The 1,153,433-nt window shown below is 47.4% G+C and overlaps 2 protein-coding genes across 7 annotated transcripts in view; both read right to left on the reverse strand.

The window, feature by feature from the left end:
- Nucleotides 1–256,347: 256,347 nt before the first annotated feature.
- LOC138581028 (mitogen-activated protein kinase 1-like) lies at nt 256,348–851,012 on the reverse strand. The gene is made up of 9 exons (XM_069652044.1): nt 850,814–851,012; nt 646,782–646,964; nt 629,469–629,658; nt 587,170–587,286; nt 523,061–523,175; nt 522,725–522,856; nt 451,179–451,288; nt 383,701–383,852; nt 256,348–261,722 (listed from the first exon to the last, which is right to left on the reverse strand). The coding sequence occupies exons 1-8, from the start codon at nt 850,954–850,956 to the stop codon at nt 383,733–383,735; spliced, it is 1,110 nt and encodes a 369-aa protein (XP_069508145.1). The 5' UTR covers nt 850,957–851,012; the 3' UTR covers nt 256,348–261,722; nt 383,701–383,732.
- A 286,967-nt stretch (nt 851,013–1,137,979) lies between these two features.
- Nucleotides 1,137,980–1,153,433, reverse strand: part of NUDT9 (nudix hydrolase 9) — a 255,056-nt gene continuing 239,602 nt past the window's right edge. For all 6 annotated transcript variants that reach the window (XM_069652050.1, XM_069652045.1, XM_069652046.1 and 3 more), the window contains one exon: nt 1,137,980–1,138,705. In XM_069652050.1, coding sequence (XP_069508151.1) covers nt 1,138,557–1,138,705 — 149 coding nt within the window. In that variant the 3' untranslated portion in view covers nt 1,137,980–1,138,556. The remainder of the gene's footprint in view (nt 1,138,706–1,153,433) is intronic.

Genomic DNA, 1,153,433 nt, shown 5'->3' on the forward strand with positions numbered 1-1,153,433 from the left:
CAGTCCATTTATCTGCCAAAGCCCGAGGCTTGGTAGGCTCCATCACAAGGACCTCCTGTCCCGGAGTCCAATCCACTTGCGATGCTTTAAGGTCATGCCAGTATTTGTTCAATTCCTGGCTGGCCTTGAGATTCGCTGTTGTTTGACCCATCATCTGTGTCATCCTCCGTCTGAGGCCTAACACATAGTCCCCCACTTGCTTGGCGGGACCGGGAGGGGTGGCTTCCAAGCCTTCTCTGATCAAGGCGAGGGGCCCCCTCACAGGATGTCCAAAGAGCATCTCAAAGGGGCTGAAACCAACACCCTCTTGAGGTACCTCTCTGTAAGCAAACAGCAGGCATGGCAGAAGGAGATCCCATTTCCTCCTTAGGGGCTCTTCCAAAGCACCTAGCATGCCCTTGAGAGTTTTATTAAATCTCTCAAACAGACCATTGGTCTGGGGGTGGTAAGAAGTGGAGAACTTGTATGTTACCCCGCACTCTTTCCACATGGTTTTCATGTAACTAGAAATGAAGTTGGACCCTCGGTCAGAGACAACCTCCTTGGGGAATCCAACACGGGTGAAAATGCTCAGAAGGGCCCGGGCAACTACCTTGGCAGTAACAGTCCGAAGGGGTATAGCCTCAGGGTACCTGGTGGCATGATCTACCAAAACCAGGATGAACCGATGTCCACCTGACGTGGGAGGGTCAAGGGGACCGACGATGTCGATGCCCACCCTCTTAAACAGTGTGCCAACCACTGGCAATGGCTGCAGTGGGGCAATGACACTGCCTCCAGTCTTGCCGGACAACTGACAAGTTGGGCAGGTCCTGCAGTGGGACTCCACTTCTATTCCCATCCGAGGCCAGTAGAAATGGGCAGAGAGCCTCTGCTTAGTCTTCTTGGTACCAAGATGAACAGCCAAGGGCACCTCATGAGCCAACTGCAGTAGGAAGGGCCGGTAAACCTGGGGTACCTTCAACCTCTTGAGGGCACCAGGTTCAGGCTTAGTGGGCTCACTAACAAGGAGCTCACCCTCCCAATAAATCCGGAAAGTCCTAGGCACTTCTCCTCGTGCCTGGGACAGGGCCTGATTCCTCAGACCCTCGAGAGAGAGGGACACTCTCTCTGTCCTTTACAGAAGTCCGCCCGGGAGGGTCCCTCTTCAGCTAACAAGCATTGAAGATCGGGATGATCCTCCGGGTTGAGAACCTCTCCCACAGGAGAGTCGTCTGGCTCTTCTCCCACAGGAGTTGAGACGGGGTTTACCACTGCACCCAGCCCGTCCGGAGCATGGATTCCAATGGGTGCTGTAGGAACAGCAGGAAGAGAAGGAGCTCCCTCCACAGAGGTGGCCTTCTTGCTCTTCCTTCGTCGTGCCTTAGGCCGCGCCTTCGGCTCGGGTACCTGACTCACAGCCAGACCCGGTGTCACCTGTGACCTAGTGACCGCAGCAGCAGTCATGGGAAGACCATCCGCGATCAATCCCAACTCGACTAGATCGTTACCTAACAGAATGTTAGCAGGGACGATGTCCTGAACCAGGACAGGAAGCTTTGCTGTCTTGTCTCCAATTACGAGTGTGACTCGGGCTACAGGCGATAATTTGGGAGGCCCACCAGCTAACCTGGTGGTTCTTAGAGGAGCATCTACATAGTCCTCTGGCTTGAGCAGGGTCCTGTCTACCACTGTCATGCTTGCCCCAGTGTCTCTCAAACTAGTAGAAGGCTGGCCATTCAGGAGGACACTTCTCAAAAATCTACGGGTGTTCTGTGGGATAGTCGCCAGTACTTCCGCGTACTGGTCCCAGGCCCCAAGGGACACTAAGGAAATCTCTACGGGAGCACCAAAAGTGATTCCGGTAGAGGAGGGGAGGACAGTGTAATGCTTATCTTTGGCTCCACGGGAATACCTCTACTACTCTTCTCGGGGTGCGTGGTTCTCTCACTACTTCCCTGTTTGGAATTCTATGAGTTGAGAATCTGTGGAATTAAACAACCAGTCAACAATGGAATCTAAGATAACTGAGAATTGTCTCCTCACCAACCAACACTTCTTTCCACTGAGTTCGCCCTGCTCACCCCTTATTATGTTTGAATGAGCTATCCATCCTGCATCTGTGCAGGGGCGCAAGTCCTGAAGAGTTGATTGAATGACAGCGGGGAAAAGAAACCAACTCGAATGGAAGGTCTACAGGAGTACTAATGCCTCAGGAGATAAGTTGTATGCTGGAAAAGGTTCAATGACTGAGAGACGCTGGGTGCCAAGAACATGAGGAGAAAATCACTCCTAAACTGAAAGGAATGTCACTGAAACATTTACTAGAGAGTGCGTTGCTCATACACACAATGTTAACCAGACTCCTCTGTCAGACAATGCACCAAACCTATTATTTTCCTCCAATACACCAGAGGGACCTCAGGGAACCAACAAGGTGGACTCTACATGTACTGTATGTTCCTACGTGTGTGTGTGAACAAACCATGTAAAACAAAAGCTGCTGTGATTAGACTGCCCAACTACGGAATAAACAATTAATGTGCTATACCACAGCCACAGTAAATTCCTAGTGACACAAGCGACTAAAGCTCGCTTACTAACCAAACAGGCTAACGAGAAAACTAGATGCCAAAATAATGTTTCACAAGAAACCTTACTTGCGGTGAGAAGAAACAACACGGAAGCTTCTCCTGTTAATTCCTGACAGAAGAACGCTCCTCCTCACCGGACACTCGGAAACTGTGAACTGACGGAATTCAAGTGGGAACTAGGAAATCTACAACGAATGTGAACTGAGAGTGATAAGGCACAGGAATTTTCGATAACAAAAGGGAAAACTAAGGGCAAGAATTTCCTGTCAGAAACGAGCTAAGGTAAGCGTCCGCTAACAGCAAGAGGACGCGAAGCGCAGCTCCACCGAGGGGAGGGGCTTAAATACTCGCGGAACCTGTACTACTGGAATGCTCCGCAGGATTCAGGGACGGCCGCCTGGCGGCCATGTTGAGTAAAGCGGGATAGTCTGAATCACAATTGGCCACTGGGTTCTCCCTACTCATAGCCCAGGAATGATACACAGCAGCCCAAGACCTTTTGGGGGAAGTTCTATGGAACGGTCCTGTGATCATGACAGACAGTGGCCTCCAGCCCAGACATGGGGAAAGGGTAGGTCAGGCTGACAGCCTGTACTCCGAGTGCCTTACCTTTACACTTGGAGCCACGCCTTTTGTGATCCAGAGCCCCACAGTCCCAACAAGTGCGGGGAGTGCGGGGTACGGTACTGGAACCACCGGGAGCCTGCTTTGCAGCAGCTGGACCACTACTCTTATTCCCACCCACAGATGACTTATCCCCACTAGAGGTTTGGGTCTTAGGAGAGGAGGGTTTAGGTTTATTTGACTGTGACTGCTTTTGGGACTCCTCAGCTTTCTGAGAGGCCCCCTTTTCTTTTTCCTTGTCCTTCTCACTGGAGTCCTTAGGGGACACCCAGTGGGAGACCCACTTGTCAGCCAACCTAGCCAGCTTAAAGGGATCCAAAATGTTCTGGTCAGCAACATACTGACACAGCTCTGGTGAACAGGCTTCAGAAAAATGCTCAAAAAACAACAGGTGGGACAATTCAACAAAAGTTTTCACCTTGTAACCATCAATCCACCCCATCATATTCATGTGCGCAGCACTCACCCAGTCAACCCAAGACACATTCTCTCTTTTCTTAAAATCCCTAAACCTTTTAAGGTATTGGGCAGGCGTCTTGCCAAACTTGGCAATCAAAGCAGATTTCATACACTCATACTGACCCCTTTCTTCCACACTCAGCTTCAGAATACAGTCATATCCCGTTTGAGGCACTCTGCTTAGCAAACACTTAGCCCAATCTCTTTTGTCAACATCATGAATTGCACAAGCCATTTCAAACGCTTCAATCCATTGGAGGATATCAGAACCCTTCGAAAACACACCAACCAAATCCTTCATAAATTTAGTTGCTGGGGACCTGACACTCTCACTGGGTTTCGCTGAAGTCTCCACTCGAGCTTTCTCTAGCTGGATTCTCTGACATTCAGTGTCCTTGGGCCTCATTACACGGTAGGCGCTAAAAAATGTGATTTACCGTCATGGCGCTATTAGCGTGTCCGCCATCGTAGGAGACCGCTAATAGCGTACCATTACGAGTTAGCGGACACGCGCATAGGGCCATGACGGTAAATGACCCCACCGCCATGGCGGAAAAGCACCTTACCGGCTCCGACCAAAGTGCTGATAGCACCTCCGCCCTCATGCTGCACGCTATTAGCGGCCACCGCTGTTAGCGGTCACTGCTATTAGCGGTCACTGCTATTAGCGGTCACCGTAAAACACCGGAACCGGAAATAGCGTCATCGCACCGGAACGGGAAAGAGCCCGGCGGCCATCTTTAAAAACACAATCCATTGCCATCCCCTGCACTCAGGACCTGCAGCAACACCACGACTGGCAAAACCACATCCCAGAAGAACAAACAATGCCCAAGGCCCTAAAGAAAGCCGATGCGCGCCAGCGCAAAGAACGCTTCTCAAACGAGGAATTGAAAATGCTGGCAGACACCCTGGCTGCAAATGCAGACGTAGTGTTCGCTAGCGACATGCGGCGCCCGGCACTCCTGAGAAAAAAGGAAATCTGGGCTGAGGTGGCGCAGAAAGTCAGTGCGGTGGGCTCCACCCCCCGCACCGTAAAGGACGTGCGCAAGCGGTGGGATGATCTGCGCCTCCGTGTACGCAGCATTTTATCGGCCAACAGGAATCTGGCCATGGGCACAGGAGGCGGAGGTGGATCCCCGATGAAGATGCAGGAGTGGGAGGAGACATGTGCCAGCACCATTGGCATAGAATCCATCGAGGGAGTGGGCAAAATGGAGTGTGGTGTGGCAACAACGTCAGACGGAGGTGAGTGACCACGCAAGACACAGCAATGCCAAGCATGAGTCCCTCCCCCAAATGTGAATTGGGAATCAGCTAATGGATGGGGTCATCACACACACATGTACACAACCCTGCATATATGCCCTGCACATCCCCACACAACCACATGCATGCAGCACCTCACACACGTGTCACCCTGACACATGTCCGGATGACCCACCCATCTGGCCAACAACCTGCAGGCCCAAAGTAGATGTCCAAATCCAAAGAACTGCAGCAACAACAACATATGCATGATGCACGTTGACCCATCACTGATGTTATCCCTGTCTTGCTCCCCCACAGGGTCACAATCTGACAGTGAGGAGCTGGACTCTGCAACGCAGGCCCCACCACCCAAAAAGCAGGCCAAGGGAAAGGATGCAGGCACCAGGCCCAGTACATCGAGGGGCACTGGGATATCTGGAGTGGCCCAGCGTTCAAAAGCCACCCACGCAACGACCACACCAAGGGTTGAAATGCCATCCGACACTGTGGCAGCACCCCCACCACCCACCCCCACCACTCAGGAGCCAGTGCCAGAAGGCACGCCGTCCGCAGCCAATAGCTCCGTTGGGGAAGCAGCAGCCACGGCACCTATGAGTGATGTGGACGACCCATGTCCGACACCGGAAGGGCAGCGTACACCCAGCCCCCAGCTGTCCCCACTCCACAGCCCATGCAACACATCCAATGGCAGCATCCATGAGGTGCATGCCGGAGATGCAATGGATGGGTCATTCAGTCCCGTGGCGAGCTCACCTGATGTCGGCCACATGCAGCAAGCTGCGCCGAGGAGTAACAGGGGCAGGGCCGCAGATGACACCATGAGCCTGATACGCCAGCGCCAGGAGGAGCTCAATGCCCTGGTTGCCCGGCAAGTGAGCGAGGCTGCCTCGACCAGGGAGGAGATCCGGGTGTTGTCAAGGGACATGAAAGCTGCCATGGACAGCAACACGACGCGCCTATGTGACGAGATGGCCGCTGTGAGGCAGGTCCTAACGCGCATTGCTGAGGCGATGGAGAGCATGCGTCACTCACAGGGAGCAGATCAACCAGCCACGCCCTCGTCTACTAGCTCCGACCAGACAACCATCCTGCGCAGGTCCAGCCGGTCCTTGCGGCGGTCAGACTCACAACCCCCCAATGGTGGTAGTGGAGGAGGGAAGTAGGGCCAGCCTGTCCCTGTTGACACTTGGGAACTAATGCAGCACTGATGTGCACACCATGTTCGGTGGAGTTGTGGGGGGAGGGGGGTGAGGGTGTTCGGTGGAGTTGTGGGGGGAGGGGGGTGAGGGTGTTTGGGGGAGTTGTGGGGGGAGGGGGGTGAGGGTGTTTGGGGGAGTTGTGGGGGGAGGGGGGTGAGGGTGTTTGGGGGAGTTGTGGGGGGAGGGGGGTGAGGGTTGTTGGGGTGGAGGGTACATGCACGTTTGAATGTCATAATGCTCAATACACACGTAATGGCATGGATAATCACATGACTGGACATTGATAATTGTGTATGTGTGCTTTATTGTTGAAGGGTGCACTGTGATTATGTCCTCCATACACTCCGTGCCCTGAGCTGAACACCAATTGCACCCTCCTAATCCATGTGCATCAGAAACAATGGTCTATCAGGTGCTGTCGCACAGCACGTCCCTCATGGGCATCGCCACCTGCATGACCTGCAGCCCCCTCTCCTCCATCCTCATCCCCGTCATCATCCTCAGACGGTGGTCGCAGTTCTATGTCAGGGGGCATTGGCACATTCCGTCTGATACACATATTGTGAAGCATGACACTTGCCATGGTGATCTTGGCCACCTTCTCATGCCCGTACAGGAGTGCCCCGCCCGACCTGCTGAGGCACCGGAAGCGTTCCTTCAATAGGCCGAATGTCTGCTCGATCACCACGCGGGTACGGGTGTGTGCATGATTGTAGTCCTCTTCGTGCCTGTTCTGTGGGTTCCGCACAGGGGTAAGGAGCCACCTCTTCAGGGGATAACCTGCATCACCTGCATGGGTGCAACAATGGGTATGTGTAAGTGTCTACATAATGTGGAGCGTGCACATATCACACAAACAAACATTGCATATTCAACGACATCCACTGATCCAAGCACGCATGGCAATCAGGGTAACTGCAATGTGGGAAGGTGAGGTGGTCCTTGCAAGTGGACATGCACCATGCATGCATACAGCAGGGATTGCCATGTCCCGCCAGAGTTTAAGTGATTTGTGTTTCCTGGCCCTGGCAACGTTAGTGCCACACTGCTAGTACACTGCCATTCCTTAGTTGATGTCCCCATACTGTTTGATGGCAATTCTGTGGTGGGGTACGGGTGTGCCTCACCACAATGGCTACAGGGGATCCATTTGTATGCACTCATGTGCGCGGACCATTTCTGATGTTGTTCAGCGTACATTTCAGTTGTGATTTTGATATGCATGTTGCTGATTTGTGTAATGGGGGAATGATGTGTTGTGCGGTGTGCATGTTGTTTGGAATGGCCTGTTTGGCGTAATGGATTGATATGTTTGCCGTGGCACTCACTTCCGGCATGTGGTTTTGTCTCTGGTCCATTGTGGGCTACCTCACTGTACAGTGATGCAAATATGTATGTCCATTCTTCTCATGACACAAGTTCACGCCCAGTTGGAGTATGCATCTCCCCCCCCCCATTCACGGCCAGTTGGAGTATGCATCTCCCCCCCCCCATTCACGGCCAGTTGGAGTATGCATCTCCCCCCCCCCATTCACGCCCAGTTGGAGTATGCATCTCCCCCCCCCCCCATTCACGGCCAGTTGGAGTATGCATCTCCCCCCCCCCCATTCACGGCCAGTTGGAGTATGCATCTCCCCCCCCCCATTCACGCCCAGTTGGAGTATGCATCTCCCCCCCCACTCACAATCCACATCACACTGACATGTGGTCGGCCTGCTACTCACCAAGTAGCCACGAACGTTGTCCAGCATGTCGCTCCATGTATCGTGGTATTGTCGAGTTCCGCAGGACCATTGCATCATGGGTTGAACCGGGATATCGGGCACAGCAATGTGTGATGATCTTATTGGAGTCACATACCATTTGGACGTTGATGGAGTGGTATTGCTTTCTGTTACGGTACACTACCTCATTGGCATGTGGGACCAGCAGTTCTACATGGGTACAGTCGATGGCCCCGATGCAACTTGGGATGCCTGCCAGTGAATGGAAGCCAACTTTGGTGTTGGAGATCTCCTGGGCAGTCCGTGGCATGTATATGTGTTGACTTGTGTGCTGCAGGAGGGCATCGAGCACCTGGTTCAGTGTGTGTGAGAATACTGGTTGTGATATGCCATGCATCTGACCTACCGTATGCTGGTAGGTGCCTGTGGCCAAGAAGTGGAGCACTGTTACTACCTTCAGTAGAGGGGGGATGGCAGTACGGATGTCAATGAGACTCACAATGTCGTTGTATATCATGTCTACTATGGTGGTGATGGTATCCCAGTCCAGACGGTACAGGGTGTGTATCTGCTCAGGGGTTAGGTTGACTGGACTGGCTCTGATCCTGGGAATTGGTGGCTGCCTCTGTGGTATCACTAGGTGCACTGGTGGTGCTTGCTGCGCCTGTCTTGCCCTCCTCCTCCTCCTCCTGCGTCTCCTCTGTGCTGCCTGTTGTTGTAGCTGCTGCACAGCAATCATGTCCTCTAGCCCATGTAATGCTGCTAGTATTGCATCCATCTTGGTGTGGGAATGGGTGTGGGGAGGGGTGTGGTGTGCTCTTATGTGCTGCCAGTCTCCATTGCCTCCACCTGTGCAGATTTTGTCCACCTGTGGCAGGTGGGAACTCTGCTGTGCTCTTTTAACGTGTGGTTCGCGATGCCGGTATTAGCGCCTTGCCGGTAAGGGTTCTTTGGGTCTACTACATGCCGGTATTGCCATGTACGCATGGCTCGTGATGCCGTGATATTAGCGCTATGCCGCTATTTCCGGTCTGAGGGGCCGCGCGCTCACGGACTTGCCGCTAATAGTGCCACCGTACTTTGCGGTGCCGCTAATAGCGGTATGTCTGGGTCGTGATTGGGGAGGGGATTTACCGATACCAGTAATCCCTTACCGGTAACGGTATGTCCCTACCGCCTACCGTGTAATGAGGCCCCTTGTCTTTGAGTTCAAGATCCCTATTCTTGAGTTCAACTTGTTGAGCCAGCTCCTCTTTCTTAAGCTCAGCATCTATTTCCAACTTGCGATATTCAAAGGCCAATTTCATCCTTAATAACTCAAGTTCCAAAGAATTGCTGGGGTTCGGAACAGAGGCAGCAGGAATGGTGGCATTCCCAGAAACAGATTGAGTAGAAACCCCAGGGGCAGAGTCCTCCTTGGTTGCATTCCCCTCCTCATCAAGAGTTTCACCATCGGTCTGGTAGTCCACCAGGGCAGCTATCAGCTCAGCCCTAGACTTATCCACAAAGTCTAACTCCCTGGCTTCACAAGCACTCTGGAGAGCCTCTTAGCTCATCCGAGTCAATTTACCATTCGCTATAGACTCCATTGCTTGTAATGCAGTTATTTTGTACACTCCCAAACCTTAATCGAATAAAGTGCAGATATTTTGTAAGTGGCACGGTTATACACTGATTCTTAAAACCATAAGCATCCCACCGCTGCCACCAGTGTAAAGACTGGTAGGAGGTGTCTGTACTTCCGCTCTCTATATGGTAGAGGAGAGGCACAGCGGACCCCAGCCAAGATTCTCTATAAGGTAGCAATGGACGAGCAATCAAGGCCTAGCTTCTCAGGAGGTGATGCAGGCTGGTTCTTAAGTACAGTGTAGTCCCCGATCCCCCACAAAGGAATGTCCGGACACTGTATTACTGAAAACACAGTCTTTATATCATTAATATTCAAAGGTATGTACACGATCACAATAACGCACTTTGTACTCGGAAGTCAATAATGATAAATATATACAAGTCTAAAGTGGTACCACTAATGTTATCGAATCTCATTAAAGTGCATCAACTGTACGGTTAAAATGTCGCACAGATTAATAACGAGGAAACCAGCAATAGAGATAGGCAGGAACGTAAAATGGTTGGAACAATAGGCAGAACACTGACCCCTACCGCTAGGCGCAGTTCTGAGTGGAGATCGCCTCACCTGGGCAACCTGTCAATAAAGATATATAGCACAAGCCCAGTCCATATAATGCTCGATAGTCTTACTTCTTTCTATTAAGGTTTTACCCCCCCAATGTACCTGGTGGAGTAGAGTTCTCCGACGATGCGCCGACCGGTCCTTCTTGAGTGCCTCCCTTTCAGGCTGGAGCCACGGATTGTCGAGAGGTGTCGGGGAATCGACGGCCCTTCTTGAGTGCCCTCCCTTTAAGGCAGGAGTCACGGGTCGTCGAACGTCCGACGGTGAACAGGGTGAACTAGGGCAGGGAAGTGGCAGCTTTGTTCCTAGCGGTGCTCGTCGACGACAGAGCGTTGGCGTCCTGCAAGGAAGAGGCGTGCGGGGCACCTCGGTGACGATAGTTCTGGACCGCAAAGAGATGATGAAGAACTGTGGCTCAGCAAGGGCGTCGAGTCGTCTGCTTCTCTGTGGTCTTTAGGTGGCGGGAAACCCACCGGTGGATGCTCCTCGGCGCGTCGACGGTCGGGCCTTCTCCAGCGGGAGACAAGCGGATGACGATGCAGACGAGAGCGTCCGATGATCAATTGAAGTTCTTAGGCAAACGGAAGCACGGCGGCTCCGGTCGGCGACGGCGATCGTCGACAGTGGCAGACAACAGTCCGGGTGCTTCTCCTTGGAGTTCCACAGTAGTCCCCGTATCGGGTCGGCAGCCTGTCGAAGGTCTGTCTACCAGAGAGCGTTGGTAAAGATGAGCTGTGCACGATGGTCACTCGTAGCTCGGGAAGAGGGCGCCTTAGCAGGTTCTCTCTGAGTCAGTCCTTGGAAACACAGCGGCCTTCAGATGGCGAGGGAGAGCCACAGCACTCCTTCTCGTCCAGCAGGGGTTTCAAGCGGGGGTTTCAAGGTCAAGCCTCCAGTTACTCGTCGTAGTGGGCTTCTGAACACGATTCCTAGCAGTGAGAGGTCCCCAGATATACTGTTGATCTCCCATTTATTCCGCTTGGTCACACTCAAGCATCCAATCACGACTACGGGCATTCATGCAGGCAGGCAGCCAATCAGGCACACGAGGTATTCAGGCCATTCACCTCTCTCCAGACACTCACAACAAGTTATGTGTATTGGGACAAGTACCGAGTCATTCAACACTCCAAGCCGCATTCGTACCGGTTTCAGGCAGGGCTGGCTCAGTCATTGTGTCAACCACCAGATACTAGACACCCACAACACAGAATGCATATTCGTCACACACTCTACTCACCCAGGTCCCACCCACAGGAGGTACCCACAACATACATCACCGGGAAGGTTCCAGCTAGTCTGGCCGGGCCTTCACAACAACACCATACATGGCATTTCCACCCAACAGCCAGTCAGGGGGAAGGGACAGAGTCAGGGCTTCCCAGGACTTTGAGAAAACAAGGTAAAGGGTAATAGAAAGCAAGAGGCCACCGGGGCCATCTTGTTTTCCATCAGGAATCAACTGATCCCAATGGCAGGGCCGGGGTATCCCAAAATGGAGGATACTCTGCGCACCTGTCAAATTTAGCATGGAGCTGCCACCAGCCCATACCCTGCTCTGTGGGCCACCCACAGGCGCCCAAAAACATACACTAGGGGCACAGGGTTGTACCCCCACCCATGGGTGCCATAAGGGTATCCCACGGGTCCGTTCTCCAAACCAAAAAGAAAGAGAGCTGCACCGCCAGGAGTCCCACATGAACTCATGCGCGGAAAACACGACAGAACACATGATAAAGAGCAGTAAAGGACAAGGATACGGAGGCCCTGTCCCTCCGATGCGTTTCCAGCATCACAACATGCTGCTCTCCTTAACGGCAGTGCGTCAGTCGATTCCAGCCCTGATGGTTGAACTGCAGGGCTTTTGGCAGGCCACTGGGTTTGCAGTTAACTATGTAAAATCCTTTAGCCTGGCGATCGCGTTAGCACCCGAGGACACTGACATGCTGGCGGGCATTTACCCAATTAAATGGAGGTGAGACCACATTCAGAGTTAATATCCCCAGCTCCATCAAAGCAGTATACTCGGCCAATTTGCCCTCTTTATTCGCTGGGGTGGAATCAGACTTGAAAAGGTGGCATAAGCAAACGACGTTGGGGCTTGGGCGCGTCATTGCGGTTAAAATGACTGTCATTCCAGGCTTCTTTACCACTTTGTAGAGGAGGGGCCAAATGCCTCTACTGGAGGTCCTGCCCCCATTCTTCCTATATGTTGGAAACCGAAATTTCGACATGCACAACGCCAATAATGGTCACTACACCGTGAAAGAATCCTCGAAACAAGGTGTCCATTGAGAAAACCCTATATGATATACCTACAGAGAAATGACAGTCTTTTAAAGGAAGTTCTGGAAGAAGTGTGAAGATGAATAAAAGAGAAGACTGGTGACGTAACATGAAGCAGAAATGACGTACCCATAGGAGATGCCAATTAAGAGGGTATATAGACCTTATAGAATCTGATGGCGAAGTGAAGAATTGAATAACATCTCATGTGTGGAATGAAGATTACACGTGCGGAGAGCACTGAAGAAAATGCAAGCCATTTTATGATTGTACAGATGCTGAAACTCAAGTAGACTAAGTAATCATAAGGCTGGCTACACCTAGTGAATAGACTGCAGGGGGTGCCGCCAATATATATATATATATAGAATCTGTATGTTCCACAACCTGTTTTAGCAAACTAGGACCCCATGAACAGCAGGGCTGAAAGTGTGGCGCTGTAGAAGAAAACAGCTGACGATGAGCGAAGATTCGAGAAAAGTTGTCTGGCTCAGTGTCAAGGGTTGGGGCAGCCAAGAAACTGGTTATCTATTCCACAAGATACAATGAACTTGAGAAGCGAGGCGAGCTCCTATTGAGGTGTAATGGAAAAACACTAGAGGTGCCAGGTTTTATTCATTTAATAGTATTAAATACGAAAGGCAGAGCTCAAAACAGTCTCCTGTCACATGGTCTAGATGAAAATAGACTTTGGGTAAGCTACACCGAGACTTGAAGATAAGACCATGCTCGCACTCCCTTTTATTCTCAGGAGTAGTGATACTTTGCAAGGCCGAGTTCAAAGACAATTGGCAGACAGCAGGAGTGATGATGGATAATGGGCTAATTGGGTGGGGAGGTATGGCCAAGTCCAACCCACAAGCACCTGGGGTCCCAGCTTGCGTGCTGCTGGCAAGTGGAATATTCCAGAAGGGTACAAGCGTGGCAACCAATCGTAGAGGTCCACATAGTAAAGAGCCCTATAGTTTGAAAGCCAATGAAACATGTATTTCATGACGGCGAAGATGACTTGCACTAGGGGTGGGCATAGCTGTTCACCTGACCTTAGAGACCCAATCATAATCATGTCCCACATAGACAGTATGCCTAGATGTTCCCCTTAAGCCTATCACAACCCCAAGTAGGTTCTACTATTTTGCCATGTAGTATGACGTCAATAATGACACACTTTTGCTATATAAATGTAATTTTTTATGAAATGCTTTGAGATAACTCTTGGAAGAGATTTGAGCGAACATCCGTTGATGTCTGATGTACTCCCTGTTTTAAGACAATTGCAATTAAAACAGTTATGTTTTTGCCAACTTCCTGAGTCAGTCTTATTATTGGTGTAAGAGTAAAATCTGCATCCCCATCCATCCCATAGAGCGCTACCTCGCTTAAAGGGCCTACGGGTTCATGTGGTAGCAGAGGATGGTTCACACCCATCGACCAGTAGGTCTCTAGGGTTTTTCGGTCGATTGGACACACTCTGACATCTATCCGGAGGATTGCAAAGTTTTCTGTGGAGGCCGGCCGATATAGAATTCTTGCAAGAAGATCCATACAGGTGGGACGGGTCCCTCTCACGAAATTCCTCCTGGTTTGCACAGGCGCTGAGCGGACTGAAGGCGACGGTGGCCGATTGGAGGAGGGGGACGATACCGAATGTCTTGAGCTGGAAAGTGAATGGTGAGTAGATAGAGGGGACTGGCAAAATAAGGGAATGGGATTGTGGTAATGTAGAAAAGTAACAGGGGTTTGTCTAGCATATAACGAGGAGCGCTTGAACGAGGAGTGTTTTATAAAGCTCGGTTTCCTACCCCAAAGCAGGTCTAGAAGCAGTCATTTCAAAACCCCAAAGGGGTAAATAGGCAGCACATAAACAGGTTTATGATAGGGAATGACTCACACTCCAATGGGGTAGTTTAGAGGCTAGGAGAAAAGGAGTACCATGGTGAATATGTGAAAAGACGACTAGTCTGTCTGTTTGTGTATTTTGTCATTGAAAAGTGGTGTCAAAGAGCGACGAGAGTAAACTGTGAGGTTAAACAAGAGACAAAAAGTTGTTAACTATTTTGTTGTCATTGTCGGCGCCGACTGAAAAGATAGATTGATATAATTGAGAAATAGAGTCTTTGAGTGGCGAAGGTTGGTGCATGCTCACATTTGTTGTTTTTCTGAAAAGTATCTGTGTAACTGATGGTAAGTATTGATATTCAATTGAGACTTGTCACAGAGGGGGATGGTACTCCACTGACGCATCTGTGAGAGACGCTGCCAAAACATGCACCTAAGCTCAGACAGTATAGTGCAGAGTGGTTAAAGGGCACAGCAGACAAGATGTTCATGCCATGGCCCCAAGGGTGGTCGCTGTCAAAAGCGGTTTTGCAACACATGACCACATACTTGCACGCTGCGCACACAGGGAAGAAATTGGAGAAGAGGCTAGCTATTTTAGAGCTCTGGAAAATGTACCAGGAGGAGCGGGAGGATCCGCCTCCTGAGGACTGGATGCTTAATCAGTGTGGGGAGGAAGGTGTTGAGCCTTCTGCTCCCCTTACCTCGCCCGAAGTAAACCGTGATAGTACAGAAGATGTAGGATTGTATCCGTTAAAGGAACTAAAAGCGGCACAGGATATAGTAATCCGATATATGAACTGCCTGCCTACAGCAGTGACAATAGTCCAGAAGAGACTAAAAGAAAGGAGGAGATCTTTAAGATCTTACAGGGCAAGGAGCAGAAAAGTGAAAGATTGAATATATCAGCGGGCATAGAACGAGAGATTAAGAGATGGAAAGGAGAAAAGGATAAAGCTGATGAGGTAACACTCGTACAGAACGAATGGATGGGTGGACAGATATTGCTCAAGCTCAATGGAAAAAGTATCAAGGAAGTTAGGCAAAGGGAAGTTTAAGACAAACAGGATGAAAAAGATAGGGAACGAGAGAAAAGATTGAAAGAAGGTGAGCACAAGAGAAAGAATAGGCAGAAACGAGAGCAGATGTATCAGGAAGAACAGCAAAGAAAGGAAGAAAGGGCAGAGAAGAAAGGTAATATGACAACAGGCAGAGAGCAATAGAAGAACAAGGTAGGCAAGAAAAGAAGAGAGAAGAGGAAGAAGCACAGAAATTACAGGATAAAAAAATACAAAGACGAAGGGAAGAAGAAAAGTGTAGAGCGAATGAAAGAAGGGAAGAGAAAGGACAAGAAGAGGAAAGTGTTAGACAGGAAGCGAGAAAGTGAATGGAATTAGATGAATAGAGCGAAAAAGAAGACAAAGGGAACGCAATATTGATCGCATTCAGAAAGAGTTATTGGAACCGAGTCCAGTAATACCATCGGGAAATATAGAGGAGTTCCTCCCGTCACAGGGAGCAATGTCAGGACCATCTAGGATAACCCCAAAGGAGAATGTTGACATAAGGAGCATCGAGGAGAGGATCGATAAAGCCTATCAACGCTTTAGGGAAAGTAGCAAATTGGGAAGCCGAGGGAAGGGAGAAAAATCCCTAGTCCTCCAATCACGAAGCGAGGAAAGAAACCCATTCAGTCTCGAGCATAGAGCCTTGTCTTAGACAGGCTGACTTTAAAAAAGGGTGATGGGGACGAAAGCCATACTATTTGGGGACTAGATATGTCAGATGAAGAGAAAGAAATCTTCTGTGGGGAGGAGGGAGGAAGTGCATGCAGTGCCGAGGGATGTCTGCAGACAGACAAGGAAGTGAGATAAGTGAGATGGTCTGATCTAGAGCAGCCTAAGGATAGAACGCCAGATCCTATAGCACAAGGTTGTCCAAAGTACGGGCCGCGGGCCACAATGCAGCCCTCTGAGCCATTTCATGTGGCCCACGAGGCCATAGCCTGGTTAATTTATTTATTTGCATGATGTTTGTCGGGTCCGTGGACACGATTAATTGATGTATTTCTGCAATGCTGGGTCCGACCCCCCTCCTGGGAGGGGGCACCAGAGGCAGTACAGGCCAAGGCCTGGTTTATTTATTTATTTGCTCGATTTTTGTCGGGTCTGTGGACCCGATTAATTAATTTATTTCCGCAATGCTGGTCGGACCCAGCATTGTAGAAATAAATTAATCGGGTCCACAGACCCGACAAACATTGAGCAAATAAATAAATAAACCAGGCCGTGGCAGAGCACTGTTACTGCCTGTGGTGCCCTCTGAAAGGGGACACCAGAGGCAGTAACAGGCCATGGCCTGGTTTATTTATTTATTTTTTCAATTTTGTATCGGGTCTGTGGACCCGAATTCTGGGCCATAGTGGAGCACTGTTACTGCCTCTGGTGCTCCCTGGGAGGGGGCGCCAGAGGAAGTAACAGGCCATGGCCTGGTTTTATTTTTTCAATGTTGTCAGGTCCATGGACCCGAATTCTGGGCCTTGGCGGAGGACTATTACTGCCTCTGGTGCCCCAGGGGCACCAGAGGCAGTCACAGGCCATGGCCTGGTTTATTTATTAATTTGTATGGGTGTGGATATCCTGTGAGTGCGCTGCTTTCCCTATGTTGCCAACCTCTGAACCCTGAAAAGTAGATGTATGCATGCTTGACATGCGGCCAACTTTGCACCAGACCTGCAGATGAACTTAACTGGTTTGCTGTTAAATCTCAGTTACCAGTTTAATGGTATCCACTACCGAATAATTGCTCATTTTACTATAGCCATAGGGATAGCTTAGTGGGTTGAGCGCTCACTGCTGCGATGTGTGTGCTTTCAGCTTTCAGCATTACATTTTACTTCTCTATGCTGTGGAATGCTTTGTGCTCCTTCAGGATATTTGGCACACGCTGATGCCTCTTCAGGCAGAGTATGTGGAAAGGTGCTTTCTCTGAAATCATCCTGAGATACACAAGGTGTATTGTTCAATACAAGATTCTTTTCAGCCGAAAGATGGATTTTGATTCTCCTCTTCTGACCCTGTTCTGCTATTCCTTCCTCTTCTTGTCACACATCCTACGAGAATAAGGGCCAGCATTCTTCTCTTGCTATCTGAATTGGTTCTGTTTGCTTCAAATGTTTTCCATTAATTTAGTTTGGTTTTTGATGGAAAATTGAAAGCTTGCATTGCTAAGCACATTTTTCCCATCGCTGCGTCTTTCTACTTAATTTATATGACAAAATCCTTGCTAACAAAGTGGCGTGTTGTGTAGGGCAGGCATGGTATTACAAGTATAACACGTACAATATGAAAAACCTTTATTGAAGTTTTCTGGGTTTGGACAAACTCCTACTTTGCCCTATGACTAAGATGGGAGTAGTCTTCAATTGAGTTCACCCTTGGGTGATCAATTTTCCACATTTTATCTTTTGAATGGGATTATGCTTCTTTCATTACCACAGAAGTAATGAATGTGTATTACAGAGATAAGCTGCCATATGTATTGGGCACACTGCACAGGCAGCATCAATCATTAACAAAGAAGTAATTAATGTGTATTACAGAGATAAGTTGGCATATGTATTGGGCACACTGCACATGCTCGGGCAGCATCAATCATGCTTTGTACAGGACAATGCTGGCCTAAATTGGGAACAACCGGCATAGACATGTTGCTACAGAGGCATATTTTGGGCACAACCAGCATGGCAATGTGTTACATCAGTGACAGTGCTGTCTTACACTGTGGACACATTGATCATTAAAATGTGTTTTGCTCTACAATGTTCTTGTCTGCTGTTGGTGACATGGAATGTACATGTTCCCCTTTAGAACTGATTGCATACTTATGGCTTTTTGGACACTTTTCCTGCTGTGAAATGCACCATTTCAGCTCTATATTTGAAAAAGAAAATCTTGTGGGGGGGGGGGGGTCCCCCCAAACCCCCACTAGATCGTTATAGCTCCCTCGCTACGCTCGGTCTCCCCCACTATTTCAGAAAAATATGAACGCATACACGCTGGAAGAAATCACAAGAAACTAACCTTTGATCACTGTCCCTGGCGCCAAAAGCTATCTTTGGGACTGCATGGCTATCATTGCTTGTGATGCTATTGTGTCAAAGGTCACACACCATCGATTTTGAATATACTGCTTTTGGTGAGGGCGTTGACTTTTGGCTCGCCGGCCCACCGTGAGACAAAAAGTTAATGCTTCGGCCCCACATTCAAAAAGGTTGGACAAGCCTGCTATAGCATATCCAGAGCGACTTAAAGTACGATTGCATAGCGAGAAGGGAGAGTCACCACCATATGTGAGCAGGCTGAGGGCATTGCCAGGTAGAAGGTGATCAGGAACCATTGTCCCCACTATGAATAGGCAGACAATGGGATCCAGTTGCGGATTTGGGTTCACGCAGTTCCCTTTATTGGAGAAAGGAGGGGCCAGACCGCAGTGTATTCCCTGGCCACAAATGGATAAGGATAATTTAAGATGCAAACTTCCCAGTTTAACGGCTGGTGCAGGGAAATAGATTCATGAGCTAGAAAAGATGACAGGAGCAAATACTGTGGCAATAGGGGACATTAAGGCTCTCCTAGCAGCCGTTCTTGGGGAAAGGGCTGATGACATTTGGACGAGAGCAGGTTACGGCAAAGAACACAGCACATGATGGAGCACCATTTAATAGTTGTAGGGCAGATGTCTGGAGAGCACTCATGGTACAATTTCCTGATACATCAGATATGGGTGCAATTATGGCACATAAGATGAAAGATGACGAAGATCTGCTTGCTTATATTCAAAATATTCAGGAACGGTGGACTCTTGAAATGAGGGAGCTGTGGGGGGAATCAGTGGCAGTATTTCGCCGCATTCTATGTCAGGGATTACCGGAGAAAGTACAGAGACAGCTCAAGAAATTTGTGGGGATGGAAGCGAAGCCATGGGCAGAAATGTTACAAAAGAAAAATAAGAAGAAGGAAGATGCTAAAAAACTTGAGGAAGCCAAGTTAGTTCTAAAGAAATTGTCGAAGTACGTCATAGAAGGGGCGGTACTGACAAGCGGAGAAGAATTGGGAATGCAGCAAGCAGTGGGTACATCACATGCAAATAATCAACTCCAGATGGATCAAGGAGGGAATGGGTTAATGCCACCAGGCAGAGGAATGGGCTACAGAGGAAGGGAGGTTTTCAGAATAGTCAAGGCGGTTTTCAGAATATGCAGAATAATAATCAGAATGTGCAAGGAGGATTCAACCAAGGGGGGGCTGGTCAGAAGAGCTCCTCCAATAAGTTGGATATGTGGAATGACAGGGCACCTCGCGCATATATGTGGAAACTAAGGGTATGTACAGAATGGCCAATTCTCAAGAGGGGGGACAGCTTATCCTCCAGCATATAGCTCATAAGATAGGGATGGGTTAGCCCAAGATCAAACAGTGTATCAAGCACAAGCGCCATTGAATCCGCCACAAGTTCAGACACAGCACGCACCCATGCAGATACAGCAGAATGCAAACACGGGACAGTTATTGACACCTAGAGTAGGAGGTGTCACTGTGGTAGGAGGAAGTCCTTTTACAGGTACAGGGATAAGCATGTACGCACAATAGGACAGCTCACAGGGCGACTTGATGTGTTCAGTACTATCGGAACCAAGGGTTGATGTGATGATAGGAGGCAAAAAATGTTCTTTTTAGTAGACAGTGGGGCTACTTGTTCATGTATACGAGAGGGAAAATATCCAATTTCGAGAAATGCCATGAATGTGCAAGGTTTCTCTGGAGCTACGAGTCGAGTTCCTTTTACTGATGAATTACCTTTCTCCATAGGAGAGTGTGACATGTGTGTTCCATTACTGTATTCAAGGGAGACACCGGTTAACATTCTAGGATGAGATTTGATAACAGAGCTTAATATGACAATTTCTTTTACTGATGAAGGCATAGTGTGTTCTACTCCAGGGATACACTATATGAATGTGGGCAAATTTATATTGGCGTTTACAGGGCAAATGTCTCTGCGTGGGCTGCCATTAGAGCCAGAAGTTTTTCTTTATGGGGTATGCATTTTGTTGACATAGCTACCCGGCTTAGTGGGAAAGATTATGATAATAGCTGATTAGTTTTTGGTCAGGCCACAGATACCTATGGACGAAGAGGGGGGACAGACTATTTCCCTAGAGTTCAATGCAGCCATAGTGCAAAGGGAATTGACCATGCTTGAAGGAACAGATGACGAGGGCAGGCCATGGAGAACAGTGATGACCATTGGGGAAGGGTATAGATTGACTGACGTCACTGACAAGGATATGTTTAAAGATGATCCATCAGATGATGAAGTCATATTCGAGATGAGTATTACATATTGGATCAGAATATAGAAAAGAAAAATCCCACAGCGAATGGTGATAGTGCAGCAGGGCACAGCATTGTTTGATGAAGATTTGGAAAAAGTGCCAAATTCTTTATGGACTACAGATCCCTATGACGTAGGCCTATTGAAGGGGATAGGGGAGGTTAAGATTAAGCTGAAGCCAGGAGCAATTTTACCTCGAGCAAGACAGTACCCAATGTCTCAAGAGGCGGATGAGGGTATGTTTAAGACTATATCAGCCCTGATGGAACAAGTTATTTTAATGAGGTCAGAGTCACCGTGTAATACCGCAGAGTATCCAATAAAAAAATTGAAGGGAGGGTCATTGAGATTCATCCAAGATATGAGACCAATTAACCAGATTGTAGAGGAAGAGTTTCCTTTAGTTCCAAATCCAGCGATGATATGGTGTAGTATCCCAGCAGAAGCACGATATTTCAATGTGATTTACTTGAAAAATTTGTTTTTCTCAATCCCGTTGCATAAGGACTCCCAGGACCTTAAGTCATTTAAGTTTCGTCAAACTTAACTGAAGAGCACTTGTTTGCCCCAAGGGAATCCTGAATCTCCATCGATCTTTGATAGGGTCTTGCAAATGGACCTAAGCAACGTTGATTTGCAAAGTGTTGTGCTGCAGTACATAGATGACATTTTGGTTTTTAGCACAACAGAAGATTAATGCAGACAATATTTGATTCAGTTAACGACTATTTTAGCAGACAAGGGATACAAAGTGGATAAGGAGAAGTTGCAATATTGTCAAAAAGAGGTGTTGTTTATAGGTCAGCTAATATACATGAATGGAAGAGAGTCACACCTGAAAGAGCTGAGGCGATTATGAAAACAGCAAAACCGCACATGGTAAAACAAATGCAGCAGTTTTGGGGATTATGCAACTATGTTAGAGCATGGGTATTTGATTATAGTTCGTACACAAGACCCCTTTTGCAGGCTCTGAAGACAGCACAAGTGAACAAGGAAAGAATAGAATCGACTGAGGAAATGGAGGGAGGGTTTGAAGAACTGAAGAAGGCAATTTGTACAGCTCCAGTTTTAGGAATTCCCAACTATAATGAGGAATTCATTTTGTTTTCACATACAACAATTATGACAGCAGTACTTACAGAGAGGACTACATTGGGGTACAAACCCCAGGCATATTTACAGTGGGATTTTAGATCCAGTTATGAGAGGGAACTTTCCTTGCGAACAGTCGCTGACAGGAGCCGCATTTGCAACAGAGAAGTTTACTAGTATTGTGATGCGGTGTTCTATGACATTGTTTGTTGAACATGCTTTGTTTGCCATTTTGGAAAAACCTAAGGGTACGTTGACATCTCAGAGGGCTTCCGCATATGAGGTAGTCATATCGAATCCAGCATTCAAAATAGTCAAGTTTAAAATAGTGAACCCTGCCACGTTTGTAGCTGAGCCTGTGGCAGAGGGTGAACATGTGCATGATTGCACTAACTACGAGGAATTCTATGATGACATCCCATGAGTAAAGGAAAATGCGCTAGCGGGGGCGAGATTCTCTTTATTGAAGGGTCTTCAAAAATGTATCTAACTGATGGGGAAAGGCATTCCGGTTCAGCTGTGGTAAGACACAGAGCCAATGGTGAATTTGAAGTTGTAGCAAGTGCAAGACTACTGTCTCACTTTTCAGCACAAGCAGCAGAATTGGTGGTGCTTATTGTCACGCTTGAGACACATGTACGGCAGGAAGTGACGGTGTACAGTGACTATGCTACGTCAACCGTGCACGCAGGGCAAGCACATTGGAAAAGGAGGGGCTACTTCCGAGTGAACGGCACTCCAGTGCAACACGCAGCTTTATTGGACAAGCTTATTAAGGCACTACAACTCCCAGTAGCCATTGCAATAGTTAAATGTGCAGCACATACTAAGCTAACTGACTTTATCTCTCACGGGAATGAAGCCGCAGATGGAGAGGCCAAAAGGGTTGCATATTCACCAGATATTTCAAGTTTTGATACTCCAGATGTAAAGGAAAAAGTAGTCACAATTATGATTGTAAAGGAAGGGTTTAATCATTTATCAAGAACACAGTTGATGGAGGTTCAAGGCAGTGCACCACAGGAAGAGCAAGAATTGTGGAAATGAAGGGGGTGTTTTTTTATCCCCCTCTGAAGCATTGTGGCGACAGGACAGCACTGGAAAGCCGGTGATGCCTGTAGCCTTGTTAAGGGTAGCACTTGAACAGCTGTACTACCCTGCGCATGTAACTAGGGAAAGCATTGTAGCAGCTATCGCAGAGGACTGGTTCATACCAAACCAGTTAGAACACGTTGCATTTTATGTAGTAAATTGAATCATATGTCAAAAGTTTACCGATGGGCAGACACTGCGAATGATCAGAGGAGTGACTCCTCGACCGAACAGTCCTTTGCAGCATTAACATATTCACTATGTTGATATGCTGCAAGTATACAGGTATATTATAGTGGTGGTGTGTTCCTTTTCTAGGTGGATCAAAGCAGGTCCTTGTACACACCCTGATGCCACTTGTGCAGCAACGTTTTTAGTCTGAGAAGTCTTTCCCAGATGGGGTGTATGTGAGGTACTGAGATCAGACAATGGGGCCCATTTTGTTAATGAAGTATTTGAACAGATTAGCCTATTGATTAGTATAAAACACAAGTTTTCTTCTGCTTATCACCCGTAAACGAACAAGATATATGTGAGACTCAACGGTCTCCTCAAAGAGATAATTTTAAAACTAAAATTGACATTGAAGAAGGGATGGCTGTATTGCCTGCCCCTTCCACTATATGCATTAAGGAATCCGTCTGGGTCGGACCACCACCTCACACCCCACAAGCTAGTGACAGGGAGGCGAATGAGAACACCTTTGTCTCCTCTATCGAGGAGCGGAAGGGATGCCCAGAAGGCTGCAGAAATGCTAGGAAATGAGTTATGTGATTATTTGACATGTATGACCGATATTATCTCTTTCATTTCAGATCAACTCAAGCGCAAGGGGGGTCGGTCTCAGGACACAGATGAAGACCATTCAGCAACCAGACTTCAAGAACTACTACCTGTAACAAGATTATTTGTGGGAGATTCAGTCCTAGTGCGTAACTTCATAAGGAAGTAGGACGAGCCCTGTTTTAGTGGTCCCTATAATGTTGAGAACATTACTTCCTCAGCAGTAAAAGTCCAAGAGAGACGCGCATTGATCCACTTAAGTGATGTAAAGCCTTACACTGGTGAGACCGACGCTCCCCCGACTGTTGATTCGGATGCAAGACAAGAAGAAGAAGTTCAGCATGTGCAGACTCAATCGATTACAAGGAAGAAGGACACCAAGGTTGGCGATTAAATAAATGCAAGTGTGCATTTGGACTGTGTATCACCCAGGACACTCTTTGTAGATATTATAGCAGGAGTGCAAAGCAAAGTTCTTGAGTCACAGGAATCTTTGAATTGGACTTTAGAAAGTGTTGATGTATCAAATATGCCAAATCTGAGTTCGAGTTTGACAACTGGAAACGTGAGCAGTTTCCAGATTCATTCTTCACTGAGTTTCTCTTTAGTTAATCCCATGGCCCTATCAGATGCAGATGCCCATAGACTACCTCTTTCTGTCTTTGTTTACATACTTCTAGCTTATGCTGCTCTTGTTGGACATAGTACTAATATACATGTTTCTCTGCAAGATCCTAAAAATGGCCCTCCAATTAGGAGGTTGCGTGTGGCAATAGTTCAATAGATCCTGCACTTACCTGATCATTTGACAAGGCTGCCTGATTAAAACATTTTTGTTCCCTTCCTTAAAGCAGTACACAGACACAATGAGGACTGTCCAGAATGTTAGAGTTTTGGAAAGTGAACAAACTCAACAATGTGTGGAGAATCGTAAATGGCGGGGACTGATGTATTGGTGCATAATATATGTGTGCTCAACATTTATTATTGTTTTTCTGATTTTGCTAATCCATACTGTCTACTTTATTGGTCCAAGTAAGGGAGAAGTCCCTTCGATTCTTCCCACTACAGTGACTTATGCAGAATTATCTGTTAGAGAAAGACCAAGGCCATTTGTGATTATCCCTACACCAGTGACACATGTATGGTCACCCATCTCTCTGACAAGTGTTCCTATGATTCCCCCTGTAGGAAGGGCCCTTATTGATGTACTTCATGAGCATTATGCATGCACCCTCCCTGCAAGAGGGAGACACAGGAGAAGCACAAGGGAAGGTGATTTTGAGTAAAATAATTATCTAGACAGTACAGCACATTTGGGGAAACACATGTGGTATCAGCACGTGAAAGAGGTGGGAGAAAAGACATCCAAGGAGAGTTGCTATATTTGTGCACTCCTACCTTATGCTATGGGGAATTCCAAGATATTCATAGCTATAGAAGTAGCAGCCCAGAAAGCTCACTGCCTGATGCACCTTTCACTCTGCCATACAAGAGGTCAGTTCCAGGGTCGAAAGCCTCCTTGGTATGGGTGACAGAGTGGACAGTTCCAGGAGAAGATGATTGTGTGCAAAACTTGAAGACAAGAGTGAGAGCACACACCAGAGACCATGTGATAAGATATGAACAGCCTGGAATGAAGGGAGCAGGAATCAGATGTGAAATAAACAAAAAACTCAATTGTCAAGGAAATGACTTTGAAGAAATACAAAGATGCAAGGAGAGAGGTCAGCTGCAAATCAAGGGAACAGTACTTTCTCCAGATGGATGGGAGGAAGGCCTGATTGTGTGTAAGGCACCAGCACTTACAGGATATTATGAGCCAGTTATAAATACTGTAGAGAAAGAATGCAAACATCAGTGGCCAAAGATTGCAAAGTTGCTGACATGGGTTGAGGATAAAGGAGGCCTGCTGCAGGTAGTGCCATTTTTTACAACGGCACATCCAATCAGGCTTTGAGCACTCACTCGCCTCATTGGATGTTGTACTCACACCCTCCATGAAATATGGTCGCGGCAGACGGACTGCTGCAGACCCCTTTCTCCACTGCGGCCCGCCCCCATTACGGGACAAGCACCAGAACAAGTGTTGCCCGATGATCACACTCAGATGAGCACATGAGCACGCCGTCTGGTGGCTCCTTTTTGGACTAAAGCACGGACAACATACGATCCGACTCCGCAACACAGGATTTAACCTTTTTAGAACGCTGGCAGCCATATTAAGGTATTCACTTGGCGCCACATAAGCCTTTTTCCTTTAGAAATACCAGACCCACGCTGTTGGTTGGGAACTAGGAATGTACTGAATATTAACCATAATGGTTATCTATAGGCACTCATTACACTACATTATATCTGCCTCTGTCTTCTGCTGTTTTTTATTCAACACAGGGACAGACGGATGGCTGGTCCCTGAATAGATGTTCCCCACGCTAAAGATGCACAATGCAACAATGTAGTGATGAATAACGGTTGGGGCATGAGGGTAGTACACATGCAGGTAACCCCTAATGTCAGCACTACACCAGATAGAACCCATAAGCCAGATACAGTTGCTATATCTACATAATGGACATGATCATTACCTGACTTGTTTCACTTTTTTTGCAGGGAATCGAAATTACCCGACTTCACATGCTTCCCACTCCACCAATTGTTTCCAGCTGGCCCCACTAGCACTAAGCCTCTTATTACAGAGGCAACCCGAGATGAGAGCAGTTCCATGGGGGCACTGTCTTTTGAAGAACACTCATAGGATTTCCCTGGTGAGTTGATTTAGTTACTTTTCTCTCACCATGGCTAGTCTGGGATAGTACGTCTTTTTTTCCCACTTTTCCCTTTGCCCTTGAAGAAATTGCAATTTATCATGTCTCAAATTTTTTAAAGAAAGTATTATTTTCTGCTCTCTAGTACCTGTGAAGGAAACACACAGTATTAAAGGGGGATCCCTTTCTCCCCCCTCCCTCTTTTTCTTTCTTATACAGGGGTCATTCACTTTGCCCTGAAGAAGGCGGCTATTACGAACACTCAGAAGTTACGCTTGTTTAATTGAAACTGCTAGATATTTGCCGCCGAAACGCACTTTGGACAAGGGGGAACCCATGCAACAATACTAAAGTTGACAAACTTGGACTCTTGGAGACACTGTCAACCTTTATGCATTGGACTTATTTAGCTTTACCCCTATAGCGTCGGCAAAGAATGTCCTTTTTTTAAATAACCAGAGCTCAGTTAACAGCGGACCTACCTTCCTGGTGAATACCGAAGGGTAGAACCAGGGTGATTTATCACCAAACAAGTCGAATTGGAGACCTGGTTTGTTTTTATGGCTCTTCACAACCTTTCTATATTCACTTATTTCAATGTCTATGTATTGTGAACAATTAACCCAAATCAGGCAAAGTGTATCTTTTTGTGTAAATAACTATTAGATACTATTGCTCAGGTAACAGTGGACCTTACTTCCTGGTAAAAAGCGAATGGTTAAACCAGGGTAATTTATAATTTAATGTTTACAAGATACAATTGTTTTTTTTTGCAAACAAGTCTAATTAGAGACCTATTTTGTTTGTTTATTTCTCACAACTTTTTTACATTCACTTATTTTTGATGTCAGTGTATTGTGAAAAATTAACTCGAATTAAGAGTAGTTTCACCTCTAGGGTGTCAGCATAGATCTGTTTTAGTACACACTGCTAAAAAATTGTACTAAAACCAATTTCATTTTCAAATATAATCACTTGAATCTTATTTTTTTCTTCCTTTTCGGACTAACTTTAAGGGTTTTTTTGTTTTTTTGTTTGATTCATTCAATCTGGAACACTGTGGGACCCCAAATGAATTTGTTCGAACATAATCATTGTGGCTAGGACCCTCTGGTAGCAGTGCTTCTCCTCTTTTGCTTGGCAGATAGTGCCTATGGCAAGTGCAGAACTATTTTTCAGAAACAATGGCACAAGAAAGGTTGGAATGAATCAGCTGTGCGGTCGAATTTTCGATTTACCAGGAATGAAGGATGGAACAGTAGTGATAATGGACCACTACTGGGCCTGTGGATCGAGAGCTTACATGAAGTTGCCCAAGGACTAGGGAGGGCTGTGTTCTACAGTGATTGTCCATGCTCCAGCATTGGTGATTCCAAAGAATGACTTGAACATTGGAGAGTTTCCAAAAGCAGATGCTCACCTGAGAAAGAGGAGGTCAGTTGAATTTCTCAATCGAACAAAGAGAGTTAGAGATTAACAGATGGGAGCTCCTGCAGATGATCAACAAAACCATAAACGGATTAAATGCTATCAAAGAAGAATTGAGAGCAATAAGACTGATGACCCCGCAGCATAGATATGTCTTGGATATATATGATTACAGCCATGGATGGAGGTGTTTCTGCCAAAATCGGAGAATCATGTTGCACATTCTTACCTTCTGACGATGATGATAATGGGACCTTGACTGAGGCCATAACGATGCTGACAAACTTACACATCAAGATGGAAGACTAGGTAGAAGCTATTACAGATGACAGTTGGTTTGCATCAATCTTCTCATGGGTTCAACAATGGATGGCGAACATCTTCAAGTTCCTTGCAGAATTGCTGGTGATGATCATGTTTGGATTCTGTGTGATCAGAATAATAATCACACAGTGTAAGAAGACAGCAAGGAAAGCAGTAGGAATGAAGATCATGATCGATGTCGAGTCAGGGTTTGTACCCAAAGAGCTGACAGATGAAGAAATCAGAAAGTATATAGAAGCAAGTATTCTAGCACTTGAAGGAACAAAGTTCCTGTATCCAAGAAACCACAAGAGTATGTGGGAAGAGGGATCTACTGCAGCTCGAAAGGACAATGTAGTTACATGACCTGGAGTATTGATGACCATGTGAAATCAGCACGATCTCTGAAAGGAGTAATGAAGATATTGACTCCAAAGAAGCACTTTTTCAGATGAGGATGTCTAGATGTGAAGACTGATGGGAGAGTGGTCGATGAATCAACTAGAGGGGGAGTGTAAAGGAGGAGCCAAATGCCTCTATCGGAAGTCCCGCCCCCCTTCTTCCTATATGTTGGAAACTGTGACATGCACAATGCCAATAGCGGTCTGTATACCGCAAAGAATCCTCATAATAAGGTATCCATTGAGAAAGCCCTATATGATGTACCCGCAGAGAAATGACAGTCTTTTAAAGGAAGTTCTGGAAGAAGTGTGAAGATGAATAAAAGAGAAGACTGGTGACATCACATGAAGCAGAAATGGCGCACCCAGAGGAGATGCCAATGAAGAGGGTATATAGACCTTATAGAATCTGATGGCGAAGTGAAGAATTGAACATTTCATGTGCAGAAAGAAGATTGCACGTGCAGAGAGCACTAAAGAAAATGCAAGCCGCTTTACAATTGTACCGATGCTGAAACGCAAGTAGACTATGGGCCTCATTACACGGGAGGCGGTAAGGGTTTACCGGTACTGGTATTTTACCGGTACCGGTAAATCCTTACCGCCTTACTACGAGGTCCCTTTGCGGGTTGGGGAATTTAACGCCTGCTTTTTGCAGGCGTTAAAAATCCAACCCGCAAAGGGACCAGGGACTAATTACGGTACCGCAATTTGCGGTACCATAATTAGCGCCTTCCCCATTCCCATTATGCCCTATGGGGCAAAAATGGGAATGGGGAAGGGCAATGGAGGAAGGAGGAATTACCGCCTTACCAACCTTGGAATAGGGCGGTAATTCCCCTTTCCTCCAAGGCGGTACCGGTAAATTACCGGCATGAACCATGGCACTAATAGCACCATGGTTTACCGCCTACCGTGTAATGAGGCCCTAAGTAATCATAAGGCTGGCTATTCGTGGTGAATAGACTGCTGGTGGTGCCACCAATATATATATATATGTATATAGAATCTGGATGTTCCACAACGTGTTTTAGCAAACTAGGAATCCATGAACAGAAGGGCTCAAAGTGTGGCGCAGTAGAAGAAAACAGCTGACAGTGAGGGAAGATTCGAGAAAGGTTGTCTGGCCCAGTGTCAAGGGTTAAGGGCAGCCAAGAAACTGGTTATCTATTCAAGAAGATACAATGAACGTGAGAAGCGAGGCAAGCTCCTGTTGAGGTGTGTGACAATGTGGATAGGTGTGTACCTAGGGAATGCGGACTTCATGCCTGGGATTACAGATACAGGAAGTCCTGAATGTCTGAACTTTCCTCTAGTGATATTTTTCTTCTGTTGTTGCCTAGGAGACAAGCGGCGTGCCGACGGAGCCGGAGAACGACAGTTGGAGCTGGGCTTATTGAGGTGAAGCGAAGAAATGAGGAGCTGAGTGACAGGAGAGGAAATGATGAATCTAAAAGTCTTTGGGCAGCCTCCGTCGACGGGCTGCTGAGACGGAAGCGTCGCAGAAAATGAAGAAGCTTCGGACCAATTGTAACGGCCGCGGACGTTCAGACCCGGCTGCATTAGCAAGCTGCGTTGCTGGGCTGGCGTCGCATGAAGAGCCTTTAGGTAAGGCGAAGATAGTAAAACGAGGTGGCGGTCGTTGTCAGTTACGATCGTATGAAACGCCATCCCTCATTTAAAGACCGGGCGTTGAGTGACTTTATAGCGAATGCCTGTAATACGAACGAGAAGGGAGAAAACTTGATTAAGTGTGACATGACAGTTCCCAGGCGAACACTGTCATCCTGAAGAGAGTAAATGGGTTCAGCGCCGTTGCGCGTATTTACTGATTAGTTATACGAAGAAGGCGAACGTTGTCGCTGTGAAGAGTTAATGAGTTCAGCGCCGTTGCGCTTTTGCATATAGAAGTTACAAGGATAAGGCAAACGTTGTCCACAGACAAGAAGGAAGTTAAACGCTGTTACGCCTAAAAATGAACAATAAAGTCACCGTAGTATCAATGAAGAACTTCCAACCCTGCTTCCCTATGGAGTTGAGAGAGTGGGGAAAATAGGCTTTTCCTCAGTCTGTAAAGAGGGGGAACTGTCCCTCCGTTGAAGGAATAAGGAATACGAGGCCTTAGAAGCAAAACAAAAGGGAAAACCCTTGGCAAGTACTTATATAATGGACAAAAGGTGTCTAGAGTTTATAAGTGTTTTTGAAGCAGTTAACCAGGAAGTGAAAGAGAGTATCAGTCTGTCACAATCTCAGTGGTTATGTACAATAGTTAAGAAGCAAGAAGATATAAAAACAAAAGAAGAGACCCAAAGTTCTAAAGATTAGACTTACAAGAAGAAGGAAGAGAAAGAAAGACTCAGGAACAGATGAGACAATTTTGAGTCATGCCAAAGAGATAGTACAGGAAAGAAATTGAAGACCCTTTAGTGCATGAAAAGAACCACCAAAGATCTATATTGACTCTTACCTGAACTTACCTTCGACTGGCATCCTGGTACAGAAGCTGCAGAACTTGAGAAAGACGGATCCTTTTTGCTAAAAGCCTAAAGAAAGAAAAAAAAAACGTTTAAGTTAATAAAAGAAGTGGGTTCTCTTTGTAATCCATACCAACTACTTACTGGCTCAGACTCATTCTTTTGTGCAATTTTAAGTTGACAATTACCACAAGGTGTAATGGAAAAACACTGGAAGTGCCAGGTTGTGTTCATTTAATAGTGTTAAATACAAAAGAAAGAGCTCAAAAGCGGTCTCTTGTCACATGGTCTAGATGTAAATAGACTTTGGGCAAGCTACACGAGACTTGAAGATAAGACCATGCTCACACTCCCTTTTATTCTCAGGTGTAGTGATACTTTGCAAGGCCGAGTTCATAGACAATTTGAATGGCAGACAGCAGGAGGGATGATGGATGATGGGCTAATTGGGTAGGGAGGTATGGTCAAATCCAACCCACAAGCACCTAGGTACCAGCTTGCGTGCTGCTGGCGAGTGGAATATTCCAGAAGGGTACAAGCGTGCCAACCAATGGTAGAGGGCCACATAGTAAAGAGCCCTACAGTTTGAAAGCCAATGAAATGTTGTGTATTTCATGGAGGCAAAGATGATTTGCTCTAGGGGTGGGCATAGCTGTCCATCTGACGTTAGAGACCCAATCACAATCCTGTCCCCCATAGAAAATATACCTATATGTTCCCTTTAAGCCTATCACAACCCCAAGTAGGTTTTCTTATTTTGCGACGTAGTATGATGTCAACAATGATTAATTTTTGCTATATAAATGTAATTTTTTATAAAATGCTTTGAGAGAACTCTTGATAGAGATTTGAGCGAACGTCTTTTGATGTCCGTTGTACTCCCCATTTTAAGACAATTGCAAGTAAAACAGTTATGTTTTTGCCAACTTCCTGAGTCAGTCTTATTATTGGTCTAAGAGTAAAATGTTCATCCCGATCCATCCCATAGAGCGCTACCTCGATTAAAGGGCCTACCGGTTCAACTTCCTGGCCCTTTTCCACTGCTGTTCCACTCCCAAAGCTATATGGGCTACAGGGCAAGATACTGTCCTACATATGGCATGATCATAGACCAAAGGTTGCTTAAAGGTTCTGATGCGTAGGGAACATCTGGGAGGGTTGGGGGTCCCTGACATCTATCGCTATTATCTTGCCTCTCACATATTTTCACATGGGGTCAGTCTGGGGAAATTGCAAAGTAGGCGCAACTGGAACAGGCAGCCACCCTGATCCCACTGAAACAGCTGCCATTTGTCAAAGTGAGTGGCAGCCCGATCAAACCCACACTCCTGAATTCGACACTTCACACACTTAGATGCTGTAAAACTATGGAACACTCACTCCTAAACTGTTGGGCCCACTGTCACCCGGGGGCAGCAATCCTTCATTTTCTTCAGGCAAACATGAGGCAGCATTTGCAGCCTGGACAGCTGGAGGCCTGAGGGAACTTCGACAGCTTTACAACGACTGGTTCCCACTTAATTTTTTTTCTTCACATTTTCTTTATTATAAGTTTAATGGAATACAATAAACAACGTTCACGAGGCGGTTCAAATAACAGAGTCAGCTCATCGTATACCCCTCCCCTTTATCTTCCATAACTTCCCCAACTGTATCCACCCTCCCTCCTCAATGCCACCCCCCTCCCCCCTTGGTACTAATTTCTCGCTGCTATAGCCACATCTTTAGTCCTTTCGGTAACAAAAAAAAAAACAACTACATTTTTAGCATTGGTACCTAGCCTCCACACAGGTGTACTGCCCATATTTGTCCAACATTGGTCCATGCCCTACCCATATTCATTTCCTGCACAGGGTCAAGGCACTCCCCTTCTCATTCGTCATCGTTGGTCACTGCTGGGTTTGCCCCAGGCCTCACATGTTTATCAACACATTCTACCCACTCCATTTCATGAGGGCCTGCATGACCATGGAGCACTGCTGTTCTTCTTTCCATAGTGTATATATTCACAGCCACATTGGTCCATTCCTTCTTGCCTGGGAGGAGAGCACTTTTCCACTTCTTGGTTAAACAAGATCTTGCTGCTAGGAGCAGGGAAGAGGACATTTTCAGCGGCCTGATGGAATCTGCCTCTTCCCCCAAACAGGATCAGCATTGGCAACTTAGCCTGGGCAATCCTGTCAATCTCCTTAATCCAACCTCAGACTTCCTCCCAATAGAATTGCAGTCTGGGGCATCCCCACCACATATGCCAGTAATCGGCCATAGCCCTGCATCCTCGCCAACACAGAGGGCTGATATTCTGAAACATTTTCAAGAGTCTAACCGGGTCGTAGTGCCACATGTGAAGGATCTTGATGGCATGCAACTTATATTGACTGGAGGTTGAAGTCTGTGAAACTCCCATACAAAGTCTGTCCCACAGTAGTGGATCTATATCCATGTTTTGCTCCCACTTAGTTCCAAGCTTCTCCGTGGACAGCTTCACCGATCCCACCAGAGCCCCGCACATTGCTGAGATTAGTCCTTTAATTTCAGGACCTTTGTCTAAGATTTTTTCGAAGGGGGGGTGAGGTCTCTCTGTATCTGTCCTCTCCACCGAGCTCCTGTTAACCCCCCTACAATTGAAGGTACAAGAGAACTGAGAGTTTACCAATGCCCAGGGCCTCCTCCAGGTCGAGTATATTTATGAAGCTACCCTCCCTCCACAGTTGGCCAATCCGCTCCAGTCCTGCCTCAAACCATTTCTGGAAGCGTTCGGGGTCCGGTATAGCCTCCCTAACACCAGGCACCCAGAGATGACCTAGTGGCGAGGGCCATGTTGTAACACCTCTCATGTCTGTGCTTTCTCACCAAATGTCCCATAAAGCTCCCACAATAGGATGCTCCCGAATTCTGCAAGGAAGCTTACTTCTCGGTACCCACAGCCATTCACTGACTGTGGCCGGGCGCAACTGTAAGTTATCCAACGAAACCCATGTAAGATACCTTTAGGCCCTTAGATGAGGTATAGGAACCGTAAACTGGCCAGCTTTGTAATAGAGTTTAATGTCAGGTAGACCTACTCCCCCTTTTTCTTTGGGCAGGACCAGTACTTCCCAGGAAATCCTAGGTCTCTTCCCCTGCCAGCGAAACCTAGATTGGGAGCCCTTTATTTCCTTGAAGAATTAGTATGGGATCTGAATGGGGAGCATCTGGAACAAATAAAGGATCCTCGGGAGAGCAACCAGTTTAACAGCATTGAGGCATCCCAACCATGATATTGTTAATTTGCTCAATTTTTCCACATCAATCTTAATTGTGGCCATCAGAGGGGGTACATTTGCCCCGAATAATTCCCTTACGTCCCTCGATACATTAATTCCCAGGTATCTAAGCGTGCCCATGTTGACCTGCAGACCCAGGGATGCAAATCTCCCAGCTTCTCCATCCATCTTCCTATTTAAAGGAAAAAGGACCGATTTCAACCTATTAATCTTAAATCCCGCCAAGGACCCGTATTGTTCAATCAATTGATATTGGAAGTCAGGGGATTCCTTATGTGTAGGAGTATATCGTCCGCATAAAGGGCAACTGCATAGATCTCATCTCCAACCAGGAATCCCTCTACACAGGGCTCGGCTCTGATCTTCTGGGAGAGAGGTTCAACCGAGAGGGCAAATAATGTCAGGGCAAGTGGGCAGACCTGCCTAGTACCCCTTCCCAAACCAAACCACCGGGAGAACCCCCCACATACTGCCACACATGCCTTGGAGGAGGAGTACACTGCCATAACTCTCCTTAGAAACCTTTCCCCAATACGCACTTAATGAGCACTGCTCTGAGAAACCCCCACTCTACCCTATCAAATGCCTTTTCAGCATATACCGAGAGGAGGGAGGGGTCCCCAGAGAGCCCCTGGGCTTCATGCATCAAGTGTAAAGTTTTCCTCATTGTGTCAGCCACGTGACGTCCCTTAATGAGACCCACTTGGTCTGTGTGAATCATTCTTGACATATACCCCTCTAACCTGGCCACTAGCACCCAGGTGTAGATTTTGGTATCTATGTTAAGAAGGGAGATTGAGCGATACGAGCCCACATGTCTGGTGGTCAGTCTCCTCCTTGTGTATTACCGAGATAAGCGCTAGGGCAAAGGACTCCAGACAGAGCCTTACCAGTATTCAATATATCATTGAATAGTTCAGTCATAAATGGGAGTAGTACAGTGAGGAACGATTTGTAAAACCCTGCTGAGAGACCATCTTCCCCCAAGACCTTTCCCAGCGGTAACCTCTAGAATACCGTTTCGACCTCAGACATTTTAGGTAGATGGATGTCTGCTATATATGTGTTTGCATCGCCCTCCTCCGATTTAGACTCTGATTCGTACAGCTTCTCATAAAAGGAAGCAAACGCCTCCTGAATCCCTTCTGATGAGGATTCATATACTTTCATACTTGCCAACCCTACAGATTTAGGCAGTAGGCTACTGCTTTTTAAGCCCTCCTACCACCTATAGATTTGGGTGGCAGATCCTACTGCTTTTTACAGTGGCAGGTCATTTATGTGACTCTAAGGCAATTAATGTCTGTGCAGTGGGTGCGTAAGTGATAAATGTGAGTTATGGGCTCAGATCAATTCACTGACCTGACAGTTCCATGACTCTGCCCTGCACTCTTGCCAAGGCAGACCTTAGGTGAACCACCAGTGAAGGCAAGTGGCAGAGCATAAAACCATCACACAGCATCTGCCTATCAGACTGAGTGGGTATCAGTCTCCATGTCATTCAGTGTTCAACTTGCACTGCAGGAATACATATGTATTGCACAGGCTGCAGCTAGAGCCGTGGCAAATGTTCCCTACCAGCTCTGTGTGATTAACTTCTGTTTAATTGAATTTTGTGTTAACTTACCATTCAGAATTATACATTTTTAACATTTGAACATCTTTCCATGTTGTGCTGTTTGATGGGTTGTGTATTTTAGAATGCTTCAATGATGCTAACAATGTATTTTTTGTATTTTCCTATGATGTAGTTGTTATGCGAATTATTATTTTTGAAACTTGAAAAATCCTACATCTTTTTGGTCACAGAATGTTGGCATGTATGTACTTTATCCCTCCCTTCAATTTCAGTTACCCATCTTTCAGCTCTCTAGCCTCTTAGTTTAGCTGCCAGGAGTGCATCTGCCTTCTCCTCTTTTGCATAACATTTCTGCTTCAGAAATTGCAGGTTGCAAGTTATTTTGCCTCAGTTCCTCTTTTCCCCCTTGTCTCCAAAATCCGGTATTCCCGCCCCTCCGAGGACTCATGCACCCGCTTCTCGAGTAGTGTTATCTTCTCCCACAGCCTATTCTCAATTAGTCCCCGCTCCCTCTTTTTCTTAGCCCCCTCCCTTATCAGAATCTCCCTCCAAGTGGCCTCCCCCACTTCCCATACAATTGTTTTCTCCACCTCAACTGTGTGAATAGTGTTAAAATACTCCTCAATTTCCTTTAGAAATATGGGATCCCTCCATAGGGATTCATTACACCTCCACCTCGAGGAGGACACATTCCCACTCAATCCAAATCGGCAGTCACCATATTGTGGTCCGACCAGGACACAGGGCGAATCTCTGAGCTCTGTGCATCCTCCCACATCTCCCTCGAGATATACATGTAATCACTCCTAGTAAAGGTTCCATAGGGTGGGGGCGGCGGGTAGAAGGTGTAACCCCTTTCTTGCTGTTGGGAATGCTGCCATATGTCCTGCCACCCATATACTTCCATTGTATCTTTGATCTCCCCGTATCCAGGCCTTGGCACTTCTTCTTCGTTGGAAAGCAACACCTGCCTATCTAAATCGACATCAGCCCAGATATTAAAGTCCCCTCCCAGAATAAGGTGTCCTGAGCTCTCGAGCATTATTTTTGAAAGGGTGCACTTCAGAATTCTTAGCTGTGCCTGGTTTGGGGCGTAGATCACAGCAAGTGTAAAGTACACTTCCATAATGGTTCGAGAGACCAGGAAGGCCCTCCCCTCCACGTCAGACCAGATCTTAGAGACCTCCATTTTAAGTGCTCGTCGTATTAGGATACACACACCCGCTTTCTTTAGAGGACCAGATCCCCAATATTCTTGGCCAACCAATCTACACGGGATCCTCCGTTCTTCTCCCTTTATAAATCTAGCCTCCTGTAGAACAGGACCTCCAATCCCGATCTCCGGAGTTCCCTTGATACCAGTGATAGTTTTGTTGGGGGGTTCAGCCCTTTAACATTGAGGGTGCCAATCCTCAGGCGGTCAGCCCCTGCCCCTCCCGTTGCTACTGCCATCATACCACCCCACTACGGGAGCACCCTCCTTGCCACCTGCCGAACCTCAATGTGCCAATTCGGACATCTTCAAAGAAGGATAACCCAAAAGGAGCAAACCTGTACCAAGGCCCCCATTCCCTCCTCCCTTTCCCCCACGCATGAACCCCTTCCCAATTCCCCAAAGGCTCTCTGCTCTCCCCAGTTAGCTTCACTAGATTTACACCGGACCACCAGCTGGACCTGTTCAAACAGATCCCATCCAAACAAAGCACATACTCTACAGCCCCACTGCTTCTATCCCCCCCATAAAAATCCCTTATAAAACATTACCTCAAAGATCCACAGACCATCCACCCCATCCCACCATCTTCCAAAACAAAAGGAGACAAATGGGTATTCAGCAGACCCCATCCGGCCCCCCACCTTGAGTCCCCTCAATTTGTGTGACACTCAACTGGCGTGTCCACTGCCGATTTTACACAAGTGTCATTTCAGGTCTCTGCTGCAGGGGAATGCATTTAACTTTCTAAACCCCCAGGATCCAGGCATTCTCCGTCTCCTTGGGTCCTTGACACTCCATTGTCCATCACCTGACCCCTTTTCTGTTGTACCACGGGGAATTACGGCTTCTCTGGCCTCTCCCAGGTGCTCCCTCGTGACTATGAATTTCCTCCTCGGTAGAAAGCTTGTGTCAACCTCAAACGCGATGAAGAACGAGAACTCCAACCTCTACCGGGACCCTTTCTCATTCAGCCACTTCGTGAGGGTAAGCACATTCTGCTTTTTGCCAGGGTCAAGGAGGACAGGTCTTGAAAGATTGTTACTCTAGCCGTACCGTGCATTACCAGATCTTTCTTCCTTGCTTTCTCCAGAATCTTGATCTTGTCCGCATAGTTGTGGAAGCGGACTAGCACTAACTTTGGTCCCCTTACTGAACCTCCAGCTCTATGGATCTTCTCAAATTTTGCTTCATCAACGGAGTCGTTATCAAAGATCAGTTTCGTGAATTCATGTAAGATTCTTCTCAAGTCTAACTCTGACCACCCGTCTCTCTCTCTCTCTCTCTCTGGGATTCCAAAAGGTCTCAGATTATTACATCTTTCACGGTTTTCAAGGTCGTCTATTTTCAATATGACCTGGACCTCCCTTCTTTACATTTCAGACATTTGCACATCCATTTGGGTTTCCAAGGTGTCCACGGAGGATTGATTGTGCTCCACTTCCTCCAATCTCTCTTCCATTTTGTCGATTCTATAGGTAATTCTATCCACTATTCCTCCAATGTTGGCCTTCATTTTTCTGACCTCCTCCATAAGTGCTGCAATGTCTTTTTTGGTTGCTGCGGTCTCGTCTCCCCTGGAAAACATATCACACTGTGGGGCAGACCCTGTACCGGTCTTCCTTGCTACATATTCACATCTGGCTAACTTCAACCTCCCATCCATGTGCTAACAGGAATTGCCATTCGTACCTGGGTCTATGTGTGGTGGTCCAACCACGGACTAGCACAACCTCCCCTTTGTGTTGGAGCGACCGTCACATCCCTTTCCCACCTCCAGTGCAGATAACTATTGCAAGTCTCTGGGTTATCTCTGTGTTATGCTTACTCCTTTGTGTCTATTGAGCTCCAGGAGAAACAGCTTCTTGTCCGGCAGGCCCACTTATAGTGCAAGGTCGACTCATGGCTGTTGTGGAGCTGCCCAGGAACCAATACCACACTCAGTGGCAAACCGCCCCGCTCGTTCCCTTTTTCAACAGGCAAGAGGCCTCTCAGCCCTGCCGATGGGGCTCCCCCGCCGCCAATACGGCTCCAACCTGTCCTGAAAATGCTTCTCCCCCAGGATCCTCTGGGGCCTTAGCTTCCTCCTTTCCAAAGGGGGCAGGGAGGCGGGCACACGCCCCTGGGTAGGAGTCCACACCTCCTCGGCCCACTGGTGTCACCACTGCCCTTCATCTCTCTCTCCGGTAATGAGGAGGACCAAACTATGTGCTGCCACCTCCGCCCTCAGGGGTCTCCTCATCAGCGTTTGCTGCTATGGGCTGGTGCCCCGGTCTCCATCCACAGCCCGGGGGACTGTATCAGGCATGCAGTACCCACCGGGGTGCGTGCAGGAGTGAAGCCAGCCTCTCTCCTTTGCCTCGCTCCCCTTCGCCCTCCTCAACTCCCCAGGGAAGCCACAGGCTGCACCAGGGAAGATCAATTGAGGCCTGGTGTCGGCCTGGCACCACCGTAAAAGTTGACTGTGCTGCCTGCATCAGCTGCTCCTATGGGGGGTCCTCACCACCCTCCCTCAAGTGGAAGGTCCTGGGGGAGCGTCGGGGGGTCGGGGCAACACTCACCTCCAGACACTGCTTCCCCGCTGAGGCCCGACCTTGCAGCAGGGTCCTTTGCACGGCAGAAAGGTTGCTGACCATTTCTTCTTCATGTCCCTCAAGCGGGAAGAATCACTTTCACTTTCTCCCTCCGACGTCGCAGGGTCGAATTCCGTCCTCCATTGACCAATTTAGACTGTTGTTGGATCGGGAGGATTAGGGGACCTTCACCAGTCCAGTGTCCCAGAGCCGCTTGCACGGGTGGAGGGTGAAAAGTGGGGGCTTTCAACTCTTTTCGGGACCATCACAAGAAAGCGGAGCGCTCAGAGGACCTTCATCCGCACGCCCCCTGGTGGTCATCCGTCCCCACTTACTTTTGAGGAGTGCAAACAGGGCGTTTGTGCTGCAGGAGGGGGAAAGGTTTTGGTACCTTCAAATGCGACACTGGGGGTCCCACCTGATGGTTCAACAGAGGGACACAAGAACCCCGAACGCTTTTGAACTCAGATGCTTAGCAGGCAGATCCAAGGGCATAGTCTCACGACTTTACAATATGCTAGACTGCTTTGACCCACAAGAATGCATGCCTTATATGGTGGAATGGGAGAGAGACCTGGGGAGGGAGATTAGAGAGGACCTGTGGCCTCACATCTGGGAACGGAACCACAGGGTTTCCATGTGTACCACTGACAAGGAGTGCCAACTTGAACTTTGTTACCAATGGTATGACTCCCTGGATAGACTACATCGCATCGCTCTCTCGTACCCTGAGGACTGCTGGAGGAGCTGCTACGGAGAAGAACTTACTTCCACATGTGGTGGTGAATGCCCTAAAGCCCAATCCTACTGGAAGGAGATACTTTCACACATCAGCACCCTGTTGGCTATTGACTTACCTCTGGACCAGCTGATCGTCGTACTGGGGGACAGCAGAGATGGGCTTTACCCTTTGAGGGGTCGCAGAGCCAGGTTGCTTGCTCATCTCCTTCTCTCTGCCAAAATAGCCTTGTCCTGGAACTGGAAAAATGCAGATGGGCCGGTGCTGGGCATGTGGTGGGGGAAGCTATTCGAGATGCTGCCATCAGAGAAGATTACGGGCCCTGGCGGAAGGGAGATACTCTTCCTACATGGCTAACTGACTTCCCTTTATAGAATACACGCAAGATGTCTATCATGGCGCGTATAGGCCCATGCTACATAAACATCTAGCACTGCTCTAGGCTGGGGCAAGGACTTGGGCGCCGCCAGCCCACAGGTTCAAACAGTGTACAATAATCCTGTGTGTGTATGCTTATTTATCATATTTTATCGCCTATGACTGATGATATCCATTTATGTTACTGTGCTGTCTCCCCTATCCTTCAAAACATTCAAATAAAGATGTTTTTTAAAAAAAAAGTGTAGAAATTGTAGGCAACCCTATGCACCTCACGGGGGAGGGCCACTGCATGACATTGTCTGTCCTGATCTTGTCATGCAATTTATTTTTAAGTATGATAGCAGAGATATGATCTGCTGCAGTCTCACTTGCATTTCTGTTCCTCAAATAGGATAGAAAGGCATTTTTTTGGGTCGCAATTTACAGTGGCTGGCCCCATAAGGGTCCGTCACTGTGGAATGCGCTGGGAGCTGTTGCCTCTTTCAAGGCCTGAAAGGAGGACGCGCACACGGAGGGGTTTCTCAACACGTCTTTATTTCCTTTTCACAAACAGTAACTGGCGCTTCTTGCGCCTTACCCAGAACTCCCTTCGTTCCGCAACTCCCCATTCTAAACTCCGCCTCTCCAAAGGCGGTGGCTAAACAAGTTAACCCATTGGTGACAGGCAACACCACCCCCGAACAATATGTCCAAACATGAACTTAACATTGTTCAACAAGCCTCATAGGTCTCTTGATGGTTCGCTGTGGTCTCTCGTCTTTGGCAACTGGCCCTGACGTTCCCTGAGATCCTGGTTCATGGCTTGTCCCTCCAGGATTTCCTACTGGAGGGGTCCACAGATTGTCTCGTGGCTATCGCGGATCTGGGGAGCACGGTCTCTGAGGTAGCTCCGTTCCCTCTCGTCTGACATAGTGTCTGAATTGCTGACAGTTCCTGGTGACAGCTCTGTTTTGATCTTCGGCTGTCACCATTGTACCTTTCACTGCGGTTACCCTCATGGGACTTGGGGCAAACCGCGGATCTGTCTTTCTGGGCGTTGGCTGTTGGACGAGAACTTCCTCTCCTATGTGGAAATCTTTTGTCGCTGCGTGGCGACGAGTGTCGGTGTCTTGTCTTGCTCTGTCTTTGGCTTCTGCATCCCTTTGGAGTATGTCCATGTCCGGCGGTTCATCGCTTGACGGGTTGCGTGGTATGCGGGTTTGCACTTCGTAGCGGAGCATTAACTCGGCAGGTGTCTTGTTCGTGGCTTCATGGGGTGTGTTTCTATAGTCTCGTAGGAGTCGACACAGTGCCTGGTGTGGATTGACTGCTTCGACTCTGGCCCTCTGTATCGTCTTTTTAATTGACGCCATGAAGCGTTCCGCCATTCCGTTCGCTTGCGGGTGGCAGGGGGTTATCTTCATGTGTGTGAAGCCCAGATGCTTCGCCAGTGCCCTGAAGTCGTGGCCACAGAATGGTGGTCCATTGTCAGACTTGACTGTTTTGGGGATTCCCCACTCGCTGAATACATCCTCCAATGCCGCTGCTACCTGGGGAAACGCTGTGGTGGTAACCAGTTTGACTATCAGGAATCTGGAATGTTCGTCTATTAGCAGCAGGAGATAGTCACCCGCTTCCGTGGGCCATAAAAGTCCATGGCTACTCGCTCCCACGGGCGATCGGGTATCTGCGTGTGCTGTAGTGGTTGTGGGTTTTCAGCCGGGGCTGTGCACTGGCAGGCATGGCAGTTCTTCACCCATTCCTCTACTGCTGCATTTAAGAAAGGGAACCAGACGTGGCACCTCAGCTGTTTTTTGGTGTTTTCGGCCCCTCTGTGCCCCTCATGGGCCGTTCGGACAACCTCGCTCCTTAGTGGGGCAGGGATGACAATCCTGCACCCTCTGAGAAGAATGTTGTTGTCCTTGACAGCCAGTTCCTTGTGCACCCTAGCCAGTCTTTCGATCTCCTGCCTGCTCACTCCCGGGTGTGCCAGCATTGCTCTGTGATGGTCTTTCCACTTGTTGGTCAGCGTGAGGCTTATAGCGAGGGCTGTCGGAGGGTCAGCAGCTGATGCAGTAGCGACCATCTCAAGGGATAGGGCCAGAGGTAGCGAGTTGGATGCTACGTACTGCACATAGGCGACATCGCCTTTCCGGGTCAATGGAGATCCGACTGGATGTCGCGACAGATAGTCAGCGGGGTTGAGGTCACCCCCGGGACGATGTCTAATGTCATAGTTGTATTCCTGTAGACGGATGCCCCACCGCTCAATCCTCGGGGGCATCTTGGTGTGCGGGTTCCCGAACAACGACAACAACGCCTGGTGGTCAGTGATCAACGTGAACCGTTTCCCAATGAGGAAGTTGTGAAAATGCTCACATGCCCAGACCGCTGCCAAACTCTCCTTCTCCGCCTGGGAATAGGCCAGTTCTGGGGTTGACAATGCCCTGCTTGCATAAGGAACCACGTGACTGGGGTTGATGTCTTCGCCGCTGGTTTGGGCTAAAATGGCGCCAAGGCCAACCGGGCTTGCGTCAACCACCACTTCTGTGTGCCATGAGGGATTGAAGTAGGCAAGGCGGTGGGCTTCTGTTAGGGCGTGTTTGATGCTGGTAAAAGCCTGGCGGCATGCGGGGGTCCACTCAAAGGTTGAGTCTTTTTGCAGTAGCTTCCTCAATGGGTCAGTGAGAGAGGCGTAATGGGGTATGTACCTCGCACAGTATCCCGCCATGCCGAGGAAGGAGCGGACATCCGCAACATGCTGTGGTTCGCCGAGGTTGGTGATTGTGTCGACCTTGTTGGGATCCGGCATCATCCCTTCACTGGAGAAGATGTGTCCAAAGAATTTTAGTTTTGTCTTGCTGAATCGGCATTTGGTGATGTTGAGTGTGAGGCCCGCCTCCTGGAGCGCTGCACACGTGGCGTGTAGTGCCTTGTCGTGGGACTCTTTTGAAGACCCAAAAATGAGGATGTCGTCGCTGTAGTTCAGCGTGCCTCTTATGGGCCTGATGACCTGGCTTATGGCTTCCTGGAAAATCTCAGCGGCGGACGAGATGCCAAAATTCAGTCTCCGGTATCTTAAAAGTCCGTCGTGCGTCACAAACGTTGTGATGGGCCTGGAGTCAGGATGCAGCTCCAGCTGGTGGTAGCCTTGAATTAGGTCGAGCTTGGAGAACATCCGGGCATTGTTTAGTTGCACAATCATGTCCTCAATGCACAGGCCCGGATGCCTCTCCCGTTGGATGGCGGTATTTGCTACCCTCATGTCCACACACAACCAGATCTTGCCTCCTTCCTTGGGCACGACCACAAGAGGGGATACCCATGGCGTTGGCCCCCTTGCTGGTTCGATGATACCATCGGAAAGCAGTTGTTGGAGGGCTTCTGTCACAGCGGCTTGCATGTGGAACCCAACTCTTCTGGGGTGTTGTGGCACCGGTCTCACCGAGGGGTCCATGTGGAGTCTGATGGGAGGGGCCTTGAGTTTACCCAGCCCTGTGCATAGGTTGGGGAATGTTCTAGCAATGTCGCCTTGTGTGATGAGGTTCTGGGATTGGTGGCATGCTATAGTACCGACAGAGTCTCTCGGATTCAGTCTGTTCGAGGTTGCGGTAATGGTGTCTCCCGCCTTCACGTGTATCTCAATAAGCCTGAGGCGGGATGCCGTATGATAGCTGAGTAGGCATCGGCTTCTGGCAAGTGAGCGGATGATGTGAATGGTTGTGTCCACTTGCCGACTATTCAAGAGGAGCCGTTGTGTGAAACGCCCCACTGTCTGCAGGGGGGTGGCAGCTCCCCATTGAAAAATTCTCGAGTGTGATGGTTCGAGCGTCAGCGGGTTTGGTATTTTAGCGTAGTCCTGTTCGCCCATGATATTAACAGTAGCGCCTGAGTCGACCATGAATTGGAATTGGCAGTTCCCCATTTTGATCGGGATTTTGGGGGCTTCCCTGGCCTCTTCATTGTCAAGTATAAGATTGACGTATTCGTCCTGGTCGAATTGATCATATGGCGTGTTGTATGCTACTTCCGGCTCGTCGTGGTAGAATGTTTCAGGCCTGTATTCTGCTGGTGGGTAGTTATACTCATCCGTGAAATATCTGGTTTGGTCTGCCTGGTCTAACTGTGGTGGGTACCCCTGTGCTTGGTACTCGTCAATGGCTCTGACGTATCGCCTCTGTCCTTGCCCTTGCTGGTAGTATCTGGGTTGATTGTATTGTGGGGACGGCGAACGGAGAGGCGTCCTGGCAGGCGCTTGGGGGCGCATTGGAGGAAATGGTATGCCTTCTTTACATACAGAGTGAAAATGTCCCTCTCTTCCACAGTTTGTGCATCGTTGGGATAGAGCTGGGCATGACCCGGAGTGTGGGAAGGACATCCCACAGCGGTAGCATTGTCTCTGTTGGCGTGGAACCTGCGTAGCTTGTGCTCTGTATGGTTGCGACCCTCTGTCGCCTTGACGAGGGGGCTGTATGGCTGCGACGAGTTCATTGGTGCCTTGTTTGGGGTTGCCTGTGTTGCTCATGGATGAGGCTTGGGCATCAACCCTCTCATGTATGCGAGCAAGCTCGCTGACTTCTGGGATAGTGAGGGGTTTTTTTTAGTAGCTGTTTCTTGAGTGCGGGGGACAGGCACCCTTCTATGACCCTCAGCCTTATCGCTTCTTCTAGGGAAAATGCGTCAAACTGACAGTTTGCTCCCTTCACTCTCAAGCGGGTAATGAATTCATCGACTGTCTCTTGTGCAAGGAGGATTCAACCAAGGGGGGGCTGGTCAGAAGAGCTTGTCCAATATGTTGGACATGCGGAATGACAGGGCGCCTCGCGCATACATGTGGAAGCTAAGGGTATGTACAGAATGGGCAATTCTCAAGAGGGGGGATAGCTTATCCTCCAGCATATAGCTCATAAGATAGGGATGGGTTAGCCCAAGATCAAACAGTGTATCAAGCACAAGCGCCATTGAATCCGACACAAGTGCAGACACAGCATGCACCCATGCAGAATGCAAACACGGGACAGTTATTGACACCTAGAGTAGGAGGTGTCACTGTGGTAGGAGGAAGTCCTTTTACAGGTACAGGGATAAGCATGTACGCACAATAGGACAGCTCACAGGGCGACTTGATGTGTTCAGTACTATCGGAACCAAGGGTTGATGTGATGATAGGAGGCAAATCTTTTTCTTTTTAGTAGACAGTGGGGCTACTTGTTCATGTATACGAGAGGGAAAATATCCAATGTCGAGAAATGCCATGAATGCGCAAGGTTTCTCTGGAGCTACTCGAGTTCCTTTTACTGATGAATTACCTTTCTCCATAGGAGAGTGTGACATGTGTGTTCCATTACTGTATTCAAGGCAGACACCGGTTAACATTCTAGGATGAGATTTGATAACAGACCTTAATATGACAATTTCTTTTACTGGTGAAGGCATAGTGTGTTCTACTCCAGGGATACACTATATGAATGTGGGCAAATTTATATTGGCGTTTACAGGGCAAATGTCTCTGCGTGGGCTGCCATTAGAGCCAGAAGTTTTTCTTTATGGGGTATGCATTTTGTTGACATAGCTACCCGGCTTAGTGGGAAAGATTATGATAGTAGCTGATTAGTTTTTGGTCAGGCCACAGATACCTATGGACAAAGAGGGGGGACAGACTATTTCCCTAAAGTTCAATGCAGCCATAGTGCAAAGGGAATTGGCCATGCTCGAAGGAACAGATGACGAGGGCAGGCCATGGAGAACAGTGATGACCATTGGGGAAGGGTATAGATTGACTGACGTCACTGACAAGGATATGTTTAAAGATGATCCATCAGACGATGAAGTCATATTCGAGATGAGTATTACAGATTGGATCAGAATAGAGAAAAGAAAAATCCCACAGCGAATGGTGATAGTGCAGCAGGGCACAGCATTGTTTGATGAAGATTTGGAAAAAGTGCGAAATTCTTTATGGACTACAGATCCCTATGACGTAGGCCTATTGAAGGGGATAGGGGAGGTTAAGATTAAGCTGAAGCCAGGAGCAATTTTACCTCGAGCAAGACAGTACCCAATGTCTCAAGAGGCGGATGAGGGTATGTTTAAGACTATATCAGCCCTGATAGAACAAGTTATTTTAATTAGGTCAGAGTCACCGTGTAATACCGCAGAGTATCCAATAAAAAAATTGAAGGGAGGGTCATTGAGATTCATCCAAGATATGAGACCAATTAACCAGATTGTAGAGGCAGAGTTTCCTTTAGTTCCAAATCCAGCGATGATATGGTGTAGTATCCCAGCAGAAGCACGATATTTCAATGTGATTTACTTGAAAAATTTGTTTTTCTCAATCCTGTTGCATAAGGAGTCCCAGGACCTTACGTCATTTACGTTTCGTCAAACTTAACTGAAGAGCACTTGTTTGCCCCAAGGGTACGTTGAATCTCCATCGATCTTTAATAGGGTCCTGCAGATGGACCTAAGCAACATTGATTTGCAAAGTGTTGTGCTGCAGTACATAGATGACATTTTGGTTTTTAGCACAACATAATATTAATGCAGACAATATTTGATTCAGTTAACGACTATTTTAGCAGACAAGGGATTTAAAGTGGATAAGGAGAAGTTGCAATATTGTCAAAAAGAGGTGTTGTTTATAGGTCAGCTAATCTACATGAAGGGAAGAGAGTCACACCTGAAAGAGCAGAGGCGATTATGAAAACAGCAAAACCGCACATGGTAAAACAAATGCAGCAGTTTTGGGGATTATGCAACTATGTTAGAGCATGGGTATTTGATTATAGTTCGTACACAAGACCCCTTTTGCAGGCTCTGAAGACAGCACAAGTGAACAAGGAAAGAATAGAATCGACTGAGGAAATGGAGGGAGGGTTTGAAGAACTGAAGAAGGCAATTTGTACAGCTCCAGTTTTAGGAATTCCCAACTATAATGAGGAATTCATTTTGTTTTCACATTCAACAATTATGACAGCAGTACTTACAGAGAGGACTACATTGGGGTCCAAACCCCAGGCATATTTACAGTGGGATTTTAGATCCAGTTATGAGAGGGCACTTTCCTTGCGAACAGTCGCTGACAGGAGCCGTGTTTGCAACAGAGAGGTTTACTAGTATTGTGATGCGGTGTTCTATGACATTGTTTGTTGAACATGCTTTGTTTGCCATTTTGGAAAAACCTAAGGGTACGTTGACATCTCAGAGGGCTTCCGCATATGAGGTAGTCATATCGAATCCAGCATTCAAAATAGTCAAGTGTAAAATAGTGAACCCTGCCACGTTTGTAGCTGAGCCTGTGGCAGAGGGTGAACATGTGCATGATTGCACTAACTACGAGGAATTCTATGATGACATCCCATGAGTAAAGGAAAATGCGCTAGCGGGGGGGAGATTCTCTTTATTGAAGGGTCTTCAAAAATGTATCAAACTGATGGGGAAAGGCATTCCAGTTCAGCTGTGGTAAGACACAGAGCCAATGGTGAATTTGAAGTTGTAGCAAGTGCAAGACTACTGTCTCACTTTTCAGCACAAGCATCAGAATTGGTGGCGCTTATTGTCACGCTCGAGACACATGCACGGCAGGAAGTGACGGTGTACAGTGACTGTCTATGCTACGTCAACCGCGCACGCAGGGCTAGCACGTTGGAAAAGGAGGGGCTACCTCCGAGTGAACGGCACTCCAGTGCAACACGCAGCATTATTGGACAGGCTTATTAAGGAACTACAACTCCCAGTAGCCATTGCAATAGTTAAATGTGCAGCACATACTAAGCTAACTGACTTTATCTCTTGCGGGAATGAAGCCGCAGATGGAGAGGCCAAAAGGGTTGCATATTTACCAGATTTTTCAAGTTTTGATACTCCAGATGTAAAGGAAAAAGTAGTCACAATTATGATTGTAAAGGAAGGGTTTAATCATTTATCAAGAACACAGTTGATGGAGGTTCAAGGCAGTGCATCACAGGAAGAGCAAGAATTGTGGAAATGAAGGGGGTGTTTTTTATCCCCCTCTGAAGCATTGTGGCGACAGGACAGCACTGGAAAGCCAGTGATGCCTGTAGCCTTGTTAAGGGTAGCACTTGAACAGCTGTACTACCCTGCGCATGTAACTAGGGAAAGCATTGTAGCAGCTATCGCAGAGGACTGGTTCATACCAAACCGGTTAGAACACGTTGCATTTTATGTAGTAAATTGACTCATATGTCAAAAGTTTACTGATGGGCAGACACTGTGAATGATCAGAGGAGTGACTCCTTGACCGAACAGTCCTTTTCAGCATTAACATATTCACTATGTTGATATGCTGTAAGTATACAGGTATATGATAGTGGTGGTGTGTCCCTTTTCTAGGTGGATCAAAGCAGGTCCTTGTACACACCCTGATGCCACTTGTGCAGCAACATTTTTAGTCTGAGAAGTCTTTCCCAGATGGGGTGTATGTGAGGTACTGAGATCAGACAATGGAGCCCATTTTGTTAATGAAGTATTTGAACAGATTAGCCTATTGATTAGTATAAAACACAAGTTTTCTTCTGCTTATCACCCGTAAACGAACAAGATATGTGTGAGACTCAACGGTCTCCTCAAAGAGATAATTTTAAAACTAAAATTGACATTGAAGAAGGGATGGCTGTATTGCCTGCCCCTTGCACTATATGCATTAAGGAATCCGTCTAGGTCGGACCACCACCTTACACCCCACAAGCTAGTGACAGGGAGGCGAATGAGAACACCTTTGTCTCCTCTATCGAGGAGCAGAAGTGATGCCCAGAAGGCTGCAGAAATGCTAGGAAATGAGTTATGTGATTATTTGACATGTATGACCGATAGTATCTCTTTCATTTCAGATCAACTCAAGCGCAAAGGGGGTCGGTCTCAGGACACAGATGAAGACCATTCAGCAACCAGACTTCAAGAACTACTACCTGTAACAAGATTATTTGTGGGAGATTCAGTCCTAGTGCGTAACTTCATAAGGAAGTAGGATGAGCCCTGTTTTAGTGGTCCCTATAATGTTGAGAACATTACTTCCTCAGCAGTAAAAGTCCAAGAGAGACACGCATGGATCCGCTTAAGTGATGTAAAGTCTTACACTGGTGAGACCGACGCTCCCCCAACCGTTGATTCGGATGCAAGACAAGAAGAAGAAGTTCAGCATGTGCGGACTCGATCGATTACAAGGAAGAAGGACACCAAGGTTGGCGATTAAATAAATGCAAGTGTGCATTTGGACTGTGTATCACCCAGGACACTCTTTGTAGATATTATAGCAGGAGTGCAAAGCAAAGTTCTTGAGTCACAGGAATCTTTGAATTGGACTTTAGAAAGTGTTGATGTATCAAATATGCCAAATCTGAGTTCGAGTTTGACGACTGGAAACGTGAGCAGTTTCCAGATTCATTCTTCACTGAGTTTCTCTTTAGTTAATCCCATGGCCCTATCAGATGCAGATGTCCATAGACTATCTCTTTCTGTCTTTGTTAACATACTTCTAGTTATTGCTGCTCTTGTTGGACATAGTACTAATATACATGTTTCTCTGCAAGATCCTAAAAATGGCCCTCCAATTAGGAGGTTGCGTGTGGCAATAGTTCAATAGATCCTGCACTTACCTGATCATTTGACAAGGCTGCCTGATTAAAACATTTTTTTCCCTTCCTTAAAGCAGTACACAGGCACCATGAGGACTGTCCAGAATGATAGAGTTTTGGAAAGTGAACAAACTCAACGATGTGTGGAGAATCGTAAATGGTGGGGACTGATGTTTTGGTGCATAATATATGTGTGCTCAACATTTATTATTGTTTTTCTGATTTTGCTAATCCATACTGTCTACTTTATTGGTCCAAGTAAGGGAGAAGTCCCTTTGATTCTTCCCACTACAGTGACTTATGCAGAATTGTCTGTTAGAGAAAGACCAAGGCCATTTGTGATTATCCCTACACCAGTGACACATGTATGGTCACCCATCTCTCTGACAAGTGTTCCTATGATTCCCCCTGTAGGAAGGGCCCTTATTGATGTACTTCATGAGCATTATGCATGCACCCTCCCTGCAAGAGGGAGACACAGGAGAAGCACAAGGGAAGATGATTTTGAGTAAAATAATTATCTAGACAGTACAGCACATTTGGGGAAACACATGTGGTATCAGCACGTGAAAGAGGTGGGAGAAAAGACATACAAGGAGAGTTGCTATATTTGTGCACTCCTACCTTATGCTATGTGGAATTCCAAAATATTCATAGCTATAGAAGTAGCAGTCCAGAAAGCTCACTGCCTGATGCACCTTTCACTCTGCCATACAATAGGTCAGTTCCAGGGTCGAAAGCCTCCTTGGTATGGGTGACAGAGTGGACAGCTCCAGAAGAAGATGATCGTGTGCAAAATTTGAAGGCAAGAGTGAGAGCACACACCAGAGACCATGTGATAAGATATGAACAGCCTGGAATGAAGGGAGCAGGAATCAGATGTGAAATAAACAAAAAGCTCAATTGTCAAGGAAATGACTTTGAAGAAATACAAAGATGCAAGGAGAGAGGTCAGCTGCAAATCAAGGGAACAGTACTTTCTCCAGATGGATGGGAGGAAGGCCTGTTTGTGTGTAAGGCACCAGCACTTACAGGATATTATGAGCCAGTTATAAATACTGCAGAGAAAGAATGCAAACATCAGTGGCCAAAGATTGCAAAGTTGCTGACATGGGTTGAGGATAAAGGAGGCCTGCTGCAGATAGTGCCATTTTTTACAACGGCACATCCAATCAGGCTTTGAGCACTCACTCGCCTCATTGGATGTTGTACTCACACCCTCCATGAAATATGGTCGCGGCAGACGGACTGCTGCAGACCCCTTTCCCCACTGCGGACCGCCCCCATTACGGGACAAGCACCAGAACAAGCGTTGCCCGATGATCATACTCAGATGAGCACGCCGTCTGGTGGCTTCTTTTTGGACTAAAGCACGGACAACATACGATCCGACTCCGCAACACAGGATTTAACCTTTTTAGAACGCTGGCAGCCATATTAAGGTATTCACTTGGCGCCACATATCCCTTTTTCCTTTAGAAATACCAGACCCACGCTGTTGGTTGGGAACTAGGAATGTACTGAATATTAACCATAATGGTTATCTATAGGCACTCATTACACTACATTATATCTGCCTCTGTCTTCTGCTGTTTTTTATTCAACACAGGGACAGACGGATGGCTGGTCCCTGAATAGATGTTCCCCACGCTAAAGATGCACAATGCAGGAATGTAGTGATGAATAACGGTTGGGGCATGAGGGTAGTACACATGCAGGTAACCCCTAATGTCAGCACTATACCAGATAGCACCCATAACCCAGATACAGTTGCTATATCTACATAATGGACATGATCATTACCTGACTTGTTTCACTTTCATTTGCAGGGAATCTAAATTACCCGACTTCACATGCTTCCCACTCCACCAATTGTTTCCATCTGGCCCCACTAGCACTAAGCCCCTTATTACAAAGGCAACCCGAGATGAGAGCAGTTCCATGGGGGCACTGTTTTTTGAAGAACACTCATAGGATGTCCCTGGTGAGTTGATTTAGTTACTTTTCTCTCACCATGGCTAGTCTGGGATAGTACGTCGTTTTTTCCCACTTTTCCCTTTGCCCTTGAAGAAATTGCAATTTATGATGTCTCAAATTTTTTAAAGAAAGTATTATTTTCTGCTCTCTAGTACCCGTGAAGGAAACACACAGTATTAAAGGGGGATCCCTTTCTCCCCCCTCCCTCTTTTTCTTTCTTATATAGGGGTCATTCACTTCGCCCTGAAGAAGGCGGCTATTACGAACACTCAGAAGTTACGCTTGTTTAATTGAAACTGCTAGATATTTGCCTGCTGTCGAAACGCACTTTGGACAAGGGGGAACCCATGCAACAATACTAAAGTTGACAAACTTGGACTCTTGGAGACACTGTCAACCTTTATGCATTGGACTTATTTAGCTTTACCCCTATAGCGTCGGCAGAGAATGTCCTTTTTTTAAATAACCAGAGCTCAGTTAACAGCGGACCTACCTTCCTGGTGAATACCGAAGGGTAGAACCAGGCTGATTTATCACTTTTTGTTTGAGAGATCCAACTGTCGTTTTTTGCAAACAAGTCGAATTGGAGACCTGGTTTGTTTGTTTGGCTCTTCTCAACCTTTCTATATTCACTTATTTCAATGTCTATGTATTTTGAACAATTATCCCAAATCAGGCAAAGAGTATCTTTTTGTGTAAATAACTATTAGATACTATTGCTCAGGTAACAGTGGACCTTACTTCCTGGTAAAAAGCGAATGGTTAAACCAGGGTAATTTATAATTTAATGTTTACAAGATACAATTGTTTTTTTTTGCAAACAAGTCTAATTAGAGACCTATTTTGTTTGTTTATTTCTCACAACTTTTTTACATTCACTTATTTTTGATGTCAGTGTATTGTGAAAAATTAACTCGAATTAAGAGTAGTTTCACCTTTAGGGTGTCAGCATAGTTCTGTTTTAGTACACACTGCTAAAAAATTGTACTAAAACCAATTTCATTTTCAAATATAATCACTTGAATCTTATTTTTTCTTTCTTTTTGGACTAACTTTAAGGGTTTTTTTGTTTTTTTATTTGATTCATTCAATCTGGAACACTGTGGGACCCCAAATGAATTTGTTCGAACACGATCATTGTGGCTAGGACCCTCTGGTAGCAGTGCTTCTCCTCTTTTGCTTGGCAGATAGTGCCTATGGCAAGTGCAGAACTATTTTTCAGAAACAATGGCACAAGAAAGGTTGGAATGAATCAGCTGTGCGGTCGAATTTTCGATTTACCAGGAATGAAGGATGGAACAGTAGTGATAATGGACCACTACTGGGCCTGTGGATCGAGAGCTTACATGAAGTTGCCCAAGGACTACGGAGGGCTGTGTTCTACAGTGATTGTCCATGTTCCAGCATTGGTGATTCCAAAGAATGACTTGAACATTGGAGAGTTTCCAAAAGCAGATGCTCACCTGAGAAAGAGGAGGTCAGTTGAATTTCTCAATCGAACAAAGAGAGTTAGAGATTAACAGATGGGAGCTCCTGCAGATGACCAACAAAACCATAAACGGATTAAATTCTATCAAAGAAGAATTGAGAGCAATAAGACTGATGACCCCGCAGCATAGATATGTCTTGGATGTGATTACAGCGATGGATGGAGGTGTTTCTGTCAAAATCGGAGAATCATGTTGCACATTCTTACCTTCTCACGATGATGATAATGGGACCTTGACTGAGGCCATAACGATGCTGATAAACTTACACATCAAGATGGAAGACGAGGTAGAAGCTATTACAGATGACAGTTGGTTTGCATTGATCTTCTCATGGGTTCCACAATGGATGGCGAACATCTTCAAGTTCCTTGCAGCATTGCTGGTGATGATCATGTTTGGATTCTGTGTGATCAGAATAATAATCACACAGTGTAAGAAGACAGCAAGGAAAGCAGTAGGAATGAAGATCATGATCGATGTCGAGTCAGGGTTTGTACCCAAAGAGCTGACAGATGAAGAAATCAGAAAGTATATAGAAGCAAGTATTCTAGCACTTGAAGGAACGAAGTTCCTGTATCCAAGAAACCACAAGAGTATGTGGGAAGAGGGATCTACTGCAGCTCGAAAGGACAATGTAGCTACATGACCTGGAGTATTGATGACCATGTGAAATCAGCAGGATCTCTGAAAGGAGTAATGAAGATATGGGGCCTCATTACAAGTACTCCGGTCCGGAATTAACACTGCCGGTAAAACCATACCGGCACCGTTTGCATGTCCGCGCAATCATGACCCGCGGCCCCGGTAATAGCACCACCCTAAACCGCCACCGCGGAAATAGTGTTCCCCTTAATTCCGCCTGCACGGAAACCCCTCCGTTACCGGCAACACGAAACACCGTGAGCATCACAACTAGCGCGGACACGGAAATACCGGGAAAAAAATTGCGGAAATACCGTGATCACGGTGGCGGAACCGCCGCCACCGCGAACATGGCGTTATACACTCCCGGCTGAACTGAATCAGGGCACAGGTGCACCAAATCAGCCCAGCTGGACCTAGCAGGCCACTGGGAGCCTACAAAAGGGCCACACCCAGCCCAACACAACACAGAACCATGCAGGCAGCAGGGCTAGTAGCACTGGGACTGGGCCTACTCAACCAACAGGCAGTACTGCACATGGTGGCAGCAATGGCGCAGAGGAGGAGGCGTAGGCGGAGGAGGCGCAGGCGGCAACCAGCCAACCCTGCAGCTATGGCAAACCCCATTGCCCAGCCAGCCCGACCCCCCCGCCAGCCACCAATACCACGCATCAGGGCCTCACCCTGGAACCTCACCCCAGGACAGATCCACACCCTATACCGGCTGGACCGTGCAACAATCATGCACATCACCGCCATGATTGAGGACGACATCAGCAGCCTAATTGACACCCCCACCGCCATCCCCCCCCTCTTGAAGGTTGTCTCAGTTCTGCATTTCCTTGGCACTGGCACCTATCAACACACGGTTGGTGAGCTGCACGGCATATCACAACCGTGTTTCTCAAAAGTCCTGGTACAGGTACTGGATGCCCTGTTGCGCCATGTGTCGGAACACATAGCCCTACCCTGCACCCTCCCCGAGGTCATTGCCACCAAGTTGGCCTTCCATGCCATAGCAGGCATGCCAAATTGCATAGGCGCAGTTGACTGCACCCACGTCGAGCTGACAGTACCACATGCAATTGAGGCGGTGTTCCGCAATAGGAAACAGTATCACTCTTTGAATGTCCAGATGGTTTGTGATGCCATGCAACTGATTACACACTGCTGCGCACGTTTCCCAGGCTCATCACATGACTCAATGGTACTGCGGAATTCCACGTTGCCACGGTACATGGAACGCTATGCCGGACAAAGCACATGGCTATTGGGTGAGTACAGCTGACGATGCTACAACCCTGTCGGAGTGGTGTGTGTGTGTCCAGGCAATGAGCATTGTGAGTGTGCCGCTGTGACCGCACATGCATCACCCCCCTTCCATCTACCAAATACACAGCGGATGCAAAACATCATGAAGGAAGACATGACAGGGCACCACAATGTGCCCGTGCACACGCTGCCACAGCCAATCCCGTCACTGTCCCATGAACCCTGTGCCACTGCAGACACCCACCCTCAATTGAAATACTGCCCCAAAAAGCACGAGAGGCGTCCAAATCATACGACGAGTATTTACTACTTCCGTACAGTGGAGTCACTCTGCCATGTGTGGACAGCACTGCACCATGACATGCACACAATCAAATGTCACCCGCAGGGCACAGCAAACATGCAAGTTAATGTGTAGGCCCATATGCAGTCAGCGACATTCCTCGTGATGGCCAAAACATACCTCCAGACACTGCATGGTTCATATGCATGAATGAATGATGATACAAGAATGCACAGCAGCAGATGAGGACATGATGCCACAAACACTGACATGTTCCCCCATCTACATCCCATGTAGGTGATGCGGGATATGCACTCACGCCATGGTTGATGACACCTGTACGGAGACCAAGGAACAGGCATGAAGAGGCATACAATAGGGCACATATCCGCACACGTGGAATGATTGAGAGGACATTTGGACTGCTGAAGGCCCGTTTCCGGTGTCTGAGCAGATCTGGCGGATCACTGCTGTACAGCCCAGTGAAGACGGGCAAAATCACGCTGGTATGTGCCTGCGCAGGAACATCCCAATGCCACCAGACGCAGATGAGGAAGATGGGGATGGGCATGGGGATGGGGATGGAGATGGGGATGGGGATGGGGATGGAGGTGGGGATGGAGATGGAGATGGGGATGGGATGGCACCGCCTCCCCCTGGGGGTGCACATGATGGCCAGAGAGCACGGGATGCCCTGATTCGCATTTACTTTTGAGTCACAGCACATTCACAGTAATGCACAGACATGGTGACGACAATGAATTAATAGTTGCACTGCAAAATAAATGATCAATGTCCACACATGTATATCTTGATTTGAAATGGTGATGTATTGATGTAATCACAACAGGGAAGAAGGTGCATTGGTTAGGGAAGCTGTACACCCGGGGCCACCCACCACCCAAACGTGCCCACCCCCACCCAGAGCCCATTGTCCAAACCCCCAAAACTACCTACCCCACCACCCAAACGTGACCACCCCTCTCACACCCTTGTAGTCCACATGTGTCCTGCACTGCCCCACACACATGCCATCACTTCCGTGTGCGCTTCTGTGCAACCTTGCCCAAGGGACCCGTTAGCCTACTCGAGCGCCTCCTTGGACTGGCAGTAGTGGAGCTGGATGGGGTGGTAGTGTTTGATTGGCCAGAATCAGGGATTGAGGGCATCCGTGCCAGATTTGCCTGTTGGCCAACCAACATGGCCTCCACAAGCCTGGAGGTGTGGTCATTGCCCTCCCGCACATGGCGTGCAAGGGTCACTATGGTGCTCGCAAAGCGTCCTATGGACCTCGACAGGCGACGCACTGAGGCGCTGTAGCTCTCCCTCTGCAGCCTGGATTCCTCTAGCTGCCTCTCCACCAGCTGGGTGAGGGTAGCCTGCTGGTCCTCCATCCGCTGCATGCGGGCATTCAGTTCGGCCATGGATGGGGTGGGCGACCTCATGGGACTCCCCAGTGAAGTGGGGCTGAACCCCAGCTCATGGAAGGAGCCCAGGTCTTCCAATGTGGGCATCTCCCCCTGTGGCCCCGTTTCCGAGTGCTCTTGCGGGGCACTGTTATCACTGCAGGCCGCCCCCTCTGCAGTGCTGCTGCCTTCGGTGTTGTGTTGGGTGGCCATGATAGGTTCCTGTGGCACCTGTCTGGACTCAGCCAGTGTGGAGATGGTGGGGATGTTGGTGGTGGTGTGCTGCACATCTGTAGTGGCTGGTAATGTGGCCAGAGGTGCAGAACTGGCCGCAGCATCCTCCTGTGTGGTGGCGGTGGCTAGTGTACTTGCCGATGCTGATTGGCTGGCCTGTTGTGCAGTATCACTGTCACTTGAAACGGCTGTGGGGACACAAAGGGCATGCAATTAGTGTTGTTGTGGTGGCAGATGGGTGCATCACATGCGTCATTGAGATTGTACATTGAATAGTGTTAGTCACATGCATCTGATTGCTGGTGTCTGCATTCAGTGATATTGGTTGCCATACGGATCATAATGGGTCCTTTGGCCCACACATGCACTGCCTGGGGGGGGGGGGGTTGTTAATGGGTCCTTTGGCCCACACATGCACTGGCTGGGGAGGGGGGATTGTTAATGGGTCCTTTGGCCCACACATGCACTGCCTGGGGGGGGGGGATTGTTAATGGGTCCTTTGGCCCACACATGCACTGCCTGGGGGGGGGGGATTGTTAATGGGTCCTTTGGCCCACACATGCACTGCCTGGGGGGGGGGGATTGTTAATGGGTCCTTTGGCCCACACATGCACTGCCTGGGGGGGGGGGGTTGTTAATGGGTCCTTTGGCCCACACATGCACTGCCTGGGGGGGGGGGATTGTTAATGGGTCCTTTGGCCCACACATGCACTGCCTGGGGGGGGGGGATTGTTAATGGGTCCTTTGGCCCACACATGCACTGCCTGGGGGGGGGGTTGTTAATGGGTCCTTTGGCCCACACATGCACTGCCTGGGGGGGGGGGATTGTTAATGGGTCCTTTGGCCCACACATGCACTGCCTGGGGGGGGGATTGTTAATGGGTCATTTGGCCCAGTACTCACAACTGCATATTTACATGTGGCATTCATGTTTGGGCACTTACCGGCATCTGCAGGTGGGCTCACTCCTGCCTCAGCCTGCCCAATCCCATGGATTCCCTCTAGGTGGAGGACGCTGCTGCAACGCTCCTCCCATGCTTGCAGCCTCAGTGGGGAAGGGGGTCCTCCGCCTGTCCCACTGCTGCGTTGGCGGTGCGTGGAAATGAGGTTGCGTACCCTCAGCCTCAGGTCGTCCCACCGCTTGTGGCAGTCCTTCACGCTCCTCACTGCCACGCCCACAGCGGTGCACTTGCGTGCAGCTTCGGCCCACACCTCCTTCCTCCGCTGCTGTGTGGCACGCCGTTGGTCGGCGCTGAACAGCATCTCAGCATTGTCCACAATGTGCTCCACCAAGACGGTTAGCTCCGCCTCGCTGAAGCGCTGTTTGCGCTGCCTCTGAGCAGGAATCCTGGCAGACATGCTTGTGGTCCCTTTTGGCTTCTCAGAGTCAGGATTGTGCTTGTGCTGGCTCTGGATGGCAATGGATTGTGCTTTTATGTGATGGCCGCCTCTCTGTTTCCTGTTTTGGCGATCATGGTATTTCCGGTTCCGTGTCCGTGGCGGCGGAGGCGGAAACGGGTTTTGCGCCACTTGTGGCTTTGTTATTTCCATTTCCGTGGGGTATTCCGTGACGGCGGTAACAACGTTTCCGAGTCCGTGTGGTGCGCGCGACCGACAGCGTGTAATCGGGCGGTTTTTCCGCACCCTTGCGGACACGGAAACGTTTTTACCGCCATCACGGATTTTGCACGGTCCCGGACTGGCAGGTTGTAATGAGGCCCATGGACTCCAAAGAAGCACTTTTTCAGATGAGGATGTCTAGATGTGAAGACTGATGGGAGAGTGGTCGATGAATCAACTAGAGGGGGAGTGTAAAGGAGGAGCCAAATGCCTCTATCGGAAGTCCCGCCCCCTTCTTCCTATATGTTGGAAACTGCGACATGCACAATGCCAATAGCGGTCTGTATACCGCGAAGAATCCTCAAAATAAGGTATCCATTGAGAAAGCCCTATATGATGTACCCACAGAGAAATGACAGTCTTTTAAAGGAAGTTCTGGAAGAAGTGTGAAGTTGAATAAAAGAGAAGACTGGTGACGTCACATGAAGCAGAAATGACGCACCCAGAGGAGATGCCAATGAAGAGGGTATATAGACCTTATAGAATCTGATGGCGAAGTGAAGAATTGAACAACATTTCATGTGCGGAAAGAAGATTGCACGTGCAGAGAGCACTAAAGAAAATGCAAGCCGCTTTACAATTGTACCGATGCTGAAACGCAAGTAGACTATGGGCCTCATTACACGGTAGGTGGTAAGGGTTTACCAGTACCGGTATTTTACCGGTACTGGTAAATCCTTACCGCCTTACTACGAGGTCCCTTTGCGGGTTGGGGAATTTAACGCCTGCCTTTTGCAGGTGTTAAAAATCCAACCCGCAAAGGGACCAGGGAGTTAATTACGGTACCACAATTTGCGGTACAGTAATTAGCGCCTTCCCCATTCCCATTATGCCCTATGGGGCAAAAATGGGAATTGGGAGGGGCAATGGAGGAAGGAGGAATTACCGCCTTCCCAACCTTGGAATAGGGCGGTAATTCCCCTTTCCTCCAAGGCGGTACCGGTAAATTACCGGCATGAACCATGGCGCTAACAGCGCCATGGTTTACCGCCTAGCGTGTAATGAGGCCCTAAGTAATCATAAGGCTGGCTATTCGTAGTGAATAGACTGCTGGTGGTGCCACCAATATATATATATATGTATATAGAAAATGGATGTTCCACAACGTGTTTTAGCACACTAGGAATCCATGAACAGAAGGGCTCAAAGTGTGGCGCAGTAGAAGAAAACAGCTGACAGTGAGGGAAGATTCGAGAAAGGTTGTCTGGCCCAGTGTCAAGGGTTAAGGGCAGCCAAGAAACTGGTTATATATTCAAGAAGATACAATGAACGTGAGAAGCGAGGCAAGCTCCTGTTGAGGTGTGTGACAATGTGGATAGGTGTGTACCTAGGCAATGCGGACTTCATGCCTGGGATTACAGATACAGGAAGTCCTACATGTATGAACTTTCCTCTAGTGATATTTTTCTTCTGTTGTTGCCTAGGAGACAAGCGTTGTGCGGACGGAGCCGGAGAACGACAGTTGGAGCTGGGCTTATTGAGGTGAAGCGAAGAAATGAGGAGCTGACTGACAGGAGAGGAAATGATTAATCTAAAAGTCTTTGGGCAGCCTCCGTCTTCGGGCTGCTGAGACGGAAGCGTCGCAGAGAACGAAGAAGCTTCAGACCAATTGTAACAGCCGCGGACGTTCAGACCCGGCTGCATTAGCAAGCTCTGTTGCTGGGCTGGCGTCGCATGAAGAGCCTGAAGGTAAGGCGAAGATAGTAAAACGAGGCGGCGGCCGTTGTCAGTTACGATCGTATGAAACGCCATCCCTCATTTAAAGACCGGGCGTTGAGTGACTTTATAGCGAATGCCTGTAATACGAACGAAAAGGGAGAAAACCTGATTAAGTGTGAAATGACGGTTCCAAGGCGAACGCTATCATCCTGAAGAGAGTAAATGGGTTCAGCACCGTTGCGTGTATTTACTGATTAGTTATACGAAGAAGGCGAACGTTGTCGCTGTGAAGAGTTAATGAGTTCAGTGCCGTTGTGCTTTTGCATATAGAAGTTACAAGGATAAGGCAAACGTTGTTGACAGACAAGAAGGAAGTTAAACGCCGTTACGCCTAAAAATGAACAATAAAGTCACTGTAGTATCAATGAAGAACTTCCAACCCTGCTTCCCTACGGAGTTGAGAGAGTGGGGAAAATAGGCCTTTTCCTCAGTCTGTAAAGAGGGGGAACTGTCCCTCAGTTGAAGGAATAAGGAATACGAGGCCTTAGAAGCAAAACAAAAGGGAAAACCCTTGGCAAGTATTTATATAACGGACAAAAGGTGTCTAGAGGTTATAAGTGTTTTTGAAGCAGTTAACCAGGAAGTGAAAGAGGGTATCAGTCTGTCACAATCTCAGTGGTTATGTACAATAGTTAAGAAGCAAGAAGATATAAAAACAAAAGAAGAGACCCAAAGTTCTAAAGATTAGACTTACAAGAAGAAGGAAGAGAAAGAAAGACTCAGGAACAGATGAGACAATTTTGAGTCATGCCAAAGAGATAGTACAGTAAAGAAATTTAAGAACCTTTAGTGCACGAAAAGAACCACCAAAGAACTATATTGACTCTTACCTGAACTTACCTTCGACTGGCATCCTGGTACAAAAGCTGCAGAACTCGAGAAAGACGTATCCTTTTTGCTAAAAGCCTAAAGAAAGAAACAAAAACGTTTAAGTTAATAAAAGAAGTGGGTTCTCTTTGTAATCCATACCAACTACTTACTGGCTCAGACTCATTCTTTTGTGCAATTTTAAGTTGACAATTACCACATTCGGTGTCAGGAGTGGGATACTTAGAGCGCCATGGAGGACCTTATTAAGACCCTGAGTGAGGGACAACAACTACTACAGCAAGCCCTCCAAATGCAGAATCAACAAGCTCAAGTTGATAGACTAGCATTCCAGCAAGCATTACAGATGCAGCAGGCCCAGCTTCTTGAAGTTACGAATGTCCGAAACAACCCTCAAATTCCCACCTCAGTGTTGCAAAAATACTCGGCTGGTGATGACCCGGCTCATTTTTTTGTAAATTTCAAAAGGGTGGCTCGAAATGCACAATGGCCCGCCGAGAGATGGTGTCATTACATCGCACCATTGATGACCGGTGAAATGCAGTGTGCATACCAGGCTGCAAACCCCGCTGGTGATACCAATTACGGGGACATGAAGAAAGTAGTATTGGAACAAATGGGACACGATGAGGAGACGTATCAAATTAAATTCAGAGATATCAAGTTACTTGGAGAAGAGACGCCAAGAGAGTTATTTTACAGAGTAAAAGAATTGGCTGAGAAGTGGCTACAACCTAATATGTCTTCCCCTGCGGAAATAACTGAAAAAGTGATCCTAGAACCGTTTATCGAAGCACTTCCCGGTCCCGTACAAAGATGGGTTAAACAACACCATCGCCTATCACTGTCTGAAGCTGTGGATGTGGCCCCTGCTTATCAGAAGGAAGGACAATGAAAAACATTGTCCTATACAACAAATACTAAACCTCATACCTATGTGAGTAAAGCCATGAAACATCCAAGGTGGCCACACTCAATGCTGAGAAAACCAGAAGGAGAAATTATACGCTCCAGGCCCAACAGTGAGGGTCCTATCAACTATCGTCAGACTCCGACAGCTGTTCGAGGACCCCAGTGCTTTGATTGCGGGGAATGGGGCCACCTTGCCAGGTTTTGCCCGAAGAAACCAAAGACGGAGCCAATGGATGTGGGTGTTCTTGAATCTGTAAAAGAAAGTGAGTCCATGAAATTGAGAAGAGCTGGTTGGAAACGGCCCCTTTTCATGAAGAGGAAATACCTACACCACCTCTTAAAACACAAAAGAGTAAAAAGATAAGAAGGGAGCGGAAAACCACAAATGCTTACCCTATCGCAGTTGACTGGAGGTTAGATGAGGACGGGGATAGTTTTAGGTCAGCCCAGAGTCTAGACCCGTTATTACAATATGCCAAAGAGCGGGCATTGGAAGACCCACCCGGGCAAGGTCCACACTTTGTAAACGAAAATGGTTTGTTATACAGAGTGACCAAATCTAGAAACGGAGAAGAGCTGAAGCAATTGTTAATTCCTAAGAAATTCTACAATACCTTTCTAGAAGTCGCCCACGTACAAGTTGGAGAGGGTCATCTAGGATCGGAAAAGACTACTAAAAAAATCCTTGACAGGTTCTATTGGCCAGGAGTCTACAATCAAGTGGTTACATTTTGTCAGTCATGTGAGGAGTGCCAAAAGAAGAATAGAGCAAATGTGAAGAAGGCACCGCTACAACCAATTCCAATTGTTCTAGAGCCCTTCAGTCGGATAGGGATCGATATCATGGGACCAATGGAACCAACAAGGAGAGGCCATAGATATATCCTTGTGGTAGTAGACTATGCGACCAGATATCCAGAGGCCTTTCCTTTAAAAACTACAAATACTCAGCAGATATGTGATGTACTGATTCCTTTTATTGGAAGAGTCGGAATTCCTCGAGAGAATGATACCGACCGTGGTTCAAACTTCATGTCCAATATCCTTGAGCAAGTCTGTGAAACGCTAAAAATTGAACACCTAAAGACAGCGGTTTATCACCCGCAAACAGATGGGTTAGTAGAACGCTATAATCAAACCATCAAGCAAATGTTAAAGAAAACTACCATTCCCGAAAATAAAGACTGGGATAGAATCTTGCCATGGATATTGATGACTTTAAGGAACACCCCACAATCATCAACATGCTTTTCACCATTTGAATTACTGTTCGGAAGATGGGTTCGGACTCTGCTAGACATACTGAAGGAAAAGTGGGAGGAGCAGCCAGAACGTGAGATAACCCTGACAGAGTATGCGTCTCAGCTACAGGAATGAATTGAGAAATTACAGGCCGTAGCTAGGGATAATCTTCTTCAAGCTCAAATAACCCAGGAGAGGTATTACAATCAGAAAGCACAATTACGAACTTTCAAAGTGGGAGACCAAGTATTAGTGCTATTACCCACGTCGGAGAACAAAATGCTGGCAGCTTGGAAGGGGCCATATGAAATACAAGAGGACCTAGGGCCCTTGACATATAGTTAAGAAGCAAGAAGATATAAAAACAAAAGAAGAGACCCAAAGTTCTAAAGATTAGACTTACAAGAAGAAGGAAGAGAAGAAAGACTCAGGAACAGATGAGACAATTTTGAGTCATGCCAAAGAGATAGTACAGGAAAGAAATTGAAGACCCTTTAGTGCATGAAAAGAACCACCAAAGAACTATATTGACTCTTACCTGAACTTACCTTCGAGTGGCATCCTGGTACAGAAGCTGCAGAACTTGAGAAAGACGTATCCTTTTTGATAAAAGCCTAAAGAAAGAAAAAAAAAACGTTTAAGTTAATAAAAGAAGTGGGTTCTCTTTGTAATCCATACCAACTACTTACTGGCTCAGACTCATTCTTTTGTGCAATTTTAAGTTGACAATTACCACAAGCTGTAATGGAAAAACACTGGAAGTGCCAGGTTGTGTTCATTTAATAGTGTTAAATACAAAAGAAAGAGCTCAAAAGCGGTCTCCTGTCACATGGTCTAGATGGAAATAGACTTTGGGCAAGCTACACGAGACTTGAAGATAAGACCATGCTCACACTCCCTTTTATTCTCAGGTGTAGTGATACTTTGCAAGGCCGAGTTCATAGACAATTTGAATGGCAGACAGAGGAGGGATGATGGATGATGGGCTAATTGGGTAGGGAGGTATGGTCAAATCCAACCCACAAGCACCTGGGTACCAGCTTGCGTGCTGCTGGCGAGTGGAATATTCCAGAAGGGTACAAGCGTGCCAACCAATGGTAGAGGGCCACATAGTAAAGAGCCCTATAGTTTGAAAGCCAATGAAATGTTGTGTATTTCATGGCGGCAAAGATGATTTGCTCTAGGGGTGGGTATAGCTGTCCATCTGACGTTAGAGACCCAATCACAATCCTCTCCCCCATAGAAAATATACCTATATGTTCCCTTTAAGCCTATCACAACCCCAAGTAGGTTTTCTTATTTTGCCACGTAGTATGATGTCAATAATGATTAATTTTTGCTATATAAATGTAATTTTTTATAAAATGCTTTCAGAGAACTCTTGATAGAGATTTGAGCGAACGTCTCTTGATGTCTGTTGTACTCCCCATTTTAAGACAATTGCAAGCAAAACAGTTATGTTTTTGCCAACTTCCTGAGTCAGTCTTATTATTGGTCTAAGAGTAAAATGTTCATCCCGATCCATCCCATAGAGCGCTACCTCGATTAAAGGGCCTACCGGTTCAACTTCCTGGCCCTTTTCCACTGCTGTTCCACTCCCAAAGCTATATGGGCTACAGGGCAAGATACTGTCCTACATATGGCATGATCGTAGACCATGGGTGGCTTAAAAGTTCTGATGCGTAGGGAACATCTGGGAGGGTTGGGGGTCCCTGACATCTATCGCTATTATCTTGCCTCTCACACATTTTCACATGGGGTCAGTCTGGGGAAATTGCAAGGTAGGCGCAACTGGAACAGGCAGCCACCCTGATCCCACTGAAACAGCTGCCATTTGTGAAAGTGAGTGGCAGCCCGATCAAACCCACACTCCTGAATTCGACACTTCACACACTTAGATGCTGTAAAACTATGGAACACTCACTCCCAAACTGTTGGGCCCACTGTCACCCGGGGGCAGCAATCCTACATTTTCTTCAGGCAAACATGCCGCAGCATTTGCAGCCTGGACAGCTGGAGGCCTGAGGGAACTTCGACAGCTTTACAACGACTGGTTCCCACTTAATTTTTTTTCTTCACATTTTCTTTATTATAAGTTTAATGGAATACAATAAACAACTTTCACGAGGCGGTTCAAATAACAGAGTCAGCTCATCGTATCCCCCTTCCCTTTATCTTCCATAACTTCCCCAACTGTATCCACCCCTCCCTCCCCAATGCCACCCCCTCCCCTCTTGGTACTAATTTCTCGCTGCTATAGCCACATCTTTAGTCCTTTCGGTAACAAAAAAAAAAACAACTAAACTTTTAGCATTGGTACCTAGCCTCGACACAGGTGTACTGCCCATATTTGTCCAACATTGGTCCATGCCCTACCCATATTCATTTCCTGCACAGGGTCAAGGCACTCCCCTTCTCATTCCCCATCGTTGGTCACTGCTGGGTTTGCCCCAGGCCTCGTATGTTTATCAGTACATTCTACCCACTCCATTTCATGAGGGCCTGCATGACCATGGAGCACTGCTGTTATTTTTTCCATAGTGTATATATTCACAGCCACATTGGTCCATTCCTTCTTGCCTGGGAGGAGAGCACTTTTCCACTTCTTGGTTAAACAAGATCTTGCTGCTAGGAGCAGGGAAGAGGACATTTTCAGCGGCCTGATGGAATCTGCCTCTTCCCCCTCCAGGCCAAACAGGAGCAGCATTGGCGACTTAGCCTGGGCAATCCTGTCAATCTCCTTAATCCAACCTCAGACTTCCTCCCAATAGAATTGCAGTCTGGGGCATCCCCACCACATATGCCAGTAATCGGCCATAGCCCTGCATCCTCGCCAACACAGAGGGCTGATATTCTGAAACATTTTCAAGAGTCTAACCGGGTCGTAGTGCCACATGTGAAGGATCTTGATGGCATGCAACTTATATTGACTGGAGGTTGAAGTCTATGAAACTCCCATACAAAGTCTGTCCCACAGTAGTGGATCTATATCCATGTTTTGCTCCCACTTAGTTCCAAGCTTCTCCGTGGACAGCTTCCCCGATCCTACCAGAGCCCTGCACATTGCTGAGATTAGTCCTTTAATTTCAGTACCTTTGTCTAAGATTTTTTCGAAGGGGGGTTGAGGTCTCTCTGTATCTGTCCTCTCCACCGAGCTCCTTTTAACCCCCCTACAATTGAAGGTACAAGAGAACTGAGAGTTTACCAATGCCCAGGGCCTCCTCCAGGTCGAGTATATTTATGAAGCTACCCTCCCTCCACAGTTGGCCAATCCGCTCCAGTCCTGCCTCAAACCATTTCTGGAAGCGGTTCGGGGTCCGGTATAGCCTCCCTAACACCTGGCACCCATAGATGACCTAGTGGGGAGGGCCATGTTGTAACACCTCTCATGTCTGTGCCTTCTCACCAAATGTCCCATAAAGCTCCCACAATAGGATGCTCCCGAATTCTGCAAGGAAGCTTACTTCTCGGTACCCACAGCCATTCACTGACTGTGGCCGGGCGCAACTGTAAGTTATCCAACGAAACCCATGTAAGATACCTTTAGGCCCTTAGATGAGGTATAGGAACCGTAAACTGGCCAGCTTTGTAATAGAGTTTAATGTCAGGTAGACCTACTCCCCCTTTTTCTTTGGGCAGGACCAGTACTTCCCAGGAAATCCTAGGTCTCTTCCCCTGCCAGCGAAACCTAGATTGGGAGCCCTTTATTTCCTTGAAGAATTAGTATGGGATCTGAATGGGGAGCATCTGGAACAAATAAAGGATCCTCGGGAGAGCAACCAGTTTAACAGCATTGAGGCATCCCAACCATGATATTGTTAATTTGCTCAATTTTTCCACATCAATCTTAATTGTGGCCATCAGAGGGGGTACATTTGCCCCGAATAATTCCCTTACGTCCCTCGATACATTAATTCCCAGGTATCTAAGCGTGCCCATGTTGACCTGCAGACCCAGGGATGCAAATCTCCCAGCTTCTCCATCCATCTTCCTATTTAAAGGAAAAAGGACCGATTTCAACCTATTAATCTTAAATCCCGCCAAGGACCCGTATTGTTCAATCAATTGATATTGGAAGTCAGGGGATTCCTTATGTGTAGGAGTATATCGTCCGCATAAAGGGCAACTGCATAGATCTCATCTCCAACCAGGAATCCCTCTACACAGGGCTCGGCTCTGATCTTCTGGGAGAGAGGTTCAACCGAGAGGGCAAATAATGTCAGGGCAAGTGGGCAGACCTGCCTAGTACCCCTTCCCAAACCAAACCACCGGGAGAACCCCCCACATACTGCCACACATGCCTTGGAGGAGGAGTACACTGCCATAACTCTCCTTAGAAACCTTTCCCCAATACGCACTTAATGAGCACTGCTCTGAGAAACCCCCACTCTACCCTATCAAATGCCTTTTCAGCATATACCGAGAGGAGGGAGGGGTCCCCAGAGAGCCCCTGGGCTTCATGCATCAAGTGTAAAGTTTTCCTCATTGTGTCAGCCACGTGACGTCCCTTAATGAGACCCACTTGGTCTGTGTGAATCATTCTTGACATATACCCCTCTAACCTGGCCACTAGCACCCAGGTGTAGATTTTGGTATCTATGTTAAGAAGGGAGATTGAGCGATACGAGCCCACATGTCTGGTGGTCAGTCTCCTCCTTGTGTATTACCGAGATAAGCGCTAGGGCAAAGGACTCCAGACAGAGCCTTACCAGTATTCAATATATCATTGAATAGTTCAGTCATAAATGGGAGTAGTACAGTGAGGAACGATTTGTAAAACCCTGCTGAGAGACCATCTTCCCCCAAGACCTTTCCCAGCGGTAACCTCTAGAATACCGTTTCGACCTCAGACATTTTAGGTAGATGGATGTCTGCTATATATGTGTTTGCATCGCCCTCCTCCGATTTAGACTCTGATTCGTACAGCTTCTCATAAAAGGAAGCAAACGCCTCCTGAATCCCTTCTGATGAGGATTCATATACTTTCATACTTGCCAACCCTACAGATTTAGGCAGTAGGCTACTGCTTTTTAAGCCCTCCTACCACCTATAGATTTGGGTGGCAGATCCTACTGCTTTTTACAGTGGCAGGTCATTTATGTGACTCTAAGGCAATTAATGTCTGTGCAGTGGGTGCGTAAGTGATAAATGTGAGTTATGGGCTCAGATCAATTCACTGACCTGACAGTTCCATGACTCTGCCCTGCACTCTTGCCAAGGCAGACCTTAGGTGAACCACCAGTGAAGGCAAGTGGCAGAGCATAAAACCATCACACAGCATCTGCCTATCAGACTGAGTGGGTATCAGTCTCCATGTCATTCAGTGTTCAACTTGCACTGCAGGAATACATATGTATTGCACAGGCTGCAGCTAGAGCCGTGGCAAATGTTCCCTACCAGCTCTGTGTGATTAACTTCTGTTTAATTGAATTTTGTGTTAACTTACCATTCAGAATTATACATTTTTAACATTTGAACATCTTTCCATGTTGTGCTGTTTGATGGGTTGTGTATTTTAGAATGCTTCAATGATGCTAACAATGTATTTTTTGTATTTTCCTATGATGTAGTTGTTATGCGAATTATTATTTTTGAAACTTGAAAAATCCTACATCTTTTTGGTCACAGAATGTTGGCAAGTATGTACTTTATCCCTCCCTTCAATTTCAGTTACCCATCTTTCAGCTCTCTAGCCTCTTAGTTTAGCTGCCAGGAGTGCATCTGCCTTCTCCTCTTTTGCATAACATTTCTGCTTCAGAAATTGCAGGTTGCAAGTTATTTTGCCTCAGTTCCTCTTTTCCCCCTTGTCTCCAAAATCCGGTATTCCCGCCCCTCCGAGGACTCATGCACCCGCTTCTCGAGTAGTGTTATCTTCTCCCACAGCCTATTCTCAATTAGTCCCCGCTCCCTCTTTTTCTTAGCCCCCTCCCTTATCAGAATCTCCCTCCAAGTGGCCTCCCCCACTTCCCATACAATTGTTTTCTCCACCTCAACTGTGTGAATAGTGTTAAAATACTCCTCAATTTCCTTTAGAAATATGGGATCCCTCCATAGGGATTCATTACACCTCCACCTCGAGGAGGACACATTCCCACTCAATCCAAATCGGCAGTCACCATATTGTGGTCCGACCAGGACACAGGGCGAATCTCTGAGCTCTGTGCATCCTCCCACATCTCCCTCGAGATATACATGTAATCACTCCTAGTAAAGGTTCCATAGGGTGGGGGCGGCGGGTAGAAGGTGTAACCCCTTTCTTGCTGTTGGGAATGCTGCCATATGTCCTGCCACCCATATACTTCCATTGTATCTTTGATCTCCCCGTATCCAGGCCTTGGCACTTCTTCTTCGTTGGAAAGCAACACCTGCCTATCTAAATCGACATCAGCCCAGATATTAAAGTCCCCTCCCAGAATAAGGTGTCCTGAGCTCTCGAGCATTATTTTTGAAAGGGTGCACTTCAGAATTCTTAGCTGTGCCTGGTTTGGGGCGTAGATCACAGCAAGTGTAAAGTACACTTCCATAATGGTTCGAGAGACCAGGAAGGCCCTCCCCTCCACGTCAGACCAGATCTTAGAGACCTCCATTTTAAGTGCTCGTCGTATTAGGATACACACACCCGCTTTCTTTAGAGGACCAGATCCCCAATATTCTGGGCCAACCAATCTACACGGGATCCTCCGTTCTTCTCCCTTTATAAATCTAGCCTCCTGTAGAACAGGACCTCCAATCCCGATCTCCGGAGTTCCCTTGATACCAGTGATAGTTTTGTTGGGGGGTTCAGCCCTTTAACATTGAGGGTGCCAATCCTCAGGCGGTCAGCCCCTGCCCCTCCCGTTGCTACTGCCATCATACCACCCCACTACGGGAGCACCCTCCTTGCCACCTGCCGAACCTCAATGTGCCAATTCGGACATCTTCAAAGAAGGATAACCCAAAAGGAGCAAACCTGTACCAAGGCCCCCATTCCCTCCTCCCTTTCCCCCACGCATGAACCCCTTCCCAATTCCCCAAAGGCTCTCTGCTCTCCCCAGTTAGCTTCACTAGATTTACACCGGACCACCAGCTGGACCTGTTCAAACAGATCCCATCCAAACAAAGCACATACTCTACAGCCCCACTGCTTCTATCCCCCCCATAAAAATCCCTTATAAAACATTACCTCAAAGATCCACAGACCATCCACCCCATCCCACCATCTTCCAAAACAAAAGGAGACAAATGGGTATTCAGCAGACCCCATCCGGCCCCCCACCTTGAGTCCCCTCAATTTGTGTGACACTCAACTGGCGTGTCCACTGCCGATTTTACACAAGTGTCATTTCATGTCTCTGCTGCAGGGGAATGCATTTAACTTTCTAAACCCCCAGGATCCAGGCATTCTCCGTCTCCTTGGGTCCTTGACACTCCATTGTCCATCACCTGACCCCTTTTCTGTTGTACCACGGGGAATTACGGCTTCTCTGGCCTCTCCCAGGTGCTCCCTCGTGACTATGAATTTCCTCCTCGGTAGAAAGCTTGTGTCAACCTCAAACGCGATGAAGAACGAGAACTCCAACCTCTACCGGGACCCTTTCTCATTCAGCCACTTCGTGAGGGTAAGCACATTCTGCTTTTTGCCAGGGTCAAGGAGGACAGGTCTTGAAAGATTGTTACTCTAGCCGTACCGTGCATTACCAGATCTTTCTTCCTTGCTTTCTCCAGAATCTTGATCTTGTCCGCATAGTTGTGGAAGCGGACTAGCACTAACTTTGGTCCCCTTACTGAACCTCCAGCTCTATGGATCTTCTCAAATTTTGCTTCATCAACGGAGTCGTTATCAAAGATCAGTTTCGTGAATTCATGTAAGATTCTTCTCAAGTCTAACTCTGACCACCCGTCTCTCTCTCTCTCTCTCTCTGGGATTCCAAAAGGTCTCAGATTATTACATCTTTCACGGTTTTCAAGGTCGTCTATTTTCAATATGACCTGGACCTCCCTTCTTTACATTTCAGACATTTGCACATCCATTTGGGTTTCCAAGGTGTCCACGGAGGATTGATTGTGCTCCACTTCCTCCAATCTCTCTTCCATTTTGTCGATTCTATAGGTAATTCTATCCACTATTCCTCCAATGTTGGCCTTCATTTTTCTGACCTCCTCCATAAGTGCTGCAATGTCTTTTTTGGTTGCTGCGGTCTCGTCTCCCCTGGAAAACATATCACACTGTGGGGCAGACCCTGTACCGGTCTTCCTTGCTACATATTCACATCTGGCTAACTTCAACCTCCCATCCATGTGCTAACAGGAATTGCCATTCGTACCTGGGTCTATGTGTGGTGGTCCAACCACGGACTAGCACAACCTCCCCTTTGTGTTGGAGCGACCGTCACATCCCTTTCCCACCTCCAGTGCAGATAACTATTGCAAGTCTCTGGGTTATCTCTGTGTTATGCTTACTCCTTTGTGTCTATTGAGCTCCAGGAGAAACAGCTTCTTGTCCGGCAGGCCCACTTATAGTGCAAGGTCGACTCATGGCTGTTGTGGAGCTGCCCAGGAACCAATACCACACTCAGTGGCAAACCGCCCCGCTCGTTCCCTTTTTCAACAGGCAAGAGGCCTCTCAGCCCTGCCGATGGGGCTCCCCCGCCGCCAATACGGCTCCAACCTGTCCTGAAAATGCTTCTCCCCCAGGATCCTCTGGGGCCTTAGCTTCCTCCTTTCCAAAGGGGGCAGGGAGGCGGGCACACGCCCCTGGGTAGGAGTCCACACCTCCTCGGCCCACTGGTGTCACCACTGCCCTTCATCTCTCTCTCCGGTAATGAGGAGGACCAAACTATGTGCTGCCACCTCCGCCCTCAGGGGTCTCCTCATCAGCGTTTGCTGCTATGGGCTGGTGCCCCGGTCTCCATCCACAGCCCGGGGGACTGTATCAGGCATGCAGTACCCACCGGGGTGCGTGCAGGAGTGAAGCCAGCCTCTCTCCTTTGCCTCGCTCCCCTTCGCCCTCCTCAACTCCCCAGGGAAGCCACAGGCTGCACCAGGGAAGATCAATTGAGGCCTGGTGTCGGCCTGGCACCACCGTAAAAGTTGACTGTGCTGCCTGCATCAGCTGCTCCTATGGGGGGTCCTCACCACCCTCCCTCAAGTGGAAGGTCCTGGGGGAGCGTCGGGGGGTCGGGGCAACACTCACCTCCAGACACTGCTTCCCCGCTGAGGCCCGACCTTGCAGCAGGGTCCTTTGCACGGCAGAAAGGTTGCTGACCATTTCTTCTTCATGTCCCTCAAGCGGGAAGAATCACTTTCACTTTCTCCCTCCGACGTCGCAGGGTCGAATTCCGTCCTCCATTGACCAATTTAGACTGTTGTTGGATCGGGAGGATTAGGGGACCTTCACCAGTCCAGTGTCCCAGAGGGTGAAAAGTGGGGGCTTTCAACTCTTTTCGGGACCATCACAAGAAAGCGGAGCGCTCAGAGGACCTTCATCCGCACGCCCCCTGGTGGTCATCCGTCCCCACTTACTTTTGAGGAGTGCAAACAGGGCGTTTGTGCTGCAGGAGGGGGAAAGGTTTTGGTACCTTCAAATGCGACACTGGGGGTCCCACCTGATGGTTCAACAGAGGGACACAAGAACCCCGAACGCTTTTGAACTCAGATGCTTAGCAGGCAGATCCAAGGGCATAGTCTCACGACTTTACAATATGCTAGACTGCTTTGACCCACAAGAATGCATGCCTTATATGGTGGAATGGGAGAGAGACCTGGGGAGGGAGATTAGAGAGGACCTGTGGCCTCACATCTGGGAACGGAACCACAGGGTTTCCAGGTGTACCACTGACAAGGAGTGCCAACTTGAACTTTGTTACCAATGGTATGACTCCCTGGATAGACTACATCGCATCGCTCTCTCGTACCCTGAGGACTGCTGGAGGAGCTGCTACGGAGAAGAACTTACTTCCACATGTGGTGGTGAATGCCCTAAAGCCCAATCCTACTGGAAGGAGATACTTTCACACATCAGCACCCTGTTGGCTATTGACTTACCTCTGGACCAGCTGATCGTCGTACTGGGGGACAGCAGAGATGGGCTTTACCCTTTGAGGGGTCGCAGAGCCAGGTTGCTTGCTCATCTCCTTCTCTCTGCCAAAATAGCCTTGTCCTGGAACTGGAAAAATGCAGATGGGCCGGTGCTGGGCATGTGGTGGGGGAAGCTATTCGAGATGCTGCCATCAGAGAAGATTACGGGCCCTGGCGGAAGGGAGATACTCTTCCTACATGGCTAACTGACTTCCCTTTATAGAATACACGCAAGATGTCTATCATGGCGCGTATAGGCCCACGCTACATAAACATCTAGCACTGCTCTAGGCTGGGGCAAGGACTTGGGCGCCGCCAGCCCACAGGTTCAAACAGTGTACAATAATCCTGTGTGTGTATGCTTATTTATCATATTTTATCGCCTATGACTGATGATATCCGTTTATGTTACTGTGCTGTCTCCCCTATCCTTCAAAACATTCAAATAAAGATGTTTTTTTAAAAAAAAAGTGTAGAAATTGTAGGCAACCCTATGCACCTCACGGGGGAGGGCCACTGCATGACATTGTCTGTCCTGATCTTGTCATGCAATTTATTTTTAAGTATGATAGCAGAGATATGATCTGCTGCAGTCTCACTTGCATTTCTGTTCCTCAAATAGGATAGAAAGGCATTTTTTTGGGTCGCAATTTACAGTGGCTGGCCCCATAAGTGTCCGTCACTGTGGAATGCGCTGGGAGCTGTTGCCTCTTTCAAGGCCTGAAAGGAGGACGCGCACACGGAGGAGTTTCTCAACACGTCTTTATTTCCTTTTCACAAACAGTAACTGGCGCTTCTCGCGCCTTACCCAGAACTCCCTTCGTTCCGCAACTCCCCATTCTAAACTCCGCCTCTCCAAAGGCGGTGGCTAAACAAGTTAACCCATTGGTGACAGGCAACACCACCCCCGAACAATATGTCCAAACATGAACTTAACATTGTTCAACAAGCCTCATAGGTCTCTTGATGGTTCGCTGTGGTCTCTCGTCTTTGGCAACTGGCCCTGACGTTCCCTGAGATCCTGCTTCATGGCTTGTCCCTCCAGGATTTCCTACTGGAGGGGTCCACAGATTGTCTCGTGGCTATCGCGGATCTGGGGAGCACGGTCTCTGAGGTAGCTCCGTTCCCTCTCGTCTGACATAGTGTCTGAATTGCTGACAGTTCCTGGTGACAGCTCTGTTTTGATCTTCGGCTGTCACCATTGTACCTTTCACTGCGGTTACCCTCATGGGACTTGGGGCAAACCGCGGATCTGTCTTTCTGGGCGTTGGCTGTTGGACGAGAACTTCCTCTCCTATGTGGAAATCTTTTGTCGCTGCGTGGCGACGAGTGTCGGTGTCTTGTCTTGCTCTGTCTTTGGCTTCTGCATCCCTTTGGAGTATGTCCATGTCCGGCGGTTCATCGCTTGACGGGTTGCGTGGTATGCGGGTTTGCACTTCGTAGCGGAGCATTAACTCGGCAGGTGTCTTGTTCGTGGCTTCATGGGGTGTGTTTCTATAGTCTCGTAGGAGTCGACACAGTGCCTGGTGTGGATTGACTGCTTCGACTCTGGCCCTCTGTATCGTCTTTTTAATTGACGCCATGAAGCGTTCCGCCATTCCGTTCGCTTGCGGGTGGCGGGGGGTTATCTTCATGTGTGTGAAGCCCAGATGCTTCGCCAGTGCCCTGAAGTCGTGGCCACAGAATGGTGGTCCATTGTCAGACTTGACTGTTTTGGGGATTCCCCACTCGCTGAATACATCCTCCAATGCCGCTGCTACCTGGGGAAACGCTGTGGTGGTAACCAGTTTGACTATCAGGAATCTGGAATGTTCGTCTATTAGCAGCAGGAGATAGTCACCCGCTTCCGTGGGCCATAAAAGTCCATGGCTACTCGCTCCCACGGGCGATCGGGTATCTGCGTGTGCTGTAGTGGTTGTGGGTTTTCAGCCGGGGCTGTGCACTGGCAGGCATGGCAGTTCTTCACCCATTCCTCTACTGCTGCATTTAAGAAAGGGAACCAGACGTGGCACCTCAGCTGTTTTTTGGTGTTTTCGGCCCCTCTGTGCCCCTCATGGGCCGTTCGGACAACCTCGCTCCTTAGTGGGGCAGGGATGACAATCCTGCACCCTCTGAGAAGAATGTTGTTGTCCTTGACAGCCAGTTCCTTGTGCACCCTAGCCAGTCTTTCGATCTCCTGCCTGCTCACTCCCGGGTGTGCCAGCATTGCTCTGTGATGGTCTTTCCACTTGTTGGTCAGCGTGAGGCTTATAGCGAGGGCTGTCGTAGGGTCAGCAGCTGATGCAGTAGCGACCATCTCAAGGGATAGGGCCAGAGGTAGCGAGTTGGATGCTACGTACTGCACATAGGCGACATCGCCTTTCCGGGTCAATGGAGATCCGACTGGATGTCGCGACAGATAGTCAGCGGGGTTGAGGTCACCCCCGGGACGATGTCTAATGTCATAGTTGTATTCCTGTAGACGGATGCCCCACCGCTCAATCCTCGGGGGCATCTTGGTGTGCGGGTTCCCGAACAACGACAACAACGCCTGGTGGTCAGTGATCAACGTGAACCGTTTCCCAATGAGGAAGTTGTGAAAATGCTCACATGCCCAGACCGCTGCCAAACTCTCCTTCTCCGCCTGGGAATAGGCCAGTTCTGGGGTTGACAATGCCCTGCTTGCATAAGGAACCACGTGACTGGGGTTGATGTCTTCGCCGCTGGTTTGGGCTAAAATGGCGCCAAGGCCAACCGGGCTTGCGTCAACCACCACTTCTGTGTGCCATGAGGGATTGAAGTAGGCAAGGCGGTGGGCTTCTGTTAGGGCGTGTTTGATGCTGGTAAAAGCCTGGCGGCATGCGGGGGTCCACTCAAAGGTTGAGTCTTTTTGCAGTAGCTTCCTCAATGGGTCAGTGAGAGAGGCGTAATGGGGTATGTACCTCGCACAGTATCCCGCCATGCCGAGGAAGGAGCGGACATCCGCAACATGCTGTGGTTCGCCGAGGTTGGTGATTGTGTCGACCTTGTTGGGATCCGGCATCATCCCTTCACTGGAGAAGATGTGTCCAAAGAATTTTAGTTTTGTCTTGCTGAATCGGCATTTGGTGATGTTGAGTGTGAGGCCCGCCTCCTGGAGCGCTGCACACGTGGCGTGTAGTGCCTTGTCGTGGGACTCTTTTGAAGACCCAAAAATGAGGATGTCGTCGCTGTAGTTCAGCGTGCCTCTTATGGGCCTGATGACCTGGCGTATGGCTTCCTGGAAAATCTCAGCGGCGGACGAGATGCCAAAATTCAGTCTCCGGTATCTTAAAAGTCCGTCGTGCGTCACAAACGTTGTGATGGGCCTGGAGTCAGGATGCAGCTCCAGCTGGTGGTAGCCTTGAATTAGGTCGAGCTTGGAGAACATCCGGGCATTGTTTAGTTGCACAATCATGTCCTCAATGCACAGGCCCGGATGCCTCTCCCGTTGGATGGCGGTATTTGCTACCCTCATGTCCACACACAACCAGATCTTGCCTCCTTCCTTGGGCACGACCACAAGAGGGGATACCCATGGCGTTGGCCCCCTTGCTGGTTCGATGATACCATCGGAAAGCAGTTGTTGGAGGGCTTCTGTCACAGCGGCTTGCATGTGGAACCCAACTCTTCTGGGGTGTTGTGGCACCGGTCTCACCGAGGGGTCCATGTGGAGTCTGATGGGAGGGGCCTTGAGTTTACCCAGCCCTGTGCATAGGTTGGGGAATGTTCTAGCAATGTCGCCTTGTGTGATGAGGTTCTGGGATTGGTGGCATGCTATAGTACCGACAGAGTCTCTCGGATTCAGTCTGTTCGAGGTTGCGGTAATGGTGTCTCCCGCCTTCACGTGTATCTCAATAAGCCTGAGGCGGGATGCCGTATGATAGCTGAGTAGGCATCGGCTTCTGGCAAGTGAGCGGATGATGTGAATGGTTGTGTCCACTTGCCGACTATTCAAGAGGAGCCGTTGTGTGAAACGCCCCACTGTCTGCAGGGGGGTGGCAGCTCCCCATTGAAAAATTCTCGAGTGTGATGGTTCGAGCGTCAGCGGGTTTGGTATTTTAGCGTAGTCCTGTTCGCCCATGATATTAACAGTAGCGCCTGAGTCGACCATGAATTGGAATTGGCAGTTCCCCATTTTGATCGGGATTTTGGGGGCTTCCCTGGCCTCTTCATTGTCAAGTATAAGATTGACGTATTCGTCCTGGTCGAATTGATCATATGGCGTGTTGTATGCTACTTCCGGCTCGTCGTGGTAGAATGTTTCAGGCCTGTATTCTGCTGGTGGGTAGTTATACTCATCCGTGAAATATCTGGTTTGGTCTGCCTGGTCTAACTGTGGTGGGTACCCCTGTGCTTGGTACTCGTCAATGGCTCTGACGTATCGCCTCTGTCCTTGCCCTTGCTGGTAGTATCTGGGTTGATTGTATTGTGGGGACGGCGAACGGAGAGGCGTCCTGGCAGGCGCTTGGGGGCGCATTGGAGGAAATGGTATGCCTTCTTTACATACAGAGTGAAAATGTCCCTCTCTTACACAGTTTGTGCATCGTTGGGATAGAGCTGGGCATGACCCGGAGTGTGGGAAGGACATCCCACAGCGGTAGCATTGTCTCTGTTGGCGTGGAACCTGCGTAGCTTGTGCTCTGTATGGTTGCGACCCTCTGTCGCCTTGACGAGGGGGCTGTATGGCTGCGACGAGTTCATTGGTGCCTTGTTTGGGGTTGCCTGTGTTGCTCATGGATGAGGCTTGGGCATCAACCCTCTCATGTATGCGAGCAAGCTCGCTGACTTCTGGGATAGTGAGGGTTTTTTTTTAGTAGCTGTTTCTTGAGTGCGGGGGACAGGCACCCTTCTATGACCCTCAGCCTTATCGCTTCTTCTAGGGAAAATGCGTCAAACTGACAGTTTGCTCCCTTCACTCTCAAGCGGGTAATGAATTCATCGACTGTCTCTTGTGCAAGGAGGATTCAACCAAGGGGGGGCTGGTCAGAAGAGCTTGTCCAATATGTTGGACATGCGGAATGACAGGGCGCCTCGCACATACATGTGGAAGCTAAGGGTATGTACAGAATGGGCAATTCTCAAGAGGGGGGACAGCTTATCCTCCAGCATATAGCTCATAAGATAGGGATGGGTTAGCCCAAGATCAAACAGTGTATCAAGCACAAGCGCCATTGAATCCGACACAAGTGCAGACACAGCATGCACCCATGCAGAATGCAAACACGGGACAGTTATTGACACCTAGAGTAGGAGGTGTCACTGTGGTAGGAGGAAGTCCTTTTACAGGTACAGGGATAAGCATGTACGCACAATAGGACAGCTCACAGGGCGACTTGATGTGTTCAGTACTATCGGAACCAAGGGTTGATGTGATGATAGGAGGCAAATCTTTTTCTTTTTAGTAGACAGTGGGGCTACTTGTTCATGTATACGAGAGGGAAAATATCCAATGTCGAGAAATGCCATGAATGCGCAAGGTTTCTCTGGAGCTACTCGAGTTCCTTTTACTGATGAATTACCTTTCTCCATAGGAGAGTGTGACATGTGTGTTCCATTACTGTATTCAAGGCAGACACCGGTTAACATTCTAGGATGAGATTTGATAACAGACCTTAATATGACAATTTCTTTTACTGGTGAAGGCATAGTGTGTTCTACTCCAGGGATACATTATATGAATGTGGGCAAATTTATATTGGCGTTTACAGGGCAAATGTCTCTGCGTGGGCTGCCATTAGAGCCAGAAGTTTTTCTTTATGGGGTATGCATTTTGTTGACATAGCTACCCGGCTTAGTGGGAAAGATTATGATAGTAGCTGATTAGTTTTTGGTCAGGCCACAGATACCTATGGACAAAGAGGGGGGACAGACTATTTCCCTAAAGTTCAATGCAGCCATAGTGCAAAGGGAATTGGCCATGCTCGAAGGAACAGATGACGAGGGCAGGCCATGGAGAACAGTGATGACCATTGGGGAAGGGTATAGATTGACTGACGTCACTGACAAGGATATGTTTAAAGATGATCCATCAGACGATGAAGTCATATTCGAGATGAGTATTACAGATTGGATCAGAATAGAGAAAAGAAAAATCCCACAGCGAATGGTGATAGTGCAGCAGGGCACAGCATTGTTTGATGAAGATTTGGAAAAAGTGCGAAATTCTTTATGGACTACAGATCCCTATGACGTAGGCCTATTGAAGGGGGTAGGGGAGGTTAAGATTAAGCTGAAGCCAGGAGCAATTTTACCTCGAGCAAGACAGTACCCAATGTCTCAAGAGGCGGATGAGGGTATGTTTAAGACTATATCAGCCCTGATAGAACAAGTTATTTTAATTAGGTCAGAGTCACCGTGTAATACCGCAGAGTATCCAATAAAAAAATTGAAGGGAGGGTCATTGAGATTCATCCAAGATATGAGACCAATTAACCAGATTGTAGAGGCAGAGTTTCCTTTAGTTCCAAATCCAGCGATGATATGGTGTAGTATCCCAGCAGAAGCACGATATTTCAATGTGATTTACTTGAAAAATTTGTTTTTCTCAATCCTGTTGCATAAGGAGTCCCAGGACCTTACGTCATTTACGTTTCGTCAAACTTAACTGAAGAGCACTTGTTTGCCCCAAGGGTACGTTGAATCTCCATCGATCTTTAATAGGGTCCTGCAGATGGACCTAAGCAACATTGATTTGCAAAGTGTTGTGCTGCAGTACATAGATGACATTTTGGTTTTTAGCACAACAGAATATTAATGCAGACAATATTTGATTCAGTTAACGACTATTTTAGCAGACAAGGGATTTAAAGTGGATAAGGAGAAGTTGCAATATTGTCAAAAAGAGGTGTTGTTTATAGGTCAGCTAATCTACATGAAGGGAAGAGAGTCACACCTGAAAGAGCAGAGGCGATTATGAAAACAGCAAAACCGCACATGGTAAAACAAATGCAGCAGTTTTGGGGATTATGCAACTATGTTAGAGCATGGGTATTTGATTATAGTTCGTACACAAGACCCCTTTTGCAGGCTCTGAAGACAGCACAAGTGAACAAGGAAAGAATAGAATCGACTGAGGAAATGGAGGGAGGGTTTGAAGAACTGAAGAAGGCAATTTGTACAGCTCCAGTTTTAGGAATTCCCAACTATAATGAGGAATTCATTTTGTTTTCACATTCAACAATTATGACAGCAGTACTTACAGAGAGGACTACATTGGGGTCCAAACCCCAGGCATATTTACAGTGGGATTTTAGATCCAGTTATGAGAGGGCACTTTCCTTGCGAACAGTCGCTGACAGGAGCCGTGTTTGCAACAGAGAGGTTTACTAGTATTGTGATGCGGTGTTCTATGACATTGTTTGTTGAACATGCTTTGTTTGCCATTTTGGAAAAACCTAAGGGTACGTTGACATCTCAGAGGGCTTCCGCATATGAGGTAGTCATATCGAATCCAGCATTCAAAATAGTCAAGTGTAAAATAGTGAACCCTGCCACGTTTGTAGCTGAGCCTGTGGCAGAGGGTGAACATGTGCATGATTGCACTAACTACGAGGAATTCTATGATGACATCCCATGAGTAAAGGAAAATGCGCTAGCGGGGGGGAGATTCTCTTTATTGAAGGGTCTTCAAAAATGTATCAAACTGATGGGGAAAGGCATTCCGGTTCAGCTGTGGTAAGACACAGAGCCAATGGTGAATTTGAAGTTGTAGCAAGTGCAAGACTACTGTCTCACTTTTCAGCACAAGCATCAGAATTGGTGGCGCTTATTGTCACGCTCGAGACACATGCACGGCAGGAAGTGACGGTGTACAGTGACTGTCTATGCTACGTCAACCGCGCACGCAGGGCTAGCACGTTGGAAAAGGAGGGGCTACCTCCGAGTGAACGGCACTCCAGTGCAACACGCAGCATTATTGGACAGGCTTATTAAGGAACTACAACTCCCAGTAGCCATTGCAATAGTTAAATGTGCAGCACATACTAAGCTAACTGACTTTATCTCTTGCGGGAATGAAGCCGCAGATGGAGAGGCCAAAAGGGTTGCATATTTACCAGATATTTCAAGTTTTGATACTCCAGATGTAAAGGAAAAAGTAGTCACAATTATGATTGTAAAGGAAGGGTTTAATCATTTATCAAGAACACAGTTGATGGAGGTTCAAGGCAGTGCATCACAGGAAGAGCAAGAATTGTGGAAATGAAGGGGGTGTTTTTTATCCCCCTCTGAAGCATTGTGGCGACAGGACAGCACTGGAAAGCCAGTGATGCCTGTAGCCTTGTTAAGGGTAGCACTTGAACAGCTGTACTACCCTGCGCATGTAACTAGGGAAAGCATTGTAGCAGCTATCGCAGAGGACTGGTTCATACCAAACCGGTTAGAACACGTTGCATTTTATGTAGTAAATTGACTCATATGTCAAAAGTTTACTGATGGGCAGACACTGTGAATGATCAGAGGAGTGACTCCTTGACCGAACAGTCCTTTTCAGCATTAACATATTCACTATGTTGATATGCTGTAAGTATACAGGTATATGATAGTGGTGGTGTGTCCCTTTTCTAGGTGGATCAAAGCAGGTCCTTGTACACACCCTGATGCCACTTGTGCAGCAACATTTTTAGTCTGAGAAGTCTTTCCCAGATGGGGTGTATGTGAGGTACTGAGATCAGACAATGGAGCCCATTTTGTTAATGAAGTATTTGAACAGATTAGCCTATTGATTAGTATAAAACACAAGTTTTCTTCTGCTTATCACCCGTAAACGAACAAGATATGTGTGAGACTCAACGGTCTCCTCAAAGAGATAATTTTAAAACTAAAATTGACATTGAAGAAGGGATGGCTGTATTGCCTGCCCCTTGCACTATATGCATTAAGGAATCTGTCTAGGTCGGACCACCACCTTACACCCCACAAGCTAGTGACAGGGAGGCGAATGAGAACACCTTTGTCTCCTCTATCGAGGAGCAGAAGTGATGCCCAGAAGGCTGCAGAAATGCTAGGAAATGAGTTATGTGATTATTTGACATGTATGACCGATAGTATCTCTTTCATTTCAGATCAACTCAAGCGCAAAGGGGGTCGGTCTCAGGACACAGATGAAGACCATTCAGCAACCAGACTTCAAGAACTACTACCTGTAACAAGATTATTTGTGGGAGATTCAGTCCTAGTGCGTAACTTCATAAGGAAGTAGGATGAGCCCTGTTTTAGTGGTCCCTATAATGTTGAGAACATTACTTCCTCAGCAGTAAAAGTCCAAGAGAGACACGCATGGATCCGCTTAAGTGATGTAAAGTCTTACACTGGTGAGACCGACGCTCCCCCAACCGTTGATTCGGATGCAAGACAAGAAGAAGAAGTTCAGCATGTGCGGACTCGATCGATTACAAGGAAGAAGGACACCAAGGTTGGCGATTAAATAAATGCAAGTGTGCATTTGGACTGTGTATCACCCAGGACACTCTTTGTAGATATTATAGCAGGAGTGCAAAGCAAAGTTCTTGAGTCACAGGAATCTTTGAATTGGACTTTAGAAAGTGTTGATGTATCAAATATGCCAAATCTGAGTTCGAGTTTGACGACTGGAAACGTGAGCAGTTTCCAGATTCATTCTTCACTGAGTTTCTCTTTAGTTAATCCCATGGCCCTATCAGATGCAGATGTCCATAGACTATCTCTTTCTGTCTTTGTTAACATACTTCTAGTTATTGCTGCTCTTGTTGGACATAGTACTAATATACATGTTTCTCTGCAAGATCCTAAAAATGGCCCTCCAATTAGGAGGTTGCGTGTGGCAATAGTTCAATAGATCCTGCACTTACCTGATCATTTGACAAGGCTGCCTGATTAAAACATTTTTTTCCCTTCCTTAAAGCAGTACACAGGCACCATGAGGACTGACCAGAATGATAGAGTTTTGGAAAGTGAACAAACTCAACGATGTGTGGAGAATCGTAAATGGTGGGGACTGATGTTTTGGTGCATAATATATGTGTGCTCAACATTTATTATTGTTTTTCTGATTTTGCTAATCCATACTGTCTACTTTATTGGTCCAAGTAAGGGAGAAGTCCCTTTGATTCTTCCCACTACAGTGACTTATGCAGAATTGTCTGTTAGAGAAAGACCAAGGCCATTTGTGATTATCCCTACACCAGTGACACATGTATGGTCACCCATCTCTCTGACAAGTGTTCCTATGATTCCCCCTGTAGGAAGGGCCCTTATTGATGTACTTCATGAGCATTATGCATGCACCCTCCCTGCAAGAGGGAGACACAGGAGAAGCACAAGGGAAGATGATTTTGAGTAAAATAATTATCTAGACAGTACAGCACATTTGGGGAAACACATGTGGTATCAGCACGTGAAAGAGGTGGGAGAAAAGACATACAAGGAGAGTTGCTATATTTGTGCACTCCTACCTTATGCTATGTGGAATTCCAAAATATTCATAGCTATAGAAGTAGCAGTCCAGAAAGCTCACTGCCTGATGCACCTTTCACTCTGCCATACAATAGGTCAGTTCCAGGGTCGAAAGCCTCCTTGGTATGGGTGACAGAGTGGACAGCTCCAGAAGAAGATGATCGTGTGCAAAATTTGAAGGCAAGAGTGAGAGCACACACCAGAGACCATGTGATAAGATATGAACAGCCTGGAATGAAGGGAGCAGGAATCAGATGTGAAATAAACAAAAAGCTCAATTGTCAAGGAAATGACTTTGAAGAAATACAAAGATGCAAGGAGAGAGGTCAGCTGCAAATCAAGGGAACAGTACTTTCTCCAGATGGATGGGAGGAAGGCCTGTTTGTGTGTAAGGCACCAGCACTTACAGGATATTATGAGCCAGTTATAAATACTGCAGAGAAAGAATGCAAACATCAGTGGCCAAAGATTGCAAAGTTGCTGACATGGGTTGAGGATAAAGGAGGCCTGCTGCAGATAGTGCCATTTTTTACAACGGCACATCCAATCAGGCTTTGAGCACTCACTCGCCTCATTGGATGTTGTACTCACACCCCCCATGAAATATGGTCGCGGCAGACGGACTGCTGCAGACCCCTTTCCCCACTGCGGACCGCCCCCATTACGGGACAAGCACCAGAACAAGCGTTGCCCGATGATCATACTCAGATGAGCACGCCGTCTGGTGGCTTCTTTTTGGACTAAAGCACGGACAACATACGATCCGACTCCGCAACACAGGATTTAACCTTTTTAGAACGCTGGCAGCCATATTAAGGTATTCACTTGGCGCCACATATCCCTTTTTCCTTTAGAAATACCAGACCCACGCTGTTGGTTGGGAACTAGGAATGTACTGAATATTAACCATAATGGTTATCTATAGGCACTCATTACACTACATTATATCTGCCTCTGTCTTCTGCTGTTTTTTATTCAACACAGGGACAGACGGATGGCTGGTCCCTGAATAGATGTTCCCCACGCTAAAGATGCACAATGCAGCAATGTAGTGATGAATAACGGTTGGGGCATGAGGGTAGTACACATGCAGGTAACCCCTAATGTCAGCACTATACCAGATAGCACCCATAACCCAGATACAGTTGCTATATCTACATAATGGACATGATCATTACCTGACTTGTTTCACTTTCATTTGCAGGGAATCTAAATTACCCGACTTCACATGCTTCCCACTCCACCAATTGTTTCCATCTGGCCCCACTAGCACTAAGCCCCTTATTACAAAGGCAACCCGAGATGAGAGCAGTTCCATGGGGGCACTGTTTTTTGAAGAACACTCATAGGATGTCCCTGGTGAGTTGATTTAGTTACTTTTCTCTCACCATGGCTAGTCTGGGATAGTACGTCGTTTTTTCCCACTTTTCCCTTTGCCCTTGAAGAAATTGCAATTTATGATGTCTCAAATTTTTTAAAGAAAGTATTATTTTCTGCTCTCTAGTACCCGTGAAGGAAACACACAGTATTAAAGGGGGATCCCTTTCTCCCCCCTCCCTCTTTTTCTTTCTTATATAGGGGTCATTCACTTCGCCCTGAAGAAGGCGGCTATTACGAACACTCAGAAGTTACGCTTGTTTAATTGAAACTGCTAGATATTTGCCTGCTGTCGAAACGCACTTTGGACAAGGGGGAACCCATGCAACAATACTAAAGTTGACAAACTTGGACTCTTGGAGACACTGTCAACCTTTATGCATTGGACTTATTTAGCTTTACCCCTATAGCGTCGGCAAAGAATGTCCTTTTTTTAAATAACCAGAGCTCAGTTAACAGCGGACCTACCTTCCTGGTGAATACCGAAGGGTAGAACCAGGCTGATTTATCACTTTTTGTTTGAGAGATCCAACTGTCGTTTTTTGCAAACAAGTCGAATTGGAGACCTGGTTTGTTTGTTTGGCTCTTCTCAACCTTTCTATATTCACTTATTTCAATGTCTATGTATTTTGAACAATTATCCCAAATCAGGCAAAGAGTATCTTTTTGTGTAAATAACTATTAGATACTATTGCTCAGGTAACAGTGGACCTTACTTCCTGGTAAAAAGCGAATGGTTAAACCAGGGTAATTTATAATTTAATGTTTACAAGATACAATTGTTTTTTTTTGCAAACAAGTCTAATTAGAGACCTATTTTGTTTGTTTATTTCTCACAACTTTTTTACATTCACTTATTTTTGATGTCAGTGTATTGTGAAAAATTAACTCGAATTAAGAGTAGTTTCACCTTTAGGGTGTCAGCATAGTTCTGTTTTAGTACACACTGCTAAAAAATTGTACTAAAACCAATTTCATTTTCAAATATAATCACTTGAATCTTATTTTTTCTTTCTTTTTGGACTAACTTTAAGGGTTTTTTTGTTTTTTTATTTGATTCATTCAATCTGGAACACTGTGGGACCCCAAATGAATTTGTTCGAACACGATCATTGTGGCTAGGACCCTCTGGTAGCAGTGCTTCTCCTCTTTTGCTTGGCAGATAGTGCCTATGGCAAGTGCAGAACTATTTTTCAGAAACAATGGCACAAGAAAGGTTGGAATGAATCAGCTGTGCGGTCGAATTTTCGATTTACCAGGAATGAAGGATGGAACAGTAGTGATAATGGACCACTACTGGGCCTGTGGATCGAGAGCTTACATGAAGTTGCCCAAGGACTAGGGAGGGCTGTGTTCTACAGTGATTGTCCATGTTCCAGCATTGGTGATTCCAAAGAATGACTTGAACATTGGAGAGTTTCCAAAAGCAGATGCTCACCTGAGAAAGAGGAGGTCAGTTGAATTTCTCAATCGAACAACGAGAGTTAGAGATTAACAGATGGGAGCTCCTGCAGATGACCAACAAAACCATAAACGGATTAAATTCTATCAAAGAAGAATTGAGAGCAATAAGACTGATGACCCCGCAGCATAGATATGTCTTGGATATGATTACAGCGATGGATGGAGGTGTTTCTGTCAAAATCGGAGAATCATGTTGCACATTCTTACCTTCTCACGATGATGATAATGGGACCTTGACTGAGGCCATAACGATGCTGATAAACTTACACATCAAGATGGAAGACGAGGTAGAAGCTATTACAGATGACAGTTGGTTTGCATTGATCTTCTCATGGGTTCCACAATGGATGGCGAACATCTTCAAGTTCCTTGCAGCATTGCTGGTGATGATCATGTTTGGATTCTGTGTGATCAGAATAATAATCACACAGTGTAAGAAGACAGCAAGGAAAGCAGTAGGAATGAAGATCATGATCGATGTCGAGTCAGGGTTTGTACCCAAAGAGCTGACAGATGAAGAAATCAGAAAGTATATAGAAGCAAGTATTCTAGCACTTGAAGGAACGAAGTTCCTGTATCCAAGAAACCACAAGAGTATGTGGGAAGAGGGATCTACTGCAGCTCGAAAGGACAATGTAGCTACATGACCTGGAGTATTGATGACCATGTGAAATCAGCAGGATCTCTGAAAGGAGTAATGAAGATATGGACTCCAAAGAAGCACTTTTTCAGATGAGGATGTCTAGATGTGAAGACTGATGGGAGAGTGGTCGATGAATCAACTAGAGGGGGAGTGTAAAGGAGGAGCCAAATGCCTCTATCGGAAGTCCCGCCCCCTTCTTCCTATATGTTGGAAACTGCGACATGCACAATGCCAATAGCGGTCTGTATACCGCGAAGAATCCTCAAAATAAGGTATCCATTGAGAAAGCCCTATATGATGTACCCGCAGAGAAATGACAGTCTTTTAAAGGAAGTTCTGGAAGAAGTGTGAAGTTGAATAAAAGAGAAGACTGGTGACGTCACATGAAGCAGAAATGACGCACCCAGAGGAGATGCCAATGAAGAGGGTATATAGACCTTATAGAATCTGATGGCGAAGTGAAGAATTGAACAACATTTCATGTGCGGAAAGAAGATTGCACGTGCAGAGAGCACTAAAGAAAATGCAAGCCGCTTTACAATTGTACCGATGCTGAAACGCAAGTAGACTATGGGCCTCATTACACGGTAGGTGGTAAGGGTTTACCAGTACCGGTATTTTACCGGTACTGGTAAATCCTTACCGCCTTACTACGAGGTCCCTTTGCGGGTTGGGGAATTTAACGCCTGCCTTTTGCAGGTGTTAAAAATCCAACCCGCAAAGGGACCAGGGAGCTAATTACGGTACCACAATTTGCGGTACAGTAATTAGCGCCTTCCCCATTCCCATTATGCCCTATGGGGCAAAAATGGGAATTGGGAGGGGCAATGGAGGAAGGAGGAATTACCGCCTTCCCAACCTTGGAATAGGGCGGTAATTCCCCTTTCCTCCAAGGCGGTACCGGTAAATTACCGGCATGAACCATGGCGCTAATAGCGCCATGGTTTACCGCCTAGCGTGTAATGAGGCCCTAAGTAATCATAAGGCTGGCTATTCGTAGTGAATAGACTGCTGGTGGTGCCACCAATATATATATATATGTATATAGAATCTGGATGTTCCACAACGTGTTTTAGCACACTAGGAATCCATGAACAGAAGGGCTCAAAGTGTGGCGCAGTAGAAGAAAACAGCTGACAGTGAGGGAAGATTCGAGAAAGGTTGTCTGGCCCAGTGTCAAGGGTTAAGGGCAGCCAAGAAACTGGTTATATATTCAAGAAGATACAATGAACGTGAGAAGCGAGGCAAGCTCCTGTTGAGGTGTGTGACAATGTGGATAGGTGTGTACCTAGGCAATGCGGACTTCATGCCTGGGATTACAGATACAGGAAGTCCTACATGTATGAACTTTCCTCTAGTGATATTTTTCTTCTGTTGTTGCCTAGGAGACAAGCGTTGTGCGGACGGAGCCGGAGAACGACAGTTGGAGCTGGGCTTATTGAGGTGAAGCGAAGAAATGAGGAGCTGACTGACAGGAGAGGAAATGATTAATCTAAAAGTCTTTGGGCAGCCTCCGTCTTCGGGCTGCTGAGACGGAAGCGTTGCAGAGAACGAAGAAGCTTCAGACCAATTGTAACAGCCGCGGACGTTCAGACCCGGCTGCATTAGCAAGCTCTGTTGCTGGGCTGGCGTCGCATGAAGAGCCTGAAGGTAAGGCGAAGATAGTAAAACGAGGCGGCGGCCGTTGTCAGTTACGATCGTATGAAACGCCATCCCTCATTTAAAGACCGGGCGTTGAGTGACTTTATAGCGAATGCCTGTAATACGAACGAAAAGGGAGAAAACCTGATTAAGTGTGAAATGACGGTTCCAAGGCGAACGCTATCATCCTGAAGAGAGTAAATGGGTTCAGCACCGTTGCGTGTATTTACTGATTAGTTATACGAAGAAGGCGAACGTTGTCGCTGTGAAGAGTTAATGAGTTCAGTGCCGTTGTGCTTTTGCATATAGAAGTTACAAGGATAAGGCAAACGTTGTTGACAGACAAGAAGGAAGTTAAACGCCGTTACGCCTAAAAATGAACAATAAAGTCACTGTAGTATCAATGAAGAACTTCCAACCCTGCTTCCCTACGGAGTTGAGAGAGTGGGGAAAATAGGCCTTTTCCTCAGTCTGTAAAGAGGGGGAACTGTCCCTCAGTTGAAGGAATAAGGAATACGAGGCCTTAGAAGCAAAACAAAAGGGAAAACCCTTGGCAAGTATTTATATAACGGACAAAAGGTGTCTAGAGGTTATAAGTGTTTTTGAAGCAGTTAACCAGGAAGTGAAAGAGGGTATCAGTCTGTCACAATCTCAGTGGTTATGTACAATAGTTAAGAAGCAAGAAGATATAAAAACAAAAGAAGAGACCCAAAGTTCTAAAGATTAGACTTACAAGAAGAAGGAAGAGAAAGAAAGACTCAGGAACAGATGAGACAATTTTGAGTCATGCCAAAGAGATAGTACAGTAAAGAAATTTAAGAACCTTTAGTGCACGAAAAGAACCACCAAAGAACTATATTGACTCTTACCTGAACTTACCTTCGACTGGCATCCTGGTACAAAAGCTGCAGAACTCGAGAAAGACGTATCCTTTTTGCTAAAAGCCTAAAGAAAGAAACAAAAACGTTTAAGTTAATAAAAGAAGTGGGTTCTCTTTGTAATCCATACCAACTACTTACTGGCTCAGACTCATTCTTTTGTGCAATTTTAAGTTGACAATTACCACATTCGGTGTCAGGAGTGGGATACTTAGAGCGCCATGGAGGACCTTATTAAGACCCTGAGTGAGGGACAACAACTACTACAGCAAGCCCTCCAAATGCAGAATCAACAAGCTCAAGTTGATAGACTAGCATTCCAGCAAGCATTACAGATGCAGCAGGCCCAGCTTCTTGAAGTTACGAATGTCCGAAACAACCCTCAAATTCCCACCTCAGTGTTGCAAAAATACTCGGCTGGTGATGACCCGGCTCATTTTTTTGTAAATTTCAAAAGGGTGGCTCGAAATGCACAATGGCCCGCCGAGAGATGGTGTCATTACATCGCACCATTGATGACCGGTGAAATGCAGTGTGCATACCAGGCTGCAAACCCCGCTGGTGATACCAATTACGGGGACATGAAGAAAGTAGTATTGGAACAAATGGGACACGATGAGGAGACGTATCAAATTAAATTCAGAGATATCAAGTTACTTGGAGAAGAGACGCCAAGAGAGTTATTTTACAGAGTAAAAGAATTGGCTGAGAAGTGGCTACAACCTAATATGTCTTCCCCTGCGGAAATAACTGAAAAAGTGATCCTAGAACCGTTTATCGAAGCACTTCCCGGTCCCGTACAAAGATGGGTTAAACAACACCATCGCCTATCACTGTCTGAAGCTGTGGATGTGGCCTCCGCTTATCAGAAGGAAGGACAATGAAAAACATTGTCCTATACAACAAATACTAAACCTCATACCTATGTGAGTAAAGCCATGAAACATCCAAGGTGGCCACACTCAATGCTGAGAAAACCAGAAGGAGAAATTATACGCTCCAGGCCCAACAGTGAGGGTCCTATCAACTATCGTCAGACTCCGACAGCTGTTCGAGGACCCCAGTGCTTTGATTGCGGGGAATGGGGCCACCTTGCCAGGTTTTGCCCGAAGAAACCAAAGACGGAGCCAATGGATGTGGGTGTTCTTGAGTCTGTAAAAGAAAGTGAGTCCATGAAATTGAGAAGAGCTGGTTGGAAACGGCCCCTTTTCATGAAGAGGAAATACCTACACCACCTCTTAAAACACAAAAGAGTAAAAAGATAAGAAGATTGCTAAAAAGGGAGCGGAAAACCACAAATGCTTACCCTATCGCAGTTGACTGGAGGTTAGATGAGGACGGGGATAGTTTTAGGTCAGCCCAGAGTCTAGACCCGTTATTACAATATGCCAAAGAGCGGGCATTGGAAGACCCACCCGGGCAAGGTCCACACTTTGTAAACGAAAATGGTTTGTTATACAGAGTGACCAAATCTAGAAACGGAGAAGAGCTGAAGCAATTGTTAATTCCTAAGAAATTCTACAATACCTTTCTAGAAGTCGCCCACGTACAAGTTGGAGAGGGTCATCTAGGATCGGAAAAGACTACTAAAAAAATCCTTGACAGGTTCTATTGGCCAGGAGTCTACAATCAAGTGGTTACATTTTGTCAGTCATGTGAGGAGTGCCAAAAGAAGAATAGAGCAAATGTGAAGAAGGCACCGCTACAACCAATTCCAATTGTTCTAGAGCCCTTCAGTCGGATAGGGATCGATATCATGGGACCAATGGAACCAACAAGGAGAGGCCATAGATATATCCTTGTGGTAGTAGACTATGCGACCAGATATCCAGAGGCCTTTCCTTTAAAAACTACAAATACTCAGCAGATATGTGATGTACTGATTCCTTTTATTGGAAGAGTCGGAATTCCTCGAGAGAATGATACCGACCGTGGTTCAAACTTCATGTCCAATATCCTTGAGCAAGTCTGTGAAACGCTAAAAATTGAACACCTAAAGACAGCGGTTTATCACCCGCAAACAGATGGGTTAGTAGAACGCTATAATCAAACCATCAAGCAAATGTTAAAGAAAACTACCATTCCCGAAAATAAAGACTGGGATAGAATCTTGCCATGGATATTGATGACTTTAAGGAACACCCCACAATCATCAACATGCTTTTCACCATTTGAATTACTGTTCGGAAGATGGGTTCGGACTCTGCTAGACATACTGAAGGAAAAGTGGGAGGAGCAGCCAGAACGTGAGATAACCCTGACAGAGTATGCGTCTCAGCTACAGGAACGAATTGAGAAATTACAGGCCGTAGCTAGGGATAATCTTCTTCAAGCTCAAATAACCCAGGAGAGGTATTACAATCAGAAAGCACAATTACGAACTTTCAAAGTGGGAGACCAAGTATTAGTGCTATTACCCACGTCGGAGAACAAAATGCTGGCAGCTTGGAAGGGGCCATATGAAATACAAGAGGTCCTAGGGCCCTTGACATATAGTTAAGAAGCAAGAAGATATAAAAACAAAAGAAGAGACCCAAAGTTCTAAAGATTAGACTTACAAGAAGAAGGAAGAGAAGAAAGACTCAGGAACAGATGAGACAATTTTGAGTCATGCCAAAGAGATAGTACAGGAAAGAAATTGAAGACCCTTTAGTGCATGAAAAGAACCACCAAAGAACTATATTGACTCTTACCTGAACTTACCTTCGAGTGGCATCCTGGTACAGAAGCTGCAGAACTTGAGAAAGACGTATCCTTTTTGATAAAAGCCTAAAGAAAGAAAAAAAAAACGTTTAAGTTAATAAAAGAAGTGGGTTCTCTTTGTAATCCATACCAACTACTTACTGGCTCAGACTCATTCTTTTGTGCAATTTTAAGTTGACAATTACCACAAGCTGTAATGGAAAAACACTGGAAGTGCCAGGTTGTGTTCATTTAATAGTGTTAAATACAAAAGAAAGAGCTCAAAAGCGGTCTCCTGTCACATGGTCTAGATGGAAATAGACTTTGGGCAAGCTACACGAGACTTGAAGATAAGACCATGCTCACACTCCCTTTTATTCTCAGGTGTAGTGATACTTTGCAAGGCCGAGTTCATAGACAATTTGAATGGCAGACAGCAGGAGGGATGATGGATGATGGGCTAATTGGGTAGGGAGGTATGGTCAAATCCAACCCACAAGCACCTGGGTACCAGCTTGCGTGCTGCTGGCGAGTGGAATATTCCAGAAGGGTACAAGCGTGCCAACCAATGGTAGAGGGCCACATAGTAAAGAGCCCTATAGTTTGAAAGCCAATGAAATGTTGTGTATTTCATGGCGGCAAAGATGATTTGCTCTAGGGGTGGGCATAGCTGTCCATCTGACGTTAGAGACCCAATCACAATCCTCTCCCCCATAGAAAATATACCTATATGTTCCCTTTAAGCCTATCACAACCCCAAGTAGGTTTTCTTATTTTGCCACGTAGTATGATGTCAATAATGATTAATTTTTGCTATATAAATGTAATTTTTTATAAAATGCTTTCAGAGAACTCTTGATAGAGATTTGAGCGAACGTCTCTTGATGTCTGTTGTACTCCCCATTTTAAGACAATTGCAAGCAAAACAGTTATGTTTTTGCCAACTTCCTGAGTCAGTCTTATTATTGGTCTAAGAGTAAAATGTTCATCCCGATCCATCCCATAGAGCGCTACCTCGATTAAAGGGCCTACCGGTTCAACTTCCTGGCCCTTTTCCACTGCTGTTCCACTCCCAAAGCTATATGGGCTACAGGGCAAGATACTGTCCTACATATGGCATGATCATAGACCATGGGTGGCTTAAAAGTTCTGATGCGTAGGGAACATCTGGGAGGGTTGGGGGTCCCTGACATCTATCGCTATTATCTTGCCTCTCACACATTTTCACATGGGGTCAGTCTGGGGAAATTGCAAGGTAGGCGCAACTGGAACAGGCAGCCACCCTGATCCCACTGAAACAGCTGCCATTTGTGAAAGTGAGTGGCAGCCCGATCAAACCCACACTCCTGAATTCGACACTTCACACACTTAGATGCTGTAAAACTATGGAACACTCACTCCCAAACTGTTGGGCCCACTGTCACCCGGGGGCAGCAATCCTACATTTTCTTCAGGCAAACATGCCGCAGCATTTGCAGCCTGGACAGCTGGAGGCCTGAGGGAACTTCGACAGCTTTACAACGACTGGTTCCCACTTAATTTTTTTTCTTCACATTTTCTTTATTATAAGTTTAATGGAATACAATAAACAACTTTCACGAGGCGGTTCAAATAACAGAGTCAGCTCATCGTATCCCCCTTCCCTTTATCTTCCATAACTTCCCCAACTGTATCCACCCCTCCCTCCCCAATGCCACCCCCTCCCCTCTTGGTACTAATTTCTCGCTGCTATAGCCACATCTTTAGTCCTTTCGGTAACAAAAAAAAAAAACAACTAAACTTTTAGCATTGGTACCTAGCCTCGACACAGGTGTACTGCCCATATTTGTCCAACATTGGTCCATGCCCTACCCATATTCATTTCCTGCACAGGGTCAAGGCACTCCCCTTCTCATTCCCCATCGTTGGTCACTGCTGAGTTTGCCCCAGGCCTCGTATGTTTATCAGTACATTCTACCCACTCCATTTCATGAGGGCCTGCATGACCATGGAGCACTGCTGTTATTTTTTCCATAGTGTATATATTCACAGCCACATTGGTCCATTCCTTCTTGCCTGGGAGGAGAGCACTTTTCCACTTCTTGGTTAAACAAGATCTTGCTGCTAGGAGCAGGGAAGAGGACATTTTCAGCGGCCTGATGGAATCTGCCTCTTCCCCCTCCAGGCCAAACAGGAGCAGCATTGGCGACTTAGCCTGGGCAATCCTGTCAATCTCCTTAATCCAACCTCAGACTTCCTCCCAATAGAATTGCAGTCTGGGGCATCCCCACCACATATGCCAGTAATCGGCCATAGCCCTGCATCCTCGCCAACACAGAGGGCTGATATTCTGAAACATTTTCAAGAGTCTAACCGGGTCGTAGTGCCACATGTGAAGGATCTTGATGGCATGCAACTTATATTGACTGGAGGTTGAAGTCTATGAAACTCCCATACAAAGTCTGTCCCACAGTAGTGGATCTATATCCATGTTTTGCTCCCACTTAGTTCCAAGCTTCTCCGTGGACAGCTTCCCCGATCCCACCAGAGCCCTGCACATTGCTGAGATTAGTCCTTTAATTTCAGTACCTTTGTCTAAGATTTTTTCGAAGGGGGGTTGAGGTCTCTCTGTATCTGTCCTCTCCACCGAGCTCCTTTTAACCCCCCTACAATTGAAGGTACAAGAGAACTGAGAGTTTACCAATGCCCAGGGCCTCCTCCAGGTCGAGTATATTTATGAAGCTACCCTCCCTCCACAGTTGGCCAATCCGCTCCAGTCCTGCCTCAAACCATTTCTGGAAGCGGTTCGGGGTCCGGTATAGCCTCCCTAACACCTGGCACCCAGAGATGACCTAGTGGGGAGGGCCATGTTGTAACACCTCTCATGTCTGTGCCTTCTCACCAAATGTCCCATAAAGCTCCCACAATAGGATGCTCCCGAATTCTGCAAGGAAGCTTACTTCTCGGTACCCACAGCCATTCACTGACTGTGGCCGGGCGCAACTGTAAGTTATCCAACAAAACCCATGCAAGATAACTTTGGGCCCTTAGATGAGGTATAGGAACCCTAAACTGGCCAGCTTTATAATAGAGTTTAATGTCAGGTAGACCTACTCCCCCTTTTTCTTTGGGCAGGACCAGTACTTCCCAAGAAATCCTAGGTCTCTTCCCCTGCCAGCGAAACCTAGATTGGGAGCCCTTTATTTTCTTGAAGAATTAGTATGGGATCTGAATGGGGAGCATCTGTAACAAATAAAGGATCCTCGGGAGAGCAACCAGTTTAACAGCATTGAGGCGTCCCAACCATGATATTGTTAATTTGCTCAATTTTTCCACATCAATCTTAATTTTGGCCATCAGAGGGGGTACATTTGCCCCGAATAATTCCCTTACGTCCCTCGATACATTAATTCCCATGTATCTAAGCGTGCCCATGTTGACCTGCAGACCCAGGGATGGAAATCTCCCAGCTTCTCCATCCATCTTCCTATTTAAAGGAAAAAGGACTGATTTCACCCTATTAATCTTAAATCCCGCCAAGGAGCCGTATTGCTCAATCAATTGATATTGGAAGTCAGGGGATTCCTTATGTGTAGGAGTATATCGTCCGCATAAAGGGCAACTGTATAGATCTCATCTCCAACCAGGAATCCCTCTACACAGGGCTCGGCTCTGATCTTCTGGGAGAGAGGTTCAACCAGGGGAGTTTCTAGGTCTGGAAAAGACCCGGGGCTAAGCTGATGTCAGAACTGTTGGGACTGGGGGCTAGCTAGTCTTTTGGCTGTAGCTCCTGAGATTCTATCCGGGGCTACAACCAAAAGATCAGGGGCTATAGCCCCCTTAGCCCCCCCCTAGCAACGCCCCTGGGTTCAACCGAGAGGGCAAATAATGTCAGGGCAAGTGGGCAGACCTGCTTAGTACCCCTTCCCAAACCAAACCACTGGGAGAACCCCCCATATATCGCCACACATGCCTTGGAGGAGGAGTACACGGCCATAACTCTCCTTAGAAACCTTTCCCCAATACCGCACTTAATGAGCACTGCTCTGAGAAACCCCTACTCTACCCTATCAAATGCCTTTTCAGCATATACCGAGAGGAGGGAGGGGTCCCCAGAGAGCCCCTGGGCTTCATGCATCAAGTGTAAAGTTTTCCTCATTGTGTCAGCCACGTGACGTCCCTTAATGAGACCCACTTGGTCTGTGTGAATCATTCTTGACATATACCCCTCTAACCTGGCCACTAGCACCCAGGTGTAGATTTTGGTATCTATGTTAAGAAGGGAGATTGAGCGATACGAGCCACATGTCTGGTGGTCAGACTCCTCCTTGTGTATTACCGAGATAAGCGCTAGGGCAAAGGACTACAGACAGAGCCTTACCAGTATTCAATATATCATTGAATAGTTCAGTCATAAATGGGAGTAGTACAGTGAGGAACGATTTGTAAAACCCTGCTGAGAGACCATCTTCCCCCAAGACCTTTCCAAGCTGTAACCTCTAGAATACCGTTTCGACCTCAGACATTTTAGGTAGATGGATGTCTGCTATATATGTGTTTGCATCGCCCTCCTCCGATTTAGACTCTGATTCGTACAGCTTCTCATAAAAGGAAGCAAACGCCTCCTGAATCCCTTCTGATGAGGATTCATATCCCTCCCTTCAATTTCAGTTAGCCATCTTTCAGCTCTCTGGCCTCTTAGTTTAGCTTCCAGGAGTGCATCTGCCTTCTCCTCTTTTGCATAACATTTCTGCTTCAGAAATTGCAGGTTGCAAGTTATTTTCCCTTCCTCCAGGAGCCTCAGTTCCTCTTTTCCCCCTTGTCTCCAAAATCCGGTATTCCCGCCCCTCCGAGGACTCATGCACCCGCTTCTCGAGTAGTGTTATCTTCTCCCACAGCCTATTTTCAATTAGTGCCTGCTCCCTCTTTTTCTTAGCCCCCTCCCTTATCAGAATCTCCCTCCAAGTGGCCTCCCCCACTTCCCATACAATTGTTTTCTCCACCTCAACTGTGTGAATAGTGTTAAAATATTCCTCAATTTCCTTTAGAAATATGGGATCCTCCATAGGGATTCATTACACCTCCACCTCGAGGAGGTCACATTCCCACTCAATCCAAATCGGCAGTCACCATATTGTGGTCCGACCAGGACATAGGGCGAATCTCTGAGCTCTGTGCATCCTCCCACATTTCCCTCGAGATATACATGTAATCACTCCTAGTAAAGGTTCCATAGGGTGGGGGCGGCGAGTAGAAGATGTAACCTCTTGCTTGCTGGTGGAAATGCTGCCATATGTCCCGCCACCCATATACTTCCATTGTATCTTTGATCTCCCCGTATCCAGGCCTTGGCACTTCTTCTTCGTTGGAAAGCAACGCCTGCCTATCTAAATCGACATCAGCCCAGATATTAAGGTCCCCTCCCAGAATAAGGTGTCCTGAGCTCTCGAGCATTATTCTTGAAAGGGTGCACTTCAGAATTCCTAGCTGTGCCTGGTTTGGGGCGTAGATCACTTCCCCAAACCAGGCACAGCTAAGAGTGTAAAGTGCACTTCCTTAATGGTTCCAGAGGCCAGGAAGGCCCTCCCCTCCACGTCAGACCAGATCGTAGAGACCTCAATCTTAAGTGCTCGTCGGATACACACACCCGCTTTCTTTAGAGGACCAGATCCCCAATATTCTTGGCCAACCAATCTACACGGGATCCTCCGTTCTTCTCCCTTAATAAATCTAGCCTCCTGTAGAACAGGACCTCCAATCCCGATCTCCGGAGTTCCCTTGACACCAGTGATAGTTTTGTTGGGGGGTTCAGCCCTTTAACATTGAGGGTGCCAATCCTCAGGCGGTCAGCCCCTGCCCCTCCCGTTGCTACTACCATCATACCACCCCACTATGGGAGCACCCTCCTTGCCACCTGCTGAGCCTCAATGTGCCCATTCGGACATCTTCAAAGAAGGATAACCCAAAAGGAGCAAACCTGTACCAAGGCCCCCATTCCCTCCCCCCTTGCCCCCACCCATGAACCCCTTCCCAATTCCCCAAAGGCGCTCTGCTCTCCCCAGTTAGCTTCACTAGATTTACACCGGACCACCAGCTGGACCTGTTCAAATGGATCCCATCCAAACAAAGCACATACTCTACAGTCCCACTGCTTCTATCCCCCCCATAAAAATCCCTTATAAAACATTAACTCCAAGACCCTCAGAGCATCCACCCCATCCCACCATCTTCCAAAACAAAAGGAGACAAATGGCTATTCAGCAGACCCCATCCGGACCCCCCACCTTGAGTCCCCTCAATTTGTGTGACACTCAACTGGCGTGTCCACTGCCGATTTTACACAAGGGTCATTTCAGGTCTCTGCTGCAGGGGAATGCATTGGACTTTCTAAACCCCCAGGATCCAGGCATTCTCCGTCTCCTTGGGCCCTTGACACTCCATTGTCCATCACCTGACCCCTTTTCTGTTGTACCACGGGGAATTACGGCTTTACTGGCCTCTCCCAGGTGCTCCCTCGTGACTATGAATTTCCTCCTCGGTAGAAAGCTTGTGTCAACCTCGAACGCGATGAAGAACGAGAACTCCAACCTCTACCGGGACCCTTTCTCATTCAGCCACTTCGTGAGGGGTAAGCACATTCTGCTTTTTGCCAGGGTCAAGGAGGACAGGTCTTGAAAGATTGTTACTCTAGCCGTACCGTGCATTACCAGATCTTTCTTCCAGAATCTTGATCTTGTCCGCGTAGTTGTGGAAGCGGACTAGCACTAACTTTGGTCCCCTTACTGAACCTCCAGCTCTATGGATCCTCTCAAATTTCGCTTCATCAAAGGAGTCGTTATCAAAGATCAGTTTTGTGAATTCATGTAAGATTCTTCTCAAGTCTAACTCTGACCACCCGTCTCTCTCTCTCTCTGGGATTCCAAAAGGTCTCAGATTATTACATCTTTCAGGGTTTTCAAGGTCGTCTATTTTCAATATGACCTGCGCCTCCCTTCTTTACATTTCAGACATTTGCACATCCATTTGGGTTTCCAAGGTGTCCACGGAGGATTGATTGTGCTCCACTTCCTCCAATCTCTCTTCCATTTTGTCGATTCTATAGGTAATTCTATCCACTATTCCTCCAATGTTGGCCTTCATTTTTCTGACCTCCTCCATAAGTGCTGCAATGTCTTTTTTGGTTGCTGCGGTCTCGTCTCCCCTGGAAAACATATCACACTGTGGGGCAGACCCTGTACCGGTCTTCCTTGCTACATATTCACATCTGGCTAACTTCAACCTCCCATCCATGTGCTAATAGGAATTGCCATTCGTACCTGGGTCTATGTGTGGTGGTCCGACCACAGACTAGCACAACCTCCCCTTTGTGTTGGAGCGACCTTCACATCCCTTTCCCACCTCCAGGGCAGATAACTATTGCAAGTCTCTGGGTTATCTCTGTGTTATGCTTACTCCTTTGTGTCTATTGAGCTCCAGGAGAAACAGCTTCTTGTCCGGCAGGCCCACTTATAGTGCAAGGTCGACTTGTGGCTGTTGTGGAGCTGCCCAGGAACCAATACCACACTCAGTGACAAACCGCCCCGCTCGTTCCCTTTTTCAACAGGCAAGAGGCCTCTCAGCCCCGCCGATGGGGCTCCCCCGCCGCCAATACGGCTCCAACCTGTCCTGAAAATGCTTCTCCCCCAGGATCCTCTGGGGCCTTAGCTTCCTCCTTTCCAAAGGGGGCAGGGAGGCGGGCACACGCCCCTGGGTAGGAGTCCACACCTCCTCGGCCCACTGGTGTCACCACTGCCCTTCATCTCTCTCTCCGGTAATGAGGAGGACCAAACTATGTGCTGCCACCTCCGCCCTCAGGGGTCTCCTCATCAGCGTTTGCTGCTATGGGCTGGTGCCCCGGTCTCCATCCACAGCCCGGGGGACTGTATCAGGCATGCAGTACCCACTGGGGTGCGTGCAGGAGTGAAGCCAGCCTCTCTCCTTTACCTCGCTCCCCTTCGCCCTCCTCAACTCCCCGGGGAAGCCACAGGCCGCACCAGTGAAGATCAATTGAGGCCGGGTGTCGGCCTGGCACCACCGTAAAAGTTGACTGTGCTGCCTGCATCAGCTGCTCCTATGGGGGGTCCTCACCACCCTCCCTCAAGTGGAAGGGCCCGGGGGAGAATCAGGGGGTCGGGGCAAGACTCACCTCCAGACACAGCAGGGAGGGAGATTAGAGAGGACCTGTGGCCTCACATCTGGGAACGGAACCACAGGGTTTCCAGGTGTACCACTGACAAGGAGTGCCAACTTGAACTTTGTTACCAATGGTATGACTCCCTGGATAGACTACATCGCATCGCTCTCTCGTGCCCTGAGGACTGCTGGAGGGGCTGCTATGGAGAAGAACTTACTTCCACATGTGGTGGTGAATGCCCTAAAGCCCAATCCTATTGAAAGGAGATTCTTTCACACATCAGGACCCTGTTGGCTATTGACTTACCTCTGGACCAGCTGATCGTCTTACTGGGGGACAGCAGAGATGGGCTTTACCCTTTGAGGGGTCGCAGAGCCAGGTTGCTTGCTCATCTCCTTCTCTCTGCCAAAATAGCCTTGTCCTGGAACTGGAAAAATGCAGATGGGCCGGTGCTGGGCATGTGGTGGGGGAAGCTATGGGAGATGCTGCCATCAGAGAAGATTACGGGCCCAGGCGGAAGGGAGATACTCTTCCTACATGGCTACCTGACTTCCCTTTATAGAATACACGCAAGAAGTCTATCATGGCGCGTATAGGCCCACGCTACATAAACATCTAGCACTGCTCTAGGCTGGGGCAAGGACTTGGGCGCCGCCAGCCCACAGGTTCAAACAGTGTACAATAATCCTGTGTGTGTATGCTTATTTATCATATTTTATCGCCTATGACTGATGATATCCGTTTATGTTACTGTGCTGTCTCCCCTATCCCTCAAAACATTCAAATAAAGATGTTTTAAAAAAAAAAAGTGTAGAAATTGTAGGCAACCCTATGCACCTCACGGGGGAGGGCCACTGCATGACATTGTCTGTCCTGATCGTGTCATGCAATTTATTTTTAAGTGTGATAGCAGAGATATGATCTGCTGCAGTCTCACTTGCATTTCTGTTCCTCAAATAGGATAGAAAGGCATTTTTTTGGGTCGCAATTTACAGTGGCTGGCCCCATAAGGGTCCGTCACTGTGGAATGCGCTGGGAGCTGTTGCCTCTTTCAAGGCCTGAAAGGAGGACGCGCACACGGAGGGGTTTCTCAACACGTCTTTATTTCCTTTTCACAAACAGTAACTGGCGCTTCTCGCGCCTTACCCAGAACTCCCTTCGTTCCCCAACTCCCCATTCTAAACTCCGCCTCTCCAACGGCGGTGGCTAAACAAGTTAACCCATTGGTGACAGGCAACTCCACCCCCGAACAATATGTCCAAACATGAACTTAACATTGTTCAACAAGCCTCATAGGTCTCTTGATGGTTCGGTGTGGTCTCTCGTCTTGGGCAACTGGCCCTGACGTTCCCTGAGATCCTGCTTCATGGCTTGTCCCTCCAGGATCTCCTACCGGAAGGTGTCCACAGATCGTCTCGCGGCTCTCGCAGATCTGGGGAACAGGGTCTCTGAGGTAGCTCCGTTCCCTCTCGCTGACATAGTGTCTGAATTGCTGACAGTTCCTGGTGACAGCTCTGTTTTGATCTTCGGCTGTCACCATTGTACCTTTCACTGCGGTTACCCTCATGGGACTTGGGGCAAACCGCGAATCTGTCTTTCTGGGTGTTGGCTGTTGGACGAGAACTTCATCTCCTATGTGGAAATCTTTTGTCGCTGCGTGGCGGCGAGTGTCTGTGTCTTGTCTTGCTCTGTCTTTGGCTTCTGCATCCCTTTGGAGTATGTCCATGTCCGGCGGTTCATCGCTTGACGGGTTGCGTGGTATGCGGGTTCGCACTTCGTAGCGGAGCATTAACTCGGCAGGTGTCTTGTTCGTGGCTTCATTGGGTGTGTTTCTATAGTCTCGTAGGAGTCGACACAGTGCCTGGTGGGGATTGACTGCTTTGACTGTGGCCCTCTGTATCATCTTTTTAATTGACGCCATGAAGCGTTCCGCCATTCCGTTCGCTTGCGGGTGGCGGGGGGTTATCTTCATGTGTGTGAAGCCCAGATGCTTCGCCAGTGCCCCGAAGTCGTGACCACAGAACGGTGGTCCATTGTCAGACTTGACTGTTTTGGGGATTCCCCACTCGCTGAATACTTCCTCCAATGCCGCTGCTACCTGGGGAAACGCTGTGGTGGTAACCAGTTTGACTATCGGGAATCTGGAATGTTTGTCTATTAGCAGCAGGAGATAGTCACCCGCTTCCGTGGGCCATAAAAGTCCATGGCTACTCGCTCCCACGGGCGATCGGGTATCTGCGTTTGCTGTAGTGGTGGTGGGTTTTCAGCCGGGGCTGTGCACTGGCAGGCATGGCAGGTCTTCACCCATTCCTCTACTGCTGCATCTAAGAAAGGGAACCAGACGTGGCACCTCAGCTGTTTTTTGGTGTTTTCGGCCCCTCTGTGCCCCTCATGCGCGGTTCGGACAACCTCGCTCCTTAGTGTGGCAGGGATGACAATCCTGCACCCTCTGAGAAGAATGTTGTTGTCCTTGACAGCCAGTTCCTTGTGCACCCTAGCCAGTCTTTCGATCTCCTGCCTGCTCACTCCCGGGTGTGCCAGCATTGCTCTGTGATGGTCTTTCCACTTGTTGGTCAACGTGAGGCTTATAGCGAGGGCTGTCGTAGGGTCAGCAGCTGATGCGGTGGCGACCATCTCAAGGGATAGGGCGGGAGGTAGCGAGTTGGATGCTACGTACTGCACATAGGCGACATCGCCTTTCCGGGTCAATGGAGATTCGACTGGATGTCGCGACAGATAGTCAGCGGGGTTGAGGTCACCCCCGGGACGATGTATAATGTCATAGTTGTATTCCTGTAGACGGATACCCCACCGCTCAATCCTCGGGGGCATCTTGGTGTGCGGGTTCCCGAACAACGACAACAATGCCTGGCGGTCACTGATCAACGTGAACCGTTTCCCAATGAGGAAGTTGTGAAAATGCTCACATGCCCAGACCGCTGCCAAACTCTCCTTCTCCGCCTGGGAATAGGCCAGTTCTGGGGTTGACAATGCCCTGCTTGCATAAGCAACCACGTGACCGGGGTTGATGTCTTCGCCGCTGGTTTGGGCTTAAATGGCGCCAAGGCCAACCGGGCTTGCGTCAACCACCACTTCTGTGTGCCATGAGGGATTGAAGTAGGCAAGGCGGTGGGCTTCTGTTAGGGCGTGTTTGATGCTGGTAAAAGCCTGGCGGCATGCAGGGGTCCACTCAAAGGTTGAGTCTTTTTGCAGTAGCTTCCTCAACGGGTCAGTGAGAGAGGCGTAATGGGGTATGTACCTCGCACAGTATCCCGCCATGCCGAGGAAGGAGCAGACATCCGCAACATGCTGTGGTTCGCCGAGGTTGGTGATTGTGTCGACCTTGTTGGGATCCGGCATCATCCCTTCACTGGAGAAGATGTGTCTAAAGAATTTTAGTTTTGTCTTGCTGAATCAGCATTTGGTGATGTTGAGTGTGAGGCGCGCCTCCTGTAGCGCTGCACACGTGGCGTGTAGTGCCTTGTTGTGGGACTCTTTTGAAGACCCAAAAATGAGGATGTCGTCGCTGTAGTTCAGCGTGCCTCTTATGGGCCTGATGACCTGGCGTATGGCTTCCTGAAAAATCTCATCTGCGGACAAGATGCCAAAATTCAGTCTCCAGTATCTGAAGAGTCGGTCGTGCGTCGCGAACGTTGTGATGGGCCTGGAGTCAGGATGCAGCTCCAGCTGGTGGTAGCCTTGGATTAGGTCGAGCTTGGAGAACATCCGGGCATTGTTTAGTTGCACAATCATGTCCTCAATGCACGGGCCCAGATGCCTCTCCCGTTGGATGGCGGTATTTGCTACCCTCATGTCCACACACAACTGGATCTTGCCTCCTTCCTTGGGCACGACCAAAAGAGGGGATACCCATGGCGTTGGCCCAGTTGCTGGTTCGATGATACCATCGGAAAGCAGTTGTTGGAGGGCTTCTGTCACAGCCGCTTGCATGTGGAACCCAACTCTTCTGGGGTGTTGTGGCACCGGTCTCACCGAGGGGTCGATGTGGAGTCTGATGGAAGGGGCCTTGAGTTTACCCAGCCCTGTGCATAGGTTGGGGAATGTTCTAGTGATGTCGCCTTGCGTGATGAGGTTATGGGATTGGTGGCATGCTATAGTGCCGACAGAGTCTCTCGGATTCAGTCTGTTCGAGGTTGCGGTAATGGTGTCTCCCGCCTTTACGTGTATCTCAATAAGCCCGAGGCGGGATGCCTTATGATAGCTGAGTAGGCATCGGCTTCTGGTAAGTGAGCGGATGATGTGAATGGTTGTGTCCACTTGCCGACTATTCAAGAGGAGCCGTCGTGTGAAACGCCCCACTGTCTGCAGGGGGGTGGCAGCTCCCCATTGAAAAATTCTCGAGTGTGATGGTTCGAGCGTCGGCGGGTTTGGTATTTTAGCGTAGTCCTGTTCGCCCATGATATTAACAGTAGTGCCTGAGTCGACCATGAATTGGAATTGGCAGTTCCCCATTTTGATCGGGATTTTGGGGGCTTCCCTGGCCTCTTCATTGTCAAGTAGAAGATTGACGTATTCGTCCTGGTCGAATTGATCATATGGCGTGTTGTATGCTACTTCCGGCTCGTCGTGGTAGAATGTTTCAGGCCTATATTCTGCTGGTGGGTAGTCATACTCATCCGTGAAATATCTGGTTTGGTCTGCCTGGTCTAACTGTGGTGGGTACCCCTGTGCTTGGTACTCGTCAATGGCTCTGACGTATCGCCTCTGTCCTTGCCCTTGCTGGTAGTATCTGGGTTGATTGTATTGTGGGGACGCCGAGCGGAGAGGCGTCCTGGCAGACGCTTGGGGGCGCATTGGAGGAAATGGTATGCCTTCTCTACATACAGAGTGAAAATGTCCCTCTCTTGCGCAGTTTGTGCATCGTTGGGATAGAGCTGGGCATGACCCGGAGTGTGGGAAGGACATCCCACAGCGGTAGCATTGTCTCTGTTGGCGTGGAACCTGCGTAGCTTGTGCTCTGTATGGTTGCGACCCTCTGTCGCCTTGACGAGGGTGCTGTATGGCTGCGACGAGTTCATTGGTGTCTTGTTTGGGGTTGCCTGTGTTGCTCATGGATGAGGCTTGGGCATCAACCCCCTCATGTATGCGAGCAAGCTCGCTGACTTCTGGGATAGTGAGGGTTTTTTTTAGTAGCTGTTTCTTGAGTGCGGGTGACAGGCACCCTTCTATGACCCTCAGCCTTATCGCTTCTTCTAGGGAAAATGCGTCAAACTGACAGTTTGCTCCCTTCACTCAAGCAGGTAATGAATTCATCGACTGTCTCTTGTGGCAATTGAGTGCATTTGTTAAATAGATACCGCTCATAGTCGCGGTTGACTTTGATGAAGAGGAGTTTGTCTAGCGCCCCAATCAGGTTTGTAAATGTGGTTTGTTGAGCTGCGGGGATCGTTTTCACAACTGTCTTTATCTCCCCCCCCCACCAGATTGAGGAAGATGTCCCTGATGTTGGGGAAGTCGCCATCACCAGACCCCCGCACGTAGTGCTGAAAGTCTTCCATCCAGTCAGTCCATCTCAGCCCCTTGGTGGCTTGGGGCGCCATGGTGAATGGCGGGGGTAACCGCAGCTGTATTGGTTTCGTCTCGCGGGCCAGTTGGGGGGATCCAGGATTGGACACAGGGTTGCTCATGTTGCTGGGCAGTGGGAGCCCGCAGGTGTACAGTCAGTCCAGATGCTGCCTCAAATTCTCTGGGCCGGAGTGGCGACCGCGCCGCAGACGATGGCGTACGCTGGTGTAGGCCTAGCACGCCGGTGAGCGTGGACTTGCACTCACTTGAGAGTCCGGTGACAAGGATGGGCCCTTAGGAGAAAAGAGGGCTGGAGGTGCAGCCGGAGGGCGTGGTGGGATCACCAGCACGCGTCGCTGGAGCGGACCTGGCGGACTGCCAGGAACAAATGCGCACTTCCCAGTGCTCGCACAGCTGTCTGGCACGCCGTCCCAGGGGTGACAATGGAGGAGGAGAGGAATTCGGCGTGTAAGCAAACGCCCACGCGCACGCGGCGGATTGCCGTTACTCGTACTGGAGGAGGAGGGGTAGGAGGAGACTCGTTGGACATCCGAGAGAGGATATGGCGGATTGCCAAAGGAGGACTCCGTTATGCGCACGGACAGCCTTCGTCACCAGTGTTGCCTCTTTCAAGGCCTGAAAGGAGGACGCGCACACGGAGGGGTTTCTCAACACGTCTTTATTTCCTTTTCACAAACAGTAACTGGTGCTTCTCGCGCCTTATCCAGAACTCCCTTCGTTCCCCAACTCCCCATTCTAAACTCCGCCTCTCCAACGGCGGGGGCTAAACAAGTTAGCCCATTGGCGACCGGCAACAGGAGCCTGTAGAACATTGTTGGAAGAGCTTCTGACACTGGCGTATTCAAAGCGGCTGGCCATCGCACCATTTGTGCTACAGCTCAACCCCGTGGAAATGCGCAGGTCACCGTTGAGAATAAGGTTACCTGCTCATTTTCAAAAATGGGTTATCTAAAAATAGCATATCCTCTACTTTATTATTAGACGCCCAATTTTTTGAGGATCCGGGCTAAAATCTATATTTAAAAAAAATCTAAAAATGGTCACAATATAAAGGAGAGAGAGAGGGGGAGTGATGGGTGAAATTTGGAGTGATAGGCAAGAAAGCAGAGGAAGAGGAGCGGGTCAGAGGGGGAAGTGGTTGGCAAGTGAGCAGAGAAGAAACAGTGGGGTGGTGGACCAGAAATCAGAGAGGGACAGGCCAGGGACATAATTTGGGGGTTGCCAGGGGTAGCAGCTGCTACCCCTGACTCCCCCTCTGCTACCCTTGACCTGTCCTTGCTACCCCTGGGCCACTGGAAAAAGAGGTAGTGCCAAGAGTAGATATTTGTGATGCACCTGAAAAGAGTGATTGTAAATGCAGCTAAATGTGCCACAGCTTTTTTCACCTGGAATCTAGATCTCGTGAGCTGGAGAAATAACAGGGATGCAGGAAAAACCATGAAGCCACCATCACTAACAGGTTGGCAGTCCATTAGTGAATATGATATGATTGCTTATTTGTAACGCGCTTATTACCCAGAGGTTTCCAAGCTCGGACCTGGGCATCGAACCAGTGCTGCTACTTGTCGTCTTGCTTCCAAGGCAAGCACGTTGCCCATGAGTTATACTCCCGAGAGCAAGCTCTACTAATAATGCCTGAATGGTTGGGTTCAGAGACGGGGCTGTCTGTGCAGCTCATACCCAGTACTGTAGCAACAGGAAGGGGATGGGGGCTAGGTCTAGCTAGCTGGGAATGGATGAGAGCAATCTGCAGTACTCAGTGACAGCACAGCACGAACACAAATCTCATCAGTGTTTCTCGTTGTCTGTGTTGACCATCCAGTGAGCCACTGATGTCATGGAGCTACTGCTGCTGTTTACATTTTAAAATAAAAACACATGCAATTACTGTGACCTGCAGCACATCTTCCCCTCCATCTCCCAGCTAACAAAATAAACTGTGGGTTACTTCTCAAATAAGCAAAACAGAAAGGTGATGACTGGAAGGTTTCAAATCATTCATACGCACTGGCATAGCTCTAGGCCTAAGGTGTGCGCTTGAGGCTCAATATTATGGAGGCTGGTACTGAAGAATTAAGATTGCATACTAGTGATTTACAGATGTTGGGAGAGAGTGTTTGAGACGTACTGTGTTGTAAGAGAGTTGAAATGCATTGAATGCAGATATAAGATGTTTGAGCAGGGTAACTGAAACTCACACTGCTGGGATGTTGAAGGAGGATGCTGTAGACTTAAGTTGGTAAGTTTGCTTGAGGTTGATGGTGTTGGAGAATGCTGAAGACTTAAATTGCTGGAGGGTGGCATTGTGTAAACATGAAGGTGTTGGAGCATGACTTTTAAGGTGTGGGATGCCGGGAGTGGCTGCCTAAGTAATCATATTCCCTAACCTGTTCTATTGCCATTCCATACATTGTTATTAGGTTGCTTCAAATCGGGCAGTTATTTTGAGGTGTATGGAAATCAGAGATTTCGTTTTTTGAGAAATGTATGTCAAAATTACAAATGGCAGCACAAAAAGTAATATTGGGATCCTACCTGTAGCATCGTGCGCGGCCACCGCACCCGGTGACAGGGGCAACACACGAGGCAAAGGGGTCAGGTGACCTAAATTGCTGTAAGCGCGCACAACGTGCAAATAAAGCAGTTTCTGTTTGACACTGAACACCGGCAGTGGTGTCCTTATTTAAGCACCTTTCTGGTCGTGCGCCACAGGCCAGTTAGAACCTGACATTGATGACGAGGCGGAAGACCCGCGCCGGCACACCAACCAGCGACCGCCCTGGCAGTGCCAACATGCTCCGGTCACTGGTGGACCATTTGTGACTGTTCAAAACAAACTGCTGTTGACGCAGCACTTCAAGTCTCTCGCCAGGGCTAGCTCTCAGTCTCTCAGCCTGGCCGAACGTAGACGCCATTGAGGATTTAGCCTTTCAACCTCGTCGATGGCACTGGTTACTTTCGGAGTGCATACCGCTCGCTCCTCTCTTGGTGGGGAGTATGGGGTGTGTCTCTGCTTCTTTCTTCTTCATGGCGGACAGGAGGCTCCGGGGTTGCCTCCTCCACCAGACCTTCTCGTGGGTTGTCTGTCTGTTTGCTGGTCTTCTCCAGGACTACTGTCTGCTTTGCTTTCCTCCCACAGGGTCGGCGGGACTTTCTGGAAGTGCGAGACGTTTCTCGACACCGACTTGTGCCCTCGGGTGGCTGACACGAGGCCATGCTCTCGACGGGATACCGTCCATGGTTCTGATTTGTACGGGAGTGACATCTTTCCCTTTCGATTTCGGGTTCTTACCAGCACCGTGTCCCCAACCTGGAGGTCACTGGCTACAGCCCTTCTGGCCAAATACTCCTTGCCGTTGTGTAACCGCCTCCTTGTTTCTATGTTCTCCAAGTCGGCCGGGGCTGGTTTCCAGGAGTGGTGTAGGGGCAGGCCCCCTTGGATTGCGACACCGAACATCATGTCCGCTGGGCTGACGTGAGTTGAGGAGTGTGGCGTCAGCCGGTACGTGCGTAGGAATCTATAGAGCTCTGGGAGCCACCTGCGGCCTTTGTTCTTTGCAATTCGTATGGTCTTGTTGATGGACGTCATAACCGTTCAGCGTCCCCGTTGGCTTGTGGCCAGTACAGTGTTATGTAATGGTAACGTATCCCCAGATCGTCCATGAAGCGTTGGATGCTTGTGAACGGCGGGCCGTTGTCACTTCGGATCGCCGACAGAATGCCATGCGTTGCTAACATTATCTCTAGTGCAGTGGTGACTGCTGCTACCTCTGTGGAGTGTGGAGCGGACGGGCTCAACCTCGGGGTACCTCGTGTGCTCATCAATCGCCACCAGCAGCTAGGTCTTATTGGCAATGGTGCAAAAGTCGATGCTGCTGGAGTCCCACCTGCGGTTGCTGCATGGCAGGCATTCCATAGGTTCTGGCGGTCCGGGACGGCGTGGGGACCGGCAGGTGCTGCAGGTTTCTACGAGGGCCATCACTCTACGATGCATGTGGGGAAGCCAGATGCGTGACTTGAGGTATGCAAGTGTTTTGATGACTCCCTGATGCCCCGCATGCGCCAGTTGGATTGCTCTCTCGTGCAGGAACAACGGCAGTACAATCCTGTGTCCCTTCAGGATCAGTCCGTCCACTGACATGTACAGCTCATGGCGTATCCCGAACAATGCATGTAACAGTTCTTGGGCTGGTTGTGTCCTCCGGGTAACTGCTGACAGGAACGTCTTCCATTCTCCCGTCAGAACAGCCGTCTTCGCTAGCTGCAGGCAAGGATCATTGTCCGTTTCAGTTTGTATTTGATCTAGCGTCATGGCCTTTGGTCTGGCGTGCTCGACAATTTGGTAAACATGATCTTCTGCGACTATCGCCGCCTCTCGTTCCGACGCAGTGGCTGGCCGTGGGTGGCGCGACAAGTAGTATGCAGGGTTGTCAGCACCCGCACGGTACTGCACATTCAGGTCGAACTGTTGCACCTGCAGCAGCCAGCGCTCGATTCTTGCAGGTGGGTGTAGCGCTGAGCCTCCAAAAATGGGGATGAGTGGTTTGTGGTCAGTAAGTACTGTCACCGGGTGCCCCAGGATGTACACATGAAAATGCTTGCACCCCCAGATAATGGCCAGCTCCTCTTTCTCGATGTGAGCATAATTTTTCTCAGTCGGCGTGAGCGCTCTGATTGCGAACGCGATGGTGTAGACTGTTCTATTCTTGTCTCTCTGTGTCAGCACCGCTCCTAGCCCAACTGGGCTGGCGTCGACAAGTAGTTCCGTGGTGCGGTGAATGTCAAAGAACGCCATGGTGGCATCACTGGAGAGGGAGTCTTTTATCTTTTGGAACGCTTGTTCTTGACTGGTGCCCCACTGCCATGGGGCCTTGGCTTTCGTGAGCCCACGTAGCGGGGCAGCGGTCGTGGCAAGGTCAGGGATGAAGCGACCGCAGTATGTGGCCATTCCTAAGAAGCTCCTCACTTCCGACGCTGTGGACGGTGCTTTTGCATTTTTGATGTCGCTAACCTTGCCGGGTTCCGGGGAGACACCCTGTTCGTTGAATACGTAGCCGAAAAAGCTAAGTGACCTTTTTGCGGACTCACATATTTCTCTTCTAGCCGTTGCAGTGTCACCGCTAGCCGGGCCGTGTGTTCAGCCTCTGTTCTTCCGTAGACCAGAATGTTATCGCTGACATTGGTGACACCTGGTAGATCCTGGAGCACTCTCCGAATCTCGTTCTGGAAGACCTCCGCCGCCGAGGAAATTCCGAAGTTGAGGCGACGGTATCGCCGAAGCCCTAAGTGTGACGAAAAGGTGGTGATGTAGTGGGATTCCTTGGCCAGGCGGATCTGATGATAGCCAGATCGGAAATCGAGCTTGCTGAAGACAGTTGCGCCTGTGAGGTCTATGATCAGCTCGTCAATCGTTGGCGTGATGTGCCTCTCTCGGCCGATGGCTGCATTGGGAAGGCGCATGTCAATGCAGATGCGCATGGCATTAGGTTATTTGGGTTTCGCCGTGACTACCATGGGGGAGATGCACAGGGTGGCTCACGACGTCTTTTCAATGATTTTCAAGTCTTCCAATTTCTTTAGTTCGGCTTCTACGGCGGCCCTCATATGGAAGGGAACTCTCCTGTGTCTCACTGCCCTGGGTTTAATGGTTGGGTCGATGTGGAGCTTCACTGATCGACCTTTGAGTCACCCGATGCCGGTGAAGAGTTTCTTGTGCTTTTTGAGAAGGAGCTCGATGTTCTCGGGTTGGATGGCGTGGTTAAACTGTATGACTTCTAGGCGTTCGGCCGTGGTGCAGCTAAGCAGAGTTTCGATGCCGGCATCCACAACATGGATCCAGGTCTTGCAGCTGATTCCGCGATGTGAGAGCGTCGTTTTGAAATACCCCGCCACTGGAGGGGCTTCTTGCACCCATAGGCGTAGAGCAGAACTGAGTGCCGTTGGAGCGTCGGCTTGGGCTCAAGTTTGTCGAACCTGGAGACTGGTATGACATTCACGGTGTCCCCTGTGTCTATCATCATGGTGACTGGGATGTCGCCTACCAGCACCGTGCATCGGCGGGATCTGGCACCACTGCGGTTGTCGCTGTCTCCTGGTTTCACTGCTGAAATCATGTGCGCCTTCTGCTTTCTCTGATTGTAGGTCTTTTTGTTGTGGCTGGGGGATGGCTCCCTGCTAGACTGGTCTCCCTCGCTGCGGCTGGGGCTGTCTGGCCCCTCACCGCCGATGGCGCGGGCGCACCAGCTTCTGCTGTACCTCTCCATTGGTTTTCTTTGGCGGTGCGGTTGTCTTTCTAGGTGCTTGGTAGATCCTCAGGCTCCTGTGTCGTCTCTGTGTCGTGGAGTGTTTTCCCTGCGGGTAGTGTCCCTGGGCGACCTAGAGCTTAGGCATACCGATGCGTAATGATTTTCTTTCCCGCATTTGTGGCACGTGGTGCCATACGCTGGGCATGGTTCGTTCCTGCCGTGTTGTCCCCCGCACCATATGCAGTCTTTCGGTCTCGTGCTGGGTGGTCCCCCTCGTGGCCTCTGTTGCCTCAGGGCGTTGATTGTCGGGGTGTTGTTCTTTGACAAGTCAGTGTCTAAGGGCAGGCAACTTATAATCTGCTCCATCTCTGCCGCATACTCATCCGTCCTTTCGCGTAGGCGTCCCATGGCCAGGATGGTGTCGAGCGGGAGATGTTCTTCAGCTAGGACTGCACGCCTTAGCTTCTCTGAGGAAAGCCCATGTATGACTTGTTGTCTGACTGCAAACTCCTTGTTTGGGAAGTCATACGACAGTGCCATTTCTCTCAGCCAGCTGTGGAAGTCGTCTATACTCTCCTGCGAGCGTTGTCTGGCCTGACTCATTTTAAATCTTTCAAAGTCGCGGCTGGCCTTTGGCTTGAATTTCTTCGTGAGGACGTCCTTGGCGGTCGCGTAGTCGTCATCCGTACCTCGGTTTGGCAGGGCATTGAAAATTCAAAGGGCCATCGTGCCTAGGTTGAGCATGAGAAACGGCCTCTTCATCTCTTCATCTTCGATCTTTTGGGTGTGGAGGGAGAGTTCGAACTGCTGTAGCCACAGTTCCCACCGGAGGCCGGTGCGTGCGCCAAATGGCTGAAATGGTTGCATGAACGTGCCCTGCGTGGTGTCCAGCCACATGCTGGTGTCTGGGTTCCGGCTCTGGCTCAGAAATCTTTGCGGCGTTGTGATGTCATCTGCCATGTTCTCACTTCTCCTGCCACACCACCTCCTGATGGGTGCAGCCTGGCTGTAGAGGGGTCTGTTGATTCAGCTTGTGAGTGAGAGTCCCAGCGTGCTCCCTATGTGAGCTTGGTGTGCTCCGGATGCTATGTTGGTGCTTCAGTTCAATTGCGGCACGGGATTTATGTGGAGCGCGTGCAGGGGCGCATGTGGGGGCATACTGGGTGCCAGCGGGTGGAGCGTGTTGATTTGTGTTTCCCTGTCCTTAGCTGGAGCAGCAGTTCTGGGCAGTGGCCTCTGACACTGCTTTCAATGGGGGTGAATGTCCTTTGCTCCCCCACCTTGGTCCATGCATTGGAGAAGAGTAAAAGAAATGTTCTTATGCACCCACAATGCGCTGTCTTTAATATTGGTGCACGTCGGCTTCCCGCGCTTTCATTAGAGTGGGTGCAACTATGAGGAGAAGATCCTTGCAGTCTCTGTTGTGCTTTTCCACGCTCTGCTTTAATTAAAGGGTTTTTTTGGGGGTTTTTTCGGTGTGCCCCGTGTTGCGGGGGCATGCGAGGGTCACAGCTGAGGCCCCCCCCACTATGTCTGGCCGTTGGGGTAGGGGAAGCGTCCATTCGCGGGGGCACGGAAGCGCCGCACTTACTTTTTCCTTGTTGCGCTCCCCGGCTTTGCTGCCCGGCACGAGTAGCTCAGCGGGCCTGGGCTGCCAGGGGAGCACGAACACCTGCTGCCTCTTTCACCGGAGGGTCTGCAAGTGATCCCCGCCTCAACGCCAGTGTGGTGTGTCGGAGGTCAGGCCTACCCACATGGAGCGTGTGCGCAGCGCGGACAGAGACACGGACACTGTGTGTGAGGGTACCTTATGGCGGGCTCCACACTCTCTTTTATTTACTCGCCCACGTGACCGCAGTCATGTGGACAACACAGAAGCCAGAGCCTCAATTGGGGCTTGCAAGTGAGAAGAGGTAAGAAGAGGTGCTCCCCGCTGCCTGGCCCAACTGAGGCCCGAGCATTTGCTTGCTGGCTCCTCATACGAGCTGGAGGTAAGGACCCCAGCCATATACAAGGATTGAATGGTGCAAGGACATAACCACGCGGTACCCCACAGGGAACACATAAAGTGGCTACCGCCGTACACAACTATGCAGGGCGAATTCCCATGACGACGTCCAATGGGAGGTCAAATCTCACGCACCCACGCAGAACCACTGGCCTATGTATCACAAGGCCATCTTCACCCGCCCCACATGATAAAAGCCTGGCACCCTGCTCTATATCCTCAGGATAAGCGCCCCAGTGCAAGACCAGGAGCTTGCCACGCCTACCCCACAGCGTAATATACATTCCCGCTACCATCATTACTGCTGTTCGACACGACAAATACCACCAACATGGGTCCCAGATAGTCCAGGTGGATGAAAAAATTCAACGCTTACTTGAATCCCGTAGGCCCACAAGAGGACAAGCGCATTATAGGACTACTCACCTTGACAACAGGCCCGGATGTGTGGGACATTGTGCATCTTTACAAGTTTGCCAGTCCGGTAACAACAGTGTCGGTAAGCTACTGGCACTGTTGTGACCGGACCGGCAAACTACGAGGTCTGCGAGCAGGTGCCTTTCCGCCCGCCAGGTCTGACCTGGCGTGTGGAACAGCACCCTGTTGCAGACTTTGACGGATGCACCGGCACCGTTATTAACGATGCTGGTGCATTCGTCCTCCCATTCCCATTGAGCCCTATGGGGCTCAAATGGGAATGGGCACTAATAATTACCAGCACCCAGCAATGGGCAATTACCGGGTCTGCCGGGGCTGGAATGCCCGGTAATTGCCCATTGCCGGATGCCGGTAAATTCATGACTCCGGCGGCAGCCATGCTGGTAATTATCGGCACGGCTACTGCCATGGTCAGAATGAGGCCCATTATCTTTGAATTACCAGAAGACGCTGAATATACATGCCCAGATCTCAGACGCATACTAGGGGAACACTTCACTATCCATAAGAATGTGGATTATGAACAACACATGTTCCACAGTACTACGCAAGTCCCAGGTGAGAGCATGGATACGTTTGTAACACGCCTCAGGTCCAAACTGAAACACTGCGAATTTCACCTCTACAACAATGAAGAAGCCATTAAATCCCAAGTCATCACGGGTTGTGAGTCAATGCCCCTTAAGAGGAAACTATTACAGATACCTCACACCCTGGTGGAGATCCTCCTTCTAGTAAGGACGACCTCAGCGCTGGACCTCAAGATTTCCTTCATGAGAAAAATTCACGTATCACCAGTGAGTGCCATAAAAGAGGAATCAATGAATAAACTCTCAACCCAACCAACCACAAAACATGACATAAAGAACAAAAAGCAGCTGTGCTTCCAATCTGGCAATGATCTCCCACATGAAGGAACATGCCCGGCCATTGGCCAAATATCCTCAGCTTGCGGTGGTAAAGACCACTTTAGACTAATGTGCTGCAACCCCAGGACATCCAGATCATATCAGTCAGACCAACGGTCGCAAAGATACAAGACTCCCCGGCGACCCTCAGAAGAGGATAAGAACAGGTACTCAGAGAGGAGATCCAACCAAGAGAGGCGCAACACCAGGGCAAAGCACTCCCCCCTCCCATGACAACCAACAAAAAGGCAGACGGCGAGTTCACCACCTGTGCAAAGCCACACCGTAAACAAGCAAATCAAAATCTCAATCATGCACAGAACGAAGGAGACAAGGATACCTGTATGCCCTGGGAAACCCTGTCACCTCGGAACAAAGCCCAATACTGCCCATCAACGTACAAGGGCAAACATTCAACTTCCTCATCGACTCAGGAGCGACTGTCAATCTGGTGCCAGAATGCGAATATTGTACGCTGGCACAATCCCCAAGACTGAAAGAAGCCCTGGTAGACATTTATGCCTACAGTGTAAAACGACCGCTCCCATGTCTAGGGGCCTTCACAACAACCTGCCGGCACAAGGACAAACGAGACTGCATTCTCATCAAAGTCCTTGCCACCGATGCGTCCTGTGGGTGCATACTAAACTTAAGAGCAGCGATCCAGGTGGGGCTCATTCACATACTATAACAGAGCACGGCTGGCAAAAATGTCTCAACACCCCCGCCGAGTGGAAAACAACTTCCCAAATCTCTTCAAAGGGATCAGGAAACTAAAAGGACACCAGATTCAACTACACATAGACAAAACAGTGAAACCCGTCGCTCAACACTTTTGAGGAATACCTTTCAACAGTCAACATCAAGTTGATAAGGAACTCCTGGCCCTCATTAAGGCAGACATAATCGAACCAACATTTGGCCCTACCCCTTGGGTTTCACTAGTCGTGCCTGTGCCGAAAAGGGTCAGGAAGGACACATACGACTGTGCATTGATATGCACACACCGAATCATTCTATATTGAGGGAGAACCACCAATCCCCACATATCACAGATATGATACACTTGCTGTATGGGGCCAAAGTCTTCTCCAGGTTGGACTTAAACAAGGGTTACCGTCAGATAGAACTGAACGAAGACTCCCGATACATCACAACCTTCACTACGCATCTGGGACTCTTTTGTTACAAAAGATTGAACTTCGGAGTATATTGTCAGCCGCAGAGATTTTTCAGGAGGATATCCAGAAAATAATCTGCCATATACCACACTGTATTAATTGCAGTGACGACAATCTCATTTTCGGCAAGTCGCAGGAAGCCCACGACACAACACTCCTGAAAGTATGCAGAGCCCTCAGTGACGCAAATCTGAAGCTCAACAAGGAGAAGTGCACATTTAACAAACCAACACTCAAATTCTTCGGCCACATAATTTCTGAGAAAGGAATCCAACCAGATCCAGATAAAATTTAGGCTCTAACTGAAGACCCTGACCAACCAACATTGCACAAATAAGGTTCTTCCTACGATTAGCAAACTATATTTCCCGGACTTCACCTCCACTAGCGCCCCACTACGGTCGCTGACCAAGTAGGACCACCAATTCCAGTTGGAAGCTCTGCATCAACAAGCATTCGCCAAAATCAAGAAAGACATTGCCGTTGCTGTCTGTATGTTATACTTTGACGCCAACCTTCACATAGAAGTGATGGTGGACGCGACCCCCGTAGGGCTAGGCGCTATTGTAGCACAACTTTCAGGCAGTGAACATGCAAAGAGGAAAATCATGTCCTATGGCAGCAAGAGCCTCACGAAAGCAGAACAACGATACTCGCAGGCTGAAAAAAAGGCACTCACAGTCACAGTGGTATGAGCCTGCAAACACTTTCATTTGTTCTTATATGGCAAGTCGTTCACTGTCATCAAGGACCACCAGGCCCTCGTCACCATATACGGGAAGTCATCATCACAAATGCCTCCCAGAATAGCGAGATGTGGGCTTTGCCTGCAGGAATACCGATTTGACATCCTACATAAGCCAGGGGAAGAAGAGAACCCTGCTCATTTCCTATCCCACCATCCACTAGCAGACTCAGGGCATCATTACGAGTTGGGCGATAGCCCTTCAAATGCAGCAGTACCGGTATTACCGCCGCATTTAAGGGCTGGCCCTATCACAAGTCTGGTGTGTTTACCCCCAGCTCAGAGCTGGGGGTAAACACGCCAACAAAATGCCCATTTTTGGTGCAATTACAGCTGGCGGTATTACCATGCGGTAATTTTGCCAAAAATGGTCCAATGGACCCAATGAGGACTTACAGTTAGCGCCCAACCCGTGATCCGGCGGTAATACCGCCGGACTGGTTGGCACTAACGCTAATAAAAGTGGGTGGTATTACAGCCCAGATACCGCCCAACACGTGATGAGGCCCACACACTCTTCGAGGAACAGAGCTGATGGATACATTAACTACGTTATCCACCACGTTATACCACAAGCAATTCCCATGGAGGAAATAATACAGTGCACCGATGACGACGTGACCCTAGACCTCGTGGCCACCTGCATTCCGAATGGCAGATGCAAAGCTGCAGAAGGGACACTGCCGAACAACAAGGCGTTAGATGCGATATTGTTCAAAACACTGCCCCGGTCGAAAGAAGAGATGTCTGTGTCATCTTTGGCTATGATCTTCAAAGGGGACCGAGTAGCACTGCCATCATCCCTACACCAGAGAGTGGTAGACATAGAACACGAGAGTCACAGAGGAATAGTGTCTACCAAATGCATTCTCCAAAGGAAAGTGTGGTTCCCCGGCATGGACAAGACCATCGAGAGAACACTCAAAATATGCCAGATATGCCTCAGCCTACAACCACCATCGTTCCCGGACCCCCTACAAATTATGCCGCTGCCTGAAGGAGTATGGGAGGAGATTGCAATTGACTTTTCTGGCCCCTTAAGATCAGGGAAATGTATAGTAGTGGCCCTCGATGAGCACTTGAGATACGTAGATGCTGAAATCATGCCAACCACGGCTGCTACAACAGTGATCCCTGGATTAGATTGCAAAACCTACATTTGGAACACTCAGGGTGCTAAAAGCAAGCAGTGGAAACCGTGGTGAGATGAGGCAGCAAAACCTACATTTGGTACACCCTGGGGGCCAAATGCAACTGGTGGCAAAATACAAAGAGTGGCGAGATAACAAAGCAGTCAAACCTACATTTAGAACACTCTAGGGTGCAGAATGCAAGGGTTGTATACTATTTGACCTTTTCACAATTGACCTGGGGAGAATTGACCTCGGGAGAATTGACCTCATTTAGAAAGTCAATTAGGACAAATATGCAGGGGGGAAACCCCCCGCAACCCCCCACGCAATCCAAAACCCCCTGCAACCCCACACCCAATCCCCTTATATCATTTATGATCCAAAACCAACCCAATGCATATATAAAATAACTAAAATAATATAAAGGTCAATTGTGCAGAAGGTCAATTAGGACCACTATAATTAGGTAAATTGTGCAAAAGGTCAATTGTAAAAAGTCAATTTGAGTAATACCGAATGCAAGTGTAGGAAAAACAAATAGTGCGTGGTAACAAAGCAGCAAAATCTACCCTAGGAACACTCTGGAGGTGAAATGCAAGTAGTGGCAAAATACATAGAGTGGCGAGATAACAAAGAAGTCAAACCTACATTTGGAACACTCTGGGGGCGAAATATAAGTAGTGGCAAAATACAAACAGTGGTGAGATACATAATAGGTGTCCTTACCTGATATGATATGACATTTATAACGCGCCTGGTCAGCTGAACCGTTGGATGCACCAATCACAGGTCTAGAGGGCAGGCGGAGGGTGGGTTTGTGGGAGGGCTAAGGGGAGGGGATGGAAGGCCTGGAGAAGAATGCTGAAAACGTTGTGGGTTTCAGGTTGCATGACTGAGGGATTGGGTCCCTGAACTCACTGCTGTTTCTTGTGTTGATGATGCTTCCTCTACGGAGCCGCTGTAGTGCAGAAAGAGAGGAATCCCCCAGCGTAGAGCTATGGAATGTTTGCCTGGGTCAGCTGATCAACGAGATGTACCAATTACGGTTGTGCAAAGCAATCAAAATGAGAAAACAGTGGAATTAGAAGAAACACACTGCTTCAGCAGAGACATGTTCAGGGATCTTCACACAGAGTTTGGAAAAAAGAACAGACTCACTACAACTCTGCTGCATTATGGGAGCTGCAATCTGACCTTAAATGTACAATCTCCCTTTTTTTTAATAGCTTCTGCTGTTAAAGCTACCTGTCATATGTCCATTTTGTTTTTCCATGGAAAGGGCTGTAGAAAGGCAGCCTATGCTCTTATGAAGCTGAGGGTGTTCTCCCAAGTAGGATACCCCTTATTCAGATGGCCACAAAAGGACTAGCCCTCTCTTACCCCAACCCTGAAGGCAAACAAGCAGGGAAAGATCACCTGGGTAGGGGAACCCGGGATTATGCTCGGGAAAATGCCCCAGGTGAGATGTGGTATTGTGCCAGAGAAGGAGAGGAGGGAGAGATATCTGAGGCTTTCATGGGCTGTATTGCATCTGCCTTCCTTCCTCCCATTGGATCTCTCCGGCCCAGATCCAACAAACCCTCCATTCGTAATCAATCCTCTAAGGTCCCAAACCTGGTTACACCCAAAAAGCACATCTCCCAGAATCCCACTCATTCGTCTTCCCGTCCCTATGATTATTATTATTTTCCACACTCCCAACCTGATCAGACAAAACACTATGATTCCCACAATCCCCTTTGTTTATGTCACGATACCAGCTATTCCCGCTTACCCTGCAAACCCTACCAATCCCATCCCTCTGATTATCATTTTCCGAATTCACACAAACCCTCCTGCTAATTTCACAAAACCTACTCTCCCGAGGGCATCAAAAACCCCTATCCTAGGGTTATAATTCCATTTATTACCTCTTTCCCTTCCAACCCTGTAGGATATTTAAATTCTTTAACTTTCCCCCTTTCTGACACGAACACCTTTGTACAAGGGACTTGTAGTGAAACTGTTCACCTGACATGTCCCAAACCTACAGTCAGGCAAAATCAGGCAATTAACCTAAATCACACACACCTGACAGCCCTTCCTTTTCCTGACAGGGATAAAAGGTGGAGCAGGAGAGTGCAGTACGAGCAAAGCGAGCATGGCAGACAGCACAACGAGATGGCTAATCAAGCGCGGCAGTTCAAGAGAAGGAGAAAGGCAGCAGGAATCAAGAGAGTGGCAAGGAGAGAAGTGACCTTGCCCTTTTCGTACCAGAGCCACAGAACCTTCGTGGACGAGAGCCTAAGACTTCGAACAATAACACAAATGTCCTGCAGCAGAGGTCAACAGTTCATGGGGAAAGCCTATGCCGATAAGGAGGATCGAAGGAAGCTCTGGCGCCCATTGTACCGGCCTTGACTCCAGAAAAGCCAAAAGCCAAGCGGGTTATTACAGGCGGTGAGTCGAGGACTGTGTTGAGTGGGAAAATCGCAAAGTGGCAAGATTGAACTGATAAGTTTTAGGAATTTTGAAAGAACTGTAAAAGGGGAGACCAGCTGCAGAGGAAAACTGACACCACGTGGGTGCTAACTCGAGAGACTCTGGTCTAGCCCCATATGAGAGAAACTACAGATACCAGCAGGCCATAGGAGAGCCAGCGGAATAGGTAAAAGTGGTCATACTAAGAGTCGCGCAAAATCACCCTACAATCAAAAGACTTTGATCTACAAACTGTTGAAAAGCAAGGGAAGTGAAACCGCAAACATTGATCTGTGTAAAAGAGAAAATTGAAAGTAAAGAGGGGTCCGCGCCCAGAAGAGGGGAACCCTGGGGTGAGCTACTGTCACCGTGATCGAGAGCCATAGTAAACCTGGTGAAGGGAGGCTAAGAATCAAGAAGGGTCAGAGCCCGGCAGATGGGGACCCAGGGGTGAAAAGTTGTCACCCCAAGATTATAGTGAAAATGAAGCCATCACCCAAGTACTAGCAGTCAAGAGAGGTCCGAGCGTGGAAGAGGGAGTTCCAGGAGTGAAGTCATCACCCGAGTATTGGCAGTCAAGAGGGGTTTGAGCCCGGCAGAGGGAGATCCAGAGGTGAAGCTATCATCCAAATTTTTGAGACATAAATTGAGGAATACGATACGTGAAGGGTAAGTGCCCAGAAGAAGGGGGCCCAGCGGTGAAACCATCACCCTATCTGAACTGTGGATACAAATTGAGAAGGGTCAGCGCCCAGAAGAGGGGGACCAAGGGGTGAAGCATTATCCCCCTAAAGGAACTTTCATTTGGTTAAAGGAACTTTCATTTGGTTAAAGGATCTTTCATTTGGCTAGAGGAAATTTTGCTTTTGTTAGTTGAACACATCAGGCTCTGAAGGCAAGAGACTTTTAAAGGAAATGAGATTTGGCCATCGACAGTCCTGAGAACTGCCATTGGAATTATCGTCTCGTGCTGGAGAAGCCCAAGACTGTGCTGTGCTCCAAGCTCCCATCCTACCCTGTGTCCAAAACGTGGGAAAGGGGACTCAGGCTACCACATCCTGACATATTATTTGAGAACACTTCTTTTTTTTCTTGAGAACTATCCCACATCCTTTTTTGTATTAGTAGTAAGGTTTGTCAATAGGTTTCTTAGTGTAGGCCCTTTTTATTTTTGACAAGACGCCACTAGGACTGCCTTATTTTTCATTTGATGGTCGACTCTGGTTCCCTTCTTAGATGTAGGTTTAGATTAGGCGTTTTTCCAACCTGCATACAGATTTCATTGTTCAATAAATACGTTGAGCTGTGATCACTTGTTTCTGTCCGGCTTGTGCCACCATGAGTTTCTCACAATGGTCCAAAACAAAAGCTTTTTTGCCAGATAGGGAATGCGCTATATATTTTTAATGAGAGCTTACTTAGTAGTACATGCAAGGAAGGTTTCCTCTCCTATGTTGAAAAAGTGTGGTGGGATCTTGCACATGGGCATGGGTATTCAGTGTTTATGTTTATCATGTAAGATGACAGGATAAATAACTGTTAGCGCAGGTCTGGAAATTGTTTAAATATGCATACAGAAACAATATGTAATGAAGCAGCCTTAAGCAATTGAACATTTGAATTTGAAGTAGGGAGCTTAAACCCTTTTAATATGAGTAGCAGGATGAACAAGCGGGGTACAAACCAAGCAAATGAGCAATGATGGAAGAACAAAGCTGTTGAGAAGTACTGGGACAAGGCCAACTCCAGCCGCACCAAGGCTCCCCCTAGGTGAAGGCATGTAGTTGAACATTGTGTCCCACTGGCTTGCGTGATACTGTTCCTATCTCATGCTGCAATCTGGCAGTGACTTATGTATGATTAAGATCTTTCCTCCAACATGATATGTAGATAAGCAGAGTGCTCCTTGTTGTAAGAGTGAGAATTGGAAGAGAACAGTCAATAGAATGTTCAACTCCTGACATAGGCCCTCGTTACAGGGTGGATGGTAAAACCTGCCGGTAGGCGGCAGTTTTCCGGCAACCCCATAACACTATTTCCGTCGCCTGACTTGCCGGTGCCACTGGGATATCATGGCAGGAAGCAGAAACGGTAAATTCCCATTCCTGTGGAGTCCCATAGGATTCCTTGGGAATGGGGTCACTGAAGCACTGGCACTGCTGCTAGTGGTGCTGGTGCTTCATTGAAAACACTGTCAGTAGGGGCCTGAACTCTTAGTTTGGCAGTCGAGAAAGGGTGTGTGAGAAACCTGAAGGTGTCTCACCCTCTAGTACCCAGAGATCTGTCTTCCAGGTGGCCAGGACACAGCCATTGCTATTGGATCAGTTCCTGGGGGTGAACTAGTGGGGGAGGATCACCTGGGCGAAGAGTGTTCGGTGAGTAGAAGTGGGACACCGATGGTAGAGATGCGGTATCCCCTTCCCTGTAACACCTTTTCCCCATTCTACCCTTTAGGTTTTAGAAGCTCTATGCGCCTCACCCCCTTTTCTCCCACAATCACTTTCTTACATGGTAACAGACAACGGACTAACACCAGAGCCGTTTATCTGACATGTCTCACTACTTGGTCAGACAGAGTCAGGCAATTGACAATCACGCACACCTGATGGCCCTTTATCTTCCCAACAGGGATAAAAGGCGGAGCACGAAAGCACACTTCAAGCAAGGCCGAACGCACGAGGAGACAGCTACACTAAACCAGCAGTTCAAAAGGAGAAGGAAGGTGGTGAGACCTGGAAGGACCACGGAGGTGGAATTGCTCTTGCCCTTTTCACCTCAGACCCGCAAAGCCTCCGAAAGGGAAAGCATGAGACTGGGACCTCCAGCTGGCGTGCGAAGCAGCAGACGTCAGTGGTACACAAGGGCCTCACGCTTAGATAACCCAGGCGGGGGACAAGCTGGCTACTGTGGTACTATCCTTGACTCCACAGAACAAAAACGGGTTCAGCACAGCCGGTGAGTCGGTGGAAGCTGATAATAAACCGAAATGTGTTGAGCTCAAGGTTGCAAGTGGCAAAAAAGAAGTAAAGCAAGGAATCCGAAATACAAAGAACTTGTGTATGTGGTTGAACTTTAGAGAAAGCCCATTTGAGGTCCAGGTTCCGAGGGGTCCGGCGCCATGTGGGTGCTCATTCGAAAGACTATGACCGGGACCTATTCTTTGAAACTACAAGAACCAGAAACCCTAGGAAGGGGTGGCGTGAGGCGTCAGAGTGGTCCTATAAGGGTTATGTCAAATCCCTTATACAATTGAAAGTCTCTGACCCGTGGCTGGAGGAAAGCTAGGAAAAGGGAACCCTGCTTTCCAATATGATTATGAACTGTGGAATAAGACAAGTATGAACCCAACAGAGGGATACCGAAATAAATCTAGGAGAAGGAAATCCCTGCTTTCTGATGAAAATGAGCAATACATGAACTGTGTTAGAAGTACATGAACTGTGTAAAAGAAAGGCTGTAGTGAACCCGATGGAGGGAGGCCCAAACTGCAAGGAGGATCTGAGCCCAGCGGAAGTAGATCCTGGGGCGAAAAGCAATCGCCCAAGGTGAAAGATCACCCAGATAACTTTTATTTACCTGTTTGTTTCTTTCAATCAGCCAGCCATCTAAGGCAAAAGACTTTTGCAAGAATGAGACTTATCCTCTGAATGTTTTTGACATAGTTGAACTGAACTGTGAACCTCGTGCTGACGAGGCCAAGGAGTGTGTTGTGCTCAAGATTCCCGCCTTGTCCCATGCTTCAAACGTGCGACGGGAGACCCAGCCATTTCATCCTGACTTTTCATTTTTGTGAACACTTCTTTCTTTTCTGGTGAACATTATCCCACACCCACTTTTTACTTTAGTATTAAGGATTGGCAATAGATTTTTTTTTTAGTATAGGCCCTTTGTATTTGATAAGACACCACTAGGATTACCTTATTATTATTTGATGGTTGTATCTTGCTCCCATCTTAGATTTAGGTTTAGATTAGGCATTTATCTCACCCATTACAAAGTTCAATAAACACCTTTGAACTGTGATTACTTGTCTGTCTTTCCTATTGCCATCATGAGTTCCTTACAGGTGTCAGTATGTTGCTACTGGCCCCCTTATTTCTGGACCGCCAAACTTGTAATGAGGCCCTAAGGTATTATGGAAGGCTTCAAACAAGTTAGTGAGTCCTGAGTTAGAAAGTTAAAAGATGCTCATGAGAAATTGAACACAGAAGTTCAGAAAACTGAACGCCAAACAGAAAAAGAGCTAATCCTCCTGCACTGCCGGCAGCTGAATCACATTATCCACAGTTGGCCAAAGAAAATAGGGAGTAGGAAACAGCCGAAGATGATGTTTTTCTCATTACCATAGCTCCTGCTCACCTACAACCACAACAGCACACTGCATTAGCCTGCACAACTCTCGAATCACAGTTACCTCAGCATGTTGCCCTACAGAAACACATACCTGCGCTCCCCTCAGCATAATCCCCAAATGGGGTGTGCAGGTGCACCTGTTTCCCTCCACACACTAGGCTAGGAGTTGCACATGGTACCTCCCTGACACCCTCAACTACAAACCCCTTTAATAGAGCTACCTGGGGTCATAGCAGACAGCACTGGTAATTTAGTGACAGTACATGCTCCTTGGACACTGGGAGAATTTAGAAGTCAGGTGAACGAACAATGCTCTGAAGGCTACAGAAGAACCGGAAATGTTTATAGAAGAACAGTAGATAGTTACCCAGTGCTAATCCATCTTGGACAGCAATGAATCAAAAAATTGGTGTATTTTTGCTGGCATAGGTGCACCAGAACCACACTGTAGTAATGGCCAGCACAAGACACATCATCTCAGCCCTCGTTCCATGGAACCTGAAGGCTGTCCCCCCCCGCCGTGCAGCGCCATCTCTCCCCCCCCTATATCTTTACTTTTTCATCTTCCTCCAAAAGACTTCAGTCATCCTTGGCATGAACCTGCCCAACAGAAGTGGGGCTTTGACTTGAGGAGCTACGGCACCACTGGTGAAGAGGAGAGAGAAGCCAGTGCTGCAGGTTCGACGCACAAAGACAGTCTCTTGGCACCATTTTGTATCTCAATCATTTTAAGCCAGGGCAGAGCCCAGTAGGTGTGCAGTCATCGTCTTTACAGGGATCCGTGCCTGCTCGTCTGAGTGTGGTGGGTCCAAGCAGAGGGGTGGAGGATTGTCTGGGAAACAGTACCTGCTTGGCAGAATGCTCTAAGGAGTCCCTGGATTGGTGGATCCTCTTTGAAATCAAAGAAGAATGGTGATTCAAAGTACCAGTCGGGATCTCTTGAAGTGCTTCTTTGATTTCCGGGCCATGGACCGGTCCTCCTCTCTTTTCCATGCCACATCCAGAGACTTCAAACAGGTCCTGACGTCCTTGTGTTAAAAGGTGAAAAGATTTGCGGCATGCTCCTGCAAGGCATTGGAATGCATGGATAGGCACGATCAACAATCCTTTGATCGTTTTGGATTGTTTTTCTTTCCCAGGCAATAAAGACAACGGGGGTAATTACGAGGTTGGAGGTAATGGAAAAACGATGCGGGTAAAGGATTACTGGCATTGCATACCGCTCCGGGCTATTCCGACCTAAGACCCCGGTATTAGAGGCACTGCTAATAACGGTGCCTCTAATAGCGGCAAGAGCACGGGCACGTGGCCCTTCAGGCCGGCAATACCGGGATGCCACTAATGGGAGGACATCACAAGTCAGTAATGAAGGTGCTAATAGGGGATAACGACATGCCGGTAATACCGGTATCGCGAACCACCCGGAAAATGCTATGTGCAGTGTTCCCAACTGCCACAGGTGCACACAATCAGCACAGGTGGAGGCAACGGAGTCTGGACCAGCACAAAAGGAGCACGCCCACACACCAGACCCCTTCCCACACCAAAATGATTCCACTTGTAGTAGCAATACTGGGGCTGGAGGACATGCTTGCATGGCTACACCAGCAACAACAACAAAAACAGCAGGCACCACAGAGGAGACGCAGGAGGAGAAGGAGGGTGAGACAGGCCCAGCATGCCCCAGAAGTGCAGCCAGTGGTACCACGCAGGCAGCCCCCAATCCCTCGCATCAGAGCAAGTCCATTCAACCTAACCCCTGAGCAGATCCACACCCTGTACCGTTTGGACCAGGACACTATCACCACTATTGTGGACATGATACACGACGACATTGTCAGCCTCATCAAAATACGCACCGCCATCCCCCCTCTACTCAAGGTAGTGTTGGTGCTCCACTTCCTTGCCACAGGCACCTACCAGCACACAGTGGGGCACATGCATGGCATATCACAACCCTTATTTTCTCGAATGCTGAACCAAGTACTGAATGCCCTCCTGAAGCACGCAAGGGGCCACATATCCCTACCACCGTCTCTCCAGGAGATTTTTGATACAAAAGTTGGCTTCCATGCACGGGCAGGCATGCCAAATTGTATAGGTGCCCTCGACTGCACCCAGGTGGAGTTGGTGGTCCCGCATGCCATGGAGGCGGTGTACCGCAACCACAAGCAATACCACTCCATCAATGTGCAGATGGTATGTAACGCCAGCAAGATCATCACAGATTGTTGTGCCCGATATCCCGGATCAACTCATGACTCAATGGTCCTGTGGAACTCACGCTACCACGCTACATGGAGCGACATGCAGGACGACGTGCCTGGCTGCTTGGTAAATTGCAGGACAGGCACATGGCAGTGAAATGGGGGGATAGATGCACACACCACCATGGTGTCATTGCTGATGTGACAGCACGATGTGCACATCACAAAACACTTTGCCCCAAAGCATCCCTAACTGAACATGACAACCAGTAATGAAGTTAGCTGGACACCTATCACAACATGGCAAAATTAAAAACACCCCACAACACGTCCATCACCCATCATCGTACCTCACCCTCCGTAACACAATCCAGCAACATGCTGCGAATAATCACTATGTAAATGTATTCAGCAAATCACTACACAGGACATGCATCCACGGGAGTGCACTGAACAAAATCATCAAGGGAATCCACAGCTTGTCACAGGGCCACCACCACCACAGAAGTGCAGCATGTCACCATCATAATAATCTGCGCTGAATGCCTAATATTGCAGAGCCCACTGCCAACACTGCCAGTTAGAAAATCATACAGAACACAACACATCACTAATTTCACACAAACACAGCGGTATGCATCCACAATGCATGAGCAACATGAAGGGAGTGTACACTGTGTATCATCTTGCAGATGCAACCCACACCATAAGTCCATGGCATAGAACACATTGAGGACATTAAAATTGTGTGCATACAGGACAAATAGGATGAGGATTCAACATGGGAACCCTCCAGTCCCCTGCACACTTTCAGGTGTTTGGACTAAGTCCACTACTGTAATTTAATATTAATGCAAAGAACATATAAACCAGGAAATCCAGTTTTATGTTTTTATAGTAAGATTTATGTCTTGGGTATCAAGACATAAATCAAATACATATTATCAAAAGAAGAAACATTTACATTTTACCTTTACACAATTCCACTTCTTTACACATTGTAGTCAACCATTGTTGGTTCACCCAATGGTCACATAGTCCATTCTAAGATGGCCGACCTTTGAGGTGACTTTATCATTCCCTCTTTTTTATCTTCACACCCGTAAACTAGATCCTTTAGAACTCGCGCCGTTTCCATAGCTGCTAGGATGCGTTGACCGGTGGCAGCAGTTGTTCTAAACTGTCTCCCCGCGTGCAGGTAAGCGCGTACAGCTGTCTATACTCTTTCCAACTGAGATATCTATCTGAACTATTCACTCACCCTTGAGCCGGGCTAACTCCCCGCCTCACTTTCCACAGATTTCCACTAGTATACTTGGACCTGCAGTCTACAAGTACATCAAGCCATTTAGCCCGAACATCTTCTCATTCAGATCAAGATTTTTTCGAGCCGCATGGCCTAGAAACCGCATCACCAGCCCGTTGTGCCTGGCAGCCTGCACATTGTAACTTCAAAGCTAATACTTAAAGGTATTCCACTTACCAGCGTTTATCCTAGTTTCGGATAGTACTGAATAAGCACATGCCTTTCAATTATTTTTCCGATGTCTGTTATTATATTTTCTAGAGTATTCTACCGACCTATGTCAATCGTTGAACAGAAGTTACATAGTGGTACACGTGAATCACCCTGAGTCTATTTGACTTTCACGTCGTTTGAATATTTGGTGTTTTCCGCATTTGTTACCTTTTTCCTGCACACTTCACAGGTACAATATTTTAACAAGTTCCTATTGTTGAATTTTCTCCTAAATACAGTTTTCTTTAGACTTACATGCTCTCTTATTTTTCGTCTGTGTTCTCTTTGACTACAGTGGCTTAACTTACCTGTGGAGGATCTACATATTGTCTGATTCACTACCTATGATCAAAATCTGTACCCGGTGTTCCTGAATACATTTCTCACCGGTAATTCATTTTTACTCAAGATTTACCTCTCTATATTGTGTCTTATATGTTTTTCTTTCAAACTTTATTCTTCTTAAACTCCTTGAGTGACTACCTTTCCCGCACTGGTCTAGAATCGTCGTTCTGAACCTTCCCCCCTCCCCTCACCCTGAATTGAAACAGGAATGAATGTGCCCTAGGGGTACAGGGTGGATTACATCTACTCTAACAATAATGTTTGTTCTGCCAAACAAATGACATTAAAATGTATAGCATGAGTAACATGAACTGCCTTAAGGTAAAAAACTTTAACAAATGTTTTTCCTTCTTTTTCCCTTTTGTATTAAGAATTCAATTTTGGCCATATGAAGAAGAGGAAAGTATCCTCGAACTGCGTCGCCACATGAATTGGATTCCACTGTCTCCTTAAATTTGTGACCTATTCTTGCACTGTTTTTGCTTCTTGAATTGTAAATGTTTCTTCTTTTGATAATATGTATTTGATACCCAAGACATAAATCTTACTATAAAAACATAAAACTGGATTTCCTGATTTATATGTTCTTTGTATTAATATTAATTTACAGTAGTGGACTTAGTCCAAACACCTGAAAGTGTGCAGGGGACGGGAGAGTTCCCATGTTGTATCCTCATCCTATTTGTCTCTTATTTGTTGGGGTCTTGTGCCAGGGCCCCAGTTCCTCCCCCGCACCTAAAATTAACTTCTAACATTTATTGAATGTACTTTTTATTGCCATTAATTTCGAGGTGTGCATCAATAATCAACCCTTCTAATTGTGTGCATACAACCAGGGACATGTGCATGTGACCAACGATAATCTGCAGGCATGTGTGACTAGTACAGCTGTCCATCATGATTCGACTGACATATACCTTTTATTGCCTCTCATGCAGGTGATAGTGGCTATCTGTCATGATGCCTACCCCCGGGGACCCAGACCAAGTCCAGCAACCCTGGAAGCAGGCATCAAGTTATTCTAAGCAAGCCCAACAACCACTGCTAGGGGCTATTTGGGTGCAGTCCTGGCGCCTATGGGGCCAGGCTCATATAGACTGTCAGTCCTGGCACCATAGGCGCCAGGCTCATAGATTAAAACTTACCTGATGCAGACCATGCTGCAAACTCACCTGATGCAGACCATGCTGCAAGAGCTCCAAGCCAAAAGAGGTTTGGAAGGGACTACTTTACCTAGGGACTATTTTTTTACTCGGGTGGGGCTGGGGAGGAATACTTACCTGGGACTACTTTGGAGGCTATTTAAACCACGCCCGAAGAGCAGCACACGCTTCGCGTTATTCTGCATCCAGCAGCGTAACTCTCACCGTGCCTGCAAGTCTGCATCCAGTCTTCTGCCACGCCTGCCTCGAGTCTGGAGCTCCTAGAAAAAGGGAGAAAGAAGGAGACTTGTTTAGAACAAGAGCAATACCTTTGATCCTTACCTGAATTTCCGATCCATCGCGCCTTCGAGCTGGAAGAAATAAGTTATTTTATGCGCGTCGCCTCGCCTGCTGCAGCGCCGCGCTGAACTCACCGGCCTCGCAGCATCTTCACATTCCACCGCATCCTTCTGCATGTTCCCGCTGCACTCCGGCACCTAAGGGGAAGACAAGAACAGCAAGGTGAGCCAAGGGAATACACAGAGGAAATATTAGTTACCCCCCATAGACTTACCTGATTTTACCTCCGGGGGTACTATTCCTCTTCACGGGTCGGCGCAGCTTCCACTTCATCCTCACCGAACCCCGACCCCTAAGGGGAAACAAAAGGACAGCAAGGTGAAACAAAAGGACAAACAAGGGGAAACCTCCTCACCACAATAGACTTGCCTGATTTTACCGCCAGAGGCATTATTCCCCGAGACTTCATACTTTCTCTCAGCGCCTGAATAAGGGAGAAAGCAACAGCTTACATATTGACATTATTTTATCGAACTGTGTTGGATAATACAAATACTTGAATATTACCGGTTGCCACGAGGAACTCTTCGCTAGGGTCAAGCTGCAACCTGCAAGGAATCGGACAAGAGTGAAAGTCAGACATTTGAACTCTTACGAACTACATACTTACGGCGTCTTGCCGGGAATCTCAGAGTCAATATTGTTCTGGAACTCACCAATTCCTTCGAGCCAGTGAAGCAACTGGTTATCTACGCGCCCCTGCGCTCAATGCAGGATGGAGAGCTCATCTTTCCAAACCATCAGGTGGGACTATAAGAGGGGACATCAAAGGTGATCAGTGGGGCGAACAGCGGGAGTGGGGGGGGTTAACGCTCAACTCCACGGGTGGTTAATTCCCTTTCTCCATTTGCAGAACAATATTCCTACGGGACAAGCAAACGAAGCTAAGTGGGCCAATCCAGTCCGTCATCTCGGCACTACGCGTCACATTGGTGGAGACCGCAGCTGTCCAGTTCAGATCGACGCCCCTGTGGGAGCCAGGTGAGCGTAACACTATCCCTTGAAGCCGTGGATCCTCACCCCTGTCCGAAACCCACAGAACAGGCATGAGGAGGACTACAATCATTTCCATACCCGTACCCGTGTGGTCATCGAGCAGACCTTTGGCCTGTTGAAGGCACGGTTTCACTGCCTTAGCCAGTCAGCTGGGGCACTCCAGTACAGGCATGAAAAGGTGGCCAAGATCATCATGGCATGTGTCATGCTGCACAACATGTGTATCCGACGGAACGTGCCCCTGCTCCCTGACATTGAACTGCAACCACCTGTGGATGATGAAGGGATGAAGAAGATGGGGGTGCACATCATCGCAGTGCTGATGCACAGGAGGGACGTGCTGTTCATTAGTCAGTGATTGCACAATATTTCTGACACACATGGGTGCAGAGGCTGACATGAAAGTTGGACAGAGGGCACTTGGTGTGGGAGTACATGTACAATATGCACTGTATATCAATAAATGACACATATGCAATAAGGAATGTCCACTCAAGAATGTCTTTTCACACAACGGGTGTATTTAACTGTCCAAAAAATATTAAAGTGCTGAAACTCACGCACCCTCCCCCCTCTCCCCTCCCCCTCTCCCCACAACCACCCCACACACCCTCACCCTCACCCCCGTCTCTCTCTCCCCCCACAATGCCCCCGCACACCCTCACTCCCCTTCCCCTCTCCCCACAACTCCCCCACACATGGTGTCCAAGCAAATGCTTCATGTGTCAGTTGCCTTCGTCAGGCTACCCCGTCTACATCCTTCCACTTGGTGGTGGCATGTCCAAGTGGCGCAGGGCTGACCGACGTAGGGGGCTGGTTTGGGTGGAGCTTGACGAAGAAGGGGTGGCCGCTTGCTCCATTCTGGGGGTTGGAGTCAGACGCTCAGCCTCCATGGAATCTGCAATGCGGGTGAGCACCTGCCTCAGGGCAGACACCTCCTCGCATAACCTGTTGGTGCTTTCTACAATGACCTGTCTCAGGGATGCAGTGTTTTCGCGTCCCTCCTGCCTTGCTTGGTCACTGTCTGCCACAAACTGTCTCACTTGGGCAGTGAGTTCCTCCTGGCGCTGTGCTGCGTGTTCTGCCTGCTGCACCCCCGCCTGTACACCAGTGGAGGTGGAGGGTGCATGTGTGACATGGGCAAATCCAGTTGGGTCCTCCGTGGGACTCATGCTCCCTTGTACAGACTCCCACCCAGACTGCTCCAGGGTGCTGTCGTGGTCGGAGTAGACAGGTGTGAACAGGGGGGATGGGGCGGGACTTGGTGTAGCAGGTAGGACTGAGGAGTCGTCCTCGACAGGCACACACCTGGCCCTGCACATCATTATCTGCCAGGGGTGCCGTAGCTGCCGCCTCTCCAACAGAGCTGTTTTCTGCTGATTGTGCCCCATCGACTGTCTCCTGTGCAGCTGTCACAGGTGTTGTGGGGACTGTGATGATGGGCCTGACCGGCACCAGTGCCGTGGCATCCTGGGCAGTATTGGTTTTCATTGCCTGTCGCGGCTTGTCTGGCACTTTGGAAATGGAAGGCCTGTTGCCTTCATCCCTGGCCCTCTTCCGGTGTGTAGTCGCCTGTGGGGGTGAGTGCTGGGCCTCACTGTCAGGATCTGAGCCTGTGGGGGACCAAGAGAGGGACGGCATGATTGATGGTTTGACAAGCATCATGCATACATTTGTATCATTGCTCTTCTACACATTCGAGGGAATTAGGCAGTGGAGTTTTGATGATGACGTTGCTTGCTATATGGGTGGAGCATGCAGACATCCGTCGGGGTCACTCATGTTGGGGCGGCCATATGTTATGTGACATGCATTTCTGTTGTGGCCTGCGTGCAGTGTGACTTATGCCATTTTCATATATGTATGGTGTGTGTCAGGTATGGCATTGCCATGCTGCATGCATGTGCATGTGTCTGTGCTGCGGACGACATCTAGGCAGGGAATGTGTATGTATTGAGCCATGTATTGCCTGTTTAGACAGACAAATTGGTGGACTATCATCATACTTTGCATTACAGTGTTTTCTTAGGACACTCAGCTCCTTCTGCCGATGAGGTGGCGCCACGCTCCATCTCGCCAACACCTTTGATGGCCTCTATGCCAATCGTGCTGGCGCAGATCTCCTCTCTCTGGCTTAGTTCTATTGGTGAACTTGGTCCTCCACCAGTAGCCATGGCCTGGGTCCTGTTTGCGGACAGAATGTTCCTGATCCGCAGGCGCAGGTCATCCCATCTCTTCCTTTGTTGTGCGGGCGGTGTTGCCCACCGCGCTGACTCTTTGTGTAACGAGTTCCCAGATTTCTTTTTTCTTCAACACTGCCTCTCTCTTGAGGCTGGTTGCGAATACAACCTCGGCATTGTCAGCCAGGGTCTCAGCCAGCACTAAGTTCATCTTCATTAAAGCGCTCTTTGCGCTGGTGGGAGGCACCTTTTTTACTGCCTTGGGCATGTTTGTCTCGTGGGAGGTAGATATGTGTGGTCAGCAATGTGCTACAGGTCCTGAGTGCTGAGGATGCCAATGAATTGTGTTTTCCAAGATGGCCGCCGTGTTCTTTCCCGTTCCTGTGCGATGACGCTACTTCCAGTTCCGCTTATTTACGGTGACCACTATTGCCGTTTCCATTGATGCCGGTCGTGCTGTCTGCGTTTTCTAAGGTCAATTTTTGGGACTTTAACAGCATGCCGGGAATGTCGTTATCGGCATGGTGCAAAGCTTGTGCCCGCGAACTCATAATAGCCCTCTATTAGCGGGCTCTTTACTACACGGACACAGTATTTGCTCCATGCCGGTAAGGACTGTTACTTACCTCCAACCTCGTAATGACCCCCAACGTTTTCTGGGCGTCATTGAACGACATTTGTCTCTCAAAATATGCAAAAGTCTTCAAGCCAAAGGTCTTACCAATATGCGGCATGATTCAGTAGAAATGTTTTAGAAATGGTGTTCCCAAAGTTTACAGAAAAAAGGAACCACGGTCATGGGACACTGTGCCTCAATTTATACTGGCCTCAACGTCCTGTCTAGCGTGGTACACATAGAAGTAGCAAACAGATCCGCGCTATGCCCCCTGTTGGCAAACAAATTTTGAATGACAGCTGCGCTGGACACAAAATATCACAGATGCGGAAAATGTTGCATGAAATAATCTATTAGATATTGCCCTATCCTTCCAGTAAAAAAGCTAGGTAAATATACATATCCTGAGCACTCAGATTTTCTCCAGGATTGTCATGTGATCACATCATGTTACCGGAATCTCATTTGAAAGTTGCTCTGTTGTCCACATCCTTTATTTCCAGAGTATTTTGAGCACAACCTGGGGGTCCTTCCTCGATGCCTCAGGGCTGCTGTGTGCTATATAAATGCTAATAAATAAATAACAAAGCATGCTGGACCTACAACACCAAGGATATTGCCTGGATCCTGTTAGGAAGACAGAAAGCCATCTTGAGCACTTTGATTAGCTCCCATAGTGTCATGTGACATGCGGCCTCCCTCAATGAGTCTCTCCTGGGCATCCAACTGGGGCAGCTGCCACTAAGGATCAAAAGCAGCAAAGGGCAACTCCTTGTTTGGCCAGAACTTTGGTATGTATTCCCTTCGCCTGACTCCTTATTACTGTAAGGAACTCATGGTGGCAACAGTAAAGGCAGACACAAGTTATCACATTTCAAGGGTGTTTATTGAACTTTATAATGGGTGGAATAAAAACCTAATCTAAACCTAATTCTAAGATGGAAGCAAGCTACGACCATCTAATAATAATAAGGCAGTCCTAGTGGCGTCTTGTCAAATAAAAAGGGCCTATACTAAAAAACCTATTGTCAATCCTTACTACTAAATTACAAAAAGAGTGTGGGATAATGTTCACCAGAAAAGAAAGAAGTGTTCACAAAATTATAAGTCAGGATGGGATGGCTGGGTCTCCCTTCCCCACGTTTGGAGCATGGGACAAGGCGGGACTCCCAAGCAGATACGAATGGTTCTGGGGAAACAAGTGACCCTGTGAATGTAATATACTGTACTAATTTGTAGAGGGCTGTTCACAAGTGGTCTAGAGCAATATTTCCTCTCGTCTTTCTGGTGTTTGTAAAGGGACTCTCGAGCACAGCACACTCCTGGGCCTCGTCCACACAAGGTTCACAGTTCGGGTTCAACGATATCCAAACCTTCAGAGGCTAAGTCTCTTTCTTGACAAAGTCTCTTGCCTTAGAAGGCCTGCTGCTTCACAATGACAAACAAACAAAAGGTTTCTTCGGTACTCTTGTACCTTGGGCGATTGCTCTTCGCCCCTGGCATCTCCCTCCCCGGGCTCGAATCCTTCTTGCAACTTGGACCTCTCTCCGTCGGGTCCACTAAAGCCTTTCAAATATTGCTTATATGATTCAAATGTCTTTTTAAACAATTCCCCACTGAGGACAACCCTCAACCGGGTTTACTCTTGTTGACACAATGTTCACTTGCGTATTAATCTTGTTACAAAAATAATCAAATAAACAAAAGTTCTCTCAGTGGTTTTGCGCCTTGGCCGATTGGCTCTCACCCCTAGGATCTCCCTCGGTCAGGCTCGGATCCTTCTTCACTTTTCCCTTAGGATCTCCCACTGTCGGGCTTGCATACTCCTCGCAGTTTGTGCCTCCCTCCGTCGTGTTCAGTACGGCCTTTCTTTAACACAGTACATGTATTTCGATCACAATTCATTTGTTGATCATTTTCATCAGAAAGCATGGTTTTCCTTCTCCTAGCTTTCTGTCGGCATCCCTCTGTCGGGTTCACACTTGCCTTATTACATAGTTTATAATCTTCTCGGAAAGCAGAGTTCCCTTCCCCTAGCTTTCCTCGGGCCATGGGTCAGAGACTTTCGATTGTATAAGGGATTTGACCTAACCCTTATAGGAACACTCTGACGTGTCACGCCACTCTTTCCTGGGATCTTCTGGTTCTTGTAGTTTATAAACAGGTCCCGGTCAGAGTCTTTCGAATGAGCACCCACTTGGCGACAGACTCTTCTGCACCTGGACCTCAACTGGGATTTCTTTAAAGTTCAAACATGTACACAAGTTCTTTCTCTTTCGAATTCCTCACTTTCAAAATGTTGCTACTTACAACCTTAGGATCATCACGTTTCAGTTTTATTATGAACTTCCTCCCACTCACCGGCTGCGCTGAACTCGTTGAATTCTTTGTTCTCTGGAGTCAAGGATAGTACCACGGTAGCCAGCTTGCCTCTCCGCCTGCGTTATCAAAGTGGGAGGCCCCCATGTACCATCAACTGCTTCTGCTCTGCACGCCAGCTCCCAGTCTTATGCTTTCCCTTTCGGAGGCTTCGCTGGTCTGAGTTGAAAAGGGTAAGGGCAATTCCCCCTTCTTCGTCCTTCCAGGTCTCACTGACTTTCTTCTCCTTTTGAACTACTGATTTGGTGTAGTTGTCTCCTCGTGCATTCAGCCTTGCTCAAAATGTGCTTTCATGCTCTGCCTTTTATCCCTGTGGGGAAGGTAAAAGGCTGTCAGGTGTGCGTGGTTATTATCAATGACCTGACTCTTCTTGCCCTGTGTATTGGGACATGTCAGGTAAATGGCACTGGTGTTTGACCATTGTCTGTTACTGTGTATGAATGTGTTTGTGTGGGGAAAGGTGGGGGGCGGTGTGGAGCTTCTAAATTTCCTACAGGGTTGGATGGGGAAAAGGTGTTATATCTCAACCCTCGTTGTCCCACTTTCACTCCCCGACGAACCCTTGTCCAGGTGATCCTCCCCCACTGGTCCACCCACAAGAACTGGATCCAATAGCAATGGCCATGTCCTGGCCACCTGGATGACAGATCGCTGGGGACCAGCGGGTGAGACACTTTCAGGTTTTTCACATTACACACAGGGATCCTTCTACTAAGTGACTTTGCATTAACTGCAAAGCTGCTGTTACCTCAAAGAGGCAAGGAACATCTCTGTTTTGCATCTGCTGCCTTTTGGTTGCCTGCAGCCCCATTGTACCCCAACTTCCAATTTACATGCAACCTTTCCACCCCCTTCCAGTCGCCCATATACCCTCTACATCCCGCTTGGCTGCACCCTCCCTCTCCTTTACTTGCCTACTTCTTTTACCCTCGATCATGAATCTTTACTTCACTCTTTCTCCTTGTACCCCCTCTTCAGCCACAACTTGATCCAACTTCTACCTCACACTTACCCCTCTCCAACACTATGCGCTTTCCCTGCACCTGTACTCTTCAAACCAGATGCTACCGTTCTCCCAGGGTTTCCATCCTCATCTGTCCCTACTGCACAATACCTGCCCCTCTGCCCACCTCCTATCACTTTTTCCCTTGGCCCCTAGAAAGCACACATTCTCTGCATCACTTCTTCCTAAATCACTGAATACTTTGTTCCTGATCACCCTTAACTTTCACTTATTTCTATCACAGAAACCTAGATCAGCCAGCAGGACTCTGCTACACAAGTTGCTTTCAACACTGAATATCCTTCTCTCAATCTCATACACCTGATGGGCAGGTCAGGGCAGTGGCGTGGGGGGGTTCACCTATAAGGCCCTTAGCACTGCTCCCAGGGCTATCACTGCCTCCTCATTTGAATATGCCTCTATTTAACTTCTTGTTCTCACAGTACTAGCTCTCTATTAACCCCCTGATCTTTTTAAATCCTTCCCTGACCAGGAACTTCTCCTTCAGTCACTTCCACGACATCCCCATTGTCATGCTGGTGGACTTCAACCATCACAAGCCCTCCACAGCCAACCACATTGAACTGTATTCCCCTCCTATCTGACACTCCCTCCATAACCATCCTACCCCACTTTGTCTATTTCACTCTCTTCTTCCGACTTCTCCAAGGGCACTCTCTTCCCCTGATCAATGTAACCTCTAGTTCCCTCCACCCTCATCCTCCTCTGCTCTTCAGTAAACAAGAGGAAATTCAAACAGGAGTTTTGCCTGTTACCGTGACATAAGGACCTCTTTCCTCCCCTGTGGCACATTTTCAATTAACCATGCTTTTTCTAATATTGCTATGCATTTCTGACTCGCTTTGACCAACACTATCCTGCATGCACATTCACACCTTCCTGCCCCAGACTCCTCAACTCTGGATCGCCCTGAGATGCAGACCCTCAAAACATGCTGCCATGACCTATGAAGCTGATGAAATTTCAGGGCGCTATCCCTACTCTTACCCTACAAAACGTGCTTGCTACCCTCTTGTCTGCATTGTACTCTTTCAAATCCTAATTCAAAAAACCTAATCTCCTCCCTCTGCAGTCACCCCATAAACCTTCTAGGTTTTCTCGAACCTCCCAAGCCAATAACCATTGCCTCTTGCCTTTAATAACTCTCCTTACTACTTTTACTCTTAAATGTGACTCATAGCTCTCCTCCCTCCCCCTCCTCTACTACTCTTGACTACTTCCCCCAAACAAATAAGTAGCCATCCTTTGCAGCACCAACCCATCTTTTGCTCCTTCAATGGTCAAAGACTTAATCCCAATCACCTGCCCTCATTTCTCTGGGTCTTCATCCTCTCCCCCATGTCTGCTTTTCTCCGCAACTGTCCTACCCCTTTTGAAAAAAACCTATGCTGACCCAGATGTCCTGGCAAACTATTTCTCTCCTACCTCATTATTCAAGGGTACTTGAACAAGTGATCTTCAACTAAGTTACTAATAACCCTGAGGACAATCACCTAGGAGATTCACTTCAAACTGACATTGTGATAAACACTCAGACTGCACTCACGCATGTCTCTAACTTTCTCTCTGATGCTCACTAATCCAAACTCTCTTCTATAGACATCCTTTTAAGCCTTTCTGCCGCTTTCAACACTGGTGACCATTTCTCGCTCCTAACTCTTCAGGACCTTGGGTTTCAGAAATCTACAGTAGCCTGTTTTGCATCCTACCTGAATGGTCACTACTTTAAAATCTCCTGGAACTAGCAAACCTCCAACTACACCACTCTCCTTGTAAGCATTCCCCAAGCATCAGTGCTTGAATGTCTGCTGTTAACTTTCTATACGTCTGCTCTAGGAAGACTTATCTTGTCCTTTGGCTTTCACAATCATCTCTTTGCTAACACAAATCTGTTTCTCCTTTTCCTCCTTTAGCCCGGTCAACATGGAACAGATTACTAACTGTCGAATGCAATCAGTCACTCGATGGCTGTATGATGCCTCACGCTGAACTTCTATCTCCTGACTAGATTGCTCCCTCACCAAAGGATCGCAACATTGGTGTCCCCTTTGATAAAAGACCTTGGACTGCAACAATTCATTACTAACACCACCTCTGGCGGTCATGTTAACCTTCTCGACATTGTGTCAATTTCTTACTCACCATTGTATGACTACTCTAATCTTCACCCTCAAAATCAACAGACTAGACTACTGCTTGGCCTTCCTCTCCACTCTATCCTCCCTGTAGGCAAAGGTCCTAAACTTCACTAGCACACACGCTACAACGTACCCAGATCCTCCCTCACTTCTACCAATCAACACCATGCTGGTCGGCTTTCCAGATACATTAACTCCTTTTCAAGTTCCTTCTTCTAGTCTACAAAGCTATCACTGGTCTTGGATCTTCAGTATCTGGCTGTCTACTCACCATCTTGTTCCTACTACTCCTCTTCTCCTCTTCTAGACTCGCCCTACTGTCTCATGCCGCCTGTGCCTCACCACTCTTTCTCACTACGCAGCACACTCCATTGGAACCTGCTGCCCATCATAATCAAAGCCAACCCAAATGTGGATCCCTTTAAATGCTTGAAAAGCTTGGATTTAGCTTTACTTACTTGCCAAAAGAGGGAGCTTCCCATACCCGTCCCTCCAGTGGCACGTAATTATGTAATTTTGTATATGTGTACAGTACTCTTTAGTTTGAAGCACTTGGCCCCCACACCCATAGGTTATTGTTACCTTTCTAAATTACCGGTTCTATTGTTGTTTTTATTTTGTCCCTGGTCTATGTCCCACTTTGTTCATACTCTTATAAACTGGCTCACTACTTGTTCTCTTCTTGGCTACAGGTGTCAACTGTACAGGCACCCATCTGGGAATGTCTAGGTCTATAAATGTGTTACTTTAAATCATAAGTATTTGTTCAGGACCTCCGAGCCATGAATTCTGTATTGTTGCCTACTTACCCACTGGTATCTAATCCAATTTCATTGATATAGCCATTGCAGATTACAGTAGACATGGATACACTTGTCACGGGACTACCCTGAAAGCCCCATACCACTTTCCCAGATTTAAAATAAAGATTTGGATGATACTGTGTTTTCTGGGAATTCAACCCTTGCACAATGTGTGGATAACCACCTTTTAGCATGAACCCCTTATGAAGCATGTAACAGGGTACCTTGAACTATATTAGACAAGAAGCAGCACAACGTTTCCAAACAGAAATGTGTTGCACTAGGTGTTCCGGATTATAAGAAACCCTTAATCCTCTACTGTCTTAAAGACAATGGGCCTCATTATACTGTTGGCGGATACAGTATGAACGGTGCCGGTAAGGCACCGGCACCGTTCATACCGTGCTGCCGAATTATGAGTTCTGCTCGCGGGTGCATGACAGCCTGCCAGGTCTGACCTGGCGGGCTGTGTGGCACCCGCGAGCATAACTCGTAATTGCACCGGCACCGTTATCAACGGTGCCGGTGCAATCATGCTCCCCACCCCCATTCTGCCCTATAGGGCAGAATGGGGATCGGGAGCCCGGCTATACCGCCACCCGCAAATGGGCAATTACCGGCCTATTCAACTCGTAATGGGCCGGTTATTGCCCAATCACAGGTGGCGGTACCGGTAGCGAGTTTGGCGAGTAAAACAGGCACGGCTACCGCCAAACTCGTAATGAGGCCCAATGAGTTTACTCTATCAGCACTTACACAGAAACACAGTCACAAACACTGCCAGTTAGCTTATGCTAGCACTGCGTTTGATCCTGTTGCTGTTGAATTACCTCACTGCTTACGGTCTCTAGCTGCTGCATTAGTAGTTCGGCTATTAAAGTGCTTGGTTCAGAGTTCCCCTCTTTTTCTTTCAGTTCCTCATGCTGTAAAAGCTTTATTACTAAAAGCAACACTCAATATTACTCCACTTTCCACCTCGCAAAATTATGTTATTAAATAGTACGCACATCACACTAACATGGTGCCCTTTTCTTCACCCAGACTCATTACAGCCAAGAATGGAAGATGAACCACAAGATTGCATTACTGTAACTGCTGCCTCACCTGTGCTAGAAAAGACCTTCTGGATATTTCTTTGCAAAAACCTGATCATATCATTTTTTTGTTGTTGATGGGTCCAGGCTAAGAGACAATGGTGAAAGGCTTGATGGATATGCAGTGCGTTCTTCCGAAGACGTTGATAGTGCACAACTCTCGGATCTATATCCTGCACAAATTGCAGAGCTAGTTGCTCTGACTAGAGCTTGTGTATTGCCTAAAGATGGAGCAGTAACCGCATATACACATTTCAGATACGCCTTTGGTGTTGTCCAAGATTGTGGAAACAGACTTTCAAAAACTGTAGGTTTAAAAATGCAATCTATGTTGATGCCCATTTACTCACTCTGATGTTATCAGAGTTACAAATGCTGCCCTCCAGCTCCTCTGAGACAGGTAATCAGGGGGAAATGCCCATAGCAGTGCATCAGCAAAGGAAGCTGCCCTTTTTCCAAGATCAGTCTGCACATCTATTACTCCAAATTGAAGAGATGCAACCTCCCTTTACTCTCCTCCAAGAATAATACCTCTGTTATATCCAAGTGTGCATGGATTATGGTAGGCTGTTGCCTAAAATAACTTTTTGCACCGTGTCCAGTTACAATACTTTAGCTGCATTTCGCGATTCGTGCCACACTGTGGAAAGGATGCAATGATTTCTGAGGTGAAAACACGACTGGTACACACCAGGATTTTCTTCTGGGGTGCAACAACACTGCCAACAATGTACTGTATGTCAAAAGCCCAACATTGATAAGGCTATCAAAGCAGGTCAAGGGGCACACCCACCATCATGCTGCCCCTTTGTGACTATGCAGGTTGATTTCATCCAGAAGCTGAAATGTCAGAGATATTAGTATGTTCTAGTTTTGGTGCACAGGTTTTCAAGTTGGGTTGAAAGTTATAGCTATAGGAAGGATGCTACTGTACAAAGACCACGCTTAAGGCACTCACACATACTGTCCCAAGATATGGCACACCTGTTACACTGAACTGTGCCAGGGGTACACGTCACAGGACATTTTGTAAACACTTTGCTACATAAACAGCAAAACCGCCACTGCCCATATTACCCACAATCAGGAGGGGCAGTTGAAAGCCAAAGCTGGGTCTTGAATAAACAAAAAAGAAAACAGACTAGACTAAAATGGCCTGATCGTTTTCCCTGGCTTTGAGCTGGGTTGGGCGCACATGAGATCCTGATTGGCCAGCCAATGCGCCTGCCCGAGTCAGCTCCGCTGGCCGCGGGCTCTAGCTAGCGTGAATTGACATTTGACAGATGTCGTTTTACGGGATTACAATACACTGCAGGTGCTACCACCTAAAGGTATTTCAGCACTCAACAAAAAAGAATGTAGCCTGAAGCATGCCTTTAAAAGAGGAAGGTTTTCACTTTCAGTTTAAAACGCAAAAAGGTCCTTACTACGGGAGGGCGGGGGGCGGGGGGGGGCGGCACTAAAAGAGTTTGGCAGAAAGGACAATGTAAGATTTTCCACAAGCCCTGGATCTTTTCAATCAACTGACGAGTAAAGTGTTTCTGGCAGCCGATCTTTGGGAACAGCTGGAAATAGGCTTAGATCTCTGTTTGAGATAACCTGGTGCACTAATATACATAGAATGATCTGTGATAGAGGTTTGAACGATCCTGGCTCTAACTGGCAGCCAGTGACGTTTGCACAGAATGTGGGCATCTCTGAGGGGGGGGGGGCTAGTGGCTATGTGTACCGCTACATTTTGAAGTACCTATCAGCATTGCAGGGTGTATTGTGTGGTGCCAGCATGTAGCACATTGCAATAGTCAAGTTTAGCTTCTATTATAGAGCGGGCGATATGAGCCAAGTATTCTGTTGGTAAGAGTGGTTTAAATCGTCGCAATATCATAAGATGGCAATGGTATGAGGAATCATGGCGGGGGAAGAATATATCATCCAAAGGTTTTATTTTTTTCTGGGTAGTAATGGTTCCCCTAGATAAAGGGATGTTTGCAAGTGAGCTGGAGTGGAAACTACCAGAATCGGTTCTTACAATTTTCGATCTGTGAGAACAAGACTTGTTTGCAGGCGCTGTTTAAAGGATAGTCTGCAGTAAGCCTATAAATGGTTTGGATGCTGTCCGCATAGTTTTGAAACACAGCAACCAGATTAATTAAGAGATCATGAAAAACTGTTTGATGTCGAAAATAAAGAGGATATACGTACCTGTGGGACTCCCCATTTCACAGATGAAGGTGTTGAGACAGTCACCTAGTTCAACTCTAGATATATACGATTGGTAAAGAATTCTTTAAATCAGTCCATGCTAGCTTTGGATGCTTTTAGGCAGTGGTTGAAGTGTACGAAAAGAAGTAGTGGAACTATGTTCCCTGCAAGCCCTACCACACTCCCCACAAACCTACCGCCACGCAAGTTTCAACTTCTTCCTACACTTATTTTAAAACGAAACCATTCTAGAACGGTTTCTTTGTAAAAGAAAAGTATAGCTACGATAACACTTTTTAAAAAGTAGAGGAGCTCAGCTCCCAACCGCTCTCACCCACTGCTTTTAGGGTTTCTTCAATATGTCGTAAGAGGATGGAATGACCAAGGGTACCCAAAGCTGGAGTCGCAGAGTCAACAGCACGAACATGGCAGCATCACCTTATGATTACAAGGGCTCCTGTGAAGTCGAAAGCCTGAATGGGGATAACCCAGCATCAGGTGTTCTTAGATATGTGAGTGAATCTGTGTGGTGGTAATTTTGTCAAGGATTTTCAGCAAAAAAGAACAGTTTGTGATCAGCCTGTAGTGTGAGGGAACAGCAGGGTCAAGTGTAGGTTTCTTCAGGCGGTTGTGACCCAACCCGGTTTTAGTGCTGACTGTATAGCACTTTCTATCATTGTTGTTTCATGGATGAGGAGATTATGACCTTGCCTAGAACACTGAAGAAGTTAGCCCTGTCCAGAGATAAAGCCTGGTTGTGCCTCTGGGATATACATAAAATTAATGGTGTCCTGGTGGGTGATACTTCCCCCGAACCTACCTGGAGGAGTGGCCCATATTCATCGTTTGCAGACTATATTTTTGTTTTGAATGCCACTGCGGCTAAGAGTGTCTCGCTCCAGGTAAAATAAGTGGATGTTAGTGATCATGCATGGCTATGGTGAAAACTCGGGATTACTTGTGTGGACCCAGTTAGAGAAGCCTTCCAGATTTCGGTGCAATGTAACCAGGCTGGTAATCGATTGATTTGGAAGGGATTTTTTTGGGAAAATTTGACAAACTATTGAGTATGTATCTGTTAGGACAGGAATGGAGAAATGATTTTATGACTCGGCTATATTCAGAGAAGTTGGAGGAGCTGTATAAAGTTCTGGCTTTCCCATTAAGGAAAAGGGCTAGACATACTCATGCTTTTGATGTAGAAATTACAACCCATTAAGGGGGGGAGCGCGAGAGCCCGAGTAAGATAGCGGCAGGGTGACTGACCTCCGGTGTAGCAAGTTTTTACACCAAAATATACCCGCACAGACACAATATGATGCCAAAATACCCAGGCTACCCCTGTGGAACGGCAAGACAGCTGCCTGCATACCTCGAACCAGTCCGTTGGTCAAACTAAACGGTGCAGCTGAAGAAGCCCGGACAAACTAGAATCTGCAACCACCTGGCATGCTACGGTCAGCCCCTGGCCCCATCTCCAAAAGCGTCACAGATACTGACACAACTGTCACACCGCTACGCCGCTCTGCCCAGACACAGCCCACGATGGAGAACTAAATCTAAAACCAACTGCAGGCAATTCTCTTAGAGATGAAGAGTATTGGGCAGAGGATCCAAGAAACAAACAACACCGTCCAGGACATTAAATGCGACTTGCAGGATGTCCATACTCGACTCAGCGCACAGGCAGACCGGACAACAGATAACTAACAGCTCATCAGCTCACTAGAGGACAATGTCGACATGGCCGCCACTGATATTGATGGTCCAATTAAGGAGGTGCAACGCCTGGACGCAATAATGGAGGACCAGGAAAACAGGTCCCGATGAATCAACCTGCCTGGTGGGTCGCCCTGAACACAGCAAGGGTACAGATACGGAGGCCTACATTTATGGCTTTCTCCATGAAAAACTGCAGATTCAGAACCAGAGGAACCTTATAATAGAACGGGGGCACAGGGCCCCCGTCCCCAATCCCGCTCCTGGTGAGCGTCCATGTGTCATTACCATGCGCCTATGATATGATATAGCATTTATAACGCGTCTATACACAGGTGTTTCAAGGTGCGACGAGGGAAGGGAGGGAGAACAAAAGGGAGGACAGACAGCGATCCTACTAGGCCAGGTGTCATTCAGATCGCGCAAGAGCATGGGAATGGGGAAGGGGAAAGTGCGGGGGGAAATGGGAAGGGATAGTGCAGTACATAAGCATGGAATAATAACAATAAGTGAAGTAAGGGCCAGCTGGTGGCAAGTGCGAAGGTAAGTGCAGACAATAGGTGTCAAGTGCTGGTAGTGGTACTGTAGGGATACAGAAACAGTCACCAAGTGCAGGGACTGCCAGGCAGGCAGTGCAGGTATGTGCGACTGGCGGGGGAGGCACCTGGGCCTGAGAAACAGAGGATGGCCAGGTAACCAGTGCAGATTCAGATGGGAGGTCAGCAGGGAAGAGGAGGAGAAAAGGCAGAAGCAAAGAGAAAGGTTTTGAGGTGCTTCCGGAACCAGAGATGGTTCTCCTCAAGTTTTCAGCAGGCAGGGAGACTGTTCTAGAGGGAGGCCCCAGCCGAGGAAAGCGATCTACCACCCACTTGTTGCTTGGAGAAGCGACTGACCCTAAGAGAGTTGGAGGTGGATGAGCAAAGAGATTGAGATGGCAGATATTTAGGAAGAGAGAGTTGAAGGTATTGAGGCCCCAGGCCCCAGTAGGCCTTGTGGACAATGCAGAGGGTTTTGCACTTGATCCTCGCAGCCACTGGGAGCCAGTGCAGAGATTTCAATCCTGGAGAGATACAATCCCTGGGCTTGAGGCCGAGGACAAGTCACGCAGTCCTGTTCTGGATGAGTTGCAGAGGGCGGAGAGTAGAGGCAGGCATATTTAGAAAGAGGCTGTTGCAGCAGTCAAGCCTAGAGAGGACCAGCACTTTGGAGACAGTGAGCTTCTGGGGGAAGGAGAGGAAAGGGAAAGGGAGAATACCTCTGAGGAGGTGCAGCTGGAAGTTTGACTTCTTAGAGACGTCAGAGATGTGAGGAAAGAAGGAGAGTGTGGAATCGAAGATGACGCCAAGGTCTTTAGCCTTACAGGTAGGAGTAGGAGGAGGGCCAAGAGAGGCCGGCCAGAGAGTGACAGGAAAGGAGGGAGTGGGTGTGCCGATGAGGAGAATCTCAGTGTTACTGGCATTAAGGCAGAGGTCATTGGCAGCACACCACTCCTGGATAGCAGATAGACAGTCGGAGATTGAGAGACTAGAGAAGAGATGGTCGAGGGTGGCCTGAGTATGAGCCGAGTGTCATCCGCATAGCACTGAAAGTTGGGGCAGAGAGTGGCAATGCGGTGGGCATGAAGTGCAAGGTAAAGGTTGAACAACCAGGGAGAGAGGTTAGACCCCTGGGGGACACCACAGGTAGAAAAAAAAGATAGCAGAGAGGAAGGACCCAAGTTGGACCTTGGAGGGTCGGTCAGAGAGGAAAGAAGTCAGCCATGCCAGGGCCTGACCGGTGATACCCAGGTTATCACTAAGACATTTGAGCAGGATGGCATGGTTTGGTTGACAGTGTCAAAGGCGGAAGAGAGGTCAAGCAAGATGAGGACACAGGGGTTGTTAGAATCAAGGTTGGAGAGCAGGTCTTCACGGATGTTCAGGAGAGCAGTTTCCTTGCTTCTGGCAGCTCTGAAGCCAGACTGATGGTCATGAAGATAGCCAACAGATTCAGTGTGCAGATTAAGTTCTTGGGTGGATGGCCCCTGGGAGAGTCTCAACCAAGTCTTTAGCTCACTTTCCCTTTCACAGAGAAGAAATATCCCTGCATCTTTGTCCTGCCCAGGTGCAGTCCAGCACCGAAATGCTAGGCAATTCTCCTCTGAACAAGAGTACCAACAGCAACCCCATACACATGTTTCAGCCTTGTTGGGCATCATCAGTGAGGTGACGCTGTGCCTCTCTGAGAACTCCCAGATTCCCCTTTGTTTTTGAATATTAAGTAACTTCGGGTCTCACCCTAAGTTACCAGGGGAATCCAGACATGGACCCCTTGCTCACTGTTCTCAGGTTCGGGGCAGCGGTGCATTCTCCATGTCAAAAGAGGTTTATCGATTTTAATTCATAAGCGGGTTGCCTTCTGGGTTCTCAATACACTTGCAGACGGGGAAGGCAGATATATCCTGGTGCAGGGCCGCATACAACACCAACTCATTACCTTCCTTAATATATATGGGCCTACGACCGACACACCGTCCTTCTTCACACATGTCTTCACAGAGTGCGTGCAATACATGTGAGCTATGACTTTAGTCGGGGGGGACTTAAATGTAGCCTTGATTCCGCCATTGGACCGGCAGAGTACATCCACAACCACACAATTCAACCCGTACAAGCTGGCCGCCCTTTAATCCCTCTTGATACAGCTTAGACTTAGAGAGGCCTGGAGAGTCACACATGAACAACAAAGAGATTAAACTTTCTATTCCAATAGGTATGGCAGCTACTCCAGGATAGATTACTGGTTGCTTTCTTCGAACGCTACCTATTTGATTCATAGGTGCAACATACTGGCCTCAACCCTCTCGGACCACGCGCCGGCGCTACTGCGTATCGACCTGCCAGATGTCCCTCGCAGGAGACCGATGTGGCGTCTTAACTCAAGAGCCCTGGGATACCCAGACTTCCTTCATTATTTGGAGGGTGATACTGATATGTTTTGGCAAACCAATGTGTCCTTGGACTACCATGCACTGGGCTGTTGGGACGCATATAAGGCATTCATACGAGGGCAATGCTTTTCAAGATGGTCCCATAAGCTAAAAACATGGGGGGGAGCGGGAAGAACAACTGAGAGCTGACATACTGACCATTGAGAAGCAACAAATGCACAGGCGACCACCGGTATACATGAAACTCGTTAGGCTCTGATTAGACCTAAAGAGGGTGGCCTCCTCCAGTGCTCAGAAATCTTTCACCAGCTGGTCGCAAACGTACTATTGGGACGGAGATAGGCCTCTACACCTTATGGTACTCGCCCTGCGCAACACACAATCAGCACAAATGATTGACTCCATTCTGGATCAGGATGGCAAACTACTTACAAGAGATGAGAATATTAATGACCGGTTTGCTCAATTTTATGGCACGCTATACGCGAAACCGGACCCAATTGATCCTTACCATATTAGCAAATTTGTGGCGACGGTCATGCTGCCTAAGTTGGGAATATCTCAAGCAACGGGTCTTTCTGCTGCACTCACCGATTCAGAGGTGATTTGGGCAATCAAATCCCTGCCGGCGGGCAAAGCAGAAGACCCAGATGGACTTCCCACTGGCTTTTATAAAGCACTAGCAGACCGCCTATCACCTACTCTTAAGTCTGTGTTTGCAGGCGCTGGGGCTAGTAGCCACCTACACGCTCTATGGTGGCGGCCAACATTGTAGTATTCCACAAGAAAGGGCGTGACCAGGGGACTATGGGTCCTACCGACCCATCTCTTTGATGAACACTGAGGCGAAAATCCAGGCAAAATGCGTGACGCAGCGCATTGAGGAACTAATCCCGTTCCTCATCCATAGAGACCAAACAGGCTACAATCACGGCAGGCATTCTTCCGACAATGTCAGCCGGCTGCTGCATGTTATTGCATAGGGGACAGACCCAGAGGAGGGAAATCTAACACTCAATGTTGAGAAGGCATTTGATAAGGTCCAAAGGGATCTTCTGATTCGAGTGCTAGACACCTATGGTTTCCTGGCTGAGTACACCAAACTGGTAAGACTTTTGTACACTGACCCGATGACCTCAGTGGTCACTAATGGCGTTACATCTGCCCCCTTCTCCCTGTATTCAGGGACATGGTAAGACTTTTGTACACTGACCCCATGGCCTCGGTGGTCACTAATGGCGTTACATCTGCCACCTTCCCCCTGTATTCAGGGACATGGCAAGGATGCCCACTGTGCCCACTTCTATAAGCCCTCACCATTGAGCCCCTGGCGACGAAATTGCGGGCTGACCCCCGGGTGGTCAGGCATACTGCGGAGCGCTGAAGAACACCGGGTATCCCTCTATTTGGATGATCTTCTAGCGTACATAAGTAATTATAAGACCTCACTCCCAAGACTGTGCCAGGTGTTACAGGATTTCAGTTCCATGCCCGGCTATGTCATTAATTAGGTGAAGTCAGAGGTTCTCCCACTGAGACCTGACATCCCTTGGGATGCTGGATGGGTTGCCCCCTTCAAGCTCCAACTTTTCTATATCACGTATCTGGGTGTGAAAATCTGTCCTGTCCTGGATGAGATATTAGGACTGAACTATCCCGCTGTTTTACAGATAATGAACCAGGACCTTCTTCGGTGGGACTCTTTACCGCTGTCCGTCTCCGGAAGGTTAAACACCTTCAAAATGAACTCTCTACCGAAACTGACCTATCTGGCCATGATGCTCCCCTTTGCCCCGACGAGACAAATGTTTAAGGAACTAGACGCCTACATGTCCACATTTGTCTGGAGTAGTAAGAAAGTGCAGCTCAAGCTCGAGGTCCTTCAGGCCTCTATGACAGATAGTGGACTGGCATTACCGGAATGGAAAACAGTATCTGGACGCACAAGTGTGCTGGGCCAAGGGGTGGCTTAACACAGAAGATATGACCAGCTGAAAGAATACGGAACTGGCCATGCTGGCGCCATTCACGCTGTCTGAGGCTCTGGCTATTCCTCCAAATAAGACTACCTAGCGAGATTAAGAAACGCCCAATAGTAGAGCCGACGCTTTTGCAGTGGCACAGACTACAGGCGGTGCTGGGCTCACCCATTCGGGCGACACCAGCCTGGATCAGCTTGAGAGCGGTCTTGTCGTACGGGCTGTATTATGAACTACATCCTAACCAGGACAGAGCATGGCCGCACATTAAAGTGATGGATCTGTATGAGGAGGATTCCCCCATTAAGCTTCCCAGAGTCTAGGTTGCTACTTGAACTTGGGGAGACAGACTGGCTCCAGTATATGACCCTATTGTCAGTAATTCGCAAGCATACAGACGGCGGGTGAAATCGAAATGGAGCAGAACACAGCAGCTTATTCGCAGCTACGTCATTTCTATACAATCTGTGCCCCCAATAATGTTGGGCGCAACCATATTTTAGTGACCCAATGGTCCGGTGACCTTGGAACTGTGTTCGATCCAGGTGATCGATAGGACTTTTTTGAGGCCATACCGGCGGTCTCGTTCAGTATCCAAAATAGAGATATCCTATATGCCAAGCAATTTATTTAGGATGGGTCTCACACTGATCGGGGCATATTGGACTCATGGTACGCGGACAGGTCACATGCATGGACGGTGCATTCTAGCCTCTTCACGTTACGGTCCGCACAGGATTGAGCAGGAGCTCTCCTGGTCCTGTCCCGCTCAGCTGACCTCCTGCAGTCCCAGCTTCATTCATTGGTAAGCATCAGGGCTCATTTGAAAGATAACCTCCCTAGCAGAGTATTTTCACTTGAATACTGGTATACTCGACTGGAGCTAGCGGTGCCTCATTCTGTAACCGCCACATCGCGCTACATTGCCGCCTAAACCACCATCTGCTCTGCAGTTTTGCAGAGCTACCTGTTTGTTTCCTGGTCCGAAGAACACAGAGATTTGAATTTCCAAGATGGCCACCAGATTCTAGCCTGCTGGCTGCAGCCATCAACCGGCCAGTGAATGGTTCAACTTACCTTTATTCCACCAATCACTGAACTGGAAGGTGTTAAGCCGGCCCATTTGTCTAAGGCCCGTGTGTAAGGCTCCTGTCTCGAGCCTGTCAGAGCCGGGAGGAACGTGGAATGTGAGCCACGTTTCTAAACCTCCCTGCCCGCTCCCCCCTCTTTGACCCTTCTCGTGTCGCACAAGTCTCCATCATCGACTCCTCCAGACTGTGCCACACCTTGCTCTCGTTGTTTGTTTGCAACAGCCTGTTGGGCTCACCACCCACCATACCCCGTCACTCTTGTGAACATCCGAATTCAGCCTCTGATATTGCCACTGCCCTTTCCCCCTGTGCCTGCTGGCATCAAGGACTTACTGTGCTCTACAGCTGGTACTGCACATTCTCTCTACATGCCTTTGCCCAGCAGCAAGGTAATATATGCAGCAGGTAACATTGCCCCTTTGAATGCTATAAGATTGCGTCACTATGGGCCTCATTACGCAGAAGGCGGTAACCATGGCGCTATTAGCGCCATGGTTGCCGCTGGTATTTTACCGTGTCCGCCTTGGTGGATGGCGGAATTACCGCCCTACTCCAAGGTGAGCGGGGGCGGTAATTCCCCATTCACCAAGGCTCTTCCCCATTTCCATTTTTGCCCCCATAGGGCATAATGGGAATGGGGAAGGTGCTAATTATGGTACCGCAAATTGCGGTACCGTAATTAGCTCTGAGGTCCCTTTGCGGCACCCTACTTTAACGGCTGGTAAAACCAGCCGTTAAAGTCGGGTCCCGCAAAGGGAATTCGTAGTAAGGCGGTAGGGGTTTACCAGTACCGGTGCCCTTACCAGTACGGGTAAACCCCTACCGCCCACCGTGTAATGAGGCCCTATGTGTCTGTTCCCTCTGCTGCCCACGCCACTTACTCTCTGTTGTCACAGAATTAGTGCCATCTACCCCACAGCAGCTATGTATCACCACACCACTCGTAGGCATTGCTTCTGGACCTTTCATAGCCTGTTATAGTAACTTCAATGAATGTTTGCATAGTTTATAGTGCCTATACCTGTCTTACTTAGTCAATGCTACGGCGCATAACCAAAGATCCATACAGCTCTTAGCTCGTCCATCCTGTCAGTTTTTACTGTGCTACTTCACAGCTTTTGTTACATTGTCTACACCCACTCAACTGTCTATTGCCGTTGCCGAGCACTCTGTTCCGCTCTATATCTCTGACATTGTCTAATGTATTCACTGCCATAGCCTAGCATTTTTGCCTGCCTGCTGCAGTTCCTGAGCAGCGTGTTCAACACTGTATCTCTGCCTTTGTATAACTGTTACTGCCATAGCCTAGCATTTTGTCTGCCTACTGCCGTTCCCGAGCAGCGTGTACAACATTGTATCTCTGCTACCGTATAACTGTTACTGCCATAGCCCAGCACATTTTGCTCTACTGCCTTCTGCTATTTTCTATTACCTATACAGGACTAGCCCCACATGTGTCTTTGCTGCTGTAGCTCAGCACCCTGCCTTACAATCTATTGCTGCCACTGCATATCTACAACTGGGCCTCCCTGCATGCTTGTCTACAACCAGAGTTGAGCAGCCTGCCTCTTCAAATGTACTCCCCCATTGCTCCCTCACGGCGTACAGAACCTCACCAAGCCTGCTCGCCCCACCCTGTCCTGCGTGAGATGGCCTCCTCTCTCCCCAACTCTGATGACATCCCTATTGCCCCTTCCTACTTTCCCATTCCTGCCAAAAAAATGCACACACCCAGCCTCTCTGACTTCCTTGTTCGCAGATTTCACATGCTAAGGCACGGCACTAAACCCTCACATCATCAACGTCGCCCTAGGCCAACGGCTCTCGGAAACCTTATGCTGGGCATCTATTCATCACGCTTCCTTGCCACCGTGCGCACAGATGCCACCTACCTCACGTTCAGTACATCTACAAAAGCTTCAACTAAAATACGCCCGTTGAGGCCCATGCGACTCCTTGTCAATACCCACGCCCAAGGTCCTCTCAAATCTCTCCATGAATGTCTCAACCACACCCTGCCCACCAGGAGTTCTCTACCCTGTTCCCACAGCAACCATAGTCACTCCATCTAGCAATAAGAGCACCCCCTTCCCTCTCTCAAATGCGCCCTCATAAACGCACTGTCGCTCCCTGCCCATGCTACTGAGATTCGCGACCCTCTCACCAACCTTGATCTCGACATCCTAGCCATTGCAGAGTCCTGGATTCATCAAGCAGCCGGACCTGCTATCTCTGTAGCTCTTCCATCAGGCTACACCATTCACCGGCAAGACAGACAGCATATGAAAGGGGTGTAGTAGCTATCATAGTGAAAGAACCTCTGTCCCTCAGAATAGTCCACTCCCCACTGGAAGGTTACGCTGATACCATCTCTGCCAAACTCTCCATCTCCCCCAACTGCACAATTACCATGCATATTGTCTACCGGCCCCCAGGCCTGGTTGCAGACTTTCAGGGTAACTTACTCCATCTCCTAGGAGATAACCATAAAATCTCTATCAAAACTATTCTTCTTGGTGACTTAAACCTGGACCTCAACGACCCTAAAGACAAACCAGCCAAAGCGCTTGCAAAGGAACTCAAGGACATGGGTTTTGAGCAAAGAATCACCAGCCACACACACCAAAGGCTGCACCTTAGACTGGGTGGCTGACCATAACTGCTCCACCACCATCAGTTACAACAACCCATGCCCTTGGACTGACCACCACCTCATCCAATTCACTATCCCCAGAGCCACTGCCACTAATACACACACCTCTGCACTGCCAGCATTAACGAGAATTTCACGTAAACTCTCCAAAGACAACCTCCTACCATTTTCTGAGGCTCCTGATTTCAAGCCCCAATTCTCAAAAAACCCCGGCTTGTTAGTGGAACTGTAAAATGACACCCTCAAAATGGCAGTTGACACATTTGCCCCAGTAGAATCAAAAAAGCCAAAAACTCTATGCACATTAACTCTTCGTACACAGCAGAACTTCAAGTGCTACGCGCCATGAAACGTAACACTTTGCCCCAATGGCAAACTAAACTCAGTTATTCCTCTAAGGATGAATTCAAAAAGTTGTCTGCTCAATATGAAAAAGCCATCATCCAAGCTAAGGCCAACTCCTTCAACATGAGAATAAGAAATGCAGAGTGTCACAATCCCAGTAAGGACACAAAGCATATGCACTAGGACACAAGGCACACCCTCCTATGACAGAGTAGGGAGAAGCTGGACATGCAGGGTGGCTGGCTGGCGCAGGGCGTTTAGTAGGAGCTGCCTTGACCCACATCAAAATGGCCACCAAGAACGAACCTGTTATGAAACTCAAGATGGCCCCGGCAGACCCTAAGATCTGACATCCCTGGTGGTCTAGTGTTAACAAGGTGCGGCCCGAGGCTATAAAACCACGCCCAGCCCACACCTTCTGCTTAGTGTTTCTTCTGCTACCTACCAGAGCAGTGTAATGCTTACTGCTCCTGTTTACACGTGCACAGAGACCTGCAGCTGTACTTATTCCGCTTCAGCCTCCGTCTTTATACTCACTTGGAATTGTAGCCGATCGAGGTCCACAGCAATCGCAGCTCCTGTCAATTCCCACCCGAGTTTCCCATTTAGAACAAACTTACCTGAACAAGCAATCAGCCGCTTCACTCATTCTTCGTGCAGAGGCTAACCCGAGCAAAAGGCATTCCGCAAGACCCGCACCTGTGGAAAGGAAGAAAAAGAGACTTGTTAACGCACACCACGCCACCCCACAAGAACGAACAGCACGAAAAAAGCTGTGCCCCTCAAGCTGCTGAAGCCTCCAGGAAGACAAAGCAGCGTTGTACAAAGGCTTACTTCCATACCTTCAGCATCCAGTGCGTCGCAGCTGGCCTGGACCACTACTCACAGTGAAGCAACTGGAGTCAGATGCTTACCTGACATCTCCAACCCGCCTTCTTCAGCCAAATACAGTGAGCACAATCGCCTGCGCGCCAGCCAGCCTATCTAAGGGGTATACAATGGGGAGGTGGGGAGAGAGCTGGGGGACACATATTGAATATCTGCACTTACTTATCCCTAGGTCTTCACCCAGACCCCCTTGCACATCTTACTAGAGGCTCCGAGTTCTACCGTGTCCCTCCGAACCTCAGTGTTCACTGGACTTTGGTTCTTCAGCGGACCAGTGGGGGAAGGAGTGGCTTGGGCATTCACCATAGCAGAGTTATCCAGTGGGGGCAACGCTTCGGAACAGTGCAGACCAGGAACTCCTGCAGGGCACCAGAGGTAAGTGTTACAGAACGCTAAGCCCACGTTTTAAGCCCTGCCCGAGTGTCATTGAGTGGGAAGTAGATCAGTTGGCAGCCCTTTTGGGGGATTTGCGAGCAGAGGTGCACACAGCCCGTTCTGAGACTAATGCCATGAGAAAAGAGGTAGTGGTGAACAGGGAAAGGACAGAGGATCTTGCAAAATGCCTAACCATAACACAAGCAGGTCAGGTTCCAATGCCTGGCCCACCAGATGGGGCTGTAGCAGGGCCGCCCCATATCCAGGTAACCACCCCTATCACAGTTCCCTTGGCTCCTCCTGAGTGGTTTCTAGGGGACCCACAGAGTTATGCCATCTTCATGAACCAGTGCATATTACACTTCTTGTGTCGGCCTGGGGCCTTACTTACGAATCAAGGTCGCCTTTGTGCTATCATACTTGGGGGGTCATGCAGCCAGTTGGTCAGTACCGTTAGTTAATCGGGACAACCACATCCTGTATAATTTTGCTGGTTTTCAATGACAACTAGATAAGCTCTTTGCACACCGGACTCAGGGATAGGCTTTGGATGGGGAGTTATTGGCTCTACGGCAGGGGCCACAAGACTTGCTGGTGTACATCACTGCCTTTAATCGACTTGCTGCTGAGACAAACTGGCCGGGGGAGAAGAAAACTACCCTATTCTACCAAGGTCTTCGCAGCAAACTCAAGGATGTCCTAGCCCAAGTGGTCAACCCGCCTGAACGCTGCTAGGAATATATAGACCTGGTGGTGCAACTAAACCACTGATTACAGGAAACAAAGATGGACCGGTCCCGCTCAGAAGGGCGGCCCTTGTACATATGCCCACGCAAGCTACCGTCACGCTCCCTAGAGATTCCGTCGGAACACATGCGGCTGGGTAGTGTGAGCGGGCCACTGACCAAGGAGGAGAGGGAGAGGCGCCGACAACAACAGCTGTGCCTGTCTTGCGGCAAAGCAGGCTATATCTTGAAGGATTATCCCAGTAAACCATGTAGAAGGCCGTTAGGAGCAGTCGATGTGAACTCAGCAAACTCAACGGATTCCAAGCAGACGTCAGAAAAGTCCATGACTCGACAAGAGTAGGGATCGGCTTGTCGAGAGGAGAAAAAACATCAACGGTCTCACACCTTACAATACCCGTAATCCTCATCAATCCAGGGCATCCTCAGAAGATGTACGCCATGGAAGCCTATATTGACTTTGGGGCAATCGGATATGACATGGACCTGAAGGTGGCCCAATGGATTGGCGTACCTGGACAATGCAAGGAGAAGGTAGACAACATAGTCTCGGTGGATGGTTCACAACTATCGTCTGGGCCTGTAACTCAGTGTACTGAAGAGGTTGAGCTGTTGTGCTGGGACGGTTACCGGGAGTGCATAGTATTCGATCTGATAAATGCGCCCCAGTTCCCGCTTATACTTGACATGCCCTGGTTGGAGTGCCACAACCAGGTCATCAACTGGAGGACACACGCAGTGGTCTTCCCTTCGGACCTACCATGGCCAAGTTATCAGCGTCTAATACTCCAAAGCGGGGAGAAGTGGTGCTGCTTGGCTTGACTGGACAATTGCCCGCCATGTACGAAGACTACCAAGATGTATTCCAAAAAGAGCAGGCCAATACCCTATCCCCTCATAGGCCATACGACTGCCAAATAGACTTAATGCCAGGATCTCAGGTTCAATGCAGCCGCATTTGCGCTCTCACCGGGAAAATCAATACTTCTGTGAATACCTGGACCAATACTTAGCAAATGGATTCATATGACCTTCAAAATCCCCAGCCTCCTCAGCTCTCTACTTCATACACAAGAAGGAATGGGACCTCAGGACCTGCATCGATTATAGAGGGCTTAACAAAATCACCACAAAGAACAGGTACCCCCTACCTTTGATTCTGGTGCTTTTGGACCAAGTGAAGAATGCGAAAATATACACCAAATTATATCCCGCGTGGCATACCATTTAGTCCGTGTAAAAGAAGGCGACGCGTGGAAGACAGCCTTTCGCACCAAGTTCGGGTTATTCGAGTATACTGTTATGCCCTTTGGCCAGTGTAACGCCCCAGCGGCCTTCCAGTTCTTTATGAATGACGCCCTGCGAGAACTGCTGGACGTCTGCGCTATGGTCTACATTGATGACATCTTGATCTATTCAACCACCTTGGAAGAACATGTATGCCACGTAAGGGCTGGCTTGGACAAGCTATGACAACACCAGATGTATGCAAAATTGGAGAAATGTTACTTTCATGTGACCAAAACGCAATTCTTGGGCTTTATCCTGACCCAGCAAGGCATCAAATGGACAACCGGAAAGTGGAAGCAATCCTGCAATGGCCCTGACCTACATCCGTTAAAGCAGTACAGAGCTTCTTGGGGTTCGCTAATTTTTACAGACGATTCATACCCAAATTCTCGAATATTGTACATCCAATTACCTCTTTGCTCAGGAAAAACAAGACCGCAGAAGCTGAACAGGATTTCAACCAACTCAAGATGCAGTTTACCTCTGCGCCAATACTAAAGCACCCGGATCCCGAGGTCCCGTTCCTGGTTGAAACAGACACATCAACTGTGACAATGGGGCCTGTGCTATCTCAACGGGATCCTGTAACCAATCAATTGCATCCAGTGGCGTTCTGGTCAAAGAAATTCTCGCCGGCCGAGCTGAACTACGCAATAACCGATAAGGAGTTACTTGCCACAGGAGGCCATGTCTTCTTTCACCTGCAAAAAAAATCCAAAGTGTGCAAGTTCTTCATGCTACAGGACAAAGAACAGTGATGATTTTTCATTACTAATTGTAATCCCTGAGAGTGTTGCAAAATGTGCCAATGCCTCTAGTATGAGCTCTAAGTTGTCTTATGGGTTTTGTACATAAAACAATCTATCGTCTGCATACCTGGATATTAGGTGGCGCGTCCCTTTAAAGGCTATGGCTGCTTCAATATATTCTGCTCTCATGTACACTGCGACCTGTTCCATAGCTAGGATATAGAGCAATCGGGATAATGGGCAATCATATCTAGTTCCCTTGTCTAATACCCAGGACTATGAGAAGTATTTGCCTGTCTTAACCCTTGTTACTGGGTTGGTGCGTAGTAATCTTACTCATCTTCTAAATGTCCGGCCAAATCCAAATCGGCTCAGCGTAGCATAGAGTCAGTCCCACCTGATGGAGTAGAATGCCTTTATGCCATCCAGTGTAGCTATCACTCATCAAGCATCCCAAGATTCTGTACTGTCCATAATGTGATGCAAGCGCTGTAGGTTCCATGCCATATTCCTGCCTGGCATGTAGCCCGTTTGATCCGGGTGTAATAGGGTATGAATTTTATTTTTTAGCCTATTGGCAAGCAGTGGCGACAGTATATTGCTATTCTGGTTGAACATGGACAGAGGTCTATAAGAGCCACATTCCATTGGCAGCTTGTTTGGTTTGAGGAGGGGTATAAGGGAGTAGTTTCTTACCTGTAACTCCATTTCTCCAGAGTTGGTATCTTTCATAGATTCACATGCTGTGAATATTCCCCGTCGTCAGGCTGGTCACTCGGTCACTTTAACCTAGCGTTTTCCTATGGAACACTTTGACACTTTAGTGTCCTATCAACATCCTTTTTAGGTGCTTTAGTCCCCATCAATAGGACGTAGGATATAAATAGCCCCGCCCCGTGCCTTCCCTTCAGATTTTAACCTCCAAAGTAGAAGGAACCCGAACCAGGTTTGCCTACAGGGGCAGCCGGTGGGCGCATGTGAATCCATGAAAGATACCATCGCTGTAGAAATGGAGTTACAGGTAAGAAACTACTCCCTTCTCCAGCATTGGATCTTTCATGGATTTGCATGCAGTGAACAGATTACATAGCAGTACCAATCATGCATGGCGGAGTGTAAAGGCAGACCAAAGAACACAACTTAATCACATATATGAAACAACAAATCCATCAAGTGACAAAGTTCAAAAAACACCCCAAAGCTGCGGGGCTTACCTTATTGGAACAGGCGCTGTAGGACTGCACGTCCCACATGCTGCCCCAGACAGTAATGCTGGGTAAAGGTATGCAGCACCGTCCAGGAGGCTGCCTGGCAAAAGTCCACCAGTGGAATCCCCGACCATAACGCCGCAGACGAAGCCGTGGACCTCGCCGAGTGAGCCTTAGGGGCCGTCCTCAAAGGCTTCCCAGCTTTAGAGTGGCACAATGAAATAGTAGAAGACACCCCAAGGGAGAGTCCTTGTTTAGCGATAGCATGTCCCTTGCTGGACGGCCCATTCGCCACAAACAGGCGCCTCGACTTCCTGAAGTCCTGAGTTTGATTCAAATAAAACTTTAACGCCCTCTTAACGTCCACAGAATGCAGGGCCCGTTGTGCAGGCGTGGATGCCGAAGCAAAAAACGAGGGCAAAACAATAGAAGAGAGTTTGTGGAATACCGATGGCACTTTGGGGATTAAGTGCAGGTTAGTGGCCAGAACAACCTAATCCTTCAGAAACCTCAATTATGGAGGATCAACGGCCAATGCATGCAACTCCGATATCCGCCTGGCCGAACTAATAGCCACCAAAAACACGGTCATCGGCTCAAAGGGCAATTTCATCAGAACCAAAAGTACCACATTAAGGCTCCATACCAGTGTAAACTTCTTCATAGGAGGAAAGGTTTGAAATAACCCCTTCAAAAAATGCTTCACTAACCGGTCACTGAACAGAGGAGTCGCATGAACCTCGATATCGCCGCCAAATGTACCTTAATGGAAGACAATGCGAGGCCCACTTCCACCAAATGCAACAGGTACGGGAGAACCTGCTCCGGGGAAATGTTCACAGGGTCCACCCCAGGCTGGGCCTTACACCACACGCAAAACCTTTTCCATTTCGGTCTGTATGAGATATTCGTGGACGGTGCCCTTGCTGCCTCCAAAATTCGTCGACAGTTCCAGGAAATACCTAAATGGCCGAACTCGGAGAAGTCAGGAGCCAAGCCGTCACTCTGCCCTCGTCCTGTGACAGGAGACCCGGAGCCGCCCCCAACCGAATCAGCTCTGCCATCGACAATTGTAGGAGATCGGAGAACCATGTCTGCCTGGGCCAAAACAGAACCACCAGAATCACCCAGCATAGGTATCTCCGAATCCACTGGAGGGTGCGCCAAAAGAGCGGAAATGGGGGAAATGCATACACGAACCGGCCCGTCCACGGGAACGAGAACGCATCCCCCAGAGACTCTGGGTGAGCTCTTCTGCTGGCGAACCCCTGACACTGCTTCTTTTTGATGGTTGCAAACAGATCCAACGGGGGATGCCCCCATCTCCGGAAGATCAGAGAAACCTGCTGCTCCTTCAGCTTCCACTCGTGCAGCTGCCGAGCGTCCCTGCTGAGCACGTCTGCCTGAACATTCAACACTCCTGGCAGATCATAGGCCACAATGCTGATCTCGTGAGCCAGTGCCCAATGCCAAACGTCCTGCGCCTCCTTCGACAGGACCCTGGAATGTGTGCCCCCCCTGTTTCCTTAGATAAAACATTGTGGTGGAATTGTCCATCAACACCCTCACCACCGAACTGCGTATGCGTGGTAGAAATGACTTGAGGGCCCAGTGTACCGCTCTCAACTCGAGCACATTGATGTGAAACAGAGATTCCTCCCGAGACCACAGGCCTTGCACCTGTGAATTGCCAAGATGAGCACCCCATCCCGTCTGAGAGGCGTCTGTCACAATCGTACATTGGAACTCTGGCTCCAGCAATGGTTTACCCTGTACCAGACTGGGCGTGCAAGTCCACCAGCGAAGAGCCTCCACCATACTTCCGTTGATCACCAATTTGTCGGACCAAGATCCGCGACTCTGTGCCCACCGGTCCGCTAGGAACTCTTGCATCGGTCTCATGAAGAGATGACAGTTTGGTAGCAGCGGAAGACACAAAGCCGTGGCCCCCAGCAGCGACATGTAGCTTCGGACCAACACCCTTGACAGGCCCTGAAGACCCTCGCGTATGGAAACAAGGCACAATCACCATACACCCAGTGATACGACAGACACGAGGATCGATTTCCAAGTACTAGGGTTTATTGCAAAGCAAATATTGTCAGTCGGCCGACTGGGTCTAACGTCTCGCAACGTGTGATCACCCAGACCTCGTGAGACGCAAGAGAGCAAACATTCTACAACAGTATCATATATACGCAAAGACAATCATACAATCTTTTTGTGACACATCAAAACCGCCCATAATGTATCTTTTTGAGCTAGGGTTCGGTAATTGACAAATATGACACGTTTATTTCTTAATCTACATTAATTGGTTTAGCAACAGTTGCAATTTGCAGTACGCAGACATGGTTCTTTGTTATGGAGAACACAAAGCACTTGTGTAGCGAGCAAACTGTGTTCGTAGGGGAGACACATTCCAAAGCATGCTATCTTCTAGTTTCTATTCGTGAACTAGGCGTCAGCCTGATCTAAGAGGGCCCAGAAAGGGGGGCCACTGGGAAAGTATAATTCATTTCTTTAACAGCCTGTTTCTACAGTTTCAGCGAGACCGGCTGGTACCGGGCTTGGTGATTAAATGCCCCTCTGCTCGCCTTCAAGGACTTGTGAGGGAGAAAAACAATGTATTCCTGTCCTGTTTGGCATTTCTGTCTGGGCCGGTCTCTCAACATGTAACTTGTGGCCTTGCTTCGTGCATGAGCAGAACGAAATGAAATACATTTTGCAAAGCATTTGATCAGAAAAGCAAAGAAAGCAAATGGCGGATTTAGGGAACAAAATGGATGCTCTATGGTTATGCTGACGATTCTGTATTCGCAATGTAGGGCATATGATGCGATTGGCCTTCGGCCAACATACTATACCATCTATGCTATGGTAGGGTAATTTCTGGACTCACAAACCCTCCTTTTGGCCATAAGCCAAGAGCATCATCCATACATTGCATCTTCCTCTGACCATGTATCTAGTTCTGAACTATACATACTGCTGTAATCGTCATCATCAATATTTATCGACATGAACTCTTTCATATTTATTTTTATCTGATTTGGAATTTCCTTTTTCTGTTACCATGTGTATACATTCATTCATTACTTCAGAGCAAATAATTGGCAGGCAGTGTATGCAACAACAACATATCATGAGGATTCCGAGTAATGTTACTAGGATTGCAATTAGTTTCCATCCCTATGAGCGTAGTAACTCCCAAAACCAGGAACTTATATTCAGTTCCAAACCACCTGTTGGGGCACGAAGGTCAGAGCTTAGAAGGTGTAATTTCTTAATTGCATCAAAAATCGTAGGGCAGGAGTCACTTACAAATACGCAGCACGCTGACCCCACGATTTTGCAAACACCTCCACGGTTGGCCAAAATTATGCCAAGAGCCATTCTATTTTGAAGTGTCATTAATCTAACTGCCTTCCTTTCAGAGGGTCATATTATACAATATGTCGGTCGTTCCATTTATCGTTTTTTCTAAAATTCTAGACAATCTCCATATATTCCAGGAGTTTATTGCTTGGCCCCAAAATGGTATAAATGATTTTGCTATGTCTTCCGCAATTAATCCAGTTTCATCCCACCAGGGCCTGGATCTAGATAATCTCGATATGTCTGACGTTCTGTAAAGGAATACACCTGGGAAAAGGATCCCTAAGTAACACGTCCCTCCCCAATTTCTAGGCAACCAGGGATAAGCTTTTTCTCCACATATAAAATAGACGGGATCACCTACATATATTGGTTCTTCTTCTTTTTCAAGTACTGCAATATTCATGCATCTATTGAATGTCCCTACTGAATACGAACCTTTCTTCCGTAGGCAAAATGGGACAGTGTGAGGATTGTAATTTATTGTATACGAGGGGGGCACTATGTCCTTGTTCCCCACTGGGTCCATGTGAAACGTTATTACAGATGATTTACAAGGCACATACAGTCTATCTACTGGCCTTACCAATGGTTTTATTACTCTTGCTCTGTTAAATATGGAATAACCTACAGGTTGCATAACCACTTTTTCAAACTCGTCTATGTTTGTTCCGTCTAACTGACCCGTATCACTTATTCCACGTCCCAGAAAACAGTGCACTTAATGATGCATAGCATGCTGTATTGAGGGGCAATGGCTGTACATACCAACCCCTTCCTTTCCCACCATGTTGGGGTACATGGGAGCAGACCCAGCAGTTTGTTCTGTTCAGGATAGAGTGACTCATATTCATTATCAAAAGCAACGTGTTATTACCATAACCTTCCCTGTGTCTTTCTTCTAATGGAGGGAGAGTATATGAGAGTACATGGACTGGACTGTCTGTGACAGGTGCTTTGGTGGCAAGCAAAAGAGAATTCAATGGATGCACACTTTCAAGATACCATAACACTGGGATCAGTGTACTCAGAATGCAAAGTAGTATCATAATCATTAGCATGAACTTTCTACAGCAAATTCTTCTAGACGTCTTTATAGTCTCTTATATCTACTACATCATCAGCCTTGGTGCAGGAGGGAACAGAAGCAAGTATGGGCATTGTGTGCAATTCTTCTTCTCCAACAATGTTCGTCGTGAATAGTTCTTTTACAGCAGGGCCTGTTAAATCAATAAAATGTTCGAAGAGATCAGCAAAGTGTCTAGGCCAGTTCTCGGCAGCCTCGATTACTAAACATGTGGCAAAATTATGGTGCCTCTGCACAGTGCTCAAAAGACTTCCAGAGCAGACATCAATTGCCTTTGTACCATATGCGCCCCATTCGTCCCCATGGCATGATCAACATATGTAATTCATTTTTTTTCAAAGATAGCACCGGGAAGCGCGTTCCAGAGCTCCCAATATGATGCAGATTGGTACAGCCCACACGCTCCACTTCCCTAGGCCTCCGATTCCCAATTCATCCGTGATGGGAATAGAGGCAGAAACAGAACACGTAGATCAGATCACTTCCGATTTTGAGAATGTAGGTTATACCTTATCTCTCCAGGTACTGTGTGATCAATGAACAGTGCAGATGTACTTCCAGATGCAGGCTCAGTGTCAGCCTGTGATGAAACAAGTGATGAAGCAGGCTTTATGTCAGCCTGTCATGATGCAGGTTCAGCTGGGCAAAGTTGGGGCACATTTAGCCCTTTCTCCTCTTTGGCAATCTTTTCAGGCTTTTTCTCAGGCTCAGGCAGTATTTGTGGCAGAGAACTGGCGATGGTGTCTTTCGAAGTCAAGGGCAGCTGTTTTTTCTTTTTGTCTGGATCAGGCAGTTTTTTCAACGGAACTGGAATTCTTTTTGTGTGGGTGTCATGGATCCATGCCTTACGGCCATCCACACGGACTGCAGTCTGTGTTGCCAGGAGAACTTGATATGGGCCCCTCCACCTGGGTGCGAGCGAAGACTTTCTCTCAAAGTTCTTGATCAGCACCCAGTCTCCCGGCTGCAGACAATGCCCCGGGCCTGTGTATCTGACAGGAAGAGCCTCCTGCACATGCTGATGAATCAGAGTTTCTGTGTTAACACGTCACAATAAGTGCTGAGCAAAGGATATTCTACTTCACTCAGGCACCTAGGCTGTGGTGCGCACCAAACATTCGCAGGTCTCCCCATTACAATCTCATATGGGGAGAGTCCAGTCCTTGCTTGCACAACAAAACTAAGGGCAGCACATCAGGCCACCTCAATTGACTCCCTGAACAAATTTTACTTATTTTATATTTTAAGATGCTGTTCTGGCGCTCAACAAGACCGGCACTCATCGGGTGTCTGGCGGAATGGAATCATTTATCAATCTGAAGGCCTGCACAAATCTGTAATATCACGGCAGCAACAAAATGTGGGCCGTTGTCTGACCATATGACCTGTGGCAGGCTGAATCTAGAGAAGTATTCCTTTAGCATCACTTTTGCTGTGCTCATTGCTGTGCAGTCCTTAAGCGGGTATGCTTCCACCCATTTACTGAATGCACAGACTACCACCAGGATGTATTTAAGGTTCTGACATCTTTCCATTTCTATGAAATCAAAATGGATCACTTCAAAGGGCATACGGGGGGGGGGGCAAAACTACCTATTGGCGTAGTTGTTCCTTTTCCAATGTTATGTTGCAAACAAGTCATACAATTCTGGACTAGCCTCTCAGCAGTTTTTCTAATGCGTGGGTTCTGCCATATCGGGGCCAAATGCTGAATCATTTTTTTAGCACATATGTGTGTGGGACTGTGAGCCATGCGGTTACATAGGAATTGGGCAGCATCCACTTTCTACTCTCTTTGTCTACCCAGCAACCCTCTACGTCTAATTCTGCTGAACCCTCAGCCCACCCTTTTATTTCGTCTGCAGTGGCTTCCGCCTGCATCTCTTTGACTGTGGCAATCCCATTTTCTATCATGTAGGGCACTTCTGATTGTGCTATGAACATTTTTGTATGTGGGTCAGTGGCAGTTTGTTTAGCAATTTTGTCTGCAAATGCGTTTCCTTTTCCAATGTTACATGTTACTTTCTTATGCACCTCGCATTTCATTATTGCTAGACGCTTTGGACACGTCAGTGCAGACAACAATCTTGCAATTAAAGCACCACGTTGAATCTTGGTTCCATGTGATGTTAGGAAACCCCTCTCAGCCCAGAGTCGACCAAAATTGTGTACCACCCCAAATGCATACTGACTGTCAGTATATATGTTTACATTCAAATTTTCAGAAATTTCACATGCTCTTGTCAATGCTATTATCTCTGCAGCCTGTGCTGAATTATACAGATCCTTTTGCTCTCTACAATACTTTTCAGTGTCGTGATGGCATATCCAGCAGTTGATGTGCCATCGGGCAATTTAAAACAGGAACCGTCACAAAACAGTTCTCCGTCTGGCTCTTTCTGTGGGGTGTCTGTTAGGTCAATCCTTCCTTTAGTTTCTTGTTCAGTAAACATTATACAATCATGGGGTGGTGATCTCTTCTCACCCGTACTTTCATTGGGAGGGGGCATTAACTCTGCAGGATTCAAAGCGCAACATCTCAAAATTTGAATATGTGGTGCAAAGAGAACAATTTCGTATCTCGTCAGTATACCTGATGTAAGATGTTGCATCTGCGTTCTATTTAAAAGAACGTCTACAGTGAGGGGAACCATCAAAGTTATGGCGTGACCCAAAACCATTCCCTCGGTTTGTTTTACTGCTGCAGCAGCCGCAGCAACAGCTCGCACACAATGCGGCAAAGTGCATGCAACAGGATCCAGCGCGGAAGAAAAATAACTGCATGGTCTATTTCTTCCTCCTTGTTCCTGAGTCAAAACAGCCAGCGCACAGCCATTATTTTCATGCACAAATAACTTTAAATCCTTTTCATAATTTGGTGTGCCCAAAACTGGGGCGGAGCACAACACAACTTTGAGCAGATCAAATGCATTCCGACATTCCTCGCTCCATGGTAAAGGCAAAGCAACATCTTTCTTTGTCAATGCCACCATAGGTTTTACAATCATCGCGAAATTGGCAATCCGCTGCCTGCAATATGAACCCATGCCTATTATGGCTCTGACTTCCTTCTGTGTCTTTGGAATAGGCATACCAGAGATGCTTTCTATCCTTTCTGGTGTCAGTCTCCTTCCCTCTTTCGAAAGGAGGTAGCCCAAATAGGCCACTTCCTTTTCACAATACTGGAATTTTTTTTAATGAAGCTTTACGTCCACGTGCTGCCAAATGTGTCACCAATTTAACAGTACTCTCTTTGCAAATGTCTTCTGTGTCGGCAGCAATCAATAGGTCATCAATGTACTATAATAGTACACAACCCGTTGGCAATTCTAACATGTCTAGCTGTTCTTTTAGTGCTCTGCTATAAATACTTGGGCTCTCAGTGTAACCTTGTGGAATTCGTGTAAATGTGAAAGAACGTCCTCCTAGTGTGAAAGCAAATATATATCTGCTATCTGGATGTACTGGGATGCTAAAAAATGCATTCTTAAGGTCTACGACACTAAAATGTGAAGCAGAGGCTGGAATCATTGTCAAAATGGTAGTGACATCTGGGACCAATGGAAATTGGGGATCAACTACTTTATTCAATCTGCGCAAATCAAGTATAAAACGATATGGTACCTCATTACCTCCTTTCTTATAGACTGGAAGAATGGGACTGATACAAGTGCTACCAGTAATCTCTTCTATCACGCTTCGTTTAATCAAATCAGAAACAATAAATTTCAATGCTTTTTCACCTTCCATCGAAATTTTATACTGTGGGATACGTGGCAATGTGACTCCCTCCTTCAAAACAATCTTTACTGGCTCTATTTTCAAACAACCAACGTCATTGTCATTCATCGCCCATATACACGTTGGTACGTTACTTAATTCAGTTGGTAATGGTTTAGACAAAAATTGGGATACCAGCATTTTTTGTGGTGATATTGTCAAATACACTCCGTCAGGAGAACAACAAATAACCGCGCTTAATTTTTTCAACAAATTTAAACCCAATACATTTTCACCGCAATTTTGGGTCAAAAGGAACAGGCAAGACTCAGTGAACAGACCTAGTGTTATAGGTACTGGTTGTGACACTGGACTGATTGCTGGGGTACCTGCGAACCCTACTGAAACGTTCTTTTGCCCTGACAGTGGTATCTCTGGAACCAAGTGATGGTCTATCGAGCACTTCTGCGCACCTGTGTCCACTAGAAAAGTGTGCTCTTTATTCCCAACCTTCATTTCTACGTAGGGTCTTTTCTGATCAATGGGAATAGATACTGGTTCCGACCCCTGTCTTGGGCTGTCCTAGTTGAACAATACATCATCCGATGTAAAGTCACCTGAATAGTATAAATTAGACTGAGTATCAAAAACATTTCCTTCTCCTGTACTATTCTGCTGCTGTTGGTTTTGGTTCTGACTCGGGTTGTTATTTCCTTGGCTATTCTGATTTTATGGCATTGTAGTGTTTCTATTTTGTCTTTGCATTCCCGGGCGACCTCTATTTTGTCTTCTTGGGGCATTTCCATTCCTATTCTGCAAATGTGGGCACTGTGCTCGCCAATGGCCTTCTTCCTTACAATATGCACATTGATTCAGTCCAATTGGACCTCTGTGCATGTTGGAGAAATTCTCTCTCGTTTGTGCATTTCCTCTGCCCCTATTATTATTCGCTACCTGTTGCAGTAACACTCTCGTTTTTAGATTCACCCTATCCCTCACCTCTTTCTCTTTCTCTGTATTTACTCTATTCTCATAGTATTGTGCCATGTGCAATACTTCACTCTGTGATTTCGCTTGCCACGCACTTTCAGACGTCATTATACAATTTTGAATTTTCGGTAGCAACCCTCTCACATATTTGTCAACAAATAATCTCTTACCGGGTTGAGTGCTTAAATCTTGGCCACTAAAATCTGCAAATACTTCTTCAAAACTGTTAAAATAGTCAGTAGCCAATTCATCTTTGCCTTGCACGCATGCAGTTAATTTGTCCCAGATAATTCTCCTTTCATGTACCAAATCTTTAATTTTTGTACTATTCGTGCTGGCAATGCTGACAGAGCTGGCAATGGCTTCTTGCCAGCTTTTCTGTCTGTATCCTCTTTTATCAAATAATCCCATGTATCACCCAAAATTTCAATGTCATCTACATTCCTAATTTATTTCCATATATCTACTGGGAGAATCACAGGAAATAATAGATCAATATCACTCATTGTAAAAATGGATGATTTCAAATAGGACTCAATCTCTTTATAGAATCCTGCCGGATTCTTTCTCAAATCAGGGATTGTTTGTTTTATATTATTTACCTCTTGTCTAGAAAAAGGGACATGCACATACTGGGCTGTATAATGAGCTTCTGTTACCTGTGCTGGAGCTCCATCAACACCAGGAATATCTACTTTTGGCACAAAAGTAGGAGGGACTTCTCTCATGGGAAATATCAAACTGGCCCTGTCTTCGTCCCCCCTTTTATTAAGTACTATAGCTAGATCGAGGGAAAGGGCAGTCTTTCCGGTTTCAGGTGTAAATGCTCTCTTGTATATTGTCATTAATTCAGAGGGACAACAATCATTTTTCTCAACACATTTATCTTGAAAATACTCAACCATTACCTGCAATACTTTCCTTTGCATTTCTACGCTATACTGATCAAACGTATCACGCACCTCCATTGTAGGAATACTAGCATCCGTAATCCATCTAATCGCTTCTCGTGTACATATTTTTATTTCCTCACTAACAGGTTTTGACGGCGGAAAAAATCGCAGCACGACATATGGTACCACCTCTTGTTTCCCTCTTTTCATCTCTGCATGCAATTCATCAAGTTCATCTTTAAACTCAAATAGCCGGTCTATGTGCTCTTTTATTTCTGCCGAACTTTCCCTCATACGCAAAAAAGCATTCAGATCCCGCAACTTCTGCGGTGCTACCATACCAGTTAATTTCCTCCCCCATGCATTCTAACAATACCTGTTTTTCATTGAGCTTCTTATAGTCATACATTTCACTCAGCGTGGATCCCTCGTAATTTCCTTCAATGTACGTTTCTGCCCATTCTTTAAGTTCCTCTCTCCTTGCTCTGCTAACCGTACTACGCATTACTCTAGTGCTTCCTCTCTGTGCAGCTGCTATTTCCTGCTCTGTCGGCGGTGGGGGAAATTGTATCACGTGCGCAGGGGGAGATAGTGCAGTTGGAACAACAGGAATGGGGGGTGGCAACTGTTGTGGAGCAATGGGTACTGGTGCAATTATGTCAATCTTACTTTGAGGGCGTTCTTGTCTTTTTTCATTCAAAATCTTATTTATTAGTTCATCTGATGTATGTAACTCGTTGTGGATATATTTTTTGTATGTCTAATTGGATACTCCTGTCCCCTCTCCTCATATCCTCATCCCATTTTCTTTCTTCTAGTACTATTGCTTTCTCCGTGTCTGATTTATGGCTGCGCGCATGTTTCTCCCTACTTTTTAAACAGAGGTTAGCTTCTTTCCTCCAATCTCTTATGACGTTAAAGGTCGCAGGGCGAGCTTTCTTGCGCAACAGTACTGATTCTAGGTGTTCTATCCGGGCCGTCTCAAAAGTAGCATCTTTCGGCCATTGCAAATCTACTACATGTCTGGTCTGCCTATGCCAAATTTCATTAAACATTATTGCTCCTATTCCATATTTCACATACATCTCAAACGCGACCCTATGAGCGGCACAGCCTGGCCAGTTTCCAAAGATGGTCTACCGCAGTGGAAAAATCCCACTAGACAGGAAGACAATTTCCCAGGCATGTTGATCTTATTCGTACCTTAGCCTGGGCGTTTGATCTTGCAAGAGCAACTCTTAACCAATATCAGGGCTGCTAAGAATCGGGGCACGACTCACCTGATCAATCAATTCGTCTCTCAAGACGCAATTCGTCCCTCAAGACGCAATTCGTCCCTCAAGACGCAATTCGTCCGTATACAGACGCAACCAAGAATCATCGTGACTGCCTATCTGGCTCAATCTGCCTCGTTTCAGGACCCTCGCCTTCTTTGCTCTCTGGCCGCTGCTCGTCGATCAGGGACCGGCTGTGTACAGATCTGCAAAGGAGTCTCTCATCACGTTCACAGGGGTGCCCCGAACACCTTTCAATCCCAATTCGACGGCCTCGTCCTCGATTAGTTTTCGCCTTCTTCAAATTCAACGTACACGATGGAGCAAATGGGGGAGGGTGCCTATTCGGGTGCCATTTTTGACAGGCCCTGAAGACCCTTGCGTATGGAAACAAGGCACAATCACCATACACCCAGTGATACGACAGACATGAGGATCGATTTCCAAGTACTAGGGTTTATTACAAAGCAAATATTCTCAGTCGGACGACTGGGTCTAACGTCTCGCAACGTGTGATCACCCAGACCTTGTTAGACGCAAGAGAGCAAACATTCTACAATAGTATCATATATACAATAAGTCAATCGTACAATCTTTTTGTGACACATCAAAACTGCCCATAATGTATCTTCTTGAGCTAGGGTTCGGTAATTGACAATTATGACAAATATGACACGCTTCTTTCTTAATCCACATTACTTGGTTTAGCAACAGTTGCAATTTGCAGTATGCAGACTTGGTTCTTTGTTATGGAGAACACAAAGCCCTTGTGTAGCGAGCAAACTGTGTTCGTAGGAGAGACACTTCCAAAGCATGCTATCTTCTAGTTTCTATTTGTGAACTAGCGGTCAGCCTGATCTAAAAGGGCCCAGAAAGGGGGGCGACTAGGAAAGTATAATTCATGCCTTTAACAGCCTGTTTCTACCGTTTCAGCGAGACCGGCTGGCACCTGGCTTGGTGATTAAATGCCTCTCTGCTCGCCTTCAAGGACTTGTGATGGAGGAAAACAATGTATTCCTGTCCTGTTTGGCATTTCTGTCTGGGCCCGTCTCTCAACATGTAACTTGTGGCCTTGCTTCGTGCATGAGCAGAACGAAATGAAATACATTTTGCAAAGCGTTTCAACAGAAAGGCAAAGAAAGCAAATGGCGGATTTAGGGAACAAAATGGACGCTCTATGGTTATGCTGACAATTCTGTATTCGCAATGTGGGGCATATAATGCGATTGGCCTTCGGCCAACATGCTATACCATCTATGCTATGGAAGGGTAATTTGAAACGCACACCCTTGTGCTTTCCTTCCATTCTCCTGCCCTCTGCAGCAACTTCTTGACACGCTCGCTAGCGGTTTTCACCAGATTGTGCTGTGTGAAAAAATCTTGTCCCCATAAACACCAACTCATTGGACGGCATCTGAAACGATTTTCCGAAGATGATTGCGAATCCCAGTCGTTGCAAAAGCTGCATGGTAGCCCTGAGACTGTCTTGAGCCCTCCCTGGTGATGAACCCTTCACCAACCAATCGTCCAGGTTGGGGTAAACATGATGACCTTCTCGTCGGAGAAACACTGCCACTGGTGCCAGACACTTTGTGAACGTCCTGGGAGATGACTTTAAGCCAAACGGAAGGGCCGAAACTGCTAGTGCTCCTCACCGACTACAAACCACAGAAACTTGCTGTGCCGTCGATGCATAGGAAAATGAAAATATGTGTCCTGTAGGTCCAATGACGCCAGAAACTCATCCAGCTGCACTGACCGGATGACCCCCTGAAGCGTGAGCATCTTGAACTTCAGGCGTTGCAGAGTCTTGTTCAACGGCTCAAGATCCAGAATGGGCCGCCACTTACAGTTGGGCTTCTTCAGCACGAAGTAGCGGGAATAAACCCCTTGGCCCCTCTCTGCCACCGGCACCAGTTCTATAGCCCCTTTCTCCAGCATAAGAACCACTTCCTGCTGCAAGACTTGAAGATGCGGCTGTACGACAAACACTAGTGGAATGGGAACCAGGGAACACTTGAACTCCAATGAGTGGCCTAGACGCATCGTGTCCAACACCCAACAATCCGATGTTGTTATTCTCCACTCGTCCACGTGCATAGCCACCCTGACCCCCAGTACATTGTCCTTAGGGCAGTCATTGTTGCGGCTTAGCTTGCCTCCCTTTAGAAGCTAAGGACTGCGAACCCTGCTTCCGCTGAGCCTTTAAGTCCTTACTCTTCTGCGCCGACTGGGCTGACCGTCGATATCCTTGCGAGGAATAACTGGACCGACTGAAACCACGGTCCGTGGTGGAAGCAAACCGGGCATTACCTGAAGCACCATGGAATGGGCGAAAGGAACGAAAAGAGCAGCCACTCTGTAAGGAACCTAAGGACTTAGCTGTTCCCGTGTCCTCCTTCATCCCTTCCAGGGCCTCATCAATCTTTTCCCCAAACAAGTGCTCCCCTTCACAGGGCATGTCAATGACTTTGTATTGTTCTTCCGGCCGAAAGTCAGTGCATTTGAGCCATGCCCGTCATCGAAGCACCACCCCATTGTTAATCTGCTTAAACCCAGACTCCGCCAGGTCCACCGCAATATTTATGCTGTGGTGGAGGCCTCTTCCCCCTCACACACCAACAGCATGGCATCCTTGCGTTGCTGCTACGGCAGATGTTCCAGAATAGGCGCCATCCTATGCCACATTTCGCAATCATATCGGGCCATGGTTGCCAAAGAATTTGCTGCCTTAACCGTCATCGCCCCAACAGTCAAAACCTTCTTCCCAAAGGCATCCTGTCTCCTGGCCTCACTGTCCGGAGGAGTAACACACTTGTGTTGACTTCTGGCCTTCCGGCTGGCCGCTGCCGACACCACAGACTCCGGCGTAGGCTGCAACATCAAGCATTTTGGGGTAGACTTCCGGATCCGAAAATGGATGGCGCATCATGCGTAGGACCTCCTGCCACACATGGTCAAGAATAGGCACTGCGAAGACAGCCTTCCTTCTTTTGCCCATATGATCGAACAGGAAGCAATCCTTCCGTTCCTCCTCTGGTGGCAATCCAAACTCCACACATGCCTTAGACATCGTAGCGTGGAATGCACCAATATCATCTGGTGGGGAGGGTTGTGCTGGACTCCGAGGCTGTTCCACCTCCACATCCGTATCCCACGCGTTGTCCCTCGTTGGCGAAGATAAAGCTGTACACACAGTGTCCCGTGGCCCACTCTCTGGCTCAGACTCAGGCAGCTCGCCCTCTTCTGGATACGACTGTGGACGACCTTCCCTCACCGGCAATGGCATTGGCAACCGTGCCGGAGGCGACTTCTTCGGAGGAACCTCAGGAACCTCGACCACTGGGACCACCGGATTCACATTCGGAGGAGGCAACCTCGCATCCAGCGGACTCAACAGCGACTGCAGCATGGACAGTACTTGGTGGGACAAAAGAGACTGTGGGTTAACCAGCGGATATCCTGCTGGAACAGCCCCCATTCCACTGGACATCGACGGAAACACAATTTGAAGGCCCAAAGCAGACGGCCCCAGCACAGGATCCTGGTCGTCGTCAACCTCCGATGACACTGAAAAAGTAGCCGGATCTTGATGCAGAATGTTGTCAGGCAGAAGTGAATCAAAGGCGGAAGACTGCCACACCCCACTCGTCAACAACAATCCTTCCGTTTCCACTTGTGTGGACGAGAACAGCATCGGCCTACTGGTAACTACTGTCGTCGCTGGAGCCGACGACACCACTGTCGAAGACGGAAGTGTAGCCTGCAGTCCAATCGTCAACGACTGGTCCACTGTCGACTAAGTCGTCGTCGGCAACGTCTCCCTCGGCGTTAACTTCACCGGAAAGCTGGGCTTCTTGGCATCACTTGCCCAGTGTTTAGAAGACTCCCGGCTGGAGGACGACCTGTGATGGTCCCCGGAAGACGAGCGCTTCGATGACGATTCCTTCGGCTTGGACAAGCCCTTCTGCGCCATCGACTTCTCTGGCCTACTACCAGACCCCCGGGAATGGTCCGACCGACCATGCTTGGACGAAGATGTACCCTTCGACAGCTGCTTACTGGAAGAATATCTACTAGTCTTCCCCACCTCTGACGCTGGCAAAGCAGGAGAATGTTTCTTGGCCGGAGGTTCGGACGACACCGCACAGCGATGTTCCGTAGACTTCACAGCCTGCTCCGAGGACAGGCTCCGGACCGACCCCACCTCCGAGGCCAGATACGTGCCCTCATTGAGCCAACAGACAAGCTGCTGATTGCGGTCTTAAGAGTCTTCTGCGAGAATCCCTTACAAATCTCGCAAGAGTCTGCCGAGTGATGGGGGTAAAGGCAGTAGAGGCAAGCCATATGGCCGTTACCTTCATACACCTTCTTCAACCCACAAGTAGCACAGAGCCAGAAAAGAGACTTCATCGGAGCCGCTGAAGCCATCTAAATTCTCAAGTAGCAAGACACACGTGCAAAAAACATGAAGAACACAAGATGATCCCAACAGTTTGGAGATGGTTGAAATCTGAAGGGAAGCCATGGGGCAGGGGCTATTTATATCCTACATCCCATTGGTGGGGACTAAAGCACCTAAAAAGAACATTGATAGGACACTAAAGTGTCAAAGTTTCCATAGGAAAACGCTAGGTTAAAGTGACCGAGGTTTCCTAGCCTGACGACGGGGAATATTTACAGCATGTGAATCCATGAAAGATCCAATGCTGGAGAATTATTGATTCTCTTAGGCTATGGGGAAGGGTGCCTGAGTTAGGTGCCTCAGTAAACATGTTCAGGAGGTGTGGGGCTAGGTCCGTAGTAAACTCCTTATAAAACTTGCTGGGTAGGCTGTCCGAGCATGGGGTTTTACCCGTTGGCAATTGCAGTATAACACATGTTAGTTCTTCTAGCGTAAGCTATCTATGGCCATATCGTTGAGTCTGGGGAGGTTTACCTCACTTAAGACTTCTTTTATGATTACTTGTGAGGACGGAACTCGTTCCTGGTATAAGGTTCGATAGAATTCTTGAAAGGTTGCATTAATCTCTTTTTGTGTGTTGCATGTTGTGCCCTGTTTAGTATATATTGTATATATTGGTGTCCTTTTCTCGTCGCTCTTGTATAGCCAGCTAACAGCCTGCCCGGTTTGTCCCTCTCTGCATGTTGTCTCTCAATGTATTTGGAGTATTCGTGCATGCCTCTTCTTTACCAGCATCCCAGGCATTTCTGCCTAGTGCAGTCTCCCTTACTTCAGTATTACGTTGATCTGTGTAAGACTGTGCTAATTTCTGTAGTTCCTCTTTGGTTGAGGCTAATTCTCTACAGATCGCCGCCTGGATGCCACCTGATTTGGCTATTGCTGTGCCCCTAACAACCACCTTTATTGCTTCCCATAAGGTTCCCGCACTGGGTACACTTCCGGTATTTTGTGTAAAATATTCCTTGATGCTGTCTCTAATGTGATCTTGGAAAAGAATGTCTTGTAGTGATTCGCTTCTCAGTCTCCAGGTTGGGATTGGGGGTATTGCGACTTGACCAGAAGTGGGGCGTGGTCTGATAAGATCCTACTCTTGTACTCTGCGGTTATTAATGTATCTGTCAATTCCTTGCCTACAAAGAAGTAGTCTAGTCTAGTGTGGACCACATGCGGTGCTGAGTAGTGCGAGTAGTGACGGGTGGAGTGTTCTCCAGTGCTGAGTAGTGCGAGTAGTGACGGGTGGAGTGTTCTCCAGATATCTATTAGATCAAACAAGTTAAGTAGTGTTTCTTGCAGGCGGGGAGTCCATTATCAGACCTATCCGACTGCAGGTTAATGGTACAATTGAAGTCTCCACCCCTTATAATAGCGCCATTTCTGTGGTGATTGAGTCTGGGATATAGTGTCTGAAAGTGCTACCAGCGGGTTGCCGCCAGACCCGTACAAATTTACCAGCGACTGACTTCCCGGTTCCACCGGCACATTACGAGTCTGGCGGCCGGGAATTCATGCGCCAGTAACTTTGTTGATGCCCATTCCCATAGAGTCCAGTTGGACTCTACGGGAGTGGGTACACGAAAGCACCGGCACTATTGCTAGCGGTGCCAGTGCTTCTGTGACGGCTTTGCTTACCGTGACCGCTGCGCCCGGCAGGGTCATACCTGTCCGGCGCAGAGCCACGGCAGGCAAAACACGTAGGCACCCTTGTTTCTGGACCGGCAAACTTGTCATGAGGCCCATTGTTTTTTTCAGGCAAATGTTTCGCCCTTACTTCTGTGTTTGAGGGACCAACTCCATAGTTTTTGTGCTTCTGCTGTTAGGATTGCAGACCTTGTGCATCCCTGCTTTTTGGTGTAGTGCATGGAGTTTGTATTGTCTGTCTGGACTGGAAAGATGTCAGCGCCCAACATATAGCCCTGAGTACTGGGGTGTTGATATGGAGGTGTGAGTCATTTGGCAACCATACACCCTTTGCTTACAGCTCCCCCAGATGTGCTTGCAACTTGACAGGGATGCATCCATTCTGAGGAGTAGTGTTGATGTGGGTCCTTGAAATGGCATGCCTTGAATTAGATTGCTTCCCTCGGCCCGCCACTGCAGTGCCTCATGGAAGGTTGGTATGAGGTTTACAAAGTCTTCCAATGAGCTGTAGGCTTGTGTCCATGGGTGGTCCTGTGCTTCTTGGATGGGCCTCATTCATAACCTGCAGTTGGGAATTAGGTATATACAGGAGGACATCATGTCCAGAATGGATTTGAACCAATGTATAGTGGAAGAGGCATTGTCGGGGAACTAAACAACTAGCCCTAGCATTGCGGTTATCCTTTCTGATGATGGGCGTACCCTTGGAATGAGAGTGTCCAACTTCGCTCCGAGGAAGAGGTCAGTTTGAGCCGGTATCTGTGATGATTTTGGCTTGTTAATGGGAAAACCTAGACTTTCAACCATTGATGTTGTCTGTGCCACTGCCGTGGCTGCAGCCCTTGGAGAGTTTCCCTTTAATAGCCAGTCATTAAAATAAGGAAACACCTGTCGCCTGAGATGTGCTGCTACTGGCGCCAGGCACTTCATAAATACCCTTGGGCCAGTTTGAGGATGAAAGGGAACACTAGTTGAAGGGACAATGAGCTTGTTTAAGGCCCCCAAGTCTAATATTGGGCACCACTGACTGGTTCTCTTCTTGATTGTGGAAGAAACAAGAATAGAAACCTTTTCCTTTTTGATTTTCCGGGACACGTTCTATGGCCGCCTTCCGTGGAATCTTCTCAACCACTACCTTTAGATGTTCCAGAAGATGGACCCTTCGAAGTTGTGGAGGTAGACAGGGAGCATGAGCCGGAAATTAGATTGTGTGTCCTGTTTGCAACACTTGCAACACCCACCTGTCGGATGTTATCTCTTGACCACGGTGTAAGTGTTGGCTTATTTGCCCTCCCACAGGGGCACGATGTAGGCGGCACATCGTTATTGTCAATTCTTCTTAGCCTGGCCCAACCCCCCCCAGCCTCTTTGTGTGTAGTATCTAGCTGTCGACTGTTGGTATCTGTTGCCAGTTTGGTACGTAGTGGAGGATGATCCATGAACGTTGAAGGATCTATTTTACCTTTGTATCTTGTGGTGGAACTGTGAAGGGAACGATATGTATGGCATCCCTTATCCGAATCTCTGAGCGAGCTTATAGCCCTTGCTGTATCCGTATCAGATTTGATACCTTAAAGGTGGTTGTCTATCATTTTGCTGAAACGGTCTTGCCCATCAAAAGGAATGTCCAGATGTTGGGCCCTAAATTGGTTGCCTTCTTCAAGACCTGCCTTCTGAGCACTGTACCGTGGGCCATTTCCCTGAATCCATATTTGGCCACATCTACTGCTGTGCTAATCATATGGTCGGATGTGGCTTCCCCATCCATCACAATGGCCTTTACCTCCTCTTGGAACTCTGTTGGCAGATGTTTGGCCAGCTTAGACCTCCTTAGCAGTAGCTCCCTGTCGAATCTAGTTGTCATTGTCAGCGCATTACCCGCTCTTGTGGTGAGTGACGCTACTGAGGACACTTTCCTGATCATAGTTTCTAGCTTTCGACCTTCTTTTTCTGCTATAGCAGCTAATGATGAGGCTGGGTTAGGTACATCTTCTCTTGCTGCTACTGTGATTACAGAGTCGGCTTAGGGTGTCCCCTTAGGCCAAAGGGAGCCGTATCAGGAGCTTTACATTTTTTCTCTGGATGAGCAACTACAGCCGGGTTAGATAAAGGAGTTGCTTATATGTTCTCCCCGGCTTCCCATATCTTGATGAGGATTGGGATGGTTGTTCCTGTCTGCCTGCACTTGTTCCTATGCTCATAGAGGACAGACTTCTTTTCTTCACATGAAACCTGAATTTGAAACAGCTCAGTTGATTTGGAACATACAACGTTGTCCGTTGGTGAAGTACCTCCAGGTGAGTCATGCTTTGATTGCTTTTCAATTATGGGAGTCCCACTCATCGTCGTCTTGATCTGGCATATTCCTGGGAAGTTCCCCTTTCTCTGGCTCATCGTCGTGTGTATCTTGATCTGAGAAGTCCCTAAAGGGCTCATCCCTAGGGTCAGGGTCATACGTATCCTCTTGCCAGTCTGATACTGACACTAGACTGTCCCAGGTCCTCGGCAGGGGCAACCGCCTTGGTGATGCTCCTCCAGGTAGCGACCCCCCTCAGGAGCCTGTTCATGCTGTAGAGGACCGCTTCGGCTTATGAGGTTTACCAGTTGGTTACCTGTCTCAGGGTATTGGCAGTGATGTGCTGTGAGCCGATCTGTGTTTTTGGCTGCCTCCTATCTATGTGGACAGCTGGAGGTGACCTGCTCCGATGAGATTGGTGAGGAGAGGCATAATGAGTGCTTTGGCGAGATCGGCCTCGCTGTGGAGAATCTGCCCCTACTCTAGTAGGTGATCTACTCCTATGTCCTGGAGAGAAACGTCAGTGCTTTGATGCTGGCAGTGCTGTTAATCGAGCACTTTGGCGTCTCTAAAATTCTTCCATGATTCTTTGCATTGACAGCATGAGTGTAGGATCAAAAGGATCTGAAGTGTCCTCCATGGTGGGTTGCCAAGGTGGGCTTTGTTCCTTTGGCAAAGGTGTATCCACTCCTTCCTCAGTATCGGAATACTCTTCCTGGAGAATGACATCTGGGAGTTGTGCCATTTCCCTGATTTGGGGACAGGCTTCTAGCTGTTCACGTATTGGCCAGAATTGCTGTGCTCTTCTCTGGTCTACCTGCCGTGGACAGGGGAAGATGTCTCGTCATCGACCGTGGACGATTGACCTCTTGTTGCAGATCTGCTCTCTACCATGGACAGTGATGTCCCAATCAATGCAACGTCCTTGGGCATTTTCGTTGACTGAGTGTCCATCGCTAATGCCTCCGTCAACGGTGTTCCGGCAGACGGTTGCACCATGGACAACTCAGTGGTTGTGCGATGTTTTGTGGACGATGACTGTTTTGCCATTGATGAAGCAGTCGACGAGCCCTTCAAGGACAAAGCTTTGGTCGTGGAAAAAGAGGTTTTACTTGTCGTGGACGAACAACCTTCCGTTGATGTACTTTGTCCCACCCACAAGGCAGTCCAGTACCGAAATGCTAGGCAATTCCCATCTAACCAAGAGTACCATCAGCAACCCCAGACACGTGTTTCGGCCTTGTTGGGCCTCCTCAGTGAGGTGAAGCTAAGCCTCTCTAAGGCACAGTGAGAAAGGGTTCCACGTCTGGATTATCCCGGGTTACTTAGGGTAAAACCCCAAGTTTTACAATATTATAAAGTGGGAGCCCCTCTACTGAAGATAGTTGTCTCCTTTCCAGGTGAAGCAGGAGCCTCCTGTGTCTGTCCTGTAAAGTCTTTTGTGACAAAGACTTGCAGATATGACAGGCCTAGATATCATGAGGGTAGAGCAGTAGATGCAGTATTAAAAGTGATCCCTCACAAATATGACCTTTTTATAGCACTTACTTCAGTTTTTGAATAAAGAGGTTTTCTCCTTTGCTGGTTCCATGACTACCTCTGCCATGAGGTGCCTTGAGGAAACATTTCGCTGGACAATTGAAAGGTGAATAAAGTGTCTCCTGAGCCCAGGAAACTTTGAGAAGGAAAAATACCTCCTTCTGAATTAAATAGCCCACAAGGTGACTGGAATTTGAAAGATTTAGGCCAAAAACAGATGAAAGTCCAGCAAGCTAAAAAGGATTCCCTTGTTTAACTGACTGCAGTGCAAAATCTGAAGACGGCTGCCAGGGTGGAGCTTATGCCCTGCCACCTCATTGGTTAGTTTCATAAGGACCAAAGTGAGGTGGCGGGATTACACAAGTTAAAGCATTTTCAGGCTTAATGGGCACTCTGTATTTCTTTTTCCTATGGAAAATGTGTATATATAATTAATTTTAAATTACAGAGGATTCCCAGTCTGACGATGGGGAATATTCAATAAATTGAATCTATGAGAGATCCAATGCTGGAGTAATTTTGATTCAATATTAATATGGAGAAAACCAACGTTTTAAATCTAACCCTACTGTAAGCGGAGCTTTGATAAATCGAACAGTCAATTCCATTTCCCTGGACAAAGTCTATCATAAAATATCTGCCCTTGTTTCTCATATAAGTGAGGAATTAAATCATAACCACAATCAAAAATGACACTCACTCTTGGAGTAATTACTATATCCTAGAAGATCAACAAATAAAATAAATATCATTGACCCACTTTCTCTTATTTCAATCACTCTTGATGAAGTTACCCAAAACCACACACACGTTGACCGCTTATGTCCTTCATTTGGTGAGCCTTATTAAATAAAGACATTCCACAATCACTCATTGCAGAGCTAGAGGGGAGGCTGGATTTGCCCATCGAGGTCTACTGAGGTATTAACAAGCAGCGTAATTACAGGCCAATGATCCGGTCAACCCACATTCACCAAAAACCTGGAAACAAATTGAGGATGGAGGTTGCGTGACACCCCCTTCATGTACACGTTATGGCTTCCTATAGCAATGCATGAGAATCCATTGATTTGCACCATTTCTTTTGCTTAATGTGCCTTCAATTTAACAGAGTAAATAATTTAAACAAAAATAGGGTCCATAATGAATATACATACACAGTTGTCGCCAACTAAAAAAAGAACCAAACTAGCTCAAGTAATCAATACATACCAAATCAGGAATTGTAGTTTGTAACATTACCACATTAATATCCCACATAATCTCACCTGATAGAGTAAGGCTAAATAGACAAATGCTTAAGAAATCATGGCAGGGAAAAATATTTCAAGAGGGAGGGTCTATGAGTATTTGTGAACAAGGTTTGACAACAATGCAACATTTTGGTACCGTTTCATTTACAATGCCAGTTCGCTTCAACGGTCCAAGTATCCCGCATTCCACTCCACCATAAAGATATTTGCAGACCTTGCAGCTTTTTCCAGACTTGCTCCAGTTTGCCTAGAGAAGGTGATTGATAAGGGTGGAAGAATTACCAGAAAACCCAAATTGTCTGTGATCTAGATCTCCAAATACCAGCATCATTGGGTTCATAGAAAGTTGCAGCTTGATGACTTCCCTAATTCTTGAAAGAATCTTCTTACAGTAAAATTGTGTTTGTGGGTAGAGCGTTCACATATGTCGTTCACATATGTCCTAGTGTACCCAATGCCCCACATCCCCTTCAACACAACGGTGAGTGGCGGAATAAAACTGTTAATGCCCAAGGGGTTTAGTACCAAGTCAAGATGACACTGTAAGAGCATTCTTTTATCATTAGCAACTGCAGCCTTTCTGTGCCCCATACCATATACAGACCCAGGAGTCAGGGGCTATCTCCATTGCTAAATCCCTATCCCATTTAGCCATGTGGGGTCGTTTTTCACCTAAATGTAGCTTTTCAAGTAGTTTATAGAGCCTTGAGATTTACCCCTTGTCCACTGTGGAACTTTAATTAAATGATTTGGGTAATTCCATCTCACAAAGGGTAGAATACTAAGAATACTAACCCTTTCAAGCTCCAATGCCAAAAGCATATTGTACACCTGTCACCTTCAAAACAGTCAATTTTGATCAACCATCACCTGGTGGCCGGATAATCTGTAAAAAAAAATAAGCCATACCAAGGTTTTGATATGGGGTTTGAAGGTACACAATTATTAAAAGCCAAATCCGATTTGTGGAGGTAATGTGGATTACAGGCACTTGCCTCTGCATTTCAGTGTATTTAACCAAGGATAGGATGCTCACCTCGGTTGACACTCTTGTGAGGTTAGGTAACTCCTCCCTGCTGGCCCAGTGACTCACAACAGATCTCCTGGGAGCCAGGTTTCAAAGAGGTACTTCCATAACAAGGGACTGCCTCACAATGCAGGGATAGAGAAGGGGGCGGGTTTAGCTAGACAGGCAGAGTGGTACCCAAGGAAGGAAGGATTCTTTCATCTTGGTTTTCAGTGGGCTTCTCTTTCCTTCCTGTCTCATGCACTTCCTGCACAAGCAAGGCACTTTGGGTATAATGCAAAAAGGCACACTTCACTGGTTATCTTAACAAGAATTGGATCCATTAATGCAGGCTTGCCTTTAATGAATTCCCTGTGGCTTGCTGTTTTTAAAAGGAGGTGAACTCTCCTCTTTGTTTGATTTGGGCCTTCAAGAAGAATTCACTTGGACCTCTATTGGGAGAGAGTCAATGCCAGAGTCCTCCGCCAGTGACGTGAAGTGTTCCAAGGCTCAAGCCAGCTCTGATCCATAACAAGCCACAGTCCCCATTGGGGGTAGAACTGCCAGCAACACTGGTATCGAGGATCTCATTGGAGGTGAAGGACTCCTGAAGGTGATCAGCCTTCCTCGGGTTGGGAGAAAAAGGACAAATCTTGTACCTGAGCCCCTGGATTGGGACTCCCCACCAGACGCACAGCAGCTGGGTTCCTGCATTTGACACCATTGAACCTTAACTAACCGTGTTCGAACATCTTCAAACCACTAGGATTCCAGGTGCTGCTTTTGGCACTTCTTTGAACCGCTGTGACTGCTCCTGAAACCAGTACGCCACCGCATCAGCTGAACAAATGGAAGTACCCCCTTTAACAAAAAGGTTGCCGCTGCTGAAGTAATCAAACTGATAAATCTTGAACAGCATCTTGTACCACTAGCATCTTTGCAACAGTTCGACCCTCAAACCGACACTGGTGGCCTCATGTACCTGCATTCTTGAAACACTGCATCGCACGACAGCGAGCTTCACCTTGAACCCTACTTGACGCCTGCTGCTCCTGAGTTGCTGCATCCAAAACTGTATTCAATCCACTTGCACAACGTTAAGAGGCCTAGTTCGACATAGTCGAACAGCAAAGAACTGATAAAGTACTGTCCACTCTTTGAACCCTAGGGACTGTTAATCCAGCCATTGAGAACCTAGTCAACTGAAGTCCTCCTTTCTGACAACAGTGTACTGATGTATAGCCTTTTCCTCCCTGCTAAGTATCCAGAGCGCTTGCATTATTACATTCTGCATTTTTTACTTTTTACTTTAATCAATTTGTATCGCGCTGCCTTGAACCCTGAGGCGTGAGGGCGCAGACAAAGACAGAGACAAAATAAGTACAACATCAGCAACATAAAACATAAGATTATAAAATTAGTGAGAATGGGGATAAACATGGTTACAAGAAGTCCAATTAGCCAATGATAACCACGATCAGGATAGCCGTGAGCCAAGGAGGGTGCTAACAAGATAGCCGATGAACAGTAAGAAGAAGCAAAGTGGAATAAAACACCTTACAGTATTAAATTACAGTACGAGGCTCCTCTAAGGATGTATTTACAGCGTCTTAAAAAGCCAGCAAAGAGCTACCCCCACAGCCGACTATGACACAGTCAGAGTTAGGTTGACTACACCAGTCACTAAGTTCCAGTCTGTGCAGAATCAACAGATCAGCCATTCTGACTACCCCCGGTCCGGTTCTCTGTCGTAGCCAAGCAAGGACTTTAAAACATAGGGCTTGTTTGGATTCTTTTCCTTCCAGCTTCGGGATGTTAGTAATAACAATGTTCCTATGGTCCATAATGAAATCAAAAGTACTAGAGTCAGTTAAATTAGCCATCTGTGATTCTTTCTGTTGAAGACACCGTTGGGGTAACTTCTTGGATTTAACAGTAGCCACTGCAAGTTGTTTAACTGCATGTTGGCTAGGTGTAGGTGCCAATGGAGAGAATTCCAGTAATGGGTTTATGAGGTCACCTTGAGGCAATTGACTCTCTCTTCAGTGACTATTATTGGACCCGTAGCCCCTAAGGAGTACTCGCTGGGAGGACCAGTTTGCGTATCCTGATCTATTGTAACCCTTTGCAGATTGACTTGGCAAGCATTGTCTGCTTTAGAAGGCAATGACGATGCAGCCAAACTAGAGGGCACAACTGTCATAGGGACCAGGAATGCTTTAGATTGCCGTAGATCGAGAACCCAGTCTTTCAAAGCGTCCACCAGAATACCCAGATCAAAAGGACTGGAACATAGAAGGAGTTTTTTGGCGATACTAGCCATGAGAAGGGGCCATTGTTCAAGTTGGGTAGATGCATCAGTGGAAGAGGATAACTCTCCAGAAACCTCCACCTCGGTTCCCCCCATGCCCTCTTGCAAACCAGTGTCACCCAAGTACCCAAACCATGGGTCCGACACTGCACTCCCTCCATGCTTTTCACTTAATGCCATGACAACCAGCAGTGACTCGTGTGAGGAACTTACAATGGGCACTGTACACGAATTACGGGTGATCACCGGGTAGTGGGTTGCATCCGCCATGCAGGAGCTTTCATGGGGGCTTACTGTAGGCCAACACAGATTTGGGCAGGAAGAGCTTACCCGACTATGTTCCGTCCGCTACCTGGTTCCCAGGCTTTATAAATGGAGTTGTCTGAGAGTTGCAGGGGAGCGCCACCCGAAAGCTGTGGGGCAGTTGGTGACCTCCAATGAACATATAGAACCAGCGCGGAGTGCCGTGGAGAGCCGTAGCAGGCCCCGCTAGAGCCGTAGGAGCTGAATCTGCTCAAAGCTGTAGCCGACGGCTCGCAAATGCCGGAGAGATTAGAAGAAAGAACCTAACCCGGGCGTCAGGCCGCACAGCAACAGAGGGTTGCCGCCGCCTCAGACATCCTACGGCCTTTCCTGCCCATTTCAGTCTTCCTTTACAGGGCTGCCTTTTTGTTAGTGTTTTCTAGTATAGTTTATATTTCAGATAGTGTGTTTAATTAAAGTATACATATTTTTATAGAACCTTGATTGCACATTATTTTATTTTGGATTGTTGTCCAATTGCTCCTTGGGTTGCAATTGTCTCGCCTTCACAACCACTTTAATAGTACAGCCGGCTCTCGGCGCCCACATTGCCACAAAGTATGGAAGAGGTTTATCTATTGACCGTATCTTAGGAAGTGTGAGGACTGAGTAGGCGGTTTAGCCACTACTCATCCTAGTATGCTCGTCCTTGCACTTAAGGGGTTAAACCTGCAGGGCCGTATTCATTGCATCACATTATCTTGTATGAATAATCTCACTGGATGGGTTGCCTTCCTCCAATGTTGCAGGTCATTGGGTACAATAATCCAGTCAAGGATTTGGTCATATATAAATCTTTCCCATTCATATAGCAAAGGTTTTATTCTTCGAACGCATAAGGGGCATCCCTTAGCAGTCAGCTATCTTTCCTAAACCTCCCCAAGAACATTGGTGAAATGATTTGTGGTCTAGCACTGGAGTGAACTCTAGATTAGGTATCAGAGAAAATGGTCAAAGACCTGGGCCCAAACCTCATTTTTTCTGTGTCACTTCCCAAAAGAACAAACAACTTAGAGTGGCCCTTAACTGTGTGCCCAATGCAGCAAGAGGAGTTCTCTGCAGCAAAGGTAAATGTGACATGGGATAGGAGAAGCTTCCTGTTCAATCCTCATCCACCCCCATCCACCAGGAGGGAAGTTCTATCTGCAAAGTTTCCAAGTACCTAGCAGTGCAAGGAATTCTAAGCACGCCCTCTGCCTCCATCCACTCCCCCACCCGCCATACTGTTACAAAGCTAAGGAAGATCTTTAAAGGAGATTTTGGAGTGTTCCCTTCCCATATACAATGTATTTCCTTTGCAAATTGTGACGATGATTCAGTATTAGAATGGGGAGACTACTGAAAACATAGGAGCCTCTGGATTATATTCATTTTCAGTGTGTGGATTCTACCAATCCAAGCAATTTCTTGGGAAATCCACCCAAGTCTCGTGATAGTTCCTTAATCATGGGTGGAATGCGGTGTTATACAAGTTGCTAACCCGTGGTATGAGAGTGATAGAGTTATTTGAAGAAGGCAGTCTACCGGTGAAGGGGATACTTCTTTTGAAGAGTTTCCTTAGTCGCAACTGATTCGGTAATGTTAAATCTGGGAAACGTATTATAAGGTGTCCAGTTAAAGGATCGAAAATAAAGGATCAAATGACCTTTTGCTCGAATACAAAAGGATCGGAAAAAAGGGTCGATTTTTTAAAATGTATTCATTTAGATATTTATTTAGTTTGGGTTGGTAAAAAAAGTGTTTTTAATAAAGAAAACGGGGGGTTAGGGGGAGAACCCCCCATAAAAAAAAATTCAACCCTTTTTTTCGACCCTTTGACTGACGAACAAAAGGCATTCGATCCTTTTGTTTTCGAAACTATAACCTACAACCGTATTATAATTTATCAGGAACTCAGTCCCCTTCTCAAAATCCATCAAGGCTTTCATAACAAAGGCGAGGGACACTGCTTGAGAATCCGGAGGAAGCTGCCCTCAGACAAAGCAATATAATGCATTGATTTTCCCCAAGAAAAACCTGCCAGTCATACCATGGATAGTGCAAAAAATGAAGGCGATAAGGGACTTGTTGACACATTTCCCTTGTGAGAAACATGGGGCCAGTGTAAAAACCATCAGTCTGTATTCTATTGAACGGGCGGCAAAGATTGCAGATACCCAGGTGTTAAAGTTAGGAGCAGAGACTGACATTGTTCTATTGATGAACCCCCAGTTCATCGTGACAAATGTCTTTCTGGCCAAGATGAAAAATATATCCTTGTTTGGGGACTGAATTTAAATGAAGCCTAAGCTCTGCAGACGTTGTCATGCATGGGCCTGTTCATGACTAAACCCAAGTGATTTGCATTAATTATTGAAAGAAGGACCACCATCAGTCTTGTGGCTAAGATCTTTCCATAATTCTTTAATTTCAATGTTCAACAGAGCAATTGGGGTGAATTAACTGCAGTCTGCAGCATTATTCTCCTAATTTAGGGATTAAAGTGGTGGTGAATTCTGTCAGGAGCTTTACTAAGTGGTTGAGATGCGAGAGCAGACTCAACCGCCTCCTTTGAAATGGGCATCTTGATCTGTGCTTAATATATTGATTATCCAGTTGATGTATTTTCTCTGGGACACCAGGGCAAGAGGTGCCCCAGTCACCAAGCAGGAAAAGTTCATGCTCCTCTTCTCCTTTTTCCTGTAATGAAATTTGCCCCCATCATCCATCAGACCTGATACAAATGTCTTGTTTTGCAATGTTTAAGCTTGTAGGCCAAAAATAAATGAATAAAATGATTACCCTTAGAGTAGTATTTCTTTTATAGTTTGCATCAGGGAGAGGGCCCTTCATTTGATTAAGTGAGCTTCTAATTTTGTCTAGCTATGTGCAAATTCCTTCTGCTTGAAGAAAGCCTGGTCATGTTTGTGCTTGTTCAGTGTGGCAAGTTTAATCTTCCAATTGAATTGTCTCCACCATCTTTACAAATGGAGCTGTCTGGGAGATAGTTTCTCCCTTAAGAACTGTTTTTAGAGGCATCCCAAATTGTGCTTCAACTTATTCCCATGGTAACATGAACTATTTGAAAGTATTCTCCAATAGCTTATATTTTCCTGCGATGAATGGGAACTCCAGGCACAGCTTCGTTCTCTAAGCCAGCATGGGGTGAGGGGCTCACAAGCTGATCAGTAATGAGGCGACCTGTAATTCGACCAATACTGTTGAAAGGTCAGTGGGTGTCTTTTTAACCATGTCTACCATGGATCGAAATGAGAGTGGGCTTGGAGAAAACAGCAGCATAACCATGCATGAATGTAATCTATGAACATGGTAGAAGTTTAAGTCCATCTCTTCCATCTGGGGGATCTTCCAATCGTCCATCACATCCAACTCCCTCAGCAATGCTGCCGGAGCCTTAGCATTCTGGATATCTGTTGGCGAGTGAAGGATATTTTTCTTCAACGCAGTCCAATGTGGTGTTAACATTTCTCCCACAAATGATAAAACCAACAGCAAATGTTGCAACTATGGGAATCGGCCGCTGAAATAAATTGTCCTGAGTGTCATTGTGGGTATATGTTGCTTCTAGTGTCACCGGATGCCCATATAAAAGTCCCTTGAACAGTGGAAAGTGACCACTATGGTCCTTCAAAAGTGATTATTTCAGACAAGGAAGGTTTATGGTGAGAAGTACCGCCTCCCCAGAATTCATTCCAATCGAGCCAGAGAATTGCAGGGAGAAGCTTTCACTAGAAAGGTGGTGCTTATCACGTCTGAGTAAGTAAGCCGCCCGAAGCAATATCCGCTTTGCAGAAATAGTTTGTTAATTGGTGCGCTTCATTGGGGAGTTCAACCCTTGGACATTCGGTGTCACAAAGGTAACATGAATCATCGGGTCAGAAATGAAAGGCTGTAAAGTATTACTTTATGGGTAATTTCCCTGCATACTCCCTAGCAGGAGTAAAGATTGATATGTCATGTTCCATCAAAGAAAGTAGAAATACAAAGTTAATGGGCGAACTGTAATCTCCCCTGAATAACAATCCAAAAGAAAAACCACCAATTACTGTTGATCTCATCACAGCACATTCACATGGGCAATCGTTTTGAAACTGCCTATCTCAGTGGAACCCGCCTAAGACACCTCCCACCACCTGGCCTTCTACAAGGATTACTGGCCGACATACTACTCTAAAAACCAACTGAGTGGTGGTTCGTGTGGGCTTAATCTCATTGGATGCTAATCACCTGGCCCCCTCATACGGGTGGGAGAGGCAACCCCTTGGAGCTCTTCTGCCCCCAATGTCAACATCTTAGAGGCTCTCTGGAAACTGCATGGACAAGAGTCTATCTTGGGGGAAAAGTTGGAAGAGCCTTGCTCATTCTGGGTTCATTAATCCTCCTGCTTTACGGGTGAAGTGATGGACCAGTTCTAGACTCCCTATGAAAAGGAGTGAACCTGGGAATCCCAAAAATATTTAATTTCCTTGTGTTGGGGACAAGAGAGGACCTCTCTGAGAGATCAGTGTTATCATTAAGTAGGGAAAATTGGTGAGCACATCTGGAGTTAGTCCATTATTGTGCCGGAAGGAGGAATACAAACAGTTTGATCAAAAATTAGATGTTCTTCCAGAAGTGATACAATCTTCTTGAAGATCTCAAATAGGGCTTTCAAGGTCCTTATCCAGGATATGTTCTGGGACACCTAATTGAGATATTGCTTCTGTGTATCCGGTTTTACATGTCTTCTTGCGTCAGCTCTAGTTTTCTCTGCGATTCCAAGGCATTAACCCTAGTTGTTAGTTCAGCCTGGTCACGTGGACATTCACGAGAAATATTGTACACGTCATTCACATTTCTCCAGAGAAAGCACACATTTGTCTAGTATCAAGACCTTTTATGCAAGTTCTACAATGCTCCTGTAGATTTCCTTTTTCAGAACCAGCAGTACATTTTGCAGGTCGAACTTCGCTGCTGGAGCATCCAAGGGTGTATTTAGTCTTGACTGCAGCACATGAACATGTACAGTGGCTGTGACGTCCTGTTTGCTGGACTTCTCGTTGTTACATGACAAAATGTCTGCGGTCTTAATACATTTGCTTTGTTTCACCATTTTGTTAGAGGAGTGGTTGCTCGCCATATTTATTAGGGGAGAGAGATTAGATAGTGGAGTTCAAACTGTTATGATTTCTACCTGTCACGTAGCACAAGACGACCCATGCCCCAGCCAGGGATATTTCGATAGGCAGTGACACAGCCAAGGCAGAGGGGTGCACTACAGTTTGCCACACAGGTGGCGCCATAAAGTAAAGTATTAACACCAGGAGAGGTGCCCAAAAGAACACCACTGTCTGCAATCTCCACAGGGCCCGAAGTCACAGATACAGCAGAAGCAGCCATTGGAACAAAGACCCCTCTGGCCAGGACGGAAGTAGGTAGCAGTGTCAGATTGTAGGCTGCCTCCCACCCAGCCAGCCATGATTAGACTAACTCCATCATGGCCTTTTCTGGGGATTCAGTCATGTGGCAAGCTCTTCCCGTCTCCAGCCTACTCCATATTGCTCTGGGGACAAGTACTGTGCCCCCCTGCTCGCCCGCTTCCCTCAACATTGAGCTTCACACACCAGCAGCAGCAGCTCCAATTTTTCTTACCATGGTGGTTGGACTTTGCCGCCCTGACCAAATGGCCACCCATTTCCACCGCCACGTGTGGCATAGTGACTGCTCTTCCCTCCAGTGTGCACCAGCCCAGCACCTCCGCTTGGGAAGAAGTAGGGCAGACCATTATCTTGAAATAATGCCCAGGTTCCAAGGGCATTTCTACGCCCTTCTGCCTGCTAATGTCTACAGCGAACACCTTAGCCATGGGGGGTACACATTTTCTGCAAAGAAGCTGGTTCACCCCAGTGGCAGCAGAGCCCACTGAACTTTTTTTTAGGAAAAAGCAAACGGAACAAAAACAAACAATAGGGGACTTTGGCACAAGTGGGAACCCCCTCCCTCCGTGTACCGTTCTCTTATATCCAAAGGAACACATGCATTTCAATGGAAGGGGTGCTCCAGACAGGGCAAGGAATCATACTGAAACAATGTTGCTGTAACGCTTACCTGGTGTTCTGCGGGATTGGACAGAGAACTATCTGATTTCTTTGGGTGGTGTAGTTGTGTAGTGCAGAGCGTGGATAATATCCACACCTCTAGAGGAGCAAGCATTCATGCTTTCTATACTGCCCCCTCCTTGAGTTCCTGTGACACTCACAGGCTAAGTCCAAGATAATCCTAATAAATCAAGGATTAGTCATACCACAATTTGATCAATTATAAAAAACTATTTCATTTATTTATATGAATATTATGCAAAAATATAAAAAGGACTAATATAAGGTCCTACACAACAATAACTAAAATGATCAAGTCTGTGCTAACCACTTACACTCTAAATGGTGTGGTAACACCAAACCTTTCATGACGAATACAAGGAAAGTGAACAGAAAAATTCATACACACGGGAAATAAGTGAACAACAAATAACACAGGTATGTTGATGACCAATTGGGAAAAGATTCCCTCTTGTATACATATATGTCTCTCAGTATTCTTGGGGCGGTGATGGATTGTTAATGTTAATATACCTCTCACAACCCCTCGTAATTTCTTCTAAACACCAATCAAAGGTATCAAAGGGTGTAATCTACACCCTGCCTTTTGTTGAAAGCTGATTGTGGAATTGAGAGAAAGGAAACAAAAAATACAGATTCCCTAATGTAAAGTCGACATATGTTTCGGCCTTTTAACTCATACGATGCACTCTCTCGGTGCTGTTGATTATGTTGGTACTGGCTGTCTTCAGGACAGGATAACACTGTTATTAAAAAAAAAAGGTAACAAAAATGAATGTCTTGCGCATAGGGGCCTCGTAGCGAATGATAGCACAGCACTCCGTAAGGTAAGCAGGATACAAACAATGGTCTGTATTTTGTTGACAAGTGATAACGCTGTGCTTTTGCCGGCTGCACGGGGCTTTGTAGGTACTTTGTAAAAGGTAAATAATGAATTAATGCCATTTTTGCCGTTGCAGTTGGGCTGTGAACGGCGCGTCAGTGCTTTTGAGCAGTGATTTAACACAATGCGGTTCCAGGTGCATGCAACTTGAAACGCATATAGATGTACATATGTAGAGGCTCAGATTGCCTCTAAGGCCAATGGCAGCACACAAGATAAATAAGGAAAAAAAAGAAAATAACAGCAGCCAGGGCTAATGGACATTTCTAAACGGCTCAAATGCGTTGGTTTAACCTATAACTAACTTTTGCCAGTGGCAGAGAGATGTTGAGAGGCACTAGCGAACAGACCTCGAGAGTAATGTATCCGTACTTTTTCCACAGTAGTTGGTGGATTCTGACACTATGAGCTTAAATTTCAGACGTGCCTATCTAATTCAAGCCTATTAATTGAAAGGCCGGATGTGGAGACAGCAGAAGAATTACTGCCCTCCGATAGCTCTCTGAGGTATTTATGTATTCTGAACACTTTGGCACATGATATATTGCATAATGTCTTTGTGATTGCACAATGAATTTGACCATGACGCAAGCATGTATATTTATAGGCATGGTGAAAGAATAAACCTGATCAAGTGAGCATCCGTCAAGGAGCCAGAGGTGTTTGGAATAACCTTACTGACATCACTCCTACAACGTCCCGAAGTAATTTGCGATGCCCGCAGGTTAGTCCATGTAATGGCAAAATTAGAATAGCCAATTACCACAATTTTTAGCTAAGCTTCTTTAAGGAGCGGTTTTTAAAACACTTTCTGTTTTATTTTTATAGATTACAATAGAAGTACCGGAGAAAGTATTTGTTACACTTTTTGTTTTTAATAACAGTGTTATCCTGTCCTGAAGACAGCCAGTACCAACATAATCAACAGCACCGAGAGAGTGCACCATATGAGTAAAAAGGCCGAAACATATGTCGACTTTACATTAGGGAATCTGTCTTTTTTGTTTCCTTTCTCTCAATTCTACAATCAGCTTTCAACAAAAGGGAGGGTGTAGATTACACCCTTTGATTGGTGTTTACAAGAAATTAGGAGGGGTTGTGAAAGAGGTATATTAAGATTAACAATCCATCACCGCCCCAAGAATACTGAGAGACATGTGTATACAAGAGGCAATTTGTTCCCAATTGGTCCTCAACATACCTGTGTTATTAGTTTTTCACTTATTTCCCGTGTGTATGAATTTTTTCTGTTCACTTGGCTTGTATTCGTCATGAAAGGTTTGGTGTCACCACACCATTTAGAGTGTAAGTGGTTAGCACAGACTTGATAATTTTAGTTATTGTTATGTAGGACCTTACCTTAGTCCTTTTTATATTTCTGCATAAGATGCATATAAATAAATGAAATAGTTTTTTCTAATTGATCAAATTGTAGTATGACTAATCCTTGATTTATTAGGATTATCTTGGACTTAGCCTCTGAGTGTCACAGGGACTCAAGGAGGGGGTAGTTGACCTATCATCTTTTTTGTTACTATATTAGTCTCCCACCTCGATAGTGTTAACCCCTTGATATAAACAAAACTGGGAGTACCTATTCTTTTGAATATTTGCTTTCTATACTGTACACTCACCCTTGCCTCTAAAGAGATAGGATATGTGATGATGGTGATGGAGCTGCTATGGGGAGGCGTCTGCAATTTCTACTGCTTTAATGCCTTCTGCTGGCTGTTTCTCTGTGGACGATAGAATGAGTAATGAGGTCTTGCCTAAGTAGCGTACCAGTTACCTCTAACAACTACACTTATGTTAACTGTTCATAATATTAGCAACTGGCTTACCACTGGTAGCTCACTAGAGGTAACCTCAGTAAGTTGTTGTGGATTAATGGAGGCTTTCTGGTACCTGCAAAACACAGAGTTCATAAGAAGACTTTGAAGGCTTCCTTTTCCTTAAACACTCTCTCTATGCAATAGCGTACTTACTGCTCCAATCTTATCTCTTCTTGAAGTAATTGTTTTTTCTCTTGCAGATACATGGTGATGAAATATGCAGATAAGTGGTTCTAGAGTCTTTATGTGATCTTGTTTGTTCAGGCACGGCAGGATGTAATAGTCTTTTCAGCGTGCGGTATGACAAATGTCTTAGTCCTTATAGTGATTATAGGGCTCCTCAGTAGGGAACCAGGAACTAGCCTGTTCTCTCCCTGGGACCTAGTACCTGTACTCCGGTGGCGAAAGTGCTGTGAAAGCACAGTGGGAACTTGTTAACCTCACAGACGTTGGCTTTAGCAATGGGGCGTAGCACAGCCTTATGTGTGCACAGTTGCTCGATCCAGAAAACAACAGAGAGAAGGTCATTAACATGCCCCTTTGGGAACCATTACGTCACAGCTGCTCGTCCGGGGCTTACTTCTGTTTTCTATTCTTCCTTTGAAACATGGTACACCGGTGGCTCGTTATCCAGGAATAATACGCGCTCGTCCAGGTGAATTAAATGAGCGTAGCCAGACCAAGGATAACTGGTTTCCTATCAGGGAGATGGTTTTCAAAGAATATATGTTTTTCTAATAGAACTCAGGGGGGTCTGGACTCAGTAAGTGTTAAGACAAGTTCCCATAACTTGTAACAAACGCTAAGCACGGGTTACCCAAAGGGTGGGGTTTATATAGTCTGAATCAATGAACCACTGCACAGCTCCCTGGTGCTTTCTCTTGAAGGACCAACTGGGGGCCATTTTGGTGCTATTCTCACTGGGAGTTAACGGGAGGCCATCTTGAAACGATGTTGGTGTACCAGATTTGTCCAGGTAGTCAGTGGTTTAAGTGGTTATTTGCTACTAGGTGAGGTAAACATGATATTTGGTGATGCATTCCTGCCAGCTGCAAGCAGGGAACAAAGCCCCACTACACAAGTCTTTGATACCAGCTACTTTGTAACATGTTAGTCAGTGTTATCAGGCAGGACAGAATAGCGTGATACATTTAATGAAGGTGAATATATTCCTCAAAGATTCACATACGCTCTAAGGCAGGCAAGAACACTTACAAGCATGACTTCAGTCTAACAATGCTGCATTTCCTAGGGAAACAGAAGCCTAAAACACACTCACATATGCCAAAAGGAAAACATGTCAGTAGAGATATGTGAAGGTGAGCATAGTTACACTCTAGGCAAAGAGCCTTCTTTGCAAAGGCACGTGCAGTAAAGCCTAATAGGGCTCAAAATTCAGATTAGATAAGCAGGAGCTAAAAGCAGCTCTTGGGAAGCCAGAATTAACCAGCAACCAGGAGCTACCACTGTGGAACAAGGAATACATTCATAGCGTTCCACAAATCTAATTTACACATAACATGGAAACATCAACCTTTTATGCTTTAACTGCTATGTATTTGTTCAAAGGTTTATTTATAGATTGTCCCAAATGCACCTAGTTAAATTCACATACGTGTGTATGTTCAGCGTCAGTTTGCCTTGGAAGCCAAAAGTAGATCCTCGTAGCTGTTGGTGTGAAGGTAACCAGACTCTTCTAGACAACCAAGAGGAGCTAAATAGCCCCCCTCAATTTCGAACCCTGCCCTTGCACAAGCAAGAAACAGTTGTTTAAACATGGCAGTCTGTATCTGCTCAATCTTATAATGCAGTAATTTGCAAGAGGAGTACATACAATTCACAATTCAAAGCTTTCCCCTAGAAGGGTCTAATTTCAGACAGATCCAAATGCCTAACCTTAAACCTTGGAAAAGGCCACCTTCAGCATACACCTTCCAATGGCATAAAGAAATACATAAGGTTTTAGGGGAAAGAAATCTGAGGTATGACATGGAAGAGGGCCAGTAGAAGCTCTACTAGAACCCAATATGAAAGCCTGTTGTACAATTGTATCTCTTGAACACAGAGGTTAGAGACCACATTTGCCTGAGGTATATGATAGCATTAGGTCTACTGAACTGTGGATAGTTAGTATGTTGTAAAAACTAGCTTACTGTCTCTAGATTCCAGCTCCTGTACAGAACGCTTCTATGGAATACTTACCACTGCTTACCCGGGAAGGTCCTCAAGAGCTTTGTGTAATGGTTAGTGCATGAGATTAGGGAATGGAGAACAAAGTTCCTGTGGCAAATGAAGTTATTTTGATTTTAAAAAATATGAAACGTGTTTGTGTAGTACTGCGTTGATATCAGTTAATTGCTTTTAACCCCTTCATTCAAGTTGTTACCACCGGTGCTCTCCGCCATGCAATCGTGTTGTGATGTGTAATGTGCAACTAACACATGTGGACAGAATAGCAATTTTGTTTCAGCACAGTATAATAGTGATAGTTTGGTTCAATCACACAAACAATCTTAATAATGATTCCTATTATTGCTTGGATACCATAGGTCTCATTAATTAGTCCATTCAAATAAATTGGCAAGAAGGATTGATTTCCTGGAACGTTCTATAACAGTAGGAACATGTGTTTGAGTGCCCATTTCCAAATGCTCCGACAGTTTGGGCATCCCGGGAGTGTGAGTACAACCCTGTTTGTTTAGGTAAAACATGGCTTTGAGGCTGTCTATACGATCTAGAACAGTCTTCCTTTGCAGTTGTGTCTTCTGAAAGGCTTTCAGGACTTTGAACACTGTTAGTAGCCCTAACAGGTTGATGTGTTTGGTCGCTACTGACTGAACACATGCCGAGCGCTGCTTGCTGTAGAAGGTGAGCTCTCCACCTTGACAGCGATGCGTCCGTGTTGAGAGTGGTCTCCACTGCGGCGGTGGTGAATGATTTTCCCTTCAGAAGGTTATCCTCTCGCCACCACTGCAGGGACAGAACGAGAGCTTTCGAGACAACCACTATATCGTCCCACTGACTGCTTGCTTGACACCATTGGCTCGAGGCACTCTTGCATAGGATTCATGCACAGACGGGCGGGGGGAACCAGGAAAACACAGGGCGACTGGCTACATACTGATGGATCTGGAACAACATGCTTTGGACCCTCTCGTTGGAGGGGAAGACAGTCCCCCATGTCCGGATAAGGGCCTGCAGGAATTGTTTTATTTGGCTGGGGACAATACTTGATTTCTTCTCACTGATGGAGAACCCCAGTTGAAAATGTTAGTCTATAGTTTTGTGGGTGTTCTCCAGACATGCCTGATTGCGTGTCTCCAGTTATGAGCCAGTATAGATAAAGGTACACCAGAACGGACTGTGTGTGCATGCGAGCTGCTGCCACTACCAGTACCTTGGTAAAAATCCTCAGGGCTGAGGCAATGCCGAAGAGGAGTACTTTGAACTGATAGTACGTGTTCTCCATCTTAAACTTTAGGTACTTTTTGTGCGCTGGCAACATTGAAATATGAAAGCATACATCTTTCCTATCCAAGGAAGAAATGTACCTTAATTGTACACCAATTCCCTTCCATGTGCTCCCATTGACATGCAGAACAGAGGTGACAAAACTATGCATGCTGCTAAATATGCTACTATGCAAATGACTCTGTAGTTAATTTTATTCTAGTGATGCCAATCTTAGTGCCATTGTAGATAAAAATGGATAGTCCCGATTCTAAGGAGAGAAGGTATTAGACACATCTGTATACCCCATATTTGTCACCGTCTGCTGCTAATTTAGATTGTATACCATCCCTTTGGTGTAGATCTATGAAATTGATTGCTATTTAAAAAAGGTACCAATTGTAGGATTTTGTACACCATGAAATTTCATTTACGTTTTAAACTGAATTTTGTGACCTTATGTTTGTTATACTATATTTCATGCACTTTAGAGAAGAACAAGTTACTCTCTTACCTGGTAACGTTCTTTCAATGGGATGGTCCGACGACGTATTCCATATCTATGACATGTAATCACCACAACTGTGCTGCTTTGGAAAATCTTCCGCGTCTGTGTCCTGCGTCGATGACGTCGATACGCCGCCCTCGAGGACATCCTCCGACGGCCGGCGTCACTGGATGTTATAAGTAGGACGCACGACGCCCGTAGCCTCAGTTGTAGTTTTTTTCCCAGAACATGTGGCACAAGTCTTCTGCCAGTCTGACACACAAAGCCTTGCGGAAACGTAAGCTGCAATCGCATAAGACATAAGAAATTCTGTAGCGTGGAAGGCAGGGAGGGAGCGATATGGACTACGTCGTCGGACCATCCCATCGAAAGAATGTTACCAGGTAAGAGAGAAACTTATTCTTCGAGGGGATTGGGTCCTCCGACGTTTTCCATATCTATGACAGACTCCCAAAGCAGTACCAATGCAAGGAGGTGGGAAAAGCCCAATCAAATTATGGAGTAAAGGACCGCCTTGCCAAAGGCCAGATCCTGCCCACAGATGGAATCGAGGGAGTAGTGACGTACAAAAGTATGTATCGAAGCCAGGTGGCTGCATCAAAGATGTTACGAATAGTAACACCCCTCTGTAGGGAAGTAGAGGCAGCCATACCCCTGGTAGAATAAGCCCGCAAGCCGACCGGCGGTAACACTCAGAGATAGCCAAAATAATTCAGCAAGACAAAGTCTGTTTCGTCACAGCTTGTCCCAAATGCTTTCCAGCGTAACCAATGAAGAGTTGATCGTCCACTCTGACCCGGGACATGCGTGAAATATGAAAGCTCACCGCTCTCCTAGGATCAAGCCTATGGAGCCTCTCCTCTTCCTTACTTGGATATGGAGGAGGATAAAACGCCGGAAGAACAACCTTCTGGCCTAAATGAAATTCCGACACCACCTTCGGAAGAAAGGAAGGACAAACTCGAAGGACAACCCTGTCCTTATGAAACACAGTGAGGGGTGGCTTAACTGAAAGTGCCTGTAACTCACTCACTCTGCGAGCGGAAGTGACAGCAACCAAAAATACAGTTTTTAGAGTTAACAGTATCAAAGGGCATGAATGCAAAGGCTCAAACGGAGCACCCATCAGAAACTTGAAAACAAGGTTCAAATCCCAACCAGGCACCTGGAAAGGTGACGGAGAGAACAGATTAGTGAGCCCTTTCAGAAAGTGAGAAATTAAAGGAATTTTAAAATAGGAACACTCTTCAGACTAGCGCTTAAATATGGACAGCGCCGCCAGGTAACCTTCAACGGTACCCACTTGCAAGCCCCTGTGGGCCAAAGAAAGCAAAAAAAGACAGAACCATGGGAATGTCACATGCAAAAGGATCCACATTCTTAACCCTGCACCAGTCACAGAACTTACGCCAACGGTACAGGGACTTTGTTGCGGGTCGTCTGGCCGAGAGCAACACCTCCATCACATCCTCAGGGTGGTCCCAATCCTTATAACTCAACCTTTCAGAAACCAAGCGTGAAGGTTGAGGCATCTGACCTCTGGATGGAGAACCCGACCCCCCCCCTCCCGTGAGAGCAGATCGTCTCGGTAGGGAAGACGACGTGGAGGGCAGATGGACAAGTCGAGAAGGTCCGGGTACGTCCTCCGGGCCCACGCCGGAGCAATGAGGATCATCCGGGAACCAAACCTCCGTAACCTCCGCAGTACTTGCGGGATGAAGGGGACTGGAGGAAACATGTACAGCAGTGGGAATGACCACTCCACCACGAACGAGTCTCCTAAGGCTCCTCTTGGAGGAAATTCCCGCGAGCAGAACCTCTCGCACTTCCGGTTGACACTGGAGGCGAAGAGATCCACTTGAGGGGTCCCCAAAGGGCGAAGATCTCCAGGAGAATCTCCTGAGCCAACTCCCACTCGTGAGAGATTGCGCTCTGCCTGCTCAGAGCGTCCGCCATCTCGTTTTCGTCTCTGGCCAGATGAACTGCCAAGATCGAAACTTCCTGCTGGATTGCCCAGAACCAGAGCTGCATCGCCTCCCTGCACAGAGGAAGTGACCCTGCCCCCCCCTTTTTGTTGAGGTAGTGCATGGCCACCGTGTTGTCCGTCAGGATTAGGAGATTCTTCCCTCGCACAGTCGGCAGAAAAGACTTCAGGGCTAGCCTGACGACCCTCAGCTCCAACAGATTGATATGGAGTCTGGACTCCGACGGAGACCAACGACCGCTGACTGTCAACTCGTTGGCATGAGCTCCCCATCCCGTGAGGGATGCGTCCGCCACGATCGTCACCTCCGGCCAGGGTAGCCAAAATGGAGCCCCCTTCATCAGATTGTCTTCGACGGCCCACCACAGAAGGTCCTGGGCGACCGAGGACGGCACCTGAACAGGGTCCGACAACTTGCCGCAGGACTGAGACCACTGGAGCTTGAGTGCCCATTGCAAAGATCTCATCCGCAACCTGGCCTCTGGGACCAGAAGAATGCAGGATGCCATGAGGCCGAGCAACCTCAAGAACTCGAATGCTGGGAGACTCTGGGCAAGCTGAAACTTGTGCACCATCTGCTGAATGTGATGAGCCCTCACCTGGGGAGGAAAACACTGCCTCAGGGACGTGTCAAGCACAGCTCCGATGTACTGGAGCCTCTGAGTTGGTGTCAAATGAGACTTTAAGTTGAGGGAGAAGCCCGGCTTGTGGAGTGAGTGGCAGGTGACTGACAGATGATCCAGGACTTGCTCGGGAGAGCGCCCCCTGATCAACCAATCGTCCAGGTAGGGGTAGACGTGAATCCCCCCTTTCCTGAGGTGCGTTGCCACCACAACCATGAGCTTGGTGAAGACCCTCGGGGGCGGAGGTCAATCGGAATGGCAAGACCCGAAACTGAAAGTGCGAGTCGCCAACCGCGAACCTCAGGTACTTCTTGTGCTTTGGATGTATCGGCACATGAAAATAAACGTCCTTGGGGTCGAGAGACACCAACCAGTCCTGAAGTTGAAGGGCCTGGAGGACTTGAGAGTAACCATCTTGAACTTGTCCTTCCTGAGGAGTTTGTTCAAACCGCGCAAGTCCACGATGGGTCTCAATCCCCTGTCTTTCTTGGAAATCAAAAAATAAGGGGAATACCATTCCTTGTTCCTCTCCGCTACAGGCACCAGTTCTATGGCGCCTTTCTCCAGCAGGGATTGAATTTCCTGCGCAAGGAGCGGATCCGGACTCTTCAAAGAGAGATTCCCCGGTGGATTGTCTTGAGGCCTCTGCCGGAAAGGAAGACAGTAGCCGTGGGTTATGATCTCCAGAACCCACACATCTGAAGTAATGGCGCGCCACTCTGCAAGATGCTGCGCCAGCCTTCCCCCAACCGGCGATCCATGGGACATGGCCTCATGACTGGGCTGAAGCGGCGTTGCCTGATGGCAAAGAGGCAACAGCCCGAGCGGCCTTGGCACCTCCAGTACCTTGTTTTCCACCTCTGGCCCTCCTAGGGTGGCCCCTTTGACTGGCAGCTCCTCTCGCTTTACCAAAGGATGAGTAATAACAAAAGGAACCTCCCCTCCATTGCTGTCCTCTAGGACGAAAAGGCGGAGGTTGGCGAACTGCAGCGCCCAACGACTTTGCTGCAGCTTTGGAGGTCTGCAACCTCTCAAGGCTCTCATCAGCCTTGCTGACAAAAAGATGTTCCCCGTCAAAGGGCATGTTGAGGAGCCGGGCCTGCACATCAGGAGCAAACCCTGACTTCCGCAACCACGCAAACCTGCGTATCACGGTGCTCGCCGCCATGGACCGGCTGACACAATCTGCGATGTCCAAACCCGACTGAACTGCCTCACACATGGTATCCTTGCAATCCTGAACCATGGCAAGGAAACCATCCCATTCGTCCCCTTCGGGAATATGTTCAGCCACTAAGGAAACACAGTTCCACAGAGTGTGCGTGAAACGCGACAAGGCACATATGGAGTTGGCCGCCTGAAGCGCCATACCCCCTGAAGAAAACACTTTCTTCGCCCAGCCGTCAAATCTGTTGTCGTCCCTATCAGGAGGGATGGTAGGATACAAAGCCTGCTTTCCGGAGTGGGGTGCTTGGTCAAGTAGCAGGGGTCCCTACTGGCTGGGCGGTAATTTCGCAGCAAAGATTTGCCCACTGCCGGGAGACTCTCCGGAGCAGTCCAAGCTGCTGCCACCCTCCTCTGTAGAGCCATATGGAATGGCAGTACCGGGTCAGTTGGTGGACCTTTGATCGAAGATATCCATAAGGTCATCCGGAAGAAAATCCCCTGGGGGAGCAGACCATCCCAAGTTCTCAGTGACCCTGGACATAAGGCGCCGGTATGAGGAGACGGCATGAGTGCCAGGCTCAGGACTACAAAACTCCACCTCCGGAGAGGTGTCCAGCCCACTGGCATCGTGCAGGGACTGCCGCAGGTCCTCAATTTGGCTATGGCCCGATAAATCTCATCCGGCACCGTATCCGGAACCATGCCATCATCAGAGCCCTCATTCACCTATGAAATAAACTCAAGATGGCGGTAAGAAGGCACAGAATGTGGAACAAAGCCATGCTTGACCTTTGCCAGAGCCTTTCTAGGTGGTTCCAACGAGCCCCGGGGAACCCCCGTCGAAACAGCCTCAAAAGGCGTCGACTGAATCGGCGTCGAACGTGGCGCCAACAGCATCGATGGCGTTGACACAGTTCTCGAGGCCGGAGCCCCGAGCGTATCCCTCAACAGCCTGGGCGCCGATGGCGTTGACGACTTCTTCGGAGGTGGGGCCTCGAAAGAGTCCGTCGACGACCTCGGCGCCACTGGCGTCGACGTCTTCCTCGAAGACACCACAGGTGCACACTGTCTCGAGCGTGTCGAGGACTGGGACCTGGACCGGGCATGACAAGAACGATTCCCCTTGTCCGAGCGGGACCTCTCCCGCGAATCGTGCCGACCATCCGAGCCCAAAGGCATGCGAGCGGTGTCTCTCGCCGATCACGACGGACCCCACTCTGAGGCGCAGACAGAACAGTGCCCTCCGATTCGCGAATCGCTAGCATCTTCTTCCCGAAGGAAGCCCATTCCTCCGGCATCGCATGCTTGGTGGGGTAAGCGACCCGCCGACGGGCGGAGTCCTCGGATGAGGACGGGGAAGGCAACCGATGACGGCGCTTCCGGGAGTGCCTCGAGTGGTGGGACCGACTCCGGGACCGAGACACACTGGACTTCCAACGACGACGCAGAGAGTCGCCCCTCAAATCGTCTGTCGAAAGCCCCACAGACCTCGACTTCCGTGGCTTGGACACCTTACCTACCGATAACTTTTTCTTGCGCTCCCACAAGGCTTTGGACGTGAGCGACTGGCAGTCGACACAGTCATCTGTGTCATGGGCCTCCCCGAGGCACCAGAGGCAGGCGTCGTGCGAGTCCGTTACCGACATCTTGGACCCACAGTCCCCGCACTTCTTAAAGCCCGGGCGCGGTGTGGAAGACGAGGTAGACATCTTCACAAAGAAATACTTCACAATACGAACAGGTTCGAAGAACCGAGAAAGAACAGAAACTCCAAAGAGTCGAGGCGCGCCGAGATCTCCGAAGCGAACACGTTCGCTGAAAAAACGGAAGTGAGGCTATGGGCGTTGTGCTTCCTACTTATAACATCCAGTGACGTCAGCCGTCGGAGGAGGTCCTCGAGGGCGGCGCATCGACGTCATCGACGCAGGACGCCGAAGATTTTCCGAAGCAGCACAGCTGTGGTGATTACATGTCATAGATATGGAATACGTCGGAAGACCCAATCCCCTCGAAATGTCCGATTTCTGAATAAAACACACGATTCCTTTTTAGAATTGTGACAACTCATCTACAGAAAGAAACACGCACATGCTTTCTTTCTGAGAGTGGCATTAGATACCAAGAAAAATAGTTTGTGCCTCCATTATGAAATCCGAGTTTTAGGAAATGCTTTCAACCTTATCTGCATTTGATGAAAGTTAGCAATCCCTGGACCTGTTAGTGTCTAACATTTTGTTGTTAGATATATAGAAGAACAAGATTGCAGATTAGTCAGGATGGTCTATTTTTCACATGTATTTTATTTGTATGTTTGCTACAATTCATTTTCATCACACATCGTCAGGAGTACAACGAAGTGCACAGGAATTTGGTAAGAGTTGGTGCTACTTAACTTTCCTACATTCATTGTAAATAATAAGTAATGTTGGCAGTGCACTGTGGCATCTGATCTGTGTGCACCGAGAGGCTGTGTTTCCTGTTTTTGGGGTGGTGTGTGTGTGTTTATTTTTTTTTGGGGTGGGCTTGAGAGGGGAGGGAGGCGGCAGGGGGTGATGAGAGGTGCACTAGGGGGGTAAAACCCCCCAATTGACAAAAAACAGGAAGAGAGGGTGGCGGTGTGGGAGGGGTGGAAGATGTCATTATTTCCTTTTTTGTTGGCCACCTAAAATCGGACAGAAAAAAAACAGTCTTTTGGTTAGGCGGCCTACAAAAATCGAGATAATGACGTAGAACCGACATGACCAATGCTCATTTACACATTTCTGTGTATCCCAAGAACATTCAAGGTGGGAGTTTGTAAACCCTCTTACTGTTGATGGTATGCCAATCTGTAGGATACAAAACATCTGGGGAGATCCCAAAATCCACTCCTACAGCGGAGTGGGATCCTACCTTGGTCTTGGGATTAAGAGAATTCTAAATACAGAGGAAGGTAGGAGGATGGTAGGATGGTAGATGTCTACAGTTACTCCCTATCAAGGAAACTTCATACGTTCTTCACAAAAAATATATATTTATTTTTGAATAGTTTCTGAATAAAATATCTCAGAAAATTGAGGAAAAAATACATATTAAATATATTCATCAAAACACTCTAAGAACACAATCAATTATAATAATGACAAAAAGACACATATACAATGTTTCTTAAAAATAACAGATGTTAACATTCATCACTGGATGGATCAGCCTATAGGAAAAGATCCTATTAGGTCAGGGTTTTGATCATTCACAATCTCTAAAAACTTTTATACAGTCTAGGATAGCTCCTGGACTGTGAACTCAACATGTTTGAAATAAAGAATTATTTACCATGGTAACAAATTAAGACTCCCCTTGTGATGGCGGGTTCCCAAAACATAAGTTAATAATGATGACATTTGAGTATCAACTAGACGAAACGCCTAGAAAGGATATACCATATAGAGACAACTGGTGGCCTTTTGCCTGTACACAGGGGAGAGATGTGTTTGTACTCATAGGAATAATAAGGTAGACACAAAAAATGATAATACTCTTTCCGTCCAACTAATGGACTAAAGACTCTACACCTATTCATACCCTCCGGGGTTGCCTCTTCCTTCACAGACAGTACCCGAAATATCCAGTCATATCTACTGGACGCATCTTTAACAAGCTGCACCTACTCTAAAAACCTAAAACTGATCCTAAAGACTCCACCTCGCCTAATAGAGGTAAGATGTCTTCCCTATTTACACGTTCACAAGTGACTGCTTGGTTTTGAATATTTACCCAATACTTTTAGAGTATGAACAGGCTTATTGATTATATTGAGAATACTACTCGATCTCAAATCACATTTCTAGTCTTTACTTAACTAAATTGACAAGCTTTTATTTATCTAAATCTTTCAGATGGATTGCGCCCAATCAATTTGAATCATCGTCCAAGGTTGAAAGGCCAATCTAATGATCCCTTCTTTTCTCCAATCTGATTGTAGGAGTCTGTGGAAGAAACCCTCTTCCCACTGATAAAATTGCCCAATTAAAGTGGCCTTCTTTCCTCCTGCGAGGGATCAACTACACTCGGGAGTTGAGGTAATCCATTTAACCATGAACTTTTTCCCCAACACCTTAATTGTGTTTAAATAATATGAGCCTAAGTGCTGATTCTTTTGCCTTTTGGTTTTTGTCAACAGTTGCTCCTTTCATAGTGAATAAAGCTTCAATAAAAGAAGATTTTACAACTCTAATACTGTTAATGACCACTCCTGAAGAAAGTCCCACCATCATCAAGAGGACTGAAACATGTTGAGTTCACAGTCCAGGAGTTACCCTAGACTGTATAAAAGTATTTAGAGATCGTGAATGATCAAAACCCTGACCTAATAGGATCTTTTCCTATAGGCTGATCCATCCATTGACGAATGTTAACATCTGGTATTTTTAAGAAACATTGTATATGTGTCTTTTTGTCATTATTATAATTGATTGTATTCCTAGAGTGTTTTGATGAATATATTTAATATGTATTTTTTCCTCAATTTTATGAGATATTTTATTCAGAAACTATTAAAAATAAATATATATTTTTGTGAAGAACGTATGAAGTTTCCTTGAGAGGGAGTAACTGTAGACTTCTACCATCCTCCTACCTTCCTCTGTATTTAGAATGCCAATCTGTAGAACTGAATGACAAACTCGCACCTTGAAGGTACTTGGGATACACTGAAATATGTAAATAAGCATCGGTCATGTCTATTGTGGTCCACCTGGTACATGGTATGACCTCGTAGTGTAATTCAGATTTTTTGACACCTCACAATCTGTTTATTGGCAGAAGGATCATAAATGGTTGCAATGTTCCACCAGTCTTTGAAATAAGGAAGTGTGTTGAGTATGTACCTAGATGCCATTTCTATGCTGGAACTTCCTCTAAGAATCCTTTCTCCAAGAGGGCATAGACCTCTGCAGCAGCAGAGCGAGATGTTCAAACTCTGTTCCATCTGGCCTTGGTATCTGCCATTTCTTTGCTGTGTAGGAGGGCACCATTTCACAATCCATATTTTAGTGAAGGGGCTGCCCTGGGCCAGCCTCTATGTACTTGGCCTCTGGACCTATTTGTGAGATGTTATTTCAGTGTGTACTGCAGAAGATATTGTTGCCATGTTGGCGCAGGCACCAGATAGGACCGTTGCTAGCCAGAGGATGGCCGTCCTGTAACTAATGGCAGAATTACTACTTCTGTGAAAGCTTTAATAGAGATGGCTCATTGATATTTTACCATCTCAGTTTCCTTCTTTGAGCTCTCCAATGCTCAATCTTGTTTTCTAAGCAAATCTACTCCATCAAACGGCATGTTCATATTTGCCTGTGTGTCAGGTAGAAACCCTGCTACATCTAAACAGATCTTTATCATGGTTGGATGCAAAGCTTCCCTCTGGTAGAAAAGCTACTCTGAACACACTTTAGTTAAGTGTATGGGCTTGAAATAAACCTTCCCACTTCATGGCATACATTACGTACTGTAATCCTATTTCTGTGGCTTGTATCTGCTTAGATTTACATGTTTTGCATAGGCAGACAGCTAGCGCTAGCTGCAGAGTATTGCACATGAAGTGTTCGAAGTTCGAAAAGGGACGTCGACCTGGCGTGTTTGTAATTCTATTCATAGTGAGACGTCAACTGTACCCATGATCCCTCATGTATCAAGGTCCCTCAGATTGTTTCTGACAAGAGGGAGTGTAAAGCTTAAGCGTTGAGTGCAGGTAGAGATCATGAGGTGTACAAAATCGGTTTTCCCAAGAACCTTCAACTCCAAGAGGGGGCTGAAGGGTGGGCGCATTTGAATCTAGGTAGATACAAGCATCAGAAATACGATTACAGTAAGTAATGTATGCCTTCCGATCTGCTTAGAATCGCATGCTTTGCACAGATATCAAGCAGTACTTGGAGGAGATGGGTTGTTGGACGGTAGCACTGCAAATTGATGTTTTAACACTGCTTGCCCCACCTGTGTAGGACCCTTGAAATGTGTGTCTAGACAGTAATGTTGGGTGACAGTGTGCTCTGAACTCCAAGTGGCAGCTTTGCAAATGGCTTCTAAGTGTACATTTGCTTTGAAAGCTAGAGTTGCCCCTGTGCCTCGAGTTGAGTGTGCTATAGGCTTGATTAGCAACGTTCTCTCAGCAAGAGAATAGCAAAGTTGGATGCAGTTGACAATCCATTTTGAAACTGCTTTTAGAGATTGGATCACATTCTCTTCCTGTGGCTTTGGATAAGGGTCTGTTTTTCAGATAGTTTTAATCATTTGTAGGAAGAACTTGACAATCTTTCGTACATGCAGTCTATGAAGGCTTCCTTTTGTGTTTGTGGGGTGTTGGAAAAACGCAGGAAGCTCTATGGACTGGTTTACATGAAACTTCGATATACATTTCAGTGAAAATCGTGGGTATTGTCTCTGGGGATAACAACAAAGGTGGTCCTGTACTGATAGTGCGTGCAGTTCACTGACCCTTCAGTTAGATGTTATAGCTATAAGAAAAGCTGTATTATACGTGAGGTGTTTAAGACTAGCTTTGTGCATAGTCTCGAAGGGGCCACCCATGAGCATTGTAAGTACAATATTTAGGTCCAAGCCGGGAGTAGAATTAGAAATTGGAGGGGATAATTTCTTAACATTTTCCGTGAAAGATTTAACTACTGGTACTTCCACCACAAAACGTTGCTTTGTGAAGTGGTGTATGCTACTAGCAGCAAGTAGGTAAACTTTAAGTGAGCTAAAATACTAAGCCTCAGTCTATTAGATGTAGTAGATGGTGAACTATATTTGACGGTGAGCATTCAATTGGATTGATGGAATGTGTCTTGCACCATAACACAAAACACTTCCATTTGTTAAAATAACAATGTTGTGCGTTTGGTTCCCGTGCCTCTTTAAGAACCATGTTCGTCATGCCCATATGGGCGCGATAAGGGTTACTTGTTCACATGGGAGCTAACAGTATAAGGGTTACTTGTTCCCAGTGTAGCTTGTGGACTATCTTGTTGAGAAGCAGTGCTCGCGGGGGAGGTGAGCAGAAGGGGGGGGGGCTACGCACATTTCCCTGACCAATTCATTAGTATTCAGTTTCCTTTGGAGCCTTTCTGGTGAAACCTGGATGCGTAATCTAGGCATTTTGCGTTATTCTGAGTAGCGAAGATTTCTGGGAATCCCCAGTCTGAGAAGACATTGTGCAATATGTCTGTGTTTAGTTGCCACTTGTGTTCTGAGGGTAGGACCAGACTTCTGCTTTAATGGAGTTCCCCAGGAACATGTTGTGCTAAGAGAAACATGTCATGTTTTAGCACCCACAGCCATATGTTCTATGCTTGTTTGGACAGCCTTGGAGAATATGTGTCCCCACTCTTCTGCTTATCTAAAGCATGGCTGTGGTGCTGTCTGTTAGGATGCAGACTGTCTTGTGTACCAAGTCCTGAATGCTTGAAGTACTTTGAAGACGGCGAGTAGTCCCAGGAGGTTTATCTGCAGCTTGGTTAATGCATGTGTCCACATCCTTTGTGCAGTGTGATGGAGAAAATGAGCTCCCCACCCTGTCAGGGATAAGTCTGTTGTAAGAGTGGCTTCGATTGCTGGTGAATTGAAAGGCTTTCCCTTTAACAGGTCGTCTTTGGACCACCGCTGTAGAGATTGAACCAGAGGTTGCGAAACCACCACTAGATCGGCCCACACACCGCTTGCTTGCGACCATTTCTTCGCTAACCACTCTTGCAAATGGTAGCACCTTGAATTGGTAGTGCTTGTCCCCCACTTTGAATCCAACCTATTTTTTGTGCACTGCAACATTGAAATATGAAAGTATGCATCTTTCATGTGCAATTTAGCCATGTGATCCCCTTGTTTTAGCAGGGGATTACCTGCTGTAATGTAGTCATCCAGAATCTTTGAGGCGTGACATAAATGTTTGCAGGGTGCAAGTCCAGCACCCGGCGCATTGTTAGATCTTTCTTTGGAAAAAGGAAATACCCTGAATAAATACCTTGATCTTCCTCTAGAGGTGGCTTCCTCTAGAGGTGGCATCAGCTCTATTGCTCCTTTTTCCAGTAATGTCTGCATCTCCTCTTGTAGGATGATAATGGACGAGTTCTACCAACTGTTGTGCAATTTATTACAGCAGACTATATCGACAGTCTCGGTTGTGCACAATAGGGTCACCTATGTACTAACATGGTGGCTTCTTTCTTCTTTTTTTTGCCATTTCTAGTGTGGTTGTTCTCTCTTAGCCCTTCTTCTACCAACCTGGGAGGGGAGGTCTATGTGTGTTTTGCTTTTGGTGGTAAACCCTTGGGTGTCCCTACCTAGGCTCCATTGTGTCTGGGCAGGCAGGAAGTGGGGGAGGGGTTTTTCACTCCCCTGCCCTTTGCCCGAGTGCCTGAATGGAACCAGTGCTACTGGGGGCCTGGCTGTCCTGATTGGACAGCCACCTGCCCCTTTTGGTAAACTGTTGAGAGATTGCAGAGTAATGTGTGCTGAAACTGAATAAAAGGCGAGGTTCCTGAGGTGAAAGGCAAGTCGTCCATTGGAACTTGAAGTAACCGAAGAAGACAACCAGAGGCGCCTGTAGACCCTTCGCAACATTGTGAAGCGAACAATGCTATCCGGACCCCGTTTTGTACGTGACAGGGGAGCTCTGAAGAGGACTCCTTCCCTTTGGCTGTTGGGACCAACCAGTCCTGTGATGAACTACAATCTGAGCCATCTCCCAAGGTGCTGTGCCTTTCCAGAGCTACAGATCGCAAATACCAGGGGACCTCTGACCCAATCGTAGTGCATCATCTTGCTGAGGCCGAATCCAGCCTAAGTCTTTGCTGAGCTCCAGGTCACGCTCCAGAGACACAATCTCATCCAAGTCCCCTCACCACAGTGCAGGACTCCAGGAATCAAAAAAGATCGACCGGGCGAATCATGTCCTTTGTTGGTACTGCAGAAAAGGCAACAAAACCACAGACTGACCAGGGAAGCTGAAGAAATCCATGCCAGAGGTCCTCCTTCTCTAGACTGCTGCTGTGACATGCCGTTCATTGTCCTGGTTTTCGTAACCAGACCAAGAAATCCGGAGACCTGGTCTGTCGCTGCTGCGCAGCGGCAAATCCAGCGTCAAACATTTCTTCTAACCTAAGGTACTGTGGGGTGAAAAGGAATTGCTTACCTTTAACCAAGTAGTTGCTCCAGAGTGTTGGCGTGCACGTAGAGGTGTCCAGGGTGTGCAGTCTTACCTCAGACCCAAGCTGTCGGCTTGTGTCCTTTTGCGAGTCCTTTAATGGGGTCTCCAACGTTGTGTTAATTCTTCTAGAATTCTCAACTAGAGACTGAAATTATCCACAGGAACTTTTGCTGTTCTGTTGCTTGGTAACACTTTGAGCCCTCTCACAAACTGACTTTTGTATAGAGTTAGGGATCAGACTTTTCCAGCTTCTGTTTGCAGAAAAAACACCCCTGGAAACATAAGCTCTGCCACTGTTTGGCTAACCAACCTTTTTCCTTCCTAAAAGACTTTATCTTATGTGGTTTTGTTAACTAAACACAGTTACTGTATATCTTTGTCTATGTGAGAGTGCAAGTCCATACCGAAAATACGGTAGGACCGTCATTAGTGTCAAACTCTGTAAGAATTGTACTGTGAGCAACTACCAACTAAGCAGTGGCCTTTGAAAAGCATGTATAAATAATCCTGTGTGTGTTGGTTAAGTATTTTAAACCATTCCCAGTGTAAATAATTAATTAATTTAGGTCTACTGTACTAACTGGGTTCAGTGTACTTACCTACAGCTCACATCTTCCTCTTATGATAAGCTTGACTGCTCTGCCACTCTACCAAGGTTCCATGAGTAGAACAGATTGATACTAAGTGTTGGGGACATGTATGCCATTGGGATAGTTTTATGGAGTCTTACCTCAAGTGGACTTTTGGAAAACGCCCCCAAGAAAGTGTGTTGTGTGTTAAAGATGCCTCTCTGGGACAAATTACAAACAAGCCATTTGTCTAGAGTCTATATGGTTTTGTGCTCCTTCTTGGCAGTTTAAAATTGTTCGACGGCTTTCCCAAAGAGAACTGCATCTTCAATTGGCATGTTGATTAGTGCTGTTTGAGTCTCTGGTTTAAACCTGCCATCACAGAGCCACGAATGTCTCTCTAGAAGGGTACCTTAAGCACTGACTCTAGCCAAGTTTAGTACATTTTTAAGGATGTTCTGTGCCACTTGCTTGCCATCTGTAGAGGTTTTAAGCAGGTGAGACCTAGCAGGTTCTGGCACTGAGTCTAGGATCTTGAGCACTTCATCCCATTGGGGGGTGTTGTAGCTCACCAGCAGTGTTGCGTTTGCAATCCTGGTCATGTAGGCACCTGCAGTGCGGATGCACTTGCCTAGAGTGTATAAGCACTTGCACTCCTTGTTAGGGGGTGCCTCCAAGTTAGAGCGTGAAACCCCAGCTCTTTCTGGTATTGGTGACTCAAGGGAGTCTGGTTTCACATGTCTCCTGATGTATAAAGGGTCAGGAGGATTTTCTCAACTCTTGGGATTAGTGCTCTTGCTAGCGAATGGTGTGGAAAGAGAGAGTAATTCTCTTTTAAATGGACTGGAGCAAGAGAATTGCTTGGCTGACTGGCTTTTTCTCATTAAGAATGTTCACCACAAAATATGTATCATCAGGCACTGTCTCCTCAGTATGGATGTTGAAATGGGGAGCACTTTTAAGCAGGTAGTTCCACAACAACTGGTCATCAACCGGTGATGTATGACCACTATCTGCCGCCGTAACATCTGGGACTTCAATGATCGTGACATCTGGGTCATCCTGATCATCTAAATACAATTTGACCTGATCTTGACTAGGGTCATTTGGGTCTATGTACCAGATGTCTTGATCTGCCTGGTCAGGCGGATTGTCCCAGTGTTGAGAGGCATGTGAGGCATTCAAGGATGTAAGGGTGGGAAGTAGGAGTGGGCGAAGTACGTGGCAGTTGACCTCACTCAAGGGGTGAGACATTGAGGTCTAAAGTCTTCTGACGAATAGGATACTTATTCATACAGTCAACAAAAGGAGGAAACCTTGTCCATAGTCTCTTCAAAGCGCTCCTTTTTCTGTGTCCCTGGTTTTGGTGTCTCAGCCAATGGGAACACAACTGCTTCTAGATCTGCATCTTTTCTTTTGAAGAGATTGGGACAGAGGGAATGAGCTTCTTCAGAGGCAGCAGGAGTGTGTGGGGTATGGCTATGGGCCTTTTTTATTGTGCTGTTCTGTCAAAAAGTGAGTTTTGCGTTTCAACAGATGTTTCAGCATCTCTGGTTCATCCGGATTTAGGCACGTCTATAGCTGCCAAGGTCTATCACAATATGGTAAGCGCTGATGCAGAACCACAGTTGCATTTTTCAATGGTGGGTTCCGATTCGATGGTTCAGTCGAGGAACAGCTTTGGGGTATGTGCTTGTGCATCTTTGTCGTAAGGTGTTTTCCCAATAGCAGACAGCTGCAACTGCCTTTCGTGGCTGGCGACTGACGCGCGGGAGCTGGTGGTTCCCTTGTGGTATCTTCGGGCTCCGAATTGGGACCTTCGCTTCCCTGGCCTTCATGTTCAAACTAAGAGACCCCCACAGGCGGTTTCTCACTCGGCCATCATGCCCTGACCCGCCCACCATTTTGTTCTACACACTTAAAAGTTTTGGGCCTAAACATCTTACAGGATGTGCAATGGGCCTCCTGGTGATCATGGGGAAGGCAGTGGTTACACACCCTGTGTGTGTCGATCCACAGACATTTTCTGTTACACTTTGTACAGAGTTTAAATTGAGTGCGCTCCATGTTGAAAAGTGAATTTAAGAGCAGCAAGATGGGAGCAGTAAAAAACAAAAAAGGGAAGGGATGATCAGCCCCCCTTACCGCATTCTCCCTACTGCTAGGCTGAAGCCAGGTGTAGGCAGAAGCTTGTTGATGTAACGATCGTCTGCTTCGTTCGTCGAAAGGTCTTTAGTAGAGATGTAGAGTTGAGCCGTAACCGTCGAAATATTAATAAAGTGATTAAATCAAAAGTAGACCAACTACAGGACTCAGTGAGAAACACATCTAGCCGCAGTGGTGGTAAGAAATAATCTGAGGAACCTCGATGCATGAGGGGTCATGGGTACAGTCGACGTCACACTAGGGATAGAATTACAAACACGCCCATTTGACGTCCCTTTCCAAACTTCATTTGCAATACTCTGCAGCTACCACTAGATGTCGGCCTATGGAAAACATGTGATTCTAAGCATACCCACAAGTCTCAGAAACAACATTACATAAAACACAATTATATTAAACACATAAGATATACAAAAGTAATAATACCATTCATTACATGCTGAACAAGAAATACTCCTAATAATTCAATGAAAACTATTAGGTATAAAATGCGTCTGGTTAGGAGCAATTCAATATATATATTAGACCGCATTTATAAAACCGCAGACTTCCCCATTAAAATAGAAGACCAAAACTGGTCAGTAGTGGCCCCCTGGACCATTTTCACTGTTTTGTTGTAGTACAAACAATAGTTGGGCAGCCGTTCAGAGCATAGCATCAACAAATGGTGCATGGATTCGAATTCCATATGACATATCCAAGAGTCTCTGTTCATAGGATATTTTTAACTTAGAACCAGTTACCATTACAGATGAGGTTAAAACAAAGCAGCATGTTGTTTCTTCTGAAGCATACATCCACCATGTGCATGAAATAATTAACCTGTTAACTGCCATGAGATCCCCACAGCCAGCCCCACCCGTGCCAAGGCCTTTTTTGGCGATTTTGGTATTTCGCCATTCAATGCCTCTAATGTTTTCTGTTTCATTAACCCCTTAAGTGCCAAGGACGAGATACCTTGCCCTTGGCACTTAAGGGGTTAAGCAGCGATAAATGAGGGGAAACCTTGTTTGTTGTATTCAAGCAAAGTTTTCGTATTAGCGAGATGATTGATGCTCTCGCATTTGTCCCATATGAAGGCTTTCTTGGTCAACTCCTTCACAATAGTTCAATGTTTAGCAGCATCCATGGTCCAATCAATGGACTCATGGAATTCAGTACAAGATACAAAAAAACTCATTCAGATGACTATCTGAGCCATTAACAAAATAACTAACATCATAGCATGACAACAGAGCAGAAGGCTCTGCATTCCTTATCTATATGGGATACATTACTCACTGTAATCGTATTTCTGAACCTTGTATCTGCTTAGATTCACATGCTTTGTATAGGCCAACATCTAGTGGAAGTAGCAGAGTATTGGAAGTAGCAGAGTATTGCAATGACGTTTTCAAAGTTCAAAAAGGGGCGTGGCTAATACTATCCCTAGTGTGACATACCCTGTGCCCATGATCCCTCACGCATCGTGGTCCCTCAGATTATTTGCTTCTGACCAGAGGGAGTGTAAATTGTAAGCATGGAGTGTAGGCAGAGACTATGAGGTGTGAAAGACCTATACATTTTCCCCCAGGCACTCTATTCCAAGAGGGGAGGAAGGGCTGATGTGTGTGAATCTAAGCAGATACAAGCTTCAGAAATACAATTATGGTGAGTAATGTATCCCTTCTGAGGCTTGTGAATCTGCTTAGAATCACATGCTTTGCATAGATTAGTGAGCAGTAATAGTAGAAGCAAATGGATTGTTAGAAGGTAGCGCTGCAAAGAGATGTTTCAGCACTGCTTATCCCACCTGTGTATCACCTCCGGAATGTGTGTCCAGACAGTGATGTTGGGTGAAGGCATGTACTGAACTCCAGTGGCAGCCTTGCAAACGGCATCTAGAGGCACATTTGCTTTGAAGGCTAGAGTTGCCCCAGTGCCTCAAGTGGAGTGTGCTCGGGGCTTAAAAAGCAATGTTCTCTTGGCAAGAGAGTACCTCTGTATGTAGACTTCTGTCTGCTGCATTGGTTATGTTCTGGAAAAATGCAGGAAGCTCTATAGTTTGATTGACATGGAATTTAGATATGAATTTGGGTGAGAAGCAAGGATGTGTGCATAGCACCAACATGTCTGTGTATTACTACAAAGGGGTTTTGTATTGACCGAGCTTGTTGTTCACAAACCCTTCCGATGGATGTGACGGCTATTAGGAAGGGTGCCAGGTATAGATGTTTAAGGCTGGCTTTGTGCATAGGCTCGAAGGGGGCCCCCATGAGCCTTAGGAGTATGACATTTAGGTACCAGCCAGGAGTAAGATTAGAGATTGGAGGGTACATTTTTTTGACACGTGCCAGGAAAGCCTTAACTACAGGCACCTTCCACCATAAAATCTTACTCCGAGACATGGTATTAGCATAGAGGGCAGATAAGTGTACTTGAGTTAAAGACCAATCCTGAGTCAAGTAGTTAGAGTAGGCAGTTAACTATGTTGGAAGGTGAACAGTCTGTTGGATTAAGGGAGCGTGTTCTGCACCATAGCACAAAACGTTTTCACTTCTTAAAATAGCAGTGCCTTGTGTTAGGCTTGCGTGCCTCCTTGAGTATTTCCATTCACCTCTGGTCTAGGTTTAGGTGACCAAATTCTATGACCTCAGGAGCCAAGCTGCTGAGTTCAGCTTCTGAGGGCATGGGTGCAGCGTTGTCACCTGATCCTGGGTCAACAGGTTGTCTCTGCAGGGTAGTTTCATGGGAGGACATATGGCCATCATTTGTAAGTGTGAGAACCACACTGGAGCTATTAGTATCAGTGTTACTTGTTCCCGGTGTAGCTTCAAGAGGTATCAGGGGAAGCGCATCAAATTTCCCTGACCAGTTCATCAGAGTGCACGGATTGATTTGTTATTTATAATGCGCCTATACACAAGTGTTTCAAGGCACAACCGGGTGGGGTGGGCAAGAGAAACAAGACAAACGATTTTACTAGGCCTAGTATCATTTAGATCATGCACGTGCAAAGACAGGAGTGCAAGGGAAGGGGGTGGGAGGTGCACACAGAGCAACATGGCCCCAAGTTAAGTGCACACCCAGGTAGTGCAAGGTAGGCCAGGGGGTGGCGTTATATTAATTTATTTTATAAAGCGCAAGCTCGCCTAAGCATCTTGGCACTAGCAAAACCGGAGGAGAGGAAAATCAGCTGAAAATAGAAGGAAGCTATTTAGAACCAATATGTTTTTAACAGTCAACAGAAAGCAAGAAGATTGTCTGTGGATCTTAGTGAAGCTGGCAAGGAGTTCCACAATTTAGCAGCAGCCACCGAGAATGAGCGGCCCCCAACTCACTCAAAATGGTAGCGAGGAACAGCAAGGAGACAAGAGCCCTTGGACCGTAGTTCACGAAGGGGCACATAAGGACAAAACTTTTCCTGGAGATACTCTGCACCTGACCCATAGAAGGCCTGATGCACTATCACCAGTGATTAAAATTGCACACACTGAAGGACTGGGAGCAAGTGCAAAGATCGAAGAACGAGGTGATGTGAGCCCCGCAAGGAGTGCCAGTACAAATATGTGCAACGTAATTTTGGAGAAGTTGTAACCGGTGCAGCGGGTACAAAGGTCGTGCCAACAGCAAGGAGTTGCAATAATCTAATCGACTTAGGCATCTAGTTACAGCTTTGGTGGTACGAAGTCAAACAGGGAAGCACCCTGCGAAGAATACAAAGTTGGAAAAAGCCAGCCTTGCAAATGGCCCCGACCTGGGCATTCATTGACAAGGAGGCAGAGAGGATTACTCCCAGATATTTTACCTCCATGACCGGAGACGGGAACATCCCCAGTTCAGTGGGCCAAAAGGAAGGCAACCAGGTCAGAGCAGGCCCAGTGATAGCCCTTTGGGAACCACAAGGGGGGGTGTGCCACGAGGACCTTGGTCTTGTCCCCGTTCAATTTCAGCTAATTGCTGCCCATACACTCACTCACGACCACCAGGCAACTCCGAAGCTGAGACGCGAGGTCCAGCTGGGAAGAGTCCAGCCAGACAATCTGCGTATCATCAGTATAGGAGTAACAACTGAAGCCGAAGGAGCAGATGAGCAAAACAAGAGGCTGAATGTAGATGTTAAAAAGGGCCGTGGCAAGGCCGATACCTGGGGAACCCCACATAACAGCATCACAGCAGCTGAAACAAAGGAGGCAAGTGTCAGTACTTTGGCTGTGGCCGGTCTGTCTGGTCAGGTCTCGGCTTGCCTTGCCTCTTTCTTGGCTGACCGTAGCAAACGATCCAGTAGAACCTGTTGGTCCACTGTATCGAACGCAGCCGATGGGTCTAATAAAATAAGGGCTCCTGTTCCACCCTCATCGGCCAGCCAACACAGGTCATCATAGACAGAGACCAGAACGCTCTCTGTCCCACGACCTGGGCGAAACCCAGACTGGAACGGATTAAGAAAAGAAGACTAGAGAAAAGACGTTAGCAGAGGGGAGACAAGAGACTCCACGGATTTCATACAGAAACGAAGTAAGGAAAAAGGTCGAAACTGTGCAGGTGATGTGGGATCTAATGAGGGCTTTTTTCAGAAGTGGAATGACAACGACCTGCTTACGCTCTAGTGAGATGGCCACAGATTGGCAAGAATTGTTCACCGCTTCTGTCAGCCAGATGGAGACTGAGGTCCTGTGTACTCAGAGGAACACCAAGCAGGCAGTCAGCATAACATAGAAGGAGGAAGGGACAGGTTAGCAGAGAGAAGGAAGAGAAGATAAAGGTCTTGAGGAGCTTCTGGAACTTGAGGAGATCCGGCTCAAGGCGGAGAGAGGCAGGGAGGCCGGTCTAGAGGGAGGCACCTGCCAAAGAAAGATCTACCAACCATCTCTGCTTGGATAAGTAGATGAACAGAGGACTCTTGTAGGAAGGTATTTATTAAGCAAGCGTCTCAGATTGCAAGGGCCCCAGAAACCCTTGTGGACAATGCAGAGGGTCTTTAACTTGATCCTTGCAGCCACTGGAGGGATTTCAGAGCCACAGCGATGCAGTCCCTGGGCTTGAGGCCAAGGATAAGTCTCACAGTCCTGTTCTGGATGAGTTATAGTGGGCGAATGGTAGAGTTAGGTAGATTGAGAAAGAGGCTGTTACAGTAATCCAGGACTAGAGAGAATCAGGGCTCTGGAGACTACGATCATCCGCGGTAAGGTGAGAAAAGAAAAATACCCCTAAGGAGGTGCAGCTGGAAGTGGGACTTTCTGGCAATGTCTGTGATGTGTGGAGAGAAAAGAGTGGCGTTGAAGATGACGCCAAGGTTTTTTTTGCCTCACAAGAGGGTGAGGGCAGAGGGCCTAGGAAGTCCAGCCAGAGTGAAAGGGGAACAGCGGGCACAGGGGTCCCAATGAGAAGGATCTCCATATTACTGGCATTCAGGCAGAGATCATCAGAGGCACACATGCCTGAATATCAGGTAGACAGTCGGGATAAGCAAGGAGGAGGCAGCTGAGTGTAGCCTGAAAGAGTGCTGCGTGTCATCCGCATAACAAAATTAGAAGAAAAGGTAAGAGATCAGGAGGGCCAAAGGGGCCATATAGACACAAAAAACCAGGGGGAGAGGATACAGCCCTGGGGAACACCATATGTGGAGAGTGTGGTGGAGGAATGGAAAGACGCCAGTTGAACCAGGGAAGGATGGTCCAAGGGGAAAGAGCACTGCTATGCCATAGCCTGATCCGTGATGCCCAGGGTATCGCAGAGACGAGTGGTCAGGCTGTTGTGGTTCGGTGTCAAAGCAGAGGAAAGGTGAAGGAGAATGAGGACAGAGGGAGAGTTAGAGTCAAGGTTAGAGTGCAGATCTTCACAGATGTTCAGGAGAGCAGTTTCCATGCCTCTGGCTGATCTGAAGCCAGACTGATAGTCATGGAGACAACCATTTGTTGTGGAGGGTAAGCTGATAGAACTTCTCCAGGAGTTTGCTCAGGAAAGGAGTGATAGAAATATGGCAATAGTTTGCTGGAATAAAGGGTTCAGCGGAAGGCTTTTTTTATTTTTAGAAGGGGGTGCACAAGAGAGTACTTGAGAAGATAGGGGAAAGCTCCAGTGGTGAAAGAGTGGTAGCAGGGATCGCCCAAGGCTGAAGCGAGTGTACCAATGTTGTCCTTAATGTTTCTGGAGGTGCAGGGGATCACCTGTTTGGATGACTTTCATAGACCGGACTAGTCTGGAAACCTCATCAGGAGAGAAGAGGATGCCAAGGAAGGCCTGAGAGTTAAGAGGGTTGGAGGGGAGAAAAGGAGAGCGAGGACAGGATGTCCTGGGCTTTTGTAGTAAAATGCAATGCCAGGGCCGTGCAGAGGGCCTGAGTAGGTGTAGAAGAGGCCGATACTGCAGTAGGATTGACCAGCTCCTTGTAGATTTTGAATAGTTCAGCTGTGTTGTTAGAGCCTGCAGAGATGCAGGCTTGAATGTAGACCCTCTTTTTAGAGAGGATGGAGAGTTTGTATTGCCTTTGGAGTAGGCGGTAGGCCAATTTGTCACAGGGTGTACCTGAAGCTCCCCATTTCCGTTCAGCTGTTCTGCAGTTGTGTTTCAGAGCAGCTAGATCGGAGTCATGCCAATCATTGCATTTTTTGGCAGGCTTCATGCAGCTCCTCATGACAGGGGCAAGGCTGTCCAGTGTGTTAGAGATAGGAAGGTGAAGGTTGAAAAGGGCTGTGTCAGGATGGGAGCAAGCCACAGGAGGAGGAAGTGGAGGCAAAGGCGGCCACTGACACTCGCTTTGTAGGTCGAATGACCGTGAAAGAAGGTGGCAGTTATGGGTGGGCCTTTGCCAAGGGGACAGGAAAAGTGAGAAGAAAGTTGTCAGTCCAGGAGAGAGAAGTAGTGATCAAATTAGAGAGGGGGATATCTGAAGAGATGAGCATCCAAGGTGTGCCTGGCAGAGTGGGCCAGGCCAGCGGGAAGAATGGAGAGGGAGTCACAGAGGTTGCAGAAAAGCCCCGAGGAGTCAGGAGTGTCAAGGTGGATGTTGAGATCCCCAAGGAGCAGAAGCTGTTATGTAATGGAAAGGAGAGAATAAGTGAGGTCAGCCCATTCAGAAAGGAATAGGGTGGCCTATAGAAGGTGACCAAGGTCAGGGAGAAGCCAGGGGAGATAGTCTGCAGACCAGGCTTTCAAAAGGAGGAGTAGGTTTGAGTGGGAATGATGGAGGCCAGAATCCACTTAGGCAAGATCAGGGCCACTCCACCTCCGGCCCGGGCTTGGCCAGGATCTTGTAGCCCTCAGGGTGGAGTGTGTAAAAACTCTTGACTAGTCGTGTATGATAATTTGGCTAAGAGTAAGCATTCGGCCAAATTGTGGCTGAAAATTAGATTTTCGGTTTTGGCTGAATACTTACTCAATTATCACTCAAAGCTGAATAGTTTCCCCTAAAAATGATGACTCCGGCAACAAGCTGCCTCCTGCTTCTATCCTTCCCACCCCCCATGCCTCCCTCTCACATCCTCTCTCTTTCTGCCCCTCAACTGCTCACTTTATCTCTCGTATTCTTCTCCCCCACGCTCAGCAACAATCCTGGGCATTTCAAGTCACTCTGATTTGAATCTTGAGCCATTCATCACCCCTCCATAAAACAGAACGATTGATTGGTCTTGCTGGCACCTGGACCAAGTACAGCAGTATGCCCCACAGGAAGCAGAGTTAATCACGGCAGATCAAAATTTAGATCCACTGGAGATATGCATTAAGGGGCATGGGAGGGGGGTCAGCTAGAACATCAGAAGTCAATGGGATCACCCGACAAAAACTTGACAAGCAGAAAAACAATGCAGCATTTAAATTTGAATGCAGGCCTATTGTTTGCCAATTTCAAGCCTTGCTTGATCATATGCTAGGGAGAATTCTCAGAAATGTGTTAATTCCCCTTCTATCCTAGAGACCCCCAGCTCTTTTGCTGAACTTCAGATCTCGAATGTAAATTTAGTGTGATTTAATGTGTGTTCTTTTTGACTTTGGAGTCTGACAAACTCCATTAGGCATCATCTCTACATTGTGTCACACAGCACCTTCAGTGCAGTGGCACAGGGAAGCCTCTTAGATTTCCCAAAGGTTTAAATACCTTCTCTTGGTGAAACTACGGTTTCCATGAGCAGTGAAGTGAAATTGACTTTACTTACATTGTGTAACTTTCTAGACCCAGCACACACCATCTTACAATAGGGTGCTGGAGGGGTTACTTAGTATCCCCTTTGTCTAGTTTCTCATGTAACCCTTTCTACAGTTAATGGCTGGTGACAGTGGTTTACTTTTTACTACCATTGTGTGTTTTTATAGCAGGCTGTATTCGTAGCCACGGTAAGGCACCCATGGGTGCCCATTTCGTCAAAATAGCCCCGGTCTTCTATTTTCGCCATTTTCCGTTGGAAAGGTCCTTCTTGAAATTTACTCTGTGCGCCAAACCAGGTTTGGTCTCTTTGTTCATTTTGTCTTTGGCGCAATTCACGAGTGAAGCCCACCTCTGGCTCCAGTATGTCTGGCAAGGGCAGGAAGTGAGGGAGGTGCCTGTGCTTAATCCCCTTGGTTACAGGAATGCACCCAAAGGTGATTGGCCGGCTGGCTGTCCGGCAAGGACAGCCAGTCTGCTGTGTGATTGACAGCTAGGCTGGAATGAATGGGAGAAACCTGCATAAAAGGCAAGGCTTTGTGGCTTGGAAGGCAGAGTCGACCACTGGACGAAGGAATCCAAAGAAGAACTTGGAAGAGACGCCTGCTGCAACTCCTGGATCGTTGGTTTGCCCGGTGAAGCCCTGCTGATGTGCTGAAGCTCTGAATTTGCCTCGACTAGAGAATCCCTGCAAGGACGACTTCTCCCTTTGAGTTGGTGGGACCAAACAACTCCAAAGTAAGACCGTCTTGACATCCTCTCGAAGCTGGTTGCATTTCCACTGCAGTTGCTGCTGGAACCAAAGAGCCAGGGAGAGGAACACCAGATTGTGTGCGTTGCTTTTAAGTCAGACCCGAGCACTAGGAAGATCCTCTGATCTTCCCTATTGCAGGACTAACCAGGTCTGAGCCACCTCAACAGAGTGCTGGACCCCAGAAGCAAGGAAGGTCTGAAGTTGTATCCGGGAACCGCCTTGTTGCTATTTGCCGTCAGACGCGAGGAGCTGAAACACCGAAGGATCACTGAATTGAAGTTTGCCCATTGCTGCCGCTGACTGTCCCATTGCAGAGCAGGAGTCCCCAGACACCCTCCCTTTTGTCCCCACAACTGAGGCTCAAGAACAGGATCTGCATAGCTGTACAGGAACAGAAGCCAGTTGGAAGCATTTCTTCTAACCAGAGGTACTGTACAGTCTAGGAGAACTTAACTCTTGTTGTGAAGCCTTACTTGCTCTCAGTTGAGACCTGTCATGGTTATCTTGCAGAGTTGCAAAAGCTTTGCCCTTCACAAGCCTCCCAGCTTGTGGCCCTACAAGTGTTCTATTTTCTTCTAACATTTAAACAAATATTGTACAAGACTTTCTTACCTACCTGCAAAGAATATCTTCAGCTCCCCTTGACATTGTGCAATTAACATTGGCTGTCCTGGCTCCCTGAGAGATTCCTCTTTACCTCAGACTTTATGCTTTGCAAGGTTGTTTAAAAGTACTTACCAGTTTATGAGTTATTTGTTAACCTTTGTTTTATTCCTCTCTTCTATCTTTTTCACCTAACTCAGTATTGCTCTAAATGTATCAGTGACACATCAATGCCCACAGTGTCCTAGCTATTTAAGTCACCCGAGGGTGTAGGAAGTGCCTGTGTGACATCCCCAATGGGTGTCCTCTGATTTAAAGAAACAGTGTGTTTTGAAGTATATTTAAGTGTTACATGTTTTGCTCCCTTTCTGAAGAAGGCTTATTTAACAGACTGAAATAAATGAATAATTGTTTTATCAAGAAACAAGTGTTTATTTGGATAACTGTATTATCAAACTCTGTGTCACAACATTACTGCTGACATTGACCCCTCTTGAAATAAGCCTGGCTGCTCGACCACACTACCAACCTGTGTAGTTCAGACTTATACCAAAGGTTGGGTCCCTATTGCCAGGCAGTCAAGGTTATTGTAGTGCACCCAAAGTGTACTGCATATAATCTTGCCTAACACGTGTTCTGTTTTTTCACTGTTTTTTTGCGTTGTTCAATGCATGCTGTTGGAGTATATGAAAGAAATGGCACATTTGTTTCCATAACTTTGGCTAACAACTAACAAGTGCCATGCGTCACAGGATTTCAATGGAGCATGCAGAGAATTGATTGTGGACCCTTTTAACTACCTCTGTGTAGTCACTGTGAGGTGCCCACAATTCCCATTCTCATTGAATGCAAACACTTGGGGGGGAGGGGGTCATCAGTTTTCATAGTACTTTCATTATATTAAAAGGGGGCTGATCGGGATGCCTATTGCCCAACATGGTTATCTAGTGCCAGTGCCCCCACTGCATGCCACATTTGCCAATCCAAACATTGGACTGCAACAAAACCCAGATGAGAATGGGATCAATGGGCTGAGCTCTTCCTCCCTGGACTCCTCTGATCTGATTTCACAAAGAAGCGCTCAGGGCTGCTGGGAGTGCAGATTCAGAGATACACTCTTATATCAAATTGTGCTGTTCCAAGTGACCCATCACTCAAGGTATTTTTGTATTTGATTATTTTGGACTAAGATGGTGTGTTGTTAACAAGCTAGTACAGGCTAAGCTGTATCTGCATGAAACAGCGTGTAAATCAGAGCCATCTTCCAAGCTGCCCATCCCGTGCTGCTAGGTATCTGCAGTGGCATCGCCAGGAATCAAATTTAGGAAGGGCACAAGGGGGGGCCTATAAAAGGGCAATGTGAGAAGCACTCCTGACAAGAATCTTTTGTGCACACTAATTATCACACCTCCACTCCCATCAGAATGTAGGCACTAAACCATGAAGTCACTAATGACCCATCATTAACGGTTTCGCAAACTACATTCTGATTGCAGGGTTCTGCTTGTGGCGGTGGTGGTGTCTCTCTCTCTCTCTCTCGACGGAATCAGCAGTGCAGAGAAAGTAGCCCAGCTGAGGTTAAGGGGGGGGGCAGGATTTCAGAGGAGGGGGAGCCAGAGGCCACCCCTGCCGCCCCCTAGCAACGCACTGGGTATTAGACGGTGGAACCCTTATGTCAGCCAATCGTGGCCAACTAAGGCATTCACGTGCACACTGGGGCCTTCTGTACGTAAACAAGGTATATCGAATGCTATTTCGGTGTGCACGGTCTGTGTGTTTAGTTATGCTGCATCACATTTCTATTGCCCCTATCTGACATTCCTACGGGCTCAAAGCACTGTGAGCGTGAAAGCATACTAGCCAGTTGCTATCTGAATGGCATTCTAAGTGGCGGATGAAAGCAGTTACGGATCTGTCCAGGATTTCAGCATATCTACCAATTTGCATTGGCCTCGATTGTTTACTGGGCATGTGAACTTTAACATTGTATGAGCACAACAGGTGAAATCAAGCATTTTTCCTATTTGTTCGCATGACCAGAGTTCTCAAAACGAAATGGTGTTCTGTTCCTATGAATATTAGGAGTGAGTGTGGAATATTAGGAGTGAGTGAGTGTGCGTGCATGGGCCAACTGTCAGCCCCAGATAGACAATTGACTTTCAATGACACCTTGTTGAGAGACTCACATTTTCGGGAGAGGGACCATTTTTAAACCAACAACAGTGGACGCTCCAGGGTACATAGTCTGGGAGGCAGCTAAAGCCACCCTCAGATGCATACTGATTTCCGAGGGTAATGCGAGAAAAAAAAAAGAAGAGACTGAGCTTTGGTAAGCTAGACAGGCTCAGGAGGGAAGACCAGACCAACATGGAGGATAAAGAGGGTAGTGGCCAACTTGAGACAAAAATTCAAAAACCTTTAAAAAAAAATAATAAAAAAGAAAAAAGGTACAGCTATGTACTTTTTTTATTGCGATATAACCAATTAGGTATTTTTTACACATTTTATCCACATTACTAAAGTATATAAAAAGGAGAAAAAGAAACAAAAACAATATTATCATATCTCAAACAAACGACAATTCCCATTAAAATTAACCATATTATGATATTAAAACAGAATATAACCTGAAAAAAGAACAAAAAAAATCTTTTCCACAATTCCTTCAGTAACAAGAAAGTAAACCTCAATAAACAAAAACAAGAAAACATGCCTAATCGGAGCATTGTAGTACAAAAACCACATTAAAAAGGGAGGAAGGATGGAATTCACAGTCCTCACAATAGAAAGGTTACCAGAATTCATGTGGAATAGCCCCAGTCTGCTGTAAAACTCGTACCACATTCATTGTTAGCTTTGTCTCTCGTCCTGAGATCATCCTTTCCAAAAACGAGTTTGACGAAAGCCTGTCAGTGGACTTAACAAAGGGGGTCAAATATTGTGCCCTACTGTCCCAACTCCTCCTACAAAATCTCAATATGTGTGCAATGGTCTGAACACGAGGGTCGATACATTCAGGACAAGAATTATGTTTATCGACTGCTACGCCCCATTTGATCAGAACCAAACCCGTCCTTACCAAGTTAAGGCGTAGTCTTAGAAAGTTCTGCCTAGTTTTGACATCCGGGAACTTTGTAAAATATCTAGCCAGATATCCCTGTTTTTTGTCATATTTGGAGAATGAAATAGGAACGGAAGATGCCCTCACATTATCACCTGGCGTGATCCAATCCCTTAACGAAAAAGCTTTTTTAACCTTCATGGGATTAGTGAGCAATGTATGTTCATCAAGCTTACAGTAAAGTAAGACCTTCTTTACTTTTATCCTAAAAATCACTCAGGATATAGGAGGATTCAAGATTCAAATGGATCAAAAGATCTTCATAAAGTGTGTTGTCAATTGGGTCAATAATTGACCTGTAAAGTGAGAGTAGTTTCCAATCCATTTGCATCTTTAAAGATCTTAGGCCCAAGTCGTACCTCAGGCCTGCCGAGAGTAGACTTTTAGGCAGACCAAGCACCTGCTTCCAAATCACAGCTTACATTTTCTTCCAGTCAATTGACCATAATAAAGGTTTAGCCTCTATACCGTAAAGTACAATAGGTATCACCTTTGCCACATAGAATCTAATTAACGGCAAAATTGAGAATTTACAATATAGACCCAGAATCATTTTCATCTGTGCTGTTAATTGTGTACTCTTGGCAAGTGTTTCGGCTAACCTCAACCCAATGGTTGTAAAGTGTATCCCGGGTAGGTTATTTGATTTACCACAGCGATAAATTGGCCACATATTGACCACGGAAATCTAACTCCTCGAGTTCCCCTGTCTCCAAAAATTAGAACCCTAGATTTCTCTGGGTTAACGACGAGGTTGTTAGCTTTCATGTAGTGGTCTAATGTTCTAAGGAGTCTTTGCAGACTGAAAGGTGTTCTGTCTAAGACAATGTCATCCGCATACATGAGCCACTTTATAGTCAGCAAACCCAGCTTAACAGTGGCCAGAGCCGAGGAGTATATTTCCTGTCCAAATTCTGCAAGATAGAAAGTAAAGAGAAAGGGAGCCACCATACAGCCCTGTCTGACCCCTCTATTAACCGTGATATGTTCTGACAGGTGGCCCTCCAGGTTGAGTCTAACTCTTACTGTATGTGCGTCATGGAGACTGGCAAGAATGTTCACAAGTCCCTTCGGCGCACCCCTCTTCACCAGAGCCGATCTCGATTAACAAGATTGAAAGCGCTTGAGAGATCTATGAAAGCCGCATATAGATTGCCTACACTAGTTCTGTCATTATTTGTTAAAGATGCAAGTATTATGCCATTTAATGATGTTGAATGGCCCCATCTGAAGCCTGTCTGTTTAGCTAGTATATTATTATCCTTCGTCCAGTTCTCTCAGCACAAGCCCCGTAAATAGCTTGCTCTCAGCGTCTAATAGCGCTATGGGTCGATAGCTGGATGGGTTTTTCCTGTCCCCCTTTTTGAAGATTGGTACTATAATGGCCGTCTTCCATGATTGGGGGTGGGTGGTGGTTTGTGGTTGTTTTACTTTCAATAATCCCTCCAAAAAATGAAGAATATGTACCCATAAATCGGAATTACTCTTGAAAACTTGATAAGTAAGACCAATAGGTCCAGCAGATCTCGATAATGAGGATTTTCTGATCAGATCCAAAGTATCTTCTTTAGTGAATCGTAGTGCCCACTTCCCTTCTGCTATAAAAGTAGGCTCACCTTGCGGTTTGTGATATTTCTCTTCAAAATATGTAATCCACTTGCACTCTGTCAAGACAACCCTTTGATTATTATTGATATTATTAATTAGTGACCAGAAATTAGAACCCAAGGAACGTAGCATAGTTTCTCCATCATTTGCAGAAGGGACACTTTATGATTTCTGGACCAACTTCGGAAATTATTTAGAATAATTTTTGTCTCAGCAGCCAGAATAAATTTATTTGATTCCTTCTTCCTTAATGCACTACATTTTTCTTGGACCAAGTTGCCTCGTCAAACACGCGTTTGTGTGCGCATTGTTTACCTTGTGGCAAATTCTGCAGATAATCAATGGACCACAGAAAATTATGGAAGGTAGGAGGTGTAAAATTATTTTCCAGATCATACAAGGACATCGTAGCCCAAAGTTGGCCCAAACCATTATTAAGGCGATCACCATCTCTACGATATTTTACTAGCCTATTTCTATGAGGATTTACAGTGACAGAGTTTTGCCATGAAGCCACAGTCCTATTAAAGTTCCAAGTTATAAGGGCTTCAAGGCGCGGCCACTCGTGCCACCATCTTTTATCGAGAGCATACTTTTCAAATAGATTCCTAGATAAGAAGATATAATCTTATGTTGACTCTGTGGATCCCCGACACCATGTGGTAACAGGTGGAAGATCCCCCTCTATTGACCCATTCCTCAAAAAAGCTCAACCATCTTCTTCCATTCGCTGTTATTTCTTTCTTAAATCCATTAGGATTTGAATTCTTAATTCAGACACATTGGGAGTTGAAGTCCGCCCCACCACAAGTGCATCAGGATAGACTAGCTTAATATCAGTGAGAATAAATGAGACAGAGTTTAGAAAATCCGACAGTGGTTCCAGTACTAATTTACAGCCATTACCATGAGAAGACCATTACCCGGGGATGTGACCGTCTTCACAACAAGAATACCTTGTTTGCAATGAATAATTGTTATATCTCATCAAATAAAATCTGTCTACAAGCTATTAAGAGGCCTCCCATCGGTCCACCCTTAGCTTTCGACAATGCTGGTTGGATTGTTATATTAAAAGCTTCTATTTCAGGTATGTTCACTAACCAGGTCTCTTGCAGTATTATCAGGCCACCTCCCCCGAATAGCAGCGTTCTCATCTCGTTATTCCTAAATGAACTGGAACCCCATGTATTCAAACTGATAATTTTTATAGTCTCGTTACTAAAGAGAGCATTGACCTACTCCCAGTTTGACACACTTGCATGATTTTCTCAGGTTACAATGGCCATGGCAACGCGTCAGCTGCCCCCTTACATGCCACATCTGGACTCTTATGCCATTTGTTTTGCTCAGGCCCATGTTTGAGAGGAACCACGTCCTTACCACCCGTACTCACAAAACCTACTTCATTGGCTGGTCTAGTTTCCAGTACTTCTAAACCTAGAAGACGCAGCTTATCAGCAGCATTTACTACTGCTTTAGCGCCCATCTGGGACGCAAATCCTACTTCTAGCAAGCTCGTCAAGCTAGATTCTGGAAATAGAACATACTCAATGTCCTTAGTGGAAAACAGGTTAAGGTCACGAGTCCTTTTAAATGCAGAGTAAAGCCCCTCTGTTGAGTGATTTTTTGATTTGTCCACTAGAATCACATGTAAACCAAAGTCTAGGGACTGTGTAGGGTGCAAAAGACTCTTGGCGACACCCCCCGTTAATCGTACTCCAGTCCCCCACCAACGTCTGATTTCCCTGACTTCCCATCGTTGTTGAAATGGCCAGGAGACTTTCTTCCTGGCTTACGAAAGGTTTCTCAGTGTTCAGATCCAACTTGCAGTCTTGATTTCTCATTTTTATCATCCTGAGATTCAGATTGAACAGCAGGTGTACCTAATGTCAGGAGCAACTTTTTACATGTTGAATATGGAACAAGTTACTTACCTGTAACTGTTGTTCTCCAGCATGGGTCTGGCATGGATTTACATGCTCATACATATAAAAATATTCCCCGTCATCAGGCCGGGAATCCTCGGTAAAGAAAAAATCAGTATCAGTTTTGTTTCTGATCTGTCTTTCTCAGTAGTAACCAATCACTGGTCTCTGGGTCACTGGGTCATACTGCCACCAGCCAATGACAGCTCTCTCCCTAAGCCCCGCCTCTGGCAGCCATCCTCAGATTTGGTAGCCCGCAAAGTGGCAGTATGACCAAGTGAAGAGCCGCAGAGGGGTAGGAGGGAGGGTTCACATGTGAATCCATGCCAGACCCATGCTGGAGAACAACAGTTACAGGTAAGTAACTTGTTCCTTCTCCAGCATGGGGTCTGGCATAGATTCACATGCTCATGAATATAAGAATACATAGCAGTACCCACATGCACAACCAACGGGAGGTGGCAAAGGCTCAACATTAAGCATTACATCAACAACTCAACATTAAGCAATTCTTACCTCCTCACCAGGCTCACCACCTTAGGCAAACAGGTTGCGCAGCACTGCTTGGCCGACCCTGGACTCCTCCCTGGAATCCCGGTCGACGCAGTAGAATCTCGTGAAGGTGTGCGTCGACCTCCATGTAGCAGCCTTGCAGATGTCCAGCAGGGGCACACCAGACAATAACGCTGTGGTAGCATCGATAGCTATGGTCGAATGGGCTCTCGGACGGCCAGGCAACGGCCGGTTTGCCAACCGATGACAGTGCATGATGCAGCCGGAGAGCCATCTGGAAATAGAAGCCTTCGAGAGAGCCTTCCCTTGGTTCACAGGTCCAAAATTCACAAATAGCTGTGATGTCTTCCGAAAACTCTTCGTGCGTCCACATAGAATTTCAGCGCTCTAGCCACATCCAGAGAGTGCAAAGTCCTCTTGGCCGGCGACGAAGGTGCCGGGAAGAAAACAGGTAACACCAAGGGCTCGTTGAGGTGGAAGTCCGACGGCACCTTGGGCACATAGGAGGGGTGCGTCCTCAGCACCACCCTTGTGTAGTGAAAAGTCAAGTATGGAGGCTTGCAGGATAGGGCCTGGATCTCTCCCACTCGTCGTGCGGAGGTGATGGCCACAAGAAACGCAGTCTTCCACGACAGGAACTCCAACGGTGCCGAATGAAGGGGCTCGAATGGCGCCCCCATGAGCATGGTCAGCACCACGTTGAGCTCCCACGCCGGGGCAGGGGCCTTCACCGGCGGGAACGATCGGAACAGTCCCTTCATAAATTCCTTCACGCCCGTCCTGTGGTTCTGGTGTATCGGGAGATCGCAGCCAGATGTATCTTGATGGAGGTGTGAGCCAGTCCAGCCTTGGCCAGCAACAGTAGGTACGGCAGCACTTGAGGGGCCGGGATCCGTAGAGGGTTAATCTTCTGTGCACGGCACCAGCCAGAGAACATCTTCCACTTATGCCCGTAACACTTGAGAGTTGAGGATTCCCTGGCTTTTGCAAGGACCTCTCTGCAGTCAGCCGGGATATCGTACCCTCCAAACTCTAGTGCTGCAGGAGCCAGGCCTGCAAGTTCAGCGACTCCGGGTCGTGATGAAGTATGGCACCTCCTTCTCTGGAGAGAAGATCTGCGTGCGTCGGCAGCCTGACTGGTGGGGACGCTGTCAAGTCCATAAGGTGCGGGAACCAGATCTGCCTCGGCCACGCCAGTGAAACTAGGATCATCCTGCACCGGGACCTCTTGAGCTGGTTGACGAGTCGGAGCAGCAACGGCAACAGAGGGAACGCGTATAGGAACAGCCCATCCCAGGGGAACGAGAAAGCATCGCCCATGCTCCTCGGCTGGGGAAACCCGATGGCGAACCTCTGGCACTTGGAGTTTGTCGCCGTCGCAAACAGGTCAATCTGCGGTTTTCCCCATTGTCGGAAGAGTCGATCCACTTGATCTTGACGTAGTTCCCACTTGTGGCACGAGCGCAGCTCCCTGCTGAGTGAGTCGGCGATGGTGTTCTTTATCCCTGCCAGATGAAAGGGCACCAGAAACATCCCTTGGGCGACAGCCCAATGCCACAGATCCTGGGCTTCCTTGGAGAGGGCTGGGGATCTGGTTCCTCCCTGCTTCTGGATGTAGAACATTGTGGTGGTGTTGTCGGTGAAGATTCTCACCACCTTGCCCTTGAGGGACAGGAGAAAGGACCCGAGGGCCCAGAACACTGCACAGAGCTCCAGGATGTTGATGTGGAGCGTCTTCTCCTCTGGGAGCCAAAGGCCTCTCGCGTGAAGTTCTCCGGTGTGCGCTACCCACCCTTCCAGGGAGGCATCCGTTGTCACCGTTATCTGGTGGGATGGGGTCTGAAAGTCTGTGCCCACCGTCAGATGAGCGCGGGTGCCCCACCACCGGATCGCTCGTCGGAAGGTCTCGTCGAGCGGGATCCTGTCCTCGAAGCTGCCAGTCGCTTGGATCCAGCATGAGTCGAGGAACTCTTGCAGGCTGCACAGGCGCACGAGATATATGCAGGAGGACATCATCCGTGGCCAGCAGACGCAGCACCTTGCCCAGGATGGCCTTCGTCCTTTCCTCCGACGGCGAGGCCAGACGCGCCACTGTGTCGAGCTTGGCTCCCAGAAACAGTGCGACTTGCGACGGGACCAGGTGGGATTTGGGAAAGTTGATGGAGAATCCCAGGTCCGTGAGCAGCTGGACGGTCTTTGCTGTGTGATCCACGGCGAGCTCCCTTGTCCTTGCTCGGATGAGCCAGTCGTCCAGGTAGGGGTAGACGTGGATCCCCTGCAGGCGCAGCCGCGCCACTACCGGTTCGAGGCACTTGGTAAACACCCTGGGTGCCGACTTCAATCCGAACGGGAGGGCCTTGAACTGGTAGTGTCGTCCTTGGACCACGAACCTGAGGAACTTTCGGTGTCCTTTCAGAATGGGGATGTGGAAGTATGCATCCTCCAAATCCAACAACGACAGGAAATTGCCCTCCTCCAGCTGTCCCAGCACGTGCTGGAGGGTGACCATCCGGAACTTCTGTGCCTTGATGTACTTGTTCAGTCGTCGCAGGTACAGGATGGGGCGCCATCCTCCAGTCTTCTTTTTCACTAGGAAGTACCTGGAGTATACTCCAGAGCCCTGAAGCCTCTTCGGGACGTGCTCGATGGCACATTTTTTGAGCAACGCCCTTACCTCCAATAGCAGTTGAGGGACGTGATTTTCCTTCCTGACCACGGTTGGAATGCAGGGGCACTTTTTTAAAAATTCAAGGGCGCGCCCCTGGGCCAGGGCGTACAGCACCCAATGGTCCATGGAGATGGACTCCCACACGCTGACAAACTTTGTCAGCCGGCCTCCCACCGGGGTGCTTCGATGGGGGCCTGACCCCGCTGTCAGTTCAATCTTGCTTGGAGGACACCTTGCCGCCTTGGCCTCCCTGGCGATGACAGCGGGGCCCACCTGACTTGCCTCGTCCTCTATAGGCTTCCTGTGACAAGGAGCGGGCCGCTTGGCGGTACGTAGAGGAGCCACCACCGAATTCCTTCGAGGCACCCTGCTTGCCTCCGGTGCTCCGAAAGGACGGCCTTCGTTGCCGGAGAACGCCTAGGGCCCTAGCTGTCTCTGCCTTGATGGCTTGGAGGGACTCGTCCACCGTTTTCCCAAGCAGGTTGTTCCCGTCGAACGGCATGTCCAACACCCTGGCTTGTACATCCTGCCGGAAATCCGTTGCCTTGAGCCAACCTCATCGTCTAAGGCAAACGCCGTTGCCTAGCTGGCAGAAACCGGTGTCGGCAATGTCTGTTGCCACCGTAATGGCGCGGTCCGATGCCACTTCGCCTTCTTGCAAGATCTCCAGGGCCTCGGCCCTCTTGTCATCCAGTAGGAAGTCCAACAGGGGGGCGATCTTGTACCATAACTCCCTGTCGTAGCGGGCAACGATCGCAAGGGGGTTGGCTGCCTTAATCATTGTTGCCGCCGATGAGATAACTAGTCGTCCCATTGCATCCAGCTTCTTCCCTTCGCCGTCAGGCGGGGAAGTTGACGTTGAGGCCGACGCCGCCCGCCTTCTTGGCCGCCGCTGAGATGACCGAGTCTGGGGTCAGTTGTGCCCTAAGGCACAAAGGGGCCGCGCCGGGGACCCGGTACTTCTCATACCGATCCCTCTTGGCAGGCGTCATAGACGGGTTCTTGAGAAGGGTGAGACCCTCGTCCCAGATGTCATCCAGCAGAGGCACGGCGAGGACTGCCTTCCTCTTGGCCTCGCGCCGTTGGTAAAGGAAGCCTTCCTTCCTTCTCTTCGGGGCAGAGCTGAAAAAGCTTGGATGCCCTGGCGATCATTGCATGGAACGATCCGATCTCGTCGGACGGGGAGGCCCGGGTTGGCGATGGGAGCTCCGTCCCGTCGTCACCGCTGTCGTCGGTACCTGTCGTGGCCGTGTCCGTTCCCGTGTCATCCCCAGGGACAGGGGACGCGGGTAAAGGCCGAGCAGGCCGCGAGGGCTGAGAAGGTGGGGCTGGATGGATCTGTCTGCTCTTGTTCAGGGGGCTTCCCGCCAGGCCCGGCTCTGGTTCCTCCGTCGAGCCTGGTTCCGGATCCTCCGTCGGTGGTAAGGGCAATCTCGTCCTTATCTCCGAACATAAGGATTGTATTGCCAACAAAATGGCCGCCAAGTTATCCTGCGGCTCTGGAAGCGACTAGGACCCTCGCCGGTGCCCCCGTCACCCTCGTCAGGATCCCTCCCGTGGGGACGGGCCTCTTCGACGCCCTCGTCGAGGCCCTCAGACTTCTACCAGCTCCTCCTCGGATGTTGTGCCGTGTCCACAATGGCCACCGCCCCTCCCCCTCTTTTTCCGCTGGGGTCTTTTCGATGGGTCTGAAAGAGGCTTCCCTCGGGCCCCGAGTTCGCCTCTACTGGTGTAGCCTCCACAGGCTGCGCCAGGGCCGCCGCAACTCACTCCATAGAGGCCTTGGCCGGGTGAATCAAGGCCTTCACCGCCTTAGGCGTGCTTGAGGCCTTCACCTTGGGGGGAGGGTCACCGCCTCTTTCCCCCTCAGCCGAATCCTTCGAGATCAACCGGGCCTCTCCAGAAGCTTACCCGGGTTCTTGGATTTCCTCTTCCCCGAACCAGAGCATTGGCTCGTGGTTGATGGTGCCGGGGAAGGCGCGCCCTGCCTGGCAGCCGAAGAGCTCAACCGTTCGGCGCTCCCGGTGCCCACGGACTCGCAGTGCTTTGCCTTCTGTTGGGACCCCGTCGCCGGGGCGCCCTCACAGGACTTAGAAGACCGCTCGGACTTCTTCTCACCTTATGGAGTCCTTCCTTCCAGCCAGTTGGAGAGACGAAGGTGTCTGTCCCTGATGGTGCGTTCCGACATGTTCCTGCAAAACGCACAGTCCTTCGCCACATGCGTTTTATCCTCATGAAGGCAGTAGAGACATTTTGAATGCTCGTCCTCTTTGAACACATTCTGTAGCTGGCATCCAGGGCAAACCCTGAACAGCTTTCCGGGCGGCCGAGCTTCCTTTGTCCTGGGTCATGTTCGGTAGGCCGCAGAAACTTCTGGAATCCCCCAAGAAGCGTAACTCAACGAAATCTTCACCCTCGAGGGGCGTAAAAAAAAATCCGACACGGATATCCATTAATCGGATGTAGAGACGGTGGAGCTCGAGGCTCTATTTGACCGAACAATGAGAAATTCTCTTTGAAAAAGCGCAAAAACGCAGCAAAAGCTCGAGAGCTAAACACGAGGACTCCCAACACTTGAGCGTGCGGTAAAAATCTGAAGATGGCTGCCAGAGGCAGGGCTTAGGGAGAGGGCAGTCATTGGCTGGGGGCAGTATGACCCAGAGACCAGTGATTGGTTACTACTGAGAAAGACAGATCAGAAACAAAAACTGATACTGATTTTTTCTTTACCGAGGATTCCCGGCCTGACGACAGGGAATATTTTTATATTCATGAGCAAGTGAATTCATGCCAGACCCCATGCTGGAGAAAGGAGCTATTTAATTTTTTAAACATGTTTTTATTGGTTTTACAACATTGTATATATAACATTTCCAACATTCACTACTTCCCCTCCCTCCCCCATCTTTTCCAAACATGTATTTATTGGTTTTAAATGATAATACATCAACAACGAAGAAATGTATTCCCCCCACCTCCCCTTTTGGGCGCTTATGTCAAATTATCCGGGGACCTTTTTATACGTTGAAGAGGTCCGATACCTTGATGTTATGGGGACACCATTGCTCCATAAAGTCCGACTGAAGATATTCCAGAATCCCTTCCCATTCCATTGCGAATTAGTCTCTCGTGCCCTGGATTGTGTGGGTGACCTTTTCCATGGTTATTTGGGCCCACACCTTTTGTAACCATGTGAAAGTGGGGTGTCTTTATTTTCCAATTCTGGGTGATGGTTGACCATGCTGCTATGAGGAGCCCCATGAAGCCTCTCCACTGAGTTTTTTTTATATTTTTTTGCTGTTTGGTCTCTTATTCCGCATAGCCAAACCCCTTCTCCTAACATCCTCACATCAGGAAACATCTTCCCCATCTCTCCCTTTACTTCTTCCCAGAATGGCTTTATCACTTTACAATCTCACCATATGTGCCTCCAAGATCCCACTTCCTCACATCCTCTCCAGCATTTATTTGACGTTTTGGGAAACACGGTTTGCAGCTTTTCTGGAGTGTAGTGCCACCGAGTCACTATTTTGGTCCACATTTCTCTGGTCTGTGCGGAGCGCGTCAACTTGGGGGTTAGTGTTTCCATAGGTCCTCCGATTGGGCTTTAGTAGGTTCCACCCCCAATGTTCTGCCCCACTTAATCATATATGACCACTTGATTTCCTCCTCTTGTGTGTTTATGAAAGAATAAAGCGTCGACACCCACCTTTTCACCCCCGTGTTGGAGATGACATAGCTCTCAAATGGAGTTAGGCTCCTCGTTGCCGCTTTGGTAATGTCCGGGGTTTTCAACCAGTGTTTAAGTTATTCTTATCTGTATTTATCTCATTGGGAACTTGATGCAGTTGGGTAGCATGTGTCATGTGGCCCGATTTCATTGTCTATGAACATTTCCCCAATTTTCATTATTCCCGCCTCTTCCCATTTCTCATATGCATCTTGTTCCATGCCTGGTGGGAATTGGGGGTTTCGACAGATGGGTGTGAAGGGGCCAAGCACCGTGGTCATTAAGCCCTTCCGTGTTTGGGAGTCCCATGCCTCCAATGTGGTCTTCATAATTTTGCTTATCCCTAGATTTGGGTGTCTTTGTTGTTTCTGTTTCCAGAGTAATTCCACCGAAGGTGTCCTTGCCACTGCCCAGTCTTTTTCCGCCCATATCAGTTGAGGGTCATCCCCATCCATTCCCTCAGGACCTTTAATTGCACCGCCTGGAAGTACTTTTTGAAGTGGGGGGAGCACCACCCCCCCCCCCTCCCTAATTGGTGCTGTGAGGGTGGTCCTAGCTAGTCTCTGGGTCTTTCCTCTCCATATAAAGGCGGATATAGCTTTAGAGAGCGTTTTAAAGGTGTGGGGGACGCCCACCAGAAGAGCCTGGAAGGAATATAAGATCTTTGGAAGAATGGTCATCTTTCTAGATCCCTACCTATGTCTGCTAGGAGTTGCGGATCATTTTCCCCATAAAGCTGCTCAATCTTTTGGGTTATTCTTATTCCCAGGTATTTTATGCCCTTCCCGCCAATTTTTAGATCCAGTAGGTTAGCTTCCCTTTCTATCTTTCCCCTATCTCCCGCCAGGATTAGGATTTCTGACTTTTTCCTATTAATTTTTAGTCCTGGTATGGTCCCAAATTCTTCTAATTCTTTCACCACTGCCGGTAGAGTTGTCTCCGGATCTTCTAAGGCTATCAGCATGTCGTCTTCGTACGCTATTACTTTGTGCTGTGTTCCTGCCATTTAGATTCCTTTTATGTGAGAAGTCTCTCTTAATTTTATTAAGAAGTGTTCCAGAAAAATAACGTACAAAAGTGGGGATAGCGGGCAGCCCTGTTTCGTACCTCTAGATTTTAGTATCCTATCCATGACCTCTCCATTGATTGCCCCCCTGCTAGATGGGGAGTTATAGTTTGCCCTTACCCTGGCAATATACTGTTCCCCCAAATCCCATGTAGGTTAGGACTCTAAATAGCATTGACCATTCTACCCGGTCGAACGCCTTCTCGGCATCCACTGAGAGTAATAGCGCTGGGGAGCGTGTTATGCAAATATTTTCCACTAAGTGGATTAGCCTCCTAAGATTATCATGGGTTTGTCTTCCCGGGATGAAGCCCGATTGATCCAAGTTTATTAGTTTTGGGAGGAGCAGGGATAATCTTGCTGCTAGGATCTTTGTATATATTTTGGCGTCCAAATTGATTAGGGATATTGGCCTATATGCCTCGGGGAGTGTCTGGTCTTTCCCAGATTTATGGAAGACTAACACCTTCGCCTCATTCATTTTGGGAGTCACGTTGGCGCTATCTTTGAATGAGTTTAGGAGCCGATTGGTGATCTACATACTTTTTATAGAAAGGGGCAGAGAAGCCATCTGGGCCAAGAGCTTTATTTACCGGGAGTTCTGCTATCGCTTTCTTAACTTCCTCTTCCCCGATTGGATGCTCTAGGGCTGGTCTATCCTCTGAGATTTTCAGGATGGGGAGGGCTTTCAGATGTGTCCCTGCATCTGGGAGGTCCAAGGAGTAGAGTTTTTGATAGTATTCTCTAAATGACTCTCCTATATCATGCATGCGTATAGGAGCTATTTTTAAGGCCAGATTTTGGCCCTCATTATGACCCTTGCGTCCAGGGGTTAACCGCGCCGTAAAATGTGTCTGGATCAGCCGTTAAAGTAGGGACCCGCAAAGGGACTTTCGAGGTAATTACGGTACCGCAATTTGCGGTACCGTAATGACCACCTTCCCCAGTCCCATTGAGCCATATGGGGCAAGAATGGGGAAGGGCCAATGGTAAATGGGGAATTACCGCCCCGCCAACCTCGGAATGGAGTGGTAATTCCCCATTTACCAATGGCGGAATCAGTAAGTTACCGGCGTTAACCATGGCGCTACTAGCGCCATTGGTTAACGCCGGAGTCGTAATGAGGGCCTTTTGAGTCAAAATTGCTTTTGGAACCGTGTTATGCTGAGGTAGAAAAATCAGAGCCCATTTAAGCAATTTCTCCATCGTTGCTGATCTCTAACCTTTTTGTAGGTGCAAAAGTTCATGATTCGGTTCCTTGCCCCATCCAACTTCAGTCTGAATACCTATGGTTACTTTTGGCACAAAATCTTTGTCTGGTGTCAAAAGCTATTTTTTCTTTCAATTTTTCTTGGGCACACATGCAGCCGGAGCAATGGGGTTAGGAAGTACAGCTTGTTGCTTCTCTGTCTGAGCACCAACATTACCCTCAGATAGTTTTAGCTGACCTCCAAGCCCCTTAACAAAGCTGTTGATTTTTGATTTTTTTTACTTTCTTTCCCTTCATATTTTTAGACTTCTTCGCCTGTGGTTCCATTAACTTAGATGCCAGGAAGGTAGACCCTGGTTTCCTACGTCTTGCCCTTCTCGGTCTCTTAAAAGACTGCTGTGAACTTTCTCTCCAAGGTATTGCATTATCTGTAGTTTTCTGTGTAGGTGTATCACTTATCTCCTCTAGGGATATTGTAGGGTGAGCAATTATGAATTCAGCAACCTGTGCCAAGCAACAAAACTCCTCCATAACAGACTTGGAGAGTGGAGTATCGTCAGCTATGTCAATTGCTGTAGACAAGGTCATTTTCTTTAGGGAGCCCAAATCTTGATCCTTGGTTTTGTCCAATGTCTGGCACTGTATAATTTGTGCTATTAACTGCTTGGTCTCTTTGTCTTCCTTTAGCGTGTACTCAAGGTCTCATTTATCACCTTCTAGTCACTACTTTGTTTTAAGAATCCTTCAACCAACTTCTTTAAAGTGGGAACCACCACACAGTTAATCACATTGCTCAGACCCACCACTGAAAATTCAAACTGCTCAATGTCTTTCGACATTTCCATAAGATATCAGTGTGGGTATGCACACCTCCTTTCATTTGTTCAAATACTTTAACCAAGGAGTTAAGAACGAAATTCAAAGCAGGAAGGGTGAAGTCTCCTCCCCTTAGCGCCTTATTAGGACTCCAGTGGACAGCGGTGTCTGTAGTCATAGGAGGATTCAAGTTAGATTCCACCGGAGCCATAGATTCCCTCCTGGACTCCTCTGTTGAAGTGAGATTACCTTGATATAAGGGATTTTGCATCAGGGTAGGAGAGTCATTCAATGTACGTGAAAATTCCAAGCCAGACCCCAGCCGATGAGATTGCTTAATCTCAACACGGTTATTTGAGTCGTGGGTCTGAGACAGTTGGGTGTTTCCTTGCACTGCACTCTTACGACGACACCTCTGAAAAAACGTATCAATCGTTCCTTTTATGTTAGTCACAGACCGAGCAAGTCATGTGCACGTGTAGCTAATTCGAGTGCAGGACTCTCGGCCATAAGAACTGTATGGGCAGCGGTATCTTGATGACTTTTGCAATAACTTGGGCCAGTCCCCCACTGCCTACATTAAGACTGGACAGCAGCAGGTGGCCCGCACATGGGCTGACGACTTGGTCAATATAAGAGCCGTCCCAATGTTGCACTTCCAAGTCCTCAGGGAGGGGTCTGCTTCTTAAATTATAGCGGGACGACATTTTGTTATTTGCTTTCTTTCTGCCAATCCTTATACGAGCCCAAGCAACGTCTCAGTGCAGAGGCCACCTAACAGTGCCTTTATTTCAGCAATTAAATTCAGTGATTTATATTTGTGCAAATGATCAGAAAAACAGGAGGTATTTACACAAGGATCACAATCAAATAGTTAGAGTTACTGAAGCCCAGAGAGAGAAGTTTGGCAAAGGAGATGGGGTTTGGCCCCTTTGATCCCTCCCCTAACAGTCTCCCACCCCTCCGGCAACCGTTTTCACTTACTGGCGTGTTTTGTATGCCGAACGAGGTGCAGTAAACAGTCCGTGAAAACATGAAACGTAAAGCAAAGTAGTACTTGTACCAGCTCCAAAAATAGGGCTGACTCCTTCACTCTGCCCACAACAGACCACAAATGACCACGTGTCGCCCACTTCTCTGTGCACAAAATGAATTTAAGTAAGGTTTCACAGGATCCCAGCACACATGCTCCTCCTCTGCTTCATGAAACACTGTAAACAGACTCAGAGCAGCGCGCCACAAATGACCACTTGTCTGCCCACTTCTCCGCTATGTACTAACTCTGCTGTCTGAAACAGAAGTTCTTCGAAAAAGGGGATAAAGCGCACTTATTATTGTCAGACTGGCACAAAGGACAGAGCAGTGAGTGATATATATGATATATATGGCATTTGTAACGCACCTATACACAAGTGTTTCAAGGCGCGACGAGGCAAGGGAGGGAAAACAAGGGGAGACAGACAACGATCCTACTAGGCCAGGTGTCATTCAGATCGTGCAAGGGTAGAGGGGAAAGGGAGAAGTGCAGGGGGGGAAGGGAGAGGGGAAAGTGCATTACAGGGTTAATAGCATACAGGAAGAAAGAAACAAGGGCCAACTAGTGGCAGTGCGAGTAAGTTCAGATAAGTGCTGGGAGGGGGGGGGCTGTGGGATACAGACACAGTCCCGTAGTGCAGGGGGTGCCAGGGAGGCAGTGCAGGGGAGAGTGGCTGGGCCAAGGACCGAGAACGGCGAGTGGCCCAGTTGCAGATTCAGTGCAGTTTCAATAACTTTAGCAGGGGAAAGGGGGAGAGAAAGCAGAGGCGAAGAGGAAGGTTTTGAGGTGCTTCCGGGACCGGAGATGGTTCTCCTCAAGTTTCAGGGAGGCAGGAAGGCTGTTCCAGAGGGAGGCCCCTGCAACGGAGAGAGATCTGCCACCAACTCGTTGTTTGGAGAAGCGGCTGACCCTGAGAGCGTTGGAGGCGGATGAGCGAAGAGCTCGAGAAGGAAGATATTTAGGAAGAGAGAGAGTTGAAGGTATTTTGGCCCAAGGCCCCAAAAGGCCTTGTGGACAATGCAGAAGGTTTTGAACTTGATCCTTGCAGTCACTGGTAGCCAGTGTAGCGATTTCAGTCCTGGAGCGATACGGTCCCTGGGCTTGAGGCCAAGGACAAGTCTCCTGTTCTGGATGAGTTGCAAAGGGCGGAGAGTAGAGGCAGGCAGATTTAGATAGAGGCTGTTACAGTAGTCAAGCTTCGAGAGAACCAGGGCTCTAGAGACAGTGAGCTTCTGGGGGAAGGAAAGGAAGGAAGGATACCTCTGAGGAGGTGTAGCTGGTAGTGTGACTTCTTAGAGACGTCAGATATGTGAGGAGAGAAGGAGTGTGGAGTCGAAGATGACCCCGAGGTTTTTTGCCTTGCAGGTAGGAGCAGGAAGAGGGCCAAGAGAGGCCGGCCAGAGAGCTGCAGGGAAGGAGGGAGTGGGTGTGCCGATGAGTAGAATCTCAGTCTTACTGGCATTAAGGCGAGGTCATTGGCGACGCACCAGTCCGGGATAGCAGAAAGACAGTCAGATGAGGGAAGGAGAAGAAGAGGCCGAGGGTAGCCTGAAAATGAGCTGGGTATCATCCGCATAGCACTGAAAGTAGGGGCAGAGAGCGGTGATGCGGTGGGCGAGAAGTGCCAGATACTGGTTTAAAAGCCAGGGGGAGAAGTTAGAACCCTGGGGGACACCACAGGTAGAGAAAAAGATGTCAGAAAGGAAAGACCCAAGTTGGACCTGGGAGGGTCGATTGGAGAGGAAAGAGGTCAGCCACGTCAGAGCCTGACCAGTGATACCCAGGTTATCACGGAGGTGGTTGAGCAGGATGGTATGGTTGACAGTATCAAAGGCAGAAGAGAGATCAAGCAAAATGAGAACACAAGGAATGTTAGAATCAAGGTTCGAGAGCAGGTCCTCACGGATGTTCAGGAGAGCAGTTTGTGTGCTTCTGGTAGCTCTGAAGCCAGACTGATGGTCATGAAGACTGCCAACAGATTCACCATGGAGATTAAGCTGGGAGATGGCCAGTTTCTCCAGGAAGGGAGTGATAGAGATTGTGAGCCGAGGGATACATTTGGTGAAATACTGACACCCTTGGAGGACAGAGCCCAAAAGGTTCGGGCAGCTTCTATGCTGCCCTATATTCCAGTGAAGGGAATGCTAATGACCAAGAGATATCTGCTTTTCTCAATGACATTCAGCTTTGTAGGCTATGCAGTGAGGATCTAATTCAAATGGATGCACTGATCAAACTCCTGGAGATGCTCCAAGCAATTGCCCAGTTGGAATCAGCTCTGTGGCAGGCCCAGATGGGTAACACATTGGCACCCTATAAAAGGCACAGGGATATACTGAGACCGTTTGAGTGAACTTTTTAATGAGATCTTAGATGGGAGTCAAGCTCCCGACTCTTTCACAAAGGCTCAGATCATTATGATCCTTAAGGAGGGGAGGGACACATTGGAGTGTGGTTCTTACCACACCATATCGCTCTTTAACATAGACACTAAAATCTATACCAGTGTTTTAGCAGAGAAACAGGTAAGGCCAATGCCCTGGTTTGTACACCTACACCAGGTGGGTTTTGCAAGAGGCAGGCATGGGCCGGACAACATCCAGAAGACCCTGGACCAAATGGCCACCATAGATCCTGCAAACAGGGACCCATTATTGGTCTCATTGGATGCAGACAATGCCTTTTACAAAGTAGAATGGCCCTTTCTCAACGTGGTCCTCCACAGAACAGGGCTGGTATCCCGTTGGTTTGAAGGAGTTGTAGCCATGTACAGAAATCCAAGTGCACTAGTTACGGCAAACTGAATCTCCTCTGAGAAGTATGCCCTTCACAGTAGCACCAAACAGGGTTGTCACCTTTCCCTCTTACTTTTTGTTTTCACCCTAGGGCCACTGGTCAAAGGTATCTGTAAGGAGGGAACGATCCAGGGGCTCACAAGCCAAGGAAGGAAATATACATAGGTTCTCTTCACAGACATCTTGACGTGCGTAACCTCCTCTTCCTTCCTCAAGCTGACAGCGTACCATATGTTTCAACCAACTATCGTGATTTCAAATTAACTTCACCAAATCAGAAGTGCTCCTTTTGACAGACTGTACACCCAAAGTGACACAGCACATAAAGAGACTCCCAAGTACCTCAAGCCTCTAACAAGGAATCTGGCTGTCCTATACAACTCAAACTATTCACTACTGTGGGATCAGATCAAAACAGATTTAATGAAGTGGGCTGGATTGGTGCAGTTTTCGGCAGGCTGCATGACCTCCTGGAAAATGCATTTTACCAAGGCTCCTATTCTTGTTCCAAGTATTGCCAGTGTAGATTCCCCTAATGTTCTTAGAAGACACAAAAATAATATTTATATGGTTTCTTTGGGAGAAGAAACGTTGTATAGCCTACTCAGCCTTCACATTATCGAAGGAAAACGGCAGAGCTGGTCTCCCAGATCTGAAGGAGTACAATAGAGCAGCACAACTGAGAACACTTCTTGGCCACCTAAGGGGCAAAAAGGAAAAACAATGGGTTGACCTAGAAAATTACTTGTTAGCCCCCAGTCCCGATTGGGGAATGGCGATGGGTGCCGTACAGGCAGCTACCATATAGTTAGGACACTCGGTATAGGCGACCTTATGGGCACTGTGGAGGAAATCAAGGATGAGTTATAACCACCAGGCCCTCACTACGTAGCTGCCTGTGGGCTCCCCCTATAAGAGACAGAATTCACAAGCTACTCCGGTTCCAACCTCATTACAAAAGGGGTCCGATTCGGGCCAGCCAGCTTGGGAGGGAAGGGAAATTCCTGAGCAAACAGATACTAGACCAAAAATTGAGGGGGGGGGGGGGGGGGGGGGGAACCTACGTCAGCTTTCAGACCATTCCTTGGGAAATATACCTGAACTGACAATTGATGTCAAACAGGTACTAAATACACACTAAGGGCATCATTTCAAGACTACACCTCATTGGTTGAAGTAGGGGACCCGGGCATACAAAAGGCCAGATTGCAGTGGCCACGGGATCCTGAAATTCCTGATAGGGATCCTTGGCCAGCCATCTATTGACGGGCGAGGTCAGCGTCTATTGCAATTGAATACAAGATGCAAAACTATAGATTACTACAACGCTGGCAGCTGACCCCTCACAAACTGGCCATAATGTATCCAGTAACAAGACCACAATGTTGGAGGCGATATGGAGAAGTGGGCCCCTATTGGAATATCTCAGAGTGGGCAGTTGTACTGGAAGTAAGTTTTAGCTTGGATGAAGGATGCAGATGAAATGGAGAAATCAAGGTCTCCACTTTTGGTGCTCTTTGGTTTGAAGGATGACGGGGAACACCATTTATTTAATGTTCGCTTGTTAGGCACTTATACAGCAAGTGCATACTGTTTCAAAACGCCCACAGGGCCAAGTGAGGTGAACAAGGGGGTGAAACATACAAAATATAAAAAACACAGCAGCAGGATAAAGGAAAAAAGGACCAACCTACTGTGCCTTGTGAGTATTCAAAACGTGCACCAAGGAAGAGGGCAGAGGGGGTAGGTGCTCGAGTATCCGTGCTCATGGGTGAGCAACAGATTAAGTGCTACACGGTCTGGAGCCATGTTGGGTGTAAGTGCGAGCCTCCAGGGTAGAGGGTGTGCCGGGGCAGGTGCTAGAGACTACACACACACATACACAACATGAAACTGGCTATTGGCGGCAGGGGCATGTATAACGATTTACTAGAAGCAGTCCCTCCTCCCCACACGGCAAGAATGGCTAAAAAAAAGTCCGATATCTATGATATGGAGCGTCTGACGGCAATACCATCCAATTCATGTTAAACCAAAGAATGTACACTATTAATTTCAACTGATTATTGGCCAAAGGGCTAAAAAAAAAATAAAAAAAAAAAGAGAAAGGTCATCTTAATATCAACATTCATACATAGAAAAACAGCTCCTAAATTTCATAATAAAAAACACACGATTTTAAAAATCTCACACTCAAAAATCATAGAAAGAGGCTTACAACTTAGCATCTGTAACTATACATGCTCCACATCAACTCATTCAAGTTAATGAACACATTTACCAAAATGAACTATCCGCAATGATAGTAATTCCAGGCAGAATAGAAGCACATGTTTTAGATTTTTCACAACTCCTGGTGCCTAACTAAATCTACACAGCCAATTCGCCCGGCAGCCGGTTCGTAACATTCCTGATTTCATTTGTGGGCTAAACATTCAAGCCGAGTCTCATGAAATTAGTGCGAGTCTGGCAATCTGGTAATCTACTTGCATAAGATTCTTCACTCCCCACACGTTCACCAGTGGCAATCCTAACACCAATTCGAATTTTCCACTTAACCTTCCCCGTATTGGACATCTGCATCTCAATTTTTATATCTAAATCAGCAATCTGCTTCCGATAATACTCAAATAACTCTCACAACTGTGCGCCCTCTTTGTTGACATGCTTGGCCCAAATAAGTAAGTGAGTCGGGACCAGAAACACATTTTCCGGTAAAGAGTTAGTTGCTTCCATAAAACTCTTTCATGACTGGAGTCCCATCTCCCAACGAATGGCTACAAGGGGTACACACATGCCTTTAGTTTTAGGTACCCTGTTCGGATTAATCCCACCTATGCATGATGGAATATTCTCAGAAATACTATTAGGCTTTCAGTTTAAACAGGATTAGTTCCCCATGGCCTGAAACAGGAAGAGCTGGGAGAGAGCCCTAGAACTTGCAAAGGATCATATGCTATTGGAGAAATATAGACAATGTTGAACACCCTTTCAGGTATAGTGTGTGGGAGAGAGAGTGCATAACTGGAGCACATCCGAGTTGGCAGATGCTCTATTCTGTCTCTTTATTGATGCATGTAAGAACACCAAATCAGTATAACATCATTTTGAACATATTCTTGCTTTGTAAGTCTAATGTCAACACATGCTTTGATTTGGTTTATGGTGCTCCTCCGAAACACCTAATAAAAAGTGCACTTGCCTTCTATATACATGAGCACACACAATATTCACAATTAATAGCAGCATTAAATTCATTTAAAAATGGGATTCGACTCCAATCACAAGGCCACCACAAGGTCTCCCGGCATTCCCTTTACATGCACACCTTTAAACTAAAGGATATCCATCAATTATAATGTTACCATTTAACCATGTCTCCTGTAGGGCAAACAGATCATAACATATAACCAGATTGTTCCTTAATAGTTATGTCTGCATGCATTCAAGGAGACTATGAGGAGGACTAGCTCTGAAGTCATAAGTAACTTGCAGCTAGGTAGAAGCACCCTGGGCAAACATGCACAATCATCAGTGGGTTTACCAGGGTCAGAGCGACTCATGTTAACCACAGGCATGTGGACTTTTCTTCCTCGGCCATCAACAGTGATCCTCAATTGGTTACTGGTGGTTCAATCATTCAGGGGTATTGGATAAACCATATATAAAATCAATCAACTTTACAAATTGTGGGAAAATGACAATTATTCCTGGAATCTGTGCCGAGTTAAAATGTACACTTGTTCTATTAATATCAGTGAAATCTGGCACCATGACGAATTCCATATCTTTAGTTGTGCTACCGTTAATTGAGGGACATCAACAAGAAAGGTCTAATCATGAAAGGACTTTCATCTTTCGTAAATGGCAAAAAGATCAGCGACAATGAGTAGCCCAAGATTTGCCTTGCCCCTTTTAAATCACTTTGAGGAAAAACCCATAGTGATATTTGTGGATGTATGCCTAACAGCAAGCACTGGCACTTGCCCTTGAGGAGCAATCTGCAAGAATGTTTCTAAGTCAGAAAGACTATCACCCCTTGAATAACATCGTCAGATTGATACTGGCCTTCTGATATCTAGTTGTCTGCAATTCTCTCTTCAGGCTGATTAGGCTCAACAAGCCAATTCTCCAGCATTCCCACTTAAGCATTTGATTTGGCACAACTTTTCTTCTTTTTCCTAGTCGGTCGGTTGTCTTTCACCAGCTCATACTTCGGGCCAATTGCTAAGCACACAGTGCGAGTCTGATGAAGTTGCCAAGGACTGAGTATTTGTACCGGTTTAATTCTTCGTCCTTTTCCAATGATTTCTTCTATGCAGGTTAGTACCTGTTGGTAGACTGGCAGTCAGGGCTTCTTCCTTGTCATTAAAAGCTGAAGGCTGTTGTGGGACATCACTAATTGCTTGAGCAACTGCACATCTATAGGTGATGCAGATGGTAAACTAGTTATTTCCATTGCCACTACATCATTGTCTGGTTCCTTACCTCTGGAAGTGGAGGAATATCAGCAACATTCAAAGACTAAAATATTGTCATGCAAAGAACGCTGTGTAGAGAAAGCAACTTCTTGATGCTTTTTGTACATTAGCAAACATTTTTGTTCTTTTGGGAAGAGATGCAGATTGACATAATGGCTTTAAGCAGAGAGATCAGGGCGCTAAGACTGGCAGATGGATAATCAGAACGGTTTGCACTTTTTGATGAAGTTTGAGAAATGGCTCTCATTGATATCAGCTAAAGCTTACATGTCGGGTGCGATTGAAAAATGTGTACCAATAATATTAGAGGACAAAGACTGATATGCGGGGAAATGTCTTCTCTGTGAAAAGAACAGTTAGCTAAAGACTTGGTTGAGACTCTCCCAGGGGCCATCCACCCAAGAACAAGTCAATGGGCTGTGTTCGTGCTGGTAGAGAGTTTCCAAGACCCCCCTCTGTTTTGCATACCAAGTAACTTTGGGTCTCACCCCAAGTTACCAGGAGAATCCAAACGTGGACCCCTTGCTCACTGCTCTTAGAGAGGCACAGCTTCACCTCACGGATGCCCAACTAGGCTGAAACAAGTGTATGTGGTTGCTGTGGTACTCTTGTTCGGAGAATTGCCTAGCATTTCAGTGCTGGACTGCCCCTGGGCAGGACAAAGACTGATATGCGGGGAAATTTCTTCTCTGTGAAAAGAACAGTGAGCTAAAGACTTGGTTGAGACTCTCCCAGGGGCCATCCACCAAAGAACAAGTCAATGGGATGTGTTTGTGCTGGTAGAGAGTTTCCCAGACCCCCCTGTTTTGCAATATTAGACATTGGCCTTTCTCCGATAGTTTTTACACAAAGTTAGATTCAGAAACATCCCTCTGTAGATTATACCATAAATCCAAGAGGGATTTATCAATTGGGTGTAGCAGGGAGGTAGAGTTACTTGTGTGGTGCTAACTTGCGGGACAACATTATCACTGTTCAATACATTCTTTTCACTATGATCTTGCTTAGAGACAAAGGCTGTAACTGTTCTTCGCTTGTCTTGGCGTGCACCGTCTCAATTATAATGCTACAATTCTTCTGAGCTTTGCTAGCGATACTTGCGGGTTGGATAATACTAGATGCTCCATGCACAATTTTGGACAGTAAAAAGACAGTCAGCGCTACTTAGATTATACGGTTTCGATGGCCTTTCAGTAATCTATATGTAGCAGACCGCAGATGTGCTGAAGGCCTCCGTCAATCCAGCCTGCTCTTTTCCCACAGCTAGGTTTTCACTTGGGCACCCCCCAAGGTTTCTACCAGTGCTCGTGGACAAGCAGGGAAACAGTGGCAGCATTTCAAACAAGACAGGGACAAGCATTTGGGAACTGTGTAGCATGAACGAGCAGTACGCTGTGAGCACCGCTCTTCACTCTCTTGGGCAGGCTCACCTCCCGGTTCGCCTCACAGCAGTCACCAGGTCTTTGCAGTAAAGAAACCGCTGCTCACAGACACCAGACGGATATCAGATATCGTCAGTTCTCATCAACCCCCTGTGGCGCCGAGCTCCGTACCACCTGCTCGATGGCACAACACATCACACTCAGTGGAGAGAAAGATTTTGAGGAAAGGACCCACAGATGTCAGGCAGTTAAGCTGCGCCCTTCAAGGGCTGCTTCCGACAACCACCACAATTCCCTGATTAAAAATCACTCAGTGACCGAAAACAATACTCCATTTAAAGAAAGGGTTGCATTTTGTCCGACTTGAAACCAATATAACATTCTAGTAATGTGACAATCAAGGTGGCTATCTTTCTAGCCAGCTCACAAGCTGATCTGAACTTTATCGGGCGCTTCCCATCTGGATCCCAGCAGGCCACATTTCCTTCTGGCAACAATGATGCTACAGTCCTCTCTCGAGTACCCTTTGATAAGGTCTTGCTGTTCTTGACCTGCTTCATTATAGGTATAGTGGATGTTTCAAAGAGAACAAAATAACCATCCTCTTTCTTGCACACAACTTTAAGCACTACTGGGGTGGAGTTGGGCGAGGGGCCGTGGGGACATAACGAAATGCAGTCATGTGGGAATTCCATAGTGCAGTAATCTCAGACACTTTCTGCCTAATCCTGCAAATGATGCACCTATAGGTAGTCCCTCTCTTCCTCCTTTTATAAAGCTTACATGTACTCAGGAATTTGTATGTTATGAGGGGCTGATGACCGATCATCCACTGCTCATCTTTCCCTTACAAAACCTTTCCTTCTAAAGCAGATTTTCATTTGTCAAGGTCACCTTTAAAGCATGTCCTGCATCCCCAAGGTGCTCTCCCATTTTTGTGAACTGTCCATACAAATTAAGGTGCTTAATCCATATGCACAAAGGACGCATGCACCTCTTCTTTAGAGGCTTGTTCTTCCATTAAGAGTGGCTATGTCCAATTCTGAATATGTATTTTTGTATTCCCAACGCAAATCCCTTGGTGCCATGCTCAGTTTCAGTACTGTACCTTGTGACACCATGTGTGGCTGTTCCGTTTTGCACTCCGAATCTTGCAACCTTTTGTCTTTTATTGCCTTGCTTTGCTCCCCTTTACGTGTTTAAGATTTTTTTTTCGTTATTTTTACATTTTTTAAAGTTTGACCATGGCAAGTTTCTCATCACTGATCTTTTGGGGGGAATGCACAAGAGCACCCGAGACCTTGGACCTTGTGTGTGGGACCAGTGACCTGTTACTAAATGTCCCCTATTGGGGGTCTTAAATCGTCTCTCAGGCATCTACTTTTGGTTCTGACAAAATTTGAGCCTCTAGTACCTCCACCTAGGTGAGGTATTCTGACAACACAGGCTGTAGATGGAGGCAGCTCATCACTTCTCCATGCATCTTGTCTGTGTCTTTGGCGTAAAACGTACATGAACTTGATATTTGCTTTCAGTGGAAAGCACCGGCTGAGGTAACCAGTTTTGTCTAGCCAATGTAAACTACAATAACTGGACAGGCAACATTTACATTTTTCCCCCTCTGGCCAACAGAAAAAAAACTGCTTAAAATGTCAACATTTTAATTAGTTATCGCCACTCTATTACACAAATTGTGCTGTCATTGAAAAGCCAGGATCGCTGCGATGAAGACAAATAGTATTTTCCTCTGCTCTGCACTCTGATGAAAACCAAGGGGGGGAAAAAACAACTCTGTGGTGGGCATCAACTAAGTATTGTGGATAGCTTGTACACATCATAGATGTGCACCTGTTGACACGCCTCCGTATTCTTTTGAATTTATTTATAAGATTTTTACTACTCGTCATGCTGTTTTTTCTCGTCATCGCCCACCCGACCCTCTTGGATCATTTTGTGATGATATCGACCATCTTCTTTGCCATATTCTTCCTAGTCCTACCTCACTGGTTTTATTAGGTGAGTAATCTCAATCTCTCTTCTATTCACTCCACGTCTCCCTTTCTTTCTATTCTTTCCATTCTGGATTCTCACTTACTATCCCCACTTTTTACTCCTTCCACTCAACTCTGGCTCTTCACTGGATTTCATTTTTCTTTCATCTTTTACTGCTTCTTCTAACAGCTCTGTCTACTTATCAGATCACTAGTTTCTGTATCACTTCTCTCTCCTATTTCTCCCTTTTCCGCAATGCCTCTTTTTCCTAAAACATTCTACCGATGCGACTTACGCAATTTTAATTTTTCTCTCTATGGTGACATCTGTACTAATATTCTCCCTTCTCTTGCACACTTTAGCTCACTTTCTGCTGAGGCTTCATCTGCTCTTTCTTCAGGTCTATATCAACTATATCCCCTGTTTTTCAGCCCTCCAGTAAACCTGCCCAACCATGGTTCTCTTCTCTGTTGCATGCAGCAACTTTTACGTTGCTTGGAAAGACGTTGGCTCAAACTTCGTTCTCCATCTAATCACACTGCTTATTTTTCTTACCACGCTCTTCATGACAATTGCTTAAATTCTGCTAAACGTACTTATTTTTCTGACCTTCATACAATCGGCTCATCGAGACGCTTGTTCTGAACATCAACTCTTCTTCTCTCTCCTGCTTTTCCTGATCTCTCTATTCTACTTTCTCTGCTCTTGATTTAGCTTCTCTTTTCCTCTAGGGTACATTCTCTACACCAGGATATTGTTAATTAATTCCCCTCTAATACTCTATTTTCCCCTCCACCTAAACCTCTAACCTTCTTTTCTGACTTTGCTCCCGTGTCCATCTCTGATTTACCAATAATGTTGGCCAAAGTCCATCCTACAACAGCCCCTATGGATCCTATTCCATCTGCTCTATAATATTCTATCCTTCCATCATTTGTCTAATAAGTTATTATTTGCCTCTCTACATCTATTTTTCCAACAACTTTCAAACACGCTATTATAATTCCAATTCTAAAAAAACAAAAACCTTCAGATAATCCTCTTGTGGTCTCTAACTACTGCCCCATTTCTCTTCTACCTTACTTATCTAAGCTTCTGGAGCGCCTTGTCCATTCTCAAATGTATTCCTTTGTTAATGACCCAACTCTCAGAAGATTTCAATCTGGGTTTTGTCGTCTGAGACCGCTTTAATGCGCAACTCTCTTCTGTCAGCTCGTCTCTCTAAACACTCTTTTCTTCTTGATCTATCAGCTGGTTTCGACACCGTTAACCACTCTCTGCTCTTGGATTCTCTTCTTTTGGCTTTAGGGGTTCTGTTCTTTCTTGGTTTTCCCCTTATCTAATAGAAACTTTTCTGTCTCATGGGGTGGAAAGACTTCCTCACCTTTCCCTCTCGAGCACAGTGTTCCCCAAGGCTGAGTCCTGGGTCCGTTTCTTTTTTCACTATACTTCTCTACTTGCTCCTGGGATTTCCTCCTTTGGAATCGCTCATCACTTATGCTGATGACAACTTTTTCTATCCTATTCTTCTTTCACCCCTGAAATTCACCACACTCTTACTTGTCTTTCAGCCATTAAATCTTGGATGGCATTGCACTTCCTTACTCTGAATGTTGGCAAAACTGAGGAACTGAGGTCCTATTTTTTCTTTGGCAACATACTTTATCCATCACTGTCTATCTTCTTTCCACCGTCAACGCTTTCCATTTCTCCCACTGCTCATAATCTCGGTCTCAATTTCGACTCTAATCTTTCCTTTACCCATCACATTTCCCTTACATCCTGTTCTTGTCGCTTGCATAATATTAGCAAAGTTCGTCGTTCTCTCACTTTTCATGCGACTTAAACTGCTTATTTCTCGTCTTATTTTTTCTCGACTCTTCTATTTTGTTATGCTCTGGTCTCCCTTCTCGTCTTGCGCCTCTGAAATATATTTACCATTCTTCTATTTGCGTACTTTGCCTTCTCTCCTACCGGGATTCCATTTCGGCTTCGCTTGCATCTCTTGGATGGTTACCTTTTCATTCCCAACTTAAATGTTATTTTCTGTGTCTAGTCTTTAAATCCCTTGGGGCTAGCTCCAGACTATCTTGCTACTCGGCTGTCCTATATTCCTTGTCGTTCTCTTCGCTCTTCCTCTCTTTTTAAGTGGACGGTCCCCTGTGCACCCTGTGCCCAGTCTCTTTTGTTCTTTCCAGCTTCTAGCCCCTCTCCATTGGAACATCCTTCCTCTATCTCTTCGATCTATCACCGTCTATTCCCTCTTTCGGGTCGCTTTGAAAAATCACCTACTTCACTGTTCATGATTGTTTGCTCTCTGACGTGATCTCAATTACTTCATACTTCATTTTGTACTGTTGCTTTCAACTTTTGTACAGTGCTTGGGACAAAAGTGCTAAATAAGACTCAATAAAATACAAAATAGAGAGTTATTTAGCAAACAAAGCAATACACTGCGCCTGCTACTAGATGGACTAAACATAGCATTTGAATCTAAAACAGACTCACAAGCCCCACAAACGATTGTAGAAGCTGGCAAATGGTGATATGACAATTACAGAAATACAAGTATAATGCTTACACCACAACCATAACCATAACTGCTGGCTGTTTTTACAAGTAATGGGTTCGTTTCTGGTGTGCAACAAAATAGTAACTTTGTAAACAGGCAAATCAGAGGGAAGGAAAAACTCTGCATCAGCAAAACACAAACAAGAAACAGGAGTTATCATTGGGAATACTTTATTTTATATATTTTTGTACAGTTAAGAAACAAACACCGGTCTCACGCAGAGGCCAAATAAAGTACACATATAAAGTTTCTGGTTTTGCCGATCACAGATGTATAAAGAAGAGTTTGCTTCCTTTCTGGGTACTATTCACTGGTTATTTCATTTTAAAAATCTGACAGTGTGCCAAAGATGCAACACCTTTTGGCAGAGTGGGAGAACAAGGTGCGCATTCGAAAGAAGCACAGCCTCTAAAAAGGCACAATTACAAATGTTTCTCCCCCCCCCCACACACCCCAACAGGTCTAAGAAGAGTCTACGATGGTGGCCTGATGCCTGCTGTAAGTGATGTTGGGTAGTTTCACACAACTATCTCTACCTCCACAAAACAGAAACGCCTCACTATTTTTTTTTAGACTGCTACTTTCCTTAACCAGTCGTCCAAATTACAACTTTCTATTAAAACCATCAGGTAACAGCACAGGAAAAAATGCAGAATCCACAGGAATAGAGAGCAATGCATCTGGGAGGTAGGCCGAAAGTCCCATGAATGAATCCTGCCTCTGCTCGAATCATTTTGGATGCACGATCTAGATGTGCTCACATGGCAGTCAGCCTCTGGGTTCAACCTGCATCTATGCCTCCCGATCTCCATTTGAGATGACGAACTGACTTCCAAAGCTAAAAAGGCCGCCACTTAAAGGGGCTGAACAACTCACCTATGCGCCTCTTGAACCCTGTAAAGAAAGAGGAAGCAAACTGCATCTGCGGCGTTAATGCCCATGTACGGTCCCTAAAGCAAGTCCCATGCTAGTGTCAAGAGATGAACACAAAGAAAATCATATCGACAGCTATTATCCCAAAGGAAGTGTTATAACCAACAGCAAGCCATGGGAATAAATCAAGAAATTGGTACAGCTGTTGACAACGGCACAACCCAAGCAAGTCTGAAAGAGGTCAAGCAAGGCAGGAAGCCAAGGCATTGAGCAATCACGCAGGCATGTCTCCTAGGTTTTGTCTCAACATGGCTTGTATGATGCTTAAAAGTCCTCGTCTCAGCCAGGGAAGGAATTTGTTCCATGGCTTCGGACAAGGGGCCTTTTATCCAAACTCTTCCCCAGTCACACATCTTAGATTTGAATCTAGCCTTCCCGGGCAATACTCTTAGAAGTTTAGACACCAGAAAACAGACTAGTAAGGATGAGACCGTATGCCATACCAGATGAGCCAGGTGCTACAGCAGCCAGCAATGGAGACCTTCACACCCAATCTCAACATGCCAATTGCACCCCCTGTGTTGGCTGGGGTCAATCAGTAGCTCAAAATGTCCACATCATGGTAGAAGCAACCTTCAGACAACTCGAATTTATGGTCTATTCATCATTACTTCATCTGGTTTTCTTGCTGTCTGGGACGCATCATCCGATTGCGCTACACCATCTGCCATCCTGCATCTAGACAGAATTTTAAGACCAGCATTTAAAGACATCCACTCATCTTCAACCAACCACCTGCCACGTACGAACTACAAATATTACAAATAAACGGTTAAAAAAAAAAAGAATAGATTAAAAAACAAGAATCACCTTCGGCCTCCAGGTCACGCTGAAAAACACAAATACAAATCTCAAAAACTCATTAGAATGCATTCTTTTTTTCTGCCGTTTTTAAATTCTTTAGCTTTCTTTAAAAAAGATCCCTTTTTAGGTCAGGAATTCTTGCATTTGGCATTCCTTTTAACATTCAGGCAATATAATATATTTTTCTATCTATATATATATATTATATCTTTAATATATAGGCTTCTTTCCTTGGCCACCAACCCACACCCGCAGTAAGAAACATACATTACAGAAGCAGCACAACAATGTCAATTCAACTCACCCTTCTGCAAAAATACACACGCACACAGAAGGAATGAATGAAGCAAGCTAATAAACATGGAAAGACTTTTAAAGTGGAATGGGGTGTCTGGAGAAAGAGGGCAGCTGCAGACCAAAGAACCACAGGATATGTTCAAGAGTTGATTTTAGACAATAGATTGCTCAGATGCCAAATTTACATTTCCAAGAAAAGGGTCAGACTAAAATGGACCGGGAGTTGCTGCAATCAATAAATTAGGTGTTGACAAATCAGGGCATTGTTTATACTCAAAAAATTTGTCTAGCTGGAAACCCAAATGTCTGCTGTCCAATAGTTCTGGTGGGATGTGGCTCATCTCCCTAAGTTGCCCACCAGGTAACATGACTGCCAATGGCAGTGGTCAGCTAGGAACACATGACATGGGGGTTATAATGCAGTGACTGCAATATAAACGCCTGACAGAGGAAGGACACAATGAGTTCTGGATCCCTCTGCTCCCCTGCAAAAACACCTAGTAAAACGCACAAACCTGGCTAGTTACCGAAGTTGGCCACTAATGTGCAGTCCTGTTTTGGATCAGACATGTAAAAAAAACGTTCCTCACTCACCATGCATAAACTGACAAACCATGTTATGGCCATGGCCTACAGGTCAAAGTGCTACCTAACTGAAGGTGGAAGAAAGACACCGAGCTGTGTGGCCAGATCTTGAAGTGGCAGCCTAAGGACAAAAGAGGAGTGTAGATATGGCCAGGAAAGAATAAAGAGTAGTGTATCAAAGTCAACTAAAGTTGCTTAACAGAAGCCAATAGACCAGGGATGTGCAGCGGGGACAGCAGAAAAAGGGTAATGGGGTTGCACCAGGCACATGAGGCCAGCAGAGCAGGCCCCAGTTTTTCAGAGATGTGGAACATGCATCACAAAGACAGATGGCAGTAAGCACATTCATGTGAAAGATGTTTTGGTAAAAATAAATTAAGAACATCTTCCAAAAGCAAACCTCATTAAGACTGATGCATCACTGCACTGAACACCATCAGTGCCAAGAATCTTATTACACTGATTTAAAGGAACAGGGCATTTTGAAGGCCCATCTTGATCATCCCTTTTTACCTCACGAGTAAGACATCAGCTGGTTACAAACCCCTTCCCTAGACGTGCACAAATGACTTCCTATTGGAAAGACCAAGTAGCATGCCTGGTCTCCCTTAACTCAATAGTAGTGGTGGTGGCATGTCGATGGGAAATATCCATGCGTCTATGTGATGACCACAATTAGAAACAGACTAAGTGCATAGGTTACTGTTCGTTTAAGTGGCTAAACTGCTATAAGAGATCATAACAAAAAGGTTGGATAGATTGTTCAAGCCTTCATAGGCAGTCCGTTTGTAGAAACTTTGCTTTCATAGATTGGAAGAGCGGGCTGGGTGAGATCTTTCCACTACTGTGCCTCAGTTCTCACCATCACTTTCCACAACCTCAAGCACGTGCAAGACTAATACCAACTCTCTACCTCTTCCTCACCTCTGCCAATCACCAATCATCCTTCTAATTAATTGTCCATTTGGCTCCAATTATGAAAGTTATTATAAAACTGGCACTGAAACCAAATAATGTTAAGGCCAACTTGGAGGCAATCACTGCCTCAAGCACCAAGAGTATCCTAGATCAAAGGCCTTATGATATTTTTAACAGGTGCATGCAGAGCCACTGCTGTCCCACCACAAGAGCTTTCATGTAAGTCACAAAGCATTTTGGTCTGTCACCATTATAGACCATGACAAAATCATGTTTGCCACACCCATGATCTTTCTGGCTGTACTGGAAATGTTTCAACAATGTTTGATTGAAAAGTCTTCAATCTTAAATAGGAGGCCCAGCATTGTATAGCATCATGCAGATTATCAGCATTTCCTCCACATGCCAGAGTACAAAGAACTAAAAAACATTCAGTGGCAAAAAAAGCTTTGCCAAAGTCTGGTCCTTTTCTGAAGAACGCCTATGCATTAGCATTAGGGCTTGGCACACAACAGAACCAACTGCGTGCATGTCAAGAATCTAGGCACACTCCACAGGTACCTATCTTTCTGGACCAATCAGCAGGCACAGCTAAGACTATGCGAAGCAGCGCGTATAGTTATGTACACAAAGCTAAAAGGCACAAACTAGGGTGATCTGAAACAAAATGTTAATCAGCAGCCTAAAAAACACCAAGGAGACTACAACAGGACAGCATCACTACCAGTAGGAAGAAGTTCGTTTTCTGTGGAGACGCCCTGAAATAAAGCCTGCAGTATTTCTCCTCGGCCCACTACATAGTTGCTCAACAGGACCGTTGCATTGAACTCCCAGCAAACTTAATGCTGGAGGCCAGTTGGGACATTGATGAATATGGGGTTGAAATGTTTTACCAATAACTGAGGTTTGTACTTGGAGTGCTTGCTGTGTAACTTGGGAGCTTCACCTACAGAGATCTTTGCTAGAACAAAAGCACACTAGCAAGCATCCACCCTGCCATATCACAGTGCAGAAGGAAAAAAACATCCTGAGAAACAGAAGGCCCAACCAACCCCAATCTGTAGTCGAACGGGGTACCCACATTTCTAATCACAAAGTGCACGGTCAGCAAAGCTACTTAAACAAGGCCCCCCACCACAAAACAATTTGTACAAAAAAAGCCTACCCAACGGTTGCTTCTCATGCAATCTTCTCCTTATACCTTCACATCGGAACAAGTGTAGTCACACAGGACACACAATTCACTTTTTCCAGGGCACTGAAGGCAGAACCAGAGACATTTAAAGAGTTCCCACCCATAATCCCCAAAAAGTACAAATCTGACCCCCAAAACACCACTAGCCATAACATTCAATAGGGATCTCTTCAGTAAAGCACTGCAAAGGCTAGATGGGGAGAGGTCCAGTTCATCACAAAATCTAAAACAAAATATCAGAATAGTTTCTCCAGCGCCAGAAGATTAAACCCCCCCCCCCGCGCCCTCCCCAGTGATATAACTCCCCAAACACTGATACATTCTGAGCAGTCACAAAGCCAAAAACAGAAAATACAGTTCCACCCCAACTGAGCTGAGACCGGGAGCTGGAAAATGAGCAGGTAAAAGGGCAGGGAAACAACAAAAAGAAAAGTGTATAAAAAAATGAAATCTCAGTATGGCTGCCTGCAGGTTCGTTGTTCCAAAATCCCTGAACTTGTAACACTGCTGCAACCACAAAGGTGAGAATACCTGCTCAATTTTTTGGGTTAAAAAGCAGGGTAACTGGGAGAGGGGCAGGAACAGAGGGGGCAGACATGTCCAGAAGTCAAGCCAGCTTGGCTTACAGTTCAGCAAGCAAAAAGGTCTCCCTGTTGACACTGCATTCTGCGGCAGAAGTGTCTCGGTCTCCCTTGACCAACATTTTATTTCGGTCTAGTTTGAAGGTCCCAGCTGCCACCGAGAGGACTGGAAAGGAGAGGCCATCCCCCGGCCCACTGCACTGCATTTGGTCCCTCTGAAAGACAAATGCAAGCAAAGTTATTGGTGGTGTCGATTGATCATTCCTTACCCAAGACACTCTTCATTTAATGTTCTGAACCGACAATTGCACATTAAAACAAGGGGCAGGACAGTTATACAACTTCTATTACAGGACCAGTCTATTTGTAAAATAAAGCACGAGGTAAAGATAAAAACACACATTGTAGCTTACCTGTAAATAAAACTTCCAGTTGGAATGCTCTACTGCTCAAAATTGACAATTATAAAAAGAAAAATGGGAGCCAGCCACACTTCAGTGGACAATTAACAAAATTGAATGCAGACTTTACGGATTGCAACTTAATCTTAGTATTTGACGTACACTTGAACGGCAGCCTTAGAGTGTGGCAAAAGAGCTACCCCTTTTCCCTGCACTGTGGCAGCATCCTATACCATTGCTCCCAAGAACTAAATCCACAAGGAAGGGTTTGGGCTCTAGGTAATTGACTGGAAACTCCAATGCATAGATCAGCATCGTGTCCTTAACCATGTCAAATGTTGCTCTTATGTAAGCAAATAGTAAAAATGAACCACTATAACTTAACTTTGTGGGACAATGCTTTAAGACAATGATAGAATTATAAGGCAAATACCATTGTTGAACAATACATACAATAGACATGGATTTGGAACTTTTACATATCCTTAACTGACAGTTATCAGTCTTCCCATTGAAGGGAGGTCAAACATCACCATGACTCGATACTCTTTACACTGTATTGTCACAGATTTTGAGAGCAAAGACAAAAATGTGTTAGGGAGATTTTTCCATGTCCCACTCTTGAGATATTTAAAACTATCTGACCGAATTGCAAAACAGGGTTTCAAACAAAACAGACCAGACCTCCAGTGCTGGGTATGGAAGAGCAGTCAGGAAGGATGCATGTATAGTAGTTATTCCCAATTCATACCCCAGAAAATACATCACACTGATACTGCAAAATATCAATAAGAAAAGTACACATAGTAAATAAGTACTTTGGCGTACACACATCACATGGAACCAGTGCATTGGCCATAGAGTCCCTACCCACTCCTAAACTATGTGTAGACCGCCATCTGGCGGTAGTCACCATACATATGGAACTGAGGCGTTGGGGGATTTTCTTTTTTATTAGAGCGTTCAGGACTCAAAATACCATACAGGAAAAAAGTAATCCCTACACCGCAAGATCATAGTAGCATGCATAGTACAAATGTATGTCATGTTATAGGTTCTTACACCGTTGCCACCTGAATGGTCTCTTGGCGCTCTGGAGGAGCTGTAATGCAAAGCTGGAGGCGGATATGTTAGTAGGACTGAGCAGGAGAAAGAGCAAGAGAGCTGTGATGACCAACTGGCAGCTTCAGTTCGAAGAAACCAGTGACTGAGCGTAGTTTTTTTCAGGTTGGTAGTCGCCATGTGGTGTAGGGTGAGATTGTGTGTGGTTTGTTTCTGAAAATTCATGGAAGCCATTACCTTACAAGTGCAAACGTGTCCAGCACATACTTGTCATTTTTACAATTTTCTGGCAAATTACAGGAATTATGGGCAAATAGCTCTTGCCGGAACTGAACAAACAGCCCCTTCCTGAACTTGGAATTGTATCTACTTTTTAGAAATGTATGCCTTTGCGTGTTCCCATTCAGCTTTGCTACCTTCTTCAAATATTCCGTGCAAGCATTTCCTATTTAAAAAAAAAATAGGGAGGCATCGTCTACCACTCACAAAACTGAAGGCACACTTATGAAAAAATAATGTTTTTCCACTCAACCGGTTCTTGAAAGCTTGCAAAATGGCGCATTCGGAACTGCACATCCTTTTGTTCCTAGCTCTTAAAATAAAACCAGAGGCTTTGTACACAGTTTTATTGGCAATATCTGAAAAACAACTACATGGTAACTATTTTCTCACACCCCCCTACAGCAAACCACAAATCCCTGGTGATGTTAGGACCGCCTACTTGTGGGAAGAAACTGGTGCAAATTTGGCCAGGTTACAAGGGATTGAATGTCAACATAACGAAATGTCAGAAAAAGGGCACAGCACTGGAGGAAAAACCTTCTGCAGTTAAGGGGTCAATTATGTCTATGTTTGTACCTCATGGGTTATATCTATAATTGTTACAAGATGATTAAGTTGGGTCTATGAGCTGCTATATTAATTGATCCTTTTTCTACTTGATTTTATCTGAGGCAAAGCCAATTTTAAAATGTTTCATTGATGTTTAGTATTGTATATTGGAATAAAGCTGTGATGAACAAATTCATGAATATATTATAGAATTATTAGACAACCTTCATTATTTTTGAGAAATTGTACTGACACTACATCCGGTATATTCTACCTTAACGTGTTCCCAGCAACAAAGATATCAAGAGATTAACACAGCATTTGGCAAGGTAGAGGATCCAAAACAGCGGATACCTAGTGGCCTAAGAGTTAGTGACCCTAGGAGAGGTAGTCACCAGAGGAGCATCAATTTAGATTATGGGATACATTTGGCCCAGGACAAAGGAAAATCAGTGAGCCTCTATGGGCCTAAAAAGTGCTGAACCCCGGAAACACACAGTTGGCCGACATAGGCCTAAAAAGTGCAATATCTAGAAAACATTCTATGAGTTAACAGACAAAAAGACAGCATTTCATTTTAAACTTCCACATCAAAATGCTGTTCCTAGAGACTAAAATCAAAGGGCCCTGCGTGAATGGCAAATAACTAAAAATAACTTCAAAAACAAGTGCTACTCTGCATTGCCTTAAGAAAAATGAGAGGCAGTATTTAATTCGCTGCTGCCACATTAAAAATACTGTTTTAAATAAAGAGAAATCCACTTACCGATTGCCTTGCATGTGATTGATAAACCAAGAAAAATTAAAGGCTTATTCTACGTGAAAAGCATGCAATTTGCAAACACAGAAACTGCGATCATGGAAGTGGGTTCATCGTGCAGCTGAAATACTTACACACCCAGTTAGAATTTCCCCTGCCAAAATGAACATATCATGAGAAAATGTAATTTCCACAAATACTAGTGTCTGTTTCTAGAGGTATGACTACGTTTCTTTCTCCTGAGAAGGGCCAGTTTCTATTCAGAACGCTCAAGTGACGAAGGGATTTTATGGGGGCCTGTTCGCAGAGATAAGCATCAGATCATCCATTAGCTTTGGGAGAAGAAAGGCTGATTATTTTACACCAGGATAAAATCAACAACGGACAGCTGAATGGAATAGATGCTCCGAGGAAATTAAACCTCGAACAAGAACGGAAACGTAGGGGCCTGTTTAATGGTCAGAATCTTATGTATTTTATGTTTCATAGGTTGATATAAGGAATCACGTTTTTTTACCATTAACCTTGGAACCGTGACACTTCCAGAACTGGGACATGTATAATTTTAAAGCTTATCCCGAGGCTGTTTTGTTGCCTCAACTTCTATCATTTGACTTTAGGAACCCCTGTAACAATCTAAAATGTATTTCTAGCTCCTCAGAAAATGCCACAAGATAACGTTGGGGAGGTAGTAGCATTAGGAATCATAACTGGATGTAAAGTTTGGAAACTTATTTTTGAGTAAACTACAAAAAATTGCTGTTAACAACTGCAACCTCCTGTCAAGACGGGAGTCATCTCAAGTCCGAGATGATTAGAGGAACCCCAAAATGTATAGGTTACATTTATTTGTAAAAGAAAAGTTTCTCATCTAGTCATATCAGGTGAAACATTTTAGTGTCATATGAAAACTCTGGTGGGTGGGTTCAACTACCCAACTCTGAAGGCCTATCTAGAGAGGGGTTGGGCTTTGGGGGTGCAGTGGACCGTTGGGATCCAATTGGGGTAAAATTGAGGGCTAATAAGTTAAAATATCCTGATTTTAATATTTTGGAGGTGTGGCTTTGAGGTTATAAAGTGGCTGCACAAGCCAGAGGGAGAACTGCCCAAAAATCCCCTGGGTGAATGCTGAAAGAGGGTGGCAGAATGTAACCTTGGCAGGACAGCTGCCTAATCCACCTGGGTGCAGAATACCATGGGTGTGCCAAAATCAATGCGCTTGTAACAATGTTAATTTCCCCAAAAAATATTGTTACAAGATGAATGCCAAATGCTCCATTTATTCCTTGTGCATATCAATAGCATCGGTGAAACCGTACAACCGTCTTGCCAACACGTGTTTTGACCGTTGTGGGCATAACATAAAAATATTGGAGAATGCGGTCTTTTCTTGAGCGCCGAACCCAGCAATCCAAGGTTAGTAGTTTGTCCAACAGAACCAAGTATGGGAATTTGATTGAATACCTTTCCATTAGTTAATGGGTGCAGGTATGCAAGTAGATGCTTAGTATCTTTTGATAAATATAAGTCAATCAATTCCCCTATTGCCAAATAACAGTGGGGGATTATGTAGACATTCGAAATCAAACTGCTTCCCAGTGTAAATAATAAATACAGTTTGTTAATGTAATTGGGTACACCTATTCTTTCTAGTCAACCCTGGACTTCCCTAAAAGAGGGGTGTCCTTGTCTAAAAACCAAATTCCGAACTGTCGTCATTGCACAGACTTGGCCTTTAAGCAGATGGGTGCTGCATGTCCTGATTTCGGGTGCTGGATAGAGAAGTGCCTTGCGAAGTGAAGCCAACTGTAATTCCTAATGGAAAAATGCATACTCTCCTTAGAGTGAAAAGAGTGTGTATTGCTTCAGGGTGACAAAGGAGGAAGGGTTTGGTGAATCCAAAATATTATCAAATGTCTTGTGTTTTCAAAAATGCTAGCATTTAAGTATGCAGGGAAATTATACAAAGCGCTGCATGTGTGAAATTGCTTTTGAAGATAGACGGTTGCTATTGGTTTGAATTGAAATCTTAGCATTCCTTGATAAAGTTCATGATCTGATAATGTTCCAAGATCTGGTTTAATTTGACATTCAGGGTTTTTTTTTTAGAACAGGAAGGTTGAACTGTTCATTTGGCCTGTGTTCCATGTAGAAGAGACTCAAAAGGGAAATCCCAAAAATTGAGTTTTTTGTATTGAAGGTTTATTTTGTGCCACAGAGAAAGTGGCGCGTGCAATTATTGTAAATATTCATTGAACCTATTATTTAATATATATTCTCTGTACCCCAGCCCAGTTCTTGGCTTATTGGTGGCACAGTGGGAGGGATCTACGTGGCTCTATAAGAGTGACAGGGCTAAACAATCAAATGATCTATACTGGGTATCCCTTTGACTTGGGTTTGAGGGAAGTCTGTAAATGGGACATTACTCACCGTACTAGTATTTGACGATTGTGGAATCTGCTTAGATTCACATGCTGTGCATAGGCCTACATCTAGTGGAAGCTGCGGAGATTTCCAGTTGGTTTCGAAATTCTAAAAGGGACGTCCCAAGAAGGCAGTCTTGTAAGTCAGGTGTTCAAGACTTGACTTATGCATCTGCTCAAAAGGGGGTGCCATGAGCTTAGCGAGTACTACATTGAGATCCCATCCTGGCGGCGGGTTTGAAATTGGAGGGAGGAGTCTCTACTCCCTTCATGAATGCCCCGATGACCAGCACATTCCACCAAGATATCTTATCGTGGGAGGTGGTGTAGGCTGACAAGGCTGCCAGGAGGACCTTCAAAGAGTTAAATACTAACCCTGAGTCTAACAAGTGGAGCATGTAATTTCGAATGCGCGGAGTCGGGTTGCAGTGTCTTTTTGGTGGCTGCAGACTCACTGGAGAGAATCGAGTGCTGCCAGGATCCCAGTCCTCTTTTGCCATCTAGTGTCCCTGCCTTTCAAAAACCTTAGAAGAGCCGCCGAGTCGGGTTGCAGAGTCTTTTGGTCTTCGGGTTCTGCAGGCTCCGCGGCCACGGGACATCTGACTCGCTTGAAAATCCAAACTCCAAATCCTAACCCCCCCGCTGATAGAGCATCAAGGAAATGGAAGCCGATCCAGACATCAAGAGAGACCTGAGCACTCCCACCGTCTCTTCCTCTACATCTCGGGTAAGCTGAGGGAGCAAACTTATTCCTGTGCGATACTTGCAAGAACTGTTTTACCTGCGCTTCTAGCGGCTGTGCGAGCGGGAGACTGCAGGGGTCCCTCCTTTGATCCCACCCCCCCTAGCAACACAAAACCCAGATTTTGTCCCCCGGCTCTATTGCGAGCCGTAGTACCGTGAACCTCCAGATCTAAAGCCTGTGCGGAACACTGCAATCGAACGCTGAATCTCCTGAGCCCTTGAACTTGCTGGATCTACGTGCCCAAGCCTCTCGGGGGGGGGGAGGGGGGAAATGAACTCTACCCCCCCCCCCCTAGCGACAGTGACAAAGATGCCTAATACATCTGACCCGAGAAATAGGCTACGCGGAAAAGCTGGCCTTACCATGATGCTCACCCAACCTCCCCCCGTAGCACAACTCACCATCGAACAGGCGTTCTCTAAACGAAAACGGAGGAGGCCATAAAACTCAATCAATCTCTGAATCCGGAACCGCTTGCGCCTATGCCGAGAGAGGAAACTGCAGATGTTAAAATGACAACTGCTTTTACGTCGATTATGAAAACTGCTAATCCCGACCAGCCAGAAAAAACGAGCATGACACCCACACCATCAGACACCTCTGCAGACATGGGAATTACGGCTGCGCCGGAGAAACATCAGGACGACACATTGGCACCAGACCACATAAGAGCCTGTCACCAGTGCCAGACCTCATCTTTCAACAACAAAAATGACATACACCGAAGTGAAAACACAAAGTACCTGTATCTCTTTAGACGGTGGAAAATAACTCCATGTCTCATATAGATGCTGAACCAGAGTCTGTTGTCCACCGGCCACAGCAGCAAGAAACTCTCTCGTATAACTCACACAAAGATTGTTAACACTCAATTGAATTACAAAGCTGATCTAACCATTCTACATGACCTAGATACCCTTGCTAGATCTTAACCTCCCAACAATTTGAAAAAAAGATACACATACCCGCTAGTTATACGACAGGAAACTATGAAAGAAAAAGAGCGACTGGCGAAACAATGGCAACAAATACATATTAGACAACGCGAAACTTAAGAAAATCCACTACGACCACAACACTCACACAATACAAGAGCTGCCAGACTATCTCTGGACATTACAGAAATAAACACTCTTCACCAACAGCATAGAGCATCTACAATCACCTTTAGCAGGCTATCGAGAGAATTTAGACGAAGCAAACATATTTCAGAAGCGTACATCTGAAAATAAAGAAAATAGATGCTAATGCAAAGAAACATGTCAAAGTATCCGGACCAACATGATAGACCTTCAAAATATGCTGCTTGCGATCACCTCTCAGTCAATGATCCACTTCATAAAATTACAAGAAACCAACAACGACACAATCAAAGATCAAGCCACCCTCCTTGCCCTGATCCATACCAAACAAATACATTTTGAAAACTTCATCTCTAACGTACAGAAGAGACTAGATATGGAAGCAGAGGAAAGCCGGATGTGGCAATCAAGGTTGATATGGCAAGGGCAGATTGTGCTGACAAAACCCAATTGACAGCAACCATGATGGCGATGCTGAACGACCTACTACAGAAACAGACAAACTCAACAAATGACAAAACAAGCACAAATGACACTAAAACCTTTTAGCGCCCATCCAACTAGACACACTGGATACCAAGACAGTAATGTGGAAGGACATGGCCAAATGACCCCACTTATGAAACGATCTACGAAAAATCCAACAATTCCCGATCAACCAGATAAATCCCCATCGAAACAGGCCGAGATTTCAAATATTTGCCCAACCAAAGAACAATATGACCAATAAAACGACAAAAGGAGAAAGTCTAACAAAAGAGACGGGATCCCGAGCTTTAAGGAACATATCCATTCCTCAGAAGATGGCAGAAAAACCACCTAACAAAAAAGAATCTCACAGGTGGTATGATTGAAGCGAAAACAGAATGACAGCTCCAATCATCCAATTCAGCATTCTCCCCCAGACAGTATATCTACTCGATGAAACAATACAGCAGGAAAATCTATTAAATTTAACGACACATGGATGAACCAGTAGTACCAATGATCGACTTAACCACAGACCTCAACTATTTGCCAATGATAATTATAGACCAATCTGACGAAGACCTGTCCCTACAATCAGTATCAACAGCTTTTTCTTGCGAAGATATATCCGACTACTCGACAAAGAGCCAAGGATCAGTAATCAACCTTTCTTCGGAAGAAGACACCGTCTCCTTTCACCAACTTCCAAACCAACGTGAAACCAGACAACTCAGAACGATCAACCCAATATGCATCACAACTTTAAAACCCAAAATCGAGAAATCTCCTCGAAGGAATAAGTGGAACTGCCAACTACCAACATTCATGGATCCACGGCACACAAGGGCCCAATATGAGTTTGAGTTTATTATTTATAGCGCGCGCCAGACCCGAGGGTAACCGGGCGCGTTGTTCAAGGATACTTTAAACTTTACAGGTTACACATGATTACAAGTAGTGGTTATACATAGTAGAGATTACATAATGCAGGCCATGGTATATACATATAACATAGTATAAACAGGAAATATGCAGTAGGGAGATAAAGGGTATATAATTATGTACATAGTACGTTTGTAGAACAGTGGTTATGGACTATCGGTCATTTTCTTTGATCCAATTGATACAGTTGGATCTGAAGAGAGCGTAGGATTGGGGAGATCTCAGGCCGGGCGGGAGGGAGTTCCAAAGCTGGGCAGCTTTGACCGGGAAGCTGTTTCCTCCGGCCGTACTTAGTTTGAATGGGGGTATCATTAACTGGTTAGAGTATGCTTCTCTGGTGGGTCTAGTGGAGATTTTTCTGTTGAATCTAGCAGCTAGGTATTTAGGTGCTAGATGGTTGATACTTTTGAAGGTTAGAGAAGCTGTCTTAAGTTTGATTTTGTCCGCTGTGGAGAGCCAATTGGATTGTCTTCTAGCTTCTGAAATATGCTCCCTTTTTGGAATTCCTAAGGCAGCTCTAAGAGCATTGTTCTGTAGTGTTTGAATCTTTTGCAACGTGTGTTTGTTGGCCCCTATATATAGAGCGTTACAATAGTCCAATTTCGACAGCACTAATGCTCGGGCAAGGGTTAGGCAGTTGGCAGTGGATAGGTATGGTTTTGCGGCTCTGATCAGCTTGCAGGTATATGCGGTGCTGGATGCCATTGCGCTCACCTGTTTGGTTAGGGAGAGGTGGGAATCAAGGTAGAACCCTAGTGTTTTTACCACTTTTGCCACCTTGATAGTGTTACCGTCTATGACGAAGGAGGAGTATTCTTCTTTTAATCTTTTGATGTTTTGTGTGTTCCCCAGTATGATGAGTTCCGTTTTGTCATCATTCAGGCATAGCCCGTGGGTGGCCATCCATGCCTGTATGATGAGATAAATCTTGTTCACCAAGGCCAAATCTTGTTCATAATCCCCTGAGAGTGGTATGAGAATCTGAGTGTCATCCGCATAGTTAGTGTAGGTGACACCCAGATTATCTAGATCATCGAACAAGGGCTTCGTGAAGATGTTGTACATAGTGGGGGAGACAAGAACCTTGTGGGACTCCACATGTGATGGATACTGGGTCTGCAGCAGCAGAAGTAGGGAAGACTCTCATAGTTCTACCGGTTAGGAAAGATTTGATCCATGTGATGGCATGCGTGGAGAAGTGGGCAGCTGTTTCTAGGTGGGTGCATAGCACATCATGATCCACTAGGTCGAAGGCTGCAGAGAGGTCCAGTAAGAGGAGTAAGGCCATCTTTCCGGAGTCTCTCAGCTCGTCGACCTGAGTTTTAAGATCGATGAGTGCGGTTTCAGTTCCGTGCTGAGGTCTAAAACCTGATTGTCTTGTGCCTAAAAGGTGGTGCAGCTCCAGATGTTTTTGGATCTGCAGGTAGGCTACCCTGTCTAGGATTTTTAACAGGAAGGGTACCGTTGTGATAGGCCTGTAGTTAGTCGGGATGGACGGGTCCAATGTTTGTTTTTTTAGAAGGGGGAGGACCCAAGATTGCTTGAGGTTATCTGGAATAGTGCCTGAAGCAAAGGAGGCATTAATAAGCTTAGAAATGAATGGGGAGAGGTCTCTGGCCATGTCTTTTATTAGTTGGGCTGGGCATAGGTCACCTCGGCAATTGGATGGCTTGAGTGAAAGTATTATCTTTTCAGTTTCAAGTATGGTTACTTTCGAGAAGTTAAATTTATGGTCTAGTTTAGTGCTAGTTGGTAGTTTGCCTCTTAGGTTAGTTGAGGGTGGAATATTCTGTTTCTTTATCTCAATTTTTGTTTGGAGTGTGGCAATTTTGTCATTTAGTGCTTTTTGGATGTTCGAGCACCATATTTTATTTTTATCACAGTTATCCTGGACAGGAATAGGGTTTTCTAGTTCCTTTAGTATAAGGAATAGTTCTTTCGTACCAGATTTGGCCTGCAGTATTCTGTTGTTGAAGTTCTCTCTTTTTGCTTTCTTTATTTCATTTTTGTAGATCTTGGAGGCATTGATGAGTGTAATTTTATTTGTCTCTGTTGGGGCTAGTCGCCAAGCAGATTCACATTTACGTTTTTCAAGTCTTAGAGATTTGAGGTGAGGAGTAAACCAGGTGTTTAGGTGGGCTCTGGGCTTACTCTTTCTCAGTTTCAGTGGGGCAATAGTATCTAGAGCTGTAGCCATAGAAGAGTTGAATTCATTTACTAGTGATGAGGTGTCCGATGAGTCAGGTAGAGAGTTTAGTCTGGGGAGAATGAGTGGTAGCAGTTTTTCTGTAGTTATAAGTTTTTTGTTTCTGGTTGGCAGGGGGGGAGCCAGAGCAATTTCAATAGGTATGGTCAAGTTAACATTTAGGAGGAAGGTTATCAGTGCATGATCTGTCCAAATCTGTGGTTTGATGTCGACAATCGTAGTATTGCAGTTATAGTCAGCAACCCAGTCAACTATACAGCCTTTTTCGTGTGTGGGTTGTAGGATTTTTTGGGAGAAGCCTAGTTCTGAGATGATATTAGTGACATTGGTTGCTTGCAGGTCTTTAGGGTCGTTGTAGCCTAGGTTTAGGTCTCCCAGAAGGATAGCTTGGGATGAAGTTTTTAGGTTGTTTGAGAGGATCGTGGAGATGTCCTCAAACGTGCCAATAGGGCCAGGTGGTCTATAGATAAGGTGGATAGTAATAGATTGAGAGGGAGATGCGAGGAGTTTAGCAGTTAATGATTCGCAGGAGTTAGTCGTTGAACTTGATTCAATTTTTAGGGTGAGATTATTTTTAGCAATAATAGCTAGGCCACCTCCTCGAGAGTTGACTCTCTTCTCTAAGTATGGTGTAGTTATGTGGTAGGGCTAGCATTATGGCAGGTCCTGCAGCTTGGTGCAGCCAAGTTTCTGTTATGGCGAGGATGTCATAGTCTCCTATTTGAATGAGATCAGCAATTTCGGTAGCGTGTGCTATTAGTGACCTGGCATTAATAAGGGCGCACTTCAGTTGGAGGTTCGGCTTTGCTGTGGCCTGGGTGGCATTACTTTTCTTTTTAGGTAGGCTATTATTAGCATTGGCCTGCTTATTTGGGCGGTTATTGCGATGGGGTCAATTTTTATAGGAGGAGTGTTTCGGATGTTAGTGTTACTTCTATTGCAAGAGGTATTGAGTCTAGCTAGTGGTTCGTAAATTTTAGGTAATCTTGAACGTAGTTTTGCGTTTCTACTTGCAATGTCACAGGGGAGGTATGTTAGCAATTGGTGGGTAATAAGTGAGTGTGAAGGTTGATGGCTGGGCTCTAGGGGGGGGGGGGGAGTTAAGAGTCCTTCATCCACGGGCGGTATGCCCTGTGGTGTAGGCCTCGGTTGGTGGTTTATTTTTGGCATTGTGGTCCAAAAAGCTGATAGGTAAATAAGAGTTAGTATCATTCTAACTTAGTTTTAGGCGCGAGCAGTTGGTTTGCAGGAGTCAGGTACCTCTAGGTTAGACAGCGCAATCATATGTGGGCTAAGTGCAATCAGAGACAGGCTAAATGCAATCAGGGACAGGCTAAATGCAATCAGGGACAGGCTAAATGCAATCAGGGACAGGCTAAATGCAATCAGGGACAGGCTAAATGCAATCAGGGACAGGCTAAATGCAGTTATAGACAGGCTAAATGCAGTCAGAGACAGGCTAAATGCAGTCAGAGACAGGCTAAATGCAGTCAGAGACAGGCTAAATGCAATCAGGGACAGGCTAAATGCAATCAGGGACAGGCTAAATGCAATCAGGGACAGGCTAAATGCAATCAGGCTAAATGCAATCAGGGACAGGCTAAATGCAATCAGGGACAGGCTAAATGCAGTTATAGACCGGCTAAATGCAGTCAGAGACAGGCTAAATGCAGTCAGAGACAGGCTAGATGCGGTTATAGACAGGCTAGATGCAAGTCTGGGTGCAGGGTGCCTCTGGGCTAGTCAGAGCAATCATATGTAGGCTAAATACGATTATAGATCGGCAAAAGCAGTCAAAGGATAGGCTAACTGCAAAACTTGCACTACGGGTGGCTCTGTAAAGGCATGGTTGTGGTGGTCAGGCTGTGTGGGCATATGCAGAACCATGATGTATGTGGAAAGGGCTTTGGTCGCACATTAATGCATATGGGCAGGATCAGACTGCTGAGGCTGTCAATAGGAGTAAAAGTACCTTTGTGGAAAGAGCCAGGGGGTCTGGCAGACGGCAGCCACGGCACCGAACAGGCACAAAACAGGTGCTGGAGTTGTCCTCTCATGAGCCCCGGAGTGAGGGGGCCGGCTTCGCCTGCCGGCGGCCAATGGGCCAAGAGGTAGGCCCGGCAGCCAATCAGCTGGCTGCTGGAGGCCTGGGTCAGTCGGCTATGGATGCTGCTTTTAGGGGGCGGCCATCTTGGAGTGGGGGAGAGCCTCGTGTGCTGCAATGGCGGCGATTGGGTTCATAGTAACCTTCTGGTGTGGGGCAGTGTGGGCAAAGCCTCCACGATCGAGATTGCATTAATATTAATTAATGCTGGAGCGCGAGCGAAATGCGCATTTTACAGGCGGATTTCGGCGTCGATCGAGCGCTTACCAAAAATGCTGCGCTTGGGCTTGGGGACAGCTGATGCCCTCGTTCGTCCTCTGCTCCTGCAGGGACATGGTCCGGAGCTCCTGTTTCTCTGGTGGGTGGTGGGAACTGCTATGTATCATCAAACTATTTGAAACAAAGAAAGATTGCCTGATACTCAACCGAACGAACGTCTTGAGGCTGTTCTACGCGATACCGCACCTGAAGACAGTATGAACGGAAGATATAAAGATTGTGCAATTCCTTGATGAACACACTGGATAGTGTACAGATCGAGCTCAAAAACAAGCAAACAATGAACATAATCACAACAATGAAACAAACTCTACATCGACTGGGATTTCATTGTACAGAAGTTCCTAACCTGGCACTGAACGATACAGAAAGACATGGATACCTAAAGAAAGAACCCGAAGACAGATGACAAATGGAGCACAAAAGAAAATCTAAGAAGATCAGAAGATGCCTATATATCGCCACGACAACCACAGAAAAACTGGAGCATAACGAACAGAGCAAGCTCCAACATAACTAAACACTTCATATGGAGAGAAATAGGTGATAACTCTGAGAAATGGACAAATCTAGAACACAGCCACTTATAACCACTAGCTACTCAACACGCTACTTTATGGACACCATGCTCTTGGAACACCACAGGCCTCAGTCACCTATATGAAAAAGCTACCCCAGATTGATGAATTTCATATAATATGCTTGCAGGAAACCTGGATTAGCCAAATCCCGTGATGGATACATCACCCACATGAATCCGGCTATCCAACCAAAACAAGGCAGACCATCTGGCACGCTGATATGGATAAAAGTCGAATTGAAGTGGTCTACAGTCCACACGAATCTGAATCCTTGGGTCCACTGTTTGATTGTACAAGTACCAAAGGACAATCACCAGATTGACCAAGAGCAAGCGAGCGCACCACAACATAAATTCTTGGCGATATTAAATTTATATTGGAACCATATGGCCATCAACAACGAAACCTTAATCTATGCTGTATTCACGGCTATAGATGAAGCAACAGGTAAATATCACAATATTGAATTTATCATCTGTGGAGATCTAAACATTCACCTGACACAAAAGGACGCCTCCTTGAACAAAAACTAAATGATAGGGCGCGCAGATGGCAAAGATATTATGATCAGAAAACTGAATCTAACAGGATCAGCCCTAAACTTTCAAACAACTTATGCCAACCTGGACGCAAGGGACTTCCAAAGCCATAATAGACTACATTTATGTTTTTACTGGAATCATTTTCTACTGGAATAATGGACTCAATCTACAAAACGGACAATATTCCAGCGCCCAATAGCGACCATCATAAACTCACAATTACGTGGTTGGGATCCTGCCAAATGAGAAAGAAATTACAGCTCCCCATCTTAGAACTAAACGCTGCCAAGACAAGATTAAGGTCATCACAGGCACAAATGAATGCTCTGCCGAAACGCTTCAAACATACACACATGGAAGAAAATGTAAAATTGAACTATGAATAGCTCCTTCTACCGTTCCAACAAAAAGTGAAACACAAAGAAGTGAACACAAAGAATCAAACATCAGTATAATCGCAAAATCGTACAAAAAAAAGAAAGATGCAGAAACAGACTGCTACAAAAACAGAATGAAGAAAACATCAAAAACATTAAACTCGTTAAACAGAAGTACTATAATTGGCTGAAAATAAAAATAATTTCACTACAAGAAACAGATGCAGAGAGCATCTTAGCTATTTTTAAAAACAGAAATTTACCAGACCTGTGGAACCTGCTAAATTCAAACACACAAAAACAAGACCAATTAACAACGAATGTATCAGAAGCAAAATGGATACAGAATTTTACAAGCCTATACAAAACAGTGCTTTGATACTGTATCCTCGAGAAAGCGAACTTCAGAGAAATGGAACTTTAGATGGGATAAAGAATACATTCTGATGATGATCAATAAGCTTGACCAGTCCTGTGCACCAGGCCCAGATGGGCTATCAAATGCAATTATTTAAAAAAAGCACTGGAGCAGTGGTCAGAAATCAACGAGCAAATATTCTGCCTAATTGCCAAACTTAATCAGATTCCAACTACATGGAAGAAAGCAACTTTAATTTCGATCTTCAAGCAAGAAGATGGGAGGACCCGGTCAATTATAGACCAATTGCCCTAGTAGACCCCCTCGGGAAACTCTTTGCCTCCTTTCTCCTGAAAAAATTTACCACCTGGGCAAAAACAGAAAATAGGATTTGAGATTCGACAAACTGGCTTTACTCCAAATGTGGGTACAAATGTAAACCTGATACTAAATCTTATCAAACAAGCAGCGATCATGAACAAAACGCAAGTAATTGTAGCTTTTGTAGACCTACATATGGCATTCGACGCTATAAACAGACAAATGCTTTGGGACAAATTAGTGTCTTGGAACTGTCCAACAGAGATCATCCAACCAATAAAGCTTCTATACTCAAACACAACTATCACAATCAGGCTATCAAATCACCCATAAAGACATGGAATGATCTAAAGCAGGGGTACCTCCTTGCGGCGACCCTATTCAACCTTTTCACAGCTGATTTTAAAGATCACATGAGATCAACCTGCCTAAATAATCCAAAGATCAACTCAGTGCCAATTGCCACCATGATGTACGCTGCTGATATTGTCTTGGACAAAATGACCAGTGGGCTCCAAGAAAGCCTTAAAATGGACATACATGAGGAAAAACAAACTACAAATAACAGTGAAAACTAAAATTATGTACCTGACCAAAAAAAAAAGAAAAAAGAAAACTACTGACCTTAACCCTAGACGACAAAGACCTCATAACAGTGACTACTTTTAAACATCTAGGTCTTCTTGTAAATCAATCAAGAACAGACAAAGAATGGTTGGATTCCCTGAAAGCTAAAGCACAATCGTTATCCAGACAAGACAGATTCCCACATTGCAAATTCTGAAAATTCTCCCTCAAACCCATCATCGCTTTCTATAGACAAAATGTCGTCCCGATTCTGACTTATGGGAGTGAAACCCCGATTAATTTTCGCCACACCATCTGGCAAAAATAGAAAGCGATGTTCAGGAGAAAAATTCTAACATCACCTCCAACTTATCCCATGCCCATAATCACATTCGAAATAGCTACTCAGTCCCTTGCATCAATTGTCTTGTGGAAAATACTAGATTATTTTGTAAAATGAGGAATAATGACAACATTCTGGCAATGCAAATTCTGCAAACTAACTTAACTGGAATGAATAACAAAGTTCTGAACACTTGGAAACGTGATATGGAAATGAAACTGACAAAAGAGGAAATATCATTTGAAACGCTATTTCTCCGTCCACAGAATGCGGAAAATCAAGATACAGCATAATGACTGGATCCAAACCATTAGAGAAAAAACAGCGTATCACATGAACCTACACAGTGAGTTCGACATAAGGGCCATCAACGAACTCCCGAGTTATCTAAATCTATTCCCAGACCAGGCAATACGATACGCATACATGGAACTGCGACTCAACCTATTTCCAACAAGACATTAACTTGCAAAAATGAGAATAATTCCCACCACAGATCAATAGTAGATTCTGCCTTAACAACGATGTGCAATAGACAATTGAACATATTATGGAATGTCCTGCCCAAGCAGAAAAGAAACATCTTTAGAGAACACTTCAAGATCGCAACTCAGCATATGGATCGAGAAACCAGATGGGCCCAGATTCTCCTGAGAAATGACAAAAAAAAATGATATATACCATCATTCAATTTTTAAACAGCATCACAGAATTATCTCAGAATCACTGATGAAAAAGCATTGAAGACAAACATTCCTACTTGTCAGGTTCTTCTCGAATGATGTTTTACTAGATCCATTATGTGATATGCTGTAAATGAAAAGTTTAACATGTAAACTATATTTTACAATAAAAAAAAGAACATTTAGAATGTGGTATGGGGTACATTCTATGGGGTTAATTTGTTTAGACTGGCACCAAATTACAAATCTCCTCCACTTGTCGAAATAACAGTGCCTAGTGTTAGGCTTTCATGCTTCCTTCAGGATATCCATACACCTCAGAGGTAGGGTAAGATGTACGAACTCTATGACTTCAGCAGCCATGCTGCCAAGTTCAATGAGTGAGGTTCAGGGTGCACTGTTAATCCCCATGCTGAGCGAGTAGATTGGTCAGGCACGGGAGCTTGATGGGATTGCACATCGACAGTTTGCGCAGATGTGGATACCAAGGTTGTCTTGCCCACATAGGTGCAACTAGGATGAGCGTCACTTGTTCCTTGTGGATCATGTTCACCACCATGTTCATGAGAGTTGGGAGGGGAGTGCGGGGGGGGGGGGGGGGGGGGGGGGAGCGTAAGCACGTTTCCCTGACCAGTTCATCCATAGCATGTTCCCCATGGAACCTGGACGCAACGTCTGGGCATTGACTGTTTTCACTTGTAGCAAACAAGTGTATTGTGGGGAAACCCCATAGAGAGAAGAGGCAGGCTAGTCTCTAAATATATTATTACATGATGCCAGCTGACAGTCTGCGAGTGAAACTATTAAGAGCTTCTTCATTGCTGCTTTTAACGTCCTTTTTGGCACACCGCCTATATGCAAGCTTTTGGCAAGTGGTGCTTTTTTCACCCCACTCTATACAAATTCACTTCTTGAGACAAATAGTGTTCAGTCCTCAACACCGACCAAGCAGGTGGACCCTTTTTCACCTTTTTATGTACCACTACATTGCTTATGGCTAGTAGTGCATGTGACCCCATAATCAATTTCTAGTGTATTTCGATTTTACATTGTGCTCCCGACACACTGGTGGCAGAGTTCAACACATTTTTCACAACATTAACTGGTGCACTACCGTTCGCCTTTATTTCCCCCCGCAAAAGGTGCCTTTTGGCTACAATGGCCAAACTGTCTACCTGGTTTAAGCCCTGTCCCCGTAGCTCCCTCCAGAACCTGGAAAAAGCAGCTGCATGCTTCAAACTGGCCTTAATTGGGTCAGCAGTCTCAGCCACCCAAGACTGGACAATTACTAGCTTTTTAAATGGTGCAGATTCTTCCCATTGGTGGGCTTGGACTTGCTTCCACCTCCGATTTTGGATAAGAGGACCTCTGCAGCCAATTCTTAAGGTTACTACTGAAGGCAAGAATCCCTCAAAGAGCCGCCTGCTCAAGATCAAAAGAGCCAGATTGGTCTTGCAAATGATCAACCCCTTTTCAGCTAATAGTCTGTCCCAAAGACTACTCAATTTCTAGAACCATGCACACTATTCGTGCCCTGTTCCCTTAAAATCTTTTATACCACCCTGTGTAATAACAGTTTCAATGGCGGGGTGGGGGGGGGGGGGGAGGGAAGAGGGGAGAAACTTAGCAAATATCCCTGACCAAGGAATTCATGGAGCATTCCCCAGAGGCCACAGTTGTGGTTATCTGGAGGAGAAGGCATTAATTGTATTAGTCTATATCTTGTGTTGCCCACTTCCAGAAAGTGTGTTTGAGAACCTGTTCCCACTTATGTTTCTGGTTGACTTTCTTTCTGAGGGTGTCCGACAGGATATTCCAGGCTCGCAGATGCACCATTGCCAAATCTGCAGAGCCACCTGCTGCAGAGTTACTGAATGTGTACCGCCATCCGTGTTGTACCAGCAGACTTGTAGTAATTAGCAGTGACTGGAAAGCAAGAAGTGCCTGTTGTACTGCCATGAGTTGCAGAAAATGACAATTGGGTCGCACCTTCCTTTGGGCTGCAAGGTCCTGTATGTGCCGCTCCTTCCAACCCAGTATGGATGTGTCCGATGTGATGGTCATTTGCACTGGGGGACTTAAAGGTGGGCCCATGAAAAATGTTTGGGTTGCACCACTGCAATGTCCACAAACTTGCTTGAAACTATCACTAGATCTGCTCAGTGCTCCGTCACCTAGGACCACTGTGCACGGAGCCATTCTTGTACTACTCTGTCGTCATGCATGTCAACTCAGGTAAATTAGGAATGCCATAATTCCCCTTTAACTGCATACCGGAACCAATGCCTGGAAAACCCAGATTCTCTTTGGTGGGTTATGCTTTAGTGTATGTAATTGTCCCCAAGAACTGTTTTATCTAGGAGCGTATTAGGCTGGACTTGGAGGAGCCGATTGAGAGGCCCAATTGATGCAGTAGCAGAATGGTCTTTTGAGTGCACTTTAAACCCAGTTTGGTACCGTTCTGCTTTATTATTCATGCTTCTGCATAGGGATACATATGCACACCCCATCTGTGTAGACTGGCTACCATCATGGCAAATACATGTTGCTGATGTTATTCAAAAAGTTTGAACTGGTAACGCTTTTAGGACACCTTGAACCTGAGAAACTTGCGATGCTTTGGGTACATGGAAATATGAAATCCAGCCTCTAAATCTGCACTCACCATTAGCTGGTTATAATTGACTAGAATATGAAATGGTGTGCAGTCTCTTATGTGGAGGATTGAACTGACTAATTACCTTAATGCATCGCTAATAGCTTGCAACTTGTTATTCTTACCAATAAAAGTATGCATAGGTCCAATTTGGTCACGTAATCTCCCCTTTGTAAGAGTGGAATTACCTCTTGTAAAGTTGTCATCTTGAATTATTGTGCATTGACTAACTGGTTTGTAGCTCGTAGGGCAAACAATAGCCGCACCTTTGTCCTTTATGGGTACAAGGCAATGCATAGAATAGATGTGCATGTTGCGTTCTCTCACAGATGTTTTGGTGCATTACACCTATTGACCAGTGGTTATTTTCTCATAATGGGGAAACCTTTATTCCACTCACCCCCTGCACTGGAGTTGCATGGTAAAGCATAAAATAAGGAAAGCCATTGTTTTGCAGCCGGTCCACCTCTGGCTTGACATCCGCTCTTCTGACCCCCCTCCCCGAAATGTGCTTGGAAACCCCAAGATTGTTGTGGGTTTTGCTGGTATTAAGACCAAAAGACTGCTTCGGGTAGTGGGGCAGCTTGGTGCCTATAACCACTCTTTGAATGCCACAGGTCACTGGGCATGAATGTTCTCCCAGAAATGCGTCAGTCTTTAAGGACTGGGTTACTAAATATTTTCATTTGCACCTTTCCTTTCACAGATTCTATGAAACATCCTTTATTTTTTACTGGTTTTTAACCCTTCCACTTCCCTTGCATGGTTTGCTCATTCTTACGGGGAGACCGAGTAGTCCCTAAGACTGTCAATACGGATAGACTATGTTTCACTTTATGACTACTTGTATTTTAACAATTGCATACATCGCCTTACAGTGAAATGCAGTTAGGATACTTTGTACCCTTATAACGGTTTATATAATGGCTTTTTGGTTACATGCTCAAAACAGACTAGGCTGGTGGCAGCTGTGATTTTTTCCTTTGTGTTATTTTACTCATGCACTTTTGCATTTACCACGAACGGTTACTAAAAGGTAGCTGGCACACCTAGATTGCCATTCCAAAATATTTTGAGTTCTCAGCTGCCAGCCTGAACCTTGGATAAAAGGTGAACTCCTACAACGTTTGGCAGATCATTGGAAACAAGACTTCTACAAAGAGCAGTCTGCCGACTACCCCAACACAGCTGACCGGCAGACTCCAATGTTGACACAATGAAGCCCTGCTCCTCTGTCCACATCCAAAGAATGTCTTCATTGGTCCTGCAACCAATGCACCGGTGGGAACAACCAGTTTTGACCCCTGCTTGAGGGTCTGTGCCTTCTGATGAACTGACCAGATCTCTCTCCTGGGCAACCTCGCTGCAACTGTTGCCCTTGGCAGAGCCTTGGAACTCTGCAGATATCCCGCTTGTGTCAAAGTGCTCCTACATCTCACTCCAAGGGAAGCTGTGCTGGGCCAGCTCTGTTGCTCACTGCCTGAAGATCTGTCGCCACTTGACAGGGGTAACTCCTGTTGCAACACTCCTTCAAACCCGTGCGGTGTCCCGAGGTGGTCTATCCTGCAGAAGTCTTAATTTTTCCTCTTTTGGGTCTTCTACTGAAAGCCTGTCTGAAAAAGATTCCTGTGCACCTCGACCGACAATCTAAATTCCAATGCTTAAAGTGACATCTGCACCCCACGACCCCCGGGCCTTCCTCGACCAGACCAAGCACAGAAGATTGTGTCCCCAACAGATTCCAGAACACCTGCAGTAGTCTTTGAAAGAATCAAAGTCAGTGGGGTAAGTGTACTCATCAGTTTCGGCCCCCATCCCTATGGTTACAATGGGCGTAAATTACAGGCACCATAACTCTTACCTAACCTTTAGTGGTGGAACCTGGGTTAAGGATCCCTAGCCTCGAGGGTTGGATTACGTGAGAACTTACCTGAACTGTTGATCCAACGTTGGAACTCTTATAATCACTGGCACTGCTATCCTATAAGAACTTATGTGAAGACGTATATTTATTTATTTGTATTCAGTATTAAAACTTTTACAAATATTTTGAATTTCAGTAAATTAAATAACATCTAATAAGACCAACTAAAATCACATTATCTGATAACAAAATATGTCCAATGCATATCATACCTTATCCCGAACCGACCAATTAATACTTCATTCTTAAAATTCATTCATAGTCATCACATCAGAAAGAATTCATATATCGATTTCATTTCATTGTGCATATGATTAATATAATAAATAGTAAAAAATAGGACTGTAAACTAAAACGCTAAAACAGATATATCAACATACATGTTCTCTGGGTTTGACAAGGACAAAACATCAGACCATTTTCTCATGATCAGTTTCCATAGTATATATAGTGCAAACTGCAACTTTTGACTTTCCGAGCTCAAACAGTATGTCCAGAAATGGTCAGTTTGTACATGCTCAAGATTATTAACAAAAACCCTAAGAATCTCGATGATAGCTGGTGCTAATACTCGGTAAACAAATATCTCACTGATTCAAGGACATTTGTTATTACGTATACGACATGTACATTCTTCACGCAGGATTTTAAATTTTGGTCCCAACTTCAGCAATGTGTGCAGTTGATTAGTCCTGAAGCATAACAAAAACATCTTCAACGCCGGACTAGGGCAGCACTTAATATATTTTTGCGCCTTAAGATACGTATATGTAACACTTGCCACTTCAACATGGGATCTTAGACTATATAGAGGTTCACTATTATTAGTCCAATCCCAGATGCACAACTTTTTTAAATATCCACTTTAGGATGTCATAGCTAGTTCCACGGCTGAAGTCTGGGTTCCATGCAATCATTTCCAGACATTTTCCGAGCCAACTATCAAAGTCCTTCCTAGATACCTTTACAGTAGTAGCAAGAGCATTCCCCAAAAGATAAAGCAATTCACAGATATAGAGATCCTTGCCTTGCTACTGCCTGTTCCCTTATTGATGTCAAGCCTAATTCCAACCTTATATATTCAATAGGCATCGACCGGGGCAGTCCTAGGACCGGTTTCCAGAAATAACTCTAATCTTTCAAGCCACAGCATATTATGCATTGCTAATGCATCTAATCCGTAAAGTATCAAGGGAACATAACATTGCTTATATAATATCAAAATCCCCTTCAGGGAATACCCTGCAGTTTGATTTGCAAATTTACGGATTAGATTAGCCAACTGTACCGCCTTAAGTCTTTTGGCCTCTATAATATAACTATAAGCTCTAGAAGAGCTCATCTCAAGTCCCAGGTAGGGGTATTTATCAACCTTGGTTATTATTCCAATCGTAGTGGATAGAAGAGGGCATTTAATAGATTTAACGCCCACTAACATCAGCTTTGTTTTATCCAAGTTTATAAGTAAGTCATTGTTAATCGTGTATTCGACTAATTTCTCAAACCTACTCTTGACCCCACTAAATGTGTAATTAAACAAAACAAGATCATTCGCATATAACATACATGGCAGAAGTCGTCCCACTACTTTAGGGCAACAGCTCAGAGTTTGAGAAAAAATAAGCAGGTGGTCTGCTGTGTATATACACAATAAAGCAGGGGTGCCAACGTACATCCCCGCTTTATCCCCATACTAGTATAAATGGGCTCTGAGAGACCACCCTTATCGTCCAACCGAACCCTTACAATTGTATCATAATGCAAATCCTTGAGTATATTTAGCAGCCACCCAGGGCAGCCGCATCTTTTCATCTTAGCCCAGAGTTTTTGTCCATTTACTTTATCAAAGGTAGCCCAGAAGTCCACAAATATGGAATATATAGTCTTTCCACCCTTACTCGTCGCATCTCTACAAAGGTTTTCCCATACCAGAATATTATGAGATGTGCTACTTCCTGGTCGAAATCCTGCTTGGGCAAAATTTAGAATACCTAGGTCATCCACCAATTTTTGCAGGGCTGCTAATACAAATGACCCAAATATTTTCCATGCAGAGTCTAACAAGGATTAGAGCCTGTAGTTCTCGGGAGCTGTACGCACCCCCCTTTTACACCGGCACTAAAATTGCTTCCTTCCATACATGTGGGATACTTTGTGTAATACATACTCTATTGAAGAGTAGACAACATTTTTGCCCAAATTTCCAGATTAAGTTTAAGCACAATATTGGCCAACCCATTGGGCCCTGGTGCCTTAGAATTACTTAGGCTTAAAATCATTTCCTCTATTGCCCTCTCACTTATCTTCAAGTTACACCCCTGCATAGAAAAACTTGCACAGTACATAACATTCCTGTTGCCATTAACCTGCTTAAGATAGTCCACCCAAACTATTTCCTGTATCGGGTTAAATGGTCCTAGTTTCATTAGCAATTTTAGCTGTATTCAATTGCCGCCATATATCTTTATAATTTCTCTTACCCAGAATTCCCACCATTTCTTGCCAACACTTATTGCTAAGGGAATGGTTCCATCGTTTACTCCACCCCCTAAATTAGTTTCGAAAAAAAAAAACCCCTAATACTCCGCAGCTTCCACTAGGTCTGCCTATGCGGGAGAAAAAAAAAAAAAAAAAAAAAAAAAAAATCACAGCTGCCACCAGCCTAGTTTGTTTTGAGCATAGATTCTCCCCCCCCCCCCCCCGCAGCTTCCACTAGATGTCTGCCTATGCACAGCATGTGATCTAAACAGATTCCACAAGCCTCAGAAGGGATACATTACTCACCGTAATCGTATTTCTGATGCTTGTATCTGCTTAGATTCACATAGGCCGACATCTAGTGGAAGCTGCGGAGTATTACAGTTTGTTTTTCGAAACTCGAAAATGGGCGTCGACACAGGGCGTGCCAGTAATACTATCCCTAGTGCGACGTCAACTGTACCCATGATCCCTCACGTGTAGGATCCTCAGATTGTATTTTTTCTGACATGCGGTACATGAGGAGTAGCGCAAGTACAGATTATCCAAGCAGATAGAAAGATAAGACTACACGCATCCATGCGCCTTCTCTCAGAGTGGAGGATGGGCGGGCGCATGTGAATCTAAGCACATACAAGCATCAGAAATACGATTACGGTGAGTAATGTATCCCTTCTGAGGCTTGTGGAATCTGCTTAGATCATATGCTGTGCATAGATTAGCGAGCAGTGTTAGAAGGAGGTGGGATGTGAGAAGGGTCATGAGCAAATAAATGTCTTAGAACCGCTTGTCCCACTTGAGTATCTGTCTTGGAATGAGTGTCAATGCAGTAGTGCTGAGTAAAAGTGTGAATGGTGCTCCATGTAGCTGCTTTGCAAATGGTCTCAAGGGGTACGTTTGCAATGAAAGACAGAGTGGCCCCAATGCCTCTTGTAGAGTGGGCTCTTGGCATAAAAGGCATAGTCTTCGCAGAAAGGGAGTAATATAGCTGGATACAATTGACTATCCACTTGGAGATGGCACCCGTAGAGACGCGATATCCCTCTCTGCCTGTAGCTAAGGAGACAAGCAGTTGGTCTGTTTTTCTTAGCGGCCTGGTCTTGTCTACATAGTAGAGGACTGCTCTTTGCACATCTAGAGTGTGTAGTTTGACCTCAGCAGAGCTTTTGGGTTCTTGGAAGAAGGCCGGAAGCTCAATGGACTGGTTAACGTGGAATTTAGAAATGATTTTAGGCGAGAACCTAGGGTGTGTTCGTAGAACCAGTTTATCCTTATGAACCGTAAAGAAAGGATCCTGCACTGACAGAGCCTGAATTTCACTGACCCTTCTTATGGATGTAATGGCTACTAAGAAGGCAGTCTTATAGGTCAGGTGTTTGAGACTGGCTTTATGCATGGGTTCAAAGGGAGCACCAATGAGCTTAGCAAGCACCACATTAAGGTCCCATCCTGGTGGTGGGTTTGAAATTGGAGGGTGGAGTCTCTTTACCCCTTCCATGAAGGCTTTAACCGCTGGTACTTTCCACCACGAAACCTTGTTATGGGAGGTGGTGTAGGCTGACGGCGCCGCCAGGATACCTTGAGTGAGTTAAATACCAACCCTGCATCCAGCAGGTGGAGCATGTATGTGACAATATTGGAATGAGTGCAATCAACCGGTTTGATTTGCTTAACCTGGCACCAGATAACCAATCTTTTCCATTTGTCAAAGTAACAGTGCCTCGTGTTAGGGTTCCTGGATTCTTTTAGGGGTATACATGCATTTCGTCGAATGATTTTACATCATGGGACTTTTCATCGCCAACCCTTTCATCACCAAAAACTTTTTTTAAAAACTTTTCTATGGGGGGGGGGGGGGCGGGGGATGGTGTTTGGTGCGGTTTGGGGTATGATTATTTATATAACCATAAATAACAAAAAAAAAGGAGTTTTTGGCGATGAAGTCCCACGATGTAAAATCATTCGGCGAAATAACATAGAACCCTTTTAGGATGTCCATACATCTCTGTGGTAAGTTGAGATGTCCAAACTCTGACTTCAGGAGCCATGCTGCCAAGTTCATTGAGCTGGGATGAGGATGCACTGTTTGGCCTTGGTGCTGGGACAGTAGGTTGTACCAGCACGGGAGTCTGATGGGTTCGGACACCGCTAGTCTCCGCAAGTGTGGGAACCACGGTTGCCTCACCCACATAGGAGCAATTAGGATGAGCGTCATCGATTCCCTGTGCATCTTGTTGACCACCTTCCTCATGAGAGGGGTTGGTGGAAAAGCGTAGGCAAACATCCCTGACCAGTTCATCCACAGGGCGTTCCCCTTGGAGTCTGGCTGAGGGAACCTGGATGCGAATCCTGGGCATTGCCCGTTTTCGCTTGTGGCGAATAGGTCTGTAGTGGGGAAACCCCACTGTGAGAAGTTGTCTTCTACGACTTCTCTGTGTAGACACCATTTCGTGTTCTTCTAGGAGGGGATCTCTGCTTAACGCGTCTGCTAGTGAATTGAGATCCGCTGGGACATGTTGAGATGACAGGTAAATGTTCCGTCCGAGTGCCCATGTCCAAGTTTTCTGGGCAAGCCTGGACAGATTTGGAGAACGAGTACCTCCCTGTTTGTTTATGTAAAACATCGCTGTCGTACTGTCTGTTAGGATCTGTACTGACAGGTTCAACAGGTGGGGTTCGAATGCTCGAAGCGCTCTGAAGCCTGCCAGAAACTCTAGCAGATTGATATGATTCTTGGCCACTGAGTGAGACCAGAGACCCTGAGCTGTGTGGTGGAGGAGGTGTGCTCCCCACCCTGACATGGACGCTTCTGTAGTTACTACACTACTACAGCTTGTATCTCTCTGGATCGTAAAAGGGTTTCCCCTTTGACAGGTTCTCTCTTGTCCACCAGTGACCACTTGCCTGAGACCACTGTTTCGCCAACCATTCCTGCATGGGTCGCATGGGCAGGCACGCGTGGGGGACCAGTTAAGGAACAAGTTACTTAACTGTAACTGTTCTCCAGCATGGGTCTGGCATGGATTCACATGCTCATGAATATTCCCCGTCAGGCCGGGAATCCTCTGTAAAGAAAAAAAACAGTCTCAGTTTTGTTTCTGATCTGTCTTTCTCAGTAGTAACCAATCACTGGTCTCTGGGTCATACTGCCCCCAGCCAATGACTGCCCTCTCCCTAAGCCCCGCCTCTGGCAGCCATCCTCAGATTTGGTAACACGCAAAGTGGCAGTATGACCAAGTGAAGAGCCGCAGAGGGGTAGGAGGGAGGGTTCGCATGTGAATCGTTGCCAGACCCATTCTGGAGAACAACAGTTACAGGTAAGTGACTTGTTCCTTCTCCAGCATGGGGTCTGGCATGGATTCACATGCTCATAAATATAAGAATACATAGCAGTACCCACATGCACAACCAACGGGAGGTGGCAAAGGCTCAACATTAAGCATTACATCAACAACTCAACATTAAGCAATTCTTCCCTCCTCACCAGGCTCACCTTAGGCGAACAGGTTGCGCAGCACTGCTTGGCTGACCCTGGACTCCTCCTTGGAATCCCGGTCGACGCAGTATAATCTCGTGAAGGTGTGCGTCGACTTCCACGTAGCAGCCCTGCAGATGTCCAGCAGGGGCACATCAGACAAGAATGCCGTAGTAGCAGCGATAGCTCTGGTCGAATGAGCTCTCGGACGGCCAGGCAACGGCCAGTTTTCCAACCGATGACAGTGACAGTGCATGATGCAGCCGGAGAGCTATCTGGAAATGGAAGCCTTCGAGAGAGCCTTCCCTTGGTTCACAGGACCAAAGTCCACAAATAGCTGTGTTGTCTTCCGAAAACTCTGTGCGGTCCACGTAGAACTTCAGCACTCTAGCCACATCCAGCGAGTGCAAAGTCCTCTCGGCCGGCGGCGAAGGACACGGGAAGAAAACCGATAACACCAAGGGCTCGTTGAGGTGGAAGTCCGACGGCACCTTGGGCATAAAGGAGGGGTGTGTCCTCAGCACCACCCTCGTGTCGTGAAAAGTCAAGTATGGAGGCTTGCAGGATAGGGCCTGGATCTCTCCCACTCGTCGTGTGGAGGTGATGGCCACAAGAAGCCCAGTCTTCCACGACAGGAACTCCAACGGTGCCGAATGCAGGGGCTCGAATGGCACCCCCATGAGCCTGGTCAGCACCACGTTGAGCTCCCACACCGCGGCAGGGGCCCTCACAGGCGAGAACAATCTGAACAGTCCCTTCATAAATTCCTTCACCAGGCGATGGGACCACAAGGACGCCCGTCCTGTGGTTCTGGTGTATCGGGAGATCGCGGCCAGATGTATCTTGATGGAGGCGTGAGCCAGTCCAGCCTTGGCCAGCGACAGTAGGTACGGCAGCACTTGAGGGGCCGTGATCCGTAGAGGGTTAATCTTCTATGCACGGCACCAGACAGAGAACCTCTTCAACTTATGTCCGTAGCACTTGAGAGTTGAGGACGCCCTGACTTTTGCAAGGACCTCTCTCTGCAGTCAGCCGGGATATCGTACCCTCCAAACTCTAGCGCTGCAGGAGCCAGGCCTGCAAGTTCAGCGACTCCGGGTCGTGATGAAGTATGGCGCCTCCTTCTCTGGAGAGAAGATCCGCGTACATCGGCAGCTTGACTGGTGGGGACGCTGACAAGTCCAGAAGGTCCGGGAACCAGATCTGCCTCGGCCACGCCGGTGCGACTAGGATCATCCTGCACCGGGACCTCTTGAGCTGGTTGACGAGTCGGAGCAGCAACGGCAACAGAGGGAACGCGTATAGGAACAGGCAGTCCCAGGGGAACGAGAAAGCATCGCCCATGCTCCTCGGCTGGGGAAACCTGCTGGCGAACCTCTGGCACTTGGAGTTTGTCGCTGTCGCAAACGGGTCGATCTGCGAGTGAGTCGGCGATGGTGTTCTTTATCCCTGCCAGATGAAAGAGCACCAGAAACATCCCTTGGGCGACGGCCCAATGCCACAGATCCTGGGCTTCCTTGGAGAGGGCTGGGGATCTGGTTCCTACCTGCTTCCGGATGTAGAACATCGTGGTGGTGTTGTCGGTGAAGATTCTCACCACCTTGCCCTTGAGGGACGGGAGAAAGGACCTGAGGGCCCAGAACACTGCACGGAGCTCCAGGATGTTGATGTGGAGCGTCTTCTCCTCCGGGAGCCAAAGGCTTCTCGCGTGAAGTTCTCCGGTGTGCGCTTCCTACCCTTCCAGGGAGGCATCTGTCGTCACCGTTATCTGGTGGGATGGGGTCCGAAAGTCTGTGCCCGCCATCAGATGTGTGCCCCACCACCGGGTCGTTGAGCGGGATCTTGTCCTCTAAGCTGCCCGTCGCTTGGATCCAGCGGGAGTCGAGGAACTCTTGCAGAGGGCGCATCCAAAGCCTGCACAGGCGCACGAGATATATGCAGGAGGACATCATCCCGAGGAGGGACTTGATGGACCGCACCCTGGCCATGTCCGTGGCCAGCAGACGCTGCACCTTGCCCAGGATGGCCTTCGTCTTTTCCTCCGACGGCGAGGCCAGACGCGCCACTGTGTCGAGCTTGGCTCCCAGAAACAGTGCGACTTGCGACGGGACCAGGTGGGATTTGGGAAAGATGGAGAATCCCAGGTCCTTCAGCTGCTGGACGGTCTTTGCTGTGTGATCCACGACAAGCTCCCTGGTCCTTGCTCGGATGAGCCAGTCGTCCAGGTAGGGGTAGACGTGGATCCCCTGCAGGGGCAGCCGCGCCGCCACCAGTGCGAGGCACTTGGTGAACACCCTGGGTGCCGACTTCAATCCGAACGGGAGGGCCTTCAACTGGTAGTGCCGTCCTTGGACCACGAACATTAGGAACTTTTGGTGTCCTTTCAGAATGGGGATGTGGAAGTATGCATCCTCCAAATCCAACGACGACAGGAAATCGCCCTCCTCCAGCTGTCCCAGTACGTGCTGGAGGGTGACCATCCGGAACTTCTGTGCCTTGATGTACTTGTCAATCGTCGCAGGTCCAGGATGGGGCGCCATCCTCCGGTCTTCTTTTTCATTAGGAAGTACCTTGAGTATACTCTGGAGCCCCGGAGCCTCTTCAGGACGAGCTTGATGGCACCTTTTTTGAGCAACGCCCTTACCTCCAATATCAGTTGAGGGACGTGATTTTCCTTCCTGACCACAGGGGGAATGCGGGGGCACTTTTTTAGAAATTCGAGGGTGTGCCCCTGGGCCAGGGCGTCCAGCACCCAACGGTCGGTGGAGATGGACTCCCACACGCTGATGAACCTCGCCACCCGGCCTCCCACCGGGGTGCTTCGGTGGGTGCCCGACCCCACTGTCGGTTCAATCTTGCTTGGAGGACGCCTTGGCCTCCCTGGAGACGACGGCGGGGTCCACCTGACTTGCCTCGTCCTCTATAGGCTTCCTGTGACGAGGCGCGGGTCGCTTGGTGGTACGTAGAGGAGCCACCGCCGAATCCCTTGGAGGCACCCTGCTTGCCTCCGGTGCTCCGAAAGGACAGCCTTCGTTGCCGGAGAAAGCCTAGGGCCCTAGCTGTCTCCGTGTCCGCTTTGATGGCTTGGAGGGACTCATTCACCGTTTTCCCAAACAGGTTGTTCCCGTCGAACCGCATGTCCAACACCTTGGCTTGTACATCCTGGCAGAAATCCGTCGCCTTGTGCCAACCTCGTCTAAGGCAAACGCCGTTGCCTAGCTGGCGGAAACCGGTGTCAGCAATGTCTGTTGCCACCGTAATGGCATGGTCCGACACCACTTCGCCTTCTTGCAAGATCTCCAGGGCCTCGGCCCTCTTGTCATCCGGTCATCGTCGTCCCATTGCGTCCAGCTTCTTCCCTTTGCCGTCAGGCGGAGAAATTGACGTTGAGTCGCCCCCTCCCTCCCCCGCTTTCTTCTTGGCCACCGCTGAGACGACCGAGTCTGGGGTCGGTTGTGCCCTAAGGCAGAAAGGGCCGCGTCGGGGACCCGGTACTACTTCTCGTACCGATCCCTCTTGGCAGGCGTCGTAGACGGGTTGAGAAGGGTGAGACCCTCGTCCCAGATGTCATCCAGCAGAGGCACGGCGAGGACTGCCTTCCTCTTGGCCTCGCGCCGTTGGTAAAGGAAACCTTCCTTCTCTTCGGGGCAGAGCTGAAAAAGCTCAGATGCCCTGGCGATCATTGCATGGAAAGATCAGATCTTGTCGGACGGGGAGGCCAGGGCTGGCGATGGGAGCTCCGTCCCGTCACCGCCGTCATCGGTACCTGTCGTGGCTGTGTCCGTTCCCGTGTCATGCCCAGGGACGGGGGGACACTGGTAAATGCTGAGCAGGCCGCGAGGGCTGAGAAGGCGGGGCTGGATGGATCAGTCTTCTCTTGTTCGGGGGGCTTCCCGCTGGGCCTGGCTCTGGTTCCTCTGTCGAGCCTGGTTCTGGATCCTCCATCGGTGGTAAGGGCAATCTCGTCCTTATCTCCGAACATAAGGATTGTATTGCCAACAAAATGGCCGCCGAGTTATCCTGGGGCTCCGGAAGCGACGGGCGACTAGGACCCTCGCCGGTGCCGCCGTTACTCGTCATCACCCTCGTCGGGATCCCTCCCGTGGAGACGGGCCTCTTCAACGCCCTCGTCGAGGCCCTCTAAGACTTCTACCAGCTCCTCCTCGGATGTTGTGTCCGTGTCCACAATGGCCACCGCCCCTCCCTCTTTTTCCACCGGGGTCTTCACGGGGGTCTTTTCAATGGGGCTGAAAGAGGCTTCCCTCCGCGGAGGCAGGGAGACTCTGGGCCCCGAGGTCGCTTCCAATGAAGTGTAGCCTCCACAGGCGGCGCCAGGGCTGCTGCGACTCCCTTGATAGAGGCCTTGGCCGGGTGAACCAAGGCCTTCACCTTGGGGAGGTGGGGGGAGGTCACCGCCTCGCTCCCCCTCGGCCGAATCCTTCGAGATCGACCGGGTCCTCTCCAGAAGCTTACCCGGGTTCTCGAATTTCCTCTTCCCCAAACCAGAGCGTTGGCTCGTGGTTGATGGTGCCGGGGAAGGCGCACCCTGCCTGGCAGCCAAAGAGCCCGACCGTTCGGCGCTCCCGTTGCCCGCGGACTTGTGGTGCTTTGCCTTCTGTTGGGCGCCTGTCGCCGGGGCGCCCTCACAGGACTTAGAAGACCGCTCGGACGACTTCTCACCTGATGGACTCCTTCCTTCCAGCAAGTTGGAGTGACGAAGGTGTTGGTCCCTGATGGTCCGTTCCGACATATTCCGGAAAATGCACAGTCCTTCTATACGTGAGTTTTGTCCTCATGAAGGCAGTAGAGACATTTCAAATGCTCGTCCTCCTTGAACACATTTTGTAGCTGGCATCCAGGGCAAACCCCGAACAGCTTTCCTGGCGTCGAGCTTCCTTTCTCCTGGGCCATGTTTGGGTAGGCCGCAGAAACTTCTGGAATCCCCCCAAGAAGTGTAACTCGATCCCCCCCAAGAAGCGTAACTCGACGAAATCTTCACCCTTGAGGGGCGTAGAAATAAATCTGACATGGATACCCGTTAATCGGATGTAGAGATGGTGGAGCTTGAGGCTCTATTTGACCGAAAAATGAGAAATTCTCTTTGAAAAAGCGTGAAAACGCAGCAAAAGCTCGAGAGCTAAACACGAGGACTCCCAACAATTGAGCGTGCAGTAAAAATCTGAGGATGGCTGCCAGAGGCGGGGCTTAGGGAGAGGGCAGTCATTGGCTGGGGGCAGTATGACCCAGAGACCAGGGATTGGTTACTACTGAGAAAGACAGACCAGAAACGAAACTGATACTGATTTTTTCTTTACCGAAGATTCCCGGCCTGACGACGGGGAATATTCATGAGCATGCGAATCCATGCCAGACCCCATGCTGGAGAAATACATGACACCATCATGCCTAGCAAACGCATCGCTTTGCGCACTGTTATCTGGCGACCGGGCTGATAGAGGAATTTGCAGTAGATGCCGAATTCTTTCCTCTGATAGAAAGGCCAACCCCTCTTGAGTGTTTAGGACAGCTCCTAGGAACTGTTTGGAGGTGCTTGGCACCAGGCTTGATTTTTTCTCGTTGGTAGAGAAACCCAATTGGAAGAGGAGGTTGATCGTTCTTTGAATGTTTGATCTGCAAATTACTGGGGTCTCCCCCGTGATGAGCCAGTCGTCCAGGTAAGGGTACACTGGGATTGCCTCCCTGCATAGGTGTGCCTTCACCACCGCCGCCCGTACCTTGGTGAATACCCTTGGAGCCGAGGCTATACCAAAGGGCAGCACCTTGAACTGGTAGTGCTGACTGTCCACCTAGAAGCGCAAGAATCTTCTGTGTGCTGGGAACATGGAAATATGAAAATAGGCATCTTTCATGTCCAATGTTGCCATGTAATCCCTCTTTTTAGGAGGGGGATTACCTCTTGGAGAGTAGTCATGCGAAATTTTTGGGGCTTGACATACTTCTTTGCAGGGCGTAAGTCTAATACTGGGCGCATTGTCAAATCTTTCTTTGGCACAAGGAAGTAAGTTGAATAAATACCCTGGTTTACCTGGTTGCCCGGGACGAGTTCTATTGCATCCTTTGCTAGAAGAGGATATTTTGGTGGTCCAGGGAATGTATTTTTTGATGTGGAGGATGGTTTCCGGGGCGCTTGAGCAGTTCGATGCAGTATCCTGCGGACACTGTGGACAGCACCCATCTGTCTGATGTGATCCCTTCCCATGCTTGCGTGAAGTTTGAAATGTGCCCCCCTACTGGGTATGCGCGAGAAGGGACCCTGAATGGAACGTCACTGCTTTGCGGGAGGCGTACCACCTCTGCTGGGGCTGCCTCTACCTCTACCAAGGCTCCTTTTGTTTCCTCTGCCGTAACTCTGGGTAGTCTGCTGGTTGTTACCCCATGATGTACCCTGTCCCTGTGTATAACTGGAGCCCCTTTGAGAATTTTGGACGCGTGGGCGACAAAAATTACTATTCCCTCTTTGATTAGGAGGCTCATTTGTCAATTGTTCCAGGGACTTCAGAGTATCATACTCGTCTTTGGCAGTCTTTAATGCGTCCTCTACCGCTTTGCCAAACAGAAGATTAGGTTCCACCGGCATGTCATTTAGGGATGCCTATGTTTCGGGTTTAAACCCTGACTGTCTTAACCACGCATGCCTCTTAATGACAGTGCTCTCTGCTATGAGCCGGCCAGCGTTGTCTGCGCTGCGGCGTCAAAGGTTGTCTTAAGGATGCAACCAACACAGCTCTTCCCCTCCGACGCAATCTGGGCCAACTGACCCTTTATTGGTTCCGGTGCAGAGTCAATAAGGGCAGCTACCTGCTCCCACTGGTGGCAATTGTAACTTGCCAGCAGAGTGGTGGTGTTGGTAATCCTTGCTTGGTAAGCTGAAGTGGAGGCTACCTTCCTTCCCAACCCATAAATTCTCTTGCTCTCCTTGTCTGGGGGGCGGGGCCTCAGATGATCGAGGACTCCCCGCTCTCTTTCTGGTGTTTGTAATAAGGAGTCGAGCTTCAGTTGACCCCTTATGTAAAGTGGGTCTGACTGGGCGGCCCTGAACTATTTCTCGATTCTGGGGTTTACGGCCCTGGTGAGATTAGGAGTGAGAAGGGAAGGATCAATTCTCCTTTTGATGGACTTGAGAATTGGGATGGCTTGAGCAATAGGTCTCTGTTCTCCTACTAGTTCTTCTGCAAAGTCCCTCTCTTCCTGCGCCCCTTGAGTGTCTATGCGGAAGTGCTCTGCAGCTCTAGACAAGACCTCATTTAGGAGGGGCTGGTTATCTACTGGAGAGTCGGTAACCTGAGGTTCTTTGCTAACAGGAGAGTCTATCCTGTAGACTTCTGCGACGTCTTCCTCCTCCCCATCTTGGCCCTTGTCATCTCCATAATAATCAACCCCCGTTTGGTCGCCCAACATTACTTAATCTGTATCCTCATCATACTGTTGAGGATCTTCACCATACTGTTGGTAGGGTTATATGTAGAAAGGGTCTGAACCCATGCCCTGAGTTGGAGTCCCAAACCGAGGTTTTCTACTAGGGGGCTGAGGGTCTCTGGATCCTGAGGACTAGCGTTATTTGGGGTATAGCTGAGGACATGTTCTAGGTTTTTGGAGTAGAAAATAGCCAGGGAAGACATTCTCCTCATAACCCAGTCTATTTCTTCACTGCTCCATTCTTTGGAGTTGGGAAGGACTACTTCCTGAGAAGTGTTTTCTTCTAGAATGGTTTTGGACTTAGGGGGAGGAACAGGGGTCTTGGATTTTTGTTTATCTGAAGACATCTGTTTTTCCCTATGTGTCTGTGGTGCAGAAAGAGGTTGATGAGGCTTTTTCTGCTGTTTTCCCCCATCCCCTTGAGAAGTGTTTCCCTGAAGTTTTCACCTTTGCTGAGCTTTTCGACGCCTAGCGTCGAGATTCGGGGTACTCCCTCTGTCTTTCGATTGTGCATGTCGGGACTCAGAGGCAGACGCCGAGCCGGCTGCTGGAGCCGACTCCTGGTGTGCGGCCTGGGGGGTGGAGGTCAAATGCGTCTTCTGACAAACGTACCTCCGTGACTTGGGGAAGCGAGGCACTCTTGGCAACTGTGGATGGTTGCCTTGTGTCGTGCGGCGATCTCGACCTGGAACGCCCAGAGGACACCGATTCTGTGGACTGCTCTCTGTGCCTCTTTCCGAGAACTCGGTTGGACTTCGAGTGTTTATGTGTAGTAGTGGTGTGGGTAGCACTCGTGTCGCCGGGTGTGTTCCCCATAACTGCCCTGCCGGACAATCTTCCGAGGTCGGGGATTTGCGCTTGGGCGTCTTTCGACACCTCTGTGCCCTCGCCGTCTGAAAGTATGGCGTCGCTGCCATCACTGAAGGCACCCTCCGCTTCCATGGCCTCGAGTTGCCTGGCGTGGTGGGCCCAACGTTTGGTCGAGCGGTCCTTTAATGTTTTCGCCTTGAACAGGCTACACGCTCTGCAGTTCGCCTCGGGGTCATCCCTCGCAAGCAGAGGTTACAGGTGGCGTGTTTGTCAACCCAAGGATACTTGCGGTTGCACTTGGGGCAAAATTTAAATGGAGTGCCCTCCATACGCACCTATGGCAGCGGGCTGGTGTGTGTAGGAAATAATAAGGGTGTAGAGTATGTTTCCAACCCCCACTCTCCCTACTTGCGGGGGCCGAGACCAGAGGCCTTCCAAGGCCCGGGCCGAGGCCAGAGGCCTTCTGAGGCCCAAAGTCCATCGTGCAGCTCTCGACAGTTGTTTGTTCTTCGGACAGGCGCCGAACTTCGATGTCTCGACGTGGAGTGAAAGAACGGGTAAGTTAATATTGAAAACAATCTGAGGGTCCTACACGCGTGAGAGATCATGGGTATAGTGGACGTCACACTACGGATAGTATTACTGGCACGCCCTGTGTCGACGCTCATTTTCGAGTTTCAAAAAACATACTGTAATACTCTGCAGTTTTCACTAGATGTCGGCCTATGCACAACATGTGATCTAAGCAGATTCCACAACCCTCAGAAATATATATCAGTCTTTCCAAAATTGATTTATACTGCAAATTGTTAGGAACAAGTTACTTACCTGTAACTGTTGTTCTCCAGCATGGGTCTGGCATGGATTCACATGCTCATGAATATTCCCCGTCGTCAGGCTGGGAATCCTCGGTAAAGAAAAAACCAGTATCAGTTTCGTTTCTGATCTGTCTTTCATAGTAATAACCAATCACTGGTCTCTGCGTCATACTGACCACAGCCAATGACTGCCCTCTACCTAAGCACCGCCTCTGGCAGCCATCTTCAGATTTGGAAGCACGTGAAGTGGCAGTATGACCAAGTGAAGAGCCGCAGAGGGGTAGGCGGGAGGGTTCGCATGTGAATCCATGCCAGACCCATGCTGGAGAACAACAGTTACAGGTAAGTAACTTGTTCCTTCTCCAGCATGGGGTCTGGCATGGATTCACATGCTCATGAATAAAGAATACATAGCAGTACACACATGCACAACCACGGGAGGTGGCAAAGGCTCAACATTAAGCATCACATCAACTCAACATTAAGCATCTTACCTCCTCACCAGGCTCACCTCAGGCGAACAGGTTGCGCAGCACTGCTTGGCCGACCCTGGACTCCTCCCTGGAATCCCGGTCGACGCAGTAGAATTTCGTGAAGGTGTGCGTCGACCTCCACGTAGCAGCCCTGCATATGTCCAGCAGGGGCACACCAGATAGGAACGCCGTGGTAGCTGCGATCGCTCTGGTGGAATGGGCTCTCGGACGGCCAGGCAGCAGTCGGTTTGCCAACCGGTGACAGCACATGATACAGCCGGAGAGCCATCTGGAGATGGAAGCCTTCGAGAGAGCCTTCCCCTGATTGACAGGTCCAAAGTTCACAAAGAGTTGTGACGTCTTTCGAAAACCCTTCGTGCGGTCCACGTAGAACTTCAGCGCTCTAGCTACATCCAGCGAGTGCAAAGTCCTCTCAGCCGGCGACGAAGGCGACGGGAAGAACACAGGTAACACCAAGGGTTCGTTGAGATGGAAGTCCGACGGTACCTTGGGCATGAAGGAGGGGTGCGTCCTGAGCACTACCCTCGTGTCGTGGAAAGTCAAGTACGGGGCCTTGCAGGAAAGGGCCTGGATCTCTCCCACTCGTCGTGCGGAGGTGATGGCCACAAGAAAAGCTGTTTTCCACGATAGAAACTTCAACGGGGCCGAGTGCAGAGGCTCGAACGGAGGCCCCATGAGCTTGGTCAGCACCACGTTGAGCTCCCACGCCGGGGCCGGAGCCTTCACCGGCGGGAACGATCTGAACAGTCCCTTCATGAACTCTTTCACCAGACGATGAGACCACAAGGACCCCGCCCCGTGGTTCTGGTGTATCGGGAGATCGCAGCAAGATGAATCTTGATGGACGCGTGTGCCAGACCAGCTTTGGCCAGCGTCAGCAGGTACGGCAGTACTTGGGGAGCCGTAATCCGTAGAGGGTTAATCTTCTGTGCGTGGCACCAGACAGAGAACCTCTTCCATTTGTGTCCATAGCATTTAAGAGTCGAGGACGCCCTGGCCTTTGCAAGAACCTCTCTGCAATCGGCCGGTATGTCGTATCCTCCAAACTCTAGCGCTGCAGGAGCCAGGCCTGCAAGTTCAGCGACTTCGGGTCGTGGTGGAGGATGGCGCCTCCTTCCCTGGAGAGTAGATCCGCGTCCGCCGGCAGCTTGATCGGCGGGGACGCTGACAAGTCCAGGAGGTCCGGGAACCATATCTGCCTCGGCCACGCAGGTGCGACGAGGATCATCCTGCACCGTGACCTCTTGAGCTGGTTGACGAGCCGGATTAGCAGAGGCAAGGGAGGGAACGCGTAGAGGAACAGGCCCTCCCAGGGGAACGAGAAAGCATCGCCCATGCTCCTCGTCTGGGGAAACCTGCTGGCGAACCTCCGGCACTTGGTGTTCGTCGCTGTCGCGAACAGGTCGATCTGGGGTGTGCCCCACCGTCGGAAGAGGCGATCCACCAGATCCTGCCGTAGTTCCCACTCGTGGCACGAGCGCAGCTCCCTGCTGAGTGAGTCGGCGATGGTGTTTTTTATCCCTGCCAGATGAAACGGCACCAGAAAAATCCCTTGGGCGACGGCCCAATGCCACAGGTCCTGCGCCTCCTTGGACAGCGCTGGGGACCTGGTTCCGCCCTGTTTCCTGATGTAAAACATGGTGGTGGTGTTGTCGGTGAAGATCCTCACCACCTTGCCCTTGAGGGACGGAAGGAAGGACCTGAGGGCCCAAAACACTGCACGGAGCTCCAGGACGTTGATATGCAGGGACTTCTCCGTCGGGAGCCAGAGTCCCCTTGCGTGCAGATTTTCAGTGTGCGCTCCCCACCCTTCCAGGGAGGCATCCGTGGTCACAGTCTCCTGGTGGGCTGGGGTCTGGAAGTCCATGCCCGCCGTCAGATGCGCGCGGGTGCCCCACCACCGTATCGCTCGTCGGAAACTCTCGTCGAGCTTGATCCTTTCCTCGAAGCTGCCCGTCGTCTGGATCCAGCGCGCATCCAGGAATTCTTGCAACGGGCGCATCCGGAGCCTGCACATGGGAATGAGGTAGATGCAGGAAGACATCATCCCGAGGAGGGACTTGATGGACCTCACTTTGGCCGCGTCGGCCACCAACATCCGTTGCACCTTGCCCAAGATGGTCCTGGTCCTCTCCTCCGACGGGGAGGCCAGAAGGGACACTGTCGAGCCTGGCTCCCAGAAACAGTGCGACTTGCGCGGGCACCAGGTGGGATTTGGCGTAGTTCACGGAGAATCCCAGGTCCGTGAGGAGTTGGACGGTCCTTGCCGTGTGGACCACGGCGAGCTCCCTCGTCTTGGCGCGGATGAGCCAGTCGTCCAGGTAGGGGTAGACGTGAATCCCCTCGCGGCGCAGCTGCGCCGCCACCGGTGCGAGGCACTTGGTGAATACCCTGGGTGCCGACCGTAGTCCGAAGGGAAGGGCTTTGAACTGGTAATGACGCCCTTGGACCACGAATCTGAGGAATTTTCGGTGCCCCTTTAGGATGGGAATGTGGAAGTAGGCATCCTCCAAATCCAACGACGATAGGAAGTCTCCTTCCTCCAGCTGACCCAGGACGTGCTGGAGGGTGACCATCCGGAACTTCTGCGCCTTGATGAACTTGTTCAGACGTCGCAGGTCTAGGATGGGGCGCCATCCTCCCGTCTTCTTCTTCACGAGGAAGTATCTCGAGTAGACTCCGGAGCCCCGAAGCCTCTTTGGGACGAGTTCGATGGCGCCCTTTCTGAGCATCGCCTTTACCTCCAGGAGAAGTTGAGGGACGTGAAGTTCTTTCCTGGCCACGGGGGGGACGCGCGGGCACCTTCTTTGAAACTCGAGCGCGTGGCCCCGGGCCAGGGCGTCCAGCACCCAACGGTCGGTGGAGATGGACTCCCACACGCTGACGAAGCCCGCCAGCCGGCCTCCCACCGGGGTGCTTCGGTGGGGGGCCCGACCCCACGGCCGGTTCAATCCTGCTTGGACACGGCCTTGCCGCCTTGACCTCCTTGGCGACGACGGCGGGGTCCGCTAGACTTGCCTCGTCCTCTGTAGGCCTCTTGCGACGACGAGCGGGCCGTTTGACGGTAGGAAGCGAAACCGCCGCCGGAACCTTTGGAGGCGCCCTTGCCTCCGCCGCTCTGAAAGGGCGTCCGTCGTTGCTGCAGGACTCCAAGGGCCCGGGCCGTCTCAGTATCCGCCTTGATGGCCTGAAGGGAATCGTCCACTGTCTTCCCAAACAGGTTGTTCCCGTCGAAGGGCATGTCCAGGACTCTGGTCTGGACGTCCTGCCGGAAGTCCGTAGCTTTGAGCCATCCACGACGTCGAAGGCAAACGCCGTTGCCCAGCTGGCGGAACCCAGTGTCGGCGACGTCCGTCGCCACGGTGATGGCGTGGTCCGAGGCCACCTCACCTTCCTGCAGGATCTCCAGGGCCTCCGCCCTCTTGTCGTCCGGCAGAAAATCCAGCAGGGGAGCTATCTTGTACCAGAGCTCCCTGTCGTAGCGGGCCACGATAGCCAAGGCGTTGGCCGCTTTAATCGTCGTCGCTGCCGACGAGATGACTCTACGTCCCATAGCATCCAATTTCTTTCCCTCGCCGTCCGGCGGGGAAGTCGATGTGGAGGCCGCACCCCCCCCGCTTTCTTCCTGGCTGCCGCGGAGACGACGGAATCCGGGGTAGGCTGCGCCCGGAGGCATAGGGGGGCCGTGTCTGGGACCCGGTACTTTTTCTCGTACCGGTCTCTTCTAGCTGGCGTCGTGGAAGGGTTCTTGAGGAGGGAAAGGCCCTCATCCCAAATGTCGTCCAACAGAGGCACTGCGAGGACCGTCTTCCTCTTGGCCTCGCGCCGCTGATAAAGGAAGCCTTCCTTTTTCTTCTCCTCAGGGCAGAGTTGGAAAAGCTCGGAAGCCCTGGAGATCATGGAGTGGAAAGATCCGATCTCGTCGGGCGGAGAAGCCCTGGTGGGAGGCGACGACGGAATATCCTCGTCGTATGCCTCGTCGTCCGTACCCGTCGCTGCCGTGTCAGTCCCCGTATCATCCCCTCGGGTGGACGGGGAGGAGGGCTGGACGGGGCGCGACGGTTGAAAAGGAGGTGGTGGATGGATCCTTCTTTTCTTGGTAGGGGGAACACCAGAAGGTCCCGGTTCTGGATCCCCCGACGGGAGAGGTTCCTCCGTCGGTAACGGTAGCCTCGTCCTTATCTCGGAGCATAAGGACTGTATGGCCAACAAAATGGCCGCCGAGTTGTCTTGCGGCGCTGGCAGAGGGGAATCCGACGGGCGAGCAGGGGCCCCGTCGGTATCCTCGACGATGTCGTCGTCGTCACCTGCGTCGGGGTCCATTCCGACGGGCTGGCCTTCTTCCACGCCTAGGCCGTGGCTTAAGACCTCGATCAGCTCCTCTTCTGAGGTTGAGGCCGAATCTACGACGACGCCCTGCCCCCCCTTCTTCCCCACGGAGGGTTTCACGGGGGTCCTATCGATGGGCACAAAAGAAGACTCCCTCCGAGGAGGCAGGGAGATTCTGGGCCCTGAGGTCGCCACCACTGGTGCAGCCTCCACAGGCTGAGCCAGGGCCGCCGCGACCGTTTCGATAGAGGGCTTGGTCGGATGGATCAAGGCCTTCACCACCTTAGGTGCGCTCACCGCCTTATCCTTGAGGGAGGGGGCACTGCCACGCTCCTCCTCTGCCTTAGAGCTCGACCGGGGCCTCTCCAGGAGCTTCGCCGGGTGCTCGGCCTTCCTCTTACCCGACCCAGAGCGTTGGCTCGTTGATGGTGCCGGGGAGGGTGCGCCCTGCCTGTCGCCCGTAGAGCCCGACCGTTCGGCGCTCCCGGTGCCAGCGGACTCGCGGTGCTTGGCCTTATGTTGGGCCCCCGTCGCCGGGGCGCCCTCAAAGGTCTTAGAAGACCGCTCGGATTTCTTCTTCTTCTCGCCAGACGGGCTCTTACCCTCCAGCCAGTTGGCGAGACGTTGATGGCGGTCCTTCATGGTCCGTTCCGACATGTTGCCGCAAAACGCACAGTCCTTCTCCACGTGCGTCTTGTCCTCATGAAGGCAGTAAAGGCAGAAAGAGTGTTCGTCCTCCTTAAAGACGTTCTGCAGCTGGCATCCAGGGCAGACCCTGAACAGCTTTCCGGGCGTCGAGCTTCCCTTCTCCTGGGCCATCTCCGAGACCGGGCCTGAGAAGCTTCTGGAGTCCTCCGAAGTGTAGCTCGACGAAATCTTCACCCTTGAGGGGCACAGACGAATCCGACACGGGTCCCCGTTGATCGGATGTAGGATCGGTGGAGCTCGAGGCTCTTTTGACCGAAAGAATCGAAGTTTTTTGTGAAAAAGCGCGAAAAATAGCACTAACGCTCGAGAGCAATAGCACGAGGATCCCAACACATGAACGTGCGGTAAAAATCTGAAGATGGCTGCCAGAGGCGGTGCTTAGGTAGAGGGCAGTCATTGGCTGTGGTCAGTATGACGCAGAGACCAGTGATTGGTTATTACTACGAAAGACAGATCAGAAACGAAACTGATACTGGTTTTTTCTTTACCGAGGATTCCCAGCCTGACGACGGGGAATATTCATGAGCATGTGAATCCATGCCAGACCCCATGCTGGAGAATGGTTAGTTACCAGAGGGAGAGGGACTTCCCATCAATTTTCTTCCACACCCTGGAGTTCGGCCCCTGCACAATAGCATTCCATATCAGGGGTTAGAGAAAGATTTCCTATTTTTTTTCCCTCATTCTCTTGGGAAATTATGCTCATTGGCTTTCGTTGCAAGGATTTGCATAAATGTAATAAGGATCCGTTATCAATTGAATGCACCGAAGAGGAGCAGTCTATTATGGCATCCCTATTAATATCCGAAAAAATCTCTTCAGCTCCCACCTCTGAAATGGTAATATTCTCTGATATGTTCTCTAAGTCCATCTCAGAATTCTGTCCCGAGGGTAGGCCAGACATAGCAAGAACAGGCAGTTTTAACCCCCTAGCCTTAGTTTCCTCTTTATCATGTCCACCGAAGTGCCCCGGTATCGTGGTTTGAGCCGCCATGTTATCCATCTTCCCCTGTTTTTTTTAATGTTAGGCATTCGATCTCCGTTACACCCCAGGGCTTCGTGGCCTTTTACCTTTAGGCAGTATGTCACTCCTGAGACTCACCCTTTTGGTGTTCCTTGTCTTCATTTTAGTCCGTAATATATACACCAATTTGTGGTACCAGTCACTATCAGAGTACCCTCACTTATCTCCTTCACCGCCGACTAATATTAGGATGCAAATCCGCATTTATTAAAATGCACTGGTCTCAGTTTTAATTCTAAAACAACGCCCTATGTAAAAAACATTTGAACATGTATCACATATGCACAATGCACCCTGTTCTGCAGAAGTGGCATCAACAATCCATATGTTCCATCTATTCAGGTTAGTTCATGTTAAAGAATAGCCTCTATGTAACACTAAACGGGCTCACACGTCAGTGAATTGCACAGCCAATGTTCTCATGTTTCTATTCGGCCAGTTAATCAGAACTCTTCAACAAGGCAGGGTTCATCAATTGTTACCTAAACTTCCCAATTGGAAGAATAGTAAGGCCGTTTCCCCGCTGATCACTGCGCACTTTCGCCCACTTCCGCCAACTGCAGATGATTTGTAGCGAAGGCGGCTGCATGGGCGTGTGCTTCCCAAAGACAGGTCATTCTGCAATTAACAGAGCAGACTCTCCGATCAGCTTCCTCCTCCCAGCCACAAAGCAGCCTGTCACTGGGTAGTCCGTTGGCTCGTTTCCTCAAACGCTCTGAACGAGATGCAGGAGTTGACATGTAGAAAACCACATACCGCCAAACACTGTGCACTTTGAAGTATATGCTTTGGTACTAGTAACATTTGGGCACAAGGCCCCAAACTATCTTATAGGTTTAGACTTTATATATGTATATAGGTTTTATAAGGATTTGCATGACAAGGCATAATTGTATTTTGATACACTTACTAACTGGAATCAATGGTGTTGCTCTGTGTGGGCTCATTGTAGCTCTAGACCACGCTTATAGACTGAGATAAAGCCTGAACTGCTCTGCTGCCTCCCCTTCATTGGGGTTTGGTTAACCTCACAGTGTCTTACCAGTTTACTGTTAGAATGGATTTCTAGAATCTGGCATGGTGGACAGATTTTAGGAGGCCACCCTTGATACAGTGAACAGGGAATTTCAAGGTTAGCCAAAACCCAATTAAGGTAGCAATGGATAGCAGATGAGGCTTATTCTCAGGAGAAAATGAGTGGGGTCAGGGACCCTCAACTAGTTCCCACAATATGGCATACGATCTCATTTTCCTTAGGACAGTATTTTTCGACGATTGTAAAAAGACAAACTCTGGTCCATTGTGCCAGGACCACAGTGAACACCTGCCTGGAGAGTACTCCATCTCATTTGCTATAATCCAGGTCTGGATATGCTTTAAAACCACCTTTGTGAAAACTTTTCCCAAGCTATCCAGCAAAGATATAGGCTGGATGCTCCTTCCCTCCCTTTTTGTAAATTGGCACTATTTCCACTAGGTGCCATGAATCGGGAACAGAGTTGGTTTTACCACATGCTTTATAATGTTTCCAAATGACCGGAGCCCAGATTGATGGATCATCTTTATAGAAGACAATCAGGACCTTCTGTGATGCCTGCCTTCTGTGAGTTAATGGCAATTGTCACTTTAATACTGAATGGTAACCGTCGCACCAGACACCAATTTCCAAATGGTAATCTAATCCCCAAGGTCCAGGGCAGATGCGAGACATTCCCTTTTTGGCTCAAGGAAAATTTCTATTTTTGGCTTGATTATTTCTTGTATTTGGACCGTTTTGGACGTAATAGTTCATCAACAAGCGGTCCTTGTGGAAGAACTCCCGCCCGTTCTTGCGCCACATGTATACATTCTTGGTTGTACCATTCAACCTTGGACATTGCCATAGGTTTAACTTTACATATAGTGTAGGTTACAAAAGGACGAATTTTCTTCAACCGCTTTCCCAAAATGTGAGGCAGAATAGCCTCAAAGATGGAGTCTAAAGTCGCTCTGGTCTAGTTTTGCCCATTTAATGTCACCACGACCATGGCCGGTTTGATAAATTACTTTCTTGGGTCCGCGTAGATAGGAACTCTAACTCCAACTTGAGAGCAGCTATTTATGGTCTTTGGTCACCATCGTGGTTATTTAAAGCCTTGTATTGTGCAATTTTCGCCCAAGCCCCAGTTGATATAGAATTGTAATTAACGATGAGCCCCTAGACCCCAAGCATGTTGTGCCAGCAGGATGATCGCTAGTGAAGCAGGCTCTTAACGGTTACATGTGATTTCACAGAATGAAGAAAAAAATTAAATTTTGAATAAAAAACTACCAATAAAAAATATTTTTTGTTGTTTTTGGGCCTCTCTGCCCCCGCCCTGCCAAAGACCTCCCCCTTTTTTAGTAATACTTTCCCCGACCCCCAAAACCACTATTCCCAATCCTAGCCCCTTTATTAGTTTTTACGAAAATTCAAATTTTTTGAAAAATGTGTTAAAATTTAATTCGCTATAACTGCATACCCTCTTAACTCCATCGCATGTAGGGTCCCGACTTATGTGCTTTCTTAAGCCGAGAAGCTCTTCGTGGCAGAATATCCCAAGCCTCATCTTGGTCGTCCCAGATCTCTTCAAGTTCCAACAATGGATTCAGCTGCATCTTAAAATCCGCGGCAACGACTGAATCCATTATTCGGCTAGATAAAGCCAGTTCATGTATTTTGGTGAGAACTGATCTAGAATTAGGCTGGTTATGAACATTAAATATTGATATGCTTGATCCATTTTGGGTAGTAACTACTTGGTGTTGTAGGTCTGTGGACTTCATTACACTATTTTCCACCCTACAATGTATTTATTGTGCATTTGTAAGGCGCTTATACATCAAGTAAATTGTGTTTCAAAGCGCCCAAAAGGCAACTGGGATGGAACACGGGACAAAGGCAAATATAACAATGAAAAAAGAAAGGTGGTCCTACTAAGCCTTGTGAGCATTCAAACGTTCAAGTGCAGTGAGAGACGAGGGAGGGGGTATGTGCTAAGAGATCCATGGAGGGAAGTGCTAGGGGGTAAGTTGCAAGCAGATATTAAGTGCCTGGCAGGGATCACTTGGTAAGAGTGGTCAACTGCCAATACGATAAGTGCAGGCCTGTGATATAGCACAGGCCAGTGGGTGCCCACAGGAAAGTGCTGGGAGTGGGCGGAGGCTAAAGTCGATTGGGGGGGGGAGGGGTTCAGAGCCCAGAAGGACACATAAGGGCCCTGATCACCAATCTCTGACTGTGGGGTTTAGCAAGGGAGGGAGAGGGGGGAAGGAGGAGGTGAAGAGGAAAGCCTTGAGGAGCTTCTGGAAATTGAGGAGCTCCGGCTCAAGACAGAAGTGGGAGACTGTTCCAGAGAAGGGAGCCAGCCGTGGAATGAGATTGGCCACCAACTCACTGTTTAGAGAAGCGCTTGACACGAGTTGGCGCCGGAGGAGCGTAGAGATCTGGAGGGAGTGTATCTGGTGAGAGCCAGTTGTAGATCGCGTGGTCCCCGGCCCCAGACAGCCTTATAGATGATGCAGAGGGATTTGAATTGGATCCTTGCAGCAACCGGGTGCCAGTGTACAGATTTTAGGGCTGGAGAGATGGTCCCTGGGCTTGAGGCCAAGGATAAGACTTGCAGCCCTATTCTGGATAAGCTGGAGGGAACGTAGAAAGGAAAAGGGTAGATATAGGAAGAGGCTGTTGCAGTAGTCCAGCCGAGAGAACCCCAGAAGCTCTAGAGACCTTGAGCTTCTGGGGTAAAGTGAGGAAAGGAAGGATTCCTTTGAGGAGGTGGAGTTGAAAGTGAGCCTTCTTGGCAAGGTCCTGGCTCTGAGGGAGGAAGGAAAGAAAAGTCAAAGAGGACACCAAGGTTTCTGGCTTCAGATGAAGGAGAAGGGGGAGAGCCCATAGAGGGTGGCCAGAGTGAAGGGAAGAAAAAAGGGAGCGGGAGCCCCAATGGCAAGGATCTCAGTCTTGCTGTCGTTGAGGCAGAGATCATTGGAGGGCAGGACTGGATGGCAGATAGGCCGTCAGGAATGATGCAGGAAGTAAGGAGAGGATCAGAGGGAAGTTTTAAGGGGAGAAGTGGAAATGAGGTGTGCAAGCGGAGCAAGATAGATGTTAAAGAGCAAGGGAGAACGGTTGAAGCCCTGCGGGACGCCACAGGTAGAGATAAGAGGTGAGAGGAGAAAGAACCCAGGATAACCTGGGAGGGACCATCAGTGAGGAAGGTGGTCAGCCAGTCCAGTGCCTGTTCACATATACCAAGGGTATCATGGAGCCATTTTAAGAGGATGGTGTGGTTGACCATATGAAAGGCAGAGTAGAGATCAAGTAGAATGAGAACAGCTAGAGCGTTGTTAAGAGATGCAAGCAGTTCAAGGGTCTTAAGGTTAAGGAGAGCAGTTTTCGTGCCTCTGGAAGCTCAGAATCCAGACTGATGGTCGTGTAAGCAGCAGACAAGCTCAGTATGCCTAGTCAGTTGGGGGGGAAGGAGTGCTTCTTCCCCCAAGTTTCGCCAAGGAGAGGGGGTGATCGAGATGGTGCAGTAGTTTGCCGGAAGGTTTTTGCAGGAGGGGGTGCACAAGAGTGCTTGAGGGAAAAGACCCAGTAGCAAGAGTGTGATTGAATGTTGATTAATCTAATTGAGTAGCCCACCACTTTGGCAGGCAACCTTTTTGGAGAGGGATTTTAAATATCTGGTAGCCCTGTAGGCCCACCAAATCCAGAGCCAAAGTTTCTTGTAATAATACAAGCTGGAACTGCCTGATCAAGGTAATCAAATTTGGTGTGGACATATGATTAAGGAGGTCAGCCATGTTCCAGGAGAGCATTTTAAACAGGAGGTGGGCTCGAGTCCTCCAACATACTGTCCAGTGGTTGTCAGTCGACTCTTTTACGCTCACCTGGTATCCACAGGGACGCCACCCAGCCGGGTTACTCGTTGGTATGCTTCTCAGCTTTGCCCTGATGTGGTCTGCAGGGAAGGTTCTGCCTTGTGGTAGAATTAGGTGTGCTCTCCGTCCTGCTTTCTTTGCAGGGGCGCGTTGTCTTTCATGGGCGAGTGCGGACCAGTTACTTCACTGACGCCAGCCCGTTTGATATTGTTCAGGTAGGTCTTATTGCTGTTCTTTAGTTTTGTTGCTATCCTGCATGCCTTTCTTTGTTTAAAATGTCTCTTTTTCTCCCTTAGGTATGCAGTGTTTCAGCGCAGTGAACTGGCTTGTTTGAGCCCCGCTGGTAAAAGATGGCGCATTAAGAGCGCTATGATGCGGTAAGTAAGCGCTATGTGCAGCGCTGCGAGGTCTTGCCTTTGCTAACCTGTGTTTTCCTTCCTTGTAGGTCGCGGTGTTCTTCAGCGCAAGTGGAATGTCCAGAGTGGTGCCAGCCGAGAGGCGACCAGCCAGGTAAGCCTTTTGAGCAGTTCGTAATTTGTAAATGTCTCTACTGCTTTCTTTAATGTTGCCTCGATCTTCCTTTTTCAGGTTGTTCTGTCCGGGAGGCGTGCAGATTCGAGGAAGCTGTTCTCAGTAGCTGCGAGTGTTTAAAGATGAAGACTGCAGGTAAAATGCTGCTGCTAATGATGTTCCTTTTGTCTCCTTGCAGGTTCTGCTTCTCCGAGGGTACAGCTGGACATGGCGAGAGTCACGTTGCAAGCTGCAAAGTAACGCAAAGCGTGTTGTCTTGCTCGGGTGTGGTTTAAGTAGCCCCAACAAAATAGTCCAGGTAAAGTAGTCCCTAGGCTACCACACCCAAAACACTAGACCGCATAGCTTGGTTCCTAGGAACCAAGCTATGTGGATGCCTCCATGTTGGATGACAATACAATTAAGTAGTTCCCAAGCACATTGTTTTTCATTGTGTAGGACTGGCCCCAGGAGGGCTTTTGAAGAGGATGCCAGGCTCTAGAGGCCTGAGTCCTGACTCCACCTGGCCAATGGGTTTGCCAGAGGGGGTTTTGGGCGAGGGTCGTGACAACTCCCTCTAACCCTTCTCCCCCAGGGGTAAAACTAGGTTTACTTGAAACAGCGCCTCCCCTCCCCCCCCCCATGGTCATGCTGGTTTTGGAATGAGTCCCACCAGAGGTCCGCCCCACCCCAAGCTCTCCTGTATTGCCCTGTGGCCGCTCACATTCCACCAGCTAGGCCCTCAACATGATTGCTATTCCCTTGGGTGGATATGTTCTAAAATCAATGGACAAAAGTCTGTCAGTTAAGTTAGTCAGAAATATTTGGATACAGTCAAGCCGACCGGCAACCCCCCCTCTTCCATACACACCTGACAATGCCTTCATAGATTGAAGCACACCCTTTTACAATCCTGATGCAGTGAATACATTTGTCAGGGATTCCTGGTTTTCAACTGAATCTGGGGCAACCTAGGTACATTATGCCTCACCACAATTGTCAAATCATCCCCAGAATGTCTCATACCTAAAGAATTTGACCACCTCCCCCCACCCCAGGAGTCTTTCCCCTTGTTGTACCACAGATGTTCTGTGGCCTCTCTGTTTTGGGATACCTGAGAGCATGGCTTCAATAACAGGTCTCTCAGTTGATTGTTCACAGATCTCTAGAGATTGTAGTTGAGTGATGCATCCCGCCCTTTTACCCTATATACCGGTTTTGGAACAGCAGTGGTATGATGGGCACAGTTTTGCTTGAGTAGCAACTGGATTAGGCACCTGCTCGCTTCATTGCTCGATCCTCTTATGCTACCCTTCATTGATGGCTGTTCACTAAAGCCAAGTTCGGCTGTTCACTAAAGCCAAGTACACTGGCACCCGGTTGCTGCAAGGATCAAACTCAAATCCCTCTGCATCATCTATAAGGCTGTCTGTATCACAGACCTGCATATTGGCAGTTGACCACTCTTACCAAGTGATCTCTGCCAGGCACTTAATATCTGCTTGCAACTTACCCCCTAGCACTTCTCTCCATGGATCTCCTAGCACATACCCCCTCCCCGTCTCCCTCACTGCACTTTCTTTCTTCATTGTTACATTGTGAATCAATCTTCCTTCCCAAATCATGGATGCTGCTATCCAAAGATCTAATCCGTGCCACCAATTCTTTAAGAAGACCTACCATCTTCCCCATATTTAAATTTCCTATATATTCCCGTGCTGCACCCAAATGGATGTGGGTGCTAGAGGCACCAGTGGATGGGTCTACATTTGACAGGCAAGAGTTTGGCTATCTCACAGCACAAATATCCAAATTGATTTGCTTGATCTTTTGGTTAGTGCACTTGGGATTCCTATCACACTTTAACCTGCGCTTCTTGAGGGCTATACAAGAGGTAGGTTTCCAACTTTTTATTTGTTTGCTCTGATGGTTCCCACCCTCACTCAGCAGAGATACCCTGGGGGTCAAGTGGACACCATGCAGAGAACCTATTGGACAGTTGAACACTAGAATCGATGACAATGGTTTCCTGTCATTTGGTCCTGCGGCCCATTATTCACATTATCATCTCCCTCAATGTCATCTCCCACAAACTCGGAGTCAATATTATGAATCCTAATTTTGGAAGGCACCCCCTGGTTATCTTGCTGGGCATACACTTCAATAATGTGATGCAAGACTTCTCCGACGGTACCCCCCTTCCCCAAACACACTACCAGTTCCTCTCGCACTCTTAACTCTCCCTGTTCCCTTTTTTCTACTTAAGTGGATCCTCAATGTATTTGGTAATTCTACTTCTTCTGGGCATCTTGGTTGCAGAACTGCTCAATGGGGGTACTTGAACAGCCAGGGGACACATACAATGACATCACCATTGCGCCCCCCCCCCCCCCCAACACTTCTGGAGGCAGAATTAGTTAAGCGTCCCCATGCCTCTTGCCCCCCTCCTCCCACTAGTATCTAGACAATCAATATCTAGGATTACATGTTTAATTTCAGTAATCAAGAAGTTAACGTCTTTTACAGGTCCAAAGATTTTAGAGATCTTGTTCTGTCAATCCTCGGGTGAGATGCAGGAGATGCCTTTCATCTTAGCCATGGTGAAAGGTTTTGCAAATTGTTGCGCAATGTTGTAATATTAGGAATATAAAAACTTCACTTACAAATAAACCATACAACCATAAAAACAAACAAAATACCAAAAATCCAGAAAATAAAATAGGTCTATCTGCTGAAGAAATTAACTGAACAGGGGTTGAGGGCACGCATCAAGATGCTGCCAGAGTCTGTATCCTCCGCACTGTACCCCCCTTTAAGCCCAACAGTAACTATCAGCTGGAGTATATATCAGGCTCAATACAGTTTTATAGCTGAAAATGAGGTCAACCGGGCATCACATAAGGGCATGGGGAAACAGTCATCAACTAGAAGGGAATTAAATAAAAAAAAGCCTTCTGCGCTCACCCTTATTTGATCAAGTAAAGAGTCAATCTGTCCGCAGTTGATAACCTCTGGTCCCAAGTCCCAGTAGTTAGAAGGCATCAACACCAAACAACCCAAGCTCCTCCAGGGAACAGCCCCACGACACCTAGGGACAATTTTGATGTTATGGGGTCAAGAACTTGGCCAGAAAAAGATTCTGTAACAGGATATAATCTCCAGGAGCGCCTGCAGGGCCACTAATACCATGCAGGCAGCAAACTCCTGTGCCCTTGTCTCCCGTGGGGAAAAGCATGTGATTCTAAAGGGCTTGTAGGTAGGGCTTAGCGGTGGCGAGCAGCAGCAGCACGTTCTCTCTCCTCGGACATCTGCGGGCAGCAAACACCTGCACCCTTGTCCCAGATGGGCTTCCTGTAATCTGATTCTTCTTGCTGCAAACTCCTTCCTATTGTTTTTAATTTTTATTGACTCAAAATGTTTACACATTCTTTTACAATCTTTATACAAGCATTTTCTGTCCAAATTTTCCCAAGGTCTTCCCAATATGCCTCCTCGTGGTCCGGTTGGTTTGGAGAAAAACTAAAAAGCAAACCACATAGTTCCACATGACACAGGGTCTATTGACAGATTTGGTCGGTTTACCTGGTCCTTATACGTCAAACCTGTCCACCCAGAGGGAGGCAAAGTCCGGCTAGGGGGAAGAGTGTGGGGGGCGCTTCCTGCCCAACCTCCAAGGGCTTTCACAGAGGGTTTATCCACTTGTAATCCTACAGGGATCAAGTGTAAACCTATTTCTGTGGTTTTGAAAAGTCAATGTGATGTAGAAATTGAACTACTGCAATGGTTTCGCTGGTGTTGTCGCCCTCCATTAGACGATTCCACGAACTCTCTTCTTCATAGTGGTAAAGATCCTTAAAGATGTGGATCATTTGAATGTTTTTCTTTCGTGAGACCAATACAGTTCAATAGAAGATGTCTCAGGGATTCCTTAAGGTCAACTCTCCTACAAAACCGACATCCGTCTGAATCTGATGTGCCTCCAATTGCTCGTATTTCATTCATTGTCAGAATGTTGAGGCGGGTTCTCATGAAGGTTTGACGATATTGCTTGTTTGGGGGAAGTCTCTAAGTATTTCCATGTGTAGTTTATTTTTCTGCTAGCTGAAGTCATATGAGCAGCCAGTTTGGACTGGATAAAGACTCAAGACTTGGCAGGATCCTACAAAGTTTCCAACTTTGTCGCCACTTTTGTTGGGTTAAGCACTAGTTCGTCTTCTGAGGATCCCATTTCTTGTAGAGTCAAACTAGCGCTCTCTCGCCAGTTCTTTAGCGCTTTAGAGTTTGCCCCAAAAATACCCTTGTGAATTGTGTTAAAGATTGATGGACGATCAGGCATAATCACCTTTCTGAAGCGCATCAGTTTGTTCCTCTCAACCACAGCTTGCAAAGATACAATGCATAATTCCCTTCTTATAACAGGCATTGGGTTAGAGGGAGGTAGAGTTAATAGCTCTCTTCAGAAATGGCTTTCTAATATTCAACCCAAGTCTTTCTGGTAGATTTAGGTATGCCTCCACTCCGTAGGTTAATGATGGAATCAACTTAACTCGGTAGTATTGAGAATTGGCCTCATGGAAAACCGACATAAATTTCTCTCAATTACCTTGGCTTGTGATGTCAATTTTCTGACCTTGTCCCAGAGATGTTCTTGCATCGTTTGTTCCGTTTGATCGTTACTCAAGATCACTCCTAGATATTTGAAATCAGAAACAGTCTGAATTTCATCTCCTTCCAAATGCCAGGTGAAGTTGATGTTCAGTCTATTTACTTTTTGGATAGACATTAGCTTGGTTTTGGTGGTGTTCATTTCCAAGTTGTTCTGTCCAATATATCTGCTCAGGTTATCCAACTGTCTTTGCAGGCCTATGGGTGTTTGATCTAATAGGATTAAATCGTCTGCGTATAGCAGGTGGGAGATCACTTCTCTTCCCATTTTAGGTGGGTAGGATCTAACTAAGTTCTCTGAATCCTTAAAATCCCATAGGTATGCATTAAACAGGGGAGGTGCCAAAGGGCACCCCTGTTTAACTCCTCTAGATGTTTGTACAGGTTTGTAGAGGGTGCCCAGCTGATTTAGACACACTGACTTCTCCATTTGCAAGGCTTGTATTTATTCTAGAATTGTTCTTAGGCATTCTTTAGCTTATAGTTTCTCCCAGAGCAATTCCCGATTGACCTGGTCAAAAGCTTGAACCAGGTCAATGAAAGCCATATACGGACCCGGTATTCCTTCCTTGGTCCTTACTTTTAAGATGTTAATTAGGAATATGTTAGCCACCGTTCCCACTTTTTTAATGAAGCCAGATTGGAACGGGTCTCATTTTCTTTTCTGTTGCCCATTTGGAGAACATATCCAACAAAGTAGAGTCATAAACTTTGCCAATAACGTCTAGTAACGCTATTGGCCTATATCTCCTTGGATGGTCTCTGGGTCCATGTTCATATATAGGAACTATGATGGCTTTTTTCCAAGAAAGGGCAATCGTTTTGGTTTGCATAATGATGGTAAACACTTGGGGATGAAGCTGGCCCATTCTTCAGGCGCTTCTTTTAAATGGACATTCGTCAGGCCGTCTGGCCCGGGGGCTCTAGAGCCGTTCAATTTTTTAATTTTCATCATAATTGATGTTGTGTCAATTGGTAAACTCCACTGAGACTTACTCACATTGGCTGGTCTTAGATTTTCTGGATTTGGATTTTTGAAGAGAGTTGTGAAGTGGTAATTCCATTTGTCCTCTCCCACATAATTATGGATTGTGTTTGCGGGGCTACTCGCTGAAGATTTGATCACCAACCAGAATTATCTTGAGTTTCTCCCCCTTATTAGTCTCAACATGGTTTCTGAGTCTTCCTGAATCATAATGGCCTTGTGTGAACTTAGCCAGGTTTTGTACACCTTTTTAATCCAGAGTGCTTCTTCCCAATCCTTTTCGTCACATGATTTATTTGCTACATGCATTGCCCTTTTCACTTTCTTCGACTAGGTTTTTGTTAAAAGGTGTTTGTTTCCATTTGGGTTTCTCACTGGGGTGGAAGTCTTGTGTCTATAAACATTTAAACACTGATCAAAATCCACTTTCCTCACAGTTGATTACTGCTCTTTTGGTGTATGCCAGAGTTAAGTTTCACACCTCCTCTTTGTTGACTTTGAGTCTTATTCTTCAACCTGCTTCTTCGATGTCCGTTCTCATCGTTTTACGTAGTTCATGGTGGGTTTTCCAATCGAAAACAAGGTGGTTATGGTCACTGTTCTCAGTGCGTACAACCTGGAAATTAGTGACGTACATTAAAAATTCGAGAAACAAAAATTTGGTCAGGTGTTGCGAAGTGATTGCCCCCCGCCCCCCTCAAGTTGGAATGTGGTTTTCAAACTCTACTTATAGGAGATGGAGATTATGTAGATCCCATGTTTTCATCACTTTCGCCCATTTTGTCCCTCTTTGTATCTTTAAGGACTTTGAGGGATCCTTGATGTTTCGGTTTATTTTAGGGTATTCCAGGTTGAGATCTCCACAAACAATCAAGTGACAAAGATGGTACTCACTCTATTGTGTTCAGAATTTTGTTGGTATGTTTTAAAAACTGTTCGTCACTTTGCATTAGAGGATTCCAGTAAGCGTTTATTATTATCAAATCTTCTGCTTTAGTTGACGTTATAGCTTGCTGGGATCCTTCCCACTTTAGGTGTAGCACTTGAAGATATAGTGATGATTCTATTGTCTTGATTACTCAAAGTTCTTTGACCAAAATCAGAAGACCTGAGAAAGGACGGCCAAAGACACCCTTTAGCTGCAGGGGGCACGGTAGGTCTCGTATCCATCCAAAGCCGGTTGGTCTCTCAGCCATGTCTCTTGGAGACAAAGTACATCATAGTCGTCTAGACACACATCACTAGGTTTTAGAAGATGATCAAAACCTCTTGTTATATGATCCAAATTTCAGGGAGGTTATGAATCCTGTTGTCTCTTTAGAGGAGACATCCTTCTCTTCCACCTTCCTGGTTTGCTAACTTCGGTTGGTCTGATTCAAAGCTTTTGAGATCCATCTCCATTTATGTCCATCTTGCGATGGTGTTTTTACTGAGACGACCTCTACTGATTTAGGGTCGTCCAACTCACTTACTTCCGGGGTAAAGGTTATCTTTAATTTGGATAGTGGACCTTTAGGGTAGCGACCCACCCCTAATGGGTCTTTGAGTATTGGGGTTCCTTCCTTCTGTCCCACAGGACGCATTTGGTCTTTTGTTTTGATTTTCCTTTGATGGGGATGCTCCGACTCCCCTGCTGGACTTGCTAGTGGTGTTTGGTTTCACAGACTTTTCCTTTTGGCAAGTTCACGATCGTCATACCTTTTCTGAACTTGATGTTTATCGCCTAATGATTCCATAATTGTTCACCAGTTTTTTGTGCTTTTGATCTATCGCTCTGTTTCGTCTCTACCTTCCCTTTTGATCCTCGATAGATGGATAATTCATATCCCACCATTAGGAAGTTTTCCGCTGCTTGTGAAATCATCGCTCTAACTACTGGTGAAGGAATGTGGAGGTAGACGCCGTCAAGTTTCCCACTCACTCCAAATTCAACAATTTTAATGTCTTTTGTAGAGATTGATCTTAGAGTGGGTATAGATTGGAATAGGATCAAAACGTTCTTCCTATTGAGGATTGTCCCATCAGTGTTTCCTATTGTTTCGAGTCGAAAGTTTCTTTCACTCTTAATTTTGTTCTTATAGGTTACCCTCGTCTGTTCTTTTTAAAGGTTTTTTTCCGATTTTCGATGTTTGAGCCTTTCTCGGGTTTTCTTTCTCCTTCTGTAGCTTATTATCCCATGTTACTCGTCCACCACTCTTTTCTCTCGAGTCAGCCCTTATAGTTTTGTCGGCCTGCTTTATTGGGTGACTGCTGGGAGTACTCTTGTTTCGTGTCCCTCTTTGATTTTTCTTGTTGTTTGTTCAAGTCGTCTCGTCCACCTTTCCATTTCAATTTTCTCTGGTCTATCAGCCAATGAGAGAAACGGGGGTGATGTAGTTTTGAGGCTGGCATTTGTGTTACTTATCAATGATGTATGTAGTAGATCTTTTTCTTCTAGACAATAAACCTCAGAGTCCCACTCTGATGAGTATTGTGACAGATCCAGCAGGTCGGTTGATTCTTCTGAGTCTATAGTCACAATACGCTTGATATTCGTTGGGGTTTGCGAGGAATCTCCCTTCAATTTCTGCAGCGGTTCTTTAAGGGAGGAATTAGAGTTCACCCTTTGCGCCAGCACAGAGAGGGCAGCTTCCTCTGATTCTTCTGGCAACCCTTCCTTTGCATTGAGTTGCGATTCTTCTTCAATTACAAACCTCATTTTCTCTACAGGGTTTTTGCCCATTGCATGAGAGAACACCGGGTACAACTCTTGCGCAGAGTTTATGGAGGATTGAGGTTTTGAGGCGTGTCGATCATGGGGGCTTTTGGTTAGATTTCCATAGATGGTTCCCTCATAACGCAGCCATTCACAGGCTTTGTTGTTGGCACCTGCTGCAGTACCGGTTTAACCATTCCCATCCCTCTGTTTTTGACTTGAGCCTGGCTATCTGCCCCACTGGGATGGTGTTGGTTCTGCGGTATTGAGCTTTTATTCAGGTCTAGTTTTCCTTTCTTCTTTACAGTGATTTAATCTGTCACTGATCTGTTATTAACCCTTAGGATCGCCCCGTCGTCCTTTCAGCAAATACGTTTGCAAACTGTTTTCAGTTTTGTGGTTTCCGTGCATCGGTTTTTTAGGAGTACTTTATGCTCAGTTTTTTGTAGGCAGGGGGTACGACCCTGGGGCTCGCCTGCTACTGGAGCAGCAGTGACAAAGCCCTCCAAAAAAGTTAATTTGGTGTACATCATAGCCAACAGGGATGTATGGTCCTTTAAAGGTATCATTCAGTGCCTAATGCAATTTTGAAAATGGGGCTAGGGCTATTGTTATGGTAGACATAATTGCCATCAGATCAGGTTTTTTTTTCGGCGTTTCATTGGATAAGGGTTCCACAAATCTTGATGATCGCCTTCTTAGAGGCTAAAGGGAAGAAGACTGTCTCGGTTCCGTTGGACCGAGTTCCTTCAGACTTCCGTTGATTAACCCATTAGCTTTTGGTAAAATCTACTTGCTTAGTGCCGATGTTTTTTGGTTGTGTTCACTAGGTGTGATAGCCGTCTTTTGGTTCTTTTCTATGCATTGACGTTCGAGGCCTGGGTACAATCGGGCAAGGTATTTCTGTTTGAGCTTCTCTAACCTTGTCCGGTGGGGGTTCAGGTCCCGCTTCCTGATGTTCTTTAAGTATGGTGTTAATTTTCACAGAGGATTCTTCACCACCGTCCTGGGGGGACATCTTGGACATTGGGTGTTTCACTTCTTAATGGAGTGGTTCCCGTCGCTCGAGTCGGGGATATGATCGCCAACTCCGGAGCTGGCATCGTCTGCTTATTACCGTCTAGCCTGCCCGGTACACGCGCATCCATTTTTTCTTGGTGGGGGTCGTAATGTTCATTTGCTTCTGATAATAAACCAGCCCAAGCGAAAGCTTCTAACCCTGGCAGCTGGATCGCGGGGATTGCATCCACCCCTTGCAGAATTTCCGCATCAGATAGCTCTCCCAAAAGGAGGGTTCTTTTCATAACACTTTTTTGAAAAGAAGTGCGAAACTATTGATTGATTTACAATGTCTGGTTTGAGTGTTGGATTTATCTTGATGCATTTCGGAGGCTCCCTATCACTCCATTTTGCCAAGGATCCTTTTTTCTTTGGGAGTGTTAGAAGTTGTGTCGAGCCATTCTTTTTCATCAGTTTCGCCGTCTTATTTTCTCTTGGTTTCACTTTCTTATGAATGGGTGTTTTGAATTTAGTCTTTCTATTGTCTTTTAGAACTTCCAGGTCTGTTGAGTTGAGCGGGTTTTCCGCATCTTTCAATCGATCCGTTTCGTCGCCGGGGCTCAGAGTATAATCAATCCCATTTGAGACTGCCCTACGGGATTGGGGTGTCCCGGGACTCTCTTCGGTATGGAAGCTGTTCATGTTGGGCCGCGAAGGCAGGTTTTGAAGATTTTCCAGGTTAGGTCTTGGGTGGATGTCGATCTCTATTGTCATGTTGTTACCTTTGGGCAAACGTGTTCTAAATCCAGTCCCGAAGTTATGGGGCTTTTCTTGTTTAGCATTTTTTGGGGATGGGCTTGGTCAATGTTTGATAGGGGGGGGCGTTTTAATTTAACAGCTTGTCCTTCATCCCCCACCCCAGGTGAGCTTTGATGGGACTGTGATTTAGGGCGCTGCAGCTCAAAGTCTGCCCCACACAGATCCCGGCACTTCATGGACCCTCTTGAAGCCAAGAGCCCCAGGCCATCGCTCGCCCCCCCCCCTCCTCTTTCTCTCCAAAAACAGAATCCTGCTCCTGATCAGTAGGGGCTGCTAATAATGCTGCCGTCAGCGCTCGATTTTCCAACCTTGCGTTAGGATTGGGGGGCGGGAGCAATCTCAACCGATCCCTCATTCAAAGCTGTAATGAGTCGAGATGGGGAAGAATAGGAGTCTGCAAGCCTCTGCTTTGCTCCTTCACGGGGAACAGGCTCATCTGACGGGGTATTACCTTTTTTCATTGGACTCAGATTGTCTAGTCCATTATCCTCCATGCGGTGTTTGACTGCGTAGTCGCCTTCCTTCTTCGTCGTGGGGTTTACCAGGCACCATCTCCCGCCGTGGACTGCCGTAGACAGCCAAGTCGGCTGAACTCCGCTGGATCGCCACGGCAGGAAACAGGTTTAGTGCGCTAGCTCCTCCTTGCACGTTGCCCTGGGGAGGATTGCGGTGGGCGTTCCGTTATGAGGGCCGTAGATCAATCCAATTTGTGGATTTTGTCTTGGCACCACCTCCTCCTCGCACTCCCAGCACAAACAGCAGAAACAGTACTGCCAGACAAGCTGCCCTTGCCCTAGGACTTACTGGTTTCCGTCATCCGGCAGCCGCCCAAGCCAAACAGTACCAGCCCTTTTCACTCCAGGGTTTATCGCCGCAAGGACTATGGGCTGACTGCTTTATAGTAACACGCTAGGAGCGTGATCCGTCAGCTGATTCCATCTCCGTTAAATGGATTAAAGGCACCGCTCCTGCAGCGCCTGCCGTGGTTCTCGTATGCACAGTTCAAAGGAAAAATAAATAAATAATGCCACTCGAAATCCAGCCAGCACGTGTAAATGCAGTGTGCAGCCAAACAGCACCAGCCCTTTTCACTCCAGGGCTTATCCTCCTCCTTCCTATTCAAATACTTCGAGATTGCTACCAATATTCTTCATAGATCTTGAATGCCGGTAAGCAAGAGTCATGTTACTGCACCGAAAAGCCTGTGAACACTGAATCATCTCAACTGCTCCTATGATCTGGAGAAGTCCATTATAATGACCTTAAGAAGAAATGTGTGACTAATCAATATTTACACTGCCAAACGCATGTTAACGCATGGCAATCACGGCTGCTCCTGATATCTGCAACAACCGGACACTCACAGACTAAGTGAATATCTTTGCCACCCCACCTTCTCCCGAAGGTTGCATGGGCTGGCAGGAACCGCAGTCCTGGGTGTCTTGGTGCTTGCCAAACAGTATAAACCGATCTGGTGTGGATCCGAGACATCCATCCATCCATCGCAATCCGCACATAGCTTAAATCTCGAAGGACTTGACCAAGTAGGCATGGCGTTGGGAGAAAAATATTAAGCTTGACAAGCGTTTCCAGATTAGTGAACAGAGTGCATGGAAAAAAGGAACTGAGGTCAAAGGGCACTGCAGATATATATATATATATATATATATATACAGCCCCCCACCGTCATATTCAGCATAGGGCGTTTAGAGGCATCTGACAGAGCTGGCGTAAGGCCGCGCTGCACCAACTGGAGGTGGAAATGATGGGGCCCGGGAGATCCCAGATGAGTAATCTGTGCGAGGAAGAAACCCATTAGAACCATCTCAGCCAGGCAGGGGCCACTAAGATCAGTTTGCACAGATAGTGTCTGAACACATTTTAACAACAGAGCCACCAGAGGGTTTGGGAAGATGCGTATAGGTACTTGCCCTCCTTGGGGAGTGTAAAGGCATCTCCCAGACTCTCCGGATGAGGAACCAGTTTGTAAAAGCCACACACCTTGTTGCCATAGGTGGCAAAGAGGTCGACGTCTGAAGATCCGGCAGTTGTGTGAGGGGTCTGAAATGCGAGGCGGACAAGTAGATAGAATTTTAACATAAGTAGCCATCTTTATTTAGATAAGGGTGCGAAAAACACCTCACTTTCCCTACCCTAACAAGAATTTCCCTACAAAACATAGGTATTACATGGCAATTTACACAGTATAATTATTTGCAAACAACTTTATAACCAATGTTCCTTTTAACCTGGGTCAGCAGTTACCCTTGCCACAGTATTAAATCAGGACTCTTAGATCAAAGTTCCAGTCAAGAATGTTCTTTTCAAAAGAAAAATGCCAAAAAAAGTTCAGGGGTGTCATTACCTGCATGCCTGCCCCAGCCCTCCAGTGAGCTGCCCGTCATGACGGTGACTTGATGTCGAAAGGGAGAGCTTTGATTGAGATGAGCTTGGACTGAATCAGCGCAGAGAATCCTTTAATTGCTGCATTACGGGATCTTTTCCTCCCAGGAACCAGAGACCTGCTGCCAGCGTGCATTTAGGAACTCCAGGACAAGCCACATGTGGGGCTTGCAATGCTGAAGGAGAGGAATGCACAAGGACATCGCCTCTAAAAGGAACTTCAAGAGACAGATTGAGACCTTCGACATCAGGGAGAGGAAGGACTTCAGCAAGAAGGGACCGCACCCTGTCCTCCGAGCCAGTGGCCACGCAAGCACGTGTGTCCAGGTGAGCCCCCAAACAGAGCGCTTGCTGAGAATGGGTCAAACAGGATTTCGTAAGGTTTACTGAAAATCCTTGAGACTGTAGGCATTGGATTGTCCTTGCTGTATGGTGGGTAGCCAGGGGAAGGGAATGTGCCCACACTAGCCTGTTGTACAGGTAGATGTGAGCACCCAAGCGATTAATGAGTGCAACTACCTGGGTGGACCAAAGGGCAATGCCTTGAACTGGAAATGGTGACCTGCCACTGAAGTGCAGGTAGCAACAGTGTTTCCGATGAATGGGGATGTTGAAATGCACATCCTCTAGGTCCAAGGATGCCAGAAAATCATCATCTTGCAGCTGATAAGACGTGCACCACCCTGAACGTTGGGGCCTTAAGACATTTGTCGAGGACCCAGAGGTCAAGGATGGGCCTCAAACTAGACTTTCCGGCTAGAAAACACCTGGAGTACACTCACTGTCCCTGTTAAAATGATGGCATGAGTTCAATGGTTCACTTTGCCAGAAGCAGGTGCACATTCTTCTCTACCTTTTGCAAGGGAGGATTGTGGGTGGTTTGACAAATTCCAGCATGTTGCCCTGTGGGATGAGGGACAACACTCATCTGTCTATGGTGATAGTATCCCATTGGTCGACGAATTGGGAAAGCCTCCTGCCCACTGGGGCGTGAAAGTGGGGGGCTGGTCCAGAGACTGGTCCGGTTTGTTTGGTTGTTGGCTGGTTCCCAGAGTGCGTGGAGCCGTGGCGGCGTTGGTTTGCCCAGAAGGACTGGGCCAGACTTAAAGGTGTCCGGCACAGAGTAGGCCTGGGTCCTGAATGACGGGGAATGGTAGGAGGGCCAGTAGTATCTTGATGTTGGAGAGAAATGGGACTTTCCAGAACTATAAAGCAGGTGGTGTTGTTGGTGTGCCTAGAGGATGTGCAGTTTCGGTGTCCGCTTTAATGGTTTGCAAGGTTTCCTCCACCTTCTTGCCAACTAAGTCTACACCATTAAATGTTGACAGAATGAAATTGCATGGTCAAAAGACATTTCACTCTCGCGAAGCGAGGAGACAAAACATTTGTATTGTGCGATAGGAATTTGAGAATGGGACCCAACTTGAACCTAAGTTCTCAGTCATATCTTGAGAGGATGGCCATAACATTGGCCGCCTTGATGGTGGTAGCCGCTGCCATGGTTATACAGTTGAAAAGGCATCTAGGTGTTTGTCCTCCATCAGGGGGAACACAGCACAGTGAGAAGGGGTTGGACGATACAAAAAGTCATAATCACGACTGGGTTGTGACCTGAGGAACTTGGGTGAGAAATCCAGAACCCTGTATTGTTTGTCGAACACCTTTTTCTTTGGAGGTGTAGAGGAAGGGCTGGTCATTGTCAACATACCATCCTCCCATAGGTCTTTCAGTACAGGAATTAGAATAAACCTACTTTCTGGGCTGCTTGCGCTGCTGGTAGTTGAAACCCTCCTGCTGCTGCTCAGGAACCAAGCCAAACATCTTTGTAGCTCTTGACAGGGCATGAAAAGGTCAGCTTTCATTCCTGCTAGAATCGGAAACATCTGGTTCATCATCACCTGGCACTAGGTTGTCAAACTCATCCGTGCCAGTGGTGTGCGTGGAAGCATCTCTTTGGGACAATCTTCAGATTCAGTGTCCGTAAAATATGCAAAAGGGAAAGCAGCAGCTGGTCCTTTGGAGGACATGGCAGTGCATTGTATGATCCACATGGGTCCTAAGTTAGAAGAAATAAATGTAGCTGGATTCTCCTCTGTGCAGCAGCGACGGACCCAGTCTCGCGATTCCTCGGTCTGGTGATGAAAGAAATGACTCTGAATTGGATGTCTCAGAAGCAGTCTCGACAGAGGACCCTTGGCAATGATTTCTTCGGTCTCCTTGGTCGGTTTGCGGTTTTGGCAACTTTTTATCAGCTCCAAACAAACGACGATTTTCACCCAGTCGTTCTTCGATTCTGAAATCCTGCACACAGGTGAAGGGAGCTAGAAGAGTGGGATTGTGCCTCTGCAGGTCCAACTGGAGCTCACTAAAGTTCTAGATGGATTTGGCCTCACAAAGACGTTTGCACTGCAAAAGGGTTGCAGTTCTCCTGGTATTTGCTGTCTGCAGCACCTCGGGTGATGGCTCGATTTGTAGTTTGTCTCAGGGCTGGTTGGTCCCACCAGTCAATGGGAAGAAGTTACCCCTCTTCGGAGCTCCTCTGTCAATAAGAAAACTGGTTCAGGACAGCAGTGGTCACTTCATGGTTACTGGACGTCTGCAGGCATCTCTGGATCTTCTGTTCCAGTGAGCGACTTGCCTTTCACCTTTTATTCGGTTTTCCCACAAACTCCTCTGCAAACTCAGCATTGTACAGAAAGGGGTGGGAACTGCTTCCATTCAGGCACTCTGGCAGAAAAAGTGGAGTGAATAACTCCTCCCCAACTTCCCGCCTAGGCTCCAGTGTGTCTTATGCAGGTAGGAAAACCAGAGGGGTCCTGACAAAAGCCACACACACCTCCCCACTACCAGAATGGTAGAAGGGCTAACAAAAGACAACACACGAGAAATGGCAATAAAAGAAAGGAGCCACCATGTTAGAACATAGGCGACCCTATTGTGCACAACAGACTGAATACAGTCTGCAGTAGAAAATAGCAGAATAGTTGGTAGAACACATCCACCAGCCATTTATTTTTAAATGTCTTTATTGGCATTTGTATAGTTACAATTGTGCACTTCAGTTTCCATATTACATGCCTGCATTTAGTCGTCAACAACAACAAACAACCTTTAAACAAACAACTTCCGACACATGCATGTGTTACTTATGGACACCGTTGGAGCAAGTGCTACGATGACTGGGGCTGTAGCTTCTGCCCCTCACTGCTCAGGTTGGGGAGCGTCTTGTTGTCGGGGGAGGATTAGTTGACCACTACTCAGGTGTTTCCTTGTTTTAGTTGGTGCATTCATGGGGGCTCGTCATTGGCTGGGTGGAACATGTCCCAGATCAGCGCTTTCCATGCCGTACATTTGTCCGTACCATCTGCTTCAGACCTGTTCGCTCCCTCCACCCACACCTTGGTCTCCGCATCTGCCCACCTTTCAAATTCCTTGTGCCATTTTTCATATTGTGGTCTGACAGTGGCCTTCCAGGACATGGCGATGGATCTTTTGGCTAGTATGCATGCCAGGTCAATGAACCTGACCACATGTTTATGTTTGCTAATCCTGGGATAGGCACCAAGCAGACATTTCTTCAGCGACCACTCATACCTGCTTACTCCAGCCTCCCTACATACTCGCTCTATGCGCGCCCAGAAACTTCGCACACGCACACCCCCACACTCCCAGAACAGGAGTAGCATGTCGGCATCCTCGCCCTTCCACCACAGGCATTGGGAACTCGCTTCCTTTTTAAACATAGCTATTCTGTGTGGGGTCATGCATGTGCGGAACAGCACATTCAATTGTAATAGTTTGAAGTGTTGGTTCCTTGATACAGCCTTAGGGAAGCCCAGTATTCTCTCCCATTCTTTCTCCGTTATGTTTGCCCCTAGGTCTCTCTCCCATTGTTCCTTTAGTGCCGTGCCCTTGGGGTTGGGTGTGTATCAGCATGCTGTACAGCCTGGAAGTCTGCCTCCAGCCGTCATTCAAATTATATATCAGGGTCAACAGTGGACACGCCTGTGGCTCCTCTGTCCAGTCCTCCCATCTTTTTTTGCTGTTTCCCGGACTCTGCGGTACCAGAGGAATTGTCCGCTCGGCAGCTCCTCTCTTTCTTGTAATGAGAGGACTTCCCGGAAGACCCCATCCTCATATGTCAGCCCAGGTGTATATCCCCATTCCTTCCCATTTTCTTACTACCGCCATGTCTGTGCTGTCTCTGCATGTATCAGCCGCTATCAGCACCTCCGGTGAGTAGGGGTTTGCTAGCTTCAATAGCCTGTGTGCTCTTGTCCATACCTTCCTGCCCAGTGTTATTAGTGGAGTGTGTTTCGGGCCCTCTTGTTTTACCCACAGTCTTCAGTTTGATGGGAGCCACTAAGTGTAGTAGGTCCGTTTCCGAAGTGGACTCATCCGCTAGCCATTTAGTTACGTGACTAAGCTGCGCTGCCAGGTAGTACCTTTCAAGATCAGGCAGTTTCACCCCGCCCTTGTCATATGGTATATCTAAAATTGTAAGTGGAAGTCTGTGGCGGTTGGTGCCCCATAAGAATTCTCAGAGCAGCCCTTCCAAGGATTGGAAAAAGGATGCACCTATATAGCAGTGCACGTTGTTGAAGTACAGGAACCTCAGGAGGATAATCATTTTGGTGATGGCTACCCTACCTAACAGTGATTGTGGCAGCTTCAACCAAAACTTCATGGACTTCCTCAAACCCTGCACCACTTTTGCCATGTTATATTCGTGCGTTTGTTCCGGTGTGTGTCTAATGTTCAACCCCAGGTACTTAAACGTGTCCACTTCCCAGTTGAGTCCCACCGCAGGTAGTTCATCAACATTCTTCCCCCTCAGACCTGCCAACAGGAATATGCAGGATTTGGTTTTGCTGAAGTGGATCCCCGACACCTTCGTGTAGTTATCGTGTATGTCGAGGATCACCGGTACATTCAGGTGCAGATCTCTCACGTACAGCAGCACATCGCCTGCGTAGAGTGACAGCAGGTGTCCTGTCTCTCCCCCCCCCCACCCCACCAAGATGCCAGCATCCAGGTGTTGCTTCCTGAGGTATATTGCTACGGGCTCGAGTTCTAGCACGTACAACATTGGGGATAGTGGGCATCCCTGCCTCGCCCCAATGTCCCAGATTGCCGATACCAACCTCCCTGTTTTGACCCTGGCCTTTGGGTTTGTGTACAATATTTGCACACATCAGATGAATCCTTCCCCAAATTCAAATTCTCTCAGTGTTGCCACAAGCCATTCCCAAAATATCGAGTTGAATGCATTTGTGGCGTCTAGGGAGAGTATTGCCTATTGTTCTTGAGATGTTGCTGTTTGCTCGAGTATATGTTGCAGTCTGCGTAAATTTAGCGCAGTGCTGCGCCCTGGTATAAAACCATTTTGATTGCCATGTATCAAGCCCCCCATTATCCTGTTCAGGCGCTTCGCTGCTATGGTGGTTAACATTTTTACATCATAGTTCAGCATCGCCAGTGGGCGTTACGAATCACATTCATCCATTGGTTTCCCGGGTTTAGGTATTGGTATAACTAGGGTTTCCCTCATGGATTCCAGCAATTCCCCTTTGGTGCATGCCACCCGGGAAAACTTCAAGCAGCACTGGTGTGAGGGTTGCTTCGTATGTTTTAGAGAACCCGAGTGTGTCGCTTCCCTGTGTTTTACTGGAGGTGAGTGACTATTGCCTCTGCGATATCGTCCCCTGTTATTTCGGCCCCTAAGGATTCCTGTTGCGACGTATCTATTTTGGGAAGGTCCCATTTCGTCCATTGTGTTTAGTGTGTCTATTTGTGGCACCTGGTGGTCATGACTGTGGCGGTGGGAGTAGAAATCTCGCAAAGTGTTGTGCCTGTTGTGTCTTTGATCTCCGTGGTCTGAGATTGTGGGTGTTCTCTCCTACATAGCCACGCTAACAGTCTGCCTGGCTTGTCACCCTCTGCATGTGCTTTGGCGGTTTTCACCGAGTAGTCGAACTTGGCGAGCCTTCCCCATGCTTCTTGGCAATCCCCTCGTATCTTTGTTAGTTCCACCTCCTCCTCCCTTGTCCCCCTTGTGCTTGACTCTGTTTTATCTCCTCCTCCAGTTCGGCTCTGTGTTTTCCGTATGCCCCCCCCCCCCACGCTCCCGCAATGGCCTCGCCCCTCACCACTAACTTGATTGCTTCCCAGACTCTGCACCATTGTGCAACGCTGCTTATGTTCTTTTCCATACATTCCTCTATTTTCTCTCGCAGCCCTTCCGTGAAGGGTGGATCCGTTAGGGCGTCTGGTGCCATATGCCACAGTGGTATGGGCGGTCTGGGACCCCGTGTCTTCCAGCTCATCAGTGGCGAGTGGTAAGGCATGGACCTGCCTAGGTTTTGTGCCGATTCGATCTGTGTTTGAAGTCCCTTGGCCACAAATAAGTAATCAATTCTTGTGTGTAGGGAGTGCGATGATTAGTACGAGTACCCTCTGTCTGTGGGATGTAGCTCCCTCCATACATCTACCAGATCTAGTGCTTCTACTAGTGTGTTTAGCGCCCCTGTTGCAGTGTCATTTCTGGTTGTCATCGTTTTAGACCTGTCCAGCTCCCAGTCCCTAACACAGTTGAGGTCCCCTCCCCATATGAAGAAGCGCATAGGGCTAGTTTTGCCTTGAGTGTGTGTAGGTGCTTTGGGATACTGTGGTTGGGGAAGTAGGAGTTTATTATAGAGATTTCAGTCAGCTCAATGCACCCTCTCACAATTGGGTACCTGCCTTCGGGGTCTGCCTCCCAGTTCAATAGTTTAAATGGGATTGCCGGGCTTATCCATGTAAGTACCCCTCTGGCATATCTGGAGTATAGGGCCCCATAGCACTGTCCATCCCAGTGCTTCGTTACTGTGGTCATGGTTTCCTTGGTTAGGTGGGTCTCTTGCAACAGTGCAATTGCTACCCTCTTCCTGTTCATGAAGGATTTCACCAGATTCCTGCGCATTTATGTTCCCAGGCCCCAGACATTCCAGGTCAGTACTCCGATTTCATTAGCCATTTCTGTATGTGGGTGTCGTCTCCAAAGCCCTCCCGCTCCCACAGTCTCCAGTTGCTTCCCCAAGCCTCACAGTTCCATTCCCCAGGTAGCCCCCCACACCCGTTCCATTGTGTAAAACCTCATTCACACACTTGACACATACCTTGTTCCGTGTAGGACTCCAACCATTCCAAACTTCAAACCAAACTAAAACTACCAAACTGTACTCAGCTGCCACTTCCCAACTGTGTCGCTCGAGTGCCCCAGCATCTGCTTGTCCCATCAGGGTTTCAGCATGCGGGCTGTGCTGCGTCATCAACTGGCCGACGCCTGTGTTCGTAGGGTGTGTGTCCACTCCGTTCGAGAGTTCGGCTTGGCTCCTGCCATTTGGTAATACAAAGTGTTTCATAGGTCTGTGTCGCTAACCTTCGAGTTTGTTGCTGACGCGTCCCTCCTGCGTTCCCTTCTCGTGAGTCAGCCATTTTTCACTCTTGCGTCTTTTGACCATTGTCCAGGTTGTTGTGTTCCAGCCACATCATGGGCGCCGCCGGCGTTTCCAGGAAAACAGCTCATCCTTTATGCATCACATTAGTCTGGACGGGTACATTAGCATGTACTTGAGGTTCAGTTTCCTGAGTTTAAGCTTGATCGGCACAAATGAGTTCCTTGCCCTTTGCACTGCTGGTGTGTAGTCCGGTTATATAGCCATGCTGGCATTTTCTCTGCAGATGTCCCCTCCCTCTCTGGAGAATTTCAAGATAGTTTCTCTGTCGTGAAAGTTGAGTATCTTTGCTATCATGGGGCGAGGGTGCGAGCCCGATGGCGGTCTTTTCTGCAAGGATCTGTGTGCCCTTTCTACCACAAACCCTTGTGAAAATGTTTCAGCCCCAATTTCTTGTAAGATCAAGTTCTCCACAAAGTCAGTTGGGTTGGGTCCTTCCAGAATCCCCAGTAGGCGTATATTGTTGCGCCGAGCACGCCCTTCTGCGTCCTCCGCCCGGGCTTCTAGTGCCGCATTTTTCCTTTCTAACTATGTCAGCTGTTTTTCAAGTTCTTTGGTGGTTCCCGTTTCGGCCGTTGAGACCTCAGTGAGGTTGCGGACATCTTGCCTCATCAACTGTACATCAGACTTAACCACCTCCATCTTGGGGTCTATGAAGGCTCTGAGCGCGCCAACTGCTTCCAGCACTTGTCCATTGTTCGTAGCAGCTTCCTTATTAGACTGTGCCGTTGGCGAGTCTTGGTTGCTTTGCGACTGCCCTCTGTTTGGCGGCATGAAATGAGTCCATGATCGCAGTGTCTTTCTTATTCTTTGTTGAGGACATTTCTTCACTTACACCCAGTTATATGCAGAATGTATTGCTGGCGGTGGGCGCATCTCTGGTCCCAACCGTGCCCCCCCCCCCCCTTGCAGGTTTCCACGTGTCTGTCCCATGGCTGTTTTAGAGAAATTATGGTTGTGCGTTCTAATGTTTCTGTTCTTGGCAACTGATCCCGGGCGTCATGGCTTTCGTCCTGCTATGTGTGGTGTCGCTGTTCGCTCTATCGTGCTTCGCGAGTTTTTCGCTGCACCAGATTGATTCGTTGCAGGTGCCGTGCAGCTGTGAGCTCCGCGTCCTTTCCATCATCCCCTGGTCGGCAGTACTGTGAACTCCCAAACCTCGCTAGATCAGTCCGTCTTACAGCGCGCCTTCAGTTCCTGTTGCTGTCCCTCCCGTGTAGGGGTCCCTCAGACTTGTTTAAGTGGTTCCTCTCTGAGGTTGCAACTCTAGCGTCCCAGGACATGTGTCCGTCATGTTTGGGCGCCAACTATGGTTTTCTCCATTTTGTTGGGTGCCGTGGTGCGTATTGCCATCGGAATTTCTGCCCTGCGTGTTGCTTTGCTGTTATTGCGCTGCAGGTGGTGGCGCGCCATGGGCCCTTGTTTGCCTCTTTTTCCCCGCCCTGACCGGTGTGTTGTAGGCAGGTGTCTCTCCACCTTCCAAGGTTCTGGCTACCTTGCGCAATATGTTGGTGCTGTTTCCCCAGCGCACAGTTACCTTAGGTCAGTTTGCACGTTGTTGCCGGGTTGCTTGCCCAGGCTCCTCTGTGTTTGTTTCTCCTAATTCTGGTTATTACCACCGGGGCCTCAGCCTTTCGTTTCTGGGTCGCACCGTATTGTCGATGGCGTGTGCTGTGTTCAGTTGTGCGCTGATGTCAGTGCTGTGAGCCCCAGTGCCCTTCTGCGGCCAAATTTGCTTCCTCAGGGCCTAGCCTCCCTCTGGTCCAGGCTGCAACCCTGTTTTGGGGGACCCAGTGTACTGCGGTTGCTGTCCTGGCATCCGTCGGTGCAGTATGTGTAAGGCTTCTATCCGGTCCCCCCTCTGCGCCTGGGCTCCTCCACTGCCGTACCTTGAGGTGGTCTCGGGTGGACTGCCCTTTTGCTGTTGTCCCGTTCTTTCTCTTTTTACTCTGGTTCTGTGTATGCTGCAGGCAGCTGTCTCCCTTTCTCGCGGCTCCTGGATGTCTCTGGTTCACCACACCACGACCTGTGTGCTTCGTCGCCGTCTGCCAGCCGGCCCGCACCGCTTTCTCGCATCCTGCTGTGTCACTAACAGGCTCCGGCTAGTCTGTTGCAGTGGTCGCACAACCAAGTTAGCGGGTCCCTTGTCCCACTTACTCTTGGCTCCTTGCCTCCTTATCGGCCTCGTTTTGCCCTTGCCAATCTTCCAGCGCCGACGCGCATTGGCTGGTCCCCACACCCTCCACCGACTTCTTGGGCTGGGTCTTCCTCCAGGCGTGGGGCGTCTCAACCGTCTCCTCACTGGGTCCTATGTATGCCGACCCGTTTGTGTCCTCGCCCTCAGCCACCGATGTGCTGTTGTGGCTGGGCTTCCCGCTCTGCTCCATGCCTCAGTTCTTCCTCACCGCGGGGACGCTGTGGCCGCAGGGGGGGGTCCTTTTCAATGTCACCTCATACAGTTGTCCGATGCAGATTTGTGGCGTTTCTTGGCTCCGAAGAATCGGTTTCCGCGTCCAACTATGTTCTTTTTATGGTTTTATGTCCGCTTTTGATGTTGGTAATACAGGATCTTGCAGGTCTCGGCAGGAGCTCAGAGCGTACCCAGCCTCCCGCCATGAGCTCAGACCCCCCCCACCCCCCTGCCACTAGCCATAATAGTAGTCTCATTGCTGTACCTAAAAAGTCACAGGAGCAGAGAGAAGGTGGATACTAGGTATCCCCTTAGCACTCCACATAAGGTGATGTGTGTTAATATCTCATAGTATAAAGTTTTAGGAAGGATATAAAGTATCCTTAAGAACAGTCGTTACGGATAAGGACAAACTGATAAGGACAGACTCTCACAGGAGAACCCAAAGGGTTCCCAGCAACACTGCACAATTAAACACAGGTGCCTTTAAAGAGATATGGCAGAAATCAGACTCCATAGTTAAGATAAAACACAGAACAGAGTATGAAAAGTCAGAAAATAAGGATGAATGGGGGGGGGGGGGGGGGGGAGGGGAGGGAGACTGCCCTTATTCAGGATAGAAAGAAAAATGCCCAGAAGTCCAGCAGAAGGTGCTGGGAGTCTCACTAGGAGAAGGGATGTAGCATAAAAATGATAAATCTCCCTAACACGGGCTGTCTTGGTAGCGGGCCAGCCAGAGTGAAAGGAGGAAACACCACATATGATAGCACACCTTACGGGTGGCATGGCTGACTTAGGACCAGACTGTACAGTCTCCAACACAGTGTCTGCTTCTTAATCAGAAAACCCCTACTGGCTCATCGGGTCGGTATCCAGAATCTGCTCAGGCAGGGTCGCTGACTAGCTTGGCGATGCCAGGGTAATACTTAGGGCCAGTGGAAACATGCTGAGGCCTGGGTAGAGCAGCCAGGGCTGACTGTGGTTGCAGAGTGCCATCTGTAAACAGGTGAATAGTATTCAAGGCCTGCGACGGCCAATATGGAACCTTACAAGCAGATGAAGTCGATGATCAAGTTGTCGTCTTCGCTTTATGTATTGTTGACAGGGTTGTGGTGAAGGATTTACTGAGGGCCATCGACAAAGACCTTTTACGTGCAAGTCAAGGACATGCCCCGACTCATCGATAGAGTGGTGGTTGAAGACTTGCTGACTTGAATAGTAGACTATCTGCCCTGGGCAGTCGACAGAGGTGTAGACTAGGAAGAATGCTTCTTGGACCTCAAAGCAGATGTTGGCACTGTTGTGGAAGTCGACGCGGAGGCCACTTTGGCAGAGGTTGACTGGACCATTTTACTCTGACCTATCCTTGTGTGATCTTTCTCTGGAAGAGGAAGCACGCTGGACTGGTCTGCTCTGAGGGAGGCAGGACTCCAGGCAGTATAAGCAGTCCTTCGAGTTCTGTAGACATTTTCTTGAGGCCGAAGCTGGCAAAGGTCATGAAAAGACTGGCATGATATGACAATGCATTACTTACCGTAAAAGCATTTCTGATGGTTGTATCTGCATAGTCCAACATCCAGTGGTCACTGCGGATTATTGCATTTTGTTTTTCGTAGTCGAAAAGGGGACGTCGACAAGGCATGTCTGTAACACTATCCCTATAGTGGCGTGCAGTGTACCCACAACCCCTCATGCGTCAAGGTCCCTCTATTTTTTCTGCCCTGAGGGAGCCTTCTATACGCGAGTGAGTACAGAAAAGAGAGATATGTAGAAAGATGTCTATGTTCCTTCCCTCCGAGCGGGGAGGAAGGGTGGGCGCATATGAATCTAAGCAGATACCGTAAAAGTATTTCTAATGGTTGTAAGTAAGGCATTGTCTTCTGATGTTTGTTAATCTGCTTAGAATCACATGCTGTGCATAGACTAGCGAGCAGTACCCAGAGTTGGAGGTGGGTTGTGAGAAGGAACAGTAGAGAAAAGATGTCTTAATACTGCTTATCCCAACTGGGAATCAGATCTAGAGTGAGCATCTAGACAGTAGTGTTTTGTAAAGGTGTGTACAGAACTCCAGGTTGCCGCTTTGCAAATGGACACAAGGGGAACGTTTGCAATGAATGCTATGGATGCCCCAATGCCTCGAGGAGTGTGCTCTTGGCTTGAAGGGTAGTTCTCTTAGCAAGAGTGAAATAGAGAGTGATGCATTGAACAATCCATCTAGCTATAGTGGACTTTGAGACTGCATCTCCTTCTCTTCCTGCTGCCACCGAGACAAAGAACTGATTAGTCTTTCTCAGTGGCCTAGTTCTTTCCATATAAAACATGACAGCTCTGCGCACATCGAGTGTATGTAGGCTCTTTTCTCCCAAATTGGAAGGGTTTTGAAAGAACGTTGGTAGTTCTATTGACTGGTTGACATGGAATTTCGATATGAATTTCGGTGCAAACCTTGGGTGTGTGCGTAGAACCACCTTATCTTTGTGAACTGTTACGAAGGGGTCTAGAATAGAAAGAGCCTGTAGTTCACTTACTCTCCTAATGGAGGTGATAGCTATTAGGAAAGCAGTCTTAAGAGTGAGGTCCTTAAGAGTTGCCTTGTGCATGGGTTCAAAGTGTGAGCCCATGAGCCTGGTAAGTATCACATTAAGGTCCCAGCCGGGAGCTGGGTTTGCTATTGGAGGGTGTATTCTCTTTACCCCCTCCATGAAGGCTTTGATAACTGGGACTTTCCACCATGACACCTTAAGTTGAGAGGTGGTGTATGCAGAAAGTGCTGCTAGATGGACTTTAATAGAATTGAACACTAGACCCGAGTCCAGTAAATGGGTCAGGTAAAGGGACAAATCTCTTCCACTTGCTAGAATAGCAGTGGCGAGTGTTGGGTTTTCTTGCTTCTCTGAGAATGTCCATGCATCTCTGAGGGAGTTGTAAATGGCCAAATTCTATGACCTCAGGAGCCAGGCTGCTAAGTTCATGTTCTGTGGGCATGGGTGTAGTGTCTTGCCCTTGTCCTGTGACAGCAAGTTGTACGGGCAGGGCAGTTTCACTGGTGGGGACAGGGACATCTCCATCAGGTGCGCAAACCATGGTTGGCGGGCCCACATCGGGGCTATCAGTATCATGGTGACTGGTTCCTGGTGCATCTTGTGCACTATCTTGTTCAGCAGAGGAGTCGGGAGGGGGGGGGAGGGGTTTCAGGGGGATGGGGGAGGGAGCGCAAACATATTTCCCTGGCCATGGTATCCAGAGACCGTTCCCTTTGGAGCGGTTCTGTGGGTATCTGGAGGCGTAATCTAGGCATTGTGAGTTCTCCAGAGTTGCGAACAGGTCTATTTCTGGGAAGCCCCATTGTGTGAAGACGTCGAAGACGATGTCTTCGTGTAACCGCCATTCGTACTCTGAGGGAAGTCTCTGCTGAGTTCGTCTGCTAGCAGATTGAGTTGCCCTGGTACATGTTGTGACAATAGGAACATGTGTCTGAGAGCCCACTTCCAGATGTTCTGGGACAACTTGGAGAGTCCTGGAGAGTGAGTGCCCCTTGCTTGTTGAGGTAGTACATGGCTGTGGTGCTGTCCGTGAGGACCATCATTGTCTTCCATTGTAGGTGTGTCTGGAAGGCTTTTAGTGCCTTGAACACCACAAGTAGCTCTAATAAGTTTATGTGCTTGGAAGCTACGCTCGGAGTACAAACTCTGTGAGCAGTCTGATGGGATAGGTGAGCCCCCCATCCTGTGAGGGATATGTCTGTGGTTAGAGTGGCTTCCACTGCAGGGGTGGCGAATGGTTTCCCTATTACCAGGTTTTCCTTCGACCACCACCGTAGCGAGAGAACCAAGGCCTGCGAGAACCACCACTAGATCGTCCCATTGTCCGCTGGCCTGACACCACTGGCTGTTGAGCCACTCTTGCATTGGGCGCAGGCGCGCATGAGGTACCAAATAAATACATGACGCCATCATTCCTAGCAAGCGCATTGCTTTGCGTACCGTCACCTCTCGACCGGCCACATATTGATGGATCTGAAACAGCATATTTTGGACCCTCTCGTTGGAGGGGAAGACAAGGCCGTCCTTTGTTCGAATTAGAGCCCCTAGGAATTGTTTGATTTGGCTGGGGTCTAAGCTGGACTTCTTCTCGTTGATGGAGAAGCCCAGTTGGAACAAAAGGTCTACTGTCTTCTGGGTGTTTGAGAAGCATGTCTCGTAGGACTCCCCTGTTATGAGCCAGTCGTCGAGGTAAGGATATACCGGTATGGACAACCTGCGCAGGTGGGCCGCTGCCACTGCCAGTACCTTTGCGAATACCCTCGGTGCAGATGCTATGCCGAAGGGTAGCACTCTGAACTGGTAGTGTTTGCCCTCTATCATGAACCCGAGGTATTTTCTGTGCGCTGGCAACATCAAAATATGAAAGTAGGCATCTTTCATGTCTAGTGTTGTCACGTAGTCCCCCTGAGATAGCAGGGCAATTACCTCCTGTAATGTTAACATACGAAACTTTTGTGGTTTTACAAATTTGTTCGCTGGGCGCAGATCTAGTACAGAGCGCATGGTTAGGGCCTTTTTGGGTACAAGGAAGTACACTGAATAAATACCTTCCATTACCTGAGATAGGGGCACGACCTCTATTGCTCCTTTCTGTAGCAGCCGTTCTACTCCTTGCAGGAGGATGACGAGGTGTTCTGGTGACAGGCGTCGTCCCCTTGGAGGTCTGTAGGTGGGGGACCGATTGAACTCTATACAGTACCCGTGGGCTACGGTTGACAATACCAACCGGTCTGATGTTATTCCCTCCCATGCTGATAGGAACAATGTTATCCGGCCCCCAACCGGAGAGGCATGGGAGGGCACCCGAACCTTCAGGTCATTTGGTGTTACTTGCCAGGGTGCCTCTGGGGCTGGAGCCCCGGCCTCTGCCCTTGCCACGGCGTTGTCCTCTTTGGTTATACTGGTTACCGGAACCCTGATTAGAGGGCCAGTTGCCCGCAGTGTAATGCTGTTGCTGCTGCTGCTGCTGTTGGCGTTGGCGTTGGCCACGAAAAAAGCGCTTGTTCCCAAATCCCCGCCTGTTTGGAGGCTTTGAGATTTGGTCGAAGGTCTTTATGGTGTTGAATTCTTTCTTCGCATTTTCCAGTGCGTCGTCCACTGCCCTTCCAAAGAGATTTGATTCTTCTATTGGCTTATTAATGAATGACGCCTGCGTTTCTGCCTTGAAACCGGAATTGCGAAGCCAGACGTGACGCTTCAGCAGAATTCCCTGCACCAAAGAACGGCCAGCAGTTTCTCTTGCATCAAGAGTGTTCTTAATGATGCTCTGGTTGACCAGAGCTCCTTCTGTAACTGTAGCCAATAAGCAAGTTCTTAGAGGTTCAGGGGCTTCTTCGATGTCCTGCTTAAGCTTTCCCCATTGAGCATCAGCATAGCTTGCCAACAATGTATTATTGGCAATCCTAATTGAAAACGCTGCCGAGGCAGAAATTCTTTTGCCCAAGGCATAAAGCTTTTTCCCTTCTTTATCTGGGGGTGCCTCGCTGGATGACAGTGGAACCCCAGCCCTCTTCCTTGTGTTAGTCACCACTAAGGACTCCGGGACTCAGTGACCCCCTGATATAGAATGGGTCTGACAGAGGGTGATCATTTCTCGATTCTTGGATTGACCCCTCATACCAGCGCAGGGGTGGACAGCGATGGGGTGAGTTGTCTCTTAACAGAGGCGAGGATAGGAATAGTTTGACTAGTGGGAGGTTTTTCTTTAATAATCCTTTCGACGAAATCAGTATCTGGGGTGACCTCCTCAGTTTCAACTTCAAAATGCGCTGCTGCCTTCCTCAGTAGCGCATTGAAGGTGGGCTGATCATCTACTGGAGATGGATTCCTGACCGGTGTGGTCTGAGGAGAAGAAATGTCTATAATGTCGGGGTCTGTAGACCCCGATGGCGACTGCCAGGGCTGTGAGCCACCTTCACCTGGGTCCCCCTCGTAGCCCTCCTCACCTATGTTAGTGTCATCATGAAAACCTTCTTCCTTTTGTTGGTCTTCATTATTCACAAACTCATTCTCTTCCTGGAAGTGAGAGTCCTCTTCAGTGAGGTCGTAAGAGTTCATGTCTTCCTGTAGGGGGTTAAAGAGCTTCGGGTATTTAGCCCATGGCCCCCTCCTGCAGTACCTCCCTTGGTCTCTTGGGTGTCCTATTTTCTGGGATGGCCATGAACCTGTCTAGCTTGTCCATACATGACTGGAACCTCTCTACAGTCCAGTAAGGTAGGCCAGAGCGGTCTGGGAGTGAAAAGGGAATTTCCTCTCCCTGTAGTGGCTTAGTTCTGTCCCATAGCATCGAAGATAAGAGTCCCTTCGCCTTCTGAGAAACCTTTTCGCTGGCTAGGGTCTTATGTCGACGGTGGGAGCTGTCCCAGCCTACCCTCCGGCGTCCTCTGCGTTTCTTTGGCCTTGTGAGCGGTTTTCGACGTGTCACCCGCCGTCCGTCTCTGGCCGTCTTTAGAAGCTATACGCGCGAGGCTTTCAGCAATCAGCTTCTCCGTCGAGGGATCGCTCGCCGTTGCGCTAGGCAGTGCCGAGTCTTTACTGGCAACGAATGCACTCTTGCGAGGCGTGTTGCCTGAGAATTTGGGGTTAGCGCCCTTATTTACAGAAAGCCCAGTCACGGAAGTGGTGGCGGGGAGGGCTTGCGACCCTTACGGTGGGCGGACGCCGCCGGTGGACCCGACGCCTCCGTTGATGCTATGGCTGCCTTCGTCTTCGACGAATGCATGCCATGGGGTATGTGCTTATGTGTTTTTCTGTGTTTGTCCTTGTCGCCGGGGTGTTCATCCCCATAAGAGGGGCGTGAGCCGGGCTCGTCGGGGCTGGGGACGGACGAGGAGCGGGAACGCTCCTTCGAGAGGTCTACAACCTCCGTTGCGGAGGCCGTGTAATCCCTGTCCTCATCACATTCGGCGGCGGCAGCTGGCGAGGAGTCAGACCTAGACATCGCATAGGCTGCCCACCTTTTGACCCTGCGGTACTTTAAAGTTTTGGGTTTAAGTAACTTACAGGCCGCACAGCCGTCCTCTTTGTGATCGAGGGGCAAGCAACGGTTACACCGTTTATGCTTGTCCTTCCAGGTAAACTTGCCCTTGCAACGCGGGCAAAACCTAAAGGGCGTCCTCTCCATAGCTGAGGGCATGAAATGTGATTACGACCTCGAAAGAGAGAGAGGGGAAAGAGAAAGGCATTCTCAGAGTGAAACAAAGAAATGACCAACAACCCCACTCTCCCTACTGTGTTAGGCCGGCGAGACCAGGCCACGTGTTCGGCAGCGCCGAAGGATCTCCTCCGCTTGTCCCTCCGTCGAAGATCTTGCTCGGTGGAGAACAGCTTGGCAGCTACGTCGAGGGAGGGATCTATGTGATAGTTAATAATAAACGACCAAGGGTCGAGGAAATGATTTTGCAATGTCTCTCGAGGAGCTCAATACCCAGAGGTTTCTAAGCACGGACCTGGGGATCAAACCTGTTTTGCTCCTTGTCATCTTGCTTCCAAGGCGAGCACGTTAACCTAGAGCTTTGCTCCCGAGCCTTCTTCTATGGCCGCAGGAACCGGAGCAACCCAGTCTATGCTGGAGACAGTGATTCAGGAAATCGTTGAGAAAAGAAAAGTTGTATGAAAACTATACAAAACGTCAAAGAATTATAAGAGATTCCTGAGTAATCCCAACACAGAACATGCAGTAAATACAATCTGAAGATTGTCTTCTGGTGTGGAGGCCAATGGATCCATTTCTATTGGCTGTGGGGAAAAAATAACCCAAAACGACTACTAGAGCACTAAAGTGACTGCAGTTTTTAATTTTTAGAAAAAACCTATTCTATGTTATCAAGGATACCCGGCCAGACAGGGAGTATTCATACAGCATGCTATGCAAGATCGGATGCTGGAACTACCAACTTACTTTATAAAAATACAACACACTGGGTGACAACACCCACCCATTTCTCACACCTTTATTGGGGGTTGTGGCATCTCCCCCCTAACCCCCATACTCCAGCTTCATATCCACAATAGAGGCTCTGAATTCCTTTCAATAGAGCAGTTGGGATATTTGCGTCATTCAAAACCTCCCATAATTTGACTCTAGGGATCCCATCAAATGCAGCCATCAAGTCAATGAAGGTAGTATAGAGATTTATTCACTTCAGGAGCAGAAATTTTTAGCAATTATATAAAACAAAAAAAGCAGAAGCTTTGATCCATTGTACTCCGTCCTCCATGGAACCCAGCTTGAAGAGGGCTTACTATCCCCTGCTCGGATATCCATTTAGTCGAATGGAGTGTTACAATCTTAGCAAATAGCTTTCCTACAGTATCTAAAAGGGAGATCGGTCTATAGTTAGCCAGGTCTTCCCAACCCCCCTTCTTGTAGAATGACACTATTTCTGCCAATGTCCAGGATGATGCAATTGAGGGATTTAACACAGCCTTAAATAAATGGAAAGGATAGTGATCCAGACCCCCTGGTGCAGGTTTGAACAGATCACAAGGGATCCTAACTGATCCAGGTGCTTTACCTCTCTGGCAGTTTAGTGCCATTCTCACTTCAATAGTGAATCGTAGCAGGCTTCTTGATCTTAATTTATAGAAATCTGTGCCAGTTGGTGAATATCTGCCCTCAGAGTAAAGTCAGTGAAATGGCTCCTCCATAGTCAATTCCTGATGTTCCCCTGAATGACATTACTCCCATCAGTATGACAAGATTCCAGAATATACCATCACCTTTAATTATTGCATCCTGCAGTTTATTCAATTTTTCGACTGCATGGAATTTTTTGCTTTTCTATTCTAAGCGCGATTTTGGATCATCATGCTGGCTGACAGGAGGAGACTGCTGGTTTATTCGTTTTGGCAAACCCACAAGAGGCACCAGAAGATTTGACTTTAGCAGATGACCTTGCTTTGAATGCACTGAAGGCAGCAGAGGGTTGGAAACTAATCTGCAGGATACAGAAATGGTGCTCAATGACTTTGCAGTAACCACAACTGTGTTTCAAGTTTGCAGTGCTTCATCAACAGAAGCAGAAAAAAAGGGTGTGCCCATCAAATCCATCACTTTATCCTGGATATCGGAATGCAGCAATGACATCTTCAAATAGGTATGCCTTCTCAACAAACTGAACATATAGCCCTTTATTAGGAAAGATTTTTGCTGCTTGCCCACTATAGATATATGGAAAGGCACGAAATGACGTGGCTTTGAACCTATAGTAACTTAAAGTTAAGTGAAGCATTGATCAGTCTATGTGCATCAGTGAAGGGAGAATGTCCCCCCATTACGAAATACCTTTGTTTTACAATGCACATATCACTTTACAGTTCCCTTTGCATCCTTTACTCTTATTTCCAGTAACATTTGTTATTTGCATGTATCCGGGACGGGATGATATTTTTCTACCACGTTTACTTTTCTCATATGCTCTTTAATAGTATAATGCCTTTGAGAGTACCATATTCTCTAAAATGGCCGCACGCTGAGATTTCATCTTGCCCTTTAGCCAACTTGTATTTTGATAATCTTCCCACCCTCTCACGGCCTGATATGCCGCATAGGCTAAGCTCTTTCTTGTCAAAAGCAGTGGCATGAGCTTGTGGCCGGATGTGGTGGCTGGGACTGTCTGGTCACAGTCCACATCCTGGCCCAAATGTCTGTTGCTGGGCAGATTTAGTGGCCGGAGTCCTCCGTGACTACAGAGTCCCTGAGAGTTTGAATGGTGCAGAACATTGCTATTGGTGGGGTCACAAGAGGCTGCAGCTCGATTTTCGCATACGAGGACTACTGCAGCCATTCATTAGGTCATTGTTGGAGCCAAAGCCCCTTCGAAGAGGAGCATCCTGCTTAAGACCTGTGGATCGTCATTGCACCCAGCAGGCATTGCCTTCAACCAAGGCCCAGAGAAGCCCTGCTCCCTTGTCTGATCTCCTGAAGGCCTTCATCAGTGCTTCAAACCATGGACCTGTGGAACAACCAGTCTTTAAGAAGACAGAAGTGAGTGGGCACCACCCAAGAGCAGTAGAGAGTTCTTCAGTCCAAAACCTTTGCCAAAGACCTGCAATGTTACTGCAGTAACCCCAGTGGTGATCTGGGTTGAACGAGAATACAAAGAATTATAGCAAGCTAGCTATAATGCTGTGTGATCATACAGAGTCCACGTTCAAGGCTTGGTAACTAAAATATTTTACATATTGATAAACAGAGAAAAGCAGAACAAAACAGCCAATGCATTTCGGATACTCGGCTATCGATCAGGACTTGTCTGAAATAGAGAAGACTCAATCAGAATACCAAAGTAATGAAAAAGGTGTCACACCACCCTTTAACACAAACAAAGCATATGTCTTGTCAGTATCAAACAAAAGAAAGGACCATTTAAAGACAATCGGTCAGCAATCCCACCTTAACAAAAAAAATTAGTTTAAGGCAATTCAAGAACAAATAGTACATTAAAGCACAACAGGAAGAACAGAAACTAAATGATCTGTGCTAAAATGCCAGAATCCTAACAACCAAACTCGTTGCTGTAGGATATAATCTAGTCAACCTCTTTAGAAACAAAGTTGAGTAAGGAACACATTACTTACCTGTAACTCTTGTTCTCCAGCCTGGGTCTGGCATGGATTCACATGCTCATGAATATTCCCCGTCAAGCCGGGAATCCTCGGTAAAAGAAAAATCAGTTTCAATTCCACTTACAAACTGTATTTGTCCTCTAAACCAATCACTGAGCTCTGGGTCATACTGCCCCCAGCCAATGACTGCCCTCTCCCTAAGCCCCTCCTCTGGCAGCCATCTTCAGATTTGGTAAGCACGTACAGTGGCAGTATAACCAAGAAGAGCCGCATAGGGGACGGCAGGAGGGTTCGTATGTGAATTCATGAAGGACCCAGGCTGGAGAACAATAGTTACAGGTAAGTAACTTGTTCCTTCTCAAGCATGGTGTCGGTCATGGATTCACATGCTCATGAATAAGGAATACATAGCAGTACAACATTAAACAACCAAGGGAGGTGGCAAAGCTCAACAGAAGCAAACACTTACCTCCGGAACAGGCTCACCTTCAAATCGAACAGGTTGCATAGCATGGCTTGGCCGACCTTGGACACCTCTCTGGAATCCCTGTCGACACAGTAGAATCTTGTGAAGGTGTGCGAGGACTTCCACTTAACAGCCATGCAGATGTCCAGCAGGGGCACACAAGACAAGAAGGCCATCGTTGAAGCAATTACTCAGGTGGAAGGGGCTCTCGGATGGCCAGGCAGCGGTCTGTTTGCCAACAAGTGACAGTGTGTGATACAGCCAGAGAGCCACCTGGAGATGGAAGCCTTGGACAAGGCCCATCTTCAAAGGATCAAAGTTCACGAATAATTGAGACGCCCTCCAGAAACGTTCTGCATGCCACATAGAATTTCAGAGCACAAGCTACATCCAGCGAGTGCAGGGCCCCATCAGCCGGCGACCAACATTTCGGAAAGAACACAGGCAACACCAAAGGCTTGTTGAGGTGGAATTCAGACAACATTCGGCATGAAAAAGGGTTGCATCCGCAGCACCACCCTCGTGTCATGAAAGGTCAAATAGGTTGTCTGCAGGTTAGGGCCTGGCGGTCACCTACCGTCCTAGCAGAGTTGATGGCCACAAGAAAAGCTGTTTTCCACGAAAGGAACTTGAGAGGCATGATGCATAGGCATGAAGGGAGCCCCCATGAGCCTAGTCAGCACCACGTTGAGTTCCCATGCTGGTGCCGGCACCTTCACCAGCAGGAACGATCGAAGCAGTCCTTCGAGGAACTCCTTGACGAGACGGTGGGACCAAAGAGAAGACCGTCCTGGAGACCTGGTGTAGCGGGACATAGCCGCCAGATGCACCTTGATAGTGGTGTACGCCAGCCCCGCCTTGGCCAAGGACAACAAGTAAGGAAGAATCGGAGGGGTCGTGACCCTCAGAGGGTTGATCTTCTGCATCCGGCACCATGTTTAGAAACGTTTCCACTTGTGACCCTAGCACTTCAGAGTCAACAATGCTCTGGCACAGGCAAGGACCTACCTGCAGTCCGCTGGTAGCTCGTACCTTCCGAAGTCCAAGGCTGCAGAGGCAAAGTATTCAAGTTTAGCGATCCTGGGATGCGATGTAGGATTGCGCCTCCTTCTCTTGCGAGCAGATCCACCATCACCGGCAGCTTCACCAGGAGAGACGTTGACAGGCTGAGAATGTCCGGGTACCAAATCTGCCTCGGCCATGCCGGGGCGACGAGGATCATGCATTGGCACCGTTTGAGTCTATTGATGACTCGCAGCAGGAGAAGCAATTGGGGGAACGCGTACAGGAACAGACCTTCCCATTGGAAGGAAAACGCACCTCCCCTCCCCCCATGCTCCTCAACTAGTGGAACCTGCTGGCGAATCTCTAGCATTTGGAATTTGTCACCATCACAGACAGATCGATCTGGGGTCTGCCCCACTTGCAGAAGAGGTGGTCCGTATGATTTTGTCGAAGTTCCCACTCGTGGCAAGAACGCAGCTCCCTGCTGAGGGAGTCTGCGATGGGGTTCTCTACTCCCGCCAGGTGAAAAGGGATGAGGAACATGTCTTGGGCGACGGCCCAGTGCAACAAGTCATGCGCCTCTCTGGAGAGCGCTGGGGACCTGGATCCCCCCCCTGCTTCCTGATGTAGATCATCATAGTGGCATTGTCCGTGAAAACCTTCACAACCATGCCCTTGAGGGACAAGGAAGGACTAGAGCCCTTAACACTGCCCGTAGCTCTAGGAAACTGATGTGGAGAACCCTCTCCTCCAGCAGCCACAGGCCTCTGCCGCAGAGACGTATGGTGTGGTCTCCCAGCCCTACATGGAAGCGTCTGCGGTGACAGTCTCTTGGTACGGGGGCTCTGGAAATCAGTGCACCCAGCAATGTTGGAGCGCATGCCCCAGCACCTCATCGCTCAATGGAAATCCTCATTGAGAGGAATCTTGTCTGCAAAACTTCGACACCTGGATCCACTGAGCGTCCAGGAATTCCTGAAGGGGTTGCATCCTCAACCTGAAAAGCCGGATCATATAAATGCACGACAACATCATTCCGATGAGCGATTTGATGGTCTGCACTGTGGCGGTCTTCAGTGCCAACAGCCGTTGCACCTTGTCCAGCACAGCTGCTATCCTCTTTTGAGGGGGTTGCCAGGCAGGAGACCCTATTGAGCCTAGCCCACAGGAACAATGCATTCTGCGATGATCAAGCAGGACTTTGAATAGGAGAGAACCCCAGATCAGTCAGTAGCCGGACTGTCCTCTCCATGTGTTCAACGGCTACTTCCTTTGACTTGGCCCAGATGAGCCAGTCGGCGATGTACGGGTACACATGTATCCCTTGTAGACGCAGGCAGGCCGTCACTTGTGCCAGGCACTTCGTAAATACCCTGGGCGCCAACTTTAATTTGAAGGAGAGGGCCATGAATTGATAGTGCCTTCCCTGTACTACGAAGAGCAGGAACTTCCAATGCTTCTTGTGAATGGGGACGTGGAAGTATGCGTCCTCGAGATCCAGCGACATCAAGAAGTCTCTTTCCTCCAGTTCGCAGAGCGTGTGCTGCAACGTGACCATCCTGAATTTTTGGGACTTGAGGTATTCGTTGAGATGCTGCAAGGTCTTCTTCCTTAAGCATGAAGTATCTTGAGAAGACTCTGGAGCCTTGGCACCAGCTCCATCCCTGCTCTTTTTATCATGGCTCGTACTTCCTGCAGGAGGTGAAGGATGTGCTGCTCCTACCGGGTTAACGGAGGTATCCATGGACACTTCTGTTGTAACTCTACGGTGCGTCTGTGGGCGAGAGCGTCTAGCACCCATCTGTCAGTGGAGATCTTCTCCCACTCGCTGACAAAGCCTGCTAGCCGGCCTCCCACCAGGGTGCATGGGTGGGGGCCCCCGACGTCCTGGCCGGTTCAATCTTGCTTTGGGGCCTGCGTGCCACCTTGAGAGCTACAACGTCGGCCACCTCCACTGAATGCCTTTGAATGGCCTTTGTAGGCCTCCTGGGTCAGACTGGGAGGGTTGACTGTTTGAAAAGGACCCTCCGCCGAAACCCTCCAATGATCTGCCAGATTTTCCGCAGGAGGCACGAATGAACGGGCAGTGTTGAAGAGTGCCCAAGGCACGGGCCGTCTTGGTGTCTGTCTTAATGGCCCGAAACAACTAGTCGACAGCCTTCTCAAAAAGTTTGGCCCTGAAGGGCATGTCCAGTACCTTTGTCTGGACCTCCTGACAAAAGTTGGTGGCTTTCAGCCAGCCACGACAATGGAGGCAGACAGTTCCCCATCTGTCGGAACCCAGTGCACGCAATGTCCAGGGCCACCGTGATAGCATAGTCCGATGCTACATCCCCATCCTGGAGGACGGAAAGTGCTTTGAACCGCTTGTTGTCGGATAGAAACTCCAGAAGTGGGGCCATCTTATACCACAGCTCCCGGTCGTATCTGGCTAGCATAGCAAGGGCGTTGGCCGCCTTGACTGTGGATGCTGCCAAGTAGATTACTCTCCTTCCCATGGCATCCAACCTCTACCCCTCGCTATACGGAAGGACGGAGGATGAAGAGGAGGGGTTGGACAACTTCTTCCCCTCGCTGCCACCACTGAGTCCAGGGAAGGCTGCGAGCTATGGACTCAGGCACCCAGTATTTCTGCTCCAGCCAATCCTTCTTGGCCGGGGCTGGATTCCTCATCAAAGCCAGGCCTTCCTCCCAAACAACGTCCAGGAAAGTCCCCACCAAGATGGTCTTCCTCTTGGCCTCGCGTCGTTATAGGAACCCTTCCTTCCTGGTATCCTGCAGTGTCAGTTGGAAGAGTTCCAACGCCCTGGCGACCATGGCATGGAACCACCCCACCTCATCTGGGGGAAGAGGCCCTCAACTGCAGGCGAACCGCCCGCCGTGCCCATGTCATCTGTGTCTCTGGGGGAGGTGAAGACACACAAGGGGGGGAGGGGTTGAGGCGGCAGCGTAGGGTAGCACTCTTTCTTCTTCGCCAGAGGTTGGTTTGGCGCCTCCGGGGCTGGCAGTGTTATCGCCATCAGTTTCTGAATCTCCGACACCAGGGTGTGCCGGGTCGAAAGGATGTCTAGCGATGCAGCCCTCTGAGGGATCGGTGCAGTAGGCCTACTGGGCCCCGCTCAGTCAGCAGGTCCGCCCTTGTCATTTCAGTCGTCCCCATCAGGGATTTCGCCGACGGCGTCCGCCGCAGCCTCCTGGATCGTGTGGACGGATGCCTGGTCCTCCTCGTACGAGGAAGAAATATCTGTGCCCTGGAGTACGGTTGAGGCCTCTCCCCCCTTTCTTGCATCCCCGGGAGTCTGGTTCGGGCTCAGGGATGGCATCCTCTTCTCCAGTGTCCTCTCTACAGGCTTGTCCTGGATGAGGCATGCCACTGCCTCCCGCACACTGCCAGCCTACTGTGACAATCCTTCACGGTTCGATTGGAGAACCAGAGGCAGATTTCACAATCCGCTTCCTTGTGATCCAGATGGAGACAGAGCCATTGAAGGGGTTTGTCCTCCACAAACAGGTTCTGCAGTCTGCAGCAGGAGCAAAGCTTGAAAAGCGAGCTTCCCTCCTTCTCCGACATGGTCCAGAATGGGCCAGATGGCCTTCTGGAATGTTCGATGAAACTTTGATGACTTTGCCCTTGAGGGGCGTTGAAATTCACCAACGGATCCCCACTTGTCGGCCGATATCTGAAAGAGCACACAGGCTCTATTTGAGGAAAACAAACAAAAAATTCTGCACTTTTTTTACCGAAAAAGCAAGAAAAGAGATCACCTCACAGAGCAAAACACGAGGACTGCCAACACTTGAACGTGCGGTAAAAATCTGAAGACGGCTGCCAGAGGAGGGGCTTAGGGAGAGGCCATTCATTGGCTGGGGCATTATGACCCAGAGATCAGGTGATTGGTTTATAGGAGAACAAGTACCAACTGTTAACTTTCTTTCGACTGGATGTTCCTCCAACGTAGTCCTCATCTTTGACATGCAATGTCCAGCTTTGGAAAATTTTCTTGGCAGAGGGCGCCCTGCATCAAGTCGATTTCCCTCGAAGGCCTCCGTCCAGGGCGACGTCATCGGATGCTGTAAGTAGCACGCATGGCGCCTGTTGGCCTCCATTCTATTTTTCCCCCTCCTCGTGTTAGCAAAAATGCCCATAACCACGGGCAGGACAGTACTCAGCCGATGGTTGGAACGAAAGCTGTATTAACAGGGGAAATTCTACAGAGGGGTAGGTTAGGAGGGAGATGAGCAATACATTGGATTAACATCCAGTTGAAAGTAACTTGTTCTTTGAAAGGATTGTGTCCTCATCGTTGACAGACTCCCAAAGCAGTATCCATGTCTGTAGGAGGGTGAAGAATTTAGATGTGCAAAGAGTTGAAAGGGCAGAGTAAAGCACTGCCTTACCACAAAGCGACATCCGGAGCATGGCCAGTATCCAGAGAATCATGCTTAGTTATAAGCATAACCCCATTGCAGGGCTGTCGAAGAGGCCATGCCCCTGGTGGAAATGTGCATGCAAACCCTCAGGAGGGTACTTGCTTGCCAGTCAGTAGCATAGTGATGATGATAAACCTTGACAAGGTCTGTTTGGAAACAGTCTGTCCTAATTTACGGCAGTATACCCTACAAGGAGCTGGTTGTCCACTCAAATTGGACATCCCTGAAATACAAAAAGGTAATGCTCTCCTAGGGTCCAACCTATGGAGCCTTTCCTCTTCCTTACTGGGATGCGGAGGCGGGTAAAAGGTCAGCAGCACAATTTTCTGACTTAAGTGAAAGTCAGAAACCACCTTAGGTAGGACGGAGGGTCTAACCCTCAACACAACCCTGTCCTTGTGGAAAATAGTAAAGGGTGGCTTGGAAGAAAGTGCCTGCAACTCGCTCACTCTACCTGCAAATGTTAGAGCAACCAATAGTATTGTCTTAAAGGTTAACCTCAACGGACATGTGTGCAAGGGTTCAAATGGTGCACACAGAAATGTTAACACCAGGTTGAGGTCCCAAACCGGAACCTGAAAAGCAGAATGTGGAAACACATTTGTGAGCCCTTTTAGAAATGGAGTCACCAGTGGGATTTTGAAATAGGAGCATTGCTCAGATAAGCGCTTGAAGATGGAAAGCACTGCCAGGTAACATTTAATGGTTCCAACCTGAAGACCTTTGTTGTGTGCTAATGAAAGTAGAAAGGATAGAACATCCGGAGTTGCACATTGAAAAGGATCAACATTCCTGTCCCTGCATTAGTCGTAAAACTTATTCCAACGGCACAGGTACAGAGACTTTGTTGCTGGCCTTCTGGGCAAAAGCAACATCTTCATTACGTCATCCGGGAGGTCCCAATCCTTGTATCTCAACCTTTCAGAAACCAAGCGTGAAGGTTGAGAGTGTTGACCTCTGGATGGAGAACCAGACCCTCCTCTTGCGGGAGAAGATCTTCTCTTTGGGGAAGATGTATCGGAGGACAGATGGACATGTCCAGAAGGTCAGGGTACCGTGTTCTGCTGGCCCAATCTGGGGCAATGAGGATCATGTGGCCCCGAACCGTCTCAACCTCCTGATTACTCAAGGAATGACGGGGACTGGAGGAAACTCTTACAGCAGTGGGAATTCCCAATGCACCACAAATGCGTCTCCTAGAGCTCTTCTGGAGGGAAATTCCCTTGAGCAGTACCGCTCGCACTTCGGTTGACCCCGGTCGCGAACAGATCCACTTGAGGGGTTCCTCAAAGGGTGAAGATCTCTTGGCCTTCCTGAGCTAACTCCCACTTGTGAGAGACCGTGCTCTGCCTGCTCAGAGCATCCACCATTGTGTTCCCCTCACCGGCAAGGTTAACTGCAGACAGGGAGATTCCTTCTTAAATAGCCCAATACCCGAGCTGCATTGCCTCTATGCACAGTGGTAGTGACCCTACGCCTCCTCATGGTGAGGTAGTGCATGGCCACCGTATTGTCTGTCATAAGAACATGCCTTCCCCAGAAGCCTTCAGCGCTAGTCCGATTGCTTTCACCTCCAAAAGATTGATGTGTAGTTTGGACTCTGATAGAGACCAATGACTGCTGACCGTCAAATCAGTGGCGTGAGCACCCCACCCTGTGAATTAGGCGTCCATCACTACTGTTATCTCGGGCAATGGTTGCCAAAAACATTCTCCCTTCAGAATATTTTACCCGCAGGCCCACCACAGACGATCCTGTGAGACTCTGGTCAGGGGATCTGAAGTTGGTCCGACATCCGTCCCGAGAACTGGGACCATTGTGTTCTGGGAGCCCACTGAAGGGACCTCATCCTCAGGCGGGCCTCTGGCACCAGAAAAATGCAGGATGACATGAGGCAGGGCAACCTCAAGAATTTGAAACCTGGGAGACTGGGCATTCTGGAATTTTACCACCATCCAGAGAATGTCTTGACACCTCACCTTGGGTGGCTAGCACCCCCAAGGGCATGTCTAAGACAGCCCCAATGTACTGGAGCGGTTGGGAAGGTGTCATCTGGGACTTCTTGAAATTGATGGAGAAGCCCGGCCTGTGAAGGAAGTGGCAGGTAACGTTGAGATGATACAAGGCTCGTTTGGGAGAACGCACTGATCAGCCAATCCTCCAGGTAGGGGTAGACGTGAATCCCCCTCTCCCGAGATATGCTAACACCTCCACCAGTTTGGTGAACAGCATTGGGGTAGAGGTCAACCTCGACGGATCGGTGGAGCAGCTGCATTTAGTCCTGCAAAGACGAAAATTAAGGTAAGATAAACAGACTGCCTTACATCCCGTAGCAGTATCTAACCTAGCCCTTTGGTAAAAACGGTCCGTGAACCTTTAGGCAAATGCCGGATTGAACATGCTACTGTTCCACAGCCGAAACGTTAAGAATACTCTAGGGTATTTCTAAAATAAACTTACAAATGCAATCCGTTATATATGAAACTTAAAACAAGCAGTAATTGAATATTTTGTGGCATTAAGATTCACAATGAAGGGCCTATAATACCCTCATCTCTTGACAGATATTACCTCGGAAAAATTAACGGACTGACATTTCTGGCCCCAATACGGTCAACACGCCAATAAATACACGGCGCTACAGGTGAACCAATTTAAGTTTCCTTTTTCTTTTCTTTGAGCAAAGACACTATTACAGTATTTATCAATGATGGAATCCCGACTAGTTCCCATTATTCACAGATAATACTCCAGAATCATCTCTGAAGTGCCGCATTAAATCATTGGATTGCCATCTCTGTATCCAGTATTTACTGAGCCGCTATGATAGAACACATGGCCTGATAAAGAAACCTTGTAAGTTTTTTCTAAAAAAGAAGAAAAGGATTAATCCGGAGCAAAAAAATAAATCAATGCGGGAACATTTACAAGTTCTTTTTCAATTTTTCTTTTCTTTCAGAAATCTACATACTGATTGAAAAATTCCAAGTATATAAACTCAGAAGTCCTAAAGTACATTATATGGCCAACAGGTGGGCCAAGTGGGCGATTCTTTCAGTAATTTATGAGTCATCACCTTTGAAACCAGCCGGGTAGTAGTAACTTTGTTTTAAAACTATTTCTTGTTTTATGTATTTCTGTAGATCACTAAATTTCCAATTGTTGAATGAAACTGACCTTCCAGCAAAAATGTTCTATGTCCTGAAGATGACCCTATATTCGCAAAAGTGATCACCCCAGACAAGGGTGGTATACATCTAAGGGCCGAAACATATGTCGACTGTGAAAGGGAATTCAAAGCAATTTTCCTATATCTCAATGCATAATTTACTGACTGTTATGCTCCAGTAATAATGAAGTTGTAACACCCCATGATCATATTAGTTTATGTTGAATGTAAGCAATGAATGATGAAAGGATCACATGTTAAATGTTTATTAATGTTTTTATGATAAACAATTAAAGAAGAATTGTTTTGTAATAAATGTTATTGGCTTGAAACACCAACCTACTCAGGTGACCCTTCTACTCATTAATAAGGTACACCACTCTTTCCCACCCTGATGTCCATTAAGGACTTCTAGAGAGGGGTAGTCAGTGTCTTTTCGTCCTATTACAGGTCTCAAAACTGATAGCGCGAGCCGCCAACTGCACACCTCAGGTATTTCCTGTGCTCGAAATTGAGCGGCACATGAAAATAAGCATCCTGAAGGTCCAATGACACCAAACAATCCTACAATTGGAGAGGCTAAAGGATCGGAGACAGAGTGACCATCTTGACTTTGTCCTTCCTGAGGAACTTCAAGTATCTCAACTCTAAGATGGTTTGCAGTCCTCTGTCTTTCTTGGGGAATACCAACCCTTGTTCCTCTCCGCTACAGGCACTGGTTCTATAGCACCTTTCTCTAGCAGGGTTACGATTTCCTGCACAAAGACCGGATCTGGAATCCTCAAAGTGCGTTTCCCCGGTGGATTAGTCTGAGGCTTCTTTATAAAGGGAAGACAGTAACCGTGGGCTATTGTTTCCATAGCCCAAGCATCTGAAGTAATGGCTCGCTATTCGTCGAGATGCTGAGACAGTCTGCCTCCCACTGGTGAATCGTGACAGGCCTTCAGATCTGTTTTGAAGCTGCTGCTGCAGACGCCGATGGCAAGGAGGCTGCAGCTTGAGCTGGCTTGGCACATCTACCTCATCCACCACAAGGACATTTTCAGTGGCCTCACTGACTGGCCATTCCTCTTGCCCTTCCAAATGAGGCATAGTAACGAAAAGAACGACCCCTCCAAGGTTGTCCGCTATGACAAAAAGGCTTCGGTTGCCTAACAGCAGCATCTAAAGACTTGGCTGCTGCCTTAGAGGTCTGCAACTTCTCAAAGCACTCGTCAGCCTTGCTGCCAAAAAGAGGAGACCCGTCAAATGGCATGTTGAGAAGACTAGCCTGCAAATCAGGTGCAAAACCAGACTTCCACAAACCTGCACATCACAGTGCTGAGCAGCCATGGACCTGCTGTATCCAACCCAGACTGAAGGGACTCTCACATGGCTTCCTTGCCGTCCTTAAGAGACAGGAAGCTGTTCCTTTCGTCCCCTTCTGAAATATGTTCTGCCGCCATGGATATGCACTCCCACAGAGTGTATGAAAATGTTGCTAAGGCACAGGTGGAGTTGGCCGACTTCAGCGCCATACTCCCTGCTGAAAATAATTTACGCACCCATCCATCCAAGCATCAATTGTCCCATCAGGAGGAATGGTAGGGTATGCAGCCTTGTTAGCTGCCTGGATCACCAGACTCTCGGGAGAGGGGTGTTGGGACAGGTAGCCGGGGTCGCTACTTGAAGGGCAATATTTTCTTTTAAGAGATTTGTCCACCGCAGGATTAGTCTCCTGGGTCTCCCAATTCCTGGCCACCCTTTAAGAGCCACATGGAAAGGTAACAGGATCTGTAGGCAGACCTTGGTCCAAAATTTCGGTGAGATCATCCTAATCAAAACAAACTGGAGGTCTAGACCAGCCCAAATATTCAACAACTTTAGATATTGCCAGTAGAAGGAGTCAGCATGCTCCCCTGGCTCTGGCTTGCCGAACTGCAGCTCAGGAGAGCTTTCAATACCACTAGCATTATGCAAAGTGTCACAAAGATCTTGCATCCTACTCTCCCCTGAAATGAGACATTCAAGCACATTAGGGGTCCCATACTGGAGACCAAAAGGGGAATCTTCCTCATCCGAATGCTCCTCCTCAAAAATGTAAAGGAGCGAATTAAAAAAAATCCCTTTTCGGGAGAGGGGCAAAAATGTTCTCTGGTGCGGAACCCAGAGACTTAGAAACAGTCGAAGGTGTCGACTTTGACTTAGCCAGTGCCTTTTTTGGAGGCTCCACAGGCCCTGTGGGCTGAACTGACAAAAATCGGTCCAGCCGGCGTCAACAGTTTCGGCGTCAATGTCGATAATGGTGTGGAAGTCCTGACAGGGGTCAAGGACCCGATGGGTTTCATCGACAGCTTTGGCGCTGAGGGCTTCGAACGCGTCGACGACCTTGACCGTTCACCATGTCTCGAGTGATCCTTGGACACAGTCTGATCAAGGGCTCTCGATGGGGATCACGCGCTTACTTGGGCTCAAGGGCGCGCGAGTTTCCAGCCGAGACCACTCCTTGCCGGCTTCCACTGACGGCGCGGACGGAGCCCTGCTCCGTTTGTCAAAGATCTTAAGCATCTCTGCCCAGAAAGCTTCCCACTCTGCCGGTGTTGACTTCTTGGATGGGCAAGTCACCCTCTCTGGGGTGCGCCTGATGAGGAAGGCAACCGGCGGTGCCTTCTCAAGTGCTTCAACGAGGATGAGGAGGGGGGGGGGGAACCACTACGAGACATTGAACGCTCGGCCTTCTTCCACTGAGGAAAGTCACCTTTCAATTTGTCGGTCGAAGGCCTAGCAGGTCGGAACTATGAGGCATGACTGGACGCCATCAACGCAGGACGCCCTCTGCCGAGAGTTTTCCGAAGCTGGACATTACATGTCAAAGATGAGGAATACGTTGGAGGACACAATCCATTCTAAATACAGTTTTTAGGTGAAACTGTTTTAATTTTATCAAGGATTCCCGGCCTGACGGGGAATATTCATGAGCTTGTGAATCCATGCTAGACCCAATGCTGGAGAACAAATGGATTAAGTCAAAAGAGTTTAACAACCGAAAACATGTCAGAAAGTCTCAAATACGTAGGAGTGCTGCAGTAACTGTACCTAGTCTATGCAGTATCTGGACACTAAAGAGAATTAAACAAAACGAAAAAGGGAAGAAAAAGAATAGTCAAAGAAATGGCTAGTAGCAGTGTAAAGCAGTGACGCTTACCAGCAGAGGTTAGAGCAGCAAGGCCAACAGGCTGCATGAGAGACAGACAGAAGTGGGTCATGGCAGAATATACAACAATGCAGAAGGGAAGAAGAGGAAACGTGTTGACGTCAAGACTTCATGTGGCTAGATTAGTAAGGGGTAATGAAAACAAATGATCACAGAGATCCGAGGTCACAGGGAAACTATCTAAACCCAGCCAATGGTAAAAATGTCTAATTAGTGTCAAATGACCAATGAGTAAGAAAAAAAATAAAGATCTGGCAGACCACCAGGGGTTAACACAAGCTGGCTGTAAAAAAATAAAAATAAACCTATATATTTATTACACCCAACTTGTGTTAACTGGAACACCCTGTCGATGTCCCTCTGAGTTCCGAAAACAATAAATGTAATACTCTGCAGCAACCACTAGATGTCGGCCTATGCATAGCATGCAAATCTACGCAGATGCAAGCATCAGAAATACGATGACCTTAATCGTATTTCTGATGCTTATATCGGATTAGAGTCACACTGGGACCCCTAGTTTTGAGACATGGTGTACGCGGATAGAGCCGCTAGGTCTAGAGTCTAGTAAGTGGAGCATGTAACGAGGAATGTGTGATGGAGTACATGCAATAGGGTTTACATTTTTTGACTGGCACCAAATTACAAATCTTTTCGATTTGTTAAAGTAAGTGTCTGGCATTAGGTTTATGTGCCCCTTTGAGGTTTTCCATACACATTTGAGGTAATTTTAAATTACCAAACTATGTAGTTCCCCTGTTTTAGCAGTGGGATTACTTCTTGTAGCGTTGTCATGGGCAATTTTTGTGGCTTGACTTAAGTGTTCGCAGGGCAAGGTCTAGGACAGGGTGCATTGTTAGATCTTTCTTTGGCACAAGAAGTAAATTGAATAGATACCCTTGTTTACCATGGCGTCCTTTGGTAGCAGTGCCTGGACCTCTTCTAGCAGGATTCGCTGTTCTTCCTGCATAGTTTGTCTTTGTCTTGGTGGGTGCTTGTATTAGCTCTATGCAATAGCCTCCCGCCACGGTGGAAAGTAGTCACCTTTCCGACGTGATCCCTTCCGCAAGAACTGGGGCAACCTTTTTGTTGTAGAAAGTCACCACTGGTTGAATGGAGAATTCCCAAATCTGATGCATCATCATTCCCTGAGAGTTCAGGCATCCAACTTTCCTCTTCAGATAGCACTCCAGGCTCATGCTCCCACCCCCCCCCCCCAACCCCCATTTGTGGTACTAAGCATTGTCCTGAGGTGCTTCATCTCATTTGTTGGGGTCAGACCTTTCCCGTTTAAGGTCCAGCTTTCTTTTCTTTTGAAGCCCCAAATATCATTTCAGATTTGGACAGATTTATCCTCAAGCGGTTATTTACATACTTCTATAGGATAATTTTTAACTGCATTGAATTGAGAGATCTAAAAACAAACTATCTCAGCCAAGAGTTGGGAAAAGCCACGACCCATAGCAGCAAGGAGTGGTGGATAGGAATGCACAGCAGTGAATGTAAACATCAAACAATAGCTCTATCACTGTACCTTGAACAGCTGTACAAGAGGCTACTGGAGTTTAGTTAATGAACTTGGAGGATTAAATAGAATGAAAGGAATGGGATAAGTAAAGTATGTGTAGTAATGTGTATTTTTTAATTGACTTTTTTAAAGTTTGTAATAAACTAAATAAAAAAAAGGATAATTTTCTTTGCAGCCAAATTTGGGTCTGCTCCACTAGCACCAGATCGTCTGCATAGAGCAGCCAAACCAAATCGGATTCATTTATCTTGAGTGGGTTAGTAGTTGTAGCCGCCAGATCGAGCTTCAAGTCTTCAACAAAGACATTGAATAGTATAGGTGCTAGAGGACATCCTTACTGCAGGACTTTTGAGAGGTTAATTTCTCTAGTCAGGTCTCCCTGATTATCTAGTTTGATCTGCATGCTAGTCCCTGTGTATAGATCTTTAATGGCAGTTAACAGGTCCTTTGGGCATCCTTTAGATTGTAGCTTTTGCCCAAGTAGATATCGTCTATACCATCAAATGCCTGTTCCAAGTCTATACAAGCTAGATAGACCTTTCCTTTGGTCTTTGTTACTTGGAGTTTCAATAGGTTGATTAGCAGCAGATTTAAACTGCATCCTACCGCCTCGTCTGCTATCCCAACTCTTTGTTGCTAGTACCCACACATTCAGCCGTCTCAGGAGTATAGTTGCAAAGATCTTTCCACAACATCTAAGAGTGCAATTGTCCTATAATTTCCTGGTAGGGTTCGATCTCCCTTTTTGAATATAGAGGCTACTATTGCCTCTTTCCAGGATTTTGGAGTCTTTCCCTTTTCGATTATTCTGCTGAATAAGACTTGGCAAAATTCAGCCCATGATTCTGGAGCAGCTCTCAGTATGGCATTTGAGAGACCGTCCAGGAGCTTGGGACCCATTTGCCTTTTTATTCAGTAGGATTTCCCCCCTGTCAATTTCGATGGCCACCTGGCTCCACTTGTTCTGTTTATTTTTAATTTTAATTTTTTTTTAGATTTTTCATTTCAAACAGCTTCCCAAAATGTTTTAACCATAAGTCTACTGGTATGGGGTTTAGCTGGAAGGGGAACATTGATTTTCCCCTTCCCTTTTTATTCAGAAGCTGCCATATGGTCTTACTATTGTTATTAAGAGCCTTAGTCATCGCTTCTGCGTCAATTTGGAGGATCAATGCTTTGTTGCTTAATCCAATTTCTGTATTTTTGTCTCCTTTTTCATAATTGATCTTTTATATTTATAACATTCGAGATATGGATCTTTCGTAGGTCCTTCCCGAGGAGTTTTTCTGCGCAACTATCGCCTTATCATAGCCATGTAATGGTTTAGAGGCAGGCCTCACATCTCTATGGCTTTTTTTTCAAGGCTATCAGAACCCTGTCCAATTAGACATCTATATCTTATTTTTGCCACAAAGCTAGGCCCTTTGTTAATACAGGGATATCTTTAGGTCACAAGCGTAATCTATTTCTCCTCCTAGTTCAACCCGTACCTTCCAGTTGGATGTTGCCTGTATCATTCATGTACATGAGATAATTGGGTCATGATCACTATGCTGTACTGGATGTACAATTAAGGAGCTTATTTCTTGGAGATTTTCTGAGACAAAGAAATAGTCAATTTCTTCAAGCCATTCCCGTCAGTCTCTTAGGAAGGCAATCCAAGTTAAGGTCTCCACATAACACCGTTCTTACGAGTTGAGTACATTTCATCAATCCAATCGGTCACTAGGTCCACAAATGTCTCCCCCTCCTTGACATCCGGAATCCAGTCCAGGTTGAATAGGAGCCACAAATCCTAGTCCGTCTCTTTTCTCCAAGCTAATAAGTAAAATCTGTATGTAGGGGTTCGGATTGATGGACTATAGAACTCATTTGGAGGCCATTTATTTTATCATCACCAAGAGTCCCAACGATGGTCTACCAGTTGGACCCTTTTTGTTGGATTTAAGAACACTGATTAGCCATCAAAAGTCGCACCCTCCGTCAGCCAAGCTTCTGGAATACAGATTATATCCAATTTGGATATCACTGAGTCCATATCATTAACTAGATGGGCATGACCTCTGGTATTCCAGGAACCGAATTCCAGGGTTCTTGGCCCTCCTGTCTTCTGGCTCCAATCATGATCTTTCGCTGCTAGAGACCCTGCAAGCCAACTTCATGATTGAAGAACTTGTTTCCGAGGGGTAATAGTTTGTTCTTGGGTCACTATTCTTTGTTTTTCAGCTAACACCTTCCCCAGTATGGTGATCTTTATCAGGGACGGGCCAGATTTTACAGTACCTTGAGACAAGTGAGGCAATATATCCGTTCTATTTTCTGGATCAAGTCTGTCGGCACCCTACTAAGGGCCCATCAATTTCTTCCTCCGGTTTTGTTAAGGTCTTTCTCTTCCACTCTCAGGGACACTCCCTTCGGTTTTCATCTCTTCTCAGATCAAAGCCAAGAAATCACAATTCGTCACTTGCATCGAGTAACGTAGTCAGGGAGGCTGAGACTGAGTCATTTTACTGTAGTTTACTCTTTCGTTCGGGAAGTCAACTATTTTGATGTCATCTATGTTAACCACTCTCAGCTTTGGGATAGGAGTCAAAAACCCATTTAATTTAAAGCATTCAAAGCTCTTAATAGTCTCTCCAGAGTAATTGTATATTTAGGATCTCACTCAAGGTTGGAACTACCCACTCTACTTGGGATCCCTCTTCTTTGAGCTGCTTGTTCTTTACACATTTTTTCCTGCCAAGTCTTCTTTTGAGGTATAGGGAGGCTGTCTAAATTGGACTTGAGTAATTTGCTCATTAATGGTTCCAGATTCAAAAGACTGCGGTCTTGGTCTTTAGAGGTCATTCATTTCGGTCTTCTTTCTTCCATAGTAAGGAAAGGGGATATTGGACTTTTGTTGCATGGCAGGGGAGAGCTCCTTTCCGGTATCCTTTGACCAAATCAGGGTTGGAGATTCCCTGCAGCCTCCTCCCTTTCCATGTGTTCATCTTCTTCATAAACCGCCAGGTCCATGAGATCCATCTCATGATCGACCAGCTCCTGTGCATCTGAGCAAGACGTTAAGTGCTCGCAGCTAATTTGACGTTGCAGGCCAATATATTTTTGTTACAAGGGACCAGCTTTCACTTTTCCTGTCTCCATTTTAGACACAGTTTGGATTGTCTGGTTTTTCAAATTTCTCAAGAAGCTTTGCAAGCCATTTGGATTTGAAAAGCTGCATTTCTACACGTTTTTTGATTTTTTATTTTGTAAAACAGGTTTACCTGTAGGTTTGTCAACGCATTTAGTTTTTGCTGGCTCAAAGATGGAGAAAGGATTTTGTTAAGGTTTTTTGGGTCACATGCTTCTCTTTGCTCCTTAGGATTTATTTCAGCCATCCAGTCGATAGTTCCTTGGATGGTGTCCAGGGGCCCTGATGTTCTTTCAGTCTCCACGGTCACTGAAATCTCAGACTATGTTTTCCAATGCACATGGCACTTGTCCCAATTCCTGTGCTTTCCCATTCTGGACATGTGTTTTTTATCCTCGATAGATTAAGCAGTGTTTTAGCGCGTGAGGGAGGTATTCTGATATCTACAGCATTGTTCTCTTCCTCTTCCACTGGTTCATCTTCTGTAGAGTCTGGATCTTTGTTTTTCTGGGTCATGTAGCTGGAGGTGATTTCTCCAACCCCCTCCAGAAAGATGCATTTGTCTGTTTTAGTAACTTGTAAAAGGTTGATCAGTGATTTTAATATGACCCCCTCCATCTCTTTATCTTCCTTTTTCCCCCTTTACAGAAGGACTCAACATAGATTAGCTTTGAATTCATCAGGGCTATCAGTGTTTGGTCCCTGTAGTTTTCGTTCAAGTTCTCAATTTTAGATAAGGAGCCAGGGTTATAGTCACTGCTGAGTGTATTGAGGTATGCAGGTTGAAGGCCCAAGGAAGCAGCGTGCTTTCATTCTCCCTTGACCGCTTCTTTACTTTTGTCCTTAGCGCTTTTTTTCTTTTTATAAGGTCCTATAGGCTCCAGCTCTGACTACGATTCCTCAGAGGATTCTGTTTCAGTAGCAGATTCATCACTTGAGGATTTTGATCTAAATAAGATCTCGGTGGCTTGGGTTGGCCTTGAGATGGTTTGCTTTCTTTTGTATGGTGGGCCTTTGGAGGGCTCAGCGACTCCAGATTTCGACCCACATTCAGATTCTTGTTTTTTTTACTGGGATGGAATCAATCCCGTCAAGCTCTTCTCTACTAGTTTGATTGTTATGCTTTGCTCTTTTGGGTCTTCGTTCTTTGCGTAGGTGCAATGTCAGCTGAACAATGTCTTTTGTGAAGCAGGCAGCCTATGGTGGGTCATCCCCAACATCTTTCTCTAAGCACTTCTCCTTAGTTCCTCCAGACACCTAACTTGGCATCCCTGGCCAAGCTGGCTTTCTTACTGTCCTGTTGGAGGCGATCTTCACTCAATGGAAGTCTTATCCAGGGTTCCATTCCCAGTCCTTTATTCAGGATGGGACTTGCTCTTTCCTTTTGCAATGCTTTGGGGAAAGGAAGTTCCATATGCTACAGACATGCTTTTATTTCACTGAAGGGAGATTCTGTCCTTAGAGGAGGACATGCATTACTCACCGTAATAGCATTTCTGATGATTGTATCTCACATGCTGTGCATATAGTCAGACATCCAGTGGGAACCACAGAGTATTGCATCCTGTCTTTCGAGAATCGAAAGGTGATGTCAACACAGGCGTGCCTGTAACACAATCCCTAACGCGACATGTAGTTTATCCAAAATCGCTAACGCGTCAAGGTCCCTCTGATTGTATTTTTCCTGCCATGAGGGAGCCCAATGACTATTGTGAGTGAGTACATAAAAGAGACAGTAGTAAGATGTCTATGTTCCTTCCACTGAGCGGGGAGGAAGGGTGGGCACATGTGAATCTAAGCAGATACAATCATCAGAAATGCTATTACGGTGAGTAAAGCATGTATTCGGATGCTCGTTAACCTGCTTAGAATCACATGGTGTGCATAGACTAATGAGCAGTACCGGGAGTTGGGGTGGGTTGTGAGAAGGAACAGTAGTCAAAGATGTCTCAATACTGCTTGTCCCACCAGAGAATGACATCTAGAATAAGTGTCTAGGTAATAGTGTTTTGTAAAGGTGTGTACAGAACTCCAGGTTGGCGCTTTGCAAATGGACTCTAGGGGAACATTTGCAACAAAAGCTATGGAACCCCCAGTGCCTCGAGTAGAATGTGCTCTAGGCTTGAAGGGCAGTTCTCTTAGCAAGAGAAACAGTGCGATGCATTTGACAATGCACCTTGGAATGGCCGATTTAGAGACAGGATCCCCTTCTCTACCAGCTGCCACTGAAATGAAAAAATGGTTTGTTTTTCTCAGTGGTCTAGTTCTTTCCAGGTAAAACAGAATTGCCCTGCGCACATCTAGTGTGTGTAGGCTTCTTTTGGCCATGTTAGTGGGATTCTGGAAGAAAGTTGGCAGTTCTATTTATTGGTTCACAAGGAACATGGAAATAAATGTATGCGGAAATCTAGGGCGAGTGCACAGAACACCTCATCTCTGAACTGTAACTAAAGGGTCTAGAACTGAAAGGACCTGTAGTTCACCATCTCTCCTTATAGACGTTATAGCCACTAAAAAGGCTGTCTTACAGGTAAGATCTTGAGACTTGCCTTATGCATAGGCTCAAAAGGAGACCCCATAAGTCTAGTCAAAACCAGATTTAGGTCCCATCCGGGAGCTGGGTTAGAAATGGGGGGATGAATCCTTTTATTAAGGCTTTCATGGAAGGGGTTAACTTATATTTTCCAGCATGACTCCTTCTGTTGCGATGTAGTTTAGGCTGAGAGAGCAGCTAAGTGAACCTTTGGGGAATTGAAAATCAGGCCCGAGTCTAGCAGGTGAGTCAGGTACAATACAATGTAAGTAGGAATTGCACCAGATAAACCGCTTCCTTTTACTGGAGTAGCAGTATCTGGTGTTCGTTTTTCTCGCCTCCTTAAGTCAGTCCATGCATCTGAGGGAGCTGTAGGTGCCCGAACTCTGACCTCAAGAGCCAAGTCACTACGTTCATGCGGGCATGGTTGAAGAGTCTCCCCCTCGTCTTGATATAACATCTTGTACGGGCAAGGCAGTTTATTTGGCGGAGATAGGGACAGCTCCATCAGATGGTAGAACCAGGGTTGGCGGGCCCACCAGTATCATGGTGACTGGTACATGGTGCATTTTGTGCACCATCTTGTTGAGTGGGGGAGTGGGTGGGGGAGTAGGGAAATCTCCCTGACCATGTTCTTCAGAGACCGTTCCCCTTGGATCGATTCTGGGGGGTACCTGGAGGCGTAACCTTGGCATTCAGCATTCTCCAGAGTTGCAAACAGGTCGATCTCAGGGAAACCCCATTGTGCTAAAACGTTGGACTGTCTTCGTGTAGTCGCCATTCATACTCTACGGGCAGTGGGAAGTCTCTGCTGAGCACGTCCGCTAGATGATTGAGTTCCCCTGGAAAGTGTTGAGACAACAGGAAAATCTTGTGTTTGAGAGCCCATATCCAAATGTTTCGGGAGAGCTTGGATAGCCCTGGAGAGTGTGTGTGTGTGTGTGTGTGCCCCCTTGCTTGTTTAAGTAATACATGGCCGTGTTGCTGTCTGTGAGAACCAGGACTGTCTTAGATGGTAACTGTGTTTGAAAGGCTTTCAGTGCTTTGAATATGGCTAAAAGCGCCAACATATTTATGTGGTTGGATGTTACTTCTGGGAACCACACGCTGTGCGCCGTCTGCTGAAGCATGTGAGCTCCCCCACCCCCGTGAGAGATGTGTCTGTCATGAGAGTGGCTTCTACTGCGGGGGTGGTGAAGGTCTTCCCCTTCAAGAGGTCACCACTGCAGAGAGAACGAGGGCTGGCGAGACAACTACCAGATCTTCCCATTGTCCGCTGGCCTGACACCACTGGCTGTTGAGCCACTCTTGCATAGAACGCAGACGCGCGTGAGGAACTAAATAAATGCAGGACGCTATCATGCCTAACAGTCATATGGCTTTGCGTACCGTCACCTCTCCACCGGCTACATATTGATGGATCTAAAACAGCATGTTTTCAACCCTCTCTTTGGAGGGGAAGACGAGGCAGTTTTCTGTCCGAATTAGAGGCCCTAGGAACTGTTTGACTTGACTGAGGTCTAGGCTGGACTTCACGTTGATGGAGAATCCCAGACTGAATAAGAGGTCTATCGTCTTTTGGGTATTCAACAGCCATGTACCGTAGGAATCCCCCGTTATGAGCCAGTCGTCGAGGTAAGGGTAAACCGGGACAGATTCTCTGCGCAGGTGCGCTGCTGCCAGTACCTTCGTAAACCCTTGGCGCTGAGGCAATGCCGAAGGGGAGTACTTTGAATTGATAGTGCTTGTCCTCTATCATGAACCTTAGGTATTTTCTGTGTGCTGGCAACATTGAAATATGAAAGTATGCATCTTTCATATCTCGTGTTGCCCTGTAATCCCCGTTTCAGCAGAGGGATTACCTTCTGCAACGTGACCATGCGAAATTTGAGGTTTGACAAATGTGGAACAAGTCTAGCACAGGGCGCATGGTGAGATCCTCTTTGGGTACAAGGAAGTACACTGAATAAATACCTTTGTTTACCCGTAGAAGAGGGACGACTTCTATGGCGCCCTTTTCCTGCAGGATCTCGACCTCTTGCAAAGGGATGCGTAGGTGTTCAGCCTTTGGCGGTCTGAATTGAGCTGGTGGGCAAAATTCTATGTAGTACCCGTGGGCGACGGTCTTGAACACTCACTGGTCTGTTAACCCCTCCCATGCATGAAGTAAAGATGTCATACGTCCCCCAACCCGGGAGGCATCAGAGGGGACATGGATCTGATGGTCATTTCTAACCCGAGGTTGAGGAGCCTCTGGGAGTGGAATTCCGGCCTCTATCCTTTCCACTGCATTGTCCTCTAGGTGGATATGTGGTGGTGTTGGATCCTTGTCCTGAAGACCAGTTTCCTAAACCATACTGGTTTTGAGGAGAGCAAGATTGCCTGCGAAAGGAGCAACGAGAACACCCCACCCCCCCCTTGTTGTGAAGGCCTTTGGGTAATCTGATTTAAGGTTTTGAGAGTCTCATGCTCCTTCTTAGCCGTCTCAAGTGCTTAGTCCACGGCCTTGCCAAACAAGTTGGCCTCCTCAACTGGCTTGTTTATTAAGGCCGCTTGGGTTTCAGGCTTAAAACCAGAGTTCCTTAACCAGGCGTGCCGTTTGAGTAGTGTACCCTGGGCCAAGGTTCTTCCCGTTGTTTAAGCGGCATCCAGAGTGTTTTTCAGAATGTTGTGGTTGATTTGCTTGCCTTCCAATACAATTGCGAGCAGTTTAGCCCACATTGGTTCTGGGACCTCTTGAAGGAACAAATTCCACTGCACATCCGAGTAGCTAACCAACAGAGTGGTGTTGTTGGCTATTCGGGTGGGGAATGCAGCAGCAGTCGTGACCTTTTCCCCTCCTCGTCAGGTAGTGCCTCCCCTGTAGACAGGGACACCTGCTCTCTTCCTTGTAGTCATAACTACCAGGGAATCTGGAGTGGTGTGCCCTTTAATGTAAAGGGGGTCGGTAGGAGAAGGGCGAAACAACTTTACCCTGGGATTAACCGCCGTGGTTTGGGCTGGAGTTGATAATGAAGGCGCTAGACGTTTTGTAATAGAGTTCAGTAAGGAAATGGCCTGAGCAGCAGGCGGCTTATCCTTCAGTATGTCCTCTACAAAAGTCTGAATCCTGCACAGCCCCTTGTGTGGTGATTTGAAAATGTTCAGCTGCCTTCTTTAAGATGGTGTTAAACGTCATTTGACCATCCACAGGTGAGGCCTGAAGGGCTGGGGTGGTAGGAGGTGAATCCATACACAGTGTCAGGGTCCGGGGTAGGAGTAGGGAATGCCCAAGGTTGATCATCAACTGGATGGCTGTCTTCCCAATTGTCCATGGGATCAGCAGGATCATCCATAGGGTCCCCAAAGGTCTCATCATCCTGTATATAGATATTGATGGGCACCTCATCATATGCAAGGTAAAAAGGATTATGTTCACGAGGATCCTCAAAGGTCCTCTGAAATGTAGCCATAGGCTTCAAAGGAAGATCCTCATGGGGCCTCTTGGGAGCAAACCTCTGGGAATTCAACAAACATCTCCAGTCTGTCCATACACCCCCCAAACCTCTTTCTGGTCAATGAAGATGAACCAGAGGAGGAAAGGGATCTTGACGAATTTCCTCTGTAGAACGTCGAGATTTTGCTTCTGAAGTCTTGGATAAAGATACAGGACTTTCAGAGTACTCTTTTCAAGGCTCCGGGCGTAGTGGCGATACTATCACTGATGCTCAGGGCTTCAGGGAGTTGTGGCGGTAGAGCCGGTGGCTGTGCGGTGGATTTTGGCGCCACTGGGGCCTTCAGCGGTGTCAGAGCCTTCTTCTGAAGTTTCTCGATGGGCATGTGTGATTTGGTGCTAGCGCCCTTATTTTTGGATTGCGTTGATGCGGTTGCAGGGAGAGCTACCAATCATGAGGATCAGCGAACAACGACAAAATATCAGACTTGTCCATTGGCGCTTTGGAGGGTATGCAGTGATAAAATTGAGGCAAAAATGTCGCCTGAACAAAAAAAATTGCGGCAAATATGCAGTGGTTTGACCCCGTTAAAGGTGTACGCCATAACACCATTTAAGGGGGGAGCAGGGGTTGTGGGGGTGTCCCCCGGATCCTTTACATGGATTGCAGAAGCAAAACCACAGCCTTTTCACCGAAATATTTTTTGTTCACTGCCATTTTTGCCACAATTTTAACACAGGGAACCCTTTGGAGCGCTTCGACTCAACTGCCGAAGCAGAACCGTGGGTTGTGTGTTTAGTATGGGATACTGGTGCTTCCCTGTCGCCGGGATGTATCGTCCCAATAGCAGGACTCACGCCGTGCCTATCAGGGTCAGGGACGGACGCTGCGGAATGAGAACTTTCCGCGCTAAGATCAATGGCCTCCGAAACTGAGCCTTGGTCATCGCTAATCCCTTAGTAACACTCGGCGGCTGTGGCGATTGGGGGGAGGGAGGGGAATTACTTTCGGCCTTCGACATACCGTAGGCCACCCACCGCTTCAAACGGCGCTTCCTAAAGAGTTTTAGGCCATATGAGTTTACAGGCCTTGTTGCACTGACGGTGCTAGTCTTTCCACAGGTATTTCGCCTTTCAGTAAGGGCAAAATCTAAATTGAGTCCTGTCCATAGCGCAGGATATAGCTAGCAATGACAAACCCAAGGGAACAAAGAGGGGGAAAAGGAAAGGCATTCTTAAAAAGAACATGACCACCCCAACCCCAATCACCCTACTGTAAAGGCCGTCCAGAAGGCCTGGCCACGTGGTCGGCAGCGCCGACTGGATCAACCACCGTCAAAATTTCAACACCAGCAGTGGCACAGGAGTAATCAGCCGTCTAAGGGAATGCCCATAAGAACAAACAACCAAAAGGTCGAGAGATACAACAACGCAATTTTTATGAAGCGCTCCGCATTAGGGCGACCAAGGCCGCGGTCGGTCCTGTTGCTGTTAATTTATCTGGTATGGTGTCTAATTCATCCAGATGGTTTAGGCCTTCAATATCAGGGAGTATTGCAGTGGACCCTTGCTGGTCCAGGGGTGTTTTCAGTTTCCATCAACCAGGGGGGAGCAAGACTCTGGTTTACCAGGACTTGCAAAAATTCTACTGCTTATAAGGGCTTCATCTGTGGGTTCTTCCCAGATTTTCCCAGGGTTCCCAATCCCTTCCTGGTATGGGGACTGCACCCCGCTAAGGCCCGAGAGCAGGAGGTTATTCCTTCCTTGTGTTCTTATTGTCAGAGGAGTATGCCGTGGATAAACGGGCCTTTTAAAATGCCACTTTAATTTCCCCATCTCAGAGGCAGAATTGCATCTTTTTTAAAAAATGGGGGTGCCACTTTTTGGTCCTTATTCGGATTTAAACTCTTGAGCAGTACATTCCTAGCTAAGGTGCTCTTTTCATTAGAGGGTTTGTGCTTAGTGTGGGTTATGCCCCCTCCCTTTGTTTGAGTCACTGGCACCTTTTCTGTCAAGTCATCCGACGTGTCGTTCTTCATTTGCAATGGAGTTGCATTTTCTCGCTGCAGACGCAGGGTGTCGACTCCATCCCCAGTTTTTGCATACTGGGTTACAGGGTGCTTTATCCCTCCTTCAGTGACTCCATTCACTATCTGTAACAAAGTTGCTCGGTGTCAGGCACCTTACACGAATCTAGTCCCTCCTGCGATGTCCCCAGAGGGGTTAATGTTTCTTACTCCCCAGCGATCCCCCAGAGATCCATTATATTGCCGGCACCTGATGTTTGGTCTGCCGTCTATGTAGGAGTCGAGTCCTTCCCGTGTTGTACCCAGAACAGGTTTTTTTTTTTAATAAACACTGCTGTCCCCCCACCCAGGGATCTGTTACCGGCACATGATGGAAGTTTAGCCATGTCTGTGGGGGTGTTTAGGAAATTAGGTTTGTGTGCTGTGGGGCTGTGTAGAACAGGCCATGCACTCTCAGGGCATGAGAGGGATCTGGGAGTGGGGTCTTAAGGTTTAGACGTACCTGTCGCCAGCTCAGTTGTGGGCATCTGTGATCAGAGTCCGGCTCCATAGGACTCAGATTCCCGACCCCTCTGCGAACACTCTGCGACGCGTCAGAATGTTTAATGGAGTTAGTCTGCAGTAAAGAGCAAACAGACTTGCAGCGTCTTCAGCCAAACGGGGGTCTCCAGCAGCTTTCCTTTCCACAATGTGCAACACACTGCCAGGATAAACTATGCCTGCCCTGGTTGTAGTTTGAGGACAACTGGGAGATTTTTCCTCTAAACCCGCGTGTATTGGAACCTCCTTTCTACACAAAGGGCTTGTTTGTGAGTTGTCCCAAGAGTTTGAGGGGGTCATATTTCTTCTTAGCACTTTTCAGTGGGTCCTCGACCAATTTGCCAAATAATGCGCTGAGCTCAATAGGCATGTTCAAAAGGATGGCTTGGGTCTCAGACTTCAAACCCAATTGACGTAGCCATGTATGGCGTTTGATGGTACCTTCCGCCACAATCCGCCATGCACTGTCTGCTGCGTCTAAATTGTTTTTAAGGATGCAGTTTGCTACTTGTCTCGCTTCAGCAACTGTTTGTAGGAGCTGTCTCTTTCAGGGTTCTGCGACCAAGTCCATCTGCTATGAAATCTCGTGCCACTTATGGCAATTATAACTGGACAGTAGTGTAGTGTTGTGGGCTATCCTCACTTGGTAGGCAGCTGAGGAAGCCACTTTCCTGCGAATGGTATAAATCTTTTTGCTCTTTCTCAGGAGGGGCTTCGGCAGAGGGTAAAGGTGTACCCGCTCTCCTCCTTGTGGTGGTCACTAGTAGAGAGTCAGGCTTTAACTGCCCCCTAATGTACAATGGGTCTGGCTTAAATATGGGTTGACTGCTGTTGTCAGATTGGGGGTAAGTAAAGAAGGCTGAATGCACCTTTGGACAGATGCAGCAGCAGTTGGATGAACTGTGCTGCAGATCTCTTATCCCGAAGGATGTCCTCTAAAAAGTATCGACTTGAGCTTCCTGGGTATCAATTTCTAAAGTAGCTACACTACAGCTGGTTGTCCACCGGGGAATCAGCACTGGTTGGTCAGTATGGTATGGGGATTGGACGATAGTATCCTCCATGTCCCCTGGGGTCTGCGAATGAGCCAGGGTCTTGGGAACCTTGAGTGTCGTAATAGTATAGGTCATCAGACGTACTAGGTTGTTTTAGGTCCAGGCAGGCTTTTTTGGTGTCGGGCTGCTGGTTAGCTGCTTCACCTTGAGGGAGGGGCCCCTGGAGGTTGGTAAGTTGTTCTGGGTATGGATTCAGAAAGTCAACAAAACTAGACATTCTTCTCATAGCCCCATGAAACTGTTCTGGGTTTCATTGGGAGGATGGTAACACTATGGGAGCAGGCGCAGGCAAAAGCTCTAGAGCAGGGGGCTGTTTGTGGTTAATTGCCCCTGAAAGGAGGGTGTCGACTTATTTTTGAGTGCACAATTTTTTGTGGGAACCGTTGACAGGTCTTTAAATGCATGTTCGCCGGAACCCAAGGACTTTCCGGATTTGCTTGCGGTGTCGGAAACTGACTTTGGCGCCTGTTTCTGTGGACTGTCGTGTGGTGATCGAGAACGCGATGGCCCAGAGGACAGGGATTTTTCTGGATTATCGGTCGACGACACGATCGACGGTCGGCCCTGGGGGTGTGTGTTTAGTGTGGCGTGCAGTGGAAGGGCCTGAGCTGCCGGGTGTCGTTTGCGTAGCAGAACCGCCGGCCTACCTGTTGAGTCGGGGGCTCGCACGTGGAAAATGATCGTGTCCCGATTGCCCTCAGCGTCACTTAGGACACAGACGCTGTCATCTCTGGAGGCTCCCTCGACGTCCGTGGTGGCCTCGGCCTGCATGGTGTGGTGGGCCCAGCGTTTAGTTTTCCAAACCTTTTAAGTTTTTGGCCTAAACAGTTTTCTGGACGCACAGTTTTTCTGAGTGGTCCCTAGGGAAGCAAAGGTTACACACTGTGAATCCTTCCAGGGAAACTCTGTTACAGGTAGGACCGAATTTAAAAAGGTGTATTTTCTATAGTAAAATGAAGGATGGCAGCCTGGCAGAATAAAAGGAAGTATAGGTGAATATGCATTCTCTAAGTGAGATGGAGTAGGACCTCCCCCAACTCACTACTGTACAGGGCCGAGTAGGCTGCAGACAAAGTTAAATCGAGACATGAGTCCTGGTCGACGAACGGTCTTGTCCTCGAAAGCCGTAGGAGATCGTAGGTGTACGGTCGTTGAAAGGACAGAAAGAAAGTTTAACTTTATTATAAGTAATACATCAGCCAAAAGAAGGAACTCTGCGATACGCGTGCGACTATGATGGTGGAAAAAACAATGAGGGACCTTGACGCATGAAGGACCATGTACAGTGGACGTCCCACTAGGGATAGTATTATTGGCACACCTGGTCGGCGCCCCTTTGGGTTTCGGAAACTAAAAAGGTTATAGTCTGCACTTACCATAAGATGTCAGCCTATGCATAGCATGTGATCTAAGCAGATCCACAAAAGCGTCAGAAATATATTTGATACATTACTCACTGTAATCCTATTTCTGATGCTTGTATCTGCTTAGATTCACATGCTATGCATAGACCGACATGTAGTGGAAGCTGTAGAATGTTTTAGTTACTTACCTGTAACTATTTCTCCAGCATTGGTATTTTTCATAGGATTCACATGCTTGAATATACCCCGTCAGACTGGGAATCCTCAGTGATGAAAATTATTATTAAAAAATGTCCAATATACACACATAGCTATGCATGTACATAGCCCATTATGGCCTATGAGCCATTCTACTGTGTAGACCCTCCACTTCATTTTGGTCCTTTATAGCCCCAACCAATGAGGTGGCAGGGCTTAAGCTCTGCCCCCGGCAGCCATCTTCAGATTTTGAACCGTAGACACTACAGTACGAGGGATGCTGAGCATAGGAGCAGCCTCTCGGGGGAGGAGGGTGGGCGCATGTGAATCTATGAAAGATACCAATGTTGGAGAAATACAGTAACAGGTAAGTAACTAAAACCACTCCAGCATTGGATCTTTCATAGATTCAGATGCTTGAATAGAATACCAAGCAGTTAAAACATGCCACCATCATATACATATATGCATAATTACAGAAAACATTTCGGATCAAACCTTTACCATGGAGCAACACAACGGTTACATACTCCGGGAAAGGTGGGAAAAAAAGGAGGCTGGTCCTACCTTATGCAAAGAGATGGCGGAGGGAGCACTGCCTGCCCAACTGCAGTTTCTTTGTTGGTATCTTCAGCCAGGCAGTAGTGTTTAGCGAACGTGTGGAGAGTGCTCCACGTGGCTGCTCTGCATATGTCCTTCAAGGCCACCCGTGCGTGGAATGCTGTTGATGCCGCCATCCCTCTGGTGGAGTGCGCTGATGGCAGTCTAGTTAGAGGGTCGCCTTTCATCTGAAGGCAGTGGGTGATGCAGGACAAAATCCAGAGTGGCAGACTTTGTTTAGAGATATGCTGTCCTTTGGTAAAACCACAGAAAGAAGGCAATGAACAGCCGGTTTGAGGATCAGAACACCTTGGTTCTCTCCAGGTAAAACTTCAAAACTCTCTCAACGTCCAGAGAGTGTAATGCTCTTTCTGCTTCAGATGTGGGATTCTGGAAAAAGGATGGCAAAACGATGCGCTCAGTGAGTAATTTCCGACAGTTCCTTGGGAAGGAATTTAGGATGTGGCCTTAAGATGACGCGGTCCCTCTGGAACAAGATAAACAGAGGCTCAGACGATAAAGCTTGCAACTCACTGATCCTTCTGGCTGATGTAATGGCTATCAAAAAGGCTGTTTTCCAAGACAAGAACTTTACGTTGCATCTGTGTATAGGTTCGAAGGGAGTTTCCACGAGGGCTGTCAAGACTGTATTCAGGCTCCAGTTCGGGACTGGCGTGGGCTTAGGTGGATAAGCACGCATCAGCCCTTTCTGAAAGACTAACCGCTGGCAAAGAGCGAGGATTGCATCTCCGGAGTTGTTGTGTACGCCGCTATGGCTGACAGATGGACCTTGGAGGACAATGAAAGCCCTGTCTTAGCTAGGTACAATAAGTAGGGTAGAACTTGGTGAACCGAAACAGTGAGGATTGAGGGCGGATCTCTCGCACCACTTGGAAAATCGAGTCCACTTTGTGGTGTAGGTGACTCGTGTCGACAAGGCTCTAGCGGCCCTGATATCCCAACATTCTGATGGTAGCTTAAGATTCATCAGTTTACGCTGCTCAGGACCCATGCCTTGAGATATAGGCTCCTCAGGTCGTGGTGGAGGACTTTGCGGTTCTGTTGAGTCAACAAATATTGATGTGCCTTGAGGCGAATCGGGGGCCGCGGGGATAGATGCTTCAGAGTCGAGTACCAGACTTGTCGCGCCCAATCCGGCGCAATTAGGATCATTGAACAATTCTGTTCCTTCACTCTGCGCAGTATCCTCACAATGAGGGGAATGGGGGGAAAGGCATAGAGGAACCTTCCTGTCCAAGCCACTGAGAATGCGTCTCCCAGTGATTGATACTCCGGGTACCTCGAGGCAAACCTTCGGCACTTCTTGTTGTTCTTGGTGGCAAAGAGGTCGATCTATGAATGGCCCCACAAGGTAAAAATCAGTTGGATTTCCTTTTTGTCCAGCTCCCACTCATGAAATGATGTGTATTCTCTGCTTAGCTTGTTCCGCTAGGACATTGTCCACTCCCGGAAGATGCTCTGCTTTGATCTGCACCCAGTGGTGCAAGGCCCATGCCCGTAGCCTTTGGGCTTCTTGCAACAGGATCTCACCTTGTGCCTTCCTGCTTGTTTGTGTAATGCATGGAGGTTGTGTTGTCTGTCCACCTTATGGCCCTGAGCTCTAACACATTGATGTGGAGTTGGGACTCTTGCGCCGACCAAGTGCCCTTGGTTTGGAGGTCCACAAGATGAGCGCCCCAGCCGGATAGTGACGCGTCTGTCCTCAGCAGAAGGGTTGATGTCGGTGCTTGAAACAGCATCCCCCGTTGAAGATTCTAAACATTCCACCATCAAAGAGCCTTGTGCAACGTCGATGGAATCTGGACGACGTCCTCCCAACATCCGAGTGCTTGTTTCCATTGGTGGTCCATGGCCTCCTGAACCGGTCTCATGCAAAGCCTGCAATTTGGTATGAGGAATATGCACAAGGACATCATGCGCAGAAGGGATTTGTACGAACGTACCAATGTTGTCTGTTTCTCCAGGAAGCACGAAGTTGAGCGCAGAATCTGCTACCCTTTCTGCCAATGGTCTCATCCTGGGAATGCTGGTATCGAACTCGGCGCCCAGGAAAAGAGCTGTACTGCTGGGAACGGGGCAGGACTTCTGTTTATGGAGAAACCTAACCCTTTTAGGAGATTGATCATCCTTAAAACTGCTGAGCAAGCCCTTGCGGCAGACCATGCTTTTTTATCAACCAGTCGTCCAAGTATGGGAAGACTTCTGTTCCTGTCCTCCTGAGCTTTCCAGCCACTGGTGCCAAGCATTTTCTGAAAACTCTTGGTGCCGATTTTAGCCTGAATGGGAGCACTCGGAACTGAAAATGAAGCTCTCCCACCGTGAACCTGAGGAACTGTCTGTGAGCTGGATGGATTGGTATATGGAAGTAAGCGCCCTCCAAGTCTAAAGTTTCCAAGAAGTCGTTCTTGTTTAACCAAGGGAGCACTCCTTGCAATGCTACCATCTTTAATGTTATGCGTTTGATATATTTGTTGAGCGCCCTCAGGTCCAGGATGGGTCTCCATTGACTTTTTCCTTCTGATGAGGAAGAAACAGGAGTAGAAACCCTTTCCCCTCTGGAGGTATGGCACCGACTCTACTACTTTCTGGAGCAATTTTTGAACTTCCGACATGGCCTGTTTTAACATGTGCACCCTGCGCGAAGATGGAGGCAGGGAAGGGGGTTGGTCTAGAAATTCGAAGATGTGACCCTCTCTGATCACCTGTAACACCCATTTGTCCGATGTAATTGACTGCCAGTTTTGGAAGAACTGGCTTACCCTTGCCCCCACCGGGGTGTGACGTTGAAGGGACGGGATCGGATAGTCAGTTTTGTTTGCCTCGTAACTTCCCCTGGGCGGAGCCACGCTTGCCTCTATGGGAGTATCTGTTGGAGGATTGATGCTTGTTCTCTTGGTACGTGCTACCATGCGCCTTCTGACCATAAGAGGCGCGGCCGTAGCCTCTGTATTTAGAAGATGAGCCCCTAAAGGGGACGAAAAGACAGCCTGTCCTTATCTTGGTCCTTTAAATAACTGGTGTCCGATTTGATTCCATTCAGGTGGTCGTTTATTTTCTTCCCGAAGAGCTCTTGTCCATCAAAGGGCATGTCCAATATCTGCACTTGGACTTCAGGCCTGAAATGAGTAGCCTTCATCCAGGCCTGCCTTCTGAGTACTGTGCCATGGACCATTTGTCTGAAGTTTGATTCGGCCACATCAACCGCTGCGTCGATCATATGATCAGAGGTTGCTTCACCAGCGATTATCGATCTAGCCTCTTCCTGAAGCTCTGGTGGTAACTGCTTAGCCAATTTGGACATGCGTAGCCAAAGCTCGCAATCATATCTCGCAGTCAAGGCCATCGCATTACCCGCTCTGATGGTGAGTGACGCCAAAGCCGATACCTTCCTGCCCATGGCTTCTAGCTTACGCCGGTCCTTGTCCGGTAATGTCGACAGCGGCGAAGCCGGATTGGCAAGCTTTTTCCTAGTCGCAACTGTGATAAGAGTCCGTTTTTGTATGACCTCTCAAGCAAAGCGGCGCCGACTCGGGTGCTTTATTTCTTCTCTGGTCTGGACACCAGAGCCGGGGTAGACAAGGGCGTAGATCAGATCTTGGATCCGGACTCCCAGATGGTTTCGAGGAGAGAAATGGTCGTAATTGTCCTCCTGCGTTTGTCCCTGTGCTCATAAAGCACCGATTTCTTTTCCTCTGATGTAACCTGAATTTTGAACAATTCTGCAGTCTATTATGTTGTGGAAAGAAATCAGATCATCCGGAGGTGAAGCCTCCCCTGGGGAATCTCTCCTCCTGGGCTTCTCGCCAATGTACTCGTCCCACTCACTGGCTATGTCAGACTCCTGTATAATTTCGCCTTCTTCTGGGCCAGAGAATTCTCTAAAAGGATCCTCCTGCCAATCTGAGACTGAAATGGAGGACGGCACCATTGTGGGATCCCTATCCGGAGATCAAGGTCTATGCTATGATGGTTTCTTCCTAAACAGGGGAACAAAGTGGAATATATTTAAAAAATGTATTCCACACAAACAGTAGAAAGAAAATTGAAGAGCACAGAGAGCTTGAGGATTCCCTATGTCTGTTAGATTGCGGTGAAAAATCCGAAGATGGCTGCCGGGGGCGGAGCTTAAGCCCTGCCACCTCATTGGTTGGGGCAATAAAGGACAAAAAGGAGGTGGCGGGTCTACACAATAGAATGCTACATAGCTCATTATGGCCTATGAGCCAATGTGTGTATATTGGAAATGTTTAATTATTTTTATCACCGAGGATTCCCAGTCTGACGACGGGGAATATTTAAGCATGTGAATCTATGAAAGATCCAATGCTGGAGAAATTACAGTTTTCGAAACTCGAAAAGGAACATCGACAGGGCGTGCCAATAATACTATCCCTCGTTTGACATCCACTGTACATGGTCATTCACGCGTCGAGGTCCCTTAGATTTTTTTGTTTCTGACATGAGGTAGCATGAAGTGTAGCGTGTGTACAGGTGTATTAAAACCAATATGATCAGATTAAGCTCATAAAAACATCCATGCACCTTCTGTCCAAGGGGAGGAAGGGAGGGCACATGTGAATCTAAGCAGATACAAACATCAGAAATACAATTACAGTGAGTAATGTATCCCTTCTGAGGCTTGTGGAATCTGCTTAGATCACATGCTATGCATAGATTAGCAAGCAGTGTTAGAAAGAGGCAGGTTGTGAGCAGGTTCAGCAGCAAATGGACGTTTTAGAACCGCTTGTCCCACTTGTGTATCTGCTTTGGAATGAGTGTCAATGCAGTAGTGCTGAGTGAAAGTGTGTCCTGAGCTCCATGAAGCTGCTTTGCAAATGGTGTCTGGGGGGACATTTGAGATAAAAGCCAAAGTAGCTCCTGTACCCCTTGTGGAGTGAGCTCTTGGTGTGAAAGGCAGTGTTTTGCTTGATAATGTTTTGCATAGTTGTATGCATCTGACTATCCATCTGGAAATGCATTTTTGGAAATGCGGTCTCCATCTCTGCCTGGTGCTACAGAGACAAAGAGTCGGTCTGTTTTCCTAAGCAGTCTGTTTTTTTTTTTTTACATAGGAAAGGACTGCTCTCCTTACATCTAGTGTATGGAGTTTTTTTCTCAGCGGAGCTTGTGGAGTTCTGTAAGAAGGACGGTGGCTCAATGGATTGGTTCACATGGTATTTTGAAATTAATTTCAGTGAAACCCTAGGGTGTGTATGTAAAACCAATTTGTCCTTGTGAATGACAAAGAAAGGATCCTTCACCGACCATGCTTGCAGTTCACCAACTCTTATGGAAGTAATAGCTACCAAGAAGGGAGTATTGTATGTCAGGTGTTTAAGACTGGACTTCTGCATAGGCTCAAAGGGGGGGGGGTCCCATGAGTTCTGCGAGTACTACATTGAGATCACAGCCTGGCGGTGTATTTGAAATTGGAGGGTGGAGTCTCTTTACTCGAGTCAAACAAGTGGAGTACATAATTAAGAATGTGGGATGGAGTACATTCTTTGGGGTTTATTTGCTTAGACTGGCACCACTTGTCGAAATAACAGTGTCTGGTGTTTGGTTTACGTGCCTCCCTGAGGATATCCATACACCTCTGTGGTAATTTAGATGTCTAAACTCTATGACCTCAAGAGCCATGCTGTCAAGTTCATTGAGTGAGGTTGAGGGTGAACGGTTATTCCCCTGTGTTGGGTCTGCAGATTGTTCTGGCACAGGAGTTTGATGGGATTGCATATCCCCAGTTTGCGCAGATGTGGATAACATGGTTGTCTTGCCCACATAGGAACAACTAGGATGAGCGTCATATGTTCTCTGTGAATGTTGTTCACCACCCTGCTCATTAGAGGAGTTGGTTGAAAAGCGAAAGCAAATTTCCCTGACCAGCTCATATATAGAGCGTTCTCCTTTGAGTCTGGTTGGGGAAACCTGGAAGCCAAGTCTGGGCATTGCTTTTTTTCTCCTCTAGCGAAAAAGTCTAGTGTGTTGGGTAACCTCACTGGGAAAAGAGGTGGTGTACGACATTTCAGTCTAGTCGTCAATCATGATCTCTGCTCAGAATCTGCTAGAGTGTCTAGTACCCCTGGAACATGTTGGGAAAATAGGAACATCCCCCGTCTTAGTGCCCATTTCCATACTTTCTGTGCTAGCCTGGACAGAGTTGGAGAGTGTGCCCCCTGGCTTGTTGATAAAGAACATTGCAGAGGAGCTGTCAGTTGGGATTTGTAAGCTGAGATTCGAATGCTTCGAGCGCTTTGAATACTGCCAGAAGTTCTAGCAGGTTGATGTGGTTCTGCGCTATGAGAGTCCACAGGCCATGTGCTGTGTGGTGAAGGTGATGTGCTCCCAAACCCGGAGAGTGATGCGTCTGTTGTAGCACTCGCTTGCACCGCCGGATTGTGTAAGGGTTTTCCCTTTAACAGGTTTTCTTTTGTCAACCAGTGTAGATTTACTACTAGTGTTGGTGAAACGTCTACTAGATCGTCCAACTGACCGCTTGCCGGAGACCATTGTTTCGCCAACCACTCCTGCATGGGGCACAAACGTGCGTGTGGGACCAGGTAAATGCACGATGCCATCATGCCTAACGCATTGCTTTGCGTAAGCTTATCTCGCAACCGGCTTGATCGTGAGGTATTTGCCGTGGCACGTTTTGAAATCTTTTCATTCATGGAAAGACTAACCCCGCTTCCATGTTTATGACAGCTCCTATTGGGCGCATAGTTTGATCTTTTTTTGGCACAAAGTAGTAAGTTGAATACCCTTGTTTACCTTCGCTGGGACGATTTCTATGGCGTCCCTGAATAACAGCGCTGCAATCTCCTCGAGAAGGATGTGTTTTTCTTCCATCGTGGTGGTTCTTTTTCACGGGTGATGGTTGGAAGGTTGTTGGATGAGCTCCACGCAATAACCGCCCCCCGCTACCGTAGATAGCACCCACTGGTCTGTGGCGATTCCTTCCCATGCGTGGGTGAAGTGTGAGATACGCCCTCCTACTGGAGGGGCATGGGAGGGGACCTGAAGCAGATGGTCCTTGATTTGGAGGCGTATCTCCACCTCTGGAAGTCGAGGACCTCCCAGGGCCACGAGATAGACGTTGGCCCCTCTGGAAACTTTACAAGGCTTGACCCTTGCTTGTTTCCCCAGGATGACCCCTGACTTTTTCCAAAGCACTGAACCCCTTTGTGAGCTTTGACCACGAAACTGCCGAAAATTGCTTCCGCCTCTTTGGCCTGGTGGCTTATTTGTTAGCTGGCCTAGAGATTTTAAAGTATTGTACTCCTGCTTGGCAGATTTTAATGCATCCTGCACAGCCTTACCAAACAAGACGTAGGGTTCCATCGACATGTTAAGGAGTGTTGCCTGTGTTTCATACTTGAAACCAGAGTAGCGTAGCCATGCATGGCGTTTAATGATTGTACCTTCTGCAGTGATCCTGCCCGCATTGTCTGGGGCATCTAGGTTGTTTTTCAAGATGAAGCTGGATACTCCCTTGCCCTCTGCTGCTACTAGGGCCAGTTGCGATTTGGGGGGTTCAGGAGCTGAAGCTATTAGTGTTGCCACCTCGTCCCACTTGTGGCAGTTGTAGCTTGCCAGTAGTGTGGTGTTATCCACAATCCTCGTTTGAAAGCTGCTGAAGTGGCCACCTTTCTGGCCAGATTGTATCATTTTTTATTTTCCTCATCAGGGAGCGCTTCCGATGAGGCTAAAGGGGTTCTGGCCCTCTTCAGAGTTGTGGTTACCACAAGAGAATCCGGTTTCAGCTGGCCCCCGATATGAAAGTGGGTCCGTGGGTACAGCACGGAAGAGTTTTTCAATTCATGGACTGACTGCCCGCATTTGGTTCGGGGTCTCCAGAGAAGGTTGTTTCCTCCTTTGGATGGACTGAAGGATAGGAATAAATTGGGTGGCAGCTTTCATGTACCCAAATATATCTTCCACAAAATCTTTATCCAGCCGAGTTTGAAAGTGCTCAGCTGCCATCATTAGCATATCATTACACAGTGGTTGATTGTCAACCGGTGAATCAGCCACTGGTGCATTCTGGTTAACTGGAGAGGGTAGGTTGTATATACCCCCTTCCTCATCATCATAGTATTGGTCTTCTTCCTGTATTGCATCATTGTCCTCAATGTCTGTATTTAAATCAAATAAATCAATATGGACTGGGTCCACCTGAGATGAAATAGGAAGGGTGTCAGGACGTGGTCTCTTAACTGGGGGCTATGAGGACAATGCATAAGTAGTTGGTGGTGTGTTTTGGACATTTTGGATAGCTTGAGGGTTCTTGAAGAAGTTAGCCATAAATGTAATTCTTATCATAACCGTGTCAATGTCTTCAGTGGTTCACGTTTCTGAACTTGGAATGATTCCAGAGTATTGAGGTGTAACTTGTTTCTGAGGTGTAAACTGAGGTGTAGGCTGGCCCTTGTTTTTCAAGGTCTCTTTTAAGGTCCCTTCCTCTTGGGGAACTGAGCGTTTCTCCCTGTAAGGTGTGCTAGATTTCTACTTGTGAGAGTGACTCTTGGAGGAGTGTTTATTTGAACTTTTTGCCTTAAGGAGGCTTTCAGGGGCATGCCTTTGTACCAAGTGGGCTAATCCCGTGCTCTTGGTGCTTTTGGCCGTTTTCGACATGGAGGGACTAATTTCAGCAGTGGAGCGGACCAAAGCCTCGTCTTGCGGCGTTCAGCAGAGGGTTTGGACACAGCGTCTGTTTTGTCTTTCGATTTACAAGTCCCATCATGAGGCGATCGGGACTTACCCCTTGACGCCGTGTGTGGGCGTTTGGTCGACGTTGCCGTCGATTCTTGGCCTCTGGCTAACACGCATAATGGGAGTAGTATGAGTGCTACCGCCGCCGGGTGTCGTCCGTAACAGCCGCCGGCCTGCTTATTGGGGTCGGGGGCTTGCACTTGTGAATCTAACAGTTTCCCCTAGCCTTCGCTGTCCGTGAAGGCTGCAACACTGCCATCACTGCAGGCTCCCTCCACGTCCATGGCGGACTCGGCCTGCATAGCGTGATGGGCCCATCGCTTTGTCTTTCGGTCTCGGAGCGAGTTTACCTAGATGTGCTTGCAGGCTCAACAATGGCCCTCCTCGTGGTCTCGCGCTAGACGAAGATTGCACACCCGGTGCTCATCTACCCAGGGGAACTTTTTATTACAACTAAGGCAGAATTTAAATGGAGTATTTTCCATAGTTAAACGAAATGGCAGCCAGGCGTGAAAAGAGTGTAAAGGGGAAAATGCATTTGCTTATGTCCACCCCCCACTCTCCCTACTGTTAGGGCCCGGGCCCGGTGTGGCCTTCCAAGGTCAAAGGGGTCAGTCGAAACAAGGACTTTGTTCGACATATGTCCTTTCCACCGCCGAAGATGTTGTCGAAGTTTGTGTAGAGAAACGAACTCTAATTTAATGATAATAAATGGCATCCACCGAAAGGAACTCCACAATTAAGCGCCCATCACGATGGCAGAAAAAAACAATCTGAGGGATCTCGATGCGTGAAGGCCCATGGGTACAGTGGACGTCACACTAGGGATAGTATTACTGCCACGCCCTGTCGACGTCCCTTTGAGTTTCGAAAACAAATGTAATACTCTGCAGCATCCACTAGATGTCGGCCTATGCATAGGATGTGATTTAAGCAGATTCCACATGCCTCAGAAATATATATTATAAGATGTCCTATTTCCATATATTTATAGCTTGGAATGGGTTGAAGGAAACTTGGTTGAATGATGTCAATATGGTTATTTCTGAAAATGATTGGAGAGATATACTAAGGGTGAGTAGGAATTTGGGGAAAGATATGAACTTGCGTCTAATCAGACAGAAAATTATTGGAAGAATATAAAGGACACCAGCTAAAATGTTCAAATTGCAACTGAGATTAGATGATATGCTGGAGTTGTGGTGCTGATAGAGGTACTCTTATACATCTATTGTGGGACTGTCCAAGAGTACAAGTCTTTTGGAAGGATGTAGTTGATAGAATTGATTTAATTTTTGGAATCAGTTTGCAAAGATCTGCGGCAAGCATAATCTTGCTTTTACATAAAGATAGATGTGTGAACACTAGAAAACTATTTCTGGATTGACAGGGCTGTGATGGTAGCGATTAAGATAATCCTTAGGATTTGGAAGAAGAGGGTAAACCTAATATTGAAGATTGGTTGGTGGAATTACAGGTTCGATCAAAGTATGATAAGGTATCAATGAAGAATAAGGGTAAAGAGGAAGACTACTTCAAGTTATGGGGATCGTTTGAAGCCCTTTATGATTGATATAGTAGTGAGACTGAGAGGTGGGTAAGATAGATGTGAGAAAATTTAAGTTTACTCCCCCCCCCTTTTTTCTTTTTTTTCTCTTATTCGTTCATTTTGTCTTTTGTGATGTTTAGTGTGGGTTAGTGAGTACCTTTGGTAATGCTTTATTATTTTACGTTTCAAATAGAGTGGTTATGTTAATGAAGTATACGATGTGAAATGTTCAGAAACTTTGGTTATTGAATGCGTATTGCAATATTTTATTGGATCTATGTGACGTTATTATGAATTGCTGAAAATCTAATAGAGTTTAAAAAAAGAAAAAAAAAGAGAAATATATATTATATTGACTCCTGTGAGAAGATAGAGAAGCATTTGATTCAAAACCAGTGCAATACTGGTCGGTACTCTGATGTAGAAAACACTAGAAATCTAGAGTAACAATGGAATAATTCCCAAATAGAGGGTGCAGCCCCGAGATGGATTGGTCCCTACTGACCCTATCTGATCAGATTCAAAAGATATACTTTAAGTAGATTTACTATGTTACTGGATGATGCCAGTGGTTGAGCTTCAGAGTTCCAAAAATAAAAAAAAAGGCCCAGTCTCACTACACTAAGGAAAGCTTAGAAGGGTATCCTAGACAAGATCACCACTGATGAGCAAGGAAAAAAGTCAGGGCCACGACTTTAAGTCTATATAACCCTATGCAAGATAGGGAGGTGTGGGGGGGGGGGGGGGGGTGGGAGAAGGTATGTTACCTAACCCCACCCCTCCTACAGGGTAAATTATGGGTTGTTTAGGGACGAGGCTCCCCGAGCAGCTTAGTCTGTAGGTATATGTAATATTTGCACACCTACAGAGGCATTAGTGCACTAATCAGTAGGGGGAAAGGGTTGGTGAACCAGTTCAGAAAAGCAAATGGTTCAGATGGATTGTGCCAAAGCTACGGCTTTCTGCCCAGATGTAAACCAATTAAGTAAAACAAAATGTTCTGGGCATATGCTAGATGTACAGTTTAGGGCTTTCATCCTTGACATCTGGCTATATAAAACAAATTAGGAAGGCTCAATGAACAAAGTAAACAGAAAATGCAGTGAGTAATGCAACAAAGCCAGGACATTGCAGAAATACAATTTCGGACCTATGAGGCCCCATTTGTACCTATGCCTTTACAACATTAACCAACTGCAGACTAACAGTCACATGCCTGAAAGAGTAATCGCATGCATAAAAACCTTTAACTTCGTTGCTCAAGAACGCTTTTCTGACTGAAAAGGGAACTGCAAGTAATGTATTCGTAATGGTTAGACAGCTCAGAAGATATTGCAATTGGTACACCTTGGTAACGGAGGGGAGACGCTGGAACAATCATCTAAAAAGGTTGTGTATTGAGGTAAACAGATTAACTAATTAGAGCTAACAGAAGTATACAAATGGGGGGTGATAAAAAGTAAAAACTAGCACTGTGATAGACTTTTTGCCATTCAAACAACACTTACCAAGCAGCAGCTGAGGCTGTTTGGTTGGCATTTCAGGGCACCTGGTAACCAGGCTGAAAGCGGGCAGTCTCCTCATAAATTAGCTCCTTCAGCTTCTCCTTGGGCAGATCATCAAGCTCCATATCAAATGTAAAGGGTTCCTCAGCAATAGGCTACAGATGGGAAGAAGCAAGTCATGAGTGGAACAGTCACTAATCTAAGCACAGCCCACATCTAAGACAAAACGGCAAAGCCACCTAAATTGACAACCTATCAAAACAAGGACATCTGATAAACTTGCCCCCCCCCTCCACCAATCATCCCTTATATGTAAATAAAAAGTAATTTATATGGTGCTAGTGTTAGGTTAGATGTTCATGTATATGCCAAGTCACCTTCACATGTGAGACCTGCCCCCCCAGCACTTTCTGCTTGACTGGAGTTCTTTTTCTATGTTCCTGAGTAAGTGGGAACCTTTTACCCCCACCCACCCTTTCTTTTACTATTCATGGGTGTTATTTCTTTTCTCCATAGTTTATTTTTGAATCTATCTTTTCCTATAACTTTGAGCATCTACATTTTGCAGCACACAGCACTCTGTGCAGTGTTGCTGGGTTGCACCATGGGCTTCCCTTTTTATTTTCTCTTTATTTACATTGCAGAACACATGTTCTTAAGGGCAGAGAGGGATTTTCATCACTTAAACAGGTTATAGTGTGAGCCCAGCACACCCCACCTTATGCAGAGTGCTACGGAGATAAATGGTATCCCCTTTCTCACTGCTCCTGTAACATTTCTGTTGGAGTGACCCTCATTACAGGGCTGCTAGCAAAACCCGCCGGTAGGCGTTGGGTTACCAGCAACTCCGTAACACTGTTGTTGCCGTCTGACTTCCAGGTGCAACCGGGATATTATGTCAGGTAGCAGAAACGGTAAATCCCCATTCCTGTGGAGTCACAGGACTCCACAGGAATGGGGTCACTGAAGCAACGGCACTGTTGCTAACTGTGCCTCCATGAAAACACTGCTAGTAGGGGCCTGAACTCCCAGCAGATCAGGCTTCTGGTTGTTCTGTGCCCTTACCGGCAAACTTAGTTTGGCGGTCTGGAAAGGGTGCCAGTAAATTACTACCAGCACCCTTATTTCCGGACCGCCAAACTTGTAATGGGCCCAGTGACAAGCTTACTATTATGGCTGGTTGCAGTGGACATACTTTACTGACTTGTGTGATTTGCACTCACAGACTGTCAAACCAGCCGGGGTAATGCCAAGAAGGTTATCCATTCTGCTAGAATTGGGGCTGCTTTCCTTTTTTGCGCCATTTTTAGTGTGCTTGTCCTTTCTTTGTCCTTCTGCCGTCTTGGGTGGGGAAAGTCCTGGTTGTACTTTTTTCTTCAGCTGGAACCCTTTGTGTAGCCCGCCGAGGCTCCAGAGTGTGAAGGCAAGAAGAGAGTCAGAAGTGTGAAACTCCACTCACCTTTGTCTTCTGGTGTGCCCAAGAGAATCCAGTCCCCACCAAGGTGGGGATTAGGGGGGTGGGGGGTTGGCTGTCCCGATTGGACAGCCACCAGCCCCTTTCTGGAAACTGCAGGGAGAGTTGTATATCTGGCCTGGATCTGGAAGCTGAAGACAAGACAACCACTGGACCACTGCCTGCTGTGTAACCGTTGCCTGTGCTGACCCCTCCTTTGATGCGACAGGGGAGTCCTGAACACGACTCTCACCCATAGCCTGTTGGGACCCATTAGTCTTAAGAAGACCTGCATTTCAAGCCATTCGATGAGTTAACCTTCCTGGGCTGCAAACCGCCAATACCCTGGGAGCTTGGGCCTGAGTGCTGTTCAACGTCTTCCAAAGAACAAATCTTGCTGAAACTTTGGTGGACTCCTGCTGGACCACCAGAAGCAAGATTCCACTCCTTGCTGTCGGCCTCACCAGACCGCTGGACCGAGATAGCGAGGAGGTCCTGTTCAGCGATGCCAGTTCGTCATCTGGCATCTTGAAAAGGAGGCCAAAATCACAGAGCCACGAGAAGCACCAAATCTTTTGTTGGGAGACTTGTCTCACGACAGCTGTGGCAAGTTCCCACCCAGTGGCGATTCTTTCGTCACCACTACCAATAATCAAGAGACAGGGTCCGGTGCTGCTGCATCGTGAAGCCATATATCTGCAAGCTCTTCTTCACTGCTGAGGTACCTAGCGGCTGAGGGTAATAATTACTTAAAAATCACTATTGCGTGGCTAGGGTGGTGATTCTTGTAGTTGGGAGCTTGCCCATACTGTTCATCCATGCCCAACGCATCTAGGGAGCCTTCTATGAAGCCAATGAACACTACTCTAAGTCAGCACTTACTTGTTTGCCGAGAAATCTTCAGGAAACTGGCTTTCCTGCATCTCTGCATATCCTGACCTGCCTACTGTTGGCCACCGGGACCACCAGCGTCGCCTTTCTGCCTCTGAGATCACTCATACCATAGAAAAGAGAGACTTCAAAAGTAGAAGGTCTCTGCCTAGAAAATAGTACTTAATTGCTACAGTGTTAGTGCTCTAAACGATCATCTCTGAAATAGATTAAGTTGCAAATACTACAAAGTGGTATCTGGTCATTGCATCAAATGCCATTCCATTTAAATTTTTCCATCTAAAAATGTTCCATCAAATGCATATTTTTGTGGGATAAAGGGTTCATTTTTGCTCAGGTGCATTTTAAAGGGTAAAAAAAAAACAGGGGTTCCATCGAATGCAAAAAAATGCATTTGATGGATTTTTTTTTTAGATGGAAACATTTCGATGGAATGGCATTAGATGCAATTTCATTAGATGCAATGGCATTCGATGCAAAGACCACAAACCCTACAAAGGTCTTACCAGTGAATTGCTGACTGCCATTCTGGGAAGTCTACAACGTTATCAACTTACCTTTTTAAAAAACAATTTATAAACCGGTTCACATACCGTACAATAGTTTTAGAGTACACAGAATGAACAAGTTGCTTACCTGTAACTATTGTTCTCCAGCATGCGTCTGGCATGGATTCACATGCTCATGAATATTCCCAGTCAGGCTGGGAATCCTTGGCAAAAGAATAAACAGTTTCACTTTAACTTACAAACTGTATTTCTCCTTTAAACCCATCACTGTCCTCTGGGTCATATTGCCCCCAGCCAATGACAGTCCCCTCCCTAAGCCCCTCCTCCACTGCCAGTCATCTTCAGATTTGGTAAGCATGTAAAGCAGCAGTATGACCAAGAAGAGCTGCAGAGGGGTAGCAGGGAGGGTTTGCATGTGAATCCATGCCAGACCCAAAAAAATAGTTACAGGTAAGTAACTTGTTCCTTCACCAGCATGGGGTTTGGCATGGATTCACATGCTCATGAATAAAGAATACATAGCAGTACACACATGCACAACCGCGGGAGGTGGCAAGGCTCAACAGAAGCAATACTCTTACCCCTGGAACAGGCTCACCTCAATCGAACAGGTTATGTAGCACTGCCTGGCCGACTCTGGATTTCTCCCTGGAATTCCTGTCGACGCAGTAGAACTTCGTGAAGGTATGCGTGGACCTCCACCCCCTGCAGATGTCCAGCAGGAGCACACGAGACAGGAACACAGTCGTTGCAGCAATCTCTCTGGTGGAGTGGGCTCTCGGACGGCTTGCCAGCGGTCGACGCGCCAGCCGGAGAGCCACCTCGAGATGGAAGTCCTTCCCATAGTTCACAGGACCAAAGTTCACAAAAGGTTGAGAAGACTTCTGAAAACTGCACGCCACGTAGAACTTCAGGACATGCGCAACGGCCGGCGTGTGCAAGGCCCTTTCAGCGAATGACAAAGGCTTTGGGAAAAACACAGGCAACACAAAAGGTTGAGGGGGAATTCCATGAGAGGAACTTCAGCAGGGCCTGAGGCATAGGCTTGAAGGCCCACCCCCACCTTCCCCCCTCCCCCCTCCCATGAGCTTCGCGAGCACCACGTTGAGTTGCCACGCCGGGGTAGTAGCATTCACCAGCGGGAAAGATCGAAACCGTCCTTTGAGGAAATCCTTGACAACAGAGAAGATAGTCCTGGAGACCTGGTGTAGCAGGAGATAGCTGCCAGATGCACCTTGATAGAGGCATGCACCAGTCCAGCCTTGGCCAAGGGTAACAAGTATGGAAGAATCTGCGGGCCGAGAGCCTGAGAAGGGTGATCTTCTGAGACCGGAGCCACGTAGTGAAAGGCTTCCACTTGCGACTGTAGCACTTCAAAGTGGACGACGCTCTGGCCTTGGCAAGGGCCTCCCTGCAGTCCGCTTGCAACTCTTATCCTCCAAGCTCTAGGGCTGCAGGAGCCAAGTCCTGAGGTTCATCGATCCTGGGTCGTGATGCAGGATGGCACCTCCTTCCCTGGTGAGAAGACCCAGGACCACTGGCAGTTTGACCTGGGGCAATGCTGACCGGCTGAGAAGGTCCAGGTAGGAGTTGATTGAGGATTCAAAGGAGGAGAGCCAACGGCAGGAACACGTACAGAAACAGGCCTTCCCACGGGAAGTAGAACATATCCCCCATGCTCCTCGGTTGGTGGAACCTGCTGGCAAATGTCTGGCATTTGGAGTTCACTACCGTCGCAAACAGATCAATCTTGTGCCTGCCCCACTTGAAGAAGCGGTTCACCTGGTCCTGCCGAAGTTCCCAATTGTGGCAGGAGCGCAACTCCCTCCTGAGGAGTCGGCGAGGTGTTCTTGACTCCTGCCAGGTGAAGGGGGACGAGGAACATGTCTTGTCCGACAGCACAGTGCCACAAGTTTGGCACCTCTTTGGAGAGTGCTGGGCATCGAGTAAACCCCTGCTTCCTGATTTAGAACATTGTGGTGATGTCTGAAGATCCTCACCACCTTGCCCTTCAGAGACGGAAGGAATGATTTGAGGGCCCAGAAAACTGCAGTAGCTCCAGGATATTCATGTGAAGATCCTTCACCACCTGCCACAGGCCTCTGGCGTGCAGACGTCGGTGTGGGCTTCTAAGCCTTCCAGGGAAGCGAGATGTTATGTAATTGTATTCCATGAGGAAAGGGGGTGCTGCTAACCCCATTTCTGTAAAAAAAATGTAGAGCCCGTCCTGAAGTAGGAAGTCAAGTCCGAAATGCATCGGAATGGACCTCTGCTTATACATTTTTTTAATAAAGACTAAGTGTATACAAAATTGAAACTTGGATTTAAAAAGAGTGAATTATTCTGTCAGTCTATTGATGAATGACAATGTTGATGATGGCGAATAGCTTAGCAACTAAAACTGGGTACATAAAGGCTGGCAACCTAAATGTGAAGGGTCTCAACTCCCACCACTAAAAGATCTCTGGTCTCTCGCGAATTTAAGAGAGCCAATCTAGATATACTCTTTTTACAGGAGACCAGGTACACATGCGGAGAAGAGCGAAAGGTAATATGCACTAGAGCAGGATGTGAATATTGGGGGTCTGGCCCCTTACGAAAATCAGGAGTTGGTATCCTGATCAAGAAAGCTCTCAGATTCTAAGTCATGAAAACCTGGTCTGACGTTGGGGGAAGAGCCATTGTCCTGGTGAGAAGCATATGTAACAACCCTCACTCTTGCATCCCTTTATGCTCCCATCACGGGACAATCCCGCTTTTTCCAGCACATGATCCCAAAGGTTATGCTGGAGGCCGAAGGCGAGGTCATCCTAGGTGATTTTAATATGTGGGCGGACCCCTCACTTGATAGGCAAGCCGGCAATCCAGCATCCCACGAACAAGTTGGCGGAGGTTGCCCAAATGATGTCCCTATATGGATTACATGACATATGGCGTCTCCTACACCCCCACCAACCAGGGTACACTTTATTCAGCACCACACACGATATGACATGCATTACTTACCATAAAAGCATTTCTGATGGTTGTCATAGTCCGACATCCAGTGGTCATTGCAGAGTATTGCATCTTGTTTTTCGAAAGTTGAAAAGGGGGACGTCGACATAGGCATGTCTAATACTATCCCTATAGTGATGTGTAGTGTACCCAAAATCCCTCATGCGTCGAGGTCCCTCCGTTTGTATTTTTTCTGCCATGAGGGAGTTTTTGACTAACGTGAGTGATTACAGAAAAGAGAAAGTAGTAAGAGGTCTATGTTCCTTTCATCCGAGCAGGGAGGAAGGGTGGTAGCATGTGAATCTAAGCAGATACAACCATCAGAAATGCTTTTACGGTAATGCATGTCTTCTGATATTTGTTAATCTGCTCAGAATCACATGCTGTGCATAGACTAGCGAGCAGTACCCAGAGTTGGAGGTGGGTTGTGAGAAGGAACAGTAGAGAAAAGATGTCTTAGTACTGCTTGTCCCACCTGGGAATCGGATCTAGAATGGGCATCTAGACAATAGTGTTTTGTAAAGGTGTATACAAAACTCCAGGTTGCCGCTTTGCAAATGGACTCAAGGGGAACATTTGCAATGAATGCTATGGATGCCCCCGTGCCTCGAGTAGAATGTGCTCTAGGCTTGAAGGGCAGTTCTCTTAGCAAGAGAGAAACAAGAGTGTTGCATTGGACAATCCATCTAGATATAGTGGATTTGAAACTACATCTCCCTCTCTTCCTGCCGCCACCGAGACAAAGAATTGATTAGTCTTTCTCAGTGGTCTAGTTCTTTCCATATAAAACATGACCGCTCTGACCACATCAAGTGTGTGTGTAGGCTCTTTTCTCCCAAGTTTGATGGGTTTTGAAAGAACGTTGGTAGTTCTATAGACTGGTTGACATGGAATTTAGGAATTAATTTCGGGGCAAACCTCGGGTGTGTGCATAGAACCACCTTATCTTTGTGAATTGTTACAAAGGGATCGAGTATTGAGAGCGCTTTTAGTTCACTCACTCTCCTAATGGAGGTGATAGCTATTAAGAAAGCAGTCTTAGGAGTGAGGTACTTAAGGGTTGCTTTATGCATGGGTTCGAATGGGGGGCCCATTAGTCTAGTAAGTACAACATTCAGGTCCCATCCGGGAGCTGGGTTAGATATAGGAGGATGAATCCTTTTCACTCCCTCCATGAAGGCTTTAATAACTGGAACTTTCCACCATGACACCTTATGTTGAGACGTAGTGTAGGTGGAGAGCCAGAGACGGGGGGGGGGGGGGGGGGGGAGGGGGGGAAGAAAGCGTAGACACATTTCCGACCATGTTATCCAGAGACCGTTCCCCTTGGAGCGGTTCTGGGGGTACCTGGAGGCGTAATCTTGGCATTGGGTGTTCTCCAGAGTTGCGAACAGGTCGATCTCTGGGAAGCTCCATTCTGTGAAAACGTTGGAGACGATGTCTTTGTGTAGTCGCCATTCGTACTATGCGGGCAGAGGGAAGTGTCTGCTGAGTTTGTCTGCCAGAAGATTGAGTTCCCCTGGTACATGTTGAGATAACAGGAACATGTGTCAGAGAGCCCACTTCCAGATGTTCTGGGACAGCTTCGACAGTCCTGGAGTGAGTGCCCCCTTGCTTGTTCAGGTAGTACATGGCCGTGGTGCATCAGCACTGTTTTCCCTTGTAGGTGTGTCTGGAAAGCCTTCAGTGCTTTGAAGACCGCCAGTAGTTCCAGCAAGTTGATGTGTTTTGACACCAAACTGTGTGTGGGGTCTGATGGGATAGGTGAGCCCCCCCATCCTGTGAGGGATGACTCTGTTCCTGTTTCCAGCAGCAGTTAGACTTCCTGAAGCAGGATGGAGAGGTGTTCCGGTGATGGGCGTCTTTCCCTTGGGGGTCTGAATGTTGGGGACCGACTGAATTTGATGCAGTAACTGTGGGCTATTGTTGACAGTACCCAGTGGTCTGTGGTAATTCCCTCCCATGCTTGTAGGAATGATGTTAAGCGGCCCGCGACCGGAGATGCATGGGGGGACCCGAACTTTTGGGTCATTTGGTGTTGGTAGCCGGGGAGCCTCTGGGAGTGGGCCCCCTGACCTCTTACCTTGCCACGATGTCCTCTCTGAGCATACTGTCCACTAGTTCCCTGAGGGGAGGATCAGTTGCGGGCTGAGGAGTATTGATGATGATGATGATGATGATTTTGTCGGCCACGAAAAAAGCGCCTGTTGGCATAACCTCACTTATTAGGAGGTCTTGTGATTTGGTCCAGAGTCTTTGGAGTTTCGTGTTCCTTCTTAGCTGTTTCCAGTGCGTCATCAACCACCTTACCAAACACGTTTGAGTCTTCAAGGGGTTAGTGAGTGACGCCTGTGTTTCTGGCTTGAAACCATAGTTTGAGCCAAGCATGTTGCTTAAGAAGTACGCCCTGGACTAGGGAACGGCCAGCCATTTCTGCAGCATCTAAGGTGTTCTTGATGTTTTGGTTTACCCGAGTACCTTCTGTCACAATGGCTAACAAGCGGGTTTGCTAGGTCTAAGGGGCTTCTTGAAGGCCTTCGCGCAACAATCCCCATTAGGCATCAGCGTAGCTAGCCAACAAAGTTGAGTTGTTGGCAAAATCTGCCGAGGATGTAATCCTCTTACCTAAGGCATAAAGCTTCTTCCCCTCTTTGTCTGGGGGTGCTTCGCTAGTAGATAGCGGAACCCCCGCCCTTTTCCTCTGGGTGGTTACTACCAGGGAATCAGGTATGGAGTGACCCCTAATATATAAGGGATCAGAAGGTGAGGGGCTAAAAAGCTTCTCTATCATTGGATTAACCCCTCTAACCAATGCAGGTGTAGACAAAGCGGGAACGAGGCGTCTCTTGACTGAGGCAAGAAGGGGTATGGCTTGGCTAGCAGGCGGCTTTTCCTTAATTATCTTCTCTACAAAATCTACTTCTGGAGTAGTTTCCCCTGTGTCGATTTCAAAATGTGCTGCCGCCTTGTGTAGCATCGCATTGAAAGTGGGTTGATCATCCACAGGTGAAGGGTCTCCGACCGGTGTGGTCTGAGGAGAGGGCAGATCTAAAATATCCGGGTGTGTAGAGGCCCCTGGTGACTTCCAGGGATGTGGTTCACATATGTCTGGGTCTTCCTCAAAGTCCCCTACAGGGTCTTGTAGATCCTCAGTATTTAGGAATTCTTCATCTTCCTGAAAATGTGGATCCTTTTCAGTGAGGTCATATGTATCAATTTCTTCCTCAAGTGGGTCAAAAAGTCTTGGAAATTTGGCCCTAGTTCTTCAGGGAGCACCTCCCTTGGCCACTTGGGGGTAATGTGTTCAGAAGTGGACACCAACCTATCCAGCCTGTCCAATACATGATTCAAATCTTTCTCTAGTCCACTCGGATAACCCTGAACGGTCTAGTGGCGGAAAGGGCTGCTCCTCCGCCTCTAGGTTTCGAGCTTTCTCCCGTAGAGTGGAGGATATACTCCCCTCGCCCTCTGAGAACCCTGCTCGTGGGGCCGGCACTGGGGACGAATCTCTGGGTCTTCCCTTCGACGTGAGGGAGGTTCCGGCATACCCTCCGTAGATTTTGACGTCTCTGACCTTGTGAGCGGGCTTGTGTGACTTTCACCACCCGTCTGAGAGTCCTTGGAGACTATTCTAGCTAAGCTTTCCACGACTAGTCTGTCCGTCGAGGACTGGTCGTGAATGGTCTTTGGCGGTGCCGGAACCTTATCGTCGATGGACGCTCTCTTGCGAGGCGTTTCGACTGACATTTTGGTGGTAGCGCCCTTAGTTGCGGACGGTCCAGTCTCTAGGCACGTATGCGGCTGCGGGGAGGGCTGGCGACCTTTACAGTCCGCGGAGGCTGCCGGTAGATTTGGTTGTCTCCGTTGGCGCTGGGGCCTTCGACTTACTTGAGGAATGGCTGTGGGTTGTGTGTTTAGATTTGACTTTTCTGTGTGCCTCGGCATCGCCGCGGTGTACATCCCCATAAGTAGGGTCAAAGCCAAACTTTTAAGGGCCGGGAACAGATGCAGTGGAGCGGGACCGCTCCATAGAGAGGTCGACAACCGGCCTCGCTGTGGTTGAGGGGCAAGCAGCGGTTACACCGCTTATGCTTGTCCTTCCACAGGAATTTGCCGTTACGAGGGCAATATCTAAAAGGAGTCCTCTCCATAGCTGAGGATGTAATAAGTGATAATGACCCCGAAGGAAAGGGGAGAGAAAAGGAAAGGCATTCTAGAAGAAACAAATGTCCACAACAACCCCCACTCTCCCTACTGTGTAGGCCGGCGAGGCCGGGCCACGTGTTGGGCAGCACCGATAGGATCGCCTCCGTCGAAACCACCGCCGAAGATCTTGACGCACCGGGGAAGTTGAATGGCCGTCGAAAGAGGGCTGAAGGCGGTTGAATTAAACAAGAACTGACAAATCGACCAAGGGTCGAATAAATGGTAATGGCAATGTCTTACAAGCTCCGCATAAGACGACCAGTATTCTGGGCGGAAAAAAAACTATCTGAGGGACCTCAATGCGTGAGGGATTTTGGGTACACTACACGTCACTATAGGGATAGTATTACAGACATGCCTATGTCGACGTCCCCTTTTCGACTTTCGAAAAACAAGATGCAATACTCTGCAGTGACCACTGGATGTCAGACTATGCACAGCATGTGACTCTAAGCAGATTAACAAACATCAGAAATATATATACCTCACCGCTGGTCTAAAAGAGGCAGTGTGCCTCAGAAATCTCTCCGATCTCTTGGTCCGACCACAACATGGTCACTATTGATATAAGTTTACTGGCTCTTCCATATAGAAATTCGAAATGGCGGTGCAACGATTCATTGTGGAAAGAACCAGTATTTCACGAACAAATGGAGAAAGAGATAAAGGAATACTTAGAGCTAAATGACACAAGGGAGGTTTCAAGAAACACGGTCTGGAAAGCTGGGAAAGCAACACGTAGAGGCAAGGAAATAGCACATCTAGAGTCCCGGCCACAATCCAAAAGGTGGAAAGAAGAGTTAGGATTGCCAAGGCAGTTCAAAAGAGAAGAACTCTGGCATCTGGAGGAAGGCCTAGTCACTCGTAAGCTCCAATTCTTAAAGCAAAAACACTACGAAAAAGGCAACCAGGCGACGCACACCCAGCCGCAAGATTGGAAGACGAGCCGAGCATTGGATCTCGACCATAGAGAGGGAACATAACTCCTCGGTTATAGATTCTAATAGTATACCGGAGGCCTTTGCTGATTTTTACAAGCACCTGTACAAATCAGAGACCACGCAGGGGGAGGGGGAAATTATTATATAAACAAGATAAAAATGCCCAAACTCACACCCGACAACACTGTTTTATTATAGTCCCCGATAATATCTTAAGAAATTGAGACTGCTATCAAACAGTTACCCCTGGGAAAGGCCCCTGGAAATGATAGATATTCGGCAGGATTTTATAAAACCTTCCTTGGCTCCCTCCTCCCCTTTATGGTGAAACTGTTTAAATCACATTCTCCAGACGGGAATAGCTACGGAATCTTTCTTGCAGGCACTCATCTCCGTTATCCCCAAGTATGGTAAAGACCCCAAACGATGTGCATCCTACAGACCCATCTCCTTACTTAACATAGATGCTACAATGTACACACGTATACTAGCAGCAAGACTCGAAACGCATATGCCAGCACCGATTCAACCCGATCAGGTCGGATTTATTCTAGGCCAACAAGAGGCCAACACCACCCGTAAAACCCTACACCTGATACATGAAGCCCGGAAAATGCTGAACGCCCCTTCTCGGATGTCCATAGATGCAGAAAAAGCATTCGACAGAGTGGAATGGAATTTTTTGGAGGTGGTATTGTGCAAAATAGGACTTCGCCTAACATTTAGGAGGGGGATAAAAGAGATTTATAACTTCTCCCACAGGCGTATGTTATGGTCAACGCTGAATATTCTAGGTGGTTCACTCTTGTGAGAGGTACAAGGCAGGGGTGCCCTCTCTCGGCGATACTGTTCGCCCTCTCGTTAGAACCGCTGGCCCACAAGCTTTGAGCTGACAACCTAGTCGAAGGCTTGAAGGTCCAAGGTAGGGAATACAAATTGGCCCTTTACACTGACAATATGCTGCTTTACATCCAGAACCCCCCCCTCCCCTGACTTCTGCACTCACAGCTATACAACAGATTGAGACATATGGTGCACTATCAGGATTCAAAATAAACCGGTCCAAATCAATCTTGTTCCCCTGCACAACCTCACTCCGGAATCTGCCGGAGAGCTCGCAGGACTAGGCATGGTATTGGGAGGCTCAACACTACGTCATTTGGGTTCAACCTGACACGACGTGGATGATATGTATGAGGCCAACTTCCAACAGCTTCTCGCAACATTTCACGCAGACCTTGAAAGATGGCAACCGCTCACAATTTCATCGATGGGGTGGCTGAATGCCATCAAAATGGTATGGCTCCCTCGTTTTATACCCCTTCCAGGTTCCAGACACATTTTTCAAGAAGGCCAAGAGTGCTATGCTGCGCCTTCTGTGGGAAGGAAAGAAACCTAGAATACCATATAATGTCCTGATCCTCCCGAAAGATAAAGGTGGAGCTGGTCTCCCAGACCTGAAAATGTATTATTGGGCAACCCAATCGAGAGTGCTGATCCCTCATTTGAGAAATAGAAAATATCTAGTGGGTCCAGCTAGATAATGACAACTTGACACCGGCTACATTATCTGAATGGTTGTGGGTCCCTAGGTCCAAAATCATACGAAGACTCAAAAAACACCCCATACTCGGCACTATTTGGGATATATGGAAGGAATGAAGAGGCATGGTGGGGGTCACTACGTGGCCATCCCCCCTGAGCCATATATGGACGCCAGGAATCCAGGATGACATACCCGATCATTCCATGTATCAAGCATGGTTTGATGCTGGCCTGGAGAGGGTAGGGCAACTTTGGAAGTGAGGAGTATTTCTGACAGTCCTTGAACTAGAAGAGGCACTCCAGATACACCCAATCTCCATATTTCTTTATATACGACTCAAAGGTGTGATGACTAGTGAGAAGAACAAGTTACTTCTTACCTTGTAACGTTCTTTCGACGGGATGTTCCTCCGACGTATTCCTCATCTTAGATATCTCCTTCCAGCTCTGCTGGCATCGGAATTTTTTTTCTCTAGAGGGCGCTGCGCGTCGACGTCCTCCGAGTCGATGTACCTCGACAGCCGCCGTATCGACGTCAACGTCATCCTGCCTATAAAGGCCGCGCGCAGCGTCCGTTGCTCAGTTCCGTTTTGTAGCCCACAATAATACTTTCTGGACTAAACTAATCACCCTGAAGGAGCGTAAGCTGCAACAAAATGGGAAGTAGAACTGCGGGGATGGATGGGAGGGTCGATGAGGAATACGTCGGAGGAACATCCCGTCGAAAGAACGTTACAAGGTAAGAAGTAACTTGTTCTTCGAAGGGATTGTGTCCTCCGACGTATTCCTCATCTTAGATAGGCTCCCATAGCAGTATTCTATTATTGGAGGAGGGAGTACTGACTTCACGCTGTCTTCTATTGATGAATAGAATGCAGTACAGCCCTTCCAAACCTAGTCTCTTGACTGGAGGAGGAATCCAAATTGTAAAATCGTGTAAAGGTATGGACAGACGTCCATGTAGCGGCCGCACAGATGTCTTTAACCGGCACGCCTCTTTTGAGGGCCGATGAAGCTGCAATACCTCTGGTCGAATGAGCCCTAAGGTTTTGAGGGGGCTCTTTCCCTGCCAGTTTATAACATTCCAGAATGGCTAGAATGATCTATCTGGAAATGGTCTGCTTAGTTATTGGTAACCCCAGCTTGTGACCTGTGTAACCTACAAACAGCTGGTCTGCCTGTCTTATCCTGGCTAGTCTACTGATGTGAAAAGTTAAAGCCCTCCTAGGTTCTAGCCTGTGTAACCTCTCTTCCTCTTTCCCCGGATGAGGAGGAGGATAGAAAGATGGTAGGGTAATCTTCTGAGTGATATGGAATTCAGAAACCACCTTTGGGAGGAAATTAGGCTTCACTTGCAGGACAACTTTGTCTTTGTGAAATATTGTGTGAGGGGGTTTACAAGAAAGAGCTTGTAATTCGCTCACCCTTCTAGCAGATATAAGTGCTATTAATAAAACAGTTTTAAGGGTAAGGAATCTTAACGAACAAGAATGGAGTGGTTCGAAAGGTGTGCCCATCAGGAAAGTTAGTACTAAGTTTAAATCCCATAGGGGAACTTGGAATGGTCTTGGGGGATAAACATTGGTTAACCCCTTTAGAAACTGTATTACCAAGGGTAACTTGAAATAGGATGGTTCTTCCGCAGTGCGCTTAAAGATGGATAGCGCTGCGAGATAGCCCTTAATGGTGCCAACTTGAAGGCCTGAATTCGCCAAATATAGAAGGAAGGACAAAACCATTGGTGTACCACATGAAAAAGGGTCGATATTCTGTTCTCTACACCAGCTGCAAAATCTGTTCCAACGGCAGCGGTATAAAGACTTTGTTGCTGGTCTCCTTGCCGAAAGCAACACCTCCATATCATCATCAGGGAGGTCCCAATCCTTGTACCTCAACCTTTCAGAAGCCAAGCGTGAAGGTTGAGGGTTTTGATGTCTGGATGGAGAACCTGACCTCCCTTCTGTGAGAGTAGGTTCTCTCTGAGTGGAAGTCGAATTGGAGGGCAGATGGACAAGTCTAGAAGGTCCGGGTACCACGTTCTCCTGGCCCTATCTGGGGCAATTAGGATCATGGTTCTCCGGAATCTTCTCAACCTCCTGATCATTTGAGGAATGACAGGGATCGTTGGGAACGCGTACAGAAGCGGAAACTTCAAGTCCACTATGAACGCGTCTCCCAGAGCTCCTCTCGGGGGAAATTCCCTTGAGCAGAACAGATCGCATTTCCTGTTTACACTGGTGGCGAACAGATCCACCTGAGGGGTTCCCCAAAGGGCGAAGATCTCTTGAAGGACTTCCTGAGCTAGTTCCCACTCGTGGTGGACTGTGCTCTGTCTGCTCAGAGTGTCCGCTGTCAAGTTCTTCTCTCCGGCTAGGTGAACTGCCGATAGAGAGATTCCTTCTTGGACTGCCCAAAACCAGAGCTGCATCGCCTCTCTGCACAGGGGTAGTGATCCTACGCCTCCTCTTTTGTTGAGGTAATGCATGGCCACTGTGTTGTCCGTCATTATCAGGACGTTTTTCCCTTGTACAGCTGGCAGGAACGCCTTCAGCGCAAGTCTGATGGCTCTCAGCTCTAACAGATTGATATGTAGTCTGGACTCCGATGGAGACCAACGACCGCTGATGGTCAAGTTGTTGGCGTGGGCTCCTCACCCTGTGAGTGAGGCATCCGTGACTACTGTTATCTCCGGCCAGGGTTGCCAAAACTGTTCTCCTTTCAGAATGTTCTCCTGACAGGCCCACCACTGAAGGTCTCGAGCCACCCTGTCGGGAACCTGAAGAAGATCTGTCATTCTCCCTGAAAATTGTGACCACTGAGTCCTCAGTGTCCACTGGAGGGATCTCATTCTCAGGCGAGCCTCTGGCACTAGGAAAATGCAGGATGCCATGAGGCCTAGCAACCTCAAAAAGTCGAAGGCTGGGAGACGTTGGGCATCTTGGAACTTGGTAACCATCTGTAGAATATCTTGAGCCCTCACCTCTGGTGGCGAGGCTTTTCCCAGGGAAGTGTCCAGGATCGCTCCTATGAACTGGAGTCTCTGCGATGGTATCATTTGTGACTTCTTTAAATTGAGGGAGAAGCCCAGTCTGTGAAGGGAGTGGCACACGTGATTTAGCTGGATCTGAGCTTGTTCCGAAGAGACAGCCCTGATCAACCAATCGTCCAGGTAGGGGTAGACGTGAATCCCTTCCCTCCTTAGACTTGCCGCCACTACCGACATTAACTTGGTGAAGACCCTCTGGGCGGAGGTCAGCCCAAATGGCAGCACTCGAAATTGATAGTGAGCAACTGCCAATTGCGAACCTCAGGTATTTCCTGTGTTTGAGATGGATAGGCACATGGAAATAAGCATCCTGAAGGTCCAGAGATACCAACCAGTCCTGGAACTGAAGGGCCTGGAGGATCTGAGAAAGAGTGACCATCTTGAATTTGTCTTTCCTGAGGAATGTGTTCAATTCTCGCAAGTCCAAGATGGGTCTCAGTCCTCCGTCTTTCTTTGGAATGAGAAAATAAGTGGAGTACCAGCCCTTGTTCCTCTCTGCTACAGGTACCGGTTCTATGGCACCTTTCTCTAGCAGGTCCAAAATTTCCTGCAAGAGGAGCGGATCTGGAGCTTTCTGAGAGCTGATCCCCGGTGGATGACTCTGAGGTATGCATAGGAGAGGCAGGCAGTAACCTTGGGCAACTGTTTCTAATGCCCAAGCATCTGACATGATCGCCTGCCATTCCGCCAGATGTTGAGTCAACCTGCCTCCGACAGGTGTCCTGTGAGGGAAGTCCTCAGAGTGGTTTTGGGGCGGCTGATGCGGATGCCGATGGTAAAGAGGCACCTGCTGTTGCTGCGGCTTTTGAATATCTACCCCGTCCACCTCGGGTAGTTCTTCTTTGTCCCCTTTGAGCAGGTCGTCCTCTACCTCTTCCGAATGCGGAGTAGAAGCGAAAGGACTTGTCACTCGCAGAAGTACCTGTGCGACGAAAAGGTGTCTGACGGATTGCAGCGCCTAGGGATTTTGCTGCTGCTTTTGAAGTTTGCAGTTTAGAGAAACTGTCATCCGCCTTTTTCCCGAACAAAGAAGAGCATCGAATGGCATGTTCAAGAGCCTGGCTTGCACATCAGGGGCAAAACCAGACTTTCTCAACCAAGCGAATCTCGTTGTTGTACTTGCCGCCATTGCTCTGCTGATACGGTCAGCCGAATCAATGCCCGTCTGAAGGGATTCGCACATAGCGTCTTTACCGTCCTGTATGATATTCAGGAACGCCTCCCTTTCTTCTCCCTCCGGGATGCAGTCAGCCGCTGTAGAAGCACACTCCCAAAGTGTATGGCTGAATCTAGCAAGGGTGCAAGTAGCATTAACAGATTTTAACGCCATGCTACATGCCGAAAAAACTCTTTGCCATAGCATCATATTTCTTATCGTCCCTGTCCTGTGGGACAGTAGGATAAGCAGTCTTGACATCGGTAGAAGATGCTGCCTGTACCACCAGACTTTCTGGGGATGGGTGTTTTGACAAAAAATCCGGGTCTGTAGAGGATACCCTGTATTTTGTAGACAGTTTATTTACTGCCGGGACGACATCTGGGGTTTCCCAGTTCGTCATAATCTTCCTCTGAAGAGCTTTATGAAAAGGCACCACAGGATCCTCCTGTGGGCCTTTGTCAAGAATATCCGTGAGGTCATCTTGTTGGAAAGATTGTGAAGGTGCAGACCACCCCATAAACTGATTCTGGCCATTAAGGCTCTATAGGGGGTTTCAGCATGCTCCCCTGGGTCTGGCCTAGCAAACTCCACCTCAGGGGAAGTGTCTAACCCACTTGCCTCATGTAAGGAATCATGAAGATCCTTTAACCTGCGTTCTTCAGAGGAAAATTCCTCTCTAATTGGGGTTACAGGTCCCTGCAACTCAAATGTGTCTTCCTGTTCAGACAATTCACCCTCTTCCATAATTGAGGACATAGTTCTCAATTGTTCTGAACTCAAAGGGTGTAAATCCCATTTCCAAGGCAGATGGTGCTGAACTTGTCATAATCTGCCTCGAAAACAACGATGTCGCCAACGTTGAAGGCTTCGAGCGTGGCGTCGAAAACAAAGGCGGGGGCCTCGACCTCGACAGAATAGGGATTCTACTCGACAATCTCGAAGCCATCGTCATCGAGGACCTGGGGATAGTCACTGGGTGTGTCGTGACCATGACTTTTCTTGGCGTCGACGCCGGTGTCGAAGCTGGCGTCGAGTCGACAGACACATAGGTGTCGAAGGTCCCTTCGACAACGGCGTCTAAGACACCGACCTCGGCGTCGACGGAACCTTCGTCGACGGCACCTTCGAGGAAGATTTGGAGGTCATAGTCCTACTCGAGGGTTCGAGACGCGCTCGAGAGGTTTCCTTCGCCAGGTACTGCGACTCGCGGCGTTTTTGACCTTCGGGTCTTTCGACCAGAGCATCGCTCTCGGCAGTCTTCGAGGGGGTCTAGGCCGCTTTCTCGAAGACGCTCATCATATTTTTGCGGAATTCCTCCCATTCAGCCCGGGAACTATGTTCCGTGGGGCAAGGGATTCTTTTTGGCGAAACAGAGGAAGAGGAAGACGGAGAAGGGGATCTTCGACGTCTCCTCTTCGAGTGCTTCGATCTCGAGGAGTGAAGGGACCCACTCCGAGACCTGGAGCGTGAATGGTGACGAGGAGACGAATGTCTCGACTTCGTCGACGAAGAAGAAGCTTTAAAAGTCTTACCTTTCTCCAGCTTCCCCCTACGCTCGTTCAGGGCCTTAGCTGTCATGGACATACAGTCCTCGCACTCCGAACAATGGTGTTCAGCTCCCAAACACCACAGACAAACTCTGTGAGGGTCAGTCAGCGACATCTTTTTCCCACAATCTTGGCATTTCTTGAAGCCGGATCGAGGAGTTGTCGGTTCCGACGAAGAAGCCATTGAGTACGGATCGAATAACTCGAGGTAAATAGGTTTAACCTGACAAAACTGAGCAACGGTATTCCGTGGCACTGAGTAAGAGCGGAAAAAACGGAACTGAGCAACGGACGCTGCGCGCGGCCTTTATAGGCAGGATGACGTCGATACGGCGGCTGTCGAGGGACATCGACTCGGAGGACGTCGACGCGCAGCGCCCTCTAGAGAAAAAATTTTCCGAGGCCAGCAGAGCTGGAAGGAGATATCTAAGATGAGGAATACGTCGGAGGACACAATCCCTTCGAAGTAACAAGTTACTTACCTGTAACTGTTCTCCAGCATGGGTCTGGCATGGATTCACATGCTCATGAATATTCCCCGTCGTCAGGCTGGGAATCCTCGGTTAAGAAAAAAAAATCACTATCAGTTTGGTTACTACTAAGAAAGACAGATCAGAAACAAATCACTGATCTCTGGGTCATACTGCCCTCAGCCAATGACTGCCCTCTCCCTAAGCCCCGCCTCTGGCAGCCATCCTCAGATTTGGTAGCACGCCAAGTGGCAGTATGACCAAGTGAAGAGCCGAAGAGGGGTAGGTGGGAGGGTTTGCATGTGAATCCATGCCAGACCAAAGCTGGAGAACAACAGTTACAGATAACTAACTAGTTCCTTCTCCAGCATGGGGTCTGGCATGGATTCACATGCTCATGAATAAAAGAATACATAGCAGTATACACATGCACAACCACGGGAGGTGGCAACAGGCTCAACATTAAGCAATACAACAACTCAACATTAAGCATCTCTTACCTCCTCACCAGGCTCACCTTAAGCGAACAGGTTGCGCAGCACTGCTTGGCCGACTCTGGACTCCTCCCTGGAGTCCCAATTGACACAGTAGAATCTTGTGAAGGTGTGTGTCGACCTCCACGTAGCAGCCCTGCAGATGTCCAGCAGGGGGACACCAGACAGGAACGCCGTGGTAGCAGCGATCGCTCTGGTCGAATGGGCTCTCGGACGGCCGGGCAGGGGTCGGTTTGCCAACCGGTGACAATGCATGATGCAGCTGGAGAGCCATCTGAAGATGGAAGTCTTCGAGAGAGCCTTCCCTTGATTCACAGACCCAAAGTTCAAACAGTTGTGACGTCTTCCGAAAACTCTTTGTGCTGTCCACGTAGAACTTCAGCTCTCTAGCTACATCCAGCGAGTGCAAAGTCCTCTCGGCCAGCATTGAAGGCGACGGAAAGAAAACTGGTAACACCAAGGGCTCGTTGAGGTGGAAGTCCGACGGCACCTTCGGCATGAAGGAGGGGTGCGTCCTCAGCACCACCCTCGTGTCATGAAAAGTCAAGTATGGAGGCTTGCAAGATAGGGCCTGAATCTCTCCCACTCGTCGTGCAGAGGTGATGGACACGAGGAACGATGTCTTCCATGGCAGGAACTTCAAAGGCACCGAATGCATAGGCTCGAATGGGGCCCCCATGAGCCTGGTCAGCACCACATTAAGCTCCCACGTTGGGGCAGGAGACTTCACCGGCGGGAATGATCGGTATAGTCCCTTCATAAATTCCTTCACCAGGCGATGGGACCACAAGGACGCCCGTCCCGTCGTCCTGGTATATCGGGAGATGGCAGCCAGATGTATTTTTATGGAGGCGTGAGCCAGTCCAGCCTTGGCCAGCGACAGTAGGTACGGCAGCACTTGAGGGGCCGTAATTAGCAGAGGGTTAATCTTCTGTGCACGGCACCAGACACAGAACCTCTTCCATTTATGACCGTAACACTTGAGAGTTGAGGACGCCCTGGCCTTTGCAAGAACCTCTCTGCAATCAGCCGGGATATCGTACCCTCCAAACTCTAGTGCTGCAGGAGCCAGTCCTGCAAGTTCAGCGACTGTGGGTCATGGTGGAGAATGGCACCTCCTTCTCTGGAGAGAAGATCCGCGTCCGCCGGCAGCCTGACTGGCGGGGACGTTGACAAGTCCAGAAGGTCCAGGAACCAGACCTGCCTCGGCCACGCCGGTGCAACGAGGATCATCCTGCACCTGGACTTCTTGAGCTGGTTGATGAGGCGGAGCGGCAACGGAGGGAACGCGTATAGAAACAGGCCGTCCCAAGGGAACGAGAAAGCATCGCCCATGCTCCTCGGCTGTGGGAACCTGCTGGCGAACCTCTGGCACTTGGAGATCGTCGCCGTTGCGAACAGGTCGATCTGGGGTTTGCCCCATCGTTGGAAGAGTCGATCCACTTGATCCTGGCGCAGTTCCCACTCGTGGCACGAGCGCAGCTCCCTGCTGAGTGAGTCGGCGATGGTGTTTTTTTATTCCTGCCAGGTGGAAGGGAACCAGAAACATCCCCTGGGCGACGGCCCAGGGCCACAGATCCCGGGCCTCCTTGGATAGGGCTGGGGATCTGGTGCCCCCCTGCTTCCGTATGTAGAACATTGTGGTGGTGTTGTCGGTGAAGACCTCACCACTTTGTCCTTGAGGGACGGGAGGAACGACTTGAGCATCCAGAACACTGCTCGGAGCTCCAAGATGTTGATGTGATGTGAAGAGACCTCTCCTCCGGGAGCCAAAGGCCTCTTGCGTGGAGATCTCCGGTGTGGGCCCCCCAACCCTCCAGAGAGGCATCCGTAGTCACCATCTCCTGAAACGCCGGGGTTTGAAAGTCCGTGCCCGTCGTGAGGTGAGCACGGGTGCCCCACCATAGGATCACCCGACGGAACTTGTCGAGGGGGATCCTGTCCTCGAAACAGCCCCTCGCCTGAAACCAGCGGGCGGCGAGGAACTCCTGTAGCGGACGCATCCGAAGTCTGCAAAGGGGCACAAGGTAGATGCATGAGGACATCATCCCGAGAAGGGACTTGATGGACCTCACCCTGGCCACGTCCGTGGCTAACAGGCGCCGCACCTTGCCCAGGATGGTCTTGGTCTTCTCTGAAGGGGAGGCCAATTGCTCCACTGTATCGAGCTTTGCCCCCAAAAACAGTGCTACTTGCGATGAGAACCAGGTGGGATTTGGGGTAGTGGATGGCGAACCCAGCTCCGTGAGCAACCGGACGGTCCTCGCCGTATGATAGTCGGCGAGTTCCCTTGACCTTGCCCGGATTAGCCAGTCCAGGTAGGGGTAGATGTGGATCCCCTGCAGGCGCAGCCGTGTCCCCACTGGTGCCAGGCACTTGGTGAAAACCCTGGGTTACGACTTTAATCCGAACGGTAGGGCTCTGAATTGGTAGTGGCGTCCCTGAACCAGGAACTTCCTGTGCCTTTTTAGAATGGGGATGTGGAAGTGAGCATCCTCCAGGTCCAACGACGATAGGAAGTCGCCTTCCTCCAGCTGTCCCAGCACGTTCTGGAGGGTGACCATCCTGAATTTCTGCGCCTTGATGTATTTGTTTAACCGACGCAGGTCCAAGATGGGGCGCCAACCGCCTGTCTTCTTTCTGACGAGGAAGTACTTTGAGTACACTCCGGAGCCCCGGAGCCTCCTGGGGACGAGCTCGATGGCACCTTTCTTGAGCATCGCCTTTACTTCCAAAAGCAGTTGAGGGACGTGATTCTCCTTCCTGGCCACGGGAGGAATGCGAGGGCACTTTAGGAATTCCAGCGAGTGCCTGTTGGCCAGGGTGTCCAACACCCAACGATCGGTGGAGATGGACTCCCACACGCTGACGAACTTAGTCAGCCGGCCTCCCACCGGGGTGCTTCGGTGGGGGCCCGACAACCCGGCCGGGTCAGTCTTACTTGGAAGCGGCCTTGCCGCGTCCTCTGTAGGCCTCCTGGGAAGAGCAGCGGGCCGCCTGGCGGTTAAGTGGAGGAGCCACCGCTGGATCCTTTGGAGGGACCCCGTCTGCCTCTGGGGCTCCGAAAGGGCCGATGCTGCTGAAGCACCCCAAGGGCCCGGGCCGTCTCCGAGTTGGTCTTGATGGTCTGTAGAGACTCATCCACAGCCTTACCAAAGAGGTTGATGCCGTCGAACGGCATGTCCAACACTCTGGTCTGGACGTCCTGGCGATAGTCTGTCACCATGAGCCATCCTTGTCGTCGGAGGCAAACTCTGTTGCCCAGTTGGCGAAATCCGGTATCGGCAATGTCTGTCGCCACCGTTATGGAGTGATCCGACGCCACCTCGCCCTCCTGCAGAATTTCTAGGGCCTCCGCCCATTTGTCATCAGGCAGGAAATCTAGCAGGGGAGCTATCTTGAAACAGAGCTCCCTGTTGTAGCGGGCCACAACCGCTAAGGCATTGGCCGCCATAATGGTAGTCGCCGCCGACGAGATGACTCGTCCCATAGAGTCCAAATTCTTGCCCTCGCTGTCCGGCGGGGAAGTGGAAGTTGAAGCCGCCGCGCCCGCTGCCTTCTTCTTAGCCGCTGCCGAGACGACCGAGTCCGGCGTGGGCTGGGCCCTGAGGCACAAGGGGGCGGCATCGGGGACTGGGTACTTCTTCTCGTACCTGTCCCTCTTTGCGGGTGTCGTGTCAGGGTTCTTGAGGACAGCAAGCCCCTCTTCCCAGATGTCGTCGAGTAAAGGCACCGCGAGGACCGTCTTCCTCTTAGCCTCTCGTCGTTGGTACAGAAACCCCTCCTTTTTCTGTTCTTCAGGGCAGAGCTGGAAGAGCTCGGATGCCCTGGTTATCATAGCGTGGAAAGAGCCAACCTCGTCGGCCGGGGACGACCGCGGAGGGGGGTGACAGGATGTCCGCTGTCTCATCGCCGCCGTCATCGTCCGTCGCCGTATCCTCTCCCGGCGAGGGGGATGAGGGGTCCACCAGTCTCGCAGGCATGAAGGGCCGAGCGGGGTGGACTCTCCTCCGCTTGTTCGGAGGGCTTCCCGACGGGCCTGGTTCTGGCTCCTCCGTCGGGGTGCGTGGTAATCTCGTCCTTATCTCGGTACATAAGGATTTGATTGCCAACAAAATGGCCCCCGAGCTATCCTGGGGCTCGGGCAATGGCTGCGACGGACGGGATGGCCGCTCCACTGGGCCCTGTTCGTCGTCGCTATCGTCGATCACGTCAGCAGGGACCGTCCCCTGGGATCGAACCTTCTCGAACCTCTCATTGATGTTTATAAACCTCTCGTTGAGGCCTATGGACCTTTCGTTGAGGCCCTTCTCGGTCTCCACCAGTTCCTCCTCAGAGGCTGATTGAGTCTGTAATGGCTGCCGCCCCCCTCTTTTTCAGCTGGGGGCTTCACAGGGGTCTTAGCGATGGGCTGGAAAGAGGATTCCCTCCGCGGCAGCAGGGATACTCTGGGCCCAGAGGCCGTTTCCATTGGCGTAGTCTCAGCCGGCTCCACCAGGGTCGCAGCGACCACTTTGGTAGAGGCCTTAGCCGGGTGGATCAAAGCCCTCACCACCTTAGGTGCGTCCTGGGCCTTTGCCTTGGGGGGGGGGGGGGGGGAGGGTCAGCGCCTCGCTCCCCCTTCGAGATCGACCGGGTCCGCTCCAGCAGCCTACCCGGGTTCTCGGACTTCCTCTTCCCCGAACCAGAGCGCTGGCTCGTGGTCGAACGTGCAGGGGAAGTAATGCCCTGCTTGGCAACCGAAGAGCCCGACCTTTCGGTGCCCCCGGACTCGCGGTGCTTGGCTTTCTGTTGGGCCCCCGTCGCCAGGGCGCCCTCAAAGGACTTAGAAGCCTGCTCTGACTTCTTTTTCGCCTTCTCACTTGCTGTGCCCTTCTCCAGCCAGGTGGCGAGGCGGGAACAACGATCTTGTTTGGTCCGTTCCGAAAGGTTCTTGCAGAACGCACAGTCCTTCTCCACATGCGTCTTGTCCCCATGGAGGCAGTAGAGACATCGCAAATGCTCGTCCTCCTTGAAAATGTTATATAATCTGCATCCAGGGCAGTTCCTGAACAGCTTGGATCCGGGCGTAGAGCTCCCCTTGTCCTGGGCCATGTCCGTTGATGTAGGCCGCAGATCTTCCGGAATCCTCCAAGAAGTGTAAACTCGACGAAAACTTCACCCTTGAGGGGCGTAGAAGAATTCTGAAATGGGTCCCCATTATCGGAAGTAGAAACGGTGGAGCTTAAGGCTCGATTAAACCAAAAAAATGAGAAATTCTCCTGAAAAAGCATGAAAACGCAGTAAAAAACTCGAGAGCTAAACACGAGGACTCCCAACACTTGAGCGTGCGGTAAAAATCTGAGGATGGCTGCCAGAGGCGGGGCTTAGGGAGAGGGCAGTCATTGGCTGGGGCAGTATGACCCGGAGATCAGTGATTGGTTACTACTAAGGAAGACAGATCAGAAACGCAACTGATACTGATTTTTTCTTTACCGAGGATTCCCAGCCTGACGACGGGGAATTTTCATGAGCATGTGAATCCATGCCAGACCCAATGCTAGAGAAGTGGCGCACTAAAATACATGGAGAACTGCCACCGTTTGCAAGACTCCTTGACACCTTTACTGAGACAAAGGGTCTGATTACGCTCATGTACAGAGCACTACAGAGTACTGGTGCAAACTCAATCACAAAACTTAAAGATGGGAACAAGACTTTGGCGGAGAATTCGACCAGAGCACTAGGGCTAAAATTTGCAGAACATCCTCAAAGGTATCGATAGCTGCACAATATAAATTGCATGCTCTGAAACTCCTACATAGATGGCAGTACAATCCCTATAGACTATCTAAAAATGTTCAGACCACGATTCCTATGTGCTGGAGAGAATGTGGTACGAAAGCCACTTAATGGCACATATGGTGGGACTGCCCCCCCGAGTACAGATATATTGGAATGAAGTTCTGGGCTGGATAAAGCAGGTTGAAGGCATAACTAGCGAACTGTCACCTCCTCCTTATATTGTTTGGGTTAGAGGAAAATGAAGATGAGTGATAAAACTTGGACTCGCAGCCCCACTGCTCCTTGTGGGATAACTGTCTGATAATTAGATGGAAGGCACGATGCCTCCCATCCAAGGAAGTGTGGTTAGGAGTAGCTAACCACATATGGACAATAGAGAGAATTACAGCTGCACTCCAGTGGAAATCCATGCAACACAAACTATTGTGGAATGACTTTGCAAGTACGTTTGATACAGATTTCAAAAACCACCCGGTATGAACGGACTTCAGACTTTTGATATAACCTTACTCTTGCTTCGATGTCCTCACAATACGATACCTCCAGCTATAGATGCAATGCCACGCCTATGATAGAGATATACTGTGTTCAGTTTGATATGTCAAGAAAGAGCAAAAATCTGACCCTACAAGATCCAGCAACCCATGCTAAACAAGTTGACCAATTGTTGCCACTGATTGACCAAAGGGGTGTGGAGGGTGGTCTGGGGTGCAATGAGGAAGTTTATATGGTTTTAATACCATAAGTGTATATTGTGATGTTTAATACTTGGTTCATGATACGGATATTTCACTTGTGCCATAAATATAATGCAACTTCTTGTTGTGAAAAACAATAAAACCAAATTTAAAAAAAAAATATTTAAAAAAAAAGAAACTGGTGTATAGGCGTTATAAATGCCATATCCTATTATTTTTGTTAGCTGCCGCTCTTGCATAGGGTGCATACGCAGCCGCACGTGTGGCACATAAATGCACAAAGCCATCATCCCAAGGAGGCGCATTGCCTTGCGCCCAGTTATCCGACGACCAGCCATGTAGTGAGGTCCTTGAAATAGCATGTTTTGTACTCTCGTTTGAGGGAAAGTAATTCCTCTTCAGTCTTTATAATTGCTCCAAGGAATTGTTTTATTTGACTTGGGACTAGACTATTTCTTCTCGTTGATGGACTGCCCTAATCCAGCCAATAGATTGCCAGTTGGGTGTTGCGTTTGCAAATGTGTGGCGTCTCCCCTGTTATTAGCCAGTTGTCCAGTTAAGGGTACACTCTGATTGATTCTTCGCTTAAGTGTGCTGCAACTACTGCTAATACCTTTGTGAACACCCTTGGTGTTGATGCAATGCAGAAGGGTAGGACTATGAATTGATAATGATCTTGTGCAATTTTGAAGCGAAGGTTTTTTATGTGCACTGGAAACATCGAAATATGAAAGTAGGCATCTTTCATATCCAATGTCGCCATGAAATCCTCCCGTTTTAATAAAGGTATTACCTCTTGCAGTGTTGTCAAGCAAAACCTTTGAGGTCTGACATATGTGTTTGCTGGACGCAAGTCTAGTACAGGGCGCATAGTTAAGTCTTTCTTTGGTACAAGGAAGTATGTTGAATAGATACCGTTTACTAGTGTTAGGGAGAATTCTCAGAAATGTGTTAATTCCCTTCTACCTTAGAGATCCCCCAGCTCTTTTTGCTGGACTTTAGGACTTTATTTTTATCCTGGAAAGAGCGAGACCTTTTTCCCAATCTCATGTATTTTTCTGTGATTTGAACTCGGTTTCTTTTGGTTTTGGAGTCTGACAAACTCCATAGGTATCATCTTTTTACATTGTACCACACAGCACCTTGAGTGCAGTGTCAGAGAAATCCTTTGGATTTCTGCTAAAGTTTAAATACCTTCTCTTGGATAACTACTGTTTCCAAGAGCAGAGCAGTGAAGTGAAATTGACTTTGCTTACATGTCTAACTTTATAGACACAGCACACACCATCTTACAATAGGGTGGTGGAGGGGTTACTTCGTATCCCCTTTGTCTATATTCTCATGTAACATTTTTATGTTACCCTTTCTACAATTAATGGCTGGTGGCAGTGGTTTACTTTTTACTACCATTGTGTGTTCCTACTGCGGTCTGCAATTGCAGCTGCAATAAAGCACTCATGGGTGCCCATTTTGTCAAAATGGCCCTTGTCTTTAGCCGCCATTTCTTGCTGGAAAGGTCCTTCTTGAGATTTACTCTGCGCGCCAAACCAGATTATCCCTTTGTTAGTTTTGTCTTTGGCAGGCTTCACTAGTGAAGCCCGCCTCTGTCTCCAGCATGTCTGACAGGGCAGGAAGCGAGGGAGGTGCCCGAAAGTCCCTGTGTTTAGACTCCTTGGTTACAGGAATGCACCCAAAGGTGATTGGCCGGCTGTCCTTGAAGGACAGCCACCCTGCTGAAAGATTGACAGCTAAGCTGCAAATGAATTGGAGAAACCTGAATAAAAGGCAAGGTCTTTTGCTTGGAAGGCAGAGTCGACCACTGGACGAAGAAGAACTTGCAAGAGACGCTTGCTGCAATTACTGGACCATTGGTTTCTCAGTGATGCCCTGCTGCAGTGCTGAAGCTCTGAATTTGCCTAGACTAGAGAAGCAGTGCAAAGGACGACTTCTCCCTTTGGGTTGGTGGGACCAATCAACCCCAAGACTAACTCATCTGGAAATCCTCTTTGATCTGGCTGTACTTACATTGGTGCTGCAGGAACCGATTGCCAGGGAGCATAACACCAGATCGAGTCCATCGTTTTTTAAGTCGGACACGAGCTACAGGAAGATCCTCCGGATTCCCATGTAGCAGGACTGACCAAGCCTGAGCCGCCTCAAGAGTGCTTGACCCCAGATGCGAGGAAAGCCCATTGGTATTCAAGAACCGCGGTGGTGCTATTCGTGAGAAGCTGAAACCGCGAAGTGCCGCTGATCTGAAGTTTGCCCATTGCTGCCGCCGACCTTCAAACCGTAGCGCAGGAGGCCCAGGAACAGGATCTGCAGGACCTACAAGAGGAACGGAAGCCGGCTGGAACCAATTTCTTCAGACCTAAGGTACTGTGAACTAAGGGGTACTTACCTCTTGTGTGTAGCCTTGCTAGCTCTCAGTTGAGACTCGTCTTGGTTACCTTTTGCAGAGTTGCTTGAAGCTTTAACCTTCACAAGCCTCCCAATTTGTGGCCCAACAATGATTTCATTTTCTACAAAGATTTCTAAAACATTGTGCAAGACTTTACTTGCCTTCAAGAAAAGTGCTTCAGCTCCCCTAGAGTTTGCTCAAGTGACATTGGCTGTCCTGGCTCCGTGAAAGACTCTAACCTCCGACTGCGTTTGAAATATCACTCCAAGGCATACATTCTCTACTTGTATAGCTGGGAAAGGGTTAATCTACATTGCATTGGGTCGGGGGGGGGGGGGGGGGGTAGGGTGGTGTTCAAAGTACTTACCGGCTGAAGAATATTTGTTAACCATGGTTTTATTCCCTAACCTTTTGACACCAAACTCAGTATTGCTCTAAATGTACCAGTGACATATCAATGTCCACAGTGTTCTAGTTATTCAAGTGACCTCATGGTGTAGAAAGTGTGTGTGTGCCACCCCAAATGGCTATCTGATTTATTGAAACAGTGTATTTTTGAAGTGTTACATATTTGCTCCCTTCTAAAGAAGGCGAATTCAAACTGACTTAAATAAATGTTTAATCAAGAAACCTTGCGTGTAAGTGTTTATTTGGATACTTGTCACTGTGAAAGTCTGTTACAACCCTACAGCTCACATTGACCCCTCTTGAGATAAGCCTGGCAGCTCAATCACTCTACCAACTTGTGTAGTAGATGCTGATACCAAAGGTTGGGTTAACTACTGCCAAGAGGACAGGGCTGGTGCAGTCCCCCACAGGGTACTACATACAATCATGCCTAACCCCTTGTCTGCTGAGACTAGTTGGACTGCGCCTTTCTGTAGCGGGGACGGTATTTCCTCTTGAAGAATTTGTTTCTCTAGTGGCAACATCATCTGATGTTTTAGAGGATAGTTCTGGTGGTTTCTAGAAACTATACAGTATGCCCCTGCAACCGTGAACACCCAGTGATCGGATGTGATCCCCTACATGCATGGGTGAACTGAAAAATCCAATCTTCAACTGGAGTCGCACAGGAGGGAACATGCATCGGGGTGTCATTGCTTGGTGGCAGAGGGTCCAATGCTGCTTCTAATTCTTGTATGCCCTCTTCGAAAGTTGGGCTGGTAACCGGTTGACTGACCCCATGTGTTGCCCCAGGATGAAGATTGGCCCTGGTTATATCCCATAGATCACAGGTAAACTTGCCCATGAAAGGCGCATTGGGAGTTGAACACCCCTTGTTGGACAAAAGGCCTGTTTGTTGTTTTGCCTAAAGCAGTCTCATGCTCTTTTGCACTCTTTAGTGCATCATCAACTGCCTTGCCAAATAATGCTTAGGCTCTATGGGCATATTTAAAAGTGTGGCCTGGGTTTCCACTCTGAAACCAGATTGTCACAGCCAGGGATGCAGTTTGATCAGGGTGCCTTCCGCTATAATGCGTCCAGCATCATCTGCTGCTTCAAAATTATTTTTTTAGATTTGAAGAGCTCAGGGAAAGCATCAATTTGTTGTTGGATTGTATCCCAGACATGGCAGTTATAACTGGAAAGTAGGATGGGGTTATTTGCAATCCGGGTTTGGTATAAAGCAGAAGATACTACCATCCTGCCTAGAGTATAGACATTTTTACTCCGCTTTTCTGGCAGCGCCTCCACAGAAGCCAGAGGTGAACCTGTCCTCTTGCTGGTTGTAGTTCCAACTAAATGTCAGGTTTTAGCTGACTAATATAAAGGGGGTTGACTGGAGCTAGTTTAAATATGTTTTCGATGCAGGGGTTTATCGCTCGCCAGGGTGGGTGTAAGATGGTTGAATGAGTCTCTGCACTGACTGGAGAATTGGGATAGAATGGGTTCCAGATTTTATATCTCCAGTATGTCATGAAAAAAGTGTCATGTTGAGCCTCTTGTGTATCTATTTTGAAGTGCTGTGCAACTTTAATTAGCAGCTCATCGTATTGAGTTGGTTGTCAATTCAGGTGTCAGCAACAGGACGGTATAGTGTCTGGATCGTCGTCGTCATAGAACAGATCCCGATTAAATTGGCCATCCTATGATACTTGAACACCTTGGTGGGAAGGGTCAACAATGAACCGTCCTCCAAGGAGTCCTGAGAGTAGCAAAGGGTTGGTGTGTGGAAGTGCTGGGCAGTGAACTGTCCAGTCTGTGTGGTTCCCCATTAGTTCCCCCACTACCCTGTGCAGTACCTTGAGGGAGAGTGAACTCTTCTGGATCCTGTCCATAAAATAGACGAAGAAAGAAAACCTTTTCAATACTTTTTTGAACTTTTCAGTTGTCCACTCAGTGGACTTTGAGAAAGGTTCTGGCACTGAGGGAGATGATTCTTGGAGAGCAGCAAGTCCCCTGTGGTGTAAAGCCTCAGATAAGCTGTTTTACGAGGGTGTGTGGTGTTTTCTTGTGATGTGTGTTTAATGTGATTTTGGCATTTCAATAGTAGAAGTTTGACCTTTTGCCCTTAAGCAGCATTTTGTTTTTATCTAAGTTGCTGCATTTTGGACATGCCTGAAGAGAGTACCGAAGATTTCTCTTTCGACGTGAACTCGTTTGGCGTGCGAAAGTAGGGCCTTTTACGTGTAGTGTCGGAAACAGGCCTACTCGGCACCTGCAGACCGGTCTTGCGGCGAGGACCATGAGGACAGTGTGCGTTTAGATTTTTCCTTCTCCTTTGACACTGCGTGGCCGTGTTTGGCCGACAGAGTAGTCAGCGTTCGGCTCAGGGTTGTATCTTTGCGAGAGTGATGCGCTTTTGCCGCTGGGAGTCTTCTCAATGACCGAACTGTCAGGGGCATGCACTTGGGGTTCTGTAGAACCCGGATCACCCTCTCCACCACAGAGCACTGTAGCTGCCTTTGGCGGATTCACACTGCCACGTCGATGGAGACCTCGGCCTGCATGGCATGGGCAGCCCAACTTTGTGTGTCGACCCTGAAAAGCGTACAAGATTTGCAATGCTTCTCAGCGTGATGCTGTGGAAGACAATGGTTGCACACACAGACCGTCTCCTCCCAGGGATATTTTCGACTGCAGGCAGGGAAAATATAAAAAAAACCATTTCCCATAGTGGAAGGGAAAGGCAGAACGACGATAAACAGGAAGTGGTGTGAAGAACAACAAGTTACTTGCCAACTGTAACGGTCTTTCGATTGGATGTTCCTCCCACGTATTCCTCATCTTAGATCTTAAATATATCCTTACCTTCAGCTTTGCTGCTTCGAAAAAATGTTCTCTCTCTACCAGAGGGCGCTCCACTCGAGGCGATGGCGTCGATGTCCCTCGGCGGCATCCGTCGAGTGTCGGCGGCATCCGTCGAGTGCCCTTCTGGGATCTAGCCTATGTAGTCTCTCCTCTTCCTTACATGTGTGAGGAGGAGGGTAGAACGCAGGTAGAATTATTTTCTGTGACAGATGAAAGTCTGAAACTATTTTTGGCAGAAAAGATGGTTTAACTCGAAGGACGACTTTATCTTTATGAAAGATGGTGTGAGGAGGACACTCGAAAGTGCCTGCAACCCACTTACTCTGCGGGCTGATGGCAATGCAATTAAAAGTATAGCTTTTAATGTAAGAAGCCTTAACGGACAATAATGTAAAGGCTCAAAGGGTGCACATGTCAGAAATTTAAGTACCAAATTTAAATCCCACACAGGAACTTGAAAAGGTACTGGTGGAGAAACATTGTTTAAACCTTTTAGAAATTGTATTAAGGGTATCTTAAAAGAAGATCTTTCTTCTGATGAGCGCTTGAAGATAGATAGCGCTGCTACATATCCTTTTATGGTCTTAACCTGAGCCCCAGATTAGCTAAATGTAATAGAAAAGATAATACCATTGGTATGTCACATTCAAAAGGATCCACATTCTTATGCCTGCACCAGTTACTGAATTTATTCCAACGACACCGGTACAAAGATTTTGTTGCTGGCCTTCTGGCCGAAAGCAACGCCTCCATAACATCATCCGGAAGGTCCCAATCCTTGTATCTCAACCTCTCAGAAGCCATGTGTGAAGGTTGAGTATTTTGACCTCTGGATGGAGAACGTGACCTCCCTCTTGCGAGAGAAGATCCTCTCTTTTTGGAAGACGTATTGGAGGGCAGATGGACATGTCGAGAAGGTCCGGGTACCACGTTCTCCTGGCCCAATCCGGGACAATTAGGATCATGGTTTTCCTGAACTTTCTCAACCTCCTGATTACCTGAGGGATCACAGGGACTGGAGGGAACGCATATAGAAGAGGAAATTCCCACTCTACTACAAATGCGTCTCCTAGAGCTCCTCTCGGGGGAAATTCCCTTGAGCAGTACAATTCGCACTTCCTGTTGACAATGGTCGCGAACAGATCCACTTGAGGGGTTCCCCAAAGGGCGAAGATCTCGATAAGGACTTCCTGAGCTATCTCCCACTCGTGAGAGACTGTGCTCTGCCTGCTCAGAGCGTCCGCCGCTGTGTTTTGCTCTCCTGCTAGGTGAATGGCAGATAGGGAGATCCCTTCTTGTATTGCCCAGAACCAGAGCTGCATTGCCTCTCTGCACAGTGGCAGGCACCCTACTCCTCCTCTCTTGTTGAGGTAGTACATGGTCACTGTGTTTTCCGTCATGATCAGGACATTCTTTCCCCGTACAGAGGGCAGGAAGGCCTTCAGCGCTAGGTCTGATCGCCCTCAGCTCCAAAAGATTGATGTGTAGTCTGGACTCCGATGGAGACCAATGACCGCTGATTGTCAGATCGTTGGTGTGGGCTCCCCACCCCGTGAGTGAGGCGTCCGTCACTACAGTGATCTCCGGCCATGGTTGCCAAAAAGATTGTCCCTTTAGGATGTGTTCTTTGCAAGCCCACCATTGTAGGTCCTGAGCTACTCTGGTTGGAACTTGTAAAAGATCTGTCATTTCCCCTGAAAATTGGGACCATTGAGTCCTGAAGGCCCATTGAAGGGATCTCATCCTCAATCTGGCCTCTGGCACCAGAAAAATGCAGGATGCCATGAGGCCGAGCAACCTGAGAAAATTGAAGGCTGGTAGATACTGGGCATTCTGGAATTTTGTCACCATCTGCAGAATGTGGTGAGCTCTCTCTTCGGGAGGCGAGGCTTTGCCCGAACAAGTATCCAAGACTGCTCCTATAAACTGGAGCTTCTGAGATGGTATCATGTTTGACTTTTTTAAATTCAGAGAAAACCCTAGTTTGTGAAAGAAGTGGCAAGTCTTGGATAGATGATCCTGAACTTGTTCAGGAGAACGTGCTCTGATCATCCAATCGTCCAAATAAGGGTATACATGAATCCCCCCCTCTTCTGAGACTCGCTGCCACTACCACCATCAACTTGGTGAAAACTCTTGGGGCGGAGGTCAACCCAAAAGGCAGAACTCGAAACTGATAGTGAGAGTTGCCAATCGCGAACCTCAGGTACTTTCTGTGCTTGAGATGGATTGGCACATGAAAGTAAGCATCCTGAAGGTCCAATGATACCAACCAGTCTTGAAGTTGGAGAGCCTGAAGGATCTGAGAAAGAGTGACCATCTTGAACTTGTCCTTCCTGAAGAACTTGTTCAAGTTTCTCAAGTCCAAGATGGGTCTCAGTCCTCCGTCCTTCTTTGGAATAAGGAAATATGGGGAATACCAACCCTTGTTCCTCTCCGCTACAGGTACATGTTCTATTGCACCTTTCTGTAGCAGGGTTAAAACTTCATACAACAGGAGCGGGTCTGGATTTTTGGTAGAGTTGTATTCCGGTGGGTCATTCTGAGGTTTCTTTAGAAAAGGAAGGCAGTAACCTTGGGATACTGTTTCCAGTGCCCAAGCATCTGAAGTAATGCCTCGCCATTCTTTCAGATGCTGTGAGATCCTGCCTCCCACTGGGGTCTTGGAGTCAAAACCTCAGAGTGGTTTTGCGGCAGCTCCAGCAGCGGCTGAATGGACAGATGCTGCTGCTGGGGCAGATCTAGCGCCTCTTCCTCGCCCCCGAGGAAATTTTCTTTGTCCTCTTTGATTGGCCTGTCCCCTTCCTCTCCCAAATGTGGAGTAAAAACGAAAGGGACGACCCCTCCAGGAAGATGAGCCTGTGTAGGGGCGTTGCTGAGGTTGTCGTATAGCGGCACTAGGTGACTTTGCCGCTGCCTTGGAGGTCTGCAGCTTCTCCAAACTTTCATCCGCCTTGCTGCCAAACAACCTCGAGCCATCAAATGGCATGTTAAGGAGTCTAGATTGAACATCTGGTGCAAAACCTGACTTCCTTAGCCACGCAAATCTGCGTAGCACTGCGCTAGACGCCATGGACCTTCTGATACTGTCAGCAGTGTCCAGACCTGCTTGAAGGCATTCTCCCGAAGCCTCCTTACCATCCTTAATTATAGCTAGGAAACCATCACGTTCCTCTCCTTCCGGGATGTGTTGAGCTGCCGCTGACATGCAGTCCCACAGAGTAGAATTAAATCTAGCCAATGTACAAGATACATTGGTAGACTTCAGAGCCATCCTCCCTGATGTAAAGACCTTTTTCGACCAAGTATCTATTTTCTTGCCATCCCCATCAGGGGGAATAGTAGGGTATGCATTTTTTTTGTTGATGTGGCTGCCTGAACTACCAGGCTCTCAGGAGAAGGATGTTTACTCAAATACTCTGGGTCAGAGTTACAAGGTCTGTATTTTGCCACATATTTTTTTATTTACTGCTGGACTATATTCCGGTCTTTCCCAAGCAGCATTTACTCTCCTTTGCAGGGCAATATAAAAGGGAAGTATGGGGTCTGGTTGAGGACCTCCTGACAAAAAATCCGCCATGTCATCATCCTGGTATACAGGTGCATTATTACCCCACCCCATAAACTGTTACTCTATTCATGAGTTTTCTGTAACCGAGATCAGCATGTTCTGCTGGATCTGGTCTCTCAAATTCATATTCAGGAGATGTGTATTCCACTTGCAGACTGTAAACATTCATACAAATCCTGCATTTTTGATTGAGGATTTATTAATTCCTCTGGAACATCTCTTGTCCCATATTTTACCCCTGCTGATGTAACCTCAGGTTCATCTTGTTCTTCATTTTCTGATGACATTTCTCCATATACAGATGGCATAGTATGGAAAAAATCATGTCTGTTTTCAGGGTGAAATATTTTTTCAGGAATATGTTTCAACCCTGGTGTCGACATCGACAGAGGCGTCGAAGTGGCGGCAGTTACCCTCGATGTTGTCGAGGTATTCTTCGATGTTTTCGAAGGCATTACAAATGGCGTCGAAGAAATCTTTGAGGCCGTCGATAAAATATTCGACGTGACTTTTCTGTTGGGTCGTCGACCCTTTATACTCGACAGCCTTCGACAGAGGCTTCGAAGATGTTTTCGACGAAGTCTTTAATGACTTATCGACGTCGAAAGTCTTTTCCGTAGAGTGTCTTTTTGGGTGTCTGGGAAGAGCCCCTAGAAGACACCCTCGACAATTTCTTGTCAGACTTATTAGTTTCAGACCTTCCTCTGTCACTTTTGTGACTAGAGGCATGATCTTCAACAGACATTTTTGAGGGGGTCTGGGCCGCGTTCTCAAAAATTTTCATCATGGACTCTCTAAATGCTTCCCACTTTTTAGAGGAGTCGTGTTTAGTTGGACAAGTAAGTTCCTCTGTAGTCGAGGAAGGAGATCGGTGTCGTCTTTTTCGCCTTTTTGGACGAAGAAGAGGACTTCCTTGATCTACTCCTCGATCGTGATTTTTTATGGTGTTTCGTCGAAGACTCAGCCGAGTCTTCTTCCCTCTTGAAGAAAACTTCGAGGATTCCTCCCCCACCGCCAGTTTACCTTGTCTTTCTTTCAAGGCCTTGTGGGTCATGGATTGGCACGAACCGCAGTCATCGATCCGATGTTCAAAACCGAGACACCAGAGGCAGTTACGGTGAGGGTCGGTCAGCGACATTTTTCTGCCGCACCTTAGACACTTCGTAAACCCCGTTTTCGGAGTAGATGGGTTCGAGGAAGACATAAGCGCTTAAGACTGAAGCGCCGTTTTATTTCGATCCGAAGCGAAGCTAACGGAAAAACGGAACTGAGGCCAACGGGCGCGCTGGAGGTATTTATACTACGGATGACGTCGACACTCGACGGATGCCGCCGAGGGACATCGACGCCGTCGCCTCGAGTGGAGCGCCCTCTGGTGGAGAGAGAACAAATTTCCAAAGCTGAAGGTAAGGATATATTTAAGATCTAACATGAGGAATATGTGGGAGGACAATCCATTCGAAGTAGGCATTCTCTAAAGAGAGTATATGTCCTCCCCCCACTCTCCCTACTGTAAAGGGCCGAAGACTGGCAAGGGCAACTGTAGGTCACAGTCAGTCTGTCGAACGAGAATTTCTCTACAACACTGGTAATTGGAGCGGTCCGTCGAGCGTCGAAGTTTGCTTGAAAACAGGAGGCCACAGAGCGATGGAAATTCAAATACAATATTAAACTTTGTACTAATAAAGGTGTAGAGCAATGACTCTCTGACATGCGATCTCATGGCACAGCCATTTTAGGGCACTAGCACGTTTAGTAGCCATGCGCAGTAAACACGAAATGTGCATGCTAACAAAAATGCAAAACAATGTACCTTGTGCCACCAGCTTGTCTTTAGTCATATATAATAGTAACCAAAAAGCCCAATACGTAAAAAAGCTAGGGAGATAGTAAAATTCCCCATTTCGCTTGTGCAGTGGAAATGTAGTAGACGAATTCAAAAGAGAAACAGTTCCCCAATATGGATAGTCTGATGGACTGATCGGTTTCACAATGACAAAATTGGCAAAAGGCCATGGGAGTAAAGCTGAAGGCTTCACTGCCCTTCAAACACAACAGGTAAAAAAATATTAAAAACAATAATAAGAAAATAAGAGATCAGGGGTCATTGGGAATTATGGAGAGAAAGTTGAATAATGAGAAATGGAACAAGTTACTTACCTGTAACTGTTCTCCAGCATTGACCTGGCATGTTGTTAGGGAGAATTCTCTGTATAGGCTCATTTCCCAAACCTAGTGAGTCCCCCAGCAGCTTTGCTGGATTTTTGGGGTTTATTATTTTCTCCTGCTAAGAGTGAGACTCTTTCTCCCACTCTTAGGCATGATTTGAGAATGTCCTTTGACTTTGTGTTTTATGGGCTATGGGGTCTTTTACCCCATAGGGTTTCATGTGTTTTTGGTAAGTGTTACACAGCACCCTCGGTGCAGTAACACAGGGGTGTCATAGTGGCCCCCAAACAGACTCCATACCCTGGGACGGACTGTCTCCCAGGGCATATAAAGTCACCATTGACTTTACTAGTCTTAAATTGTGAACAGAACCAATACAAACCATCATATTGTCGAAGTACTGCTAGGGGTAATTGGATTGCCCCTGGGTCTGTTTTTCAAGGGGGCACTGTCCAGTCTCCCCTTGTCGAGTTTCTGGCTAGTGGCAGTGGTTACCACGCTAAATATTCCACCAGAATATTTCCTATGGGATTTTCCCATTCATTTAAAACGCACCACTTTTTTTGATGCAATGTTCAAGATACCACCGGGTTATTTATTTAATATTTATTCCCCAGTTGGGTCTTTTTGCTAGGACTTGGTTTTAAAATGGCGTTTGTGTTCGCCTCTGTAACTCCAACACAAGTCGAGCCCTTTGTTCCACTTTTGGCATGCTTCTGCACAGAAGCCTCCAAAAGTGGTGCCACTCTGTCTGGGTCTACAGGATGTGTGGGAAGGGGGGGGGGGAGAATAGGCACCCTGGACTGAGTCGCCTCGGCAACTCAAGTCGCACTCTTGTGTGATTAGCCCAGTGGTGAGCCGCCCGGCTCACCGCTTCGCATGTTTGATTGACAGCTAGGACTGATGAATGGGGTTTTTCTGCATAAAAGCAGGGCTTTGGGGACTGGAACTTCAGAAGTCGCCACAGGACCTAAAGAATCCGAAGAGGGAGAAGCTGAGCCGACCTGCAACAACGACACCACCAGTGGAGCCCTGCTGAACTGAACTCACCACTTTCCAACGACAGTAGATCTTCTTCCAGGAGAGTCTTCTTCCTTTGAGCTGGTGGGGTTAACCAGTTCGCCTTTTTGCCTTCCTGGATCGTCTCATGGTCGAATCGCCCGTGCCAAGCACCCTGGCGGCTGGATAGCCGCGCTTCACCACTACCGCGAATAAAAGGGTAGTACCTTTTAACCGGGAAACTCTGCGGCTGGTTTCTTCCCTGGCAGTGCAACGACCTCCAGCTTTCCTCCACGTCGAGATCTTCTCTTCCCCTGGACGAAACACAGACTTGCACCCGCTGCCAGGAACAACTGCCCCCGCTGGAGCTTTCTCACCATTTCAGGTACTGTGTCCCGCCTGGTCTCCCTTGCAACAGACTTTTCAAGGTGTCCCATAAATCCTTGACTCTCTATCCTGGGGTGACCTTGGACCTGTTAACTAACTTTTCTGAACGGATCTAACTCCTTTTTGAACTATCTGCAAAGACTTTTAAAGTGTACTTCAACTGTGTGATCTTGGGCACATTCCGCCTTGCTCTCTCCAAGAGTGGGCCTGACCTATGAACTTTTTGCTCTACAGTAGACCCTGCCTTTCTTGACTTGCTGTGGTTCTTTAAAAGTGTTGGTATTGTGGTTTTCCTATTTCTGCCTTTTCGCTCCCTTTTTAAACTGAATTATTGGAGTGCCATCCAAGGTTACATGCTCACCTCTGTTTTACAAATAAGTGGTGTCTTAAATTAGACTTGTCAAATAATTAATCAGGGAGGTGTATATATTTCTAGTGACTTGTGTTAGAACTTGCTTGACATATTAGTACCAGTGTATTTTTACAAGTGTGTTTTTAAATAATTATATACTTTTATACCAAAGCTCTGGTCAGTGTTTGCTTGTGCTACTGTATTTTTGTAACTAATGTGTATACTCTATATACTGCCCAACTCTTCTTGAGAGAAGTCTGACTGCTCAGCCACAGCTACCATGTAAATCTGGGTGGTGCAGACTGCTGCAATTGGGTTTACTGCTAACACCTGTAGTCTTAAACTTTTTGCAGTGGTCCCCAAGGGAACTGCACAGGTTTCTGCCTAACACATGGATTCACATGCTCATGAATATTCCCAGTCGTCGGGCTGGGAATCCTCGGTAAAAGAAAAAACAGTTTCAGTTTTGTCTCTAAACGGTCTTTCTCCTCTAAACCAATCACTGAGCTCTGGGTCATACTGCCCCCAGCCAATGACTGCCCTCAACCTAAGCACCGCCTCATGCAGCCATCCTCAGATTTGGTAGCACAAAGTGGCATTAGGACCAAGAGAAGAGCTGCACCGGGGTAGACGGGAGGGTTCGCATGTGAACCCATGCCAGACCCATGCTGGAGAAGAAGTTACTTACCAAATGGTAACGTTCTTTCAACTGGATGTTCCTCCAACATATTATTCCACATCTTTGACATGTAATGTCCACAGCTGTGTAGTTCGGAAACTTCTGCGTCAATGGCGTCGGGTCGATGTCCCTTGAAGGCCTCCATCGAGGGTGACGTCACCGGATGTTATAAATAGGAATCACGGCGCCCGTAGCCTCAGTTTATGTTTTTTCCCCCATAACGTGTGACATGCACATTTTCAATGCCTGCTTGACTGCACATAGCCTTGCGGAAACGTAAGCTGCAATCGCATAGGAAATTCTCCATTTAGGGCAGGTTGGGAGGGCGATGTGGAATATGTTGGAGGAACATCCAGTCGAAAGAAGGTTACCAGTTGGTAAGTAACTTGTTCTTCAAATTGATTGTGTCCTCCAACGTATTCCACATCTTTGACTACTCCCAAAGCGGTCCCAGAAAATGGAGGAGGGGAAAGAATTTAGAGTACCCAATCAGATGGCAGAATAACTGCTTTACCAAAGGCCATATCTTGACCATGAAGTGCTTCAAGGGAGTAATGCTTAACAAAGGTGTGGATAGAAGCCCATGTGGCTGCATCACAAATGTTCTGAATAGGAAATCTCCTGTGGAAATAGTCACGCCCCTAGTGGAATGAGCTTGCAACCCATCAGGAGGGTCCTTACCCGCCAAACAATTTTCAGTAATGGTGAGGATAATCCACCTGGACGATGTCTGTTTTGTAACAGCCTGGCTCTATCGGTGATCAGCATACCCCACTAAAAGTTAATCGTCCACTCTGACCCTGGAAATCCTAGAAATATAAAAGCTGAGAGTTCTCCTAGGATCCAACCTATGGAGTCGCTCCTCATCCTTCCCAAGATGAGGAGGATAGAAAGCCGGAAGAACCACTTTCTGGCTCAAATGAAATTCAGATACTACCTTATGTAGAAAGGATGGACGTACTGTCAGTACAACATTACCCTTGTGGAACACAGCAAAGGGCAGCTTAGATGCAAGTGCCTGCAATTCACTCACTCTGCGAGCGGAAGTAACCGCAACCAAGAACACGGTCTTGAAAGACAATGACCTCAAAAGGACAAGAGTGCAAAGGCTCAAACGGAGCAACCATAAGGAATTTCAAAACCAAATTCAGATCCCAAACCGGCACCTGGAAAGGGGACGGCGGGACCACAGTGATGCCTTTAAGAAATTGTGAAACCAAAGTAATCTTAACGTAAGAACATTCTTCAGACTAGCGCTTGACAATAGACAGCGCCACCAGGTAACCTTTAATGGTACCCACTTGAAGGCCCCTGTGGGCCAAAGAAAGTAAGAAAGACAAAACCATGGGAACGGAACCACGAAAAGGATCAACATTTTGTCCTCTGCACTATTCGCAGAACTTACGCAAACAGAGCAGGGATTTTATTGCTGGCTGCCTGGCCGAAAACAACCCCTCCATCACGTCATCCGGGAGGTCCCAATCCTTATAGCTCAACCTTTTAGATGCCAAGCGTGAAGGTTGAGGGTCCAGACCTCTGGATGGAGAACCTGGAAACTCCCCCTCAACCCCCCCACGCCGCCACTCGCACAAGAGCATATCTCTCAGTAGGGAAGACGGCGTGGAGGGCAGCTGGACATTTCTATAAGGTCCAGGTACCGCGCTCTCCTGGCCCAATCCGGAGCAATGAAGATCATGTGGGATCCGAAACCTCCATAACCTCCTTAACACTTGATATGATGATATGATAAGGCATTTGTAACGCGCCTATACACAAGTGTTTCAAGGCGCGACGAGGCAGGGGGGGGGGGAACAAGGGGAGACAGACAACGATCTTACTAGGCCAGGTGTCATTCAGATCGCGCAAGTGCGAGGGGAAGGGAAAAGTGCATGGGGGAAAGGGAGAGGGGAAAGTGCAGTACAGGGTTATAAGCATACAGCATACAGGATAAATAACAAGGGCCAGCTGGTGGCAAGTGCGAGGTAAGTGCAGACAAGTGCTGGGAAGGGGGGCTGTATGGATACAGACACAGTCCCGTAGTGCAGGGGTTGCCGTGGAGGCAGTGCAGGGGAGAGTGGCTGGGCCGAGAACGGTGAATGGCCCAGTTGCAGATTCAGTGCAGTTTCAGTAGTATTAGCAGGGGAGAGGGGGAGATAAAGCGGAGGCAAAGAGGAAGGTTTTGAGGTGCTCCCGGAACCGGAGGTGGTTCTCCTCAAGTTTCAGGGAGGTAGGAAGGCTGTTCCAGAGGGAGGCCCCTGCAGTGGAAAGAGATCTGCCCCCAACTCGTTGTTTGGAGAAGCGGCTGACCCTGAGGGAGTTGGAGGCGGATGAGCGAAGAGCTCGAGAAGGAAGATATTTAGGAAGAGAGAGTTGAAGGTATTTTGGCCCAAGGCCCCAGACGGCCTTGTGGACAATGCAGAGGGTTTTGAACTTGATCCTCGCAGTCACTGGGAGCCAGTGTAGTGATTTCAGTCCTGGAGAGATACGGTCCCTGGGCTTGAGGCCAAGGACAAGTCTTGCAGTCCTGTTCTGGATGAGTTGCAAAGGGCGGAGAGTAGAGGCGGGCAGATTAAGATAGAGGCTGTTACAGTAGTCCAGCTTAGAGAGAACCAGGGCTCTAGAGACAGTGAGCTTCTGGGGGAAGGAGAGGAAAGGAAGGATACCTCTGAGGAGGTGTAGCTGGTAGTGTGACTTCTTAGATACGTCGGATATGTGAGGAGAGAAGGAGAGTGTGGAGTCGAAGATGACCCCAAGGTTTTTTGCCTTGCAGGTAGGAGTAGGAAGAGGGCCCAGAGAGGCCGGCCAGAGAGCAGCAGGGAAGGAGGGAGTGGGAGTGCCGATGAGTAGAATCTCAGTCTTACTGGCATTAAGGCAGAGGTCGTTGGCGGCACACCATTCCTGGATAGCAGAAAGACAGTCAGAGATGAGGGAAGGAGAAGGAGGCCGAGGGTAGCCTGGAAATGATGACTGATGAATGATAGGGACTGGAGGAAACACGTACAGCAGTGGGAAAGACCAATCCACCACGAGTGCGTCTCCAAAGGCTCCTCTCAGAGGAAATTCCCTTGAGCAGATTCTCTCGCACTTCCAGTTGGCACTGGTGGCGAAGAGATCCACTTGTGGGGTTCCCCAAAGGGCGAAGAGCTCCAGAAGGACTTCCTGAGCCAACTCCCACTTGTGAGAGATCGTGCTCTGCCTGCTCAGAGTGTCCGCTGACGCATTGTCCTCTCCGGCCAGATGAACTGCTGAGAGTGACATTTCCTGCTGAATTGCCCAGAACCAGAGCTGCATTGCCTCTCTGCACAACGGAAGTGACCCCATCTCCACACCCCCCCCTTTTTATGCAGGTAATGCATGGCCACTGTGTTGTCTGTCATGCTCTAACAGCTGTCGGTCAAGTCCTTGGCATGAGCTCCCCATCCGGTGAGGGAAGCGTCCGTCACTACAGTCACCTCCGGCCATGGTTGCGAAAACGGTTCCCCCTTCATCAGGTTCTCCTCGTTGGTCCACCAGAGAAGACCCTGGGAGACCGAGAGTGGAATCTGAACGTGATCCGACATCTTGCCTGAGAACTGAGAACACTGCATCTTGAGGAACCATTGCAGGGATCTCATTCTCAGCCTGGCTTCTGGCACCAGAAATATGCAGGATGCCATGAGGCCGAGCAACCTTATCAATTCGAAAACCGGGAGACTCTGGGCATGTGGAGGGAGCAGCAGGTGAGACTGAGGTGAGCCAATGCTTGCTCTGGAGAGCGCGCACGGATCAGCCATTCGTCCAGGTAGGTGGTAGCCGTGAACACCCCTTCAACTGAGATACGCTGCCACCACCATTAGCTTGGTGAAGACCCTCGGGCGGAGGTCAATCAAATCGCAGGACCCGAAACTGAAAGTGCAAGTCGCCAGCCGCAAACCTCAGGTACTTTGTGTTTGAGATGAATTGGCACATGAAAGTAAGCATCCTGTAGATCCAGAGACACCAACCAATCCTGAAGTTGAAGGGCCTTGAAGACCTGAGAAAGAGTAAACCTCTTGAACTTGTCCTTCCTGAGAAGTTTGTTCATCCAACATAAATCCAGGATGGGTCTCAATCCTCCGTCCGTCTTTGGAATAAAAAAATATGGGTAATACCAACCCTTGTTCCTTTCTGCTACAGGCACCAGTTCTATAGCGCCTTTCTCTAGCAGGGTCAAGATTTCCTGCACAAGGAGCGGAGCCGGAAGTTTCAAAGAGATTCCCCAGTGGATTGTCGTGAGGCTGCTTTAGGAAAACAAGGCAGTAACCGTGAGCTACTGCATCCAGGTTGAACGTTGAAGAGTTCAATTAGGCTCAAGAAGAGGAAACTACCTTGAAACACGTCAGTCAAGCATATTGAACTTACAGACGTTCTTTGCATTAAATGCCGACATACTTACACTAAAAGAAAAAAAAAATGTTGTTCCGTTTGATTAAATATTTCTATTTTTTTACATTGAAATTGAATATAATTGAACGTGTTTTACATGTTAAATTCTGTTTGAATTATTGAATGTCTTTTTGACAATATTACATAGTGTGCGGGGGACGGGAGGGCTCCCAATCTGGATCCTCCGACTCTTCCTCCCTTTTGTAGTACTGCTCTTGTGCCAAGACCATCTTTTCTCCCCCGCACCTTAAAATTCTAGAAATTCAGAAATCCAAAAGTGGAAAATTTACTGTAAACTATTGGTGTGCACCGATAAAAGGAACCCCCCCCCCCCACCCCCCAGTCTTTTTTGCTTTAGGAACAGAAGGCAGTAACCGTGGGCTATTGTATCCAGAACCCACGCATCCGAAGTAATGGATCGGCATTCTTCGAGATGCTGAGACAGCCTGCCCCCAACCGGCAAACCATGGGTCATGGCCTCATGACTGTTTTGGAGCGGCTACGGCAGCGCCTGAAGGCAACGAGGCAGCTGCATGAGCGGCTTTGGCACCTCCATTCCCCCCCCCCCCCTGACGACCACGGGTACTTTTACGCTGACCCCTTTGACTGGCGGCCCCTCTCATTCTACCAAAGGCTGAGTAGTAACGAAAAAAAAGCTCCCCTCCACTGCTGTCCCCTAGGACAAAAAGGCAGAGGTTGACGCACCGCTACGCTCAAAGATTTTGCTGCAGCTTTTGAGGTCTGCAACCTCTCAAGGCTCTAGTCAGCCTTGCTGCCAAACAAATGCGTGCCATCAAAGGGCATGTTCAAAAGACGGACTTGCACATCCGGAGCAAATACCGATTTACACAGCCTCGCAAACCTGCGTATCACGGTGCTCGCATGCCATGGACTGGCTAACACAGTCGGCCGTGTCCAAACCCGACTGAAGGGATTCACACATGGCATCCTTGCCATCTTGCACGAGAGCAAGGAACCCATCCCTTTCTTCCCCCTCGGGAATATGCTCTGCCGCTAACGAAACAATTCCACAGAGTGTGTAAAAATCTTGCCAAGGCACAAGTTGGCGGACGTCAACTCCATACTCCCCGCAGAAAACACCTTGCGTGCCCAACCGTCTAAGCATGTGTCTTTCCTATCAGGAGGGATGGTAGGGTACTCCACCTGCCTCGAGGTGGCCGTAGCCACCAGAACCACCAAACTCTCAGGAGTGGGGTGAGATGAAAGGTAGCTGGGGATGCTACCGGAAGGGCGGTATTTTTTGGTTAACGACTTGTTAACAGCCAGAAGAGATTCCAGAGACTACCAAGCAGCCACCACCCTGTAAAGTCAGATGAAAAGGTAACACCGGGTCAGAGGACGGACCTTGATCTAAAATGTCTGTTAAAGCATCTTGCACAAAATCTTCAGGAGGACTGGACCAGCCTAGATACTCTCTGACCCTAGCCATGAGCCTCCTGTAGGACGACTCAGGATGAGCCCCAGGCTCAGGCCTGCCAAATTCCACTTCCGGAAAAGTGTCCAACCCACTGGCATCATGAAGTTTGCCTCAACTCTCAACTGGCGGTCTCCTGAAAAGACAGGTGCTACATCAGGCTCAACAGGGTCCAGATCGAAGTCTGACCTCTCCTCCTCATATGTCATCCAGAGGGAGGTAAAAACCCTGCCTCGGGACAGAAGAGTCTGGGAGTCCACCACCGGCCTCACAGACTTCGAAGTAGCCCTCCTAGGAGGATCCACAGGATCAGGGACCTCCATTGGTAAATTTCGGGCAAAAATACCCAAAAGCGCCGAAGGCTTCCGAGTCGAGCGCGCCGATGCCGAGGGCTGGAACTAAGGCACAGCTTCGACGTCGGTATCCGACGGACGCAGCGCCGATGTAGTCGACGCCGCCCTTTAGCCCTTGCCTGGTTTCTGCGATCTCGCTGGCGACGAGGAACGAGACCGGGAAGCACGTCTCTTGCGACTATCCAGAGCCTTGTCCCAACGGGACCTCGAAGGTTCCCGATGAGTCACGTCAAGGACCTGAGCCCGAAGGCGTGCGCGCCACGGTATGAGACAGTTGCTTGCCGGTTTCGCCAGAAGGGGCGGACAGAACTGTGCCCTGCGACTGAAAAATCACCAACATCTGCTCCCGAAAAGCAGCCCATTCCTCTGAGTCGAGGACTTGGTCCGACAAGCCACTTTCCTCGCGGCACCATACTCCGAGGACGACTGGCAAGGCGCCCTGTGACGGCGCTTCCTAGAATGACGAGACGAGGATGATGAATGGTGGAAACCACTCCGGGACCGAGACCCCCCGGGACTCCTGACGCTGAGAATCACCCCTTGAGTCGTCGGTGGACATACCCTTGGACTTGATTTACAGGACTTACTGGGTTTAGAACCCCTACCCTACCTGAAGCTTTCCCTTACGCTCCCACAAGGCCTTAGCAGTCAGCGACTGGCATTTGGAACAGATTGTGTCGTGACTCTCGCCCAAGCACCACAAACCAATGTGATGCTGGTCGGTTATCGACATTTTAGACTTGCAGTCCCGGAAAGTCTTGAAGCCAGACCGCAGAGTCGGAGGGGTCAAGAAGAAGACATCTTCACAAGGTAAAACACGAGGCGCACTGAGCCTCCGAAGCAAACACGTTTGGGGAAAAAAACGGAACTGAGGCTACGGGCGCCGTGCGTCCCATTTATAACATTCGGTGACGTCGCCATCAACGTAGGATGCCCTCTGCCGAAAAAGTTTACGATCTACACAGCTGTGGACATTACATGTCAAAGATGTGGAATACGTTGGAGGACACAATCCATTCGAACAACAGTTACAGGTAAGTAACTTGTTCCTTCTCCAGCATAGGTCTGGCATGGATATGCATGCTCATGAATGAATACATAGCAGTAAACACATGTACAACCATGGGAGGTTGCAAGGCACAACAGAAGCAGTCTCTTAGCTGCTCACCGGGCTCACCTTCAAGCAAACAGGTTGCGCAGCACTGCCTGGCTGACTCTGGATTCCTCCCTGGAATCCGTCGACGCAGTAGAATTCATGAAGGTGTGTGTTGACCTCCATGTAGCAGCCCTGCAAATGTCCAGCAGGGGCGCACCAGCCAGGATCGCTGTTGTAGAAGCGATTGCTCTGGTAGAGTGGGCTCTCGGATGGCCAGGCAATGGTCGGTTAGCCAAACGCCGACAATGGACGATGCAGCAGGATAGCCACCTGGAAATGGAAGCCTTGGACAGAACCCTCCCATGATTCACAGGACCAAAGTTCACAAAAAGTTTAGAAGTTTTCCAGAAACTCTCTGTGCGGGCCACATAAAACTTCAGCGCTCAGGCCACATCCAGCGAGTGCAAAGTCCTTTCAGCCGGCGACTAACGAGTTGGAAAACACACAGGCAACACCAAGGGCCTGTTGAGATGAAATTCCGACAGAACCTTGGGCATGAAGGAGGGGTGCGCCCGTAGCACCACTCTCGTCTTGTGGAAAGTCAAGTAAGGCGGCCTGCATGACGGGGCCTGGATCTCACATACTCGTCTTGCCAAGGTGATGGCCACAAGGAATGCTGTCTTCCATGACAAACTTGAGCGGGACTGAATGCATAGGTTCAAATGGGGCACCCCCCCTTCCCCCCCATGAGCCTAGCCAGCACCACATTTGAGTTCCCACGCCGGGGTCAGAGCCTTCACCGGCGGGAACGAGCGGAACAGTCCCTTATCAACTCTAACTAGATGGTGCGACTACAGTGAAGACCGTCCCGGAGATCTGGTGTTAGCACCCAGATGTAAGATGGAGGAGTGAGCCAGTCCTGATTTAGCCAATACCAGTAAATACGGAAGTACATGAGGGGCTGGGGCTGTCAGAGGGTTGATCTTCTGCAACTGGCACTAAGTCGCAAAGCGCTTCCATTTGTGTCCGTAGCATTTAAACTAGACGATGCCCTGGCCTTGACGAGCACCTCTCTGCAGTCCGCTGGAAGATCGTAGCCACCGAATTCCAATGCATCAGGAGCCAGGCCTTCAGGTTCAGCAATCCTGGGACGCGATGCAGGATTGCGCCTCCTTCCCTGGCGAGAAGATCCACGACCACTGGCAGTTTGACTGGAGGGGACGCTGATATGCTGAGAAGGTCCAGGTACCAGATCTGCCTTGGCCACGCCGGTGCGACGAGGATCATCCTGCACCGGTACCATCTGACTTGAATGATGACTTGCAGTAACGACAACAGTGGGAGCGCATACAGAAGAATAAGTTACTTACCAACTGGTAACGTTCTTTCGACTGGATGTTCCTCCAACATATTCCACATCTTTGACATTTAACGTCCACAGCTTTGTACCTCGGAAAATTTTTCAGCAGAGGGCGTCCTGCGTCAATGGGTCGATGTCCCTCTAAGGCCTTCGTCGAGGGCGACGCCACAGGATGTTATAAATAGGACGCATGGCGCCCGCAGCCTCAGTTTATGCCCCTCCCCCTCCCCCCAACGTGTGGCACCAATCCAATGCCTGCTTCACTGCACATAGCCTTGCAGAAACGTATGCTGCCATCGCATAGGAAATTCTGCAGAGGGGCAGGCTGGGAGGGCTATGTGGAATACGTTGGAGGAACATCCAATGGAAAGAACGTTACCAGTTGGTAAGTAACTGGTTTTTTCGAAAGGATTGTGTCCTCCAACGTATTCCACATCTTTGACAGACTCCCAAAGCAGTACCAGAAAATGGAGGTGGGAAAAGAATTTAGAGTACCCAATCAGATGGCAGAATAAAGAACCGCCTTAACAAAGGCCATATCTCGACCATGAATCGTATTATATTTAACAAAGGTGTGGATAGAAGCCCATGTGGCTGCACCACAAATATTCCTAACAGGAACTTCACGTTGTAGGGGCGTGGAAGTAGTCACACCCCTAGTGGAATGAGCTTGCAACCCTTCAGGAGGGTCCTTAGCCGCCAATCGTTAACATTCAGTAATAGTGAGGATAATCCACCTGGACAAGGTCTATTTGGTAACAGCCTGGCCCAATTGGTGTCCAGCATATCCCACAAAGAGTTGATCGTCCACTCTAACCCTGGACATCCTAGAAATGTAAAAGCTCAGAGGCCTCCTAGGATCCAACCTATGGAGTGGCTCCTTTTCCTTACCAGGATGAGGAGGATAGAAAGAAGGAAGAACCACTTTCTGGCTCAAATGAAATTCAGAAACTATCTTAGGTAGAAAGGAAGGACGTACCTTCTGTACCAACCCGTCCCTGAGGAACACAGTAAAGGGCAGCTTAGGTGAAAGTGCCTGCAATTCACTCACTCTGCGAGCAGAAATAACCCCCACCAAGAACACTGTCTTGAAGGACAAAAGTCTTAAAGGACAAAATTGCAAAAATGTTCAAACGGAGCACCCATTAGAAATTTCTAAACCAAATTCAAATCCTAAACTGGCACCTGGAAAGGGGACGGTGGGAACAGTCAGTCCTTAAAGGAATTGAGAAATCAAAGGAATCTTAAAGTAAGAGCATTCTTCAGACGAGCGCTTAAATATAGAGAGAGCCGCAAGATAACCTTTAATGGTACCTACTTGAAGGCCCTTGTGGGCAAGAGAAAGTAAGGAAGACAAAACCACAGGAATGGAACACTGAAAAGGATCAACATTTTGACCTCTGCACCAGTTGCAAAACTTATGGCAATGGTACAGGGATTTTGCACAGGCCTTCTGGCAGAAAGCAACACCGCCATCACCATCACATCATCCGGGAGGTCCCAATCCTTACATCTCAGCCTTTCAGATACCAAGGGTGAAGGTTGAGAGTCCCGACCTCTGGATGGAGAACCTGACCCCCCTCTAGCAAGAGCAGATCCTCTTGGTAGGGAAGACGGCGTTGATGGCAGCTGGACATTTCTAGAAGGTCTGGTACCGCACTCTCCTGGCCCAATCCGGAGCAATGAGGATCATGTGCGATCCGAACCTCCAACACTTGAGGAATGACGGGGAGTGGAGGAAACATGTAAAGCAGTGAGAATGACCGATCCACTACGAATGAGTCTAAGGCTCCGCTCGGAGGGAATTCCCTTGAGCAGAATCTCTTGCACTTCCGGTTGGCACTGGTGGCGAAGAGATCCACTTGTGGGATTCCCCAAAGGGCAAAGATCTCCAGAAGGATTCCTGAGCCAACTCCCACTTGTGAGAGGTCGTGCTTTGCCTGCTCAGAGCATCCGCCGCCGCCGCATTTTCGTCTCCGGCCAGATGAACAGCCGAGAGCGAAACTCCCTGCTGGATGGCCCAGAACCAGAGCTGCATTGCCTCTTTGCACGACGGGAGTGACCCTACCCTCCTCACCCCCTTTTTTGTTGAGGTAATGCATGGCCACTATGTAGTCCGTCATGATGAGGACACTCTTCCCCCGCACAAATAGCAGAAAAGCCTTCAGGACTAGCCTGATGGCCCTCAGCTCTAACAGGTTGATGTGGAGTCTGGACTGACAGACCAATGACCGCTGACGGTCAAGTCCGTGGCATGAGCGCCCTATCCTGTGAGGGAAGAATCCGACACTACAGTCACCTCTGGCCATGGTTGCGAAAACTGCTCCCCCCTTCATCAGGTTCCCTTCGTTGGGCCATCACAGAAGGTCCTGGGAGACCAAGAGCGGAATCTGAACGGGATCCGACATCTTGCCTGAGAACTGCGACCACTACATCTCGAGCACCCATTGCAGGGATCTTATCCCTCAGCCTGGCCTCTGGCACCAGAAAAATGCAGAAAGCCATGAGGCTGAGCAACCGTAGGAATTCGAAAGCCGGGAGACTCTGGGCATGTTGTAACTTGTCCATCTGCAGTGTGATGAGCCCTCACCTTCGGAGGCGAGCACTTCCCCAAGGACGTGTCCAACACAGCCCCAATTTACTGGAGCTGTTGGGAAGATGTCAGATGAGACTTCTTGAAATTGAGGGAGAAGCCCAGCCTGCGGGAGGGAGGGGCAGGTGAGACCGAGGTGATGCAATGCTTTCTCAGGAGAACGTGCACGTATCAGGCAGTTGTCCAGGTAGGGGTAGACGTGAATCCCAGCCACGCCTGAGATACGCTGCCACCACCATCATTAGCTTGGTGAAGACCCTGAGGGAGGAGGTCCATACGAATGGCAGGACCCGAAACTGAAAGTGCGAGTCGCCAGTCGCAAACCTCAGGTACTTTCTGTGCTTGGGATGAATCAGCACATGAAAGTAAGCATCCTGTAGGTCCAGAGACACCAACAAATCCTGAAGTTGGAGGGCCTAGAGGACTTGAGAAAGAGTGACCATCTTGAACTTGTCTTTCCTGAGAAGTTTGTTCAACCAACGCAAGTCCAGGACGGATCTCAATCCTTCTTTCTTTGGGATCAAGAAATAAGGGGAATACCATCCCTTGTTCCTCTCCGCTACAGGCACCAGTTCTATAGCGCCTTTCTCTAGCAGGCTCAAGATTTCCTGCATAAGGAGCAGATCTGGAAGCTTCAAAGAGTTTACCCTGTGGATTGTCGTAAGGCCGCTTTAGGAAGGGAAGGCAGTAGCCGTGGGCGATTTTATCCAGCACCCACGCATCCGAAGTAATGGCTCGCCACTCTTCGAGATGCTGAGACAGTCTGCCCCCAACCGGCGAACCATGGGACATGGCCTCATGACTATTTTGGAGCGGCTGCGGCAACGCCTGAAGGCAATGAGGCAGCTGAGCGGCTTTGGCACCTCTACTTCCCAGACCACCACAGGTACTTTTATGCTGACCCCTTTGACTAGCAGCCCCTCTCGTTCTACCAAAGGAGGAGTAGAAACAAAAAGGGAACCTCGCCTTCACTGCTGTCCCCTAGGACGAAAAGGCAGAGGTTGACGCACAGCTGTGCTCAAAGATTTAGCAGCAGCTTTTGAGGTCTGCAACCACTCAAGGCTCTCATCAGCCTTGCTCCCAAGCAAATGCACGCCATCAAAGGACATATTCAAAAGACGGCTTTGCACATCCTGAGCAAAACCAGACTTGCGCAACCACGCAAATCTGTGTATAACGGTGCTCACAGCCATGGACCGGCTAACACTGTTGCCGTGTCCAAACCCAACTGAATAGATTCACACATGGCATCCTTGCCATCTTGCACTAGAGCAAGGAACCCATCCCTTCATTCCCCTTCGGGAATATGCTCAGCCGCTAGAGAAACAATTCCACAGAATGTGTGAAAACCTTGCCAAGGCACAAGTGGAGTTGGCAGACTTCAACGCCATACTCCCCGCAGAAAACACCTTGCATGCCCAACTGTCTAAGCGTTTGTCGTCCCCATCAGGAGGGATGGTAGGGTACGCCGCCTGCCTCGAGGTGGCCATAGCCGCCTGAACAACCAAACTCTCGGGAGTGGGGTGAGACAAAAGGTAGCTGGATCGCTACCGGAAGGGCAGTAATTATTTAGTTACCGATTTGTTAACAGCTGGAAGAGATTACGGTGACTGCCAAGCAGCTGCCACCTTTTTCTGTAATGTCAGATGAAAAGGTAACACCGAGTCAGCGGACGGACCGTGATCTAAAATGTCCGCTAGATCATCTTGCACAAAATCTTCAGGAGGACTGGACCAGCCCAGATACTCTGTGACCCTACCCACGAGCCTCCTGTAGGATGACTCGGCATGAGCCCCAGGCTCAGGCCTGCCAAATTCCACTTCCGGAGAAGTGTCCAAACCACTTGCATCATGAAGAGTTTGCCTCAACTCATTCAATTGACTGTCTCCAGAAAAGACAGGAGCTACATCAGGCTCAACAGGGTCCATCTGAAGTCCACCACAGGCCTCACAGATTTATAAGCATACTTCCTTGGAGGATCCACAATATTAGGGATCTCCAGTGGTAAATTTCACGCAAAAAGCCCCGAAGGGGCAGAAGACTTCGGCGTTGAGAGCGCCGCTGGCTTCGGCAACGGCGCAATGGCTGGGACTAAAGCAAAGCTTAGACGTCGGTATCTTTAGCCCTTACCAGGTTGGCGACGAGGACCGAGACCTGGAAGCAGGTCTCTTGCGACTATCCTGAGCCTTGTCCGAACTGGACCTCAAAAGGTTTCCGATGAGCGTCGCGACGATGACCGGAGCCCGAAGGCGTGCAAGCCATGGCACAAGCCCATTCCTTGCCGGCTTCATCAGAAGGCGGACAGAACTGTGCCCTGCGATTGAAAAATCGCCAACATCTGCTCACTAAAGGCAACCCATTCCTCCGGAGTCTAGGACTTTGTTGGGCAAGCCACTTTCTTCGCAGCTCCATCCTCCGAGGCCAGAGAAGGCGACCAGTGACGGCGCTTCCTAGAATGACGAGAACGAATGGTGGGAACCACTCCGGGACCGAGATCCCCGGGACTCCTCCAGACGCAGAGAGTCATCCCTCGAATCGTCGGTAGACATCCCCCTTAGACTTCGATTTACGGTACTTACTGGGTTTAGAACCCCTACCTGAAGCTTCCCCTTACGCTCCCGCAAGGCCTTAGCAGTCAGCGACTGGCATTTGGAACAGCCGTCGGTGTCGTGACTCACTCAAGCACCACAAACAAATGTGATGTGGGTCGGTAATTGACATTTTCAACTTGCAGTCCCGGCAAGTCTTGAAGCCGGGCCGCAGAGTCAGAGGGGTTGAAGACGACATTCGCAAGGAATACACGAGGCGCACCGAGTCCCCGGCAAACAGTCCGCAAACAGCAAGCACGTTTGCGGAAAAAACAGAACTGAGGCTACGGGCACCGTGCGTGCTATTTACAACATCCAGTGATGTCGCCCTCGACAGAGGCCGTCGAGGGACATCGATCCGATGCCATCGACGCAGGACGCCCTCTCCTGAAAACGTTTCCGAAGTACACAACTGTGGACATTACATGTCAAAGATGTGAAATACGTTGGAGGACACAATCCATTCGGAACAGGCCTTCCCAAAAGAATGCATCCGCATTCTACCTGGCTGGGGGAACCTGCTGGCGAAATTCTGGCACATGGTGTCCGTTGCTGTTGCAAACGGATCGATCAGGGGGCTGCCCCATTTTAGGAAAAGGTTGTCCACTTGTTCCTGCCGAAGCTCCCAGTCTTAGCAAGAGCCCAACTCCCTGATGAGTCGGCAATGGTGTTCCTTACTCATGCCGGGTGAAACAAAATGAGGAACATACCCTGAGCGACGGCCCAGTGCCATAAATCCTGCGCCTCCTTGGAGAGCACTTGGGAACTGGTGCCCCTGTTTCTGGATGCAAAGCATTGCACTGGTATCGTCCGTGAAGACCCTTATCACTTTGCCCTTGAGGGATGGCTGAAAGGACTTTAGGACAAAACACTGCCCGTAGTTCCATAACGTTGATGTGAAGAGTCTTCTCCTCCAGCAGACACAGGCCTCTGGTGTGAAGACGTCTGGGGTGGGCTCCCCATCCTTCCAGGGAAGCATCCGTCGTGACCGTCTCTTGGTACGGGGGGGGGGGGGGCTCTGGAAATCCATGCCTCCAGCAATATTTGAGCGCACGCCCTACCACCTTGAGCACGATCCTGTCTTGGAAGCCTCCGGACACCTGTACCCAACAAGCGTCGAGGAATTCCTTTAGAGGGCATATCCACAACCTGCAGAGCCGAATCAGGTGTATGCATGACGACATCAGAGTAGAGACTTGATGGCCCTCACTGTGGCGACCTTCAGGGTTAATAGCCGTTGCACTTCACCAAAGATGGCCGATATTCTCTCCTTCGACGGTGACGCCAGGCAGGCAGGACACCGTGTTGAGCCTGGATCCCAGAAACAGTGTGTCCTGCCATGGAGTCAATTCACAGAGAACCCCAGCTCCTGCAGCAGTCGGACGGTCTTCGCCGTGTGGTGGATGGTGATGTCCTTTGACCTGGCCCGGATGAGTCCGTTGTCCAGGTAAGGGTACACGTGCATCCCTTGCAGTCGTAGATGGGCCACAACTGGAGACAGGCACTTGAAGACTCTAGGACGCGACTTCAGTCCGAAGGGAAGAGACATGAACTGATCAAGCTTCCCTCTTGGAACGATGACGCGCAGAAACTTGCAGTGTCCTTTGTGTATGGGGGATGTGGAAATACACGTCCTCTAGATCCATTGACAACAGAAAGTCTGCCTCCTCCAGCTGGCCGAGCACGTGCTGCAGTGGCACCAACCTGAACTTCTGGAACTTTGTACTGTTGAGCCGCCGTAGGTCGAGAATGGGCCTCCAGCCCTCGGTCTGCCTTCTTACAAGAAAGAACCTTGAGTAGACCCCGGAGCCCCGATGTTGCTGTGGAACCAGCTCTATCACCCCTTTCCACAGCATGGGCCTAACCTCCGGCAGCAGCTGAGGGATGCGATTTTCCTGCCCGGCCACCGACAGTATTTGTGGACACTTTCGTTGAAATTCCAAGAAGTGTCCGTGGGCGAGAGCGTCCAGCACCCATCGATCGTAGGAGATGGTCTCCCACATGCTGACGAAGTTCGCCAGCCACCATCCCACCATGGTGCCCAACGCACGGACCGTCTGTCTTGATGGCCTGGAGGGATTCATCGACGGCCTTCCCGAGGTGGTCTCAGTTGAATGTCATGTCCAGGACCCTTGTCTGGATCTTCTGCCTGAAGTTGGTGGCTGAGCCAGCCACGACTGCGAATGTAAACCCTGTTACCCATCGGGCGGAAACCCGTGTCCGCAATGTCCAGTGCTACCGTGAGGGTGTAGTCCGACGCCACCTCGCCTTCCTGGAGGATCTCCAAAGCTTCCACCTGCTGGTCATCGGGGAGGAAATCCAGGAGCAGAGCCATCTTATACCAGAGCTCCCGGTCGTTATCTGGCCACTATCGCCAGGGCGTTGACCCCTTCACCGTCAAGTAGATTACCTCTCTACCCACGGAATACAATTTCTTCCTCTCGATGTCCGGGGGTACAGATGCAGACGACTAACTTGACAAATTCTTCATGGCAGCCGCTGAGACCACAGATTCCAGCAACGGTTGAGCCTGGAGGCACAGTTATGCTCATCTGGTCTCTGTGGAGGCGTTGGGGCACAGTAGCAGCCCTCCCAAGAATGCGAGTGGTCCTAGGCTCGCCTTGAACTTCTATGCTGGTGGCTGCTATGACGAGAAGGTGCTACTTAAGGCTGCACCTGCGTGAAGTGAATGAGAGCAAGTATACTAGGTTAAGGCCCTTGCCCACTTCCGTCCTCCCAAGGTGTGGATTCTCGTAGATGCCCTGCTGCGAGGAGCTCACCTGGTATGACAATGCATTACTTACCGTAAAAGCATTTCTGATGGTTGTATCTGCTTAGATTCACATGCTGTGCATAGGTCCGACATCCAGTGGTCACTGCGGAGTATTGCATTTTGTTTTTCGTAGTCGAAAAGGGGACGTCGACAAGGCGTGTCTGTAACACTATCCCTATAGTGACGTGTGTTGTACCCACAATCCCTCACGCGTCGAGGTCCCTCTGTTTGTATTTTTCTGCCCTGAGGGAGCCTTCTAGACGTGAGCGAGTACAGAAAAGAGAGAAATATAGAAAAGGATGTCTATGTTCCTTCAATCCAAGCGGGGAGGAAGGGTGGGCGCATGTGAATCTAAGCAGATACAACCATCAGAAATGCTTTTACGGTAGTAATGCATTGTCTTCTGAGGTTTGTTAATCTGCTTAGAATCACATGCTGTGCATAGACTAGCGAGCAGTACCCGGAGTTGGCGGTGGGTTATGAGAAGGAACAGTAGAGAAAAGATGTCTTAATACTGCCTGTCCCACCTGGGAGTCAGATCTAGAGTGTGCATCTAGACAGTAGTGTTTTGTAAAGGTGTGCACAGAACTCCAGGTAGCCGCTTTGCAGATGGACTCAAGGGGAACATTTACAATGAATGCTATGGACGCCCCCGTGCCTCGAGTAGAATGTGCTCTTGGCCTAAAGGGCAGTTCTCTCTTAGCAAGAGTATAGCAGAGAGTGATGCATTGAACAATCCATCTAGAAATAGTGGACTTTGAAACTGCATCCCCTTCTCTTCCTGCTGCCACCGAGACGAAGAACTGATTAGTCTTCCTCAGTGGTCTGGTTCTTTCCATGTAGAACATGACCGCTCTGCGGACATCTAGTGTGTGCAGAGTCCTTTCTCCCAAGTTGGAAGGATTTTGAAAGAACGCTGGTAGTTCTATAGACTGGTTTACGTGGAATTTTGAGATGAATTTCGGAGCAAACCTTGGGTGAGTGCGTAGAACCACTTTATCTTTGTGAACTGTAACAAAGGGGTCTAGAACAGAAAGAGCCTGTAGTTCACTTACTCTCCTGATGGAGGTGATAGCTATTAGAAAAGCAGTCTTAAGAGTGAGGTCTTTAAGAGATGCTTTGTGCATGGGTTCAAATGGTGAGCCCATGAGTTTGGTAAGTACCACGTTAAGGTCCCATCCGGGAGCTGGGTCAGCTATTGGGGGGGTGTATTCTCTTTACTCCCTCCATGAAGGCCTTTATAACAGGGATCTTCCACCACGACACTGAGTTGGGAAGTGGTGTGTGCAGAAAGTGCCGCTAGGTGGACTTTAATGGAATTGAACACTAGACCTGAATCCAATAAATGGGTCAGGTATAGAATAATATGTGTGGGAGAGCAGTCAATTGGGTTGATGCTCTTTCCTCTGCACCAAATGACAAATCTCTTCCATTTGCTAGAATAGCAGTGGCGAGTGTTAGGTTTTCTGGCTTCCCTGAGGATGTCCATGCATCTCTGTGGGAGCTGCAGATGTCCAAATTCTATGATCTCAGGAGCCAGGCTGCTAAGTTCATGTTCTGGGGGCATGGATGCAGAGTCCTGCCCCTGTCTTGTGACAGCATGTTGTACGGGCAGGGGAGTTTCACTGGGGGAGATAGAGACATCTCCATCAAGTGAGCGAACCATGGCTGTCAGGCCCACATTGGGGCCACCAGTATCATGGTTACTTGTTCCTGGTGCATCTTGTGCACTACTTTGTTGAGAAGGGGAGTCGGGGGGGAAAAGCGTAAACAAATCTCCCTGACCATTGAATCGACAGACCGTTCCCCTTGGATTGGTTCTGGGGGTACCTGGAGGCGTAACTTTGGCATTGTGAGTTCTCCAGGGTTGCGAACATGTCTATTTCTGGGAACCCCCATTGCGTGAAGACGTCGAAGACGATGTCTTCGTGCAGTCGCCATTCGTACTCTTCGGGCAGGGGGAAATCTCTGCTGAGTTTGTCTGCCAGCAGATTGAGTTCCCCTGGTACATGTTGTGACAGAAGGAACATATTCTGTTTGAGAGCCCACTTCCATATGTTTTGGGCCAGTTTGGACAGCCTTGGAGAGTGGGTTCCCCCTGCTTGTTGATGTAATACATGGCTGTGGTGCTGTCTGTAAGGACCATCACTGTCCTGCCTTGTAGGTGTTCCTTGAAGGCTTTTAGCGCCTTGAACACCGCTAGTAGCTCCAGAAGATTGATGTGTTTGGATGCTACGTTCGGAGTCCACTCTCCGTGAGCAGTCTGATGGGATAGGTGAGCCCCCCCATCCTGTGAGGGATGCGTCTGTGGTTAGAGTGGCTTCCGCCGCGGGTGTGGCAAAGGGTTTCCCTTTTTCCAGGTTTTCCTTTGTCCACCGCCGTAGCGAGAGAACTAAGGCCTGCGAGACCACCACTAGGTCGTCCCATAGTCCGCTGGCCTGACACCACTGGCTGTTGAGCCACTCTTGCATTGGGCGCATGCACAGGCGCGCGTGAGGTACCAAATAAATACACGACGCCATCATGCCTAGCAAGCGCATTGCTTTGCGTACCGTCACCTCTCGACCGGTCACATATTGAGGGATCTGAAACATGTTTTGGACCCTCTCTTTGGAGGGGAAGACGAGGCCGTCCTTTGTTTGAATTAGAGCCCCTAGGAATTGTTTGATTTGGCTGGGGTCTAGGCTGGACTTCTTTTCGTTGATGGAGAAGCCCAACTGGAACAAAAGGTCTACAGTCTTTTGGGTATTGGAGAAGCATGTTTCGTAAGAATCCCCTGTTATGAGCCAGTCGTCGAGGTAAGGGTAAACTGGGATGGACAACCTGCGCAGGTGGGCCGCTGCCACTGCCAGTACCTTCGTGAATACCCTCGGTGCTGATGCTATGCCGAAGGGTAGCACTCTGAACTGGTAGTGTTTGCCCTCTATCATGAACCGGAGGTATTTTCTGTGCGCTGGCAACATTAAAATATGAAAGTATGCATCTTTCATGTCCAATGTTGTCATGTAATCTCCCTGTGATAGCAGTGGGATCACTTCCTGTAAGGTTACCATACGAAACTTTTGGGGTTTGATGAACTTGTTCGCTGGGCGCAGATCTAATACAGGGCGCATGGTTAGATCCTTTTTGGGTACAAGGAAGTACACTGAATAAATACCTTCCGTTACCTGAGATAGAGGCACGACCTCTATGGCTCCTTTCTCCAGCAGTTGTTGTACTTCTTGTAGAAGGATGGCAAGATGTTCCGGTGACATGCGTCGTCCCCTCGGGGGTTTGTATGTTGGGGAACTGTTGAATTCGATGCATTATCCGTGGGCTACGGTGGAAAGTACCCAGCGGTCTGACGTTATACCCTCCCATGCTGGAAGAAAGGATGTTATCCGGCCCCCGACCGGTGTTGCATGGGAGGGGACGCGAATCTTCGTGTCACTTGGTGTTGTTAGGGGCTTGGGAACCTCTGGGGGTGGACCCTCGCCCTCTTCCTTTGCCCCGGCGCTGTCCTCTTTGGCTGTACTGGCCACTATTGGTCTGGAAATTGATGGCAGGGTACTGTTGCTGCTGGTTTTGTTGTTGGCGTTGGCCACGAAAAAAGCGTTTGTTGCCATAACCGCGCCTGGTAGAGGGCTTAGAGATTTGGTCAAGAGTTTTGATAGTATCGAACTCTTTTTTAGCCATCTCCAGAGACTCATCCACCGCTTTCCCGAAGAGGTTTGAGTCTTCAACAGGTTTATTTATTAAAGACGCCTGTGTCTCCGGTTTGAACCCTGAGTTGCGCAGCCATACGTGGCGTTTTAGGACTATTCCCTGAACTAGGGAACGTCCCGCAGTTTCTGCCGCATCCAGAGAGCTCTTTACAATACTCTGGTTGACCTGGGTTCCTTCGCCAATAGTTGAAAGCAGGCGTGTACGTAATGGTTCCGGCGCTTCTTCGGCGTCTTTGCGCAGTTTGGCCCACTGCGCGTCCGCATTGCTAGCGAGCAAAGAATTGTTGGCAATTCTTGCGGAAAAGGCGGCCGGGGATGTAACTCTTTTTGCAAGGGCATATAACCGCTTGCCCTCCTTGTCAGGTGGTGCCTCACTGGTGGAAAGTGGTACCCCTGCCCTCTTTCTTGTGTTGGTTACTACCAGGGAATCCGGAATGGAATGTCCCCTGATGTACAGCGGGTCAGAGGGTGAAGGAGTGAAAAGTTTTTCAATTCTAGGATTGACCCCTCTGATTAGTGCGGGTGTGGACAGCGAAGGGATGATTCTTCTCTTCACCGAAGCGAGGAGGGGAATTGTCTGACTGACCGGGGGTTTCTCCTTAATTACCCTTTCTACAAAGTCTAATTCAGGGGAGAGCTCCCCAGTGTCCAGTTCGAAGTGTGCTGCTGCTCTGCGCAACAGGGCATTAAATGTGGGTTGATCGTCAATGGGAGACGTGTTTCTAACAGGTGAATTGTCAGGAGGATTTAGGTTCAGGACATCAGTGTCGGAATATATTGATGGGGATTGCCAGGGGTGAGAAGGTCCTTCTGGATTTTCTCCGAAGCCTTCTCCTACCAAGTCTGGGCTGTCTTCCAGACCTTCCTCCTGGTTCCGTCCCTCTTCCTCGTCCATAAAATCATCCTCTTCCTCAAAATAATGTTCTTCCCCAGTGAGGTCATACACACTATGGAAGTCTGAGGCTGTGTCCTGGTGGGGATTGACTAGTCTTGGAATTTTGCCACTGGGGTCCTCCTGAGGCCCTTCTCTTATTCTCTTTGGAGTGGGAGGGTTCTGGGTATTCATAAACCTCTACATTCTTTCCATGCAGAGATGGAGCCTTTCCATGGTTTCATGGGGTACCCCTGAGCGGTCTAGCGGGGGAAAATTGGTGTCTTGTAGCTGAAAACGGCTCGACCTCTCCCACAACGTCGAGGAAAGTGTCCCGTGTCCCGTCGCCCTCCGAAAAGCCTTCAGGTGTGCTGGGAATCCCTTCGACTGAAGGAGATCGTCCCTGTCTTTTCGGCGTGTCTTTCGACCTTTGCGTAGCGCTCGACGAGTCTTTCGGCGTACGCTTGTGGGTGTCGGCTACCACGATCCTCGCCAAGCTCTCAGCGACTCGTTTGTCAGCGGAGGGCTGTGGTTTCGACGTTATGGGTGTCGATCGCTCTACGGCGGCATGCGCTTTCTGCTGATGCGCGCCGGCCGATGATTTGGGGGCGGCGCCCTTATTTGCCGAAAGCCCAGTCGCTGGTCGCGGCTGCGAGAGGGGCTTCGAACCTGAACGGTCCGAGGAGGCCGCCGGTGAAACCTGCGTCTCCCTGGGCGCTGATGCTCTCTTTGCCTTCGGCAAAGAAGAGCCATGGGTTGTGTGCTTGTGTGTGGTCTTGTGTGTGTCAATGTCGCCGGGGTGTTCATCCCCATAAGCAGGGCGTGAGCCGAGCCCGTCGGGGCCGGGGACAGACGACGAAGCGCGTGTGCGCTCTCTAGGGGGGTTTTCGACTTCCGTAGCGGAAGTCGTGGTATCACGTTCCTCGTCACTGTCGGAGGTAGCGACGGTGGGTGGAGCGTCGGCCTTCGACATAGCGTAGGCCGCCCACCTCTTGACCCTACGGTCTTTTAGAGTCTTCGGCTTAAGAAGCCGACAAGCCGTGCAACCTTCCTCTTTGTGATCGAGGTGCAAGCAGCGGTTACACCGTGAATGCTTGTCCTTCCAAGTAAACTTGCCCTTGCAAAGCGGGCAAAACCTAAAGGGTGTCCTCTCCATAGCCGAGGCAATAAAACGTGATAACCACCCCAAGGGAAAGGAAGGGGAAAAGGAAAGGCATTCTCAGAAAAGAACTAGAGATGTCCCACGACCCCCACTCTCCCTACTGTATTTGGCCTGCGAGGCCAGGCCACGTGTTCGGCAACGCCGAAGGATCTCCTCCGCTCGTCCCCTCCGAAGATCTTGCTCGGCGGAGACAGCTTCACAACAGCGTTGAGGGGGGGATCGATATGTTCTATATTAATATAGGAAAACGACCAAAGGTCGAGGAGATGAAATCTGCAATGTCTCTCGAGGAGCTCCGCGTAAAGGCGACCAGTAGCTGGGCGGAAAAAAACAATCTGAGGGACCTCGACGCGTGAGGGATTGTGGGTACAACACACGTCACTATAGGGATAGTGTTACAGACACGCCTTGTCAACGTCCCCTTTTCGACTACGAAAAACAAAATGCAATACTCCGCAGTGACCACTGGATGTCGGACCTATGCACAGCATGTGATTCTAAGCAGATTAACAAACATCAGAAATAAGGTTTGCGGGCTCTCCGTCCTGCTACTTCTGGCAGGGGCGCTTGATTGTCGAGGACCAAGTTCCTTCACTGATCCAATGTCTGTGGGCTCTCCGTCTATACTTCTGACAGGAGACATTGGACTGTTGAGGACCAAGTTCCTTCACTGATCCAATGTCTGTGGGCTCTCCGTCTATACTTCTGACAGGAGACATTGGACTGTTGAGGACCAAGTTCCTTCACTGGTCCTTTAGGTAAGTAGCAATATTCTGGTTTGTCTGTATTGTTAGTCTTTTTGCTGTTGGTTGTCTTGTAAAAGTGTTTTAATAGTTCGCTCCTTTCTTACCCCGTTCTTTTGTTACCTTTCATGCAGGCAGCAGTGCGGGCCTGTGTAGTTGCCACGTCCGATAGCGGCTGCTGGAGTGATTGTTAAGGAGGATTTCTGAACTGTGACCTAGGGGGTAGAGGTTCAGAAGGCCAGCCTAGTTTCTTGGAACAGAGTAACCTCTGGACAAGCCAGACCAATCAGGGTAACTATGGCAGGCGTTCAAGACTAAGTCTCAGGAGGGGTGAGGGTGACTGAAGGACCTCAATGAGCACACAGAGCAAGGACACTTACAAATTACTCCAGACAGGTGTTGCTATCAAAAATATAGACACATTTATTATAAGGCCTTTGTAACAGACCATTGCAAAACAGTATCACTAGATAAACTAACACATCACAATCAATACAATATATATACAAGACCATTGGAGTCTAAAGGGGTGAATGCACAAAATATGTCGACAAACTAGAAGGGAAGGAAACGGGCAATGCAGGGAATCTTTAGACCCAGTTCCACATCAATAATACACCTGACTAAGAGGCAGTCCAGGCCCTATGAAGAGGAGCGTTGTGCTCAATAGTACATGCGTGCGCTTTTGCCAATGGGCGGAATAGGGTCTCTAGCAGCTCAGGAAGGTGGATGAGGCAATGCAGACCAAGTTCCCACTATTCAAAGAGGACCTCCACTTGAAGGCAGAGGCAGTTTGAGAGTGCGGGATGGAGTCACTGTTTTTCAATAGCCATGAAAAGGAGAGGGGCCCTCAGGGGCCACTTGTGCATAAAAATGGGCTCCTGCGCTAGGGGCCACCGGTTGGGGTATGGAGTACTCACCGGTCCCCGACGCAGGCAGACCCAAACTTTGCCAGTTCAGTCCACTTCGCTGGCAGTTCCGAATGCGGCAAAAAGGACGTCTCGTCACCTTTTAGTTCCCGAAATACAGTGACGATTCCCAAACGGGACAGTGCCGATTTCTCCACTCCAGGTGGAGGAATCGACCCAGGTTTCACTGCAGCAGGCTTCAGGGGCAAGAGGGCCACAAATGCAGCAAACTTGCACAGGTTGTTGCCGCGGCAGGGCAACATGGTTACTGCGTTTACTCCGGTTCTGGTGTGTCTCATTTCAGACCTGGGAACGCCAAGTGTATGAAATTTGGTGTGAGGGTGCCGGGGACACAGAGCTAGCAGTATTCCAAGTTTCGAGGGCCTCCTCGAAACGGCGGTGGTGGTGACAGAGCAGAGCAACTGGGTAAGCTGGTCAGTCCACTGGTTGGCCATGGGACACTTCCGAGAAAGCTTACTTGCAGGGTTTGATGAAGGTGCCGAGAATAGTTGGTCCCACTATTCCAATGGGTTGAAGCGTCTTTGCAGACCTTCTTGGACGAGCGGGCTCGCGGTGCCAAACCTTCCAGTGGGTCACCAGCAGTTCCTCGACTCGGATTCGTGTTGCAGGATACTTGGATCCTATCCTTTGTTCGGTGTAAACTCAGGAGATCGACATGGTAGTGGTGTTTTCAGCCTCCTCTTATCCAAAGTTCGCTTCACGCCAAAACGGAGAGGACCAAATGGGAGATCTGCTCACAAACACACACTCCATAAGTGGACCAATCACGGACCACGGTGGTCCCAGGCATTCATGGCACTCCAGACTCTGGCACCCGGGATGTGTATTGGAATCAGCCATTCCAGCTCACATCCTGGAGGCACACACACAAGGCATGCAGAAGCCTGCAAATGCATTGGGATTTGCGGGAAAGTGCATGACCAAATAAGGACTGACCCAGGTCGGCTCAACCTGGGGAAGGGGCAAGATGGCCAAAGGACAAGACAAAGAACCTTGTGGCATGGCCATATTGGAGCCAGGCCACCTATTTGTGCCAAACGTGGTTAACATGGCAGGAAAGGGTTAAAAATAATGCGCAAAGATAGCTGCCACCAGTCCTGTCCATGACACATCTGCACAGTTCATAAAGTCCAACGAGTGTATCTAGGGCCTTTGGAAAGGACTATAGACCCAAGTGTGCTGTATGGTAAGATACATTGCACACTTGTTACATGTTGCACAAAAGCTGCAACATGATGAAAGGACTAAGGGATACAAAGTCTCCCAGGACTGACTGTCTTAAGGGCAAGTCAGTTTGCCCATAAAAACTGAGCGCAAGCCTAGAGGTGTGCAGCTGAAGGCTGTGCTTCTCTGGCAAAGTCAGTCAATGGTGTCTAAACCGCAGCAAAAAGTTTGGGGGTTGACACATGGAGGGAAAATTGCATACAATTATGAAATCTTTCCTAACAGTGACGAAGAATGGTGACAGCGACTGCCAGTGATTGGTAAGTTGACTCGCAGGAAGGCACGCGTGTTGAAATGCAGCTCGATCTAATAGTGAAATGTTCTAACCTTGTCCTTGTTTCTTTGCAGCGGGCGAGTTCACAAGAAAGAAGACCGCTGTGGAGCGAAGTAAGAAGCTGGATCGTCGGTTGTCATCACTGTCGATGGCATCTACGTCTTCGGGCATCTCTTCGACATCTCCACAGTCGCCCTCGTGGTCAACACCGTTGATAGCGGGGAAAGAAAGAATCTCGTTGGACTAAAATGTACCTGCCCTGGAGTAGTTCTTACCCCCCCCCCACCCCCTTTTCTATGTGCTCTGAGGGGTCGGTCTCAGACTGAGGTTCGGCATCCTCTTCCCTGGGGTGTTTTCTATTGGCTTGAATAAAGACTCTCCTGGCTGCCGCCTGTTCACCCTCGACAGGGTCGTCCCTTTTGCCTTCGAAAGGGAGGCCACCACCATCTCAATCGAGGAGGATGACGATTTGGCCTGGATCACCTGGGCCTTCACAGGCAGGTCAGCCATCTTGGCTTTCTCCTTAGCGGCAGCCTGGACTCTTTGAACTGCCCGTGAAGGAGAAGGCCAAGCAGGACAGACTCCTTACCCTGTTTGGCCTTATTTGGCATTTCCCGCAGCTTCCCTGGGGTAGCCGACTTCCTCTTGCATGAAGATCTGGAGCGGTGACTGGAGAGCGAGGCCAATGGAAGAAACTAACACGCACTGACCATCAAGGGACTGTTGGGCCCCCATGAAGGGAGCGCCCTCAAAGGACTTCGAAACCTGCTCAGGTTTGCTGAATCCGGAAGAGGCATGCCCTTGTGAATCACTCGGGTAGAGACCCTGGACTGGACCCACGCAGCCAACCGGACCTGCCGATCCTTCATTGTGCACTTGTTGAAGCCACAGCAAATCTCACAATCTTCTTTGTGCGTCGGGTGTAGACAATAAAGGCACTCGGAATGCTGGTCATCTGAATTAACATTCCACAAACTAGATCACAGCTTGAAGAGGGAAGCTCTGTCCTTCTCCTCCGACATGATCCGGCGCGGTGTAGGCCTGAAGACTTCTGGAAGCTTCCAAGGAGGACGATTTCTGCCCTTGAGGGGCGATGAAAGATGCCGAAAAACAGATCCCCATTAATCGGAAGCATGAACGATGGAGCACAAAGGCTCAATTGACTGGGAAAAAAAATGTCCCATCTTAAAAAGCTCAAAGAGCAAAACGCGAGGACTCCCAACACTTGAACGTGCGGTAAAAATCTGAAGATAGCTGCCCGAGGAGGGGCTTAGGTAGAGGGCAGTCATTTGCTGGGGGCAATATGACCCAGAGCTCAGTCATTGGTGAGGAGATTTACAAATTAAACTGAAAGTTTTTTCTTTTACCGAGGATTCCCAGCCTGACGGCGGAGAATATTCATGAGCATGTGAACCCATGCCAGACTCCATCCAGGAGAACTTTCCTAACATACACCAGCCCCATATATCCAGAAGTCTAGGCGTTATTGCTCTGCTACTGTACCTTGATTGAATTTGGCTACACCTAAGTGTTAATTACTGTGTTCACTCACTAACGTGGCATCCCAAAACGCTCCTCGACTGCTGGTTCTGAAAATCCATCTCCACCCTGTAGCGATCTTCCTAGACATGTTCAGAGCTTTCAAAAAAGGTCCTTTGTCCATTCAAAATCCAGGGCAGATTAACTTAACATTTTGTTATGAGGCACCATATACAAAAGTATTCAAATGAATGCAGCTCTACAGAAGGATTGTTAGATTACTAAAATGTGACTAATCATGCAACTGATTAAGATTGGTTGGTCATAGGTTATTCAGTAACAAAGTAATGCCTGCAAAACTTTCGACTGAAATTTAGCCACATATATGGGCTATATCATAAGGTATCAAGCCCAGACAGGAGTCTCAAAGAAAAACCAGAATAAATAGTAACAAAAAGGGCCTAACGGACCCAATGATTAAAGATGCTCTCCTTTCGGCAATCTATGCACTACACCCTTCTACCTTCCAAGCAGTTCTTGTCACGCCTGCTTTTCAGCAGGTTTTGTTCCCTCCCCCCTTAGGTACTGCCTGCTCTGCCCTTCTTTTCTGTGTCTGCCCCTCTGAGGAACGCCCTGAATAGGGATACAGAAACATCTTTTAGCTGTCTATCCAACTCTAGGTGTTCCTACCCACTTCGATGTGCTCCACTCCACAAATCATGTGGCCTCTGCTTTTTTCACCCATTCACTACAATTCCTCATTACAGCAGTTACTGCTCTTATCTGCCCCTCTTCGTCCTGCCCCATCACTCCAAACATCAGGTCTTTCAATCTGTAAGACTGTCACCATACAGCTTGTAGGATCCTGCCTCAGCCCAAACCTCCCATTATCCACTTTAATTGAAAAGCACCATGTTCCCACTCTGCCATGGGTGCAAACCTCGTCTGAGGGGTCGTAGTACTGTTCCAGGTACGCGTGTGCCAGTGACTCTTCTACTGTAATTCGTCGGTTTGGGTTGAAGGTCAGCATTTTATCCAGCAGATCCAATGCTGAAAAAGAAAGGCAGAAAAACTGAACAAAGCAATAATTTTTTCCAGTTTACAAAACAAACTCATTACGAGTAATGGTTGGGCCAAGGGGCGGTAATAGGGTGCAAAGCTAAATCATACACACAACTGTCTGCACCTTTCCTACACAATAACCAACAGGCAAAATCCTGATAAAAAGGCCATGAGGAGGGAGCCTAGAAAATGGTGGGGTACCAATCTTCCAAATGTCCTCATTTAAAACAAATATGGATGTGACAGTAGCATGCACATTTTACAGATTTATGAAATCTGGAATACAAAATGGCAAATGTACTTACCTGTTAAAGTTATTCCGCAGTGAAGAAAGGTTTGATAATTTCATGACATGAAATCCCCACCACCGGTTCGCAAAACAGTGGAAAAACAAAGGCTCCAAGGAAAAAAAAAATAAGCCACTGCACTTGGCACCAAAAAGGCATTTCTTGTGAAAAGACAGGGGAGTCATATTTATAATGTTTTTACTTTAAGTAACTACAAACATGGTGCCTGCTGACCTTACTTACCAAAATGTTACTTCCCAGAAAGTACATCACAAGGTAAGCCATCTGTTTTTCAGCTCACACTTCACCTTATTAAAACGAAGAGTGTACTGCCCAGATAAATGCACCATGGCTTTTCCAACCGGGTGCAAATACAGAATCAACCAGAGCCCCAGAAAAAGATATGAAAGGACTTAAGCTTCCAGTTGGTAGCCACTAGCCAAATCATACTGTACCGCAAACCAATAGATCTGGCAGGTATGTATAATATTGTAGGTGGGTATAATGGGTGTTAGAATTAATTTCCAAAATCGGCCGTGGGTGGAGGATTTTTGGAGGCCGCCCTATCATGGTGAACAGGAAAGACTGAGGTTAGCCAAAACCCAATCAAGGTGAGGTAGCAAAGGAGTCAAAGCGTAGTCCGGAATGGTGCGAGTGGTCTAGGGGTACAATGAATCCAAAAGGAGCAACAATAATTTCAGTTAGACACGAAGTACACGGAAATGCATTATTTATTAGGCCTTCTGTTTACAAATTAAGCATATAAACATCACGGGTACGTATTGTCACAAATCCTTATAAATCATATACACACAGCCACCGTTCTATGAATCAATTACCAGTGCAATACAGGCGAGTGTCAATGCAGTGACAGTAGACAGAACTCTTAATGTTTGGGAGAATTTTAGTTTGTTTGCCAATTCCATTCAACCTTAGAGACCCTCAGCTCTTTTGCTGGATTCAAGACTTATTTTAACCCTGGAGTGAGTGAGAACTTTCTTACACCTGTGTTGATTTGGATTTTTGTGTTTTCACGCTTTTTGGAGTCTTTCAAACTCCACAGCCATCAGCTTTTTGTATAGTGACAAAGCACCTTCAGTGCAGTGTCAGAAATCCTTTTAGATTTTTTTCTCATACGGTTTAACTACCTTTACTCTTGTATGAACTACAGTTCCCAAGAATAATAAAGTGAAAATGACTACTTACCTTTTCTCCAAGTAGGTCCAGCACACACCATCTAATGTAGAACGGCTGGGGGTTACCTAGTAGCTCCTTATTCTACTTTCTCATTTTTATGTTACCCTCACTACTTTAAATGGCTGGTGGCAGTGGTTTACTTTTTCCTACCATCGTGCTTTTCTACCACAGGCTGAACCTTCAGCTGCAGTATAGCACCCATGGGTGACCATTTTGTCATAATGGGCCTGTTTTGGTTTGCCATTTTCTGTTTGTGTGGTCTTTCTTGGGTTTTACTCTGTGCGTTGAGACCAATTTGAGCACTTTGTCTTGCTTTTGGTGGGCTTCAGCCCTGAAGCCCGCCTCTGGCTCCAGTAAGTGAGATGACAGGATGTGAGGGAGGGTCCAGAAACTCACTTGTCCTTGGTCTCTAGGAATGCCTGAATGCAACTAGTCCAGATTGGCTGGCTGGCAGTCCTTGTAGGACAGCCACACTGCTGTGCGATTCGATCGACAGCCTAGATTGTGCATGAATGGGACAAGCCTGCTTAAACAGCGAGGGTTTTGAGACTACAGGCAGAGTCAGCCGCTAGGATAAACACCTGACAAAGAAACCGTGAACGAAGCTTACTGTAACCTCCTGGACCTTTGAATTGCCCGGTGCAGACCTTTTTCACCTAGACCGAGAAGCTCCGGACGGAACAACTTTTCCCCTTGGGTTGGTGGGACCAATTAGCCCCGAGACGACCTCCACTGGAACACCATCCCCGACTTGCTGTGCCTCTCCGTTGCTTCGGAAGCCCAATGCCAGGGGTCGAGTGTCCGTAGCAGAGTGCAACGTCTGCCGTGGAACGAATTTGGCCATGACTTCTCATAAGGATTAAATAACTTTTCTTGGGTAAACTACTGTACCCAAGAATAGTAAAGTGAAATGGACTACCTTTTTTTTTGTAGGTCCAGCGTGCACACACCATTTTATGTGTGGTGCTGGGGGTTACTTAGTAGCCCCTTATCCTACCTACTCATGTAACATGTATGTTACTCTCACTACTTTAAATGGCTGGTGGCAGTGGTTTAATGTTCGTACCATTGTATTTTTCCACCACAGGCTGAATCCTCAGGAGCAGTATAGCATTCATGGGTGACCATTTTGGCAAAATGGCTGCAGTCTTATTTCCGCCTTTTTCCGTTTGTGAGGTCTTTCTTGGGTTTTACTCTGCGCACCAACCAATGTTGGAGCCCTTTGTTAGTTTTGCCTTTGGCGGGCTTCCGTACTGAAACCTGCCTCTGGCTCGTATGTCTGGAAGGGCAGCAAGTGAAGGAGGTTCCCAAAGCTCCCCTGTCCTTTGTCTCCTTGGTTACCTGAATGCAACCAGTCCTGATTGGCTGGCTGTCATTTTAGGACAGCCACCCTGCTGTGCGAGTGACAGCTAGGCTGTGCATGAATGGGAGAAACCTGCATAAAAGGCAAGGCTTCTTGGACTTAAGACTGTCGACACCTGGGAAGAACAACCCGATGAAGAAACCATGACCCGACGCCTGCTGCATCCTCCTGGACCTTTGACTTGCCCGGTAAAGCCCTGCTACTGTGCTGAAACTCCTTTCTGCTCGACAAGAGACGCTCCAGAAAGGACGACTTCTTCCCTTCGGTTTGTGGGACCAACTAACCCAGAGACGAACTTTGCTGGAAGACCTTCCCCCCAATTGGCAGTACTTCTTTGCTGCTGCAGGAACTGAGTGCCAGGGGTCAAGAAATCTGTAGTCAAGTGCAACGTCTAAGCCGGTGCTCCAGGAGTCTCCCGAGGACCCTCCCAAAGCAGGGCAACCCAAGCTCGAGTCACCTCACCGGAGTACTGGACTCAAGGAGTGAAGGAAGTCCAACTAGTGTCCAAGATTTGTGGTAGTGCTGTTTACCTTGCGCTGAAAGCGCAAAGTGCAGCTGAATTGAAAAGAGCCCATAGCTGCTGCCGACCTCCGAACTGCTGTGCAGGAGTCCTCCAGACGTCCTCCCTCTTGTTCCCACGACTGAGGCCCAGGAACCCAGGATCTGCAACACTGCACCCACAACAGTAGCCAGCTGGATCCTCTTCACTTTCAGAAGTGTAACAGCTTGTGGGCCAACAGTGATTTTCTTCAACACACTTTCTAACTTAGTGCAAGACTTTTTGCCATCTAAAGAAGTGCCTCAGCTCCATAGACTTTGCTCCAATTGACTTTGGCTGTCCTGGCTCACTGCAAACTCTTCTAGTCAGTTGACTTGGATTCTAACTGTCCCTCATAGGTGATACATTGGTTGTTAACTAATATTGCTGGAAAAGGTTTTATCTAGACTTCATTGGGAGACTGAAACGTGCTCACATGCTCTGAGAACTGGTTAATCCTTTTTTTCTTCCTCTAACCTTTAATTTCTACCAACCTCAGAATTTACAAAGTGCAAAAGTGATACATTAATGCCATTACTGTCCTAGTTAATGAAGTCATCTAAGGGTGTAGGAAGAGTATGAAGCATCTCTAAAGACTATCTACTTGCTTTTCCTTGATTGAGAACGTATTTTGAAGTGTATTTTTGTTGTTGCACATTGCCCTTTTTAAAGAATACGCATTTAAAACTGACTGTTAATTATTTTACTAGAAAACCTTGAGTGTAAGTGTTATTTGGATACTTGTATTGGTATCCTCTCTAGAAGGTCTGCACCAGCAGACAGCTTCCAAGCTGGAAAGAAAAAGAGCCAGGGAAGCATAGGCTTTACTGGAGTATGGTTTCCTCTACAGTAAACCTATTGAATCTACCCCAGCAGGGGAGACAAACATTCCTACGGTTAGCACATGAGATTCCTGTGGCTGGCCACTTGAGTTTCAAGAAGACCAAAGAGGTTCTCTCTGTACTTCTACTTGCCCCAGATGAGGGCCGATGTAGAGAAATTCTGCATGAGCCGCCACAATCGTCAGACTTCTGGTAAGCGTGGGTCCAAGAATGTGGCACCTTTAGTGCCCCTCCCAGTGGTGGGAGTTTCTTGTGAGAGGGTGGGGATTAACATTGTTGATCCCCTAGACCCTCTAACTTCTTCAGGCAACAGATTTATTGTTACGCTCACCTGGTCTCTGCGGGGGCGTTGGGAGCCCTCCCTGGAGTTGACTCCCTCTTCTTTTCCCCAACTGCTGCCTTCTCATGGGCCTGGAAGGCTGGACCTGTTCCGGCGAGAGGATGAGAGACAATGAGGCTAGCGTGGTGGAGTCGCAATCCCCTTCTGCCCTTTCGTGCCAGAATGTGATGCGCAGAAGTTTACCCATGCAAGCTCACCTGATATGTAAGGGCGAGCTCTCCGTCCTGCTTTCCTTCAGCAGGGGCGGTGCGGGTGGACCTAGTTATGTCATTGGTCCTTATTGCGGAGGCCCAGACAGGCTGCGATCATTCCGCCTTGAAGGTAAGTGTTTATGACTTTCTTATTGTCGGTGTACACAATCCCAAGAGATATTGTTCGTAAATGGTATTTTGTTCTTTTCTCCCCTGTAGCAATGAAGATGAGCCAGGAGCGTGTGATGGCAAAAGGGCGCCGCTCCGGGAGTTTCCAACCCTGGTAGGTAAGCGGGTGGTTTCTGAAACTGCACCAAGTTCGCAAGTTACGCCGCTGTGACGATTAATGGTCTGTGCGATCTCTCACCTTGTGTCTCTTGCTCTTTTTGCAGGTACGGCGGGTTAGCGATGGCTGGAGGACGGTATCCGGCTCCTGATGGTGGTTGGAGTTTAAGATCTACGTGGAGGGAGCACCCAAAGGAGATCCAAGTCGAACAGGAAAGGATGCTGGGCTGTACCTGTCGAGGACTCCGGGGAGGGGAGTATGACTGCGGCCGAGTTGGGAGCAGATGGCGCAGCTTTCAGCGACGAAGCGATAATGGGTAAGACTTGCGCAGCGACTGCAGAGAGAAAGCAGATGAGTGCTTCCGACGATGGTGCGATCTCAGGTAAGACGTGCGCGGCGGCTGTACAGAGGGAAGCGAGTGATAATGCTTCCAATGATGATGCGTTCCAGGCAAGATGGTCGAGGAGGCTGGAGGTGCGCATGTTGAACCAGGTAGGTGACTGGAAGCGCATGTGCTAGATCAGGTAAGAGTCTCCTGGTCGGCGGTAAGCGTTACGTTGCAGGTAGCAAACAAACGCAAAGCGCCAGTCTTCGGGTGGGGCCGGTTTATATAGCATGGCCCCAGCCACTCCCTGTAGGCTCCGCCTTGTGGCCCCCACCTAGCCCCTCCTTCGGTCTTCTGCACGTGCCTTCCCTGGGATAATCGGCCCTGCCCGGCCTTGCTGCATGGGCCCCTGGTATTCTGTGTGCTGAGCACACTTTGAAATTAGCTTGGTGCCACAGGCGCCAAGACTGGGTCCATTGGGACGCTGTATGTAGTGGAGGGCTGGGCTCCTGCCTGGTGACCATGACATTTATATTGGTTGCGGTACACCATGTTACCAGGTATCCTGAAGCCATACCTATGAGAACTGTTACTGCTCAGGCAGTGGCTAAGGCCCTCCTTGGTATCTTTACCAGGGTAGGTTTTCCAAAGGAAGTAATCTCTGACAGGGGTCACATTGTATGTCTCAGTAAGAACTGTGGAGTGACTTACAAGTTCTCAACAGCCTACCATCTCCAAACCAATGAGTTGGTGGAGAGGTTTAACAGAACTATGAAGAGCATGATAGGTGATTTAGAGGAACCCCTTAGAAGTGGGACCTTCTACTGCCATTCCTTCTCTTTGCCTATAGAGAAGTAAAGTCCCTCAGCAGGGGAGGGTTCAGCCCCATTGAACTTCTTTATGGTCATCAAGTCAGAGGCCCTTTGGCCAGTGAGAGCCAATGACTATAGCCAATGACTGTGCTGGGCCTCAGAAAGAGGATGCCACTGATAACAGAAGCTTCAGAAAACCTGAAAGCAGGTCAGGCTCTGGTCAAACATTGGCATGACCGGAAGGCTAACATGGTGGAGTTTACTCCACACCAGCTTGTCTTGGTTATGGTACCTACAAGGCAGAGGGCCTTAAAGGACAAATGGAATAGACCCTTCAAGATTGTGGGTAAACTTGGAGGTGTCAATTATTTAGTGGACTTGGGCAATCGCAAGGAGGCCCCTACGGTTTATCACACTAACCGTCTGAAGGCTTAGGCTTCCAGACCAGAACTCGGAGCTTTGCTTCTAGCCTCTGATCAAGAGGAGGAAGAATGTGAGCAGCTCCCTGATCTCCTCAGGGGGCCACCCTCAGATAAGATAATTGAAGGGGTAAAACGCTCAGTTTAGACTCTGCAACAACAGGAGGAATGCAAGGCTCTGTTAAATCAGTTTGCCTCCCTGTTCTCATTGACACCAGGCTTAACTCTTGGGTCCAGCATACCACCGTCACTGGTGACAGTCGCCCTGTCAAAAGCAGCCGTTACAGGATGTCTGATCATGTAAGAACCCACATAAAGGAAGAGGTCAAGAAGATGCTGGATCTTGGGGTTATTGAGCAATCTACCAGTCCATGGGCTAGTCCAGTTCTACTAGTACCAAAAACAGGAACCAAAGAATTGAGATTCTGTGCAGACCATAGAGTTTGTAATGCAGTCACCATAACTGATGCCCATCCTTTACTCAGGACAGATGAGCTGGTGGACAAAAATAGGTTCAGCCAAGTTCCTGAGTACATTTGACCCAACCTCAGGCTATTGGCAAATCACTCTGACAGACCATGCCAAGGAGAAAACTGCATTTCCCACCCCAGGAGGCCTATACCAGTTTAAGGTTATGCCTTTTGGACTCAGAAACGCACCTGCTACATTCAAGAGGATGGTAAATCAAGTTCTGAATGGGTTAGGACGTCTGCATGGCCTACTTGGATGACATTGCAGTGTTCAGCCCCACTTGGGAAGAGCATCTTCACCACCAAGAATATGTTTTGCTGGGTCTGGAACAGGCCCATATGACCATAAAGGCTAGTAAATGTCAAATTGGTCAGAGTAAGGAACAAGTAACTTACCTGTAACGGTTGTTCTCCGGCATGGGTCTGGCATGTATTCACATGCTCATGAATATTCCCCGTCGTCAGGCCGGGAATCCTCAGTAAATGAAAAAACTGTTTCAGTTAGTCTTTCTTCTCTAAACCAATCCCTGAGGTCCGGGCCATACTGCCCCCAGCCAATGACTGCCCTCTCCCCAAGCTCCTCCTCTGGCAGCCATCTTCAGATTGGTAGCACGTAAAGCCAGGGAACAGTCACGGGTAAGTAACTTGTTGCTTCTTCAGCATGGGGTCTAGCATAGATTCACATTTTCATGAATAAAGAATACATAGCAGTATATCATTACACAAACATGGGAGGTGGCAAGGCTCAACAGAAGCAATTACTCTTCCCTCCAGAACAGGCTCACCTTCAAGCGAACAGGTTGCATAGCACTGCTTGGCCTAGTCAGTACCACGTTGAGTTCCCATGCCGGCGCAGGCACCTCCACCGGCGGGAACAATTGAAACAGTCCTTTGAGGAACTCCTTGATGAGACCTCCCATAGATCTGGTGTAGCGGGAGATAGCCGCCAGATGCACTTATATGGAGGCATGCGCCAGCCCCGCCTTGGCCAAGGATAACAAGTACGGAAGAACCAGAGGGCCGTGACCATCAGGGGTGGATCTTCTGCGCCCGGCACCAAGATGCGAACCACCTCCACTTATGCCCATAGCACTTACGAGTCGATGACGCTCTGGCCCTGGCAAGGACCTCCCTGCATTCTGCCTGTAGCTTGTACCCACCGAAATCTAAGCCTGCAGGAGCCAGGCTTTCATGTTCAGAGATCCTGGTGCACGATTTCTCCTTCCCTGGCAAGCAGATTCGCAATCACCGGCAGCTTGACTGGTGGCAACGTTAACAGGTTGAGACGGGCTGGGTACCAAATCTGCTTTGCCAACACAGGGGCAACAAGGGTCATCCTGTATCGACACTGTGAGCTGAATGATGACACGCGTACAGAACAGGCCTTCCCACGGGTAGAACGCGCGTCGCTAAGCTCCCTGGCTGGTGAAACCTGCTGGAAAATCTCTGGCATTTGGAATTCGTCGCTGTCGCCAACAGATCAATCTGGGGTATGACCCAGCTGAGGAAGAGACTGTCCACTTGATCCTGCTGAAGCTCCCGCTTGCGGCAAGAGCGCAGCTCCCTGCTGTGTGGCAGCGATTGTGTTCTTGTCCCCCGCCACGAGAAAAGGAATGAGAAACATCCCCTGGGCGACAGATCAGTGCCACAAGTCCTGCGCCTCTCTGGAGAGCGCCAGGGACCTGGTGCCCCTCTGCTTCCTGATGCAGAACATTATGACTATTGTCCGTGAAGACCCTCATCACCTTGCCCTTGGGGGATGGGAGTGGACTTGAGGGCCCAGGACAGTTCTCGCAGTTCCAGGACATTGATGTGGTGATCCCTCTCCTCCGGTAGCTGAAGGCCTCTGGTGTGGAGACGACCAGTTTGGGGCTCCCCAGCTCTGCAGGGAAGTGCCTGGTGACCGCCTCTTGGAATGGGGGACTGTGGAGATTCGTTCCCCGGGCGATGTTGAGGTGCGCGCCCCACCTTCTTATCGCTCCACAGAGCTCCTAGTTGAGCACAATACAGTCTGCAAAGCTTCCGGACACTTGGACCCACAGAGCATCCATGAAATCCTGCAGGGGCCGCATCCACAACCTGGTGAGCCCGATCAGGTAGATACACAAGGACATCATGCCGAGCAGCGACTTGATGGTCCGTACCATGGCAATCTTCAGTGCCAACAGCCGTTGCACCTTGCCCAAAATGGTCGTTACTCTCCTTCGATGGGGCCGCCAGGCAGGATACCATGTTGAGCCTGGACCCCAGGAACAGCACGTTTTGCGATGGAATCAAGCAGGAGCTTGGATAGTTCACAGAGAATCCCAGGCCGGTCAGCAGCTGGACGGCCTTGTCTGTGTGTTTGACCGTGATCTCCCTTGACTTCTTGGCGCGGATGAGCCAGTCATCGAGGTACCGGTACACATGTATCCCTGGCAGACGTAAATGGGCCGCTACCGGTGCCAGGCACTTCGTAAAAAGCCTGGGTGCCGACTTCAGTCCAAAGGGGGGGGGGGCCTTGAATTGGTAGTGCTGTCTTTGTATGACGAAGCGCAGAAACTTCTGATGCTTCTCGTGAATGGGGACGTGGAAGTATGTGTCCTCTAGATTCAGTGACGTTAGGAAGGCCCCCTTCCTCCAGTTGGCCGATGCACTTGTTGCAACCTGACCATCCTGAATTTTTTTGGTCTTGAGGTACTTGTTAGACAACGCAGGTCGAGAATGGGACTCCAGCCCCCTGTCTTTTTCACTAAGAAGTATCTGCAGTAGACTCCGGAGCACCAGAGTCACTTTGGAACCAGCTCTATCGCCCCTTTTCTTAACATGGGCGTACTTCCTGCAGGAGCAAGGGATGTGCTGCTCCTGCCGGGTCACCGGTGGTATCCACAGACACTTCTGAAGAAACTCTAGAGTGTGTGTGGGCGAGAGCATCCAGCACCCATCGGTCGGTGGAAATCTTCTCCCACTCGCTGACAAAGCCACCCTCCCAACAGGGTACATGGGTGGGGTTCTGACGTACTGGCCAGTTCAATCCTGCTTCGGGACCTTCATGCTGCCTTGGGAGCGACGACGGCGGCCACTTCCAAACACATTGGAACAACCCCTGTAGGCCTCCTCGGTTGTGGAACAGGAGGGCTGGCGGTACAAGGATGATCCCCAGCCGAAACCCTTCAACGATCTTCTTTACCTCCTGAGGCACGAAAGGAAGGCAGATGTTGCTGCAGCATGCCTAGGGCCGTGCCCATCTCCAAGTTGGTCTTGATGGCCTGCAACAACTTGATGGCCTTACCGAAGAGGTTCTCTTTGTCGAAAGGCATGCCCAGGACCCTCATCTGAACTTCCTTCCGAAAATTGGTGACCTTCAACCAGCCACAGAGGCAGACACTGTTCCCCATCTGTCGAAACACCATGTCCGCAATGTCCAGGGCCACAGCGATCGCATGGTCCGATGCCACTGCGCCCTCCTGGAGAATTTCCAGCGCCTCGACCAGTTTGTCGTTGGGAAGCAATTCCAGCAGCAAGGCGATCTTGTACCACAGCTCCCTGTTGTACCTAGCTAGGATCGCAAGAGCAGGGTAGATCTCCTTTCTACCTGTGGAGTCCAACTTCTTCCCCTTGCTGTCCAGGGAAACAGGCTGAAGATGATGGATTTGAGGACTTCTTCCTCGCAGCCGCCTGTCATGATCACTGGCAAGGTACCAAGTACAGTTCCTCAAATAAAGAGGACATTAGCCTGGCGCACTTGGGCTGTACACTAGTTGAGTCCTGTAGTAGGATGGTGCTATAGATAGGTAATGAAATTCCTGATTACCTAATATGGCCGCCCAGTTGGTTGCCTGTAGGTTAGTAGTGTTTTTCTATGCATTTAGCTCAGCTCCCTTTATAAGCACTGCTCATCGTGAGGTCCGCGCTTTGCGTTTTTTTCTGCTTCGAGCAGCGCAATGCTTACCGCGCTTCCCTGTCAAACTCCTGCATTCCATTCACAGAACCTTTATTTCCCTAGTTATTTACCCTTTCCAGTTTAGTTCTGCCGAATTCCTTTATTTTCACCTTTCCACCTTCCAGCCCGCTCTGTTTATTTAATGTAAATTCCTTTCCTGTCACCTCACCGAAGCCTTGGGTTTTCCTGTCAGATGCGATGCTCCAGTAAATTATTCCTCAGGCATCTTCAACGTTGCATGTTAACTCTGGGCTAAATCTACGTTCAACATAAACGAAAGTAAAACAGAATTCAGTTCCTTGGAAAGGCTTCTGCATTTTTTCCCTAATGATGTTCCAGTGAAAGAAGTATTTTGTGTCAAAGTTTACCGTAGCAAGTTGTTTAAGTTCCGCTTTTCAGAACACAGTTAATGTTGCCCTCTGCCGGTGGAAGTTAGATAAGGTCTATTGCTGAACTATTTCTGTGTGTGTTAGGACTCATTAACATACACGGCTGTTGTAAAAACTGATGCTTATTTAATTCAATGTGGACCACGTCTCCTCAGCTTCCACTAGTTCCCAGTTAATAAGGATCAAACACCATTTTATTACACACACCGCCTGCCTCAAGTTTTCAACAGCTGCCACAGTACATTCCATTTTCAGCGCAAGCTCCGTATAAAGAACCTTCCTGTTAATTGGCTCCAGTTAGAAAGATGATTCACCTAACCTGCTGGCCATGAAATAAGTCAGTTTACACAAACTCTTGCTCTCTGAGCCCCCCCCACCCCCTGGAAAAGCACCACTGAGTGTATAATTACTCCCATCTACGTGACAATTATCTTCAGAACTTGCAGCCACTGGACCATTGCAGGATGGAGAGCTCATCAAAAACACGACATGTGAGCAGAATTACACTCCCCTACTGAGAAGTCTTCTCTTGGTTAAAACCTCAACCCTAGACACTAGTGGATTGAGTTGAGGAGGTGCAAGCTCTCCAAAAGAGAATGAATCACCGTTACATTTTTACAGGATCTCCCGTCTATGCTCATATAAGAAGAAAACTCCTGAGGAACATTAACACAGACGGTGCGCTCCTGCAGAGTTCAGGTAAGCATTACACCGCCGAGACCGAGTCCTGGGAGCAGACTCCGGTATTTCTTCTCCAGCCTGTCTCTTTTCGCTGGGGCGGGATTACTCATCAGCGCTAGGCCCTCATCCCAGACGTCGTTCAGCAGAGGCACTGCCAGAATGGTCTTCCTCTTCGCCTCAGCGCTGGTAAAGGAAACCCTCCTTCTTAGTCTCTTCTGGCGTCATCGGGAAGAGCTGAGATGTACGGGCGACCATGGCATGGAACGATCCCACTTCATACGGTGGATAAGCTCTCGGTGGTGGGGAGACGCAGTCATCGTCTGTGTCCCTCATGCCCGTGTCCATGTCCCTAGGGGTGGGGGAGGGTATATGAGGAGGTTGATGAGGTGTGGGATGCAGTTTCCTCCTCTTCGCCGGGGGTGGGGGGCTTGGTACCACCAGGGCCGGCGGTGGGGGTGCCATTGGTATCCTCCTCTGGATTTCCAACACCAGAGTGTGGAGAGTTGACAGGATGTCCAGTGACATCTCTGGGAGGTGGAATGGGGATGAGTAGGTTTGCTGGGCCCAGCGCCTATGTAGTTATCGGCTCCACCGTCGCTCCCCTTGACGATTTCACAGTCCTCCGCGTTTCTGCCGTCGTCCGCCACGTCTTCCAGGACCGTGTGAACGGACACCATTTCTTCTTCATCAGAAGAAGAAATATCCGTGCCCTAGAGCATGGTGGAGGCCCCCACTGTCCCCCACTTTTTGCATCCTGAGGGGTCAGACCCGGGCTAGATCCTTTTCTCCGGTGTCTTCTCCACCACCCGCTTGGGATGAAGGGCCACTCTGGGCATCGCAGGGGTCCCCTGGACCAGGTCAGCCACCTTCACCTTCAAGAGGGCGGCTGCCACCAGCTTGATTTTCAAGGACTTCTCCTGGACCACATGGGCCTTCAGGGGTAGGTCGGCCTTCTTAACCTGCGCCTTGACCTTCTCCTGCTTCTCCTGCAGCTTCCCAGGGTTAGCCAATTTGCTCTTCAAGGAGGAGCTGGAGCAATGGCTTAAGAAGGAGGCAGGCTGCGAAGAGGAGCGCGCTCTGCTCGTCGCGAGACCCACTTGCGCAGCGACCGTGATGGGAAGTATTACCCTCAGCCACAGACTACATCAGAAGAGAATGCAGACAGACACCTTCACAGTGCAGCAGCATAGGATGATTCCTGGTCATGGTGACGAAAGATAGAACACTGGATGCGAATTTACAGTAACAGTCGACAGAAAAGGCTTCCAACAAAAGGTTCTTCAGTGCTTCTTGCGGCTCTGTGGATTTTACACCCTTCTCAAGGTGCCAGATGTGGAACGGTCGTTGTCTGATCGATTTGACTTTCTATCTCAGTCCAGCACTCATGCAGGGACAAGGAGTGGAATCTTGCTTCTGGAGGGTCCAGCAGGAGTCCACTGAAGTTTCAGCGAGATTTGTTCACGAGAAGACGACGTACAGCACTCCGCCTTGAGGTCCTAGGGTATTGGCAGATTGCAGCCCAGGAACACCAAAGCTCATCGTGGGATGGCTCGAAATGCAGGTCTTAAGACAGATTGGTCCCCCCAGCCTTCATTTTCTGGACTCCTTCGTTGCATGGAAGAAGGGGTCAGCACAGCCAGCGGCTACACAGCAAGTATCTCCGGACGATGGAATACGCTACAGCAGTCTTCTTTCTCATGGGAATCAGCTCCAGTGGTCGACTTATGTTCAGCTTCCAGATCTAGACCATTTATCCAGGAACCCAGCCAATCAGCATTCAAACTTTGTTGGTGGCTGTCCTTTCAGGACTGCCAGCCTCCCAGTTGGAACCGGTTCCAGGAAGGCATGCCAGAAGACAAAGGGCTGTGTTGTTTCTGACTTCTCTCGTTACCACATGCATGTCGGCGGGCTACACAAAGGGTTCCAGCCGAAGACAAAAATCAAGCCAGGACCTCCCCCTCACAGAACGGCAGAAGGACAAGCACAGTAAAAATTGCAAAAAGGATCGAAGCCACCATTCTAGATGAATGGTGACCCTTCTGTGCATTACCGCAGCTGGTTTGAGTGTCTGCAAGTAAAAAAGAATAAACAATACGAAAAAGAAACTAAAAAAGTCTGTAGAGCATGTCCTCTGCCACCAGCCATAATTGTAAGCTTGCCACTGTAACAAATGTTACAGGAGCAGTGAGAAAGGGGACACTGCGTATCCTCCCCCCCCTCCAAAGCACTCCACATAAGGTGGCGTGTGCTGGACTCACAATATAAAATGTAGAGGATAAAAATAGATCTACTCTTGAGAGCAATACAGCAATAGTAAGAAAGGGGATACTATGCATCATCTCAGCACTCCACATAAGATGGGTGTGCTGGTCTCACAATGAGGATTGTAGAATGTATAATAAAGTATCCTTCTACCTTTGAGAAAAGTAGTTCACATAAGGAACCCAGGATAATAATAAGGGATCACAAGGGGCATCCCAGCAAGACTGCACAAAGTGATGTGGTGCTGCAATAGGAAAATGCAGATGCCCAAAAAGTTATGGTAAAGTATAATTCCAAAAGTGAAGTATGGAGAGTCCTAAAACGGACACCCATAAAAAGAGTAAAGGAATGGCCAAAAATGGTTCCCACTCAATCACGAACATAGAAAAAGAATCCACAAGTCTAGAAAAAGTGCTGGGGTCTCACAGGTGAGAGATTTAGCATAAACATGAACATCTAACCCAACACTACACCTTTAAAAGAAGAAAATATGCATATGATTTAATAACCAGTGAAACAGAGAAGTACTCGGATGCATGAAATTCAGCAAATGCACTTTAGAAGACCACAGTACAGTTCTCCTGACACAATGAGCCAACCCCTAAGGGGGTTTGGGGCCTTGTACCAGTTAGGACTGATTTTGTATACTCTGGCATGATGGACAGATGTATAGAAGGCCAACCTATATGGTGACAGAACTCTGGGAGATGTAGCCAAATCAGTTCAAGGTAGGTGGGCAAGTGGTCCAGGCCAAGTCTCAAGGTGGTGAGCGTGTAAGGGGTCCACAACGAGCACAGTGAAACAGTCGAGGAACACACTTAGACAATCTGGTATAAAAATACTTCTTTACTTGTAGCCAAATAATGAAAAATGATTGACAGGTAATATCACACAACACTAATAATAAATGCATATACATAATCACTTGGTTAGGGCAAAATACATATCAAACCCACCAAAAGGAAGGTACAGAATAGTATAAGCACTGAAGGTCCACAGAGATAATGGCAGAGGTCTTGTGCCCAAAATTTCAGCAAAGTTCCATGCAGTTTTGTGAAGCTGAAGAAAATGAAGGGAGGGTCTCTGTGGTCCAATTAACAGTTCGAAGTGTTAGGGGACAAGTTCATCTAAATAACAAACGGGTCCCCAAATTTCAAGGTGCTTGTGTGAACAAGTAATGGCAAAGCCAAAATACAAAAGTTTATAAGAGTTATCAAAACTTTTAAGAGGGAGATGGGGGTGCAGGTAAGTATCGCTAAAACTAACTGCGTACTCCAATTCTTCGTAGGACTTTGCATGTCAGCTGGAGGGGGTGTGAAGTCACTTTTCTCGCCTTCAGCCTCAGTACTTCACCCCCAAGGGCTGCAGGATCGAGCACCCCTCTGGTCGGAAAATAATGATTGTGCAAGTTCTTCCAGTTGAGAAATGCAAAATGTCTCAGGGCGGACAGGACGCAGGTAAGCAGTTCAGACCATGGTCAGCCATGCATGGCAACACAAAGGGATTCACTTGCCGGGGTCAGACTTTGCCCCCTCTCCCCTCTATCTCGGGTGCCCTTGATACTAGGACAAGAACAATTTGCAGAGGTAAGTCTTATGGCACAAGCATAAGTTTCCCCAAGTTGCAGGTCTCAGCTCGGAACGGTGATGTCTGCAGCACAGTATCCCAAACTCTGAGCTGGTCAGTCACTGGGCTATCTAGGGGCACTTCCGAAGGCTCTCCATCGGACGTCGAGAATGAATGTTCCCTCGGATTCGGCCAAAATGACCGAATCCAATTTACCTACCCCACCAAAAGACCTAATATACGTTCCACAAAAGGTTCGAACTACCAAATGTTTGAACTTTTTGTGGTATTTATATTATGTCTTTTTGTGGGGTAGGTATAAAAATAAATAAACACTGCTATACAGTATAGTGAGCAGGGGTTACGAGGACACCCCTGCAGCTGACCGAGAAAAAAAAAAAAAAATGAAAGGACCCTGTGGTCCCGGATCCCCATCACAGAAGTGAAAGGTAACCAACACTGCAGGGACACAGTGCGTTGTGATGAAAGTTAAGTAGGGTGTGGGGGCAGGGGTTAGTGTTGGCATGGATTTGGGTTTGTTTTACCATGGATGTCCACATGAGAAATGTACGAACATTTATGTACAACGTACATTTCTCATGCGGTCATTTCCGTTGCGGACATTTCAGCCGCAGTAAAACCTACTGAACAAAGATTCCTTGCAGAGTTCAAGGAGATTTAGCTATGGTTGAAAAGATATTTGGCCATAAGAGACTATCCACATATGCAGTGACTAAGCTAAGAATCCAGTGAACTGTAAAGCAAAGTATGGTGGGGAGGGGAAACCCTTTCCTGATGGCTCAGAGTGACGATTCCAGCATGTAGTGAAGCCAAGAGGAAAGCCGGTAGGATGGACAGATACGCCCATCGGCAGTTTATTCCTAGGCAAAAGTTAATCTAAGAACGAATTGTGAAAAGACATCCATTCTTTTTCCAATTTTGTTGTGAACAAGGGAGAGAAACACCAGATGCATTGAAACCAATAAAAGTTGTGCACACTTGGCAGCCACCCCCTGACTGCTCAAGGGTAGTGGCAGCTTTCCTACACTGCATCCAATAGGTTATCCTTGCGCTGTTCAACCATCTTACATTGCACCCATTTCTGTAAAGGTTTAAAAGATGTGCACTTTGCCAGCCACTAGCAGGAACAGTGGATGATTATGCTGCCCAGAGGTTTTAGAGCCACTGGCAAGTCCCCAATAGAGCTGTCAAAGCAAGGTTGCAGAATTCACTCCGGGAGAGGTTATTTGCAGGCCCCTCAAAGGTGTATATCCCGAGTCTGCTGTAGGGGACTCCATACACCTTAGTCTTGAGGCCAATGGTACTACTTTGGGTGTTCAAATGGATTTTCAGAATGAACTTTGGGGTCGATTCTCACAGGCTAACCTGTTATATTGAACAGAAAGCGACACTGATGTCTAACCAAACTATGAAGGTAGGTTAGCTGAACAGTAACGCTTAGGCTCAGAGCGTGGGGGTGGTCTAGGGGTACAATGAGACACAGTACTCCAATAATTAGACAGAAGATATACAATCATTTATTAGGCATTTTAACAGGACAAAAACAATAAATAGGTAGTGTCACACACCTAATACTTGTACACATGTAAACTGCCTGGGGGTTCAGAACACCAGCACTTTACCTTTGAAACAGGTCATTTTAATCAATACTTTAATAATTTGTATAGCGCAGACCTTAAGCAGTTAAAGTAAAGTAGGTCGAAGAGAACAAATAGAAATTTAGAACGCTCTGTATAGACAGCCAAGTAAATTATCAGAAACCAGAACCACTGTAATAGAACCTAGTTTCAGGTCCCTAGTACTTAATGAGCACCGTCCTGCTAGGAGATGGGGCTTAGTGTCCTAAACACCAGTTTGTCAAGAATCCCTTTATACAGAGTTAGAAGGGTTCACTATGTGATTCACAAACAAGATCTGGCAATGCCAGCGGTTTCAGGTAAGTGTTCCAGAAACAGATAAACCAGGTAAGTAAAGTTCCTGTAGGTTCCTCTCCCAATCCCATCACTCTAGGGGAAGCAATGGGGGTGGGTAAGGGAAGCCATTCCTTATCCTGATCATGGCTAGGCAAGTGAGATTTAGGGTTAGTAAAAAAAGGTATGCAAACCTACCCCTATACTCCGACTCCTTCAGGAAACCCTTCGGGGGGTTCCTGAATCTGCTAGGCCCACTTCTAGGCTTTGTCCGGTGAGGGAGGACCAGGGGCCAAGAATGCAAAGGTCACTTTTGGCATAGGGATTGGGTCCAGCTAGTAGGCAGTTACGGCCTCTAATGAGACCTTAATGAAGACTGGACCCCACTGGGATGACAGGATGAAGACTTCCTCTGAGCAGAGAACCTCTACGACATAATAGGGAAGGTTGCTGTGGTGAGCAACCAGGATCAGGCAGCAACATGCGATCCTCGTCATGACAAAGGAAAAGGCCCTGCACAGTTAATCAGGAAGACCACTAGTTAATGCTTAATACGCTGCAAATCGTACACAGACGAGCATTTGGGGGAATATTAGTAGTCTGATTATATTACAGGCACAAAACAAGGGGGGTCCTGGGAGTCCCGCTGCCAGACATTAGTCCCGGTTACGAGAGACTTACCCAGAGTCTTTAGCTCACTATCTTTCACAGAAGAGAATTATCTAAAACAGATCAGTCTTTGTCCTGCCCTAGGGCAGTCAAGCACCGAAATGCTAAGCAATTCTCTGAAGGAGTACCAACAGCGACCCAGACACGCGTTTCGTTCTGGTTGGACCTCATCAGTAGGGCGGAGCTGTGTCTCCAAGACTAGTGAGCAAGGGGTCCACATCGGGATTATATTACAGACATGGAAGTCTCCAGCATTGGATTGAATTTGCCCCTATATAAATTCTATAAGGAGAAAAGATCAAAACACCGTCTGGCATAATAAGGTTTTTCAGGCCCAGTACCTAAGTTTACATTTTCTGCCCTGAAGACAAAGAGGCTTGTACTCAATTATGACCAGTTATTAGTTGAAAAAACAGTATGGTGGCACCCTCTGAAGCTACGAGGACAAATTGTTAGGGAGTTGCCTTAATAATTGTTATCTATTAGGAAAGGCTGTGCCACTATATTAGTTGCCATATGTGTGGTACTACTGTATCTTTCCAAGACAAAGCACCTGATGTTGTCTAATTGGGAATCTTTTTGTTAAAGTCTAGTGGTTTGATAGAGGTTAGGTTTGTGGATGATGTGGAAAGAAAGTAATTTTTCCCCACACTTGCACTTTAGTTAGTGGTTTGCTGCATTCATGAGATTTGATGGGACAGATTAGAAAATGTAAATTTTTTGTTCATGATTCTATAATTATAAATTGTATGGTATTTGTATATTGTTATATGACATACATTACTCACCGTAAACGTATTTCTGATGGTTGTATCTGCTTAGGGTCACATGCTGTGCATATAGTCCAACATCTAGTGGTAATCCGAGTATTGCATCTTTTTTTCCAAAGATCGAAAAGGGACGTCGACATGGGCGTGACACTATCCCCAACGTTACCTGTAGTGTACCCAAAATCTTACACACATCGAGGTCCTACCGGATGTTTTTGTTCTGCCGTGGGGGGAGCCTTGCAGAGGTGCGAGTAAAGAAGAAAGTAGGTGTAAGATGTCTATGTACCTTCAACTCCAAGAGGGGCGGAAGCGTGGGCACATACAACCATCAGAAATAGGATTACAGTGAGGAATGTATGTTTTCTGATGTTTGGGAATCTGCTTAGATCACATACTGTGCATAGACTAGCGAGCAGTACCAGGACATGGTGGTGGGCTGTGCGAAGGAACAGTAGCAAAGAGATGTCTTAGTACTGCTTGTCCCACCTGTGACTGTATCTGAGCAGTAGTGTTGGGTGAAAGTATGAACAGTCCAGGTTGCTGCTTTGCAAATGGAATCTAGAGGAACATTTGCAATGAATTCTATGGTAGCCCCTGTGCCCAGATTAGAGAGCTCTAAATGTCACGGTTAGATCTCTTTTGGCAAGATTAACAGTGTGATGCAATTTACAATCCATTTGGAAATAGCCGGTTTAGAGACGGGGGTCCCTTCTCTACCAGCTGCCACAGTGACAAAGAATTGGTTTGTCTTTCTTAGTGGCTTACTCTTTTCAGCATAGTATATTACAGCTCTCCTCACATCTAGTATATAGAGGCTTCTTGCTGCCAAGTTAGTGGGGGTTTGAAAGAAAGTGGAAGTTAAATTGATTGGTTCACATGGAACTTCAAGATGAATTTAAGCGCAAAACATGGGCGAGTGCGAAAACTCACCTTCTCTTTGTGAATAGTTACAAATGGGTCCTGAACAGAGGGGTCCTGCAGTTCACTCACCCTCCTTATGGAGGTGATGGCACTAGAAAGGCAGTATTATAGGTGAGGGCCTTGAGGCTAGCCTTGTGCATTATTTCGAAAGGAGGTCCCATTAATCTTTTGAGGACAACATTCAAGTCCCATCCGGGAGTTGGGTTGGAAATAGGCGGGTGACCTTAAGGAGAGGAATCTTCCACCATGAAACCTTGCTCTGGGATGTGGTATGCACAGAGACCGGCCAGGTGGACCTTTAGGGAATCGAAAAAAAGTCCAGAGTCTGATAGGTTTGTGAGTTACAGGGTAAGATCTTTGGGGGAGCAGTCAACGGGATTCACATTACCATTGCACCAGATAAATCATTTCCACTTATTGGACTAGCAATGCCTGGTGTTGGGTGTTCATGCTTCAGAGATTGTCCATACAACTGAGCAAGTTGGAGGTGCCCAAACTCTAGGACTTCTGGAGACAAACGGCGAAGTTGAGTTTTTGGGGGGCACGGGTGCAGCGTTTCCGCTTGCTCTTGCAATAGCATGCAAACATGTTATACGTGCATGGCAGTTTCCGGGAGGTTGGAGGTGTCAGGGAAGAGATTGACATCCTCCTAAAATGGGAGAACCACAGCAACCGGGCCTGCAGGGGTACCACCAGGATCATTGTGACTGGTTCCTGGTCCATCCTGTGCACTATCCTGTTGAGAAGGGGAATTGGGGACAGGGGCATGCGTATGCAAATCTCCCAGACCATGTTACCCAGATACCATTCCATTTGGAGCCCTTCTGAGAGTACCTGGAGGCGTAATCTGGCCATGGCGTTCCAGTGTCGCCAACAGGTCGATATCTGGAAAAAACCACTCTGCAAAGACATTGAGTAGAATGTGCTCTTGCAAGTGCCACTCGTGCTCTATGGGTAGGTCGAAGATTTGGCTGAGCAAGTCTGCCAGACGATTGTGTTGTCCTGGAACATGTTGCGATAGAAGGAACATGTCCTGTTTGAGTGCCCATTTCCAGATGTTCTGGGGTAGCTTGATTAGCCCTAGAGAATGAGTGCCCCCCTGTTTATTCATGTAGTACATGGCCATGGTGCTGTCGGTAAGGACGAGAAACGTTTTCCCCTGAAGGTGAGCCTGGAAGGCTTTCAGTGCTTTGAACACTGCAAACAGTTCCAACAGACTGATGTGATTGCATGCTACTGATGGGGACCATATGCCATGCACCGTCTGTTCAATGAGGTGTGCCCCAGCCCCGACAGATGAGTCCCTACTGCGGGGGTGGTGAAGGGGATGCCCTGCAGAAGATTTTCCCTTGACCACCACTGCAGAGACTGAACGAGGTTTGTCACGACAACCACTAGATCGTCCCATTGGCCACTGGCCTGACACCATTGGCTCGAGAGCCAGTCCTGCATGGGGCGCATGCGCAAACTAGCATGAGGAACTAGGAAGATGCAGGAAACCATCCTCCCTAGCAGCCGCATGGCCTTGCAAACTTATCTGGTGACTAGCTACATAATGAGGGATCTGGACCAGCATGTTTATGTTTGAGGGGAAGACGAGCCAGGTTTCTGTCCGAATAAGGGGCCCCAGAAACTGCTTGACTTGGCTGGGGACCAGACTTGACTTTCTCGTTGATGGAGAACCCTAGATTGAAGAGATCTACTGTTTCTGGGCATTTCCCAGGCATGTTCCATGCAAGTCTCCGGTTATGAGCCAGTCAACAACGTAAGGGTACACCGGGATTGACTGCCTGCGCAGGTGAGCCACTGCTACCACTAGTATCTTTGTAAACACCCTCGGGGCAGAGGCAATGCCAAAGGGGAGAACCTTGAACTGATAGTGTGTCCTCCATCTTTTGCTGGCAACATTGAAATATGAAAGTATGCATCTTTCATGTCCAATGTTGCCATGTAATCCCCTAGTTTCAGTAGTGGGATGACCTCCTGCAATGTTGTCATCCTGAACTTTTGGGTTTTGATAGGAGTTTGCAGGGTGCAGGTCCAGCACTGACAGCATTGTTAGATCTTTCTTGGCCATGTAATCCCCCTGCCACAGCAACAGGATTACATCCTTTAGAGTCGTTGTCCTGAATTTCACATACTTGTTTGCAGGATGTAGATCTAACACAGGGTGCATGGTTAGATCCTTTTGGGTACAAGGAAGTATATTGAATGTTTACCTGGAGATGAGGGACAACTTCGATGGTGCCCTTTTCCAGCAGGACCTGACCTCGTCCAACAGGATGCGCATATGGTCCGATGACAGTTTGTTTCCGGGTTGATGGTAGCAGGGTGGATGGAGGAATTTGATGCAGTACCTGTGGGTGACTATCTTGAGTACCCACGGATCTGATGTGATGTGATCCCCCTCCCACATGTGGGTAAAAGATGTTAGCTGTCCCCCTAACCAGGGAAGTGTGGGAGGGGACCTGTAACGCTTAGTCACTTGAAGGCGGAGGCCAGAGTCTCTGGGAGCAGAGTGTTTACCTCTGCCTTCCACCCTCTCCCCTGACAAAACACTCTTTATTGAGGGGATTGGAACCCATTGGGGGAGCCCTATCCGGAGGTCCAGTTGGAGCACCCCCATCCCCCGAACCATAGTATCCCTGGGAAGAGAGAGGACTGCTCACAAAAGGGCCGTTGGAGTGTAAAATTGCCCCACCGGACGAAGGGCTTGGGTGAGATTTGATTGAGCGATTTTAAAGTCTCATGCTCTTTCTTGGCAGTCTCAAGAGCCTTCTCAACCGCTTTCCAAAAAAGGTTGGCTTCCTGCACCGGCTTGTTGATCAGGGAGGCAGGCCTGTGTGTCCGGTTTAAAGCCTGAATTTGAGCCAAGCGTGGCATTTGGTAAGGGTCCCCTTGGCAAGGACACAAGGGATTTTTAAGAATATTCTGGGTGATTTGCTGTCCTTCCGCAACCACAGCAAGAAGGCGGATGCGTGCGAGCAGATTTTGGGACCTCTTGGACAAGACCACACTGAAAGTCGCTATAGCTCACTAGGAGCGTGGTGTTGTTGGCTATTCTGGAGGTGAAGGCGGCAAAGGTGGTGACACTTGCCAAGGGCGTACAATTTCCTGCAGTCCTTGTTGGGAGGGGATTCCGATGACAGTGGTACCCCAGCCCTCTTCCATGCAGTAGTGACGACCAGGGAGTCCGGGATGGCATGGCATGGCCCCTGATGTACAGCGGGTCCCAAGGAACCGGACGTAAAACGTTCTCCACACAGTGATTAACCGCACGTGTGAACGATGGTGAGAGCAATGAGGGGGACAGACGCTACTTGCTTCTTGATTGATTTCAATAAAGGGATGGCTGACCGGGGTCCTTTCCTTAAAGATATTTTCCAGGAAGTCTGAATCAGGGATGGTTTCTAGTGTGGCAATTTGAAAGTGGTCCGCAGCCTTCTTTAGGATATTGAACACCATCTGGTCATCAATTGGCAGGTCTCTGGTCTGAGGAGTAGGAGAGTCTAGCAAAAGGTTTACTGAGTCAGTCATGAGAGGGAGTGGTAGACCACGTGCCCTGGTTATCTACAGGGTTCCAATCGGTGTCCTGATGAGGAGGATCTTGGTTGTCTTGACCACTCTTGGACATAAGAAATGCCTTTGCTAGGGTCACTAGGGTCATCTACAAACATTCACCTGGAGGTCCCGATGGGATTCAACCAGGGATCAGAATGGAGCACCTTGGGGGGTGGAGACACAGGACAGGGTTCAACATCTCTATGTCTTTTCAAACTATCATCGAATTGGCCCGAGAAATTAATGAACTCGGCCATCTTATTCATACAAGCCTCAAACTTGTCCCATGTCCATTCAGAACAGTCTGAAGGATCAGGAGGGGAGGAAAAGGCTGAATAGGAGGAACTGGGTCCTGGTGCAGTGCTAAGAGACCGAAGAATAGTCCCCGGATGAAGAGGAGGCTTTCTTGGGGTCCAAAACGTGTGAAACCGCTTTGGAAAGCTTCTCCCGAAGCGTGGAGTGTTTGACGAGTGGACCCGTCTGGGTCAGTCTTTCAACACTATCGCGACGACACTGCGACTTTCGACACTACCACATCAGAGGCCATAGATTTAGTGGGCACACCCGCTACAGAGGAGGATTTACGTCATGCGTAGGCTATGAGGGCGTGTGCAAAGAGGGCATAGAACCGTGAGGTTCGGAAGGCCCTGCCGAAGCCTTCGATGGGCCTGCGAGTGCAGAAGCCTTCTTTTATGGCTCCGCTGAGGGAAGGCAAGGGGTTGTGTGCTTTGGAGCTGGTGGTACGTATGTTTGTCTTTGTCGCCGGGATGTGGCTTGCCCATGGCACTGCCGGGGGCATGCTTGTCGGGGCCGGATGAGCGCGAATGTTCCACAGTAAGGTAAACTGCCTCCAAATCAGAGCCACGGCTGCCAACTGATTCCTTGTCTGAGGCAACAGCGGGAGTGACTCAGCGTGCATAGTGTAGGCCACCACCGTTTTGTAAGTCTGTCTTTCAGGGTCTTGGGCCAAAAGAGCTCACAGGCTTTACAATTAACCTCCTAGTGATCACAAAGGAGACACTGATTGCATCAGCGATGGGTGTCTTTCTAGGGAAATTTGCCATTGCAAAACGGGCAGCGGGAAACAGAAGCCAGACCAAAGGAAAGGAGAGAGAAGGGGTGAAGAAAAGGCATTCTAAAGAAGACAGTACAAACAGGGCCCACCTGTCACTGCTGTAAAGGGCCAGGCTGGGCGGCCAAGATAACGTGGAAAACAGGCGCTGAGCAGTCACTGGATGGATCGGCAGCGGACAAAATCAGCTGTCGAGTAGTCGAAGAAATAAGAAACATCAATATAAACCTCTTATGAGCTCTGCATTATGTGTGACCGACTGGATAGGTGGAAAAAAAACAATCTGGTGGGACCTTGACACGTGAAGGATTTTGGGTACACTACACGTCAGGGATAGTATCAGTCACGCCCATGTCGACGTCCCTTTTCGAACTTAAAAAAAAGATGCAATACTCTCCTATTACCACTAGATGTCAGACTATATGCACAGCATGTGATCTAAGCAGGTTCATAAACATCAAAAATATATTTAGCGGTGAAAGGTTCCTCATGTTGATTGATATAATAAATGGATCATTTCAACTGAAGGCATGTAAAATCCCCTATTCTTAGCCTGCATAGACTCTTGACGGACAGTACACTTTTGGTGAGTCATGTGTCCTCTGCAAGTGATAGCTAGCAAACACCACGGCAATGCATGTAGTCCATTTTTAGCACAGGTCACATTCTTTCTGGGAGAGAGTTTGCATCTACCATGCTGAGATTTTTACAAATGCATAGGATCTGACATTACAAATGTATTCAGTTAGTTAATTGCACCTTATATTTAAGCAATATATTGTCTGCCCAGTTCTGTGTATGTGATTACATTTGCATGAAAAAGCCTTCCCAGTGCCCCTCCTCCCCCCATTATAGCCCCTAAAAGAAGTCAAAAGAGGTCTTGCCTAATTCTAAAGCGCTTGCAGAGTTCCAAGGCTGAACTTGGAACAGCGATCAGTACAGGGTGTGTTGAGATGGAATTCTACAATTACGGTGAGTGGGAAGATTTTAGGAGGTCACCTTATTATGGTGAACAGGGTGTCAGCGTTTAGCCAAAACCCAATCCAGGTATGTATAAGATCAGTCGAGGCTTTGTCTCAGGAGGCCGCGGTTTACACAAAAAAAAACACAATGCAACCTAGACAGTCAATGTATAAAAATACTGTTATTTGTTAGGCCTCAAGAACACACTAAAATTAAACTAGTAGGTAGTTACCAACACAGAAAACCGTATAGCACAAGGAACAAGTTACTTACCTGTTTGTAACTATGGTTCTCCAGGGTTTATAGTCGAATGTCAATGTCGAAAGTCAAAATGTCTAAAAAAATAAAGTCGAAAAAAAATGTTGAATTTCTTTTTTTAGTTGCTTTTTGTTTGAAATGGGGGGGGTTCCTCCCCCAACCCCCCCCCATTTGTAATTTTTTTTTGTTTTACCCGTTTTTTTTACCCAGAGAACCCAAAAAAAATTTTTTTTTTTTAAATTTGACATTATGACTGCTCACCGTTCTCCAGCATGGGTCTGGCATGTATAAGGGAGGAAAGTCGCCCCGTCACCCCGCCAACCCCCCCACCCACCTGTACATTCTGCATGGAAAGTCTATTGCTCCTCCCATCGTAGGGAGACCACCCCGAACTCCATCTTTTTACTAGGCAGCACAATGATTTCTAAAAAGCCTTCTCTCCCATTGTTCGGCGCAGCACACAGCCAGCCCCGACACCCCCCCCCTCCCCACCATGTCCTCCCCCGTCTGCGCTGCACCGGCCCATTTCTCACGGAAGCCCAGAGGCGAATTGTTGCAAACAGATACAGTATTGTTTCTCTTCCGCCGAGCTCATTGCCCTGTGTGACCGGGGTGAATCTTGACTTGTGTACTCCATCTCCACAAACCCACGTGCCCTCTCAAACCCCACCTTCGCACCCACCGCTCACCAAATCCAAACCACTGTGTCCCTTTGATCGATACACATCTAACCCCCTGCAATCACCAGAACAAGCACCCATCACAGTCTTAAGTCTCCCCTACACCATATAGCCAATGAAGAAACAATACCTATCAATCTGTGTCATGAGGCACCAAGTAGATCAAACCCTTTCGTGGTGGGCACTGGGATTAAGGCACTATGTTTTATTGTTCCTTGAGGGCAAAGTATTAACTGGATATATAGTTGCTACCTTAACTTTATAATACCTTCACTAAATGTCAGAGTTTAATGATTAGTTGTTTCTAGCCTTTTTCTATGTTGTCATAATAAAGAGATTAGTAAGCAGATCTGTGCCCGGCGCCTCGGACCTTCACCCCTCCCAGATGAGTCCAGCCGACACACGTGCTGCGAGAAGCAACAGCCCAGAACCAGCTAATCAAGCTGCATCAAACCCATATGGCCCATACTGTAACATTGTAATGAACCAATGACCATGTAGTATACATCCCCTTTACTATTAGTCACTGATGACGAAAATTGTTCATAAAATGTGGTTTCTGTATTGTTGGCAGAGCGTTCTCAGAGCAGCAGAGTCCTCTGCGTCCATCTTTATTTGAAATAAACTTTGTTCAACTTGCAATCTATCTCATGTTCTCATTCCCTACTGGGGTGTGCCCTTTTATTCTGAGTTTGGGATTAGTATTTTGTGAACGGAGTCTTCACATGGATTAACATGCTCATTACTATTCCCTGTTGTCAGGCCGGGTATCCTCGGTAAAAGAAAACACTTTCACTTACAAACTATTTCTCCTCTAAACCAATCACTGTACTCTGGGTCATACTGCACCCGGCCAATGACTGCCTTCTCCCTAAGCCCCGATGGCAGCCATCTTCAGATTTGGTAAGCACGTAAAGTGGCAGTATGACCAAGAGGAGCCGCTGAGGCGTAGGAGGGAGGGTTCGCATGTTAATCCATGGCAGACCATTGCTGGAGAACAATAGTTACAGGCAAGTAACTTGTTCCTTCTCCAGCATGGGGTCTGGCATGGATTCACATGCTCATGAATAAAGAATTCAACCATGGGAGGCAGCAAGGTTCACATAAGTAAACCTTTTACCTCTGGAACAGATTTCCCTCAAGTGAACTGGTTGCGTAGCACTGCTTGGCCAACCCTGGACTCACCTCTGGAAGCCCTGTAGACGCAGTAGAACCTTGTGCTGGTGTGCGTAGACCTCCACGTAGCAGCCCTGCAGTTGTCCAGCAGAGGCACACCAGACAGAAAGCAGTTATCGCAGCGATCGCTCTGGTGGAATGGGCTCTCGGATAGCCAGGCAGCGGTCGGTTGGCCAACCGATGAGTTTGTGATACAGCCAGAGAACCACCCGGAGATGGAAGCCTTGGACAAGGCCTTCCCATGGTTAACAGGACCAAAGGTCACGAACACTTGGGGTGTTTTCCAAAAACTCTTCCTGCGTGCCACGTAGAACTTCAGAGCACGAGCAACATCTAGCGAGTGCAAGGCCCTTTCTGCCGGTGACAATGGCTTTGGCAAAAACGCAGGTAACAAAGGATTGTTGAGGTGGAATTCCGACTGAACCTTTGGCATGAAGGAGGGGTGCATCTGTAGCACCACCCTCGATCCGTGGAAAGTCAGATATGGCTGTTTGCAGGCTATGGCCTGGATCTCACCCATCCTTCTGACAGAGGCGATGGCCACAAGGAAATCCATTTTCAATGAGAGGAACTTGAAAGGGGCCTGAAGCATAGGCTCCAAGGGGGCTCCCATGACCCTCGTCAGCACTACGTTGAGTTCCCACGCCGGGGCACGAGCCTACACCGGCGAGAAAGATCAGAACTGTCCTTTGAGGAAATCCTTGACGATACAGTGGAACCAAAGAGACGGTCTTACTGGAGGCCTGGTGTAGCAGGAGATCGCCGCCAGATGCACCTTTTTAGAGACGTGCGCCAGCCCCGCCTTGGCCAAGGACAAGTATGGAAGAATCTGCGGGCCTGACCCTCAGAGGGGTGATCTTCTGCGACCGATAACCACGTAGCTAAACGCTTCCACTTGTGACCGTAGCACTGTTGACAACGCTTTGGCAAGCACCTCCCTGCAGTCTGCCGGTAACTTGTATCCTCCAAATTATAGGGCTGCAGGAGCCAAGCCCTCAAGTTCTGCGATCCTGGGTTGTGGTGAAGGATTGCGACGCCGCCTCTGGTGAGCAGATCCACGACCACTGGCAGCTAAACTGGAGGCGACGCCGACAGGCTGAGAAGGCCCAGGTACGAAATCTGCCTTGGCCACGCCGGGGCTCCTAGTATCATCCTGCATCAGCACTGAGTTGACAGATGACTCGCAGCAGGAGCGGTAACAGGGGAAACGTGTAAAGAAACAGGCCTTCCCACGGGAAAGAACGCGTCCCCCATGGTCCTCAGCTGGTGGAACATGCTAGCAAATTTCTGGAATTTTAAGTATACACTCGTCGCAAACAGATCGATCTGGGGCCTGCCCCACTTGATGAAGATGCGGTCCGCCTGGTCGTGCCGAAGTTCCCCACTCGTGGCAGGAGCACAACTCCCTGCTGAGGGAATCTCCAATGGTATTCTTGACTCCCACCAGGTGAAAGGGGATGAGGAACATCTCTTGTTCGGTGGCCCAGTGCCACAAGTTCTGCGCCTCTCTGGAGAGCGCTGGGGATTGAGTGCCCCCCAGCTTCCTGATGTAGAACATTGTGGTGGTGTTGTCCGTGAAGATCCTCACTACTTTGCCCTTCAGGAACGGAAGGGTAGAGGAGGGCCCAGAACACTGCCAGCAGCTCCAGGATACTGATGTGGAGATCCTTCTCCTCTGGCAGCCACAGGCCTCTGGCGTGTGCTCCCCAGCCCTCCAGGGAAGTGTCTGTGGTGATAGTCACCTGGTATGGAGGGGTTTTTAAACCTTGTGCCCCGGGTGATGTTGGAGTGCACACCCCACCACCTTATTGCCCGACAGAACTCGCCGAGAGGGATCTTGTCCGTGAAGCTTCCGGGCACTTGTATCCAGCAAGCGTGCAGGAACTCCTGAAGGGGTTGCACCCACAACCTGCATAGCCGCATAAGGTAGATGCAAGACAACATCATGCTGAGCAGCGACATGATGGTCCACACTGTGGCAGCCTTCAGTGACAACAGCTGTTGCACTTTCCCCAGCACGGCGGCTATCCTCTCTTCTAGGGCGACGCTAGGCAGGAGACCGTGTTGAGCCTGGCTCCTAGGAACAGTGCGTTCTGCAATGTTATCAAGCAGGACTTTGGATAGTTGATGGAGAACCCCAGATCAGTCAGCAGCTGGACGGTCATCTCAGTGTTTTCGACAGCTACCTCTCTTGAAAAGGCCCAGAAGAGCCAGTCGAGGTGCGGGTACACGTGTATCCCTTGTAGACGTAGATGAGCAACCAATGGGGCCAGGCACTTCGTGAACACCCTGGGAACTGACTTTAGGCCAAAAGGGAGGGCCTTGAACTGGTAGCGTCTTCCGTGCACCAGGAAGCATAGGCACTTTCAATGCTTCCTGTGAACGGGGACGTGGATGTAGGCGTCGTCCTGATCCAGCGACATCAAGCAGTCTCCTTCCTCCAGTTGGCCGAGCACATGCTGCAATGTGACCATCCAGAATTCTTCGAACTTGACACGCTAAAGGTTTATAATGGGCCTCCAGCCCACCATTTTCTTTTTGACTAAGAAGTATCTGACGTAGACTGCGGGGCACCAGAGTCGTCTTAAAACTAGCTCTACTGCCCCTTTTTTTAGCATGGCCCGTACCTCCTGCAGGAGCCGAAGGATGTGCTGCTCCTGCCGGGTCACTGGAGGGATCCGTTGACACTTTTGCTGAAACTCCAGGCTATGTCCGTGGGTGTGAGCGTCCAGCACCCCTCTGTGGAGATTTTTTCCCACTCGCTGATGAAGGTTGCATGGGTGGGTGCTGGGCGTCCTGGGCGGTTCAGTCCTGCTTCGGCACCTGTGTTCCGCCTTGGGGGTGACAACGTCACCGACCACCTCCACCGAAAGCCTTAGAACAGCCTCTGTAGGCCTCCTGTCTCGTGGATCGGGAGGGTTGGCGGTACAACGAGGAGAAACCTTCAGTCGATCTGCCAGACTTTCCTACGGAGGCACAGAAGAAGAGTGGTGCTGTTGGAGATTACCCTGGGAACGGGCCGTCTCATATCAGTCTTGATAGCCTGCAAGGACTTGACTGCCTTCCCGAAGAAGTTATCCCTGAAGGGCATGTCCGTACCCTCATCTGGACCTCCTGGCAGAAATTGATGGCCCTCAGCCAGCCTCGACAACTGAGGCAGACACCAATCCCCATCTGCGGGAAACTTGTGTTCGCGATGTCCAGGGCCAGTGCGATGGCATGGTCCGAAGCCATTTCACCTTCCTGGAGGAGTGCAGACGCCTCCACCCGCTTGTCCGGTATCGTCCAGAATCGGGGCCAGCTTGTACCACAGTTCCTATTCGTACTTGGCCAGGATCGCCAATGCGTTGGCTGCCTTGACGGTCAAGGCCGCTGAGTAAATGACCTTTCTCCCCATGGCATCCAACTTCTTCCAACTTCTTCCCCCTTGTCCAGAGACAACCTCTTCCTTGCAGCCGCTGACCCCACCGAGTCCGGCGTCCTATGGGACCATAGACACTTGGTTGAGGATCCTGCACCCGGTATTTTCTCCAGCCTACCGCACTTGGTCGGAGCAGGATTCTTCAGGAGGGCTATAGCTTCCTCACACACGTTGTCCAGGAGCGGCACTGCAATGATGGTCTTCCTCTTGGCCTCATGCCTCCGGTATAGGAAGCCCTCCTCCTTGGTCATCAGCTGGAAAAGTTCAGAAGCTTTGCTGACCATTGCAGGACGTTGTTGTACGTCATGGCCGAGGCTGTCCCTGGGGGAGCATAGGAAAGGGGGGCACCAGGCGCGGGTTTTGGGTAAGAATTTGTGCAGTCACACTGTGAGCCAACACATCTGCTTGTATTAGTTAACACCTTTTGGTATAGGTCAGTACTACACAAGTTGGTAGGGTGACTGAGCAGCCAGGCCCATCTCAGGAGGGGTAAAATGTGAGCTGTAGAGCTGTATATATGAAATTCATAAATACAAGTAACCAAGTAACACTTAGGTTTCAGTTATTTAATTAACAATTTTAAATAAGCGTTCTTAAAAAAGCAATTCATGCAACTATGTAAAACTACTTTAAAATGACTTCATAATCGGATCAAGTTAGTGGATCATCTTTGGATATGCTTCTTATACAATTCCTACACCCCGAGGCAACTTCATTCACCACAACATTAATGGTGAAAGTGAGGCATAAGTGTTCCACGGTATCTGCGGGGTTAATCTGCTCTTTTGCTTGTAATTTAGGAGAACATGTCTCCTTTAATCAGCTGGACTTTCAAAATACACAGGACTTTAAAAAGCCTGCCTCCTTATCGATGCAAGCGAACACTGCTTGCTACTTTTATGTAAAGAACTTGTCCATATGAAACAGTGACTGCGGAGGACTGATTCCTCTTTGAGCCGAGCTGTGTTCACTAATCCAGTACTGAACAACTTGCAGTGAAGCTTGCTGGGGGTATTTCAGAGCCTGTGGGATTTCAAATCGCCAGGGGGACCTTCGGGCTAGAGAACCTGCCGGGCATTGATTGTTCCATTTACTTGTTAGCATTGAGAGACTGGGGTTCCTTTTTCTCTGATGCCCATTGATCTGAATACCTATGGAACATATCAGGACTGCTGTGCCAAATATGCATGCTGGGTTTAGGAGCCAAATGGGGACCATCATACAACCAAGCTGCTTATTAGCGGCTCCCCCACGAAATAAGGCATCACTGACCGACCAGGTGAAGTTGGTACCCTCCATGCACCCCCAGCCTCCGATATCCTCTTCACTGTGTCATCTCCTACCCCACTTGTCCTCATGGGGATTCCTAAGGAGGGAGAAAAGGATGAGCTTTCTGTTTGTGGTAAACAGGTGCCACAATTAACCCTCAATCATGACCAGTTCAACCCAGCTCCTACCCACAAGGCTATTGTCCACACCTCGGAAGGCTTACTCATCCCTAAAGAAATCTACAATTTGCCATGGAAATGCCCCTTTGAACACCCCAAAGGGTCAGCGAACTATTAAGCCGATCATGGGGCAAAGATATATGGACCATTCTATCTTTAAATCGGCTTCAACCAGTACAGAAGTTAAACTCCCTAAGGTCTTTAGGGGGAATGCCATGCTGGATCACTCTGCCATGACGACTCACGATTTCTTTGGAAGACATAATGAAATCACTGACATTAGCATAATTGAATGGACTGATGCTGCCATGGAATTTCGCAATGAAAATTTGGAAAGTGTGGTACAACAAACTTGCGATGCCTCAATTCAAGATTCTCCAACTGCTTTAACAAATAATAAATGCCACTGATGAGGCTAAAAATCATCAACATAACGAGGCCTGTGGGGCGAACGGTAGCTCTGCAGTTTTACAGGATCAAGGGGGCTCCCCAAGGATGCACCACACACTGAAGGAGCTTGACGAAAGGATTAGACTAACTCATCCTACTGTGTCGGCACTGAATGCTGTCCTTAGCTCGTTTGTGGAGCTATATGACTACATATGGGCCGAATTGAACTCACAGAGACTACTGGCTGAGGTCAATGATTAGATTGACTGTAATGGCACAGAACTATTGGCGGAGATGAATACTAAATTGAACTGTATTGGATCGGAACTTAGCATCAGAATATTTGTGGGGGGCCTAGTAGGGCCTGTTGAAGGGATAACTCTTAAGACTAACCCACCCGGTATTCTCACTACAGCGGAGAGGATTGAAATCTCAGATAGTGTAGACTTAACTGGGCCGGTGGCAGGAGGCTCCATGAATACCGTGTATGTGATTCCAATGTCCCTTCTTCAACTCCCCACATCAATGTATTGAATACTCAGCCTACTACTGGTAATTTGGATAATGTTGCAGCTGAGGGCCGTTTGAGGAGAGTTGTGGGAGTGTGGACCCACTCCCCAAAAAGGTACCTTCCCAAAGCAAATCGAGATTACCTAAGCAGAAGTGTGTAATGAAAAGCTTACGTGGTAGATGTACCAAAATCCCTCATAACTTCCTGTTTAGACCTAATCTGGTGGCCATGCCGGAAACTGGGCCAAATACCCCCGTGCCCCAACAAAAAACTAAGCAAGTTGACTCAATAATGCAAACTGATTTGATCTTGCCAAATAATGCTTTAGGAGTAAATGTGCCTTTTGTGGGGGCCACCGAGAGGGATGTGGGGGTAAATAATGATCTTGCAACTGAGCCTCAGCCCGATCACCACCCACCTGGCCTCGTATTAAGCGAGTCCCCACCAGTTGGATGGGTATGCGGCCCTGGGAAAACCAAACAAATTATGGAGCCGAACCAACCAATGGAGCCACAACTGCTCTCTGTTTTGGGTACGTTAGGAATAAGAAATGAACATGTGGCATACAAGAGAACTGTCGCTTGTCAATCCGCCCTTCAATATGGGGACCCTCTCAGGGATGCTCATCTTCTGCCAATAAACAATCTTCCTCCTGTAGTGGTGAACCCTCTCCCTGAAAGTGGAGTAAGGTGGGGGAAACGTCATTCCACTGGCATCCCTATAGCCACAGGAATCAGAGACCTGGTTGATCGGCTCCATAAACATTTTAATATGTACACTCAAAGGCAAGAATACAGTCCAAAGTGGGGTTCAAGGACCTTTTCATAAAAATCTTTTGAGAGGGCAACAGGGTAGCCTACGGCTTCCGATAACCCTAAGTAAACCTTCCGCTCTAATTTCCATTAAGAGCTTGTGGGGTTTGGCCGAACCGATTTGCCTGAATAGATCTAACATCTTGGCAATTTTTGCAGAAATTCCAGTACTTGCTGTGATTAAGGATATTGCGAGGGTGGCCTTTCCAGGGAGAGAATATTGAGATAGAAGTCTCCTATATTTGGAGTCACCCTTAGTTAAGGAACTTATCCTCTCTCATAGTGGCGTACTGAGCAACCTGGGCTTTGAAATTTAATTGAGATCGGCCTTGGAGACCGTGATCTGAGCCCTTATCCACTTCACTTAAGGTGAATGCTGCTTCTTGTTTCTCGCTAGCTAATGAGGGGCCGGTACAAACAGGTAATTTGCCAAAGAAACAGGAACTGATATTGAATGGACCGCAATTATCTCAACCTTGTGGCAAAACCCTTCCACAGGAGTTCCTATTAAGATCGACCTAATTCTTAAATCCTGGAAAACTAGAGGTAATCAACATTTATTGCGCAATCCTGCCAGTTTGCATGAGTTGAGAGGCTAATGTTGTGTGTCTCCAGGAGACTTGGACGACCTTAACTCCCTGCTTGGATGGCTTTCGGATCGATGATCAGGTGGCCACCCAGAGAGTGGGGGAGGCAGGCCTTCTGGGGGTCTCCTGACGGCTGTGGCAAACAGTCTGGGCTTTGGGAGAACTGTCTTGTTGGGCCTACCCTTTGGAGCGTTGGGGGCTGATCTTTTAACTGGTGACAGCACCCTGAGGCTACTTATTATAAACATCTATTGGCACAGTGGAATGGCATCAGTGGCAGTATTTGTAGAAATGGTTTGCCAAGTAATAACTGCATGGGCCATTGAAAGTGAGAATGGTCGAATCCTGGTTGCACGAGACCTGAATGTGGACTATCAGTTTGAATACCTCTCCCCATGGGAAATCTGTAAAGTGGAGTTTGATTTAGCGGGTTTATCTCGGCAAAAACAGCAGGGTATCTGCTGGTATGTGGGATTGGGTAACATGGGTCTCCTACCTTTGGTGAGCTCTGATAAACACCAACTGGGGGGAAACAGCCTGGCACACCTGGTGGCGCAGTGAGAGCTCCTCTTTGTTGGACTATCTTCCTTGATGATTCTTTAAGGAATAGATGCACTGTGTTTAACGTTGCCTATAATGATGAGTTACCATGCCATCTTACCTGCCCATCTTTATCTGATGTTATCCACTAGGAAACATATCCCTCACCTACACGTCTCAGTAACTCAGGTAATGCTGTTAGATGGACTACCAAAAATATGGACGCTCTAAATCAAATTCCGAGGGCCCAGTTGAATAATTCCACTCTGGAATAGAAGTTAAACAACTTTCACGCCTTTGGGACCATGCCCCTGATCGATTATGCATTTAGGGACATTGTCTCACGTCCAAATAGAACTGCACCTAAACTTCAGCATGCCATTGTTACAATCGCGAACTGGTCCTTGCTAAAACTATTATGAGAAAGGAGATTAGAAGAATTAAACTCAGAATCCAATGAGTCCCTTGAGATCAACGGGGTTAGACTAAGCAAAAATATAAATATGTATGTAAAACCATAAAACCGATTCCTACAGCGAGACGCAGAATCTATGCTGCAAATATTAATCAGGGCTAATTTGGGGGCCTTTTGGACAATTGTGAACGGCCAAGATATCAATCACGTCACTTCACAATTAAATCTGATCTCAGTGGTTAGCATTCTATGCTGACAGGTTTGGGCCCAAACCAATCCTCTGGGGGGGGGGGGCTACTTTGCTGACACTGGGGAGCCTACTTTGGTGATTGATACGATTAGGGAGCTGATTTTGAAGTGCAAAAGGTTGCGTGCACTGGGACTGATCGGCCTTGCCAACAATACTTTCAAGTCAGACCCTAATCTGTGGGCCAACCTTCTTGACTATGAAGTTAAAGACTTCTTTATCACTGGGATCAGCCCCCCCCCCTCTTGGAGCACAGCCCACGTTATCCCAATCTTCAAGTGTGGTAGCAGGTCAGAGGCTAAGAATTATCAAACAATTTCTCTGAATGATGCCGACTGTAAAATCTTCTCAGCTTTCCTGCTGTCACACCTTGAAGATTGGGAAAAACGCTTTCATCCGTATTTTCCAGACTGGATTCCGTAAGAGCCATTCGACAAACATGAATGGCCTAGCCGTAAAATGCATTCAGGAGGCTACATGGAAGGGGGACAAGGGCATTTATGGCATCGGTCGATCTCTCTGCAGCCTTTGACTGCGTTGACCGTAACAAACTATGGCATATATTAGCACTATGGGGCCTACCCAGGGGTCTGTTGAGCCTGGTTGAAGGCATATATAAGAACGTTGGCATTCAGGTCCGGCTGGACGAGCAGGGCGATTTGTCATCTAGACTACAAACGCATTCTGGAGCGAGACATGGTTGCGTATTGGCGCCATGGATCTTTAATCAGCATCTCTCCAATGTGGCTGAGTGCTTGATTAAGGAGGGGCTCTTTGCCCCAAGAGTAGGTTTATCTAAAATCATCTGGTTGGCTTACGCGGATGATATCCTGTTTGATTCCACCAGGGTGGGATTCCAAAATCTGCTTTCCTCCTTTGCAATGTATGCCAAGGATAATGACCTGGTAATCAACCTGGTTAAAGCCAAAATCCTTGCAATTACGAAGGGAGAGTGCAAGAAATTGCTTCAGACACGGTCCTTGTAGGGTTCTAGGGTGGGCATTTCCCCCAGTGTGACTTATCTGGACTAAGTCGGTGCATACAAGGGGGTGGGAGCAGAGTTGGAAATCTTAGCACAAAGCTAAATTATTGGGAACTCAAATGCTGAAAATTGATCGCAAATTTGGAAAATTCTCGATAAAGCCTGCGCTCATGTTCTTTGAAGGGGAAAGTGGTCCCTAAATTGGGATATGGTCTGGAACTGTGTTCTGAAGCAGTAATGCATAAATTGAAACAGATAGAAGGCGGAATCTGGAGATGGATCCTTGGCATCCCTAATGCAGTACCTCTAACTGCAATCCGGTTTGAGTTGGGCTATACCTCCATATGGGCCCCGAGTACAATGGAAGATGCTCCTGTTATACGCCAAAATTAAGGCCCCTACCCTAAATACTCTATATGAGTGGATAGGAAATATATTACTCTGGTTTCCTATCATTATTTGACACTAACTGTGAGAAGATCTTTCATAACAGACTCAAACCTGGAAACCTTAATCAGCAACCCCATGTGAACCAAAAAGAGGCTGCTAGATAAAGATTGGATCTTAACACTGGAAACTTTCCACTCTTATAAATCCATGAGTCATCTTTCGCATAAGCACAAGAAAAGACATCATTGTGGCCTGTTACGGCTGCGATGGACTATCCTCATGACTAATGATATTCTACTCAAAAGAAATCAAGTAAATGTGGTGGATTGTTTATGTAGATTTTGTCATTCCGAGCAGGAAACCGTAAAACAGCTTATTTTAAGTTGTGTACAATTGGTTGACACGAGAAATACCTTTTTGGACCCTTTGAGGGACTGTCATCTATGTTCCTCTACTGATTTGGTTTGGTAATGCTGCTTAAATGTACAAAATACGCGAGAGGGCTTAGCAATATCTGGGTTCCTAAAGGGCCTTAAATTGGATGCTTTTAGATAATCCTAAACTAGGTTTAGGTGCTTTTAGGTTTAAGGTTGTTTTTCTGCCCTTTTTCTTCTTTTATTATTTGATGATTAATTGTTGATTGTTTTTTTCGTTATAGGAATTTTTATTTCTTTTTTAAATGACTATATATGCTATGCTATATGATGGATATAACTTTTTTTGCAATTCTTTAGGTATTTCATTCTGTTTCGAGTTTAAATGTTTGTAAAGGTTTGCTTAAACCGTATACAAATAAAAAAAATGTAATGGCATTCATATCACACTAGTTATACTTTGCAGATTCTATGGTTGCAGAAAGTAAAGATTTAGGGAAGGAAAAGGTTAAACAGGTTCTCAGTATATGTGAGGACACTTAAATCTCCCAATGAAATTTAGACAAGCCTTTCCCAGCAGTAACAGTCTAAAACAAGTTACCACCTATGAGGGACAAACAATATCAAAGTCAATGGGCTAGAAGAGTCTGCAGGGAGCCGGGACGGCCAAAGTCCATTTGAAATAGTCTATGGGGCTGAGGCACTTCTTAGAATCAAAGTCTTTCACAAAGTTAGAGAGTTTGTTAGAAAATCACTTGTATGGTCACAAGTTAAGACTGTGGAAACAGAGTTGGTATCAACTCTGAAAGTCACTGCAATTCCCAACTGAGAAAAGTACAGCTAAAAGACAATGAGGTAGGTCCCCCAAGTCTAAACAGTACCTCTGGTTAGAAATAAAAGAGTGGTCCAGCTGGATTCTGTCCCATTACAGCAGTCCAGACCGTGTTCCTGAGCCTCAGTTGTGGAGACAAGGACGACGACGTCTGGAGGGCTCCTGCGGCGGTACTTGGGAGGTCAGCAGCAAGCTTTGTTAACGGTTTCTTCGTCTGGTGTTTTTGCCAGTGGTTGACCCTGCCTCTAGTCCCAAAACCCTCGCCTTTTAAGGTTTATACAGCCTAGGCTGTCAATCACACAGCAGGGTGGCTGTCCTGAAAGGACAGCCAGACAATCAGGACTGGTTGCATTCAGGCATTCCTAGATACAAAGGACAGGGGAGTTTCGGGAACCTCCCTCACATCCTGTCCTTCCAGCCACAAGCCCACCAAAGGCAAGACAAAGGGCTTGAATCTGTTTCAACGCACAGAGTAAGACCAAGAAAGACCTCAAAAATAGAAAATGGTGAAAAAAAAAAATGACAGGGCAATTTTTGACAAAATGGTCACCCATGGGTGCTGTACTGCAGCTGAAGGTTCAGCCTGCGGTAGAAGAACACAATGTGAGGACAATTAAACCACTGCCACCAACATTTAAAGTAGGGAAGGTTAACAAAAATGTTACATGATAACTGTAGGATAAGGGGCTACTAGGTAAACCCCGCCCTGCCCCCCAGCACTTCACGTAAGATGTGTGCTGGAGCTACAAAGAGATGTTAAGTAAAGTCAATTTCACTTTACTATTCTTGGGAACAGTAGTTCACACAAGAAAAGTTATTGAAACCTTATGAGGAATCTAAAGGGATTCTCTGTGACGCTGCAAGGAAGGTGAGGTGGCTCAAACAAAAAGTAGATGCCTATGGAGATTGTCAGACTCCAAAAACAGTGATAATAAAAAATCCATCTAGTCAAAATGGGCGAGTGGGAAAAGGGTTGAGGGTTAAAACTAAAACATCCTAAATCCAGCAGAAAGAGCTGGGGGGTCTCCAAGGTTGAAGGTAATTAGCACAGAAATGAGACTTCTCCCCAACAGCGGGTGTGGAGGTTGATGCGGGGGGCATCGGATGGTGCTTCCTCTTTGTAAAGGTTTGACCATCCTTGCCCTTGAGGGGCGCTGAAATACACTGACAAACGGGTCCCCACTTGTCAGCAGATGGCGAGAAGAGCACACAGGCTCGGTTTGGACTAAAATCTAACTTTTTCCTGCTGAAAAAGCAAGGAAACCGAAGAATTGCTCAAGGAGCAAAATTCGAGGACTTCACAACACTTGAACGAACGGTAACAAATCTGAAGAAGGCTGCCAGAGGAGGGGCTTAGGGAGAGGGCAGTCATTGACTGCGGGCAGTATGACCCAGAGTGCGATTGGTTTAGAGAAGAACAAGTTACTTACCTCTGGTAATGTTCTTTCGACTGGATGTTTCTCCCAGGTATTACTCATTTTTGATGTAGAATATCCAGCTTCAGCTGCTTCGGAAAAGGTTTTTGGCAGAGGGCGCTGAGCGTTGATGTGGTCTACTCCATGTCCATCAAGGGCCTCCGTCTCAAGCTTGATGTCAAAGCTTTACATAGCATGTGCAGCGCCTGTTGGCTTCAGTTCTGTTTTTTCATACAGTAGAAACTACCTGCATAAGCACAGGTTCGATCGTACTAAACTTTGAAGGAGCGAAAGCTGTAATAGCATGGCAAATTCTACTGTGGGGTAGGCTGGGAGGGCGATGAGTAATACGAGGGAGGAACATCCAATCGCAAGAACGTTACCACGGGTAAGGAACTTGTTCTTCGAATGGATTGTGTCCTCCCACGCATTCCTCATCTTTGATAAGACTCCCAAATCAGTGTTTGTTTTGGTGGTGAGGGGGGATGCCACAAATGTTTTTGATTGGGACACCTGTTTGCAGAGCTGTAGAGGTAGCCATGCCCCTGGTGGAATGGGGCTGTAAACCTTCTGGAGGATCCTTGTCCACCAGCCTGTAACATTCTGAAATTTGCCAGAATGATCAATCTGGATAAGGTCTGTTTAGTCACAGCCTGACCCAGTTTGTGACCTGTATACCTATAAAAAGCTGATCATCAATACGAAGTTTGGATAGTCTAGCGATGTAAAAGCTTAGAGCTCTATGTAGATCCAATCTGTGTAACCTCTCCTCCTCCTTCCCAGGTTAAGGTGGAGGATAGAAAGTGCGCAATACAATATTTTGGCCTACATGGAAATCTGAAATGATTTCACGTAAAAACGAAGGCTTAACCCCCAGGACCATCTCATCCTTGGGGAAAATAGAGGGTGGCTTGGATGATAATGCCTGCAATTCACTCACTCTACGGGCTGAAGTTAATGGCACCAAGAGGATAGTTTTAAATGTTAGCAATTTTAACAGAGATGAATGTAGAGGTTCAAAGGGTGCACACAAGACATTTTAATACCAGATTAAAGTCCCAAACTGGAACCTGTAAAGGAGCCAGAGGGAACACATTGGTGAGGCCCTTCCGTTAGAAATTGTGTCACCAGTGGGATCTTGAAATATGAAGATTCCTCCGACTAGTGCTTAAATATGGATAGCGCAGCCAAATCACCCTTAATTGTTCCAACGTCGAACCCAAGATTGGCTAGGTACAGTAGAAAAGATAACACTTCTGGTGTCTTGCATAGTAAAGGGTCTACATTCTTGTCCTTGCACCAGCTGCAGAATTTGTTCGAACGGCAGCGGTACAGGGACTTTGTTGCTGGCCTTCTGGCCGAAAGCGTAAGCTCCATTATGTCATCCAGGAAGTCCCAATCCTTGTATCTCAGCCTTTCAGAAACCATGCGTGAAGGGAGTGTGTCTTGACCTCTGGATGGAGAGCTCGACCCTCCTCTCACGCGAGAAGGTCCTCACTTAGTGGCCATATTGGAGGGCAGTGGACATGTCCAGAAGGTCCGGGTACCAAACCCTCCTGGCCCAATCCGGGGCAATTAGGATCATGCGTTTCCTAAACTTTCTCAAGCTCCCGACGACGTGAGAAATGATGGGGACTGGAGGTAACACATACAGGAGTGGAAACAAATGTGTCTCCAAGAGCTCCTCTTGTAGGAAATTCCCTGGAGCAGTACAGTTCACACTTCCGGTTGATGCTTTTCATGAACAGATCTACTTGCGGGGTTATCCAAAGGGTGAAGATCTCTTAAGTACTTCCTGAGCTAGTTCCCACTCGTGGGAGACTGCTCTGCCTGCTCACAGTGTTCACTGTTGTGTTCTCCTCTCTGGCTAGGTGAACTGCTGATAGGGAGATTCCTTCTTGAATTGCCCATTACCAGAGCTGCATTGCTTCTCTGCACAGTGGTAGTGACCCTACACCTCCTCTCTTGTTGAGGTAGTAAATGGCCACTGTCGTCCATTATTATCAGGACAATATTTCCCTTCAGAGAGGGCAGAAAGGCCTTCACTGTTAGTCTGATTGCCCTCAGCTCCAAAGGATTGATATGCAGTTTGGACTCCGATGGATACCAACGACCACCGATTGTCAGATCCTTGGCGTGGGCTCCCCACCCCATGAGTGAGGCGCCCGTCCCTACTGTGATCTACAGCCATGGTTGCCAAAAATGTTCTCCTGAAGTAGGTCTGTCAGGTTGCCCGAGAATTGAGACCATTGTGTTCCGAGAGCCCATTGAAGGGATCTCATTCTCAGACGAGCCTCTGGCACCAGAAAAATGCAGGATGCCATGAGGCCGAACCACCTAAAAAATATAAATAAAAAATAAAAATATATAAAATCTAAGGCCGGGAGACGCTGGACTCTCTGAAATCTGGAGACCATCTGCAGAAGGTCTTGAGCTCTCACCTCGGGTGGCGAGCTCTTTCCCAAGGATGTAGCCAGGCACCAGGAACTGGCGCTTCTGAGAAGGTGTCATATGGGACTTCTTGTAATTGAGGGAGAAGCCCAGGCTGAAGAGAGTGGCAGGTGACGTGGAGATGATCCAGCACTTGTTCAGGAGAATGCATCCTGATCAGCCAATCGTCCAGGCAGGGGTAGACATGAATACCCCCCTCTCCTGAGACTCGCCGACACCAGTTTGGTGAAAACCCTTGGGCGGAGGTCAGCGCGAATGGCAGTACTCGAAACAGATGAGAACCGCCAACGGCGAACCTCATGTACTCTGTGCTTGAGATGGGTTGGCACATGAAAACAATGAGTTGGAGGGCCTGAACGATCTGAGAAAGTGTGACCATCTTGAACTACCCTTCCTGAGGAACTTGTTCAAGTATCTCAAGTCCAAGATGGGTCTCAGTCCTCCGTCCTCCTTGGGTATTAGGAAATATGGAGAGTACCATCCCTTGTTCCTCTCTGCTACAGGCACTGGTTCTACAGCGGCTTTCTCTAGCAGGGTCAATATTATCTGCACAAGGAGCGGATCTGGAACTCTCAAAGAGTGGCTCCCGGGTGAATGGTTCTGAGGTCTTTGAATGAAGGGAATGCAGTCATCTTGGGCTATGGTTTCCAATGCCCAAGCATCCAAAGTAATGCCTTGCCATTCTTTCAGATGCTGAGCCAGCCTGCTTACCACTGGTGTTTCGTGACTGGTAAGGATGCCCCTGCTTGAGCGGGCTTAGCACCTCTCCCTCGTCCACCATGAGGGAATCTTCTTTGGCCTCTTTGACCAGCCATTGCACTTCCAACTGAGTAGTAGCGAAAAGATCTACCCCTCGAAGGCCATCTGCTGGGGCAAAAGGGCAGAGGCTGGGGAATAGCAGAGCCTAAGGGTTTGGCTGCCGCCTTCGCGGTCTGCAACCTCAAGGCTTTCATCAGCCTTGTTGCCAAAAAGGTAAGACCCGTCAACGGGCATGGTAAGGACTCTGGTCTGCACATCCGGCGCAAATCCAGACTTCCGCACCAACGCTAATCTGTGTATTACATTGCTAGTTGTCATACCTCTGCTGATGCCGTCAGCAGAATCCAGACCCAACTGAAGAGACTTGCATTGCTTCTTTGCCGTTAATTACAGTAGCCAAGAATCCGTCTCTTTCCTCCCCCCTCAGGGATGTGCTCCGCCGTCATGGAAATACAGTCCAATAGTGAATGAGAATTTTGCTAAGGCATATGTGGAGTTGGTTGGTTTAAGAACCAGGCAGAAAATACTTTTCTTGCCCATGCATCTACTCTGGTCATCCCCATCCGGAGGGATGGTAGGATGAGCACCCTGTGTTGAAGTAGCTGTAGCTGCCTGCACCACCAGACTTTCTGGAGTGGGGTGTTTTTTGATAGGTAGTCAGGGTCACTACTAGATTGGCGGTACTTTCTAGTCTGGTTTTTGCTTACTGTCGGATTGGACTGGCGTTTCTCTATTTGCTGCAACCTTTTTTTGGAGAGCGATGTGAAATGGTAAAATGGGATCCAATTGAGGCCCCTTAAGGATGTCTGTCAGATCATCCTGCTCGAAGGGGAGAGTGGGCCTACTCCACCCAAAATAGTCTACAAATGTAGACATCAACTGTCTATATGAAGCATCAGCATGCTCACCAGCATCAGGCCTACCAAACTCAAGCTCTGGTGAAGTGTCTAACCCACTGGCTATTTGCAGATTGTCAGAGATCTTTTAGTCTAGATTCCTCGAATATATAAAAAACAAATCTCAGGCACATTAGGTGTACCATATTGAAGCCTAAACGCCCATCAGCAGGCCTCCATATAAGGTGCGTACTAGGCCTTTTTACGCATGAAAATCTTGTAAATACGACAGCTTTATTATTTTCCGGTGTACATTACACACAAGTTTAGAAAATAGGTCAGTGCAAAGGTCAGGTTACTTGATGGACACCAGAAGGCTCCTTTAGATGTTTATTTACATGGATGCCATTGCAAGGCATGGAAACAATGTATTTCTCTGAAGCCTTTCAAAAAAATGAAACTGCACACTGTGATAAAAGGAATGGTTTCTTTGGTTTATAGTGAGTATTTCGAATGACATTTTTTCGAATGCAAATATGGCGAAAACATATAAAACTGTCTTTAAAAAGCGGGTTTTGGGGGATCCCCCATTAAACACTTTTTTTACTTACAAAACCCCCAAAAAACGTAATTAAAAAAATACATTTGAAAAAAATGTGACTACATTTTTTGACATATTTGCATTTCGAAAAAAATACATTCAACATACTGACTGGATACCGGTTTCTTTCTAGTCTTGCACAATTGTATTTTTCAGAGTTCCTTTGCGCATTTTTACACTTAATTTACACAAATAATAAAAACCGTGTATAAAATGATGACTATGCACAATCTAGTTTACACCCATTCAACCTTGCAGTTTAACCTGGTTACTCACCGTAGTGACGACCTTACTCCTAAGTCCATAGTCCTCTTACCTCCAAACTTATGAGACATCTCTCCGTCCTGTGGAACGGGACCGGAGCACTTTGTAAAAAGCATCCACAAATTTTGCAAAAATGTGTCCGTCCTCTTTCTTGCGTGGGGCCCGGCACGCGGCCCCAACCCTGCCCACCTTGGCTCCGCCCCGCGCATCGCCTATCAGTCCTTTTCTATCACCAGGTCTAAGACCTATTAGCAATAACAGAGGAACCTTATTAGAGGGGACGGCGGGCAGGCGTATGGGGGGAAAGGGGACTATGGGCTCGGAGTAAGGTGCTCACTACAGTGAGTAACCTGGTTATACTCCTACGTCCCGTCCCCTTTCCTCCATACTTATGGGAGATTCCCAAGCACTCCTTACAGGAACTATGGGTGGATGGAAATACCCCTTACTGAAAAAGGTTCTTCAGCACAACCAGACCAAACTGAGCATCAGCTCTTGAGCCCATGTCTAGACAATGCTTACAAAAAGCAGATGGGGAGGTCCAAGTAGCTGCCCTAGTGATGGTCTCCCAGGGGACATTTCTGAAAGGCAACTGTGGCTGCCTTACCCTGCACCAGGTGTGCATGAATGCCTTTAGGAGGCTTCAGCCCTTGGACAGTGAAAGGCTGTAATGCAGGCAGCGATCCACCGAGAAATAGTCGACTTAGACGCCTGCTTACCTTGTGGGTTAACAAAGGTCACAGACAGTTGAGAAGAATTCCTAAGCTCGGATGTTCTGTCCAGATAAAACTTAAGAGCCCTTCTGATATCGAGACAATGCAGAACCCTTTCTGCCTCTGAGGCAGGGTTCGGAAAAAAGACCGGCAGGGAGATAGACTGATTCAGATGGAACTCAGATACCACCTTCGGCAGGAAAGCAGGATTTGTCTGTAGGACCACCTTATCCTTGTGAAAGACCAAGAAGGGATGCTCCACCGACAAGGCCTGGAGCTCACTCACCCGCCTTGCTGACGTTAACGGCGACCAAAAAGGACACTTTGCAGGATAGGTACTTGAGGTCCACCATGGCCATTGGTTCGAAAGGTTTATGGCACAACGTCGCCAGGACCACATTTAGATCCCACGTCGGGTGTGGACTACGAATTGGAGGATAGAGGCGTGTCAAGCCTGCAAAATGCCTCTTAACCACTAGGTTACACAGAGAGTAAGAGCATTGGTCTGTAGAAAGGTAAGCGGAAACGGAAACCGCTGAAAGGGAAGCGGAAACCGCTGAAAGGTAAGCGGAAACCGCTGAAAGGTAAGTTCTGCATCACAGAACGTGGACACCCGACGCTGCTAAGAAGGATACAAAGGACAGTACCATGTCAATTGTAGCCCCCCTTGGGTCCAACTGCTTACTTGAACAACCAATGACAGAACCTGAGCCATTTGCTTTTGTACTGGGACCTAGTCGAGGGTTTCCTGGCTGCCTGGATAATACGCATGTTATCCGCAGACAAGTTAAGATGTTCTAAAGACTTGAACTCAGGCACCATGCCGCCAAGCTGAGCGATTGTGGGGAGGGGTTCCACAGCTGCTGTTCCCCCTGGTGAAGAAGATCGGGGGTCACCAGTAGCCTGATCGATGGACCAACAGGTGTTGGAGTTGTGAGCGCCAAAACCTGGACGGCCACCACGGGGCTATGATTAGGAGATAACGGCTCACTGAGTTCTTCAATTTGCAAATTGCTCGGTGGACTAGAGGCAGAGGCGGGAAAGCATAAGCTCTCATGTTGTGCCATGGAATCTCGAGAGCATCCCCCAGAGAGAAGGCTCCCAGCCCCCTCTAGAGGCATTCTGAGGAAGCTTCTTGTTTACCGCCGTAGCGAAAGGTCCACCTCTGGTGTGCCCCAACGCAGGAAAATCCATGAGGTCGTCCGACTTCAATTCCCACTCGTAGCTGACGATTGTCCGCCGGCTGAGGGTATCCGCTGTGACATTCAGCTGGCCCGGGATGTGCACTGCAAGCAGCCAAACACCATGAAGAACAGCCCATTCCCAAATCTGGATGGACAGGTCCACGAGAGGGGGGAGACTTGGTTCCCCCTTGTTTGTTGATGTAATACATCGACATCACATTGTCTGTGTGTATACAAACCACCTTGTTGGCAATGATCGGTTTGAACAACCTGAGCACTAGGAAGATCGCCAGAAGTTCCAGATTTATGTGGAAGAGCTTGTCCTGAGGCGACCAAAGATCCGAGACCTGAAGAAGATCCAACGTCGCACCCCACCCTAGAAGGGAGGAGTCAGTCGTGACCGTCACCATAGGGGCTGGGTCCTGAAACCCTGCACCCACCGACAGGTTGCTGAGAGACGAGCACCACTCTCATGGAAGCCGGAATCATTATCAACTTGGAGTCTGGATCCACAGCCTGACGCCAAGAACTCTGACAAGCCATCTGAGTTTGCCTCCTCTTGAGAAGAGGAAGAGCCAACACGCACAAGGCCATGAGGCCCAGAAGCCTCAGGAACCACCAGGCCGACATGCTCTCCGACCGCGCAAACTTCGGAAACGTGGCTAACTGATCCGTCATTCTGTCCCTGGTCAGGTACACTCTGCAGTCGATCGTGTTCCAGCGAAAACCCAGGAAAATCAAGTCCTGCGAGACCGTCATGGAAGATTTCTGCCAGTTCACCGACAGCCCAAGATGGAACAGGAGCTGTAGGAGACTGAAGATTGCTTGCGGCTCTCAACGGGCAAGGACTGCGTAAGAGCCAGTCGTTCAAATACGGATACACATGGATACCCTGCAGATGAAGATAGGCCGCAATCACCGACAACATCTTTGTGAAGACACGCGGCGCCGAGCCGAGGCCAAAAGGAAGCACTCGAAACTGGAAGTGCTCCTCTCCCACAGAGAAACACATCGCCTGTGTGGATTCCAAATCAGAATATGCACGTACGCATCCTGAAGATCCACCACGATGAGCCAATCGCCCATCTGCAAGGAAGACCGCATCTGGCTGGGCGTGATCATCTTTAGTTTCTCTTGGGGTAGGAAAAGATTGAACTGGGAAAGGTCTAGGCTGGTGCGCAGCCCAGCCTGGTTGGGTTTGGGCACCGTAAACAGCCGGGAGTAGAAGCCCTCCCCTCGTTCCCCGAGAGGAACGGGTTCCACTGCTCTGAGGTCCAGAAGCTTCTGCACCTCGCCATTCAGGGAGGGCGATCCTGACAGCTGGAAAGGAGGGTTGAAGGGTGGGGTAGGGGTAAGCGGAAGCCCGCCCGAGCGACTAACAAGACCCATCTGTCTTCGGTGATGGTCTGCCACGCCTCCCAATGAGACCCAATGCATCCTCCCACCGGGGTCTCGTGCGAGCACGGAGAAGCCTCATTTTGTAGGTTTTTCAGTTGTGTTGCCACCTGAACCTGAGGAGGCGGCTGAGGAGCGGGAGAAAAACCGAGTCAGTTGTTGCCTCTGGCGGTTATTCCCCAAAGGGGTATCCACTATATGAGATTTCCGGTCAAGGAAGCCCCTGAAACCAGAGGAGGGCCGACTTTGCGGCAGCAGTCGCTGGGTTTTAAAGGGGGTTTTAACTAGGACTGACAAGGACTTAGCTTGTCTGCGTGCTATCCTTCGTCTTGGTCAGCTCTACATCCGTTGTAAAATGAAACAGCTCCTTACCGTCAAACGGAAGGTCCAACACCTTGTCCTGCACTTCCTTCGAACACTTGGTGGCATGTAGCCACGCCTAGCATAAGGCCCCGCGCTGAGCTGTCTACGTGGTGAGCCACCGCCTCCAGATCATCCTGGGCCAAGACCCTGGCGTCGGATAAGCCCGCCTTAAAATCCTTCAGCTTTTCAACCGGAATGAACTCCTCAAACTCCGACAGACCTTTCCACATCCGCATATTAGCCCCCGCTAACACTAGTTCGGCATTGGCCTGCCGGAGCTGCAAGGCAGAGTTAGCGAAAATCTTTCTCCCAAGGGAGTCAAGAAGCTTGTCCTCCTCTCCCAGAACCTGAGTAGCCGTCGTGGAAGAGGATGCTGCAGGCCTGGACTGTAAGGTAGCCGCAGCCACAACCATGGAGTAGGTGGGGGGGCGCACAAGACGACAAAGCCACCTCTTCCAAAGAATGCAGCCTGTATCACGTGTCAATTTTCTTATTGACGAAAAGTCCAGAGTGTGGCTTCTCCTAAACCCTATGGACCTTGGCCAGAACATCCTTCTGCAAGAACAGGCCAGTACGCTCCAAAGGAGACAGGGTGAACGCCCCAGAAGGCACGCCCTCCTGCAACAGGATCCTGCTGAGCCGTGTCGGGCACGGCCTTGTCCACAGGGGCAAAGGCAGAAGAGTCAGGGAAGGCACCGTAGGCAAGGGAGGCGGCAGCAGGACCACCGGAGGAACGGGTGGAGCCGGAGGCGCAGGCGGACATATCTCCCTAAAAACCCCCTCGAAATATTCCCTCATGGGGTCGGTATGCATGAGCGTCTGCAATTTGCCGAAAAAGGCGTCCTCCGGGACTGTCTTGGAACCAGAGGGGGCCACTCATGAGGAGGATAATTCCAGGGACGTAACGGGAAGGGTGCCACATGGGCCCATCACCCGACAGATCCACAAAAATCAAAGGTGCCAACCCTGCAGGCAACGAAAAATTGTGCGGAAGGGGCATCCGAGCGTTCCAATCAGACTAGCCGATAAGGATGTGCACAAGGAACCCTATGTTCACCCACAGAGCCAGGTCCTACACCGGAGGCCGATGGCGTAGTTGTAGGGGTAGCGCCCAAAATGGCAGCTGTGGTTGTGGCAGGAACAGCCGCCATTTTATCACCTGAGGGGAACTGCGGCACGTGAGGAAGTGAGGCAGGGGTCCCCGGTGGATCAGGGGTCTTAACACAAGGAGACTTGGCAGAGCCAGTGCTATGAGGCCTGGAATGTTTCTGCGACATACCAATCGCCAAATTAGCCTTTCCAGGAAGGACCTCGGCACTGCCGTTAAAAGAAGAACTTTCCTTCTTTGCCCCCTCAACAGATTTGTTATCGCCGAAAGAGCGGGAAAGGTGAGAAACAACCTTCACCGACAAGGCCTGGTCAGGCCTCTCAGAAATGTTGGTAGCTTTAGCCTCTGTACGAGGGACCTCGGACCCAGGTCCGGTAACAGCCTTAAAAGCGCGGGCCTCGAACATCCGTTCGGTAACACCAAGCCCCACTGAGGCCACGGGGCGAACCCCAGTATTATTTTTGAGGGAAGCCGATAAAGAGGCCTCAGAGCAAGCTCCAGTACTCCACGACTCCGTAAAACTCTGTCTACAAGCAGCCCCCACAGGAGGGGCCTCGGTGCATACTCCGGTATCTACAGGCCCCTTACGGAGACCCTCAGAGAACACTCCAGTACAACTATTACGCCCAACGGGCCATCTCGGGGCCATCACCCATGATGAACGCCCCTCCCGGCTCGGGAAGAACCCGGAAAGGTATCTTCCGGCCGGGGTGCTCAGAAAAGTAAAGAACTTACTGGGCGTTTCTTTTCGTCTATAAACGCTTGAAAATGCGAAGGAGGAGTTCGCCGGAACACCTCCTCCCACCGCTCCAACCGACCTTGAAGTGCCCGGACCGAAAGGGAACAGTAAAAAGAGGAGTCCCAACGGTGATCTGGACCCAAACACTCTAAAGAGGATGGGGATCCCCCCTCGCGAAGCATCAGTGACACGATGAACAATCAGGAAAGTCTAGTTTGAACGACAGACTAGTACACGATCGCTAGCGAGAGAGGAAAAAGGGAAGAAAATCTTCAGCGGATGCAAGTGCGTCCAGTCCCGAACGAGTGGAGAAAAGGACTGATGGGCGATGCGCGAGGCAGAGCCAAGGTGGGCAGGGTTTTGGCCGCTGGCCCCGCGCAAGAAAAAGGAAGGACACATTTTTGCAAAGTTTTTGGATGCAGGTGTTCTAGCCTCTCAAATCTTCAAGACAACAATTAAAACATCCAAAACCTGACTCGCCAGGAAGAGCCGTTCTAAAAACAAAAAAATGAAAGTTACATTGGTAATAGAAAAAGAAACTCAGCAAAACCTGTCCCTGTGATAATCCAGATAGTTATTTAACTTTATGTAGCGCTTCATACATGGTTCGACCAACATCTAGGCACTGATTATTATACCTCAGTAATAGTTAACTGACCTCTGAAAGATGTTAGCCAATAAGATTGCTGAGCTGGTTGAGCACTCATTGCGATATGCAAGTGATCTGTAGGTTTGAATCCCGGCAAGGCCATCTCAGCCTTTGATCCTTTCAAGGTCCATAAAGGAGTACAGACTTCGGCTTGGTGAGAATAGTGATAAATATGTTCTACGTACACCGCTTTGCCAAAGGTGTTATATAAATGACCATTTGACCATGATATTAGAGGTAGAATTTAGCATGGAGTCCTTGCTTCTCTGCAATGTTGTATCATAACATCGGCATACCATTAGGTAGTAAAAGCCCCAGGAAATGAGGACTTCATTAAACATCAAAAGACAATTCTGCTATCCAACCTCAAAATACACACTACAATTCAAGTTTGCTTTACAATGTAATTGGCTAGGTTTTTGTATTTTCAACATTTAAGTATATACAGGAGAGATCAAATGGCCAGAGAAATAAATGAAAGGCGTATTAGGTCAATGCACAAAGCTGCCGCATAGTAATTATTTCCACAGTTTGTGCATGTGTCGGCTGGACGTCACATACATTTTACTCTTGCAAAGGAGAAGTCATTTTTCCTCTCTTAAAATCAAATTAACTCTCAAAGTTTAAAAATAGGGAGTAAAATACTCCCACCTGAAAATCTTATCTGGAACACTCGCTATCAGTATCGGATGGCTCATTTCCCTCGTAAATTTAGTATCTACTGACTTTCGCGATTAGAACTAAAGAAGCATGCCATAGTTTCTCGAAGCGTAAGTGTACTCGGAAAAACAGAACTGAAGCCAACGGGTGCTGCACGTGCTATATATATACACCTTTGATGAGACTGAGTCCCGTTCGAAGGACATCCTTCAAGGTAACTGCATCGACGTACAACACCCTCAGCCAAAAATGTCTGAAGGAGCTGGATATTGTATATCAAAGTTGAGGAATACAGGGGAGGACACAATCCATTCGAAAACAGTTTTCTTTTACCGAGGATTCCCGGTCTGACTAGGGGGAATATTCATGAGCATGTGAATCCATGGTAGACCCCATGCTGGAGAAATATAAACAAACAGTAGGTTCACTTACATTGCATAAACCCAAAATTAACAAGGTGAGCAATCGGAGGCAAATAGAATGAATAGAAGGAACAAGTTACATAACTAACTCCTGTTCTCCAGCATTGGTAACTTTCATGGATCACATGCTCATTGAAAATTCCCAGTCAGGCTGGGAATCCTTAATGTTAAAGTAGTTTTGTTTTAACACTTAAAACTGCTTGTAGCTTATATAGCCTATTGCGGTTACGTTGGATCATACTGCACCAGCCAATGACATTAGTCCTCCTATGGCAATCTTCAGATTTGGAAGTGCACATAATGTTGCAGTAGGAACCTAGAAGAGCCAGAGTGGGGTAGGCGGGAGTGTCGCATGTGAATCCATGAAAGATAGCAATGCTGGACAGGAAAGTAATTTGTTCCTTCTCTAACAATGGATCTTTCATGGATACACATGCTCATTGATTAAGATTATAAAGCAGCACATATACACAACCAATGGGAGGCGGAACAGTTCTACAGAAGCAATTTAACTCTCCTCTGGAACACTCCTCATGCAAATGGGTTGCACAGACCTGCGTGGCTGACACAGGACTCCTCCCTGGAATCCCCGTCAATGCAGTAGAATCTCGTGTGGAGGACACATCTAAAACATAGCAGCCCTGCAGAGGTCAGGCAGGGGAACATCAGATGGGAACGTCGTATAAGACACCGCTATGGTGGAATGTGCCCTCGGCCTACCTGGCTGGAGCTTGTACAGAAGTTGGCGACAATGCGAGCTGCAGCAAGATAGCTACCTGGAAATGGAAGCCTTGGCCAGAGTTCCTTTTCCACAGGTCCAAATGCCACAAACAGCTAACAAAACTTTGTGCGGGTGACAAAACTTTAATGCACAAGCAACATCCAGCGAGTGCAATGCCCTCTCCGCTGGATAAGTGCTAGTGCCAAAGAATACAGGCAGAAGTAGTGGTTCAATCAGGTGGAAAGCCGGGGGAACTTTCCTCATGAAGGAAGGGTTAATGCGGAGCACCACAATGGACTGGTGAAAAGTCAGGTACGGCGGTTTGCAGTGCAGTTCACCCACACATCTAGCAAATGTAAAGGCTAACAGAAAAGCGGTCTTCCATGATAGAAACTTCAACAGACCCAGTGCAGAGGTTCAAACGGAGGGCTCATTAACTTGGAGAGAACAACATTAAGCTCCCACGCTGGCGCTGGGACATTGACAGGGGGGAAACCAGGAATAGATCCAGAAAGAAGGCTTTAACCAGTCTGCGATCACAGGAAAGGTTCATCAGTAGCGCAAGGGATGGCTGCCAGATGCACGTTAATGGATGCATGTGCTAGTCCTGCTTTTGCCAATCTTCAGGAGATGGGGCAAGATTTGCTCAGCTTTGATCTGAAGAAGGTTGAGCCTTTGCGAATGACACTATACTGTAAAACGTTTCCATTTGTGTTTGTTCCAAGACAGGGTAGAGGGTGTTCTAGCACTTGCAGGATTCTTTCTGCATTCTAAAGGCAACGTTAAGTGTCCAAATTCTAGGATTGAAAGAGCCAAGCCGTCAACTTCAGGGACGCTGGGTTGTGATGCAGCACAGATTCTCCTTCTCCGGAGAGCAGGTCTGTTAGAGAAGATAGTTTGACGCAAGGTGCCACCGACAGATGGAGGCGGCCCGAGTACCAAATCTAATGTGCCCATGCCAAGGAAATCACAATCTTGCAGCGCCTCAGTTGGTGTATGTAGCACATGCAGTAGGAGTGGAATTGGTGGCAACGCATAGAGGAACGGGCCTTCCAAGGGAATCAAGAAGGCATCACCTAGACTTCCCACTTGAGGGTATCGGCTGGCAAACTCAGCACTTGAGATGGCCGCAGTGGCAAACAAAATCAATCTCGGGCCGACTCCACCATGGGAAGAGAAGGACTAGGCTCTGATGAAGCTCCTATTAGTGGCAGGAGCGTAGTTCCCTGCTGAGGGAATCTGCAATGGTATTGTGGATCCCTGGCCGATCAAATGGAAGTAAAAACATGTTTCGCGATATTGCCCAGTTCCATAGCGTTTGCGCTTCCTTGGACAGTATGGGTGAGCGGGTCCCGCCATTTTTTCCGATATAGAACATGGTGGTCATGTCAGTGAAGATGCAGGGTTCGAAACTAAGATTCAATGAGCAAAAGCTAAAAACTAGCTTTTAGGGAATGGCATCACCCAGTATGCAAGAGCTACTGATGGGCAACCAGATTGAGTATGCAGTAAATCATGATTGTAACTGCCACATGAGATGCAAAATGTAACTTTTTTTCCATGTGCACTAGATGTGTCCCAATTCTTTATTAACATTCTCAAATACTCAAAATGAAAGTCGCACATGAAGGTTTGCCCAGGAGCCAAAATTAGCTCCTGTTAGCTGTTGGTTTCAAACAAACCAGGCTTTCCTAGGCTAGAAACAAGAGCTAAATAGCTCCCAGCAATTTTGAACCGCGAGATATTAAACACTTTGTCGTGGAGATGTGGTTTAAAGGATTTCAGGGCCCAGAACAACACTCGTAGCTCTAAGATATTTATGTCTAGGGCTTTTACTTCCGGCAGCCAGACCGCTGGCTTGGTATTGGCCCGTGTAGGCACCCATAGGGAGGTGCTCAAATTGGTTTCACCATTTGGAGAGTTTGGCAGAACAGTGGATTGAGGGTAATCTTGTAGTTCCAGGAGCCAGACACTTGCTGCCATCCTGGAATTCCAGCAGAGGCCTCATATGGAGTCTGCAGTGAGAAACCAAGGGGATGTAGGAGAGCATCACCCCTAACAGAGATTTGATGGAGCGGACGGTCGTCACCTGTAAAGTAGACAGTTTCCAGTCTTGTGGAGTATGGCATTGACCATCTCCTTCAAGGGGGTAGCTAGACGTGCAAGGGTGTTGAGCCATGTTAGGACAAGTCCAGGCTTAGTAAAACCATTCAACTGAGACAGTACAAGACTCCACTCTTAGTAGAAGGCTGCACCACCTGAGCATATGGTAGCGTAGACCGAGCAGCCAAGCTTATGTTAGCAGAGAGAGGGCTAAAGTACACAGAACCTGTGCTATACCAAGGATTTAATAGAAACACTTACTATACAAGATAAAGGTTTATTATAAATACACGCAGGCCAAGTTAAGTCTTGGGGTAAGTACTGGTCATACAATCAAACATTTATAAAAACACACCACAATGCTTGAAGGTACACAGAGCAAAGCATACAGACCAAAGAATAAAACCTTCCGAATACTCAACAGTAATTCTACGGAAGTGAGACCATATACACATTTAGTATAGGCCACACCTATTCATGGGGAATAAAACCAATACTTGTTTACTTTCAGTAATACAAGGGTAGTATACCCGGTCAGTTATGCAGTGATACTCCGCAAAGAAAATCACATAATTCAAACCTGTTACCAGGATACTTTAATGAATAGTGGAACACAGATTCAAGGAACGGTATATCCCTATAACTACATTTGTAATAACACAATTATACTACTAGGTGAGCAAGACTTGTTGGTGTAATATACAATTACAGTTGCTTTTCATCTCAGTGGAACACAGTCTGATAAGTAAGAACTCCAAACTAATGTAGAATTGCACCAGGTATATAAAGGTCAGCTACACCTACAGGACACTTTAAGAATGGCACACAGCTAACACAAGGTAAGTAAAACCTATATACTTTTTAAAGAAGCTACGAGTAAGGAACAAGTTACTTACCTGTAACTGTTGTTCTCCAGCATGGGTCTGGCATGGATTCACATGCTCATGAATATTCCCCGTCGTCAGGCTGGGAATCCTCGGTAAAGAAAAAACCAGTATCAGTTTCGTTTCTGATCTGACTTTCGTAGTAATAACCAATCACTGGTCTCTGCGTCATACTGACCACAGCCAATGACTGCCCTCTACCTAAGCCCCACCTCTGGCAGCCATCTTCAGATTTGGAAGCACGTGAAGTGGCAGTATGACCAAGTGAAGAGCCGCAGAGGGGTAGGCGGGAGGGTTCGCATGTGAATCCATGCCAGACGCATGCTGGAGAACAACAGTTACAGGTAAGTAACTTGTTCCTTCTCCAGCATGGGGTCTGGCATGGATTCACATGCTCATGAATAAAGAATACATAGCAGTACACACATGCACAACCACGGGAGGTGGCAAAGGCTCAATATTAAGCATCACATCAAACTCAACATTAAGCATCTTACCTCCTCACCAGGCTCACCTCAGGCGAACAGGTTGCGCAGCACTGCTTGGCCGACCCTGGACTCCTCCCTGGAATCCCGGTCGACGCAGTAGAATTTCGTGAAGGTGTGCGTCGACCTCCACGTAGCAGCCCTGCATATGTCCAGCAGGGGCACACCAGATAGGAACGCCGTAGTAGCTGCGATCGCTCTGGTGGAATGGGCTCTCGGACGGCCAGGCAGCGGTCGGTTTGCCAACCGATGACAGTACATGATACAGCCGGAGAGCCATCTGGAAATGGAAGCCTTCGAGAGAGCCTTCCCCTGATTGACAGGTCCAAAGTTCACAAAGAGTTGTGACGTCTTCCGAAAACACTTTGTGCGGTCCACGTAGAACTTTAGCGCTCTAGCCACATCCAGCGAGTGCAAAGTCCTCTCAGCCGGCGACGAAGGCGACGGGAAGAACACAGGCAACACCAAGGGTTCGTTGAGATGGAAGTCCGACGGTACCTTGGGCATGAAGGAGGGGTGCGTCCTGAGCACTACCCTCGTGTCGTGAAAAGTCAAGTACGGGGCCTTGCAGGAAAGGGCCTGGATCTCTCCCACTCGTCGTGCGGAGGTGATGGCCACAAGAAACGCTGTTTTCCACGACAGAAATTTCAACGGAGCTGAGTGCAGAGGCTCGAACGGAGGTCCCATGAGCTTGGTCAGCACCACGTTGAGCTCCCACGCCGGGGCCGGAGCCTTCACCGGCGGGAACGATCTGAACAGTCCCTTCATGAACTCTTTCACCAGACGATGAGACCACAAGGACGTCCGCCCCGTGGTTCTGGTGTATCGGGAGATCGCAGCAAGATGAATCTTGATGGACGCGTGTGCCAGTCCAGCTTTGGCCAGCGTCAGCAGGTACGGCAGTACTTGGGGGGCCGTAATCCGTAGAGGGTTAATCTTCTGTGCGTGGCACCAGACAGAGAACCTCTTCCATTTGTGTCCGTAGCATTTAAGAGTCGAGGACGCCCTGGCCTTTGCAAGAACCTCTCTGCAGTCGGCCGGTATGTCGTATCTTCCAAACTCTAGCGCTGCAGGAGCCAGGCCTGCAGGTTCAGCGATTTCGGGTCGTGGTGGAGGATGGCGCCTCCTTCTCTGGAGAGTAGATCCGCGTCCACCGGCAGCTTGATTGGCGGGGACGCCGACAAGTCCAGAAGGTCCGGGAACCATATCTGCCTCGGCCACGCAGGTGCGACGAGGATCATCCTGCACCGTGACCTCTTGAGCTGGTTGACGAGCCGGATTAGCAGTGGCAAAGGAGGGACCGCGTAGAGGAACAGGCCCTCCCAGGGGAACGGGAAAGCATCGCCCATGCTCCTCGCCTGGGGAAACCTGCTGGCGAACCTCCGGCACTTGGAGTTCGTCGCCGTCGCGAACAGGTCGATCTGGGGTGTGCCCCACCGTCGGAAGAGGCGATTCACTAGATCCTGCAGTAGCTCCCACTCGTGGCACGAGCGCAGCTCCCTGCTGAGTGAGTCGGCGATGGTGTTTTTTATCCCTGCCAGATGAAACGGCACCAGAAATATCCTTTGGGCGATGGCCCAATGCCACAGGTCCTGCGCCTCCTTGGACAGTGCTGGGGACCTGGTTCCGCCCTGTTTCCTGATGTAAAACATGGTGGTGGTGTTGTCGGTGAAGATCCTCACCACCTTGCCCTTGAGGGACGGAAGGAAGGACCTGAGGGCCCAAAACACTGCACGGAGCTCCAGGACGTTGATATGTAGGGATTTCTCCGTCGGGAGCCAAAGGCCTCTTGCATGCAGATTTTCGGTGTGCGCTCCCCACCTTTCCAGGGAGGCATCCGTGGTCACTGTCTCCTGGTGGGCTGGGGTCTGGAAGTCCAAGCCCGCCGTCAGATGCGCGCGGGTGCCCCACCACCGGATCACTCGTCGGAAACTCTCGTCGAGTGTGATCCTTTCCTCGAAGCTGCCCGTCGTTTGGATCCAGCGCGCGTCCAGGAACTCCTGCAACGGGCGCATCCGGAGCCTGCACATGGGAATGAGGTAGATGCAGGAAGACATCATTCCGAGGAGGGACTTGATGGACCTCACCTTGGCCGCGTCGGCCACCAACATCCGCTGCACCTTGCCCAGGATGGTCCTGGTCCTCTCCTCCGACGGGGAGGCCAGAAGGGACACTGTGTTGAGCCTCGCTCCCAGAAACAGAGCGTCTTGCGCGGGTAACAGGTGGGATTTGGCGTAGTTCACGGAGAATCCCAGGTCCGTGAGAAGTTGGACGGTCCTTGCCGTGTGAACCACGGCGAGCTCCCTCGTCTTGGCTCGGATGAGCCAGTCGTCCAGGTAGGGGTAGACGTGGACCCCCTCGCGGCGCAGCTGCGCCGCCACCGGTGCGAGGCACTTGGTGAATACCCTGGGTGCCGACCGTAGTCCGAAGGGGAGGGCTTTGAACTGGTAATGACGCCCTTGGACCACAAACCTGAGGAATTTTCGGTGCCCCTTTAGGATGGGAATATGGAAGTAGGCATCCTCCAAATCCAACGACGACAGGAAGTCTCCTTCCTCCAGCTGACCCAGGACGTGCTGGAGGGTGACCATCCGGAACTTCTGCGCCTTGATGAACTTGTTCAGACGTCGCAGGTCCAGGATGGGGCGCCATCCCCCCGTCTTCTTCTTCACGAGGAAGTATCTCGAGTAAACTCCGGAGCCCCGAAGCCTCTTTGGGACGAGTTCGATGGCGCCCTTCCTGAGCATCGCTTTTACCTCCAGGAGAAGTTGAGGGACGTGAAGTTCTTTCCTGGCCACGGGGGGGACGCGCGGGCACCTTTTCTGGAACTCGAGCGCGTGGCCCCGGGCCAAGGCGTCCAGCACCCAATGGTCGGTGGAGATGGACTCCCACACGCTGACGAAGCTCGCCAGCCGGCCTCCCACCGGGGTGCTTCGGTGGGGGCCCGACCCCACGGCCGGTTCAATCCTGCTTCGACGAGGCTTTGCCGCCTTGACCTCTTTGGCGACGACGGCGGGGTCCGCCAGACTTGCCTCGTCCTCTGTAGGCCTCCTGAGACGACGAGCGGGCCGCTTGACGGTAGGTGGAGAAACCGCCGCCGGAACCTTTGGAGGCGCCCTTGCCTCCGCTGCTCCGAAAGGGCGTCCGTCGTTGTTGCAGAACTGCCAGGGCCCGGGCCGTCTCAGTGTCCGCTTTAATGGCCTGAAGGGAATCGTCCACTGTTTTGCCAAACAGGTTGTTCCCATCGAAGGGCATGTCCAGGACTCTGGTCTGAACGTCTTGACGGAAGTCCGTAGCCTTGAGCCATCCACGCCGCCTAAGGCAAACGCCGTTGCCCAACTGGCGGAACCCAGTGTCGGCGATGTCCGTCGCAACGGTAATGGCGTGGTCCGAAGCCACCTCACCTTCCTGCAGGATCTCCAGGGCCTCGGTCCTCTTGTCGTCCGGCAGGAAGTCCAGCAGGGGAGCCAGTTTGTACCAGAGCTCCCTGTCGTAGCGGGCCACGATAGCCAAGGCGTTGGCCGCTTTAATCGTCGTCGCTGCCGACGAGATGACTCTGCGTCCCATAGCGTCCAATTTCTTTCCCTCACCGTCCGGTGGGGAAGTCGATGTGGAGGCCGCACCCCCCCCCCGCTTTCTTCCTGGCCGCCGCGGAGACGACGGAGTCCGGGGTAGGCTGCGCCCGGAGGTACCGGTCTCTTGTAGCCGGTAGCTGGTGTCGTGGAAGGGTTCTTGAGGAGGGTGAGGCCCTCATCCCAAATGTCGTCCAATAGAGGCACTGAGAGGACCGTCTTCCTCTTGGCCTCGCGCCGCTGATAAAGGAAACCTTCCTTCTCCTCAGGGCAGAGTTGAAAAAGCTTGGATGCCCTGGTGATCATGGAGTGGAACGATCCAATCTCGTCGGGCGGAGAAGCCCTGGTGGGAGGCGACGACGGTACATCCTCGTCGTATACCTCGTCGTCCGTACCCGTCGCTGCCGTGTCAGTCCCCGTATCATCCCCTCGGGTGGACGGGGAGGAGGGCTGGACGGGGCGCGACGGCTGAAAAGGAGGTGGAGGGTGGATCCTTCTTTTCTTAGTAGGGGGAACACCAGAAGGTCCCGGTTCTGGGTCCCCCGACGGGAGAGGTTCCTCCGTCGGCAACGGTAGTCTCGTCCTTATCTCTGAGCATAAGGACTGTATAGCCAACAAAATGGCCGCAGAGTTGTCTTGCGGTGCTGGCAGAGGGGAATCCGACGGGCGATCAGGGGCCCCGTCGGTACCCTCGACGATGTCGTCACCTGCGTCGGGATCCATCCCGACGGGCCGGTCTTCTTCCACGCCGAGGCCGTGGCTTAAGACCTCGACCAGTTCCTCCTCCGAGGTTGAAGCCGAATCTACGACGACGCCCTGCCCCCCCTTTCTCTTCCCCTCGGGGGATTTCACGGGGGTCCTATCGATGGGCACAAAAGAGGACTCCCTCCGAGGTGGCAGGGAGACTGAGCCCCGAGGTCGCCACCACTGGTGTAGCCTGCACAGGCTGAGCCAGGGCCGCCGCGACAGTTTCGATAGAGGGCTTGGCCGGATGGATTAAGGCCTTCACCACCTTAGGTGCGCTCACCGCCTTATCCTTGAGGGGGGGGGGACACCGCCTCGCTCCCCCTCCGATGGGGCCTTCGAGCTTGACCGGGGCCTCTCCAGGAGCTTCGCCGGGTGCTCGGCCTTCCTCTTACCCGACCCAGAGCGTTGGCTCGTTGTTGATGGCGCCGGGGAGGGTGCGCCCTGCCTGGCGCCCGTAGAGCCCGACCGTTCGGTGCTCCCGGTGCCAGCGGACTCGCGGTGCTTGGCCTTATGTTGGACCCCCGTCGCCGGGGCGTCCTCAAAGGTCTTAGAAGACCGCTCAGATTTCTTCTTCTCGCCGGACGGGCTCTTCCCTTCTAGCCAGTTGGCGAGACGTTGATGGCGGTCCTTCATGGTCCGCTCCGACATGTTGCCGCAAAACGCACAGTCCTTCTCCACGTGCGTCTTGTCCTCATGTAGGCAGTAGAGACAAAAAGTGTTCGTCCTCCTTGAAGACGTTCTGCAGCTGGCATCCAGGGCAGACCCTGAACAGCTTTCCGGGCGTCGAGCTTCCCTTCTCCTGGGCCATGACCGGGCCTGAGAAACTTCTGGAGTCCTCCAAAAGCGTAGCTCAACGAAATCTTCACCCTTGAGGGGCGCAGACGAATCAGACACGGGTCCCCGTTGATCGGATAGAGAGTCGGTGGAGCTTGAGGCTCTTTTGACCGAAAAAAACGAAGTTTTTGAGAAAAAACGTGAAAAAATAGCACTAACGCTCGAGAGCAATAGCACAAGGATCCCAACACATGAACGTGCGGTAAAAATCTGAAGATGGCTGCCAGAGGTGGGGCTTAGGTAGAGGGCAGTCATTGGCTGTGGTCAGTATGACGCAGAGACCAGCGATTGGTTATTACTACGAAAGTCAGATCAGAAACGAAACTGATACTGGTTTTTTCTTACCGAGGATTCCCAGCCTGACGACGGGGAATATTCATGAGCATGTGAATCCATGCCAGACCCCATGCTGGAGAACTTAAAAGTATAAACTAAGGCAGACTTATTCTAGACAGGCTAACAGCAAAAGAGGAGCAAGATCCAATTGGGGCACTCATATTTATATCCTAACAGGAATAGTGAAGTGGAGTCAACAGCATTACCTTTGGGGAAGAAGCATAACCAATTCACAGGTGAGTAAAATAACCTTACATATACCTTTCAGAATGGCACAACACATATTTAAGGCAAGTCAGAACGGCTGTAACTGTTCACTCAGAGTTCAGTTACCAACCAATTCGTTCACAAGCAAGTACTTTTTAAAGCTCATACTTTAAGACAGAATCCTTTACTTCTCCAGTCCTTCTAGTCTATTGCATGAGTTCACTCAGAGGCAGAAGAGGCACCCTTAGTGGTCTAGGTGCCAGCTGAAGGCAGCGTGAAATAGGGTTCTGTTGCAGAAAAAAGTCAGTTCCTGTGGAAGACTGTTCAACAAGTGGTTGCCTTTAAAGTTAGGGTTCAGGGACTTCAGAGAAGACACTCTAGGAAGATTCCCAGAGGCACCTGGGTGAACTGGATGAGAGGACTCCCAATCACTAGAACACCCCCAAAGCTTTACAGAAATCATAAAGGATTAACTTAAGTAAATACCCCAGCCAGCACAGTACCTTAGCACGGAAGAGGAATTGCAGGAAGAAGATCTGCAGTCAAAAACGGAGTCGTTAAATTCCTTTATCACAAAGACGGGACACTGGGAGGGCTTTTGCAACAGGGATCTCTGGGAAGGTTCTAGGCAAGTGCTTCTTCGTGGCTGGATGCGGCTGCCATTTTGGCACCCTATTCAGGAGCCAGAAGACTGAATAGCGCTGAATGGATTATCGTCACTTGCAAGGTCCAGCACTCCGGTGAGGGGACTTTTCGGGCTCTATTTGTTAGGGAAAATTCTCTGTAAAGGCTAATTTCCCCAAACCTAGTGAGTCTCACAGAAGCTTTGCTGGATTTTTGGGGTTTATTTTTTCTCCTGCTAAGAGTGAGACTCTTTCTCCCACTCTTAGGCATGATTTGAGAATGTCCTTTGACTTTGTAATGTGTTTTATGGGCTATGGGGTCTTTTACTCCATAGGGCTTCATGTGTTTTTGGTGTATGTGTTACACAGCACCCTCAGTGCAGTAACACAGGGGTGTCATAGAGACCCCCAAACAGACTCCATACCCTGGGACTGACTACTGTCTCCCAGGGCATGTAAAGTCAGCATTGACTTTACTAGTCTTAAATTATGAACAGAACCAGTACAAACCATCATATTGTGGAAGTACTGGTACGGGTAATTCGATTGCCCCCGGGTCTGTTTTTCAAGGGGGCACTGTCCAGTCCCCCCCCTTGTCGAGTTTCTGGCTGGTGGCAGTGGTTACCACGCAAAATATTCCACCAGAATATTTCCTATGGGATTTTCCCATTCGTTTTAAACGCACCACTTTTTTGGTGCAATGTTAAAGATACCACTGGGTTATTTATTTAATATTTATTCCCCGGTTGGGTCTTTTTGCCAGGACTTGGTTTTAAAATGGCGTTTGTGTTCGCCTCTGTAACTCCAACCCAAGTCGAGCTCTTTGTTCCACTTTTGGCGGGCTTCTGCACAGAAGCCTCCAAAGGTGGTGCCACTCTGTCTGGGTCTACAGGATGTGTGGGAGGGGGGGGGGGGGAATAGGCACCCTGGACTGAGTTGCCTCGGCAACTCAAGTCGCACTCTTGTGCGATTGCCCCAGTGGTGAGCCGCTCGGCTCACCACTTAGCATGTTTGAGTGACAGCTAGGACTGATGAATGGAGGTTTTCTGCATAAAAGCAGGGCTTTGGGGACTGGAACTTCAGAAGTCGCCACAGGACCTAAAGAATCCAAAGAGGGAGAAGCTGAGCCGATCTGCAACGACGACACCACCGGTGGAGCCCTGCTGAACCGACTCACCACTTCCCAACAACAGAGAAGATCTTCCTCCAGGAGAGTCTTCTTCCTTTGAGCTGGTGGGATTAACCAGTTCGCCTTTTTTCGCCTTCCTGGATCGTCTTGTGGTCGAATCGCCCGTGCCAAGCACCCTGGCGGCCGGATAGCCACGCTTCACCACTACCGCGAATAAAAGGGTAGTACCTTTTAACCGGGAAACTCTGCGGCTGGTTTCTTCCCTGGCAGTGCAACGACCTCCACCAACTTGCACCCGTTGCCAGGAACAACTGCCCCCGCTGGAGCTTTCTCACCATTTCAGGTACTGTGTCCCGGTTGGTCTCCCTTGCAACAGACTGTTCAAGGTGTCCCGTAACTCCTGGACACTCTATCCCGGGGTGACCTCGGACCTGTTAACTAACTTTTCTGAACTGATCTAACTCCTTTTTGAACTATCTGCAAAGACTTTTAAAGTGTACTTCAACTGTGTGATCTTGGGCACATTCCGCCTTGCTCTCTCCAAGAGTGGCCCTGGCCTATGAACTTTTTGCTCTACAGTAGACCCTGCCTTTGACTTGCTATGTTTCTTTAAAACTTTTGTTATTGTACGTTTTCCTATTTCTGCCTTTTCTCTCCCTTTTTAAATAATTATTGGAGTGCCATCTTGGTTAAGCGTTCACCTCTGTGTTGATATTAAGCGGTGTTCTTTTCCTAAGACTTGTCGAATAATTAATCAGGGAGGTGTATATATTTCTAGTGACTGTGTTTGAACTTGCTTGACATTAGTGCCAGTGTATTTTCACAAGTGTGGTTTTAAATAATTATATACTTTTATACCAAAGCTCTGGTCAGTGTTTGCTTGTGCTACTGTATTTTTGTACCTAATTTGTATACTCTATATACTGCCTAACTTCTTGAGAGAAGTCGGACTACTCAGCCACAGCTACCAGGTAAATCTGGGTGGTGCAGACTGCTACCAATTGGGTTTACTGCTAACACCTGTAGTCTTAAACTTTTTGCAGTGGTCCCTAAGGGAACTGCACAGGTTTCTGCCTAACACTATTCGAGTCCCTGGAGGTCCAGCAGGATGGCAACGTTTCAGCTCGATACGGAATACCATGCACCACACGATGGCTCGAGGTCCCAGGATTTTGGGGTATTGCAGCCCTGCAAAGTCACAGCACGACATGGGATGGCTTTAAATGCAGGTCCGAGTCTAGTGGGTCTCACCAGGCTCTGGGTCATCGTTTTTGGAGACCCCAGGTTACATGTCAGGAAGGGTAATAGGAGGCTCTGGAAACACAGCAGGCTCTCTGGTCGCTGGAAATTGCCTCAGCTGCATTTTCTTCATCTTCCTCTTCGGATTCAGGCCCAGTGGACAACTACTTCTCCAGCCTACAGGGATCAGACTTTTATGCAGGAAGCCAGCCAAACAGACTTGCAACCTCAAACTTTGGGGGGGGGGAATGTGTTGGTCGGCAGTCCTTTCAGGACAGCAAGCCTCCCAATTTGAACTGGATTCAGTCAGGTTGGAAGACAAAGGGCTGCAGAGTTCGACTCCTCCTTCGCTTCCTGCCCACAGACACTCTGGAACCTGGGCGGGGCTTGACCGAGGTCTCCTGCCGAAGACAGAAATCACAGTGCCCTGGAGGGCAGAGGAATAGCCAAGAAAGGACAAGGAAATATAACCTGTCAAAAAAAAAAAAAAGCAGACAGGGGCCATTTTGGTAAAATGAGCACCTATGGGGGCCTTTACCAGGGCTTTATAAACAGCTGTGGTAAAGTTATACCGAATTAGTGAAAAGGTTCACTGCCACCAGCCATTAGAGGTAAGCTTGTCCCAGTAACAGAAGTGTTAGTTAAAATGAGAAAGCGGATACATTGAATACCTCTCCCCAGCATTCCACATAAGGTGGGGGTCGGCTGGTCTTACTAAACTAAAGTTTAGAAAGGATAAAAGATCCTTTCTATCCTTGGGAACTGTAGTTCTAACAAGGTTAACCAGAGAGTTAAAAGGAGAGCCCAAAGGGCAACCCAGCAACAATAGGCAGTATATGCCAAAAGCTGTCAGAGGATAAAATGAAAAAGACACTAATTGAGGGTACGACGTTCAATTCATCCCAGTTTTATTTTTTGGCAGCGCTTTTTGCCGAAATCATTTTGCATAAAAAACATTGAAAAATATAGGTGTGAGTGGTCATAGGGGGCAAACCAAATAAATGCAATGATTTTTTTTGGGCAAATATTTTTCAACAAAAAATACAGCGAAAAAGAAAAGTCGAAGATTGAACATAGGACCTTATGAAGAGTCTTAAAAATGACACCCATAAAAAGAGTAAAAGGATGTGCGAACGTGGAAAAAGGTTCCCACTCACCGAGTTATAAGGAAAAATAATCCACCAGAGTAAAGCAAAATGTTCTGGGGTTCTCACAAGTGAGGTAGATTTAGCACCAAGGTTAAAATCTTACCCAACAACCCACAAACCCAGGAACAGTGTTCTGAGAGGGTGATATGCTTGACTTCAGAAAGTTGGAGAAACCCAGAGAAGTTGGACACTGGATGGTTTCCTCAGTTTTTTTTTTTTTTACCAGCCAGTTGTCCAGGTTAGGGTAGACATAAATGGGCTGCCACTGGAGCTAGGCATTTCGTGAAGACTATTGGAGGCGATTTTAGGCAAAGAGCAGAGGCTTGATTTGATATTGCTTGCCTTGCACTACAAATCGAAGGCAGCACCTTTGTTTGTGTTGTATGGAGATGTGGAAATAAGCATCCTTCCAGCCGGTCAAGAACATGTAAGAACGTGTTTAAGCGCGGACATGAGAAACTGCTGCCCGAAGGTCCAAGTTGAGTTTCCACCCATCAAACTTTCTCACCAGGAAGCACCTGGAGCACACTTCGGAGCCCTGTAGGTGCAATGGCGCAACTTGGATAACTTTTTTTTGAAGCGACAACTTCCTGTAGGAGGGGCAGATGTTCATTTTCTTTACAGGAGGAATGGAGGGGTATTTTCCCCAGGAACTCTAGGGCTTGACCCTGCCAAATGATGCTGAGCACCCATTTGTCGGTGGAGATGGTTTCCCACTGATGGGCAAATTGCAACAACCGGCCTCCCACTGGGGTGCTAAAGCAGCGGCACGGGTCCTGGTGCTGGGGTTTCTGTTCTGGAGGAAAATCCACATCTTTGCATAGTATCACTGCATGTCTGCAATCTCCACCTTTCGTTGGCGCTTCGATTACTTTGACTGGTGGAACCAACTAGTCCCTCAACTCCTGCTGGCCGATCCACACCTTGGAAGAGTCACTGGACTATACGGTGGACTAACCAGCCTTTGCGCATTTCGGCTACTGCGCTGCAGCAATCGTCGTTCCGAGCGAAGCTTTGGGACTCTCAGGATCTTCAACATATGCCATAAGTTGTCTGTCCTTGCAATTTGAGCCTTCTCACGACAAGGGAAGGTGGGGCTACCTCTATTACTGCTGGAAGGTTGCCCGTCACAGCCTTTTCGTGGAATCGCCACTGGAACAATCCTTCTGCAATCCGGCGAGGTGTCCTGAAGGGTCTTCACCACGGAGGTCTGCATCTTTTCTTTATTTGTGGGTCTTCAAGAAGTTGCCTGGAACCCTCTGGTGAGAACAGCAACTAGCCCTTGATACTACAATCGACCTTGGCACCCACAGCCCCTGTGATCCCCCTCACCCGAACCAAGGACAGAAGATCAGATCCCCAGTGAATTCCGGAAGACCTACAGCATCACCTGGATGAAGCGGAGTCAGGTGGGCAAGTGAACACCCATCTCCTATAAAGTAATATTGGGGGTAGAGCCCTTGTCCCTAAACCACCTGTGGCCTGGACTCTTTCAACCTGGGTCAAGCTGTGCTTAATTGATGGGTGTGTTTGCCAGGTCTCAGCCCCGGCACTAATCGTCTCAGACTCAGATTGATTATAAAGTAATGAGAGCCAGAGCATCCATCACTGCAACGAGCAGGCAAAAGCTGTAGTTTAACCCCGAATGTTACGCCACTGTGGAGAGCAGCTGTGCAGGGTGGCATCAAAGGTGGGTAACTACCCGCCCGCAGTGTCACAAGCTTGCTAGAAAATATTTGGGCACTGGGGTCAAGTATCCGGTTTAAAGGCTTACCTTTGTTACAGGATACAGTGGGGTACAGGACGTGAATACTTGCCTTACTTTAAAGAACATTACAATCACTACAAGAGCCACACTTCCTCAGTTCTGAAATAATTTCCCTGGAGAAAGCAGTGGCACTTGTGACTTTTGGGCACAAGGCCTCATACATCTTCGTGCTGTACTTCACAAGACCGAGGAAACTGAGCTGTGATTATTCCCTCTAATCTACTGATTTTTCTTGCATTTAGTGAAAACTATTTCGGCGAAGAGCCATAAAAGTTTGTAAACAAAACATCCAATAATGTACAAATATCAAACATCATAAATACATTTCCTATGATTATTCAATCAGAGCAAGGACGATTTTGAATTAAGGATGGTAAAAACAAAAATCCCTTGTTATAACACATAAGTAACTAAGTTTGTCCCAGAATTACTTAGAATAAAATACAATCATTAATTAATGCTGTTAATGCACCGTGAACCTTAAGATCTGGGCCGGAGAGCCTCATTCAGAAGCCTACTCCCCAAAGGGACAAAATTTGCTCCCAACAGCACTCCGCTGTGATGCATTTTCATAAGACAAGTGGCTGAGTTCTATTTAAGAGGTTAGTGGGGTTTGGCATCTCATGTTAAAATCAAGTAAGCCATCAGCTAAACCATGGTCTCCAACATCAATTCGAATGGAATCTTATACCTTAGCTCCCAGTCGGTGGATCGTGGTGCAGTGGGTGATTTGTTCCAGAGTAACAAATAACCAGCCCCATAGCACTCAAATCCAGTTCGATCAGATTGGACATTCTATTTTTTAAAGCATCGAGATTTCAGTCAGCACAGTACTACATTGGCAAAAACTAGGCACTGCCCCCCCCCCACCCTCCCACACCTCCCTATATTCAGAGTGATTTGGTGTAAAGTTAGCCCCTGCTTGCGAGGAAAGGGCAAGGCAAGTGGCCCTTTATCTAGCGGCAGATCACAAGATACCAGCCCGCCACACCCAACTCAAGTATCACTTATGTCCCCATGTTTGCAGTGTCAGAAGTTTCTCAGCCCGGCGATGGTCCAACGGGGGATCCTTGCCGGCAGGGAGTTAATGTAATCAGTTAAAGGGGGTGAGGGGGATAACTTAATTTCGGGGGTCAAGATGACTCCGACAGCGTATTGCTTGGGCTGCATTACATTACCCCAACTCCAAGATGTAAAGTTACACCAGGGGGTCGGGTCCTTCCAAGGATAAAATGGATGCAAACAAATTTAACACCCATTTCAGTAACTGGTCTTCAGAGCATTCTCATCCCCTACCAACATCACGCTCAAAGGAGTTTGAAGGGGCGTTGCAGGGAGGAAGCAGTTGACCGTGGAAACCATACTATTTACAATGGGTTGTGGGTCTCAAGTCTGCAGCACGAGCAGTAGTTCCCTGGGTCGATCACTAGAATTGTTTTTTGTTACTAGAAGTATTTTTTGTTGTGGTATGGTAATGGGTTTGGGTGCAAACGCTGGTTCAGGGTTCGCTGGCATATCGAGGGGATCGTGGGCCATAGGGATTGACATGGCCGGCAAGTTCTCTAAAATGTTCTTTTGTAAAGTCTTTAAGTAAATTTAAGTGTTACATACTATGCGGGCCGTTTACGCTAAAGTCAAGAGTCAGATGTCACAGGATAGAATAAAATCACTGCAATAGCACACACATTGGCTCTCGCCCGATTCCTGTGTGGCCTTAATTAATCTCTCGCAATCCACAACAGATTCCTTCAGCGTCAACTACCGGTGAGTAGTCCTGGTGGGATACCTGCTCCTGTTAGCTTAAAGAATGCCAAAGGAAGCATCAAGTGCTCCATGGTGTCACGCTGAACCCCAGGACATGAACAGCCAAGAAGGTGCGAACACCAGCGCCCCTGCAGGCTTCTGTGTTTTATTATCTCTAAATGAAAGTACAATACTGGTCTATGATTTTTATGAGTGGTGTTTTTAGAAAGGCCCGATATTTGTATTTTCATATACTTACTATCTAGAATCATTGGTGGTTTTCTATATGGACTCATTCTAGCCCTAGACCACGCTCACATTTTTCCCCGAGACTAAGCCTTGACTGCACATCCACCTACCTTGATTGGGTTTCGACTTCCAGGTTTACCATAAATAGGGTGCCTCCTAAAATCCTCCCTCAAGGGCCAATTTAGAAATCCATCTCAACAGTAATGTAAGTTGGAGGGGTTTTTACTTGCATCCAAAAGTGTTGGGTCAGGGTGTAGATAAAAAGACGGGCAATCCCATTGAATCAGTCTATGGGAGCAAGGCAATAAAACTCTTTCCCAACACTGGGCATGACAGTGGGTTAGGTACCAGCTTTAGGCTACACAACTCTTGTGGTGGTGGTAGTAGCAGTGTTGGGCCTACGAGGCCTCTTGGAGCAGGCTACAGTGTCACTCCCAAAGGCGCAGTAAAAAGCTCAAAGTCCTGACCCAGGAACTAGCGGGAAATGGGTCACGGTCTGAAACCTCTAACCAAGGATTACTCAACTTCTTTCCCATGACAAACAAGGTCTGCTGGTTTCATCTTAATAAAGTGAGCTTCTAAATGAATTGGTGTTTAAACCCCAGGGGCATAGATGCAGAGAGCCCAGAACACCAACTAAAACGTGGATGCAGTGAAGTGCAGCTTAGGCACAATGTCTTTAGTTCATCTGTGTGGGAAATAAAGACTAGTTTTTGATATATGCAGCATCTGTAAGCAAGGTCCGGCACGCAGCAAGGAACTCTTTCAAATCTAGTTGCCGCTATCTATCATGGTCTAATCTCATGTCCCCGAGTGGACATCCTCCCCTCCCAGGCCCCAGTATGGATTGAAAGGGAACCTGTAATTCAGCAGAACCAGTGCTCTCATTAGTTGTGTGTGAATAGAAAAAACCCTGCCCCTTCCATTTCGTACTGCTCAAGCATTTCTAACTAACATTAAAAAAAAGGATATGTAATAAGTATTACCACAATTCCTCTGAGTAAAGGGATTAAAACAGTTTAAAATTACTTCAACATGGGGTATGGGTTGGAGAAGCAATGGAGGCACAGTTTACACACTGGCCACATATTTGGCTAAAGCAGAATTTTAGAACAAGACAGCAAGAGAAAGTTCTTAAAAAGTAAGCAATAGAGAAGCAGGGTGATCGAGCATCTTTTAACCTGCCCCATTTTTTATTGTGAAACACAAATGCAAGAGTGTTGCACCAACCCCATACCTTTTCCATCGGCCTTAGGAAAGAGGCGACTCCACGGCACTTTGGGTTTCTGTGGCAGCGACTGAAGGTAGTTCCGTGCCTTAAGATTTATGATGCAGTTCAAATCATCTGCTGAAGGTGAACCAAGGATCCCTGCAAACAGAAAACCAGGGCTGTCAAAAAGAGTCCCCTTTGGTATTCACAGCTTCACTGAGGTGAAGATCATCCACCTCACTAACCACCCCCCTCCCCCCGTCCCCCAACACCCTAGTGAAAACAATAAATGTTCTATGAAAGGGTTGCTTTGCTATCATACCAAAAGATCAATTAGTCCCCACCACAAGACAGTTTTCTCACCCAGGATGTGATTCAGCTGGTCCAAATAGTGCTTCCCAGGGAAGATTGGTCGGTTGGAGAGCATCTCCGCTAGGATACATCCCACAGACCAAATATCAATGGATTTGGTATAACCCTGCGAGGGAGGAAAAAACTTTGAGTTATACACCAATAAACACCAACATAGGAACAGCACAAATTTACTAGCATTGTTCTGCTAATGTAGCATCACCTACAGGATTTCCGATTGCATGGTCAATCCCAACAAAGCATAGTCTTTCTTTCCAGGATAAAATGGATGCAAACATTAATAAACACCCATTTCAACAACTTGTCTTCGGAGTATGCTCAATAAATTCTCAATCCCTACCAACATCATGCTCAAAGGGATTTGAAGGGGGCGATGAAGGGAGGAAGCAGTTGACCGTGGATGCACATTAATCAGCATTATACAGCCACAAGGCTACCCAAATGTAAGAACAAGGGAATCCCAGGCGGTTGCAATTCACTGTAAGCGACAGGGTCTCTTTAAGCAGTACACCAAATCAAAGAGCATACAATCACACTGCGCTGAGTTGAATCAACAAGGATTCAATTTAATCAACCGAAACAGCCAACACATGTTTCGACCTTCACAGTCTTCTTCCAGGTGTTATTTTTTCTATGGTTGTATATGTGCCAACCTGCACAATTAATAGAACCTCCAATTGAGAATCCCCAGCACAATTGGAGGTTCTATTAATTGTGCAGGTTGGCACATATACAGCAATAGAAACTTAACGCCTGGAAGAAGACCGTGTATGTTGAAACACGCATCAGCTGTTTTGCTTGATTAAATTGATTTCTTGTTAATGCAACTCATCAGCGCAGTGCGATGGTGTGCGCTTTGATTTACAACAGATGTTCATCATTGTATTCTTTACTACATATGTAGTGACCAGCGCAGCAGGTTCACGTCTAACTGCCCCAGGGAAGTTTCGTACCGTCTTTAAGAAGCAGTCCACGCATCAACAGGGTGAAATTTAAACTTAAAAAACAATTACTGGCTGGGCAGATTAAATGAAAAGGAGAAGGCTTACGATTGGATAATTTGTCCAACCCCTTCCAAACATGCTTTTCAGATGGGATGCAATGAAAAACATGAAAAGATTTACATTACATAGACCGCTGTGCAGAGCCAATGTTTTATTGATGCAACTAAACCAGTTGGTGGTACATTTTAAGCAGTTGCAGCATCCAACATAACAACCAGAGCACTGTTTTACTTTAACAAAAAATAAATAAATGCAATGTTGATGAAACGCTATGGTTACTCAAAAACACTGCATAAGACTAGAAAATCTCCCAATTGTATGTCTTTTTACATTGCCATCTGTTATTAGCAATACTACTTTGTTGTTCTATCATTTATCCACAGGTCTATATAGGCCGTTTGTAAATTACGTTGGAAGTAGTATTTTTCCACATGTACTTAAATGAAATATTTTAAATCACAGCATGAAAATTAAGTTCCATCAGAAAAATGGGCACAGACCTGCATTTAGTATTTACACAAAAAAACATACATACTGCCTCATGAAAGATTCCTCCTGCTTCCAAGCGCTGTTGGAGTAGGTGTTAGGTAGCAGTTAGGTAAATCACCAGTGTTCAAGATACACAGAAAGTGTTTAGAAAAACAAAACATGCATAGGACTGTTGGAGTACAATTCCATTTTTGTGGGGTTCTGCAGTCATTCCATGGGACCCATACAAGTCTCTACATTTTTCTGCTTTGTTTGAGTTTTCCATGTATTGTAGTGGTTACAGAACTTCTGATGAAGTCCCCCTGCCATTACATCAGTATAGGTCCTGGGACGCCCAAAAGACTCCAAGGCACAGGGGTGCTTCTTCGATCGGCCTACATTGGTTTTAGAGGGTAGGCTTCCGACAGCCATTTCTGTTTGGCATCGCCAGGGGTGCAAGCCGGTTAACTGCATTATAGGCGCACGTTTATGGTAGAATATGGGGTACTCGTTTTTTTAAGGTCCTGGGTCTTCCTTTGTCCAGGGAAACTACGAGGGAGGCCTAAAATGTCAGTTGTGCACATGTGGTGCCTCAGGAGGGTATCTAGTGATTTTACTGAAAAGTAAAAACATTCAATAGATTTTTTTTTACCAAAGATAAATCAATCGAAAAACATATTTTTACAAAACATATGGGGCAGGGATTGGGGTGAAAACACAAACAGGAGTCCCACCCAAATAAATTAAAAAATTAAAATAAATATCACATAGAACCCTTAGGAGCCCAAATGGCAACCTCCATAGTGGTTTGAATTTGTATAGACCAGTTCTTTGCACTGGGCAGGCCACAACACCCTACTGAGGAGGGCCCGAGGGCTCAGCAGTTTTTGGGCCCACCATGACTGGCTACCAAAACCTTTGCGACGGTACATACAGGGGAAGCCCAGTTCCTGCTTGCAATTCTGCCAGATAAGGAAAGCCGGATGGTTTACCTGCGAGACGATTTTACAAGTGAAAACCATTGCAGCCCATTTTTGATAACCAGATGGCGATACTGGTGTCGCTTGAATATACTGCTTTTTCAGTTGCTGGGCGCAGTTAAAGGTCTCGCTTGTCCTGTTGGTCCTACTAGTCTGCTTAGATGAGGCTGTCCACCTGGGATATATTTTTCCTGTTTTACCAGTGTCCAAGCTTGGTGTTCGGAGCTATTGCATGGAAGGGTGTTAGGCCCCCCCCAACACCCTGCCAAATCTGCTTCTTGGCCGTACTGGGTCTAAATGGATATTTGAGAGGGCTTGTAGTTCACCGTCCCTTCTTATTGATGCCGTTGCAACAAGAAAAGCAGTCTTCCAAGTGAGATGTCCAAGACTAGCTTTGTGCATTGGTCCAAAAGGTGGACCCAAGGGTTGTGAGTACAACATTTAGGTACCACCCAGGAGATGGATTTGAAATAGGAGGGTATAGTCTTTTAACCCCTTCGATGAAAGCTTTGATTACTGGAACTTTCACCATGGCACGTTTTTAGGATGTAGTATAAGAAGAGTGTGCTGCTAAATGCACTGATGGAATTGGACTAGACCAGAATCTAGGAGGTAAAGCATATAATGTACTGTGTATGAAGGATAACAGTTAATTGGATTGATGTTGCATGACTTGCAACAAGTAACTATCTCTTCCATTTGTTGAAATAGCAGTGTATTGCATTTGGTTTCCGTGCCTCTTTTAGGATGTCCATACACCTTTGTGGAAGGTTCAAATGTCCAAACTCTATGACTTCAGGAGACAGGCTGCTAAGTTCAGAGCTGGAGGGTATTAATGGAATGTTGTCCCCTTGTGCTGGGACAGTATTTTGTACAGACACAGAAGTTTGATTGGTTTGCACATCACTAGTTTGAGTAGGCGTGGAAAACATGAGTGACTTGTTCCTGGTTCATCTTGTGCACTATTTTGTTGAGGAGAGGTGTCGGTGGGAAAGTGTAAGCACACTTCCCTGACCAGCTCATCCACAGGGTGTTCCCTTTGGACCCTGGTTCGGGAAACCTGGATGCGAAGTTTGGGCGCTGTGCATTTTGCAGTGAAGCTGAAGATCTCTGCTTAAAGTGACCGTTAGTTAATTGTGTTCCCCCTGGAACATGCAACAATAGGAAAGCGTTTGAGAGACAGTTTCCAAATCTTTTGGGCTAACCTAAAGAGTGTGTCCTGCATGGTTTGTTGACCAGGAACGTGGCAGTGGTACTGTCCGAGGACTAGAACTGGTGCCCTGCTCAGTGTGGTTGAAAAACATGTAGGGCTTTGAGGACTGTAGAAACTGTACAAGGTTGGTGATTTTTTTTGCTGGGGACCAGGTCCATACGCAGTATGCAGTGTGATTGAGGTAATGTGCTCCCCATCCTGAGAGTCAGGCGTCTGTTGCGAGAGTCACCTGCACTGAGAGGTTATGCGAACATGTTTTAACATGTTTTCTTGGGTCTACCTGTATAGACCCTGTACCAAGGCCTGTGAAAAGATCACTAGATCATTCCATTGACTGCTTGTTTAAGACCATTGTTTTCGCTAGGCACTCTTACACCCCGTGCAGATGCCGTGTGGAACCAGATCTATGAAAGCAGCCATCATCCCAAGCAGGAACATTGCTATGAACACGGTTATCAGATGAACTGCCACATAATGAGCTACTTGGAACAGCAGGTTTTGCACTCGTTCGTTGGAGGAAAATACTAGGCCCTTTTGTTGTGTTTTTATTACTACTCTTAGGAATTGTTTTACTTGACTGGGGGACAAAATTTGACTCTTGTTGATTGAGAAGCCCAAGTGGAACAATAGGTTGATTGTCTCTTGGGTGTTTTGACATTTGTGGTGTTTCTCCTGCTATGAGCCAGTCGTCCATGTAAGGGTACACTGGGATGTATTGCCTTCACCAGTGTGCTGCTACCGCTGCTAGTATCTTGGTAAACAGTCTTGGCGCTGATGAAATGCTGAAATGGAGCACCTTGAACTGATAGTAGGTATTCCCTAGCTGGAAACACATGTACTTTCGGTGTGCTGGCAGCGTTGGACATGCAAGATTTATATTTTCATATTTCAATGTTGCCATGGGTTAGGCAAGATTGTATGCAGTACCCTTTGGGTTCACAACAACCTTGACCTCCTGGCAATAGGAACCCAACCTTTGGTATAAGACTATACTACACAGGTTGTTAGTGTGGCTGAGCAGCCAGGCTTATCTCAAGGGAGGTCCATGTGAGCAGTAGGGGAGTTACAGAGATTAACAGTGACAAGTATCTAAACACTTGCACTCAAGGTTTGATTAAACAATTACTAATTTAACAGTTAGTTTGAATAAGCCTTTTTCAGAAGGGGCAATCTAACACACACTCCAAAATATACACTTAGTTTCTCTAAATGAGCAAATACCCATTTGGGATGGCACACAGATACTTCCTACACCCTCAGGCGACAAATAGCTAGGACACTGTACTTTACTATATCACTGGTACATTTAGAGCAATACTGAAGTTAGTGTTAAAGAAAAGGGTTGCAGAATAAAACAAGAGATCGCACAAATATTCTCAAGCAGGTAAGTACTTTTGAACGCCTCAATGCAAAGCAAGTTAACCGTTTCCTGGAAGGAAGGTACAACACACAATCAGGAGAGAAGGGTAATTCAGAGAGCCAGGCCAGCCAATGCCAATTGGACAAAAGTCTAGGTGAGCTGAAGCACTTCTTGCAGATAGGTAAAAGTCTTGCACAATGTTTTAGAAGTCTATGTAGAAAAAGTAGAATCAAAGTAGGGTCACAAGCTGGGAGGCTTGAGAGGTAGAAGATGCAAGCAACTCTGCAGAAGCAACCAATACAAGTCTCAACCGAGTGAGTAAGGCTAGAATAAGAGGCAAGTCCTCGCAAACTTTACAGTGCACTTGGTTAGAAGAAATGGTTCCGGCTGGATTCTGTTCCTGTGCAGCTCTGTAGATCCTGTTCGTGGGCCTCAGTCGTGGGGACAAGAGGGAGGATGTCCGAGGACTCCTACACTGCAATGGGACTGTCAGCGGCAAAAAAAGACACACTTCAGTGGTACTTTGCGGTTTCAGCTCCTTGCGTCTCAGCAAATAGCACCATTGCGGACTCTTGGATACCACTGTGGACTTTCCTCACAACTGGGATCCAGCACTCTGTTGAGATAGCCCAGGCTTGGTCAGTCCTGGTTACTGGGAGTCCGGAGGATCTTCCAGAAGCTCAGGTCCGACTTAAAAGTGATGCACTCCATTTGGTGTTCCTCTCCCCGGCACTTCAGTTCCAGCAGCAGAAATACAGCCATCTCCGAGAGGATGTCCAAACGAGTTCACTTTGGAGTTGATTGGTCCCACCAACTCAAGGGGAGAAGTCGTCCTTACAGGGCTCCCCTAGTCGAGGCAAATTCGGAGCTTCAGCACAGCAGCAGGGCTTCACCGGGCAAACCAACGGTCCAGGAGTTGCACCAGGCATCTCTTCCAAGTAGTTCTTCGGATTCCTTCGTCCAGTGGTCGACTGCCTTCCAAGCCAAAAAGCCTCGCCTTTTATGCAGGTTTCTCCCTTTCATTCCAGCTTAACTATCAATCACACAGCAGGGTGACTGTCCTTGCTGGGCAGCCAGCCAGCCAGCCAATCACCTTCTGGGTGCATTCCTGTAACCAACAGGATTAAGCACAGGGAAGTTTCGAGCACCTCCCTCACTTCCTTCCCTTGCCAGACATACTGGGGCCAGAGGCGGGCTTCACTCGTGAATCCCACCAAAGACAAAACAAAGGGACCAAACGTTGTTTGGCGCACACAGTAAATCTCAATAAGGACCTTTACAACCAGAAACGGCGAAAAAAGAAGACCGGGCCATTTTGATAAAATGGGCACCTATTAGTGCTTTACTGCCGCTGTGAACGCAGCCAGTGGTACAAACACACAATGGTAGTTAAAAGTAAAGCACTGCCCCCAGCCATTAATTGTAGATTGGGTAACAAATTGTTACATGAGAAAATAGACAACGGGATACTAAGTAACCCCTCCAGCACCATATTGTAAGATAGTGTGTGCTGGGTCTAGAAAGTTACTTATGCAAGTAAAGTCCGTTTCACTTAACTGCTCTTGGAAACAGTTTTATCCAAGAGGAAGTATTTAAACCTTTTGGGAAATGTAAGACTTCCGTGTCACTGCAATGAAGTTGCGGTGTGTCACAATGCAAAGATGATGCCTATGGACTTTGTCAGACTCCACAACCAAAAGAAACAGTGTCCAATCACAGAAAATTACACAAGAGAGGTGGAAAAAAATGTTTCACTCTCTCCAGGTTAAAAATGTAAAAGTCCTAGAGTCCAGCAAAAGTGCTGGGGGTCTCTAAGGGAGAGAGGACCTGGCACATTTCTGATAATTTTCCTCAACACCATGAAATCACCCTGTTTTAAGAGGGGAATTACTTCTTGCAGTCTTGTCATTAGAAACCTTTGTGGTTTCACATAAGTGTTGGCTGGGCCCAGGGCACGCAGTTCAATCTTTCTTTGCCACTAGGAAGTACAGTGTATAGATACCCTTGTTTACCAGGTGAGCTGGAACTAGCGCAAATGAAGAAGAGACTGGATTGCTTCTTGTAGGATTTGTTGATGCTGTGGAGACATGTTCTTGTGTCTTGTTGAATGTTGCTGGGTTTCTCTAGAAACTTCAGTGAGTAACTCCCTACTGTTAGGGAGAATTCTCAGAAATTTGCCAATTCCCTCCACCTTAGACCCCCCAGCAACTTTGCTGGATTTTGAGGACTTTATTTTTTTACCTGGAGAGAGAGACTTTCCCATTCTCTCATCTATTTTAATGTGATTTTGAACATCGTTTCTTTTGGTTCGGGAGTCTGATAAACTCCATAGGCATATTTTACATTGTGTCACACAGCACCTTCAGTGCAGTGGCACATGGAAGCCTTCCAGATTTCCCAAAGGTTTAAATACCTTCTCTGGGGTAAACTACAGTTTCCCGGAGCAGTAAAGTGAAATTGACTTCACTTACATTTGTAACTTTCTAGACCCAGCACGCTATCTTAAAATAGGGTGCTGGAGGGATTACTTAGTATCCCCTTTGTCTAACTTCTCATGTAACATTTTTTATATGTTACCCTTTCCTCACTGAATGGCTAGTGACCGTCATTTACTTTTAACTACCATGGTGTGCCTTTACAGCGGGCTTCGTTCGCAGCTGCAGAAAAGCACCAAGGATGCAATTTGTGTCAAAATGGCCTCAGTCTTTTTTCACCATTTGTTTGTGGAAAGGTCCTTCTTGAGATTTACTTTGCGCGCCAAACCAGATTTGGTCCCTTCGTTCGCTTTGCCTTTGGCGGGATTCACAAGTGAAGCCCGCCTCTGGCTCCAGGGTGTCTGGCGGGGGCAGGAAGTGAGGCAGGTGCCCGAAACTCCGTGCTTAGTCTCCTAGGAGACCCAAATGCACTCTGTAGTGATTGGCCGGCTGACTGTCCGGCAAGAACAGCCACCCTGCTGGGTGACTGACAGCTAGGCTGGAATGAATAGGAGAGAACTGAATAAAAGGCAAGGCTTTTGCCTTGGAAGGCAGAGTTGACCACTGGACTAAGGAACCGAAGAAGAACTTGAAGAGGACGCCTGATGCAACTCCTCGACCGTTGGTTTGCCCGGTGAAGCCATGCTGCTGTGCTGAAACTCCAAATTCGTATTGACAGAGAAGCCCCTGCAAACGACTTCTTCCTTTGAGTTGGTGGGACCAAATCAACTACAAAGTAAGCCACCGAGACATCTTCTCAGGGCTGGTTGAATTTCCACAGAGTTGCTGCTGGAAACCGAATAGCCAGGGAGAGGAACACCAGATTGTGTGTGTTGCTTTTAAGCTGGCCAAAAGCTCCAGGAAGATCCTCCGGACTCCCAGGAAGCAGGACAGACCAAGCCTGAGCTCCCTCAACAGAATGCGGGACCCCAGAAGCAAGGAGCGTCATCTCGACAGCCAGAAACCGCAGTGTTGCTATTTGCGGTAGTCGTGAGGGGCTGAAAAACTGAAGTGCCACTTGTTTGAAGATTGAGAACAAGAGAGGAATCCAGTGAGGATAGCTACGTCCCCTGCACACTTTCTGAAAGGCCAGAGATGGCCTAATGGAGATTAAGTATAGAGTTTTAAGCAATTATAATCACTTGTAATTACATATGAGTACAATTTCAATAAAGAGTTCAATAGAGTTCGTGTTTATAAAAAACTATTTTTGCTTTTTATTTGCATCTTGATATGCCCAACGCGTTTCGAGTTGTGTACACTCTTCATCAGGGGCAGCATATTCAACAATTAAAGTCTACAAAAAGAAAGATTGTATACAACAATATATTAGTATTGGTTTAGTACAACTTGTGTTAATCGAACATATCAATTCAAAAAATCACGATTGTTTTTAAAGAATTAGTATCTTTTTTGTAACAAAACATCCTGTCATTTGTTTAGTGACCCCATTGTGACTCATCACTAGAAGAGCAAATATTAAAGTGGAGCGGTGTAGAATTGAACGTGAGTATTAAAAAAGATATTTGATGCGTGCCAGAAGTGGCCTGGTCCGTCTAACTCTTGCACTCAATGCGGGGAAGAAAGGGATTATGCATATATAGAGAGAAAAGATAAGAGGAAAACAAGGATGATGTGCAATCTAAACAGGTATAAAGAGAAATGGAAAATTATCTTACCGAAATAAATTTTCCCAAAAAAAGGAAAGCAAAAGTTGCTGTATAAATCGATAGGAATTAGCTGGATGTGCTCCAGACGTTCAACCAGGTAAATGTTGTAGGTGTCTTAAATTTAAGTAACCTAGTAGCTACAAAAGGAGGAATGTATGACAAGGGATTTAGTATACTCGAAGTATCTAGGCGTAAGCCTAATTGTATTTGCTGTAAAGAGTACTTACTAGATCATCACCGGCGAGTAGAGGCGCGTCCGAATGCGGTCAGGAGCCGCGAACGAGTGAGCTAGTTGATGCACGGCCGTGTATTTATATAAATGCCCGCTATGACGTCATACGCGCATGCGCCAGCGACGTCGTGACGTCACTCACGCATGCGCGAACGAACGTAAACAATGCCAAGAAAGATGTAAGTGTCGAATTATTTAAATGGATGGAGGAACGGATGATGCCGTTATTGATAAACATAATGCCCTCTTTGAGAAACATAAGGGTAGAAAGAAAAGTAAGTGCTGAAATAATATCATGAATTAAAATTATGCAAAGGATCGTGAATGCCTTTGTTTAAGAGACTAAGGGTGGATCGAAGGGGGTATATCAGAGTACCAGGTGATAGTGGGGAGTAAATGATCCTATGTCTAAATAACCGTATTGGGAGCAATATGCTCAGAAAAAGACCGGGCAGGTCAGTGATAAATAGATCCACGAAAAGTGGATGTAGCTGGTATATATCAAAGTGCCTAGTGCATTATAGAACAGTAAAATAAGAAATCCTAATATCTCAGTTTGTACAGATTTCACAGCAATACAAGCAGATGTTTTTGAAGTGTACAAAGAATTGTATGTAGTCACTGACCCAACATTTTGTGGGTGTACATTCTAATGTCAACTAGTGGCCAACATGAACACAGAATGCAAACATTAGGAAACAGCAGACGAATCTCAGACATGTTCGATGTAGAATACTTAAATTGTGTCTTAGCATGTAGAATGTGATCTGAATTATAGAAATGGGCCCAAGTAGTAGTCCTCATTGATCCCAAGAGGGGTCATGGCATCCAGTTTATTAATCCAAAAGAGTTCTCTTTGTGCCAGGAGTTTTGGAAGATTACCACCTCTGCTCAGAGGACCTAAAACTTCCAGTACCACAAATCTCATTTGTGAAACATTGCATTTGTCTCAGAAGTGTCTGTACACTGGGGATTTGCAGTTTTTTGTCCTGATTTGTGCTCTGTCCACCTGTCTAACTTTCCTGTTCGTTTTGCCTACATAGTATATGCCGCATGGGCAGCGGATGGCGTAGATGGCATTTTTCGTATAACATGTTGCAAAGTTCCTTAGCATGATTTTTTGCCATTGTAGGGATGTCTGATGATGTCGCCTTTTATCACGTTGTTACAATGTTGGCAATGTAGACAGGCAAAGGTGCCTGTTTTTTGTTTGCTGAGAGTAATCTGAGGTGATAGTTTGGGTTTTTCAGCTTTCATCAATTGGTCTCAAGTTCTTTCCTCTTTTATAGGCCATCATGGGAGGATCCGGAAATAATTCAGCAAGCGTACTGTCCTATTTGATTAGGTCCCAATTTTTGTATATAATTCTTTTGATCTGGAAACTTTAGCTGGAGTATCTCAGTGTATGAATAAGCCCTTTTCCATTTCGTTTGGGGTTACCTTCCAGTAGTGTGTTTCTTTCTTGAGTTTCTGTGCGTGACATGGCTCTGTCAATCACTTTGGGTGGAAAACCTCTGTCGAGGAACCTTTTCTTCATTGTGTTGTATTCTACATGGAGTGAGTCTGTTTCTGAAGTTATTCTCTTCAGCCTTAGTAGCTGGCTATATGGTAAATTTTCCTTCAGATGTTTAGGATGGTGGCTTGTGTGATGGAGACAGCTATTCACATCCGTAGGTTTTCTATATATTTTCGTTTTCACTATGGTTCCTGTTAATTCGACTGACATCCAGAAAGTTCACGTGTGGCTTGCCAATTTCAATAGTGAATACTATTTCAGGATTGCATGTATTGAGAAAGTTCAAGAAATTGAGCAATTCCGTTTCAGTACCCATCCATATTCCAAAAAAACTCACGTATTGGATAATCCTCTTTGGAAGAATAAGATAAAATGCTGGCAGAGCTACATCGATGATATTTTTGGAATGTACAGAGACTTCTGAGACATATGCAAACACTGAGATTTTAGGATTTCTTATTTTACTGTTACATAATGCACTAGGCACTTTGATATACACCAGCTACATCCACTTTTCGTGCATCTATTTATCCCCGGCCTGCACGGTCTTTTTCCAAGCAGATTATTCCCAATACGGTAATTTAGACATAGGATCCTTTACTCCACACTATCACCTGGTACTCTGATATACCCCCTTCGATCCACCCTTAGGCTCTTAACCAAAGGCATTCACAATCCTTTGCATCATTTTAATTCATGATATTATTTCGGCACTTACTTTTCTTTCTACCCTTCTGTTTCTCAAGGAGGGCATTATGTATCAATAATGGCATCATCCGTTCCTCCATCCATTAAATAATTCGACACTTACATCTTTCTTGGCATTGTTTACATTAGTTCGCGCATGCGTGAGTGACGTCACGACATAGTCTGACCTCGCTGGCGCATGCGCGTATGACGTCATAGCCGGCATTTATATAAATACACGGCCATGCATCAACTAGCTCACTCGTTCGGGGCTCCTGACCGCATTCGGATGCTTCCCTACTCGCCGGTGATGATCTAGTAAGTACTCTTTACAGCAAATACAATTAGGCTTACGCCTAGATACTTCGAGTATACTAAATCCCTTGTCATACATTCCTCCTTTTGTAGATACTAGGTTACTTACATTTAAGACACCTACAACATTTACCTGGTTGAACGTCTGGAGCACATCCAGCTAATTCCAACTGACTTATCCAGCAACTTTTGCTTTCCTTTTTTTGGGAAAAAAATTTTCGGCAAGGTAATGATTTACCATTTCACTCTTTATGCCTGTTTAGATTGCACATCCTTGTTTTCCTCTTATATCTTTTCTCTCTATATATACATAATCCCTTTCTTCCCCGCATTGAGTGCAAGAGTTAGACGGACCAGGCCACTACTGGCACGTATCAAATATCTTTTTTAATACTCACGTACAATTTTACACCGCTCCACATTAATATTTGCTCTTGTAGTGATGAGTCACAATGGGGTCACTAAACAAATGACAGGCTGTTTTGTTACAAAAAAGTTAGTAATTCTTTAAAAATAACAATCGTGATTTTTTTGAATTGATGTTATGTTCGATTAACACAAATTGTACTAAATACTAATATATTGTTGTATACAATCTTTTTGTAGACTTTAATTGTTGAATATGCTGCCCCTGATGAAGAGTGTACACAACTCGAAACGCGTTGGGCATATCAAGATGCAAATAAAAAGCAAAAATTGTTTTTTTATATAAACACAAACTCTCTATTGAACTCTTTATTGAAATTGTACTCATATTTAATTCCAAGTGATTATAATTGCTTAAAACTCAATACTTAATCTCCATTAGGCCATCTCTGGCCTTTCAGAAAGTGTGCAGGGGACGTAGCTATCCTCACTGGATTCCTCTCTTGTTCTCTGTATATATCCAGCCTAGATACCAAAGCTGTGTTTTTCTCCCCCGCACCTTGAACAATTTACCATAATGTTTATTTCTCCGATTACCTTTCATTGAATTACACTTATTTTGGTGTGCAAGTGTGTTTTCCTGTGTTGGTTATCACTTGTTTGAAGATTGCCGTTGTGAGCGGTGACCATCCCATTGCAGTGCAAGAGTCCCCATAAGTCGTCCTCTCTTGTCCCCACGACTGAGGCCCAGGAACAGAGATCTGCACTGTAACAGAAGTCATCTGCTGCACTTTTTCTTTAATTCAAAGGTACTGTAAAGTTTGAGAAAACTTACCTTTTATTGTGGAGTTGCTTGCATCTTCTACTGCTCACAAGCCTAAACAGCTTGTGGCCCTACATTGATTCTTCTTTTCTTCAAAGACTTCTAAAACATTGTGCAAAGACTTCTTACTTACCAGAAGACGTTTTTCAGCTCATATAAGACTTTTTGCACATTGACTTTGGCTTAGCCTGTTATACTGAATGACTCTGCTTAGGTGATCCAAAAGTATTTGCCTGCTTAAGAATATTTGTGGTCCGTTTGTTCTAATAACCATTTCCTTTGACCAAGTCCTAAGAGTATTCTAAATGCAACAGTGAGATATTAATGTCACCAGCACCCTAATTATTGAAGTCACCTGAGGGTGTAGGTTGTGACTGTGGGCCATCCCAAAAGGGTGGTTACTGATGTAGAAACAAAGTGTGTAGTTTTGGAGTGCATTTGTGTGTTGCTTTTATATTGCTCCCTTCTGAAGGCTTATTCTAACTGACTGATAAGTTAATAATTGTTTAATCAAGAACCCTTGTGTGCAAGTGTTTATTTGAATACTTGTCATTGTGAATCTAACTCCCCGACAGCTCACATTGACCCCTCTTGAGATAAGCCTGGCTGCTCAACACGATACCAACCTGTGTAGTACAGACTTATACCAAAGGTTGGGTTCCTATTGGCAGGAGGTCAGGGTTGTTGTAGTGCACCCAAAGGTTACTGCATACAATCTTGCCTAACACCTACCACTAGATAGCACCCACTGCCATGATGCGATTCCCTTCTTTGCATGGGTGAATTGACAAATGCGACCTCCCACTGGAGAGGCATGGGAGGGAACCTGGACTGGAATGTCATTGCCTAGAGGTGGAGGCGCCTCTAGCAGTGGTTGACTACCTCGGCCCTTCTATAGCCCCTTTGAAAGTTCAACTGGTAAGGGGTGGATTGGCTCCGAGGGTTGGCCCAAGAGGAGTGTCCCCAATTGTAACCCTGGGAGCGTGGGAATCCATGCCCGCGAAAGGAGCAGTGTGTATTAAACACCACCCATTGTAGATAGGGTTTTTCATTGACCTAAAGACTTTAGTGTTCCATATTCTTCCTTTGCACTCCTGGGTACATCATCAACGGCTTTACCGAAAAGAACAAAGGACTCAAAGGGCATATTAAATATGGTAGTGTTTCCTATTTGAATTCCGATTGTCGTAGCCAGGAGTGACGTTTTAAAAGTGTACCTCCTGCAATAATGCACCCGGCATTGTCTGCAGCAACTAAGTTGTTCTTGAGAATGCAGTTGGCTTTTTGCTTTCCCTCAGACACGGACTTTAAAATGTGAGCTATTAAGGACTCATGGACTGCATGGAGTAGTTGTACAGCAGCAGTTGGAACTTCCTCCAGGTGGTATTCTTGGCAATGCGGGTCCGGTACGCTGCTGGTGTAGTTACTTTCCTGCCTAATGTGTAACGTTTCTTACTTTCCTTTTCAGGGGGTGCCTCTGTGGATGCCACCGCGGCACCCGCCTTCTTTCTTCTGGTTGTTTCAACCAAGTAATCAGGTTTCAGTTGTCCCCCAATAGAGGGGATCTGTAGGAGCAGGTTTACATTTTTTCGAGTCTAGGATTTACAGCTCTAGTTAACGATTGAGTGAGCAGAGATTGTTGACTTAGTCTTTGTATTGGAGGTAAGGGTATGGCATGCATTACTCACCATAATAGCCTTTCTGATGATTGTATCTGCTTAGATTCACATACGGTGCATATGGTCCGACATCCATTGGTAACCGCAGAGTAGTGCATCTCGTCTTTCGGGGACCGAAAGGGGAACGTCGGCATAGGCGTGTCTAACACTATCCCTATTGTGACGTGTAGTGTACCCAAAATCCCTCAAGTGCTGAGGTCCCTCCAATTGTATTTATTCTGCCACGAAGTACATAAAGAGAAAGTAAGACGTTTATGTTCCTTCCAGCCGAGCCAGGAGGCAGGGTGTGTGCAATCTAAGTAAATACAATCATCAGAAATGCTATTACAGTGAGTAATGCATGTCTTCTGATGCTTGTTAATATGCTTAGAATCACATGCTGTGCATAGACTAGCGAGCAGTACCCGGAGTAGGAGGTGGTTATGAGACAGAACAGTAGTGAAATGATGTCTTAATACTGCTTGTCCCATTTGAGAATCAAATCTAGAATGAGTGTCTAGGCAATAGTGTTTGTAAAGGTGTGTACAGAAATCAGGTTGTCGCTTTGCAAATGACTCAAGGGGAACTTTTGCAATTAATGCTATGGAAGCTCCAGTGCCCCGAGTAGAGTGTGCTCTAGGCTTGAAGGGCAGTTCTCTCTTAGCAAGAGAGAAACACAGTGTGATGCATTTGACAATCCACCTTGAGATAGCCGATTTAGAGACAGGATCCCCTTCTCTACCAGCTGCCACTGAAACAAAAAACTAGTTTGTCTTCCTCAGTGGTTTCATTCTTTCCAGGTAAAACACGACTGCCCTGCACACATCTAGTGTGTGTAGGCTTCTATCAGCCATGCAAGTGGGATTCTGGAAGAAAGTGGGTAGCTAGATTGATTGGTTCACATGGAACCTATTAATTTAGGAGCAAATCAGGGATGAGTGCGCAGAACCACCTAATCCCTGTGGACTAACAAAAGGGTCTAGAACTGAAAGGGCCTGTAGTTCGCTAACCCTTCTAATAGAAGTTGTAGCCACTAGGAAGGCCGTCTTTTAAGTAAGGTATTTTAGACTTGCTTTATACATTGGTTCAAATGGAGACCCCATGAGTCTGGTCAAAGGCACATTTAAATCCCATCCGGGAGCTCGGTTAGAAATTGGGGGGGGGTGAATTCTCTTAACCACTTCCATAAAAGCCACAATAACAGGTATTTTCCACCATGACACTTTCTATTGTGACGTAGCGTAGGCTGAGAGAGCAGCTAGATGAACCTTTAGGGAATTAAAAACCAAACCAGAGTCTAACAAATTAGTTGGGTGCAACACAATGTGGGTAGGCGAGCAGTCAATGGGATTGACGCCCTTGGTTCTACACCAGATGACAAGTGTTTCCACTTACTGGAATAGGAATAACGAGTGTTAGGTTTTCTAGCCTCCCCGAGTATGTTCATGCATCTGAGGGACTTGAAGGTGTCCAGATTCTATGACCTCAGGTGCCAGGGCGCCAAGTTCAGAGTTTGCGGGCATGGGTTTAGTGTCTCCCCTCTGTCCTGAGACATGTTGCACGGGCAGGGTAGTCTCAAAGGAGGAGGGGTTGTGGGGGGGGCCGAGTGGGGGGAGAGGAACATTTCCATTAGATGAGCGAACCAGGGTTGGCGGGCCCACGTGGGGGCCCCCAAAATCATGGTAACTGGTTTCTGGTGCATCTTGTGCACTATCTTGTTGATTAGGGGAGTCGGAGGGGGGGGAAAAAGCGTAGACAAATTTCCCTGACCATGTTAACCAGAGTCCTTTCCCTTAAAGCGGCTCTGGGGGTACCTGGAGGCATAGTCTTGGCATTGGGTGTTCTCCTGAGTCTCGAAAAGGTCGATCTCTGGGAAGCCCCATTCTGGGAAGACTGAGACGGTGTCTTCGTACAGACGCCATTTGTATTCTACGGGCAGTGGGAAATCTCTGCTAAGCACATCCGCTAGAAGATTTGAGTTCTCCTGGAACGTGTTGGGACAGTAGGAACATCCTGTGTTTGAGAGTCCACATCCAAATGTTCTGGGAGAGCTTGGAAAGCCCTGGAGAGTGTGTGTGCCCCCCCTGTTTGTTTACGTAATACATGGCTGTGGTGCTGTCCGTGAGGACCAGGACTGTCTTCCCCTGTAGCTGTGTTTGAAAGGCCTTCAGTACTTTGAATACAGCTAGCAGTTCTAACAGATTTATATGGTTGGATGCTACTTGTGGGGCCCACACTCCATGCACTGTCTGCTGAAGCAGGTGAGCCCCACCCCGTGAGAGATGCGTCTGTCGTGAGAGTGGCTTCTACTGCACGAGTGGTGAAGGTCTTCCCCTTCAAGAAGTTTTCCCTCGACCACCACTGCAGAAAGAACGAGGGGTGACAAGACAACTACCAGATCTTGCTATTGTCCGCTGCCTGACACCAGCGGCTCTTGAGCCACTCTAGCATGGGACGCATGCGCAGCCGCGCGTGGGGAAGTTAATGCATGACGCCATCATACCTAGCAAGCGCATGGCCTTGCGTACCATCACTTCCAGACTGGCTACATATTGAGGGATCTGAGAAAGCATGTTCTGAACCCTCTCGGAGGGAAAGACGAGGCCGTCCTTTGTCTGAATTAGCCCCTAGAAATTGCTCGACTTGACTGGGGTCTAAGCTGGATTTCTTCTTGTTAATTGAGAATCCCAGACTCGGTAAGGGTACACCGAGACGGATAGTCTGCGCAGGAGTGCTGCTGCTACTGCCAGAACCTTTGTAAACATCCTTGGCGCCAAACCAATGCCTAAGGGGAGTACTTTGAATTGATAGTGCATGTCCTCTATTATGAACCTTTCGATATTTTCTGTGCGCTTGCAACATTGAAATATGAAAGTATGCATCTTTCATGTGCAGTGTTGCCATGTAGTCCCCCGGTTTCAACAGTGTGATTACTTCCTGCAGGGTTACCATACAAAACCTTTGAGGTTTGTTTGCGGGGCGCAAGTCTAACAGGGCGCATGGTGAGGTCCTTTTTGGGTACAAGGAAGTACACTGAATAAATACCCTCGCTTACCTGAAGAATAGGGATGGCTTCTATGGCGCCCTTTCCCAGAAGTGCCTCTACTTCTTGTATTAGGATTCACAGATGGTCTGGTGTTAGGCATCGTGCTCTGGGCGGTCTGAATTGTGGGGGTCAGGCGAACACAGTACCCATGGGCGACCGTTTTGAGAACCCACTGGTCTGATGTAATCCCCTCCCATGCCGAAAGGAAAGATGTTAAGCGCCCCCCAACCGGGGTGGGATGGGAGGGGACCTGGATCCGTAGGTCATTTCTGACCGGAGGCTGTGGCTCCCCTGGAGTTGGGGCATCTGTCTTTCCTGCGCTGCTGGCCGCTTGGTGGGTAGTTGGCGGGGGTGCTGAATGCTTGTCCCGAGTTCCAGGTGTTTCCCGTATTGTATATGTTTTGTGCAGGACGGGATTGGCCTCGAAAGGAGTGGCGGAAACTGCTTCCCCTTTGAGGGGAGGGTTTTTGGGTGATTTGCTGAAGAGTCTTGTGCTTTTTTTTGGCAGTCTCTAGAGCATAGTCGACTGCTTTACCAAAGAGATTCAACTCAGATAGGTTTATTAATACGAGCTGTTTGGGTCTCCGGCTTGAAGCCCGAATTTCAGAGCCAAGCGTGTCGTTTGAGCAGGGTGCCCTGAGCTAGGGATCTTCCTGCTGTCTGCAGTCTTCCGAGGGTTTTTTAAGTACATTTTGGTTGACCTGCCTGCCCTCGGCCACGATTGAGTGTAATTCGGTTCTTGCGGGTTCAGACACCTCCTGGAGACCATCTTGTAAAAGGTTCCACTATGCATCAGCATAACTGGCAAGCAACGTAGTGTTCGCTATGTGTGTGGAAAAAGCAGCTGCCATGGTAATTCGCTTACCCAAGGCATACCATCTTTTTGACTCCTTATCAGGCGGTGCGTCTCCTGTAGCAAGGGGTACTTCCGTCCGTTTCCGGGTGATGGTAACTACTAGGGAGTCAGGGGTGGCGTGGCCTTTAATATATGTAGGGTCATTAGGCGATTGCTGAAATAATTTCTTCACCCTTGGATTTACTGTCCTAGTCTCGGCTGATGTAACCAGGGAATGAGCCAATCTCTTTTTAATGGAATTCAGGAGAGTTATGGCTTGGCTGGAGGAGGGGCAGGGGGGGGGGGGGAGGTTTCTTTAAGAATATCCTCCATGAAATCTTGTTCAGGTAGGGCCTTCTGGGTGGCGATTTAAAAATAATCTGCCCCTTTCGTAAGATGGCATTGAATGCCATCTGATTGTCCACTGGGGGAAGCCTGGCAGGCCAGAGTGGAGGGAGGGAAATACAAACATAGGACATCCTTGTCCTGGTCGTGAGTTTTCTTCCCAGCTTTCCGTGGGATCCGCCTAGTCATCCGCAGTGTAGTCTTGTAGGAAGGTAGTATTTTCTTCCTCATCAAATGTCCTGATAAGTTTCCATCTGTATCTCATCTTCTGGGTGGATAGAAGTGAAATCTTCTTGAGAGGGTCCAACATTTCTAGGAAATTTAGAAGCAGGCTCAAAAGGGAGGGTCCTCCCGAGGTCTCTTGGGGGTAGGTTGCTCTGAAAGTGAGAAAAACTTTTCCAAACGGTCCATGCACCCTTCAAATTTTTCTTGATCGATTTAGATGAACCAGAGGGTTCCAAGGGTGGAAAATCTTCATTTTCCTCCCTATGGTGCCGAAATTTGTTTCCAATGGCGCTAGCCAAAGGCTCCAGACTATCCTCGTAGTCCTCTTGAGCATTGGGGTGTTGTGGCGCATCTTTCGACGTGTACGTGGCCTGTTCTTTGCGCTTCATTATATCTTTAGACTTCTGCCTCAGCCACACTGATGAAGCAATCCTAGCGATGCTTTTGGCGAGGTTCGGGGTAGTGGAGCGTGCCGTATGACTAGACGGCCTAGCAGTACATTTTTCTCCTACCAGGGCCTTAGAGGGCATCTGAGCGTGCTTCGACAGCCGGATGTGTTTGATGTAGTGCCCTTATTTTTTGAAGGCCCAGTCGCAAGACGCTGCAGCGGCTGCAGGGAAGGCTGTTGATCTTGAAGATCAGAGGATTCAGTCAAAATTTTCAGCGGTCCTTTTGGCGCTTTCACCCGTTCAAGGTACCGTCGAAACCGGGATTGGGGTTGTGCGTTTAGTGTGGCAATCTTGTTCCCCCTTGTCGCTGGATGTTTTCCCCCTAGCGTGACTCGCGTCAGGCCTAGCAGGTCGGGGACGGCCGTGGCGGACCTAGAGGTGTCCGTCGTGAGGCCTATGACATCCGACACGGATGCCTAGTCATCATTCGTACCCCTGTCACTTTCGGGGGGTTGCGGCAGGGGAGGGGGGGAGAGAAGATCCAGCCCGCGACATGCCATAGGCAGCCCACCGCCTAACGCGGCACTCCTTAAGCGTCTTTGGTCAAAGGAGTCTACAGGCCGCGCACATCACTTTGTCGTGGTCAAGGGGTAGACAATTATTGCACTTCTCGTGCTCGTCCTTCCAAGGGTATCTGGCCCTGCAAGAGGATCAAAACCTAAATGGTGTCCTTTCCATAGCAAAAGGTAATAAAGGCGATGACCAGACCTAGAGGGCAAAGAGGGGGGGAAGAGGAGAGACATAGCTGAAAGGATAGGACCACCCCGACTCCACTCTCCCTACTGTGTAGGCCGGCCAGAGGGCTACGTCCTCGTGGACGGCTCTGCCGCTGGAGTTTAGGCGTCGAAATCCACTGCAGTCTTAGGCGTCGAATGTCCCCCGTTGTCTTCGGCGTAGCAAGGAAGCACTGGCAAAGTTATTATCAGGGGATAATCGACAGTCGATAAACAAGGTATAACAAAGTCTCAAAGAGCTCAGCAATAGGGCGACCAGTTATCTGGGTGGAAAAAAACTATCTGAGGGACCTCGGCGCGTGAGGGATTTTGGGTACACTACACGTCACGATAGGGATAGTGTTACAGACACACCTATGCAGACGTCCCCTTTCAGTCCCTGAAAAACAAGATGCAATACTCTGTGGTTACCACCGGATGTCGGACATATGCACAGCATGTGATTCTAAGCAGATTAACAAGCATCAGAAAAACTGACTGACTTGTCTCCCAAAATTTCATCCACACAAACTGTGTCCTGCAGGGCTTCGAGTGTCAAATATAAAATGCTCTGCTGCTTTATTAAGAAGCTCATTATAATGCAGCCGATTATCTACAGGGGAATCAGCAATGAGTTGGTTTTCGTCCTCTGGTGATGGCAAGATGTAAAGGTCTGCGTCATAGTCATAATATTGATCCTGGGTGAATTGGTCATCTTAGGAATATTGATCACCTTGTGTATCAATGTACAAGTCATCTGATGTGTACCGACCATTAGTAGGAGCAGTCTGAGCTGAGGCTGTGTCAAGGGAGGGTGGAGGGGGGGGGGGGGGGGTGGTAGGGGGAGCGCTACCTTTGTGTTTTACAGGAGATTGCCCATACCCCTTGTGGGTCGGCACATTGGTCAGGGTGCCTGTCCATAAAGTCCACAAAGCATGAAATCCGTTTCAAGGTCCTTTTAAACTTTTCTCCAGTCCACTGACTAGAGCTGGGGACATCCTGAAACTGAAAAGGATCTGTGGGTTTCTTGGCTTGAGCATGTAAAGCTTCTGTTAAAGTCAAAGTTGAAGGAATATAATAATGTGTGTCCTTCAACGTTACATCAATGGCGTGAAAATATCTGATTTTGTTTTGAAAGTGTTCTTTGAGCCGGTCACATTTGACGTACCGTGGACATGTGTCTAATGTTTAGATTGCAGTGTTATTTTTTCGCCGCGCAAAAAGAATTTTTTTTTTTTTTTTTTAGGCGCCGTGTCAGACATTGGTTTGCTCGGAGGCTGTTTAGACAATTTGTCATGTGGCTATCGCAAAGGAGAGGACCCGGAGGACAAAGGACGCCTTGAGGCGGAAAGGTTTTTCCCGCTTTCTTTTGACACCACGTGGCCGTGCTGGTCAGACGATTTAGTCGATGAGCGGCTAGAGGTTGTGTGTCTAGTGCAATGGGCATGTGTGACTTTGTCGCCGAGTGTGGTCTCGATTACAGGATCGCCGGCCTGCACATCATAGTCGGGGACTGTCACTTGGGATGCTGATGAAACCATACCGTCTTGGGCAGCACTACCTGCGCGGTAGCTGCCTTCAAAGTGACGCCTGTTGCAACATCAATGGACATCTCTGCCTGCGCAGCGTTGGCCACCCAATGCTTAGTACGGCAGCCCTTCAAGGTTTTGGGTTTAAAGAGTTTACAGTGTTTCTCTGAGTGATCTCTAGGGAGGCAATGATTGCACACATGGTGGGTGTCCTTCCAGGGATATTTTCGGTTGTAGGATGGACAATCTTTAAATGGAGTGTTTTCCATGATTAATGTAAAAGGCAGCACAACGAGTGGAAAGTGAAGAGACATTCTCTGTGTGCAAGAGTAAATGACCACCTCCACTCTGCCTACTGTAACAGGCCGGGGTCTGGTGTAGGACGTAGTCAATGGTCGCAAAGAGGTGATCTCCTGTGGAAGGTTCAGATCTAGAGCCGTCTGCCAAAAGCTACTGAAGAACGGTTGTCTAACGATACGCAAGCGGAAGTGCGAACGGCTAAAATCATTTTACAAGGTTTTAAAATAAATGGCATTAGGCAGGAACTTGGCAACTAGCGGCCGACTACGATGGCGCGGAAAAACAATCTGTTGGACATCGATGCATGATGGTCCATGGCTACAGTACCGGTCATGCAAAGAATAGTATTACAAACACGCTGTTATGCTCACCTGGTCTCTGCGGAGGCATTGGGGCATGGTTGCAGCCCTCCCGTGGGTGAGGTCGCTCGGGTCAGACTTCGCCCTCTGTGCTTATGTGGTGACTGGTGGTAATTGGTGATGCTGCTTGGGCTGCTCCTGCGTGGAGAATGGGGGGCACGAGTATGCCAGCTTGTGCGCCTGATTCCCCCTTCAAGATCCCTGCTCCCAAACCGTGGGATGCGCTGTCCCTGGAAAGCTCACCTGTTGATTAGTTTTGTCGAGCACTCCATCCTGCTGCTTCTGGCAGGGGGAGCTTGTATGATCTGGACAGAGTTCCTACACTGGTCCCTTCCATGTGGTTGTCCAGTCCTGCTGCGATTAAGCCACTATACTTCAATTAAGTGTTCCCGTTTGCCTTTGTCGTTCCTCGTCTGTTTTTGTTGTATTGTAAAGTTCGTTGTCTTGTATTGCTGTCCGTTCCACTTTTGAGGTTTGCTCTTTTGCTTTCTTCCCTTGCAGGTGATGTGGCGGCAGCTGGAGGGAACGAGGAACGAAGCTGCAGCAGTACAGTAACTGGTAAGTTATTAACTAGGAGGCATGCAGGGTTCAAATGTGGTGCGGCCCTAGTACGGATGTTCTAACCTTGTCTTCTTCACAGGGTCCAAGTTTGTGGATGCGGAGCACAGTGCTGCGGTGTCGGGATCAATATCACTGGATGTCAGGAGATGAGTCTGCAGATGAAGCACTGGTTTCCTAGAGGTGAGTATGCAGGAGAACGCCTGGTAAAAGGTAAGTAAACTGGTCCAAGCGGCGGTGAGCGTCACGTTGCATGCAAGTGCACAGTAATGCAAAGCACCAGCCCTTAAATGATGGAGCAGTTTATATAGCTGAGCTTCTGAAGCAACGGCCACCAGGTTCAGCCTGCCTGCCACACCCGATGAGTCAGCACATGAGGATGTATCAGCTCCTGTAAAGTTCTTGTAAATAAACCAGGATGACCCTGTGTTTATGGGTCCCAAAGGGACATAAGTGAGTCAAGTGACCCATTGCCCCCATCACTAGATGGCGTGGTTTTGTCTTCTGGGGCCTGTGGCCATGACACGCGCCCAGTCAAAGTCCCTTTTAGAATTACAAAAACAAGTCATGCAATACTCCTATACTAACACTTGACGTCGGCCTATGCATAGCATGGGTTTCTAAGCAGATCCCCAAGCCACAGGAAACAACTGTTTATTTGGCCTTTTAAATGTATTCATTAAGGGAACAATAGAATATCACTAGCCGTTCCTGAGGCAACATACCCCATTCTAGCATATCTTAAAGGTCAATATTTATTTGTAGGGCGCTGGAGCCCGCAGGCATCAGTGCGCCAAAACATGTGCACAGAAGGACAGAGGACGAGACAAAGGGGGCTAAAGGAACCAGGGAATGCTTTGTGAATAATAAGGTTTTTAGTTGTTTGACATTTTCTGCTGTCTTAGTCCAAGTGGTGAGGTAATTCATCGAGTCACTTCTGTCCCCCTTCTCAAATACCGGAATTACCACTGATAGTTACCAGGAAGGTGGCATATGTCCCTGTGACTTCTTAATGGTCATTGAAAAGGCTAAACGTTTAGTTAACTTCTTTTGCATTTGAAAGGCATTTTTGTTCAGATGGAATGAGAGGTATGCACGGTATAGTAACAGTATGCAAGTTCCATCGATTACACTGGCCTCTATGATGCGTCTTTGTAGACGCATAATTGTTAACTTTGTTCCATTGCAGAGTCCCTGTGATGGCATACCTTTGGTTAGTAGCATAATTACAGCAGCTACTTTGTTTTAGCTCACGAGGCTTTCGTCCTACAGCGTTCGCTTGAGAGACTAAAACGTTGATCCGGTAATTAACTGTTAATTGACACGAACTGCCATGCACTGTGTGAAAAGAAATGGGGGTGGAAGAAGTAGCTTTAAATGATTCTGAATGTTTGTAATAGTGGAAGGTGCCCGCTTAGAACCGTGCTCATTCAGTTTGTTAAAATGAAAAGTGTTGAATTGGAATGGCACACAGAGGTGCACTTTACCATTTGGACAAAAGTGGCCAACCCAACAGTGATGCATTGCATCAGCCGAGTACAAAAACAAACCTAAGCGATACATATATATATTCCCGTGTAATAGCTCAGATGCCTTAGAAATTAGAAGAAAACTCCAAGATCATAAAACAGATTCCATAGCTCTTAAAAAGTCAACACCTAAAATGGGCTGGGGCCTTGTGCCCGCAAGTTCCAAAGTAGATACCTTTCAGGTAGGTTTATATCGAGATTGGTAGCAAGGGTGGACTGACCAACAAGGCACTCTTGAGATTTCTTGGTGGGCCTCTGCATCACAGGCCTCTTGTGATGTTTCCACATGTTCTGATGGGGAAGGGATTGGGCTTGCTCACTGCATCAGGGGGGCAATTTTGTCAAACATTTACAAGGCCACTTTCGGTTCCCAGTTGGTCGTGGTGCACAGCAATCAGTTGCAGAGAGCGCCCAGTAGAACACACACAAAGAACAAGGACGTTGTTTGCAGGACAGACCTTTCAGTAAACTTCGAAACTGAAAAGTGTGTTCCAACTGTTAGGTGGTGACCTTCAGGAGACTAACACTGAAGTGCGCAGAGCACAGCTTCAATTTATGCAAGAAGGGTGAAACTGTAGGAGCAGGTGTCTTGTTAAGTTCAGATCCTCCAAGTTCCAAGAAAGTGCTCGGAAACGGCAATTGTTGAAGCGAGGTAGACCACGAGAGCTTGTCAGTTAACCGGTTGGTCAAGGGACACTTACAAAAGCTCAGAAGGTGCCGAGAGCAGGGAGAGACTGGTTTTCCTACCATTCCAGGGGTCGTAACAGAGTCAAGGGTTTTGAGATCAGGCAGAGGTGTAGGACTTCACCAGGACAGCACTAGAGTTAATGCAGGTCAGCTGCAGAGGTAGTCTTCAGTGGGCTGCTCTATGTTAAATAGATGCAGGACCCTTCCATGTATCTAACATTTCGGCTGGGAGCATGCCGAAGCACCCCAATGGACCTGCACCATTCAAACAGGCAGTGGCTCTCCAATCATTGACATATGCCCAGCAAGACATTCAAGCACCAAGGGATGTGGATTGAGACTAGACAGCCCCAGCACCTTCCACTGGCCACACGCAGTAACCAGCCCGTTGAAGCCACAGCTTCCTCCCTCCCCCTAGACAGGGATTTCCATACAAGGCATTTCCTGATCTGAGAAGGAGGGAACGTGTCCCAAAGAAAAAGCGAAAAAAGTTATGGCACGGCCATCTTTAGTAGCCATTTGTAGTAAATGAGAAAGTGTACGAGTAAAAGATCACAAAAACAGAATATATTTCAGCTGCCACCAGCTTGTTGTGGTCACATCGTAAAAGTAACCAAAAAGTCATACTATAGACAGATAACGATACAATGTATCCTAACTGCACTACAACTTGATGTGTGCAATTGTAACAATAAAAGAATTCAGAAAAGTGCCCGAGTACTGATAGTCTTTGGGACTAGTCAGTTTCACCATAAGAATGAGCAAAACAGGCAAGGGAAATAAAGATGAAGCCTTTACTGACCTTTGAAATTAATGACACGGTTAAAAACAAGAAAAAAGAAAGGATGTCACGTAGTAGTCCATGGGAGGAAAGCAGCAAAAAGGTGGATATTAGAAAATAATATTTACCAAGACCCAGATTTTTATGACTACTCGGATTTATTAGGGATTGTTGGATCCATGCATTACACTTCTCCTTCAGCATATGCACTCTATCTGTGACTCGTTTGTGTATGTAATATGCGCCCCCTGGGCCTAGGCAGTGTTAACCTAAAATATATCCTTGACTTTGGTAGCCCATCTGGCTCCATTGTACTTCGTGAACCACTGTTTTACATAATTGTACAATACATAACTACAGTGTAGTGGGAAATCTCTGGTTTAATTAAATGCAACTTATTTGATACTAATCATGAAGGCATTACTGAACGATTTATTGTCTAGGCATCTACTCTTTACTCCCCTCTTAAGGTGTAGTGACTGCCATGAGGTATGGGGCTTGCATTTTAGGGTAAAGAATGAGTCCTTGACATTTGCAAGACAAATGAGTTGATGGATACAAGGTTTGGAATTGACCTTCACCTTTGGGCAAGCCTCCAGACCATCGATCTTCAGCCTGCTAAATCATACAGAAGGGGAAAGACCACATGCAAAACAGGCTCTGTTGCACCCCAAAAGGGGCAGTCTAGCCCAAACTGCTAGGTCACATCCCTGCTGCACGAGACCTCCTGCATCCCCAGATATGTTTCAGCCTCATTGGGCATCGGCAAGGAGTAGCTGGAGTCAACTGGCCATTTAATGTTTCTGTATCTACACTAGGCTCCGCTGTGTGTTGATGGTTCACCAGAGTACATTTGTTTTTCTTCAAACATTTTATGACAGACAGACTTTGTAATAAAAGCATATATTTCAGTATTTCAATGTAGTGCATTCTTTGTGGAAAATATGGAGATTAATCCAACCCCCACCCTCACTAGCCTTCCTCTCACATGAAGTTAAACCTCAGTGCTCAGCTATTCCACCCATAAGAAATTGGCATTTTTTTGGATGCCACTGTTCTACAATTAGGTTAGATGGCAACAGCTCTCATCGGAGTTGTGTTAAAAAATCTCCTTAACAGGGGTACATCAAACATCAGCATTTATTTTATAAACAAATATGAAGTGGTTTGAAAGAAAAAAAAAAAAAGGGGTAACTAGCGTTTATTTTTTAAATGGACAAATTGTCATCGAAAGAATAAAAGGCCAAATCAGCATGGGCTGATATCAAACATTTAAGTGCAGCAGTCAGACATCGCTGAACAAATCTTAGATATATTAAACTGGTGCAGGGTGTACATAGGTCAGCCTGTAGTCTACCAATGTTTCAAACATTGGCCCAACTCTCAGTGGTAGTGTGACTAAGCAGTTCAGCTTCACTCTGACAGAGTAAAAGATGTCCACAGTACTGAAAAAGCAAATAAGACATAATCTTACTATATATATATATATATATATATATATATATATATATATATATATATATATATATATATATATATATATATATATATATATATATGATACATTACCGTAATCGTATTTCTGATGCTTGTATCTGCTTAGATTCACATGCTGTGCATAGGCTGACATCTAGTGGAAGCTGCAGAGTATTACAGTTTGTTTTTCGAAACTCGAAAATGGGCGTCGACACAGGGCGTGCCAGTAATACTATCCCTAGTGTGACGTCCACTGTACCCAAGATCCCTCACGCGTCTAGGATCCTCAGATTGCATTTTTTCTGACATGAGGTAGCATGAGGAGTAGCGCGAGTACAGATAATCCAAGCAGATAGATAGAAAGGTAAGACTACAAGCAAACATGCGCCTTCTCTCAGAGGGGAGGAAGGGTGGGTCGCATGTGAATCTAAGCAGATACAAGCATCAGAAATACGATTACGGTGAGTAATGTATCCCTTCTGAGGCTTGTGGAATCTGCTTAGATCACATGCTGCGCATAGATTAGCCAGCAGTACCTGAAGGAGGTGGGATGTGAGAAGGGTCATGAGCAAATAAGTGTCTTAGAACCGCTTGTCCCACTTGTGTATCTGCCTTGGAATGGGTGTCAATGCAGTAATGCTGAGTAAAAGTGTGAATAGAGCTCCAAGTAGCTGCTTTGCAAATAGTGTCAAGGGGTACATTTGCAATGAAAGCCAGAGTGGCCCCAATGCCTCTAGTAGAGTGGGCTCTTGGCGTGAAAGGCAGAGTTCTTTCAGAGAGTGAGTAACACAGCTGGATACAGTTAATAATCCACTTCGAGATGGCACCTTTAGAGATACGATCCCCCTTTCTGCCTGTAGCTACAGAGACAAACAGTTGATCTGTTTTCCTTAGCGGTCTGGTTTTATTTACATAGTAGAGGACCGCCCTACGCACATCTAGGGTGTGTAGTTTCACCTCAGCCGAGCTTTGAGGGTCCTGGAAGAAAGCCGGAAGCTCGATGGACTGGTTTACGTGGAATTTAGATATAAACTTAGGTGAGCACCTAGGGTGTGTGCGTAAAACCAGTTTGTCTTTATGGACAGTAAAGAAGGGATCCTGCACTGACAAAGCCTGAATTTCACTGACCCTTCTTATAAAACGGCCTTCTTAGTAGCTATTACTTCTATAAGTCAGGTGTTTGAGACTGCTTTTATGCATGGGCTCGAAAGGGGGGCCCCATGAGCTTAGATAGCACCACATTAAGGTCCCACCCTGGTGGTGGGTTTGAAATAGGAGGGTGAAGTCTCTTTACTCCTTCCATGAAGGCTTTAACTACTGGTACTTTCCACGAGACCTTGTTATGGGAAGTGGTGTATGCCGACAGGGCTGCCAGGTGTACTTTCAGTGAGTTAAAAACCAATCCTGCATCTAGCAGGTGGAGCCTGTATGTAACAATAGTGGAAGGTGTGCAATCAACTGGGTTGATTTGTCTACTCTGGCACCAGATAACGAATCTCTTCCACTTGTCAAAGTAACAGTGCCTTGTGTTTGGTTTCCTAGATTCCTTTAGGATGTCCATACACCTCTGTGGTAAATTGAGATGTCCAAACTCTGACCTCAGGAGCCATGCTGCCAGGTTCATTGAGTTGGGTTGCTGATGCACTGTTTGACCTTGGTGCTGGGACAGTAGGTTGTACCAGGCCGGAGGTTTGATGGGCTCGCACACCGCCATCCTGCGTAGGTGTGGGAACCACGGTTGTCTTGCCCACATGGGAGCAACTAGGACGAGTGTCATCGACTCTGTTCATCTTGTTGACCACCTGCAAACATCCCTGACCAGTTCATCCACAGGCCGTTCCCCTGGGAGTCTGGTTGGGGGAACCTGGATGCAAATCCTGGGCATTATCTGTTTTCGCTTATGGCAAATAAGTCTATAGTGGGGAAACCCCACTGAGAGAAGATATCTTCCACGACCTCTGTGTAGAACCCATTCGTGTTCCACTGGGAGGGAGTCTCTGCTCAGAGCATCCGCTAGGGAATTGAGCTCCCCTGGAACATGTGATGACAGGAAGATGTTCCGTCCGAGTGCCCATATCCATATTTTCTGGGCAAGCTTGGACAGATTTGGCGAACGAGTCCCTCCTTGTTTGTTCAGGTAGAACATGGCTGTCGTGCTGTCCGTCCGGATTTGCACTGACAGGTTTAGTAGGTAGGGCTCGAACGCTTGAAGCGTTCTGAATACTGGCAGAAGCTCTAGCAGGTTGATGTGGTTCTTGGCCACTGAGGGAGACCAGAGACCCTGAGCTGTGTGGTGGAGATGGTGAGCTCCCCACCCCGTCAGACATGCATCGCTAGTGACTACTGCCTGTTCTTCAGGATCGTAAAAGGGGTTTCCCCTGTGCAAGATTCTCTTGTCCACCAGTGAAGGCTTTGTACTAGTGTTGGCGAAACGACCACTAGATCGATCCACTGACCACTTGCCTGAGACCACTGTTTCGCCAACCATTCCTGCATGGGACGCATGCGCAGGCGTCCGTGGGGGACCAGGTAAATACATGACGCCATCATGCCCAGCAAACGCATTGCTTTGCGTACCGTTATTTGGTGACCGGACTGATATTGCGGAATTTGCAGTAGTATATTCTGAATTCTTTCCTCTGAAGGAAATGTCAACCCCTCTTGAGTATCTAGGATTGCTCCTAGGAGCTGTTTGGAGGTGCTTGGCACCAGGCTTGACTTTTTCTCGTTGATTGAGAAGCCTAATTCGTGGTGGAGGTCGATAGTCCTTTGAATGTTTGTTCTGCAAATTACTGGGGTTTCCCCCGTTATGAGCCAGTCGTCCAGATAAGGGTACACCGGGATTGCCTCCCCGCGTAGCTGCCACCACCAGTACCATGGTGAATACCCTTGGTGCCGAAGCTATCCCGAAGGGCAGTACCTTGAACTGGTAGTGCCGACTGTCCAGCTTGAAGCGCAAGTACCTTCTGTGCGCTGGGAACATGGAAATATGAAAATCGGCATCTTTCATATCCAAGGTTGCCATGTAATTCCCTTTTTTAGGAGGGGGATTACCTCTTGTAGCGTAGTCATTCGAAACTTTTGGGGCTTGACATACTTGTTGGCAGGCCGTAAATCCAATACTGGGCGCATTGTCAAATCTTTTTTTGGCACAAGGAAGTAAGTTGAATAAATCCCCTTGTTTACCTGGTGTCCCAGGACGAGTTCTATCGCGTCCCTTGCTAGCAGATTGGCGATCTCCTCGAGGAAAATCTTCTGATGTTCTAAAGAGTGTACTCTGTCGTGGAGGATGGTTCCAGGGACGCTGCAGTAGTTCTATACAGTACCCTGCGGATACTGTTGACAACACCCATCTAACTGATGTGATCCCTTCCCAAGCCTGGGTGAAGTTGGAAATGCGTCCCCCTACTGGGATTGCGTGAGAAGGGACCCTGAACTGAGCGTCACTGCTTTGGTGGAGGCGTGCCGCCTCCTCTACTGGGGCTGCCTCTGCCTTTACCACGTCCTCTCCTATTACTCCTGCAGTAACCCTGGGTAGACCGTTGGCTGTTGTTCCACTGTGTACCCTGCCCGTGGGAATAGTTTGATCCTCTCTGGGAATTTTGGCCACGTGGGCGACAAGAATCTCCATTCCCTCTCTGGTTAGGGGGCTTATTGGTTAACTGGCCAAGGGACTTGAGTGTCTCATATTCGTCCTTGGCATTCTTCAGCGCGTCCTCGACCGCCTTACCAAACAGATCGGCTTCCACCGGTTTGTCCAACAATGATGCCTGGGTTTCTGCCTTAAAACCAGACTGCCGTAACCACGCATGTCTCTTGATAACAGTACCTTCTGCTATCAATCTGCCTGCGTTGTCCGCTTTTAAAATACAACCAGACACGGCTCTACCCTCTGCGGAAATTCATGCTAACTGGCCCTTTAAGGGTTCTGGTGCAGACGCTACGAGTGCCGCGGCTTCTTCCCACTGATGGCAGTTGTAGCTGGCCAACAGGGTGGTGGAGTTTGCAATCCTTGCCCGATAGGCGGACGTTGAGGCTACTTTCCTGCCGAAACCATGTAGTTTTTTTGCTCTCCTTGTCTGGAGGAGCTTCGGACGATGACAAGGGTGTTCCAGCCCTCTTACGAGTGTTAGTGACAACCAGGGAGTCTGGCTTCAGATGTCCTCTTATATAGAGGGGGTCAGACTGGGCGGCCCTGAAAAGTTTTTCAACTCTGGGATTGACTGCTCTGGTGAGGTTTGGGTTCACCAGGGACGGGTCTATTCTTCGCTGAATAGACTTAAGGATAGGGATGGTCTGGGCAACAGGCCTCCTCTCTCCCACTAACTCTTCGGCGAAGTCCCTCTCTTCCTGGACACCGTGGGTGTCAATATGGAAATGTTCTGCTGCTCGTGCGAGAACCTCGTTCACAAGGGGTTATCGACAGGGGAGTCGGTAACCGGGGCTTCCTTCTCTACCGGGGAATCTACTCTGTAGGTTTCAGGGTCTTCCTCTTCCTGGTCCTCATCATCCCCATAGTAGCCCGTCCCGGTTTGCTCTTCTACCATGCCAAATTCTTGGTCCTCACCAAAGGAAGTCTCTCCTTGATACTGTGAGTATGGCCGCGAGTATGGTTGTACATGGAAGGGGTCCGCAGACCTCATAGGTGTCTCAAACTGGGGCTTCTTACTCGGGGGGATAGGATCATTAGAGCCTGAGGGTGTAGCCCCTTGTGGAAAGGAAATGGTCTGGATTTTTATCATAAAAGTCTGCCAAAGAAGACATCCTTGACATGACCCGATCTATCACTCGACCATTCTTTGGAACTGGGAATGACACTCAGAAAGTCTAGGAGACTTATCCAGAGTAGATTTGCTGGTTTTAGAAATAGCAGCAGACTTGGGCTTGTCTGTCTGTTTAGGAGGAGTGGAGTGTTTCACAGGTGTGCAAGAGTGCAGTGGCTGCTTCTTCTGCTGTTTTCCCCCCTCCCCGTGAGTGGAAAAGTGTTTTCCCTGTCCCTTTGTGGTTCCGGAGGTTTTCGAAGCCTGGCGTCGAGGATTGGGGGTGGTGTCCCTGTCCTTCGAGCGTGTGGCCTCGCTGGTTTTAACTGCGGGCTCCGACTCCTGGAGCGCGGCCTGGTGGTGGAAGTCGTCTTCGTCTCCCGACGAGCGAACTTCTGTTAGCCTAGGGAGCGAGGCACTCTTGGCAAGAGTGGATGATTGCCTGGAGTCATGCGGCGATCTTGATCGAGAGCGCCCAGAGGACACCGAATCGGACCGTTCTGTTTGTGCCTCTTTCCGAGAACTCGACGTCGTCGAGTCTCGGTTGGACTTAGTGTCTTTAGTGTGTGTAGTATGTGAAGCGCTTGTGTCGCTGGGGGTCTTCCCCATAGCCGCCCTGCCAGACGACCTTCTGAGGTCGGGGACCTGCGCTCGGCTGTCTTTCGACACCGTAATGTCCTCGCCGTCCGAAAGTACGGCGTCGCTGCCGTCGCTGAAGGCGCCCTCCGCTGCCATGGCCGCCTGCCTGGCGTGGTGGGCCCAACGCGTCGAACGGTCCTTAAGTGTCTTAGGTTTAAACCTACTACACGCTCTGCAGTTCGCTTCGGGGTGGTTCCTCGGCAAGCAGAGATTGCACGTGGCGTGCCTGTCGACCCAAGGGTATTTGCGATTGCACTTGGGGCAGAATTGAAAAGGGGTACCCTCCATACGCACCTTGAGGCAGCGGGCTGGTAAGTGTAGTAAATGTATAAGGTGTACCTATATACCAAGAGTGTAGAGTATGTGCAACCCCCCACTCTCCCTACTTGCAGGGCCGAGGCCAGAAGCCTTCCAAGGCCCGGGCCGAGGCCAGAGGCCTTCCAAGGCCCAAATCCGTCATGCAGCGGCCGACGGTCGAATTCTTCTCCAAGCCGGTGTCGAGTGTCGAAGTTCGATGTTGGGATGGGGGAAAGGATGTAAATTAATCGATATTTTAGCAAAAGTATGGCCAAGGCCAGAGGACTCCGCAAAATGCTTCCGACCAGTATGGCGGAAAAAAACAATCTGATGATCCTAGACGCGTGAGGGATCTTGGGTACAGTGGACGTCACACTAGGGATAGTGTTACTGGCATGCCCTGTGTCGACGCCCATTTTCGAGTTTCGAAAAACAAACTAATACTCCGCAGCTTCCACTAGATGTCAGCCTATGCACAGCATGAAACTATACACCAGTATCGCAAGGTATTTCACTGGTGCAATGTAAAAGTGGGGGTTGGGGGGGAATATGGCATTATATGACATGCATTACTTACCGTAAAAGCATTTCTGATGATTGCATCTGCTTTGATTCACATTCTATGCATAGTCCGACATCCAGTGGTCACTGCAGAGTATTGCATTTTGTTTTTCGTAGTCGAAAAGGGGACGTCGACATAGGCGTGTCTGTAATACTATCCCTCTAGTGACTTGTAGTGTACCCAAAATCCCTCACGCGCCGAGGTCCCTCGGTTTGTATTTTTCTGCCATGAGGGAGCCTTATTAGTACGTGAGTGAGTACAGAAAAGAGAGAAAGTGATAACGCGTCTATGTTCCTTCCATCCAAGCGGGGAGGAAGGGTTGGCGCATTTGAATCTAAGCAGATACAATCATCAGAAATACGGTAAGTAATGTTTGTCTTCTGATGATTGTTAATCTGCTTAGAATCACATGCTGTGCATAGACTAGCGAGCAGTACCTGGAGTTGGGTTGTGAGAAGGAACAGTAGAGAAAAGATGTCTTAGTACTGCTTGTCCCACCTGGGGATCAGATCTAGAATGGGCATCTAGACAGTGTTTTGTAAAGGTGTGTACAGAACTCCAGGTTGCCGCTTTGAAAATGGACTCAGGGGGAACATTTGAAATTAATGCTATGGAAGCCCCAATGCCTCGAGTAGAATGTGCTCATGGCTTGAAGGACAGTTCTCTCTTAGTAAGAGAGAAACATAGTGATGCATTGGACAATCCATCTAGATATAGTGGATTTGGAAACTACATCTCCCTCTCTTCCTGCCGCCACCGAGACAAAGAATTAATTAGTCTCTCAGTGGTCTAGTTCTTGCCATATAAAACATGACCGCTCTGCGCACATCGTGTGTGCAGTCTCTTTTCTCCCAAGTTTGATGGGTTTTGAAAGAACGTTGGTAGCTCTATAGACTGGTTGACATGGAATTTTGAAATGAATTTCGGTGCAAACCTAGGGTGCGTGCGTAGAACTACCTTATCTTTGTGAACTGTTAGAAAAGGGATCTAGTATAGAGAGCGCTTGTAGTTCACTTACTCTCCTAATGGAGGTGATTAAGAAAGCAGTCTTAAGAGTGAGGTTCTTAAGTGTTGCTTTGTGCATGGGTCCGAAGACAGAGCCCATTAGCCTGGTTAGTACAACATTCAGGTCCCATCCGGAAGCTGGGTCAGATATAGGAGGGTGGATCCTCTTCACTCCCCCCCATGAAGGCTTTAATAACTGGAACTTTCCACCATGACACCATATGTTGATACGTAGTGTATGCGGCGAGTGCAGCTATTTGAACTTTAATAGAATTAAAGACTAATCCTGAGTCTAACAAGTGAGTCAGGTATAGAACAATTTGTGTGGGAGAGCAGTCAAAGGGATTGATGCTTTTAGCCCTACACCAGATGACGAACCGTTTCCACTTGCTAGAGTAGCAGTAACGAGTGTTCGGTTTCCTTGCCTCTCTAAGGATGTCCATGCATCTTTGAGGGAGCTGCAAATGTCCAAATTCTATGACCTCCGGAGCCAGGCTGCTAAATTCAGGGTCTGTGGGCATGGGTGCAGCGTTCTGCCCCGGTCCTGTGACAGCATGTTGTACGGGCAGGGTAGTTTCACCGGTGGAGACAGTGACATCTCCATCAGGTGAGCGAACCAGGGTTGCCGGGCCCACATTGGGGCCACCAACTGGTTCCTGGTGCATCTTGTGCACTATCTTGTTGAGAAGGGGAGTCGGGGGAAATCTTGAACAAATTTCCCCGACCATGTTATCCAGAGACTGTTCCCCTTGGAGCAGTTCTGGGGGGTACCTGGAGGCGTAATCTTGGCATTGGGTTTTCTCCAGAGCTGCGAACAGATCTATTTCTGGGAAGCCCCATTCTGTGAGAATGTTGGAGACTGTCTTCTTGTAATCGCCATTCGTACTCTGCGGGCAGAGGGGAAGTCTCTGCTGAGTTCATCTGCCAGAAGACTGAGTTCCCCTGGTACATGTTGAGATAGCAGGAACATGTGTCAGAGCCCACTTCCAGATGTTCTGAGACAGCTTGGACAGTCCTGGAGACCGAGTGCCCTCTTGCTTGTTCAGGTAGTACATGGCTGTGGTGCTGTCTGTGAGGACCAGCACTGTCTTCCCTTGTAGGTGTGTCTGGAAAGCCTTCAGTGCTTTGAAGACCGCCAGTAGTTCCAGCAAGTTTGAGTTTGGACGCTACACTCAGTCCAAACTCCGTGTGCAGTCTGATGGGATAGGTGAGCACCCCATCCTGTGAGGGATGCCTGTGGTTAGAGTGGCTTCCACTGCGGGGGTGGCGAATGATTTCACTATTACAAGTTTTCCTTCGACCACCACCGCATCGAGAGAACCAGGGCCTGTGAGACCACCACTACATCGTCCCATTGTCCACTGGCCTGATACCACTGGTTGTTGAGCCACTCTTGCATTGGACACATGGGCAGCCGCGCGTGAGGTACCAAATAAATACATGACGCCATCATTCCTAGCAATCGCATGGCTTTGCGTACCGTCACCTCTCGACCGGCTACATATTGAGGTATCTGAAACAGCATATTTTGGACCCTCTGGTTGGAGGGGAAGACGAGGCCGTCCTTTGTTCGAATTAGAGCCCCTAGGAATTGCTTGACTTGGCTGGGGTCTAGGCTGGACTGCTTCTCGTTGATGGAGAAGCCCAGTTGGAACAAAAGGTCCACAGTCTTTTGGGTATTTAAGAGGCAGGTCTCGTAAGAATCCCCTGTTATGAGCCAATTGTCGAGGTAAGGGTATACTGGAAGGGACAACCTGCGCAGGTGGTCCGCTGCCACTTCCAGTACTTTTGTGAATACCCTCGGCGCTGACGCTATGCCGAAGGGTAGCACTCTGAACTGGTAGTGTTTGCCCTCTATCATGAACCTGAGGTATTTTCTGTGCGCTGGCAACATTGAAATATGAAAGTATGCATCTTTCATGTCCAGTGTTGCCATGTGAGAGCAGGGGAATTACTTCCTGCAAAGTCACCATACGAAATTTTTGAGGTTTTACAAATTTGTTCGCTGGGCAAAGATCTAGTACAGGGCGCATGGTTAAATCCTTTTTGGGTACAAGGAAGTACACTGAATAAATACCCTCCTTTACCTGTGATATAGGCACGACCAACATTGCTCCTTTTTCTAGTAGCAGTTCGACTTCTTGAAGGATGGCGAGGTGCTCCGGTGATGGGTGTCTTCCCCTTGGGGGTCTGAATGTAGGGGACCGACTGAATTCGATGCAGTAACCGCAGGCTATGGTTGACAGTACCCAGCAGTCTGTGGTTATTCCCTCCCATGCTGGTAGAAATGATGTTAACCGGCCCCCGAACGGAGATGCATGGGAGGGGACCCGAACCTTCGGGTCATTTGGTGTCGATAGCCGGGGAGCCTCTAGGAGTGGGGCCCCCGAACTCTTCCCTTGCCACGACATTGTCCTCTGAGCATATTGTCCGCTGGTTCCTTGAGTGGAGAACCAGTTGCCTGCTGAGGAGTACAGCTGTTGGTTTAGTCGTTGGCCACGAAAAAAAAGCGTCTGTTGCCGTAACCTCGCTTATTAGGAGGTCTTGTGATCTGGTCTAGAGTCTTTAGGGTATCAAATTCCTTCTTAGCTGTCTCCAGTGTGTCGTCCACCGCCTTACCAAACAGGTTTGAGTCCTCAATTGGTTTGTTGATGAGGGACGCCTGGGTTTCTGGCTTAAAACCCGAGTTCCTGAGCCAGACATGACGCTTGAGAAGTACCCCCTGGACTAATGACCGGCCAGCCGTGTCTGCAGCATCGAGGATGTTTTTAATGATGCTCTGGTTTACCCGAGTACCTACTCTCACAGTGGCTAACAAACAGGTTTGTAAGGGCTTAGGGACTTCTTTGAGGCCTTCGCGTAACTTTCCTCATTGGGCATCACCGTAGCTTGCCAGCAAGTTATTGTTATTGGCAATTCTGGTGGAGAAAGCTGCTGAGGATGTAATCCTTCCGCCCCCCCACCCCCACCAAGGCATAAAGTTTCGTTCCCTCCTTGTCTGGGGGGCGCTTTGCTAGTAGATAGCGGAACCCCTTCCCTTTTCCTTGTGGTGGTTACTACCAAGGAATCAGGTATTGAGTGACCCCTAATATAAGGGGTCTGACGGTGAGAGACTAAAAAGCTTCTCAATTCTTGGGTTGACCCCTCCAACCAATGCAGGTGTTGATAAAGATGGAATGAGTCGTCTTCGGACTTAGGCAAGAAGGGGAATAGCCTGACTAGGAGGTGGTTTCTGCTTAATTATTTTCTCCACAAAGTCCATCTCTGGAGTAATTTCCCCTGTATCAATTTCAAAATGTGCTGCTGCCTTACGTAGCAGTGCATTGAAAGTGGGCTGGTCATCGACAGTTGACAGGTTTCTGACTGGTGTGGTCTGAGGAGAGGACAGATCCAGAACATCAGGGTCTGTTGACGCCCCTGGAGACTGCAAAGGCTGTGAGCCACCTATGTCTGGGTCTTCTTCGAAGTCCTTTCCACCCACGTCTGGGTATTCTTCAAAGCCCTCTACAAGGTCTTGTAGATCCTCATTATTTAGGAACTCCTCATCCTCTTGAAAGTGAGAGTCCTCTTCAGTGAGGTCATATGTATCAATATCCTCTTAAAGTGGGTCAAAGAGTGTTGGATATTTGGCCCTAGGGTCTTCATGAAGTATCTCCCTTGGCCTCTTGGGTGCAACGTGTTCAGAGGTGGACATGAACCTAACTAGTTTGTCCATACACGATTGAAATCTTTCCAAAGTCCACTGGGCTAATGTCATGATCACTGTTTCCAAGGAGCCAGGACCAGCCCAACGTCCTTGGAAGCAGGCCCCTAACCCTAATCCTAGGCACCAGCCGGTCCCTACTGGGACCTTTTGGACCCTGTCCTGGCGCCGGTGGCACCAGGCTCATCAAAACCATCGGTCCCGGCACTGGAAGCGCCGGGCTCATAATTGGTGTGAAAGTGCTTGGGTGGACTTACCTGCAGCAGACCATGCTGCTTACTTACCAGCCACTTAGAAGCCCTCTGTGAACAGGAACTACTTTCTTACCTGGGTGGGGCAGCTCCACTCCCTGGATACAGCACTGGAACTCTTCTGGAAACTGGAACTCTTTTCTTACCTAGGCGGGGCCGTGGAAGACGACGCCTCATCACTCCAAGGCTATTTAAACCACACCCGATAGATGAAACGTGCTTCGTGTTATTCTGCATCTGCAGCAGAACGCTCACCGAGTCTGTTCCAGCCTTTCCTCTTTCGATCCTGAACCTGCAAGAATTATACTTACCATTCCTGTATCCAGTCAACATCAGCACCTGCAAAAGACAAGAAACAGGTTAGCAAGACAAACTTTACACACAGTGCTTTCTCACCTGATCCATCAGCAGCGGCCGTGTCTTCACGCTGCACCTTCGCCTGCAAAGACAAAAGCATTGTTATACTTACCGGCACGCCGTGAATTCCGGATTTCTTCATTCTGCATCGCCGCCTGTGAAGACAAAGTATAGTTAAAACTTACTAGCATTCCGCCGACTCCGGCGCTGCAAACCAACATCTGAAAGACAAAAGAAAAAGACATTAAGCAGGTATTTACTCACGCCCATCACGCTCGTCGCAATAAAACGCCTGTGAATACTCCGGCGTCTCTTTAACACGAACTAAGCTGCAAGGAAAGAGACAGTTAGAGCGCTTGCCATACTTACGAATTTCCAGGCGCTTCACTCCATCTTCCATCCCAAGAGTCCTGCAATACATAAGGGAAAAGCATACAGAGTCTTCAATATTAACGTGCCACGCATTTAAAGACTATAAAGACAAAAGGTGTCCAGAAACTCACCGCTCGTGCAGATAACGACGGTAACCATCCTCTGAATTCAAGAGGCCAATGTTTCACCAGTGAAGGAACTGGCAACGGCACCCTGCACCAGACGCAGATGGAGAGCCCAGCATTCACCTATCTAAGGTGAACACGTTGACCTGGGGGGGGGGGGGCTCTACAAAAAAGCTGGGAAGAGAGAGGGACATTCAACAACCCAGGCCATTAACCCCCATATTCTTTCACCTGCAGAAACCTCACTCTTCGAGTTCGACACACAGTGCGAAGAGGTTCGACCCCAGAAGCCAATCGAGTCCTGCACATCACTTTTCGAGTCACAGACACCTTCCTGCCAAGACCCGGGCCTCCGTGGGAATCAGGTGAGCGTTACAGGTAACCCTGAACGGTCTGGAGGCGGAAAGGGGTACTCTTCCACCTGTAGCCACCGAGATCTCTCCCATAGCATGGAGGATACTCCCTTCGCCCTCTGAGAAACCTTCTTGTGGGTGCAACAGTGGGGGTGTATCTCGAGGTCTTTCCTTTGGCGGGGGAGGGGGTTCCGGCATAACTTCTGTATGTTTCGGCATCTCCCTGGCCTTGTGAGCGGCAGTCTGAGCATCAGTGGAGACTATTCTAGCCAAGCTTTCGACTACTAAACTGTCCTTCGAGGGCTGGTCATGCACATTTTTCGGCAGTGCCGGGATGTTTCCCCCACCCCCCCGACGGTCGCTCTTACGAGGCGTGCCGTCTGGCGTTTCGGTGGCAGCGCCCTTAGTTGGGGACCGCCCAGTCGCTAGTCGTGCATGCGGCTGCGGGGAGGGCTTGCGACCCTTATGGTTGGCGGAGGCTGCCGGTTGATCTGGCGTCTCCGTTGGCACTAGGGCTTTCTTCGACTTAGTCGAAGCAGGGCCGTGGGTTGTGCGTTTCGTTTTTTGCTTTCTATGTGCGTCGGCGTCGCCGGGGTGTACATCCCCATAAGTAGGGCGTGAGCTGAACCTGTCTGGGCCGGGGACAGTCGCGGAGGAGCGGGAGCGCTCCTTAGAGAGGTCGACAACCTCCGATACGGAGGTAGCGTCATCACTGTCCCCCTCGTCACATTCGGAGACGGCGGGTGAGGAATCAGCCTTTGACATTGCGAAGGCTGCCCACCACTTGACCCTGCGGTCTTTTAAAGTTTTTGGGCGAAGGAGTTTACAGGCCGCACAGCCGTCCTCGTTGTGGTCAGGGGGTAAGCAGCGGTTACACCGCTTATGCTTATCCTTCCACGTGAATTTGCTGTTACGAGGGCAAAATCTAACAGTGAGTCCTCTCCATAGCAGAGGATACAGAAATAAGTGATAACTACCCCGAAGGAAAGGGGGGTGAAAGAGAAAGGCATTCTAAAAGGAAACAGAAGTGTCCCCACAACCCCTGCTCTCCCTACTGTGTAGGCCAGCGAGGCTGGGCCACGTGTTCGGCAGGGCCGATAGGATTGCCTCCGTCGAAACCACCGCCATCGAAGATCTTGACTCGGCGGGGAACTAGTCTAGCCGAAGAAGGGCTGGAGGCGTTTGTATTTAGTAATAACTGACAAAAAACGACTAAGGGTCGAATAAATGGTAATGGCAATGTCTCTTACGAGCTCCGCATAAGGCGACCAGTATTCTGGGTGGAAAAAAACAATCTGAGGGACCTCGACGCGTGAGGAATTTTGGGTACACTACACGTCACTATAGGGATAGTATTATAGACACGCCTATGTCGACGTCCCCTTTGCGACTACGAAAAACAAAATGCAATACTCTGCAGTGATCACTGGATGTCGGACTACGCACAGCATGTGATTCTAAGCAGATTAACAAACATCAGAAATGTATATTACAGGCATTTTAAGTTATGAGGCACACCAGAAAAATACTGACTTGAGAAGCCAACAGTGGGCAACAAGACTCTCAGAAAAGAAAGCAATGTCACTTCAGAAAAACGTACATCAAAAGAGTACAAAACATTCTCCCATACGCTAGAACAGGACCAAGTCAATAGGCAAGTGGCAATTGTATTATAATGGGCAAGTATGTATTTACAGGTTGCTTGAAGGGAAGCCTGGCAGCCATCAATCTGGACAGTCAAAGGGTCTACGTAACAGAATACTATGTCCAGGTTCGACCACCAAACAAGAGGCCAGGGATGACGGCAGACAGATTTGTCACATTGTGGAGATTTATCATTCCCAACTGAGGGGGGCTGGGGCAGAAAAGTGATGAAAGCACCCCAAGGAGCCAAGAGGGCCTCCTGAAAATGACCAGTGAAACCAGCTAAGTGAGACGACTTGGGGAAGACTAATTGCACCAATAGCTGAAGTGAAGTCAGCCACAGAATTGCACCAGTACAGGCAAGTTTTGGGAAGAGTAAGGGTACAGCTGGTGGAAACTTAAGATTTTTCTTTTGCTCCATTGATTCCAATAAGATACAAGGTTTGCTTCGTTTTTAACCGATCATGACCTTTTCAAGGGAAGTAAAGCCTACAGCTTCACTTTCCTTTTGCTTATTGTTATGAGGAAACTGAGAAGCCCCTAAGGCTGTCGGTACTGAAAACCTAGTTTTTTCTTTTTGATTCCTGTATTTTGGATCTTGCATACAGCACCTTACAGTGCATTGCAATGGGGATACTTTGCATCTACTGAACTTTTATTGTTATGGGTTTTAGGCAAATTTGTATATGTGCTGAAGAAAAGCTGGTGGCAGCAGTCACATTTTTACAGTTTAACTCTGGCCCTTTTGCGATTGCTGCAAATGGCTACTAGAGGTGGCTAGCACCCAAAGACAGCCGTGCCACAAGGTTTTTCGCATATTCTTTTGCAATATAGCAGTTTGTCCTTCCTGCAATCTGGTGGGCTTATTTCTACAGCCATTCTTCAGATCGATGTTGGAGCCAGGATTCCTGCGAACAGCAGCATGCTGACTACTTCTGCAGTAGACCAGCATCCTCTCCAGCCATTATCCCAGTTAAGCTCTGCTCCTCTGCCTGATCGCTGAAGACCCAAGTCAGTGCTTCAACCCTTGCTAGTGGGACCAACTGGTCTCGATACCTATTCGAGGTTGCATGTCCCAAGAGCTGCCCAGTGGACCGATCAGCTCTCTTATGTGCTACCTTGGTGCAGCAGTTGCCATTCAATGTTACGCCTTTGGAACTTTGGTGGTTGCCACCTTCAAGTGATTACTGTTGCTGGAACTCCTCTTCATCCATCCTGAGAAATGCTTTGAATGGGTCTACACCAACAATCTGCATTCTTCAAACTCCAGATATTGCATTTAACCTGCAACGCCTGGGCACACCTCCCCTGAACAAAGAATGGAAGAAAGGGTCCCCAGCAATTCCCAGACAATTCAGATTGTCCCAAGTCACACTTTGGGTCAAAGCGGCAAATACTGCTCCTGCCCCACGGTCCTCCAGAGAGTAACATTGGGTGCAAGCCTTTCGTCTCCAAACTCCCTCCGCTTACCTTTGGTCGTCGAACCTCTGTCAAGCACCCAATGCAAACTGTGGGACTGGGATAGAGAGGAGAACTTTAGGCAAATATTAGTCCAAACTTGCAAATCGTTTGGAAGGGTTTTAAAGCACCACCACAAGCCTACTGCATCCTTTGCGAGAATACCTTCCCTGGAGAAACCTGCATTGAAACCTGAGACATTTGGGTACTAGGCCTCATACATATTAGGGTTGACTTCTTAATGAAAGGGAATTTGATTATACAGGTTCTATTCATTTTATCTGAATCTGATTACTTATCTGGTTAATTATTGATTCCTGCATTGGAGTCTACTGACGAATGTATGTGGGATACATTACTTTCCTTAATCGTATTTCTGATGCATGTGTGCTTAGATTCACATGCTTTGCACAGGTTGACATCTAGTGGTAGGTGCAGATTACTGCAGGACTTGTTTACAAAGTTCAAAAAAGGCCGTCGACTGGGCGTGTTTGTAATGCTATCCCTAGTGCGACGCGTACTGTACCCATTGTCCTTCAGGCGTCAAGGTCCCTCAGATTGTTTTATTTCTCAAATGAGGGAGCATAAGTGTATATGTGAGAACAGAGGGCAGAGAAGAAAAAGAAAAGGTGTAAGCTGTCTACCTCCAAGGTCTTAAACAATAGTGTTGGGTGACTGAATTGAGCTCCAAGTAGCTGCATTGCAAATGGCATCTAAAAAGGTACATTTGCAAGAAATGCTAGATTAGCCCCTGTGCCTCAAGTTGAATGTGCGCTAGGCGTGAAAGGTAACGTTTTCTTGGTTAAAGAACAATTGAAGGCATCTCTCAGGCAAGACCACCCCTTACTGTTCAGGGGGTCTAAGAAAAAAAACTGAGATTAGACCCTTGAGATCTAACAAGGACAATCTGCTTGTGGTGCCCAGGACGATGCAGACCATTGGTCAGTAAAGGCACGTTTTTTGCAGCAGCTCATATAGCTTGGAACTTTATCCCAACAGATATCAGGAAGATCAAATCCAAAGAACTGTTCAAACGGTGCTTGAAGACTTTCCTGTTCAGATAATGTGCATCTGCAGACAGTATCGTAGCTACTGATGGGTGGTCGCCTCAGTTATGTCTTGTCCATATGTTTGTTTTTTAAGCGCCCTTATGCCCCTGGTGCGCGGTACACATTTATTAACTAACTAAAACATCAGTTCACTTTGAAATAGCTGATTTAGAGACAGGGTCACCTTCTCTTCCAGTAGCTATGGACACAAAGAACTGGTATGTTTTCCTTAGTGGTTTTGTCTTGTTAGTCCACACAGAACACCACAATTCACTTTAGACAGTTAAAAATAAAGTTGGTTGAGGCCTTTAGAACACACTAAAACATTAAACTAGCAGGTAGTACTATCACACAAAACTCTATAATTCAAATCTATAGAATCATCAGTAGGTTTATTATACTTCATCAAATACCTCAACCAAACAATGCAGGCGAGTAATGCAGATGCAACAGTAAGATGGGAACCAATCACAAAATACGAACTTTTAGAAGTCCAAACCCTAAGATGAATGGGTCCTTATGCCCAAAGGTCACAGTTTCCAAAAATGCTTCTCACTGGTATAGGTTCTGGGTAAAATTAAAAGGGGGATGCAATGGGCTTGTGATTAGTTTCGAACTACTTATAAGTTCTAATACAATCTACCCAAAGATATGCACTTTAGTTCTTTTTTTCCATACTCAAGGCTAACCTAGGGGCAGGATACCCGACCCAGGTTAGATGACCAGAGGAGAGTAGAAGGGAGACCGTAGACAAAAAGGGACTTGTTCCCAATGTTATCCTATTGAGGACAGGAACTTTGATGCTTACCCCAGTTATTTCAGGTGGAATTCTGGATGGTCAGGGTGGGGGGGGTTGCCGGAGGCTCAAACTTCCACCATCTGTTCTTGCGAGAGGTGCAGGATTCTTCCAGTCAGATGGTAATGCAAGATGCAATCCCGTCAGTGAAGAAATGCAGAATCTGATGATGCAGACCTATTCAGTACACTTCACAGGATGGAAGAAGGAGTGTTCCATTGACGATCACAATTTGCACGTTCCAGTGAAGATCTGAAACAAAGGTTCTGTGAGAAAGCGACCTGTGGCACACTGTGGCAGCCACCAAATATCCAGACTAAATCGTAGAACAGCAAGGCTTCTGGCAAGGTAGCCCACAAGAGAGCTCATCAGTCCACCAGGCAGTTCAGAGACCCTTCTAAAGGGTCTGAATGGCTGGATCCAAGATAAGGCATTGAGACTAGTTGGTCCCACTAGTCCCAGGGCTGAAGAACCTCTCAGGGTCTACACAGATCAGGCAGAGGAGCAGGGCTTCAATGGGCCAGGCACTGGCAGGGATGCTGGGTCACTTCAGGAGTCGTCTGCTATTCGAGGAATTCTTGGATCCAACATAGAGCTCAAGAATAGCTTCAGGTGGTCATCCTTTTATCCAAAATCCAAGCTGGCATAAAATCTAAGCCCACCATTTGTATGGATCTGCACTATTCAAAAGGCCATAGTTGTCCAATCAGGGACAACTACTGGTTTCACATCCGCCCTGGAAGTAGACTTTGACACAGGATGTGGACTGGGACTAGACAGTCACAACCCTCTTACTGGGCCACACACAAAGGCTCACTAGCTTGCAAAACCAGCAGCCTTCTTGGGAAAGTGCATGACTATATAAGAACTTTCCTGTTCTGAGAGGGCATTAAGAAGGCCAAACTACAAAATGGCCGAAGAACAAGCGGAAATCTTGTGGCAGCCATTTTAGGGCACTAGACATGCTTAGTAGCCATATAAGATCAACGCGAATGTGAAAATCCACTGCAAAAACTTTAAAAATGAAACTGCTGCCAGCAGCTTGTCTTTAACCAAAAATCTGCTTTAAAAAGAAAGGGCAATGGGTGACACAAAGGTATCCCCATTGCACTGCATCATAAAATATGAGCAATGTTAAATATACAAGAATTAAAAAGGGAAACAAAGTTTCCCAGTAATGATAGTCTGAAGGATTGGTCAGGTTCCCCATAACAATGAGCAAAAGGGAAGGGAAGTGAAGTTGAAGGCTTTACTTACCTTCCAAAAAGTCAGGGCAGGGTCAAAAAAAGGGAAGAAAACAATGGTATTCCATAGGAAACTATGGAGGGTATGTTGCAAAAAGAAAATCTTTCCCAATAGTGTGCAGATGTAAAAATCAAAAAATCCATAAAGAGACAGTCTCACAGCACTTCTACTCTAATCAACTGATCAGTATCCCCATAAAAACTAGCACAAAACAAGGTAAGTAAAGTAGAAGGCTTTAGTTACCTCTAAGTCAGACTGGGCGTCTGGCTAGGAGTCAGAAAATCGCAACAAAAAGTGTTGCATAGATTGGAGGAAAGCAGCAAAAAAAAAAAAAAAAAAAAAAAAAAAAAACCTTTTCTAATGGAGACCACACCTGAAACCTGGAAAGGACATTCAACCCCACCACCTGTTCCCACCATCCCCTCTCCCCCCCATCTACTTACTAACTTCACCTCTAAAACGGTGCAACCTTTACCCATTACTCACTCAAGTCTACCGTACCCAACAGACACCTAATGCATACTCTTCTTCACAACCACACATTCCCCAGTTTATAACCTTAACCAAAGAACAGGTTTTCCAAAGTCGGTACACAGGGAACTGGCACCCCCCATCCCACATTCACCAACACCACAGGTTTTCCACATCTGCCTTTGCGCTATTCAACTAAAACCCTTTTCTTATAAAGCCATTGTTAGTTAGAATTCTCAGAAATGTGCCAATTCCCTCTACCTTAGAGACCCATTTTGAGGACTTGATTTTTTAACCTCGAGAGAGTGAGACCCTTTTTCCGACTCATGTGTTTTAATGTGATTTTGTACTGTGTTTCTTTTGGTTGTGGAGTCCGACAAACTCTGTAGGCATCATCTTTTACATTGTGTCACAGCACCTTCAGTGCAGCGACAGGGAAATCTTTCAGATTTTCAAAAGGTTTAAATACCTTCTATGGGATAAACTACTGTTTCCCAGAGCAGTAAAGTGAAATTGACTTTACTTACATATGTAACTTTATAGACCCAACAAACACTATCTTACAACAAGGTGCTGGAGGGGTTACTTAGTATCCCCTTTGTCTAGCTTCTCATGTAACATTTATGTTAGCCTTTCCTCACTGAATGGCTGGTGGCAGTGGTTTACTTTTTACTACCATTATGGGATTTTACCGCGGGCTGCATTCACAGCTATGGTAAAGCACCCATGGGTGCCATTTTTGACACAATGGCACTGGTCGTTTTTTTTGCCATTTCTTTGTGGAAAGGTCCTTCTTGAGATCTACTCTGCACGCCAAACCAGGTTTGGTCCCTTTGTTCATTTTGCCTTTGGCGGGATTCCCGGGTGAAGCCCACCTCTGGCTCCAGGGTGTTTGGCGGGACCGGGAAGCAAGGAAGGTGCCCAAAACTACCTGTGCTTAGTCTCCTAGGAGACAGGAATGCACTTTTAGGTGATTGGCCGGCTGGCTGGCCGGCAAGGACAGTCACCCTGCTTGGTGACTGACAGCTAAACTTGAATGAATGGGAGCAAGCTGCATAAAAAAGGCGAGGGTTTTTGGCTTCGAAGGCAGAGTAGACCACTGGACGAAGGAATCCAAAGAAGAACTTTAAGAAGACGCCTGCTGCAACTCCTGGACCGTTGGTTTGCCCGATGCAGCCCTGCTGCTGTGCTGAAACTCCAAATTCGTATTGACAGAGAAGCCCCAGCAAGGACGACTTCTCCCTTTGAGTTGGTGGGACCAATGAACTCCAAAGTAAGCCACCTGGACAGCCTCTCAAAGCTGGTTGAGTATCCACTGCAGTCGCTGCTGGACCCGGATAGCCAGGGAGAGGAACACCAGATTGTGTGCATTGCTTTTAAGCTGGCCAAGAGCTCCAGGAAGATCCTCCGGACTTCCAGGAAGCAAGACTGACCGAGCCCGAGCCCCCCCCCCCCCCGTCGCCCGCCCGCCCAGAGTGAGGGACCCCAGACGCAAGGAAAGCCCATCTCGACAGCCAGGAACCGCAGTGTTGCTATTAGCGATAGGCGCGGGGAGCTGAATCACAGAAGTGCAACTTGTTTGAAGTTTGCCAGTTGAGAGCAGTGACCATCGCAGGAATCCCCAGAAGTCCTCCCTCTTGTTCCCACGACTGAGGCCCGGGAACAGCGAGATCTGCAGAGCTTCACAGGAACAGAAGTCATCAGCTGCACTTTTCCAGCCTAAAGGTACTGTTCAGTCTAAGAGAACTTCCCTCTTGTTGTGTAGCCACTTGTCCTCGTTGGAGACTTGTTTGGTTGCACGTGTAGAGTCACTTGTAGCTTCTTTACTTCACAAGCCTAATCAGCTTGTGGCCCTACTTTCATTTTCTTCTATTCTACAAAGACTTTTTAAACATTGGAAAAGACTTTCTACTTACCTGCAAGAAGAGTTTGTCACCTTGACTTTTGCTAGCTGAACATTGGCTGGCCTAGGCTCCCTGAATGACCCGTGTTTTGCCTTCCTTCCAGGAAAGGGTTAACTGACTTTGCATTGGGAGGAGGGGTGGGGGTTGTATTGAAAGTACATAACTACTTAATAACTGTACGAATACTTGTTTTATTCTGAACTCTTCTCTTTAACACTACTCCCAAGAATATTCTAAATGCAACAGTGAAATATTAATGCCAACAGCACCCTAGCTATTGAAGTCATCTGAGGGTGTAGGTAGTGCCTGTGTGTCATCCCAAATGGGTAATTGCGGATTTAGATAACTAAGTGTGTATTTCTGAAGTGTATTTGTGTGTTGCTTTATATTGCTCCCTTCTGAAGGCTTATTCTAACTGACTGATAAATTAATAATGGTTTACACAAGAAACCTTGTGTGTAAGATTTTATCTGAATACTTGTCACTGTGAATCTCTAACTCCCCTACAGCTTACATTGACCCCTCGAGATGAGCCTGGCTGCTCAACACGCCAACAACCTGTGTAGTACAGACTTATACCAAAGGTTGGTTTCCTATTGCCAGTAGGTCAGGGTTGTTGTAGTGCACCCAAAGGGACTGCATACAATTTTGCTCGGCCGCCCATGCACAGCGAGGCCAACATTATTGACAGAAGAACACTACCTAATAAGACTTACTTTACTTAAGAGTATATGTCTTAAGGATGCCCATAAGAATCCATGCACAAGGGTGCTTAATAAGCGCTCTTTTTTGACAGATGGAGAAATGTAATCACCCTACATTGGTGATATTTTATTTGATCTATCATTTGTATAGAGCCAAGAAAACAAGCCAGGGGGCCTCAGGGCGCTCAGACAGAAAAAGACATGGACAAAAACCACAGACAATACTCAATCGAATCCAAAAACAGGATTATTGAAAGCAATTGGTAATATTGTGCTATTTAAAGCAAAAAGGTACGTTTTCAGGGCTCACTTAAGGCATCCAAAGCACAACAACCCCTTTTAGGGAGTAGACATTTGTACTTCTGTTTTGGCTTCACCAGGATTACAAGCCAATTGAACACACTGGCAGCCGTAGGTACCTTTTGGGAACAAATGGAGTACCAATGTATTTTTTAAGGACTATTTTTGACCACTTTGTTTTAAGAGTTACCACGTGGTTTCAGGGAATTCACAAGGTACAACTTAAATAGCCTTTGTGCACACAACACTCTGAACTCAGAAATAGACCGTTTGAAGTGCTATAAATTGGTGTAGACCAGTTCCTTGACCTGGGCAGGTCATTTCATATTTTGTAGAGGTCGTTTGGGGAATTTCAGTACTCGGCCAGATTGGTTGGCTGCCTTACCAATAGGTTTTCTCCAAATAGCTTATTCATTTTAAAATGATTACATACAAGTGATGTATGCCAGCAGTAGCAGGTCTCAAGCGCTTTAAAGAAAAATAAGCCTATACACAACAAATGGTCCAGCAATGCATCACATTTCTCCAGTCAGAAATCACAAAACAGCTACTGCAGAACAAATCTTGTCAGGTATGCGATTAATATACCCTCCCCTAACCTCCTTTTCATGTCATATTCCTTTAGTTTCCTTTTCACCCGACTCTGAGAGGGATGCATTTCAAATAGATCACATTTACACCACAAAGCTTTCAGGAACAACCCCAATTAAATCCTTAAACCTTTATACCTCACCAGCCATCAATTTTGTAATAAAGGGAACCCATTGCTCATGAGCATTCCTCCCTGTTACATTAATCATATGCGTTAATGATTTCATATGAAAATTATCCCTGGCTGTGATCATCCATTCCTGTATTGACAGTCTGCTCTCGCTTCTAAGCGCTCGCCATGTTCACCATAGCCGCTAATAGGGAATTATGCGGCATATGGCTTAAAGTGCCCTTAGTTAAGAAACACATGAATACAATAGCCTTTTACATCCATGCATACAAAGCCTTTCACACATACTTTCACAGGCATGCATGCACACACACAATAGTCTTTTACATGCAGACATGAGAGCCTATCACTTCAAAGGGCACTGCGGTCCGAGTGGCAGCAGAGCTCAGGAAAGGTGGGCAGAGAAAAGATAGAGGTGCGAAACAGAAGTCCATTTATTTCTGGGACAAAAGATGTGTGGGTTGGGGACAGATAAAACAAGAAGTCTAAGGGTGGGAGAAAAATAATAAGTGAACAGATGGTAGAAAAGAAAGTGACAAATGAGCAAAAAAGCAATTTAAGAAAAATGCAGAGTGTAGAGACAGGTAAGAAAATGGTAAAATCATCTAGTGCTATCCTGCCAGCAGCTCCCTCGCTAGATTTACTTGGGGTTGGCTTTACTCACAAGGAAGGCATGCTGACGACAGGCTCCCACACTCATCTCAAGTCTTCATTGGTCAGTGTTTGGGTTAGCATGCAGCCAGAGACTCTTAGTATAGGCCCATTTGCTTTGTTGGAGCATGGTAATCAGAATAACAAAACATCCCTCATCTCTGAACTGATTTACAAAATGAAAACTAATTATTACTATGAGATAACATACATTGCTTACTGTAATAGTATTTCTGATGATGGCATCTGCTTAGATTCACATGCTGTGCATATAATCCGACATCCAGTGGTAACCGCAGAGTATTGCATCTCGTCTTTCGAGGATCAAAAGGCGACGTCGGCATAGGCGTGTCTGTAACACTATCCCTAACATGACATGTAGTATGGCCAAAATCCCTCATGCGCCGAGGTCCCTCCAATTGTATTTTTTCTGCCAGGAGGGAGCCCATGGCTAACGTGAGTGTACATGAAAGAGAGAAAGTAGTAAGACGTCTATGTTCCTTCCACCCTTGTTAATCTGCTTACAATCACATGCTGTGCATAGACTAGCGAGCAGTACCTGGAGTTGGAGGTGGGTTGTGAGAAGGAACAGTAGTGAAAAGTTGTCTTAGTACTGCTTATCCCACATGAAGCCAGACCTAGAATGAGTGTCTAGGCAATAGTGTTTTGTAAAGGTGTGTACAGAACTCCAGGTTGCCGCTTTGCAAATGGATTCTAGGGGAACATTTGAAATTAATGCTATGGAAGCCCCAGTGCATCAAATAGAATGTGCTCTAGGCTTGAAGGGCAGTTCTCTCTTGGCAAGAGTGTAACAAAGTGTGATGCATTTGACTCTCCACCTTGAGATAGCCGACTTAGAGACAGGATCCCCTTCGCTGCCATCTGCCACTGAAACAAAAAGATTGGTTCGTTTTTCTCACTGGTTTTGTTCTTTCCAGGTAAACCATGACTGCCCGGCGCACATCTAACGTGTGTAGGTTCCTTTTGGCCATGTTAGTGGGGTTCTGGAAGAAAGTGGGCAGTGCTATAAACTGGTTCACGTGGAATGTGGAAATAAATGTAGGCGCAAATCGAGGGTGAGTGTGCAGAACCACCTTATCCCTGTGAACAGTAACGAAAGGGTCTAGTACTGAAAGGGCCTGTAGTTCACTTACCCTTCTAATGGAAGCGATCGCAACTAGGAAGGCTGTCTTATAGGGAAGGTCTTTTAGACTGGTCTTGGGCATAGGCTCGAAGGGGGACCCCATGAGTCTAGTCAGAAACACATTTAAGACCCATCCGGGAGCTGGATTTGAAATGGGGGGGGGGGTGCAGGGGGTGAATCCTCTTAACCCCTTCCATGAAAGCCTTAATAACCGGTTTCTTTACACCACAACACCTTTTGTTGTGACGTGGTGTAGGCTGAGAGAGCAGCTAGGTAATTAAAAACCAGGCCTGAATCCAGTAAGTGGGTCAGGTATGCGAGTAGGAGAGCAGTCAATGGGATTGACGCCCTTGGCATTACACCAGATAACAAAGCGTTACCATTTACTGTGGTGTTTGGTTTTCTTGCTTCCCAGACTATGTCCATACATCTCTGAGGGAGTTGAAGGTGTCCGAACTCTGACCTCAGGAGCCAAAGTTCAGAGTTTGCGGGAATGGGTGCAGTGTTTCTCCCCTGTCCTGAGACATCTTGTATGGGCAGGGCAATTTCATCGGAGGGCAGAGGGACATCTCCATCAGATGAGAGAACCCGGGGTGGAGTGCCCACATGGGGCCACCAATAATATGGTGACTGGCTCTTGGTGCATCTTATGCACGATCTTGTTGAGTTAGGGAGTAAGGCGGGGGGGCTTATGTGGTTGGACGTTACTTGTGGGGACCACACATCGCAAGTGTCTGCTGAAGGAGATGAGCACCCCACCCTGTGAGTGATGCGTCAGTCATTAGAGTGGCTTCTACTGCGGTGATAGTGAAAGTCTTCCCCTTCAAGAGGTTTTCCCTCGACCACCACTGCAGAGAGAGAACGAGGGCTGGTGAGAACTACCAGATCTTCCCATTGTCCGTTGGCCTGACACCACTGGCTGTTGAGCCACTCTTGCATGGGACGCAGACGCACGTGAGGAACTAAGTAACAGCAGGACGCCATCATCCCTAACAGTCGCATGGCCTTGCGTACCGTCACTTCCCGACGGGCTCCATATTGAAAGATCTGAAACAGAATGTTTTGAACCCTCTCCAAGGGGAAGACAAGTCCGTCTTCTGTCTGAATTAGAGCCCCTAGGAACTGTTTGACTTGACTGGGGTCTAGGCTGGATTTCTCCTCATCGATGGCGAATCCCAGACTGAATAAGCGGTCTTTTGTCTTCTGAGTGTTCAATAGGTATGTTTCGTAGGACTCACCTGTTATGAGCCAGTCGTCGAGGTAAGGGTAAACCAGGACGGATAGTCTGCGCAGGTGTGCTGCCGCTACTGCCAGTACCTTTATAAACGCCCTCGGTGCCGAGGCAATGCCGAAGGGGAGGACTTTGAACTGATAGTGCTTGTCCTCCATCATGAACCTTAGGTATTTTCTGTGCGCTGGCAACATTGAAATATGAAAGTATGCATCTTTCCTGTCCAGTGTTGCCATGTAATTTACCCCATCCCGCCCCCCCCCCCCGTTTCAACAGCAGGATGACTTCCTGTAAGGTGACCATACAAAACTTTTGAGGTTTGACAAACTTGTTCGCCGAGCCCAAGTCTAGCACAGAGTGCGCATGGTGAGATCCTTTTTGGGTACAAGGAAGTATACTGAATAAATACCCTTGTTTACCTGTAGAATAGGGACGGCTTCTATGGCGTTCTTTCTTAGAAGGGTCTGCACCTCTTGCAGTAGGATTTGCAGGTGGTCCGGCGTCTTGATCTTGCTGGTTTGTATTGGGGTGGTCGAGAAATTCTATATGGTACCCGTCAGCGACCGTCTTTAGAACCCACTGGTCTGTTATCCCCTCCCATGCGATAAGGAAAGATGTTATTTGCTGGATCTGTAGGTCATTTCTGACCAGAGACCGGGGGGCCTCTGGGGTTGGAACCTCATCCTCTACCCTTCCCACGCCGCTGTCCACTGGGTGTGTAAGGGGCAGAGGTGTTCGACCCTTGTCCCGAATTCCAGTGGTTTCCTGCATTATACTGGGTTTGGGAAAAACAAGATTGCCTGCGAAAAGTCCGGCGGGAGCGGCTTCCTCTTTGAGGAGAGGACTTTGGGTAATTTGTTGAAGGGACTTGTGTCTCATGCTCTTTCTTGGCTGTTTCGAGAGCATCGTCCACTGCCTTACCGAAGAGTTTAGTTTCCAACAGGTTATTTAGAGATGCTTGGATCTCTGGCTTGAAACCGGAGTTCCTTAGCCATGCATGTCTCTTGAGCAAGGTACCCTGTGCCAGGGCTCTCCCTGCCGTCTCGGCAGCGTCCAGAGTGTTTTATTAGCACATTCTGGTTTACCTGCTTGCCTTCAGAAACAACGGCGATCAACTTGGTCCTTGCAGGTTCTGGCACTTCCTAGAGGCCTTCTTGTAGAAGGTTCCACTGGACATCCGCATAGCTGGCCAATAGCATGGTTTTATTTGCTATACGCATGGTAAACGCAGCAGCCATTGTTATTCTTTTCCCCAGTGTATAAAGTCTCTTGGATTCCTTGTTGGGTGCTGCCTCTCCTGTAGACAGGGGAACACCAGCCCGTTTCCTAGTGGTGGTAACCACCAATGAACCTGGAATTACATGACCCTTAATATATGCAGGGTCGGTAGAAGGCTGAAACAGTTTTTCCACCCTAGGGTTTACCGCCCTGGTCTGGGCCGGTGTCAACAAAGAAGGTGCCAACCTCCTCTTGATGGAGTTCAAGAAGGGGATGGACTGGCTGGCCAGAGGTTTTTCTTGGAGTATATCCTCCACGAAATCAGAGTCTGTTAAGGCCTCTTGAGTGGTGATCTGAAAATGGAAAGCCGCCTTCTTCAAGATGGCATTGAACGCCATCTAATCGTCCACTGGGGAGGCTTGCCGAGCCGGGGCGGAAAGGGAGAATCTAAGCACAGGACATCAGGGTCCTGGGTGGAGGTAGGGAACGTCCAGGGCTGAGCATCAACCCGACTGCTGCCCTCCCAATTGTCCATAAAACCAGTCTAATCATCCACATTGTAGTTTTCCAGAAAGGTGCCATCTTCATCCTGGTCATAAGTGTCCATAACATCCTCATCTGTGAGGACACAAGTAAACTTCATGTGGATCCTTCTCCTCCAAGGTTCTCCGAAACTTAGATACATGGGTAGAAGGAAAGCCTTCAAGGTCTCTTGGGAGCAATGGCCTCGTAATACGAGACATTTCGCTAATCTGTCCATTTAGGTGTCGAATTTAGGTGTCCCATTGCCTATGCACCCTGCTTGTGACCTATGCTTTTTGTGCCTGATTGCTAAAATCGAATTTAGGTGTCCCACTGCCTGATTGCCAAAATCGAACTTAGGTGTCCCACTGCCTATGCACCTGCGACCTATGATTTTGTGCCTGATTGCTAAAATCGAATTTAGGTGTCCCACTGCCTCTGCCTATGCACCCTACTAGTGACCTATGCGTTTTGTGCCTGGTTGCTCAAATCGAATTTAGGTGTTCCACTGCCTATGCACCTTGAGAGAGACCTGCGCTCTTGTGCCTTGATTGCTGAAATCGGATTTAGGTGACCCATTGCCTGTGCACCCTGCTAGCGACACAGGCGGTGCCTGCCTGCGCTGGACTATTGTTCCCAGCCCATGTGCTTAAATAGTTAATCGAACTATATCGCTGACTACTCAGCCCCTACCAATATAATGCTGGCGCTCCTTACCATTATGTTCCCCTATTGTTTAGTCCCTAATGCTACACCATGCACTAGGTGCATTTCATCAAGGTTGGCGAAGGACTCGTTAGACCAGGCTGTCCACGCCACTTCCCCATCCCCTGCCCCTGCCCCACCCCTTTCCTCCCCACACACCCCCCCTTTCCCCATACCATCCCCTCAGTCCCACATTACACCCACCACCATCAAAAATGGAGCAACCTCAGGCCACCCGCGTCTTAGTCCCAACCCGTCCATATACAATCACCATACCTATCAGCATTCATGATATGACCACACCCATCCTGGGTAATGAGACTCAATAGACTCATGTCTAGAACTAAAATGCCCCTACTACCCACCCCACTCACCACCACACCCAATACACCAACCAAACTAAACACCACGCCCATTAATCTCCAACACAAAAGCCTCCACAACGCACCACTCAAACACCTAACCAATAACAAAACCACTGATTCTTCCACCATTTTAGATAACACACCACCCCCTGCCCCCTCCTCCACCCTCAAAGGTGCACTCACCAATGCCCGCTCATTAGGTGACCATGCCATAGACATCCATGACCTTATTGAGGACCAACACCTTGACATGCTGGTGGTCCCCGAAATCTGGCTCCTTCCAGCAGCAGGACCATCTCTAGCCCTTGCCATTCCCCCAGGATTCAGTATCTTTAGAACAGACAGGTCATATACCCAAGGAGGTGGAGTGGCCATAATAGCCAGAACCACTCTGGAAATTAGAGCTAGCCCACTAGAACAGATACAAGGCTATGAACTCCTTCTAGTGAAGTACACCTCCAACCCCAAAACTTCTACCAACTTACTAGTGGTATACAGATCACCCAACAAAAATACACACCCTGACTTGGACATACCGCTACTCCTAACGCCCCTCATCAAGCCTAAAACTAAATGCATAGTCCTCGGTGACTTTAACCTAGGATACGATGAACCCCCTAGACTCAGAAGCTTCTACATTCTATACAGCCATGTCAGAAATGCACTTCGTACAACTGATAGATAAACCCATCAACTCAAAAGGAAGAACCCTAGACTGGCTTCTCACGCTCAACTCTCTAATCACCATGGACTCCATCCTCCCAGTCAATTGATCAGACCACTATGTAATTAACCACCATAGATAATGCCAGTACAGAGCACATCACCCCTAAAAAACCAGAAACATTTGAAACTAGAAATATCAAAAAACTCTCCTCCGACAAACTCACTCCAGTCCTGAGTGCTGCCCTTGCTCTTACGGTTCTAGGCACCAACAACCCCTCCTATCTAGCAGAACAATACCAACAATGCCTTACCCAAACTATTGACCTACTTGCTCCCATCACCACCAAAACCCGTAGACCTGACAAACGTCCTGTTTTTGGTTTAATGAGGAACTTGTAGCCTTAAGACACACAAAAAGATCACTTGAACACCTCCATAAGTAAAACAATACCCCAGAATCGGCACTAGCCTTCGCTGAAGCCAACAAAATATATAAATCAGCAATAATCACTCAAAAAGCCAATGCCTTCAACCTCCGCATTACTAATGCGTCCACCGACAGCAAAGAACTGTTTACCAACCTTAGAGAGCTCAAAAACCCCTGTCAAACTTCAGCACCTTCTAACGCTAGCAAAGACTGGTGCACCACTATACAAAACTCACTCATCTAAAATTCTCCTACTGCAAAACAAAATCGATAAAAAAAAAAACTCCTAGCAGACAAAACTCCACCCACTATATCAACGACTACATCAAATGCCACTATTGGCCCCCCATTTCAATTTACACCAGTGTCTCAAAGTATTTGACACCATAATGAAACTCAAAGCTTCCAACTGTAAAGAAGACCAATTCCCCTCCCATCTAGTGAAACTCTGTGCCCCCACCCTCACACCCATAATTACCGAATTCATCAATGCCTCTTTCCTCACAAACAGTCCCCACCAGTATCAAAAAAGCTTGGGTGACACCACTCCTAAAAAAAAAACATTCTTGGACCCTTCAATACCCACTAATTACCGACCGATTACAACGGTCCTATTTCTCCTAAAAATAATTGACAAAATAGCCTACTGCCAAATACAGAACCATTTGGAACAACATCAACTATTAGGAGACCGCCAGTCAGGATTCTGCCCAAACCATAGTACAGAGACAGCCCTCCTTGATCTGAAGATCCAAATGGATACCACTAAAGAAGCAGGCAAACTGTCTGCTGATGCTCCTGGACCTCTCAGCGGCCTTCGATCTGGCTGACCACGACAAACTCTGCAACACTCTAGCAAACAACTGCAACACTCTAGCAAACAACTGCAACACTCTAGCAAACAACTGCAACCTAGCTCAGAGCGCTACCAACTGGATCAAATCATTCTTGGCTGATAGGACCTCCAGAGTGTCCATCGGCAAAGAATCAGCAGACCCAGTGCCTGTCCCAGCAGGTGTGCCGCAAGGCTCTTGCCTATCCCCCACTCTGTATAATGCCTATACTAAGCTATTATTTGCAGCTTTGGATGCCATGGGTGTCATCTATACTAACTTCGCCGATGACACCCAAATCCTCATTCCTCTCTCAGGCAATCATGAACAAGACTCCCTCCTGGTTAACCAAATCTACTCACTCATCCAAAACTGGATGGCCAATAACAGCCTTTGTCTCAATGACGATAAAACAGAGCTCCTCATACTAGGCTCCTCCAGCAAAATCAACACCCTTGAGCCCGCCTTCAAATCATTCACCATCGATGGAACCACAATCCCTGTTCTTAAACAAGTCAAGGCCCTTGGCGTCTACTTAGACGCAACACTATCCATGTCCAAACAAGTAAACACATTAGCCTCGTCCACCTCCTACACCTCCAAACTCATCTCCCTCAGCCAAAAATTGTGTTACTCTAGCCAGAGCACTCATACTGTCTAAGCTAGACTATTGTAATATCCTTTTCCTGGGCACGTCTAAAGCCAATTTAGCCAAACTCCAACTCATTTTAGAACAAAGCCCTCAGAGCAGCCTTAGGCATCAAAAAATCTGAACATCTCTAACACCAGAAGAGACCACCACTGGCTCCCCATCCAAGCCAGAATTCTATTTAAAACCCTGAGCATCACCCACAAATGCAGGGCTAACAAAGCTCCCTAATACCTCAACAATACAGTCACGATGAAGCCCCAGACTAAACTTCTCAGGTCCAACAAAAATGCATACCTTGAAACCCCCAGATACAAAAGAGAAAGCAGGGGGTAGTAGCTTCAAAACACTGGCCCCTAGACACTGGAATGCGCTACCTACCCACATTATGAACGAAACCTCCTTCCCTAAAGACTTCTCTTCAATAAGTTCTAACTGAACGAGAGCACTAATCCGCTCCAATTAACTGTACATATCTGACTGCTTTGCATTTTGCTGTATATTATTGACTGCCTTGCATATTGTATATTATTGACTGCTATTCCTGTGTTCCTCTGTGTACTTTCTAAGATTGCATTCTCCCATTGTCTGTAACTACGCTGTGATATCCCTGGGTCTGGGCGTATAACAAATGTAATAAATAAATACATCCTTCAAATGTCTCTCTGGTCCATGAAGATGAACCAGAGGGATCCAGGGGAGGAGAGGGTTCTTCATCTTCCCTGTGGCGTCAATACTTTTTTCCCCCAATGTGCCTGACAAAGGCACATGACTCAACGTAGTGCTGGCGGGGTTCAGGGCGTTGTGGCGTGTCTTTCGACACGTCTCTCACCCGTTCTTTGTGTTTCGCCGACACCTTCGACTGCTCCTTCAGTCTAACTGCCAAAGTAATCCTAGCGATGCTGTCAGCAATGGTAGGCAAATCCGGGCGGTCTATCGACTGGAACGGAGGATTTGACGCAACCGGATGAACCGGGGGTGAACTGGGGCCTGAGCGGTGGATTTAGTCGCCAGCTGGCCCTTAAGCAGTGTCTGCACGTCCTTCTGGAGCGCTTCGACGTCCGCGTGTCTTTTAGTGTTAGCGCCCTTAACTTTTGATTGCCCAGTTGCAGGTCGCGACAGCGTTTGGGGGGGGGAGGCTGCCGATCAGAGGATCCTGTCGAACATTGACAGTTCTGTTGGCGCTTTGGTACGCTTCGACACAGTCGCCGAAGCAGAACCTTGGGTTGTGCGTTTGATGTTATGATCGTGCGCCCCTGTCGCCGGGTGTTTTCCCCATAGCGTGACTCGCTTCAGGCCTGGTGGGGTCGAGGACGGGCGTCGTGGGCCTTGAGTGGTACGCAGACAGGTCAATGGCCTCTGACAAAGAGGCCTGGTTATCGCTAGTTCCCCCATCACTTTCAGGAGTTGCAACATTGAGGGCATGGGGGAGAACGGCCTGCGACATGCCGTAGGCTGCCCACCGCTTTAAGCGGCGCTCCTCAAGTTTTTTAGGGCGCAGGAGTCTACAGGCCACGTAACTTCTTTGTGGTTGCGGGGCAGACAATTGTTGCACCAAGTGTGCTCGTCATTCAAGGATATTTGGCCCTGCACGAGGGACAATACCTAAATGGCGTCTTTTCCATAGCAAAAGACAGAGTAAGGACGAAACCCAGGGAGCAGAGAGGGTGAAAGAGGAGAGGCATACTTGTAAATTATATGTCCACCCCGACCCCACTCTCCCTACTGTGTAGGCCGGCCGGAAAGCTCGGCCATGTGGACGGCAGTGCCGCCGGGATCAACAGGCATCGAAAGTCCACAGCAGTCTTCGGCGTTGTTTCAGAGGATTCAACAGTCGAAGTGACTTAATGGGAAAAATGACAGTCGATAATGATGACAATAACGCTATCTCTATGTAAGAGCTCTGCTTTAGGGCGACCAGTAATTTGGGCGGAAAAAAACAATCTGAGGGACCTCGGCACGTGAGGGATTTTGGGTACACTACACATCGCGTTAGGGATAGTGTTACAGACATGCATATGCTGACGTCCCCTTTCGATACTCGAAAGACAAGATGCAGTACTCTGCGGTTACCACTGGATGTCAGACCATATGCACAGCATGTGATTCCAAGCAGATTAACAAGCATCAGAAACTACTTATTTTAGGTCTTGTGGTGCAGTATAGTGTAGTGCGTGAGCTAAATCAGACAGAAAACATGTCGCTGATGTGTGGCCATCTTGGATATTCACTTCCATTTACCGCAAGAACACAGTAATGAAAGCCTACGTTTTCCTGGGCTCAGCTAGCAAACATTTATTTCTTCTGCGGAGACAAGGTCACATTTATGTCTGATGACTGAGCCGGCGAGAATAGTTATTGTACTGTCCGCCGAAGGGCAAGCTAGAAAGGGAGTCTGAGCACTCTGCAGGTGAGGTGAGAAGGGACAGTGGTAACAACAGCGAGGAGGGAAGATGGGTTTTTTCCACGACTAACTGGAATATTCCATTTGTTTATGCCTCATGCTTATTGTCTGCTCTTCGGCCGAGGGCATCATGGTAATCCATGAGGGGCGGGGATCGAAAGTAGCCCCCATACGAGACAAGGGTTTATCCTCATGGAATTCAGAGCTAGAAGTTGGACCCCAGGTGCTGCATTCTAGCTGGATGGGAGGACGCTCCGCCCCAGATCTAGTTAGGACGATCAATCTCTTTGCCTACCGGCTGTGGGACTAAGCAGTGTTGTCGTGGCAGAGATGAAGGGGTCTCCCATGGCGATCTTAACAGTGAAGTCTTTTCTTCACTTTGTTTATATATAACCGATTATGTGTTCATTCTTTGTCTTTCTATTATGATATAAGAAAGTGGCACGTTTATAGGCCCTTTATTCAAACTATCACTGATGTGTTCTGCGTAATTCTTTGCCTATATGAGTCCAATGATTACTTTTGCAAAGGTCCAGAGAACTCAAGTATGGGATCTTCCTAAGCAACCGCGATAAAGCAAACATACTGCAGTTCATCCTGTAGAGAGGCAGATGAACACGTCCTCTATAGAGCACGCCCCTTATACTAGAAGAACAGCAAGAGGATGAGCTAACAGAATCCACTGGATATAGAAGTATGCGTGAAGTCGGACAGAAGAGAACTGACGCCACAAAAGAGGACACATGGGCACACTAAACCCAATGTATGGATGCCCAAAGAATGAAGATGTAACTGAAGCAACAAAGTAAAAAATATATGCCAATATGAAGAAAACCATATACAAGTAGAATATAAGTGACAAGAGATGCAGTAGAAGTATATACACAGAAATGCAAGGTAGACAAGACAATATACAAGTTTACTAAAGTAGGAAATATAATGCAAGTAAAGCAGCCATATTGAGAAAATGGATATCGGAATGGTCAAACATTAAGCGAGAAGCTCGAGAGGAGAAAGACCAGGGCTGCAGAGCTGACAAGCAATGGAATACTTATCTTTGCAAGAACAAATGGTATTTGCTTGGCTCAAGAAAAAGGATGCCACAGCAAGCAGAAACTGCAAGTAACAAAAGAAGTCGAAGGGGATAAGCCAAGTGCATAAGACATTTCTCTTAGTAAAGAAGTGAACAATTGAGAGTGCCAAGTATTGAACAATGAAAGATGGAGAAAGTGTATGCCTGACTGAACAACCAAGTCTCCAGAGGCCAGGAGGAGTAATGGCACCCAATATAATTGAATCAAACCGTGCTAAATGGAAGGACAGAATGGACACGATCATGGTCTCCTCACACGTGGTGCGAGGCCAAAAAACAAGGCCTATACACAAAGCTCCAAAGATGATAACAATATATCTTCACTGCTTTTAAAGTTATGAGGAAGAGAACAGTAAGCAAGGTCAGCTACAAAGAAGAAACCTTGGCGGCTTAGGGCCCAACTGATGACATGGTAGGCTAATTAGCCAAGAAAGGCAGTTGTTTGACGTTGTTGCCTTGCACCTGGGTTTCGTTGCTTAGGAGCTGCTAACGTGCCGAAAGTCCAAGGTTGGTAAGCGTGCCAACTAATCATGTGTCTATGTAATGGTGTACCATACAAAGTTGCAGAAGCCTATTTGCTGATATTGCATTATTATCTGCATTTTACATAGTTTGAGGGAGACAAAGGCAAGCCTACCAGATAAGGGGCAGCCAATGATGATACCAATTGTATTGACTATAGATATACATGTGTCACAGCTGACTTAAAATGAGGAATGAAACTAACAATTGCGCCGTGAGTGTGTCAGCTACAATTTGTTTTTTTTTCGCCAGGTTTCCCTACTTTATTGAACAGATAATAGTGGTATTTTGTCATATTATCTGCTGGCTTGCAGAGCACATCGCATGGAATGGTTGCAGGATCCTAGTGATTGAAGCCATCTAAATGCGAGTGAGACCATGCAGTCCCTTCCTAAAAGGCCATTAACAACGCTGCAAGACAATCAGGATATCAAACCCTCGGATCACATCACACCACTGTCAACTTGTGGAATTGGGGAGGGATTACCCATGAAATGATGGGCATAACCCAGACAGCAATTTGGAAGTAAAGTCCAAAATCACACACTGTAGCTTTAAACTCGCTGAAAAGACACCACGTATTACCAAATTGGACTGGGTATTACAACACTAAATTTTCCCAAATGTACCTTTCTGCCCAGCCTCTAAGTGTTTGAGGGGAAAAAAGATGTGTAGTTTGACCATTGGAATATGGCATTCTAAGTGTTGCTTTTCATTCACCTAGAGTTGATGGTTTCCCTCAATGCACATTGCAGTTTAAAAAAAAAAAGGATCTTCCAACACTAAAAAAGGAAATTGAACTCTTGATGAGAAAAATGGTGCTTACGAAAACAGAAAGTAAGATGGAACAGACAAGACAACCAGTGTTGCAGATACGTTTGGTGTAGAGAACTAGAAGGCTGACCACAGGAACATTGGACTGTCAACAGGGTTGTTTTGACAAAAAGGGGAGGCATGCAACAACTGACATCCAAAAGTGGGCATGCCAACTTCACACTGCAGGATTTGCTTTGCTATCAATACAAGACAGTTCTAAAAAGGGATTTGAAGCAATACTTGCACAGAATGTACAACTGTACCTACCCAATCCACACCACTCAGAGCCTCATTCACCCTTCCAGCTGCTCTGCCCTCTCACATGAAAGTCACTTTCATCCCAGAACAAAAAAAAAAAAAAACATGGGTAAACAGGACCAAAGATCTGTACTGATACAGCATACCCAATTTTAAACATACAAACCCGAGAACCATGACAAATCTGACAAGTAATACAGAGAAAGTCTCATGATGAAGAAAAGGGGCAGCAAATATTCGTGGAAAAAAAAAAAGCAACAAAGTCTTCATCCAATCTCTCACCTTTGAGTTCAGCATTATTTCGGGGGCCCGGTACCAGCGTGTTGCCACATACTCAGTCAGGAATCCTGTGTGGTCATGCTCTGGATCAGCAATACGAGCCAGTCCAAAATCACAAATCTGAAAAGTTATCAAAAATAATTTCAGAAAAAAGCAAAACCTTGCAGCAGACAAACTAATCATTGACGCCAAAAGAGACCCTGCTTCTGTTTCTTAATATGGCTTCTATATATGAAACTGTAGACCTTGTACGTTTCTCCAAGTCTGGGCAAAACCACAACACAAATAACTTACCAAAGACAAAATATAAGCCACACAAATCGCCCTCCCCACTCGAAAAACTTAAACTACAACTTGGCAACTTCAGCATTCAAGTTCTCCTTGAACAGGGGAAGAGATGTACTGCTTCATCATAGTTTCCTGGATGACCCAGCTACCAGGTCCTTTGTCAATGGATCATAGTGCAAGTAAGCTGGTTTCTTCCAAGTCACAATCATGTGGCTGTGCCAAACAGGAGGTTTAGAAAGATTTCACAGTATAGACACCTTTTTCTCACAAGGCAAGAATACCACTGACTTTATATAAAAGGACCCTTAGGAAACTAATACCACAACAGTGCTGACCTGTCGTATGAACAGCAGTGGACCCACTCTACCAGTACCAGTTCTTAAACATGTGCATACAAACTGACACGGGCAGTGCGAAAGTCAAATCCATAACACAACTAGAGTACCCTCACTTACCATAAATACAAGGATGAATACATAGTGGGATGACGGGTACCCCAAACGCCATCTGCGTGGGAACCACAAAAGGACAAAATACGTGATGCAAATGCTACTGGATGCAATAACCTATAGAATGGTTATAGTGAGCTCAGGCTTAGTTTCCCCAACACTAATTAGGGAGAGGGGGATCGGGTGGGGGGGTGGGGGTGGTGGAAGAATGGCAGAGATGAACAAGTTACTTTGTTACCTGGTAACGTTCTTTCGATGGGATGGTCCGACGACGTATTCCATATCAATGATGGGTAATGTCCACAGCTGTGCTGCTTCGGAAAATCTTTGGCGTCTGCGTCCTGCGTCGATGTCGATGCGCCTTCCCCGAGGACCTCCTCCGACGGCCGACGTCACCCGATGTGATAAGTAGGACGCACAACGCCCATAGCCTCAGTTATAGTTTTTTCCCAGAATGTGTGCCACCAGTTTTCTGCCAGTCAGACACACAAGGCCTTGCGGAACGCAAGCTGCAATCGCAAAAGAAATTCTGCAGCGGGGAAGGCAGGGAGGGAGCGATATGGAATACGTCGTCGGACCATCCCATCGAAAGAACGTTACCAGGTAGGAAAGTAACTTGTTCTTCGAGGGGATTGGGTCCTCTGACGTATTCCATATCTATGACAGACTCCCAAAGCAGTACCAAGCAAGGAGGTGGGAAAGAATTTAGAATACAAATTTAGCATGCCCAATCAAATTGCAGAATAGAGAACTGCCTTGTCAAAGGCCAGATCTTGCCCTCTGATGGAATCGAGGGAATAGTGACGTACAAAAGTATGTACTGAAGCCCAGGTGGGTGCATCACAGATGTGACGAATAGGAACTCCCCTCTGCACGGCAGTAGACGCAGCCACTCCCCTGGTAGAATGGGCCCGCAAGCCAGCCGTAGGGTCCTTACCCGCCAAGCGGTAACACTCGGAGATAGCTAAAATAATCCAACGAGACAGTCTGTTTCGTCACAGCTTGTCCCAAACGCTTTCCAGCGTAACCAATGAAAAGTTGATCGTCCACTCTGACCCGGGACATGCGCGAAATATAAAAGCTCACCACTTTCCGAGGATCAAGCCTATGGAGCCTCTCCTCTTCCTTACCAGGATGTGGAGGAGGATAGAACGCCGGAAGAACCACCTTCTGGCTCAAAGGAAATTCCGAAACCACCTTCGGAAGAAAAGAAGGACGAACTCTAAGGACAACCCTGTCCTTATGAAACACAGTGAAGGGTGGCTTAACTGAAAGTGCCTGTAACTCACTCACTCTGCGAGCGGAAGTAACCGCAACCAAAAACAGTTTTCAGTGTTAACAGCCTCAAAGGGCAAGAATGTAAAGGCTCAAACGGAGCACCCATAAGAAACTTAAGGTTCAAATCCCAACCTGGCACCAGAAAAGGTGACGGAGGGAACACATTAGTGAGCCCTTACAAAAACTGCGAAATTAAAGGAATCTTAAAATAGGAACACTCTTCAGACGAGCGCCTAAATATGGACAGCACCGCCAGGTAACCTTTAATGGTCCCCACTTGCAAGCCCCTGTGGGCCAAAGAAAGCAAAAAAAGACAGAACCATGGGAATGTCACAATCAAAAGGATCCACATTCTTAACGCTGCACCAGTCGCAGAACTTTCTCCAACGGCACAGAGACTTTGTTGCCGGCCGCCTGGCCGAGAGCAACACCTCAATCACGTCTTCAGGGAGGTCCCAATCCTTATACCTCAACCTTTCAGAAGCCAAGCGTGAAGGTTGAGGGATCTGACCTCTGGATGGAGAACCTGACCCCCCCCCCCCCCTCCCGTGAGAGCAGATCGTCTCGGTAGGGAAGACGACGTGGAGGGCAGATGGACAAGTCGAGAAGGTCCGGGTACCACGTCCTCCGGGCCCACGCCGGAGCAATGAGGATCATCCAGGAACCGAACCTCTGTAGCAATTGTGGGATGACGGGGACTGGAGGAAACGCTTACAGCAGTGGGAAGGACCACTCCACCACAAACGCGTCTCCTAAGGCTCCTTTTGGAGGAAATTCCCGCGAGCAAAACCTCTCACACTTCCGGTTGACACTGGAGGTCGAAGAGATCCACTTGAGGGGTCCCCCAAAGGGCGAAGATCTCCAGGAGAATCTCCTGAGCCAGCTCCCACTCGTGAGAGATTGTGCTCTGCCTGCTCAGAGCATCCGCCGTCTTGTCGTCGTCCCCGGCCAGATGAACCGCCGAGATCGAAACTTCCTGCTGGTTGGCCCATAACACGAGCTGCATCACCTCCCCGCACAGCGGAAGTGACCCTGCCCCCCCTTTTTGTTGAGGTAGTGCATGGCCACCGTGTTGTCCGTTAGAATCAGGACATTCTTTCCACGCACAGTCGGCAGAAAAGCCTTCAGGGCTAGCCTGACGGCCCTCAGCTCCAACAGATTGATATGAGTCTGGACTCCGATGGAGACCAACGACCGCTGACTGTCAACTCGTTGGCACGAGCTCCCCATCCCGTGAGGGATGCGTTCGTCACGATAGACACCTCCGGCCAGGGCAGCCAGAACGGGGCCCCTTTCATCAGATTGCCTTCGACGGCCCACCACAGAAGGTGCCGGGCTACCGAGGGCGGCACCTGAACAGGGTCCGACAGCCTGCCGGAGGACTGAGTCCACTGGAGCTTGAGCGCCCACTGCAAAGATCTCATCCGCAGACGAGCCTCTGGCACCAGAAGAATGCAGGATGCCATGAGGCCGAGCAGTCTCAAGAACTCGGACGCTGGGAGAACCTGGGCAAATTGAAACTTGTTCACCATCTGCTGTATGTGAAGAGCCCTCACCTGAGGAGGAAAACACTGCCCTAGGGACGTGTCGAGCACTGCTCCGATGTACTGGAGCCGCTGCGTTGGTGTCAAATGGGACTTCTTTAAATTGAGGGAGAAGCCTAGCCTGTGAAGGGAGGGGCAGGTGGTGGACAGATGATCCAGGACTTGCTCAGGAGAGCTCCCCCTGATAAACCAATCGTCCAGGTAGAGGTAGACGTGAATCCCCTTTCCTGAGATGCGCTGCCACCACCATGAGCTTGGTGAAAACCCTCGGGGCGGAGGTCAATCCGAATGGCAGGACCCGAAACTGAAAGTGCGAGTCGCCAACCGCGAACCTCAGGTACTTCTTGTGCTTGGGATAGATCGGCACATGGAAGTAAGCACTAACCAGTCCTGAAGTTGAAGGGCCTGGGGACTTGAGAAAGAGTAACCATCTTGAACTTGTCCTTCCTGAGGAGTTTGTTCAAACCGCGCAAGTCCATGATGGGTTTCAATCCACAGTCTTTCTTCAAATCCAAAAAATAAGGGGAATACCATCCCTTGTTCCTCTCCGCTACAGGCACCAGTTCTATGGCGCCTTTCTCCAGCAGGGCTTGAATTTCCTGCACAAGGAGCGGATCCGGACACTTCAAAGAGAGGTTCCCTGGTGGATTGTTGTGAGGCCTCTGCCGAAAAGGAAGACAGTAGCCGTGGATTATGATCTCCAGAACCCACACATCCGAAGTAATGGCGTGCCACTCTACAAGATGCTGCGCCAGCCTTCCCCCAACCGGCGAACCATGGGACCTGGCCTCATGACTAAGTGGTAGCGGCTGCGGCGTTGCCTGAGGGCAAAGAGGCAACTGCCCGAGCGGCCTTGGCACCTCGAGTACCTTTATTTCCACCTCTGGCACTCTTACAATGGCCTCTGACTGCTAGCTCCCCTCGCTTTACTGAAGGACGAGTAATAGCGAAAGGAACCTCCCCTCCATTGCCGTCACCTAGGACGAAAAGGCAGAGGTTGGCAAACTGCAGTGCCCAACGACTTCGCTGCAGCTTTGGAGGTCTGCAACCTCTCAAGGCTCTCGTCAGCCTTGCTGCCAAAAAGGTGTTCACTGTCAAAGGGCATGTTTAGGAGCCGGGACTGCACATCAGGAGCGAACCCAGACTTCCGCAACCACGCAAACCTGCGCATTACGGTGCTCGCTACCATGGACCGGCTGACACAATCTGCCAAGTCCAAACCCGCCTGAATGGCCTCACATGGCATCCTTGCCATCCTGAACCATAGCAAGGAAACCATCCTGTTCGTCCCCTTCGGGAATATGTTCAGCCGCTAATGCAACACAGTTCCACAGAGTGTGTGTGAAACGAAACGAGGCACATATGGAGTTGGCCGCCTGAAGCGCCAAACCCCCTGAAGAAAACACTTCCTTCGCCCAGCCGTCAAAACGCTTGTCGTCCCTATCCGGAGGGATGGTAGGATACGACGCCTGCTTTGCCGGGGCCGTAGCCGCCTGCACCACCAAACTCTCCGGAGTGGGGTGCCTTGACAAGTAGCAGGGGTCGCTACTTGCTGGACGGTATTTTCGCGACAAGGACTTGCTCACTGCCGGGAGACTATCCGGAGCAGTCCAAGCCGCCGCCACCCTTCTCTGCAAAGCCGGATGAAACGGCAAAACCGCGTCAGTGGGGGGACCGAGATTAGGGATGACCGTGAGATCATCCTGAACGAACTCCCCTGGGGGAGCTGACCAACCTAAGTACTCGGTGACCCGAGACATAAGGCGCCGATATGAGGAATCGGCATGAGCGCCAGGCTCCGGCCTACAAAACACCACCTCCGGAGAGTTGTCCAGTCCATTGGCATCATGCAGCGACTGCCTCAGGACATCAAACTGGCTATGGCCCGAGATTAGCTCATCCGGAACCGAAACCGGAACCAAGCCGTCCGAGCCTTCATCACCTTCTGAAATGTACTCCAGACGGGGAGAGGAAGACCTCTGGGGACCAAAGCAGTGCCTGACCTCAGCCAGAGCCTTTCTAGGGGCAAACCCCGTGCCACGGGGCCCCTCCGACACCACCGCCTCGAAAGGTGTCGAGGGCGCCAAACGAGTCGGCGCCAGCGTAGACAGAAAAGGCGTGGACATCGAGCGAATCGGCGTCAACGTCAAATGCAGCGCGGCCAGCATCGGCGCCGATGACGACACAGGCCTCGAAGTCGGAGCTCCGAGCGTGTCTCGACGACCTAGGCGCCGACGACCCCCTCGGAGGCGGAGCCTCGAGAGAAATAGTCGACGACCTCGGCACCACAGGCGTCGACGTCTTCTTCGAAGACGGCACAGGACCACGCGGTCTCTAGCGCGTCGAGGACTGGGACCTGGAACGGGCATGGCAAGAACGGCTACCCTTGTCCGAGCGGGACCTCTCCCGCGAGCCGTGCCGACCACCCGAGCCCGAAGGCGTACGATCGGTGTGTCTCGACCGGTGCCGACGGACCCCACTCGGAGGCGCGGACGGACCGGTGCCCTGCGCTTCAAGAATCGCTAGCAACTGCTTCCCGAAGGAAGCAAATTCCTCCGGTGTCGCTTGCACGGAGGGATAAGCGACCCGACGACGGGCGCAGTCCTCGGAAGAGGACGGGGAAGGCGACCAATGCCGGCGCTTCCGGGAATGCCTCGAAGAGGCGGAGGAGTGGCGAGACCGACTCCTGGAAGTAGACCCACTGGACTTCCGACAATGACGCGGAGAGTCAAATAACAGTTTGTTAAGACCACAACTTCCTGAAGACGTGCCTCACTGAGGCACTCACAAATGTGGTTCTAATATAACCCTTGGACAGTAAACACTAAATATGTCAAGGGACATCTGCATAGGCATTCTGCATGACAGCCATGTTATGGGGACCATAGGCTTGCTTTTAAGCACAGACGACACTGAACAGATGACGTGTACTTCCCATGAAGTGCAAAGAATGAACCCACTTAAATTCATTGTGACAAAAGTGCAGCAGGAATGGCTGAACAGTATGTGGGATGGGGAGGGCATATGTGAAGCCCCCATAGTAGCAGTTCAGTACTCGACCTCCTCTAAATACCACTTAACCAGTCATCTCCGTCATTTAACGCAACCAAACTCAGACTCCCAAAGTTCACCTGGGCTTTACAAAAGTATAACTTGTATTGTCGCTCTTAATGGGCTTTTCTGTAAGTCAGTAAAACAAACAAAACAAGAATTTGCATATGCATGTTTAGTCACTCCCTGCCAGAGAGAAGGGGAGGGAGCCCTGTGTGGTTTAGAAGGGAAGGCCCCAAAGTCATGGGACATTATTTGTGCAAGCTTCGCCATTCAGTTACAAATGTGAACATTCCATGGGACATTATTTGTGCACGCTTCGCCATTCAGTTAAAAAAAAGTGAACATTCCATACCAAAAAGCCTGTCATTCACAAATCACTGTGCACTATTAAATTGCTTACTGTTGGTGCAGAATTCAATTTTTGAAGATTCTGCAATCTCATTTTATGAGGGCCCTCATGCTGTCCTTTGTATGGATCCGACTCCTTTGCGGTCGGAAGGACTACTGCCGACGTCTCCATGCCACTGAAACCCCTTTGTCGTTTGGACTTCACCATATACAAGCCAGAACTATTGCATTGGACACTGCACTTCTATCCCTTACACTTGAAAACAAACTAAAGTGGTTTACTGTCCTCTTAGTTCAGAAGAATGACTCCCTTCTTCTGGACAGGTACAGTTCCATATACAAAAGGGGGAATGTCTCCCTTGCCCTGGCCTGCGTCTCGGGCTTCTGTTGGACCTCTCCCTTGGCTCTGTTGGGCTGACCTGGTGTACTCCCCTGCTAGGCAAAGACTTGGGTCCCACACCATCTTAAACTTGGTTTCCCTTATTTGGGTCCCAGACCCTGCCAATATTGTTTCTCTTGCTTGGGTCCCAGGCCCCGTATATCTGTTTTTCGTTTTTGGGGTTTCCCTTTGTGGCCATGCTCTCTCGTGTGGGTCCTCCACCCCTTCAGCTTGGTTTCTTTCACATGGGTCCCTTACCCACCTCATGGACTCAGACAGCTCCCATACCTTTTTGTCAGGCTTCTGGTCCTTGGCATCAGTCTGAGACTCCAGACTGCTTTTCTCCGTTTCCTTCTGTTCTCGCGCAGAGACCAGTGGCTCTGCTGGACTTCTGGAGCAGAGCTGCCCGTATAGGATCCTCATTATCACACTGCATTCTTCCACACCTGGACTTTTCTACTGCTCGCCTCAGTCGGTCCTTGGCAGAACAGGTAGAGAAGAAATAGCACAGCCCAACGTCCCAATCAGCAGCTTCCTTCACAGCTTCGCTATCTGCAGCATTCAAACTTGGCTTGTGGTGTCTCCGGGGAGGGACTGACAATATGGTTAGTCACTCTTCCATTTTCTTCCCCTCTCCTCAAGGTACTAGAGTGTTCATTGAGGTTATCTTGAGGGTTCTTCAGGGCTCTAATCTTATTCCTAGTCCCAGTATGTCGAGATGACAGTTCAGTGGAGTCAACCCTACTCTTCCTCGTCTGGGTACTATTAGTCTGGCATAAGAACAAAGGAAAGTTGGTAGAAGTACAGGAAGATCAGGGAGGAGGTTTGAAAGAGGTGTCTGAATGGTAGTAATGTCGTGTTGTGCCATGATGTCCTCCCTGTATCCGAGGGGGAATCCCTTCCCATGAAATTCTCCTGCTGAGTACCACCCACAGGGGGACTACTATCGGGCAGCAGCCTCCCCTCCCAGGCCTCATGGAAAGGGTCTCCTCCTCGGGGTGAAGGGACGACGACCTAGAATAAGTCACAGTGGACTTCTATAGATCAGGGACAATTAACATTAGGCAAGTGCGATAGAGGGCGCTAGAGCGTGAACAAGATGGCGGCTCCGATGTGAGCTCCGATGCGCACCCGAATTAATCCTCATTAAATATCGCCAGGGCGCAGCCAACCCACCTGAGGCAGCGCCGGCACTCCTGGGCTGAGCAGTTCAAGGCCCACTCAGGAAGAAGCCCACCGGGCCACCTCACCGTGGCCGCCACCTCCTAACCAAGACAGCGCTGGCGAGGGGTGTCTGCGAGCCAAGCAGGCCAGCACCAAGTGAGCAGCGGAGTGCGACCGCGGGGGCCGCAGCGGTCGGGCGCCCCCCCAGGTGCGGCACAGCAGTCCCGTGAGGACTCTGCGGGCCGTGTGGAGTGGGAATTCGCGAGAGAGTGCCCCCTCTCTGGCCCGCGGGGTAGACCTGGTGGCGCACTGCGGCAGGTGCCGCGGACAGCTTTCCAGAGATTTTCCACCACTGCCGCCATCCGAGTGCCAGGCCCGGGGCACGCAGTGGAGGAGCTGAGCCTACAACTCTGAGGATCCACGAGAGGAACTCTGCGACAGGCATAGCGGAGCTGAGACTGCGGAGGAACAAGAGGTGAGCCTCCCGCCGCCCCCCCACAGGCGCCATTTGGCCCCCTGACAACCAAGGCAACATTTCTCAGCTGCCAGGCCCAGTGGGATCCACCCCCAGCACATACAGGACCACGGCACAAAAACCCAAACCCGATGGCATTGGCACACAAGGCCCCCAGCTGTATAGTGTGTCATGTGCAAGATTAAGGACACAATCTCTGATCTGCCAGGCGGGGGCCTGGGCGAAAGGTGAGGCGGAGGGCTCTACATTAGGGCCACACAACATCCATAAAGCTCGCCCTTGGGTGGGGGCATGGAACACCTCACTTTGCCAGGTGGTCCAGCATGAACGCCAAAAATCCTCTGACCACCGCATATCACAGCCTGGGCGGGCCTCCCCTTTGATCCGACAACCTAGTGAGGCACATCCGTAGCCAACATAGCATACCTCCATGGGTACCCTTGCACAGGGCGATAAGCCTCACTGAACTTGTGACCCGCAAGCGCCATCCTACACTCCCTGGCGACCGATCAAATTGATTGCTCACTCTATCAGCAGGGCACAAGTGGCTAGAGTGCAGTAGTGCCTTTATGATGGGGAAATCCGATAAGTCAAAGGAAGTTGACATTCGAGGCCCGGGCCATAGTCAAAACCCCCAAACCAACCGACCGAGCGAAGAGTCCCGAGATGGCCCGGCCACATGATGACGATCCTGTCCAGGACACGGACATTAGAGGGATTCTCCTTGAATTAAAAGCTGGCATCAGTAACAGCGATAGCAAACTTAACACCCTCTCCACTAAAGACGAACTGCTACAACATCGCTTGGACATACATGGCGACAGACTCGACACTGCCGAGCAGCGGATCTCTGACCTCGAGGATAACTCGCCCTCAATGTCAACTAGGATGGCGTCATTTGAAACCCAAATGAAAGCAGTCATTGCCAAAAATGAGGACATCGAGGGACGCTCCCGCCGGAGCAATATCAGGATCCTAGGGGTGAGAGAACAGCAAACCACACGGAAAATGGAGGACTTTGTGAAAAACTTGTGCAAAGAGTTGTTTTGGAAGCCCTGCACTATCCAACATGTTTGTGGTGGAGAGCCCACAGGGTACCCACCAGTCGACCCATTCCCGTGACGGCCCCACGCCAAATTATAGCCAAACTACTTAACTTCAAAGACCGCGACACAATCCTACGTCTTGCAAGGGAGAAAGGACGGCTACAATACGACGGAGATGATGTCCAGTTCTTCCCCGACTTCTCCCCGTCTGACCAAGCGCAACGCAAGACATTTCCTGAAGTAAAACGCCAGCTACAGGACAACCAAATGCTCTACTCCATGCTCTTCCCCGCCAAATTGCGAATTCAACATGAAGGCAAATTCCAATTCTTTACTACCCCTGATGAGGCAAACACATTCCTAGACAAGCTCAGATGTAGACAATCCTTCAACAACCCGAGACCTCCCAGGAGAGACTGTGCGGGCAGAGACCCACTGTGACATCCACGCTTGCCCACCATCAGGCCGTTATGTGCCACAACAAAGTGCCCCTGGCTTTAGAAAATGCAATGAACTCTAGGGTGCGCTGGTTCTTGGAAGCTCCCTAGCACCCCAAGCGCAGCTATGTTTAGATTTTTGGTTACCTGCAGGGGATACTTGATGGGCAAGTTGGGGGTTGCCGTGATGGGGAGTGATTTTGTTCACTATTGTTATGAAGAGTGCTCACCAGGGGTCCGCGCCCCGCGACTTCCCGATGGGTGTATCAATAACAGCTTCTATCGAGGAAAGCAGGAACCTGTACACCCTACAAATATAAGGCGGCCTAGTTTAGGCGTTCACATTCCCACCCAAGAGCTAGTCAAACTGTCCAACTACCACCAACATTCGTTAGCTACTTGGAACATTAGAGGGGGCAACAACCTGACCAAAACAAGGAAGATGTCACAGTATCTCCAGAGACACAAGTTGGATATAGCTCTGATCCAAGAGACCCATCTCCTCCCAGGATCGGAGAATCGCTGGGCCCGAGACCTGGGCTGTCATAGGTACTTTGCCTCGTACTCTAGAGGGGTGGCAATCCTAATAAATAGATCCTTGAAATTCAAACTATTATCGACCAACTAAGACATGGAAGGGAGAACACTCCTGATACGGGGGATCCTGGAAAGAACGGAGGTCATTATCATAAACTCCTTTGGGCCAAACAGTGATGGACCCAACAACTTCAACTGGGTAATGACACACCTGGGAGATGCGAGGTCCGCAACAATTATATGGGGAGGCGACATGAATATCACACTTGACCAACGGCTAGATAGATCTCACCCCTCGTCTGTAACTCTGTCTAAAGCAGCCCTCCAAATCCTTCAAATCTGCAAAGCATATGATCTGGTGGACTTATGGAGACGCCAACATGGAGAGTCTCGAGACTACACGTGCCACTCCTGAGTTCAACAAACCAGCTCCCGCCTTGACTATATACTGGTCTCCGCACACAGCAAAGTCCAGTGGAAACAGTGCCAAATTCTGCCCAGATCAATGTCGGAACACTCAGCGGTCATGATGGAATGCTCCCCACCGGATCCATCAGAGGGGAGACGACACTGGAGATTTAAGCCAGGCTCACTACAGGACCAGGTGTTCGCAGATGAACTGCACACAGAGATTATATCCTTCCTCAAACTTAACCAGGGCTCCGTAACGTCAGCCAGAACGCTCTGGGAATCCCTGAAGTGCTACGTCAGGGGGATCTGCTTAACCAAAGAACAGGGAATTTTGAAACTTCGACGCAAACTCTCCGCAAGTGAGATCTGCCTAAAGGAGCTAGAACACCTACTTACCACGTCGTCCGATCCGCACGATTTATCCTCAATGAAACAGGAACTGGAGAAATTCAGAGCCACAGCAGATCGCGAACTGAAATTCCTTTCGCAAGGACACCGGATTCGTCAGTACGGAGAGGGGCAAAAACCAGGCGTCCTACTCGCAAGGCTGATGGCTGCGCACCGGAAACCCACACTGATCGAACACATAGGAAAACCCACAGGGTACACTAGCACATACCGACAAAGAAACAGCAGAAACCTTACGCGCCTTCTACAGACTTTATACAAGTCCAATGTCACCACCAGTCAAGAGGAACTGGTGAACTATCTAGATTAAATGGAACTATACTGGGTAAATTCTACGCTAAGGGAATCACTTAATCAACCCATCACGTTAGAAGAAATCCTCCAGGCAATTAAAGGCTTCCCAAATACCAAAGCCCCTGGCCTCGACGGATTAATTGGCGAATTCTATAAAGCATTCGCCCCCATCCTCGCCCCGCTACTGTTGCAAGTCTTTGAGGAGGCTCTCGAGTCTGGCTCCTTGCCTCCAACCCTTCGCGAAGCTAATGTGATCCTGCTGCATAAAACCAACAAACCCCCAGAGGAATGCAGCTGATAGACAAATCTCAATCAATCTGGACAATAAGATATTGCCCAAAATCCTCGCCACCAGGCTGGGTTTGTTCCAGGCCGTAATACTACATTTGGCATCAGACGTATGTTTGGTGACATGGAAGCACTTGACCCCACGCAGCAGGCGGTAGCAGCCCTTTTAGACACCGAAAAGGCCTTTGATTCCATTGAGTGGCCTTTCCTTTTTAAGGTCCTTGAACGCAGGGGCCTCGCAAACTCTCTCTCAGGTTAACAGCCCTCCTATACAACCAGCCCCGGTCACATGTAATTCTGGGTAAAACTAGATCGTCGGAGATTGTCCTCCAGCGGGGGACCAGGCAGGGATGCCCCCATCTGCTCTACTATTTGCACTTGTGATGGAGCCCCTTGCCTCCAACCTCCGAACAAAACACATTCACAGGGGTCCCGCACAAATTAATAATATCCCTATACGCTGATGACATCGCCCTTTACATTCGCGACCCGGTTGAGAATCTAAACCTGATAATACGAGATATTAAATTCGGTAACTTCTCCGGCCTAAAAATTAACCACAGTAAATCAATCATATTCCCACTAACCCCCAGAACCCAGGAGTTCCCAGACGACTATGTTCAAATGGGAATACAAAAATGTAAGATACTTGGTCATCCAAATGGCCAGAGATCACCTAAAGCTCTTCCAAGATAATTATGGTAAAGTAACCGAATCTCTCCAAGGGAATATTAACAGATGGAAGACACTACCACTCACGCTCTGGGGGCGGGTATCGCTGGTCAAAATGGTGATACTTCCTAAACGCCTTTATCTTTTTGCAAATCTCCCCCTGCTGGTGTCCCATAGGCATCTGCAGAACCTGAGGAGCCTGGTTTTAGAACTACTATGGGGGACGGGTAAACCAGCTAGAATAGCCTACAAGTCACTGATTCAGCCAGTAACGAAAGGAGGCATGGCGCTTCCAGATTTAGAACGTTACTATTGGGCGGCACAGGCCCAATTCTTGGGCCACTGGTACGCCACACATTTTCTTCGTCCCCATGTCCAACTCGAGCACGCTCTATCGTCCCCTAACCTGCTCAGGGCTGTCATCTTTGGTCAAACCCACACTTCACACACCACGCTAAACACAGTGCTCTCCACCGTCGCAATTTGCAAAAAAATAGCACAGAGATGCAACATCCAGACCAGGTTTGCCCCGCTCCTCCCAATAAGATTCATTCCCGGGATTCCCTTGACCCTAGAGAAAGGGTTTCTAAATTGGACCGACAAGCTAAAATTAAAAACCATTGGCGACCTTTTCACTGAGGGGATCTTCATCACACCCGCGGGGCCACCACCGCCCTCGACACATTTGTCTACTTCCGTCTCAGACATTCTCTGTAAGGTATACTACCCTCTTTCCCGCAACAACCCCCAACATGGCAGTTACTCCACAGGGTGATTCAGTCACAAGGGGAGGGGGGACTGGTATTGATATATAAAACACTGCTGACGGACACATCCCTGATCCAGTCAACACCCAAAACTAGATGGGAAAAATCCCTCCGGACGTCAATACCGGACGAGGAATGGAGATATATTCTTGCACAAACCCAGAAGGTATCGCTAAAACACTAGATATAAACAGATCCACCTAAAATTCATACATCGGGCATACCACACCTCCCGCGAGAATACACTCCTACCACCCTTCGACTCCCCCGACCTGCGGCCGGTGTGGTGCGCCAACAGTGGACTTCGTCCACCTCGCATGGTCCTGCCCGGCCATATATCAATTCTGGGAGGCGGTGTTAGAAAAGACAGCAGCAATCGTAAGCTCTCCCTTAGAGCCCGACCCAAAGGTCACACTCCTCGGCTTCATCAAACACATCCCTCGATCGACCCGCAAGTTGGGTCGACTGCTACTGCTAATGGCGTGCAGGAGGATTGCAATATCGTGGGGAAAGGGATCCGCACCAACTGTTCAACAATGGCTAAAACATATCTCTTACTGTCAGGACACAGAATTGAACTACTCTACCCTTACATGACCGGCCCCCCGCACACCCCCCACCCATGCAACTGGGGTCCCTACATCATCTACCTGATGAACATCTATAACAGCATTTCCTTAAGGGAGACATCACCTGTACCTCAACGGAATCATAATAGCACACAGCCCAGCCTATGAGCCTGCCGAGGATGGTCAGCTCCTGCACAAGCGCTTCTTCGGGGTGGGGGGGTTCTGGGGGGGAGGGAGTACACAGACAATGTGGCACATGTTTCCTCCATGTTTCTTTGCTTTTTTTGTGGTGTCTAACCTGTTGAAAATACCAAAAATAAAGTAAAAAAAAAACATTAGGCAAGTGCAGGTAGGCAGTACAGCCAGCTATGTCGGGACCGTCACCATGATGGATGAAGTGCTAGAGTGAAAGCAGAGAAAATGAGACAGTTTTAGGTAAGATTCACAGGAATGATAAATCTTCCTGACCTGTATCAACCCCAGAACATTTTGAATTTACTGGTGGATAATGTTTCCTTATACCTCTGAATGGGAACCTTTTACCACACTCTCAGAATCTCTCACTTTTTTTATGGGTGTTATTTTTAAGATTCTCCATAGTGTCTTTTAAAAGTTTATCCTCCGACAACTTTTTGGCAATAAGTGCCTATTGTTGCTGGGTTGCCCCAGGGCTCCCCTTTTAACATTTTCTGGCTAACCTTGAGAGAACTACTGTTCCCAAGGGTAGAAGGATATTTGTATCCCCCTTCACACTAACTGTAACTATGTTACAAGGACAAACTTACCTTCAATGACTGGTGGCAGTGATACCTTAGATTAATTCGGTGCACATTTACCTTGGGCTGTGTGCACCACCCCAGTAAAGGCACTCATGTTTTTTTGCCATTTTAGTGTGTCTATTTCTTGTTCCTTCCCCCGACAGCCAGGGCGGGAAATTCCTTTCACGCAGACCATAGACTGTTTCTCAAACCGAGATTTATTTTTTTTAACCACAAAAGAAAGAAAAAACGAAGTAAACTGGGAAAAGCATACTGTAGCGTGTATAGGATTTCAGGTTGCACGACCTTGATTCCTTAAGAAAGCAACTCTGCTACTGGTGGTCTCATCTGCTAGGAAGTAGGAGCAAGCCTTCATGGGAATTCAAACGTAGCAAAAGTTTGCTCTTGTCATCAAAAGAAGAAATGTTCCGAGGAGAAATGTAAGACTTAATAGGTTTTCAAATTGGCTCGTTTAAGTGTTCATGCTGCTAGAGCCCTTTTATCACTCAAAGTCTTTCTGGCGTAAGGCTCTATCATTATTCCTTCTCCTTGCTCCCTCTCTCAAAAGGAGAGACTGCTTGTACTCCCTGAATAAAATTATAAGCACTTCTCAGGGGAATCGTCTTTGTTTACGCACAATTTTTCCCCTTTGTGTGCTTTGAGTCCAATTATTGCATTCTCCCTTTAACAAGGTTGTCCTTGTTTGCTAGGCCCAGCCTCCCTGTGTCAGCTCGCCCGACTGCGTGACAGCAGTTATCTGGCTGGCCTCTTCAAACATCTGATTAGCCCGTCTTGACTTTGTGGGCAGGCCCCACATCCCTGTGTCCTCTGGATTCACTGTAACACGCCGTTTCTCTGGCCACGCAGTTCAAACAGCTGACCACGCTCTTGCCTTGTTCAAGCCGTCCGCTGTTCAGACACCCTCAGCTGACATGTTGCAGTCGGCCAACCGCTGCGGCCCCCCTCTTACTTGTAAGGCTCTGACGTTCAGGGTCTCAGCTGATGGGGTGAGCTCGTCCCGCTGTAAGGCTCCGTCGTTTCAGCTCTCCAAGCAGTGCGATGAGGTTAGACGTTCTAGTACCGGCTGATCACTGTTCAGGCCCGCTCCGTCTCACTTCCCCTTTTTGCTTCCCTTTTCTTCCAGCAAGGCCGTATCCCCCTCCAACAAGACAGAAGTAACTTATACTGCTCTTCGCAGGGCCAACTCAACATATCCATAACGAACAACTAAAACAGGCGCAATGACGCAGTTAACTTCGATCACCCTCTCAGTAATACGCCCATTGATAACGGACGTCTCCCTCTTCACTCTCCTCCGTGGTCTCCTAGCAACCAAAACAAAAGACAAACCTTACTGAAGGAAAGGACCTACAGAGCTTCCCCCACATGTCATTCTATATCCATCTAGATCCATAAGAGAAAGGTTACGATTATAACAAAGCTGCTCTTACTATGAACATTAACCCTTTGCCTGGAATTACACCCCATCACAATCCCCCTTCACACTAACTATATTACAAGGACAAACGTACCTTCAATGGCTGGTGGCAGTGATACCTTAGATTAATTCGGTGCACCTTTACCACGAGCTGTGTGCACCACCCCAGTAAAGGCACTCATGTTTTTTTGCCATTTTAGTGTGCCTATTTCTTGTTCCTTCCCCCGACAGCCAGGGCGGGAAATTCCTTTGTGCGATTTCTATCTTCGGCGGGAGTCCTGTGGACTGTGCCTGAAGGCAGGAAGCGAGGGAGGAGTCCAAAACTCTGCAGCCCTTTGCCTTTCAGGCCAAGTGCGAGATTCCAGCTCAAACTGGAAGATTGGCTGTCCTGAAAGGATTGCCAATCTCCCCCCCGCTCCACCAAGTTTGAATGTTGCAAGGCTATTTGAATGGCTGGGTTTCTAAGAGTCGGAACTTGGAAGCTAAAGAGGTAGTCGACCACTGAAACCAAAACCAGAGAGGATGATTAAGGAAAAGCAACAGACAATTTCCAGCTACTGGAGAATGTGCTGCGTAACTGGAGCCAGCTGTAGCCCTTCCTTCCAATCGACCTGGGGACTACGAAAACTACGACCGCGACCTGGAGCATGGCGAGACCACTAGACAAGACCTGTATTTTGAGCCATCCCACGCTGTGCAGCGACCTTGCAGGGCTGCAATACCCAAGTACACTGGGACCTCGAGCCATTGTGTGGTGCATGGTCTGCCGAACTCCGAATCTCGCTGAAACTTTGTCGGCATCCTGCTCGATCTCCAGAGGCACGAATCAAGTCCTCGCCAGAGTGCTGGACCTTTCTAACGGCGAGAATCCGACCAGCAATATTCGGTCGTCTGTGCTCCTGAAAAAAGCACCAAATCCACAGAACTGCATCCAACTGTAAGAAAAACCTTGCCTAGAGCCTTCCCCATGATCCTTGCTGCAAAAGTCCTTCCAGTGTCCGGTCTTTTGCCATCCGACTGAAGGCATTCAACCACCAGGTTTTTGGCTACAGATCCTCAAGTCCTCCTGCTGCAAAATGTTCTGTGCCGAGGTACTGTGCTGGCTTGGGTATTTCACCTACCTTAAGCCTTTGTGATATCTGTATAGCTTTGGGGTGTTTTCTGCAATTGGGAGGCCACTCATCCAATTCATCCAGGCCCCTGCGGAATCCTCCTAGGGTGTCTTCTGTGAAGCCTCTGCACCCTCAACTAACTCTAAAGCAAAGTACGTACTTGTTCCAACAGTCCTCCTTAGTGACTTTTGCTACTTAAGAACCTATTCTGACCTGCCTGTTGGACACTAGATGCTAGTGACACGCCTTCTGCCACTGGGAACACTCGTGCTCCAAGAATAAGTGAAAGACTAAGGATCGGGCATTTTGCCTAGAAAAGAGAATACATAAAAGTTACTTGCGTGTAAAAGAAGTTGGTTGGTAACTAACAGAGTGAAGTTACCAAAGTTCTTACTTACCTTTAATGTGTGTTGCACTATTCTGAAAAGTATATATAAAAGGTTAAGTTACTCACCTGTGAATTGATTGTGCCTCTTCCCCAAAAGTAATGATGTTGGTTTCACTTTATTATTCCCGTTAGGATAATTGTATGAGGGTCCCCAAATGGGTCTTGCTTCCCCCGACTTACTGTTAGCCTGTCTAGAATAAGTCTACATTAGGTTTTACCTACCTAGAATAACTGGAGTCATTCATAAAGTGTTACACTGGGTTTTTCTTTCTCTGGTCTGTTTTAGACAGATACAAAAACAGTCTTAGGTTTATACCTGCCTTTAAGTTGCGTATAGCGCTTATAAAAAGTGTATAGGTTTTACTTACCTTGATGTAATCCTAAAATAAGGAGTTAAGGCTTCCTAAGTCTGAACTGAAAAGCAACTCTAATTTAATATTACACCCAAAAGGTCCAACTCCCCTAGAATAACTTATCCTGAATCGATTTTTAGTGTTCCCAGAATAAGTGTTGCACTATTCACAAAAAAGTATATTGTCCAGTTGATATGACAGATTTCTTGCTGAGGGTCACAGTACAACTGATTGAGTAATACCAGGATAGTAGACCCTAAGTAATCTAAAACTATTGGTTTGGACTTCGCTAGAACTCCTGCTAGGTGTGTTCCAAATAAGGTTATATGCTTTGGTCTGTGTACCTTCAAGCATAGCGTTGTGTTTTTTTTGTAATTGTGGTTATAGATATGTGACAGTACTTATTTCCCCCAACATTTATCTGGCTTACTTGTATTTAAATAAACCATTTATTTTTACAATACATCGTGTTTTAGTGTTTCTTTGGACCATTTGTATTACAATTTCATTTGTACTGATTCTACAGCCCTCTCTCCCTACCGAGATGAGCCTGGCTGCTTTGTCTACGCTACCCTGAACTCAGGTGGTACAGCCTTATACTAAGAGTGGAGTCTTGTACTGCCTGAGTTGAATGGTTTTACTCAGCCCTTAGTTGGACTTAAGGAAAACTGTCCTAAAACAGAGGCAGGTTAGATGCAAGGGAAAAACGTAAGCTTTCAGGTAGGAGAGAGGCAAGTTAAGAGGATAAATCGAGGCGGTAGGCTTTAAATTTGGCTTTGAACAAATCTGTGTGGACCGTTTCTTGGATGGCCGGGGCAAGAGAATCCGATGCAACGGAGGAGAAAGCGAGAGGAAGCGCATGAAGAGCAAGGTGCAACAAGGGTAGTCGACTAGGCACAGCAGACGCCTTTTAAATGACTGGATTGGTCAGTGAAAAGAAACAGCAGTCAGTGAACAAGTAGGCCGCAATGGCCGAAAGTTCTGCAAGACAAAACATGAATGCCCGAAGCTGCAAGGTGGGACACGAAAGATAGAACTGTGTCCACCGTAGCAAGCCTCGGTCCAGTTGCTTAGCCAAGACCAGTGACAAAAACAGCCATTTTCTCCGATACTGAGAGCTCATGGAAGGCTTCCTGGCGGCTAGAATACACATATTGTCCTCTGACAAATTAAACTGCGCCAAAGATCTGAATTCAGGCACCAGGTTGCCAAGCTGAACGATTGTGGGGAGGGGTGCCACATCTGTTGATCGCACTGGTGAAGCAGGTCGGAAAACAACGGCAATCTGATCGGAAGAAGGATCGATACATGCTGAGGTTCCGAGAACCAGAATCTGGCTGGCCACCAAGGAGCTTTGAGGAGGAGAGTGCAATTCGATGACCTCCTGAGCTTGCAGAGTGACCGATTAATTAGAGGCAGTGGAGGAACCACATAAGCCTTCATGTTGTGCCACGGAATCTTGAGAGTGTCCCCTAGGGAGGAAACACCAAGGCAGTTTCTGTTTGCATTCAGAGGAAGTTTCTGGTTTACAAAGGTCGCAAAGAGGTTGACTTCTGAAGTGCCCCATTGGTGAAAAATGGCAGAGAGGACATCTGTGTTCAATTCCCACTCGTAACTGGCTGTAGATTGGCGACTGAGCGAGTCTGCAGTCACATTGATGTGGCCCGGAATGTGCACAGCAAGCAGCCAAACCTTGTGCTGGGTGGCCCATTCCCAAATCTGCATAGCTGGGTCCACCAGGAGAGGTGACTTGGTGCCACCCTGCTTCTTGACATAAAACATCGCCACCGAATTGTCAGTTCGAATACAAACTGCTTTGTTCGAGATGGACGGCTGAAAAGCCTTGGGTGCCAGAAAGACAGCCAGGAGCTCCTGATAATTGATACGAAACTGCCTGCCCTGAATTGTCCAAAGATCAAATACTTTGAGGTGACCCAGCATCACACCCCACCCCAAAAGGGAGGAGTTTGTGGTGATCGTCGCTTGTGGGCAGGGATCCTGGAAGGAGGCCCCCCTTGAAAGGTTGTCGGCCAAAGACCACCATTGCTGATCATTCGTCATAAAGGACGGAACCACAATTATCTTGAAATCCGGATGCGAAGCCTGAGACCAAGAGCTCCGAAGAGCCATCTGGCTACGTCTCATCATTTGACATGCAAGAGGAAGAGCCAGCACTCAAGAGGCCGTAAGGCCTAAAACTCTCTGGAACCACCGAGCCGCCATGTGCAAAGATTGGAAGAAGAGCCAACACGTGGCTGATAGGTCCGCAATCCTGTCCGCTGTTAGAAACACCCTGGTACTGACCGTGTTCCAACGGAAACCCAGAAAAATAAGGTCACGAGACCGTCATGGAAGATTTCCGCCAGTTTTCACCATCAGCCCAAGGCGAACAGGAGCTGGAGGAAAGACTGGAGATTAATGCCGGCTGGGTAGCAGCCAATCGTCCAAATATGGATAAACATGAATCCCCTGCAGCCAGATGACAGACATCTTCGTAAAGACATGCAGCGCCGAGCTGAGACCAAAAGGGAGCACACAGAACTGGAAGTGCTCCCCTCCCAGGGAGAAGCGCAGGTACTTCCGATGCGGCCTCCATATCAGGATGTGCATGCAAGCGTCCTGAAGGGAGGACTTTATTTGGCAAGGTGTGATATCTTGAATTTCTCTTGGGGAAGAGAAAGGTTGAAATGGGATAGGTCGAGGATAGTGCGGAGGCCAGCTTGGTTGGGTTTGGGGTAAAACAGCACAGGGGAAACCCCAAACACACACGTTACCAAGACCACTCCAATTTCAAACTAATTTGGAATCTAAACATGGGCCAAACTTTCTAAATGAATGCAAATATTTTACCATTAGGCATGTTTATATCTAATCAATGAATTTGAATTGAATTTTCTGTTATAAATCCCTCCTGATGAGCCAATAGATTTGAAGAAACACGTGTAGAGGGCAGTACTATTTAAGAAAACTTTTTGGAGGATCATTTTTGGAATAAAAAAGCCTCATGATACAACAAATATGATTTTTGGAACATCATTTAACCTATAGTTAGCATTAACTTGAGGTGCGCTAGAAGGGGACTTGAAAATTCTGTTCTTCACAGCCTCAGATTAGCTGCTGCCAGGATGAGCTCGGTGTTCACCTGAAGTTGGAGGGCTGAATTGGCAAAGACTTTCATGCTCAAGGAGTCCAGAATCTTATCTTCCTTGGACAGAATCTGAGTCGCAGCCATCGAGGTTGCAGAGGCCGGCTTGGATTGAAGCGTGGCCGCAGCCACCAACGTTGAGGAAGGGAGCAGACAAGACAAAGCTAGTTCCTCAGAGGTGTGAACCCTTTATCGAGTGTCAATTCCCTTATTGATGTGTGGCCCGGTGTGGGGCTTATCCCAGACTTTACAGGCCTCAGCCGAAACATCCTTTTGGAGGAACAGGCCGGTGAGCTCTTGAGGTGACAGGGTAAACGCTTGTGAATGCACCCCCTCCTGTGGAGTAGGGGCCTCAGGTACTGGAATATCAAGGAGGGCCATCATATCCAGGACCCCGACATGGAATGCTCTGACAGACGGGGCTGCTCATCGCTATCCTGATCTGTTGGAGGGTCATCCAGCGAATCAGAAACAGAAGCCTGGTCCGCCTCAGGTTTTAAAGTGCTATCTTGCTCTGGCGGTGTCTTCTATATGGGGGACAACCGGGGAAGAAGCGGAAGAGCTGGAGGTGGGCCAAGAGGAAGAGGTGGCAGCACCAGAGGACGTGTAGGAACCGTCGGGGCAGGAAGGTGGAACACGAGGTTCAGGGTAAATTTCCTTGAAAAGACCCTTAAAATACTCCTTTATGGGGTCAGAGTACATGAGCCTCTAAAATTCCCCCAAAAACGCATTCTCTGATGAAGGTTTAGGAGATGGGGCGGGCAGAGGACACTTGTAAGGGGCATCCCCACAAACACAATGAGGATGGTTGCCAGGAAGGCCCGCCACCAACCAGGTCCACATAGACCAGTGGAGTAGAAGCAGGAGGAAGCGAGACAGTGTGAGGCAGCAGTGTCCGAGTGGGCTAGTCATAAGAAGGGCAAAACTGATTTTTGCTGTCCACATGATGTGGAAACGGCTGCTCAGCCCCAAAAAGAAGGTTCCCAGCACCAGACATCGTGAGCGTAGGTGTAAGGGAAGTATCCAAAATGGCCACCATGGACCATGAGGGTTGGGCCACCATTCTGTCGACACCTGAAGAGAACTGCGTCAGATGTGTAGATGAGGCAATTGTCTCCTCAGGCAGGTCAGGGGACATAAGCAACACCTTTGCCTTGACACAAGGATCCTCGGCAGAGCCGGTACTGGGAGGTCTCAGATGTTTACTGGACATCTTGGAGGTCGCCCCAAAATTAGCCTCCAGAGGAGGAACCTCAGAAGAGCCAGTAATGGAGGAGTTGCGTTCTATGACCACCCGCTTTGCCCCCGACAGAACCAGTATCACCACGCCCTGGAGCGCAGGAATGTGGAGGAATCCACCTCACAGAGAAGACATTCAAAGCAGGTCTCAGTTTTGTCAGTAGACCTTAGCATCAAGAAGAGGAACCTCAGGTTTCACCCCGTTACGGGTAGCTCCCAAGAGAGGGGCTTCAAGCCGTGGCTCAGTAAAGAAAGCACCAGAAACGACCTCAGGGAGTACCCCGGTGTCTGTGTGGAAAGCTCCAGAAATGGAGACCTCAGAGCGAACTCCGGTATCCAGAGCTGCAGATGAACTGGGCTGATCTTTAGCACCCAACAGGTGATCCTCGGAACGTGGTCCGGTTTTGGCAGGTCCGTCGTAGGAACCCTCAGAAAACTCTGGTGCGCCTATTAGGCCTACGAGGTACCTCAGGGGAACCCCTGGTAACAGAGCTACTCAAGTCCCTCCCGGACCTGGAAGACCCCGGGAAGGAGTCCCCTGGCCGGGGAGCCCTAAAAAGTAAGGAACCTACCGGGCATCCCTTCTTTTCATCAATGAAAATCTGGAAGTGAGGAGGAGGAACGCGCTGAAACACTTCCTCCCACCGAAGAAGACGGAGTGTTGGGACAAATAGGGAATTGCAGTAGAAACAAGTTCAATGATGAACCGGGCCCACACTCCAAGCAGAGAGAATGGGGATCCGCCCTAGTGAAGCGAAGTTTGCATGAAGAACAAGACACAAATTCCAGATGCTCCGGCATAGACGAAGGACCAAGTGACGTGGAATTGGAGCAGGAAGCAAGGACAAAGGGAATAAGAAAAAATGTCCCGGTGATGCAATTTCGTCCAGCCCCGATCGTGCGGAGAAAAGGACTGAAGGGCGATGCGTGGGGCAGAACTCAGGAGGGCGGGGTTAAGGCCATGTGCGGTACACCGCGTAACATAAGGACAAACATTTCATTTTTGATGCTTTTTACAAAAGTGCTCCGGTCCCGTCCCGAAGGACAGAATGTCCCACAAGTATGGAGGAAAGGGGACGGGATGTAGGAGTAGTGTTAGTATGGGTAGAGATAAGAGATCCAAAGAGTTATCCCCCCACCCACCTAGTTTGGGTTTGTAGGTTATGGATAGAGTGGAGAGTGTGGTCACGAAGAAATGGCTGATGTTCAGATTTCTGAGAGGCAAGGTTAAAGTCACCAAAGAGAATGAGGTGATGCTCTGGAGGAAAGAGAATCAATGAGTTGCCCCAAATCATCAAAGAATGGTACAATGGGAGCAGGAGGGCGATAGGTGGAGATGTGAACCAATTGAGGTGGAGCAATAGTAGAGATAATGAATTCAAAAGAGGTAGGAGAGGACACAGCCTTTGAGATTTATGAGGGGGGAAGAGTAGGTGTCCGATGCTTCCACCTGTGACAGGCAGACAAGTAGAGTGAATGAGCAATAGTTTGGAATGGTGAAGGGCTACCAGGGTGGCGGTGCCAGATGGAGCAATCCAGGTTTCAGTGATAGGAAGGAGATCTAGGGGAGGAGAGGTGGCTTGAAAGTAATCTACGATGAAGGAAGTTTGGTTGCACACAGGCTGAACATTGCAGAGAGCAAAGGTGTCATGATCTCTGCTTCCAAAAGATCAGGACTTGCCCGACTCCCTTGGAAGCAGACCCATAACCCCGGTTCCGAGTGCCAGCCAGTCCCAATTGGGACCTTTTGGACCCTGTCCTGGCGCCAGTGGCACCAGGCTCATAAAGATGCCCAGTCCCAGCGCTGGAAGCGCCAGGCTCATAATGTTTGGGTGGACTTACCTGCAGCAGACCATGCTGCTTACTTACCTGCCAGTTGAACCCCTGATCCTCTTCTGTTTGGGACTACTTTTCCTGTTGGGTGGGGCAGGAGCCACTCCCTAGGTTCAGAACACTGGAACTCTTCTGGAAAGCAGGAACTCTTTTCTTACCTAGGCGTGGCTGTGGAAGGAGACATCTAAGCACTACAGGAGGCTATTTAAACCACACCCGAAGGATGAATCTTGCTTTGCGTTATTCTGCATTCTCTGCAGCAGAACGCTCATCGTGTCTTCTGCTTCTGATCCTGGGCCTAAGGGAACAAAGGCTTACCATCCTGGAATCCAGTTTTCAGCAGCACCTGTAAAGACAAAGAAAGAACAGGTTAGCACTACGGTCTTCAGTGGCAGCGCATCTCTTGCCTGGTCCATCGGCTGTCACCAACGCCTCGCGCTGCATTCCGGCATCTGAAAGACAAAGGCTTACCTACTCTTCGCATGCTCCGGAGGTCTTCGCACTGCATTCCGGCATCTGAAAGACAAAAGCTTACCAGCTCTTCGCACGCTCCGGAGGCCTTCGGCACTGCATCCCGCATCTGAAAGACAAAAGAAGGTGCGTTTAAAGACATTGGTCAACTTTATTACTCACGTGCCATTACTCCTTCCCACGCCGAATCCAGTGGGTATTCCAGCACCCTTCAGCTTCTCTAAAGCTCCGAACTTGTACCTGCAAGATAAAAGGGACAGTCAGTGCGCATTGTGAAGCAGGCTACAAGCGCTTACTTACGTGCTTCCAGGCGCTTCTATTCCTCACGCGGGTTCGATCCTCAACTCTCATCAGCCCGTCATCGCCGGAACCCTGCAAAACAAGAGATATCATTTCAAAAGACTTTTAAGACATTTGAAGTGCCCAGAACTTACCGTTCGTGCAGTTAACGACGGACAGCAGTCCTCTGAGGTCAAGAGGCCTGCACCCTTATCCAGTGAAGAAACTGGTTACGGCACCCTGCCCCGAGGCAGATGGAGAGCTCGGCGTTCACTTACCTAAGGTGAGGGCGTTAACCTTTGGGGTTCTACAGGAGAAGAGAAAGAGGAGAGAGGCACCCAATAACCCCAGTCCATTAATCCCATATTTTCTATCTGCAGACATCTTACTCTTCGAGTCAGACATACAGTGCACAGAGGTCCAGCCCAAAGAGCCAACCGTGTGTTACACATCACCTTTGAAGATACGGCATTCACCCAGTCAAGACCGACGCCTCTGCGGGAATCAGGTGAGCGTTACAGAACGCAAAGCCTACCGCAAAACTCCCACCCAGGCGCTATGGAAACCTCGGATACCGACCAGCTAGCCCAGTTACTTGGGGAACTAAGAGCAGAAGTGCATGCAGCCCGTCAGGAAACGAATGCTCTAAGAAGGGAACCGATTATTTCCAAGGAGCGAACAGACGATCTCGCTAGACAATTGCTACAGTCACAAGCCGGACAAACTCCGTTACCCGCATCAGGGGCAAATCTTCCTTCAACATCCTCTACGAACCCAGTGCAGATCAACCTACCTGGGAATGTACCTCTGGCTCCGCCCGAACGATTTTCTGGTGACCCAAAGAGGTTTGCAGTATTTATTAATCAGTGCCGGTTGCACTTCTTATGCCGGCCAGCAGCCTTTCCAACTGATCAAGCTAAGGTAGCTTTCGTGCTTTCGTACCTTAGTGGCAATGCGGCAGACTGGTCGATCCCTCTAGTTAATCAAGATGATCCGGTTCTCCATGATTTTCAAGCTTTTCAGCTCAGTATGGAAAAACTGTTTGCAAGACATTCACAGGGGCAGGCCTTGGACAATGAGCTCCTTTCATTGCGACAGGGTAATCAAGACCTATTGGCTTATATTGCGTCTTTCAACAGACTGATAGTGGAAACTCGATGGCCTGAGGACAAAAGGATTACGCTGTTTTATAGAGGTCTACGTGGAGAGCTCAAAGATGTGTTAGCCCAAGTAGTGAATCCCCCGCAAGACTGTTCGGACTATATTGACTTAGTCGTTCAAATTGACCACAGACTGCAGAACAGGAAGGCCGATCGTTCCAAGTTTGATGCTCGAGTATTTTCCAAACCACCAACTCCTACCAAAGGAGTAGACTCCGGGGAACCCATGCAAATAGGGGGCCTGAAAGGACCACTAACACAAAAGGAGCGGGAAAGGAGAAAACAGCTGCAATTATGCCTCTATTGCGGAAACTCGGGGTACTTTCTTCGAGACTGTCCGGTGAAACCAGCCAAGAAGGCAGTAGGAGCTGCAGTTACCAGGGTCACGAACTCCGAGCAGGGAAACAACCTCGCCCGACAAGAATAGAGGTCCTCTTGCCGAGCGTTAAAACCAGTTCCGTGACTTCGCATTTCGTGATACCTATGGTCCTCATTAGCCCTGAACATCCAGATCGATTACATGCGATTGAAGCTTACGTCGACAGCGGTGCCATCGGCAATTATATGGATCATGAAATGGTTTTGAGGATGAATCTGACTCTTTGTCAGAAGGCTGTAAAGGACGTCATTACTACGGTGGATGGTACGGAGATTGCCTCCGGACCAGTAACGCATACCACCCAAGAAGTGACGCTAGTAAGTCAAGATGGACACCATGAGAAGATAGTGTTCGATGTGATCAAGGCCCCTCAGTTCCAGATTATTCTAGGAATTCCTTGGTTAGAGAAGCACAATCCTCAGATCGATTGGCAAGCAAGAACGGTTCAGTTTCCAGAATGTGTCTCTACTTGTCACCCTCGACCTGGTGTTGCACTGGCAGCAATTTCCTCGGAGGCTCCCCAGTTACCTCCTGAATACCTAGAATTCCAGGATGTTTTCCGAAGGATCAGGCTAACTCTCTACCTCCTCATAGGTCTTATGACTGCCAGATAGACCTGATACCTGGATCTACTCCTCCTTGTAGTAGAATTTATGCCCTCACCGAGCCTGAGAATCTTCACCTCCGACAATACCTGGATCAATACCTAGCGAATGGGTTTATTCGTCCTTCCAAGTCCCCTGCTTCCTCAGCTTTGTTCTTCGTTCCAAAAAAAAGAAGGGGACCTTAGAACTTGTATAGATTATCGCGCCCTGAACCAGATCACCGTTAAGAATAGATATCCGTTACCTTTGATCCCTGAACTCCTGGACCAAGTCAGAAAAGCATGCATATATACAAAGCTGGATCTTAGAGGAGCCTACCACTTGGTATGAGTAAAAGAGGGCGATGAATGGAAGACGGCCTTCCGCACCAAGTATGGGCTATTTGAATATCAGGTCATGCCCTTCGGACTTTGCAATGCCCCGGCCGCCTTTCAATATTTTATGAACGATGTCCTCAGAGAGCTCATAGATGTGTGTGTTGTTGTTTACATTGACGACATCCTCGTTTATTCTTCATCGGAAACTGAACATCGGAAAGACGTGAAAATGGTCCTCGAGAGATTGCGTCAACACAAACTTTTCGCTAAGTTGGAAAAATGTGTTTTCAACGTGACTGACGTTGAATTCTTGGGATTCATATTATCACCTAGCGGAGTGCGTATGGATTCAAAGAAGGTCGATGCAATTCTCAAATGGCCATCGCCATCCTCCGTAAAAGGTGTTCAAAGCATGTTAGGCTTCGCTAACTTTTACCGCAGGTTTATCCCCGAATTCTCTCGAATAGTCCAGCCCATCACCGCCTTGTTAAAGAAAAACAAACGTTTTGAATGGTCTACTGAGGCGGAACAAGCTTTCCAGAATTTGAAGACTAGATTTATCTCTGCACCGATCTTAAAACATCCTCGCCCAGAACTCCCCTACATCATTGAAACTGATGCTTCGATCCTTGTCATGGGGGCAGTTCTATCACAAAAGGACCCAGTAACCAATCAGTTGCATCCCGTGGCATTTTGGTCCCGCAAATTCTCGCCTCCTGAAATCAATTACACTATTACTGATAAGGAACTTCTAGCTATCAAGTCCGCCTTTAAGGCTTGGCGGCATTATCTTCTGGGGGCCCGACACACCGTTACTGTGATTACAGATCACCGAAACCTGCAATATTTGAAAACCGCAAAAGCTCAATCCTCTAGGCAACTCCGTTGGGCACTATTCTTTGCCGAGTTTGACTTCATAATTACCTATCGACCTGGTACAAAAAACGGTAAAGCTGATGCCCTTTCTCGGATGGGAGTGGAAGAACATTTGATCAATCCTAAACCTGTACCTATCATTCCCGAACAAAGCATTCTAGGTGTAATCGCCACACAATCCATAGAGGAAGTTAAGGATAAAGCCAGGCTACTGGTAACTCCAGCAGACATACAGAATTGGCATCTGCAGGGAAAGGACTTTACGGTGAAGGACAAGCTAATATATTTCAAAGAACGGTTATACCTGCCCAGCACAGATTTACAGAAAAAGGTAATCTCTTGTTATCACGATTCTTTAATGGAAGGACATCCCGGTATGACCAAGACCTCGGAAAAGATCAAGCGCTACTTCTGGTGGCCGTCTTGGAAAAAAGATATCAGAGACTTTATAATGTCCTGTGGAGTATGCGCCCAAAACAAGAGTCAAAAGGAAAAACCAGCGGGCCTCTTACGCCCTATTGACATCCCGCCTCGCCCTTGGCATACGCTTTCTATGGACTTAATCACCGATCTACCTCCATGCTCCGGATACAATACGATCCTAGTAATCGTGGACCTATTCTCCAAGATGGCGCATTTCATTCCACTCAAAGGCTTACCAACAGCAGCAACTCTGGCCCGAGAATTTCTCGAAAACATCGTCCGACTGCACGGTTTTCCTTCAGTTCTAATTTCGGATCGAGGTAGTCAATTTATTTCTCATTTTTGGCGAAGTTGCTTTCGGTCGGCTCAAATTGATATGAGACTTTCGACCAGCCACCACCCTCAAACCGACGGACAAACCGAGAGGACCAATCAAACTCTGGAACAGTATTTGCGCTGCATGCTACAACAAACTGAAAAAACTTGGAAAGATATCCTTTGGATAGCCGAATATGCCTACAATAACTGTCCACTCGGGAACTGGGAAGACCCCGTTTTTTCTTTTATACTGTAGTCACCCTCAAACCCCCAAGCCTTTAAGGAAGCCGTTTCTCACCTTCAAAGGGCTAAATAACAATACAAGAAAGGAGCAGACCAACATCGGAAGGAAGCCCCCCCAATATCAAGTAGGAGATCAAGTCTGGTTATCTACCAAATATCTACCTCTAAAAGGACCACGCACATTCAACCCAAGATACCTTGGCCCCTATTCCATCACTACCATAGTAAATCCAGTAGCGGTCAAGTTGGACTTGCCCCCTCACATGAAGATACATCCGGTCTTCCACGTCTCTCTATTAAAACCCGTGCAACCTCAAACCCGACTAACTACATCTCCAAAACCTATTCTAGTTGATGGAGAACTCGAGTTTGAAGTCAAAAGCATCCTGGATTCCAAGATCTCCAAATCTAAACTATTTTACCTGATTGACTGGAAAGGCTACGGTCCCCAAGAAAGATCCTGGGAACCTGCAGAATATGTCCATGCGCCTCGTCTAATCAAAAGATTTCATCGAACATTTCCTAACAAGCCCAAACCCCCGGAGAAGCCCGGTTTGGGAGGGGCCTTGAGGAGGGGTGCTGCCATGATCTCTGCTTCCAAAAGATCAGGACTTGCCCGACTCCCTTGGAAGCAGACCCATAACCCCGGTTCCGAGTGCCAGCCAGTCCCAATTGGGACCTTTTGGACCCTGTCCTGGCGCCAGTGGCACCAGGCTCATAAAGATGCCCAGTCCCAGCGCTGGAAGCGCCGGGCTCATAATGTTTGGGTGGACTTACCTGCAGCAGACCATGCTGCTTACTTACCTGCCAGTTGAACCCCTGATCCTCTTCTGTTTGGGACTACTTTTCCTGTTGGGTGGGGCAGGAGCCACTCCCTAGGTTCAGAACACTGGAACTCTTCTGGAAAGCAGGAACTCTTTTCTTACCTAGGCGTGGCTGTGGAAGGAGACACCTAAGCACTACAGGAGGCTATTTAAACCACACCCGATGGATGAATCTTGCTTTGCGTTATTCTGCATTCTCTGCAGCAGAACGCTCATCGTGTCTTCTGCTTCTGATCCTGGGCCTAAGGCTTACCATCCTGGAATCCAGTTTTCAGCAGCACCTGTAAAGACAAAGAAAGAACAGGTTAGCACTACGGTCTTCAGTGGCAGCGCATCTCTTGCCTGGTCCATCGGCTGTCACCAACGCCTCGCGCTGCATTCCGGCATCTGAAAGACAAAGGCTTACCTACTCTTCGCATGCTCCGGAGGTCTTCGCACTGCATTCCGGCATCTGAAAGACAAAAGCTTACCAGCTCTTCGCACGCTCCGGAGGCCTTCGGCGCTGCATCCCGCATCTGAAAGACAAAAGAAGGTGCGTTTAAAGACATTGGCCAACTTTATTACTCACGTGCCATTACTCCTTCCCACGCCGAATCCAGTGGGTATTCCAGCACCCTTCAGCTTCTCTAAAGCTCCGAACTTGTACCTGCAAGATAAAAGGGACAGTCAGTGCGCATCGTGAAGCAGGCTACAAGCGCTTACTTACGTGCTTCCAGGCGCTTCTATTCCTCACGCGGGTTCGATCCTCAACTCTCATCAGCCCGCCATCGCCGGAACCCTGCAAAACAAGAGATATCATTACAAAAGATTTTTAAGACATTTGAAGTGCCCAGAACTTACCGTTCGTGCAGTTAACGACGGACAGCAGTCCTCTGAGGTCAAGAGGCCTGCACCCTTATCCAGTGAAGAAATTGGTTACGGCACCCTGCCCCGAGGCAGATGGAGAGCTCGGCGTTCACTTACCTAAGGTGAGGGCGTTAACCTTTGGGGTTCTACAGGAGAAGAGAAAGGGAAGAGGAGAGAGGCACCCAATAACCCCAGTCCATTAATCCCATATTTTCTATCTGCAGACATCTTACTCTTCGAGTCAGACATACAGTGCACAGAGGTCCAGCCCAAAGAGCCAACCGTGTGTTACACATTACCTTTGAAGATACGGCATTCACCCAGTCAAGACCGGCGCCTCTGCGGGAATCAGGTGAGCGTTACAAAAGGTCAGTTGAAGAGGTAAGGAAGAGTAGACAAGTTGAGGCTCAGAGGAAGAGAGACACAGTGGATAGGTGTGGTTTGCTCATCAGCTTTGTTTGTTGAAAGTAGGTGGTGAAAGATGGCTTAGGTGTTGAAAGAGATGGAGTAGTGGGAGTTGCAAGACAGGATTTTCATGTTGGGAAAGGAGGAAGTTGTAGCGTCATTAGTTAAAGCATAGCTATGGCCGAGTAGGAGGAGCAAATGCATTATAGTTCAGTTCCGCAGTGTGGTGAGACTGCACAGTATTTAGCAAGCTAGAGGGTACTCCCAGGTGCAACAGGTTAAGGAAGCGAAACCAAAGTAAACCCAAGCACTTCAGCAGGAAAGATATAAATAGGAAACAGGAACCATCCTCTTCTGAAACTGAAAAGCAGCTGAAAGACGGCAGTATGCTGGTAAGAAGCTGGACAGAGGACTGCAAAAAGGCACCTCCAAGACGGGGAATCTGCCCTACCCTCTGCCCTTAACTGGGCACTCCAGTTCCAAGTGAGTTGCTTGATAAAGCTAGTCAGTCGAAGCCCCTTCGGAGGATGGAAAGCCCTTTCAAAGATTGAAGTTTTTGGGGTCAGAGCCCTAGATGAATCTTTTTAGGTCCCTGGCAGGTTCTGTGGCAAACCCTGCAATTATCTGTAAACACTGAATATCCGACTCAAAGAGCAGTGCGCCTTTTACAATCTACAAGAACTTCTGCTTCTGGTCATCTGGCAAGTTCCAAGTCATTCTTACCACCAACTCCTAGAGAAAGTATTCATATCTGTTCAGTAAAACCAGAGCTATACCATAACCAATAGCTGTAGAGGAGATTGGGCAGATTTTCTCAAACTAATACATTCTGTGGCTTTAGCTTTATCATGTGGAGCTGATGAGAAGAAAGAAGATTGGCATCTTTCTTAAGCATAGAACCCACTCAGCTAATTTAGCGGCAGACTTTTTCTCAGGAAAAAAAAGGCTCTGCATCTATTGCCCTGTTTGATTTAGTTCGTAGGAAACAGTTGTTGGTGGCGTGAAGGGTTCCAGCAGTTTTGAATAGCTCCGGAACCAATAGAAATCAAATATTTTTGCAGATGGCTATGTTCTATAGGAGGTCTGCTCAGGGGCTGCTGCCAGCTACCTGCATGTTGAGCTTCCTGGCTGCCATTTGTTCCATATCAGAAATGTCACCACACCATCTGTGGAGGAAATCCTGGCTGGTTGTGGAATTGGAAAGGCAGGAGAGTAGTCTGATCAATCTGAGGAAGACTTACCTGTACACTCAAGTGAGATATCCCTAGGGCAGAGGTCTAAAACCTTTGCCTTTACAGATGTTTTGGACTGTTAGGTAAGAATTGGGGCAGTCACACTGTGTGAGACTATGCAATTTATCTGCTTGGTATTAGGTAACCCACCTTTTGGTATAGGTCGATACTACAAAGGTGTGTAGTGTGACTGAGCAGCCAGGCCTATCTCAAGAAGGGTACATGTGAGCTGTAGCAATGAAATTTGTCAATGCAAGTAATCAAGTAACACTTACACTCAAGGTTTCAGTTATAAATAGTTATTTAACATACATTTTTAAAGACGCATTCTTTAAAAAGGCAACTCGTGTAACAATGTAAATCGACTTTAAAGTCACTTCAGTATCAGAACAAGTTAGTGGATAATCTTTGGATATGCTTCTTACACAATTCCTAAACCCTGAGGTGACTTCCTTCCCAAGGACAGTAATGACATTTATATATCGCACTAGTTATGCTTTGCGGATTCTGAGGTTGCAGAAAGGAAAGGTTTGGGAAGGAAAAGGTTAAACAGTTTCTCAGTACATGCGAGGACAACAAAATCGTCCAATGAAATCTAGACAAGCCTTTCCCATCAGTAACAGTATAAAACAAGTTACCACTTATGAGGGCCAGACAATATCAAAAGGCAGAGTCTGCAGGGCACCAGGACAGAAAAAGTCAATTTGAAGCCGTCTATGGAGCCGAGGCACTTCTTGGAATCAAAGTCTTGCACAAAGTTAGAGAGTTTGTTAGAAAATCACTTGTAGGGTCACAAGCTGTTAAGCTTTTGGGAACATAATTGGCATCAACTCTAAAAGTAAGCCACTGCAAATTTCAATGGAGAAAAGCGCAGCTAAAAGACAATGAGTTAAGTACCCCAAGTAAAACTGTACCTCTGGTTTGAAGTGGTCCAGCGGGATTCCGTCCTGCTACAGCGATGCAGACACTGTGATCCTGAGCCTCAGTCGTGGGGACAAGAGTGAGGACCTCTGGAGGGCTCCTGCAGCGTTACTTGGGAGGTCGTTGGCAGCTATGGGCTCTTTTCGGTTCAGTGGCACTTCGCGGTTTCAGCGCTTAGTAAACATCACTGTTGCAGATATTGGATACCGGTTGGGCTTCATTCACTCCTTGGGTTCTGCACTCTGGGGAGGGGACTCTAGTTCTGGTGGCCCTGTTTCTGGGGGGTCCTTAGAAGACTCCTGGAGCTCCTAGCCGAATTTCAGATGAACTCTACTACGGATTTCTCGACCCCTGGCACTCGCTTCTTACTGATATGAAGAAGTACAGCCAGTCAGGGAAGATGGTCCAGTGGAGTTAGTCTCTGGGTTAGTTGATCCCATTAACCCAAGTGAAGAAGTTGTCCCTTCCGGTGCGTCTGTCGAATGGAAAAAGGAGTTTCCGCACAGCAGCAGGGCTTCACCGGGCAATTCAGAGGTCCACGAGGACGCAGCAAGCTTCGTTCACGGTTTTGTTGTTTGGTGTTTCAGCAGGGTGGCTGTTCTGAAAGGACAGCCAGCCAATCAGGACTGGTTTCATTCAGGAATTCCTAGAGATAAAAGGACAGCAGAGTTTCGGAACCCTCCCTCGGATCCTGTCCAGTCTGCCGAAAACAAATTGAACAAAGGACTCAAATCTGCCTCGCCGTACAGAGTAAAACCAAAGAAAAACCTCAAAAACAGAAAATGGTGAATAAAGAAGACCGGGCCATTTTGACTAAATGGTCATCCATGGGTTCCGTACTGCAGCTGAGAGTTCAGCCTGCAGTAGGAAAGCACAAAATGTAGGAAAATTAAACCACTGCCACCAGCCATTTAAAGTCACACGGGTAACAAACATTTTTTTACAGGAGCTACTAGGTAATCCCCCAGCACTCCACATAAAATGGGGTGTGCTGGACCTACAAAGTGAAAAGGTAAGTAAATTAATGTCACTTTACTATTCTTGGGAACAGTAGTTATTTAAACCTTATGAGAAATCTAAAGGATTTCTCTGTGACATTGCACTGAAGGTGCTGTGTGTCACCATACAAAAAGGTAAATGCCTATGGAGTTTGTCAGACTCCAAAAACAGTGGAAACACAATCCAAATTAGGTCAAAAAACGAGTAGGGAAAAAAGGTCTCACTGAAGGGTTAAAATTAAAAGGCCCCAAGTGCAGCAAAAGAGCTGGGGGTCTCCAAGGTTGAAAGGAATTAGCATAGAAATGAGAATTCTCTAACAGACTTCAACTCCCATCATACCTAGAATCAGCAACTGCGAGGGATCATGGGAATCCGTCCAAAACATCTGGAGAGCCAAAGGTTGCAGACCCCTGCCTTAGGGGTAATGGTTCGTGGGTGGTGGCAAACTTCTAGCCCTTTTCGGGGATGACCTACTTGAGATCTACAATGCAGGCTTTTTAGGAGATTCCAGGCCCCAAGTCACCGATAGGTAGCACCGAGTCTATTTGGGATTTATTTATTGTTTTATCATGAACATCGAAATCCGATGTCCAACGAGTCAATGCACATGTCGAGAAGGATTTTGACATCCAACCTTCCTTTGGAATTGGGCCGATTGCCAGCAACGCCTCCAAAGTAGACTCCCCTCAACAAACATAAATCGGGTGGTGCTGAAGGTAATCTGAGGAAAGCCGAGCGGTACCAAAGTGTCCCTAGATGAGCCATGCACTCAAGAGGTTTAGTCTCGTTAGCTGGTGGTCATTGCCATTTTTGCAAGAGGTTGAGCCCAACCTCATTCTGAATTAGATGTTTTTACAGTCCTTCAGTCTCTTGTGGTACATCTTTTGGCATATAGGGCATTCCTCAACTGTATGGTTATCTGTTAAACAACCAATACAGAGAGCATGACCATCCTAAAATGAGCAACAAGCAGTACATTTGTCAAAGAGTAAAACAAATTACTTACTGGTATGTTCTTTCTGATGGATGTTCCTCCCAAGGATTCCTCTTATCTATTTGTGTCCGGCTTTGCAGTCACGCAAAACATTTTGCCAGCAGAGGGCGCTGTGCTGCATTGACCATGTCTGTCAACTGTTCCCATTCCCGCATGACGTCGATGATAGTTTAAATAGCATGCAGTGTCCATTGCCTCAGTTCCTAATCTGCCCCCCGGCCCAACCCGACCCTCTTCTGCTCAGCTGTTTTGAGGAATAGGTAACCCACAGTCAGAGGTTTAGGTTGGAAGGGCGATTAGGAATCCGTGGGAGGAAGATCCATCCGAAAGAACATTATCACGGGTAAGTAATTTGTTCTTCTAATGGATGGTGTATTCCCACTGATTCCTCATCTTAGTTACACTCCCATAGCAGTTTTGTACATGGTGAGAAATTGATTTTTGTATCATTTTTTAATAATATTGTGCAAAACCACTCTTCCAAATCTAGTGTCCTGGCTCAGTGCGTCCAAGCAGTAATTTGAAAAAGTATGGAGTGAGGACCACGTTGCGGCATTCCAAGTGTCCTGCACTGGTACACCTTTTTTGAGAGCCGAACTGGTTGCCACTCCTCAGGTGGACTGAGCACTTAAGTTCTCAGGGAGATCTTTTACCACAATGCATCGGATGAACCATGCAAAGTTAATTTGTTCACGTTTGGTCGAGACTGTGGCTGGTATAACCAATAAATAGTTGGTTATCTTGTCTGACATTTGCCATCTGAGAAATGTAGAAGCCGAGAGCCCTTTTTGGATCAAGCCCGTCTAAGGGTGAGGAGGTGGATAAAAACTGGTAGGGAGATTTTATGTGACTGATTGAATTCAGACATTACCTTAGGAAGCAAAGAGGGTTGACCCCTCAAAACTACCTTCTCCTTTGAGAATATAGTAAATGGTGGGTTACATAAGGCTTGTAGCTCACTCTCTCCGAGCAGAAGTGATGGCTACCAAAGAGATGGTTTTCAAAGTTAATAGCACGCGAGGACAAGAACAGAGGTTCAAATGGAACTTGCATTAAAAAAAAAAAGTTTATAGCAGGTTTAAATCCCGGGATGGAACCAGAAAAAGGGAACGATGAATGCGTCAGTCTTTAAGATTTGTATAACAATAGGCATCTTAAAGTAAGAGCCTTGTTCTCGCTTGCGTTTAAAACGCAGCCAAGTATGCCTTAACGGTAGCCACCTGCATCCCTGGTGGGTTAGGTGCAGTACAAATGAAAGCACTGCAGGTGTATTGCAAGAGAACAGATCTATTTTTTGGGTCTACGACAGCTGCAAAACGTGTTCCAATGGCAGCGGTAAAGAGCTTTTGTTGCTGGTCTTCTAGCCGAAAGCAGCACCTCCATAACATCTTCCTGTTCCCAAACTTTGCATCTTACTCTCTGATGCCAGACGTGAAGCTTCAGAATTCCGATTCCTGGGTGAAGAAGACGGCCTCCCTCTTATGAGAGTAGATACACTCTATAGGGTAGAGGGAATGGAGGGCAGATGTACAGGTCTAGACAATCAGGGTACCACATCCTCCTGGCCCAATTCGGAGCAATCAGGATCATGACTTTCCTGAACCTCAACCTCCTGGTGACGTGAAGAATGACAGGGACTGGTGGGAACATGTACAGGAGTGAAAAGTCCCAGTCCACTAAGAATGTGTACCCAGAACTCCTTTCTAAGAGGAAATTCCCTGGAGCAGAACAGGTTGTGCATTCTGTTGATACTAGACGTGAACATATCCTCTTAAGGAGTTCCCCAAAGGGCAGAGACCTCTAAAAGGACTTCCTGAGCCAACTCCCACTCATGGGAGATTATGCTCCGCCTGCTCAGAGCGCTGCCATCATATTCACTTACCCCACTAGGTGAACAGCCAACAGAGATCTAATTTCAATAGTAGCCAAAAACAGAGCTGCAATTCCTCCCTGCACAGTGGTAGTGACCCTACACCCCCTCTTTTGTTGAGGTAATGCATGGCCACTGTGCTGTATGTCACTATCAGGACATTCTTCTCCTGGAGGGATGGCAAAAAGGCCACTAGCCCCAGTCTGATTGTCCTCGGCTCTAACCAGGCTGGTTTGTAGTCTCGATTCCGTATGTGACCAAAGTCTGTTGATCGCCAGATCACTCATGTGAGCTCCCCAATCCGTGAGAAGCATCAATGACTACAGTGAACTCCGGCCAGGGTTGGCAAAAAGATTCCACCTCCCTCTGACCCCACCCCTCAATCACATTCTCCTCGCAGACCCACCACAGGGGATGCTGTGCAACCTTGCTCAGGACCAAGAAGGCCCGTCATTCTGCCTGAGACTTGTGACCATTGGGATTTGAGGGACCTCATTCTTAGACAGGCTTCTGGCACCAGGAAAATGCAGGATGACATGAGGCCCAGCAACTGCAGAAAGTCGAATGCCAGTAGAGATTACGAGTTTTGAAATCTTGTTACCATCTGCAAGATAAGCGGAGCCCTCAACTCAGGAGGTAAAGCCTTCCCAGAGGAAGAGTCCAGGACCACTGCAATGAATTGCAGGTTTTGAGAAGATGTCACCTAGGACTTCCTTAAGTTCAGGGAGTAGCCCAATTTTTGGAGGGAGTGGCAGATGCTGTGGAGGTGTCCCAGAGACTGTTTAGGAGCATGAGCCAATCATCTGGGTAGGGAATGATGTGAATCCCTCCCCTCCTTAGATTTCCTGCCATTACTGATACAAACTTGGTAAAGACCCTCAGGGTAGAAACGAGCCCGAAAGGCATTTTAACGGAAGATCTGCCAATGGCTAATCACAGGTACATTTTCGTGCTTGGGATGTATGGCCACATAAAAGTAAGCATCCTGAAGATCGAGTGACATCAGGCAGCTCTGGGGCTGAAGGGCCTGGAGGATCTGCGAAAGAGTGAACATCTTGTCTTTCCCGAAGGAACTTATTCAGGCCACTCAGGTCCAGGATGGGTCGCAGTCCTCTGTCTCTCTTAGGAAACGGGAAATAGTTTACCAACCCTGGTATTGTACCGCTACAGTTATCCTTTCCAGGGCACCTTTCTCCAGCATGGAAATCTGAGGAGATCTGGTTCCCGAAGAGATTGCTCACTTGAGGGTACAAATCGGGGCAGGGAGTGGCGGGGGTCTTTGTAGAAATGTGAGACAGTACTCTTGGGCCACAGTCTAGTGCCCATGGAGCAGTAATGAGATGCGGTTCTTGCAGATGCTGGGTCAACCTACCTCCCACAGGGGTCCTGTGAGCAGTGCTCAGAGATTTTTGGGCTGTGGCATTGGGGCAGTGAGGAGGTGGCACCCTGAGCAGTTTTTCCTCCAAGCCCTCCGAGGGAACACATACAACTCCTTGGTCCTCTCTGGGTAGCTTGACCTCTTCCCCTTTGGAAAAAAGCGGAGTAGTAATAAAAGGAATGCAGACGCCAAGCCTGAGTGGACATGTGTGGTTGTGGCCGACATATGGCTGCGCCCAAGGACTTAAATGCAGCCTTTGAAGCTTGTAGCTTTTCTAGGTTGTTGTCCGCCTTTGGTCCAAAAAGATTGGACCCATCAAAGGGCATGTTGAGGGGCCTTAATTGACATCAGGGGCAATCCCAAACTTGCATAACACAAATCTTATGCTCACTGCCCATACACCAGCCAACGCATCCATGCCCGATTGACGGGACTGGCAAGAGGCCCCCTCACCATCATTGATAAGATTATTGAATCCATCCCTCATCTCCCCTTAGGAAATGTTTCCTGCAGCCTGAGAAATAACATTCCAAAATGTGTGAGTATTTTTCCAGAACACACGATGCATTGATTGCCTTCAATGCCATACTTCCAGCAGAGAATATGGCACATTGGCAAGGAGTGCATCTCTTATAGTTTCTATCCAGGGGATGATCAGATAAGCTGCAGCCTTTGAGGGGGAAGAAGCCGCCTGCACCTTCAAACGCTGGTGAAAGGTGCCTAGAAAGAAAGTCAGGGTCCACAGAAGGCGATATGTACTTCAACTCCTTGGCGTGGCATCAGGTTTTTGCCAGTGTTCCAGAATCAGGCTCTTTAGTGCTGTAAGGAAGGGCAGCACAGGCTCTTTAGGAGGGCCTCTATCCAAAATGTCTGGGAGGTCATCCTGGGTAATGTCCTTAGCAGGACAATCACCCTATACATTACCGTTCGATAGGCTGCATTTGAGTGAATGAATGTCTGGTGTGTCAAATTCAACCTCAGGAGAGTTATCCAAACCACTAGCTTCCTTTAGACAAGTGGCTAGGTCTTCTAGCAGGGATTGGTGCGGGAGAAATTCTTCTAGAACATTGGGCGTTCCAAAACATTCGTACCCGTGACGTCCTCTTAACCCTGGTTTTCCTCAAAGACGGACGCAAATGCTTTGAAGAAATAAGTCTCCGATTTGGGCTTAAGCTCCAAGTTGTGCGAGGTGAACAGGCCCTTTGACTTCTTAGAGGTCACAGAAGCGGGTTGCTTCAATTAAGTCTTTGTGGTAGACACTGTCGATGCTACACGAGAAAACATCCGAGGTCTACAGACTTTTTGGTGTACTGGTCGGAGCCATACTGTATTTACTGCCAGTCAAGGAAGTCGCGCAGTGGGATCAACAGCCTTTTTAGGCTCTTTCGAGGGACCGTCATTTTTTCTGTCAACTTTTGCCATTTGGCTGCAGAAGCGGTTTTATCAGGAAAGTTTACCAGATGCTTGTCGGGTGAGAGCCGAAGGATGAGGAACGATGATGTTATTTCTTCGACTTCTTCCTTGATGACAAAAAAGCAGTGACTGCAATCGCTCCTGGATCTTGACCGTTTTGAAAGTCTAGACTGGTTTTTGGGCCTTTCTGGAGACATCTCTGTGGAGCTTCTACCTTAGGAAGGTTATCTCCAAGGTGTGAAAGACAACAATTGGAAACAGCCTGAGCTAGGGTGAGCTTCGATCTCCTCTCTTTCAAGGCCTTGCTAGTTGCTCGATGACTGTTCTTCGCCGAGAAACCAGAGACTAAGGAGGTAAAGACAAAAAGACATCAATGAAGCGGAAAAGGTGGAAAATGGTCAAAATTGACCAAATAAACTTCAACAACTTAATATTTGAGGATTCGCTCACAGAGCTAAAAAAAATAAAACCTGCCTTTGAGGTCACCATGCAGCACAGTGGCAGCTGAAAGTCAAGAGTGCTGACTTCTACATTTTAAAGTTGCCTGTCTTTTTGCACCTCTGTTTTCTCTATGGAAAGGGTTGCAAAAAGACAGCTAGAGGCACATTGCTTTTATGGACACCCCCCCCCCTAAAAAAATGTTTCTATGCCAGATACAATTACGAAAAGGTACTTAATGCCAGTTAGTGTTTTACATGCAAGGAGAGCTCCCTCCCATTATTGAGAAGTTCCAGCTTCCCACAAATGGGCAGATATATTCAGCATTTCTGCAAATCAATGAAGTTCCCAGGATGAAGTAGGAATTTAACACCCAAGAGGGTGCACTACCAATCAGGTTGACCCCACACACAAGCTGTTATCTGAAATTAGAACCCTGCATTCGGAGTGAGCTGATATCTGTACCTCCACGTGCACCCTCCTACCCTTGACATCTTGACCACCTGAGCCCAGCCGCTTCCATCAAATTCAACCAAACTGAATAAAAGCAATAACTTAACGGCATGCCTACAATTTCCACCACTCCTGCACCTTTGTTCCCTCAAGCCATGGAAACGAAGACGGGCTCCAGCCTCCATTTCCATGGCAAACTTTATTGTAGTTCATTCCCCGCAAAAAAGATGCCCTTCAGCAACCATGTTCTTAGCCCAGGGTGATGTCCCTCAGTTTTTATCCACACAGCTCCATAGATATGATTTGACCAGCAGTACACTTAGTGCCAGAGGAAGAAACCAGTATTATTACTGCATAAACCAAGTGTTAAAATGTACCTTTTAATGTGCATAAATAAATGGGTGCAAAGTAGTGTTTATTATGAAAATAGGACTGCGTTACAGTTAAAACATTTGTACTCGCTTATTAATAAACTCCCATTGGGAATGAAACTTTGGGGTGGGAAGGCAGGAGTAGAAAGTTACATTTTACTCGCAATATTAAAAATTAAGGAGTGAAATACTCCCACTGCAAAATCTTATGGGGAGCACTGCCTGCAGAACAAACCAATGTTATGAACCTTGAAACAAGTCCAGGCCATAAAGTACCTCTTACTACCCACAGTTCGTATGGCAGAAAGCTTCCCATACATAGGCCCAAACAGTGGCATTTGGTGCATGGATGGAGTGTTGAGGTTCTGTTCAAAGTACAGATTGGTTACTATCTGGACAACATGATTTCTCACCTTCAAGTCACAGGTGGTGTTGATGAGCAGGTTGGATGGCTTCAGATCACGGTGCAGGACATTGGCTGAGTGAATGTACTTCAGGCCGCGAAGGATCTGGTACAGGAAGTAACAGATGTGGTCGTTGCTGAGCTGCTGCGTTTTGAGTAGCTTGTATAGGTCAGTCTCCATCAAGTCCTGCACGATATAGCTGTGAAACGAACAGTCAAGGAAGAAGCCTCTGCATTTTATGACCTAAGCTATGCGGGCAGAGGGACACGCATGGGAAAATTGAGTACTTTTATCTGAAAATGTACCCGTCCAAAAAAAGCACAGCCAATAAAAATCATTTTTGATACAAAAAAAAACACAGCCTCTGCATGATCCTTTAAGAATTACATTGGTAAACATTAGATCTGCATTTGCCTCCCAATACAAATAATTCCTGTTTTATAAAACATTTAGCTGAATAGACCATACTACCAAAAACCAAACAAGTCTTGTAAGAAAATCTTAACAAATTGGCCAGCTGAATTTGGCAGGCAGGAAGCCTCTAGTATAGATCCACCTTAGCTGTACATTAGAATGTGGCTCTTATTGTCTCCCACAACACAGAGGTGTCAGAAATGTGAGGCGGACAACTTGGTAAAGAGTTTTTAACTTCTACCATTTTATTAAATAAAGCAGGTTGAATTAACACCTCACTATATCTTCCCTAACAAGCATTTCTCTGCCTAAAGTAAACTAAAAGGCAACACCTTAACCAAGGGATCTCTAACCCTCACACTTAAACAGTCAAAGCAAAAATGTATAATATGGCAACTCAATTCAACAAATGTATAGAGCATATAACCTGGTTCACAGTATGATCAATGTCTCTGGTCATGGACTGGGAGAACTCCCCTTTCCCAGATCAAAACAGGGATTTTCTCCACAGTTAAAAGGAAAAACAAAGAAATCCTATTTTAACACAAAGGTCCGTTGTTTCAATGAACTAACTTGCCAAAGTCAATCCTGGAATAAGAACTCTCCCAAAGTAGCTTGCGAGAAAAAGTCAGAAACTCACTCCTCCTGTAATGAACTCCTTCCCATCTTTGGCAACACACGGTTTGGTCAGAATGGTCTGTTTCAAAAGTAACTACAGGAAGAATTGTAACATTTCCTCAAAAAGCTTTCACAATTCTACCCCAAATGTCACAACTCAATGTTTTCAAATAGTACCACTCTTCAGCACTTGCACCTTCTTCCAGCTGCGTAATCTGTCAACAGGTTTCTTCTGGGCAATCACCTCTAGCCCCACAGGTCTACCGCCGGCCAGTCTACTTCTTCAGATCCAAAACAGGTAAGTGCTTCAATGGTAACATTCACAGTAGAATCACAACTTCAAGGGTCTTCAGTATAAACATGTTAACAGCTTTCAGGGAATAGAACATTCACATTGGTCCTCATAAGGACCACTCTCTGGCTACCCACCTCACGAAGGGCAGCATGTTTGCCACCCTTCTTTCCCTTCTGCATCAATACTGAAAATAATGTTCAGGGTAAAGTATTTTTCCCGCTTCTATTTTGGCTGTAGCAGTGTGATTCTACATCAACTACAAGAATAGGTTCCCCCGAAGCCGAAGGGCAACCTTTACAACCTTGGCGCTTCACAACATTGCCCTCTTGTGTTTGGCAACATTTATTAGACTGATGTTGCCAGTTTCTCAAGGTCTCTTGGCTTGGGTATTGGTGGTATGCCCGAGTATCTAATAAGGCCTGACCACTGAATTGTTGGCGTTTGCCCAAACTCTTTTCTAGACTTCGTTTTAGTTGACATCAGCCACTTTTGCAAGTCTGCAATGGCTCGATTTTCATAAGATTTATTAGCTTGCCTTTGGAAATTTGCAATAGTTCAGTATTTATGATGCTTATTAGTTTGCTTTTGTATGTTACCAGTGGAGTATTCATAATCTTGTTTATTCTGCCTTTCACTCGCAAGTGATTCTGCCTGTGCTGAACACGTAGCTTGCACTCTAGTGCCCCGTAGTCACTTGCTTGGCTTACAATCACCAGGTAAGTCGCTATCAGGGTTTCACCCTAAGTTAACAGGGCAATCCAGACTTGGACCCCTTGTCTCACTGTTCTTAGAGAGGCAACAGTTTCACCTCACTGATGATGCCCAACAAGGCTGAAACACGTGTATGGGGTTACTGATGGTACTCTTGTTCAGAGGAGAATTGCCTAGCATTTCGGCGCTGGACTGCCCCTGGGCAGGACAAAGGCTTATATGCGGGGAAATTTCTTCTCTGTGAAAAGGACAGTGAGCTAAAGACTTGGTAGAGTCTCTCCCAGGGGTTATTCACCCATGAACAAGTCATTCCCAGACCCCCTTTTTTTTGCTACCAGGTGTTCCTCTGTGTTCGCAGGACTGCTGAAATCACGGCTTCTCCCGACCAGGAGCACTCTTTGGTCTCTGCCCCCTCTGCCATGCTGATTTGGAGTCCATGCTGCCCGAGACCGCTCACACTGCGCCTTCCTCCTGCTGCAAAAGCTCGGCACGACAGTCTTCCTGGGTAAGTGTTTCTTCCCCCCATGCTTCCCACTGCACCACCTCTCCAGTTTGGGATATTAGGCACAGACCCTCACGACTCCCCCAACAGTTCTGGCGTCCAGCTCCTCTACTCCTGCCTCCCACAGCAAACCCAGACCACACTTTTGCGCCTCCTACTTCTCCATTACCTGCACCTGAGGGGGCCTTATGTCTCCCAGTCTCCCTCAGGTGTAGGTCATTCTTGCTAATTAGCTGACCACGTCTAAATCTTTGTTCCTCTGCATCCCTCGTCCTAGTCCCAGCACTGAGGGAATTCTAGGACTTGAAGTACCCAATGAAAGTTTGTTTGCTTTACTATACAATAAGCCATCAATAGACTAGGGTCTTGGGGAAAGTGAATCAGGGGAATGTTCCCTTTCTCTTGAGCGGTTTCCTCATCTGATCCTACCGCAGAACGACTCCCACAGGGTCGGGATCAGGAAGATTCTGCCTTTCCCTGGCCACATGAGGAAGGTACCAGGCCATGTTTATTTTGGTGGGAGCAAGGGCAGGCCAGGGAGGGATTCACTATGGATCAGCTGAAAAAGCCACAAGCCATTCACCCACAACATAAGCAGAGAAAGGTTTCAGATGCGGCTGTTAGAGAATGTTCCGTTTCTGTGCCAATTCCCTCTAACCTTCGAGACCACCAGCCCTTTGCTGGAATCTGGGACCTTTATTATTTGAACCTCCTGAGTGAGTGGGCCTTTTTGCCACTCACGCCTTTTCCCTCTAAGATTGTGTGTTCATTATGTTTTAATGGAGTCTTGTAAACTCCATAGGCATCTGCTACTACATAGCGAAACAGACACTAGACCCTGCCATACCCACGAACTACCGCCCAATCACCACCGTACCATTCCTCTTAAAAATCATAGATAAAAGTGGCGTACTCACAAATACAGAAACACCTTGAAAACAACAATTTACTAGGAGTACGACAGTCTGGCTTCCGTCCCCAACATGGAACCGAAACTGCCCTCTTAGACCTAAAAGCGCAAATTGATGAGCTAAGGGATCAAGGCAAACTAGCCTTACTCCTCCTCCTGGACTTATCAGCCGCATTTGACCTTGTTGACCACAAGGTCCTTTGCAGACACCTAGATATAGCCGCGCACTTCTCAGAAGAAGCCACAAACTGGATCCAATCCTTCCTCAATAACAGGACAATGAGCGTCTTCTCCACCACTGCGGCAGCAGACTCCATCCCCATCACATGTGGAGTGCCCCAAGGATCCTGTGTTTCGCCTACACTCTACAACATCTTCACTAAGCCCCTTTTCGATAATCTGGACCTTCTTGGCATCACCTACACTAATTATGCAGATGATACCCAGATTCTCCTACCACTTACCGGTGATTACGACAAGGATTTGGCCTTGGTGAACAGAGTATCTCATCATCCAGGCATGGATGGCCACACGGTCTATGCCTGAATGATGACAAAACTGAAATCATCATCCTGGGTACACCCTCCACCCTCAAAAAACTGGGCCCCAACTACTCCTCCTTTAATATCGACAACAACCAAATCACAACCGCCCACACGGTTAAAACCCTGGGTTTCTACCTGGATTCCACCCTTTCTTTCAAGCAGGTCAATGCGATGGCTTCAGGAACCGCCTACACTCAAATTGATAAGAGCAGGCAAACCCTTCCTATCAAACGATAGCTGCATCACACTCGCGAGAGCGCTCGTGTTATCAAAACTGGACTACTGCAACTCGCTCTACTTTGGGGCTAACAAGGAAGTCATCAAAAGAATCCAAATTCTGCAGAACAACGCGCTCAGAGCAGCACTTCGCATTCCTAGGAGAGCCCACATCACCGCACTCAGACGAGCTAACAACTGGCTCTCTATGCAGGAGAAAATCCAACTAAAAGTTGCCTCTTTGGTCCACAAATGCCTTAACGCTGCCGCACCGCAGTACCCATCTGCCAGATTCACCAAACTAAAACCAACAAGACTTACTAGATATGCTAACTCCAATAACCTATCCATACCTAGAGTCAAACTGACTAAAGTCGGTGGCTGCAGCTTTCAGGTTAAGGCAGCTCAACTCTGGAACGCCCTACCATCCACCTTAAAGACTGACCAACCCTACCCCACCTTCAGACACAACCTTATAACGTGGATCAAAACCGCAGACACACTTTAGATCTTCTACTGCCTGGACCTACCCAAGCCTAGGAATTCCTGCTTAGGACTGTAAATACATGCCTTTACATGCTGTATATTTCTGTATATTTTTGCGCATATTTCTGTATATTTTGCATATATTCCTGTATTTTTTGTTGTATATTATTCTTGCTGCTCTATTTGACCATGTGATCTTGTAACAAAGCTTTGAGCTGTCTTATAAAATGCGCCCGGTTACCCTTGCGTCTGGTGCGCAATATAAGTAATAAAAACAAACAAGAGCACCCTTTGTGCAGTGCCACTGAAAATATTTTCTTGAGTGAACTACAGTTCCCAAGAACGGTAGGACAACTTTTGTCTAGCTTACCTTTTTCCTCTGTGGGTCCAGCACACACACCTTATGTGGAGTGCTGGGGGGATTGGGGGGGGGTTTATAGTATATCACACTTCTCAGGGAACCTTTTGTTTCACTAACTTGAAAGGCTGGTGGCAGTGGTTTCTTTTTACTACCTTTTGTGCAATGCATCTGAGGCCGATTTCTCAGCTACAGTACAACACCCAAGGGTTACCATTTTACCAAAAATGGCCAGTCTTTTTGCCCCATTTCTCGTTACTTCTTTCTGGGCTTTTACTCTGTCGTTTAGATCAGGTTTGCATCAATTGCGTTTTGCCTTTGGCAGGCTTCAGCCCCAAAGCCAGCCCAGGCTCCAGTGTGCCAGGGAAAGTAGGAAGTGAGGCAGGAGCCTGAATCTTCACTGGCCTTGGTTTGTAGGCATGCATGGCTGAAACCAGTTCCAACTGGGCGGGTGGCCATCCGAGGACGACCCCCCCGCCCGTGTGATTGACAGCTTAGTGTTGTGAATGAATGGGATTTCGCATACAAGGCGAGGGTTTTGGGACTACAGGCAGTCGACCACTGGAACATCAAATCTGAAGATGGCGCAGAGAGACACCAGCCACACCTTCCAGGAAGGCGAAAGCACTAGTGAAGCCTTGCAGCTGTGCTGACCCAGTTCCCCCCCCCCACCCACCCACCCCACCCCTGCTCCCCATCAACAGGGAAGCTCTGCCAAGGACGACTTCCTCCTTTAGGCTGGTGGGACGAAGTAGCCTCAAGACCCGCTTCATTCTGGGCCATCCGCTGTGTCGCTGCAACCTTCCTGGGCTGCAATTTCCCAATACCAGGGGTACCTGGACCACCGACGAGTGCAACGTCTTCCCGAGAACGAATCCGGCCAAAACTTTGTGAGCATCTTCAAGGACCTCCAGATGCAGGAATCAGTCATCCATAGTCCCCCCCTAACCAGAGTCCAGGACCGAAGGACCCAGGAAACTCCAACCAGAACTAGTTTTCTCTTTGGCGCTGGTAAATGAAAAAAAAAAGCTCCAAAACCACAAAGCCGCTGAAACAAGTGGAATCTATTGCTGCAGAGTCCCTCTCGAGAGTGCTGCAGCAGAAGCCCGCCAGACGTCCTTACTTTCATCACCACAACTAAGGTCCAGGAACAAGGGTCTGCATCGCTGCCACAAGAAGGAAGCCAGCTGGAACATCTGCTTCAATTCTAAGGTACTGTGGGGTTTGGGGTTTAACCACCTTTAGCCAAATTTAGTGCTTCCTAGCTTGGGCAGTGCTCCTTTCTAGCCTCTAGAATTACTACAATTCACTTGTACAGGCGTAACAGCTTTTGCACCTCAGGTAGGCCCTCGAGCTCCTGGATTTTTCTTCCATGAACTACTGACTGTTCAACTAACTTTTTCTAAGAAAATTAAATCAGAACTAGAACGGTCTTATTGACTTTGGCTGTCCTGGCCCCCTAATGGCATCCCTTCAGAACCCTACTGGCTTTGGCAGTGCGTGTTCCCTATAACGTTTTTAATTGTTTTACACTCTTATTGCTGGGGAAAAGACTTCCTACATCCCTCTTGGAGAAAAGACTTGTTAGAGTGCTACAGTGTTCTATTCTACTGAACACCTTTTCCATCCAAATTCAATATTGTATGGTGAACCATACGTAGTACTTTTTTAAAATGTATTTCTTGTGCGGCAGCCAAATATTGACTTTTAGCACATTTAAACAAGACAAAACACAGAAATAAAACTAATAAATAAATATATATATATATATATCTAAAATTTTCTCTTCACTATACAGCTGAATAACATAACAAAAGGAACAAGTTACTTACCTGTAACTGTTGTTCTCCAGCATGGGTCTGGCATGGATTCACATGCTCATGAATATTCCCCGTCGTCAGGCTGGGAATCCTCGGTAAAGAAAAAAAACAGTCTCAGTTTCGTTTCTGATCTGTCTTTCGTAGTAACAACCAATCACTGGTCTCTGCGTCATACTGACCACAGCCAATGACTGCCCTCCACGTAAGCACCGCCTCTGGCAGCCATCTTCAGATTTGGAAGCACGTGAAGTGGCAGTATGACCAAGTGAAGAGCCGCAGAGGGGTAGGCGGGAGGGTTCGCATGTGAATCCATGCCAGACCCATGCTGGAGAACAACAGTTACAGGTAAGTAACTTGTTCCTTCTCCAGCATGGGGTCTGGCATGGATTCACATGCTCATGAATAAAGAATACATAGCAGTACACACATGCACAACCACGGGAGGTGGCAAAGGCTCAACATTAAGCAGTACATCAAACTCAACATTAAGCATCTTACCTCCTCACCAGGCTCACCTCAGGCGAACAGGTTGCGCAGCACTGCTTGGCCGACCCTGGACTCCTCCCTGGAATCCCGATCGACGCAGTAGAATTTCGTGAAGGTGTGCGTCGACCTCCACGTAGCAGCCCTGCAGATGTCCAGCAGGGGCACACCAGAAAGGAACGCCGTGGTAGCTGCGATCGCTCTGGTGGAATGGGCTCTCGGACGGCCAGGCAGCGGTCGGTTTGCCAACCGATGACAGTACATGATACAGCCGGAGAGCCATCTGGAAATGGAAGCCTTCGAGAGAGCCTTCCCCTGATTGACAGGTCCAAAGTTCACAAAGAGTTGTGACGTCTTCCGAAAACACTTTGTGCGGTCCACATAGAACTTCAGCGCTCTAGCCACATCCAGCGAGTGCAAAGTCCTCTCAGCCGGCGACGAAGGCGAAGGGAAGAACACAGGCAACACCAAGGGTTCGTTGAGATGGAAGTCCGACGGTACCTTGGGCATGAAGGAGGGGTGCGTCCTGAGCACTACCCTCGTGTCGTGAAAAGTCAAGTACGGGGCCTTGCAGGAAAGGGCCTGGATCTCTCCCACTCGTCGTGCGGAGGTGATGGCCACAAGAAACGCTGTTTTCCACGACAGAAATTTCAACGGAGCTGAGTGCAGAGGCTCGAACGGAGGTCCCATGAGCTTGGTCAGCACCACGTTGAGCTCCCACGCCGGGGCCGGAGCCTTCACCGGCGGGAACGATCTGAACAGTCCCTTCATGAACTCTTTCACCAGACGATGAGACCACAAGGACGTCCGCCCCGTGGTTCTGGTGTATCGGGAGATCGCAGCAAGATGAATCTTGATGGACGCGTGTGCCAGTCCAGCTTTGGCCAGCGTCAGCAGGTACGGCAGTACTTGGGGGGCCGTAATCCGTAGAGGGTTAATCTTCTGTGCGTGGCACCAGACAGAGAACCTCTTCCATTTGTGTCCGTAGCATTTAAGAGTCGAGGACGCCCTGGCCTTTGCAAGAACCTCTCTGCAGTCGGCCGGTATGTCGTATCCTTCAAACTCTAGCGCTGCAGGAGCCAGGCCTGCAAGTTCAGCGATTTCGGGTCGTGGTGGAGGATGGCGCCTCCTTCTCTGGAGAGTAGATCCGCGTCCACCGGCAGCTTGATTGGCGGGGACGCTGACAAGTCCAGAAGGTCCGGGAACCATATCTGCCTCGGCCACGCAGGTGCGACGAGGATCATCCTGCACCGTGACCTCTTGAGCTGGTTGACGAGCCGGATTAGCAGTGGCAAAGGAGGGAACGCGTAGAGGAACAGGCCCTCCCAGGGGAACGAGAAAGCATCGCCCATGCTCCTCGTCTGGGGAAACCTGCTGGCGAACCTCCGGCACTTGGAGTACGTCGCCGTCGCGAACAGGTCGATCTGGGGTGTGCCCCACCGTCGGAAGAGGCGATTCACTAGATCCTGCAGTAGCTCCCACTCGTGGCACGAGCGCAGCTCCCTGCTGAGTGAGTCGGCGATGGTGTTTTTTTATCCCTGCCAGATGAAACGGCACCAGAAATATCCTTTGGGCGATGGCCCAATGCCACAGGTCCTGCGCCTCCTTGGACAGTGCTGGGGACCTGGTTCCGCCCCGTTTCCTGATGTAAAACATGGTGGTGGTGTTGTCGGTGAAGATCCTCACCACCTTGCCCTTGAGGGACGGAAGGAAGGACCTGAGGGCCCAAAACACTGCACGGTGCTCCAGGACGTTGATATGTAGGGATTTCTCCGTCGGGAGCCAAAGGCCTCTTGCGTGCAGATTTTCGGTGTGCGCTCCCCACCCTTCCAGGGAGGCATCCGTGGTCACTGTCTCCTGGTGGGCTGGGGTCTGGAAGTCCAAGCCCGCCGTCAGATGCGCGCGGGTGCCCCACCACCGGATCGCTCGTCGGAAACTCTCGTCGAGTGTGATCCTTTCCTCGAAGCTGCCCGTCGTTTGGATCCAGCGCGCGTCCAGGAACTCCTGCAACGGGCGCATCCGGAGCCTGCACATGGGAATGAGGTAGATGCAGGAAGACATCATTCCGAGGAGGGACTTGATGGACCTCACCTTGGCCGCGTCGGCCACCAACATCCGCTGCACCTTGCCCAGGATGGTCCTGGTCCTCTCCTCCGACGGGGAGGCCAGAAGGGACACTGTGTTGAGCCTCGCTCCCAGAAACAGAGCGTCTTGCGCGGGTAACAGGTGGGATTTGGCGTAGTTCACGGAGAATCCCAGGTCCGTGAGAAGTTGGACGGTCCTTGCCGTGTGAACCACGGCGAGCTCCCTCGTCTTGGCTCGGATGAGCCAGTCGTCCAGGTAGGGGTAGACGTGGACCCCCTCGCGGCGCAGCTGCGCCGCCACCGGTGCGAGGCACTTGGTGAATACCCTGGGTGCCGACCGTAGTCCGAAGGGGAGGGCTTTGAACTGGTAATGACGCCCTTGGACCACAAACCTGAGGAATTTTCGGTGCCCCTTTAGGATGGGAATATGGAAGTAGGCATCCTCCAAATCCAACGACGACAGGAAGTCTCCTTCCTCCAGCTGACCCAGGACGTGCTGGAGGGTGACCATCCGGAACTTCTGCGCCTTGATGAACTTGTTCAGACGTCGCAGGTCCAGGATGGGGCGCCATCCCCCCGTCTTCTTCTTCACGAGGAAGTATCTCGAGTAAACTCCGGAGCCCCGAAGCCTCTTTGGGACGAGTTCGATGGCGCCCTTCCTGAGCATCGCTTTTACCTCCAGGAGAAGTTGAGGGACGTGAAGTTCTTTCCTGGCCACGGGGGGGACGTGCGGGCACCTTCTCTGGAACTCGAGCGCGTGGCCCCGGGCCAAGGCGTCCAGCACCCAAAGGTCGGTGGAGATGGACTCCCACACGCTGACGAAGCTCGCCAGCCGGCCTCCCACCGGGGTGCTTCGGTGGGGGCCCGACCCCACGGCCGGTTCAATCCTGCTTCGACGAGGCTTTGCCGCCTTGACCTCTTTGGCGACGACGGCGGGGTCCGCCAGACTTGCCTCGTCCTCTGTAGGCCTCCTGAGACGACGAGCGGGCCGCTTGACGGTAGGTGGAGAAACCGCCGCCGGAACCTTTGGAGGCGCCCTTGCCTCCGCTGCTCCGAAAGGGCGTCCGTCGTTGTTGCAGAACTCCCAGGGCCCGGGCCGTCTCAGTGTCCGCTTTAATGGCCTGAAGGGAATCGTCCACTGTTTTCCCAAACAGGTTGTTCCCATCGAAGGGCATGTCCAGGACTCTGGTCTGAACGTCTTGACGGAAGTCCGTAGCCTTGAGCCATATACGCCGCCTAAGGCAAACGCCGTTGCCCAACTGGCGGAACCCGGTGTCGGCGATGTCCGTCGCAACGGTAATGGCGTGGTCCGAAGCCACCTCACCTTCCTGCAGGATCTCCAGGGCCTCGGTCCTCTTGTCGTCCGGCAGGAAGTCCAGCAGGGGAGCCAGTTTGTACCAGAGCTCCCTGTCGTAGCGGGCCACGATAGCCAAGGCGTTGGCCGCTTTAATCGTCGTCGCTGCCGACGAGATGACTCTGCGTCCCATAGCGTCCAATTTCTTTCCCTCACCGTCCGGTGGGGAAGTCGATGTGGAGGCCGCACCCCCCCCCCCCCCGCTTTCTTCCTGGCCGCCGCGGAGACGGAGTCCGGGGTAGGCTGCGCCCGGAGGCACAGGGGGGCCGTGTCCGGGACCCGGTACTTCTTCTCGTACCGGTCTCTTCTAGCTGGCGTCGTGGAAGGGTTCTTGAGGAGGGTGAGGCCCTCATCCCAAATGTCGTCCAATAGAGGCACTGAGAGGACCGTCTTCCTCTTGGCCTCGCGCCGCTGATCAAGGAAACCTTCCTTCTTCTCCTCAGGGTAGAGTTGGAAAAGCTCGGATGCCCTGGTGATCATGGAGTGGAACGATCCAATCTCCTTGGGCGGAGAAGCCCTGGTGGGAGGCGACGACGGTATATCCTCGTCGTATACCTCGTCGTCCGTACCCGTCGCTGCCGTGTCAGTCCCCGTATCATCCCCTCGGGTGGACGGGGAGGAGGGCTGGACGGGGCGCGACGGCTGAAAAGGAGGTGGAGGGTGGATCCTTCTTTTCTTAGTAGGGGGAACACCAGAAGGTCCCGGTTCTGGGTCCCCCGACGGGAGAGGATCCTCCGTCGGCAACGGTAGTCTCGTCCTTATCTCTGAGCATAAGGACTGTATAGCCAACAAAATGGCCGCCGAGTTGTCTTGCAGTGCTGGCAGAGGGGAATCCGACGGGCGATCAGGGGCCCCATCGGTACCCTCGACGATGTCGTCGTCACCTGCGTCGGGATCCATCCCGACGGGCCGGTCTTCTTCCACGCCGAGGCCGTGGCTTAAGACCTCGACCAGTTCCTCCTCCGAGGTTGAAGCCGAATCTACGACGACGCCCTGCCCCCCTTTCTCTTCCCCTCGGGGGATTTCAGGGGGGTCCTATCGATGGGCACAAAAGAGGACTCCCTCCGAGGTGGCAGGGAGACTCTGAGCCCCAAGGTCGCCACCACTGGTGTACCCTGCACAGGCTGAGCCAGGGCCGCCGCGACAGTTTCGATAGAGGGCTTGGCCGGATGGATTAAGGCCTTCACCACCTTAGGTGCGCTCACCGCCTTATCCTTGAGGGGGGGGGGGGGACACCGCCTCGCTCCCCCTCCGCCTTCGAGCTCGACCGGGGCCTCTCCAGGAGCTTCGCCGGGTGCTCGGCCTTCCTCTTACCCGACCCAGAGCGTTGGCTCGTGGTTGATGGTGCCGGGGAAGGGTGTGCCCTGCCTGGCGCCCGTAGAGCCCGACCGTTCGGCGCTCCCGGTGCCAGCGGACTCGCGGTGCTTGGCCTTATGTTGGACCCCCGTCGCCGGGGCGTCCTCAAAGGTCTTAGAAGACCGCTCGGATTTCTTCTTCTTCTCGCATGACGGGCTCTTCCCTTCTAGCCAGTTGGCGAGACGTCGATGGCGGTCATTCATGGTCCGCTCCGACATGTTGCCGCAAAACGCACAGTCCTTCTCCACGTGCGTCTTGTCCTCATGTAGGCAGTAGAGACAAAAAGAGTGTTCGTCCTCCTTGAAGACGTTCTGCAGCTGGCATCCAGGGCAGACCCTGAACAGCTTTCCGGGCGTCGAGCTTCCCTTCTCCTGGGCCATGACCGGGCCTGAGAAACTTCTGGAGTCCTCCAAAAGCGTAGCTCGATGAAATCTTCACCCTTGAGTGGCGCAGACGAATCCGACACGGGTCCCCGTTGATCGGATAGAGAGTCGGTGGAGCTTGAGGCTCTTTTGACCGAAAAAAACGAAGTTTTTGAGAAAAAACGTGAAAAAATAGCACTAACGCTCGAGAGCAATAGCACGAGGATCCCAACACATGAACGTGCGGTAAAAATCTGAAGATGGCTGCCAGAGGCGGTGCTTAGGTGGAGGGCAGTCATTGGCTGTGGTCAGTATGACGCAGAGACCAGTGATTGGTTGTTACTACGAAAGACAGATCAGAAACGAAACTGATACTGGTTTTTTCTTTACCAAGGATTCCCAGCCTGACGACGGGGAATATTCATGAGCATGTGAATCCATGCCAGACCCCATGCTGGAGAACATACATTATTACAAGTCAAACAATTTGGTCTGTTATTAACTCTAGATCCTTGAGCACTCTTCCCACCTCAACCAAAAGAGTCATCTCTTTACCAGAAGACAATCTCGCCCAAAAATCATGAGTACTAAGACTAGACTCATCGTGAACAAATCTGTTAAGGTATCTAGCCCTAATACTCCAAGTCCCAAGACAATTGGATAATAGGATAATAGATGTTTAATAGTCTGGACTTCGTTACTGAGGCACCCATCACAGATTGGAAGAGTCCCCGCTTCCTTATCTTTAGTGGCTAGAATTTCTTGAGTAGGAAGTAGATTTAAGCGAAATCTCAGAAATGAAGATCTAAACCAAGTACGTAGTACTACTAACCTTAAATGATGTTCCTCCATGTGAAATTTTTTAGTACAAAAAGAATGTACTCCCCTGCATTATCACTTGAATAACTCAGTTCTGAAATTCTGCTTGATGGTATTAGTTGTTGCATAACCTAGTGTGATTCAATTGATTTGTGTGTGTATGTATATATATATATATATATATATATATATATATATGACCAAATATATAGTTAATAACTTTCAAAGTGTGCAAGCGTTTACTGGTCTGTACTGATTTTATTGTACTGCTCTACAGCTCACAGTACATTTAAGATAAGCCTGGCGGCTCAGCCACTCTACCAACTTGTCTAGTACAGGCCTATGTCAAAAGTTGGGTACTAATACCAAGCTGAGAAGTCTTGTAAATTCCCACACCAGTTGGACTCTACAAAATCTTACCCAACAGCAGCTATCGGTATACTTTAAAAAGGGACATGTGTATATATCCCATTTAATCATGTTAAATCAAATGTTATCACCAATACACTCGAGTGACAACTTTTGGCGATGTGGTTTATCATTTCACCACTAGGCTTCTCCTTGCTAGTAGTGTTGGAAACACCTGCATGTGCTGGCCCACACTACGAAAACATGAACAAGAAAGTGATGTAGATGTCCTTCCAAGCACATAAACGCTCAAATGGCCCATGTTCCCTTGATCAACGAACACAAGGTAAAGCCACTGCCTTGTCTACTCGTAATAGATTGGAAACAAAATGGTAAACGACTCATTAACTTAGTGAGCCCCCAATCAACTAAGCAACAGGATTCAAACCACTCCAACGTCATTTCGACGTGTACAGCAGACAATACTGATCATACTGCATTTTGTCAATTGTTTTAATGTATTCCTGGATTTTGTTCGGGTGCAGTATCTAACCGGAAATAAGCCAGAGATATCAATAAATGCTCTCAGCCTTTGCTTTGGTCAGCCTTTGTTTTTTTTACAGCCAGGTCAATGTACCGTTCTCACACAGTCTTAAAATCGCATCACTAAATCGGTTACTATTTTTGGTCTCAACGCCTGCACCTAATAAGATACATAAACAGTACTCCAACAAATGCCTTCAGTAAACACTACATTTATCATGTGCAAGAGTAAGTCCTAGAAGCACATTCAAGCACCAATCACGCTTTTAGACAACTTGCATCTGGGACTGCTCAAACCAACACTGCAGTTCGATACCACCTGGAAGTCTTGTGTCACTTTCAGGTTGCGCATGGGAAACACTTTAAATGGTTTTTCCAAGACAGATAAACATGGCGGTACTATTCCAGTGACTTCATAATAAAGAAAATACAGGACTGTCAAGTTTGGCAATGCATCTATATAGTCTAAGTGAAACTGCTGCCTCCTGCAGCAAGCTTCTGTAGCTGTTCCAAGTAGCTACAAGATACACTGTAAAGCCGTATACTCTATTCCCAATGTAACAATACATTTTTGGGCCTAGCACCAAAGTCAAGGGTGAATAGTGCAAACCTACTCTACTTCCTTGGAGTTTGCCCTTCTTGGTGAATTCCCTTCAACCATATCTGAGAGCACACTGTAAGCTCCCCCACCACTCATTCACACCCGACTGGCTACACTAGTGGTCTTCAAACATTTCTAGCCTGGACCCACCCCCACCCGATCAAAATTTGGGCAGGCTGCCCCCCCCCCACCCTCCCAAATTGGCAAATTGGCAGCAAGTCAAAATGGTTATGAACTATCGTGTGCCGTTGCTGCACGCTACTCCCAGTATAGTCCCTGGGCTTCTCCAATCACAGTCTCTGGACTCCCCCATCCCTCTCATAGCCCAGTACCTGGGCTCTCCCAACCCAACCACTTGGTTCTCCCCACCCTGCTCCCACCACTATCCTAAGGCTCCCCCTCATCGCCCCCCCCCCCCATCTTAATCCAACCACAGTCCCTGGGTAGATGCTCTTATGAACCACAATTCTGTTGAAGTCCTCAAGCATGATGGATGTCTCGTCTGTGTAGTTCTTTCAAGTCTTCACCTATCTTAATCCACTGCTGTGCACGACACCACCACCACCTCGCCTCATTAAATGGCACGGACTATGGGTGACAGCAAAGAACGTAACCATAAGACACCATTACCGCACTGAAGAAAAACTACGCACAGCAAAAGCACAAATTATAAGCATGCTTTTTTCAACCCCCTCTCGTTGCAGGTCCTCATCACCTGCAGTGCACCAAGACCCTACGATGTCCCAAAACACACCATTACTGTACTGTCTATAAACAGTGTCCAGCACAAAACATAAGGAGGGCAGAATTGTATACTAGGTAAAGGTGTTTTGCAGAGTGACACAATTGATGTAAAGTACAGTAAAATTCTCTTTGCATTATGGCCCCCCCCCACCTAATTTGGCATAAATGCAGTACCAACGCCACCCAAGCCCCATCCTCCAAAGGTAACGAGTCTGAATACCACTGCAGTCCACCATTTGCAACACACAGGAAGGTGTGCTGTAAAGTTTCCATTCATGGTTTTAATCCAGTGGCAAGACAGCAGAGATTTGAGCTAGGACACAGTTTGCTCAGTTTTCCTTAATCAGGGAGACCATGATCTCACAAATACCTGTTAAGGTGCTGTCACACAATTACTATAAACCAGATGTGTGTGTTCATCCTTAGGAGAAGATTGAAAGCATTTCATCCAATAACCTGTGTAAAACTGGTATTTACGCTGATGCATTATTCAACAGAAACACTTAAGAGCAACCATAAATCAATTTCCTAGCACTTCGTAAATCCAGCCCTAAAATGGTTTTACTGGACTAAAGGATGGCCATAAAGCTGATAATGCAATGTTAATTTTCCAATGTTAATTTTGCAAGTGAAATTGATGGCAGGAAGAGATTCTGCGCCTTAATGCCGCTGGGCCTAGCGCGCATTACAAATGACAAAATAAATCAATAAATATTACCAATGGTTAGAAAAAGTAAAGTGTTGTCAAACAGTGCCCTTCACAGAATGCCGTTTAGTACACCGATACGATGTCCACAAACAGAGGGAGGGGGCAAATGAGATGAGTGAAGGTTTGAGGGCAAGAGAAAGGAGGGCAAAAGGGTTGCTAGTTAAGAAACCGGGAAGGAAAAAAATCATTGTGAGGTCTTCACTGAAGTCTTCCTTCTTCTACCCGATTTGGGACCATCCCCAGCAACTCATGACATATTAAAAAAGCACCCATATTTCTTTTTTTTAACCTCCAATGGAACTTTAGTAGTACTAAAGTAACCACTCTTTATCTACACCAAACTAATGAGAGAATATGTAAAAGACAACCAATATTAAAAATCAGAAGACAAAGTGCCGCATTTTTGCAGCTCAGAGCTAGTTTTCCAAAGATTATTTTCCTGGTCATGTGTACAGAATATGCATAATTACGATTAGAGAAAAAAAACCTGACGGAATGGTACAATGCAAGTACAACCCACGAGTGTGGGTGGGAGAGGGAAGGGCATAGGTGTAGAGGCTGTGTAACAGAAATATTGGTCTTGAAGTCAGTCAAGAGATTGAACAATGAAACGGTGCTTTTAGGGGTTGATCCCAATGTTAGCACCTTGAAAAAACAGGATTGGTAGATGAAGTGATTTGCCCATCGTTACATAATTTGGCCAAGTAGGGAACTTGAGATTTCATCACATGTTCTGAAGTTACTCAGTTTGCAGTAAAACAAAAAATGCATAACGCACAATCTCAGTTTGTTCGAACTTTTTAAACTATATATAGTAGTTCCATGTTCACGATACTATGAACCTACTTCGCCAAGTGACCTAGGCACCAAAGTGGTAAGGTGATTTGCAAAGGATCAACTTTAGTGATGCAAGGTAGTCTGGATTTGAACCCATGCTTTTCTGTCACAGTGTATGCATTTAGATGGCTTCCTGCGGATAGCCATTCCCCCTTACCTGATTTACAAGACAGGTATCCAAATCGCCACCAGTTTTACAAAGGATACACGTCTCGCATCTGGTCCATATGGGAGGCTCGAAGGATGTCGTTGATCCCAATGATATTCTCGTGCTTGAATCCCAGTAAGATTTTGATCTCGCGCAGAGTGCGCTGGCAGTATGTCTGATGCTCGAAGGGGCTTATTTTTTTTATGGCGATTCGAGTTTTGTTCACATGGTCATAACCAGAACTGCAGAAAGAAGTAGGAAGTTGTGAGAACATGCCCAGAGTTTGAGAGCAATACAAAAACAGTACACACTGGAGAGGGTGGAGACACATTTTAGTACACACAGATTCATCGTTTAAAAAAGAAAAAAAAAAGCTAATGCTCAGACTCAACACTAGACATAATAAAGTAAACCTAATCATCACAAAATACACACCCTCGCCCCGAAAGAGGGAATACACCACACTTTAACTGCTTTTCTTTGTAGCAGTGTAAAGTAGTGTGTAAAGAAGTGGTTACACAAAAAAAACCTGCCTTATAAATAGAATTGTTATTTTAACTCATGCAGTCCTTCATTAATCAGGTAGGTAAAGTTCCAGTATTCAGTCCACGCATACGTTCCTGGGATGGGATTCAGGAGGGCACAAAAGCATTTTTGGGCCCCCACCTTTTTGCTTTCTGCCACTTACACTACCCTTCCCCCTGGTGGCCACAGGGAATTCTCCTGAATTGTCGCCAATGGAACGCATTTTTGCAGGGCAGATGGCCCCACGCCCCAAAAAAAAAAACACAAACACTTTTAGTGCCTCCACTTCTGTATACACAGGCGCGCGCTTCCCATTATAACGGTTTGCTCTGTAAAATCAAATTGCTTTCTGCTGTATATACTAATATGAATGTATTTTTAGAAAATAAAAAGTGCTTTTGGAGATTTTATTTACTTACAGTGTTTCCATGTTTCGATTGGAAGCGATTATCCTACTGGCCTGAAATGATTCGCAACAAAACTCTTTGCCAGCCAAAATCTATGTATCTATATATATATATATAAAAAAAAAAGAAAAAGAAAGAAAGAAGAACACTGACACCAGTAGAGAGGGAAGGAGGGCTCAATTTTTATTCTCAGAGGGGGGCTTGGCATAAAAAGTTTAAAGACCACTGCTCTAGCCCCCAACTTAGCCAGTTGGCTTTAGGTAGGAGCACATTTCAGTACAATTGATTTAGAAGACCTTTGGCGCTTCGGTAGGTGTTCAACACCTCCTCAAAGGGTGTCAAGTTTCCTCTAATTCCTTTGCCCACTTGGGCACCATAAGGACTCCTTACCTGCATACACCTAAAAATGGAGAGCTTCCCTATGTTTAACCACTATTCTAGCTCTTGGAGTGCAAACCTATGGGCCCCCCACCCATAGTCGCCCTCTCAAACCACTTCTGGAACCTCAGAAGCTCTACGATCTCTGATGGTTGGGCCCCATGTATGGCTAAAAGAGGGCCAGTTGTGAGACTCCTTGTACCTCGAAAGATGTGGGAAATCCGCAAAAAGAGCAAAATATGCCATGAAAATCTTTGGGGATTCGGGTGGGATGGGAACCAGAGCAATTCTCCCACGGCCACCAGAGTCAAATATCCATTGCTTTCTGTGTCCAAGCTCACATACTGGCAGAGCACTCAATTAACATGCCCTGTTGTAGCACTTCGTATCCAGGTGCGTCTCCATGCCCCACCCATCCTTGGGAAGTTTCAAGTGGGAGTGGGGGTAGCAATTCCTTGATCTACACCCCTGCTACATGAGTCTAGAAATCCCAGGGCAGACACTGGGTACCTTCAGGAGTAAGTTAGTCGTTATGGCATTAAGCCACCCCCATCCAAGACAGAGCGATTTTAGACCAAGAATTCATGTCATTGTTAAGCTAGATTTCCCAAATCAACCATAGTGGGAAGATTTTAGGCAGCCACCCTACTTGTGAAGAGGCATCGTTTAGCCAAAACCCAGACAAGGTAGTGTGAAGTCAAGGTTTGTCTACGGAGAGTGCAAGAGTGATTTAGGTCTCAGAGTCCACACAGAACATAATCCCAGTTTCCTTTCGCTTTAAATGTCCAGCCCAAGATGTACGGGTCATGGTGCCTAAAAGTGACAGGTTTCTCCAGGGAAAGCATTCGCAAAGGGTGCAATGGGCTTGTGGTGCCGATTTAAAATAGTTACAAACTGTTTCAAAGTTAAATGAGTATTTGTCCAAAGACAGGCAAGTACTTCCTCTCTATTCCAGTCCCAACTCTAGCACATGGGTAGGACCTGGTTCGACAACCAAAGGTATGCACACAGGGAGTTAGGGGACATGGGGCTTTGCACACATAGTTACCCTGGGGAAAGCGAGAGGGGGCATACAGGAACAGTTATGTTTACTTAAACGCCAGACCTCCGCCAACTCGGATGTTCTCTGGTCACCTTGTGGCTTATCAAGGAATTGCTCTGGACACATCTTCTGTCCTTTGTTCGGGGGAGGGGGTGCAGGTTCACTTGCTTCTTCTGGTCAGGTCCAACTTCAACATGCAATACCAGAACAATGAAGTAAGCAGACCTTCACAGTGCAGACCACTTCAGGACACTTAATCCACCCTGTGAAAATGAGTTCCAGGGACGGTCGTCACTAGCATGCGGCAAAAAGCAATCTACAATGTCCAGTCACAGAAGCCACTCAAGCTCAGCCTCCTGCATAAGCTTGTGACTGCCGAGGTTTCCGAGGCTTAACACAGAACAGCGACTAAGGAGCTGGTCCGTCCACTGGGCAGCCCAGAGCCACTTCCGAATGCTTTTGGCGCATGCAACCTCCAGCAGGCATCAAACTAGTTTGTTCCACTAGTCCAAGGGCTGTAAGATGGACAAAGGTCTTCGGAGATCAGAGAGGAGCTGGGCTTCACCGGGCCAAATCATGTGGTGGTGGGAACGCATGTTCCACTGCAGAAGTCTTTCCTGGGTCGTCAGCGGGCTACTCTTCTTCACAGGAATATTGGCTCCAGTGTAGATTTGAAGAATGGCTGTAACCCACCAATGAAAACAGACAGGATGCCTTTCACGGAACTCTAGGGCCCAACAAGAGCCACTGTATGAACAGGACAAGCGATCCACAACACTCGACCAGGACCCCACAGGGGGCACCAGACCTGAACCAATAGCCTTGATCAAGACCTACGGGTCGATACACGGGTCGGCTGACAACATGGCGATATACGAGCCCCGGATGTACTGTAATGTGTACTACAAATTCAAGAACAACTAACCATTTTCACAAACAATTTCACAAAGCGAAAAAAGAAAAACACAGCAAACCACATGGAAGAACAATTTCTTTGAAGCACAAAAGCAAGATAGCCAGGAGAGCCCCCCCCCCCACCCCCTTCCCCTACTTAAACAAGGTTTTTGGCTAAACCTCAAACAGTAACCTGTGCTCTTGCGACATATTACCCCCACCCCGATGTACAACGAATAACAGAGCTTAGCAAGGTCATTTCCAACTCTAGAGCCAACCACGTTTCTCCAATGATGGGGATCTGCCACATTCAAACAGCCAGTAGTTGTCCAATTAGTGATCACTGGTTTCCGATCTACCCAGAAGCAGACTCTCTTTAGGTCCCATCAAAAGGTCTGGATAGGTTAAAAAAAAAAAAAAACAGCAAAAAGAAGGATGTCACATTGACGTCAGTGGAGCGAAAGGTGCAAGAGAGAAAATCTTTCCTAACACTTATAGATTCTCATTAAAAAAGGGGGTGGTAGTTTGCTTCATACAGCCCTCAGGTGTTCTACTTGGAGGTGCTTCCAGATATTTGAGACCCAATCTATTAATTACAAACTGAAAGTTCTCCAGGTGCATCCGTTTGGCCCCTTCTGCTCAGCCATAGGGGAAAGAGTACTGATTTCAGGGGGTTTGAAGCCGGAAAGGGTCCCATAGCCTTCTATGGTTTTTTTATGCCTCAGGAATTGATGTGCGTCAACGAGGTGCATTAATATGCCGTCAGCAGAGAGACTCATTTGCAATTCATTATCTCCCCCAACATTATGCTAATGGCTCCAATTCCAGTACACACAGAAGTGGCGACAGGGGACTGCCATTCATAGTTGCCCACTGTTAGGCAAAGCTTGTATTCAGTAACCTCTGGGAATGACTACAGGTATAGGCAACCCAACCTTTGGTATAAGCTTGTACTACATAGTTTTGGTAAAGTGTTGAGCAGCCAGGCTTATCTCAAGAGGAGAAATGTGAGCTGTAGAGTAGTTACAAAGATCCACAGTTACAGATCTTCAAATAAACTCTTACACTCAAGGTTTCTTGCATAAACAATAATTGATCAGTCAGTTATAAAGCCTTCTTCAGAAGGGAGCAATATAATAGTAACACAAATATACTTCAATACTGTACACTCTAGTTTCTGGATCCGACAAGGCCCTTTTGGGATGGCCCACAGACAGAACCAACACCCACAGGTGACTTCAGTAACAAGGGTGCTGGGGACATTAATACCTTACTGTTGGCATACAAAATAGTAAGTAAAAGGCAAATGTTATTAGAACACAAGAAATACAAATAGTCATAAGCAGGGCAAATACTTCCAGATAGCTCTGAGAAATGTCATTCAATTGGCAAGTCAATAGGCCAAAGTCTTTGTATAGGATGCAGCACTTCAGGTAAAGAATGGAAAGGTATTTGCACAAGTTCTTAGGAGTCTTTGAGAACAAGAAGAATCAAATGTAGAGCCACAAGCTAATTAGACTTGTGAGTTGCAGAAGTTATAAGCACTTTCACAGTAAGGGGTAAGTTCTCTTAAGCTAGTTTTTACAGTACCTTAGTAAAGAAGATGATGCAGCTGAAGACTTCTGTTCCTGTACAGCTCTGCAGATCTCACTGTTCCTGGGCCTCAGTCATGGGGACAAGAGGGAGGACGTTGGGGTACTCCTGCACTGTATTGGCACTGTCAAAGCTGGCAACCTGCAAACTTTACTTTCAGTGGCGGTTTCGCATTTCAGCTCCTTGCAGTAAAGCAAATAGCAGTAAGCGCGGTTCCTGGCTGTCAAGGTGGATTTTCCTCCCATCTGAGGTCCTGCACTCGACTGAGGGGCATGTCAGTCCTGCTTCGTGGGAGTCCGGAGGATCTTCCAAAAGCTTTAGGCCAGCTTACAAGCAACGCACACAATCTGGCGTCCCTCTTCCTGGCTCTACGGTTTCCGGCAGCAACTCTGACGAAATTCAACCAGCTCGGAGATGGATGTCCAGGTGGCTTACTTGGGAGTTGATTTGTCCTACCAACTAGGGAGAAGTCGTCCTTTGCAGTGCTTCTCTGTCGATGCGAACTTGGCGATTCGGACCTGCAGCAGGGCTTCACCGGGTAAAACAATGGTCCAGGAGTTGCAGCAGCCGTCCTCGTCAGTTCCTTCGTCTAGTGGTCGACTGCCTTCCAAGCCAAGAGACTCCGCTTTTATTCAGTTCTCTCCCATTCATTCCAGCCTAGCTGCCACTCACCCAGCAGAGTGGACAGTCAGCCAGCCAGCCAATCACCACAGAGTACATTTGGGTCTCCTAGGAGACTAAGTACAGGGAGTTTTAGGCACCTCCCTCACTTCCTGCCTACCCCAGACACTCTGGAGCCAGAGGTGAATGAACAAAAAGACAAAACCTGGTTTGGTACGCAGAGGAAAACTCGAGAAGGACCTTTCCAAAAAGAAATGGCGAAAAAATGAAGACCGGGACCGTTTTGACAAAGGAGGCTCAGCCGCCATCTTGAAAAACATGGCTCCTGCGATTTAACGTTACCGGAGCTGCGAACAGTTCGCAGTCGAGATAAATCATGTTAGTCCATTATAAAACCACTGCCACCAGCCATTCTGAGATGAAAGGGTAACATTTGACTTTTACATGAGTAGCTAGACATAGTGGATACTAAGTAACCCCTCCAGCACTCTATTGTAAGATAGGGTGTGCTTGGTCTAGAAATGTACACGACTAAGTGAAATCAATTTCACTCCACTGTTCTGGGAAACAGTAGTTGATCCCAGAGAAGATATTTAAACCTTGGGAAATCTGAAAGAATTCCCTGTGTCGCTGCACTGAAGGTGCTTTGCGACAATTGTAAAAGATGATGCCTATGGAGTTGGTTAGACTCCATAACCAAAAGAAACACAGAAAACACATTGAATTGAAAAGTTCAAAGTCCCAAAGCTTTGCAAAAGAGCTGGAGGGCTCCAAGGTGTGCGGAATTGGCACATTTTTGAGAATTCTCCCCAACACCCACACATTGAGATTAGAGTATAATGCTCCTATCCTGAGCATTAGAGCCACAAACCCACATTTTGGCAGGATTGACATCGGGAATAGCCAATGAAATTGTTCAGAGGCTTTTTTTCCCCAGGCACTACTGGGAGAGCCGGACCAATTCACCCCCCCCCCCCCCCAACCCCTACCATTTCTTTATATCCCTTATAAAATTGAATTTTACTGCACAAATCTGATCCCAGTCTTTCCTTATAATGCCTACCTGATCCGAGTAGACCAGTATAGGCAGAAGGAGTTCCAGTGCCCTGGTGAAGATCTTTACATGGACATCCAGGAGAGAAATTGGGTGGTATGAAGCACCATGTATCATGCCCTTACCTTCCGAATATAGTATAACACTGTAATTAGCTCATTATGGAGGGATAGTGGTATGTCCCCAATCATCAGATGAACAAGTTACTTACCCCTTGGTAACTTTTTCGACTGTATGTTCCTCCCACATATTCCTCATCTTCGATATTCGATATCCAGCTTCTGCTGCTTCGGAAAAGGTTTTCGGCAGAGGGCGCTGTGTGCTGATAGCGTCGACTCGATGTCCCTCGAGGGCCTCCGTCTCGATCGAAGGTATATATAGCACACGCAGCACCCATTGGCTTCAGTTCTGTTTCGCCCCCCCCCCCCCTTACAGTAGAAATATCAGCATAACCGCAGGAATGACCATACTCAGCCTTGAAGGAACAAAAGCTGTAATAGCATGGGAAATTCTACTGTGGGGTAGGTGGGAGGAACATCCAGTCGAAAGACCGTTACCAGGGGTAAGTAACTTGTTCTTCTAATGGATTGTGTTCTCCCAAATTTTCCTCATCTTTTATAGACTCCCAAAGCAGTGTATTTGATTGAGGAATTAGAACCAGATTTTAATGAACAGAGGATGGTAGCTTTAGAAAAGCAGTCCTGCAGACTGAGGAAAGGTTCCAGGCATTAATGCTTTGTGAACGTGTGTATAGCAGACCACGTTGCCACTTCAAATACTTTTTATCGGTACGCCCCTTAGAAAGGGCTGTAGAGGTAGCCATGCCCATGGTGGAATGGGCTCTTAACCCTTCAGGAGGATCCTTCCCTGCCAATCTCTAACATTCTGAAATAGCCAGAATGATCCATCTGGGCGAGGTCTATTTATTAACAGCCTGATCCAGTTTGTGGCCCGTATAGCCAATAAAAAGTGGATCATCAATAGAGTATTGACAGTCTATATAAATAAAAGCTTAAAGCTCTACGAATCCAACCTATGTAATCTCTCCTCCTTGCCAGGATGCAACGGGGGGGGGGGGGGGGGGGTGGGGGGGAGATGGCGGAGAGGAGAGATAGAATGAAGGCAAAACAATTACATTTTCTGTCCTATGTGGAAATCAGAAATGATTTTGGGTAGAAATGAAGGTTTAACCCTTAGAACAACCCTATCCATATGAAAGATAGTAAAGGGTGGCTTGGACGAAAGTGCCTGCAACTCGCTCACTCTACGGGCTGATGTTAAAGCTACCAATAGAATGGTTTTAAAGGTTAACAACCTTAAGGGACATGTGTAAAGGTTAAAAAAGGTGCACACAAAAACTGGAACCCGGGACAGAGATGGAGAATTGTGTCATTAGTGGAATTTTGAAGCATGAACATTCCTCTGACGAGTGCTTAAATATGGACAGTGCCGCCAAATAGCCTTTAATAGTACCAATCTGGAGCCCCCAGATTAGCTAAAGATAGCAGAAAGGATAAAACAAAGGTTTTAGGCGCTATATAAATAACAAATAAATAACACATCAGTATCATTATCTGGTGTTTTACATAGAAAAGGATCTACATTCTTTTCTCTGCACCAGTTCCTGAATGTATTCCAACGGCAACGGTACAAAGACTTTGTTGTTGGCCTTCTGACCGAAAGCAAAATTTCCATTATGTCATCCGGGAGGTCCCAATACTTGTATCTCAGCCTTTTAGAAACCAAGCATGAAGGTTGAGTGTTTTGACCTCTGGATGGAGAACCAGACCCTCCTGTTGAGAGAAGGTCTTTCTCTTTGTGGCAGACGTATTGGAGGGCAGATGGTCATGTCCCGAAGGTCCGGGTACCACGTCCTCCTGGCCCAATCTGGGGCAATTAGGATCATGTGTTTCTTGAATTTTGTCAACCTCCCGATCACGTGAGGAATGATGGGGACTGGAGGAAACCCATACAGATGTGGAAATTCCCAGTCCACCACAAACGCGTCTCCTAGAGCTCCTCTTGGGGGAAATTCCCTGGAGCATTACAGTTCGCACTTCTGGTCGACACTGGTCGCCAACAGATCCACTTTCGGGGTTCTCCAAAGAGTGAAGAACTCTTCAAGGACTTCCAGAGCTAGTTCCCACTCGTGGGAGACTGTGCAGAGTCTCAGCCGCTGTGTTCTCCTCTCCATGCTATGAGAACTGCTGATAAGGAGATTCCTTCTTGAACTGCCCAGTACCAGAGCTGCATTGCCTCTTTGCACAGTGGTAGTGACCCTACACCGCCTCTCTTGAAGTAGTTCATGGCCACTGTGTTGTTCGTCGTGATCAGGGCATTCTTTCCGCATACAGAGGGCAGAAAAGCCTTCAGAGCTGCTCAGATTGCCCTCAGCTCAAAATGATTGATATGTAGTTTGGACTCCGATGGAGACCAACGACTGCTGACTGTTAGATCGTTGGTGTGGGCTCCCCACACCATGAGTGAGGCATCCGTCACTATGGTCATCTCCGGCCATGGTTGCTAAAATGGTTCGCCCTTCATAATGTTGTCCTTGCAGGCCCACCACAGAAGATCATGTGCGACCCTGCTTTGAACCTGAAGTAGGTCCGACATCTTTCCTGATAACTGGGACCATTGAGTTCTGAGAGCCCAGTGAAGGATCTCATTCTCAGGCGGGCCTCTGGCACCAGAAAAATGCAGGATGACATGAGGCCGAGCAACCTCAAAATAAATCGAAGTCCGGAAGACACTGGGCACTTTAAAATGTGGTGACCATCTGTAGAATGTCTTGAGCCCTCATCTTGGGTGGCAAGCTCTTTCCCCCAAGCATGTATCCAGGTCAGCTCTGATGAATTGAGTTTCCGAGAAGGTGTCATATGGGACTTCTTGTAATTGAGGGAGGAGCCCAGTGTGTGCAGAGAGTGGCAGGTGACGTTGAGATGACCCATGACTTCGGGAGAACGTGCCCTGATCAGCATAGACGTGAACCCCCCCCCCCCTTTCCTGAGACTCGCCGCCACTACCGCCATCAGTTTGGTAAAAACCCTCAGGGCGACCCAAATGGCAGAACTCGAAATTGATTATGAGAACCACCAACTGCGAACCTCCGGTATTTTCTTTAACACTTTATTAATTTTTCACATAAACAACAATAGTAAAAGTAACAATGTTTCACAGTCAGCATAAAGAATGAAATGTACAAAAAGACAAAACCATCATAAATAATTCACATCAAGCAGAAAACCAACCGTAGTGAAACAAACAAAAGAATCACAACCACACAAGACAAAAAAAAAAAAAAAAAAAAAAAAAAAAAAAGGAGAACACCACTCCCCACACCACGAATACCATAACCTTTAAAAGAAGGCCACCTTCCCATCAGCCATATAAGGCCATAAAAGGACCCCATAATTTCAAATAATCCTCATCTTTATCTTTATTACGAAATGAAACCTTATCATACTGTGCCAAAACATGTAATTCTGTCAGCCATTCATCAACATTAGGTTTCTTCCTCGATTTCCAAACCCTGAGTATTAACTTGAGAGCCACCATTATGGCCCTATCAATCCAACAAGAATGTCTCGCAATTCGATCACCCCTATCCTTACGGGAGAGTAAGATGACATTCACCGCCGACCTCCGCAAAACCACATCAAAAATCAAATCAGATGGATTGGCACATGAAAATAAGAATCTATGCGATTTCCCTGCAACGGAAATCACTGCATACAAAAAGTCTGCATGGGAAATGCAGAACTACAAAATTGTTCGTACATTTCCCATGAGGACAACCATTTAAAAAAAAACACAAAAAAAAAAACCACATCCATACAAACACCCATTTACCTTTCTTTCCAACGCGCTGTGTCCCGGCGACACTGGTTCCCTTTCACTTCCGTGAGCAGGAACTGCCAGCTGAAGCTGGATATCAAAACTATCAAAGATGAAGAATACGTGGGAGGACACAATCCATTCGAAATGCCTTTATAAAATTCAGCGGGATAAGCAAGCCAACGATTTAACACATTTTAAAAGATAGACAATCAGTCCTCTAGCTGGGCCTTTTCTGTGGGCCTCCTACTGATATCTGCTATAACCTCGTTTTTTTGGATATCAAGCTGGGACGACTCTAGTGTTGTCATTCTGGTTAAGTTCAGGTCTTTCAGATATTCATTTAACTCAACCCCGCCCCCCACCCCACCCTCCTCCTCGCATAGAATCCAGTAAAATTGCAATAAGCATATCTTTCTATCTTCTGGGAAGGTCTAGTTTCCTCTCCTCATCGCTTATCCTCTGCACCATCTAATCTCTGTGCGCATAGTCTCCACGCTTGCATCGAATCTGCCTTCTCCACTTTTCAAAGAATCTTTAAGTAAGCTCAATTTTCAGAAGGCCTCTCCCAGAGCCAGAGCTTTTAGCTCTGGTTGTCTCTCCTTTAGATATTTGAAACCATGTCCTCTTCACCTTCCTCCCCTTGCTGAGCCGTTTGCTCTAGTTCCTTTAGCTCCCCTTCTCAGACTCGCCTCTATAATGCTCTTCTCCCCCTTTCTCCTCGCTCCCTCCCAAATTAAGTCTCTTAGCTCCGCCATTAACATACTCCTTGTAAGGATTCAATATTGGTTTCAATCTCTTATGAAGAACAGATGCCTTAAAAGGCTGTTACATTTACAAATGTTATTCCCTAGTCATCAGACCTTCAAGATCTATGCGCATCACTACCATGTTGTGGTGTGGCTACACCAGTTCTCGTATTACAAGTCATTACTTCATATTCTTGCCCCTTTTCCATGAGAAAGTAATCTATTCTCGTGTAATTAGCATGAGGGGCCAGAAAGAGACCTTTCACCACGGATTCATCTCCAGCCAGATATCAGTCACACAATACGACCTTAACACCTGTTGCGAAGACGCTGGCTTCCTTTGTACTTACAAGTAGCACTCCTCCCGCACAAGCCAATCTTTCCATGGTGAGGTTCACCCACATGTTGGAAGTCTCCTCCTATATTTAAAAGGCCTACCGCCCTGGTCAATATTTCCATGGCCTCCTGGCAAAAAGAGACCTGGCTTTGATAAGAGAAAAATGGCAGAGTGGCATTCATTTATTATTTCCTAGGTTTCCTTTCCTTGTCAAATGCCTTCTCTCCATGGCTCCTATTATATGTACTGTTAACCTTAATGTCCTATGCAATAGGATTCCCACCACTTTACATTTAGCCACCCCCACAGACAAAAACGTATGCCCTATGTGGCCTCTTCGAATTATACATTCCTCCACTTCCTTCAATTTGGTTTCCTGAATAAATATGTTGTGTATGTGTGGTGTAACCTCTCGTGACTAGCGTTCTCTTGGTGCGAAAATTGAATCTCTTTACATTCAAATTTCCTATTGTTATACATACCCTACGCTTCCCCCTCCCTTTGTTCAATTGTCATTCTATTTAGATTCACCTTGTGTCTTTTAGCTCCTGATCATTCTGTGATTCTCTCTACCAAAGACTTGACAAACAAATACTCTTTTGCACCCTCTTACGAAGGATTTCCCTTTTGCCAACTTTCCCTCCATAGTTCATATGGACTCTCATAATTTTTGCTTTTGAAATTGTTCAGAATTTTGAGGGGGAGAGGGGTTCAGATTCAATTCCTCTGCATTTGCTAATTTGTTATGGGAAACTGATTAGTCCTTCAGACCATCAGTACTGGGAAACTAGGATTCCCTTTATCTTTTACATTTTTGTCACTTACTAACCCTGCACACAGCATCTTCCAATGCTGTACAATGGGGATACTTTTGTATCACGCTAGCTTTTTACACTTGGGATTTGTTTTTTTCTACGTGCCTAAAGCTGGTGGCAGCAGGTATTTTTACCATGTTTGCGTTATTTCTAGCGTGCACATTTACGCTGACTGCGTATTGCTATTAAAACATGGCTACTACCCTAAAATGGCCACGCCACGAGATTTTCGCTTGCTCTTTTGCCATATTGTAGTTTGGCCTTCTTCCTGCATTGCCAGGAAATCCCATAAAAAGTCAAATATTTGCTTTTCTTATTTATCTGTTTGGTCTGCCCCATCTCCTGCCCGCCTACACCTCACGCGGTGCAGCTACACTTTGGGTCCGGCGACTGCCACTCCTACATGGCTGCCTCACGCAGCCTCTGTATCAGCTTTCTTTGTTGGCCTGCAGACTTCCTGCAGCAGACACCTGGACCCGGTAGGCATTCGCCACTGCACACCCTCTCCAGTTCAGGAATGGGCCGGCTAAGAGGGGACCCCATTTCTCATCCCAGGCTCTCGACAACGGACAATGACTTTGCTGCACTGGATAAGCATCAATTTCTCCCTTATCTGATACTACAGCACTCATTGCCTGCTGTCCTTCTCCAGAACCATGGTTTCACCGGCTCACTCACATTAAGCTTTGTGGATTTCTGGTCCTTTTGCCCACATTACGATCACTTTGACAATAGACGCTGTGCCCAGTTCCAAATGTGTCCCTTCTTTTGCAGCCCTACCTGACATTTCTCAAGGTCAAGCCGGACCTCCTCCACACTACATTGATACATAACTCTTGCCACTATCTTCCAATCCTCTGCCACACATTCTTTGGTTACAACCCACCCTTCAAGATGCACAACACCCGAATAACTTCTGCACCAAATTGCTTCTACCCGTCTGATTAAGTGCCTCTGCAGTCGCTTCTCCCATCTGCAAACCGCCTGGTTAAACTTGTCTACTCGTCTTCAGGATTGCGAAGCTGCCCTTCAATGCAGCTTGTGTAATAAGTACCATCTGTATTGATTGTTCATTTCTTTGCTGCTACATTTTAGTGCTCTGGTGGAAAGTTGAATTTAGATGTGCCTTTAAACCCGCATATACATTATTTTCTGCTGCATTTTAGTGCCCCGCTACCCGGTGTGTATCTGGTTTAAGCACCTCCTCCTCTGTACCTGCTTGGCTGCTGTTAGGAAAGATTTCATAATTGTAGGTAATTTTCGTTCCATGTGGCAACCCCCAAACCTTTTGCTGTTTTACACCCTGATCTAGACTTTGCCAGAGAAGCGCAGCCTTACGCCGCACTCCTCTGGGCTTTCGCTCAATTCTTACGGGGAAACTGACATGCCCTTAAAACAGTCAGTACCGGGAGACTTCGTTTCCCTTAGTCCGTTCCTCATGTTGCAGCTTTTGAGCAACATGAAACAAGAGTGCACCATAACTTACATTACCGCGCTCTTGGGTCTCTAGTCATTCCAAAGGCCCTAGAAACTCTCGCTGGACTTATTATGAAATATGCAAGTGTGTCACGGACGGGACTGGTTGTCATGATCTCTGCTTCCAAAAGATCAGGACTTGCCCGACTCCCTTGGAAGCAGACCCATAACCCCGGTTCCGAGTGCCAGCCAGTCCCAATTGGGACCTTTTGGACCCTGTCCTGGCGCCAGTGGCACCAGGCTCATAAAGATGCCCAGTCCCAGCGCTGGAAGCGCCGGGCTCATAATGCTTGGGTGGACTTACCTGCAGCAGACCATGCTGCTTACTTACCTGCCAGTTGAGCCCCTGATCCTCTTCTGTTTGGGACTACTTTTCCTGTTGGGTGGGGCAGGAGCCACTCCCTAGGTTCAGAACACTGGAACTCTTCTGGAAAGCATGAACTCTTTTCTTACCTAGGCGAGGCTGTGGAAGGAGACACCTAAGCACTACAGGAGGCTATTTAAACCACACCCGATGGATGAATCTTGCTTTGCGTTATTCTGCATTCTCTGCAGCAGAACGCTCATTGTGTCTTCTGCTCCTGATCCTGGGCCTAAGGGAACAAAGGCTTACCATCCTGGAATCCAGTCTTCAGCAGCACCTGTAAAGACAAAGAAAGAACAGGTTAGCACTACGGTCTTCAGTGGCAGCGCATCTCTTACCTGGTCCATCGGCTGTCACCAACGCCTCGCGCTGCATTCCGGCATCTGAAAGAAAGGCTTACCTACTCTTCGCATGCTCCAGAGGTCTTCGCACTGCATTCCGGCATCTGAAAGACAAAAGAAGGTGCGTTTAAAGACATTGGGCAACTTTATTACTCACGTGCCATTACTTCTTCCCACGCCGAATCCAGTGGGTATTCCAGCACCCTTCAGCTTCTCTAAAGCTCCGAACTTGTACCTGCAAGATAAAAGGGACCGTTCGTGCGCATCGTGAAGCAGGCTACAAGCGCTTACTTACGTGCTTCCAGGCGCTTCTATTCCTCACGCGGGTTCGATCCTCAACTCTCATCAGCCCGCCATCCGCCATCGCCGGAACCCTGCAAAACAAGAGATATCATTACAAAAGACTTAAGACATTTGAAGTGCCCAGAACTTACCGTTCGTGCAGTTAACGAAGGACAGCAGTCCTCCGAGGTCAAGAGGCCTGCACCCTTATCCAGTGAAGAAACTGGTTACGGCACCCTGCCCCGAGGCAGATGGAGAGCTCGGCGTTCACTTACCTAAGGTGAGGGCGTTAACCTTTGGGGTTCTACAGGAGAAGAAAGGGAAGAGGAGAGAGGCACCCAATAACCCCAGTTCATTAATCCCATATTTTCTATCTGCAGACATCTTACTCTTCGAGTCAGACATACAGTGCACAGAGGTCCAGCCCAAAGAGCCAACCGTGTGTTACACATCACCTTTGAAGATACGGCATTCACCCAGTCAAGACCGGCGCCTCTGCGGGAATCAGGTGAGCGTTACACTGGTGGCAGCTATCATCTTTTAGTTTTGAACCTCTTTTTGCCATGTTAACCGTGCTTCCCGCATTTGGCAAAAATGGGTGGCCTGGCCTCCAAAATGACCATGCCACGAGGTTCTTTGTCCTGTCTGCTGACCGTCTTGCCCCTTCACCTTCCCCCAGGTCGAGCCGACCCGGGGCAGTCCTTATTTGGTCATGCACTTTCCCGCGAAACACAGCGCTTTTGCTGGCTTCTGCATGCCTTGTGTGTGCCTCCAGGATGTGGGCTGGGATGTCTGTTCCCAATACACATCCTGGGTGCCAGAGAGTCTAGTGTCCCCTGAATGCCTGGGACCACCGTGGTCCGGTATAGGTCCACGTATGATTTGAGTGTTTGTGAGCGGATCTCCATTGGGCCCTCTCCATTTTGGCGAGAAGGGAACTTTGGATAAGGAACAAGTTACTTACCTGTAACTGTTGTTCTCCAGCATGGGTCTGGCATGGATTCACATGCTCATGAATATTCCCCGTCGTCAGGCTGGGAATCCTCGGTAAAGAAAAAAATCAGTATCAGTTTCGTTTCTGATCTGTCTTTCCCAGTAGTAACCAATCACTGATCTCTGCGTCATACTGACCGCAGCCAATGACTGCCCTCTACCCAAGCCCCGCCTCTGGCAGCCATCTTCAGATTTGGTAGCACGTGAAGTGGCAGTATGACCAAGTGAAGAGCCGCAGAGGGGTAGGCGGGAGGGTTCGCATGTGAATCCATGCCAGACCCATGCTGGAGAACAGTTACAGGTAAGTAACTTGTTCCTTCTCCAGCATGGGGTCTGGCATGGATTCACATGCTCATGAATATAAGATTAAATAGCAGTACACATGCACAACCACGGGAGGTGGTAAAAGCCTCAACATTAAGCAATACAAAAAAAAACCTCAACATTAAGCATCTCTTACCTCCTCACCAGGCTCACCTTACGCGAACAGGTTGCGCAGGACTGCTTGGCCGACCCTGGACTCCTCCCTGGAATCCCGATCGACGCAGTAGAATCTCGTGAAGGTGTGCGTCGACCTCCACGTAGCAGCCCTGCAGATGTCCAGCAGGGGCACACCAGATAAGAACGCCGTAGCAGCGATCGCTCTGGTCGAATGGGCTCTCGGACGGCCTGGCAGCGGTCGGTTAGCCAACCGGTGACAGTGCATGATGCAGCCGGAGAGCCATCTGGAAACAGAAGACTTCGAGAGAGCCTTCCCTTGATTCACAGGTCCAAAGTTCACGAACAGCTGTGATGTCCTCCGGAAACTCTTGGTGCGGTTCACGTAGAACTTCAGCACTCTAGCCACATCCATGGGGGGCAAAGTCCTCTCGGCCGGCGACGAATGAGACGGGAAGAAAACAGGTAACGCCAAGGGCTCGTTAAGATGGAAGTCCGACGGCACCTGGGCATAAAGGAGAGGTGTGTCCTAAGCACCACCCTCGAGGCATGGAAAGTCAAGTACGGTGCTTTGCAGGATAGGGCCTGGATCTCTCCCACTCGTCGTGCGGAGGTAATGGCCACCAGGAACGCAGTCTTCCACGACACAAACGTCTTAGGTGCGGAGTGCATCGGCTCGCATGGGGGCCCCATGAGCCTGGACAGCTCCACGTTAAGTTCCCACGCCGGGGCCTTCACCGGCGGGAACGACCAGAACAGTCCTTTCATAAACTCTTACCAGTCGATGGGACCACAGGGACGTCCGTCCTGTGGTTCTGGTATATCTGGAGATAGCCGCCAGATGAATCTTAATGGAGGCATGGGCTAGCCCAGCCTTTGCCAGCGATAGAAGGTACGGCAGCACTTGAGGGGCCGTAATCCGTAGGGGGTTGATCTTCTGTGCACGGCACCAGATAGAGAACCTCTTCCACTTATGACCGTAGCATTTGAGAGTCGAGGACGCCCTGGCCTTTGCAAGAACCTCTCTGCAATCGGCCGGTATATCGTAGCCTCCAAACTCTAGCGCTGCAGGAGCCAAGCCTGCAGGTTCAGCGACGCCGGGTCGTGGTGGAAGATTGCGCCTCCTTCTCTGGAGAGAAGGTCCGCATCCGCCGACAGCTTGATGGGAGGGGACGTTGACAAGTCCAGAAGGCCCGGGAACCAGATCTGCCTCGGGCACGCCAGTGCGACGAGGATCATCCTGCACCGGGACCTCTTGAGCTGGTTGATGAGTCGAAGCAGCAATGGCAAAGGAGGGAACGCATACAGGTATAGACCGTCCCAGGAGAACGAGAACGCATCGCCCATGGTTCTCGGCTGGGGAAACCTGCTGGCAAACCTCTTGCACTTCGAGTTCATCGCTGTTGCGAACAGGTCGATTTGGGGTTTGCCCCATCGTCGAAAGAGTTTATCCACCTGATGCTGGCGCAGTTCCCACTCGTGACATGCGCGCAGCTCCCTGCTGAGCGAGTCGGCGATGGTGTTGCTTTCTCCTGCCAGGTGGAAGGGAACCAGGAACATCCCCTGGGTGACCGCCCAGTGCCACAGATCCTGTGCCTCCTTGGATAGGGCTGGGGATCTGGTGCCTCCCTTCTTCCGTATGTAAAACATTGTCGCGGTGTTGTCCGTGAAGATCCGCACCACCTTGCCCTTGAGCGACGGGAGGGACGATTTGAGAGCCCAGAACACGGCTCGGAGTTCCAGGACGTTGATGTGCAGGGGCCTCTCCTCCGGGAGCCAGAGGCCTCTTGCGTGGAGATCTCTGGTGTGGGCGCCCCAGCCTTCCAGGGAGGCGTCCGTCGTCACCGTCTCCTGGTACGCCGGCGTCTGAAAGTCCTTGCCCGCCGTGAGGTGCGCTCGAACGCCCCACCACTGAATCGCCCGCCGGAACACCTCGTTGAGGGGGACCCTGTCTTCGAAGGTGCCCGTCGTCTGTATCCAACGGGCGTCGAGAAATTCTTGAAGAGGGCGCATCCGTCGTCTGCAGAGGCGCACCAGGTAGATGCAAGAGGACATCATCCCCAAGAGGGACTTGATGGACCTCACCCTGGCCACGTCCGTGGCTAGCAGGCGCTGCACCTTGCCTAGAATGGTCTTCGTCCGTTCTTCCGACGGGGCCGCCAGGCGCCTCACTGTAGCGAGCTTCGCTCCCAGAAATAGGGCCACCTGCGACGGCACCAGGTGGGACTTGGGGTAGTTTATGGCGAATCCCAGGTTTGTGAGTAGCTGGACGGTCCTCGCAGTGTGTTCGACGGCGAGTTCCTTCGTCCTTGAGCGGATGAGCCAGTCGTCCAGGTAGGGGTAGACGTGAATCCCCTGTAGGCGCAGCCGCGCCGCCACTGGTGCTAGGCACTTGGTAAAGACCCTGGGGGCCGACTTCAATCCGAACGGCAGTGCTCTGAATTGGTAGTGGCGTCCCTGGACGACGAACCTGAGGAACTTTGTTACTTTTGAGAATGGGACCGTGGAAGTAAGCATCCTCCAGGTCCAACGACGATAGAAAGTCGCCCTCCTCCAGCTGTCCCAGTACGTGCTGGAGGGTGACCATCCTGAACTTTTGTGATCTGATTGTATTTGTTCAAACAACGAAGGTCCAGGATGGGGCGCCAGCCGCCCGTCTTCTTCCTGACGAGGAAGAACCTTGAGTACACCCCGGAGCCTCTTCGGGACAAGCTCGATGGCCCCTTTCCTGAGCATCGCCCGTACTTCCAACAGCAGTTGCGGGACGTGATTTTCCTTCCTGGCCACAGGAGGAACGTGAGGGCACTTCCTCAGGAATTCGAGTGTCCTCTTGCCAGGGTATCCAGCACCCAACAGTCGGTGGAGAAGGATTTCCACAAGCCGACGAAATTCGTCAGCCGGCCTCCCACCGGGGTGCTTCGGTGGGGGCCCGAGACCACAGCCGGTTCAGTCCTGCTTGGAAGTGGAGGCCTTGCCGACGGTGGCGAGGCGCTCCCTGCTTGCCGCGACCCCTATAGGCCTCCTGAGACGAGGAGCGTGCCGCCTGGCGGTAGGACGACGAGCCACCGCTGGATCCCTTGGAGGCACCCTGTCTGCCTCCGGAGCTCCGAAAAGGCTGTCGTTGCTGAAGGGCTCCAATGGCGCGGGCCGTCTCCGTGTCCGTTTTTATGGCTTGGAGGGACTCGTCCACTGCCTTCCCGAACAGGTTGCTGCCGTCAAATGGCATGTCCATCACCGTGGTCTGGACGTCCTGACGGAAGTCGGTCGCCCGGAGCCAACCCCGTCGTCGTAGGCAAACACCGTTGCCCAGCTGGCGGAACCCGGCATCGGCAATATCGGTTGCCACCGTTATGGCGTGGTCCGACGCCACCTCGCTCTCTTGCAATATTTCCAGGGCCTCGGACCTCTTGTCGTCCGGCAGGAAGTCCAAGATGGGGGCCAGCTTAAACCAGAGCTCCCCGTCGTAACGGGCCACAATCGCCAGGGCATTGGCCGCTTTGATAGTCGTCGCCGACGAAATGACCCGCCGCCCCATGGCGTCCAACTTCTTTCCCTCGCCGTCCGGCGGGGAATTCGACGTCGAGGCTCCTGACCCCGCCGCTTTCTTCTTCACCGCCGAGACGACAGAGTCTGGCGTTGGCTGGGCCCTGAGGCAGAGGGGAGCGGTTTCAGGGACCCGGTACTTCTTCTCGTGCCGGTCCCATTTGGCTAGTGCCGTGGAGGGGTTTTTGAGGACCGACAGGCCCTCCTCCCAGATGTCATCGATTAGGGGCACCGCGATGACCATCTTCCTCTTGGCCTCCCGGCACTGATAGAGGAAACCTTCCTTTCTCTGCTCCTCCGGGCAGAGCTGGAACAATTCGGACGCCCTGGCGATCATGGCATGGAACGAGCCAATCTCGTAGGGCGGCGAGGCCCGCGCGACGGGAGACCCATTCCGTCGCCCTCAGAACCCGTCGTCGAGCCCAACGCACCACCATCTCCCGACTCGTGGGAGGATGAGGAGGGAACTGTAGGCCTTATGGGGGCGAGCGGAGGAGAGGGTTGGGTCCTCCGTCGTTTGTTCTGAGGACTCCCCGACGGGCCAGGTTGTGGGTCCTCCGGCCTGGGCCGTGGGAATCTCGTCCTTATCTCAGAACATAAGGACTGGATGGCAGACAAAATGGCCGCCGAGCCATCCTGAGGCCTAGGATCTGGCTGCGCCGGAAGGGAAGGCCGCTCTTCCTCACCGTCGTCTTCCTCGGTTATCTCCCGAGGATCTTCCTGACGGGATCGAATCTTCTTGAAATGGACTTCGAGGTTCGGTCAGTTCAGTCCGAGGCTGACTCGGAGCTTGAGGAGGGCACCGTGCCCCCCTTCGCTTCTTCCATCATGGCAGCCACGACGATGGGCTGAAAAGAGGATTCCCTCCCTGGCGACAGGGAAACTCTAGTCGCGGAGGCAGTCTCCGCTGGCGGTGTCTCTGCCGGCTTGGCAAGAGTCGCCGCAATAGCCTCGATAGAGGCCTTCGCCTGCTGGGTAGGGGCCCTCACCAACTTAGGTGCGGCTCGGGCCTTCTCCTTCGGGGGAGGGGTGACGCCTCGATCCCCCTCTTCCGAGATCGGACGGGGCTTCTCCCGAAGCTTAGCCGGGGTCTCGGACTTTCCCTTCCCCGAACCGGAGCGTTGGCTCGTGGTTGACGACGCCGGGGACGGTGCGCCCAGCCTGGCGACCGAAGAGCCCGACCTTTCGGCGATCCCGGAGCCAGCGGACCCGCAGCGCTTGGCCTGGTGTTGGGCCCCCGTCGCCGGGGCGCCCGCACAGGACTTAGAAGCCCGCTCAGACCCTTTCTTCTTCGCCTCAACCGTCGAGCCCTTCTCCAACCAGCTTGCGAGACGGGATCGACGGTCCCTCATGGTCCGCTCCGACAAGTTCTTACAGAACTGGCAGTCCTTCTCTACATGAGTCTTGTCCCCATGAAGACAGTCGAGGCATTGCGAATGTTCGTCTTCCTTAAACACATTCTGCAGCCCGCATCCAGGGCAGCTGCGAAACAGCTTGGGTCCGGGCGACTAACTCGCATCCTGGGCCATCTCGAAGTAGGCCGCGAATCTTCTGGAATCCTCCAAGAAGTTGATTCGACGCAATCTTCACCCTTGAGGGGCGTAGGAAAATCCTGCCACGGATAGCCGTTAACGGGAGTAGAAACGGTGGAGCTTGAGGCTCTATTAACCGAAAAAATGAGAAAATTCACCTGAAAAAGCGCGAAACACACAGTAAAAGCTCGAGAGCTAAGCACGAGGACTCCCAACACTTGACCGTGCGGTAAAAATCTAAAGATGGCTGCCAGAGGCGGGGCTTGGGTAGAGGGCAGTCATTGGCTGTGGTCAGTATGACGCAGAGATCAGTGATTGGTTACTACTAGGAAAGAGATCAGAAACGAAACTGATACTGATTTTTTCTTTACCGAGGATTCCCAGCCTGACGACGGGGAATATTCATGAGCATGTGAATCCATGCCAGACCACATGCTGGAGAAGAGGAGGCTGAAAACACCACTACCATGTCGATCTCCGGAGTTCTCACGAACAAGGGATCAGGAGCCAAGTATCCTGCAACTAAGAAACTGAGTCGAGGAATCGCTGGTGACCCGCTTAAGGTTTGGCACCCTGCACTGCTGTCGTCCTGCGAGACCACTCGGCCTCTGATCGTACGAGAAGGTCTGTAAAGGCGCTTCGACCCTTTAGAATAGTGGGAACAACTATTCTAGGCATCTTCACCAAATCCTGTACGTAAGCCTTCAGAAGCGTCCCTGAGCCATCCAGTGGACTGACCAGCCTACACAGGAACCTTGCTCTGTCACCGCCGTCTGGCTTACTGCTAATCCCGTGACCTCGGCACTCTCACACAATTCGTACACTTAGCATTCCCAGGTCTGAAGTGAGACGTGTGCTTTGGGACCGGAATACACGCAGTTGCCGAGTTGCCCTGCTGTGGTAACAAACCTGTGCATGTTCGCTGCATCTGGGACACCCTCGACCCAGACTCCTGCTGTCACGGAATCTACACGGTGTCGAGACGTCCCTCTGATCGCATCTGAACCTGCCAGTACCAAAACTGAACCGGAGAAGCCTGGGTCTGCCTGCATCGGGGACCAGTGAGTAGTCAATACTCACTAACCAGTCACCCTCCCGCAGGAGCCTTTGGCTTGCCATCGCGGTTGTAAACGGCAAACCCTTACCCGCACTCACGCCCTGCTTCTGCCCCCAAGTGGAGGCCTTGCCTGAGTCACGGGGATTTGTTCACCATCTTTTCATCCACCTTTCTGAACTGCCTGATTTCCCCGAAGAGACTGCTTTTCCCGTTGGCACACGCGTGCGCAGGTACTTTTAAGCACAAGGCTCCACTCTTCGTAGGACTCGGACTTCCTTCTAGTTAGGTGGCCTCTGATGTCGAACTGGGTCTAACTATTACTTGCACTGCCCGTTTTCCTCCCCATCTAGGTGGTCTGCATATTTCGTGCTTCTAACTCTTTAGACCCCTCGGTCTTGTATATATGTTGTATTGATTGTGATGTGTTGGTTTACTGGAGTTTTACCGTGATTCTTTACTATGGTCGATGTTACAAAGGCCTTGTAATAAATGTGTCTATATTTTTAATATAACACCTGTCTGGAGTAATTTGTAGGCGTCCTTGCTTTGTGTGCTCATTGCAGGCTTTCAGTCACCCTCACCTCTCTTGAAACCTAGTCTTGACCGCCGCCATCGCTACCCTGATTGGTCTGGCTTGTAGAGGTCACCCTGTTCCAAGAAACTAGGCTGGCCTTCTGAACCTCTGCCCCTCCAGGACAGAGTTCAGAAATCCATCTTAACAGCTGCTAGGCCGCCTTGCGAGTTATTTGTGCACTGTGCAGCTCCCCGGTCTATCTATCCTCCCCGCCATTCACATGGTGCTCACTATCTCCCCTATCCATTCCAACTGCTACTCTTATCACCTACCATACCTACCTATCCTATTTCCCAATACAGGCCTACCTATTGCTGACACCCAAGTCAATGCTACTTCCAGGCAGACTATTCCCGACATCCTCGTTTCTGTTCCGTCCGCGGACCTTTGAACCCCACACCTGGTCTCTACTCTTTCCCCTCTTCACCCATTAACGGAGGCACTAGATGGGAAGTACTCTTGGCATACTTCTCATCCGCTCAGTGCATCATTAAAGTCTATCACAATGGCACCAAAATGGCCTATGGTTCTCAACCTACTCTTCTCTGTCTCGATCGGCGCCTGCCCTCACTCATCAACTTCCTCCCTTCTCCTGCAACCCCTCCTTTATCCTCTCCACCACTGTCGGGAGTACCATACCCCTGTACACCTACCCAGAAAACTTGTAAAAGGTGGTAATTAGCTTCACTTAACTACTCTGACCGCTCGTTCAGCTGTCAAAAAACCCCAACATCGGTTTCCTTCTTGCGGACACTGATCTCAATGTCCTTGCCCTTACCGAGACGTGGTTCAATTCCAGCTCTGTCACTGCTCAACACCCTCCTTCCTGAGGGCTACAGCACTTCCCCAAAACCAGGCCCAAACGGCCCAGAGGTGGAGTGGCCCCGATTCCCCCACCCCCTTAAGTGGGTCCGTACCTCTATCATACCTACTCAATCATACTCCTCCTTTAATGCCTCGTCTGTAGGGTCGGAGTCTGTCCTACTCTCTCTCACCCTCACTACCATCTATAGGCCCCCAGCCCAAAATCTCCCTCCCTCTCTGAATGGGCCAACCTCACCTCTTGACCTCCACTTCCAAACTCCTCCTCCTTAGTGACTTCAATATCCATCTTGACTCTCCTGAATCAGCCACCTTTCTGTTCTGTGAACCTCCTGACTATTCTTTCCGGTCCGACCCGCTCAGCCGGACAACACTGGATGCGCTCATCTCTGGCGACATCCCTATCTCTAACCAGGTCACCATCCACCTTTCCTGGTCTGACCAATCTTTCCTCTCCTCCCACTTGGGTCCCCTCGACCCTCTATCCGAGCTGCCTCCCGCAATGCCAGCCTCCTTCTCCATCATTCTACTGATGAAGCGAGTGTCAGTCACTGCTTTTGCCTCCACTTTTCACCCCCCCCCCCCCCCCCGCTTCCCTGCTTCGGACACTCCCTCGGACCCAGTCCTCGGTAACCTTCACCTCGCCATATCCAACACCCTTGACATCCTTGCCCCAGTCATGAGGATCCACCTCTAAGTGTAACGGATGGTGGGACTATGACCTAGCCTCTCTGAAACATAAGTGCAGAGTTGTTGAATGGAAGTGGCAGACTTCGAGCTGATCCTCTGACAAACTGGCATGTCACCTGCTCCAAAGGCGCTATAGTTTCTCTATCGAATCCAAGAAGAGGGCCCACGTCCAGGCCCTCCATTCTGGAGCCACCAACGCAGCTAAACCTTTCAAAATCTGCAAGGAACACGCTGATCCAACTGCAGTCTCCACCTCTCTCCACGACCCAGGTTCTCTGCACCACGTTAGCCTCCCATTTCACTTCAAAAACTCAGGACATCCTGTCCTTACTTTCTAATGTCCCCCATCTCCACTCCCGCTCCCCTGCTCCCCACCCCCCACCCACCCACTCTCCTGCCTTCTACCTATAGCACCTGATGTGGTCTCTAAAGTTGTCCGCTCTAGGAAGGTCTCAGGCTAACAAGTGCTCCCCTGCTCTTCTAGAACCATTAAGGACAACCTCTCTCTCACACCGGCTCTCGACGACTTCTGTAACACTCCTTCACAACTGGCTGTTTACCTCTAAACCTCAAGCACTCCCTTGTGAACAATCACCTAAAAATGCAGTCTGCTGACCCCTCCTGCCCGGCTAACTATTGGCCTATCACCACCAACCTCTTCCTGGGGCACCTCTTGGAGAATTTGGTCCTCCCCCAATTGACTTCATATTGAACTTGTTGGTTGCCTCTATGATCATCAATCTGGATTCCGGGGATCCAGAGGCACGGAAACTTCTCTCCTGAAAAACTGTGAAGACATGCTTGCAAATCTTGTCTACTCGCCTGTTGTCCTCATTCTCCTCGATCGCTCCTGTGCCTTTGACACAGTTAACCATTCTATCCTCATAAAATGGCTGTGATACTCAGTATCACAGACGGGGCACTGGATTGGCATACCCCTCGACTCACTACCCGCCTTGCCCAGCTGCAATTGGGCCCTTTCTCCACTACCTCACTCTCTACCTGCAGAGTCCGCCAGGGATCTATCCTATCGCCATGGCTCTTCCAATATCTTTTTATTTTTATTTTATTGAGCATTGTTAGGTGCTTATCCAACTGAATTGTATTTCAAATCGCCACAAGGCTAAATGAGAAGGGAACAGGGGATAAATAACAGTGTCAAAAACAGTAAAATAAGTCATGGAACTACTAAGCCTTATGACATTGGGATATGCAAGTGCAGTGGAGAGAAGTGCAGGAGATGGGGCCCTGGGGGCAGAGGAGTGGGCAAGTGCTGGTTGAGGGACCGGGAAGGAAGAGGCGCCAAGGAGGAAAACCTCGGGCTAAGTGGTAGTGCAATCGACTCCCACGGTGGGAAGCAGAGCCGCCATGCAGGTGCCCGCAAGGGCAGTGTAGTGGGAGGGAGGTGGTGGGAGAGAAGGTGCTTGGGAAGAAAGGCCTGGAATCTTGTTAGATTCATGAGTATCAGGCCACCGGTCATGACGCCAGTGGGGTTGATTAGCAAGGAAGGGAAAGAGGGGAAAAGGTGGAGAACAGCAGATTTTTTTAACAGTTTCCAGAATTTAAGGAGGTCCGGCTAAAGTCTGAGAGGGGTGTAGGGAGCCTTCTCCAAAGGGAGGCGCCAGCAGAGGAGAGACCTGTCCCCGACCCTCTGCTTGGAGATGCGTTTGACAGCCAAAGAGTTAAGAGGAGGATAGGGCTCTAGTAGTTGAGTACTTAGGGAGTGGAAAGTTGGGGATCGTGTGGTCCCAGGCCAAAGTAGGCCTTGTGGATGATGCCGAGTGTCTCGAATTTGATCCTTGCAGCCACCGGGAGCCAGTGGAGAGATTCTAGGGTTGGAGATACACAGTCCCCGGGCTGGAGGCCAAGGACAAGTCTTGCAGCCCTATTCTGGATTAGCTGGAGGGGGCGTAGGGAGGAAAGAGATTGAGAAAGCGGCGGTTGCAGTAATCCAGCCTGACGAGGACCAGAGCTCTGGAGACATTGAGCTTCTTGGGGAATGTGAGGAAAGGAAGAATGCCTCTGAGGAGGTGTAGCTGGAAGTGGGCTTCTTAAGAAGTTCCATGATGTGAGGGTTGAAGGAGAGAGCGGACTCGAAGAGGACTCAGGTTTTTGGCCTCACAGGATGGTGGGGGTAGAGGGTCCAAAGAGGGTGGTCAGTCTAGAAAAATGGATACCTCTACTTTGTGACCGCAAACATATTTTGGTGGCCGTGGGCCAACCGTCTCATGCACGATAGGACAGAATATAGGTTTGAGTTTGCCAATGAACGGCCATTTTGATGTAACCAGAATCGCCATTTTGTTTTCTAACCATTGCTCATTGCTTTCTGTTCCTATTGCTTCGCAGTATATTTTCCGCTTACACTGCTCGACTGTAAAACATGGTTGTCTGTACGTAAAAAGGACAATGCCGCAGGGCCGAGAGGATAACAAGAGTTTGTTGAAACACAAACGTAGGCAGTGCCAGGAAGAATGCCCGGCTCCCTCCCAAATGTAGCCTTGAAGCAGAGCTGCAGGGCATTTAATCATTTCGCAGCTGCCAGCCAGTCTCGTTATATGGTAGAATATGTTAGAATAATACCGCTAAAGGCTTGAATTATGCTTTTCTTACGGCCCCCCCTTTGCTGAGCCCGCTAGAGCGTGTCGGCTCCCAGGACACGAATAGCACCCAATAGATAGCAAGGTATGGAATGCAACTCCTCCCCCCCCGTATGTAGCTCGCTTCGAAGAACAGAAGCGCTGTGTTCTATTCAACAACTGAAAGATGCCTTCGCACTCACAAATTGCAAATTGTTACGAGAATAGATGTTTGAAGGCGTCATAGTTGTCGGAGATGTCCATCATCACACCAAGTTCAAAGAAACCCAATAAAAGGGGGGTGTTAAACATGTCATAGCTGATTGTTTGATATGCATTTTGTATATATGTAACTGATGTACGTAATTCACTCTCTTGCGTCCCTCGAGGTCTAGAGATACACGTCGCGGGGCGAGAGACCGAGTTGGCCAACTGAGACTTTTGCTTTGCAATAAACCCTAGCTTTGGGAATACAACCTCGTGTCTGGCGTATCTATCGTGTGTGGTGGCTCGCCTTGTTTCCATAGACGTCAGGGTCCCCTTTCAGGGTGGGAGGGGAAAGAGGACACAGGTGTCCCAATGAGAAGGATCTCCCTCTTACTGGTACAAAGGAAGAATGTTAGCTGCACACCATGCCTAAATGGCGGAAAGTCAGGGTTCAGAGACGAGGAAGAGGAGGTAGTAGAGGGAAGTTTGAAGCACAGCTTTCCTTCATCGGCATAACACTGGAAACGAGGAGAGAAGGATGAAATCAGGTGAGCAAGAGAGGCCAGATGGATATTGAAGATCTATGGCAATTGGATAGAGCCCTGGGGAACGCTACAGGTAGAGTGAGGTGGTAGAGAGAAAGGGCTTGGGCAACTGGGAAGGGCGGTTAGTGAGGAAAGAGGTCAGCCAATCCTGTGCCTGGTCAGTGATGCTGAGGGTGTCACTGAGTCGTTTTATGAGGATAGAATGGATGACTGTGTCAAAGCCAGGGGAGAGATCAAGGAGAATGAGAACAGTGGGAGCGTTGGAGTCGAAATTTGCGAGCATGGTTTCACAGGTTTTCAGGAGAGCAGTTTCCAAGTCTCTGGATGCCTAGACTACAGATTGATGGTCATGAAGGAAACCAACAAGATCAGTGTGGAGGACTAGCTTATCTAAGTTTATCCAAGAAGGGTTTACTGCAGCGCTTCAACACTCCTTTTCAACTGAGGACATCCCTGAGCCCCTTAAACACGCTGTTATTTCTCCTCTGCTGAAAAAGGTACATCTTGACCCAGCAATAGTTGAGAATTATCACCCCATTTCATTGCTTCCCGTTCATATGAAACTGAGTCAATTGTAACCCCCCCCACCCCAGCTTTCTGCCTTTCTGGAATCCAACCACCTTCATTCCTTTCAGGCCAGCCGCTGCCCTGTTATGGGTAATGAGTCAGTAGATGACATTGCTTTGGCTTCAAAACTGCAGAGGGTGGAGCTTCGATTCTCCTTGACCTCTGTGGCCTTTGACACTGTTGACCATCAGACCTGCTCCAGTGTCTTCAAAGGGCAGGAATTTCTGGCATACCACGGAGGTGTTTTCCTCCTTCCTGTCAAACCAGGTTCAAAATGTTTCTCTTCCCCCTTCACCTCCTATAGCTCTTTACTGCAGGGTTCCCAGGGGACCGCTCCGTCTCCTCTCTTGTTAACTTATACTTGCGAGCCCTGGACAAGCCGACTGCTAGCCATGGGGTCAATTTCTTCTCGTATGCTGAAGACACAAATCCTTTTTCACCTCAACGTGCCATCTACTGACTCCCGACCCCTCAAAAAAACTGAAAGACTATCTGTTGGGGACTGGATGGCCAACAATTGGCTCAAACTCAACTGAGATAAAACAGAGGTCTTGTTGTTTGGCTCCAACCTAGGACAGCCTTGAATTGTGAATATTGGCCTATTTCCCTTGGCCCATGTCCTGAACCCACTCCGGTAGTGAAGAGCCTAGGGATCAAATTAATGACCAAGGGGCTCCAGAGAAGCCCAAATCTCTGCAGTCTGCCAACTTTGCTTCACTAAACTGAAAGTTTTGAAAAAAGTCCTACCGTCCGAGTCTGGGACAAAAATTGTGACTGCATCCATCATGGCATCCCTAGACTACTTTAACTGAATCTATGTAGGCTAACCTCAGGCTCGAGTACAATGCTTACAGACTCTCCAGAATGCTGCTGCCGGTCTTGCTTTGGGAGCTCCCAGATTAACACTCCCAGGACCTACACCGCCAACTACACTGGCTCTCTGTTAGGAGCCGAGTGAAGTTTAAAATACTCTGTCTTGTTTATCGTGCTATTCACAATACTGGGGCATAGTTTCTTCGATTTCGGCAACCCAGCAGCCACCTTCACTGGACTAAACAATCTTTGCTATGCACTCCCAAATTCCGCCGGGCCAGAGGAAGATCCTTTACGGTACTAGCCCCCATGCTCTGGAACTGTGCCGCCCAAGCTCCGCAACACACCTGAATACCTTCCCTTTTGAAAGAATCTGAAAACGTTCCTGTTCTAGCCGTGCTGGTCTGATGCGGTTCTTCTCTTACGCCACCTTGCGCCTTGATGCCCTTCAGTATTTGTCTGCACTTCACCAATACAATACAAGGCGTTAGACAGGCAGGTGGTGTCAGACGACACCTTTTTTTAAGGAGGGTGCACAAGCGAGTGCTTGAGGGATAGAGGGAAAGCGCCATGAGCGAAGGAGTGGTTTCAGAAGTCAGCAAGAGCCGGGGCGCGAGAGGAGAGGTGTTTAATGGTTCTGGAGGAGCCTGGAAGCACCCGTTTGGAGGAGACCTTCATAGAGCGGACAACTTTAGAGCCCTCATCAGGTGCTATGATAGAAGGGAGGATAGTCGCGGGGGTGGGTGGGGACGGTGGAGGTGGCATGGAAGGAGGGGCGCCAAGGGAGGCAGGCAGAGGAGTGGAGGAGAGAGGCCAAGATGTGCTGAGAGGCCAAAGCGATGCAGAGAGCGTGGGAAGGGAGGAGAGAGATGGAGACTACAGCTGGATTGGCAAGTTCCTTGCAGGTTTTGAAAGTTCGCCTGTGTTTTTAGTGACTCCAGAGACACGGCTTGGGTGGGGGCCCGCTTCTTGGCGAGGATAGAAAAATCGATATTGCCTTTGGAGCAGGCGGCAGGCCAGTTTGTCGGAGGGTAAACCCAAGGTCTGCCACTTCTGTTCAGCAACTCTGCACTTGAGTTTCAGGGATGCTCTATCAGAGTCGTACCAATTGTTATTCTTTGAGGCAGGTTTTAGGGGGAACCTCATGACTGGGGCAAGACAGGGTGTCCAAGATGGAGATGTGAAGGTTAGCATGGAGAGAGGGAGCCTCGGAGGTGGGGGTTGGAGGGATTGGGGGGGGGGGGGTGAAGGTGGAGACGAAAGCAGCGACTGGCACTTCATAGGTCGGAAGACATTGAAAGAGGCTGGCAGTGCCATCTCACCCCTCTTGCTCACCTGCCTTCTGTCCTCATTTCCAGTGTTATGCCGACACAGATTTCCTTCAAACTTCCCTCTACTACCTCCTCTCATCCCAGATTGACAGCCATCCAGGCATGGTGGGCGGCTAACAATCTCTGCCTTAATGCCAGTAAGACAGATCCTTCTTAATGAGGCACCTGCCCCCAGTTTCCCTCCTACCTTCTGGCCGCCCTCTACCCTCACCATCCTGTGAGGACAAAAACCTTGGGGTCATCTATTCCACTCCCTCATCTTGGACCTTGCCAAAAAGGCCCACTTCCAGCTTCACCTCCTTAAAGGCATTCTCCCTTTCCACAGAAGCTCAATGCCTCCAGTGCTCTGGTCCTCTCTAAGATGGACTACTGCAACAGCCTCTTCCTCAATAGCCCCTTTCCTCCCTAGGCCCCATTTAGCTGATCAAGAATAGTGCTGCAAGACATATCCTTAGCCTCAAGCCCAGGTACCGTATCTCTTCAGCCCTAAAATCCCTCCATTGGCCCCCAATGGCTGCGAGGATCAAATGCACCTCTGCATCACCCACAAGGCTTTCTGGGGCCTGGGACCATGCGGTCTCCAACGTTCCATCCCTAAACACTTCCATTCTAGAGCCCTCCGCTCCTCTAACTCCAACTCTCAGCTCAGCTCCTCTAACTCCAACTCTCAGCTCAAACAGTGCTCCAATCAGGTAGTGGTGGGGGTGGAGGGGGCAGGTCCCTCTATTCAGCTGGTGCCTCCATTTGGAACTTCCTTGCCCCTCTCAAACTTGAGCCGGACCTCCTTAAGTTCCGAAAACTTCTCAAAACTCCTTTACTATACACCCCTTTCCATTCCCTGCTAACCACCCCACTGCCGCTGAGACTGGTGGCATGTTCCTCATGAATATCACCAGCTACCAGGCCCCACTGTCCTTGCATGCCCACAGCCTGGCGGATGCGCATCCCACCCCTGGGAATCCTCCGCCCTAGCACTTAGCCAATGGCCTCCTCCCATGGCTCCCCATGGCATTTCCCTCCCAAGCTCTCACCAGCACTTAATCATACCTTGCTTCCACCCCCACCCCATCTCCTGCACTTCTCGGCACTTGCATATCCAAATGTCACAAGGCCTAGTAGGACCACGATTGTATATTCACTGTTATGTACTCCCCTTGTTCCCTCCCCACTTTGTCTTGTGGTGCCTTCTAACACCATTCAGTTGTATAGGCGCCTAACAAATGTTCAAATAAATACATGTGTGGCCCAAGAAGGGGGTGGGACTGTCTGATCCCATTTCATGTCTGTGGTGCCAGAGAGTCTAGGTGTCGGGCATGAGCTGTTCTCATTCTCCTTGACCTCTCTACCGCCTTCGACACAGTCAACCACTATCCTCATAAAACGGCTCCATGATAACCTTGGTATCTCAGACCGGGTACTGGATTGTTGTCCTTCCTCATTGATCGCCCATCCCAGGTGATCCTGGGCACTTTCTGTTCCATCACCCATCTCTCTACATGTGGTGTTTGTGGGCATTACTAATAACCACCTGTGCCCATAACAGGAGAAGTAGACAACAGCACAGTAGAGTTCAAAGGCTTTACAGTCATGTTATTCTTAATACGCTTATATCACTGCACCCAAGTATTCAGTAGAAAGGCAGGATTCCTATGGACTGACAACCAGTGGAGGTAGAACCAGATTGCTGGGACCCTCAACAAGAGTGCATGGTAGTAAGTGCAAGGCACTGATTTAGAGACTGGCACCCATGGAGATTAAAGCGGATACAAGCCCAAATTCCCACCACACCCGGGTCCACAACAAAGCAGGTTATTTTGTGTAGTGATGATGTTTCTGAACTGCCTGGTATCTGGTGAGAACTTCTACAACCTCTATTTTCAGGTTAAAGATCTGAAGGGTTGTTGGATAGAGTGGAGGGTTGCGGGGGGGGGGGGGTTTACCCCGCATAGATTTCCTATTTGACCTTCATTTCGCAATCAATTGTGCATAAGGTCAATTCTCCCGCAGTCATTGTGGCTTCGTCTGTGCCTCTATTATTTAGAGAGCAACCAGATTTATACTTTGCTTCATGACATGCATTAAAATCACCAGGCTAAAAACGCTAACACAGCCACGGTCTCAATTTCAATGTACGGCTAAGACAGATTCCAACTGGCTATTTTCAATCCTGGAGATTTCTCCAAGAATAAATGCGAACGTGCAAACCAAACTCTTTTTTCTGAAAGGCAAGCACACTGACCGTGTGCACAAAACTGACCTGATAAAAATAATGTTCATCGATTTACACAGAGTGCTTACAATTATTTGTTCATAATTTTCCACATGTTCTCCAGGTCTCCATCCTCTAGCCTTCGCTCTTCAAAATCTACCTTGTTCCTCTTGCTCACCCGATTTCCGCCTTCTCTCCTCACTTCCTGTGTTACGCAGATGACAACTCTTCAAGCTCCCTCTTCCTCCTCCATCATCCCAGACTGCCTATCTGCTGTCCAGTCATGGGGCACCTCAAATGATCTGCCTTAATGATACAATGATATGCAAGGCATTTATAACGCGCCTATACACAAGTGTTTCAAGGCGCAACAAGGCAAGGGGGGGGAACAGAGGGAAGATGCAGACAACAATCTTACTCGGCCAGGTGTGAGATCGCGCAAGTGCATGGGAGGGGGCAGTGCATAGGATAACAGTAAAATAAGACAATAGAAGTGCAGCCAGTTGGTGGCAAGTGCAGGAGTAAGTGCAGAACATCAGGAGTCAAGTGCAGGTAGGTAGGGGGCTGTAGGGATACAGTTACAATCCTCAAGTGCAGGAGTTGCCAAAGGGGGGGCAGGGGGAGTGCAGGTGTGCAAATGGCGAGGAAGGGACCTGGGCCCAAGGGCAGGGGGTAGTCAGGTAGCCAGTGCAGTTTCAGGTTCAGTCAGGAGAGCAGCAGGGGTGAGGAGGAGAAGAAGCATAAGCAAAAGGAAGGTCTTGAGATGCTTCCGGAACCAGAGATGGTTCTCCTCAAGTTTCAGAGAGGCAGGGAGGCTCAGTAGAAGAATGAGATACACCACCAACTCGTTGGTTGGAGAAGCGACTGACCCAGAGTGAGTTGGAGGCAGATAAGCCAAGAGCTTGAGAAGGAAGATATTTAGGAAGAGAGTTGAAGGTATTAAGGCCCCAGAAGGCCTTGTGGGCGGTGCAGAGGGTTTTGAACTTAATCCTCGCCGCCACTGGGAGCCAGTGCAGATATTTCAGTCCTGGAGAGATACGATCCCTGGGCTTGAGGCCAAGGACAAGTCTTGCAGTCCTGTTTTGGATGAGTTGCAGACAGAGATTCTTCCTATCAGGACATTTGTTCCCTGCTTCCCTCCTGCACTCTGGCCACCATCTATGGGCTCTCCTTCTACTGAAACATAAATCTTGGGGTCATCTTAGACTTCCCTCTCTCCTTCACACCTCATATCCTGGACCTTGTGAAGAAGGCCCACTTTCAACTTCACCTCCTAAGAAGCATTCACCCATTCCACACTTTCCCCTACAAGCTCAATGTCACTAGAGGCCTGGTCGTGTACAGGCTGGATAACCGCAACAGCCTCTTCCTTAACCAGCCTTTTTTTCCCCCCTCTGCCCTCTTCTACCAATCCAGAACAGGGTTGCGAGACTTGTCCTTGGCCTCAAGCCCAGAGACTGCATCTCTCCAGCCCCATCTATAATCTGTCCACTGGCTCCCGGTTGCTGCAAGGATCAAATTCAAGACCCTTACCCCATGTCGTCTATTCGGCATTCTTTTATGTTTGTTTTGTTTGGTTGATAATGCGCACAAAACCTAGGGGTAGCCGGGCGCAGCAGTCATAAGAATACTTGAGCTTAGGTTACATACATGGAATACATACAAGGAATACAGTACATGAAGAAATTACAGAACAGGTATACAGAGTGCATTAGGTACAAGATGCATGTGAAATACAGGTTCCTAGTATGAGGTAGTCTAATGTCAGGTAACAAGGCAGTTAAAAATACTAATCGGACCTGGCCTAGCGCAATTGTAGGTCGTCATTGGTCCAAAGCCAACTTTTCACTTTGCATCTAAATCTGGTGTAGGGTAGGTTGGCTCTCAGTGCGGTGGGCAGTGCATTCCAGGCAGCTCTAACAGGGAAGCTTGCCCCACCCGCTTTGGATAGTCTGAATCTGGGTATTTCAAGTAGAAGGTGGTTAGAAGCTCTAGTGTGTTGAGTAGAGGATTTTCTTGTCAGTCTGGCCGAGATAGATGGGGGCGCAGTGTTATTCAAGCCTTTGTGGGTGGAGGATAGTGTCTTGAGGAGAACTCCATCACTGATTTTTAACCAATGCTGGTCTTTTCTGATGTTAGAGATGTGGGCTCTACAGGGTATGTCCAGAGCTTCTCTAAGAGCATTGTTCTGCAGTATTTGCATTTTGTTTATGAGAGTTTTGCTGGCACCTGCATAGAGGGCGTTACAATAGTCCTGTTTTCGACATTACTAAGGCATTGGCTAGGGTGATGCAATTAGTTTTGGAAAGGTAAGGTCTGCAGGCCCTGATTAGTTTGCAGGTGTAAGCTGTGGAGGACGCTAAGGAATTAACTTGTTTTTTAAGAGAGTGGAGTCTAGGTAGAAACCTAGTGTTTTTACCTCTGTTGCCACTTTGATTATGTTGCCATCCATGTTGAAGGCACAGTAGTTTGGGCTAAGTTTTCTGAGGTTGGAGTCAGAACCCAGGATCAGTATCTCAGTTTCGTCATCATTCAGGCAGAGGCCGTGGGAGGCCATCCATGCCTGAATGAGGAGGTAGATCTTGTTTACTAGAGCTGTGTCTTCGACAAAGTTGCCAGATAGTGGTATGAGGATCTGCGTATCGTCCGCATAGTTGGTATAAGTTACCCCTAGTCTGTCCAGTTTGTCGAAAAAAGTGGCTTAGTGAAGATATTGTACATGGTAGGTGAGACACATGAACCTTGTGGGATGCCACAGGTGATTTGTATTGGGTCCGCCGAGGCTAAAGGGGAGAATACATCGTACGGTTGGCTAGGAAGGATTGTACCCAGGCTATAGCTTCACTTGAAAAATAGGCGGCCGACGCTAGGTGGTTGCACAACACTGCATGGTCCACAAGGTCAAAGGCCGCCGATAAATCAAGGAGAAGGAGCATAGCTGTTTTACCTTTATCCTTCAGCTCGTCGATTTGTGTTTTGAGATCGATAAGGGCCGTTTCAGTGCCATGTAATTGTCTGAAACCAGATTGGCGAGATCCTAATAGTTGGTTCGTCTCCAGATAGTTTTGGATCTGGAGGTAGTCTACTCCATCGATGATTTTGAGGAGGAATGGGACTGTGGTGATTGGCCTATAGTTGGTGGGGATAGCTGGGTCGAGGGTCTGTTTTTTAAGAAGGGGTAGTACCCACGATTCTTTAAGGTTGGATGGTACAGTGCTAGATTTAAATGAAGCGTTAATTAGTTTTGAGATGAAAGGTGCTAAATCTCGTGCTGTGTCCTTAATGACTTGTGCAGGGCAGTGGTCACCTTGGCAGTTAGAAGGCTTCAGTGATAGGATCACCTTGTCAGTTTCCAGGATGGATACGTTAGTAAAACTGAAAGGTTCACAATTGTATTGGGTGGCTGTTCTGGGTGAGTTGGTCAAGTGAATGGTGTGGGCTCTAGTAGGGCTCAAGGATGCTTTCTTCTTTGCGATTTTAGTTTGCAGGGTTGCAATTTTGTTAGCTAGGGCATTTCGGATGCTAGTGCACCATTGTTCATCTTTGGGGACATTGTCTACGGGAGCAATAGGGTTTTCCATTTCCCGGAGGATGGAGAAGAGTTTGTTAGAGTTAGCTTTGCTAATTCTCTCATGGAATGTGTCTTTTTTGGTTTGGATTATTTCCTTTTTATATTTATTGGCAAAATTGTTAAGGATGGTTGTTATCGCCGAAGGTGTATGCCTCCAGATAGCTTGGAGTTTGCGCTTTTGGATTCGTAGTTCTTTGAGGTGAGGGGTGAACGATGAGTTAAGATGAGATTCTCGTTTGCTGTTACTAAGTTTGATGGGGGCTATTATGTCCAAAGCATTGGACATGGCGTTGTTAAATGTCTCAACTAGTATGTTAGGGTCATGGTTAATATCGCTAACAGCAAGGGCTGGTAGGAGGAGAGGGAGCAATTTTTCCGAAGTAATGTCTTTTTTACTTCTGGTTGGCATGACTGGTACTATTTCCAGGTTAATTGGTTTAGGCACTTCTATAGTTAATGAGAAGCAGATGAGGTGGTGATCAGTCCATGTTTGTGGCAAGATTTTGGAGATAGTAGTGTTAAAGTTTCGGTTGGCTATCCAATCTTTATGTGCGTGGGGCCAAAAATGTTCTGGGTCAGGCCATGATCAACTAGAATAGATTGGATGGAGTGGGCTTGTTTGTCCTCATTATCATTAAAACCCAAGTTAAAGTCACCTAATAGGAGCTGGGTAGTGTCTTTGATGTTGTTAGTAAGGAGGCTAGATAAGTCTTCCTCAAAGTTGCCTAGTGGGCCTGGTGGTCTATACACCAGGACGACAGTTAGTGTGCTATTGTTAGAGATAGGTATTTTGGCTGAGAGGAGTATGCATGATGTTATTTCTGGGTGAGGGGTGAGTCTTACATCTAGCTTGGTTTTGGCGATGATGGCTAGGCCACCTCCCCGAGAGTTGGGGCGATCGACTCTTAGTGTGTTATAATTATCAGGTACGGCAATCATGAGTGCAGTACCTGCGGCGTCATGGAGCCAGGTCTCAGTGATTGCGAGTAAAGTTGTCCAGGGCAAGTATGTCAGCAATTTCAGTACTATGTGCTATGAGGGACCTCGCAGTGATGAGGGCTCCTGATAGGCTGGGAGTTGTGGTTTCATCTTGGGTTAGTCTGTGATTGGAGTGTTAGGCCTCCTCTGGTTATAGAGGTCAATTTGAGTTTTATGGCTTCTTTCTGCCACCAAGGCAGGACAGCTAGGGTCATGTGTAGTAGGGTTGAGGTCGAGCCTGGTGGTGTAGTTCTTTTGTTTTTGAGGTCGTAAAGGCGAGGCAGCCTCGCTCTAAGTCGAGTGTTTCTCTCTTGCAGATTGCAAGTTGTGGAATTTGTGTGGGCCATTGTTATGATGATGGTTAGAAGGGCCCAGAGTAGGGTGCAGAATGTGTATGTTGGAGTGTTTTGGTGATGTGCATGTTGGGAGGCAGGTAGCCGAGGGGCATCTAAGTTTGACAACTCAACAATGACTAAAATGCAAGCAGCGGGGCATATCTAACTTTAACAGTCCTATCAGCGACTAAATTGCATACATCAGAGGGCATCTAGATTTGACAGTCCTATCAGCGATGGATGAAAGATCCATCGGGTTATAATGCACTGAGCACTTTATATAATTATTGTATGGCCATCAACTTTACCGTTTCCAGTGTTTCGTGCATTTTGAAATGCACAGGCAAATATCAAATTAGTGAAGTTGGATGGACAATGCACCTTTACAATGTATTTTAATGTACTTTGCTGTATGCTAGGACTTTGCTTGCACACATCAAAAAGTGTGTACAATATTAATTTGTTAACACTATGCAACTCAGAGTGCCGTACTATGTATCACGCACTTATCTGCATATCTATGCATAACGAAGAGCATATGACTCCAATGCACTAAGAACTTTACACGTTTGTCTTATAGCTAGCAACTTCGCACATTGGCCCCTGAATGTGTCAGGAAGAGAAGTAATATCTGATATCCGCCTGTCTTGTTCACTATTGTTACACTATACAGGAGCCGATGCAAGTCTGTTTAAATAATATGCGCACAGACAGTGATACAGCGCACATGTGTCTGCCAACTTCCATGTAACATGAATAATCCACACACGCCCAACATGGCAGATGAAAGACTGAATTAAGCAGCTAGTTGGTGTGCTAGTCTTTGGAAATGGAGTCTGATGCCGGAGGGTTTTCTCTCCCTTTTAAACCCAGAAATCCTTGAACAGAAACAATCTGACGAAGCCTGAGAGTGTGAAACGTGTAGTTTTTTTTTTATCTGCTTTACCCTTTCCATCATGTGCCGATTAAAGGACGTTTAACAGAGACCTTTTGATGCCAATGTGCTCCTTGGATATTCATGGATGAGTGCTGTTAGGAAAGATTTCGTAATTATAGGTAATTTTCCTTTCATGTGGCAACCCCTAAACTTTTTGCTGTTTTTCACCTTGTTCTCGACTTTGCCAGAGAAGTGCAGCCTTCTGCCGCACTCCTCTGGGCTTTCGCTCCTTTCTTACAGGGAAACTGAGATGCCCTTAAGACAGTCAGTACCGGGAAACGCTGTTTTCCGTAGTTTCTTTTATCATGTTGCAGCTTTCGTGCAACATGACACAAGAGGGCACTGTAAGCTAAGTTACAGCTCTCTTGGGTCTCTAGCTTTCCATAGGCCCTAGATACTCGATTAGGATTGTAACTGATCGGTGCAAGTGATTCAGGGACGGGAATGGTGGCAGCGATCGTTTGTGTTTTGAGCTCCTTTTGGCGTTCTAGGCACGTTTCTCGCGCTTAACCCAAAATGGTGGCCTGGCTCCCAAAATGGCCAGACCACAAGGCTCCTTTGTCCTGTCCGCTGACCGTCTTGCTCCCTTCACCTTCCCCAGGTCGAGCCGACCCGGGGCCTTCCTTATTTGGGCATGTACTTTCCCGTGAAATACAGATGCTTTCACGGGCTTCTACATGTCTTGTGTGTGCCTCCAGGATGTGGGCTGGGATGTCTGGTCCCAATACACATCCTGGGTGCCAGAGAGTCTAGGGTGGTGTGAATTCCTGGGACCACCGTGGTCCGTGATTGGTCCACGAATGGTGTGAGTGTTGATGAGCGGATCTCCCATTGGGTCCCCTCCGTTTTGGCGCGAAGGGAACCGTGGATAAGAGGGGGCTGGAAACACCACTACCATGTCGATCTCCTGAGTTCTCACGAACGAAGGAATACAGGAGCCAAGTATCCTGCAACCAAGAGGCTGAACCGAGGAATCGCTGGTGACCCGCTGAAGGACTGCTCCTCTGCACTGCTGTCGCCTTGTGAAACCCTTTTCACCTTTGATCGAACCAGAAGGCCTGTACTGGTACTTCGACCCTTGGAATAGCGGGGACAGCTATTCTCGGCATCTTCACCATCTCCTGCTAGTAAGCCTTCGGAAGCGTCTCTGGGCCATCCAGCTGACTGACCAGCCTACACAGGAGTCTTGCTCTGTAACCGCCGACAGGTTGTGTAGTATTTCGAGTCCTTGTCACTCTCACACGCTTCGTACACTTGGCGTTCCCAGGTCTGAAGTGAGTAGTGTACATTTGGCTCAGATACACACGGCCGCTCCGTTGCCCTGCTGTGGTAACAAACTGTGCGGGTTTCTTCGATTGGGACGTCTTTTACTCAACTCTGCTGCTGCAGACTCAACACGACAAGACGTTCCCTGCTCTTCTGAACCTGCCAGCTACTGAAACTGACGCGGAGAAGCCTGGGTCTGCTTGCATCGGGGACCGGTGAGTAGCATAGCTAGGAACTGGTCGCCCTCCTGCAGGAGCCCATAGCTTTTCCCCGCTGTGTCAAAACCGCACCCTTTTCCGTACTCGCGCTCTGCTCCTGCCCACAGTGGAGGCTGCGCTTGAGTCGCGGAACTTGTTCTTCCGCATTTGTGCACTAAACTGAACTGCCTGATTCCCCTGGAAGAGACTCCCCTTTTGCCCATTGTCACCAGCGTGTGCAGGTACTTTTGAGCACAAGGCTCCACTCTTCGCAGGGCTCGGACTTCCTTTTAGTTAGGTGCCTCTGAAGGCGGACTGGGTCTAAGCATTATTTCGCACTGCCCGTTTTCCTTCCCTTTTAGGTGGACTACACATTTCGTGCATATAACGCTTGAGACTTGTTGTATTTGTATATATATATTGTATTGGTATGGTATGTGTTGGTTTACTAGAGTTGTATTGTGATTTCTCGCTACGGTCATTGTTTTAAAGGCCTTGGAATAAATGTGTATATATTTTTAATATAGCACCTGTTTGGAGTAGTTTGTAAGTGTCCTTGCTTTGTGTGCTCATTGCGGGCTTTCAGTCACCCTCACCCCTTCTTGAAACCTAGTCTTGACCGCCGCGATCGCTACCTTGATTGGTCTGGCCTGTCCAGAGGTTACCCTGTTCCAAGTAATTAGGTTGGCCTTCTGAACTTCTGCGCCACCAGGACAGAGTTCAGAAATCCGTCTTAAAAAGTGCCACCGCAAGCTGATAGTCGTCAGTGTTTCTTTTTCATACATCTCCCCCGCACCCCCCCAAATCTTGAACCGGATCTCCTGAGGCTCCGCAACTCAAACATTATCTTCTCCTCCTACCTACCTCTCGCCCCCCGCTTGCTAAAAATCCCCACAGTCACTGAGATTGTCGGCCTGGTCCCTCAAGAGTCCTATATGGTCCTGGCCATCTGACCCATTACCACCAGCCACCCCCCCCCCCCAATGCACTGGCCTCTGGTACCACACCTACCAGTTAGGTGGTTTGTCACAGGCCTGCACTTACAGATAGGGTGGTAGACCTCCCCTTCGCCTGGGATGTTTCTTGCACTTGCCGGTTGCTTCCGCAACAGGCACTTCTGGCACTTCCCCCAGCCTCCAGCACTTATCTCCTGCCCTCCAACCCTTTCTCTTTTCTCTGTACTTGTACGTTCTGAATGTCACAAGGCCTAGTAGGAGCGCTGTTTGTTTTAGGATTTGTTTTTTTAAAATATGTATTTTGTTCCCTTGCTCCCTCCCTGTTGCCTTGCGGCACTTTGAAACTGTCTTTTTGAATAAGCACCTTATATAATTACCAATAAAATAAATATAGGTTATCCCAGATTGGACAACTAATGACCAATGGTGCAGATACTTACCATTCGTGGGCTTGGACTTGCTTCCAGCCTGGATTTTGGATTCAAGAAGCGTACTACTGCAGATGAGCGTTGGAGTCAAGAATCCCTGGTGGACAAGCAGCCGACTGAAGATCCGAAGAGAAGAAGACTCCCGAGGAGGCCTGGCATCACCTCTATCGTCTGGCTAGGTGAAGCACTGTTGGACTGCTGCATCTCTGAAAACCTTGAACCGTGCTGCAGCCTTTGAATTTGTGGGACCAGCTAGTATTGATGCCTTTGAGGATTCAGCCATCCAGAGTCTTTGGAAGTGTCTGTAGACAACCAGGTGGAATGACCAGCTTTCTCGTGTACTTGTGGTACAAGTCGCCTTCCCTGCGAATGTCAGTGTCTCAGCATCAAGTGATCCTGTCAGACGCTTCTTCAAACAACTGGAAGGACGTCTGCCATTGTCTGCGTGTGGTGGTCATTTGTAGACCTCACCTTCCCCTGTCCTGCAAAGTGTCCTGAAGAGGCCAGCATCAGTGAATCTTGCAATTCTTCGCCAGGGATTGCATCTGCACCGGACCAATCCTTGCACCTGCAGCTCCTGGGCATCTCTCATCAAGAAATCCAACCTCCAGTGACCCCCAACCGCAATCACCCCCCCCCCCACCCCCACCCCCACCCCCACCACTCTTCCCCGGCAACCCATAAAACAATCTGGGGAAATCGGGAAGGGGACTCCATAGGATAACATTGGGAACCAGTCCCTTTGAATCCCAGCATTCCATTCCAATGCCTTTTGGTCATTGAACTTGGTTTATAATTCCACCCTTCATTCCATCCATCCATCCAAAGCACTGACTAGGAAATCTATAGCTGGATCCTGTGAAAGTGCAAGGCCTTATTTGGGGGTTTCCAACGCGAGAGCAGGAGTGGCCAAAAAGCAAGATGGCCAAAGGACAGGTCTTAACACAAGAGGATCAGCCATTTTGAGTATCTAGTACTGAACAGCAATGGCATACTCTCAGGAATAAACAAAATATGAAGTACAGGCTAGTGCTCCAAGACAAGTTGTAAAGCCTGGTTGCTTGCCACCATCCTACCCTAGACACATCAGAAAGTCATTACAAATGTTGAAACAAAATTAAAAATGCAGGCAAAGTAAGTACTGATGGTGGTTTGTGTTAAGTAAAAAAAAAAAAACAAACACACAGGACAATGCAAGTAGAAAAGAAAAACACGCTCCAAACAAGCGAGCCGAGCACATGAAAGACTAAATTGGCTTCAATCACAAAAGTACCCAGGAGTCCAAAAGAGATATGCTGGCCGTTCCATTGACATCTATGAAGAGAAAGTTGCAAAAAGACAATGTCCTTGATGCGTGCAACTAACATTTAATCATTCCAACACTGACAAAGGCACCTAAATAACCCTCATCTGACCCCCAACCGCCTCATCAATGACAGAAGCTATTGCACAGTGCATTAAACCCTCACTCCAAAACATCAGTAAAGCAGTGCCAGTCTCTAAAATCCACATGTAAAGCAGAGGTGGATGCCTACAAGTCCTTGAGCGGATGTCTTCCACCAGACCACCAAATACTTGTTGATAATGGCGTTGTGATTCACTTCAATTTGGCTTCTGGTAAAACACTCCACCAAGACTGCAGTCTGACATGTCTCCAACTTTCTCACCACTCCAAACTCTATTCTTATCATTTTGGATCTTTCAGTCACTTGACACAGTAGACCCTCCTCTTCTCACTCTCCCGGAGCTTTGGGTTTGAAAATCTGCTCTTGTTGGATCACCAACTGTCGATCCTTTAAAATCTCTTAGAACTTGCAAACATCCGACGCCCATCCCTCTCCCAGTCAGTGTGAACCAAGGCTCAGTCCTTGGTCCTCTGCTCTTCATCCTCTGTATCGCCGCCTTACGAAGAGTGCTCATCCTTTGGCTTTCACAATCATATTGTTGCTGATGACAAATGCTTTTCTCCTTACCCCAGCCATCTTGGAACAGATTACAGCCTCACTGTAATTAGCTGCTTGATGGCTCTCAGCTGCCTCATGCTGAACTCTTCAAAACTGGAAGTCATCTGCTCTCCCAGCTTCCAATGTCATCCCTCCCCTCTCCTTCCCGCCGGACCTTCTTGCTCCAGCGCCCCAGGCTCGCAATATTGAGGCACTTATTACATTTAAAAAAAATTTAAAAAAGGAATGTGTAATACTGTCTCTCCGTGGTGCAACCCACTTGTCATTCCCAGCATGGCTCTATGGGTTTCACTCCCTTGCTCTGGATTCATAAACTCTGCAGTTGGGGCTGTCCTTGACTTTCTTTTGACTCCCCATTTTGGTCCGTAACAGGTGGCACGTGGTGTAGACACTCTTGCTATTAGAGTTAGGTTTGGGATAGGGCACCGCCGCATATTTATGCAGTAATGCTCTTGCCTTGCAGCTTTTAGGACCTTTTTCTCCTGATGAAGATGTTGTCCAAAGTACACTCTACGTCGAAACCGGTTGAGCCTATTTTCCAGGGATGTGATCTACATAATATTCTTCTTCCTAGAGCCACCCTTGCGATAGATTGCTTTAAATTATTTCTATTGCCACTTTTGTAAAACTTCAAAATATTAAAATAATCAGATGGGATGTGAGGAAAGTTTACCCCTCCTCCTATTGTTAATTTTGTTATGCCTTTTAGCAATTTTTGTATGGTTGAATGTCACCGAGTTTTGTGTATGGTCTGAATGCTGCACTATGAATGTTTATTGTGGTGGGCTATTTTTAGCGAGTTTTTATGTATACCCTTGCTGTCTTGTTATGTGATATAATAATGTAGTGCAAATTAATGTCATTAACTGACTTATTCACCTTGATACAAAAAATTTCAATTTTTTTTTATACACCTTTGTGATAAATATAATTCGCTCTGGAAAATCTTTTCAGATCTGTGACCCTTTAATAGGCAACTGCAACAAATCATCACTACCACTGCTGCTCATATTAACCTCAATATTTGGAAAAGGTGCCCTTTTCTTACTAACCTAAACTCTAATCTCCACTCTTGTAGTCAGCCAACTGGACTACTGCTCAAGATTTCTCCCTGACCTTCAGCTCCATTCCCTTCATCCACTAGACAAAGTCCTCAACTTTTCTCACCACACTCTACAATCTAACCGAGATCCTCCCCCACTTCTACCAACATGCTGGTTGGCTCTCCATGCACAATTGCTCTCTTCAAGTTCCTAGTCTCCAATGGCGTTTCTCCTCAGTACCTGTCACATTGCATTTCAGTTAACTCCCCATCTCATTCTCTCCAATCCTCTCCACTCAACCTCAATGTCCCATACACTCACTGTGCTCTCACCGTCTGCTCCCTTCTCCCCAAATACTCCACTGGAACCAGCTGCCCAGAACAATCAAAGCCAGCCCAACTCTGGTTCTCTTCTAAGCTCGGTTTAAACTTCACTGTCTGCCTAAAGAGGGGCACTCCCACTTCCTCCCTACCCGACACTTAGTGTAATTTTGCATATATAATTAGAAGTACTCTTTAGTTTGAAGCACTTGCCCCCTTTGATTACTAAGGGTACCTTTGTACGTCATCAGTTTTCTTATAATCATTTGGTTTGTTCTGTACCAGGTATACATGTCATATCTTTTTTACACCATCAAACTGGCTCACCACTTGTTCTCATCTTTATGCTATTGTACAAGCACCATTTGTGGGAATGCTTCCACCATCTGCAAATATATTAGAAGTCATTTTTGATAGAAATTGGCATCCCTGTTCTTGAAATAAATACAAATGTCTATTAACAAGGAACATTGAGCCCTTAATGTAGCAAGGCACCTAGCCCAGCAGAACAGTTAGTAAACATCCGGCCTCAAAATATGCACTTGCTCCTGTGCCCTGGTGAGAGATAATTGACTCTTGGCAAACAAAAAGGTGTGATGTGCATGTGGAGAATTGAAGGGGCCGGTGACTTTATGCCCAAATAGCAACTTGCCATTTAAAACAATATAGCTTTATAATAGCCCTTCTAGCCAACAGCTCACTACTTAGGCAAATGCAGATTCTTATAATTTCCTACATCGCCAGTGACTGTTAAAAGATGGACTCCCCCTGCAACGCACGTAAAGTCATGGCCTGGACCAAGAAGAGAAGAAACGGCTTGTCTATGCTCATTGAAGATGGTATTGGAGAAGGGTAACCTAGGGTATTGGTGGTATCAAGAAAGTTATGCTCCCTGAACAACTGTACAAAGCTAAAAGGGCAATTTTGTAGTTTTGCAGCAATGTGGGCTGTCTAAGTGCATTCCTGCGCCCAGCAGGTTTTCCAGTAGGTACAGCATGTAATATAACAGTGTCATTGCAAAGGCTTTATAGTTACCGTCAATGTGAACACAATTGTTGTATTTGTTATTATGTGGGATTTGAGTAACATGTTATTAGTTCATTCAATAGTCAGTGTTGGGTGAGTGGGTTGAAATCATACATAAACCACAACAAAGCTAAAGCGAGATGTTTAGATCAGCTGAGGTATGCAAACGAGGATTAGATCATGTACAACCTTGGACATACTGTGCACAGAAAGCCTAAAAGATCATACACTGGGAGGAATAAGAAATTGTGAAAGAATCTCTCTACACACACCCTCCTTAAAGCTTTCCAAGTCTCCAGGCTGAGCTCATCCTCCTCTACAACTACAAATCCTTCAAACTCCTGCTTGCAAACTGTACCTCTGCAGACTTTATTGCTTGTCCAGGCATGCACGAGCTTCACCACACACGGAAAGCAGAACTATGCCAAGAGAAAAAGGCATGTAAGCATACCCCTCTCCGTACCCCAGCCACACCCAATCGAAGAAACCAAAGGGTTGAAAGCAGCTACCCATGGCAGACCCACGTAGAAACTTTAACAGATTCCTACATGTGCACTAGAGACACTAAAGGCATTTACAAGCATTTGCTTGGTCAAGCAGGATACTCTACTGGGTCGCATATGGTGGTGTACTTTTGCACTTACCAAATCGCAAAAGGAATACAGCTTAACCTCCTTAAGGAGAGTAGGTGGCCGGCAAGTATCAAAAGCCATAACAGGTGTAGCAACTTACTTTGGTTACTTCTATCGCAGTGGCCATTGAACCTCACCACAGAGAGAGAACTGCATTGTTTTATTTTCAGAAACCCACCGTTTTATTAAACCAAAACATCCAAATTCAATGTGTGAATAAATGATGCTATGTTTGCTTAACTGAACAGAAAGTCAAGGAGGCAAAGATTAAGACCCATTGCCCCATTCACACAAATCTCTGCAGCAGATGCATGGTCCCATCGAGCCCCGTTAGCAACTACGTGGCGCAATTGTCAACTTCAGATAAGCATACCTTAAAGAGTGGCTTCTTAGTTTTCTGCTGCTACCCATCATACGTCAGAGGGCCGTGGGGACCCAATCAAATGTTGAATACCCGTCTACAACTAGTAAAGAATTCCTCCAGCCAACTCACGCCCTGCATTACACAAATACACATTTTTACTCACACAGGCTTGGCGTTTGCCCAATATGAATACTTATCAACGCCACAATGTAGCGTCAAACGCACCTTAAACCACGCCTCATATGGGATACATTACTCACCGTAATCATATTTCTGATGCTTGTATCTGCTTAGATTCACATGCTGTGCATAGGCCGACATCTAGTGGAAGCTGCGGAGTATTACAGTTTGTTTTTCGAAACTCGAAAATGGGCGTCGACACAGGGCGTGCCAGTAATACTATCCCTAGTGTGACGTCCACTGTACCCAAGATCCCTCACGCGTCTAGGATCCTCAGATTGTATTTTTTCTGACATGAGGTAGCATGAGGAGTAGCGCGAGTACAGATAATCCAAGCAGATAGACAGAAAGGTAAGACTACAAGCAATCATGCGCCTTCTCTCGGAGGGGAGGAAGGGTGGGTCGCATGTGAATCTAAGCAGATACAAGCATCAGAAATACGATTACGGTGAGTAATGTATCCCTTCTGAGGCTTGTGGAATCTGCTTAGATCACATGCTGTGCATAGATTAGCGAGCAGTACCAGAAGAAGGAGGTGGGATGTGAGAAGGGTCATGAGCAAATAAATGTCTTAGAACCACTTGTGTATCTGTCTTGGAATGGGTGTCAATGCAGTAATGCTGAGTAAAAGTGTGAATAGAGCTCCAAGTAGCTGCTTTGCAAATGGTGTTGAGGGGAACATTTGCAATGAAAGCCAGAGTGGCCCCAATGCCTCTAGTAGAGTGGGCCCTTGGCGTAAAAGGCAGAGTCTTTTCAGAGAGTGAGTAACACAGCTGGATACAGTTAATAATCCACTTCGAGATGGCACCTTTAGAGACGCGATTCCCCTCTCTGCCTGTAGCTACGGAGACAAACAGTTGATCTGTTTTCCTTAGCGGTCTTGTTTTATTTACATAGTAGAGCACCGCCCTACGCACATCTAGGGTGTGTAGTTTCACCTCAGCCGAGCTTTGCGGGTTCTGGAAGAAAGCCGGAGACTCGATGGACTGGTTTACATGGAGTTTTGATATAAATTTAGGTGAGAACCTAGGGTGTGTGCGTAAAACCAGTTTGTCTTTATGGATAGAAAAGAAGGGATCCTGCACTGACAGAGCCTGAATTTCACTGACCCTTCTTATAGAAGTAATAGCTACTAAGATGGCCGTTTTATAAGTCAGGTGTTTGAGACTGCTTTTATGCATGGGTTCGAAAGGGGGGCCCATGAGCTTGGCTAGCACCACATTAAGGTCCCACCCTGGCGGTGGGTTTGAAATAGGAGGGTGAAGTCTCTTTACTCCTTCCATGAAGGCTTTAACTACTGGTACTTTCCACCACGACACCTTGCTATGGGAAGTGGTGTAAGCCGAGAGAGCTGCCAGGTGTACTTTCAGTGAGTTAAAAACCAATCCTGCATCTAGCAGGTGGAGCATGTATGTAACAATAGTGGAAGGAGTGCAATCAACTGGGTTGATTTGTCTACTTTGGCACCAGATAACGAACCTCTTCCACTTGTCAAAGTAACAGTGCCTTGTGTTTGGCTTCCTAGATTCCTTTAGGATGTCCATACACCTCTGTGGCAATTTGAGGTGTCCAAACTCTATGACCTCAGGAGCCATGCTGCCAGGTTCATTGAGTTGGGTTGCTTGTGCACTGTTTGTTTGACCTTGGTGCTGGGACAGTAGGTTGTACCAGGCTGGAAGTTTGATGGGCTCGCACACCGCCATCCTGCGTAGGTGTGGGAACCACGGTTGTCTTGCCCACATGGGAGCAACTAGGACGAGCGTCATCGATTCCCTGTTCATCTTGTTCACCACTTTCCTGATGAGAGGAGTTGGTGGAAAAGCGTACGCAAACATCCCTGACCAGTTCATCCACAGGGCGTTCCCCTGGGAGTCTGGTTGGGGGAACCTGGATGCAAATCATGGGCATTGTTTGTTTTCGCTTGTGGCAAATAAGTCTATAGTGGGGAAACCCCACTGAGAGAAGAGATCTTCTACGACCTCTCTGTGAAGAACCCATTCGTGTTCCTCTGGGAGGGAGTCTCTGCTCAGAGCATCCGCTAGGGAATTGAGCTCCCCTGGAACATGTTGTGATGACAGGAAGATGTACCGTCTGAGTGCCCATATCCAGATTTTCTGGGCAAGCTTGGACAGATTTGGCGAGCGAGTCCCTCCTTGCTTGTTCAGGTAGAACATGGCTGTAGTGCTGTCCGTCCGGATTTGCACTGACAGGTTTAGTAGATGGGTCTCGAACGCCTGAAGCGCTCTGAATACTGCCAGAAGCTCTAGCAGGTTGATGTGGTTCTTGGCCAGAGTGAGACCAGAGACCCTGAGCTGTGTGGTGGAGATGGTGAGCTCCCCACCCCGTCAGACATGCATCTGTAGTGACTACTGCCTGTACTTTGGGATCGTAAAAGGGTTTCCCCTTTGCGAGATTCTCTCTTGTCCACCAGTGAAGGCTTTGTACCAGTGTTCGCGAAACGACCACTAGATCGTCCCACTGACCACTTGCCTGAGACCACTGTTTCGCCAACCATTCCTGCATGGGACGCAGGCGCGCGTGGGGGACCAGGTAAATGCATGACGCCATCATGCCCAGTAAACGCATTGCTTTGCGTACCGTTATTTGTTGACCGGACTGATAATGCGGAATTTGCAGAAGTATATTCCAAATTCTTTCTTCTGAATGAAAGGTCAACCCCTTCTGGGTATCCAGGATTGCTCCTAGGAATTGTTTTGAGGTGCTTGGCACCAGGCTTGACTTCTTCTCGTTGATTGAGAAGCCTAATTCGTGGAGGAGGTCGATAGTCCTTTGAATGTTTGTCCTGCAAATTCCTGGGGTTTCCCCCGTTATGAGCCAGTCGTCCAGATAAGGGTACACTGGGATTGCCTCCCTGCGTAGGTGTGCAGCCGCCACCGCCAGTACCTTGGTGAATACCCTTGGTGCTGAAGCTATCCCGAAGGGCAGTACCTTGAATTGGTAGTGGCGACCGTCCACCTTTAAGCACAAGTACTCTGTGCGCTGGGAACATGGAAATATGAAAATAAGCATCTTTCATATCCAAGGTTGTCAAGTAATCCCCTTTTTTAGGAGGGGGATTACCTCTTGTAGCGTGGTCATACGAAATTTTTGGGGCTTGACATACTTGATGGCAGGCCTTAAGTCCAAAACTGGGCGCATTGTCAAGTCTTTCTTTGGCACAAGGAAGTAAGTTGAATAAATACCCTTGTTTGCCTGGTGTCCCGGGACGAGTTCTATCGCGTCCTTTTGTAGAAGAATGGCGATCTCCTCGAGGAGAATCTTCTGATGTTCTAAGGAGTGTACTCCGTCGTGGAGGATGGTTCCGGGGACGCTGCAGTAGCTCTATACAATATCCCGTGGATACTGTTGACAGCACCCATCTGTCTGATGTGATCCCTTCCCAAGCCTGGGTGAAGTTTGAAATGCGTCCCCCTACTGGGGTTGCGTGAGAAGGGACCCTGAACTGAGCGTCACTGCTTTGGTGGAGGCGTGCCGCCTCCCTTGCTGGGGCTGTATCTGCCTTTACCACGACCTCTCCTATTACCTCTGCCGTAACCCTGGGTAGACTGTTGGTTGTTGTTCCACTGTGTACCCTGGCCCTGGGAATAGTTAGACCCCCTCTGGGAATTTCGGCCGCGTGGGCAACGATAATTACTATTCCCTCTCTGGTTAGGGGGTTTTATTGGTTAACTGGCCAAGGGATTTGAGTGTCTCGTATTCGTCCTTGGCATTTTTCAGTGCGTCCTCGACCGCCTTACCAAACAGATCGGCTTCCACCGGTTTGTCTAACAATGATGCCTGAGTTTCTGCCTTAAAACCAGACTGCCGTAACCACGCATGTCTCTTGATAACAGTACCTTCTGCTATCAATCTGCCTGCGTTATCCGCAGCGTCGAAGGTTGCTTTCAAAATGCAACCAGACACGGCTCTACCCTCCGAGCTAATTGGCCCTTTAACGGTTCAGGAGCAGAGGCTATGAGAGCCGCGACTTCTTCCCACTGATGGCAGTTGCAGCTGGCCAACAGGGTGGTGGAGTTAGCAATCCTTGCTTGATAGGTGGACGTTGAGGCTACCTTCCTGCCGAAACCGTATAGTTTTTTGCTCTCCTTGTCGGGAGGAGCTTCTGACGAAGACAAGGGTGTTCCAGCCCTCTTACGAGTGTTGGTAACAACTAGGGAGTCTGGCTTCAGATGTCCTCTTATATAGAGAGGGTCAGACTGTGCTGCCCTGAAAAGTTTTTCAATCCTGGGATTGACTGCTCTGGTGAGGTTTGGGTTCACCAGGGACGGATCTATTCTCCGCTGAATGGATTTAAGGATAGGGATGGTCTGGGCAACAGGCCTCCTTTCTCCCACTAACTCTTCTGCGAAATCCTTTTCCTCCTGTACACCGTGGGTGTCAATGTGGAAATGTTCTGCTGCGCGAGCGAGAACCTCATTTAGGAGGGGTTGGTTATCGACCAGGGAGTCGGTAACCGGGGCTTCATTCTCTACCGGGGAATCTACTCTGTATGTTTCCGGGTCATCCTCTTCTTCCTGGTCCTCATCATCCCCATAGTAGCCCGTCCCGGTTTGCTCTTCTATCAACCCAAATTCTTGGTCTTCACAAAGGGAAGCCTCTCCTTGATACCGTGAGCATGGTCTTGCGTAAGGTTGTACTTCGAAGGGTTCAGACCTCATTGGAGTTTCAAACCGGGCCTTCTTACTTGGGGGCATAGGATCAGTAGAGCCTGAGGGTGTGGCCCCTTGTGGATCATACGAGAGGAAATGTTCTGGATTTTTATCATAAAAATCAGCCATAGAAGACCTTCTTGACATGACCCCATCTATGTCTTCACTGGACCATTTTTTGGAACTGGGAATGACTCTCTCAGCAAGTCTATGGGATTTATCTTGAGTAGCTTTGCTGGTTGTGGACCTATCAGCAGCCCTGGGCTTGTCTGTCTGTTTAGGGGGGGGGGGTGGAGTGTTTCACAGGTGTGGAAGAATGTACAGGTAGTTTCTTCTGCTGTTTTCCCCCCCTCCCCGTGCGTAGAAAAATGTTTTTCCTGTCCCTTAGTGGCTCTGGAGTTTTTCGACGCCTGGCGTCGAGGATCGGGAGAGGTGTCCCTATCCTTCGAGCGTGGGGCCTCGCTGGCTTCAATTGCGGGCTCCGACTCCTGGAGCGCGGCCTGGGGGTGGAAGTAGTCGTCTTCCGACGATCGAACCTCTGTTAGCCTAGGGAGCGAGGCACTCTTGGCAAGAGTGGATGATTGCCTGGAGTCATGCGGCGATCTTGATCGAGAGTGCCCAGAGGACACCGAATCGGACCGTTCTGTCTGTGCCTCTTTCTGAGAACTCAACGTCGTCGAGTCTCGGTTGGACTTAGTGTGTGTAGTATGTGAAGCGCTTGTGTCGCCGGGGGTCTTCCCCATAGCCGCCATGCCGGACGACCTTCCGAGGTCGGGGACCTGCGCTCGGCTGTCTTTCGACGCCGTAATGCCCTCGCCGTCCGAAAGTACGGCGTCGCTGCCATCACTGAAGGCGCCCTCCGCTGCCATGGCCGTCTGCCTGGCGTGGTGGGCCCAACGCTTCGAACGGTCCTTAAGTGTCTTAGGTTTAAACCTACTACACGCTCTGCAGTTCGCTTCGGGGTGGTCCCTCGGCAAGCAGAGATTGCACGTGGCGTACCCGTCGACCCAAGGGTATTCGCGATTGCACTTGGGGCAGAATTGAAAAGGGGTACCCTCCATACGCACCTTGAGGCAGCAGGCTGTTAATTGTAGGAAATGTATAAGGTGTACCTATATACCAAGAGTGTAGAGTATTTACCACCCCCCACTCTCCCTACTTGCAGGGCCGAGGCCAGCGGCCTACCAGGCCCGGGCCGAGGCCAGTGGCCTTCCGAGGCCCAAATCCGTCGTGTAGCAGCCGACGGTCGATTCCTTCTCCAGCCGGCGTCGAGTGTCGAAGTTAGACGTTGGGGTGGGGAAGGATGTCTGAGGATCTTAGATGCGTGGGGGATCTTGGGTACAGTGGACGTCGCACTAGGGATAGTATTACTGGCACGCCCTGTGTCGACGCCCATTTTCAAGTTTCGAAAAACAAACTAATACTCCGCAGCTTCCACTAGATGTCGGCCTATGCACAGCATGTGATCCAAGCAGATTCCACAAGCCTCAGAATATATATATATATATATATATATATATATATATATATATATATATATATATATATATATATATATATATATATATATATATATATATATATATATATATATATATATATATATATATATATATATATATATCTCAAGTCAAAAACATCCAATTTGTCTACTGCTACCACCCGAGCAAAGAGTGCAAATCCTGTGAATCAAAAGATCCCTAGACAAAGGGTTCGGCTTTTGCAATACAAATGTATAAATCCACACCAACACTGAGGAAAGCGCTGGACACTAGGGATGTAACGGTATTACGGTATACCGTTAAAGATACCGTAAACCACTTAATTGAACAATAATAACCGTCACATTGGTATACCGGTATACCATTCATACCGTTAAGTGTGCTTTTCAATCTGATTTGGAAAGGCTGCAGTAAGCAAGTGCTGTGCAGTCTTGGTAAGGCACTGTTGGATGTGCCGTCTGCCAAGTAGTTTCAGTTTCAGAGGTTTTTAATGCCATTCCATAAACCACACGTGCCTGACACAAAATCAGTATGTTAGCAATAGGAAGAATAAATAGTGCCAAGAAGGAAAAGGGTTTACTTTTTTTTTTTAATTTACATTTTTCTTTTAAGCGCTCACACAGCCCACGGGCATCGAGGCACTGTTAAAGAATTAGTTTTTGTCTTAGTTGCGTATTTATTAAACACCCAGAGGTTTCTAAGCGCGGACCCGGGGATCGAACCTGTGTTGCTTCGTGTCGTCTTGCTTCCAATGCACGCACGTTGCCGCTGAGCTATCCTCCCGGGACTTTGGGTTGGCGGCTTTGGGGTTTATATATTTATAATGGATAATGTTTTCTAAACAAATGACAATGGGGGATTTCCCTGGTTCTATCATTGAATTGACATATAATAAGTCACACTACGAAATGTACTCATCTCTGTGGGTATTCCCTGCTGCCATACCAAAGGGTAACATGTCCATGATTACTGAACACCTTTGGCCCGGAAGTAAACTAAAGGCTGCAACGTAAAGAGGGGGGGGGATGGGGGGGGGGTGTGTGTACGTGTGTGTACGTGTGTGTACGTGTGTGTACACGTGTGTACGTGTGTGTACGTGTGTGTACACGTGTGTACGTGTGTGTACACGTGTGTACACGTGTGTACACGTGTGTACACGTGTGTACACGTGTGTACACGTGTGTACACGTGTGTACGTGTGTACACGTGTGTACACGTGTGTACGTGTGTACGTGTGTACGTGTGTACGTGTGTACACAAGCGTATACTACCATCAGACTCCATTGATCTGTGGCATGCAGGTTACCAAGATGGCACCATGTTCATCTTCACCAGTAGCCAGTGGGGGAGCTAAAAGCCTAAAAATGATAACCTAAGAAAAGCTATTCAGTTCGCTTTGCCAGTCGCAGCAGGGCTCTGCCCCCCCCCCCCCTCTCCACACGTGCGTTTGTGTTTGGTGGAAGCAAGGGGTAGCATTTCAGTGGAAAGTATGTTGAAAAGCCCAATTCTGGCCCTGGGTGCCTGGTTTTGTTTGTGATGATAAATCTGACAATTTATGACCATTTAGAAAATATTTGTTAAGATTAGTTAGCTCCACTTGCTATACCACGATAACCATGATATACCGTCATTTGGCAAGAAGGTTATTGTACCGTCATAAAACTAATACCCTGACACCCCCTACTGGACACTCGAGAGGAAGCACCTTTCCTAAACGGGTTTGTACATGGCATCGCTCAGCCTAATAATACTGTAATCAAACAGATAAGTTAGCTAAATCAACAGTATTCTACTTTTTAGAGAAACATTGCAGTACCCAAGATGAATTTGTGGAAATGTGCAGCAAAGGATGCATTTTAAAATCACATTGCTCCAGTTAACAATGGGAAATATTTTGTACTCATTTTATTGGATATTTGTGAGGCGCCTATATAACAATTGGTGTTACAAGGCGCAACAAGACAAAAAAAAAAAGGGGGGGCGAGGAGGACAAGGGAGAAAGAAGACTATAACGGTCCTACTAGGCCTCGAGACATTCGGATCGTGCAAGTGCAGTTAACAATAAGTGTGAGGGGGCGGTGGGGCAGCAACGGTCTGCGCGAAATGCTTAGTGCTAGGATGGGAAGTGAAGTGCAGGCTAAAGAGGAGATTGTGCAAGTGAAAGTCGGGGGCACAGGGATAGGCTAAGGGGAGGCCAGGAGGGCAAGTGCTAGGGATTGCATGGGGTGACGGCCTATATGCTAAGAGCGAGCGGGGGGGGGGGGTGGACTGGGCAGGTGTCTAGTAGAACTCAGAGGTAACCAGGTATCCAAAAACTGCAGCAGACGGGAGCGTTAGCAGGGGAGGGGGAGGGAAGGAAGATGAGAAAAGGAGGGTCTTGAGGAGCTTGCAGTCCTATTCTCCCGTTCTCCAGTCTCTCGTCAGCCTTGCTGCCAAATAAATGTGTGCCGTCAAAGGGCATGTTGAGAAGTCTGGTCTGCACATCTGGAGCAAAACCAGACTCTAAACCAGGCAAATCTGCACAGTACTAGCTGCCATAGCACTGCTGATCCCATCAGCAGAGTCAAGACCAGTCTTGTGGGATTCGCACATGCACCTTTCCCATCCTTGACAATGTTTACGCAATAGTCTTTCTTCCCTTCGGGAATATGTTCAGCCGCAATCGCTATGCAATCCTAAAGGGTGAAAGTGAATTTGGCATTTGCCGATTTAAGGGCCGTACTCCCTGCAGAGAACCTTTTTAGCCAAAGCGTCAACGCTTTTCATCTCTGTCCAGGGGAATAGTTAGGTATACATTTTGTTTGTTTGGAAGTAGAAGTGGCAGCCTGAACTACCAAACTTCTCGGGAGTAGGATGCTTTGTCAGATAACAGGGGCCACTGCTAGACGCTCTGTACTTGTCAAGTTTTCATTCACTGCCGGAATTAATTCTGGCGTCTCCCATTTGGCATTCACTCGCCTTTGTAGGGCTACATGAAAAGGAAGAATAGTTTCCTCCTGGGGTCCCTGATCTAGAATACCCGTGAGGTCGTCCAGTTCAGAGGTGGAGGCCTACTCCAAGCCACATTTTCTACAACACCGGACATCAGTGGTCTGTAGGATCCATCCACATAGTCTGAAGGATCTGGTCTTCCAAACTCAATTTCGGGGGACGTGTCTAACCCACTTGCAGTATGACGGGTTTCTTGAAGATTTTAGATTCTTGATTCCTCAGAAATCAAGGCTTCTGGCCCCTGGTGTCCCATACTGAAACCCAAACGGATGCGATTCATCCGAAGATGGCTCAGGAATCTCAAATTGAGGAAAGGGACTCAAACAGTTCGACATCCTTTAAGGATTTTGTGATGTGCGTCGACAATGGTGTTGAAGTCTTTGACACTGTCGAGGGTTTACACAGCTCTGTCATCGAGGGCTTTTTAGGCAGGCACCAACGTCGAGTCTTTCGGCGATTACTATTTTCGAAGGAAACTTTGATACTCGAGGGAACCTCTGAGGGCTCCCAAGGAGGCATCATCATGACACCCAGGCACGAGGGCACACAGGTTGTGTCCTTTGCCTTCTTTTTGGCCTGTTTTTCAACATGGGCATGGCTCTTGTCCTTCTCGGAGGGGGTTGAGGCTGCATCAAGTCTGAATCCCTCCCATTCAGGCCGATTTGGTCAGGCAAGCTACATGTTCTGGGGAGGAACTCTACTAAGATGGTGATGGCGCCTTTTCTTTGACCGCCTTGGGGATGACGAGTGGTGTGAGCCACTGCGTGATCAAGATCCTTCAGCTTTCTTACAACGAGGAGAGACATCGAGTCGGAGGATCGCTTTACAGTCGAAAGGAGGTTTAAGGGACCTACCTGCAGCAAACTTCCCTCTATGCTCTTTCAGGGCTTTTGCGGTCATTGAAAGGCAGGACCCACACTCAGATGATAAATGAATGGATCCTAGACACCACATATATGTGGGTCAGTAAGGGACATTTTCACCCCGCAGTCGTGACACTTTTTGAAACTCTATCTCAGATGAGGATGTCGACAACAATGCCATCTGTTATCACTGAAGTTTAAGGTTTCAAGTCAAGGAACTGAAGCGCAACAATTTCCAAAGCGATAGCTCTCACGGAAAAACAGAACTGAAGCTAATGATCGCTGCGTGCGCTATATACCATCGATATCGAGATGGAGGCCTTCGAGGGACATCGAGCCGACAGGCATCGACGTGCTGCGCCCCTTGCTGGAAAAAACCTCCCAAAGCAGCTAAAGCTGGATATGGAGTGAGCATAAAATAAGCAATATGTGGGAGGACACAATACGTTTGAAAATAGTTTCACTTAACAGAATCAGATTCCATCACTGCCAAGCCCCTCTTTTCTTCATTAACATTTGTTAGTATAGCAATAGAGTGGACAATACTATCCCTGTTAGATAGGCGGTACATCACTGTTGCTCTAAGGATAGCCCTCCAACTGTGAGGGACAGCATAGTTTTTCCTGAGGGGCATATTGACATCAGCATTGTGGCAAGGTATTTGGGATCTTCCCTTTGTGTGGTAAAACTTGTTAGAAGCTTAATTTTCATGACACCATTTAAGTGTGATAATGTTTTTTTAAACATTAATTTAACAAAATGGCAGAAGATATTTTGGCGTGGGACTTTTAACAGGCAAACAACCTACTGGACGTAGACCCTAGTGTCAAAGTATAGCCACAGTAGGATGACACATACTGCATTATCATTGTGTCACAACCTCTAAAGTGGCAATTTTGTGAACTACCTTTGTTTATTTATGGATATTCTTTATGTCTGATGAATTTTGTGTGTGATTGTTTGTATTTGATTGTGCAGATTTTGAAGCAGTTTGCACAACTCTGGGAATAAGTGAAGCACTAGCACTTTTTATATGGTGTGCGTCATAGGAATGAAATTTGCAAATGACACGTCTAACACGGATACCTTCAATTTGTTGCACTTTAGCCTAGGGACAGAGCTAGAGATGGCGGTAGGTGAATGAGACCCGATTAGAGGCCAATTGGGTTGAAATGGAGATATTGCGTCGCTAGATCAATTGTATGTTATGTGACAAGTATGACAATGCATTACTTACCGTAAAAGCATTTCTGATGGTTGTATCTGCTTAGATTCACATGCTGTGCATAGGTCCGACATCCAGTGGTCACTGCGGAGTATTGCATTTTGTTTTTCGTAGTCGAAAAGGGGACGTCGACAAGGCGTGTCTGTAACACTATCCCTATAGTGACGTGCGTTGTACCCACAATCCTTCACGCGTCGAGGTCCCTCTGTATTTTTTCTGCCCTGAGGGAGCCTTCTATACGTGAGGGAGTACAGAAAGAGAGCGAGAGATGTAGAAAGGTGTCTATGTTCCTTCCATCCGAGCGGGGAGGAAGGGTGGGCGCATGTGAATCTAAGCAGATACAACCATCAGCAATGCTTTTACGGTAAGTAATGCATGGTCTTCTGATGTTTGTTAATCTGCTTAGAATCACATGCTGTGCATAGACTAGCGAGCAGTACCCGGAGTTGGCGGTGGGTTATGAGAAGGAACAGTAGGGAAAAGATGTCTTAATACTGCCTGTCCCACCTGGGAGTCAGATCTAGAGTGTGCATCTAGACAGTAGTGTTTTGTAAAGGTGTGCACAGAACTCCATGCAGCCGCTTTGCAGATGGACTCAAGGGGAACATTTGCAATGAACGCTATGGTAGCCCCAGTGCCTCGAGTGGAATGTGCTCTTGGCTTGAAGGGTAGTTCTCTCTTAGCAAGAGTGTAACAGAGAGTGATGCTTTGAACAATCCATCTGGATATAGTGGACTTTGAAACTGCATCTCCTTCTCTTCCTGCTGCCACCGAGACAAAGAACTGATTAGTCTTTCTCAGTGATCTGGTTCTTTCCATGTAGAACATGACAGCTCTGCGTATATCTAGTGTATGCAGACTTTTTTCTCCCAAGCTGGCAGGGTTTTGAAAGAACGTTGGTAGTTCCGTTGACTGGTTTACACGGAATTTCGAGATGAATTTTGGTGCAAACCTTGGGTGTGTGCGTAGAACCACCTTATACTTGTGAACTGTTACGAAGGGGTCTAGAACAGAAAGAGCCTGTAGTTCACTTACTCTCCTAATGGAGGTGATAGCTATTAGGAAAGCAGTCTTAAGAGTGAGGTCTTTAAGAGTTGCCTTGTGCATGGGTTCAAAAGGAGGGCCCATGAGTCTAGAAAGTACCACATTTAAGTCTCATCCGGGAGCTGGGTTAGCTATCGTAGGGTGTATTCCCTTTACCCACTCCATGAAGGCCTTGATAACTGGTATCTTCCACCACGACACTTTAAGTTGGGAAGTGGTGTATGCAGAAAGTGCCGCTAGGTGGACTTTAATGGAATTGAACACTAGACCTGAATCCAGTAAATGGGTACAGAACAATGTTAGTGGGAGAGCAGTCAACCGGGTTGATGCTCTTACCTCTACACCAGATGACAAATCTTTTCCACTTGCTAGAATAGCAGTGGCGAGTGTTAGGTTTTCTGGCTTCCCTGAGGCTGTCCATACATCTCTGCAGGAGTTGTAGATGTCCAAATTCTATGATCTCAGGAGCCAGGCTGCTAAGTTCATGGTCTGAGGGCATGGATGCAGTGTCCTGCCCTTGTCCTGTGACAGCATGTTGTACGGGCAGGGAAGTTCACTGGGGGAGATAGGGACATCTCCATCAAGTGAGCGAACCATGGCTGCCGGCCCACATTGGGGCCATTAGTATCATGGTAACCTGCTCCTGGTGCATCTTGTGTACCACTTTGTTGAGAAGGGGAGTCGGGGGGAAAGGCGTAAACAAATTCCCCTGACCATTGAATCGACAGACCGTTCCCCTTGGACTGGTTCTGGGGGTACTGGAGGCGTAACTTTGGCATTGTGAGTTCTCCAGAGTTGCGAACAGGTCTATTTCCGGGAATCTACATTGCGTGAAGACGTCTAAGACGATGTCTTCGTACAATCGCCATTCATACTCTTCGGGCAAGGGGGGGGGGGGGGGGGGAGTCTCTGCTGAGTTTGTCTGCTAGCAGATTGAGTTCCCCTGGTACGTGTTGTGACAGTAGGAACATGTGTTTGAGAGCCCACTTCCATATATTCTGGGACAGCTTGGACAGTCCTGGAGAGTGGGTGCCCCCCTGCTTGTTGATGTAGTACATGGCTGTGGTGCTGTCTGTAAGGACCATCACTGTGTTCCCTTGTAGGTGTTCCTGGAAGGCTTTTAGTGCTTTGAACACCGCCAGTAGCTCCAGTAGGTTTATGTGCTTGGATGCTACATTCGGAGTCCACACTCCGTGAGCAGTCTGATGGGATAAGTGAGCCCCCCATCCTGTGAGGGATGCGTCCGTGGTTAGAGTGGCCTCCACCGCGGGTGTGGCAAAGGGTTTCCCCTATTATCAGGTTTTCCTTTGTCCACCACCGTAGCAAGAGAACCAAGGCTTGCGAGACCACCACTAGATCGTCCCATTGTCCGCTGGCCTGACACCACTGGCTGTTGAGCCACTCTTGCTTTGGGCACATGCGCAGGCGCACGTGAGGTACCAAATAAATACACAACGCCATCATTCCTAGCAATCGCATCGCTTTGCGCACCGTCACCTCTCGACCTGCCACATATTGGGGGATCTGAAACAGCATGTTTTGGACCCTCTCTTTGGAGGGGAAGACAAGGCCGTCCTTTGTTTGAATTAGAGCCCCTAGGAATTGTTCGACTTGGCTGGGGTCTAAGCTGGACTTCTTCTCGTTGATGGAGAAGCCCAGTTGGAACAAAAGGTCTACAGTCTTTTGGGTGTTTGAGAAGCATGTCTCGTAAGAATCCCCTGTTATGAGCCAGTCGTCGAGGTAAGGGTATACTGGGATGGATAACCTGCGCAGGTGGCCCACTGCCAGTACTTTCGTGAATACCCTTGGTGCAGATGCTATGCCGAAGGGTAGCACTCTGAACTGGTAGTGTTTGCCCTCTATCATGAACCTGAGGTATTTTCTGTGCACTGGCAACATTAAAATATGAAAGTATGCAACTTTCATGTCCATTGTTGTCATGTAATCTCCCTGTGATAGCAGTGAGATCACTTCCTGTAAGGTCACCATACAAAACTTTTGGGGTTTGACAAACTTGTTCGCTGGGCGCAGATCTAATACAGGGCGCATGGTTAGATCCTTTTTGGGTACAAGGAAGTACACTGAATAAATACCTTCCATTACCCGAGATAGAGGCACAACCTCTATGGCGCCTTTTTCCAGTAGTTGGTCCACTTCTTGGAGAAGGATGGCGAGGTGTTCTGGTGTCATGCGGCGCCCCCTCGGGGGTCTGTATGTTGGGGAACTGTTGAACTCTATACACTAGCCGCGGGCTACGGTGGAAAGTACCCAGCGGTCCGATGTTATACCCTCCCATGCTGGAAGAAAGGATGTTAACCGCCCCCCGACCGGCGTTGCATGGGAGGGGACGCGAATCTTCGCGTCACTTGGTGGTGTTGTTGGCTTGGGAGCCTCTGGGGGTGGAACCCCGGCCTCTTCCCTTGCCACGACATTGACCCCTCTGATTGTACTGGCCGCTATTACTTTGGTAGTTGCTGGCAGAGTACTGTTGTTGTTGGTTTTGTTGCTGGCGTTGTCCACGAAAAAAGCGCTTATTACTAAATTCCCGCCTGTTAGGGGGTTTTGAAATTTGGTCTAAGGTCTTTATTGTATCAAATTCTTTCTTCGCGTTCTCCAGCGCGTCATCCACTGCTCTCCCAAAGAGGTTGGACTCCTCTATGGGTTTATTAATAAGGGACGCTTGCGTTTCCGCCTTAAATCCGGAATTGCGAAGCCAGACTTGACGCTTCAGTAAAATTCCTTGTACCAAAGTGCGGCCAGCCGTCTCTGCTGCATCGAGTGTATTCTTGACGATGCTTTGATTGACCAGAGAGCCCTCATTAACTGTAGTCAGTAAACAAGTCCTTAGGGGTTCTGCAGCTTCTTCGATGTCCTGTCTGAGCTTAGCCCATTGAGCATCGGCGTAGCTTGCCAATATGGTATTATTATTGGCGATTCTGGTAGAGAATGCTGCAGAGGTGGTGATTCTCTTGGCTAGGGCATACAGCTTCTTCCCCTCTTTGTCTGGGGGTGCCTCGCTAGTAGATAGTGGGACTCCTGCCCTTTTCCTGGTGTTGGTCACAACCAGGGAGTCCGGGATGGAGTGACCCTTAATATATAATGGGTCTGATTGAGAGGGAGAGAACCGTTTCTCAATCCTTGGATTGACCCCTCTCACCAATGCCGGAGTGGAAAGAGAAGGTGTAATAAGTCTCTTAACTGAGGCGAGGATGGGTATAACCTGGCTAGTGGGGGGTTTTTCTTTGATAATCCTCTCCACAAAATCGGTGTCTGGGGTGACCTCCCCAGTTTAGATCTAGAAATGTGCTGCTGCCTTCTTCAGCAGTGCATTGAAGGTGGGCTGATCATCGACAGGCGAAGGGTTCCTGACTGGTGTAGTTTCAGTAGACCTGATGACTATACTGCTACTGCCTGTGTCAGTCGACCTAGCCGGTGACTGCCAGGGATTTGGGTCGCCCTCGCCTGTGTCTTCCTGGAATCCTTCCTCACATAGGTTAGTTTCCTCGTGAAAAACTTCCTCTTCTTGTTGGTCCTCAACATAGGTGAACTCATCTTCCTCTTGGAAGGTGTCTTCCTCAGTGGGATTGTAAGAGTCTATGTCCTCCTGTATGGGGTTATAAAACTTCTGGTATTTAGCCCTTGGACTCTCCAGGGGTGCCTCCCTTGGTCTCTTGGGTGCCCTGTCTTCTGGGATGGACATGAACCTATCTAGTTTGTCCATACAGGTCTGGAACCTTTCAAAGGTCCACTGAGGTCTGCCAGGACGGTCTGGGAAAGAAAAGGGGGTTTCTTCCTCCTGTAATAGTCTGGTTCTGTCCCATAACGTCGAAGAAAGAGAGCCTTCGCCTTCTGAGTATCCTTCTTGCTGGCTAGGGCCTTCTGTCGGCGTCGGGAACAGGCCTGATCTGTTTTCCGGCGCCTTCGGCGGATCTTTGGCCTTGTGCGCTGTTTTCGGCGTTGCACTCGCCGTATGTCTTTGGCGATCATACTCTCTTCCGAGGGATCGGTCGCCGTCGCGCTATGATACGTCGAGCCTTTGCCCGTCGAGCCTTTGCCCGTCGAGTCCTTGCCCGTCGAGTCCTTGCCCGTCGAGTCCTTGGTTGCAACGTGAGCACTCTTGCGATGCGCGTCGCCGGAAATTTTGGTGTTAGCGCCCTTATTTTTAGAGTGCCCAGTCGCCTGTTGCGTGAGCGGTGGCGGGGAGGGCTGACGACCCTTACGGTCGGCGGAAGACGTCGGTGGGCCCGGCGTCCCCGTTGGCGCTATGGCTACTTTAGTCTTCGACGAATGTGTGCCTGGGGGTATGTGCTTTGGTGTTTTTTTGTGTGCGTCCTTGTCGCCGGGGTGTTCATCCCCATAAACTGGGCGTGAGCCGGGCTCGTCGGGGCCGGGGCCGGGGACGGACGACGAGCATGAACGCTCCTTTGCGAGGTCTACAGCCTCCGTTACGGGGGCCGTGTAGTCACTGTCCTCGTCACACTCGGCGGCAGCGGGCGAGGAGTCAGGCCTAGACATGGCGTAGGCCGCCCACCTTTTGACCCTGCGGTCTTTTATAGTTTTGGGCTTTAGTAATTTACAGGCCGCACAGCCGTCCTCCTGGTGATCGAGGGGTAAGCAACAGTTGCAGTTTGTGCTTATCCTTCCAGGTATATTTACCCTTGCAAAGCGGGCAAAACCTAAATGGCGTCCTCTCCATAGCTGAGGGTAATAAGTGTGACTATGACCTCGAAAGAGAGGGAGGGGAAAGAGAAAGGCATTCTTAAAGAAAAGAAAGACCCACCACAGGACCCCACTCTCCCTACTGTGTATGGCCGGCGAGGCCAGGCCACGTGTTCGGCAGTGCCGAAGGATCTCCTCCGCTCGTCCTTCCGTCGAAGATCTTGCTCGGCGGAGAAACGGCTCTGCGTCGAGGGAGAGATCTACGTTATTGATATTAATAACAAACGACCAAAGGTCGAAGAAACTATTTGGCAATGTCTCTCGAGGAGCTCCGTATAAAGGCGACCAGTAGCTGGGCGGAAAAAAATAATCTGAGGGACCTCGACGCGTGAGGGATTGTGGGTACAACGCACGTCACTATAGGGATAGTTCTGTTCACACCTTTACAAAACACTGTCTAGATGCACTCGAGATCTGACTCCCAGGTGGGACAGGCAGTATTAAGACATCTTTTCTCTACTGTTCCTTCTCATAACCCACTGCCAACTCCGGGTACTGCTCGCTAGTCTATGCACAGCATGTGATTCTAAGCAGATTAACAAACCTCAGAAGACAATGCATTACTTACCGTAAAAGCATTTCTGATGGTTGTATCTGCTTAGATTCACATGCGCCCACCCTTCCTCCCCGCTCGGATGGAAGGAACAGACTTCCTTTTATATCTCTCTTTTCTGTACTCACTCACGTCTAGAAGGCTCCCTCAGGGCAGAAAAATACAAACAGAGGGACCTCGACGCGTGAGGGATTGTGGGTACAACGCACGTCACTATAGGGATAGTGTTACAGACACGCCTTGTCGACGTCCCCTTTTCGACTACGAAAAACAAAATGCAATACTCCGCAGTGACCACTGGATGTCGGAACTATGCACAGCATGTGATTCTAAGCAGATTAACAAACATCAGAAATATTTTTTAAATGTGTTTTGAGCACGGTTTTTGAATATATTACGGAGAATAAAATATACTAACCATTACTTTGCTACAGGACATTTCTAGCTACCGTCACAAAGTATTTGACCCTGTGACTTAGAAGGTTTATGTCAGGAGCCTTTCTGTAATGCGAACAATGTCTACAGCAAGGAGTGGTGTACTGGACACAATGATTTTCTTCTGTGAAAGTTTTTTGCAAGGCAAAATGGTTATCTTGATGAATGTTTAGGACTGCAAGATAATGTTTTGTTGCCTATGTTTATGCACACCCAGTGCTATATAAACTAAAAAGCATTGAGCATACTGGAGAGCACCAACCTTTGAAAGTCAACTACATGAAAATTCTTTATAAGAACACGAGAATGGTACCAACCGATGAGCAATACTCTGCAAAGTGTTTCAATCTCTAGTATAGGGCCATATAATTACCAATTGCTTTTAATGTTGTTTAATAGAATGCCAACATTTACTCCAGCAGTAAACCAGCTCCGGATGTGATAAAAAGGCCTAAACCAAGTAGGCCTTAAGCAACGATTCATAAGCAATGTGTGTCCTTGGATAGTTTCCCATCACCGAATTAACGTTAAAAACAAGCATTGGCAAAGTAAGCAGTTTTGGCTCTTGTGAAGGCATTAGACAGTCATTTGCAATCCCTTCCATAGTATGCCCAGGTACTAACACAATTTGCTAGCTGTTGCCAACTTATGGCCTGCTAGTACCATTATGGCAGTGCCCAGAATGCCCATTCCATTTCTAAACAATTCTTGGTGCACCTTAAAACAAGCACTGGCAAAGCCAAGAAACACTTGGGCAAAAGCTTTTCCTGTGGAATCTAAAACATGTTCTTAGAAAAGCCCCTCTGATGGAGTGGCATCAAAAAATGAAACTTAAAATGCTATCCCATATAAATTGCAAGAGGAGCAAATCACAGCTTTTGGGGCATTGCAAAATGCGGTTTTGACTAAGAAGGCGAGATTCAAACTGCCATAGTAAAAACTTCAAGCATCAGAGCACCACAGGGTCTGTGCTGGAGCATGGGGTCTCAGAGTTTAGTCTTTTGATGAGAAAGCCTGAATCCCAACAAATGAACGTTCTATAGGCAAGCAATTTATCACACGAGTGTAGGCTTAAATTGAAAGTTCCTCAGAGAGTTCATCTGACCCGCAGCATCACATCCTGCTAATTTCCCGCCGATAGATTTCTGCTGGCCACGGAATAAAAGCCTCTGGACATCATCAGGCGAGGTCGCGCCTTCCCAAATCCAGTCTCTATGCTATGGTTAGCTCCTAGCAGGGTGAACTATGAACGTGTAGAGTGCCATGTGTGTACAATGTTACTTTATCTTGTGCTGAGCCTAAGGATAATGAATTTACTCCAGTCCAACCTGTGAATCTACCACAGAGTACCGCTACCACGAAACATGAAGGCGATCACAGCCTGCTCATCCGGACCCAAAGTAACCAGTAACCAGGAACTGCAGGCTCCTAAGAGTAAATCGTCCACTCCAGACACTCTACCACTATGCTCACTCTCCACTTTACACCAACAGACAATACAACTCAGCCATACCCATCAATCAATTTCGACCTAGCTGCACACATACAAACAATTCTACATGAACATCTCAACAGCCAGTTAGAACGCGGCTATACCCCACGAAAAAAATATATATAATGGCCTAGCTACACACAAACGTCCTTCACATGCCTAATGCCGTCAGAATGCAGTCTTGGAGACCAACCACCTGACTGCACATATTCAACTGATCGCTCACTACCACTGCACTTAATGTTAGGATGCAGCCACCACCACGCAAATTACACTGGCTGCACACATATGGAGTGCACCTAAGCACTATATGCTACACTAATCTCTCGACTGACCTCAGTCCCCAAGGGCGTTCAACTCACAAGCGCCTTGAGATAATACCAATGATATAAGGCGCTATATAAATGCCAAATAACACAACATAAGCCACTGGAGGAAAGGAGGATGCACAATTAAGTTAGCAAATGTAGGTATACTTCTATTTTTAAGGCCCTTTTGATGGCTGACATTTAAATTCTTGATTTAGGTTTTCTAGGAAGGTCTACATGATGCTTTGAGACTACTTCAAATTGCCCTCCTGCCTTGTGGACAGCGTCATCGTGGAAGTACAGGACTAATACTGGTTAGTTGTGATGGGTTACTCAGCTGGTCTGCAGTTAAGGGGGTCACGCAGCAGAGCACTTTTTTCTTTTTAGGGGGAATGGGGGGGGGGGGTAGTCGAAATCCAGTCTATGCCCCTCCCTGTAAAATCCATGAAAGCTCAAACACAATCTAAGCAATGACAGGAAACAAAGGCAATTTTAAATCTGATCATACATTCGCAAGAAATTTAAGCTAGATCAGGCGGAAGAAGAGCGTGGCCTAGACAGGCAGGAGATCCTCTACCCAATATCTCATGTATAAGTGCACACCATGAAGAGGGGACATGCACGAGTGCATCATTTGTTTGCAGGCGTGGATGGAACAATGCACTTACTAGGAGTGAGATATTGCTTTGTGAAAAGGGTTTGAGGGGGTAAAACATGCCAAACAGACACAAAGGTATAGTCTTCCCAATGTTTGCCATTTATTAAATGAAAAGGGGTGAGATAAACACCTATCCTAAATGTCCCTGACTAGCAAACTAATACTAAAGAAAAAGGACCTATTATCCAAAAAGTCTGACCATCACACCAACACATAAAACAAAAATATACAGGAATATTTGACTGTCTTCAGTTCAACAAAACAATATAAAACAGTTAAAACGTAACCTTCTTAAGGATTAGTACGCCTTGTAACCAGGGTTGGCACCCTTCCCCTGGATCAATTCAGGAATACCCTTGGTAAAGTTCTGATTCAATAAAGTTGTGCTCAGTGAAACACAAAAGGTCTTTTCCATCTACTGCATCCTTCCACTTCATGAAGCAAAGGTCTTTCACAAATAGTTGCTCAAATATCAAAACAGTCATTTTCCACAATATCCTTGTGGGCAAGGCAAATTTCTCGCTCAAAAGTTCATAAACCAAGGCAATTGTTCTGCTCAAGAAGCAAAGCAATTAACATATCACACACATGAAGTAAGTTTGCCAGGATAGCACAGCAACTACCTTTGGGGATACAACAGTTTGTCAAAATGATTTTAGAAAAGTTCTTTCCACCGCAGCTTTTTGCCACAAACACTTCTTCAAATCGTCTTCTTTCCTGGAACAGTCTGCCAGGACCACCTACCATGATCCCTTTCTTTGTGTACTCGTCTACAACTTCAGTAGAACTTAGTGGCAAAATTTGTTTAAAGATTCTCCACACCAGTATCCCATGTGAGGAAGGTTGAACAATGGCTGCCTCCGTTTATAGTCTCTTTCTTGACTCTTGTCAATATGGGTTCCAGGTTTTCCCAAAATGGAAAAAAGGATAATTACGCCCAAGTTGCCGCTTTACTACTTCTTTACAGCATCTTGTCGGTTGGCAATGTGTGTTACATGTTTCCACCTGTGGGTATCCCATAAAAGGGGAATTTTGCCCATGGTTGTTGCTGCACTTTATTTGTTCGGTATTTAAAATGATGGTTTACCAAGAATGGTCTTGCTCAGAGCGCCTCAGGGTCACCTTTAACTTCAGGCCAACTCACTGGTCATTTCTGGCATCTCCACTTTACTGTCTGCTGCTGCTGCAGTGGACTTCTTGCTCGCTCTGTTGTCAGCTCCTGCGTAGCTTCGGTGGACTGCACAGTTCTCCCGTGGAGCTCCAACAGCTCGGTTGATCCTCTGGGACCTATCACGCAATTGAAGCGCCACATGCTGGGTTGGGAGCACATCTCCCCTTCGGCTGGGCTTCTCTTCTCAACCCAGCTTCCGCACACCTTCACTGATCGCATCGGTAGCAGCTGGCGTTCTTCCTTCTGTGGCAAACAGCACTCCCAACGGCCTCTGCTTCTCCTGCATCTCTCCTTCTCCCAAGCTATAACTAATTAGTGAGTTTAAATGTACTGCTCAGGTGTCTTGCTCTGCAACAACTAGAACGCACACTCTGGTCAACAGCACCTTTGATCCTTGCTGAGCTCTTCTTCCAATTACCACAGGCTTTATGGATACAAGTCCATAGTGGTTTTGGTCCTTTGATTTTTAGGTAGTTTTGACTGAGAGTTGTTAAGGGATGTCATGAGAAGGGTTTGTGACTTACCCTGAAGTGAGGTCCTCTACCCAAGGCAGAATCATGACAATTAGATGATGTCATTTAATTCTTAAACTCCCAAGGTACAAACCTTACTCTGTCTAAAGGACTTTTGATACCATGTTCTTTGGGTTCTTTCATGGGAGGGAATTCTGCAATGACAGCATGCCATTATATATATTCAGGAATTATAGGACTCTTATCCTCATTAGATTAATACTGCGCCCCTCCCAAAGGAGTCACCACTTCCTCCTGACCACCATCTCCTCCCATGTGATCCTCCCTCACGTTACCACTCCCAGGGTTAGGATCAGGTAGCTATTGCCTTCCCAAGGCCACATGGGAGAAGATCTTAGGCTGGGGTTTAGTGATGACTTCACAGGATACATCACAAGGGATAGTGCACTTGCTAGAAAGACTCACTCATGTGCGCAGACTTGTATGCCGACACACAAGACATTAGCACATGTACATTTTGAAAATAAAGTGACCAAAGTAAGTAGCAGTAGTAGTTTTGGTAAACTATACTAAATTTCTTCTGTAAAGTGCGCTGGGAAAGGCCAGTAATGTCCCATGAATTCCACAGTAGCCATATGAGAAACCATACTGATCAACAATAAAGTAAAGCAGCCGTAAATGATGGAAGTGGTGTACCATTAAAGAGTAGTCTGGTTAAGAAACACCAATAGTGTTTCCTGAAAAACCAAGTCTTAGCTCTACTCCTACCGTTCCATAAGAATTCAGCGCAGGAGGGGGCACCTACAGGTAGAGTATAAAGGAGGTACAACCAGAGTGATGGGTTTTACTCTAGGTTAAGGTGGGGGTGTCAGGAAGGTTCTGTTTTTAGATTAACTTCACTGTGTGGTTGCTCCTCTATTTTGTGGGATAATACCCAGTGAGCATTGGGTTCTCCCCTGTGAGGGCATTGAGAAATTAACTTGCGCTGTGAGGTACCATTTCATGAGTTGGCTTCTGCCGTGTCCATGGTCAACTCCTTTATGAATTGCAAGTGAGCATGTTGGGGCCATCGTCACCGTAGTGGGTTAGCCCAAGGGGGATAGTTACCATAAATTAACAGGCTTCAGGGATAGTTAGCTGCTTAATGCCACCCTCTGTGGCACTCTGAATATCATCAGCAGACATTTACCTGCCAACCCAACTTCTGAAGTAGCTATATACATAAAGGGCAAACAAGCCCAGAGTTGAAAGAAATGTATACATAATATGTGACTCACAGAGTAGAAGGGATTAAATAGCCATGGAGCCTGGGCTGGAGGGGTGGGGGGTTGGGAAGGGTGGCTCGGATATGCTCCTGTGCACCTCATGCTGAGGCTTCACTGACTAATGTGCACACACTGGTGTGGTAACAGCGCTGTCGAGTAAGCTACTTCTTGCTTTGTAAAAGGGGGAAGAGGGTGACTGTGTAGAGGGTGACCCTTAAGAACAGAAATCATTGATTTTACACTTTATATGCCCCTATGTTGGAGACAAATAGAGGGGGGAGGTGGCAGTCTGAAATGTGAAGACAGAGCGTGGGCCTGCTCCTTTCTTTTTGTTTTGCCACAGATATCCCATGCAAGGCTCGGGAATGAGCAAAATGATAGAGAATGGCTGCATGTTCAAGTTAAGGCACCCCCTGGATCTGGGTGCCACAATACTGCTTCTGTTGCTTGTGTGCTTTTGCCGGCTATAAGTACCATCTAGTAAGCTGCAGTACGAAGTGCCTAATGATTATATTTATGGTAGTGAGACAGAAGGACCCAGCCCACTGACTCTCAGAGCAAGCAAACTAATAATGATGTCTGACAGCAGTGACAACTTTGAGCTTTCTCAAATTAAAGTGATTTGTGTGGGGGCAGGGTGGAGGGAAAGTAACAGGGCTTTGGCAAAGGTTGTGAAGAATGCAGTGACCATTTCCTAACCTGGCCCATTTCCCAGCCTACAGTGCTGCTCTGGACTGGTGGTCTTTGGAGTTTCCAAATGCTGATGGGAAAAGAACCACTGATCAATGTGAGGGAGCATATTTCAGCAAGCGCATCAATGGAATCTAGGAAGCATGCTGCAACAGAGCTGGTCGGTGTGAGGTGGTATCAAGGATTGGGCGAACACGCTAGTTAGGGGCTGGGTTGTAGTAATGTCCCTTCTACAAACGCTGGGAAAGCATATGAGGCTGTGGAAGCAAAATCCTTTAAGCAGGCCAGTACTGGAAAAAGATGCAAGAGCTACTGTTTCAAAAGTTTGACATCAGCCTGCTCTTGCAGGCGGAAGGTTTGAAGAGAATGAGGAGTGTAGTCCAAGGAAGGAACAAGGGTGTCGGAGAAGGGGGGGTGCTGCCAAACAAAAATGTGATTAAAAACGGAAAACCGCAATACCTTTAGGAAGTTGCTGTAGGGCATGTTGGATAGGCCAAAGCACACAAATGATTTAGCAATGAAGATGTCCTAGGTCAAAGAGATACAGATCTTGAAGACTTTCAGCGTGAAGCCATTAACTTTTTCAATTACCAATAGTATTTCTTTCTATCCGTTTCTTCAACCTCCGAAACATCACGCTGGTGAAGACAGTGCTGGTCGAAGAACTACCGCGACGGACCGTTCTGCCTTGGAAGGCCACCCGGGCCTCGGCCCAGACAGTAGGGAGATAGGGGGGGGGCATTTTAGGATGTATATGCCCCCTTTCCTACCCTTTTTTCGCTTTTAAATTCTGCCCCAAGTGCAACATATTACGGGTTGCACTTGGGGCAGAATTTAAATGGGGTTTTGTCCATAACTACAGACTATGGCAGCTGGGCGAAAAAAAGGGTAGGAAAGGGGGCATATACATCCTAAAATGACCTCCCCCCTCTCTCCTTAATGTCTGGGCCAAGGCCCGAGCAGCCTTCCAATGCAGAACGGTCCGTCACGGTAGTCCTTCCAGCAGTTATCCGTCTTCACCGGCGTGATGTTTTGGAGGTCATGAAGAAAAGGATAGTATTTCTTTCTATCAGTAATTGAAAAAGTCAATGGCTTTACGCCAAAAGAGGAACTCCGATTACACACGTCCGTCTAGAATGGCGGAAAAAAAACAATCTGAGGGTCCTCGACGCGTGAGGGATCATGGGTACTGTGGACGTCACACTAGGGATGGCATTACTGGCACGCCCTGTCGACGTCCCGGTTCGAGTTTCGAAAACAACAACTGTAATACTCTGCAGCTTCCGCCAGATGTCAGCCTATGCACAGCATGTGATCCAAGCAGATTCATTATATACACACACAAAAACAGTAGTGCAACGCCAAAGTGAGACCAAATGCCAAAAGTCCAAATAGATGACAAAATTAGACCAGTCTGGTCTGTCTGACAAAAATTAATCTGCAAAAGTGGGGTCTTGCACCTCTCTTTACCTAGCAATGCCAAACTACTAAAAGCTCACAGCAAAGCTATATCCCATGAATGTTGCATATTGGTGGGACAGTGAGAGGGTCAGCAGAAAAACGGATTCAACTCTGGCAATCCATCTAAAGACCAATAAACCTTCTTGTACAGCAAACCTACTCCCACCTCAGCATTTTTGCACTCATAACACCAGCTAAATCCCCTCAGCCACCTCCCTAGATCAGACCTTTTGCCTTTTTTACATATTAATTATCTCATCCAATCTGTTTTGAGCCCTCACATTTCATCCATTTTCTCCTCACAACCCTAGGTGACAACATTTTAACATGTATCCCAGCATTTTCTGTGTCCTTTCCCCCCCCCCCCATGAAGTGGAAGTGGCTGCATTTTCTGCAGAAAACATCCTCCCCCATTCGGCTCTGTCTTCACCAGGTTTTAGGGTGGCTGCATTCCTGAGCTCTTAATGCTCACACAAGAAACAGGGTGCGGGGTGGCATCGGGGGCCTAGACCGTCTGATCACCAGCCCCCACCACATATGGCAGGAGACACATGTACGGTTCCACAGGCAGTTTAGATGTCGGCATTTCACTTCAGCTCAATACTGGGGTAAGACATTTCTGTTTACTGTCCTCCATAATATCAGTTTTATTTTTAAATGGGTGTATGCAGTGCTGAGTATATGTGAATGGCCGAGTCTGGCGATGGCCAAAGCCTCTACAGAGACCTTTATCTGGATAAAGTACCAGATGCACTCCACCACTTCCGACAGCCCAAACCATCCCCCAGAACTTCCCATTAAGAGAAGCGTCACCAAGAGGTGGCGAGGCTTCACACCCATTAGGTTTAATTTGAATATTTAAGATCAGAACACCTAGCTCCAAGGCACAGAATCAGATCCACATAGGATGGAAATCTGCAAGGTTCCCAGGCTTCTTTTTGCAAATTACATGGTGTGGTCTCAGAATGATCTAAATTAGACAGCATTGCCTCAAGTCTTTACTGTGACGAGCCTTGGGTCTGCTTTAGAGTTTAGAAGCATAAACCTCCAGAAATTGGTCTATAAGTGCAGACTCCTATGGTGATCGATTATTCCACGCGGGTACAGATGAATCCATGTTACAGATAACCTCCGAAGTAGAGGGTAGATCCAACTCCAGAGAAAACCGAGGGATAGGGGCAGCCTTCTCCTCCACGTGTATACCAAAAAGCTGAGATGGCATCATAAAAAGAGCTGAAGTATTAGAAGAGTCACCTCTCCGTATTGGAGATTTGAATGGGATGTGAAGACAAACTGTCCCTAGGGATACTATTCTTCACACTGCACAAGACTAGGAGCCAAACAAGGTCTAGGATTTTTCGGCTTGACAAGGAGGTTGACAAGCATGGTTTTAGACTCTACAGTACCAAAGAAACAGTCATAGGGAGCTTCAGCGGCAGCATAGCATGACAGATGCTGGAGGGAGACTCAACCTATGGAAGAGGGTAGCTATCTGTTCCGTGTGTCAACCGACACCCCAAAAATTGAATCCTGCCCAAACATATAGCTAAATCGTATGGTTTCTCTGACATGTTTTATGGTAAGCAGCCAACAGGATGCATTCAGCAAGGATCGATCAGATTTAGTGCTGGTGTCATTTGTGGGTCAAATATCGATAAACCTGGAGTTTAGCAGGGTATAATTGTAGAATTCCCCCAAAGACAGCAGCCTTTAATAACATGTGGTGATTTCAATGTTAGTATCCTTTGCTGGGTAACACAAATGACGTACATGGCACACTGCAGAATGTTCCCCCTCGCCCCAACTCTGATTATTAATTTTTTCTATAAACAAAATGGTTACAATCACCGTTCGTCAGGCGCTTGAAAACATTTGCTGATGACAATGGCTTTCTTACACTCGCGATGACCAATTATGTTCAGAACCTGTCCCCCGCCCCCCAATCTTTACCCATGCCAACCCCTCCCTCCCTTTTGTCTGGGTGTGCGCTTCCGTCTGTCGTAACGGTGACGAGTGTGTGATCTTTGTCACTGCTTCCGTCAGACTGATTTTGGTGGTGTGTGTCGGGTCATATCCTCCGTGTGGACCCCTCTCATAAGTATATTTCTAGAAGTTCCCAGTACCGGTCCTCTTGCTGGATTGAGGTTCGATTGCCCTTTGAAGGCCGCCCGCTCGAGTCAGCATGTTTTGGAGAGGGTTGTGACCCATTCGGTATTGGATGGTAGTGCCGTTGCCTTCCAGTGTATGATTAAGAGTTTGCGTGCTGTAAAGAGTATGAGGCGCATAAGTTTGTGCGTCAGTGTGCCAGTCCATTCCATCTGCGCCTAGGATCATTACGTTTGGATTGAGGGCTATATCCGCCCCATCGAGGTCTTCTAATTGTCAATGTATTCTATGCCAATAGGGGGAGAGTGTGGGGCAGGCCCATAGTACGTGTCCCATTGTCCCTATACCGTTGCATCCTCTCCAGCACAGAGCTGTAGGTTGGAGCACCATTTTGTATAGTTTGACTGGGGTGTAGTACAGTCTGGAGGATTTTGCACTGAATCGGTTTTTAAGGTCGAGGGAGGACGCAGGGATAGCCGAGATGTAGCTATGCATGTCGGACGTGCTCAGGGGGCTTACTAGGTCTTCTGCCAATGTTTTAGTCAGCGTATGAATTCTGCCTTGGTTATCTGAGATTGACAGAGTCGTGGGAATATATCTATATTTTGTTCCATTTCTTTTTCGCATTGCGCGGGTGTAGGCGGTATTCCATGGTTGTATGTTCGAGGATAGCAGCCTTGATGGTGCTGTAGCATAGCCAATCTCCCACCCTCAGCCCCAGTGTACGACTCCCTTATGTCCATTATCTGCGTATATGCCCATCGTCTGCCTGGTTCTGGTGTATTGTCTGTTAGCCCATATGATAGGATCGACCTTAACCTGGCTCATGTTGGTGTGTTCTTGGTTAGTACCCCCATGTGCTGTTCGGAGTCTATGCCATTGATGTATTGTTGGTCCTATTATCGGTTGCGTTTTGAGCCTCAGCAGGAGTTTGTGTGGTGGTGTGGCCATAATCTCTATGGGAGTTAATGAAACCAGCAGAGCTAGCTCCATGATCCGCCAGCTGATGTCATTGTGCGTATTTAACCAACATTTAATCCATCTTATCCGAGCCGCCTTATTGTAGGCTTTTAGTGAGGGGGCTGGCAGGCCCCAGTTTGTCTTGTACGCCTGTAATATTAGGGGGTGGGAGGCGGACATGCTTTTTTTCCCCCTCGCCAGATTAATTTTGTGATGGCTTTGTCTAGTTCCTTTAGCATGCTTTATGTTGGGCTGGTTAGCAGCATCATGACTACATAAATTAATTTGGGGAATGAGTTAATCTTCAGGGTGTTTATCATCCCTGTCAGGGATAAGGCCAGGGTGTCCCATCTCTCCAAGTCTGTTTTGCTGTTCCCAAGGATCTGCGGATAGTTAAGGTCGCAGAGTTCCTCTAATGAGGCACTAATATATGTCCCTAGGTATTTAACGGATCAAAGATGAAGGGTGAATGGTGCCACCCCGCCGGGGTGTCTTGTCTTAGGGGCATAACTTCAAATTTGCTCCAGTTTATTTTGTACCCTACCATTGTACCCATGTCTTGTAGAAGTATCCTGATATATGGGAGGATTGTTGGGCTCTTGCTAACATATAGAAGTAGGTGGTCCGCATAAGAGCGATACCCAATGTTCTTCCTCCCCATGGCATATACCCGACCAGTTTGGGTCTATGCGCAAATTGATTGCCAAGGGTTCTATGGCTAGAGCGTATATAGTAGGGGCGATATCTGTCATCCCTGGCGCGTTCCTGATTGTAGGGCAAATTCTGTGGAGGCCATCCAGTTGGTGACCACTCAGGACGGCAGCCCTGTGTATAGAAGCTTAATTCATTGGATAAGGCGTGGGGGAGGGGTGTAGTGAAGGGGGGGGGGGTAACGGGAGGGTTGCAGGACATGAAACATGAATTTCCACTGACATTTTTCGAACACCTTTTCTGCGTCTACCGCCAGGATGGCGTCTTGGTGGTCTCCTTCTCCAGCTATTAGGTGCAGAAGCCTGTGGATGTCGTCACTGGAGTGTCTGCCTTTTATAAAGGAAGTTTGGTCTTTGTGCACTAGCTGCGGGAGTGTGTTCTCCATTATTTGTGCCAGGCATTTCACTAATATTTTGGCGTCAGTTTATTAATGAAATTGGCCTATAGGAGCCACAAAAGGCGTCTGGTTCCCTCCCAGCCTTATCAGATACAATGATATTGGCCGCTAGCATTGATTTTGGTAGTTGTTTTTGACTGACCGCTTCTTCAAAGACTGCCTCCAGTTTTGGTGCCATTTCTTCTACCATGTTTTTGTATAGGTCTATTGGGATCTGATCTGGCCGGATGCCGTTCCCCGAGATAGTGACAGAATGGTCCGGGTAATTCTTGCGGCCGTGATGTGGCTGTCTAGGCCATCCAGTTGATCTGAGACTCTGGGGATTGGTACCATATCTAAAAAGGCTTCTGTGGCCTGGGGTGTTTATGTATCGGCTGCTTTGTATAACTCACGGTAGTATTGTGCGAATCTTGCGTGGATTTGTTCATCCCCTACCAAATTGTTTCCGTTGTTCCCAATGGCTGTGATCATTGCACACTGCAGAATTTGACAGACATCTATGCGCTAAAAGATATTTGGTGGGCACAACATGTTTTTTTTTTAAACTTTGGTTTTTATTAGCATTTTGTGATACAAAGAACAGAAAAAAAAAAAAGAACGGAATTTTTCATAACCCCGTAGCCCCCCACCCATCAAGGAAACACCCAACCCCCCCCCCCACCACCACCCCCATGTCCAGCTCAAACATTAGAACAGTGAGGAGACCAAACATTCTTTCCATTTCCTGTGTCGCTGAAGCGATGCGACATGTGGCCGACTCAGTTGCTGGCTTGTGGCCGACGTTGCCCCGGGTCGTGGGACCCCCTACTAGGTGTCGTCTTACTGGGTAACGATCACACCCAGTCCATCTGTGGGCATGGCCCTGGAATTAATGGACGTCACATCCCCAAGTCTGCTGGATCCCATACCAATCCGTGAGAAAAGAGCAAGAGTCATTGTTCACCAAGGCAGTCAATTTGTCCATCAAGAACATATTCTTGAGTTTTTTCATCCAATCTTCCTTGGAAGGCATTTCCAGGCTTTTCCACTTCTGGGACAGGGCCACTCTGCCCGCTCTCAACATAGTTTCCCACATCCTAGGGTACCGGTGCAGTTCCGCTTCCTCCGGGGAGGCCCAGTAGCATGGTCAACGGGTTGAGGGGGTAGAGGGTCCTCCGTTACCTCTGCTATCCAATCCCTCACTGACTCCAAGTAGGTCTGTGCTTTCAGACATAGCCACCACATGTGGCCTCTAGTCCCCACCTGGCCACATCCCCTCGGGCACTCCGGTGACACTCCTGTGAACATTGACAATTTTGCCGGATCTCTATGCCACCCCTGCAGGATTTTAAAGTTGTGTTCCATGTCCGAGGTGAAGAGATTGCCATGAAACGATATCCTGCAAATACGAGCCCAGGCGTCCTCTGATATCTCCTCCCCCACACCAGGCCATTCCAAAACCTACGAAAGCCCCTCCTCGCCTGAAGGTTATGGGTGTTTAAGACTGCGTACATACAGGAAACCGCACCCTTTCTAGAAGTTGCTGAGTCAAGGAGTTTCTCAAAGGGAGTTAGTTCTCTCCCCAGGTTTGGGCCCCATGAGGGGTCGTTAAGGATGCCCTTAAGGCGGAGGTAATCGAAAATGGAGAGAGTCCCGCCTCCCAGCCCGTCCCCGAGGTCCTCATAGCTCAAGAATTCTCCCTCCCTGAACAGCTGGCCCGCCCATTCCAGGCTTGCGTCAGACCAACGCTCGGATTGTCTAAACCCTCTGCTGCCCAATTTGAGGGGGGCCCCCCACAAGGAGGTCATAGGGGACAGCCAGGTGGAAAGGTGAGCTGTCCGGGGGCACTCCCTCCAGACGTCCCAGAGCACACTCAGGGTCGGGTGGGCCAGTACTTGCTTCGGAATTGATCGGCGAGGGACCCACAGGAGATCGCGGACCTTAGGGGGTGGACGTCCATGTCCTCTAGGTATGACCAGTATGCGCGTAGGCCTTCCTTCATGTGTTCAAGGAGGACGCGCAGTTGTGCAGCGTGGTAATATAGCTGGAAATCTGGAAGACCGAATCTCCCCTCCTCCCTCGGGAGCGTCAGAGTGGCCCTCCCGACCCTCGGAGTTTTTCCCTGCCAAATGAAGTCTCGAACCCCTTATGCAAGTCTATGAAGGTTTGGGCGGGTACCCGGGTAGGGAGGGCTGTAAAGAGGTAGAGAAGCCGGGGCAGAATATTCATTTTGACTGCCGTCATCCGGCCATACCATGATAGGATCATCCTCCCCCCCCCCCCCCATCTCCTCATGACGGAAGTGATCTCGGACAATATGGGGTCGTAGTTGGCGGTTCCCAGTTCAGATAAGTCCCTAGTGAGGACGACGCCCAGGTATTTTATGGTGCTTTTGCTCATGGCTATCCCTTGAAACCTGGTCAGGGAGTCTAGCACCGGGTCCACCAGGCGCATTGGAAGAACGACGGACTTAGTTGTATTCATTTTCAGGCCCGAGAAACGCCCGAAGGAAGTGACCAGGGAGAGGAGCGGAGGGATCGAAGAGCCCGGGTCCACCAGATACACCAGAATGTCATCGGCAAACAGGGAGAGCTTGAATTCCACCTCCCCCCTTCCAATACCCCTGATGTCTTGGTGGGATCTGACCGCTATGGCCAAAGCCTCTATCGTGAGGACATATAACAGGGGGGGAGAGTGGGCAGCCCTGTCTTGTGCCTCGGGTGAGAGGAAAGGGTTCGGACAGCAATCCATTCACCTGGACTCTTGCGGTGGAAGCTCTATAGAGGGCGGCCACCCAGCTCAAGATGTGCGTCCCGAAGCCCATTTGTTGAAGGAGGAAGGTCATGTATATCCACTCAACTCTGTCGAAGGCCATTTCCGAGTCCAGGGACAGGATGCATGCATCGAGATCTGAGTTTTGGGCAAAAATGTACCAAATCTAATGTTTTACGGATATTGTCTGACCCTTGTCTACCCCTACTGAAACCCACTTGGTCCCTGTGGACCAGCTTCTGCATTATTCCCTCCATCCGCCTGCTCACCACCTTGGCCAGGATCTTGACATCGATTTTGAGCAATGATATGGGTCGGTAGGACGCGCATTCCCTCGGGTCTTTACCTTCCTTGGGAAGGACCACTATAATGGCTCCCATCATGGAGTCGGGGCGAGGACCCCCCTCTAATACCGAGTTGAATACTTTTGCCAGGTAGGGAGACGGCAGATAGAAACCTCTTATAGAAGTAAACCGAAAAGCCGTCTTCCCCCGGGGAGGTCCCCACCTTCATCCCGCTGATCGCCTTCTCCACCTCTTCCTCGGTCACCCGACCCTCCAGCCCCTCTGCCTGCTCCCGGGAAGGTATCTGTATGGAGTCGAGGAACTCCACAATCTGGGTGTCGCCGCCGTCATATTCTGAGGCATATAATGCCTCGTAGTATTGGCGGAAAGCATTGCTTATATGCAGGTTGTCGCAGCCTAGTGTACCTCTGATGTCCCTCACCTCCCTCACCATCCTGCTTCTCTGGACCTCCCTCAATTTCCAGGCCAGGATCCTATCCGCTTTATCCCCCTTCTCGTAGTATTTTTGTTTAACCATTAGGAGGCTCCTCTCAGTTTTGTGGAGGAGCAGGTCTTTTAGTTGGAGCCTGTAATCTTCCAGTGTGGCCACGCGGTCGCGCTCTAGGGTCTGTGCCGGGGAGCCCCCCGGTTGGAGACGTGCAATTTTTTCCCCTCAGGGTTCTTTCCTGGGCCTCCCTTTCCCTTTTCTGTCGAGATCCTATTTTAATGAGTACTCCTTTGAGGGTCGCTTTGAAGGCATCGCAGAGGATGTGCGTGCCCACCTCCCCGTTGTCGTTGAGCTCAAAGAACTCTGAAATGGCATCCAGGACGGCCTGGGCATGTACCTCATCTCGAAGTATGGCATTGTTGCATCTCCAGCGTCCTCTCTGCACCAGTCCCCTGCCAGGGTGACTAACCAAGTCGTGATCCGACCAGGGAACGGGGTCTATCCTATAACCCGCTACGAAGGGGCAGAGGGCCTCGTCCACAAGAATGTAGTCTATCCTGGAGAAGGCTTTGTGAGTGGAGTAGTAGGAAAAGGAGGGAGTCCCTGTTCGGGGGGTGGGAATCGTGTCCGTCAGGCCCAGGCTCACATTCACCCTCTGAAAGCTGCGTGCCATGGCATCTCCTGCGGTCCTGGGGTTTAATGCGCCCACCCGCTGTCCATCTCTGGATGGGTCGAGGACCATATTGAAATCGCCTCCTACCACCAATGGACCCTGGGCAAAAGTTTCAAGCCTCTCCCCCACTCCCTCCCAGAATTGGGCCTGGCCCTCGTTCGGTGCGTATACTGCTGCCAAGGTTATTGGCGAGCCCTGTAGGGAGCCTCGTACAAAGAGGTAGCGGCCCTCGGGGTCCCTTAGGATGGAGTCTCTCTCGAATCCCAACCCCCAAGCGATCAGGATTGCAACCTCTCTTTTCTTTCCTTTGTGGGATGCATGGAATATCTCCTCAATGCCCCCCCCGCATTCTGGGCTCACTCCCCCTTGCCCAGTGCGTTTCTTGCACAAAGAGTAGGTCCAACTTCGCCCTCCTAAACTCTCTACAGATTAGGGATCTTTTCGTGGGAGTATTCAGGCCCCGTACATTCAGGGTTCCCACACCTAGGGCCGGTCGGTCGTTAGCCATAGTCGCCATCACCTTCCCCTTTGGTCACCAATGTCGCATCAACGCTCCCTCCCTGTTTTTTGTATCTTTGTTTGGACATTTTTTGAAACATTTCCCCAACTTAACCCCCAACTCATTCCCCAACCCTAAACTCCCAACTTGTGTACGAACCACCTCCCCCACCCTCCCCGGCGTCCAGCCATGTAGTTCCTCCATTTCTGGATTTTTGGCCGGACCACCAGCCTGTTCCCTACGGCCAGGCATCGATGGCAAAGCACACCAACGTGACCCCCCCCCCCCCATCTCACCCCCCTCTGATCGCCCCAGCTGGGTCGCAGTTTGAGGGGTAACTTGAGTTGTCTCCCCAACCCAGTTGTCAGGACCCGATATGTGGATGGATTGGGCTTTCCCCTCTGCCCAATGTGCACCCTTCCCCTGGGCCCAGAATGATGCCCCTCTCCACGCCCATGGGTGTGCCCCCCCCGTTGCCTCCTTATACTTGCTGTTCAAGGGGGTGCAGCGAGCGAAGCTTCATGAAAGTGGTCCTGTTTTCTAGACCCGGTGAGCGTCATGGGGACGCTAATGTCACCCCTCCGATTCGGCATGGTCTTCCTCCATTGGTAGTGGTGGTGTATTTAGTTTCTTGAATTTCCGAGAGCCGATTTTCCTTCTTCTGGAGTTGGGCTGGCCGGGGGTGCTCCTGATGAGCGCTTCGGGCTCACCCACATTGTCCTGAATATCACCCATAATGTCTTCTTCCGTTACAAGCGTTGTGCGTTGGCCCGAATATTCAAAAGACAGGGAGAAGGGGTAGCCCCATCTATAACGCACTCCCTTCTCTTTCAGTTGTTGGGTCAGGGGGCGGCACATTCTTCGTTTAGCTAGGGTATAAGTAGAGAGATCTTGGAAAAATTGAGATTTGGGCGTTGTTGTAGGTTATCACCCCCGCCTTCTTTGCTTCCTCCAGGACTTTGGCTTTTTCGGTTTAATAGTAAAATCGGGCCAGAACCGATCTGGGGCTCCCCGTCCTTCCCCCGGTCCTGTGCACTCGGTCGAATGTGAGTTCTGTTGTCATTTCTTCTGTGAACAGGAGGGTGATCATGTCTCTCACCACTCGGGTCATCTCTGTCTCTCTCTCTCTCTCCGTCTCACCCTCCGTTTCCGTGATCCCAAAAAATCTAAGATTGTTCCGTCTCTCCCTATTTTTGTAGTCGTCCATTAGCCTGGCTCTCTCCTCGTCCTTCTCCAGGGCCGCAAGCCTTGTGCCAAATTGGACCTCCTGGGATGTAGAGGACGATTGATAATTTTCCACTTGTAGGCGTCTGTCCTCAATTTTGTCTACTCTCTGGTCCATCTTCTCAAACTTCTGGGCGATGTCGGATCTCATCTCTCCGATCTCCTGGAGGATGGAGGCGAAGCCCCTTTCCATCGTCATTGCGGGTTGGCCTGCGGGTTCAGTGTGGGCCATGATTCCGGAGAAGTTCGGGACCCCGGTGGTATTCTCTGCTTCCTGAAAGCGGAATGCTTGTAAGGTTTTCCTCCAGCTCATGAGCTCCTACTGGTCCCCTGCTGCGGGGTCTGCTGCGGTCTGGGGGGCGCTGTGTTGCCCCGGGGCCAGGCAGTAATGTGTCTCTCCAGCAGGGATTATTAACGGTGGGCTGTAGGGAGTGGGGCAGCCTCCCAGGTGGGCACTCGCCCCGCCGACTGAGGGCGGGGGACTCACCTGGGTCGCGGGTAGCCTGTGGGTTTGAGGTGGGCCGCGGTTCCGGAGAGGTTTGGGATCCCGGAGGTGTTTTCCGGTGCCGAAAGCGGTGTGCTCATCGGGTCTTCCGCCCGCTCGTGGTGACTTTCTGACCTCCTGCTGCGTGGTCCGCTGCAGCCCAGGGGGCCCTTGGGGGCACGCTGCGCTGTCCCGGGGCCAGACAGTTATGTGTTGCTCCAGGCGGGGCCAGCCAGCGGTGGAGTAACCCCTGTGGGGGATGGGATAGCCCCCCAGGCGAGCACTCGCCCCGCCAACCGAGGACAGGGGCCTCTCACCTGGGTTGCTGCCAGCAGCGTTCTTCAGGGCGGGGGAGCCGCCACTGCTAGATCGTTGTCTCCTATCGGGGTTGTCCGCTGTCTGGCGGATCCACTCCCCGGGGCCCGGTCCGAGGGCCTCCCCCTGCTGTGCCGTATGCCGTGAAGATCCTCGGCGTTGGCTCTCCGGGTTGGTGTTGAAGATGAGACTTCGGGTGGGACCCAGGCAGGGGCAGCACACCCCACTTCTCCCCGTTCGGACCCCAGGGCCAGCTCGAGTTGTGGGGCCTCTCCTCGGTGAATGTCAGGGCCTGTCGCCTTGGGTCTTGGGGGAGGGGCTGGCCCGCTGATCACCCGAGGCGATGTGGTGCTGGAGGCCTCCGCTCCCGGGCCCCCTATGGTGAGGCCTGGCCACCAGCGTCGTCTCCTGGGGCCTGTGTCGCAGCCTGGATCCGAAAGTATCCCTCGTCCAAGGGCAGGCGGGGGAGCCGCCGCCGGTCCCTGCCCGGGGAGCGCCACTCCGCTGCTACGTGCCCCCCGCCTCCGGGGTCAGGAGGGGCTGGGGTCCTCGCCCCAATCTCTTTGCTGTGGAGGGCTCCTCCGCCTCCAGCGCCGCCAAGAACGGCGCCTGCCCAGCTGCGCACCGTAACCTCCCGAACTTTGGTTCCGCTCGGAGTTAAAGGACCGTTCCTTCGAGCGCGGGCGTCACGGGGGATGGGGGGGGGTCACCAGCTTATGCCACCAGTTGGGGGCTCAATCCCCTGAATAGGCCCAGCCTCGGCGGGAACTCCGCGATCAGGCAGCCATTGCCTGTGCGCCTCCTAGTGGCCTCACGGGGCACAACATGTTAGGATGAAAGATTGTATGTTTAATTCTGCACTGTATGCTCAATACTTGCAGATTGACCTATTCAAACATATCTCCTCCCATGCCAATGCAGAAATATAGGCTTATACGGTTACCCGCCACTAGCAGTAGAGTTCAATGTACAGATGGCAATAAACTGCTTCAACAGCGAAGGTGGACATTTAAAATCAAGCATTCTTAAACAAATCCTGAATTCTCTTAAAACCTGAATAAAAGGACTCTGCTTCGCCCACCTTAAAGAGGGATACAGTCTGTTGGTCATGAGAAGAAAAAAGTACTCTCCAAAAGATGACCGAAGAAATGGCGAGCGCTAAGATTACATATCAACATGTAGAGAACCCCTAAACACTTGAGGCGGAAACCATTTGTAAACAAAATACTTAAAATCACATTATATTCATACAATACGTAGTAGTATAGCCACACACACACACACACACACACACACACGGGAAGTTCACCTCCAGTTCTGAGCCTCAACAGCAAGGCATTATGGGTATGCAAATAGCCCAAATGCAGAAAACTGTTTGCATTTGGGCTAATTTGCCTACCCCCAATGGCTTGCTGTTGAGGCTCAGAGCTGGAGGTGAACGTCCAGCAATGGCTACTAGGGGCGCTGTGGAGTGACACTTGGGACCAATGGATTTTCCTATTTTCACATTTCAGGTGAAGTTTTTTTTTTTTCTCCAAACCTTTTTCAACACTAACTTTCTTGGTGTTGCTAAAACAGATATCTATGTCATAAATAGGTTTTAAACCAAGAGCAAAATATTACATAACTTTGAAAACATCAAAGCAAGAAATTGGCCACCATGACATATCACTTGACATATCACTTCAGCCCCGTGTGAGCCCCCCATCCCCCACATACCTACACACAAATGACATAGAATTACGTAGCGAGTGCTTCGGGTGATGCTCTCAATAGTGCAAAAGCTCAATCCAGAGTACACAAGTCACATTGGACAAGTGTATAATTTTGTTCAGCAATGGTTTTCACCTACAGTTACAGAAGCGGTTAGAGGTTCACTACATGTGGATATGTAATTTGGATTGCCCTACAGTACCTCTTACTGCAATGAATGAGCTTCCCCTTTTGTTTTTGTAGAGCACTGCAGATTAAACATGCTAGCGGAGTATAGAAACAATTGATAGGCATGTGTCACATTAAAATCCAATTATCCCAAGGCCCATGTTGTGGGTGAAATGAGGTTAATTCGCAAAACCACCAACAAGACTGTAAGAGAACATGGAAAGTGTATCAGATCACTTCTTAGGATTTTAATGCTGACAAAAAGTATAAACAAATATGTAAATCAATTCTCTTTAGTGAGAGAATGTCTCTGGGAAGGGCATCTTTGGTGCTATTTGCCAATACAACAAAAAGAATGTACCTCATTAGCTTCAAAATAGTCCCTTTGCAACTATTCCATGAATAAAGCTGGTCATTTTGATTGTCACTGACCAAGAGGGTGGAAAACCAAGTTGTTCTACTAAAGGGGAGCATTATAAAAGATTCTGGTCTGCCATCAGATGCTCTTAGATGTTAAGGAAGCAATCAGGCAGATTGAGTAGTCGCCCAATTCATGGAATCCTTCATTAATTTGGGATAATGGGGGTGGGGGAGCAGCAAACATTCCTTTTGTTAGATTAAATTATCAACTAGGATGCTAAGGTATAGATTAAACATGAAAAATTATATGCAGAAATGCAAGATGTTGACTTCCTTCGACAGCATCATGTTTTCGCAGGACAACCAACCATTACTCAGTCGGGCAATTTCAAGTTGCAAGCTAGTATCCAGGCATACAAAGTTACTTGCCCACTCAGTTCACATGCACACCATTTTCTTAATTTCCAAAGAGATATAGATATCTATATAGATATCTATATCTCTATCTATATATAATTTCTGCATATGATTATACAACAAACCTTTAGCAAAATGTATTATAATCAGATAAATCCATATCATTTAAACAGTAGCATACTATACCAGTATTTAACAAGACATTAAAATTCATATAAAATATATGAAACTAATAATACACAGACGTAGTATACAAAATTCCACCCATTTGTTGAGCAAGCAAAATGCAATCACCATTTACTAGTGCAATTTGATATGCTTCTTTTCATACATGAAGTCGCTGCAGTTATGACAATACTCTCGGCTCCACATATTAAGCTCCAGAATTGCTCCTCCGAGGAGCAAAAGGTTATGTACGAAACAGCTGTAGCTTTTAATATAATGAGGCTTTAAAACAGGACAATGAGTGAGAAGATGGCGAGAAGTCTCAAGGTTCAGATTGCATAGTTGACAGGTGCTTTCGTGACGTGCCAATTTGATCAACGCTCTGCATGTTCCCGGGGTAGGGAGAATATTGAGGCGCAGGTATATAATAACTCTACAAATATTCAAAGAGATTAGATATGTAGAAAGATGGTCACGACGAAATCCTTGCACTCTAAAAACACAGCAATTAAGCGTTTTACCAAGATAAGAAATGTTTTCAATACAATCGTAATTACCATTTCTTTTTTAAAATAAAGTGCGCATTACGAGCAGCAATCAATTCATCCACCGCAATATCAATGTTTTGGAAATATTCCATTGCTGTGTCCCGTAGTAAGGAATTGGTTAGTACAATACTACTATATATTCGATTTAAATAACTGAGTAAATTATTCGCCAAGGGAGAGGAGGAATAGAAACAACTTGCAGTGCTGAGACGGTGAGAGAGTGAAGGGAGGGTACTCCAAGTTCACATCAGAGCGCCTCTATGGGTCCCAATGAAGGTAATCCTAATATATCTCACAATCTTTGCTTCAAATCTATCTGTCCAGGTCATCATTGGCTCGTGATAAATTGCTGAACCATATATGGAGTCAGTTATCACTAGTCAATGGCTAGCAGAAAATGCAAATTTGTATATCTGTATTCAGAAATTGATTTGATCAATGCAAGAGGGCGCAGGCATGGCTGGCCTCTTTTTACAGATATAGCATTATATTGTTTGTTGGGGGATTTCTGGGGAAGGTGGTGGCCCAGTTCAACATTAGTAACAAGGTTAATCAAGTCAGTTGCATAATATACAAGAATCCAAGTGTATGTGTCTGTGCACAGGTTTGAGGTCTTTGGATTAAAAGAGGCACGTGTTGTGTGCACAATGTCACCACTGGTTGATGTTTATCTCAAACCCCCAATTTACCTAATGTTCATGAATCAGAGCTATGGTATCAATGAAGCAGAATCAAGTGCTAGTCTTCATAGGATACACCAGCCAAACAGCAAGTGTCAATCAGAATATGAAAACAATAGTTTTTAGGGCCATCTATGAAATACTGAAAAAAACAAAATACTAACAGGAAAGCCACGCAGTATAAAGTAGCATTAGTTAAACAAAGCACAGACTACTTGGAAAATAACAGAGTCAGGCTCAGCTAATATAACTTTTTGCTTAAACTATTAGCGAACCTTCAATAAATAAAAATAAAGAAATGCGATACACTACCCAACTTTTATAGGTGTTAAAATTATGAACTTGGGCTGTGGTTTGTACCCGTTTTTTGGTTCCATTTCAGGACTGCAATAGGGAAAAGGAACACTATTGAAGGGGACCCTTGGTTACGTTGTACTTTTCACATATTACAAAAAAGGCACTGTAGATCTAGATTACCTGTGCAAGTTTAGTCATTGTCACTTCTAAAAAACATGAAGCTAAAGACAATGCACTCAAAGCATAAGCAATGCGCCGCATCCAACATGTCTGCAAGTAACAAGTTCCATGAAAAAGGTGTTTTTTTCGATTTTTATTAAACAAATGTAGTGAGGGGGGGGGGGAGATACATTTTTGATGGCCAACTTTAATAATTTAGGATCTCTTCACGACACAAAGATTTGTTATTTTCAAAAGTGTTATCGGCATAGCAGGGGATATACTGCAGAATTGCATAAGCAGGCATCTTTACTCATGTGCTCGAGATCTCCTAATCATTGACATTATTTCTATACCATATTTCTCTAAGAAGATTAACCTTTTTATAGCTCATGTAAGACATCAAGAACAATAGATGTGAAGTAACAGCAAATTAGGTGGATAGAACTGCGTTTCCATGTGCCCTTGGTTCTCTAGACAGCATTGTACTTTTTCGGGAGGCAAATTGTTGGCTCTTCCACAAAGGATGGGAGGACCCGGGGGAGGGGGGGGGGGGGGAATGGTCTGCTCTATGCACCCATCCAGCTGGGACATTGCATAGCGGGTTGCCTCCCATAAGTCCCACACTGACCCTCTCGCAACACGGTCAAATTTGAAACCCGAATGGCATGGATACCCATCTCTGCACTCATTCACATTACAGATGTACCCAGAGAAGACCAAAAGAAAAGGCATTGCGACCCCCGTTAAGGCACATGCTCTCACATAACCCAAATTCGGCCGGCCTCATTAGGTACCAGCTATCGCAACACAGGCTCATTCTTGTTGTTCATGGCCAGTAAGAATGTAATTGTATTTTCCCTTGTTCCCTCCCTTGCCGTGAAGCGCTTTGAAACGCGCTATATAAATAAGCCACCATATCATCTCTACGGTTTTCGCAGGGACAGCCATCCCCATTTACCTGATGTAGGGGCATATTCCCACACCTTTTGTGAGCGATGTAAAACCATCAAATCTAAAGGCAACACAAAGCAAGTGATAGTTATGGCAAAGCAATCGGGCTCAACTCAAGGGGAAGAGGATAAACTGGTAGGGAAGTACAGTTATTTTCACTACCCATCCCTAGAGGCACTGAATAATCTATCTTATAGTAAAGAAAAAAGTTATCCAGTGAACATATTGCAAAGGAAAATATCGCAAAGGGGGGGGGCGACATTTCCCGCAAATATACACTCTGTAAATTCAAACGTTTTGGCCCAAATATTCTAGGATTAGAGTTTATAATTGTAAATTACACCCACCAACCCCCTAGAATATTTGGACAGGTTTAGGGGTCAAGACAATAAACTTGCCTCCACAACGACATTCCCAAGTTAAATGCATGAACACTACCTGGTGGTAGGCACAATACCAGTCAGGCTAGTGGATGGGGAGACAAATGGATGTCTGTACAACAGTAGAACTACATTCACAAAATCATCATCATGAGCCAAACGTTCTCACCCAAAGTCCATTGAGAAAGGAACTTTGTTGTTGAATACATCAGGCCCTCGAAGGCAAGAGACTTTATTGAAAATAGACTTAACCATCGAAGAACCAGATTGCTGAACGGAACTGTCGGCTCGTGAGGAGAAAGCGCTGTGCGTCAAGGTCCCGCCTTGCCCGCACGTTAAAAACGTGGGGAAGTGAGACCCCTGGCAATCACATCCTGGCTTATTTATGAACTTATTGAAAACCTATCCCACACTCTGCTTGTAATTAGTTGCAAGGAATTGGCAATAGGTTCTTTTAGTATAGGCCCTTTTTATTTTTACAACGCCACAAGGACGGCCTTATTTTCTCATTTGATGGTCGACGCGTGCTCCCATCTTAGATTCAGGTTTAGAGTAGCTGTTTTTCAACCGTGCATTTACAGTTTTATAAACACTCTTGAACTGTGATCACTTGTGTGTCTTTACTGTTGCCATCATGAGTTCCTTACACCACTCGGCTTGCATTCTTCCCTTTACAGCAGGTTACATCACCAACGCCATTTGTCACAGCTTCCCAAGCAGTAGTAGTGTCCAAATTGTTTTCTGAAGCCTCTACATAGGCAGATAACCGCCCCCTCTATGGCAGCTGGCAGTACAATTCGCCATATGTGCAACCCTCTTATATCCTTGCATGCACAGTCCTCACAAAAAGGATACATTTTGTGGCCTCAATCGGGTTATCATCCCTATTTATTCCATTAAGATATCAAACTGGCAAAAACACAGATTCACCTAGATCTCTGGATTGTGCCGTACCAAGGCCTTCCCAAATAAATATGGGTTTCAGCCCATTAGTTGAGTCTCCTTACAAAAGGTTCTCAAAAATGGTCAATGCAGAATATTCTTCCCTGGTCTGCATTAGTCAAGTGTCCTGGGCTCAAACTGTCATGTTAACTTCTGCTCTCCCACCCACTACAATCTCCCCTGCAAGAAACGCCAATATGTGCCTTGCAGTCAAAGCTGGGTGATGACTACCGAGGTTGGGCACATTCATACATCCTTTGTCCTATGGGAGACTTTTCTTAATGATATGCTAGGTTGCAACATGTCCCAAATAAAGGTTAGAATTTCCACGAATATCTGCTTCCCGAGGGAGAAAAACCATTGCCAGGATGTAGCATATTTGTGACGATGATGCAATCTTCAGGGCATTAACCTTAACCTATAGTGGCAGGTTAAGAGCAGTCTTCGCACATGTCTATTTTTAGGCCAGTCACTGCATCAGTCCTATTCGCCCTCATTATGAACCTTGAGTTCATAATAAGACAGACACCCAGATATTTCATGTTTTATAGGTACCAACTGAATCCATGTGCGATGTTGCTAGTTAATGACTGCCATAACTTCAGATTTGGACAAGTTGATTTTAAAGACAGACGCTTCCCCAAATTAATCAATCTTTCTCATCTTGGTAGGGATTCCACCAGATTCTGTAGCATCAGTCTGAAGTCATCGGCATAAAGCAAATTTCTGCCGAGCTCCTAGAGTACTCACCCCTTTAATTCGGTCATCCTCTCATCCAGATGAGAAGTGGGTCGCTAGTGAGCACAAAGACTAAAGTGAAAGAGGGCAGTGTTCTCGCATTCCACATTTCAGGGCAAAGGCCTTGAAGCACTTGCCATTGGCAGAATCATTCAGTCTGCTGTATGGAAGCTCTGTGAATCCCATGTGGGAAATAATCCATTCAGAATGCCCGCTCATGGACGCACAAGAATGAGATACCGGCACAGCACCATTTTGGCAGTCAAAGGTTTATTCATTTAGAAAGCGCTTACGCAGAGACTGAACGTCAGCAAAGGCTTTGTCCGTACTTATTCTGGAAACAAACTTGTATACACTTGCTGTTACACTTCATGACTGGCTTTAAATCATAAGCTAAACACAAAGTCAGGGTCTCAGGCTACTGTTGGTGCAGCTGCTATCTGGGTCATTTACACTCATGGAGCCTGCTCTCAGAATAAATGCCTACGTGTGAAGCCAGGGGTGTTTTTACTGCAAGGCAAGCATACTATGGTTGTGTGCAAAGAATGGCATGATTTGAGAACTAATATTCACTTACTTTGCAAAGGGCCTACAATTGCTTTGCTCACAATTTTCCACAATCGGCCGTTTGCACACAAGTTCCATTATCCTGATTTAGTATTTAGTGTAAGTATGTTGGTCAGTTACATCTAAATCCATCATATTTCTAATAGCATTCTCTTGCATAATAAAAGCATTTGTGGTTGAAGGTTAATACGACAAAAAAAAGAGAAAAGGCCAACAAAACCAAGCTAATGGAGTGTAGTTTCCACCCAAATTAGGGACCACAAGGATCCACCAATATCTAATGTGCCCATAGGGACCTGCGCTTGGTCCGCAATACTCTGGTTTTTAATAGCATGCAACACTGAAGGCGAGTCGTCGGATATGAATGAACAACATCTTGTTCCGATAATTTGGCTAACCGCTCCTTTCTCTGCCAGAATCATATCAAGTACTATGGTATTGTAATGCTACAAGACGTGCAGTTTAGTTTTCAACTCTGATATTAGCAAGGAGGCATTTGATGTTTCACTTATAGCGACCCCTAGCATTCGTGACCGTCTGTTTATATCTCTGGAGTTAACAGAAGGGCCATACCAGGGAATGTGTAACGCTTACCTGGATTCCTCTGGAGCGTAATGCCTTCTAAGCCTGTGGAACTGGTGCTTGATACTTTTTGGATTCTCGGTTTAAACAACGATAGAACACTATAACATCTACTGACTAAGATACTACTGCAGCAGATGTGTACTCTTTTAATACCTCCCTTCTCACCTGCGTTTATTTTTGGTGGAGCTCTCCATCCTGCTTTTCTACAGGGGCGTGTTGGGATGAAGAAACAATGGTAACCTTGGGTAGCTGAAGTATTCTATAGTCTTGTCACAAAACGGCTTGACGTTAAGAGTGAGACTTGGGGTAAGTAGCTGGAGAAAAACACTGTAATCTTTAGGGCTTGGATTAATTCCTACATTGGAGAGCTCTTTCTAATAACTTGCCCCCCCCCCTTCTTTTGCAGGTTCTCTGAATTTAGGAAAAGGAATTAAGGCTGCGGGGGGGGCTGCAGAGTTATGCAGAATGAGAAAACGTTTTAATATGTAAGTTTGCTTATACGGAGCAACTGCAGCCTTCAGGGAAGCGCGCAGACACAACTGAGGTGAAAACTTGAACTTTCAGGTACGTAAAAAGCTTAGTAAACGTCTTCTTTCTTAAAACTATTCAATTAGTTTGTTACTTTAAATACCTCTCGTCTTGTCTGCAGGCTTTCGGAAAGCTGTGGAAAAATACCTTTGGAAGATGCAGTGGCTGCGGATGAAACTTCTGACTGAAATTGCTCCGACTACAAACGAAAACTGTTGACAGAAGATGCTGCAGCAGTGAGTGAAACTTCTGACAGAAGATGCTGCGGAGTTAACCTTAGACAGATAAGTCTTTTCTATTAACTTATTGAACTCTATAGTTTTGCTGTAAAACTAATGTCTCCATTATCTCCTTTTACAGGTTGTGCGAGGAGAAACAAAAGTAGCGTTACCCGCTGTCAGCAGAGCAGACGAAAAGCGCGCGTTCCAGCGGAGGAAGGGCTTAAACAGCTCCCTTTGGAATATGAATAGAACGTGCTGCAACTTATAAAAGGACCTTGCGGCGGCCATGTTAAGTATGGAATTACTGTAAAACATCTCAAAAGTCTATGGAATTGTATGCTGAGAATGATGTAAATGCCGCGTGTACCAGACTAACACCCATCTTTGACCTGCTGTTGTATCCAATGTTCTCTGCCTAGCCTGAAAGCCTGAATGAGGGCTACACCCACTGACTGGGATCATGACAGAAGAACAAGTTACTCCCTTACCTGGTAACGTTCTTTCGATGGGATGGTCCGACCACGTATTCCATATCTATGACAGTAATCACCACAGCTTTGCTGCTTCTGAAAATTTTTCGACATCTGCGTCCTGCGTTGATGACGTCGATGCGTCGTCCTAGAGGACCTCCTCCGACGGCCGACGTCATCCGATGGGATAAGTAGGACGCACGACGCCCGTAGCCTCAGTTGTAGCTTTTTCCCAGAACGTGTGCCACCAGTCTTCTGCCAGTCCGACACACAAAGCCTTGCGGAAACGTAAACTGCAATCTCATAAGAAATTCTGTAGCAGGGAAGGTAGGGAGGGAGCGATATGGAATATGTCGTCGGACCATCCCATCGAAAGAACGTTACCAGGTAAGAGAGTAACTTGTTCTTCGAGGGGATTGGGTCCTCTGACGTATTCCATATCTATGACAGACTCCCAAAGCAGTACCAATGCAAGGAGGTGGGAAAATAATTTAGAAAACAGAAATTTAGCATGCCCAATCAAATTGCGGAGTAAAAGACCGCCTTACCAAAGGCCAGATCCTGCCCCCGGATGGAATCGAGGGAATAGTGACGTACAAAAGTATGTACTGAAGCCCAGGTGGCTCCATCACAGATGTTGCGAATAGGAACACCCCTCTGCAGGGCAGTAGAGGCAGCCATACCCCTGCCAGAATGGGCCCGTAAGCCGACTGGTGGGTCCTTACCCGCCAAGCGGTAACACTCAAAGATAGTCAAAATTTACCAGGTTACTCACCGTAGTGACTAGCTTACTTACTCCTAGTCCATAGTCCCCTTTCCTTCATACTTATGGGACATCTCTCCGTCCTGTGGGAAGGGACCGGAGCACTTTTGTAAAAAGCATCCACATTTTTTTCAAAAATGTGTCCCTCTCTTTCCTGCGCGGGGCCCGGCGCGTGGCCGTAACACCACCCACCTTGGCTCCACCCCGTGCATCGCCCATCAGTCCTTTTCCATCGCAGGTTCCAAGACCCATTAGCAATAACAGAGGAACCTTATTAGAGGGGACGGCGGGCGGGCGTATGGAGGAAAGGGGACTATGGACTAGGAGTAAGGTGGTCACTACGGTGAGTAACCTGGTAATATTCCTACGTCCCGTCACCGTTCCTCCATACTTATTGGAGATTCCCAAGCACTCCTTTTAGGAACTATGGGTGGATGGAAATACCCCTTATTGAAACAGGTTCTTCAGCACAGCCTGGCCGAACCGAGCGTCAGCCCTAGAGCATATTGAGGCAGTAATGCTCACAGAAAGCAGATGGGGAGGCCCAAGTAGCCGCTCTAGCGATGGACTCCCGGGGAACATACTTCTGAAAAGCAACCGCAGCTGCCTTGCCTCACACCTGATGTGCATGGATACCCTTAGGAGGTTTCAGCTTTTGGACGGTGAAAGATTCTGTGATACAGGCAGCAATCCATCTCGAAATGGATGCCTTAGACGCCGGACTGCCCTGGGGTTTACCGAAGGTCACAAACAGTTGGCAAGAGCTCCGAAGCTCGGCAGTCCTGTCCAGGTAGAACTTAAGAGCTCTTCGGACATCCAGGCAGTGTAGAACCCTTTCCGCCTCCGAGGCAGGGTTCGGAAAAAAGACGAAGGGAAATCGACTGATTCAGATGGAATTCGGTCACTACTTTTGGTAGGAAAGCTGGGTTCGTCCGAAGGACTACCTTGTCCTTGTGAAAGACCAAGAAAGGATGCTCCACCGACAATGCCTGGAGCTCACTCACTTTCCTCACCGACGTAACGGCGACCAGAAAGGACACTTTCCAGGACACGTACTTGAGGTCAACCGAAGCCATTGGCTCAAAGGGTTTATGGCACAGCGCCGTCAGGACCACATTTAGGTCCCAAGGCGGGTGCAGACTACGAAGCGGAGGGTAGAGGCGTGTCAAACCAGCAAAATGTCTCTTCACCACGGGGTTAGTTAACGAATAAGAGCACCGGTCTGTAGAGAGGTAGGCGGAAATCGCCACGAGATAAGTCCTGCAGGACAAGACATGAACCCCTGACTCTGCTAGGGAGGAGACAAAGGACAGCACCGTGTCAATCGTCGCCACCCTCGGGTCCAATTCTTTCTCCAAACATCAATGACAGAACCTGAGCCATTTACTCTTGTATTGGGATCTGGTCGAGGGTTTCCTGGCAACCTGGATAATGTGCATGTTATCCGCAGACAAACCCAAAAGCTCTAGAGCCATGAACTCAGGCACCATGCCGCCAAGTTGAGCGATTGTGGGGAGGGGTGCCACATCTGCTGTTCCCCTTGGTGAAGAAGATCGGGAGTTACTGGTAACGTGATCAGCGGACACACCGGCAGGTGTTGAAGTTCTGAGAACCAAAACCTGGCCGGCCACCACAGAGCTATCAGTAGAAGAGAACAGTTGACAGAACTCTTCAACTTCCAAATTGCTTGATGAACCAGAGGAAGAGGCGGGAAGGCGTAAACTCATGTTGTGCCATGGGATCTCGAGTGCGTCCCCCAGAGAGGAGGCTCCCAGCCCCCCTCTGGAGGCGTACTGAGGAAGCTTCTTGTTTACCGCCGTGGCGAAGAGGTCCACCTCCGGTGTGCCACAACGCGAGAAAATCCATGAGAGGATCTCCGCCTTCAACTCCCACTCGCAGCTGACCACTGTCAGCCAGCTGAGGGCATTCGCAGTGACATTCAGCCAGCCCGGGATGAGCACTGCAAGCAGCCAGACCCCATGAAGCACGGCCACTCCCAAATCTGAATGGACAGATCCACGAGAGGGGGAGACTTGGTAACCCCTTGCTTGTTTATGTAGTACATGTACATCGACATCGCATTGTCCGTTCTTATGCGGACCACCTTGTTGACAATGAGAGGTCTGAAAGCCTTGAGCGCCAGACAAATCGCCAGAAGCTCCGATTGATTTATGTGCAGGAGCTTGTCCTGAGATGACCAGAGGTCCAAGACCTGAAGATCTAACGTCGCACCCCACCTGAAAAGGGAGGAGTCTGTCGTGATCGTCACCATGGGGGCTGGGTCCTGGAACACCACGCCCACTGACAGGTTGCTGAGAGATGACCACCAGTCCAGGTCCACTCTCATGGAATCCGGAATCATTATCCGTTTGGAATCCGGGTCCACAGCCTGACGCCAGGAACTCCTAAGGTAAGCGGAAGCCTGCTCGAGTGACTGACAAGACCCATCTGTCTTCTGTGATGGTCTGTCACGCCGCCCAATGAGACGCAATGCGTCCTCCCACCGGGGTCTCGTGCGAGCGCGGAAAACCCTCATTTTGCAGGTTTATCGGTGGCGGTGCCACCTGAACCTGATGAGGCTGAGGAGCGGGAGAAATACCGCGTACGCTGTGGTCTATGGCGGTTATTCCCTGCAGGAGTATCCACTCTGCGATTCTTGCAGTCGAGGAAGCCCCTAAAACCAGAGGAAGGTCGACATTGCGACAACGGCCTTTGAGTCTTGAAGGGAGGTTTAACCAGAACAGACAACGATTTGGCCGTCTGAGTGCGGTCTTTGGTTTTAGTGAGCTCTACATCAGTAGAAGAGTGAAAAAGCTCCTTACCATCAAATGGAAGGTCCAGAACCTTGTCTTGCACCTCCTTTGAGAACTTAGTGGCATGCAGCCATGCTTGCCGCGAGGTATCAACCCCTAGCATCAGACCCCGAGCCGAGGGGTCTACGTGATGAGCCGCAGCCTCCAGGAGATCCTTGGCCAAGACCCTGGCATCGGAAAGGCCTCCTCTGAAATCCTCCAGCTTCTCGACCGGAATGTGCTCCTCAAACTCCGACAGACCTCTCCACATCTGCCTGTTAGCTCCCGCCAAAATCAATTCTGCATTGGCCTGCCTGAGCTGCAAGGCCGAATTGGCAAAGATTTTCCTCCCTAAGGAGTCCAGGAGCTTGTCCTCCTTTCCCCAAGACCTGAGTCGCCGTCACGGAGGAGGAAGCTGCAGGTCTGGATTGCAACGTGGCCGCAGCCACCACTGTGGAGGAGGGAGGCGGACAGGACGACAAGGCCACTTGTAGCCTGTACCTCGCGTCAATCTTTTTATTTACAAAAAGTCCCGAGTGTGGCTTTTCCTAAACTCTTCGGACCTTGGCCAGAACGTCCTTCTGCAAGAACAGGCCGGTACACTCCAAAGGAGACAAGGTGAACGCCCCAGAAAGCACGCCCTCCTGCGGAGCAGGTGCCTCGGACACCGGAACATCTAAGAAGCTCATCATGTACAGTACCCGGTCATGGAAAGCTCTGGTAAAGCAGGGCAGGTCCTCGTTGTCCCGATCGCCTTGAGGGTCATCTGACAGGTCCGGCTCCTGCTGAGCCGAGTCAGGCACTGCCTTGTCCACTGGGGACATGGTGGCACAGGCAGAAGCACAGGGGGAGGCACCACGGGCAAGGGAGGCGCCGGCGGAACCACCGACGGAACAGGTGAAGTCGGAGGCGCGGGTGGACATATCTCCTTGAAAAGCCCCTTCAAATATTCCCTCATGGGGGTCGGTGGGCATAAGCGCTTGAAATTTACCGAAAAAGGCGTCCTCAGAAGATGGTTTCGGAACCTGAGGAGGCCTCTCATAAGGTGACAAATCCAGGGACGCAACGGGGACGGGTGCCACACCGGCCCCTCCGCTGACGTACCCACATAGATCAAGGGAGCCGCCCCCGCGGGCAACAAAACATTGTGCGGAAGAGGCATCCGGGCGTTCCAATCATAAACCAGCAGGTAAGGATGCGCACAAGGGACCCTAGGTTCACCCGAAGGACCGAACCCTACACCAGGGGCCGATGGCGTAGTTGTAGGGGTAGTACCTAAAATAGCCACCGTGGTTGTGGCGGGAACGGCACCATTTTGCCCTCATCTGAGGGGAACTGCGGCACGTTAAGAAGTGAGGCAGGGGTCCCAGTTGATGGATCAGGGGGTCTTAATTTTAGCCTTAACGTAAGGAACCTCGGCAGAGCCGGTACTATGAGGCCTGGAATGTTTCTGCGACATACCAACCGCCAACTGAGCCTTCGAAGGAAGAAACTTTCTTCTTTGCCCCCTCAACAGATCTGGTGTCACCACAAGAGCGGGAACGGTGCGCTGACAGGCACGTCAGGGCAAACCCCGGTAACAGAGCGATCAACGCCCCTCCCGGCTCGAGAGGAACCTGGGAAGGTATCCCTCCCGCCGGGGTGCTCTGAAAATCAAAGAACTTACCGGGCGTTTTTCTGCTCATCGATGAACGACTGAAAATGAGAAGGAGTCGTCTGCCCGAACACCACCTCCCACCGCTCCAACCGACGTTGAAGTGCCCGGACCGAAGGGGAATCACAGTAAAAACAGTCCCAACGGTGTTCCGGACCCAAACACTCTAAACAAAGAGGATGGGGATCCGCCCTCACGAAGCGACGGTGACACGATGAACAGTCTGGAAAATCTAGTTTAAAAGACAGACTAGTAAACGAAAGCTAGCGAGAGCCAGAGAGGGAAAAACAGGAAGAAAATCTTCCGAGGATGCAAGTGAGTCCGGCCCCGATCGTGCAGAGAAAAGGACTGATGGGCGATGCGCGGGGCGGAGCCAAGGTGGGCGGGGTTACGGCCACATGCCGGGCCCCACGCAGGAAAGAGGGACACATTTTTGAAAAAAATGTGGGTGCTTTTTAAAAAGTGCTCCAGTCCCGTCCCACAGGACGGAGAGATGTCCAATAAGTATGGAGGAAAGGGGACGGGACGTAGGAGTAAATCCAGCGAGACAAAGTCTGTTTTGTCACAGCCTGTCCCAAACACTTTCCAGCGTAACCAATAAAGAGCTGATCGTCCACTCTGACCCGGGACATGCGTGAAATATAAAAGCTCAACGCTCTCCTAGGATCAAGCCTATGGAGCCTCTCCTCTTCCTTACCAGGATGTGGAGGATAAAACGCCGGAAGAACCTCCTTCTGGCTTAAATGAAATTCCGACACCACCTTCGGAAGAAAAGAAGGACAAACTCCAAGGACAACCCTGTCCTTGTGAAACACAGTGAAAGGTGGCTTAACTGAAAGTGCCTGTAACTCACTCACTCTGCGAGCGGAAGTGACCGAAACTAAAAATACCGTTTTCAGAGTTAACAGTCTCAAAGGGCATGAATGCAAAGGCACAAACGGAGCACCCATGAGAAACTTGAGAACAAGGTTCAAATCCCAACCAGGCACCTAGAAAGGTGACGGAGGGAACACATTAGTGAGCCCTTTCAGAAACTGAGAAATTAAAGGAATTTTAAAATAGAAACTCTTCAGACGAGCACTTAAATACAGACCGCGCCGCCAGGTAACCTTTAATGGTACACACTTGAAGGACCCTGGGGGCCAAAGAAAGCAAAAAAGACAGAACCATGGGAATTTCACATGCAAAAGGATCCACATTCTTAACCCTACACCAGTCGCAGAACTTCCTCCAATGGCAACGGTACAGGGACTTTGTTGTGGGCCTTCCGGCCGAAAGCAACACCTCCATCACGTCTTCAGGGAGGTCCCAATCCTTATACCTCAACCTTTCAGAAACCAAGCGTGAAGGTTGAGGGACCTGACCTCTGGATGGAGAACCCGACCACCCCCCCCCCTCCTGTGAGAGCAGATCGTCTCGTTAGGGAAGACGACGTGGAGGGCAGAGGGACAAGTCGAGAAGGTCCAGGTACCACATCCTCCGGGCCCACAGTGGAGCAATGAGGATCATCCGGGAACCTAACCTCCGCAGTACTTGCGGGATGACGGGGACTGGAGGAAACGAGTACAGCAGTGGGAAGGACCACTCTACCACAAACGCGTCTCCTAAGGCTCCGTTTGGAGGAGATTCCCGCGAGCAGAACCTCTCACACTTCCGGTTGATACTGGAGGCAAAGAGATCCACTTGAGGGGTCCCCCAAAGGGCGAAGATCTCCAGGAGAATCTCCTGAGCCAACTCCCACTCGTGAGAGATCGTGCTCTGCCTGCACAGAGCGTCCGCCGTCTCGTTTTTGTCTCCTGCCAGATGAACTGCCGAGATCGAAACTTCCTGCTGGATTGCCCAGAACCAGAGCTGCATCGCCTCCCTGCACAGAGGAAGTGACCCTGCCCCCCTCAGCCCCTCTTTTGTTGAGGTAGTGCATGGCCACCGCGTTGTCCGTCAGGATCAGGACATTTTATCCCCTCGCAAAGTCGGCAGAAAAGCCTTCAGGGCTAGCCTGACGGCCCTCAGCTCCAACAGATTGATATGGAGTCTGGACTCCGACAGAGACCAACGACCGCTGACTGTCAACTCGTTGGCATGAACGCCCCATCCCGTGAGGGATGCGTCCGTCACGATCATCACCTCCGGCCAGGGCAGCCAAAACGGAGCCCCCCTCAGATTGCCTTAGTCGGCCCACCACAGAAGGTCCTGGACGACCAAAGATGGCACCTTAACAGGGTCCGACATCCTGCCGGAGGACTGAGACCACTGGAGCTTGAGTGCCCATTGCAAAGATCTCATCCGCAACCTGGCCTCTGGCACCAGAGGAATGTGGGATGCCATGAGGCCGAGCAGTCTCAAGAACTCGAACGCTGGGAGAGTCTGGGCCAGTTGAAACTTGTGCACCATCTGCTGAATGTGGTGAGCCCTCCGCTGGGAGGAAAACACTGCCCCAGGGACATGTCGAGCACTGCTCCGATGTACTGGAGCCTCTGAGTTGGCGTCAAATGAGACTTTAAGTTGAGGGAGAAGCCCGGCTTGTGGAGGGAGTGGCAGGTGACTGACAGATGATCCAGGACTTGCTCGGGAGAGCGTGCCCTGATCAACCAATCGTCCATGTAGGGGTAGACGTGAATCCCCTTTCCTGTGGTGCGCTGCCTCCACTACCATGAGCTTGGTGAAGACCCTCGGGCGGAGGTCAATCCCAACGGCAGGACCCGAAACTGAAAGTGCGAGTTGCCAACCGCAAACCTCAGGTACTTCTTGTGCTTTGGATGGATGGGCACATGAAAATAAGCATCCTTGGAGGTCGAGACACCAACCAGTCCTGAAGTTGAAGGGCCTGGAGGACGAGAGAGTGTAACCATCTTGAACTTGTCCTCCCTGAGGAGTTTGTTCAAACCGCGCAAGTCCATGATGGGTCTTTCTTGGAAATCAAAAAATAAGGGGAATACCATCCCTTGTTCCTCTCCGCTACAGGCACCAGTTCTATGGCGCCTTTCTCCAGCAGGGATTGAATTTCCTGCGCAAGGAGCGGATCCAAACTCTTCAAAGAGATTCCCCGGTGGATTGTCTGGAGGACTCTGCCGGAAAGGAAGACAGTAGCCGTGGGTTATGATCTCCAGCACCCACACATCTGAAGTAATGGCGCGCCACTCTGCAAGATGCTCCGCCAGCCTTCCCCCAACCGGCGAATCATGGCCTCATGACTGAGCTGAAGCGGCTGCGGCGTTGCCCGAGGGCAAAGAGGCAACAGCCCGAGCGGTCTTGGCACCTCGAGTACCTTGCTTTCTACCTCTGGCACGCCTACGGTGGCCCCTTTGACTGGCAGCTCCTCTCGCTTTACCAAAGGATGAGTAATAACTAAAGGAACCTCCCCTCCATTGCTGTCCCCTAGGACGAAAAGACGGAGTTTGTCGGACTGCCGCGCCTAACGACTTCGCTGCAGCTTTTGAGGTCTGCAACCTCTCAAGGCTCTCGTCAGCCTTGCTTCCAAAAAGATGTTCCCCGTCAACGGGCATGTTGAGGAGCCGGGCCTGCACATCAGGAGCAAACCCCGACTTCAGCAACCACGCAGACCTGCGTATCACGGTGCTCGCCGCCATGGACCGGCTGACGCAATCTGCCATGTCCAAACCCGACTGAACGGCCTCACACATAGCATCCTTGCCATCCTGAACCATGGAAAGGAAACCATCCCGTTCATCCCCTTCGGGATGATGTTCAGCCGCCAAGGAAACAATTCCACAGAGTGTGTGTGAAACAAGACAAGGCACAAATGGAGTTGGCCGCCTGAAGCGCCATACCCCCTGCAGAAAACACTTCCTTCGCCCAGCCGTCAAAACACTTGTCGTCCCTATCAGGAGGGATGGTAGGGTACGACGCCTGCTTTGCCGGGGCCGTAGCCGCCTGCACCACCAAACTCTCCGGTGTAGGGTGCTTGGACAAGTAGCAGGGGTCACTACTGGCTGGGCGGTATTTTCGCGGCAAAGACGCTCACTGCCGGGAGACTCTCCAGAGTAGTCCAAGCCCCTGCCACCCTTCTTTGCAGAGCCATATGGAATGGCAGTACCGGGTCAGTTGGTGGACCAATGACGAGGATATCCATAAGGTCATCCTCAACAAACTCCCCTGGGGGAGCAGACCATCCTAAATACTCGGTGACCCGTGACATAAGTCGCCGGTACGAAGAATCGGCATGAGTGCCAGGCTCAGGCCTACAAAACTCCACCTCCGGAGAGGTGTCCAGCCCACTAGCTTCATGCAGGGATTGCCTCAGGTCCTCAAACTGGCTATTGCCCGAGAGAATCTCGTCAGGCACTGTGTCAGGCACCATGCCATCACCAGAGCCCTCATCCACCTCTGAAATGAATTCCAGATGGCGGTAAGAAGGCACAGAACTGGAACCAAAGCCATGCTCGACCTTGGCCAAAGCCTTCCTAGGTGGTTTCCCCCGAGCCACAGGGTACCCCCGTCGACACAGCCCTGAAAGGCTGTGAGTGAATCGGCGTCGATGATAGACGCGGCGCTGACAGCATCGACACAGGCCTCGAGGGAGGAGCCCCGAGCGTGTCCCTCGACATCCTGGGCGTCGACGACTTCCTCAGAGGCGGAGCCTCGAGAGAGACCGTCAACGACCTCGGCACCACAGGCTTCGATGTGTTCCTCGAAGACTTCACAGGTTCAGGCGGTCTCAAGCGCGTTGAGGACTGGGACCTGAACCGGGCATGCCGAGAATGATTCCCCTTGTCCGAGCGGGACCTTTCCCGCAAATCATGACGACCACCCGAGCCCGAAGGCATGCGAGCGGCGTCTCTCGGCTGATCACTACCGACCCCACTCATAGGCGCGGATGGACCTGTGCCCTGCGATTCGAGAATCGCCAACATTTTCTTCACGAAGAAGCCCATTCCTCCGGTGTCGCATGCTTGGTTGGGTAAGCGACCCGCCGACGGGCGGAGTCCTTGGATGAGGACGGGGAAGGCGACCGATGACGGCACTTCCGGGAGTGCCTCAAAGAGGCAGAGGAGTGGCGAGACCGAATCCGGGACCGAGACCCACTGGACTTCCGACGACGACGCGGAGAGTCGCCCCTCGAGTCGTCCGTCGAAAGCCCCGCAGACCTCGACCTACGGGGCTTGGACACCTTACCTACCGATAACTCCTTGCGCTCCCGCAAGGCTTTTGACGTGAGCGACTGGCAGTCAACACAGTCATCCGTGTCATGGGCCTCCCCGAGGCACCAGAGGCAGGCGTCGTGTGAGTCCGTGACCGACGTCTTGGACCCACAGTCCCCGCACTTCTTAAAGCCCGGACGCGGTGTGGAAGACGAGGTAGACATATTCACGAAGAATAACTTCTCACAAACTAACAGGTTCGAAGAACCGAGATGAACAACAGAAACTCCAAAGCGTCCAGGCGTACCGAGATTCACGAAGCGAACATGTTCGCAGAAAAAACTGAACTGAGGCTACGGGCGTCGTGCGTCCTACTTATCACATCGGATGACGTCGGCGGAGGTCCTCGAGGACGGCGCATCAACGTCATCGATGCAGGACGCAGAAAATTTTCCAAAGCAACACAGCTGTGGTGATTACTGTCATTTACTGTCATAGATATGGAATACGGCGGAGGACCCAATCCCTTGAATGATTGCTTTAAGAATCTCCAATTACCAGAGGTCCAGTAGCGTCCTGTATTACATGACGCTTTTGTCATGAGAGTAAACCAAGGGTTATTTTACTGTGATAGCAAACAGCACAACCCCCATGTGGCACTGCCCTGCCTAGTTAGAATGTAACCAGGAAAATGCATTGGTAGCAGAAATAAAATATACCGATTCCTCTACATAGAGAGGACCTTTGAACACCTTGGGCGGTAGGTGCAATGTATAGTTACAGTTCAAGGTAAAGCCCATATCCTTTGTACCACTGCTGGAGATGCAACACTACCTCAGACAGTATTGTTCATTATATAGAGAGTTGGTGCATGGGAAGGCAGCTGAGAGGCTGGATTGCTGTATGGCAGCACGTACATAAGGAAGGACCATTCCTGCCATTCTCTAGGGAACAGGGCCATTAGGCATAGTGATGCCCTCACAAACCTCTAATTTTATATAAGAATTTCATAAAGATACGGATGCAGGATACCTGGCGCCAGGTGCCATTTATTTCAGCATATAGGCTAAAGAAAGGAGGGACTCCCCTAGCCACAGCTATATGTAGTGCATAGGATGAGGTGGAGCATGCTAAAGGGAACTGCTGCAACGAGAGACCTTCGCAAACATAGGCCGAGTAATACTGACCGATATAACAGTTGCATCTATTGATTTCATGTGCGTTATGTAACAGTGAAACAAAAAAGGTGTTCTCTATAATCCTTTCCCTATACAACTGCTGTATCAGAGACAGGATGGCATTGGAAACACTGATTACTGTATCAAACAAGGATGGCGCTACATAATATTCCAGTTATAACCACCCACCTAACACACAAATAATCAACCCTAACGGTACTGCATATACAAACCCCTTGGAACAATACAATTTTCAATTTTTTTCTCCGACAGAAGCATAGAGATGCACAGACCCTCTCTGAGGTAAACTGGGGGGATAGCTTGGAGCAACAAAAACAGCAAAAAGAAAATCCAACAAGACCGGTTTCACTGAGCTCAATTGCTCCTGTGAATATCTCCTTTTGCTACTACACCCCTAAGTAGTCCATTAAAGTGGTCAGTCTTGTGGTCAGTCTTGATCACCTGGCAGTTGTCCCTCGTGCAAAGGAATTCCTTATAGGTGCCTTAGTCATAGATGGTACCTTGGCCCCTCTACTATTCCAGCAATGTCTTTGGGCTAGCAGCAACTATGCAAGTGTCAAAGGTCTCAGCAGATGGGGTTTCAGAACCGGTAACAGAAGATGGTGCTTGCTTAATATATATGAAGCGTGGACCCAATGCTTGCGGCCATGCCATTTCACAGCCGTCGGTGGTGAGCAATACCTGAACCGGCCCTTTCCACCTGGGCTGCAGTCCTAATTCTTGCTGAAAGCTCTTTGTAAAGACCCAATCATCTGCCTGGATGCCGTGTCGTGGCCCCTCCAATGGTGTCAGTAGAAAATCGCCAACCTGTTTGCGGAGAATGGACAGACTTTTCGTTAACTCTTTACAGCAGTCGATTAATAAAGGATACGATACATCTCAATCTCTTTAGATTTGGCACACCCCATACTGGTGTGGCCCGTCACTACTTCGTAAGGAGTTGATCCCAACACCTGAGTGCATAACAGTTCTCATGGAGAATAAGGCTAGTAGGAGTGCATCTACCCATACTTGGGCACTGCTAGCACATATCTTGGACAGTTGGGAGTTCGCCAACTCCACCAATCCCGCTGTTTGGGGATGAAACATTGCATGGAATTGTTACTGTATGCCTAAAACACACTAATTCCATTGTGGTAGTAACAAAATGTACAACATTGTCGCTCCAGGCAGTGAGGGAGTGCAAGATCGGGTTAAATGCTTCTTTATGAGCATTTTAGCAGTATTGTTTTAAGGGGAATGCTTCTACCCATTTGCTAAACAATCACTAACACATGTACTCCCTTGACAGGGAGGCAATTCAATAAAATCCATTTGTTAACACTTCAAATGGAAATTCAGGTAGCCAGAAATGTCCTTTTGGGTCTCTGTCACTCTCCCCAATGTTATAGGATGCACATACTAAACAGCTTTTACAAAAAGCAACAGTGGCTGGTCTTAGCTTAGTGTTACTCCACAATAACCAGGTTACTCACTGTAGTGACCACCGTACTCCTAGTCCCCTTTCCTCCATACTTATGGGACATTCCTCTGTCCTGTGGGACGGGACTGGAGCACTTTTTAAAAAGCATCCAGACCTAGTCGCAGGTTTTCCGGCTGCCTGGATAATATGCATGTTGTCCGCAGACAAATTAAGATGTTGAATTCAGGCGCCATGCCGCCAAGCTGAGCGATTGTTGGGGGGGGGGGGGGTGCCACAGCTGCTGTGCTGTTCCCCCTGGTGAAGAAGATCAGGGGGTCACCGGTAACCTGATCTGCAGATACACCGACAGGTGTTGAAGTTCTGAGAACCAGAACCTGGCCGGCCACCACGGGGCTATGAGCAGAAGAGAACAGTTCACCGAGTTTTTCAGCTTGCAAATCGTCCGGTGAATCAGAGGCAGAGGCGGGAAGGCATAAGCCCTCATGTTGTGCCATGGAATCTCAAGAGAGATGAGGCTCCCAGCCCGTTTCTGGAGGCATACAAAGGAATCTTCTTATTTGCCGCTGTCGCAAAGAGGTCCACTTCCGGAGTGCCCCAACGCAGGAAAAACCATGAGAGGATCTCCGCCTTCAAGTCCTACTCGTAGCTGACCATTGTCTGCCGACTGAGGGCATCTGCCGTGACATTCAGCTGCCCCGGGATGTGTACTGCGAGCAGCCAGACACCATGAAGAACAGCCCAAATCTGGATGGACAGGTCCACAAGGGGGCAGGGGGGTTGTGGGGGAGACTTGGTTCTCCCTTACTTGTTGATGTAATACAGCGACACCACATTGTCCGTGCGGATACGGACCACTTTGTTGGCAATGATCGGTCTGAACGCCTTGAGCGCTAGGAAGATTGCCAGAAGCTCCAGATTTATGTGGAGGAGCTTGTCCGTCGTGACCGTCACCATAGGGGCTGGGTCCTGAAACCCCACACCCCACCGACAGGTTGCTGAGAGACGACCACCACTTCAGGTTCACTCTCATGGAAGCCAGAATCATTATTAGCTTGGAGTCCGGATCCAAAGTCTGACGCCAAGAACTCCGAAGAGCCATCTGAGTCCACCTCATCTTGAGAAGAGGAAGAGCGAATATGCACAAGGCCATGAGGCCCAGAAGCCTCTGGAACCACCAGGCCGACCTGCTCTCCGACTGCGCAAACATCTGACACGTGGCCAACAGATCCGCCATTCTGTCCCCGGTCAGGTACACTCGATCGTGTTCCAGCAAAAACACAGGAAAATCACGTCCTGGGAGACAGTCATGGAAGCTCTCCACCAATTCACCGACAGTCCAAGATGGAACAGGAGCTGAAGGAGAGACAGAAGATTGCCCGCTGCTTCCAACGGGCAAGGGCTGCGTAAGAGCCAGTCCGAATACGGATACACATGGATACCCTGCAGACAAAGATAGGCTGCGATCACCGACATCTTCGTAAAGACACGCAGCGCCGAGCTGAGGCCAAAAGGAAGCACTCAAAACTTGAAGTGCTCCCCTCCCACAGAGATATCTCCTGTGTTGATTCCAGATCAAAATATGCATGTACGCATCCTGAAGGTCCACCACGCTGAGCCAATCGCCATCTGTAAGGAGGACCGTATCTGGCCGGGCGTGATCTTGAATTTCTCTTGGGGTAGGAAAATATTGAACTGGGAAAGGTCTAGGATGGTGCGCAGCCCAGCCTGGTTGGAATTGGGCACCTTAAACAGCCGGGAATAGAACCCTCACCCCGTTCCCCCAAGGGGAACGGGTTCCACAGCTCTGAGGTCCAGCAGTTTCTGAACCTCGGCTTTTAGGGAGGACCCAGACTGTTGGAAAGGAGGGTTGAAGGGTGGGGTAGGGGGTAAAGGTAAGCAGAAGCCCGCCCGAGCGACTGACGAGATCCACCTGTCTTCTGTGATGGTCTGCCGTACCTCCCAATGAGACGCAATGCGTCCTCCCACCAGGTCTCGTGAGAGCACAGAGAACCCTCATTTTGTAGGCCTTTCAGTGGTGTTGCCACCTGAACCTGAGGAGGAGGCTGAGGAGCGGGAGGAAAACCAAGTCTGTTGCCTCTGGCGGTTATTACCCGAAGGGGTATCCACTCTACGAGATTTCCAGTCTAGGAAGCCCCTGAAACTGGAGGAGGGCCAACTTTGCGATAACGGCCTCTGGGTCTTAAAGGGAATTTTAACTAGGACTGACAAGGACTTATTTGTCTGGGTGCGGTCCTTCGTCTTGGTTAGCGCTCCACATCCGTTGTAGAATGGAACAACTCCTTACCATCAAAAGGAAGGTCCAAAACCTTGTCCTGCACTTCCTTTGAAAATGTGGTGGCATGCAGCCACGCCTGTCGGGAGGTATCAACCCCCAGCATAAGACCCTGAGCCGAAGTGTCTACATGGTGAGCCGCAGCTTCCAGCAGATTCAGGGCCAAGAACCTGGCATCAGATAATCCCGCCTAAAGTCTTCCAGCTTCTCGACCGGAATGAACTCCTCAAACTCCGACAGACCTTTCCACATCCTCATTCGCCCCCGCTAACACTAGTTCGGCATGGGCCTGCCGGAGCTGCAAGGCCGAGTTAGCAAAGATCTTTCTCCCAAGGGAGTCGAGGAGCTTGTCCTCCTTCCCCAGAACCTGAGCAGCCATCGTAGAAGAGGATGCTGCAGGCCTGGACTGTAAAGTAGCCGCAGCCACCACTGTGGAGAAGGGGGGCGGACAAGACGACAGAGCCACCTCTTCCGAAGAATGCAGTTATCGCGCATCAATTTTCTTATTGACGAAAAGTCCAGAGTCTGGCTTTTCCCAGACCCTACGGACCTCGGCTAGAACGTCCTTCTGCAAGAACAGGCCGGTACGCTCCAAAGGAGACAGGGTGAACACCCCAGAAAGCACAGGAATATCCAAGAAGCACATGTCCAGTACCCAGTCATGAAAACCTCTAATAGAGCGGGGCAGATCCTCGTTGTCCTGATCGTCCTGCGCCTCATCCAACAGGTCAGGATCCTGCTGAACCGTTTCGGGAACTGCCTTGTCCACAGGGGACAATGGCGGAAGGGTCGGGGAGGGCACCGGAGGAGCGGGTGGAGCCGGAGGCGCGCGTGATCATATCTCCTTAAAAAGCCCTTTGAAATATTCCCTCATGAGGTTGAAACGCATGAGCGTCTGAAATTTGCCGAAGAAGGCATCCTCCTGGGACTGTTTTGGTACCAGAGGAGGCCTCTCATGAGGAGGATAATTCCAGGGACGCAACGTGGGGGTTGCCACGCAGGCCCATCTCCCGATGTGTTGACAAAAATCAAAAGGTGCCGACCCCGCAAGCAACGAAACATTGTGCGTAAGGGGCATCCGAGCGTTCCAGTCGTAAACTGGATGAAAAGGATGCGAACAAGGAATTCTATGTTCACCCATAGAACCAAGCCCTACACCTGAGGCCGATGGCGTAGTTTTAGGGGTAGCACACAAAATGGCCGCCGCGGTCGTGGCGGGAACAGCCATCATTTTGTCATCACCTGAGGGGAACTGCGGCATGTGAGGAAGTGAGGCAGGGGTCCCCGGCGATGGATCAGGGGTCTTAACTTTAGCCTTAACATAAGGAACCTCGGCTGAGTCGGTACTACAAGGCCTGGAATGTTTCTGCGACATACCAATAGCCAAATTAGCCTTCCCAGGAAGGACCTCGGCGCTGCCAGTAAAGGAAGAACTTTCCTTCTTTGCCACCTCAACAGTTCTGGCGTCGCCACAGGAGCGGGAATGGTGAGAAACTACTTTCACCGATAAGGCCTTGCCAAGCCTCTCAGAAATGTTGGTAACCTTAGCCTCTGTAGGAAAGGCTTTGGACCCAGGTCCGGTAACAGCCCTAATAGCACTGGCCACGAACATCCGTTTGGTAACACCAAGCCCAACCAGGGCCTCGGGGCGTACCCCGATTTTATTTTTGAAGGAAGCCGATAGAGGCCTCAGAGCAAGCTCCGGTACTCCACGACTCAGTAGAACTGGGTCTACAAGCAGCCCCCAAAGGAGGGGCCTCGGAGTGAACTTGGTATCCACAGGCCCCTTACGGAGACCCTCGTAGAAAATTCTACGTAAAGGCACGTCTGGGCAATCCCTGGTGACAGAGCGATCAACACTCCTCCCGGCTCGGGAAGAACCCGGGAAGGTGTCTCCCGGCCGGGGTGCTCTGAAAAGTAAAGAACTCACCGGGCGTTTTTTCTTTTCGATAAACACGAAGGAGGAGTCCGTTGAAACACCCCCTCCCACTGACGTTGAAGTGCCCGTACCGAAAGGGAATCACAGTAAAAACATGAATCCCAATGGTGATCCGGACCCAAACACTCGAGACAAAGAGGATGGGAGTCCGCCCTCGCAAAGCGTCGGTGACACAATGAACAATCTGGAAAGTCTAGTTTGAACGACACAGACAGACTAGTACACGATCGCTAGCGAGAGCCAGAGAGGAAAAAAGGGAAGAAAATCTCCCGCGGATGCAAGTGCGTCCAGTCCCGAGCGAGCAGAGAATAGGACTGATGGGCGATGCGGAGCCGAGATGGGCAGGGTTGCGGCTGCGTGCCAGGCAAGAAAGAGAAGGAAAAAATGTTTGCAAAATGTTTTGATGCTTTTTACAAAGTGCTGCGGTCCCGTCCCACAGGACGGAGGAATGTCCCATAAGTATGGAGGAAAGGGGACGGGACGTAGGAGTATGTAGTAAGCAACTTCTACATTCCCTCTGCACCTACACGAGAGGCCATGAGCATAGGACAACATTAAAAAGGTAAATACATATAGTCATTTCCGTTTTACCTCATCTTGCGTGTCTTGCCAACAACCATCTACATATTTCCCAGTCAGTTTCCATTCCTCTAATTCTTGGCCAGTAGCCTCAGACTGAAGTTTCACTGCGTCTATAGTGGTGTCAAATGTCTGTCTTTTCTTGCGTGGCAGGGATACATAAGCGATACAAAAGACTGGACCAATTGCTTTGGCAGACTGATCAGCAAAAGCATTTCCTTTTCCCCGTCTATCTACAATGGTTTGGCGTGCACTGCATTTAATGATGGCAATTTCTTTGGCAATGTCAGGTCATTCAGCAATTTCTAGATGAGAAAAATATGTATTTTTGTGCCATGTGAAGTCAGGAATCTTCTTTCGGCCCATAGGCGACCAAAATCATGTGCTTACTAGTTATCTGTGTATGTTTACCGTAAGTCCTGCACTGGGTTCACATGCTCTGCTAAGGGCAATCATTTCGGCTGAATGTGGAGGAATCCTACAGGTTTCAAATATTGTTTTTAAGGTTGTGATGGCACATGCATCTGTAGAGGTGACATCCGGTAATTTAAAACAAGACCCATCTACATACAAAGTACTGTCTGGTTGTTCAACAGGGACGCCAACCAGATCCACCCGTCCCTTCATCTCTTGGTCAATGGTTAGTAGACAATCATGCAGTTCAACAGAGCCATCAGAGGGGGAGGGTAGCAAGGTGGCTGGATTCAGGTTATCACAACATTGAATCGCAATATGTGGTGCCAATAACCTAAATTCAAACCTAGCAAGCCTGGCATTCGTTAAATGTTGGGTCTTGGTTTTATTATCAATATGTCTATTGCATGAGGAACTGAAATTGTGACAGGATGTCCCAACAATATGGCATCTGCTTGTTTCACCTTGCAAACCGTTTGGTAATGCCTTTGCTACTGGAACCAAAGTGGAGGAAAAACATACACAGCGCCTATTTTTACTCCCTTTGCGATTGCGTTAGTACAGACAAAGCACAGCCTTGGCTTTCATCCACAAACAGGGTAAAGGGTTTCGTATAGTCTGAAGTTGCCAAAGCAGGTGAGTTACACAGAGCTGATTTTAGTGCGTTAAAGCTTTCTTGGTGAGCAATAGTCCACGGCAAAGGAATAGGAGCATTACTCGAGGTTAGTTCTAGCAATGGTTTTGCCAACAGGGAAAAACAGGGCTCCACTGCCTACAGAATGAGGTCATCCCTAGAAACCCTCCGACTTCTTGCTGCGTGGTTGGGACAGCAATTTTCAGAATAGTTTACAAGCGCTGCGGATGCAGGAGTCTCTCCCTCTTTGACAATAGATGTCCCAAGTAAGTGACCTGCGTCTTACAAAAATGCAATTTACTGGGAGATACGTTATGCCCAAGTGGTGCTAGGAACCCCAATAGTCACACTGTGCAATCTGCACATTCCTCTTGGGCGTCAGCTGCTATCAAAAGAGAATCACAGCACCATATGAGTGGTTGGAGTGAACATGTCCAATTGTGTCTTTCAAGCTTAGCTATATATATGACAATGCATTACTTACCGTAAAAGCATTTCTGATGGTTGTATCTGCTTAGATTCACATGCTGTGCATAGGTCCGACATCCAGTGGTCACTGCGGAGTATTGCATTTTGTTTTTCGTAGTCAAAAAGGGGACGTCGACAAGGCGTGTCTGAAACACTATCCCTATAGTGACGTGCGTTGTACCCACAATCCCTCACGCGTCGAGGTCCCTCCGTTTGTATTTTTCTGCCCTGAGGGAGCCTTCTAGACGTGAGTGAGTACAGAAAAGAGATATAAAAGGAAGTCTATGTTCCTTCCATCCGAGCGGGGAGGAAGGGTGGGCGCATGTGAATCTAAGCAGATACAACCATCAGAAATGCTTTTACGGTAAGTAATGCATTGTCTTCTGAGGTTTGTTAATCTGCTTAGAATCACATGCTGTGCATAGACTAGCGAGCAGTACCCGGAGTTGGCGGTGGGTTATGAGAAGGAACAGTAGAGAAAAGATGTCTTAATACTGCCTGTCCCACCTGGGAGTCAGATCTCGAGTGTGCCTCTAGACAGTGTTTTGTAAAGGTGTGCACAGAACTCCAGGTAGCCGCTTTGCAGATGGACTCAAGGGGAACATTTGCAATGAATGCTATGGACGCCCCGTGCCTCGAGTAGAGTGTGCTCTTAGCTTAAAGGGCAGTTCTCTCTTAGCAAGAGTATAGCAGAGAGTGATGCATTGAACAATCCATCTAGAAATAGTGGACTTTGAAACTGCATCCCCCTTCTCTTCCTGCTGTCACCAAGACGAAGAACTGATTAGTCTTCCTCAGTGGTCTGGTTCTTTCCATGTAGAACATGACCGCTCTGCGCACATCTAGTGTGTGCAGACTTTTTTCTCCCGAGTTGGAAGGATTTTGAAAGAACGTTGGTAGTTCTATAGCCTGGTTTACGTGGAATTTCGAGATGAATTTCGGTGCAAACCTTGGGTGCGTGCGTAGAACCACCTTATCTCTGTGAACTGTAACGAAGGGGTCTAGAACAGAAAGAGCCTGTAGTTCACTTACTCTCCTGATGGAGGTGATAGCTATTAGAAAAGCAGTCTTAAGAGTGAGGTCCTTAAGAGATGCTTTGTGCATGGGTTCAAATGGTGAGCCCATGAGTCTGGTAAGTACCACGTTAAGGTCCCATCCGGGAGCTGTGTGAGCTGGGTCAGCTATCGGGGGGGGGGGAGGGGGGTGTATTCTCTTTACTCCCTCCATGAAGGCCTTTATAAAACAGGGATCTTCCACCACGACACTTTGAGTTGGGAAGTGGTGTATGCAGAAAGTGCCGCTAGGTGGACTTTAATGGAATTGAACACTAGACCTGAATCCAATAAATGGGTCAGGTATAGAACAATATGTGTGGGAGAGCAGTCAATCGGGTTGATGCTCTTTCCTCTGCACCAGATGACAAATCTCTTCCACTTGCTAGAATATCAGTGGCGAGTGTTAGGTTTTCTGGCTTCCCTGAGGATGTCCATGCATCTCTGTGGGATCTGTAGGTGTCCAAATTCTATGATCTCAGGAGCCAGGCTGCTAAATTCATGTTCTGGGGGCATGGATGCAGAGTCCTGCCCTTGTCTTGTGACAGCATGTTGTACGGGCAGGGGAGTTTCACTGGGGGAGATGGAGACATCTCCATCAAGTGAGCGAACCATGGCTGTCGGGCCCACATTGGGGCCACCAGTATCATGGTCACTCGTTCCTGGTGTATCTTGTGCACCACCTTGTTGAGAAGGGGAGTCGGGGGAAAAGCATAAACAAATTTCCCTGACCATTGAATCAACAGACCGTTCCCCTTGGATTGGTTCTGGGGGTACCTGGAGGCGTAACTTTGGCATTGTGAGTTCTCCAGGGTTGCCAACAGGTCTATTTCTGGGAATCCCCATTGCGTGAAGACGTCGAAGACGATGTCTTCGTACAATCGCCATTCGTACTCTTCGGGCAGGGGGAAATCTCTGCTGAGTTTGTCTGCCAGCAGATTGAGTTCCCCTGGTACATGTTGTGACAGTAGGAACATGTTTTGTTTGAGAGCCCACTTCCATATATTCTGGGCCAGTTTGGACAGTCCTGGAGAGTGGGTGCCCCCCTGCTTGTTGATGTAGTACATGGATGTGGTGCTGTCTGTAAGGACCATCACTGTTTTGCCTTGTAGGTGTTTCTGGAAAGCTTTTAGCACCTTGAACACAGCTAGTAGCTCCAGTAGATTATGTGTTTGGATGCTACGTTCGGAGTCCACACTCCGTGAGCAGTCTGATGGGATAGGTGAGCCCCCCATCCTGTGAGGGATGCGTCTGTGGTTAGAGTGGCTTCCGCCGCGGGTGTGGCAAAGGGTTTCCCTCTTACCAGGTTTTCCTTTGTCCACCACCGTAGCGAGAGAACCAAGGCCTGCGAGACCACCACTAGATCGTCCCATAGTCCGCTGGCCTGACACCACTGGCTGTTGAGCCACTCTTGCATTGGGCGCAGGCGCGCGTGAGGTACCAAATAAATACACGACGCCATCATTCCTAGCAAGCGCATTGCTTTGCGTACCGTCACCTCTCGACCGGCCACATATTGAGGGATCTGAAACAGCATGTTTTGGACCCTCTCGTTGGAGGGGAAGACGAGGCCGTCCTTTGTTTGAATTAGAGCCCCTAGGAATTGTTTGATCTGGCTGGGGTCTAGGCTGGACTTCTTTTCGTTGATGGAGAAGCCCAGCTGGAACAAAAGGTCTACAGTCTTTTGGGTATTGGAGAAGCATGTTTCGTAAGAATCCCCTGTTATGAGCCAGTCGTCGAGGTAAGGGTAGACTGGGATGGACAACCTGCGCAGGTGGGCCGCTGCCACTGCCAGTACCTTTGTGAATACCCTTGGTGCAGATGCTATGCCGAAGGGTAGCACTCTGAACTGGTAGCGTTTGCCCTCTATCATGAACCTGAGGTATTTTCTGTGCGCTGGCAACATTAAAATATAAAAGTATGCATCTTTCATGTCTAGTGTTGTCATGTAATCTCCTTGTGATAGCAGGTTGATCACTTCCTGTAAGGTCACCATACGAAACTTCTGGGGTTTGACAAACTTGTTCGCTGGGCGCAGATCTAATACAGGGCGCATGGTTAGATCCTTTTTGGGTACAAGGAAGTACACTGAATAAATACCTTCCGTTACCTGAGATAGAGGCACGACCTCTATGGCTCCTTTTTCCAGCAGTTGTTCTACTTCTTGGAGAAGGATGACAAGGTGTTCTGGTGTCATGCGTCGTCCCCTCGGGGGTCTGTATGTTGGGGAACCGTTGAATTCGATGCAGTATTCGTGGGCTACGGTGGAAAGTACCCAGCGGTCTGACGTTATTCCCTCCCATGCTGGAAGAAAGGATGTTAGCCGGCCCCCGACCGGTGATGCATGGGAGGGGACGCGAATCTTCGCGTCACTTGGTGTTGTTGGGGGCTTGGGAGCCTCTGGGGGTGAACCCCCGACCTCTCCCTTTGCCACGGCGCTGGCCTCTTTGGCTGTACTGCCCACTATTGGTCTGGTAATTGGTGGCAGGGTACTGTTGCTGCTGATTCTGTTGTTGGCGTTGGCCACGAAAAAAGCGTTTGTTGCCATAGCCGCGTCTGGTAGTGGGCTTAGATCTGGTCAAGAGTTTTGATAGTATTGAACTCTTTTAGCCATCTCCAGAGCCTCATCCACCGCTTTCCCGAAGAGGTTTGAGTCTTCAATAGGTTTATTTATTAAAGACACCTGTGTCTCCGGTTTGAACCTTGAGTTGCGCAGCCATACATGGCGTTTTACGAGTATTCCCTGGACCAGGGAACGTCCCGCTGTCTCTGCCGCATCCAGAGAGTTCTTCACAATGCTCTGGTTGACCTGGGTTCCTTCGGCAATAGTTGATAGCAGGCGTGTCCGTAGCGGTTCCGGCGCTTCTTTGGCGTCTTTGCGCAGTTTGGCCCACTGCGCGTCCGCGTAGCTAGCTAGAAAGGAATTGTTGTTCGCAATTCTTGCAGAAAAGGCAGCCGAGGATGTGACTCTCTTTCTAAGGGCATATAATCTCTTGCCCTCCTTGTCAGGTGGTGCCTCGCTGGTGGACAGCGGCACCCCTGCACCTCTTCCTTGTATTAGTTACTACAAGGGATTTAGGATTAGAATGTCCCCTGATGTACAGCGGGTCCGAGGGTGAAGGAGTGAAAAGTTTTTCAATTCTTGGATTAACTCCTCTGATTAGTGCGGGCGTGGATAGGGAAGGGATGATTCTTCTCTTCACTGAAGCGAGGAGGGGAATGGTCTGGCTGACCGGGGGTTTCTCCTTCATTACTCTTTCCACAAAGTCTATTTCAGGAGAGATCTCCCCAGTGTCCAGTTCGAAATGTGCTGTTCCTCTGCGCAACAGGGCATTGAATGTGGGCTGATCGTCTATGGGAGACGTGTTCCTAACAGGTGAATTGTCAGGAGGATTTAGGTTCAGGACATCAGTGTCCGAATATACTGATGGGGATTGCCAGGGATGTGTAACGCTCACCTGATTCCCGTAGAGGCGCCGGTCTTGACTGGGCGTATACCGTATCTTCAAAGGTGATGTGTAACACACGGCTGGCTCTTTGGGCTGGACCTCTGTGCACGGTATGTCTGACTCGAAGGTTAAGATGTCTTCGGTAAGTGAACGCCGTGCTCTCCATCTGCCTCGGGGCAGGGTGCTGTAACCAGTTTCTTCACTGGATAAGGGGAGCAGGCCTCTTGACTTCAGAGGACTGCTGTCCGTCGTTTACTGCACGAACGGTAAGTTTCGAGTAATTCTAATGTCTTTAAAAGTCTTTAGTAATGATGTCTCTTGTTTTTGCAGGGTTCCGGCGATGGCGGATGACGGGCTGAAGTGAGTTGAAGATGGAGCCCGTGTGATGAATGGAAGCGCCTGGAAGCACGTAAGTAAGCACTTGTTGCCTGCTTCACGATGCGCTCTGTCTTTTTATTTTGCAGGTACAAGTTCGGAGCGGCTGCAGGGTGCCGGAATACCCACTGGGTTAGACGTGGAAAGGAGTAATGGCACGTGAGTATTAAAGTTCTCCAATGTCTTTAAACGCACCTTGTTTTGTCTTTCAGATGCGGGATGCAGCGCCGAAGGCCTCCGGAGCGTGCGAAGAGCTGGTAAGCTTTTGTCTTTCAGATGCCGGAATGCAGTGCGAAGACCTCCGGAGCGCACGAAGAGTAGGTAAGCCTTTGTCTTTCAGATGCCGGAATGCAGCGCGAGGCGTTGGTGACAGCCGATGGACCAGGTAAGTGAAGCGCTGTCACTGAAGACCGTAATGCTAACCTGTTCTTTCTTGTCTTTATAGGTGTTGCTGAAGACTGGATTCAGGATGGTAAGCCTTTTTCCTTAGGCCCAGGATCAGATGCAGAAGACACGATGAGCGTTCTGCTGCAGAGGATGCAGAATAACGCAAAGCAAGATTCATCCATCGGGTGTGGTTTAAATAGCCTCCTGTAGTGCTTAGGCGTCTCCTTCCACAGCCACGCCTAGGTAAGAAAAGAGTTCCTGCTTTCCAGAAGAGTTCCAGTGTTCTGAACCTAGGGAGTGGCTCCTGCCCCACCCAACAGGAAAAGTAGTTCCAAACAGAAGAGGATCAGAGGCTCAACTGGCAGGCAAGTAAGCAGCATGGTCTGCTGCAGGTAAGTCCACCCAAGCATTATGAGCCCGGCGCTTCCAGCGCTGGGACTGGGCATATTTATGAGCCTGGTGCCACTGGCGCCAGGACTGGGTCCAAAAGGTCCCAATTGGGACTGGTTGGCACTCGAAACCTGGGTTATGGATCTGCTTCCAAGGCAGTTGGGAAAACCCTGACCTTTTGGAAGCAGAGATCATGACAGGATGTGAAGGCCCTTCTTCTGGATCTTCTCCGAAGCCTTCTCCTACCATGTCTGGGCTGTCTTCCAGACCTTCCTCCTGGTTCTGTCCCTCTTCATCGTCCACAAATTCATCCTCCTCCAAGTATTGCTCCTCACCAGTGAGGTCATACACCTTATGGAAATCTGAGGCTGTGTCCTGCTGGGAGGGGTTGAATAGTCTCGGATATTTAGCCCTGGAGTCCTCCTGAGGCCCTTCTCTTGTTCTTTTGGGAGTGGGAGGGTTCTGGGTCTTCATAAACCTCTCCATGCAGAGATGGAGCCTTTCCATGGTCTCATGTGGTACACCCCTGAGCGGTCTAGCGGGGGAAAATTAGTGTCTTCCGCCTGAAAACGGCTCGACCTCTCCCATAACGTCGAGGAAAGTGTCCAGTCGCCTTCAGAAAAGCCTTCCGGTGTGCTGGGGGTCCCCCCCCACCCCCGACTGAAGGGGGGTAGTCCCTGTCTTTCTTCGGGCCTTTTCGGCGTGTCTTTCGACCTTTGCGTAGCGCTCGACGTGTCTTTCGGCGTACGCTTCTGGGCGTCGGCTACAACGATCCTCGCCAAGCTCTCTGTGACTAGTTTGTCAGAGGAGGGCTGTGGTTTCGACGTTACGGGTGTCGATCGTTCTACGGCGGCGTGCGCTCTCTGCTGGTGCGCGCCGGCCGATGGTTTGGGGGCGGCGCCCTTATTTGCCGAAAGCCCAGTCGCTGGTCGCGGCTGCGAGAGGGGCTTCGAACCTGAACGGTCCGAGGAGGCCGCCGGTGGAACCTGCGTCTCCTTGGGCGCTGATGCTTTCTTCGTCTTCGACGAAGAAGAGCCGTGGGTTGTGTGCTTATGGGTGGTATCGTGTGCGTCAGTGTCGCCGGGGTGTTCATCCCCATAAGCAGGGCGTAAGCCGAGCCAGTCGGGGCCGGGGACAGACGACGAAGCGCGCAAGCGCTCTTTAGAGGGGTGTACGACTTCCATAGCGGAGGTTGTGTTATCACGTTCCTCGTCACTGTCGGTGGTAGCAGCGGCGGGTGAGGAATCGGCCTTCGACATAGCGTAGGCCGCCCACCTCTTGACCCTAGAGTCTTTTAGAGTCTTTGGCTTAAGAAGCCGACAAGCCGTGCAACCCTCCTCCTTGTGATCGAGGGGCAAGCAGCGGTTACACCGTGAATGCTTGTCCTTCCAAGTGAACTTGCCCTTGCAACGCGGGCAGAACCTAAAGGGTGTCCTCTCCATAGCAGAGGCAATAAATTGTGATAACGACCCCAAGGGAAAGGAAGGGGAAAGGGAAAGGCATTCTCAGAAAGGAAACAGATGTCCCACGACCCCACTCTCCCTACTGTATTTGGCCTGCGAGGCCAGGCCACGTGTTCGGCAATGCCGAAGGATCTCCTCCGCTCGTCCACTCCGTCGAAGATCTTGCTCGGCGGAGAAACAGCTTCACAACTGCGTCGAGTGAGGGATCTATGTGTTATATATTAATAAGAAAACGACCAAAGGTCGAGGAGATGAAATCTGCAAGGTCTCTCGAGGAGCTCCGCGTAAAGGCGACCAGTAGCTGGGCGGAAAAAAACAATCTGAGGGACCTTGACGCGTGAGGGATTGTGGGTACAACGCACGTCACTATAGGGATAGTGTTTCAGACACGCCTTGTCGACGTCCCCTTTTCGACTACGAAAAACAAAATGCAATACTCCGCAGTGACCACTGGATGTCGGACCTATGCACAGCATGCGATTCTAAGCCGATTAACAAACATCAGAAATATATATATACCCACACACACATTTGGACTTGGACTTTCAGTGCATCAGTGTATCCCTGTGGTGCTCAACAGAGTATACGATCGCCCTTCAACATTAAAAAACAAATAGGTACAGACTGCCTTTGTGGATTGGAATGCTAAAAAAAGCATTTTTAAGATCAATGACAGTAAATATTCCACCGAGGGCGGAATCATAGTAAAACGTGAGATCATGTCGGTGACCACAGGACACTGAGGAACTACAATGTGGTTTATGGCACAGAGATCAATTAGAAGAATCTGGTTTTCCTTCACTTCTCTATGGGTAATATAGGACTGTTACACGGACAATCCACTATCTCCTTCAATATCCCCCTTTGTCAATAGGTCCTATATTACTGGTTTGATCCCTTCCTTTGCTATGTTATATTGGGCTACTCTGGGTAACAACATCCCTGGTTTTACTCAGATTTGAATGGGCTCCACTACCATGCAGACTACACCATTAGAGCTGCTGGCCCAAATAATAGGGTTTATGCGTTTTAATGCTAGAGGTAATCCATTAGTGGCAACAACAAAACCCGTAGAGAAGGACTATGCACAACATGTCAAATATACTCCATCAGGTGAGCAATAAATGTTAGCATGCAAGCGCTTAAGTGGATCCATGCCAAAACAATTCAAAGCACATTTGTCTGTAACCACCAGTGGAGCATTACAAGAGATAGTCGCCATTAGTCCTAACACTGGTTCCGAATAGGTTCATTTGCGAAGACCACCGATTTATTAATATTCCCAGAGAGAGGAATGGAAGACACTATTTTGTAAGATATTGATGTGCTGGAGGCACCGGTATCTAGCCGGAATTCAGCCAGCTAGCCATGCACCGCCATTTCAACACACTGTCCCTTGGGATCTACAGAGATACACTCGTCCCTTTCCCTCTCCTGCGCAGCCCTATTCCACATAGTCACCCATTGTATAGTCATCCACATAATATTCCCTAGCTGAATACTGCTGACCCTGTCGTGTGTCGAAGAAATTGAGCCGGTCACTATTCCCTTCAGGCGCCTCTCTATTCGTTTGAATGCTGCCATCAGCCTTTATAAATGCTCTCCTTGACATGCCACAACTCCATGATTGGCCACAACCTCTTCTCCTTAGCGGACATTCTCAGATCCAATGATCCTCAGCCTTACAATACTAACAACCCATGTCCACTAGCGTTCCACGACCTGGTGGTGCGCTTTCGCCTCTTCCTCTGTACATGCCTCTTCCTCTCTGCATGCGTAGGTTTCCCCTACCTCTTTCGGGAAAAGCCTGCTGCATTAATGTGCTTGTCTTTAACTCTCATTTTCTTCCCCTCCCTCCCCCCGCACCTTGTCTTTAGCATGGCGATTTGCACAATACCTAGCAATGGTCAATATGTGAGCAGCACTTTGGGTTGGCCAGGTAGACTCAGATGTCTGAATGTCATTTAAGTGAGGTAACAATCCTTCAACAAAATGGGTACAGAACGCCTTTTGCCCCTATGGGGTAGACTTAACCATCCCACTAAACGAGGTAAAAGCTTCCTCCTTGCATGCAAAATATTTTTCAACTGACCCTTCTGCCCACAATCGGTCAGCTTATTCCAATTCATTTGCTTGCGGGGAACCACTTCAGGATACGCATTATCAGTAGTGCTAGAAGAGCCATTTCTTTGGACAATTTCCCAGTCTTCCTCCTTTCGCTCACTGCCAAGGTCAGCTAATCCCACTTTATGACAGCATTTAAATGGTCTTGCATTCTGCATTGGCGCCATATGTCTGCAGGAATTCTACATGAGAACAGTTGATCTACATCACCAGTCTTTAAGACGCGGTCAGTCTGGGTATAGGATTTTTCCTGATATCTGCGTAATCTCTAGTATAAGACCGTAACTCTATTCTGTCCCAGGGTACATGGACGTGGTGTGTGGTGTTATCAGTATCAAACCCAGGCACTTCTCTCATGGGAAACGTGTTACCATGGACTTTGTTGGGGCATTTAGGATCCCAAATAGGAATTTCAACACAACTTTTGGACACAAGTCTGAATCAAGCTTAAACTCCTGGATTGCTTGCATGATAATTGCTCGGGAGGGGTTACACTTAGTCCTCCTAATTCACACTTATGTAATAGCCACATTTGCCTAGTTAGTTCTAGCACTATTGCGAATATAAGCGTATCTCGTTGCTGGGGAACGTATACTTGGCTTGTTCCATTCCTTCTACCCCCTTTTTGATCCATGCCAACACTACCCTTTCCATGTCCTAGGCTGTAATCCTGTGGGCACGAGGTGGTGGAGAATGCCTGATCACCAGGTACCCGACTGGGGTCTGGGGGAGGCCTTTTAACAATTAAACATTTCAACAATGGGTCTGTCTAATCCTCCAAGGTCACTCCGGATTTGGGCGTCAGGGCTAAGAGGCAAGCCTTGGCTACATACACACCCTTAATTCGTATTATAATCTTCACGTCTCCCTCTTTCCAATCCTCCATCTCTTTATGATCATATGCGCGTGCTTTGTCTTTTTCACATTGCAGTTTACGTTTTTTAATCTGTGCTTCTCAGATTTGTGTCTTCCCATTGTATATAGTTTCCCATTGCAAGGGTCCAATTGCCTTATCCCCTTTAATGGCTAATGCTTCTGTTAGGTACCATATTTTATCCAGATCAAATGATCCATGGACAGAAAACGAACTCCGAGTTGGTGGGATGTATTCATGCCATTCTCGCAAGAACAACAACACCCCCAAGCCCTTTTTAATCATCAATTTCCAACCCTGCTGTCAGGGTAGGCTACAGGTTGCATAAGGGCAGGGTTGATTGGGGCGCTCGGAAGACAGATCAGCAACTCTAAGCTCGCAAGCCACTGGAACAGCTTAAAGGAATTAGTTCCTGAAAACAAAATGTATGCATTAGGCATAAACTTACATTTTTAGGAAGAATGTCTTTTAAAATAAAGACAACACATGCTGGTCTTTGCCAGGTATGATTTAGTTAACTTAAGTATTATCCCAATTAGCTCTGGTTAGCAATGATTATACAAAGAACCATCTTGCCTACGACTCTCGCACAGACCTTTGGCAGTTAAGAGTGGAGGAACGATTACTGCTGCACTCTCCATTAGCCCCTTTGAGTTTGCAATGAACAGAACACAACCAGGAAATGATCGACCAATAGCAATTTTGGATGCAGACTAAAATGTTCTCCTGTAACATCTTGAACCATGGGCCTGTAGCCAAAATGTAATCTCGAAGTGGCAAACAGGTTTTAGAAAGGGGATGGGTACTCGTATAAAACAGAGTGCTGCTAAAATGAATCCAATCTCATGCTTGGAACAGGGGAAATAGCACTCTTTATGGCATTGATTGATACTGCAGCACCATTTGATGGAATAGACAAGTCACTGCACTGGAAAAAGATTACAAAAATGGGGTATTCCAGAGGGTCTTCTGAGACGAATTGCTCTCTATCCTCATTCCCACATCCAAGTCAGTCTAAATAATCAGGGAGCATTATCGCGTCCAATAAAAACTCAGAGGTGTGAGTCAGGGGTGTGTTCTCGCCCCATGTCTTTACAACCTGTACATGACCAACCTAGAGAAATCACTACAGACCGCATCTTTTGCAACTCCGAACATCTCTAGTCTTAAGCCAATCTGTACAGGATATGCAGATGATTTCTGCTAATATCCCGCTTGGTCTCCAATGCATTCTAAATGCCTTTACCACCTTTGTGAATGCCAATTCTTTGTCTGTAAATCCTGCAAAGACAAAAAGGTAGTGCAATTCACAGCTGCCCGGAAACAAAACAACCTGTAGGTGGCAGGTCCAACCTTAGGAAGTATTTGGGTTTTAGGATTTACTCTAAACCATCAACGGCTTCAGTTCGTGCCTGGCTACACATGAAGGCTGTTAAATTGGTGAACCAACTCCAGAGGGTGGACTCAGTTTGGCAAGTTCTCGCTCCTTCCATGCCGTAGATTCTTTGGCGGGCAAAGTTGTCCCCAAGTCATTATAAGGCACAGATATACGACCTGGCAGTGATCGACTATTTGCCTAAATTGGAAGCGATGATCTGGAGAATGGTCCTGTCCCTAGCGCCCTCTACGCCCCATTCCATTATTCATCATCAATTGGGTATACTCTCATTAAAAGCCAGAGCTCTTTGTCAATACCAGACTCTATATGAAGATGTTAGACTCACCAGCACACTCCCTGATAACTGATCTTGGGAAAGCTTGTCGAACTGGAGGCTCCCAAGCCCTGGCGGAAATCAAATCAGGGAGATTGCCCGATTATGCCCATCAGAGACAGGGTGTACGGATCAGGACCTTGTGGGTAATCCAAATACGGTCAAAAAAGCACTTTCTGTAGAAGACTGGGCTAATATGGTGACAGATCTCCATGCATATTCCTCCCAAGCCCAGCTAAAAGATGACCATTAAAAAAAAAAACAAGGTACTTTGGCCCCTTACTTGTCAATTTACTTTAATAAATCAGCCAAGTCTACCTTTGTGATTTCATTTGAATTTGCTTTGCACGAGGGAGACACTGCTTAGATATGGGCAGGTTATGAAAGATTCTGTCTCCTGTAGATACTAAGATTGAGACATAGAAACTGCAAAGCATATATTGCTAACTTTGTGTAGCACGGATGCCGTTACGGGAAAAAGTGTTCCATAGCAAAATACTTCTTAGGGAACATTCCACCCTTCCAATGCATCAAAAATGCAAATTGTGTCTCTCGGGTGCAACTTCAACGTAAACGCAGTTGTGTCATTCTGCTGCTCATGAAAACCAGCATTGGATGCTTAGACTATTGCCACTGTTGCTTAATTCATTAATTACTAGTTGCTTAAATGTTTTTATCATCAAGGTTTTCCTTATTCCCTCTGCTCTTTCTTCACTTTTTTTTGTAATTGCATTCCTTAGTGATTCTTTGTCCTTCATTGTGATTCTTATTTTATTATGATCGTGTATACTGCGTTTTATATTGTATAATATTGCTAAAGGTTGAATTCATTTTTAACAAAAAAACAGTAAAAGATTTCAGTGAAAGAGGGTGGAAAGAGCCCCGAGGACAAGAGGAATGCAGGGCAAGCATGCCTTCATTGACCATGGTAACTTAAATAGCTAGCATTGCTACAAAAGTGTCAACTTAATTATGAACCATGCATCATTGCATAGCAAATTGCTAAACACTGCTTATTTTATTCCTTGTACTGAGCTACATTTAGCAGTATGTTTTGCACTCTTTCGTTTGTCAGGAAGACTAGCCCCTCTCCCATTTTTAGGATAGCGCCTCAACGGTTTGGTTTTGCTTGGAAGAACTATTTTTTCTCGTTCAAATGCCAATTGGAACAGAAGATGGATTGTTCTTTGGGTATTTTGCTTACAAATTTTAGGGGATTCCCTGGTTATTAGCCAGTCATCCAGGTATGGGTATACTGGGATTGATTCTCTGCGTAGGTGCACCACTAGTACCTTGGTGAATACCCTTGGAGCGGAGGCTATGCCGAATGGTAGCACCTTGAATTGATAGTGTTTGAAGCACAGGAATTATTTGTCCGCTGGGAACATTGAAATATGAAAGTATGCCTCTTTCATGTCCAAGGTTGCCATGTAGTCCCCCCCTGACCACCCCGTTTCAGCAGTGGGATTACTTCTTGTAACGTTGTCATGCAGAATTTTTGTGGCTTGGCATAAGTCTAGGAAAGGTTGCATCGTTAGGTCCTTCTTTGGCACAAGGAAGTACATTGAATAGATACCCTGGTTTAACCTCGTTTGCCTGGACGATTTCTATGGCATCCTTCAACAGCAGTGCTTTGACCTCTTAGGATTCGCAGTTCTTCCTGCGTATGGTCCTTGTCTTGGCAGATGGTTGGCTGATGTTTGTATTTGTTCTATGTTATAACCCCACGCCACGATGGACAGTACCCACTTATCCAAAGCGATTCCCCTCCCATGCGTGGGTAAAATGAGAAATGCAACCTCTTACTGGAGAGGCATGGGAGGGGACCTGTAGCGGTTGGTCTTTGCTTTGGTGGGGTGGAGCCTCCTCTTGAGGAGGATCTACCTCTACTTCTGGACATTCTGTGGCCGCAATAACATTTTCAAAGGGAGGAATACCCATGTGAGGAACCACAGGATGAACCCTGCCCGCCCTGGTAGTAGTTGGAGGACCGCTGGAGTTCTGTCCTCTAAACCAGCATGCATTAGAACCTCCTCTCTGCACAAAGGGTTGGTTTGGGATTTGACCCGGGGATTCGAGGGTGTCCCTTTCCTCCTTAGCACTCTTCACTGCATCCTCCACCGCTTTACCAAATAATGTGTTGGGCATATTCAAGAGGGTGGCTTGGGTCTCCAGCTCGAGACCCAATTGATGTAGCCATGCATGATGTTTGATGAGGGTACCTTCTGCCACAATCCGCCCTGCATTATCTGCTGCACCTTAATTATTTTAAGGATGCACCTTGCTACGTCTTCCTTCGGCAACGGTTTGTAAAGGCTCTGGCTTTAGGGGTTCTGGGACCGAGTCCATTTGCTGCGCGGTCTCGTCCCACTTATAGTGATAACTTGACAGTAGCGTAGTGTGCTGTTGGCTATCCTCACTTGGTACGCAGCTGAGGAAGCCACTTTCACGACTAGGGTGTACATCTTTTTGCTCTCCTTGTGAGGCGGGGCTTCAGCAGAGGCTAAAGGTGTGCCCGCTCTCTTCCTTGTGGTGGTCACCACTAGAGAGTCTGGCTTTAGCTGCCCTCTAATGTACAATGGGTTTGATGGGGCTGGTTTAAACATGGGTTGACCGCCCTTGTCAGATTGGGGGTAAGTAGAGAAGGCTGAATGCGCCTTTGGGCAGATGGAGCAGCAGTGGGATGAACTGTGCTGCAGATCTCTTATCCCAGAGGCTGTCCACTACGAAGTATTTATCAACTTGAGACTCCTGGGTATCGATTTTAAGTTTTCTGCAGCTTTAAAAATAAGATTATACAGCAGCTGGTTGTCTACAAGGGAATCGGCCACTGGTTGGTCAGTATGGTCTAAACATTCTTCTCATGACCCTATCAAACTGATCCGGGGTCCATTGGGAGGAGCTTGGTAACACTATGGGAAACAGGTGTAGGCGGCTGCTGGTGGTGGTGCATTGCCCCTGAAAGGGTGTGCTTTAGGGCAGAGTATTCCCTATCCTTTGAACATTGTGATTTTGAAAGTAGAGCGCCGTGTATTTGGAGTTTTTCGAATTCTGACTTAAGGAGGGCGTCAGACATGAACAAGTTACTTACCAACTGGTAACGTTCATTCGAATGTTCCTCCAACGTATTCCTCATCTTTGATATTCATGTCCAACATTGGCTGCATCAGAAAAATTTACGGCAGAGGGCGCCGTGTCGTTGTCCCTCGAAGGACTCCGTCGAGGCAGACGTCATCGGGTGTACAAGTAGCTGGCGCGGCACTTGTTGGCCTCTGTTCTGTTTTTCCCTCCTGTTCGTGTTGATTGTCAGTGTAGGCAGACTGTAGACAGCCCTACGAGAACAGAAGTACAGAGGAACAGAGGAAATTCTACAGAGGGGTAGGATGGGAGGGCGATTAGGAATATGTTGAGGAACATCCAATCGAAAGAAGGTTACCAGTTGGTAAGTAACTTGTTCTTTGAACGGATTGTGTCCTCCAACGTATTCCTCATCTTCGACAGACTCCCAAAGCAGTATGAAGAATTTGGAGGAGGGGGTAGAATTTGAGATTGTCCGCATTTATAAGGCCATATAGAGTACTGCCTTACCAAAGGCAACAGCCTGAGAGTGGTAAGCATCTAGACAGTAATACTTTGTAAAGGTATGCAATGAAGATGCATCAGATTGATTTAATAGGACCACCCCTTTGAAGGGCTGCCGAAGAGGCTATACCTCTGGTGGAATGAGCCCTCAAGCCTTCTGGAGGGTCCTTGCCTGCCAATTTGTAACATTCCGAGATGCCAAGTATACTCCACCTTGATAAGGTCTGTTTTGAAACAGCTTGACCCAATTTTCTTGCAGTATACCCTATACAGAGTTGGTCATCCACTGAGCCTGGAGAACACGGCTTGGCCGGCCCCTCCTTACAAGGCCCACTCCTGGGCCCTATCTACCCCTGTGCACCACGGTACGCCGGATCCCCGACCCCCGTGAGTGTCTGTGTGCCCCCCCATGTCCCCCCCGTGTCTGTGTGCCCCCCCCCCCCGATGTCCCCCCGTGAGTGTGTGCCCCCCCCCATGTCCCCCCGTGAGTGTGTGTGTGTGTGTGTGTGCCCCCCATGTCCCCCCGTGAGTGTCTGTGTGCCCCTCCTGCCTTCTACCCCTTTCCCCCCCTCCATAATTCCCTCCTCTTCTATCTTCCTACTCCCCATCCTACTCATTTCTCCCTCCTCTCAGCCTTCTCCCCCCTAGCACTTACCCCATCTATTCCCTTGACTTTTGATAGCAGCTTGTCTGTCTCCCCTCCCCCCCTGGTCTTCTCCCACCTCCCCCCCCCCCCCCTCCCTGCTTTTTAAATTTGTCACTGACAAATTTGCTCAGTAGCGTGCCTGGTTCATCTCCTTCAACCCACTCATATCCCCCTGTCCTCCCCTTCCACCCCTCCTCTTGTATACCACCTGCACTACATGCACTACATCAATTGTCGTCAAACAAAGTAATGTTACTGCTTTCTTTGTTCTCCTTTTCCATTACCTCTTGCCTTACTTGTTCTATGCACTTGCACTATCAGAAATGTCGACAGGCCTAATACAATAGTTATCTGTATTGTTTAAAGGACTTTTACTGAATGTAACTGTATTTTCCTATGTTCCCTCACTCCTTGAAGCGCTTTGAAACAGTGTATAGGCGCTATATAAATAAACTATCAATCAATCGATATAAAAGCTTAAAACTCTTTTAGGGTCCAACCTATGGAGCCTTTCCTCCCCTTTACCGGGATGCGGCGGCGGAGGGGGTTAGAATGCCGGCAGTATAAATATCTGATTCCGATGGAAATCGGATAGAACTTTAGGTATGAAGGAGGGCCTTACCCTCAACACAACCTTGTGGAACATGGTATAGGGTGGGCTGGAAGAAAGTGCCTGCAACTCGCTCACTCTACGTGCAGATGTCAGCGCGACCAATAATATGGTTTTAATGGTCAACAACCTCAATGGGCATGTGTGCAAGGGTTTGAATGGGGCACACATTAAAAACCTTTAGAACCAAATTAAGGTCACAAACTGGGACTTGAAGATTCCTTTTAGGAATTGAATCACCAAGGGAATTTTAAAATAGGAGCATTCTTCCAAAGAGCGCTTGAAGATGGAAAGCGCTGCCAGGTAACCTTTAATTGTCCCAACATGAGAACTTTATGTGCCAATGATGAGGGGAAAAACACCAACTCTGGAATTGAACATAGAAAAGGATCAACATTCTTTTCCCTTCACCAGTCGCAGAACTTGTTCCAACGGCAAGGGTACAGAGACTTTGTTGCTGGCCTTCTTGCTGAAAGCAACAACTCCATGACGTCATCCGGGAGGGCCCAATACTTGTATCTCAGCCTTTCAGAAACCAAGCGTGAAGGCTGAGAGTGTGGACGTCTGGATGGAGAACCTGTCCCTCCCTTTTTCTCTCTATGCGGAAGACGAATCGGAGGACAGATGGCCATGTCTAGAAGGTCCAGGTACCATGTTCTCCTGGCCCAATCTGGGGCAATTAGGATCATGCATCTTCCGAACCATCTCGACCTCCAGATTACTTGAGGAATGACGGGGTATCGGAGGGAACGTGTATAGTAGTGGGAAGTCCCAATCCACCACAAACACGTCTCCTAGAGCTCCTCTCGGAGGAAATTCCCTTGAGCAATACCTTTCGCACTTTTGGGTGATCTCGGTCGCAAACCGGTCTACTTGAGGGGTTCCCCCAAGGGCGAAGATCTCTTGAAGGACTTTTTGAGCTAGTTCCCATTCGTGAGACACTGCACCCTGCCTGCTCAGGAGCGTCTGCCATCGTGTTTTCCTCCCCGGCCAGGTGAACTGCCGATAAGGAGATTCCTTTTGGAATTGGCCAGTACCAAAGCCTCTATGCACAGTAGTAGTGACCCTACACCTCTTTTGTTGAGGTAATGCATGGCCACTGTGTTGTCCATCATTATCAGGACATTCTGTCCCCGTACAGAGGGCAGGAAGGCCTTCAGTGCTAGTCCGATTGCCCTCAGCTGCAAAAGGTTGATGTGTAGTTTGGACTCTGATGGAGAGCAACGACCTCAGACTGTCAGATTGTTGGCTTGGGCTCCCCACCCCGTGAGTGAGGCATCTGTCACTACTGTAATCGTCGGCTATGGTTGCCAAAAGTGTTCTCCTTTCAGAATATTGTCCTTGCAGGCCAGCCACAGGAGATTGAGCGACCCTGCTTGGAACTTGGAGCATGTCTGTCATCCTTCCTGAGAATTGGGGCCATTGAGTTCTCAGAGCCCATTGAAGGGATCTCATTCTCAGGCAGGCTTCTGGCACCGGAAAAATGCAGTATGCCATGAAGCCGAGCAACCTCAAGAAATCGTAGGCTGGGAGATTTTGGGCACTTTGAAATTTGGAAACCATCTGAATAATGTCTTGAGCCGTCACCTTGGGTAGCAAGCTCTTTCCCAAGGATGCGTCTAATACAGCTCCGATGTATTGGGAGACGTGGGAAGGTGACTTCTTTAAATTGAGGGCATAGTCAGGTCTGCGAAGAGAGTGGCAGGTGACCTTGAGATGATCCAGGGGTAGGCATGAATCCCCCTCTCCTGCGATACGCTGCCACCACTACCATCAGTTTGGTGAAGAAACTCAGGCGGAGGTCAACCCGAATGACAGGACTCAAAACTGATAGTGCGAGCCGTCAACAGCGAACCTCAGGTATTTTCTGTGCTCGGGATGGATCGGCACATGAAAATAAGCATGCTGAAGGTCCAATGACACCCACCAATCCTGACGTTTGAGGGCCTGAAGGATAGGAGGAGAAAAAAAAAAAAAGTGTAACCATCTGAAACTTCTCCTTCCTGAGGAACTTGTTCAAGTATCTCAAGTCCAAGATGGGTCTCAGTCCTCAGTCTTTCTTGGGGGAGATCTGGAATCCTCAAAGAGGGTTTCCCCAGTGGATTGTGAGGCTGCGTTAAGAATGGAAGGCACTAACCCTGGGCTATCGTTTCCCAAGCCCAGGCATCTGAAGTAACGTCTCACCATTCTTACAGATGTTGAGATAGTCTGCCTACCCCAGAGTTTCATGACAAGCTCTCGAGGCGGTTGCTGCAGCTGCTGATAGAAAAGAAGCTGTAGCTGGAGCTGGCTTTGCACTTTTACCCAGTCCACCATGAGGGATTTTCCTTTGGCCTCTGGCTGGCCATTCCTCTCGCCTTTCCATATGAGGAATGGTAACGATACGATCGTTCCCTCCAAGATTGCCCTGATGAACGAAAACGCTAACAGCGGCCCCTAAAGATTTGGCAGCCGCTCTTGAGGTCTGCAACCTCTCAAGACTTGTCAGCCTTGTTGCCAAAAAGGTGAGAACAGTCAAATGGCATGTTCAGAAGACGGGACTGCACATCTGGTGCAAAACCCAACTTCACCAACCACGCAAACCTGCGCATAACTGTGCTAGTCCATGGACCTGCTGACGCCATCTGCAGTGTCCAATCCAGACTGAAGGGATTATTGCATGGCCTCCTTTCCATCTGTAACGATAGCTAGGAAACCCTCCCTTTCCTCCCCTTCCGGTATGTGCTCCACCGCCATGGAGATGCACTCCCACAGAGTATACGAAAACCTGGCTAAGGCACAAGTGGAGTTGCCCGACTTTAAAACCATACTGCCAGCTGAAAATACATTGCGTGCCGATCCATCCACACGCTTGTCGTCCCTATCCGGAGGGATGGTAGGTACGCTGCTTTGTTAGCTGTGGTTGCCTGGACCACGCGTGGGGTGTGGACAGATAGCCAGGGTCGCTAATGGAAGGGCTGTATTTTCTAGTAAGGGATTTATCCACAGCAGGGATGGAATCCGGGGACTCCCAATTCTTGGCCATCCTATTTTGTAAGGCCACATGGAAGGGTAAAACTGGGTCTGTAGGTGGACCTTGGTCTAGAATGTCTGTAAGATCATCCTGAATAAACTGAGCTGGTGGTTTGGCCCAGCCTAAATACTCTAGGACTTTTGACATTAGGCGTTGATAAGAAGAGTCAGCGTGTTTGCCTGGCTCTGGTTTGCCAAACTCAGTCTCTGGACGATGTAGCCACACCACTGGCATTGTGCAGTGTGTCAATAAGGTCTTTCATTCTACTTTCTTCCGAGATTAAACACTCTGGCACATTAGCAGTACCAAACTCCAGACCAAAAGGAACCACCTCTTCCTCAGATCTTTCCTCTTCTTCAAATATTAAAGACAAGGATTTAAAATACTCCTTCCTGGGTAAAGGAGTGTACGTTTTTTCAGGAGGTGGCAGTTTTGTGGAAGGCTTGGCTTAGCAGCATGGCCTTCTCAAACACTTCAAGCATTTTTAGGCGAAATGCCTCCCACTCTGCAGAAGAATGCTTGGTGGGACGCCTACATTTCCTGGGGGAATTCGTCCGACGACAATGAAGGCAGCGACCAGTGGTGTCGCATCTTCGATCTCTTCGTCGAAAAACGATGAGTGGCGGGAGCCACTTTCGGGATCTCGACCGCTTTTCCTCACTCTTGCCTCAAGGAGAATCAACTCCAGACTCGAGGATCGGTCAGTTTTGTTTTTTTACGACCCACCTGTAATTTCACCTTCCTCTCTCATAGGGCTTTACGCGTCAACGCCCGATACTTCGAGCAGGCCTCCGTGTCGTGGCCTTCACTCAAACACCACAGGCACGATCGATGTGGGTCTGTGATTGACATTTTTGAAGTGCATTCTTGCACTTCTTGAAATCCGAGCGAGGGGTAGTCTGGGTTGATGATTAAGACATCTTCGATGATTTTCTGTCGAACGATGAACTACGTAGTAGAAGTATACTAACGAGGCGCGCCGAGTCTCCGAAGCAACATGTTCTGGGGGGTGGGGGAACACAACTGAGGCCAACAGGTGCTGTGCATGCTACTTGTACACCCGAGGACTTCACCCTCGACGTAGGCCTTTGAGGACAGCGACGCCATCGACGCATGGCACCCTCCATCAAGAACATTTTTCCGAAGCAGCCGAAGCTGGACATGAATATTAAAGATGAGGAATACGTTGGAGGACACAATCCATTCAAAGTGTTTAATGAGTTCATTAATTTTTGAATTTTAAGAGGCAGCCGTCGACACATGTTCACCGGAACCAGAAGACTTTCCAGATTTGCTTGTGGTGTCGGAAACCGTTTCGGAGGCCTGTTGTGTGGAGATCGCAAACAGACAGGGATTTTCTGACCTTCCCTTCGACACCAGGTGTGGCTCATCGGTCAACGACGTGGTCGACTGTCGGCCATGGGGGATGGGCTTAGTGTGGATTGCAGTTTGAAGTGCCTGAGCCGCCGGTTGTCACCTCCGTAGCTTAACCGCCGGCCTTCCTTTTTTGGAGTCAGGGCTCGCATGCAGGAATCTATTGGGTCCCAATCACCCCCGGCATCACTTAGGACTCTGCCATCGCTGGAGGCTCCCTCGATGTCCATGGCGGCCGGAGATCCTACTATGTACAATTGACGAAAGGACAGAATTTAAACTTTGTATAAGTAATGGCGACAGCCAGAAGAAGGAACTCTGATGGACGTCACACTAGGGATAGTATTACTGGGATAGTATTACTGGCACGCCCTGTCAACATGCCTCCGAGTTTAGTTTCGAAAACAAGAAATGTAATACTCTGTGGCTACCACTAGATGTCGGCCTATGCATAGCATGTGATCTAAGCAGATGCACAAGCCTCAAATTATATATGTATATATGGCTTCGCTGGGCAAGTGAAGAAAGGGCTGCTGGCGATCTACCAACGATGTGTTCCGGGTATTCAGCTGGTTGCAGAACTTCGTAAGGGTCTTGAATCAAACGATCTGAAAAACAGCTGCAGGGTCCCTCTTCATCCAAAATCCAGGCTGGTTTTGCCACCAAACCACCAATGGCAAGGATAGAAGGGGCTGTCCAGTCCTTGACAGCCTCTGGGTACTGAATCTGCCCAGCAACAGAGGCACCTGCCAACAATGTGGACTGAGTCCAGACAGTCCCACCCCACTGACATCTGGTGCTAGACAGACCACTACTCTGCACACGATAGTTGGAGCTTTCCCCCAGGAAAGGGCTTTCCATATATGGAAAATCCAGACACTCCAGGACAGGAAGGTGGTAAAAAAAAAAAAAAGAAGGATGGCCAAAGGAAAGGGTGAAAATCATGTGACATGGCCAATTTAGAGGAGGTTGCTCCATTGGGCCTCAAACAGTCAATAGGTGATCCTTCACTGTTGGCGAGATTGAAATGGTTTGCCTTGTGCATCTATAGAAATGAGGCGTTTAGTGATGTTATTGCTGGCTAGTAGCTGCAACTTGAATTCAGGCTCTCAAGCGGTTCTACTTTTAGCCTGTCATAGAGGACAACAATCTGGTCCGGTAGGCAAGAGGCTAAATCTAAATTGAATGTCTACTCACAGCTGCAGCTACTACATCAAATACACACCGTACGAATGATTACTTTATGCACTTATATACTTTAAATGGTATATGAAGCCCCATAGATTTCCATACATCTTTTGAGTGTATCAGAATCTGGTATCTTAAAATGTATCACCAGTGCAAACACTTGGAACAAGTTGAGGGGGCCTGGGTTTCCCCATATTGGAAACGGCTCAGCCTTAATAAAAAAAGTGTTACACAGGGTTATTGCTCTTTTCGGTGTAAACTTGCGGGTATGAAGGGCCTTCTCTAGGCAGGCCTGTTTTTTTCCACAAGAGACTTAGTTATTGAACGACTTTTCCTTAGATGGCTTTAATGCCATTTCTGGTTTGGTGGCCTTGTCACAATGGGGACCGACTAAGGCCAGTTTATGCTTTGGCACAAATTCACATCTTACTAGAAGAGAGTTTGTAAAGGGGCACGCACTCTTAGCTTCCTTGGTGTTGTGGTAGAAAATGATCTGGTAGTTGGCACGAATACCCTGACAACAACCTTATACGACTCCCCCATCCCCTGGTGGTAATTTACTTAACAGTTGCAGGCTGGTGTCGCCGAGATTGTATGAATGGAGATTGCAATTGGCCAGAGGCGGAATATTGCCGACAGGCGATTCCAATGGAGCAATGGTATGATGATGCTAGCATGCACGATTCCTGTGGTTGAACGTCACCTAACAAGGATGTGAGTGCGACTGTATTTATCCACATCGCTAAAGAAATGTTTGTGGCTAGACACGCCAACTGAATTTGATCCGATTACACTTAGTATTAAAAGGGAGCTTCGACCGAATCTTTGCCTTTTTGTTAATTTGCCCATAAGTTCTCGTATCTTCGAATCTGTAACCACTTTTACATCCCTGAGTGATCATGCCATGCTCTGTGGCTTTACAGTCCAACAACGGTACACCTACTGTGAAAGTGTCTCTAAATGCGCATGGTAATAAAATCAACTGGACTGAAGCCAACATCAGGCGTGTAAATCAATCATTGGCCGCCACCTGTGGCTACTCTTCTGAAGATAAATCACCATCAATGTGATTTAAACTCAATTCTGAATTACTTTTGGTGCAGCCAGCAAAGGAACCTGGTAGTTTCTCAATCTACCAAGTCTCATTTGCACCCATTTGATTTTGCCATACACTGGGCGGAAAAACGTCTGCGTACCGCTGTAGGGAAGCGCAACAGGGACCAGACCATCCTGGAGTTAAACCGAATCAAAACGCACGGGTATAGGTATAGTTACAACTGGAAAATTATATATGGGCTACTGCAGACACAGGATTAAATTCTGGTATTTATTCCATACACTCATGGCCGATTAGTCTCCCAAAGAGGTTTGTGGTGTCTCAGGAGACATGGGGCTCCCATATCGAGAATACCTATTGGAATGAGCAACTGGTACCCACGGAGCCTTTAATGTTTTTCATGCCTAAGGATAGCTATCCCCTTCATACGTTATCTGGAAGACGTCCTCTATTTTATTAGCAAGATCAAGGCGTCCAGAGCCCCTAGCCCCGACATAAATGCCGTTATTAAAAGTAAACCCGTTTTTTGGGGGCCCCCCTCCAGGATGTACTATTTGCACACTTTATTGAAACTGGCGAGATCCCCAGGATTTGGCATGAATCCATTTGCCCAGGTGCACAAAAAGGGGCTGTGTTCTGATCCCAAGTATGCTGGACACTATTGGGAAGATCTTTGCCTTCATATTGTTGAACAAGTGGACAGAGTCTACTAATTTAATTCAATGTCGGCAGAACGGATTCAGAAAAAGGTTGTAGTACGATCCACAGTATCTGGACCCTAAAGCTTTTAATGTCAGACAGCCTTGACAGGACAGACTCATTCGTATTGCTGCTTTGTGGATTACAAGGCAGCATTTGACACTGCATTCTGTCAGACTCTGAAACAAGCTGGAGCGTTGGGGGGGGGGGGGGGGGAAATCGATATCCTCTTAAATATTTCAAACTATTTTATACTGGCACCTCGGTCACACATCCAAATTGTTTGCCTTAAACAAGGGTGTGTGTTAGCACCTCTCCCATTTGAATTATACGTCACTGATACAGATGATGCACTGCAGACTGCCCATAACTTTCCACCAAAGCTCGGCAACGAGGGCTCTTGTATGCAGATGATACGGTTTTGCTAAATCAAACACCCATTGGTCTGCAGCACTCAATAGAAGCTCTTTATCTGTACGCAACAGTTAATACATGGAGGATAAATCTGATCAAAACTAAAATGATGGTAATAAGTAAGAAAGGGGGCTGTAAAAATCCAATATTCTACGCATATTGGGGGGGCACTTTGAGACTGCTGACAGACTCATTTGTGGCTACCAGTGAAGAACCGCCCTGCTCTTTTTTTAGAAGGAGGTGCAACCATCCAAGACCAATAGGAAGTGGCAAGTTATTAAGTGTATTATGTATAAGCGAGGGGGCCCGTCCATTGAGGGACTGCTTGAGGTCTACAAAAACTGTTATTCCGGGGATCTTATACAGCCTACAGACCCTGCCTGCTCGTCATACTACTTGGCTCTACAAAGTGGAAGGGGAAACTGCTGCTCTCCTTGTGAGGACTACCTGTAGCGGTCCCAGTGGAAGCACAGAGGATGGAACTTGGGATTCCCTTCCCTTTTCTCGCTATGGAAAATGGCGAGATGCAGGTTTCTTGTCAAAATCAACCAGCCCGTCGGGTCTGATCTATTGTTACTGAGCTTTACTGTCGATCATGACAACCTTAGGCCTGGAAATCAAACCACAGTGAAGGAGCATCTGGGGAAATATGCCTGGCTCTTAATAATATTTATTTTCCTTCAGTTTGGTTAATTACTTTAACACCCATAGGCCTCAGTGCGCACAAATAAACAGGCAATAGCAAATCAGAAACATGATCGAAAATCAGGCAGGGAATCAGCATTCATAAATAGAGGGTTAGTCATTGGAGTTGAGTTATTGCCTTCTTAGAGTTAAGAGAGTAGGCAATAGAACGAAAGTTGGGAGGGAGTTCCGTAGGGCAGGTGCACAAATGTCACAACTGCTCTCGCTCTCCGTCCCCCCGCCCCCTTACGTAAATTGTCAGGGAGGGGTGTGGGGGGGTGGGGGGGAAATGATCATAATGTTACACAGGGATTTTCTTTGGATCTTCCCTGTGGATCTCTCACAGCAATCCAATAGAAGTGCGCTTCATCCCCCAATTAAAATGTAATATTCTCACTGTATTGGCATATAGAGGTCCTGGAAGGGGACCTCCGCAGGGAGCCAGAATATGTTGCATTTGTGGGAGCAGCATTGAGACCGCTTAGCACATATGACCAACTGCCCACAGCTGACTTTATTGCTACATAAAGACCCATGAAAAATGTATGTGTTCCCCACGTAGTCTCAGCTCTGATTAGTTTTGGGCTGCTATTTACTGTGCAGAATCGTTGGTAATCACGGCTGCTGCTGGGTGTTCTGTCTGGGAACGGGCTTTAAAACGACTGACTGTATAGATCTTGGTGAATCTGTAACGGTACCATACTGCCAGCATGACCCATTCCAATCTGTAGGTGTTTATCCAGTCCTGGGGTTTATCTTTGCAATTCCACTTCTCCCATTATAAACTTCGGACTACAAATCGCAAGAATGCAAAGGGGGGGGGGGGGTGGAGGAGGACTGGATTAGCAACTACAAATTGAAATGGTCATGTTGGCCAGTATGCTGTACCATCTACGGATTCTTGTCTTAACAGTACTTTAAGTGCATATTGGAACTCTATGCTGGGCTGCAAATAATTATGTTTTTTTATAGGTTATTGTGATGTTTGTGTATTGACAAAGTATTTTTAGTATTGACTTCGTGCAAAAGGCTTGCATGGTTAAGCCAAAGGCACTTAAGAAGCAGGTTTCAATCGCATGGTTTTCCTCTTACCGCGGAACATTGTAAAAGGCTTCACAGGAAACAGCAGAGGAAAAAGGATAATAGGGTAGGAAGGAATTACAAAGTGGAGGGCTATGTGGAGACCTAAAAAGTAAGGGTGCCAAATGTGAAGGGTTGGGCAGAGGGCCTTTAATTGGAGCATGGCCCCTCAGGACCTGGTTACTAGTCAGGGAGGCCTGGGACACGGCTGCCTTAGTTGCGAAGTGCTGTGGACTGGACATTAGTCACAGTCACAGTCAGTGTGCTATGGATAAGCTATTAGCAGTACAAAACCCTTCAAATTCAGTGAAATACAACATTGGTTAAGAGACAGTTGAAATAAAATATATTACAACATAACCAATGAAAATTGTCGGAGACCAGACGAGAGGATAAAGGAATGGTCAGGCCACTTTTATTCCACCAATCATTACACCTTCTCCGCACCACAGTGGTGTATAAAAACGTTTTTCGATAATCTTCGCATTTCGAAGCACTTATCACTGCAACCCATCATCTTGCGATATTATCGCTGAAGTGATCATGAAGGTCAAATGCGGTGACATTAAAAACGGAGCATACGCCCCCTGCTCGCGCTCGTGACATAAGCAGCATCTTGAGCAAAACATACTCTCTCCGTACTTGCGCAACCATGTGTTCCCATGGAAGCGCACAAGACACTTTAGCTTACAACCCATATCAACAAAGCCCATCTCAGGCCGTGTTTATTATTCTTCAGGTGTGGGTCTCCTTATTTGTAATGTTTCTATTTGCAAATATATCAATTTCATTACCAATGCAGTCTAGTTTTGTGGTAGGAATGCATGTGTTTACCTATAGAGATCGATTTGTAGCATTTTCAAGAATGAAAGTTAGATCTCTGATCATTTAGTTAATCTCTGTGGATCACGGGTGTAAACCAAACCTCTTAAGTGGTATTGTTTGTGTGTAGCTGGGTTCGCAAGTACACGCTTTAACTAGAACCTTTACTATCACGCGTCTATCCGAGCTTCCTATACTTTACTTAAAGAAAAAACTGCCACAATTTGAACCATGAAAAGCGCTCCGAGACAGTCTGTAGGGCTAGCGCCAGGAAAATATATATTTTGCAGGGGGTAAACATTCAAGTTGCAAGCTACTAGCCAGTCAAAGTCCCTTGCCACCTCAATTGTATCCATACACAGTACACCATTTCTTACTCGCCAACAGTAAAATATCCCTAACCAGTGGATATTGGTAAGTGCAAATATTCCACCCAGTATCATCATTCGTTAGTATATTTGGATTATAAAAGAATCCATTAAACAACATTACATAACAATCAATGTAAAATACAGTAAGCAAAAAATTCAGACCCAGCATAGAATAAAACGCAATTAGCCTAAAAGGTTTACATCCGACTGATTGCACAAGTAGAAAGCATACTGCAGTGTTTTTACCCAACACACATAAAACCTGTAGCTATGAGAGTTTAAAAATACATTTTGCAAGACTGCAAACAAATGCGTGCAGAATCATATTTTGGTGGGTCTAACGCACATCTATGTTGTTTGTTGTGGGTCTTCCACCACACACACACACACACACACACACACACACACACCCACCCCCCCCCCCAGGGGAGCAAATCTATATAACATTTCCTTATTCTCATTAAGATAAGACAGCAACACCCAAGCCACATGGCGGATTTACCCAAGCCACATAGCGGATTTACCCGATCAGCTTGCAAAAGAATTTTTTTTAAAGGCTGAGCGGCATTGTGCAAAATTCAGTTGTCTTAATTAAAACAGTTAAAATTGTTCGTTGCTTGAAATAACAATAAGGTGGTCAAAGGGGAATAACATGTAAAATATTCTCCTGTAATTTGGCATCTAACATTTGGTGCATCTTCCCCCTGCACATCTTGTTTTTAACCAAGCACATGGCGCAAAATTTCCACTCGCAGATGGCAAGTGAAAATTGGACTGGGGCAAGAATAAATAAAAAAAAAAGTAAGGGGCATGTGAGCGTTGGGGTGTTACCACTGAAACAATTTGCATATCTGTTCAGAATAAAGCTACTCTATCGCATCTGCTAGTTTTGTCTAGGAACCGCTTTCATAATATGCATTTTACAATGGCATGTGTTGCAATCAGTTTTACTAGAGCTGCTAACAGTCGGAGTGAACGGGCACCACCAACGCGTCACACTCTTTTTCGGTCAGAGTGCTTTGAAGGGCATTTTAGTTCATCACATTTAAGTGGCAAGACTTCTGGGAGGGTTACTTCACCGAAAAGGCTTGTAAACGAGTCACTCGTCCCCAGGCAGCAAGAGCAGCGCAAATTTACAGGGGGGGTCCTGGGAGTCCCTCTGCCAGACATTAGTCCTGGTTACGAGAAACTTATCCAGAGTCTTTAGCTCACCATGTTTCACAGAGAAGAAATATCCCCAAACATATCAGTCTTTGTCCTGCCCTGTGGCAGTCCAGCACCGAAATGCTAGGCAATTCTCCTCTGAACAAGAGTACCAACAGCATCCCCAGACACGTGTTTCGGTCTGGTTGGACCTCATCAGTAGGGAGGAGCTGTGCCTCTGGGTAAGTCTCTCATAACCAGGACTAATGTCTGGCAGAGGGACTCCCAGGACCCCCCCTTGTTAATTTGCATATTTAAGTAACTTTGGGTCTCACCCTAAGTTACTAGGGGAATCCAGACGTGGACCCCTTGCTCACTATTTTTAGAGGCACAGATTCACCCTACTGATGAGGTCCAACCAGACCGAAACACGTGTCTGGGGTTTCTGTTGGTACTCTGTTCAGAGGAGAATTATCTAGCATTTCAGTGCTGGACTGCCCCAGGGCAGGACAAAGACTGATATGTTTGGGATACTTCTTCTCTGTTAAAGATAGTGAGCTAAAGACTCTGAGTAAGTCTCTCGTAACCAGGGCTAATGTCTGGCAGAGGGACTCCCAGGACCCCCCTTGTTAATTAGCAAGGGCAGCGTGCCAGGAGGCGCCGGTAAGGTCAGCGGTCATCTCTTCTTCTGAGGGCCTGCAATCCACTAGGTTATTTTTCCAAACATAGATAAAAACACGTGTAGGGGTCAGGAGAAAGTCCAGGCTGCCTTATGACACAGTATAAATAGCACGCTGTTGAAAGAAGGGCACGTTCCAAGGAGCAAGGGTCTCCAAATGTATGGAATGTGTTCCCCATTTTGACCGACATTTTCTGATGCCTTAAGCCTCACACGCAAGAACAAAGGAAACGCTGCAAAAGTGTATTTGCTGTATTACACCTAGTTTACCTTTACGTGTGTGTGTGGACAAGTGTTATTTAAACATGCCCAGAATACCGAAGAAGAGTCTTTCTGCCCACTCGACACTTTATAAATGAATCCAGAATAACGCATGGCATAGTTGTGTAATTTTCTATAAATGTAAACTGGGCAGCGCCGCAGAAGGCATGGCTTAGTTGCCCGGTCCATGCACTTGGAAGCGTTAAGTAAACAGGAACAGTACTAACTGATTGGGACACTGCATGTCAGATTGACACAATTACTGCTGTTTTAAAAAAGATTGCAATGCGATTCTCTTTCCAAACTGTCATTTCTATGGCGAAATGGGAAGCATATGCGAGTTGCGTTGAGGGTTGTGAACACTTGCAGCTGTGCCAGCAGCTGGAATGTAACGTCCACGATGGGATATTCTGACACGTTCGACTGATAGTACAAGTAGACGCATACTACAATATGTTCCCAACACACAAAACCTGTAGCTATGAGAGTTTAAAAATATATTTTGCAAGACTAAACGAATGCGTGCAGACTAATATCTGGGTGGGTCCACCGCACATTATGTTGTGGGTCTTCCCACATGCACACACACAGGAATCTTAAGACCGTTTCCTGAGTTTATATTAAAAGACACATTGCTTATGGCAGCACAGTTCAAATGTAACCAGCATTTGCATTGAGGCTAACGTTTCACCAGTGCAAAAATGCATTGATGCAATTTGCATTTTTTAAATTGTAGTGCAAATGCACTGTGCTGGGCAAAGGTCACATAATACAGGCCTTGCTGTTCCTGAATATACTGCACCTTGTGAGGCATCCAAGAACACACAATGCATGTCCTATAGTTTAGCACTCGGCAAGTCCTGATCCATCCTCTGCATTATGAGCTTCATGAGTCTGCCCCACGAACGGTCTAGTTTAAGTTGCATTTCTGTTTGCCAAACAAAAGTTTAGAAGATAGATTGGAGGGCTATTACAGCTGCTAAACAGTCATAGTTGAGCTGGATGTTCAATGTTAATTGTAAGGTGCCCATTTTCTGTTCATGCACACAGAGCTGCCACGGGAGCCATTTTGCCTTCTTGCAATCTGATCAGTCCTCTTTGACTGAGGGATTGCCTGCACATGCGCCTTTACTTCGGGCGGTGTAATTTGTGTCCCATCCATTTATGCTTCTTTTGGGTCTTGCTTAACTTGAATAGTAGACATAAAAATGTTGTAAAACATCACAGCGGCCCTCCATCTGGTGACCACTTAATTATGAATGTCAACTATTTTTAATGCTCATGTCAACATATTAGTAATGGAGTTCTCATGTTGGGCCTACTTTACACGCCGATTTCGAAACTGGAACAATTTAACAGTGGCCCCACTGACCCAGGACTTGCAGAGTTGCTGTCCCTTTATTGTACTCATCCAGGTTGACATTTGGTCCTCTTTTAACATTAGCTAAAACGCCAGCTTACAATTAATTTACTTCTGCACTTTTGATTTACTACCATCATGGATTCAACGGTTGAGGGCAGAAGGTTCTCACAGTAAAGTCCATGAGCAGTTTATGCCCGCCACACAGCCCAGAAATTGCCTACTTTGCTTATTGTATTGTGCGAGTTCTCATTTTTAGAATGAGGGCGAGATAGTGATAGGCCAACCTCGTTGTGCATTAGCTATTTTCCGGTTGTAAAGGGGGAGGAGGACCCGTGACTGAACATGCACACACAATTTAAAAGGTTGTGCATGCATGTTCACTTCAATGGCTTGCTTCGAGATAATCGCGGTCTTAAGAGCAGCACGTATGTCTGACATGCCCAATGACAATACCTGCACTACACTTGGTCGTTCAGCATACTTCTGTTGCAGAGGGGCACAGAGCCTCTTTACCCTGGGAATAAGATCAGCGCGGGCTGCTTACAGTCACATGCAGCACAACAAACTCGTATATTGAGGGAATATAGCAGTACAAGGTTTGCAAGTAAGCTACCTACTTATATTGCTTAAAGACGCCATAGGATGATTAACCTGCTGTGATATAACAGCACAACAAAGATTCCGAGTTATGAAATGATGAACAGAAAAGTAGTTCCAGAAAGAACATTTAAAGACAGGAAGGTGCAGTTAACATCAACTCCCCAACAATGACTGAACAATACAGCCAGTTTTGAAACCCCATACAGCCAGTGCATATAATGAAACACAGTAATGTAAGAAAATCTCCAAAGTATTTCTTATGCACATACATTACAAACCTTTATTGAAACCACCACCACAAAAGACGGTGCAAGCAATTGATATTATAGAACACACAGCCAAAGAGTTATAGTAAAAATCCCTTTAATGTGATATGTATTTGCCGTGGTAGTTGATCACGTGATGCACTATAGCTGAAGTTCTGGCTCACGACGCGTCATCCACCACACTTTCCACTAATGGGAGCAAGAAGTTGTAGGCCACTAGGCACATGCAATTTTGCATCGCGACAAGCACATTTTTAAATGTCAGTGACATAGCTTCATGTCTAAAACTAAATATTCTGATTAAGGAATGTAAGCAAGGCAAAATCAAGAATAACAGAGGAAGAGGATACGGAGGATGGGTGACCCGATCACGAAACACGTCAAATAAAGAGATCTCTTCTTGCGGTCAATGCCACCGTTGCCAACTGTTGCCCATATTTGAAGAAAATACCTGTTGCCGTGAAAAATTCTACCCGTAGGGCCCCATCTAACAGAAAACGATCCTCCACGGCGCATGATGCATCACGGTGACCTTAAGGCTGCTCGCCTTATCCGTTCAGTTCTACAAATTTGGATGGCCTATGCAAAGTTTTTTTTTTTTTTTAAATAATGTTATTAATTTTTCAACACAACCAACAATACAAACCAAACACGCAGTGCAATCCACAACTATTACATTAACATCAATTAGTCTTTGCTCACTGCCCCCCTGATCCCACCCCCCTTTTCAAGCCTGTTTGACCTTCACTCTCAGTATCTACTACAAGCGGCAGGGCGCCATTTTCATCAGATTCCTCTGGATCTAATATTGTTCCAAATAGTCCAGATATCAATGTTTTCCATGCCATCAGGGTACCCACTTCTTCCTCCCAAGACATGCTACTTGCCTCTTGCCATACCACCGTTTCAGCCTCCGCCCATTTCTGAAATTCCTTCCACCACACCTCCACCCGTGGCTTATGACACTTTTTCCATCCCATAGCTATCCTTCGCTTTGCTAGCACGTACGCCAAGTCTTTTAGTTTCCCAACATGCTTCAGTTTTCGTGGCCTAGGGAACCCTTCCAACAGGCAGGCCCAGGCCGTGTCTATGGCTAGCGTGACCCCTTTCTCTGCTAGCTTTTGTGCCACTTCTCTCCAGAAACCCTCGATTACTGGGCATGACCAAAACATGTGTGATATCAGCATTTTCCTTATCACAATTAGGGCACGCCTGTCTCCCAGCATTTCTGAACTTAGATATCCTCAGCGGTGTCATACGCTCTATGCGTTAAGTACAGCTGTATTTGCTGCAGTCTGGCATTCCTAGATACCTTCTTGTATCATCCCAGGGCCCGCTCCCACATCCCATCCTCCATTTGGGCTCCCACCTCTGCTTCCCAATCCAATCTCAAATGTGTCAATTCCTTTCCAACCTTAGTCATTACCATCTCATACAATCTAGAGATCTCATGCCCCCCCTTCAGCTGTGTCATATATCATCCCCATAATGGCGTCTGGTTCCTCCGCCAATACTGTCTCAGGCCACGTTATCCGAATCTTCCGCACCAACCTGTGATTCGTAACATACTGGCCCCCATGTAATCCCGCCTCCTCCCCCAAGTCCTTCAAAATCTCTGATGGTCCCCTCCTGCCATATATCCCCCAACGTTACCAACCCAACCGACTCCCAGTAGGTTCTGATAATCACCCTCAGTTGCTTATCCCCTCCCGCCAAAGCAACCAGGTGTACCTGCGGGGAGCAAGGGAGCGGGTCCCCCCCCCCCCATCATCATACATACACGCTGCAACATTTTCCACGCCAAACTCATCATCATCATCATCATCATCATCATCATCCCCGGGCGCTCCTTCATTTCTGACTCAGGCAACCAGATAATTTCCTTCAGGTAAAACGGGGTACAGTCCTGCCCAAACAATCTAAATTCAGGGGCCGCTTCATCAGAGAGCCATTTGGCCACATATTGTAATTGGCTCGCTATATAATAGACCTCAAAATTCGGTAGTTTAATACCCCCTTTCTCGTGAAAATTCTGCAACTTCCATAGCGCTACTCTATTCAGGGTACCATGCCACAGGAAGTCTCTACACATACCATTCAGTTGAACAAAGGCCCTATGCAAAGTTTGTGGCACTCTTGTCGGTTACTAAAAATGTGTAGCATCCGATTAATGCAATGAATTGCAGAACATCATTACAATAATTACTGTAAATTGAACAGAATCTCTTTTTTTATGTGATTGCAACTAATGAATGAGTTTTCTTTATCCTACCACCCATTCACCCACAACCTGTAATGCAAATATTTCCCTTACTTTTAGATTTATAAAAAAATCTAAAGTCCTTTTGTTATTTTATAGGTAACCAAGACACCTCGGCAACTACAATGTAATGCGTTTGCTAGTGACTGAAATGGTCTCACAGCTTTCCAATGTCAATCCTTAAAATGTTTGTTCCAGATTATTTCTTTAACAGTGGTTAGAAACAGTGCAAAAACCGTGGCAACCGGAGAAAACAAATAAAACAATACAATGTTTTCCACAAACTTAATGGTCATGTTGTCCCAGGCGCCTCAATTTATACTCAACACCCAGTAGCAAATATTTAAATATTTGCTTCAGGCAGGGTATGATGTACTTCTATTCTTTCAATTGAACATTTTACATTTTACCAATAGATCATCTTGTGCTGTATCGAGCGCATACATGGTGAATTCACGAAAGACTTGAAATCAAAGTGTGTAGAGCTGTACCGGCGTCAGTCGTAAATGCCATCAGCAAACATTTCCCAAGTTCGGCAGATCTTCAGTAGCATTCAAGCATTAAAAAGTGTAAAGTTGGGTGGATCCAAGATGGCCGCCGGCGAGAGCAGTCGCACATAATCGGCGCTCCGCCGGGGCCGCCAATCTAAAGCACTACCCACAGCAGCAGCGGCCGGCTTCGCGCCCCCCCCCGCATCCCCCCACGGACAGCTGAAGGCCTCCCCGGCCTTCTCCCCCCGGGGGGTGCTGGAGCGCCGATCGAGCGGACGCGCGAAGAAGGAAGCGAGGAGAAGCGCGGCCGCCCCCTCCCCCACCGGGGTCGAGTGGGACCAGCTCTCCCGCGCGGGGATCGACGCGCAGAGCTACGCAGGGAAGCGGCCCGCGACACTACAATCGTGGAGGCAGAGCGGGGCCTCGCTCCGGGGGCCCCAGGAGAAGCGCGGCCGCCCCCTCCCCCACTGGGGTCGAGTGGGACCGGCTCTCCCGCGCGGGGATCAACGCGCAGGGCAAAGCGACGCAGGGAAGCGGCCCGCGGCACTACAGTCGCGGAGGCAGAGCGGGGCCTCGCTCCGGGGGCCCCCGGGAGGGAGAAGCGACATCAAGGAGATCGGGGCGGACCGCTGGAGAGGAGGAGCGGGGGCCGCCCTGAACAGAAGCCGGAAAAATAGAGGTGAGCCTGCCCGGGGAGGGGGGCACAAATAAACCTCCCATCCGCCCTCACATGGACTGGGCTTCCCCCGGGGCCCATAGAAGGGATCTTCCACAACAAAGGCCCACCAAGGCCTAGGCAGACAGAAGGACTTGCCCACTAAGGGCTTGTACGACCGACCACCCACAAAGCCCGACCCAAGAGGGCACGGCAACCGGGGTGGGGGTCTCGGGAGGGGAAAACCCGAGAAGCAACCACAATCAGCCACTAGAGAATCCTCCGACGGGCCGACGTGGGAAGGCGCATTTTCCACTCCAAGCCAGGGTTCCCCCCCACCCACAACAGCACAATAGGGGAACAGAACCGGAGGGGGACACGACGACGCAACGCCCCCCCCCCCACAGGCACCCCAACGAAGCACAATACAATGTCAAGAGCAAAAGGTAAGGGGAACCCCACCCCACAGACACCCCAAACGTCGAAACAAGGTGCAGATATACTTCAACTGTGGTCAACAGAAGGGTCAACGCAATCAAGGGGGAGAACTCAGGGAGAACCGATGGGAGAAGCAGAGGCTATCTCCCAGAGTCAACAACCACTGACCAAGGGAGACATGCAAAGCTGGCTCATGAACCTGCAGGAAAATCTCATGTCAACAGTCCAAGAGCAGTTTACGACCATGAAGGATGAACTAAAACAAGTGGTGCAAGACATGAGAATAGACATAAATAACCTCGAGGAGAGAACCGACGTGGTGGAGAAAGCAGTACAAGGTCTTGAAGAAGACACGAGACAGATTAGCGAGACACACGAACAATTGGTGACGCTCACACATAACATGGAACTACAATGTGAAGATCTGGAGAACCGCTCAAGACGCTCCAACATCAGAATCAAGAACATGGCGGAGACAGTACTAGACAAAGATCTGAAATTGGCGGTAAAGGAAGTGTTTAGAGACATTCTGGGGGTACAAGAAACAGAAGACATCGGAGTCGACAGAGTCCATAGGGTTGGACCAAAAAGAACGGGGGCCCCAGGGGAAAGACCACGCGATGTCCTAGTGGCCCTCTCCTCTTACCCGCAGAAAGAACAGATACTCAGAAGGGCCAGGGAAATGGAACATATCAAAATGAATGGGCAAGACATCCAACTGTACCAGGACCTGGCTCTGATTACCCTTCAAAAAAGAAGAGCAATGGCCCCATTGGTGAAAGTGCTTACGGAAAAACAAATCCGCTACAAATGGACGTTCCCATTCGGACTCCTATTTTCCTGGGAAGGGAAACAGAGGAGGGTGACAACATTGGAAGAAGGCCTAAGCACCTTGGGGCTACCGGAAGGGGAGACGGAGCGGGGGGAAGCTGCTAAAAGGAGTGAGCGCACGAAAAGGCTTATGGGCTGGGAAACAACCAAACAGAAGAAGGCAATGACGGGGAGGGAGACAAGGAGGAAAATACCTTGAAGAACTCAATAAAAGTATATCTGAGGGAACGGATTCGGGTATGGAGACACCGGAACCGGGTGGGGGGGGGCGCGGATGCTGCGTCGAACGGACAATACACTGAAGGCGGTCTGGCGAAGTCCAGGCGGCTTGGAACTCGGTAAAGTCCAATGGAACAATGGGGTTTAGGAATCCCCACCACATACCCCCTGAGAGATGGGAGGGCAGGGAGCGAAGAGCGCAACGCCCTAGCGTCAATAGGAACCCTTGCCCCACTCTGGGGACAGTTTTTGTTGGGGTTTAAAGTTAATGGTTGGGGGGGAGAGGGAGTTCAAGGGAGGGGGAAAAGTCGGAGAGCTCTGATTAATGAATCATACATCACAGGCGCACCGAAGCAACGGCACTTGAACAATACAACATGGGGATGATACGCCTTGTTTCATACAATATTAGGGGGATGAACCACCCAACGAAAAGAGCGAAACTGGAGCAACAGTTCAAAAGGGGGAAGGCCGACATCCTACTCCTTCAAGAAACCCATATCAGAACAAGGGACAAACAGAAAACAAGGATAAAAGGTTACAAAATATGGGCACAAGCGACGGCAAAGGAAAAAAAGGCAGGGGTCCTGATTGCGGCGAAGGAAGGGAAAGATTTCAAACTTCTGGACATAACAGTTGATAAAGAAGGCAGATACGCTTTCGCCAATGCAGAAATCGAGGGATCTCTCGTCACACTAGCCTCGATATACGCACCAAATCAGGGGCAGGATGGCTTACTCAGGGACACTCTGTCAAAACTGGAGGTCTTCGCGAGGGGGGATGTGATCCTGGGAGGGGACATTAACATGACGTGGAACCCACAATTAGATAGGAGTACAGGTAAAACACAAGGCCAGGGGGCACCTACAAAGCGCCTGCGACAACAAATGGACCAATTGGCCCTAAATGATGTATGGAGGGAGAGAAAAGGCGAACAAAGGGGCTACACCCACTTCTCACATGTCCATAACACCATGTCCAGGATTGACTACTTCTGGGTGTCAGTGGGCCTGCTGGGAAAAATACAAGATGTAGACAAGGGAGCAATAGCCCTCTCAGACCATGCCCCCCTTTGGCTAGACGTGACTTTCCCAGGGAGAAAGAATGGGCTGTGGAGATGGAAGCTACCCCAGGATCTGATCCAGGACCCTATAACCGGGGAGGCAATCAGGGAAGCGATTGAAGAGTACTTTATTCAAAACGACACAGGGGAGGTAGCACTGAGCGCAGTCTGGGACGCGTTCAAAGCAGTACTGCGGGGAAAGATGATTGCGCTGAAATCTACGAGAGACAAACAAAGGTTTCAGTGGGAAAGGGAATTGGAAAAGGCGATTGAGGACATTCAAGAAAAAATGCTAACACATCCCACGAAGATACTGAAAAAATCACTAAAACACACACAGGGCCAACTAGAGATGCTACGGACGAGAGGCGCAGAAAAAAACCTACTCTATCTGAAACAGAGATATTACATTAAAGCAAACAAAGCGGATAGACTCTTGGCGAGACAGCTCAGGACAAAACAGAAAGAAACAACGATCAAGGCCATACGCGATGCGAAGGGGGACATTCATACACGCACACACGACATGGGGGAAACACAGACAATTCTATCAAACTCTCTACTCCACAGAACGCCCAGACACTTCCGCCCAAGACTCATATTTAGAGGCCCTACCGATTCCGAAAATATCAGAAGAAGAGAAACAGACATTAGAGTCCCCTATTAGTGAAGAGGAAATCAGGAAAGCAATAAAGGAACTCCCAGTTAACAAAGCCCCAGGCCCAGATGGGTTTACGGCCCAATTCTATAAAAAATATTCTGACATACTGACCCCGATATTAACCAGGCTCTTAAACTCCTTTAGAGAGAAGGGCAATATAACTCCCACAATGAACGAAGCGAAAGTATTAGTTTTCCACAAACCAGGTAAGGATCCAACGAATCCGGCGTCATATAGACCAATCTCCCTGATTAACTTGGATGCAAAAATCTACACAAAGATTCTGGCCACAAGATTGTCCCAACTACTCCCGAAACTAATCGGCGAAGATCAATCAGGCTTCATCCCCGGTAGACAAACGCATGACAATACAAGGAGACTCGCCCACCTGGTGGAAAAAATAGGCATATCCCACACCCCTGCGATTCTTCTGTCTGTAGACGCCGAGAAGGCCTTTGACCGAGTCGAATGGTCTCTCCTATTCAAAATCTTGAAGTGTATGGGGTTTGGGGAACAGTACATAGCGAGCATCAGAGCGAACTATAACTCCCCATCCAGTAGAATTGTCATTAACGGCGAGGTTACGGATAAGGTAATCATATCAAGAGGCACGAAACAGGGATGCCCCCTCTCACCCTTACTCTATGCTCTATTTTTAGAACCACTCCTAATAAAAATACGGGAGTCAACCAACATCAAAGGGATAGACATGGCGGGACAACAACATAAAGTGATCGCCTACGCGGATGACATGCTAATCACCCTAGAGGACCCCGAATTAACCTTAGCAGTAGCGGTGAGGGAATTAGAACACTATGGAACCATCTCGGGTCTAAAAATCAATAGGAAAAAAATCAGAGATCCTGATCCTGGCAGGAGACACCGCAAACATAGAAAGGGAAGCCAAGTTGCAGGACCTTAAGATAGTAAAAAGTAGCATAAAATATCTGGGAATAGTGGTTCCACATAACATCGAGTTATTCTACGGGGAAAACTACCCATCACTAATCGCAAACATTAGAAAGGAACTAGCAAAATGGAACCCGCTACAGATTTCGTGGTGGGGCAGAATACAAACTGTCAAAATGTCGATCCTCCCAAGGGTCCTAGACTATTTCCAGGCTATCCCGGTGGGAGTCCCCGACACCTTTTTCAAGACCCTGACCAAATTAATATCATCCTTTATTTGGAAAGGGAAAACCCCCAGGATAGCAAAAATGGTCCTAACGGCCCCAACCAGGGATGGAGGGATGGCGCTCCCACATTTTAAAAAATATCAGGCAGCACAGCTCAAAGTCCTGAGGGAATGGGTAAGGGAGAACCCGCAGAGGATATGGGCCAAGCAAGATAGGGCAGTAGCTAGGACCCCACTGGTTGAACTCCTTTGGAAACAGAGGCAATACAGACATGAAAATCTGGAGGATTAGCGAAATTATGAGGACCACGCTAAAAGCATGGGACCACCAAACACGAACAGGTATTATGACCACGGAACTCGGACCCTTTACTCCCATTTGTAGAAATCCACAATTTCCCCCGGGGATGGAACAAGGGGCATATGACAGATGGGAAGAGGAGGGCATAACCAAAATAGGGGAGATGTTTGCAGACAAAGAAATTATCCCACTGGAATCCTGTTTTACTGGCTCAAACCCCCCAAAAGGAGAGAGATATAGATATGAGCAGCTGAAACACTGGCTAAGTTCCCCGAATATCACGGAAGCAGCAACCAGAGATCTCACTGCCTTTGAGACATACCTCATATCCAACACGGGGGAAAAAAAGTGGGTGGCAACTCTTTATAAATTCATAAACACACAAGGGGAGGATATTAAATGGTCCTATAGAATAAGGTGGGGCAGAACATTAGGGAAAGAACCAACGGATAGACAATGGGAGGACCTATGGAAGCAGATCCCCAGGATGACCCGCTCGGCACAAACCAGGGAGATGTGGGTCAAAGTTATGACTCAATGGCACTACACCCCAGAGCGACTCCACTCCATGTACCCAAATGTGTCAAATCTATGCTGGAGAGGATGTGATGAAGTAGGTACCTGGAGACATATTTGGTGGGACTGTGAGGGTATTAAACCATTCTGGGAAGAAATCAGAAACGACTTGGACAAAGTATTCCCAGATGTGGGGCTGCTTGGGGAAGAGGTCTGGCTATGTGGACTCAGGGATGGCACTGCAAGACTATACAGTAGATCACAATGGAGAGCATTCACAGGTCTACTCATCGCGGCATGGACCACCATAGCACAGAAGTGGAAGAGCAAGGATACTCCACTGAAATTCACATGGTTGCAAAAAGTTTGGGCCCACATTACAATGGAGAAAATCACCCACAAAATACAAGGTTCCGGAGACAAATTCGGAAAAGAATGGGAAGGAACCCTGCAATACCTCCAGTCAGACTTTATGGAACAGTGGTGCCCCCACAATATTAAAGTCTCAGACATTTTCAATGCCTAATAAAAGCCAGAGACAATTAGAGCTCTCCGATACAGGGGGAGGGAGGGAGGGGGGGGTAGAAGGGTTTATTAACCAAAGTTTCAAAGTTAATTCTCGTTGTATCCATGCAAACTAATAAAGATATGTTTTTTAAAAAAAAAAAGTGTAAAGTTTTTACATTCATCATTTTTGGCAGTAAATTGATGAACAAAAATGTTCTTACATCGCTGGAGGAATGGCTATTCAAATATTTTGTAAATTTTATGGCCCAATTCCTCGAAACATGTCTCAAAGATTAAAAACATGCAAAGCAACTAATTGTGGGTAAACTTTAGGTGAATTGAGGCAGTCAGGCCAATATTCTTTGGAACTGGCATGAATATTGAACCAAAGTGAAAAATAAAAAAAAAGTGTCGAGTCCAAACCAGCATGATGCTTGTAGGAGGAGCAATATGGGCTTTGTGACAAACGTTTACTGAGCATCACGTTAACATTTTGCATCCCCTGAAATCTCACATAAAGACAAAAAGACTAACATAACAAACTGGCAAATTTACCAGGGCAACGTACAAAAGTACCATTTCAAATACTTGCTATTCTTTCCTCCACTGTTTACACATAAAAAGATCAGATCTAGAGTCCATAAATAATCCCAATGTGTCACGTGGCGCATGTCTAACATTTTAGAAATTGAGCGTTTCATTTAAAATCACATTTAGCCGTCAGTCAACTCAGTTTACACCACAAAGACACTTCATGCAGCATCAGAGCCAGATCTTGAAATATAAGACCTTGTGGTGTTCTTTCTAGTGATATATTCTTCTGTGCATCACAATATGCAGGCTTTGCAAATACGGTCTCAAGCTGAATGTGAACTAAAAAAAAAAAAACTTGGCTAACCCCACATGTTTGATAATGATCAAAATACCATTCTACACAATAGCACTTTCTAAACCAAGTAGGATGTCCCACCATGGTTAGCTGTTAAGTCTTAGTTAACTGGCCAACAGCCCACATGTCATCCTAAAATGTTTCAAAGGGATGCAAGCTTTAATGGCACGCAAATATGCCACCATAGACCCTTGTCTTTGTGAAGGGCTACGCAACTCCATGAAATTCTGGGCCAAACTACCGTCGTCAATAATGGGGAGGGTGGCCGTGGTCAAAAGGATTGTCCTCCCAAGGTTCCTATATCTCTTCCATAACATTCACTACTTTATACCTGCTTCCTTCTTCAAACTACTGGAGAAGCTCCTGAGGGAACTGCTATGGGGCCCCGCCAGACACAACTTGTCCTTAGACACACTCACACCGCCATACAAAACGGGTGAGGTCCCATTACCTGATCTTGATACTTTCTAGCGGCACAACTTAGTTACTTGACCAAATGGTTAGCTGACAACAACCTCAGAAACAAGCTTGCTCAAACATCCGATTGCACCGATACGCCTGAAGGAAGTGTTGTGGATATCAGCAAAGTGCCTTGGCACCCACCCAATGATTGTTCAGTTAGGCAAGAAGGTCTGGAAGAGAGCCCTAAAGTTGATGAGGCTAGATTACCCCTACTCGCCTGACACCCCGATGACAGCCGATATATGCACCACTAAAGCAGATTAGCAAAGATCTAGGCAGTGGGAGGGTTATGGCATCTATACGTGGGGGGGATATGTACGAAGAAGGGGCCTTCAGAGAATTTGATTCCTTGTGACCAAGGAGGGGCTGCCCAAGGGCCAGTTCCTCTGGTACCAGAAAATTAGGAAAGTAGCGAGAACAGGCTGGCTTGAGGAGCCAGAACCTACTCCAATACTAACATTGCTGCACAGTTTGGGAGACGGATGAGGCCAATATCTAGGATATATGAAGAACTTGCAGATAGACCGAACCCCAAAAGCAGTGGGATGAAACAAGGGTGGGAGAAGGACCTGGGTGTTGACATATCTGAAAGAGAATGGGAAAGGATACTGGAATACCCCCAGGAAGTGTCGAGGAATACCAGGTTCCGATTGATTCAGATTAATGTTCTATACAAAACATATGACGCCCTCCATCCCCCCAGTAGAATTGCCAAATTTCACGGTGCCATGAACCCACTGTGCCCATGGTGACGGTCGGAGGGAGCAGACATAACACACGTGTTCTGAGGGTGCCCCAAGGTACAACTTTTCTGGCATAAAATAGAAGCATCTAGAAGGGCAGGGTTATCGAGATATGAATGGACACCAAAGGAATGTCTTTTGGGCGCCTACCCGAGAATTAGCAAGATCCTGCACCTAATAAAATTCATGGATATGGCATGCATATTAGCTTAGAGAGCCATCGCAATGGCATGGAAAAGACCTGCAGGCCCACAGTACATGAGATGGTAGAGAATTGGAACGCTGGGCAGAAGCGGAAACAAAAGTGTGGTGTGTGGGGGTTACAAGGGCAGGGGAGGAAGTGAGCCCAGCGTATGAGGCTTGGAAGACTGATATGGGACATGTTCCACCTGTCCGACGACAAACCCCCTTGAAATGGGCAACTCGCAGAGTAGAAACTGTATACACACAAACTCGCCCCCTTCACGGGCGGGAGGGGGCTAAGTACTCAGAACCAAGCGGCACCAACCAGCCCAAGGGCCGAAGCCTCAGAGACCCAGGTGCCATCCCCAGGAGGTGTACCACGCACAAAGGTCCACATGCTGTAATAGCCTAAACTAACATGGCGCCGCTAGAAATGCGACGGCGCATCACATAGGCAACAAACCTCCCCCACGAAAGCACGCCAAATACCTTCAAACACAGCTAAAGTTGAAGACCATTTGTAATGGTTATAAAGTTGTTTTGGTTATTGTTTTATCCTTATATATGCACATGGCAATGATAATAAATCGTAACTCAAACTGCACTGTATATCATAAATGTCAATAAAACATTTTAAAATAGACTGTCTTTGTCATAAGTAGACTGTAAATCTACATACATTTGTCAACTTATCATCCGGTTAGAAGTCGCCTCAAATCGCCATAGAAATCTCTGCAAACTATACAATAGCAATAACAATAAATTCTGAAGCATGTTCCAAGATATGAGCTACATGTCTGAAGATACTACAGCAATCTTCTTTTCACAGTTCACAGACTACTCAGTGATACGAGGTTCAAGCGCCTGGTATTATCTGGCCCCACCGACAGTGTGTCTCTTGCTAGTTGAATGCAGACAGTGTAAATAGACAAACATATGTGAAGAATCTCCCCTGGCTCAGCTAAAGCTCACCACACATTAGACAACTGCAAGCACTAAACAATAGTACAAGCCAATTGAATTCGGCATGATCTTACACTAAGGTATGCCACAAATACTAGAAAATACGACAACAGTTCTCGTTTCACAGTTAATCGACTATTCAGAGATACATGCTTCAACACCATGCACATATCAGCCAGTGTCTCTTTCGTTGGCCAAATGGAGATGGCCAATACACAGAAATCCGAAGAAACCAAGCATGCTCCTCACCAATCTCGATTCAGAGACATCCATAAACAATTGCACTTCCGGAATGAATTCAGTAGGATGTCACGTGGTCGTAACAAGGCCTAGGGAAATTCGTGGAGGTGGCCACAGAGTACATTTGTTTACGGTTTAACTACCAATTATATCAAGTGACTTTGTTCCCATTAAACCTTTTATTAATTTTCATTTAACATATTCAAAGGGATTCCACCACGTGCCCTGTTCACAGACGTCTTCATTATGTCATATCCTGTGTTGGTTATGTAAAATGCAGAACAGTCCATTAAAAACAAACCAAGAGACTGCCCCGCATGTAGCCGCCCATATTTCACATATGCACCTCCCAGGCATAAGGCATAAAAAGTCAATCACCACACAACATTCTATTAGGAATACACTGCTATATCCACAACAGCAATTTCGAACCTCACCAAGCACGAATGGTAACCCCGTATTTCAAATGCTCTTTCACATGCAGCAATTGTCGCACTGACTGAATATCCTCATCTTTCCATGCATCACCTACAAGAAATAACCCCCCCCCCACCCCCCCCACAAGAACGTTATTTATTCAGTTTCAAATGGGATTTAAAATTTGGGGAACTGCTACTTAAGTAATGTAACTTTATGCAACTGCATTGTGTATTTCACAACCGGCTTCTGCCATAACAATGCCTTCTTGCATTGCCGTGGGACCCCCTCCCCGCCCCCCCCTCAGTGACAACTCCGACGGTGTTAACACATTTTTCCAAAAAGAGGAGCACTGATTGCAATGAAATGGATAGCCATGCCAAGGAGGTCCTGGCAAACGTGCGAAGAAATAGATTCCGCGTCGGCAGGCAACACAGCTCAAGCATACGAGTCTTTAGAACACACAAAGAGCCACCCCATACTGGCCGAGGTTACTTGCAACAGCCATCTTTGTGTACGGCCAAGGACAATAGCGTAGAAAAAAGATCAATGGCTTTAAGTTAGAAGTATTGATCCCTTTATATTTTTATGTTTAAATTTCAACTTTGCCTCATGACGATTATCATTAATTGACCAATGCACGAGACGTATCCGGCAATTTCTTATGTTCGCACTAACAGATGGCCCTAAAAGCAGTACTTCTGGCCACATTTGTTTTGTGCTTTTCGTTAAATGGTAGGAGTCCGTTCCAATTCGTATAGGGCATATCACCAATCTCTGTACCAACTATGCACAAGTGACGCCCCTTCAAATTTGCAGATTTCATAACTGTCCACTTTATCTTGACACAGGAAGTGGCCAGGGACCGTTTGCCCGTTCACCGGGTGTACCTCAACCACCGGCAACAGCTAACCCAGGTAAGAAACGAAAAGTACTCTGCACATAGGAGATCTTCATGCATATTAATCAGTGTGCAACACAGATAAAGGTCTGTTGTGACCTTTATTACCAACAGATTTATTTTCCTCGCCAATAGGTCTGCTACACCGATAGTTTGACACATGGGTAGTTTGCCACACTGGTAGCAGATTGCTCTGGCAAAACAATTCCGTGCAAATGTGATATTTAACCACTGACGTTCTTGCGAAAGTAACACTTTGCAAGTTTGATGTTTTATCCAATGAAATACTCACAGATTAGCTTACTACATTGTTAGTGCACCACACTGCCACGCAGAGAGCACTGCCACACCAACAATTTGATTACTCTACCAAAAGTTATACCCTGCACACTTGGATATTTAGCCACCGTGCTCTTCCGACACTTTTTACAAACTAGTTAGGTTTCCAACCCAACAGCTTAGAACAGTCATAGCCGATAGCCCACGATGGCTTTCCACATAGATAATCTGCGCACGGTTAAGGTTTCCGCACAGACAGTCACCCACACCCCACAGTCAGTCACGCACCAAGACCTAATTTAGGACTGCTGCTGCTACGACCGTCGCAAACCACACACTCACAGAACTACAGGAATGCCCTGCTAGAAGAAATAACGGACAAGCATACATAAACATTGGAAGAAAGAAAATCGACAACAGAATACTATTTAAACTCCAGGACCTACCAACCAGAATTAGCAACACCTCCAGCCCACAATGATAGAGTTAAGACACCGGACCAAAACAAGACCCAAAACATCACACGTTACCTGTACACCTACAAAGCAATCAGATCAGCAAACGGACTATAAAAGAGGATCCAGGTGATGTCAGAGGAAGGACCGTTCTACTATTCAGAACAAACCTACCACCCTAAAACAGAATCCCACAACACAGTTAACCAGTCAAGGACAACACAAGGAATATGAATTTAAACCGAGCCATCAACCCCTAACCCCCCTTTCAAAATCAAGAGATTGGTTATCATGCTACACCAACAACTAAACCTCAAACGAAACAAGACGCAACCTACTGGAACTTCTTAATGAAGAGACAGAAGAAACCGCCACAAAGTTGGAAAAGCCTATCCACACCCAATATGAGGACAAACAACCCCACCCCACTGCACCGCCAGAAAAAGCACCAAACAACCACCCATCTAAAACAAACCTACACTGCAGTCTGCTCAATGTATGCTCAATGGGAAGGCGCAAAACTGAAATACACAAACCTAAGTGAAGATGGCAAAGACGGCATCAAACTCAGAGGTATGGCCATCGGCTAGCTATAAAGCAGGCGAGCACACACCACCCCAGAGTTTGCATTGGCTACTGGTCAAAATAATCATTCAAAGCCCTCTGAATATTCCATCGAGCACTACACGGAGCCAAGTCCTCAGAACTCAAAATCACTCAATACCAAACAAGAACAACTCTTACATCAAAGCACTGACCATCACACAGAAACAAGGCACTAAGAGAAAAGTAAGTACTGAAGAAAAGCCTTTGCCATGATCATAGTCAAACTATGGAACTCGATCTATAATGAAATTCGGAAGAGGCAGGATGACCAGATTTCGAAAGCTACTAAAAATCTGGTTATTCAACTCACCTACATTCTGGAGTTCTTCCTAAAGAGAGGCAAAAAACTACAAAGGGTGTGCAATATAGCCTGTCAGATAGCTCGCTGTGCTAAGTGCTCGCCCCTGATCTGTGTGTGGAGCCTGCTGTTGCAGTTTTGAATCCCGGCCCCAAACACCAGACAGCTCATACACTGGATGCCGCCTATCTGGAAACAAAACGCCTCCAGTGTACAAAAAGCGCACGCACAGACACCAGTTACTCCCGATTCCTCACACCCCAACAGGCAAGCACAGCGCCAGCCTTCTCCCCCCCTTCCACCCTAACCAACCCACCCCACATCACCTTACAGAACCACTAGAATGCCTGGAGACCATGAAAATGGCAGCAGTGCACTATATATATATATAAAAAAATATATAAAAACAACTTCACATAAAACTCTCATTGCTTTGTTGATTGGGTAGAACAGTCTCAAATCGGACTCATGATAACATATGTAACACTATGATCAATCATGGTATTGTCCTAGTCGTGTGCATGGTGTTGTCCCATTCTATTAACTCTTATGTTAAGAGTTACTTTTCAAAAACCTTGTCTTACGCTATCAGTAATAAATGAAGGCCTCCACCATCAGCGCTTATTTACTGTGTCGACTGGTTTAATTATTCTAGAAATGACAAATGAAAGATCTGTGAACAGAGAAAACCAATGTTTATATGCATTGCTAGAGGGAGCATTTTGCGCATTTGCATGGTGAAGTGCAATTGCGTACAGAAGAAGTTCTGCTCCGGTGGTCATATGAAACAGATAGGGGTATATTCTCTGGTTTAAAGCCACCAGGGTACTTTACTTCAACAAGATCATGTTGCAGTGCACAGTAACACAAGATAGACAAGTGGAGACTGCTCTGCTTGCTCAGAGCACCGACCACTGTTCTCCTCTCCGGCTAGGTGAGCTGAGGGTAGAGATATTCCTTCTTGAATTGCCCAGAACCAGAGCTGCATTGCCTCTCGCACAGCGGTAGTGATCTTACACCTCTTTTGTTGAGGTAGTACATGGCCATTGTGTTGTCCGTCATTATCAGGCCATTCTTTCCCGGTACAGGGGGCAGGAAGGCTTTCAGTGCTAATCTGATCGACATCAGCTCCAAAAGGTTGATGTGTAGTTTGGACTCTGATGGAGACCAACGACCGATGTCGTCCGATTGTTGGCGTGGACACCCCACCCCGTGATTGAGGCGTCCATCACTACAATTATCTACGGCCAAGGTTGCCAAAAAAGGTTTTCCCTTCAGAATGTTTTCCTGGTGGGCCCACCACAGAAGGTCTTGTGCTACTCTGATTGGAACCTGAAAAAGGTCCGACAACCTGCCTGAAAATTGGAACCACTCAGTCCTGAGAGCACATTGGATAGATCTCATTCTCAGGCGAGCCTCTGGCACCTGGAAATACAGGATGCCATGATGCCAAGCAACCTCAAAAATGAATCGCAGGATGAAGACGCTGGCCACTCTGGAATTTGGTGACCATCTGCAGAATGTCTTGAGCCCTCACCTCGGTTGACGAGGCTTCCACCCCCACCTCCCCTGCCAAAAGGATGCGTTTAGGACTCCCACAATGAATTGGAGCCGCTGAGATGGTATCACGTGGGACTTCTTGAAATTGAGGGAGAAGTCCAGTCTGTGGAGTGAGTGACAGGTGGAGCAGAGACGTTCCAGAGCATGTTCGGAAAAACAGGCCCTGATTAGCCAATCGTCCAGGTAGGGGTAGACATGAATCCCCCAAATCCCACTCTCCTGAGACTCACTGCCACCACTGACATCAACTTGGTGAAAACCCTCGGGCGGAGGTCAGCCCAAATTTCAGACACCAATAATATAAAACTGCCAACAGCCAACCTCAGGTATTACTCAGTTACTTTCTGTGCTTGTGATGACCGTCGCGTGGAAGTAAGCATGCTGAAGGTCCAAGGATCCCACCCAGTTCTGTAGCTGGAGGGCCTGAAGGATCTGAGAAACAGTAACCACCTTGAATTGGTCCTTCCTGATGAACTTGTTCAAGTTCAAGTCCAAGATGGGTCTCTGTCCTCAATCCTTCTTGGGTATTAGGAAGTAAGGGGTGTACCAACCCTTGTTCATCTCTGCTACAGGTACCTGTTCTATAGCACCTCTCTCTAGCAGTGTCAACATATCCTGCATAAGGAGCGGATCGGGAACTTTGATAAACAGTTGCTCCCCGGTGGATGATCCTGAGGCCTTTTTGAAAAGGGAAGGTAGTAACCCTGGCCAACTGTTTTCAACGACCATGCGTCTGAAGTAATACCCTGCCATTCTTGCAGATGCTGGGATAGTCTATGGACTGAGGTCTCAGAGGTTTTGAGGCGGCTGATGGTAAATTAGCCATTGCCTGGTAGCCTAGTACCTCTTCCCCATCCACCACGGGCAAACTTCTCTGACCACTGATTCAACATTCCTCCCCCTCTTCCAACTGAGTAGTAATAGCAAAAGGACCTGCCCCTCCAAGATGTTTCAGTGGGGCGAGTTTATGGTTGTCCGATTGCAGAGCCAAGGGATTTGGCTGCTGCTATGAGGGCCTGCAGCTTCTACAGGCTCTAGTCAGCCTTGCTGCCAAAAAAATTTGTGACGTCAAAGGGCATGTTAATAAGTCTGGCCTGCACATCTAGAACAAACCCGACTCAAACCAGGAAAATCTGTGGGTTACAGCCCTAGCCGCCATAGCCCTGCTGATACGGTAAGCAGAGTCAAGACCAGTCTTGGAGGGAATTCACACATTGCATCTTTGACAAGGTTTATAACTCTGTCTCTTTCATCCCCGAATATGTTATGCTGCCATCGCTATGCAATCCTGAAGGGTGAGGGTGAATTTAGCCAGCGCACACGTGGCATTTGACAATTTAAGGGCCATACTCCACGCAGAGAAAACCTTTTAAAACTAAAGCGTCAGAATGTTGGTCATCGGTCCCAGGGGTGGGGGGGCAACTAGTTTGTTATGAATTTTGTTTGGATGTAGAAGTGGCAACCTGAACTACCAAACAATGGGGGGGGAGTTGGATGCTTTGTCAGATAATGGGGGAGGGGGTGTCACTGCTAGATGGCCTATACTTGATTGTCCATTATTTTTTTTTATATATAAACAACTGGAATTTATTCAGGTGTCTCCCAGTTGGCATTCACTCGGTTTTGTAGGACATGAAAAAGGAACAATAGGGTCCTCCTTGGGTGCCTTATCTAGAATATCTGTGATGTCAGGGGTGCAGGCCTACTCCAACCCAGATATTCTACAACCCTGGACATCAGTTGTCTATAGGATCCATTAGCATGGTCTAAGGAATCAGGTCTTCCAAATTCTCTGGAGGGAGGGTCTCGGGGCGGAGGGGGGGGGGGCAGTGCTCTACCCACTTGTAGGGGCTCTGGAAGATTTTTAATTCCTCAGAAATCAAGGCTTCTGGGACCCCTGCTGTCCCATACTGTAACCCAAACGGACATGATTAATACGAAGATAGCTCAGCATCCTTATAAATTGAGGAAAGTGACCAAAAAAAAGTCTTTACTTGGTAGTGGGGTGTACGTTTTCTCTACATCCTTCGAGGGTTTTGTAATGTGCATCGACAATGACATTGACGTCTTCGACAATTGTGACGTTGATGACTTGACTGACGTGGAGTCTCGGCACCGATTGCGTCAATGACTATTTTCAAAGGAGTCTTATCTCTATTCAAAAGGAACCTCATAGGGCTCCCAAAGAGTCTTCTCCTGGATATCCAGCCCAGAGGACGCACATGCTTTGTCATTTGCCTTCATTTTGTCGTGTTTGTCGACATGGCTCATCTTTCTTCAAGGCGGGGTGCGGGATGGGGGGGCGGCGTCGAGGCTGCATTCGCAAATACTTTGGGCATTTTAAGTCTGAACCTCTCCCATTCAACCAATGAGGCCGATTTGGTCGGGCAAGAGACTCATTCCAGGAGCAACTCTACGAAGATGGTGATCAGTGGCGCCTTTTCTTCGACCGCTGAGAGGATGACAAGTGGTGTGAACCACTGCAGTGTCAGGACCTTTTAGCTTTCTTCCAATGAGGATAGTCGCCTCTCGACTCGTCGGAGGATCGCTTTTTCGATGGAGTCATCGAAGGGGATTTATGCGACCCACTCACAGCGAACTTTGCTCTACGCTCTTCAGGGCTTTCGCTGTCCTCGATGGGCAGGACCCACATTCTGATGTTAAATGAGTTGATCGATCCTAAGCACCACAGACACCCCCGATGGGGGTCCGAAAGAAAAATCTACGCCCCACTGTCAATGCATTTTTTTTAACCCCAAGCTTGGAGTAGATGAAGACACCATTTACACTAAATTCAAAAGGTTTGTCAAGGAAACAAAGCACGCCAATCTTCTGAAGCAATAGCCATGCGCCAAGAACTGAAGTCAACCATCACTGCGTGTGCCATATACCATCGATGATATCGACATCAAGTTGACAAGCATCAACATGCAGCGCCCTCTGCTAGAAAAAATTTCCAAAAAGTGGATATGGAGATATCATGATGAGAAATACATTTATCCATTCCAAGTATTGATTACAAATACATTTGTTTTCTAGTTACAAAATATTTTTACTCGCTTATGAAAAATCCATTGGCTATGGGACTTTACTCCCTAAATAATCATTTTACTCCCAATTTATCTGGAACACTGGTTACGTATCTTTTCACAGAAAATGCACACACTCCAACCTATGTAAAAAAATATTAAACGGTCAGGGCACCCATCTGTAGGAAAGAACATAACATGAATACCTGTTCTGTGGGAATGTACCCACTCAAGAGTCCGCAGTCTCATGTTTCTGCTCACTGTACCCTTCACAAAAGGAGGAATATCCATTTGCAGAAGGGGGGGGGGACCCTGACCTCTTTTTTTATGTAAAAGGAACTTGGGGTTGGTCACCTCAAGTTACTTAGGGTTATACAAACGTGGACCCCTTGCTCACTGTGCTCAGAGAGGCACAGCTCCACCTCACTGATGAGGCCGAAGCACGCGTCTGGGGTTGCTGTGGGTACTCTTTTTCAAAGGAGGACTGCAATAGCATTTCAGTGCTGGACGGCTCAAGTGGGCGGGACAAAGACTGATATGCAAATTGATATTACTACTTTGTAAATGTTAGTGAGCTAAAACATGTGGCTGGGGACTCTCATAACAGGTTATGTCGCGTTTTTCTTGCAGAAGGGCGCCCCAACCTCTTTTTCTATGTAAAAATAGGTTATGCAATGCAGAAGGTTTGATAGCAGATTTATCCCCATCCCCAATCTTGAATGGAAAGCCTTAAGTCTCTGAAAGCGAGGCGGATACATGTCCTGGATTTTCCACATGTTCTTTCAAACCTACAACACACAAAATGTGTGATAAGGTCACCTGCTTGTAATGGTTTGCTGCAAGCATTTAGCATATTATAATAGAAAATGCTGTAAAGAAAACGTGAATTTCTCAAAGAAAAGCAGGCAGATTCCAGTTCTTATCACCCCAAACGCTTGACGGAAACAACGGTTAAAGCAACAAACCATCACTTATAAAGAGCTGCCCATTTCAAATGATCTGCCAATAGCCGCGTTAAGCATTTGTGATGCCTCAGTAGGATTCATAAGAGGTATGCCGCCATAGAATTTTACAGGAGCATCTTGTAAACAGCAGGTCTCAGATTTCAAAGCGAGGCTCCTAGGCACCCGAAGGGCGAGATCCTGTGCTACCAAACCAGTGGCCCCAATGAAATTAACATCTGCTAAACAAAGTTGGATTGCGTTCACAAAAAAACTTCAGACAATTCCATAAAGGAAGAATGCCAGGTGCATTCTGGAGTTCTTCCCAAAGAGGGGAATATAGCTGGTCAGTTAGCACAGCGATTTAAGCGCATACCCCCTGATCTGTGAGCAGCCTGTAACAGTTTCGAATCCCGGCAGGGTCAACCCAGCCGTTCATCCTTCAGAGGCCGATACATTGAGGACCACTCAAAGGGTCCGTTATTTCAGTGCTCAGACCTATGGATGTGTAGCAATATATAAGAAATACATTACTACAAGTGCCCGGCTTTCTCCCTTCGCGGAAGACTGCATTAAAAACGCTAATACATTTGTATTTTTTGCAACGACTGGGTTTCCCCATCTTTGGCCAAGCATGATCAAGGACAAATATTGCAAGTTGAAAGTTAATAGCCTGGTATAAACAAGAAAAATGTGCTCCCCAATTCTCAGAGAACACCTCTTCTCGTCAATTTTCACTATACATTGGCTAGTGACGATTGCAAATAATCACCCAGAGCAAAAGAGTCTATAATGAATTATTGGAGGTCAGATGATACAGGGGCATCACTATGAACATTTATGACACGTGCAGCTCTGCTTATCAGCCATATCTACTCCCCAAAAACAGGCAAACACTTCCCCAACAAAAGAAAATGGGCAGTAAAAAAATACCCCCCCCCCCAAAAAAAAAAATATATATATTGGAACAGACACTAAGGAGCCTTCCCCGTACTTTCACCCACACAGATACATGCATCAGTGGTACACCTAGTGGCACGAGAAGCTAGTTTTATTATTACTGCCTGTTCGAAAAAGAGAAAATTTTATATATATATATATATATATATATATATATATATATATATATATATATATATATATATATATATATATATAATGTGAATGAATATCTTGGTGCAAACAACTAGGTTTTACAAAAACTCTGGTACAACATTTTTACTAGACATTCCTTTTTCAATACCAATCGCTTTACTGCCAAATTAAAAAGATAGGAGTGAAATGTTCCAGATAAAGTGGAAGTACTGCATATGTTCGATCAATATATATTATCAGGGTGTCAAACTCATGCGACATAGCATGTATTTTGGATATTTATATTCAATAATCTTGTTAGTTGGTTTATTGTAGGCTGCTTTTGTCTTTGCTTAAATTTATTAATGGACAGTATTTAAGATTTTGAATCATTGCTTCATCAGTAAAAATAAAGAAAAAAATAAAATTCAAAATGTTACAAAAAAGGAGGGTTGCAAACTGACCTCTTATTGAAGAGTACTAACCAGTGCAGGCAATCCCTCAAAGAAAAATCTCACATTGGAACAGTGCAATACAAGCTTTTGTTGGCCAAGCAAAATGTCCCCCCGAACCCCTCCATCTCACGGAAAGTCGGTTCTACCAACCAGGCCTCAGATATCAAAATCCAAATTGTACCAACAGCCATGGGATGCATTTGGCAGCGGGTACCCATTCCAGCCAATTTGCAGCATTAGATGAATTGCTGCACAGTGCCACTGTCAAGCCTTCGTACCGCAGAGATGTGCATATCACTGCTCCCCCCCCCCCAAGATTCCTCAAGCTGTTGTCACCTGTTAGCGCTTAATCCAGTCAAACTAGCTCGACCCATCAAAAAACACCCAGAATTCAGCTCAGTGCAGTTGAAGTGCTGAAAGACAAAAAAAAGGTACCCAAAGTTCCCTAACATGGCCTCATTTAATGGTCTCTAGTGACACAAGAACACAAGATCCCACTCTTCACCTGAAGACATAACAAGTCTGGCTTTGAATCTGTTGATTTACTGCCAAAACAGTTACCCAGTCCCACAGGCTTACCCACAGGACTCCACGGGAATGTTTGGCAGATATACCATGAGCAGCAATTCCTTTTCAGCCAATACAAGAGTCAGTAATTACCACTGTTTTACCAAAGCCAAACTCGAAACATGGCCCACATTATTGAACTTTACGTTTTGCAAAGACGGTCCTCTTCTTCAAACCCACAATACCCAATTTTTCTCGAAAAGCCTGTATTATCTGTGCATATGCTTTCAAGGGTGGGTTGCTTGTGTTGTCAATACTTTGTCCTTCTACAGTAAAGTTTTTACTAGAACCTCGATTGGATGTTTCTTTTAGTACAAAGCTAGTTTTTTGTTGGCTGCTGCCTTATCGCCTCACACCCCTATTTAAGAGTATAGCCTGTCATCAGCCCACGATAAAGAGGCGAAGAAGGTATACTAATAATGTATTGCCCGTTTCACCTTTAAGAATGAGATCATTGCTAGTTTAGTAGTAGTGTGGGGCTGTTTAGGACTTTAAAAAACACTACTTAGATCAGTAATAATTTTCGAATCGCATGCAGAAAACACATTTTATTGAGCTGTTGTCAAGCTATATTATCTACACCCAGCCCTGTTTTGAAGTGCTACACTGTTTTAGGTTTGGCATGCTCCACTGTACCATGTCATGTTTTAAGCTGTAGAAACATGTTTGTCTTGCTCTGCTGGGATCACCGTGTTCTTTTCCCAAAGCTAAAAGACAGTTAACTAGAATCTACCCGTGTGCTACTGTATGTCCCTCTCCCCTTGCGCATAGAACACCTCGCTACACCCCATAGAATATAGTTGATATGATATTTTGTTTATACTGCACCCATACACAAGTGTTTCAGGGAAAGGGAGGGGTACAAGGGAGAAACAAAAAACACAGATCTTACTAGGCCCAGTGACATTGAGAACGTGCAAGTGCAGGGGAGAGGGAAAGGTGGGAAAGGGCAGGAAGTGGAAAGTGCTGAACAAGTGATCTAAACAGCAACAGGCAGTGCGGCCAGCTTATGGCAAGTGCAATAATAAGGGGCAGACAAACAGTACTAATAAGTGCAGGAAGGGGACTGCAGAGTTGCAGAAACAGACCCAAGTGCAAGGTTTGCCAGGAGGCAGTGCGAGTAGGCGACAGGGGTCTGGCTCTGAAATCAGAGGGTAGCCAAGTGCCCAGTGCAGAAACAAGACAGATCAGCAGGGGAGAGGTAGAGAGAAGGCAGAGGCAAAGAGGAAGGTCTTGAGGTGCTTCTGGAACCAAAGATGGTTCTCCTCAAGTTTCAAGAGGCAGGGAGGTTGTTCCAGTGGGAGGCCCCCGCCGAAGAAAGATCTACCACCAACTCGTTGCTTGGAGAGGCGATTGACCCCGAGGGAGTTGGAGGAGCGAAGAGCTAGAGTAGGATGGTATTTCCGAAGGGAGAGTTGAAGGTTATTCCAGACCCCCCAGACCCCCTTGTGGACAATGAACATAATCCTTGGACCCGCTGGGAGCCAATGAAGAGATTTCAGTGCTGGAGAGATACAATCCCAGGGCTTGAGGCCAAGGACAAGTCACGCAGTCCTGTTCTGGATGAGTTGCAGAGGTCGGAGAGCAGTTGCAGGCAGATTTGGAAAGAGGCCGTTACAGTAGTCCAGCCTGGAGAGAACCAGAGCTCTAGAGACAGTGAGCTTCTGGGGGAAGGAGAGGAAAGGAAGAATACCTCAGGAGGTGCAGCTGGTAGTGTGACTTCTTAGAGACGTCAGTGATGTGTGGAGAAAAGGAAAGCATGGAATCGAAGATGACCCTGCGGTTCTTAGCCTCACATGTGGGAGCAGGGAGAGGGCCAAGGGAGGCCGTCCAGAGAGTAATAGGAAAGGAGTGTGCGGGTATGCAGATGAGGAGAATCTCCATCTTATTGGCATTAAGGTAGAGGTTGTTGACGGCACACCACTCCTGGATTGCAGACAGTCAGAGATGAGAGTGAGAAGAGGTGGCAGAGGGGAGCCTGAAAACGAGCCAAGTGTCATCGGCATAGCACTGAAAATTGGAGCAGAGAGCAGCAATGCAGTGGGCAAGGGGTGCCAGGTATTGGTTGAAAGCCAGGGAGAGAGTGAAAGAGGAAAGGAAGAATCCGAGTTGGACCTGGGAGGGTCGGTTGGAGAGGAAGGTGGTCATCCAGGCACTGATAAGTGAAACCCAGGCTATCACGGAGGCGGGTGAGCAGGATGACTGTGTCAAAGGCAGAAAAAAGATCGGGTAGGATGAGGACAGAGGGGAGATTAGAATCTAGGTTGGAGAGCAGGTCTTCACAGATGTTCAGGAGAATAGTTTCCCTGCTTCTGGTTGCTCTAAAGCCAGATTGATGGTCATGGAGACAGCCAACAGAATATGTGTGGAGGTTAAGTTGGGAGATGGTCAGCATTTCCAGGAGTTTGCCCAGGAAAGGAGTGATAGATTGGGCGATTGTTAGCCTGATAGGAGGGGTCGGCTGTGGGTTTCTTGAGAAGAGTGCACAAGAGTGCTTTAGAGGGGAGGGGGAAGGCTCCAGAGGCGAGTGGTTGCAGAAGTCGGCCAGAGCAGGAGCAAGGGTGTCAACGTGGTCCTTGATGGTTTTGGACGAACAGGAAAGAACCTGTTTTGACAAGACTTTCATAGATCGTACTTCTCTGTAAATCTCGTCGAGGGAGAACAGAGGAAAGGAAGAGAAGAGGGAGGAGAGGCAGCTGCAGGGGGGCAGGAGGGACCGGAGAGAGAAGAGGGAAGACGAGAGGGTGGACAGGATGTCCTGAGTTTGAGACGAAATGAGAGGCGAGGGCTGTGCAGAGGGCCCGGCGGGGGGGGAGGGGGAGGAGACCCAGGAGAAGTAGAGACTGCCGCAGAATTGGCCAGCTCCTTGCAGATTTTAAAGAGTTTGGCCGAGTTGTTAGATGCCACAGAGTTAGATGTGGGCTCTCCTCTTCATGCGGACAGGGAGGCGGTAATGCCTTTGGAGCAAGCGGCAGACCAGTTTGTCAGAGGATGCACAAGATACCCGCCATTTCCTCTCAGCCACCCTACACTTACGTTTAAGGGTGTATAGGTCAGAGTCATACCTAGAGTTGCACTTGGCTTTGGGCTTCAACCGGATCCTCATAACAGGGGCAAGAACATCGAGGGTATCAGAGTGGAGCTTGGAAAGGGTAGTGTCAGGATGAAAGTCAGCCAGAGGTGGAGAAGGGGGGGGGGGGGGGGAGGGAGAGAGAAAGTGGCAGAGAAAGCCTCCACTCACACACACTTCATGGGCCGGATGACCAAGAAGGTAGATGGCAGCGCTGGAGCTGGCTTGGCCTGCAGGGTGGAGACAGATGGGAGGAAAGGAGAAAGTGGTTGTTCCAAGAGAGGAGTGGCGAGAGGGTTAAGTCTGAGGAGATGAGAAACACCCAGCGTGCGTGCAGCAGAGTGAGTAGGGCCAGAGGGAAGAATACAAAGAATTGCAGAGGTCGGGAAAGAGTACAGAAGAGGAACTGGAAGCATCCAGATGGATATGGAGGTCTCCAAGAAGGAGGAGTTGAGTGGTCAAGGCCATGAGGGAGGAGGAAAGGGTGGCCCACTCGGAAGGGAACAAGATAGTCTGACTAGGTGGCTGATAAGAGTAGCAATGGTGAGAGTGACCAGGTGAGAGAAAACCTACAGACAAGGCATTCGAAGGAGGAGTAGGCATGCGTAGGGAATCACAGAGGCAGGAATACACTCAGTAAAGATCAAGGCTACACCCCCACCAGAACGGTTGGATCTGGGGCAGAAAGGATTTTGAAGCCATCAGGGAGGAGTGTCAAAGCTTATGACAAGAGCTGGCTGTGAACCATGTCTCGGTGAGACAGAGGATAGAGGTCGAGTTCTTCCAGGAGACGGCAGATGTCGGGAGCGTTTGACAGCATGAGGTTAAATTAAATCTCTTTAGAGTCAATAAAATACGGATAGAAAATCCCATGGTTATTTAAATGCTCATGCAAGCTATTTAGCTGTGTCTGACAGCGATCCAATGACCAGTCCTATCGCACCAGGAAACACAGGAGCAGTGTGCTGTTTTGTTGGTTGCTCTATTTGTGAAAACACTATTTTTTGCAGGTTGGGGTATCCACACATTTGGCTAATTGAGGCACAGTTTCTCTCCTATCCTTTCCCTATTAGATAGGCGTTGCACAACACGCTGCAAGGGAGAGGCACCCTTGTTTAGGGATAGGGTGTTCTTCCAACAGGGTCAGATAGTAACACGTTTCTTTCCCCACCTGCATTTACCCAAGCCACTGGTTTGTGATATGAGCTTGTAATATGGTTTCTCTCCCAGTTAAACCAGAAAGAATGGCATGAAAACCGTTGGTAAATGATGTTACACAGATTTACACTGTGCACAACTGCCATTTGCACAGGCTGCAACAAATTGTACCCCAGTGACCAAGATAAAGAGAATGTAGAAATGGCACCTAGGTACGTAATGTCTGTGGCATGCCCCCAGCACAGCTGCTCCGCCAGTGACATCGCTAACAAGACGAGAGGACATCCCTGCCTTGTGTGCCCCCGGCCCGCTCTCCCATCAGGGCCAGCCCTCTCGAGATCATTCTATTCACCACCATATCGTACATTGCCCTCACCCCATTGATAATGGCCTGAGCAAACCCATATTTTTGAAGCATTACATACAGAAAGCCGTCGATCCACTCTATGAAATGCCTTCTCGGCATCTAGCGATCGAAGCATCAGATTCTCACCCTTCCCTTATGCTGCACCCATGAGCAGCAGAGCGTTTCTCACCATGTCCGCCCCTCTACGAAGCCTACCTGGTCCGAGTGAACAGCCTGGGCATCAGCCCCTCCAGGCTGGTTGCAAAAACCCTCCCAAACTCCTTATGTCTACATTGTGAAGGGATATTGCCCTGTACCACCTGCATGATCTGTGGTCCTTCCCCTCCTTCAGTATCACCACTATCGGGTGATAACAAAATGACCAAGGTACCTTCCCCGTCTCCACGATGCAGTTAAACAATGTAACCATGTGCGGCACCAACACCCCTGCGAACTGCTTATGAAACACTCACGTAAACCCATCCTCTCCCGGTGCCCTGACCCACCCTCCCATGCATCTGCCGAATGGCCGCAAATACCTCTTCTGCAGTAAACAGGATGTCCGTCAGCCGCCTCCCCAGTCAGTCTTGGAAGACTGGTCCCTGCCAGGTATCCCTCCAACTCAACCCGTACCTGCTCCTTCAAAAAGGTGCTCATAACATTCTGCAAACTGATGGACTATGTCGCATGGGGCTGTGAAACCCCTGCCTTAGACATCCACAATCTCCTTCACCACCCTCTGCGCCCTCACCCTCGCCACAAACAAGTATCCACCTTATACCCCCACGCATATTTCTGACATAGAAATGCAGTTTGTACACAACCTTATAATTTCCAGGGCCCTGAACTCCTCCCGTTTGTCCCTCACCTGCCCTAGCAACTCACCCCTCTGCACCTCGACCTCCAACACCACCATCTAAGACCTGATCTTGTGTTCCAGGAGACCCTGCACCCTCTTCTTCTCGGCAGCCTCCATAATCCAAATCACCCTTAGTGCAACCTTTGCCACCTCCCAGACCATACAGATGTCCACCTCACCCATAATCATTCCCCTTGAAGAACTCCGAAATTGCCTCTAACATCTCACCCTGGAACCCCACCTCCCTCCATCAAATCACTTCCACAAGTCTGACACCTGCAGCCCCGCCATGGAGAACCCCACATATACTAAGTCATGACCCAACCAACTAACGGGGAGCAAGTCACAGAGCAGAACACTGCTCAACATTTCCCTTTGAACGCATAGATACCATGCGGCTGCAAAAAGAAGTAAAGTCCCCTCACCCCCGGATGGAGCTGCCATGGTGTCGGTCAAAGGTTCGACTGCAAAGTGTCGAATGACCTTTTGATTGAAAACAAAAGGAAAAAAAAACAAAAAAACACGACATTTAATATTTATTTTTTTAGTTTAGCATGTATAAAATAAAACTTAAAAACGGGGGGCTGTGAAGGAACCTCCCCCCATAAAAGAAAATGTTTAAAAAAAAAAATGTTCATCCTTTTTTCCCGTCCTTATACTGTCGAAAAAAAGACATTCGCCCCTCCTCCCAAAAAGCCTGTCAATCCATGGGAGGGTCTGCTCACATATTGAAATCCCCCCCACCACCAATTAGCAGCACCCCCCTTCGTAACCCCCATCGCAAAACACAAGAGTGCTCCCCAGAAAACCCATTGGACCCTGTTTGATCAACATCACCGCCCCCCCGCCCTAAAGAGCTCCCCAGAAACCAACAGTGTCCAACCAGCCCCCCCTTCCAGATATGTGGGTTTTTCATCCACAATCACCTTCTTCGCTGTACCAGAGCCCCTAAACACCTGCTCAATACGGCCGGAGGGACCCGGCCGCTCCTCCCCCACCCTCATGCTGATCTCTTAAATTTACATCACATCCAGGATCAACCTTTCGGCACTCCCATGCGATAAGCGAACGCTTAGTGGGTGCGCTCATTCCATTTACATTTAACATCCCTACCAGCAATTGGTCAGCCCATCCTCCCTGGGTTGTCGTCACCTCAACCATGGCCCCCAAATCCATCTCTGCCCAGCCCCAGAACCACCACCTCCTTCCCCGTGCCTCCCACCATGCCAGTAACCGTACATACACCCAGATTGCCCCTCCCATCCCCCCTCCCCCAACCTACACTCCCCCTAAAACTCTAGACACCCATCTAGCAATGGGCCACCAAAGGAAACTCCCTGTCCCCCACTCATTACATTGCCCCCTACACTAGAAACTGTAGCCGACCCAACAAGTATCTTGAACAATCCCCACCTCCCACCCTCGTCCCCTCCCTCCCACAGGACTCCACACTTCAAAGGGACAACTCCTTCAAGCCTCCTAAATTTCTTCCCTTTAGAAACATACCAGCGCTGCTCCAAGCTCTTGTCCAATGGCTGGGCTCCCAGACCTCCTTTGCTTTGCGCCCGAGGGACCGCTGCCCTGTCCTTCTCACTGAGGTGGCGCAGTACCTGCTGGGCCTCTACCCCATAGTCGTTCTGTAGTCTGTGTCCACCACCTCAAACACCAAGGCAAAAGGCTATGGCCACCTATATCCGATCCCCCCTCTCCGACAACCATGTGCTCAGAGGGCGGCAATCCCTTCTCCTGGACAAAGTCAGATAGGACAGCTCTTGATACTCTGAGACCGAGTCCCCTTTGAACTAAATAGACCGCTGCCGTTTTGCTCTCTCCAAAACTGCTGCCTTATCCACATAACGCAGGCACTTCACCACAGATCTCAGGCCCTTCCCCATGCAGTATACCCCCTTTGTGTGCTCTGTCAATCTCCACCTCCATGGTTCAGGATCCTCTGCACCTCAAATCGGGGACTCTCCCCTTTACATCCCACAATCCAAATATTCAGAGTTTATTCCTGCACTGCCTGTTCTCCAGGTCATCCAGTTTTTAACTGCACAACCCCCTTCCTGGACTCCAAATCCATCCTTCGCGCCTCATATTTCATTTCAAACAGATCTTCATTAAGGTGGTTATTCTCCATCACCGCCCCCCCCGCCCGACCTTACTTACCAACACTTTCACTCTATCCCGCCGATCTGTCGACGCCTGTATATCTCCCCTCAGCACCTTGATTTCTTGCAGAATATCCCCGACACCATGCTTCGTTGAGGGTATGGATTCCCTCACCCGAGCCTGGGTGGGGGGTCCCTTAGTCCCCTGCCTTACCACCATATTGTCAACCCTCCTGTACTGCTGCAGGGGTCGTATCACCACTGAGTCAACTCCAGGTCGTCCAATGCTCCACTGCCAGCTCTTTGACACCACTAAACTCTCACCTCCACCCCCAACCCCAACCCGCCGCTTGCCCAAGTCTCTCAGCCCCCTTCCCACAGTACCTTGCTGAGTCGGACACAGTCCGGTTACCTGTGGGAACAATCCGGGCTCTTGCACTGCCTGCACACTACACTGCCCCACCAGGGTGGAGTCTTCCCCCTGCAGTGGCACCACTCGTTGAGAAGGTGCACACCCGGCCCCAGACAAAATGCCCCCGCACGCCTGCCGCCTCTCTCTCATTGGAAAGGGGCATCTCTTCTCCTCTGTACTGGTGCCTTCAGTGTCGGACCCAGTCATTAGGTCTCCCCCATCAAAACAGACAACAGAATGCCACACAGACAGTCACTTGTATGCAATGTTCCGGGGCTTTGAAGCACAGTGATCCCTCCAGCTGAGATCATACCCAACAGCAAGGCTGCAGTTCTCTACAAAGCCTCAAAGAGACTATTTTCTCTTCAGAAGGAACAGCAACAGTCCACCCACCAGACAAGGGCAGTGGAGACTTCCTGCCAACAGCTATAATCTTTATCGTTGGGGACTGCCACTGCAGCTACAAGTAAACTGGCAGGCACAACCCTTCAGCAAGATCCAATATGCCACTGCAGCATCACCATCAGGGTACCCAACCAGGCAACAAGTCCTTTCACTCGGCCTTATCCATGTACTGGGTGGTATCCTTGAGAGGGGCTCCTCCACATCAGAGGCACTTCACTTCCATTACTTCAACGTCGTCGGCTACGGCACTACCGGGTCTGCACCCAGTCACCGCACGCATCTGCCCCTACTTTTGCCGGGGGGGGGGGCGGGCTGCTCCACTGTCAAGGAGTGCAGCCTGCCAAGTTTACGTGCCTCCACACACACCACTGACGGCCCCCCTCTGTGCCTCCACAGAGGTGGGTGCCGTTCACCCTCCTCCTCAGAGGTTTGTACCATCACAGAGGACGCAGCCCCCTGCCAAACGCTTCCTGTTAAGTCTTTGCTGCAACAGGTCCCTTCTCCAGGCCTGGACTCTGCGGGTCACTCCCCAGCAGCCCCGGGCCAACTCCTCAGCAAGCCCCCACATTACAGTACGGCTCACACGGTTAGCTGCTTTCCAGTCACCCGTAGCCCCACTGTATACTAGGGGGTCACCGCAGCAGCAAGGGAACTTATTTCAGGTCGGGTACAGTTCCTCTACACCAGCACGTTCTTCACACTGCCATCTTAGTCCCCTTTTTCGGTAACCTGATCTATTTTATTTTTAAAATGCGACACTGCATAAGGTATTCAAAATTCTAGTTTAGCCTACCATAAGAAGAACATCATGAAATACGTTGCAGGCATTTCTGATTTTTTACTGATCACACCAGGCACTGCTGTTTCGCCAACTCCTCTGGGCTAGGGGGTTCCTTAACCACAGTCCACCATCTGGAACAAAGCTCCACGCCACTGTGCAAAGCTAAAGAACATTATTCACTTTTCATAGGGAGAAGGGAGAAGAATTCAGGTGGTACTGAGCTTTGATTTAAGACGTTAAGCGGTGGTTAAGGAACCCCTAATCGGTAGCAGTGGGAACAAAGTGAGTGCCTGGTGCATACTAGTGAGGTTAACTTGCGATAAAAAGCAGAGCCAGGAGTCCCATTGCCTTTTGAGCTATAATTTCTCACAACTGATGAAAAACTAGAGTGGTCCATAGAATAAAAAGATGGGCTTCCGAAGTAAAACCTGAGTTGAATGATCACATTCAATCATCTTCTGAGCTTTGAAACCAAGACAGACAAGTAATGCTTTGGGGCATGCAGAGGTATAAGCCAGGAACAAGTGGTTAAAGCCACTATGAAAGAGGCCCAATACCCATTGACTTTTACTTACACCATGACTCGCAATGGAAAGATTACTTTTTGTAGTTAATGTGGGGTAGTAGGTCACCAACACCTTGGTGAAAAATTAGCAAAAGATTACACATTGCTTCCATAGTTGGGAGGCATTTTCCAGAAACGACCACTTAACGCATAGTCTAAGGGAAACCTGCTGCTTTGCACAAAAGGCTTCTTTTTAGATATTATACAGGATAAAATGCAGCTGAAAAGCTACCATGCCGTCACAGCCAGAAAGACCTAACGGAGGGAGCCAGCAAAGAAATCTGGAGAGTGGATAAACAATGTGAGATGGTCACAATATATTAATCAAGCATTGGCAATGCCAACTGGACATTTGTGTAGGCATGGCAAAGACACTTGCCAAGTACTGGCATAGTGGGGACATTAACTGGCCATAGATGGTATCAACTGCAAAAATGGTACAAGTACCTCCGATACGATTGTCTGTGGTCCAGGTGTGATCACGAGCCCCTTATCTCCACCTCTTGCGAGGCTGTGTACGCCTGGTAATCCGTCATTCATGTTGAAAAAACCCTTGGCCATGTCACAGTGCTGAAAGACAAGCTGGCCTAGTCTCTGGTGTTATGAGCATATCAGAACATACATAGTTGGGGAATTAAGGTTCTTAACTCACTTTGAGCTAATGTTCTGACTAATTGATCTTAAATATACACTTGACAAAAATGTTACATGGTCCCGCATCTTCTGGGGGTTCTCATTTAACAAGATGAGCAAAATGAGATATAATGACTTATGAACAAGATAAGCAAAGAGCATGTTGAATATTCAAATGATGAAAAAAGTAACGTTTAGTTCAAAAACAAGGGACACATCTCCTTCTAAGCTACTCTGCGCTAAAGCCTCATTATCCTTTATGACAGCAGGACAATCCAGGCAGCGTATCTCTCTCCTGCCCGCTTGCTTCAAAGCAAAGTCAAGTCTGCTGGCCTCTCGTGTGTATTTGTGCCCCTCTCCATCGTGATGGGCCATATATTTATTTACAGAAAAATGGCTGCCCTGCAGGTGTGGATTGGTCATATATGCTTTTTTGCAACAGTCTTGTCACTTTCTTTATCAGAAGTGGACATTTGACATTACTTCTATATATATTTCTGGCTTTCTGAATTCAGGTTTTGCTACCAATTTTCTCCTGATGTGCGTCAGGAGGCAGGATGGAAACCGAATTTGCATTCCAGATTTCTGCAAGGACATAGGCATCAACTGGTTATGCCATGTATTCCTGGAACCAAAGTATCCATCATATGTCTCGAATCTGTCAGCTCCTTGGGCCCCAGGGCTAGAGAGGAAGCAGGACTCATTGTGTATGGCTGGACTCAGGCTGAGTGACTGGGGTCCCATCTGTTCCACTAGCTGCTCCAGTCGTCTCACGGGAGACATTTGGAAATAATCGCTTTTGTCCACCTCGCTGTGTGGCTTTCCCAGACCATTGCGAGCTTTGGCAGCAGGAGGGATTTGAATGCCCAAGGAAAGAATCTCTGGATTAAACACAGGTCTTTGCGCTCAGACAGAAGTTAAGATTTGATCTTGCAACAGTCGACCGGTTCCTGATTAATGAAATAAAATGCCTTTCAAATTGCACACATTGCTGTTACCCCATGCATCTGCTTAGTTCAGCTCTGAACTGAAACTGGTTGCTTCAAGGTGCTACATGTCATGAACGTTCACGATTCAGTATCTAAAGCAGCATAGGAGAGAAAGTACAAGTATTAGCAGCAGACCACACAACGAACAAATTGGTGAATAGGTCAGTGTCCTAATGAACACATGGAGCGTGGTCAGGGTTTTTGTAGCAAGCATAGTGTCCACACAGTTTTTTTTTAAATTACAGTATTTATTCCTGTGAGCCGTCTGTTAAAGAATGCATGGCCTACTCCATTGCATCATCAGAGGCTAGGAGAGATGCAAACTGCTTGGCCACTCCGGAAGAATGCTTTGAGATAAAAGACTCACTGCTGCAGGCTCTTAAACAAATGTTTAGTAGGCTTGTCAAAAGCTCAATTTTAAAAAGGACCTTAACTTAAGGCGTGGCCAGGATACACATTTGGATTGAGATAGCCTGGGTGGATTCAAACATTTTATTTATGTACTTACAGAGACTAGGTTTGGTATCCCATATTTAACATTATAAACATGTTTAATAGAACTGTACAATACATGAAGCCATTTGATAAGCTATATACTAGACTGTGGAAAAATGTAACTGGTGTAACACAGAGTGTGCATTCAGTGTTATTTACTTGTGAAGCATGCACACAAACTATGCGAGTGGAAGCTTGGCATTCACATAATGAGTAACAGTGTTATTTCAGGACTTGAAGGTGAAACACAGGCATGCGAATAAGGTACTAGATAGTACTCCCTAATCCATGTGTCATTAATAAAGTGCACGTTACACCAGGTATGCAGTTACTGGCAAACCATGGAAGGCGTTGTTTGAAGGGGAATATTTTAAACACCATGCACAATCCAATTAGTCAATCCCCGTACCCAGGCCGATGATGCCACAATACTTCTTTGAAGTACACTAAGCAACAAGAAGGTAGAGCCTGCCATTTGTTAGGGAGAATTCTCTCTTTAGGCTGAATTTCCTAACCTTGTCCCCCAGCAGCTTTGCTGGATTTCTGGAGTTTGTTTTTTTCTCCTGCCAAGAGTGAGACTCTTTTTCCTCCCACTCTTGGACATGATTTATGGGGTTCCTTTGACTGTTAATGTGTTTTATGGGCTATGGGGTCCTTTACTCCATAGGGTCTCGTGTGTTTTTACTATGTGTGTTACACGGCACCCTCCGTGCAATGACACAGGGATGTCATAGTGACACCCCACCATAGACTCCATACCCTGGGACGGACTACTGTCTCCCAGGGCATGTAAAGTCACCACTGGCTTTACTAGTCCCATATTATTAACAGAAACCGGTACAAACCATATTGTGGACGTACTGGTCAGGGCAATTCGATTGCCCCGGGGTCTGTTGTTCGAGGGGGCACATCTCCGTCCCCCCTGATCAGGTTTTGGCTGGTGGCAGTGGATACTACTTTTTATATTCGACCGCGAATATATATCTCTATGGGATTTTCCCATTGCTCGAGGCTACCAACTTTAATTACTTAATTCTCATAGCCTCGAACATACCGCCGGTTTAATTAATATGAATTCGCCGGTTGGTATTTTTTGCCAGGACTCGATTCCAAAATGGCGTTTGTGTTCTCTTCTGTGACTCCAACCCAAGTCGAGCCCTTTGTTCCACTTTTTGGCGGGCTTCTCCACAGAAGTGGTGCCACTCTGTCTGGATACCACAGGGGGGTGTGGGAGGGGGTTTAGGCACCCTGGACTGAGTTACCTTGGTAAATCAAGTCGCACTCTTGTGTGATTGGCCCAAGTGGTGAGCCGGCTGGCATGTTTGATTGACAGCTAGGCTGAGTGAATGGGGGTGTGCTCCATAAAAGCAGGGCTTTGGGGACTGGAACTTCAGAAGTCGCCATAGGACCCGAGAATCCGACGAGGGAGAAGCTGAGCCGACCTACCACAACGACACCACCGGTGGAGCCCTGCGGAACCGACTCACCACTTCCCGACGACAGAGAAGATCTCCTGACTGGAGAGGCTTCTTCCTCTGACTGGTGGGCACAACCAGTTTAGCTTCTCTTTGCATCCCAGGCCGTCTTGTGGTCGAATTGCCCGTGCCAAGCACCCCGGCAACCGTATAGCCACTTACCTCTGGACCTCGAATAAAAGGACCGCTCCTTTTACCTGAGAACTCCGCGGCTGGTTTCTTCCCTGGCAGTGCAACAGACTCCTGTCTTCTTCCCCGACGAGATCCTCTCTTCCCCCGGACGAAGCACCGACTTGCATCCGCTGCCAGGAACAACTGCCCCCGCTGGAGTATTCTCACCACTTTAAGGTACCATGTGCGCCAGGCCTCCCTTTCTAAAAATTGCTACAAGGTAATAATAATCCCTTAACCTTCTGGACTGGGTTGGCCGCCTTGACCTTCTAACAGGTCCCTTTCTTTTGGGCCAACTCTTTTTGAACCTCTGCAAGACTCTTGTGCACTTCAACCGTGTGACCTTGGACACATTTCGTTCTGATCCTCGTAAAGTGGATCCGGCATTCTGAAATCTAACTTCGTGGTTTTACTTGCCTCCCTCTCTTGTTTTGTTCTTATGAAAGTGTTGGGATCTGTTTTCATTTATACTCTGCTTTTCTCTCCCTTTTCAAACAAATTATTAGAGTGCCATCTACGTTAAGCGCTCACCGCTGTCTGAAAATAAGTGGAGCTTTACTTACGACTTGTCTAAAATTGTTCTAAGGGAGTGTATATCTTTTAGTGGACCGTGTTTTTGAATTGCTTACTATTAGTGCCTGTGTGTTTTTCTAGATGTGGTTTTAAATAAATAATTATATCTCTTTTACACCAAGCTCTGGTCAGTGTTTACTTGTTCTACTGTACTCTTCTGACCTATTGTGAATACTCTGTATACTGCCTAACTCTTCTTGAGGGAAGTCTGACTGCTCAGCCACATCTACCAAGTGAATCTGTGTGGTACAGGCTGCTACCAAGTGAGTTTACTGCCAAACACCTGTAGTCTTAAATCTTTTGCAGTGGTCCCAGAGGGAACTGCACAGGTTTCTGCCTAACACCATTGCCTGGCATATTGCAACCCTGGACGAGTTAAGTGCCATTTATCTGTTCTGGCCATTAAATCACATTCCATTCCAATCTGGGATTCCTCTGCTAAGAGTGTCCAGAAAGTATGTTGCTGCTGCTTCCTGGTTGCTTTTCATTATAGATATGTCATTTTGAACCCATCCTACTACATCTGTAATGATATCCTTTAGGGCAAAGAAGCCCTACTCTAGCGCTTGATCATTAGTATCTGATGCATGGAATCCTTGTCACGTCACCTCACATCAATCTGCAGGATCTGCATTATTCTTGTGACCACGTGCAAGTTCTACCTGTTATGGACACTTGTCCCACCCGACAAGGTATTCTAGGGTCAGAGGTGGTGCAGGTAGCTGTTCAAAGGCACGCACAGAGTGGATGTGTCGGGAGTACAGCAGCCGTTGCAGGATAGCTGCCCAATTCTTTTCCTTTGTAAAAATTATCTAAGGATTGTATCACCTCATTCGGGAGAGATTGTGAAAGCACTCCTTGGCACAGCTTACTTATTGATATAGCTATGGGAAGTGCTATGGGAATCCCAAGCCCGGTATGGGCGCACGCCGGTTCCTGCTTTTCTTCGATTTGCCATACTTGCTGACCCTCCCCCAAGTGGACCAAAAGGGGCAGTTTCCCGCCATGTGAGTTAGTCATGTTTGAAAAATATTCGCTGTAAAAAAAATGACTGAATCTGCAGCATATATGTGATGTGCATTATCTGGCTCTGATGGGAACTTATAATTGTAATCTCTTGCTTGGCATGGCATCAAATAGAAGGGAACTGTGTTTGGAATACAGGACTATCAGTTTGGAAAGGCACGGCTCAGTGTTTCCGGAAAGTCTATTTTGGCCAAAGGATGGGCTCACTTTTGGCAAACAAAATGGCATAGTAATATCTCACATAACACAAATGTGAACCCATCTCATGAAGATCCTCAATATCATCAAAAGCATCAAACAAAGCATTTTGCGCAAATGTCTTGAGCCTAGTCTTCAGCAGTTCACTATATGTTCTGGACACAGGATTAAAGGGTGTAAACAGTCTGGATTCATCAATCACAGAAAAAGTGTGAATTTTGCAGTGGCTTGGCTGGGCCATTGAACGTTATAAACTGTGACATCCACACGAGAGCCATGGTTAGAGGAAACATTTGTATTGAGGCTGCAGTTCCTCGTTCCTGAAGCTCTCTTTGACATAACACGTGTGAAGAACTAACGTCCGCGTTTACATGTGGAATGGAAAACTTGCTTAAAAAAAAAAAATTTAAAAAAAAGAGAGAAAGAGAGAAAGAACAAGTTACTTACCAACTGTAACGTTCTCTCGACTGGATGTTCCTCCCACGTATTCCTCATCTTGTGATAAATCGTTATCTCCAGCTTCGCTGCTCTGGGAAAAAAAAAAAATTCTCGACAGAGGGCGCTGTGCTCGAGGTCGTGGCATCGATTGTCCCTGGACGTACTCCGTCGACGTTACTGATGGTATAAATAGCTTGAGCCGCGCCCTTATATATATATATATATATATGTAAAAAGGAACACCCAGGCGTGTCCCATGACCGATACATTCTTCGTGAGAGGAAAGTGTAAGAAAACGTGGCTAATATGGAAATGGTCTGTTTTCTTACAGATAAGCCTAATTTATGACCAGCAGAACCCACAAACAGTTGGTCATCTTGTCTCAATTTAGCCATCCTTGAGATGTAAAAACTAAGAGCCCTCTTGGGATCTAATCTGTGTAATCTCTCCTCTTCTTTGCCCAGATGAGGAGGAGGATAAAAAGTTGGTACATGAAAAGGTACTGGAAGGTATACATTAGTAAGCCCCTTTAAGAATTGAATTATTAACGGTATTTTGAAATATGAAACCATTTGCGAGGAGCGCTTGAAAATGGACAGTGCAGCAAGGTATCCTTTGATTGTTCCTATCTGGAGCCCCAGATTAGCTAGATGTAGTAGAAAAGAGTACCATTGGGGTGCCACACTGAAAAGGGTCCACATCCTTGTCTTTGCACCAGTTACTAAACCTGTTCCAGCGACATCGGTACAAAGACTTTGTTGCTGGTCTTCTGGCCGAAAGCAAGATTTCCATTACGTCATCCGGAAGATCCCAGTCCTTTTATCTCAACCTCTCAGAAACCATGCTTGAAGGTTGAGTGTCTTGACCTCTGGATGGAGAACCCGACCTTCCTCTTGCGAGAGAAGATCCTCTCTTTGCGGAAGACGTCGAGGGCAGATGGACATGTCTAGAAGGTCCGGGTACCAAGTTCTCCTGGCCCAATCCGGGGCAATTAGGATCATGGTTTTCCTGAACTTTCTCAACCTCCTGATTACTTGAGGAATCACGAGGACTGGGGGAAAACGCGTACAGCAGTGGAAACTTCCACTCCACTACGAATGCGTCTCCCAGAGCTCCTCTTTGAGGAAATTCCCTTGAGCAGTACTGATCGCACTTCCGGTTGATCGTGGTGGCAAACAGATCCACTTGAGGGGTTGCCCCAAAGGGCGAAGATCTCCAGAAGGACTTCCTGAGCCAACTCCCACTCGTGAGAGACCGTGCTCTGCCTGCTCAGAGCGTCAGCCGCCGTGTTCTTCTCTCCGGCTAGGTGAATTGCCGACAGATTCCTTCTCGTATTGCCCAGAACCAGCGCTGCATTGCTTTTCTGCACAGTGGCAGTGACCCTACACCACCTCACTTGTTGAGATAGTACATGGCCACTGTATTGTCTGTCATTATCAGGACATTCTTTCCCTGTACAGAGGGCAGAAAGGCCTTCAGAGCTGGTCTGATTGCCCTCAGCTCCAATAGGTTGATGTGTAGACTGCTGATTGTCATGTCGTTGGTGTGTGCTCCCCACCCCGAGAGTGAGGCGTCCGTCACTACCGTTATCTCCGGCCATGGTTGCCAAAAAGACTCTCCCTTGAGAATGTTGTAGTTGCAAGCCCACCATAGAAGATCCTGAGCAATTGCGCTTGGGACTTGCAGAAGATCTGACATATTCCCCGAGAACTGGGACCACCGAGTTCTCAGTGCCCATTGAAGGGATCTCATTCTCAACCTGGCCTCTGGTACTAGGAAAATGCAGGATGACATGAGGCCGAGCAACCTGAGAAAAATCAAAGGCCGGGAGATGTTGGGCATTCTGAAACTTCGTTACCATCTGCTGGATGTGGAGTGCTCTCACTTCGGGAGGCGAGGCATTTCCCGATGAAGTGTCCAAGACTGCTCCGATAAACTGGAGTTTCTGGGATGGCATCATGTGGGACTTCTTGAAATTGAGGGAGAAGCGCAGTTTGTGGAGGAAGTGGCAGGTGATCAAAAGATGTTCCTGAGCTTGTTCTGGAGAGCTTGCTCTGATCAACCAGTCGTCCAGGTAGGGATATATGTGAATACCTCCTCTCCTGAGGCTTGTTGCCACAACCGCCAACAGTTTGGTGAAAACCCTCGGGGCGGAGGTCAACCCGAATGGCAGAACTCGAAACCGATAATGAGAATTGCCAATCGCGAACCTCACGTACTTTCTGTGCTTTGGATGGATTGGCACATGAAAGTAAGGATCCTGAAGGTTCAATGATACCAACCAATCTTGGAGTTGGAGAGCCTGAAGGATCTGAGAAAGAGTCACCATCTTGAACTTGTCCTTCCAGAGGAACTTGTTCAAGTTTCTCAAGTCCAAGATGGGTCTCAGTCCTCCGTCCTTTTTTGGGGATGAGAAAATATGGGGAGTACCAACCCCTGTTCCTCTCCGCTACAGGTACCAGTTCTATGGCACCTTTCTCTAGCAGGGTTAAAATTTCCTGCAACAGGAGCGGATCTGGAATTTTGGCAGAGTTGGCTCCCGGTGGATGATTGAGACCTTTTTAGAAAGGGAGACAGTAACCTTGGGCTACTGTTTCCAGTGCCCAAGCATCTGAGGTAATGCCCCGCCATTCCTTCAGATGTTGAGAGATCCTGCCTCCCACTGGTGTTTTGTGTAACAAAGTCTCAGAGGGATTTGGAGGCGGCTGCAGGAGTGGCTGAGGGTACAGATGCCGCTCCTGAGGCTGATTTTGCACCTCTTCGTGCTCCACGAGGGAAGTTTCTTTTGCCCCTTTGAGAAGCCCGTCCTCTTCCTCTACCAAAAGAGAGGAGTAGTATCGAAAAGAACGACCCCTCCAGGAAGATGATCCGGAATAGGGTTTTAGAGGCTGGCGCAAAGAGGCGCCAAGTGATTTAGCTGCCGCTTTCGAGGTCTAGGCTTTCATCAGCCTTTCTGCCAAAGAGCCTTGAGCCATCAAAGGGGATGTTGAGGAGTCTAACTTGCACGTCTGGTGCAAATCCCGACTTCCTCAAACACGCAAATCTGCGTAGCACAACGCTTGCAGCCATGGATCTGCTGATACTATCAGCAGTATCCAGTCCAGACTGGAGACATTCCCCCATTGCCTCCTTCCCATTTTGACTATATTCAGGAAGCCTTCCCTTTCCTCGCCTTACGGAATATGATCAGCCGCCGCCGAAATACAGTCCCACAGGGTATGGGAAAACCTGGCTACGGTACAGGTGACATTTGCCGACTTAAGTGCCATACTGCCTGACGTGAAAACTTCACGTGCCCATGCATCAATTTTTTTTATCCTCTCTATCTGGAGGGATAGTTGGATAAGCAGTTTGTTTTGAAGTAGATGCTGCCTGAATGACTAAACTCTCTGGAGTCAGATATTTATTCAAATATTCAGGATCCGTTCCAGCTGGTCTATATTTTCTTGGAAAAGTGCTATCTGCAGCAGCAATAGTTTCTGGTTTCTCTCCGTTTTTCTCCACAGTCCTTTGAAGGGCCCTGTGAAAAGGGAGAACAGGATCTTTCTGAGGTCCCTTGACGATTATATCCGTCATGTCATCTTGTTAAAAAATGGGTGAAGTATTACCCCAACCCATATATTCAACTACCCTGATAATAAGACCCCTGTACCCAGCATCTGCATGCTCTGCAGGATCAGGTTTGGCGAACTCTAATTCTGGGGATGTGTCAACTCCACTGGCAGAATGTAGAGTATCACTCAGGTCTCTCATTCTAGATTCCTGGTCAATAAGTGCCTCAGGAACTTGTCTTGTACCATAAGTCACTCCCAAAGGAGTAACCTCGTCTTCTTCTGAAGCAGACTCTTCATAGATCTGCTTCGAAGGAAACTGCAAATCCCGCGAAGTTTTCGAGGGTGTCTCGAAGTTTTTGAAGATGACTTTGATAATGGCGTTGATGACGCATTTGGCTTTGGCGTCGAAATTATCGACGTCAAGGGCATCAACGTCTTTTTCTGTTTCTTGCATGGCACCGGAGAGGTGCTCGACTCTCGAAGAGTCTTTAACGGTTTTACGTCGACTCGAGGTTTTTTGGATTCCTCGACGCTACCGGTCTTGGCCAGGGTAGCCTTGGACTTCCCTTTGTCGTCCAATGGAGCGACTTTAGGGGTATGGCTTTTTCGAGGGTCTTGGGCCGCATTCTCGAAAACCTCCATCATCTTTTTGCAGAATTCTTCCCACTTACTGGGAGAATCCGATTTAGTCGGACAACGAATTTCTTCGGTCGACTTTGAAGAAGATGAGAGATCTAGGTCTCCTCTTCATTTTTTGCGATGACGACGAAAAGTGTCTCGATCTACTCCTAGATCGAGATCTCTGCGAGTGCCTATGGCGATCCGATTCCTTAGAATCGGTCACTTTGTGTCTTTTTGACGAAACCTTTGAGGCCTCCCTCCCCACCGACAGTTTACCTGTCCTCTCACGAAGAGCTTTTTCGGTCGGATTGCAGGACCCGCAGTCGTCGGCTCGGTGACTGGAACCGAGACACCAGAGACAAATCCGGTGGGGTTCGTGATCGACATCTTAGATCCACAATCTGCACACTTTTTAAACCCAGTTCTGGGTGTCGAAGATGACGGCATTTTCTTCACAGAAAATAGAAGCGCGCCTTTCTCGATAGCGAAGCGATCGGAAAAACGGACCTGAAGCAACGGGCGCGGCTTGAGCTATTTATACCATTGGTGACGTCGAGGGACAATCGACGCCACGACCTCGAGCACAGCGCCCTCTGCCGAGATTTTTTTTTTCCGAAGCAGCGAAGCTGGAGATAACGATTTATCACAAGATGAGGAATACGTGAGAGGACACAATCCATTCGAAAGAGACTTTGGTATACATACCATCCCAAATACAGCAAGGGGTGGCAACCGGGAACTCCTCCTCAGACAAACGGAAACTAGATACATCCTAGACTTTGAGACCAAAAATCCCCAGGGCCATAAACTAGATGAAGAACTATACACCTTCCTAGGTATCTAAGTTGTTCAAGAAGCACCTTAAGCAATTTTATGTATGGACTTTTAAGAGGATCCCAGATTCCAGCATGACTTTCTAGCCCCTGTTCTCCCATTAACATGCGTTTTTAAAACTTATTATTACAATTGTATTACCAGCCTCAAGTCAATGTATATGCTAATGCTTTTGTTGTATATGGTAGTCTGCTGGCAGTGTTTTCAGGAAATATGTCTTTCACACTGTAAAGACTGGTAGGGGGTGGTCTGTACTTCTGCTCTCTATCTGGTAGAGGGGAGGCACAGAGGACCCCAGCCTAGATTCTCTATTCGGTAGCTATGGTCGAGCAATCAAGGCCTAGCTTCTCAGGAGGTGATGCAGGCTGGTTCTTAAGTACAGTGTAGTACCCAAGCCCCCACAAAGGAATGTCCACACACTGTATTGGTGAGAACAGTCTTTAAATAATCAATATTCAAGGTTATGTACACTTATCATAATAACTCACTTTGTACTTAGGAAAATCAACAATGGCAAATATATACAATTCTAAAGTGGTACCACCCTTTGTATTAGATCTCATTAAAGTGCATCAACAATACTGTAACAATGTCACACAGATCAATAGAGTGAAACCAGCAATAGAGAGAGGAGAGAAAATAAGATGGTTGAGCAATAGGCAGAATACTGGCCCCTACCACTAGACACAGTTTGGTGTGGAGATCCCCCCACCTGGGCAACCTGTAAAATAAAGATATAGCACAAGCCCAGTCCATATATTGTTCTGCAGGTCTTATTCCCTCCTATAATGTTTTTACCCCCCCAATGTACCTGGTGGAGTCGAGTTCTTCGAAGAGGCGTCGACAGATCCTTCTTGAGCAACCCCCTTTCAAGCGGGAGTCACGGATCGTCGAGAGGCGTCGAGGAACTCGGCGTTCGGCGGCTGGGAATTGACGGCCCTTCTTGAATGCCTTCCCTTTCAAGCGGGAGACACGGGGCGTCGAACAACAAACAGGGTAGAACGGCGTCGATGAGGCGGCAGCTTCGATCCAAGCGGTGCTCGTCGACGACGGAGCGTCGGCGTCCTGCAAGGCAGAGGCGTGCGGGGCACCTCGATGACAATTGTTCTGGACCGCAAAGATTGTGGAGACGGGGGCCCAGCAAGGGCGTCGAGTCGTTCGAGTCTTTGTGGTCTTCGGGTGGCGGGAAACCCACCGGTAGGTTTCTCCTCGGCGCGTTGGTCATCCTCGACTTTCTCCGGCAGGATAAAGCGGTCGACGGTGCGGACGAGGGAGTACTTCGATTAAAATGTTCTTAGGCAAGGAGCGGACGGCTCCGGTCGTCGGCGGCACGGCGTCAAGTGGTTCCCACGGCTGGGCAACACAACTTCGACGGGCCTCCAGCGGTTACACAGACCTGCGAACCCTGGTCGACGGCAATGGACTTCGACGGCGGCGATGTCCGGGTGCTTCACTTCGATCTCCTCGGCGGTCCCGTCTCGGGTCGGCAGCCTTTCGAGGGTCTGACTTCCAGGGGGCTTCGGCGAAGATGTAGCGGTGCTCGATGATCTCTTGGAGCACGGGAAGAGGGCGCCTTACCAGGTACTCTCTCGGGTCAGATTTCAGCAGCCTTCGGATCGGTCGAAGCAAATGCAGCAGCAAGTCTTCTTCTTCCAGCTGGACGTCGGAGATCAGCAGTTCCAGTTACTCTTAGAGTGGAGACTCAGCTCCTGAACGCTTCTGAACAATTACCAGTGGTGAGAGGTCCCCAGATATACCATTCTGTCTCTCATCCACACTGCTGGCACACACTCAGCAGCCAAGTACCCAGCCATTCAACACTACACACTGCATTCAGGCCAGTTTCTGGCAGGGCTGTCTCAGTCTTTGTCTCTCATGCCAGAAACCAGGCAACCACAACAAGGAGTGTATATTGGTCACACACTCCATTCACCCAGGTCCCACCCATAGGAGGTACCCACAACATAGTCACTGGGAAGGCTCCAGTCAGTCCAGCTGGGCCTTCACAACACCACCATATATGGAACTTCCACCCAACAGCCAGTCAGGGGGAAGGGACAGAGTCAGGGCTTCCCAGGACTTTGAGAAAACAAGGTAACAGGCAATAGAAAGCAAGAGGCCAAAGGGGCCATCTTGTTTCCTATCAGGAATCAACTGATCCCAATGGCAGGGCCTGGGTATCCCAAAATGGAGGACACCCAGAGCACCTGTCAAATTCAGCATGGAGCTGCCACCAGCCCATACCCTGCTCTGTGGGCCACCCACAGGTGCCCAAAAACATACACTAGGGGCACAGGGTTGTACCCCTACCCATGGGTGCCATATGGGTATCCCATGGGTCTGTTCACCAAACCAAAACAGAGAGCTGCACTGCCAAGAGTCCCACATGGACTCCTGGGCAGAAAACACGACAGAACACACGATAAAAAGCAGTAAAGGACAAGGATTCAGAGGCCCTGTCCCTCTGATGCATTTCCAGCATCACACACACGCATTAAGGTTAGAAGGTCTATTAATTCAATATTTTACCTCTGAATAGAGAATTGAATGCATTTTAGACTATTTTCTTTCCTTTTGCTTTTTTATTACTATTCACCTTTTTTCTCTTCTCAGGGTGAGCAACATATTTTTTGTTTAAACATTAATGAACACAGGAAAACATGTAGTTGCATGCACACTCTTCCCTGGTCTCTCTCCATCTTTGGTTGTAAATAATTTTCTGGTCGGTAATATTATCCGGTGGTCTCTTTTGTAATTAAGGCTTTATGATGTACAGATAACTGTTTTTATTGATGTTAAGTACTTATAACTCATGCAGTGATTAGTAATTCATGTGCATCTTCAAAGTACAGAATTTTTATGCACTAAGCACTTCATTCATTCCAACATAGGGAATAATACTGTGAGGCTGCTAATTGCACGTAGCACTTTACCAACATTTTGTTGCACATTGCATGTTTGCACAGTCAGTAGAGAAGCATCTGTACTTGAAAAGGTAACCCTAATACTTATGAATCTTAGAACACAAAGATTATGTGCACTACGCACTGAATTTTAAATACTGGATTGTTTTGCTAATATAAACAAATACTAACATGAAGTGAGTCTCATTCTGGAACATTTCTAAATGCCTACTACTATAGAACAATGATGTGTTAATGGCTGTTTGTCTAACTAACATGTTTTAAAGAGACTCATTACATACGGTTTAATTATGGCAAATAGACTCAAGATTATCTTGTTGCTATGCCTGATTTACAAGCATGTTTTGTTTTGCCACCGGGACAAATCCAGTTGTAAAACCCAATCAAAGATGGTGGACACGAGTAGCAGACCATATGGATGTGTGCATGACTCTATACTACAACCATAGAGATAATGTTAGCATAAATAGCCCTTCTTCTGTGTTCCCCACCCTTAATGTGAGCAAGTGGTTTGTTACCGCGAAACGCGTAGTTGTTTTCGTGTCATTTTTTCAGTCCTGGACCTTTTACTCATTAAAGTATATTTTTGACTGACAATCATTGGTTTCCTGCCTCTGTGTTTTTGCGAAGACTATCGAATGCAAACTGCTTCCAGGAGTGCCCTCCACCTTTCTACAGGGATAACATATATGTACACACACACACACACACACAACCTTTAGTCGGCGAGATGAGAAACAGTGAGGCTCAGCCACAGCAGAAGGAAATGTACTGCCAGTATTAATGTAACAGTTTCAGAAAGACTGGCCAAAAGAATTCTTACATCACTTTAGCAACAAAAAAGGCTTCCGGTTTCTAAATTGGCAGACCTGCATGCAGTACTTCCCAGAATTTTGGAGTTGTAGTCAAGTGTGGCATATTCTGCATCATCTTGGATGCCAATCATCACCTCTGATCTGTATCTCTTTCGGCTCCTCAACTGGAAGAGGACGATTGTATGGAAACATTGTAGTAACCATCTGGAGTAGGTTTCATTTGATCGACAGAAACCTGTTGGTGCCTCTCGTGTGGTAATGCGGTCAGGAGAGCAAAAGCCAAACAGGGTCTTGTCATGGATCTTTACCAGGATCCAGTCTCCTGCTTTGAAAGTAGTCTCGGGACTGGCGTCAGCAGCTTCCACCTGGAGAGATTCCCTCAGTTTGTGGTTGTCAGCAGTTGTTCATGTCTGGAGAGAGGGATGAAGAAGTGTGCGCAGAGCAGGCATAAACATTTCCCTGCCCAAAAAGGAGTTCAAATGGAGTCCTACCGCTTCATAAAGACTGGTGTGGTAAATTATTTAAACTTCTCATCACTAGAGGCACATGATCTACCCAGTTACCTCCCCCCCACCCTGATTGAAAGGATGCATTTAGTCAGGCACAACTTTGAGCGATTTGCCCTTTTTATCCCCATTCGTGTCCAGTCAACACAGACTAGAAAAGCGCAGCTCCGATTCCCAAGCCTCTAATGGCTTTCTCACGGACTGCTCTACGAAAGCTGGTCCATTATCAGCATAGAATGTTTGAGTTGCTGTCATGGATACCACACTCCGGAGTGCTTGTAAGATTGATTTGCACTCTGCTCTTCCGAGAGATCATCCAGGTGAACCTAGCTCAGGAATCCGCTATTACTAGAATATATTTGTACTTATTTATTGCTGGTAGTGGGCCTATGTGATCCAGAAACCTGCCCACCAATACCCACCAAGCCGCAGCTGTGTGGTTGCAGTAACCCCAAAAATGGGTAGATGCAAGTCCAGCATGCGTAGCAGCTATTAGCTCCCCCCCATCTGCTCCATTGGGGAATTCATCTTTGAATAGGATCCTCTTCTCATAGGAATTGTGACTACTGCTTTGTTATTCTCAATGTCAAATGTTATTAATTGGGAAGCCTTTTACCCTGGGTAGAATACCCAAAAATGCTTCTCTTACTTCCTCATCCATTGCAGTTGCTGAGCAAATTATGGCTGCTAGTGTTTTTCTCACTGTGTGCTCTTTGGCGCATTTGTCTGTCAATGCTGTGAATGTGTCCTTTGGTATGTCCATCATCCATAGCAAAGGGCGAGTCTGCTTAAGGTCCCAAACTTGTAAGCAATAGTTTTATGCCTAATGTCTCTAGAGTCATTTTGAACCCACCAATGCAAATCAGAGTTATAACCCTGACAATGTAATCTGAATCCGAGACAACTAGTATGGTCTTCTGAGTCTGCTTAGCAGAATGCAAGCAACAATCCATGCAATTCAGCAGTCTGGGCGGACAGGTCTCCCAGGTGCTATGTTGCTTTACAAGTATGTTTACATGTTTTTCCATGTGTAAAATATCCTACCAAGGCTGCACATGCAGCTGCATACTTGGAATGTGTTCCAACAGCTGGTGTTACAATACAATGGAATTTTAGGCAATGAGGTGACTGGCTCTGTAGCCATTGTCCAAGTCAAACCACTCATTCTTTGCAATACTGCTTTATAATATTTGACATGTGGAGCATATTGAAATGAGACTATTGAATCCACCTAGTGTGTAATGCTTTTGCATTGGGCACGCTAGCTCTTAAGGTGAACTAAATGTTTGTGTCTATAGTCACTTCGGCGCTAGGAGGCTTTCTTTCTGAATGGTCATCTGAACTGAAGAGAAACTTTTCCTCAGGTGTAAAATACACATAATTTACAATTTGTTTAGTCTCCCCTAAATTACAAACTATTTGCAAAAGCATTACCTCCCACTAAAAGATGTATATTTTCTGTTTTCCTTTCTTGCAGAGGACCCGTTTGTGCACCATGTGTACTCATTGATGATTCAATGTGAGTGTGCTCTGGCAACCAATGGTTTTACTAGCTCAGCAAATTTAAACATTAAGATCTGCCAAAATTTAAAAGACCTAAAATGGCCTGCAATTGACAGAGTGTGTTAGGAGGTTGCATCCTGGCGCACCGAGAAAATCTGCGGCCAAACCTCTGCCCTCATCAGTGAGAGTAAACCCAAAGAAGGTAACCTCACGATGAGCCATTCTTGAAGTTGATCAGGTACCTTTTGTAGCCAATATGTGAATGACTAAATCTACTTGTTGCAAGTGTTCACCGAGAATCTCATGAGTGATGTAAATGTCGTCTACATATTGGCAACAGTTACAAATGTCTACCAGCAAACTCTGTATTCTACTTGAGCATATGTTGGGTGAATTCATATACCGCTGCATTATCCTAGTGAATTGAAAATGCATTCCCTTAAGTAAATGTAGTATATTTCTGTCTTTCTACACTTCATGGTTATGTAAAATATCCATTACCTAGATTAAGGGTTGTTTTGTATTTGCATCTGTGTAATTTGTCTAGGAGTCCCGAGCTGTGCTGATTTTGGACTGCCTCTTACAATGGGAATTCAAAATACAAAATACTATTCAAACAATAAGTACCATCTGGTCTTAAAGTGGGCTACAGCAGGCTATTATGTGGGCTTGCTTTATAAAACTGGTCCACTATGGTTTGCATGTGAGTAATTGCTTGTGGATTAACTGGATACTGCCTCTGCGGTGGGGGTGGTTTGGTTTTCGCACTGGAATCGCATGCACTGGACATTCCAGATCATGCCCTACATGACTTTTAGTGCTGCCCTTTCTAGTGCATGTGTGTGTTTTTACTAGTTCCCCACTCAATTCCTTTGAAAAGACAGGTATCACTACGTCTTCATTTCTTGGTGCTTGTCTCACGTACAATGGTGGCCAATTTTGAAATTCTAAAAGTCCTTTATATTGGATATGCAACTCTGGCCAAAACAGTACTTCAATCTCTTTGGGATGTTCACCTTCCAAACCAAATGGTTACAAAATACACTTCATTATTTGCTAATGTCTGCCCAGCGGGTGGTTTTGCGCATTTCTTTGTGCCCATGTATGCTCCAACAGTGCCTTTTTGCAGCATTAAAATGTAGAAATATCAGAGCCAGAATCTAAAAGGACCTCTATCCAGTCAGTGTGTCTCTTAGCCTTGGGAATGAGTGTGCGGACTGTGCATTATGTAAAACTCTAGGGCTGTAGTGTTCTCAACTTTCACGCCATTCCCCTCAGTTTTAGAACAGTCTGGCATCTTCGCCTATGAGGAATGAGATGAGCCCTCATCACTAACATTTTTGTCGAGTTGTCATTTGTTTTCCCGTCTCTGAAATCAGTCTATTGGTCCAAAATGAGACTGCCCTCTTGGTTTACCTATAGGTAGTCTACCCCTGTAAATGCCTTGTCACTGCAGGGCATCCCGATCTCCTGTAGTTTTCTCATTCTTTGGTTCATGCTCTGGATATTTTTCTTCCTCCATCTGTGAAAGCTGCTAGCGGTGAGTTTTGCCATCCCTTCTCTTTTGGAAGGATCCCCTGCCCCTCTGGAGTCTCCCTTGGTGATGTGTGTCTGGTTTACTATCCTCGTTAGCCTTTTTCTGTGTCTCTGCATGGCTCCTGCCTAGGTGATCTCTGCCGAGTGATTGATAAGTGGCTAGTGATTAATAAGTGGAGGTCAATGTGTACCCAAATTACTCCCTTTGTTCTTGCTCATTTAATTAGTACAATTTCTATTAACTTCTAATCTTGCAGGCTCTCATTTCAATTAAGGGAGAATTATGCTCTCAACCATTGGATAATTATTGGACTGTATGGACAAGCCCGAGTTCATGGCTGCAGCAACCTGTGTTCCAATAATGTCTGCCAATACTGATGCTAAAGATGTGATAGATGGAGTGCCTAACAGTTGTAATTAAAGCCAGCTATACATTGAAATCTTAACAGTCTTTGTTAGCTTTTTGTCTCCTGGGCGATTCCTTATGAGGTTTGTGTTGTTGTTACCCCTGTGACCTACACTTGTGACTCCTTTATTGTGACTGTAACAATAAGTGGACGTAATGTTTCTGTTGGTTTGGAACCTCTTGTGCACTCACAGTTCTGTTGTGCAGAAGAAAACAAATATCACTGATAAGAGGTTAAGATCAAAACTAATTTAACACAGTTGATTATTTGTATTACTCTTCATACATTACTTGCAAAAGAAAGCAGGATTTTGTGACTCGTGTTGATTTATAAACATGTAGCAATTTCCATCCCTTGAATATAAACATGTTATAATTTCATCCCTCGACATATGTTTCCCCATTGATCAAATTATGGTTCATCAGGAGAGATAACTGGATAATAAAAAAATAAAGGTAAAACGCATAAACATTTTGGAAATGTTTAAGGAAAAGCTTAGTTTGAAAGGTGGAAGAGGCCAAAAACCTTCTAAGCGTTAAATAGTGGAGTGGACTGTATATTACCTTTTGAAGGTGTAAGGCTGTTCACTCATCTGCAATTTCGCTTCTTGCAATGGACAGAATTTTTTTCTCATTGGGGTATTTTGTTTGCAAAGTATGTTTGCAAGTGATCTAGTGCAATAGCCTCAGCCAATCAGGAACCGCAGTCCTGCAATGGATAGGGATATTGATTTCCGATGCGGCATCTTCTGTGCCCACCTAACCTCTAATATTAAAAAAGCTCATGACTGGGGAATGAGGTTATTAGCAGCACTACTGTCATCTGTAAGATACCTCACGTTTGCCAGTCACCACCTGATACGATCGCCTGTGGTCCAGGCAGGACCACGCGACCCTTATCTCCACTTCTTGCAAGGCTGTGACAATTGACCTCTAGTCATCCGTCATGCATGTTTAGAAAAACACTAGGATGTGTCCCAGCAGTTAAAGACGGGCTGGCCTAGTCTCTGGTGTTATGAGCATACCTACTCAGGGAACGAAGGGTCTTGACTCATTCAGTTAACGTTCTGATCAGTTGCACTTAAATATACAGTTGACAAAAGAGCCATTGTTTTAATATGATCACCCTATCTGAGAGTTCTCATCCTCATTAAACAAGCTAGAGCAAAAGCAGATAAGCCGATGAACAAGATCATGTTGAATATTCAAATGATGAAACAACTGATGTTGATTAAAAAAATAAAATAATGGAAACTTATCTCCTAAACCTACTGTGCACTACACGCCTCATTATGCTTAATGGCAGCGGGACAACCCATTGGTTACTCTGCTGCTCTGGAACTGGCAGCGTGGCTCTCTCCTTTATCCCTCTCGCTTCAAAGTGAAGGCAAGTCGGGGGGGGGGGGTGGAGTCCTCTCTGTCATGCTGGGTCATATTAACAGAAAAATGGCTGCCCTGCAAGTGTGGATTTGTCATATCTTCTTTTTCAATCTTGTCACTTTCTTTAGCTAAATTGGAGACATCTGTTAAATTAAAGAATCACATTCTTCTGCAAGCTAGTTTGACTGCTTTCTGTTATCAAGTTCTTTATACCAAGCGTTTCTCATTGTAAACTATGGTACCCGAGTTTGTAAATGTGGAAGGTGCTCACTTCAAATGTATTTGCGTCCACTGGCGATTTCCTGTTCTTGTGTCTATCAGATCACAATTAACCGCACAATGCTAAAAGCTAGCAGCTGACCTCGTGTGGTTAGCTGGCCCACTTGAGGCAGGAAACGCAAAATGTCCTTGTTCTTAGCCAAGCTACAGAACGTACATGCTGTGCAGGTTTGTGCCCGTCTTCACATGTGCTGGGTTACAGCACTAAGGAGACATGGCACACATATGCGCCTTTCAAGTATTTTCCCCATCCTAATAGTGCATTTGATAGCAGCGCCTGGCAAATTTATACTTTGCCAATGCTTGTTTTGAGCTATTAGGTGGCACAAAAAAGTGAAGGCCAAGCAAAGTGCTTATAGAGCGGCTGAAGGCAGAACTGGTTAAGACATTTTTATTACACCAGTAGTGCATGTTTACAGCTCCAATCAAGTCCTTGACTCTCAAAAGACTGCTTTAAGAAAACACGGGCAGGCACTTAAGAGTGCAAAGTTTAATGGTAGGGCTTGATTAACGCAAGCTCCCATTGAGGAGATGTTTTGGGCAAAACTGGGCGGGGATAGCCATGGGATTGATGGGGAGGGGAATAAAATAAAACAATACACACCTACAAGCTGCATGTCTCTTCTCCTATGCCATTTCTCCCTATCTGTACTCCAATGCCGTAGTTTTCGGCTTAAAGGTGTCGCAAGCAACACCCAAAAGCCCAAACTAAAAACATCCTTCCGTGTTACCAGTTTGTTATTAGACGTCAGTGGATTAAGACGCATGAAAACCCAAACCAGATGAGACTTGCAAACATGGAGATAGAAATGGGAGGAGTCCAAGAAAAACGCAAAACAAGGTTTGAGAAGGACACCAATCGTGTTAAGATAGGCAACATTGACAACATTGACAGCTAGGTGGTATCTACAGGAATCCTAACCACAAGCCAGTTGCTGCCAACCAGCACCCCCTTTAATGCACTCCTAAGGGATAGAGACCCCACGTATTCAGGTAGTAGATTGGTTTCAACAAGTGGTGTGAAAGTAGTATATAGTCAATAGCAAGTCGTAGGTGATTTTAAGTAGATAATCCTACAGTTCATGGTTACTTACATACAAATGTATAGGAGTGTTAAGTCCAAAGAAGCAGACAGACGCATCTAAATCTGTTTCATAAGGAAAACCAAAAAAAAATGAGTATAATTAAATACAGTTTAGGCGGCTCACTGCCATCCATAAAATCATAGCAAACAAAGCATAAAGTAATACTCGTTTCTTCACAAACAATTCAGACAAGGTAAACAATTTGTACTATCATGTACACTTCTATAGTTCGAACGATATTGGTACACGGGTTGAATCACATATAGTTTTATCTCCTAATAACATTCCAATGATAAAAATGGTTTGCCAAGGCGTTTCGGATAACAGAATCCTTCTTCGGGGCTGGGGGAATTCAACTTCCTAGGCTTGATACAACTTATTTCAGAAATGTATCTCATTGCCATTTCCTAGTGACAAACCATTTTTATTGTCTGAATTATTGTTTGTGAAAAAACAAAATACTTTGAATGCTTTGTTTTAAGAAGTATTACTTTATGCTTTGTTCGCTATGAATTTATGAATGGCAGTGAGCCACCTAAACTGTATTTAATTATACTTGTTCCTTATGAAACACAGATTTAGATGCATCCGTCTGCTTCTTTGGACTCAACACTCATATACATTTGTATGTAAGTAACCATGAACTGTAGGATTATCTACCCAAGATCACCTACAATTTGCTATTGACTATATACTTATTTTTTCACACTACTTGTTGAAACCAATCAACCTGAATACGTGGGATCTCTACCCCCTTAGGAGTGCGCATTAAAGGGGGTGACGGTTGGCAGCAACTGGCTTGTGGTTAGCTCTTCATTTTTTTTGTCTCAGGTGGCCTTGAGACTCTCCCCCCCCCCCCCAATTGCACCCGAAGTCACGTGAATATCAAAATTTGATTGAAACTAAGGTTAATGAAAATTAATTGAACAGTGCCCCCCCATAGACCCCCTTTCCTCCATACTTTTGTATCTAAAGGAATCCACCATGTTACTAAATTTTGTCAGATGGAAAATAAAAGATAATACGTTGGGCAAGGTAAAGGAGACCAAATGGATCTCTTAAGGCCCAATTCAAGCATCTGCCAGGCATAAAATAAGCAGTGTTGCATAGCAATTTGCTATGCAATTCCATAGGTTTGCTAATTAAATTGACACTTGTGCAGCAAAGTTAGCTAATCAAGTTACCCTGTTCAATAAAAGCACCACTGACCCCGAATTCCTCTCTGGCCACCCTTTTCTCTGTTCACTGCAAGTTCAAAGGGGCTAATGGAGAGAAAGTTTGCAATAGTAATGATCTCCTTCACTCAGAAGTGTCACGCGCTTGTGTGATTTTATTTCTTTTTCAAACAATTGAAAACCAGAAGTGATCTGGATACTTATATTAAGCTAACTGTAATGCAATTACATTCCTCGCAATTTAAGTTGTTGCGTAATGCAGAACTACAGTATTGCTTCTGTAAAACAATGAATTGTCTCCATGGTTTACAGTAAAGTTTTGATTAGTGTACATAAATCTCAGTGTCAACTAGATTTTTTTTCTGTGGGGTGAGGGGCTGAGAGAGATGCATCACATTGATGAGTGAAAATGGCAAATCTAATTGTGACCTGCTGGTTGCATTGATCCGCGAAACTGTTGCTCAACGCATGAGCGGTTTTATACCAGTTACCCTGAAAGGGAGATGGCAGCAAACTACAATATTCTATCTAGTTGGACCAGTTCTCTACTTGCTATGCCATCTACTCCGCTTAGTCTCTTACATTCTTTCCTCTTGCATAATGAATACACAAGGCTAAATAAATGTTTTACGCAAAAGAATGATCAATAGTTCCATCCAGACTGTACATCGACATCTGCAATACTGCACACTGTCGTTAGCCTCCAGAGCTCACTTTGCTCTAGGATTAAATTATATATTAGCACCTCCGGGAGAGAACTGGCCAAACTGTTTTCAGAGGCTTATCATATTTGTGTCCATTCATGCAGCTAACCTTTTATATTTTACAGACACTCATTCAGAGCTTGCAAAGTCCTCTCACCTACTTGCACTTTTTTGCATTAAATGTAAAATAAGTTTCTCTTTGCATAACTGGCTTTTGGGTGGCAGCAGTGTACCAAACAAAGCGGGTTTGAGGTGACATGCACCATTTTACAGAAAGCACATTTCAATTTTTTGTCACCTGTTGCTATGGGTCGAGTGCATTTCTTTTAGGTTGAATAATTACTTAACGTGCAGGTCTAGTGTAATTTTAATTTGCAAGGCCCGATTCGTCTCAATTATATATCTTACTCCAGCAGCACAAAAAAAAAAAAATGCTGTTTTGATGCTCATTTTAGGTTTTGAATCCAAATAAACATCTGGTGACAAAATGAGTACAACATTGCTAATCAAATGGGTGTGTTTGCTAATCAAGAACATTTTAGTGAGCAAACTCTGCCAATCAATTGTTGAAAATTAATTTATGCCTTGCGCCATATGTTCCCACTATATGGATAGATTCAGTTGAACTTTTTTCTAGATGTGCCAAAGGCCTAGGAAATTGAAAACCATAAAGTAATTTTCATCACCATACATAGAGCAGCTTGGTTTTTGCTTAACTGGCTGGGTCAAAGGGCTAAGTCTTCGTTGATCCTAAAATTAAAGAAGAGGGCGAGACACATACCTCCCATAACAGCCTCTTATGGGGAAAGCGGGTGGCTGTTGAGCATTTTCAGAGACATAACAGTCACAATGTCTGCATAGCTCCTGGTTCAGGCATGTGTGCAGGGTTCAAAATTGCCAGAAGCCGAGAGCCATTTAGCTCCTGGTTCTATCCAAAGGGACCATGGTTAAGCTTCAAACCAACAGCTACCAGGAGCTACTTTTGACTCGCATGCAATTGGTGCCATACATAGCTATATGATGGTGATGTGTTTAAAGGAGAATAAAAGGACATGCAAAGCATATTTTGTAGTATGCAATGTGCAAAAAGTTAGAGATTGCATCTTGCGGTCATGTTAGATTTGCTGCACGCTGTGGACCGACTCCTGGTTACCCAGGAGGTAGCTCCTGCATGATACCCATAAGCTGTGTTTTGCTCCTTGGCAACAAATGCTAATTTCGACCCCTGCAAGTGCATCCCTGCATAATAAGTGAAAACTTGAGCCACTGTCTTGTTAGTGTTAATCAACACAGACACTGAAGGCACAACAGGTTTTAGCGTCTTGTAGATCACAAGACAGACTGTAGTGCACCAAGTGCTCTCAGGTTTTACTTTATAATGTACAGATTTTTTCTACTAGAACATGTCAACTTGTATGGTGTGGCTCGCCAATCATAAGCAAAGCAGTCAGACGGAAATAGTACTGGCAAGGCGAAAAAAGCCTACCAATTAAAAAAAACTTATGTGCAGAACCCAGAGACTGCCATTTTATGGCACGCCTCGTACTTCTTCTGGATGGAACTTGCTCCACCTATCCAGCCTCACTTACTACGCCACATAAACCATGTACAATCTCCTTCCTTCAACCTCCCCTTATACCTCCATTTGAATTCACTCTGGAATGTTCAGTCGCTTAACGTTAAAACTTCAACTCTCGCTGACCAATTTAACCAACTACCCACATAGCACTCTAGATACTCCAATATTGACCGACATTGTTACATTCCAACATTTAACAGCTGCTAGCATGTACCACAGACGGCGGGACTTCAATGACATGGCCCTTTTCTAGCTCTCCAATTACTCCTTCCCCGTCTTTTTTAATACTACCGACACCTCTGCTACCTCCCATCAGTAGTAGTTGGCGAGTCCGTAGTCATTCCCTCCTCAAACTACATCCCCAACCTGAACAAACACAGCTCTTCCATTGAGTTCCGTTAGCTTTTTACAAATGATAGATAAGCCTGCTCGTGCTACTCCTTCACCATCGAGCAATCCTCTCACCTCCGTCACACAACAGATGGTGCCAAGTTGCCCAATGTGCAACCCCACTAAAACGAAAGTGATCCATCCCTGGTCACTTGCATCTCACCTCTTCTTCACTCTCCAATAGCTTCCTTACTGGACCTCCTCCTGACCCCAGTCCCTCTACCAGACAAGTATTCTGAGTTGGTTCTCCTTAACAGCAATTTTAACCATCAACAATGCATAACCTCCACTGCTGGAGCTAGGGTTAACATTGAGACCATCTGGACAATCTGCCAGTCATCTTTGACCCGATCTCTCAGCAAGCTATATTACAGCTCCAGTCTCCCAGTGTGACCACCCACTCCATTCCTTTGTCCCCTCTGCCACTTGCACCTTCGTCAAGCTCCTACACTCTTCACCCGCCACCTCTACATGGGACTGCTTTCCATTCCCATGATATCAAAAACCATACACCACAATGCAACGTTCACCCTTAAGGAAACTCTTCAATCTGCTAAGGGCCTTGCGATTACGCGTGGCAATATTATCTCCGTCCTTGATCCACCATGAAGATCATGCCCTTTTTGTATAGGTGCACATTTAATAAAATGTATGTGTATTCGGTCTGTGCTGCCTGCTTAAAGTAGGTAGCTGACTCTCCATCCACAAACCACTGCCAGGTTTAATACTCAAAAATTGCGTAATGTTTTGTGTAAGACACCAACCGACTGCTCCTTCAATCGATATGAACTTGTGTGGAGTTTCTGTTCAACAGACTGCCTTCTTTACAATAAAATACAAACTTCACATACACAATCTCAGTTGTCTGAAATTTGGTGTGCAAGCCCTACAAAAGAAGGGACAATGTCGTCCAAAAGGGGAAAAGGCACGCGGCGGATTAATGCAGTAGGTTTTCCCAGACGACCACCAGTCCAGGACCTGAAGTTCTTTCTTGGGGTTCGCAGATCAATGCTTTGTGGTCCCTTTACCACTGCAGTGGCAACCTGGCGTTGAGTCTGGCGCATCACAGGGTGAACATGAGGACACAAAAACCCACCCCTATGAGCCACCATAAAAAGTGGAGATGTCCCGACTTGACAGCGTGGATTCTAAAGAGGCGCCACCGTCTATGTTTACGAGAAGGCGATCCAATAGTGCCCATTTCAGTTAAGACCTCTGGGAGGTGGGTCTGAAAAATATGCGAGATGCTCACGGGCTGTCTTCGGAAGAAAGTACTCAAGGGACGAGAGAGTTGGTATCCACCCACTAAACTGGGAGGAATTTGTGCCCCGAGGTGCCACCTATTAGCATGAGCTCAAGTCAAGGATACACTTCTCGCTGGCGTATCGCTCTGCTTACACCGACGCCCTTCTCCTACGACATGACGACTTGGTGCAGCTCCCTTATCAAAACGTTTCATACAAATCGATGGATGACGCAGAGCCCACCCACACCCCGATCGTTCTCCCAACCTAAACCACATCAGAATACCTTCCTCTACAGACCCCAAACACCGTTCTCGGCCCTTTCCTTATAACTTCCATCTGTCACCCCTTCCCTTTGGGGTTGCCCTCCGATAAAAATAAATAAAACAACCCCTCGTTTCGCCTCCCACCTTTATTTGCCACTTAACCACTCCCTTTCTCGTGTATTCTTTGCCACCCGTTTTCATGCCCTCCACAGATAGCATGTGCTCTCTTCCTGTTCTCGTGTCTTATCTTATCTCTCCAATGAACGCCACTCTATTTTTATCGATCACCCCTCCGCCTCATCGTTTCCTCTTCTGACACCCACAGACCCTTCGTTCACCCTGTACCCCACCCTGCGCTCCTTCAGCCGCCCTCCTGTCACTCACCCCTCTGCAGTAGACCCCTCCCATTTGGTCCTCCCTCCTCCTGTCACTCACCACACCATGCCGTAGGCGCCTTCTCCTATGTAGTGCAAATCGGTGTAGCGCGGCCCCACGTCGAAGGGTTGCCCCTTGACGCTTTCCAGCCCGGGCCGCGAGGCAGGGGCTACGGGTGGCACTGCTGCTGCTGTAGCTGCCATGGCCGCCAAGGTTCGTCTCTGCCTGCTGAATCTGTCAGGGCTAACCGAGCACGTCAAAGCGTAGCACGTCAGCCGCCGCCGCCCAGGCAACCACGCAAGCTCCCCTGGAGACGGCGTAGCTACGGCCTAGAGAACGGAGAGGAGGCGGAAGTCAGGGCCAAGGAAAATCCACCATCAGTGGCCTCTTAGAACTTCGAAGTGTGGGCTATATATTGGATTTATATAACTATGTTAAACATGTCTTTTCCTAAATGCATAAAAAAGAGCCTGGTTGCATACACATATTAAAAACGTGCCTTTGCGCGACTAGAAAAAAACATTCCAATACATTTTTTTAATGTTCTTGTACACATTTCTGCATTCATCGCAGGATATCTAAACATTTCGTTAGAAGCGTAACTATTTAACCGATCAAAAGGAGCGCGGACTTGCCAAGTTTATTGAACATGACTTCTGCTTCAATCTTTTCTTAAATCATGTTTGTTGTATCTTAGATCGTGTGCCTGCTATATCCTTGTCTTCCTTTTATGTCTATGCCCGATCATACATTATTATAGTCGGGCGGATCCCTCCTAAATTGCCATCTTCCAACTGGAAAACCAATTCACTCACAAACAGATTTTTGCTTAGGTGTGGAGAGTGTGCCCATGGTGTTGGTTACATGCTTGCCAACCCTACAGACTTAGGCAGTAGGCTACTGCTTTTGAAGCAGCCATACCGTCCACAGATTTCAGTGATAGATCCTACTGCTTTTTACAGTGGCAAGTAATTTATGTGATTCTAAGGCAAGCTCCAGGACAGAGCATGCAACACATTAATTAGTCTGTCTATACAGTGGACTGGTGGTGATTACTTTGATTGCACTCAGACCAATCCACTGACCTGACAGCTGCATGACTCTGTCCTGCACTCTTGCCGGTACAACCCTTAGTTTGTTTATTTATTTGGTAATGCGTGCCAAACCCTTGGGTAGCCGGGCGCAACAGTGTACAGGAAAACTTAAGCTTATTACAGTATTTGGCATGAGTATATAAAACACATAGGCAAAAAAGCAAATATATGCAAGAATATATACAAACACATGTACAAGAGCAGGTCATATCTTGGGATGTCCGAGGCACTCTAGCGAGACTATCTAACAGACGGCTATATGATCAAGTTTATAGGTCAGACTATAAATCTGGTGTCATGTATAGGCTAGGTAGGTAGGGGGGATGCATACTCGGCTATTTTTAGAGTGGAGAATTACAGGTAAGCAAAGGTATGGTATGGGCTAGGTGGGAGTAGGCTAGGTGTTAGTCGAGTTATGTGTCATTGGCGCGCAGCCATTTGATTATCTTGTGTCTGAATTTAGGGTACGGTTGTTCAGTAGCAGCTTGTCAGGAAAGCTAGTTCCTCCCGCGGTCGAACGTTTAAATCTAGGAGTCTCTAATTTAAAGGTGTTGGCAGATCTCGTGGGTCGCGTGGAGGTTTTCCTAGTGATTTTTTCCATTAGGTACGGGGTGGGGCTAGGTTGTTTAGACATTTAGAGGTGAGGGAAGCTGTTTTAAGTAGGATTCTATCTGTTATTTTTAGCCAATTAACCTCTTTCCAGCATTTGGTGACGTGCTCTCTGTAGGGGATGTTTAGTGCTGCTCTCAAGGCATTATTCTGTAGTCTTTGAAGTTTGTCTGTGATGTAATTATTGGCTCCAGAGTAATGGGCATTGCAATAGTCTAACCTAGACATAAGAGCATTAGCTAGGGTGATGCAACTGGCACTGGATAGGTACGGTCTGGATGTGCGGATGAGTTTTCAGGTGTAGGTGGTAGAGGAGGCGAGGGAGTTGACTTGCTTCTTGAGAGTGAGGGAGGAGTCCAGATAGAATCCAAGGGTTTTAACCACATACATCACCTTGATAGGGTTGTTATCAATGCTGAGGGATGCGTAGTTTGGGCTTAATTTTTGGATGTTGGCTTCAGAGCCTAGGATTAGTATCTCCGTTATATCGTCATTCAGGCAGAGGCCATGTGAGGCCATCCATGCCTGAATGAGGGTGTATATCTTGTTCACCAAGGCTGAGTCTGCCTCGTAGTCGCCCGAAAGGGGTATGAGGATCTGGGTGTCGTCTGCGTAGTTCGTGTAGGTGACACCCAGTCTGTCCAACTTGTCAAACAAAGGCTTGGTGAAGATGTTGTACATGGTGGGGTAGACACAGGATCCTTGTGGGACACCACAGGTTATTTTGATAGGGTCAGCAGAGTCAGAGGTGGAGAAGACTCGCATGGTGCAATTAGCTAAGAAGGATTGGACCCAGGCTATGGCATCTCCTGTGAAGTTGGAGACAGATTCGAGGTGGTTGCATAAGACTGCATGGTCCACCAAGTCAAAAGCTGCTGACAAATCCAGTAGGAGGAACAAGGCTGTTTTTCCATTATCCTTTAGTTCCTCAATTTGTGTCTTGAGGTCTAACAGTTGAACCAGCAGTGAAAGCAAGTGTAACACCATCACACAGCATCGGCTGACAATTTGGTGTTAGCATTCAGAATTATACATTTTTAACATCTCAACATCTTTCCATGTTGTGCTGTTTGTATGTTTTATATTTTCCTTTGACGTCATTGTTATGGGAATTATTATTTTTCAAACTTGAAAAATCCTACATCTTTTTGGTCACAGAATGTTGGCAAGTATGTGTTTAGGTATGTTTTTGTGAAATGGGACAGTGCATTATCCGTTTTGTGGCCGTCCTGCTTAGCCCATGGGCTGATTACTTACTGGTAATCATCATTACTCCTAGTCCAACTCTACCTCTTTAAAATACTGAGGGCCCAACCACCATGCCAGAAACCCATTCCACATTTGCTTTATTGTCCATATGTCATGCCCCCGGGCCCTCCAATGTCAGAATAACTTTCACAGCCATCATCATGCATCAGTACCAGCTATGCATCATCGTACCGGTCAACTCACCGGATTTTGCATTGCTCTCAACTCACATGCCTAAGGTGGTGTCACACGCCTTGCAGTCAGCAGACTCACCCAGCAAGCTCCCTATATGCCCATTCACTTTAATGGGCTTGCACACGCCCAAAATAAATCAGGTGTTTTCACCGGCCTTGGTGACATGAAAGGTTGAGAGATATGCTTTTATCCCCTCACTCCCCAATCCCTTTGCCTGTCCATAGCCGTCAATGGAGAGCTCACTGGGAAATGCACAATCCTCTTTTTCATCAACCTTTGCATTTGAATAGGTTGACAGGTATGTTCACACCACTCCAAAGTGGGTGAGGTAGGATCGAAAGTACTGCAGTGAAGAAAAGTAAAACTAGGAGTAATGAGGAGTACTCTTAGGTAATCAGCCCATTAACCCCAGAGCTGCCCGATTCACGGAAACTGCTCTACTGAACACATGTGATGACTTGCTCTCTAATCTTGACTCTAACTCTCCATCCGTTCTTAACCTCCTGGATCTTTCCTCTGCCTTCAGCATGGTCAATCATACCATCCAGACAAATCGGCTCCGTGACACCCTGGGCATCACAGGCCTGGCACTGGACTGGTTGACCTCCTTCCCTTTTAACCGGCCTTCCTAGGTTGAACTTGGCCCTTTTCTCTCCCCTATCACACTCTCCACCTGCAGTGTTCCTCAAGGCTCTATCCTCTCAACGTGGCTTTCCCACATCTTTCCTGCCCCTTTAGCCCACTTGATCGCTTCCTTCTCTCCTCACTTCCAGTGTAATGCAGACGACATGCAGCTCTCCTTCAAGCTTCCCACCTCTTCCTCCTCTCTCACCCCAAACTGTCTCACTGCTATTCAGTCATGGTGTGCTGCCAATGATCTCTGTCTTAATGCCAGTAAGACTGCAATTCGTTTAATTGGGACCCCAGCTCCCACTTTCCCTCCCTCCGGCCGCCCTCTATGGGTCCCTTCCCCTCACCCTCTTGTGAGGCAAAAACCTTGGTGTCATCTTTGATTCCTCTCTCTCCCCTTTTCAACCTCACATCGCAGACTTTGACAAGAAGGCCCACTATCAGCTGCACCTCCTCAGAGGTATTCTCCCTTAACTCACCTTCCCCCAGAAACTCAATGTCTCCAGAGCTCTGGTCTTCTGTAGGCTTGACTACTGTAACAGCTTCTTCCTCAATCTTCCTTCTTCCTCCCTTTGTCCCCTTCAACTAATCCAGAGTAGGGCTGCAAGACTTGTTCTTGGCCTCAAGCACATAGGCCGCATCTCTCCAGCCCTAATTTCTCTCCACTGACTCTGGGTTGCTGCTAGGATAAAATTCAAGACCCTCTGCATCACCCACAAGCCTTTCTGGGGCCTGGGACCCTGCTACATCCAACTCTCTCTTTCCAAATATCTCCCGGCTAGAGCCCTTCTGCCTGCTAGCTCCATCTCACTGCGAATCAGACACTTCTCTAAGCATAGAGTTGGGGGTAGATGTCTCTCTTCTGCAGGAGACTCCCTCTGGAATGGTCTCACTGGATCTCTGTAAGTTCCGGAAGTTCCTCAAGACCCTCCTTTCTTCTCCTCCTTCACTGTCCCCCTCCCCTGCTAGCACCTTCTTCTGTGTCATTGACTGGCTGCCTGGCTCCCTCTGAGTACTACAGGGCTCTAGGTCCCCTGCCCAGTCCCCCACTTCTCTGCACTTACCTGAAATTCCCTGGAACTTGCCATATGGCCACCCATCAGCACTTGCACCTCCCCGCTTCACCTTTTTCCCTTCCCACCTTAGCACTTCATTTTGCACAGACTGGCGTTTCTCCCCCCCATACCTCCTTGCACTTCTTGTTCTGCACTTGCATAATCCAAATGTCACAAGGCCTAGTAGGACCGTTATTGTATCTTTCTCCCTTGTGTCCCCCCCCTCACCCCACTGTTTTGTCTTGTGGTGCCTTGAAACACCATTTGTTGTATAGGGGCCTTACAAATGTCCAATAAATAAATACATAAAAACCCCATGCCCCTCTCCCTCGTACCAGTACTTTCTTGTGGAGAATACCAAAGACTGCAATGAAATGGTCAGTCTGAAAAAACACAGACCACTCAGGATGCTGCTCAAACACCCAATCACCAATTTATACTAGACAAGTCCAAATCTCCCTTGAATGTTAGAGCTCAAAACCCCTGCGCGTAGGAGATTGAACCCTGCCAATGCCAATGGAGGTAGTAGTACTTGAAGAAGGTCTTTGGGTCGGCCTAGTTTGCTGCTCTGCATATGTCTTTAATATGCACATCCTGCACCTCTGCCCAGGATACAACCATCGCTCCAGTAGAGCGACTATGAACAGAGTCAGGCATGAAAACCTTTGACATAAAATATGCAATTGCAATAGTTTTCTGGATCCATTTGCTGAGGGCAGGCCTCAACACTTTCTTTCCATATTTGGGATACCCAAATGAAATGAACAGGGTTTCTGACAGTGTAACCAACGCAGTCCAACTGTTGCACCTCTCCTCCTCCGGCGAGGCTGGGTTAAGGAAAACGAGGTGGCAGTACAAAAACCTATGCTTGATAAAACCTAGAAATAACTTTTGGGAGAAAACTCAGGTCAAACCCATCACGAGGGTTCCAGACTGCACTCTCGGGAACAGGAATGTGTACAGCAATCCTCTCATCACCCCTAGCCTGCGAGCAGATGTCATGGCCACCAGGAAGACATAGTTCAAAGTCAGGGATTGTAGGCCAACCAAGTCAATCAGCACAAAGGGAGAGTCCTGCACCACTCTTAACACCAAGGTAAGATCCCAAGGGGCATACCCCTGTAAAGCTTAGTAACTGCAAGCAAAAAGAAAACTTAAGCAGCCATGCCACCAGATTTTCACAGCCCAAGGTCAGAAGACAGGCCTCATGTAATGCCATAATCGCTGTAAATCAAACATATTAATGAGACACTACCAAGCCTATCCTCCAACCATCTGTCAGAAATTTCATACATAATCATGGGAATGGATCAATCAACAGCAGGCACAGACATTTTGGTGCATGTGATGACTCTGATGATGTCATCACTCCTTTCCCTGAGCTAACTTCCTCCACCTATGTGGCCGGGGGACAGCAGCCACTACCTGATCCTGGGGGCGGCTTTATGAGGGAGGACCACCTGTGGGAAGGTGACCCCCTGGGAGATAAGAAGACATTATTGGGGAAAGTCACATGCCCCCATTCTCTTTGAAGGATGTTTCCTCTATTCCCATACCTTAATGGTATATTGTCACACTCTTCCCCAACCTCTTGGTAGATCTACTTTGGTTACTCCTCAAACTCCCATTAGAGATAATATATTGACAACAGGGATAAGGAGGAAAGGAGCAGTGAGGATCACTCCGAATGAAGTTCAGTAGCCACTTCCTTAAAGCCATTCAACAAATGGTCCCATAACCACTGACACAAGAAAGAACAATAGAGTAATGAAGATCAATAGGACCAGACGACCAAAGCAGAAGTCTAGTTGTTGGAAAAGGTATAATCAACCCGGGAAGTTTAAAGACAGGCCGGCTACAGCTGACGAGGAGAAGGAGAGGAGAGAGCTACAGACGCCAGTCTGCCTCGCGCACCCTAAAAAAGGCAAACACCACACTGAGGAGAAACACGCAGAAGCAGGCAAAGTGAAGGGAAACCCAAATCCAGGAAGGAGAAACTGAGGTGCAGATGTTCATGGGGAGAGACCAGAGAGTAGCGGGAACCTCGCACAGAGAAAGAAGGCACAGTGATAGTACAGCACTTAACAGAGTGCATGCAGAGCCAATACAGTGAAGCAGAAGGGAAGAAAAAGAATGCTGAAGGCAACCAGTAAGTTCATGGGGCCCTGAACATTAAAGAACTTGCAAAAGCCTAACCCCCGGCCAGCATATGATTGCAGGAGAAGCAGAGGTAGGGAGGAGATGGCAGGACCACAGGAGGTTAGCAGTGCCTACCGAGTCGGCTCCGTGACGAGTCCGTCCAGAGCTGCAAGGCTGTAATGTTGAGGTGGCGGCCAGCGATGGTTGGGCTCCATAACACACCCGCCTGGAGTGGCAGGCACAGAGGTGCCTTGCAGGAGAGCTGCAGATCCCCGCTGAAAGCAGGCAGGGGGTCGGCCAATGCCGGTTGGCCCCCGGTGATCAGCCCCAAAGTGGCGAGGGCTGTGGGCGCTGTCGGCCTACCGCCGGTAGTGAGTCTTGGTATAACAGAGCCCGGGAGGAGGAGAAGGAGGTGGGGCCTGTGCTAAAGCAGGAGGTCCGTGGCCGTGGGGCTGCTGAGGGACTTGGCAAGCAGAATCTGGAGCAGCAGGCTGGTGGCGCAGGGCCCCTCCCAGAAGTGCCTAACATCGAGAAGGAGGGGGGCCCCCAGCCAGATCCCTCAGAGGGACGACCAGGGGGAGGTGAGGGCTGTCGAGGCCCATTAGAAGAAGACACTGGTGGGGCATCAGGGGAAGGCCCCCTCTTGGCCCCTCTTGGATAAAAACCCTGCGCTGGGTGTGGAGCAGAGGAGGCGGGCACTGACCCAGTCAGGGGTTGGGGGCAAAGAGCGGGGGGTGCCCCAGCCCCACTGGTCATTTGGATACATGTGAGGAGCAGAGCAGGAGCCCAGAAAGCCCACCCAGGCTCGTGAGGGTACAGCAGAACTGGGAGGAACACCCCTCCCCCTGGTACCAGGAAAGCTTGACTATAGGTTCAGGGACTAGGAGGAACAACGGCTGAGGGTTTGGACGAGAGCACTTCAGGTGACCCACTGGCAAGAAAGCAAAGGGGAACCTCAGGACTTGGCTCCTGTCGGATAGCGGGCCCTCAGAGTGACAGGGTGAACGGGCGTCGGCGGCCTCGGGCCAATTGCCAGGTGAGGCCAAGGCGAGCAACAGGGTGCACAGGTGGGGAGGAGCGGCCTGGACACCCCTCTATTCAACCTTGCTGCACACATGTCCAAAAGCAAGGGGAAGGACTTGCAACATGTGGCGTGTACCGAAACTTTAGGAAGACCCCACATTTCTGTAATACTTTTTTGTGGTCGAACTGCTCTAGAGACATCGCTCTTAGTCAGAAGATCCTTTAGATTTGCTCCTCGCTTAAACTCACATAAAAGAGGTTTTAGGAGATAATCGCCACCCATTAAGATGTGCCAGTTCTTAATGATTTTATTAATCTGATTAGAGAGAGGAGTGAACATGCTCACAAATACAATTCCTCCACTCTTTGTTGTTTTCTCTTGCTATTCGAGGAGAGCTTCCCGATTATTATTATTGGCCTCTTAAATGCTCTCTTCACAATAGCTTTCGGGTATTCCCTAGTTCTCAATTTTTTACTGAGGATGCTAGCTTCTGACTGGAATGTTGCTTTCAATTCCTCTTCAGCTGGAAAAATTGCCTAGCATGGCGGGGATGACAACTGTCATACATTAGAAGTGAATTTCGGTCAGTTGGTTTGTTGAATGGTTTCACCTGTAAGATATTTTTAGTCACATCCACCCAAATCGTCACGTCCCAAAAGTTTACCTCAAATATACTATGGACTGAAGTAAATTTCTAAAAATGATTCTGCTGGTTGATCCAGTGCATACATTTCAAAAAAGATGTTTCATTACCACCCCAGATGATCAGTATATCATCAATATAGCGCCTCCAAAATCCTATGTTGGCAAAATAGGGATTGGAGGCGCTATATATTGTCTGCAGTTCAAACGCATACACATAGAGATTAGCTGCTGAAGGTGCAACTGATGACCCCATTGCAGTTCCATGGGTTTGATGATAAAGTTTTCCATTAAAACCAAAATAGTTCTCAGTTAACGCTAATTCGGCACACCATAAAACAAAACTGTTTGGTGTTGTGCCTCCTGTTCTTTTAGATAGCAACACTTCCTCCAACACAGCCAAAGTTGCTTATACAGTGACACAATGTCCAAACTGATCAAAAGCTATGTTGTGTGATCAAACAATGTTTCTTCAATGATATTTATTACTTCCGTAATGTCCTGCACAAATGAGAACATACTAGTGACAAATGGTTTAAGATAATGGTCAGCAAATTCTGACAATGGTTCGAGCAAAGAGCCCCAAATTGAGGACCCCAGCAGTAGCAAGGGAAGAAAAACCCATTAGAAAGCAGAGTTCCCTAGGATAGAAAGTACTATTTCTTTATTCTTCAAAGTACTAGGGGTTTTAATGGTTGTAATTTTGGGTAATATATATCTTTTAACTGTGAGGAAAGTAGTACTCATGAACTGGAAATTATTCATTTATGAATTTTATGTAAATATGTTCTTTTATGTGCATGTATATCAATGTTAGGGGTGTACCGAACTTCGGCTTCGAGTAAGACTTCAGCCGAATTTCAGCTGAAAACCAGCTATTCGGCTTCGACCGAATGTTCCTGGAAAACGTACTCGAAGCCGAAGTTAAAAAAACAATTATTTTTTGTTTTTAAAATCCTCTTTCTATGATTAGCAATCTTCTCTCAGTCTGAGAGACGATAGCCAATCCTAGAAAGTAGGACAGTGGGAAAGCAGCAGTAGCCAGTAAACTAGCATCTTACTGGCTGTTGCAAGCAGCACAAGGAAAAATACCCTGAAGCACTGGGACAGTGCAGCGAGGCCAAGACCAGAAGAAGACGACCGAAGATAATGCCCGAGGAAAGACGGACGTCGAGGCAGCATCAGGTAAGTGTAACATGACATAATTTCAGAGTAGCTATATTAGTAGAGTTGTGCTAAATCTGCAGGTAGCTTGTATGTTATCCGTCTTTTTTAAATAGGTCTTTGAATTCTTTATAGACTGGCATACAGGGCTGTGTTTACATGTGCAGTGCATGCATCTCTCTTCCAGAGTGCCTGCATGGCTCTAAGGAGGTGGTCTGGGTCACTATGTAGTCTCTGGCATCTGTTAAGATGACGGCATGGTAGACAAATGTACTGCCTCGGCTGTTAATGGCCGCAGTATATTGGCCAGACTAGTGGGCTGCGTGTTCTTTGCCCATAGACTCTGCCACAGTATGCAGCCCATATGTGCACCATCAGGATTACAGAGGGTGGTGATATTTAGGCTAAGTGGTACGCACCCCTTTGGATCTGGTGTGTAGTACTGGGGACTGCCTGAGAAACGGGTTATGGCCGGACACTCCACTTGCTTTGACTCGGCACATACTCTCTCTTCTTGGCTTGTGAACAATGAGAATGACATGATACTGGCCCCAAACCTGGTGTCTTTCAAGGCAAAACTCAAGGCCCATCTGTAAAACGCTATTCACAGTAAATTAAAAGAGTGCAATTGCGGACCCCATTCACCCAAGCCAGAATCAATCCATGCAAGAAGACACCACTTAAAGCGAACACAACCCTTCCAAGAGGCACATGTTTTTTTTCTGGGGACCTTTTTTGTTCTAGTGTCTTCCATTTGATATCTGAGTTTGCTTTAAAAACACAATTGTGTGACACACTACATGCTGTCCCTGTGTGCCTTATGCCATCTCATGCACTATGTATCCTTCTTTGCTTCTCTTGCTTTGATCACTATGCTTGCTTACTTCCCTTGGTTCCTACTCTCGCATCATTCCCTACCCACGCTTGGGGTTTCCTTGCTACCCTTGCTTCTCTTTCCTTGACACCCTGGCTAGCTTTCCTCATCGCCCTTGTTAGCTTTCCTCACCACCCTTGCTTGCTTGCTTTCCTTGCTACACCTGCTTGCTTTCCTTGCTACACCTGCTTGCATTTCACAGTGAAGACCCCTTAGATGCACTTCTTGCCCTGTTTCGGAGATGGGATACAAATGCCAGTGTCACCAGGGGCGGACTGGCCTGTAGGCCTTGGCACACTGGGCCTCTTTTGTGTGGTATTTCCACATTTTCCCATAGGAAAAGGGTTAGGTTTGCTGAAAATATGTAATATGGGGCCACTTTTAAAATTATTTCCAGGGCCTCTTTTGGTTCCCAGTCCACCCCTGAGTTTGACAGCATCATTTCAAACCTCTTACACTAAGAAAATACATAAAAGCGGCAGAAATGGTCCATACAGACTAAGGGGAATGAGTTTCCGTTTTTACACATTTACATGTGCATCAATGTGAATTCAGGATGCAAATTAGAAAACCAACTATTCGGCTCACTATTCGGCTTCGGCCGAATACTTTGGCCCACTATTCGGTCGGATAGTAATTTCACTATTCGGTACACCCCTAATCAATGTTGTTGTTTTTAGTGCAAAAGGTTGAATTTGTTAACCATGCGCACTCAATAAAATTATTTTTAAAAAGAAAGTACTATTCATTCAACAATATGAAAAATATGTATGATATTACCTGTTTATATAAGAAACACAAATGAATCCAAACAAAAAGAATCATAAATTACATATAAAATGCCCAGTTTATTGTGCTGAATCTCAGGGTGTCATTACTCCTTCTCCTAAGGTAGCTTCTCCGCAAATGGCCAGGGGATGGCAACCACCGCCTGACCCTGGCCCTGGGGGGCAGCTATTTCCGGGAGGACCACCTGGGGGGAGGCAACCCTCGCGGAGATGAGGTGGCATCATTTGGGGCCACCCTATACACCTGCTTCTCTTCTAAGGATGTTCCTTCAAGCCCCCAAACCTTAATGGCATATTGTCATGTCCCTTTCCAACCTTTTAGTAAAGCTACTTGTATCTCGCCCCAAAATCCCTAGCCGCTGAAACTAAGAAGATCAGCAGAGTATTGATGATTACTGGGACCGAGTATCATACGCAAAAGTCTAATTGTTGGAGGAGAAATAACCAAGCTGGGAAGTTGAAATATGGCCCGAACACAGCTGATGGAGGACAGGAGAAGGAATGGAAAAAGCTGCAGACACGGGTCTGCATGCTGGTCGGTGTGAGAAACCAGAAAGCAATCACCTTTGGATACAGACCCTGGGGGTGAAGCAGTGTGGGAGGATCACCTGGGTGAGGGGGTCTTCAGGGAGTAGGATTAGGACACCTGATGGCGAGACGCGGTATCCCTCTCTTCCCTGCAACACTTTTACTCCATCCTACCATCCTAGCCAGTGCAGACTCTGCGCCTTGGCTCAAGAAGAAGTCTTTTCACAACATATGCCGAAACGTCTGTGAACCTTAGCACAACTTTTTGTTGCTCCCTGGTTCCACCCCATTTGGGGTTCTGATTTAACTTCTAGACGTCGACTCATTGCAAGGTCACCCTTTAGCCTGGCTCTAATAGACCTCTCCAAGGTCTAGTCTCCTAGATGCAATATGTTGACTTTGTTCCGACTAAGTATTTCAAAAAAGGTACCTGGCGCTCCTCTCTAGAAAGAACATGGCACGATAACCTGTTCTGAGATGAGAGTTTGCAGCACACACTTTTTGCTCACTGTACCTTTCACAGATGGGAACTATTCATTTGCATATCAGTCTTTGTCCCGCCCACATGGGCAGTCCAGCACCGAAATGCTATGGCAATTCCTCTCTGAACAAGAGTACCAAAAGCAACCCCATACACGTGTTTCAGCCTTGTTGGGCCTCATCAGTGAGGGGAAGCTTTGCCTCTCTGAGCACAGTGAGCATGGAGTCCACGTCTGGTTGCCCCCAGGTAAATCAGGGTGACCAAACCCAAGTTCCTTGCAAATATTTCAAAAAAGGTAGCTGGCGCTCCTCTCTGGAAAGAACATGGCATGATAACCTGTTCTGAGATGAGAGTTTGCAGCACACACTTTTTGCTAAGGAAGACACAAGACAACAAAAAACTTTATGTGGAGTTTCCATTTCTAATTACGAGGTGTAGAATCTTGTGCATAATTGAAACTCCTGTAATAGCGGATATTGTGATTCCTCTTAATCCAGCTGCTGTTAATGCAATTAGTAAATCGAAAACCCAAAAGAAAAAAGTCTCAAAAAAAGTAGCCAAGCAAGTTGCATGTGATAAAAATGATGCCTACAATCAACCGACTCTTCCGGCAGTTTGGGCACAGCCTAAGAGCACCTTAGCTGAATTTGATACACTTAAAAATGGAAATAGTACCAATGTGCAAAGCAAGATGGTACCTGCCCTTCAACTGGTCCAACTGTACCAAGATCCCATTCCAACTCCTTTGAATCGCACTGCGGTATTGTGCATATTTAAATCTATAGTTCCATTGAGGGCTATCACATCCAATGACATTCGCATAGTCGATCAAGTCGAGGCTATGAATCAGTTTATCTCAAATATCTGGTTTGAAACGGATGCTTCTTTAAAGTATGTTTTGAGTTTTGAGGCTGACTTTCTTCGACTAGGATATAATATCCTCCAAGTAGAAATTCCGATAAATCGTAATCCCAATCCTGGCCCCTCTAAGGCTTGTATCAGCATCCAACAAAGCTCGACTAACTCTAAAAAAGACGAGATTATTGATCCTATTAGTGTAACTAATAGGACAATTGATGACAGATCTGTCGGGTTCTCAAATGTGCCGAGGGTCATACCACCGGGAACCATTGATCCACCAACAACAATAGAAAACAATCAATGTCTAGATGGTTACTGGCAATGGCTACCCGTGGCATTTAAGCCTCATTTTGGTGCTGTGCGCGAGTGATATAACCAGGTGGATATGCTCTTCTCTTGGAATACCAGAGGGCATACCCACCTATTTGAAAATGATGGGTTGCTGAGCAAGATAGATATATTTGGTGTGGTCGCTCTACAGGAAACCTGGCTGCTTGCCGAAGTACAATTAGATGGTAGAAGTACAGTCCATCAGAGGGCTACTAAAGGTCCTTTGGGCCGCCCGAAAGGTGGTCTCTTGGTGTCGGTTACACCGCCATGGCGGATTGAAAAATTAATACAGTCCTCTGATTCCATTTTGGTTACTCGTATTTCTAGACCTACACTAGATATAATACTAATTAATGTATATGATCCACCAAATATGTCTATGTCTCTCGCGAATATAGGGAATGTCAACAATGTATTATTACAATACAATCAGGTTTCCCCTGTTTGGATTGTTGGTGATTTTAATGGACTTATTGGCAATCTCCCTATGATAAATGATGATAATCGGAACTTCAAAGCATCAGTGGGGCACGTGCCGAAGTCAAATCGGCAGGGTTCTAAATGGCATTCTATGCTTGCTGCACATGGGATAGTGAAACTGAATGGTATTACGCCTGGTGATCGTCATATGGCTTTCACCAGAGTTGAGGGCCGTTCTGCATCTACTATCGATTATGCCCTTACTAATATCAGCGGGATCACCTACATAAAAGACATGAGCATTGTAGTTAGATATGAAAGTGACCATGTCCCTATGTGTTGGCTACTAAAGTTACCTGATTCGACCGTAAATGCAAGTGAATATGATGAAAATGGTCAGCTGACGATTAATGAAGGTGGTAATCGCATTAATTGGCATCCACGGAATATTGATAAGGCAAATAATGTAGTGTCCATGCTTTCGCCGCGATTCATTCAAACAAAGTATGAAGGAGATAACATCACCGCTGACATGCTGTCCGATTTTTCTAATACCATGTCAACAATTAAAAATAAAGTGGCTGCTAGACGCAGTTACGTTGGCATGAGTGAAAAATCTAATAAGCAAGTCAGGTGTCGGGTGGGTTTTGATGTTGCAATTAGTAAGGCTAAGACAATGATGCGAAATGAAATCCAAGCAGCTCTATTGGATAATGCTGCTCAGCCCAATCCAGAGGGCATCTCGCTCCAAATTATAAATGCCAAAAAGAAATTTAAGAAATGGCTATCTAACCATAAATTGTTATGTGGAGCCCGATTATGGCAACAGATTGCTGAGAAGGCAAGGTCGAATGACTCTGTTGGCATATGGCAACTCCTCCATCATGCAAAACAACGTCCATTATCTATTAATTGTATATCGGAAGAACAATGGCAATGTCATATAGCCAAAACCCTACGTAGGGTGATTCCTCATGTTACGGTTTTGGCTATCCCTGGCGAACCTTGGGTATGTAATGCAAGTATACTGGATATAATGTTGATTATATCTAAGCTTAAAAATTCCAGAGCTGCAGGGCCCGATGGGGTATGCAATATATTGTTAAAACAACAGCCTGAGCTTTGGGCCATGGCATTACACCGCCTATTTACCCAAATAGGTGTGTCAGGTGTAGTGCCTCAGTCACGGCAGACAAGTCATATATTGACTATCCATAAGAAAGGGGCATGGGACTGCCCAAGCAATTTTAGGATGCTCGCAATGCTTGATACGTCTTCAAAAATATTTGCAAAGGTTATTCTGCAAGAACTGACTGTGTGGATTGCGGAATGTAATATCCTTCCACCCAATCAAATTGGATTTCGAGCTAAGTCGGGCACCTTGCACGGGCAAATGTTGTTAACTACCCCAGTTGAACATTCATGGAGTCGTCGCAACCTTGACGTGTATTGTGTATTTATTGATTTTTCTGCTGCGTTCGATACGGTGCTGAGAAATAGACTGTGGAAAAAGCTGTCTGATTGGGGCATTCCACCTGGCCTCTTGAGGATGCTAATGTTGTTGCATTCCGATACTTCAGTGCGTATTCGTTTGAATGCAGCGGGGAAATTGTCAGCTTCTATGATGACTTTTAGTGGTGTCAAACAAGGGTGTATGGTCGCAGCGACACTGTTTAATTTGTATCTTGCAGACATGGGAAAAGCTTTCTGTATAGCAGCAGCTAACCCAGTGAAGATCACTGAGGTGATTCTTGGATGGTTGGCATATGCCGACGACCTAATTCTGCTTGATTATACACTTGTTGGTCTTCAGTTGATGCTAGATGCTCTAAGCAGTTATTGTATCGACAACGGCTTACAGATCAATCTAGACAAAAGTAAAGTGATGGTCTTCACAAAAAAAGGTGTCCTAAAAAATATGTGTGGTCACTGAATGGTGAAATCTTAGAACAAGTAAATACCTATAAATATCTTGGCATCACTGTAGATGACGCTTAACTTGGAAGGCACACTGGTCTATGCTTCAAGCTCGGTGCATGGTATCTACCAATGCACTGAGCATTTTCATCGGAAGTAATAGTGGTTATTCAGTATCTGCAGTACTGACAATTTATATTGCAAAGATAAGAGCAGTCCTATTGTATGCTATTGTTATATGGGGCCATAATTTAATCAAACTTGTCGAAAAATTCGAAGTTTGTTTGCTTAGGAAGCTGCTTCGATTACCCAAATGTGTAAGTGCGGACCACATATACCTTGAACTTGATCTGGTGGCAATCTCCTATGTATTTGTTAACCATTGTGTTATTAACTTTGAGAAGCTGAAACGTCTCCAGATAGACACAATCATTGGTGCATATATGGTTGCCTACTTGCGCCTAGTGCGTAACTCTAAATTTGGAATAATGGGCAAACTACAAAAACTTCATAGCAAATGGGATTGCCAGAATTCCCCATATAGATTGATGAGTATGCCCCTCATGAAGTTAAAATTAAAGCATGTACTGAAGGAAGTCTGCTATGAACAGCAGATGATAAACCTATCCACAAAAACATTTAGTGGAATCTATTATAATGAGCGCTCATCACGTTGCAAACTCCCTAGTTATATTAATGCACACCCGTGCCCTCAAACGGTGCGGCAATATTTGTTACTAAAATGTAATATTTCTGAGGCATTGGAAACACATGGAACACAAATGGGTATTCCTCGTGACATGCGTTTCTGTCGATTGTGCGGCCATAATGTCACAAAGACACTACACCATTTGCTAATTGTATGTGATAGTCTGTATGCACTCCAATACAAACATATGAAGTCATATAATAATACCATTAATCCTGACGAAATCGAGACACTGTGGCCATTGTTTATGAGTGGTAATGACATAAATCTAATTTATTTTATGGTGACATTTTATAAGAAAATTGTATTGATATTACATTGTATTGTATAATTATGTAGGGTACCTCAAGACTGTCGTATGAAATCAAATGTGTTTTTTAATGTGAGTTATTAGTAAATTGGTATATAATCTTGTATTTTAATACTGTAATAATGTGTAATCTCGGTATATAAAACATTTGTTTTGTTATATGTATACCTAATAAACTAAACTAAACTAGAATCTTGTGCACCCTGTAGACTCTGTCATTTGGGACTATTTTTCTGTATATATTTAGAATGTTCACACTGAATGTCAAATCTGCATGAAGTAATGCTTTTGTTTTTTGGGAACTCCCCTCACATGTGAAAACAATTAACACTGTTGTGATTACATTGGTATCTGTACGGTTCTCAAATCATGAGATAATTTGCATTGGCATGAAGTAACGCTTTTGTTTGTTTGTTTTGGGTATTCTTTGACTTTATGAGATAAACTGTATTGTGCTCTGTGAACCCCAGTTGTGTCTTTGCTTACGTTGTTCACAGCGTATTTTTTAACTTATGTGTATGTTTTCAAAAAGAGTGTGTCAGCAATCAGTAAAAAACTGACTTTCACTAACTATATTGAGTGCCTAACTGCATTTGTTTACACAGCTGTGCATTACATGACAGTAAATAGTATGCTGCCAGTTTGCCATATATGGAAGTAAATTTGCATTTGAACAATTTGCAATGGAATAGCATGTTTACAGGCAGGACCCCTTCTCTTGTATACAGGCTATGAGGGATCTGACATGGCTAGACTCAAGAGAAGGTTTGTTCTGGAAACAAATATTGAGGCTGAGCGTGTCTTCTACAATGCAATACATTCCACTTGAGTTAGGCCTGGTGTCACTAAGAGGTGAGTTGCTAATTAGGCGAGGCTTGTTACATTTGAAAACCCACTCCAACCCAAAATGTCAGTTGCTGGCTCTACTAGGTAACAATGGCAACTTGGGTGGAGGGATTAATTTATTTATTTAATGTAATGTGATACAGTTTTAAAGAAATTAAAACTTTACACATTTAACACAAATTTACAGGAAGGCACAAGAAATTTAGAATACTTGCTTGATAATTAATACATCAGTACATCAAATGTCAATCAATTAATTGGACCTTCTCGTATAAATACATATACTTAATATGTATATTGACAGAAGAAAACCTTAGTAACACACTTAATAAGCAAATTTCCCTGAAGGGGGTGTTCAAATTAATCAGATCTTAGGTCAGGTCATTAAGATCAGAGCGAAGAATGATACCTCTTACTGATCACAACTACTCATTTGTTTTTCGGCAATTAACCAGATGTTAAATAGTGCGATATGGAGCCTAGAGTTTAGAGTGTTAATACAATAAGTCCAGAACTCATGAGATCCCAGATGATCCATTTTGTGTACATAAGTTCTGAAATACTTGGAATAATGGTGACTCATCGATGGGCACTGTGTTAACACATGCCTTGCTGTTTCAGAGTTGGATGAAATACCACAAACTCTGCAATTTTTTATAGATTGTCGAGACACATGAACCCAAGGTCTATTTACTAATGTGGTTAGATAATTGATGCGCAGGAGCAAGATGAAACGTCTCAACGCCTGGGAAGGGCAGAGATTGAGATATAATTGACTCTTCTTGAAAGTATAGAGGACATAAGTCACAAAACTATAACTTTTCAGGGTAGCCAAATGCACATAATTCTCCTGCCAGTCCCAAAGTGCGATGGACTTCTGCAGACAGTAAAACATCTTTTGGTTATCTTGGCCCCAACACGGGGACCAGCCGCTTGCCTCACTCAGCGCCAACATATCTTGCTCCAATTTAGACTGTTTACAGCCTCCCAAAATATCTTTTACACATTTCAATAAGGGGTTAGTTGGATTGTCCTTAATCTTAATGTAAAGCTCAGCTCTCTTAACCAATACAACAGATTTAAGGGAAAGAAGCCCTAGTTCTAAACGTAATATTGCCACCGGGATGCATTGGGGGAGACCAAGTATACGTCTCCAGAATTTCCCCTCCAAGAGCTGAAGCCAGTCTAGATTCATGTTAGTCAATGATTCTAGCCCATAGGTGACCATAGGTATGAAACACTGCACATAAAGTTGTCTTGCACCCCAGATTGAATAGCCACTCTGATCCTGGGTAAACCTACATATTAAAGTTGTAAGTTGAGCTGCTTTTATCTTTCTTGCCTGGATACAGAGTGTATAGTTACCTCTATTATCAAACTCCACTCCTAGATATTTATAGGAGTTTGTGTAATTAATTTCAAGCCTGCCAACATACATAGTGGGGCGTGCAACTTTACCTGCAGTATATAGAAGTACTTCGGTTTTATTCTGATTGATGGTTAATTCATTCACCTCTGCGTATTGCCACAGCCTAACCGCTGATCTCTGAAGTCCACTGAATGTGTGATCAAAAATCACAACATCGTCGGCGTAGGCCAAGATAATACACTGGGTCTTGCCCACTTTTGGGGGACAATTCCGTATGCCCCGAAGGTATTCAGGTATGTCTGAGATAAAGAGGTTGTAAAGCAGGGGAGCAGTAACGCAGCCCTGCTTAACACCCCTTAACTGTGTAACTGGGCGTGTTAAATTACCTGTACTATCTAAGCGTAGCTGTACCAAGGTGTTTCTGTGAAGTAACTCTAAATAGTAAATGAGAGCTGGAGGACAAGACCAACTTTTAAGTTTGTGCCAGAGTAGAGCTCTATAGACTGTGTCGAAAGCTGCCCTAAAGTCGACATAAAGAGCATATAAAAGTGGACTATTGGGCTGTAATGCGTTGTTCCTAAATGAATCCATGACTAACAAATTGTGTGATGTTGAGTAACCAGGTATAAAGCCGCTCTGAAAATGGTCCAAGATCCCCGTTTTTTCCACCCATGCTTGTAGCTTTTTTAGTAGGAACGAAGCAAATAATTTTCCAGTGCTATCTAGCATTGAGAAGAGTCGATAATTAGAAGGGTCCAGTCTGTTACCCTTTTTAAAAACTGGTATCAGAATGGCCCTTTGCCATGTGGTCGGTACTCTACCGTCAGCTATTACTTTCTCGAACAGTAACTTCATTAAGTGTGCCCAAAATAGGGGATTACTCTTTAAGACTGGGTTGGAAAGTCCATTGGGTCCCGGGGCACGAGAAGCTTTTAAGTTTTTGATGTTACTTAATAGATCATTAATAGTGACTGTAAAGGGGGAAGATATTAGGGAGATATAACCAGATGACTCTTCAAACCCAGCGCCACTTCCATTACGCATTTCAAGAAAGGAAACCCATTCCTGGGCACCTATTGGGTTCAGCATTGGGATTCTCCCTTGACTCTTTGCTCCCCCTAGGATTGCCCAAATATTACGGGAATTTCTGGAGCAAAGCACACTTACTGTTTTACACCAGTTGCCCAATTTCAGATTTTTTTTATAGTGTTTTAACCACGTATGGTATTTATTTTTTAATTTTCGAGTATTGAGGGCAATTAGATTTAAAGAATGGTTAGTGGTTCTGAGTTTCCTTATATCTCCCCTAAGTTTACGTTTTGCATTGCGAATTATCTTATCAAATGGGGGATTCGAGGACATTTTCTTCAGTGCCAATGGGCGTCTGCATATTGCATGTTCCCCCGAGAAACGGGTTATCCAGTTTTCAATTTCATCGGGCGACATGGCACCTAGTTTTGTTGCATAGTCTAAGTTCCACTGGTCAGTAACCCTAGAGGACTTAATAATATTATTGTCAGACCAGATAATTCGGTTTGCTGGATAGTTTACAATTAATTCACCGCTATGGATATTCTGAGGAATGGAAAGAATAGTATCTATGGTCAAAATAAGCGGATTATGATCACTCCAAGGGCTCTGGGTTACTGACATATCGGGGACCTTAGTTGCCACTTCGGTACTGGTGTAAATATAGTCGATTGTACTCTTGTACAATCCCTGATGCCAGGTACTCTTTCCTGGTCTATCACTCTGGGTTCGACCATTCATTATCTCCAAGTCCCAACATTTGAAGAATAGACGCCAGCATTCACCCTCAGTATCCTCTAATGCAGTCTCCGTTCTGCTGTCTTGGTGTAGGCCATTAGTGTGAACAGATCCCCGGTCCCCAATAATATGACAATTCAAGTCGCCGGCAAAAATAATGTGGTTAGACCCGGTGTTCATTCTCCATTTGCCAATTAAATCGTGGAGTGCTTCTTGTATTAGTTCTCGATGCTTAGCACCCGGGGGGTTGTAGACATTGATTATGAGCACTTTTATCGCTGTTACATCCATCCCTACTGCTTCAATTGCACAGATATAGTCCTCATAGGTTGTGGATAGCCTGATACTAGGGATGGTATTCTTCACTCCAATCAATAATCCACTAAATGGGCGACCCCTGGGTCCTTTTTTAGCTGGACAGTAGTGTATAGCATAACCGTCCATGAGAAGTGGTGACATGAGCCAAGTCTCCTGGAGTAGGAAAAAATCTTGAGTACCAATAAGCGGAAGAGAACCCTGAGAGGTAAGAAGATGAGTGAAGCCTCGTGTATTCCAAGACAAAAGAGAACAAGTGCATTGCTTTTGGAGGACCATAGGGAGTGAGTCAGCCAGCCATTTCAAGGTGTTTTGAATATCACTTAGTTGTACCTTCTTGTTAGTAGGGAGGTTAGGCATTATGGCCTGACTGATCTTCCTGGTACTCTCTACGCTTGGTATTAATGGGTCCTCTTCTTCTTTGTTTACATCAACCCCCAATCCCACCTGTGCTAGACTAGATTTATGAGCACGAATTAGCTCAATCGTTTCATGTACCTCACAGTGTAGCGCAGTTACATTGGGGTTGGGTACTTTCAAAGGTTGCACAAAAGAGAAATCTTCAGACCGTATAACCCGCAGTTGTGGGATTAGATGAAGTTTGGCCAGCACTTGAGATCTGTTCAGCCATTTATGTGCATTCCTTTGATTCAAATTTTTGATGTAGCATATTTTCAATAGAGTATTGATAGGTTTATCGTTTTGTTTCACGGCTGATGAAGATTTCTGTGGATATTTGTCTTTCCTGGAGTAGAATATACATTGGATTCTTCCTCTGAATAGATTGGTGATCCTGGCTCCTGATCATTGCTACTGACATACGAGATCTCATTAGGTTTATCAGGCAGTAACCAGCTAGTTAGTTTGCCTGCTTGTGCACTCAGGCGCTTCTTTGATCTGCGGGCTCTTTTCCGTGCTTTCCTAGATTTTATTGGCACGGGTGCTGTTGCTGGGAGTGGGGAGGCTATAATCACAGGAACCTTTTGCTTCTTTAACCGTCTGGTCAGTCTCCGTTGCTTCTTGGATATAGGAGCCACCTCCCCTTCCATTAAAGCAGATGTCCTTTCTTCATTAATAGAAGGAGCCTCGGTTGTAGAGATTTCTTTGAGACTCACAAGTTCCAGATGGGGGGTGTCTTGCAGGATTCGAGGGTCGGGTAGACCCAGATGGAGGACTGTATTAACATGAATTCTGCCACAAAGTTTGAGTAGAATTTTTAGGGCAAATTGCATGGGGCCCACGAAGTTTGGAGTTCAGCAATTGATGTTGCTTGGGAATGGGAGTTATCGTTTCCCCTGATCTCATCGGCCCCGGCTGACCCTTCCAGGTCGATATACAGATTAGGTGAGGCCGAAAGGCGGTCCCTATCCGAGGTAGATGATGGGATATCGGGGAGAGGTGATTGTAGGTCTTCAACTCTGCTAGGGGTAGTGCCACCAGTTGGTATCAGGTCTTGAGGCTCAGCGAATGATGCTGCCAATGCATCTGTCGCACGCAAAACCTGCGCTTCAACTGTCTGGCCACCATTGGTGGCAGGATTTCCACCTCCTGGGAGAGGGGTCATAGATTTTTGTATGGACAGACAGAGATTCAACAGCGAGTTGTTATCAATATCCTCATAGTAAGAAACATCTAATGGTTGACTCCCATTGTGATTAGATTAATGGGAATCACCTAAAAGGTCAGAGCCCAATTTTTTTTTTTTAGGGATGACTTTTTGGAAAAACGCAGGTATAGTGCCTTTATCGGGCTTCTCCCCCTCATGCACAATCTTATTGTCTTTAACAGTAGGTGTATGATCGTCCTTGGTACCGTTACCCATCCTCAATCAAGTTGTAGCTGGTTTTGGAAGTTTTAGGTATAACCATTTTGAGCAATTTGAACGATTAAAAGGTAACGAGGATCAAAGAGGTTAACACCTCCGCAGTCTCCTGATCACACGTATGTTTGCTTACTTAGCAATATTTCATGGAATAGTAAAATTCAGCTTCACAGCCCTTACCTCCACTGAAGTTCGTATTGTTTCAATTTGATTGTATAGGGCCCAGTGTAGCTAAATTATATGGCACCCCAGCACCAAACAGCCATAAAACAGTCAGCGCCCTTGACACCGTCGGGCTTAACGCCGCAAGGGTGGCTGGGGGCTGGCTAAAAGCCCAGTTGGAATCACGTGACGAGTCACGTGACGGCGATAGACTCCGCCTCCACCAGGAAGCGGTCTGGGCACAGCAAGAGCTTCCCTTAGCTCGCAGTGCTGTGGCAGGAGCTGAGAGCAGGTAAAAGTTCCTTTTGTTAAAACGAGGCGTCCAGGAGCAAGTGAACACCCTGCTCGGGCGGCTGGGGGCTGGCTAAAAGCCCAGTTGGAATCACATGACGAGTCACGTGACGGTGATAGACTCCGCCTCCTCCAGGAAGCGGTCTGGGCACAGCAAGAGCTTCCCTTAGCTCTCAGTGCTGAGGCAGGAGCTGAGAGCAGGTAAAAGTTCCTTTTGTTAAAACGAGGCTTCCAGGAGCAAGTGAACACCCCGCTCGGGCGGCTGGGGGCTGGCTAAAAGCCCAGTTGGAATCACGTGACGAGTGACGTGACGGCGATAGACTCCGCCTCCTCCAGGAAGCGGTCTGGGCACAGCAAGAGCTTCCCTTAGCTCGCAGTGCTGTGGCAGGAGCTGAGAGCAGGTAAAAGTTCCTTTTGTTAAAACGAGGCTTCCAGGAGCAAGGGATTAATATGGATGGGTTTGAGACCATAATAGCTGAACCATACGGGAATATTGGATGGAGCCCCGATTATACAGGGGGCACAAAATATGAAAACCTAAAACGTATCTTTAAAGCTAAAGCAAAGGAGTGGGATTGGGTCAATAACTATAATCACCTGGAGACATTACGTAGTTATGTTTACGTCTCAGGAGTGATGCATAGTCATCTCCAACTCCAGAGATACCTTAGGCAGTGCCCGAACTCTGCAACGTTGTGTTTTAAACTGAGGCTGCACATTAATCAATTGCTGATACTGGCAAATATTGGAGAACAATTAGGTATTCCTTTAAAGAAAAGATGCTGCCGTGTGTGTAACAATTTGCTTAAATTGGAAACTACTAAACATCTAATGACTGAATGTACAGCCTTGGGGGTAGAATACATGACAATCCTAGGGGGACTGGTCCATTCCTATGAGTCAAAAATGGATGATGCTTTCTGGACCTATTGCTTTAACACAACCTCAGTATACACATTGCACTGTATAACCTATGGGGTGCTGTTAAGAAGCATCGTCCTGAAGTTAGGTCGGGGGGAGGGACCCAATTGAGTGCATAAAAGTTTCTACCATGCCTATAATGTAAGACATAGTATGTCACAGGTTTCCCCCCCTTCTCACCTGTCTATGTTGCCTGATGTCCTTCTTGGGTGGAGTCTTCTTTCGTATGGTTCGGGACTTAAATAAACCCGCTCGGCCGTCCTCGGCTTCCAGATTACGTTCAGCTTCGATGTCCAGGATCACGGGAAACTCCAGGAGAAGAAGGTGTTGGGGGCGCGCGGAAGCGGCACAGAGATTCCGGGAAGTAGAAAAGAAGGAAGAAGTCGAAAGAAGGGAATCCAGGAGCCAGGAAATAGCAAGTAGCGCTAGAGGAGTTTGGAACACACGTCCGATCACAGCTAGGAGCAGCGTTGAGACGCGCGGGGCCGCAGGGTTGTGGCTTCTTTATAGAGGACGCTGCGTAGAACGTGAAGACTGGCGAGCAGCGTGCTGAGCTTGCCGCCATGTTGGTAGTATTATGGAGTGTAAGGCCCGACGTGACAGGGACCAGGAAGCCCAGAAGGGGCGAGTTCGATGGTTCATGACATAGTATATACCTAACAGGAAGTTTTAGATATTTATGTATAACAGGTTTTTATGTACGGACATTACATTTGCAATTATCAAATGGGAAATAATGATGTCCCCAGGTGTATTGTGTTTTAAGCATACAGAAACATAATCCTGCATGGCCAGGTAATGGCCCAAGGATCTTTCTGATAGGACTAGCATTAGAGAGCCTGTGTTTCAGCAGAGATAAACACCATGTGATAGAAAGCTGTGGACCTCCTAATTTGTGAAAGTATATACTGTAGAGACTGTCTAATGTCATAGGAAAACATATTGGGACAAGTACGTTGCAGAAAGAAATAGAGTACTTGGATTCTTTTACAGTGTTTTTATAGTGCGGTTATAATGTAATAATAATATGTTAGGTTTTATAATATGTTCTTATAATATGTTCTTATGATGAGTATTATTTTATTGGGAGTTTTATAATTGTGTGTTTTTATTAGGATTGTTTATTTTGTCAAGTTCTTTTAGAACTAAACAAATAAAATAGATAAATAAATAAATAAAGAACGCAAGTTGGCTCGGTGAGGTGCGAGCAGTCAACAGCAGTCTACAGAGGCTCGGAGGTGAGGAGATATGGTCTTGCAAGCTGACCCTAAAACTCTGCCTTTGCTCCTCAGAGCGACAAACTTACACAGTGATAACCCACTCAGCACAGACAATCCTACTCCCCAGCCCCAGCCTCAGCAAAAAAGTCCTTCAGGCAGGGTGCTGAGGAGCAAACACGCCCAATTACAAAATCCGAAAGAAATCCGCAAAAGTTCGAGTGCGGGGACAAATGGTGGCAACAATTCCAACTCTAGCATGGCAGCACAGAAAAAAGCATTTATTATACTTGCACAAATGTCCCCAATTCCTAGCGAAATGGGCTCCTGCCACATGGAGGACCCGACCACCGACTTTGAGGAGGAGGGAGCATTGATCAGAGAGTGAGAGGAGATCTTTGAGGAAAGTAGCGGGGACGATACACCCGCCACTCCAACAACTTTCCCCCCTCCTGACAATCCGTCTCTCTCACCCCCTTCCTCGACGTTGCTTTCACTGCCGCCAGCCCAGTTCTTACCTCGGGATGTGGAGGTCCGGCCTGGAGAGATTACACCGTTTCCAGGGCCGCCGCTGCCGCCTCTGCTGCAGGTGGATGCGCTCCCAGAGGCCCGATCTCCACCGCCGCTGTCTGCTCGTGGTCCGTGGGCCGCCGCTGCGGCGAGTGGGGTGGAGCTGAGCGGTGTCAAAGGACGCCGCGAGGACGACCTCAGCTCGCGGACTGCGGAGACGCTAGCGGGGGGAGAGTCGGGTGGCGCCTCATTCGACCATGCGCAGAATACGGCTGGGGACGGTGTGTCTTTGGTCCAGGCCGTGGAGGTTGGCTCGGCGAAAGTAGCTGATGGAGAGGCTCCACGCCTCAGTACACTAGTGGAATCCGACGCCAGCCAGACTGGCAAAACATCAAATGGACACAGCACAGTTCCAGAGGCGCACTCTGCTGCCTCGGCGGCTGCCCTGTGGCTCACCCATCACAACAAAAAGAGGGAAAACCTCCAAAATACCCCTCATAATCTAGAGGGGAACGACATTATGGACTCGGACTTAGATCGCGAATCTATCCAGAGTCCATCGAACGTTTCAACAAACGACTTCATTAGTCAAAAAAGGGACATAGCAACGGCATTGCTAAAAAAAAGAGCTTTAACAAAAAAGATCCTCAAAGAGCAGGGGGAACTTTTGTATCAAGATCGCCAACAGCAAAGAAAAGGCCCTAGAGCTACAGCCCAAAAGGGAGAAGCAGGAAAGTTATTTTTGCAAAATCCTCTGACGTCTCACTCCCTAAAAGACTTCTTTTTCAAACAAACTAAAAGGAAATCAGAATCTGAGGTAGAACTTTCAGACGCCGAAATATTAGACACAGTCTCACAAGCTCCCCCAGTTCTTCCAGCCCCTAAACAAAGAAAAACCACACCAGTTCCATCCCAAATCGTCTCAGAAGAGGCCTCCCGTGTGCAGGTGATTGTCCCAGGCCCAGAAAACTCTATCGATCTAAATGAGAGGGACAAAGTCCAGAACTTACCACCTAGAGGCGTATCAACAGCTCAAATCAACTTGCTTGACGAAGATGTCCCACCTCATAGTGTTGAGAGGTCTGGACTAGGAAATGATCTACTAATACCGTCAGTCAACTCCACGGTAATCAGTGGACGGGATCAAAGAAACACACTTCAACCAGGGCCGGCTCAACCAGTGTTGGCCCAGTTGGGACAAACAAGGAACAACATTGATTCCCCGTCCAGGAGATCTTCAACCCAAAGTTACCATCCATACACCATTTCAACCCCAGTTAGAAATGGAAGACCCAGCAACACTTTTGGGAACCTCCCCAAAGAAACTCCAACAAAAAAAACAGATCTTGTTACGATCATATCAGCAATTACGGTGGGACTGGCCCCTTTTGTAAAGTTATACGAGTCAATAAATGACTCAATGAAAGACTAATTAACTCTATCAGCCACAATAAACACCAAAGTAACCTTCTTAGAGGGTTTTATCACATCATTAACCCAACAAAACATCGAGAAGGAAAGGCAACAAGACGAAAAACTTGCAGAACTTGCAAACTTAATTGAAACCAAGTTCAACGCAAGTCGCCTACGAGAACCACACTTGATTTCCCAAATGGAGCAAATCTCGACGTTGGGCACAAAGGAGCCAAAAACTGACGGTGCAAATGACGCTCCTTCCAGGACGATTTCTCGCCCTGACCCAATATCGCGAGATGGGAAAAAAAAAATAAAGATCAATCTAAAGTCGCCACAATTTTCAATATTGTAAAGTCGACTCCCTCAATTCCTACCAAAGTTGTACCATCATCTAAAGCCTCTACAACATCCCGAGGTCCAGTTTGCCACAATTCAACAAAGGTACAAGCGATAATTGAATTAGACAATTCCATCGCATCTGCAGCCGACTCATCGGGAAATCTCTCACTTTCAGACCTAACAGTTCATTTGGACCACAAAGGAGTCCATGAATCTCCAGATGACATTGACCAAAACCGAGAGCCGACGACAATTACAGCAGAAAACACAGCTACCCAGGAGAAACAGCAAAAAACATCTACAACTTTGATCACACCGGGAACTCAGAGCCCCAAAGAAAATGTTTGTGAAGAAGTGGAAAGACCTCCATTGTACCCATTAAAGAAAAAATTGAAATCCAGGGATAAAGGCAGAAGACAATTAAGGAACAAAATATGGCCAAGCCGCGGACTGGATTATTAACGGCTACTAAACTTTCCCAAACACGAATTTTCAAGATGGAGCAATTGACAGCCGGGAAAAGCTTTCTAATACTAAATAGAAAGACAATCCTCAAAATCTTAGCCAAAATACCAAAGATGAAATCTTTACATACAGCAGATTTGGTGTTGATCGAACCATATCACAGACACAAGAAGTCTAAAGCGTACCTCCATGTTACAAAGGCTGCAAGCACTGAGCTAAACTCAGACGTTATTCTCGCCTTGAACGAAATGGGTTTTGCCCTCGCGGAAATAACAACACCAGTGTTAGCGGGCAAAAGCACACATCCCTCGAGTAGATCGACAGAAAAACAGACTGACCATTGAACGAACACAGAAGTCCATATCATAAAGAAAAGAGGTGAGATGTATAAGGAGGACAGAGATAGCCGGCGAGGGAGATTCCAATCAAAATACTATGCAACGAATGAAAACGCGAATTACAAGAAACCAAAATATACAGAAAATATAAGAAAGAACGACAGATGGGAGAAGAATCGAAGAAATGGCTCTTCGAGCTATCAAAGCTCTGAGTGGTTCCACAACAAAAAACGTGAACCTTCGGGTCCATGGAGATGGTTGAAAAAGGTGCTGAATCCAAATCCTCAAAAATAACAACGAAATGTCTCAGCGACGTCGACCTGCCACATCATTTCTGAACCTCTCCAAGAGCCTCAATCTAAGGAAACATCTATGTGGTCATGGAACACGTGTCAAGACTTGATGGTCGTGTAGCCGATGAAACCTCCGTCCCCAAGTACCACTCGAGCAAACAAGAAATTACTGCCCGAGCGGTCCTTGAGGCCACAGGTGGTGGATTTTCGTCAGCCGGAACCAGGAATGCCGGAAGATGCCCCCTATGACGACTGTAAGGCAAAGACGAAGTTAGGTCATAAACACAGAACCCCAGACTTGTATATGAATATGTAATAAGTCTACAATAGGGCTTACCCTTAGGAGTTGGTCGGGACTTAATAATGGTGTAAGGATGTTTGTCAGAGGCAGCCGGCAAGGGTGACGACCAGATGACAGTTTGGTAAAGCACTTAGTAGGAATGAAATCACCACCTTACGTAGAAGCCAGAAAACGTAAGTCAATCAGTTGAAAAGTGCGTAATCCAAAGTGCGTAATCCAAGAACAAAGTTCATAACAAAAGGGCAATCCAAATAGCAATCCAGGGACGGAAATGTGGTTGAATCCAGGAGAAAATAGTTCCAAACCAAGGTACCGTGAAGGAAGAAGCCAAATCAGAGTCCAAGATCAATCCGAGGTCAGTGGTAGTAGTCTGTAATCCGTAATCCGTAATGCGCCCAACAGGATCAGCTGTGAAGCGCTGGAGGGCAGTCAGCGCGTCCCTTTTGAACGCTGACTAATGATCACGTAACTCTCATCATCCGTCACGTGATCGAACGTGCTGAAGGAGGAGCTCTCAGGTGCCGGCAACGGAGACGTTGTAGAATGCCCGTGGCGCGTCTCCATGGCAACTGCCAACGCCGGAATGGAAACCAACGCTGAGATGGCAAGAACCGGCGTCGCTGACCTTGTCCCATTCCTTGCCGGTAGGCCTGCAGGGGAGAGTGTGTCCTGGCATGTATTTTGTTGGTGATAGTGGGGGCTAGATTATGAGATGTGTCCATGGAACACGTGGATGAAGGTGGGGGCGTGACAGAGCCCCCCCTCAAAGGCCCACGACCCAGTGGGCTAGAAGGGTTCGCCCGATGGAACCTGACCACCAACAACAGGGCATGTACATCAAAGATGGGACCCAGGACCTCTCCTCAGGACCATAACCCAACCAGTCCACCAAGTATTGTAACCTCCCTCTAACAACCCGGGATCCCAGAATAGCGCTAACCTCATATTCCTCTTGGGAAATCACACGGACAGGACCAGGAGCGGGAGCAATGCGTGTATCATCAGGACAAGGCTTGAGGAGAGATGTGTGAAAAACGGGGTGTAATTTCCATGAAGCGGGGACATCGAGTCTATAGACCACCGGGTTCAGGACCTTGGAAACCCTATACGGGCCGACAAAATGGGGCAGCAGTTTACGACAACCCGGTATATGGAGGTGCCGTGTAGACAACCATACCCGGTTGCCTTGCTTATATGACGGGGCCTCTTTCCTTTTTTTGTTAGCGGCGGTACTCATAGACACCTGGGCCTCCTGGAGATGGACAAGGGTTTGAGCATGGACGGATGCGAGATCTCTGACACAATCATTTGCCGCAGGGGTACTGGTACACAATACAGGGGCATTGGCAGGATTCGAATCAGAAAAGGGTAAAGTACGTGGATGTTGGCCATAGAGCGAAGAAAACGGGGAAAACCCAGTGGACGAGTGCAGGGCGTTGTTATATGCAAATTCCGCAAAATGAAGAGACTCAAGCCAGGTATTCTGGAATTGCAAAGTTAAGCACGTTAAGTACTGTTCCAAGACCTGGTTTACTCTCTCAGTTTGGCCGTCGCTTTCTGGATGGTAAACTGAAGAGAAGCGGGCATCTATACCTAGTAGTTTGGTAAGAGCCAACCAGAAACGTGAGGTGAACTGAGACCCCCTGTCTGACACAATGACAATCGGCAAACCGAACAGACAGAAAACATTTCAAAGAACATTCGCGCCAATGAGGGAGCAGTAGGAATGCCTTTACATGGTAAAAAACGGGCCATTTTTGTGTATGAGTCTACTACCACCCAAATCGTGTCGTAGCCTTGTATTCGTGGTAGATCAGTTATCAGGTCCATGGACACCTATGCCATGGTTTCGGGGGTATGGGCAATGGTTGTAGCAGTCCCAGTGGACGACCATTCCGAGTCTTGCATTGTGCGCATATAGAGCAGGTGTTAACATATGTCTCCACGTCTCGCCGCATCGATGGCCACCAGCACCAGCGTTTCAACAACTTCAGAGTACGTCGCTGACCTGGGTGGCCATTGATAGGAGCATTGTGGGACCACTCTAAGGCCTGGTTGCGAGAGTCACTGGTGGGGAGGAACAGTTTTCCTTGAACAAAAGGCAACCCATCCTGCATAACGGTATCCCAATCATCCAATACTTGGGGATGTTGTATAACCCATTGGCGTATAGCCGTTATCATAGGCGGAGATGGAGTACAGGTACAAACAACATGGCCTTTACCTAAGAGAGTTTCGGGATATGAAGGGAGAGGTATCCCCCCAGGTGAACGGGACAGAGCATCCGCTTTACCATGTGACAAACCCGGTCTGTGTTTGACAAGGAAGTCGTATGCAGCAAAAAAGAGGTGCCAACGAACTTGTCTACTATTGGCGCATTTCAGAGACGCTAGGTCCTGTAAGTTTTTATGGTCTGTGTAGACGATGGTCTGATGTTTTGCCCCCAGAAGATGATGTCTCCAGACCAAAAAGGCTTCTCTGATGGCCAGGAGCTCCTTTTCAGTGACCGTATAGTGAGTTTCGGTCGGTGTGAATTTCCTGGAATGGTAGGCAACCGGGTGTAGTGCTCCGGTGGTAGGACAAGGCTGAGATAGGACGGCCCCTAAGGCAAAGGAAGAAGCATCTGCTTCAACGATATACGGAAGCTCTGGGTCAGGATGCTGCAGGACTGGGGCCGTGGTGAACGAGGTTTTAAGGGAGTCGAAGGCTGCTTGATGTGCATCAGTCCATATAAATGGTACTGCAGGACTGGTCAATGCGGTTAATGGTGCCACAATGGAGGAAAAATTTGCGATGAACCTCCGGTAAAAATTTGCGAACCCTAGAAAGGATTGTAATTGTTTCAATGTAACAGGTACTGGCCAATTTGTGATAGCCTGGACTTTGGATCGGTTCATTGTTAGCCACCCAGGTGAAACATGGAAACCCAGGAATTCAACTTCAGCTGTATGAAACAGACATTTCTCAGGTTTAGCGTATAGCGAGTTCTTCCTGAGTCTTGTGAGTACCTGTCTGACATGAAGGACGTGTTCGGCCAATGTTTGGGAGAATATCAGTATGTCGTCCAGATACGCCACGACATAAACATCCAGAATATCACTAAATATATCGTTTACCAATCATTGGAAAATGGCAGGGGCATTACAGAGGCCAAAAGGCATCACCATGTATTCATACAATCCTTGGCGAGAGCAGAAAGCAGTCTTCCACTCATCACCAGGTTGCATGCAGACTAAATTGTATGCCCCCCGGAGATCTAGTTTGGTATAGATGGAAGCATTGGTCAACTTGTCTAACAGGGTAGAGATGAGTGGGATAGGGTAACGGTTCTTTATGGTGATCGCATTCAGGTGTCTGTAATCTACACAGGGGCGGAGATCGCCTTCTTTTTTCGGGACAAAAAAAATGGGGCTGGCCACGGGTGATGAAGAAGGCCTGATATGACCTAAATGTAGGGCGTGGCGGATGTATTCTTTAAGGGACGTTTCTTCAGATGGTGATAGTAAATATATGCGTCCTTTGGGAAGCGATGCCCCATCAATTAGGTCAATAGAACAATCATACGGTCTGTGAGGGGGCAGTATCTCGGCAGATGTTTTATCAAAAACCGAATGGAAATCATGGTATTCTGGGGGTACTCCTGACAAAGTGGCTCCCACCGTGTGGGTTGTTTCGGGTGGGTCGTTCTCCCCTACAAGGGCTAAGTGTAGGTCCCCAATTGCCCTCGCAGGGTTGTTGAAATCTTCTTCCAGTAAACAAAAGTGTTGGCAAATGTCTGATTCAAAAGAAACCTGCCCCGTACCCCAGTCGATGAGTGGTTTATGCTTTTTTATCCAGGGAAGGCCTAGGATTATCCCGAACTGTGGTGTGGATATCAGATCAAAGGACAATTGTTCTTTATGGTTACCCTGAATAATCACGTCCATCTGGGCGGTCTGTTGTTTAATCGGACCAGAAATGAGAGACGACCCGTCCACAGTTTGGACTGGTTCGGGATGTGTCTTGGTCACTAGTGGAAGGTTCAATGCTTTGGCCAGAGGTATATCAATAAAGCAACCAGTAGCCCCTGAATCAATAACTATATGTACTGTGTGTGAACACTCCCTATCAGGATGAAGCACTGCCTGAACGACCACTGGTCTTACTGGGCCGAAGGTAGGAACCCTGGGGTTGTGAATCGAGCTTGTCTTGTCCCCCATACTCAAGGACGAGCTTTCTGAAAACCCGAGGACTTTTTCTTCGGGCGTCTTGGGCACTCTTTGACGAAATGACCACTGAGTCCACAGTAGAAGCATGCGTTGTCGGTTCTCCGACGCTCCCTTTCGGTCTGAGTGATGGGACTTCGTAGACCACCTATTTGCATGGGTTCACTTGCACCATCCGGCGGAGAGGGCAAGGGTTTACCTGAAAAACCAGATTCCGCCCGACGTTCGGTCTTCCGAGCATCTACCTGAAGAGTTAGGTCTACTAGTTCGGGATATGCATCAGGAAAGGAAGGGATGACAGAAAGAGCGTCCTTCATAGCGTTACACAGACCTTTGTAAAATACCACAGCTTTCTTGTTTTCAGGCCATGAAGTCTCAGCTGACAATTGGTTGAAGCGTGTGATGTATTCTATTAAGGTTTGTCTGCCTTGGGATAGTTCTAGGAGCTCTAGATCCCGGGACTGGGCTTTGTACCTGGTATCGAATACTTTGGCCAACTCGCTCACCAGGAGATCAAAATCGTAAAGGGCTGGGTGGTTGTTCTCAAGAAAAGGATTAGCCCAGGTAGCTGCAACCCCGGTCAAATGGGATAGCAAAAAGGCAGCTTTTGTGGTGGAATCATGGAACACCAGTGGTCGGCAAAGAAAGTGAAGTTTACACTGATTAATAAAAGTGCAATATTTTCTAGGATCTCCCTGGAACTTCTCAGGAGGTGCCAATGGAAACTGAGTAGGTAACACCACAGGAGTAGGTGGTGTAGGAGGTACAGAGGGACCCGGTGTTGGTGTTGCCTGATCGCCAAACTCGGCATCTGCCGGTAAAGGGTCGCGGGTACTTTGGATATTATCTAAGCGATGATGTATCGCGGTTGTGGCAGCCGCCACTTCGGTTCTAAGGGATGCAACAGCTTGCATTAGAGCAGCCACAGGGTCCCCGGCAGCGGGTTCCATCGTCTGGACGACCAAAAAAAATGGCTTCACAGTCTGTCAAGACTTGATGGTCGTGTAGCCGATGAAACCTCCGTCCCCAAATACCACTCGAGCAAACAAGAAATTACTGCCCGAGCAGTCCTTGAGGCCACAGGTGGTGGATTTTCGTCAGCCGGAACCAGGAATGCCGGAAGATGCCCCCTATGACCACTGTAAGGCAAACACGAAGTTAGGTCATAAACACAGAACCCCAGACTTGTATATGAATATGTAATAAGTCTACAATAGGGATTACCCTTAGGAGTTGGTCGGGACTTAATAATGGTGTAAGGATGTTTGTCGGAGGCAGCCGGCAAGGGTGACAACCAGATGACAGTTTGGTAAAGCACTTAGTAGGAATGAAATCACCACCTTACGTAGAAGCCAGAAAACGTAAGTCAATCAGTTGAAAAGTGCGTAATCCAAAGTGCGTAATCCAAGAACAAAGTTCATAACAAAAGGGCAATCCAAATAGCAATCCAGGGACGGAAATGTGGTCGAATCCCGGAGAAAATAGTTCCAAACAAAGGTACCGTGAAGGAAGAACCCAAATCAGAGTCCAAGATCAATCCGAGGTCAGTGGTAGTAGTCTGTAATCCGTAATCCGTAATGCGCCCAACAGGATCAGCTGTGAAGTGCTGGAGGGCAGTCAGCGCGTCCCTTTTGAACGCTGACTAATGATCACGTGACTCTCATCATCTGTCACGTGATCGAACGTGCTGAAGGAGGAGCTCTCAGGTGCCGGCAACGGAGACGTTGTAGAATGCCCGTGACGCATCTCCATGGCAACTGCCAACGCCGGAATGGAAACCAACGCTGAGATGGCAAGAACCGGCGTCGCTGACCTTGTCCCATTCCTTGCCGGTAGGCCTGCAGGGGAGAGTGTGTCCTGGCATTTATTTTGGTGGTGATAGTGGGGGCTGGATTATGAGATGTGTCCATGGACTGCGTGGATGAAGGTGGGGGCGTGACAACACGAGAGGCCATGAACATTTGACCAAATTAGACGCATTTGACCTGGCGCAGTTGGACATTATTTGCCTCCAGGAGACCTGGTTGATGGAACAACCAATGATCGACGGATACGAAACTTGTATTTCTCCAGCGAGTAAGGGCATGTTTGGCAGACCATCATCAGGCTTCTTAACCGCAGTCAAACTTGGATCAGGCATTTCTATCAAAAAGAAAGTGACAGAAACCTATGGCATTTTGGCTCTACAAACAGAGTGGCTTCACCCAGAAAAGTCATCACGAGGGAAAACAAAATCCAATCTAGCCATCATAAACGTCTATTGGAATCTGCAAAGAATAAACAATACTGACTTTTGTAGTGCCGTCGCTGACACCCTAGACAAATTTACCACCGAATTGGCCACTGACCACATTGTCATCTGCAGAGATTTAAACGCTAGGTGTGAGCAACCCCTGGCTAGCACACATTCTTCGCCATCTCTAGAATGAGGTGTACTATGGTTAGAGTTTATGGACTCCAGAAATTTTCATAACGTGGCAACACTTCGAGGCCACCTTCCAATGATTCCAACTTGGAAACGACTTGACACCTCAGCAACGCTGGGCTACATATTAATTTCACATTCTTTTCTATCGTCTGTAGATCTCTATGAAGTCTTCAGAACTAAAGCCAGCGACCATAATCTGCTGTCAATGACTTTCGAGTCAGTGAGCATTCCAAAAGAAACCTATCCATTTGACGTGGAGGTATCACGTAAGTCTTCGCGAATCCAACTCACTGCAATAAACATCAAGGAGATCTCCCAGAAATTTGCTGAGGAAGACAAATCCACTACGTCCTCGCAAATCAGACCAAACTATCTCCCATTCTTCGTGAAGTACAGGAAAAAGCAGATAAACCAAATTCCATCTAATGAAAATAAGACCCACGAATACGATGCTCAACTGGTTTTGAGAAGAAGAGAAGTCCGCAAACTGAGGCGTTTGGCCAGAGTCTCCGACAATATTGAACAAAAAGAAATTGCCATAGCTGCCGCTAAATCATACAGAGCATGGCTGAAACGTCATAAAGGGGCCATGTATCAGAATGATGCCGAACAAATGCTGAAAACCTTGACATCAAAAAACTCGAGAGATTTCTGGTCGCTGATTAAAAACAAAAGCAATGAGACAACCAATCAACTATCAAATGTAATATCGGAATCGACTTGGATAACCTTCTTCGCAGCCCAATTCGCATCCTTGCCTAAAACTACTGGAAACTACACATATCCCATGGCGACAACATGGGCTGATCTCGCAGATCAAGAAGAGATTTTGGCCACAATATTGAAACTGAAAACATCTAGGGCACCGGGACCGGATGGCCTAACTAACATGGACCTAAAGCAACATCCTCAGGAATGGTCCGTTTTAATAACCAACATTTTCAATCAATGCCATGCAAAGAAACAAATTCCCAAAACATGGACGGAAGCACTGATAGTGCCTATCTTTAAAAAGGGAAATAGAGACAATCCAGCGAACTACCGTCCTATTGCCCTTTTAGACATCATGGGCAAGATCTTTGCAACTCTTCTCCTCACCAGATTTCACAGATGGGCACGAACAGCTACATGTCTGGATGAATTACAAACAGGCTTTGTTAAAAACGCAAGTACAAGTATCAACATCATGATACTAAACATCATAAAAGAAAATGTGAAGAATGGTGCACCAAGAGTATTCATAGCGTCCATAGACTTGACGCAAGCGTTTGATAAAATCAGTCGACGGAAACTATGGTCAAAACTATAAAAATGGAAGTGCCCGGGAGAAATCCTAGAATCGGTAATTGCTCTCCATACGGACGCAAAGTTGAGAGTTCGTCTCAATAGACAAAGCATGATGTCAGAACAATTTCCATCTGAACGTGGCATGAAGCAGGGGTGTCCGCTTGCCCCCGCCCTCTTCATTGCATTTCTGGGCGACTTTCAATATACTCAACCGGCGGTAAGAGCTTTCCCACCAAAAGTAGGAAATACTCTAATATCCAGACTACTCTATGCGGACGACCTGATCCTTATGGATCAGACCCAAATAGGACTCCAGCGCCAACTCAACAACCTGGCCAAGTACATCCATGAAAATGATCTGGAAATAAATACCACCAAATCCAAAATCCTAATCATGGGGAAAAATCGATCGACCACAAACAACAATGGATGCTGGTTTTTGAACAACAAGAAGATTGAAACTGTCACCAGCATAAAATACTTGGGAATAATGTTCGATGCTACTCGCTCAGAAAAAGCTATCCATCTGGCCTTGTGGTTAAAAATAAAAACACTAACCACCCAGACTAAACTTGTAGACCGGAAATATGGAAAAATGTCCTTACTACCAGCGATACAATTCTACAAGCAAAAGGTGGAACCTTCGATAATTTATGCAATGGACGCGGTCCTGAACATTCAATACACGATATGGTCAAAACTGGAAGGTTTCTTGTGGAAAGCAGTATTGGGCCTCCCAAAATCAACATCAATTTCAGCCATCAGACGCGAATTGGGCCTACTATCGCTGAAAGCGTCTGTTAAACAAGGTCAGTTAAGACTACTGCGGAAAATCATCTTACCAGATGCATTACCATTATTTAAAGCAATTCAGAAGGAACTTATTCAAGGACATTGCATCGCCTTGAACAAATGGGAGCAAGAACTACAAAACAACCTGGCAGACTTAGCCTGCACTCCAGAGGACTTCATGCAAAATCCTGACAAGATAAAGAGAAAAATAGCTCAAGAGGACTGGATACAAACATGTGAGGCAACGATGGCAAAGAAGCTACTTGCTCACCTACCACCGACAACAAATAAGGTCACGATACCTCTGAACTATTGTATAAAGTTCCCAGACAAAAGACTACAGAAAACATTCATGAAAATGAGATTTAACTTGATGCTAACTCAAGAAATCAAAGCCATTTGGACAAAATCATTATCCAAAACATGCAGATTATGCTGAGAAACGCAAGAGGTGGAAATTGTAAGACACTTACTTCTGAATTGCGTAAAAACAGCACATCTGCGAGAAGCGTTTCTGTTACCTTTAATGTACGATGTGATGCTTCGAGAGGAAGACACATGGTGGTGTCGCCTGGTCGCAGGTGAAAAGACTAAATGGTCTAATGCAGTGGTAAAGATGCTGGAGGCTGCACTTAAACTAGCAACAGAAAGTGATAGTTTACTCAGTATCAATTAACAAAGATTTACCATTCTGTCTGGTTTTTCTTTGTTTTATTGTGTCTTCCTCATTTCGATTCTATATTTCCACATGCAACATTGTTCTTTTTCACTTGTGAGATGCGAGGCGTGATTTCTTGTAAAATCAAATTTTGTTTTGATTACAGACAAGTAAATAAAAAAAATTAAAAAAATAAAGAACGCAAGAGCAAAGATTGAAATGCGTGTGATGAAAGACATGAGGAAAGCTGAATTGCTGATGGATGTTTGAACATGTACGGAAGAAAAATGTAACACCAGTGACAGAATGGTCTGACACCACGTGGGTGCTCAATCAAAGGTTTCTGAAAAGGTATCCAGCCAAGAAGTGGCAGAAACGAAAGTAAGAACATTGTGTGAAGTGAATCGAAGTGGCCCTGCGACGGTCTAAGCAAAACCCATAATGTTTGAAGTACTGAGACAAGGAAAAGGAGCTCAGAGGCAATGAGGACAGAGAATGCTGAATACTCTAAGGTGCAGTCTAGTTGTTATCAATTAAAGCACCTGATTGGAATATTTAAAACCCAGGATGAGACCCAGCTGCGTTGGGAAGTTGAAGCAGAGGAAGAAGCAGTTCATGGGTGTGTGGGAAAAGTAGCAGAGGAAGCTCAAAGCATCCGAGGTGCAGAAGCAGCTATGGAGAGAATCCTGCCAGCAAAAGTCACCCCAACGGGTGAAAACCAGAAGAACTGCAGAGTATGTGCAGCGGACTACTGTGTAATAAGAAAAAGCTAAGCTTAGAAGGAGAAGTGTTCCTGAAGCAGTGTGTGGCAGACAGAGGAAGCAGCAGAAAATCAACAGAGCTGTCATCCCTCTAGCTGTCCAGCTTCACCCCAGTGCTTCTGCAGTCAGTCTGCCTTCTCACCCGCTTCTGCTAGCCTCAGGTAAGTTGCGCAATGGTCTCAGGGAGCGATGACAGCGATGACAGTTGGGAACACAGCACATTGCTATTAGCGGGTGATCAGCGATGCAGGTAATGCCGGCATCACTGTATACCTAATTACCGCTTTTGAGATGCCGGTAGGTGCATGTCCGTGTGACTTGTGATGTCCTCCTGTTAGCGGCATCCCGGTATTGCCGGACCGAAGGGGCGTGTGCCCGCACACATGCCGGTACAGAAGGGCACGGTCTCAGCGGTGGCGCTGATACCGGGATGTCTATTCATAATAGGCCAGAGCGGTAAGCGGTGCCGGTATTCCCTTACCAGCATCGTTTTTCAATTACTGCGAATCTCATAATGAGGCCCAGTGTATCAGTGGCGCTTCTCTGTAATGGGTGAGGTGCTCTGACCCACGGGCCCCCTCGCCCATCATGGAGGAGCCAAGGGACCAATATCTGTCTTCAGGCTTCGGGAGTCTATATGGTTTCAACTGGACCACTTTTCCCTTTGGAGTTCTAATATAATCATAGGTGCCGTGTACTCTCCCTGGTTTCTCGCAGAATACATCGGGAATGTTGTGACCAGCTAATTTAAGTTTCTTGTATTTGTCTAGATAGCTCTTGGGGAATCAGCTCAAAATCGTTTATTTCTTTTGGTACCAAACAAGACAGTATCGAGGTAGTGGCTGCAGAATGATTTTCTTTCCACTCATTTAGGAGATTCATGTGGTAAAGGTGAGTCTTTTGCTTCCTATCAGATTGGGCTATTTTATAGGTACAGGTCCCTGTTTGCTCTAGTACTATATATGGCCCATGCCACTTTGAGAGAAGCTTATTTTCAGAGGTAGGTAGAAGGACTAATACTTTTTGTCCTACTGAAAAGGATCTTAAGTTTACCTTCTTGTCGTAGGTGGACTTTTGTTGTGCTTGGGCTTTTTCCATGTGAGTATAGACTAGATTTCGAACAAGTGTCATAGGCTTTTGCAATTGGGTAGCTGTTTGTGAGAGAGGAATAGGTGCCTCTTCTCTCTCTTCCCAGGTCTCCGAGAGCATGTCTAGGACATCTCTTGGTTCTCTACAATAAAGTAGTCCAAAAGGAGAGAATCTGGTGGACGCCTTAGGGGTCTTTCTACTGCACATAGGGCCCAGGGCATCATGCGATCCCAGTCTCTCCCATCCTTATCTACCAACTTTCTCAAGATCATCCTAAGGGTTTTGTTAAATCTCTCTACCAATCTGTCCATTTGGGGGTGGTAAACTGAGGTTCTTAAGGTGGAAATTTGTAGTAATTCCTTTACTTCACCCATGGGTTTGCTCATAAAATTGGATCCCTGATCCGTTAGAATTTCCTTGGGGAAAACAACCCTAGAAAAAAATGGTAATAGGTGTTTTAAGATTTGTTGGCTTGTGTTCCGCATGGGGAACGCCTCCGGGTATCGGGTAGCAGAATCAACGATTACCAGGACATATTTGTTACCCATTCTAGAGGTTTTCAACGGATCAATGTCTGAATGAAGTTCTTTATGTCAGCATGTATACCTGGCCAGTGGAACGTCCCACTGATGTGAGCTTGGGTCTTAGATTGTCCTAAATGTCCCCCTGTCAAATGAGAATGTACAGTCTTTAGTACGATCATTCGATGGGATTTGGGGATTACTAACTGAGTTTTACTTAGGACTTCTCTGGAATTTTGTTTTGTATACAGTAGTCCTTGTTTGAGTAAGAAAAAGGGGCTTCCCTTCTCTAATCTTTCCTCTTCAGGAATCACCTGTAAGAAAGCCTCTGCGGGTGCAGGATCATTTGGCAGGGTGAAGGCTGGATCAGGAAGGATGGTAAGTTTTTCTTCTCTCTTTGCTTCAGTGATGGATGGTTCATCGGCTTTTCCAAAGCCTAAGCTACCTCTCAGTTTCCTCTGGTTCACTTTCTTCAAAACAAGGAAATAGAGCCCTTTCAAGAATTCCCTGTGCAATTGTGTCCCCATGATGTACTTCAAATTGAGTTTTGTCATGGTTCTGTAGGGGAACCTTTATGTCTCCCGGAAGTTGGGATCTATGAGGCCAGCTAGGGCATCCAGACTGAACTTCCAGGACAGTCAAGATTTTGGAGCCAAACTTATATATCACCCTGCAGGGAGTATTAGGACTAAGTAAGTAGGAATCCTCCCTCTTTTTCCTGGAGGGCTAGTAGCTTCTCTGCTACTACAGATAGCAAATCCTATTTACTCTTTTGTGGCAATAGAGGGATCTGAGGCTCTATGACTAAGCTTCTGGAATTTTCAGGTTCCCCAATTTGTCTCAATTGAGTCGTATCCTACTCCTGACACCACATGTAAGGAAGGCATGGTATCAAACTGTGAAGACAGACACTAGTGATCACAGTTAAAGGGTGTTTATTGAACTTCAATTGGGTTAGAAAAATGCTTATCTAATCCTAAATCTAAAGATGGGAGCAAGCTACGACCATCAAATAATGATAACGCAGTCCTAATTGAGTCTGGTCAAAATAAAAGGGCCTATACTAACAAACCTATTACCAATCGTACTTCTAAATGCAAAAGGCGTGGGAAACAATGTCGTACAAAAGAAAAGTGTTCAAGAAATGATATGCCAGGATAGTTGAGCCGCTAGCTTCCGTTCTCCATGTTTTCAGCACGGGACAAGGCGGCACACTCGAGCTTAGCATATTCTCTGGCTTTTCTAGCACAAGGATGCAGTTCAAAATCTCAGTATCAGGACCTTCTGTGCCAAAGTCTCTTTGCCATTCAAAGTCTCTTATTTCAGAGGGCCTGATGCAACAAACAATTAAAGTTCCTTTCTCCTCGGGATTCTCACATGCACAACCTCTTGGGTGATTTACTGTCCACCCCAGGCCCCCCTCCGCCGGTATCAGACCCGCTTTCACACAAAACCTTCACTTGGTCTCCCTCTGCCGGGCTCGGACCAAATCGATCTAATTTTGCAAACTTTCTTTACTATATCAAGATCGAAGGCTTTCGACTGTGTGCACGGTTTTGCTTGGCCCGTCCAAGCACCACTTTGATTCACAATTCTTTGTTCTCTTCATAATATAACTCCTTAACTTTCACTTCGGTTCCTTCTCAGTAGGCTACCTTACAGAGACCTTCGATTGAGCACCCATGTGGTGCTGGACCACTCTGTCAAAGGTTTTGTATCAAAGTCTCTTCAACAGGACGAGCAAGGCAGACCACACAACGAGACAGCTATCCAGGCACGGCAATTCAAGAGGAGGAGAAAGACGGCGCAAACTGAGAGGGTGACAAGGAGAGAAGCGACCTTGCCCTTTCCGACCAAGACCTGTGAAACCACTGTGGAAAGAATAGTAAGACTGCAAACAATAGCCTAAGTGTATTGCTGCAGATGTCAACAGTACAGTCAGCGTGCCTACGCTGATAAGCAGAACAGAGGGAGACACCTTCTACTGTGGTAACAGCCTGGACTCTCAATACGAAGAAAGCCAAGCAGTTCATCTGAGCCGGTGTGTCGAGGGGAGGATCGATAAAGAAGCTGAACTGTGTTGAACAAAAGTAGCAAACGGCTGATTGCAGAAACTGTTGGTGTAAAAGGGGAAAGCCAGCTGCAGATGAGCCAGGAACCACGTGGGTGCTCACTCGAGAAACTCTGGGCGATAACCCGATTGTTGAAACTACTAATACCTGAAGGCCTTGGGAAAGGCGAGAAGAGGATCAAAGTGGTCATACAGGGGTCTAGTAAAATTCTCTGTAGAGTCGAAAGTCTTTGACCGGCAGATGATTGTGAATAAGGGAAGTGAATACCACATCGTAAAAAAAGTAGAAGGAACTGTGATATTGGCAAGAGTCAACCCGAAAGAGGGATTCAGATGGAAAGGAGCGAAGTCTAAAGTCCCAAAGAACAGTGTGCTGACAAGAGTGAACCTAGCAGAGGGATGTCCACCTTGAAATGTTTAAAAAGACATTAAGATTTGTGAAAAAGCATCACACCACGCATAAGCAGAAAGGAACTTTTGTTATTATTTTGAATACATCGGCCCTCGAAGGCAAGAGACTTTTTGTAGAGCAAGAGACTTGGCCATCGTAGATCCGGATAGTTGAAAACAGAACTGTCGTCTTGTGCTGGGAAAGCTCGAGCGCATGCTGTGCTCCAGAGTCCTGCCTTGTCCTGTGCTCAAAACGGGGGGAGGGTGAGCACCATTACCGCATGCTGACATATTGTTTGTGAACACTTCTTTATTTTCTCATGAGCCCTATCCCACACTCTTTTGTATTTAGCGTAAAGACTGGCAATAGGTTTTTCTTAGTATACGCCTTTTTATTTGACAATACTCTACTAGGACTGCCTTATTTTGATTTGATGGTCGTAGCTTGCTCCCATCTTAGATTTAGGTTTAGATTAGGCATTTTTCCACCCTACCTATACATTTTAATAAACACCCTTGAACTGTGATCACTTGTGTCTATCTATTCTTGATACCATGCCTTCCTTACATATGGTGTCAGGAATGGGATGTGACTCAATTGAAACTAATTGGGGAACCGTACAATTTCAAAAGCTTAGTCAGAGAGCCTCTAACCCTTCCATCACCACCAAGGAATGAATATGGTTCGATATCTACAGTAGTAGGGAATATATTATCCCTCCTGGGAAAAGAGGAAGGATTCCTACAGACTTGGTCCTGATACCCCCTGCGGGGTGTTACACACGACTAGCCCCAAAGTCTGGCCTAGTGTGGAAATTCGGGATAGGCGTCTTAGCAGGCATCATTGATCCGAGTTCCTGGGAGATGTGAAGGTTCTCTTACAGAATCATGGTGAAATCCCCTTTGAGATACGTCAAGGAGATCAAATTGCCCAGGGAATTTTGGAAAGAGCTCTATTTCCTCATTTTTAAGAAAGTGAACCAGATAAAACAAAGAGAGGTAACTTTGGCTTTGGGGAAGCTGATAAAACTCTGAACATCGAAGAAAAGAAGGGAGATAGAACCCACCATCTTTCCCGACCTAGCCTTCGCCCAGCAAAATAATTAAGCATCTCTCTGAAGCTTTTCTACAAGTAATCCCTGAAGGAGAGGGCTTAGAGAAGGGAAACAACTACAGAAGGTTTAATAAAAACCCAGCTGGTAATACCCAAAAGTCACTGAAAGGTTGTATTGGAGATCGTGCATTCCCATCTCAAGGTGGGCATTCAGGACAATCTAAAATCCAGGTGCATATTAGTAGGACATTTTATTGGGTAGGTATCCACACTGATATAAAAACCTACATACAAACGTGCGAAATCTGCCAGAAAACTAGCACATACATCCCATGACCTGCCCCTCTGAATCCGTTGCCGTTCATAGAAGTTCCCTTTTCAAGAATCGGTATGGTCATAATCAGACATTTGGAAAAATCTTGGTTAGGCTATAAATAAATATTTCCTTGTAATTTTAGATTATGCGACTCGATATCCTGAGGTATTCCCAATGCAAAATAATACCACACACCAGATCCTTAAACACCTTCTACAGTACTTCTCCAGGGACGGCTTTCCCAAGGAAATATTGACAGACCAGGGTTTGAATTTTATGAGTAAGGGTTTTTATTAAACCTTCTGTAGTTGTTTCCCTTGCACCTGCCACCTACTGGCCACACTTCTTGTTATTGTTTTGATCCCATGTACAGCACTGCCTCTCCCCTTTCCCCTGGCAATTTCTCCCTCCCTCTCCCCTGCACTTGCGCAATCTCAATGTCACTTGATATGATATGATATGGCATTTATAACGCGCCTATGCACAAGTGCTTCAAGGTGTGACGAGGCAAGGGAGGGGAACAAGGGGAGGACAAACAACGATCATACTAGGCCTGGTGTCATTCAGATTGTGCAAGTGCGTGGGAAGGGGGGGAACAGTGCAATACAAGAAGATAACAATAAGTAAGAAACAGCCAGCAGGTGGCAAGTGCAGTACATGATGATAATAATAAGTGAGTAGTGGCCAGCACAAGGCAATTGCAAGGGTAAGTGCAGACAGCAGGTAGGGGGACTGTAGGGATACAGAAACAGTCCCCAAGTGTGGAGGTTTACAGGGGAGCAGTGCAGGTGTGAGACGCTGGCAGCGGAGGGACCTGGGCCCAAGATCAGAGGGTGTCCAGGTAGCCAGTGTAATTCAGGTTTCAGCCAGGAGGTCAGCAGAGGAGAGGAGAGAAAAGGCAGAAGCAAAGAGAAAGGTTTTGAGGTGTTTCCGGAACCGGAGATGGTTCTCCTCAAGTTTAAGGGGAGGCAGAGAGGCTGTTCAAGAGGGAGGCACCAGCCGAAGAAAGAGATCTACCACCAACTCGTTGCTTGGAGAAGCGACTGATCCTGAGGGAGTTGGAGGCGGATGAGCGAAGAGCTCGAGAAGGAAGATATTTAGGAAGAGAGAGTTGCCTAGAATGGTGAGCTAAAGACTCTGGTTGAGACTCTAACCCAGGTAATAGGCCAGTAGTAGAGAAACTCCAAGAACCCTCTTGTTTTTGGAAATATTTAATCAACATCAGCACCCAGCAGCAACTTGACTCTTTGTTCAGGGAAGCTGAGAAAGCCATGTAAAGGGAGATAAAGAAAAAAGGAAAATAACAAGGAAAGGCAGCTGACGTACAGGAGTGGACAGCAGGACGCATAACATTTAAAATCGACAACTTGGGACAGGACTCGGTTAATGGTGAAGATGACACGACAGAAGGGGTGCACACTGTATCAGATTGGAAGGACATCGATGACAGCGATCATTGGGGTGATAAATTAGATATGTGAAATTTGACGGATATGAGCAGGGGAAGGAGACAAAATGAGAGAGAAGAGGAGGAAAGAGAGGAGACATTGGGAGATTGGGGAAATAGGCTGCGGAGCAGGAAAATGAGAATAGTTGTGGCGAAGAAACCACAACGTGGTAATAAACGCAGAGCTTGCACACAGATGCCCCTTTTGCAGAAAGCGAGGGGTGAGGTTCCCTACATACCATGGCAGACAATGGATAGAGACAATTTGGTTTACAGTCTACCTTCATGAATGGCCGGGGCGAGCAAATGGATTTATGTTTTCGAGAAAGAGATAGCGGGAATTCCATTGGCCATTGCAGATATAAATAGTTTATTGGCAGTGTTGGTTGGGGAGAGAAGTGACAAAATATGGCAACAGGCCAGATATGCTGGAGTAAATTAAAGCACTAACATACATGAAGGAGCACCCTTTAATAACTATCAAGCACATGTGTGGAAGGCTCTACGATAGACATGGGTTCAATATTGGCTCATAAAATGAAGCCTGATGAGGACCTTGCGGAATATATACAGTCCATACAAGAAATGTGGACACAGGAAAAAAAATTGTCTTGGGATAACAAACTACCTTTTTTTACCACATTTTAGTGAGGGGGCTCCCCGCAGATGTGCAGACATCTCTAGAGAAGATTGTACATTATTCCAAAAGAAAATAGGAAAAGGATAAGGAGACAGCTGATAAAGCAACAAGAGCAGAAAACAAATTAGTTCAGGAAAAACTTGCTAAAATAAACATGGAAGGAGCAGTGCTCACAGAGCCAGTTATCGTTCCACATGCTCAGCAAGGGGGGGCTCACAGTTGCATCTGTAGTGCAACCAGGAGAGTACACTCAAGTAGCACCCAATCAGCAGTGGGGAACGGTGCAGATGCAGCAACAACCTGCATTTATAAATGTGCACCAACAGCCAGGTGTTGTTCAGACAGGTGGAGTAAACAGTTGCATGGGATCATATCAGACAGGGAGAGGATATTACACATGAGAAAGGGGAATGGGGAACAGGGACATGGGACCACGATTTGGGGGACAGTGCTTTGCATGTGGAAATGTTGGTCTCTTCCCACGGACATGCCCGCTAATAGCACAAGCAAGGCAACAACAACAATACACAGGCACCTCAACAAATACAGGTGATATCGCAGCAGCAACTACAGATAAAGCCCACACAGCCACAGGGTATATCCACCCAGGGACAAATGCAAGTGCAGGGTGGGGAGATGGCAGGAATCCCAGGTACAGCAAACATACTCCAAGCACCAGTACAGATGCAAGTACAAGAAGGGGTAACATTACTGGAACAGAACAATGTGCCCCAATACAACGGAGTGATAGTGGTGGGCGGTAATCCATTTACATCATCCACCAATAAATGTTCCCAATAGGTGTGGCCACGGGGAGTGCAAGTGTGTTCTGTTCTACCAGTAACTGAGACCCTGAGGAGGAACGGATAGGACAAAGGGGATTTTCCTTTCTTATAGATACTGGAGCAACCGGATCATGCATAAAGGTAGAAGGATTTCCATTTTCTAACAAATGTGGGGAAAAACAAAGCTTTTCGGGGACAATTTTGAAAGTTCCCCTGACAAAAAATGTACCCTTGACAATAGGGACACAGAATTTAGTAGCACCATTATTGTATTCAAAGGATACTCCCATCAACATTCTGGGAAGGGACTTACTCAGCAGATTGAATGCCACCATTTCATTTTTAGAGAGGGATGGTGTGCTTCACAACCAGAATGTATCCAGCTAAAGTGGCAGTATTGATTCAGGCATACTACACACACAGCACGATGAGAGGGATACCTACACACATGGATGTGCTTTTGTACGGGGTGCACGTGTTAATGGGATGGTTACCAGGAACTGAAGGAAGGATGTTTCGCCTGTCCAACGAATTTCTGTTCAGGCCACAGTGTCCCACCTCTGTTAGTTCAGGCATACACACACTGCTGTACTTAGAGGAAGTAGTGGTACGGAAGGGCACGATCATCTTGGTTACCGCTTATGGTGACAACATGGAATGGCGTTCAATATTATGACATTAAAAGGAGTAAGTGACACAGAGTTATTCACAACAAAAGCCAATGAAGAAGGAGAGCTAGTGTTTGAATTGAGCATATTTTATCCAGTACACACAAAAGAAAGGGCAGTTCCTCAGATGACCCAGATAACAAAAAAGGATACAAAATATTTGCGCGAAAAATTGGAAAAAGTACCAAAAAGCTTATGGACAACATGACCCCATGATGTAGAATATACTATAAGAGGCCGGGCAGTATACATCAAATTAAAAGAAGGCACACTATTGCCGTGAATAAAACAGTACCCCCTTTCTCGAGAAGCAGATGAACGGATTTATGAGACACTGCATGCCCTATGGCAGCAAGGCATAATACAGGAGAGCACATCACCTTGCAACACGGCTATCTTTCTGATCAAGAAAGCAAAGGAGGGGTGTGGCAATTTATACAGGATTTACAACCTCTTAACAAAATCACTGAGGCAGAGTATCCATTGGTTCCAAATCCTGCAACAATTTTTTGCAGCATTCTAGCGGAGGCATACTATTTCACTGAGGTAGATTTGAAGAATGCATTTTTCTGCCTCACACTACACCCAGACTCCAGGTATCTCACTGCGGGACCAGGTTCAAACACACTAAAATGCCCCAAGGGTACTGTGAGGGACCTAGCATCCTTAACAGAGTTATACAAATGGATTTCAGCAACTTACAGGTTGCAAGCACAGTGATTAAGGAAGCTGATGACTTATTGGTGTGTAGCTCGCCAGAAGGGGAGTGTAGAAAGGATTAAGTGACATTCATGATTTAGCTAGCTGATAAAAGGATATAAAGTGGACAAAGAGAAATTGAAGTGCTGTCAAAAAGAAGTGGTTTACTTGGGTCAGATTGTGCCAGATTGTGCCAGCAGACGGGAGAAAGATAACACCAGAAAGAGTAGAGGCCATACATAAAACTCCACAACTAAAAACAGTGAAGGAGATGCAGCAGTTCTTGGGCCTATGCAACTACTGCAGGGCATGGGTTTTGGATTACTACACTTGCACCAGGCTACTGCTGCAAGTATTAAAAGAAGCCCATAAGCACAAACCAAAAATAAAATGGAGAGCTGAAATGGGTGAGAGCTTTGAGGAACTAAAACAAGAGTTAGCACATGCACCGGTATTGTCTTCACCCAATTACAAAGAGAGGTTTCACCTCTTTTCCCATTCAGATGGAAAAGTAATGATGGCTGTGCTGACACAGAAGAAGGGACACAGACATATCGCCGATAGTCTACTGTTGTATTCCCATGCCTGCATCCCAGTTTTTGACCCATGTGTAACCATGGTCCTTTTCTAGCCTATTTATTCCCACTGTCTCTTATCTGTATGCCTTCCTGCATCCCACTTTTGACCCATATGTAACCAGGTTCCGCCTGCACTATTTATTCCTGTTGTCTTTAACCTGTATGCCCATGCATTTCTGTATCATTAAGCTTTCAAGCGCCCAGTTACCCCACGGTTAGGTGCGCGATACAAATAATAAACAAATACAAATACACAAAATACAAACCACTTGCATATTACAGTGGAACACTAGATGCAGTGATGCAGAGACATTTCCCATGTGAGCAGGCACTTGTTGCTGCTGTATTTGCAATTGAGAAGGCTTTCACAATAACAACGGGGTGCCCTGTAATTTTATATGTGGAGCATTCATTATTCCAAATATTGGAAAAAACCAAGTCAACATTGATAACTCAGAGTTCTTTAGGGTATGAGGTAATACTGACAAACCTAGCAATAGAAGTGGTGAGATGCATATAAATCCAGCAGAATGCATTGCTGAAAAATAGAGGAGGGTGATTACATGCATGACTGCATAGCGTGCATAGACGGGAGCAAAGGTAACCCCATTGGTAAGGAAGAGGTGATTGAAGAGGGGACATATTTTTTATTGACGGAAGCTCCAGTATTGATCAGACCAGAGGACATAGGCATTCAGATTCCGCAGTGGTGGGGCACAGACATGGAGTACACAAAGGGAAGGAGTTGATAGTGTTCTCACAGACGCGACTACCAGACCAGATAACTACTCTGCACAGGCAGCAGAACTGGTGGCATTGATTGAGGCTCTGAACATGTCAGAAGGCCAGGTAGTGAAAATAGTCTATCATTCGGCCTACGTTACTTCTACAGTGCACTCAGGGCTAGCAAGATGGGAAAGGAGAGTGTACAACTGTTCAGCATGCAAGATTACTGAGTAAATTATTAGAAATGTTACCACTCCAGGTAGAACTAGCTTTATATAAGTGCAAGGCCCACACAGGAGGGCAAGATTGTATTTCATTAGGAAACGAAAGAGCAGACAGAGCAGCAATGGAAGCAGCATATCTACCAGAAGGAACACCTGCTGTTCCCTGGCGAAAAGAAAAAATATCCCTTTTTGCAGTGCTAAAAGTGAGAAAATAAAAAGATGCATTACCAAAAAACTTTAATGCAACCCCAATAATGTAGGTAATCGAATTGCAGTGAGAAGCATCAGATGATCAGAAACAGTTGTGGAAGAGGAGAGGATGTTCTTTATCCCTAACTGATTTGGTATGGCAGCATGATAGCACAGGAAAAGTGTCATGCCCAAGAAATTGTTGCAGGTGGCATTGGAACAGCTTCACTACTCTGCTCACGTATTGAAAAAGCATGTGGCGTTAGGGAAAAGTGAAGACTGCTTCGTGCGAAATTTGCATGGGAATGTTGTAGAATTTGTGAATAACTGCATGCTATGTCAGAAGTATTTACCAGGTCACACATTGAGAGTTGTGCAGGTAACATTGCCGCGACTGGAATGCCCCTTCCGGCAAATGCATATTGACTATGTTACTATGCAAGAGAGATGCACCTCTTGCAGGTACCTACTTGTAGTGGTGGGTCCATTCTCACATTGGCTTGAGGCTGGTGCCTGTGCCCATAATGAGTCCCACTCTGTGGCTAGATTTCTTGTGAGGGAGGTGTTCCCAAGCTGGAGGATTCCAGATGAAATTTGTTATTTTTTATTTTTTTATTTTTTTTAACTGTATCAACAGTTTTTAGCACTATTTTCACATTCAAGTCCCCACAGATAATTATGCTGTCGGTTGTTTGTTTGTTTGTTTGTTTATTTATTTGTATAGCGCTCTTGACCCAGGGGTATATGTGCGCTTAGAGCATCAAGTTACAGGCATCAGTAGGGAACAATAGTACAGTAGTAATGAGGCAGAGTAAACAGAAAGACAGTTAGTGCATAATAAGAAACATTTGTACATTAGGAATGCATACATACATGGTTGGTTATTTGTTGAGTAACCAGGTGATGACCTTAGTTCTGAAGGGATGGAAGGTAGGTGTGGATTTGATATCCAGTGGAACAGTGTTCCAAAGTTGTGAGGCCAGAGTTGGGAAACTGGATCCACCAGCTCTTTTGAGGGAGTATTTGGGCACAGTCAGTTGTAGTGTGTTAGAGGATCTAGTGGTTCTAGTGTTCTGTCTTAATGTAAATGTGTTAGTGAGATAGGGTGGGGCTAGATGGTTAAGAGCTTTGTATGTAAGGCATAAGGTTTTTAGGTCGAGTTTTTGTTGGATGGAGAGCCAATTGCAAGCGATTCTTGTAGCGGAGATATGTTCTTTTCTGGGAATATTTAGGGCGGCACGGAGTGCGTTGTTTTGTAAGACTTGCAGTTTGTTGATTACTGTTTTGTTGGCGCCTACATAGAGGCTGTTACAATAGTCCAATTTAGATTGAATGAGTGCTCTGGCTAAGGTGAGGCAGTTGTTGGGGGAGATCAATGGCCTGCAGGCCCTGATTAATTTACCAGTGTAGGCAGTGGCTGAGGCAGTCATATTCATTTGTTTGGCTAGGTTGGTATTTGTGTCTAAATAGAAACTGAGGGTTTTTACACTCTTGGCAATGGGTAAGGTGTTGCCCTCAATGGTAAAGCTGGTGTAGCTGGGGCAGAGTTTCCGGATGGTATAAGGTGAGCCGACAAGAAGCAGTTCGGTCTTATCATCATTCAGGCAGAGGCCATGTATGGCCATCCATGCCTGAATGATGGAGAAGACTTCATTGATCCATTTGGCGCCCTCGTTGTAGTTACCGGATAGGGTGAGGAGTATCTGGGTGTCATCTGCGTAGTTCGTGTAGGTGACACCCAGATTGTCCAGTTTGTCGAATAAGGGCTTTGTAAATATATTATACAAAGTAGGTGAAACACAGGAACCTTGTGGGACACCGCAAGTAATGGGAATAGGGTCAGCCGCTGCTAGGGGTGAGAAGACCCGCATGGTCCTATTATCCAGGAAGGATTGAATCCATGTGACCGCAGAATGGGAGAAGTGTGCTGCCGATGACAGGTGGTTGCACAGGATTTTGTGGTCAACCAGGTCAAAGGCAGCGGAAAGGTCGAGGAGAAGGAGAATGGCAGCCTTACCTTTATCTTTGAGTTTGTCTATCTGGCACTTGAGGTCAACAAGGGCCGTTTCTGTCCCATGTTGTGGTCGAAAGCCAGATTGGCGAGTTCCTAGTAAATGGTTAGTCTCAAGGTAATCCTGGATTTGTAGATAGGCCACTCTATCAAGAATCTTTAGTAAGAATGGGACGGTGGTAATGGGTCTATAGTTAGTGGGTATGTCCGGGTTGAGAGTGTTTTTTTTTAGTAGTGGTAGGACCCAGGATTGTTTCAGATTACTGGGGACCAAGTTGTTGGAGAAAGACAGGTTTATTAATTTAGTAATGAAGGGGGAGAGATCCCTGGCTGCATCTTTTATGATTTGTGCGGGGCAGCTATCCCCCGTTGTGTCATTGGATCTTGCTTCATCCAGCAGGTTTTCGATCTGCGAGAGGAATAGTTCTGTTGGGGTTTCCTTCGGATTCCAGTAAACGTTTATCAATAGTTAAGTTGTGCTCTTCTGTTGCTTTGTCCCCAGTTGAAGTAAACGTCGTTGGATCAAGGTAGCCAAGATGTGAGGGTCTTCTTTTATGACCTTGATCAGTTGGAGATTGGACCCTATACGAATTGCGGTAAGAAGACCCGCCCTCGGTCGATCCATGGATCCTCTCAGAGCCTGGTAGAAGGCATTCTCGAAGCCGTCAATCGTCAGTTTATTGAGCATCCATGTTTCTTGAAGACATAGGATGTCAAATGATCCGAAGTTTACATCACAGATGTTTGTCAAATGAGAGAAAACTCGGGTATTCCATGAGCCCAGAGTTAGACAGGAAACGTCTTCTATATTTGATGACATAGTAGAGTAGATCTTGTTTCTTTGTCTTGGTGTTGGTTGCTAAGATCTCGGTTTCATTGCTAGGGCTTCCGGAAGCCAGGCCCATCGGTTTGGATCTACTTTTAGAGGGCGTTGTTTTTGTTCAAATATTAGATCCGCCTTTCCCTTCTTGGGGATGTATTGGTCGATTGTGATGGTCCAGTTTTGTTGTGGGCTTGCAGGCACTCTTTCATTTTCCAAGGAACTAAGGCGATGATCAATGTTTTGAGTCCTTGGCAGTGGTGTTTGGTTATGTCTAGTTGGACGTGTTGAAATTCGGTAAGTCGAGGTTCGGTTCTTTCTGCTGGGTGAGTCTTTCATTCTTCTATCGAGAGGTCTTCTTTCCAGAGACTCTTCTGCTTGGTCGTTGTATCTGTGCCTCGAAGAATTTTTTTCGGTTGTTCGCTCCTTGGTTGGGAGATGTTTCTTGTCATGGTTTCTGCTTCGATAGTTGGAACTGGATCTTGAGGCTGCCGATCTGTGGTTTTGCGGCTTCGTTTGTGTACTGTCTTGGTGTCCATGAGCAAGTGATTTCCTCGCGTCATTGGACTGGTAATCTCTTAGATCGTATGCTAGGGATCTTAGTTTGTTTTTTGCCTCAGTTAATAAGGTCTTTGTTGTTGCCGAGTTTATGTGGAGGTAGACACTGTCCACCCGTTTTTTGTCTTGGAATTCTACGATTGTGATCTCTTCTGATGAGAGAGACTTGAGCATAGGAACCAAGTGCAGGATCTTTAAGATGGTTTTTCTGTTGAGGATAAATGAAGCATCTTCTTTCCAAATACTTTTCAGGAGGAAACTGCGGGTCCTTGGAGTTCTTTCAGAGCGTTTTAGCATTGCTCTTTTAGCTCGACGGTCCTTGTTTCGCTCTCGGGATGAATTCACATATTTTGATTTTCTGGGCTCTCTCGGGCTAATATGTGTGTAATTTCTTGTTGAGGTAGATGGTCTTTCAGTTTTGTGATTTTTAGATCGACTTTTAGAATTCCGTTGTCATGAAGCTAAGCGGTTTTTCGAGCTTATATTTCAATGCACTCTGGAGCTCCGATGTATGGGGTTTCTTGTTCATTGTTTGTGCGTTGTGTTGTGAGTGTTTTCTCTCGTTAAGGTAGGTGATCTTTCAGTTTTCTGGTTTTTAGTTCCACTTTTAGAGTTCCATTCTTGTGAAGTTGAGCGGTTTTTCGAGCTTCTGTTACGATGCACTCTGGAGCTCCAATGTACAGGGTTTCTCATTAGTCGTTCGTGCTTTGAATTGTGAATTATTTCTCTCGTTGGAGTCCTTCTATTGGTGGAGCGTGGCTCAAATGTAGGCCGATGTGTTTTCTTTTCCGCGTTTCTTGCTGCTGTGTATTGAATCGGCCTGGAATCTTTGTTCTTTGCAACAAGTTTTAGTTTCTTCTCCTCAAGCGTGAGAAAGGTGGGGCCTGCCGAATCTAGGGCTACGGTTTTCTGTTCCGGTTCGTCAGCGCTTTGGGAGGGAGTTTGTCTGTTAGCCTTTCGTTTGCCTCTTTTTAATTTTTGCCACTCCGCGTCGTCCATCACCTCAGGGACCATGGTCTCATTTAATGCAGCCTTCATCAATTCACTTTTGATGATTGATAAAATCATGTTTTCCGGGTCCTGATCTTCGTCAATCGAAATTGATGGCTTGCTGAGTTGAGAGCTCAAGATGGGATCAATGGATTTGGTCTCAAATGTAAGACGAGTTTGCTTTAGCATGGATGCCTGACTAGGTTCGTTAGTTTTTATTCTTACTAGTCGTCTTTGGGTCATCTTAGTGTGGCTTTTCAGTGTCCTTTTGGATCGATAGGTCAGTGGTCCATGTAGCGCATCAATTTTTTTGTGGTTTTTGCATCGAACTTTTCGAATTGCTAGCTTTTACATGCTCAGTCACCGAAAGGAGAGGCTTTCTGGTGTTAGCTGGGCCATTTTCTTTTGATTTGGTTGAGAGCAAATTGGCAGGATTAGCGTCTGTTGATTTGGGTTGACTCGAACCTGGGAGCACATTTGTGGCTGTGTTAGCTGCCATATTTTTAGACTCTTTCGTGGTGCTTCCTGTGAATAGAAAAGTTCTGATTAGCGTCTCTTCTGTTTGTGTGGCCATTGTACTTTTTCTTACAGGTTCTTGCTGATCCGATTACGAAGCATCCTCTGACATGGGGGGAGGTTTGTTTCTGTTTTTTGCTGTGATGTATCCTTCTATGAAGGAAAGTCTTGTTTGCATGTATGCCATTATTGTTACTTGGTCTTTTGCTGTGTCGTTGAGAGCTTCGTAAAGCTTAGTGAAAGGAGCCAGTGCTATTGTTAGGCATGACATAGTGGAAAAGAGGTCCAGCTTTTTTGATGGAGTAGGGTGGCCCATATCACTCAAAGAGTCAGTTGATCTTGATGATTTCCTCGGGGTGTTGGAGATAGTTGGAATAGATTGAGCATCTCCAGTAATCGTGGTATTACTACTTGAAGCTCGAGGTGGGTTGGTGGGCGTCTCTCTTATCGAGTTCTTTAGAGGCGTAGGATCTGCTGATGTGGCACCTTTCGAAGCCTCAGGGCCAGTCAAGTTCTCTCGTTCCAGACCCGTAGGTTCTGCCTAGTTTGACTTCTTCTTGGGGTTTTCTATGCCTCCTGATGTAGAATCTTCTACTATCATGTTCAAAGTGGGAGCATGATGTGTTATTTCTTGATATGTCAGAGTTTTTGTTTGATTAGATATGGGATTTGACTCTCTCTCTTGTGAGTGGATTCCCATTTCCTTCGACATCTCTGACTTTAGACGCCATCTTTTTAGAAACGCTAATTTATGCAATGAGTCGTTCAGAGACTCCTGCGTCGTCTCCTGGCGTGCACCCTCTAATAGATCTGCGTCTGACATCTCAGATGTTTTTTCGGCCTGGGATTGTTTTTTTTTCATGGAGAAGAATTCAGCAATAGATCCCGTCACTCGTGTTTTTTGTGCTTTTAAGGGACGTGGGTGTATTTTGTCTTTCATTAAAGTTTTTTTGCGGGCTTGCTGTTTGCCGAATTTAAGATCTGATTTTACGGGAAGTTGGGGATGGTCCACTTTAGCCATAGCTGGCTTATAATGATTTGATGGTACGTTTTCTGTTGGCGTAGAGTGGTGCCCCTTGGTGTGAATTTGCCTTTGGGGGGTAACTTGAAGATTCGTGGTGGCCAGGGATGTTTCGAGTTCGTCCTCTGAGTACTCTATGGTAGAGTATGAGCAGTCATCGATTGCCGGGTCCATGGCACTGTTGTTAGGAGGGCTGACTAGGTCCTCGTGGCTAGGGACCTGGTGGATGTCTACCTTGATTGCTTCTTTGTCTAGTAGTGGAGTTTGTTGAGACCGGGAGTCAGTTCTCCAAGGAAGTTTGGGGGTTGTAGGTCCTTTCTGTGTGTTATTTTCTGGTCCACCGTCGCCTTCAGAAAATCAATCATATTCTTTAAGTGCTGTTGACTAGAGGGGACGAACCCCGGTTTTTGGTGTAGCTCCGGGGGGAGGTTGGTACTGTCCTCCGAAGCAGGTTCCGACCCGGGCTGTGCCGGTGGGTTGAGTTCATCCACGTAATCCTGCATCGGCATTAACGCCAGTGATTTCATTGGAGCTCTCCCATCGCTTCTCCCCGACTACTCCCTCTCCCTCTCCTTCTCGGCTGCCCATCCCCATACAACCGGACTGCACGTCACCTCCACGGTGGGCAGCCGGTTATGGGCATCGCGCAGACCCAAAAGAAGGGCACGCGAAGCAAGGACGGACAGACTTAAGAGATCGGATGGGGCCGTGTTTGGCATCTCAACGTCCCTCGCTCCACTGCACGTGTCTTTGCCTGTCGCGGCACAATCAGGTATGTGGACAGCAGTGCTTAAAGTGGGCACTTCTCAAGGGTTTGTGGAGCCGAGTATGGTGCTATTGGGAGGCAGGGGCAGGTGTATTCATCCCTCTTCTTCAGCAAATGGGAAATCGTCTGGAAGTGGAGCCGTAACTGGTGCGGCCAAGTCAGACGCCAAGTCAGGCGTCTTGTAGTTGTTGTTAGGGGGCGCCAATATTGTTGGGACAAGTTTTATGGCATAATCAAGCCGTGAGGCTGAGGCTTGTTACACACGGCTGGGCTTTGGTTTCGCTTTGTTTGTAATTGCGCCCTGTTTTATCTTCCAGATTTGGAGGCACTTTTCTTGAGCGGCCCAGCAATTTCAGCGGACTCCGGCGCTCCAGGCCGCTGTCTTCGCTTCGGGTTTGCTGGCTTTTCAACCAGTGCCCTTCGTCACCGGTCTGTCGGGCAATCATTTCTTCTAGTTGCGGACTGCGGAGCGGCCGCAGACTGCCATAGACTGCGAACACCTCAGCAAGCAGCTCCGCGGCCGCTGCGCGGCTCGAATGAGGTTTGGTATATTGAGTTGGTCACGCCTCTGACCAGCAATGGAAATGGAGAGCAGACTGCCGTAGACTGCGAGCACCTCAGCAAGCAGCTCCGTGGCCGCTCCGCGGCTTGAATGAGGTTTTGTAGATTGAGTTGGTCACGCCTCTGACCAGCAATGGAAATGGAGAGCAGACTGCCGTAGACACTTGTGTCACTCTTTCTATTCACAAATTATAATGTCAGAGAGTCCTTAATTGTTCTTGCTGATCAGATATTGTTCATTATTAATAGAAGTCATCCTGTAGCCCCATAGAATCAAGAAAAACAATATGGATTGGGAGCCCTACGTCACAGTCTCCCGCCTCGTGCAGTCGCCATTTTGAATCTTGCTAATGATTTAATTAAGGAAATAACAACACTCCTGGGGATAAAGCATAAACTATGCACAGTTTACCATCCAAAAGCCAATGGTTTGGTAGAGAAGATGAATGGACTGCTTAAAATGCAGTTGGCTAATTTTACACAAACGCTTGGAAAATCCTGGGTGCACTGCTTGCTTCTTGCTTTGTTTGCACTGCGCAATACGCCTGGAGGAGATCACCACTTTAATCCTCATGAGATTGTTACAGGGTGGAGAATGCATGTGCCTATTACGCCGTCACATACAATCTCTTATGCACACTCTTCTTCTTGCATTCTGGGGGGAAGAATTTGATACATATCTCAAAGAACTTACAAAATCCTTTTGATATATATCCTTACAGACGGGCCAAAAACCCAGACCGGACAATCAGGACAATTTCCACAAGCAGCACCTCTTTACCTGGGGGAGAAGATATTAGTTTAGAATCATGTTCGCAAATAGAAGGAGAAGCGCTTCACCGGCCCACATACCATGATCTATTCGACACCCACAGCAGTGAAAATAGAAGGGCGGCGAGGATGGGTCCACATCACAGACATGCGCAAGGACAAGGGGTGCGCTCCCCCAACACAACATGACGAGAAGTATATGGGAGATTTCTTTAAGTTTATTCTCAGCCTTAAGACTATATCGAAAACCAGCAAAAAGAAATTTATAAAAATGCATTTAAAGAAAATGTTTTAATGAAGAAAGACGTTTTCAGTGTTTTGGAGTGAGATGAAGTATAGGATGAATACTTTTAGTTTATTTGGTTTTGAGAGAAAAGAATGGAACACAATTGAATGAAAATATAACTAGGGAGAAAAGGAGTTTAATGAATAAGTAAGGTTTCATCATGCACTGAAGGAGAGCCAGAATCATCAAAGGAAAATGTTTGGTACATTGAAATGTTACGTGTGGGGACAGAAAGGGCATAATTGGAATTGCAATGTCTGTTCTCTTCTCTCACAAGTGATAGGAACACACAAACTTGTTCAATCTGTGTTTTATGAGGAAGCAGGATGCGTGATGTACCTGTCACTCTTTAAAACTAGAAGTTTATTCCAGGACAAAAAGGTGATGGTTCAGTGGGTGGATGAAGTGGAAAAGGTTAATGAAGAAAATTTCATGAAATTAACAAAAATGATTGAACATGAGGAAACACTGCATAAGGTAGTAGAGTATGTGACAGAAGGTCCTAAAAAAGGTAATTACAAATAAGAGACCACAATAGATTATGGTGCACAAGTGAGGGAGGGCAAAGCATACCCTTGTGTCATACAAGGCCACTGATAAGGATAGAGGGAGCAGTGCGGAAGGGGGCAAATGGAAGGGGGCAATAATGCATTGTCGTGCTGAGCGATTGGTAGGTTTTGAACAAAACATGGCTGCTATGGTGAATGGCAGTTGCAGGGCAATTGGGGGCAAATATGTACATGCATTAACTTGGTTACATGAAAAGCATCAACCAGTTGACATCAAGAGGTTTACACGATTCCCTTTGTGTTTCAGGTCAAGAGGGTCTATCTACCTGGGCACTAACTCTGGATGCACCAAGGATATGCAGAATGTAACGCTGATGCAGGTGATGGACGTATGGTGGGCCTGTGGACCGAAGGCTTATGCCCAGCATCTGTCTGACTGGAGTGGTGTTTGTGCTCTTTTCACTATGCACAGTCCTGCCCTGGTGACAGCTCAAAATAGCACTACCATGAAGATTGCACTGCAGGGAAAAATGGCACCGCAAGATGTGGAAGAAAAACCAATAAAAAGGAAGAAGAGTCAGAACAATTATTTTTCAGAGAAAAGCTCCAAAATGTGGCTGCCACCCCTGATGAGTTCAGACTATTCTCCAAAGCGGCAACATTTTTTACCTCAGTACTGCTCCAAGGTGTCCAGGCCGCACTAATGCAAAGTTGCTGCAGCTCACTCGATATGAGCTGCTTTAGTTGGTGAATTCAATAGGAAAGGGTTTGAATGGAATTAGGGAGGAGATGAGGGCACTAGGCTTGGTGGCCCTCCAGAACTGGTATGTGCTAGATATCCTAACGGCTATCAAGGGAGGGGTGTGTGCAAAGTTCGAGAGCAGCTGTTGCACAATGATACACAATGTAGAGGCTTCAAATGGAACATTAAAAGAAGCCATAACAGAGATACGGACACTTCATGAAAAACGACGAGCAAACTTAATGGAGGTCAAACAACTGGTTAGACAGTGTTTTCACATGGGTACCCACCTGGCTTTCTGGACTGTTTCGAGTGACTGTCCCCACAATGGTGGTCATTCTTGTCACCTTCTGCATAATTAAGAAAATCTTTAGATTATATGATAACAAGAAAATAGGACAGTTGATGTTACCTTTAAGCAATGACAAAAAAGCTACCGAAAAGAAGGGTGGTAATAAAATAATTGGGGAAAAGGAAGAAGACGATCCTGATGGGTGGGTCTTTACACAGCCAGCAGATTTAGAAAACTATCAACAATTTTGGATTTCATGTCTAAAGGACGGAACAGGGTGTATATGGGTGGGGGAAACTCTGGATGGTGGGAAGATTGGCGGGGATATGACAAGATTGGATAAAAATTGGATTCACAAAGATAAAGTAGCAGAAAGGGAATGGGGGCACAAAAAGCGTTAGTTATTGATAGATCAATAAAAGGGGGGAATAATGTAAAAAAAGTTCTGCGTGGTGAAAAGGTACGCACTTATCAATTGCGAGAGTAGCACTGTAAAAGAGAAGGGGGCTCCTTTTAATCGTTATACAGTCACGCCCAAAATAAAAGTAATGTACATCTATAAGAAATGCAGGGGCACAGGTAATCATAATAAAATTTTGGGGTAGGCTGAAACGGGGTAGGCCTAACAGCATGCTTTTGCAGAAAACATGTGTTTGCTTTTTTGTTAATCTGTTACAAAGCAGCAGTGGCTAGTAACACATTGCAGGTCCTATAATCGCAGGCTGGTATGGTAAGGAGCAAACAATAATTTTTATTTCTCAAGGTCACAGATTAGAGCCCTTGGGTCCTGCCAAAAAGCAATGCGTGCATAACCTTTTTTTAATTCATAATGATATGCAAAACACGATTTTTAAATCGTGTCAAAAGAACCAAAGTGTTTTCAAATTGCCCCTTAGTACATTTCGACAGGGAAGAAGGTCAAAGAGTTCTTATTATGCAACATTTGTATAGTAGTATGTCCGTGGTTCAAAGCTCTGACAATGCGATGGTAGAAAGTGTTTCTCATGAGAACGCAGATGAGCTGACCAGGGCAGATGAATAAAGTTCTGCTGGTAATCTCAAAAGTTTCAATGAAATGTCATTACGATGTGGGAAATGGGGGTTGGATTGTGAAGTCACAAATTCTAATTAAGGGCGGTGTGGGAAGGTTTGAGAACCCAATCACAGAACATAATGTATGTTTTCCTATAAAGGTATATATGGGTATATTATTATTTATTATTATTATTGTAATGTGTGAGAACCAATCAGCTTGGAGTGGGGGGATTTTTTAATGTTGCAAAGTTACTAATGTTAATGATCTTGATTGTTATAAAGATTTTAGATTTAGGGGCGTTTCTTTGACAGCACCTTTTCATGCAGTTCTGCTCCGCACTCTGTTTGAATATAGCTGTCCCAGCTGTGGCTGGGCCCTGAATAAAATTGCGTTACTTCTTTCCTGCATACATTACTTTTTTCACTAATTTTGTAATGTTGTATTGGTGAGTCCCGAGGTGACCCCCGGCACACTTGTATGGACTAAGGAGAACTTGGTTAGATATTGCCCTTTGCCCCTTGAATTAGCCAACTGCAGATTGTGTCAGAACAAAGAAGAAAGTGAAACCTTAAAACACCTGCTACTATTTTACCCGGCTGTCCAGGGTATGAGGTGGAATACCTTGAAAACATTCTCGGTATTGTTCTCATTGGGGGACCAAGAAGGGGTATGGAACAATTGTTTGGCGGGTAGAACTACCTCCACGGTAGTGGCGGTAACTGTTTTTAAAAAATCTTTGAAGCTAGAATGTGTGGGTGTTTAGTTGATTTTATAATAACCTCGGCCAGTTTTTTTCTTTTTCTTTTTCTTTTCTTCCTTCTTCCATAAAGAGGCATATATGGATGTTATATGTTAACCTTACTTATTAGGTCATGTTTTTCTTCTTCTGACTTTTTTCTTTTTCTTGAATTGATTCGTAATTTAAAGTGTTAAAAGTTACATTATTTGTTTATTTAACCAAATGACAATAAAAAAATGGTAAAAATATAAATGTACAGACGAATACATATATATATAAAAAACACATTTTTGTCTTCAGTTTTGTTTTTGATGTTAAATGTCTACCAGCAGAGATGCTTTCCATTTCAGCTCATTTTGGAACGGGTGCCCCAACCAACAAGATTTCCATTTACAACAGTTTTGCAATATGAATTTAAGATTCCCTTTTTCCCTGATACTCATTTTGGCTGGTCGGCTTCCTCAATCGTTTTGCTTCTCTGTTCCTCCTCGCTTCTGGCATATTCTCGCTCTCTTTGCAGGTCTTGTTTTTGTCTTCATTTTTTCACCCTTTCCATCCATTTCTCTTCGTTCTTATACGTAGGGCTCGATTCATAGAAGTGTTTTATAATGGGGCAATCCCATTGAAAAACGCTGTGTGAATCAGGCCCTTAGTCTCTCCAATTACACCACCACCCCGACAAACCCTCAAATAGACACAGAGGCAAGCTGTTTGAAATATTAGTTAATGTTAGTTACCAAAACATTCCCTTGTATGTTGTTACCCAAGCATACTGTGAGTGGTGGTTTGCGTACAGCTTACAAGCCAGCCCCCTCCTGCTTCTCAGCGCCCCCAGCTGGTCTCTAATTAGGAGTGACCAAGGAGGGGTGCCCCGGGTGTGTGTCTGCTCCTGTCAACTGCCCCTCTGGCACTTCTTTAGCATCCTGGTTCTCTCAGCTATGCCTGAAGCTAAAGGGCATTCAAATTGGGGGTGACCCTGCAAGTATGCCATGCTGCTCCACTGTTCTGCCGGAACACCGACTGAGAAGCCTTGCCTACCTCCCGACCTTCCGCACGCCCTGCATGCTCTTCTCTGGGATAGAAGGTAGGAAAACCTACTCTCCCTGCTTGCGCCCGACAATAGACACAATTCCTGCTGCCAGGTACCATGCCTTAAATATTCATGATTACCAGATACCTGCTTGCAAAACCTCCTCCCATATGCTACCACACCCCATTTACCCTCTTTCATCTTCTAGGATTGGGCTGCCAAGGAGAGTTTGGTTTTAGGAGGGAAGGAGGTTGGGGAGCAGGAGGGAACAATCATCTGGTACCTGATACACCTCAGAGCAGGCCCAGAACCAGCGGCAGGCCAGGAATGTCTAGAGCAGGCCAGTGGCCTTCCCCATGAAAAGAGGTCTCTCCAGTGGTTCTAACTCTATGGGGAACAGGGGGTTACGTCCTTCCACCAGAGGAAAGCAAATTTAGAGCCATTAGCATCAGAGGGGCTACACTCTAAGAGGGCTGGCCTTTTAAAAAAACATGTATTCATTATTTTTATAGCTCAAACCTAGCTCAGGAGCAATGGAGTGCTCTTCAGGTTACATGTTATCTAGCAAAACACTGCTAGCAAGCATTTAACAAGTAAATGATATTACTAAATTATCACAGTACAATATACGAATGGGGATACAGACAAGAAAGCCATAATCTAGGTTACACCAAGGTGTTGTTGGAAGAGCCACGTCTTTAGTTCTTTCCTAAACTGAAGGAGACCTGGAGAAGACCAGATTGCCATCGGGATGGAGTTCCAGCTGTGAAGGCATCATGAAGCAAGAGACAGACAACAGATTCACTTTTTTTATTTTTTTAACAAAAAGTATTTATTTAATTGATAGTAAGTAAGGCCTAACTTGCCCTAAGCTAAGGTGGGATATCCCTTCCTAAAGAAACTAAGGATCGTCTGTGTCACTAAGTTTAACTCAAAAGCATGTCTGTGTCCAAAACCTATACATGCACTTACAAATAAAGATATACAATGTGTAGGGATGTCAGCACCAAAAGAAACAGTGTTAAAAAATAATATTCTGACCTTCTTCCAGCTCTGGCTTTTTTCAGTTTCCCCTTCCCCAAGTTCAAAATAGATCCAGAAAAGGTGGTTCCTTTCCCCCAAGTTCAACACAGTTCCAGATATCTCAGGGCTCCCTTCCCCAAGAAAGTAGCTCCTCCAACAAAACTAAAGTCAGCTCAAGTTGACTTTCAATAATACTTCCAATATACCTTGGTAATTCTTTAAGCCCTTTTATACTTCACACAGATCATTTCTTGCACTTCAGCACTTATATCACACAGCCTTGTATCTTGGATTTCTTTGGTTCTTTCCCACATAGGGGCTACTCAGTCTAGGCATAGTTGACAGACCATACAGTCCACCAATTGCAGGTCACGCAACCAATAACCCTTGGCGCTTTGCAATGTTCTTGATTTCCCTTGGTTCGTTCCAAAGCCAGAAAGAGTCACTCGTTCTAGGTGCAGTTGCTGAACCACACGGTTCAACCATTACAGGTCATGCAACCGATGACTCGTGATACTTGTTTACCAACTTGTGCATCTTCTCTGTCAACCTGTATAAAAAAGTCAACACTAAATGCCACTTTTCTTTAACAGTTTTCTGGTTTTGCTACCACGTTTTGTCTATTTCTTGGATATCTCTGTGCTCATATTTGGTTCAGACTTTCTTTGATTCACTTCGTATTTAAGACACTCAGTCAAGCATTTTCCCAACACAGGCTCCCTCTCTGAACCTGTGTCAGTAATCACCATTTGCTGTAGTGTGCTACTGGGCAGTTTCTGCCTTTGCCACAGCTTGTATTCGATTAATTCGGTGGTGTTCCGCATCAAAGTTAATTAACTTGCCTTTCAAACTTGCTTTATAGTTAATTCATAAGTGCTCATTATGGGCTTTCCCTTTGTTCAGAAATGCTTCTTAACGGTTTTCACAACATGCTCATAATTGCACAACATTCCTTTTTCACTCGTGCTGTATTTTCATATAATTTCCATATCTTCTCTTTAGTTCTGTATTCAATAAACGTTGTTGCATTTCACAAAATACTTGGCAGTTTGTTTGTTATTCAATATTCTTTCATTCGGTCTCTAGACCCCTTTCTCAGAAATTTCAGTTCGATCAGCAATAGCAAACGTCCCGCCCCTGTAGCGCCCCGGTACGAGTGTTCCCTTTCTCAAACTCACTGGTTCTTGGCAGCTCCTCCAGGCGTATTTCTTCTGTTCTCTGGCTTCCACTTGCTTCCTGGGTAAGCATCAGGAGTTCCAGCGAGCAGCGCTCGCCACCTGTGAACCTTCCTGAAGCGGCCCACCACTCATCAGAGTTTTCTGTGTTGCCCAGCTCCTAAGCTATGGATTGCTCTGTGTGTTATGCACATAGTTTTGAAGGTGATTCCTTGGCGCTAAAGTGTTGTGGTCCGTTTGTGAGAGTTTTAGTAGACGTCTGGCAGCTGAGTTGTTAGGAAAGATTTCGTAATTGTAGGTAATTTTCCTTCCATGTGGCAACCCCTAAACTTTTTGCTGTTGTTTTTCACCTTGTTCTTGACTTTGCCAGAGAAGTGCAGCCTTCTGCCGCACTCCTCTGGGCTTTCGCTCCTTTCTTACGGGGAAACTGACATGCCCTTAAGACAGTCAGTACCGGGGAATGCTGTTTCCCGTAGTTTCTTTTATCATGTTGTGGCTTTAGTGCAACATGACACAAGAGGGCACTGTAAGCTAAGTTACAGCTCTCTTGGGTCTCTAGCCTTCTACAGGCCCTAGATACTCGTTTAGGATTGTATTTGATCGGTGCAAGTCATTCAGGGACTGGAATGGTGGCAGCGATCGTTTTGTGTATTTTGAGCTCCTTTTGGCGTTCTAAGCGCGTTTTTCGCGCTGAACCCAAAATGGTGGCCTGGCTCCCAAAATGGCCAGACCACGAGGCTCCTTTGTCCTGTCCGCTGACCGTCTTGCTCCCTTCACCTTCCCCAGGTCGAGCTGACCCGGGGCCTTCCTTATTTGGGCATGTACTTTCCCGCGAAACACAGATGCTTTTGCGGGCTTCTACATGTCTTGTGTGTGCCTCCAGGGTGTGGGCTGGGATGTCTGGTCCCAATACACATCCTGGGTGCCAGAGAGTCTAGGGTGGTGTGAATGCCTGGGACCACCGTGGTCCGTGATTGGTCCACGAATGGTGTGTGTGTTGATGAGCGGATCTCCCATTGGCTCCCCTCCGTTTTGGCGCGAAGGGAACCGTGGATAAGAGGGGGCTGGAAACACCACTACCATGTCGATCTCCTGAGTTCTCACGAACGAAGGAATACAGGAGCCAAGTATCCTGCAACCAAGAGGCTGGACCGAGGAATCGCTGGTGACCCGCTGAAAGGACTCCTCCTTTGCACTGCTGTCGTCCTGTGAAACCCTTTCCTCCTTTGATCGAACCAGAAGGCCTGTACTGGTGCTTCGACCTTTGGAATAGCAGGACCAGCTATTCCCGGCAACTTCATCATCTCCTGCCAGTAAGCCTTCGGAAGCGTCTCTGGGCCATCCAGTTGACTGACCAGCTTACACGGGAGTCCTGCTCTGTAACCGCCGCCAGTTTGTGTAGTATTTCGAGTCCTTGTCACTCTCACACGCTTCGTACACTTGGCGTTCCCAGGTCGGAAGTGAGTAGTGTACATTTGGCTCAGATACACACGGCCGCTCCGTTGCCCTGCTGTGGTGACAAAACTGTGCAGGTTTCTTCGATTGGGACGTCTTTTTACTCAACACGACGACGAGGCGTTCCTTGCTCTTCTGAACCTGCCAGCTGCTGAAACTGACGCGGAGAAGCCTGGGTCTGCTTGCATCGGGGACCGGTGAGTAGTATAGCTAGGATCTGGTCGCCCTCCTGCAGTAGCCCATTGCTTTTCCCCGCTGTGTAAAACAGCACCCTTTTGTCCGTACTCGCGCTCTGCTTCTGCCCACTGTAGAGGCTGCGCTTGAGTCGCGGAACCTGTTCTTCTTCTTTAATGCACTGAACTGAACTGCCTGACTTCCTTCGAAGAGCTTCTCCTTTTGCCCGTTGGCACCAGCGCGTGCAGGTACTTTGAGCACAAGGCTCCACTCTTCGCAGGGCTCGGACTTCCATCTAGTTAGGTGCCTCTGAAGGCGAACTGAGTCTAAAGCATTGTATCGCACTGCCTGTTTTCCTTCCCTTTCAGGTGGACTACACATTTCGTGCATATAACGCTTGCGACTGTCGTATTTGTATATATATTGTGCTGATATGGTATGTGTTGGTTTAATATTGTGATATTGTGATTTTCTCGCTACGGTCATTGTTTTAAAGGCCTTAAAATAAATGTGTATATATTTTTGATATAACACCTGTTTGGAGTAGTTTGTAAGTGTTCTGGTTTTGTGTGCTCATTGCGGGCTTTCAGTCACCCTCACCCCTCTTGAGACCTAGTCTTGACCGCCGCGATCGCTACCTTGATTGGTCTGGCTCGTCCAGAGGTTACCCTGTTCCAAGTAATTAGGTTGGCCTTCTGAACTTCTGCGCCGCCAGGACAGAGTTCAGAAATCCGTCTTAACATGAGTTATGCATACATTGTAGTTTCTTCAGCAGATAGGCCGGCATTCCTACGTATAAACTGTTGGCATAGTCTATCCTGGACATGATGAGGGAGATGATGGCCAGCGTCTTGTGCATGAAGGAGAGGAATGATAGAGTCTTTTTGATTGTGTGTCGATGGAAGAAGCATTTCTTAATTGTTGCGTTTAGCTGTGGTTCTAAGGTTATGTGGGGGTCAGTAAAGCGAGGCAGACAACTGCTTGTGTTATTCTCTGAATTTAGCATTTTATTAAAAGAAAATTGTGCAAATAAATCCTTGGTAAACCAACTCTCTCAGGGAGTTCCCTACCTAGTCTAACAACTAAGGGGATCGCTCCTAAAATGAGCAAAACTGGCCCTCACACTAAACAACAGAAACATTCAAAGCAAATCATAAACATAAATAAGTGAATACCAAAAACTAGTAATGTGGATGACCTTCACCTGTCCTGGGTAAATACCTTCCCCAAGATTGTTCAAAGACAATTTCCCCAAATGTTCAAAAAGAAAAGTAAAGTATTGAACCAGTTCTTGTAAGTTCCAAATTAAACAAAAGTTCACCAAACAAAAAATCCACTGGTAACAGTTCTTCAGCTTTCTGTTGAAAACGTCCCCTTGCAATTCCAGCCAAGAAAAAAGCGGTATAATTGTCAGGATGCTTCTTCTTAGGGTGTTGTTTCCTCTCAATAACCACCTTCTGCTACTGTTACTGTGGGAACAGACTTCCTTGTTCCACAGTATGCTTCTACTTCAACCACCTTTAACGTAACATCCTCTAACAGTATTGTACAAAACCACAGTTCTGGAATCTCTACTTCAAATTTGTACTGTATGACTAAGGGCAATTTATAGACAAGACCCTTCGACCTCCACATGTAGGCAAGGTGCTCTTCTTTCCTATGCTATCAGAAAATGGCAGCATCTTTGCTGCTTCTGTCTGTCTTACTTCTAGACTGCCTTTCTCTCAACTTCAACAGGCTCAGCACTACAGATTGTTGCCTTAATCTTCTTACAAGCACCCAGCTCCCTTACCCAGCTTTATTCACACCTTCTTGGCTCCAGTAGCTACCCTGAAGCTGTATTGCCACACTTCCAGCTTGAGATAACAATGTCACACTTGTATCAGAGGACTCTGGAACTTCAATAACTTTAACAACCTCAGAATTCAGGTGGATAGATTTCAAAAGGTCTGGTTTCCACTATAGAAAGGGTTAGCCTCTTAGCTTGGGTCTTGCTTGTTCTTCTCATCAGTTTAATAACTTCTACATTTACAGAATACTTGTTCTTGAAGTTACAAGGTCCAATCTTCAAAAGGAGAATCAGATTTAGGTACACGCGACCACTCTTTAAAGAGATCTTTAACTTTAAAGAACTGTAAGTCATTTATGTATTCCCACTTATTAACAAGGAGATGATCTTTGCCTCTTGTTGGGAACTACAATTGTTCACACGCAACCTCTCTTTGCTGTAATAAGTCTTGTAAAAATGTGTGAAAGTCTGTGAGTGGTTTGAAAAGCGTTACCCTTAATTGGAGACACGCAACCACTCTGGTAACGTTAAACAGTTCAACAATGGAAAAATAAAAGCTTTTTGTTACACGCAAGCACTTCAACTTGTACTAGAAGGGCACGTGATACATTTCCATTGTCAGCAGGACTCTTCACAATGAGGAACAACTTCTACTCGCTCCCAATCTTATGCCAGTTAAATTAGAGCTGGTAACGTTTACTGGCAAGGCTTTCATAGTCAACCTGAACACGGAGCTTCACTCACCGGCTCCAGGAACACTACAGTTGCAGGCTGCTTCCACTTCCTGACTTCTTCTCCTTCTGCTACTACTTAAGGCACACTTGGGACCCCCACTCCTCTACAGCATGGGTGTCTCCGGTCCAGCCTTGTCAATGAAGAGTCTCCTTCGTCTTGCTTCTTTACATGGGCCTCGGTTGCAGCACGATCACGGCTCTGCATTCACAGCCATTAGGCGCACCTAGGAAGACTTCCAATTTCAGCACGTCTCTCTCAGTGCAAGGTAGGGGTTTGTAAACAGAGGACCCTCTCAGAACTTGCAGGTGAAATCTGTTCTCCTCGTGTTCCGGCGTCCCTTAAGTGATCACATTTCCTGATGAACTGCCAGCCTCATGCTCTTTTCCTTCTGCTACTATTGCCAGCCTTCCAGCTCCTGCTCCAGCTCCATTCATCTTCCCCCTCATGCTGCAGCCTTTTATGCTTCTTAGGTGAAGCAATTGATTTCAGGTGCAGGCCCTTATTGTTAATTGCCTGACCATGGCAAGAGCTGTTAGGCCCAATTGCCTGTCCTCTGCTTCTACATGCTTCTTCAGACCTCTTCTTCGTATCAGTCCCTAAGGGATTCTGGGATATGGAGTTCACCTTAGTGAAATTAGATTGTTGTACTTCTAGCATAGGGTTAAGGGTAGATTTCATTCCCTTATGCTTTTTAAAAGAGGGATTCTAGGCATTAACGTCATTAGAGGACGAAGGTGTAGTGAAGGCAGCATTTCCCCCATTCCTTGTAGTATACCTTTGGTATTGAGGAGGCAGTTTGTTCTTAGGGATACAAAAAATGTGTTCTTTTGGTATAATATGTTGTTTGGTTACAACTTTAGAATTTACCATCTCAGTTTTACCAGGAGGTTTAGAGATATTAAAATGACATTAAGCCATAACCTCTTCTGGCATAGTGGTATCATTATCCCTTTTAGAGGAAAAATGCTGTGTCTCATCCCACAGAATCTCCTCACTGCCCTGGGCCCTGTCTCCTCCCAGGTGATCCTCCTGCAGTACACCACCCCAAGGGTTGGGATCAGGAAGCGTCTCCCCTACCCTGGCCACCTGGGAGGAGACTTTATTCAGGGTTTTATTGCGGGATCTGTAGGATTCTTCACAATTAGCTCATTGTACAACAGGATTCCAAGGTTTTTGACAATTTGGGATGGTGTGGGTTTTGTGCCCAGTTCTGTGGGCCATGGAATGTACTGGTTGCATCCTTAGTTGTAACATCTAATCATTATTTCCGTCTTGTCCGGGTTGAGTTTGAAGTTGTTAGTGTTCATCCAGTGGTAGAGTACTTTGAGACAGTCTATTAGCGTTGTGTTCTCCAATTGTTAGTTTTCACATTTGTAGATGATTTGGGTATCCTCTGCGTAGTTGTAGCAGATGAAGCCATGTCTTTTGATGAGGTTGACCAGTGGCATGATATAGATGTTGAAGAGGAGTGGGGATAACGAGGATCCTTGTGGTACTCCACAGGTGGTGTCCCGTGGTGCGGATTTGAAAGGTTTTATCCATATTATTTCTGTTCTTTCAGGCAAGAAAGATTTAATCCAGAGCAACGCAGTGTTAGTGATCCTTATTTCTTCTAGTCTCTTTATGAGGACTTTATGGTTGACTGTGTGAAATGCTGCATCGAGGTCGAGTAGTATCAGTGACGAGTTTGTGTTGGAGCATGTGTTGGTATTTAGATCATCCCATATAGAGAGAAGTGCTGTCTCCGTCCCTCTCTTGGGTCTGAAGCCAACTTGTGTTGATTGTTTACTACGTATTCCGCTGTTTGTTTGTAGACATAGGTCTCTAGTAGTGTTGCTGGATAGGGGATATTGTTTTGTTATGTTATTTGGCATTTATATAGCGCTCTATATATCATTGGTATGACTTCAAAGCGCTGGTAGATTGAACGCCCGCAGGGACCGTAGTCCAGGTCAGTCGAGAGAGTAGGGTGTCAAGGGGTGCTTGAGTGCACCGATTATGTGTGCAGCTGATGCGAATGCCTGATGATAGCTGAATCCTAGCATTAGTTGTGGTGTTATTTTATATCAGTTGAATGTGTGCAGTCTGGAGGGAGGTCACCAAGATTGGGTTTTGGCTGCATTAGGCCTGTGTAGGACGCTTATGTGTGCAGCTAGGCTGATTTTTTGGGTATAGCTGCATTTTATCAGAATGTTGAGGTGTTCATGGAGTATTGTTTGTATATGAACAGCTAGGCCAAATTGATCGAGGGGTGTAGCTGCGCTCTATTTGTGTGTTGGTGTAGAGTAGAGAGTGAGAATAGTGATAGGAGAAGTGAGTGTCTGGGTGGAGTTTTGATCCAGTGATTTGGTATTCCAGATTTCAAGTGCGCGTTTGTGAATGCTCTGTTCAGAGTAAACTTATTAGTGACTTAATGGGCGCATTTGGTGGTGTCATTGCTCGGGATCTCGTTGAACATTTGTCATCGGGGTGCAGGTCTCCGTCGCCTTAGATGCTTTTAGTCGGTTTTATGGAAAGAGCCAGGTTTTTAGAGCTTTGTGGAGGGTCATGCAATCTTGGGTGTGCTGAATATGAGGGGGAAGTGAGTTCCACAGAGTTGGGGCTAAAATTGACAAGGCTGATCCTCCGATCCTTACAGAATAAGAGGTCGGAATCACTAGAAAGAGGGCAGTGCTTGATCTTAGGGTGCGAGATGGGAGGTAGAATGTTAACTTCTCTTGTATGTATGTTGGGCTGGTCTTGTGCACTGCTCGTTGGGTAACGCATAGGGTCCTGAAGGTGGCCCTTCATCCGACTGGGAGCCAGTGCAGGGTTAGGAGAGCGGGTAAGACATGGTCTGTGTGTCCTAGGACGAGGAGAAGTTTGGTGGCAGCATTTTGGGCTCTTTGGAGTTTATTGAGTTGGTATGCCGGTGCTCCCAGGTATAGGGAGTTGGCACAGCCATCTAGTCTCGACATAACAATAGACATAACAGCAGCGAGTCTGTTGGGGTAGGAGAGTTAAGGAAAAATGTGTCTAAGAAGTTTGAGGTGGTAGTGACAGCATTTTGAAACATTGTTGATCTGACGGGAGAGGGTTAGGCCAGAGTCCATCGTGCAGCCTAGGTTTTTGACAATACCAGAGGTAGGGCGGGGGACTTGGTAGTGGATGTGGGAGAGGGGCAGTATTGCTGCACACCATGATTTTGGTTTTTTGCAGAGTTCAGAAGGAGGTGGTTACTTATCATCCATCGGTCAATATCGCAGAGACAGGCTTCAAGGTCGGGACGCTGGTTGGTGTTTGTCTTAGGGATTCTTAGGATAATTTGGGTATTGTCTGCGTAGCTGTAACAGGAGAGGTTGCGCGCGCGGATGATTCCAGGTAGAGTGGTAAGGTAGAGGTTGAAAAGGAGAGCCAACATTTCCTGTTGCTGAGGAAAGAGGCAATCCATTTGAGTGCCGAGTTACGGATTCCTAGGGAGTGGAGGCAGTCAAGGAGGATTATTTGTGTCCTGTTGCTGAGGAAAGAGGCAATCCATCTGAGTGCAGAGTTACGGATTCCTAGGGAGTGGAGGCAGTCAAGGTGGATTGAATGGTTGACCATGTCAAAGACTGCAGAGAGATCGAGGAGAGTCAGTGCTGCACAGCCCTCAGAGTCTGCCGTGACCTTGAGATCATCCCAGATTGAGATCAGAGTGGTTTCTGTTCCATGTTGTGGTCTGAAGCCTGATTGTGCGGGGTCGAGGAGTTTGTTGGTTTCTACAAAGCAGTTGAGCTGGGAGTATGCAGCCCGGTCAATTAGTTTTGCGAGAAATCTGGGGTTGGAGATTGGTCTGTAATTCTTAGGGTCAAGGGGGTCAATGGATGCCTTTTTCAAAGGCTTCAAGGAAGATACCAGAGGTGAGGGGGTCTTTTAATATGGCTCTTGCATGTTCTCCTGCACAGGTAGAGTAGAATATTTCTTTCAGAAGAGAGGCAGGGCAGGGGTTGAGGGGCGACCTGGATGGTCTGCTTGCTGATAGTAGGTCAAGGAACTCGTCTCTGGAGATGGGTTTGAAGGAGTCGATGGTCGGTAAAGTGGGCGCCTGGACAGTGGGTGTGACACAATGGAGTATTAACAATTTTCAAGCTAACATGGCAAGACGGCAAATGCAGTAGCAAGTAATATACAGTCACCCTAGATGTAACCGCAGCACCTACACTCGAGCGGCCATGATAGAGGGAGACAGGGCCTAATACAGGGGGCAATTCTATAGTGGCACTCTATAGATCTGACACAATGCAGTATTAACAGTTCTCAGGGCACGCGCCAGAGGTCAATATTGACTGTTCACTAGGGGGTGCGCTGTAGGCCAGTATTCGTAGTACTATCTCAAAGTGGGACTTTCTAGTTGTGAATCACTGCACCATTAACAATTCTCTAAGTGTGTGACGCAGGAAAATAATTCACAGTACTATCACAGTGTGGCACTTTCTAGGTGTGAATCAATCTAACAATAACAATTCTCTAAGTGTGTGATGCAGGAGAATAATTCACAGTACTATCACAGTGTGGCACTTTCTAGGTGTGAATCAATCTGAGATTAACAATTCTCTAAGTGTGTGATGCAGGAAAATAATTCACTGTACTATCACAGTGTGGCACTTTCTAGGTGTGAATCAATCTGAGATTAACAATTCTCTAAGTGTGTGATGCAGGAAAATAATTCTGAGTACTTTCACAATGTGGCACTTTCTAGGTGTGAATCAATCGGACATTAACAATTCTCTAAGTGTGCGACACAGGCAAATAATTTACAGTACTGTCACTGTGTGGCACTTTATAGGTGTGAATCAATCTGACATTAACAATTCTTTAAGTGTGCGACGCAAGGTTGTTAAGAGGGTAGGTTGAGGAGTGGCAGGGATTTGGAGGACAGTGATTACTCTACTCCACAATCAGGCCACATCTACCAGGGTAGTAGCTGCTGGTAGACGGCTGGCGACTGGCTTCCCCTGCTGACACCTGCAGACACTATCTGGAGCTGCCTTTGTTGGTGCCGCCCTTTGCCTTCGGGCCCTTAGCCGCAAGGGCTGCACGGGCAGAGGGCTGCCCTGGGATGGTGTGTTGAAAAGTGATGGTGAACCAATCAGGGCAGGGGTGGGATGGGAGGTGGGAGGAGGTGGGGAATGGATGCAGAAAGAGAGGGGGATCCACGGCAGAGGGGCTTGACAAATTACACAACAGTATGAAGTTTGAGCAGAGCGATTTTCAGGGGTACCAGCAGCACCTACCTTGCCTGCAGTGCTGAGGAAGGGGCGAGTAGATGGGAAGACACGGTGAACCAATCAGGGCAGTGGGTGGGATGGGAGGTGGGAATGGATGCGGAAGGGAACGGGGAGAGCGAGAGTGGGTTCCACGGGGAGAGGGGCCTAACAAATTACAAAACAACACCCAGTTGGAGCAGAGCGATTTTCAGGGGTACCAGCAGCACCTATCTTGCCTGCAGCGCTAGAGATCAGTCTGTAGTTTGAGAGGTTTTCCACATCACACGTTGTGGCCTTGAGGAGTGAATTGATGTAGGCAGATTTGAATGCCTGTGGTACTCTCTCCATTGCGAGTGATAGGTTGAAGAGGTTTAGGTAGCATTCTGATGGTGTGCCCTGTGAAAGGATTGATTTATAGATGTTTGGCAGGCAAGGGTCCATGGGGGAGCCTGCCTTGTTGCTTTTTTTCACCAGTTTGAGGAGTTTTTCTCTTGAAATTTGTGCGAAAATGTTCAGCCTGTTTTGTGGTTCCAGGATAAGTGGGGAGGGTGCATGGTCTGGTTGATTGGCCTACTTTCTATTATCTGGTGTATGTTGTTGATTATTTTCTTGAAGTCATCTGCCAGATCATCGCATCGTTTTTGTGAAGGCACCAGTGTGTTAACGCATCCATGGGGGTTTATTATCTTGTTTATGAAGGCTGAATAGTTCTTTCTGAGTGTTGGTGGCTTTTGAGATCTGGTTGTTGTAGTATTTATTTTTTGTTTTAAGGATTTTCAGCACTCACCCAACCAGAGGCCAAGAGGTAAATGTGGCTCTGGTGCGGCTCACAGGCGATACGATCCTCATTGTGGAAAACTACGGGCAGCTAGGCCCGATCACTGATCAGAGGGTGGGGGGGTGGGAGGCGGGTTAGAGGGAAGCTGATGCAGGGAAGGGGGGGAAGGGGGACGGAGCGCACGCAAGTGCAAAATGAAACAAGATTGCCCACAGAAATATCCAAACGCACTAAATAGCGGGTCGGAGACCCGGCACACCTAACCAGAGGCTAAGAGCTAAATGTGGCTCAGGTGTGGCTCACAGGCAATACGATCCTCGTGGAAAGCTATGGGCCGCTAGGCCCAATCACTGATCATGGGGGCAGGCGAGAGGTGGGAACAGGGAAGTTGATGCAGGGAAGGGAAGGCAGGGGGGCGGAGCGCACACTTGTGCAAAATGAAACAAGATTTCCCACAAAAATATCCGAATGCACTAAATAGCGGGTCGTAGACCCGGCACTCACCTGACCAGAGGCCAAGAGCTAAATACGGCTCTGGAGCGGCTAACAGGCGACACGATCCTTATTGTGGAAAACTACAGGCATCTAGGCCAAATCACTGATCAGTGAACCGGGGGGAGGTGGGAACAGGGAAGTTGATGCAGGGAAGGGAGGGCAGGGGGACGGAGTGCAGGCTAGTCTAAAATCAAATCAGCTTCCCCACAAAAATATCCAAATGCACTAAATAGTGGGTCAGAGACCCAGGACTCACCTAACCAGAGGCCAAGAGCTAAATTTGGCCCAGGTGCGGCTTACAGGCGATACAATCCTTGTTGTTGAAAGCTATGGGCAGCTGAGCACAATCACTGATCAGGGGGCAGATAGAAGGTGGGAACAGGGAAGCTGATGCAGGGAAGGAAGTGCAGGGGGACGGAGCGCACGCTAATCTAAAATGAACCCAGTTGCCCACAAAAATATCCAAATGCACTAAATAGTGGGTCAGCGACCCAGCACTCACCTAACAAAAGACCAAGAGCTAAATTCGACTCAGGTGCGGCTCACAAACAATATGATCCTTGTTGTGGAAAACTACAGGCAGCTAGGCCCAATCACTGATCAGGGGGACGGGTGGAAGGCAGGAACAGGGAAGTTGATGCTAGGAAGTGAGGGTAGGGGGATGGAGCACACGCTAGTGGAAAATGAAACTAGATTGCCCACAAAAATATCCAAATACACTAAATAGCAGGTCGGAGACCCGGCACTCACCTAACCAGAGGCCAAGAGCTAAAGGCAAGCATCTGGAGAGAAGAAACCGTGATTGGTAAAGGACTATAAGTACCACAACACACCTGGGTCACTTGCCCAAGGGTCCCCAGACCTGCTACAAGAGGTCATGGAACAGTAGTGGTGGAGCTAGAACCAGCCCGTATCTATACAGCAGAAGGAGAGAGCAGAGAACACTTCCCAAAACCTCTATGAGCAGTAACTTGTCTGAAACAGGAAGGGGAAAATGGAAACAGAGAGCATCTGATGCCAAGAACAATATTTCTTGATGGAAGAAAATGGAGTCTGAAGCAGATGGGGGCTTAAGTCCCCCATGAAGTCTCCCAGGGAAGATTCCAACCCATAAAAGAAGGAGATATGAGAAATTTGGTTTAGTTGGAGGAGAGTACTGACGTGTTTGGAGATAGTGAAAGGCAAGGTGTTGGGAATGAGAGAGTGGTACCAATTATGTGTGAATAAGAGAGTGATTGAAGGCCATTTTGGAGGGAGAGTAGGAGGGTAGTTGAGAGTAAGGAATGAGAGATTGTGAGAGGAGGAGGAAGAGGACTAAGGGAGAATAGGGATGAGCAACGTAACAAGAGGAGGGGAGAACAGTAAGAAGAGGTAAGAGGTGGAGTAAAAGAGTTAAGAAGTAGTGTGATTAGGAAGAATGGGAGGAGTAGCAAGAGAATATTGGTTTGGGAAAAGGAATAGGAGGAAGAGTGCATGAAAAAGTGGAGTAACTTTGCTGAAAATGTTGGGGGGGGGCAAGACATATAAAGGAAAGGGGCCACTGCCAAATGAGGGGACATAATGGTATGCCACGAATGTTGGGGGGTACAAACACCCTTGTTCCCCCGAAAATTACACTCATGGCGTGAAGACTTGATAAGTGGGTGTAGATAGGAGATGATTCATGAGAAAAAGACTATGAATCACCATGAGAGGGACCATGCCTGTTGCGTCTGTTAGGAATTCCCAGAAGGAGTGAGAGAGATAAGGCCACACCCTTTAGGAGTCCATACGGGTAGGGAAGAACTCGACAGTTGCCAACCCTGTCCCTACGGGATCAAACAGCGAACAGCAAGTTTGTAATAGTTGGACTTGGGTTGGGAGGCCAGAGACCCTAAGGACATGAGGCAGACTTAGGGAACTACCCCTAGACCTATCACTCCACCCTTGTATAAAAGTAGCAACCACTAACCAGAAACTACTGTCTTGGTCTGAGAAAATTATTGGCAACCTGCTACAGAGTGTAACTTGCACAAAGTGGGGGTGATGTCATGTGTCCTAGAGCCAGTGATGAGGGGGGCCATGGCATTTTGACCACTACCAGGGAGCTAGGTGAGCAGCCTTGTAAGGAGGATGCTACGCCTATCCATATGTGAGACCACTATGGCCTGCACCACCATGTGGAGGTCCTGTGGAACGAAGAAGGGCTTCTCCTTGCACAGTAGAAGGCTCTGTTACCAAGCCATTTGAAAAATGTTTGCAATGTGTTGTTGGAAGGATAGAGTGCTACCCACAAAGAAACCTAGGGATTATGCTGAGTGGTGTGAGAAACCTGATGGTATTCTACGGGAGTCATGGTATCAACAGTGACGACAGACACAAGTGATCACAGTTCAAGGGTGTTTATTGAACTTCAATTGGGTTTGAAATATGTCTATCTAATCCTAAATCTAAAGATGGGAGCAAGCTATGACCATCAAATAATAATAACGCAGTCCTAGTGGAGTCTGGTCAAAATAAAAGGGCCTATACTAATAAACATATTTCCAATCCTTACTTCTCAATACAAATGGTGTGGGAAACAATGTTATACAAAAGAAAAGAGTTCAAGAAATGATATGCCAGGATATTTGAGCCGTTGGCTCCCCTTCCCCACGTTTTCAGCACAGGACAAGGCGGCACACTCGAGCTTAGCACATACTCTGGCTTTTCTAGCATGAGGATGCAGTTCAGAAAACTCAGTATCAGGACCTTTTGTGCCAAAGTCCTTTTGCCATTCAAAGTCTCTTACTTCAAAGGGCCTGATGTGACAAACAAACGTTCAAAGTTCCTTTCTCCTTAGGATTCTCATATGCACACTCTCTTTGGTGATTCACTGTTCACCCTGGGTCCCTCTCTGCTGGCTTGAGACCCACTTTAACACAAAGCCTTCGATTGGTCTCCCTCTGCGGGCTCAGACCAAATTTATGTCACTTTCCAAATGTTCTTTACTATATTAAGATCGAAGACTTTCTACTGTGCGCTGTATTTTGCTTGACCCGTAGCAGTACCACTTTGAATCACAATTCTTTGTTCTCCTCTTAATATAACCTTTTAACTTTCACTTCTGCCGCTTCTCAGCTGGATGGCTTACAGAAACCTTCAATTGAGCACCCACGCAGTGCCGGACCACTCTGTCAAAGGTATTGTGTCTTGTTTTAAAGTTCAAACACTCATCAGCAGTTCAACTTTACTTGTGTCTTTCATCACACGCGTTCCAACAATGTTTGTACCAGTGCTCGCCATACAATGTTGCTGCTTGCAACCTGGGATTCAACGCAGACCGGTCTTATATCGGTCTCCCCAAACTCGCTGGCATTGTTGATTTCACTGACGCTGCTTTGTTCTTGGAGCCATGGATGGTACCACAGAGGCTGCTGCTTCTCCCCGCGTTGATTAGTGAAGCGGGAGGGCCGCGGGTATCTCTGACACACAATACAGGATTCTTCAGCCAGGTTTCCTGGTCCGACGCTTTCTAATCTCGAGGACTCTTAAAAGCAACGGTTTCTTGACGGAAAGGTCAAGGGTAAATTCCCTCCTTGCGATCCCCTCCTGTTTCGTCATCTTTCTTTCGTTCAGCTGCCGTCTTCAAACTGCTATTTCCTCATGCGCTTTGCCTCACTCAGAGTGTGCTCTTGTGCTCTGCCTTTCATCTGTGTGGGGAACCTTAATGGAAGTCAGGTGTGTGTGTGATGGTCTGTAATTGCCTGACCTCGCCTGACCATTGTATTGGGAATCATCAGGTATACAGCTCCGGCATGTAGCGGGCTGTCTGTGGGAAAGTGTTTGTGTTGAAAAAGGGGGGGTAGATGTTAAGACGGATTTCTGAACTCTGTCCTGGTGGCGCAGAAGTTCAGAAGGCCAACCTAATTACTTGGAACAGGGTAACCTCTGGACGAGCCAGACCAATCAAGGTAGCGATCGCGGCGGTCAAGACTCGGTCTCAAGAGGGGTGAGGGTGACTGAAAGCCCGCAATGAGCACACAAAGCAAGATCACTTACAAACTACTCCAAACAGTTGTTATATTAAAAATATATACACATTTATTCCAAGGCCTTTAAAACAATGACCGTAGCGAGAAAATCACAATATAACAATATTAAACCAACACATACCATATCAACACAATATATATACAAATACGACAGTCTCAAGCATTAGAGGCACGAAATGGGTAGTCCACCTAAAAGGGAAGGAAGACAGGCAGTGCGAAGTAATGCTTAGACCCAGTTCGCCTTCAGAGGCACCTAACTAGATGGAAGTCCGAGCCCTGCGAAGAGTGGAGCCTTGTGCTCAAAAGTACCTGCACGCGCTGGTGCCAACGGGCAAAAGGAGAAGCTCTTCGAGGGAAATCAGGCAGTTCAGTTTAGTGCACAAAAGAAGAAGAACAAGTTCCGCGACTCAAGCGCAGCCTCCACAGTGGGCAGAAGCAGAGCGCGAGTACGGAAAAGGGTTGCTGTTTTACACAGCGGGGAAAAGCAATGGGCTCCTGCAGGAGGGCGACCAGATCCTAGCTATGCTACTCACCGGTCCCCGATGCAAGCAGACCCAGGCTTCTCCGCGTCAGTTTCAGCAGCTGGCAGGTTCATAAGAGCAGGGAACGCCTCGTTGTCGTGTTGAGTAAAAAGACGTCCCAATCGAAGAAACCCGCACAGTTTGTTACCACAGCAGGGCAACGGAGCGGCCGTGTGTATCTGAGCCAAATGTACACTACTCACTTCAGACTTGGGAACGCCAAGTGTACGAAGCGTGTGAGAGTGACAAGGACTCGAAATACTACACAACCTGGCGGCGGTTACAGAGCAAGACTCCCGTGTAAGCTGGTCAGTCAGCTGGATGGCCCAGAGACGCTTCCGAGGGCTTACTGGCAGGAGATGGTGAAGATGCCGAGAACAGCTGTTCCCGCTATTCCAAAGGTCGAAGTACCAGTACAGGCCTTCTGGTTCGATCAAAGGTGAAAAAGATTTCACAAGGCGACAGCAGTGCAGAGGAGAAGTCCTTCAGCGGGTCACCAGCGATTCCTCGGTCCAGCCTCTTGGTTGCAGGATACTTGGCTCCTGTATTCCTTCGTTCGTGAGAACTCAGGAGATCGACCTGGTAGTGGTGTTTCCAGCCCCCTCTTATCCACGGTTCCCTTCGCGCCAAAACGGAGGGGACCCAATGGGAGATCCGCTCATCAACACTCACACCATTCGTGGACCAATCACGGACCACGGTGGTCCCAGGCATTCACACCACCCTAGACTCTCTGGCACCCAGGATGTGTATTGGGACCAGACATCCCAGCCCACATCCTGGAGGCACACACAAGACATGTAGAAGCCCGCGAAAGCATCCGTGTTTCGCGGGAAAGTACATGCCCAAATAAGGAAGGCCCCGGGTCGGCTCGACCTGGGGAAGGTGAAGGGAGCAAGACGGTCAGCGGACAGGACAAAGGAGCCTCGTGGTCTGGCCATTTTGGGAGCCAGGCCACCATTTTGGGTTAAGCGCGGAAAACGCGCTTAGAACGCCAAAAGGAGCTCAAAATACAAAGAAACGATTGCTGCCACCATTCCCGTCCCTGAATCACTTGCACCGATCAGATACAATCCTAAACGAGTATCTAGGGCCTGTAGAAGGCTAGAGACCCAAGAGAGCTGTAACTTAGCTTACAGTGCCCTCTTGTGTCATGTTGCACAAAAGCCGCAACATGATAAAAGAAACTACGGGAAACAGCGTTCCCCGGTACTGACTGTCTTAAGGGCATGTCAGTTTCCCCGTAAGAAAGGAGCGAAAGCCCAGAGGAGTGCGGCAGAAGGCTGCACTTCTCTGGCAAAGTCAAGAACAAGGTGAAAAACAACAGCAAAAAGTGTATGGGTTGCCACATGGAAGGAAAATTACCTACAATTACGAAATCTTTCCTAACACTCGCCCCTCCAAGACTATGGACAGGGGGAACTAATCCACCCCTGGATGAGTCTTTTGTTCAGGTCGGTTAAACATTCTGGACAACCCATCAGCATTGCTATGTTGGACACCTGGCCTATGCTCAATAGTGAAGTCGAAGCCTTGTAGACTTATGGACCACCTAAGCAACTTTGGATTCTCCCCCTTCATGTTCATTAGCCACTTTAAGGGCTTATGGTCAGTTTGCACAGTGAAGTGGGTCCCATAGAGGTAGGGCCTCAGCTTCCTTAGGGCCCACACAACAGAGAAACATTCTTTCTCTACCGTGGACCATCTGAGCTCTCTGTCCTTAAACTGGCGGCTAATAAAACCAATAGGGTGTTCCTTACCCTTCTCATCTACTTGTGATAGTACAGCTCCTATCCCAGTGTCAGAGGCGTCCGTCTGCACGATAAAAGGTCTTTGATAATCAGGGGCCCTGAGGACAGGGGCCTGGCACAAGGAGTCTTTTAAGCCATTGAAGGCCTTCTCACACTTGTCGGTCCAAGTTACCTTCTTGGGTTTCTTCGGAGTTGTGAGGGCAGTCAGAGGGGCAGCTATGGTGCCATAGTCTGCCACAAAATTGCGGTAATACCCCGTGAGTCCTAAGAAGGCTCTCACTTGGGTTTGTGTAGTGGGGGTAGGCCAGTCTTGTACTGCTTGTACTTTACTGGGAAGAGGCTGTATCCTCCCTCCACCTACTTCATGTCCAAGGTAAACCACTGAGCCTTGTCCAATCTGGCATTTACTAGCCTTTATGGTCAGGTGTGCTTTTTGAAGAGCCTGGAGCACAATCCCGAGGTGTTTCACATGGTCTTCCCAGGTGGCACTGAAAACTGCTATATCGTCCAGATATGCAAGACAGAATTCGTCCAACCCATTCAACACATGATTCACAAGCCTCTGGAAAGTGGCAGGTGCATTCTTCAACCCGAATGGCATTACCCGGAATTGGTAAAGGCCGTCTGGAGTAGAAAATGCTGTCTTCTCCTTGGCATGTTCTGCTAAAGCTATTTGCCAATAGCCAGCAGTGAGGTCAAACGTGCTGAGGTACTTGGAGGCACCCAAAGTATCCACCAGCTCATCTGTTCGAGGCAAGGGGTGTGCATCTGTCTTGGTGACAGCATTCAGAGCCCTGTAATCCACGCAGAACCTCAATTCAGAAGTGCCTGCCTTTGGAACCAAAACCACAGGGCTGGACCAAGGACTACTAGAGGGTTCAATCACCCCAAGGTCTAACATCTTGTTGACCTCAATCTTAATATAAGACCGTACTTTGTCTGACATCCTGTATCTCCTACTTTTGGTAGGTACACTGTCTCCTGTGTCAATGTTATGTTTGCACCAAGGTGTCAAACCAGGCGACTGTGAAAACAGGGGGGAAAACTGCCTAAGCAAACTTTTCACCTCAGCCTGCTGATCAGAAGTCAGGTGAGGGGCCACTCGGACACCCTCAAAGGAGCTATCTGAAGGACCGCTTTGGAACAGGTCGGGGAGAGGTTCCGACTCCTCTTCCTCAACATCTGAAGCCAGTAGCAGTGCTGCGATTTCGACTCTTGGGACGAAAGCCTTCAGCCTATTCACGTGAAACACTTTTGGAGCCTGTCCAGGCCTTCCAAGGTCCACTAAATAGTTAACCTCACCCAGGGGCTCCACCACTGTGTAAGGGCCTGACCATTTGTCCTGTAAAGCTTGAGGCCTTATGGGATTCATGATCAGGACTTGTTGACCAGGTGTAAAGTTGATGAGGGAAGCTTTCTGGTCGTACCAATGTTTCAACAGCGCTTGTCCTGCCTTCAATTTATCAGTAGCCAAGCCCATCAGAAGTACCATCCGTTTTCTGAGCCCTAGCAAATAATCAACTACGTTGGTAGTAACAGGGGGAGTGGGCATCTCCCATCCCTCTTTGACGATGGCTAAGGGTCCCCGTATGGGATGACCGAACAGAAGTTCGAAGGGGCTGAAGCCAACACCCTCCTGTGGTACCTCTCGGTAGGCAAACAGTAAGCATGAAACAAGAAGATCCCATTTCCTTCTCTGAGGCTCCTCCAGAGCCCCAATCATGCTCTTTAACGTCCTGTTGAAACGCCCCCCCCAGACCATTGGTCTGGGGGCGGTATGCAGAAGAGAACCTGTAGGTGTCCCCACATTCTTTCCACATAGCCTGCCTATACTTCGACATAAAGTTGCTGCCATGATCCGACACAACTTCTTTAGGGAAGCCAACCCTAGTAAACATGCCGAGTAAAGCTTCTGCAACTGGCTTGGCAGTTACAGTTGTAAATGGGACGGCCTCAGGATACCTGGTTGCATGGTCGACCAGCACCAGGATAAACCTATTGCCTGAGGATGTTTGCGGGTCAAGGGGACCAACCATGTCGATCCCTACCCTTTCAAATGGTACCCCCACAACTGGGAGCGGTACCAACGGAGCTTGGATTGTCGCGCCAACCTTACCAGACAACTGGCAGGAGGCACAACTCCTGCAGTGACTTTCTACTTGCACCCCCATCTTGGGCCAGTAGAAGTGCATGGATAACCTTTGCTTGGTCCTCTTCATACCAGGGTGACCAGCAAGGGGAACTTCATGCGCCAACTGCAGGAGGAAGGGCCTAACAGCAAGGGGAACCACCAACCTCCTATGGTCTCCTTCTGTAGACTCTGTGGGCTCACTATACAGGAGTCCACCTTCCCAATAAATCCTATGCTTCCCAGGAGGTTCACCCTCAAGCTGGGAGCAGGCCTGTCTCCTTAGGCCTTCCAGAGATGGGCACTCACGTTGGCCTTTACTGAATTCGTCCCTATCAGGACCTCCTTCAACTAACAAGTCTTTTAGTTCAGGATGATCGTTGGGGTCGAATACTTCAGGCATCGCCACCTCCTCGTCAGGCCCGGGCGATTGACCAACTTCCTCCACCGCAGTGGTAGGCGAGCTCGGGGGAATATTCTCTTTCCCTCGTTTTGACTTGTAGACTCCTTTCGCCTTGGGTTTCCCCTTTGGCTGGGGCGGCGTATTGGACTTGGCCAATGCTGCCCGTGCTTGAGACTGTGTGTAGGGTCTTTCGGCAGTGTCTCCTACGAGCCCTAAAGCTCTGAGATCATTACCTAACAAGACCTTTCCCGGGACGTTTCTCTGAATGCTCACTGGAATCCTGACTGCTGTACCATTTAAAGTAAGATTTACAGGGATCACGGGAAACATACGGAGGGGGCCGTCAGCCAACTTAGTGGGCATCAGAGTAGCTCTGGCAACTTCCTCTGAGTCTACCAAGGTAGAATCCACTACAGTGCGATTGCACCCACTATCCCTAAGAGCTGGAGGATCCACTCCATTGATCAGCACACTGTCTTTAAAGTAGTGCTTGGTATTATCCGGAATCCTAGCATAAGCCTCTGCGACTTTAGGCTCCCAGGAACCCAGGGACACTAAAACTACCTCAGCCTCTATTCCGCTGGGAAATGAGTCTGAGGATAAGGATGCTCCTGTAATCTCTTCTTCCTCGTAGGAGGAGAAGGCCAGATTAGCGGAGTGGACCCCCAAAGGTCTAACCTTACACCGGGGATCCCCCTTCACGTGGTCAGTTGCTCCACAAGAAAAACAAGCCCCAGTGGGTCTGTTTACGTAGGGAGGCTTATTGTAACCAGAGTTCTGTTTCGGAGGCTGACCTCCACTACCCTGTGAGTTCTCTTGTGTCTTACCCTTGTTTTTCTTTTTGTGGCCCTTATGGGAGGAAGATTTAGCAGATTCCCCACCCTCCATATCTTTGGACTTTTTCCCTTCCTCCTGCTTACCAGGATGAGTTTTGTCCTTATGGGACACTCGATGTGACACCCATAAGTCTGCTGCAATGGCCAGCTTCTTAGGATCTATCTCCTTCGAATCGGCCAAATGCTGCTTAAGCTCCGGGGAAGAAGAAGCAAAAATATGTTCCAGCATGACAAGATTTATCATGCCTTCGAAGGTAGAAACCTTATAACCTTCGACCCAGCCAGTTAAGTTTTTCAAGGAGTCAGCGACATAAGATACCCAAGTACCACCTTCCTTTTTCTTATACTCTCGAAAACGCTTTAAATATTGGGCCGGAGTCTTCCCAAACTTTAAAATGAGAGTTTGCTTTAACATTGCGAAATCAGCCCGCTCAGCCTTCGACATTTCCATAATGGCACTGAAGCCAGAATGGGGCAGTCTACTGAGCAACCACGCAATCTTATCAGCATTGTCAACTTCTTGAACCTCGCATGCATACTCAAACGCATTCAGCCAGTCCATAATGTTATTCCTTTCTTCATACACACTGAGCAGATCTTTCGGAAACCGTGGATGAGAGGAAGCCCCAGACCCATGTCTAGGACCCTTGCATCCATTTGCAACCTGAAGCTTGGCCAGTTCCAACTGGTGATCCCTGTCTTTTTGTTTTTCTGCCTGTTCGATTTTTAGTTTTGCTATGCTGAATTCAAGCTCCTGCTGCCTAAACCGCAGCTCTTGCTTCTTGAATTCAAGCATAGCCTCCCCATCAACACTGGCAGAGGAAACATTAGACATCTCGTCCTCCCTGTCCTCGTGGTCGCGATGGATCAGTGCAGCGGCAGAACCGTCGGTTCTACCAGTGAGAGCAGCCCCACCACCTTCTACACTGTCCTCAGAAGTTATAGCGTCAAGCTGCACTTCTTGCCACGCCACGATTCTTTGGATCATTTCCAATTTCGTGCCTTGAGAGGAAACACCTCTCTCCGCACACATCTTTTTCAGCGTTTCTGATTTGGAAGCATTTAAAGTTAACAAGGTATTTGTTTCCATACTGTTTGATAGGACTATGGCCTTTTTAAAGTTATACTACAACAATTCACTACGTGTACTGGTTGGAATAACCTGAAATGCCTTAGTTCGAGCGCAACACTGGATACCTTCAGTCGTATCCCACCGCTGTACACCAATTTGTTAAGACAGATTTCTGAACTCTGTCCTGGTGGCGCAGAAGTTCAGAAGGCCAACCTAATTACTTGGAACAGGGTAACCTCTGGACGAGCCAGACCAATCAAGGTAGCGATCGCGGCGGTCAAGACTAGGTCTCAAGAGGGGTGAGGGTGACTGAAAGCCCGCAATGAGCACACAAAGCAAGAGCGCTTACAAACTACTCCAAACAGTTGTTATATCAAAAATAGATACACATTTATTTTAAGGCCTTTAAAACAATGACCGTAGCGAGAAAATCACAACATCACAATACTAAACCAACACATACCATATCAACACAATATATATACAAATACAACAGTCGCTAGCGTTATAAGCACGAAATATGTAGTCCACCTGAAAGGAAAGGAAAACAGGCAGTGCGATAACGCTTTAGACTTAGTTTGCCTTCAGAGGCACCTAACTAGATGGAAGTCCGAGCCCTGCGAAGAGTGGAGCCTTGTGCTCAAAGTACCTGCCACGCCGGTGCCAATGGGCAAAAGGGGAAGCTCTTCGGAGGAAGTCAGGCAGTTCGGGTTAGTGCACAGCAGAAGGAGAACAGGTTCCGCAACTCAAGCGCAGCCTCCACAGCGGGCAGAAGCAGAGCGCGAGTACGGCCAAAAGGGTGCTGTTTTTACACAGCAGGGAAAAGCAATGGGATACTGCAGGAGGGCGACCAGATCCTAGCTAAACTACTCACCGGTCCCCGAAGCAAGCAGACCCAGGCTTCTCCACGTAGATTCAGCAGCTGGCAGGTTCAGAAGAGCAGGGAACGCCTCGTAGTCATGTAGAGCAAAAAGACGTCCCAATCGACGAAACCATCACAGTTTGTTGCCGCAGCAGGACAACGGAGCGGCCGTGTGTATTCGAGCCAAATGTACACTCCTCCCTTCAGACTTGGGAACGCCAAGTGTACGAAGCGTGGGAGAGTGACAAGGACTCGAAATACAACACAACCTGGCGGCGGTTACAGAGCAGGACTCCCTTGTAAGCTGGTCAGTCAACTGGATGGCCCAGAGACACTTCCGAAGGCTTACTTGGCAGGAGATGATGAAGTCTCCGGGAATAGCTGTTCCTGCTATTCCAAAGGTCGAAGCACCAGTACAGGCCTTCTGGTTCGATCCAAGGAGGAAAGGGTTTCACAGGACGACAGCAGTGCAAAGGAGGATTCCTTCAGCGGGTCACCAGCGATTCCTCGGTCCAGCCTCGTGGTTGCAGGATACTTGGCTCCTGTATTCCTTCGTTCGTGAGAACTCAGGAGATCGACATGGTAGTGGTGTTTCCAGCCCCCTCTTATCCACGGTTCCCTTCGCGCCAAAACGGAGGGGAGCCAATGGGAGATCCGCTCATCAACACACATACCATACGTGGACCAATCACGGACCACGGTGGTCCCAGGCATTCACACCACCCTAGACTCTCTGGCACCCAGGATGTGTATTGGGACCAGACATCCCAGCCCACACCCTGGAGGCACACAAACGACATGTAGAAGCCCGCGAAAGCAACCACGTTTCGCGGGAAAGTACATGCCCAAATAAGGAAGGCCCCGGGTCGCTCGACCTGGGGAAGGTGAAGGGAGCAAGACGGTCAGTGGACAGGACAAAGGAGCCTTGTGGTCTGGCCATTTTGGGAGCCAGGCCACCATTTTGGGTTCAGTGCGAAAAACGTGCTCAGAACGCCAAAAGGAGCTCAAAATAAACAAAACGATCGCTGCCACCATTCCAGTCCCTGAATGACTTGCACCGATCAAATACCATCCTAAAAGAGTATCTAGGGCCTGTAGAAGGCTAGAGACCCAAGAGAGCTGTAACTTAGCTTACAGTGCCCTCTTGTGTCATGTTGCGTGAAAGCCGCAACATGATAAAGGAAACTACGGGAAACAGCGTTCCCCGGTACTGACTGTCTTAAGGGCATGTCAGTTTCCCCGTAAGAAAAGGAGCGAAAGCCCAGAGGAGTGCGGCAGAAGGCTGCACTTCTCTGGCAAAGTCAAGAACAAGGTGAAAACAACAGCAAAACGTTTAGGGGTTGCCACATGGAAGGAAAATTACCTGCAATCATGAAATCTTTCCTAACACTCCTGTAATCTCTTCTTCCTCGTAGGAGGAGAAGGCCAGATTAGCGGAGTGGACCCCCAAAGGTCTAACCTTACACCGGGGATCCCCCTTCACGTGGTCAGTTGCTCCACAAGCAAAACAAGATCCATTGGGTCTGTTTACATAGGGAGGCTTATTGTAACCAAAGTTCTGTTTCGGAGGCTGACCTCCACTACCCTGTGAGTTCTCTTGTGTCTTACCCTTATTTTTCTTTTTGTGGCCCTTATGAGAAGAAGATTTAGCAGATTCTCCACCCTCCATATCTTTGGACTTTTTCCCTTCCTCCTGCTTACCAGGATGAGTTTTGTCCTTATGGGACACTCGATGTGACACCCATAAGTCTGCTGCAATGGCCAGCTTCTTAGGATCTATCTCCTTCGAATCGGCCAAATGCTGCTTAAGCTCCGGGGAAGAAGATGCAAAAATGTGTTCCAGCATGACAAGATTCATCATGCCTTCGAAGGTAGAAACCTTATAACCTTCGACCCAGCCAGTTAAGTTTTTCAAGGATTCAGTGACATAAGATACCCAAGTACCACCTTCCTTTTTCTTATACTCTCTGAAACGTTTCAAATATTGGGCCGGAGTCTTCCCAAACTTTAAAATGAGAGTTTGCTTTAACATTGCAAAATCAGCTCGCTCAGCCTTCGACATTTCCATAATGGCACTACAGCCAGAATGGGGCAGTCTGCTGAGTAACCAGGCAATCTTATCAGCATTGTCAACTTGTTGAACTTCGCATGCATACTCAAACGCATTCAGCCAGTCCATAATGTCATTCCTTTCCTCATACACACTGAGCAGATCTTTCGGAAACCGTGGATGAGAGGAAGCCCCAGACCCATGTCCAGGACCCTTGGACCCATTTGCAAACTGAAGCTTGGCCAGTTCCAACTGGTGATCCCTGTCTTTTTGTTTTTCTGCCTGTTCGATTTTTAGTTTGGCTATGCTGAATTCAAGCTCCTGCTGCCTAAACCGCAGCTCTTGCTTCTTGAATTCAAGCATAGCCTCCCCATCAGCACTGGCAGAGGAAACATGAGACATCTCGTCCTCCCTGTCCTCGTGGTCGCGATGGATCAGTGCAGCGGCAGAACCGTCGGTTCTACCAGTGAGAGCAGCCCCACCACCTTCCGCACTGTCCTCAGAAGTTATAGCGTCAAGCTGCGCTTCTTGCCACGCCACGATTCTTTGGATCATTTCCAATTTCGTGCCTTGAGAGGAAACACCTCTCTCCGCACACATCTTTTTCAATGTTTCTGATTTGGAAGCATTTAAAGTTAACAAGGTATTTGTTTCCATACTGTTAGATAGGACTATGGCCTTTTTAAAGTTTATACTACAACAATTCACTACGTGTCCTGGTTGGAATAACCTGAAATGCCTTAGTTCGTGCGCAACACTGGATACCTTCAGTCGTATCCCACCGCTGTACACCAATTTGTTAAGACGGATTTCTGAACTCTGTCCTGGTGGCGCAGAAGTTCAGAAGGCCAACCTAATTACTTGGAACAGGGTAACCTCTGGACGAGCCAGACCAATCAAGGTAGCGATCGCGGCGGTCAAGACTAGGTCTCAAGAGGGGTGAGGGTGACTGAAAGCCCGCAATGAGCACACAAAGCAAGATCACTTACAAACTACTCCAAACAGTTGTTATATTAAAAATATATACACATTTATTCCAAGGCCTTTAAAACAATGACCGTAGCGAGAAAATCACAATATAACAATATTAAACCAACACATACCATATCAACACAATATATATACAAATACGACAGTCTCAAGCATTAGAGGCACGAAATGGGTAGTCCACCTAAAAGGGAAGGAAGACAGGCAGTGCAAAGTAATGCTTAGACCCAGTTCGCCTTCAGAGGCACCTAACTAGATGGAAGTCCGAGCCCTGCGAAGAGTGGAGCCTTGTGCTCAAAAGTACCTGCACGCGCTGGTGCCAACGGGCAAAAGGAGAAGCTCTTCGAGGGAAATCAGGCAGTTCAGTTTAGTGCACAAAAGAAGAAGAACAAGTTCCGCGACTCAAGCGCAGCCTCCACAGTGGGCAGAAGCAGAGCGCGAGTACGGAAAAGGGTTGCTGTTTTACACAGCGGGGAAAAGCAATGGGCTCCTGCAGGAGGGCGACCAGATCCTTGCTATGCTACTCACCGGTCCCCGATGCAAGCAGACCCAGGCTTCTCCGCGTCAGTTTCAGCAGCTGGCAGGTTCAGAAGAGCAGGGAACGCCTCGTCGTCGTGTTGAGTAAAAAGACGTCCCAATCGAAGAAACCCGCACAGTTTGTTACCACAGCAGGGCAACGGAGCGGCCGTGTGTATCTGAGCCAAATGTACACTACTCACTTCAGACTTGGGAACGCCAAGTGTACGAAGCGTGTGAGAGTGACAAGGACTCGAAATACTACACAACCTGGCGGCGGTTACAGAGCAAGACTCCCGTGTAAGCTGGTCAGTCAGCTGGATGGCCCAGAGACGCTTCCGAGGGCTTACTGGCAGGAGATGGTGAAGATGCAGAGAATAGCTGTTCCCGCTATTCCAAAGGTCGAAGTACCAGTACAGGCCTTCTGGTTCGATCAAAGGTGAAAAGGGTTTCACAAGGCGACAGCAGTGCAGAGGAGAAGTCCTTCAGCGGGTCACCAGCGATTCCTCGGTCCAGCCTCTTGGTTGCAGGATACTTGGCTCCTGTATTCCTTCGTTCGTGAGAACTCAGGAGATCGACCTGGTAGTGGTGTTTCCAGCCCCCTCTTATCCACGGTTCCCTTCGCGCCAAAACGGAGGGGACCCGATGGGAGATCCGCTCATCAACACTCACACCATTCGTGGACCAATCACGGACCACGGTGGTCCCAGGCATTCACACCACCCTAGACTCTCTGGCACCCAGGATGTGTATTGGGACCAGACATCCCAGCCCACATCCTGGAGGCACACACAAGACATGTAGAAGCCCGCGAAAGCATCTGTGTTTCGCAGGAAAGTACATGCCCAAATAAGGAAGTCCCCGGGTCGGCTCGACCTGGGGAAGGTGAAGGGAGCAAGACGGTCAGCGGACAGGACAAAGGAGCCTCGTGGTCTGGCCATTTTGGGAGCCAGGCCACCATTTTGGGTTAAGCGCGGAAAACGCGCTTAGAACGCCAAAAGGAGCTCAAAATACAAAGAAACGATCGCTGCCACCATTCCCATCCCTGAATCACTTGCACCGATCAGATACAATCCTAAACGAGTATCTAGGGCCTGTAGAAGGCTAGAGACCCAAGAGAGCTGTAACTTAGCTTACAGTGCCCTCTTGTGTCATGTTGCACGAAAGCCGCAACATGATAAAAGAAACTACGGGAAACAGCGTTCCCCGGTACTGACTGTCTTAAGGGCATGTCAGTTTCCCCGTAAGAAAGGAGCGAAAGCCCAGAGGAGTGCGGCAGAAGGCTGCACTTCTCTGGCAAAGTCAAGAACAAGGTGAAAAACAACAGCAAAAAGTTTAGGGGTTGCCACATGGAAGGAAAATTACCTACAATTACGAAATCTTTCCTAACAGTAGATTTCCCAAGCATCCTACCTGGTAGGATGGGGTAAAGGTGTTACAGGGAAGGGGATACTGTGTCTCACCATCCAGTGTCCCACTCCCACTCCCCAAAGACCCTTCATGCAGGTGATCCTGCTGCACTGATCCACCCCAAGGAACTGGATCCAAAAGCCATGGCCGTTTCCTGGCCACCTGGATGACAGATCCCCAGGGACTAGTGGGTGAGACACCTTTTGGTTTCTCACAGTATTCTCACTCCTATTCCCCATGGGACCTCTGCGCAGGCTGCCAGGGGAAGGCCATTGTTTTGGTATCCTGACCCTGGGGGTGGACAAGCGAGGGAGGATACCCTGGGTGAAGGGTCCTGAGTGGGGTGCCCTTGGGAGCGACATGGTATCCCCCTTTCCTACTAATGACCAACCCAACCCTTCCCCGGCGTTCATGGGTTATTGTAAGTCCACTCCCCTGACTTCTTTATGTATGATCATTGACAGTAATGGGATTAAGAAGAGGCAACTGGGAGCAACTCAGACTAGGTGCTTTTACCACTCTGGTACTGGGACAAGGAAGAGGCCTGCTGGGAGATGTAGAAGTCAGACATGTCCCTTAATGTAGGTCAGTCAGGGCTAATTCTACATTCGCACCTGCAGCCTGCTAAAGGCTGCAGGTATAAAAGGAATCCCAATCAAATGGTGTTAGGAGAGACGGTGGCCGTGGTGTTGGACCAGCAGTAGAGAGGCCAAGGGAAGCATGCTGACAGTTCATGGAAGTGCGGCCCAGGATCTGGGACTCTGTGGATTCAATTGAACGCTGGAAAGGGAGTCATGCAAAGAAGATGTCCCGTTTTCTGGTGTTCACAGTGCTCGTTCTCCTGCAGACAGAAGCCGACCAGGAGTGCCTGAGGGGTGGTAGGTGGAGTCCTGAGGCGGAGAACGGAAGACCAAGCGATCTGCGCTGCTGATGGACGCAACCGGTAGGTTTCTACGAAAGAGGATACCCGGTATGCGAGTGTTTGCACTTACGCAGAGGATTACATTGTATCAGAGTGGTAGCGTGTATGATAAAACACATATTTGAAGGTCTAAGATCTGAATCCTTGTTTACTATTGAACAATTGAGAATATTTTGTAGCGGAGTGGTCACGTGTATAAGAAAGCACTGTTTAGAAAGCCTCTGATTGTTGGGCATGATATAAAAGGCAATATACAAAGATATGAAACAACGAGATGACTTGAATGAAAACTTTAACAAATATATATCTTAATGATTATTGAATTTCCGAACGTAATGTAAATGGAACTTCAAATTCAAATGAAACCACCATGCGCCGAACTCAGAAATGAATTAACCTTTAGTTCAAGTGAAATCTATGCATGCTGAACCTTCACATGAAAAGAACTTTGAATTTAAGTAAAACCAATGCACACTAAACTTTAACAATGCAAGAGAACCCACTATACGTTGAACTTCAGGCTCAAGGGACTTTGGAGATGAACCTTAACAATGAACCAAAGAGAGGCATATTAACCAACAAAGTGGGAGAAATTGTAAATAATAAAATATACTCTGAAAGTTGAATGAGCTTCCACTATCACCCAAGATATTTTGTACAAAAGGCCAATCCTATAAAGAGGGTGCAAGTGTGGCGCAGAACTTTAGGAGGACTGGAAATAATATTGTTACATTGAAAGTGAGTCTTGGGGAAGGTAACCCTGAGGCTTGACCCACTTATCGACTTGAGGACAGAGCCTCAAGATACATTTGTGTTTGGAACTGTGTTATTTGGAACTTGGGGAAGGGAACCCTGAGTCTTGTTTAAAACTCTATCATCCTGAACTTAAGACAATCCTGAAACTTTTTGTTGTAAATGTTTTATACTTGGGCAAGGGAGCTGAAAGGAAGCTGAGAGCTGGGCGGCACTCCGAACTCTGTATTGAACACTGTTTTGTTAGTTGCTGACATCCCTCCACATTGCATAGATTCGTTGTGAGGGCAAGCATAGGTTTTGGACACAAACAGATTCCTAAATTGAACTCTTTGACTCTGACTTTCCTTAGTTTTGGTTTGGTAGGGAAATCCCACCGTAGTATAGGGCAAGATAGGCATTTTTCCATTCTGACTTTTAGGTTAATACAGTTTTAGTTCAAATTCAGAATCTGTTGTCTGTGTCTTACTTCAAGATGCCTTCACAGTGTGAAAAGTGAGGGTTGCCCCCATCCAAGTGCATTTGATTCAGCCACCTTTGAGTCGGTACCTGCTTGGAGGGGGGCCCAGGAGTATGAATCTAGTCTTGGTGGGCTTGAGCTTTAAGTAGGCACTTGTAATTCACATTTAAATGGTTGCAAAGCAAGAGCGAAGGTGAGCGACATCTTGTGAGCCCTTGACCTTTAGGTACAACTGTCGATCATCTGTGTACTGGTGTATTGTTATGTTGGGGACCACTGCGAGTGAGGCCAGCACTTCATACAGAGGTGAAAGAGGACTAGGGAGAGAATGGAACCCCGGGGCACGCCACAGATGACGGTGAAGCGTTCTGACCTCAGAGTTCAGCACCAGCCCCTTTATCAATACTCTGAAGGGAATCCTCAACCACCAGAGTGGTGACTGTATCAGTGCTGCATTTGGGGCAGAACTCTGATTGGTCCTCCCGGAGCAGACAAAGTTGCTCAATTATTTCAAAGTTGTTGGTTACCAACTACATTCTCGAGGACTTTTCCAATAAATTGATGGGTTGTGATGGACCAGTGGCTTGCTATGTTTCCGAGTTGCGCAAAAGCCCTGTTTTAAGATGTATAAGAACATACACTTGCTGAGGGTGGTGTTTATTATCCTTGAAAGAGCGTAAGAGTAGGACAGTACATTATTTAAGAATAGTGGCGGGTGGATATGGTTATTTTTGGTATAAGAGGTTGGTTAAGAGAATGAGAGCATGGACAAAAGGAGAGAGAAGTCAGTCCAGGCTTGAATGTCCCATGGGGTGAGGGGTCCGAGAATTTGGATCCCTCGATGTGGAGTCTGATGGTAATGATCTTGTTACAAAAGAACGTATTGATAGCTAGGTGCGCAATGAAAGCATAACTTTGGGGGGCTAACATGTCACATGGTAGAGGAGGGGATACCGTCAGAGACCTTGTGTAGGTGGGGAAAATTTACTTTTATGGTGCCCCATTCCCATTTTCCCAAAGGAAGGCCCACCAGTGTGCTTGCAAAACATTAAACAAAATACAGGGAGTACTTTTACTTAACAATGTAAATTGCATGGAGAGGACATGTCACATTTTTACAATAGATTCCCTTGGAATCTGCCTGTTTTTAGCTGGTGTAAAAAGCAGATAGCTTCCTTAAGAATCCAAGGCATTTGCGCTAGCATGAAAATATCATGCTGGTGTAAATGCCTGTGCCTTCCTATGATGGAGAGAATGGAGGTTGCGAAAATCAATTTCATTCCGCGCCCTGTGTGATGAATCCGTAATGATTCCGCCAGAAAACCTGGCCTGGGGCCCTTCTCATGTGGCTGTGCAGCGGGAAGCGAAAATGTGGAAAGCGTTCTTCGCTGTAAGGCTGCCTCGGGTGGCCGGCTAGCACCTGAGAGTCTCCGCAGCCAAGGAAGCTCAATTTGCAAGGGGTGCGGGCGGCTGCTGACCAAATTTAGATATTGCTGGGTCGGGAGAAGCCACAGAAGCAAAGTGCCGGGGAGCGGCTAAGGGAATCGGATGTCCAAGTCTTACCCGGTCAGTTCACCAGCTAATAGTGACAGCGGAAAGAACCGAGACCGTTTGTGTGCTCGATACAAGTGTTTTCAAAGTACGAAATGCTTGCATTTGTATGAACATGATGCAGAAGGCAAGTTTGAAAAGCGAACTATTAGAAATTAAAGAAAACATTTTTTCAAACCAAAATGACTGTGTCTTTGAGCCTGCGAGTGTACGTAGAATCCAGCAACAAGATGGGGCAATACTCTTCGAACATAATGCAGACAAGCATTACCCAAGCAAAAAGAACGCAAAAGTACGGCAATTCAAAACCAATCGATATTGACAAATTCAGGAGGGGACTAATGAACATTCCAAAGGTTGTAAAGCTTACTGCCCACATTTGAAGAAGCATATAACAAAATCTGGTGTAAACCCACATTGCCAAAGCCAAGGAAGAAGCAGCAGAAGGTTGTATGCTTGTCAGCGTTTGCTTAATGACACAGTGGGAAAACAAGAGTGGAAAAAAGGCAGCCCTTTTGGAAAAGGTTGTTCTGAACTAGAAGAGCATACCTTGCAGAGGTTTTGGAAAGTACAATAGAGTACTAAAGAGCACCAATGTGAATCTTGACTTCCGTGAAGAATTACTTAAAGTCTGATGTTGTAAGGTAATGAACCCTGCAAAGCTGTTGTAAGCTGATCTTAACCACAGAAGCACTTGGCGTTTGTAAAATACTATTCAGGCTGTGGAGTATACCCGAATAGCGAGCTTGAAGTGGTCGGCATGGCATGGGAGTAAACCAGGTGAGTTTGAAGAAGCTGTGAAGTGGTGTTCATAAATTATCCTGACAAACTTACATTTCTAAGCTATATAAAACTGCTGCAGAAGTGTTGTAGATCTTCAGAGATAATAAGTTGTTGCAAAGCTTCCTGACAAAGGCATTTTGTTTTGCTAGTGATGAACTGATGAAATATTCTTTGGTTATGTGAAGATTACTGTGAGTCCTATCAGAAGAGGAAGACAACCTTTGTGACCCCAGCTTGATAACAAAAGGTTCCAACACTCCAGTGATTCAACAAAGAACTGTGTTAGAACTGTGTTGCGAACCAGGGTTTTCTTATTTCTTTTTGGAACTGTGCAACAGAATCCTGATTGAATCTGAGGAACAGCAGAGATTTCGTTTTGTTGGGAATGTAACTTGTATTAAAAATCATGGACAGTGAGATAAGATGTTGAACTGTATCAAACGTGGATAACAGCTGGAAATGTTAACACTTAAAAATCCAGGAGAGTGATTGGAGTCATCTCGAGTTGGCCATGTTAGTGATAGGCTCGGCCTGTCCTAGGTTTCAGGCTCCCATTAGATTGCATTTTGGCATTCCTGCACTTGGAGTGGGAGAATGAAGTGCACTGCAGAAGAATACCAAGTGATGTGAGTTACAAAGAAGTTTTGCATTCGCAGCACTTTCCTAGTACAACCAGAGCGCTTTGTTTCTACATATATTTGAGAACATTAGTGTCACTATGCAGCATTTTTAGGGGGTTGGTCCTTTGCTTAAGAGATTTTTGAGTATTTGAGATCACAGGATGGAGAACCATAGATATTTAAGTCAAGTCAAAAAGGGGACTCATTTGAAATACAGGCTGACGTCGGCCCCGCCCACTTTACGCTTACCGTTACATGTTGGGCGCAGATCAGTCATTCCGCTGATTACACTTCCAGCTCACCCAAAGGCTGTGCTTTAGGATTGGGCGATGGCACCTGGGCTAGTGCACGTAGCCCTTAAGGTGGCCAAATGCTTGACGTGGGCCGAGGCTCAATCGCTAAACATGGCATCTGTTTCTTGTTCAGGAAGAGGCCTCAGAATAACCTACGCACTTTCAAAATATAGCAAACATGGGTGAATTTGGCACCTAAAATGATGTCAGAAATGGCCTGCTGAGGTGGCCGATTGATTGGCTGGCAAGAGGGGAACGGGTAGGAGCCCCCCTCGAGTGAGAGGAGGATCCCTGTTCCTCGTGCACCCTGCAAGAAATGTACCCAGCCACCATCCCTGAGTGATAGGCCCGCCACATGCAACATTTCAGTGATTTCATGAATGGATTTGCTCCTGTCACAGGAGCAGCATTCACACAAGCAACCTATCTGATCAGAGATTAAGGAGTATTAATAAATCAGTTACCCTCTGTATGCTGATCACTCCTTACAGCTCAAGCTAGTTGACCTCCGTTATTTATGCTCAGAGTCAGAGTATATATTAGTCTAAAACTGGTTGTAACTGCCCTGAAGTGGCTGAGTGCCAAGATTGGCGATTTCTACAAAATGGCACCTATGCACAGTGTACACATATATCTCTTGCCAGACTATTATGCAAACAACATTGCATGTTGGTGCAACATTTACCAATAGTGGGAAAAGGTGTAATCTGGAGGCTACAAAATGACACTCTGCAATCAGAAACCCTAAGCTGACAACCGGGCCTGCCCACTTGACCAATCTCTGTGATGATCACCCTTCCTACTCTCTCTCGCTGCTGCTTTCACTGCTTCTAGTATTTTGCTCACTGTCCCCTGGACGCAGGTCTGCTGTGGGCAACGTCTCTGCTTTGCACCTGAGTCACTTGGAATTCCGAAGGGGTGGATTGGAATCTAATCCAGTAATTGGATTCCCCGGTGCAGGTCCTCGATGTATGCTTTGCCAACGGTCCTAGTAACCGTACCAGTTCCTGTGGCGACCGTGCTCGGCGTCACATTTACATCTAAAAAAGAATAGGTGCTACAGTACAGCACGCCATGAGGTGTCCTAATAAGTGCCAGGGCCCAAATATTTTCTTGCACGTCACTGACTCATCGGGGCGAGCATCTCCCAGCCCACTGACACCCCCCATCCCTGCTCCACACAGTGTCAACATAATTGGGGTTAAGGCTGCAAATTGCACTGGTTCATTGAGGGTAATGGATGCATGCTGTGGTTTATATATACAGATCGACATCAAATATTGTGTCTTGAACTAATATAAATATTTAAGTGTTTCTTTAAAACACATTATTGTTAATATACTGCTCTGATCCCATCGGTGGCAAGTGGAACTTTTAACAATCAATAGAAAATAAGAGCCATCATGCTTTCCTTCTATGGGCAATTATTGGACAAATGCAGGCAAAATTGTCTTGAATTGATGGACGTGCCTATTAAACACTACAGCAAGATCATCTTCCTTGGTTTGGCACTCCTGCAAGGCACTCCTCTTTAATATTGGCCTTTTCACTGAGCTTTCCCCTGTGTTGAGGCTGCTGGCTGGTGAATGTCCTGTTGTTGTCAACCCAATTTGCTGGTTATTACAGTTAGAGGATTTACAGCAATGTCAAGCAGTTTCATTGGCGCAGTGTGCGGGCATGGCCAGCATTAGTGGCCAGCATTGTCACCTTCCAACTCATTGTTATTCATGAAATGGATAAACAGCCATGCCCTGCCAACACAGGTTCGTTGAAGAACAATGAACAAGCCCAGCATGAAGAGACCCACGTTTGTGCACACTGTTGTTTTTACATTTCTATGACTGGCAGTTAAAATAATAAAGTTGCCAAAACACCACAACATAATCAAGCCGGGACTAGAAATGAGTGCCCGGGTGCTGAGCACAGGGTTGAACTGGGCCATAAAACTGTCTCGGGCACCAATGAAAAAGTGGCCCACCTTTGCAAATTGTTAAATAGGTGCATGCAATCGTAATAAGGCCATAAAGTATTAGCAGAAATGAAACGCAGAGCCGATGATAGCAGCTTGCAACTCCTTTACTAATTAGGCGCGAACTGTCCTCTTGCCAGGGGGCCCTGTCTACCTCAACACATTGGTCACAGCCCACTTAGGCATAACAACAGAAAGGAGACACGGCTCCTGTAACAATAGAAATGGGACATTACATCTCCCTCTTCCTAAACATATAAACTGGGGTTCATTAGTTCATTTCCTCTATCCATCTAGATGGCTTGCATACTGTGCTTCTCGATGGGCTGCGTGCAGGTGGAGTCTCGCTTGCCATACAGTCACTGTCGCTGTCATCTTCGTCTCTGTCTTCTTCTCGGTATTCAGAGTCAAGATCTGATGAATCTTCTGCCCTAGTCGAGTCAGTGTTTGCCTGGCTTCTTTCGCCTTTGAAGGTCCGGAAGAACGAGGAGTTCCGTGTGATGGTGCCCTTTGAGCTTGCTGCGGTTATCATTAACCCTTGTATGTGGGTCACTGTCATTGGCTCTGGCTTGAATGCAGGGTTGTCTTTGGCATCTTGTTTTTGTCGTACCAGGACGGGGTCTCCTATTTGGATGGAACTTGGTTTTGCGTGTCTCCTTAGATCCGCATATTCTTTCATCTTTGTTTTGCTTTCCTTGTCCTTCATTCTCGCAGCGTCGACGTAAGTGTTGGGAAGAGCAACGTTGTGATTGTGTTGTAGTGTGGTTCTTACTATTCCTCCACACATCAGTGCGGATTGACATTCCCCAGTTGAGCTATGAGGGGTGTTTCTGTAGTTTTGTAATAGTGTGCAGATTGCCTGCATGAACAATCAGTTGGTAATGGAACAGACTTGGAGGGCACGTTTTAGGTTACTCATGAATTTATCCACCATCCCATTGGCTTGTGGCCACAGTGGTGTGATCTTGCAATGTTGAAAACCAAGATGTTCCACAAACATGGCGAAATCGTGTCCGCTGAATGGTGGGCCATTGTCTGATTTTACTCTGGACGAGATCCCATAGTTTTCAAAAGTCTTGTCTAGAGCCGGTATTACCACTTGGGCGCTGGTTGAATGGATCAGGTGTACCTGGGGGAATCGGGACATTTCGTCGACAATCACCAGCACATACATACTTGCCATTTGCCAGGGGACCAAACATGTCAATGGCCACCTCGTCCCATACTTGCAGAGGCATTGATTGCATTTTGAGCGGCTCTGGGAAGGTGCGTGGGGCAACAGCCTAGCAGGCGACGCACTTGCCTAGTAGCTGTTCTACTTTTTCATCCATCTGGGGGAAGCACACCTTGGTTCTAAGCTGCCATTTCGTCGATACTATTCCTCTGTGCCCTAAGTGTGTGTCAAGACTTGATGGTCGTGTAGGCGATGATACCTCTGTCCCCAAGTTCCACTCGAGCAAACAATCAATATACTGCTCGAGCAGCCCTTGAGGCCACAGGTGGTGAATGTCGTCAGCCGGAACCAGGAATGCCGGAAGATGTTCCCCCGACCACTGTAAGGCAAACACGCGGGTTAGATAACAAATACACCCTGTGCACAATCCTTAATGTTTATTTACAAGGGAGCTTACCCTGAGTGGTTGCTTGGAATGTTGATGTAGGGTGTTTGTCTGAGGGGGCCGGCAGGGTTGACGACAAGGTAGCAGCCTGGCAATGCACTTGAAGGATGGAATCACCACCTGATACGGAACCTGGTACTGTGAGCCAAACAATATGGCACGTGATCCAGAGAGCAGAGTTCAAACCAAAGGGCAATCCAATTGCAGTCCAGGAGAAAAGCCAAGGTCGTGTCCAGGGGGAGCGGTTCAAGACAAGGTACCAAACAAGGGAAATCCAAAAAGCAGTCCGTGGGAGTAGCCGAGGTCAAAGCCAGAAAGAAGCAGGTCCAGGCGAGGTACAAAAGGGGAAGCGGGTCGAAATCCAAGGGCAAAATCCAAGATCAAGGAAAGCAGCGTCCGTAGTCCAACCACGATCAGGTGTGAAGCGCGGATGGGAGTTTGCGCGTCGCTTTTGAACGTTCGCTCCAGTGATCACGTGGCTCACACACGTGATTGGCGCACAAGCGATTGGACGCGGTGAGGAAGAACGTCCAAGCGCCGGCAGCGGAGACCCGGAATGCCCGTGGCGCGTCTCCACGGCAACCGCCAATGCAGGAATGGAGAGCGAGGCATAAACCAGCGCTGCTGAGTTCGGCCAGCCCCTTGTCGGCAAACCTGAAGGTGAGGATGTGCAATGGTGCGTGTGGAGACTTGCTGTGCTCTATGTCTCTGCCGTGTATTGATGGACTTACGGGGTGCAACAGGAGGGCTTGTGAATGTGGATGGGGGCGTGACAGAGCCCCGCTTCAAAGGCCCACGACCCCGTGGGCTTGAAGGGTACTCCCTGTGGAACCGAGCCACCAACAACGGAGCATGGACATCAGGAGACGGGACCCAGGACCGTTCCTCAGGACCATAGCCCAACCAGTCTACCAGGTACTGCAACTGCCCTCTAACAATCCGGGACCCCAAAATAGCGCTAACCTCATAATCCTCCTGGGAGGCCAGTGGAACAGGACCGGGAGTGGGTGACATGCGAGTGGCATCGATACAGGGTTTGAGAAGGGACGTGTGAAAAACAGGGTGCAGTCTCCACGAAGCGGGGACAGCAAGTTGGTAAGCTACCGGGTTCAGGACCTTGGAGACCCTATATGGGCCGACGAAACGGGGTAGTAGTTTACGTGAACCCGGTATGCGCAGGTGACGCATAGACAACCACACCCGATCGCCCGGTGAGTATGAAGGGGCCTCCTTTCTCCTTTTGTTAGCGGCTGTCCGCATCGACTCCTGTGCTTCCTGGAGATGGACAAGGGTTTGGGTATGTATGGATGCGAGATCCCGGGCACAGTCATTTGCCGCAGGAGTCCTGGTCCGTAGTGCGGGGGTATTGGCAAAGTCAGAATCAGAAAAAGGGAGCGTACGTGGATGCTGGCCGTAGAGTGAGTAGAAAGGGGAGAACCCAGTGGATGAATGCATGGTGTTGTTGTAGGCAAATTCTGCGTAATGTAGTGAATCAAGCCAGGTGTATTGGAATTGCAAGGCTAAACAACGTAGGTACTGTTCCAAGGCCTGATTTACTCTTTCAGTCTGGCCATCACTTTCGGGATGGTAGGCCGATGAGAAGCGTGCGTCAATACCCAGTAGTTTGGTAAGGGCCACCCAGAAACGTGACGTGAACTGTGTTCCACGGTCTGACACAATGACACATGGCAGACCGAACAGACAGAAAACAGACCTGAAGAACATTCGGGCCAAGGAAGGAGCGGTGGGGATGCCTTTACACGGTACAAAGCGGGCCATTTTGGTGTACGAGTCCACTACTACCCAAACCGTGTCATAACCCCGAATACGTGGTAATTCTGTTATCAAATCCATGGACACCGTATGCCAAGGTTTTGGGGGTATGGGCAAGGGCTGTAGTAATCCCAATGGACGGCCTCTCTGTGTTTTGCACTGTGCGCATATAGAGCAGGTGTTGACATAAGTCTCCACATCTCGTCGCATCGATGGCCACCAGCACCAGCGTTTCAATAATTCCAGGGTTCGTCGTTGACCTGGGTGACCATTGATGAGAGCATTATGGGACCACTCCAAAGCCTGGTTACGTGTATCATTGGTGGGTAGGAATAATTTCCCTTGAACAAAAGGCAAGCCGTCTTGTATGTCAGGATCCCAGTCAGCTAGTATCTGGGGATGTTGTGCAACCCATTGTCGAATAGCATTCAACATAGGTGGGGGTGGAGTGCAAGCACAAACTACATGGCCTTCGCCTAGAAGCATTTTGGGATACGAAGGAAGGGGTACCCCCCTGGTGAACGAGACAAGGCGTCAGCTTTTCCATGGATCGCCCCAGGTCTATGCTTGACAAGAAAATCATAGGCAGAAAAGAAGAGATGCCAACGAACCTGTCTACTGTTGACACACTTCAATGACGCTAGGTCCTGTAGGTTTTTGTGGTCAGTGTAGACTGTGGTCTGGTGCTTTGCCCCCAGGAGATGATGTCTCCAGACCAGAAACGCATCCCTGATTGCTAGGAGCTCTTTTTCGGTGACCGTATAGTGTGTCTCGGTCGGTGTGAATTTCCTGGAATGGTAGGCCACCGGGTGTAGTGCTCCGGTGGAGGGACATGGTTGGGACAGGATGGCTCCCAAAGCGAATGAAGAGGCATCTGCTTCCTCGACATATGGGAGTTCTGGGTCTGGGTGTTGTAAGACAGGAGCCGTGGTGAACAAGGTTTTGAGGGTATCAAAGGCTACTTGGTGTGTAGCGGTCCAGTCAAACAACACCGCAGGACTGGTCAATGCGGTTAGGGGTGCCACAATGGAAGAGAAATTTGCGATGAATCTCTGATAAAAGTTAGCGAACCCCAAGAAAGATTGCAGTTGTTTCACAGTGACAGGGATCGGCCAATCTATGATGGCTTGGACCTTGGACTGGTTCATAGTCAGCCCCCCAGGGGAGATATGAAAACCCAGGAATTCGACTTCGGCTGTGTGAAATAGGCATTTCTCGGGTTTGGCATATAAGGAATGTTTTCTGAGTCATGTGAGTACTTCCCTAACATGAAGGACATGCTCGGCCATAGTTTGGGAAAAGACTAGTATGTCATCTAGATATACTACGACATATATGTCCAGAATATCACTGAATATGTCGTTTACGAACCGTTGGAAAGTGGCTGGGGCATTGCAAAGGCCAAAAGGCATCACCATATACTCATACAACCCCTGACGGGAGCAGAAGGCCGTTTTCCACTCGTCACCAGAGCGCATACGGACCAGATTTTATGCTCCCCGGAGATCCAACTTGGTATATACAGAAGCATTGGTCAGCTTGTCTAGCAAGGTCGATATGAGTGGGAGAGGGTAGCGGTTTTTTATGGTGACCGCATTCAGGCGTCTGTAATCTACACATGGACGGAGGTCACCCTCCTTCTTCGGAACAAAAAAAATGGGACTAGCCACAGGGGAAGAAGAAGGCCTGATGTGACCTAATTGAAGGGCATGACGTATGTATTCCTTCAGGGCCATTTCTTCTGATGGTGATAGCGAATATATGCGCCCCTTGGGAAGCGTTGCCCCATCGATCAGATCAATGGGACAGTCATCCGGTCTGTGGGGTGGTAGTACTTCGGCAGAGGCTTTGTCAAAAACCGAATAGAAATCGCAGTATTCCGGGGGTACCCCTGACACAGTGGCTCCCACTGTGTGTGCCCCTGGCGGAGGACTCTCATCCACTATGCGTAGCCCCCCGAGTGCCCTTGCGGGACTGATGAGGACATCGTCTTCCAGTAGGCAAAAATGCTGCCATACCGCAGATTCAAATGAGACCTGACCAGTACCCCAATCGATGAGAGGGTTATGCTTTTTCAACCAGGGAAGACCCAAGATTATCCCGAACTGTGGTGTTGATATCAGATCAAAGGACAGTTGTTCCTTATGGTTGCCCTGGATGGTCACGTCCATTTGGGCGGTCTGCTGCTTGATCGGACCGGATACGAGGGAGGACCCGTCCACTGTCTGGACTGGTTCGGGATGTATCTTGGTTACCAGTGGAAGGTTCAGTGACTTGGCCAATGATATGTCGATGAAGCAACCGTTAGCTCCTGAATCAATGACGATGTGGACTTCATGTGAACACTCCCTGGCCGGTTGAAGAACCGCTTGAACAACTACTGGCCTTACTGGACCGAATGAAGGAACCCCGGGGTTATAAACTGAGCTCGCCTTGTCCCCCGTACTCAAAAGCGAGCTTTCCGAAAACCCGAAGCCTTGTTCTTCGGACGTCGAGGGCACTCCTTGACAAAATGTCCACTGAGGCCACAATAGAAGCATGCATTGTCGGTTCTCCGACGCTCTCTTTCGGTTTGGGTAATAGGGCTTCGTAGACCTCCTATTTGCATGGGTTCACCCGCACCATCTGGGGAAGAGGGCAAGGGTTTTACAGAAAGGCCTGACTCCATCCGGCGTTCAGACTTCCGAGCGTCTACCTGTAGGGCTAGGTCTACCAGATCAGAATAGGTGTCAGGAAGGGAAGGAACAACAGAAAGGGCGTCCTTCATAGCGTTACATAAACCTTTGTAGAACACCACGGCTTCCTTGTTTTCTGGCCATGAGGTTTCAGCTGACAACTGATTGAAGTGTGTAATGTATTCTATCAAGGATTGTCTGCCTTGAGATAGCTCTAGCAGCTCCAGGTCCCGGGACTGGGCTTTATACCTGGTGTCAAATATTTTGGCCAACTCACTCACCAGGAGGTCGAAATCATAAAGGGCCGGGTGATCGTTTTCAAGGAAAGGATTAGCCCAAGTAGCGGCAACCCTGGACAGATGGTAAAGCAGAAAAGCGGCCTTTGTGGTGGAATCATGAAAGACTAAAGGCCGACAAAGGAAATGAAGCTTACACTGATTGATAAAGGTACAGTATTTTCTGGGGTCCCCCTGGAACTTCTCAGGGGATGCCAAAGGAAACTGAGTGGGCAATACCACGGGAGCAGGTGGCGTGAGGGGTGCAGAGGGGCCCGGGGTTGGTGGTGGCGGATCCCCAAATTCGGCATCTGGCGGTAAAGGGTTGCGGTTGCTCTGGATGTTGTCTAAGCGATGATGAATCGCGGTTGTGGCAGCCGCCACTTCCGTTCTAAGGGATGCAACCGCTTGCATTAGAGCAGCCACGGGATCCCCGACAGCGGGTTCCATCGCCTGAACGACCAGAAGGGCTTCACAGTCTGTCAAGACTTGATGGTCGTTTAGGCGATGATACCTCTGTCCTCAAGTTCCACTCGAGCAAACACTCAATATACTGCTCGAGCAGCCCTTGAGGCCACAGGTGGGGAATGTCGTCAGCCGGAATCAGGAATGCCGGAAGATGTTCCCCCGACCACTGCAAGGCAAACACGCGGGTTAGATAACAAATACACCCTGTGCACAATCCTTAATGTTTATTTACAAGGGAGCTTACCCTGAGTGGTTGTTTGGAATGTTGATGTAGGGTGTTTGTCTGAGGGGGCCGGCAGGGTTGACGACAAGGTAGCAGCCTGGCAATGCACTTGAAGGATGGAATCACCACCTGATACGGAACCTGGTACTGTGAGCCAAACAATATGGCACGTGATCCAGAGAGCAGAGTTCAAACCAAAGGGCAATCCAATTGCAGTCCAGGAGAAAAGCCAAGGTCGTGTCCAGGGGGAGCGGTTCAAGACAAGGTACCAAACAAGGGAAATCCAAAAAGCAGTCCGTGGGAGTAGCCGAGGTCAAAGCCAGAAAGAAGCAGGTCCAGGCGAGGTACAAAAGGGGAAGCAGGTCGGAATCCAAGGGCAAAATCCAAGATCAAGGAAAGCAGCGTCCGTAGTCCAACCAAGATCAGCTGTGAAGTGCGGATGGGAGTTCGCGCGTCGCTTTTGAACGTTCGCTCCAGTGATCACGTGGCTCACACACGTGATTGGCGCACACGCGATTGGACGCGTGCAGGAAGAACGTCCAAGCGCCGGCAGCGGAGACGCGGAATGCCCATGGCACGTCTCCACGGCAACCGCCAATGCAGGAATGGAGAGCGAGGCATAAACCAGCACCGCTGAGTTCGGCCAGCCCCTTGTCGGCAAACCTGAAGGTGAGGATGTGCAATGGTGCGTGTGGAGACTTGCTGTGCTCTATGTCTCTGCCGTGTATTGATGGAATTACGGGGTGCAACAGGAGGGCTTGTGGATGTGGATGGGGGCGTGACAGTGTGCTAGGGCTAGTACTTGTTCTTGCAAACTTTCTGGGATGACGATTCTGTTTTCTTTCAGCATCAGACCTTCTGGCGAAATGGATAGTGTGTGTCTAATGAGTTTGAAGGTTCAGAGATGTCTCTCTTCAGTTGGGGATAGCGATTGTCCATGGTTCAATTTGTCGTGCCACTGATTTGACTTTAGGCATTCTTGTACTTTTTGAAGTAGCTGGTCCTTCTTCAGGGCTTCTATTATTTGAGCCATTGTGATGGATTTGGAGAGTGCATTACTTATTAGGTAATGTATGTATTGGTTCGCTTTGATGGACTGGTGTTCCTCGTGAGCTGGAAGCGAGTACCTGGACAAGAAGTCTGCCAGGTTGTTGTCCTTGCCCGGTGATGTATGATCTTGAAGGAATACTCTTGCAGCCTCAGTCCCCACCTGGTGATGCATGGTGGCATCATGGCGGTTGGTTTACCATAGATTGTGGTGAGGGCTTGGTGGCCAGTGATGATTGTGAATGGGCGTCCATATAGGAACAGGTGATAGTGTTCACATGCCCATACGACTGCTAGACTTACCTTCTCCAGTTGTGAATATGCGCATTTGGTTGCCGACGGACTGCGGCTTGCATAGGCTACAATGTGTCTCAGTGAGTCGGGTGACGCTCCTGGCTTTGATTGTGCTAGTATTGCTCCTAACCCGACTGGCTAGCGTCCACTGTCAGTTCTGTGTTGAGATCTAGATCATAGTAGGCCATGCAGGATGCTGATGTAATGCCTTTCTTAATTTCCTGAAAGGCTTCTTCGCACACATTGGACCAGTAGAATTCTTGATGTTTTGCAGTGATTACTGATGCAAAGTCTTGAATGTAGTGCGTACAATAGCTCGCCATTCCCAGGAATGATCGTAATGCGGACACAGAGGTGGGCATGGGAGCTTCCACCAGTGCTTGTACCTTTTCTGGGTCAGGTTGCAGGCCATTGCTTGAGAATATATGACTGAAGAATTTTAAGGTCGATTTACTGATTTCACATTTTCTGGATTGAGCGTGAGGTGAGCAGGGCCATACACTCTCTTCTTAGTGTGTCGTCATGTATTTCTTGGATGGTGCAGAAGATTAAAATGTCATCACTATAATTTAAGCAATTTGGGATATGCTTGATAACTTGGTGAATTTCATTTTGAAATATTTCAGCTGCTGATGACACGCCGAAACTGAGCCTTTTGTACCTAAATAGTCCCAAGTGTATAGAGAACGTGGTGATGTACCTAGAAGATGGATGCAGTTCAAGTTGGTGATAGCCCTTATTTGAGTCCAATTTCGAGAATGCTTTTGCTCCATGAAGTAGATGCATCATGTCCGTCATCTTGGGTGCAAGATGACGTACTCTTTCTATTGCTACATTTGGAGCCCTCATGTCTACACAAATACCGATGCTGGTCTTGTTCTCCTTTTTGGGCACAGGCACGATGGGGGACACCCACGGTGTGGGACCTGAATCTGGTTCGATGATGTCTTGTTTCAGTAAGGATTGAATCTCATCTTCTACATGTCTCTGAATGTTGAGGGGAATTCCTCTGTAGTGTTGGTGATCGGTGGGATGTGTGTGTTTATGCGTAGCTTAATTTGTTTGTCTTTTAGCTTTCCCAGACCTTTAAACAGCATCAGTAACATTTTCTGTATCATTTCCTTTGGACTAGTGGTGTATGCGGTCATGATCTGGTACATTATATGTATGAGGCCCATTTGGATGGCAGACTTGAAGCTCAGTATGCATCCCCCTGGTACTCCTCCTTTTATGATGTAAATCTTGACTCTTTGACTTTTATCCTTGTATTGGTATGTGGCCTTGAACATGCCTCGGCAGTTGAGAGGTTTGTTTGACCCATATGGGTAGATTATGGTGTCTGCTTCGCTTAAGTCTTTCTTTGTGGTGAGAGACTTATAAGTGTCCTCATTAATCACATTTACCGTGGCTCCGGTGTCGATTAGGAATTCACAACTCTGTCCCTTGAGTTGTAGCAATAATGTCAGACTGTATTCTGCAGCAATGTTATTTCCAATGGCATGAACGTATCCTCTCTTGCGGTCTCTGCTGGATGGGGTGGAGTGTGAATCTCGTCGCCGTCCTGGAGATTTTTCCAGAAACATGATCTTTTGTCATAGTTTCTTTCGTTGGGAGTCGTGTCTACTCCTGTACTGACTCTCTTCTCTTCATGCTGCTCTGTCATTGTAGTATGGCTCCCGTGAGGCACTGTGGGTGCTGTTCCTGCTGGCGGTAGGCGATCGTCGCGCGTCGGGTCGTGGGCTTTCTCACCTTGAGTGGCGGCCATCTTGTCTTCTGGAGTCTCTGATGGTTTCTGCTGGCTGAAAGAATTTAATGTTTCTAGATACAGACTGGAAGTGGTTCTCGCCTACACATTTATCGCAATGGTAACCTATAACCGGGCAAGGACCGACATGTGGCAATTTATATCCACATCTGTAGCACTTTTTCTGAACGGCTGTGTTTCCTGGTGTGTGAATGGGGCACACTGTTGCTGCTGAAGTAGATTGTGTTATCTTAATGTTGCTGAGTGATTCAGCTCTTGCTACTTGCTAGCTGTAAAATTGCTTCCAGCGTTCACTTTTCTGGAGTAATTTCTTTTGGCATTCAGGAGATTCGCAGCCAGCTATTGCCTGAGATTTGAGTGCTTCATCCGTTGACTATCGATCAAAATCACAATATTTTGCACGCTTTCTCAGTCTCATTACAACATTGTCCATATTTCCGCACTTTTCTTGGGTGGTGGTGTGGAAAATATGTCTCTCGTGGGACATTACACAAATGGCTATTCATTCCTTTTGTGACACTGTTTGAATAGTAACCAAGGGGGATTGTTTTATAAAGTGTGATGCAAATTGTGCATTTTTAAGAATATTTCTTCAGCAACACTGGTAAAAACTACTAACCGCAGGATGAATTATTTCATCAAAGTGGCCCACTTTGATTAAAATAAACTGCCCCACACGAGCATTTTGTGTTTTTGGTTCGGACTTTGGTCTATTGCCCTATAGGCCAGTGCGAGCCTGGCTGAGCCCTGGCGAAACCCCCCTCGCCCCATCCCACTCCCTTCCACGACAAATTAAGCACTGAAAAGGAGCCTTCGTTCCGTTAAACCAGATTGGTGATCAATCCCTGCAAACATCTTTCACAGTCTGGCCACAAGATGGCAGTCACGTGTAAGAATTAAATAATATGAAGCCCCTGGATTGTGAACATTTTAATGTTTTTGCTGCAACAGTGCAATCTAGCAATACCTCACCAACCACCAGAATGACAGAGGAAGTGTTTGGAGTGGGGAATGTCGTTGTTAGCGTCCCTTTCGCTGGCCATCAGCACAGGGCACTCAATGCATTGGTTATGTGAGAATGGGCTCTTTGCTTTTCTCGTCAGTTTGGTTGACTCCCCTGCCCTATTCTCGTCAATTGTTTACACGCAACTCCCAAGAAAGGTGTTCAATCATGGCGCCTGCCTTTTCGCCGCAAGTGATTTTTGCTTTATAATTGTATAGATTGTACTCGGTGGATTATTGGCGATTTTTGTATTTGCTGCAGATCGTTTGGTGTCAAGATTTGCGACATTTGCGGTCCTTGTTCACATTCATTTAAAAATGCCTCCGTTTAAATGTGTGGGGGGGGGGGGGGGCTGAAGGGGGGACTAAACGTGGGGATCAAAATACATCGTCCCTCTTTGCCAGTCAAGCAATCACCTATAATAGCAGCACATTTTTAATGATCACGTCTTCATTGGAAGCACATAGCGCTTCATAGTGCTGAGCGAATGCTTCTGCGATCGCACCCTTCCTTTGCAAGTTTCCATCTCAAGATGGAGTTTCCGCTACATGCCTATACTTCTTACCTCACTTTGCAAACTATGCGTGTTTTATTGTTTCCTATCTGTGCCACAATACCGGCGGATCACGCGTCAATCTCTGCTTTCTCGGTCTCCCTCTCTGTCTCTCGCTCGCTCTGTGGGAGGGAGTAGCTGCGATGTCAGGTGAGCGTTTGCCAGAGCCATCCTAGACATTGTTGACTTTCGCAAGACTAGGGACAAACAGATTTCTTGAATGGGGACTGTGGGAGTGGGGAGTGGGAGGGGGTCGCTTGACAGGCAAGGCGGGAAGGTGTGGGGCTGCTGTATGTTTATTTTTAATGGTTAAAAGTAGAATTAGAGCAGCAGCGACCGAGGCATTCCCTGAGGTGGGCAGCATACACAATTACACAGTGCCTTGGTAATTAAAGAAGAAAGAGCTAATTGGTTTAAATCTGAGTGTAACACTTTTCAAGAAGCCCGCACACTTTCAAAGTCACATGTGTACTCTCGGCAGAATTAGCTATTAAAAAAAGGATATTACCCAATGGTACTAAGATTGTAAACAGGCTCTATACTAACATTTTACAATGTTCATTTTCAGTAATCACTTGCAGTACGTATTAGTCATAATAAGAATGATACTCATGTGTTGCTGAGAAAAGCATATTATCAAAACCTAGAATAACCATAGAAATTATTTTCTGATGAAAGTTAGAAATCTAAGATGGAGAGTTTGGTTCATTCCTATTGCATACTCTGAGAAAGGGGAGGAGCACAAATAGCACCAACAAGGGCTCCTGACTTCTTTGCATAAAATCAAAGAGCATTTTGGTAACGTAAGAATGACTACAGATACCTATTTTTGACAACTACGTCTAGGCTAAAAAGGGGTTGTGTCTGTAAATCACTAAACGGGCCATTATGAGTTTGGTAGTTTTAACCTCCGGTAATACACCAAACCGAATTACAGTTGTGGGTCATGCTGACCCTCCTGTTATTCTGCATTTTGGACTTCATTGGAGATCTGCGGCTACCTCGAGTAGCCATCTGCCCCTGGTGAGTGTTTCCCTGTAGCCATCTTGGCCTGTGCATTTGTTTTTAACTTGGGTGCACACAGCCCCCTGGCTGCATCCACCGAGCTGCTTCATTTGCCTTCCCCATCTCCCACCTCTCAGCCGGTCCCGTCCCCTGATTGGGCCAGGCTGCCCCTTAAACCACCCATCCAGTACAGCCCCCTGCCCGGCAGCCCCTGCTGCTAAGGGCCCTGAGGGTAAGGGCAGCTCCCAAAGAAACAGCTCCAGACCGTGTCTGCAGCTGACAGCAGGAGAATCAGGCAGCCGTCAAACAGCAGCGACAGACAACGTAGGTGTGGTGCGGACTGGGGGCACAGCAATCACTGCGCCCCACTAAACTGGCCGACCTCTCTCTCATCTTATCTGCCGACCACCCATTAGCTTATAACCTGCATGTACCTATCTCTATCTAGCAACTGTTACCCCATATAATAATTGAATAATGGGGAAGGAGGGAAACTAGTTTGCTGGGATGTTTGGATGAGCAGAGCGTTTCTTCAATGGGGGTAAGACAGATGCAGATTTGAAGGGGGCAGAGAAGAGTCCAACGGGGGAGAGGTTAAAGATCTAAGAGATGTGGGCAAGTGATTGAGACAGTGTTCGACCATTTGCTTAGCAAAAGGGTCAATGGGAGTGCAAGATGGGTTGGCATTTGAAGAATGGGTGCTAATTCAACAGGAGCGGTAGGAGAGAAGTAGTTAAGAGTAGAAAAGTTTGGGTTAGAGTTGGTGGACAGAAGACTAGTTGGGGAAGAAAAGAGGAGGACTCTGAGAGTGACACATTTAGAGTAAAAGTAGTGAGAAATGTCAGCAGAAAGGGAGGTGGTGATAGATATTGGCTTGCGATGTGTAAGCAAAAATTGGAGGGTAGAAAGTTTGCGGGAGTGATTGCAGAGGGAGGAGATTAGGTTTGTAAAGCAGGAGAATGTGGACGAGACCTGTGCAGGGGATATGGTAGCATATTTTGTAGGGTAGGTGTCTGTAATTTGCAGCAGCGTCTTAGGCCACGGCACATGTTTGTTTTGAGGCTGTACATTTCATAGGTGATTCAAGGCTGGGGACGGGAAGGTGTGAATATGCATGTAGGATAGTATCAAAATGGACGCATAAGTGTGCGGTGAAAGCATTTTCAGGAAGAGACATGAACAGGGGAAAGAGACTGGAGAGCAGTCCTCACCTCATCAAGTTAAGGGGCAAGAGAGTCCTGTCAGAATGTCCACTTGGTCCCTGAAGAGGGGAGATGAGTAGTCTAAGTTGGAGGGACTCGATGTTAAAGTGAACAATGAAGTGATCAGAGGGAGAGGGGTCAATGAAGAGGACAGAGAAGGAGAGTAAATTGGAGAGTGAGACCACATCCAGTTCCCACCAGAGTGGGTAGGCTGGTCATGGAAGGAGTATAGGGAGTGGTCAGAAAGGAGGGCGTTCATTTCAAGGCAGTTGGCTGCAGAGGGCTTTCGGATGGTTAAAGTCCCCCAGCATGACAGTGGGGACGTTGAGAATCGGAATCTCATATGTAATCTAATCGCTTCTCGTTTACTGTCTCTAGTATCAAGAAATCACATTTCCATTGATTGGTTGCTTTACTCCAAATTAGAACCCGGTATAGTTTGAAGTTTTCTTATAGGATACACATTTTACTATTGCTTTACTTTTTTTCAAATCCAGCCACTAACAGTGCTTCATCCCCCTCTAGTGGCCTATGTAAAAATTTCAATTTTCTTTTTAAAACACTGTCATTTTATCGTTTATTTTACATCACGCTGATGCCTGTGGGTTTAGGCGTTATATAACTATACAAAATAAATGAGTGAAAATGTTACTATAAATAAGCACGACTTATATTTGTCTCATGTTCTTTTGTGGAATATTTAAGTCCCCAAGAAAAAACGATATAATAAAATAAATATATAGTTCAGCATGAAATCATCTTTGGTTTGCCCATGGGTTCTAATAGCTGTATACAATTATATATGATAAGTACTTCTCCAAGTATGAGTTGGAACAAGAATATATTAAGAGTGAAACCTCCTGGCTAAGATGCCTTATAGGGTTCAATAAAAGCCTTATTATTGCTATAACACAGATTTGGAAGGAGGCCAATGAGTATTTATGTAAATTTGAGGATGAGGTTAAACTGCTGACTGATCTTGATGAGTTACATCTACTGAATGCTGATATGCTCTTTCCTTCTTTCCTATCATTGCGACCTGGTCGCTAAGTTCTATCCTCTATGGTTCAATGATAAAATGTCATCTATCTATTGCGACCAATATATTCTTGTCTCTTGAACACAGCAGCTGCTATAATAATAATACCCGTGGGATGATTATGTTATGTTCTGATATATAGATTGCTTTGTATATCTTAGATGGACTTGGGACATGTCTATATGATTTTGTGACTGTGTGTATTTTATCTTTTGTAGGAAACTAAGGATCACATGTAAGTTGGATATATTTTTCTGTTTAGTGATATTTTATATTAATTTTAATTTGAAATGCTTAATCTACTGTATGACTGTGTTTAACTGTAAATATGCTATTGTTGAATTTGTGTAAAAGTTTAACACTATATAGACCAATATTATTATTATATTTTTAAAGTATAGAACTAGCTTGAGGGATGGACCGTCAATATGGGCTCCCATACATCGTTAAAGCCTCCCTTGTTGCGCTCATCCTTCAACTCTGTCTGCTGGGCCCATAACTCCCTCCTGGGGCTAGGTCTGTAAAGCTGTAATATAAGATAGGAGGGAAAGGCTTTTTAAGTAGTGGCTAAGAGGAAGTAACTGGCAACATGGTATTAGTTTCTATGCAGATCTAAGGCCGTTTCAAAGCAATGCTCCATAACATGAAGCAGGAGGGAAAGTGGGAAGTTAACGCAATGTTTTCAGGAGGGTTTGTACGAGTTGTGATTTGCTTAGATATATTGTGGTAAATTGATTATTAGTAAGGAAGTTGCTTGAGCTTTGTTTCCTTTGTAATAAACCTATAAATGAAGGTCATATGTGAACTAGAAAGAAATTGTGTCTTTGAATAAATTCTAGAAGTTAATAGAAACAATGGGCCTCATTACGAGATTGGTGGTAGTCATGGCGCTATTTCCGCCATGACTGCCACCAATAACGTGTCCGGCACCGGTCATCGTTCAATGGGGACTTACCGGTGTAGTCCGACCTTTGCAGGACAGGTAAGTCCTCATTGAAAAAGCCATTCCCCATTCCCATTTCAGCCCCCATAGGGCTCAATGGGAATGGGTAAGACGGGAAGGCGCTAATAACGGTACTGCAAATTGTGGTACCGTTATTGGCTCTGAATTCCCTTAAAGGGTCCCGTCCATAACGCCTTGGCAGACCAGGCATTAAAGGAGGGACCCGCTAAGGGAATTCGTAGTAGGGCGGTAAGGGATTACCGGCATTGGTCTCCTTACCGGTGCCTGGTATCCCTTACCGCCCCACACGGAATGAGGCCCAGTGTAGCCTATTGGTTGATACTTCGTATGGAATGACTTCAGGAGTAATCGCACTCATTGCTGAAACGCTGGACCGAGTGCATGTATCAACTTGGAGGTGCCACAAGAAATCGTAAAGAAGAATGGATTGCCTTGCATTTGCTGGACGAGGAAGGTAAATGTTGGTATGGATTTGTAAGTTTAATCGCAGAGTGTTGAATGGTGGGCAGGCAGGGAAAATGGCACATAATAGACAATGCAGAGAAGTACCTAGGGGTAATTAGCAATGCAACAATTGAATTGCTTTTGAAAGAACCCCCACCTTTCTTCCATTTGTAGCTGTTTGATACACTGGCTGCTGGGTGTACAGATCAAAGCATTTTTCTGTTGCAGAGTGTTTCAACCCTCATAGTCCTTTCAGTATATATCTTGTAATTCACCTCCTATGCTTCCTTTTCTGTAACCCGAAGCACTGAAACTAATTACTTAAGTTTAAGCACCTAGATACCTCAGGGTTGTGTGCGCTATATAAATAAATGAACAAACAAACAAATAGATGTATGTATTTCTTTATTTATATATTTTTTTAGACATGTCTTGGAATTGATCTTTAGCGTCCTTGAGTTGGAAAGATGTCTATGTATCTGGACATGAGAAAGTTAATGGAGGATTTCACAGTCTTTCGCTAAGACTTATAAAGTGTATTCAGAGCGGTCATGTTGACAGTCCTAAAATAAGGAGGTGAGGCAAAGGTTTACACAGGTTTTGAAGATGATAGGAGGGCTAAAACATGAAAGCAAACTTCATGCTTATCCACGTGACCATAAAATGGTCTTATTTATGTATTTATTTTTAATCAATGTGACCGCAGCCACCCTCTTGGTGAAAGGAAGGCTGGCCTAACGAGTTGCGTTGTAAAAGTAGTGGGACAAATTACACTCTGGAATTTGACCAATCAAGACCATCCGCTTAGCCTTTGCAAAATGTGCAATTTAAGATATATAAATACCAGACACATACGCACCCCACCCCTACCTTCCACCCTTGCAGCTTCAGCCATATGTTAGGATCAGTGGTACCAGCAAAGCAGTGCCACAGGAAGGAACTGCCTGATTTGAACTGGATTGTTAAGGTTAAAATGCGTAATTTTGTTTGCGTTAAAGGGATGGTTCGCCCACATTTTTTTATTTCAAAAATAGATAGGCAATATTAGAAAAAATCGATTGGCAATTTTTTTTTCCAAGTCCCTATGTAAAATTTTGAGCAAATCAAGCTCAAAGAAAGCACATGGGGGCATCCATTTTGTGAAATGGATGCCCGCCGCTGTGCTCGCTTTGGCTTTTGCGGCACTAATGAAGGAAAAGCCAGCCAGCTGTAGTAAACAAAAGCTACCACTGGGTGGCTTTTCCTTCATTGGTGCTGTACGCGGAGGACGGGGACCGGAGACTACAGGCAGAAAAGCTGCAGCTGCATCTTGGTAAGTGCTATTTTTTAAATAAAAATAAACACTAGCTGCAGGTTTTTTTCTAAGTTTTCTGGGCTGGAGGAGCCCGGAAAACTTAGAAATAAAACCGCAGCTTTAAAAACGTATTTATGTTTGCGGTTGCTTTTGAAGCGACCGCAAACATGAATACAACGAGGAGCCTGAGAAACTCAGAAAGAAAAACCACAGCGTTTTCAAACACAACCGCGTTGTGTTTCTGCCTGCCGTGGCTATCACTTTGGGTCTCCTGTGCTCCCCCAGGAGAGCACCGGAGACCCAAAGTGAAAGCCAAGGCAGGCAGAAACACAACACGGTTGTGTTTACATGCCGCAGTGTTTCTGCCTACAGCTGATTTCCCATTTGGGGCTCTCAGGGAGCCCTAGAGCCCCAAATGGGAAAGCAGATTTAGGCTGAAACACTACGCGGTTGTTTTCTGCCATGCTAAATGCTGCAGTGTTTCTGCCTAAATCTGCTTTCCCATTTGGGGCTCTAGGGCTCCCTGTGGAAAGCAGATTTAGGCAGAAACACAACGCGGTTGTGTTTGAAAACGCTGTGGTTTTTCTTTCTGAGTTTCTCAGGCTCCTCCGAGCCGGAGGAGCCTGAGAAACTTAGAAAGAAAAACTGCAGCGTTTTCAAACACAATAACGTTGTATTTATGTTTGCGGTCGCTTCAAAAGCAACCGCAAACATAAATACAACGTTTTTAAAGCTGCGGTTTTATTTCTAAGTTTTCCGGGCTCCTTCAGCCCGGAAAACTTAGAAAAAAACCTGCAGCTAGTGTTTATTTTTATTTAAAAAATAGCACTTACCAAGATGCAGCTGCAGCTTTTCTGCCTGTAGTCTCCGGTCCCGGTCCTCCGCGTACAGCACCAATGAAGGAAAAGCCACCCAGTGGTAGCTTTTGTTTACTAGAGCTAGCTGGCTTTTCCTTCATTAGTGCCGCAAAAGCCAGCACAGGCGGGCATCCATTTCACAAAATGGATGCGCCCATGTGCTTGCTTTTGCAAATTTTGAGCTTGAATTGCTCAAAATTTTACATAGGGACTTGGAAAAAAAAATGCCAATCATTTTATTTTTTTAATATTGCCTATCTATTTTTGAAATAAAAAAATTTGGGCGAACCATCCCTTTAATTAGTGGGTGGAGGGAGGTGTGGATTATGAAAAGATTCAGACGTGTATTTTTGCACCCATTTTGAATAGGAATTCTTTTTGAACTCCCTATTAAAAAAAGAAAGTATTTGTAACTTCAGAATCTTATCTAGAGACCGGAGCTGGGAGCACTGCTTCAAAGCTTTGTAAGTCTATTGGGGATTTTCAGTTTTACATTCATATTAGATCATCATTTGGGTTGTTCCGATAGCTTTCATCGAGATCTTGTTCGTTCATGCTCCCTCCCCAGACCGTGCGTTTAGGGAAGTGGATTTGAATCAAACATTACATCTCTCTCGTGTGAAATGTGCCTTCTCACAGTTATACAAATTTGGTAGTTTACTTCAGTGTGAGACCTTTTAAGTGGTAGTTTGCTTACTTTAGTAAGTCCTCTTCACTTTCTACATTTGATATAAAAGTTACACATGTATGCTGCCCATGGCCAAATTCTATGTCTACAGAATGTACATTTTTGTTGGGGATTTCATCCATTGTTTATCTTTTTTTTGGCAACTCTTGCCTCTTTGTTGTGCAGTCCTTTGTTTGTGTCTGGCCTTTTCCCAGTCCTACTCTCCCCTCTTGCAATTGGTTGGAAAAGTCTGGTGTGTCTGTACATTGCTTCCAGCAGCCATTTTCCACTTGCTTTGTGGACTGCAATCTTGAAGATCTGGTAGGGAAACCACATTGGAAGCAGCTTGAGGGGCTGGTTGCTGCTCAGTGAGTAGTTGCACATTGATTGTAAACCGTTTTTGGGCTGTTTCATGTACTCTATTGGAGTGGTGTGAGTGTTTTTTCAATTGTTTTTGGTGAGCACTGTGTGCTAACCTGGTGGGTTTGTCTAGTGTTTTTGTGGCTTCTGACCATGTTTTCCTGTGCTGGCCTGCATCTAGAGTGTGCAGTCCCCGGGGTGTAGTCCTTTGTTTGTGTCTGACCTTTTCCCAGTCCCACCCTCCACTCATGCAATTGGTTGGAAAAGTCAGGTGTGTCTGTGCCTTGCTTCCAGCAGCCATTTTCTACTTGCTTTGTGGACTGCAATCTCGAAGGATCTGGTAGGGAAACCCCTTTGGCAGAACAGCTTGAGGGGCTGGTTGATGCTCAGCGGGTAGTTAGATATTGATTTTAACCCGTTTTTGGGCTGTTTCGTGTAATCTGTTGGAGTGGTGTGAGTCTTTTTTCAATCGTTTTTGGTGATCACTGTGTGCTAATCTGGTGGGTTTGTCTAGTGTTTTTGTGGCTTCTGCCCCTAGAGTGTACAGTTCCTGGGTTGTAGTCCTTTGTTTGTGTCTGGCCTTTTCCCAGTCACGCCCTCCCTTCCCCTCTTGCAATTGGTTGGAAAAGTCAGGTGTGTCTATGCCTTGCTTCCAGCAGCCATTTTCCACTTGCTTTGTGGACTGCAATCTCAAAGGATCTGGTAGGGAAACCACTTTGGAAGCAGCTTGAGGGGCTGGTTGATGCTCAGTTAGTAGTTGCACATTGATTGTAACTCGTTTTTGGCCTGTTTCATGTACTCTTTTGGAGCGGTGCGAGTGTTTTTCCAATCATTTTTGGTGAGCACCGTCTGCTAATCTGGTGGGTTTGTCTAGTGTTTTTGTGGCTTCTGACCATATTTTTCTGTGCTGGTCTGCATCTATAATATGCAGTCCCTGGGTTGTAGTCCTTTGTTTGTGGCTGGCCTTTTCCCAGTCCCGCCCTCCTCCTCCCGTCTCCCAGCCTGCCCACCTCCCCTGATTGGTATGTCTACCTGGTAATAACTCACCTACCCTGGGCAGTCCTCTGTCCTGCAGCTTCAGCAGCTAAGGGCCCCAAGGCAAAGGGCTGCACCCACAGAGGCGACTCCAGATTGTGTCTGCAGGTGTCAGCAGGGGAGGCCAGCGGCCAGCCGTCAACCAGCAACAACCATCAAGGTAGGTGTGGCCTGGGTGGGGAGTAGAGCAATCACTCTACTCCAGAAGCCCTGCCATGCTACCTTCCCTCAGACCATAGCTGACCAGGATATTAACACTAACCTGCTTAACAACTAGATAAAATGGTGAACATTAGCCTGCGTCGCATCTAGATAGCATTATGAATGTTAGCAAGTACCACATTTAGATAGAATTGTGAACATTAGCCTGCGTTGCTTCTAGATAGAACTGTGAACATTAGCCTGCGTCAGATCTTGATAGCATTGTGAATGTTAGCAAGTGCCACACTTACATTGAATTGTGAATGTTAGCAAGTACTACATTTAGATAGAATTGTGAACATTAGCCTGCACCGGACCCAGACAGAATTGTGAATGATAGCAAGTACCACATTTAGATAGAATTGTGAACATTAGCCTGCGTCGCATCTAGATAGAATTGTGAACATTAGCCTGCACTGCATCTAGAAAGAATTGTGAACATTAGCCTGCGTCGCATCTAGATAGAATTGTGAATGTTAGCCTGCATCGCATCTAGATAGAATTGTGAACATTAGCCTGCGTCACATCTAGATAAAATTGTGAACATTAGCCTGTGTCGCATCTAGATAGAATTATGAACATTAGCCTGTGTCGCATCTAGATAGAATTGTGAACATTAGCCTGCGTCAGATCTAGATAGCATTGTGAATGTTAGCAAGTGCCACACTTACATAGAATTGTGAACATTAGCCTGTGTCGCATCTAGATAGCATTATGAATGTTAGCAAGCACCACATTTAGAGAGAATTGTGAACATTAGCCTGCGTCGCATCTAGATAGATTTGTGAACATTAGCCTGCATCGCATCTAGATAGCATTGTGAATGTTAGCAAGTGCCACACTGACATAGAATTGTGAATGTTAGCAAGTACCACATTTTGATAGAATTGTCAACATTAACCTGTGTTGCATCTAGATAGGATTGAGAATGTTAACAAGTGCCACAATTACATAGAATTGTGAATGTTAGCAAGTGCCACACTTACATAGAATTGTGAATGTTAGCAAGTACTGCATTTAGATAGAATTGTGAAATTTAACACATATCACTTCTAGATAGTGAGGCCAATAACCAACCCCCTAACAATTTCACCCCTCTGCATACACCTCTCAAACTCTAACCAAACACAACCACAACCCCAAAGCACAACAAACTGCACAAACTTTAGTACACAGCATCAACAAAACAAACCTCACATAGCTACGCACAACAGCACATGACGGTTACCGACCAGAAAGCACCCCCAAGCTCAGTGAACAGTGTTAAACAAAGTGAAGCTGCCAACAGCACATCACTGCTCTCTTGCACTTATCCTGCTCATTCCCACTAACTCAACCCCCAGCCGCTTTCCTTTTCAGATCCGCCAGAGCGCCAGGGGACCATTCCGGTGGTGATAGCGCGTGGTACAAATATCCTTTAACATTAACATTAACATAAATCCATTGAGTTGTGAACTATGTTGCCACTCAGTCTGATTAAGCAAGTTAAACATATCCAACATCTAGCCTGACTGTGTAAATTAGCCACACCTCCCAATTAGCCTGATTGTATACGTTAGCCACACCTCACATTTAGCCTGACTGAGTTAGTTAGCCATATCCCACATTTACACAGATTGTGCTAGCCAGGCATTGTCATACTCCGTATGTTCCACTGTAAGTCTGGAAAACCACTTGGACCAGATGCCACTGAAGTAATTCAGACTTCCTTCCTGAGAGCACAGCTTGCAGGGTAATAAAACCTGTCAGGCCAAGGGCTCAGGCAAAAAGGCGGAACGCACAGCGGAGCTAGAGGGAAGAAACAAACAAGGTAAATATTACATACCGTTCGTTGATGGCAAAAACCAACCCCTCTACACCCTCCGAGACCCACAAGCTTACCTGTGTATTCCTTTTTTCCTGCGGAATACCTACTTGTGATAACACACAAGACCAGATGTGGGCAAGGATCAGACGGCGACTTACAGAGAGTGCCAAGGTTAGTGTCGCTGATGTCCCAAAGTCCAAAAGAAAGTGATGCAAACAGCAGAGCGTCCCAAAATCCAAAGGGGAATGATGTAAACCGCAGAGCGTCCCAATAATCCAAAGGAAAGTGATGCAAACAGTAGAGCGTCCCAAAAATCCAGAGGAAAGTGATGCAAACAGCAGAGCGTCCCAAAATCCAGAGGAAAGTGATGTAAACCGCAGAGCGTCCCAATAATCCCAAAACAAAAACCAAGCTAGAATGTCACCAGGTGTAAGCGGTCCGCACTGTTCTTCCCAGTGCAGAAAAACAGGGTTCAGGAAGAAAAAGACGTGGTGTTTCCTTTCTCAAACACCGGAATGCAGGGTATTTTCTAGTTCGTTCGAAGAGCGGGTAACCAGGAGTGGGTAAGGGATATAGGGTTAGGAATCAGAGAAGGAGCCGGGAGCCAGACATGAGAAGCGGAATCCCAAGACAGTCTGGTACGAGTTCCGTGGTCGAGCAGGGGAGGACAGATCAGACAGGCGCCAATACAGAATAAAAAACCAGGTAACGAGGTCAAAAAAGGGTAAGCAGAAGTCAGCAACCAGGTAGACAACAGGTAGGAAAACTTCTTCCGAGAAGCGCTGCTCGCGTAACACAACGGTTTAGGAGCACCGGCTTTCTGGGGGCGTGGCTAGATATAGGAAGTAAGGGAAAAAAAAGAGGCGTGGAACGCATGCAGAGGAAAAAGCGTTCCAAGGATTCCTTATCCCCCGGGTGATATTCCGGGGCTGATCGGCGGTGCATATCAGCATGTGTTTTCATGCGGTCCTGCGCTTGATGTAGATGTTGAAGCACGGCAGTGCGGATAGACAGCAAAGATTGGGCCGTAGCTTGAGCTGCGGGTACCTGTGCCACGGAAGGAAGGGCGGACGGTAAGACCCGCGGATGTTGGCCATACATGGCGTAGAAGGGAGAACAGCCAACTGATGCGTGACAAGCATTGTTGTAAGCGAATTCCGCAGCCCCCAATACGGACAGCCAGTCCGACTGGTACTGTAGACACAAACATCGAAGGTACTGCTCCATGGTGGCATTAAGCCGTTCTGTCTGTCCGTCTGTCTGCGGATGGTATGATGATGACAGATCAACGTCGATGCCAAGGAATCGGGTGAGAGCCAACCAAAAGCGTGAGGTGAGTTGGGATCCACGGTCTGAGACAAGAATCAATGGAAGACCGAACAGACGGACCACCTGTTCGAAGAATAACTTGGCCAATGCAGGAGCGGAGGGGACGCCTTTACAAGGGACAAACCGAGCCATTCTGGTGAAAGTGTCCACGACCACCAAAATAGTGGTCAAGCCCTGGACCGGTGGAAGCTCTACCACGAAGTCGAGTGACACAGTGTGCCAGGGGTGTGGCGGGATGGGCATTCTTTGGAGAAGCCCTACAGGTTTCCCAGGGACCGATTTGCATTGTGTGCAAACGGCACATTTTGATACAAAATCTGCCACATCCCGTTTCATATTGGGCCACCAACACCAACGGAGGAGTAGGTCGAGTGTTTTGGTTTGTCCTGGGTGGGCAGCTAAACGAGTATCATGAGACCAGCTTAGGGCCTGCAACCGAGTCCGGACATCAGAGATATACAGGCGTTCCTGTACATATGGCAGTCCTGATATCAAACGTGCTTGCAACCCTTGAAGAACCGTTCCATGGTCCGCTGTCCAATGGCGGATCTGTTCTAATAAGGAACTGGTCGCAGCACAAACACACATGACAGTGTTTTTTGGCAAAACAGGAAGGACTGTCTCTTCGGGGGGTGCATCAACTCCGATGCGAGAAAGTGCATCGGCTTTGCCATGCAAAGGGCCTGGCCGATAAGTGACAATGAAATTGAATTGTGCAAAAAACAAATGCCACCTGATTTGTCTCGAGTGGGTGCACTTCACCGTAGACAGGGCTTGAAGGTTACGGTGGTCCGTATAAACAGTAACAGGATGCCGTCCCCCCAGTAGATGGTGTCGCCACTCCTTAAAAGCAGCTCGTATAGCCAATAGCTCCCGCTCCATTATGGTATAGTGTTTTTCCGGGGTAGTCAGTTTTCTGGAAAAGAAGGCTACGGGGTGTAGTTGCCGAGTTGTGGGACATTTCTGAGACAAGATAGCCCCAAGGGCAATGGCAGAGGCGTCAGCCTCAATGATGAAAGGCAATAGGGGATCTGGGTGTAGCAGGACTGGGGCCGTAGTGAAAGCCTCTTTCAGGGTCTGGAAGGCGACCTGGGCCTGAGTATCCCAACAAAAGGGAACTGAAGGGCTGGTAAGACGTGTCAACGGGGCTACAATAGACGAAAATGATGCAATAAAGCGTCTATAAAAGTTAGCAAATCCTAAGAAGGATTGCAAACTCTTAAGCGAGGTAGGAGTAGGCCAGTCAAGGACTGCTCGAATCTTTGCATCATGCATGTGAACCCCCTGAGATGATATCACGAAACCCAGAAAATCCACAGAGGAAACGTGAAAGACACACTTTTCGGCTTTTGCATATAAACCGTGTTCACGAAGACGGATTAATACTGTCCGTACGTGCTCCTTATGCTGCGATAATGTTTCGGAGAATATTAATATGTCGTCCAGGTATATCACAACAAAAACATCCAACAGGTCTCGGAAGATGTCGTTGAGGAAGTGTTGGAATGTTGCGGGGGCATTACATAGGCCGAACGGCATCACCAGGTATTCAAAGAGGCCGTATTTGCACTTAAAGGCCGTCTTCCACTCGTCGCCTACGCGCACCCTCACCAGATTGTAGGCCCCCCTCAAATCCAATTTCGTAAAGATTCTGGCGGTAGTGAGGCGATCCAGTAATTCCGGAATGAGGGGTAATGGATATTGTTTTTTTATAGTCACCGCGTTGAGTGCACAGTAATCCACACAAGGGCGGAGATCCCCCTCCTTCTTTGGAATGAAAAAGATCGGGGACGCAGCCGGAGAACGGGAAGGTCTTATGTGACCAAGTCTTAAAGACTTTTCAATGTAACCCTTTAAGTGCTCCTCCTCGGGTCGTGCCAAGGAATATATCCGCCCGTGAGGGAGAATGGCATTGGGTACCAAATCAATCGCACAATCATATTCCCGGTGAGGCGGGAGTTGTTCCGACAAACCCTTGTCAAACACCTCAACCAAGTCCTGATATACGAAAGGTATTTCAGGTGCCGTCTTATTAGTTGCATTAACAGTGCGTGTGCTTGATATTAGAGCCAGGCATGGAGAGGGGAGAGGCATCCCCTGACCAGGAAAGCAATCCACCTTACATAAAGGAGAGGAAAAAAGCGCTGTTTGTTTCACCCAATCGATGATGGGGTTATGTTTTTGCAACCAAGGGAGGCCCAGAATAATCTTAAACTGAGGTGCAGAGATGAGATCGAAAGACAGGTGTTCAGTATGCCCTTCCGCCGTACTCATTTGCAAAGGTTGTGTTTGTTTTGTGACATGACCCGAAACCAGACAGGAGCCATCTACTGCATAGATAGCTTCAGGTTTATCTTTAGGGTCTACCGGGATACCATGGGTTACTGCCACTTGTTCGTCCATATAATTACCGGTAGCCCCGGAGTCTATCATGACTGGATTAGAAAAGGTTTGAGAGTTGGGCAATAGAAAGGACATATCCAAGTATATGTGTGTGGCAGCTGGACAGAGAAGTGAGCCATTGCAAGACTGACCCGTCATATCGGCTCGATTTAAGGACGGGTCGTGGCGTTTCCCGCCCGTTTAACAGGGCGCTTAGGACATACGCGAATGAAATGTCCTGTCTGTCCACAATACAGACATAGATTGTGCTGTAGTCTTCTCTCTCTCTCTGCCTTCGAGAGAGGACCTTTTACTGCCCCAATCTGCATGGGTTCTACATCCCCAGGGACTTGAGAGGGTACCAATTCAGGTTTACCAGGGCGTAGTTCAGGACATCGGCGTTCTCCACGCCTCTGTTGCAGACGAGCATCTACCTGCAACACTAAATCAAGCAAATCAGTAAATACTGAAGGAACAGAGGGGACAACAGATAATGCGTCCTTAAGTTCGTCTGACAAGCCCCTATAGAAGACTGCTGCCTTTTTCTGTTCAGGCCAAGAAGTTTCTGCAGCCAACTGATTGAACTGGGCTAGGTACGCCAAAAGGGGTTGTTTACCCTGAGACAGCGCCAGAAACTCTAGGTCTGAAGCCTGAGCTTTATATCTGGCATCAAAAACCAGGTTCATTGCTACTAGTAGGGCGTCAAAATCGTACAAAACAGGGTCATCAGACTCCAATAACGGATTCGCCCAGGCCGCAGCCATACCCCCTAAATGAGAGAGCACAAAGGCTGCCTTTGTTGTGGAATTGGGAAAAGCCAAGGGACAGCATAGAAAATGTAGACGACATTGATTGATGAATGTCCTATACGTTTTGGGGTCTCCCGTGAAGCGTTCTGGTGGGGCCAATGGAAAAAGACCAGGTAGTACCACCGGAGCTAAACTGGCTTGGGGTGTCGGAGGAACGGTTGGTGGTACAGGAGCGGGAACATCCCCAAACTCCTCATCCGCAGGCAAGAGCTGCACAAAAGTTTGCATGACATCCATTCGTTGATGCAGGGAAGCATGTGCTGCTGCCATGTCTGTGCAGAGCGTGGTAAAGGCCTGCATCATAGCAGCCATGGGATCCGCATTAGGATCCATCACAAACAGACAGGCACCAATATTAGGCTCCTAAATCTGTCGTACTCCGTATGTTCCACTGTAAGTCTGGAAAACCACTTGGACCAGATGCCACTGAAGTAATTCAGACTTCCTTCCTGAGAGCACAGCTTGCAGGGTAATAAAACCTGTCAGGCCAAGGGCTCAGGCAAAAAGGCGGAACGCACAGCGGAGCTAGAGGGAAGAAACAAACAAGGTAAATATTATGTACCGTTAGTTGATGGCAAAAACCAACCCCTCTACACCCTCCGAGACCCACAAGCTTATCTGTGTATTCCTTTTTTCCTGCGGAATACCTACTTGTGATAACACACAAGACCAGATGTGGGCGAGGATCAGACGGCGACTTACAGAGAGTGCCAAGGTTAGTGTCGCTGATGTCCCAAAGTCCAAAAGAAAGCGATGCAAACAGCAGAGCGTCCCAAAATCCAAAGGGGAATGATGTAAACCGCAGAGCGTCCCAATAATCCAAAGGAAAGTGATGCAAACAGTAGAGCGTCCCAAAAATCCAGAGGAAAGTGATGCAAACAGCAGAGCGTCCCAAAATCCAGAGGAAAGTGATGTAAACCGCAGAGCGTCCCAATAATCCCAAAACAAAAACCAAGCTAGAATGTCACCAGGTGTAAGCGGTCCGCACTGTTCTTCCCAGTGCAGAAAAACAGGGTTCAGGAAGAAAAAGACGTGGTGTTTCCTTTCTCAAACACCGGAATGCAGGGTATTTTCTAGTTCGTTCGAAGAGCGGGTAACCAGGAGTGGGTAAGGGATATAGGGTTAGGAATCAGAGAAGGAGCCGGGAGCCAGACATGAGAAGCGGAATCCCAAGACAGTCCGGTACGAGTTCCGTGGTCGAGCAGGGGAGGACAGATCAGACAGGCGCCAATACAGAATCAAAAACCAGGTAACAAGGTCAAAAAAGGGTAAGCAGAAGTCAGCAACCAGGTAGACAACAGGTAGGAAAACTTTTTCCGAGAAGCGCTGCTCCCGTAACACAACGGTTTAGGAGCACCGGCTTTCTGGGGGCGTGGCTAGATATAGGAAGTAAGGTAAAAAAAAAGAGGCGTGGAATGCATGCAGAGGAAAAAGCGTTCCAAGGATTCCTGCCAAGCGCCAGACCTATCAGGAGATGTAGTAATTACCGGCGATGATGCCGGCGTTGATGTAATCGCCAGGACAGGCGCCACGGGCTTCTCCCATGGGCATAAGAATGCCGTAGGAATCCGGGGGGCATGACAGGCATTCCCTGCATTTAGACAGATTGTGGCAGCCAGCCATATCTCCCATTTAGACAGATGGTCTTGGCAACACACAGTCTCAAAGTATTATCCCATTGAATGCTGTGCCCCCTCATTAGGTCTTTTCCTCTTTCCAGGTGCCCAGGTCTTTGCTGCAGTTCTGCTGTGGCCCCCTACCTAGGTGTCCCGATTCAAAGTGTTATTGCATTGAATTATTGGTTGCTGCATCCACTGTTGTACCCATATCCAAATCAAAGAGTTATTACATTGACTGTTGTGCCCTATTTATTTACTATGTTTAAGTAGCCATACCTCCCACGTAGCCTGACTACTTTGTAAGCCATCAGTTTAAGTATTACTGCATCTACTGTGAATATCAGCTTGCATCACATCTAAACAGAATTGTAACTATTAGATTGTATCGCATCCAGACAGAACTCTGAAGATTAGCCTGCGTCACATCTAGACAAAATTGTGAATGTTAGCTTGCGTCACATTCAGATAGAACTGTGAAGATTAGCCTGTGCCACATCTAGACAGATATGTGAAGATTAGCTGCGTCACATCTACACAGAATTATAAATATTAGCTTGCGTCGTATCCAGACAGAACTGTGAAGATTAGCCTGTGTCACATCTAGTAAGAATTGTAAAGATTAGCTTGCGTCTCATGTAGAAAGATTTGTGAATATGAGCTTGCGTCACATCCAGACAGAACTCTGAAGATTAGCCTGCGTCGCATCCAGACAGAACTGTGAAGATTAGCCTGCATCACACAAGACAGATTTGTGAATATTAGTTTGCATCACATCCAGACAGTAATGCGAGGATTAGCCTGTGTCACATCTAGACAATATTAGCTTAGACAGAATTCTAATGATTGGCCACGCGTCACACTTAGACTATAAAATAAACCATGTGTATCACTATATAGAATTGTGTAGATTAGCCATATAGAAGAATTAGAGATTAGCCAATGAACTAACCACCCTCCTCCTGCTCCCTCCCACACACGACCACACACACCCACTGGGCTAGCCAACCTACACACTAACACACACCCAACACAAGTAACACAACCTTACAACAACAGACCTGGGCACTGGACCCTACCCATACGGATGCAACAAGCCAGTGCGCACAACATGAAAAACCATCCATTCTACTCATAAAACACACAGACAAACTCCTACATCACAGTCACAGAAACAACCCAGATATTGGACCTTACCCATACGGATACTATAAGCAAGTTCGCGCAACCGACCATCTGCAAGCCAACACACACAGACGCCACAGTTTCTCCTGGTTCTGGACCTATTTTATCAAAGAAACCCAGGCCTTTCTCCCACTCAACAGGATTCTCAAATCTAGGTGCGCTCTCCCATATCTGCCTATTGTATTCTGAAACCTAGGCCTTTCAGCCACTACACAGGAATCTCAAATCTAGGTGTGTCCTCCCATATCCGCCTATTTATCGTGAAACCTAGGCCTTTCAGCCACTACACAGGAATCTCAAATCTAGGTGTGTCCTCCCATATCTGCCTATTTATCGTGAAACCTAGGCCTTTCAGCCACTACACAGGAATCTCAAATCTAGGTGTGTCCTCCCATATCTGCCTATTTATCGTGAAACCTAGGCCTTTCAGCCACTACAGAGGAATCTCAAATCTAGGTGTGTCCTCCCATATCTGCCTATTTATCGTGAAACCTAGGCCTTTCAGCCACTACACAGGAATCTCAAATATAGGTGTGTCCTCCCATATCTGCCTATTGTATTGTAAAACCTAGACCTTTCTCCCACTATACAGGAATCTCAAATCTAGGTGTTCCCCCCATATCTGCTGCCTATTGTATTGTGAGACCTAGCAACCCTCCCACTAGACAGGAATCACAAATCTAGGTGTGTTTCCCCTTTTCGTTCCATTTGCCAAAACCTGTCTATTGTATTGTGAAACTTAGCAAACCTCCCACTAGACAGGAATCTCAAATCTAGGTGTGTTTCCCCATTGAGTGCAAGTTGCCAAAATCCACTATCCAGGATTCACCCAGCTAGCCACTGAAAGGAATAACCTAGAGCCAGATCATTGCCTTAGTTAAACACAAACCCACAGTCTAGTTTTAGGAACTATGCATTGCAACTGCACTACCTTGCATTAAACGCCTTAGTTATCAGACATTGCCCTACGTAGACCCTCCGCCATCGTAAGGTAGAAGATTCGAACCGTAAATCACTACCCGGCAATCCACTGTTGAAACCTTGAGCCATCCAAACCACATCCTACAACAAACCAATCTGGAACCCGCCACATCTACAACTGAGTGTTACACAGACACCCGAGCCAACCTACAACAGCAGCCCTCAAGAGCACTTCTACTGCCGGATCATAACCAACCTACAAAGACACAAGCCCACAGAGGGCACCCTATTATCACAGTGGAAGAGTACAAAACTCAACAACATTCAAACCAGACAAGGTCCTACAAGCAGGCAACAGCTCATGTAACCCAAACTCTGAGTTATCGCACCACCAAAGACCTAAAGATGTCCAGACACAGAGCTGGACGCCGCCAAAGAGAAATGTAACAAAGAACAAACCGACCGGATATGCGCCCGACTCCAGCAGAAACCGCCATGAATACAGAACACATGACGGAAAACACCCCAGCCAATGGAACAAACATCACGAGAAGAGAAAAATCCCTATATCGAACACTGTACCTCACAACTGCCTCACCACCTCAACATTTCAACAGCATTGATACGCCCAGGCACTACGAGAACCGACCAGAAGCCTGCAAGAAGATAAGAAAAGATCGAAAAAGAGAAAGGAACAAAACCAACGCCCTCACTCCTTCTATCACTAAAACACAAGGGTACCGCGAGCAGCCACATCAAAACATAGAAGATGAAGAAGCAGAAGAATTTACCATCAACCCGCCAATCAACCTAACAGATCGTTTCAGCAAGGAAGCAGACTGCATGGAGCACCAACCAATTTGTGACCAAAACGCAGAAGAAGCCCAACAGAACAACCACAAGACAAAGCAAGGATTAAAAAACAATTCTACTTGTGTCAAAAAGATCCACTGCAACCTAATTAACGTCAGATCAACCTCCTATGCGACGGGGGTATCAACATCCTTTTCATAAACGAAACATGGCTAGACAACAATTACAAAACTACATTGCATAACTGCATCCCTGACAACTTCAAGTGGTCACAAGTAAACAGGAAAAACAAAAGAAGAGGAGGACTGGCGATATCATATAAGGAACACCTCAAAATTAAAACGGATGCACGGCTAAACATCAAAAACCGCAAATCCCTAATCCTTCACCTAACAGCAAATCCCAAAACAAACCTCAAATTTGTTCTGGTATACAGACCACCAACATACAATGCAAACTTCACCAACGCATTCGCTGAATCCATCACCAACCTAGCCATCGAGCAGGAACACCTGATAATCCTCAGAGACTTTAAAGGGATACTCTAGTAAAAAATGTTATTTCAAAAATAGATAGGCCACATTAAAAAAAAAATACTAGCATCCTCCGTTTTAATACTTCCTATGTAAAATTTTGAGCTATTCAAGCTCAAAATTCGAAAAAGCAAGCACAGGGGGGCCGCCATTTTGTGAAATGGAGGCCCTCCTGTGCTGGCTTTTGCTTTTGCGGCACTAATGAAGGAAAAGCCAGCCAGCTGTAGTAAACAAAGTCTACCGCTGGGTGGCTTTCCCTTCATTAGTGCCGGGACTCGGAGGACGCGGACCGGAGACCAGAGCAGGAAAGCTGCAGCTGAATCTCGGTAAGTGCTATTTATTTTTTTTACAAAAAATAAGCACTAGCTGCGGTTTTTTTTCTAAGTTTTCCGGGCTGGAGGAGCCCGGAAAACTTAGAAATAAAACCGCAGCTTTAAAAACATTGTATTTATGTTTGCGGTCGCTTTTGAAGCGACCGCAAACATAAATACAACGTTATTGTGTTGGAAAACGCTGCGGTTTCTCAGGCTCCTCCGGCTCGCAGCGTTTTCCAACACAACCGCGTGTGTTTCTGCCTGCTGTGGCTAACAGCAGGCAGAAACACACGCGGTTATGTTTACATGCCGCGTAGTGTTTCTACCTGCAGCTGATTTCCCATTTGGGGCTCTCGGGCTCCCCACGGGGAGCCCAAGAGCCTCAAATGGAAAAGCAGATTCAGGCAGACACAACGCGGTTGTTTTCTGCAATGCCGCGTTGTGTCTGCCTGAATCTGCTTTTCCATTTGGGGCTCTCGGGCTCCCCGTGGGGAGCCGAGAGCCCCAAATGGGAAATGCTACGTTGTCTGCCTGAATCTTCTTTTCCATTTGGGGCTCTCGGGCTCCCCGGGAGCCCGAGAGCCCCAAATGGAAAAGCAGATTCAGGCAGACACAACGCGGTTGTGTTGGAAAACGTTGCGGTTTTAAAACCGCAGCGTTTTCCAACACAATAACGTTGTATTTATGTTTGCGGTCGCTTCAAAAGCGACCGCAAACATAAATACAACGTTTTTAAAGCAGCTAGTGCTTATTTTTTGTAAAAAAAATAAATAGCACCTACCGAGATTCAGCTGCAGCTTTCCTGCTCTGGTCTCCGGTCCGCGTCCTCCGAGTCCTGGCACTAATGAAGGGAAAGCCACCCAGCGGTAGACTTTGTTTACTACAGCTGGCTGGCTTTTCCTTCATTAGTGCCGCAAAAGCCAGCACAGGAGGGCCTCCATTTCACAAAATGGCGGCGCCCTTGTGCTTGCTTTTGAGCTTAAATATCTCAAAATTTTACATAGGAAGTTTTAAAACGGAGGATGCTAGTATTTTTTTTTTAATGTGGCCTATCTATTTTTGAAATAAAATTTTTTACTAGAGTATCCCTTTAACATCTGATTTGACGAAGAATCTGCTAACTCACAAAAATCACTAGCCAAACAACTGAAGACAATGAAACTACATCAGCTAGACAAAGGAGCAACCCACACTGCGGGACATACGCTAGACGCAATCTTCGCCAAAAAAACCTCATCACCATGATGCCACCATTACAGATCCTCTGGAGCAACCATCTTGTCATTCCCTTTGTGATCGCACTCCCCACAATAACGGCCAAACAACCTGACAAACTACCAACTATCATGAAAAGAAAATGGAGAGCCATCAGAGCTAGCAACTTATCAGAACAAATAGAAATCAACAAACCACCAACAACGAAGCCGGACAAAGCAGACTTCAAAAGAAAAACAGAACTACTTCATAAATGGAATGCTGGAACAACCGATGGGATCTCAAAGGAAAAACTTTTCACCCCATTTTGCAAAAAAGCGACAGCAAAATGGTTTACCCCGCTACTCCGCGCCATGAAAAGAAAAAACAGGAAGCTTCAACTAGAAGGGAAAAAAAAACAGTCAGGTGAAGAAATTACAACTCCAGCGACAAATCCACTCATACAAAAAGGAATTCCATAAGGGCAAAAATAAATATTACGACAGCAGAATCACCAAAGCCACCAACACCCAAAAGGAATTGTTTAAAATCATAAACGAAATGAGAAACCCCCCTGGCTGCAACAACATTCTGATACCTTCACTGAAACTATGCAATGACCTTGCAGACCACTTCAAAGACAAAATCACCACCATCCAACAGATCATACAAAGCAGTCCAATCAACTACTACACGCAACCCATCCAGCCATCCGAGGATCACCAGAACAAACTCCAAAGCTTCCCCCAAATATCAGCAGAGACATTTGTCAAGCTGGTAAGCAACAGCAACAAAGCAGGCTCCCCCATGGATCCATGCCCCTCAGACATACACAAATGAATCAGTTTATCTACTAATTTTGATTTGCTCAATTGTTCAATAGTTAGATTTCTTGGGCTGACCACAAGCCCACTGCTTCTTGCTTGATTTGAGGACGGGACCGTCCCGTCCCCTTTCTCACATCCATCCAATCTGTCTTCATTGTGTATGGATGGCTCCCTTGTCAAGTCCTGAGCAGGTGTTTTATACCCCTTCGATAGACCATGAATCACCTGATCATCCCCCTTTTTAAACATTCCGGGGGTTCCTCAAAGACTTCCCAGTCGTCAGTGTCTTCCCACATTTGCAGACCTCGGCCTGGTACTACTGGGACAAACTCTTCCCCGACTTGCTGACTCAAAGTAGCGGAGTACGAGAGTTGTTCTTCTGGCAAGATTTCAGCAATCGGAAGTCCCAGCTTAGTTTGAGGGATTGCCCCATTTGGTGAAATCTCTAGGGATCGATGTACTGGTGGTAAGGGCACCCTTTTGCCTATTTGCAGATTACTCGAGATATATGAAGGCGAGAGCCTACTATCATCCTGAGCGACACTCCCTCTCTCCAAGTGTCTCGTGGGATTACAGGCTCCTTCTTTGTCATCGTTAATTACAGCGCCTCGACCAGCCAAGGCCGGCACAGCGCCGTATCGCACTGCTCCACAAGATGAATTTGATTCGGCCACCTGCCCCATGTGCCCCGTCCCATTTCCTTCCTGCCAGGATGTCTCAAGTCTCGGGGAAGCTGTGAGGTCCATCGACCCTGGTGTGTTCCGAGGAGCCACTACCAGCATGGCTCCCAATTCCCCTAGCCCTTTACACCTGAGCCAGTCTCTTTCGGGCAGGGTACGTTACTTCAATTGAGGAATCTCAGCAGGTGAGAGGATTTCCCCACCCCCTCCCCCCCGCTTTTCCTCTCTTTCCTCTGCCCGACTTTATCACAGCAGTCTGTCATGGGAAGGGAACTTGACTCTCTCGCTTTCATCGAATCAGGGTTCGCAGTCAAACACAGTCTATCATGCACAGCGTTCATTTCGGCATTAATTCCAAACGGCAGACGTGACTGTTTTAAAAGGACTTTGTTCAGAGTTTGACTAGGTTGACTAGATTGATTTAACTGTGTATTTGACAGCAAGGATTGACATCGTTGTCTCACCTGCAATCTGTTGCGGGAGCTCCCGGCCTCGCTCACTGTGTCGTGCAGGGCAGCGTTGGGCTGCCTCATTGTTCAAGTCCTTCCAACCGCCTCCCACGTTCGAGGCGACGAACCGCTACTCCAGCACCCACCAGCAAACACCGGTAAACACCACTTGCCGACCACTTTCACGGCGTATGGAAGTTTTATAACTAGTTTCCCAGCAGGCAGCAGCAGAATCCAAGCCCAACCTCCTGGTAGGCTTAAAGGCACAGCGCCGATAGCAGCAAAACATGGTCCTCAGAGTCTTCCACACCGGTAAACAACACTTGCCGACCACTTTCGCGGTGTATGGCAGATTTATATCTAGTTTCCCAGCAGGCAGCAGCAGAATCCAAGCCCACCCTCCTAGTAGGCTTAAAGGCACGTGCTGATAGCAGCAAAACAGGGTCTCAGAGTCTTCCACACCGGTAAACACCACTTGGTGACCACTTTCGTGGCCGCTTTCACAGTGTATGGCAGATTTATAGCTATTTTCCCAGCAGGCAGCAGCAAAATCCAACCCCAACCTCCTAGTAGGCTTAAAGGCACAGTGCCGATAGCAGCAAAACAGGGTCCTCAGAGTCTTCCACACCGCTAAACACCACTTGCCAACATAATGCTCTAAAGTGCTGGGCCCACTGGCGGTCTGATATAGGACAAACCAAGTCTTGGGCACCCTCCCTGAAACCACATGCCACCAGATTCCAGAAGCCTTTTATATCTTTATCACGTATGGACGTTTCTAGTCTTTCCCACTGGGATTCATAAAACAATTTTTTCTTTAACCTCAGGAGTTTTTTATAGTCTCTCTTGGCCATATACCTAGCACCCGCAGTGTTATTATTAGCTCTAGCATTAAACCATTCATCAACCTTGACCCTATGGCACTCCTCATCAAACCACAGGGCATCAGTACGTGCCCCTACACGGGTCCCTGGCCAGTCCTCTGATTGCGAGGTACCCGGATACCTGCATAGTTTGGAGAAAAAAAGTCATAAATTTCTTGCTAGCTGTTATGGTAGCACCAGGGTCCTCTGCAGAAGACTGCGACAAAAACTTTCTCTCACAAATTGTGCATTGTCCAAATTTTCAGCCATCTGCCCTTTCGCCAGTTGTCTTGATTTATGAGCCAAAATCAAACTGTTGCTGCTTAAAGAAGGTTCTAGGCCTGGGAGTGAGGGCACCAAATTCAAGTTAATAATTAGCTGATCATGATCACTCTCTGGGCACGGACTAACCTCAAAACTCTTCAACCTGCAAAAAGAATAGCGATTGACCAGGCAGTAGTTAATTTAAGAGTACCTGCTGGTTTGACCATAAGTATGTTTTGGGGGGACATCACCCGTGCACCTTCCATCTAGTTCAACCAGAGCCGTGGCATTTGGAAAACAGCCTATTGCAGTGGGTCGGCAGACGTCAAGTTATTGTTTCGATTGGGAATCCCCCTAGCTGCTTCTAGGAGGAGCATGTCAACAGACACCTCAGGTCTGACAATTTGCCGTTAAAAGCACCCATAATGACTATACCAGATTCACATTCACATAATAGAAAGTCTGCTAACCACCCATTTGGAGATACAATATTTTTTAGATCCTCCTTTGGGTGCAGGTAGATATTCCCAATAAGGAGCCTAGTGTCCCCCTTATTTCCCAGTGTGATCAATATCATAAGAAATTGATCTGATGGTGTAGACATTTCTACAGGCCCCCAGTCCCTGGTGCTATGCATCAGAGTGGTAAGGCCCTTGTGTGACCTGCCAACCCCCTCCTGTGTAGCCGGGCAGGTTGCTAATCAGTAATCAGGAAAGCGCTTCATCAACAGAGAGTCATCAGGTAACCATGTCTCCTGAAGGCGTAATATATCAAAGTTTCTTAGCCAATCACGGTCCTCTAATTTGTTGGCCACCCCAGCCACATTCCAACTCAACAATCGTGCAGCAAGTGAAGGAAAGATAGCCAAATCATTCTTCTTTCTGCAACCTTTCCAATTACTCCTGCTTATGTTGACACTAGGCCAAATATAGTTAAATCCAGCCTGAGTAATAGAGGTAAGAGCTCATTTGACCCAAGTTAAAGTGACCCCGTTGTCCTGGTCTGTTGTCCAAAACTATATACTATCTCCTTCCCCTGGTTTGAGATATTAATCTTTACAGGAGTTGACCGAGGCAGCATAAGCTCTAATTCTTCCCTGGTCACATCTATGACAAGACCGTTCAGGGAGGTGGGGAGGAATGGAGTACCAGCTTTTAAAAAAGTAGCGTTAGCAGAAGATTTGGCAAGACTTCTGCCAGTGTACCAAGAGTCATGAAGATGGCAGACTGTAGCGCTTACATCCTTATAGACCTCAATAACTTCCTCCACCAGCCCCTCAGAACAATTTAAAATACATGATAGAAGATGGGTATTTGCAGAAGAGAAGCAAATGTTACAGTTCTTACAATACATGCAATTGGAAAGAATGTGTAAACAGGAAAACAATTTGAAAGAGACATCATTAACTCTGAGAACTACGGACAACGCTCTGACCAGCATTCTCCTGTATGAATTTCTGTTTCCATGGGTTAGACCCTTAAAGCAGAGAATTAGATCATTCTCTCACCAGCCCTTCAAAGGATCATCCGTAGGATGTAAGCCACCATCATTCGGTACCTGAGGTCGAGACACTGGGGTATCCCAGTGCTTCCGCTCTCCGCCGCTGGAACTACAGGCAGCCGAGAGCAGGAGGGGGAGCAACGGGCGCCCTCATATGACTTGCCTGGACCTGATCGTATCGATTAAGTGACTTAGAGCCCAAGGATTGAAAAAAACATAAATCTGGAACTGGACGAACATCCTCTGTACTTGGATTGGTCACAACAGTGGACTATCCTATGCTAAGATCTAATGCAGAGTGTGGCTTGTAAACAGACTGCTTATAAAATCCCTCCATCAGGTTGGTCAGAGTGCCAATTATATCTAGACATTTGTCAATATAAGACATATCTTTTGCTTTCTGCTCCGCCAGGTGACGTAGATGCAGATTCATCTCATTGTAAGCATTCATTAGGCATTTCACTCAGTCAACAAAAAGCTACAATTGTGCAATATTCTTTCTGGGCCGTTCTGGTCTACTGAATCCGACAACTCGTCGTGTACGTCCTGCGTTGTTAACGTGAAATGGTCCTCAGTATTGTCCATGCCCAGACTCTGGTGCTTCGAGAAGGCCGAAAGAGTTCCCCTGAGAGCACACCTCATACTGCCTCCAGGTAAAGGGTGAGCGACAGTAGATACCACTGGAATATTATCATGGATGCCCATGGGCAATTCCAAAAAGTGATCCACTACAATATTGAATACAGCAGGACTAGGTCGAAAAGATATCTCGACTGGGCCAGGATCAGCAGTAGAGTGAGGAGATCACACAGGAGCCATGGTGCTCAAACAAGTTGTTACCAGGCTGTCAGCCGTAAATTGATTCAGGGCCAGAGTAAGCTGATCAATGTAGTCTGCCCCATTTCTGCTTGCATTATTCTTCGAAATACTAGACTGTCTGCGCACACAGTGCTCATAGTGATGATCAATTGAGGCTTCCAATTCCTCTCGGATAGCTTTGTCGGACAGCACATAGAAAGGTGGCAGTGGTGAAGATGCTGAATAGATTGGAACATACGGGAGGTTTGGACTTTCGAGTAAGCCGCTCCGACAATCCGTGTCACCCCGGGAGCACCGGCTGCACTCTCCATCACCACCTGGGGTCAGAGAGAGAGAGGGAGAGTTTCTTGGGGGCTGGGGAGGACGAACTTGTCCACGGACTTGGAAATAAGAGGCAGTTCATCAGGTGCATTTGAAGGGCTGCTTGCACCCAGTGTGGTAGAAAGACCTTCAGTGGTCTGGGCTGAGCCAATGCCAGAGCTAATACCAGCCTTACTGCACCAAGCCCACGTAATTGTAGAGTTCTTTGAAAGCTCATTGCATTTGCCTTTCTGATTAGGGCAATTCCTGGCACTCCTATGGCATTTCTGGTGCATGCTTGGCAATGCAACCTTTTTAAGTACTCTGTTTGCTGCACTTGATTTGACCATCATACAGGTCTTGAAAGTGAATGGTATGATTCTAGAATTCTCACACTGACGCCATGGAGCATGGGGACAGGCTCTCCACACATGCCCTCAAAATGTTTACCAATTTTGGGACAAGAGCTAAGTGCGCCTGAAGAGCGGGCAATTGGCTAAGGCCGCAATCACTCACATGTACCTGGGTCCTGTATCAGGCTGCTGGGAGAGCGGAACAGCTGACAGACCCCACAGGCTGTTCTCAACAAAAACAGCCAGCCAGCCTGTGATAAGAGATACAACAACCTATAGCCTTTACCTTATCCAAGCAACTTTATCTTTTATCCAAGCAACTGAAAGATCACAGATAGAAGCTTGGTAGAGCTACCAAGAGGAAAGAGGACGTTGGGTAGGCAGGAAGAGAGATAGTGACCCCCCTCCTCCTTCCGAGGTGCAACAAGCAAGCAAGGTAGCCTGCAGGGTATGGTATATGCTCCCTGCAGTGCTATACCATGCTACACAGTACAGAAGCGAGGGAGGGAAATGTACTCCAGTGGGTCGCTCACTCCTCCCTTCACCTCAGTCAACGCTAGCAATTTCTTGTTTGCTTGTCTGGACTCTCGTGCAAGGACGCGGATCTCTACGTCGGGTCTCAGAATCGGCCAGCCCTGCCACACTGCTGCATCCGGGACATAGCCACGATCAGATACGAAAACCTGAGGAAAGAACCTAACAGCGTCAAGCTGTTGACATCAAGCCACACTGTGCCCGCAATGCAAGCCGCTTCCGACCACTAGAATGTTAGTCTAAAGTAAAGCATCAGGAAGGGGTTGGCTTTTGCCGCTTTTTAACTCTTGTTTGGTCACCCTACCAGGGGGCCCCTTGCCATAGTCAAGTAGAGACAGGCGTTGCCTACTCCTCCTGTCACTACCAATGTAGTGTGTTTTGTGTTGGGATTGAGGAAGAGGGTGGACCTTCTAATGCCTCAGGCCAGTGACAAGCTGAAGGCTGGAAAAGTGCTGGTGAAACATTGGTATGACCAGAAAGCGCCACTTTTTTTCCCCAGGCCGAAAAATTCTGATCATGAATCCTACAAGACCTAGTGTTAATCCACTGTATATATATATGTGATTAAAGCTGTTGTAGCACTAATATAGGTAAGAACCCACAAACAGCTCACCTTGGCAATCGATGACTCCAACTGGGAGAATCAAAGCAGATGTGAAGATTTCCCAGTGACAGCCCTGGCCACTCAGCCCAGGGTAATGTGACCCAGGAGAGAGGGCAGGACTCCCAGGGAAACCCTCAATGGGAAGAAAACCCTGGACGAAATCCCCGCTTGTGCAGGTCAGGCTGATGGTGGAAGGTTGGACGTCTCCGACAGGAACCCCCGGGAATCACACAAGACACCTTGTCTGCAGGTATCAGAAGGGAAGAAATAGGGAGCAGGTTAGAGGAGAGCCCAGAGAAGGGAAAGGAAAGGAGAGATCAATGGAAATCCTCTCACCCGAAAAGGACTGAGGGAAGAGGGCGGGAGTTCGGATCTGGAACCTGGCTGAGTAGGAAAGCTTCGGGAGAATCTGGAAGGATAACAGGAGATGAGAACCAGGTAGAAATACTCAAGGGAACCCTAGAGGATGGGAACTTACTCAGATGGGGGACTGGCCAAAACAGGAGACAAATAAGATTGATCCGCAAAGCTGACTGAGAACGAAACTAGCGAAAGCTGAGGGAAGGATCTGAAGAGAGAAAGTAACACAGGGTAAGTCGGAACCGCAAACACAGAGGGAAATGAAAGCATGGAGAGAGAGGAGGATTCAGAAGCGAACTCTCGGAGCGTCAAAGGCAGAAGCGACGCGAAGCACTGGCCACTTCGTTTCTGGATAAAGGATCACGTGATCGGTCAGCCGCACGTCAAGGGAGCGTGCAACTACTACACCGCTACCAGCCGGTCGGGGAGAATCACCAGCTTCCAACTTGGAGATGTTAGGAATCAAAGCGCCGCACAAGCAGGTCCGTGCCCATAGAGACCACTTGGGGCGATGTGTAACAGTATGCCCCCTCCTCCGGGAGGGCGCCCCGGGTTTACCCGGATGAAGCAGGAAAAAACGCTGCACAAGACGGGGTGCGTGAATCCCAGAAGCTGGCTCCCAAGTTCTTTCAGCAGGAGAATAACCCTTCCAGTCAATCAGAAACTGCAATCGACCACGATGGAATCGTGAATCACAGATAGCAGCCACCTCAAATTCAGGACCACTGTCTGTGCGAATCGGAGGCGGTAGAGAATCCCCATCGCGATGAAAACGATCCCGCACCACTGGCTTAATCTGGGACAGGTGGAAAACCAGGTGAATCCGAGACCAGGAAGCAGGTAAAGCAAGTCGGACAGCGGCAGTCCCAATCTTGGAGAGAACTAGAAAGGGACCAAAGTACCTTGGAGATAGCTTAGATAGAACCAAATGACGAGGAAGAAATCTGGAAGCCAACCAGACCGAATCCCTGATGGTCAGTTCCTTAAAGTCTCTACGACGAAGATCAGCGTACTTCTTCGCTCGATCCTGAGCTTTCTGTAATGACTGCTTAGCCAGCCTCTGTCCCTCATGGATATCTGCAATCAGAGAATCCACACCCGGACAGCCAGAATCAGAGGGAGACACATTCGGAGCAAAGGAAGGGTGATAACCATAGGTACAAAAGAAGGGAGTGGACTGGAGAGCAGAATGCAAAGAGTTGTTGTACGCAAATTCTGCAAATGGGGGCAGTTCCACCCAATTGTCTTGAGCTGCAGAAATAAAGCACCGTAAGTATCCCTCGAGGGTTTGGTTCAATCACTCTGTTTGACCGTTCGTCTGGGGATGGTATCCAGAAGAGAGAGCACGTTTAATACCCAGAATGCGACAAACCTGTTGCCAAAAGAGAGAGGTTTACTGGGGACCTCTGTCCGACACAATAGTGTCTGGTAGACCATGGCGAGAAAACACTTCAGAGAGAAACATTTTGGCCATGGAAGGAGCACTGGGTAATCTTCGCAAAGGAGTAAAGTGTGCTAACTTGGTGAAATAATCGATCGTTACCATGATAGTAGTCATATTCACTGATGGCGGTAGATCAGATACAAAATCAGTGAAATGATCTGCCAAGGATGGTCTGGTATGGGCATTCTTGCTAATAACCCTAACGGTGGTGAGCGAGGAGACTTGGCAAGAGCGCAGATCTTACATGCAGCAACGTAGTCCCGGACGTCAGATCTCATGGAAGGCCACCAGAAATGTTGTTGGATGAGTTCCAATGTGGGAAGTACGCCCCTTTGTCCTGCAGCTTGTGAGTCATGACAAATGTTTAACACCTCCAGTTGTAAAGAAGGAACAGGAATCAAAACTTGAGTACCATGAAAGTAGTATTCCGTTTCCTTGGAGAGATGATAAGTAGATCCCAGGTCTTCACAGAAAGTTTTATTAAGAGTGGTGGCTGTTCGTACCTCTTGAAGGAAATCAGTAAGTACTGCAATGAACCGAGCATTGGGAAACATCTTTTCTGGGCAAAAAGAAGAAGTTGGAGAATCTTTGCGGGATAAAGCATCTGCTCTTAAATTATGTCTGCCAGGCCAGTAAATAAATTCTATCCGAAAGGGTAAGAAGAAGTAAGCCCAACGTGCTTGTCTACTATTTGTGGTGTAAGCATTTTGAAGAACCTTGAGATTTTGGTGATCTGTACGCACCAAGACAGGAAAGGGGGAACCCGAAAGCAAATGCCTCCATTCCTCGAAGGCGCGTTTGATAGCCATCAGTTCCTTCTCGAGTACAGAATAATTTACCTCGGCAGAATTAAATGTCTTGGATAAGTATTCCACCGGTCTTTCTTCACCTTGCTCTGATGACTGTAACAACACAGCTCCTAACGCATTCTGGGAAGCGTCTGTCTCAACAATGAATTGTTTGGATTGGTCAGGGTTGATCAAAATGGTTGAGGAAGTAAACATTTCCTTCAAAATGTCGAATGCCTTCTGAGATGATTCATTCCAAACAAATGAGACCCCTTTTTTGAGAAGTCGAGTCAAGGGAAGTATGATTTCTGAGAAGGAAGGAATACATTTACGATAAAAATTTGCGAACCCCAAAAACCTCTGTATGTCCTTTATCCCTGTTGGAATAGGCCAATCCACAACTGCGGATATCTTTTTAGGGTCCATGGAAATACCCTGGGAAGATAGGACAAAGCCTATATAGGTAATTTGTTTCTGATGGAATTCACACTTGGATGCTTTACAGTAGAGATGGTTGGATTGAAGGCGTTCTAGCACGGTATTAACATGATGTATGTGCTCTTCTTGGTTGTTGGAATAAACAAGGATATCGTCGAGATAGATGATTACGAACCGGAACAATATGTTGGCAAATAGGTGGTCCATGAATCTCTGAAATATCGCAGGAGCATTCACTAAACCAAATGGCATTACGTGATATTCATAATGTCCAAAGGGAGTCCGGAATGCGGTCTTCCATTCGTCTCCGGGTGCAATACGAATAAGATGGTATGCACCACGAAGATCCAACTTGGTATACCAAGAAGCCCCTCGAACAGCTTCAACAATGTCCGTGATGAGAGGCATGGGATACTTGTCAGTGGTGGTTATCTTGTTGAGACCACGATAATCAATACAGGGACAGAGCTCATCTGAGTCCTTTTTGGGGATAAAGAATAATAAAGCCCCTGCAGGAGACACCGACTCTGAAATGAGACCATTCCGTAAATGGGTTTGAAGGTATTCTTTTAATACCGACTTTTCTCTTTGAGAAAGAACGTACATGCGGCCAAAGGGAATGGGTTGATCGGGAAGCAGATCTATGTGACAGTCATCTCTTCGATGAGGAGGCAGAGTAGGAAATTCAGGGTTTTCAAACACTGATCGGTAAGGCTCATGACAGTCAGGAATCTCAAGTTGGCTGATGGAAGATACAGCTGGTTTGAGAGTCTCATCAGAAGGTATACGGATCCCCACTGATTCTTGGGAGAGACAATGATGGACACAATATTCTGATCCTAGAAAAAGGGTTCCAGCAGCCCAGTTAATGAACGGGTTATGCAGTCTCAGCCAAGGGAGTCCTAGAATGATTGGGTAATGGGCAGTTCTAATAACATCAAAAACCAGGGTTTATTTATGACTCGATATCTTACAAGTGAGCGGAATGGTTTGTTCTTTAATGGGACCCGAACTCAGAGGCGTACCATCTACTCCCTGAATAGGAGTAACCAACATCTTTGGTACCTGAGAGATACCGTGTAATTCCGCCCACTCCACATCCACAAAATTACCAGCCGATCCACAGTCTATTAAGGCTGGAATGCCTGGGATGACATTTTCTGGTAACAGGATGGAAAGAGAAACTACCACCATGGACTGGTTGCTGAGAGCGTTATCAAGTGACATACTGGTCTGATACAGGGAAGAAAGTTGCTGGGCACTTACCGGTCTTCCCCTAACGGTAAGGCTTTGAAGTTTCCTGACTTAGGAATAGGAGAGCGACGAGGAGGAACCAAGTGACAGTCTTTCAAAACATGAGTAGAGGACCCACAGTACATATATAGTTTCAAAGACCTTCTCCTCTCCCTTTCAGTAGCCGAAATCGGTCCTCGAACGGTCCCAATTTGCATGGGTTCTTCAGTAGGAGACAGAGATTTCTGAATGGTAGAGGAATACTCCAACTGTGGTTGTGTTCCTTTCCCCTTTTTCTTTTCATATGTCCTTTCATGCATACGGTAATCAATTTGCATGGTTAAAGTGATCATATCAGCTAGATTAGCGGGACAAGGGACTTTAGAGACCTCGTCTTTTAGTTCATCTGTGAGACCTCTCCGAAAAAGAGTGAGGAGACCTTCATCTGGACAGCCTAGTTCAGAGGATAGTTGCTTGAACTGAGTGATATACCAAAGTAATTCTTTGTTTCCTTGTTTGAAATCGAGAAGCAGTTCTTGTGTGGCAACCGAAATCTCCTTTCTTCCAAACATGGTTTTGAGGCTGTTAGTGAAGGTGGTGTAAGAATCGAGAATCACATTGTTGGAGGTAACTAAAGGGGTCGCCCAAGCTAAAGCGGGACCAGAAAGATGTGAAATAACATAGCCTACCTTATCTTTATCGGTAGGGAAAAAGCGAGGTTTGAAAGTGAATTGGATGGTACAACTGTCAAGGCATTATTTTAGTCTGTAGGGGTCACAGTCGTACATAACAGAATGTAAGGACGACGGGGGAATGTCTGAAAAGGCTCTAGCTACTTGATGTCGTAGTTGACCATTATCCTGTTTCAAGTATTGTACCTCTAATGACATGGCCTGCATGGCTGCCATTAGCTGCTGCATTTGTTGTTCCATTTGGAATTACGATTGCTAATATTCTTTCTGGCGTCGCTTACTGTTAATCCACTGTATATATATATATATATATGTAATTAAAGCTGTTGTAGCACTAATATAGGTAAGAACCCACAAACAGCTCACCTTGGCAATCGATGACTCCAACTGGGAGAATCAAAGCAGATGTGAAGATTTCCCAGTGTCAGCCTGGCTACTCAGCCGAGGGTAATGTGACCCAGGAGAGAGGGCAGAACTCCCAGGGAAACCCTCAATGGGAAGAAAACCCTGGACGAAATCCCTGCTCGTGCAGATCAGGCTGATGGTGGAAGGTTGGACGTCTCCGACAGGAACCCCTGGGAATCACACAAGACACCTTGTCTGCAGGTATGAGAAGGGAAGAAATAGGGAGCAGGTTAGAGGAGAACCCAGAGAAGGGAAAGGAAAGGAGAGATCAATGGAAATCCTCTCACCCGAAAAGGACTAAGGGAAGAGGACGAGAGTTCGGATCTGGAACCTGGCTGAGTAGGAAAGCTTCGGGAGAATCTGGAAGGATAACAGGAGATGAGAACCAGGTAGAAATACTCAAGGGAACCCTAGAGGATGGGAACTTACTCAGATGGGGGACTGGCCAGAACGGGAGACAAATAAGATTGATCCGCGAAGCTTCCGGATAAAGGATCACGTGATCGGTCGGCTGCACGTCAAGGGAGCGTGCAACTACTAGATCGCTACCAGCCGGTCGGGGAGAATCACCAGCTTCCAACTTGGAGATGTTAGGAATCAAAGCACCGCACAAGCGGGTCCGTGCCCATAGAGACCACTTGCGGCGATGTGTAACACCTAGAGCTTCCTAGGTCAAATGGGCTGGTCCTTTGGGGATACCTGAGAGACTAGGTGAGGTAAACTATTTAGTGGACCTTGGAAGACCAGCTCAGGCTCCCAAAGTGTTCAATGTAGATAGATTGAAGGCTTTCTTCACCTAGGAGCCCTGCTTCTGGCTTCAGAAATGGAGGAAGAGGAATCTGAACCTCACCCTGATCTGTTTCAGTGCAGCCCTCACATGACTCTACAACAACAGGGTGAGGTGAACACTTTGCTTAGGCAATTTTCTCCCTTGTTTTCCTTAATGCCAAGCTTAATATCTTGGTGTAAGAATGATATTTACATTCGAGATAGTGTGCCTACCGAAGCATGTCAGACAAAATAAGGTCTCACATCAAGTCTGAGGTCAGCAAGAAGTTAGATCTTGGTATGCTAGAGCCCTCCAGTAGTCAGTGGTGTAGGTACCATTTGTATTTGCATTTTATTTCATGTATATAAAGCTTTGTCCAAAGCACCGAACAGTGTAGAAGACAATGGTACAATTAAATGAAGCAGTTCATTCCACGTTGTGAACAGGAGTAGAGAGAAGATGGTGATCAGTTGTTAGAAAGAGCAGACAAGAGATGAGATCTGAGGTTGGTTTGAAAGATGAGTAGGGAAGAAAAGGAACGGACAGAAAGAGGAAGAGAACTCCAGTGTTTGGAGGTGAGTAGGTCAAAGGAACGGAACCAAGGAGTCACAGGGGATTTAGAAACCGAAAACAGGAACTGATTCTGAGAGCGCAATGCTCGGCTGGTAGAATAAAGCAATATGAGTGATGAAAGATAGAGAGGGTTGAGATCATGGATACATATGAAAATGATAGAAAGCAAGTTAAAGAAAAGACTCGTTTTAAATGAGGAAGAGATATGGAGAGCAGAGAAGAGGAAATAGATGAAACAGCAGGAGAGAAAAAGAGACAGATGGATTAGTTAAAGACAGAGTGGAAGGGATCAGGTGAGAGGCACGAAGACCAAGTAAAATGGCAGAGCAATAATCAATATGAGAAAAGATCAACAAAGTGAAAAGAAGTTTGGTGGCATGAAAGGAAAGGGAATGGGCCATGTTAGAAATATGAAGGGAGTAAGAAAGAGGAGTAAGAATGAGAGGGGTTGAAGGTGACACCCAAATTACAAGCTGAGGAAGAAAAGGGGACAAGGGAGGGGGGAGAAAGGGAGGGAGAAAAAGGGGGGAGGAATGGAAGTAGCAGGGAAGAAGAGGACCTCAAATTAAATGGATTAAGATGGATAAAGTGGGAGGACAACAGTGGACAGCAGAGAGACAGCTAGAGACAGTGTAGTACAAAGAATCTGAAAAGGAGAAGGAGGAGAAGATTTGGGTGTAATCAGCATAGAGATGAAATGACAGATTGTAAGAAGCAATGCGCGCAAAGAGGGGAAGAGTGTAGAGCAAGGTACAGCCATCAAATAACAATTAACCAGTACTAGTGGGGTCCTGTCAAAGTAAAAGGGCCAATACTTATAAACCTATTGCCAATCCTTACCTCTAAATACAAATAGTGTGGGAAACAATGTTATGCAAAAGAAAAGTGTTCAAGAAATCATATGTCAGGATATTCAAGCCATAGGCTGCCCTTCCCACATTTTCAGCACGGTACAAGGCGGCACACTTGAGCTTAGCACAGTCTCTGGCTTCTCTAGCACAAGGGTGCAGTTCAAAACTTCAACATCGTGGCCTTAGGTGCCAAAATCACTTTGCCATTCAAAGTCTGTTCTTTCAGAGGGACAGTTGCAATAAATAAACAAAGTTCATTTCCTTTTTGTATTACACATATACACAATTTTCTTAGGTGATTTACTATTCCCCTCGAATCCCCCTCTGCCGGGCTCAGATCCACTTTGACACAAAATCTTCAATCAGTCTTCTTCTGCCGGGCTCAGATCCACTTTGACAAAAAATCTTCAATCAGTCTCCCTCCGCCGGGCTCAGACCAATTTATCTACTTAAACACAAACTTACTTTAACCCAAAGCTTTCAATTGATCTCCCTCTGCCAGGCTTGGCCCAACTTTATCTACTTTACCATAAATATCGAAGACTTTCGATGGTGCACAGGCATTTGCTTGACCCATCGCAGGACCACTTTGATTCACATTCCTTTGCCACTCTTTTCACTTTTGTCAACTGTCAGCTGGATACCTTACAGAGGCCTTCAATTGAGCACACACGCTGTGCCGGTTCACTCCATCAAAGGTATCGTATCTTGGTTTCAAGGTTAAATCACTAATTTCTAGTTCAACTTTACTCCAGTTGGTTATTACACGCGTTTCAAATACTGTTCAAACCAGTGCTCGCCATACAATGTTGCTGCTTGCAACCTTGGCTTCAACACAGACCTGTCTTGTATCGGTCTCCCCAACTCACCGGCTGTGTTGATTTCATCGACGCTGCTTTGTTGTTGGAGCCGAGGACAATACCATGGCTGCTGGTGATTTTCCCCACCTTGATTATCGACGGAGGAGGGCCCTGTGTGCCTCTGACAAACAATGCAGGATTCTTCAGCCTGCTTTCCTGGTTTTAGGTTTTCCAATCTCGAGGGCTCATGAAAGCAACGGTTCTTTGTCTAAAAGGTCAAGGGAACTTCCCACCTTGCAATCCCCTTCTGTTGTGCCACCTTCCTCCTCTTGTTAAACTGCCATATTGGAACTGCTGTTTCCTCTGGTGCCTTGCCTCGCTCAGAGTGTGCTCTCGTACTCCGTCTTTTATCTGTGTGGCAAAGTGTAATGGAAGTCAGGTGTGTGTGATGGGCAGTGATTGCTTGACCATTGTATTGCGACACGTCAGGTATACGGCTCGGGTGTAAGTCTGTTTTCTCTCATAGTGGGCTGTCCATGAGAAAGTGTTCATGTTGAAGAAGGGGGCGGGGGTTGGGAGTCCTAAATCTCCTACTTGGTAGGATGGGGCAAAGGTGTTACAGGCAAGGGGATACCACGTCTCAGCATCCGGTGTCCCACTCCCACTCCCCGAAGACCCCTCACCCAGGTGATTCTCCCACACTGGTCCACCCTCGGGAACTGAAACCAAAAGCGATGGCCGTGTCCTTGCCACCTGGATGACAGATCCCAGGGGACTAGTGGGTGAGTGTGAGGAGGTGCCTACAACGGACAGGGGGGGTGGAACCAACAACTCCCGGGAAACGGGTGGACACGGGGAACAACACGGAGACAAGACCAGCGAAGGTGCAGCATTGGTGAGCTGCAGCATGGATGGTTGCTTACCGTATAGGAGTTCCAGCGCGGTGCAGCCGACGTTCCGGATTCGCCAGCCCGGGCCAGGAGAGGGGCGGAAGCAGTGCCAGGGAAGTCCCCGCGACCAACATGACCAGTGGCAGACGTCAAACGGAGCCGGGGTGCAGGAGCGGGAGAGCGCGCATAGGCGGCACAGTCTGCGGGAAAGGTCGGGAGGAGCCACGAACGCCCGAACCCGCCCATATGTGCTCGGGTCCCAGCGGCACTTCATCGGCGCGGGCAAAGGCACCACAGGACCTCCCACTATGCTACAAGGGCAGGCGGAAGTGACGGGGGCGGGTTTTGGCTTTAAGGGAGGCGGGCCAACGGCTTCCCAGCCAATCATAACCGGGAAGGTCCTAAACCCTGCTTATTGGTGGGGCTTTGAAACCTCAGGGAAGGATACAAGCCTGTAAATTCTAACCAGCTCTGTCTGTCATTTCCACAGGACGCCGAGACGGAGAGTGGGGCCGACCCAGAGTGGTGGGCCTACCCGGACCTCACGCATTAGGAGACAGTCCCCTTTCTCAGGAACCCACAAGGGAAGAAGAGCCTACGGTGAAGGAAACCGTTGAACTTTTCTGTTAATGACTTTTGCACTTGAATTATACTAATAATAAATATACTTTCAGCAACACACCTTGACTCCCGCGTCATACTTCCACAGTGAGACACCTTCTGGTTTCTCACAGTGTGTACCTTGGAATTATGTTTCAGACTTGTATGGAATTGAATATGAAGTGACTTGAGAGCTCTCTCACATAGGAGGAGCATGGAACCATGGTTGCCCATAGGTAACTTCCTCCAGCTGTCTTCTGTAACATCTGTATACTGATTATTGCCTGGATTCTGATGAAAGTACTTTTTGGTGGTGGCATATCTGGTATTATCTGCAACAATCAGTGTGAGCGCTGCCTTGAATACTGTGTGCTTCTTCTCCCTGCAGCCCGGGAGAACGCCTAGTGGCATTATTCCTGCCTTTGGTCTGACTACCCTTGGAGTGTACTTGTTATTCTGTCTTTTTCCATTGGGAGAAATGACACCTATCTACTTGGGACATACACCAGAGAGGTTCCTATAAATGGCCATGATCATGACAAAACCTAAATCAGATCATTTAGGATCCCAAGGAGGTTCCAGCATTATGCAAGGATTTGGTTTGAGAAACTTAACATTCCCCAGACATTCTGACTAGGTATTGTGGGGTGCATTTAAAGGCCCCAAATATAAGTCCGTTTCACATGAATGGTAGGATTTTAAACACAAACAAAATCGGCCTGGCCTGTTTTTGTTTTTCAAGTAAAATTAAAGAGCCATGTGTAAAGGGGCCTACCTGTAATTACCAATGTATAAGTAGCATTTTAATTTACAAAAGAAGTAGGAAACAGAAATCCCTGTCACATGGAAAACAGGATTTTTAAACATTGAAAACAAAAATGGCCTGCACATGTGTGTGCAAATAAAAACGGCTTGAAAAAGTGAAAGTGAAAAAAATATCACTGCTCACAGAAAAATGACAGGAAAACAAAACATGATGTGTGGGTTGACAAAGAGAAATGTATATTATGTATCACCCACAAAACTTGTCATACAAAAAGGACCAAATAATGGACACACCCCGCTAGGGAATGAGACCAGGAGATGGATTGCAAGGGAAACAAGTTTATATAAGATAAATTGTGCATGCAGAGAACTCCACTGCCTGGAGAGCGCTCTGCCAAACATTACACGCGCAGCACATTATAAGTAGAAATTGCATCACTAGTGGCGCGACACTGTAGGTACACAACTCTGCAATAGATTTGGTGAGACACAATGGTAGATTATGTATCCATATGGGGTGACCACGTTGGATTTGCTGTTGTTTGGGTGTAGATCCCGCAGCACGTGGGTCAGCTGGGCTCATCTCTGTGGGGTGAAGGTCGTGTTGGTAAAGTGGTACATTGCTACCTGTCTAAGCTATGACAACAGAATCTGAGAGCATGAGACAAATGGCAGGCATACAAGTTTGGCATGAATGGGGGTGCTTTCAGAGTTCACCGACAGGTTATATGGACAATCTACCCTCTACACCTAAACAATCATAAAACGTAATGCTCCAGACCAAGGTGCCCGATTTGGGGGTTTTGATCTACCTGATGCCTCATGATACGGATGTACATGGGTTATTTTTATGGAGGATATATTGGTGTGGGGGATTAGTGCTATGGCGGGTGTCCTTGTATGGTCACTGCAAGGGGTCAGATGCGTATCTGTATCAAAGAACAGAGGGGCATGGGTCCAGTGGACTATGGCTTGATGGGGTGGGGGTCAAGGGAGCACAGGCAGGTTAGTGGAGATGGATCTGTTCTTGGGCTGGGGCCTGCTCAGGTCTCACACAGTGCAGTGAGCTCATCTTCCCCCAGGCGATGCTGAATGGCTGGACTTCCGTGAGAACAGGACCTGTGCAGAGCTGGCAGAATGCGGGTGGCCTGGGCTGTTTGTGCGAGGCGCTAGGCAGCGGAGAGGCAGATTTCTAGTGCTAATCTTCTGACCAAAAGATGGCGTCTCATGTGTCAAAAGATGGAGTCTTTGGGCTTCAATAAGGCTTGGTTACGTGTTCTTCTTTGTTAGTGGTTAGAGGGTGATTAGTACAAATTACGCACAGGAGAGATGGGGGTGTCTCCCCCCCTTTATCATACGTGGGATTTATCCAGTGCGGGAATGGTAAGGGGGTGGAAAAGACCAGCATTGCCCAACATTCCCCCCTTTCGTTACTACTAAAGTAAGGAATACCCATTCCCAGTAAGTCTTCGTTCCTCCGCCCTTGTTACTGCTTCATCCCAGGTGGGAGTGCCTTTTATTGTCAATCAGGCCCTGCACACATTTCTTAGAATTTCCCCACATCATGCATACTCTTCAGGAGTGCATGTCATTTAAATACAGTCCCCATCCCCGTCCAGGTAGACCCATATCTCTTTGTACTTTTCAAGATCTTGGGGCTGTTTGATGGTTGTGTGATATAAATTATCCACTACATCCCCTGTGTTATATATCGCCACCGTGCGATACTTGGGCTCACCATTCTCGTCAGTTTGTACTTGACCTCCCCTTGTATCATGAAGCATCTTCTCATTACTATTTTTGTTGCCTATTGTTACCATCATCATCGCACTACTAGGAATTGCTTCTGCACAGCATCGAACCCCTAACTGACACACACAGAAGATCAGCAGAAGGAAGACGATGATGGGGACCAATAGCTTTACTGTAGTCCCGAGCCACGATGGTACCCAGTTGAACGCCGTGCTGAACCAGTCACTGGGTTGGACACCACCTTCCTTTTTCATTCTCACTCCAATTTCATGTACTGCAGCAATTATGTGTGAAAGTGTCCCGTTATCAGCAGCTGAAGAAAGTATAAAAGTGCAACATGCACTCCCAATTTTTTGGAAAACACCACCCTCCATTTCTGTGAGGAGGTACAAGACGTAGCGGTTTTGCATCGTCATCAGTTTCAGTGCTCTTAGTTCTACCTTGATGACATTGAATCCTTCCTCAGTGTTGTTGTACACTGTACAGTTGGATCAGCTCCCAACGGATAATCTGGAGCCACTTGGCATTTGCTCATGCTTGGATGCTGGTGATCAGTGATGCAATAAATGTCTCTGATGAATTGAAAAGCTTGTATTCATCAGGGATCTGTGCCAATAGGTCGGAAGAGTCTTTAGAGAGGTAGTTGGATGCTCTCTTTTTACGTGACAATTGATCTTGCAGCTTCTCTTCCGACAGTATGTCATAGATGGGGGGTTCTTCATTCAATGGTTGGGGTGCCAATTGCTGTCTGTTGGGCACCCCCTCCCCTTTGACGTGTTTCTCCGGAATCACCAGCAGTGCAGAGTGCAGCGTTGACAGAGCACACTAGCCCCTCCACGATGACGGGAGGTGTAAGTATGCCTGTTTGCCACACACCCAGTAATGGACCATTAGGGCCGCAGTTCCTTTCCACATGTCAGGGATGAAGAGAGTTTTATTGCAGCAAGTGTTCGAACCTATGGGTACTTTTCCTTCCCCATGAAAGCATAGTTCACATTTTTCTTCATGTTGGATCTTGATTGGTTTTTCAAGGGCAGTTACTCATGTCAGCTTTGTGATGTGTTGACTACAGGTCTGGGCACATGTGTCATCCATCCATTTCAGCCTCTCATCCGACAAACCACACAGTGCTTCAGCTTTGCACATGACAGTTGCATCTTGCCATTTATTTTCTGTGAACATTGTTCCTTTTATTGAAAAAGCTGGCTCCTTAAAACACGTCACGCCTTTGGGTTGGCTCTTGCAGATTTTCTCGTCTGAAGGAAGCAGTTGTAGTTGTACTGTGTGTGCCTCGAAGGTGCTCCTGATTCTACATAGTGCGAGATGAAGGAGACATTGGGTTTCTTCTACTGGGGTCTCTTGAGGTACTAATACCTCAGGCGTCTCTGACGCATGAGGTATCAGTGAACATACATAGCAGCTACCATTCGTGGTCTGTCTCCCCATGGCACTCATGTCAGAGTACCACTTGTTAGACTGGTCTGGATGGTGGAGGTCTTGTACCGTATTCAACCCCAAACCATGATATGCATTGTATTTGTGTTGTTGTACTTGCCTCTTTCTTCTATTCATTAATTTATTTTTGTCACCAACAAATGACCTTCTGTACCATTTATTCACAACCCCTGAGGTTCTGTATGCATTCGTTGTATTTAGGTGATAAATAGGAAAAATGCCTGTATCCAAGTTTACATTAGTGTCACTACTAAGTTGCCAGGATTGGGGGGTAGGGAAAGCATCTGGTGTGACAGTGGGAGGCAGAGTATACACAATTTCAACATTTGAGGTAGATTCTTCGATTGTCTGTGAATCACTTTGTGGCACTGTAAACATTGTTGGGGTGGACAAATTATTTTTTTTGTACATAGATTATTCTTTCAATTTCATTTATTACCACTAGCCCAGGCTGCAGTGCCATCTTTCTGTAATTTTTGTGTAGGGTAGTGAGGCATGACAATGTGTTGTGGTCCCATATCAGTTTTACACCATCCAATATTAGCTTTCCCCCCTCTTGTATCAGTTTCCCCCCTCCCCCTTCTTTTATGTCTTGCACAATAAAAGATATACTTCAATACATTCCTAGACTTAGCAGAATAATTGAAAACACTATTGCTTTGAAGTACAGTTCACAGTTGTATGAATACGCCCTTGTGGCACTTATTTCATTCCTACTGCGATCTAACTCAGTTCTAGTAGTAGAGAGTGGCGCCCTTTCCACCATTGTTGCACCTACATAATGGGTTAAATAAAGGTTGAGTGTGAATAAGATATGAGAATGATAGAGAGCGGCAGAGGAAAGCATGGAAACGAAGCATCACTAAAAACCGCTTTTCATATTTCAACACATTGATCATTTTATACATACATATTTCTTAAATTATTGCATTACTCTTGTGCTTTTACCATCCCTGTGTTCTGCCTTATATCACTATCTCTTTAAGGCACCACTGCTTCTCATTCATATTCTTGTGCGGTTTCTGGTGTTACACTATCATGAGCCTTCCTAACATCTGAAAGATGGACCCAATATTTCAGGCCCTTCACCTTTACTGCTAGAGGGGTGCAATACACCACTTCATGTGGGCCATGAAATCTAGGTGAGTTCCACCTCCTTACAAAGCTGCAAATGTACACCAGTTCCCCAGGCATTAGAGGTTTTGTTGGGCTATCGGCAGAGGCAGTGGAGGTATCGGTTTTGTTTTCTCTGGTGAATGGTGGTGCTACTTGTTTTGCAATCATTCTTACTGCCCTTGTGAGTTGTGTGAGATATTGTTTGAACTCTTCACCCAACACTGTTGCAGTTCTATGTGCATCAGACATCCTTCTCACTGGGGACAGTGGCGTTTGCATGCATCGGCCACTTACTATTTCATGAGGGAACAAGTGGTGGTGCTTACTGGGCTGTGTGTGCAGCTGAATTAAGGCCAATGGAAGACAATAGACCCAATTCTTTTTAACAGTGTGGCAGAGTTTGGACAGTCTACTCTTAAGGATGCCGTTGATTTTAACAACCACTCCATTTACTTGCAGGTGGTAAATCAAACACATTTTATGTTTTATTCCCAATAAGGTTGTTACTTCTTTGAAGAGCTCACTCACAAAGTTTGTCCCATTGTCGGAGCGTATGACATTGCATATGCCCCACCGTGGGAACACTGCTCTTACTAAGAATGTTGCTGCGCACTTTGCGTCTGGGTGGGTGCCGGGCCATGCCTCCACCCAGCAAGAAAAAGGACAGACTACCACTATCAAGTATCTGGCCCCAATTCACCTCTCTCCCATGTCGGCATAATCGATGTGCAGTTCACGGAAAGGTCTGATGGGGCGGGGCAATGATCCTTGCAATGTCCTGAGAGGCATTCCTGAATTAAATGTTTGGCATGTGATGCAATCAATGGTAAATTTAGTAAGGTATTCTTGGAGGTTTGGAATGAACCAATCCTCCTGGATATCTGCAGCAATGTGCTGTTTTGAGGTGTGGGCGGAAAAGTGTAATTGTTGGAATGCTATTTGAAACAATTCTACTGGCATTACTACCTTTCCTGTTGTGTCCCGCCTCCATAGGAGATCTGTGGGTGACTGTGTGCATCCCCATTTTGTCCAGAGTTCTTGTTCTAGTGGTGGCGTTTTCTTTTGGAGCTCGATTATTTGTGCTATTGGCAGTGCATTATATCCTTCCTCTATACCTTTTAACACACATTCTGTGGTTGTTTTGTTTTGGAAGTAGGCTGCTTGCTTTGCAGCAGCATCCCCGCCGCGTTCCCCAATGATATGTTGTAACTGTTATTGATATGAGCTTGGCATTCTACCAAGGCCACTACTCATGGCTTTGCAACGGCTTTTATTCATTCATTTAATAACTCAGCATGTTGTACTGGGGACCCATCAGCTCTTCTGAACCCCCTTCTTCTCCATCGAGATAATCCAGCATGTACCGTGGTGGTTACGGATGGTGAATCGGAATATATGGTTACTGCACACCCCTTTGCTGCTTGGAGGGCTTCAATTAGTGCTACCAATTCTGCCGCTTGGGCTGAATAGTGTATTGGTATACTTATTTGTATCAGGATCTCATATTCTCCCTCCTCCAATCTCACTACTGCTGCGCCAACGTGCTCTTCACCAGTCTATGGGCAAATGGATGCTGACCCATCTACAAAGAACACTTCCCCCTCACTCAATGCATTTTTCATTTGTTTTGGGAATGTCGTCTCCTTCCCCCTCATAGGTGGCGCAATCATGGTCTTGCATGTCCTCGATTGAGCATGGCTCTGTGCGGAATGTGGCTGGGTTCACCGTTTTGCAACGTATTACATGGACATTCGGGCTAGAGATAATTATCTCATATGCTGATGCTCTCTGTGTTGTGAGTGTGGATTTGGATCTCTCCAGTATGGCAAACAAGGAGTGTTCCACAAACAATGTGACAGAGCATCCCATCACAATTGAGGAGCACTTTTCAATGGCGAAGGCAGCGGCTGCAAGAGCCTGTACGCATGCAAAGTGACCCTGCATTACTGTGACACCTTTCCAGCGATGGCAGTTCAGACGGCAATGGTCGTTGTGTGGTTCCACATTGCGTGGATATTCCAAGATGGCTATGCACAACGGGCACAGGAGAAGTGACAGTCTAGTTGTTGCACACCTTCAATGCATGCAATGAGAAGATCACATGACTACATTTAAGGATCGAAACTCCTCCATTCTGTGCGTCGCTTCTGCTTTTCATGACGCGTCGTAAGTTCGCTATACTATTTGCCAAGACTTCTGTGGATACTTCTATAGACCTACCTTAATTCCTCTTTTCTGTCTTCCTTCCCGTATAGCAACCCTTTGGGTATCCCCTCTCGAGCGGTGATTTCTTTACTGAGTTTATCGGCCCGCAGTCCTCTTTCTACTCAGCTGTCTCTTCTCCGATCAGAATCCATCTCTGGGCCAGTCATCCATCTAGAGAGAGTGAGTCCTTTTTCACCTCATTAACCATCACACTCCTCCTCCGCTCTCTCTCCCACTTATTCTTGTGATTGATTATTTTACCTTTATTAGGAATCTCCCTCTCATCCCTTGAGTGAACGTCCTTACCTGCTATCAAGACCAGTCTTCTCCAAATTCTCCTTCAAAGGATTTTCTTCTATCTCTTCCCATTACTTACCTGTCAATTCCTTGTTCTGTAGGAATCGTAACTCCTGCACCACCAGCCGTCCTCCAAAGAAGAGCCAATCCCTCAGAAGCATTCTTTAAGACCACCCAGGGTTTTCTTCCCCTCGAGGGTTTCCCTGGGTTTCGTGTCTCTCCCTCTCCGGCTTCCTATACACCCGGGAGCAGGGGTAGCAGGGGTTTCAGGGAGATCCTTGCATTCGTCGATTGCTGCTCCAGAAGACTGCCAATAGTCCAGGTTAGTGACAGAAACCAGCCTCTCTAACATTAACAGTCAATAACAGTAACAGTAAGCAACGCCACTAGGGCTTACCTGGGCTGGCGGCTTCATCATGGAGCAGCAAATGCAACAACTAATGTGTTACTCACCGAACCGGAAGGAGTACTTGATTCCAACCTGGATCGAGATGTGAGGCAAGCCGCGGAAGTCTTCAGAAAACCGAGGTCCCCTGATTTCAAAGGAATCAGGCTTCCTCTTAGAGAGGGGCTCTTTTTCACGACGTACCACTCTGCTATTATGTAAAACAAGACAGAGTAGTCTATAATGCAAAAGAGCGGAATTGAGCACACCATCAAGCAATGCTGTAAAAAATACAAAAAAAACTGTTTTGAGTATAACGCCAACCTGGTGTGCAAAGGTATACAATTATTGAACACAATAGAATCGCTGGTACCTGAGATAGTGGAAATGAAGTCCTTGAGAGGAAGTCCCGTATCAGTTCAGTAAAGTGTTCAGAGTTCCAAAATGAGGGATGACAACGAAAGGATAAAATAACAAATGGGAAGGTTAGTATAGGTAGGACAACCCGAACGGCACGAGGGACGCACTAGGACCGGGTTGGTGCAAAACTGGAAAGCGTTCGTACTGCACTTTAGTGGAAAATACACATCATCTTCACAGGATGTAACACAGTCAAATGAGTAGGTGAGGTAGAAGTAAATCCTTACTTAGGCAGGGCTGGAAATAGGTTTAAACTGATAGAAGACTGAATTCCTCTGGAAGCAAGGCGTTTGCTGTAAGAAGAAAACTGAAGACTGGAACTCCGTTCTCAGCGGGGAATGATGTGCTGAAAACCCGGCAGGAGGACAGGCTGAGCGGGAAGCTCAACAGGAGGAGCTCGGCAGTGTAAAGAGACTGCGAGCGATTCACAACCAAGGCAATAGATATCGAAGGACAAATCCAGGAAGCAAAACAGGAGACAAAGCCAAGGTCTGGTAACGGTAAATCAAATACAAAGCAGGATACTCGGAGGGTGATCCGAATGGAACAAGCCGTAGGAAGGCTACGAAAAGGAACGCCGTAACGATCAATTAGCAGCAACGAAGCTCCCACGGCTGACCGCTTTTAAGGAACAAGGAGGCGTGGCTTCCGTGAAAGCGAGGCACGTCTGATCAGCTGACTAGCAGATCTACGTGACCCAAACAGTTTCCAAGGTAACTTGTAACGCTGCCAGAGCGAATTCCCTGATTACGAGATACTCCGTGGGAACGATCTTTCCGGTAATGTCCTTTGTTGCTGCCGTAGCGTAACATAATGGCTGCGATGCAATCCATGTCATTGGAAATGCAGAATCTTAAACAAGATAATGCCCAATTAAGACAACAAATGAATCGGGCCTTTTCTGAGATACCCCCTATAGCATTAAGCACGGGCAAGTTTGATGAGAACCCACATAAATTAAAAGAGTTCCCCGACAGCTGCACAGGCCAATTTACGTTTAAATTCCGTTTTCTTCCTACAGATAAGGATAAGGTGGGCTTTCTTATTTCCCATTTGTCAGGCCCCGCATTAGCGTGGGCCACCCCCTTAGTTACCTCCGGCAACGCCATGCTGGTTTCTTATCCCGCCTTTGTCAATAGTTTGAGATCCATGTTCAGTCGTCAGGAAATATCTGTGACCACTCAAGAGAGACTTCTGGACCTTCGACAGGGCAGTAAGCATCTGATGTCCTATATTACCCTTTTTAAACAGTTATCTTCAGAAACTGGGTGGCCCGATGACGGATTAGTTACTCTATTTCGCCGAGGCCTTTCGGAGGAGCTTAAGGACGAGATTTCTAAGGTTCCCCCGGCCCGCTAACCTCACAGAAATGATCACCCTTGCCATGCAAATTGATTTTCGACTTCAAGAACGGACTCTTGAGAAGAAGAAATATAAGGGTAGTCGTTCTCAAACTGAAGCTGTTCCAAGTGTGAGTAAAACCATGACAGCTGAAGAACCTATGTAGATCGGAACAGTCAAGGGTCCTTTGTCAAATGTAGAAAGAGAACGAAGGAAGTCTTTAGGACTGTGTATGTATTGTGGCTCGTCCTCTCATATTTTACGCAATTCTCCCATTGTCCCTCCTCGCCGACCACGAACCACTGTTCTGGGAAACGCCAAATCCCTGCCGTAGAGGGAACCACGGCAAGGGATTCTGATCAGAGTTCCCTTCATAAAGTAGGATTATCTCTAGAGCCATCTGTTAACCAGCACTCTATGGTTGTTCTTTCTTTGACCATCAGCCTGCCTGATCGAGTTATCCCACGTATTCCGGCACTGCTGGATTGCGGCGCTGCAGGAAACTTCTTGGATGATCAATGGGCAGCTACGAATGGGATCGTTAGAACAACCAAATTCTGTGCCACTCCGATTCAAGGAGTCGATGGGAACCCCTTAATCTCTGGTCCTATTCGGGAGCAGACCAAACCAGTTACGTGCTTGATTGCTTTCCATAAAGAATAACTGGTGTTCGACCTGATAAAGACAGCTCATTTCCCGGTGATTTTGGGACTTCCCTGGTTCGGACTCATAACCCCTTTATCAATTGGAAAGCAGGAACACTTTTCCTGGGTTCAGAATACTGTATTGGTCACTGCCTGGACCAAGATGCGGTAGGAGTGCAGACCCCTTCTGAAAATCCTAATGCTACCGGTATATCCTCTATCGGCCTTTTACAACTGATTCCTCCTTGTCATCAACATTACAACAAGGTCTTCTCAAATCCTCTTTTTCCCACTTTACCTCCCCATTGTAGGGATGATTGTCATATCTCTCTGCTCCCGGACCAGCCTCTTCCATTCGGGCGGATGTATGTTTTGTCTCAAAGGGAAAAGGCAGCTCTCAAAGAATACCTCCACTCTAACCTGCAAAATGGTTTGATCACTGAGTCCAAATCCTCAGCAGGCGCTTCTCTGTTTTTTATACCAAAGAAGTATTCGGAGGAGCTCTGCCCCTGTATTGATTATCGGGGACTCAATAAGATCACCATTCCCAACAAATACCCTATGCCTTTGATCAAAGACATCTTGGAGGCAGTTCGTGGAGCCGCATTGTATACCAAGTTAGACCTTCGAGGGGCATATCACTTGATTCGGATTGCACAAGGAGATGAGTGGAAGACAGATTTCCGTACTCCCTTTGGTCATTTCCAATACCAGGTGATGCCCTTCGGATTGGTAAGCGCACCCGCCGTTTTTCAGAGATTCATGGATCACCTGTTTGCTGATATTCTTCTACATTTCGTTATTGTTTACTTAGATGACATCCTGATTTTCTCCACGATCAAGAGTGACCATATACATCATGTTAATCTCGTCCTGGATCGGTTACAGGCCAACCAGTTATACTGCAAAGCCGAAAAGTGTGAATTCCATCAAACACAAATTACCTACCTTGGCTTCATTCTCTCAGCCCACAGCATATCCATGGACCCAAGAAAAGTTTCAGCAGTTGTGGATTGGCCACCCCGACTACTGTTAAAGAGGTTCAATGATTTCTAAGGTTTGCAAATTTTTATCGTAAATTTATCCCGTGTTATTCCAAAACCATTCTACGCATTACTAGGCTTCTAAAGAAGGGAGTCACATTTCGTTGGGATTTATCTGCTCAACAAGCGATTGAGACTTTGAAAGGACTGTTCACTTTTTCTTCTATATTAATTACTCCTGATCAGACACGACCTTTCATCGTGGAGACGGACGCCTCGCACCATACTTTAGGCGTGGTTCTCTTACAACTGGTAGGACAAGGGGAGGAAAGACCAGTCGCATACCTGTCCAAGACCTTCACCTCCTCTGAAGAACATTATTCGGTACTAGAAAAGGAACTGCTGGCAATCAAAAGGGCCTTTGAAGAATGGAGACACCTCTCACTGCGGTCTCCCTTTCCAGTAGAGGTGCGCACTGACCATCAGAACCTCAAAGTTTTACAACAAGCTCAAACGACGAACAGCAGGCAAGCACGATGGGCCCATTTCTTTTTACCCTATAAAATCGAATTCACCTTTCTACCAAGGAACCTAAACCTACGGGCAGACGCGTTGTCTCGCAAGAACCCTCAATCTTCAAAATTTTGTTCTGAAAAGATGTTCCCTAGAGCCCGATTTGTTTCTGTCATCCTGTATTTCCTTCAGATCCTTAAACAGGAAACTTCCCATCAACTACAGCAATGCGAAGAGTTAGCTACCACTTACCATCTTACCAAGGATCAGAATCTATATTTTCATGCAGACCAGGTGTTGGTTCCCACTCCTTTTCTACAATTGGAGGTGTTCCAGATGTGCCATGATTCTCTAGCAGCCGGACATCGGGGTATTCAGACCACTCTCGATCTAGTTAGATGGCATTTTTGGTGGCCCACTCTTCAGTCAGATGTCATCGACTACGTCAAAGCATGCTGTGTATGTCTCCAATCTAAAACATTACGAGCTCCTCCTTTTGGACTACTTGCCCATATGCCCATCCCAGAAAGACCATGGTAAGTAATTTCTACCGATTTCATAGTGGACCTTCCACCTTCCTCTCAATATACTACCATCATGGTCACCATAGATTACTTCACAAAGTTTGCCCACTTTACTCCACTGCTTAACATCCCAGGAACTGCCCAGATGTCCAAAGTCTTCATTTCTGAAATATTTTCTCGACACAGTCTTCCTGATACTATTGTCTCTGACAGGGGTCCACAGTACACTTCTGAATTTTGAAAGAGAGTATGCCATGTTCTGGGCATCAAGAGGGCTGTTAGCCCTGGTATCATCCTCAGACCAACGGACAGACAGAGCATCTAAATCAGACTCTGGAAGGCTATTTACGCTGTTTTGTTTCGGCTGCTCAAGACAATTGGGTAGATCTCTTACCTTTAGCAGAATATGCCTACAACAATGCCAGACACTCGGCTATGAACACTAGTCCTTTCCATTGCTTTTATGGATATCATTCCTCATTCATTCCTACAGTCTCCTCGACTTCCTCGAGATTCTCTGGAGTAAACAGTCTTCTTGCTGACATACAAACGGGCCATAGGATGGCTCGCTTGTCCCTTCAAGCAGCAAAGGACCGGGCCAAGAAGTATGCCGATAAACATCGTCGAGATCTACCATCCTGTGGCAAGGGAGATAGAGTCTGGCTGGCATCTCGATTTCTCCCCAAACATCTGGTTCCTTCTAAGTTATCTCCTAGATTCTTTGGACCCTTTTCAGTGGTTGATCGGGTGGGAGCCTCTGCAGTCCATGTGTCTTTACCTCCCTCCTGGTTTCGCATCCACCCGGTTGTCCACCTGTCCCAAATTAAATTGGCGGTACAAGATCGTTTTCAGCGATCTACCAAACCTTTTCCTCCTCCTGTAATGACCAACTCTGGAGCAGAATTCAAAGTAGCCAGCATTTGTGACTCTCGCTATAGTCGAGGTCGTCTCCAGTTTCTAATTTATTGGAAGGGCTACTCCCCGGCAGACAGGACCTGGGAACCTGCTTCGGGGGTTGACGCGCCTCGTTTGGTGCGGCGGTTTTTTCGGCTTCACCCGGGCAAACCGGGATCGCCTCCTCTAAGGAGGGGTCATACTGTTACACCTTTGCAGCGATGGCAGTTGAGACTGCAATGGTCGTTGTGTGGTTCCACATTGCGCGGATATTCCAAGATGGCTATGCACTACGGGCACAGGAGAAGTGACAGTCTAGTTGTTGCACGCCTTCAATGCACGCGATCAGAAGATCACATGACTACATTTAAGGATCGAAACTCCTCCATCCTGTGCGTCGCTTCTGCTTTTAATGACGCTTCGTAAGTTCGCTATACTATTTGCCAAGACTTCTGTGGATACTTCTATAGACCTACCTTAATTCATCTTTTCTGTCTTCCTTCCCGTATAGCAACCCTTTCGGTATCCCCTCTCGAGCAGTGATTTCTTTACCGGGCTTATCGGCCCGCAGTCCTCTTTCTACTCGGCTGTCTCTTCTCTGATCAGAATCCATCTCTTGGCCAGTCATCCGTCTAGAGAGAGTGAGTCCTTTTTCACCTCATTAACCAATTCCAATCCTCCCGGGCTCTCTCTCCCTCTTATTATTGTGATTGATTCCTTTACCTTTATTAGGAATCTCCCTCTCATCCGTTGAGTGAACGTCCTTACCTGCTATCAAGACCAGTCTTCTCCAAATACTTAATCCAGTGTAGGTTTAAGTACTGTAAGTGTCATTCTCCTTCAATGGATTGTCTTCTTGAGACATTCTATCTCTTCCCATTACTTACCTGTCAATTCCTTGTTCTGTAGGAATTGTAACTCCTGCACCACCAGCCGTCCTCCAAAGAAGAGCCAATCCCTCAGAAGCACTCTTCAAGACCACCCAGGGTTTTCTTCCCCCTGAGGGTTTCCCTGGGGTTCCTGTCTCTCCCTCTCTGGCTTCCTATACACCCGGGAGAAGGGGGAGCAGGGGTTTCAGGGAGATCCTTGCATTCGTCCATTGCTGCTCCAGAAGACTGCCATCAGTCCAGGATAGTGACAGAAACCAGCCTCTCTAACATTAACAGTCAATAACAGTAACAATTACTGAGTCAAGAGTGCAGCTATAGTATGCTAGTGGCTTGTGGCCCAAAGATGTTCATCAGTGTTCCATTTGAATGTGAGAACAAGAACAATTCCCATTCGTAATCAGGTGTGGCTAGTACGGGAGCTGTACATATCAGTTATTTTAATGTTGTGAAAGCAATATACATTTTAGGTGTCCATGTGATTGTGGTGTTGCCTTTCTGAGCTTATTTTAATGCTTGTATCAGGGGTCGTGTGTAGGCGGCATAGTTTAATATCCATGTCATGCATTAGTTACATATACCGAGGTATTTCTGCATGTCCTTTACTGTATGGTGCCTGGTTGCTACTTGCACAGTTGCTGCTCTGTCGGGTATTATTCTTTTACCATCCTTTGAGATAATTTGTCCTAGGTACAGCACCTCTGCCAGGCAATATTGGAGTTTGTTCTTATCTACTTTGTACTCCTTGTGTGCTAGCAACAGGGTAACAGAGTCTTTCCTGCAGGTTTCTTCCCCCTCACTACATATTAGGAGGTCATCAACATATTGAATGATAGTGCTTTGAAAATCAATATTGCTGAGATCTTCGTGCAATATTCTGTTGTATATGCTTGGACTTTTGCAGTACCCCTGTGTAGTCGGCAGTGTTCATACATTTCCCCCCTAGGGTGAAAGCTGTTAGGTATTGGGAGTCTGGATCAAGGGGCACTGAAAATAAGGTGTTCTTCAGGTCCACCACAGTGAAGTGCATGGCCTGTTTTAGGATACTGCACAAAATGGATGCTGGGTTTGGAACGAAAGGGAACTCTTTTTGGACAATGTCATTAAGTGGGTGGAGGTCCTGGACCATATACTACGACCCACCTTTCACTTTTTTAATCGGATAAATCACAGTATTGCATGGGGAGTTGGAGGGGATTATAATACCCCGTTGTAGTAGTACACGTATTGTGTCTTTTATTCCTTCCTCCGCTTCTCTTGATAAGGGATACTGTCTGACCCTGGGCAATACTGCCCCTCGTTTAAGCTTTATTTTTATTGGGGTTACTTCCTTCAACAACTCTATATCCTGGGTGTTCGTAGTCCATGAATTTGGTGGCACTTGCTGCAAATCCATATCGCAGAACAATGGTGGGGCACTGACAATAGTCATGAGGCGGTTTGTCACTCGTCTGTTTTGTATCATATCACATGGCATGCATATTTCCATTATTATTTCCCCGTCAGTGTCATTGTCAGTGAACAGCTCTTCATCAGTTAATTTGTGTAGTGGCACATTGGGGTCAATACACAGTACTGTCCGCCATTCACAGCCATGTGTGTCCAGGCCTATCGCCACAATAAGTTTGCAGAAACCTGTACTCCCTGCAGGTCGAGAGATAGGACTGTGCCGAGCAATATCTCGGGTGTGGCCACTGGGTGGAAAACAAAATCAGAGGGTACTCTCCAGTCTTTTTGTGTGATTTTTGGCACTACTCTAGTTAACACTTGTATGCCATAAATTGACATGTCTGCGTTGGTTGGTATTCCTCGTATGGCTGTCTCATTGGCTATAGTTTGTATTAGTAGCATTGCTCGCATTGAGCACACACCAGGGGTAGAGCACACTATCCCCCTGTCAGTAAACGCAATGGTCATGTTAAGCTTAATGAGTAAGTCTCGTCCCAATACATTTACAGGTGAGTTCTCATGGTAAAGTAGGGGTGCTCGTACCGTTTTTCCTCCAATTTTAACATCTAAATATTCTGTGTAAAGAACTGTGACCACAGCCCCAGAGAATCCTTGTGTCTCAAGGTTTTTGCCAGATAACGTGAAATCATCTTTGCATAGACATGATTTCTCTGCCCCCGAGTCTACATAACGATGAACTGTTTGTTCCCCATCTCTGCCCCCACCAGTGGACCCTCTTCTGGGCGTAAGGTAGTCGATAGGACTGGAACACAGAAGGGCTCTCTGTGGGCTGTCCTAGTCTGGGTAGGTGCTCGTTCCAGGGCAAGAGAAAATGTTTTCACTCAGTACACATGTTCCTTGGTAAGGCGTTGGTGCACCGGTGACAAAAGGATTTGCATGTGTGTGTGACACTTGGTTCTGATGGGTAGGGCGGGTCTGCAGGTATTGCGGGGGTTGTCGGAGTGTGTTGTACCCGGGTATGGGTTTACTGTCGGGCTGCCCATCTGGTTCATAATTTCCTATGGGCAGGCCGTACGGGCTACCCGGGTGTGGGTGGCCGCGCTGTTGTTCATTACTGTACCTCTGATTATTTTGATAATTGACCACAGGTTGGATGAGACATTCCCTTGCAAAATGCCCTCACCTCCCGTATGACCAACATGGTCCGGGTCCGCCCCCCCCTCGGTCCTTGTCCTCCATATCCCCCTCCTCCTCCCTGTTGCCCTCGGTACCCACCTCTCCCCTCGCGGGTCTTCCTTGCCATTGGGGTCCCACATACCGTTCTTCTCCACCCCACTGCTCCTGGCCATTGTCTGCCCATGCTGCAGCCATCCTAGCCTGTATAGCCACCGACACCTCCCTTTCCTCCCTTTTTGCTCTGGGGGCGGCACTGCAGTTATTGCTGCGACCTTCACCAACTTACTCTGCACACGCTTTGCTTCATCCGCTAATCTCCTCTGAGCCATTCTTTTTTCCCTTTCTTTGATCCTCCTGCAATGGTGTACTATGATGCTTTGTATATCTGCCCACCCTTTGGCTTCTACCCCAGCTATTTTATCAAGGGCCTTCTGTACTGCTTTTGGGAGGCCTCTCTTAATGATGAAGTTGAATAGAGAGGTGGATTGGTGCCAGGCCGTGCCTGTCTCTGCTCGCCACATCTCCTGCACCCGAAGAATAAACTGTGCAGCATCTTCCTCGTCCCCCATAGTGCATTGCATTACAGAGTGTAAATCTGGGGTGTCAGGGAAGGTCCTCCACAGTGCATCCCAGACTTGTGCTCTTACGTTATTAAAGGATGCCCTGTCGTGCATGTCATTTCCCATGGTCACTCCCGGAAACCCCGCCTTCACCCATACTACCTCTGCTTGGTCTTCTACTGTAGATATTAACAGGCTTTTAATGTCTCTGATCGCTAATTGGACCCTCGCTGTATTCTTTTCAAATGCATATATCCATTTCCCCGCACCGCCTGAAAGCAGTGGAAGTGCTTTAAGGAGATTGTTCTTGTCCATCATTGCCCAAGGCACATAATGGGGTCGTCCTGCTCCCTTGTGGATGAGGGGCATCTGTAGTTTTGATCTCACCTTTCCCTTACTTACCTTTACTCGTTTCCTTTTTGCCAATGCCATCTCCCTATCCTGCTTCAGAGCCTTCCCTCCCATTCTTCTTCCACTTCTGTTATTTGCAAAGTTGCCCACTGGATCTGCTGTACCCCTCCTACTGCCCCTTCATCAGACTCATCAAGGTCACTCCAGCATTCCTCTTGTCTCTATGAGGCTACTGTATCATATCCTACACTTTCTATCTCACCTTCTCGTTCTACCCGGACCGTTTTAATTGGGGCACTGTCTTATTTGGAACAGGAAATCCCCGGATTTCCATTCATCTTCTGGCAACAGAGAAGAGCTGTTTACTGGGGGTTGTAATGGTGGTTGTCCTGTCATGACCCATACTAATGCACCCACAATGATCTCTACACATGCCCCTTCCAACACCTTATCCTCAACTCAGGTACACTCAGTGGGCAGTGTGTGGACCAGATGCCTTGATGACTGGCAGAGGCAACAGTATTTGGGCATTCTTGCCCCCCATCAAGATGACCCCAAGTCAGGACACTACTTGGTAACCAAGATGGCCCCCAAATATTCTGTTTTGAGATCCGTGGTGGTCTAGTGGTGCCGGGTGAGCCCAGGGCTATCTAAACCCTTCCCTGGGCTACACCCACCGCTTTGTGTTTCCTCCAGCTGCAATAGAAGGCAGCGTATCAATTACCAACCCGTTCCGGAATCCACGTGCGGATCAGCTCGCAACACCCAGGAACTTCATACTAACCTGTTACCAGTCTCGAACGCAGCTGACATCCGCGATCGCCCGATCCAGCATTCCAGAAGCAGCTGATCTCTGCGAAACGCTGGAAGCTTCATTACACTTGCAGGACTCCAGCTGTCAGCGCCCGCTCCTCGCAGCGCCCGGAACACGCTGACTCCTGCAATAAAAAGCACAGTGAGCAAGCTTTCCATAACCTGACCCAGCTCCGCCCCCTACAACTTACTTACCTTCTCCACTCTCCGTTCTGAGAGCGCACAAAGCTGCTCTCTGTTCCACGTTTCATTAGACCACCGTACACCCTGGGAAGGGAGCAAAAAATAACAAAGACATTTGAAAGGCAATCATCTTGAAGGCACAAACGTTATTAGCAGGAGGCATTGCAAGGAACACTAAAGTGGAAGCAATGCAGCACAAACTCTTACAGCCAAGCAGCTAAGTCAAGAGCAGAAAAGCAGTGACTTAGGCAGCACAGACTTTGCTTACAGCATCAATGCAACCATTGTAAGCAGTGCAAGAACATTAAAGGCTCACATCAAAGCATTAAAGACTCACAACAGAGCAGGAACATTATCCCCAACCAAGCAGAGCCCGAAGTTGCATCCTGAGTGCCACAGCAGGCCTGGGCCACAGCCAGTGAAGTAACTGGAGCCGGATGCAGACCTTCAGGCCTCACAGCAAATTCATAAGGTGAGCCTGAGCCACAGCACAACCAGCCAATTCTGGGAATCACAGGGATATGGGGGTCTTGGGCACACAGGGCATACTCATGAACTTCTCCTATATTGCAGATCCAGGTTACTACCAAACCACTCTCCACCACGCTGCACGCTGGGCAGTTGCCATTCTACGTCGCAGAGGGGAAAGAGTGTTTTGGACTCAGCATCCTGCCAGAGACGTAGCACCACACCCACTTCTGACAGTCCGGACCAGGCACTCCTCCAGGGCACCCGAGGTAAGCGTTACAGTCCTCCCTTGGTGGTAGTGTTGTTTCGCAAAGTGCTTGTAATTGGGCCAATTCTGCCTGGGTAGATGTTAATACAATTTCTAAATCTCAGGTGGTGGGCCCTGGGGTGACAGGGATTGTGTTCGTTGGAATGTATAGAGGGGGTGGTGCGGTGACTGGTGTGGCTGGCGCATTCCCCCCTGGCACGTACACTGGGTGAGCATACCCCTCTGCGGGTCTTGTGAGCAATGGGTATATTTTCTTTGGTTCTTCGCTCTCTTTCTCCTTACCTCCCACTTTCTTATTCGGCCTTACCGGGGGCTCTGCCTCATTCTCCTTGGTATTTGTAGGGGGTGTTTTCCCTCAAACATCCTCCATAAGTCTAGCACTTCTCATCTGTTTTGGAGCCGTTTCCCCTTGTATTTTCCCATTAAATAAGTTGCTACATGATTCAATATCCCTTTGTCAAAAGATCCCTCTTCTGGCCAGGTATGAGGTGATCCTTCTTTTATTTCGGTTACCCATTGCCCATGGTATTTCTTTATTCGGTGACTTTACAAGGGGAGGTGCTTACAAGTAGGTGAGAGTGGTGTGTCTATTCTGATATTCGTCAAAGGACCTTTCTTTCCCGCCCTGTCTCCTCTTTACCTTCAAACTTCAACCTTTGGTGTATCCATCACAATTTTCATTTTCTTTTATTTCAAAACATTACTCATACATTGTCATGACGGACACATAAAACATTAACCATTAAACATTTTAAAAAAACAAACCAACAAATATAATGACAACACCAAACATAGAACGTAGAATCTTAAATATTCCCATATGCCCTTAACCCCTTCTCATTTAACCCTATTCCCCTTCTTCCACACTGAGCACTCACATCACCTCTGCCCCTCCTTGGCCTTCCTCCATAAAGTTATACACTAAAGATAATAACCCCTACTATTTCCCGAGCCTACTAAACATACAAGGCTCTGACTTTTTTCCTTTTCGTGACTTATTTCCAGCACTGGCCGAGACAGTGCTTTGCGGCGCTGCCTTCCATCCCCTTCCTTTGTTTTCCCTTGCAATCAATACTCACGTGTCCGTGGTCTTCCAAGAGCCTCCATTTGTGGTCTGTCCACAAGTGGGGGCCTCCACGTCGTTGCCCCACCCTGCTGCGGCGAGCAGTTGGGTATTCACAAAGCCCGGACACACGAAACCTTCTCCGCAGCATACGCATTTTGATTGGAGACTGGTCAGCGGTAGGTGAGGGGCGGCCTTTCCGGGAAGCCCTTGATCTCGCTGCAGGTACGGGGATGTTGAGGAATATCACGTCGGACAAGTCACCAAATGAAGGCACCCTCTGCCTAACACGTCATATAAAAAGGACCAAATAATGGACACACCCAGCTAGGGAATGAGACCAGGCGATGGATTGCAAGTGTAATAGGTATATATAAGATAGGTTGTGCATGCAGAGACCTCTGCTGCCCGGAGAGCGCTCTGCCAAACATTACATGGGCAGCACATTATAAGTCAAAATTGCATCACTAGTAACGCCACACGATAGGTACACAACTCTGCCATACAATTGGTGAGACACAATGGTACATTATGTATCCATATGGGGTGACCATGTTGGGTTGGCTGTTGCTTCGGTGTCGATCCCACAGCATGTGGGTCAGCTGGGCTCATCTCCGTGGGGTGAAGGTGGTGTTGGTAAAGTGCCGCATTGCTAACTGTCTAAGCTATGACAACAGGATCTGAGAGCATGAGATAAATGGCAGACATAAAAGTTTGGCATGAATTGGGGCTCTTTCAGAGTTCACTGACAGGTTATATGGAAATTCTACCCTCTGCACCTAAACAATCATAAAACATAATGCTCCAGACCCAGGTGCCCAAAATGGGGATTTTGATCTACCTCATGCCTCATGATACAGACAGACATGGGTTATTTTTATGGAGAATATATTGGTGTGGGGGATTAGTGCTATGGTGGGTGTCCTTGTATGGTCTCTGCAAAGGGTCAGATGCGTATCTGTATCAAAGAGCAGAGGGGTACGAGTCCAGTGGACTATGGCTTGATGGGGTGGGGGTCAAGGGAGCACAGGTAGGTTAGTGGAGATGGATGTATTATTGGGCTGTGGCCTGCTCCGATCTCACACAGTGCAGTGAGCTCATCTTCCCCAGGACGATACTGAATGTGCAAACAATGAATGGCTGGATTTCCGTGAGAACAGGACTTGTGTGGACCTGGCGGGTGGTCTGGGCTGTTTGTGCGAGGCCCTGGGCAGGGGAAAGATTTCTAGAGATCATTTTCGGACCTAGCAAAAGATGACGTCTGGTGTGTCACAAGATGGAGTCTTTGGGCTTCAAAAAGGCTTGGTTACGTGTTAGTCTTTGTTAATGGTTAGAGGGTGATTAGTACAAATTATGCACAGGAGAGAGGGGGGCATCTCCTCCCCTTTAGCATACATGGGATTTATCCAATGCAGGAATGGTAAAGGGGGTGGAAAAGACCACCTCTCCCCCAGCAGAAGAGCCACTTTGTCTTCATGAAAAAATGTCAGCCCGAGGCAGACCCTTTTGCTGGCTGTGAGCAAAACTTCACAAGGAAAACTGCTTCTCCCAGCCTGGATGTCACCCATCTAATGACCAACCGCAATAAAAAAGGACCTGCTTAAGGCGTCGAAATTCAGTGTTCTCCAGATCTGTTGGCTCTGAAAGCATGGACTTCACGATAAGTCACCCTTGGCCAGAGCACGACTAATATGAGTGAAAAAGGGGGCACCCACTTCAAAGAGCAAGCTTCCAACACAAAGGAGACTGATAAAGGTACAGGCTGACCCAGTGAAAATAAATGGCCAGGAGCAGGACCACTTGTCCCACATGAAGATTCACAATTTATTTTAAAAGGACTATCATCATTTAGGCTTTTTTCTCAGCCATCATAAGGCAGATGGATTTCATCTGTGTACCACTTTTTATGTCGTTTCCAGGAGATTTTGGGGATATAAAATGTATCTATCTGTGACTTTGGGAACTGTAATGGCCAGTTAAACTAAGTTTCTGGCTGATCCCAACATGTTCCAAATATGAGAGTTGCTAAGTGGGTGGAAATTGAAATTAGGGATATGCTTAATAACGTACATATTCATAACTGTTGTGCTTTTATGGAAACGGCAGAAAGGTACCACATGGCCGTGCTACATGATACAGATTTGATGGTCAGCTTATCTAATTCTGCATGATTAGTTGAAACAGAATATATGTTTAATATGGGAGTTGCTACCAAAACTTTGAAGTTGTGATACATAACTAGTTTTTGCCAAAAAGTTGAGAGGAGAACAAATGGCATTTACAAGTGGGAATTGCCATATGTTGCTCCAGACCCCTACACCAATCCTGACTTGGAGGCTGGGTTTGGGAGGAGAGAGAAGGGTAACTGTCCAATCCTAATGGCAGTGATCATTGCAGGATACTTCCCCAAGATTGTAAAATTGGTGGGTTCATCGCTGCTATATAAAGGCGGAATGCACTAGGACAGGGGACACACAGGGAGAAAAAGAAGAAAGACAGGAGGACAGAGAAAAGAGACAGACCATCAATCAAGAAGGCTTCTGAAACTTACCATCTGACAGCTGTACGGAGACACCAGAGGAGAGTGCCGAGAGTGCATCTGGGTGGAGTTGTCCATCTCTAGGAAGGCCTCAAAGCTGAGTGGGTCCTACGGTGGAGAGCGGGAGGCCATCTTTGAGAGTGGAGTGACCAGGCCCCTGCCCTATATTTCCAGAGTGCCCTGAGATGCAGCTGGCGTTGCTGAACCTTAAACAGAGGCTTGCTATGTAGAATTGAGCCCTGGGAAAGAGGGGTGTCTTTGTTCTTAAATCAGTCTAAACTTTGTATGCAGCTTCCCCAAAACAGGACTTTCAGTGAGGGGGGTCGGGCAGGGGGGTAATGGAGTCTGAAATCCAGAATTCCCCAAAGCATTCAAATTTTTCTGCCTGACTTCCCAACATAGACCAAAGCAAGGGAGGGTCTGAAAAACAAAGCGATAAATCACCCTGTGTTTATTTTAAACCAAAAGTGTGGGCGAAACCATAATTGCCATATGTATTTGAACCAATCTTGAAATTCTACTGCTACCCTCTTAAGCCTGCAGGAAAATCAAAATAGCACAACATTATATAAGAACCCTTGTTATTGGTCAGTGTAATTATTTTGTGAAGTGAAATTTGCAGAAAGTTAAGAATTTCGATTGTGTTCTTTCTAAACTCACTTTTGTGATTTATTTATGCTGAGAGAAGTTGATTGTATTATGCCACGGATAAAGTGGTTTTGATATTTTCGTGCTAATTTCTATTACTTTTAATTTAAATAAATACCAATATATTTCCTGTACACTGGCCTGGTTCTTTGTTCATTGTTAGCTCAGGGAAGAGGGATCCAAGGGGCAGGATATATGTTTGAGATAGAATCTGTTAAACAGTTTGTTGTGTCACCTCTTGAGTGGGGAGGGAAAGAACTCCCCGTGTTTAGGGTAGCTTCTCAATAAACCGTTACAAAGTGGGGGCTAGGGCCGGGATTTAGCTTCCTATTCCTGACCCATGACAAGTACTTTGTGACAGTCTATTCATTTTGATGCAATTGCATTAAGGTGGAGGGAAAGTCATCTTTGTTTTCTTAAAGTGCCACTAGGACTTGACACCTGAGTTCTAGGGAGGTGTATAGGTAGAAAATTAAGTGTGTGTAAGAATTTATTTGAGTGAGGATATCAAGCAGCAACAGGGTGAGTTTTCCCCTGCATAAAGAAGGTTTTATTAAAGTGCAAAAAGCCAATTGTTTGTGAAAATGACTACTGTACAAATTGGGGAAGCCACAGAGCATCTCCTTACTAAATTACTTGTCAAAGGAGAATGGGTTGAGGACGATGCAGGAAACTGGCAAACCAGAATTATCCGTGAGCTTACCTCAGTAAGCAATGATATTTGGCTTGAAGCCGGAATATTGCACAAATCACTTGAAACATTTTATAGGACCTCTCTGAATGCTCTGAATCTGGATGGGCATGTGCAGGAAGGCTCACGGCATGCTTGACAGCGAAGATTGGGAAGTTAAGACACAGTGGTTCGCGTGCAATGAGCTGAGGAGTAATGGGTTGCAGCGTGAGGATTACAAAGTTAAAATGGCACTGTGCTGGAATAAATGGGACGGATTGAGAAAACAAAGCACTGGAGCTGCATCGTTGCTTACAAGTGAGCCCGAGGCACTGTGTATTGCAGCGGATGGGTGTTGATGCATAAAAGCAGGGAAGATACTTTGTGTTCCAGATGGTAGGGGGAACACGAGCTAGCTTGTGCAGGCAGACAAACGTACGGCCCGAAGAAAGAAAGAACATGGCAGAGATCAGACAATAGACGGAATGCGGGCTGGTCAGCTTCGTTACGATGCAAAACACTGCAATGCCTAACAATGAGTGAACAGTTGGTCCAGGACCGCGAGTTCCCGACAGGTTGGTGGTACAGTAGCAGCATAGGATGAAAGACTGTCACAGGCACTGCTGCATTGGGGAACCGAACGTTCCGAAGAGAACGAGCTCAACGAAACTGAAAGAATAACAGTGGATTCTGTAGCGGATAGTTAAGGAAGCACAGATGGAACTCTCAGAGCCACGCAGACACTTCGGACAGCAGCAGGAGACAATGAAATGCTATGGGTGACACGAGGATTGTACAAAGGGTGCTAGAGATAAGCATGACGGAACAAATTGATGCAAGGTGCTCGCGGATGCCTAACGACAGCTAGCACCGGGAGGTCAAGAGTATAAACAAAAGCAACTCGTAATGCAATGCAAGGCTTGTAGCCTGTGGTAGTGTACTACTAGAACGCACTACGTAGCAAGGGAGCATTTCTCGGCCATAGCAGCCGCAATTTAATGCCGGTTCATGAAACAAGGAATGGACACACGGTGGTTATAGGCATGATAGCGGAGGTCATGCTCTGCCACACAAGGGGGGGGAAGACTCAGAGGAAGCTGGGATATCAAGTTTGGTAAATGCACGTAGATAAGGGAGTGGCACAGAAGCCCTGTAGCGGATGAGCTATGGTGAACGGCTGGACTATGACTGCAGCTATACCTTTGGATGCTTATTCAGCCCCAACAAAGCAGATCAGGCATCGCAAGTTAAAGTGAAGAGAGATTTGGTGAGCTGAGCTGTGCGCCGCCAGTGGAGCTAACTGGACACTGACGGGCTATCACACATAATTAAAGGCTTTACAGATCAGTGGGAACAGGCGTGACAAAGGACAGTGTAAACGTGCACACGATCGCTGGGGGTGAAGGGCCCAGAGAGAGAGAGATATTGGTAGGAAAGAAGGAGAGGAAAGGAATCCAGGACAATAGTGCAGACAAGTGACGCCCGCCTTGTGAGGCTCCTGAAAAGACCTGACAGTACAGAGAATACCTTGGAATCAATCACTGAGGTTCACGCAAAGGAAGTGGGGGAGCCGCCAGGGGTGCACAGTGTGGCAACAGAAAAACGAGGTAACATAGCACTACAGTGCCCATTGGGCAGAGAAGGACTGCAGCGTTTGGGAAGAAAATGGCGTCCAAGCCTAATAAGAGCAAGGGGAAGCAATTGTCCATGGATATTTTTACAAAAGCAGCACAGACAACGGCCACTGGGAAAACAACTGGGCAAGAGGAACTAAATGCGGAAGACTCCAGACGGAGAGACCAGCAGATCCTGGAAGCCATTGCAGAGCTGAAGACACCCCTGAAATTTAAAAACTACGCCGTTAGCATTGACGTTAATCTCCTGAGGCAGCATGTTAGAGCATTGGCGGTGTACACGTGTGGGCTTCAAAAAGAGGTGAACGCTAACACAGACAATTGCGCTGCCAATTCTCAGGAAGTTTCCAAGCTGCGACAACAAGTACAGAATTTGGAGAATAGAGCGAAGGAGGCAGAAGGGAGAGCATGCAGAAACAACATGCGCATCGTTGGGCTCCCAGAAGGTGAGGAGGGCTCAGACCCGACCAATTTAATCAAAAACATGTTGCTGCAGTAGATGGCGGCCGGGTCATTTACCCAAGGATTCACAGTCGAAAGAGCGCATAAGGTCCTGTTGAGGAAACCATCACCTGGAGCCCCACCTCGACCAATGATTGCCAAAATATTAAACTATAAAGACAGGGAGAAGATCCTGGAACATTTCCGGGAAGGGGGAACGATCAGCAGAGCATCAGTGACCATCACGGCTTACCCGGATTACCCTTTCATGGTGCAGAGGCTGAACTATGTGTCGATCAAGAGGAGGTTCCGAGTGGCTAATTGTAAGTATATGCTGTTGTATCCGGCAAGGTTGAAGGTCATACATAAGGGCCGGGTCGTCTTTTTCAACACCTCAGAGGATGTGAGTAGATGGATGGATGCATTGAACCTCCCGTCGGAAGCAGACGATCCCATGAAGAATGTAAGTGATAAGTGAACCCACGTTGCCTGCAGAATATACATTTGAAAAGTTTAGAGACTATTCTATAATGAGTATATTAGTAATTATGGAGGTACACCAGAACAGAGTAATAAGCGATTAGCAACATGCAGGAGCACCAGAGTCGTTTACCTAAAGACGACGCCAGAAGCGGACTATCACCCCAGTAGATTAGGGTATTTAGTTTTTGTTTCGGGTAGTAGTAGTTTAGTAGCCACCTGCTGCACTCCGAGTGCCGACAGTAGAGCCGGCATTGGAGCGAGATGTGGGAATGCTTGAGCTTCAGATTAGTAGCTCGGCAAATGTTTGGGGTAGTTGGGAAATGAGAGGGGAAGTTGGTGTGGTTTTGGGGAAGTTGGCCTACAGTCACACACCACTAGGAAATGGTGAGAAGGAGGTTGGGAGGGAGGCAAAGGACGAGATCAAAGAGAATGGGTGACCTAAAGATAATGACCTGGAATGTCAGAGGGTTAAATAGTTACATTAAGAGGAACAGAGTAATGACATATTTGAAACGTCAAAAAATAGATATAGCCTTACTGCAAGAGACACATTTGACCAAGGATAGACAGGAGACCTTGGTACGGAAATTTGGTCGGGAGGACCTAGGGTTCTACTTACTCAGCCTACGCAAGAGGGGTGTTGATTTGGGTGGTGCCGGCTGTCCCGTTCAAAGTATCGCAGACCTATCGGGACACAGAGGGTAGAATGATTATATTGCGGGGAATGGTGGAAAATAGGGAAATATGTGTTATTACACATACGCTCCGAATCTTCAAACAGCTGCATATTTCCAATCCTTGTATGGCAGGATAAGCCAGTACAGAGATGGGGTGTTAATATGGGGAGGAGATTTTAACTGTACGTTGAACCCATTACCAGATAGATCGGATGGGAAATGTATGCACCCAACCCTGGCAGCGAAGGCCTTGAATACGCTACTACACGCCTTCAAATTAGAGGACGTGTGGAGAATGTTGCATAGACAAGACCGGGTGTACTCTCACTATAACGCTGCAACAAATCTCTACACGTGGTTAGACTATGTGTTGGAGGGCGGTGAATTGTTAGGAGAGTTCGTATGGGTGGAATACAAAGCAAGGGTCCTATCAGATCATGTACCGCTGGTGGTCACATGGCAAGCTCTCCCCCCAAGAGCTAGGATTCCAACATAGAGGTTCAGAGTGGAGGCATTCAGGGATACTGGGTTTAGAGACCATTTAAGGAAGGAAGTGAAAGAATATTTCTAACACAATACAGGTAGTGTCCGGTCTGCAGGTATGCTATGGGAGACCTTCAAGGTAGTGGTGAGAGGGGTGGCCATATCACAATCTAAACGGCTATGGGATGTTATTGTACAGGAATTATGGGAAGTAGAAGGTAAACTGGAAACTATAGCACTAACAGGAGATGGGTCCTTAAAAGAGGCCCAGGAAGTGACACGATTGCAGTAAGAATGTCAGAATCACTGGGATAGGTTGGGCATTCTAAGTTACAAAAGATATATTGAGAGACAGCATGCAGAAGGAGACAAGCCGGGCGATTGCTAGCTTGGCTTTATAAAAGTGAGAACAATTTGTTACGCACCACACCATAAACAGCTCGGGGCGTTGGTTAGACGTCCTCGAAGGAAGGGAGTGGTATAACGAGTAGGATAATCAATTAGTCTCCAGAACTCCAGCTCCCCTGAATCCAAAGGATTCAGGCTTCCTCAAGAAGAGGGACTCTTTTTTACGATATACTTCTCTGCTGTTCAGGTAAAGACAGACAGAGGTGTTGATCGTACAAAAGAGCGGGGAACACACGCACCGCCAAACTAATGCTGCAAGAACCCACAGAAAGGATTAATGATGGAAAATGTAATGTATCAGTCAAGAGACAAAAACCCCCAAACGGTATACCTGATATAAAGTTTGTTATGATGTTAAGGCCTGTGGATCCTGACCTTACAAAAGAAAAACCCCACACTATGAATCCGGGAATAAGGGACAGTGGGCCTCATTACGACCCAGGCGGTAAGGGGTTAACGGCAGCGTTAACAGCGCCGACCCTTACCGCCTGAGTACGAGGTCCCTTAGCGCCATGGCGCTTTTAACACCTGCTTTTAGCAGGTGTTAAAATCCATGGCGCTAAGGGACCATGGAGTTAATTACGCCACCGTAATTTACGGTGGCGTAATTAACGCCTTCCCCACTCCCATTATGCCCTATGGGGCAAAAATGGGAATGGGGAAGGGTAAATGGGGATTGGGGACTTACCGCCCCGCCAAGGTCGGAATGGGGCGGTAAGTCCGCCAACCACCATGGCGTAAACCTAGTTTACGCCATGGTGGTAAAGTCACGGCCCAGGCGGTAACTTACCGCCTGGGTCGTAATGAGGCCCAGTATGTTACCCCAATGTTGGATATAAGTTTGTAGCAACTACCTGAAAAGAGGATGGAGGCTGAGGTAAGTTGTAGTTCCAGGCAGAAAACAACAGAAGGAGAAAATAACAAACAGGGAGGTTAGTACAGTTCGAGTAACCCGAGCGGCACGAGGGACGCATTAGTTACGGGTTGGTGCATACACAGCAAAGCGGTCGAGATGCACTGGTAGTTGATGATAAGAAACAACAGGTCCAAGGGTAAATGTCAGGGTTCAGGAAAAGGACTGGATTCAAGTTCCCTTTAGCACTTCCAAGAGCTGAATTGGGGAAGTGTGGCTCAATGTTGACATCTGGATAAAGTACATTTTTTTTAAATGTTTTGGGTTACAAATCAAACCTTTCATCTTATTATATTATCTTACATATCGCTTTGTTCTTCACATCATACTCATATTCACAAATGTCTTTCAGACATCCATTACTTTCTGTTGCTTCTACTTTAACTCTTGTCCTTGTTCTTTCTCATCCAATTTGACAGTTCTCCATGATGTTATTCCAAAAAGAGACGACTGCAAATATCAATTTTTTTCTCATTTCCAGCTACAAGTATGGCCCATCGAACTTCGGGAGTGAATGAAGTTTGATTATTCATGAACCATCCTCTAGAAAGGTTTATTTTTTCGCTTAGAGAGGGGCATGTCATTATAATGTGGTACAGGCTTTCAATTGTCTCTTTATCATTACAAAATCTGCAGTATTTTTGGCTTTCAGGGATTTTTTTCCTAGCTGCCATGATTTCACGTGTTGGTAATATGTTTAACCTCAATCTCATGAAGGTGTCTCTGATGATGGATGATGGAAATGTCTTTAAGTAAGCGGGCAATTTATTGATTTGTCTGACTTCTAGTTTACATTGGATGTCATGTTGATACTTGGATTTACTCTCATTCGTCTGTATCCAATCATTCTCTGTAATTCTCCTTTTTGCTTTTTGTGGTCTGTTGAGCAGCATGTCTATAGAAATGCCTGCTGCTTCTCTTTTTACTTCAGCCGATCTTTTCCATAATTCCAGTGGCTGTTCATTTCTTCCATCATTCCTACTTCGTAGGATTTCAATAGGTGGAGCATATGTGTCGCTCATTATTTTCCGATATAGATTGAGGCCAAAGATTGTAAGGCAAGTTCTGCATGGATATGTGGCATTGAGAATGATGCAGGTAGGTTTAATACTTTCCTCCAAAAAATTCCTTCTATTTGTAGCCAGATTGTATTTTCGATGTTTATCATTGCTTCTGCTCCATACGTTAATTGCCATCACCTTTTGTCTGTAGAATGTTATTACAGGGGTCATCGAGAATTTTCCGGATTTCCGATGAATAATTTTGGCTTGATGTGCTAACGATAGTGCTTTAGCTTTAAGATGTTGGGACCATTCTTTCTCGATTGTAGATTGCGTTAGCCATACCTCGAGTTATTTTACCTTCTTTACTTGTTCGACATTTTCCTTCCCGGTGTAGAATGAGGTGGATGGTCCTTTCTTTTTGTTTTGTCTCATCAAGGGCATCATTTTTGTTTTCTGCACATTTATTTCAAGCTGGTTTTTCATAATGTATTGCTCTAGTTTCTGTAGAGCAATACATTATGCTCCATACGTTAATTGCCATCACCTTTTGTCTGTAGAATGTTATTACAGGGGTCATCGAGAATTTTCCGGATTTCCGATGAATAATTTTGGCTTGATGTGCTAACGATAGTGCTTTAGCTTTAAGATGTTGGGACCATTCTTTCTCGATTGTAGATTGCGTTAGCCATACCTCGAGTTATTTTACCTTCTTTACTTGTTCGACATTTTCCTTCCCGGTGTAGAATGAGGTGGATGGTCCTTTCTTTTTGTTTTGTCTCATCAAGGGCATCATTTTTGTTTTCTGCACATTTATTTCAAGCTGGTTTTTCATAATGTATTGCTCTAGTTTCTGTAGAGCAATCTGCAGCCCTCTTGGGGTTTTAGCTAGTATCACAATGTCATCTGCGTACATGATGCACGATATCGTTGTGCTGTTCAGTTTCGGTGGAGTCATCATTGGCGTATAAATGCTTGTTTCAAAGTCAGCCGTAAATAAATTAAACGAAGTGGCCGTTCCATGTCTTGATATGATCCGTGAGTATTCCTTCCCTGGACATTCTGATTCTTATGGTGGTGTTTTCATATAGTAATTTAATGGGTTCTAAGATGTTACTCAGACAGTCCCATGCACTTAATTTCTTTCACAAGTAATTTCTATTTACTGAGTCAAAAGCTAGTTTTAAGTCCACAAAAGCTGCATACGTCTGTGTTCTTGTTATTATAGCTTCATGCTTGAATACATTCAGTAGGAAAAGGTTGATGTTAGTTCCTATTGTTATTCAGGCTCCCAAGTAGGATCTTCGCAAATATCTTGAATATTGGGGTTATTATGGCTTGCCACCATGTAGCTGGGATGTTCTTAGTCTTCTGGATTAACTTAAATATGCAGTTGCATATTGAACTCCAACTGTCTGGGTTCTGTTTGATTAGCATGTTGGATAGGCCATCAGGGCCTGGCGCTCTTGATACATTTAGACTCTTTATTGCCTCCTGTATATCGCATAGCTCCCACTCAAGTTGCCATGATGGAACCTTTGCTTGCTGTTCATTCTCATTATGCGGTTGGCGTAGGCCATATAGCTCAGTGAAATATCCTGTCCAACTTGCCTCAGGTACATCGTCGATCATAGCATCTTGCATGTGAGTCTGACCATTTAGCAGGGACCATAATTGCCTCGTATTACTATTTTTCAGGGTTTTGCAGCATCTTCTCTGCATCTTCTTGTAATACGATCGTTCTGTTATTTCTCAGCCAATTCTTATGTTGTTGTTTTGCCGATTTAATTTGTTTATGTTTATCACGTGAATTTTTGCTTTAATATCCATTTTATCATCTGCCTCAATTCTTTCTTCTTTTCTGCTACTTTTGGGTTATATGCATGGAGATGTTTCCTTAATGCATCTTGGTTTGATTTTGTATGTTTACTGAATGGGAGGAACAACCATTCATAATTCATTTTTTGTGTATCTTCCAACTTCAAATTTAACATTATGCTTGGTAGCTTTTCTATCGTATTTTGGATAATCCTTCATCTGTTCCTCCTGTTATTTATCTCCATGGGTGGTTGGTGTCTTTTCTCCTTACTAAGGTGTTCGGCATTCCAGGTTCTTATCATGATGTAAGGGTCACTATTATAATTTTTGAGGTTTCTGCTGCTGCTGATCTCGTTGTAGATTCCTTTCGTCATGAAAATATAGTCAATTGTTGCAGTTGTCTTCCCACTTGCTCAGGTTTCAATCGGGCGACCTGTTGATATATCATGACTATCCGACCTGAACACACTCCTATTTGCAGCTTCTTTGCTCCATCTTTTGGCACGAGACTGTAGCTTGTGTTCTTCAATTTTGCCACCATTATTGTCGCATAGGTGGATATTTAAATCTCCGCAGATGATGAACTCTATGTCGATGTATTTTGCTTTTGCTTGGTCAATTGTTGAAAAGACTGTGACTATGAAGCTTTTTTCTGTTATGGGCGTTGGATTCCAGTACACATTAGTTATACCGCATATTTCAGCTTTCATTGGACAAGTCGTCAGGCCAGTCTTCTTGGGGCAGGTACTCGTGTATTTGCCGATCGTTAATTGTGCCCATGGATGCATGTTTTCCGCATTGATTATTTCAATATTTGTCCCATTTTTAATCATTGTTAGAAGACCCGCCGATGGGCGGCCTTTTTTCCTTTGAATAGCTTGATTATTATCACCGTATATCCATCACATATCAGTTGATCCTATAACCAGGATTCTTGTATACATATTAGGTTGCAGTGGTTTAGATTCTGGTCTGTTAATCTAAATAAATGTCTGTGTGCTTGTGTGTTCCATGAGCACAGTGAGATTGTTGGTATCTTCTCTTTGTTTAATTGTTACCATTGTTGTCGGTACATCTCTTGTTCGTTCAATGTTGTTTTGTCTAGTTGTCTCCATATGCCGCGCTTCATATATGTCTTATGTTGACTTTGGGGTCATTTTTCCTCCTTTCTTTCACTCTCGATCGTTCTCCTATTTCTATTGGAATCATGGGATCTGCTCTGGTAATCATCTGAGTTGTTATTCTCACGGCCTTTTGGACTTGTCTGCCCTTGTGTATTTGGCATCTCTCTTTGTTTCATCTCAACATTATTTCTTCAGTCAATGTCAGGTTGAATCCCAGTGGTCGGAATAGTGGCATGTTTTCCATCATTAAGCAAAGTGCTTTTTCAGTGGTAAATTCTATTCATACTTGATCCATGATTGTATCGCAGAGGAATTGTATGGTGTGGATATCTTTTGTTGTTATTCCTTTCATATTGGGTATTACCTGTATCAGCCGCAGTATGTTTGTGCGAGTCAGTATTAGGTTGTCGAATTGCGTCACTGTTCTTCGTAACTTTATCCTGTGTTCCTTTCCTTTGGGTTTTTTTTGTGGGTCAACAAAAGTCGGTAGTTGTATTATCTTTTCAGAGTCTCCATTAGATGTATTTCTCAGATCTTTGTTCTTTTCCTGTCGCTCTGCTGGTGATTGCCTTTCGTACGAGTTGGCTTTGGTTAATGGAAAACTAGGCAGGAAGAAAATTCACTTGAAGTGTGTGTGCGCATAGCGGGATACAGCACAAATGTAGAGGAGAGTGCGGAGCAGAGGAGAAAAGATAAATAATAATACATACAAATAAATAGATAATACAGGCAATAAACAGTGATAGTGCAGCCAGCAAGTGACAGGTGCAGTGTTTACGGCAGCAGACTGGGTAAGTCTAAATAAGTGCAGAAAAGGAAGATACAGTCCCCATTTCAAGGGGTGACCAGGTGGCAGGGTGAGCAGGTACCTGGGCCCAGGGGACAGAGGGTGGCCAGGTGCACAGTGCCAAGAGAGCGCAGATCAGCAGGGGAAAGGGGGAGCGAAGGCAGAAGCTAAGAGGAAGGTCTTGAGGTGCTTGCGGAACCAGAGATGGTTCTCCTCATATTTTAGAGTGGCAGGGAGGCTATTCCAGAGGGAGGCCCCAGCCGAAGACAGAGATCTACCCCCAGCTAGTTTCTTAGAAAAACGACTGACCCTGAGGGAGTTAGAGGTAGAGGAACGGAGAGCTCAAGAGGAGAGGTATTTACGGAGGGATAGCTGAAGGTATTTTGGACCCAGGCCCCAGAAAGCCTTGTGGACAATGCAGAAGGTTTTGAATGTAATCCTTGCAACCACTGGGAGCCAATGGAAAGATTTCGGAGCTGGAGAGATACGATCCCAGGGCTTGAGGCCAAGGACAAGTCTCGCAGTCCTGTTCTGGATTAGTTGCAGAGGGCGGAGAGTAGAGGCAGGTAGATTTAGGAAGAGGCTGTTACAATAGTCCAACTTGGAGAGAACCAGCGCTTGGGAGACAGTGAGCTTCTGGGGGAAGGAGAGGAAAGGCAGAGTACCTCGGAGGAGGTGCAGTAGGACATTTGACTTTTTAGTGACCTCAGAGATGTGGGAGGAGAAGGAAAGTGTGGCATCAAAGATGACCTCAAGGTTCTTAGCCTCGCAGGTGGGGGTAGGAGGAGGGCCAAGAGAAGCCGGCCAGTGAGTGAGGGGGAAAGGATGGTGGAGGTGTGCCGATGAGGAGGATCTCCGTCTTGCTGGCATTCAGACAGAGGTCATTTGCGGCATACCAATCTTGAATGGCAGTTAGACACTCAGAGATGAGAGAAGAAGAGGAGGTGGCAGAGGGAAGCCTGAAAATGAGTTGTGTGTCATCAGCGTAGCACTGGAAATTGGAGCAGAAAATGGCAATGCAGTGGGCGAGGGTTGCCAGGTATTGGTTAAACAGCCAGGGCGAGAGTTTAGACCCCTGGGGAATGCCACAAGTAGAGAGGAAGATAGAGGATAGGAAGGACCCAAGTTGACCTGGAAGGGTCGATCAGAGAGGAAAGAGGTCAGCCAGGCCAGAGCCTGATCAGTGATACCCAGGTTATCACGGAGACAGTTGAGCAGGATGGAATGGTTGACCGTGTCGAAGGCAGAGGAGGGATCAAGTAGGATGAGGACAGAGGGAATGTTAGAGTCAAGGTTGGAGAGCAGATCTTCAAGGATGTTCAGGAGAGCAGTTTCCGTGCTTCTGGCCGCTCTGAAGCCAGACTGGTGGTCATAGAGACAGCCAACAGAATCGGAATGAAGGTTAAACTGAGAGATGGCCAGCTTTTCCAAGAGTTTGCCCAGAAAGGGAGTAATGGAAATAGGGCGATAGTAAGCCGGACATTAGGGATCAGCTGTGGGTTTCTCGAAGAGAGGATGCACAAGGGAGTGCTTCAGAGGGCAGGGGAGAGATTCTGAGGCAAAGGAGTGGTTGCAGAAATTGGTAAGGGCCAGAGCGAGGGTGTCAATGTGGTCCTTGATGGTTTTAGAGGAACAGGGATGAACCTGTTTTGACGAGGCTATCATAGATCGGACTTGTCTAGCGACCTCATCAGGGGAGAAGAGAGAAAAAGAAGAGAAGGAGGGTGGGGAGGTATTAAAGGGGGGGTTAGCAAGCACAGACTGAGAGGGAATAGGAGGAGGAGGGGCAGAGAGGGTGGACAGGATGTCCTGGGTTTTTGAGATGAAATGAGAGGCAAGGGCATTGCACAGAGCCTGGGAGGCAAGAGGAGGGGTGGAGACTGCAGCAGGGTTGGCCAGTTCCTTGCAGATTTTAAAGAGTTTGGCCATTTGTTAGATGCTGCAGAGACACAGGTTTCAATGTGGACTCTCTTCTTGGTGCGGACATAGAGTCGGTATTGCCTTTGGAGAAGGCGACAGGCCAGTTTGTCAGAGGATAAACAAGAAGTCCTCCATTTCCTCTCAGCCGCCCTACACTTACTTTTAAGTGTAGCTAGGTCAGAGTCATACCAGGAATTACACTTGGCTTTGGACTTCAGGCGGATCCTCATGACAGGGGCAAGAGCATCAAGAGTATCAGAAATAGAGGAGTAGAGAAGGGACAGGGTTGTGTCTGGGTGGGAGTCAGCCAGAGGTGGAGGGGGGTAGACGGTTGCAGCGAAAGCCTCAACTGACACACGCTTCATAGGTCAGATGTCCTAGAAGGTAGGTGGCAGTGTGGGGTTGGGCTTAGCTTGGAGGGATGAGAGGGAGAGATGAGAGGAGGCAGTGATCACTCCAGGAGAGAGGAGTGGTCAGAGGGATAGACAGGGGGAGGCCAGAGGAGATCAAGACATCAAGTGTGTGACCTGCTGAGTGCATCGGCCCAGAGGGGATGATAGAGAAGGAGAGTGAATCGCAGAGGTCACGAAAGAGCAGAGATGAGGGACAGGGAGAATCGAGGTGGATATTGAGGTCACCAAGGAGGAGGAGTTGAGTGGTTGAGGCCAGGATAGAGGTGGAGAGGTCAACCCACTCGGTGAGAAAAGAGGTGATATGACCAGGGGGCCGGTAGAGAGTAGCAACAGTAAGAGAGTGGCTAGGAGAGATTGAGAGCCTGCAGACAAGGCATTCAAAAGAGGAATAAATCTGAGAGGGAATGATAGTGGCAGGGATCCATCCAGGAAAGATCAGGGCTACACCCCTGTGATAGGGAAGTAGTGGCAGCCGCCCGAGAGCATGTGAGAAGGGAGGAGTTTACAGAACAGAGCAGCAAGGAAGGGTGTAAACCAACAATCTTGCCTGACAAAATGATGGTAGCCTTGAGTGAAGCGGGAAACCTGACATCAACTATACCAAAACACATACGGACTACATATCCCAGGATGCCCCACGAAATATGGCATCAGTATAAAAGCAAGAAGATGGGAAAAGAAAATAAACAAGAGAGACAGAAAACCGTGTTTCCATATGTAGTCAGACACACACAGACAGAAACTAAGTCTAAGTGTAACAGAGTGAGGGCTGAACAAGGAGGAGGAGGGGAATCAACATCAGGTGTGGGGAAACCGTTGCTGGTATCACCAGGGGTTAAGGACTGGGGAGGAGCGGCGCACGGGTTAAAATCAGCACGAAACAATTCAGAAGGGGTCTTGTCTTGCAGGAGCAGAAGGGAACCGACAGCGAAGCCCCGGAGTGGAGTGAGCCCAGTCCAGAGTATCGGTGGGCGTACTAGGGAAGAGAGGAAGAACCGCAGGAAAACGCCCTACCTCATCGGAATGCAAAGACGGCCGCACACCGAAGAGAATCGCCTGGCGAAAAGTGAGCCTTCAGCAGTGTGAGGACTAGCACTTGGTTTTGTTTGTTTTTCTTTTACAGATTTTCCCCGGCCGGCAATCGGGCTGAAATACTTGAGAGCCTGCAGCCGCGAGCCTGGGGAATGATGAATGATTTTCTGGACATTTTGCCTAAGCAGACGAGCGTGTGTAGTTAACGCTCGACAAAGCTATGAACTGTGAGCTGAATTCAACTGAAGGGAATGAAGTCCCAGTAATCCTTGGTTTGCATTAAGTACAAAGTGCCATATGATGAGCTGTAAAATAAACCTTTGTTAAAATTCCGTGTTGTCTTCAGCTGACTACTTTACAACCCCCTTCAGGCCGAGTGGGTCTGGGTGCAGAGAGGATCTTGTAGCCCTCAGGGAGAAGAGTGTCAAAGCTTGTGACAGAGCTGGCCGTGAACTATGTTTCCGTGAGACCAAGGACATCAAGGTCAAGTTCTTCAAGGAGGAGGCGGATGTCAGAGGAGTGTTTGACAGTTGAGAGTGGCAAGATGCAGAAGGTTGCCTGCCTTAAAGACCTTCCGGGGAGGGGTACAAATCAGGGGTACGCCCTGCGGAGTTGTGGAGGTAGCCTGAAGAAGGGACAAGGAGGAGGGAGGAGTGGGCACAGTAGCCAAGGAATGAGAGGAGGGGACAGCTGGAGATGAAAGGAAATTTATGAGGCGAGGGAACCGCCTATCGAATTGGAGGAGATTGGCCTGAGGACCTTGTATGCTAAAACTGTCCTTTGGCAATAAAAGCATAGACCATAATTGTTGTTTCGTGAGAGATGTCCCTTCCATCTTTTATCTGTGAAGTGACATTCTCAATCGATTCACAACCAATTTGGAGCTAATTAATAATAAAGCCTGGTCCCGACTGGGGAGTAACTCCATGGGCTTTGACAACATTGAAAAAGCATTCCGGTCAGCTCAACTGCTGCTTTATGCGGTTGAAGGTCAAGTGTGAGAGGAGGTTACCATCCCGGGACAGGTGTAACACTTTAATCTTTCCCTCAATATTAAGCAAGGACAGAACCTCAAACATCAGGACGCATATATAAATCTAAATTCCCATCTCCAACAACTAGTTTATATTTAAACCAGACACCTCTAGTAGACCTAGAACACAATACCATTTGAATATTGGTGGATAACAGCAACCCTCGAAGTATTACTTTGGGCACAGACACTTTTATTGGAATGGTGGTTGATGACCAGCATTATTCTATTGATTTAGGTAATGAAATCATTGGATCAATCCCCAACAAGTGTTCGACATCAGCGACGGTATTCCTCCAGAAAAGATTTTTACTAGGCATGGGGGGAATTTCCTGGTGTACTCTTCCTGCCCCTATGGTGTGGATGAGGTGACCTGTTACATTAGGAGGGAGGAGGTAGTGTTCAGAGTCAAGGACCACTACAATGAATCCCCTGTCCAGGTCAACACCATCAAAAGAAATCTCTCCTCTTAACTGGAGGATACCGCTGAAATTGCCAAGCCCAAGGTCTTTCCAGGTTTCTGTCATGATCCGCCGACCATTGAAGTTGTGGAATCAATGGAGGAAGGGTTGAGCCGTATTGTCTCATGGCAGAAGCGAATGCAGCATTCTAGTGTTTCCACTTCCTGTTAGTGACGTGTATTTATGTGCGTCGGCAGCTTTCGACAGCGCGTTGCAACCCTCATTGCTTTCGGGTTTACACGCTGTCAAGTTCTACTCTGCATACTCTTTTGCTCTTTTCCTTCCTTGCCCTCCTCTCCTGTCTTCCTCTGTTTCCCTTCCTCCCCTACGTTCCGCTCCTCGGAACGTATCCTTTCCCGTTTGGTTTCACTTTACCTCTCGGGTTTCCGATCCACTTACCGTGGTCATTCCTTGCAGCAAAGGCAGTTCCGCTCCAGACCCTCAGACGTGCCTAGAACCTTCCTTGCTCCGTCTTTCTGTCGGAGCTCCCTACTCTATGTTGGATCGCCTTACTCTTCTACACCTTACCGGGATAAAGATCTCACTGGTGCATGCTGGTCCTTGCAGTCCTCCACAAAGAAGACTACCGCTTTTCTATGTCACCGAATCCAGTTAAAACCTCTGGATTCTGCCAACATCGTTCTACATCAACAGGGTTTTTCAGCAAAGCTTTTCCCCGCCTGTGGGGTGGTCTCCCTGGAGGTCCCCACTGCCGAGCAATTGCATCAGGCAGGGTGGCCTCCGGAAGAGCCCATCCTAAATTCTCCAATAAAAAGCCTGCTGCAGCTTGGAGAGAGAGAAGAGACATTCCTTCTGACGAATCATCCGAAAACGAACATTCAGGTGAGGAGGAGGAGGAGGCGGGTGAAAGGGAAATTCAAGCATATTCTGAGAGTTTCAGGCAGATGGTCGAGGAAAGGATAAATCTTGCTGATGCCCGTGAGACCGAGGAGCAAAGACCAAAGTTAAAACTGTTCTTCCTGGAATTCCACGATATCTTTTCAGTGGACTCATTTGACTGGACACACATCCATTCATTCAACCACCATTCCCACGGACCCTGAGATGACTCCAGTATTTGTGAAACAATATCGGTTACCTCTCGCATCCATGGAGTCACTCACTGAGATTATTAAGAATTTAGAATCCTTTGGGATAATTTGTCCGCTCCACAGTACCTTCAACAACCCGGTACTGGGATATTCAAACCAAACGGCCAATGGAGACTATATGCAGGCCTGAGGGAGTTGAACAAACAGATCCACATGTCAAGATGGTCACTTCCCTACATCGATCAGGGACTGTCCAAGATCCAAGGGTCAAAGGTGTACACTGACATTGACCTGATCAACCGATACTGGACAGTACTCGTGAGTAGGGAAGACAAGTACAAGCTTGCCTTTACCTTCGAGGTGCAGCAGTACACGTGGACCCGGTCCCCCTTTGGATACAAAAACTCTGGCAATGTGTTCAACATCTTCCTACATAAGGCCATGCCTGATTGGGGCGAAAGGGGAACCCTGGCCCTATGTGGACAATGTTTTGATCAAGAGCTCAACTCTGAAGGAACATATAGCAGAAATGTGCTACGTTCTTACTCAGTTGCAGAAGGCCAGAGAAAAACTGTCCTTTCAGAAGGCACAGTGGTGTAAGGCCTGAGTGAACTTTTTAGGGCACAAGATCACACCCGAGGGTCTTAATCCACAGGCGAAGAAGGTGGAAGCCTTATTGAAATTAAAAGATATATAAATATTAGAGCCTCAAAGCAACCAATGGCAAATCCTCTGTTTGTTAATAAAATAATTTTTAGATGAACTGATGGTCTGCAAAAATGGATTCTCTTGTTATTGAGGCTGCCCAATATATAAGAAGATAGATAATGAAAAGAATGGAATCCGTAATTTGCACCTATTTGAATGTTTATTGTGAAGTCTTCATGAGTTTAGAAAATTCCTCTTGTATAATCCTCATTAGTTTAAATGATTCCTCCATGGGCTGATTGGTTTGCATTAGTTGAGGAAACATTCTTGTGTCTTTGTATCTTTTGTATTCCTCTAAAAAAGAGGACTCAGCTGGAGTTACAATTGAGGTAGATGGTGTGACTGTAGTGGAATTGGTTTCTTTTTCACTTGTGGATTCTATATCTGAATATAGGGGAGATGTCACTAATGGTGTTGCTGATATCTGAGGTTGTTTTGTTCTAAATCTTGTGTTTCTTGAGAATTGTTGTTTTTGAAAGGTATATACCCTTTTGTATTTGTAATCCAATTAATCACATATACATTTCTTCTGTTTTTTAAATTCTTTAGTATAGTTGATGATCATCCACTATTTGATAATATTTTAACATCAATTCTGGTAAGTTGAGTTATTCTATTGCTTCTTTAATAGTTTTTATCTCACCTGTAATTCTATCATGAGTTTTGTTTGCTTGATTTATGATTTTATGCATCATTATCAAAACAAGAACTCTCAATATGGTGGGTGATTAAAACTCTACAAATGTGCCTCGAGGTTGGCAGAATTCCAACAGGTTTAAGAGTATGCATCTTCCCGTCTTTTGAGGAGGAGGATCTAGAAACACTAAAATACTGTGAATAATTACTAATAAATACCTCAAAAGAAATGATGCATAAAGTCATAAATCAAGCAAAGAAAAATCATAATACAATTACAGGTGAGATAAAAACTATTAAAGAATCAATAGAAGAACTCAATTTACCAGAATTGACGTTCAGAAATGTAGATAGGAAAACCGTTGAGTTTCACTTATCTCGTACTCTGAAGAACAAAAGACAAACTGCATTGTCTATTGAGCATTTAATATACTAACACACAATCACTCATTTACTAACCCCAAGTCACCACTTGTTGTTTTTGTATATGAAACTGCCAGAGGAGCAGAAGTGTGTAATCACATAAGATGAATATGTATGTAAATGTTGCACTCGTGTGTTTCTGACCGTCTATGTTGGTCATGTGGCTTAATGTACAAGAACCAAACATGTCTGTGCAAATAAAATTGAATGTATGATACAGATACAGTTAAATCTCATATACTGTCTCTTTAGCTGGAAGCTTAAATAAGAGCTGACAGTGGTGTGAACTCAGAAGTGATGAGCATATGTTGCTACTTTATAGTAAGGGAGGGGTAACCAGTATCCTCTTGATTTGTAGTATCTGCAAAGTGACAGAATCCGGGCGGGCAACGTTAGTAATTCCAGAATTACTTCCTGGATTCTGTCCATGCAAGGCTTTCCTGTGGAGGTCAGATATGGCCCAAACTAGAAGAGTCCCCTAGCGCAAGGGTTGGCGGACTCGCATGATTGTGCTCAAGAAAACGGTCTCACGGATAAATGTCTAATGACCAACAACATGGAGGCATACTTAACTTCCCCACACAAGGTATATGAAGAAGACATATGTCAGGGGATACCCACAGTTTATGTGGATGGGTGCTCCTACCATGTTGATAGCAATGGGGAAAGAGAACTGGTGGCAGGCATTGGTAATGCCTGGGGGAATGATAGCCCACAACTCTCTGCTGGGAATAAAATAGGACCCCAAAGTAGTCATCTTGCAGAGTTGATGGCTGTTTATCAAGCCATCCTCACTGCAGTGCACCACCAACTCAATGAACTGGTCATAATCACTGACTCTGATTATGTCAGGAATGGGTTTGTGGAGCACCAGATTAACTGGAAGAATCAAGGCATGCTTTGTGCCAACAACAAATGCCTAAAGCATGCCAAACTGATCCGGTCAATCGACAATCTGGTGACTTCCAATGAGATGACCATCTACTGGAAGAAGATAAGAGGTAATTCCAAGCTAGAGGGGCCATATAAGACTGGGAATGACTTGGCTAAAACCTGAGCTCTGCCGGGGGATTTCATAGAAACGGAATCCCTGCTGGGTGAAATCCAAATGACTGCTATCACCAGGTCACAAACTCGGGCTAAAAGCAAACTCATCACTGAACAGAAAGAGGACCTGATCATTGGGAAATGTTTATTTACACATTGAAGACCCCCCCCATAAGCTTTCCTCTAACAGAGTCGAATTACGCCGGTAAAGAGGATCTTCGGGTGTTGATGAAGTTTTCCAAGATGTTTCGGCTTCAAGACGGCTTGTTGGTAAGGAGAGCCCTATCTGTGAGTGACCAGTGGGTGGTACCCACATCATTCCGAAGCCTGATGTTGAACCACGCCCATGGTACGGCCACTGCCAGTCATAGGGGGTTTCATACGACATTGGAAATCTTGTGCAAGGTCATCTACTGGCCACACATGGGTCAGGACCTCGAAATTTACCTAAAGGGGTATCTTATGTGTGCTCAATTCCAACCCAGTTCCCTCACACATAGAGCTCCCCTACAAAAAAGGGGAATGACACTGCCTTGGTCAGATTTGCAAGCAATTTCATAATGCCAGTGATTCGCTCCTCTAGAGGAAACATGTGCATGTTGACTGTGACATGCTTGTTCACGAAGTGGGTAGAATGTCTTCCAGCCCCGAATTCTAAGGCAGAGACAGCAGCTGCACTAATGATCAACCACATCTTCTCCCGTTTCCACCTCCCGCAAAGGATTGAGTCAGACAGAGAAAGCCATTTTACCAGTGAGGTGATGGCACAGATGTGATAGATTCTAGGGGTGAAAAGAAAACTCCACATTGCCTTCTGCCCAGCCTCAATTGAGGGCTTAGAGAGATACAACAAAACAATTGTGAGTATTTAAAGAAGTTTGTGGCAGACTCTGGACCCAGTTGACACATCCGATTGCCACTTGTCCTGATGGCTATTAGGTCTACACCCTCTTCTGCAACAAAGATGTCTCCATTTGAGCTCATGACCAGATGAAAAATGGTGTTACCACAGCATCTGCTCTATAGGATTGAGGAGCAGACATTGATAAACGCGTACACAACTCATGAGTACATTGAACATTTAAGGAAGCACTTACAGCATGCTTTTACTTATGCTCAGCGCAATTTGGAAAAGTCGGCTGAAGGAATGAAGACCTACTATGATCTATCACCAAGAAAGAGTTTGAAATAGGTGACAATATTTACCTGTACAATTTTCAAAGAAATCAATCCAAGGAGCGGAAATTCCTCCCATCTTGGCGTGTTGCCTTTGAAATTGTAGATAAAATATCACCTGTTGCTGACAAGATCTGCATCCCAAAAGGAGAACTGACAGAAGAAACATGGGTCCACATCAACCAGTTGAAAAGCTATCATCCCAGACACGCTTTATGACTGATTGATGAGCCAAATGACAGTCGAGCAGAATGAAAAGGAAGGATGAAACATTGGATGGAAATATACAGGGACTAATTTAATTGGTGGTATTGTACACATGAAGAAAATAAATAATATGTGTTTTGTGAAATAGAAATGTCAAGTTATAATTGTATGTTGCTGTAAATTCGATGAAAATCTTCCTGGGGCAAAATTTGTGTAAGCACTACTGAAACTCTTTTTCTATCTTTTATTAGAGAACCAACCTCCGTAACTTCCAACCTAGAGGTGAGAGTGGAGTCCGGTGTGCACCCAAATATGCCATACCCATCAACCCAGAGATGGAAGGGGAGACTGGAGTGCCTACTCCCTGATGAAGGAAATTACGCCTGATGAAGGAAATTACGCCTAATGAAACCCAACTCTGACCTGCTCTTCCCCAAAAAAGAATCATGGAGGAACAGGGCGGGCATATGGGGTGTATTTAAAGGCTTCAAATAGAAGTCCCTTTCACATGAATAGCAGGATTTTAAAGACAAACAAAAACAGCCTGGCGTTTGTTTTTGTTTTTCAAGTAAAAGTAAAGAGCCATGTGGAAAGGCGCCTACCTGTCATTACCAATGGATAAGTAGCATTTTAATGTACAAAAGAAGGAGGAAACCGAAGTCCATGTCACATGGAAAACATGATTTTTAAACATTGAAAACCAAAACTGCCTGCACATGTGTGTGTAAATAAAAACGGTTTGAAAAAGTAAAAGTGAAAAAATATCACTACTTACGGAAACTTTTATGGAAAACGAAACATGATGTGTGGGTTGACAAAGAGCAACGTATATTATGTTTCACCCACAAAACTCCAGTGACATTTGAAGAGCCACTTTGTCTTCATGAAAAGAATATCAGCCCAAGGCAAACCCTTTTGCTAGCTGTAGGCAAAACCTCACAAGGAAATCTCCCACTCCCAGCCTGAAAGTCACATTTCTCATCTAATGACAAACGCAATAGAAATGTCTTGCTAAAGGTTTTGAAAGTCAGCGTTCTCCAGATCTGCTGGCTTTGAAACCATGGACTTCAAGAAAAGTCACCCTTGGCTGGAGCACAACTAATATGTGTGAAAATGGGGGCACCCACTTCAAAGAGCAAACTTCCAACACAAAGGAGACTGATAAAGGTACAGGCTGACCCAGTGAAAGACGGGAGGCAGGAGCAGGACCATTTGTCCTACATGCATCATAAGGCGGATGGATTTTATCTATGTACCATTTTTTATGTAATTTCCAGGCAATTGTGGGGATATAAAATGGGATATAACCTGTGACTCTGGGAACTGTAATGGCCAGTTAAACTAGGTTTCTGGCTGATTTGAACATGTTCCAAATGTGAGAGTTGGTGAGCAGGTAGAAATTCAAATTAGAGATATGCTTAATAATTTACATATTCATAACTGTTGTGCTATTTATGGAAACAGCAGAAAAGTGCCACGTGGCCGTGTTTCATGATATGGATTTGGTGGTTGACTTATCTAATTCCCCATAATTAGTTGGAACAGAAAATATGTTTAGTCTGGCAGTTGCTAGTTACATTTTGAAGTTGTGATACATAATTAGTTTTTGCCATCAGGTTCAGAGGAGAACAAATGGCATTTACAAGGGGGAATAGCCATTTGTTGCTCCAGACCCCTACACCAATCCTGACTTGGAGGCTGGGTTTGGGAGGAGAGAGAAGAGTAACTGTCCAATCCTAGCAGAAGGGATTATTGCAGGGCACTTCTCCAAGATTGTAAAATTGGTGGTGTCATTGCTGCTTTATAAGGGGACTGCACCAGGACAGGGGACACACAGGAAGAAAAAGGAGGACAGAGAGAAGAGACAGACCACCAGGAAGGCTTCTGAAACTTACCATCTGACAGCTGTAAGGAGACTCCAGAGGAGTTTTCTTAGACTGCATCTGGGTGGAGCGGTCTATCTCTAGGAAGGCCTCAAAGCTGACTGGGTTCTATGGTGGAGAGCGGGAGGTCATCTTTGAGAGTGGTGTGACCAGACCCCAGCCCTTTCTTTCCAGAGTGTCCTGAGATGCAGCTGGCTTTTCTGAACCTTAAACAGAGATTTGCTATGTAAGTAGAACTGAGCCCTGGGAGACCAAAAGGTGGAGGAGTTTGCTTGCCTTGAATCCTTTCCCTTTATAGTGGGTGGGGGCAGGGGCAGGGGCACTGTGTAGATCCTTACATTATGTAACCACAAATATTAATTTAATTAATTCCCTATTTGGCAGAACACTGCATGGTGAATTTTGTTAAAATTCAAAATTAACAAAGCTCATTCTGCTGAAAACTATAGCATATGTATTAATTGGGTAATCCTTGTCGTCCAGCTGACCCTGACTTTTTTAAGGAAGCGGGGTGCCTTTGTTCTTAAATCAGTCTAACCTTTTTATGCAGTTTCCCCAACACAGGCCTTTCAGTGAGCAATTTTTCTGTCTGACTTCCAAACATAGACCAAAGTAAAGGCGGGGTCTGAAAAACAAAACAATAAATCACTGAGTGCTTATTTTAAACCAAAAGTGTGGGTGAAATCATAATTGCCATATGTATCTGAACCAATCTTGAAATCCTACTGCTACCCTTTTGAGCCTGCAGGAACATCAAAATCGCACAACACAACAGGTTTTAATCCATTCAACAAATTAATCATAAAGAAAAGCTCAGGCTCAACTGAGAAACAGAAAAGAAAAAAACCTATGAGGGGGCAACAGTTTCCTACACAACATACAGAGAGATTCTAAATCAGTCAAAAGCCATTTGTTAATAGAACATCCTGAAACCACATAACATAAATTAGCAGAAAATGCAAGTTCCTTATTTACAATATAAGGGATATAAAAATAAACCTACCTCTACCAAGTGGTGGGTCTAAAAAGCTCAGAAATCCTCAAACAGATAACATGTCTAGTCCCCAAAACCAACCAGAACAGAAGGGTAACAAGTGCTGAAACAATCCTCTAAGGGAATAGGTTAACTATGTACATTCTAAATAGAACTGAGATAAATAAGATCAATCAGTGCTCTAATGTGAAAAAGCGCATCATTCAATAAACTATTCAGATTTATTCCTACAGAACCCACAGAACAATAAGAAAATGGTCAAAGGGGCCATCCCCATGTCAATTAATTACAGCTCAAATAAATATAAAATAAAAATCAGAAACAGATTAAACCAGCACATATTTTACACAGGTTAAACAATACTGTATAAAATGATTTCTGCAGCAAGCAAATTCTAAATATTCCAATTCAGAAATAATTTTGAAAAAGAAACACTAACTTATAGTGCAATTATGAGGTCACAAAAAACAATTAAAAAAAGACACAGGGTGAGGTAGAAAATTACACCTATGCTGCTATTCATATCAATTCTTAGTATGCTTTACACGCTGAGCCTCCAACTCCCATGTATGCCATCTTGAATTATGCTGCACCACATAGCCTAAGCCTATGTTTGTTGTGCGCATGTATTATATTTATTTTCTATTTATACTGGCACAACTATTAATATTATTAGAAAGTACATAACGAACCAAATTAACAAAGAATAAATAAGAAAGAAGATTCATTAACCAGAACCAAGGAGCACCTCTTATTCCTTTTTATTAAACAGAAACCTTTTAAATGATCTCTTGAAGCAATTCAAGTAGGGTATGGCACGTAAAGAAGCCGGAAGGCCAATCCAGGCACAAGGAGCCCAGATATCAAACATTGTGCTTCCAAATGTATGTAATTGATGAAACTTGGTCTCCTCATTGGAGTGCAGCAATCTATTATTCTGAGCAACTTTAACCCAATCACAGAGACGCTTGGGTGCATTGCCATTCTGGCATTTGTGAGTCAGAGAAGTAATTTGGTGAATTCTTTGCTTGACTGGCAACCAATGAATCACTAGTCTAGCCGCATTAACGTGATCCTGCCAACGAAGACCACAGATGGCCCCCACTGTGCCATTTTGGATGGTCTTCAATTTTTGAAGATTTGCAAGAAGGGTGCAGAACCCATTACAATGATCTAGTTTCGAGTTAATTAAAGCGCAGATCAAGAGAGATCTAGTTTCCTCAGACAAGTAAGATCTAATCTGTCTCAATAGTTTGGTAACATACACACAGGACGACCGCAAGTGAGCAAGGTGTTTTTTTATTGAAAGCTGAGAATCCAAATACATTCCTAACATTTTAATAAATGGAGCCACTGGGATGATACTATCAGCAATCATAAATTGAGTATAACAAAGTTCCAACTTTTTAGCCATGGACCAGACCCCACAATAATGAGTTTGGGCTTGTTATCATTCAAAACCAGTGAGTTAACAGCCATCCATGAATGAATGAATGAATGGAAGGGTATATCTGATGATTGATGGCCTCTGAGCCCCAGTCATAGATACATGAGAGTTCAAAAAGTATCTGTATATCATCAACAAAGTTTGTTTAACTAACACCAAAACTATCCAGCAGATCGAAAAGAGGGCGGGTATAAATGTTGAAAAGTGTCAGAGAAAGGCACAAGACCTGTGGAACCCCACACAGCAATATGCTTTGAAGTCGCCTAGAGAGATCCAAGCAGACCGACGGCCGAGAAAGGACTCTCCAAGCCATAGTGACATTTGAACAAGTAGTAATCTCCACAAGTCTACTGACTGGAACGGTATGATCCCGGATGGATTGCTAGGGGGCTAAGGGAGCTATAGCCTCATCTCTTTTGGTTGTAGCCTCAGATAGAAGCTCAGGGGCTACAATCAAAACTCTCGGTAGCCCCGAGTCCGACAATCCCAACATTAGCGTAGCCCCAGATTTTTTACAAACCTGGCAACACCCCTGCGATCAACTAAATCAAAGAATGCAGAAAGGTCAAGTAACATTCGGAGGCCAGGATGACCATTCTCTAAAATTCCCGAGATGTTATCCTTAAGATCAAGAAGGGCTATTTCGGTTCTGTGCTTGGTCCGAAAGCCTGACTGCTGACGCCCAGTAAGATATCCTGTCCAGGATCTTTAGCTGGGATGTCATGTTAGTTTTGGGATGGTAGTTGCTGGCCATGGTAGGATCCAAAGTTTCATTTTTTAACAAAGGTGTGATCCATGCCTCTTTCAAGTTAACGGGTACAGTAGAGGCTGCGAGCTAGAAATTCACAATTTTAGTAATCCATGCGCAAGTATGTCACAAGAGACCTTGATGATATTAGCAGGGCAAGTATCCCTATACAGTAGGTAGGTTTCATACTCTTAATGATTTTAAGAACTTCCCTTTCAGCTACCTGTGTTAATGTTACTCACTGCTCCGTACGTAGGTCGGGAAAATATGTATAGATGACCTTGGAGGCGTGATGGATACAGGAATCGATATTCAGCCTCCACTTCCGGCTCCCCTGAATACAAGACTCAGGCTTCCTCAAAGAGGGGCTCTTCTTCACAACGTAACTCTCTGCTGTTTTGATTGGAACAGGCAGAGATGTCAGTTGAGTAAAAGAGCGGGGAGAACACGCACCGCCAATACCAATGCTGAAAAAAGGAATACAAAGATGATAAACAGTGCTGAGAAAAAGATATGAAATCAACAACAGTAGTGAACAGGATATACCTAGGCAAGGATTGGAGCGGTCACTTCCCCGGGATGGATCTAGAAGTAAATAAATCAAACCCAATGGTTATTCACTAATCTAATGATATTTCCCCATAGAGTGCTAATCCAGAACAACAGACCTGAATTGGGACTCTTAAGGGTTAATGATGTTCGGGATTGGAGAAAACGACAGGAAAAAATAATAAACAGGGAAGTTAGTAGAGGAAAGTAGTCCCAGGCGGCACGAGGGTCGCACTAGAGCCGGGTTGGTGCAGAATCCGGAAAGCGTCAATGTGCACTTGAAAGTTCACTGAGTATGGCAATCCAACACTTGTCCCAAATCCAGTAAAAACACAACGGAGTAGTAATAAAATGGTACAGTAATCAGAGCTGGTACTGGTAGAATATCAATAAACAATCACAGCAAGGTACCTGAGAACACCCAGTATCCAGTTGAGGATCGGAGTAAATGAAGGGTTGCAAGCGGCGTTTCAGGCGAGCTTGCATGAGCTGGAGCAGGAGGAGGAACAATCCAGGAACGCTCCTAGCGCCGCTAGCGTGGTTGTCAAGGGCCGCTGGAGCGGGGGGGAAGAACAATGCAGTAACGCTCCGAGCCGCCACTGAGGTGAGTTGCACGGGCAGCTGGAGCGGAAGAGAAATTCCAAAATACGTTGCGCGTCGAAAACCAGGAAATCAGAACAAAGACGAGGAAGTACCAAAAGCAGTCCAGGGACAGTCCGGGTCAAAAGCACAGCAGTTCGGAAGGTGCCAAAATGGGAAGGACGAGTGTCAATCCAAAGGACAGGCGTGGGTCGAAACCAGGAGTTCAAGATAGGAGTCGTGACACGAAAATCACAAAAGGGAACCGGACGTAACTGCGAATAGTGCAAACACTAATTAGCAGCAACCAGTCCTCCGGCAGACAGCGGTTTTAACTCCGTATGAGGGGCGTGTCTTGCTGTACGTCCTCCACGCACATGATGTGTCAGCTGACACGGGTATCGCCGGCGCGTGTACAAGCGCCATAGCAACCTATACCTGTTCCAGAAATGAGCATGTGGTCGCGGCGCACTTGGCATTCTCTGCCGAAGTGTAACAGTTAAGGGGAACTTTGGCAGGTCGGTATTAGTGGTACTATATGGAAGATTGCAACCTGTTTCAAAGGGAGAGTTAAAGTGTCCAGGCATTGTTGTCGCTTTCTTACAGTGTGAGGGGTCAGAAATGAGAGGCAGACACAAAGTTGTAGTTTTTTCATTATCAGACATCTTTATTAAACAGAAATGGTTTACATAAATGCCTTTCTATCCCTATCCTAGGGGGATTTTCCCTACCAAGGAAACTAAAATTAAAGTCAAGACCACTACATGCACATTTATGGTTAACAATAGGTAAGATATTGAATCATTATTTGTATATGTTTAGAGTTACTTATACTCGATTGACACATGAACCACACTTACCTCTTTATAAACATGTTTTTTTTCTTTGTGTTTTTTCTCTAATTCCCACAAACCTCCTACCCCTCTCCCCCTCCTGAACATGGCCATTTATTCATAAATTTATTTTTCTATTTTGTTGTTTGTACTATGACTGAATTTACAATGACTTGTAATTGTTGTGTTTTACATCAATGGCCAATTCATTTCAATTAGTTGATCATTTAATTTGCATATTCTTGTTTATCAAATTATTTGACTTGTAAATCAATTTATCATTTATTATTTATGAATTTTGTAGCCCTGATTTGAAAAAGACGTTGGATACGTCGAAACACGTGTTATCACCAAAGGGCAACGTTCTCAAGATAAACTGAACAATATCAATTTCCAACTGTGGTCATGTGATTTTTTTTCCATTCGAAGGATTTCTTGTCAATGGGCGCTGTAGCACCTTCAAAGGGTAACCATTTCCATTTTTGCTTTTTACCTATGGAGTAGAGGAATCCAAGACTCCTGGGTTACCCTAGCTCCATGCGACCTCTCAAATTAAGTACCACATAACAGGCGCAGAGTTCTAAGTGAGAAGCACCTGAAACAGATTCCTCACACTATTTATACCTGCTATACTCCCCTGCCAGGAACCATTTGGTATCTTTCCACCATTTAAAAGTTTGTATTTGATTTTAAAGCGCCTAGCTTATTTGGCTCCCAGGACTTACTCTTCAAACTTCCTTGAACCCCTGGTATACTCCTCTGCCAAGTATCTTGCCACAATGCCTTATAACTTTATATGCTTTTGGTGGATTGCCTGGTATACTCCACTGCCAGGAATCCTTCTTTGGGGTCCCACAGATCCTCTGGTGTACTTCTTTGCTAGGTATCTTCCCCCAAAATGTCAACTGCCTAGTGTACCACTTCCCCCAGAACGTATCTATTTCACTGTCCTTTAATATGTCACTGTTGCATCACTTTGCTTTATTTGTATTTGTTTGCTTGAGCTAATACTTGTTCCAACTTTCCCCACATTAACATCTCATAGATACTTTTAAAGTTTTGTCGTTCCATGTTATCTTCTAGGTATTCAAATACTCTTAATTCATTCACCTTGTGTTCGTTTAACTTTATTCAGCCATAGCGCCATCAAAGTACACATATACATCACAAACATCACTCCATATATAATACAAAAGTATAGAATTGGCACAAGGTTATTCTCTACCTCACTAAATCCCAGTTACAGAGTTACAGTGCTGCACAAAGGGCCCAATGTTGGCCTTGAAAGAGTACTGCCACAGCCATTCTGAATCCCAGCAGTTCTGAGCCCTAAGTGCACTGAATTTGCTCCAGTGAGCGCAGCAAACTGAGACCCACTTCTCAGTGCGGATACTCCTCCAGGGAGGACAAGCTTACAGCAAGGTTAAGCGCTAATTGTGATCATGGGGATAGGACATTTTCTCAGACCAATTTCAAGTAAATCCATAGCCATTCTTGGGTCACAGTTCTATGCGGATGCAATCGTAGGGACAGACCTCCCCATAGGGCTGTCTTCTAGAACTTACAATATCCTCTCTTATCAGAGTGTAGCATCCGTATACTGATCTCAGCCAGTGTATGCATTTATTTGTTAGGGCATCTCTCGATTCAGGTCTGTCATTGGTGCTTTTGGGGACCCCATGCATAAACAAAATGCCCTTCCTTCGGGAAACCGTCTTGCTAGAACTCTCTATAGCTTGCTCATATGGTTTTGACAGATTGCAGGCGGGTTTAGTGTCCTGTCCGAGGGCAGAACTGGAATCACTCTTTTCCCTCCACCGTCCATTTCGCGCCACAGATTGCCACCCCAGGGATTGGATAGACCTTGTTGAACGGTCCCCTTGTAGACCCCCCTCTGATTTGTTAGGCCAGGTTCACCCTGGTGGGAATTGGTGAGGGGGCTGATGCCGGCCTCTTCTAGGCCCGAAGACCCCTTTGCCGATGCCCCCTCAGAATACATGGTGGGAGCATTCCCTATACACAGAGTCACAACCGGGGAGGGGGAGGTGAAGGGGCGCTAAGGGCATCCTCAGGTCTCATATCATTAGTACTGGCGCTTGAATATTGGGCTCCTTGGATGCCCCTTCCTATCCCCATGCCCTTTTCCCAAATAAATAGCAGCAGCTTCGTAAGGTCCGCCAGTTCGGACAATACCAGTGAACATTTGCAGCACTGGGTTCTTTCCTCAGGAATAGCAGCCAGGGGGGGAGGGGAGGGAGCGTGTCAGCTCTTGTGTCCAAAACAGTCTAATATGGCCCGCACACTAAACATTACCAACTAAAGGTGCAGGGAAATGTCTCTGACTTTATTGTTGGTAAAAAGTGTTCATTATCATAGTAAATAGATAAATCCAACAGAAAAGTATTTTCCAAGGAGAAACCCTTGGATCCAGAGGGTGGTTTCCTTTCCCTGGATATTTAGATAGACTGGCAAAAGTGTCTCTTCCAAACAACCGTTTCTTGATGTTTACATAGGATGGCAAAACTGTCTTTCTTTCTTTTTTTTAAACTCTTCATTTATTGATTTAAGAAAATACAATAAAGATGTATTCATAACATTCATGAAATGTTTTCCACCATTGATGTTTTGCTACACCAACTCATCCAATAGATTTCCTAACCATAACAACATTTCCTTATCATTTCTATAATAATTGGTTCAATACATTAGCAAAACAGAACAGCAGAAATACCAAAGCAAGACAATTCAAACAGAACAAAGCACAAACATACATGAAGACAAAGCTCCTTATTATCTCTCTACCCTTCATGTAATATCCACTCTTCATTATTAAGATACTTGCCTCAACTATATAAATCATCAAATGGTCTCCAAATCTCCATATACTTTAAATACTGTTCCTGTTTTTTAAACATTACTCTCTCATAATTGGCCAGAATTCACAGATCCGACAACCAACCTTCCACATCCAACTTTTTCCGCGATTTCCAGACACAATGAGTTGCTTAGCAGCTACCACGAAAACTCTGTTAATTCACCCACTATGTTCTCTAGCTATCATGCTCCTCCCAGAGTTTGAAAGCTATATTGTTGAATATGGTGACTCTAGGCAACTCTACTCTCAATATAATATCCAGTCTATTCAGAACTGTCTCTTTTAAACAACTGTTTCGTTAGTTTCAGAACATACTTATGCAGACAGTAGATTACATATCATTCAACTCTACCATCAGTTTCTTTGTACTGAAATAGTTCTTATTCAAATGCAAAATTCCACACAAGGTTTTCTTTACATTCTCCTGTACTATGGCGGATTACCTGATGCATTTATTTATCAGGAATCCTCTTGTAAACTCTAAAGATTTCTTGGTGTACTCCCCTGCCAGGTATCTTGTCACAATATCAGTCTTTCTTCAACTTCACAATTTTAAATGCCTGGTGCATTTACCCACAAAGACCTCCTCCATGTGTTCCCTAGTTTCCCTGGTATACTTCTCTGCCAGGTGTTTTGCAACATGGTACATTTTCTTCTATGACTTTAGTGGACTTCCTTATATACTTCCTTGCCAGGAATTAAAGGCGCCCACTGTTGGGGGTTTGTCCTTGGCCCCATTCGTGCCCGCAAGCCACCACCCTGAAAGGACCACACTGCTCACACGTCCTTCCAGTTCGGGCTTCCCGGTCGCTCTGCCGCGGCCGGGAACGCCCCGTTTATTTATACAGCACGCGGCGGCGTGCAACGTCACACCGCCGCGTGCGCGTCCCACACGGGGCAGCACCACACTCCTCCTTTTTCGGGAAGACACACAACTGCTTTTATTGCTAAACACTACAAACCACACACCACAATAACAGCAACATTTTACGCCCATACCCCTTTAATGTCAGCCGCCCGGGTCCCCCTTACTCTGGCATACTGTCCACATGTCCCAGCACGTATTCGCTGAGGTAAGCGGGTTTCCCTCGCCCAGCCCTCTGGTGGTACCTCCCGCTTACCTCCGGCACGGGAAGTCCTTCCACAGCAGTTCCCCGGACAGGGGAATGCGGTGTGCCCAAGGGACCTCCAGCGTCCTCCGGCACCTCTGCCACATCCGGGTCCAGTGGTGGTTCAGTTCGTGGATCACCCAGTTTCTTAAAGAAACTGACGTTTCGGGTGACGGCAGACTTTCCATCCGAGGCCGTCACCATGGACCCCTTTACGGCTACCACGTCCAATGGCTCCGGCTCATAGGGGAGCGAGAGCTTCCCATGGGGGTGTCGGTTTTGAATGAGCACCTCGTCTCCTGGTTCCAGCCGCTGGGGCCGAAGACTCATTCGCAAGTTCTCCTGGTCAATCCTGACCCGCCTGTCGGCCTCAACCTGCTAGTTGTCAATTACTCCCGGCTCCTTCTCCCGGACCTCGGGCAGTAGGCCCCGGGGACATCGCCTGAACAGAGCCTCCGCCGGGGCTACCCCCGTGGAGGCATGTGGGGTGGTGCGGTACACTCGCAGGAATTGGTAGAGGGCTCGTTGGAGTGGCTGCCCTTGTCCATGGGCAATCCTGAAGGTCTTATTGAGTGTCCGCATCAGTCTTTCAGCGTCACCATTAGCTTGGGGCCACAGCGGGGATATCTTCCTGTGCTGAATCCCGCAGCTCTCCAGGAACTCCGAGAACCGCTCACTTTGGAATGGCGACCCATTGTCCGAGCACAGAGTGATGGGGAAGCCATGGGCCGCAAACACCTTCTCCGCGGCCACGACCACGTGCTCGAAGGCCACCGACTCCACAAACTCCACCTCCGGGTATCGTGAGTACTCATCAACGATCATGAGAAAATGGTTGCCTACGGACGTCGACCCAAAGTCCGCATGGACGACCTCCCAGGGCCGGGTCCCCCGGGGCATCGCCTCGATGGCCGGCTCTCGTTGCACGGGAGAAGCCACCTGGCACCACACACAGGCCGCCACAAAGTCATCCACCCTTCTCTCCAGTTCCGGGAACCAGACCTTCAGCCGCAGCCTCGCCTTGGTCTTGGCGGCGCCCTGATGTCCATGGTGGGCCGAGGTGATTACCTCCATTATCTTGGATTGGGGGACCACTATGCGATCACCTCGGAGTAGGAGGCCCGATTCCGAGAAGGACAGCTCGTCCTTGACCTTCCACAATTGCTCGAGCCCTGTCCTCGCTTCCTGGGTCCGCCCCGCCAGAGCCTCCAAGATGGATTTCCAGGAGCCGTGCTGCATTGAGTGCTTTAGGATCTGGAAGCACTCATCCTCGGCCGCGGCCGCCTCCAGGTCCGACAGGGGCATTGCATTCGGTGTGGCTCTCTCCACCACCATTCAAACATGGTCGTCGGCCTCCTCCGCACAGGTGTCGTACTCCTCTCCCCTGCGCACTCCAGGATGCCGGGAGAGATAGTCTGCTGCGTTATTGGCCCTGGGCTGATACACCGGGGTCACTCCATACTCAAGCAAGGCAAGTATCACCTCTCAATCCTAGCCGGGGGCTTCGAGGATGACCGAGCCAGAATGGGAAGCAATGGCTTGTGGTCTGTTACCACAGTCACTGGACGCCCCAAGACATAGAGTCGAAAATGTCTGCAACCTCAGAGGACCGCCAGCGCCTCCCGCTCGATCTGGGAGTATCGTTGCTCCGTCTCCGAGAGCGCCTTGCTGGCGTATGCCACTGGGCGGACGCTCCCGTCCCGGTCCACCTGAGTCAGTACAGCCCCCATGCCGAAGGGACTGGCGTCCACAATGATCTTGGACGCCAGCGCTGGGTCGAAGAAAGCCATGGTGTCCTCTGCTGTTAAGGAGCTCTTAATGTCCTCAAAAGCCGACTGCTCAAGTGGGCCCCACTGCCAGGTCAACGACTCCTTTGTCAACGTCCTGAGCGGCTCGGACCTTGACGCGAGATTTTGAATGAAGCGCCCACAGTATGTCACCATACCAAGGAAGCTCCTCACGTCGGACACCGACTCGGGGGGTAGCGCCTTCTTAATGTCCTGACCATTCCTCGGATCGGGCGACACCCCCCCCTCCTTGAACACGAACCCGAAGAATTCGATGGAGGGGCGCAGGAACTCACATTTATCCCTATGAAGGGTGAGGCCCAGTGACTGCAGCCTCTCAAAAGTCTTTCCGAGCCTCCTCAGATGGTCCACCTCCGTCCTAGCGAACACCAAAATATCATCGCTGATATTAAGGACACCCTCCAGATCTGCTAGGGCGCCCCGTATAATGTTCTGAAATACTTCTGCAGCCGATGACACCCCAAAACTAAACCTCTTGTACCTGTATAGCCCACGGTGGGTGGTAAACGTTGTTATGTACCGGGACTCGGGGTGGAGGACAACCTGATGATATCCTGCTTGAAGGTCTAACTTGGAGAAGAAACAGGCCCCTTGTACTTCAGCGATAATGTCGTCGATGGTAGGGGTGAGATGCCGCTCCCTCTTAATGGCCTTGTTTGGTAGCCTCATGTTCACACAAATCCGGACAGAGTCAGGTTGTTTAGGTTTCCTAGCCACCACAATGGGGGACACCCAGGGCGTCGGGCCCTCGACCTTTTCGATAATGTCCAGACTCACCAGGTTGTCTAACTCCTTGTCCACCTGCTCCCTGAGATGGAACGGCACCCTGCGGTGCTTCAGGGCAATGGGCTGTACAGAGTCATCAATGTGCAGCCGGACCGGGTCACCGGTCATCTTTCCAATGCCGTTGAAAAGGGCAGCATACTTGTCCAGGAGGTCATTGATGTCTTCCAAGTACACCGAGTACGCGAAGCTGACAATTCCGAGCGCCTCGGCAGCAGCACAGCTTAGGAGAGTGTTGTTACTCACAGGGGTCACATAGAACCGAGCCCTGATCCGGGAGCCCTCATGCTCCACACTTGCCACAAAGGCACCGTCCAGCGGTATTGGTTGCAGTCCTCCAAAAGCCAATATGTGGGCTCTCAGCATAGCCAAGTCCGGGGGCGGGTCAAGGGCGTCATAGTGTCCCCTGGCCATTACATTGACTGACGCCCCCGTGTCCACCAGCACCGGGACAGAGAGTGGTTAACCTCCACCACACACCTCGGCTGCCTCCTGCTCTTCCCCTTCAGGACTTCCACACTCGAAACAAAGAAGATGTTCTCTTCCTCTTCCTCATCTGCCTCGTCCATCTGGGCCTCCTCTTCCCCTTGCTCCACCTGGGCCACATTTGGTGGTCGGCTCTGGCGCGGAGTCCATGTCCGGGCCAGACCTCTAGGTACTATCACGGGGCAGGGCTGCCTTGCACACTCTAGAGAAATGGTCAGGCAGGCCGCACCTGCCACATGTTCTTCCCGCTGCCGGGCACTCCGTCGGGTGGGGAAGGTCATAGCCACACTTCTGGCACGACTCCCCTGATCTTCCTGCTCTATCCCGGGGTCCTCCGCCCGGCCTTCTCATTCCTCTGCCGCCTCGCCACACAGCACACACCTCCTGCGACTTTATTGAGCAGGACCCCGCGTCCATCTTGCTCGCGTGAGCCTCTGCCACCTCATGACATCAGCCCAGTTCCAATATGCGGGGCAGAGTGATGCCCGGTTCCCTCAGGACCTGCCTGCTGAGCTTGCCGGAGGAACACGCCTGAATCAGCATCGTGCGCATCATGTCCTCCGCGTCCCCCCATGCACAGCCGAGGGAGAGGTGGCGCAGGCGACCATAAAAGGTGTCCAGTGTCTCATCGTCCTTTTGTTTGGCCGACAGCATGACAAATCTTTCATAGTCCACGTTTGCAAGGGGCAGAAAGTGCGCAAGGAGCACCGCCTTGGCCGCATCACAGGATTGGTCCACCGGAGTAAGCGACTCAAAAATTTCCTGGACCGTAGGCCCCGCCGAGTACAGCATAGTGGCCACCATGCTGTCGTCGTCCGTCACCTGAGCAGTCCTGAAATACATGTCCAGGCGGCCAACCCACCTCCTCCACCGGGGCCCCATGCTGGAAGGTGGGCCCGATGCATCAAATTCGGGGATGGGCTGCAGGGCAGCCTGGGCTCGTGCCTGAGCCATGACAGGGAGTCCTTGCTGAGTACCTGGCTGTGCCACCGGCAGCACCTGGCGTACAGGAGCCTGAACACCTACTTGCGGGGGCAGCTGTAGAGCCGCTGCTGGTTGCTGAACTGGAAGCACTGGGGGCTGCAAAGCCTGCTGATTTTGCACCGCTTGGCCACCATCCTGAGGAAGCTGTGCAGCTACGGCGGCCTCACCCTCCTGATCATCAATGTCACTCATGGGCTTGAGCGCACAGGCACCCCCACCTAGTGTCCTGAGGGCCGCAATTCAACCACCCACCACCACCATGCAGACAAAAAGCCTCCCCCCCCTCTTCCAGGTACAGCAACAGTTCAACCTGGGGGAGAGGCGGTGGTGACTTGTCCCTTGCTCACCTGGGACAGCTTCCAGCCACAAGACCACCGGAGGAGAAGAAAGACACCCACTGCCGCCAACCTCATGAGGATGAAGGGGACAAAGAAGAAGCCACAGCGTCCTGATGATGAAGGGGATAAAGAAAAACGCTGTGTTTCCACCTTGCCGTAGTCCACAGGGGTGTGGATGTTCCAAAAATTAAGCTACAATTGTGGAGTAAACTAGATAGGCCCTGCCATGTTAGTCCTTCCCCTAGCTTTCACTCGACGTAGGAGTCCCAAAACTGGAGTAAAATTCACAAACCAGGCATGGGCGTGCAGGTTAGTCTGCCTGCAAGCTGAATATCAAAAAATTAGACCTGGATAACTTTCACCCTCCAAACCGGAGCCTGATGAAGTTCCACGGCCTCAGAGACAAAATGGCCGCCAGCCGCGTGTACGATCCGCAGCCACGGCGTGAAAAGAAACATCTGAATGTTCCGTTGCAGGGAAAAAAAATCTGCAATGCCTTCACCGCCGGGCCCGGGCATCCGTTGACACTCGTCGCCACTGTTGGGGGTTTGTCCTTGGCCCCATGCGTGCCCACAAGCCCCCACCCTGAAAGGACCACACTGCTCACACGTCCTTCCAGTTTGGGCTTCCCGGTCGCTCTGCCGCGGCCGGGAACGCCCCGTTTATTCATACAGCACGTGGCGGCGTGCAACGTCACGCCACCACGTGCGGGTCCCACACGGGGCAGCGCCACACCCACTGTGTCTCTCCTTCCTTTACGCTAAGTCGGTATGCAACTCTCATGTTTACAACCTGGTTCATGGATGTGCCTGTTCACTCGACTTCCTCCCCATGGTTCTCTGCTTGCATTTTGAATGTGCATGCCATTTTAAAATGTACGGCGCACTCGTGATTCAACCCAACAACTAGTCTGCATATTCAGTTTTGGGTTTCTTTCAATCCACATAAACTACTTCCTCCTCTTCCTCGTCTCATTACTTTAGGCTTTGTGGGAGTTGAAGTCCATGGAGATCAAGGGATTTCTAAATTGATGTTCAAAAGTCTTACTTAGAAAAACATCAGAAACAGGAGAAGATGTTGAAGGTGTGTGTCTGAGGCATGAATGGAACTGTGTCTAAAAAAGGAAGGGGTTTGTGGTTTCTACAATGAGGAGGAACTGTGGAACGACGACAAGCCATCAAGAACCTGGGTATTATAAGATCTTCAGTGAGAGGAGAATACTGCGTCCCTTCCAATGGAGTCATACCTCCCCTGGCAGGCATCACCTCCAATAGGAACCCCCCTCATATTACCACCCCCAGGGTCTGGATCAGATAGCGACTGCTGTCCCCTGCACACATGGGAGGAGGTCACTGGCAAGGAATCAGTGATGACTCCACTAGATTCATCACATGGGCTGTTGATGACTTTTTGTTTTCCTCATTAATTCATCTTGATTATTCTGACACCAGAGGTCACTCTTTATGATCTCATGACTCGCAGCTTTTTCCCCCCACAAGTTCTCTCAGGATGAGGCAGAGTTCCCTAAAGCATGATGTGGTGCTTATTATTCTAGAATTATAGTCACCCTGTTTTGCTGAGGTAAAGGCTTGTTCATGGGCGTAGGACATGAGGGGGCAGGGGGGACAAATCCCCCCCACAATTTTAAGTGAGGGGGATGTAATGTCATTTATCCCCCCCCAGAATATGTGTTTGGTGTGTTGTGCAGGGATCTGTTTTTGAAGTGGGGGAGGGGCTGCTTACAATGTAAGCTGCCCTCTCCCCTCCTGCCTCCCAAAGCATGAGGGCAATACTCTGGGGGCAGATGGGTGATCATCTGCCCCCAGGGAAAGGGGGCAAACAAAAAAAAAATATATATGTTTTTAAATGTCATTTTGGGTGGGGTGGGTGCGGGTGAGACCACTAGCCACCAGGGATTTTTGCAAGGGGGGGTGGCCCTCTCACCCCAACCCTAAGTGGATGGGGGCACCTTATGTAGCTCTCCCTGGGGGCAGATATCTGCCCCAGGAAGGGGTACATGAGATGCCCCCCATCCATTTGGGGTGGGGGGGGGATGCCACTGCAAATATTGGCAGAGTCACCCCTCCCAAATATGAGGCAGTATGTTTTGACCCCCCCGGGGGCAGATGGCCACACACATGTGCCCATCTGCACCTAGGGAAGGGCAAAACAAAAATATATATATTATAACTTGTTTTGGGTGGGAGCGGAGCGGGCCCACTAGACCGGCAAGATTTTTTGTGTTTGAAAGGAGGGGTGGCCCACCCCCCCTAAGTGGATGGGGGCACCTTATGTAGCCTTCTCTGGGGGCTGATTTCTGCCGCTAGGAAGGGGTACATGAGATGCCCCATCCATTTGGGGTGGGGAGGAGGCCACTGCAAATATTGGCAGAGCCACCCCCAAGCCTGGGGCAGTATGTTTTGCCCCTCCCCCGGGGGCAGATGGCCACACATGTGCCCATCTGCCCCTAGGAAAGGGGCAAAACAAAAATAAAACAAATTATAACTTGTTTTGGGTGGGTGTGGGGGGCCAATGAACCACCATGGATGTTTTTAGTTGAAAGGTGGGAGGCCCTCTCCTCCCACCCCAAATGGATGGGGGGAATCTCATGTAGCCCTCCCTGGGGGCAGATTGCTAGCACAATCTGTCCCTAGGAAAGAGGCAAAACAAAAACAAAACAAACAAAAATGATAACTTGTTTTGGGTGCATGTGGGGGTCACTAAACCACCATGAATGTTTTTAGTGGAAAGGGGGGGGTGCCCACAGTGTCTTCTTTTCAGAAATGCATGGGGGTTCTCTGTTTTCCTTGGTGGCTTCGACACCCTAGGCCCAAATGTGTAGGTTGTCCCCATGAGCAAAATCTGCTTTGCCGAAAGGCTTGGGGTTATCAGTGGGTTAGCCTTTTCCCTTTTCGCCGAGGTAGGTGGAACCACACATGTGAGGTACCGTTTTCGTCGGGACACCTGTGGGAATGCGGGAAGGTAGGACATCTGTTGTTGGCTGCGTGTTTCGGTTGGTGGGCAGAGGGAAGCGTCTCTGAAATTTGGTGGAAAAAAAAAATCACAATTTTCAGACATTTCACTCTGGCCACCCACTGAAACACGCCGCCAACAACACATGTCCTATCATTGTGCGTTCCCACAGGTGTCCCGACGAAAACGGTAACTCACATGTGTGGGTGCACCTACCTGGGCGCAAAGGGAAAAGGCTAACCCACTGGTGACCTCAAGCCTTTCGGCAGAGTAGATTTTGCTCATGTGGACAGCATACAGATTTGGGTCTAGGGTGTCGAAGCCACCAAGGAAAACAGGGAACCCCATGTATTTCCAAAAAGAGGACACCCGTGGGAATCCACAGACGTCTGACTTACGCGAATCGTCCCAGAATGTAATAGCCACAATCCCAGACAAAGTGAAAATTGTGTTTTTTCCACCAAATTTCAGACTTTGGCATGGATTGTGGGTCATAAATTATGGGGCAATTTGTGCAAGTTAGATCTCTGTGGATTCCCACAGGTGTCTTCTTTTCGGAAATGCATGGGGTTCCCTGTTTTCCTTTGTGGCTTCAACACCCTAGGCCCAAATCTGTAGGTTGTCCACATGAGCAAAATTCCTGAAAATCTACTGTGCGAAAAGACTTGGGGTTACCAGTGTTTTAGGCTTTTCCCTTTGCACCAGGTAGGTGCACCCACACATGTGAGGGATCGTTTTCGTCGGGAAACCTGTGGGAACGCGGGAAGGTAGACGATGTGTTGTTGGCTGCGTGTTTCGGTAGGCGACCAGAGTGAAATGTGCGGAAATTGTGGTTTTATTTTTCTGTCATTTTCCCGATTTCCCCCAAACTATGGAATCTTTCCCTACATAGTTGTTGCCTGACCTGCGCAAATCACCCCTTCCTAAACTTGGAATATAGTCTACTTTTCAGAAATGTATGCCTTTCTGGCTTCCCATTCATCTTTCCTACCCTTTTCTTCCATTCCATCCAAACATGTCCTATTCGACAAAAAACGCCAACATTGCCTACCTCTCACAAAACGGCTGATTAGCATGACCAAATATGTTATTTTGGTTTCCACTCAATCTGTTCTTGAAAGCCTAGAAAATGGCAAATCCAGCACAGCAAACCATTGTTCCTAGCTCTTACAAGCAAAACACCACAAGTTTCTTTGTACAACATTTTATTGGCATTTTCTGAAAAACCCCAAATGTTCTCCTTTTTGGTAATTTTGTCTTTAATCCCCTCCCCCCCTACAGCAAACTAGGATTCCTGGGTGGCGTTATAACCGCCTACATGTGGGGAAAAAGGGGCCAACTTTGGCCGAGATATCTCATGTAACAAAGAAGTTACAAGGGATTGAATGGCGACATACCAAAATCACCAAAAAAGGCCTTGGCACTGGGGGGAAATACCCATGGCAGTTAAGGGGTTAAGACGGTAAAGCCCCAGAGGAGATATCATTTGTAAGGTAGCTCAGTTAGTTAATGCTCCAAATGCAGATTGTGCACAGGAATATGTAACAACTGTGTTCAGCACCTGTCTTAATCTTCCGGTGGGATAATAGGCAGAGTGAATGCATTCAGCTTCCGATGCAACACAGCATTTTCCAGGTCAATTGGTTCAGAAAAAGTGGTGGTAAACACTACTACTGTCGCTTTTTCTAATTGGCCAGATTTTCGTGCATTTTCTGGGTGGAGTTCGTGAGCCGAGTGGACACACCAGGACCCCCTGTATTTCCCGCTCCACCAGACAAATGCAGCCTTACTGCCAGCATGGATTCTCTTGCTGGAAATAAGGAAAGGGATTCCTCTGGGATCTGCTTGGAAATGAAACCTGGTAAAAGCGGGCGGAGTCCAGAGGAAGCCATTGTCAATTCCGCCAGCAATCGCTAATTGCGCGAGGTATTAACACTCTTCCAAAGTGGAAAAGCAATGTGATTTCTCCTGCCTTTTACGATAAAATCTTCCATTTTGTGGCAGAAAAGTAAAAATGTGCGCCAATGGAAATGGTCCACTCCATGCAGTTTACTTTACGCCTTGATGCTTGGGGGTTTTGCGTGATGCTACACATGTAATAAATAAATAAATACATTTAACATGATCCCAGATAAATGGCAATTCGTGATCAGCATGAGTGAGCATGGCATATCACTGGTAAGAGGGTGTCCTGTGCTTCTTGAGTGCGTTGGCAAATGCCCTTAATTGCCATCTCGCGTTAAGCAGGGGCTTAAAGCCATCAGTGTGGATTGCGCAATAATAAGTCGACAGAGGTATTTCAAATGGCCAATTCCGCTCTTTGGGTGACATTGTCAGTGGGAGAATGTTGAGCATGTGCCACTTTCTCTGCGGAGTGAATTGTGCCATCCCGAGGAAGAAGTGTGAAAAACCCATAAGGGCACTGTGCCCTGCTCTTTCTGTGTGTGTCTTCCCCAAAGGGCGACAGATGCAGACTCACACATGGGTAAGTCTCAGGTGGCAAGCCTGTACCCTAGTTGTTGTGGCAAAGGATTCCAGACTTCTGAGGCTGATAACATTAGTAGCATTGAGTTACATGCCACCTGACGGGTATGTGTGATAAAGTTGCAAAGCAGAGCTGTTAGTGGGCTAAAGCAGGAGGCAATGTCTGCCCACCCTCAAAGGGTACGTACAACCAAAACTAATAGGCCCCTCCCCCCTGCCCCCATTTGGAGCCTGGCTGTAGGGGCCAGGCTCCAAATCAGGGCAAGAATCCACTCCAATCATCCATGCCCACGAGTAGGGTACCCCTTGTGCTCCAGGAACCCTGTTGAGCAACCTCTGTGCTTTCCAGGTGATACTAACGTTATTTAAAACCAGAAGTCTAAAAGGTAATTACTTAATTGCAGCTGGAAATTTGCTCCTGGCGAGATCAAAATGTCTTAACCAAGTGTGACATCATCCCCATCATTTATTAGCAATATGTGTGTTCTCGCATTTCTTCATCCACTGAATTACTGTTAGAAACAAAGGCAAGAGTTGTGTCTCTTGTGTAGGCATTAGGAAGGCAGTTGCCAGCCTCTGGCATAACATGCCCATGTTCTTCCAATATTAGCTAGCTGTTGCCCTCTCCCCTGCAGACAGAAAAGCGGAAATAAGAGGCCAATTCAAGACACAGAACAAATAGAAGTTAAGACAGACTGCAGCTGCCATTGCTGTGTTAGGAAGAATATGTTGAGTGTTCAAGCAAGGAGGTATGTATTAAGCAAGCAAGCAGTGAGAGAAAAAGAAAGGCCAGAGGGGCTCTTTGAATAATGTAACAGGGCAGAGGACCCATGCTCTGCCGTCCTAGTAACATGAGAGAATCAAATAGATCAGGCTTTGCAGCAAATGCTAAACGAGAAAGGAACAGATTCCAGCTCTGCATTCAGAACAAAGGCAAAGAAAGGCTAGGCTCTGAAGCCAGCATGAGATGGAATAAGAAGGACCAGACTCATCGAGAAAGGCTGGCCTGGCCCTCGCAGGGCTGCTAGAGGGGCAGCCGACATAGCGGGCTGACCCTCTGTCCACCCCCCTGGGTCCACAAACACCCCACCTACTAAGAATCCCCCGGATCCGACACATCCGGCCGCGGACCTGGGGAGTGCTTATAAGGCAGTGGGCTTGCGATCGCTCATCTTCCTTGTTTGCTGAACCCCCCCTTTCTCCCCCGAGGACAATCAAAGCAGCAACATCACACACCTGGTCTCTCTACTCCCATAACAGGGCTTACTCAGAGGTACAAACAAGATTTCCTCTTTCTTTGAAACCCCCATCCTTCCATTCCAAGAGACACACACGTCTCCTTGCCCCACACAAAAAAAGTAGCAACTTGCAGTTGGTAGAAAAGGCTGCAACTCCTTTATTTGGCAGGAGTCCACTTACAGGTGATCTGCCTCTTAAAGAGCTGGCGTCCTAGCGGTCGCCCACTGGAAGTAATTGTTATTTCCTCTCTCTTACCATGAGCTCATAGTCAGATGAAAAATCCAGAAAGGCAACATACAAAGACATGTTATTTGCTGCTGCATCCTTTCATTTTCTTCTGTTTTTTTTCTTCTTTTCTCTTGTTTTATACAGTGATCTTTGTAATTTAATACATGCTGCTATTGTAATTATAATTTTGTGAAAAGTCCAGTTTTTTGACTAAAACACAATAAATAAAGCAAAGTCCCCAAGATGTCACCTGTCCCCCCCAGATTTTATGTTTCTCCTACGCCCCTGGGCTTGTTTGTAATTTATCACTGCCCTCTTATAAGTGCCTACAGTCTCGGTACACTGGTGTTTACCAGGAATAATATTCATCAAGCAACAGAGTAGCACAAAAAGGTTTTCACTTTCTTTCTAAGTTTAAGTAACGAGACTGTTTCTCTTATGTTCAGTGGGAGGCTATTACATAGTTTAATACCTACAATGGTGCAGGAGCGGCCATAATATGAAGAGTCAGGAAAGAAATTGGGACACAAGTAAGTCATGTTTTTGGTTAAATACTTTTATTAAAAATAAAGGGGTTGGGAAAAGACCTCCCTGGCCCTTCACTAAGAGGAATTTCCCTACCTAAAACCAAAAACTAAGGATCTGTCTGTCATGATGCCTGCCCCCGGAACACCAGACCAGGCCCAGCAGCCCCGGAAGCAGGCAGCATGCCCAAAACCCCAGTTAGGGGCTGTTTGGGTACAGTCCTGGCGCCTATGGCGCCAGGCTCATAAAGATAAAGTCAGTCCTGGCGCCATGGGCGCCAGGCTCATTATTGATAACTTACCTGAAGCAGACCATGCAGCATACTCACCTGAGGCAGACCATGCTGCATGAAGACTCATGCCAAATGAGGCTTAGGAGGGACTATTTTACTGAAGGGACTATTTTGTTACTTGGGTGGGGCTGTGGAAGAATACTTACCTGGATCTTCTTCCAAGGCTATTTAAACCACGCCTGGACAGCCACACGTGCTTCGCGTTATTCTGCTTGCTGCAGCGTAACGCTCACCGTGTTTCCAGCAGCTCCAGTCTTCAGCCACGCCCGCTTCAGTCCTGGGACTCCTGAAACAAGAAGACAAAAAGGATAAAGGTTAGAACAGGAGTTTTAACTTTAATCCTTACCTGGATCCTGATCCATTTCGCCACGAAGCTGAAAGACAGAAGTCTTTGAAGCATCGCTTCGCATTCCTACGGCGCCGCGCTGAACTCACCTGGTTGGCGGTACTTCAGCATTCCATCCCGCTCTCTCCATCTCGCGGCCGCCCTCCGACACCTAAGGAGACAAAGACAGCAAGGTGAGCAAGGGGACTCTCTAAGGCCATACAAGCTACCCCCAAGGACTTACCTGATTTACCACGGGAGGTATTCACCTCATTTCGGGTCGGCACAGTCAACTCTGCTTCATCGCCGTACCCCGGCCTCTAAGGGGAGAAAGCAACGACAATACCAGTTACCCCCCACAAAACTTACCTGATTTACCACGGGGGTCTCACCTCATCTCGGGTCGGCACAGTCTACTCTGCTTCATCGCCGTACCCCGGCCCCTAAGGGGAAAAAACACAATAGACTTACCTGAATCTTACCGAGTGCCATTTGGAAATCTTCGAGTGGATTAATCGGCAACTTGCAAGGAATCGGACAGAGTGAAGAGCAGACATTTGAACTCTTATGAACAATTGGACTTTAGAGTCAATACTGGAACTCACCAATTCCTCTACGCCAGTGAAGTAACTGGTCATCAACGCGCCCCTGCGGTCGACGCAGGATGGAGAGCTCATCCTTCCAAACCATCAGGTGAGACTAAGGAGGGGACATCAAGAGTGATCAGTGGGAAGACAACGGGAGTGGGGAAGGTGGGTTGACACTCAATTCCACGGGTGGTTAATTCCTCTTCTCCTTTGCAGAAGAATATTCTTGCGAGCCAGACATACTAGGCTGAGCGGGCCAGTCCAGTCAGTCATCTCGGCGCTACACGTCACGCTGGTGGAAGTAACAGCGGCCCAGTTCCGGTCGACGAACCCGTGGGAACCAGGTGAGCGTAACACTGTCTGTGTCATGATGTCAAAATGAAAACTGTTCTTGTGTCGAAAAGTTCGATCGTGACCCACACACTATAAACTCAACTATAAGGTGACAAGGGGAATGTCGTTAACCTTCAGTGATTGCAAAAAGAGTTTGTAAAGAAAAATTGAACACTCCAACATAAAAGGTCAAAGAGCCTTGGTTCCAGAGGGTGGGGCCCTTAACCTGTAGTTTTCCTTAGTACAAATGATTCTTGGTCTAACAGTTCTTTGTGCCTTTCTTGGCCCACAACAATACTGTTATTTACAAAGCTGCTTCGCTTTGTGGTTCCACTTCTTTGAAAGGTTCCTTCTTGTTTTTCAAACACAGTTATATATCTTTTCTTGTTACTCCCTGTAGATTTGCAACTGTCTGGTATACTCCCCTGTTAGGACTGCTTATGCACTTGTGGTTGCCTAATATTCCCTCCGGACAGGACTTATTGTACTCACACACACACACACACTTGTAACTGCATAGTTTATTCACCAGCCAGGGATGTGTTTACATGTAGTTCTTTTATTTCCACACTTGCATATATCCCTTTTGGTATATTACATCTCCTTGATACTACATTCGATTTGGGTCACCCCCATAGTTGCATTCCATAGACTCATATATGGCTGGAGTCCTTATTTGCAATATGCCTTATTGGTTTTCAATCAATCTCTCTATTGTCTCTGTTTCTGTGGCTTTGATAGTTACTGTTTCTACTTGTTGCAGTCACCGAAACACCCTGTGGCCCCCACTATGCCTTGGCTGACTTTGCTTGCCAATCTTGGTTCCGTTTGCAATTACTTTCCACTTTGGATTGCTCTTGCATCTGTGAAAAACCGAAAGGTCTTTTCCAAACTACTCCCCAGGCATCTTCTACACAGGGGCCAGGGGCAGGCCATCACTTTTGGATCAGAACCCTGGGGGAGGACAAGCAAGGAAGGATCACCTGGGTAGAGGGTCCTCAGAGATTGGGGAGTGAAGACCGGAGGGCGAGGCATGGTATTCTCCCTTCTTGATAAGGACCTACCCACCCCCATCCCAGCCTTCATAGGATTTATTCAGACACATTCCACTCTTTCCACCAAACACCACCCAAGTGTTGGGACGAAGAAGAGATCAAGAGGAGTACAGATTTCCTATGAGAAACACCATTATAATACTGAGAAGAAGCAGCTGCAGATCAAGGCACAACCTCTCAATTTTTTATGTCCCATTAACGAGGCCAGGCAAAGTCAGACAATTGACTTTCATCATGCACACCTGCAGCCTGTAAGCTTGTCAAGACAGTATAAAAAGCACAGAGTTACTCAATGGTTAGAACGAGTAGGAGGTCGGACGGAAGTCACAGCTGAGCCGGAGTATCCCAGGACCAGAAGGCAAAGAGCAGGATGCCGAGACGCTTGCCCCTGCAGAGCCAGACAAGGAGGAGAAAGCGTGGCGAGGAAGCTGTGTCTCCAAGGAGCCAAAGTCCAAGAGAGCGAGGCGAGGTGATTCCTACAATACCCAGAAGCAGAAGGTTGCTTGTTCCCCTGTGCAGCAAGAGAGAGAACCCAGGAGTGTCTGAAGGGCAGTGGGGAAGACCCTGACCTCAGCCTTAGAAGCAGAAGCCAGCCGAAGCAACCATGAGATCAGTGAGTTTCATTGAATGAAACAAACCCGGTACACGAGTTAACGTTGCCAGCATTACAATGTATCCAGGCGAAACACGTGCAGGCGGCACGCTAATGGAAAAGCTCTTAGTTTGAGTGAAGCGAACAAATGAAGAGTTGGACAATAGAAGTGGGAAACAAAGTAACAGAGTGGTCACGTGCAGGAATGAAATCATAATTGCCATATGTATCTGAACCAATCTTGAAATCCTACTGCTACCCTTTTGAGCCTGCAGGAACATCAAAATCGCACATTACATGAAGAGCCTTTGTTATTGATCAGTGTAATTACTTTGTGAAGTGAAATTTGCAGAAAGTTACGAATTGTGATTGTGTTCTTTTTAGACTCACTTTTGTGATTTATTTATGCCGAGAGAAGTTGATTGCGTTATGCCACTGATAAAGCGGTTTTTGATATTTTCGTGCTAATTTGTATTACTTTTAATTTAAATAAAAACCAATATATTTCCCGTACATCGACCTGGTTCTTGGCTCATTGTTAGCTTAGGGGAGAGGGATCCAAGGGGCATTATATGTGTCTGAGATAGGGCTAAAGAAAAGAATCTGTTAAACAGTTTGTTGTGTCACCACTTGAGTGGGGAGGGAAGGAACTCCTTATGTTGAGGGCGGCTTCTCAATAAACCATTACAGTATGACCCACTGGCAAGAAAAGTCCTGTCTTTTAATGAGATAGACAAATTGAAGCCAAACTGAGAAATGATAAACCAGTTTCTCTAGCCCACTATAAACTACTAACTAGTCAAGTTGATTAAAAAATATTAATTGCACTGCAACTCAAAGCAAGGAAAAATGCACCAGAAGCATTAAACCCAATCAAGTCATTCATGATCTGGCAGGAGTAGAAGGGATGATACAATATAATACTTTCACAAAGCTCATGCACATCCATGAAAAAAAAAAAAAAAAAAAAGATAATGAATGGTAGCCGAAATGGCTCATCATTGAATTTGAGAGAGTTCAGAATTACATTAAACAGATTATGAAACAGGTTTTAATCCATTCAACAAATTAATCATAAAGAAAAGCTCAGGCTCAACTGAGAAACAGAAAAGAAAAAAACCTATGAGGGGCAACAGTTTCCTACACAACATACAGAGAGATTCTAAATCAGTCAAAGGCCATTTGTTAATAGAACATCCTGAAGCCACATAACATAAATTAGCAGAAAATGCAAGTTCCTTATTTACAATATAAGGGATATGAAAATAAACCTACCTCTACCAAGTGGTGGGTCTAAAAAGCTCAGAAATCCTCAAACAGATAACATGTCTAGTCCCCAAAAACAACCAGAACAGAAGGGTAAAAAGTGCTGAAACAATCCTCTAAGGGAATAGGTTAACTATGTACATTCTAAATAGTACTGAGATAAATAAGATCAATCAGTGCCCTAATGTGAAAAAGCGCATCATTCAATAAACTATTCAGATTTATTCCTACAGAACCCACAGAACGCTAAGAAAATGGTCAAAGGGGCCATCCCCAAGTCAATTAATTACAGCTCAAATAAATATAAAATAAAAATCAGAAACAGATTAAACCAGCACATATTTTACACAGGTTAAACAATACTGTATAAAATGATTTCTGCAGCAAGCAAATTCTAAATATTCCAATTCAGAAATAATTTTGAAAAAGAAACACTAACTTATAGTGCAATTATGAGGTCACAAAAAACAATTAAAAAAAGACACAGGGTGAGGTAGAAAATTACACCTATGCTGCTATTCATATCAATTCTTAGTATGCTTTACACGCTGAGCCTCCCACTCCCATGTATGCCATCTTGAATTATGCTGCACCACATAGCCTAAGCCTATGTTTGTTGTGCGCATGCATTATATTTATTTTCTATTTATACTGGCACAACGATAACAAACCAAATTAACAAAGAATACATAAGAAAGAAGATTCATTAACCAGAACCAAGGAGCACCTCTTATTCCTTTTTATTAAACAGAAACCTTTTAAACGATCTCTTGAAGCAATTCAAGTAGGGTATGGCACGTAAAGAAGCCGGAAGGCCAATCCAGGCACAAGGAGCCCAGATATCAAACATTGTGCTTCCAAATGTATGTAATTGATGAAACTTGGTCTCCTCATTGGAGTGCAGCAATCTATTATTCTGAGCAACCTTAACCCAATCACAGAGACGCTTGGGTGCATTGCCATTCTGGCATTTGTGAGTCAGAGAAGTAATTTGGTGAATTCTTTGCTTGACTGGCAACCAATGAATCACTAGTCTGGCCGCAGTAACGTGATCCTGCCAACGAAGACCACAGATGGCCCCCACTGTGCCATTTTGGTTGGTCTTCAATTTTTGAAGATTTGCAAGAAGGTTGCAGAACCCATTACAATAATCTAGTTTCGAGTTAATTAAAGCGCAGATCAAGAGAGTTCTAGTTTCCTCAGACAAGTAAGATCTAATCTGTCTGAACAGTTTGGTAACATACACACAGGACGGCCGCAAGTGAGCAAGGTGTTTTTTTATTGAAAGCTGAGAGTCCAAATACATTCCTAACATTTTAATAAATGGAGCCACTTGGATGATACTATCAGCAATCATAAATTGAGTATAACAAAGTTCCAACTTTTTAGCCATGGACCAGACCCCACAATAATGAGTTTGGTCTTGTTATCATTCAAAGCCAGTGAGTTAGCCATCCATGAATGAATGAATGGAAAAGTATATCTGATGATTGATGGCCTCCGAGCCCCAGTCATAGATACATGAGAGTTCAAAAAGTATCTGTATATCATCAACATAGTTTGTTTAACTAACACCAAAACTATCCAGGAGATCGAAAAGAGGGCGGGTATAAATGTTGAAAAGTGTCCGAAAAAGGCACAAGACCTGTGGAACCCAACACAGCAATATGCATTGAAGTCGCCCAGAGAGATCCAAGCAGACCGATGGCCGAGAAAGGACTCTCCAAGCCACAGTGACATTTGAACAATTAGCAATCTCCACAAGTCTACTGACTGGCACGGTATGATCCTGGATGGATTTCTAGGGGGGTTAAGGGAGCTATAGCCCCATCTCTTTTGGTTGTAGCCTCAGATAGAAGCTCAGGGGCTACAATCAAAACTCTAGGTAGCCTCGAGTCCGACAATCCCAACATTAGCGTAGCCCCAGATTTTTTACAAACCTAGCAACACCCCTGTGATCAACTAAATCAAAGACTGCACAAAGGTCAAGTAACATTAGGAGGCCAGTATGACCATTCTCTAAAATTCCCAAGATGTTATCCTTAAGATCAAGAAGGGCTATTTCGGCTTTGTGCTTGGTCCGAAAGTCTGACTGCTGAACGCCCAGTAAGATATCCTGTCCAGGATCTTTAGCTGGGATCTCATGTTAGTTTTGGGATGGTAGTTCCTGGCCATGGTAGGATCCAAAGTTTCATTTTTTAACAAAGGTGTGATCCATGCCTCTTTCAAGTTAACGGGTACAGTAGAGGCTGCGAGCTAGGAATTCACAATTTTAGCAATCCATGCGCAAGTATGTCATAAGAGACCTTGATGATATTAGCAGGGCAAGTATCCCCTATACAATAGGTAGGTTTCATACTCTTAATGATTTTAAGAACTTCCCTTTCAGCTACCTGTGTTAATGTTACTCACTGCTCCGTACGCAGGTCGGGAAAATATGTATAGATGACATTGGAGGCGTGATGGGTACAGGAATCCATATTCAGCCTCCACTTCCGGCTCCCCTGAGTACAAGACTCATGGCTTCCTCAAAGAGGGGCTCTTCTTCACAACGTAACTCTCTGCTGTTTCGATTGGAACAGGCAGAGATGTCAGTTGAGTAAAAGAGCGGGGAGAACACGCACCGCCAATACCAATGCTGAAAAAAGGAATACAAAGATGTTAAACGGTGCTGAGAAAAAGATATGAAATCAACAACAGTAGTGAACAGGATATACCTAGGCAAGGATTGGAGCGGTCACTTCCCCGGGATGGATCTACAAGTAAATAAATCAAACCCAATGGTTATTCACTAATCTAATGATATTCCCCCATAGAGTGCTAATTCAGAACAACAGACCTGAATTGGGACTCCGAAGGGTTAATGATGTTTGGGATTGGAGAAAACGACAGGAAAACATAATAAACAGGGAAGTTAGTAGAGGAAAGTAGTCCCGGGCGGCACGAGGGTCGCACTAGAGCCGGGTTGGTGCAGAATCCGGAAAGTGTCAATGTGCACTTGAAAGTTCACTGAGTATGGCAATCCAACACTTGTCCCAAATCCAGTAAATACACAACGGAGTAGTAATAAAATGGCACAGTAATCAGAGTTGGTACTGGTAGAATATCAATAAACAATCAATCACAGCAAGGTACCTAAGAACACCCAGTATCCAGTTGAAGATCGGAGTAAATGAAGGGTTGCAAGCAGCGTTTCAGGTGAGATCGCATGAGCTGGAGCAGGAGGAGGAACAATCCAGGAGCCCTCCTAGCGCCGCTAGCGTGGTTGGCAAGGGCCGCTGGAGCGGGGGGCAGGGGGGAGAACAATGCAGTAACGCTCCGAGCCGCCACTGAGGTGAGTTGCACGGGCAGCGGGAGCGGAAGAGAAATTCCAAAATATGATGCGCGTCGAAAACCAGGAAATCAGAACAAAGACGAGGAAGTACCAAAAGCAGTCCAGGGACAGTCCGGGTCAAAAGCACAGCAGTTCGGAAGGTGCCAAAACGGGAAGGACAAGTGTCAATCCGAAGGACAGGCGTGGGTCGAAACCAGGAGTTCAAGATAGGAGTCGTGACACGAAATTCACAAAAGGGAACCGGACGTAACCGCGAATAGTGCAAACACTAATTAGCAGCAACCAGTTCTCCGGCAGACGGCGGTTTTAATTCCGTATGGGGGGCGTGTCTTGCTGTACGTCCTCCACGCACATGATGTGTCAGCTGACACTGGTACCGCCGGCGTGTGTACAAGCGCCATGGCAACCTATGCCTGTTGCAGAAAGGAGCATGTGGTCGCGGCGCACTTGACAGGGAAACCATTCTCTGCCGAAGTGTAACAGTTAAGGAGAACTTTGGCAGGTAGGTATTAGTGGTACGATATGGAAGACTGCAACCTGTTTCAAAGGGAGAGTTAAAGTGTCCAGGCATTGTTGTCGCTTTCTTACAGTGTGAGGGGTCAGAAATGAGAATCAGACACAAAGTTGTAGTTTTTTCATTATCAGATACCTTTATTAAACAGAAATGGTTTACATTAATGCCTTTCTATCCATATTCTAGGGGGAGCTTCCCTACCAAGGAAACTAAAATTAAAGAGCAGTCCATGTCAAGTCATTAAACCTATAAACTGTCTGTGCGCCCAACACATTCTAATCTGGAACTCACACTAGAAAGAACTAAGGGTGCAGGGAAAATTCGCTGATTTTATGGTTGGTAAAAAGTGTTCATAATCAAGGTAAATAGATAAATCCAATAGAGACGTCTTTTCCAATGAGAAACCCTTGGATCCAGAGGGCAGTTTCCTTCTCCTGGATATTTAGGTACACTGGCAAAAGTGTCTCTTCCAAACAACAGTTTCTTGATGTTTGTATAGGATGGCAAAAGTATCTCTTTCAAACAAGTTTCTTTGGTTCTTTAAGTTAGTTTCAGAAAGTTCTTATGCAGACAGATTCCATATCATTCAACTCTACCTTGTTTTCTTTGTACTGAAAAAGTTTGTATTCAAGTGCAAACTTCCACACAAGGTTTCTTTACCTTCTCCTGTACTTTGGCGGATTACCTGATGTGTTTCTTTATCAGCAATCCTCTAACTCTTCAGATTTCCAAGTGTACTCCCCTGGCAGGTATTTTGTCACAATATCAAAAAGTCTTTGTTCAACTTTACAACTTCAAATGTTGGGTGCATTTACCCACCAAGACCTCCACCATGTGTTTCCTAGTTTGCCAGGTATACATCTCTGCGAGATGTTTTGCAACATGGGTACATTTTCTTCTATAGCTTTAGTAGACTACCTGCTATACTCCCCTGCCAGGAACCATTTGGTATCTTTCCACCATTTAAAAGTTTGTATTTGATTTTAAAGCGCCTAGCTTATTTGGCTCCCAGGACTTACTCTTCAAACTTCCTTGAACCCCTGGTATACTCCTCTGCCAAGTATCTTGCCACAATGCCTTATAACTTTATACGCTTTTGGTGGATTGCCTGGTATACTCCACTGCCAGGAATCCTTCTTTGGGGTCCCACAGATCCTCTGGTGTACGTCTTTGCTAGGTATCTTCCCCCAAAATGTTAACTGCCTAGTGTACTACTTCCCCCAGAACATATCTATTTCACTGTCCTTTAATATGTCACTGTTGCATCACTTTGCTTTATTTGTATTTGTTTGCTTGAGGTAATACTTGTTCCAACCTTCCCCACATTAACATCTCATAGATACTTTTAAAGTTTTGTCGTTCCATGTTATCTTGTAGGTATTCAAATACTCTTAATTCATTCACCTTGTGTTCGTTTAACTTTATTCAGCCATAGCGCCATCAAAGTGCACATATACATCACAAACATTACTCCATATATAATACAAAAGTATAGAATTGGCACAAGGTTATCCTCTACCTCACTAAATCCCAGTTACAGAGTTACAGTGCTGCACAAAGGGCCCAATTTTGGCCTTGAAAGAGTACTGCCACAGCCATTCTGAATCCCAGCAGTTCTGAGCCCTAAGTGCACTGAATTAGCTCCAGTGAGCGCAGCAAACTGAGACCCACTTCTCAGTGCGGATTCTCCTCCAGGGAGGACAAGCTTACAGCAAGGTTAAGCACGAATTGTGATCATGGGGCTAGGACATTTTCTCAGACCAATTTCAAGTAAATCCATAGCCATTCTTGGGTTACAGTTCTATGCGGATGCAACCGTAGGGGCAGACCTCCCCATAGGGCTGTCTTCTAGAACTTAAAATATCCTCTCTTATCAGAGTGTAGCATCCGTATACTGATCTCAGCCAGTGTATGCATTTATTTGTTAGGGCATCTCTCGACTCAGGTCTGTCATTGGTGCTTTTGGGGACCCCATGCATAAACACAATGCCCTTCCTTCGGGAAACCGTCTTGCTAGAACTCTCTATAGCTTGCTCATATGGTTTTGACAGATTGCAGGCGGGTTTAGTGTGCTGTCCGAGGGCAGAACTGGAATCACTCTTTTCCCTCCACCGTCCATTTCACACCACAAATTGCCACCCCAGGGATTGGATAGACCTTGTTGCACGGTCTCCTTGTAGACCCCCCTCTGATTTGTTAGGCCAGCTTCACCCTGGTGGGAATTGGTGAGGGGGCTGATGCTGGCCTCTTCTAGGCCCGAAGACCCCTTTGCCGATGCCCCCTCGGAATACATTGTGGGAGCATTCCCTTTACACAGAGTCACAACCGGGGAGGGGGAGGTGAAGGGGCGCTAAGGGCATCCTTCCATGCTGGTTCAGGTCTCCTATCATTAGTGCCGGCGCTTGAATATTGGGCTCCTTGGATGCCCCTTCCTATCCCCATGCCCTTTTCCCAAATCAATAGCAGCAGCTTCTTAAGGTCCGCCAGTTCGGACAATACCAGTGAACATTTGCAGCACTGGGTTCTTTCCTCGGGAATAGCAACCAGGTGGGGAGGGGAGGGGAGGGAGCGTTTCAGATCTTGTGTCCAAAACAGTCTAATCTGGCCCGCACACTAAAAATTACCAACTAAAGGTGCAGGGAAATGTCTCTGACTTTATTGCTGGTAAAAAGTGTTCATTATCATAGTAAATAGATAAATCCAACAGATAAGTATTTTCCAAGCAGAAACCCTTCGTTCCACGGTTGGTTTCCTTTCCCTGGATATTTAGATAGACTGGCAAAAGTGTCTCTTCCAAACAACCGTTTCTTGATGTTTACATAGGATGGCAAAACTGTCTTTCTTTTTTTTTTTAAACTCTTCATTTATTGATTTAAGAAAATACAATAAAGATGTATTCATAACATTCATGAAATGTTTTCCACCATTGATGTTTTGCTACACCAACTCATCCAATAGATTTACTAACCATAACAACATTTCCTTATCATATCTATAATAATCGGTTCAATACATTAGCAAAACAGAACAGCAGAAATACCAAAGCTAGACAATTCAAACAGAAAAAAACACAAACATACATGAAGACAAAGCTCCTTATTATCTCTCTACCCTTCATGTAATATCCACTCTTCATTATTAAGATACTTGCCTCCACTATATAAATCATCAAATGGTCTCCAAATCTCCATATACTTTAAATACTGTTCCTGTTTTTTGAACATTACTCTCTCATAACTGGCCAGAATTCACAGATCCGACAACCAACCTTACACATCCGACTTTTTCCGCGATTTCCAGACACAATGAATTGCTTAGCAGCTACCACGAAAACTCTGCTAATTCACCCACTATGTTCTCTAGCTACCATGCTCCTCCCAGAGTTTGAAAGCAATATTGTTGAATATGGTGACTCTAGGCAACTCTACTCTCAATATAATATCCAGTCTATTCAGAACTGTCTCTTTCAAACAACTGTTTCGTTAGTTTCAGAATATTCTTATGCAGACAGTAGATTACATATAATTCAACTCTACCCTCAGTTTCTTTGTTCTGAAATATTTCTTATTCAAATGCAAAATTCCACACAAGGTTTTCTTTACATTCTCCTGTACTATGGCGGATTACCTGATGCATGTATTTATCAGGAATCCTCTTGTAAACTCTAAAGATTTCCTGGTGTACTCCCCTGCCAGGTATCTTGTCACAATATCAAACAGTCTTTCTTCAACTTCACAATTTTAAATGCCTGATGCATTTACCCACAAAGACCTCCTCCATGTGTTCCCTAGTTTCCCTGGTATACTTCTCTGCCAGGTGTTTTGCAACATGGTACATTTTCTTCTATGACTTTAGTGGACCTCCTTATATACTTCCTTGCCAGGAATTAAAGGTGCCCACTGCGTCTCTCCTTCCTTTACGCTAAGTCGGTATGCAACTCTCGTGTTTACAACCTGGTTCATGGATGTGCCTGTTCTCTCGACTTCCTCCCCATGGTTCTCTGCTTGCATTTTGAGTGTGCATGCCATTTTAAAATGTACAGCGCACTCGTGATTCAACCAAACAACTAGTCTGCATATTCAGTTTTGGGTTTCTTTCAATCCACAGAAACTACTTCCTCCTCTTCCTCGTCTCATTACTTTAGGCTTTGTAGGAGTTGAAGTCCATAGAGATCAAGAGATTTCTAAATTGATGCTCAAAAGTCTTACTTAGAAAAACATCAGAAACAGGAGAAGATGTTGAAGGTGTGTGTCTGAGGCATGAATGGAACTCTGTCTAAAAAAGGAAGGGGTTTGTGGTTTCTACAATGAGGAGGAACTGTGGAATGACGACAAGCCATCAAGAACCTGGGTATTATAAGATCTTCAGTGAGAGGAGAATACTGCGTCCCTTCCAATGGAGTCATACCTCCCCTGGCAGGCATCTCCTCCCATAGGATCCCCCCTCATATTACCACCCCCATGGTCTGGATCAGATAGCGACTGCTGTCCCCTGCCCACATGGGAGGAGGTCACTGGCAAGGAATCAGTGATGACTCCAGCAGATTCATCACATGGGCTGTTGATGACTTTTTGTTTTCCTCATTAATTCATCTTGATTATTCTGACACCAGAGGTCACTCTTCATGATCTCATGACTCGCAGCCTTTTCCCCCCACAAGTTCTCTCAGGATGAGGAAGAGTTCCCTAAAGCATGATGTGGCGCTAATTATTCTAGAATTATAGTCACCCTGTTTTGCTGAGGTAAAGGCTTGTTTGTAATTTATCACTGCCCTCTTATAAGTGCCTAAAGTCTCGGTACACTGGTGTTTACCAGGAATAATATTCATCAAGCAACAGAGTAGCACAAAAAGGTTTTCACTTTCTTTCTAAGTTTAAGTAACAAGTCTGTTTCTCTTATGTTCAGTGGGTGGCTATTACACAGTTTAATACCTACAATGCTGCAGGAGCGGCCATAATATGAAGAGTCAGGAAAGAAACTGGGACACAAGTAAGTCATGTTTTTGGTTAAATACTTTATTAAAAACAAAGGGGTTGGGAAAAGGCCTCCCTGGCCCTTCACTAAGAGGAATTTCCCTACCTAAAACCAAAAACTAAGGATCCGTCTGTGTCATGATGTCAAAATGAAAACTGTTCTTGTGTCGATAAGTTCGATCGTGACCCACACACTATAAACTCAACTATAAGGTGACAAGGGGAATGACGTTAACCTTCGGTGATTGCAAAAAGAGTTTGTAAAGAAAAATTGAACAGCTCCAACATAAAAGTTCTCCAAGGTCAAAGAGCCTTGGTTCCAGAGGGTGGTGCCCTTAACCTGTAGTCTTCCTTAATACAAATGATTCTTGGTCTAACAGTTCTTTGTGCCTTTCTTGGCCCACAACAATACCGTTATTTACAAAGCTGCTTCGCTTTGTGGTTCCACTTCTTTCAAAGGTTCCTTCTTGTTTTTCAAACACAGTTCTATATCTTTTCTTGTTACTCCCTGTAGATTTGTAACTGTCTGGTATACTCCCCTGTTAGGACTGCTTATGCACTTGTGGTTGCCTAATATTCCCTCCTGACAGGACCTATTGTACTCTCACACTCACACACACACACACACACACACACACACTTTTAACTGCATAGTTTATTCACTAGCCAGGGATGTGTTTACATGTAGTTCTTTTATTTCCACACTTGCATCTATCCCTTTTGGTATATTACATCTCCTTGATACTACATTCGATTTGGGTCACCCCCATATTTGCATTCCATACACTCATATATGGCTGGAGTCCTTATTTGCAATGTGTCTTATTGGTTTTCAATCAATCTCTCTATTGTCTCTGTTTCTGTGGCTTTAATAGTTACTGTTTCTACTTGGTGCAGTCACCGAAACACCCTGTGGCCCCCACTATGCCTTGGCTGACTTTACTTGCCAATCTTGGTTCCGTTTGCAATTACTTTCCACTTTGGATTGCTCTTGCATCTGTGAAAAACCGAAAGGTCTTTTCCAAACTACTCCCCAGGCATCTTCTACACAGGGGCCAGGGGTAGGCCATCACCTTTGGGTCAGAACCCTGGGGGAGGATAAGCAAGGGAGGATCACCTGGATAGAGGGTCCTCAGAGATTGGGGAGTGAAGACCAGAGGGCGAGGCATGGTATTCTCCCTTCTTGATAAGGACCTACCCACCCCAATCCCAGCCTTCATAGGATTTATTCAGACACATTCCACTCTTTCCCCCAAACACCACCCAAGTACTGGGACAAAGAAGAGATCAAGAGGAGTACAGATTTCCTATGAGAAACACCATTATAATACTGAGAAGAAGCTCAAAGATAATTCCAAGAGACTTTACATGTTCAACCACTTGCACTGAGCAGCCAACATCTAGGACCACACATTTTGGAAGCTTCTTGTAAATGGTTTTAGATGTTGGAATAAGGAGTACTTCCATTTTGGATTAAGTCCCAATCAGTTGTCCGACATCCATCTTGCGATGACTGCAAATGTCTCCCTGATAAAGGACATGATATCCTCATATGGACATGCTAACCTAAAAATCAATTGTGCGTCATCTGCATAGTTCTGAAAGAAGACACCTTTTTTATAAGTAGGTCATGCAGTGGTTTAATGTATATATTAAAGAGCAAAGGTGAGATGCAAGAGCCCTGTGGCACTCCATAGTTTCCGATTTCTGGATCCGAGAAACTATCCCCCAATTTCACTCTAGATTTTCTATTGATAAGTAAAGACCTAAACATGTCCATGTCCACAGCAGACTCCCTGAAAGCGGTGACCTCCTTCAATCTATTTCGTCTATAACAGCATCTCGTGGTCCAGAGTATCACATGCTGCCAATAAATCTAGCGGCATCAGCATGCCCGTATTACCTTTGTCGTGTATCTGGAGCAGGGTGCCTTTAACATCCAGTAGCGCCACTTCAGTACCATGATGGGGCCTGAAACCAGATTGCCAGTTACCTAATTTCTCTTTGTTTTCAAGACGCTCTTCTAATTGTGTTTCAATAGGAAAGGTACTTCTGAGATTGGTCTATATAGAGCCTGATTTTCAGGATCTAATGTAGGCTTTTTCAGGCATTGTGTTACCCAGACCTGTTTCAGAACATCGGGAACAGAGGAAGCACGAAAAGAGTTAACAACTTTCATAATCACGCGAGCCAGCACATCAATGCATGATTTCACTATCTGAGAGTTGCACGTGTCACCTGTACAATTGGTGGGGTTCAGGGCTCAGCACTATACTTTTAGTCTCTTCTATAGAAATGTTTCAAAAGGCCATAGGCCCACCACGATCGCTGCTTCTCCTTTGCGTTTTGATAGGGTTGCTTCCTACCCCATCTTCAATGTATCCGCCTCAGATGTATTGAGGGCTTGGGGTACAGGTTTCTCTGAGTTAGGCACACTTTCTGGCCGAGATAAAAGAATACTTTTCCTGATCTCACTTATTTTTTTACTAAAGGATTTTTGCATTTGGTTACACCAATTTTCATTTTCAATCACTTTTCATTTCTGTGAATTATCCCTTTGCTCCTGCAGAAATTTGAATATGGCCATATTAGAGTTAGGGTCATTGACTATCTGTTCCTCCAAACTCGTTTCTTTTTTTTGAAAATTGGTTTTATTGATTTTCAAAATAGATATTACAGTTTTCAATACAGACATATTAAAGTAACTTGTCGATTGCAATGTGGGAAGGGGAAGGGAAGAAGGAAAAAGGAAAAAAGGAAAGTGAGAAGAGAAAAAAAAGGATTTAGATCAAGATTCTTGATGTAGGTCAACTTAAAAAAATATGTTGCATTACGGTTATTCAAAATATCAAATATCCCCAACTTGTCCCTCGCCCTCCTCCCCCCACCCTGCAACCCTTCCGTCTGCTGTCAGCCTCAATGATTTTCGTATTCTGGCAAAGGAGTTCTTAGGCAAAATCGTTAGTGAAGACAGTGGCACTGCATATGACATTCAAATTCAGCATTAACATTGTGGGCAGTTCATTGGAATGGCATTCAGTTGTGTCGTGTTGCACACTTGGTGTGTTATGTAATGTACTTGGCTCGAAACTCAGTCCATTCATTATCAATGGAAGTACGGTCATCGTGAATGGCTGCTGTTAGTTTGTCCATATTGAAAATATTGCGGGAGACATTGTTCCACTCAGTTTTTGTTGGTAGACTTGTTCTTTTCCACACAGTTGTGAGGCAGGCCCTCGCCACCAGCAAGAGCCTATGTATCATTTTGGGTTCCTTAATTGCTCCTTCTTCTGTTTCTACCAGGCTAAATAGGATCATGAGTGGTTGCTTCTCCCTCTCGTCCCCTTCCAGCTCTTTGATCCAGCTGAGCACTTCATCCCAGTATGCTTGGACCGCCCTACACCCCCACCACATATGCCAGTAGTCTGCCTTTTGGCCACAACCCTGCCAACAGAATGGGCTTACATCCTGATACATCCTCGCTAATCTAAGTGGGTCGTACTAGCATCTATATAATAGCTCAATCCCATGCAGCTTGTACTGACAAGAGATGGAAGTTTTCGAAGTCCTTCTGCATATCTTAAGCCATGTCTTTGGGGAGAGGTGTCTTCTGAAGTCTGCTTCCCATTTATGCTTCAGTGTGGCTGAGGGGGTTGTGTCGATTTCAACTAGTGCTGTGTACATTGCACTTATGAGGCCCTTGGAGCCTAAGCGAGTGTCTAGAATTGTTTCGAACGGGGTGAGGTCTCTTTGTAGGGCTTCCTTCCAGACCTCTCGGGTTATGATGCCTTTCAGCTTCAAGTATTGGAACACTGAGAGTGAGCCGAGGCCTAGGGCTTCCTCAAGTTCTTGGATGGGGATACATGTCTTGTTTCTCCATAGTTGCCCTGCCCTTTCAAGCCCTGGCCCCTGTGTAGAAGATGCCTGGGGAGTAGTTTGGAAAAGACCTTTCGGTTTTTCACAGATGCAAGAGCAATCCAAAGTGGAAAGTAATTGCAAACGGAACCAAGATTGGCAAGTAAAGTCAGCCAAGGCATAGTGGGGGCCACAGGGTGTTTTGGTGACTGCACCAAGTAGAAACAGTAACTATTAAAGCGTACCATGATTGGAAACTGCCTGGATCGGGGATGTCGCCCCGAACCCCCGGTTCCCATAAGTGTGATAGGGGGAGGGCCATGTCGTAATCCCTTTCATTCCTTTATTTGGTTTCCATATAGCCCATTGTCACGATGCCTGCCCTCAGACACCCGGAACAGGTCCATCTGTCCAGGGAACAGGCACCCAAGACGACACAGGAATTCCCAAAACCCCGCCTAGGGGCTATATGGGTTCAGTCCTGGCGCCGTAGGCGCCAGGCTCATATTGCCAACTTTAAACTATGCAGGTCATCCTGCAAAGAACTCATGTACAGGCCATCATGAGGCCATGAAGGGACTACTTTCCTTTAGGAACTATTTTGCTGCTTGGGTGTGGTACTGGAACTTCTTACCTGGGAACTACTTTTTTGATGCTATTTAAACCACACCGAAGAGCAGCACACGCTTCGCGTTATTCTGCATCTTAGCAGCATAACGCTCACTGTGTCTGCAGTCCAGCATCCAGTCTACAGCCACACCCGTCTTGTGTCTGGAGCCGATCCTAGAGAAAAGGAAAGAAGAAGAGAAGGTTAGAACAAGGAGATTTCCATTTGGTCATCATCTTTTCCTGGAGCACCCGCACCTGTGGATAAAGGAAAAAGACATTAAAATAAACCGCGTCGCATTGCCAGCTGCAGCGCCGCGCCATACTCACCTGTCTTCGGAGCATCTCCACGACCTGGCGCAGCACCCGTTGAATCGCCGCCCGAAACATCAGCATCTGAAAAGACGAGAACAAACAAAAGGTGACCAGGGTTCCGCCAAAGACATTCTTTTACTTACCGCAAGATACTTACTCGGAATTTTACCGCTCGAGGCAGCGCTGGTCACCATCCTACGTTAGGCATTTTCGGCAAGGCGCCAAACCTGCAAAGAAGATAGAGAACTATTGGTTAATGACATTTGGAACAATATTACTTGCTAGACAGTGCTTGGTACAAACTGACTCTTACCTAAGCGCTACCTTCATCCATCAAGGCGAACTCACTCCTTGAATCTTGCTGCAAGGGAAAAGGTATGAAAGGAGCAAGAGTGAATTAACAGACATTTGAACTCTAAAAAACTATTCATTTGGTTTACACACTACTTACCTCAGAGTCATTGTTGTCTGGAACTCTGCCAAATACCTTCGGATCAGTGAAGTAAATGAACTTCTACGCGCCCCTGCACTCCACGCAGGATGGAGAGTTCATCCTTCCAAACAATAAGGTGAGACTTTATGAAGGGGAATACTGGAAGTTTTCAGGGAAAATAGTGTTAGTGTAACCTCTCTACCACGGGTGGCTAATCCCCTTTACTGCTTTTAGGAAAATATTCTTGCGGGCCAGGAAGACGAAACTGAGTGGGCAAGTGCAGTCGATCATCACTTCGCTACGAGTCACACTGGTGGAGACTGCAGCAGTCCAGCTTCGTTCGACGCCCCTGTGGAATCCAGGTGAGCGTAAAACACCCATATAGTCCCGACAATGGGGTGGTTTTTGATGCTATACCGTAATAGGGGTCCCGGTACCCATAACCATTCTCCCACGGTAAACGGACGGAGATGGTAGTTATCTAGGCCTATCCATTGGGGATGTTTTTGCTGTCTAACGTGTGCGATTAGCACTCACAGTTGAGCTGCCCTGTAGTAGAGCTCTATGTCTGGGAGGCCTACCCCACCATTGTCTTTCCGAAGGTGAAATAAAGCACAGGGGACCCTGGGTTTTTTGTTCTGCCATAAAAAGGTGTGTAGGGCTCTTTTTAATAGTTACAAAGAATTCTTTGGGTAGTTGGATAGGTAGCATCTGGAATAGGTAGAGCAACTTCGGCAGGATTACCATTTTAATGGTGTTCAAGCGGCCCATCCATGAAATGGTAGCCTTGTCCATCTTTCGATATCTCTTCGAATTGTGTGTAATATCAGGGGGAAGTTGGCTTCATATAGGTCACCTAGATCTCGGGTCACAGTGATTCCCAAGTACCGCAACATGGTGAGACTGACCTTCATCCCTAAGGGTGCGAAACGCCCCACCTCAGAGTCCCTGCTCTTATCGATCGGGAGGAGGACCAATTTGCCTGTGTTCATTTTCAGGCCTGCCAATTGGCCATATTCTTCAATTATCTCTATAGCTGCTGGTATTGAACTTAGGGGGTTGGTTGTGTGCAGGAGAATGTCGTCAGCATATAGGCCTAATTTGTATTCTTGGTCTCCTACTTTGATTCCCTCCACCCTTTTGTCGAGCCTCAGTTTCTGCGCCAGCGGCTCGAGGGATAAAACAAATAGTATGGCGGATAGGGGGCAGCCCTGCCTGGTCCCCCTCTCCAATGCAAACCACCTTGAATAGCCACCGTTCACTGCCACGGAGGTCTTGGGGGCTGAATATATCGCTTTGATGGCGCATCGAAGTTTAGGTCCAAGACCTATCCAGACTAAAACCCTCTCCAGGAACTCCCAGTCCACTCTGTCGAAAGCCTTTTCGGTGTCTAGCGACAAGAGAGTTGGGTCGTCGCTCCTCCCCTGTGCCTCGTGTATCAAGTGTAATGTTTCCTCATCGTGTCCGCTCCCTGACTTCCCATTACAAAGCCGACTTGGTCTGTGTGTATTAACTTTGGTAGATGTGTCTCTAGTCTGGCCGCGATTACCCTCGCATATATTTTGGCATCTATGTTGAGGAGCGAGATGAGGTGATACGACACGCAATGTTTTGGGTCTCTACCTTCTTATGGGATGACCGTTAGAAGGGCCTGGGCAAATGATGGGGGTGCCCGGCCCGTCTCAAAGATGTCGTTGAATAGGATCACCAGGAAGGGGGTGAGAAACGCAGTGAACGTTTTGTAGAAACCAGGAGTGAAGCCATCGTCCCCTAGTGCTTTTCCTGTCTTGAGACGTTTGATGGCGTCGGAGACTTCATCTCCAGTGACCGGCGCATCAAGGGCCTCAGCCTCAGAGTGCGACAGTGCAAGGAGGTCCGCCTCTTTGAGATAGGCGTCAACACTCCCCGGTGGGGGAGGTGGGTCACTGGTGTATAGGTCTTCGTAGAAGAAGGCGAATGCCTCTTGTATCCCTTCTGGGGAGGATTCGATTGTATCTATAAGAGTACCATCTGTCCTCTCTATCGTGTCTACCCATCTTTCTGCCCTCTGCGCACAAAGCCTGGCCGCGAGTAGGGCGTCTGCTTTGTCTCCCTTCTCGTAATATTTCTGTTTAAAGTATTGTAGGGTCTGGGCCACCTTACCTATCTCGAGTGCTTTGAGCTCCTCCCTAAGTTCCCTGGCTTCAGCGAGATGTATAGATCTACTTTGTGGGGGTGTCTGTGCTAGGCTCTCCGCTGTGTCAAGTTTCATTCTGATGTTAGTTTCTATTAGAGTGCATTCTCTCTTTTTTCTGGCACCTTCTCTGATAAGGATCCCTCGCCAAATGGCCTTTGCCGTTTCCCATACATTAATTTTTGTGACTTCACCTGTGTCATCGGTTATAAAGAATTGTTTAATCTCATTTTCTAATTCTTCCTTGAAAACCATGTCAGACCATAGTGATTCATTGCAACTCCACTTTGTGTTGCGAAGGGTGAGGCCATCCCAGTCCAGGCCACCACGACCATATCATGGCCAGACCATGCAATGGGATGTATGTCTGCGGTCTGGAGTATTCCCACCAGGCCTTCAGAGAGGAATACATAATCTATCCTTGTAAGCGTGTCGTGGGGGATGGAGCGGAAGGTGAATCCATCGTCCGATGGATGTAGGTGGCACCAGCTATCTGAGAGGCCATATAGGGCAAGGGTCGTTTTGATCTCTGCATGCTCTTGTGTCTGAGAAAGTTGGGAGGTGTGCTGCGCGGTTTGCCTATCCATGGTGCTATTCATCCATGTGTTGAAATCGCCCCCAAGTATCGTGTGACCTGTTAAACAACCATTTGGTCGTTTTGAGGAGGAATCTCTTTTGACCTCGATTAGGTGCATAAATTGTGGCTAGGGTTATAACTGTGTCCTTGATGGATTCCACTACTACCAGAGCTCTACCCTCTGTGTCGGACCACGAATTTAGGACCTTCATGCCGAGGCCCTTTCGGATCAGGATCCCGACTCCGGCCTTTTTGAGGACGCCCGAACTCCTGAAGGTGTGCCCCACCAGGCTGTTGGGGATCCCTCTCTCGTCCCCCTTCTGGTATTTCATTTCCTGTAGGAACATGATATCGATATTAGACCTCTTAAGTTCTCTTGCTACCATAGAGTGTTTTGTGGGGGAATTTAGGCCTTTCACATTGAGTGTGCATATACATAATTTGTGACTTCTAAGTGTTGTCGCCATTGTTATTTTCAGGTGTAGAATAGCCCAATAAGTGCGTTTGCCTCAATATCTTTGCTCTAGGTTTTTGCTGTGTGTCTAATTTTTTGTGAGTGTGCCGGATCTTATATGACCCTGGGAGGGCCGCTACACATTCTCGATGCTCTGCAGTCAACAATTTCAAAGGTGCCTCTTTCACCCTCCTGCCCTCGTACACTTCCGTCCCATCTTTTCCTTTGAGTTGCACTTCCCCACCCTCCCCACCCCCCAAACCACATGGCGTCCGATTCGGCTGGGTTATATTCACCCAGCCGTTCTCGGACCACCAACGGGAACCGCACATCGAACGGTCCCAACTGTATATTAGTATAACTTAACAATGAGCCCCTAGCTCCCCCCCTGCATTTTAAGAACATACTAACGAACTGAACTATGATTCAAACTTGGGTACTTGGTTGTGCGAGCCCGATATTGGGCTCCCGTTAAACCACCACATGGGTAATCGCTGGTACTATGTTAGTTTTCATCACTTTCCTTGTCCCTCCTTCCCCAGGTGGCCTACAATCCCCGGCCTCCTCCCCTCTGCCGGGTGCCAATTGAAGTACATTGACCCTCATCGTGTGGGTGTGACCTTACCCTTGACCAGCTCTTGGGTACGTCATCTGCGTCGAATGGAGCGGGGTACGGGGGATGCCAGTCTCACCTTCGTCTGCTGCCATTTGGTGAGTGTTCATTCGTAGTTGTCAGTGACCTTCAATCAGCCAAGTGGCCATCTTTGGGTACACCCATGGAAAGGCAACTGAAGGATCAAGGCGGGTTTAGTGTTCGATGTCTGGGGAATTGTTGATCCGCCTGTATTTCCTAGAACCGAGCATCTTCTTTCTCCGTGGGCCCTTACTGTGCCATTCGTTAGCCTTGGGTCTTTTCCCGCTCTGATTCGGTTCCTCTTCATGGGCCCCCAGCAGGTCGGCGATACAGCTCCGAATGTACTTTTCCGAGATCAATTTTATGGCGTTGCCCTCCCACTCGAAGGAGAGCGAGAAGGGGTATCCCCAGCGGTATCTCACATCCTTTTCTTTCAGCATTTTGGTGAGTGGGAGACATTTTCTCCTCATTGCAAATATGAGGTAGGTTAGGTCCTGATAGATGAAGATATTTACCGTGCCCAGTATGACTTGTGGGGTGTGTATAGGCTTTTACAGGACCCTGGCTTTGTCTGCATAGTTATGGAATCAGGCGAGCACCGTTCTTGGACCTCCTGGTTTTCCACCGGCCCTGTCGACACGGTCAATTTTGGGCTTGTCAACCGAGTCATCATTGAATAACAATTTAATTATGGTATGCAGAGTTCTCTTCAAGTCTGTCTCAGTCTTGTCTTCGTTTTCCGGAATGCCAAAAATGCGTATATTATTGCACCGCTCCCTATTTTCTAAGTCATCAATCTTTAGGCGAAACTCTTCCTCTCTGGCTTCAAGTTCAGCCATGCGTACGTCCATTTGGGTCTCTAAAGTGTTCAGGGATGACTGATTATGCTCAACCTCTTCAAGTTTATCTTCTATTTTATCTATCCTCTGGGTGATTTTATCAATCTTGCCACCAATATCTGCTCTCATACTCCCTCATCTCAGTGAGGATATCGGCGACATCCGCTTTGGTCGAGGCTTCAAACTCGTTTTTTTAACCATAGAAATTGCGTTTGTGTATTATGCTCTAAGACATTTCAAAGTCAAGGCATTGTGTGAATTAGGATTACGTCTCCTTTTAGATTCTGACCGTCTTAACTTCTTCTTTCAGATCGACCAGTACCTTATTAAACCATGTCTTGACTTAATGTTTCAACTTGATGACTTTATATTTAATAGGGGCTACCTCATTAATAATCTGTGTGATTGTGGTGTTATACAACTGTACCAGATCTGATATTGCCGATATTTCTATATAATTTGTGCACATTTCGGATCTTAAAAATAAAAGATTTAATATCTCTGTTGACAATCTGTGTTCATTTCCATATTCAATAATTTTCCTGTCATTCTTTGGTGGAATCATAACTGATTTGACTGGGCACTTAAAAGGTAAAAGAGCATGATCTGTCCAGTACATTCATAATGTTCTGTGGTGCTCCAGACACAAATTGTGTGCAAACACCCAGTCCAACGCTCTTTCCTTAATATGAGTTTTTAGTAGGTCCAAATATAGAAAACCCATATCTACTAAGTCTTGTTTTAATTTTACTACACTACTGTTTCATACTTCATTTAAGTCCATATTAAAATCCTCTGCCAAAACCAATGATGCAGATATTTTGGTCATGGATATCAGCCACTCGGTCAAAGCACTTTCAAATGGTGAGTCATATTTGGGTGGACAATATATTATTAACTACTTAATACTGAATGAAGGGCTCATCTGAATAGTAGCTTCTAGAGCATCCCCAGTTCTTAACTGAATGAACATCAGGTACCCTGCACCAAGCAGCCCAACTTCATAGTCTGCCAGCTTCTTACGTGTTTCCAGTTTGGCACAGGAAAGTGTGTTTTAAAAATGATGCCTTGCTAGGCGAAAAGGCTTCAGCGTGTAGAATTAGGTACATTAGGCAGACCAGGCACTGCCTGAGCTCAGTGAGAACTGTGGTCATAGTAGAAAATGCTATCTTGATAGAAAGGTACCTGGATAGGTCTGCTTCAAGTTGCAAAGTTTAATCGCCAAGGAATGAGAACAGAATTGATGCACAGACACCATATTATGAGAACCATTTAGAAAACAGGTTGAGCATATCCTAATACATTGGCCTCATTACGACCCTGGCGCTAAGTGAAAAACGATGGCGGTAAATGGTTACCGCCATCGTTTTCCGCCAGGTCCGATCATGACCCGTGACCGTTAACTACGATGCCATTAGCGGCATCGTAGTTAACGCTGCCGCTAACTGCGCTAAGGGTGCGCGCACGCGAGCGCCCACACCGTACTTAGCGCCATGGCGGAAAGGTACGCAAATGCCGACCCAAGCGGACATGCACCTAACGCCATAACCCAGCCCGTTAAGTACCTTACCGCCATGGTGCAAATAACGCCATCGCGAACCAACCGTAAAGGGCCATGTTAAGTGAATGCAGCTGCCACAGGTGCACAGAAACAGCACAGGTGAAGGCAATACAGACTCAGGGAAGTACAAAAAGAGCACACCCCACCCCTTCCCACACCCAGTCACACTCCACAATGATACCAATACGACTAGCAATGTTGGGGCTGGAGGACCTGATAGCAATGCATGTGCTACAACAGCAACAACAACAACAGGCAGCACAGAGGAGACACAGGAGGAGAAGGAGGGCAAGGCAGGCCCAGCAAGCCCCACCAGCACAGCCAGTGCCACCACGCAGGCAGCCCCCAATCCCACGCATCAGAGCCAATCCATTCAACCTCACTGCTGAGCAGATCCACACCCTGTACCGTTTGGACCGGGACACCATCACCGCCATCGTAGACATGACACACAACGACATCGTCAGCATGATAGAAAGTCCAACCGCCATCCCCCCCCCTACTGAAGGTAGTGTCTTTACTCCACTTCCTGGCCACAGGCACCTACCAGCACACAGTGGGGCACCTGCATGGCATTTCACAACCATTATTCTCACAAACACTCATCCAAGTGCTTGATGCCCTCCTCAAGCACACAGACGACCACATCTCATTACCACGGACTGCCCAGGAGATTGCAAACACCAAAGTGGGTTTCCATGCACTAGCCGGCATACCCGGTTGCATTGGTGCCATCGACTGAACCCATGTGGAATTGGTGGTTCCACGTGCCATGGAGGTACCGTACCGCAACCGGAAACAGTTCCACTCAATCAACGTGCAAATGGTCTGTGACTCCAACAAGATCATCACACATTGTTGTGCCCGATTCCCCGGATCAACCCATGATTCTATAGTCCTGAGGAACTCCACAATACCACGCTACATGGAGCGACATGCAGGGCCAAGATCCTGGCTACTCGGTGAGTCCAATGTCATGGAAGTGGGCAGGTGAATGACGTACCGATGCATACTCCACCTGGCAGAAAGGGGGGGGTGATGCATACTCCACCTGGCTGAAAGGGGGGGGGGTGATGCATACTCCACCTGGCTGAAAGGGGGGGGGATGATGCATACTCCACCTGGCTGAAAGGGGGGGGGGTGATGCATACTCCACCTGGCTGAAAGGGGGGGGGGGGTGATGCATACTCCACCTGGCTGAAAGGGGGGGGGGGTGATGCATACTCCACCTGGCTGAAAGGGGGGGGGGTGATGCATACTCCACCTGGCTGTGAGTAACACAGAGAACGGAGACAGAGGATGGGCACTCACAATGCACACAACCCCTCTGCATACATTGGGTGATGGCATGCAAAACAGGCCATGGGAGCCATGAGCATATACTGGTTGCATTGTGTGAATCAATTAGTGCATGTAGAAGTGAGCCAAAGTAACAGTTGGATGCGAGCCATGGTGGAACATCATGTTCCTGATCAGACAACATGACTGACACATACATTCTCGCCTACATACAGGTGATGCAGGCTATCCCCTGAAGAGGTGGCTCCTTACACCAGTCCGGAACCCGCAGAACCAGCACGAGGAGGACTTCAACCGTGCACATACACGTACTCGTGTGGTCATAGAGCAGACATTCGGCCTATTGAAGGCACGGTTCCGAAGCCTCAGCAGGTCTGGTGGGGCACTCCTGTATGGCCATGAGAAGGTGGCAAAGATCGTCATGGCATGTGTCATGCTACACAATATGTGCGTCAGACGGAATGTGCCCCTGCCCCCTGACGCAGAACTGCAACCACCTGACGATGAGGATGAGGAGGGTGCAGATGGGGCGGCACCCCATGGAGGAGGCGATGCACAGGAGGGGCGTGCAATGCGCCAAAGTATCATCGACCACTGCTTCTAGCACACATGGCTGGTGTTTATCACATGGAGACTGCACTTGGGGCACTGTGTGTCTCTGGGACATGCACACTGTGGACTGTACACCAATAAAGCACACATACGCAATGAAAATGTCCACACATTACTTTTTTAGAAAGAAAAAAGTGTATTGAAACTATGAAATGTGGTGTCACACCCCCTCCCACCTCCCCCCTGCACACCCCAACACACCCCCTCCCCCCTGCACACCCCAACACACCCCATGTAGGTGTCAACAGATGCCTGTGACAGTGGCCACAGGCTGTTACAAGCCCCCTCTCCCGGCCCCCGGGGCACCTCTGGCTGCGGAGCGCAGGTTACGTCCGGAACGTCGCACGGGGCTGCTCTGTGCAGAACTGGCAGTGGAGGATGTCCCTGGCTGCCCCTGTGCATGCACGTCCTGTAGGGTGTGGGTGAGCTCAGTGAGAGCACGACGCAAGCCGGCAAGTTCAGCACAGATGTCCCTGGACATGGCCTGCATGGCATCCCTCCGGGTGGCAGTGCTCTGCGCTATTTCGGCCCTTAGGGTCTCCGTGGCCTGTTCAATGGTAGACCTAGCCCCCACACATTCCGCGGCATGCTCATTCAGCATCGTGGACAGTTGATGCTGCCGTTCTGTGATGTCCTCGAGGGACTGCTGGCCCTGCTGGGCCATGGACAGTGCTGGTGGAGTGATGGAGGGGCTGCTCCCCTCCTGTGGAGTGTGGACAGGGCATGGGGTGGAAGGCCACTCCTCTACCTCTGTGTGCCCCTGTGTGTGATCCTCATGGGGGCTGGCGTCTGAGAAACAGGGGGAATGTAGTAGGTCAGTGGGGCTTCTGACCTCGTGCTCCATGTCTGAGTCTGAACATGCAGCTGTTGCAGCTGTCTCACCGATGTTGCTGCTGGCCGCTGACCCCGTGCCTTCTGTGGCAGGCAATGTCGGTGGAGGTGGAGCAGCGGCTGCTGGCCTGCTGCCTACAGGGGTGCTTGCCGGTGGGACGTCCGGTATGCTTGCAGTGGGACCTGCTTGTTGTGGGGTCTGCCTCACTGCAGCTGAGGTTGAGGGTGCAGGGACGTTATTGATGGCCTTCTTGGCTCTCTTCGGCGCAGGGGTGTCCTGGTCCTCTGGGTGTGAATCTGTGCCTGTGGTGGAGCAAAGGAGGGAGGGCGGTATTGATGGGTCTGTGGACTTTGGAATGACAATGATTGACATTATTCTGGTCAGTAGATGAGGCAGATTTCAGGCAGTGCCATGCAGGTTGTCTCCTTTTAGTGGGGAATGTGGATGCAGGTATGCGGGTGCCAGCAGTGTATACAGGGTGGTGCTCGCATGTGGCTATGGGCAGTGTGTTGATATGTGTTGCATTTACACTCTAGGGCAACCTTGTGCTACACATGATTGGACTGCAGTGACTATGGCATGTCTTGTTTGAGGCACCTACCTTCATCGCCTGATGTCGGAGCTCCCCTTTCCATCCCTCCGACGCCTTCAATGGATTCCATGCCAATCGTGGTTGCACAGATCTCCTCCCACGGTTGGAGTTTTAGGGGGGATTCCGACCCTCCACCGGTACCCAGGGCAAGGTTGCGGTTTGCAGAGATGACGGCTCTGACCCGTATGCGTAGGTCATCCCAGCGCTTCCTGCACTGCTGTGGGGTGCGGGGTACGGTCCCCACCGCGCTGACGCGCTCAGCCACCAGGGCCCAGATGGCCTTCTTTTTCCCTATCGCTGTCCTGGTCATTTCCGGGGAGAAAACGACACCTGCGTTGTCTTGCAGGGTCTCCGCAAGCATGCAGAGTTCCTCCCGGCTGAATCTCTCCTGGCGCTGGCGGTCACATGCCTTTTTCACAGCTTTAGGCATTTTCGGGTACTTGGATGGGTGGGTGATTGGTTGGGACAGGTGTCAGGGTTGGGTCTGGTGTTGTTCGGTAGGATGGCAATGGATTGTGTTTTTAAAGATGGCCGATGGGCTGTTTCCCGTTCCGGCGCGATGACGCTATTTCCGGTTCTGCTTTTTACGGCCGCCGCAAATTACGGTGGCCGCTACTTACGGTGGCCGCTACTTACGGTGGCGGAAGTGCACCTTGCTCGCTTTACGATGCCGGTAGGGGCCTTTTCCGCCATGGCGTTAATTGCATTACCGCCAAGGCGTAATGCTCGTGCGCGATGGGTCGTAATGTGGCGCTCTTTACGCCATCGGCCCACGGCGTAAACGCTCATTACGCCATGGCGGTAATGACGGACGATTACCGCCTGGGTCGTAATGAGGCTTATTGTATTTTGTATCCATCGAAAGTTGCTGGTGACGCCCCTTCCATGGAAGACCATGTTATGTGTTCATCTAAAAGCAGAAAAACCTAGGGAGGTATTAGCTGTATGTGTGATGTTCTGCCCGGGGACAGGGATCTGGTGTTTCATGTCTTGTGGAGTGTGTCTGCTGCTTTAAACACGCTTACCGACCTACCCTGTGATTAGATCATTTGTTGAGTGGTGAATTTTTCCACGACAAACGGCACCCTTCTTGATTACAATGAAGGCTAAGGAATATCAGCATCATTTTAACTATAATTCAATTCTGTTTAATTAGATTGCTAATTTATTTTGAGCAGCGGCTCTACACAGAGAGCATTCTTAATAGGTTAATAAGTTTAACAAAAATGTACCCCTTGGGTATTCAGTAACTAATACCTGAGCAGAAAACATACAGTACCTACTTTAGCAAACTGTAGACCGTTTAAGATGCTGAAAAAAATTAATTGCAGCATATCAGTCACAAGCACCAGATATAGAAACATATCCTGTAATTTTAATAAGAGTTTGGATGCCCTGTGGTGGGACTGCCTTCTCTGATCTTTCTTCAGGTACATATTTGGAAAGGCCGCGTCCACATAGTGGAACATACAACCCTTGTTTTGCTCAGGTGTTCCCCCAGTGGAACGAGTATTGCCACATGTCGGTCGAGAGACTGCTGGGCCGAGAGGCCGAAGCTTCACCTCTGATGACGGTGAATCGGGACGAAACATGTCAGGGGTTTCTTGTGTTCTCGTACAGAAGGGATGCGACCAGTTCAGGATGAACTACCACTTTTGGGGTGTCACCAACCCTGGTTTGCATATGGTATTTCCCCTTTCTGTAAACCTGAAGTGTTCTGGACGGTTGCCCCAAGAAGTGCCATAGTTTAAAATTTTTCTAACTTGATGGGTCCGACTTGATGGTCGTGCAGTTATGTAATGCCTCCATCCCCAAGTACCGCTCGAGCAGAATGTAAAATACTGCCCTAGCAATCTTTGAGGCCACAGGTGGGAGTGTCGTCGTCAGCCTGGTACCGGGAACGCCGGAAGGACCCCTGAGTGCTGTAAGGCAAAGGGTTATAGTCAAGGAAACACACAAAGGCAATTGGCAATTGGCAGAAGGAGCAAACAAGATGCAGTGACACCAGCTTACCTAAAAGGGGTGGAGTATAGGTAAGAAACCTATGCGGACAGCAGGGGAAGCCACAGCAGGCTGAGATGATGTAGTTGGCACTCCTGAAAGCACCTGGTGGAGCAAGACTGGATCCGTGGAAAAACTTGAAGCAATCCGAGGTTTGCAGAAACAGAAGGGTAATCCAAAAAGCAAGTCCAGAGTACAAACAGGTGTCAGATGTCCGGGAGATCAGAGAGCACGCCAGAGTCCAAGGGTAATCCGAGAGCAGGTCCAAGTGAAGCGTTCCAAGGTCGAGGCAAGGAGAGTAACAAGAAGCAAAAGGTAACGCCTGGCAGTCCTCCGAAGAAGTAGCTGTGAAGCAAAGTGTCTTGTTTGCCGGCTTCTTTTGAAGCGGCGAGCGGTGTCACGTGACGCATCACGTGACCGCTCGCGCACGTTACGTGGAGCGCAACGCGGCCAGCGATTGGGGCTGCCGGTACTTCCTGGTATCCTGGCGTCGCCGGCTGTGCATGAGGCGCCATGGCAACCGCCAACGCGGAAAAGGGCGAAAAGAGGCGGGTCCGCCCAACATGGTATCCCGCCTGCCGTGCTTCCCCCGCTGATGTGAATGGAGAATACGGCGGCGAGAAGTTCCTGATGAGAGAGACAGGTGTGAAGGGGAAAGTGAGAGATGGGTTGTCTGAGAGGGCGTGACAGAGCCCCCCCCTCAAAGGCCCACGACCGCGTGGGCTGGATGGATGCTCCCGGTGAAACCGGGCCACCAGGCGAGGAGCGTGAACATCCCGGGAAGCAATCCAGGAGCGGTCCTCGGGGCCGTACCCCAGCCAGTCTACTAGATACTGCAACCCGCCCCTGTATATACGGGAACCCAGAATAGCCCGCACCTCAAATACATCGGGGGACGAGACAGAGACCGGGGCAGGAGGGGCAGCCAACCGGGTAGGGCCAGGGCATGGCTTAAGCAGGGAGACGTGAAATACCGGGTGGATCCGCCAGGCGGGAGGCACCGCCAGGCGGATAGCCACCGGGTTCAGGACCTTGACCACCTCATATGTACCCACAAAGCGAGGGAGAAGTTTGCGACAGCCAGGGATGTGCAAATGGCGGGTAGAGAGCCAAACCCAGTCCCCCACTTTGTAAGTAGGCGCATCCGCCCTCCTCCTGTCAGCAGCGGTTTTCATGGAGGTTTGGGCCTCGCGCAGGTGGACCAATGTTTGGGCATGGACTGAGACCAAATCCCGAGCGCAGGCCGAAGCGGCGGGGGTATCAGAAGAGGAGAAGTCCGGAATGGGGAGAGTACGGGGGTGTTGGCCATAGAGGGCGAAGAAAGGTGAGAACCCAGTAGCAGAGTGCAGTGTATTGTTATAAGCAAACTCGGCGAGATGCAAGAGGTTAAGCCAAGTGTCCTGATACTGTAACGTTAGGCAGCGTTACTGCTCCAATGTCTGATTGACCCTCTCGGTTTGCCCGTCGCTCTCTGGATGGTAAGCAGAGGAATAATGAGCATCAATACCCAACAGAGAGGTGAGGGCCCACCAGAAACGGGAGGTGAACTGTGTGCCTCGATCGGACACCAAAACATGGGGCAGGCCAAAGAGACAGAACACAGACCTAAAGAAATGCTTGGCTAAGGCCGGGGCTGAGGGTACCCCCTTGCATGGTATGAAACGGGCCAGTTTGGTATACGAGTCGACAATGACCCAAATAGTATCGAAACCCTGTGTACGTGGACGTCGGTAATCAGGTCCATTGAGACCGTGTGCCAGGGTCGTGGAGGAACCGGGAGAGGAAGAAGAAGACCCAAAGGTCGGCCCCTGCGTGACTTGCCCTGGGCACAGACTGAGCAGGTATTGACGTAGTTCTGTACGTCGCGTTTCATAGTCGGCCACCAACACCAGCGTTTGAGTAGTTCCAGAGTACGATGCTGCCCGGGGTGACCATTAATGGCAGCATCATGAGACCACTCTAGCGCCAGGTTCCTGGTTTCACTTGTGGGAAGAAAGAGCTTCCCGTGTACAAAGGGCAGCCCATCCTGCATAACCGGATCCCATTCTGTTAGTGATTGTGGATAGCGGGAGACCCACTGTCGTATGGTGGACTGTAAAGAAGGTGACGGTGTGCAGACACAAACTACATGAGTCTCACTCAACAAGGTTTCAGGGAAGGATGGGAGAACCTCCCCCCCAGGGGAACGAGACAGAGCGTCTGCTTTCCCATGCCCAACACCAGGTCTATGTTTGACCACGAAGTCGAACGCGGCAAAGAAGAGATGCCAACATACTTGTCGGCTGTTTGTACATTTCAGAGAGGCAAGGTCCTGGAGATTCTTATGATCGGAGAACACCACCGTCTGGTGTTTTGCGCCCAGGAGGTGGTGTCTCCAGGTCTGTAGAGCGTCCTTAATGGCCAATAGTTCTTTTTCTGTGACTGTGTAGTGCAATTCGCTTGCCGTGAATTTACGAGAGTGAAATGCAACCGGATGCAAACGACCAGTGGCAGGACATGGTTGGGACAGTACAGCGCCTAGTGCATAGGAGGATGCGTCTGCCTCGAGGACAAACGGGAGTTCAGGGTCAGGGTGTTGTAACACCGGAGCAGTGGTGAACATAGTTTTCAGAGAGTCAAAAGCGTTTTGTTGTGTCACGGACCAGACATAGGGGACGGAAGGGCTAGTGAGCGCAGTGAGGGGTGCTACAATAGAGGAGAACCCAGCAATGAATCGTCGGTAAAAGTTAGCGAAACCCAAAAATGACTGCAGTTGCTTGAGTGTGGTCGGAATTGGCCATTCGTTGATTGCCCGGACTTTGGACTGATTCATAGAGAGACCCCCGGGAGAGATATGGAACCCCAAGAACTCAACCTGACTGGTGTGGAAAATGCACTTCTCGGGTTTAGCAAATAGTGTGTTGGCTTGGAGACGCAACAACACTTCCTTGACATGCGTGATGTGTTCATCGAGGGAGGAAGAGAAAACCAATATGTCATCTAAGTACACTACCACGTAAGCGTTCAGGATATCGCCAAATATGTCATCCATGAAGTGCTGAAACGTAGCAGGAGCATTACAGAGGCCAAACGGCATAACTGTATACTCAAACAACCCTTGTCGTGAGCAGAAGGCCGTCTTCCATTCATCTCCATCACGCATGCGTATGAGATTGTACGCTCCCCGAAGATCCAGTTTGGTGTAGATCGTGGCATGAGTGAGTTTGTCTAACAATGGGGTAATGAGAGGTATGGGATATCCCTGCTTCCCCCTTACGTTCTGCCCCCCTGGCGTCGATTTGCAAGGTCAAATCATCTAGGTCGATATAGAGTGAGGGAAGAGAAGGCACCACAGATAAAGCATCCTTCATGGAACCACACAAGCCCCGATAATAGATCACTGCTTTTTTGTTCTCTGGCCAGGAGGTCTCAGTAGCGAGTTGGTTGAACTTGGCGATATATTCAATGAGGGTGGATCGGCCTTGAGTAAGATCTAAGAGTTCCATGTCTCTGGATTGGGCTTTATATCTAGTGTCAAAAGCCTTGGCCATTTCTTGGGTCAATAACTCGAAATCGTACAGAGCAGGATGGTTGCCCTCCAACAATGGGTTAGCCCACGTGGCTGCCACACCCGACAAATGGGAGAGAAGAAAAGCCCCCTTAGAGACCGGATCAGAGAAAGCCTGGGGTCGGCACAAGAAATGCAGTTTGCACTGATTTATGAAGGTGCGATATTTCAAGGGATCCCCCTGATACCTCTCAGGGGCTGCTAGAGGAAATGGGGTCTGAACCACCACAGACTGGGCTGGCAGAGTGGGTGGTGTGACGGGGATCGGGTTTTGGGATGGGGTAGCATCGCCGAACTCGGCGTCAACAGGTAAGGGATGTTGTGTGCTTTGCATGGCATCAAGACGGTGGTTCAGTGCAGTGGTGGCAGTGGCCAGGTCAGTGCGGAGGGCAGTGGTAGCAGCTGCCATATCTGTCCTAAGCGATGTCACTGCTTGCATTAAGGCAGTCACAGGGTCCCCGGCTGAAACATCCATAACGGGACGACCATAAGGCTTCACAGTCTGTTCTAACTTGATGGGTCCGACTGTCACGACTCGCTCCCTTCGCTCCCGTTCCCGCCACTTGGGGGCATGTTTTGGGGCTTATTCCTTGCTGGACATTTCCTCCGAACCTAATGCCACAGTGCTGTAATGAATTGGGAGCGCTAAATCCCTATTTTCCAAACTACTTCCCTTCCGGATCCATTCCAGGTTTTTGGCAGCCAGCATGCTTCTTTAACCAAATGACTGTGCTTCCCAGAATGCCTGGCCCACTGCTCCACCTCCACCCTTGCAGGACAAGGTTGGGTGGAGGATAGGCAACACCTGTGGCTGCAGGTGCAGCAGTTAGCACACCTGAGGCGTGTGCTCGTTAAACAGCTTTAAAAGCCTCAGTCTCACTTCAGTCCAGCGCTGGTCATCGTTTGCAGTGTTCCTGTTTTTGGCTAGTCCCTGGTTCCTGGTTCCTTGCCTTTGTACCTACTTCCTTGTTCCTGTTTTCTTGTTTCCTCCGCCCTGAATTTCGGATTCATGAGCTAATTGATTTCTGCTCCCTTGATTTCCCTTTTTGTCTTCCTCTGTTTGCAGGCAGCAATTCTCAGTGCTTTCCCCTTTTAGATGCAGCCCAGTTTGTCTGTGTTCTATATTTCTTTGACTCTGTCCTTTGCTGCTGTTACCCATTTGCCTTAGCCTTCCTCTTAGTTTAGTTTCCTGTCTTTTCCTTGGAGGGGTAGGGAGAAGTTTGCATAGGTTATTTCGTTTTTCCCTGCTCCTGATCCTTACTTTCTAGAGGATCCATTCCATGTTTTCCACTGCACTTCTGCATTTATTTTCCCTTTGATTATTAGGTGTGGTGTGCGGTAGTAGCTAGCTCCTGTGTGAATGCTTATGTTTTCCTCACTATTTTGTAGACACTATTCCCACTTAGGTATTTAGTTTTCCTTCCATTGCTGTTCTAGCCTTTCGGGGTCCCAGTTTCTTCAACAGGATTCGTGGGCTAGCTGACATTCAAGAGTTTTATCTCGTCCTCGTGAGTACAGTTCTTAAGTTCCCTTCTGTAATACCATCAAGAGTGTTAGTACACAGATCCTGTCATTGCTTGCCCTCCACGTGGGTTTAGCGCTGTCAGTACCTGTAACAGCAATTGGGGGTAAGGCGCTTGCCGACTTTCCTCGCGGTCAGGTGCTTACCCCACATCCCTTTTCATATATTGGTTTTGATGTCACACTCTATTTGCACTCCTGGGTTCTAGCATACCTGAGTCGTAGTTCCTGGGTGCACATTTCCCTTGCCATATTCGCTGTCTTTGTACTCGCCTGACTAATCCTGACACCGACTTGATGGTCGTGCAGTTATGTAATGCCTCCATCCCCAAGTACCGCTCGAGCAGAATGTAAAATACTGCCCTAGCAATCTTTGAGGCCACAGGTGGGAGTGTCGTCGTCAGCCTGGTACCGGGAACGCCGGAAGGACCCCTGAGTGCTGTAAGGCAAAGGGTTATAATCAAGGAAACACACAAAGGCAATTGGCAATTGGCAGAAGGAGCAAACGGATGCAGTGACACCAGCTTACCTAAAAGGGGTGGAGTATAGGTAAGAAACCTATGCAGACAGCAGGGGAACCCACAGCAGGCTGAGATGATGTAGTTGGCACTCCTGAAAGCACCGGGTGGAGCAAGACTGGATCCGTGGAAAAACTTGAAGCAATCCGAGGTTTGCAGAAACAGAAGGGTAATCCAAAAAGCAAGTCCAGAGTACAAACAGGTGTCAGATGTCCGGGAGATCAGAGAGTACGCCAGAGTCCAAGGGTAATCCGAGAGCAGGTCCAAGCGAAGCGTTCCAAGGTCGAGGCAAGGAGAGTAACAAGAAGCAAAAGGTAACGCCTGGCAGTCCTCCGAAGAAGTAGCTGTGAAGCAAAGTGTCTTGTTTGCCGGCTTCTTTTGAAGCGGCGAGCAGTGTCACGTGACGCATCACGTGACCGCTCGCGCAACGCGGCCAGCGATTGGGGCTGCCGGTACTTCCTGGCATCGCCGGCTGTGCAGGAGGCGCCATGGCAACCGCCAACGCGGAAAAGGGCGAAAAGAGGCGGGTCCGCCCAACATGGTATCCCGCCTGCCGTGCTTCCCCCGCTGATGTGAACGGAGAATACGGTGGCGAGAAGCACCTGATGAGAGAGACAGGTGTGAGGGGGAAAGTGAGAGATGGGTTGTGTGAGAGGGCGTGACAAAAATTAATTCAAAACCTTCCAGCCATAATTTGTTTTGTTTTGCTTGGTGAAGGAATAGGAGTAACCAGTGCTGTTGTCCCCAAATGGCTTTGTTCTGAAACAAGTAGGCCAGGACACGATTACTGGTTACTGAGAAGGGTCCACTGTCTGTTTCGGAATCAGAACTGGAGTTCCTGGGGAGTCTGAGGAGCAGGCAATCTCACTGCAAGAGGAACTACTGCAATGGTTCATCGCTGGAGCAGTTTGCGGTTACGAAGATGGACAGAAAGCCAGGCAGATCAGGTTGCATGCATCTCAAGAGGTCACGGAAGTACTCAATTTCTGATGTCATTAAAAAGAAATTCCCCAAGAGTAGTCCCTCTTGCTGTGGCTGGGAGACAGGAATAGGTGGAGGGTCCAGCTGGGACCATGGAGGGAGGTAATCTGCAATAGATGCAATGATGTCTTTGGGTGACTCGGGCAGCACAGATTAGGGGGTGGTCATGGGAACAAGATCCCAAGCCCTGTGCCAACTAAAGATCATCAAAGATGTGCAGTGAAGAACCCATTTAAAGGCATGAGGCCGAGAGCCAATTGTAATTGTCTATTTGTATAGCGCTTATACACAAGTCAAGTGCTTCAAAGCGCAAGGCTGGAAGGGTGCAAGAGAAAATCAGTAGTCCTTATTAGGCCTTGAAGTTTCCGAATGATCTAACAAAAAAATCTAACTAGTGTACTAGGCCTGACAGCATTTCACCTAGTGCTAGTGCATGAAGTGTAACAGGCCAAACCAGATTAGGGAGGGGAGACAAAGGGGGGACAAGACAGAGTTTACTAGGCCTAGCTAATTCAGGTCATGAAAGTGTACAGACGGAGGTACAAAGGAGGGGGGAATGGGAAATCAAGTGTGACGAGTCAGCAGGGCCCTGGGTTAAGTGCAGAGATGTTGCCTCTCACATAGAACATATACTGAATTGCAGGTGTTACCCCGCTCATGGAACGAAAAGCTGAAAGTGCAGTAGTGCTGGGCATAGTGCAGAGGCTCGGAGGCAAGCGCAAGACTGGCGGGAAGCCTGGGACCAGTGAGGCTCTGGAGGTGAGCCAGGCGACCAGTCAGCAAAAACTGAACAGAGTATGGGGGTGGGGAGGGGGGGAGATGAGGAGTGTGGCTGGAGAGAAAGAGAGAGGAGGTTAGCAAGGGAGCGGGAAAGAGAACGAGGAAGAGAAGACGAAGGTCATGAGGAGTTTCCGGAACTTAAGTAGTTCCGGCTCAAGGCAGAGAGAGGCAGAGAGGCTGTTCCAGAGGGAGGCACCTGCAGAGGATAAAGATCTATCCCCAAATCTCTGCTTGGAAAAAACAGCTCACACGCAGAGAGTTGGAGAAGGCAGAGCAGAGGGCTCTAGAAGGAGAGTATTCAGGAAGAGAGCATTGTAGATAGTGTGGGCCACGGCCCCAGAAAGCCTTGTGGACTATGCAGAGGGTCTTGAACTTGATCCTATAGCCACAGAAAGCCAATGGAGGGATCTCAGCGCCGGAGAGATGCGGTCCCTAGGATTGAGGCCAATGATGAGTCTTGCGGTTCTGTTCTGGATGAGTTGTAGCGGGTGGAGTGTAGAAGTGGGCAGATTAAGAAAGAGGCTGTTGCAGTAGTCCAACCTAGTGAGAACCAGGGCTCTGGAGACGGTGAGCCTTTGGGGGAAGGGGAAAAAGGTAGAATATCTCTGAGGAGGTGCAGCTGGTAGTATGACATTTTACAGATGTGAGAAGAGAAGGAGAGAGTGGAGTCAAGAATGACCACAGGTTTTTTTTGCCTCACTAGCAGGTGAGGGCGCAGGGCCAAGGGAGGCCAGCCAGTGGGAAATTGAGAAAACGGGGAAGGGGTCCCAATGAGGATGATCTCTGTCTTACTGGCATTGAGACAGAGATTGCTAGCAGGACACCAAGACTGAATTGCAGACAGTCATGGAATGAGCGAGGAGGAGGAAGAGGCCGGGGGTAGCCTGAAGGAGAGCTGTGCGTCATCCACATAACACTGAAAGGTAGAGATCAAGTAGGCCAAAGGGGCCATGTAGACATTGAAGAACCACAGGGATAGGTTAAACCCCTGGGGGGATGCAACAAGTGGAGAGAGTGGTAGAGGAGAGAAAGGACCCAAGTTCCACCTGGGAAAGACGGTCAGAGAGAAAGGCGGCACGCCATGCCAGGGCCCGATCTGTGATGCCAAGGGTATCACAGAGACAGGAGATCAGGATGTTGTGGTTTGGTTCATAGAATTTCTTTTTCAATAAGATGTTTTTTCGAAATGGGGGAGTTCCCCCCTTAACCCCCCTTTTTTCTATTTTTTTTTTATTTTACCCCTTTTTTATTCCCGAACCCCAAAATAAATATATAATTTTTAAAAAAAGAATTCGACTTTTTTTCGATTTTTTTTTTTCGACATTGTCGTCTTTCGACCTTATGTTTTCGAAAACATGACTGCACACCTTGTGGTTTACAGTGTCGAAGGCAGAAGAGAGATTGAAAAGAACAAGGACAGAAGGAGAGTTGAGTCAAGATTTGAGAGCAGGTTTTCACGGGTGTTCAGAAGAGCAGTTTCCGTGCCTCTGGATGCTCCCACAGCCAGACTGATGATCATGGAGACAACCAACAGATTCAGTATGGAGGGTAAATTGAGAAATAGCTAATTTCTCCAGGAGTTTGCCCAGGAAAGGATTGATAGAGATGGGCAATAGTTTTCTGGGATAGAAGGGTCAGCAGAGCGATTTCTGAGCAGAGGGTGCACAAGAGAGTGCTTGAGAGAAGTGGATAAAATTCCAGTGGCGAAAGAGGTTGCAGAGGTCTACCAGGGCTGGAGCAAGAGAATCAATATTGTCCTTAATGGTTTTAGAAGGGCATGGTTCACCTGTTTGGGGGAGGCTTTCATGGACCGGACTTGTCTAGAGACTTCCTCAGGTGTGAGAGGGGAGAGGGAGGAGAGAAAGGGGGGTGTGGCCGAGGGGTGCCCAAGGGAAGTGGTTGCAGGAGAAGGTGTGTGGGAGAGAGAGGACAGGATGTCATGTGATTTGGCAATGAAATGGGCAGCCAGGGCCGAGCAAACTGCCTTGGTGGGTGCAGTAGAGGATGAGGCAGCAGTAGAGTTGGCCAATTCCTTGAATTTTCTTAAATGTTCAGCCGTGTTGTTGGAAGCTGCTGAGATGCGGGCTTGAATATAGACTTTTCTTGGAGCAGATGCAGAGTCTATATTGCCTTTGTGGAAGGCAGCAGGTCAGTTTGTCAGATGGTGCACCTGAAGATTCCCATTTCCATTCTGCTGCTCTGCACTTTTGTTTAAGAGCAACCAGCTTGAAGTCGTACCAAGAGTTGTACTTTTTGGAAGGCTTCAGACGGACCCTCATGACAGGGGCAAGAATGTCAAGAGTTGGAGATGGAGAGGTCAAAGTTTGAGAGGGCTGTGTCAGGATGGGAGTCAGCCGTAGGAGTAGGAGGAGGAGAGTAGGTGGAGCCAAGAGACCTTGTTCAAAAGGATTTCAGCTTGTTACTAATTGAAGGGAAAAGCTTGAGCCCCATCTATGTCTCCCCTACCCCACCGCCAGGCATGCACGTTCCATTTGAATTCTAGGGCTAGGATTGCTCATCCTGACTCAAAGCAGACAGTGTCAAAGAACAAGTTACTTTCCAACTGTAATGTTCTTTCGACTGGATGTTCCTACCACGTATTCCTCATCTATGATATTCATATCTCGCCAGCTGTGCGGCTTCGGAAAAAAAATTCTCGGCGGAGGGCGCTGTGCACAAGGTCCTGGCATCGATGTCCCTCGAGGTACGCCATGGCGGTCAACGTCACCAGTAATATAAATAGCTTTTGCTGCGCCCATTGGCTTCAGTTCTGTTTTTTCATTTTGTAAATCGAGGGACCATGCAGGCGTACTTCCGACTGTAAGCTCTTCGGAAAATGCAAAGTGTAAATCACGTAAATCATACAGCGGGGTAGGCTGGGAGGGGCGATGAGGAATACGTGGGAGGAACATCCAGTCGAAAGAACATTACAGTTGGTAAGTAACTTGTTCTTCGAATGGATTGTGTCCTCCCACGTATTCCTCATCTATGATAGACTCCCAAAGCAGTGAAAATTTAGGAGGCGGGAGTCCTATTTAGTCTTCTCATGGATGGAATTAAGTACTGCCTTTGCGAAAAGGCCTTCCTGGGAAGAAGAGTCTAAGCTGTAATGCTTAACAAAGGTATGAATTGACGCCCAAATTGCAGCTGAGCAGATGTCAATCACGGGGATCCCCTTCTGAAGAGCCGCAGAAGTTGTCATGCCCCTTGTAGAATGAGCCTGAAGCCCTTCCAGCGGTTCTTTTCCCGCTAGCCTGTAACACTCCCCACTAGCTAGAGTAATGAAGCAGGATATAGTCTGTTTCATCACCGCCAAATCCAATTTTGGGCCAGTATATCCTACGAAAAGTTGGTCATTTTAGCGTCATTTTGCCATTCTCAATATATAAAAACTCAGAGCCTTTTTGGGTCTAGTGTATGTAACCTCTCCTCCTCTTTACCCAAATGAGACGGAGGATAGAAAGTTGGGAGTGTTATTTTTTGTGACAAGTGAAACTCAGAAACTACTTTCGGCAAGAAAGATGTTTTAACTGTAAGGACCTTATCCTTATGAAAAAATGGTATAAGGAGGTTTGCATGAAAGAGCTGCGGGCTGATGTTAGCGACAAAAGAAGGGCAGTTTTCAGTGTTAAGAGCCTTAAAGGGCAAGAATGTAAAGGCTCAAAGGTATAGCAGTTAGATACTTTAAAACAAGATTTAAATCCCAGGCTGGGACATGAAATGGTACTGGAGGGTACACGTTTGTGAGTCTCTTCAGAAATTGGACAATTAATGGAATCTTGAAATATGAAACCTCCTTAGAGGAGCGCTTAAAAATGGAAAGCGCGGCCAAATATCCTTTTATTGCTCCAATCTGGAGCCCCAGATGGCTAGATGCACTAGAAAGGACAGCACAATAGGAGTGGTGCATGGAAAAGGGTCCACATTCTTGTCCTTGCACCAGTTACTGAATTTATTCCAACGACACCGGTACAAAGATTTGGTTGCTGGCCTTCTGGCTGAAAGCAAGATCTCCATTACGTTGTCCGGGAGGTCCCAACCCTTATATCTCAGCCTCTCAGAAACCATGCGTGAGGGCTGAGTGTTTTGACCTCTGGATGGAGAACCTGACTTTCCTCTTGCGAAGGAAGATCCTCTCTTTGTGGAAGACGTATTGGAGGACAGATGGACATGTCCAGAAGGTCCGGGTACCACGTCCTTCTGGCCCAATCCGGAGCAATTAGGATCATGGTTTTCCCAAACTTCCTCAACCTCCTGATTACATGAGGAATAACTGGGACTAGAGGAAACGCGTACAGGAGTGGCAACTCCCAGTCTGCTATGAACGCGTCCCCTAGAGCTCCTCTCAGAGGAAATTCCCTTGAGCAATACTGTTCGCACTTCCGATTCACCTCGGTCACAAACAGATCCACTTGAGGGGTTCCCCAAAGGGTGAAGATCTCTTGAAAGACTTCCTGAGCTCGATCCCACTCGTGGGAAACTGTGCTCTGCCTGCTCAGATCATCCGCCGCCATGTTCTTCTCTCTGGCTAGGTGAACTGCCGATAGAGAGATTCCTTCTTGTGTTGCCCAGAACGAGTGCTGCATTGCCTCTCTGCACAGTGGTAGTGACCCTGCGCCTCCTCGCTTGTTGAGGTAGTACATGGCCACTGTGTTGTCCGTCATTATCAGGATATTCTTTCCCCGTAGAGAGGTCAGAAAGGCTCTCAGCGCTAGTCTGATTGCCCTCGGCTCCGAAAGGTTGATGTGTAGTTTGGACTCGGACAGAGACCAACGACTGCGGATTGTCAGATTGCTGGTGTGGGCTCCCCACCCCGTGAGTGAGGCGTCCGTCACTACAGTTATCTACGGCCATGGTTCCCAAAAAGATTCTCTCTTGAGAATATTGTCCTTGCAAGCCCACCATAGAAGAACTTGAGCCACTCTGGTCGGGACTTGCAGAAGATCTGACATATTCCCCGAAAATTGGGACCACTGAGTTCTGAGGGCCCATTGAAGAGATCTCATTCTCAATCTGTCCTCTGGCACCAGAAAAATGAAGGATGCCATGAGGCTGAGCAACCTCAGAAAATAGTACGCCAGCAGACGCTAGGCATTTTGGAATTTTGTCACCGTCTGTAGAATGTGTTGAGCTCTCACCTTGGGCGGCGAGGCTTTCCCAGAGGAAGTGCCCAAGACTGCTCCGATAAAAAGGGAGTCATTGTAATGGTGTCATATGGGACTTCTTGTAATTGAGGGAGAAGCCCAGTCTGTGCAGGAAGTGGCAGGTGACGCAGAATGTTCCAGGGCTAGTTTGGGAGAACATGCCCTGATCAGCCAATAGTCTAGATAGGGGTAGACATGAATCCACCCTCTCTTGAGACTCGCTGCCACTACAGCCATCAGTTTGGTGAAAACCCTCGGGGCAGAGGTCAGCCCGAATGGCAGACCCGAAACTGATAATGAGAACTGCCAACCGTGAACCTCAGGTACTTTCTGTGCTCGAGATGGATTGGCACATGAAAGTAAGCATCCTGAAGGTCCAATGATACCAACCAATCTTGGAGTTGGAGAGCCTGAAGGATCTGAGAAAGGGTAATCATCTTGAAATTGTCCTTCCTGAGGAATTTGCTCAAATTTCTCAACTCCAAGATGGGTCTCAATACTCCGTCCTTCTTGGGAATGAGAAAGTAGAGGGAATACCAACACTTGTTCCTCTCCGCTACAGGTACATGTTCTTTTGCACCTTTCTCTAGCAGGGTTAAAATTTCCTGCACAAGGAGCAGACCTGGAATTTTGACAGAGTTGGTTCCCGGTGGATGAGCTCGAGGCCTTTTTAGAAAAGGAAGGCAGTAGCCTTGAGCTACTGTTTCCAGTGCCTAAGCTTCTGAAGTAATGCCCCGCCATTCATTCAGATGCTGAGATATTCTGCCTCCCACCGGGGACTTGTGGGTCAAGGCCTCAGAGTGGCTTAGAGGCAGCTGCAGCATTGGCTGAGGGGATAGTTGCTGCTGCTGGGGCTGATCTAGCACCCCTTCCTCGTCCACCACAAGGGAATTTTCTTTATCCTTTCTGTGCGGCCTATCCTCTTCCTCTACCAAATGAGGAATAGTACCAAAAAGGACAACCTCTCCAGGAAGATGAGCCTGAATAAGGTTGCTGAGGTTACTGAATGGAGGCGCTAAGGGACTTAGCCGCTGCCTTGGATGTCTGCAGCGTCTCCAAATTTTCATCCGTCTTGCTGCCAAACAACCTCGAGCTGTCGAAAGGCATGTTGAGAAGCCTGGCCTGCAGGTGCAGTGCAAACCCCGACTTTCTCAACCACGCAGATCTGTGCAGTACTGTGCTTGCAGCCATGGATCTGCTGATGCTGTCAGCAGTATCCTGCCCTGCCTGGAGACACTCTCCCATCGCCTCCTTGCCATCCTTGACTATATTCAGAAAGCTGTCCCTTTCTTTGCCTTCTGGAATATGTTCAGTCGCCAGCTTGACACAGTCCCACAGGGTACTAGTACATCTGGCAAGGGTACAGGTGACATTAGTGGACTTTAGGGCCATACTGCCCGAGGTAAACACCTTGCGAGCCTTGCGTGTCCACTTTTTTATCCTCTCTATCTGGGGAAATAGAGGGATAGGCTGACTGTCTGGTGGCAGTTGCCGCCTTGACCACCAAACTCTGAGGCGTAGGGTGTTTCTTGAGATAATCAGGGTCACTGGTTGATGGCCTATACTTTCTGGTACAATTCCTATTGACAGCTGACCCAGATTCTGGAGTCTCCCATTTAGATTTTACTTTCCTTTGGAGAGCCCTATGTAAAGGTAGAACTGCGTGTTTTTGGGGACCCTGATCCAGGATGTCCATCATGTCATCCTGCTCGAAGTTTGGTGAGGCCTACTCCAACTCATGTAGTCAGTGACCTGTTCATGAGGTTCCTGTACCCAGAGTCTGAATGTTCTGAAGGGTTAGGTTTAGCAAACTCCAACTTTGGTGAAGTATCAATACCACTGGCAGAGTGGAGGGAGTCGCAAAGATTTTTCATTTTTGACTCGGAGTCAATTCATTCTTCAGGTACTTCTCTAGAGCCATATCTGACTCCCAAAGCCATATCTGACTCCCAGCACACTGCATATTGCCCCACACAGCCAGGGAGGCTGTCTATGCTGCCACCTATGTCCTACAGAAAGCGATTGCTCCATTTTGGCTAGAAATCACCATTCGCCACGTGCAAACTGCGAACATTACTCGAAAATGGTTGCCGTAATTGCCTGTTTATTTGTTGCCTAGCAACAGACCCGACACCTCGAGGGTGCTCTGTGCCTACTTCTGCGGCCTGACCCCACCGGAACGCGCAAGCCGGCCCACCTACTGAAGGCATGCTATTAAAGGCACTTGCCGGTCTGTGCCTGTCCGAGCCTACCGAGGCCGTAGGGCGATGCACTCGGCTTCTTCACCCCTGTCCGACCGACAAAACCATTCCGATCATAGGGTAAGAGCCAAACCTACTCTTTACCCCTTTTCGTGAATACGAACCCTGTCTGCACTATCCTGCCCAAGCGACCCCAATACGAGCCATAGTCCAAAAACAGTGTGTGGCCTGCTAAGTACATCTTCCAGTCTCATGCATAGGGTTACCCGACCTATTCGTGCCTGACACCTACCTAGCACCCTGCCATCCGACAAGGTCGGCTTTTAATTGTAATGTATACATTCGATTGTAATTAGCCTGTTATTGGCTCTGCCTGACTTGTATCCCTTGTAAAATGTATGGGTTGTCCCTGTCATCAACTCACTAGTAAACACTAGTTATCCCCTCCAATGTTTCTCTCCATTAAATCCTCTCTATTCGTGGCCAGCTATACTCCTACTCGTCCACCATGCTGTAATTATCACCTTGTCATTGTTTTTCCTTTCAAAGTTCATATGCATGCCTTGTAAATTACAATGCAATGCGAAATGCCAGAACATACTGTAATGCACTCTACCGACGTCAAAGCAGTTCAACCCGTTGTTAGCCTTGTGTGTCATTGCCCCATAGTGACTATATCGTTTATATCCCCACCAGCACCCTAGCCTAACAAGTGCCTCACAGTAATGCAAACTGCCTGAAATCACTTCTTACTGTTGTGTTACTAGAAATGTGTAATTGTTAAACTATCCTGACCCACTGCCAACTGTATCCTAATATAGGTGCCTGTCCTGACTAGCTCGATCCAATGAATGGTTACACCCTGCCCAATTCGTGACCCATAGGACTCTTAATAGTTTGATTTGTCTGTATTACTTATATTGATACATATTAGCCCTGTACTCCTCCATTTTTGACAATTTGCTGTCTAATCAAGAACAACCAATGCCTCTAATCTGACATCTCTTACTGTGACTGTGTAATTATGCATACCTATAGCAAATACCGCAATGTCTTACCTTGGGAGAGTCTTTATACGATTGTCTTTATTATAAGCGCCATCACCATCCAGTTTAAATCTCCTCTCAATAGCGTCAACTCACATACCCACAAGCTTAGTAATTCCATTACTATGTCCAAGCACCTTTATACTGCTGATTGTGTCAAGCCCACTTTCTTCCTCCATGCTTTGACACTCACTAGCGGGATAAAGCCTACCCAATTCCTACCACCTCTGAAACATATACACTATAGTGTCCCATTAACTCTGCATCACAACCACTAACCCCCCAATGACTACATCTGGCACGGGGATACCATCCAAGATATTAGCACTCTTGATACCAGTCTAGAACACCCCCAATACTTTTCCTACCTTGAAGCACCCATGCCCTACTACAGCAAGAAACACCAGGCTCAGCTACAGACAGGGAAAACAATACAAACTACCTCCTGCCACCTTATTTGTAAACAGCCACCCTCAATGCCCTACAAAATTACTACTTAAGAACCATAAAGCTTCTATGAGAACCAGACCGACACCAGCCACACCTAACCCACCCGCCGATAATAATAGCCCTACAGCTATCATTGGGCCACTAATAAATGCTAGATCCCTAGTAGCCCATGAAACTGACATTGCTGACCCGATTCTCGATAAAAAACTGGATTTCCTTGCAATCACCGAGACCTGGTTACATGCAGCCCGTCCCTCCTCATCCCTACCCAGACAACTACACAGTCCTCAGATCGTACAGAGTTGTCTAGAGGTGGCAGCATTGCCTTTATCGCTAAAGCCTCACTGGGACTTAGAATCATTCCATACGACCCCACCACATCATGCAAACTATTTACGGTGAAACTACCCCTCACCACTTTGTGCACTATAACAATACATTTAAATCTATAGACCCCCAGGACCCATGGGCTCCTTCAAAGAAGAAAATAAAACTGTAATCTCTGCCAACACTAAACCATCATCGCAAATCCTCTTATTAGGTGACTTCAATTTAGGATTTAACGACCCTACAGACCATTCTGCACTGGTTCTGGCCAATTCCTTGTCTGAATTAGGCTTCACACAGAGAGCCCTCCTACCCACACATGATAAAGGAAGAATCCTAGACTGGGTAGCAGACCATAGTTGTACAACTAACAAACTCTATCAAACCGCAATCATGGACGGACCACTTCCTACTGACATTCAATCTGCCAGACTGCATACCTCCTCTCATGAATATTATCGCTCCTTCCATTCCAACTAGAAATAAGAAAAACATTACAGTAGATAACCTCAAGCCTTTTCTTGAACCCCTGCTTAAGTGTGTACCTACTGCCGATCCAGCCGAGTTAGTGGAACTTTTCAACAATACCATCACCAAAGCTTTAGATTCTATTGCACCTTTAACAATGGGCAAAAGTAAGCCTACTGTTCATCTGAACACATGGTTCACTCCTAAACTCAAAGACTTAAGAAAGGAAAAAAGGAAATGTGAAACCACCTGGAAAAACAACCCCTCTACCGACAAAGATACCCGTTTAAAAATCACTGCTAACTACAAAGAAGAAATTCTGCTAGGAAAACGTGATACCTATAACGAACGGATTGATAAAGCTAGTCCTAGTACCATAGAACACTTTACCATCCGTAGAGAACTCGAATCTCCCATCCCCCTACAGACGACTGCATTAAGGACCAAAATTGGTGCACTAAAATTCAAGATGCCCTTGCCAATAAAATTACGCTGCTCCAAAATAAAATGGCTAACAAAAAACCCTAATCTGCCTCCTCAAGGTAATACCTGTAAACAGAGCCCTAACCTCCCTAAACCGACATAACAATTTAATTTCACCTCAGTATCTTCCCAAGAAGTGCAAAACATAATAGCCTCCCTGAAACTGTCCAATTGCCAAGGGGATTCCTGTCCAGCTACCGTCTTAAAGGAAGCAGCGAGTATACTCGCTCCCTTCATCACATCACTAATCAATGCCTCCTTCCGCACATGTACTGTACCTACTAACTTGAAGAACTCATGGGTGCTTCAAAAAAAAACATCTCTGGACCCCTACAAATTTTAGACCAATTACGACAGTCCCCTTCCTGTTAAATATTATAGATAAATTATGATTTGGTTGATCAAAAGGTACTGTGCAAGCACCTCTCCACAGCGGCTCACTTCTCAACAGAAGCGACAGCATGGATTAATTATTTCTTAAACAACAGATCCATGAGAGTCTTTTCCGCGTTGGCTGCAGCTGACCCCATCCCCATATCCTGTAGTGTCCCACAGGGATCGTGTGTATCACCTACCATGTATAATGTGTTCACCAAACCATTGTTTGAAGATTTGGACCATCTGGGTGTCACCTACATGAATTATGCAGATGACACCCAGATCCTGATACCTCTGACAGGTGATTACGACAAAGACCTAGACCTTATAAACAGAATTTATCTCATCATTCAGGCATGGATGGCCACTCGGTCTGTGCCTGAATGATGAGAAAACTGAGCTACTTCTCTTAGCCACCCCTACCAAGAATACTAAACTGGGCGTTCAATACCGCTCTTTCAATATCGATGGAAACAATAGTCGCCAACGAGATAAAAACATTGGGTTTCTACCTAGACTCCTCCTTGAACATGTGCAAACAGGTCAGTGCAACAGCCTCGGCAATAGCATATACCTGTAAGCTTATCCATGCCTGCAAACCCTTTCTTTCCACAAAAAGCTGCATTACTCTGGCCAGAGCCCTACTATTATCCAAAATTGACTATTGTAATGCATTGTACCCAGGTGCCAATAAACACATTATCAAGAAACTCCAAATCCTGGAGAACAATGCACTCAGAACTGCCCTGAGCATTCCTCCCAGACAACACATCTCCTCAACTAGACGGGACAACAATTGGCTTTCTATCAAGGAAAGAATACAACTTAAAACAGCATCTCTAACTGATAAATGTCCCAATAACTCAGCCCCTCAGTATCTTATTGATGCATTCTCCAGAAACCACTATGTACGACCTACCAGATCATCTAACTCAGGCTGTCTACAAGTGCCGAGATATAAACTTAAAAAAGCAGACCGCAGTAGATTCCCAGTCATGGCCGCCCGACTCTGGAACTCACTACATTAAGATCTGACAAGTCCTTCCATAAATTTAGGAAAGATATGAAAAACTGGTTTATCACTAATGATGCACCCTACTAGTCCCTGTTAGCCCTCCTTAACCTGAACTGTGTATAGTAAATCCGTTCTACTTACACTGACTGCAAATATTAACTGCACACTCTGACTTTACCTGCTTAATTTGTACATAGCCTATTGTGTAAATAATACTAATAAATTTCGTTGTAAAATACTGTCTTTTTTTGTTCAGAAAGTATTTATTTTTCATGTACTGCCTATATTTTCTGTGTGTAACTATGAAACTGCATATCCTTGTAATGAGCCCAGATATCTCTGGGTTTGGTGTGCACTATAAATAAATAAACAACAAACAAACTAAGGAGAAATATCTTCCCCTGAGGCACTTTCCTCTTCAAAGATAGAGGACATTGACCTAAAAGAGTCAGAGTTCGGTACTGGTTTGTATATTTTTTCCTGCACTGGAATTTGCCTCAAGGGAATCAAAGGTACCGTTGAGGACGTCGACGATTTCTTCGATACAGGAGTAACTGTCCCCTTTGACTTCGGCATCGAAGCAATAGGCGCTGATGGAATCGCTGAGTGTTTCGAGGACTTATGTTTTTTTGCCAGAATTGGGGACCGACTCGACTCTTGGGTCGAAACCTTCGACGCCTTAGAGTCAGGTCGAGAATGATGAGTCTCCGATTTACTAATTACCGAAGTCGTTTTTGACCTTCCTGCATCGTCCAGGGGAGCGACGGGGGTCTGACTCTTGAGGGGGTCTGAAGGGGTTGAGGCCGCGTTCTCAAAGATTTGCATCATTTCCACCCTAAAAGCATTCCACTTGCTGGGGGAATCCGACATAATCGGGCATCATATAACCGTTGTGGAGGTGTCTGAAGAAGCAGACCTGTGGCGTCTCTTCTTCGCCTTCTTATTAGAAGACTAAGATTGTCTCGATTGACTCCTCGATCGAGACCTCTTCAAGTGTTTATGGCGAGTAGTCTTTGGACTCACTAGATTTAAAACATTTCTTCATAGAGCTCTTCGAAGCTTCCCGCCCCACCGCCAATTTACCTTTGCGTTCGCGAAGAGCTTTTTCAGTCATAGACTGACAGGAGCCGCAGTCGTCGGTCCGATGGTCAAGGGGTCCAAACACCAAAGGCGGTCGCGGTGAGGGTCTGTGATCGACATTTTTGCCCCACAGTTGTGACATTTGTTAAACCCCCGACTTAGGGGTAGAATGGGTCGAAGATGAAGACATTTTTTCTTGATGGAAAAAACAAAGCGCACCATTATCTTGAAGCGAAGCTATCGGAAAAATGAAACTTAAGCCAACACCCGCAGCACAAGCTATTTATACTACTGGTGACGTCAACACGCCACAGCGGCACTCGAGGGACATCGACACCACGACCTCGTGCACAGCGCACTCTGCTGAGAATTTTTTTTCCGAAGGAGCAAAGCTGGCGAAATACAAATATCATAGATGAGGAATACGTGGGAGGACACAATCCATTCAAAAATCCCTTTTGCCAATTAAGGAGCCGGATGACCCTCATCATTAGGCTGTGCAACAGGGGCTTAAGGTGCCAATGCAGACCTGCTGACATCCCCTGTTTCCAGTCCTCTACGTGACGCCATTTTGAGGAAATATAGGCAGGACAGGGCAGGGCTGGAAAGCTGGAGGATCATCTGTGCTCCAGGGACCGGCAATCAGGATAGGCTCTGTGTGCTAAATTTAGTTGGAGCCCTTAGAGGCAACCCTGGTCACCAGAAGGTGAAACATCTCTGGCTGGAGCCTGGATGGTCCTGCAGAGCCCCAAGGAAAGCAGCACCTCAGGAGACTCCCTGGTCAGGTCCTTCACTGCGATGTCTGGTGGATGCCATTTTCCTTGGGTCATTTAGGAAACACAGGACCCTTGGACAGCCATGGGCCCTATGATGTAGGATGTAATCACAGCCGGGGGGCCACAAGCGTGGAAGTGTTTTCAATGACATGAGAGGGTTATAAGTGATTTAATTGCAGAATATTTACTACACACATTTTTTAGTGCAGAATATTCACTGGCAAGAAATGTTCCTAAAACAATTTAAAAAAAGGTACATTTAGTAGGTTTGGGAAAGAAGGTAATGTTTTTAGGGGTGGTTAATGGTGTGAGGGGTATCTCCACCCTACATGTTGCTGCCACTGACGGAGAGAAAATCAAAAATGAAACATTTGTAAATGAAAGCAATCAGGGGGTAAAACTCTTGAAGCACATGAAAGTACTGATATGGGACCTAATTAGGAGTGTGTCGGTCCGGTAACAACGTTGCTGGTAAGTCTACCGGCACCGTTGTTACCGGACCGGCACACTACGAGTCTGCAGGCAAGTGCAGTCCCGCCAGACAGGGTCAGACCTGGCAGGCAGAACGGCACCCGCCCACAGACTTTCACGGAAGCACCGGCACTGTTGCACGCGGTGCTGTTGCTTCCGTGCTCCCCATTCCCATTGAGTCCTATTAGACTCAATGGGAATGGGGATTTACATTTTCCGGCGCCCGACTTCACGGTATTCCGGCGGTATTACTGCTGGAATACCGCCCAACTCGTGATGAGGCCCATTGTCTTTAATCTTGTTGCTATTTATCTAGCAGGATCTTCAGTAATAGAATCTTCTCATCTCTTGCAGTAGCTCTTGTAATTCCTCTACAACATTATTGGGTTTCATATTCTCTTTAGTGAAGTATTTATGCCAACCTTCCTTGGTGAAAGGAGGACAGCATAGGGGCAATTTGTTGGTCTTAGAAGCAAGACCACGCAGAGCAACAGAGGTTTGAATCCAGGATCCGCGCTTAGAAACAAAAATCAGGTATTAAGCGAGTTATAAAAAAACAATTCAATAAATAAAGAAACTTCCTCACGTGTTGGGTGGAGGTTATAGTCTATTGGTTCAGGCTCTCTCAGCTTGGCTGGGGTTTCTGCCCACTTGATATTTCTCCATGTATGGATTTCTTTTTGTCATCACTTTCTTTACTTGCCAAGTTTGTCTGTCCTTCTCTCTTACAAGACTTTATGCCACAGTTTGTCTTTGCAGCCTTTTGCTTATATAGTATTTTCCCTTTATTATAAGGTTCTGGTTTGGACCCATCATAGGTTATTCAGTCGCCTCCTTCTCAGCTTTATACAGTTCTAATTACATAGGTTTACATGCAGTAAATTCTCGTGAGTACTGGGACTGGTTACTCTTCTCATCTTCCATTGCCCCAGCGACCTCCTGCCTCTCTTGTTCCCCCTGTTACCTCTCTGCAGGCTGGGCAACGGCGTGAGCTTGTGCATTTGCTCAGGCGATCTTCCCCAGTACTGGGTTTCTCTTTGCTTGTCTTCGTCGCGATCTTGCCCTTCGTTGCGCCCTTGTCCTTGGATGTCCTTCTGCCGTGTACGGAGCGGGCAGTTGCGGAGCTGCTTGCGTTCCCAATGACACTCTCGTTCTTCATGCTTATGGGTTTCCCGTTCTAGGCTTCCCTTATGCCGTCTATGGGCTTTACCGCTTGCAAGCTGCTTACTCTTCTCTTTGCCTTCTTGGATAGCCTCGACGTGTTTGGTTGGGCAGTCTCTCCACCACCTTCCGAAGGACTCTGCTTTTCTGTGGTAGAATGGTTCTCCCATTGTTGGATATGCTAGGCCTCCAGCATCTCAGTCTGCCGGTCAGCCACACTCCGTAACTGTTCTCTGGTCCGCCTCCTTCAGGCTTGCTCAGGTCAGAAGGCTTGCGCGGCTAAGATACTCTCTGCCTCTCCAGCTTCTGCCACTCATACCAGTTAAGTATGCATGCTCTCGTAAAGAGATATTCTCCTTTCATTCTTCATGCTGGTAGGATCCAACTTTACCTTCAGCCAAACAAGTATATGGTACAGTAGTCTTTGTAGCAATTTGTCATGGCTCGTTGGCGCTGCCGCTCTCTCTGGCAACGCTGGAGGTTGCGAGCATTGTCTATTTTTCCTTCTTCCAACATGACTCCTCTTACTCGGGGTAGCAGTGCAGCGTTTCCGCGTTTGGAAGTCAGACGTCCTCTGACGTCATCACGTTGTTCCGGGGATTCCGGATATGGCCCAGCGGATCCAAAGCTCAGCACGTCACTTCTCTCCCCAGACGCTGCGTGAGTTCGCAGCTAGGGTGCATGTTACCTACATCCTTGCTTCTAATTACCATTTCCTTCTATTCCTTCCCACAGCCTTGTGCCTTTATCCTGCCATTTACTCCCGTCATCCAAGACTCTTCAAGAACCTTTGTTAGGCTCTTCCTCCCGACACATTGGGTACTTCTCCACCCCCTTTTCTTCTGATTTAACTAAGTGTCTGTCCCTCGGCTCATATCCTGTTCGTTTATTTAGAGTCCAGACGTTTTCAGGATCCCACGACCAGAACCTGGGAGTTCCTTCCCGTATTGATGAGCGGCATACAAGGGACGAATTGATCCATCCAGCTACACATCCTTTCCAGCACGGTTTTATTCTCCAGGAGGGTTTCCCTGGGATCCCTCGCACCACCCCTTCTTTCCCTTTTAAGGGGAGGGGAGGTGTCAGGGTCCGCAGGGGACTCCCCAAGTGCCTCGTTGATTGCTGCACAAAACAGGTTAGTTTTGAATTATTACAGCAAGCGACGCCCATACGTGTATTACAACATGACAACGCTGCAAGCAGCGTTAGATCAGGTGCAGCAATTAACGACAGCAGTGCAAGGATTGTCCCATGAAGTACAAGCCTTGAAGCATGAAAATGCATATCTAAAACAGCAGATGTTAATTAAGCCACCAACAAGCTCTGAGATTCCTCCAGGACCGTTACCAGGTGGGAAATACGATGGAAATCCTCAATCTTTAAGGGAATTCCTGGATGCATGTACCATGCAATTTGCATTTAAAACGTCCTTTTTTCCATCAGATAGGGACAGAGTGGGTTACATGATTACCCATCTAACAGGACCTGCTCTTGCTTGGGCCACGCCTCTAGTCACTTCTAATAATGGCGTACTCGATTCTGTGCCTGCTTTTACAGCGAGCCTGAAAGCAATGTTTTCAAGAAAGGAGTACAATTTTCCACCCAAGAGAAACTCTTAGATTTCAAGCAAGGGTCTCTAGGTATTTTAGAGTTTATCACTCGATTCAAACAAATGGCTTTAGGTACGTCATGGGCCGAAGATGCTCTTATAACTTTGTTTAAAAGAGGGCTACATGACGATTTGAAAGATGAACTTGCACGGGTTCCTAGGCCCACCACACTTGCAGATTTAATCTCCCTAACCATGCAACTGGACTATCGGCTACAAGAGAGACAAGCTGAAAGGAAAAAAGGGAGAAGTCATCGCTCTGAGCCTGAATTCATATCTTCTCCCAAAACTTCTACTCCGGATTAACCCATGCAGGTGGGAATCACTCGGGGTCCTCTTACTCCCGAGGAACGAGCCCGCAGGAAGAATCAGGGGCTATGCATGTATTGCGGTTCTTCTGCCCATGCTGAAGCCCGATAGCTCCTCTCAGAAGACCGTTTCGTTCGGGAAACGCCAGACCTCAGCCGTAAAGGGAACTACGGTCGGGGTAACAGGTACTGGTTCCCACTCTCCTACATTATTACCTCCATCACTGGACATGGTAGTCCTGCGGGTTACCCTTTCTCTGCCAGACAAGACTATTGTAACAGTACCCGCATTGGTCGACTGTGGGGCAGCTGGTCTGTTCATAGACGATCTATGGGCGAAATCACAGAATTTACCTCGCTCCTCCAAAGCAATAGCGATACCTGTAGAAGGTGTGGATGGAACACCTCTAGTTTCGGGACCCATTCGAGAACAGACGTTCACCTTGAAAATGTCAATCGGTTCTCACAGGGAAGAAATTGTATTCGATATTATAAAAGCTGCTCACTATCCCATCATCTTAGGCCTGCCATGGTTAAGGCTACATAACCCTTTCATAAATTGGGCAGCCGGTTCTATCTTTTTAGGATCGGAGCATTGTGTTCAACACTGTCTTGCCGACAGTTCAGTAGGGTTCTGTACTCCTCCTTTGAATCCTGATAACTCCCGAAAGATAGTGGACCAAATCAGCCTTCTGCTTCCAGAGTATGAAGAATTCCAGGACATTTTCTCCTCTTCTCAGTTCTCTGAGCTGCCGCCTCATCGAAGAGACGATTGTTCCATTCGTCTCGAATCTTCACAGCCAATTCCCTTTGGGAAGATGTACATCCTTTCAGAGAAAGAAAAAATAGCCTTACGACAGTATCTAGATACCAATCTTAAAAATGGGCTTATAACTGAATCAACCTCTTCTGCAGGAGCCTCGTTATTCTTCATAGCAAAGAAGGACTCAGATGAATTAAGGCCCTGCATCGATTATCGGGGTCTTAATAAAATCACCATTCCCGATCGTTATCCGATGCCACTAATCCCCGATATCCTGGAGGCAGTGAAGGGGGCAACAATATACACGAAACTGGATCTCAGAGGAGCTTATCACCTCATCAGGATTAAGGAGGGGGGGATGAGTGGAAAACTGCATTTCGTACCCCCTTTGGGCATTTCGAATACCGGGTTATGCCCTTCGGTCTCTCGAATGCTCCTGCAGTTTTCAAGAGATTTATTGACCATATTTTTTCAGATCTCCTTCTCCATACAATAGTGGTATACCTTGATGACATCTTAGTGTATTCTAAAGATCCTGAAGAACATCACCAACATGTATGTCAGGTATTACACCGATTACGGAGCAACCACCTGTACTGTAAGCCAGAGAAATGTAAATTCCATCAGACTACTGTTACTTACTTGGGGTTCGTCCTGTCCCCTACCGGAATTACCATGGATCCACGTAAAGTCACTGCGATTCTGGAATGGTCTCCTCCTCGAACCATCAAAGAACTCCAAAGCTTTCTGGGGTTTTCGAACTTTTACAGGAAGTTTATAGCAGGGTTTTCCTCCATTGTTCTGCCACTAACAAGATTACTAAGGAAGGGAAAGACCTTTGAATGGACAGCAGAAGCCCAATCAGCCTTTGAAACTTTGAAAGCCCTTTTTACTTCGGCTCCACTCTTGCAGACCCCAGACCAGAGTCTGCCCTTTATAGTAGAGACGGATGCCTCTCACTTTGCTTTGGGAGCTGTGCTGAAACAAGCTCTTGCACAGGGACCAGAGCAACCGGTGGCTTATCTTTCTAAGACCTTTTCTCCCTCTGAAATCAACTACACGGTCCTAGAAAAAGAACTATTGGCTATAAAACGAGCATTTCAAGAGTGGAGGCATCTCCTTTTGGGTTCCCAACACCCCATCGGGGTCCGCACAGATCATCAAAACCTCAAGAGTCTGCAATACGCCGAAACACGCACCAGCCGGCAAGCTAGATGGGCACATTTTTTCTCTCCCCACAACATCACTTTCACCATTATTCTAGGTAAAACTAATCTACAAGCTGACGCTTTATCTCGAAGAGATCCGACTTGCAAACCTGGTTTTCAGACCGAAAGACTATTTCCTCATGCTACTTTTATAGCAGTGGTTCAGGACTTCCTTCACTCAATTGCAGCCCAAACTTGTGTTTTAAAGGACTCTATCAGACTTCAAGCGGATAAATGGGGTCTATCTTTCGAAGATGGATGCTTTTACCAAGATCATCGAGTATACATCCCTACTCTCCGGCTCCGTACAGAAGTTATGCATATGTGTCATGATTCCGTCACGGCCGGACATTGCGGGATAGCTAGCACTCAGGAGCTCATATCGAGACACTTCTGGTGGGAAACCCTAAAAAAGGATGTGACTGAATACGTCTCATCATGCGTGGTATGCCTCCAAAGCAAGACTCCTCGCAGCAAACCATTGGGGAAGCTGGCTCTAGTTCAAATACCTACCCGTCCTTGGCAACTGATTTCCACAGATTTCATTGTCGACTTACTTGAGTCTAAAGAACATACCACCATCATGGTAACTGTCGATTATTTCACCAAATTGGCCCATTTCCTGGCACTGCCCTCAATACCGACAGCTCCACAGATGGCAAGACATTTTATAAATTCCATTTTCTCCCAGCACGGCCTTCCGGGCAGCATAGTGTCAGATCGGGGTTCTCCATACATTTCCCGATATTGGAAGCAGGTCTGCTCCGCTTTAGGCATTAAAAGGGCCTTAAGTTCGGGATATCATCCTCAGATGAACGGGCAGACCGAACGCTTAAATCAAACTTTGGAAACATATCTGCGTTGCTTTGTGTCTGCTGCACAGGATAACTGGAAGGAGCTGTTACCCTTGGCAGAGTTTGCCTATAACAATGCTCCTCATGCATCTATTAAGACTAGTCCATTTCATTGTACTTATGGGTATGATCCCTCCTGTTGTCCTTCTTCACTTCTCAAGTCTTCAGCATTTCCAGATGCCGACGCCCTTATTGGCAACATTCAACAGGGACATCTTTTGGCCAGGACTGCATTGCTGGAAGCTCAAGAACGTTCTAAACGCTTTGCAGATCAGCATCGCTCACCTACTCCCGAGATTGCTCTGGGGGATTTGGTCTGGCTCTCTGCAAGATTTCTTCCCAGACACTTGGTTCCATCTAAACTGTCTCCGAAGTTTTTTGGGCCTTTCACAGTATTGGGAACGAAGGGTCCTTTGGCCTTTGAATTACAGCTTCCACCGCCATGGTCCAGAATCCACCCAGTATTCCATGTATCCCAACTCAAACTTCATGTTCCAGATCGGTTTGGTTGTTCTAAAGCCTGCCCTCCGCCAGTGTCTACGAACGATGGTCCCGAATTCGAAGTCTCTGGTATTTGTGATTCTCGATATCATCACGGTCGGCTTCAGTACTTGATCCATTGGAAGGGATACACGGTGGCTGATTGTTTGTGGGAACCGGCCTCCGCCGTCCACACACCTTTGCTTGTTCACCGTTTTCACAGGTGTCACCCGACCAAGCCGGGTGGTGTTGCCCTCGGGGGGGTGGAGGGGGGCATACTGTCATGGCTCGTTGGCGCCGCCGCTCTCTGTGGCAACGCTGGAGGCTGCAAGCATTGTCTATTTTTCCTTCTTCCAACATGGCTCCTCTTACTCGGGGTAGCAGTGCAGCGTTTCCGCGTTTGGAAGTCAGACGTCCTCTGACGTCATCACATTGTTCCGGGGATACCGGATATGGCCCAGCGGATCCAAAGCTCAGAGCGTCGCTTCTCTCCCCAGACGCTACGTGAGTTCGTAGCTAGGGTGCATGTTACCTACATCCTTGCTTCTACTTACCATTTCCTTCTATTCCTTCCCACAGCCTTGTGCCTTTATCCTGCCATTTACTCCCGTCATCCAAGACTCTTCAAGAACCTTTGTTAGGCTCTTCCTCCCGACACACTGGGTACTTCTCCACCCCCTTTTCTTCTGATTTAACTACGTGTCTGTCCCTTGGCTCATATCCTGTTTGTTTATTTAGAGTCCAGACGTTTTCGGGATCCCGCGACTAGAACCTAGGAGTTCCTTCCCGTATTCATGAGCGGCATACAAGGGACGAATTGATCCATCCAGCTACACATCCGTTCCAGCAGGGTTTTATACCCCAGGAGGGTTTCTCTGGGATCCCTCGCACCACCCCTTCTTTCCCTTTTAAGGGGAGGGGAGGTGTCAGGGTCCACAGGGGACTCCCCAAGTGCCTCGTTGATTGCTGCACAAAACAGGTTAGTTTTGAATTATTACACAATTATTCCTGTGTATGCTACTAGGTTGTGTGGCTTAGGGAGTTCCTCACAAGAATGGGAGTCCTTGAACCCTAAGGGGGAGTCTCTCCCTGTGAGGTCCCGTTTGCCCAGACCACTAGGGAGGGTCTTGCAGAGCGGGCTCACCTCCCTATCCTCAAAGGGGAAGGCTCCCCCTTGGGGAGAAGGGACGAATACCTTTGATTCGTCACACTATCCTTCGAATGAATCCCTTTCCTATCTATACTCCTCTGCCATAGTTTTGGCTTATATGTGGTGCTAAAGTGCCCCCTAATAGTCAAAACTCAAAAAGGGGCTTGGAAGTGTGAAAAATGAGAGAAATCAGTTTAGCAGAAATTAGGAGAAAATGATTGTTGGAAACAGATATCTGTGGTTGGGGGTTGCCTGGGTGGGAAAAGGGGCATGACCGAATCACATCCTGGGTTTGTCGATGCAGGATACGGTATTAACAGGTGGGTCGGTAATGACAAACGGCACTTCTGAGGTTTTCTTGCTTGAACTAATGAAGTCCACAAACATTGAGGGTGCTGAAAGTAGAAAAGGTGTCACTAGGGCCTAAGTTTCACATGCAGATCTATCAAATAGCGTGCACAAGACTGAATTGCTATGAGCTATGTAGCTCTTGAGTGTAGCATAGGTGGGCCTGGTTAGCCTGGCATCAACAGCTAACAAAAGCTTCTTCCTACTCCCAAGGACACATGAATCAAACATAACGATGACATGAACGCATTTTGGAATGTGGCAAAGGAGCATTTGGACACATTTAGAAGACATATACAATAAGTTAGTGTGGATCTTATGTGCAAGTCAGATTTACAACACACTGAACTAGCTCCTTGTTCCACTTCTGGTACCCCGGATCTGCTGTCAGCTCCATCTCATCAAATCGTTATTTTGTCCCCAGTGGTGGCAAAAGTGAGTACAAATAACCTGCTGATAGAAGAAAACGACTGCAGACAATCAGGTTTTTATTTGTGTGACAGAGGCTGCTTTCAGGCCCTTTCAAAGAGGGGGAGGGAGGGAACCCATCCCACCCCAACACCCCGTCCGTTACCGGAGTAAAGGCGGACCCTCTCCCACTTCTCCTTACCTGAAGGATCTCGGCTGCGGTGCCCGGGAGCACCCTGCCACAGCTGGAGCAGCCACATCAGCGCCACAGGGAGCAGAAACAAAGAAGGCAGCGCTGTGGGATGCAGAGCAGCAGGTTACGCTTCACCACGGGATGCAGCAACTGCAACCAAACTGAATGCAGCCACAGGAACGCAGCTCCAGCTCACAGGGCCAGCTGGAGCCATGCTAGGTCATCAGAAATTTGTAATTAGAAATGAAGGCCCCCAGGAACGCCCTGTAAACTCCATTACACCACCAGGGATTTTATTAACCAAAGGCCTTCATGAAAGTCAGACTGGCAAATATCCCACTAGCCCATCAGGGATTGTCATGTTGGAAAAAGGCCTACAGTTAGATCAGATAACAGTAGTTCCCTATGGATCCTTGGAGAGTCCATGGTAGACAAAGTGAGAATGCATGAAGGGGAAGGGCTTACAAGCCTTTATGAAGACTCAAGACCTTCTCATGTCGCCCACCCCCCCCCCCCCGGAAACAGGCAAGCTATTTGATAAGGTGATTGAGACAAATTCTGGGAGGGGCTGAGTTATTTAAGTGTGTGTGTGTGTGTGTGTGTGTGTGTGAGAGAGAGAGTGATTGAGTGTGGGTTAGTTGGGTGAGGCCAGGATGTGGCAGCGAATATCAGAGAGACCAGAGGAGGTGAGAGGAGTGTGGAGGCTACTGGAGAGACAGGCCTGTGAAGTGTTGTGGGTGTTAGCGGGGAGAATGTGAAGAGTAGAGGTAGAGTAGGAGCAGCATAGTGGTAGTAGTTGGGAGTAGTGATAGGTAGCGGCAGCAGCAAGTGAGAGGAAAAGGCAGTATAGTGGGAAGTAGTGAGTGAAAAGAAGAGTAGAGTGAGTCAAGTGTTAGTAGGAAGTAATGAAGAGTAGAGAGTAGGGACAACAGTGGAGGGAGTAGGAAGAGAGAAAGGGAGTGGGAGAATAGTAGTGGTAGGTGGTAGGAGCGGAAAGGAATTATAACAGAAAGAATTGGAATAGTTAAGGGATTAGATTGGGAGAAAAGGATAACAACAGCGGTTACAGAGGTAGCAATACTAAGAAGTGAAGGAGTTGAGAAAAGAAGACGTCGGATCAAAGGGTGGAGGTGGAAAGGCAGAGAAAGATCAGAGGGACAGTAGTATGGCGAGAGGAGAATATCTTAAAACCAGTGTAATGAAGAGACATGTAAGAATGTGTGTAAGAGACAAGAGAATCACACCGGATGAAAGAAGGCACCACCCCCAACTCCCTAGAATACTAAGCAGGCTAGGCCAGGGAAAGACTAGAAGGCCCCTAGGGTGTCAGTTAGCCATCGCTTAGGGAAGTCATAAATAGAACCAGATAGGATATCAGACAGGTGGCCCCGCTGGCGAGATATTAACGTCCCAGTCAAGGACGCGTGGGCTAGGGAGGGGGTAAAATGGCGGGAATTAGAAAAGAGAGGGATGGCTCTAGTGCCACCTTCTCTTAAGACCCCAGTAGGCTTTTCCCAGAGAACACCTGGAACTACTTTGGAGGTCAGCATGGCTATTGGGGGCAGGGAACTCAGTCATAATGGACTATGGGGCAAAGGTCCAACAGAGCAGTGGGGACCGGTTCAATGGTTCAACTACAACCAGTTTGCTAACATGTTTTACTATGTAAGTGGTTCTTTTGATCAGTGTTACCAGTCAGGCATGCTTTAAAAACAGTATTATTTGCCATAAATCTTTCCAAAAACCCTTCTGTATGGCATTTCCCAGTTTGTCCTGAAAACTCACAAACTGCTACAAGTACATGTGGGTTACCTGTTTTGTGGTGCCCTGTCTTTTTGTCTCAGTCCGATCGTGCAGAGTTCTCGTGTCCAAGCGAAGAAATTGACTTGGCACAGGAAGTCAGCAGTATAAGAAGGCCTTATACAGGCTTTCAATGGCAGACAGAGTGCTAGTCCACATCCCAGGATGCAGTTATGCCATAAATATGAAGGAAAGGGAACGGTATGGTGGAGTACATTTTGTAACCTCTATAATAATCTGGATTGAATTAACAAAGCTACTAGGACGAAGAAGAGGACTCAGAGTTAGTGAGGATCAGAGGTATTCTTGAACAGAATGTGCGGTCTAGTCATTGCACGCGAGTGGGACATTTAAATCCCCAAATGAGTTGCATCTGAAGAGAGACGTGGAAATAGTAGCAAGGGCAGAATCAATCCGAAGTCCTGGGATTGACGTAAATGCAGAAAGAAGAGGCCCAGCGGAAGCCGACGTGAGAAAGCAGGCGGCATTGCAGAGTGCACGCAGTAGGAAGTGGTGTTATGCACAGTGACGGCAAGAGAAGCCCAGCCGTTTGGGAGATGTGCTCCCAACCTGACGTGAGCTGATTTTGTGTGCGGGAGGAGGTGGAGACCCAACTGAGCTGGAAGAGCTCTGAAGAACTGAAGTGCAGACTGCTGAAGTTATGCAGGAGCTCTGAGCGAAGGGGGCAGAACGCAGGAGGTCCGCCGCTGCAGAAGAAAGTGAAGCAGCTGTGAAGAAGCACTAAAGAGGCAACTGGAGCACAATTCCCCTTCTGTGACATAACTTGGGGAAATCTGTACCTGCATTGCCAACAGCCAAAAGGCTGTGAAGAAGCAGGAAAGAGTCCACTGGGGCGCAATTCTCCTATTTCAGGATACCAGTTTGAGGAAACTGTACTCCACAGTGCCAAGAGACTTTACAGAGAGGCAACCATTGTTCAGCCCTCCTCACATGGGATGCTGGTGTGGAGAATTTTGGAACAATTATTGCCACCAAGACTAATTTTAGTTGTAGGAGTTTTTTCTTCCTGACAGGTAGTAAACCGGGAAAGGGATAATTATTTGTTAGTCCTGGCAGGCGATTATATTAGGAATGGAGAAGATGTATTAAAGAAGAGTTCTTGTGGCAAAAAGGTGTGGTGGAAGGGACTTGTTGACTCGATTAACATTTTGACAAACTGGGCATCACCAAAGGTAGTTGCTGTGCTATCCTGACAAAATGCTAATAAATGCTTTGCATCCTGAGTAAAACAATTGCCTTGTTTTAGGAACTTGTGTTTTTGAAAGAGACATTTCCTTTATCAAGTGGAAGGGCTCAGGGGAGGGAAAAGACATGTTGTGTTAAACTGAACAGAACTTTGTTGAATCAGAACTTTACCAAGGATATTCCTGAATTGATCCATCGGAAGGGATTCCAACCCTGGTTACAAGGAGTACTTGCAAAAACCTATAAGTTTGAACTTTCATCCTGTTTTGAGGAATTGAAGGCTGACACATATTCCGTGTATATTTTGTTGTACGCAAAGGTTCAGTTTGGAAAAACCAGTCACTGAGCGCTGGTGTGTTTTCGTTCGCTATCCGTCAAATGGTGTTGAGGTGAGATTGTGTGTGGTTTGGTTTCTTGTTGAGGTGTTGTGAAGTGGGTGCGTTTTGTGGTACAGTAGAGGTATGGTTGTGTTTGGTTCAGAATTTGAGTGGGAGTATGCAAAATGGTGAGTTTTTAGTGTTGTTAATTAGTAGCAATACATTTCCTACCCCCAACCACCCATCTTAGTATGAGGCATTTCCCACCCGCAACAATACATCTAAGTGTGGTACATTTCCTACCCCCAAAAATCCATCTAGGTGCAGTACATTTCCTACCCCCACTAACAGATGGGCTAAATGTGAGATATGGCTCACTGACACAGATGGGCTAAATGCTAGATATGACTCACTAACACAAATTATCTATACTGTAGTAGGTAATAAGAGTAGTGGGGCTTTACTGGAGTACAGCAATGGCTGTACTTCCCACCCAGACCACCCTTAACTTATAAGTCACTGCTGATTCACTGCGGCAGGCTTCTCAGACAGACACGGCAAACACTGTCTGAAACTGCTTGGTCAGGAGCTGCCCTTTGCCTTGTGGCCTTTAGCCGAGGGCTGCCCAGATTGGGTGTCTTAAAAGAGCCTCTCAGGCCAATCAGAGGGCGGTGGACGGGATGGGAGGCAGGACGGAAAACAAATAAGGAAGAGGCCAGGGAGGGGGAATGTAGCGCACAGGAGTGCAGAAATATGGATTTAAAAAACAAATGGATGTGTGGGGGTGGCAGAAGCCAGAGGAGACTTACCCCATAGTCGGAGCTGGCAAAAGTATCAGGGGGCTGCAGCGAGGGCTCTAATAAAAAATGGGCTTAGTAAAAATACAGGAGACCTTCTACTTTGACGGAACATGGTGAAATAACCTGTTGTATGGGATGATGACCATTTGCGCATCAGTCACGTCTCGCTCACAAGGGCAATCCAGCATTGAAATGCTAGGCAATTCTCCTCTCAACAAGAGTAGAGCTATCAACTACTGACAGGTGATTCTGCCTTTTTGTGCATCATCAATGAGGTATGGATGTGCTGCTTTGTCCGACTAAGTACAGAGGGTAAGCAGTCCACATTGGTTTACCCTTAATGACATAGGATGAAACACCAAGCTTTTCAGATTGAGCAAACGTGTTGGAACCCCTATACTGGGAACAAATGCTGCCAAACAACCTGTGCTATGGTATGGTGCATACTCAGCACGACAACCTTAACTAACGTATTTGGTTTTGGTGCTGGATCACCCATGTGGGTAGCAGCAAACTAATAATCAAATGACATTTCTCCTGTCCTAAGGTACAGTGAGCTAAAAACGTGGTTGTAAACATTTCTCAGTGGGAACGGTCCCATAAAACGTATTCTCTGGCCATGTACCTTCTCAATAGAGTACCTCCCCAAGTTATTGAACAATATAGATTCATTCACTTCACCAAAACAGATGTTGATGCCTTTGAATTCATAGAAACATTCATGCATTTCCACCTCCTTTGGGATTCCCCCCATAGGACTCAGAACCACATGCAAGGCTGTAAAGCCATGTTCCGGAGACCAGGGCCTTGCCTCTCACTTTATCTCAAAAACCCAGGACATCCTGTCCACTCTCTCCTCCCCTCCCCCTCGTATTCCCTCTAAGTCTGTTCTTGTTAACCCCCCCTTAATCAGCCCCCTATGCTCCTTCTCATCCTTTACTCTGTTCTCCCCTGATGAGGTCGCTAGACAAGTCCGATCAATGAAAGCCTCGTCAAAACAGGTTAATCCCTGTTCCTCTAAAACCATCAAGGACCATATTGACACCCTTGCTCCGGCCCTTCCAATTTTTGCAACCACTCTATTGCCTCAGGATCCTTCCCCTCCCCTCTGAAGCACTCCCTTGTGCGTCCTCTTCTCAAGAAGCCCACAGCTGATCCTTCCTGTCCTGCTAACTATCTCTCAATTTCCATTACTCCCTTTCTGGGTGTGATGCTGGAAATGCATCTGAGGGACAGGGCCTCCGTATCCTTGTCCTTTACTGCTTTTTATCGGATGTTCTGTTGTGTTTTCCGCGCAGGAGTTCATGTGGGACTCCTGGCGGTGCAGCTCTCTCTCTTTTGGTTTGGTGAACAGGCCCGTGGGATACCCTTATGGCACCCATGGGTGGGGGTACAACCCTGTGCCCCTAGTGTATGTTTTTGGGCACCTGTGGGTGGCCCACAGAGCAGGGTATGGGCTGGTGGCAGCGCCATGCTGAATTTGACAGGTGCGCAGTGTATCCTCCATTTTGGGATACCCCGGCCCTGCCACTGGGATCAGTTGATTCCTGATGGAAAACAAGATGGCCCCGGTGGCATCTTGCTTTCTATTACTCATTACCTTGTTTTCCCCAAGTCCTGGAAAACCCTGACTCTCTCCCTTCCCCCTGACTGGCTGTTGGATGGAAGTGCCATATATGGTGTTGTTGTGAAGGCCCGGCCAGACTAGCTGGAACCTTCCCGGTGATGTATGTTGTGGGTACCTCCCGTGGGTGGGACCCGGGTGAATAGAGTGTGTGACGAATATGCATTCTGTGTTGTGGATGTCTAGTATCTGGTGGTTGACACAATGACTGAGACAGCCCTGCCCGAAACCGGTATGAATGCAGCTTGGAGTGTTGAATGGCTCGGTACTTGTCCCAATACACATAACTTGTTGTGAGTGTCTGGAGAGAAGTGAATGGCCTGAATACCTTGTGTGCCTGATTGGCTGCCTGACTGCATGAATGCCCTTAGTCGTGATTGGATGCTTGAGTGTGACCCAGCGGAATGAATGGGAGATCAACAGTATATCTGGGGAACTCTCACTGCTAGGAATCGTGTTCAGAAGCTGAAGTCCACTACGACGAGTAACTGGAGTAACTGAAACTTGACCTTGAAGCCCTGCTGGACGGGAAGAATTGCTGTTGCTCTCCTTCGCAATCTGAAAGCTGCCATGCCTCCAAGGACTGACCCAGAGAGGACATGGTAAGGCGCCCTCTTCCCGAGCTACGAGGGACCATCGTGCACAGCTGATCTTTGCCAACGCTCCCTGGTAGACAGACCTTTGACAGGCTGCCGACCCGATACGGGACTGCTGTGGATCTCCAAGGAGAAGCGCCCGGATTGTTGCCCCCCACTGTCGACGACCGCTGTCGCCGACCGGAGCCGCCGTGCTCCCGTTTGCTTAAGAACTTCAATTGATCATCGGACGCGCTCGTCTGCATCGTCACCTGCTTGTCTCCCGCTGGAGAAGGCCCGACCGTCGACGCGCCGAGGAGCATCCACCGGTGGGTTTCCCGCCACCTAAAGACCACCGAGACGCCGACGACTGGATGCCCTTGCTGGGCCACAGTTCTTCCTCATCTCTTTGCAGTCCAGAACTATCGTCACCGAGGTGCCCCGCACGTCTCTTCCTTGCAGGACGCCAACGCTCTGTCGTCAACGAGCACCGCTAGGAAAGAAGCAGCCACTTCGCTGCCGTAGTTCAACCTGTTCACCGTCGGACGTTCGACGACCCGTGACTCCTGCTTTAAAGGGAGGGCACTCAAGAAAGGCCGTTGATTCCCCGACACCGAACGCTGAGTTCCTCGACACCTCTCGACGATCCGTGGCTCCTGCCTTAAAGGGAGTCACTCAAGAAGGATTGGTCAACGCATCGTCGGAGAACTCTACTCCACCAGGTACATTGTGGGGGTAAAACCTTAATAGGAGGAAGTAAGACTACTTAACATTATATGGACTGGGCTTGTGCGATATATCTTTATTTACAGGTTACCCAGGTGGGGGGATCTCCACACAGAACTGTGCCTAGTGGTAGGGGTCAGCATTCTGCCTACACTTTCAACCACATTGCGTTCCTTCCTATCTCTATTGCTGGTTTCCTCGTTATTGATCTGTGTGACATTTTAACCGTACAGTTGATGCACTTTAATGAGATTCGATAACATTGGTGGTACCACTTTAGAATTGTATATATTTATCATTATCGACTTCCGAGTACAAAGTGCGTTATTGTGATCGTGTACATACCTTTGAATATTAATTAAAGACTGTGTTTTCAGTAATACAGTGTGTGGACATTCCTTTGTGGGGTTTCTGGGACTACACTGTACTTAAGAACCAGCCTGCATCACCTCCTGAGAAGCTAGGCCTTGATTGCTCGACCACGTACCAATAATAGAGAATCTTGGCTGGGGTCTTCTGTGCCTCTCCTCTACCATATAGAGAGCGGAAGTACAGACTCCCCCTACCAGTCTTTACACTGGGCAAACTCCTGGAAAAGCTGGACATCTCTCAGCTTAACCTTCATTCCGACTCTGTTGGCTGTCTCCATGATCATCAGTCTGGCTTCATAGCTGCCAGAAGCATGGATACTGCTTTCCTGAACATCCATGAAGATCTGCTCTACAACCTTGATTCTAGCATTCCCTCCGTCCTCATTCTTACTTGATATCTCTTCTGCCTTCGACACAGTCAACCATACCATCCTGCTCAACCGTCTCTGTGACAACCTGGGTATCACTGGACAGGTTCTGGCCTGGCTGATCTCTTTCGTCTCTGATCGACCCTCCGAGGTCCAACTTGAGTCCTTCATATCATCCATCTTCCACTCTACCTGTGGGGTTCCCCAGGGGTCTAACCTCTCGCCCAGGATTTTCAACTAATACCTGGCAACTCTTGCCCACTGTATTGTCATTTTCTCCTCAAATTTCCTGTGCTATGCTGACGACACAACTCATTTTCAGGCTTCCCTCGGCCACATCCTCTCCCGCTCTCATCTCTGATTGCCTAACTGCCATTCAAGATTGGTGTGCCGCCAATGATCTTTGTCTGAATGCCAGCAAGACAGAGATCCTCCTCATCGGCACACTTCCACCACCCGTCCCCCCCCCCCCCCCGACTCTCAGGCCGGCCTTCCTTGGCCCTCCTCCTACCCCCACTTGTGAGGCTAAGAACCTCAGGGTCATCTTTGACTCCACACTTTCCTTCTCTGCCCACATCTGAGGTCTCTAAAAAGCCAAACTTCCTACTGCACCTCCTCAAAAGGTACCCCGCCTTTCCTCTCCTTCCCCCAGAACCTCACGGTCTCCCAAGCTCTGGTTTTCTCTAGGTTGGAGTATTTTAACAGCCTCTTTCTAAATCTGTCTGCCTCTACTCTGTGTCCCCTGCAAATAATTGAGAACAGGACTGCTAGACTTGTCCTTGGACTTAAGCCCTGGGATCGTATCTCTCCAGCTCCGAAATCTATCCATTGGCTCCTAGTGGATGCAAGGATTACATTCAAAACCCTCTGCATTGTCCACAAGGCTTTCTGGGGCCTGGGTCCAAAATACCTTCAACTATCCCTCAGCAAATACCTCCCCTCTTGAGCTCTTTGCTCCTCTAACTCCCTCAGGGTCAGTCGTTTTTCAAAGAAACGAGCTGGGGGTAGATCTCTCTCTTCAGCTAGGGCCTCCCTCTGGAATAGACTCCCTGCCACGCTACAATATGAGGAGAACCATCTCCGGTTCCGGGAAGCACCTCATGACCTTCCACTTTGCTTCTGCCTTCGCTCCCCCTCTCCCCTGCTGATCTACTCTCTCTTGGCACTGTGCACCTGGCCACCCTCTGTCCCCTGGGCCCAGGTACCTGCTCACCCTGCACCCTCCTTCACTTCCTCCTGGCCACCCTTTGCACTGGCAACTGTATCCATACCCATACAAATCCTCCCCATCCCCCCATGTTCTTCTTTATCTGCACTTATCAGACTTACCCAGTCTGCTGCCGTAAACACAGCACTTGCCACTTGCTGGCTGCACTGCCACTGCTTATTGCCTTTATTATCTATTTATTTTTATTTATTATTATTTATCCATTCTCCTCTGCTCCGCACTCTCCGCTCTCCCCCTTCCATGCACTTTCTCCCCTTTCCCTTTCCCATGCACGATACAAATAAAATATCATATATGGCAAAACCCTAACAAAATACATTCCGACACTTGGTAAAATGGGGACAGTCCTGGGGTGCTCTCCCTGCCAAAGAATAAAAAAAGAACAATTAGGGCACATTCATATGGTTAGTGAGGCTAGGTGCATTCGATTTTATTTTACACCCAATTCATGTGCTGGGAAATTCTTGGTTGCGAGAACAGATTGCAGACCTATTACAGAAATACACAAGAGAAGTTGTCCAATTATTCTTCAACTATGAAACATGTATTTAGGCAATAACACAGGAGCAATGAAACCTCCAAGCCTTAAATACCTATGACACACAGAAAATCAAAACATGTGATCAGAACCATAAATTAACCTCAACTTGTCGATGTGGAACAGGAACTATGCCCAAGTGGCAAGGCAAGGCAACCGAAATAAGATTATGCACAGTTGTACTTAAAAAAGGCTTAAAAACAAATGATTATTAACAACTCAGCCAGTACAAAATGAAAGAAGTTGTGCTTATGAGTCCAAGAAACAGACCGAAAACCATCAAATAATCTTCAAACAGGGCAGGAAAAGCTTCCTTTGAGATAGAGGTGCAGACTCGACCCGATTGGGCTACAGGGATTCTATTGCTTCCTTCTTGCTCCACGTGTTGACAGGCCCTGTGAACCTGCTTTGTCAGCCCCCTGGCATCTACGAAAAACTCTCAACCCCAGTGGGCATCTAGTTTGTTGGCCACCAGCTGGATGAAGTAGGCGTGACTTGCATACAGACTCAGCTCCTCGCCAATGGCAACCCATTTCACTTTGCCAGCATCATCGCCTGCCTCTAAGGGAATATTGTCCATGACAGCACCTGATGGAGAAAGGAGGGAAGACAGTGAGGTTGGCGCACTTTCAGTCATGACCCTGAACTGGATTTTTAAAGAGTACTACCAGACTTACACTTCAGCTATAATAACCCAATCCTCACACTCCAGTATCGCCACATCTCTACCATGATATGATCACACTCATTCAACCAGGTTATGAGATCACTTCTCGGTTGCACCCTCAGATATGATCACACCCGGATCCTACACTATGGTATAAAGCACACCTTGATTGCTTCCTATTAAAAAAAAAAAAGAATCACGTACAGATTAAAGCCTGGGATATACCTACACTTGTTTCTATCCGGACACAATACCGTATTATCTTCTAGTCCTTAAACTCGGACATCCATCGGTTGGTAGGGCATTTGCACACAGGCAATCAAACTGACCATAGAAGTCTAAGCTCCGAAGCCTAAATGTAGTAGCTCTGCACACTCTGAAGCACCCTGTCCCAAACTATGCTTCTTTCAGGTTGTTTATAATTTCTCCACAACAGCCTAAGGATTTGTTCAGCTCCTCCGGCAAATTAACTGAATTAACATGAATACTTTTAAAAAGAAATCTTGGGAATCTCTCATTACTTATATCCAGTTAATTGTCCAGGTCTTTTACAGCCTAACACGGTTTACTGAAATCCCAATGTTTTCAGTCTGACCCCATCCCACTTAAATGGGATGCTTGTGTTTTAACCATTAGGTGATTGCATGAGCTATATCTGCTGCTTTAGACACTTGAGGTATAAACAGATGTTTGAAATTGATTCTGAGTTTTTTAAGTGGTTACCTCACAAGGACCGTCTCAAGTTGGCAGAAAAAAGGAATGGGGAAATTATTTCTTTTCTTTTGTCAGATTTCATCTAGTTAGTCTATTGCTTCTGTACACTGGGATCTTAATATCCAAGGAAATGACAGACCTCTATGGAGGATACACCTAGGCCCGGTTCAGAGGTATCTCATGAGAGAATTATGTAGTAGAGACTATCCGTGGTGTCTGCTGGACCAAACCAAAATTCTCCCCTAAAGCTTAATGACGACAATTTATTTTATTCAGAAGCATTACTTTTCACCTCACTTGAAGGCAACACCAGAAGTGCAGGCACATTCTTTAGTTGGGCTCACAACAGATGTATTTTCTTCCCACCATTAGTCAACGTACTGCAGCACTAGTGCATGACACCCGTGGGCCTCCTGAAAGGCCAAGAGAACATTTCTCTTCTTGGAATTGAGTATAACTATGGAATTCTGCTCCAGACAGTCTTTGATGCTGTTACTTATCACTTCACTAGGGGGCAGTAAGTAAAATGAATATGCTGTGATGTACATCCCATCAAACGTAGACTATAAAAGACCTGGTTGGCGACTGGTGCCATCTGCTACATCAACAAAAACACCTTAGAGGAGGACATTCACACCAGTTACCCTCTGGGTATGTATGACCTTAACACACACCCTAGTTCCCGTATAAATAAAATAGGACCTCACTAAATGTAAACATTCAGTGCCTCGTTTTAAACACCAAACTTGGTTCCAAAGCTCTCAATTCAAGTTCATCAATCCAAATCTGGCACAACTCAAAACATGTATTGAGCCAGATATAACATTACCAGCTTTTTGGACTCCAGCAATGCAGCTGCTTACAGAGAATAGTAACATGAAACAGAGTTACTCCTTAAAATGCCAGGTGCTCAGACTCCAACCTTGCATTGGACAACGGGCAAGACAACTTTGCCAGGGTTCCTATCTTCAATTTACCCTAGAGAAATTCACAAATTCCTTGGTCGCCTGAATTTCCACTACATCATAATTACAAGATTCCATGGACTCCTGTCTATTGTGCCAGGGCTTTGGCAATACTAATTTAAATTTGCCAAACTATCCTGATGATTGCAGATGTGCCACAAGGCCATATTGGGTTGTGCTCATAATGACAATGATGCAGATTTACAAGAGGAAGATCTCTTCCAAATTAATTGATTAACTCTATGATTCAGAAGTGTCTTGAGGCTGGGTCTACAGACACATGCTAAAACATATCAAACCATGTGTTTATTTGGACCAGGGCTCTAACCAACGGCGTCGGTCATACATAACAGTACAACACTATATTTTAACTATATCATTTGAAGCTTTGAATAAACTTCCTTTAACATTAACATTTTCAGTGTCTAATGTACTTGATAAGTACAGGCCTCCAATTGATGAGAATATAGGGAGTTCTCACAACCTGCTGCTAACCCTCGTGTCTGGGTGTGGCTTCCACCTCTTTCTACTATACGTCTTTAGTCTTGTACCCAAATTGTAAGCCTTTCTCCCACTGTGCAGGACTCTCAAATCTAGCTGTGTTTAGTCTTGTACCCAGATTGCACTGTCATGTTTAGGTTCTAGCTGCGTTTAGTCTCATTCTAGCTCTGTTTTGTCTTGTACCCAAATTGTAGGCCGTTCTCCCACCGTTCAGGTCTCCTGGGTCTAGCTCTGTTTAGTCTTTTACACAAATTGCATTGTTATGTGTAGGTTCTAGCTCTGTTTAGTCTCATACTCCAAAAGCACTGTCAGGTGTAGGCCTTTCTCCCACTATGCAGGACTCTTGAATCTAGGTATAGCTTCCATCTCTGCTTAATATATACCGATACCTGCTACATTATGAAAGCGAGGCTCACTGGTATAGCCTCTCTACTCCAGACCTGGACATATATTGTCCCAGCCGAGCAAGCTCGCAGCCTATGGTATGTATATCTCACAACACTAGTGTGGGCACAGGCTGCAGGCACGGCCAAGCATCCATGCACAATAGAATACGGCTATGGCTAAGCACATCCAGCCTAGTGCACACATAGCCCTCCAGACTGAAACACCTGACGTACCCAAACACCTCTGCCACTACCATATAGCAACCACCACCCAAAAGGAATTTGGTATAGCTGGCCTCACATAGACTCTCTCAACAACAGCAATCTATTTCTAACCCTCAACAGCACCCACCCACGTGTCTGACCTCTCTTGGGCTGCTTAAACCGAGCTTTGCCAGCCACCAAGTCCTAGAACGGCAATATGCATACGTCCTAGAACGGCAATATGCATACATGCATCCCTTAAACTAAACCCCTAGAATTTTCCAATCACATTGACTGCGGTCACCAAGGGCGTTCAGCCAAGGAAAAGCACATTGAGGCTACTCAAGTGTGGAAAACGCGCGATACAAATAATAAATACAATACAATATCATCTTCCACAATCACTGCAGATATTCCTTAACTTTTATACTAAGCAGGTTACAGGATCTGAGACAGGGAAGCGGACTGCTAGTGGCGTTTGCTGTGTGGAATAGTGCGGCCTGCATCACTTGGATTGCACCTGAGCGTAAGGGAGCGCATAGTGGAGCAGAGCAATGCAGCATTGCCATCTATGCAGAGAACAGACCGAAAATGTGTAAACTGAAAACTGGGGCAGGGGAGGTTGCATTTAGAAGCATAGGCAAGATAAGCTCTGGAAATCTGAAATGTAAAACCTCAGGTAAACGAGAAGGCTGTTGGGTGACCGATATTGTTGAGAGGGGAGGGGTAACAGGGTAATAACACTAATTCCCACTGCGTCCCACGCCTCTGTTGTGTTCCTGTTATTATCCTAAGTATTTTTGTAGCATTAGCATGGAACTGCATACTGCCTTTGTTGCTTTTGAAGTAGCGTTCTCTACCACCGTTCTTCTGGAGTAATTTAAGCTCCTTGAGTACCCAGTGTCAGTGCTCTTCAGGTCCAGCTTGTTTTTATGTTGTGCTTTTTTTTATTAACATGGCCATTATTACTTACATTTCACCCTTACTGGCGCGTTATTATGGCACAGTTTACTTTGCAGTTGCGGTAGGAAACTTTCCCTTTTAAAAAGACAGCTCGAAGAAAAGCAGAATGGAGGTTTCTAAAAGTATTTGCTGGACGAAGCGACAGAACCGCTCAGGGACATGCGCAGCCAACTGCCGAGGGCATGTTTTTATGCAGCATAACAACGAGAAAAGCACGGCTGAAATAATATATTCTTACAAAAGAGACTCGAGACATGGTGTACGATTTTCTTTTTGACAGGAAAGTACTCCGTATCAGTCAAAACTACGAAAACGAGAGATTCAGCAACTCTGCAAGTGGAGAGCTGTGCAACTGGTCGCCAGTGAAAAGTGGCACGAGAGACCATGGAGATATTTACATCTTTTCCGCTTCAACAATTATCTTCTTGTGGAACTTACAAAATGGCTACATTATAGGAGATGCTGGGCGAATTACGAACTAGAGATAAGGTTCACAAAACATATCTTGAAGATGCATATGCTAGGTGTCCGTTTCATCTCTTCATTGGAAATGACTAAAACGTGGTAGGGAGTCCATTACCAATGGCACGCTAGTCCCTTTCCTTCAATTAGGCGCTCAGGGTTGTACGTATACCGAAAAGTAAAGTAAAAGAACAGCATCCATTTAGTCTATGCTCATTCTTCAAACTTTTTTTTTAATGTCTGCTGCACTGCACAGTGCTCAGAGTTTGTATGCACTCACCCAAGTGTCAAACTTAAAACAGAGTGAACGTCTCCATCATATCTGCGCACTGCTCTCCAGTACCAACGCTCTTCTCAATGTCATTGCTGCACCCATATCGATACATAGCGTAGTTGAATAGTATTCTTGGGTTTGTATTTCTCTTTGATTTTTATTTATATAGCGCAATAAGCCAGAGTGTTAAAATAAACGGTAGAAATCATGGGGGAAAAAAAAGAGAAGCAAACATGAACAGGCAGCAAGTGAGTTTTTAGGCTTGAGCGGAAAGCAGGTAAAGAAGACTGTGATTGTAGAGGGAGAGGAAGCGCGTTCCACTGTTTGGGAGCCAAGAGAGAGGAAGTGGAAACAGTAATTAGCACAAGGGGGAAGAGGAACAGTAAGAAGAAAGATTCAGAACATGATGGGACAGAGAAAAAATGAGAGGAAAGACAGGGAGGGGCAAGATTATGGAGGCATTTAAATACCAAGCAAAGAAGGTTCATGAGCAAACGTGACTCAAAGGGTAGCCAATGAAGTGTGGCAAGAGTCAGAAAAATTGAGTCACGAGAGGACATATAAAAGAGAAGACCTATAACGGAGTTATAGATGGAGTGAGGGGAGAGAGATGAGTAGCCGGAAGGCCAAGTAGAAGAGAGGAACAGTAGAACAGAAGAGAGAAAATAAGATAGGAGACAAGCATTTTGGCAGGTAGTAGAATAAAGAAAAGGTCTAATCTCTCTGATATTAAAAAGCTGAAACAAGCAGGAACGCGAAAGAACAGAAATATGAAAGGAGAAAGAGAGAAAAGAGTCAAGAACATAAGATTCCAGGCAGAGAGGGAAATAGGGAGCGATGAAAGGGGAAAAAGAGATAACAGGGTGAGGCAGAGGAGGTGGCACGGTGACGGCAGGGAAAAGAGGAACTTCAGTCTTAGAGGGATTTAGATGGAGGAAGTGGGCTGACATCCAAGACTGAATAACAAGAAGGCAAGAAGTGAGAGTAGAGTGAATAGACAGAGAAAATGAAGAAAAAGAAAGCAAACTGAGTGTCATCGGCATAAAAATGATGGGAAAGACAAAAAAGGAGATAAGAGAGGCAAGAGGAATCGTTTAAAGAGATAAAAGCAGGGGACCCCAAGATCAAGCCCTGTGGTACACCGTACTGAAGAAGAAGAGTAGGCGAGTAAAGGTCAGCTCAGGATACAGAGTAAGTGCGTTTAGAGAGATAAGAGCGAAACTAATTTTGAAAAGAACCACAAAGACCAAGAGTAGAACGGGATTGAAGAAGCAGGGAGTGATCAACTGCCAAAGGCATCAGACTGATCCAACTAGAACCAGGGGAGATGAATGGTTGGAGTGGCACGCAGATAGAAGTACATCACAAACAGAGAGACGTGCAGCTTCAGTTGAGTGGAGAGGGCAAAAACCATATTGATGTATAGGAAGGAGGGAAGCAGTGTTACACGAGTGGAAACTTGAAAATTGACGATGCGCTTGAGAGGTTTGGAGAGAAAAGGTAGGCGCGTAATAGGTCGACAGTTAGAAGGGAAAGAAGGGTCCTAATAAAGTTTTTTTTAAGAATAGGGAGATTAGAGGCGTGTTTGAATAAAGAGGGAAATGTAGAAGACAGAAGGGAAAGATAAAAAAGTAGGGTCTGATATGAAGAAAGACTGGCAATAAAAGAGGAAGGAGGTGGGTCAGTTAGAGAGGGAGTAGGGTGGGAGTTGGAAAAAAAACCAATGTCAGTGTCAGAAAGGGGGTTAAAGGAAGACAGAAGAGGGACATGGGGGATTTGGAACGGTAAAGGGAGGGGGAGAGGAAGACAAGACAATAGATGAATGAAGAAGGGCCACTTTAGAAGAAAAGTAAAAGTCAAGGTCGGAGGCCAAGAGGGATAAGGAAAGTAAAGAATCTGGAGTCATAGGAGAAAGAATGTGATTGAGGACCTGGAATAAGCGTCGGGGATACGAGGAGAGGGTCAAGAAGATTGGTATATAACACCAAATGACCTACCCCTGGTAATGTTCTTTTGACTGGATGTTCCTCCCACGTATTCCTCATCTTTGATATTCAAGTCTGTTTGTAGCTTGCTTAAGAATTTGTTTTGTCAAGCATCGGGCACCGTGCGGCATCGAGTCGTGGCCCTTAACGGCCTCCATCCAGTCCTCAGCCGTGATTTCAATGCTTTTATAAGTAGGACACTGTGCGACTGTTGCCTCAGTTCTAGTTTTTCCTCTGCATGTTTAGCCAATGTTACTGACGTTTACAGTGTTAAAAGAGAGAAAGGTGTAAAATCATGGAAATTCTTGGCACGTAAGAGGAGATGGATGGGAGGGGCGAAGAGGAATATGTGGGAAGACATCCAGTCAAAAGAACATTACCAGTGGTAAGTAATTTGTTCTTCTAATGGATGATGTCCTCCCAAGTATTCCTCATCTTTGATATACTCCTAAAGCAGTCAGCATAAGGAGGTGAGTGCTGAGAATTTCCTTTAATTATTGATGCTGTGAATACAGCTTTTCCAAATTTGGCCTCCTGACCTGAAAAAGAGTCTAGGCAATAATGTTAACTGAAGATGTGTAGAAATGACAAAGTAGCCGCTTTACAGATATCCTGCATGGGTATCCCTCTTCAGGATCTGAAGTTGCTACTCCTCCTTTTATCGCCATTTTCTGTTTTTGTGGTCTTTCTTGGGTTTTACTCTGCGCGTTGAGCCAGGTTTGAGCCCTTTGTTCATTTTGCCCTTGACAGGCTTCAGCCCTGAAACCCGCCTCTGACTCCAGTGTGTCTCGAAAGGCAGGATGTGAGGGAGGTTCCCGAAGCACCCCTGTCCTTTGCCTCGAGGAATGCCTGAATGCAACCAGTCCTGATTGGCAGCTGGCTGTCCTTTCAGGACGGCCACCCTGCTGTGTGATTGACAGCCTAGGCTATGCATGAATGGGAGAAGTCTGCTTAAATGGCGAGGGTTTTGGGACTAGAGTCAGTCGACCACTGGATGAAACACCTGACGAAGAAACCGGGAACAAAGCTTGCTGCATCCAACTAGACCTTTGAATTGCCCGGTAAAACCCTGCTGCTGTGCTGAAACTCCTTTTTCTAAATCAACAAGAAAAGCTCCGGAAGGGACAACTTCTTCCCTTGGGTTAGTGGGACCAACTAACCCCGAGATGAACTCCACTGGACAACCTTAGCAGACTGGCTGTACTTCTTCGCTGCTGCACAAATCGAGTGCCAGAGGTCAAGAAATCCCTAGTCGAGTGCAGCAACTGAAATCCGGCCAGAAGATCCAGGAGTCTCCTAAGGACCCTCCAGAAGCAGGACGACCCAAGCTCGAGTCCCCTCACCAGAGTGCAGGACCCAAGGAGTGAAGGAAGCCCAACCGGCATTTGAGATCCGCTGTGGTGCCGTTTACAGAGTGCTGAAACCGCAAGTGCTGCTGAACCGAAAAGAGCCTGTAGCTGCCACCGACCTCAAAATGGCCACCGCAGGAGCCCTCCAGACGTCCTCCCTCTTGTTCCCACGACTGAGGCTCAGGAACCCAGGGTCTGCACCGCTGCAACAGGACAGAATCCAGCTGCACCACTCTACTTCGAACCAGAGGTGCTGTTTAGACTTGGGGTACTTACCTCAGTGTCTTTGAGCTGTGCTCTTCTCAGATGGGAATTGCATTGGCTTACCTTAGAGTTGATCCCAACTCTACTTTTCACAGGCTTCACAGCGTGTGACCTTACAAATGATTTCTACAAACTCTCTAACTTTGTGCAAGACCTTTATTATCTAGAAAGTGCCTCAGCTACATAGACTGTGTTCCAATTGACTTTGGCTGTCCTGTCTCCCTGCAGACTCTTCTAGTCCATTGACTTTGATATTTCTGTCCCTCATAGGTGGTAACTTATTTTAGATTGTTATTGCTGTGAAAGACTTGTCTAGACTTCATTGGAAGTTTGAAGTATACTCACATGCCCTGAGCACCTATTTAACCTTTTTCCTTCTTTTAACCTTTCCTTTCTGCACCCTAAGAATCTGCAAAGTATAACTAGTGATATATAACTGCCATTACTGTCCTTGTGAATGAAGTCACCTCCGGGTGTAGGAATTGTGTTGTAAAGGTCATGTCCAAAGAGTATCCACTAACTTGTGCTGATCCTGAAAAGTATTTTAAAGTATATTTGATTGCTACAAACATTGCCCTTTTTAAAGAATGTTTATTTAAACATTGATGTTAAATAAATAACCTGGGGTATAAGTGTTACTTGTAAATATGAATTTAATTGCTACCGCTCTACAGCTCACATTGACCCCTCTTGAGATAGGCCTCACTGTTCAGTCACACTCCTAACGTGTGTAGAACAGACCTATACCAAAATGTGGGTTACCTAATACCAAGCAGATAAGTGTTGTGTAGTCTCACACAGTATTACTACACCAATTCGTACCTAAATCCGGTCTGATTTTTGCCATTCTTAAAATGTAAAAATTTAAAGCCCTCTTTCCGTTTAAACAGTGCAATCCCTCCTCCTTCTTAGAAGGGTGAGGTGGTGGATAGAAGGAAGGTAATACTATTTTCCGTGTTAGATGGAAGTCAGATGCCACCTTTGGTAAAAAATGATGCACACACTCTCAACACCACTTTGTCTTTGAAGAAGGTTGTAAAAGGTGGCTTGGCCGATAGACCCTGCAGTCAGTTCACTCACCCTGCAGGCAGATGTTATTGTGGTTAAGAAGACCGTTTTAGGAGTTAGCAGCCTAAGAGGGCAAGAATGTAGAGGTTTGAAGGGCGTCCCCATCAGATGTTTCAGTACCAGATTTAGATTCCAAACCGGTACAATGAAAGGCACCCGGGGATGAGGAGGGGGCATATTTGTCCCTTCAAAAATTGAATAACAATCGGGATCTTAAAATAGGAGCCTTCATCCGGTGAGCGCTTGAAACTAGAAAGCGCCGCCAGGTATCCTTTTACTGTGGATACTTGCCTGCACAAGTTGTGAAATTTGTTCAAATGGCAGCGGTACAGGGATTTTGTTGCTCGTCTCCTGGCCGAAAGCAACACCTTCATTACATCTTCCGGGAAGGTCCCAATCTTTGTATCGTACCCTTTCAGAAACCAGGCTAGAGGATTCAGAGTACTGATTTCTGGATGAAGGAGACCCCCCCCTCTTGCCAGAGCAAGTTCTCTCTTTGGGGAAGACGAATTGGAGGGCAGATGGCCATCTCTGGAAGGCCAGGGCACACGTCGTCCTGGCCCAATCCGGAGCAATTAGGATCATGGATTTCCCAATCTTTCTCAACCTCCTGATGAAAGGAAGAATGACAGGGACTGGCGGAAACGCATACAGAATTGGGGATTACCAGTCCACTACGAACGCATCCCCTAAAACTCCTATTTGAGGAGATTCCCTGGAGCAGATAAGCCATAGTTTTTGTTGACACTGGTTGCAAACAGATCCACTTGAGGGGTTCCCCAAAGGGCGAAGATCTCCAGAAGGACTTCCTGAGCTAACTTCCACTGGTAGGAGATTGTGCTCTGCCTGCTCAGAGCATTTGCCACTGTGTTTCCTTAACCGGTTAGATGAACTGCGAGAAGAGAGATTCCTTCTCTTAGTGCCCAGAAATAGAGCAGCATTGCCTCTCTACACAGAGCTAGATCCCCTACACCTCCTCTCTTGTTGAGGTTATGCGTGGCCACCATGTTGTCTCTCATTATCAGGACATTTTTCCCCTGTAACAAGGGCAGAAAGGCCATCAGCACTAGTCTGATTGCCCTCAGCTCTAACAGGTTAATATGCAGTCTGGGCTTCAATGAAGACCAGTGTCCGCTGATTGACAGGCCTTTCATCTGGCTCCCCATCATATAAGGGAGGCGCCCGTCACACTTGTCATCTCCAGCCATGGTTGTCAAAAAGGTTCTCCTCGCATTGTTTTCCCTAGGCAGGCAGACCACAGGAGATATTGGGCAACATTGTTTGGCAACTGAAGAAGGTCCGTCATTCTGCTGGTGAATGGAGACCACTGGGATCTGAGAGTCCACTGAAGGGATCTCATTTGCAGACGGACTTCTGGCAGCAGATAAATGCAGGATACCATGAGACTAAGCAACCTTAGGAAGTCGAATGCTGGACGATGTTGGGCACTCTGAAATATTTGGACCATCTGTGAAAGATGTTGAGCCCTCAACTCGGGTGGCAAGGCATTTCCCGAGGCTGAATCCAGGATTCTACAATAAATTGAAGCTTCTGTGAGGTTGTCAAGTGGGATTTCTTGAAGTTTACGGAGATGCCCAGCTCATGGAGGAAATGGCAAGTGCGACTGAGGGAATTCTGAGCCTGTTCTGAAGAACAAGCTCTGATCAACCAGTTGTCCAGGTAGGGTAGATGTGAATCCCCTCCCTCCTTAGATTTGCTGCCACAACTACCATAAGATTGGTGAAGACACTCGCGGCAGAGGTGAGCCTGAATGGCAGAACTCAAAACTGATGAGAACCGCCAACTGCACATCTCAGGTACTTTCTGTGTTTTAGATAAATGGGCACATGAGAACTTGTCCTTCCTGAGGAACTTGTTCAAGCGTCTCAAGTCCAAGATGGGTCGCACACCTCTGTCCTTGGGGATTAGGAAAAAAGGAGAATTCCATCCCGGACCCCTTCTCCGCTGCAGGTACTAATTCTATTGGACTTTCTTTAACAGGGCAAGGATTTCCTGTTGAAGGAACAGATATGGGACTGACGTGACCTCGGGGGGGGGGGGGTCAATGGATTTCTTGTTGAAGGAACAGATCTGGGTCTGACGTGACCTCTGCGGAGCAATCTTGAGGTTTTGTCAGAAATGGGGGGCAAGAGCCATGGGCCACTGTTTGGCACGCCCAATCATCCAAGTTTATGCACCGCCAGCTCTTGAGATGCTCAGACAGCCCGTCCCCACCATAGTCTTGTGTGCTAAGGAATCAAAAGGGTTTTGAAGGTGCTGCCACTGCAGCTGAAGGCAAAGCAGCTGAGACTGAAATGGAGTGTCTTCCTCCTCTACCTGTGGGCCCACGTGGAGTCCTTTGTCCCCTCTGAGAGAATTGGCCTCTTTCCCTTGACACAGATGAATGCAATCGAAAGTGTCACCCTCTCCCAGCATGAGAGAAACCATGAGGTTTAGGATTGCGAACTGCAGCTCCTAGGGATTTTGTCCCTGCTTTTGAAGCTTGCAGCTTCTCCAAGCTATCATGCATCAGCCTTTCCTCCAAATAACTGGCACTCGTAAAAAGGCATGTCCCTTAAGCGTGCCTGTACATAACGCACGAAACCAGACTCTGTGCCATGCAAAACATCTTGAGACTGTGCTGGTTGGGATAGCTCTACTAACTGAATCTCCAGAATTCAATCTCGATTGTAGTGATTGGCACATTGCCTCCTTGGACCAAATTCAAGAATCCATCCCTCTCCTCACCTTTATTTTTGTATTTATTCTATTGTTCATTTACAACGCGCTTAATACCAGCAAGTGGTTTCTAAGCGTGGGATTGGGATTCGAACCCGTGTTGCGCCGTGTTGTCTTGCTTCCAAGACAAATGCATGCCCCCTCAGCTATCCTTTCTCCTCAGCTTGGGATCGTGATTGAGCGGAACACATCCTTACGGGATATGTTCCGCTGCTAAGGCAGCAACGTCCCATAAGGTATGGGAATATTTGAACAAAGCGCAAGTTGTTTAATAGATTTCAATGCCATACTTCCAGCATTAAAGACCCCTTTTGCCAAGACATCAATCTTTTTATCATCCTTATCCAGTGGAATGGAAGGGTACGCAGAAGCTCTCGAAGAAGACGTTGAGGCTTGTACTACTGGATTTTCTGGAGTCAGTGCCTGGATAAAAATAGAGGGTCTATAGAAGCAGCCCTATATTTCTTTGTTAGATTTTTGTTCACTGCTGGTGTGGAGTCAGGCTTCAGCCATTCCTCCAAAATCCTGGTCCTCAAAGTAGTGTGAAACGATAGTAACACTTCCTTTGATGGTCCCCTGTCTATGATGTCCGTGAGAGCATCCTTCTCTACTATGGCAGCCACTCTCCACCCAACTAAAATATTCAGTTACCTTACTCGCCACTGATCTATAAGAAGGATCAGAGTATCCTAAAACTTCTGGATTCGCAAAATCAGTTTCTGGAGAAGTTTCCAGACTGCTAGCTTCTTTCAATGTCCCCACAGATTTTTAATTCTAGATACTACCGAGATTAGTTCCTCAAGTACGTTAGGGGTACCATACTTTTATCCAAAAAAATCACATCTTGGTAGAGGCTTAGGAGACTTTCGTCCCAGGCTCCAACATCTATAATCAGAACTTTTCCCAGTCAGCGAGGGGTGCCGACTTTTTTGGGAAATTAACCGTTCTGTCAGCTGAGGAGGAAGAAGACAGTGACCTGTGGCATCGCTTCTTTGACTTTTTATGGGAGGATGATGAATGTCGAGATCTCGACCTCGAGCGCTTTTGGTGTTCAGTGTGCATTTTCATAGGGGAAATATCCCTCGGGTCATCCGAGGACCTCCTTTTTGATAGGGTAACAGAAGGGGATTTTGATGGGGGCCTACCTGCCACGAGTTATCTCTTTCTCTTGCAAGGCCTTTACAATCATTGATTGGCAGGAACAACGTGGTCCGCTCCTAGGCACAACAAACAAACTTGATGCATATCTGTTATGGAAATGTTTGCCCCACAATCAGAACACCGCTTGGACCCCGTCTTGGGTGTCGACATTTTCGATTTCTCGATGAAACACAGTTACATTTAGCTGAGAAGAACCGTTCGAAGCATGACAGCACGCGGAAAAATGGAACTGAGCCAACGGTCACACAAGTGTTACTTATACCAGCGTAGTCACGGCTGAGGACTGGATGGAGGCCATAGAGGGTCATGACTCTATGCTGCACGGCGCCTGATACTTGAAAATAAATTCCGAAACAAGGTGCAAGCAGACTTGAATATCAAAGAGGAGCGATACGTGGGAGGACACAATCCATTTGAAGTGTTGTTAAGCAAGAAGAAGAGCAGCATCATAATCAGAATGGAGAGAGGAAAGATTAAGAAGGTCACAAGGAGATGGAGATTTCCTCTAGTGGCGTTCAGCACGACGCAGAGAACAAAGCTTGGGGTAGGCCAAGGGTGGGGTTGCTTGCATAAAGGAGAGAAAGAGTAAGAAGGATAAAGAGAATCAAGAGTAGCAGAGCAAAAGGAGTCGACAGAGGAGGATGCAAGAGCATGCAGAAAAGGAAGGGAAGATGCTAAAGAAGAAATAAACAGGGAGGTGTCGAAGGACTGAAGGCCTCGACAGAAGAATGATGGGGAAGCGAGGAGTGAGAAAGATAGAAGCGAGTGGTCAGATAGATAAACAAGAAGGGTTGAAATGGAAGTGAGGACAAGCAAAGAGAGGATGAGCCAGAGTTGTGAGAAGGAGGAGTGGGAACAGGTACAAGATGGTAGGAATCAATAACAGAGAGAAGAGGAATGGAGACTGCGTAGAGGAGAGATGGAGGTTGAAATCACCTAGAAGAATCAAAGAAACATTGAGTGGAAGAGAAGAAGGTAAGATATCAAGATCATTAAAGAAGGAGCTAGGAGGCTCACGGGGGTGGTAGTGGTTCAAAACAAAAACAATAGAAAAAGGCTCAGTGAAATATGAGAGCTGATTCTCAAATGAGAGAAAGAGAGGAAAATTGCAAGGGGCAGGAAGTATGGTATAGGAAGACTAGTAGAGAATACCAACGCCACCCCCTCGGCCCGAGGGACGGGGGTGTGAAAAAAAGAAGTAGAGTAGAATAGAGCAGCAGGGTTCACCAGGTTGGTTGGAGTGAGCCATGTTTTAGAAAGACAAAGAAAATGAAGATTGAGACAAAGAAAAGTATCAAGCATGGCGTGGGCTTTGTTGCAGATGGAACGTGCATTCCAGAGACCAAGACTGAATGGGGAGAGAGAAGAAGAAAAAGGAGCATAGATGAGGTTACTAAAGGTACGAGAGGGAGCATGAGTGTGGACAGTGGGAGAAGAATGTTATTGTTTATTTAACATTTCAGGCTTAATGCAAATCTCTTTATTTACAAATCATTTACAACTCGCTCTTTACAATAGCACAATGATGATATACGCTCCATTTTATTTACAAATTCACTTTGTGATAACAGATTCACATTTATCCTTTTCCCTTCCCTAGCCAGTTTTAGGGAC

This window comes from Ambystoma mexicanum, chromosome 3p (genome assembly GCF_040938575.1).
Source record: "Ambystoma mexicanum isolate Mex_15411 chromosome 3p, UKY_AmexF1_1, whole genome shotgun sequence".
Classification (NCBI taxonomy): Eukaryota; Metazoa; Chordata; class Amphibia; order Caudata; family Ambystomatidae; genus Ambystoma; species Ambystoma mexicanum.

Excerpts from the sequence above, each read along its gene's own strand:
- LOC138581028 (XM_069652044.1), bottom strand. The coding sequence starts at position 850,956 with ATGGCAGCTACAGCAGCAGCAGTGCCACCCGTAGCCCCTGCCTCGCGG. Across the intron at positions 629,659-646,781 it reads ATGGACCAGATGCGAGACGT|CTATATCGTGCAGGACTTGA; the intron begins GTATCCTTTGTA and ends TTCGTTTCACAG. Across the intron at positions 451,289-522,724 it reads TCCTAAGGCCGATGGAAAAG|CATTGGATCTGCTGGATAAA; the intron begins GTATGGGGTTGG and ends TTTCTTTTTCAG.